Consider the following 1,057,113-nt stretch of genomic DNA (forward strand, 5'->3'; position numbering starts at 1 on the left):
TAAATGATCCACCTGCCTCAGCCTCCCAAAGTGCTGGGTTTATAGGCATGAGCCACTGTGCCTGGCCAGACTGTGGAACATTTCATGCCTGATGGTATCATTCTTCTCAGTGAAGTAAGAGGAAAGGCCATTTGCTGAAAGAGCAGAGAAGGGAGTAGGTTTTGAGTAACATATTTGAAAAGAGCAGTGAAGTTATAGAAAACTTCATACTTTGCTCTATTTTTGTCTTGTTACTGCCATTTTGTAATTGGGGGGATTTGAATTAAACTACATTTATTTAAAATCCCAGTAAGGTTGTATCAATTTATTCTATTTTAAAAATATTTTTCTATTTAATGTAAGAAATTTTTCATCATAACCTATGTATTTCGGAGCAATTTCTTTTTCCAAATATTTTGTTATAAAAATTAGCAAGCACAGCTGAAGCAGTGGTTCATGCCTGTAATCTCAGAACTTTGGGAGGCCGAAGTGGGCGGATCACCTGTGTCCGGCAGTTCCAGACCAGCCTGACCAACATGGAGAAAACCCATCTCTACTAAAAATACAAAATTAGCTGGGCGTGGGGGCACATGCTTGTAATCCCAGCTACTTGGGAGGCTGAGGCAGGAGAATCACTTGAACCCAGGAGGTGGAGGTTGCAGTGAGCCGAGGTCAAGCCATTGCACTCCAAGACAAAACTCTGTCTCAAAAAAAAAAAATTGTCAAACACACAGAAAAGTAGAATTATACAGGGAGAATTAATTTACCCACCACCTGGATTCTTTATTTTTATTTCAATTTGAAGCTTTTAAGAAGTGATTATAATTTTTTTTTTTTTTTTGAGATGGAGTTTTTGCTGTTGTTGCCCAGGCTGGAGTGCAGTGGCATGATCTTGGCTCACTGCAACCTCCAGTTCCCAGGTTCACATGATTCTCCTGATCCAGCCTCCTGAGTAGCTAGGACTAGGGCAGGCGCATGCCCCCCATGCCCAGCTAATTTTTTGTATTTTTAGTAAAGACTAGGTTTCACCATGTTGGCCAGGATGGTCTTGATCTCTTGACCTCGTGATCTGCTCGCCTTGGCCTCCCAAAGTGCTGGGATTACAGGCGTGAGCCACCACTCCTGGCCTATAACTTTGTTTACCAAGGTTAGCGGATACTTGTGAAGACAATAGGAAGCAAGTTATTTCTAAATCAACAGGCTAGATCCCAAAGTTCTCAGTCTGGGTTTTATTCAGCATTCTGCAGAGAAACAGAACCAACAGGAGACATTATATATATTATATGTATTATATATATAATATATATATATATAAGAAGAAACTGTCCCACATAATTATAGAGGCTGGTAAGTTCCAAGATCTGCAGGGTGAGTCCATCCACAAGGTGCAGACCCAACAGAGCTGATGGTTTACTTCTGGTTTAAGTCAGAATAGCTGAGAACCAGGGGAGGTAATGCTGTAGTTCCTGGTTGAAGGCTGGTTGGCTCTTGACTCAGGAAGAGCTGATGTCTTAGCTCAAACAAATGCTATCAGGCAAAAAGAACTACCTCTTACTCAAAGGAGGGTCAGCTTTTTTGTTCTATGGCCATACCACCCTGGATGTGCTCGATCTCGTCTGATATTCTCAATTTACTGGATGAGGACACCCACATAACGGAGGATAATGCATTTCGCTCAGTCTTCTGATTTAAATGTTAATCTCACCTCGGAACATCCTCCCAGACACACCCAAAATAATGTTTAATCAAATAAATACCTGGCTCCCTTTGGTACAGTAAAGTTGACACATAAATGTAAACATTGGCCGGGGCGGTGGCTCACACCTGTAATCCCAGCACTTTGGGAGGCCAAGGCCAGTGGATCATGAGGTCAGGAGTTCCAGACCAGCCTGGTAAATATAGTGAAACCTTGTCTCTACTACAAATACAAGAATTAGCTGGGTATGGTGGTATGTGCTTGTAGTCCCAGCTACTTAGGAGACTGAGGCAGAAGAATTGCTTGAACCCAAGAGGCAGAGATTGCAGTGAGCCAAGATTGCACCACTGCACTCCAGCCTGGGCAGTAGACAGAGTGAGACTCTGTCTCAAAAAATAAAAAATAAAAATAAATAAGCAAACATCACAGCCCCTCTATGCTATGACTTTTTAGGAGAATGGTAATTATCTCCAGTCTACATCTCAGGCAGCTCCTTCCACACCTTCACCCATGAAAATCACTGAAACACTGTTGTTTCTGGAAGATGTGCCATATTTATCTTGTAGTTTTGTGGATCCACTGAATATCCTTAGGGGTTTAATAACTCACTGTAAATATAGTCATGGGTTGCTTAATGACAGGGAAATGTTCTGAGAAATGTGTTGTTGGGCAATTTCTTTATACAGTGGCCGGGCCCAGTGGCTCCTGCTGCTGTAATCCTAGCACTTTGGGAAGCTGAGTCAGATGGATAATGAGGTCAGGAGTTTGAGACCAGCCTGACCAACATGGTGAAACCCTGTCTCTACTAAAAATACAAAAATTAGCTGGGTATGGTGGCACTTGCCTGTAATCCCAGCTACTCGGGAGGCTGAGGCAGGAAAAGTGCTTGAACCCAGGAGGCGGAGGTTGCAGTGAGCCGAGATCGGGCCATTGCACTCCAGTCTGGGTAACAAGAGCGAAACTCCGTCTAAAAAAAAAAAAAAACAAAAAAACACTGCCCACTTAGGCTACACTAAATTTCCTTCTGGAATATCTCCTGAAGGACTTACCTGAAGCTGTTTTACAGTTAACTTTTTTTTAATAAATAGGAGTACACTCTAAAATAATAAAAGTACAGTACAGTAAATACATAAACCAGTAACATAGTTTTTTTTATCATTATCAAGTATTATGTAGTATACATAATTGTATGTGCTATACTTTTATACAACTGGCAGCTCAGTTCAGTAGGTTTGTTTTTCTCCAGCATCACCAAAAATAGGTGAGTAATTGCAGTGTGCGGTGCACTACAACTTACCGTGGCTACTTACCCCCGACAAAACCACAAGCCATCACATGCTTTGCCACCGAATTATAAACCAAGCTTCTACCTCCCTTTTCCTCACAGATGTCAATGTCATCTACTGTGGAACGATAGTGGGGCAGGTTCAGTCTTACTTCCCCTTGACCTGCCCACCCAGGATCCCTTTAGGTGCCTGCATTTTCTGTAGTTCACCTGTGTGTTACTGCTCTCTGTACTAGTGGCCCGAGAGGAAATCTGGGTCATAGTATCCTTCTGGGAAGTCATGGGACTAGGGAAGACATAGGACTAGGGAAGACTATCTCTTTCTTCAGCTTACCCAGGACCACCAGTCAGACTATGTGGGTATATGTGAATCTCATTACTGATGGGTTGGCCCACTTTTTTTTTTTTTTTGGAGACAGAGTCTCATTCTGCCTCTAGGCTGGAATGCAGTGGTACGATCTCCGCTCACTGCAACCTCTGCCTCCCAGGTTCAAGCAATTCTCCTGACTCAGCCTTACTACAACTTACCGTTACAACTTACCATGGCTACACCATCATTGGGTGATAGGAATTTTTCAGCTTCTTTATAATCTTAAGGACTACTGACTGGTAATGGTGGCTCATTCCTGTAACCCCAGCAGTTAGGGAGGCCAAGGCGCACAGATCACTTGAGCCTAGGAGTTTGAGACCAGCATGGGTAACATGGTGAAACTCCATCTCTACAAAAAATACAAAATATTAGCTGGGCCTGGTGGCACAGGCCTGTAGTCCCAGCTACTCAGAAGGCTGAGAGGTGGAAGGATCACTTGAGCCCTGGAGATCTAAGCTGCAGTGAGCTGTGATCACACCACTCCACTCCAGCCAAGGCTACAGAGGGAAACTCAGTTTCAAAAAACAAAAACAAAAACAATTTAGGGACTACCATTGTATGCTAACATGTTTATGCTGTCCATCCTTGACCAAAACATTGTTATGCAGCACATGACTCTTTTTTAAACAAGGCTCTTATGTAATTGTATTTTTTTCTACAAACACACATAAAGCAATTTTAAATCCCCATGGAACAGAATGGAATACGAATACACATACAATTGTTTATACCAACCAAATGTTCAAAAATTTAAACTATTTTCCTTATAAATTGAAAGCTTTGTTTTAAGTTGGGTTTTAAGGTCAACTCATTCTTAATTTTATTCTTTCCTATTTATTATTATTTTTTTTTTGAGACGGACTTTCACTCTTGTTACTCAGGCTGGAATGCAATGGCACGATCTCGGCTCACCGTAACCTTTGCCTCCTGGGTTCAAGCAATTCTCCTGCCTCAGCCTCCCAAGTAGCTGGGACTACAGGTGCACGCCACCATGCCCAGCTAATTTTTGTATTTTTAGTAGAGACACTGTTTCACCTTGTTGACCAGGATGGTCTTGATCTCTTGACCTCGTGATCCACCCGTCTTGGCTTCCCAAAGTGCTGGGATTATAGGCGTGAGCCACCGTGCCCGGCCTCTTTCCTACTTATTAATAAAACACACATTTTCTAGTTCTTAAATATTTTTTCCTACTTTTTCATAATTTCCTAGTTTGAAGGAGCAAAAAAGTCACAAACTAAGTCTGAAGAATCTATAGGCTTTAAAATTAATTCCAGCATTTATCCCACGACCATGTATCTAAACTTAACTGAAATATTTGGGACCCAAAAGTGAATGAGGCATAGTCCATTGCTTTGAGGGGCTCATAGCTTTGTAAAAGAGACTTGCCAGAAACACATCCTGGAATGTCAGAATTCTCTTTGTTCAATCACACCAGCTTTCAGGTTTCCTCTAACTAAACAAAAATTCAACAAAGCTGGAAGAAGTATTCCCCCTTTGTAATTAATACAATTAATTCCCATTTTATATATATTCAAGGATTTTGTGCTCCAACAAAAGGACACAAAGAAATACATTTTGTTTTTCTTGTGAGAGAGAGTCTTGCTCTGTCACCCAGACTGTGACAGAATGCAGTGGCACGATCTCGGCTCACTGTAACCTCCACCCCTCAGATTGAAGTGATTCTTCTGCCTCAGCCTCCCAAGTAACTGAGACTACAGGCACCCATGACCATGCCCGGCTAATTTTGGTATTTTTAGTAGAGGCGGGGGGTTTCACCATGTTGCCAGGTTGGTCTCAAACTCAGGTGATCTGCCCGCCTCTGCCTCCCAAACTGCTGGGATTATAGGCATGAGCCACCATGCCCGGCCTTCAGTACATTTTAAATTTAAAGATTAAACATTAAGTACAACTGAAAATTATAACAATTTAAATATTAAATGTAAATCGTCAGTCTAATACCAGTTGTTGGCAGATAAACAAACAAACTAAGCTAAATGCTATCTAAAATGAAGAAAATGTAATACATGTATTATAAAAAAAAAAAAAAAAGAGCCAGGCAGGGTGGCTCATGCCTGTAATCCTAGCACTTTGGGATGCCAAAGCTGGCAGATTACCCGAGGTCAGGAGTTTGAGACCAGCTTGGCCAACATGGTGAAACCCCATGTCTACTAAAAATACAAAAATTAGCTGGGCATGATGGCGGTTGCCTGTAATCCCAGCTACTCGGGAGACTGAGGCAGGAGAATCACTTGAACCCGGGAGGCAGAGGTTGCAGTGAGCTGAGGTGGTGCCGCTGCACTCCAGCCTGGGTGATAGCGACTCAGTCTCAAAAAAAAAAATTTTTTTTTTCCAAAAGTTGTTTCTCTAAGTGTGTCGATTGGTTATTATTAGTGAACTTATTTTTGTGCAAAATTTTCCTGCTGCTGAAAAAGCTGTTCATGGTTCTATAATAGCTGGAAAAGAGTGGAACAGTCAAATCCCAGATGGAGAGGGAGAGGCAAGCGCCATGTGCTGGAGCTGAGGTATTGCCAGGTTACACCAAGGGGAAGCTGGAAGAATGCACAGAAAACTGGTCATCACAGAAGCGGTTGGAATAAAAGGCCACGTGAGGCCAAGACACTTTGAAGTGTGGCTGGGAGTGTGATTATGCTTGTAATCGAAGCATTCTGAGAGGCCAAAGTGGATGGATTATTTGAGGTCAGGGGTTCGAGACCAACCTGACCAACATGGTGAAACCCTGTCTCTACTAAAAATATAAAAATTAGTTGGGCGTGGTGGAGGCACCTGCAATCCCATCTACTCAGGAGGCTGAGACAGGAGAATAGCTTGAACCTCAGAGGTGGAGGTTGCAGTGAGCTGAGATGATGCCACTGCACTCCAGCCTGGGTGACAGCGTGAGGCTCTGTCCTAAAAAACAAAAAGACGCTCTGAAGTAGTTTACAAGAGTATGTGGTACAGGAATAAACCTGAGAGCTCGAGCTTGGTAGTCAGCTTAGAGATTGGGACAGTTTCAGTGGCATGAGTCCTCCCTTTTGGAACCTAATTTATGTTATTTATTTATTTTTTTAGACAGAGTCTCTGTCACCCAGGCTGCAGTGCAGTGGCCCGCTCTCAGCTCATCACAACCTCTGCTTCCCAGGTTCAAGCAATTCTCTTGCCTCAGCCTCCTAAGTAGCTGGGATTACAGGCACACACCACCAAGCCCAGCCAATTTTTGTATTTTTAGTAAAGACGGGGTTTCACCATGTTGGTCAGGCTGGTCTCGAACTCCTGACCTCATGGTCCACCCGCCTCGGCCTCCCAAAGTGCTGGGATTACAGGTATGTGCTACTGCACCTGGCCTTTAATTAAAAAGAAAACAAACCCTGAGACAGGATGTGGGTATAGGAAGTTTATTTATGAGGCGAACCTAAGAAGCAGGGATGAGGAAATGGAGAAAGTGAGATAGGGAAAGGAGAAAAGAAAAAAAGTGTTTTACTGAGTAGATTTCTGCTATGGGTGACTACAGCTCAGTCCTGCTTCAGATCCTCTGAGAAACTGGGTGGATTGTACCTCGGAATTGTCCACCGGAGGGTGAGGAGGCCAGAGCACTTACCCACCTACTCCACATCCTGTTGGTTGAAGACTGCTCTGTGGCACCTCATTGTAACAAAGCAAGCTCTCAAGAGGCTGAAGAAAGCCTTCAGGCAAAGAAGAGAAACATGGGGGCTTGAGATGAGATCCTGAGTGTGTGAAAACCATTGTTTCCTGCAACTTCAAGTAAACTCAGGAGGGCCAAAGGGATATGAGGCTGAGCATGAACAGTGTTTACTACAGAGACTTTTCCTGTGGTTCAGAGGCCATTCAGTGCAGAGGTTTAGCCTTTTCTCTCCCACATTGTAATTCCACTTTTAAAATTGAACCAAGGCCAGGTGCAGTGATGCACATCTGTAATCCCAACACTTTGAGACGCCAAGACAGGAGAACTGCTTGAGGCCAGAAGTTTGAGACCAGCCTGGGCAACACAGCAAGACCCCTGTTTCTACAAAATAAAATAAAAATTAGCTGGGTGTGGTGGAGTGCACCTGTAGTCCTAGCTACTCAAGAGACTGAAGTGGGAGAGAATCACTTGAGCACAGGACATCAAGGCTCCAGTGACCTATAGTGTACCACTGTAGTCTCCAACCTTGGTGACACATCTCTTTAATTAAAAAAAAAAAAAAAAAAACAATCAAAAAACAGATGGCCGGTCATCTACTGTGGAAGGATAGTGGCAGGTTCAGTCTTACTTCTCCCTTAAGCTGCCCACCCAGGATCTCTTTGGGCACCTGCATTTTCCCTGGTTCAACTGTGTGTTACTGCTCTTTGTACTACTGGGCCCTGAAAGGAAATCTGGGTCATAGTATCCTTCCAGGAAGACATGGGACTAGGGAAGACTATCTCTTCAGTTTACCCAGGACCACCAGTCAGACTGTGCAGATACATGTGAATCTCATTACTGATGGGTGGGCCCAACTTTTTTTTTCTGAGAGGGAGTCTCCCTCTGTTACCCAGACTGGGTGCAGTGGCATGATCTTAGCTCACTGCAACATCTGCCTCCTGGGTTCAAGTGATTCTCCTGCTCAGCCCTCCCCGTCTCTGCCCCACTGAGTAGCTGGGATTACAGATGGGTACCACCATGCCCAACTAATTTTTGTATTTTTAGTAGAGACAGGGTTTCACCATGTTGGCCAGGCTGGCCTTGAACTCCTGGGCTCAGGTGGTCCATCTGCCTGGGCCTCCCAAAGTGCTGGGATTATAGGTGTGAGCTACCATGCCTGCCCATATCGGCCTCCCAGAGTGCTGGGACTACAGGCATGAGCCTCCATGCCTAGCCTTGGAGAGCAATTTCCTTGCTGAATATCAAGTGTTTGTGAGGCCCTGATAACATGTTTTAAAATAATATTTTATTAAAAACTTTAGGATCCTTGAAAAGAGAAATTACTTTTGAAATAGCAATCATTCTCTCTTTTCTAGTTTGCATTATCTCCAAGTGCTTTGGTAAGAGGCTGATATGGAAGGGCTTTGAAACAAGAAGAAAAATCTTTCCTACCTCGAACTTATGGTAATTTTCAGTATGAAATCTGCAGGCATCAAGGGGGTTGTTCAAGAACAAAGCTTCATCCGTTACCTGTTCTTATGCATTTTAATGTACCGTATCCTAAGACTAAAGAAAGAAAACAGTTTAATAAGCTTCTGACTTTTGATTAAAACTCTTTAGGAAGGTTTTTCACATAAACATTTTGTAACCCAGAGAGTTAAGTAAGGATATTGTTTTTAAAGGAGCTAAGCTTCAAAAAGCATTCTTCTGGAAAGCTAAAGCTTAGCTGACTGCATCCCGGTTTTAATATATTACTGTGGTTAACAGGATACCACAGTAGGGGGCATTAAAGAGATGGTAAGTTGGTACCGATAAAATGATTATATTTTTGTATTGAATATTGAGTTTACCTTTACAGCTAGAATACATCTACATTTCAAATAGCAAAGAAAATTCTGCCAAGGACCTCTACCACCACCAGACCCATGATCTGAGGTCTTCAACAACCATTCTCACTGACTCCTTTGCCATTTATCCTGGATCTGCAGAGAAATTCTTTCTATATGGGCATTTTAAACACCATGAAGAATGTGTGATTAACTTTTAGAGATTAAGTAGACTAGACTATCAGAAAATAGGTTATATTCCTAAGATATCTTTTTTTCTGAAGAGGAAAGACTGTGGCCATTGGGATGAAATGAACAGAAACTTAGTAAACAGAAAGACTGGAAAAGGGGAGATGTCAAGCAAATGTTTGTATGAAGCTGCATGGTCAGGGTCCTGCCTGCCTCTCCATCCTTATCTTGTGCCACCCTCCTCTTCATTCACTGGGTTCCAGCCACTCAGGTCTTGTTTCTGTTCCTCCAACATCCCAAATACCTTCCTTAAAGGCTTCCTGTTACTGTATCTAAAATGGCACCCCCACTTCCTTCCATCATATGATTTTGTAGAGTTCAATCATAGCCTGCAACACACTTTGCATAAGTGCTTTGTACATTAAAAAAAATGATTTCCAGTGGACACAATGACTCATGCCTGTAATCTCAGCAATGTGGGAGGCTGAAGTGGGAGGACTGCTTGAGGCCAGGAGTTCAAGACCAGTCTGGGCAACATAGTGAGACCCCATCTCTACAAAAATAAAAAAAAAATAGCCAAGTGGTGTTGGCATGTACCTGTAGTCCCAGCTACCCTGGAGGCTGAGGTGGGAAGATGGCTTGAGTCCAGGAGTTTGAGGTTTTGAGGTAGCAGTGAGCTATGACTGCATCACTGCACGGCAGCCTGACAGAGTGAGACTGTCTTCAAAAAATAAAATAAATTAAAATAAAAGGTTTATTTCTTAGCTTTATTCACTAGAATGTGAGCTCTTTTAAGGCAGTGGCCTTGCAGATCCAAATTTCCAGTCCCTAAAAGTGGACTTGACCCTTAGAAGTGGTCAGTATTTGTTGAATAAATGAATAAAGTTTATTTTACATGAAGGCAAGCCCAAATATTCAGAACTTTAGCATACTTCATCTACATTTTTGGATGCCAAAATCTGCTAAGTGTTAAAATGTGTGCTCTGAATGAAGAGACCCCTGCAAAACAGGCTTTGTGTGAGTAACATGGCTGTTTATTCACCCGGGTGCAGGCAGGCTGCGTCCAAAAAGAGAGTCAGCAGAGGGATAGGAGTCGGTTTTATAGGTTTGGGGTAGTGGAAAGTTACAGAAGTTACAGTTTAGGGTGTTTTTTGCAACCTGGGAGGGGTCATAGGGTCTGGAGTCACGAGGTTGACCAAGATCAGTTACAAAGTCCAAAGGCCTGGGATTGAGGCTGGAATAAGAAACAGTAGAAGAATGTCTCAGGTTAGTTAGGTGCTGTGGGGGTGATCATGCTTCCATTTTTCTTGATCTTCCACTTCAGGTTTTCTAATTCTGGAAGGCCCTCCAGAGGTGTACGTGTGGGCTATGGTGCCGTCAGTCAGCCTAAAAGAGCTTACGCTAAGTTTTGAAATGAACTGCCTCAATTTACTTGCTACTCTGTGTGATGGCCTACCTACATAATCAACCAAAAAATAAATTTACAAAGTGTGTTAAATATGATACCAAGGGAGATTATAAGAGACAATCATCTTCCTCCCCTTTGCATATTCTTCATACACAGAATAGCACATATTTACTTAATTGCGATTACTGCCCATGGTTCCTTGAGCAAGAGAGCTTTCCTGTATTATTGGTAAGAAGATTAGGTACAAGTTTACCCAGAGTCTAATTAAGAATAAGAGAGTCTCTAATAATTTCATGGAAAATAGTACTTAGAGTAGCCTTTTAAACGTTATATTGTTAGACCGTAGAGAAAATCTAAAATGTTAAACTGCCAACTATTACTCTTCCTGAGTTCCTTTCATTATTAATTTATTTTTTGAGGGAAATAAATACCTGCTTAAAAATAGTTCACATCCAGGTTCACAGTCTGTATTATGAGTAAGATTTTGATGATAGACGTAAGTAAGAACTGATGTGTTTTTCTCAATCCACTGTGAAGTTGGAAGGGAGGATGCTGGAATTCTCTTTTAGCCCACCCTACGCTCAGTGTGCAATCTTGACAAGTTTATTAACTTTTTGAATCTTAATTTTGAATCTTAATCTATGATTATGGATTTATAGAATATATGTTTGAACCTTATAATCATTCTACAGAAGTAGAATCTTATTAACAGAAATGAAAATCAATATCCCCAGCATTTATAGCTTATCCCAATTACAAAAATAATGTACATACCAGAGTAGAAAATGTTCAAAAGACAGAAAGCATACAGAAAAGTATAACTTGAATGCTGTAACTTTAGAAACTACCCTGCCCCCATTTTCATGTTGCCTTTAACTTGTTTGTAAACTGTCTCAAAGTAGTGATTTATTATAATTGCTACTCTCTCCCTTTCTTTCTCCCTCTCTTCTTTCCCTCCCTCTTTCCTTTGTTTTCTTTTCCTTTCTTTTCTCTCTCTCTCCCTCCATTCCTCTCTTCCTTCTTGCCTTTTTCCCTTACAGTCCATACTTGTTTAGTGTTATCAAAACATTTACCAATATATTACTCCCACTACTTCTTTCTGGGTTCATTTACATTTTCCCTAAGAAAATCCTTTAGTTGTTTTTCACCAAGAGCTTATTAGTACTAAACTTTCATAGTTCTTTTATGGCCAGGCATGGTGGCTTATGCCTGTAATCCCAGCACTCTGGGAGGCTGAAGCAAGAGGACTGCTTGAGCCAAGGAGTTCCACACTCATCTGGGCAACACAGTGAGACCTTGTCTCTACAAAAAATAAAACACTTGGCTGGGGGTGGTGGCTCATGCTTGTAATCCCAGCAGTTTGGGAGGCTGAGGCAGGCAGATCATGAGGTCAGGAGTTCAAGAACAGCCTGTCTAATATGGTGACACCCGTTTCTACTAAAAAATACAAAAATTAGCTGGGCATAGTGGTGCACACCTGTAGTTCCAGCTACTTGGGAGGCTGAGGCAGGATAATCACTTGAACCCGGGAGGCAGATGTTGTGGTGAGCCAAGATCGTGCCACTGCACTCCAGCCTGGGTGATAGAGTGAGACTCCATCAAGAAAATAAAAAAAGTCTTAGCTGGATATGGTGACACGTGCCTGTAGTTTCAGCTACTTGGGAGGCTGAGGTGAGAGGACCCCTTGAGCCTAGGAGGCCAATATTGCAGAGAGCTATGATCATGTCAGTGCATTCCAGCTTGGGCAAAAGAGTGATAACTCCATCTCTTACCCTCTAAAAAAAAAAAAAAAGATACTTTATAACTAAAAGTACTTTATTTTATGCTTATTCTGGAAAAACAGTGTAATAAACTTTTTTTCCCTTCACACCTATTTATTTATTTTTTGCCATAAAGTATAGCAGGAGATATCATGTATTTAAATTCTCCGTTTTGTTTTTTTAAACCTACCCAAGGTATCATCGTTTTAACAGTCAAATATTCATCTAGTTTTAACTATATAGCTACCATTTCTTTATATACCTGTGTTACTGAGCTTCAATTAGGAATCATTTTCCTTTTGTCTGGAAAAATCTCTTGGTATTTCCTTGGGTGTAGATCTGCTGGCATTAAATGTTTCCAAGTTTTTGTGCACATGCAAATGTCTTTATTTCACCTTCACTTTTGAAGTATATGTGTATAAAATTGGATATATATTTATTTTTCTTTTTCTTTTTTGAGACATGGTTTTGTTCTGTTGCCCAGGCTGAAGTGCAGCGGCATAATCTCAGCTCATTGCAACCTCTGCCTCCCAGGTTCAAGCAACTCTCCTGCCTCAGCCTCCTGAGTAGCTGGAATTATAGGCACCCACCACAACGTCCAGATAATTTTTGTATTTTTTTTTGAGGTGGAGTTTTACTCTTGTTGTAAAACTGAATGTTTGGAGTGCAATGGCATGGAATCAGCTCACCGCAACCTCTGCCTCCCGAGTTCAAGTGATTCTCCTGCCTCAGCCTTCTGAGTAGCTGGGATTACAGTCATGAACTACCATGCCTGGATAATTTAGTATTTTTAGTAGAGATGAGGTTTCTCCGAGTTGGTCAGGCTGGTCTAGAACTCCCGACCTCAGGTGATTCGTCTGCCTCAGCCTCCCAAAGTGTTGGGATTATAGGCATGAGCCACCACGCCCAGCCTAATTTTTGTATTTTAGTAGAGACAGGGTTTCACTATGTTGGCCAGGCTGGTCTCGAACTCCTGACCTCAAGTGATCCACCTGTCTCGGCCTCCCAAAGTTCTGGGATTATAGGCATGAGCCACCATGCCCAACCTGGATATAGATTTCTTTTTCTTTCTTCCCCCCTTTTTTTTTTTTTGAGATGAAGTCTCACTCTGTCACCCAGGCTGAAGTGCAGTGCGATCTTGGCTCATTGCAACCTCCACCCTCACATTCAAGAATTCTCTGCCTCAGCCTCCTGAGCAGCTGGGACTACAAGCATTCTACCACCATGCCCAGCTAATTTTAGTATTTTTAGTAGAGATGGGGTTTCACCATCTTGGCCAGGCTGGTCTTGAACTCCTGACCTCATGATCCAAAGTGCTGCCTCAGCCTCCCAAAGTGCTGGGATTATAGGCATGAGCCACTATGCCTGGACAGATATAGATTTCTTGTTTGGTTGTCCCTCTCTTTCAGCCTTTTGAAGATTTTATTCCATTGTTTAGAGGCTTTCATATTTTCTATTAAAGGGTCAGCTATCAGTTTTTTTGTTACTCTTTTAAAACCATGCATCTCTCCTATTTCAGCCACTTAAAATTTTTTTTTTCTTTCACCTTAATTCCAAGCCATTTTACTATGATATGTCCACTTATGAATTTCTTTGTATTTATTTTGGTTGAATTTTTTAGAAATCCTTGAATCTGTAGTTCAATATCCTTCATCAATTCTGGAAAATTCTCAGAAACTGTCTCTTCAAATATTACTTTGACCATTCTGTTTCTCCTTATTTACACATATGTTGCCTCCCCACCCCTTTTTTAAACCACATCTTCTAAGTTTATTTTACAATTTGTTTTTTTGATTCTTGTAGTTTTTGGAGACTGCACTGTTACCTAGACACTCTGTTACCTAGACTGGAGTACAATAATATGAAATGGTTTACTACAGCCTTGCCTTCCTGGTCTCAAGCAATCCTGGCTCAACATCTTGTGTAGCTGGGACCACAGATGTGCATAATCACACCTGGCTAATTTTAAAATATTTTGTAGAGAAGGAGACTCACTTTGTTGCTCAGGCAGGTCTCAAACTCTGGACTCAAGCAATCCTCCTCTTTTGGCCTCTCAAAGTGTTGGGTGGCATGAGCCACTGCACTGGCCCTTCCAGCAGTTAACTAGAGACAGAGGTCATTAATTTTGATCAGGCTTTGAGATGGCAAGAAGTTGAGTTTAAGGCTCTGAGAGGCATGCTATATTATGGTTACACCCTTGAACCTAGAAAACAGTCATTCAGGGATATCTATTTAAAACCTGGCATGTTGTCCGGGATTCTTTCTCCATTTCAGGCTCTGAACTCCAGTTTTTGTCTGTTTAGCTCCTTGAGATTTCCCAAATCACTGCTTATCCCTTAAACATCTTAACAATTGTGTTTTGTTTGTTTTTACTGTAACTGCTGCTACTCCTTTCCCCATTCTCCAGTGACTTAGGATTCAGAAGTTTCCTTGAGGTAAAGCCCTTGCAAAGTTTCACACTCATTTTTCTGTGATTCTCTTCTCTCTGGGACCCTGACTGTTCATGTCTTGAACTTGCTCCACTTGTCTTGAACCCCAATTTTTGTCTTCCCATCCACATAAACTGATTGAAAGCTCTTGGCGTTGCTTTCTGCTATACCTCTGTCTCCTAGCCAGGAAATGGCAAATGCCCCAAGAGAAAAACATTGGTGGAGAATGTCTTATTCTGATTTGTTTCCTTTTCCTCTAGGATCTTGACTTCCCTGCCCTGGCTACCTTGGCAGCTTCTCAATATCTTCACATAACTGTTTTTTTTCATATTTTATCTAGCTTTATACCTGTTCTTGATGAGAGTGCTCATTTGATAAGAGTTTCTCTTAAAAAGCTTGACTTTAGACTTAAAAAGTCTAAAGCTTATACAGCCTTTTAATATTAAAAGAGCCATTCCATTTCCAATTGCTACTTAGTAAGCTCTCTTAAACTGTGCACATATTCTAGTTACACCAAATAGTTGATGGCTTTTATAGTTCTTAAAGCGTTTCTTCTGCCCTCTTTACTTGTGGGATAATCATACAACTGTTCATTGTGTATCTATCTGTTCCACTGCATTTATTCCAACAGAAGCATCTATGATTAGCAACAAAATAAAAACTGCCAAATGGATTAGTTGAAAAGGAGGAATACAGTTCTTTCTTTCTTTCTTTCTTTTTTTTTTTTTTTTGAGATGGAGTCTCACTGTGTCACCTAGACTAGCGCCCAGTGGCATGATCTTGGCTCACTGCAACCTCTGACTCCTGGGTTCAAGTGATTCTCCTGTGTCAGCCTCCTGAGTAGTTGAGATTACAGGTGCCCACCACTATGCCTGGCTAATTTTTGTATTTTTAGTAGAGACGGTGTTTCCCCATGTTGGTCAGGCTGGTCTCAAACTCCTGACTTCGGGTGATCTGCCCGCCTTGGCCTCCCAAAGTGCTGGGATTACAGGTGTGAGCCACCGTGCCTGGCCTCTTTTTTTTTTTCCTAAGAGACGGGGTCTGGCTCTGTTGCCCAGGCTGGAGTACGGTGGCACGATCTTGGCTCACTGCAACCTTGTTCTCCCGGCTTCAAGCAGTTCTCCTGCATCAGCCTCCTGAGTAGCTGGGACTACAGGTGCATGCCACCACAGCCAGCTAATTTCTTTTGAATTTTAGTAGAGACGGGGTTTTACTGTGTTGCTGAGGCTGGTCTCAAACTCCTGAGCTCAGGCAGTCTGCCCACCTTGGCCTCCCAAAGTGCTAGGATTACAGGTGTGAGCCACTGCACCTGACCCAGTTCTTTCTTTCCTTTTTTTTTGAGATGGAGTCTTGCTCTGTTGCCAGGCTGGAGGGCAGTGGCGCAATCCTTGCTGACTGTAACCTCTGCCTCCAGGGTTCAAGCGATTCTTCTGCCTCAGCCTCCCGAGTAGCTGGGACCACAGGCGTGTGCCACTACGCCCAGCTAATTTTTGTATTTTTAGTAGAGACAGGGTTTCACCATGTTGGCCAGGATGGTCTCGATCTCTTGCCCTCCTGATCCGCCCGCCTCGGCCTCCCAAAGTACTGAATTACAGGCGTGGCCCAGTTCTTTCTTAAGTACATAATGTTGATCTTCTCATCTGTGGTCAGATGCATTATCCATTGTGCCACTGGCCCTCCATGCTAAGTAAATAATGTTGAACCAAACCTTTGCTTTTTGCCCAGTGAGAATCAGGGTAGTGGCCTACATCAGGGCATTTTCCTTCTTAAGGAAATATTAGGCCGGTGCAAAAGTAACTGCAGCTTTTGTCGTTACTTCTAAATTACTTTTAATGGCAAAAACCACAATTATTTTTGCACCAACCTAATAAGTCTCTCTGGTTCTGCCTTCTATAGCATATACCTCACATTGTACTTATCATAACAGTGACTTTTCAAAATGCAATTGATACATGCCTGCATTTGCCACTAGAATATATTGGTCATAATTTGTAACACTTTTTGAGCCATCACTGTGTTTATCCATGACTCACTGATTGAATGTTTTTTTTCCTCAGGCACTGAGGATATGGTAGTAAACAGACACGTGTTGTTTTAGTCTGTGAGGCAGGTAGAACTGCACCCCTCGTCTTCCTGAGTACTGCCAGGCTGCTGTGCTGTCTTCTCCCTCACTGATGCCTCTGAAATGTGTGGTTTGTAGGGCTGGGAGGTTGCACACTGCATATTGTTATTTTGATTTCAGTGATAATAATGTCTTCTTTCTTGTTGACATCTCTCTTCTCCACGGTAACTTCTTGCAGCTGCCAGAATGATGTAATTTTTTTTCTCTTCCTCTCTGTTGAGCCACTCCTGCATGGTTGCCAAGGGAAACCAGATAAGTATTAAGTATAATATTAATTTGAATATTATATGTTTAGATAAAGTGCATGACTTGTATGACATCTATTTTAAACTAGCTTCAGACTCTTCCTGTATTTACCTTACTTTGGCTTTTTTGCTTTTGTTTTTTTGAGTTTTGGTTTTGGTTCTCCAAGATAACTGAGTGGACCCAGTCAATGAGGCTTGGGAACTCAGCTGACTGGCCCTGTACCTGGTTCTCATAGGAACTTGTATTTAACACTTGTCATATGGTTATCAAATAATTATTTCAGTAATTTTTTTTTTTGAGACGGAGTTTCGCTCTTGTTACCCAGGCTGGAGTGCAATGGCGCGATCTCAGCTCACCACAACCTCCGCCTCCTGGGTTCAAGCAATTCTCCTGCCTCAGCCTCCCGACTACCTGGGACTATAGGTGTGCGCCACCATGCCCAGCTAATTTTTGTATTTTTAGTAGAGACAGGGTTTCATCTTGTTGACCAGGGTGGTCTCGATCTCTTGACCTTGTGATCCACCCGCCTCGGCCTCCCACAGTGCTGGGATTATAGGCGTGAGCCACCGTGCCCGGCCTATTTCAGTAATTTTTAAATGTTTGTTTGCCAGACTGGGCTCCTTTTTTAGGTCGGGGACTATGTCTATTTTGTTCTTTCCTATATTTCCAACATGTAGCACCGTGCCTGGTACAAAGGTGTTAATTTTTTTGTGTGTCAAATGAGAAACAAGAGGAAAAAAGATAAGATACAAAGACCACAAAGAACATGATCCAACCCCTGTTTAGAAGTTTCCTACTGATCTAGATGCCCATGATCCATACCCCTGTTTAGAAGTTTCCTACTGATCTAGATGCCCAGGACCTCATTTGCCTCTAAAGCTCCTATTCTATTGTTTTAGGCCACCCGCTAACCAGGAGTAGAAGTTAGGAAGTAAATTGGTACACAGTTGTTGTCATTCCAAGTAATCTCACAATAAAAGAGGACTTCAAGATTTCTGATACCAGAAAAATAGTACATATAAAAATCTTTCAGCTAAAAACACCTAGGAATACTAGATAAAAGTTAACAAGCATTATTTTAAATACGTTTCTGAGATGAGTCTTGCTTTTTAAAATTTATTCTGAACCAGGCAGGGTGACTAAAGCTGGGCATGGTGGCACATGCCTGTAATCCCAGTATTCTGGGAGGCTGAGGTGGGCGGATCATCTGAGGTTAGGAGTTCAAGACCAGCCTGGCCAACATGGCGAAACCCCATCTCTACTAAAAATACAAAAATTAGCCAAATATGGTGGCATGTGCCTGTAATCTCAGCTACTTGGGAGGCTGGGGCAGGAGAATTGCTTGAACCCAGGAGACAGAGGTTGCTGCAAGCCAACATTGCACCACTGAACTTCAGCCTGGGTAACAGAATGAGACTCTATCTAAAAAAAAAAATATCTATTCTTATAATTCCTTCCCTGACCCTTTTTTAGTGCATAATCCATTAACATTTAATATAATAATTAATATGATTTGATTTAGGTCTGTGTTTTATTGTTTTCTGTTAGTATAGGACCTACTTCATTTGTATAGGTCCATTTAACACTCTACCCACCATTTTGTGCTATATTTATCATATGTAATGCATCTACATTCATTATAAACTTTAAAAAATGCTATAAATGCTATAACTTAAACATCTGTATGTATTCCAAATATATTAAAAGGAAAAATTTTAATGTGTTTAGATATTTACCATTCCTGATGATTTAAAATCATTCCTAGGCCAGGCACAGAGGCTTATGCCTGTAATCTCAGCACTCTGGGAGGCTGAGGTGGGCGGATCACTTCAGCCCAGGAGTTTGAGACCACCCATGACAACCTAGTTTCACCCATGGTGAAACCTAGTCTCTACTAAAGATACAAAAAAATTTGCCCAGGTGTGATGGCATGCACCTGTGGTCCCAGCTACTTGGGAAGTTGAGGTGGGAGGATCATTTGAGCCTGGGAGGCAGAGGTTACAGTGAGCCAAGACCATGCTAATACACTCCAGCCTGGGTGACAGAGCGAGACCCTAAATAAATAAATTAATTAAAATTAAAATGTCGCTAAATAAATTAATAAATAAATTAATTCCTAAAGATCCGAGTTTTCTTAGAAGATCTATTTGAGATACCAGGAAAAAAAAAAGATCCAAGTTTTCCTTTGGTGTCATTCTGTCAATCTGCTGAACTCCCTCTAGCGTTTCTTGTAATGCACATCTGGTGGTAATGAAGTCTCTTACTTTTCATTTATTTAAGCACCTATTTAGGTTTAGGGTTTCTTTTTTTTTTAATTCTCAAATAGGATATTTTGGCTGGTTATAGAATGCTGAATTGACAGTTTAATTCTTTAAGGACTTGAAATATTTAATTCTTAAGCATTCACTGTCCCCTGGCCCCACAGCTTCTGATAAAAAGTAAAATGCCATTGAATAATTTTCCCCCTGGTATGTAATACATTACTTTTTCTCCTGGCTACTTTCACAGTTTTCTGTTAATTTTTGGTTTTCAGCAATGTATTGGTTATTTATGTGTAACAAATTGTTCCAAAACTTAGTAGCTAAAACAGGACACACTTATTATTTTATAATTTCTATGGATCAGGAATCTGGGTGTGCTTTCTTGGTCCTCTGCTTTGGCTTTGAGTCCCCTCACAAGGTTATAGTCTTCTCAGGCTTGACTGTGAAGAATTTTCCCATAGTTCATTCAGGTAGCGGTTGCTAGCATTCTGTTACTTGTGGCTATTGGCCAGAGGCCTCCCAGTTTTTCATGAGCTATTGGCCAGAGGCCTCCCTTAGTTCCTTGACACATGGTTCTCTCCATACGGCATTTCACAACATGGCAGTTTACTTCATGTAGACACACACACACACACACACACACATACACGGAGTGCACTACCAAAAGGGAAGTCACAATTTTTGTAACCTAATCATGGAAGTGACATCCCATTAGTTTAGTTGTATTCTATTCATTAAAGCAACTCAGCTCACACTTGAGGGAAGGGGATTATACAAGGGCATGAGCACCAGGAGGTTGAGGTCAGTGGGGGCCATGTCCAAACTGTCTATCACAAGCAGTCTGACTAGGATATGTCTTGATGTAGTTTTCCTTGCATTTATTTTGGTTGGGGTTTCTTGAATCTATCACTTGTCTTCCACCAAGTTTGGAGAGTTTTGTTGCTATCATTTCTGCACACATTTTTTTTTCCTACTGCATTTTCTCTCTTCTTTCTTTCTGGGGCTCCAGTTGCCCCTGTATCAACCCCTTTGATATTGTCTCTCTGCTTCCTAAGGTTAGTTTTTTCAAAAATGTTTTATTTGTTTTTCAGATTGGATAATTTTTATTGTTCTATTAACTGACTTTCCTCTCTTATGTTTGTTCTGCTATAAAGTTCATCCAGTGACTTTTAAATTTCAGATATTATATTTCTTCAGTTCTACACTCTCCATTTAAAATATACAACGTTGTAACCATTATTACTCATTTCTTCAGATATTTTATTATAAAACAGTAGCCTCAAAAAATGGAAGTGATTAGGCCTTTCACAACCTCTGAAAAGACTTCTGCTTAGCAGGTATTCACAACTGTTTGTTGCCTTTAATTGTAACAAAGTGAAAGAAACATCAAGCTGTAGAAACCCAAGGAAGGAAGCAAGGAACATCAAGTATCTTTACTGACTTGTTGTGAGAAATCAGGCACATTGATAAATTTGATTAGTAGAATATCAAAAATACACACACACATATATTTTTTTTCATTCACAGGCAAGGACTTTTTTTCTTCTTTTTTTTTTGAGACAGAGTTTCGCACTTGTTACCCAGGCTGGAGTGCAATGGCGCGATCTCGGCTCACGGCAACCTCCGCCTCCTGGGTTCAGGCAATTCTCCTGCCTCAGCCTCCCTGGGATTACAGGCACGCGCCACCATGCCCAGCTAATTTTTGGTATATTTTTTAGTAGAGATGGGGTTTCACCATGTTGACCAGGATGGTCTCGATCTCGTGACCTTGTGATCCACCCGCCTCGGCCTCCCAAAGTGCTGGGATTACAGGCTTGAGCCACCGTGCCCAGCCTTCTTCTTCTTTTTTTTTTTTTTTGAGACAGAGTCTCTGTTGCCCAGTCTGGAGTGCAGTGGCATGATCTCAGCTCACTGCAACCTCTGCCTCCTAGGTTCAAGTGATTCTCCTGCCTCAGCCTCCCAAGTAGCTGGGATTACAGGCGCTCACCACCATACCTGGCTAATTTTTTTTTTTTTTTCCAATCAGTTTGAGCTTATGAGGTTAGCCTTGAACTGATGACCTCGCCTTCGCGAGCGCCATGACCTCCAGCGGGAGCCACTTTGGACCCAATTTTTATATTTTTAGTAGAGATGAGGTTTCACCATGTTGGCCAGGCTGGTCTCATACTCCTGGCCTCAAGTGATCCACCTGCCTTGGGCTCCCAAAGTGCTGGGATTACAGGCGTGAGCCACCACACCCAGTTGGAATATGTTATTTAATTAATTTATTTATTTAGAGACAGAGTCTCACTTTGTCGCCCAGGCTGGAGTGGCATAATTTTGGCTCACTGCAACCTCCACCTCCTCCCTGGTTCAAATGATTCTCCTGCCTCAGCCTCCCAAGTAGCTGGGATTACAGATATGTACTGCAATGCCAGCCTAATTTTTGTACTTTTAGTAGAGATGAGGTTTCACTATGTTGGCCAGGCTGGTCTTGAACTCCTGACCTCAGGTGATCCACCTGCCTTGGCCTCCCCAAGTGCTGGGATTATGGGCATGAACTACCACACCTAGCCACAGACAAGGAAGATTTTAAATCTGTGTGGCAGACTGTCTGTAAGGTGGCCCTCATGATCTCTGCCTTCTAGTATTCATGTCTTTGTGTAATCCCCTTCCTGTGAACATAGACAGGACTTGTGACTTACTTTTAACCAATAGAATATGACAAGGTGATGGGATGTCACTTCTGTGATTATGTCATGTAAGTCTCTGTGTTGCTAACAGACTCACTTTACAGACTCTCCTTGCTAGCTTGATGAAGTAAATGGCAGATTGGGGAAACCTATATGATAAGGTCACGCAGATTACCTCCAGCCTCCATCCAGCAAGAAGCTAGACCCTCAGCCTTACAACTGCAAAGAAATGAATTCTGCCAACCACTTGAATGATTCCCCTAGTTGAGCCTCCAGATGAGAACACAGCCCAGAGAACACCTTGATTGCAGCCTTGAGGAGGACTTAGCGCAGCCCTTCCTAGACTCCAGACTTACTCCAGACTTATTATTACTGAAATAATGAAAGTGTGTTGTTTTTAAGCCCATAAGTTTGTGTAATTTTTATGCAGTGATAGAAAACTAATATAATCTGCATAGTTACAGAATTTTGCTACCTCTTATTTTGTTGAGAGCGATTTTTTCTAATTGATTTTTATACTTAATATACAGCTTGAGCTTTAGGAAATGAAGTATTCTGAGATCAGCAGTTTTATAGCATAATCATAGGAACAACAGGACTCTGGGGAAACCCACAAGAAAAGCACTTTTTTAAAATGAGATCTCATGCCAGCAATTTCACTCTTGGGAATCTGTTCATAGAAATAAAAGCCCATTCAGCAACTGAGGATAAATATATAAGTGTTTTTTAAATTGCTTCGTAGTGACAAAAGAACTGGAAACAAAATTTTCATAGCTATTGCCAAATTGCTATCAAAAAAGGCTGTTAAAATGCCCATTTCCACCAGCAATGTGCACCTACCCTTCTCCTTATCTCCCTGTAATGGAAAACTCCTGTCTATCTATATTAGTTTCCTAGGGCTGCCGTAATAAAGTGCCATTGACTAGATGGCTTGAACAACAGAAATCCATTTTCTCACAATTCTGGAGGCTGGAAGTCTGAGACCAAGGTGTCAGCAGGGGTGGTTTCTTCTGAGGCCTCTCTCTTTGGCTTATAGGTGGCTGTCTTCTCCCTGGGTCTTCACATGGTCTTCTCTCTGTGTGTTTGTCCAAATTTCCTCTTCCTATAAGGACACCAGTCTTATTAGATTAGGGCCCACACAAATGAACTCATGTTAACTTGATTACCTCTTTAAAGACACTGTCTCCAAAAACAGTCACATTCTGATCGCATGGAGGTCAGAATCTCAATTTATGAATTTTTGGAGGACACAATTTAGCCCATAACACCATCCTTATGGCTCAGCTTAAGTATCAGTCCCTCAGGAAAGCCTTTTTTCACCCCGATAGAGGTCTGCACCCCTCCATCATATGTATGGATGTATATGTGTATATGTGTATACATATGTATGTGTATCATACATATATAGGTACATATGTGCATGTATAGGTATCTGATCATACTTGTCTTTCATGACACCATAATTATTATGTTATTCTATTTTCATAAAACAAACAATGATGAACTTCCTTTATGTAGATATTTCTATGTTTGTGTGTGGCCATATGACTATCGTTAAAAGTATGGGAAGATATAATCTAGATTGGTAACGTTGGCTACATGGGGATTGAAGGGGAGGTTATAAGGAGAATGGGAAAGATGTAGCAAGCAAACAAAAACCAACCACAAAAACTTACAAAAATACGATATTCATGCAACACAACCATGTATGCATGAATAATATAATGCAATTTATGATTTTTAAGAAGTTTTTTTGGCTGGGTATGGTGGCTCATGCCTGTAATTCCAGCACTTTGGGAGGCTGAGGTGAGTGAATCACCTGAGGTCAGGAGTTTGAGACCAGCCTGGCCAATATGGTGAAATCCCATTTCTACTAAAAATACAAAAAATTAGCCAGGCGTGGTGGTGCATGCCTGTAATTCCAGCTACTTGGGAGCCTGAAGCCAAAGAATCGCTTCAACCCAGGAGGCAAAGGCTGCAGTGAGCCAAAGTTGGACCACTGTACTCCAGCCTGGGTGACAGAGTGAGACTCTGTCTCAAAAAAAAAAATAATAAAAAGTTTTTTATTGCCTAGGTATTATGTCACAAAGATTTGCAGACTCTCAGTGCCATCGAACAATATGTATTTCGTTAGCTTCCATATGAGTGAAAGTTTGGCTGGGCCTGCAGAAAAGGCTTTGCTGGATGTGGCTCTCATCCTCTTCCTGGTATCAGCAGGCTGTCTTGGTGGGCTCTTCACATGGAACGGCAGAAACTCAAAATGTCAAGTGGAAACATGAGGGACATCTATGAAACTAGGACATTGTCAACTTTCTCCTTCATTGGCCAAAGCAAGTGACAAAGTCAAGGGATAGGGAAGTACACTGTACTCGTGGATGTGGGGGTAGGGGATGGGGTTGATATTTCTGATTAATAATCTAATCTACAACAGTTACATAAATATATATTTAGGCTGAGCATGGTGCCTTGTGCCTGTAATTCTAATAGTTTGAGAGGCTGAGGCAATCGCTTGAGTCCAGGAGTTCAAGACCAGCCTGGCCAACATGGTGAAACCCGATCTCCACTAAAAGTATAAAAATTAGCCAGGCATAGTGGTGGGCGCCTGCAATCCCAGCTTCTTGGGAGGCTGAGACAGGAGAATTGCTTGAACCTGAGAGGCAGAGGTTGCAGTGAGCTGAGATCGTGCCACTGTACTCCAGCTTGGGTGACAGAGAGAGACTCCATTTATATATATATAAAAAACTATACATTTATACATATGCACAAAGATTTTTATGAAAGAATGGGTCCCAAATGAATGGGGGTTATCTAAACATGATAGAGTTTGAAATAATTTATACCTTTTGTTTCCTTTACTTTGAGTTGTTTATTTTATTTTATTTTTTGCCATGCACACACCATTTGTATAATCTAACAAATAACAATACAAATTTTATTGGGGAATAAGGGTAATTTTTTCAGATGAAGGGGATAGTGGTGAGGGTAAGGGTAACTAAGCAGAGAAAGCCCTCCAGAATCAGGCTGGCTTTGGGCACAGCCACGAATCCATGAATAATTCCAGGAAAACTTTTCTGACTTTGTCAACATTATTTTGGTCATTATGCAAAACCACTAAGTTATGGAGATATTCATCTATAATGTGATATATTATCATTGTAATTTAATAATTATTTTTTTTCTGTAAAAGAAGAAATGAGAAAATTGTAGATCCCCAAAACCTAGCTGCCCACTGATCACCCAGGGAGTTTTGTTGTTGTTATTTTATTCTGAGACAGAGTTTCACTCTTTTGCTCAGGCTGGAGTGCAGTGGGGTGATTGCTGCTCACTGCAACCTCTTGGTTGGGCTCAAGCCGTCCTCTTGCCTCAGCCTCCTGAGTAGCTGGGACTACAGGTGTGTGCCGCAACACCTGGCTAATTTTTGTAGTTTTTGTAGAGACGGGTTTCACCATGTTATTCAGGCTTGTCTTGAACTCCTGGGCTCAAACAATCCACCTGCCTCAGCCTCCTAAAGTGCTGGGATTACAGACATGAGCTACCTCACCCAGCCCAGGAGCTTTTAAAATGACAAATATCAGAGCTCTACTTGCTGACTCAAGTAGAGGAGGTGAGACTTAGAAATCAGCATTTTCACAAACTCCCAGATAATTTTTATAATTACTCAGGTTTGGAAACCACTGGATCAAGCCAGTTTTGAAGACTTTTTCCAGCCGTTCCTCTCTCATTGAGATAAACAGTTTTCTCACAAAATGAAAACTGAATTGTGTGATCGTCTATGGGTGTCTCAGCTGTCCTGAAGGATTCACACTAGCTGTTTATATAGCTGCCATGCACTGCATGCTGCTTGACTGTGAGGCTCAGATCCTGTAAGTAGCTATGAAACATGGGCCCGATCCTTGGGGTGACCTATTTATATACTTCTTGGGGAGACGGATTTACTTTGTAAGTGAAATTTAACAGTTTGTAGAAATTCTGACCTCCATGCAGAAGGTTTTCTTTTCTTTTCTTGGAAACTGAGTCTTGCTTTGTCACTAGGCTAGAGTGCAGTGGCATGATCTTAGCTCACTGCAATCTCTGCCTTCCAGGTTCAAGCGATTCCCCGGCCTCAGCCTCCCTAGTAGATGGGACTACAGGCATGCTCTACCACACTCGGCTATTTTTTTGCATTTTTAGTAGAGATGGGGTTTTACCATGTTGGCCAGAATGGTCACGATCTCCTGACCTTGTGATCTGCCTGCCTTGGCCTCCCAAAGTGCTGGGATTACAGGGATGAGGAACCGTGTCCAGCCAGAAGCTTTTCTAATGAGTTGAAAAACCTTCATGTAACAAAAGCCACTCCTCTCTAACCTAAAGATGCAACTTTTCTCTCATTTACCCAGGTATTGACTCAATGAACCTAGAGGCACATGCTCTGGATTCAAGTACTAAATAATTTCCTGAGTTTAATTTTAAAATGCTATTTGTTTCCTTTTATACAGCATAGTTAACAGGCAGGCTTTGAAACTGCTTTATCCTCTAGGTGAGCATGTGGTCAGGCCTCTTCGAACAAGATGTAGGAGATAAGCCTTTTCTCCACACTCTGGGTAGGGAGACGGGAAAAAAACTCATGTCTAGAATTTGGGGTGTTAGGTTAGATGGAAAAGGTTTCAAACACTTGGACAGGTGAGAAGGGAACTCTGAGGACAGAAAGTGGAGACAAGCTGAGGAGGCTACTGGTCTCCTGACAAGCTTGTCAAGTTTCTTTCAACATGGAGAGCAAAATCAGATTGACAGACAGTTAACCATCTGGACTAGTTGTCGAATTTTCTCTGTATTACAGCTAAAGAAGTTTGAAATTTACAGAGATCCAAAGTAAAGTAATTTTCTCCTCATATTTCAAATGGGTAAAATGTATTAAGAAAAATAAATGAGCCTAAACAAAAAGTACAAGGATACATGCTGTTTTGTTCTCTTGTGCATTTCAAGGGTTGGAAAATTCAATCTCCACCCTTTGCATCTTAAACATCTCACTTGTCCAATTTTAAATAGAGTCTTCTACCTCTAGGCAGTAAAAGATAAACACAAAGTCCTTTCAGGTACAAAGCACCCCAATTTTAGCCAGAAGTTTGACCAATTTGTCTCGTGTCAATAATCAGGAGGTGCCAAGAAGAAAGTGTCAAACAAATAAAAATGTGATTAGAATTACAAATGAAAACAAAAGCCACCAAACTCAGACCAGAGAGCGGCTCTGTTGAAATGTGCTGACTATGCTCTAGGGGAATGCCATCCTACTGTGGCTAGCCTGAAGGAGTTCCGACATGGCTCTTTCCCTTGATTTTTTCCACCGTTATTCTTCCTTCAGAGCAGGGCATTTGTCATTATGTTAAAGGGGGTAATTTCTTTAAAAAGCAAAAACAGAACGTCCATTCCTCCTAGAGATATTCCATCTCTCCAAGGTGAAAACACTGCCTTCACTTCTCAAGGAACAGAAACTCCACCATATGAGTATTACTTTACTTTAGGATGTCTTGGAGAATATTTTCATGTCCAAATTTACTCAGTAGTTTTTATAAAAAATAGCTACACATTCACTTCCAATTTGAAGTGGTAAAGTACTTTGAAAATCCTTTAAATTTATCTGAAGTGCAGCTAAAATGTAGTATTCAAGTTCAGTAAATCGGTGCAGTTTATTTCCCGGTTTGAATTGCTTCAATTTTGTTCATGTGTCAGCCTAGGCTACCACAGTTTTTTTCTTTTCTTTTTTTTTTTTAGACAGAGTCTTGCCCTGTTGCCTAGGCTGGAGTGCAATGGTGTGATCTCAGCACACTGCAACCTCTGCCTCCCGGGTTTAAGTGATTCTCCTGCCTCAGCCTCCCAAGTAGCTGGGATTACAGGCACCCCCAACCATGCTTGGGTAATTTTGGTATTTTTTAGTAGAGACGGGGTTTTACCATGTTGGTGAGGCTGGTCTTGAACTCCTGACCTCAGGTGATCCACCCGGCTTGACTTCCTGAGGTACTGGCATTACAGGCATGAGTTACTGCGCCTGGCGTGGCTACCACAGTTGAATCAGTCTTGGAAATAAAAGGACAAGTTCAATTAAATAAGTTTGTTTTGTGCTAGCATTTGGCCCTTGCTGAGAGAAGAGTCTTTTCTGCTAAGTCAAGGAGAAATAGATTGGGAAGTGCCATGTCAATGAGGCCTATGGGTTAAAAACATGTTAACACAGTCTAACACCCTCGGGTTCAAAAAGGGCAGAAGGGCATAGAATATTCTATATCTCTCTCCTCCTGTGGCTATTTGAACAATATGTTAAACTGTATTCTTATTCCAACCCCAAAGCAGTGACTCAGAAGGAGATAACAGAAGGAAAGGAAAGGTTCAGATGAAGAACCATTATGGAATGTTTAACAACTGCTTAAAAGCAGTGGGTTAGACAGCATCATTTCTTCCATCACTCTTCCTAAACTGAAATCCTTGAATGTATCTTGTTGCTCAAACATTTGCTTTACCTTACAAATCCAAGGATTTGTTCATTCTTTTAATGCTAAGGGCTTAACCAAAACTCTATCAAAAGTTACTGAACAATTCAGATTGCTTTCATTGCTTTAAAAGGACCAGTGAGATTGCTGTGGATTAAGTGTTTGTGATCCACCCTGCCCAAATTCTTGTGTGGTAGCCTTAATCCCCCCATGTGATGGTATTTGGAGGTGGGGCTTTTGGCAGATATTTAGGTTTGGATTAGATCATGAGGGTAGTGCCTTCATTATGAGATTAGTGTCCTTATAAGAAGAGGAAGAGAAAGCAGAGCTCTTTTCTCTCTCCGTCATGTGAGGACACAGCAAGAAGGTAGGTAGCTACAAGTCAAAAGGAGGAACCTCACTAGGAAGTGAATTTCCCAGCATGGTGATCTTGGACTTCCCAGCCTCCAGAACTGTGAGAATAAACAGCTGTTGTTTAAGCCACCCAATCTATAGTATTTTGTTGTAGCAACTTGAGCTGACTAATATAGATAGGTTCCAAGGAGTAGTTGTCATGGGATGCACAGAGCAATCTTAAAAGTAGGTGATGGTGCACATCAAACAGAACAGAAATAGAGATAGAATGAGTGCAAGGTAATCAGTAGGTCTTTTGAGAGCCAGATTTAAAAGGAATGTATGGGATTTTTATTTCCAACCATTACCAAAGTGATTGATCTTGGATTTTCTTTTCTACCACATACAATGAGAAAACCAGACAAAAGATATGTTTTTAGGGTTTTTCTTTGTCTTTGATTTTTAGCAGTTTGACGCCAATGTGCTAACTAGCTGTGGTTTTCTTTGTATTTATCCTGCTTGGGTTTTGTTGAGCTCATTAGATTTGTAAGTTAATATTTTTCACCAAATTTGGGAAATTTTCATTCATTATTCGTCAGATATTTTTCCTGTTCCTTCCTCTCACCTCTTGTATTCTGAGACCACATTTACCTTGTGTCACAGGTTTCTGAAATGGTTCAGTTTTTTTTACTCTTTGTTCTTCATGTTGGATGGTTTATTTTGATCTCTTTTTAGTTCACTGCCCCTTTTACTGACATCTCAAATGAGACGTTGAGTCCATGTAGTGAACTTTTTATTTCTATCACTTTACTTTTCACCCTAGAATTTCCATTTGTTCTTTTTAGAAAATAATTTCCACTATGTGTTGAGATTCTCTATCTGTTCATACATTGACACATTTTAATTCTTTATAATACCTGCTTTGAAATCTTTGACACCTATATTCAGCAGAAGTCCGCAGACTTTTTGGCACCAGGGGGTGGTTCTGTTGAAAACAATTTTTGCATGGGGGCGGGGGATAGTTTCGTGATGAAACAATTCCACTTCAGATCATCAGGCATTAGTTAGATTCTAATAAGGAACACAACCTAGATTCCTTGCATGCACAGTTCACAATAGGTTTCATCCTCCAAAGAGTATCTAATACCACTGCTGATCTGACAGGAGGCTGAGCTCAGGTGGTTGGTAATGCTCACTGACTCATAGCTTACCTCCTGCTGTGTGGTCGGCTTCCTACCAGGCCACAGACTGGTATTGGTCCACGGCCCAGGAGTTGGGGACTCCTGACATACAGCACTTGGAGTCACTGTCTATTGATTTCCTTTGATTCTGAGTGTGGGTCATGCTTTCCTGTTTCTTTGCATGGTTAGTAATTTTTGGTTGAAAACTAAATATTGTTGGTGATACATTGTAGTAACACTGCACATTCTTATGTTCTTCTGATGATTGTTGTCTTTTTATTTTAATAGGCAGTTAACTTGCTTGGGCTAAAACATGGGACGATAATAGTCCCACCAGTTTCTCCCATGCACTCTTAATGATTGATCAGGGATATGGAAAGATTCATAGAGCATACAAAGATTTTGACATGCTTGCACTTGTATAGTTATAAATTTCCAGCTGCTCTTTCCTCCCTGAAAGGACTCTGTCCTCTGTCACATTGAGTGGGTATGGCTTCAGTTTTCTGCTTCTGGAGATAAGGGGTTTGGGGAAACATCCTAAGGCAAAACCATCACAAATTCACAATTCTGACCCATTTCTAAAGTGGATTTTCAAGTGTAACCTCATTTCTGGTTTCTGACTGCTTCTGGTCACTTTTAAATGCCTTTAAGTAGTTTTTTTTTTTTTTTTTCTTTGTTTTCAGATGGAGTTTTGCTGTTGTTACCCAGACTGGAGTGCAATGGCATGATCTCGGCTCACCGCAACCTCCGCCCCCCGGGTTCAAGCAATTCTCCTGCCTCAGCCTCCCGAGTAGCTGGGATTACAGGCACGCACCACTATGCCCAGCTAATTTTTGTATTTTTAGTAGAGACGGGGTTTCACATTGTTGACCAGGATGGTCTCGATCTCTTGACCTCGTGATCCACCCACCTCGGGCTCCCAAAGTGCTGGGATTATAGGCGTGAGCCACTGGTAGTTGTTTTTTAAGCAATATTGTGTTCAGATTTCATAATTGTTCTCTGTGGAAGGATTTCCTTGAACACTTCACTCCATAAGTATGGGAAACAAGACTCACTCTTAATTTTGAAAGAATTTTTGCTGCATTTAGAATGCTGCGTTAAAAGCCTTTTCTTGTTTATTTTTATCATTTAAAGAGGTGTTCATTTCTTCTCATCTCCATTTTTTCTGAGAATTTAACTATCTTTCTTATTATTCTCCTGTATGTAATATATCTCTTTTTCTCAGGCTGCCTTAAGAATTTTGCTTATTTTTGTTTTTTAGTAGTTTGACTTTGATGTACTTGGGTTGTTTGTGTGTGTTGAGTGAACCCCAGCTTGGACTCAAAAGTGCTTTGGGTGTGTGTGTGTGTGTGTGTGTGTGTGTGTGTTTGATTTTGAAATATTTGCATTGTACGTATCAGGTGAGCATCCTAAGTCCAAAAAGCTGAAATCCAAAATGCTCCAATGACCGTTTCCTTCTAACATCATGTCGCCACTCAAAAAGACCTGGATTTTTGGAGTAATATATGGGTTTCAGATTTTCAGATTTGGATGCTCAATCTGTATATATTTTTCAAAAAATTTAGGAAATTTTTGGCAACTGTTTCTTCAAATGTATTTTCTGTTCCCTTCATTTTCTTCTGTTTCTGGAATTCCAATCATACACATTAGACTGCTTAGTTTCTTAAAAACTATTTAAAGCAAAAATAGTAACATTACATAATGAATTTATTACATATGTAGCAATGAAGTATATCACAAAAATGGCACAAAATATGAAGGGATAGGAATACAATTTTACTCTCTTACATTTTATGTGTACAATATTAGCCCCAATTAGACTAGAGTAGGTTTCAAGTACATGTAACCCCCTGAGCGACTATTTAAAACAATTCAAAGCTACGTAGCTAGAAGTCCAATAGAAGAATTGAAATGTAGTCTTAAAAATATTTGATTATACCAAAAGAAAAAGAAAAAGTATAATAAGAAATAACAGATGGGATATACATAAAACTAAAAGGAAGATAGTAAATTCAATCCCAATAATATCAGTAATTACAATCACTATAAATAGAGCACACACCCAATTAAAAGGCAAAGATTAGGCTGGGCACAGTGGATTATGACTGTAATCTCAACATATTGGAAAGTTGAGGCAGGAGGATCGCTTGAGGCTAGGGGTTCAGGATTGCTTGAAGCCAGGTGTTCAAGACCAGCCTGGGCAACACAGTGAGACCCCATCTCAAAAGAAAAAAAAAGAAAGACAATGGGAAAGGTCTTAAATCAATGGCCTCAGTTTCTACTTTAAAAAGCTAAAAAAAAAAAAAAGGAAAATTAAAGGCAAAAAAGTATAAGAAAGAAAATAATAAAGAGCAGAAATCAAGAAAGAAGAAAATGTACAAACAATGAAGAGTAACAGTTAAGAGCTGTTTTTTTTTGAAAGGAGTAATAAAGTTAACTGACCAAGACAAAAAGAAAGAAAACATAAAACTACTAAAACCAGGAACGAAAGAGGGATATCAGCATATAGATCCTACAGATGTTAACAAACTTTCTAGGGTGGTGGAAATATTCCATATCATAAATGATATATTGTTAAAAATGAAAGGTGTTCATTCTGAAGAGAAACCAGAGCATCATATATTGTTACATATATATGCATTTGTTAAAACTCATTGACTTGTATACCTAAGATCTATGCATTTGACTATAAGTAAATTTTACTTCAATAAAAAAATTAAATTGAATATGTAATGCTTTCAGTTGGCTTATTTACTTCCTTTTTTATATGCTTTCTTGCAAACAAGTGTTTAGGTAGGACCCAAATTTATTGAATCCATTCTCTAATTTATAAATGCAGTCTCTGACCTATTCATTTTGTAGTTACTGTAATTATGTGTTTCTGTTTCTTTCTTCTTAGATTATGAACTGCTTAAGAAGACTGGCTCTCCTGTACACTGTGTTCTGAGAGCCTCATATGGTACCATGAACTTTGTGGGTGCTTGACAAATATCTAATTTATTTCTTGACTCTCAGCACTTGCTCATAATTAAAGTTGGCTGAACTAAACCAAGATAGGATAAAATATCAGTCAATTAAGGGGTGAATTAGAGCATGCCTGGGAGTGTTTGTGCATATACAGTACATCTCTCCATTCCAAAACAGATGAATAATGATTTGGGTTCATTTCATATTAGCTATTTATTTTTTCTTAATTACTGAACATGATTAATATTTTCTATTTTTAATGGGCCCAGGAAATCACTTCAAAAATGTCACTTTGTTGTAAAAGCATCTTTAACAAAGTTAAAGATTACTGTGACCTGATTCCTTGTCAGAAACTTCACAAATGGAAATGATATTACGTAGGATGCATAGGATGCATGTAAGAACAACCCCTAATGTCAGCTAAATGAGTACACAAGTATGTACAACATCCCCATGGAAAGCACTAATTAAAAGAAATTTAAATGGGAGGAAAATATCGAATACGAATTGGTATCTTGAACCTAAGAGAGTGGATAAGGTTAACTACTAAGGGTGTGTCCTTGGGAGACAAGAAAGGATAAAAGGGAGAAACTCTGGGCAGATGGGGGAGAAAGAGAAAGAAGTGGAGGACAAATGGGAGAACATTTATTTTAAGGCATCAGAAGTTTGAATTCACCAATTCAGGGGCTGTGCGCTCCTTTCTTTCATCCTCAGCATTTATTGTGCATTGACTTTGCACCAGGTGCTTTGCAAGGCAGTCTAGGATATCATAGGCAGGTACAAAGGATCCATAATCTCTGATGTTTGGGCAACTGTCTTTCTTATTGCATTTGTTCCCTTCATGGGTCCTAGTACTCTACCTGCTCCCTATTTAGGTTAAACTCTCATGAAGATCCTGCTGTATCTTATAACGTCCCTTTTTATTTCCCAGAGTGCTTTATGCAGTGGAAGCAGCATAGTATCATGGTCCTTTAAGCCCCAGAGAAGGGGTTTTTGCCTTGGGCCCCATGTCTTAGAGGGCTTCATTTATCACGAGCACAAAAATATAAGTTTATTAAAAAATCCATGGGCAGGAGTTACCTGCGATATGGTCTCAGCTCTGGCACAGCATGACCTGTAATCCTAAACAGCCTCTTTCAAGATTGATAGTAGCATTCATCTTGTCATCTTTTGTCCTGTGTCCTTCAAATAAAAGGAGACTGTGTTGGAATTCTGTGAAGGTTGTAGGTTGGGCCACTGCCAACTTCAGAAACATTTTACTTCTGAGGGAGGTATTTGAGCAGTAGAAGTGCTTAGGTAAGACAAAAAAGCAAATTGTCAATTCTTTCCTCTCAGATCATATCTATATATATATATTTAGAGATGGAGTTTCGCTATTGTTACCCAGACTGGAGTGCAATGGCACGATCTCGGCTCACCGCAACCTCCACCTCCTGGGTTCAAGCAATTCTCTGCCTCAGCCTCCTGAGTAGCTGGGATTACAGGCGCTCACCACCGTGCCCAGCTAACTTTTTGTATTTTTAGTCGAGACGGGGTTTCACCATGTTGACTGGGATGGTCTCAATATCTTGACCTCATGATCCACCTGCCTCAGCCTCCCAAAGTGCTGGGATTACAGGCTTGAGCCACCGCGCCCGACCTCATATAAATATGTTTTTGCATAATGAATTATATCCCAATACTGCCCAGCATCCATTTACTTACTTGCTCTTAACATGGCACCTGGGAAAGATTTTGCAATATTAAGTTATTTGTATTACTCATAAATCTACCTTTGTAGATACAGAAATGTAGGTTTAGATATAACATGCATGAAGCATGATACTTCACATAAAAGCTTGGATATTGATATTGATTCAAAATAATGCAAAAATAAGTATATGCTAATGATTTATATGATGGAATTAAGTAGTCTATAACATTTTAGCAATTATAATAATTTATCCTATGTGGCTTCATTACAATGTTTACACACAAAACATAAAGTTCATGATTTGTTTCTGAATCTAATTATTGCTTTAGAAATTTTATTTTACTTGCTGTTGTCTCAGTGCTGTTGTTCTCCAAATTGAAATTGGTAAAAATAGAAAAAACAAACTTACATAGGGACTTCTGTGGCTCAAGAAAGGCTATCTAATTTGGAGTTACTTATAGTAGAAGCACATAATGTAAAAATCTTGATTATGACCTCATAATTAGTGATTTTGCTACAATGAAAGCAAAAGTAGTAAATTTTATAGAATCAGTGTAATGAATGAATTATATATGCCTTTATTACTCACCCAGTTTTCACTGGCTCATCAACAGAACACTCTGACATGTGCAATTGTAATTAAATTTGATGGTCTTTGATATTTACCTGACTTGTGATCATATAAAAACATTGTTTTACACACTTAAAAATTTTGTTGCTTATAAAGGTAATTTGCCAAGGTAAGTGGTTAGAATATATTTTATCTGAAAGTTTATTAATGTTGCCGATAGCTTTTAAGTATTTTCTCTATTGGTATGTGGGTCTCTGTTTGTATTCTTGCCCTGGGCCATGGGAATGTTAGGGGAAGTTCCACAAAGTAGCATGTGATTAATACATTTTTGTTTATTGGTTGATATAGGATCTTCATGAGAAATAAACATTTTCTTCATGGTTAAAATTGTTACCGTTTTTAAAAACAGTGCTTTGACTTGCTGAGAACCTTTTTCTAGCAGTTTGAGAGGAAAGTTTCTCTTCTGAAGAATGCTGATGTTTTAAAATGTAACCGTTGGCTTCCTTTGCCTTTCTCTTTCCCTTTCCTTTTCTGAAAAGTTCAGTTACAGGCTGGGTGCGGTGGCTTACTCCTGTAATCCTAGCACTTTGGGAGGCCAACATGGGCGAATTAGCTGAGGTCAGGAGTTTGAGACTGGCCTGGCCATCATAGTGAAACCTCGTCTCTACTAAAAATACAAAAATTAGCTGGACATGGTGGCATGTGCTTGCAGTCCCAGCTACTCAGGAGGCTGAGCAGGAGAAGTGCTTGAACCTGGGAAGTGGAGGTTGCAGTGAGCCAAGGTCGCACCATTGCACTCCAGCCTGGGTGACAGCGTAAGACTCTGTCTCAAAAAAAAAAAAAAGAAAAAAAGAAAAGGAAAAAAAAATGTTCAGTTATAAAGTCAGGATTGTGACAGAGCAAGGTGGTTATCACATTGTGAGGTGGGTGGCTTCAAGGGGGAACCAGGTCTCAAGCAGGGTGTGAGGAGTATCCTTCTAGGGGTCAACCTGATCACCTGACCAGGTAAGTCAGACTCCACGTGGGAGGAAGAGGCTGCCATACAGGGGTGAACCCTTGAGTGGGGTAGGGAGGACATTCATGAGGAGGGGGCCTCCGGTGGGGAGTGCCACAGCCCAAGCAGGGTGGGAAGGTCACCAGGCATGGGGGCAGCCTGGCAGGATAAAGAGGCCCTCTAGGCAGGAGAGACCTGGCAGCAGTCATGGGAGACCCATTACAAACAAGAGGCTTGATTAAAAGTAAAGATCTCAAGATAAACGGAAGTCAAGATTTTTGCTGTCTAATGGAAAGGGAGAAAACTATAATGAATGCTACGATGTTAGATTAGAATTGGTTGTATGTATGTGAACTCATGGCTTTCAGTAAATACAATAAATTAAATAAGATAAATATAGCACTAAAAATAGATAGGGGTGTGTGTGTGGGTGGGTGGGGACTTGCAGTAGCAACCAACCACCCAAAAGCAGTAAGCACAACTTTTGCCCAGATTTTTGAATGTCATTTTCTACTAAAAAGGATCAGGGGTTTCCAGAGATAAGACTAATTCCAATTTTACATGAAACTTTTGGAACATCTTGTTGAGCCAGAGACCAAAAGATTGCTCTTGAAGGAGATTTCACTGCTCAAGTTGAGCATCAAATAAGTGATATTTATCATCTAAGGGATTATAACCCATTGACTATAACAGGATGTCATAAGTCCATGCTAATAAAAATTAATAAATGGAACATCTGATAAAGAATGAATGGGTTATTTACATTGTTTCAAAGTGATTCCAAACAGAATATGCATTAATTATAAAGAGAAGAGTAAGTTTATAGTGGAGATGCCTGGCAGACAGCAGCTTAATCAAATGATTAAAGCTGATATTATCAGTGAAGGAACAAATAATGCAATGAGAGGAACACATCATAATTTCTGTAATACTCTTGCTGAAGGCATGTAACCTGAATTTAATCATGAGAAAATGAGAGACAACTCCAAATTAAGAGACATTCTATAAAATAACTGCTCTGTAATCTTCAAAAATGTCAAGGCTGTGAAAGTCAAGGAAAGACTGAGGAATGGTTCTAGGCTAAAAGAGACTAGAGAAAGAACAACCCAATGCAATATGTGTATGTGATCTTTTTTTTCCCCCAAGAAAGAGTCTCGCTCTGTTGCCCAGGCTGGAATTGTAGTGCCTGATCTCTGCTTACTGCAAACTGCGCCTCCCAGGTTCAAGTGATTCTCCTGTCTCAGCCTCCTGAATAGCACACTTGGCTAATTTTTGTATTTTTATTAGAGATGGGTTTTCACTGTGTTAGCCAGGCTGGTCTCGAACTCCTGACCTAAAGTGATCCACCTGCCTTGGCCTCTCAAAATGCTGGGATTACAGGCATGAGCCACCGCCTGGCTGCAATATGTGATCCTTAACTGGAATTAAAAAGGACATAAATGGCACAATTGGGGTCTGAGGATGAAATTGTATTGTAGTATTAGTGTTAGTGTCAGCTTTCTAATTCTAATGGTTGCGTTGTGGGTTTGCGGGAAAATGCTCTTGTTTGTAGGAAATACATGCGAAAGTACTTGTGGGTATTGGGGTATCAGATTAGAAACTTATTTTTAAATGATTTCTTCCAGAAGAAAAGTTTTTTGAACTCTACTTGCACCTTGTCTGTAAGTTTGAGATTGTTTCAAAATAAAAAGCTTATACTATATATAAGCATTTAAAAATTATCCTTTAAATTGGCTAAATATAATTCTGAAAATGAATTAAAAAATCAGGCTGGGCACAGTGGCTTGTACCTGCAACCCCAGCACTCTGGGAGGACAAGGTGGGAGGATATCTTGAGGCCGGGTGTTTAAGACCAGTTTGGGCAACATAGCAAGGCCCCTTCTATACGAATATATACATATTTAATTAGCTGGGTGTGGTGGTGTGTGCCTGCAGGACCAGCTACTGAGGTGAGAGAATTGCTTGAGTCCAGGAGGTGGAGGCTGCAGTGACTGCACCACTGCACTCCAGCCTGGGTGACACAGTGAGGCCCTGTCTTATAAATAAATAAGTAAGTAAATCAACCAATCAATCAATTTTAGCCAACTATCTAAATACACTCCCAAGAACACAGCTTATGTAGGACAACCCAGGTGTCTGTGTGTGTGTGTGTGCATGCACACATGTGCATTTGTGTGTGTGTGTGTGTGGTGTTCTAATGAAATAGCAGGTAATCAAAGCGTACAAAGTTTTAGTTACACAGGAGGAATAAGTTCTGTAGATGTGTGTTGTATAGCATGGCAACCACAGTTAATACTAATGTATTTGTACACTTGAAAATTGCTAAGAGTATTTTTAAATGATCTCACTGCAAATAATGATAGTTGGTCAGGTAATGCATGTGTTAATTAGCTTAAATTAATAATTTCACAAGGTGTGTGTGTGTGCGTGTATATATATATATATATATATAAACATCACGTTGTACCCCATAAATATATACAATAAGAAAGAAATGGCAGATACAATGTGACAAATTGTGTGCCTTGTAAGTGATAAATAAGCACAAAATGGCTCATAGCAAGGGGGAGAAGACTATATTCTGTGTGAATACTGATGAGCACTCAAGACTGAGGTCTGAAGTGGACTACTGAGAGGAAAGTCTATTTCTACACTGTTAGAGCAAGAAATAGCATATGTTTCTGTCTGCTAAGGCAGAGCATCACAAATGGCTGCATTAATTGATTGATTCATCTTGGCTCTGCCATTCCTGTGAGACCCAGACAAGTCACTTAATCTCCCTATGCTTCAATTTCCTCATATATAGAATAAGGATAACAGTACCTACCTCATAGGTACTCATAGGGTGAACTTAAATAAGTTAATATATGTAAAGTACTTAGAACATTGCCTGGTACACAACAAGGGCTACATGAAAATGTTAGCTATTATTTTTGTTTTGTAATTTACTTTTTTTTTTGAGACAGGGTGTTACTCTGTCACACCCAGGCTGGAGTGTAGTGGTGTAGCCATGGCTCACTGCAGCCTCGACTTTTCAGGCTTAAGTAATCCTCGCACCTCAACCTCCTGAGTAGCTGGGACTACAGGCATAAACCATGCCCAGATAATTTTTGTGTTTTTTGTAGAGATAGGGTTTCACCATGTTGCTCATGCTGGTTTTGAACTCTTGGGCAATCTGCCCTCCTTGGCCTCCCAAAGTGCTGGGATTACAGGTGTGAACCACCTGTTATTGTGATTAACTCATTCATCAATGGTACAATTTGCATTCTCAAATATTTGTAACGGTAGGGTGATGGTTCTTCTCCTTACCAGGAGTTGAAAGAAACTTTCCCAGTCTGTGTCCCTTTGGACTTTCCTTAATGGTGAAACATCAATACCCACCACACTCTGATCCCAACTTTGCATCCTGACCCGGGAACCCCTCTCGCTGAGCTGGGAGCCCTTGCCAGCACAGAATGTGTCTTATATTTTCTGGCAGATGGTTTGTTGTTTTCCTTCATTTGACTCTGCTTTTATAGTTACCTCTCCACCTCCTTTCAGAATGAATCAAACTGGGACTATCGATCAAACTTCGCCTTTCTCTGTGTCTCGCAGTCTGTCTGCTTTGCTTTATTTCAGTCAACCAAGTATCTTCAGTGCATTTGAAACAGAAATACTTTGGCATTTTTATTTGATGTTTTGTATTTTCAATAACCATTCAATGCTCAGGCCTCAGAAATCTATGATTATAGAGCACATTGAACACTGACCCAAGAGGGCTTAGGAGATTTTTCTTAGGCTCATATGGAAAATTCTAAGCTTCACTTGCTATCAATCAATACGTAGGCTTCAGTTCTTTTTTGTTTGCATCTGTTTGTGTACTCATTTGGGCAACCCTTTTAGAGTCTGTGACTCATTTATTTGTGCATTTTATTGCTGTGTCACTGTGAAGAACAGACGGCAGTAAATATATGTTGACTTGATTTAAGGACTTGAATTTCCCTAGCATTTATAGATTGCCATTTTTAATGCTGCCATCTCTTTTAAAGTTGTTTGCTTGTGAACTTCTAAGAATATACAGTAAAAGCTTGTGTTTTCTTCAGCTAATCTAACACTTATGCCTAAATGTATACATCTGTGGATAGAATAGGAACTTCAGAATTACTTACAGCTGGGTTTAACTGTTGGCTTCTCAAGAAAGTAGTTGATAATGACTGTATGTTTGGGCATATTTCTTCATCTGTAAAATATTGATAATTGTCTTTCCAAAAGACCACCAGAAAAGAAAAACAAAACAAGCTATTGCTCAAGCAAATCTAAATGTATTAGACTTACTGTAATAAGGGCAAAACATCACCTTGACAGAGACGTAGTAATATCAAAGAAGGAAAAAGTCTGGAAGATACTTATAAGAGTTAGGGTGAGGGCTGGGTCGTTTTCACGTGGAGAATTGGTTGAGGATTGGGCAGAAATTATTGCCCAGTAACTAGGATCTGGTGAGCCCAAGTGAGGCAAGCATACAATTAATCTTGGAATTAAATTATTTTAGTTGGCTCATGGTCTTGTCTTTCGGGAGCAAGTAGCTAGGTTATTTTTGCTTTATTCTCAGAATGGTTCACACAGAGGTGTGTCCAATCTTAGGACTGTTTAACATAGTGTCTGGATGACACACCTGACAGCCTAACTACGCATACCCTGATAATGGCAGATGCACCTGAACCTGTGTTTGGAGTTCTGAGCTAAGGAATCTGGGAGTGGCCAACTCAAAAAGTCATTTCTTACCTCTGGAGGAATGTCTGAGCTTCCAACCTGTCCCATGGAACGTGGGCTGTACAGGGGATCGAGCCTGCTTGTTCGGGATTAAATGAAGGCTGCCAGGTGGAGGTTAAGGGGAGGGTGCTAAGGGAAAATGCTATATAAATTGCGTGATTTGTTTTTGTTCTTTACAAGCAGTGGATGTTCTTCTGCCAGCCTGCCACCACGGGACTGCTCTGTATGTAAGTTTCCCGCTAATAAAGCCCTGTCTCCTTTGCTGGCCTCCCTTTTCTTCAGCGTCTTGAACCTGGTGCCATCTCTATTGAGGTTAGCAGGGGTTCCGCATGATACATAGGTATGGGAAATTTTCCTAGTTTCAGTTCTCAATGGTTATTTATGTCATGAGATTATTGTGAGTATGAAATAGAATACTGTAGCCAGGCGCAGTGGCTCACGCCTGTAATCCCAGCACTTTGGGAAGCTGAGGCAGGCAGATCATGAGGTCAGGGGTTTGAGACCAGACTGACCAACATGGTGAAACCCCATCTCTAATTAAAAATACAAAAATTAGCTGGGTGTGGTGGTGTGCACCTGTAATCCCAGCTACTTGGGAGGCTGAGGCAGGAGAATAGCTTGAACCTGGGAAGCGGAGGTTGCGGTGGGCCGAGAGCACGCCATTATACTCCAGCCTGGGTGACAGCGAGACTCCATCTCAAAAAGAAAAAGAAAAGAAATAGAATGCTGTGTATAAACGAGACTGGCAGTAAGTGTTCATTAAAATGTTAGTTTATTTTCTCTCCTAACACAGCTGCTTCCCAACCCCTTCACCTGTATTTTTTTAATATTGGGATTTCATCTAACTATTTTTTATTTTCTGGGACAGAGACTCACTCTTGTCACCCATGCTGGAGTGCAGTGGCACTATCTTGGCTTATTCCTCCCCCTAGGCTCAAGCGATCCTCCCACCTCAGCCTCCTAAGTAGCTGGGATCACAGGTGCGAGCCACCACAACTGGCGAAGTTTTTGTATTTTTGGTAGAAATGCGGTTTCATCATGTAACTCAGGCTGGACCTGCCTTGGCCTTCCAAACTGCTGAGATGAAGCCACCACCCCAGGCTTCATCTGCCCATTCACAGCATCTAACTCAATGTTATACCACAGTAATAGTACTCAAAAAATGTTGAATGAGTGAATGAAAATCAAAAGGTATAATTTAAAAAAGCCAAACCAAGTACTTTGCAGGATTTTAATACCAGTTTGAGCCTGTAAAACTTGTTTCTTCCAAACATAATTAATCAACTTATTGTCTTAATACAGCTTTCTCATTAACTACTTCTAGAAGACAGCTGCGTTCTAGAAACTTAAATCACTAAGGAGAGGCACTTCGATTTTGATCCCAGATATTTAAGTAAATTATTTAACTTAGCTTTCATGGGAAAACGGTTATTTAAGCTGGTTAAGGGTCATTATTTAAAGAAGGTAAGATATTCTAAAGATGCTACAGCATCAGAAAAAGTGGGAAGTTTGCAGATCAGGTTTCTGTAGGGATGTTTTTTCCTCTTTGAACTCGTATTCTTCACTTTTAATCACTTTCATTGGAAAATAATTTCAGAAACTGTTGATCCAGTTTGCTTCTGCTTTTATTGATAATATGAAATCTATAATCTATTTTTTCACAACTCTCTCTAGAATGTTTTTTTTTGAGATGGAGCCCCGCTCTGTTGACCAGACTAGAGTGCAGTGGTGCTCTGAATGAAGAGACCACCCAAACAGGCTTTGTGTAAGCAACAAGGCTGTTTTTTCACTTGGGTATGAGTGGGCAGAGTCTGAAAAGAGAGTCAGCAGAAGGTTGCGGGATAGGAGCTGGTTTTATAGGTTTGACATAGGCAGTGGAAAGTAACAGTTTAGGGCAGCTTCTGCAAGCTGGGGGTTTGTACAGGGTCCAATGTCACAAGGTTGACTTATCAGTTGAGACAGGAACAATGGCAGAATGTTGCAAGTTTGGTTAATCAGGCACTGCAGAAGCTAGCTATTCTTCTTTTGTGGTTTTCATGTTACCTCAGACTTTCTGGCTCCAGGAGGCCATCTGGAGGTGTACGTGAGGGTGACAGGGGTTACTATGGCTTGGCTATGGTGTAGTCCATAATGTAGTCAGTTTAAAGGACTTTGCAGGTGCAGTCTTGGCTCACTGCAAACTCTGCCTCCTGAGTTCAAGCAATTCTCCTGCCTCATCCTGCCAAGTAGCTGGGATTATAGGTTCATGCCGCCCCTCCTGGCTAATTTTTTTGGGTGTAATTTTAGTGAGAGGGGGTTTTGGCTGGGCGTGGTGGCTCACACCTGTAATCCCAGCACTTTGGGAGGCCGAGGCAGGTGGATCACTTGAGGTCAGGAGTTTGAAACCAGCCTGTCCAACATAGTGAAACCCATCTCAACACAAAATACAAAATTAGCTGGGCATGGTGGTGCACGCCTGTAATCCCAGCTACTTGGGAGGCTGAGGCATGAGAATCACTTGAACCTGGGAGGCAGAGGTTGTAGTGAGCCAGGATTGTGCCACTGCACTCCAGCCTGGGCAACAAGAGCAAAACTGTCTCAAAAAAAAAAAAAAGAGAGAGGGGGGGCGGTTTCATTACATTGGATAGGCTGGTCTGGAACTTCTGACCTCTGGTGGTCCTCCCACCTTGGTCTCGCAAAGTGTTAGACTTACAGGTGTGAGCCACCATGCCCAGCCTAAAATATGGTCTTAAGGACACTCTTAACCCTGATCTCCTGTGGTTTCGGAGGAGCCCTGGATCCTCTTGGAGCCATTCGTTCACATCAGGTGTAACTGCTTGAATTGCACTATTCCAGTTTTCAGTGGAGGCACACAGAGCACATCTGGTTCCAGGCATGCTTCATTGGTTGAAAGATTAATAAAATTGTGACTTTTTTTTTTGCAGGGATAGCAGGAGGGATAGCAGGAGGGTATGATGAACAGGAAAGGGAAATTGAGTACAGAAAAAAAAATTCTTTCAAGAACTAGAACTCCCTTTACTCATCATATGTACTAGGTATAAGGAGTTGAAGTGTCAGCTGACAGTTGATTATGAAAACCTCATCAAGAATGTTCTGAGTTTCCATAGAATTTAAAGCTCTAGACTGATGTATTTTACTTTCCAGGCAGGAGATACTTCTTATGGCGACTGTAGGGCTTTCTCACTCATTCATGAGGCATTTCACTAATGATAGCTACCATTTACTGGCAGCTGCTGTATTCTGAGAACAAATTCAGTACCTTCTCTGTCTATCTTAATACTCACGACAATGGTGAGAACTGGTGTCCTTATATTATGAAAGAAGAAACTGAGGCTTAGAGAGGTTAAATAATCAAAGGTTACACACCAAGTAAACTGAAGAGCCAGCATTGAGACCCAGGGTTTTTGCTCTAAAATGTGTATCACAAAGGCAATGGTGATTAGGAGTGTGGACTCATTCTGGGGATCAACCCCAGCTGCATAAATGTGGGCAAGTTGTTGAACTCCTATGCCTCAGTTATCTCATCCAAAAATGGAGTTGCCCAATTAAAAAAGGGCAAAATATAAAAGATGGCACATAAGCCTATAAAAAGATCCTCCACATTCTATGTCAATAGGAAATTGTAAACTAAAACAATAATGAGGTGCTGCTACATACCTATTAATATTAGAATAGCAAAAATCCAAAAACCGACATCAAACACTGGAGAGAATATAGAGTGACAGGAACTCCCATTTATTGCTGGTAGGAATGCAAAATGGTACAGCCACTTTGGAAGACAGTTTGGCAGTTTCTTACAAAGCTAAACATGCTCTTACCATAGGATCTAGCAATCATGCCCCTTAGTATTTACCCAAATGAGTTGAAAACTTATGTCTACAGAAAACCTATGTTTATAACAGCTTTATTCATAATTGCCAAAACTTGGAAGCAGCCAAGATATACTTTAGCAGGTGAATGGGTAAGCAAACTAGTACGTTTATACAATGGGGTATCATTCAACAATCAAAACAAATAAGCTATTCAAGCCACAAAAAGACATGGAAGAATCGTAAATGTATATTGTTAAGAGAAAGAAGCCATTGTGAAAAGGCTACATAGTGTATGATTTCAAACACATGATATTCTGGAACAGACAAACTGAAACGTGAAAAGATCAGCAGGTACTAAGGTTTGGAGGTGGGGAGGCAGGGATGAATAGGTGGAGCACAGGGGACTTTGGTGGGCAGTGAAACTATGCTGTGTGATGTAATGGTGGTTACATGTTACTGCTACACTTGTCAAAACCTGTAGAACTCCACAACACAGTCAACCCTAATATAAACTGTGAACTTTTAACAATGTATCAACATTGGCTCAACAATTATAAAAAGTACAACATAAATGCAAGATGTTAATAAGGAAAACTGTATGTATGCTGAGGGTGGGGCTGGGGGAAAAGATGGTATATGAGAACTGTCTGTATTTTCCACAGGATTTTTTAAAATAAACTTAAAACTTCTCTTAAAATTTAATTATTTAGAAAAGTCTACCTCAAAACAAAAAAGAAAGAAGGTTGTGAAGATTTGATGAGTTAATATATAAGACACTTAGAGAAAAGCCTGGCATATTCCATGCATTGAGTGGTGGTGGTGGTGATGATTCCTGTTGCTTTCTTGGAGGTAACTGGACATTTATTTACTTTTTGTGTGTGGGGCTGCCTGAATGTTTGATGGTAAATGTAATGTGACCTTGGACAAATAACATAACCTTTATACCTTAATTTCTATCTCTATAAAATGGGGTAATAATTTGCCAATCTCTTATGTTATAGTGCTTTTTTCTTTTTTGGTGACAGATTCTTGCTCAGTTGCCCGCCAGGCTGGAGTGCAGTGGTGCAATCTTGGCTCACTGCAACCTCTGCCTCCCTGGTTCAAGCTATTCTGTTGCCTCAGCCTCCTGAGTAGCTGGGACTACAGGCGTGCACCACCATGCTCAGCTATTTTTTTGTATTTTAGTAGAGATGGGGTTTCACCATGTTGGCCAGGATGGTCTTGATCTCCTGATTTCGTGATCCACCTGCCTCGGCCTCCCAAAGTGCTGGGATTACAGGTCTGAGCCACTGCACCTGGCTTATAGTGCAAATTCAATGCATTAATACATAAAAAGGGTTCACAACAGTGCCAACATGTGCATGTATTATTGTTTCTAAACTATCTTCCAGTTCTTAGCACTCCACAGATCCCTGCTCAAATACACTATCTATTTTTTTTTTCCTTTCCTTGTTCCCATTTCAGCCCCAAAGCCCTTGAGTATCTTTCATCTCAGTAACTCTGGCCCTTGGATGGTATGCAGCATTTGAAGATTCCAATGTCTGCTGAACAAATGAATAGACATAACTGTAGGACTGAAACCTAGACACGGCGCTTCTCCTGCAAGGAGTTGTTTAGCACTCAGTGTCATAAGATCATTCAAGTTGTAGGTCTTACATGTGGTATGACTGATAAGTAGTGGTCTTGTTTTCCTGGAGGTACTTTTTCTTTACTGTCTAAAGTATCTGAGGCTCTTCTTTTAGCTTCTCGAGTTATTCCCACATTTGGGCACTTTCCCTATAACATCTACCTCTCACCTCTTCCCAGGTTTTCCACCTGAATTATAGTGCAATGATTTTCAGCCATTCGATCACCCCAGTGGCCATAAGTTCATAGCCCCACGTTTGACCTTGAGATTTGAAAGCTATTCTTTCTGGTATATTAAATTCCCTTTATCAAAAAAGTTTGCCCGGAGTTTAACTTCACAGTCTAATATGAATTCCAGGTTTCAAATAACCTTTAATTTTTTGGGGGGATGAATCACAAATAGTCCACCAAAGTTAATTTCTTTTTCTGGAATGGTCTATCTGTTTATTTATCTGTATCTGTGCGTATATAAATGAAAGATATGTATTGCTTCGTGTTTCCTTATGAATTCTACAGATATTAGTCTATGCAGAGACAGAATGTTCTCAAAAGAGACAATCACATTTTTGTGAGTGCATAAAGCTGGAAGTGTTTAGGTACAGCTCTGTAGAGAAGGTAGAAAAAACAGTTTTAACAACAAATGAATGTTGCTTTGTGTTTGCAGATGTGATGCAGTCATGAACTGTATGATGATGTTTCAGTCAACTACAGACCACATATATGAACTGTAGTCCTATCGGATTATGATACTGCATTTTTACCGTACCTTTTCTGTGTTTAGAGGTATTTAGATAAATACTTGCCATTGTATTACAGTTGCCTACAGTATTCAGTACAGTAACATGCTGTGCAAGTTTATTGCCTACGCTATGCCATATGGCCTAGTGTGTAAGGCAATACCTATAGGTTTGTGTAAGTACACTCTATAATGTTTGTACAAGAATGATATCTCCTAAGGCTGCATTTTTCAGAACATATTCCTGTCTTGAAGTGACACATGACTATAATTATGAACTAATATTAATGCATGAAAATTGGGATCAAATTATTCCAAACTAAAATATCTAGGGAAAATATATATCCAAGGTATGCTTATAGCGTTAGTGATTATTCTCAGGTTGAGAAAACATATACATTGTTTACAAACAAACTAAAGCATAGTTTGTTTACTAGTCCTCTTATTAATGCGTCCTTAGAGTTCTCAAACATAAATCTTAACCTTTCAAGGTAGCCTGGGGGATATGTTTGATTTGTCAATGATGATGGCATAGAACATCCCCAAAGGAGAGACCATTCCCTCTCTGGATAGTTTATTGATTTTTCTGTGAATACTCAGTCCCGTTAATGAGTCAAAAGACTGTGGTTGCTGATTATTCCAGCTTCACAAGGAACCAGTAAGCTATAAAACAATGTTATAAAGTGCCTGTTGTTCTTCAGAAGACACTTTGCAACAATAAAATGAATATATCTTTAATAGTTCAAGTTCCTTTGGAACACTAGAAGTTTATTCTATCCAGAATACCTTGCATATAATAGATCCTGTATAATTATAATAAGGAAGGGAGGACTCTACACACCCAGGTACAAGGTGTGAACCCCAATATCTGAGACAGATCTCAGTCAATTTCACAATTTTGCCAAAGTAAAGGATGTACACCTGTGACACAGCCTCAGGTGGTCCTAATGACATATGCCTAAGGTGATCAGAGCACAGCTTGGTTTCATACATTTTAGGGAGACATGAGTCATCAATCAATATCCGGACAACTCAGAAGTGGGGAGAGGGTTTCCAGGTCATAGGAAATAAGAGACAAATTGTTGCATTCTTTTGTGTTTCTGATCACCTTTTCCAAAAGAGGTAAATCAGATACGCACTTTTCTCAGTGAGCAGAGGGAGGGAGGCAGGTTTACCCTAAGCAGTTCCAGCTTGACTTTTCCTCTTAGCTTAGTGACTTTGGGGCCACAAGATTTATTTTCATTTCACAAAGGCAAATCTCAAAGGTGAGAAGATTAAGCTCTCAGATATTCAAATGACTTTTCAATAGCCTATATTAAACTTGTCTTTCTGTCTGATTTACTTACACCCACTGCAAACGTATAGATGCCCTATAATTTCTCTAATTGTTATTTCCGTTAGGTCACTGCCAACTGGTCTCCCTGTTTCCAGGCTTAGCCCATTTCGACATATCCTTTACTTTGCAGCTGAAATGTAATTTTATTTATTTATTTTTTTGAGATGGAGTTTCACTCTTGTTGCCCAGGTTGCAGTGCAATGGCGTGATCTCAGCTCACTGCAACCTACCCCTCCTGGGGTCAAGTGATTCTCCTGCCTCAGCCTCCCAAGTAGCTGGGATTACAGGTGTGCATCATCACACCTGGCTAATTTTCATTTGTATTTTTAGTAGAGCCGGGGTTTCTCCTTGTTGGTCAGGCTGGTCTCAAACTCTCAATCTCAGGTGATCCACCCACCTCGGCCTCCCAAAGTGCTGGGATTAGAGGCGTGAGCTACTGCACCTGGCCTGAAATGTTATTTCTAGAATGTAAATGTAATCCTATATCTTCTCTCTTTCAAATCCTTCGGTGGCCTTCTGTTGCTGTTGGATAGAGTGACTCTTTACCAGGCTAACAAGGTCTAACATAATCACCCACTTAACTTCTTCAAACACATCTCTACCCATGCCTCCTCTAACTCTTAGATTAAGCTACACAACTTTTTGGCTTTCTATTTACTTAGCCTGCAATTCTCCCCTCTCCCGACATTGACCCTCAGGAAAGGTAATTCCTTCAGATCTTAATTTAGATCTAATTTCCTCCTCTCCCATACTCTGTTCTTACTCATTCTCCCAATTCTGCAACATAAAAGACCTAGAAACCGTGATAGCAAAGCACAGACACTCTTTGATCTTTCTGGGCATGCTGGGAAGTAAAGAGGCAGTGAGGGCACATGTAAGGAATAGTCCTGCATCAATAAGTGTTGTCTCTAGCACGTAAATATCTGTTCCAGTTAAGATCAAAGCTGGTTGCTTCTTTTCCTCAAGACCTTGTGTAGCCTCATGGTTCCTGCTGTGGATAAGAAGCTGGATTATAATGGTATGCCAGATTCTCCAGGTCTAAGGATCTAGCCTTTTTTCCTGGGTAAGCTATCTGTCTCTAAGTTTCATTATCATGTTTCTCCTATGTTTCATAATGTCTGATCCCAGTTAGCTCTAAGAATTGGTGAGAAATATTATTGTGTAAGACGCTACTTAATTTATTATACTTTGAATTTACTGTGGTTCCCAAGGCACTACCATTAGAGTTGTGCTGGTAAATGTGTAACAACTAGCCCTCTGGGGAAGAAGGGGAAGCCCTTATTTGCAGTTTTCTCTTGTTTCTGTGGTGTAAATATTCCCATCATGGTCAATTTCAAGCTGCTGATACAGGACTTTTTGCTCCTTTGTTCAGCTAGCTATGGGTTCTTGTCTCATGACCAGGAAAAAGTAGGCACGTGGACACTCAAAGAGTGGGCAAGGCAGGGAGTTCCCTTGAGTGATGAAACAGATTTTAGTGAGGAGGCAATACAGGGATGGTCCCCCTACTTGAAGGCAGGAAAGTTCTCAATATGGCTGTGCCCAGGGCCTTTTATGGCTCAGAATATGGAGTGTGTGCTGAATGGTTTGTGAGTATGCAAAAAAGATCAGAGCAAAGACACCAGTCAAAGGTGGGAACAACAGTGTAGAAAACCAACTAGGGAAGGGTAGGTATATGTAAAATAGGTGAAGGATGGGGATCAGAGGAAAGTGTACCAGACGGTACACTTTGGGAAGGTGGGTTCCCAATCTGGTTGAAGGATTTAACTTGTAGCTTTGGTTTCAGGCTTTAAACTGTCTTTGGCCAGTAGGTGGAGTTTTGCCGGGGCCTAGGCATTTGGCTGCCTCCTCTCTCTATCACTATCGACATATAGTACTCACCAAAATGATGTCTTTTAACTGGGCAGATAAAATAGATGCTAATAACCTCAAGAGGTAAATAGTAAATAGTAAAATAATATATTAAAAATAGCAAAATAATTAGGCGGTGATGAGTTTGAGTTGTTATCATTATTTTAAAGTAATTTAGTTATATTTAAATTTATCTTTGCATAATGGCTTGCAAAATTTCAAAAAATGTAACAATCAATTCTCATAAAATGGCATGAGCCACCTGTAGTATATCAGCAAATACTATTTTCTCCTCTTAGCATAAAGTTCTGTTCACCTGCCTGGGTGACAAAGCAAGACTGTCAAAAAAAAAAAAAAAAGGCCAAATATTTGATGAAAGCTCAATAACCCAAAGCTCAGGAAACATGAAGACCATGACATTAATGACATTAAAGCACATAGTAATCAAATCTCTCTCTTTCTCTCTTTTTTTTTTAGAGACAGTTTTCACCATGTTGTCCAGGATGGTCTCAAACTTCTGACCTCAGCTGATCCACCCGCCTCAGCCTCCCAAAATGCAAATTTCTCAAAACTAATCATAGGGAGAAAATCTTAAAAGTAGCCAGATAAAAAAGATAAAAGATGACATTAGATTTTTCATTGGAAGCAATGAAAATAAAAAGACAGTGGGATAATCTTTATAGCACTTAACAGAGAATAAAAAGTGCCACCTTGAATTTTATATCCAGCAAAAAATCTTTCAAAAATGAAGGCAAAGGGGCCGGGTGCAGTGGCTCACGCCTGTAATCCCAGCATTTTGGGAGGCCGAGGCAGGTGGATCATGAGCTCAAGAGATCGAGACCATCCTAGTCAACATGGTGAAACCCCATCTCTACTAAAAATACAAAAAATTAGCTGGGCATGGTGGCGCGTGCCTGTAGTCCAAGCTACTCAGGAGGCTGAGGCAGGAGAATTGCTTTAACCCAGAAGGCGGAGGTTATGGTGAGCCGAGATTGTGCCATGGCATTCCAGCCTGGGTAAGAAGAGCGAAACTCCGTCTCAAAAAAAAAAATGGGGACAGGTGCGGTGGCTCAAGCCTGTAATCCTAGCACTTTGGGAGGCCGAGGCAGGTGGATCACGAGGTCAAGAGATCGAGACCATCCTGGTCAACATGGTGAAACCCCGTCTCTACTAAAAATACAAAAAATTAGCTGGGCATGGTGGCGCGTGCCTGTAATCCCAGCTACTGTGGAGGCTGAGGGAGGAGAATTGCCTGAACCCAGGGGGCGGAGGTTGTGGTGAGTCGAGATCATGCCATTGCACTCCAGCCTGGGTAACAAGAGCGAAACTCTGTCTCAAAAAAAAAAAAAAAAAAAAATGAAGGCAAAATAAAGATCATTTTAGATAGACAAAAACTTAAATAATTTATTACTGGGGACCCCGGAGAAGATGTCGCGGTCAGACCAACTCAGGATTGCAGCTCCCAGTGAAAGCGCAGAGGGTGAGTGGACGCCGCATTTCCAGACGGATCTTTATTGCCCACAGACCAGGAGATTCCCAGGTGTAGGAGCCCCATGGGCTGCCAGCGCAGCCGTTTGGGCTGGCACCACAGTGCAGCGGCACTCCATACAAAATACACTGGTTTGGTTGCCCTGTTAAACTGGCAATTGGAGATTTTGGAAGGCAGATTAGCACATTCATCTGATTAAATGGGACTTAAACAGAAAGCCAGGCCAGGAGATTCCCGGGCAGCGATGTTGTTTCAGCCAGTGCAGTGGGTCGCTGCATGGGAAATCACACAGATCCCAGCGTCCTTTCAGCAGGCGACTGGAATACCTGGGAGAGAGTCAACCATTCAACTTAAAAAAAGAAGGGCTCTGAGGCAGGGAGCCAGGTGATGAGGCTTGGCAGGTCCCACCCCCACAAAAACAAACAAAACAGCAATTGGAAACACTCGGCTTGAGAGTTTCACAGCAAGCACAGCTGAACCCAGGACGGTGCAGCTCAGTGGGGGAGGGGCGTCTGCCATTACCGAGGCACTCCACCCATATGGAGGTATTCTGCCATTGCTGTTGCAGCCTGCCATTGCTGAGGCAACCTGCCATAACAGAGAGAGTCTGCCATTACAGAGGCGGGCCACCATCACCTTGGCAGTTCTAACCACACCCATATACACAGGGAATTACACATGGCAGCAGGGCGGAGCCCAGAGCAGCTCAGCATAGCCACTGCAGGCAGGCAGTGACTAGACTGCCTCCTTGCTGGGAAGGACAGTGCAACAGATACTCATAAATAAAGCTCTAACTCCCTGGACAGAGCACCTGAGGAAAAAAAAGGGCTTTATGAGTTCTGCTGCAGCAGACTTAAACGTATCTGCCTAGCAGCCCTGAATGAACAATGGAGCTCACAGCTCAGCACTTGAGTTCCTATAAAGTACAGACTGTCTCCTCAAGCAGCTCCCTGACCCCCGTATATCCAAAGAGTCACCTCACAAAAAACTGATCAGACTGACATTTGGTGGGCATCATTCAGGGACAAAGATAGCAGAAGAAGAAACTGGTAGCAACCCTCACGGTTCCACAGCTGCTACAGGTGTTCCCCAGGCAAGCAGGGCCTGGAGTGGACCTCAGCAGTCCTACAGCAGAGGGGCCAGACTGTTAGAAGAAAAACTAAGAAACAAATACTTCATCATCAACAATCTGGATGTCCACGTAGAGACCCAATCGGAAAATCAGACAACAGGTGAATAAATCCACAAAGATGGAAAGAAACCAGTGCAAAAAGGTGGAAAACACCCGAAACCAGAACACCTCGCCTCCTACAAGGGACCACAACTCCTCACCAGCAAGGGAACAAACATGGATGGAGAATGAGTGTGATGAAATGACAGAATCAGACTTCAGAGGGTGGATTATGAGAAACTTCCATGAGCTAAAAGAACACGTTCTAACTCAATGCAAAGAAACTAAGAACCTTGAAAAAAGATTTGAGGAAATGATAACAAGAATGGACAACTTAGAGAGGAATATGAGTGAATTGAAGGAGCTGAAAAACACAACATGAGAACTTAGCTAAGCATGCACAAGTTTCAACAGTCGAATTGACCAAGCAGAAGAAAGGATATAAGAAGTTGAAGATCAACTCAATGAAATAAAACGAGAAGGCAAGATTAGAGAAAAAAGCGCAAAAAGGAATGAACAAAGTCTCCAAGAAATGTGGGACTATGTGAAGAGACCTAATGTACGTTTGATAGGTGTACCTGAATGTGACAGAGAGAATGAATCCAAGCTGGAAAACACTCTTCAGGACACTATCCAGGAGAACTTCCCCAACCTAGCAAGGCAGGACAATATTCAAGTCCAGGAAATACGGAGAACACCACATAGATATTCCTAAGATGAGCAACCCCAAGGCACATAATCGTCAGATTCACCAGGGTTGAAATGAAAAAATAAATACTAAGAGCAGCCAGAGAGAAAGATCAGGTTACCCACACAGGGAAGCCCATCAGACTCACAGTGGATCTCTCAGCAGAAACCCTACAAGCCAGAAGAGAGTGGGGGCCAATGTTCAACATCCTTAAAGAAAAGAACTTTCGACCTAGAATTTCATATCCAGCCAAACTAAGCTTCATAAGTGAAGGAGAAATAAAATCCTTTATGAGCAAGCAATCGCTCAGAGATTTCATCACCGCCAGCCCTGCCTTACAAGAGCTCCTGAAAGAAGCACTAAATACAAAAAGGAACAACCAGTACCAGCCACTTCAAAAAATACCAAATGGTAAAGACCATCAACACAATGAAGAAATTGTGTCAACTAATGGGCAAAACAACCAGCTAGCATCAAAATGGCAGGATCAAATTCACACATAACAATATTAACCCTAAATGTAAATAGGCTAAATGCCTCAATCAAAAGATGCAGACTGGCAAACGATAAAAAGTCAAAACCCATCTCACATGTAAGAATACACATAGTCTCAAAATAAAGGGATGGAGGAAGATGTACCAAGCAAATGGAGAGCAAAAAAAGCAGGAGTTGCAATTCTCATCTCTGATAAAATAGACTTTAAAGCAACAAAGATCAAAAGAGACAAAGAAGGACATTACATTATGGTAAAAGGATCAATACAACAAAAAGAGCTAACGATCATTAATATATATATATGGACCCAATACAGGAGCACCCAGATATATAAGGCAAGTTCTTAATGACTTACAAAGAGACTTAGACTCCCACACAATAATAGTGGGAGACTTTAACATTCCACTGTCAATATTAGGCAGATCAACCAGACAGAAAATTAACAAAGATATCCAGGACTTGAACTCAGGACCTAGAAATAGAAATTCCATTTGACCCAGCAATCCCATTACTGGGTATATATCCAAAGGACTATAAATAGTTCTACTGTAAGGACACATGCACACGAATGTTCATTGCAGTACTGTTTACAATAGCAAAGACCTGTAACCAACCCAAATGCCCATCGATGATAGACTGGACTAGGAAAATGTGGCACATATACACCATGGAATATTATGCAGCAATCAAAAACGTTGAGTTCATGTCCTTTGTAGGGACATGGATGAATCTGGAGAACATCATTCTCAGCCAACTGACACAAGAACAGAAAATGAAATACCACATGTTCTCACTCATAGGTGGGTGATGAACAATGAGAACACATGGACACAGGGAGGGGAGCACTACACACTGGGGTCTGTTGGGGGGAATAGGGGAGGGATAGCATGGGGAGAAATGCCAGATGTGGGTGAAGGGGAGGAAGGCAGCAAATCACACTGCCATGTGTGTACCTATGCAACTATCTTGCATGTTCTGCACATGTACCCAAAACCTAAAATGCAATAAAAAAATAATAATTTATTACCAGCATATCTTCACTATAAGAAATGTTAATATTTTTATACTGGAAGGAAGAGACACTAGGTAGTAATACAGATTTACACAAAGTAATAAAAAGCACTATAAGTGGTAACTTTGTTAATGAATATATGAGAGTTTAAATTATTTAAAAAATCTCACAAAGATAATTGACCCTTCAAACCAAAGTAACAACAGTATATTGAGGGGTTTATAACATGAGTATAGGTAAAATATGTGACATTCAGAACAAGTAATACCAATTCCACATAAACTCTTCCAGAAAAATATTCCTTACAGAGGAGGAAATATTTCCCAACTCATTTTATGAGGTCAGCATTATTATGATACCAAAACTACACAAAAACATTACAAGGGAAGATAACTACAGACCACTATTCCTGATACGGATAAACAAAACTTCTAAACTCTCTCATCAGGACTCCTATTCCTATTCTGTTGTCAAATTTCTTGCCAGGAGTAATATTAATTTGCTAGTTGATATCTCTGCCTCTCCTTTCCTCACTCCTATTAATTTATATACCCTTGATAAACTGATCTTCCTTAACATGATTTGATCATGCCATTGCTCTACAGAAAAGTCTCCAATCGCTCCTATTAAATACTAAATAGATACAAAGTGTTAGGGTTATTATAGAAGAGGCTGAGAAATGTTTCCACTAGCAGGCTACTAGGTAGCGTATCCAAGGTGATAGGTTATTTCTATGCACTTGTCCAATGTGGAAAACGTCATGAGGTGATCTTTGGTCCTTCTTATCCAAATTGTACTTTCTGACATCAGACTCATCTATAATAACATGGAATATTTATTGATTACATACTATGTGATATTCATTATGTAAACACGTTACATGCATTATCTCCTCTGTAAAATCAGGATGAAAATAGTATCTGCATTGCAGAATTCTTATGGGGATTAAAAAGTACATATAAAATGCTATACAGTGTGGAAAATATTAAGTGCCATAATAAGCTATCGTTGGTTAAGTACTTAGTCTTGATTGTTAATGTTGTTATTTAATCCTTATTACTCATTTAAGAAAATTATTGTATTAAGTCTTTTTTTTTTTTTGAGATGGAGTCTTGCTCTGTTGCTCAGGCTGGAGTGCAGTGGCATAATCTAGGCTCACTGAAATTTCTGCCTCCTGGGTTCAAGTGATTCTCCTGCCTCAGCCTCCTGAGTAACTGGGATTACAGGCATGTACCACTATGCCCAGCTAATTTTTGTATTTTAGTAGAGACAGGGTTTCACTGTGATCAGACTGGTCTCAAACTCCTGACCTCAAGTGATCCACCCTCCTCAGCCTCCCAAAGTGTTGGGATTACAGGCATGAGCCACCATGCCTTGCTTTATTTATAGGTAAAAACAGGCACAGAAAGGTTTAGTAACTTGCCCAAATCACATAACCAGTAAGTTGTAGAGCTTAATCTTAAGTTGGATTCTGTTCGACTCTGAAGCTCATATTCTTGACCACATTTTGACCTGAGTCCAATAAAACATTATTGATATGGTTTGGATTTATGTCCCCGCCCAAATCTCATGTTGAATTGTAATCTCTAATATTGGAGGTGTGGCCTGGTGGGAGGTGATTGAATCATGGGGGTGATCCTTCATGAATGGTTTAGCACCATGCTTTTGGTGCTGTTCTCATGATAGTGACTGAGTGAATTATCATGAGATCTGGTTGTTTAAAAGTCTGTAGCCCCACCCCCACATGTCTCTTGCTCCTGTTCCTGCTCCTGCCACGTGAGAAGTCTCACTCTTCTTTTCCCCTCTACTTTAAGTTTCTGGAGGTCTCCTCAGAAGCTAAGCAGATGCCAGTATTATGCTTTTTATACAGCCTGTGAAGCTGTGAGCCAATTAAACCTCTTTTCTTTATAAATTATTTGTCTCAGGTATTTTTTTTATACAAATGCAAGAACTGACTAATGAAAAAAATTGGTACCGAGGAGTGGGGCTTTGCTATAAAGATACCTGAAAATGTGGAAGTGACTTTGGAACTGGCAGAAGGTGGAAGAGTGTGGAGGGCTTAGAAGGAGACAGAAAGATAAAGGAAAGTGTGGAACTTCTTAGAGACTGGTTGAATGATTATGACCAAAATACTGGTAGTGATATGGACAGTGCAGTTCAGTCTGATAAACTCTCAGATGGATATGAGGAACTTACTGAGAACTAAAGTAAACGTCACTTTTGTTATGCCTTAGCAAATAATTTGGCTGTATTGTGCCCCTGCCCTAGGGATCTGTGAAACTTTGAACTTAAGAGTGTTGATTTAGGGTGTGTGGTGGAAGAAATTTCTAAGTAGCAAAGTGTTCAAGATGTGGCCTTGTTGCTTCTAACAGCCTATGCTTATATGTGTGAGCAAAAAATCAACCTAAAGTTGGAACTTATATTTAAAGGGAGGTAGAGCAAAAGTTTGGAAAATTTGCAGCCTAGTTATGTGGTAAGAAAAGAAAAGCCCATTTTCAGGGGAAGAATTCAAGCAGGCTGAAGAAATTTGTCTAAGTAATAAGGAGTCAAGTGCTTTCCCCAAGACAATGGGGAAAAGGCCTAGAAGCCATTTCAGAGACCTTTGCGGCAGCATCTCCTATCATAGGCCTAGAAGTCTAGGAGGGAAGAATGGTTTTGTGGGCCAGACCCATGACCCTGGTTACCCTGTACAGCCTTGGGACGCTGGTCCCTGTGTTGTAGCCACTCCAGTATCAGCCATAGCTTAAAGGGCCCAGGTAGAGTTTGGGCTGCTGCTTCAGAGGGTACAAACTATAAGACTTGGGAGCTTCCACATCATGTAAAATCTGTGGGGGCAAAAAGTGCAGGAGTTGAGGCTTGGGCACCTCTGCCTAGCTTTCAGAGGATGTATGGAAAAGCCTGAATGTCCAGGCAGAAGACTTTTGCAAGAGTGGAGCCATCATGGAGAACTTCTAGTAGGATATGGTGGAGGGCAAATGTGGGGTTGGAGAACCCCCAATAGAGTCCCCCACTGGGGCACTGCCTACTGGAACTGTGAGAAGAGTGCTATCCTTCAGACCCAGAATGGCAGATCCACTGATAGCTTGCACCATGCACCTGGAAAAGCTGCAGGCATTCAATGCCATCCCATGAAAGCAGCTGCAGGGGCTACACCCTGCAGAGACACAGGAGTGGAGCTGCTTTTGCATCATTGTGCCCTAGATATGGGACATGGAGTCAAATGAAATTATTTTGGAGCTTTAAGATTTAATGACTGCCCTGCTGGGTTTTGGACTTGCATGGGACTTGTAGCCCCTTTCTTTTGGTTGATTTCTCCCTTTTGCAATGGGAGTACTTACCCAATGCCTATACCCTCATTGAATGTTGAAAGTAACTAACTTGCTTTTGATTTTACAGGCACATATGTAGAAGAGAATAGCCTCATCTCAGATGAGACTTTAGGCTTTTGAGTTAATGCAGAAAACAGTTAAGACTTTGGGGACTGTTGAGAAGGAATGATTTTATTTTGCAATGTGAGAAGAACATGAGATTTGGGGGCCAGGGGTGGAATAATATGATTTGGGTCTGTGTCCCCATCAAATTTCATGTCAAATTCTAATTCCCACTGTTGGAAGTGGGGCCTTGGTGGTGGAGTTCTCATGAGTGGTTTAGCACCATCCACTTGGTGTTGTTCTTGTGATAGTGAGAGAGTTCTCAGGAGAGCTGGTTGTTTAAAATTGTACAGCACCTTCCCTACTCATTTTCTCTTCTTCCTGCTCTGGCCATGTCATATGTGTGTTCCCTCTTTGCCTTCTGACATGACTGAAAGCTTCCTGAGGTCTCCCCAGAAGCAGCAACTGCTATGCTTCCTGTACAGCCTGCAGAACCATGAGCCAATTAAACCTCCTTTCTTTATAAATTACCCAGTCTCAGGTATTTTTTTTTTATAGCAATGTGAGAACAAACTAATAGAATTATTTTTTTCTCTTTTGCTCTGCGGTGCTGAGTGAGCTCTCAAAACAACTGTACCCGTCAAAGTGTTTCAATACAAGTTGATCCTCAAAAAGTGTTTGTGGTTGGTAAGAAAGATGGTCCTTCCCTGAACCATCTCTTTAAAAATATCAATAATCCCTAGGAAGCTGTTCACACATCATTTCCCATTTTCCCCTGCACTTGTGCTAATAATATTTCCTAAATGCTGACAATATTTGAGAAGCTAATTTTAGACTTTCCCTCTGCTAGAAACTAGAAGTGTGAAACAATGAGTTGGTGATCCAAACCACTGTCTGGCCTTCTCCCCATTACTTTGCCAATTACAGCATTGTTCTGTGTTCTGAGTTTTATGAGTTTATTTTAAACTTGTTATTTTTTATAAAATCCCCATGTAAAGTGATTTTTTGGCCATTACAAAATAAGATGTTCTGTAATTTGCAACTCTTCTCTTGTTGCTCTCCCAACTCCCAGTCAGCACTTCGTTGCCCTTGTTCTCATGTCATTGCTCAACCTCCAGGTACCCGCCAGCCACCTCCATGGCTCTGTGTTATTTTCAAGACTAAGCTGAAGTTAATTATGCTTGTTTTATGTAACCCACATATCATCTATTACCCATTGAGAGCGGAATAAGTTCATTCCAAACACAAGGAAATCTTGGTTCCTATCTAAGATTTCTGTGTCTCTGTAGGGAGCATTTTTGGTGTTAGCACTTTCACTCCTGGGCTCAGGTTTAAGTGGGTTGTGACTCTGCAGCAACTGAGATATGTACTTCTGTTCCTTTTTAAGTTCTACAAACACTCACAGAATCCCCTAGAATATGCCCCAAAATCCAATGACACAAAGCTAAGTTTTAAAGGGTTCATGTTGTGACAATGCAAAGAATGTCATCTTGAGCATTAGGCAACCCTTTTTTGAAATGCTTTTTGGCTACTTCAATGCCAAACATTTTTACTGCTCTTCATCGTACGTGGTCTAAATTGTCCATTACATTTTTTATTCTCTTCTTTCCCTCTCTTTTCAGGAGCTAAAACAAATATCTTTCTTTGTTTTAGGAAGATCACTTTAGCCACCTCCTAAAATGTTTACTTTGATTCCTGCTGACTTTCACACCTTGTGTTCTATCACCACACAGCATTCTAAGTATTGCCTCAAAAATTATAGTAACGTTCCTCAGAGGAATTCTCTTATTGGCTGTTAAAATAATACATTTTTTTAAACTTCCATTATATCACAAGGTCCTTTTTTAAAAAAAATATATATTTTATTGCACTTTAGGTTCTGGGGTACATGTGAAGAACATGGATGATTGTTGCATAGGTACATACATAGCAATGTGGTTTGCTGCCTCCATCCCCATCACCCATATCTGGCATTTTTCCCCATGTTATTCCCTCCCCAACTTGCTACCCCCCACTGTCGCTCCCCTAGTCCCCCTCAACATATCTCAGTGTGTGATGCTCCCCTCCCTGGGTCCATGTGTTTTCATTGTTCAACACCTGCCTGTAAGTGAGAATATGTGGTGTTTGATTTTCTGTGCTTGTGTCAGTTTGCTGAGAATGATGTTCTCCAGATTCATCCATGTCCCTACAAAGGACACAAACTCATTGTTTTTTATGGCTGCATGGTATTCCATGGTGTATATGTGCCACATTTTCCCTGTCCAGTCTATCATCGATGGGCATTTGGGTTGGTTCCAAGTCTTTGCTATTGTAAAAAGTGGTGCAATGAACATTCATGTGCATGTGTCTTTACAACAGAATGATTTATAATCTTTTGGATATATGCCCAGTAATGGGATTGCTGGGTCAAATGGAATTTCTATTTCTAGGTCCTTGAGGAATTGCCACACTGTCTTCCACAATGGTTGAACTAATTTACACTCCCACCAACAGTGTTAAAGTGTTCCTATTTCTCCACATCCTCTCCAGCATCTGTTGTCTCCAGATTTTTTAATGATCGCCATTTTAACTGGTGTGAGATGGTATCTCAATGTAGTTTTGATTTGCATTTCTCTAATGTCCAGTGATGATAAACATTTTTTCATATGATTGTTGGCCTCATGTATGTCTTCTTTTGTAAAGTGTCTGTTCATATCCTTTGCCTACTTTTGAATGGGTTTGTTTGTTTTTTTCTTGTAAATCTGTTTGAGTTCTTTGTAAATTCTGGATATAAGTCCTTTGTCAGATGGGTAGATTGCAAAAAATTTTTACCATTCTGTTGGTTGCCAATTCACTCTAATGACTGTTTCTTTCACTGTGCAGAAGCTGTGGAGTTTGATGAGGTCCCATTTGTCTATTTTGGCTTTGTTGCCAATGCTTTTGGTGTCTTAGTCATGAAGTCCTTGCCTATGTCTATATCCTGAATGGTTTTGCCTAGGTTTTCTTCTAGGGTTTTTCTGGTGTTAGGTCTTATGTTTAAGTCTTTAATCCATCTGGAGTTAATTTTAGTGTAAGGTGTCAGGAAGGGGTCCAGTTTCTGCTTTCTGTACATGGCTAGCCAGTTTTCCCAACACCATTTATTAAACAGAGACCCCTTTCCATATTGCTGGTTTTTGTCAGGTTTGTCAAAGATCAGATGGTTGTAGATGTGTGGCATTGCCTCCGAGGCCTTTGTTTTTTCCATTGGTCTATATCTCTGTTTTGGTACCAGTACCATGCTGTTTTGATTACTGTAGCCTTGTAGTATAGTTTGAAGTCAGGTAATGTGATGCCTCCCACTTTGTTCTTTTTGCTTAGAATTGACTTGGCTATGTGGGCTCTCTTTGGTTCCATATGAAGTTTTTGATGGTTTTCCAGTTTTGTGAAAAGGGTCATAGGTAGCTTGATGGGGATAGCATTGAATCTGTAAATTACTCTGGGCAGTATGGCCATTTTCACGATATTGATTCTTCCTAACCATGAACATGGAATGTTTCTCCATCTGTTTGTGTCCTCTCTGATTTCGTTGAGCAGTGGTTTGTGGTTCTCCTTGAAGAGGTTCTTTACATTCTTTGTTAGTTGTATTCCTAGGTATTTTATTCTCTTTGTAGCAATTGTGAATAGCAGTTTTTTCTTCATATGGCTCTCTTTAAGTCTGTTTTTGGTGTATAGGAATGCTTGTGATTTTTATACATTGATTTTGTATCCTGAGACTTTGCTGAAATTTATAAGTTTCAGGAGATTTTGGGCTGAGACAATGGAGTCTTCTAAATATACAATCATGTCATCTACAAATAGAGACAATTTTATTTCCTCCTTTCCTAATTGAATACCCTTTATTTCTTTTTCTTGCCTGATTGCTTTGGCTGGAATGTCCAATACTATATTGAATAGGAGTGGTGAGAGAGGGTATCCTTGTCCAGTGCCAGATTTCAAAGAGAATGCTTCCAGTTTTTGCCCATTCAGTATGATATTGGCTGTGGGTTTGTCGTAAATAGCTTTTATTATTTTGAGATACATTCTATCAATACCTAGTTTATTGAGGGCTTTTAGCATAAAGCACTGTTGAAAATGTCAAAGACCCTGTCTACATCAATTGAGATAATCATGTGGTTTTTGTCTTTGGTTCCGTTCATGTGGTGAATTATGTTTATAGACTTGCGTATGTTGAACCAGTTTTACATCCCCAGGATGAAGCCTACTTGATCGTGATGGATAAGCTTTTTGATGTGCTGTTGTAATCCGTTTGCCAGTGTTTTATTGAAGATTTTAGCATCTATGTTCATCATGGATATTGGCTTGAAGTTTTCTTTTCTTGTTGATTCTCCTCCAGGTTTTGGTATCAGGATGATGTTGGTCTCATAAAATGATTTGGGAAGGATTCCCTCTTTTTGGATTGTTTGAAATAGTTTCAGAAGGAGTGCTACCATCTCCTCTTTGTATGTCTGGTAGAATTCAGCTGTGAACCCATCCTTACCTTGGCTTTTTTTTGGTTAGTAGGCTATTAATTGCTGCCTTCACTTCAGCCCTTGTTATTGGTCTATTCAGGGTTTCAACTTCTTCCTGGTTTGGGCTTGGGAGGGTGCAAGTGTCCAGGAATTTATCCATTTCTTCCAGGTTTACTAGTTTATGTGATAGAGTTGGTTGTAGTAATCTCTGATGGTGGTTTTTATTTCTGTGAAATCTGTGGTGATATCCCTTTTGTCATTTTTTTATTGCATCTATTTGATTCTTCTCTCTTTTCTTTTTTATTACTCTGGCTAGTGGTCTATTTTGTTGATCTTTTCAAAAAACCAGCTCCTGGATTTATTGATTTTTTGAAGAGTTATTTTGTCTCTATCTCCTTCGGTTTTGCTCTGATCTTAGTTATTTCTTGTCTTCTGCTAGGTTTTGAGTGTTTTTGATCTTGCTCCTCTAGCTCTTTCAATTTTGATATGGGGTGTCAATTTTAGATCTTTTCTTCTCATGTGGCCATTTATTGCTATAAATTTTCCTCTAGACACTGCTTTAAAACTGTCCCAGAGATTCTGGTATGTTGTGTATTCATTCTCATTGGTTTTGAAGAACATCTTTATTTCTGCCTTCATTTCATTGTTTATCCAGTCAACATTCAAGAGCCAGTTGTTCAGTTTCCATGAAGTTGTGTGGTTCTGAGTTAATTTCTTAATGCTGAGATCTAACTTGATTGCACTGTGGTCTCAGAGACTGTTTGTTATGATTTCTGTTCTTTTGCATTTGCTGAGGAGTGATTTACTTCCAATTATGTGGTCAATTTTAGAGTAGGTGTAATGTGGCACTGAGAAGAATATTCTGTATATTCTGTGTATTTGGGATGGAGAGTCCTGTAAATGTCTATTAGGTTTGCTTGGTCCAGATCTGAGTTCGAATCCTGGATATCCTTGTTAATTTTCTGTCTTGGTGATCTGTCTAAAATTGACAGTGGAGTGTTAAAGTCTCCTACTATTATTGTGTGGGAGTCTAAGTCTCTTTGTAGGTCATTAAGTGCTTGCTTTATGTATCTGGGTGCTCCTGTACTGAGTGTGTATATATTTCGAATCATTAGCTCTTCTTGTTGCACTGATCTTTTTAACATTATGTAATGTCCTTCTTTGTCTCTTTTGATCTATGTTGGTTTAAAGTCTATTTTATCAGAGACCATGATTCCAACTCCTGCTTTATTTTTCTCTCCATTTGCTTGGTAAATCTCTTCCTCCATCCCTTTATTTTGAGCCTATGTGTATTCTTACACGTGAGATGGGTTTCCTTAATACAGCATAGATGGGTTTTGACTTTTTATCATTTGCCAGTCTGCATCTTTTGATTGAGGCATTTAGCCTATTTACATTTAGGGTTAATATTGTTATGTGTGAATTTGATCCTGCCATTTTGATGCTAGCTGGTTGTTTTGCCCATTAGTTGACACAATTTCTTCATTGTGTTGATGGTCTTTACCATTTGGTATTTTTTGAAGTGGCTGGTACTGGTTGTTCCTTTTTGTATTTAGTGCTTCTTTCAGGAGCTCTTGTAAGGCAGGCCTGGCGGTGATGAAATCTCTGAGCGATTGCTTGCTCATAAAGGATTTTATTTCTCCTTCACTTATGAAGCTTAGTTTGGCTGGATATGAAATTCTAGGTCGAAAGTTCTTTTCTTTAAGGATGTTTAGCCGGGCGTGGTGGCTCAAGCCTGTAATCCCAGCACTTTGGGAGGCTGAGGCGGGTGGATCACGAGGTCGAGAGATCGAGACCAACCTGGTCAACATGGTGAAACCCCTTCTCTACTAAAAAATACAAAAAATTGGCTGGGCATGGTGGCGCATGCCTGTAATCCCGGCTACTCGGGATGCTGAGGCAGGAGAATTGCCTGAACTCAGGAGGCGGAGGTTGCGGTGAGCCGAGATCGCGCCATTGCACTCCAGCCTGGGTAACAAGAGTGAAACTCCGTCTCAAAAAAAAAAAAAAGGATGTTTAATATTGGCCCCCACTCTCTTCTGGCTTGTAGGGTTTCTGCTGAGAGATCCACTGTGAGTCTGATGGGCTTCCCTGTGTGGGTAACCTGATCTTTCTCTCTGGCTGCTCTTAGTATTTATTTTTTCATTTCAACCCTGGTGAATCTGACGATTATGAGCCTTGGGGTTGCTCATCTTAGGAATATCTATGTGGTGTTCTCTGTATTTCCTGGACTTGAATATTGGCCTGCCTTGCTAGGTTGGGGAAGTTCTCCTGCATAGTGTCCTGACGAGTGTTTTCCAGCTTGGTTTCATTCTCTCTGTCACATTCAGGTACACCTATCAAACGTACATTAGGTTTTTTCAAATAATTCCTTATTTCTTGGAGGCTTTGTTCATTTGTTTTTATTCTTTTTTCTCTAATCTTGCCTTCTCGTTTTATTTCATTGAGTTGATCTTCAATCTCTGATATCTTTTCTTCTGCTTGGTCAATTCAGCTATTGAAACTTGTGTATGCTTTGCGAAGTTCGTGTTGTGTTTTTCAGCTCCATTAACTTATTTATATTCCTCCCTAGCTGTTTATTCTCATTAGTATTTTGTCGAACCTTTTTTCAAGGTTCTTAGTTTCTTTGCATTGGGTTAGCACATGTTCTTTTAGCTCAGAGAAGTTTATCACCCACCTGTTTCTGTCAATTCATTGGACTCATTCTTCATCCAGCCTGTTCCCTTGCTGGTGAGGAGTTGTGATCCCTTGGGGGAGGAGAGTTGTTCTGGTTTTGGGTGTTTTCATCCTTTTTGCACTGGTTTCTTTCCATCTTTGTGGATTTATCTACCTGTGGTCTTTGTAGTTGGTGACTTTCAGATGGGGTCTCTGAGTGGACATCCTTTTTGCTGGTGTTGAAGCTATTTCTTTCTGTTTTTTAGTTTTCTTTCTAACAGTCAGGCCCCTCTGCTGTAGGACTGCTGGAGGTCCACTGCAGACCCACAGGGTCCTTTTAACCTAAATTTTGCTTATTATTCTAGCCTTACCTCTCCACTACTCCTGTGCCTCTTCTACTACCAGCATACCATGTTCTTTCTCATGATCATATCTTAAAAACATATCATTATTCCCTATGCCTGGAAGTCTCTCCTATCCTCCAATGGAAAGATATATATGTTTTTAAAGGAAAAATGTGGTATCTTGTAGAAATATAAACACAGGTCAAAGACTTTAACTCATTTGTTAATCAGAGCATTAGTCACATGCTACAAAAAACAAAACAGATTCAAAGGAGAATCAAGTACAGACATGTATTTGGCCATAGAAGCCATCAGGAATACTTTTTTTTATCTTGAGACTGAGTCTCGCTCTGTTCCCCAGGCTGGAGTGAAATTGCACAATCTTGGCTCACTGCAGTCTCTGCCTCCTGGATTCAAGTGATTCTCCTGCCTCAGCCTCCTGTTTAGCTGGGATTACAGGCACATGCCACCATGCCCAGTTAATTTTTGTATTTTTAATAGAGATGGGGTTTCACCATGTCGGTCAGGCTGGTCTTGAACTCCTGACCTTGTGATCCACCTGCCTCAACCTCCCAAAGTGCTGGGATTACAGGTGTGAGCCACCACACTGAGCTGCCATCAGGAATACTTAAATAAATTTGCTTTAAAAATGTAAAACTGGCTTCTTCAACACTGGGGGAGGAAAATCAACTGAAACACCATAAAAAATAATTCATTTGCATTTCTTTGGACAAGAATAATTTGCATTGCTCCCAGTCATCTATGAGTTACAGAGTTGTAAATAGTTCAAAGACTATGAAAGGTACACAGACCACATAGAATCAGATATCTTGGAAATATGTGATTTCCTAGCTGCTGCCTATTTTTCTTTATTTCTTTTTTTAAAAAAATTATTGTGGGCATATAAAGATATATATGTTTATAGGGTACATGAGATATTTTGAGAAAGGCATACAGTGTGTAATAATTATATCAAGGTAAATGGGGTATCCATCACCTAAAACATTTATTCTTTCTTTGTGTTCCAAACAATCCAATTATATACTCTTAGGTATTTAAAAATGTACAATAAATTATTATTGACTGTAGTCACTCTCTTGTGCTATCAATAGAACTTATTCATTCTAATTATATATTTATACATCTAATTATATTGACCACCCCCACCTCAACTACCATTTTCATTCTGATAACGATCATTCTGCTATCCATCTCCTTGAGTTCAATTGCTTCAATGTTCAGCTCCCACAAATAACTGAGAACATGTGAAGTTTGTTTTTCTGTGCCTTACATAGTTCACTTAACATAATAACCTTTAATTTCATCCCCATTGTTGCAAATTATAGGATCTCATTATTTTTTATGACTGAATAATACTCCATTGTGTATATATACCATGTTTTGTTTATCCATTTGTCTGTTGATGGACACAATAGTGCTGCAATAAACATGAAAGTGCAGATATCTCTTTGAAATACTGATTTCCTTTTTTTGGGATATATAAATAGTAGTGGCATTGCTGGATCCCATGGTAGCTGTATTTCTAGTTTTTTGAGGAATCTCTAAACTGTTCTCCATGGTGGATGTACTAATTTACATTCCCACCAACAGTGTACAAGGGTTCCCTTTTCTTCACATCCTGGCCAGCATTTGTTATTGCCTGTCTTTTAGATAAAAGCTATTTTAACTGGGGTAAAATTATATCTAATTGTAATTTTGATTTGCTCTTCTCTGATATCAGTGATGTTGAGGACCTTTTTCAAATATCTGTTTGCCATTTGTGTGTCTCCTGTTTAGAAACATCTATTCAGATTTTTTTGCCCATTTTAAAATCAGATTATGAGATTTTTCCCTGTAGAGCTGTTTGAGTTTCTTATGTATTATGGTTATTAATCTCTTGTCAGATTGATAGTTTGCAAACATTTTCTCCCATTCTGTGGGTTGTCTTTTCACTTTATTGATTATTTACTATGCAGAAGGTTTTCAACTTGATGTGATACCATTTGGTCACTTTTGCTTTGGTTACCTGTGCATCAGTTCTCTAGTGGTGAGTGATGTTGAGCTTTTTTTCATGATTGTTGGCCACATGTATGTTTTATTTTGAAAAGTGTCTGTTTATGTCCTTTGTCTACATTTTATTGGGGTTGTTTTTTTCATGTAAATTTCTTTATGTTCCTTACAGAGGCTGGATATTAGACTTTTGTCAGATGCATAGTTTGCAAATATTTTCTCTCATTCTGTAGGTTTTTTGTTCATTCTGTTGCTAGTTTCCTTTGCTGTGCAGAAGGTTTTTAGTTTAATTGGATCACATCTGTCAATTTTTGCTTTTGTTGTGATTGTTTTTGGTGTATCAGATGACATGATTCTATATATAGAAAACTTCATAGTCTCAGTCCAAAAGCTCCTTAAGCTGATAAACAACTTTAAGTATTATGATGTAAAATCAGTGTGCAAAGATCACTAACATTCCTATGCCCTGACCACAGTCACACTGAGAACCAAATCAGGAATGCAATCACTTTCACAATTCTCACAATAAGAATAAAATACCTAGGCATACACTAACTAGGGAGTTGAAAGATCTCTACAAGAAGAACTACAAAACACCACTCAAAGAAATCAGGGATGAAACAAGCAAATGGAAAAACATGCTATGCTCATGGATATGAAGAATCAATATTGTTAAAATCGCCATTCTACCCAAAGCAATTTGTAAATTCAGTGCGATTCCTACTAAATGACCAGTGACATTCTTCAAATAACTAAAAAAAAAAACTATTTTAAAATTAATTTGGAGTCAAAAAAAAAGGAGAGAGAGAAAGCCTGAACAGCCAAGGCAATCTATGCAAAATAGCAAAGCTGGAGGCATCACACTACCTGACTTCAAACTATACTATGGGACCACAAAACAGCATGGTATAGGTACAGAAACAGACATATAGACCAATGGAACAGAATAGAGAAACCACAAATAAGGCTGCACATATACAACTATCTGGTCTTTGAAAAACTTTACAAAAACTAGCAATTGGGAAAGGATTCCCTATTCAGTATACAGTGCTGGGATAACTGGCTAGCCAAAAGCAGAAGATTGAAACTGGACCCCTTCCTTATACCATATACAAAAATTAACTTAACTTGGATTAAAGATTTAAATATAAAACAAAAAACTATAAAAACCCTGAAAGGCAACCAAGACAATATCATTCTGGATATAGGTATTAGTTCTTCTTTAAGGGCTTGGTAAAATACAGCAGTGAAGCTGCTATGGTTGGAGCCTAGGTTGGAGGCTTTTCTTTGGTGGGAGACTTTTTTTTTTTGAGTTGGAGTTTTGTTCTTGTTACCCAGGCTGGAGTGCAATGGCACGATCTCGGCTCACTGCAACCTCCATCTTCTGGGTTCAGGCAATTCTCCTTCCTCAGCCTCCTGAGTAGCTGAGATTACAGGCACGTGCCACCATGCCCAGCTAATTTTTTGTATTTTTAGCAGAGACAGGGTTTCACCATGTTGACTGGGATGGTCTCCATCTCTTTACCTCGTGATCCACCCACCTCGGCCTCCCAAAGTGCTGGGATTACAGGCGTGAGCCACTGCACCTGGCCCGGTGGGAGACTTTTTATTATAGCTCCAGTCTTCTTATTAGTCTGATCAGGTTTTAGATTTCTCAAAGATATTCAGGACTTGAACACAACATTGGATGAAATGAATATTATTGACCCTTACAGAACTCTCCACCCCCCAAAAAAAACAGAATATACATTTTTTCTCATTACAACATGACACATACTCTAAAATCAATCACAAAATTTGACATAAAATAATCCTCAGCAAATGCAAAAGGACCAAAGTCATACGAACACACTCTTGGACCACAACACAATAAAAATAGAAATGAAGACCAAGAAAATCACTCAAAACCATACAATTACATGGAAATTAAATAACATGCTCTTGAATGACTTTTGGGTTAATAATAAAATTAAGGCAGAAATCAAGAAGTTCTTTGAAAATAATGACAACAAAGATACAACATACCAGAAACTCTGGGACATAGCTAAGGCAGTGTTGAGAGGGAAATTCATAGCACTAAATGCCTATATCAAAAAGTTAGAAAGATTTCAATTTATCAACTCAACATCACAACTGAGATAATTAGAGAAACAAGAACAAATCAACCCCAAAGCTAGCAGAAGACAAGAAATTATACAAATCAGAGCTAGGCCAGGCGTGGTGGCTCACACCTGTAATCCCAACACTTTGGGAGGCCGAGGTGGGTAGATCATGAGGTCAAGAGATTGAGACCATCCTGGCCAACATGGTGAAACCCTGTCTGTACTAAAAATACAAAAGTTAGCTGGGCATGGTGGTGTACGCCTTTAGTCCCAGCTACATGGCATACTCAGGCAAAAGAATTGCTTGAACCCAGGAGGCAGAGGTCACAATGAGTTGAGATCATGCCACTGCACTCTGGCCTGGCAAAAGAGTGAGACTCTGTCTACTCTGCCTTAAAAAAAAAAGTTGGAGCTAAATTGAAGGAAATTAAGGCAAAAAACCATTCATAAGATCAATGAATCCAGGAGGTAGTTTTTTTTTAAAGAAAATATTGAGATAGATAGACTGTTAGCTAGACTAATCAAGAAGAAAAGAGAGAAGATCCAAATATACACAATTAAAAATGTCAAAGGGAGTGTTACAACTGATGCCACAGAAATAAAAATAACCATCAGAAACTACTAGAAGCACTTCTGTGCACACAAACTAAGTAACCTAGAAGACGTACAAAAATTCCTGGACAAATACATTCACCCAAGTTTGAATCAGGCAGAAATTGATTCCCTGAACAGACCAGTAATGAGCTCTGAAATTGATTCAATAATGAATAGCCTACCAATCATAACAAGTCCAGGACCTAACAGATTCATAGCTGAATTCTACCAGAAGTACAAAGAAGACCTGGTACACTTTTACAGAAACTAGTTCAAAAATTGAGAAGGAAGGAATCCTTCCTAACTCTTTTTTTTTTTTTTCAGACAGTCTCGCTCTATTACCCAGGCTGGAGTGCAGTGATGCCATCTCACCTCACTGCAACCTCTGCCTCCCTAGTTCAAGCAATTATGCCTCAGCCTTTCAAGTATCTGGGGTTACAGGTGCATGCCACCATTGCCAGCTAATTTTTGTATTTTCAGTAGAGATGGGGTTTCACCATGTTGGCCAGGCTGGTCTTGAACTCCTAACCTCAAGCAATCCACCTACCTCAGCCCCCTAAAGTGTTGTGATTACAGATGTGAGTCACTGCACCCATCCCCTAACTCATTTTATGAGGTCAGCATTACCTTGAAATAAAAACCTGGCAAACACACAATAAAAAAACTTCAGGCCAATATCCTTGACGAACATCAATACGAAAACCTTCAACAAAATACGGGAAAACTAAATTCAGCAGCACATGAAAAACTAATCCACCATGATCAAGTAGGCTTCATCCTAAGGATGCAAGGTTGGTTCATTATATGGAAATCAATAAATGTGATTGATTCATCACATAAACAGAACTGAAGACAAAAACAACATGACTATCTCAATAGATGCAGAAAAAACTTTTGATAAAATTAAACACTCTTTATGTTATAAATGCCTAATAAGCTAGGTATTGAAGAAACATACTTCAAAAATGGTAAGAGCCATCTATGACAAACCCATAGCCAGCATCATACTGAATGGGCAAAAGCTGGAAGCATTCCCCTTGAAAATCAACACAAGACAAGGATGCCCTCTTTCACCACTCCTATTCATCATAATATTGGAAATCCTAGAAAGAGAAATCATGCAAGAGAAAGAAATAAAGGGCATCCAAATAAGAAGAGAGAAGTCAAACTATCTCTGTTTGCAGATGACATAATTCCATATCTAGAAAACCCTATAGTCTCAACCTAAAAGCTTCTTCAGCTGATAAACAACTTCATCAAAGTTTCAGGATACAAAATCAATGTACAAAAATAACTAGCATTCCCATACACAACCAACAGCCAAACTGAGAGACATATCAGAATGGCAATTTCTTTCACAATTTCCACAAAAAGAAGAAAATAGCTAGGAATACACTTAAACAGGGAGGTGAAAGGTCTCTACAATGAGAATTACAAAACAGTGCTCAAAGAAATCAGAGAAAACACAAATAAATGGAAAAATATTCTATTGTCATGGAATGTGTTTAATTTTATCAAAAGTTTTTTCTGCATCTATTGATAGGAAGAATCAATGTCGTTAAAATGGTCACACTGCCCAGAGCAATTTGAAGATTCAATGTGACTCCTGTCAAACTATCAAAAACATTCACAGAAGTAGAAATTTGTTTTGTTTGTTTGAGACAGAGTCTTGCTCTATTGCCCAGGCTGGAGTGCAGTGGCATGTTTTTGGCTTACTGCAACCTTGAATCTCTGGGTTCAAGTGATCCTACTGTGTCAGCCTCCTGAGTAGCTGGGAATACAGGCGCCCACCACCATGCCTGGCTAATTTTTATATTTTTAGTAGAGATGGGGTTTCACCATTTTGGCCAGGCTGGTCTCAAACTCCTGACCTCATGATCTGCCTGCCTCGGCCTCCCAAAGTGCTGCGTTTATAGGCATGAGCCACTGTGCCCAGTCAAAAATTTCATATGGAACTAAAAAAGAGCCTGAATAGCCAAGGTAATGCTAAGTAAAAAGAACAAAGTTGGAGGCATCACATTAGCAAGCTTCAAACTATGTTACATGCTACAGTAATCAAAACAGCATGGTACTAGTACAAAAAGAGGGCTAGACCAATGGAACAGAATAGAGAACTCAGAAACAAGGCTGCACACCTACAACCGTCTGATCTTTGTCAAAGGTGACAAAAACAAGCAATGGGGAAAAACTCCTTATTATTCAATAAGCAGTGCTGGCATAGCTGGCTAGCCATATGCAGAAGATTGAAGCTGGACCCCTTCTTTATACCATATACAAAATCAACTCAAGATGGATTAAAGACTTAAATGTAAAATCCAAAACTATGAAAACCCTGGAAGACAACCTAGGCAATACCATCCTAGACATAGGAACAGGCAAAGATTTCATGATAAAGACACTGAAAACAATAGCAACAAAAGAAAAAACTGACAAGTGGGATCTAATTAAGCGTAAGAACTTCTGCACAGCAAAATAAACTATCAACATATTGAACAGACAACTTACAGAATGGGAGAAAATATTTGCAAACTATGCATGTGCCAAAGGTCTAATATCCAGCATCTATTAGAAACATAAATACAGAAGATAAAACAAACAGTCCTATTTAAAAGTGAACAAAGGATAGGAACAAACACTTTTTAAACGGAAGGAGGCATGCACACAGTCAACAGGCTTTTGAAAAAAAGCTTAATATCACTGATCATTAGACAAGTGCAAATCAAAACCATAATGAGTACCATCTCACAGCAGTCAGCATGGCTATCATTAAAAGTCCAAAAATAACATGCTTGTAAGGTTGCAGAAAAAAGTGAACACTTACACATTGTTTGAGGGAGTGTAAATTTGTTTGTGGAAAACAGTATGATAATTATTCAAAGAGCTAAAAGCAGAACTACTATTTGACCCAGTAGTCCTATTCCTGAGCATATACGTAGAGGAATATAATTTATTTGACCATAAAGGCATGTGCATGTGAATGTCCACTGCAGCACTATTCACAAGAGTAAAGACATGGAATCAACTTACATGCTCATTAATGACAGATTGGATAAAGAACCTGTGGTACATATACACTATGCAATACTATTCAGCAATAAAAAGAATGAGATTATGTCTTTTGCATATGTATGAATGGAGCTGGAATGTAGCAAATGGATGCAGGAACAGAAAACCAACTGCCACCTGTTTTCACTTATAAGTGAGAGCTAAATGATGAGAACTTATGAATGCAAAGAAAGAAACAACAGACACCGGGATCTAACTGAGGGTAGAGAGTGGGAAGAGGGAGAGAAGCAGAAAAGATAACTATTGGGTACTGGGCTTAGTACCTGCATGATGAAATAATCTGTACCGCAAACCCCCATGACACAAGTTTACCTACGTAACAAACCTTCACAAGTACCCCTGAACCTGAAACAAAAGTTAAAAAGATTTAAAAAAATTAAAGTAGGCTGGGTGAGGTGGCTCATGCCTGTAATCCTAGCACTTTTGGAGGCCTTCAAACTATGGACCTCAGGACATATCACCTGAGGTCAGGAGTCAATACCAGCCTGCCCAATATGGTGAAATCCTATCTCTACTAAAAATACAGAAATTAGTTGAGCATGGTGATGCATGCCTGTAATCCCAGCTACTTGGGAGGATGAGGCACAAGAATCACTTGAACCTGGGAGGTGGAGGTTGCAGTGAGCTGAGATTGCACCACTGCAACCCAGCCTGGGTGATCGAGTGAGCTCTGTCTCAAAAAAAAAAAAAAGTAAAGTAAATTTTTTGATTTACACGTGTTTTTATAGTATCCAAAACTCCTGTTGTTACTGATTTCTAGTTTTATTCTACTGGAGTCAGAGAAGATACTTGATATTATTTCAATTTTTTGAAAAATTTTAAATTATACTTTAGGTTTTAGGGTACAAGTGCAGAATGTGCAGGTTTGTTGCATAGGTATACACGTGCCATGGTGGTTTGCTGCACCCATCAACAATGATCTATATTAGGTATTTCTCCTAATGCTATCCCTCCCCTTGACCCTAACCCTTCGACAGGCCCTGGTATGTGATGTTCCCCTCCCTATATCCATGTGTACTCATTGTTCAACTCCCACTGAGTGAGAACATGTGGTGTTTGGTTTTCTGTTCTTGTGTTACTTTGCTGAGAATGATGGTTTCCAGCTTTATCCATGTTCCTGCAAAGGACCTGAACATCCTTTTTTACAGCAGCATAGTATTCCATGGTGTATATGTGCCACATTTTCTTTATCCAGTCTATCATTGTTGGGCCTTTGGGTTGGTTCCAAGCCTTTGTTATTGTGAACTGTGCTGCAATAAACATACATGTGCATGTGTCATTATTGTAGAATGATTTATAATCTTTTGGGTACATACCCAGTAATGGAATTGCTGGGTCATATGGTATTTCTAGTTCTAGATCCTTGAGGAATCGCCACACTGTCTTCCACAATGGTTGAACTAATTTACACTCCCACCAGCAGTGTATAAGTGTTCCTATTTCTCCACATCCTCTCCAGCATCTGTTGTTTCCTGACTTTTTAATGATCACCATTCTAACTGGCGTGAGATGGTATCTCAATGTGGTTTTGATTTGCATTTCTCTTATGACCAGTGATGATGAGCTTTTTTTCATATATTTCTTGGCTGCATAAATGTCTTCTTTTGAGAAGTATCTGTTCATATCCTTTGCTCACTTTTTGATGGGGTTGGTTTTTTTTTTTATTTCTTGTAAAGTTGTTTAAGTTCTTTGTAGATTCTGGATATTAGCTTTTTGTCAGATAGATACATTGCAAAAATTTTCTCCCATTCTGTAGGTTACCTGTTCACTCTGATGATAATTTCTTTTGCTGTGCAGAAGCTCTTTAGTTTAATTAGATTCCATTTGTCAATTTTGGCTTTTGTTGCCATTGCTTTTAGTGTTTTAGTCATGAAGTCTTTGCCCATGCCTATATCCTGAATGGTGTTGCTTAGGTTTTCTTCTAGGGTTTTTATGGTTTTAGGTCTTACATTTAAGTTTTTAATCCATCTTGAGTTAATTTTTGTATAAGGTGTAAGGAAGGGATTGAGTTTCAGCTTTCTGCATATGGCTAGCCAGTTTTCCCAACACCATTTATTACATAGGGAATCCTTTCTCCATTGCTTGCTTTTGTCAGGTTTGTGAAAGATCAGATGGTTGTAGAAGTATTGTGCTATTTCTGAGGCCTCTGTTCTGTTCAATTGGTCTACATATTGGTTTTAGTACCAGTACCATGCTGTTTTTGTTACTGTAGCCTTGTAGTATAGTTTGAAGTCAAGTAGCGTGATGCCTTCATCTTTGTTCCTTTTACTTAGGATCCTCTTGGCTATGTGGGCTCTTTTTTGGTTTCATATAAAATTTAAGGTAGTTTTTTCCAATTCTGTAAAGAAAGTAAATGGTAGCTTGATGAGGACAGCATTGAATTTATAAATTACTTTCAGCAGTATGGCCATTTTCACAATATTGATTCTTCCTATCCATGAGCATAAAATGTTTTCCATCTGTTTGTGTCCTCTCTTATTTCCTTGAGGAGTGGTTTGTAGTTCTCCTTGAAGAGGTCCTTCACATTCCTTGTTACTTGTATTCCTAGGTATTTTATTCTCTTTGTAGCAATTGTGAATGGGAGTTCACTCATGATTTGGCTATTTGTCTGTTATTGGTGTACAGGAATGCTTGTGAGTTTTGCATATTGATTTTGTATCCTGAGACTTTGCTGAAGTTGCTTATCAGCTTAAGGAGATTTTGGGCTGAGACAATGGAGTTTTCTAAATATACAATCATGTCATCTGCAAACAGAGACAATTTGACTTCCTCTCTTTCTAGTCGAATGCCCTTTATTTCTTTCTCTTGCCTGATTGCCCTGGACTCTCAATACTATGTTGTATAGGAGTGGTGAGAGAGGGCATCCTTATCTTGTGCCTGTTTTCAAAGGGAACGCTTCCAGTTTTGGCCCATTCAGTATGATATTGGCTGTGGGTTTGTCATAAATAGCTCTTATTATTTTGAGATACATTCCATCAATACCTAAGTTTATTGAGAGTTTTTTTGCATGAAGCGCTGTTGAATTTTGTCAAAGGCCTATTCTGCATCTATCGAGATAATCGTGGTTTTTGTCACTGGTTCTGTTTATATGATGGATTATGTTTATTGATTTGTGTATGTTGAACCAGCCTTGTATCCCAGGGATAAAGCTGACTTGATCATGGTGAATAAGCTTTGTGATGTGCTTCTGGGTTCAGTTTGCTGGCATTTTATTGAGGATTTTTACATAAATGTTGATCAGGGATATTGGCCTGAAATTTTCCTTTTTTTGTTGTGTTTCTGCCTGGTTTTGGTATCAGGATGATGCTGGCCTCATAAAATGAGTTAGTGAGGATTCCCTCTTTTTCTACTGTTTGGAATAGTTTCAGAAGGAATAGTTTCAGGTCTCTTTGTACCTCTGATAGAATTTGGCTGTGAATCCATCTGGTCCTGGACTTTTTTTAGTTGGTAGGTTATTAATTACTGCCTCAATTTCAGAACTTGTTGTTGGTCTATTCAGGTATTCGACTTCTTCCTGGTTTAGTCTTGAGAGGGTATACATGTCCAGGAATTTATCCATTTCTTCTAGATTTTCTAGTTTATTTGAGTAGAGGTGTTTATAGTATTTTCGGATGCTGGTTTGTATTTCTGTGAGATTGGTGATACCCTTTTATCATTTTTTATCGTGTCTATTTGATTCTTCTCTCTTTTTCTTCTTTGTTAGTCTGGCTAGTGGTCTATCTATTTTGTTGATCTTTTTAAAAAAACAGCTGCTGAATTCATTGATTTTTTTTTTGGAGGGTTTTTCGTGTTTCTACCTCCTTCAGTTCTGCTCTGATCTTGATTATTTCTTGTCTTCTGCTAGCATTTGAATTTTCTTTTCATTGTGATGTTAGGACGTCGATTTTAGATCTTTCCTGCTTTCTCTTGTGGGCATTTTGTTCTGTAAATTCCTCTCTATACACTGCTTTAAATGTGTCTCAGAGATTCTGTTAACGTTGTGTCTTTGTTCTCACTGGTTTCACATAACTTCTTTATTTCTGCGTCAATTTCGTTATTTACCCAGTAGTCATTCAGGAGTAGGTTGTTCAGTTTCCATGTAGTTGTGTGGTTTTGAGTGAGGTTCTTAATGCTGAGTTGTCATTTGATTGTACTGTAGTCTGAGAGACTGTTTATTTTGATTTCCGTTTTTTTTTTCCTTCATTTTCTGAGGAGTGTTACTTTCAATTATGCGGTCAGTTTTAGAATAAGTGCAATCTGGTGCTGAGAAGAATGTATATTCTGTTGATTTGGGGTGGACAGTTCTGTAGATGTCTATTAAGTCCACTTCGTTCAGAGCTGAGTTCAAGTCCTGGATATCCTTGTTAATTATCTGTCTCATTGATCTGTCTAATATTGACAATGGGGTGTTAAAGTCTCTCACTATTATTGTGTGGGACTCTAAGTCTCCGTGTGACTCTAAGAACTTGCTTTATGAATCTGGGTGCTTCTGTACTGGGCACATATATATTTAGGATAGTTAACTCTTCTTGTTGCATTGATCCCTTTACCATTATGTAATACCCTTCTTTGTCTGTTTTGATCTTTATCAGAGACTAGAATTGCAACCCCTGCTTTTTTTTTTTTGCTTTCTATTTGCTTGGTAAATATTCCTCCATCCCTGTATTATGAGCCTATATGAGTCTTTGCATGTGAGATGGCTCTTCTGAATACAGCACACTTCTGCTTGATCAATTCTGCTGTTATGAGACTTTAATACTTTCTGCAGTATATCAATTTTTTTTCTTTTTCTTTTCTTTTTTTTAGACTGGGTCTCTGTCACCCAGGCTGGAGTACAGTCATGCAATCTCGGCTTACTGCAGCCTCCATCTCCCAGGTTCGAGCAATTCTCCTGCCTCAGTTTCCTGAGTAGCTGGGACTACAGGTGTGTGCCATCATGCCCAGCTAATTTTTATATTTTTTGGTAGAGATGGGGTTTCACCATGTTGGCCTGGCTGGTCTTGAACTCCTGACGTCAAGTGATTTACCTGCCTCAGCCTCCCAAAGTGTTGGGATTACAGGCGTGAACCACTGCATCTGGCTTCAATTGCATTTTTAAACTCCAGAATTTCTTCTGGATTCTTTTAAATTATTTTAATCTCTTTGTTAAATCCCATCTGTTAGGATTCTGAATTTCTTCTCTGTATTATTTTGAATTTCATTGTGTTTCCTCAAAACAGCTATTTGGAATTCTCTGTCTGTAAGGTTACATATCTGTCTGTCTCTGTGATTGGTCACTAGTACCTTATTTAGTTTGTTTGGTAAGGTCATGTTTTCCTGAATGGTCTTGATGCTTCTCAATATTTGTCAGTGTATGGGCATTGAATAGTTAAGTTTTTATCAAAATCTTCATAGTTTGGGCTTCTTTGTACCCATCCTTCTAAGGAGGGATCTCCAGGTATTCAAAGGGACTTGGATATTGTGATCTAAGTTTTTGGTCACCATAGTTGTATCTGCATTAGGGGCACCCCAAGCTCAGTATTTCTGTGTCTCTTGCAGACATGTAGGGGTATCTCCTTGGTGGTCTTAGATAAGATCCAGCATAATTCTCTGGATTACTAGGAAGACTCTTGTTCTCTCTCTTATTTTCTTCCAAATAAATAGAGTCTCTTTCTCTCTCTGTGCTCTCTCTCCAGTTGCCTGGAGCTGAAGTGGGGTGACACAAAAACTTTTTGTACCCCCCCTTCTTCTACCACCCTATGCTCTGCTCTCTTTTCCCATTTGATTTACCCATTCTGCTTCTCAGCAATTAACCCTTCTTTCCTAGTATGTACTCTGACATAGTTTGGATGTCCCCTCCAAATCTTATATAATTTCCAATGTTGGAGGTGGTCACGGTGGGAGGGATTTAAATCATGGGGGTGGATTTCTTATGAATAGTTTAGCACTATCTGCTTGGTGCTGTCTATGCGATAGTGAGTGAGTTCTTGTGAAATCTGGTCTTTAAAAGTGTGTGGCACCTCACCCCTACTCTCTCTCATTTGCTCCAATTCTTGCCACGTGAGACCCTGTCTTCCCTTCACCTTCTGCCATGATTGAAAGTTCCTTGGGGCTTCACTAGAAGCCCAGCAGATGCCAGCACCATGCTTCCTGTAAAGCCTGCAGAACCATTAGCCAATTAAACCCCCTTTCTTTACAAATTACCCAGTCTTAGATATTTCTTTATAGCAATGAATGAAAGGACTAATACATATTCCCAACTTATCTGTTTAATAACCTACCAGCAATTTGTCCAGAATAAGCATTTAGTTAAAGTGTGGTTTTCAAAATAATTCACTTCTTATCCCTTTTGAACAAAATCAAGAAAACATTTTTTTGAATTTAGGCTTTTAGTTCCTCGAATTTTTAATTCAGCGGGGCTTGGAAACTTGAATTAACTTTAGCTACAGTTTCCTAAGGTATTTTTTCCCCATATTTTAGACTTTAATTTCTTCTTTATGATGATAGAAAGTTGAATACAGTCCAAATATTATTCTCTTTAACAAGGTAGGTAAGAGCAAAAAGGATCTTGAGGAATTCCATATTTCCTATAGTCTGTTACATTTATATGCACGCATGTACTCCAAATGGTGGTCCTCTGCTTTACATATGCATTTCCTTGTTCTGAGAATAAGGTTTTAGTTACCAATAGCATTTCATGGTTCTCAGAATATTAAAGGAATTAGTCTCTGGCACTTGTTCCATGGGTTGATACAGCTATTTGGCATTTATTTTTTGTTATTTCTGTACTCATGTTCTTTGAAAGAGGAGCTATTTGAATAGCTATAGATGCTCTGGTTTCTTTATGTTCCTCTTCAGTTTCATCCTGATCAGGATGATTTATCAGAGTACTTTTAGAACTGTGTTGTAATAGTGAATAGTTTCTTTGCTCAGGTAAATAGAATTAAGGCTCCTGAGTATTCATTCTATGTAGTTCTGGCTAAAAGATAATTTACCAAGTGACCGGCTAGGTAGCCACAGAGGAGGCTGTTAATGCTGAGATAGTATTTACAGAAAGGGATGACCAGAGCGAGTAGACAAAGTGGCATTTGAAGAGCAGAGGCAAGTAGACCCCATGCTGGTGAAGAGAAAATCTGTGATAACAAGAACATGTGCAGTGTAAATAAACCAAAGCTATCCAAACACACCAGCGATTCCCCAGTGACTTAAAAGCACAAAGAGGAGTAGTTATTCAATTCTGAATCTTGCCCAGTGTTATGCAGAGAGGGAAATCCTTTTATGTTGCTCTCCTAGATTCTCTGGCTATAGCTGACAATCATTTTTGTGATTCAGGCTATAAACACTGCCTTACAAGGCTCTGGGGGAGTCAGCATCACTGGCCTGGGAAGGGAGAGGAAGGCACTGTCTGAGGTAGCCACTGTAGTGGGTGGAAAGCCAGTCTGGGGCAGACAGGTAGAGCCTTAAGGACATTGTCATGCAATGGAAACACTTAAGGCCTCTGCCCACCTCTTCTCTTAGGTGAGACCTCTGTTGCAACTTCCTGGAAAGATTAAGGTGGGATGGGAGGACTTTAGCTTCCAAGATGAACTCTTACAATTAATGGGTTCTCTTCCTTCTCCTTTCATGTAGTGAGCGAACTTCCCCTCAAAGAGCCCCTGAATTGCAGGTGGTTTAGCTGCATTTACTATTTTTGGAAGAGTCAAAGGGAATGGCACAGCTTGAAGTGTATGAACAAAATAAACAATCAAGCAAACAATGGTGTGCCAGACATGGCTCTTATTGCTTTATTAATTTATTTAATCACTCCTTGTCACAACCAAGTGAAGTAGATAATATATTATCCTCATTATTCAGATGTGTTGATTATATAAAATTACACATGATCCCATATTATTCAGCTATTCAGTCTTACAAATGGATTTTAATGGATTCAGTAATCCATTTAAAAAAAAGACTTTTCTTGTTTTATACAATTTACAATCACAGCTAATCCCAAACATGATGGGAATTAAAGGAAGGTAGTCCCTATTTCAGATTAATTGAATCAACTTTTGCCTTCTAGTCCAAGGCATTTTTTTCCCTTTGATTCTCTTTTAATTTCTGAAAAAAATAAATTCCCTTTATGAAGGTTGACCAGGTCCTTCTGCAGCTGGCCACACCTAGAAACGTGGATTAAGCATTTGACACCACTATTGAAATCTCACCGACTATTCCAACCTCCTATGAATTATGTTTAACACACCTTGATCTATTTCCTTATTTGTTGATCTATTCATGATCTTACCTGGCATACAGCCACAGTAGCAGGTCCTTAGATGGCTTTGAGTGTCTTGTGTTTGATGACAATCTTTGGCTTATATACGGGGGTGATAGGGCTCCTTTAAATACTGTTTTGAATATTTGAAACTTATACCTCAGGGTATGAAACTTAACCCTGGAATTTGTGATTACTGAGGGTGTTTCTTGCTATCACCAAAAGCCGTCGGTACTATCACTGTTCCTATATGAACAATAACAGCGAATACAGATACAATGCTTGCATTGTCCCAGGCACTGTTCTAATTACTGTATATATATTATAAAACTTAACCCTCACAATAACCTATGCAAGCCAAATGGATTTGACCTGTTTCCTTCTTCATGTCACTTTTTTCTAAGTTCAAGTCTCATGTGAAGGCAACTGAGTGGAGGACCCTAGGTCACGTGGCTAAACTTGATTGTGAGAGGGGCTGGCAATGCAGCTCCTGGTCTTTGACTTGGGGTGGGATTCATAATGAAGGAAATGAACACAATATAGAAATGCACTAAGAAGATGTAGGAAAACCATAAATATCAATAATGCCACCACAAATACACGGAAGAAAAAAATAAAAAATATGGGATCACAGAAGCCAAGGGAAAAGTATGCTGTGAATGTCATCAAAAGGTCTGGCAATATGAAGGCTGAAAAATGTCCCCTGGCTTTAGTGATATGGAGGTAATTAATGACCTTAGTGAAAACCATTTCACTGGAGTGATAGAAGGGAAAGCAGAGGTATTGAGCTGAAGAAAGAATAGGATGTAAGGGAATGGAAATAGTGAGTCCAGGCAATTCTTTAAAGATTGACAGAGAAGAGAGGGAGAAATATAGGAGAGCAGCTGGTAGTCAGAAGTAGTGTCAGGGGATTTTACTTTTTAATGCTAATATGAAGGATTCAGTAGAGAGAAAGTGACAGGATGGCATTCAGGGCACACTATTATTTCGAAAGGTGGAAAAGATGAGAGGATCGTAGCTGGCAATTATAAACAGGTGTTTGGGTGGAAGCACAAGGGAACTCACACCATTGGCTTTAAGTTTTGGGAAGTGAGGGCAAAATTGAAATTGGGAGAGTATAAAGGAGGGAGGAAGGTTTGAAAGTGCGAAGAGCAGAAAGCAAGTTTATCTAGAGCAGTATAACATGACTGCCAGACAGCGCTGAAGGCTCTGGTGGAATAGAAACTCATTAAGGGACAGCGATGCCAACCGGGCCTGTTTGGCAACTTCATCCAGCGTGGCTGAGCTGCCCGGATGCATGCCAAGAGGGAGCAGAGAGTATGTTTATCACGAGTTAGGTATTATTGAAAGATAGAAAGACCAGGCAAGATACAGGTGAGAAAGTTACTAAAATGACAGATCATGCCATCTAAGCTGAATAACTTGGGAAGTAAGATTGTGATGGTGTGGTAGTGGTGTTAATGAAGTAAGTAACCCCCATATCCCAAAGATAGAAGAATGTGGTAGACAATGGTTGGTAGATGTGTAAGGTCAAAAGTAGACATGATAAGCAGCCTCTAAGAAAGTGGTCCCTGCCTCTGGTATTCATGCCTGTTTCATCCCTTCCCCTTGCGTGTAAGCTTGATTTTTAATGAACAGAATATAATAGAAGTGATGGAGACGGAAGGTTACTTCTGAGATTAGGTCACAAAAAGACTGTATTAGGCTGGGTGTGGTGGCTCATGTCTGTAATGTCAGGACTTTGGGAGGCTGAGGTGGGCGGACTGCTTGAGGTCAGGAGTTCAAGACCAGCCTGGCCAACATGGTGAAACCCTGTCTCTACTAAAAATACAAAAATTAGCCAGGTGTGGTTGTGCATGCCTTGTAAGCCCAGCTACTCAGGAGGCTGAGGTAGGAGAATCACTTGAACCTGGGAGGCAGAGATTGCAGTGAGCTGAGATTGTGCCACTGTACTCCAGCCTGGGCGACAGAGTGAGACTCCTTCTCAGAAAAAAAAAAAGGTTGTGTGGCTGTGGCTTTTGTATGGGTCAGTCACTCTGTGCTCTGTCACTTGCTCACTCTGTGGGAAGCCAGATGCTATGTTGTGAGCTGCCCTAGGGAGAGGTCTAGATGGCAAGGAACTGAAGGAGGCTTTTGTCTAACAGCCTTTGAGGAATTAAAATTTGTCAAAATCCATATGAGGAAGGTTAGAAGATCCTCTGCCCAGTTGAGCCTTCAGATGAGAGTGCAATCTCAGTTAGCAGCCTGACTGCAGCCTTATGAGACACCTTGTACCAAAGGTACCCACCTAAGTTACACTTGGATTCCTAACCCAAGTAAATGGTGAGATCATAAATATTTGTTGTTTTAAGCTGTTAAATTATGCAGTAAATTTTTTTTCAGCAATAGGTAACTAATATTGCGGGGTTATCAAAGTACTAGTTAGATACTCCAATGTTTTGTTAAAGGATAAAATAAGGTTTTTTTTTTTTTTTTTTAAACAACAGTCATGTTAAAATTGGGCTGCAGTAACATTTTAAAGGTTCCAATCTCATGAATGAGCCGAGGAAATCAACCAGAAAAGAAAATGTTGAAGGATCTTCTGAAAGGCTGAAAACAATCAAGGTACCCCTTACCTTAACATAACGGCACTTATCTCCAAAGCCCCATGCTGTAAAATAATTCTTATGGTTTATATTTTACGTAATAATTATACCTTCTCTAAAGGATTTTCTTTAGCTCCAGAATGAAATGATTAAAGGTGAGTGAAACATACCTAAGTTTTAAGATATGAAAAACAGATGTATTTTTGCCAGTCAACTACCAAAGTCTCACTCAACCAGAATTTGGTATTTAAGGACAGAGCTGTTTTGTTGTTGTTTTTCAGCCTCCTCAAAAGCTCTTTTGAAATTTTTTGTGCTCCCCTTTGAAGGAATAGCTCCATTGTATATTTACTTGTCCAGGCAGAATACTGGCTACCACTTTTGACTTTCTATCTCAAATTCTTATAGCCACAGATTCCCCAAGTTTTGATGATCCTGCTTCACACACAGCTCATACATCCATGCATTCTTCTCTATTTCCTTTACCGTTGTCATAGTAGAGCCCTTATTCGACTTTCCCTCTCTGTCTCTCTATGTGCCCATTTATTCCAATGCCATCAGAGATATTTTTATACAATACAAATCACTTGCCTAAACTTTTTTTTTTTTTTTTTTTGAGACGGAGTTTCGCTCTTGTTACCCAGGCTGGAGTGGAATGGCGAGATCTCGGCTCACTGCAACCTCCGCCTCCTGGGTTCAGGCAATTCTTCTGCCTCAGCCTCCTGAGTAGCTGGGATTACAGGCATGCGCCACCGTGCCCAGCTAATTTTTTGCATTTTTAGTAGAGACGGGGTTTCACCATGTTGACCAGGATGGTCTGGATCTCTTGACCTCGTGATCCACCTGCCTCGGCCTCCCAAAGTGTTGGGATTACAGGCGTGAGCCACCGCACCCGGCCTTGCCTAAACTTTTATTACACTAGATTGTTCATAGATTAAAGCCTGAATTCAGCATGATGATAAAACTTTTCTTGACCTGGCCTTATTTGCGGTTTTCACTGTCCCCTCCGCAAATTGCTTGATCAGTCACAGTGTCAGATCACTGTGCTTGTGGTCATTGCTCTGGGTTTCAGTTCCGTCTTTGTTTTTGTTCCTAAGGAATTTACTTGATTTCGCTGGAGTTCAGCAATTTATTTGAAAGGTTGTGTACACACACGCAGGCACACACACATATATCTCCAGAATTTTTTGACATTTATAGTAGGAGAGTTTTAAAGTTTTCTAATTTGAAATGTTGCCTGCATCTAAAGTCCTGCTATATATTTTTCTTTTTCTTTCTTTCTTTTTTTCTGGAGATGGAGTCTTGCTCTTGTCACCCAGGCTGGAGTGCAATGGCGCCATCTTGGCTCACGGCAACCTCTGCCTTCTGGGTTCAAGTGATTTTCCAGCCTCAGCCTCTAGGATAGGCTCTAGGAGCCTAGATAGAATTACAGGCGCCTGCCACCAAGGCTGGCTAATTTTTATATTCTTAATAGAGATAGGATTTCACCATGTTGGTTAGGCTGGTCTCGAACTCCTGACCTCAGGTGATTTGCCTGCATTGGTCTCCCAAAGTGCTGGGATTATAGGCGTGAGCCACTGTGCCTGGCCTCTTCTTTTTTTCTATTTTTAAAAATTATTTAATTAATTTTTAGAAACAGGGTCTCTCTCTGTCACCCAGGTTGGAATGCAGTAGCTCAATCATAGCTCACTGAAGCCTCAACCTCTTGGGCGCAAGTGATCCTCTTGCCTCAGCCTCCTGAGTACCTGGAACTACGGGGGCATGCCACCATGCCAGCTAATTTTAAAATTTTTATTTATTTATTTGTTTTGTGGATCCGAGGTATTGTTTTGGGAGCCTAGGCTGGTTTCAAACTCCTGGACCCAAGCATTCCTTCCACCTCAGCCTCCCAAAATGCTGCCTTTACAGGTATTTGCCACCACATTCAGCCTATTTTTATTGTTTTTTTACAGCTAGGGTCTCCTTCTATTGCCCAGGCTAGAGTGCAGTGGCATGCATGATCATAGCACTGGAGTCTCAAATTCCTGGGCTCAAGTGATCCTCCTGTTTCCCAAGTAGCTAAGCTGAAAAGCAGGAGCCACCACACCTGGCTAATTAAGAAATTTTTTTTTGTAGAGATGGGTCTCACTAGGTTGCCTAGGCTGGTCTCAAAGTCCTGGGTTCAAGTGTTCCTCCTGCTCTGGCCTCCCAACACTCACTCTGGATTACAGGTATGGGCCACTACATCTGGCCTATTTCTTTATATTTTAAACATTTTTATGTCACTGTGTTGCACATGAGCTGCTTTTAAATCACCAAAAGGTGGTGTTTTTTTTCCCTTATCCAAAAATTTCTTTGAAAAAGCAAATTTAATCCCTTCACATTAACTGTGATTACAGATATATTTGAATGCATTTTGGTTGCTTTAAATGTATTTACTATTATCATATTCATTTTTTTACATCTATTTTTTTCTTTACATGGCATATTTTGGTTTGATTATATTTTCTTTATGACCATTCTCACGAAAATAATCCAGGAAAATTTCCTTAATCTTGCTAGAAAGGTAGACACCTGGATGTAAGACATTTAGACAACCCCTATGAGACATTATACAAAACGAATGTTACCAACACATATAGTCACAAACTGTGCAAGGTCAATGTTAAGGAAAACAAATCTTAAGGGCAGCTAGAGAAAAAGGTCATATTAGGTACAAATGGAACCTCATTAGGTTAACAGCAGACTTCTCAGCAGGAACTGTAAAAGCCAGGAGAGACTGGGGGCTATTTTCAGCATTCTAAAAGAAAAGAAACTTCAACTGAGAATTTAATATGCAGCCAAACTAAGCTTTATTAGTGAATGAGAAATAAAATCTTTTCCAGGTAAGCAAGCACAAAGGGAATTCGTTACCACTCGACCAGCCTTGCAAGAGATCCTTAAGGCAGTTCTAAAAATGGAAATGAAAGAATGATACCTCCTACCATAAAACCATATTTAAGTATATGGCTCACAGACCATATAAAGCAATCACACAATAGAGACTACAAAGCAACCAGCTAACAACTTCACATTAGGATCAAAACCTCACATATCAATATTAACCTTGAATGAAAATGATCTAAATGCCCCACTTAAAAGGCACAGAGTGGGCTGGGCGTGGTGGCTCATGCTTGTAATCCCAGCACTTTGGGAGGCCGAGGCAGGTGGATCACGAGGTCAAGAGATCGAGACCATCCTGGTCAACATGGTGAAACCCCGTCTCTACTAAAAATACAAAAATTAGCTGGGCACGGTGGCGCGTGCCTGTAATCCCAGCTACTCAGGAGGCTGAGGCCGGAGAATTGCCTGAACCCAGGAGGCAGAGGTTGTGGTGAGCCAAGATCGTGCCATTGCACTCCAGCCTGGGTAACAAGAGCGAAACTCCGTCTCAAAAAAAAAAAAAAAAAGGTACAGAGTGGCAAATTGGATGAAAAAATAAGACCCATTCATCTACTGTCTGCAAGAGACTCATCTCACACTTAATGACACCCATCAGCTCAAAGTAAAGGGCAGAGAAAGATCTATCACACAAATGAAAAACAAAAAGGAGTAGGATTACTATTCTTATATCAGATAGAACAGACCTTAAACTAACCAAAAGGTTTAAAATGGACAAATAAAGGCAATATATAATAAAGTGTTCAATTAAATAAGACTTAACTATTCTAAGTTGGAGCACTCAAATTCATAAAGCAAGTACTTCTAGACCTACAAAAAGACTTAGCCACACAGTATTAGGGAAATTCACCACCCCACTGACAGTATTAGACAGATCATTGAGGCAGAAAATTAACAAAGAAATTCTGGACTTAAATTTAATACTGGATCAATTGGACCTAATAGACATCTGCAGAATACTCCATCCATCAGCCACAGGCTATATACATTCTTATCTGCACATGGAACATACTCCAAGATCAACCGCAGCCTTAGCCATAAAGCAAGTCTCAATTAAAAAAATCAAAATCATACCAACCAAACTCTTCAACCACAGTGGAATAAAAATAGAAATCAATACTGAAAAGCTCTCTCAAAATCACACTATTGACTGGGCTTTGTGGCTCATGCCTGTAATCCCAGCACTTTGGGAGACCGAGGCAGGTGGATCACTTGAGGTCGGGAGTTTGAGACTGGCCTGGTCAACATGGTGAAACCCTGTCTCTACTAAAAAATACAAAAACTAGCCAGGCATGGTAGTGTGTGCCTGTAATCCCAGCTACTCAGGAGGCGGAGACAGGAGAATCACTTGAATCCAGGAGGTGGAGGTTGCAGTGAGCTGAGGTTGCACCACTGCACTCCAGCCTGGGCGACACAGCAAGACTCAGTCTCAAGCAAAACAAAACAAAACAAAAACCACACTATCACATGGAAATTAAACAACTTGCTCCTGAATGACTTTTGGGTACACAATGAAATTAAGGCAGAAATTTAAAAAATTATTTAAAAGCAGTGAAAATAGAGACACAACATAGCCATATCTTTCAGATGAAGCAAAAGTAGTGTTAGGAGGAAAGTTTAGTGCTAAACCCCCAGTTGGAAAAGTCAGGAAGATCTCAAATTAATAATCTATTAATAGCATCATGCCGAGGAACTAGAAAAACAAGAACAAACTTACCTGAAAGTTAGCGGAATAAAAGAAATAACTAAGATCAGAGTAGAACTGAATGAAACTGAGACCCAAAAATCCTTACAAAAAAGAGATGGCCAAATAAGCACAATCATAAATGACAAAGGTGACATTACAACCAACTGCACAGAAATGGAAAAGATGCTTTGAAATTATTATGAACACCCCTACATGCACAAACTAGAAAATCTAGAGAAATAAATAAATTCCTGGAAGCACATAATCTCCCATGATTGAAACAGGAAGAAACTGAAACACTGGACAGACCAATATTGAGTTCTGAAATTGAATCCATAAAAAACCAACCAATAAAAGTCCTGGACCACATTCATTCACGGCCAAACTCGACTAGATATAGAAAGAAGAGCTGGTTCTCATTCTACTGAAACTATTCCAAAAAAATCAAGGAGAAGGGACTCCTCTCTGACTCATTCTATGAAGTCAGCATAACCCTGATACCAAAACCTGGCAAAGACACAACAGAAAAAGAAACTACAGGCTAACATCCCTGATGAACATAGATGCAAAAATCCTCAATTAAGTACTAGCAAACCCAATTCAATAGCATATCAAAGTGTTAATTTGCCATGATCAAGTAAGCTTTATTTCTGGGATGCAAGGTTGATTCAACATACACAAATCAATAAATGTGATTTACCACCTAAATTAAATTAAAAACAAAAACCATGCGATCATCCCAACAGACGTGGATAAAGCTTTCAATAAAATCCTCAGCCTCCCGAGTAGCTGGTATTACAGGCATGTGCCACCACACCAGGGTAATTTTTGTATTTTTAGTAGAGACAGGGTTTCACTATGTTGGCCAGGCTGGTCTCGCACTCATGACCTCAGGTGATCTGCTCACCTCAGCCTCCCAAAGTGCTGGGATTACAGGCGTGAGCCACCGTGCCCACCCTTACCTGGCATTTCTGTATGCTTAGGAGAGGAAGGTGGTACCCACAGCACCATAGCCCCACCTGCCTGCCATCTTGCTTGTATGTTTCTCTTTCTTTCTTTTCTTTTCTTTCTTTCTTTCTTTCTTTCTTTCTTTCTTTCTTTCTTTCTTTCTTTCTTTCTTTCTTTCTCTCTTTTCTTTCTTTTTCTTTCCTTTTCTTTTCTTTCCTTCCTTCCTTCTTTCTTTTCTTTCCCTCTCTCTCTCTTTCTTTCTTTCTTTTTCCTTTTTTTTGACACCGAGTTTCACTCTTGTTGCCCAGGCTGGACTGCAATGGCATGATCTTGGCTCACTGCAGCCTCTGCCTCCTGGGTTCAAGTGATTATCTCACCTTAACCTCCCTAGTAGCTAAGATTACAGGTGCCTGCCACCATACCCAGCTAATTTTTGTAGTTTTAGTAGAGATGGGGTTTTGCCAGGTTGGCGAGGCTGGTCTCAAACTCCTGACCTCAGGTGATCTGCCCACCTCGGCCTCCCAAAGTGATGGGGTTACAGGCGTGAGCCACCATGCCCAGCTTAATTGTATGTTTGTATTTAATCTTTAAATCCCTTGTACTTTGACTCCCTACCAACTATTTCATTGAAAATGTTTCCACTAAAGTATCAAATGGCCAACTAATCATTAGATCTAATGGACATTTTCCAGTGTTTATCTGTACAGTGTACAACATACGACACTGTTCATTTTTCTTTTCATTTAAAGACTTTTCCCATCTGAGCTTCTATAAAACCACTTCTGTCAGTTCCCTCCACTTCTAAACTGCTCCTTCTCAGTCTCCTTTGAAAGCTATAAACTGGTGATTTCCAATTTCAGCACCACCCAGATGTTTCTCTTAGGTTCTACATGTGAATATCCAACTACCTACTTGATATTTCTCTGAAATGTCCTGCAGGCAACTCAGTCTTTTCATAACTGAATACAATTTTCACCAAGTGTGTTGTAAGAATTGAAGAGAAGTATAGTGATGTTGTTATTGGTATTGAACTTTAAAGAAGAAGAAATTTTACATGAATGGAGGAGGAGTGGTTTAGATATGGCAATGAGGAACTAGACAAATTCTCACCTCAACTTCTGGCTTCTAGGTACATGAACTGTGACAGAATAAACATATTCCAAAAAAGTGGGATCTACAGGACTCTGAGACTTTAGGGGAAAACCAAATCTTAGTTAAGAGGAGGAAAGGAAAGGAAGCCCCAGAACATTGGGAGGCTGAGGTGGGAGGATTACTTGGGCCCAGGCCCGGGAGTTCAAGATGAGCCTGAGAAACATATAGGGTGACCCTGTCTCTACCAAAAAAAAGAAAAATTAACCAGGTGTGGTGGCCTGTCCCTGTAGCTATGCAGAAGGCTGAGGTGGGAGGATCACTCGAGACTGGGAAGTTGAGGCTGCAGTGAGCCATGATTGTGCCACTGCACTCCAGCCTGGGCAACAGCAAGACCATGTCTCAAAAAAAAAAAAAGAAAAATAAAAATAAAGTCTTAAGCGAATAAGTCAAGTTAAATTATAGTTTATTTACAAAGAAAGAATGATTTTAGAGGGCACATTGGAGACAGGAAAGCAGCTGAAAGAAATCATGAAGAACATACACATTCATTAAGTGTTTCTTGAGTTTCTCGAGGGCAGGTGCCAATCATCTTTTAATCCTTAGAACCTATCCCAGTGTCTGCTATATGCTCGACACCATGCAAATGTTTGTTATAATAAAATGAGACTCTTGTAAATCACTTTTAATTATTTCCCACTGAGGGAAGAGTGTGATAAAAGATCCTTTTCTTTTTTGTTTAGAGGAAATGAGAAAGAATAGCTTAGGGCACTTAGAAGGCTATAACTCAATTCTACAAATGCTTCACACTGTCTATTGGGTTAGCCATGGGTGAGTGTAGACCTGCATAAGTGCATTTTTTTCCCCCAGTTAATTAGATTCAGCTAGGATTTCCATTAAGGCAGATTCTGTCTCTTCTCCCAACCCAGGGGAAAGACATCTATAGTAGGGAATCATTTTCGTCAATGGATATAGTCTTCCCCATATTCATCCTGTAAGTTTATTAGAATAGAAGTTTTGTTAACAGAAATTACATATAATAAGTCAGTCATTGGACTGTAGAAGCTGAAATGTGTCATGCTGCAAATTCCTTCACTTTTAGATATTTTGTTCATGGTGGCTGAGTAGTAAAGTTGCCTCTATGTTCAGTTTCTCCTCCTCTTAAGTTGCTAATGATGATGCCTCCCTGGCCTGTCCCTTCCAGCTCCCAGGCCTTCTAGGACTCATAGGCAATTTCCTATGTCAGAGACATTCCTGGCTTTCTAAAATCTGTCACCCACACCTTGTGGTCTTAATGGAAGGAAAAATGAAGTTCCTGTCTTTACATGATGCCATTTGCCCCTTCTGATGTGTGGCATAGTCACCCTCTTCATTTGATAGACTTGTTGTCGTTGCTGGGGGGAGAGACTTTCCTGTCATCTCCTGGACTGTTTTCCCAGCCCGTCTGCAGACCTCCGTCTCCATATTCTCTCTACAGCATTATGACTCCATCACAATCTATTACTTTTGTGAACTCGCTAATTACAGTGTAGCTTAATAGCATTTATGAGAACAAAGATTGTTGTAGTTTGTCTTTGTTTTGAGGAGCTCACCATCTACTATGTGATACAGACATAAACACATCTTACAGCTGAGGGGTAAACAAAATGCTGAGTGATACAGGAGGAAAGCCACTGAGGAGGACGGATGCCTAGAAACGGTAGAGTCAAATTTTAGAAGTTATTTCAGACTCTGTATCTGAACTCTGTACCCCTGCAGAAAATGGGCTACATTTTCTTTAGGAAGGATAGAGGCAGTTGAATTGAAACTCTTGTCACAGTTATTAAAGTTTCCCTTTAAATGAAGGAGTGGCTTTGTCTGTTATGATGCAAAAACATAGGCGTTCTCAACTAGTTTGCCAAGGTACATTGGCCTATTGTGAATTCTTCACAAATCTGTTACCAAGACTTAACAAATTTGTAAGATTAAAGCGTATTCTAACTGAGATTCTTATATTACAGAGGCAGATTTCAGACAGAACTTTAAGTTGAGCAGGTGCTGGAAGTGAATGTCAAGGAGGGAACAGAAGGTGGCAAGTAATAGGTGAAAAGCACAGTATCCTGTTAACTAGCACCAAGAAAGAGGGAGTGTTTACTGGAGCATGTGCCACCATTATTTGTTAACTAGCACCAAGAAAGAGGGAGTGTTTACTGGAGCATGTGCCACCATTATTTGTTAACTAGCACCAAGAAAGAGGGAGTGTTTACTGGAGCATGTGCCACCATTATTTGTTAACTAGCACCAAGAAAGAGGGAGTGTTTACTGGAGCATGTGCCACCATTATTTGTTAACTAGCACCAAGAAAGAGGGAGTGTTTACTGGAGCATGTGCCACCATTATTTGTTAACTAGCACCAAGAAAGAGGGAGTGTTTACTGGAGCATGTGCCACCTTTACCTGTAAATATTGAGAATGTGGCTGTGGACAGGGCAGAATGTGATTCTATTCCTACAGTCAGATATGTTGTGAGTGAACCAAGGGAATGAGGGAAGAACTGGGTGTACCTCCACAGACTATAGGACACACTGTCACATTGTGATGAAAGATTGCTGACTTTTTAACAATTTAACTCTTCAATATTTACTTTATTTAAAAATCCATGAACATCTTCAGCATTTTTTTTTATGGCAAAACAGCTGTTCACATAGTAATTATCTTCCTCTTGCATCCCCAGGTAATGACTGTGATCTTAACCTAAAACCCACGTTAGTTTGAATAAGGAAGACCTCGAAAGGAAAGGTGACTGACCAGAAACATTCTTAAGAAGCACACAATAAAGAAATGATCATTTCTAAGCAAGTACTTAAAGTGCCATAACACAATATAACAGTGCTTTTATAAGCATCCAGTCTTACTTAAGCAAAAAGATATAAAATAATGTCATCGTGTTAAGGCACACAATCTAGAGGTTGAAAACTTTAAAAAAAGAACACTTTGTAGTAGCACTACTTCGTTTTAGATCTTAATTTCTTCAAGTGGGCTACCCAAAATTTTAATATTCAAAAAGGTACCAACACACACGCACAGACACACACACACGCACAGACACACGCACACACACACACGCACACACACACGCACAGACACACAAGCACAGTACATGTTGAGATCTTCTTCGGTAGTACACTTCAAATGGAAGACATCGCCTTGTTTCTTTTTCTTATCTGGTAGTCCACCAGGACTTTAACATCTCTCATCTCAAACTAAAATCATCTGTTTCCTTTTTTATCTAAGCTGTAGCACATGCAAGCTCATTAAAACCTGAGAAACTATATTAATTCTCTCTGATAGTTTTCCCCTCTGCATTATTTTATCTTCCTTTCACAAGCAGGATTATGAGGTTTCTTGATGGGTTTTTAATATTTTCATGAAAAATCTTCCTTTGGCATGTTTGTGCAATAACACAACCTTAAAAACCTTATTTAAATGAACTTATTAAAATGAAGTGGGTAGGCAACAAACCGACTCAGCTCAGTAGCAAACACATTTCAGAGTCAAGTTCTCTTCAACCACTGTTGTCTCATTTGTAATAGAACAAAGAACCACTAGACGGAGCTAGGGTTTAAGAAATCACGGTTCCAGGCTGGGTGACAAGCGACGGGCAGAAGGCTATCTTAAGGAAGAAGTGTACCATTACTTTCATTTCAAATCCTATGACAGCCTTATCTAACTCTCTGCTAACAGAATCTGTTGACTTTGTGTCTACACAAGACAAGACAAAGAGTGATATTCGTAATAGCCCAATTAGTCACTCCAATAATGACGTCTGACCTTGGCACAGCACTTGACAATGTAAGGTGCTGTCCCCATACATAATCTTGCTTGATCTTCACAGCAACTCTTGAGTGATTTCTGGGCAAGAATTCGTTCTTCTGTTTTTGAGATTAATTAACTGAGACAGGATGTCTTTGCAATAAGATGTCTTTGATTAGGATATGTCAGGACGGCTAACCCAGACAATTTCCAGGGTTACTTTTTTTTCGCCTCTTACATTTTTGTGTTGACTGTTGACAGGCTGAAACTAGTAAGCTCTCCATTCATTTCTTCTTCTGCAGGGCATAGACTTAGTCTCCCACCACACCTACTGGGGATATATAGTAAAAAAAAAAACAGGTACTGAGTATGTGTGGGTCAAAATCCCCCCAAATAAGTGAAGAAACAACTATTGTCTTAGCCCCTGTCCAGAAACCTTGGGTGTATGTGGCTCTTCCTTATACCAGGGGTCGGGTGTAAAAACTAACTGTATCCTCTGCACTACAGACTACCCTTCAAGCCGAAGCCACAGTTGCTTAAGTAACGCTGCCCCTCCTCTGAGAGTTCGCCCTTAGAGACAAGGCCACCGTTTGGATCAGGCAGTTTGATGCTGATCATACCAAGCATCAGTAGCCTGCATTTGTGTCTATGGTACAAACAACCCAAGACAATGCTTCTGAAGCTGAATCTGCCAGTCACTCTGTAAATGTGCACTATTGCAATACGGCTTCATTAATTACTGCTGAAACACTGGCTTAGAATCAAGGTGGGGCAACTTTCACTAGTCAGGCTAACAAACCTTACAGGGAGGCCAGAAGGTGTTTCCAGAGCCTCAGAGGTCCCGGGGTCCCCGGCCTGAAACAGAGCAAAGTTACATCACCACGATCCCCCAAGACTTGCGGTGACCTTGTTGGGGGTGAAACCGCCCTGAAAGCTGCTCACAATGCCCTCCTCTCCACTCAGCCCAAGGCGCATCCTGAACACAGTTCCCGCTGTACCCAGAGGGTGTCGCTGCCGTCCCAGCCTTGGCCCGCGGCCGCCCGCCGCTTCCCGGCAGCTGCGGGAGCCCCCAGCTCGGTCTCCCGCAGGCCGGCGGGGGGCACGAGCCCGGTAGGGGGCGCCGCAGGTCCAGGCGCCGCAGCTCCCTCCGCCCACCCGGAGGCGGCTGCAGCGAGCCGAGGCCGGCGCGAGTGCAAGGCGAGGCTGGCCGCAGGGAGGGAGGCGCGAAGAGGGCGCGAGGGTAGCAGCGGGAGGGAGCCGCCAGCCCTGCCTGCGGGTCCCCCGGGACGCATGGGGCGCTTCGAGCTGGGACTGCGTGCGGGCCCCGCGTCCAGTTTCCTGCTGCCGTGAGAAGCCGCGCCAGGACGCCCCCCGGACTCCAAGCTGCTGGGAGGATGACCATGGCCGGGGGCAGGAGGGGACTGGTGGCCCCACAAAACACGTTTCTGGAGAATATTGTCAGGCGGTCCAATGGTAAGCGGTGCATTCGATTTCGGTGACCCGGGCGTTTTATCCGTGCCTTTATTGCAGAAGCTCTCGCCGCTCGGAGCCAGCAGATGCAGCAGAACCCGCCAGCTCTGCTAAGGAGCTGCGGCGCGGGCACCCAGGGCTGCCTCCTCGAGGCAGGGAAAGATGGGCAGGGCGGGGCGGGGTCTGATGGGCCCCCATCCTAACAGGAGGGCTCTTCTGGGGACGCCTTTTGGGCCTTTCTCGCGCCCTCTCGGTCTCATCTCCAAGGGTGCGTGACAGCTGCTGAGCAAAGTACTGGGAAAAGTGACGGAAAGCTGGCCGGAGCCGGAGCGCAGCGCGCGCCCCATCGGCACTGCCCACCCCTCCGCGAAGGCTCTGGGGCTCTCGGGCTTGCTCCCTTGCACCTCTCCCAAGGGAGAGCCAGCAGTAGAGACAAGCAACTTCAGGTCCCCACCGCCTCAGAATGGGAGGATTCAGCTGCCTCCACCTTCCATACCTGCAACTGAAAAGTCTGAGGTGGGGGGACGTGCTGTCCGGGCCTGATTCTACCCCTTCACCCACCCACCCCTTTAGAGGTGAAGTTAAGGCTCACCTTCGAAGTGAGGGGCAGAGGATTTTCCTGGCGTCAGGTGGGAAGTGGAGGGCACAGGTGCGGAGCATACTAAATGGTCACAGGTACAAACCTGTTTCCTCTCTTCCAAACTCACAGCTGTGTTTAACGCCACCCTCAAGTGTTGCTCACCTATAAATTCCCAATCTCACCAAACCTATAAATAGATGCATTACCCAATAAACTGATCCTTGGCACTCATCTCTTTCCTTGTGGCATTAAGAGCAACGGTAGCATGAAGCCTTGAGAGAGTATAGGAGCAGGGATGGAAAGAAAGAATTCCAAACGCCTTTTGGACTCACAGCGGAGAGACCCCATCTAAAGCACTTGCAGAGCAAATAGGAGTTCTGGCAGTTGGAAGGCGCAGCGCGCCAGCTCATCAAATGGCTATAGTGAAAGGCAGACAAGCATAAGATGCTCTTTGCAGACTCCTAGGCCCCCCCATCCCGTCCCTTCCAGAAACAGATGACATTCTTTTACCAGGGGGACATTAGGAGCTAACTTAGGAAGTGGGTTTTAATAATGTGTAAATATCACGATTTCAGAGCCTAAGGAGCTTCTGTGTAAAATGATGAGCTTCTGTTTGGATTTAGTTAGGGATTCGGGGGAGCGTGGTGATGAAAAGTGACTTATGCCACTAATAAATACTCTTTAATTAAAAAGTGATTTAATGTCATAATAAAACACATCAGTTAGCATAGCAAATCATCATGTATTATTTAAGTACTTCCTTAGAAATGATCGTTTCTTTATTGTGTGCCTCTTAAGAGGGAAAGTCAGTCACCTTTCCCTTCAAGGTCTTCTTTATTCCAATTAACTAATGTGGCTTTTAGGTCAAGGTCATAGTCATTACCTGGGGATGTAAGGGGATGATAATCACTATGTGAACAGCCACAATGAACAGTTTTGCCATAAAAAAGCTGGAGATGTTCATGGATTTTTAAATAAGATAACTAAGAATTACTGTGCTATTATTGCTATTGTTATTGGACTGCTAAGTGGTAGGGAGACAATCTTGCAAATTTGGGGATCCCATTGTCAGTGACATCAACTTTCTCATAAATATCAATGACAATTCTATTTTTCAGTGAAGAGGCTGCGTCCTGTAAGTTAGAGGGGAAACCCTGTATCTAATGTATACTGTGTGTGTTTTTGAGTGGAGGGAGCAGGAAGAGAAACTTACATGTAAAAGTCACAAAATGCCTTGGGTTTGTAAGAGAAAGAACCTTTAGAATCTTGGAGCTATGAAGGTAGAATACCGTCTAGTTTAGTTGATCTTATTAGAGCCACTTTCCCTCTGTAAGCATAGAATGTCAATAGAATAAGTCACCGGGAATATTTTTAGGATGGGCATTGTTAATTCAACGTTGGTTTCAGCAGATTGATTTCAATTAACCAGTCAAATGAATAGCATCAATAAAAATGAAACATCTTGGGGGATTTGGATGAATTTTTAAAATTATTATTTCAGAAGAAATGGTTCTCATCTTGAAATGTGGGACCTAATATTTTCATGATCCCTTTCCTAATTTTTCCCAAACACAAATGGTAGAAAAAATGTGGACTCCTAGAAATACCACAATATCTGTTTGTATTATATTATTTTACTGTGATGGAAAAAGTCTATTTAAAGATATTGATTGTCTCGTTCTAAAATCCATAAGCCATTTTTTGGACATTGCAGTATTAAAATAGCATTTTACCTTTGAATAACAATATTTTATGATCATTTTATTAGGTATTTTCTCCCAGTGGTCCTGTGCAGTATTGATGTTCCTCTTTTACAGATGAGAAAACTGAGTCGTAGGAATATTAAGTGGCTTATTCTAAGTGGCAAACAATGCCTGAGGCTGGTGCTCCTTAGAGGATATCTATCATATCTATCATATGTCCTTCTCTCAGCATCATTATTTCTCCACCTTTTATGACTTAGTCTGTGGAACTATTTTTATCACCCTTTGAAAACTTCTCATACGGTAATGAATAATAGTACTGACTTTGTACTGGGTCACTTGAATATCTGGTGTCTGGAATATCAGAACCGTAGGAAGAGACAGACCTTAAACATTATCTAGTCTGCCTCTCCTCCCCTATTATTGTATAAATAAGCAAATGAATGCAAGAGACTTTCCTCAAATACTTAAGGGCAGAACTGATGAGGCCCCAAACGACTTGACTCCAATGTCATATTCTTTATGGTACACCATGCAAAAACACTTTTCTCATGTTACCATTATATTCCTTCAAGAAGCATTATTTTCCAGTGGAGATTAAATAAAATGTTATAACAACAAGAACAATATCCATCTTGGCTAACAGCCACACTACCACATCCAAACAGAATAATAGGGCAAAGGAAAGGCTAATTATATTTCAAGGAAGTGCAGTGTTTTCACCTTTGTCAGTGGTTTAGCTGAAGGCATAGGCGGGGATAATGGGCACTTAACATCTGTGTGCCCCATTGTAAAATACCAAGTCACTTTTCATAGAATATCACCCTTGATCCTCATAAGCTAATAGAAGAGGTGCAGTGTCTCCATTTTAGAGTTTAAGGAACTAAAATCCTTAAACTAAAAGTCACCTAAGAATCTTCAGTTGAAGTGATTCACCTTCAGTTAGTAAGAGGCAGAGTTAGGAAAAGGCAATGAGAGACAGGTCAGGGACTAGCCGGGAGTTGTTATTGGTTTATTCATTCAACAAACATGTATTGAATGTATTTATGGAACACTGAGGAGATAGTGGTAAACAAGAAACCCTCCTTGTGATTAGTAAATCACATTCTAGTGACTCTTAGTCCCAGGTTCTTGCCCCTGTTTTACAGTGTTGACTGGCTGCAACTGTTACTTAGGCCTGTCACTGTATTTAAAAGCATTTCTAAGGTATTTACTGGTCTTGCTGGTACTAAAATCTACTTTAACTTTCTTTGGTACATTTTGAATCCCATTTGAAGGAAAGATTTGATAACTAGCTGTTTTTTAAATTGCTGTAAGTAGGCAACAGGAATAATTAACATTTCGTATTTTATTTGATTTTGCTTATAGTTATGTCAGTGATCATTTCAAAACCTACTGGCGTTGTTGCCACATAGGCAAAATCAGCCTGTTTCTCTTTACATTCATGGCTGGAAAGTGTGGTTTCAGAATATTTTTTGATAGTTGCTTAAGTCTGCAGGCACTTGTTGTCAGAATGTTCGCTGAAGCAAATAGGAGATCTGTCTTTGAAAGGCTGGCAGACCTTGGTGCCAGGAAACTACAAAAATATTACTCTACATGGTCCCATTCTAGGCAGAACATATGTTTGAGTGTTCAGGAACCTATATCAAACAATTGTAGGTGCCAATAAGAATTCATGCACATTAACAGGAGTGAAACACAGCACATTTTAGTACAGATTTATGTACATGTATAATTTACAGATTGCTAAATCAGCTGTGTTTTCGTATAGTGTTAAGTTGGTTCAGGTTGTTGATGTAATTAGTTGGCAAACAGGATGAGAGCCATGGATAATGTTGTGCCTCCTCATGGATGTTTTGAGCCATGATAATATTTATAAAACAGAAAACTGGTTAAAGTCCATTGTGCCTCTAAAGGAGGGAATGGATGATCCCTTTAGATAATCTGGATTATTAACAGCTCAACAGAGCTTGTTTTTTCTTGCAAAATGTTCTACGACAACCTTCAGCCAAGGCTCAGCTATCTTTCTCTGAAACTGTCAAGAAGTTAAATCTATTGGCTGATGTTAGATGGGAATTGAGAGGAAGAAGCCTTGTGATTTCATGTTAAGGAAATAAAGCTTCCAAATTCCATGGTTTGTATGTAACTCATTTGTTTTAATACTCTACCTTAAGAGAATAGGTGCATTTGAGGAACACTGGGGGTCAATTGACTCCTTGACTTCATTGTTTCTGATGCCAGCTCTTCATTTACGGTTGGACCTCACTTGGCAGTGGTTTCTTGAGCATGAACTTGAAGCTCTTCAATCTTCCCTTCCCTTTATTTTTGATTAGTTAACAGCTTGTAAACAAACCTTTAAAATCTACTAGAGTATCTGCTTTATACATTTAGGATATTTGGACCATAATTTTTTTTTCTGTTTTTCTGTTTCTCTAAGTGGCCACACCTATAACAGTTGAGAAAGAAATAGAATCACAGAATCTTAGTTCTGGAGGGCCATGATATACAATTCATTTTCCACTGTTTGAATCCTCTCCTGAACATTCCTCCTCATGGTTTTTCAGCCTGTGTTTGACTAGCGTCAGTGATGGGACACTCACTTTCTCATGAAGAATATTCTGTTTGTAGGCAACTGTAGTTCTGAACCCATTTCTTTCTTTTTGCCTCCTCTCCTTGTTTTTCTCTTCTTCTCTTCTCTCCTCTTCCTCTTTCCTTTGTTGCTGTCATTTGGTCTTACCAAAATCTGTCTTTTTATAGCTACCACTTATTTGCAGTCTGCTCAGTGGAACAAAACCGACTTAGCCCACTGCTTTTTCCAGCTGCAAACCTTTAAAAAACTTTTGATAAGTTACATTGTATTGATTCTTCTCCCGTTTTAACCTTTTTAGTTGTTCAGTACCACAAATAGAAAAGCACACAAAACAATTTTATACAGTTTAACAGATTTGTATAAAGTGATACTGTATGTAGTCGTTGCTACCTGTGTCAAGAAATAGGGTCTTGCCAGCACTCTGGAAGCCCCCGCAAAGCCGCAACGCTGTTCTTGATCCTAAGTCCCCCACTCTCCTCCCAAAGGGCGCCATCTCCTGATTTTATGGCGCTCACTTTCTTTCTTTTCCTTATAATTTTACCAGTTTGTTTTGAATTCCTAAAAAAAAAACCAAAAAAAACCCACTACAGTTAATAAACACTACTGTTTAATTTTATCTGTTTTGGGGGTTTATATACAGATAAAATGGGATCTATATGGGATCATACGGCATGTATTCTTTCGTCAGGTGGCAATTCCTCCATGTTGTTGCATGTACTATTGATTCATTTTCTTTCTTTCTTTGTTTTTTTGAGATGGAGTCTCACTCTGTTGCCTGGGCTAGAGTGCACGATCTTGGCTCACTGAAACCTCCGCCTCCTGGGTTCAAGCAATTCTCTTGCCTCAGCCTCCTGAGTAGCTGGGATTACAGGTGTGCACCACCACATCTGGCTAATTTTTGTATTTTTAGTAGAGACAGGATTTCACCATGTTGGTCAGGCTGGTCTCGAACTCCACACCTTGTGATCTGCCTGCCTCATCCTCCCAAAGTGCTGGGATTACAGGTGTGAGCCACCGCACCCGGCCTGTTGATTCATTTTCACTGGTATATGCTTTATATGACACTGTACCACACATTTTATCCATTCTGCCTTTGAAGGATTGTTTCCAGTTTTGTGCTATTAATGCTGCTACAACCATTGTTGGTATGTCTTTCAGGGCATGCGGGCACACATTTCTCTTGGGTATATACCTAGGATGCACATGTTTAACTGTGGTAGATACTGTCAAACAGTTTTCCAAAGAGTTTATGTCAATGTACACTCTCACCAGCAGTGTATGAGCGTTTCCATCACCACATATCCTTGCCAGCATTTGGTATTTTCTTCTTTTGTCTTTAATAGTGATATTGCCCAAACAATCTAGTAACTAAAAAAACAGGGTCATTGAGAGTTATGTTAATAGGAGCACATGACCAAAATGAAATGAAAACAAAACTTGCTCTTGCCTTTTGGGAGGCATTGTTCACTGCGGGCTGAAATGTTCTCTCCGAGGAGCTCCCTCACACATGATTGTAAATGATGAGAAAGACTTGCACAGTTAAAGTTATGTGCAAAGGGTACATGCAAGGGTGGTGGGATTGTGTGTGTATGTGTGTGTGTGTGTGTGTGTTTGTGTGTATTTAGGAGATTCATTTTCTTAATTTGAGAAGCATGAAACCCTGGGGATAGAGATTATGCAAGAATTAGAGCTGGAAGGGAGAAGGAACTAGGAAGTGAATGATTTATGTTTGTTTCAGTGAAATGAAAACAAAATGACTGAAGGAGAGTCACAGATTTAGTGGAGGAATCAAAACTCAATGGAAAATTAAAACAAAAAGCAAAGGCTAGCTTATGGTTCAGTTTTATAAGCACGGTTGACCTCCTATGTGTCCAATGCTGTGCTAACAAGTAGGAGTACCAACATGAGTGCAGCTTTTGTGATGCTGGGTCTCACAGAGAAATCCATGATGGAGGCCAACATGCTTTGTAAACCTCTCCAGAGATTTAAGGGATGTTATACTGATTCAACACTTACTACATATTTTTCCCTTATAAATACCTCACCCAAAATTATTCTTAGATTTTACAGCGATTTATTTTTTTGTGAGTTTGGGTGTGGGATGACCAGATCCCATAAGTGAATTAAAAGAAGATTACAGAATATGTGACATTTTGTTCTGATGTGGTTGAGGTTTCTTTAAACAAACCTCATTCCTCTGGGGTATCCCACTGCTCTGTCTTCTTTGGCAGGCTGCCTTGGGTTGCTCATCCATTGGTGTGAGTTTTTAGCACATCCTAGATGCTGGAATTTGTTTGGTGCTCTGGCTGTTCTCTATGCAAATGCAGCCTTTTTTTTTGAGATATTATAGGATCTCACTCTGTCACTTAGGCTAGAGTGCAGTGGTATGATGTCGGCTCACTGCAGCCTCTGCCACTCAGGCTCAAGCATCCTCCCATCCTCCCACCTTAGCTTCCTGAGTAGCTGGAACTACAGGCATGTACCACCACACACAGCTAATTTTTGTATTTTTTGTAGAGATGGGTTTTTGCCGTGTTGCCCAGGGGGGTCTAGAACTCCTGGGCTCAAGTGATCCACCTGCCTCAGCCTCCCAAAGTGCTGGGATTACAGGCGTGAGCCACTGTGCCCTGCTGCCACTGTGGTCTTGCTGAACAGATTACAGTCTGGTTCAGTATCTCTCTTGGTTCTCATAGCTTCTGCTCTAATGGTGAAACATTCCTGTTAATGACAAAGCTACTTAAAATTCCCCTGATTAGGTATTATACAGTTATGTCAATACTCAGTTTGCTTACTCATACTGATTGTTCATTATGTAAATTAAAATGACAACTCTTTTGATTAGACCTATGTTGCATAAAACTGATGTTCTGAAATGAACTGAGTCAATTCTATACTTATTAATGTAATTATTAGAGAGTGACTAAAAGCCATCAATTTCCATAGCCTTTTAAAGGTTCTGCAATCACATCAGGTACTTCCGTAAGGAAGAGAAATTGCTTCCATCTCCTTTTTCTTCCCTTACAGCACTGATGTACACACCCTCCACTGGCACTCTCAGAGTGCCGGAGTCAGCATGTGAAAGATGATACTATATTGGCAAGTTTTACTAACGTTTATCTATGGCTTAGCTTTGATTTATATTAAGAGTGAAGTTGGCAGATATGTCTTAGACTAGAACTTCAGGGCCATGCGGAGAAGATGGAGTTAATCTGAGTGATAAGACTATATATATTCCATTAAATTGATGTTTAAGTTTTTATTTTATTTGCTTTCTTTTCCTGTCTGCATTATTGGGACTGAATATATTGGACGTCTACACCCTCATCATTAAGGCTGTGCTTTAAGGCTCTGTGTGGCCCAAGGTACTGAATAGTTTCTGTTTGCCTCCCTAGAACCACACTCTACCAGCCTGTGTCTTGTTGGAGGATGGGAGGCTGATCTGTATTGATTATATCTGCAGGTTCCCTTGCTTTCTGGCTTCTGGTTGGCTTCAGCTTCTGAGGTATACCATTCAAAATGGGAAGGAAGAGAGAGGTTATAGTACTTATTCTAGTTCTCTCCTGCGAGGTCATCTTAGCCTAGCTGTTTTCCCTTGATTAAAGGTTACATCTCTAGCTTGCTCTCTTTGGGTTTGGATAGGGTTAGAGACTTCAGGCTTCCAACTTTCACTAACCCTGGGGTACTGCACGATGTCTTGGGGTTTTTCTCAGCCTGGAGCAGGCTGCAACTGGCTGGTACTACCTCTTAAGATCTGATGATGTGCATCTCTTCCTTATTCTTGGTTCAGGGCTTCACTTTGGAAGCTTGAAAACTGCTTATAGTAAGGTGTAAGGTATTTACACCTTAGAAATTGGCCAGTGTTGTAAATTGGGGCTCCTTTCTTCCCAGAGTCAGCTTGCTAACACACTACTGCCTATACCTCTCCCACACCTTTGTAAATAGTTCCTTTTTAAACATTCCTCAAATTACCCATTGAATATGTCATATTTTTCTGCTCAGATCCTAGCTGAGAGAGCCAGTTACTTGCTCTCTGGATAATGCGCTTTCTTAACCTTTCGTGCAGCCCATTTAGTCATGGGGGTGAATTGGTGAGGGGATGTGCATTCACATGCTCCTTTGCACAAAACACCTGTGTTCTGCCTGAAGAAGGCAGTATGTACCTGCCCTTGCTTTTCAGTTCAGTGAGTTGGTCACCTACGTCATGTTCCATTTCCATATTTTTTCATCATTCAAGAATGAGGAAATAAATGCGTATACTGCATTTGCCATTTTGAAATGTTGGCTGATACTTTTTAAAGGAAAAAGAGCTCCTAAATTCTAGTCACTTTCCTGTCGGATGAAACTCTCCTTTATGCTTTCCCACCTGGCTGGAACACTCAGGGACTGTGCTCCAGCCTCACTTCACTGAGTGGTCACTTTCCTCTGTCTTCTCTTCTTTTAAAATGCCTCCTCACCTCCAGCTTCCCAATCCCTACCTCTCATGTGTCTCTGGTAACACCGTATCTCTGGGTTTCCTGGTTTCTTCTCTTTCTGTGTCTCCCTCTGGCTTTTGGTCTCATTCTTTCCCCTCAGTCTCTCATGTCCTCTCGTCTCCTGGTCTTTTACTCCCTTGGCTCACTCTCTGGGTCTTGCTATTGGTCTCTTGCTCTTGGCTCATGCTCTTATTCTCTATGGGCGTGGCCCCTGCCCCATGCCCTATGTCCCTCATTCCCTCACTCTCTCCTCTCCTTCCTCCATCTGTCTGTCTTCCTGCCTGTCTCTGTCACTGTCTACCTTTAGTCTGTGTCACTGTCTGTCACTATCTGCCATCTGTCTTCATCACTGTCTCTGACTACTTTTGCTTTCTGTCTCTGCCACTGTCTCTGCTTGCTGTCTCTGCCTCCATCTGTCCATCTCTGCCCATCTGCCTGTCTTTCTGTCTGTCCAGTTCTCCCTTCAAATGGCCTCATAGCTGCTCTCTTGTGTATCTGAGCTCCTTGTTTCTTTCTCAAGACCGCTTTTCTCCATTTACTCACCAGCATGCATCTGGTCAAAGATATCTGCCCAACTCTACAGATGTTTCAGCTTTAGTGTCTGAGTTTTGTTCTGGAGAGAGAATCTCACTGGCCCAGCCCTGACTATTGGTTATTTGGCCAGCAGTCCACTCCAGGTCTAGTCTTCTGTTGTTCCCCTCACTGTGTCCATGTGTTCTCAGTGTTCAACTCCCACTTATGAGTGAGAGCATGCAGCATTTGATTTTCTGTCCCCATGTTAGTTTGCTGAGGATGATGGCTTCCAGCTTCATCCATGTCCCTGCAAAGGACATGATCTCATTCCTTTTGATGGCTGCATAGTATTCCATGGTATACATGTACCACATTTTCTTTATCTAGTCTATCACTGATGGGAATTAGGGTTGGTTACATGTCTTTGCTATTGTAAATAGTGCTGCAATAAACATACCTATGCACGTGTCTTTATAGTTGAATGATTTATATTCCTTTGGTATATACCCAGTAATGGGATTGTTGGGTCAAATGGTATTTCTGGTTCTAGATCCTTGAGGAATTGCCACACTGTCTTCCACAATGGTTGAACTAGTTTACACTCCCACCAACGGTGTAAAAGCCTTCCTATTTCTCCACAGCCGGCCAGCATCTATTGTTTCCTGACTTTTTAGTAATCACCATTCTGACTGGCATGAGATGGTATCATTGTGGTTTTGATTTGCATTTCTCTGATGATCAGTGATGCTGAACTTTTTTCATATGTTGACCTCATAAAAGTCTTTTGAGAAGTATCTGTTCATATCCTTTGCCCACTTTTTGATGGAGTTGTTTTTCTCTTGTAAATAATGTTTAAGTTCCTTGTAAATTCTGGATAATAGACCTTTGTCAGATGGTTAGATTGCAAAAATTTTCTCCTCTCTGTAGGTTGCCTATTCACGGTGATGATAGTTTCTTTTGCTGTGCAGAAGCTCTTTAGTTTAATTAGATCCCATTTGTCAATTCTGGCTTTCGTTGCAATTGCTATTGGCATTTTTGTCATGAAGTCTTTGCCCATGCCTATGTCCTGAATGGTATTACTTATGTTTTCTTCTAGAGTTTTTATGGTTTTGGGTTTTACATTTAAGTCTTTAATCCATATGGAGTTAATTTTTGTATAAGGTGTAAGGAAGGGGTCCAGTGTCAGTTTTCTGCATATGACTAGCCAGTTTTCCCAGCACCATTTACTGAATAGGAGATCCTTTCCCCATTGCTTGTTTTTGTCAGGTTTGTCAAAGAGCAGCTGGTGTGCTCTTGTTTTTGTCAGGTTTGTGAAAGAGTAGATGTGTGGTGTTATTTCTGAGGTCTCTGTTCTGTTCCATTGGTCTATTTGTCTGTTTTGGTACCAGTACCATGCTGTTTTGGTTACTATGGCCTTATAGTATAGTTTGAAGTCAGGTAGTGTGATGCCCCCAGTTTTCTTTTTGCTTAGGATTGTCTTGGCTATATGGGGTCTTCTTTGATTCTATATTAAATTTAAAATAGTGTTTTCTAATTCTGTCAAGAATGTTAATGGTAGTTTGATGGGAATAGCATTGAATTTATAAATTACTTTGGGCAGTATGGCCATTTTTGTGATATTGATTCTTCCTATACATGAGGATGGAATTTTTTTCCCATTTGTTTGTGTCCTCTCTTATTTCCCCACGCAGTGGTTCATAGTTACCTTTGAAGAGTTCCTTCACATCCCTGGTTAGCTGTATTCCTAGGTATTTTATTCTCTTTATAGTTACTGTAAATGAGAGTTCATTCATGATTTGGCTTTTGCTTGCCGATTGTTGGGGTAAAGGAATGCTTATGATTTTTGCACATTGATTTTATATCCTGAGACTTTGCAGTTGCTTATCAGTTCAAGAAGTTTTTGGGCTGAGATGAGGAGGTTTTCTAAATGTAAAATCATGTCATCTGCGAACAGAGACAACTTGACTTCCTTAAAATAACACAGGAGACAAATGTAAAAGCAACTTTCCAAAAAAACTCTTTTTCTAATACTGATTAATATATATATATATTTTTAAGACAGGGTTTCACCATGTTGGTCAGGCTGGTCTTGAACTCCTGACCTCAGGTGATCCACCCACCTTGACCTCAAAGTGCTTGGATTACAGGTGTGAGCCACCATGCCTGGCCAATACTGATTCATATTTTTATATTGCTTACTTTGAGTACTTTTTTGAGTTCTGAGAGTAAATTTTTTTGTGTGTTATTAAATTGTGGTCTAAGACTTTTTGTTAAAAATGCCTGAGATATATATAGATGTGCATTAAGGAATTATCGAGACTGTACAAACGAGAATAAAATATATTAAATCAGGCCAGGTGGCTCACACCTGTAATCCCAGAATTTTGGGTGGCTGAGGTGGGTGGATCACCTGAGGTCAGGAGTTTGAGACCAGCCTGGCCAACATGGTAAAACCCGTCTCTACTAAAAATAGAAAAATTAGCTGGTTGTGGTGGCACACACCTGTAATTCCATCTAGTAATGAGGCTGAGGCACAATAATTGCCTGAACCAGTAGATGGCAGTTGCAATGAGCCAAGATTGTGCCATTGCATTGCAGCCTGGGTGACAAGAGCAAAACTCTATCTGAAAAAAAAAAAAAAAAATATATATATATATATATATATATATATATATATATATATATATGGAACCAATCAATTCAATAGGCTGATTATTTTGAACAATTTATTAAGCAAATATTTCTTATCAGTAATTCAAGTTATCACTGATCTCTTATTACTTAAGTAAAATATCATTCAGTAATAAAAGTCCTATATTTCAACACATTTTTGTTTTCTTTCATACTTCTTGTGACACTGGTTCATCTGTTTTTATTGTTTTAAAATTAATTTGATGCTGAATGAAGATGGAGGTCATGCTTTTGAAATCATGTATTTAGAGGTAACTACCCAGTAAATGAAGTATTTGAATTTGCTTTTGAAATTGAAATCTCTCTCTCCATTGTAATTTACTGACTTAATAAAAAATGTGTTTCTGTAGGATATTAAAATCAGAGAAAGCAAATAACTATTGAATCTCTTGGAAGTTCAGTTTGTTTTGTGCAAAGATTAGGCTCTTGACAATTTAGAAGAGTCATCTTCGTGGGACTTTATTGCTGAAAATCACAGTATGGCCTCAAGATGACGTTTGCTGATATTAAGATTTTAGATGTTTTATTTGGGTATATCAGACTGATTTAACTTCTTGTTTCTCAATCTATCCTCTCCATTCTCCTAAATATTACCAAACCTTGATCTGTCTTTTTAAGTAATTTCTAGTATGGATTTTAGTTAGGTTCAAGTAAATCAAACTATTGTTTTCTGGTCTTTGTCTAGGGAAAATCCATAGCACTTATTCTCATCATTTATCTCAATCATTATCATTCAATTCTTTAATTATTCTAAAAGAAGAAAAGTATATTTTTACTCGAACTTACTTTTTGTAAGAGTACTGATATCCTTAGAAATCTATAATTGTAATTCCAAAATGTCAGGAAGACATGTTGTCTTCTAAGTGAAATATCTCAAGTTATTAGAAGTGTATCATGAAATATTTACTGTAGCCCTCCAGATAACCAGTATTGGCAGGGAACGAGATACTTGCGTGAACCGCTTGCTGAATGTAGCTTTTTTCTGCATAATTGCCAAACTGAGTCACTTTACTAAGTCATTGCTTTAGTTAGTTTTTCCTTTGCTATTTGTGGTAATTATGATGAAAAGCAATTTTTAATAATGTCTGAGAATATCTCTGTGTTATGCTTTATGGGCAAATGGCAGGTTTGGAATAATTTTGACACTTCTGACTACTGCAGAGTAGTTTGGCTCATGCCTCATCAGCTGGAGAAACTTTACACAGTAGAGGGAGGTGGAGAGTCTTTTAAATTTTTAGAGGATGCTTGTTTTATGCTGTGAACCAGAGGAAAAGTGTGTGGGCTGAGGAAGGTTGAATTTAGGAACCTTACACTTGATTGCACACACTCTTGCAGCTACAGACCCTCAGGGGGTAAAAAGGCTTCTGAAGGCGGCAATAGAATCTGGCTAATTTGCATCAAAGACCTGGGACGCAGGAGAACTTTCAGATGAAAGCCAATGAATAAATCATGGCAAGCACAGCCAGGTTGAACCTCTACATTTTACAGAACAATATAGGAAGGACTTGGTAAGTTCAGAAAATACAAATTTGGGCCGGGCGCAGTGGCTCACGCCTGTAATCCGAGCACTTTGGGAGGCCGAGGCGGGTGGATCCCGAGGTCAAGAGATCGAGACCATCCTGGTCAACAAGGTGAAACCCCATCTCTACTAAAAATACAAAAAATTAGCTGGGCATGGTGGCATGTGCCTGTAATCCCAGCTACTCGGGAGGCTGAGGCAGGAGAATTGCCTGAACCCAGGAGGTGGAGGTTGTGGTGAGCCGAGATTGCTCCATTGCACTCCAGACTGGGTAACAAGAGTGAAACTCTGTCTCAAAAAAAAAAAAAAAAAAAAAAAAAAATGAAAATACAAATTTGGAAGCAGGCTTGGTGCTTCAGAATGGGCTATTGGCTGATTGGAAGTTACACATTCTACTTGTAAAAGATGTGTGTGTGTGTGTGTGTGTGTATGTATTAAGAGCGTATTTGTTTTCAAAGACACATTTAGGCATTTTCCCCATATATGAATGGACCCACCAATATGTGATTCATTTCTACTGTCAAATCCTTTGGCAACACGGTACATTTGAATATTATTAATACTGCACATAGCATCATATCCCAAATCCAAACAATCCCAGTGAGCAAAAGCCTGATACAACATGGTTCACCTGGAATGTGGGCATTAAGTTTAGACAGTGTTTCTGCTGTCTTGGAGTGACCCAGGTTGCACAGAGTTCAGCATTTAGAGAAGTGATGTTTCAGGGTGATGACTGGTTTGATTACTCCACATGGGTACATGGCTTGCAGGTTGTGGGGCGTCATCTAATTTGTTCTTTGTTATGCATCTGATTACTCAGAGAGTCAGATTTTGCTGCCAGAAGCATGGAGATTTAGTTGAGCAGCCCCCTGTCCCCCACCAGATCCATAGAGCTGAAGTGACTCACCTGCAGCTCATTAGGGACAGCACTGTGGCTAGAATTCAACTTGTCATCTTCTTTCTTCTCACAAATGGTGCTCTGGGAAGCCTAGGGATTGCTGGGGAGGGGGAAGAGTAGATGAATACAGTGTCTTTTACCTGTCATTCTTCGATTGGTTTTCATTGCTGACTAGATTCCTCGGTTCTTCTTCATGTAATCTCAGGACCTCTTTCTCTTTAGGTTGCTTCTGGTTGCACAGTGTCCTTATGGCTTCTTCTGTAGCATAGCCAGACTTCTCATACAGAAGAAGAGTGCAATAGCAGGAGTCACCAAATCTTAAGGCTTAGGCCTGCAATTGGCCCAGCACCAACTTTACTGCATTCTGTTGGTTGAAGCAAACCATAGGCCCAGCAGAGGGATTCCTCTTGCTCTTGATGTAGCTACTGACAGTTTGGTCAGTCTGATTATGAAGGTATAAGTGGCGGGGATAAAAAGGGGGACAAAAGTATTCACCCCAAGACTTCTATTTAGAAGTGGGTGGACACTCCTTTCTCTCAGTGGAAACCCCAGTGGTGGGAAGGTAAGCGTTGCCCTCCTAAAAACTCTTTATCAAAATAGAGCTTTAAAATGATACTCAGCCCTCCCAAACTCAGAGTACTACTAGGACTGTGAGGGCATTGAACATTTGCGAGCTGTGGCTCTGCTGACTCCATTAAAGACTATTGAAGAAGTTATATTAAGGGCCTTGGCTGTGGTGTTTGTGGTAGTTAATTTTATCTGTGGGCCATGGGGTGCCCAGATATTTAGTCAAACATTATTCTCAGTGTTTCTGGGAAGGTGTTTTTGAATGAATTTAGCATTCCATACGGATTTTAGGGTGATTTTTCTACTTCTGTGAAAATGTCATTGATTTGTTTGTTTGTTTGTTTTTATAGAGGCAGGGTCTTGCTCTGTTGCCTAGGCTGGAGTGCAGTGGCATGCTCATAGCTCGCTGCAGCCCTGACCTCTTTTGCTCAAGTGATCCTCCCACCTCAGCCTCCCAAGGAGCTGGGACTGTGGGCACATGCCATCATGCCCGGCTAATTAAAATACAGTTTTTATTAGAGACAAGAGCTGACTGTGGTACCCAGGCTGGTCTCAAACTCCTGAGCTCAAGCAATCCTCTCACCTCGGCCTCTTAAAGTGTTGGGATTGTAAGTGTGAGCCACTATGCCTGGCTTACAATGTCACTGCAATTCTGATAAGGATTGCATTTAATCTGTAGATCACTTTGGGTAGTGTATTAGGGTTCTCTAGAGGGACAGAACTAATAGGATATATGTATATCCTATTATATATATATCCTATTATATATACAGGATCTTGTGATCATGTGAGTTAATACTTTATAATAAACTCCCATATATATGAGATATATACTCACATGATCACAAGGTCCCACAATAGCTGTCTGCAAGTTGAGGAGCAAGGAGAGCCAGTCCGAATCCCAAAACTGGAGAACTTGGAATCTGATGTTTTTGAGGGCATGAAGCATCCAGCATGGGAGAAAGATGTAGGCAGAGAGGCTAAGCCAGTCTCGCCTTTTCATGTTTTTCTGCCTGCTTTTTATTTGCTGGCCGCTGATTAGACGGTGCCCACCAGATTAAGGGTGGGCCTTCCCAGGACTCAAATGTTCCTCTCTTTAGGCAACACCCTCACAGACACACCGAGGATGAATACTTTGCATCCTTAAGTCCAGTCAATTTGACAGTCAGTATTAACCATCACAGATAGTCTAAATATGTTAATGATATTATTAATTCTGGCGAGGTGTGGTGGCTCACACCTGTAATCCCAGCACTTTGGGAGGCCGAGGCAGATGGGTCATTTGAGGTCAGGAGTTTGAGACCAGCCTTACCAACATGGTGAATCCTTGTCTCTACTAAACATACAAAACTAGTTGGTCATGGTGGTGTGTGCCTATAGTCCTAGAAGCTGAGGCAGGAGAATCGCTTGAACCTGAGACGTGGAGGTTGCGGTGAGCTGAGAATGTGACACTGTACTCCAGCTTGGGTGACAGAGCAAGACTCTGTCTCAAAAAAATTAAAAAAAAAAAAAAAGACCCACCCCACTCACCCCACCCCAAAGAATTATTAATTCTTCCAATAAATGAACATGGGATATTTTTCTATTTATTTATGTAGGAGATTATATATTTTTTGATATTTTGTCCAAGCAGTGGGTTACTTTGCTAACTAAGTTTTGCTTAGCTTAAAATTAGGTTTCTGTTTACTGAGTATGAAAAATAGTAAATAATCCCAGAGTCATTTATATTTGGATATAGATTGCCCGTCTGTGCATTTGGCTAGAAACTCTGTGTCACTTCACTTTAGCTCTCTTATTTGGCATTCTCGACCGTGGGGAATATGGCCAACCACCTGGAGGAGTTCAGAAGCCTTGGCTAAGCAAAATTGCTGTCATAGAGTCCTCATACTAGAATTGATGTACTTTATTCAGGAAATTCTCATTTTCTGAGCCTGTTTATTCTTATGGCAGACATACTTCTAGAGGCATCCTGCAAATTTACTCAGACATACACAGGTTTCTTTCTTTCTTTTTTTTATTTAGCAGACCTAATCTTCCCCTTTGCTGTTCCCTCCCATCCTACTGAACAGCAAAGGGAATGTGGTTAAGGGACTCTGAAGTAGTATCTCAAGCTCTTCCAGTATAAATTGTCTTTTGCGTAACAACCTCTTCTGGGTTCAGATTCCACTTCTACCCACCTCATGACTTCTCTCTGAGATGGTGTGTGGGGTGGAAACAAGTGGCACTTGCATAGCCTCTGGAGCCTCAGAGTCCTGCATGCAGAGCCCTATTTTTCCCCTCTTGTTCCTTGGGTCTCTGGCAATGGTCCCTGCTCTGCTGGTCACTGGGTGCTCAACTGATATGTGGGGCTCAAGTCCGCAGCTGGAGAACTTATATTCCATTCTCTTGGATTGAATAAAACTTGGTACCTCTGCCCCAATCCAACACACATTCTCTCTCTCTGTGTGTGTGTGTGTGTGTGTGTGTGTGTGTGTGTGTGAGAGAGAGAGAGAGAGAGAGAGAGAGAGAGAGAGAGAGAAAGAGAGAGGGAGAGAGAGAGACTTGATCTAATGTAGGCTATCACTGGCCTCCAGCTCATGTCTGATATTTGCGTGACTCACTGTCTCCTCCCAAACCCTCCCACCACCCCAGTTGATCCTAGGACTGGGTAGGTTGATATACAGCTCTTGGCTGTAAGGTCAGCTCACTCCACTGTGATAACCATCTGCTTATTCAACTTCAGCAGCCACGGGCAGTTGGGGACTTCTGGATTCTTTCCAGACTCCATGGGAATGGAGGGAGGCTCAAGAGTGTAATGTGGCCAAGTTTTCTGCGCAGCTGCTTTGGGTCACCCAGTATGATGTTCTTCCCCACCCTGGAGTGTCAAATGGGGAGCCAGGCACAAAGTCTACCCTCTTCTCTCCTGTTCCTTCTCCTCTTCTATTGTATGGAAGCAGGACTGTTACAGGAATTGAACAGCACACTAAGTTTTAAGAAGTTAAAGATGTTAGTCTTCAAGTGAGGGAAGAGACAAAACATTGAAAAGATAGATAGGAGAACCCAAGCATTGAGAAGTGGGACGATTACCTCTACTCACATCAATATTTCCAGAGGGCATCATTGTATACCAGAAGGCAGAATAATAATAACCTATGACAATAATAACAGTATTCATAGAAACGGTCTGATTTTAGCACCTAACGGCATAAGGAGACTATGTAATAGAATGATTAAAAGCATGGATTTTGAAGTCATGTAGACCTAGGTTCAAATCCCAACTTTGCCCTGGTATAAATGGTTATTGTGCATCCTCGGAGACTCAGTTTCCTCATGAGTAAAATGATAAAATCCCTGGGACTTTCTTCAATAAAGTAATATCACTTCACAAAGATTGATGTAAAGGTTGAAAAACACCATGATATTTGGTAAAGTACTTAGAACAGTACCTGGTACAGAGTAATTATCAGTAAATGATACCCATTTGTATTAATATCTAAAATCTCACTTACGTGGAATCCCTTAATTCCTGATGATATGAGTGGTGTTATGGCATTTGTATGGGTAGCCCGTAACTATAAACAGATTGTGTTCTGGAAGGTAATTTACAGATAGATTATTTGTGGCTTAGAATAGAGGAGAATATGCGTGCTAGGAATAGGGGAAGGGAAGGGGGAAGAATTTCTACCGGTGGAGGCAAAAAGCTTTCTGGCTGGGACTAGAAATTTTTCTTCCATTCTCTCTAACTCCTTGGGTAACGAGGGAATTCCTAGACCTTCTATCATGGAGTGGCAAGGGAATCTTACTCCCTAGAGCTGTAATTGCTTGCTTGGGTTAGCAGTGAGAGGACACTATTTTGGAATTTTAAATTCTATGGTGAGAATCTTCTGAGTGGGTGATAGGCTGATGATTCTATTTCTACGGCACTTTCTGTTTTTCTGTTTCCTTGCTAAAGTCAAGGAAAATGCTAGTAGGCTTGGTTTTTCTCAGATGGGGCTGTACGGTGCACACCAGGGATGAGAGTATGCTCACAGAAGGATGAATGACTTTAAAAGGTGATCAGAACGCTTTTGTGAGAACTATCAGTGATATCTGGAGCTTGAAATCTATCTTGCTCTCATTTTTCAGTAAATTAAAATTTTAATCAATAAGTTAATCTTTAATGACTAAATTAATTAAAAATTAAGGACAGTTATTTTCATCAAAGTCACTAAGTTCGTGTTTGCCAAAATCAAGCAGAACAGCTTGTAATGTGATGTAAATAATCATTCTATGCCTTGTCTCCTCCCATCCTACTCATCAGAGGCCACATCTTCTAATTTTAGCTTTCTTCTTATAGTTTCTGCCATATCTCTAAATAACACGCATTATAGCTATTTCTAGATTTATCAATTTTAGATATTACCTGTTGAGTTCTGTTAATTAATTGAGGTTTTAGCTCACTTAATCTTACTCCCGACCCCTCCTCCTGATATAATTATATTACTCTCTTATTGTTTATCTTTGCAAGTTTAAGTAAAATATTTATGCCATTCTATTTTATTATCAGCTGGAGATACCACCTCTCATTCTCTTCATCATTGTTCTCTTTTTTCTCACTACACTTTTATCACCTGTATTTTTAGTGCCAGAATCAATGAGATTACATTCAGATACTTATGATAATTAAATATTCCATCATTTATTATGTATTGGTTTTAAAAATTTGAAATTAATAAGGAATAACCTTATTCCTATGATGATGTGACAGTGAGATTTGATTTTCCTTCTTGCATGATTTTTGTTTTCCTTGACATTTTTAAATTCCTTTTCTGCCCCCACAAATTGTATACCTTTATTGACTATGTTGTTCCAAATGATCAAGAATATCATCGAGCCTTGACCTCCTTTACCCCTAGGTAATTCACTTTTGGAATGTCTAGTCTCTGAACCATTTAGTATTGAATACTGTCTACTAGCCGTCTTCCCTGCTTTCTACATTTGGAGCTATTTCTTTTCCTGGTTTCCATGTTGTCCTCCTTTTTGCTTTATTCCCTCATTTTGCTGGTACACATCCTCAAGTAACTGCCAAAGAAAGAATATGTGGTAAAGGATTTCCCCTAATCTTTGTACATATAAGAATGTCTTCATTATACACTCACATTTGATTGTTTAAATTTTAAAAAGAATGGCTTCTGGCCTTTTCTCATGTTGTTCTTTCTGCTATTCCTCTTAGGGCGCATGTTTTTCCTTTTGGACTGATCCTCTGTGTGTTTTGTTTCTTCTCTGTGTTTCTTGTCTCTTTCTCTTTCTGTACTACTTTTGGTTAGACTTTCTCTTCTAACGTTCATGTTGAATATTTAATTGTTATTTATTTTTAATTTACAAGAGTTTTTGTTCCTTTATTTTTTTTTCCTCATAGTGTTCTGTTTTTGTTTTGTGGATGTAATAATTTCTGAATCTCTCTAAGGATACCAATTAGAGATTTTTTTTTAAAAAGTTCTCTGTTTCCTATAATATTGCTGCTTCTTCCCCAGTTTTTTTTTTTTGTTCATTCTTTTTTATCTAATTTTCATTTTTGTGGATTTTTACCTTTTTAACTTGTTTACTTTTATTTTGTCAGGGTCTGGTATACAAAAGAAAATAAACACATGTGCTCAATCTATTATCTATTACTGGCTATTCTTCTCTCTTTCCTCATAGATAATCTCAGTGGAGCATTAGCCATGGAAAGGCATACTCAGATTTTCCTTCTGCTCTAGGTATTTTGAGGGAAATTAACCACTATTTCAGGAGTTAACAAAAGAGATGGTTAAACCGACTAGGCTTCATATACACTTGGGAGTAATTTAGTAAATATTGTACTACTTTCAAGTCTAAGCTATTTGGTTCAGGAAATGTGAATTTATTCAGGGAAAGAAGACCAACATGAAGGATTATTCTGCCCCTTAGGATAAAATCAAAGCCCTTTGGCTTTATTCATTCGAGACCTGGGTCTTCAGTTCCTCCTCCTGCTGCTCTTCCTGGCAGCCCTTCGCGTACCCTAGCCTGCGCTGTGTCCCGTGCTGCCATGCCTTTGCCCACGCTGGATGCTCTGCCTGAAATGTTCCCTTCCTCTTACCCCCTCTTGAGTTCACCAAGACAGTGATCATATTTTAATTTCCATATCTATTGTTTTTGTGTTATCTGTGCCAGTTACATAATAGGCATTTAGAAAGTTTGAGTAAATCTTACTCCTCCTTTGGACTAGAGCAAGTTCAAATGTTATCCCCTCTGAGACACGGCCCTTTTCCTCCCTCACGTAGAGTCCACTGTTTTCTTACTTGTTTCTTGTTAGTTGTCCACATGTCTATTTGTCTTGCTAAGTTTCTTGAGTGCAGGGACTGTTTCTTATCAATCTGGAGACCCTCAGGGTCTTGCATTGTGCTTGGCACCTAGTTGGCACTCAAGAAGAAGATAGGTATATATGGGAGAGATGGAGAAAAGGACTGGTTGTAGATTTTCATTAAAAGCATATTTCTAAAAATAGTAGCTCTATCGATTCACATCATAAATGTTGTATTTTCTGTTCCTTTTAAATAGATCAAACATTCTCAAGAATAGATTACCATAATTAGAAATTCCTCCTCCCTCACCCTCCTCTATAGGGTCTTGGTTCACCACAATCCTTAGCTCCTCTCAGGCCCTGTCTTCTTCCAAGCCATTTGTCTTCAGTGGTATCTGCATGAAGTGGAATCATTTTCTAGGCCTGCCAAATCAAGAATAAACTCATCTAAGAAGGGTGGAGAAGCCTATCTGAAGGGATGGTTAACTGTATTGTGAATAAACTGTCAATGTTTTCAATTAAGTGATGATATATCACCATTATTTCACTCTAGGTAGTATGTGTACACACACACACACACACACACACACACACACACACACACACACAGTACCTTCTCCAGTTTACAGCTAAACAAGGGTGTTCATGTTCTTTCATTTTTTGGAGGGTAGGGGAAGTAGGTAGGTTGTCTGTGGAAAAGAGGGGCCAAACTAAAATAATGATTACATTTAAGTTCTGGATGTTATTTGCATAATTGAAATACTCGAAAAGAAAGGAAGTACAGTTGATTTCCTGAGCATGAAAAGTATTGAGACTGATTTTCAAAAATGTGGAAAGTAGTGCGAACATAACATACTAAGCAGGCCAAACGCAACTGGCCTACCTAAACCCTGCATCGTGAGTGTGTGGTAGGCTACTGCTCTGTGACAGGGCCCCAAAATGCAGCTCTGTGGCTGCATTTCCAAATCAGCAAGAATTTCAGGATCAGCAAGAAGGTCCTGTTGTGTGAGCATCTTGATCAGCCTCTACAAAGCTCTAGTATTAAGAGAGTCTAGTTACTATTCCTTACCAAGGGGAGCATTCCATGGTGGTGTGTGTGTCCATGAGGCAGTGCTCTCCTTCTGTCCTCTACCTTCCTGAGATGCCCTCCTAGGTTGGGTGAATCCTCGTTAGGGTGAAGAAGGCACATTTTTAGCTTTTGGCCAAAAGACTGAAAAGGCTAAGATGCTGGACAGGGCTCCGAAGAAATTACTTTTGGGTCTCTCTTACTCTATATTATTGGCATACCTTCACTTGGATGAAAAATTAGGACTTAAGCACGTCTCATGGGAATCCACTGGATTTCTGCAGGAGTCATAGGCTGGTTGGCTAAATATGCTTTCTTTTCTAACTTCTATTTGGAGTACAGTGACCTTAGCACTTAGGATTCAAAACATTCAGTTCCAAAACCCTGTTCTTTTGTATGCCTCACAGGGCCACCTTCCTGTTCAAGAGTCCAAATTTTGGAGGGAAACAGAAATATCTGGATTGCTTGACATTATGTCCTCATTGAATCTCAGCTAATGTGTTGCCCATGTACCCTTTTTTCCTTTTTAACAGATACTAATTTTGTGTTGGGGAATGCTCAGATAGTGGACTGGCCTATCGTGTACAGCAATGATGGATTTTGCAAGCTGTCTGGCTATCACAGGGCAGAAGTGATGCAAAAAAGCAGCACCTGCAGGTATTTATATTTGGGGTTGTTCTGGTGAACAATGTCCTATGGTATCTTTGGGAAAAAGAAAATGGCTTACTGCGTTTGGGAATTGCCTTTACCTCCTTCAGTGTGTATTCACAGGAATTTTTATTGCCATATCATCTCTAGTTCATGTACCGTACTGGAAAAATCAAAGCAGATGTAAAACATGGTTCCCACAACTGACCAACTTGCAGTCACTAAGTTGGGAGAGAACCCAGAAGAACTCAGGAAAACCATTCTGTCTATAAAATGTGAACTCAAAAGTTATGTCATTTTAGATGAAATTAAATGTGAAAGAGGCTCAAATACAGTGAAATGGAATTTTAGATGATTAAAATAATTTTGAAAAATTTATGAGCATTTTAGAAGAGTAACTACAATGTTGGAGACAAGAGCCTTCTTTATAGAGATTTTCCTCAGAATTCTTTGTTGTTTTGAGATGGAGTCTTGCTCTGTCATCCAGACTGGAGTGCAATGCGTGATCTTGGCTCACTGCAGCCTCTGCCTCCCAGGTTCAAGTGATTCTCCTGATGTAGCCTCCTGAGTAGCTGGGATTACAGGCATGTGCCACCACACCCGGCTATTTTTTTTTTTTTTTTTTAATTTTTAGTAGCAGTGGGGTTTTACCATGTTGTTCAGGCTGGTCATGAACTCCTGACCTCAGGTGATCCACCTGCCTCAGCCTCCCAAAATGCTGAATTACAGCTGTGATGTACCATGGCTGGCTTCAGCCAAAATTTTTTACTTTGGAAAAAGATAAGAGAACCAATATTTTGTTGCCTTCTAATTCATGCTGTTACATCTCTTTCTCTGCACTCTTAGCAAATTGTACTAACAGTGCAGCTGGTATATTTTTACAGGGTTTCTAACCAAGCAGTGCCCTTGGGCCATCGTGTTAGAAAAGCTCTTTTAAACAGTTGTCCAGGTGTTGAGCCAGACATGTAGCCTGGATCCTGCCAACATTCCCCTGCTGTGCCCTGGCAGGGTCGTGGCCCACCATAGCCTTTTGGTTCCTCTCAGTCTCTGCCTTCTTCAGTCTTCTGTCTTCAGTAGGGTTTGCATGAAGCGGAATCATTCATGACAAATCAAGAAACAAACTCATCTGTGAAGAGTGGAGAAGCCTGTCTGACCAAACATAGTCTTCTGTTTTCAGAAGTTGCATTTTTACTTACTAAATCAGCCATGTCACTTTACATTGGTGACAAGCATTTTAAAATAAAATACTTTTCTAAATAAAATAAAGTAAGTGTCTGAGCTCATAAGAAGAAAGTATCAAATATTTTGAAAATATTTCCACATTTTTTTTGAGACAGAGTCTTGCTCTGTTGCTAGGCTGGAGTGCAGTGGTGTGATCTTGGTTCACTGCAACCTACGCCTTCCCAGATTCAAGCAATTCTCCTGCTTCAGCCTCCTGAGTAGCAAGCACCCACCACCGTGCCTGGCTATTTTTTATTTTTTTTATATTTTCAGTAGAGATGGGGTTTCACCATCTTGGCCAGGCTGATCTCAAACTCCTGACCTCATGATCTGCCAACCTTGGCCTCCCAAAGTGCTGGGATTACAGGCATGAGCAACCGTGCCTGACCTCCACTTTCTTAAATCTTAGATTTTGGGGACTGAGAAATGGAAAATTGAAGATTCTTCCCAACCATTCAGAGGTTTAGAAATTATAATTCTTAATGCAAGAGAATTATATTTTTCGTGTGCTGTTATCCTCTTAAGTATTTATAGATCTATTTATCTGCATCTACATCTCTATCTGTATTGCACATATACAATCAGAACAATTTGAGAGACTAGCTTCACTTTTTAGTGTGACTTGAACAGCCTTTCCTTACCTTTCTACTTATTGGCTATAATTAGACATTGGAAACTAAATAAAATAACTTGCTAATTTAGCCAACTTTTATGCACAGTTCTCATCAACTTATTGAATTACCTGAAGGTATCCCTTCTCCATAAGTAAACATACCTTTGTGCTATCTATGTTCCTGAGAGCTCAGGAGTCTCTTTTATTTATTTTGGGCATTGCAAGCATTTGCAATCTAAGATCCAGGTAAAGGAAACTTAGAACTACTGGTAACCTACAGCTTGACAAAGTACACAAGACAAATGAAAACTGGTGTAATTATGGCACTTCATTTATTTGAAGATTCAACTTTACAGGGATTTGTTTTACCTTGTTAAGGAAATTGCTAGCATATATACCATCACTTCATTTAAATGGAGGTCACTTATCTAGAAAATTAGAAAGAGAAAGAAGAAAAATCCTCTTATTCTCAGGGCTAAATTAGTCTTGATCTATTCTTCTTTCTAGGGATAATTCAGCAAGCTCAGTTTTCCATTTTCTGGCTTCTAGGCAAAGAATACAGCCCGAAAGCAGAGTACTACATGAGTGCACAGGGACAGCCACAGATAATCACATTCCTCAGGGTGTTGGGAAGGGACATCAAATAATTGTGATACAGAATTCACAAAGTCAACAGCTAGGATGCTTTTCTTATTGGGTACCAGAATTTGGACGCCTGTAGTAAGCCCCAGGCTGTTCCAGTATCAAGCTAAACATGGTGCTTGACTTGGTGGTTCGGTTTTAGATAAGAAATTGTACTTGATAACCTCTGAGGTTCTTTGTAGCCTTGAAATTCTATGTTTCTATGATTCAAGTCATCAAAAAAAGTTAGATTATATTGACTTTGCAGTCGTAGGAGATGAGAAGTGTGTTGTTTAGGAACCCAAGCCAGTTTGTGCATTACCCAAGACTTGAGGCGTGAACATCACTGCCCTTTCCTGTTACTGCAGTCTGAAGGCCTGGGGTTGCCAGGGGAAATGCCTGCTGGGCCCATGGGCAGCCTTTGCCAGAGACTTGGACTTTCCAGACCCATTGAAAGATGTTTTTTTCTCCCTTCTCCTCTGGTATTTTGTTAGTCTCCTATGCCATTATTCATTCAGCTTAATTGGGAGTATATCCTGTTCCCAGAAGGACAAACCATGATCTTCACATCAGATTCAGTGTGGGGCCCAGGAAAACAGTCCTGGTGCTTTCCTTGCTTCTGCTGAGAACTAGTGGTAGTAGATAGACCTTCTACTCTCCTGAAGTTTTCTCTAATAAGTTACATGAACATTTAAATAAATGAATTTATTTTGCTGAGGACTAGAAAAGGAAAAATCTGTGGTGTAAACTCACTCATCCATCTTTACCAGGAAATCTCCTAGAGTTGTATTTCTCAACTGAAATCTAATTCTGTTTCTCCTTTGCTTAAAACCCTGCCATGTGCTTCCATTGCTTTCAAGATAAAGATTAAATTACTTCCCATGGCTTATAATGCTGTGGTCTCCTTCAAGATCTTGCCTCTGTTTACTTCTCTATATTACCTGTTGCAAATTTCCCTCTCATTGTCTATATTCCAGTCATACTGAAATGAACTATAATCTGACTGTCACCTCTGTGTCTTTGCAATTGGTTTGTCTTTTGTTTGGAATGTTTTTCTCCTTCTTTCTCTCAGCCATTTCACCTCCTTCCTGCCACTTCGACCTAATTTGTCCTTACTTCTGGGAAGCATCCTCTGACCGACTGTAGGGTGCACGTTGCCCCTTCTGTGTGTTCTGTAATTCGTTATGTGTGCTGACATTGTGGCAGTGATCACACTGTTCTCTAATCCACTGTTTTCTGATCTGCTGTTTTATGGTGTATATCTCTCATCAGACTGTTTTTGGAGGCAATGAAAAAGTCTTATTCACAGTTGAATCAGCAATTTTTTTTGAGTCAATTAATGTTTTCATTGTGTGTGTGTATTCCACAGTACGTAGCACATTGCTGAATATAGTATAGATATTTAACACATGTTTGTAGAATAACGAATACTTGTTAATCTAACTTGAGTTCTTTGGTTGTTTGCAGTTTTATGTATGGGGAGCTGACTGATAAAGACACTATTGAAAAAGTACGGCAAACATTTGAGAATTATGAGATGAATTCCTTTGAAATTTTGATGTACAAGAAGAACAGTGAGTACTGAGATCATTCTAAACCATACCTTTATGTGTTTGAAATAGTAAAATATCTCCTCATCCTCTATTGCTGTCTTAGTTTTTCTTTCTCTCCCATCAGCTAAATGCTGTTACTTGAAGTCATTGTGTATGTTGGGATGAACGATATCGATTAATCAGTTACACTGTTTCTCATAAAGGAAACGGTAGGAATATTTGATGAGGTTCTTGTCACGAACACATTAAGACCTCTTGATCTATGTTGTTGTTGCTGAGGGTTAGTGTTTTTTCCTATTGGTTTACACATGGTGAGTTGCTAGCTTAAGGTACTTTTAGACTTTTTGTTTGTTTTGTTTTGTTTTGAGACAGAGTCTCAGAAAGGGAGGGAGGAGGTGGGACAGAAATTCTGTCCAGTTCATCTTTGTATCTATCTTCCACAGCACTTAGCACAAGTAACACAGTGGGTGCCTAATTAAGAGTTTCTAAATAAAAGTTTATCCCCAGTATTAACAACAATGCATTGTTAACTTGGGTTTGTTTTTGGCTACAATTACTTCCACAAAGCATGTTAATGAGGTTTTAGGTCAAGAGCCATACATAAATATAAAACTTGGTCTTCTCCTAGTAGCTTTCTTGCTAAAGATTAGCTGTATTAGAAGTATGGAAGTAGGGCATATGGCACTAGCAAGGCTGTATGGGTATTGATGGTGGTTTGTTTCTGTTTTTAAAAACACTATTCTGTTTTGTAAGAAGTCCTGTGTTTATACATAGGATTGATTAGTAGGAAATTGATTCAATTGAACAATTCCAGGATGGTCCTTATGGCATGTGAGGATAATTGTCTAATCTGGTTGTATTCAGGTTTGAGTGATATGCTTTGCCCTGGAAGATAAAGGGCATGTGTTGTTTTTATCTGGGAGGAGCTGGGACTTTTTTCAGGTCTTGGGTATTGGAGTAGGTGACTGAGATTATTGTTTTCTTGGTGGTCTTTGCAGATACTGATCTGGAGATTAGCACTGGCCATTCACAGGTCCAAGAGGGTTGTTACCGCAGCTTTCACATGGAGTTGTTGCCTTGCTCCAGTTTATTCTCTCTGCCAGCAGATCTAGTTCCCACCCCACTGTTAGCTAGGAGAGGAATGAGGGGAAAGACTGTGAAGGGCTCTATGCCAGTCCTTCCAGTATGGGGGAACACAACTCAACTCAAAGCAACAGTTCTTACCAGAAGCATACCAATAGTGGCTTTCTCAATGGAAAGACATGGTTCCTACATGTGTCATAAGCTAACAGAATACATTAAAAGTTTTCCACACTGGCAGCATTAATACTTCACTTGCCATTTGTTTCAGTGAGCATGTGCCCCAGAGTTTGAGATGGGAGATAGCAGTCTGCCTTTTGCTAGCTGTCTCTGGGACTGAAGATCCTATATTATGAGTATCTTACTATGCTGAAAGCGATTCTGATATTTGAAGTTCTGTACTTTAGGTAGACATGAACTACCCAGGTAAACCAACTAGTTCAAATGATGGGCTACCAAAGAATCAGCATTTCTTCCCTACCTGAAGGTTGTAGTAGGCTTATCGACAGTCTCCAAAGTGGCATGTCAACCTGGGCATCAGGCTCTACTTTGTGGGTGATATTAAAGCATTTTCAAGAGGAATTATGGTCATATCCAATTTTACCTTAGCCTTTACCTTCAGAAAGTAAGCTTTGTGTAAGGCATGACTGTTTTTAAAAATGTGGATTCTCTAAACTCTATAAAATAGGCACAGCTGAAAGTTAATTCCTCATCCAAGGTCATGTGGCACCAGGACTAGTTCCCAGTGTGTGCTCCCCGGCCATTCTCAGTTTTATTGTGGGTTCAAGGCAGGGCCACCACATATGGTTGTGTAGGCTGTACCCTGCTTAGGGGGAAGTGGAAACCAGCTTGTGATTTGCTTGCTGAGTCCTCCATGGACCCTGGTCTGGAACTGCATCTGTGCTGAGGAAGGAGTTTCTCTTTCTAATTTTTTGTTTTTTTGAGATGGAGTCTTGCTCTGTCACCAGACTAGAGTGAAGTGGAGCAATCTTGGCTCACTGCAACCTCCGCTTCCTGGTTTCAAGCAATTTTTCTGCCTCAGCCTCACGAGTAGCTGGGACCACAGGCGTGTGCTACCACGCCCAGCTACTTTTTTTGTCTTTTTAGTAGAGATGGGGTTTCACCGTGTTGGCTAGGATGGTCTCAAACTCTTGACCTCGTGATCCGCCCACCTCGGCCTCCCAAAGTGCTGGAATTACAGGCATGAGCCACCACACCTGACCTCTCTTTCTAGTTTATACAAAGATGGCTAGTGGGCCGCAGGGGCTCTGGACAAGGCTGAACTTGTACATACAACATGAGCCATGAAACTAAGGAAATGATGCAGATAATGTTGATTTCTTCCTAGGACCTGCTCGCTACTCCAAATCCCTCCGTCTCTTGAGGAATTAAGAAACTTGAACTTATTTGTTAAGCCTGAGAATTGTACAATTGCACTGGATTCTCTCTGTGTGTGTGTTTTCTTTTTTTCAATAGATTTTATTGACTCACTACCTTACGGCAGATACTAAGCTTCCTGCTAGGGATGCAAGTATGAAGAGACAGACAAAGTGTCTGCTTTCACAGCATCTGCAGGGGAAGGGGCAGCATCCACGGAACAGAGCCATAAGTGCTTTGATGGTGACACCACATAGGTGGCTCATAACCCCAACTTAGGAGGTTAGGGAATGAAGTCTTCCTAACAGGCATAAATGCCATGCAGAAACTGGAAGGATAGAGGGGAGTTAGACAAAGACGAGGGCCAAGAATATCCCGGGCTGAATGCATGTGAAGAGGGCAGCAGGGAGAGAGAGCATTGAGGGTTCAAGAGACACAAACCAATGCTTCTTAAACTTTGACATGCATAAGAACTCAGCAGTGAATGGAAATGTGTATTTCTATGCAGAGGGTCTAGCAAAGGATCTGAGGTTCTACTCCCATGTGATGCCGATGCTGCTAGTCCACAGATCACACTCGGAGTAGCAAGGACAGAAAGCTGCTGTAGTGAAGACTGACTTCCATGCCAACAGGGTGCGTCTCTTTCAGGGCTGTACCCCTTGCACCCAGCCCAGTACCTGACACATAGAAAGTGCTGCACCCAAACTCATGGAGTAAATAAATATATAAATACATGAGGGGCTGGGTGCGATAGCTCATGCCTATAATCCCAGCACTTTGAGAGGCTGAGGCAGGTGGATCACTTGAGGTCAGGAGTTCGAGACCAGCCTGGTCAACATGGTGAAACCCCATCTCTACTAAAAACACAAAAATTAGCTGAGTGTGGTGGTGGATTATCAATCCCAGCTACTCGGAAGGGTGAGACGGGAGAATTGCTTGAACCCCAGAGGCGGAGATTGCAATGAGCTGAGATTGTGCCACTGCTCTTCAACCTGGGTGACAGAGAGAGACTCTGTCTCTAATACATATGTGTGTGTGTGTGTGTGTGTGTGTGTGTGTGTGTGTAGAAATATAAATACATGAGATGTAATATGAGGTTGGAGAGGCTAGGAAGGGCCAGTCACACAGCCAAGTTAAATAGTTTAGAATCTGTCTCAAAAGCAGCAGTGGTGGAGAAGGCGGTGGGGGTGACGGGTGTTGAGGGATTTTAAGCAGGGTAAGTATGTCATCGGATTTCATTTTAGAAAGATGTTTCTAAGCCAAGGGGTGGTGGCTCACACCTGTAATTCCAGCTACTTGGAGGCCGAGTCGGGAGGATTGTTTGAGCCCAGGAGTTTGAATCTGACCTGGGACACGTAGCAAAACCCTTCTAAAAAAGAAATGAAAAATAAATATGGCTTCAGCTAAAGCGTGGAGATGGAATGGAGCTTAGTGAGAGAGGAGGTAGAGTGTCTGCGAGGAATCCCTCTGACAACAGAATGGTAATGGCCTGGTCAGGAGAAGAGGCATTTGAGCTGACAGATGTCCAGGGGACCATGGAGGAGATGGAGCATAGGGCCTTTGTCAGTGGTGTCCAGGGATGGGCTCCTCCCTTAGTTTGCGAGCCCCAGGCAGAGCCCAGGAAGTAGGAAGCCCCGCATTTCCAGACAGGAACTCATCTAACCTGAAGTAAAACTCGCTAGTGTCTGGCTCAGAGCTGGCATTGAGGAGTGAGGAGGTGAATGTTTGCTGAGTGACTTTGAAAGGAACCTGATATTTACTAAGAAACAAAAGAGAAACAACATGGGGTGATTCAAAGTGAGGGTGTCAGAGCCAGGGAGTGAGCAGGGGCAAAGAGTCCACTGGGAGCAGAAATGGGTGGGAGGGAGGAAGGAGGGTTTCATGTTTCTTTTCACGTCTGTGGAATAGAGTTTGCTTCTACTTTCAAACTTCTCTGTTCAGTAGAGTAAAACATTTCAGCATTTTAAAGCAATATAGAGTTTCATGAGGGAAAAGTTCTTCTTGTTCAAATTTTAAAAAGTTAAATGTCACTGTCTTAAAGCATATTTTTTCTCTGATTTTTAAATTAATGCATGTTTACCATGATGAATGCATGAAAAATATATAAAGAAAAAAACACACAGCAGACAGAAGTACTGTTACACTATTAACTTTTCGGTGTGTTTCCTTTTTGTTTTTGTCTGTGCACATTTTATGTACTAGAGATTTCGACATGTATGCAATTTAAAAATCATGTTTATTTAGTCTTTATCACAAAATATCCCCATTATTAAAATTCCTTATGAATACAATTTAGAAAGAATTTTATTAATTCTTTCTCTATTATTAAATATTTATGAGACTCAATTTTCTTTATTAAAAACAATTCTGAGGTAAAAATTGTTACACAAAGATATTTTGTTGACAGTATGAAATATTTCCTAGAAGTTGAGAATTGCTGTGTCAAGGAGTGTAAGCTAAGGTTTCTGAGACATATTGCCAAATAGCTTTCCAGAAGAACTGAACCTGTTTCCAAGAACTAATGCAGAATGTGAGTGTCGGACTCATTATACCTCACCAGCATTGAATAGTATAACTTTGAAATTGTTAAATTGCCAACAATTTTTTTTTTTTGAGTGAGCTTTTTAATGCTGGTGAGATTGAAGTATTTTTTTTCCTATTTACTATCCATTTAAAATTATCCTTTTAAATGTTAATTGTTCAGATTCTTTGCCCATACATCCTATTTAATTCTAGGGATTTTCCCACTCATTTTTACAAGCTTTTAATAAATTGTTTTTGTTCTTTTTCTCCCAGTCCCATTCTTCAGGGTTTGCAAGGACAACTTTGTAGAAAGAATATTCTTTTTTTTGTTTTTGAAATGGAGTCTCACTCTATTGTCTAGGCTGGAGTGCAATGGCACAATCTCGGTTCACTGCAACCTCTGCCTCCCAGGTTAAAGTGATTCTTCTGCCTCACCCTCCTGAGTATCTGGGATTACAGTTGTGCACCACCATGCCCAGCTAATTTTTTACATTTTTTTTTTTTTAGTAGAGATGGGGTTTTACCATATTGGCCAAGCTGGTCTCGAACTTCTGACCTTGTGATCCACCTGTCTTGGCCTCCCAAAGTGCTGGGATTACAGGCATGAGCCACCGTGCCTGACTATAAGGATCTTCTATTGATAAGCATTAATATTTGTCCCATCTTTTGGGGAGTTGAGAGTAATTAGCAGAAGACTTCATGGTATGGTTTGGAATGAGTGTTTGGAATGCCATTACATTTGTTGAAGGATGGATTATTTGAAAGATTTCTATACTGGCCACTTGAAAAACCTGGCATTTCTGGCATGCTATATATTTCGTATTGTCACTTACCTCATGTTTAGTATGCTGTATGATTTCCTTTTCTTTCTTTCTTTCTTTTTTTTGGAGCCAGGCTCTGGCTGTGTTGCCCAGGCCGGAGTGCAGTGGCATGATCTTGGCTCACTGCAACCTCTGCTTCCCAGGCTTCAGCTATCCTTCCACCTTAGCCACCCAAGTAGCTGGGACTATAGGCACATACCATCATGCCCAGCTAATTTTATTATTTTTTTGTATTTTTGTAGAGTTGGTGTTTTACGATGTTGTCCAGGCTGGTCTTCACCTCCTGAGCTCAAGCCATCCGCTCACCTCGACCTCCCGAAGTGTTGAGATTACAGGCCTGAGCCACCATGTCTGGCCTGATTTTCTTACATCATTGACAGTTGCCATGAATGAACTCACTCAGTAAATACTCATGTGTTCACTCCTGTGCTAGTCAATTAGTTTTTCAATTTTTCAAACAAGAATATCAAGAAGTATTAACCCTAAATAAAAGCAGTCAGTACACCCTCTGGACAACACTCCTCAGAGTGTGGCTTCACAATTTGTGGTGTGGCTGGTGGCCTGGAATCTGGGAACTCTGGATCAGCTCTCCAGTCGGAGAAGCTGGGGGAAAGCATTTCTGCTGAGCCAGCAAGGAGAAGCTGCTGGCCAACTTCATATTGATTACCTACCGTAGGCTCAGCACTGTGCCAGACCGGTAGGTCACAGAGATAGAGATGTAAGAAACTGACTCAGCCTTTGAGGAGGTTACAGTCTAGGCATGGAGACAAATCTGATAAGCAAAGCAGTCACATTTTGTCTATTTGCTGAATGGGTTCTTTTATTTATTCAGTGATAGGAGCTGCTTTTATGTAATGAATATTGATCCTAAATCATAGACATATTGAAAAACATTTTTCTCTATTTGAACATTTTTTCTTTTTCCATCTAGAAGTGAAAAAGTTTTATGTCAGTGTTTTCCTTCCGGGTTCTGAGTTTTAGATAATGCTTAGGAAGTTCTTCTCCGTACCTAAGTAATAAAAATATGCTTCAGTTTTTCCTTTTGGTACCTTTATAGCGTGTTAAAATATTTGGAATATTAAATCATTTTGAATTTATTTTTGTGTATTATGTGAAGCACCAATCTAACGTTTTCCACATTGCTTATTCAGTTGTCCCATTACTGTTTTTTAAAATAATCCAGCTCTTCCTTTCTGATTTGAAATGCCCTTTTCTTTATATGCCAATGCCTCACCCACACATATGTGGGTTTGTTTCTGTCTTCTCCTTCTCTAGGGATCCTTTAGTAATTTATTAGCTATGTGGGTTTGATTAGGATACTTGCCCACTTGGGTTGCCCACATTTGAAATGGAAATAATATCATAGTAGCTATTCTACCTTTTAGAGTCACTGTGAGAAGTAAACCGCAATGTTTCGGGGGCCTGACCCCATTGTAAGTACTCAATGAATGATACATACATATTTTTTCTTTTGAGGCCTGTGCCAGTTACTCTTAATTACTGTAGTAGGCAGACCCGGTTATTATTTTTCTTTCTAATAATTTCAAGGATTTATTGGGCATGCTTACACCTTAATTTTTCTGTTTGAATTGAATTTTAATTCATCAGAGTCAGAGAAAAACAAATACAAGAACAGCTGAGACTGATTGAAATTGCATTAGATTTATATATTAGAGGGAGAGATTTGACATCTTATAAAATGGAATCTTTTTATCTACAAACAATGTAACTCTCTCCATTTATTTAGGTCTTGCTTTGGGCTCATCAATGCAATTTTAATTATGTTGAGGCTTAAGTTTTGATTTTTCTGGTTTTGCCCTTGTTATGTTTGAGACTGGCCCTCTTCCCTCAAAACAGGCAGAGGCAGCTTCAGAGTTTTATTAAACACTTTGAGATACTTCCTGTTTTATAGTCATTCACAGCCCTGAAAAATGAGATTGGGCATCTCCATCTTACAGGTGAGGAATTTAAAAGGAAAGAAGAAAGGAAAGTGATAGTTTTGGGGCCAGGTGTGGCGGCTCATACCTGTAATCACGGCACTTTGGGAGACTGAGGCAGGTGGATCAACTGAGGTCAGGAGTTCAAGACCAGCTTGGCCAACATGGCAAAACCCTGTCTCTACTAAAAATACAAAAATTAGCCAGGTGCAGTGGTGGACGCCTGTAATCCCAGCTACTCAGGAGGCTGAGGCAGGAGAATCGCTTCAGCCCAGGAGGCGGAGGTTGCAGTGAGCTGAGATTGCGCCACTGCACTCCAGCCTGCGTGACAGAGCAAGACTCCAACTAAAAATAAATAAATAAATAAATAAATAATAAAGAAAAATAAAAAAGAAAGTGATAGTTTTAAACACCTGTGGATCAGACATGTGGGTATTTTTATTTTAAGTAACTCTGTTATCCCCATTTTACAAATGAAGAGGCTAATGGTGAGAGAAGTTAAACGGATGTGGCCAAGGCTCCCAATAACTGAAGATAAAGGGCTCAGACTCAGGGCTTGGGACTCAGTGTTAGATGTTCTAGTGGCCAGTGGTCATTATCTCCCTCTGGTGCTGTCTCATCCTCTCTGTATTTGTCATTCGTCTCAATAAAGTTGACTCCAGACCAATTGTTCTATTTCCTGTGGCAGGCTACCATCCCCAAGTCTAGTTTCTGGCCCTATCAGAGTACAGCCCTTCCCCAAAGCCAATCACAGTGGCTTGGTCTGTTCCATTTCTGTTGAATATGGTCTGGATACCCAGATGCCTGATTACAGGGAGTACTTGGCAGGAAGCCCAGGGTGGAAAGAAGATTGATGGAGGCCAAAAATTCTCTCGTGCATCTGAGCCTTGCTGTTTCGTTATCTGGCTGCCAAAGCGGAGGAACCTCACAGCCAGGTTAAGTTGTCAGGTTCATTACTGCATTACCTAAGGGGGCTATGCAAGGGATGAGAATCTGAGTGAGGAAAAGGCTGACCTGGAGCTGCCTTCCCATTGGGCATCCTCTTCCTGGAAAGAGCCTCCCTCACAGCAGCAGCAGCCTCTGCCATCAGTAGGGTTGTCAGGTGCTATGTTGTTCCTGAGTTTGTAAATAGATCTTCCTTTAATAAAGGATTTAACATTGACCCTTTGTCCTTTTTGCAGTAGGATATCATATGCTTACTTTTCTCAGTTTTTCCATAGTAGGCACTTGGGTGAAAAGGCAGAAATTTAACTTCTTCCTGATTTTGTGTGTATGTGTATCAATATTTGTGTTTATTGCCTCTCTAACATCTTGTTGGAATGGATCCTGTTGCAGAATTTGGGTTGTAGGAGAGACCCCTGTAGCCTACTTGCCCCAAATTCCGTCTGTATGAAAGTCAATGTCTGAATGGAGCCAAAGGATTCCCAGATATCCTTGGAGGGCAGAAGGGAAAGTGGGTTGGGTGGGGCTCCAAGTTCCAGATGGTTCATGTTCACTTGAAGCAACTGTTTCTTTCATATATTGAATGTTTAAATTATATTTCCTTAAATAAAATTCCTTTGCTCTTAAGTGGAAAAGGTTGAAACACTGGCCTGTACCACCTGGAAGGGACTTATGTTCTCTTCTGAAATAATTCCAGAAATGAAAATTTAAGCCCATTCTACTCTCTTTCCTAGACTGTTTGGGTAGTGATAGTTTGGGATGGAGGCTGATTTGAGTGACTGAAAACAATGGATGGAGAATTTATTTTTTTTAAATTTAGCATTCCTAGAGCATCTACCCACCAAGGTTGTTGTGCAACTCCATGACGGCACCCCCTGGAGTGGAGCGATGCAATGGCGTCACATGATCCTGTGCATAATTCTACATTGAATGCCAGGAAGTAGGGGTGCCCGGCGGTAAGACAGAGAAAGTAGTAGGTCTCTTGCCCTTTGGGTGTACTAGGATCTGGCTAAAAAAACAGTCCTTAGCTGTTAAGCTTTGAGGGGGTCAGTACATAACACTTAACTTCCCTGTCCATGATCAGAATCAAATGAGAGAGATAAAGGAATCATGCCCGTATAGCAGGGGTCCCCAGCTCCCAGGCCACAGACTGCTACCAATCCAAGGCCTGTTAGGAACTGGGCTACACAGTAGGAGGTGAGTGGCAGCTGATCGAGCATCACCACCTGACAGATCAGTGGTGGAATTAGCTTCTCATAGAAGCGCAAACCCTATTGTGAACTGTGCACGCAAGGGATCTAGGTTGCCTGCTCCATATGAGAACCTAATGCCTGATGATCTGAGGTGGAACAGTTTCATCCTGAAATCATCCCCCGACCCTGGTCCATGGAAAAATTGTCTTCCATGCGACCAGTCCATGGTGCCAAAAAGGTTGGGAACTGCTGCAATAAAGGATAAAATACCACTTTTATGACTAATAAAGCTGATCCTGGGGAATGTAGTTTATACCTGTGGGAAAGTGAGTTTCTAAAAGTGAACCGTAGAATCAGACACAGTTACCTGCAAGTCACAGGTAGTACTGGAGAACTGCAGGCTTCTCCTCCTACCTGCCATCCTTCCTGCCTTTTGCCTTTCCCCCTGACATTTATAGGATGTGGAGCAAAGCAGCAAAGGTGCCAAGCTACACCTATCCAGTTCTTGCCTCCCAGATTGCCAACCAACCCAGGAGAAAGACCCAGTGTTACACTGAAAGATGTTCTTCCACAGAGAAACACCAGATCAGAAAAAGGGAGGTCCTTTCCCTCAAAAAGCCCCTATATTCAGCTCAAGATGAACTCCAAGGCAGTGTGTCCTGATTGTATGAATTTTAGTTATGAGATATATATTTAGATACTGAAAAGGAATGGTATCTAAAAAGAATGACATGTGAATAGATGGTATAGCCAAATCTGTAAACTAGCAATTGTCAAGCTAGATTGGCTAACTAAGCCTAATGTTAGAGATGTCTGTCTGGTGTATAGTATGGAGTTTGATGTGATTGTGGACACAGAAACCCAGGTGACCTCTTGAGGAATGATTTTCATCTCCAAGATTCAGTGAGTTGTCTGCTCTCTAGCTCACAAAGCAATATATGTAAAATGCTGAGCACAGGGCCTGGTATATAGGAAACTAATACTTAACATGGGGAAATAGTTACTTTATTTTCATTTGAAAATGGTTATAAAATAGTATGCTAAGTATTATTCCAGTTACGCAAAATTCAACAAATAGTTACTCAGTTCTTCCAGAGGCCGTTGTAGGAACTGGAATATAAGAACTAGGAAGAAAAGAACATAGGATTCCTTTGGGTCTCATTTAATTTTGCATCATAGAATAAATTGGTGCTTCTTGCTGTGATGTCCTCTATGACTAGAAAATGTTTTTTATTTTTCCTAATTATTTTTGGGAAGCCAGCAAGTGACTGTACAGATATCTGCCTGCTGATACCTGAGTGGGTGCCCTCTAAGAAGCCAGTCTGAATAGCCCTGCCTACCTCCTTCTGTGGATGAAGACAGTACTTAGGAAGAACTCATTTATCTTCCATTCTAGCTCATGAACAAGGATTCATATGGAAACACATTTATTGAGCTTCCTATGGCACTGACGTGATCCAAGCCCGAACCTGCTTGGAATCCTGCTTTTCTGGAGAGCTCTGTATGGGGCAATCATTGGATTGTTCCTGTTCTTCTTCAATGCCTTGCCATTTGCCATTGTATTGGATCTTTTGGAATTTTATTTTGAGGAGAGAGATGTAGAAATATAATTTCTGGGCTGGGTGTGGTGGCTCATGCCTGTAATCTCAGCACTTTTGGAGGCTGAGGCAGGTGGATCATTGGAGGTTGGGAGTTAGTGACCAGACTGGCCAGCATGGTGAAACCCTGCCTCTACTAAAAATACAAAACTTAGCAGGACATGGTGGTGGGTGCCTGTAATCCCAGCTGCTTGAGAGGCTGAAGTGGGAGAATTGCTTGAACCCGGCAGGTGGTAGTTGCAGTGAGCTGGGATTGCACTATTGTACTCCAGCCTGGGTGACAGAGTGAGACTCTTGTCTCAAAAAAAAAAAAAAAAAAAAATTGAAATCAGCTGGGGTTTTCAACCTATTTCCTAATTTTTAAAATCAGTTAAGAGATCTGCACTTAGAAAATTATTTAAACAAGAGAAACCCCTCACTGAATAGTCACTGTGAAAGTTTTTATTCTAGCAAGAAGAGAAATTTTCATGTGATAACCCAGCACCTGAGGGAATAAGACCATTTACAAACTGAATTAATATTTGTACCTATTCATTCCCAAGTCTTTGCTTCCATAGGCCCTCAAATGAGAATGCAAATTACTGACCAACCTTTTGATATTCCTTTCAGGGACACCTGTGTGGTTCTTTGTGAAAATTGCTCCAATTCGAAACGAACAGGATAAAGTGGTTTTATTTCTTTGCACTTTCAGTGACATAACAGCTTTCAAACAGCCAATTGAGGATGATTCGTGTAAAGGTTTGTAATTCTGACTTGTACAAATACGTTTATGCCTTTTTTTGTCTTTAGTGTGGCTCTTGTTACAGAGAATTTGAGGTTGTCAAGGCAATGACTTCACAAACCTCAAGATTCAAACTTCAAATTGTATAGAGCAAAGCACTGTGTCATTCTGGAATGTATGGGGGGAGGAGAAGGGGAGAAAAACCACTTTGTTTAGGAAAGCATTTGACTCAATTTCATACCTTTAATAATTAACCCTTTCCATTATTAGTTAGGCAGAGGAAGATAGTTTGGCAACTAGTATCAGAATCCTTTTAAGTTTTCATATAACAGATGTCAGCCATACAAATGGAACAGTCCATGGCTACATTCGTCTGCTTTATATATAAACATTCTTAAATTTGACTGAAATCTAGTGCTTCAAGATTGTTAAAGCAGACTTTAGCACATCTCTGCATCTGTGGTTGATTAAGTCAGTGACTGGTTAATTCATTTATGAAGCCAGGGTCCTGAGTAACATTTCTATATGGGTTATTTAATCAACGGTGTGATCACAGATTTTACACTCGCTTCAGCCATATCATATGCAGGTATTGTTAGCATAACATGGGGGACACAGGAAAGGAGATGGCTCAGGATTTCTGGAACAACTACACCCCTGAAGAGGTCCAGCTCATCAGGATCTATAAAAGATGGCATGTTAGTCCCAGAGGTTTGGGATTAGGGAGTGACATAGCACCTCTTTCACATCTCTTGTTCATAGCTTACATTTAAGATAACTTAGAGGCTAGGAGCTTTTTCATGTTGTAGTGCTACCTGGCTCTGTGGTTGATTTTTCAGCTCTGCTGGAGAACTGTGCTCCTTGTGATTTTCTGAGATGTAGCAAAGAGATGAGAGTGGAGTCCAGGGGAGAGTCAAACTGAGACACATTATTTTTCATGTGACAAAATTTTTGTTGTTAAATGAACATTGCAGGAGGAAATAAAAAGCATTATATGGATGCTCTCTCAAGGGCTGTGTCCTATGAGGGTATTTAAAATCCTGGCACATTTAGACACATTTATGGAGTTCAGAGCACAGTACTGTTTATACCAGTGCATCCTATTTTTTAAAACTGTGTGATAGCTCAGTAAATCAATTTCAGCTTGCTTTTAGTTTTAAGACTGCAGCAGATGCAAAGTCTCTCAACCAGTGTGTCAGCCACCTAAAGTCTCTCTTTTCTTACAAATTCATGATTGCCCAATTTCTAGCTTCTAATTTGGAGATTTCTCAGTGCAGTTGATATTTTGTGGCAGTGGGTTCACTCATGCTTAGGAATCATCTTGTTACCATATAGAAAGGCCAGTTGCTTTTTTAACTTAATAAACTCATAAGCAATATTTTGAAGGCAATTGAATATTTTGACAATTATTTTTGCAAGTTTTCCCTTAAAAACTTAATATATGTGATTTGGTTGAATCAAAATGTTTTGTTTTTATTACCGCTGGAACTTTTGTAGGTGATGTGCTGGTATTATTTAGAAGGAAAAGCATACCTAACAGAATGCACCTTACCTGCCACGTAGGTATCTGCATTTGATGCTCACAAAACCTGAAGGAAAATAAATCAGAGTGATGTAGTGAGACTTACTTAGGTTTATTCTCCAGGAATAAAATGCTCCACTTCATTTAACCTGGCTCAATGATGCATTTCCTTGCTGAGAAGAGTTTTGGTACATACACATACATACTTAGACACTCATAAGGACATACACACACAGTTAACTCTGTTTCTTCTTAGCTGAGGAGACCAGATATTAATTCTTTTCGTCAGTGAAATAAATAGGAGTAACTTGTGACTTGATTCACAAAAATTTGACACACACACATATGTTAGCCCTCGATGTAGGAATCCTGCTAGCGGACCACGCTTAATGTCTCCTCAAATACTTGGCTTTATAAGCCTGTACATTTCAAATGCCATGGCAGATTACGTTCAGATCTTCCCACTTGCCAGATCATCGTGCCCCTGGCCCACTGGGGTTTGGTGGTCTGCTTAGGACAAGTCAAACTTTATATTAGTGTGTTTGTGATGGAAACACACGATAGTTTCTCTAGGCCTTATATTTTAAGCTTCTAAACTGTAGTTTTGGCTACAGGGATCAAATCTGGATCCTAGAAAATGTGCTGCCATGTGGCTGGCTTGATGTTTCTTCTTGGATGTGCTCTCAGCAGCTTGTTTCCAGCAGGCCAGCTGGGTTTTCAGTACAGCACCTCCAAGGCGGGTGGATCACGAGGTCAAGAGATTGAGACCATCCTGGTCAACATGGTGAAACCCCATCTCTACTAAAGATACAAAAAATTAGCTGGGCATGGTGGCGCATGCCTGTAATCCCAGCTACTCAGAAGGCTGAGGAAGGAGAATTGCCTGAACCCAGGAGGCGGAGGTTGCGGTGAGCCGAGATCGCGCCATTGCACTCCAGCCAGGGTAACAAGAGCAAAACTCCGTCTCAAAAAAAAAAGAGTCTTAAGAGTCTTGCTTACTTAGGGCTTGTTTAGAGTTCACTTTGGAGATGGAAAGGAAATGTGAATAATCTAAATCCAGGGAAAATTTTTGGATAATTGCTCTTTGGCATAGCCCCATGGGATGTTTTCCCACCACCATATTAGCCTTTTAAATCAGTTGTGTTCCAATTGTCTTTAAAATTACTTTGTTTTCTCAGATCATGTAGTACCTAATTTTGGGACTTGGAGGTGAGGTGGGTGCATCCTACTAATGATGCAGGAAGCCAGTTTGTGCCCCAAATTTTCCGACTAACCACCCACAAAGGGTCCAACATATAAGTTAATTGACAGTAGCCTATTTCAGGATCTGACACAAAGTAACTTCTCTTCTACCCAGAACCTCAGGCACAGGGGATGGGTCCTGGAAGTGTTTCCAGAGCCCCCTCTGTCATTTGGTATACCAGTTCTCACCATCCTTTTTATGAGCTAGGTGGGCCTCTGACTTCCTCATCTTCACTTTGCTCTCTGTCTTTTGACAGTAATTCTGTTACTCTCTGATAAATAGTGCCCACGGATGCTACGGAGCAGGGAATGAAAGTTAAGCTAGGTTTGCTGTTTGCTAACAGCTCTGGTGTGTGTGTGTGTGTGTGTGTGTGTGTGTGTGTGTGTGTGTGTGTGTGTTTAAAGGCTGAATGAGAGAGTAGGTAGGAATTCCGGCCTAAAATGAGAATCTGTGATGCTCCAGTGATTTCATTTGTTTCTTATCTCTTGCTTTTTCTGTTGTTATAGATAATTGGGAGTAGGCTGTGGGGTATGTTTCTGTCGCATTCTCTCTTCTGAGCCAGGAGGGTTGGACAAATGAGTAGAGAATTAGAGTGTAAAGCTCAGAATTTTCTCTCTTTACGTTGCTCACCAAAGGATGAGTCAATCTTCTTGTTTTCTCTATTATCCCACCAACAAATCTCATATTAAAGGAGCAAATTCATTTTCAAAGATTCACATGTTTACTTCTAAATTCAGAGTTAAACTTGAGCCAAATACAGACAACAAAAGGAATGAAAAACTTACAACAGGTTTCTAAGAACCACAGATTTAGAATATTGAAGGATGAAGCCTCTGGCAAGTTGTTGTAACTGTTGACCCTTCTCCATGTGTCTTCATGTTGGACATGGGAGAAATAGTAATAGACATAAGTCACGGGCCCCAACCCCCTCTTCAATGTTAACATTTTATGTCTCTGCCCTTGGGTTGATGGGAAAGTGATGATCTAGTGACTGCTACTTGAAGAAGCCATTTTAGATTTTTGGTTATGTGTACATTGGTAAGGAAAAGACTGTGGGAGGAGACTTGAGGATGCTTAGGCAGTGGTCCATGCTAACTCTCCATGCTGTACCCTACCTATGTCCACTATTCTCTGCTGGATGTTTGGATTATGCTATTAGCTCCTCTGAATTTCTTTCTTTTTTCTTTTTTTTGAGATAGAGTTTCACTCTGTTGCTCAGGCTGGAGTACAGTGGTGTGATCTCGGCTTACTGCAACCTCCGCCTCCTGGGTTCGAGCAATTCTCCGGCCTCAGCCTCCTGAGTAGCTAGGATTACAGTAGCACACCACCATGCCTGGATAATTTTTGTATTTTTATAGATGGGGTTTCACCACATTGGTCAGGCTAGTCTCGAAGTCCTGACTTTGTGATCCACACACCTCGGCCTCCCAAAGTGCTGGGATTACAGGTGTGAGCCACTGCACTTCACCTTCTCTGAATTTCTGACTCTGTATCTCAGGACAAGGCTGGCCTCTGTCTTTTTTGGTATCCCTGGACTTATTCTCAGAGGAGTTAGAATTCTAACTCATCCCAGCACCATCTCTTCTGGTCTAAAAAAGAAAGATTCAGGCTCATTGGTGGCTCAGCCAATTTGACACCTACCAGCCATTGTGGAGTCAAGACAGGAGAAAAGCCATCTTTTCTCACAATGGAGAAAAGATCCAGTAAATACCTTTTAGCTGATTGCTAGATTGTGTAGTGTGTTCCCCCTTCTCTCTGTACCTTCGTCTTCTCCTCCTGCCCACCTCCCCTCTCATTTTCCTGATCATGTTGTGCTTTCAATTTTCTCATGGCATCCACAGTCCTGCTATGCCCAACTTGCTGGTGACATTTGTGACAGAGCTGCAAGAATCCTGAGCCAGGGGTTTCTTCATCTGAGCTCAATTCAGTGTTGAACTTCCAAGTGGGATATAACTGGGGGAGTGGATACAAGAATGCCTGGGAAAAGAGAGGAACAGAAATATCCCTTGAAACGGAAGAGAGTTTGTGAAATGGGCTGCTTATCCTTTGGGACTTTATATCTATTGGAAACCCAGACAGAAGTAGGGCGATGAGACAAAAAAAAAATTTGTTATTTATGTGTCCAATACACCTATTGTATACGCCTTTTGTATACACCTGTTGGGTGCCTGGCCTCATGCTAGGTGCTGGAATGGACACTAGGAAATGCCTGTGATAGAGCCTCTGAGTCTACTTGGAAGAAGGGATAGACAGGTAAGCAAATAAAACAGTAAAGCTCAATCAATGATCTAACATATGCCCACCTAAATTAAGTGGGGGTTAACCACAGGAAGCAGGTAAGTCTGCTAGGGGTAGGCCAGTATCTGGAAAAGGCTTCCTTAAAGGACGATGGTACATTCATTGACATTGGGAGGGGATGTCAAAACCCCTGCAGAGTCCATGCTGTCCCCTCCTGTGAACATTAGTGGGACCCCCACAGTCAAACCACTATGTGTATCTTTTCAAGCCAACCCTAGCAGTTCCACATTTCTGCTTCATGGCATCAGGGTGGATGAAAGCACTACCGGTTTTTATTAAAGCCTGGCATTTCTGGAATGAGACAAAAAAGAGCTGATTGGCTATTACGATATTGACAAAAATTTATCCAGTTTATGATTCTCAAAAGTTGTATAGAAAAATAAAACATGGACATGCTTCTGCTTAACCCCATTGTCCTCTGGATTCTAAGTCTACCTTGAAAAGTTGCTTCAGGGTAAAATTTGGCAGATGAGATTTCTACTGGAAGGTGCCGAATGCTTTAAACTCTAAGGGATATAAAAAAATAAATTCACCTAGTCCTGCTTTTAGCTATCATGTAAAAATAGTTGCATGCTCTGTTTATTTGCTGTATATCCCACATCCGGGTGTTTGGAGCTCCTAAAACCCAAGCCTGGTCTTGAGAATCCTGACAGGACTTCAAAGGTCTCATGGGGCAACTGCCATGGTTATAATCTTGATGCAGATGGATTGTTGGGTGTTGGAATGGACAGTTGTCTTTGGGGGCATTTAAAAGGTGTCAAGATCATTCAGACATCTTCGATTCTCAGTAAACACCTGTCACCAACTGTCTGTCTCCCATCTCAAAGCAGACTAAAATCTGCCACTGCTTTCTCCCACCTACCCAGGGGTTGAAATCATTTCTTATTCCCCTGGCCTTGGAGAAGGTAATGTATAGAATGGCCGTTTGACTAGCTTGTCCATTTAAAGTCCAGAACCAGCTGTTTCTGCAAGATCAGATAGTGGGGGATTGGGAACAGCCTGAGCCAAGTTACCAAGTCAGAGAAACATTTCAATTATCTGGTATTATCTTGTGAAGAAGGCTTGGGTGAGAGTGGAGATATCAGTGTTCTAGACTCTTTCTGATTGTCCAGGCACTCTGTGTCTTAGCCTTCCTATTTGTAAAGTGGTGCCAAAACCTGCCCTACCAACTTCACAAAGTATGATTAGGATGAAGTGAAAGTGCAGGGGAAAAGCAAATTGCCACACACAAGGTGCTTTTCTGAGCAGTGGGTTTTGCTCGCAGGGATGCAGAGTGACTCGTGGGAGCTCAGGAGGGTATCGCAGGTGTCTGTTTCTGGCAGCATAACTTGTAATGTGAATATCTGTGCACCTTTGCGATGTGGTTGACCCTGTCTTTTCACTCTTCCATTTGCTTCAGGCTGGGGAAAGTTTGCTCGGCTGACAAGAGCACTGACAAGCAGCAGGGGTGTCCTGCAGCAGCTGGCTCCGAGCGTGCAGAAAGGCGAGAATGTCCACAAGCACTCTCGCCTGGCAGAGGTAAGGGCAAGGGGTTAGCTCATCTCAAGCCTCACTTTTAGCGGGTGCATGCGCTGAGGAAATGGCAGAAAACTAGTGTGCTATCATGGAGAGGACCTTGAGAACCCACAGATGCCTGTCTTGGCTGGGCTTACACACCACCGTGTCTGACATTGGGTAAGTGACCTAACTCCTTTGAGCTTTATACTTTCCCATGTGCAAAAGCAGGCTGGAAGAGCTCTGTTCCAGCTTGCTTGAGATTAAAAGTGTCAAATCACATTTTTGAGGAACTAGAAGTGCTTCATGTACATGGAGGAGTTTTTAAACAATTTTGTTGTTTGTGTAATACGTACTGTTATAGGCAAAGAAGACACGGGAAGTGAAAAGAAAGTAAAAATTATCTGCAATCCCAACAACCACAGGGCATTTTACACTTTTTTGGTGTGTACATTTAACTTGTTCCTTTGTAGTATCCTATTTCCTAAAAACTAAGAAATTCATTTTTTTACATGTTAATTTTTATGAAATTGAGATACATCTAAGAATAGTGTTACATTGAATGTGATTGTGTTGCCTTTCCTTCACTTTATAATCATGAACATTTTAACATGTTAATAAATCTATGTAAAATTATTATTATTTTGATAACCTTTGTAGTAAGGAAAGTTTGGCAGTCTTCTTTTTGCTGGGACAAGTGAGAGGTTGGGAAGCCTTGACAAGGTATCTTATTAGGCTTAATGCACCCAACTTATCATTATCTGCCTTTGATGGTGCCTGGTCTTTATTTTTTCAACTACACCTGCGTGGGACTAGTTAGAAGCATTATACCTTCTAGACTCCAAACCTTCTTACCAAAGATGACAAGTAAACTGTCCCATTGCCTGTAGATGGCTTGCCAGTCTTTGATCCATGTTTGGACAGTGGGACCCTTTCTAACCTGGCTCCAGGGTTCCACACCCCTAGTGGAGACACAACCAGCGTGATACAGCTCACAAAGAATGTTCTGAGTATGTGCACTGTCACATGAGTTAACTACAGAAGGTCTCCTTGTAGTAACCAGAAGCTTTTGTCAACAGTGGAGATGGGGAGCATTCATTTGTACCATTTTAGAGACAGAGAGAGATTTGGATGACGGCAGCATCATTTTTTGTCAGGATGGGGGCTTGGCTTATGATGGAAAGAATACTAAAGGAGACCTTTCAACTCACAGCCTGTGCTTTCTCTGCTGCTTCTTATGGTTAATAGAAAAACCTCCTCTCCCACCTCTCTCCCCCTTGCTCACTCTTATTCGGCACACTGGCCTTTTTGCTGTTCCTTGTACACACCATGCTTAATGGCAAGTCTTTTCCCAAATGTCATTTTCTCTATGTAGCTAACTGTATCAGTCAGGGTTCTACCAGACAAACAGAGCCAGTAGGATACTTAATATTAAGAGATTTATTGCAAGGAATTGGCGTGTGATTGTGGTGGTTGGTTACTTGTGTCCAAAATTCACAGGGCAGGTTGGCAGACTGGAAACCCTTGGGAGGAGCTGATTCTGAAGTTCACAAGCAAATTCCTTCGTCCTTAGGGAAACTCAGTTCTGCTTCTAAGGCCTTTCAGCTGACTGGATGAGGCCCATTGGTATTACAGAGGATTATATCTTTTCCTGAAAGTTACTGATTGTAAATGTTAATCACATCTACAAAATACTTTTATGGCAACACTTAGTGTTGGCTTAAATACCTGGGTACTAGCCAAGTTGATACGTAGAACTATTACAGTTCACTTTGGCAGGCCGAGGCGGGTGGATCACAACGTCAAGAGATTGAGACCATCCTGGTCAACATGGTGAAACCCCATCTCTACTAAAAATACAAAAAATTAGCTGGGCACGGTGGTGCGTGCCTGTAATCCCAGCTACTCAGGAGGCTGAGGCAGGAGAATTGCCTGAACCCAGGAGGAGGAGGTTGCGGTGAGCCAAGATCGCGCCATTGCACTCCAGCCTGGGTAACAAGAGCGAAACTCCGTCTCAAAAAAACAAAAACAAAAACAAAACAAAAAAACAAAAACAGAACTATTACAGTCCAGCCTTGTCAACTTGATACCCATATACATTTTCATAATCCATACTTAATCTCCAGATAAGTCAGTAAGAAAATTATACTTCCATCTAACATGAAACAATGATTCTATGTACAATGGAAAATATGCCAGCCTTTTCCCCAATAAAGGATGCAAAGTCCTTGGTGATATTCATTTTCCTTCTTCCAATACTGTGAGGTAAAATTACTATTCCAATACTATTCCAAAATCACTATTCCAATAAAATATACTATTCCAATACTGTGAGGTAAAATTAACTATTATTAATACATTTATGTTGTGTGATAAGAGGATAAGGGATGAAAATAATGGTATTTTTTATATATACATATATATATTCATACCAAATTAAGGAAAAATTACAATTCCTAGTCCTCTTTTGAATCTGATCTGTGCTTTCTTCTGCTTGATGCCTTCTAATGTACTAGACGGTGTACTTATTGTGTTTATTCAGTGATAAATCTCAATCACTTAGAACAGTGTCTGGTACGTAGTAAGTACTCAGTATTAATTTTTTTTTAATTGGTGAATTGAATGAAGGAAAGAAAGGAAACAATGTTGATGAGTTTGAATCTCCCTGTCTGGCGTAAGTGGTTGCTCATTGCCAATAGAAGGCAAACATTTGGGTCTCATCTCAGGGGCTAGAAAGTTGTAGTTAGCCTGGCTAGAGGCGTATCGATTTTTATTAATCTTTCCAAAGAATGAGCTTTTGGTTTTGTTGATTTTTTTCTATTGATTTTTTTTTTGCTTTCAATTTCATTGCTTTCTGCTCCAATTTTTGTTCTTTTCTTCTGCTCACTTTGGATCAATTTGCTTTTCTTTTTTAGTTTCCTAAAGCAGAGGCTTATTGATTTTTGATTTTTTTCTTTTCTAGTATATATATTTAATGTTAGAAATTTCCCTCTAAACACTGCTTTTGCTGCATGCCACAAATTGTAATTTTGTCTCTTTTTCTTTCTTTCTTTCTTTTTTTTTCAGGTGGAGTTTCGCTCTTGTTACCCAGGCTGGAGTGCAATGGCGCGATCTCGGCTCACGGCAACCTCCGCCTCCTGGGTTCAAGCAATTCTCCTGCCTCAGCCTCCCGAGTAGCTGGGATTACAGGCACATGCCACCACGCCCAGCTAATTTTTTGTATTTTTAGTGGAGACGGGGTTTCACCATGTTGACCAGGATGGTCTGGATCTCTTGGCCTCGTGATTCACCCGCCTCGGCCTCCCAAAGTGCTGGGATTACAGACTTGAGCCACCGCGCCCAGCCTAATTTTGTCTCTTTTTCATTTAGTTAAAATATATTTTATTTTCTTTTGAGAGATTCCTTGGCCTATGTATTATTTAGAAGTGTGTTGTATAGTCTCCAAGTAGTTTCGGATTTTCTACCTGTTTTCTGTAACTGATTTCTAGTTTAATTCCATTGTAGCCCGAGAGCAGACATTGTATGATTTCTATTCTTTTGTTAAGGTATGTTTAATGGCCCAGAATGTGGTCCGTCTTGGTGAATGTTCCATGTGACCTCGAGAGAATGTCTATTCTGCTGTTGCTGTTATAGACGAAGTAGTCTATACATGTTCATCATGTCCAGTTGATTGATGGTGTTATTGAGTTCAACTATGTCCTTACTGTCTTTCTGCCTGCTAGATCTGTCCCTATCTGATAGAAAGGTATTGAAGTCTTTAACCATAATAATGAATTCACCTATTTTTCCTTGCAGTTGTATCCGTTTTTGCCTCACATTTTTTGATGCTCTATTGTTAGGTGTGTACATGTTAAAGATTATGTCTTTTTTAGGCAATGATGTTTTATCATTATAATGCCCCCTCTTTATCTCTGATAACTTTTCTTGCTTTGCAGTCTGTTGTGTCTGAAATTAATACAGCTACTCCTGCTCCTGCTTTCTTTTGATTCCTGTTAGTATGATATGTCTTTCTTCATCTCTTTACTTTTTAATCAATATGTGTCTTCATATTTAAAGTGACTGTCATAGATGACATATAGTTGGGTCTTGTTTTTTTATCCATTTGTCTATTTTTAATTTGTATATTTAGGCCACTGAAGTTTAAAGTGATTATTGATATAGTTGGATTAATAGCTCTGGTATTTGTTGCTATTTTCTATTCATTGTCCTTTTTCTTCGTATTTTGTCTTCCTTTTTCCACTTGTTTTGGTTTTAATTGAGCAATTTATGTGACTCAGTTTTTTCTCCTTTCTTAGCAGTGTATCAATTATACTTCTTAAAAAAACTTTTTTTTTTTAGTGGTTGCTCTAGAGTTTGCAAAATACACTTACAACGAATCCAAGCCCCTTTTAAATAATGCTATGCTAAATACCTTACAATAGGAAGATATTCCTAATTGCTCTCTTTCCTTGTGTCATTGCTTTAACTCATTTCATGTGTACATAAAACACACACACACACACACACACACACACACATAGGCATGCATAATCGTTGCTATTTTTTGATTAAACTATCATTGGTTAGCTTAAAAACAAGTACAATAAAAGCTTCATTTTACCTTCACTTATTCCTTCTCTGATGCTCTTTCTTTCTTTATGTACCTCTGAGTGTCTGACCTATTCCATTTTCATTTCCTCTGAAGGATTTCTTTTGACATTTCTTACAAGGCAGGTCCACTGGCAACAAATTCGCTCAATTTTTGTTTGAGAAAGTCTATTTTTTCCTTCTTTTTTCTTTTTCAGAGATGGAGTCTCCCTACCCAGGCCGGAGTGTAGTAGCATGATCTTGGCTCTCTGCAATCTCCGCCTCCTGGGTTCAAGCGATTCTATTGCTTCAGCTTCTTGAGTAGCTGAGATTACAGGTGCACGCCACCACGCCTGGCTAATTTTTGTATTTTTAGTAGAGATGAGATTTCACCACGTTGGTGAGGCTGGTCTCGAACTCTGACCTTAGGTGATCCTCTTGCCTTGGCCTCCCAAAGTGCTGGGATTATAGGTATGAGCCATTGTGCCCAGCCTTTTCCTTTACTTTTGAAAGATAATTTCACAGGGTACAGAATTCTAGATCGGTGTTTTTTTTTTTCCTCTCAAATCTTTAATATCTCACTCTGCTTTCTTCTTGCTTGCATGGTTTCTGAGAAGTTGGATGTACAGTTGACCCTTGAACAATGCAGGTTTGACCTGTGTGAGTCCACTAATATGTGGATTGTTTTTCAGTAAGTATGTTGAAAACTTTTTGGAGATTTACAATAACTTGAAAAACATGAAGACCAACTATGTAGCCTAGAAATATTGAAGAAGTTAGGTATCTCATGAATGCATAAAATATGTGTAGATACTAGTCTATTTTATTATTACCATAAAATATATACAAATCTATTACAAAAAGTTAAAATTTATAAAAACGTATGCACATAAACACAGAACACCTACAGATGTAAAGATGAAGTATTAAACTATAACTGCATAACATCAACTAAAATTATTACTGCTGTAATAATTTTATAGCCACTGCCTGTTGTTCTTGCTGTGAGCTCAGGTGTTATGAGTATCCACTTAAATGTTGTGATGTTAATCATCTCCTCCTTGAATGGTTCTTCTCTCTAGTAAATTTTGTATAGCAGTAAAAAGTGGTCTCTCAAGGTTCTCATCATGGATCTCTAGCATATTTTTTAAATCATGTTTAGTAGGATACCATAAACCTTGATAACACTAGGGGACCCATACGAGGTGGCACTAGTTACAAGAAAAAGTTGGATTGCTCCATGTGTCATAGATTGAGGTCTGCAGCTGCGGGTTGCCTGCCATTTCACACAGACTACATTGTAAACAGATGATATCAATTTATGGTATTGATAAATACAGTATATTACTGTGACTGTATTTTCTCTTCCTTATGGTTTTGTTAATAACATTTTGTTTTCTGTAACTTTATTCTAAGAATACAGTATGTAATACAAAATAACATACAAAAGATATGTTAAATGATTTTATATTATTGGTAAGGCTTCTGGTCAATAGTTGGCTGTTAGTAAATTTTGGGAGTCAAAAGTTGTATGTAGATTTGACTGTGTGGGGGCATCGGTGCCCCTAAATCCTGCTTTGTTCAAGGGTCAACTATAATTCTTATCTTTCCTTTTTTATAGGCTAGGTGATTTTTTCCCCCTCTGATTTCTTTTTCTTTTCTTTTTTTCCCTTGAGTTGGAGTCTTGATATATCTTCCAGGCTGGAGTACAATGGCACAATCTTGGCTCACCGCTGCCTCCACCTCTTGGGTTCAAGCAATTCTCCTGCCTCAGCCTCCCATAGTTGGGATTACAGGCACCTGTCACCATGTCTGGCTCATTTTTGTATTTTTAGTAGAGATGGGGTTTTGCCATGTTGGCCAAGCTGGTCTACAATTCCTGACCTCAAGTAATCTGCCTGCCTTGGGCTCCCAAAGTGCTAGGATTACAGGTGTGAGCCACCACACCTGGCCTCTCCTCTGATTTTTTTAATGAAATTTTTTGGTTATCTTAGATATTCTACAGTTTGAATATGATATGACTGGATTTGTTTGTTTTTGTGGTATTTATCTGAGTTGGTGTTCTCTGTACTTCTGTGATCTGAGGTTTGGTGGGTGATATTTGGGAAGATTCTCAGTGATTATTCCTTTGAATATTTCTTCTGTTTCTTTGTTTTCCTTCTGGTATTCTCATTATGTGTATGTTATACCTTTTGTAGTTGTCCCACAATTCTTGAATATTCTGTTCTGTTCTCTAAAATGTTTTAGAGAACATTTTATCATGTTCTCTAAAATGTTTTAGAGAACATTTTATCATGTTCTCTAAAATGATAAAATAGCCTATTTTATCACTTACTACCATAAAATATCAACAAATTCATTATAAAAAGTTAAAACTTATCAAAATGTATACACATAAGCATAGAACACTTATAAAGATGCAATATTAAATCACTTATAAAGATGCAATATTAATTGTAGTATATAAGTGTACTACTGTAATACTTTTGTAGCCACAATTCTTTTTTGCAGTCGTTTTGTTCTTTTCTTTTCAGTTTTGGAGGTCTCTATTAACTTGTTCTCAAGCACAGAGATTCTTTCCTCAGCTGTGTTCAGTGTACAATGAATCCATCAAAGACATTCTTTATTTCGATTACAGTGTTTCTTATCTCCAGCATTTTGTTTTGGTTCTTTCTTAGAGTTTTAATCTCTCTGCTTACAGTGCCTATCTGTTTTGCATATTGTCCACTTTTACCTATTAGAACCCTTAACAAATAAATCATACTTGTGCATAAATTCCCAGTCTGATAATTCCAACATCCCTGCCATACCTGGGTCTGGTTCTGATACTTACTCTGTCTCTTCAAACTGTGTTTTTGCCTTTCAATATGCCTTGTGACTTTTTGTTGAAAGCCAGCTGTCATGTGCTAGGTAAATAAGCCATTTAGTAATGTGACGTTAAGGTGGGGGTGTGGGGGAGGAGTGTTCTATAGTTCTGTAATTAGTTAATCAGTTTCTAGTGAGCCGGTGCCCCTGGGCTATGAATTTCACAAGTGCTTTTCATTCCTCTTCTCACCCCGTGGCAGGGACAGAGTGGCTAGAGCTGGCTGGAGATGCGTATTTCCTTTCCTCCAATTAGTTAGGCTTTGGTTAAATAGTTTCTCCTGAGGTCAGGCCTTGTTAAGAACAGAATGTTTTGGTGTATTTAAGAATGGTTCCCTTTCTCCTCCCGCTGCCAGAAGCACAAGGGGATTTTTCTTCCGACTTCTCTGCGAGAACCTGGATAGCTCTCGGAGGTAAAATTCACAAGGTGTAAGGGACGTCCTAGGGACGGGTGAATGGGTCCTCCCTGGAGTTTTTAACTCTCAGATTTGTCCACAAAGCCTACAGCAATTTTTCAGTTACAGTTTAGGTTTTCCTATCCAGTACTGACTCCTGTGGAAGTTTCTGTTCATGCATATCTGCTCTGGCCAGTTGTGATTCTCTATTCACCTGACTTTCCAGCTTTGGAGGTATCATTTTGCCCTGTACACTCACTTTTCTAATAGATCTAAGAAGAGTTATTGCCGGGTGCGGTGGCTCATGCCTGTAATCCCAGCACTTTGGGAGGCTGAGGTGGGCGGAATATGAGGTCAGGAATTTCAGACCAGCCTGGCCGATATGGTGAAATCCCGTCTGTACTAAAAATACAAAAATTATCTGGTCGTGGTGGTGCACCCCTATAGTCCCAGCTGGTCAGGAGGCTGAGGCAGAAAAATTGCTTGAACCTGGGAGGCAGAGGTTGCAGTGAGCTGAGATCATGCCACTGCACTCCAGCCTGAGTGACAGAGCAAGACCCCGTCTCAAAAAAAAAAAGTTGATTTTTCATGTTGTTGAGCTTTTTACTTTGTTATTAGGAGAGAGTGATGGCTTCTAAGGTGCTTACATGATGTATTGGAAACTGGAAGTTGGTGGAAGCTCTAAACAGAGAAAAATGTGTTCCCATCCATAGCCCATAGCTAATATTTTGTCCTGTTTTCTCAGTGATCAAATGGAGACCTCAGTGAAACCTCTCCCACCGCTAGGAAACAATTGACACAAATAACAGGTGGACTGAGGTTATTTTGCATTTGAATAGATTGCACATGTTGTTTTCAAAGCCAGTTTATCTCCTTGTTAGGCTGTTCCTCTCTCCTGAGCTCAGTCTGGCCTTAGTTCTTACTGTAGAACTCGTACGTCCTTTCTGGGCTGATGCAGGAGAAGAAGGAAACAACTATTGTGTACTAGATTCTGTGTTGCTTGTCTCCTCCTATAATCCTCTAAACCTGGAGAGGTTTTACAGCGGAGGAAGCAGAGGCATAGGGAAGTTCACTGACTTGTTTGAAGTTACCTGGTGGTAAGTGGTGGACTCTGGAATAAGAATCAGATTCACCTGACTCTGAGCCCAGCCTGTTTCTCATTTGGGGCAATTCCTTCTGGGCATTGTCTGTTCTTCCTAGCTCTCTGCTACTGCTTATACCAGGGTGACCAGGCTTTCCGGCTGTAGAGTGGGTAGGGGATGCTGAAATCTCCCCCTTCTCAGCAAAGGAAACCCAGTTAATCTCTGATCTTAAAAATACCTAACTTATGTCAGTGCATATGTAAGTTAGGCTGGAGGAGCTTTGTCACAGGCTGGATTCTCTGGGATGCAGACATGGAGCTAACGCCTGTGAGAGAATGGGGAGGAAGCAGCACGGGGCAAGGGGTTGAGTATCAGCCACAGTGCAGATCCACAGAGGCTCTACCAGCCTGACAGGAAGGTCACCAGCAAAGATTGCCAGCTAGGGATCCCTCATTTACGGCAAAAATGGCCAGGCCCTTAGCTACCTTCTTGCTTTGTCATGCGTGGATGCTCACTGGCAGCTCAGCTTTCTGTCCCTTAGGAACTAGCAGCTGGAGGCTGTCAGCTAACTGCAGTCCCTGCAGCGGGGCAGAGAATCCTTCTTAAAAGGGGATCTGAGGGACACATTTCTGAGATTTTTGCTGCTGTAACTCCTGGTGCCCTTATAAGGAGGAAAGTGTCAGTCTGTAGGAGAGAGCAGCAGTCCTTCTCAGCAAGATTTGCTGTGTGGCTTCCATGCAGAAGTGACTTTGCTGGGTTTGGTCTGCCTGGGATCACTCTATGCTGCCAGCCTGGCCTCTCTCTCCATGGGATTACTGCAGGGGAGATGTGGATGGGACATCATCTTTCCCCATCACATCTCTGGAACCTTCCCCATGAGGAAGCCAGACCAAGATGTAATCTGAGATATGCAATGGTGATGGCTGGAGCACTGGCATGACCATGTGAGCATGTCATGGAGGGTGGTGGGTGTTGCAGCCCAGAGCTCATGATACTCACCATCTCATTATAAGTAGATTAGATGATACATCTGGTAAATGCTGTCTGTCTATTCTGCAGTTTTCCCCTCAGTTACAGGAACAGTGTGCTGTAACAGCATTAAAGCTATTTGGCAGCTTATTTTACCTGTGTGATTTCAGGCAAGTCGTTTCCTAAAAGCTTCTATTTCCTCCTCTTCCTTGTCTTGAAATGGTGATAGTAATTTAAAATGAGAATATGTACTCTTAGATTTGTGAAGAGTGAGAGAGATTCTGAATATGAACCCTATGGTGTATACAGGCTGAGCATCTGTAATGTGAAAATCCAAAACTTTTTGAACACTGGTATGAGGTAGGGACACTTTTACTTTCTCATGGTTCACTGTACATTAACTGTTCCATGCACAAAATTATTAAAAATATTGTATGGTATTACCTTTAGGCTATGTATATAAGTATACATGAAACAAAAATGAATGTTCTGTTTAGACTTAGCTTTCATTCCCAAGCTATTACATGCAAATATTCCAAAATCCAAGACATCCAAAATTTGAAATACTTTTGGTCCCAAGCATTTTGGATAAAGGCTACTCCACTTACAATAAAACTTCATCAGATACTAGTTTAATATTTGGTTCTTTATATCACTTTCTAGAAGCTTTCTCAATTTTCAGAAATCAGGTTTTAAAATCAGATTTTAAAATTAAAGTATATAAAGTAAAACATGAAATACCCATTTTTTTCTTGGAAGTAAATGTTTTTTCAAAGTTTGTGTTTTATTATAAGCATTTATATACTTTTCCCAGATTAAAAAAATTTTTTTATTTTTATTTTTAATTTTTAATTTTTTATTGGATTTTAGGTTTTGGGGTACATGAGCAGAGCATGCAAGACAGTTGCGTAGGAACACACATGGCAGTGTGCTTTTCTTTCCTTCTCCCCTTCACCCACATTTGGCATTTCTCCCCAGGCTATCCCTCCCCACCTCCCCCTCCCACTGGCCCTCCCCTTTTCCCCCCAATAGACCCCAGTGTTTAGTACTCCCCTTTCTGTGTCCATGTGTTCTCATTTTTCATCACCCTCCTATGAGTGAGAATATGCGGTGTTTCATTTTCTGTTCTTGTGTCAGTTTGCTGAGGATGATGTTCTCCAGATTCATCCATGTCCCTACAAAGGACACAAACTCATCATTTCTGATTGCTGCATAATATTCCATGGTGTATATGTGCCACATTTTTCCAATCCAGTCTATTATCAATGGGCATTTTGGTTGATTCCAGGTCTTTGCTATTGTAAACAGTGCTGCAATGAACATTCGTGTACATGTGTCCTTATAGTAGAACGATTCAAAACCACATTGAGATACCATCTCACGCCAGTTAGAATGGCGATCATTAAAAAATATGGAGACAACAGATGCTGGAGAGGATGTGGAGAAAAAGGAACACTTTTACACTGTTGGTGGGAGTGTAAATTAGTTCAACCATTGTGGAAGACAGTGTGGCGATTCCTCAAGGCCTTAGAAATAGAAATTCCATTTGACCCAGCAATCCCATTACTGGGTATATATCCAAAAAAATTTTTTTGAGACAAGATCTCACTCCGCTGCTCAGGCTGGAGCTCAGTAGTGTGATCATGGTTCACCTCAGCCTCGACCTCCCAGGTTCAAGACATCCTCTCACCTCTGCCTCCCAAGTAGGTGGGGACGACAGATGCGTGTCACCATGCCTAATTGTTCCATTTTTTGGTACAGATGGGGTCTCACGGAAACTTTTCCTTCAGAGTAGTGTAGCATAATTTAACAAATATTGACTTAAAAATGTTTTGTTTTTAATTATTATGGCTGCATAATAGATTTATATATTTATAAGATACATGTGATATTTTGATACAAACATACAATATGTTGTTCAGGCTGGGCTCAAACTCCTGGGCTCAGTCTTCCCACCTCAGCCTCCTAAAGTTCTAGGACTACAGGTGTGAGCCAGCGCACCTGGCCTTAAAAACTTTTTTGATTAATAATTGTATATATTTATTATGTATATCATGTTGTTTTGAAATATATACATATGTTGTAGAATGGCTAAATAAAACTAGCATATGTATCACCTCACATACTTATATTTTTGTCTGTGGTGAGAACATTTAAAGTCTACTCTCAGCAATTTTTAAGGATGCAATACTTCGTTATTAACTATAGTCAGGATATACGATAGATCTCTTGCACTTATTCTTCCTATCTAAATGAAATTTTGTATCCTTTGAGCAACACTTTTCCGACCTTCCCTCTTTCTCCCAGGCCCTGGTAACTACCATTCTGCTTTCTACTTCTTTTTTTTTTTATTGCATTTTAGGTTTGGGGTACATGTGCAGAACATGCAAGATAGTTGCATAGGTACACATATGGCAGTGTGTTTTGCTGCCTTCCTCCCCTTCACCCACAGTTGGCATTTCTCCTCAGGCTATCCCTCCCCAGCTCCCCCCCCCGCCGCTGTCCCTCCCCTATTCCCCCTAGTAGACCCCAGTGTGTAGTACTTCCTTCCCTGTGTCCATGTGTTCTCATTTTTCATCACCCGCCTATGAGTGAGAATATGAGGTATTTCATTTTCTGTTCTTGTGTCAGTTTGCTGAGAATGAAGTTCTCCAGATTCTACTTTCTACTTCTATTCAACCTTTTTAGGTTCCACATACAGGCGAGATTATGCAATGATTGTCTTTCTGGGCTTAACTTGTTTCACTTAACACAGTATCCTCCAGTTCCATTTATGTTGTGGCAAATGACAATTACATTGTTTTTTTAATGGCTGGATAACAATCCATTGTATCATATGTACCACATTTAATCTGTTCATCTGTTACTGAACACGTAGGTTGATTCCATATCTTGGTTATTGTGAATAATGTTGCAATAGACATAGGAGTGCAGATATTTCTTTGACATGCTGATTTCATTTCCTTTGATGATATGCCCTGTGGTGAGATTGGTGAGTCATATAGGCATTCTATTCTAAATATTTTGAGGAACCTCTGTACTATTTTTTCATAATAGCTCTACTAATCTATATTCCCACCAACAATGTGCAAGGGTTCCATTCTCCACGTCTTCTTCAATGCTTAACTTTCATCATTTTAACAGATGTGAGGTGGTATCTCATTGTGATTTAAATTTGCATTTCTCTGATGATTGGTAATTTTGAGCATTTTTTCATGTACCTGTTGCCCATTTGTATGTCTTCTTTTGACAAATGTTTATTTAGATGCTTTGCCTTTTTAAAAAATTAGGTTATTTGTTGTTTTACTATTTAGTTTTTTGGGTGCCTTATTTATTTTGGATATTAACTCCTTATCAGATAATGACTTACAAATATGTTCTTCCATTCTGTAGGTTTTCTCTTCACTTTGCTGGTTGTTTCCTTGGCTATGCTGAGGTTTTTAGCTTGATTTAATTGTACATACTTATACATTTTTTAAACAAAAATGTGGTCATACTACATTATTTTAAAATTTGCTGGATTTTTTTTAACCCACTCATCAATATAATAGGTATATTTTCCTAAGAGCATTTGTCTCCTTCATTCTTTTTAGTGGTTGCATTATATTCTATTGCATTACTATGTCTAAACCTATTCAACTAGCCCCTGTTGATAGATATTTGGATTGTTACCAGTCTTTGGTAATTACAGAAAATGCTTCAGTGAACTTCCTTGTATGCATATTTTTAGTTTTTTTTTTTTTTTTTTTTTTTTTTTGAGACGGAGTTTCGCTCTTGTTACCCAGGCTGGAGTGCAATGGCGCAATCTCGGCTCACCGCAACCTCCGCCTCCTGGGTTCAGGCAATTCTCCTGCCTCAGCCTCCCGAGTAGCTGGGATTACAGGCACGCGCCACCATGCCCAGCTAATTTTTTGTATTTTTGGTAGAGACGGGGTTTCACCATGTTGACCAGGACGGTCTCGATCTCTTGACCTCGTGATCCACCCGCCTCGGCCTCCCAAAGTGCTGAGATTACAGGCTTGAGCCACCGCGCCCGGCCCATATTTTTAGTTTTAATTCAGAAACTTTTCCTTCAGAGTAGTATAGCATAATTTAAGAAATATCGACTTAAAAATGTTTTGTTTTTAATTATTATGGCTGCATAATAGATTTACATATTTATAACGTGATATTTTGATACAAGCATACAATGTGTAATGCATTTATCATTTCCTTGTGTTAAAAAATTCTATTTTTCAGTTATTTTGAAATATATACTAGATCTTATTCTTCCTATCTAACTGTAATTTTTTACCCATTAATCCTTTTTTTTTTGAGATGGAATCTCATTCTGTCACCAAGGCTGGAGTGCAGTGGTGCAATCTTGGCTCACTGCAACCTCTGTCTCCTGGGTTCAAGTGATTCTCCTGCCTCAGCCTCCTGAGTAGCCAGGACTACAGGCGTGTGCTGCTACACCAGCCTAATTTTTGTATTTTTAGTAGAGAAGGGGTTTCACTATGTTGGCCAGGCTGGTATCAAACTCCTGACCTCAAGTGATCTGCTCACCTTGGCCTCTCAAAGTGCTAGGATTACAGGCATGAGCCACTGCGCCAGGCTGAACCATCTCTTCTTTATCCTCACTCTTTGTTTTATCCTCCACTTCCTCTTTACCTCCCCCTCCACTACCATCTCCTCTTAATCCATTATCCACCCCCACCTCCACTACCAAATCCTCTTTATCCATTAACCGTCTCCTCTTTATCCCACCACCCCTGCCACCACCATTACATTTCTATACTCTGGTAACCATAATTTTACTCAATCTTCCTGAATTTAATTATATTTTTGGACCCCCCACATGACTAATAATGTGAGATATTTGTCTTTCTGCACTTGACTTATTTTATTTAACACAATAGCCTCCAGTTCCATCCATGTTGTTACAAATGACAGGATTTCATTTTTTTATGGTTGAACAATACTCCATTGTGTATGTGTACCACATTCTGTTTGTTCATTCATCTACTGATGAACATGTAGGTTGATTCCGTTGCTGGCTACTGTGAATAGCGCTGCAGCAAATATGGAGGTGCAGCTATCTCTTTGATATACCGATTTCTTTCTTTTGGGAGTATACCTGGCAGGTGGGATTGCTGGATCATATGGTAGCTCGATTTTTAGGTTTTTGAGGGATCTCCAAATCGTTTTCCACAGTGGTTGTACTCATTAGAAACCTAACAAGAGTTTATGAGGATTCCCTTTCCTCCACATCCTTCCCAGCATTTGTTGTTGCCTGTCCTTTGGATCAAAGCCATTTTAGCTGGGGTTACATGATATCTCATTGTAATTTTGATTTGCATTTCTCTGATCAGTGATGTTAGCACCTCTCACATATCCCTTTGCCATTTGTATGTTGTCTTTTGAGAAATGTCTACTCATATCTTTTGCCCATTTTGAATGAGATTATTAGCCTTTTCCTTATGGAGTTGTTTGAGTTCCTTTATATACTATGGTTATTAATCCCTGTCAGATGGATAGTTTGCAAATTTGTCTCCTATTCTGTAGGCTGACTCTTTGTTGATTGTTTCCTTTGCCATGAAGAGAATCTTTAACTTGATATGCCATTTGTCCATTTTTGCTTTGGTTGCCTGTACTTGTGGGGTATTACTCAAGAAATCTTTGCCCAGTCCAATGTCTTAGAGAGTTTCCCCAATGTTTTCTTTTAGTGGTTTCACAGTTAGAGGTATTAGATTTAAGTTTTTAATTCATTTGGATTGATTTTTGTGTTTGGTGGGAGATAGGGCTGTAGCGTCATACTTCTGCATATGGATAATCCAGTTTTCCCAGCACCGTTTGTTGAAGAGACTGTCCTTAGCCCAGCGTATGTTTTTCAGGCCTTTGTCAAAAATGAGTTCACTGTAGATGTATGGATTTATTTCTGGGCTCTCCTATTCTATTCTATTGTCTATGTATCTGTTTTTATGTGAGTACCATGCTATTTTGGTTATTACTGCTCTGTAGTGTAATTTGAAGTCAGATAATGTGATTCTTGCAGTTTTGTTCTTTTTGCTCAGGATAGCTTTAGCTATTCTGGATCTTCTGTTCCATGTAAATTTTAGGATTAATTTTTTTTGTGTGTGTGAAGCATGTCATTAGTATTTTAATAGGGATTGGATTGAATTTGTAGATTGCTTTGGGTAGTTGCATGTTGTAATACTATTGATTCTTCTAATTCATGAGCATGGAATACTTTTCCCTTTTTTTGTGTGTCCTCTTCAATTTATTGCCTCAATGTTTTGTAGCTGTCACTGTAAAAATCTTCCACTTGTTTGGATAAATTAACTCCCAGGTATTTTATTTGTAGCTATTGCAAATGGAATCAATTTCTTGATTTCTTTTTCAGATTGTTTGGTGTATAAAATGCTTCTTTTTCTTGTATTTTTATACTGCAACTTTACTGAATTTGTCTGTACTAATAGTTTTTTTAAATGGTGTCTTTAGTTTTTTTTTTCCAAATTTAAGATTATGTCATCTGCAAACAATGACTTCTTCCTTCTCAGTTTGGATGTCCTTTATTTCTTTTGCTCTGGCTAGGACTGTATCTGATTGCTCTAGCTGGGACTTCCAGTACTATGTTGAACAACAGTGGTGAAAACGGGCATCCTTGTCTTATTCCAGATTTTAGAGGAGAGGCTTTCGGTTTTTCCCCATTTGATATTATGCTAGCTGTGGGTCCGTTTTATATGGCTTTTATTGTGTTGAAGTATGTTCCTTCTCTACCATGTTTTTGGAGGTGTTTATTTGTAATCACAAAGGCATATTAAATTTTATCAAATGTTTTTAAGGTGTCAATTGAAATGTTTGTTTTTTGTCCTCCATTCTGTTGATATGATATAGCACACTGATTAATCTGCATGCATTGAACTGCTTGCATCCCTGGCATAAATCTCTCTTGGTCATGACGCATGATGTTTTTAATGTGTTACTGATTCAGTTTGCTAGCATGTTGTTGAGGGTTTTTGCATCAGTGTTCATGAGGGATATTGGAGTGTAGTTGTCTTTTTTGATGCATCTTTGTCTGATTTTGGCATCAGGATAATACTGTCATTGTAGAATGAGTTTGGAAATATTTTCTTCTGCTCTAATTTTTGGAGTAGTTTGAGGAGCATTGGTATTAGTTCTTTATGTTTGGTAAAATTCGGCAGTGAAGTCATTGGATCCCAGGCTTTTCTTTGCTGAGAGACTTTTTATCATGTCTTTGATCTCATTACTTGTTATTGATATGTTCACATTTTGGATTACTTCATGGTTCAATCTTGGTGGGTTGTATATGTCTAGGAACTTACTCATTTCTTCTAGGTTTTCCAATTTATTGGCATATAATTGCTTATAACAGCTTCTAATGATCCTTTCAATTTCTGCAATATCAGTTGTAATGTCTCCTTTTTCATCTGATTTTATTTGAGTCATCCTTTTTTCTTGAAGTTTTGATTTTTGTATTTTCAAAAAACCAGCTTTTATTTCATTTCTCCTTTATGTTGTTTCTCATGTTTCAATTTCATCTATTTCCATTCTGATCTTATTTCTACTAATTTTAGGCTTGGTTTGCTCTTACTATTCTAGTTCTTTAAGATGCATCATTAGGTTATTTATTTGAAGTTTTTCTAGTCTTTTGATGTAGGCACTTATTGCTATAAACTTTTCTTAGTAGTGCTTTTGCTGTAACCTGTAGGTTTTGGTATGTTTCCATTTTCATTTGTTTCAAGGCATTTTTCAATTTTCTTCTTAATTTCCTCATTGACCCACAGGCCATTCAGGAGCATGTTTTTAAATTTCCATGTGTTTGCATAGTTTCCAAAATTCCTCTTCCTCGTTTTATTCTGTTATGGTCAGAGAAGATATTTGATATAATTTTAATTTTTTGAACATTTTTAACAGTTGTTTTGTGGCCTAATGTATGGTCTATCCTTAAGAATTATTCATGTGCTGAGGAGAAGAATGTATATTTTGCAGGTGTTGAACGGAATATTCTGTAAACATTTGTTAGGTCTGTTTGGTCTATAGTGTAGATTAAATTCCAAGTTGCTTTATTTTCTGTCCAGATGATCTGTCCAGTGATGAAAGTGGGGTGTAGAAGTCTGTAGCTATTACTGTATTGGGCATGTATCTCTCTTTAGCACTAATATTTGCTTTATATATATGGGTGCACTACTGTTGGTTACATAAATATATTTACAATTGTTATATCCTCTGGCTGAATTTACTCTTTTATCATTTGGCTCATTTATCATCATTAATGACTTTGTCTCTTTTTATTGTTTTTGTCTTGAAATCTATTTAGTCTGATGTAAGTATAGTTGCTATTCCTGTTGTTTTTTAGTTTTCATTTGCATGAAATATCTTTTTCTATCCCTTTATTTTCAATCTATGTGTGTCCTTATAGGTGAAATATGTTTCTGGTAGGCAACAGATCTTTGAGTCTTGTTTATTTTTAATCCGTTTAGTTACTCTGTGACTTTTGATTGGAGAATTTAGTCCAATTACATTCAATGCTATTGATAAGTAAGGACTTCTGCCATTTTGTTGTTTTTATGGTTGTTTTGTGGTCTTCTTTCCTTTCTATCTTTTAATGAAGGTGATTTTCTCAGGTGGTTGGTTTTATTTTCTAGCTTTTTTGGTGGATGTGTTGCATGTTTTTTTTAATCAGAAGTTACCATGAAGCTTGGGAATAGTATCTTATAAGCCATTATTTTAAACTGATGGCAACTTAATGTTGATTGCATAAACACATAGAAAAGAGAAAACTAAAAAAAAAAATGCTCATCATCACTGGTCATTAGAGAGATGCAAATCAAAACCACATTGAGATACCATCTCATGCCAGTTAGAATGGCGATCATTAAAAAATCTGGAGACAACAGATGCTGGAGAGGATGTGGAGAAAAAGGAACACTTTTACACTGTTGGTGGGAGTGTAAATTAGTCCAACCATTGTGGAAGACAGTGTGGCGATTCCTCAAGGCCTTAGAAATAGAAATTCCATTTGACCCAGCAATCCCATTACTGGGTATATATCCAAAGGATTATAAATCGTTCTACTATAAGGACACATGCACAGGAATGTTCATTGCAGCACTGTTTACAATAGCAAAGACCTGGAACCAACCCAAATGCCCATTGATGATAGACTGGACTGGGAAAATGTGGCACATACACACCATGGAATATTATGCAGCAATCAGAAATGATGAGTTCGTGTCCTTTGTAGGGACATGGATGAATCTGGAGAACATCATTCTCAGCAAACTGACCCAAGAACAGAAAATGAAATACCGCATATTCTCACTCATAGGAGGGCGATGAAAAATGAGAACACATGGACACAGGGAGGGGAGTACTAAACACTGGGGTCTATTGGGGGGAAAAGGGGAGGGCCAGCGGCGGGGGGGAAGCTGGGGAGGGATAGCCTGGGGAAAAATGCCAAATGTGGGTGAAGGGGAGAAAGGAAGCAAAACACACTGCCATGTGTGTACCTACGCAACTGTCTTGCACGTTCTGCACATGTACCCCAAAACCTAAAATGGAATAAATTAAAAAAAAAAAAGAAGGAAGAAAGAAAGAAAAAAAGTCTACGCTTTAGCCTCAACCGCCTGCTTGTAAACTTTTTGTTGTTTCTACTTACTTTATTTTACTGTCTTAAAAAATATAGTTACCATTTTTAATTGATTAATTTTTTAGTCATTTTACCTAAGATATGAGTTTACACACCACAATTAATATAATATACTGTGTTTTTCTGCGTACTTAATATTACCAGTGAGTTTTGTACCTTCAAATAATTTCTTTTTGCTCTTTAACATCCTTTTCTTTCCGACTGAAGGAATCTCTTTAGTGTTTCTTGTGAGATAGTTCTGGTGTTGATGACATTCTTCAGCTTTTGTCTGGGAAAATCTTTATTTTTTCTTCATGCTTGAAGAATACTTTTGTTTGATATACTATCTTAGGATAAGAATTTTTTTCCTTCTGCATTTTAAGGATGTTGTGGCAGCTTCTTCTGGCCTGTAAGGGTTCCTGCTACCAGATGTATTGGAGCTCCTTTGCCTGTTGTTTCTTTTCTGTTGCTGCTTTTGGGATCCTTTATTCTTGACTTTTGGGAGTATGATTATTAAATGTCTTGAGGTAGTTTTATTTGGGTTGCTTAGTGTTCTATAACCTTCCTGTACTTGAATATTAATATCTTTCTCTTGATTTGGAAAGTTCTCTGTTATTATCCCTTTAATAAACATTTTTCCCCTGATCTGTCTTCCCTTCTCCTCTTTAAGGCCAATAACTTTTGAAACTATTTTCTAGTTCTTGTGTGTTTCATTCTTCTTTCCTTCATTTTTTTTGGGACAGGTCTCCTGCTGCTGCTCAAGCTGGAGTGCAGTGGCACAATCACAGCTCACCGCAGCCTTAACATCCTGGGCTCGAATGATCCTCCCACCTCAGCCTTCCAAGTAACTAGGACTACAGGCAAATGTCATACCTGGCTAAATTTTTTTTTTTTTTTTTTTTTTTTTTTGTAGAGATGGGGTTTTACCATGTTTCCCAGGCTGGTCTTGAACTCCTGGGCTCAAGTGATCTGCCTGCCTTGGCCTCCCAACGTACTAGGACCACAGACATGAGCCACTGTGCCTGGCTTTTAATTTTTTTTCTTTTGTCTCCTCTGTGTATTTTTAATAGCTTATTTTCAAGCTCACTGTCTCTTTCTTTTTATCACTTCTACTATTAAGAGACTGGGATGCATTCTTCAGTATGTCAGTTGCATTTTTTAGCTCCAGAAATTCTACTTGATTTTTTAAAATTACTTAATCTTTTCATTACATTTATCTGATAGGATTCTAAATTCCTTCTCTATGTTATCTTGAATTTCGTTGAGTTTTCTCAATGGGTATTTTGAATTCTTTATTTGAAAGGCCACACATCTCTGTCTCTCTGGGATTGGTCACTGGTGCCTTGTTTAGCTCATTAGGGTGAGGTCATATCTTACTGGATGGTCTTGATGCTGGTGGAGGTTCATCAATGCCTGGGGATTGAAGAGTTTGGAATTGCAGTGTGTATCCATCTTTCTGTATATTAAAAGGGAATTGGGTGTTTTGACTAAGTTTTTGGTTACTGCAACTGTATCTGCATTAGAGCACACCCCAAGCTGTGGCTGTTGCAGACCCATAGAGGTACCATCTCGGTGGTCTTGAGTGAGCTTCAGAAGAATTCTCTGGATTACTAGGTAAAGATGTTTATTATCTTCCCTTATTTTCTCCTAAACCAATGGAATGTCTCTTTCTGTGCTGAGCTGCCTGCAGCTTTCAGACGGCTGACACAAGCACCCCTGTGGCCACTACCACTGATACTGTGCTGGGTTAGACCCCAAGCCCGCACAAAACTGGGTTCTACCCAAGGCCTACAGTGGCCCCCCTGCCTGGTTATTGCTTATGTTCACTCAAGGCCCAAGGGCTCTACAGTCAACAAGTGGCAAATCCAGGCAGGCTTGTTTCCTCTCTTCAGGGCAGTAAGTTTTCTCCATCCTTGGCTGGGTCCAGAGATATTGTCCAGGAGCCATGGCCTGGAGTCATGAACCTAAGGTATCTACCTGGTGCTCTGTTCTATTGTAGCTGACCTGGCACCTAAGCCATGAGACAAAGCCATTCCCATTCTTCCCTTTTCTCAAGGCTTGTAGCCACCGCCACCCTAGGTCCCTTGGCAAGTACTGCCCGGCTACTGCTGATGTTCACTCAAGTCCCAAGGGCTCCTTAGTCAACTGGTGAATACTGTCCATCTGAGTTTCTTCCTTTAGGGCACTGGACTTCCCTCTGGCTCAGGGCAGGTCCAGGGGCCAAAGCCATGAATCAGGGATCCCAGGAGCCTTCTTGGTGATCTACCCTACTGTGGCTGAGCTGGTACCCAAACTGCAAGATGAAGTCTCCTTTCATCTTCCCTCTCCTTTCCTCAAGCAAAGGAGACTCTCCCCATAGCCACCACGGTTGGGTATATGCTGGGTCACACCCGAAGCCAGCATGGCTCTGAGTCTCACCCAAGGCCTGTGGTGAGCACTGCCTGGCTACCATTCCTGATTATTCAGGGCCCAATGCCTCTGTAGTCAGCAGATAGTGAAGCCTGCCCAGATTGGGTCTTTTTGTTCAAGGCATCAGGTTCCCTTCTGGCCCATGGTGTGTCTAGAAGTGTTGTCCAGGACCCAGAGCCAAGAATGGGGGGCCTCACAACTCTGCCTGGTGCCCTATCCCACTGTGGCTGAGCTGGAGTCCTTTTTACTCTTCCCCTCTCCTCAAGCCGAGGGAAGGAGTCTCTCCTGGAGCTGTGAGCTGCACTGTCTGGGGTTGAGGGAGGGGTGATGCAAACACTCCCTTGGCCTTTTCAGCTGGTATCTTACTGGGTCACATGCACCCCACACTCACTATCTTTGAGTCCAGCACAGCACCAGGACTTGCCCAGGACTTGTAATCTAGACTGCCTTTTATTTAACATCACAGAGCACTTTGGCCTGCAGTGGCACGGCTTGTCGGAAGGTAGGTTCTGACCACTGGGATGGATGATTTGGTTCTGACCACTGGTTAGGGCTGGTCTGAGTGCTCCCTCCATGGGTACCAGCTGAGCTATGCCCCATGTTACTTTCCACTGTGACAGGGCAGCACTGTGTTCCAATGCAAAGTCCCATGATTGCTGTGCTCTCCATTCCCTAAGTGCACAGATTCTCTCTATGCCATGTGGCCACTGCTGGGGGATAGGGGATATAAGTAATTTATAGCTGTCTTTTCTACCCATGTCAGTGCCTCTTTATATAAAACCACTTACTATGATTGCCAACTTGATTTTTTTTGGCTCTTCTGAAGGTGCTTTTCTTCGTGTGGATAGTCGTTCAATTTGGTGTTCTTGTGGAGGCTTCCATTCCACTGTCTTGACATGCTTTCCAATCTAATCTTTTTATGTTTCTTATTCTTATTGATATGTTTGGAATATGTCTGGTATTATTCTGGGATTTAATTTAGTGTTTTCTGTTTACTGTCTGCTTTCTCCCCTCCATTTCCTCCATCCCTCTCTTTCTCTCTCCTCCCTTTTTCCCTCTTTGTCTCCCTCCCTCTTTCCTTGATTTCCACTCAATGTTATTTTTTTCTCTTGGTTTCAAAGGTATACACTCTAGTTTTTTTTTATAGATTACATCTATATATTTTTTTAACAGCATATACTCATTTGAAGCTAATTAACTGCTCCTGGAACAAAACAAGGACCTCAGAATATTTTAACTCTAAAGGACTCTCATGCGTACTGTTATCTAGCATTTTAGTTTTTCCTTATTTTTAACTTCCTCATTGACCATTATTTTTCTGTTCTGTCATTAACACCTAATTGGATTTATCAGTATATATTCTGCCATTTTCTTTGGCCATCACAGATTTTGTGGTTCACAACTTTTTAGTTTCCTTCTTGCTAAAGTAGCTCTTTCACAGAGTCTGGGAATAATAAATTATTTTAGTCTTTTCATGTCTACATATGTCATTATTGTTCCCGCTCTCTGAAATCATTGCTTAACTGAATAATTTTAGATTCATATATTCATTGAGATGTTTGTTTTATTTTAAATGTCTGTCCTTTTTTTTTTTTTTTTTTTTTGAGATGAAGTCTCATTCTGTCATCCCATCTACAGTGCAGTGACACCATCTTGGTTCACTGCAACCTCTGGCTCCCAGGTTCAAGAAATTCTTTTGCCTCAGCCTCCTGAGTAGCTTAAAGATGTGCTTAGAGGGATTACAGGTGTAATTACAGGTGTGCGCCACCATGCCCAGCTAATTTTTTTTTTTTTTTTTAGTGGAGATAGGGTTTCACCATGTTGATCAGGCTGGTTTCAAACTCCTGACCTCAGGTGATCTGCCTGCCTTGGCCTCCCAAAGTGCTTGGATTACGGGTGTGAGCCACTGCATATGGGCAAATTTCTATCTTTTTGTTTCTAGAAATTCTATGTAGTTCTTTTTGAAATCTTCCTGTTCTTCAAAAATATTGTCTTATTCATGTCTACTAACATTGCTGCTTTTTTTTTGCTTTAGGATTTAGGCACACCTTAAATCCCCTCTCGGTGTTTAATTTCCTCTTGTGGTGGCAAACTTATCTGCAACTGGAGTTTTTTGGTGGGAGTTCATTGGGTCCCCATTTGATGAGGCATTTGATTGTGGTGGTGAAGTTGAGTTTGCCAATGTTATATACTATGGTTTCGCCTGGTTCAGACCAACTTTTCCATAAGAATTTTAGCCTTGGAGCTCCTATGTGAACAGTGTAAATTCTGACTCCATACCCATGCATGGCACAGATTTGGGGTCTGATTTTTTACAGATAACCATTTTTTTCTATCTAAAATTCTAGATAGATGACCATTTTTTTAATCTAAAATTTTTTTACAGATAACCATTTTTTTCTATCTAAAATTCACTTTCCTTTTTATATCTTTGAGATATGGAATAGAGATTTTCTGTTTTGTGTTTCTCCATCACGGCAGCCCTTTGTCACTCCAGGGGAGCTTGTGGCCTCCCCTCCGGTCTCCTATAGCGCTTCTGAAAGCATTCCTGTCTCCCCTGCTTCTAGAAAACTCTTGGTCTGGTTTCAGCTCTTACTGGCTGCATTGGTGTTCCTGTTACGTTTCAACGTGCTTGGTGGAAATGGACAGTTTACTTGCGTTTACTTAGATTACTCTGTTGACTGATAACTCTGCAAACACTCATGCTCTTATGAATAGGACAGATGGCTACAAGTGAAAGTCAGGAGGCAGCATGTGAGCATTTAAAACTGGGTGGAAAGTGCTGAGGTTGAAGAAACAAGGTTGTACCAGTTTGCACTGCCAATCTCATCACAGGAGTCGTTTTCTTTCTTCCCTCACCATGAGCAATATGCAATACTAGAAATGTTTTATTCAATCTTATATTTTAACATATAAGTAAAAATTCAAAGGAAGGTTTTTATTTATTTATTTTTTTAATACGAACTACCCAAGGATTTGGCCTGGTAAGTCTGGAGGATGCATGAGAGTACAGTTTTCAGCTATCCGTCAATAGGATTTACATGAGGAGCAAGAGATGGCCCTGAGCCAGCGACCTCTGCAGGCAGCTGGACAGATACACAGAGAATGAAAGTTGGGATGAACTTTACTTATTGAACACATGCACAGTCAGGCTTGCTATACACATTTTTCTGGTGATGAGTGACCTGTCTGCTGCTGAAGTAGAGCTGAGGTCATGCCCAAATCCTTAGTGTTCTGGTTCCAAATCCAGGAGCACTGGTGGAAGCGGCCAGGATTTCTATGAGCAAAAAATGTTACCCCTTTATCTAGGAACAAGCTCCCTTGTTTCTCAATGTCTAAAATTGAGATTTCCTATTCTGCTCTTTAACTTTTTGGATGTTAGCTTCATTTGGCTCCTCAGACTAGGGGGAAAGTGAGAATGAATGTGGAAATGCAGATCTGTTGTTTTGGAGAAGAAAGTCGCTTTTGGTAACAGTAGCTTCTATTGTAAGCACCTGAATTTCGAGCTATGTTGCTTCTCATAAAGAGTCTTTTAAAATACTCACAATGGTCTCAATGTGGGCAATATGGCTGTGACTGTAGGCAGTAAGTGTGCTGTTACTGGAGGCGTTTTGGATGACCACTTCATGGTACATTGAAAATGAGCTTGGGTGGTGGCCAAAACAGTGAATGGCCTTCCTGTTGTCTTCCAGCCCTAAAAGCTGGCCTGTGCCTCGTTGCTCCCTGTGCACATGGGGGCCATGGAATTCCATCCGATCAGCCCTCTCTTCTCTGAGGCTGGGATTTTGTGGAAGGGTATTCTCTGCTTTTTCTCTCGGTGGGCTGCTTTGTGTATGTATTTATTATGTTTTAATAAACTTTATTTACTTAGGCAAGGGAGAACTCAACTGTTCACTGATGCCAGGGATCAACTCTGCACTTGATTTTTGGGGAAAAGTAATAAATGATTAGCCGAAATCGGGTTTAAGGATTGTCTTCAGTTTTTTTCTTTTTCTTTGTTTAGAGACAGGATGACGTAGTGCAAAGAGGAGATTTGGAGTCAGTCTGACCCGAATCCTCCTCCAAAACTCCACTACATTCCAGCTGTGTGACTTTGTAAAAGTTACTTAACCTCACTAATCTTTCCTCATTTCCATGAAATAAAGATAATATTACTTACCCTAAAAGATCATTGTGAAGATTTGTGATGCTTTTAAAGACAACTCTGATTTTATTAGTCCCCACTTAAAAATCCTTTAATGTCTTTTTGTTGTTTCTTTGGATAAATTTAAATTTTACATGGTGACTTCCAAGACCAAACTCGCCTCTCCAGCCTCATCTAGCTGTGCCCCTCTTTGAGCTCAGCATCAGCCCAGGGGCACTTATGCCTGTCAGACTCTCTCTCTTGCCCCTGGGCCTTGGAACATGCCCTCCATTTGTTTGGAAGCTTTTGCTCCATCTGTTGGCTGGGCTACCTCCTACTCACTCTTCGAGTCTCAGTGTAGATCTCACACCGCCTCTTTGAGGCCTCCAACTGCCCCTGCCCCACTCTCCAGGTAGGCTTCCAAGAAGCTGTCCTTGCCATTTGCAGTTTCTACTTTGAGCGTTCATGACATTGGGAATGCTTTGGTTTCTGGTTTGCCGCCTCCAGTAGATGAAAGGCCCACACAGGCAGAATTAGTGTCTCTCAGCCAGGCGTGGTAGCTCGTGCCTGTAATCCCAGCACTTTGGGAGGCCAAGGTGGGCAGATCACCTGAGACTGATTTTGAGAACAGCCTGGCCAACATGGTGAAATCCTATCCCAACTAAAAATAGAAATATAGTCAGCTGTAGTCCCAGCTACTTGGGAGACTGAGGCATGAGAATCGCTTGAACCCGGGTGGCAGAGGATGCAGGGAGCCAAGATTGTGCCACTGCATTCTAGCTGGGATGACGGAGCAAGATTCTGTGTCAAAAAAGAATTAGTGTCTCACTTCTTTACTGTTGTATCTCCCATTGAACACGATGCTGACACATAGTAAGTGCTTAATAAATGTTCATTGAATGAAGGAATGAGATAACGAAGCAAGCATTTGGTTTAGGGCCAACACCGGTAGGCACCTCAGTAAATGTCACTTACCTTTCACATTAACCTCTTCCTCTGCTCATGTCACCTTTCTATCTTAATCATGGATAATGGAAAACTGTTTGTAACTGACTTAATTATGATGGCAACGTTTCTGTGACTCAGCCTCACCACTAGTTCTTAATCATATTGAAATAAAATACAGCTGAAGATTTCAAGATTAAAAGTTAAAAAAATACAGCTGATACTTACCTGGCAGGGGAGATACCATGATCACGAAGGTGGTTTTCCCAGGGCGAGGCTTATCCATTGCACTCCAGATGTGCTGACCCCTGCGATTTCCACCCCCTCCCCCACCCAAAAATACAGCTGAAGTATTTCTCAACAAAGTAGGAAGAAACCAAGATTTCAACATGGGATTGTATTTGTGATGGTGTCATGTGGGTTGGTTCCGGACTGTAGCATAAGGTATATGGTTAATACTTTTAATTGCGTCCCGCTGCCCTTACCTCTTCCATTAAAGAACAAGTACATCATGGAAAAAGTCCTAAATATAGCACCTGCCTAGTTTATGAAGAAGGGTATTTATGACGGGAATTAAGCTGTTGTTTAGCTGGGGATGTCTGAAACCCCAAATCAGGCTTTATTTTGTGACTAGAGCGCCATCCCAACCTTGTCAGCATCAAGCCCTCCCTTTTTCTTAGAATGTGTGGGCTGAGTTTGTACTCACTTTGTAGTCATAAAAACCCAAATCATTGCTAAACAGAGAAGCTTTTTGGAACTCTATGGAATGGAAAGAAACACATATATAGGTGCTGGGGTGGGTGTGCCAAGAGTAAGGATTTAGAGGACCAAGGTTTCTTATCACCCTCAGAGGGAGATGTTCGGGCACTTGCAGATGACGGTGAGGGTGGTATTTATGGAAGGTGCTCTACTTGTGTCCTTAAATGACCAGTGAAGCCAATTTGGTGGTAAGTGGTGAGTACCCTGGGATCAGTCTCAAAGAGAAAGTTCTCTGTTTGACTCTGCTTTCTTCCACTGCCATCATCCAGGGAGATGACAGCTGGTACTCCTGAGAGATGGGGATCTTGAGGCTGCTGGTACTGCCGACCCTTGTTAGGGCCCATTCTGGGCATAGTGCGTTGGCCAGGTCTTCAGGCTCTCAAGAAGACCAGGAGTTTGTTCACAACTTTGTCTAGTGTTATTCCCCAGTTCAAGCGTGCGTCTTTTCTCTCTAGAATCCTGCAGTGGCCTTGTAGCAGGCCTCTGCCTCCACACTGGCCCCTTCCAGGCGGCCCTCCACACTGCTGCCCAGTTACCTTCATCAAGAGCACTTTGATTATAAACCCGTCTTACTTAAAAGTTCTTAGCTATGCATCAAGGACACATCAAATTCAGCCCTCCTTTAATTCTCAACAAAATACAGCTTTATCACCCAGTATTGCCCTCTGTAGTCCCCCAAAAACAATGACAACAACAAACCAAAAAAGTCCCTATGTTTCAGCCACACCAGCTTTCTCCCAAGTCAGCTCTTGTACTGCCTTCCTTTATACATCTGCGCTTTCGCACACAGATGAGCGTTGTCTGCCTTCTGGCTCATCCTTGAATGGAGATCTTGACAATCACTTTAAAATCTAAGCCTTTTCTGAGCACTGAAGTCAGTTTGTTGTCCCTTTTCCTTTGCTGTTAGAATACTTTTACATATACATTTCCTACCGCTTGTTGCATTATGTGCATTATATTTTATTAATTTGTTTACACGTCTCTTCTGTTCTAAACTGTGAGTTTCTTGTGGGTACATTTTTATGTTCAGCTCTCCATCAGATATTCAGTCTGTGGTTGTTTTTATTAGACTTTAGGTTTTATAGAATTGATGGAGTCTATGAGGCTGCTTTGTCTTTTTTTCTTCAAATATATGTACTTTATCAGTCTCCCTTTCTTCTTAGTCTATTTCAGTTCTGCTGTTCTTAGTCTCTGATCCTTGAGGAAGCCAAGAACTTTCTGGACCACCCCAGTTTTTGACTTGAAACTTCCTTATTCTCATCCAGAATCTCCTGAAGTAATATTTTTCTTTATTTGCACAAAACTATTATTTTTTTATATCAGTAGTTTTTGGGGAAGAGGTGACGTTTGGTTGCACGGATAAGGGCTTCAGTGGTGATTTCTGAGGTTTCGGTGCACCCACCACCTGAGCAGTGTACACTGTGCCCAGTGTGCCATCTTTTATTCCTCACTCCTCCATTATTCCCGCTTTGTCCCCAAAGTCCAGTGTGTCATTCTTAGGCCTTTGCATCCTCATAGCTTAGCTCGCACTTATGAGTGAGAACATATGTTTGGTTTTCCATTCCCGAGTCACTCCACTTAGAATAATGGTCCCCAACTGCGTCCAGGTTGCTGCGAATGCTATTATTTGGTTCCTTTTTATGGCTGAGTAGTAGTCCATGGGGTGTGTGTGTGTGTGTGTGTGTGTGTGTGTTTGTATCACCCATTTGTTGATTGATGGGCATTTGGGCTGGTTCCATAGTTTTGCAGTTGTGAGTTACGCTGCTGTGAACATGTATGTGCAAGTGTCTTTTTTGTACAGTAACTTCTTTTCCTCTCGGTAGATACCTAGGAGTGGGATTGCTGGATCAAATGGTAGATCTCCTTTTATTTCTTTCAGGAATCTCCATACTGTTTTCCATAGTCAACATTCATGCCAACAGTGTAAAAGTGTCCCCCTTTCACCATATCCATGCCAACATCTGTTATTTTTAAAGTTTTAATTTACGGCCATTCTTGCAGGAGTAAGGTGGCATCACATGGCGGTTTTGATTTGCATTCCCTGATAATTTGTGATGTTGAGCATTTTTTCATATGTCTGTTGGCCATTTGTATATCCTGTTTTGAGAGTTGTCTGTTCATGTTCTTAGCCCGCTCTTGGATAGGATTATTTTTTCATATGTTTTCATTTTTTATGTGTTTATTGGCCATTTGTGTATTTTTTCATATATCTGTCAGCCATTTGTATATTTTCTTTTGAGAGTTGTCTCTATTCATGTCCTTAGCCAAGTTTTTGATAGGATTATTTTCTTTTCTTGCTGATTTGAGTTCCTTGTAGATTCTGGATATTAGTCATTTGACAGATGCATATTTTGGGAATATTTTCTCACACTCTGTGAGTTGTCTGTTTACCCTGCTGATTATTTCTTTTGCTGACAAAAGTATTAGTTTTTGAACACTGCCCACCCATTCACAAGAATGCATGTGCGCACGCACGCGCACACACACACACTCACACTCACACACACAGACCCCCACACACACTCACACACACACTCACACAGACACACACACACACACACACACAGACACATGTGTCTATATTCTGATTTGATCTTCATAGTATCTCTCTGGTATGGGTGGTCAAGCTTATTTTTTCAGGTGAGGAAACTGAGGCTTGGAGTTCTTGACTTGCCCAAGGTTGATCAGCTGTGAAGCCAAGAGTAGGGTTCCCAGACTGAGACTGCCAGGTTCAGCCTTCTAAAGCTGCACCTTGATGAGCTTAGTGTGTTTTCAGCCCCCTCTGTAATAGTGTCCCCAGCATCTCTTCATTTTCGGATAGGGCCTGCCTATTCCCCACCTCCCTGTCTCACACTTTTGCATGTACACACGTGCCTGTGTTCACATTTTTTACTTCATTATTTTGTTGTCAAATATATATATATATATATATATATATATATATATATATATATATATATAGTTGATCCGTTACAAATCTATGTCTGAGATCAATGCCTGTATTTGTTTAAGCTAGTACAGGATATTCATGTGCTGTAGTATAATTTCATGGTTTACCTGTGCTGTTCAGTATGGTAACCTGTGCTGTTCAGTATGGTAACCACTGGCCATATGTAACTACTAAGCAACTGAGATATGGCTTGTCTGAATTGAGAGGCATAGTAGGTGTGAAATTCATATCAGATTTCAAACCTAGCATGAAATAAAGGATGTAAAACATCTCACTAGTGACTTTGTGTGTTGATTACATGATGAAATAATGTTTTAGATGTATTACATTCAATTATTACGTTAAAATACTAATTTTTTTTGTTTCCATTTACTTTTTGTGGCTAAATCACATGAGATGCACACTTGTGACTTGCATTATATTTCCATTGGTTAGTGTTAATTTAGACTGTGGGCTTTTGAATTACACTTGTGTTTGAATTTCAGCTTCACCACTTAGTTTTGTGCAACTTAAGTTTTGGGCAACTTGGCCTGTCTTGGATGACTTTTCTTTGTCTATAGAGACCAATATTTACCTCACATGTTGTTTTAAGGACGAAATTGTATTTTGTATGTGAGGTACTCAGCCTGGAACCTGGCATGGGAGCAGAGGGGTTTAAAGCATAGACTCTGGAGTTAAACTTGACAAGGGCTTCAACACTGGCTGCACCCTTAAAAACCTTTGTGGCCTTGAACAAGTTACTTTTCTAAGCCTTAGTTTCTTATAAAAGAGCAATGATAATAGCAGGTACCTCATAGTTATGAGAACTAACTAAATATAAAGGGCTTATGAGCTCAGGGTAGGGCATGTAGTAAGGGCTCAATGAATGATAACTAATGCCATATACCCTCACTCCTGGGGAAGGGCATCTGCTGGAAACTTTCATGCTGTTAAATGGTCTACATGGACTCTTGTTTTTATTTTTATTTCTTCAAGGAAGGTACATATAATTAGAATATGACCCTAAGACATAACATATATGTTCTTGTCTATATCATGATTATTGTAGCATTTTAAGAATATTCTTGATATTATATTTTTGTAAAGAATTATACAGAGGAATTGAAATCAGGCTCTTGAAGAGATAGCTGCACTCCCATGCTCATTGCAGTATTATCCACAATAGCCAAGACATGGAAGAAACCTAAATATCTATCGAAGGATAAATAAAGAACATGTGTTATATGCACACTATGGAATATTATTCAGTCTTACAAAAGAATCAAATCCTGCCATTTGTGACAATATGGATGAACCTGGAGGACATTATGCTAAGTGAAATAAGCCAGACACAGAAGGACAAATGCTGCATGATAGCACTTGTATTAATCCAAAATAGTCAAACTTACAGAAGCAGAGAATACAATATCAATTTCCAGGGACTGGGGGAAGGACAAAACCAGGATATATTAGTCAAAGGGCACAAAGTTTCAGTTGTACAAGATACTTAAGTCCCAGAGATACATAATATAGCATAATGCCTATAGTTAATAATATTGTATACTTAAAAATTGCTAAGAATGTAGAACTTACGTTAAGTGTGTTTATCACAGAAAATAAGAGGACAGGAGGAAAGGGAATCTTCCCTAAATCATTCTATGAAGCCAGTATCACCCTAATACCAAAACCAGGAAAGGATATAACCAAAAAAGAAAACTACAGACCAATATCCCTGATTAACATATATGCGAAAATCCTTAACAAAATACTAGCTAAACAAATCCAACAATATATCGAAAAGATAATCTATCATGATCAGGTGGGTTTCATACCAGGGATGCAGGGATGGTTTAACATCCACAAGTCAATAAATGTGATATATCACATAAACAGAATTAAAAACAAAAATCACATGGTCATCTCAATAGACGCAGAAAAGGCATTTGACAAAATCCAGCATTCCTTTATGATTAAAACTCAGCAAAATCGGCATACAAGGGACATACCTCAATGTAATTAAAGCCCATCTATGACAAACCCACAGCCAACATAACAGTGAATGATGAAAAGTTGAAAGCATTCCCTCTGAGAACTGGAACAAGACAAGGGCGCCCACTCTTACTACTTGTCTTGAACATAGTACTGAAAGTCCTAGCCAGAGCCATCAGATTCAAGTGATTCTTAGGCCTCAGCCTCCTGAGTAGCTGGGATTACAGGCATGCGCCACCACTCCTGGCTAATTTTTTATTTTTAGTAGAGACAGGGTTTCTCCATGTTCATCGGGCTGCTCTTGCACTCCCGACCTCAGGTGATCTGCTGGCCTTGGCCTCCCAAAGTGCTGGGATTACAGGCATGAGCCACTTCATTAACATCTATAAACAAGTAAAAAAACTAGATACATATATTATAATTCCTGATGAGTACAATAAAAATCCTGTTGATAAATAGTAACAGAAGAAGGAAGTGGGTGAAGAAAATATTTTAGAGAGGGCATCAGGGAAGGCTTCTATAAGGAGCAACACTTAATTTGAGACCTAAAGGTTGAGAAGCGTCCATCCACGTGGAAAGTAGGAGAGGAGCATTCTGAGCTCCCACATGGCAAGAGCTGGCGTCTGCAGAAAGCCAGTGGATGGGATGGGTGTGGTGCCTTACAAAGTGTAATCCTAGAGCTTTGGGAGGCCAAAGTGGGCAGACCACTTGAGGTAAGGAGTTCCAGACCAGCCTGGCCAACATAATGAAACCCCATCTCTACTAAAACTACAAAAATTAGCTGGTCGTGGTGGTGTGCACCTGCAATCCCAAATACTCGGGAGGCTCAGGCATGAAAATCCCTTGAGTCCCAGAGGTGGAGGTTGCAGTGAGCCAAGATCAAGCCACTGCACTCCAGCCTGGGTCACAGAGCAAGACTCTGTCTCAAAAAAAAAAAAAAAAAAAAAAAAAAAAGTCAGTAGGTGGAGGATGCTTGGTGAAGTCAGAAGGGTTCAGCTTAGGTTGGAAAGATAGGTAGGGGATTGTAGGTCACAGCAAGAATGTAGATTTTATTTGAAATCTGATGGAGTCTGATCCCAAAAGCTCTATCTTGTGCAATAGTGTCAATAGGACTTTGAATGTCTGGTAGAATTCAGCTGTGAATTCATCTGGTCCTGAACTTTTTTTTTTCTGATTGGTAATTTTTTTTTTAAGTTGTGTTTTAGGTTTTGGGGTAACATGTGCAGATCATGCAGAATTGTTGCATAGGTACACACATGGCAATGTGGTTTGCTGCCTCTATCCCCCCATCACCCACAGCTGGCATTTCTCCCATTGTTATCCCTCCCTGACCTCCTCACTCCCCTGTAGTCCTCACTCTGCTGTCCTTCCCTTGCCCCCTCAACGGACCCCAGTGTGTGATGCACCCCTCCCTGTGTCCATGTGTTCTCATTCTTCAACACCCGCCTATGAATGAGAACATGTGGTGTTTCATTTTCTGTTCTTGTGTCAGTTTTCTGAGAATGATGGTTTCCAGATTCATCCATGTCCCTTCAAAGGACACAAACTCATCATTTTTTATGGCTGCATAGTATTCCATGATGTATATGTGCGACATTTTGCTTGTCCAGTATATCATCGATGGGCATTTGGGTTGGTTCCAGGTCTTTGCTATTGTAAATAGTGCCGCTATGAACATATGTGTGCATGTGTCTTTATAATAGAATGATTTATAATCCTTTGGGTGTATACCGAGTAATGGGATTGCTGGGTCAAATGGAATTTCTATTTCTAGGTCCTTGAGGAAGTGCCACACTGTCTTCCACAATGGCTGAACTAGTTTACATTCACACAAACAGTGTAAAAGTGTTGCTTTTCTTCACATCCTTTCCAGCATCTGTTGTCTCCAGATTTTTTTTTTTTTTGAGACAGAGTTTCACTCTTGTTACCCAGGCTGGAGTGCAATGGCGTGATCTCAGCTCACCGCAACCTCTGCCCCCTGGGTTCAGGCAATTCTCCTGCCTCAGCCTCCCGAGTAGCTGGGATTACAGGCACACGCCACCAGGCCCAACTAATTTTTCTTTTATATTTAGTAGAGACAGGGTTTCACCATGTTGACCTGGATAGTCTCGATCTCTTGACCTTGTGATCCACCCACCTCAGCCTCCCAAAGTGCTGGGATTACAGGCTTGAGCCACCGTGCCCGGCCGAGTCTAAGTCTCTTTGTAGGTCATTAAGAACTTGCTTTATTATTGTAAACAGTGCCAATCAACCCAAATGCCCATCGATGATAGACTGGACAGGGAAAATGTGGCACATATACACCATGGAATATTATGCAGCAATAAAAAATGATGAGTTCGTGTCCTTTGTAGGGACATGGATGAACCTGGAGACCATCATTCTCAGCAAACTGACACAAGAACAGAAAATGAAATACCACATGTTCTCACTCATAGGTGGGTGTTGAACAATGAGAACACATGGACACAGGGAGGGGAGTACTACACACTGGGATCTGTTGGGGGGAATAGGGGAGGGACAGTGGGGGGTGGGGAGTTGGGGAGAGATAGCATGGGGAGAAATGCCACATATAGGTGATGGGGAGGAAGGCAGCAAATCACACTGCCACGTGTGTTCCTATGCAACTATCTTGCATGTTCTTCACATGTACCCCAAAACCTAAAATGCAATAAAAAAAGAACTTGCTTTATGTATCTGGGTGCTCCTATATTGGGTGTATTTAGGATTGTTAGCTCTCCTTGTTGCATTGATTGTTTTACCATTATGTAATGCCCTTCTTTGTCTCTTTTGACCTTTGTTGGTTTAAAGTCTATTTTACCAGAGACTAGGATTGCAACTCCTGCCTTTTTTTTCTCTCCATTTGCTTGGTAAATCTTCCTCCATCCCTTTATTTTGAGCCCAGGTGTGTCATCGCACTTGAGATTGGTTTTCCGGATACAGCACACTGAGGGTCTTGACTTTTTATCCAATTTGCCAGTTCGTGTCTTTTGATTGGGGCATTTAGCCATTTTACATTTAAGGTTAATATTGTTATGTGTGAATTTGATCCTGCCATTTTGATGCCAGCTGGTTGTTTTGCCCATTTGTTGATGCAGTTTCTTCATTGCTTCGATACTCTTTACCATTTTGTATGTTTTTGGAGTGGCTGGTACTGGTTTTTCCTTTCTATGTTTAGTACTTCTTTCTGGAGCTCTTGTAAGGCAGGCCTGGTGGTGATGAAGTCTCTCAGAAATTGCTTGTTCATAAAGGATTTTATTTTTCCTTGGCTTATGAAGCTTAGTTTCACTGGATATGAAATTCTAGGTTGAAAGTTCTTTTCTTTAAGGATGTTGAATATTGGTCCCCACTCTCTTCTGGCTTGCAGGGTTTCTGCCAAGAGATCCACTGTGAGTCTGATGGGCTTTCGTCTGTGGGTAACCTGACCTTTCTCTCTGGCTGCCCTTTTTCCTTCATTTTAACCCTGGTGAACATGACAATTATGTGCCTTGGGGTTGGTCTTCTTAGGAATATCCTTGTGGTGTTCTGTGTATTTCCTGGACTTGAATGTTGGCCTACCTTGCTAGGTAGGGGAAGTTCTCCTGGATAACATCCTGAAGAGTGTTTTCCAGCTTGGATTCATTCTCTCCATCACATTCAGGGATACCTATCAAACATAGATTAGGTCTTTTCCCATAATCCCATATTTCTTGGAGGCTTTGTTCATTTCTTTTCACTCTTTTCTCTATTCTTGCCTTCTCATTTTATTTCATTGGGTTAATCTTCAATTTCTGATATCCTTTCTTCTGCTTGGTCGATTCAGCTATTGAAACTTGTGTGTGCTTTGTGAAGTTCTTGTGCTGTGTTTTTCAGCTCCATCGAGTCATTTATATTCTTCTCTAAGCTGTTTCTTCTAGTTAGCATCTTGTGTAACCTTTTTCTAGGTTCTTAGTTTCTTTGCATTGGGTTAGCACATTCTTTTAGCTCTGAGAAGTTTGTTATTACCCACCTTCTGAAGCCTGTTTCTGTCAATTCATCAGATTCATTCTCTTTCCATCTTTGATCCTTAGCTGGTGAGATGTTGTGATCCCTTGGAGGAGGAGAGGCATTGTGGTTTTTGGTGTTTTCATCCTTTTTGTGCTGGTTTCTTCCCATCTTAGTTTCTTTATCTATCTGTGGTCTTTGTAGTTGGTGGCTTTTGGATGGGGTCTCTGGGTGGATGTCCTTTTTGTTGATATTGAAGCTATTTCTTTCTGGTTTTTAGTTTTCCTTCTAACAGTCAGGCCCGTCTGCTGCAGGATTGCTGGAGTTCCACTCCACACCCTGCTTGCCTGGGGATCACCTGCAGGTGCTGCAGAACAGTAAGGGTTTCTGCTGGTTTCTTCTTCTGTTATCTTTGTTACAGAAGGGTACCTGCCAGATGTTGGCATAAACTCTCCTTTATGAGGTGTCTCTTTGGGTACATGGGGGTCAGGGAGTTGCTTGGTGAGACAGTCTGTCCTTTATAGGAGCTCAAGTGCTGTGCTGGGGGCTCTGTTGTGCAGAGCTGCTGGGCAGGTACCTTTAAGTCTGCTGCTGTGGAAATCGTAACTGCCTCTTTTTCCAGATGGTCTGACCTAGGAAGGTTGGCTTTATTTATAAGTTCCTGAGGTGCTGCTGCCTTTTATCATAGATGCCCTGCCTCGCATGGCGTAGTCTAGTCACAGCGCCAGGAGATGTGTTGCTGAGCTGCTGCAGGCTCTGCCCAGCTGCTGTGTGAGCTGCCATGGTAGTGGTGGTCGCCTTTCCTTCCACTGAGCTGAACCATCCTGGTTCCAGCTGCACTTGCTGTGAAACTCTCAATCCAGAGCGTTTCAGATTGCTTGTTTGGTGGGGGTGGTACCTGACAAGCCAGATCACCTGGCTTACTGTCTCTGCCCCTTCCCTTTCAGTTGAATGGGAGGCTCTGTCTCCCGGGTGTTCCAGGTGCCAGTTGAAATGGCCACCCAGATTTGTGTGAGTTTCTGTGCACCAACCCAGCACCGGCTGAAACTGCTCTGGTGAAAACTTGCGGCAATTTTTGGCACTGGAATCTCCTGGTCTGTGGGTAGTGAAAACTTGTTTGGAAATGCGGTGGGCTCACCCTCCGTGTTGTTCTTGCTGGGAACAGCACTCCAGAGCTGTTCCTATTCAGCCATCTTGGATCCTCCTCCTATTAGAAAATAGTTGGTAATTTTTAAATTACCATTTAAATCTCACTGCTTGTTATTGGTCTGTTTAGGGTATCTAATTCTTCCTGATTTAAGCTAGGAGGGTTGTATCTTTCCCAGAATTTATTTATCCTGTTAGCAGTTATGACCTGATCCACCCAACTACCACGAAACCTGATTAAACACTAATCTACTTACCATTCTTACAGCTTTTCCTATTCTGGCTATTTTATGTAAATGGAATAATATGTAATCCTTTGTGAGTGGCTTTTTCACTTACAGGATTTTCAAGGTTTGCATATACGGCATATATCAGTACTTCATTTTTTTTGACAAGTAATATTCTATTGTATGTATATACCGTATTTATTCATTCATTTATCAGTTGATGGAATTTGAATTTCTAGTTTTTAGCTGTTAGGAATAATGCTGCTGTGAACGTTTGTGTATAAGTTTTTGGTTGACATATGTTTTCAGTTCTCTTTTTTTGCAATGGAGTGTCACTCTCTTGCCAGGCTGGAGTGCAGTGGCGTGATCTTGGCTCACTACAACTTCTACCTCCTGGGTTCAAGTGATTTTCCTGTCTCAGCATCCTGAGTAGTTGAAACTACAGGTGTGCGCTAATTTTTGTATTCTTAGTAGAGATAGGGTTTCTCCATGTTGGCCAGAATGGTCTTGATTTCTTGACCTCGTGATCTGCCCACCTAAGCCTCCCAAAATGCTGTGATTACAGTTGTGAACCACCATGCCTAATCCTCAATTTTCTTTTTCTCTTCTTTCTTTTTTTTTTTTTTTTGAGACAGAGTTTTGCTCTTGTTGTTCAGGCTGGAGTGCAGTGGTGCGATCCCGGCTCACAGCAACCTTGCCTCCTGGGTTCAGGTGATTCTCCTGCCTCAGCCTTCTGAGTAGCTGGGATTACAGGCATGCACCACCATGCCTGGCTAATTTTTGTATTTTTAGTACTGACGGGGCTTCACCATATTGGTCAGGCTGGTCTCAAACTCCTGACCTCAGGTGATCCACCTGCCCTGGCCTCCCAAAGTGCTGGGATTACAGGGTAAGCCATCATACCTGGCTCAATTTTCTTGAGTATATACCTAGGTGTCAGATTTCTGGGTTACAAAGTGATTGTTTGCTTAACATTTTGAAGAATTGTCAAACTGTTTTCCAAACAGTTATACTATTTCACAATCTCACCAGCAATGTATGATTGGACATATCAATGTTCCAGTCTCTCCACATTCTCACCAACATTTACTATTTTCTGTCTCGTTTATTGTAGCCATCTTAGTGGTTCTGTAGAGGTATCTCATGAAGTTCAATTTATCTTTTTTTTTGTCATTTGTGCATTTGGTATAGTATATAGGAAGAATTCGCCTAACCCAGTCATATTTACTCCTATGCATTCTTCTAAGAGTTTTATAGTTTTGGCTCTGACATTTAACTCTATTATTCATTTGGAGTTAATTTTTATATGTGTGTGTGTGTGCGTATGTGTGTTTGTTTTTTGAGATGGAGTCTCACTCTGTCACCCAGGCTGGAGTGCAGTGGCACAATCTCAGCTCACTGCAACCTCTGCCTCCTGGGTGCAAGCGATTCTCCCACCTCAACCTCCTGAGTAGCTGGGGCTACAGGTGTGTACCACCACACCTGGCTAATTTTTGTATTTTTTAAGTAGAAACAGGTTTTTATCATATTGGACAGGCTAGTCTTGAACTTCTGACCTTGTAATCCACCCACCTTGGCCTCCCAAAGTGCTGGATTACAAGTGTGAGCCACGGCACCTGGCCAATTTTTTCATATGGTTTAAGGGAGAAGTCCAACTTTATTCTTTTGCATGTAGGTATCCAGTTATCTTAACACCATTTGTTGAAAAGGTGTTTTAATTGAATTGTCACCATTTTCAAATCAATTGGACGTAAAGATAATTTGTTTTTGAACTCTCAATTCTGTTTCATTGATTTATATGTCTATCCTTATGCACTATCACACTGTGTTGATTACTATAAGTTTTCAAATTGACAGATCTTCCAAATTCCATGAAAATGTTCTCTTTCAAGATTGTTGTGGCTATTCTTGGCCCTTTGCATTTCCATGTGAATTTTAGAAATAGCTTGTCAATTTACACACACACACACAGACACAGACAGGCTCTCTGAGATTTAAATAGGGATCATGTTGAATCTATAGATCAACTTGGGGATTATTGTCATCTTAACAATATTAAGTCTTTCAACTCATGAAAATGGTATGTCAACATTTATTTAGATTTTCTTTCATTTCTTTTCAGTGTTTTATAGTTTTCATGGCAGAAGTTTTATACTTCTTTTGCTACATTTATTTCTATGTATTTTGTTCTTTTTGGTGATGTTACCAATGGAATTGTTTTCTTAATTTTGTTTTCAGATTTTTTATTGCTAACGAAGTAAGTCCTCACTTAACATCATTGATACATTCTTGGAAACTGCAGCTTTAAGTGAAATGATGTATAATGAAACTAACTTTGCCCTTGATTAATTGATAGAAACAAGAATTAAGTTCCTGCGGCATATTTCTGGTCACAAAAACATCACCAAACTTCTTAATAAAGACCAAAACACTTGTAATAATACTAAACATTGAAATAAATGTGAGCTATTCATACATTTAAGACAGATTAATAAAAACAAGTATGGTAATTATTTACCTGCTGATTCCAGATCAGGGTCACAGGTGGCCAGAGCCTATGTCAGCTGTTCAGGGCTTGAGGCAGGAACCAGTCCTGGACAGGACAACATTCCATGGAGGGTGCACTCGTACACACTGCCCACACTCAGACTGGGGCAATCCAGACATGCCAATTCACCTAATGTGCACATCTTTGGGAAGTTGGAGGAAACGGAATACCTGGAGAAAACCCGTGCAGACAAAGGGAGAATGTGCAGACTCCACACGGGACAGCGACCCCAGTGCAATCAATTTTTTTTCTCATTGTTATAATAAAACAATATAGGAGAAAGTGATGTTATTCAAACACCTGCTGTATATAGAAATACAATTGATTTTTGTCTATTAGCTTGTATCCTGCAACTTTGCTGAACCTGTTTTTTAGTTATAATAGTTTTTGTGTGCATTTCTTAGAATTTTCTCTATATAAGAATATATTCATTATAAAATAGAGATAGTTTTACTTCTTTCTTCCAAGTCTAGATGCTTTTATTTCTTTTGCTTGCCTAATTGTCCTGGCTAGACACTCTGGTACAATGTTGACTGGAAGTATGTGCATGGATATACTTGTTTATTTTTTGTCTATTTTAAGGGGAAAGCATTGAGTGTTTCATCATTAAGACTGATGTTAGCTGTGAATGTTTTGTTACTATCCTTCATCTGGTTGGGAAAGTTCTTTTCTGTCTGACTTTGTTGAGTATTTTATCATGAAAAGGTGTAAGATTTTATTAAATAATTTTTTTTCTGCATCTACTGAGATGATCATGGGGTTTTTGGGTTTGTTCTATTGACACAGTGTATTAATTAATTATTTGGACATTAAACCAACCTTTTATTCCTAGAATAAATCCTACTTGATTATGGCATATAATTATTTTTATATGTTGATGGATTTAGTTTGCTAATATTTTGTTGAGAATTTTTGCACCTGTAATCATAAGAGATATTGGCCTCTAGTTTTCTTTTCTTGTGATGTCATTTGAGTTTTGTATTAGGATAATACTGGCCTCATAAATGAGTTGGGAAGTAGTCCCTCCTCCAAATATTTTGGAATAATTCATGAAGAATTTGTATTACTTTTTCTTTAAATGTTTGGCAGAATTTGCTGGTGAAGCTATTTGGGTCTGGGCTTTTCTTTGTGAAAATTTTCAAAAAATGCTCATTAATTCAATCTGTTTCCTCGTGTAGAGTTTTATTCACATGATCTCCTTGATTGACTTGCAGTAATTTGTGTCTTCTAAGAATTTGTCCATTTACACCTAAGTTATCTAATTTGTGGGGTTCACTTGTTCACAGTAGTCACTTATACACCTTTTATTTATTTTTGTAAGGTCAGTAGTAATGTACCCTCTTTCACTCCTGACTTCAGTAATTTGAGTCTTGTTTTTCTCAGTCTACCTGAAGCTTTGTCCATTTTGTTGATTTTTTTCAAAGAACCATTTTCTGGTTTTATTGATTTTCTCTATTCTGTTTTATTCTCCGTTTCATTAATTTTTTCTGTAATCCTTATTTTCTTCCTTCTACTTGATTTAGGCTAAATTTGATTTTTTCTAATAGAAGTTTAGGTTATTTCTTTTCTGGAAAATTTTAAAATTATATTTTATTTTTAAAATTAACACATAATAATTATACATATTTATGAGGCACATAGTGATGTTTCAATCCATATGTGGTGATCAGATTGGGGAAATTAGCAGATCCCTCATCTCAAACATTTTATCATTTCCTTGTGCTGAGAACATTCAATATCCTTCTTCCAGCTACTTGAAACTATATATTATTACCCACAGTGCTGTAGAACATTAGAACATATTCCTCCTATCCATCTATAATTGTTGTAGCCTTTAGTAAATCTAATACATCTCTCCTATCCCCTTTTCTTTCTTTCTTTCTTTCTTTTTTTTTTTTTAAGAGACAAGGTCTTGCTCTGTCATTCAGGCTGTGTGCAAAGGTGCAGTTATAGCTCACTTCAGCCTTGAATTCCTGACTTGGACTCCTAGGTAGCTGGGACTACAGGTGTGCACTACCAAGCCTGGCTAATGTATTAAGTTTTTTTTAGGGCTAGAGTCTTGCCATGTTCCCCAGGCTGGAGTACAATGATGGGATCACAGCCTACTGCAGCCTCAAACTCCTGGCCTCAAGTGATCTCCCCACCTCATCTGCCAAAGTGTGGGGATTACAGGTGTGAGCCACTGTGCCTGGCTTCTTTGTGCCTTTCATCATGACATTCTTTTCTTCTTTTTGAGATGTAGTTTCACTCTTGTTGCCCAGGCTGGATTGCAATAGTGCAGTCTCTGCTTACCACAACCTCTGCCTCCTGGGTCAAGCTGGGATCCCTCCCAAGTGGCTGGGATTACAGGTGCCTGCCACCACACTCATTTTGTATTTTTAGTAGAGATGGGGTTTATCCATGTAGGTCAGTCTGGCTCGAACTCTTGACCTCAGGTGATCCACCCGACTCTGCCTTGGAAAGTGCTGGGATTACAGGCATGAGCCACCACACCCGGCCGACATTTCTTAAAATTAGTGTTTCTCTTTTGAATCTAGGATGAAATATATTGCAGTCTTTCCTGACCATGACAGATTACTCCAATTCAATCTATTTGCTTTTCTAAGATCCTCTTCATCTTTTATCACATGTTCCTCCATTGTTCACTCTAGTTCTTTTCTAGGAATCCTTCTTAAGTGATGGAATATAGGGCAATAGGATGTTAAACCCTATTGGGCCTACTTTATTTTCCCCCTTCTAGTCCAATGGCTTGACAGCCAGTCTGTAAGTATCAGTCAGGATGGCCTGACTGATGGTGCAGTTACAATGGAACCCAGTATTTCAGTGTCTTCAAAGAATGGTTTATTTCTTTCTCATGCTATATGTCCATTGTGAATTAGTAGGAAATTCTGTTCGTCATAGTTAATCAGGGACCTAGCCTAACAGAGCAGGAGTCATTTTGAACACTAATAGTTCCCATGCTAGACCAAAAAGAGAACAATTAAATCCTTGACTGGGAATAGACACACGATACTTACATTCAGAACTCTTGGGCCAGAACTAGCCTGTCAGATGGCCACACTCAGCCACAAGGGGTGTAGGAAATACAATTCTACCATGTGAACAGTAAGGTAGAAGGCTGAAAATCTTTGACTTTGTGGCATTCATAGTTAGGCCAGATGGCAGATGCTGTCCCCCTTCAAAGGGAAGCAGATCAAAGTCGGAGACCAGAAAGAAGCCAAGTGGAGAATTACAAAGAAGTTCAACTTTGCAACAGTCCATTCTTGTTCACTTACTGAATTCAACTGGGGCCTCTTAAGACTTTTATTATAGACATGGGACTCTTCCCCATGTCTAGGCCTCTTCTCCATGTCTTTTGAACCTGGGAGGCAGATAGTTCTATACGCTATCAGAACATTATGAAGCTTTAAGATATATTATAAAGTAACATGACTGCACATTGCATGAAATGTAGCCCAACATATACATACGAGTAAGAACTATCATTTTAAAAGCAATCATTTTGGAAAGTTAAACATTTATCCAGTGTAGCTGCTATCTAAAAAGACATATAGGACCCCAATTTCAGATCATCTGGCTCATTCTTTTTAATATCTTTCTTGATGGGAAAACTTTATTGGCAAGGTTTTATTGGGTAACTTTAATATGTCAGATGTTATACTAAATGCTAGTTAGGTGTTTAATTGTTTTTTGAAGCGGAGTCTTGCTCTGTTGCCAGGCTGGAGTGCAATGGCACAATCTTGGCTCACTACAACCTCCACTTTGCAGATTCAAGTGATTCTCCTGCCTCAGCCTCCTGAGTAGCTGGGATTACATGTGCCTGCCACCATGCCCAGATAATTTTTTGTATTTTTATAGAGATGGGGTTTCATTAAATTCATACACAATTGCAAGAATTTTTATATATATACCAAGGGCATGTCAATGAATATATGACTCAAATGAGCTTTGCAAATATCCATTATTCCAAGCAAATGGCCAGATATAATTTTGGAGTGGCAGAATTAAAAAAAAAAAAAGGATAATCAAGAAAGCTAAGATATTTCAATTTCTCAGGAGTGAAAAATGGGGATGAGTGTTTGTGAACCAAGAAAAGCAGGAGTTAGAAGGGCATAGTGTGGTGTTAAATATGCATTGTCTAGAAGAGAGCTCAAGGAGTTGTGAGATGTAAATAGAAGCTCCACTGTGGTTTGCTGTGTTGTGGAGAAGTGCTGGTTCACCTGACCTTACCGTTGCCTAGCTAAAATACTCGTCATGTTAATCACATTCTCCTTGAGTTAACTCTCTGCTCGCCTAGCCTTTTTTTAGATGAGTCATTGCCTTTCCCAGATATCATGGCATTGGAAACCAGAACATGCTATAGCATGTATTGTAACTTCATTCTTTTTATGGCTGAATAATATTTCATTGTATGTACATACCACATTTTGTTTATCCAGTCATATGTTTACGGACACTTGGGTTGTTTCTACACTTTGGCTATTGTGAATAACACTGCAGTGAACATTGGTGTACAAATATCCAAGCTAAGATGATGAGAAAACACCAAGAGTGTTGTAATGCATATATATTTCTTAATAGAGTATGAAAAGTAGTTTTATGTTTCATGAACATCACTCTGTGTTATGTTTAGGTTTGATGAAGTATGAGGGTTGTGAGGGCCGTGTCGGAAAGCAAAGATGCCCTAGGAGGTTTTGTCACATTTCAGATCCCATTTCAACTGTAGTAAATTAAACTGAAAACATTTTAATTAAAGTATGTGCACAACCAAATCATTTTAATCCTCTCACCCAAAATCAAAGCCAGTGAATCCATAACACTTTACCGACTGCAGGGAAGTGTTGAAACATACGTAGGGAAGTGAACCTGATGGCCAGGAGATCGAAACATCGGTCAAGCTGGGGTTCAACTCATAGTTTGCTGTTTCCTCTGTGCTACTAAGTGTTTATTTCCTTACCTATAAAATGCAAAATCAACCCATACATTTTTTTTGTGAAAATTTTATGAGAAAGGGTATCTAAATAATATATAATAAGCATGATTTTAATACAAAATTATATTACTGTATTTGTGACACATTTGTGGATCATTTAGGACAGTGGTCCTCAACCTTTTGGACAGCAAGGACTGGTTTGATGGAAGATGATTTTTTCATGGACAAAGGCAGGGGATGGTTTCAGGATGAAACTGTTCTACCTCAGATTGTCAGGAATTAGTTAGATTCTCACAAGGAGTACACAACCTAGATCCCTCATAAACACAGTTTGAAATAGGGTTCACGCTCCTATGAGACTCTAATGCCATTGCTGATTTGATAGGAGGGGGAGCTCAGGTGATGATGCTGAGTCACCTGCTGCTCCCTTCCTGCTGTGCCTCCTAGTTCCTAACAGGCCATAGACCAGTAATGGTCTCTGTCCCAGGGGTTGGCAACCCCTGATTGAGGATAATGATCTTTGTCTTAAATTATTTTTAGCTTATGAATTAGGGTAAACAATCAGAAATAATTACAGTAATTATAGATATAAAGTAGTGCATTAAGGTCTGACTGAAACTTAAAAATTAAGATTAGTCTTGATGGATAATTTATATGAAACTTTTGAATATCTTCCCTACCACATTTCCACCACCTGCCAAGAAGTTGCCACTTGGTAAAACATTACAATCCTCTCTAAAAGTTTAACTATACATTCACCAAAAAAGAAAACAGACAAAACGAATAAAAACAAAAACCCTAAAAAAAAAAAAACCCAGTTACTGGCACATATAAATCAATATAAGTAAGATGGAAAGTGTGTTTCCCTCTTGGTATTCCATTTTATTAAATCTGGAAAACTATATCTCCTTTTGTTACATCTCTAACTAGTTACCCAAAGCTAGATTCACGGAAATTTAAATCATAAAAATATCAGAGTTATAAACTTCACAATCAGAATCAAACTTCGATCCTTCATGTAGCTGAATATATGAAATGGATGGGATAAAGGTTTTCTTCTTTACCTTCCCAATTCATATAGAATGAACTTTTTGCCCTCAGGTTTAAAAGATGACAAGAGCCATTAAATACAATTCAATATTTATTAAGTGCTTACAGTATGCCACAGATTATTAGGTATGAGTGAATAAGGATGAAAATGTCTTCCTTCTAGCCTTTGGAAATTCACAGTATAAAAAAGAGGAAAATACAATAGTTCACTTTTACGAAGAGTCAAGATCCCTGGCCAAGACACTGTTAAAAGCCTATACTTTGAGGCTATCTCTGACTTTAAAACCACAGTAATGATTTATAAACTATATTTTAAAATGAAAATTACATAGAGATAGCTAATATCAAAAAAGAAAAACAAAACAAGATAGACTTTTCTTTGAGCAATAAACAGAACAGAGAATATGACTGAAATAGAATTCTGAGATTCCAGGCTACATAGATGCTACAGAGAGATGGGGTCTAAAAGAACTTACTTAAACCAAGGACTGGGAAAGGCTGCCCCACAGGGAAGCAAGGCTGAGATAAAGCTGTGACATCTACTGCTAGGCCAGTGACTTGTAGAAAGTGATTACCCTAAAGGCTTAGAGACCACAGAAACAGCTGTATTATCAGCTCTGAGTGAGGCCCTTGCATTATTGACTCTGCAAGCTCTTATATGCTCCGTGGAGCAATGAGAAGTATGAAAGAGAATGAATTATGAAGGAGAAGGCTTCAGTTTAAGGTGCAGAGGTTGAATGAAGTCCACAACAAAAACCCCAGCAGACAGAAGTGAGTACTGGAAGAGATGTTCAAAAATAACCCCTTACAATAGGCAAATTCCATTTCCACAACACATGGATTCTTAAAAAAGACAGCTTAAAAAGCCCACCAAGCAGAAGATGAATGAAAATGAAAATGATAGAAGAATCTGAACAATGTTTACCTGGGGTTTGTCAAAGGAGCAAAGGAAAACTATGAAAAGAACCAGAGATAGGGACATCCAACAAGTCAAAATTACATATGTAAGAAAAAAGTTTATTAAAGGTAAAAAAATCAAGTATTTTGGAAATGACAAATATGGCAATTGATAAAATAAAAATTATATTGAACTAGTGAAAGTGACAATGCATAAATAAGATGCCAATTCATTAATAAGAAATTAATAAGTTAAAGACAGTAAGATACAAAAAACATGAGAACACTTGTGAAACTTGGAGGATAAACTAATAGACTTAACAGGATTTTAGCTAGTAAATGTTGACAAATGGCCAAGAAGAGAAAGATGGTAGAAAAGTAACACTCAAAGTGATAATGACACAGAGTTTCCTAGAAATGAAGAAAGAAATGTCTCTAAGTGGGAAATTAGCTCCAAGTGTTGAGAATAATAAAATTAAGTCAGCTACCAAAGTAAAACTGCAGAGCATCATGAAAAAGGGAACATCTTAAGTTGCTACCAGAGGTAGTAGACACTATCTACAGAGGGAAGACAATGGTATTTAAACAGACTTCTCATTAGCAACAAGAGTAAAATCTTAAGGCTACTAAGGAAATATATAACTGAATTATTAAAGATGGAGGGAAATGACGATTGGTTTAGAAATATAAAGGCAGTAAGAAGCAGCTTCTCCACTCCTTCTGGAATCTGTGCCTGTTTCAGCCCACCTGCCTCCACTCCTCCCTCCACCATATCCATCAGGGTGACCCAGAAATCTTACAAGGTGTCCACATCTGGCCCCGGGGCCTTCAGCAGCCACTGCTACACGAGTGGGCCCGGTACCTGCATCAGATTCTCGAGCTTCTCCCAAGTGGCCCAGGCCAACCCGGCAGCTTCCGGGGTAGCCTGGGCTCAGGCTATGATGGGGCCAGCAGCAAGAGCATGGGAGGCATCACCGCTGTCATGGTCAACCAGAGCCTGCTGAGCCCCCTTAACTTGGAGGTGGACCCCAATGTCTAGGCTGTGCACACTAGGAGAAGGAGCAGATCAAGACCCTCAACAACAAGTTTGCCTCCTTTGTCGACAAGATTCTTGGAGCAGCAGAACAAGATTCTTGGAGCAGCAGAACAAGATGCTGGATACCAAGTGGAGCCTCCTGCAGCAGCAGCAGCGGATGGCTTGCGGCAACATGGACATGTGTGAGAGCTACAGCAACAACCTGAGGTGGCAGCTGGAGACTCTGGGCCAGGAGAAGCTGAAGCTGGAGGCGGAACTTGGCAGCATGCAGGGGCTGGTGGAGGACTTCAAGAACAAGTATGAGGATGAGATCAATAAGCCTAAGCGATGGAGAATGAATTTGTTCTCATCAAGAAGGATGTGGATGAAGCTTACATGAACAAGGTACAGCTGCAGTCTCACCTGGAATGGCTGACCGGTGAGATCAGCTTCCTCAGGTAGCTGTATGAAGAGGGGATCCAGGAGCTGCAGTCCCATATCTTGGGACACGTCTGTGGTGCTACCCATGGACAACAGCGGCTCCCTGGACATGGACAGCATTGTTGCTGAGGTCAAGGCACAGTATGAGGAGATTGCCAACCGCAACCGCAGCCGGGCCGAGGCAGAGAGCATGTACCAGATGAAGTATGAAGAGCTGCAGACCCAGGCTGGGAAGCATGGGGATGACCTGTGGCGTACAAAGACTGAGATCTCCGAGATGAACCGAAAGATCAGCCAGCTCCAGGCTGAGATTGAGGGCCTCAAAGGCCAGAGGGCTTCTCTGGAGGCCACCATCACAGATGCCTAGAAGTTCGGGGAGCTGGCTGTTAAAGATGCCAACACCAAGCTGTCCGAGCTGGAAGCTGCCCTGCAGAGTGTCAAGCAGGACGTGGCACTGCAGCTGCATAAATACCAGGAGCTGATTAATGTCAAGCTGGCCCTGGACATTGAGATCACCACCTACAGGAAGCTGCTGGAGGGCGAAGACAGCCAGCTGGAGTCTGGGATGTAGAACATGAGTATCCATACAGAGACCACCAGCGGCCATGCAGGTGGCCTGAGCTCGGCCTATGGGGGCCTCACAAGCCCTGGCCTCAGCTACGGCCTGGGCTCCAGCTCCTTCAGCTGCACCAGCACCACCAAGGCGGTGGTTGTGAAGACTGAGACCTGTGATGTGATGCTGGTGTTCCAGTCCTCTGACGTCCTGTCCAAGTGAACAGCTGCAGCACCTCCTCTCAGCCTGACCCTCCTTAGGCTGCTCTACAGACCCGGAGGGAGATTCCTGTGCATGGGAGCACAGGGAACAGGAGACCCACCTGAGGCATGGGGGCGTTTACTGCCTTGGGACCCCCCTTGCCCATGCCTCTGGCTGTAAAACAATTCAGTTGCTTTTTTTTCGTGGTCCAAAATAAAACCTCAGCTAGCTCTGCCCCCATAAACACACACACACACACACACACACACACACACACACACACACACACACGTATATGCATATAAAAAGGCAGTAACAGTATAGCTATATATGGTCACTAATAAAAAAGGAAAGTAATGGCTAAGAAACTTAACAGCTTCAGACTTAAAATAGTGGCTTCAAATGCCTGTAATCCAAGTTAATGAATTTTATATTTTACATTGTAACTCAGTATATATGTTTCAGTTTCACCAAACAATATGCTTATTGTATAAGATGCATTCTTATGTTTTGTTTTAACCAAACATAGCATAGAGATTTTTTTTAAAAGCAAACATTGCTTAATATAAATTCAAATGGTGTACCTGCATTCAGTGACCAATTAAGAAACGTGATTAGGCTGGGAGCGGTGGTTCACACCTGTAATCCTGGCACTCTGGGGAGCCAAGGTGGACGGATCACTTGAGGCGAGGAGTTCGAGACCAGCCTGGCCAACATGGAAAAACCCTGTCTTTACTAAAAATACAAAACTTAGCCAGGCGTGTTCATGCATGCCTGTACTCTTAGCTACTTAGGAGGCTGAGACATGAGAACTGGTTGAATCTGGGAGACAGAAGTTGCAGTGAGCCAAGCTTGTACCACCACACTCCAGCTTGGGTGACAAAGCAAGATTCTGAACAAAATGGAATTTAAAACAACACTTAAACTAGTAATGAAAACAAAGTATGCACAAAACATTAACATAGAAAATTACAAAATGTTTGTGAAGGACATAAAAGATAAATTTTTTTTTTTTTGAGACAGTCTCGCCTTGTTGCCCAGGCTGGAGTGCTGTGGTGTGATCTCTGCTCACTGCAGCCTCCTCCTCCCGGGTTCAAGCGATTCTCCTGCCTCAGCCTTCTGAGTAGCAGGGACTACAGGCACGCACCACCACACCCAGCTAATTTTTGTATCTTCAGTAGAGACGGGGTTTCACCATGTTGGCCAGGATGGTCTTGATCTCCTGACCTCGTAATCCACCCACCTTAGTCTCCCAAAGTGCTAGGATTACAGCTATGAGTTACTGTACCTGGTCAAAAGATAATCTTAAAGGGGGAAAATGTTACTTTCATGATGCAAAATGTCAATTTCCATAGCTATGGAAATTTGTTTCAAATTATCTTTAAATTTAATGCAATTCAAAATGCCAAAGTGTCTTAGTGTGGTGGCACATACCTGTAGTCCTAGCTACTTGGAAGGCTGAGGTGGGAGGATCTCTTGAGTCCAGGGTTTAGAGGCTGTAGTGAGCTATGATTGCGCCATTGAATTCTCGCCTGGGTGACAGAGTGAGACCCTGTTTGTAAAAACAAACAAAAAACAGCCAAAATGATTTTTAAATGAAACTTCACATGTTGATAGTAGAGTTCACATAGAGAGCAAAATGTCAACAGTGGCCAAGGAAATTTTGAGGAAATATAAATTTGTAGTCTCCTTGACAAATGTTTTTATTATTAAAAAGCTAAAGTCATTAACACAATATGATATTACCAATAAAAAACAGTTAAATGGGTGTCGGGCCTGGACCTGTGCTGCCTGAGGATGTAAAGTGTAATGAAGGGGTCAGGGTGGGCAGCGTGCGCCTGTGTGAGGCCTGTGAGTGCTGCGTTCCCCAGCTCCCCCAGCAGCTGGCTCCACGGTAGTCTGCTCCAGTTGCCACGTGTGGATTCAGTTTCCAGACAGAAGGCTATGCGTTCTCGGAAGCTTATTGTGAACCCAGTAGGCTGAGGTTACTGCAGCAACTGCCAGAGCAGCTTTGACACTATGGAGAAGCCTGGAGCTACCCCTCAGCCATACTTACGGCTGGTCTTGGAGGAGCTACGCAGGACTGTGGCAGCACTGCCTAAAAGTATGCAACCGGATTCTAATCCTTATGATTTTCATGGGAATTAGTAATACGGGCAGCTGTTGTTGGATTTTTTGCTGTTCCCTTTTTTTTTGTGGAGAAGTTTTAAATCAGGAGTTGGCTTTATGTGGGAAGAGAGAAAAAGCTTGCTGTAGCACTTTCTGGACTAATTGAAGGAAAATGTAAACTACTTGAAAAATTTAGCCTTGCTCAAAAAGAGTATGAAGGCTATGAAGTAGAGTCATCTTTAAAAGATGCTGGCTTTGAGAAGGAGGCAGCAGAAGCACAAAGTTTGGAGGCAACCTGTGAAAAGCTGAACAGGTCCAATTGTGAACTTGAGGTTGAAATACTCTGTATAGAAAAAGAGTTAAAAGAGAAATGTAAACATTCTGAACAAGATGAGTTGATGGTGGATATTTCAAAAAGGATACAGTCTTTAGAGGATGAGTCAGAATCCCTCAAATCACAAATAGCTGAAACCAAAATGCCCTTCAAGATATTTCAAATGAATGGAGAACAACTGAAGATGGCGATAAAAGATGCTTTGAATGAAAATTCTCAACTTCAGGAAAGCCAGAAACATCTTTTGCAAGAAGCTGAAGTATGGAAAGAACAAGTGAGTGAACTTAATAAACAGAAAATAACATGTGAAGACTCCACAGTACACACAGAACAAGTTCTAAGTGACCAAGAGGAGCACATCAAGATTCTGACTAAACACTTGCTGAAGACGAAAGACTGGGCTGCTATGCTTGGAGAAGACGTAACGAATGGTGGTAACTTGGAATCAGAAATGAACAGGGAATCAGAAAATGGTGCTTACTTAGATGACCCTCTAAAAGGGGCTTTGACGAAACTGATTCACGCTGCAAAGTTAATGCTTCTTTAAAAACTTTCGAAGGAGAAAGAAACCAAATTTATGTTCAGTTATCTGAAGCTGATTGAACAAAACACACATTTTGAAAGTCAAACAGAACCTTCAACAGAAACTTAATGACTGAATTATATCAATAAAATGCAGTGAAACTTTACAGGAAATTAACAGTAGAAGAAAATTACCAGTTACAAGAGAAACTTTCTAAAGTAGATGAAAAGATCAGCCATACCACTGACGAGTTGGAGACCTGTAGGCAGCAAGCCAAAGGTCTTGAAGAAGAATTGGAAAGAACAGTTCATTCTCATCAAGGGCAGATTATTTCCCATGAGAAAAAAAGCATGTGAATAATTGGTTGGCAGCTCAGACTGCTGAAAGAAACCTCAATGATTTAAGGAAAGAAAATGCTCACAACAGACAAAAACTAACTGAAACAGAATTTAAATTGGAACTTTTACAAAAAAGACCCTTATGCACTTGATGTTCCAAATACAGGATTTGGCAGAGAGCATTCCCCATACGTCCCTCACCATTGGGTTGGCCTTCATTTGAAACGAGAACTTTTCTCTCTCCTCCAACTTTGTAGGAGGTCCACTCAGACTCTCACCTTTGCTTCTAGGGGGAGGAGGAAGAGGCTCAAGAGGCCCAGGGAATCCTCTGGACCATCAGATTACCAATGAAAGAGGAGGATCAACCTGTGACAGGTTAACCGGTCCTCACAGGGCTCCTTCTGACACTGGGTCCCTGTCACCTCCATGGGGATAGGGCCATAGTATGATGTCTCCTCCACCAGGACAATCATATCCTGATTCAGCCTTCCTTCCAAAAAGGCAAGACAGATTTTATTCCAAGTCTGGTAGACTGTCTGGACTGGCAGAACTCAGAAGTTTTAATACGGCTTTCAGTAAAATGGATGGGTCAAAATGCCTTCCGAAATGGAGTCCAGTAGAAATAATACCAAATGCGATCTTGGTAATTTAAATGTGCCTGATTCATTTCTCCCCACTGAAAATGAAGCGACTGGCCCTGGCTTGCTTTCTTCACCTCCTGCTCCAGTCAGGGGTCCGTTGTTTCCAGGGGATATGAGGGGCTTGTTCACAAGAAGAGGACCTCGTTTGCCTCCACCTCCTCCAGGAACCATGTTTGGAGCTTCTCCACATTATTTTCCACCAAGAGGTTTCCCAAGTCCACCACATGCTCCATTTGCAATGAGAAATGTCTATCCAGTGAAGGGTTTTCCTCCTTACCTTCCCCCAACACCTGGATTTCCCTCCCTGCCCCTACATTCTGAAGGTAGAAGTGATTTCCCTTCAGGGTTGATTCTGCCTTCAAATGAGCCTGCTACTGAACATCCAGAACCACAGCAAGAAACCGGACAATATTTTTTCTCTCTTCCAAAGTAATTTTAACTAATCTCATTTTTAGTTTCAGTAACTGCTGTTATTTAAGTGATTATGCTTTTGCTCAAGTTGAAGCTCCCTGGAATTATTCTTCTCAGGATAGTATTTTGTAAAAAAGATGGTTTAAATATGAATACTATGAGTAAATTATTTCCATTTTGTTTTATTCTAGATAGTATAACTGTTTTAATTTGGTTAATCCCCTATTATATAAACGATAGTGTGAGTTTTATATATGTACTCTTGCAGGTGGGGAGTCTTTAACATCTAAAGGCTCTAAAATCTAAAATCTTTATGCCAATAACTGTATTTACTGTGGTTGTGTATAGATGTGAACGTAACTTTGTGCTTAATTAAATAAATTTTACTTGATTTAAAGACTTGTGTGGCATTGATAATAAAATCAGCTATTTTTTTTCATAAAAAAGAACAGTTAAATGAAAAAGATCAGATTGCTCAGAAGCAGATCCATACATATATATAACTGGTTAAATATATTGTCAGTAAAAGCTATTCATAATATTTTGAAATTTTGAAATGGTACATATACTTTCACCCTGCAATTCACACTTTTAGAATAATGGTATATTGTACAATATTTAAAAAAAAGAACTAGTACTACATCAATTTACATAGTTATCTTAAACACAATTTGATTAAAACAAATAATACAACACAATAAAAGTGTTGTCAATATTATGGTTGATGTGATATTGAAAACTATGTAAACAGTACAACATATTTTTGAAATAACAGTCATATTTTTAAGTTTTAGCAATCTTTTGATAATATACAATCATTATGTGAGACATTTTCATTAGAAATAGAAGGCAACTCCCTGTACTAATTTTTGAAACTTTTCTGTAAGCCTAAAATTAGTTCAAAATTTAAAACTTAAGCACATTAAAAATCATACACCATCAACTTCTTGCTTTCTCTGGAGAGAGAAAAGAGGAAAGAGAAATGGTATTGGAAGAACTATATATTTTCAACAATAGCTATAAGTTTGTTCTTAAAAATAGCAAAATGGTAACATTTGTCAAGTCATATTCTCTCTACTATTCTTTACATCTAAAACATTTAATCAGTTAAATATAAGTAACTTTCAGGATAATGACTTTTAAATGTTAAAATAGATATTGTTAGTAAATTAATTGGTCAAATCTCATAGATACGCATATCTGGAATTTAAATTGGATTAGCAGCCTTGTCGAATGACATGCGAGTTGTCTCCTATCTGCCTTTCTTTTCTCTTATTTATAGAAATTGACCTTTGTTTAATCTCCAGCTTGATACTGTCAATGAATTGCAATGAGATATAATTCCCATGTTTGTGATTAGGATTCAAACTTGTAAATAATAGCTTTATCCATCTCCTCTAGATTTTCTAGTTTATGCGCATAAAGGTGTTCATAGTAGCCTTGAATGACCTTTTGTATTTCTGTGGTGTCAGTTGTAACATCTCCCGCTTCGTTTCCAATTGAGCTTATTTGGATTTTCTCTCTTCTTGGTTAATCTTGCTAATGGTATATCCATTTTATTTATCTTTTCAAAGAACCACCTCAACAACATCTATAAACAAGTGACGAAATAGCTACATGTATTACAATTCCTGATGAGTACAATAAAAATCCTGTTGATAGATAGAAAGTAACAGAAGAAGGAAATGGGTGAAGAATCTACTTTAGAGAGGGTGTCAGGGAAGGCTTCTATAAGGAGACGACACTTAATTTGAGACCTAAAGGTTGAGAAGAGTCCATCCACGTGGCAAGTAGGAGAGAAGAATTCTGAGCTCCCACATGGCAAGAGTTGGTGTCTTCGCAGAAAGCCAGTGTGTGGGACGGTTGCAGTGGCTTATAAAGTGTAATCCCAGCACTTTGGGAGGCCGAAGTGGGCAGATCCCACTTGAGGTTAGGATTTCCAGACCAGCCTGGCCAACATGATGAAACCCCATCTCTACTAAAACTACAAAAACTAGCCAGGCGTGGTGGTGTGCACGTGTAATCCCAAATACTCGGAAGGCTGAGACACAAGAATTGCTTGAGCCCGGGTGGCGGAGGTTGCAGTGAGCCAAGATCAAGCCACTGGACTCCAGCCTGGGTGACAGAGGGAGACTCTGTCTCAAAAAAAGGCCACTAGGTGGAGTATGCTTGGTGAAGTCAGAAGGATTCAGATTAGGTTGGAAAGATAGGCAGGGGATTGTAGGCCACAGCAAGAATGTAGATTTTATTTGAAGTCTGATGGAGTCTGATCCAAAGAGCTGGAAGGTTTTGATCAGGGAATTGACCTGATGGAATACAAATTGATGTATGATATTTGAATTTGAGGAGGGCAAGAATGAAAATAGAGAGCTATCAGGATTCTTCTGCATTGTGGTTGTGAAACAGGATGGTACATTGAATGTAGTTGAGGTGTGACCTTAGCTTGTCTGATTGTGCTCTTTCAGACTTTTTTATGTAGGCATTTAGGCAATGAGCTTTCATCTTAGCACCGCCTTTTGCTGTATCCCAGAGAAGGGATGTGGTGAATAGAGTCATAGAAGTGAGTAAGGGGTAGTGACTGGCTCCTGAGTTATATTTATTTGGTGGTAGAAGCAACAGAATTCTCTGATAGATTAGTTCTTGAAGGTTTACTTGATGGGGGAGCTGAGCTGCACACTTTGTGGTACCAGAGCAAAACAGAATGGCATTAAGAAAGCCAAGCAAGGAGAGTGTTTTGAGAAGGAAGAACTGTAACATGCTGCTGAGAGGATGAAGTAGATCAGGATGGAAGAGTATACTGGATTTAGTAACATTAGCCTTAACAACAGCTATTTCCTTAGTGAGTGGAGGCAATAGTCAGATTGGGATGTGTTAGAAGGTGATTTGAAGTGAGAAAGTAGAGACATTGTGTTTAGACTTCTCTTTCAAAAAAAATCTGGCTCTAAAGGAAAATAGAAAACGTTGTAGCAAGAAAGTAGAGTTGATTTATGTCTAAAGATGTTGATGAATTGATTCTCTTTCTTCCCATCAAAGAGAAGTTGATGGGAAGAAAAAGAATCACAGGTTGGGGGCTGGGCTGAAGCATTTGAGGAGGTGGGAGGATGAGGCTCAGAGCACTTGGGAGGAATTGGCGTTTCACAGAAGAGGATACTTCCTCTGTTGAAACAAGATGAAGTAGGTAGATGAGGTTGGAGGCTGATTTGTAGATATGTGAGCATTGGAGGGTGCAGGAGTCTGTCTCTGGTTCTGTTTTTTTCAATGATTCTGAAGGCAAAAACATGAGTTAAGAATGAGGGTGTAGCAGGGAACAAGACTTAAGAGCTTAGAATAAGATATTATGATCTCTGACACATCTCAGCAAAAATCACTTTGCATGATGATATTTACTAGACACAGAAGATTTTAAAGGTATGTTAGTCTGTTTTCATGCTGCTGATAAACTTGAGACTGGGAAGAAATAGAAATTTAATTAGACTTACAGTTCCACATGGCAGGGGAGGCCTCAGAATCATGGCAAGGAGGTGAAAGGCAGCAGCAAGAGAAAATGAGGAAGAAGCAAAAGTGGAAACCCCTAATAAACCCAGTAGATCTCGTGAGACTTATTCACTATCATGAGAATAGCTCAGGTAAGACTGGCCCCCATGATTCAATAAGCTCCCCCTCCCACAACACGTGGGAATTCTGGGAGATACAATTCCAGTTGAGATTTGGATGGAGACACAGACAAACCATATCATTCTGCCTCTGGACACTCCAAATCTCATGTCCTTACATTTTAAAACCAATCATGCCTTCCCAATAGTCCCCCAAAGTCTTAACTAATTTTAGCATCAACCCAAGAGTCCAAAGTCCAAAGTCTTATCTGAGATAAGGCAAGTCCCTTCTGCCTATGAGCCTGTAAAATCCCAAGCAAGCTAGTTACTTCCTAGATACAATGGGGGTACAGGTGTTGGGTGAATGCAGCTGTTCCAAATGGGAGAAATTGGCCAAGTCAAAGGGGGTAAAGAGCTCATGCAAGTTCAAAATCCACTGGGGCAGTCAAATTTTAAAGCTCTAAAATGATCTCCTTTGATTCCAGGTCTCACATCCAGGTCATGTTGATGCAAGAGGTATGTTCCCATGGTCTTGGGCAGCTCTGCTCCTGTGACTTTGCTGGGTACAACCTCCCTCCCATCTGCTTTCATAGGTTGGCATTGAGTGTCTGTGGCTTTTCCAGGTGCACAGTGCAAGCTGTTGGATCTACCATTCTGGGGTATGGAGGATGGTGGTCCTTTGCTCACAGCTCCACTAGGCAATGCCCCAGCAGGGAATCTGTGTGGGGGCTCTGACTCCACATTCCCCTTCTGCACTGCCCTAGCAGAAGTTCTCTGTGAGGGTCCCACCCCTGCAGCAAACCTTTGCCCAGGCATCTAGGCATTTTCATATATCTTCTGAAATCTAGGTGGAGGCTCCCAAACTAAAATTTTTTATTTCTGTGCATCTGCAGGCTCAATAACATGTGGAAGCTGCCAAGGCTTGGGCTTTCCACCCTCTGAAGCCATAGCCTGAGCTGTACTTTGGCCCCTTTCAGCCCCAGCTGTAGTAGCTGGGAAACAGGGCACCAACTCTCTAGGCTGCACACAGCACAGGGACCCTGGGCCCAGACCATGAAACCACTTTTTCCTCCTGGGCCTCCAGGCCTGTGATGGGAGGGGCTGCCATCAAGACTTCTGACATGCCCTGGAGAGATTTTCCCCTTGGTCTTTGGGATTAATATTAGGTTCCTTGCTACTTATGCAGATTTCTGCAGCTGGCTTGAATTTCTCCCCAGAAAATGGTTTTTTCTTTTCTATTACATAGGCTACAAATTTTCTGAACTTTTATGCTCTGTTTCCTTTTAAATCTGGATACCTTTAACAGTACCCAAGTCACATCTTGAACGCTTTGCTGCTTAGAAATTATTTCCACCAGATACCCTAAGTCATCTCTCTCAAGTTCAAAGTTTCACAAATCACTAGGGCAGGGGCAAAATGCTGCCAGTCCATCTGCTAAAACATACCAAGAGTCACCTTTGCTCCAGTTCCCAACAAGTTCCTCATCTCCACCTGAGACCACCTCAGCCTGCATTTTATTGTCCATATCACTATCAGCATGTTTGGCAAAGCCATTTAACAAGTCTCTAGGAAGTTCCAAACTTTCCCACGTTTTGCTGTCTTCTGAGCCTTACAAACTGTTCCAACCTCTGTCTTTTTTACCCAGTTCTAAAGTCCCTTCCACATTTTTGGGTATCTTTTCAGCAATGCCCTACTCTGCTGGTACCAATTTGCTGCATTAGTTCATTTTCAGGCTGCTGATAAGGACGTACTTAGGACTGGGAAGAAAAAAGTTTAATTAGACTTACAGTTCCACATGGCTGGGGAGGCCTCAGAATCATGGTGGGAGGCAAAAGGCACTTCTTATATGGTGGTGGCAAGAGAAAATGAGGAAGAAGCAACAGCAGAACCCCCTGATAAACCAATCAGATCTTGTGAGACTTATTTACTATAATTTGAACAGCATGAGAAAGACTGGTCCCTGTTATTCAATTACCTACCTTCCCCTGGGTTTCCCCACAATATGTGGGAATTCTGGGATATACAATTCAAGTTGAGATTTGGATGGGGACATAGCCAAACCATATCCATATCACAAGGTAAGTGTAGTTTGGTCCTGCTCTCCTAATCTAGTTAGCTGTAGTTTGGGGATTGGGGTAGGCACTCTTAAGAGAGACAGGCTCTGGCCAGTGTGCCTGGTTTCGGAGTTAATTAGGAAGTCTTGGAGAAGGTCCACAGTGGGAGATGGTGCCTTTGACCAGGAGCTTGTTGCATAAGATGAGGGGAAGGCATGTTGCTATCATTCAGGGGTTCTGTAGAAAAACAGTAACTTATCTGTTTTTCTGTATGCAGTCAAAAAGCACTGAATTAGGAAACTGGACTTGAGTCTTCAGTCCTGTTTGGTCATCTGCAATGTGACTGTAAACAAATAGTTTACCTTCTGGGTCTATTTTCCCAGTTTGTAAAATAAGCATAATACCAGCCTTCCCATTGCATGAGGTGTGATGATGTATGTCAGTGTGCTATGAAAAGTATTTCAGGCTGTACAGATGGATTAGTGAAAAGACTTGGAGCTGTGGCCTGGCTTCTACTCCCAGCTTCTTTGCTTACTCACCCCTTGCATGACTCAGGGTGAGTCATGTCATCTCCATTATACAAAGCCTCCATTTTACCATCTGTAGAACTCCCTCACAGTGTGGTTATAAGGATTTAAAAATACAATAGAGGACTTTTGGAAGTTAAAAATGCTGGAGAAATGTGATAGATTAGTCAGTCTCATTTCCCTATTTTTCATCAAGAGAAAAACCTTTCTTCCTACCAGAATCAGTCTTCAAGATGAGCATTATTTGGCCCCATAAATAATGGCCTGTAGTGAGCACTTCCTCTAGGCAGAGCCTGGCATTGGATGCTGTGGCAGGGGAGGGTTAGGGAGAGTGTGGACTAGTGACATTATCCTAGGAGCAGTAGCATCTGCCTTTGGGGAAGTCCCAGTCTGGTTGGGGGAATAGGACAGACAGAAGCCTCTCCTGGGAAGTATATTCTGAAAGGGCTGCTGGCTTGCTGCCTTTGGAAGCTTCTGCTGTACAAGACTAATGAAAGGAAGACACTAGAACCACATGCCCATACTGATAAGGGCAGAAAATAGGTGAGGGAGACTACTGACTGTGCTGTAGTAACTGGGACCACAAGACCAGATTGTTAGACCTAGTTTCTCTGCAAAGCTTCTGAAATCTCACTGAGCATCTAACTTAGGGCATGCTCCTATGACTGGACAAGGTCTGTATCCTGTGCATTTTGATTCAGTGCCCAGAGATTCCCTCCCTTTGGAAGACACTAACCCCTTCCCAGGTAGTTATATTCTCAGAAAGCTTTTTCTCCTGAGGGTGCAGATCACAGGCTCGTGGTGAAACTTGCCCAATTGTCTCATAGAACTTACCTTTTTGATTTCTTTTGAAGAAACATAGAAATTGACTCTCCCAGTCTTAAAACTTAAGAAAGTTACATTTGTCCTATGTGAGTCCCTTTCTCAGGAAATCAACCATCAGACCTCCCAGATAGTATCAAGGAGCTGAAACTCACCAGAACACTGTATCTGGACAATGTGATGCCAGACCTTTCATACATCATGACTGTGTAACCAACCACCTGTTTCTTGTTGGCCAACACCTCTTCCCTACCCCTTCCTGATTCCTGTTTACCCACATGTAGTGACATTCCTTCCCCACTACATCAAACCTCCAATTTTAGTCGCTCAGGGAGATGGATTTGAGACTGCTCTCCCCTTTCTTCAGCTGCAATACCTGATTAACGCCTTCTTTCCTGGCAGTACTTGTCACCTCAGTGATTGGCTTTATGTGCTGCAAGCAGTGGAACCTAGACCAAGCACTTGGTGCATTGGTAACAATCCGTGCAATGCTGTCCCCTGTCTTTCTAGTCTGAATCCATTTCCACACACACGTCTGAGGAGGAAGGTGGTCAGTCTCATGGAGATCTTTCTGAGCAATATGAATAGTCATTCGTACTGTATTCTGAAAGGACTTTTGGAGCCAGATAGTTAAATAGCTGTGAAATACTCTTTGGGTCAGGGAATTTCTCTTAAGGGTGTTGATTTTCTCTAATAAAGAACTCCACTCCGTGGAATTTCCATCTTCTGTTTTCAATAGTGTTCTGATAGCTAGGTGGGGAGAAATGCCAGGTATAGGTGAGGGGGCGATGGAGGCATCAAACCACCTTACATTGCACATGTACCCCAGAACCTAAAGTACAAATAAAAAAAGGTCATATCAGGATGAAACATGTAGGATCCTAAGCTGAATCATAAAAACTTGATCTTACTGGAATCACTTGTAGCCTTTTACATAAAGACTTAAAATGTCTCACATTTATCCTGATAAAATGTCCTAGTAATCAAAATATATTAGAATGCCAGTACCTTGTGGTTTAAATGTAAGAGGCTGCATCCTAGAAATGGGAAGAGAGATGCTGAATACAAGTCCCCATCAACCCTCCCTCTCTAGCCTAGTGCACCCACCAATTCCTCTTTGCATACATGTTGTAGGAATTTCATCAATGGAGAGTCTGTGGTCAGCCTGGCATTTTGGGGAGGTATGAAGACATTACTGTACTAAGGCCTCACCCAGGCAGGGCCTAATAGCATCCTAGAAAAAATCAGAATGGGAAATCCACCTTGAAATAATTATAGATTATATCAAACTGTCACAGAAGAGCTATTTTTCTTTGAAAGGGTGTTTCCTCCTGAGGATTTGTTACCAAGAACTATGGAGCTCTAGATGACTGGTTTGAAAACAGCAGGTGTCTGTTAACTAGTGGATTTGCTGAATAGTCTTGTCACTCAGACCGTATCTTGCAAACACACAATAAACCCCTACATAACTCGCTTCCCTTTTCACCTTACCTTTCCTTTAGCTGACTGCTGACGACCCCTTCAAAATACTTGTAATTCATCTATGTTCAGTTGATTTTTAAAAATTAAACTTTTTATTTTGAGATAACTAGATTCATATGGAGTTGTAAGAAACAATGTAAGTGACCCCATGTGCCCTTTACCCAGCTTCTCCTGATGGTAATTGCCTGCAAAACTATAGCATGATATCACAACCTGGATGTTGCCATTGATACAGTCAAGGTACAGAATATTTCCATCACCATAAGAATATCTCATGTTGCTTTTTTATGGGCAACCCCACTTCTTCCTGCCCTTACTCCTTAAGCCCTGGTAAATTACTAATTCTTTCTATAATTTTGTCATTTCAAGAATGTTATATATATGGAGTCATAAATATGTAATGTTTGAGGATTTTTTTTAGTCTCTGAAGATACATCCAGATTGTTGCATGTGTCAATAGTTTTTATATTTTTATTGCTGAGAAGTGCTCTATAATATAGAAGCACCACGGTTTAACCATTCATCTATTCAAACATATTTGGATTGTTTCCAGTTTTGGCTAATTATGAGTAAAGCTGCTATAAACATTCATGTACAGGTTTTTTTGTGAACATAAGTTTTCATTCTCTTGGGATAAATGCCCAGGAGTGTAATTGCTGGGTCATATGGTAGTTGCATATTTAGTTGTTAATAACCTGCCAAACTCTTCTTCAGTACATGCACCATTTTACATTCCTGCTAGCAATACGTGAATGATCTAGTTTATTTGCATTCTCACCAGCAGTTGGTATTGTCACTTTTTTAATTTTAGCCACTTTGATAGGTGTGTAGTAATACTGCAGTATATCTTTAATTTGCATTTCCCAAATAGCTAATGATGTTCAACATTTTTTCATGTGCTCGTTGGTTATCTGTATCTCCTTTTGGGTAAAATGTCTGTTTATGGCTTTTACTCAACTTTTAATTAGATTTTCTATTGTTGAGTTTGAGGTTATATAGTATGGTTTATATATTCTAGATCCTATTTCTTTATTTGATGTTTTGTTTGCAGATATTCCTTTCCATCATAGATTTTCATTTCATCCTCAACAGAGTCTTTTGTTTTACATTTTGATGAGGTCCAGCTTGTCAGTTTTCCCATTTATGGATTGTGCTTTTGGTGTCAAATCGAAGAACACTTTGCCTAGCCCTAGATTCTGAAGACTTTCTCTTTGTTTTTCTCAAAAATTTTTTTAGCTTTTTTTTTTGAGACGGAGTTGCACTCTTGTTACCCAGGCTGGAGTGCAATGGCGCGATCTCCGCTCACCGCAACCTCTGCCTCTTGGGTTCAGGCAATTCTCCTGCCTCAGCCTCCTGAGTAGCTGGGATTGCAGGCACGCGCCACCATGCCCAGCTAATTTTATTCGTATTTTTAGTAGAGACGGGGTTTCACCATGTTGACCAGGATGGTCTCGATCTCTTGACCTGGTGATCCACCCGCCTCGACCTCCCAAAGTGCTGGGATTACAGGTGTGAGCCACTGCGCCCAGCCCAGCTTTGTTTTATATTGAAGACCACAATCCATCTGGAGTCATGTTTATATAAGATTCTAGACTTAGGTCATGATTCCTTTTCTGGCTTATTGATGTCCACTTGTTCCCATACCGTTTGTTAAAAAGGTCATCTTTCCTGCACAAATTGCTTTTGCACTGTTGTCAAACATCAGTTGGGTATATTTGTATGGGTCTGTTTCTGGGATCTTTATTCTGTTCCATTGATCTATATATCCTTTTTCTAATAACACATAGTCTTCATTACTGTAGCTATGTGTCAAGTCTTGTGATTGGCTAGACTGATTCATCCTACTTTCTTTTTAAAAACAGCTTTATTGAATTATAATTGATATATTAACACTAAAACTAAAAAACCCACACATATTTAATGTACATAATTTGATGAGTTTGAGCCACATTTTTTTTTCAAGATTGTTTTAGCTATTTTAGTTCCTTTGCCTTTCATACAAATTTTAAAGTAATCTTGTGCATATCTACAAAAACTCTGGCTAGCATTTTGACAGAAATTGTGCTAAACTTGTATAGTGATTTGGAGAGAATGGATGTCCGTATTATGTGTAGTCTGCTATTTTAGGAACATGGTATGTGTCTCAATTTCTTTAATCTCATTCATCAACATTTTGTTGTTTTCAGCATTCAAATCCTGCACATGTTTTGTTATATTTACATCTAAGTATTTTTGCAATGATTATAAATGGTATTATGTAATTCTGGTGTTCGTTTCTATATGTAGAAATACAATAATTTTTGTCTGTTTATTTCGTATCACATGATCTTGCTGAACTTATTCTGGAAGTTTTTATGTGGATTCTTTGAGATGTTCTGTATAGCATTATGTCATTTGCAAATAGGGATAGTTTTATTTCTTCCTCTCTGATTTGGATGCCATTTATTTCCTTTTTTTGCACTAATGCAATGGCAGTGCTGCGTTGAATAAGAGTAGTGAGAGCTGATATTTTGCCTTGTTCCTTGTCGTAGGGGGAAAATTTCCAGTCTTTCACCATTAACCCTAATGTTAGCTGTAGGTTTTTTTGGTAGATGCTCTTTATTAAGTTTGGGAAGTTCTCCTCTGTTTCCTTCCTCCCTTCCTCCCTCCCTCCCTCCCTCCCTCCCTCACTCCCTTCCTTCCTTCCTAGTGCTGTATCATGAATGGGTGTTGGGTGTTGAATTTTTTTGAATGCTTTTTCTATATCAATTTATAAGGTTGTGTGATTTTTTTTTCATTAGCCTGTTAATATGATACATTATATGGCTTTTTAAAAAAAATATTGAGCCAGGCTCGCACTTCTGAAATGTACCCCCACATTTTTTTTTTAAGTGGCATGATTTTGCTTGGTTACCCAGGCTGGAGTGTGGTGCTGTGATCCTAGCTTACTGCAGCCTCGAACTTCTGGGCTCAAGTGATCCTCCTGCCTCAGCCTCCTGAGCAGCTAGTACTATAGGCATCCACCATCACTTGGCCTTTTTTTTTTTTTGTAGAGATGGGATCTTACTATGTTACCGAGGCTGGTCTTGAACTTCTGGCCTCAAACATCTTCTTACCTCAGCCTCTTAAAGTGCTGGGATTACAGGCCTGGGCCACCATGCCTGGCCTCATTCTTCTTATGTATTGCTGAATTCTGTTTGCTACTATTTGTTAAGGATATTTGTATCTATATTTATGAGGGCTGTTAGTCTGTAGTTTTCTTTTTTGTACTCTTTGATTTTGCGAATCAGGGTAACGCTAGTTTCACAAAATGAATTGAGAAATGTTCCCTCTGCTTCTATTTTCTTTTAGAGATTGTGTAGAATTGCTGTTAATTCTTCTTTAAATTTTGACACCATTATTTAGTAAAATCTTCTAGGAGTTTTAAAATTCTGAATTTGATTCCCTCACTAATTTTAGGGCTATTGGTGTGGTAGTTTGTTGGTTTTGAGGTCCATTTCATCTAGTCAAATTTATGTGTGTATAGTTGTTTGTAGCATTTCTTTATTATTTTTTTTATGTCTCTAGGGTTTATAGTGATACTCTTTTCCATTCTTAATACTGGTAATTTCTGTCTTTCTCTCTTTATTTTCAGTCTTGCTACAAAAACGGTTTGTTGATGTTATTCTATATTACTGATCTTTTCAAAGACCACCGATTTTCCCGTTTTCCTATTTTTAATTTCATTGATTTCTGCTCATTATGATTTCCTTCCTTCTACTTGCTTTAGTTTTATTTTAGGTTTTTTTTTTTTGGGTGTATTCTGGAGGTGGGAGCTTGGAATATTGATTTTTTTTTTTTTTTTTTGAGACGGAATTTCACTCTTGTCACCCAGGCTGGAGTGCAATGGCACGATCTCGTCTCACGGCAACCTCCGCCTCCTGGGTTCATTCAATTCTCCTGCCTCAGCCTCCCAAGTAGCTGGGATTACAGGCATGTGCCACCATGCCCAGCTAATTTTTGTATTTTTAGTAGAGATGGGGTTTCACCATGTTGATCAGGATGGTCTCGATCTCTTGAGCTCGTGATCCACCTGCCCCGGCCTCCCAAAGTGCTGGGATTACAGGCATTAGCTACCGCGCCTGGCCCGGAATATTGATTTAAGACTTTCTGTCTTAGGTAAACATGTAGTGATAAACATTTCCTTTTTTATACTACTTTTGCAGTTTCCCACTTGCATTTACGTTTTCATTGAGTTCAATAAAAGTTTCCCTTGCCACTTTATCTTTGGCCCATGAATTATTTAGAAGTGTGATATTTAGTTTCCAAGTGTTTGGATATTTTCCCATTATCTTTATTGATTTCTAGTGATTCCATTGTAGTTGAGAATACACTCTGGGGATCTTAATTGTTATATTTATTAAGGTTTATTTTATGGACTAGCATATGATCTGTCCTGAATACCATTCCATGTACACTTGTAAAGATTGCATTTTGCTCTTGTTGGGGAGAATATTCTATAAACACTGATTAAATCCTATTATTTGGTGGTATGTTGAGTTCTTCTATATCCTTGCTAGTTTTCTCCCTAGTTGCTCTATCAGTCGTTGAGAGAGGTGTACTGTGGGTCTGTTTCTTTTTTTGGTTTTATCAGGTTTTGCTTTACATATTTTGCAGTTCTTGTTTGGTACAAATATACCTCCGGATTGTTCTGTCTTCTTGGTGGAGTGATGCTTTTTATCATTATGTAATTTGCTTTTCTCTCTCTATTGTTTAGATACTTTCTGTTACAGAACAGCAATTATAGGATAATTTCTAGTGTTTTATCTTCAAGTTAAAGTTCACTAATTTTTTATAGAGGGGGTCTCAGTATGTTGCTCAGGCTGGCCTTGAACTTCTGAGTTCAAGTGATCCTCTTACATTGGCCTTCAAAGTGTTAGGATGACCACATGAGCCACTGTGCCTGGCCTCATTTTGTTTTGGAGTCTATTCATTGGATTTTAAAATATTTGTTACTATATTTTCTGGTTCTAAAACTTCCACTTGGTTCCTTATATCCTCTTTGCTGAGACTTTCTATTTTTTTCAAGCTTGCCCCTGATTGCTTGTTAAAGCACTTTTTGATGGCTGTTCAAAAACTTTTGTCTGATATTTCTGATACATCATTTTGTGTTGGCATCTATTGATTATGTGTTTTTCATTCTATTTGACATCTTCCTGGTTCTTGGTATAATGAATGCATTTTTTAATTGAAAGTTGGGGATTTGGGTATTGTTTTGAGACTCTGGATCTTTTTTAAAGTTTGCATTTTAGGTTTAACATTTATATGGCAGAGGAAGAGGAAGGCATCCTCTTACTTTTGTCAGGTTGGGGTAAACATACAGGTTGCCCACTCAGCTTCCATTGGCACCTGAATAGGGTGCTTCTCCTTGTTACTGCTGGGTAGAGATAGGAATTCCAGCTCCCCACTAAGTTTACATTGATACCTCTCTGGGTTGTAGGCGATGGAGGTGACCTCATGACTGCTGGGCAGTGGTGAAAATCCCAACTCTCTTCTAGGCCTCCTCTGACCATCCATCCCACTGAAGAGGAAAAGGGGCACCTCATTACTGCTAGGTGGAGGTGGCATTGTGTGGAAGTCCATGCTCCTTACTGGGCCTTTTCTGGTTGGAATATCTCAGTAGGAGAGGAGATGGGAGATTGGGTGCTTCATTACAGCCTAAGAAAGGGGTAGTCTAGGTTTTCTTACTATGCCCTTGCTGGCTTAGCTGAGGGGGGGTGGGGGCACATGATTTTTCTGTGGTATGTGGTTATAGTAGAGAGATTATTATCTAACAACTTTCTGTCTTTTGAGGCTGCCCATTTCCCAGTCCTTTTGATTGGAGAGAATGGGCTTTTGTGGGGATTTGTGTTTTTTTTTTGTCTGTACTCCTTGGAGTTTCCAGGTTGCTGGCTTATTCTGCTCCAAGTCAGGAATATATGAGGCAAAAAGAAAACCCAGGGAACTTACCACTGTGTCATTCCTAGAAAGTTTGCTTTCTTTTCTCCACCTTTCAGAGTTGTCCTATATTTGTTTTAGATACAATGAGCAAGGCTTTTAGTTGCACTTGGAGGGAGGAATAGGGAAAAGTATGTCTACTCTATCTTTCCAGAAATGGAAGTCCTATTCAGTTCATTTTTTTGCTGTATTTTTTTTATGGTGAAAAGATATACATATGTTTAGAATTAGCTAGCTGGACTCAGTTTAGATGATCCCAATTTTGTTGGCAACATCCAAAGCATCGTAATCAGGAGCCAGTGGAACATACGTCTTCTTCTCTCCATCAGGCCGAATTAGGGTGTTGACCTTGGCCACATCCATGTCATCGAGCTTCTTCACAGCCTGTTTGTCTGGTGCTTGTTGGCTTTAACATCCACAGTGAACACAAGTGTGTTGTTGTCTTCTATCTTCTTCATGGCAGACTCAGTGGTCAGCGGAAACTTGATGATAGCATAGTGGTCAAGCTTGTTTCTCCTGGGGGTGCTCTTCTGAGGATATTTGGGCTGCCACCGAGTCGCAGTATCTTGGGCCACCAGAAGGTGGGTGATGTGTGGATCTTCTTTATTTTTTTTATTTTTTTAATTTTTGAGACGGAGTTTCACTGTTGTTACCCAGACTGGAGTGCAATGGCACGATCTCAGCTCACTGCAGCCTCCGCCTTCTGGGTTCAAGCAATCCTCCTGCCTCAGCCTCCCAAGTAGCTGGGACAACAGGCGTGCACCACCATGCCCAGCTAATTTTTGTATTTTTAGTAGAGACGGGGTTTCACCTTGTTGACCAGGATGGTCTCGATCTCTTGACCTCGTGATCCACCCGCCTCGGCCTCCCAAAGTGCTGGGATTATAGGCGTGAGCCACCGCGCCCGGCCGGATCTTCTTTTTTTGTGTGTGTGGCCACGGACACCTTTCAATACTGCCTTCTTGGCCTTTAAAGCCTTCACTTCCTTCGGCTTTAGAAGGGCCAGGAGCTTCCTCTTTGCTTTCAGTGCCATGTTGTGAAAAGGGTCTATTTGCTGTATTCTTAAAGGCCAAACTTCTTTCTTGCCTGAGGTCTCAGAATCTAAGCTTCCTTAATCACACTCATGTTATATCCTTTTCATAGGGAGAGAAATTAAAATCTCAAGTGTAGGGAGGAGTGCACTGATGGGAGCAGTGGAAAGAGTTCCTCTACCCAAAGATGCACACTGAGCACTCTATGGATTTCTAGCTTTCCTTTGCTCCCTTTTAAGGGCTGGCATCAACCATAGGGGAAATGAGTATTCAAGTAATTTTACATTTACTAAAGGGTCTTCAACCTCTAGAGGTAACAAGAAGTTCCCGTGACACAAGAGGGAGTTTTACCTAGAGATTTATAAGAACCTGTAAGTGGCACAGAGAAACAGCTGAGTCCCTTCCAGCCTGGCTTGGTATGAGAAGGCAAAGCTTGTTGCCTTTGACTAATGGGGGCAAAACCCATTGGTGATTCTCTTCTGGAGCCAGCCTTCTCTGGACTTCTTCCTGCACTAAGTCTGCTTTCTTAAAAGCCTAAGTTACTCAGGGAAATATAACCTTGATGTGGAACAGCATGTGTTTTGAGTCTAGTTAGATCTGGTTTGTGATACTGTCTGCATCTCTTGCTATCTGTATGACCTTAGAGTTCACTCATTCACTTAGAAACAGTCCTGTAGTGCCTACTCTGGGCCAGCCATCGTGCTGGGCTCATGCAATGTGGTAGTTGGTATTCTTTGTTGCTCTTTTTTTTCTTTTCTTTCTAGAAAGTCCAGTTAGCTATACTTCTGAAATATTAATATGTCCAAAATTGGACTGCTTTTCTCTATCATCTCATCGTTTTCTCTGTTATAACAAGTACCCTGATTCTGTTCTTCCCTCAGTCCTTTGTCCCAACTCATTACAAAGCAGGCAGGGCCATCTTTTGCAAAAATGCATCAGATTATTATTCTTTTATCTAAAACTCTCTAGTTACACCCAGCCATGCATAAAATAAAATCGAACACCTCCCTATATCCCCCTGGGTCCTGCGTGGTCTGGTTTCTGCTTTCCTTTCAGAGCTCATCTAGCATCTTCTCCCTCGCCTCCTCCCACTCACTGTGCTTCAGCCACACTGGACTTCTTTCTTTTCCTGATAATATCAAGCTTATTTCAACCTAGGGTTAATACATCCCGGTTCTGCTCTTTGCCTAGGATAATTTTTCCATACAATGTTGAATGGCTGATTCTTTGTCGTCATTCAGGTTTCAATTCAAACACTCTCCCTCTCTTACTCAGGTCACATTTTATCAAATCACAGTGCTCTCCCTGCCCTAGTCTTATTTAGTGATTATCACAATTTGAAATGATCTTGATTTGTCTCCTAGACTGAGCCGCATAAGAACAGGCATCATGCTGTTTCCTTCACTGCTGCACATCCAGTGCCTAGAACAGTTCCTTGCACGGAGCAATAGATATATTTAAAAATTTTTAATTGATACCTAATAATTATATGTGTTTATGGGATAGTTATGGTATTTTGATACATATATGCAGAATGTAATGATCAAATTGGAGTAATTGAGGTCTCCATCACCTGAAACATTTTTCATTTCTTTGTGCTAGAAACATTCTAGATCCTCTTTTCTAGTTATTTTGAAATATATAGTGAATTATTATTCTATTCACTACTATGCTATAGAACATTATTTCTCCTATGAAATACTAATTTTAAAACTGATTTTTACTGCTGCACATTAGATGTATATATTTTGGGGGTACATGTAATAGGTTGATAAATTTATATGATCAAATCAGGGGAATTAGGATATCCATTACCTTAAATATTTATCTGATTTTTCACTCTAGGTGAAATTTTGTACCAATTAACCAACCCCTCCCTATCACAGTCTCCCCCTGTATAATTCCCAGCCTCTGGTAACCACTCTTCTATTCTATTCTACTCTCTACTTCAAGGAGGGCAGCTTTTTAAGCTCTCATATATGAGAGGAACATGTGCTATTTGCCTTTCTGTGCCTGGATTATTTCATTTAACATAGTATCCTCCAGGGTTATTCATGTTGCTGCAAGTGACAGGATTTCTTTTTTTTGTGGCCAAATAATATTCTATCATGTGTGTATGTATCCATTAATATTTTGTTTATCCATTCCTCTGTCAGTGGACACTTAGGTTGATTCCATATCTTGGCTACTGTGACTAAGGCTGCAGTAAACATGGGAGTGCCAATAGCTCTTTGACATACTGATTTCCTTTCCTTTGGATATATACCCGCCATTGGGATTGCTGGATCATATGGTAGTTCTATTTTTAGTTGTTCGAGGAACCTCAATATGTTTTGCATAATGGCTGTATTGATTTACATCCCACCAACAGTATGTAATAATTCCCTTTCTTCTGCATCCTCACCAGCATTTTCTTTTAAATGGAGACAGAGTCTCCCTTGACAGATGAACAGTTTGCAGATATTTTCTGTCATTCTGCAGGTTGTCTCTTCACTCTGGATTGTTTCCTTTGTTGTGCAGAAGCTTTTCAGCTTGATGTAATCCTTTTTGGCTATTTTTGTTTTGGTTGCATGTACTTTTGAGGTTTACCTTAAAAATCTTTGTCCACAAATTATGCAGCAATCAAAAATGATGAGTTTGTGTCCTTTATAGGGACATGGATGAATCTGGAGAACATCATTCTCAGCAAACTGACACAAGAACAGAAAATGAAACGCCGCATATTCTCACTCATAGGCGGGTGATGAAAAATGAGAACACATGGACACAGGGAGGGGAGCACTGCACACTGGGGTCTATTGGGGGAATAGGGGAGGGACAGTGGCAGGGGGAGCTGGGGAGGGATAGCCTGGGGAGAAATGCCAAATGTGGGTGAAGGGGAGGAAGGCAGCAGAACACACTGCCACGTGTGTACCTATGCAACTATCTTGCATGTTCTGCACATGTACCCCAAAACCTAAAATGCAATAAAAAAAAATCTTTGTCCAGTCCAATGTCCAGTCCAACTTTGGAGAGTTTCCCCAAAGTTTTATTTTAGTGATTCCATAGTTTGAGGTTTAAGCTTTTAATCCATTTTAATTTGATTTTTGAGTATGAGAAGAAATAGGGGTCTAATTTCATTTTTCTGCATATGGATATCCAGTTTTCCCAGCACCATTTGTTGAAGAGACTGTCCTTTCTCAATGTATGTTCTTGGCACCTTTGTAAAAAAATGAGTTCACTGTAGATACATGGATTTATTTCTGGGTTCTCTATTCTGTTCCATTGGTCTATGTGTCTGTTTTTATGCCACCACTGCTGTTTTGGTTGCTATAACTCTGTAGTATATAATTTGAAGCCAGGTAATGTGATTCCTCTAGTTTTGTTCCTTTTGCTCAGGATAACTTTTGCCATTTTGCATTTTTTGTGATTCCAAATACATTTTAAGATTAATTTTTCTATATCTGTGAAGAGTGTCATGGGTATTTTAATAGGAATTGCATTGAATCTGTAGACTGCTTTGGGTAGTTGGACATAGCAATAGTTTTAATTCTCCTAATCCATGAACATGAAATAATTTTTCCTTTTTTTGTGTCCTCTTCAATTTCTTGTCTCAATGTTTTATAGGTTTATTTGTAGAGAGTTTTCTACTCTTTGGTTAAATTTATTCCTAGACACTTAATTAATTACTTTTTGTAGCTATTGTTAATGGAATTGCTTCCTTGATTTCATTTTCAGATTGTTTGCTATTGTTATATGGAAATGCTGTAACTGGAAATGGTTTTTGTATGTTGATTCATGTATCCTGCAACTTCAGTGAATTTGTTTACCAGTTCTAACAGGGGCGTGTGTGTGTGTCTGTGTGTGTGTGTGTGTGTGTGTGTAATCTTTTTCTCTAAATATATGATATGTCTGCAAACAGAGGCAGTTTGACTTCCTCTTTTTCAATTTGGATGCCCTTTATTTCTCTCTCTTGCTGAAGTGTTCTGTCTGGGACCTGTAGTGCTGTGTTGAATAACGCTGGTTAAAATGGGCATTCTTGCCTTGTTCCAGATCTTGAAGGAAAGGCTTTCAACTTTTTCCTATTCAGTATGATGTTAGTTGTGGTTTTGTCATGTAAGGTCTTTTTTTTTTTATTTTTAGATTTTTTTTTGTTTCCATAGGTTATTGAGAAACAGGTGGTTGTTTAGTTACATGAGTAAGTTCTTTAGTGGTGATCTGTGAGATTTTGGTGCACCCATCATCCAAGCAGTACATACTGAACCCAATTTGTAGTCTTTTATCCCTCGCCCCCTTCCTACCCTTTCCCCAAAGTCTGTTGTCATTCTTATGCCTTTGCATCCTCATAGCTTAGCTCCCACTCATGAGCGAAAATGTACAGTGTTTGGTTTTCCATTTCTGAGTTACTTAGAATAATAGTCTCCAATCTCATGCAGGTTGCTGTGAATGTAAGGCATTTATTTTGAGTATCTTTCTTCTATACCTAACTTGTTGAGAGTTTTAATCATTAAGGGATATTGAATTTTATTAAATGCTTTTTTCTGCATCTATTGAGATGATCGTTTTTTCCCCCATACTGCTGATGTGATGTATCATGTTTGTTCATTTGTGTGTGTTGAGTCATTTCACCTCTGGATAAATTGCAGTTGATTATAGTGTATACACTTTTTTGATGTTCTATTGGATTCAGTTTGCTAGTGTTTTGTTGAGAATTTTGTATGTATGTTCATCAGGAATATTAACCTGTAGTTTTCTTTTTTCATTTTGCCCTGGTCTGGTTTTGGTGTCAGGGTCGTGCTGACCTCATAGATTGAGTTTGGAAGAATGCCCTCCTCTTCAGTTTTTTAAAAATAATTTGAGAATAACTGGTACTAGTTATTCTTTAAAACTTTGGTAAAATTCAGCATTGAAGCCATCTGGTCCTGGGCTTTGCTTTGATGGGGGATTTTTTTTTTAAATTACTGATTCAATTAATCTTATTTCTTGTTATTGGTCTGTTTCAGTTTTCTATTTCTTCTTGATTTCAATCTTGGTAGGTTGTGTGTGTTAGGAATTTATCCATTTCCTGTAAGTTTTCCAATTTGTTGTCATATGATTATTCATAATAACCTTTAATGATCCTTTGTATTTGTGTGGTATCTCTTGTAATATTTCCTTTTTCATTTTGAATTTTATTTGGAGTTTCTTTTTCTTAGTCTAGCTAAAGGTTTGTGTTTTTTTTTATGTTTTCAAAAACCAAACTTGTCATTTTATTAATCTTTTGTATTTTTGTCTCAATTTTGTTTATTTTGGCTCAATTTTGTTTCTTTCCTTCTTCTAATTTTGGATTTGGTTTGTTCTTGCTTTTCTAGTTTCTTGAGGTACATTGTTAGGTTGTAAGGTTGTTTACTTGAAATCTTTTTACTTCTTTGATGTAGGCATTTATTGTTATAAATTTCTCTCTTAGTATTGCTTTTGCTGTATCCCATACATTTTTGATATGTTGTATTTCCATTTTCATTTATTTTAAGACATTTTAAAATTTCCTTCTTAATTTCTGAATTGACCCACTGGTCATTCAGGAGCATGTTTAATTTCCAGGTATTTATAAAGTTTCCCAAGTTCCACGTGTTGTTGATTTCAGTTTACTTCCACTGTGGTCAGGAAAGATTATTGACATGAATTTGATTTAAGAAACTTGTTAACACTTGTTTTGTCATCTCATACATAGTCTGTCCTGGAGAATGTTCCATGTGCTGATGAGAAGAATGTGTATTCTGCAGCTGTTGGATGAAATCAAAGCAATTAATACTTACTGAATAAAAAGCTGCTTAATCTTTTTGACCTCCAATTTCTCACTTGTCTCACAGAATAATTGGCTAATAGAACAAAGTTGTATTTAGAATTGAGATACCAAATGTATGTACAATGTTTCATACAATACTTGGCTCACAGCCAAATAGAAGTTTGTAATTGTTTCATTATGATTATTTCTATTATGATGTTCACTTTCATTCTCCTATACTCCTCTCATACCTGTTATTGTACCTAACGATTTATCCAGAGTATTGTGATCAATTGTTAATCACAGATGCTGACTGGTTAGACAGGTGCAATTAAATCCTAACTTAGTTCTCTCCGTCATGTTTTTCTGTACAGGTCCTACAGCTGGGCTCAGACATCCTTCCCCAGTATAAGCAAGAGGCACCAAAGACTCCACCTCACATCATCTTACATTACTGTGTTTTTAAGACCACGTGGGATTGGATCATCTTGATCTTGACCTTCTATACAGCCATCTTGGTCCCTTATAATGTCTCCTTCAAAACCAGGCAGAACAATGTGGCCTGGCTGGTTGTTGATAGCATCGTGGATGTTATCTTTTTGGTGGACATTGTGCTCAATTTTCATACCACCTTTGTTGGACCAGCAGGGGAGGTGATTTCTGACCCCAAACTTATCCGCATGAACTACCTGAAGACATGGTTTGTGATTGACCTTCTGTCCTGTTTACCATATGATGTCATCAACGCTTTTGAGAACGTGGATGAGGTTAGTGCCTTTATGGGTGATCCAGGGAAGATTGGTTTTGCTGATCAGATTCCACCACCACTGGAGGGGAGAGAGAGTCAGGTACATCCCTCAAATCTCAGACCTTGTTGTCATGTCTTTAAAACGGAATTAAATGTGGGTGGTCAACAGAAGAATAATTCAATGGGTGGGAAATAGCATGACTGATGTCTAGAACGGAGGGAGCATGCTCGATAGACACCCTTGCCTGCTCTTCCCATCCTTTGGCAGTTTGGAGGCCCTGCATGACAGTGAATGGGTGTGGAAGAGACCAAAGGCTATTACTCCACGTGGAGTGTAAGCCACTGGCTCAGGAGTGGTGGGCCTGCAGCAGCAGGCATGCATGGCCACTGCATTGCAAGTCTTCTACTGAGTATGTAGTTGCTGAGTGTCTACCTGTAGATTATTCTAATTATGCAGACTTTTCTTTTATCTGCTGCTGACTTTTGGCTGTTTCATAACCAATTAACTCCTGGTAACAGGAATACCATTTTCCTGAAAGTTTGCTTTTCCTTTTTTCTGTTAAGTTTTGAGATAAGTTATTTCTTTGCTAAAATGAGTTGGGAGACAACCACACACTGAGGTAGTCAGGCACCAGCTTGTGGTTAAGAGGAGCAGTGTTGTTTTTGGATTACACTTCTGTTTTAGTCCATTTTTGTGTTGCTATAGAGAAATACCTGAGGCAGGGTAATTTATAAAGGAAAACCAAAATTCCAATGGCTGGAAAATTCAGGACTGGGTATATTCATGGTGGAAGGTGAAGTGGGGAGCCAGCTTGTTCAGAGATCAGCGGATAAGAGAGCAAGTGAGAGACAGGAGGGGGAGGTGCCAGGCTCTGTGTAACAACCTGCTTTTGTGGGAATTAATGGAGTGAGAATCATCCCACTTCTCCGAGAGAGGATATTAATCTGTCCAAGAGGATCCACCCCCATGACTCAAACACCTCTCATTAGAGGCCCTATTTCCAGCACCAGAGATCGGATTTCAACATGAGGTTTGGAAGAGAAAAACATTCAAACTAGAGCAACTGTTTTCAATTGTTAGTCCAACAGGCAATGGATGAAAGTAAAGGAAGCTAAATTCCCCATAAATGTGTTGGAATTAGGACATGCTCTAAGTCATTTACTGAATGGGCCTGGGACAGGTAGCAGGTAGGGCCACTGAGCTGATTAAGGTGATTGTCTTTGAAAAAGTGATGACGTCAAGTCATTGCAAAGAAAAATGTCCGATTCTTATCTAGTTAGTGTTCTATGGGAATTGCCCTTCCTTTTTCATACTCCTAGTTGACATTCCAGTTGGACTAAGATAAGGCAATTATTTGGCAAGTCTCCAGCCTTGTTCATCTGGGGCTCCCAAGGTCTCAGTCTGGCTGGGTTGTGTGGGTAATCTAGGAAGCCACCTGGAAACTAAGCTGAAGCAAGACACATTTCAGAGCTAAAGCGCTCATAGGACTCAGGTTTGAGAATGTTAGAAGGAACAGCCTGCTCCCTGCCAGGATGTCAAAATCTGGCCACTGACTCCATGTCTTACTGGTGGCGTAATGATGCCTCTCTGCCTTTAGATCAGTACCAGTGGTGGGCGGGACAACAGCCTTTTCTCTGGGAGAACAGAACTATTACCACTTCTCTTTCCAGCATTTCTACCAAATGCTGCCAATGTAGAGATGGAAGGAGAGAATTTGGAAGCTCAGATGCTCTAGATTCAGAACAACCCATGCTTGTATCTGTGTGGTGGGTTTTAAAATACTTTAAAATCCCAAGGACTAACTCTCTGGGGTGGCTTGTGTGAATTTTATAGGGGGAAGAAATGAGTCAAGAGTGATCATTTACAAGAGCAGAATCATACCTAACATGAACATTGGGGTTCTTAAATGAGATTTTTTTTTTTTTTTTGAGACAGAGTCTCGCTCTGTCACCCAGGCTGGAGTGTAGTGGCATGATCTCCTCTTACTGCAATCTCCGCCTCCTGGGTTCAAGCAGTTCTCCCGCCTCAGACTCCTGAGTAGCTGGGATTACAGGCATGTGACACTATGCCCAGCTAATTTTTGTATTTTTAGTTTCACCATGTTGGCCAGGCTGGTCTTGAACTCCTGACCTTAAGTGATCCTCCTGCCTTGGTCTCCCAAAGTGCTGGGATTACAGGTGTGAGCCACCACTCTTAGCCTGCAAATGAGAATTTTAGTACATTTTGGGAATGATATTTTTCTCTGTGAGCACATTTTTAGAAATCTTAGGAAAATAGGATCATTTTGGCTTAGGTAATTCAAATTATCTGAATGTAAAATAGCTTAAACACATGGAAAGTGAAATTTAGCTTTAAAAACACATTGGCTTTTAAAATAAACCATTTTCTATTTAGAGTAATGGCACTAAAATTTTGCAGATAAATACAACAGTTCTCCAGCTTCCACAAATTCTTATTAAAAATTGGCAGAACTATAAACACATATGTAAATGCGTCAATTACCTGGTAGGTGAACAGAGCAGAGTGCTTCTCCCCAGGGACGGAGTGCCAAACCGACAGTGTATGTTGGGTTGGAACTCCTTTGCCGTTATTTGTAAGTACACCTGACGGTGGTTTCTGATTTATAGATTCATGAAATAGATTGGTTAAGAGGAAAAATGTCAGTTATCTGTAGCTTTCTCATTAGTAAAGGCCTTAGTAGCAAAGCTCTTGGTCATAAATGATAGTATAAATAGTAAGGGTTACAGCTATTGTGTACTTCTGTAAGACATGATTTTATATTTGTTACTTTCTTTTAAAGCTTTGGCTAACACCCCAAATAATAGCCTTTCATAACAACTGGAGGTGTGGAGGGAGATCATTGTGAGGAAGGGGAAGATTTGGCTTTTAGTTCTCTTGGTGTCACCTGTTAGAACAGCTGGGATCCTTGTGCATGTGATTTAGTCTTCCTGGATCATGGTTTTCCTATCTACAGTCTTGGGGATAACACTACTCTACCTGCCTGTGGGCACAGCATTTGGACAGTGGATTATTTGAGTTTCCTGGCAGCTCCAAAAACTGAAGTCTGGTGAATGCTAAATCTCATCTGCATTAGTCTCATCTCCAGAAGCTTACTGTAGGAACAAGAGGCCTAGCATCCTGACCTCTTTCTTGTTATTGGGGTGGGAGGAAAACAAGGTAGGGGGTGGGAACACTTAGCAGGTGATAAGTAGACCCACTTGAGGTCACAGCCTGACAGGACCATGGAGGTCTTACAGTTCAACCTTCTTAATTCGCAAGTAAGAAAAAAAGACTCAGAGGGGAAATGATTCACTCAAGATCGAATAACATATCATATAATCACTGTAATAATGAGTTCCCTTCTGGCTCTTCTTATTCCTAATAGCAACAGATTTTTATAAAGTAGGAGCAAAACACTTAATGAAGGACAGTTGAGTCAAAACTGACCAGGAAGCTTCTGATGTGTGTGGCTCACTCCTTGGCTTGGCTGAATGTGGTGGGGTAGTTGGGCATGGGTTCTGGTGGGGGTAAATGGGGGTGTGCAGCTACATTTTCCCCAAGGCATCTGTGTTGGGGATGAGATGGCCAGTTAAAGATGCTTGCCAAGGGACAGACCCAGCACAGTTTCCCAGGCATAGTCCTTTAGTGAAACGACACCATTACATTAGTGGGAACGAAGGGCTGATGCTGGTTAGAGGATGTTGGAGAGCCCGTGAAGGGCACCCCAGCTTTTGAACCTGGATTAGGCTGAGGGAAAATCCCTTGTTGGAGAATTCTGATTAATGGCTTAGTGGCTTCATAAATTCACCACATGCTCTCTTCTTACCTGTGATCTGTTTTGGAGTTACTAATCTAAGATTACAGGTCCCTGTGCTCTAGGTTCTTTCTCTGGGGGAGTGTGCAGAGAAAGGAAATTGACCCATTTCTCATAAAAAATACATATGGAGCTAACTGAATCATCTTTAGTGTTCTCAAAATTATACCGATGAACTTGTGTGCCAGTGGAGACCACCAAAGAAGGACATGAGCTGTGCTGGCTTTGCCATCTGTGTGTATGTGTGGAGAGGGAGTAGGGAGTTCTTGAAGTGAAAAGATTAGAGCCACGCAAAGCCTGGGTCAAAAAAGAACTGGGGTAAATTGTTAAAGTCTGCAGTTGTGAATTCAGCCCTGTGGATATAGCCCATCTCCATGATTTATGCCACGCAAATGATCCCTTTGGCTAAACTTGTTTCACTTATGTAGATGGGCTACATTTGCGTCATTCTCCAGTCTGTTGGTAATAATCTGTTTTGGAGGCTGTTTGAGAATATGTTTGCACATTAGTTAAACTGGTTAGAGGACAAAAGATCTGGAATCTGAGCAAACTAAGTCTTGGAAAGGGTATGTCAAAGCAAAAGCTAAATGAATCTCTTTCAAGTGCTGAGTGGATTGTTGGGCTAGTCTGCTCCATGTGTTAAAAATTGAATTATTATTGACAAAACAGATTTACTCCCCTAAGGAAACTTACTGCTTACTGCGATTGACATGTAAAAATGCATGCAAAGGGGAGAATGGGGCTGCTGTCTCCCAGGTGACAGTGCTGGTGCCCTGGAGCCTGAAGGTGGCCAAGAGCTTCCTTCTATCCCTGGTCCTGTAACCTCAGACAGCAGCACAACCAGCTAGTGCCAGTGATGTAGCTGACACTTGCCAAGAGCTCACTCTCATGGGAGATACTCGTCTTCTGGCAGAACAGGAGCAACATGTGCCAATGAAAAGATGGTAGCATTGGCAAGTTTTCCTTTATCTTGTGATTTTAACTTTCCCAAACACTCACACAGATCACCTTTATCCTAACTGTGTGTGGCAGTGAAGAAACTGCACTGAACTAGGAGGCTGGCAATTTGTTACCCAAGTGGGACTTTGCCACCCAGCCGTGCAACCTTGTGAAACTAACTTCATCTCCCTCAACTTAGTTTGCCTCACCTGTGTGATGAGCTCACTCCAGCTCTAACCTTCTGTGGCCTGAGAGCAGGTATTATCCCAGTTTTGCAGATGAGAAGAAATGGGCAGTTTGTCCTCTTGCCTAATGGTAGCTGTTTTGAGGTAGTGAAACTGGACGCTAGTCTCCTGACTCCTAGGCTTCTGCTTTCTCCTGCAGGTCATGCCCTCTCATCAGAGAATCTGGAAGCCGAGGAACCAAGCTGTGCATTTCAGTCCCTAGGCCCCTTCTCTGACTCATTCCCTGGCATGGCCCCTGATGTTCCCCTCATTTTGGTGGATCTCTGTGACAGCTCGGGGGTGAGAGGTTTGAGTGGTCAGTCTGTGGTCACTGGTGCAGGTGTGTGGCGATGGATGGTGAGGGCAGAGGTCAGCAGTGACTCCAAGGTCTTGTTGCCTGCCCTGCTTATCTCTCCTGGATGAATGGCCTCACCTCTAGGCTCACTATTCCCTGCTCTTCCAGGCTTTCCTTGTCACTGATGCTGAAATCAAGTTGTACCAACGTTCATTGCTTATCTTGTTAATTTGTGGGTATCAGTCCTTACCTGTGGTTCTTTTTAGGTAGATGGCTAATTTTTCAGTTTTCACACAGGTGACTCCTCTTGCTGTCCAGCTGGAAGGAAACAGGTGGGAAGCCGCCAGGTCAAAATCATGAGATGACTAGGGCTTTTCTTCCCCTCTCAGTTCTAACAATACTGTATAGGCAGTCCTTGTGGGTCATAATAGCAACGTTTTTTTTATTAGTAGGCTTAATTTTTTTAGAGCTGTTTCAGTTAATAGAAACATGCAGTGGGATGTACGGAGACCACCCTCCCCTCCATTCCTTGCACACAGTTTCCTCTCTATTAACACTTTGCATTACTGTGGTACATTTGGTATCGTTGATAAGCCAATATTTGTACATTATTGTTAGCTAAAGGTCATATAGCATAGAGCCTATAGTTTACTTGAGGGTTCATTCTTTGGATTATACGTTCTGTAGGTTTGGACGAGTGTGTAATGATGCATATCCACCATTACAGGATCATATAGAGAAGTTTCAGTGCCTTAAACATCCCCTGTGCTCCACGTATTCATCCCCTACCCCAATTCCTGGAAACCACTCATCTCTTTACGCCATAGTTTTGCATTTTCAGATTTGTAACAGGAATCATACAGCATGTGGTCTTTCAGGTTGGTTTCTTTCACTTAGCAACATGCATGTAAGGTTATTCCATTTCTTTTCACTATAACTTTTTAAAAATTGTAGCATAATGTCCTATTGTATGGATGTATCATGATTTATGTAGCAATAGTTGAAAATCATTACCCTATAGTGTTGATTATTTCAATTCTCATCAGCACAGATCTGGGATCTCCTTCTGCTGTGGGTGTGACTTGGAGGGTGGAGAGGAGGTGAGACCCCGGGATGCAGGCTGGGCACTCCTAGCAGCCTGTGGTAGCTCCTGGGTAAAAACAACATTTCTCACAAGTCATTATGTCTGATAGTAAAATGGACAGAAAAACTAAATTGTACCAAAGTATCCTCACATTTCATTCTTTTTTCCTTGGCATTTCTATCTTTCATGTTTGCGCTATTTCTTCTATCCAATTATTTTGACGAAAAGAGGACAAAACCAGACACATGGTAGTTTTCACTCCAGTGCCTTGTTAGTGGCAGGAAGTGCTGTGGATGGGTGTGCTTCTCTTTTGATGAGTGTGATCTGCCAGCAGTGGCCAGGGGCTGAGTCTGTTTTCAGTGATGTTAGGGATGATGCCGCTGCCTTCATGCTGAAAATATTGTCCAGAACGTTTCCTTTGATTTATTTTATCAGTCTTTGTCCTGACTTGTGCTCACAGTGGGTGAAGGATTGTGGAGGAGACATGCCTCTTGTTAAAGCAGAGGCTTCACATGGGAGACTGGGCTATAGGTGCTGTGCCCTGCACAGGCACCCGAGTCATGATCCTACCTGGGGTGTGTATGTGTGGGAGCCAGGGAGTGGCTAGGGGAGCATTTTTTAACAGCAGTAAATTGATCCTGCGTGGCTTCCAGAAAGTATTGATTGGCTATGAAACTGTGATTCTAGAGTTAAAAAAACATAAAACCTGAAAACAAATCTCTCTGAGGCAATGAAAGGGTTCAACCATTGTGGAAGATAGTGTGGCAATTCCTCAAGGAACTAGAACCAGAAATACCATTTGACCCAGCAATCTCGTTATTGAGCATATATCCAAAGGAATATAAATCTTTCTGCTATAAAGACACATGCACATGTTTATTGAAGCACTACTCACAATAGCAAAGACTTGGAACCAACCCAAATGCCCATCAGTGATAGACTGGGCAAAGAAAATGTGGCACATATACACCATGGAATACTATGAAGCCATAAAAAAGGATGAGTTCATGTCCTTTGCAGGAACATGGATGAAGCTGGAAACTGTCATTCTTAGCAAACTAATGTAGGAACAGAAAACCAAACACCACATGTTCTCACTCTTAAGTGGTAGTTGAACGATGAGAACACATGGACATAGGGAGGGGAACATCACACACCAGGGTCTGTCAGGGGGTGGGGGGGTGGCTAGGGGAGAGATAGCATTAGGAGAAATACCTAATGTAGATGATGGATTGATCGGTACAGAAAACCACATGGCATGTGTATACCTACGTATCAAACCTGCATGTTCTGCACACGTATCCCAGAACTTAAAGTATAATAATAGAAGAGTTCTGCACTGTGAGAGGAGCAGAATACACTCAGCTGCTGTGTCTGACTCTCCGCTGTTGATTCACTGTCCTTCTCTCCCAGCATCCTCTCTGGGAGAGGCTTTAACCCAAGTTCTACTTTCTTTTAGTTCCCCACCAATTCTCAGCTCCTCTTTCAGGTTGGTTTTCCTTAAAGAAACGTAATTGACTTAAATGGCAGGGGATAGGGATACAACTCCCCAGGGAGCCCCTGGTCTAGTAGGGACCACAGATAATAGACCTTGGCAGAGAATGCGAGAGACATTTTAGGAGTCAGTTCGAGGTGTTCCAGCTTACAACAGGAAGCCCTTTGCCTAGTGAGAGAATCCAGGGAGGTTTCCTGGGGGAGATAACTAGGTTTAGTCTGGTGAGGAGAAAGTAGGGCATTTCTGGGAGAGGAAAGAACATGTGCAAAGGGCTGTGCTCTACGGGATACCCGAGATGCTCATTGTGTCCAAATCAGAGTCAGCACTGGGGGAGGGAGGAAGGTCGAGTCAAGTGATAAAGACTCTCAGGGTCTTGCAAGGAGTTTACAGTTTATTGTGTAGGCAAAAAGAAACCATCACAGGCTTTCACTAGGGTGGGATCTCATCTGATTTTTGTTTTTGAAAGTGTACCTAGGAAGCAGGGGTGAGAATGAGTTAGGGAAATCACATGTCCCTGCTTCCCCTCCTCCCATTCCTTGGACCTACTATAGTCAGGCTGTCACCCCCACTAGTATACTGAACCCCATTCTCCCAACTCCTGTTCCTCTGCCCCTCAGTCCTAATGCCTGGCCAAACCCTCCCCCTACTTGGACTCTATTTTCTGCCTCCTCTAGGCTGTGCTCTAGTCCCTGAATGTGACTGCAGAATGTGAGTGGAGAACTCCATCATTGCGCAGATTGACTTCGGCTCACTTGGAATTACCCTGAATTTCCCCAGGCTGTGTTCTTCATAAGGCAAACCTTCATAGCCTCTCCTCTCTCCTTATACTGACAACACCCAACTCGCACCCTCCCCTGATCCTCTTGCTTTTTATTCACTGACAAAAGAGGAGTGATCAAAAGAGAACTTGGCCAGGCACAGTGGCTCATGCCTGTAATTTCAGAACTTTGGGATGCCGAGATGGGTGGATCACCTGAGATCAGGAGTTTGAGACCAGCCTGGCTAACATGGTAAAACTCTGTCTCTACTAAAAATACAAAAATTAACTGGGCATGGTGGCAGGCACCTGTAGTCCTAGCTACTTGGGAGGCTGAGGCAGGAGAATCACTTGAACCTGGGAGGTGGAGATAGAAATAAGCTGAGATCATGCCACTGCACTCCAGCCTCGGTGACGGAGTATTAAAAAAACAAAAAAACACTGTAATCCCAGCACTTTGGGAGGCTGAGGTGGGTGGATCACGAGATCAAGAGATTGAGACCCTCCTGGGCAGCATGGTGAAACCCCGTCTCTCCTAAAAATACAAAAAAAAAATTAGCTGGGCATGGTGGCGCATGCCTGTAATCCCAGCTACTCGGGAGGCTGAGGCAGGAGAATTGCCTGAACCCAGGAGGCGGAGGTGTGGTGAGCCGAGATCGCGCCATTGCACTCCAGCCTGGGTAACAAGAGCGAAACTCCATCTCAAAAAAAAAAAAAAAAAAAAAAAGAACTTACACATACTCCCATCACTAAATTCAACCCCATACTCTGCTTCCCTCCCCCAGTGGGCCAGCTTCTGTGCTGAATACATTTCCTCTTGCCCACTCCTCAGTTGTTTCCTTTCCCTTCTATATGATCAAAGAATATATCCCACCTTTATAAAGCTCTCTCCAGATACCCCAGCTGCTGCCCCATTTTCATGCTGCTTTTATGAAAAGAAAGAGTCCTCTGTACTTGTTGTTTCTGCTTTTTCTCTTCTCTTTCTTACACTTATTCTGATCAGGTTTTCATCTTCGTCACTCTGTTGAAACTGTAACTGTTCTTGTCAAAGTTGCCAGTGATGTCCAAATAGCCAGACCCAATGGTGAGATGTCAGTTCTCGTCCTATTCCGTTTGCAGAGCTGGGAGCCTCTCATCTTACACAGAATAAAACCCTTGTTCTGGAGTATTCTTCCCCTAAGTGGCCTTTCCTCTCACTTCATTGAGATGTCCGCTCAGCATTGCACGATTAGAGTAGCTTTCCCTGAGCACCTACCACAAAAAATACTATCCCTTTGCTTTTTCATAGCACTTACCATATTCTGATACAGGCTTTGTTATAGCTAATCTCCCCTCCTTAGAATTTTTTGGAATCTTAAAAAATTGAGGTATAAAATACATAGAGTTAAGAGGGATAAAAAATACATTAAAGTATAGGGCTTATCGGATTTTTACAATTGTATACTTATATGTAACCACTGCTTAGTCAAAACATCAGATTTCTCCAGCACCCTAGAAGGGTCTCCTTCACTTTATCCTAAACTGCCCTCCACCGAAATAACCATTATTCTGACTTCTGTTGCCATAGATTAGTTTTACCTGTTCTTGAAGTACAGCTAAGTGGAGTGATTCAGTGTGTAGTCTTTTGTACCTGACTTCTTTCTCTCGGTACAATGTCTGTGAGTGTCAGCCATGTTGAGTGTGTCAGTAGCTTGCTCACTCTTACTGGGATGTTGTATTGTTTCAGCTGTGTAATGCTGCATAAGAAACCACCCTAAAACTTAGTGGTTTAATAACATCAACATTTTATTGCATAATTATTCTGTTGAAATTTGGACTTGGCTTAGTGGGGCAGTTCTGTTGACTACTCTAGGTACCTCATAATTGTAATTCTACAGTATTTGTCCTTTTGTAACTGGCTTATTTCCCTTAGCATAATGTCATCAGGTTTATTCATGTTGTGTCAGAATTTGCTTCCTTTTTGAGGATGAATAATATTTCATTGTATGTATATACTACATTGTATGTATATTCACCCATCAGTGGATACGGGTTGCTTCCTCCTTTGGCGATTATGAAAAATGTTGCAATGTACACTGGAGTACAAATACCTCTGTTCGAGTCCCTGCTTTCAGTTCTTTTGGGTATATATCTAGAAGTGGAGTTGCTGAGTCATTTATTCTATTTTTAATTTACTGAGGAGCTACTGCAATGTTTGTACAACAGCTGCACCATTTTACGTTCCCACCAACAGTGCACAGGGTTCCAGTTCTTCCACATTCTTGCTAACACTTGTTATTTTCTGTACATAGACATCTTTTTTCTTTAAGTTTTTTAAATTTTACTTTAAGTTGCAGGATACATGTGCAGAACATGCAGGTTTGTTACGTAGGTATACATGTGCCATGGTGGTTTGCTGCACCTATCAGCCTGTCCTCCAGGTTTTAAGCCCTGCATGCATTAGGTATTTGTCCTAATGCTCTCCCCTCCTTACCCCCTATCCCCCAACAGGCCCCAGTGTGTGTTGTTACCCTCCCTGTGTCCATGTGTTCTCATCATTCCCCTCCCTGTGTCCGTGTGTTCTCATCGTTCCCCTCCCTGTGTCCGTGTGTTCTCATCGTTCCCCTCCCTGTGTCCGTGTGTTCTCATCGTTCCCCTCCCTGTGTCCGTGTGTTCTCATCGTTCCCCTCCCTGTGTCTGTGTGTTCTCATCGTTCCCCTCCCTGTGTCTGTGTGTTCTCATCATTCCCCTCCCTGTGTCCGTGTGTTCTCATCGTTCCCCTCCCTGTGTCTGTGTGTTCTCATCGTTCCCCTCCCTGTGTCCGTGTGTTCTCATCGTTCCCCTCCCTGTGTTCATGTGTTCTCATCGTTCCCTTCCCTGTGTTCATGTGTTCTCATCGTTCCCCTCCCTGTGTTCGTGTGTTCTCATCGTTCCCCTCCCTGTGTTCATGTGTTCTCATCGTTCCCCTCCCTGTGTTCATGTGTTCTCATCGTTCCCCTCCCTGTGTTCATGTGTTCTCATCGTTCCCCTCCCTGTGTCCGTGTGTTCTCATCGTTCCCCTCCCTGTGTTCATGTGTTCTCATTGTTCAGCTCCCACTTATGAGTGAGATCATGCGGTGTTTGGTTTTCTGTCCCTGTGTTAGCCATCTTAATGGCTGAGAGTAGCCATCCTAATATATGTAAGGTGGCATTTGGTTTCTTTATAAACAACAGATTTTGATGACTTTGAAATCATTTTATTAGTTTTTTTTCTTCCTTATGTATCTAAATATAGGCAGTAGCACATACTCCAGAGGTAGGAAAATGACACTGGAAATTATGGAAACCAGTGGAAGAAAAGTTGCAGCAAAGGAGGAATGATCTGCTGAAGGGTCCTGCAGGCCTCACACATGCTGAGAAACTTCTGAGCACAACGGGGTTAGGAGAATTGTAGAAACCTGCCAGAAACCAGCAAAAACCACCTGTGTAGGAAGGTGTTGAAAGAGGGGTGGAACTTTGCTGAGTGGGTTAAGGGAGGGCCACATGAGGGCAGGAAGGTTGGGCACAAGGCATTACATGTGGGGCTGGGGAGGAGGGGATTTCCTTTGGTTTGATCTTTATTTGTGAACCAAGACAAATGTTAGTGAAAAATAGCTTGGCCATTTGCTTGTTTTTCGTGCAGCTCTTAACTCACTCAGGTAAATTGTAGTGAAAGGGGAATAGGGGCTCTGTGATCTGGCTCTGATGGAAGAGAACAATGATTGGGAGTCTGTGTCAGAGCCATGCAGACGTCTTGGATTTCTTCCTATGTTATCATGCGATATTTAACTCTGGAGTCTATAAATGTTAATGTATAAGAAAGACTACTTCAGACTTTATGGGAGAAATATCGTGCCTTAGGGATGTGCTTCCAGGTGAAGACAGACTTAGTGACAGCCTCTGGATAATCTTTCCAAAAGAATTTTTTAATTCCAATTTTTCATTTCAGTTTTTCATGTTACCTGTAAAAAAATTTAGAAAATATAGATGTAGGAATAAAGAAATAAGGATTCCTATGATTTTACCTTCTTGTTAACATTTTGGCATACATTGTCCACTTTTTCTTCATACATAAAGCAAATATATGTTTATATATTTTATTAAAAGGAAATTACAGTGTATCTAGAGAGGGGAAGTTTGTTTTATTACCTCCAAAATATATTTTTTCTTATATATATATATTTAATTGTACTTTAGGTTCTGGGGTACATGTGCAGATCACGCAGGATTATTGCATAGGTACATACATGGCAATGTGGTTTGCTGCCTCCATCCCCCAATCACCTACATCTGGCATTTCTCCCCATGTTATACCTCCCCAACCTCCTTACCCCCAGCTGTCCCTTGCTTAGTCACCCCCTGCAACAGTGTGTGATGCTCCCCTCCCTGTGTCCATGTGTTCTCATTGTTCAACACCCACCTATGAGTGAGAACATGCAGTGTTTGATTTTCTGTTCTTGTGCCAGCTTGCTGAGAATGATGGTTTCCAGATTCATCCCTGTCCCTACAAAGGAAATGAACGCATCCTTTTTTATGGCTGCATAGTATTCCATGGTGTATGTGTGCCACATTTTGCTTCTTCAGTCTATCATGGATGGGCATTTGGCTTGGTTCCAGGTCTTTGCTATTGTAAACAGTACCGCAGTGAACACATGTGTGCATGTGTCTTTATAATAGAATGATTTATAATCCTTTCATTATATAACCAGTAATGGGATTGCTGGGCCAAATGGAATTTTTATTTCTAGGTCCTTAAGGAAGTGCCATACTGTCTTCCACGATGGTTGAACTAGTTCACACTCCCACCAACAGTGTAAAAGTGTTGCTATTTCTTCACATCTTCTCTAGCATCTGTTGTCTCCAGATTTTTTATGATCTCCATTCTAAATGGCATGAGGTGGTATCTCAATGTGGTTTTGATTTGCATTTCTCTTATGAGCAGTGATGATGAGCATTGTTTCATATGTTTGTTGGCCTCATATATGTCTTCTTTTGAAAAGTGTCTGTTCATGTGCTTCTCCCACTTTTGAATGGGTTTATTTGTTTTTTTTCTTGTAAATCTGTTTTAGTTCTTTTTTTTTCAAATTTTTTATTGCATTTTAGGTTTTGGGGTACATGTACAGAACATGTAGGATAGTTGCATAGGTACACATGTGGCAGTGTGATTTGCTGCCTTCCTCCCCTTCACCTGCATCTGGCATTTCTCCCCATGCTATCCCTCCCCAGCTCCCCCCAAAGCTGTCCCTCCTCTGTTCCCCCCAATAGACCCCAGTGTGTAGTGCTCCCCTCCTTGTGTCCATGTGTTCTTATTGTTCATCACCCGCCTATGAGTGAGAATGTGTGGTATTTCATTTTCTGTTCTTGTGTCAGTTTGCTGAGAATGACGTTCTCCAGATTCATCCATGTCCCTACAAAGGACATGAACTCATCATTTTTTATTGCTGCATAATATTCCATGGTGTATATGTGCCACATTTTCCCAGTACAGTCTGTCATCGATGAGCATTTAGGTTGGTTCCAGGTCTTTCCTATTATAAACAGTGCTGCAATGAACATTCGTGTACATGTGTCCTTATAGTAGAACGATTTATAGTCCTTTGGGATTGCTGGGTCAAATGGAATTTCTATTTCTAGGTCCGTGAGGAATCGCCACACCGTCTTCCACAATGGTTGAACTAATTTACACTCCCACCAGCAGTGTAAAAGTGTTCCTATTTCTCCGAATCCTCTCCAGCATCTGCTGTCTCCAGATTTTTTAATGATCACCATTCTAACTGGCGTGAGATGGTATCTCAATGTAGTTTTGATTTGCATTTCTCTGATGACCAGTGATGATGAGCATTTTTTCATATGTTTGTTGGCCTCATGTATGTCTTCTTTTGTAAAGTGTCTGTTCATATCCTTTGCCCATTTTTGAATGGGCTTGTTTGTTTTTTTCTTGTAAATCTGTTTGAGTTCTTTGTAAATTCTGGATATCAGCCCTTTGTCAGATGGGTAAACTGCAAAAATTTTTTCCCATTCTGTTGGTTGCCGATTCACTCTAATGACTTTTTTTTTTTTGCCGTGCAGAAGCTGTGGAGTTTGATTAGGTCCCATTTGTCTATTTTGGCTTTTGTTGCCAATCTTTTGGTGTTTTGGTCATGAAGTCCTTGCCTACTCCTATGTCCTGGATAGTTTTGCCTAGATTTTCTTCTAGGGTTTTTATGGTGCCAGGTCTTATGTTTAAGTCTTTAATCCATCTGGAGTTAATATTAGTGTAAGGTGTCAGGAAGGGGTCCAGTTTCTGCTTTCTGCACATGGCTAGCCAGTTTTCCCAACACCATTTATTAAACAGGAATCCTTTCCCCATTGCTTGATTTGTCAGGTTTATCCAAGATTGTATGGTTGTAGATATGTTGTGTTGCCTCCGATGCCTCTGTTCTGTTCCATTGGTCTATATCTCTGTTTTGGTACCAGTACCATGCTGTTTTGATTACTGTAGCCTTGTAGTATAATTTGAAGTCCGGTAGTATGATGCCCCCCACTGTGTTCTTTTTGCTTAGAATTGACTTGGCTATGCGGGCTCTCTTTTGGTTCCATATGAAGTTTATCGTGTTTTTTTCCAGTTCTGTGAAGAAGGTCATTGGTAGCTTGATGGGGATAGCATTGAATCTGTATATTACTTTGGGCAGTATGGCCATTTTCACAATATTGATTCTTCCTAACCATGAACATGGAATGTTTCTCCATCTGTTTGTGTCCTCTCTTATTTTGTTGAGCAGTGGTTTGTAGTTCTCCTTGAAGAGGTCCTTTATGTTCCTTATTAGTTGTATTCCTAGGTATTTTATTCTCTTTGTAGCAATTGTGAATGGCAGTTCGTTCTTGATTTGGCTCTCTTTAAGTCTGTTATTGGGGTATAGGAATGCTTGAGATTTTCGCACATTGATTTTATATCCTGAGACTTTGCTGAAGTTGTTTATCAGTTTCAGGAGTTTTTGGGCTGAGACGATGGGGTCTTCTAGATATACTATCATGTCGTCTGCATATAGAGACAATTTGGCTTCCTCCTTTCCTATTTGAATACCTTTTATTTCTTTTTCTTGCCTGATTGCTCTGGCTAGAACTTCCAGTACTATATTGAATAGGAGTGGTGAGAGAGGGCATCCTCGTCTAGTGCCAGATTTCAAAGGGAATGCTTCCAGATTTTGCCCATTCAGTATGATATTGGCTGTTGGTTTGTTGTAAATAGCTTTTATTATTTTGAGATACATTCCATCAATACTGAGTTTATTGAGGGTTCTTAGCATAAAGGGCTGTTGAATTTTGTCAAAGGCCTTCTCTGCATCAATTGAGATAATCATGTGGTTTTTTTTTTTTTGTTCTGTTTATGTGGTGAATTATGTTTATAGACTTGCGTATGTTGAACCAGCCTTGCATCCCTGGGATGAATCCTACTTGATCATGGTGGATAAGCTTTTCAATGTGCTGTTGCAATTGGCTTGCCAGTATTTTACTGAAGATTTTTGCGTCTATGTTCATCATGGATATTGGCCTGAAGTTTTCTTTTCTTGTTGAGTCTCTGCCGGATTTTGGTCTCAGGATGATGTTGGTCTCATAAAATGATTTGGGAAGGATTCCCTATTTTTGGATTATTTGGAATAGTTTCAGAAGGAATGGTAACAGTTCCTCTTTGTGTGTCTGGTAGAATTCAGCTGTGAACCCATCTGGACCTGGGCTTTTTTTGTGTGGTAGGCTCTTAATTGCTGCCTCAACTTCAGACCTTGTTATTGGTCTATTCATAGTTTTGACTTCCTCCTAGTTTAGGCTTGGGAGGACACAAGTGTCCAGGAATTTATCCATTTCTTCCAGGTTTACTAGTTTATGTGCATAGAGTTGTTTGTAGTATGCTCTGATGATTGTTTGAATTTCTGTGGAATCTGTGGTGATTTCCCCTTTATCATTTTTTATTGTGTCTATTTGGTTATTCTTTCTCTCTTTTCTTTTTTATTATCTGGCTTGTGGTCTGTCTATTTTGTTGATCTTTTCAAAAAACAAGCTCTTGGATTTATTGATTTTTTTGAAGGGTTTTTCGTGTCCCTGTCTCCTTCAGTTGTGCTCTGATCTTAGTTATTTCTTGTCTTCTGCTAGCTTTTGAGTTTTTTTTTTTTTGATCTTGCTCCTCTAGCACTTTCAATTTTGACAATAGGGTGTCAATTTTAGATCTTTCCTTGCTTCTCATGTGGGCACTTATTGCTATACATTTCTTTCTAGACACTGCTTTAAATATGTGCCAGAGATTCTGGTACATTGTGTATTCATTCTCATTGGTTTTAAAGAACATCTTGATTTCTGTCTTCATTTCATTGTTTACCGAGTCAACATTCAGGAGCCACTTGTTCAGTTTCCATGCAGCTGTGCCATTCTGAGTTAGTTTCTTAATCCTGAGTTCTAATTTGATTACACTGTGATCTGAGAGAGTGTTTGTTATGATTTCCATTATTTTGCATTTGCTGAGGAGTGATTTACTTCCAATGTGGTCAATTTTAGAGTAGGTGTGATGTGGTGCTGAGAATAATGTATATTCCATGGATTTGCAGTGGAGAGTCCTGTAAATTTCTATTAGGTTTGCTTGGTCCAGATCTGAGTTCAAGTCCTGGATATCTTTGTTTTAATTTTCTATCTCATTGATCTGTCTAATATTCACAGGAAGTATTAAAGTCTCACACTATTATTGTGTAGGAGTCTAAGTCTCTGTGTAGGTCACTAAGAACTTGCTTTATTTATCTGGGTGCTCCTGTATTGAGTGCATATATATTTAGGATTGTTGGCTCTTTTTTGTTGCATTCATCCTTTTACCATTATGTAATGCCCTTCTTTGTCTCTTTGTTTGTTTGAAGTCTGTTTTATCAGAGACTAGGATTGCAACTCTTGCTTTTTTTTTTTTTGCTCTCCATTTGCTTGATAAATCTTCCTTCATCCCTTTATTTTGAGGCTTTGTGTATCCTTGCATGTGAGATGGGGTTCCTGAATACAGCACACTGATGGGTTTTGACTTTTTATCCAATTTGCCAGTCTGTATCTTTTGATGGGACATTTAGCTTATTTTTGTTTAAGGTTAATATTGTTATACATGAATTTGATTCTGCCATTTTGATGCTAGCTGATTGTTTTGCCCATTAGTTGACACAATTTCTTCATTGTGTCAATGGTCTTTACCATTTGGTACATTTCTGGGGTGGCTGGTACTGATTGTTCCTTTCTATGTTGAGTACTTCTTTTAGGAGCTCTTGTAAGGCAGGCAGGGTGGTGATGAAATCTCTGTGCAATGGCTTGTTCATAAAGGATTTTATTTCACCTTTGCTTATGCAGCTTAGTTTGACTGGATATGAAATTCTAGGTTGAAAGTTCTTTTCTTTAAGCATGTTGAATATTGGCCCCCACTCTCTTCTGGCTTGTAGGGTTTCTGCTCAGAGATCCACTGTGAGTCTGTTGGGCTTCCCTTTGTGGTTAACCCATCCTTTCTCTCTGGCTGCCTTTGACATTTTTTCTCATTTTAATCCTGGTGAATCTGATGATTATGTGCCTTGGGGTTGGTTGTTGTTGAGGAATATCTTTGTGGTGTTCTCTGTATTTCCTGGACTTCAATATTGGCCTGCCTTGCTAGGTTGGGGAAGTTTTCCTGGATGCTATCCTGAAGAGCTTTTTCCAGCTTGAATTCATTCTCTCCATCACATTCAGGTACACCTATCAACTATAGATTAGGTCTTTTCACATAATCCCATATTTCTTGGAGATTTTGTTAATTTCTTTTCACTTTTTTCTCTAATCTTGCCTTCTCATTTTATTTAATTGAATTGATCTTCAATTTCTGATATCCTTTCTTCTGCTTGGTCGATTCGGCTATTTAAACTTGTGTATGCTTTGTGAAGTGCTTGTGCTCTGTTTTTCAGCTCCATCAAGTCGTTTATATTCTTCTCTAAGCTGTTTATCCTCGTTAGTATTTTGGCTATCCTTTTCTTCAAAGTTCTTAATTTCTTTGCATTGGGTTAGAACATGTTCTTTTAGCTCAGAGATATTTTTATTACCCTTCTTTTGAAGCCTGTTTCTGCCAATTCATGAGACTCATTCTTCATCCAGCTTTGTTCCCTAGCTGGTGAGGAGTTGTGATCCCTTGGAGGGGGAGAGGTGTTCAAGTTTTTGGTGTTTTCATCCTTTTTGTGCTGTTTTTTCCCCATCTTCATGGATTTATATACCTGTGGTTTTTGTAGTTAGTGACTTTTGGATGGGGTCTCTGAGTGGATGTCTTTTTTGTTGATGTTTGAAGTTATTTCTTTGTTTCTTAGTTTTCCTTCTAATAGTCTGGCCCCTCTGCTGTAGGACTGCTGGAGGTCCAGTCCAGACCCTGCTTTCCTGGGGATCACCTGCGGTGGTTGCAGAACCATTAGGGTTGCTGCCTGTTTCTTCTTCTGTTATCTTTGTCCCAGAAGGGTACCCACCAGATGTCAGCCTGAGCTTTCCTTTATGAGGTGTCTCTTTGGATATACAGGGGTTGGGGAACTGCTTGAGGAGACAGTCTTTTCCTTACAGGAGCTCAAGTGCTGAGCTGGTAGCTCCATTGTTCAATTCAGAGCTGCTTGGTAGGTACATTTAAATCTGCTGCAGCAGAACTCATAACTGCCTTTTTCCTTAAGTACTCTGTCCTGGGAAGTTGGGGTTTCATTTATAAGTTTCTGATGTGCTGCTGCCTTTTTTCAGAGACACCCTGTCCGCAAGGAGATAGTCTAGTCACAGTCTGCCAGCAGAGGCATTGCTAAGCTGCCATGGGCTCTGCCCAGCTGCTGTGTGAACTTCTTTGTGGTTTTGTTTACAGAGGTACAATTAGAACTGCCTTGGTAATAACAGACTGCCTCAGTAGTGGTGGACTGCCTTGGTGGTGGCTGATGCCCTTCCTTCCACTGAGCTGGACCATCCCAGGTCCAGCTGTGCTTGCTGTGATACTCTCAATCCAGAGCATTTCAGATTACTGGTCTTTGTGGGGATGGGACCCCCCAAAGCCAGATCACCTGGCTCCCTGTTTCAGCCCCTTTTTTTTCAGTTGAATGATGGCTCTTTCTCCCAGGGGTTCCAGTCGCTGGTTGAAACGGCCACCTAGATTTGTGTGTTTTTGTGTGGAGACCTGCAGCACCAGCTGAAGCAGCCATGCTGGAAACTCATGGTGCTTTTCAGCCCAGGAATCTGCTGGTCTGTGGGCAGTAAGAACTCATTTGGAAATACAGTGATCAGTCACCCTCTGCTTTGTTCTTGCTGGGAACTGCACTCCAGAGCTGTTCCTATTTGGCCATCTTGGATTTCTCAGCAATAGATTTTTCTCTTTTATAACATTAAAAATTCTTTCACAGCAGAAATTTAAATAATTATATAGTAGTTAATTGTATGGCTACATTATTATTTGACATTTAGGTTATTTCCTTTTTTTACTTTTTTATCATGATAAACAGTATATGTTTGCAAATTTGTGTCACGTTTCTGATTATTTCTTTTCTTTAAAATGTTTAAAACAGAAATATGCTTCTCAATGAGTTCTAACAAAGCAGTCGTCTATGTAGCCATCATCCAGAACAAGAAATAGAATGTAACCAATTACCCAGACATCCCTCATCTCTCCTAATCAATTCTCCCTTGCTCCTCCCCAAACCTGATTTCTAACACTAGTGTTCTTTTGCGTATTTCTGAACTTTATATAAACTAAATGGAACAGTGATGCGTTTTTATTTTGTTCAGTACTGGTTTTTTAGAGATTCAAGCATGCTTTTGAGTATATCAGTAGTTCATTGTTATCATTGTGTGTAATCTCTTGTATGAATATACTTCAGTTTATTAATGCAATCTACTATCCATGTTCATTTAGGTTAGTTTTAAAATGAATATCATTGCTATTATTCATAGTACCCTGATTTCTGTTGGAAAGAGAAGAGTTGTTGGGCTCTACGTGTGTGCATATTGATTAGTAAATACTGCCAAACAGCTGTCCATTGAGTGCTTTGCACAAAGTGGTTGCAATATGTGAGAATTTCCACTGCTCTACTTTCTTACCAACGCTGGTGTTTCCAGTTTGGTTAATTCTACCTAATCCAGTGAGTTTTTAGTTGTTTCTCATTCTAGTTTGGATTTATGTGTTTTGAATGACTAAAGAGGTTTAAAATTTTTTCATAAATTTTTGCTGCAAGTGGACATCTTTGGCTACCCACTTTTATGAAGTGCTTGTGCAGTCTCCTTTTCTCCCTTTCTGTTAAAAAATTGATAGGTAGAAGTTCTTTATATAATCTGGATATGAACCCTTTATGAGTTATATGTGCTGTAAGTATTTTTTTCCTACTGTGTGTTTTTCCTATTTTCTCCCTTTTGGGTGCATTTTGATTAAAAGTTCTTAATTTAAAGCAATATATCCATTTTTCATTTATGTGCTTTTTTTTCTTGTTTAAATTTCATACTCCCAACTTCAAGATATTTTCCCATATTATATTCCACTAGTTTTATTATTTTCCATTCACATTTAGATACGAAATCCACTTAGACTGATTATCGTGCATGGTATGAAATAGGGACCAAGGTTAGCTTTCTCCTCACACGGCTGTCCTTTGGCCTAGTATCATTTATTTGAGAACGCCATCCTGTTTTCACTTGTCTTCAGTCTTCAGTCCAGTCTTTCCTGTAATTCGTGTCTTTATAGGCCTGGGTCCTTTTCTGGACTCAATTGTTTTTCACTGATTTGTTTGTATATTACTACACCAATATCACATTGTATTAATCAATGTCATTTTGTAATGAGTTCTAACATTTTTATTTCTCCCTTAAGTATTTGGTAGAATTCACCAGTCGAGGCAATCTGGCCTTGGAATTTTCCATTTTGGATTTAATCATTTAAATAGTCAAAGACCCATTTACATTTTCTGTTAGTTCTGGACTCAGTTTTTGTAAGCTGAATTCTTCTAGGAATATTTCCTTTCTTTTCTTTTCTTTCTTTTTTTTTTGAGACAGAGTCTCACTCTGTCACCAGACTGGAGTGCAGTGGCATGATCCTCAGCTCACTGCAACCTCTGCCTCCCTGGTTCAAGTGATTCTCCTGCCTCGGCCTCCCGAGTAGCTGGGACTACAGCCACCCTCCACCATGCCCGGCTAATTTTTTTGTATTTTTAGTAGAGACAGGATTTCGCCATGTTGGCTAGGATAGTGTCGATGTCTTGACCTCGTGATCCACCTGCCTCAGCCTCCCAAAGTACTGGCATTACAGGCATGAGCTACCGCACCTGGCCTAGAATATTTCTATTGTATTTAAAGTTTTCGAGTTATTGGTATACAATTGTTCATAAATAATGTCCTTTTATCTTTTAATGTCTATAAGATATGTAGTGATGCTGTTTCCTTTTTTTCATTTCTGATATTGATTATATTTGCTTATCTTTGTTATCTCTCTTATTCATTCTCTCTTCCCCCTCTACAATTAGTATTGCCAATTTAATAACTTTACAATTAAATATTTCCAAAGAAACAGCTTCTGTTTTAGATTTTTGGAATTTTTTACCTTTCTGCTAATTTGAACCTTAGCATTATGAAGTGTGTCTATTCAGTAATAATTTTTCTTTAAGTCTGCTTCGTGTGATATTAATGGAGCAACAGCAGCTTGGATTTTGTTTTTAGTGTTTGCATGGTAATTTTTCTATCCCTTAACATAAACCTCGCTATATTCTTGTATTTTAGATGTATCTCTTCTAAGAAGGCTATTTTTTAAATCCACTCTGACATACTTGCCTTTAATTTGAAGGATTTAATTCATTGTCTTTATTACATTTGCTATGGTATCTTGGTTTCTGTCTTTTACCTTGCTGTTTGCTCCTAATTGTCTCCCCTCTCCTCTTTTATCTTCTTTTGGGATTGGTTATTTTGTATTATTCACCTCTCTGTTAACTTTTTATATTATTTTACTACACTTTTGGTGAGCACTCTGAAAAATACAATTCTATTGTAAATTAGTACTTGTGCCCCTTCCTAGATATTGCAAGAATTTTAGAATGCTTTAAACTCTTTTAACTACTTATGTTATTTTCAAGTATATATTATATATTCTATATGTATCTTCATTGCTGTCTTATGCATCAATACTCACTCATATCTATTACCCCTTTCATTGTTCCTCATCCCTTCAGTCATCTTCTAGCTTCCATCTGGTAAATTTTTCTTTCTGCCTGAACAACACCCTTTAGCATTTGTTTAGTCTGCTGGTGACCAATTCTCATACTTTATCTGAAAATATCTTTATTTCAGTTTAATTTTTGAAAGACTTTTGCACTGGTGTGATTGGATTCATGATTGCTAATTATTTTCTTTCGGTAATTTGGAGATACCATTCCATAATTCATCAGACTTCTCTTATTTCTTCTGAGAATTCAGCTCTTGGTTTAATTGTTGTCCATCGTAGGAATTCTTTTCCTCTGGTGCTTTTAAGATATATTCTCTCTCTCTCTCTCTCTCCCTTCCTTCCTTTCTCCTTCTTTTCCTCCTTCTTATTCATCTCTTCTAGTAGTTTTATTATGCTGTACCTAGGTACAACCACTGTCTGTCAGAGACCTTGTAGATAACAGTTAATGCATTGGGCAAGATACAGGGAAGCAGCAAAGGATAGTGCAGACCTGGGAGCTAGTAACAGCAGAAGTCCAGATCAGGATTAGAATTAGGGGCTTTATCACCCCTAACATAAAGGGGCAGAACACATTTTTTAGGTTGTGTGTGCCACATGTGGATACTTTTACTTTTTAACTCTTTTGCACGCTGGATATTTTTTTCTGACTCATCGCCCAGTTTCCTAATACACTCTTCGGCTTTGGTTAATTAAGAAGATCCAAGTGAAAGATCTAGAGGCTGTTACAGAAAGGGCTCTGGCAATCCTGCTTTTAGTTATAACTACAATGACTACTCTCTAGAACAAGCGAACCAGAGAAAGTCTTGAAATACAGCTTCAAATCACCTCATTCCTTGAAATTGTATTCAGGTGAGCCTGGTTGCTAGTGTTCTTAGCTACCTGTAAGAAGCAAATTTAAATATTCTCCAAAAAAAAAAAGAAAATACCATCCCAGGCTTATTCAGTGCATTTTTAATTTTGCTACTATCTGGGAGATGAGTCAGAAAAAAAATATCCAGAGTGAAGCATGGGAAGAGAAAAGATTAAAAAATACAAGAGATTGGGCCTGGCGCGGTGGCTCAAACCTGTAATCCCAGCACTTTGGGAGGCCGAGGCGGGTGGATCACGAGGTCAACAGATCGAGACCATCCTTGTCAACATGGTGAAACCCCGTCTCTACTAAAAATTACAAAAAATTAGCTGGGCATGGTGGCGTGTGCCTGTAATCCCAGCTACTCAGGAGGCTGAGGCAGGAGAATTGCCTGAACCCAGGGGGCGGAGGTTGTGGTGAGCCGAGATCGCACCATTGCACTCCGGCCTGGGTAACAAGAGCGAAACTCCGTCTCAAAAACAAAAAACAAAAAACAAGAGATTGTAACATAGACACAGGACATAGAGTGCAAAGAGTTAACCTGTGTGTCCTTAGAATTCTGGACCAAAGAGAAAGTAAAGTCGTAAGGAGGTAAAGTTATAAAGAGATACTAGCAGAGAATTCTCCAAACTGAACCCGGCTTCTAAACTCATGCAGTACATTCTTAATTTTGGTTATTATATTGTTCAGAGTTAGAATTGTCAAACCGCTTATTTTATAGTTTTAAGTTTTCAGCTGAAATTCACGATCTTTCCCTTTATCTTGTAAAATATGTTAGGATAATTATTTTAATGTGTACATTCAATAACTCCATCATCTGAAGTCTCTGTGGGTTTCATACTATTGTATTCTATTGTTTCTCTTAGTTTTCCCACAGATTTTATCTCTTAATGTAATAGTTATTTTGGATTGTGCACTGGATATTCTATATGAAATTTTTAAATCTTTTGGGGCCAAGGATGGTATTGTTGTTATTTTTGGGTTGGAGTCTTGCTCTGTCACCTGGCTGGAGTGCAGTGGTGTGATCTTGGCTCACTGTAACCTCCGCCTCCCAGGTTCAAGTGATTCTCCTGCTTCAGCCTCCTGAATAGCTGAGATTACAGGCACGTGCTACCATGTCCAGCTAATTTTTGTATTTTTAGTAGAGATGGTGTTTCACCATGTTGGTGAGGATGGTCCTGATCTCTTGACCTCATAATCTGCCCTCCTTGGCCTCCCGAAGTGATTGGATTACAGGCATGAGCCATCACGCCCAGCCAGTATTATTTTTTTTTTTTAGAGAAAATTTAAATTTGCTTCTTATAGGTAGCTAAGAACACTAGCAACCAGGCTCCCCAGAATACAGTTTCAAGGAGCGAGGTGATTTGAAGCTGTATTTCAAGACTTTTTCTGGTTCACTTTGCTCTAGAGAATAGGTATTGTAGTTACAACTGAAAGCAGGGTTACCAGAGCCCTTTCTTTAATAGTCTCCAGACCTCTTATATTTGTCTCCCTAAATCCAAGAAGTTATCAAAGCAAAGATCTTTAGCCTCTTCGCTTCCTCTGTGGAATTGGCCAACGCTGTAGTGAAAACCTGCTCCAAACACAGGACTTGGGTTTTCATCATCTCCTGGACTTTGATCCCTTTGGTCCATAGGTTTGTTTTTTTTTTTTTTTTCTTTGAGACAGGGTCTTACTCTGTCACCCAGCTTACAGTGCAGTGGCATGATCATGACTCACTGCAGCCTCAACCTCCCACTCCCAGGTGCAAGTGATTCTCCTACCTCAGCCTCTGGAGTAGCTAGGACCACAAGCATACACCACCACACCCTGCTATTTTCTTTTTTTTTTCCCTAGAGATGGGGCTCTCACTATGTTGCCTCGGCTGGTCTTGAACTCCTGGACTCAAGTGACCCTCGTGCCTTGGCCTCCCAGAGTGCTGGGATTACATGCATGAGCTGCCGTGCTTGGCTGCATAATTCTTCACTGCCTTGTTAGCTCACTGATGCATTCAAGCTAATTTTATAAAGTTGTTTGTCTAGGGTTTGTAGTTGTTCTCAACAGGAGAGTTCCTCTGAATTTATCAGTCCACTATTACCAGAAGACTGATTATTTATTTGAAAAAAATCATTAGAAGTAGAAGTATTGGGAAAGTAGGAATATACATTTTAATGGCTTTTGATACATGCTGTCCGCTTGCCTGTCAAAGATTGTACAGGTTTACAGAGGTCCATGCTAGTGTTCTTATACTTCACCAGCACCAGATAATAATTTAAAAAATGGCCAATTAGATAGGTCAAAATTGGAATCTCATTGAGTTTTTATTAGGGCTATCATTTAGACTGTCTGAATTAGAGTCCTCTTACTAGCTATATGCCCTTAAGCAATTTTGTTTAACTTCTCTGTGTGCAGTTGCTCTTCTGAAATACTGGAATAATAATTATACTCACCTCATGGGACTCAGGTGAGGATGAAATGAGTTAATATGGGTGAAATAAGTACAGCAGTGTCTGGTATATCAGTATCTCTCAGTAAATGTTAGTTTTATTGTTATTTTCATTATTAATATTTATCTCTTCTTGACTAATGGTTAGAGCACAATGCTGTTGAGGGCTTTGCTCATGTAGTTCTTTCTGTATCTGAAGAAACCATATGTATTGCTCAAAAATCTTAATCATCCATTATGGTTTAAGCTCAGGGGTTCCCTTACTCGAGATACATTTTCTGATTTCTCTGAGCCAGGAATAATTTTTCTATTTAGCTCCCACAGAATATTACACTTGGATTATAGGTACATTCTGTCTTTTCCATGTCCATTATATACAATCCCCAAATACCAAAAGCTGAGAAAAATGAGTATAACCTATTTAGTGGCAAAATCTCTACTGGCCTAAATGTACCTGAAGAATCCTGACCTGAGTTGATGTTTACTACTTAGGGTCTTGATGTGTCTCACTTAGCCTGAATATTCATACATTTCTCGGCAAAAATATTCCCAATTCTGTTTAGGGGTGTTTGATTATATATGATAAATGGACCGTATTAGCTATCTGATTTCTGCAGCCTATCTGGGTCTACGGCATTTGGGTAAAATGTTTTGGATCTGCTTAAATATTAAGGGTTGTGTGGTATACTGTAAGTTTAGGAAGCACATCTTAATCCTCATGTTTTCCAGGCTTGGAAATAGGGGTTTATTTTTTCTTACAGCATTAGAATCCATTGGCAGACAAGTGCTGTATTAATTCAGTGGCTTAAGTTTATCTGGGCTGAGATTTCTGTGATGCTCTTGCTCTTTCTTGTGGTCACAGAATGGCTGCTCCAGTTCTAGTCATCAAGCCCATGTTCCAAGTGAAAAAAGGAAGAATGGCAAAAGGCAAAAGAACATAAGCCTCCTGAATCTGTTCCTCTTTTAAGATTTTTTGGAAGCTTGTCCAGTGACTTCCACTTATATCTAAGTGGTCAGAATTGTGTGATACTGTTACCTCTCTGTGTAAAAGAATGAAAGGAACATAGTTTTTAACTTGGTAGATGGTACGTTACCAAAATAGAGTCTCTAGTAAGAAGGAATGAGAAATGGATATTGGATAGACAATTAGAAGTCATGGCTAATATTTTTTGAGAACTTAAGTGTTGAATAAGTGCTAAATATTTTATACATCTTATCTTCTGAGCTCCTCACAAGAATCTTATGAACCTGGCATATCATCATTCCATTTTTATACATGAGGAAAGGGAGGCTCAGAGAGGTTTTCATCTTCCCTAGGCTACACTAATGGTCACCTTGGGGTGAGATTTGAATATAGGTTTGATTCTAGCATATACTTTTAGCTAGTGTGCTGCACATCTACTGGTGTATAACATTAAAAGGTTAGGTAGAAACCAGATTTTAAAGGGTATTGACTGCAAAAAATAAGAGTTTAGACCAACCCCTGGCCTACAAGATCATTTTCTAAATGATTACAATTATGTTTCTGTTCTAACCAGATCCATTGTCTTCATGCTTTGAAGTTCTTCCCCTTTTTGTTCAACCTGGTGCTTTTCTCTAGCAAGAACCTGGAAGAGGCCCTTCTTTAAGATCCTGCAGACTCTGCTGTCTCCTTGAAGACTCTCCTAGGCTGACTCGGTCACTTTCTGTTTTGTATTCCTATAATATTCGGTACTCACACCAAAATATTTTTATGTTGTATAATCTTTAATTATGACTCAACTCAGTTTGACTAGTAAGAAGGGATTGTGTCTTGTTCCTTTGCAATTTGTGGCACTGAGCACAGTTTCTGGCACCCAATAGGCATTCAGATATCGATGGAATGAGGAAAACAATGAATGGGTGAATCAAGATCACATGAGATAGTAAGAAAAAAACAAGTCGCAGAAAGTGTATTTTTAATTATAATGCAATTTGTGGTTTCATCATTTGGGTATGATCAATACTAACTGTTCACAAATGGAAGTCTAGTATATTTATAGGAGAATGTTAGAATGTCAGCAATTTTGTGTTTTGAGTTCGTTAATATTATGCTTTAATTTTTTATTTATGTTTAAAACTTTAGATATTTTCTTTATGAATACTAAGATAATTTATATATATATATATTACTTTAAACTGTTTATGTTTACATTTTTCTCTTCTTTGAACCTAATAAAATCCCTATAAACACAAGGTTTTTTTTAATGTTTTACCTTCTGACAGCTAATGAAGTCAGAGACACAGAGAGGTTGGTGACTTTGTCAGGAAGCACACAGCTAGTGAGTGACAGAACAAATCTTGTTCTCACTTGAGATTCCAGAATTGCTTAATGTTTAGATGATGTCTTGTTTAGCCTTGGGTTCTCTGCAATTAGGTTCAAATTTAGCTGAAAGAATTCTGGTTTCTTTGGAACTGTCCAGCTCATTACAAACAACATGTCCTGGCCACAGTATGTAGAAAAGGGAGCACAAAGAATGGGGAACTATACTAAAGGGTTTTGAGTATTAAAACTTCTCATGGGAATGAGTGTTAAGTGTGTTTCCAGGTACAGGAAATTTCTGTTGATAAGACATAAGGTTTGCAAATTAGCTGAAGTGTATCTCAGTGTGTTGGTTAGCTAAAAAGAGAGTATTGACAATCAATGGCTGTTATAAGAACTAGAGACTATAAGGCTTCCTTTAGGAAGCAGTAGTTTATTTTTGGGTACTGTTACCTTTTTAATATTTTGAAAGTTTTTGAAGGTAAAGATGGTAATCAGTGCTTAGTAATTGACTACACGAATGTCACTATACACATATTGGAAATTAAACTGCATGAGAATCATTCCTTTTCGGTAGAATGAGAAAATGCTTAGTGGGTGATATGAGGTGGTCAAGAAAAGTCCCCTAGAAACATTGTCTCTCCCACCAGGCTACTTAAAATTTAATAATGTGTTATTTGTTATATGTTTACATATTAATCAAAGTAACTGAAATAGTGTACTTATTTCTAATCATTATAATTGTGAGAGTAGCAGTGGGGGGCTGATGTGAGCAGGGAGGGTTGGCAAAGCTTCAGTGAGTGAGGAAGGACTGTGTGCTCCATTGTCAGATCACAGCCTTGTGGGTGGGAGCCTAGAGGGGGACTCCTGAGAGCATGACCTGCCTCAGAGACATGGGTAGAAGTGCTGGAGACAGCTTGTTCTCTCCCAACTGGTTCAAAGACAGACCCATGAAAGTAGTGCAAATGGTAGGTTTAAGTGTGTTGTAAACAAGTTGGCAGAACCATTTGGGGCTATTTAGAGAAGATAGAAGAATTCTCATTAAGGGAAAGCATAAAGAAAAGGATAGGAAATAAAACATGCTAAGCAATAGAGGAGACTTCTTTTTTAAGTTACATTTTATATAACCAGATTTTTTTGAAATGGATGTATAAAAACGAAAAGATTCCATTTGAATAGAAAAAGCAACAAACAGCATGGTGACACGTAGAGGAAAGAATGAGGCTTTGTAAATAATGCCATTTTAAATGTTTTATAGAACCTCTTATTTATGTCTCAATCCAAAAAAATGTTAAAAAAGCAGCCACTAGAACCAATGAAATAGTAAATATGAATGTGTTTTGTGTCTTTGGGGAAAGATATGACAGAAACATGCCACCTTACCTCTGTATTTATTCAGCACCGATTGATTAAACAGCACCAGAAATGAGCGCTCTGTTCAGTGCCTTGGGAATTTTAGAAGAAATATAATTTCTTCAGGTTGAGGGTTTGGAGTCAGGTCTGCAAGAAAGATATAGCCCGAGATTGGCAGATAGAATCATCAGGTCAAGCAACAGGACCTTTCACTGTTGTGTAGACGAGATGACAAAATAACGATAGCCTGTTTGACTCTGTCTCTTATTAGATACGTGCTCTTGGGCACATTAGTTAATCCTCTGAATTGTGGTTTTCTTATTTTTTTTTTTTTTTTTGAGACGGAGTTTCGTTCTTGTTACCCAGGCTGGAGTGCAATGGCACGATCTCGGCTCACCGCAACCTCCGCCTCCTGGGTTCAGGCAATTTTCCTGCCTCAGCCTCCTGAGTAGCTGGGATTACAGGCACACGCCACCATGCCCAGCTAATTTTTTATATTTTAGTAGAGACGGGGTTTCACCATGTTGACAAGGATGGTCTCGATCTCTTGACCTTGTGATCCACCTGCCTCGGCCTCCCAAAGTGCTGGGATTACAGGCTTGAGCCACCACGCCCGGCGATGGTTTTCTTAACTTTAATAAGGGCAGTATCTTATTGCAAGGTGTTACAGGGGTTAAATTAGATACGTGTGTAGACAAGTTCAGTGCCCACATGGTTAGCATTTAGTGACTACTGTTGTTGTTGTCATCCCAGGAAATGATCCAAAAGAACAGTTACTGACCTCACAATGGTACTTGATCCTGGGAAATACTGCCTTTGGGAAGCTCCTCTTTATTCCTGAGGATTTGAACTTGGGCCTCTTGATGATCATCCACTCTCTATGGATGCTAGAGCATTGGCTAAAAGGTGAGGCCCCAATGTCAGGAGAGATTTTACATTGGAGCCAGCTCTAAAGGGCAGACAACACTGGCATTGCTAAGGACTAATTCTGCTTTCTGCTTTCTGGTTTTTATCCTTAAAAACTTTTTTAAATTAAATATTATTTTATTTTAAATTTACAAATAATTATCTATGTTTATGGGGCACAATGTGATATTTTCATCACTGTGGGATGATGAAATAAAGCTAATTAACATATGTAACGCCTCACCTATTTTTTTGTGGTGAGAACAGAAAACCTCCTCTTCTAGCAATTTTGAGATGTATAATACATTAACTGTGGTCACTATGTTGTGCAATAATCACTAAAGCTCATTCCTCCCGTCTAACTGAAACTTTGTACGCTTTGACCAACATCTCCCCAACTCGCCCTGCCTCCTCAGCCTCTGTTAACCACCATTCTATTCAATACCTCTATGGGCTTGACTGTTTTTTTTTTTATTCCAAATGTGAGATCATGCCGTGTTTGTCTTTCTGTGTCTGGCTTATTTCATTTAGCATAATGTCTTCCTGGTTTACCTATGGTGTCGCAAATGGCAAGATTTTCTTCTAAAAAAACGCTGTATAATTTTCCAGTGTGTGTATATCCTACATTTTCTTTTTTCCATTCATCCAACCCTGGACACTTAGCGTGATTGCATGTCTTGGTTACTGTGAATAGTAATGCTGCAGTGAACACGAGAGTGCAGATATCTTTTTGACATACTGATTTCATTTCCTTTAGATCTATACTCAAAAATGGGATTCTGGGTCATATGGAAATTTTATTTTTAGTTTTTTTTGAGGATTCTTTCTGCTTCTGGGTACAACCTGGCTACGTATTAAAATGACCTGGCTGGGCATGGTAGCTCATACCTGTAATCCCAGCACTTTGGGAGATCGAGGCAGGTGGATCACTTGGGTCATGAGTTCGAGTTGAACCTGGCCAACATAGTGAAACCCTGTCTTTACTAAAAACACAGAAATTAGCTGGGCGTGGTGGCATGTGCATGTAATCCCAGCTGCTTGGGAGGCTAAGGCAGGAGAACCACCTGAACCCTAGAGGCAGAGGTTGCAGTGAGCCAAGATCATGCCATGCCTGGGCAACAGAGGGAGACTTCATCTCAAAAAAAAAAAAAAAAATCACCTAGGTTGCCTGTTGAAAATACCTATTCTCAGGTTCCACCCTAATCTACGGAGTCCTCAAAGTTGTGTATTTACAGATGGGTTTTTCTGGAGCCGTTGCAGCTCCTGATGGTGGACTAGTTTCAGGCCATTTGGACATTTTCCTGTTGGGCTGAATAGTGACTTCACTAATATTCCAAGCCTCATATATTTGTTCCCTGTTCTCTTGGATCTTGGAATGTCTCTGAACTTTGGATTACTGGCTATGCTGGCTCTCCTCTTCTCTTGCAATAATGCCTTCCTTCTCTGAGTTTTTGTTGTTGTTGTTTTTTGAGATGGAGTCTCACTCTGCTGCCCAGGCTGGAGTGCAGTGGTACAATCTTGGCTCCCTGCAACCTCCACCTCCCAGGTTCAGGCAGTTCTCCTGGCTCAGCCTTCTGAGTAGCTGGAAATACAGGTACATGTGAACGCAATATTCATTCTAGAATCTGACTCCAGATAGGCGCCTACCACCATGCTCAGCTAATTTTCGTATTTTTAGTAGAGGTGAGGTTTCACCATGTTGACCAGGCTGGTCTTAAACTCCTGTCCCACCTCAGGTGATCCACCTGCCTCGGCCTCCCGAAGTGCTGGGATTACAGGCATAAGCCACCGTGCCTGGCTGCTTCTCTGAATTCTTAAAGCCTATACTATCCACTCAGATTTGAATCAACATTTACTGAACTCCATAGAGGCAAGATGTGCAAACAAGGCAGAATAAACCATTGTTCCCTTGCTCTTTGTTCACTGCTTTGTTCCATCCCTTTATACTGTAGTAGGGATAATAATAATTATAATTATACTGTAAAAATGGCTACTGTTTATTGGACATGTGCCAGGCATTTTATTCCATTTTATCCAGTCAGAGCCTTTAGAGGGGATTCCTTTAGAAGCCAGGCTCTGTTCTTTACCACTTTGTTGACTGAGTTATTGCTATTTGCTTGCACTGATATGGATAGGTCAGGGAGGACTTAGAGTTTTAGTCTTCCCCCCACCTCTTACATATGCTAAATGCATCTCAAATGTTGGTTGAGTGAGTGAGTGGATACAAAGGTACTTGTGAAGTGCCCTGTGAGCACAGAAGGAATTATTAGACCTCAATATGGGCACTGTGGAAGATTTCATGGTGGAGATGACAGATGTGCCATGCCCTGAGGGAGAAGCATTGTTTTGATGAATGACCATGTGACCAAGCAGTTTTCCTCCACTGCTGTGGCTAGGATGATTCTGAATTAGGATGTGAATTATCTATTGAGGACTTGAATGTCTTAATGTATCTTGGTGACTTGGATGGGTCTCAGCCAACTTTTGATGTCTGTGGATTTGATTTAGCTAATAACAATACTAGACTTCATTGAGCCATAGTTTGTGAAGTGTAGTTTAAAATGTGGAAGACATAAAGGTATTTCGATTTTTAAACATTTCAAAGGAAACAGGTATCCTGCTGTAGAATATGGCTATTGTAAAAGACTGCCTGTGTTTCTTGAGGATCAGTCGAAGAAGTGTATCTTGGGGCTGGTCCCTCTCAGAGAACAGGTAGGGATGCCAAAGACTGGGAAGTTTTACCCAGGAGAAAAGTGGTATCAGGAAGGAGGAGTGAAGAGGGACCCTCTAGGTTGAGCTAATAGCTGAGATCTGGAGGAATTAAGAAGTACAGTATGTCCAGGGCATGGTGAGCTGCGCTGTGGGTGGCTAGAGCAGAGTACATGAGGAAGGAAGTTGTAGGTAAGGCCTGAAAGGTAGAATGGGCAGGAATGCGGAGGGCTCTGAGTGCAGGGTACCCATTGCATGGTGCTATACACGATATTCATTCTAGAATCTGCCTCCACATAGGTGATTGATTTTATACCATTTTATCCAGTTAGGGCCTTTAGAGGGGATTCGTTTAGAAGCCAGGCTCTGCTGTCTTTCCATTTTGCTGATGGGGAACCTGAGATCAAGAGAGGGTACCTTGCCCCCAGGATCACACTTGGAATGGTGAAAGAGTAGCTTGTCCAGGTTGTTGTGAATCTTTTCTTGACCTATGTGTACCATACTAGCTACCACATCCCCCTAGCATAACACTTGGTAACATGAGTAAGTAACATGGGTATTGGCCAGCAGGCCCCTCTGGGATGCTGCAATATACATTTTCCTTCATTTGCTCTAAGGATCCATGGACTTATCTCCTTCAATAGTTAGGACTCACAGCCCTTGGTGTTGGCAGCTTAGCCATTATATCCTCTTCTCATATTTAAAATTAAATTCACCATTCTTGCTGTGTAAATCTCTGGAAACAAGCTGCTCTATAAAGGGCACTTTGGCAAGGCTGTAACTCCAGCCTGATTTGAGATGCTGCTGTAATTAGTTATAGGTCGGCATTAGCTGAATTGAATGTAATCCATCATGCTTATTGGATGTGGTGGGGGATATATGTACCCTGAAGGGTCAGCAAGAAAGACACATTAAATATCAGATGAGCTAAGTATTTGCCCAGGAAGGTGAATATACAGGGCAGGGCAGCATGTTCGTTACACAACAGCTTTTCTGCAACCACACAGAAGAAATGGTAGAGACTAGGAAAGAGAAAACACTCAGAAACTTTTAAAATAAATTGGGCTAGTTACAAAGTGCCCCTTATAAAAATCAAAATCAAACAGTAATTTATGAGAGTAGATAATAATAAGTCACTTATCAGGTAATTATGAAATATTTTTCAGGAAGCATGGAACTCCTTCTAGGCACAGGTTTCTCAATACCTAAAGATAATCCTGGAGCCCCAAAGGTTTTCACTGCATTTGGGAACTTCGACTGTTTTAAAACTCCTGAAGTGCTACACACAAGATACTCCAAATTATAATGGCTTGGCGGCTTTTTTCTCACTTCTGTTCCTTGACAACAACAACAGAAACCCTTTTTTAAGAGCGTGATGTTAAGAAGTACTAGGGCATATCAGGGGTATGGTTCTTTAGACTCCCTATTTTAGAGGATACGCTCTTGAAGACAGCACTGCTGTAGATGTCAGAAGCAACTCAATATTTGAGTACAGAAATTGATAGATTCTAACACTGGTTTGTTTGTGTATATCCCAGCTGAGGAGTAAATCTAAGCTCAAGAACATTCACAGACTGGCTTTGATATCTATTTTGATACAAAAGTATTATTTGGTGTCTTTTACCTTTGTTTTTGCTTCATGAACACATTGGAAGTTTGTTAAAAAATTTATCCACAGCACATGTTAACATCTCTAAGAGTGTTGAACTTAGGAGAGGGTGATCCTTGTGTGGAACAGATGCATTGAAAAAACACAAAACATGGTCCACTGTATTTTCTTTTGCCACTGGTGGGCCAGCCCGTAATTACAGAGGTGCTTACAGAGGATATGAAGATGCCACTGTTTGATTCAATTCATATGGGGAAATGCAACCTAAATGGGTGACAGTAGCACCATTTTTTGCAAAAAGAAAAAAATGTTAAGGAGCTACATTGAGCATCTATTATTTTCATCCTACTATAAGCATGTCAGTTTCCAAGCAATGATAGAGACACACAAAGCTAGTTGGTCAGCACCACCATTTCAGTGAATGAAATTTATTGAATGTTGTCAAGTCTAACCTTAAGCAGGCAGCAAATCATAAAGAGAAGCTTCCATTTTATTTTGTTTTTCTTCTAGAGAGAATCTGATTTTCTTTGACTTCACTACAACATGAGCACTGCTTCATTGCTCAGCCTCACATATTAAACAGAAATATTTGCTTAGAGTATTTATAGGCCTTCTGTTCTCACATAATCCAATTCCAATTCTGGTTCCCCAAGTTAGTCATCATGGTCATTTATTATGTCTTGGGGCAATACTTTCAAATGTGTTACTTCTAAGTATTTATTCTGCTGTCGGGAGCTGGATTAATCCTAGGTGATGGCTTATTACCATAGACCTGGCTTGTGTTATTGTGGTTCATTTACTCTAGGTTTATCTGAATTTGTAAACAGTTCCTCAGCATATCTTGCAATAATAAAGCTTTAAATACTTTTCGCATCCTTTTCCTAGCTATTATTTAATTTTATTCCCAGTATTCCTGTGTGGTTATTGAAAATTTGATGAAAAAAGGGGACAACAGTCAGGAGCAATTGACTTGTTCAAAGTAGTATTACTGGTGGACTGAAGATTAGATTTCGTGACCCCTAGACCAATTTTCTAATTCTCGACTGATTGATTCCTTAGCCATTATTTTTGTGGCGGGTACAGATTAAGATTAACTTTGCTTTTGGTATCCTCTTTAAAACCATACCTGCTTCCTTCTAACCTACACACCAGACTTAACACACAGGTGCCCACATACATGTGACCACACATAAACATTCCCTTAGCCCCTTTTCACCCTGCTTTGAAACCTTGTCAATGTTATCTCCCTACTCTGTTTCTTAACAGCCTCCACTTCTAGAACTAAGAGGAAAATGAAGGCAGTTGGAGCAAAGAGAACAATTCTAGTGGAGGAAAAAAGTATCAGCAAGTTTCCCAGGAAGTTTTGCCTGAGTCACTAGAATTCTGGCCCCATTTCCCTTTCATTTGACAGTACAGATGGACTTTGGGCAATTTGAATATAATTATAGAGAAGGAGAACCTGGTTTCAGATTATGTCATTCCTTATTGAGATAGTATTTATAGCCAGCAAATCAAGACATTTTTATATTGAAAACATTTTCTTTATATTAATGGCCTGATTCGTTTAGGACAGCTACATAGTACTCCTACTCAATCAATAAGAAAGCCAAACCCTGGCCCTTCCTTTTTCATGCTGGTGATTTTCTTCATATAGCCATGGTGTGATAAGGGATGATTCATTTTTTTGTTGTTGTTGTTACTTCTAATGACTCATTCATGGACTGAGGAGCCCCTGGGACTAAATGTAGTTGCTGAAGCAATCATATCTCTAATGCTGAGCTTTCTTTCTGACAATTAGCTTGCTGGCTGTTCCGTCCAACATGGTCAGTGCGTAGAATAAGACATGAGTTAGGCTCTGTGTCTTTTCCCATCTGGCGTAGATATGCTATAAGCACTGTCTGCCTGGGCGAAGAGAGATCTTGAGTGGCTTTCTCTGAGTGACTTTGGCACATGTTACCCTCTTTCATGAAATGGTTTTGTTCTGGAAAGCCAAAGGATTGCTTAGAGAGAAGGATATAAGAGTTCCTATTATGGGATGTTTATGAAACCTTCTCTCCACATTCAAGATACCTAATGAAAGGTTTTAAAGTTGTCATAGTGGAAAATGCATAGGCTTTGGAGCTAGAGGACCAAGGTAACAAGCCTCAGTATCATTATATGTAAAATGTAGGTAGCGATATCTGCTTTGTCATATATATGTATATAAATGCTCACGCGCGCGCTCACACACACACACACACACACACTGCCTAATACATTGTGATGTCTCTTCTCATAGCTTCTTGCCTTGTTGCTTCTCAATATATGTTCAGTGCCATTCCTCTCTGGAGAACCAGAGAACTGGACGGACTCTTATTACTGCTCATATCATTCTCATTTCAAGTGCAACAAACAGAATCTCTTTAAGCCTTGGATCATATCATAATGCAGTGCAAATTATTCTTTCCTTTCCTGTGGGCTTTCTGCTGGCCCACCAGTTCATTTTGCATATGCTACTTTATATCATCTTTCACCAACATACTTTTGTTAATTTTGCAGTTTCTTAAAGGCTTTTACCTCCATAACCTCCTAGGTTGATTGTTTCCTGTTAGTGCATTGGAGGGTGGATTCATCAGGCTCTCAACATATTGCTGCCTGTAAATCTCATGTCAGGGCAGGTTAGTTCTGGGAAGGTGACTTGAGGCAGCAAGTCCTCTTATCAGCATGTAGATTCTTGTGAACACCCATTACACAGGGGACCTTTTCTGATTATTGGTCTTACATGCTCCTCTTCATTATCATGTCTTAATATGCAGATCTGGGGATCAGGTTTGTATTTGAGCTCATACACCTTGTCCAGTTTCCAATTTCATGTTGTACTCATTTAGTAATTGTTTCAGACAAAGCTTGGACTACAGCTTGCCAACCATGAAGGAATCCATTTCAAGGGTAAATCAGATGGAAAAAGTAAACATAGAAGGAAAAAGCGTATTTAATCTAAATGCCTGAAATAATTTAGCATTTTGTGACATCTTAATAATGTTGCCAACTTACAGATGTCATAATTTATTAATAAATATTTGTCCAGAACCTCTTCGTGTTACCTTGTCAGAAGCTAAAAATATTATGATAATAAAATAAAACTGCATTGCCTCCTGTTAGCAGAATTTCCCATTAGAAATAATTTAATTTATTAGCACTTGATGGTTATCTTGCCTGCATAAGAAAAGCACTATATAGGGTATGTTGAAGGTGGGAAACTGGGGAATTTATTAATAAGCCACTGTAAATGGTTTGGGTAAAGGGTAACTGGGAACTTTCTCAGGCTTCAAAGACAAGAAAACACTCTAATGCTTGAAATAAAAAGCTTCTGAGAAAAATTATAAAAATGACATGAGTTTATTACATCAAACATATAGTCAAAGGTTTAACATATACAATAAATTCACAGAGATAAGAAAAATATCCAGATTTGAAGAAGTGAAACTGGAGAATGGAAAATTCACTCAATGGGAAATATAAAAAAGAAAATGTTCAATTTTAATAATAATTAAAAATGTGAAATGAAGCAATAATGAGAATTTGAAAATATGGATTAGCTATGGCTCAGTGAGGAGGTTGAGAAATCCTTACTAAAGAGCAACTATAAAGCTGGACAGAATTGACAAAAATAACAATTTAAGAGTTCTAGAAACTGTCCAAAGTTATACAACAATCTGAGAAGCATTTATATTCAAAGAAATGTATGACTTTCTGTAAGGACAGTGGGAGTCTCTGATGTTCTTTCTTGAGATTCCTCTCATTTTCCCTCCTCCCACTACACCTTTGTTAGCACGGAGGTTTGGCCACGGCAAGGCAAGCTATGAGGACTGGCAGCTGTGTTGCCAAATTGACTTGATTTCAAGTGGCGGGTGATGCCCACACCCACCAGCATTGTCAGTGGAAGTGGCAATCTCAGAAATAGAGTGAATGGGAAAGACTAACATCTCTAGAAGCCTGAGATTGCAGGAGTGATTAAAGTGAGCATATTCCTCTCTGAGATGCAGTGAAGATTGTAGAGAGCTCAAACAGTCTATATACTCTTGGCCAACTTTGAGGCTGTTTGAATGTGCAGAGGAGACACTGAAGGGCCCAACAGCAAGGGAAAGTCTAGGCAGACATAAAGCATGTTGGTCTTTGAATGCATGTGCCCACCCACCCACAGATTCACTGGTGGAAGATGAAAGCTTTTTGGCCTTGAGAGGTTGGATCACATCCTTTGTCTAATCATTGACTGACTGCCAACCTACGCAGACACAAAGCTGACTCTTAAGAGTTTAGGCTTAATAATGAAAAATAAGAGTAGTAATAGTTAACCGGAGCTCAACAGGGAAATCATAACCACACACAGTGAGGGAGACAGATTTCACAGATTTAGCTGAGGCAAGTTATTAAACAAACAATGACCTTCAAGTGGGGAAAAATCAGTATCTAGAGTTACTACAATATGTACCTATAATGTTGAGGTTTCAACAAAACGTGATGAGGCTTACGAAGAAACAGTAATGTGCGATTCACACTCAGAGGAAAAAAAGCAATCAATAAAAGCTGTCTGGTAGTATCCTCAGATATTGGGTTTAGCAGGCCAAGTCTTCAAAGAAATTATTATAAACAGGTTCAATAAACTAAATGCAACTATATTTAAAGAATTAAAGGAGAGTATAACACCAATGACTCAATGAGTAAGGAGCTAGAAATTATAAAACAAGTTCTGAAGTTGAAAGGTATAATAACTGAAGTAAATTCATTAAATAGCTGGAAGAGCAGATTTTGAATGTTCTGAACACAGAGAAGTGATAAATGTTTGAAGTGATGGATACACTACTCACCCTGATTTGATCATTACACATTGCATACATGTACTGAAATATCACACTGTACCCTGTAATATGTATGATTGTTATGTGCCAATTAAAAATATTGATGAAAGCAAAAAATACATTTCCTGGTGTTGGTAGAATTCAGTCCAGTCACCTTAACTATCTATAACATTGGGTCAAGGAATATTTTTTTCTCTTTGAATCTACTGACCCAACAAACAACAATCTATATATGGCTATAAAAATAAAAACGTAATTTCATGCCAAAAAATGTCAGGGACAGGGAAACAAATACTGGAGGATCTCATTTATTTTGAAATCCAAAAATAGTAGAAATTTTTGGTTACCAGGAGCTGGGGTGGGGGGCGGGTGATGGGGATACTGTTGGACAAGAGGTGCACGCTTTTAATTATGCAAGATGAGTAAGTTTAGGGGAGCACAACAAAGTGTCTGTAGTTAAGAATACTTTGTTGTATACTAGAGACCGGCTAAGAGGGTAGATCTCAAATGTTGAATTTTTCTTGAGTTTTCTTGAATTTCTTTTCAAGAAAAATTTACTACAGGAGTTAAACAACAAATTTAAGATGGAGAAGAAAAAAGTTAATTTGAAAATAGACTGATAGAAATGATCTAATTTGAAGAACAGAGAAACAAGATTAAAGAAAAATATACAGAGTAAAAGACAAGTGAAAATTGTGAAAGCTAAGAGAAAATGATTTGTTGATATGATTAATAGCTGACTTTTTACCTGAAGCACTGGAGGCCAGAACACAATGAAATGACCCATTCAAAAAACAAAATTCTATTCAACCAAGAATGCTAATCTATCAGAACTACTCTTCATAAATGACTGCAAAATAAAGGCATTTGTAATGAAGACTGGGAAAACCAGTGCTAGCAGACATGTCTTATATACTAAGTGAAGTCCTTCAGAATGAAAGGAAATGACATTAGGTTTAACTCAAATCCCAAGGAAGAAGTAAAGTGCATGAGAAATGGTAAGTACACAGGTTAATAAAAATACTTTAATTATAGCTTTTTTTAATCATGTCTTCTCCTAACTTCTTTAAAGGATGTAAATGTGTATAAAGCAATAGTAATAATATTATATTGGGAACTAAACATATATAGATGTGATAAGTGTGATAATGGCACAAACTCTTAAAATAGAGGAGGAAGAAACACCAAGTCTATCCCTGAGGCTAGTAGTACTCTGATGATAAAGCCAGACGAAGATATCATAAGGAAACAGCATGCCAATATTCCTATGAATACAGACACAAAGCTCCTAAAAAATATTAGCAAACCAAATCTGGCAATATGTAAAAAGAATTATTGACTATGACCAAAAGAGATTTATCTGAGGAATACCTGGCTGTTTTAATATAAAAAATATAATATACTTTATTAATATGATAAAGGATAGAATCCACAAGTTCATAGTAATAAGTACAGGGATACCATTCCATAAAATCCAACACCCATTAATGACAAAAATGTTCAACTCATTAGAAATAGAAAGGAACTTCCTCAACCTGATAAAGAGCATTTAACAAAACACCTGTAGCTAACATCATGGTAGTGAAAGAGTGGATGCTTTATCCTTAAGAAGGGTAAGAGAGGGGAGGGAAGGGAAGAGAGAGACAAAGTAATTATTGAATCATTGAATTGCATAAATTTCTGGGAAGGCTATGGTGAAACTGACAAACTCATAGTCTAAAATTGTTGCAGACCGTTGGGAAAATAACTCAGGGATAGATGGCAAGAAAAATATATTAATAAATGTAAAAATTTGAACCTATCTTAAAATATTTATAATAATAGGAAAAAATGCCATGTGCATGGAATATTTGTTGTAGCATTATGTTTAAATATGTAACATTATAAACAATCTACTGTTCTCATAATAGTGAAACGGTTAAGACATCATTTGGTGATGTTTCCACTTAAAAATAGTTGCAATGACTAATGACATTGGTGGTAAATATGTATATTATTTTCATCAAAGAAAACAGGCTTTAGAATAGTAAGTTTTCTATAATTAAACTGCATTAAATTATATATACTATGCCTACACTGGAAGGAAACGTTACCTGGTAAGGTCAATGAAATTACAGTTAACTTTTTCCTTTTTAAAGAAATTTCATTATTCTTGCCATGAAATTGACAAAAATAAAGCAAATATGACTGAGAGGAAAAAAATAGTGACAAATGCAATCGGAGTCATTTAAGTTTGACTAGAACAGAAAGGATAGATATATGGATGGGAATCATATTTATAAGGTTCAATTGACATTATTTGATGGTTGATTAGGTATGGAATTGAGAGAAAAAGTCTTTGTTGACCATGAATTTCTGTCTTAGAAGATGCTGACTCCATTAACAGGAAGTCAGATTAAGAGAATGGTTCTCAGGGCTATAATGCTTAGAAGGTGATCTCATTTTTTGTTACATTATGGAGCATTAAATATAAGTATTCAAGTAATGTTATTTCACTTTGGGATGTGTTGAATTTGAAGTGCCAGTGAGACTTTCAGGTTGGAATGTCCAAAGGTCAGAATGATATTAATATATAGAACTTTGGCGAGAAGTTGGACTAACAGGGTAGCTATGGGAATCATATGCATGTGGGTGGTAGAGAATGAGGAAAAGTCATTGAAGTTCGTGATTAGGAATCATTATGAATTTTAAGAAAGCAGATGAAATAGAATGATGGATGCCTCATGTCAAAGGGTAGAAGAATAAGTAGATGGGAGGCAGACAGCCAGTTTTACTGTGTGTGTGTGTGTGTGTGTGTGTGTGTGTGTTTTGAGACATTTGGCAGTGAATGGAAGAAGAGAGATGAGAGATGACACAATACTCAAGCAAGATTGTAGAAAGGATTTGTTATAGAGGTTTTTCTTAATACTTCAGGCTGAGATTTTTCTTGTTGAAGAACCATCTAGACTCATTATTGCTGTGAATGTATTCTAGCCTTCCTCTGACTTAAATGCACACTTGCCAGTATATATAGACTTTTTCCAATGAAGCATGCATGATTCCATTGTGTTCTGTCACTGAAATGACTGTTGCCCTAATGACATTTTCTATTGCAGTACGAGATGAATTTTTTAAATCAGTCTCTCATTTTGCTGCCTTTCACAATGATTGTTTTCATCAGAAAACAACTTGGCTTGCCAGTTTTGATAGCTTCTTTGTTAAAAGCAGGGTTTTATCTTTTTTTCTTTCCCAATGTATAAATAAGCTTTTTAAAAAAGGAACTTTAGGGCCACTGAAATCATTAAAGAGAGTGAGAGGTTTCTGGATGATGACCAACAAAAAGATTAAAACTCCTCAGTCTGGAATTATGAAGGTTGAAGTGGGACAGAATTGAAGCCTAAATTGACAAAAGTTATGAGGAAGCACAATCCAGTCTGCAAGTCTCAGAAACCAGAATGGGAGGTAGCCTTTTAGGTGCGAATACCTGCCCCATGGGGTCTTTGTAAGGATTAAGAGATGCTATATTAAAAAATGCTTTGTAATTCACAAAGAGTGATTCAAATATATGACGTTATTAGAACTTGGTGCGTGGTGTTTTGGGAAAAATAATAGGGGAAAAAACCCTCTGTTTGAAAGTTGTGTAGGAAGAATTTACCAAGGTAGCATAACTGGAGTGCTCACATAAGGTCACAGGCATTTGCATCTGAGTGGATTTTTAAGGACTGTTGGGTCTTTTCTATATCTTCCCTTGACCCCTGCAGGTGAACTACCACATGTTACTCATCACATGTATTTGTTAAAGACATGGTAGTGAATTACATGGACACGAAATCCACCATTTCTCTCAGCATTTTAAAAGCTTCTTTAAATATAAAGTATATATATCTTCAAGTATGAAGTATATATATGTAAAGTACATATAGGCTATATACAATTTATACTAGAAAATAAATTCAGATAATATAAAAATGTACAAGTATTGAGCAACTCATTCCCCAGAAGGAAAAATATCCTGATTTGTAGACTTTTCTAATTTCTATGACATAAATACTTTTTCCGTAGCTGATTTCGGGTTACCCACAAGACTGCACTGAATATCAGCTGGGAAGAGATGCATGGTAGCACAACATTGTGTAATATTTTCACCATCCAGATACATAGATAGAATAATCTGGACAGCATGGATAATAGTAAAATTCAGTTAAATAGGAAGTAGTGTGCTTTGAGTATTTATTACCTTGGATTTTGATGTAACTAATTTTAAGTTCATATAATTTTATTTTTAAGAATGACTGTGTTTAACAACCAGCTTTCAAAATTTCTGAAAATTTAATTGCTTTCTTAAGCTGGTGTGAGTTGACTCAACCATACAGTACTCTGAATAACTTAAGGGTCACAGAAGAACTAATAATAGGGATTAGAAAAATTTGGACCTATAAGATGATGAAAATGCTACATATAAAATCTTGCGGGTTGAGTGTGGTGGCTCATGCCTATAATCTGAGCACTTTGGGGGACTGAAGTGGGAGGATTGCTTGAGCTCAGGAGTTTGAGACCAGCCTTGAAAATATAAGACCTCATCTCTGCTAAAAATAAAAAAAAGTCACCTTTCTGACTCTCATGAGAAGGCATCTCATTGTGGTTTTGATTTGCATTTCTCTAATGATTACTGATGTTTAGATTTGTTTCATGTTGGTTGGTTGCATAAATGTTTCCTTTTGAGAAGTGTCTGTTCATGTCCTGCATCCACTTTTGGTGTTTTTTTTTTTTTTCTTGTAAATTTAAGTTCCTTGTAAATTCTGTATATTAGACTTTTCTCAGATCAATAGATTGCAAAAATGTTCTCCCATTCTGTAGGTTTCCTGCTCTCTCTGATGTTTCTTTTGCTGTGCAGAAGCTCTTTAGTTGAATTAGATCCCATTTGTCAATTTTGGCTTTAGTTGCAATTGCTTTTGGTGAATTCATCATAAAACCTTTGCCCATGCCTATGTCCTGGTAATGTCCTAGGTAATGGTATTACCTAGGTTTTCTTCTAGTATTTTTTATGGTTTTGGGTTTTACATTTAAGTCTTTAATTCATTTTCAGTTAATTTTTGTATAAAGTGTAAAGAAGGGGTCCAGTTTCAGTTTTCTGCATATGACTAGCCAGTTTTCCCAACACCATTTATTAAATAGGAAATTCTTTCCCCATTTCTTGTTTTTGTCAGGTATGTTGAAGACCAGATGGTTGTAGATGTGTGGTCTTATCATGTCCTTTGCAGGAACATGGATGAAGCTGGACGCTCTCATCCTCAGCAAACTAACATAGAAACAGGAAACCAAATGCAAATAGGAAACGAACACCACATGTTCTCACTCATAAATGGGAGTTTAACAATGAGAACACATGGACACAGGGAGGGGTACATCACACCCTGGGGCCTGCTGGGGTTGGGGGATAAGGGAAGGGAGAATATCAGGACAACTAGGTAATGCATGCAAGGCTTAAAACCTAGCTGATGGGTTGATAGGTACAGCAAACCACCATGGCACATGTATACCTGTGTGGCAAACCTGCATGTTCTGCACATGTATCCTGGAACTTAAAGGAAAAGAAATAATAAAAGCAGGCAAGAAACCCCCCCAAATTAGCTGGGTATGGTGGCTTGTGCCTGTAGTCCCAGCTACTCAGGAGGCTGAGGTGAGAGGATTGCTTGAGCCCGGGATATTGAGGCTGCAGTGAGCAGAGATCATGCCAGTACACTCCATTGTGGGTGAACAGAGTGTAACCCTGTCTCTAAAGACAAAAACAAAATTAAAAAAAGTTGTGGGATAAGGCTAAGACATTACTTAGATGGCAATTTAAAATATCAAGAAAAATTTAAAAATCACAAGATGAGTATTCCCCAAGATAGTTTAAAAAGCCAAATAAATCATTTAAAAGTAGGAGAAAGATACAGATGAAAGCAGAAATTAAAGATTTTTTAAAATACAGGCAAGATTAGCAATATCAAAAGTTGATTCTTTGAAAAGACTCACAAAAATGATAACACTTTGGTGAGAAGGCTCAGACAAAACAACATTAGTCCTAAACCAAGGCGGTTCTACAAATATAATAGAGATTGAGAAGATATAGAAAATCAGGCATTTATAGCAGTATGTTTGAAAACTTAGATAAAATAATAAAATTCCCGGGGGAGATGAACTTAAACTGACTCTATTAAAATAATAGAAAACCCTGTTGGCTCATACTTTTCAATAACTGAAGTGGCACATAACTTCTGATGACGCAAATGTAAGTCCCAGGTGATTTTTATAGATGAAAGCTACCAAATTTTCAAGATATATTTTATTCTAGTCTTATATAAAGTTTTTCAGATAATAGGAAATGAAGGAATACTCTCAATTCATTCTCTAAGATCAGTAAAATCAAAACACACAAGCATGGCGTAGGAGAGTAAAATTACAGGGTAACCTCACTTCTGAGGATGGATGAAACATTTATAACCAAACAAGAGTAAACAAGAATTCATAATGTACAGAAAAGGTAATATGTCATAATTAAGTTTATTCCAAGAATACACAGGTGGTTTAATATTAGAAAAATTATGAATCTGATTGATTACATTAACAGATGAAAGGAGATAATCCATATAATTAAAGATGCAGAGAAGGAAATTTATTAAAAGTCAAAAACCTTGGCTGATGAAAGCTCTTAGCAAATTAGGAATAAAAAGGGATGTGCTTCATTTGATAAGGAATGTCTACTAAAAACTTTCTGAAAATATTATTGTAATGGGAGGACGTTTTAAGAACATTTTCTTTAAAATTGAGAACAAGACAATGTTCACTATCATAGCTTCAACATTTTGTTCAAAGTCCTAACCGATACAGTAAAAGAGAGCAAAAAAAGAAACAGTCGTAAGGGTTGGGAAGGAGGAAAAGGAATGAAAAAAATTAAGTGGAAGGATATTCTCTAACAGATATTAGGACTTCTTATAACAACGTAATAATTGGGACGATATAGTATTGATGCAGGATAGACAAATTGACTGATGGAACTGAATAGAAATGGGCCCATATGTCAGGCAATCTGAAAGTATAGAGGTAGCATCACAGATCACTAAGGTAAGGAAGGACCACTCAATAGGTGGTTCTGGGATATTTGATTATCTATAGAGATAAAGCAATATTTTTTCTCCCTCATATCACACATAAATAAGAAGCTTCAGATTTAAAAAAAATGTCATTTGAATTAAGTGTGAAAGGCAAAACTTTCAAACTTTTAGGAAAAAGTCTGACAGCCTCAAGTGGCAAGCATGTGATAGGACAGTATAAAATCTAGCCACCTCATTCCTAGGTACACAACCCCAGAGTCTCATGCAAAGGTGCATCAGGGGCATGTTCAAGGATGCTCACAGCAGCGTTGTTTCTATAATTGAAAACCTGGAAACAACCCAGATCTCCATCAATTTGAAATAAAACTTAATTGGGTGGTATAGAATTCCCTACGGAATATTATCCAGTGCTAAAAATGAATAAACTACAGTTATCTGCAGCAAATTGGTGTATTATTAACAACATGACGTTGAATAAAATTAAGTAAAAGCCCAGGAGATTGCATAACACATATTATATTTATAAATCTTAAGAACAATAAAAACTAACTACCATTATTTACGGATCTGTACATTTGTTAAAAATGAGAAAGAGCAGTGGACAGGGAGAAAAGACTCCATTTCTGCCAAGATGAAGTAACAAGGACCCATCCTCCTGAAACAACTAAAAAAATGGAAAACATATATGAAATGACAGTTTTCAAACTATTGGGTATCAGACAACCAATGAGAATAATCTCCGAGGGCTAAAAAACAATGTGAGCATTATAATTGCCCTGGCTTACTTCCTGGAGAGGTCATGCCGTAGGGAAGGGGAGTCCAGGCAGAGCACAGCAGTCTTCTGAGCGAGGAGGTGAAACTAGGAGTATAGGTAGGCCAAAGTGTAGCACCAGAGAGAAGAAAATTGCACAGAGAGAAAGCTGTGGAGAGCTGCAAAGGTTCCCCTTTCAGTCTTCAGCGGAGTACTGATCATTGCAGGCCTGTATGGAAACTACCTGAGGTCAAGGAAAGGACCACCCAAAAGGATTAGAGACATACTTGGAGTTCACACAGGGCTAGAAATAGTTCCCATCAGCTATCATGGAAAAACCTTATGATTTGCTGGAGTACTTGGAAGGGTTTTGCCTCACTGCTGGGGCAAAATTAGCCCTAGACTAAAATTGTTCTTGTCCTGCCTAACAAATTTTAAAAGTAAGACCTGAAGGGATCAAAGTTATGCAATAACTTAATGGTGCCCCAGAACAAAACTTAATAATATTGATAGGAATGCAAAAGTGTCCAATAAAGTAAATTTATAAAGTCTATAGCATTCAGTAAAAAGTTGCCAGCCATACAAAGAAGTAGGAAAAACTGATGCATAATGAGGAGACAATCCAATCAATCAAAACTGACCCAGAAATGATACAGATGATAAAATTGTTAGACAAGGGATTAAAATAATTATAACAACTGTATTCTGTATGTTCAGGAAATAAGAGAAAAGACAGCATAATAAGTGGAATCATGAAAAATCTAGAAAGATTCATCAGACTTCTACAAATGAAACTATTACAAAGGAAAAAACATGTTGATGGGCGTAACACTGGATTAGAAGGTACAGAAGAAAAAATTAGTAATCTTGAGGACATTTAAGCATAAACTATCCCAATGAAAGACAGGGGAAAAAAATGCCTGAAAAAAAGTCTGCTTTTTGAAGGATACTGTTACAAGAATAAAAAGACAAGCCTCATGCTGGGAAAAAAATGTGCAAGTCACATATCTAATAAAAGATTTTAGCCAAAATGTGGAAAGAGCTCTTAAAATTCAGTAAGACAAACACCCAATAAAAAATAGGCAAACGATTTTAATAGACATTTCATCAAAGCAGATACAAAGATGGCAAATAAGCACATGAAAACTGACCCAGACATGGTACAATTAATAAAATTAACAAGGCATTAAAACAATTGTTATAACTGCATTCTGTATGTTCAAGAAACAAGAGAAAAGCTCAGCATTATTAGTTATCAAGAAATGACATTAAAACTACAAGAAACCAGTATACACCTATTAGAATGATTAAAATTAGAAACTGATCATTCCAAGTGTTGATATGGAGGAACCAGAACTCTCATACACTGTTGGTAGGAATATAGAATAGAAAAATAATTTTAGAAAACAGTTTGTTTCTTTACAAATTAAATAAATACCTGTTATGTGACTCTGCTATTTGACTTTTATTTACCAAAGAGAAAGAAAGATAGCATGTGACAATATAAAGACTTGCACACAGATCTTTGTATCACTTTTACATATTTTTTGTTTAAGTGAAAAATCCAAGCATCCTCAATGGATAATGGGTAAGTATATTTTGATGCATTTATACAATTGGCTACTACTCAGCAGTACAAAGAAATGAAGTGTTGGCACATGCAAAAACAGTGATGAATTCTAAAGTAATTTTTCTGAGTAAAAAAAGGCAGAATATACCCTGCATGATTCCATTTAAATAAAAATTCCAGAAAATGCAAACTGATCTATAGTAGCAGAAAGCACATTGTGGTTGCCTGGGGAAAGAGGTGGAGAGAGCATGTGGAGGGATGGGAGATGATAAAGTGGAGAAAGGAACATTTTGAGGTCACGGAATGTTATTATTTTGGTTGTAGCGATGATTTGATGGATGTGCAAAAATTACTCTTCCTCAGTAAATTTTTATGTAAAGCAAGAGAAATGGAAACCTAGCATTTATGATACAGGTGGTAGTTACTTCTTGGGGGAGGCTGGGTGGGAGCACATGGGTAGATGCAATTAAAACTGGTGATGCAAGAACAGAAAACCAAACACCACACGTTCTCACTCATAAGTGGGTGTTGAACAGTGAGGGCACATGGACACAGGGTGGGGAACATCACGCACCAGGGCCTGTTGGGGGATGGGGGGTCTAAGGGAGGGATAGCAGAGGGTGAGGGGATTGGGGAGGGATAACATTAGGAGAAATACCTAATGTAGGTGACGAGGGGATGGATGCAGCAAAACACCATGGCACATGTGTCCCCATGTAACAGTCCTGCACGATCTGCACATGTATACTAGAACTTAAAGTATATAAAAAAAAAACAAAAATCAAAAAACTGGTGATGTTCTAGTCCTTAGACTGCATAGTGGAGTCATTGTTTTTATGTGACATATATGTTTAAAAATTATGTATATAAACATTAATAAACTTAACACAGTGCTGCTGGTGGTTAAGAACATTTCTGGCAGAGAGAGCCTCTTACGCTAAGTTATGAAGGCAAGAGAAAGAATGAAGAAAACTACAAGTAGTTCAGTGTACCTGAAGCTGGCAGTGGAAGAGCTCAGTAGGGACAGATGCAGAGTAGAAGTAAGCTATTGAAGGTACTGGAAAAGAGAGGGCTTTGAATGCCATTCCAGGGGGTGTGAACCTCACTCGTAGGTGCTGGGAAGCCACTGTAGGATTTCCTGCCAGGAAAAGACAGGACTGGATTAAAATTATAGAAAGAATCCCGAATTTCTCTTTATAGAGATCAGATTGGAGGAAGTTACACCTGAGTCAGGGAGATTAACTAAGATGCTTTGAAGCATTCCATGGAAGAGAAGATGAGGGCTGTGGAAATGGAGAGGAAGGGACAGATCCAGATTGCCAGAAAAGTAGGAGGAAAACCAAGGGAGGGTTTTCATGGAAGCCAGGGTAGGAGAGAATTTTGAGAAAGGCAATTGTCAGCAAATAGAGGAGGACTGAAAAGCTTCTTTCAGCGTATCTAATAGAAATCTTATTGTGAGAAGAATCCATGTGGATGCTGAAGGTGGATGCCAGCTTGCCCTGGGTTCAGCCTCAGTGGTGAGGAAGTTGAGGCCAAGTGGGAACTTATATTTCCTGGAAATAGTCTGAGCCTGGAGGGAGCAAAATACTTTATATGCAAGTGATAGAGTTCCTTAAGATAGGGAACCCAGAGCAGAGCTGGAGGGTTTAGCCTTAAATTGGTAAAAGCTCACCCTTTGCTCTAAGAAAATAGAAAGGTGGCTACAGGTGTAGGAATAATAATTGATGTGGGAGAAAGATTGTGAAAGAGTTGATATTTGATAGCTTTGATTATCTGGGTCAAAAGCTGGGGTAACTTTTAAAGTTGAGTATGAAAATTTGAAAAAACTATAATAGCATATTAGAAAAAGAGCTAATCCAAAACCAACCAACCAGGCAACCAATTAGCCAACCAAATAAAAACCTCCATAAAAATAGTGCTGTGGTTGAGGCTACTGCATACGGTTGCCTTCCTTATGTAATGCACAAGACTAGAGACATCAATAATATTCTCATGAAAGTTTACCTGAATGGTTTTCCAAGGGTTGTGAAGTTTACAACCTAAACAACTGTACATGGAAGCCTTAGCTACAGGCTAGACTGAAATTAGAAACCATAAATTTGCAGTAAGAATAATGGGCAGATTTATGTGATTTTTTTTTTCCTCTAAGAGTGAGTCTTTGGATTGATACAATATATCTGAGGTTAGTGGACTTTTGGGAGCCACAAGGAGTAGAAAGACAAGAGGGCTGGATGTTAAAAATGATGGAGGGCAACAGAAATGACACACTTTAATCTTGATTCTAGCTCAGAGCTCCGTGTGTTCTCCTGTTTCTGTACTGCGAGTGTTACTGGTTTGTCTAACTCTTCCACAAGCTGTAAGCTCCATAAAGTGACCAGTCTTAATGTCTGTGCTTAAGTCAGGACCTGCACATAGTAGGGACTCCATGAATCTCTGCTGGATAGACCGATAGAAAGATGAGGCTTTATGGGGAAGGAAATTACATTATCAAGAAGTTATGTACCTGGGAAAAAGGAAAGATATGTATATCTGAGTTTCAAGGGCTGGTGAAGTAGGAATAAAGGTATGAATGAGCCGGAGGGAAAGGGTTTATGGCCAAAGATGAGTACATCAGTGTTTGATGTTTTAGTATTAGTACAACCCTGGGAAGTGACAATTCCTTCCATATCGCCTGCGCAGTAGGTGCTGAGGGAGAGAGGGGGTAAAGAGACAGAGAGTAAGACCAAGTGCTCAAGTGCTGGGTGGCTTGTCTGGGTGACTGAAGAAATGTCACACAGGAAGATGTAGGCACTTGGAGGACTGTGTACCCCACGCAAGTGTTCTTAGGGAGTCACAGAGAGTGGCCCCAAGGTAGATAACAAGGAGGGCCAGAGGGGGCTGAAATGCATTGCTTAAACCTCAAAGAAGAAAGGCTTTTGCATAATGGAGGAAGGTGAATGTTCTAGAAAAGACAACAGTGTGTGTCATAGAGCTGTTTTCGTTTAAGAGCGTGGAGGAGAGGCAGCCTGAGTTCAGTGGGGAGTTACTCTGTTTGTACTGATGTGGTTGTGTTGCTTTAGTCCTCACCCTGAACAGCATATCTCTTTTTATATATAATAGTCAATAGTCATAATAAGGGTTTGATACTTTAATAAAATCACACCATTACAAAAAAAGTACAATCTACTGGATTTTATCCCATTACCAATACATTTTCCTATGCCTGAGGAAAGCTGATCCTGTTAACTCCTTGGAAACATGACAAGAAGAGTATCTAAAAAGAAATGCTTCTGCTAGGCAGCTCTGTAAACTCAAACCAACAAACTACCCGCAGATTGCAGAGCTTCCATTAGCTAAACGCCAGAGGAGCCGTCACAGCAGCTCTGGCTTGTTACGTAAATTACATGCACAGCAGGTTCAAATGCTCCTAAAGCATCAAGAACATTCTCTTTGACATATATTAGCATAAGTATTCCATCTCATTTCCCCCCTGGATCTTATGCTTTACAGACTCTATCTTTAGCTTCCTCTTTCTGTTTTCCCAGTTTTCCTGGATGCACACAGGCTACATGCCCCCAGCCCCCAACTCTTCACACAGCACACTGTAGGCTCTCTGCCCCTAGTGGAGTTTCTGTCATAGCCCTGCAGACAGAGCATTTCCACTGTGGTCCTTGGATGTCTTGAGTTGCGCTGTTTGAGTCTGCAGAAATTCTCACTGCACATTTAGGCTGAGGCTGTCTGAGAAAAACTCTCTTTCTCTCCCACTCTTCATTAAGAATGACTCTTTACCCATTTAACCTTTTAATGTCCTTTTTAGCACTTTACGCATTCAGCTATAATCTTGTTAAACTTTTTTTTCTTTTTGTTTTTGTTTCTCCCACTAGAAGGTAAGTTCCATGAAGGCAGAGATCCTCTGATTTGCTTAACATTGAATCTCCAGGGCTGGGCCTGGCACAGGAGGCCGCTGATATTTGTCAGTTGTTCCTGTATTAACATGAAGATAAAGGTCCATACTTTCATAGAGTTATTGTGATGATAAAATGAGATGATGCATGTAGAGCACTTAGCACAGTACCTGTCACATGAATTAACAGTCCCAATAAGTGGCAGGTGGTAACTGGGCACATTCTGGAGCCCTAGTTCAGCATCTGTCTTTAAGAAATCTAAACTGAGAAGTGAAGGGACAGCAGCTGCCAGCTTCCCACTTGCTCTTCCAAGCCTGGGCAGTAGGTGGCACTCTGGAGGGAGACCAAGAGGAGGCTCTGTTACTTGGTGCTCAGAGAAAAATGAAGGTGGGAAAGAAACTGACCTATTTATACATCGGTTTTTGTTCTTGTTCTCTTTGTGTCTGTGTGGCTTGGCAATCTTTTCCTCACTGGTTTCTGGTTTTAGAAGAATACTGTATTTGATAAAGCAGGTTTCACATGGTTGGTTCATCATTTTTCTATTCTTTTAAAAATCCTCCGTATATCTAGCTGATTGATTCATGTTATCTCATAATGTTGCTAAGGCCTGGAATTGGGGTGAGCAGCTCTGTGTTTAGAATATAATTACTTTGCAGTCACTTGGAATGTGCCAAAATAATGACCAGATGAACAATTATAATTGGTGATATGGCTAATTGTGGCAGATTAGTAGGGAGCACCTGTCATCGCTAAAATCAACGGCAAAGACCTGAGCCATTGGCTGGTGCACCCAGTTCATTGCATTTGTGAAGTGCTGTTTTGTGTGTTCCCCTCTAGGAGGAGCCATGACTTGCGGGAGGTGGAAAAGTAGCAGAGGGCATGAGTGCCACCCTTGATGTTACTGTCATGTTGGGAGAGAAAATAGACTGGGATGTAACAACCGAGTGCTGTGTTAAAGCAAAACAAAACAAAAAAACTATGTTCACGGCCGGGCGCGGTGGCTCACGCCTGTAATCCCAGCACATTGGGAGGCCGAGACAGGTGGATCACGAGGCCAAGAAATCGAGACCACCCTGGCCAACATGGTGAAACCCCATCTCTACTAAAAGATAAATACAAAAATTAGCTGGATGTGGTGGCATGTGCCTGTAGTCCCAGCTACTCGGGAGGCTGAGGCAGGAGAATTGCTTGACCCCAGGAGGCAGAGGTTGCCGTGAGCCGAGATCGCGCTGCTGCACTCCAGCCTGGCGCCTGGTGACAGAGCGAGACTCTGTCTCAAAGAAAGCAAAACAAAACAAAACTGTGTTCACATTGCTCAGTAAAGCAGAGGGATAATGTTTTTGGATAGGGTTAATTAGGGAAGACTCTTGGAGTCTGGTCTTGAGGAAAGTGGTAAGATTTGGGCTGACAGGGTTAAAGATACCAGAAGGGAACTTGAAATGCCAAAACTGAGGAATAAGCAAGATGTGTATTGGGCTCTTCCAGGAGAGAGGGGTTGTGACACCTTGTGGTATGGGACATGTGTTTGCAGAGGACACAAGGGCCAGCTGACTCATGTTTGAATCTGAGGTTGTTCGGTTTTGAATGACTCTGGCAGTCCTTGGGGAATTCATGGTATTGTTTTTCCCTCTAAGCATCAAAGGCATATAACAGCATGAAAGAAAATTATAATAAAAGAAAACTGTTCATTACACATCACTCTCAGGAGTCAGCAAACTGTGGCCTACAGGGCAAATCTAGCCAATCGCTTGTTTTTGGACAGCCCAAGAGCTAAGAATGGTTTTTTCTTTTTTAAATAGTTGAAGAAAGTCAAAAGAGAGGGATAATATTCTGTAATGTGAGAAAATGACATGAAATTCAAGTTTTAGCATCCATAAAGTTTTGTTAGAACCTGGGCATGTTTCTTCATCTAGATATTGTCTGTGGCTGCTTTTGGGCTATAATGGTGACATTGAGTAGTTGTGACAGAGACTGTAAGGCCAGCAAAGCCTGAAATATTTACTGTCTGGCCCTCTACAGAAGATATTTGTTGACCCCTGCCTTAACTCAATAATTTTTAGTTTCTGCTTATTACCTTCCTGTCTTTATCTAAAATGTACACATAAGTTACATAGTCATACCCATTTTTGTGGATAGCATATCTATGTCAAACATTCTTCTGTAGTAATCGTGCTAACTAATTTTAACGAGGATGTATTTGTGTACTGCTTTATAATGTAAAAAGTTCTTTGTATCCATTATCTTTTTTTTTTTTTTTTTTTAAGAGATAGGGTCTTACTCTGTTGCTGGAGTTGAGTGGCACAATCACAGCTCACTGCAACCTCGAACTCCTGGGCTCAAGTGATCCTCTTGCTTCAGCCTCCTGAGTAGCTGGGACCACAGGCATGCATCACCACACTCTGCTAATTTCTTCATTTTTTGTGGGGATGGGGTCTCACTATGTTGCCCAGGCTGGTCTCAAACTCCTGGGTTTAAGCAATCTGCCCACACCCCCCCACCCCAAACTGCTGGGATTACAGGCATCAGCCACCATGCAGGGCAATTATCTCGATTTATTATCACGAAAACCCATGCGAGAGAGTGTTCTCATTCCATGTAACTTTCGTAGTGATTAAGTGATATGCTCAAGATCACACAGCTAGCAAGCAAGTAAAGCCAGGATTTCTGATCCCAAATCTTATATTCATTTTACTTTTCTGATAACTTATATTTTTTCCCCAAGCTAATTTATTTTTAATTAACAATTTTTCTTTTGTTGGTAATGTAGGCTGTTCCAGGTTCTTGTTTACCAGTACTGTATCTCATGAACATCATATATATGACTGATTGATGTATATGTTATTTATTTACTTTCAGGTGAGGAATTTAGCTTTATCATTTGCTTTTCAGCAGAGAGACCCAATGGTATGAATGGGGTAGGGACTGAGCTGTAAGGAAGAAGATAACTCTAGGACAGGTGGTCTCACCCTTGTTCAAAAGCTGTCTCCTTAGAGGTCGATCTAATTTCTAAAGTAGTTCAGCAATTATTTGTGTGGTGCCTGTTGGCATCAGGCACAAGAACAGATAGGTTCTAGGGCATTGGTGTTGAAATTAACAGGGTCTCTGCCTTCAGGGGCTAATAGTTATGTATAGAATGTAAGAGGACAGGTAAGTTTGCGGCGATATTGCACTGTCGTGAGTTTAGAACAGGAATGTGTGCTGGATGCTTGGGGATAGAGCCACTCTGGCTGGAATGTCAAGGAAGAGTTTTGAAATGAAGGATAAGTAGGGACTTGGCAGATGAAAGCAGAAAGGGGAAGACAGAAGAGACGTCGTTTCAGGCATGGAAACCTGCCTACGTGAAGGACGGGTGGTGAGACAGGCCATGGCAGATCTGAGGAATTGACATTGTTCAGCGTGGAGTGTGCGTGCCTGAGAACATGGCAGGAGAGAAGGCAGGAGGAGCAGGCAGGGGCCAGGTCGCAAGAGCCTATGGGTAGCAGTTAGACAGGTGGTGAGAATAGTCCAGGTGGAGAATAAAACACAAATTTGGGCCGTGTTTTCCCTTGTTTATTGTGAGATGTGTCTCTAGGGCTGTTGTTGATGGCTCAGAGAAGGCTGTGAAGCATATTTCTGCATCAAAAGTTGGATGAGTAATACAGGGGTTTCTAGAACCAAGAGTATCTCCATGACTGCCTCACAAATATGAGCCCTAGTTTTTGTTGCAGAGCGAAGCCATTGGGAAAGGAATTTTGATTCTGAAACATGGTTTTTGCCTCCAGGCTTTCACCAAGGAGGGGTGGGGTGTCTTGCCCTCCGAGGGTAGCCTGGGTGCGTGCACTCCCAGGCTTCCAGGACGTTGGCTGGGTATCCTGGGGCTGTTTTCTGACCAGTGCTACCTAAGTCCCCACAGAAAGTACAAGCCGTGCCTCAGGCCCCCAGGAATACTCTCTGAAGCAGCAGGAGCTATAAAGTCTGACCTTCATGGTGTGATTTTTCTGAGACATTTGTGGTTATTTTATGGAGACCAAGTGGGATTGTTGTACTGGCCCGAGCATAGGAAGTCAACACCAAGACAAAAGTATGCCAAATTGCAGGGTCTTTATTGCTGGTGGCCACGGAGGACTCGAGACTCTCCAACCCGTGGCCCGGAAAGGAGGGTGTCGAGACCTTTTATATCCATAAAACCACCTTGGGAGTGAGGGTGAGGGGCAGGGGTAGGGGTGAGGGGCTTCAGATGTTCTGAGGGCTAGTGGATTCTGTAAATCACCTCCTGGGCTGAGATGAGGGTGAGGGGCTCCGGACATTCTAGTGGATTCCTGGGTGAAGATGAGGGTGAGAGGCTCTGGACTCACCGAGGGCCAGGGGACTTGACGTTCTGATTGTTACTTAAGTGGTTCACAAAAGTCAAGATAAGCATTTGTTTACACATTGTCTGGGTAGGGTGGAAATCACAGACCCTAATTACTTATTACAAGTCGCAGGGGCCAAGATGGCGTCGGTTTGGACTGCTTGGCTGTCACATTGGGGTTACAGAGAGCAGTTTCAAGAGAAAGCCGAGGCATGGTTGGGGTATGCAGTTTATGGGGCTTTTACCATGACACAGGATAATATTCGTGGAGAAGCTTTGTAAACTGTGAAGTGCTCCATGGATACTGTGTATGAATTCATCCAGCTAATCATTATTGAGGGCTTGCTATTCTGGCAGTGTTGTGGGGGCTGAGGACACAGCAGGGCCTGCCAGGACAGTGTGTACATTCTAGCGTGTGAGGCATCAACAAACAAATGTAAAGCCTCTAGCATACTAAACGGTGATAGATGCGCTGGAGAAAGATGAAGCAGGAAAGGGGGTCTTGGAGTTGTGATTTTAAGCATGGCAGAGAAGTCCTCTTTGGAGAAGGTAACGTTTGAGCAACAACCTCAATGAGGTGAGTGAGGACGATGAGGTGCCAGTGTTCTGGCAGAGGGTAAACAAGTGCAAAGGCCCTGCGGCGGAAGGGTACCCAGTGTGTCTGAGGAACAACAGAAGTTCTCTGTGACTGTTTGGGAGGGAGGGAGGGAACTGAGGGGACGGTGGTAAGAAGCAAAGTTGGAGACATCCTGAATCAGGAGAGAGAGCATTGCAGAATGTATGGACCGTGGGGACCACTGTGAAGACTTTGGTCGTCATCCTGAGAGGCCTTGGAAGGCCCATTTATTGCAACTGTTCCACTTCTGCTCTGGCCTCCTAGCTGTCCTGAACCAGGTGGCTTGGGTTTGAATTTGGCTTTGCCACTTAATCACTTTATAATCTTGGGAAAGTTACTTATTCTTTTGGGGCCTCAGTTTCCTTCTTTGTAAAATAAAGATACTTGTAGTTTCAAACTTACAGGAGGTATGAGAATTAAATAAGGTCATATTTATAACATACAGTGGCTGGCACATAGGAAACATCGTGTAAGAGTTTGTTTAAAACAGCAAAAAAGTTAAAGTTACGTACTGCATCCTGAGGCCTCAAATAGGTATTTGTGCACCAATGCTTATAGCTGCATTATTCACTGTAGCCAAAAGGTAGACACGACTCAAATGCCCTGCGGTGCATTTCATCAGTAGATGAATGGGTAAGCAAAATGTGTTAAACACACACAATGGGATATCATTCATTCATAAAAAGCAACGAAATTCTGACACATGCTACAACACGACTGAGCCTGAAAACATTGTGCTAAATGAAAGAAGCCAGACACAGAAGGACAAGCACTGTATGATTCCACTTATATGAGGTTTCTAGAATAGGTAAAATTATAGAGACAGAAAGTAGATTGGAGGTTATCAGGAGGCAGCAAAAGGGAGGATGGGGAATTGGTATTTAATGGGTGCAAAGTTTCAGCTTGGAAACCTGAAAAATTTCTGGAGAGGAATAGTGGTGAAGGTTGTACAGCCTTGTGAATGTTCTTAATGCCACTGAACTGTACGCTTAAAGATGGTTAAAATGGTACATTTCATATTATGTATTTTTTACTGCAATAAAAAAATACTGTAGCCTGTTTTTTTTTTTTTTCTTCTAGATTTGGCCACAAGGAGTAATGTAAAGTATATCATGTGAGGAGTCAGGAAACCAGGGTGTATGGCTCAGCTTTGTCATTTGCTGCTCTGTGCCTGGAATGAGTCACCCTTCCCTGCACTTCTGATTCCTTATCTGTAAAAGAAGGGGTGTGGGCTCAGTGACTACTGGGGTCCCCTCCTGATCCTAAGTTCTGTGATCCCAGAACTCCTGCGGTGAGGCTTATGTCCTCAGCTCTCCATTTAGATAGGACGGTTAAGTGGTCCCACTTTTTGGCAGCTTCCTTTGGCCATCTGCTTTCTGGCCCGGGGAGCTGTGGCTCTGTTTGCTTGCCTGGAGGGCCTTTGCAGTGGAGGGAGGGCTGTGTTCTCTCTACGAACATGCGATTGTGTCCTAGTATCACCAGGAGAGGGATTTAAATTACTGTCCATAAATGCCTCATGACTTTAAAAGCCATCTCTAAATAATACCACTACTGCCACGAGTACTCATTTTTAGATGTTTTGATTTTAAGTTTCTAAAAAAACACCTGTGTGAATTAATTTAATGTAGACTCATAATAGTTCTATGATCCAGGTAAGAGCTGGGGGAACTGTCTGTCGAGTGGCCCTAGCGAGGCCAGTGACTTTGGAGTCAGTTTCTTTACCTCTCTGGGCATTAGTGGCCTCCTCTGGGGCTGTACTGAGTCCTGGGAGTCTTTTTTTATTTTTATTTTTATTTATTTATTTATTTTGAGACGGAGTTTCGCTCTTGTTACCCAGGCTGGAGTGCAATGGTGCGATCTCGGCTCACCGCAACCTCCACCTCCTGGGTTCAGGCAATTCTCCTGCCTCAGCCTCCTGAGTAGCTGGGATTACAGGCATGCGCCACTGTGCCCAGCTAATTTTTTGTATTTTTAGTAGAGACAGGGTTTTACCATGTTGTCCAGGATGGCCTCGATCTCTTGACCTCGTGATCCACCTGCCTCGGCCTCCCAAAGTGCTAGGATCACAGGTGTGAGACACCACGCCTGGCCTCCTGGGAGTCTTTTAGTGCCTACTTTGTTTTATTTCTGAGCCAGTGATTGGGATAATATGCAGAACTTAAAAGAACTGAAACCAGCTTCTGGTCCCTGGGCCCAGTATATGTGGGAAATTGGTATCTACTGAGTCCCCATGGAGTGTACACGGGTGCTGGCCTAGGTAGTCCCAGGACACCATCCTGCCTGTCTTCAGGTCACCTTTTAAGAGCCCAGAGTTCTCAGTCTTCGTGAATACAGCAGGGACCGAATATAATCTATCCTATGACACTAGGCTTTTGGGGATGCAAAGAGCATATTTTTATTCTACCGCTGCTTTTGTTTCTTTATTTTTTCATTCTGCCACTTGGTGCTTACAAACAACCTACTCAGTGCTTAAAAAGAAGGGGAGCCTCATCTGTTCTGTTATAGTTGGGTTGAGTTGGGGGGAGAATTTTCTGAGTGGAGGAAAACAGGAGGCCGGTTTGGCTGGTGTCTTTGGAATAGCCATGGAGACTTTGATTTCATTGCTGCTTTTCAAAAGTCTGATTGTAATCAACAGAACTCATCCTCATGGCTGCTTGTCCAAGAGTTAATTTATAAAAAACCTACATTCACATTACAATGGGGAAAACTGCAGTATTCTTTCTCTAAGATAGTTGTGAGAATTGAATGAATGCCTGCAAGACTAAGAGTTAGGACTGCTTGGCACACCGCGAGTTCTTGGAATTATCATTATTTACTACTACTTAGCAGGACCGGGATGACAAGTCGAAGTCTATGTACAACTTTTCCACAAAAATAAACTTCTGAATGGCATATTTGTTATTCTGCTAATTTCTGATAATTATAGTCAAAGAAGTCCTAGATCTTTTAAAGCAAGTTTAGAAAGACAAATGCCTAGGTATAAACTGTATCCTGTGAGTTTTCATTATTTCAGATTTACTTGTTTTTCTCATAACCTTATCAGGTGAAACTGACCTTGGCTCCCCTATGGGTCTCTGAGTGTCCTGACGCCCAAGTCTACGATCCCTGCCCGTTTTCCTGCAGCTTACACGGCTGTTTTTGTCCAGTATATATGACTGCTTGTTTGCAACTTTTCAGAGAGGGGACGTTATTCCCTTTATTTATTAACCCTCGTCTAGGGGTAACTTCTTTTGACAATTCAGATCCTTTCTCTTCACTGGGGAGAAATAGTCTCCCCTTTTAATTTTTTTTTTTTTAAATTAGGTTGATTTTCACAGCTGGAAGACAGCAAGGTAGAACCCTTATAAAACAACTATGATATTTTTATGGCCATTAGCCCTGTACTACATGCATTTCCCCTACTGGAGAGGTGAAGATGTGAAGCTTGGAGAGGTTAGGTAAGCTACTGGGGTCACAGAGGGCCTCGCCTTAGCCTGTGCCCTGAACTTAGATTGAATCCCACATGCGACATGGTCTGTGCATGGGACGCCTCATGGTGGCCTTTTGTTGTTGCTGTTTTCTTTTGTCTGTGGCTTCTCTTATTCTCAAAAGTTTTAGTTATTGATTGTTTTGATCCACATAGAATGATTGAGTGTGTTTACTTACTTCTGCCTGCTTCCAGAAACTTCGGATCTATATACTTGCTGGAAGCCTCTTAAAGGAGCCATAATTTTCTGTACAAATCTCTACAGAGATTTATCCTCAGAGGGCCTAATGGCAGTAGACTGGAGCTCCGTGTCTGTCAGTCGCTTTGTGGGATGGAAGAGTCTAAAAAGATTAGTAGTCTCATCACCATTCTCTGTTGAGCTACAAAGAGAAATGGCTCTCAAGGGCTTTAAATCTATTTGTGGAGATGGGTCAGAGTTAAAACCATAAATGATATAAAGACAAAATACTGATGCTCCTTCCAGCTGGAAGGGGGCCCTTATTACCTTCAACCTAGAAATCCCCGAGTTAGGATCTCACTGTTTTGCTAAGAGTCCTCTGTTTCTCCCTGTGCCCTTTTTAGTCCCACTGAGCGGCATCATGGGGCCAAGTCCACCCCCGTGGCGCCTCTCCTGGTAACCTGCTTAGACTTCCCTGTGGAAGTCATGCCCAGTGACTTGCCAAGCTCTTTTTCTGAGGTGCCCTGCCTTGCAGAGCTTTGGTTTGCCCAACATGTGAGGTCGTCCCTCAGTTTGGGAATCCTTAGCACCCTGCCCAGTTCTCACAGACACAACCCTGGTGTTCGGGCTGCTGACCTGTACTGTACCATACCAGGCTCCCCAAATTCCAAGGAATCTTTTGCACATCTAAACCGGCTTTTTAAAACCTTCCCTCCTTGCCCCCAACCCCTAGGGGAGGCCTAGGACAGTTATACCACACATTCCTCGTGCTTGTCAGGAGGCTACACATTTGGAGGCTTCTACCTTCTTATTTGAAGCTTGGTGTTGGACAAGGGTGCCTGTGGATTATGTTTGTGGAGGGAATGTGTGCTTCTTAAAGGCCAGATTAGATTGCATAGGGAATTACCCATGTTTTTCCTCTGCATTAAGTAGGTAGGGTCAGCACATGTGGTCAGGAGACCCAGCCACTTCCTTGCTTCCTCAAATCTTTCTACTCAAGGTGATGCTTTCCTAATGTTGGTGCTGTTTTGTATCCAGAGCTCTGTCCAGGGCACTGACACGTGGACCAGTACTATACTTGGGCCCAGTGCCAAAAATGCCTATAGATGCAAACCCCATGAAAGTCACTGGGGTTTATACCCCACCAGACCCTGACATACTGTCTTCTTTGAGAATTTGAACCAAATTAGCCAAAAGCAAATGAAGGGCCTGGCTAACTGCATCGGTGTCAGGATGCATCAGGATTGTGTTGCTTCCTTCAATATGAGAGAAATACATTCTAGGCTGCGTGGATTAATTTCATTTCCTTGGGAGGAGAAAACCCGAAATTTGTATTCCGAGAAGACGGAGATACGGGTTGATAAAACCAGATTCTCTTATCTGTATCCTTTGGATTTCATTTGGCCAGTGATGAAGATTTCAATTTTCAGGCCTTTAGAAGGAAAAGAGCTATAAATTATCACACCTGAATACACAGTTTATTTCATGGTTTGAATTGTAAACAAAAAGAAAGTGGATGGTTTTAAGCAACATTTGTAAACTTCCTTCAATGATTGTTTTCTATTGAGATGGCAGATGTGCCTTTTGGACACATTATTGGATTAAACTAATGGAAAGTTGCAACTATCCCATTTTTAGTTAAAAGCTCTCCTTACACTCGGTAACCATATCCTTCCCTGAATATAGTCAGCAGACCTGTTAAATAAACCGGAAGAAAATCTTCTTGATTTACCCACAGGTCTTGTGCTAATTCAGTCTTAATAATGGCAGCTAACTTGTGCTTGCTGCTGCACTGCAGCTTAAAGGTTGTGTTTTCTCTGTGGCTGATTGTAGGCAACATGAGGGCAGGGTATTGTGTCTTCCTAGTTTTTGTATCACCGGTAGCTCTTGGCTACGTCTTCCTGTACTAGGTTTCAAGAAATGATTGCTGAATTGAATTAAACCAGCCTAAATTAAAATGTCGAAGCAATGGAAGGGAAGAAAATTATATTTAAATTTCATCGAATCACTTCCAGTAAAATCTGGTAAGCCAATTTATTCTATTATGCAGTTGCGTCGGCTCTGCAGTTCTCAGAGTAGTGGGATGATCATGGAACATTTATTCTTGAAGTCATCTCTGTTTGAAAGTCAACAAACAGGGCTAGCTCTGTTAATAACATAGTAAAAACTTAAACCACTAGATTTTCCGTCGTCAAAACTTCTTGTAAGTCACAGTTTAAGTTTCCATTCAATAAACATTTATTGGGCATCCACAGTGAGCTAGGATTCTAAAGATGAGAATTTCAAGGGGGAATCTATAGGGCAAAGGGGTAAGAACATATACCTGGGAGTCAGTTAATCTGGGTTCAAATTCCAGCTGTGCTGCTTTCTACCTATGCTATATTGGACAAATGATACTGTGTGTCTGTTTCTTCAACTGTAAGTTGGGTATATAATATCCTTACCTCAAAAGGCCATGATGATTAAGTGAGTTAATGCATCTAAAACGCCTACTGTTCCTGGCAGTCAGAAAGCACTCAATAAATTTTGATGATTATTCTCAGTCCTGACCTTAAAAGCCTGTCAGCCTAATATCAAGACAGTGTGACAAATGCCAGTCCTGCCTCAGGTCATCTCGCACTTGCTGATCCTTCTATCTGGAACATGCTTCGCTTAGATTCTTCTGTGGCTTCTGCTCTCCCCTCTGTTGGACCTTTGCTTAAATGCTAACATCTCAGGGAAGAGTTTTCCTTCATAATCCTATTTAACAATGACCATCATCACCCCTCTTTTTGGCACCCCTTATTTTCATTTCCTGCCTAATTTTTCATCTTATTGTCATATAACAAAGCATTATTTTTCTTATTTATTCTATTTATTGTCTGTCTCTCCCCACAGTCAAATGAAAGTTCCAGAAGAGCAAGGATTTTGGTCTTGTTGGTCACTGGTTTATTAGTGCTTGAAACTGTGTGTGCCTTTTATTAGGTGCACAGGATGTGTTTGTTGAAAGAATGAATGAAGGACCATTCATGGGAGCCTAGAGGAGGGCATGTCGAGCTCTGCCTGTGGGTATCAGGGGGCTTCACAGAGAGGCAACTGTTTGTGTCGAGTCTTAGACCAGCAGTTCTCAACTTTTCTTCCATAAAGACACACATGGAAAGTTATATTCCTATGATTGATATCTGATTCAGAGTTTCTAAGATCCTGCCATATCCGTATTTCTCTCTCTACAGTCAAGAAAGCCAATTAGCATTTAAGTGAGAGAGTGAAACTACTACTGAGATAAGGTCAAATCCACACTAATATTTATATTAAAAGATAAACTACTTGCGTACTTTACACAGTGATAGATTTTAGCAATAAAGATGTTGTGACTCATCTTCCCACTGGAATATTGAGAAATATATTTGAAGATGGGTAGGAGTTTTCCAGCCAGCCAGCCAGTGTGACAGTGTTTGAAACAGAAGAAATGGCATGAGTGAAGGCACAGTGTGATTGTGGAACCACAAATAACCTGGTATGACTAAAGAGAGGTTCCTGGGAGAGAAGGAGTGAGAAATGAGGCTGCCAAGGACCAAATTACAAAGGGCCTTGTCTGCTAAACTAAAGGAATTTTATGTAGAAGACAGAGGGAGATATTGCCAAGTCTGAGTGGGGTGGTGGTATATTTCTAAACTTTTATGTAATCATTTTTGCAACTTAATGAAACTTAAGTAAATTCATTTGGCACAATGTTCAAAAGAGCATATACAGTAAAAAGTCTTCCTTCTTGGGGACAATCGATATTTCTAGTATTTAACATATATTCTACAGATACTATATGTATAGATAAGAAAATAATTTATTTCCTATTTTTATCCAAATGGCAGCAGAATTACTTATTGGAATACCAACATGCTTAACATCACTCTTCTTTTCTTCTTGAGATGAAGCCTTGCTCTGTTGCCCAGGCTGGAGTGTAGTGGCTCAATCTCGGCTCACTGCAACCTCTGACTGCCATGTTCAAGCAATTCTCCTGCCTCAGCCTCCCAAGTAGCTGGGACTACAGGCGCGTGCCACCACGCCTGGCTAATTTTTTGTATTTTTAGTAGAGACGGGGTTTCACCATGCTGGCCAGGCTGGTCTAGAACTCCTGACCTTGTGATCTGTCCACCTTTGTCTTCCCAAATGCAGGCGTGAGCCACTCTGCCTGGCCCAACATCACCCTTCTTAAAAGGACATTCAGCGAAGAAATGCTTGCATGACCAACTAAGATGGTGATACCTGGTTTTGTATTTGAGAGATTACAGACTCAGAGCACATTCTCTTGAGTTAGGGGCTAGGAGATAGACTGAGGGTTAGACAGGCCAAACCCGTGGACATTCCAGTGACATACCCAAGGGTCATTGCAGGGACATTCCCATAGAGGTCTTAAGGTTAGGAGGAATGCCTGGATTGAAAAGGTAAATTTGCAGGTGATTAGTGAATATATGGTGATTAAAGACACATTAATGGATGCAGCTGCCCAGGGAAGGGGGTTATATTGAAAAGAAGAGAAGGCCAAGAAAAAGCCTTGGGGAACAATTAGACATAGAGAGAAGTGCCCTGGGAACCAAGGGAGGACAGTCTTTTCTAAGTGGTTGCAGTAGTCAGCATTCAAATCTAGTTAATGTAAGTAGGAAAAAAGGTTATTAAAAGGATGTTAGAAACGTACAGAGCTTTTAGAAAGACCAGTAAAATATTTGGAGGCTATGTGGCCAGGAACAATGCCCCAAATCATATTGTAGAACGAGTAACATGAATATACCACTGCTGCTGCTACTGGACATGGACCTGTGACATGCACAGCTGATCCAACCATCAGGGGACACTGAATACCACTTCCAGCACCACGACCCACTGCTTCTGGGAACTAGTGATGCTCCCATGCTTAACCAAAAGGGTCTTGCATAGTTCCTCCATTAGGTACTGTTCAGTAACTGGAGTGGGTACTTCTGATGGGCCAGTTCTAGATCATGTGCTCATACTGTAGTTGCATGGAAAAGCAGGTATTCTGGCATGCTCCGCTTGTGTGGCAGGAGGCAGGCTGCACCTTGTAAGGTGGTCATTTCTGAAAACAGGAAGACAGTTGAGACACAGTGTCGCCATGTGGAATGTCAAATGCTAATTACAAGTGTCAAGCACTGAAGGTATAGCAATTAGAAAGTCATTGGTAACCTTCGGGAAGGTAGATTCTGAGAAGCGGTGGGAGTGAACATCTGGTTGCAGTGGATTGGAAAATGAGTGGGATATAAGGAATTGAGCCATGGTGTGTTGATAGTTTTAGGATGGAATATTAGGAAGTTTAGCAGGACGAATGTGGCAGGAGGGCAAGGAGCAAGGTTGTTAGAGTCGGGAAGAGAGTACTCGAAGTGATGCAGTGAACGGAGTCTAGTATCATAAGAAAGGAAGTGGAGTCTGCAGAGTTGACAGCTGGAAAAAAAAGAGATGAGGAATAGAGATATCAAAGAGAAGCCCAAAATTAGGAGCATGGGGACAAGGGGAAAAAAGTGGGAGGAATGGAAAGTTGCACTCATTGTGTAGAATGCTAGTGTGTAAGATTTCAAAGTTGAAGTGGTTTCCAGTGATGATGTGGAGTAAAGATAAAGATCATTGGCAATGAGGAGGTCAGAGAATAGAGTGTTGAGTGATTTTTCCTTATGGACGTTAAAGTTTCCCATGCTGGCAGCAGGAGATTTGCTGGAGAGTAAGGAGAAAAGATTCATGGGATTTAATGGAGGGGCTAAGAAATTGATATGCAAGATAATTAATGAAAATACCGAGTGTAATTTCTGGCATATTTGTAAGCATTAAACAGATGTTACCCATCCATAATTAGATAGCAGTAATGAGGATAATGTATTGCTGGATGGCATGAATGTTAAGGGAGAGGAGAATTTTGGTTTTTGAGTGTAAATAGCACTTGTTTGGAAGATGTAAGTGTGGAGCTTGAAAACTCTCTACTATTAACTCCAGGATGTAAGAGAGAAGAGGGAAAAAGCAGGGTACTAGGGGAAAGCCAGGTTTCAACTAAAGCAAGGTGGTGAGAACAATCTATGAAGATGCTGAGGTTGGGAATTTCTCTACACGTGAAGATAGGTTCCAGAGGTCTCAGAGGAAAGCATGAAAAGGAGGTCTTTAGCTGGAGGAGGACACAGGGAAAGAACAGTGTTGAGTAATGTGGGGTTGAAAGCAATCAAGAAACTTTAAAAAAAAAAGGTTACCTGCAGAATTTGCTATGGATGCGATTGTATCTCCATACAGACCTGCAAGCCTGGCAGAACTGTTGATCAACCTGAAAGACTGAGTGGTTCCTTTCAACAACACATTGTCATCAGTCTATGACTGTTATTTCCCTCTATGTGACAGAAAAAATAAAATTGTGCAGAGAATTGGTGAACCTGGTTAGATGAGAAGATAATGTAAAGCCCACTTTAAGGGAATGCTTTATTTAGGCCAAGTGAAGGGCTAGAATTTGAAAGCTTGCATGCAAATGAGTCTAATAATTGCTAAATGTCCGTTTCAGTTTGAATTGCATCAGTGTAACTACACCAGACGTCACTGAGATTTCCCAGTGCATTCTCTCCAGTCATAGTTGTTGGTCTCCAGGGATAAAGCTTACTAAAATAGGTTCTCGTTGTCTCTTCATCTATGTTGATCCAACTTGAAATGCTTGATTGTTCATAATTGCAAGTTTGTGTTAAATAACTCTATGGAATTATTTGAAATATAAGGTAGGTTTTCTTTTAAAATTATTTTTGGCCAGGCACGGTGGCTCATACCTTTAATCACAGCACTTTGGGAGGTCAAGGTGGGCAGATCTCCTGAAGTTGGGAGTTCGAGACCAACCTGACCAACATGGAGAAACCCCATCTCTATTAAAAATACAAACCTAGCTCGGCATGGTGGCAGATGCCTGTAATCCCAGCTACTCGGAAGGCTGAGGCAGGAGAATCAATCACTTGAACCTGGGAGGCGGAGGTTGCAGTGAGCCGAGATTGCACCATTGCACTCCAGCCTGGGCAACAAGAGTGAAACTCTGTCTCAAAAAAAAATCTTAATTGGCCCATAACAGTTGTTCATTTTTATAGGGTACAGTGTGATTTTCAATACATTTATACAATGTCTAGTGATCAAATCAGGGCATTTAGCATATCCATCACCTCAAACATTTATCACTTCTTTATGCTGGGAACTCTTTTAGCTTTTTAAAAATATATAATAAGTTATTAACTGCAGTTACCCTGCAGTGCTATAGAATACTAGAATTTATTGCTTCTCTCGGGTTGTAACTTTGTATCTGTTAACCGAACTCTCCCTCTTCCCTCTCCCCTTCTAAGTCCCTAGTAACCATGATTTTTGTTCTCTACATCTGTGAGAAAAGTCTTTTAGCTTCCATATGTGAGTGTGAACATGTACTATTTATCTTTTCATGTCTGGTTCATTTCGTTTAACATGTGTTCCAGGCTCATTCATGTTGCTGCACATGACAGGATTTTATTCTTTTTATGGCTGAATAATATTCTTCGTGTGTGTGTGTGTGTGTGTGTGTGTGTGTGTGTGTGTGTGTCTGTGAGAGAGAGAAAGAGAGTGGGTATGACATTTTCTTTGTCCATTTATCTGTTGATGACACTAAGGTAAATCCCATATCTTAGCTGTTGTAAACATCAGAGTGCAGCTGTCTCTTTGATATACTGACTGCCTTTCTCTCTCTCTCTCTCTCTCTCTCTTTTTCTTCCCCCCTCCTCCTCCCCCTCCCCGACCCTTTCCTTTGGTTATAAGCCAGCATTGGAATTGCTGGATCATAGGTGGCTCTATTTTTATTTTTCTAGAGAACTTCCTTACTGTTGTCTCTAATTTGTATTAGCTTCCATATGTGAAGGTGGACATGTAGTTTTTATGTTTTTGTTCCTGGTTCATTTCATTTAACATAATATGTTTCAGGCTCACCCATGTTGCTGCAAATGACAAGATTTTATTTTTATGGCTGAATAGTATTCTCGTGTGTGTAATTGATATTGCCACCAATAGTGTACAAGAGTTCCTTTTTCATCTCATCCTCACTAGCAATTGTTATTTTTTTTTATCTTTTTGATAGTGGCTATTCTAACTGGAATGAGATGGTATCTCACTGTGGTTTTGATTTGCATTTCCTTGATGATTAATGGTGTTGAACATTTTTTCATGTACTTTTCCATTGGTACGTCTTTTGAGAAATGTCTATTCAGATTATCTGCCAATTCTTTTAAAATTTTATTTTATTTATTGTACTTTAGATTCTGGGGTATGTGTGCAGATCATGCAAGATTGTTGCATAGGTACATTCATGGCAAGGTAGTTTGTTGCCACCATCCCCCTATCACCTATACCTGACATTTCTCCCCATGTTATCCCTACCCCACCTTCCCTCCCACTATCCTTCCCGTAGGCACCCCCAACGGACCCCAGTGTGTGATGCTCCCCTCTTTGTGTCCAAGTGTTCTCATTGTTCAGTACCCGCCTGAGTGAGAACATGTGGTATTTGATTTTCTGTTCTTGTGTCAGTTTGCTCAGAATGATGGTTTCCAGGTTCATCCATGTCCCTACAAAGGACACTGACTCATCATTTTTTATGGCTGCATAGTATTCCATGGTGTATATGTGCCACATTTTCCTTGTCCAGTCTATCATCGATGGGCATTTGGGTTGATTCCAGGTCTTTGCTATTGTAAACAGTGCTACTATGAACATACCTGTGCATGTGTCTTTATAATAGAATAATTTATAGTCCTTTAGTTATATACCCAGTAATGGGATTGCTGGGTCAAATGGAATTTCTATTTCTAGATCTTTGAGGAATCACCACACTGTCTTCCACAATGGTTGAACTAATTTACATTCCCACCAACAGTGTAAAAGTGATCCCACTTCTTCACATACTCTCCAGCATCTGTTGTCTCTAGATTTTTTAATGATCGCCATTCTAACTGGTGTGAGATGGTATCGCAATGTGGTTTTGATTTGCATTTCTCTAATGACCAGTGATGATGAGCATTTTTCCATATGTTTGTTGGCTTCAGATATGTCTTCTTTTGAAAAGTGTCTGTTCATATCCTTCACCCATTTTGGGCGGGTCTTTTTGTTTGTTTTCTTGTAAATCTGTTTTAGTTCTTTGTTACATGGGAAGATTACAAAAATTTTTTCCCATTCTGTTGGTTGCCAGTTTGCTCTAATGATTGTTTCTTTTGCTGTACAGAAGATCTGAAGTTTAATTAGATCCAATTTGTCTATTTTGGCTTTTGTTGCCATTGCTTTTTGTGTTTTAGTCATGAAGTTCTTGCCTATGCCCATGTCCTGAATGGTTTTGCCTAGGTTTTCTTCTAGGGTTTTTATGGTGCCAGGTCTTATGTTTAAGTCTTTAATCCATCTGGAGTTAATTTTAGTGTAAGGTGTCAGGAAGGGGTCCAGTTTCTGCTTTCTGCACATGGCTAGCCAGTTTTCCCTACACCATTTATTAAACAGGGAATCCTTTCCCCATTGCTTGTTTTTGTCAGGTTTATCAAAGATCATATGGTAGTAGGTATGTTATGTTGCCTCCGATGCCTCTGTTCTGTTCCATTGGCTATATCTCTGTTTTGGACCAGTACCATGCTGTTTTGATTACTGCAGTCTTGTAGTATAGTTAGAAGTCTGGCAGCATGATGCTGCCAGCTTTGTTCTTTTTGCTTAGGATTGTCTTGGCTCTGTGGGCTCTTTTTGGTTCCATATGAAGTTTAAAGTGATTTTTTCCAGTTCTGTGAAGAAGGTCATTGGTAGTTTGATGGGGATAGCATCAAATCTGTAAATTACTTTTGGTAGTGTGGCCATTTTCACAATGTTGATTCTTCCTAACCATGAGCATGGAATGTTTTTCCATCTGTTTGTGTCTCCTCTTATTTCCTTGAGCAGTGGTTTGTAGTTCCCCTTGAAGAGGTCCTTTACCTTTTTTGTTAGTTATATTCCTAGGTATTTTATTCTTCTTGTGGCAATTGTGAATGGGAGTTCCCTTTTGATTTGGCTCTCTGTTTGTTTGTTATTGGTGTATAGCTGCCAATTCCTTAGTCAGACTATTTTAAATGTTTTGCTGTTGAGTTCCTCGTATATTCTAGATATTATTTAAGGATATTCATCCTTGTTGGATAAAGAGTTTACAAATATTTTCTTCCATTCTTTAGATTGTATTTTCACTCATGCATTGTTTCCTTTGCTTTATAGAAGCTTTTCAGTTTTATAGAATCCCGTTTGTCTATTCTGGCTTTTACTGCCTGTACTTTTGAGGTATTACCATAAAATATTTTCCCAGACTATTGTTTTGAAGCACTTTCCCTATGTTTTCTTACAGTAGTTTCATAATTTCTAGTCTTACATGAAAGTCTTTAATCTATTTCGAGTGGAGTCCAGTTTCATCCTTCTGTGTATAGTTATCCAGTTTTCCCAACATAATCTATTGAAAAGACTGTCCTTTCCCCAATGTATGTCCTTGGCACCTTTTTTGAAAATGAGTTGCTGTAAATAAATGGGTTTATTTTAGGTTTCTTTATTCTTTCCATTGGTCTATGTGTCTGTTTTCATGCCAGTACTATGCTGTTTCGGTTACTATAGCTTTGTAGTAAATTTTGAAGTCAGATAGTATGATGGTTTCTGTTTATAAGTTTCTAATGATCCTTTCTATTTCTATGTTATCCATTGTAATGTCTCCTTTTTCATTTCTGATTTTATTTATTTGAGTCTTATCTCTCTTTTTCTTAGTTGGTCTAGCTAATGGTTTGCTGATTTTATCTTTTAAAAAAACAACTTTTTGTTTCATTACTTTTTTTATATGCTTTTAGTCTCTGTTTATTTTTGTTTTGTTTCTTGTTGCTTCTTTCCTTCTCCTAATTTTGTTTGGTTTGTTCTTGCTTTTGTAATTCCTTCAAATGCATTGTGAGGATGTTTATTTGCTGTATTTCTGCTTTTTTGATGTAGATGTTTATTGCTATAAACTTCCTGCTTAGTATTGCCTTTGCTGTATTTCATTGTTTTTAGTATGTTGTGTTTCTATTTTGATTTGTTTTAAGAAAATTTTTAATTTCCTTCTTAATTTCTTTATTGATACATTGGTCATTTAGGAGCATGTTGTTTAATTTCTATGTATTTGTATAGTTTTCAAAGTTGCTTTTTTATTGATTTCTAGTTTTATTCAGTTGTGGTATGAAAAGATACTTTATATGATTTAATTTTTAAAAACTTTTCATGACTTATTTTGTGGCCTAACATGTGATCTGTCCTGGAGAATGTTCCTTTTGCTGATAAGAGAAATACATATTCCACGGCTGTTGGATGAAATGTGGGTGAATGTCTATGAGGTCTGTATGGTCTGTAGTATAGTTTAAATCTGATGTTTCTTTGCTGATTTTCTGTCTGTGATGATCTATCCAATGCTGAGAGGGGGATGTTGAAGTCACCAACTAGCATTTTATTGGGGTCTATCTTTTCTTTTAGATCTAATAATATTTGCTTTATATATATGAGAGCTCCAATGTTGGGTGCATATATATTTACAATTATTATATTGTCTTGCTAAATTTATCCTTTGATCATTACATAATGACCTTCTTGGGCTTTTTTACAGTTTTTGGCTTAAGGTTTATTTTATCTGACATAAATGTGCTGCCTCTGCTTGGTTTTGGTTTCTGTCTGCATGAAATATTTTTCCCATCCCTTCTTTTTTAGCCTCTTTGTGTTTTCCCAGGTGAAGTGAATTTCTTTTAGTTAGCATGTAGTTGGGTCTTGGTTTTTTTAATTCATTCATCCAGTGTATATCTTTTAATTGGGGAATATAATACATTTATATTCAAGGTTATTATTGATAAGTTAGAATTTACTTCTGTCATTTTGTTAGTTGTTTTCTAGTAATTTAGATATCCCTCGTTTCCTCTTTCAGTGTTTATCTTTGTGGTTTGGTGGTTTTCTGTAGTGACAAGGTTTAATTTCTTTTTATTCTCATTTGTGTATCTGCTCAGCCAGTTGAGTTTTATACTTTCATGTGTTTTTATGGTGGTAGTTATCATCCTTTCATTTCTAGATGTTGGACCTCTTAAGTCTTTCTCATAAGAAACAGTGATTCCTCATATGTGACTCGATGCTTTTTCTCTCACTGCTTTTAGAATTCTATCTTTGATGTCTGACAGTTTGACTATAATATGCCTCGTAGATAACCCTTATTGGGTTGAATCTATTTGGGGACCTTCAAACTTCCTGGATGTGGGTGGATGTCCATATCTCTCCTAAGATGTGGGAAGTTTCCAGCTATCATTTCATTAAGTAGGTTTTCTATTCCTTTACTGTCTTTTAACTTTCTTGAATTTACATAATACAAAAATGTATTAACTTAACGGTGTTCCATAGGCTTTCTTCATTACTTTTTATTCTTTTGTCCTCTGGGTTACTTCAGAAGACTTGTCTCAAGTTCAGAAATTGTTTCTTTTCCTTGAACTCATCTGTTGCTGACAATCTGTGTTATATTTTTTATTTCATTCAGTGACTTCACCTCCAAGATTTCTGTTTTGTTCTCTTTTATAGTATAATTTGTCGAATTCCTCATTTAGGTCATGAGTTGTTTTTCTAATTTTTGCTGAATTGTCTATCTGTATTCTCTTATATCTCACTGAGTTTATTTTTATTTATATTTTTAAAAAAATTTTTAAGAGGTTTTTGGGGAACTGTTGGTGTTTGATTACATGAATAAGTTCTTTAGTGGTGATTTCTGAGATTTGGTGCACCCATCACTGGAGGAGTGTACTTTGTATCCAATATATAGTCTTTTATCCCCTACTACTCCCACCCTTTACCCCGAGTCCCCAAAGTCCAATGTATCATTCTTAGGCCTTCATGTCCTCATACTTTAGCTCCCACATATGAGTGAGAACATACAGTGTTTGGTTTTCCATTCCTGAGTTACTTCACTTAGAATAATAGTCTCCAGTTCCATCCAGGTTGCTGTGAATGCCATTATTTCATTCTTTTTTTTTTTTTTTTTTATTTCATTCTTTTTTTTTATAGCTGAGTAGTATTCCATAATATATATACATCACATTTTCTTTATTCACTTGTTGATTGATGTGCATTTGGGCAGGTTCCATATTTTTGCAATTGCAAATTGTGCTGCAATAAACGTGTGCAAGTATCTATTTCATATAATGACTTCTTTTCCTCTGGTAGATACCCATTAGTGAGACTGCGGGATCAAATGGTAGATCAATTTTTAGTTTAAAGGAATCTCCGCACTGTTTTCCATAGTGATTGCACTAGCTTACATTCTTCCCAGCAGTGTAAAAGTGTTCCCTTTTCACTGTATCCCTGCCAATATGTATTATTTTTGATGTTTTCATTATGGCCATTCTTGTAGGAGTCAGGTACACATTGTGGTTTCCCTGATAATTTGTAATGTTTAGCATTTTCTGTATGCTTCTTGGCCATTTGTATATCTTCTTCAAGAATTGTCTATTCATGGCTTTAGCCCACTTTTTGATGGGATTGTTTGTTTTTTCTTGATGATTTGTTTGAGTTCTTTGTAGAATCGGGATATCAGTCCTTTGTCAAACGTATATATTGTGAAGATTTTCTTCCACTCTCTGGGTTGTTCACTCTGCAGCTTATTTCTTTTGCTGTGCAGAAACTTTTTAGTTCAATTAGGTCCTACCTATTTATCTTTGTTTTTGTTGCATTTGCTTTTGGGTTCTTGGTCATGAAGTCTTTGCCTAAGCCAATGTCTAGAAGAGTTTTTCCAATGTTATCTTCTAGACTCTATGGTTTTGGGTCTTAGATTTAAGTCTTTGATTCATCTTGAGTTGATTTTTGTATGAGGTGAGAGATGAGGATTCAGTTTTATTCTTCTACAAGTGGCTTGCCAATTATCCCAGCACTATTTGTTGAATCAGGTGTCTTTCTGCCAGTTTATTTTGTTTGCTTTGTCAAAGATCAGTTGGCTGTAAGTATTTGGGTTTATTTCTGGGTTCCTTATTCTATTCCACTGGTCTATGTGCTTATTTTTATACCAGTACCATGCTGTTTTGGTGACCATGGCCTTATAATATAGTTTGCAGTTAGGTAATGTGATGTCTCCAGATTTGTTCTTTTTGCTTAGTCTTACTTTGGATATGTGGGCTCTTTTTTGATTCCATAAGAATTTTAGGATTGTTTTTTCTAGTTCTATGAAGAATGATGGTGATATTTTGATGAGAATTGCATTGAATTTGTAGATTGCTTTTGACAATCTGGCCATTTTCATGATACTGATTCTACCCATCCAAACCTGTTAGTGTCGTTCATGATTTCTTTCAGCAGTGTTTTGTAGTTTTCCTTTAGAGGTCCTTCACCTTCTCAGTTAGGTATATTCCTAAGTATTTTATTTTATTTTTATTTTTGGAGCTATTGTAAAAGGGATTCAGTTCTTGATTTGATTCTCAGCTTGGGTGCTGTTGGTGAATAGAAGAGCTACTGATTTGTGTATATTAATTTTGTATCTGGAAACTTTGCTGAATTCTTTTATCAGTTCTAGGAGCTTCTTGGATGAGTTTTTAGGGTTTTCTTTTTTCTTATTTATTTATTTTTATTTTTGGAGATGCAGTCTCTTTGTTGCCAGGCTGGAGTGCAGTGGTGCAATTTCAGCTCACCGCAACCTCCGACTCCTGGGTTCAAGTGATTATCCTGCCTCAGCCTCCCAAGCAGCTGGGATTACAGGTGCATGCCGCCATGCCCAGCTAATTTTTGTGTTTTTAGTAGACACACGGTTTCACCATGTTGGCCAGGATGGTCTCGATCTCCCGACCTTGTGATCTACCCACCTCGGCCTTCCAGTGTGCTGGAATTACAGGTGTGAGCCACTACACTGAGCCTGTCTTTAGAGTTTTCTAGGCATACAACCATATCATCAGCAAATAGTGGCAATTTGAGTCCCTCTTTTTTGATTTGGATGCCCTTGATTTCTCTCTTGTTTGATTGCTCTGGCTAAGACTTCCAGTACTAAATTCAAGAGAAGTGGCAAGAGTGGGCATCCTTGTCTTGTTCCAGTTCTCAGGGGGAATGCTTTTAACTTTTTCCCATTCTGTATAATGTTGGCTGTGGGTTCGCCATAGATAGCTTTTATTACCTTAAGCTATATTCCTTCCATGCAAAGAGTTTTAATCATAAAGATGATGATTTTTTTTCAAAAGCTTTTCCTGCATCTATTGAGATGATCATGTGATTTTCGTTTTAAATTCTGTTTATATGGTATATCATATTTATTGACTTACATATGTTAAACCATTCCTACATCCCTTGTATGAAACCAACTTGATCATGGTGGATTATCTTTTTAATATGCTATTGGATTTGGTTCACTAGTATTTTGTTAAGGATTTTTTAATCTATGTTCATCAGGGATATTGGCTTGTAGTTTTCTTTTTTGGGAAGAAAATCATGTTCTTCCCTGATTTTGGTATACTGGCTTCACAGAATGATTTACAGGGGATTCCTTCTTTCTCTATCATTTGGAATAGTGTCAGTAGGTTGGTACCAATTCTCTGAATGTCTGATAGAATTCTGCTCTGAATTCATCTGGCCCTGGACTTTTCTTGTCAGAAATTTTTGAATTACTTTAATCTCGCTGTTTGTTATTTGTCTGTTCAGAGATTCTGTATCTTCCTGGTTAAATCCAGGAGGGTTGTATATTTCCAGAAATTTATCTCCTCTAGGTTTTCTAGTTTACGTGCATAAAGTTGTTCATAGTGGCCTTGAATACTCTTTTGTATTTCTGCAGTATTAGTTGTAGTATCTCCCGTTTCATTTGTGATTGAGCTTATTTGGGTCTTCTCTCTTCTTTTTTGGTTAATCTTGCTAATGGTCTATCAATTTTCTCTATCTTTTCAAAGAACCATCTTTTCATTTATTATTATTATTTTTTGTTTCAATTTCATTTAGTTCTCTATTCTTCATTATTTCTTCTTCTGGGTTTGGGTTTGAATTGTTCTTGTTTGTGCAGTTCTTTGAGGTGTGACTATAGATTGTCTGTTTGTGCTCTTTCAGACTTTTTGATGTAGATGCTTAAGGCTATGAAGTTTCCTCTTAACACTGCTTTTGCTGTATCCCAGAGGTTTCAATAGGTTGTGTCACTATTATCATTCAGTTCAAATAATTTTTAAAATTTCTTTCTGGATTTCATTGTTTGCCTAGTGACCATTCAGGAGCAGTTTATTTAATTTCCATGTGTTTGCATGGTTTTGAGGGTTCCTTCTGGAATTCATTTCTAATTTTACTGTACTGTGGTCTGAGAGAGTACTTGATATAATTGAGATTGTCTTAAATTTACTGAGACTTGTTTTGTGGCCTATCATATGGTATATCTTAGAGAATGTTCCATGTGCTGATGAATAGAATGTATATTCTGTAGTTGTTTGGTAGAATGTTCTATAAATATCTGTTAAGTTTATTTGTGGTAGGGTATAGTTTAAGTTTGTTTCTTTGTTGGCTTTCTGTTTTGATGACTTGCCTAGTGCTGTCAGTGGAGTATTAAAGTCCCCCACTATTACTGCATTGCCATCTATCTAATTTCTTAGGTCTAGTAGTAATTGTTTTATAAATTTGGGAGCTTCAGTGTTAGCTGCATATAGATTTAGAATTGTCGTATTTTCCTGTTGGACAAGGCCTTTTATCATTATATAATGTCCCCTTTTGTCAAATAGCCACTACGCCTCACTGTTGGTGTCCATTTACATAGAATATCTTTTTCCACCCCTTTACCTTAAATTTGTTTGAGTCCCTATGTGTTAGGTGAGTCTCCTGAAGACAGCAGAAACTTGGTTGGTGACTTCTTATCCATTCTGCCATTCTATATCTTTTAAGTGGAGCCTTTAGGCCATTTACATTCAATGTTAGTAATGAAATTTGAGGTATTATTCTATTCATTATGTATTTGTTGCCTGAATATCTTTTTTCCCATTCTGTTATTGTTATATAAGTCCTGTGAGATTTACGCTTTAAGGAGGTTCTATTTTGGTATATTTCAAGGATTTGTTTCAAGATTTAGAGGTCCTTTTAGCAGTTCTTGTAGTGATGGCTTGGTAGTGGTGAATTCTCTCAGCATTTGTTCGTCTGGAAAAGACTGCATTTTTCCTTCATTTATGAAGCTTAGTTTTGTTGGATACAAAATTATTAGCTGATAATTGTTTTGTTTAAGGAGGCTAAAAATAGGACAGCAGTTCATTCTAGCTTATAGGGTTTCTGCTGAGAAATCTGCTGTTAATCTGATAGGTTTTCCTTTATAGGTTACTTGATGCTTTTGCCTCACAGGTCTAGGTGACGATCTTTTTGCAATGATTCCTCTTGGTGTTCTTTGAGCTTCTTTTATTTGGATGTCTAGATCTCTAGCAAGGCTGGGGAAGTTTTCCTTGATTATTCCCTCAAATATGTTTTTGAAACTTCTAGATTTCTCTTCTTCCTCAGGAACACCAATTATTCTTAGGTTTGGACATTTAACATAGTCCTACATTTCTTGGAGACCTTGTTCATTATTTAAAATTCTTTTTTTCTTTGTCTTTGTTGGATTGGATTAATTTGAAGCCTTGTCTTCAAGCTCTGAAGTTTTTTCTCCTGCTTGTTCAATTCTATCCTGAGACTTTTCAGTGCATTTTGAATTTCTCTAAGTGTGTCTTTGATTTCCAGAAGTTGTGATTGTTTCTTATATATGCTATCTATTTCACTGAAGAATTCTCCTTTCATATCCCGTGTCATGTTTTTGATTTCTTTAAGTTGGACTTCACCTTTCTCTGGTGCGTTTTTTATTAGTTTAATAATTGACCTTCTAAATTCTTTTTCTGGCAATTCAGAGATTTCATCTTGCTTTGGATCCATTGCTGGTGAGCTGGTATGATCTTTTGGGGGGTGTTGAAGAAGGTTGTTTTGTTGTATTACCATAATTGTTTTTCTGGTTCCCTCTAATTTGGTTTCACTATGTCAGAGGGAAGTTCTGGGATTCAAGGGCTGCTGTTCAAATTATTTTATCCCACCGGGTGTTCCCTCGATATAGTTTTCTCTCCCTTCCCCTAGGAATGGGGCTTCCTGAGAGCCAAACTACAGGGATTGTTTTTGCTCTTCTGGGTCTGACCACACATTGGAGCTACTGGGCTCTGGGTTCATACTGGGGAGTGTCTGCAAAGAGTTCTGTGATGTGACCCATCTTCAGGTCTTGCAGCCATGGATAACAGGACTTGCTCCAGTGGAGGTAGCAAGGGAGTGAAGTGGACTCTATGGGGGTCCCTGCGTGTGTGTGTTGAGATGGAGTTTTGCTCTTGCCTAGGCTGGAGTGCAATACTGTGATCTTGGCTCACTGCAACCTCCACCTCCCAGGTTCAAGTGATTCTCCTGCCTCAGCCTCATGAGTAGCTGGCATTACAGGCATCCACCACCATGCCTGGCTAATTTTTTGTATTTTTAGTAGAGATGTGGTTCCACCATGTTGGTGAGGATAGTCTTGAACTCCTGACCTCAGGTGATCCACCTGCCTTGGCTTTCCAAAGGGCTGGGATTACAGCTGTAAGGTTGAGTTTTTATTGAGTGTTCTGTTTTTGTGTTGGTTGGCCTCTAGCCAGGAGATGGCACTTTCAAGAGTGCATCAGCTGTGGTCCTTTAGGGAGGATGGAAACTTGCCCTAGGGACACCTGGTTAAATATTCAGGTTTCTCAGGTGGTGGGCATTGTGATAGGACTTCCAAGAGATTATGACTTTTGTCTTTGGCTACCAGGGTGGGTAGAGAAAAACCAGTAGCTGAGGACAGGGATAGGCATGTCTGAGCTCACTCTCTCCTTGTGTGGGGCTTGCTGCAGCTGATGTGGGGGATGGGAGTGTGGTTCCCAGTCCAACGGAGTTATATTACCAGGGGGATGATGGCTGCCTGTGCTGGGCCATACAGGTCACCAGGGAAATGGGGGAAAGCCAGCAGTCACAGGCCTTATACTGCTCCCATGCAGCCCTCATTCTTTTTTTTTTTTTTTCAGCCCTCATTCTTAAAGGCTGGTTTCACTCCCGCCCCAACCCCCAAACAGCACCAAGTCTATTTTCAGACAGCCAGTGACCAGGGCTAAGAACTTGCCTGAGGCCAAAGCCTTCCCACAGAGAAAGCAAGCAGACTCATAGGTTTTTGGCATTTCAGGGAGGCTGTAGCAATGATTCATTTCCTTCAAAGGATATGTGGATTCTCTTGGCTTTCCTGGTATATTCCTGCAGTAGTTCTTGGAATAAAATTTCAGTGTGAGTCTCCACATGCTACTCTGTTCATCCATGTGTGAGCTGCAAGCTAGTTCTGACTCCTATCTGCCATCTTAATCCCAGTCAATCCTCACTGAGTTTCTTTAAGAGCATTATTTTGAATTCCTTTTTAGGCATTTTATAGATTTTGTTTTCTTTTGGGTCTTTTACTGGAGAATCACTGTGTTCCTTTAGAGGTGTCGTGTATTCTTGCTTTTTCGTGTTTCTTGTGTTTCTACATTGATATCTGTGCATCTGATAGAATTGTTACTTCTTCCAGTTTTGCAGAGTGGCTTTTGTAGGGAAAGACTCTTTTCTGTAAGTATGTCCTTTAGCATCAGTTGAGTAGGGCACTGTGGCTTTAATCTGGGTGGGTGCAGGAATGTAGTCTCCACATTTTTTTTTTTTTTATCATCAACATCAATGATATTTGTCACTGCCTCAGTGGCCTAGACTACAATTGTTAGTGGAGCCAGTGATGTTTTTTTCTGGGGTTAGGGTTGCCTGACAAGCTGGTTCTCAAACTCTGGAAGTGCACATTATGTAGAGTGACTATACTGGTCATGGAGACAGCATTGCTGGTGGTGATATGTGCCAAGTAGGCCAGCCCCTGGTTCCACAGTGTGCAGAAGATCTGACAGCCAAGGGGTGAGGTGTGTTTTCTGGTGTAAGAAGTCTCATGTTTTTAGTGTCATAAAATAAAATAAAAAATGTTTGGAGTATTCTTTTCTATTTATCTCATCTACAGAACTCAGGCAAGTAAGGAAAAAAATATCAAATTAATAGCCTAAAATGCTTCTAAACAACTAGAATTCCAGCTGCTAATGCAGTGAAAGAGAACTTATACAACAGCCATGTAATAGAGTATCAATGTACACATAAATAACACAATGAAAAAAATGCATGTTTTTTATTGTTTCAGAGGCTCTTTATAACAAGAAAGAATTTTAAAATAATTCAAACTTCAATTTAGTTTAGAAAATGTTCAAGACCCTTTCTGTGAAGTCATTGTGCTCTAGACCTTGTGTGGGTGTATTTATTCCCTAGGGCTGCTGTAACATGTTACCTACAAACTAGGTGACTTAATACAACAGAAATTTATTCTCTCACAGTTCTGGAGACTAGAAGTCTAAAATCAAGGTGTTGGCAGGGCCACGGAGAGAATCTATTACATGCCTTTCTCTTAGTATCTAGTGGTGCTGGCAATTTTTGGCATACCTTAACCTGAAGATACATCTCTCCAGTCTGTTAAGTACTATTTTCCCTTTGTATTCATCTCTTCTCCTCTTATAAGGACACCAGTAATACTGGATTAAATATCTACCCTCTTCCAGTATGACCTAATCTTAACTAACTATACCTGAAATTACCCTATTTCCAAATGAGGTGCATTCTGAGGTTCTAGGAAGGACATGGATTTTTATGGGGAGATTATTCAACACAATACATGTTGAATAAATGGGGCTTCTAAAATGAATAACAAGTGGCTTCTGCTTTCAGAAAGGTATAGTTCCTGATGTGATGTAGTTGGGGAAATAGGCACAGGAAATTAATGCAAGGCAATGTGTTCAAGTGATAATGGATACCAAATACTTATGGACACATGGAGGAGTTGGTGCTTGTTTGGAGTTGGTGACAAGCCTAAAGAATCACTAGTATGCAAAACAGGAACGCTGAACATTCTGAACTAAAGGTCCAGTCTGAGCAGGCACAGTGGTGCAATATTGCCTCTACCATGTGGGATGCTTGCAACACTCACTTTGAGTTTATGGCTGGAGGATAGTATAGCCTTTGGATAGTAATTGCATGGATTGTGGTAACCATTGAGAAAGGACGAGGTAAGAGGGAGATAAGACAGATGATAAGACCCCCATTGGCAGTTTATTTCTATGAATGACTGCTTCAGAAGTCTGCTCTTCAAAGGTATTAGGAGTGGGAGTGGTCTAGGAGAGGCTGGATGACCGTTTCTTAAGGGTGCTCTAGAAGACATTGCTGAACTCAGAGGAACTGGTCTAGGTGAATTCTATGCTCCCTACTAGTTTTCCAATTCTGCGATTATTAGGTAGAAATATCTTTTCAGTTAACATGTCTTGTATCTCTCACTATTATTATGCTTTAGGTGCTGGAGACACAATAGTGAAGAAGAAGAAAAAGACACTGTCATTTCAATCTCTTCTCCATAACATTAGCACAAAGAGTACGTAGTAGGTTCTCCATAAATGCTGCTTTGAACTGTATATAAGTAGGAAGAATGACAAGGCAGTTTTGCCCTGGGCAATAAGTTCTGCCTCAGAGTAGAATTGTTTGAAAAATGATTTCAGGGACCTCCTTATGAGGAGGTGGAGAGTAGGTGGCTGCTTATGTGGTGTTTGATTTCTGAGTCATCAAAAACACTCCTTTGCCTCCCAAAATATCTCCTCCATGCAGGCTGTGGGTGCTTTTAATTTCACTGTTGCAAGTTGGTTTCCCAAGGTTTTCCCTTCTGTTAGAATGTAAATGCCTATGGAGAGAGGATATCCATTCACCCTCATTAGTCTTTTGTACCTTAGTATGAGGGATTTTTCTCAGCCCTTTCTCCGTAGAAGGTTTTTGGGAAAAACACAGGGAGGAAAAAAGAGACCCAGGGGAGAAATATTGGGCATGCCAAGAGTAAGGTTTCTTTTTTTTGAGACGGAGTCTCGCTCTTGTTACCCAGGCTGGAGTGCAATGGTGCGATCTCGGCTCACCACAACCTCCACCTCCTGGGTTCAGGCAATTCTCCTGCCTCAGCCTCCTGAGTAACTGGGATTACAGGCACGTGCCACCATGTCCAGCTAATTTTTTGTATTTTTAGTAGAGACGGGGTTTCACCATGTTGACCAGGATGATTTTGATCTCTTGACCTCGTGATCCACCCGCCTCAGCCTCCCAAGGTACTGGGATTACAGGCTTGAGCCACTGTGCCCAGCCGTAAGGTTTCTTAAAAACGATTTGGATGAGACTGACCCTAGAGACGTAGTCCCTTGGCCTACAAAAATCTGTTTTTATTCTTGTATCTAGCCAGCTATTCGCTGGTGTATGTCGGACAAGAAATGATCATTTCTATTGAACATTTTATGGCTACAAACTTGACAGGTTTTTTTTTTTTAAAGGGAAATAAATCTCACCTCTTCCATCCTCACTTCAACAAAAATAATTTATGCGGCAATCTGATGTATGGACTGTATTGACAAGGCTATGCTACATATGGTTTACATGTTCACATGACAGAGGGCTCTGTATTTGTCAGGGAAGGCAAACGTTAGCTACTGTAACAAATGTCCCCCTAAATTCCAGTGGCTTATTTCAGAGGTTTTTTTCTCATTTACATCACAATACAATTCAAATTGATTGTCGGGGAAGAGGTGTTTGACATAGTCCTTCAGGAACCCAGGCTCCCTTCATGCTTTGGGTCCACCTTTAATACATGGCTTCATGATCAATGCTAGACTCACCTGGAAGATGTGCTAGGGGAGGAGACGCACGTAGAGAAAGCACACTTATTAACTGTCATGGCCTGGAAGTGACATATTTCACCTCACGTTCAGTTGGCAAGAACTAGTCACCAGGAACACCCAGATGGTAGAAGCTGCAAAATATAGTTTAGCTGTGTATTCAGAAAGAGGAAAAGCCTTGGTGGATCTCTGACATAGGAGGAAAATGTACAAATGTTTTTTGATGAACCTGTCTGTGACATAACTTGACCCTTGGAGTGTTGTTATTAAAGGAACAGTGGCCAAGAGAGAATAGCAGTGACCTAGAAACTGTTACTGTTTAAAATAATGAAACGTAATTCAGTCTGCTTGGTGGAGGACACCATCCTTTCTTGGATTTTTGACGTGTAAGGGAGGATGAAGTTCTGATTCAAAGAAATGTCTTTTTTTGTTTGCTTGTTTATTTGCTTTTTAATGGAAATAGAAAAAAGCTAATGTAAATTTCCCTTGCATACATCTTGGAATCACCTTAGAACACCTTAAGTTTGGGGTTTTCAGTGATATGGCTTCTGCAATATGTTTCAGCTGTGTTTGGAGATAAGAGTATGTTAGTGTATGGAGAAGACTTAGAGATCCTCCATCCACCTCCCATTGTCTAGAGAAGGGAACTGAGAGGTAACTGAATTATCCAAATTCACAGCAAGTCAGTGGTTTATGTTGGTCTCAGATCCCCATTTTCCAGGTTTCTACTCCAGTGTTTTTTCACTACCACAGTGCTGTTTCCTAGATAACTACTATTTGGAGAATAGGCCTGGCCTGGTGTGATCAGTGGATGCCAGCCAGAAGGGAAGAGGCTTGACCAGGTGAAATCAGGAGGCTCCTTCTAGCTCTTAGGTTCCTTGACTGATTGTATTTAAGTAGGTGGTGTCTGATTGTATAATCCCTGGCCTGACAGAAGTGATATGGCCTTCTAAGAATTTATAAAGTTTCTGAGGAAACAGAATCTCAATTCTTTATTCCTCTCAGCTAATTCTTAATTTATTTTTGGCTTTTAAAAAACTATATTTGTTTTAAAATTTTTAAATGATAAAAGTAATATAGAAATTAAATAAATACAACAAAATGTATACAAAATATAATATAAAATTGCCTATAATTTCATAACTTGCTAATGCAGCAATAACCACTCTTAATATTTTGGTGTATTTCCCAACCGTTTTCAGCACATATATTTGCATATGTATGCACAATATAATTTGGATGAAATGTTATGCAATATGAAATAAATGTTATGCAACCCTTAAAATTTTTCATATTATGCAATATCTCATTTCCATGAAATGAAATATTATGCAACTTTAAAAAATTTTTTTAAAGTAAGTAATGATATGGAAAGATGCTCACATGTATTTGTTTACTTATGTACAATATAATTCTAATTCTATTTGTTTTTGTCTGCTTGCTTATTTGCTTTTTAATGGAAGTAGAAAATGCTAATGGGAATCTCCATTCCATACATCAGGGAATAAAATTCTAATTTTACTTTTTTTGAGGGTTGCATAATATTGCATCTCATGGAAATATGATACGCTTAAAATAACGGCTCAGGTGGGGCGGAGGGGACTAGAGTAGTATCTTTGGTTCTTTGGCCCTGACGCTGTGTTCCTCTTCTCCCAGGGCATCAGCAGCCTGTTCAGCTCTCTAAAAGTTGTCCGGCTGCTCCGTCTTGGGCGAGTGGCCCGTAAGCTGGACCACTACATTGAATATGGAGCTGCTGTGCTGGTCCTGCTGGTGTGTGTGTTTGGGCTGGCTGCACACTGGATGGCCTGCATCTGGTACAGCATTGGGGACTATGAGATCTTTGACGAGGACACCAAGACAATCCGCAACAACAGCTGGCTGTACCAACTAGCGATGGACATTGGTACCCCTTACCAGTTTAATGGGTCTGGCTCAGGGAAGTGGGAAGGTGGTCCCAGCAAGAATTCTGTCTACATCTCCTCGTTGTATTTCACAATGACCAGCCTCACCAGTGTGGGCTTTGGGAACATCGCCCCATCCACAGACATTGAGAAGATCTTTGCAGTGGCCATCATGATGATTGGCTGTAAGTATCACAGTGCTGGGAGCGGGTGGTAAGGTCATGCTGTTTGGCCATCTCTTCTGTTAGCTGGAAATAGGGCAATGGCTACGGTGCCAGCAGGATCAGGGGAATAATAACTTAAAACATGGAGAGATTTTTTTTTTTTAAGACTAGGCTTATAGTTACCCTGATAATTAAAGCAGTTATGCTTATTGCAAAAATGTTTAGAAAATACAAAAGGCCGGGCGCTGTGTCTCACTCCTGTAATCCCAGCACTTTGGGAGGCCAAGGCGGGTGGATCACCAGGTCAAGAGATCGAGACCATCCTGGTCAACATGGTGAAACCCTGTCTCTACTAAAAATACAAAAATTAGCTGGGCATGGTGGCGCGTGCCTGTAGTCCCGGCTACTCTGGAGGCTGAGGCAGGAGAATTGCTTGAACCCAGGAGGCAGAGGTTGCGGTGAGCCGAGATCGCGCCATTGCACTCCAGCCTGGTAACAAGAGCGAAACTCTGTCTCAAAAAAAAAAAAAAAAGAAAAAGAAAATACAAAAAGAGTGCAAAGTAGAAAATGAAGACTATCCATAATTCTGCCTCTCAGAGATAACTACTATTACCGTTGGCGTCTTCCCCTACAAACTATTTTCTTTGCATATCTGAGTACGTATAGATTTTTGTAAACTTAAAGTGAAACCTTGCTGCATACACACTTTGGCAAACTATTCGTAGAACAGTGAATTATGGAAGTCTTTTCGTGTCTTTTCTTTTTAATAAAAATTGTATATACTTAAGGTATGCAATGTGATGTTTTGATATAGTGAAATGATTCTGACAGTGAAGCAGATTAACATAGCCATCCCTTTAAATAGTTAACTTTTTTTTTGGTGAAAGGGCTTTAAGTCTACTCTCTCAGCAAATTTTCTGTATGCGTTACCGTATTATTAACTATAGCCATCATACTACATATCAATTTGAACATAGCTCTGGATCAACATAGCCCAATATAGTATGAGAAAAAGAATGTATGAAAAATGAATGTAAAATATCTCATTAATTATGTTTTATATTAATTATATATTGAAATGGTAATATTTCTGATATATTGGGTTAAGATAAATATTCTCTTAGAATTAATCTGTTTCATTTTCAAAAGAAGCTCCTAGAAAAAATTTAAATTTAATTTTTTGGACAGTGCTGGTCTAGATCAACATTTTTGATGTCTTGCTTGATGGGAAATTTTCTGACTCAAAGGAAAAAAAAAAAAGAAAAAATCCACAGACACAGAGGGAAGAAAGGCTCTTGTTCAGTTAAGAAGTAATAGGTTGTTGGAGTAACTTTATTGGGTTGAAAAACAACCTTAGTTCTTGAGGAAGATACTTGGATCTGATTGATTTATCCACTGACCATTGTATAACTGTTCTATTGCTGAGTGTAGAAGCAACTTTTGGCTGTAGACAACAATGAATGCCCTTCATTAAAGGGAGTCTTATGTAGGAATGGACCTACCTGGGATGGAAAGAGCAAAGCAGTTTAAGTGGATTGCACTCATTGTGAAACTGCTAAGTGCATCCTGTGGTCTCTTTGTTTGTTTTTTTTTTTTGAGACGGAGTTTCGCTCTTGTTACCCAGGCTGGAGTGCAATGGCGCGATCTCGGCTCACTGCAACCTCCGCCTCCTGGGTTCAGGCAATTCTCCTGCCTCAGCCTCCTGAGTAGCTGGGATTACAGGCACGCGCCACCATTCCCAGCTAATTTTTTGTATTTTTAGTAGAGACGGCGTTTCACCATGTTGACCAGGATGGTCTCGATCTCTTGACCTCGTGATCCACCTGCCTTGGCCTCCCAAAGTGCACCGTGCCCGGCCCCTGTGGGTTCTTAAATGAGAAATTGAGATACGAGAAGAGTCCTCTGGTGACACTTCAGTATAGACAGGTCTGAACACACACACAGACTCTTGGGTTCTGGTTTCAGTAGACAGAAACTGTTTTGCTTGATGTATTCCTTTAGGATGGGGTTAACAGATTGCTTTACTGACCAGGGAAACCTGAGGCTTCAGCTTGCCTTGCTTTGTCCAACTGACCAGAGATTCAGCATCCTGCTTTGTGAGTGGGTTTTCTTACCTTAAATTGTCACATTTGCTGCTTGCTACCTCCTTTTTTGCAATTACCTCATCATGTCTGATGGAGTCCTTTCATAAAAGACCTCTCTGCAGGCAGAGTTTTCCTAAGAGTATTTAAGGAATGTGTCTAAGGGGGTCATTGATTTGTGGGAAGTGTATGCCTATGGAGCATTGGGTTTGCTCCTTACTTTAAAATGGGTTTTAACAGAGATGATTGCCTGGCCATGGGAAGAGTGTTAAGGATCTGTGGGTGGCTAATTGCTTCATCTTAATTAGAATTTGAGGTGCTTTCTCTTGTCACAGAAAAGGATTTAAGACCTTTCCTCTTCTAGAACTGTTTCGGCCTTAACTACACGTATTTCCTAGTGCTTATGTACAGCACTTTTGTGAGCCTTGGGGCACCCAATAAACAACCAGATGCACCGTGCTTAGGACATGATTTGATTTCCTTCTCTTACAGGGTGGGATGAGCCACTTTGTCAATTGAAATACCTCATTATATCCATTACAGAGAATTTGCTAAGAGTGGTCATTTAGAAAATGGGTCCCATTTTATGGACTCCCAAAAGGCTTTCAAACATGAGATTTCCCTGCAACTTCTTACCTGGAAGAAAAGAAAATAGTTCTGGTGGCATATAATAAGGATAAGCAGTGGGAATTTTTTGTTGTTTTTTTTTTTTGTTTTCCCAAAAATAATTTGTCTATGGAAAGAAAGCACAATTTCTTAGGTATAGTTTCCAGGGAAAACCTCAGTTATTACCACCTCTTCTCACCCACTGTCTCAGAGTCAGGTGATACTGCTCTTTCGTTCTTTCCTTCCTTTCTTTTCTTTTCTTCTTTCTTTCTTCCTTTCTCTCTTTCCCTGCCTCCTCTCTCTCTTTCTCTTTCTTTCTCCCTCCCTCCCTTCCTTCCTTTTTCTCTCTCTTTGCCTTTCTTTCTCTCTTTCTTCTCTTCCTTTTTCTTTCTTTGACAGTCTCTCACTCTGTTGCCCAGGCTGGAGTACAGTGGCATGATCTTATCTCACTGCAACCTCCGCCTCCCAGGTTCAAGTGATTCTCCTTCCTCAGCCTGTCAAGTAGCTGGGATTACAGGCATGTGCCACGACACCTGGCTAATTTTTGTATTTTTTGTAGAGATGGGGTTTTACCATGTTGGCCAGGCTGGTCTCGATCTCCTGACCTCAGGTGATCCACCTGCCTCGGCCTCCCAAAGTGCTGGGATTACAGGCATGAGCTACCGTGCCTGGCCCCTTTCTTTTTTAAAAAAAGTAAAATATATTGGTAGTCACCTCTGCATTATGCAGCCAAGGATGATGTTTAGTTAAGCAAGTTTATTTAACATCATTTCCTTGAACACTTATTTGCCAGACACCGTGCCGAATACTCTACACACAATTTCTTCCGCTCATGACGTCAGGATACGTTAGAGATTATTATCTCCATTTTATAAGGAAATGGAGGCTCACAGAAGTTAATTCACTTTCCCAAGAACCTGGGACTGGTAAACAGGAGAGACAGGATTCAGATCCAGACCTCTCTCTGGTGGTAGCGTGGTCTAACAACACAGACCCCAACAGCCTCTCCACACTTAGGCATTGAAAATTCACTTCCTAAACTTTATTAAGCCAGCAGTTTCTGCAGTGGAAACTTTTTCTTTGCTGTTTGTTGTTGTCATTTTAAGAACAAGATTATGGTACAGACTCAGGGGACTGGGTGCTTAGGAAACCAGCCACTTCTCAGCAACCTGTCAGTTACAGCTGTTCCACTTTCCATGACACACCTCTGCCAAATTGTGCTAACAAGAAAGTTACTGCACTTGGTCTACCGCGTTGGTAATTATCCTTGTAAGCTTGCATTCCAAAGTGTTCAGGACAACTTCCGATGTCTTATTCGATTTATGGGGTTCTCTTTTTGTCTGTGTATATACATGTGTACGCCTCCCTCCTTCCAGGCTCATGGAGTTGGACTGACTTCAGATTTGGGATCTCTAGTAATGGGGAGCATTGACTGCAGCCTGCACTCACACCAAAGGCTCCGTGCTGTCTCCTTCCCAGGGAGGGAGTCAGGCCCAGCACTCCTTAATGGGTAAAAAGAGACACAAAGCCAGTGGGCTTTTGGAGTGCTGGGTATGTTATTATTTTTTCCCCTTTGCAGTGAATTTTATATGCCTTAGTAGTAGTGTTTCTTGGCTATCCTGTTGCAGTGTGTTAGCCATGATATAGAGCTTTCTATTGCCTCCCCTTTCTGCTCTAAACATCTCATTATTACTTGGCGAATTCCCCAGAGGATGATGTGAAGCAGTAAACAAGCTAGCCCATCTTTTTTCAGTTCTGATAAAAAATTGCATTAAGAAGGAGTGAACACTGTTGACAAAAGTGAGTTTTTGTGATTAGCTGTGGATTTGGGTGTCCAACGATGTCTCCAAGTGCCTGGTTTTATGTCTAATTTCCATTCTGGGGTCTTGGCCTATATTAGGGGCAAGCCAGCTTCTGCCCTGGCCTGCTTGCCTGCCCCATGTAGATCTGTGGTAGTCTTCAGCAGGGGCTCACTACAAGGTGTGGTGAGTGGACTCATTTTCTCCCATATAATCTCTCCTATGCATTGATAATGCCGAGAGAAGCACAAGGCCACACCAGCCCTCTGTGTGACATCTCATTCAACAGGCACATACTGAGTTTCCCCTTATCCCGCCCCGGCCTGCAGGTGCCAGGCTAAGTGCTGTGGATTTGGTGACTACCACCGTACTTGGTGCTCTTAAGGAGTTGACAGTCTGGGGTGTTGGAGGTGGATAGGAAGGACAGAGACAGTCCCTGTCAGCCCGGCAGCCAGCAACAAAGGCCTGGAGATGGAGTCTTCACTGTGGCTAAGCCTTTCCCTGGCCTTTGAGGAATCCCTCAAAGGAATAAGAATTGTCAGAAGAGTCCTTTTATAGTGGAGGTCTCAGGTTAGGGACCTGCCCCTGTTTGGGGGCGCTCTCCGGGGATAATTTGATGGCAAAGAGACAGTTTCTATTATCTAAATACGGGCTTTGCACTTTTCCGATTCTCTTCTCATAAAGTCACTGCTGTCATCCTGTCATTATAAGTCAGCCACATCTATTTCCTTTCTCTCTGCTAATGGTAGGGGGTTTAGACAATGTACGCCTACTTCAGACACTCTCTACTCCCAATTCTAATATTTGGTCTCCTACCTCAACACTGTGTAACACCTGTCTCTTTGAATTTCTTTCTTTTTTCCCAGGCCTCCTCCCACTTTAGGTCCTTAAAACTCTAACTGAGTGTCAGCTAAAGGGACTCTTGTGAGCATCTCCTTGGTCCAGCAGAGCCTCTCCTTCTAGTTCTTCTCCTGGGCCAGATACCATCCTGATCAATCCTTTAGGTAATCTCTCCCTCAGGCCTGGAAACTCCCAGACAGCAACTGGGCCCACTCCTGGTGGTTTCTTTCTATTGCCTTCTTGCCTTGGAGGAAGAGACACTAGTTACGTGCACTGCTGAACACTTGACCCTGTTACCTTACGCACTTGCAGCCCAGCAGTCTGCTCTGTAGCCTCACTTCAGCTTGGATTGTCTCTTGCATTCAAACATGGGCTTTTCCCTTGCCTCCTTCATGACCTTATTTGAAGATTTCTTATTTCTTTCCATTTTCACCTTTGCTGAGTATCCCTTTTTGAATTCTGTCCCAATATGCTGATTTTTCTAAAATGATGTGGGTCACAACTGCCAGGAGGCTGTAATGATATTCTCAGGAGACTGAGAAACATTTACTAAGAGTCCAACACATAGTGGACTCTTAGTAAATGTTTACTGACTTCTCCAATCAGAACAATCGAGAAGACCCAGAGTTTTGGAAGGTGTCTTCTGTGCTTCAGTGCTTGGCAACACTTTTTTAAAAAGTAGGATATGGGTTGTGCTGTTGGACAGAGACCCAAAGTGGCATCAACAAAATTTTCTAGAATTTTATGCTTGGTCTAGCTACTCTGCAGTCATCAGAGACCCAGGTTTCTCTGCTATATTCAACACATAACCTCCATATTGGGATCCCATGTGGCTTTTTTTTCTAGCCATATGTTCTTATTCCAGAAAGTAGAAAGAAAAGGAAGGGGAAAGCTGGTCATACTCCTTTCTTTTGAGAATAAGACTAGGAAGTTGCCTATTACTTTTGTTCACATCACATTGGCTGGAACTTGGTAATGTAGCCACACTGGGTTGCAAAAGAAGCTGGGAAATAGAGTATTTATTCTGTGTGGTCATGTGCCCTGGTAGAAATATGGTAATATGTACAAGGAAAACTGATATGGGGGGATGAGCAGCATATCTGGGGGATGATGAGGCAGCAGTGTCTGCCTCAACTTTCCTTCTTCTCCTCATAGTCCTAGTCCCTCAATTGAAACTAGGAAACATTAGTCCTCCACAGCAGGCAGAGTTCATTGGAGCTTCGGCCTTATATTTCCAGTTGGGAGACTTTGATTCAAATCTAAGATCTGCTCTGTGCTTTGGGCTGTTTCCTTTATTTTTGAGGATTAGAGGTAAGAGACTCTCCTGACAATCTCACTTGGCCAAAAAACTAAATGAGATAATGATGTGTAACTGCTTTTTGGAAAAATTTGAAAATTTGACGTTCAGATGTCATGATTCTATTGTTAATAACAGCGCTTGTTTCTTGCTCTTCCCAGTTAGCTTTTTCTTTTCTGTAATTAGAAAAAATAATAATCATTGCTACTCCCTTCTCAGGAGCATGAGAATGCCTTTCAATTACATTTTTGGTTTACATTTATTTTGGGAAATGGGGCAATGTTCAGAATGCTACAGTAGAAATAGCCTTTCATTTCCAATTTATTGTTAGGGTTCTTTTCTAGCGAGCAATCAGCTTGATTTTTTTCCCTATAACCTGTTTTTTTTTTTTTTTTTTTTTTTTTAAAGTTCCCCCTACTGCTATGCATTTAAGATGGGTGCCCCCATTTTGGACACAACCTTAGACTACCTTCTGTCTTCCACATCGCTTTCTCTGCTCTTCTAGAAAACCCTGGTTACTCCCACCCTGTTCTTAATCCTTAGTCTCTTCATGCCTTAGGCTAATGAATCCTATTTTGGGTCTATTCACTTGGATTCAGTTTATATTGCTTTGTGAACATTCTTGTGACATCATGATTATCTCTCTTTTTTTTTTAACCTGCTCTTTGGTCCAGTTCTGGTGAGACACTGAATTTTCCGCGGGTGGGACCTGTGAGTGGCCTTGCTCTTTGTCTTCCCCTTTGTGCCTAGGCTGCTGTAGTGTGGGAAGGAGCCTGCGTTTTGGAACCAGTCAGTTCTGGCTTCCAGGCCCACCTCTGCCCATGATGAATGCTTTGACCTTTGGCAGGTTCCTTAACTGAAAATGGAGGTATCTTTTGGGGATGCGAAAACAAGGTGATGTGAAGTACCAAAGTACCTAGCCTAGTGCTTCCGTGCAGAGTGTTTAAACAGTGGTAGCTCCCTCCCTGCCCTTCCATTCCCTCTCTGATGGCACATTCTCAGGACTCAACAAACAGTGATGTCTCTCAACCATTTGTTAGTCCTTTGGGTATTCTCTGCTTTAAGAGAATTGAACTTGCATAAAACATCAGGTACATTACAGTGTTTAAAGTACAGGTCATTAAATATATCTGGATGTAAGTTTCCTTAGATACAAACCTTCTTGGAAAAAAATTGGCCTGGTTGCAGAGCAAGTGAAGGGAAGCCCTTAAGTAGGAAGTCATTTTGTGTGGTTGGGAAGTCTTCCCAGCATCCACTGTTCAGGCTGGACTGGCAGAATCTTCATTGGACAGGACATGGTAACAAGAGCAGCAGTCATGATCCTCTGGGAGAAGGGGAGAAAAGACTACAAATATTCATGCACTGAGTGCCCAAGACATGCCAGGTCATGCTGGGAAGTTTTCACTACCTAACAACCCTATAAATAGGCTTTCTTATTCTTGTTTTGAAGATAAGAAAAATGAAGTTCAGAGACAGGAAATAACTTATTCAATAGTTTGACAGAGGGCTGGACTGGGTTTTAACTTCAGTTTCATCTGACAACAGAGTCATTCTCTTTGTCTTCTTGCTTTCCTTGTTGATTATTTTTGGACTTGGCAGGAGAAAATGTGCTTTGTGATGTCTGTGTGGTTGGGGGATGCAGAGTAAAGAATCAGAGAGAGAAGGAGAGTAGGGAGAGAGCAGGAGAGCGGTGGAAGATATCTCTATTATTTTAATTTATAATTATAATGACAAAATATCTTGTGTGTATTGTGGGAGGACATCATCCTTGTTCACAGCTGGATTACCGCACTGGGCAAGGAATTTACAACAAGTTTTAGATATTCAGAAGCTTTGATGATGGAATGCCAACCGGTAAGGGTCATTATCTCTGATCTTGTAGGTACCCACATTGTTCGAAAGATTCTTTCTTTTTAAACATACAATTTTTATCCAAATGGAAATTATAATGTGGAGATGTTGCTGTAACCCAATCTTTTGTTTCTAGTAATATTTTGCTTCTATATCTGTTGTCTCCTTTGAAACCCACAATACTCCCAAGGGGCAGGCAGTGTTCTCCCCATTTTACAGATAAAGAATCTGTGGAGTAATTTGCCAAAGGTCACCAGCTAGTGAGAAACAGAGCCAGACCCAATCCTCCCAGCCAGTGCTAGTCTCCATGACAGCAGTTGGTACTGGTGGACATGGGCCACAGTTATGTCAGTAGATTGCGGCAGCTGGTTCCTTTGCAGGGTGTCCTCGAAGCTTGAGCAGAAGGGGTGAAGGTGGGCAAAGAGTGGTGAACGTCTCCATTCTACTTTCAGCAGAGGAACGTGATTAATCACATTTCACACCTCTTCAGCTGCTTTTTGGAAGGCATTTATTGTGGCTCTCAGCTGCTAGACTGATAACTACTGGCAGCTAGAGAGAAATCACACAGAGGAGAAAAGAATTTTCCTTTCCTTCTTTAAAATTGGTGGGAAGAAGAAAGCCCACCAGGAAATGGTTTCTGAAAATACATGAATAAATATGGTCCCCGAGAAAACAAATGTTAGATTTACCTGCAGCTCTCCAGAGCCTCAATTAATCAACAGTGTAACTGAGGACCTCTGGGCTCAGCTGAATGCCTGCCGTGTGCCAAGCCCTGTGAGCATATGAGGATGAAGCAGTTCATGAGGCAGACAGGCTCCGCTCCCATTGCTTGCAGTCTGGTAGGAAAGCCAGATGAGTCAATGAGATGAGTCTCCACTAAGGAAAGGACAGCTTGTTATGGGCGCATAGGCAGGGCCTCTCCCCAGTGAGGAGGTCAAGGAGGAGTCAGGCAGCATACACCCCATTTATTTGGGAAGAGCCCTGGGCCAGGTACTGAAGGCTTTTCTGAGATTTATCACATTCCATCTGTGTACTGATGTCTTCACAACCAGACTTCAAGCTGCTTAGGTCAGAGGCTGTGTGAGCCGATCCATGGTCTACAGTGGGCTCAATAAACATAGAATGAATGGAGGAAGAGAGGAAAAATATGATATTTCCTCTTCAATTAACTTATAATCTACTTTGGGAAACACAAATGCAAGTTGGAAAATCATGTGAATCTGGAAAGCACTAAGCATTCATGGAATAAGCTTTCAGATTTCAAGGAAGATGGTGATCTTAGCGTAATATGGACATGAATGTGGCATAAAAGAGGAGAGATTTTACTTGGCCAGTGAATAGCGGTTAGGCTTTGCATCACTTCAGTGGTGGGTAAGAACAGTATCAATAGTGATGAATGATTGAACATGTACTGTATGCAGAGCACAGTATACACGTTCTTTATTCACCTCTCCCAACACTTTTATGTCACAGGTGTTATTATCCTAGTTTTATAGATGAGGAAACTAAAGCTCAGGGAGGTCAGTTCTCTTTCCCACAGTCAACCTTTTTGTGAATGGTGGAGCCAGAATGCAAAGCCAGATCTCTGACCCCCAAGCTCATTGTCTTTCCACCAGTCTGTGCAGCCATCCTAGTCACTGACAGCACTGAGCAGGGCACTGGTGCAGGGACCTGGAGCTGAATGCTGCAGACAGCAGCCACAACCCCTTCCTGCCAGATAGTGGGCAGAAAGAAAGACGTGCTGATGAGAAAGGGGCTGAGCACTTCTGGCTTGTCAGCCCCTCAGACTCCTTTTTGCAGCAGGCTAGTGCTTGATGACCGCCTATGGCTGTTTACCATGTGGCAAGAGACAGGGATTGCAACATTTTGCATTAAGGCCAATTTGATGAAATTTTTGTAACCGTCAGATCTCAAACTACAGCCTTCAATTTAGAAAAGTCACTGAGATGCAGACTTCGTTTTTCACTTAGAGGACTCCACCAGGGATTTCTGGCACGTGACTCAGTTTGTTTGGACAGAAGATGCTCCAGCCCATGACAGGGGTCAGCTTGTTGGCATCAAAGACTGCCCCCTTCGCCTAGACAGATCCTCTTTGAATTGATGCTACCCAGAAAGGAGACTTACTAGACAACAAGGATGATGTATGAAAGTCATCTCCACTGCCAGTTAAACATTTCAGGCTGCATGTGCAGCTGCCATTAGGTCACACTTCAATTTTTGAAATTGTGTAGCATAGAAATTCCCTGGGATCGAAAGAGACAGGCATGGGTATGGAGCCGGCTGTACTACTTAATAGTCAGTGAGGTACTTAATTCCTGGACGTGTTTCTTCCTCTGAAAATGGGAGTGATGCAAAGTAAATGGCATAAATGAAGGTAAAGATTCTTCCCTTTCAGAATGTTTGTTTCTGCCTAGTGTTTGGTCCAGGGCCACAGATGGCCTGTTAGTTGATGTTAATGCCATTCTTTAACTACCCTTTGTCTGTGTTACTTGTTCATTAATTTGGTTGAATGGTTCAACAATTCCACCAGGGACTTTGGTAGGTGTTGGATGAGTGTGTAAAGGAGGGAGAAGGTGTTATATGCAAAGCTGGTTACAGAGAATAGGGACGGTGCAAGGCTTTGTATAAGAAGAGTTTGATAAGAGTTTGTTTGTAGAACTAAATATCAAGAAGAAAATGTTCTGATGAGCCTACTGCAGAATGAGAAGCAGTTAGGGCCAACTCCATAAATTTTCACCTGACAGTGATTTTGCAGACTCACAAAATGCTTTCATTTTTGCTTTTCCCCGTTGTGGTCCTCTCTGCATGCATGGGAGAGAATTATTTCAGCTCTCGTCAGCTAGAGATCTGGCTCTGAATCATAGCTACATGGTGATAAAAACCCAACATCACTGCAAAGAAGCTTGGCAAGGAGAGAGGTCTTGGTAGGAAGAACAAAAAGAGCAGGAGGCTTTAAAACAAAATTGAGTGTGTGAAAAATCACCAGAGAGCTCTGCAGAGCTGCAGGTGCCCCGCTTGCAGAGCCGACCCTGGTCAGAGGATGCTCCTTTGTTCCTCCTTGGCAGAAGGAGATGGAAAACAGAACTGGGCTGGGAAGGAATGGAGGTGGCTGAAGCAGAGCAGGAGTGGGTGTCCCTCTTCCTGATCACATAAATGAGGGCTGGGCCCCCTTTTAAAAGATCCCTGGGTTTCATGTGAGGGAGCTAGAATGCACCCACTGGGGAAACTACAGTAAACTCTAAAAAGTCCCTAGGAAGCCTGGTCCAAATGTTCAAATTAACAGAGAACAGACCGATGGCAGCCCTGCAGTGAAAATACAAAGTGATCGGGGCTGTTGGGGACTACCCATCCGGCCCAGTCTTGCAAGCAGAGAGGCGGGGAACAGGCGGAAGCCACAGGTTCTTCCCTGGCTGTCATTTTGATTCCATCCCTCTGGGGAAGCTCAGGTGTTTAATTATACTGAGCTGTGCTCACATGCAGGCGCTGGCAGCCTTGGATGGAATCCAGCACCTTAACAAGTGGAAGGGAAGCAGGATTTCTGAGCAAAGGCCTTTCTGAACACATTGTTGAATGTGTGATTTAAGCCTTCCATCTTTGCTTCTCTTTCTCCTTCCCCTTCCCCTTCCACAAATATTTGTCAGAACCCTACTATGTGTCAGCCACTTAAAAATGGTGTGAGAACAGATGGATAATGAGCCATTCATTTTCTGTGGTAATTAACCAGCATTCCAGTGATGACACTCACAGAGGTTGAGATTAGGAGAGCCTCACACTCATTTCCTAGGTTGTACTAAGAAGCATGTCTCTGCCATCCTCTGCGTTTGCAGCTGGCTTTTGATTGCACCAAATTCTATGACTCGACATTTATCCAAATGTGTCTCTTCCTTTCCTTGGCTACACCAATGTGGAAACATGGATGTGGAAAAGAGTCACGGTAGCAGGAAGAAAACACAGTTTCTGTCACTTTCTAGAAAGATCATTAGAACTCAACTTATAGCTTAAGGGGTAACAGTAATGTCTCATGGCGACTCTGGATGACTACAGCTGCTTTTTCTTCTACCTGGTAGCATCTACTGTCCTTTCCTGGCCACGACTGACACATACCATATCATTTCTCAATTGCTTAGTGAACCCCTGACACCACTGGAGAGGATCTTTTTCTCCAAAGAGATGACGTTACTTCTTCTGTGTCCCCCGTATTCACATGCAGAAGCTCTGTAGTTGGCTCCAGTGTGGGGGAAATGTCCTCCTCCACCTGTGCTCAGCCCTGGCACTAGGACAGAAGAGGATCACATCATACTGCCAATAATAGAATGCTTTTTCTATTCAACTTGCTTTTTCTTTTCTTTTTTTTGAGACGGAGTTTCGCTCTTGTTACCCAGGCTGGAGTGCAATGGTGTGATCTCGGCTCACCGCAACCTCCGCCTCCTGGGTTCAGGCAATTCTCCTGCCTCAACCTCCTGAGTAGCTGGCATTACAGGCACGCGCCACCATGCCCAGCTAATTTTTTGTATTTTTAGTAGAGATGGGGTTTTACCATTTTGACCAGGATGGTCTTGATCTCTTGACCTCGTGATCCACCCGCCTTGGCCTCCCAAAGTGCTGGGATTACAGGCGTGAGCCACCATGCCCAGCCCGCTTTTTCTTTTATTTCTTTCCAGTCCTTTTTCGTAGACTCTGATTTGAGTGTGGGCCAGAAGACACTGGGTAGGGCTGCATTCTCCCTTTTCTTCTCCTCCTGCAGAATCTCACCCTATTCCAATGTTCCTAGACAAACCTTCTTCTTGGCAAGCATCTACATATGGAGAAATCACATTTCTACCATCTTTTGCTTTGGCAGTTGGCTTTTTGGGCCAAACTTCATGATTTTCAGTGGAGTGACTCCTTCCTCAGTGGGTACAATTTCTTGGCATATACTTAAGAAGGGCCGTTGTACCCTGACTGTTGCAGGTATAATCCTGGGAAGTGGCCCTGAGTTCCCATGCACCACTCTTACTTGAGTGGCTCTTGGGATCTTTCGTATAAATAAGTTTCAGCCTTTTTGCATCTACGTGGCTGGATATAGCTTTAGCCAAGTTACAACTTTAATGGTGGATTATCTGTCAGATACATAATTTGCAAGAAAGTGAAAGTGCCTTATTCACTTTCTTCATGGCGTCCTTTCTTACTCAGGAGTTTAAAATTTTGATGAATTCTGATTTTTCTATTTTTTTCTTTTGTTCCTTGTGCTTTTGGTGTCATTTTTAAGGATCTTTGTCTTTAATCTACCACTTGGTTATTACCTCCCTAGCCTCCAGTTATCCATGAATTTGAGGGGATTCTGGCCCATGTAATTATTACTTCACATTGTATCATGTAGAAGCGGTACCTGCTCTAGAGCCACGCTTCTCCTACTCGCTACAGAAACTCGCAGGGGGCACTTCTGAAATCTATCAGTGAGAGAATCTGAGTGAAGGTGAGAGAAAGCACTGAATTATCATTGATACATGTAACTCATAAACCCCTGACTTTATTATGGCTATTTGGACACACTGTTTTTATTTGTTTATTTTTTTAATGCATTTTAGGTTTGGGGGTACATGTGAAGAACATGCAAGATTGTTGCAGAGGTACACACATGGCAGTGTGATTTGCTGCCTTCCTCCCCATCACCTGTATCTGGCATTTCTCCCCATGCTCTCTCTCCCTAACTCCCCACCCCCCACTGTCCCTCCCCTATTTCCCCCGGACAGACCCCAGTGTGTGAGGCTTCCCTCCCCTGTGTCCATGTGTTCTCATTGTTCAACACCCACCTATGAATGAGAACATGCAGTGTTTGATTTTCTGTTCTTGTGTCAGTTTGCTGAGAATGATGGTTTCCAGGTTCATCCATGTCACTACAAAGGACACGAACTCATCATTTTTGATGACTGCATAGTATGCCATGGTGTATATGTGCCTCATTTTCCCTGTCCAGTCTATCATCGATGGGCATTTGGGTTGGTTCCAGGTCTTTGCTATTGTAAATAGTGTTGCAATGAACATTCCTGTGCATGGGACACAGTGTTTGTTTGTTTTTTTTTTTTAGGGATGCACTGTTTTTAAAATTTCACCCACTGGATGTCTTATTCCTGTGTGGTAAAGAAGGTATAAGAAATAGTTATGGAAATCAGTTTTTCTGGGATACTGCTGAAAGCTGGGACCAAGATGGTCATTGTGTGGAATGATAATAAGCACTTCTCTCCAGCGCTTGATCCTGAGAGTTAGGCGATATTAGCTGAGTGTGGGAGAACCCACATGGTGTTGAACCATGGTATCTTCCCCCGGCAGCATCTTGCTGTCTCCTCCCCAGCACTGTGTCTGCCACCATTCCCTAGCAGCCATGTGCTTGCTCCATATAAAATCTACTTTTCACAGTCAGCTGGGCCCTGGAGACCTGGCTGTTTCTTATCCCCAGGCTTATAAGCTGAGCATGAGGCTTGAGGCAGGGAGAAGACCCACATGAGGTCACATGCTGACCTTTCTACAGCCAGCCCTGCTGCAAATAAAACCCACGACTTTCCCCTCTGGGAGTTCAGACCTGACTGCGTGTGTCATGCCCCTTCCCGCCTCCATCAGCTCCTCCCTAGAGATCCTGAAACCAAGCTGAAAGAGGAAGTAGGACTATGTAGGTGAGGTTTGGTTCGAGAGGAGTAAGGGCTTTTGTGCTGGACTGAGTGAATTGATTTAAGGAGAATGAAAATATTCTAGTTCTTTATATTGATAGACTGCTTTGAGCAGACAGTGTTTTACTTACATTATGCCACTTAATCCTCATAGGAACACAGTTGAAGAAGTGAGGCACAGGGAGGCTGACGAGTTTTCCGGACATGACACAGTTACTGACAGGAAGAAACGGAGCTTACATTTGAGTCTTCTGAAGTGGCCCCTCAGCACCCCTTTGGTAAACCCCACTGGGAACACGGATAGGGTAGGCCAGTTTTACAGTGCTGTTTTTTTCCCCCCAAGATGAAAGACATGATGCTCACACAGAACTCTCTTGGTCTAAGCTGTCAGTGTGAACGGTTTATTGTTGGCAATAGTCTCAGTTCACTGGACTCAGGGCTACATGTCAGGAACTGAAGGGTGACTAACTTATTCTATGGAACCAATGCTTGACTGGGGAGGTGTCTATATTGACCATCTGGATTCTGATCAGACTAAAGGAGGAGATTTAACCCCAAGTCCTCGACAGTACCAGGATGCCTTGCTCTTACATTTGGAGCAGTCAAGGTAATGACAATGTTGATGATGTTAAGAGCTAAAATGTATTAGACACTTACTATGGGCTACTCCTAACTCATATTGACTAACTTAATCCTCATAACCCTGTGAGATGGGACTGTTGCTCCCATTTTACAGTAAGAAAACAGGTACAGAAAGGTGATAAGTCATTTGCCTAAAATCAGCTAGGAAGTGGAGAAGCTGGGAGATTTGTAGATTGCAACTGCAGGTACTAACTCAGTGTGTACTGAAGACCTGTCCTGTGTCCAGATCCCTACAGGGATGGCTCTTTTTCCTCTTGTGCTGCTGCTTTGTCCCTGCCTCTGCCTCCTTAAGGAGCTGATGATGTGGGGAGTCATGAGGGAGGTCAAGATGAGTAAACCTTCTGATGAGCATAGGCAGTGGGGGTGGTCTCCTGTTCTCCCCCTCCCTTCCCCTTAGTTACTCTCTGTGTGGCTTTGAAAACTTCGTAAAGCTTGATGTTTTCTGAACTTCAGTTTCCTCATCTGTAAATGGAGGAGGTGATGGCTCAGTTTCATTGGCAGGGTGGTTGACATGCTTGGATGTAAAGTCTGTGAAAGCCCTGGCATGGCACCTGGCAGATAGTAAGCGCTGAATAATAACTGCTGGAGTTATTGCTTTCATTATTACTCTTTTCCTCTTCCATTCCATTCCCACCCTGGACAGAGATGTGGGTGTTGCCTCGTAAATGCTGTCTAGATGTTGTCTAACCTCAGTCCCTCTTCCAAAATTGGTTCAGACACCCATGAAGTGCAAGAAGGTGGCCAGTCTCCGTGCAGCCTGGGCTCCAGAGGCTGCTCCTTTCATTATGAAATGGCAGGCATTATTCATTTATTTGTACCACTGGTCTTTGGAATACATTAAATAACACTACCTCAAAAAGAATTTCTTCACACCTTTCACAGAGTATATCCCAACTCTCCTCTCCAACTGCTAGTCTACCAGAGATGGAGGTCCTGGAGTGGTGGGGGGTGGGGAAGCATGAGGGAAGGCTCTTGGGGTCAGTGGGACAGAGCCCAAGAAGGATGTTCTTCTACATGGTGTGGAGGCTTCTGATACCGGCACCACTTTGCAGGCTCACTCAGCTGCTGCCTTCTTCTTTTAATCAGGCCTTTTGCAAAGCAGTTATCTCATTATTTAAATATCCTCCAGTTGAATGTTCTCACATTCATAACTTAATGGCCTTAATTATGCCTATTAGTGAGAAAAGTACTTGGCATTACACCGAGTTGCCTGCTGACATTCCACAGTTCCTTAGAGGCTTGTGCTTCTTGGTCAGGTACATAGAGAGATTGTAGAACAGGAGAATAACTAAGATACAGTGGCCCCTTCTATGCCCACTGTGCTCACTGTCCTCCAGGGTTAGGTGTGCTTGGTTTGGCTATGGTCTCTCTTAGGGACGAGGATGGGAAGGAGAGAACAAGCATCTGGAATGAGGCCGATTCTGTTTGTGTCCCCAAGGAGCAATTTTGCTTTTCTGTGCTTCTAAGTTTTACCACCTGGAGATGGAAAAAGTAAACGTCATCTCTCCTTTTCTGAGAGTCAGAGAGTTGGCAGTAAATTTGAGATCTGCTCTGCAGTATTGGTCCAGGACTTTCCAGAGGGGACTTTACTGGAGAAAACCTTGAGAGTTGACTTGAGGTGTCAACCCTTATTCCAATGGAAAAGTGAACAGGATCTTAATCTTTTGATTATGATATTTCATTTTTTATGTTTATTATGAATGCCTACCCTGTTCCGGGTACATCATAGGTATTTCTTGGCAGCAAATAGACTATTTTTTACCCTGAGCCTATATATCTATGAAAAAAAATTTGCTATTTGTTGCTGTAATGAAACGCATACTATGTTGACCATCCATGCTTAAAGCGAGTGCTGGGAATGCTTTTAACGACATTAAGAGGCTATGAGCCCTTCCCAAGTCCTCCCAGAAATGTTGCTATTTTACTGCCTGTCTTTGACAAGTGTATTTTATCCATTCATTAAACAAAATTTAGGGCTGCATGATGCTGAGATAAATCAATAAACGAAGCTTCCAGAGCTTCCAGTCTAAGAGAGGACAGACAAGTACATAGATAATTTGACATAGCATGAGAAATCCTGTGGTTGTAGTTACGTATGGACTTCTAAGAGAAGAAGTGGGTAGAAGTGGCCTACACCAGTCTTTGGGGTCAAGGAACAATGGACATTTACTGTGACCTAAGGGTGGAAGAGAAGTTAGCCAGATGAAAAAAAGTGAGTGATGGCAGGGCATGGAGGTAGACCAGAGGACCCACTGCATTTGAAGAGAATGAAATGCATTCACGTAGCTGAAATGTAGGGGAAGAGAGCAACTAGCTACAATCACAGCAAAAGCAGAAGGCAGGGGCTACTTTTGATGGGACCTGTGTGCTAAAGAGCTTATACCTTCTCCTGAGGGCAAGAGGAGGTATCCAGGACTTTAAGCAAAAAAAAAAAAAAAAAAAAAAATTATCAGAGGTTGGATTGAAGGGGAGCAAGATGAAAGGCAGACATGACAGCAAGTTTTTGTATTACTTTAGTGGAGGAACAATGGTGGTCTGAGCTAAGACAGTGGTAGTGAGAGAACTGGAGGGATTTTAGAAATCTTAAGAAAGTAGATGGACAACTCTTGGCAATGTCTCTCCCTGGGGTTGGGGACAGAGTGTACCACTGTACTATGGAGGGCCCACTTCACCACGGGGGCTTCCTTCCCAGCAGGGCAGGTAGATGATGGCATTTTGACAATGCCTGAAACCACCACTTTCAGCCATATGGTGGGTCTGTGGGCGGCTGGGCAGCAACAGTGGGAAACAGACGGGCTGCCCGGCAGCAGTGATGAATGGGCATCTCTCCCGGAGCCGACTTCCCTTTTAGCCTCAAAACAGAGCCACTTTCCTCCCACCATCACCATGAGCACAGAGGTGTGAGGGCCTAAGGGTCACCAGATGGTGTTTTTGGCCACATCTGCTCATGCAGATAGAGACCGTAGTCAACAGCAGAACGGCATCTTAATTTGTTCTCTTTTTCCAGCAGTGTCCTTTGCTTGAGCTCCTCTGGGCTAAAATGGAAAAAAACACTGTGTCTTGATAGAATTATTTTACGAAAGGAATAATTGGTCAGATCCTGCTATCAGCACATGTTAGTTTTGTCTGCTCTGCAGAGCTGGGAACCACCTGCTCCTGGTAAGAGGTGGGGGTGGGTGCCATCTCCTCTACCTTCCCCCCATTGGTTCACTTACTAGCATTTGATGTTTCCTCGGAGCCTGTTTATCTTGTTCTTCCCGGGGCTTCTCCTCCCCTCTGAGCTGCCCACATGTAGCCCAACATCCTTAGTGAGGCCAGCTCTTAGCACTGCCTGTGAGATGTGGTATATGGAAAAAGGAAGGCTCCCCAGTGTCCTCTTCGTGTCTGAGGTTTGGAGGCACAAGTGCTTAGATACTCATTCTCCTGAAATCACTGTGCACTTGGTTTTCTTATTTGGGCTATACGACTTTGCTGCAAGGCCACAGGCTACTTGATCCAGGGCAAACCCACCTGTGTGTTATTCCTCACCCACCTTCTCTCCATCCTCCTCCTACTCATGTGGCCTACTCTTCTTCCTACCTAGGAATCACCACCCTTAACCTGCTCTGATCCCCAAGCACGGCCATCTCCCTTTCCGCCTTTTAACCTTCCTTTTGCCTCCTCTGTCTCTCACTTTCCTCTTACTGAACAAATCTGGGACTTTGATTCTGAGCTGTAGCATTGTTTTCCAGAAGGTTCTGAAGGGGAGATTTTTCATCTTCCCTCAGCCAGATTTTGGGCCCTACTGCTTTGCTCAGAGCATGTTTCAGGGTGGCTGGCTGTGTGCTCAGAGACTGCTGCCGGGTCTTGAAGCCTCTCACTTGGGCAAGGAGAGCAGTGTTCACACTTTTGGCTCCGAAACCAGCCTTTCACTGGATCCTCCCATCCCCTGTTTGCTGTATCAGGGGAAAGGGGCCCCTCCCTTCTGAATCTGCTATATCCAATTCAGGGGCTGCTGTTGACACAGATGAGAAAGTACACAGTGGGTACCACGTTTTTGAAAACTTTTATTTACCTAATTCCTGCCCCATCCTACTTCCAACCTCATTACCCCAAGCTGGGCACTTCCTTGAATTCACTAGAAATATAAATGGCTAAGTCTATTTTGGGACTGTCTCTTAGAGCCTAGGACTAAGGGGAGAAGAGAGAGTCAATGGGGTGGGGTATGTCTGCCTACGTGCCCCTGCTAAACTCAGCAATCATGATGAGATAAATACCCTTCCAACATGTCAAGGCTGAGGAACCCACAGAGGGAGGGATTGATTCGATTTATTCATTCTGGAATCAGCCGCTGTTCTACAGGCTGCTGAGACCCAGCTGCTGTGAGCGTCAGGAGCACGAGTCTCTGGCCTAACTGTGAACTCTAACAGATGGTGGATGCAGCAGCTCCTGAAGGCCTGGTTTGATTCTCTGATTCATCCAACCACAAACATTCTGCTCTTTTATTTTTCTCTTTGTTTCTTTTTTCCAAGTCCTTATGGTGCTTTTTTTCTGGAGTTGGTTCTGCCCCAGTGTAAGTCAAATTAGTGGCATTTCTCTCCATAAGTTAAGAGTGGAGGGAGAGCACCCAGGCCCTTTGAGGACTTTGCCAGCCTCACTGGTACCTTTGGCAAAGGGCAACGTGAAACCTAGCAAGGAGTAACCTTCTGGCATGCTCCTTTGAACTATTTTTTGTTACTATTATAGTACCCTTTTGTCTTTATCTGACAGCTTTCCTTCTGAGCCTCTAAGCATTACTCAGGTTTTAAAATTTCCGCAGGGAGCTGTCTGTGTTGACTGTGCTTTATTTATTCGTTGATCATGTATTTATTTGGTCTTCTGAGTTCTTGGCACTGTGCCAGACTGTGGGGCTCCAGAGATGAATTGTTCTCAGAGCCTGCCCTCAAGGAGTCTGTAATCAGGTGGTCTAGCAAGTAACTCTAAATCAAAGTGGGTGTGATAAATACTGTAAAACAAAGTCTCTGGATAAAGGGCTATAGGATTTTGGAGAATGAGAAATGACTTTCAGGAAGACATGCCTTCTATAGTTTTTTGAGCAGACCTCTAAAAATACTGTGTTAATGGTAACATGCTCCTCAACAGTTTATTATCATTACCGGTAAAGCAGGGATTGATTCATGGGTCATGAGGTATTTGATGTGTATGCATCTTAAATAAGGCTCTATATAATTTGGATATGGGGGTGGACATTTATCTCTCCATCTGGCCAATGGAGATACCCCACTTAAGTAGCCAGAAGGGGAGTCAGGGGTCAACCCTGTGTGGGAGTTGCTGACCATTTAGTGGTCTTAGAGAACATGTTTAAACAAAGCAGCTAGCAAGTGTGGATGGCAAGGAAGGAATGCCAGTGTGCAGGATGAGCGGGGCCAGGAAGGCTGGGCTGGAACGATACAATGAGTGAAGCTGTGCAGAAGTGGCAGGAAAAGGTATTTTGAAAGTGAGGTGTGATTTTCAGAGGTCAGGGATTCCATGCTATAGAAGATATTATCCCTGCCCCAAGCAGCTCAGTATCCAAGTGACCATTAGATCCTGTTACATAAAACAGATAAATGGAATATGACACTGTGTGAAACCGTTCTTCTCTTTCTCAAGGTCAACAGGCTTGTCTTGAACTGCTAAAGCAGCTCTTCCTCCTAACTTTCTTAACTTTCTTAGTAGCAGCACTGACTTCCCAGCTCCCATGCCCCATCTCCAGCCGCTGGACCTTTTCCCTTTTTTCCTGCATCATTTTCTGCCTGAAAAGTCAGCATCCACAAGACCCTTGGTGTCCTTCACTTCTTTTTTTTTTTTTTTTTTTTGAGATGGAGTTTCGCTCTTGTTACCCAGGCTGGAGTGCAATGGCATGATCTCGGCTCACCACAACCTCCACCTCCTGGGTTTAGGCAATTCTCCTGCCTCAGCCTCCTGAGCAGCTGGGATTACAGGCAAATGCCACCATGCCCAGCTAATTTTTTGTATTTTTAGTAGAGATGGGGTTTCACCATGTTGACCAGGATGGTCTCGATCTCTTGACCTCGTGATCCACCTGTCTCAGCCTCCCAAAGTGCTGGGATTACAGGCTTGAGCCACTGCGCCTGGCCCCTTCACTCTTTAGGTTCCCTTTATGGACACCCCCAATCTTGGTCCACATCACTCCTCACGGGAACAGTGCAAGAGCCTCCTGATTTTGACTCTCCACTTCATGTGTTCCTCTCTGCCCACACCATCACACCCATCCCCATCCAACCTGACCACCCACTGCCATGTGGAGAGTCACTTGGAGGCAGAGTCCTGTGAGGAGGATGTTGTAGTTGCCCAGGTGAGAGCTGAGGTGAGCTCTGATGATGGTGGTGGCAAGTGCAGATGGAAAGAGGAAAATCCAAGATGGATTTTGGAGGTGGGACCAACAGGACCAGGTGATGAATTGGCTGTGGTAGGGTCGAGGGCAGAACATTGTGAGACTAGTGTCTTACATAGAGCTGGCTTAATGGCAGTGAACTAGGCATGGAAGTGGGGTGAGGGGTGCTGTTTAGGGGTAGACCATGAGTTTGAGTTTAAATATGTTGATTTTGAGCTTTCCAAGAGATGTAAGTAGAGAGTTCACTTATGGGGCTGGGGCTAAAGAGAGAGGATTGGTCAGAGACATAGATCTGGAAGCCACTGGCATATAGCATCTGTTAGATCCAGATGTTAATTGAGTATGCACTATTAGATGCAGCTTTTATACCAAAGGTCTTGGAGGGAGGGGTGTCTGTGTTTTATTTTTGCTAGGGGAATGTGAGCTGTGTATGGCTGTAACAGGGTACTAAAGTTGGGCTTCTTTCTGTCTGGCTAGGTTGAGGAGAAGGAGGATGGGAAGAATGGAGAACAAGGCACTATCTGGATTTAGATAGAAAAAAGCCTGTCAGTGAGAACCCTATTATTTCAGTAACTATTGTGTACAAAGATTACTGTGGCTCTTCTGCCGCTCTGCGGAGAGACGGGCTGTGTGAGCAATGCACAGGCTCTTCTTGCTCCATCGTGACCTTGGGCAGTGTTTGTGCACAGAATTAGTAAGGTGGCTAATTGCACTGAATCTGCATCAGCACTACCCACTGGTCTAGTTATTATCCCTGCCTCTGCCCAGAGTTCTGTTCCAGAAAGTCTCTAAACAAACTAAACATACCCAAGTGCTTCACGCCTCCCACAGCCTTCCCTAGCCCACCATGCGTCACAAAACATATTTGTCCTTTCAAGTGAAACAGTAATCTTTGCTTATCTAGATTCAAAAGTTCAAAGATGTATGCAACTGAAAAATAAAGAAACCAACAAAAGAACTTGAAAATGCCCTTCTGCCCAGATGAACTGTCTGACAGCCCAGCTCAAGTTCTGATAGGAGCACTGGGGATGATTTGTGCCAGATGCTCTGTTGCCCTTCCCAGCTCTCTTGGTATGTGAATGGGGATGGCTCTGAGCAAGCCTACTTTCCATCCAGGCATCACTGTATTTTTGAACTGCTTTGTATTTGTGTAATTATTTGTTTAAATCTGTCCCTGCCCTTCCACTCTCTCTCTTGTTAAGGTTTTTAAGTGGGAGAACTGAGTTTACCTTGTTTACCACTGTGTTTTTAGGGCATACTAGAGTGCCTACAAGGCAACAGGCATTTAGGACCAAAGAATTATACTCATTTACTACTCCCTTATCCTAAAGTTTCTTCCCTCACTTTGGGTCTTTTCTACTATCTACTATGGATTTAGTTTAAAGAAATCTGATTTTAGTATGTACCTTTGTGGTGTTGACTTTGTGAGAACTAGATAATAGTTAACAGCCTATACCTTCGCATTTGGCAGATTGGGGCTTGAATTCTGTTTTGCTTAGCTACTGGCAGGGAGACCTTGGGCAAAATGCTCAAACTCTCTGAGCCTCATTGTCCTCATCTGCAAAATCGGGTAAGTTTCTTACCATAAAGTGTTATGAAGATCGAATGAAGTCACAAATATAAACCACCTAGTAGAATGCCTGACCCACCGTTCAGCGGAAGTTAAACACAGATACATCTTGAGAGCTTGTCATTGTTCTTTTAGATCAGTGGTGCTTACTTTTTTGGTCTCAAGACTCTTTTATAATCTTAAAACGTCATCAGAAATCCCAAAATCCCGAAGAGCTTTTGTTTGTATGAGATAATGAGATATGTCTTAATACGGACTGTTTTAGAAATCAAAAGATCGATTCATTTAAGAATAAAAGTAATAAACTTATTGCATATTGACCATCAGCATATGTTTAGAAATAATTTTGTGTTAGGAGTGTTGTTCTTTTATAAACTTTGAAAATCTTTTTGATCCTATCTTAATGAATGAAGCTGGAATCTCATATCTACCTCTGCATTCAGTTCATTGCAATATTACATACCATGTGGTTTCTGGAAACTCTGCTCACACTGTACATTTGTGAGAGAATGAGAGTGAAAAAGGAAAGTGATGTCTTAGTTTTATTAGAGAAATAATTTGGAATTTAAGGACCCCTGAAAAGGTCTGAGGGAATCTCTAGAATTCCTGGTCATACTTTGGGAACTGCTTTCTAGATACTGGGTTCTATAAAATAGGGTCATAGTCAGATATTTAGGGTTAATCTGAGCAAGTAATTAATGAGACTGATTAAAAGCCCCTGTGAGCCCCGCCCCGGAAGGCTTGTTAGAATCTGAGTCTGAGCATCCTCAATTCATGCTGTGCTTCTTCCCCAACACCCAGTCAGGTAGACGGCTGTCTTCCACGTAGCTTCTTTATTTGTTCTGTCTTCAGCTGAGTCCAGGCCCTCATTACCTCACACCTGAATGTCAAGCTAGGCTGCTCTTGGTATAGCAATTTGATATAGGAGAAAGAGCATTCTTAGTCAGTTAACCTGGCTGCAAATTCTGAATTCATTTACTGTGAGGTGTATATGTAAAAGGTGGTTGACAGGACCCACCCGCTCCAAGGGATCTTACAGTCTATGTGAGATTATAATGCCACTTGCCTGACACAGGCCTGGCTCACCATGGGTTCTCAGCAGCGAGTTCTGCTTCTTTCCTGGGCGGTCCCAACCAGCTTACTCTCTGGGCTGTCAGTAAATCTCATTCTTCTGAATCCCTGAGGTATATAAAGCCAATATTAAACACATTTACCACTCACTTGCAGGTTGTATGTTTCCTATCTTCTGTGCCTTGTTTCTCAAGACTGTAAGCCACCAGAGGGTAAAACCATGCCTCTTACTGTTTCTGTACCTTCCATGGGGCTGAGGATTATAACTATTTATTGTTTTGAGTAAAATAATTAAAGGGCATATTTTCTGCCCTTGACAGATGCCCAGTTTATTGAGATATGATGTATTACATTTATACAAGGCAATGTAGTCAGACTTAAAAAGTATTATTATAAACAAGTGACAATCAGCAGTCAGGTCAGCTCCACAAACAGCAGAGATACCTGCCACAAACACTGTTTAACAAAGAAGATTTCCAAGTCTTTGTCAATGGTAGACATATTTCAAGTATTTTTCAATTTAAAGTAATCCACAAGGGGAAGAGAAAAGAATGTAGTGCCTTAGAGTTGTTTAGAAAGGCATTAGACTAAGCCAAATGTTCCTGGAGGAGGCAGCTGAAAGGTGGTCCTGGCCAGCCAGTCCACTTACCTCTCCAGGGGTCTTGCTATCTCAGCAGGCTTCCTGGCCCACTCTTCTTAGAGCCCATAGACTTGTGTCTCCTTCTCGTCTTGGAGCATCAACTCACTGTCTCCCTGCCTCTGCCTCTCACCTTCCTCTGTACCATGCCCTTCAAAAGGGCCCCAGATGGCAGGAGTCAATGTAAAAGAAGCTGTCTGAGGCTGGTTTTGTTTTTGCTCTTCGCTCTTCTGGTACCACTGTCCCTCCCCTCATGTTCCTCAAAGGCAGGTGAGCACGCAAGGCCTGGTGCCTCCTTGGAGCAGGGGAGAGAAAACCATAGCAAGAGCAGTACAAATCCAAATTAAGATCTCAGTAAATTATCCTGTCTTATTTAAAAATCACAGTAGGGCTCTTGTCTGATTTCATATCCATGGGAGTCTGTAGGAGCTGCTGGAAGAGAGGGCAGGGGTGTCCTCATGACTGTCTAGGAGAGCACAATTAATTTCTTTCCCTACTTGTGCCGGTGTTTGAGGTGAAGGCAGTCTCTAAAGTAGATCCTATGTAAGCTCCTGATGGGTTTGTAACCAACCCAGTCAGAGTAAGTACTTATTTTTCTTGGTTTTAAAGTTTTAAGCCAGACACAGCCTTATCTTCTTCGCCTACTTTGTTTTATATTCAGTCCATTCAGCTCCATCTTCTGCTCTTAGATAAGATAATTTCTACTTCTCTTTTCTGCTGAAGGAAGCACAAGTGGACAACCTCTTCTTCATTATGGTCTTTCACTGACTTAAAACCCTGGAAGACCAGCTTCTTACCATCCGCTACATCCAGACCACTGTGGTCACGTTGCCCTTTGAGTTATCAAGGTGTTAGTCCACATAGTGTGGGCTTAGTGAGAGCTCGCTACTGATCCCATTGTGAGTGGAAAACCCCCCTGGGCCATGGAAGACCATTCCGTTTAGAGGTATGGAGCCAGTCACAGGCAAGGATTTGTTTGCCAAGACCAAAATATGCTCGTTTAGAAATGCTGTAGGGACATGCTTTCAGGAGGTTCCTATTCTAAAGCTGTTTGCTGGAAGACAGAAAAAGATGGCATTTTGTAACTGTACAGCCATAAACAACCCCCTCCATGGGATAATAGGAAAGAAAAGTCTGTCTTTTTTCCTTCCTTCCTTCCTTCCTTCCTTCCTTCCTTCCTTCCTTCCTTCCTTCCTTCCTTCCTTCCTTCCTCCCTCCCTCCCTCCCTCCCTCCCTCCCTCCCTGCCTCTCCTCCTTCCCTTCCCTCCCTTCCTTACTTTCCTTTCTTAAATGGAGTGTCACTCTGTTGCCCAGGCTGGAGTGCAGTGTTGTGATCTGGGCTCACTGCAACCTCCACCTCTTGGGTTCAAGCTATTCTTCTGCCTCAGTCTCCTGAGTAGCTGGGACTACAGGTGTGCACCACCTTGCTTGGCTTATTTTTGTATTTTTAGTAGAGATAGGGTTTCACCTTATTGGCCAGTCTGGTCTTGAACACCTAACCTCTTGATCTGCCCACGTTGGCCTCCCACAGTGCTGGGATTACAGGTGTGAGCCACTGTGCCCGGCCCATTTTCCTTATTTTCTTCGCTTGTTCCTTGTTCTTTCCTCCTCACTCTTTCTATTTTCTACTCATCCTTTTCCTTCTTATCTTCTTTCTTTGTGTGTCTGGTTGACATGAATTCTAAAGAAAAGCTAAACTTTCCCCTGGGTTGCTAGACACTAGAAACCCAGAATGTTCTGGGAAGAGCCTCCACTTTTAGTCTGATATTCTTGGTTTATATGTAAAATATACTGATTTCTTCAGGGATTTAGCTAAGAGTCGAGGGTCCAGGACTCTGTTTTATTCTGTGTGCTTACTGGTCATATTATTCTCCTCAGCCAGTCTATTTAAAGTAGATACAGAAAAGAGGAAGAAAATCCTGCAGTCTCCTTTTATAAGGCATCTTTGATCTTCTGTCTATCACAACTTGGCCCTGAACTGCTTAGATGGCTTTAGGGCTACTGCCTACAGCCCGGCCACTGCTCAGGTTTTTTCTGGGGTTTATATTTTTGATGGTAGGGGTTTGTCAGTAACATTTTTTAAAGATCCTGTACGTTGATGACACCAGCTTCATCACTTACCTATGGTTTACAGTGGGTCTTAGCATGAAGGACTGGGAAAACCAATTCTGTACTTGATATTTAATTATTGTGAATTTTTGTTCCCTTACATAAAATGGGGGACCATGGTCCTGTATCAGGTAACATCCAAGAATGGGGAGGATTGAGATTGATTAAAAACTGATTGTTGGTATAAAACCTCCTACATGTTTAGCTCTTATTAAGTTTCTTCTCACATCCCCTACTCTGATAAGCAATACCAGTAACAATTGTTGACATCCTAAATTACTCAGAATCTCTGGTGGTTGTCTGCAGTATTACTGTAGGATTGCTTATCTGATGATCTGTCTGTGTTAATCTCAGCTGCAGTATGGTTTAGGATGTGTCTATGTAAATGCATGTGCCTGAGTGTGATATGGCTTTGCTGGAAAAGTAAAAGCAGAGACAGTTCTAGGTACAACTTTTTGGTAGCCACATCCAAGAGTATTTTTATTTAGTTTGAGAATTATCTCTTCTCTGGAACTACATTCTGTCTTCTGCTCTCAACTGTTACCCCTTTCCTGTGTTTCCTGATGTCTCTGTCTCTAGACCCCTGTTGATAATGGGTGTGTGTGGGAAGATAATTATGGGTCGCCTCAGCAATGGCAGGCTGCGTCAGCAATGGGAGAGTACCTCAGTAGGGGCGGAGTGCTTCGGTAATGGCGGACGCCCTTCCCCCACGGAGCTGCACCATCCTGGGTTCAGCTGTGCTTGCTGTGAAACTCTCAACCCCGAGCGTTTTCAATTGCTGTTTTGTTTGTCTTTGTGGGGGTGGGACAGCCGAGCCTGATCTCCTGGCTCCCTGCCTCAGAGCCCTTTTGTTTTTTTAAGTTGAACCATTGACTCTCTCCCAGGTGTTTCAGTCACCTGCTGAAAGGGCACTGGGATCTGTGTGATTTCCCGTGCAGAGACCCACTGTGCCGGGTCAAACGTCGCTGCCCGGGAATCTCCTGGCCTGGCTTACTGTTTAAGTCCTGTTTAATCAGGTGAATGTGCTAATCTGCTTTCCCAAACCTCAAATTGCCGGTTTAACAGGGCTACCAGAGCAGTGTATTTTGTATGGAGTGCTGCTGCCCTGCGGTGCCAGCCGAATTGGCTGCGCTGGCGGCCTGTAGGGCTCCTACACCTGGGAATCTCCTGGTCTGTGGGCAATAAAGATCCGTCTGGAAATGCGGCGTCCACTCACCCTCTGCACTTTCACTGAGAGCTGCAATCCTGAGTTGCTCCTATAGCGCCATCTTCCACTATCCTCTGATTTTTGTTATTTTAAGATCTGTTCCATCAGTTTCTATTTTATGGAGAGTTTTTTTTTAGCATAAAGGGATGTTGAATATTATTGAAGGCTTTTTCTGCGTCTATTGAGATAATCGTGGTTTTTGTCTTTGGTTCTGTTTATGTGAGGGATTATGTTTATTGATTTGTTTATGTTGAACCAGCCTTGCATCCCAGGAATGAAGCTGACTTGATCATGGTGGATAAGCTTTTTGATGTGCTGCTGGATTTGGTTTGCCAATATTTTGTTGAAAATTTTCACGTCAGTGTTTATCAGAAATATTGGCCAGAAATTTTTTGTTGTTGTCTCTGCTAGCTTTGGTGTCAGAATGATGCTGGCCTCATAAAATGAGTTAGGAAGGATTCCCTCTGTTTCTGTTATTTGGAATAGTTTCAGAAGGAATAGTGCCAGCTCCTCTTTGTACCTCTGGTAGAATTCAGCTATGAATCTGTCTGGTCCTGGGCTTTTTTTGTTTGGTAGGCTGTTAATTAGTGCCTCAATTCCAGAACTGGTTATTGGTCTATTCAAGGATTTGACTTCTTCTTGGTTTAGTATTGGGAAGGTGTATGTGTCCAAGAATTTATTCATTTCTTCTAGATTTTCTGGTTTATGTGCATGGAGGTGTTTATAGTATTCTCTGATGGTAGTTTCTATTTCTGTGGGATTGGTGGTGATATGCCCTTTAGCATTTTTTTATTGCGTCTATTTGATTCTTCTTTCTTTTCTTATTTATTAATCTGGCTAGTGGTCTATCTGTCTACTTTGTTAATCTTTTTTAAAAAACCAGTTCCTGGATTCATTGATTTTTTTTGAAGGGGTTTTCATGTCTCCATCTCCTGCCATTCTGCTCTGATCTTAGTTATTTCTTGTCTTCTGCTAGCTTTTGAATTTGTTTGCTCTTGCTTCTCTAGTTTTCAAAATTGTGATGTTATGGTATTGATTTTAGATCTTTTCCACTTTCTCCTGCGGGTATTTAGTGCTATAAATTTCCCTCTAAACACTGCTGTAGCTGTGTCCCAGAGACTCTGGTATGCTATGTCATGGTCTCATTGGTTTCAGAGAACTTATTTATTTCTGCCTTAATTTTGTTATTTACCCGGTACTCATTCAGGAGCAGGTTCAGTTTTCATGTAGTTGTATGGTTTTGAGTGAGTTTCTTAATCCTGTGTTCTAATTTGATTGCACTGTGGTCTGAGAGACTGTTTGTTATGATTTCCATTATTTTTCATTTGCTGAGGAGTGTTTTACTTCCAATTATGTGGTCAATTTTAGAAAAAGTATGATGTGGTACTGAGAAGAAAGTATATTCTGTTGATTTGGGATGGAGAGTTCTGTAGATGTCTATTAGCTCTGCTTGGTCCAGAGCTGAGTTTAAGTCCTGAATATCCTTAATTTTCTGTCTCGTTAATCTGTCTAATATTGACAGTGGGGTGTTAAAGTCTCCCACTATTATTGTGTGGGAGTCTAAGTCTCTTTGTAGGTCTCTAAGAACTTGCTTTATGAATCTGGGTGCTCCTGTATTGGGTGCACATATATTTAGGATGGTTAATTCTTCTTGTTACGTTGATCCCTTTACCATTATGTAATGCTTTTCTTTGTCTCTTTTGATCTTTGTTTGTTTAAAGTCTGTTTTATCAGAGACTAGGATTGTAACCCCCCCTTTTTTTCTTTTCTTTCCATTTGCTTGGTAAATATTCCTCCATCCCTTTATTTTGAGCCTATGGGTGTTTTTGCACATGAGATGGGACTCCTGAATACAGCACACTGATGGGTCTTGACTCTATTTAATTTGCCAGTCTTTCTACTTGATCGATTCGGCTATTGATACTTGTGTATGCTTTACAAAGTTCTCGTGTTGTGTTTTTCAGCTCCATGAGGTCATTTATGTTCTTCTCTAAACGGTTTTAATTGGGGCATTTAGCTGGTTATTTTGCCCATTAGTTGATGCAGTTTCTTCATAGTGTTGATGGTCTTCACAGTTTAGTATATTTTTGCAGTGGCTGGTACCAGTTTTTTCTTTCCATATTTAGTGCTTCCTTCAGGAGCTCTTGTAAGGCAGGCCTGGTGGTGACAAAAATCTCTCAGCATTTGCTTGTCTGTAAAGAATTTTATTTCTCCTTCACTTATAAAGCTTGGTTTGGCTGGATGTAAAATTTTGGGTTGATAATTCTTTAAGAATGTTGAATATTGGCCCCCACTCTTTTCTGGCTCGTAGGGTTTCTGCAGAGAGATCTGCTGTCAGTCTAATGGGCTTTTCTTTGTGGGTAACCCAGCCTTTCTTTCTGGCTATGCTTAACATGTATTCCTTCATTTCAACCTTGGTGAATCTGTTATGTGTCTTGGGGCTGCTCTTCTTGAGGAGTATCTTTGTGGTGGTCTGTTTTTCCTGAATTGGAGTGTTGATCCATCTTGCTAGGTTGGGGAAGTTCTCCTGGATAATGTCCTGAAGGGTGTTTCCAACTTGGTTCCATTCTCCCCGTCACTTTCAGGTACATCAATCAAATGTAGGATTGGTGTTTTCACATAGTCCCATAAATCTTGGAGGCTTTTTTATTTCCTTTTTAATCTTTTTTCTCTAATCTTGTCTTCATGCTTTATTTCATTAAGTTGATCTTTAATCTCTGATATCTTTTCTTTACTTGATCAATTTGGCTATTGATACTTGTGTATGCTTCACGAAGTTCTCGTGCTGTGTTTTTCAGCTCCATCAGGTCATTTATGTTCTTTTCTAAACTGGTTATTCTGCTTAGCAATTCATCTAGGCTTTTTTCAAGGTTCTTAGCTTCCTTGCATTGGGTTAGAACATGCTCCTTTAGCTCGGAGGAATTTGTTATTACCTACCTTCTGAAGCCTCCTTCTTTCAATTCATCAGACTCATTCTCTGTCCAGTTTTGTTCCCTTTCTGGTGAGGAGTTGTGATCCTGTGGAGAAGAGGCATTCTGGCTTTTGTAATTTTCAGCCTTTCTGCATGGGTTTTTCCTCATCTTCATGGATTTATCTACCTTTGCTCTTTGATGTTGGCAGCCTTGGGATGAGGCTTTGATATGGACATCCTTTTTGTCGATGTTCATGCTATTCGTTTCTGTTTGTTAGTTTTCCTTCTAACAGTCAGGCTCCTCTGCTGCAGATCTGCTGGAGTTTGCTGGAGGTCTACTCCAGACTCTGTTTGCCTGGGCATCACCAGTAGAGGCTGTAGAATAGCAAAGCTGGCTACCTGTTCCTTCCTCTGGAAGCTTTATTCCAGAGGGGCATCTGCCAGATGCCATCTGGAGCTCTCCTGTATGAGGTATCTGTTTACCCCTGCTAGGAGGTATCTCCCAGTCAGGGGGCATGGGGTCAGGGACCCACTTAAGAAGGCATTCTATCCCTTAGCAGAGCTCGAGCATTGTGCTGGGAGATCCACTGCTCTCTTCAGAGCCAGCAGGCAGGAATGTTTAAGTCTGCCAAAGCTGCGCCCACAGCTGCCCCTTCCCCCAGGTGCTCTGCCCTGGGAGGTGGGAGTTTGATCTATAATCCCCTGACTGGATTGCTGCCTCTCTTTCAGAGATGCCCTTCCCAGAGAGGAAAAATCTAGAGAGAGAGTCTGACTACAGCAGCTTTGTGGCACTGTGGTGGGTTCCACCCAGCCCAAATTTCCTGGTGGCTTTGTTTACACTATGAGGAGAGAACTGCCTACTCAAGCCTCAGTACTGGTGGACGCCCCTGTGCACACCAAGCTCGAGCATCCCAGGTTGACTTCAGACTGTTGTGCTGGCAGTGAGAATTTCAAGCCAGTGGATTTTAGCTTGCTGGGTTCCGTGGGGGTGGGATCTGCTGAGCTAGACCACTTGGCTCCCTGGCTTCAGCCCCCTTTCCGGGGGGTGAACAGTTCTGTCTTGCTGGTGTTCCAGGTGCCACTGGGGTATGAAAGAAACTCCTGCAGCCAGCTCAGTGGTGTCTGCCCAAAATGGCTGCCAAGTTTTGTTCTTGAAACCCAGGACCCCTATGGTGTAGGCATGAGGGAATCTCCTGGTCTGCCAGTTGCCAAGACCATGGGAAAAGCATAGTATCTGGGCTGGAATGCACTGTTCCTCATGGCATAGTCCCTCATGGCTTTTCTTGGCTAAGAGAGGGAGTTCCCTGACCCCTTTGCACTTCCCAGGTGAAATGATGTCCCACCCTGCTTCTGCTTGCCCTCCATGGGCTGCACCCACTGTCTAACCAGTCCCAATGAGGTGAGCTGGGTACCTCAGTTGGAAATGCAGAAATCACCTGCCTTCTCTGTTGATCTCGCTGGGAGCTACAGACCAAAGCTGTTCCTATTTGGCTGTCTTAAGAAGATCCCAGTATAAGGGGTTTATGGTCAGAGTCCATTCTTGGCCTCAGTCCTGATCTGTGTGCACTGGTAGTGCTTACTGAAGGCAAATAGGAAAAATGTGGCTTCAGATACTTAGTTAAATTGAGAATTCACCCTTCAGAAGTTTGAGTAGCTGCCTAAGGCTCTATAAGTGAACTTTGGCCCTGATTGTTCCTGGAAGAGTAAAGCTGACTCAGAATAGGCCAATGCCTGACCTCTTTTTCTCTGCCTGGTGTCTCCAGAAGGGATGGAAGACAGTCTTCTGAATATGCCATTAAACCGTCAGTTCAGGAATTGTGGTAGAAACTGGCATGAATGCCTGGCAGAGAGCAGGGCAATTTGTGGAGAGAGATCTAGCAGCTCTTCCAGCACAGCTTTGGTAGGGGAGTGACTGCCTCTCTAAAGGAAGTATGGTTCCAGGCCAGGCCTGGGGAGAGTGAACAGGTATGGAGGGATGGCAGACAAATTTCTTGGGTGCTGCTGCTCTTCTCTCACCAAAAGTACATGGGGAGTAATCCTGAGGTTGAGGAAAGATCATTCTTGGATCTGAAGTCAGGTTTGAGTTTGAGGGCCTAGCTCCACTGCTTATAAATTATGTGCCTTTGGGCAAAGACATTTAAGCTGTCTGAACTTTGGGATCTTCCTCTATAAAATAGAGCTGAAAAGAACTTACCCGCCTGCCTCATGGGATTCTCACAGGCTCACTGAGATAATAGATACAGTAGTGCTTTGTAAACCTCCAGATATGCCGCAGGTGCTAGGAAGGAGAGGATCCTTTCAAGTAACAAAGCTCTTTTGAGAAGGAGGTTGCCTTTGATGTAGATACTAAATTGTTGGACTTGATGCTATTGAAGACAAAGATGTCTGGTGAGACTTGGTTCATACTTGGCATTAGAGTGAGGAATGTTGACAACTCTGTCCCTTTGAAAGAGTAGTGATCCTGGCTCTATGCATGCATGTGCCTGTGGACGCAACAATTTCTCTGCCCTGTTTTGTCTGCTCTCTAGTTCTTTTTCTGTGCATGCTTCCACTAGATCTGACATAGGTATCCAAGGACATGGCTTAGAGTGTTAAGTGCCTGTAGAACTGAGAGGCTGATGAATCATTGTCCAAAGCATGGGCTGGGAGAAAGAGATTTGCCTCAGACCAGATATAATCTAGGCCCTTGGTTTCGCCATCCAAGTTTAATCATTTGATGAACCTTGTTCAGTCATTCATCAGTGCAATAAATTTATATTAAACATCTTGTATTTCTGAGTCTATATCCTGTTTCTTTTCCTGAACAGTTAAACCTCCGCCAAGCTTGTCCAAGACAGAATACCACAATCCTGTGAAGTTTGTAGCTCTTTGTACATTACAAGGCCTTTTGCATGGCTCTTCTTAATCCTCTCAATAACACTGTAAAGTATAAAATATAATTTATATGCACTTTAAGTTAGGCTGGCTGGGTTGCAAAGAGATTAAGCAACCTGCCTAAGGTTGTATAGCTAGTAAGTGGTGGATTCAAGATTAAAACATAGTTTCTGATTCTGGCATCCCCGTGCCATCCCGTAACAGGACATGAAGCAAACTGTGCCTTGTCCATGACGAAGGCCAACAATTGTTAGGATGTACGCTTTGTGTTATGGTTCGAGTACTAAGGATGTATTCATAGAGAAACTCGTCCACCCCCAGGTCCATTCTGGTCCCTCTGGTGATCAAGGGCCAACATGCATGAGACAGAGAGACTAGGTAGCTTCCCATGTGTTAGCCAGGAAAGAAGAGGTTTTCTCTATCAGAAGCAGAGCTCTGTTCGCATCCTTTGCCTTCATTAGCACACATTTGCTGCTGTAAGGCACTGAGCTTTCCACCTGTGACTGAATTCATTTACATTCATTTCTCTGAAAAAGCCTAGACCTCTGGATTGGAAGTTTTTCTAAGTGCTCCCTCCCCCACCATCATACCCAGCACTTGTCTCTGCTCTATTGGGATTTATATTTTAGGAAGAGAATTAGGTGACTTCATTTGTCAGGGTAGGATTTATTCGTTGTAACCTCTACCACAGCTACTGGAGCTTATTACTCATTCTTCTGTAATGTGTTCCTGCTAAATGCTGGTAGCTGCATACTTCACAGTCTTTTTTACAGTTTCTATGTTTTAACTGTATATTAATGATTCCATTTTGCAGAGTGATAATGTGATGATGCTTTTTCTTTTCAGGGCTGAAAAGGTTTAGAGATTTTTGCCTGATGTGGCTTCTAATTAGGATGTAGTTTAGATGTAAGCATCGATTTCTTCTTTCCAAACAAAGGGAAAACACCTCAGCAATCATCCAGCAAGCACATTAGGCCTGAAAAGAAAATGATTTTCCCCTCCCACTCCTCATCTTTCTTATGTTTGTGCTTTCTTCCTCTACTTGGCTGCTCACAAGTACACCGAAAGCATCTGACTCATGGCAAAGGAACCGCAAAGTTCCTTTCTTCAAAGTTCTATACTTTACAGTAATAATATAAAGTATTACTATACTTTAAAGTTCTAATCTTAAAAGTTCTATACTTTAAAGTGGGGGAGGTGGGTTCGTCATGTGAGCCTGTTCTGGCATCTGCAAGCCTCCGTCTGTCTGAGCTCTGTTGATTTCCAAGGGCTATTTTTGACCTGAAATCTGGGGAATGAGTTTAGATGTTCTACAGTGGTGGTGGGGTAAAGTGATTCCATCTAGCACTGACTTTCTTTGAAGCTATCCTGAGAGTTTGTCCTCCTTCAATGGGAATTGAACTTTTTTCTCCGACACGCAGATGAAGATGACCCTTGCTTAATCTCCATTCGAAGAATATTGCTTACCTGCTTGGCATCTGTACCTATGACTACATGCATCTATGAAAACCACTTCCTTTGGGCACCTCTTTAAAAATTTTTTAAATTTTATAATATATTTTATTTTTTGGGTGGTTTTAGGTTCACAGCAAAATTGAATGGAAGGTACAGAGATTTCTCATGTATCTCTTACCCTCACTCATGCACAGCCTCCACCATTATCAATATCCCCCCCCAAATGAGTGATACATTTGTTACAATTGATGAAACTACATGGACACAATATTGTCACTCAAAGTCCATAGTTTACATTAGGGTTCAGTCTTGGTGTTATACCTTCTATGGGTTTGGTCAAATGTATAATGACATGTATTCACTGTCATAGGATCATACAGAATAGTTTGCTATCCTAAAAATCTGTGCTTTGCCTATTCATCCCCCTCAACCCTCTAACTCCAGGCAACATTTGATCTTTTTGTCTCCATAGCTTAGGCTTTTCTAGAATGTCATATGGTTAGAATCATACAGTAAGTAGCCTTTTCATATTGGCTTCTTTCACGTAGCAATATACATTTAAGTTTCCTCCATGTCTTTTCATGGCTTAATAACTCATTTCTTTTTAGCACTGAATAATATTCCATTGTCTAGATGTACCACAGTTTATTCATTCATCTACTGAAGGACATCCTGGTTGCTTCCAAGTTTTGGCAATTATGAATAAAGCTACCATAAATATCGATGTGTAGGCTTTTGTGTGGGTATAAATTTTCAATTCATTTGAGTAAGGAGCATGGTACTAATTATACCAAGGAGTATGATTGCTGGATTGTATAGTAAGACTATGTTTAATTTTGTAAGAAATCATGAAACTGTCTTCCACAGTGGCTATACCATTTTGCATTCTCACCAGCAATGAATGAGAATTCCTATAGTTGCAGAATCTTACCACATTTGATGTAGTTAGTATTCTGTATTTTGGCCATTTGAGTAAGTGTGTAAAGATGTCTTATCGTTTCGGCTGTGCACAGTGGCTCATGCCTGTAATCCCAGCACTTTGGGAGGCCAAGATGGGTGGATCACTTGAGCTCAGGAGTTTGAGACTAGCCTGGGCAATATAGTGAAAGCCCATCTTGACAAAATATGCCAAAATTAGCCAGGCATGGTGGCTCATGCCTGTAATCACAGCTACTTGGGAAGTTGAGGCATGAGAATTGCTTGAACTCGGGAGGCAGAGGTTGCAGTGAGCTGAGATCATGCCACTGCACTCCAGCCTGGGTGACAGAGTGAGACTCCGTTTAAAAACAAAACAAAACAAAAAAACTTACTGTTTTCATTTGCATTTTCCTGATGATATAAGATGTGGAGCATCTTTTTATGTGTTTACTTACCATCTGTTTATCTTCCTTCATAAAGTACCTATTAAGCATTCTGGCACATTTTAAAATCGGATTTAATTCTCATTTTTGAGTTTTAGAGTTCTTTATGTATTGTGGAAAACAATATTTTATCTGATTTGTCTTTGAGAAATATTTTTTCCCATTTTGTGGCTTGCCTTCTCATTCTCTTGACAGTGTCTTTCACAGAGCAGAAAATTTTAATTTTAGTGAAATTTGACATGTCTGTTATTTCCTTTCTTGTGCCTTTGGTGCTGCAACTAAACAGCCATCACAAAACCCAAGATGATCTAGATTTTCTCCTAAGCTTTCTTCTAAAGGTTGCGTGGTTGTGTTTTGTGTTTAAGTCTTTAATCTATTTTGAGTTAATTTTTTTCAGAGTTGTATGGTCTGTGTCTAGTTCATGTTTTTGCATATGAATATCCAGTTGTCCAAGCACTATTTGTTGAAAAGACTTTCTTTTCTCTATTATTGCTTTTACTCCTTTATCAAAGATAATTAACTATATTTGTGTCTATTTCTGGGCTCTCTATTCTATCGCATGAATTTATTTGTTGATTGTCTTACCAATATTGTACTGTTGATTACTATAGCTTTTAATAGTAAGCCTTGAAGTCTGATTTTGTTCTTCTCCTTCAATGTTGTACTGGTTATGCTGGGTCCTTTGCCTCTCCATATCAACTTTAGAAGCAGCTTGTTGATGTCCATAAAATAACTTGCTGGAATTTTTATTGAGGTTGTATTAAGTCTACAGACCCATTTGGGAAGAACTGACATCTTGACAACACTGAGTCTTCCTATCCATGAACAGACTGCCTCTCTATTTATTTTGTTCTTTGATTTCTTTCATAAGAATTTTGTGGTTTTCTTCACATAGATCTTATATGTTTTTTGTTAGAGTTATAATTATTTTATTTTTAGTGTTGCTAATGTAAATTATACCATGTTTCTGATTTCAAATTCTACTTGTTTATTGCTGACATATAGAAAAGTAATTTTTATGTGTTAACCTTATATCGTACAACTTTACTATAATAATCTATTAATTCCAAAAGATTTTTTGGCAGTTCTTTTAGATTTTCTGCACATATAATTATGTAATTTGCAAAACAATTTCTTTCCTCTCAATCTTTATACCTTGTGTTTCTTTATCTTATTGCATTAGCTAGGAATTTCAGCATATTGAAAAACAGTAGTGAGAAGAGGCATTCTTGTATTTTTCCTAATGTTAGTGGAAAATAGTTGAGGAAGTTCTCCTGTATTCCTACGTTACTGGGAGTTTTTATTAGAAATAAGTATTGGATTTTGTCATATGCTTTTCCTGCATCTATTAATATATGATTTTTTATTTTTAGCTTGTTGATGCAATGGATTGCATTAATTAATTTATGAATGTTGAACTAGCCTTGGATATCTGGAATTCCACTCGTTTTTGCTGTATAATATTTTTATTCATTATTGGACTGAATCTGCTAAGATTATATTGGGAATTTTGCATCTCTGTTCATGAGAGACATAGGAGTGTAGTTTTCTTTAATGTCTTTGTTTTGTTTTGGCATTAGTGAAATGCTGGCCTCCTACTATGAATTTGGAAGTATTCTATCTTTTGAAAGTGATTATAGATAATTGCTGTATTTTATTTCTTAAATGTTTGATAGAGTTCACCAGTGAACATATCTGGGTCTGGTGCTTTCTGTTTTAGAAAGTTATTAATTATTGATCCAATTTTTAAATAGATATAAACCACTCCAGATTGTTTATTTCTTCGTGGATGAGTTTTGACATATTGTGTCTTTCAAGAAATTGGTCATTTTCATCTAGGCTATCAAATTGATGAGCATAGTGTTGTTCAATGTATTTCTTTATTATCCTTTTAATGTTCATGAGGTCTGTAGTGATATACCTACCTTCATATCTGATATTAATAATTTATGTCCTCTCTCTCTCTTTTTTAAAATTAGCCTGGCTAGAGGCTTATGTATTTTATTGCTGTTTTCAAAGAACCAGCTTTTGGGTTTTTTGATTTTTTATAATTGATTTTTAAATTTTATTGATTTCTGCTCTAATTTTTATAATTTCTTTTCTTTTTGCATTTAATTTGGTCTTCTTTTTCTACTTTCCTAAGGTGGAAGCTTAGCTGATTGATTTTAGATCTCTCTTCTTTTCTAATATAGGTACTCAATGCTATAAATTTTCCTCTATACACTGTATTTGCTGCCTCCCACAAATTTTGATAAGTGTTTTGTTTTTGTTTTTATTTGGTTTGAAGTATTTTGAAATTCATTGGAGATTTCTTCTTTGACTCATGTGTTATTTAGAATTATGTTTATTCTCCAAGTTTTTCAAGATTTTCCAGCTATGTTTCTGTTGATTGCCAGTTTAATTCTTTTGTGTGATCTGAGAGCAAACATTATATCATTTGTATTCTTTTAAACTTGTTAGGATGTTTTTTACAGCCCAGAGTATGTTCTGTCTTTGTGACTGTTCCATGTGAGCTTGAGAAGAATGTGTATTCTGCTGTTCTTGGGCAAAGTAGTCTCGACATGTCCATTTTATCTAGTTGACTAATGACGCTGTGGATTTCAATGGTGTCCTTACTGATTCTCTGCCTTCCGGGTCTATTTTTTAATAGAAGGGTATCGAAGTCTCTAATAATAATAGTAGATTAATCCTCCTTGTAGTCCTATCAGTTTTTGCCTCATGTGCTCAAAACTCTGCCGTTAGGTGCATACTCATTAAGGATTATTATATCTTCCTGGAGAATTGATCCCTTTATTACATAATTTGGCACCTTTTAAAAGCCAGTATCTAAATGATTGTTTTTAAGCTGCAGACTTACAAGTTCAAATATAGCCAGCATACATAAATAATTGTGTATAATATTGAATTCAAATACCAGATTTATAATTCAGGATGAGAATTAGATGACTTTATTATTTATACATTTAATTAATTTCTTGCATTTATGTTTGACTTACATTGTTAATGACAGAAGGAAAGAGATGATTCATTTATTCATTATCACCTGTGTGTCAGGTGGTATTATGCTGGAAATACAATAATAAGCAAGAGAGGCAGGATCCCTGCCATCTGGAGCTAATGGCCTAATGTAGAAAACAATTAATAAATAATATTTATTCCTGGTGTTAGGGAAGCTCTGAGTACACAGGCTATAGATATCTTTATATTTTCTTCAGAGTTGTGCAGTGATATGTACATAGGACAGTTATTTCTATAATAAATGGATTGAATAAATTGTATGGATTACTGCAGTGAAAATGGGAGCAGATTTTGGGAGGTGCTTTTGTATAATGATGGAGGTGCCATCATTGTCAGTAATGTTGCTCATGAAGCTGATGGTCCTGATGCAAGTGTGGAAAATGGAGCATCATATCATCAATGTGAAGGAAGTGCATTCTTTGCCATACCTGCTTTGGCTATCTGCCCAGTTCCTGAGATTGCGGCATCATCCATCTTCCCTCAGGGCAGCTGAGACTCAGAGCTACTTTCCTTGTTGTTTTGCCCACCTATGAGACTTTCTGTGAGACTGCAGTCAGTGTCCTGCTTTGGACTCCAGCAGCCCAGTCTTCCATGTTGCACCTAGGTCCCTGTTCTATTCCTCTCTTCTTGCTCATATGAGTGAACATCAACTACAGCTCTAATTAGTAAATTTTTAGAAAACAGTTTTCCACCTCCAAAAGCAAATGGCATTTTTTTGCAAACAAATCATTTGTCCTGATTGGTGAACTATGGGTTTCAGGCTTTGTGGTGATTACTTTTTTTTTTTTTTTTTTTTAACTCAGAGGATTAAAGTCATCCTAAATTGACTTAGATCTCCCTCAAGAAAGAGAGAAATACCTGTGAGCTCATTATCTTTGAGGCTGAGAGGTAAGGTTAAATGCTTGGGTAGGCACGGTAGAGAAGGCAATCTTGTATACTTGATCCATTTTGAGTTGATTTTTACTGTAATCCTCTAGAGGCAGAACAAATTATGCCTGCATTTGGCCATGCACTTAGAGAGGTATAATGGCATTTAGTGACGCTAAGGGTGCTATGGGTTTCCATGAGAAAACTAGATGTCCTTCACTGCTCCATACAGAGCTGAGCACTTTGTGCTACTCATTGCTTTACAGCTCCTTGAAAGAATAGGGATTGCACTGGTTTCCTCTTCAGCTTGTTTATGTTAAATGCTGTCCCATTTTCAATGCCTCTCAAGAGAAGCTCATAAAAGCAAAGACCCCACAGAGATAGGAGAACCTCAGGGGACCTCTGTAGATGTGAGAAGAAGAGCATTTAAAAGATTTCAATTTTACCCATAGACCTAGTTAGCCCTGGCTGTAGTATAATTTCAGGGAATATGTCATAACCTGCCCCATTACGGCAGAGTGAAGAATTGAATCCTAGGGAAATGGGAAGAAGAACTTTTCCTACTGTTAAACAGCCAGATTCCCAGGAGTGGCTGTCAGCTGAAATGGAGAAGGCAGAGAGACAAGTAGATTTAGGATGGGAGGAAAGAAGATGAAGGATTCAGGTTTGGAATTATAAAGTCTGAGATGCCAAACAGATGTTTCCAGGGTTCTTTAATCTGATCTACTAATCTTTGTATATCACTGTATCCACATCTACTGCTTTAATTAATATAGACATTTACTATATTTTAACTGGTGGGTTAGTTCTCTTCTTTGTTATTCTTTTAAAAGTTGTTTTAATTGGCTAGGCATGGTGGCTCACGCCTGTAATCCCAGCACTTTGATAGGCTGAGGCAGGCAGATCATGAGGTCAAGAAATCAAGATGATCCTGGCCAACATGGTGCAACCCCATCTCTACTAAAATACAAAAATTAGCCAGGCATGGTGGCGTGCGCCTCCAATGCCAGCTACTCAGGAGGCTGAGGCAGGAGAATTGCTTGAACCCAGGAGGCGGAAGTTGCAGTGAGCCCAGATCGTGCCACTGTACTCCAGCCTGGTGCCTGGAGACAGAGCTAGACTGTGCCTCCAAAATAAATAAATAAATAGTCTTAATTTTACTGATTTGCTAATCATGATGACTCTTTGTTCTTACTGTATTTTTTGGACCTTTGGTGGAATATTGAACAGTAGTGGTCATACAGGTTTTCTCGTTTGTTCCTGACTTTAATGGGAAAGTTTTGAAATTTTACCATTGAGGGTAATGTTGACTCTAGGTTTCTGATAAGACATACTCTCTGGATTAAAGCAGTGCCTTTCTAATCTTGATTTCTTAAGAATAATTCATGAAAGTTTCATCAAATGCTTCTTCTGTATTTCTTGTGAAGAATTATATGGTTCATTTTAATTCTTAATACGGTGAATTACATTGATGGCTGTCTATTTCTCTTCTTTTCTTTCTCCGTCCTTTCTTCCATTTCCTCCTCCCTTCCTTCCCTTCAAATATAGGGAATTGAACTAATCATACTCCTGAGTGTATGGAATACTATCAACCTTGGTGTTTTTCTTTGTTTGTTCTTACCTCCTTAAATGACCATTCTGCCTTCAATTTGTATATTTAGAGATATATGTATCCCTGAGAAATATGCAGTGGGATATAGGTATATGTAGGGGTATATGAGCTTAATTTACTTAAAAGGTATTGTGCTATGAATGTATATATTTTTTGTTCAACACTATGATCTTTGGTATTATAGCTATGCAGATATATATATGTATGCTGCTGTATGTATATGGATATGTGTATACTGCTAAAAGAATATAAAAATCTTTTGTATTGTGTCTGACATGGTTCTGCACAATATTCACGCTATCCAAAATGACTACATTTTACTTATCTAATTCCCTAGTTGTGGACTTCGGTTTCCTCTGTTGCCTTGTACCAAGTGCTGCTCATGTTTCCATAGGACCTTTGAGAGAGTTATTCTGGATTATATACAGAAGAAAGTGTGGCATGTTTGCCAGATTTTCTAATATTGGCCACTTCTTATATTTCTAGGATAAATCCTGCTTAGTCATAGTATTAGGATGCTTTCAGCTATAAATAATAGAAATATCTAACTTCAATAGTCTTAAACAGCAGGAAAATTTATTCTCTTATATTGTGAGATGCCCTAATGTACAGCTTCTTAACACTGTTTAATTCAGTGACTCAAAGACAGCATCAGGTTTCTTCTGTCTTTCCTGTCCTTCACCTCTACATGAGCATTGCCCTTTGCCAGACTTACAGCTACGTGCAGCTGCTCCAGTGCCCAGCAGATGTAGAAGACTTTTTTTTCTTTGACTCCTTTTAGAAGTGAGAAGCTTTTCCAAGAAGCTTCTATTCTCCAACCTCAGTAGACTTTCCTTTGTGCTTCATTGACCACAATTATGTAACATTCTCAGGACTAAACTAATCCTTAGCCTGGTACTAAAACTATCGAAACTGAGTTAGACCAGTGACTCAAACTGGGATGCTTATTGGAATCACCTAGAAGCTTTAAGAAATGATTTAGAGCCTCTCAATTCCAATTAACTCGATTATATTTACAACATTTTATCTAAATTTTTTTTTACTATCTCATGGTCTATTGTAATTATTGGTCTATTTGACTTTTTGAAATTCTTTGTCTTATTTTTATTAATCTCCTTATGTTTATTTATTACCAACTGTATCTGGAGTAATTTCTCTTGATTCACATATTATTTTTGTATTTTTGTTTCTTTTTATGTCTTTAAATCAGAGGCATAAGAGGGGAGCCCCAGGGGCGGGCCTGGTGGCTCATGGCTGTAATCCTAGCACTTTGGGAGGCTGAGTCAGGAGGATGGCTGGGGTCAGGAGTTCGAGACCAGCCTGGCCAACATAGTGAGACCCTCCCCATCTCTATAAAAAGTGAAAAAATAAACTGGGCTCAGTGGCATGCACCTGTAATCCCAACTACATGGTAGGCTGAGTAGGGAGAATCACTTGAGCCCAGAAGTTGAAGCCTGCAGGGAGCTATAATTTTCCTATTGAACACTAGTCTGGACAACAGAGTGAGATGTTGTCTCTCCAAAAAATAAATAAATAAAAATTATTTTTTTTAAAAGAGAGAAACTCCCAACTATTTGAACACATTTCAAATCTTTGTTCATGATACATCTTCTAATATCTCATTCTTCATAGTCATATGGTCAAGTTGAAAGTCAAGAAGCAGAGGATTCTTTTACATATAAGTCCACTGCAAGGGAATGGATAATATTGTTTAGGGAAAGCAAGAAGTAACACCAGTAATTTAATCTACCACCAGTAGGAAATGAAAAATTACAGTTCAATGGTCATGGTAGCTAAAAATAAGAAAATGGGCAATTCTGTCAAAAGCTACAGAAAGCCAAGTAGGACTTGAAAGGACTAGTAGGACTTTGAAAATAATATTTAACATGGCTTAGAGGTGATTGGGAACTTTTACAGAAAATTAAAGTGTTGAGAATACAAGCTTGATTAAAGGGAATTAAGAATAAATTGGGTTGAAGTGTTATAGAAATGAAAAACCATGTGATATGATTTGGATCTGTGTCACCACCCAAATCCTATGGGGCCTGGTGGGAGGACTGGATCATGGGGGCAGAGTTCTTATGTATGGTGTAGCATCATCTGCTCAGTGCTGTCCTCATGATAGTGAGGAAGTGGATTTCCATGAAATCTGGTCATTTATAAGTATGTAGCACCTCCTCACTCACGCTCTTGCTCCTACTCTGCCATGTAAGATACTTTGCTTCCCCTTCACCTTCTGTCATGATCGTAAGATTCCTAAGGCCTCCCTAGAAGTTGAGCAGCTGTCGGCATCATGCTTCCTGTACAGTCTGCAGGACCATGAGCTAATTAAACCTCTTTTCTTATAAATTACCCCGTCTCAGGTATTTCTTCATAGCAATTAAAGAATGGACTAATATACTGTGTTTATGACGAGCTGGAAAAGGGAAGAAAAGAACACACCCTTTTGTAAAATAGGAAAAAACTCAGAATGTTTAAAAGCAGAAGTGAAGGGAGATTGAAGCTTCTTTGCTAGTAATTAGGGAATAATTATAACCTCAGGTCAGTCAGAGGGATGGTATGCGGAATGTATGGAAAGACTAGTTTTAATCATCATCATTGTCATCATAGCTAACATTTATTAAGCATTTATCATGATACAGGCACTATATAAAGTACTTAACATGGATTATCTTGCTTAATCTTTAAAAATTACATGAGATATGCAGAATATATTTTCCCTAATCTACAAGTATGGAAACAAACTCAAAGAGAGTAAGTAAATTGTCTGGAGCTGTCCAGTTATTAAGTGTCAGAGTTCGTGTCAGACTCTAATGGCAGCATTGTTCATCTTAAAGAAGGATGGGTTGAAGTGAAGATGATATACCCTTAAGCCGAATGATCTCCTTCCTATGAATTGTACTGGTGCTGAATAGAGAGAGAAAAAGGCAACTACAGTGGGAAGAATATATAAGTATCATTGAGAACTAAGGAGATATTAGAAAGAGTCACTCTGTAATGAACCAGTTCTCATCTCCCTCTGTCAGGAATCTTCAACTTGACTACAGATACCGAGAAACTAAGAGGAACTAAGGTTTCAGACTTAATGTGTCTACTAATGAAGCATGACTAGTAAGATGCTGGGACCAGGATAAGAACATTAATGAAAAGCTACCTGATTAACAGAGGCTAAATCTGTTAGCAGAGATGTGAGTATATTTAAAATAGATGAGTGAGGGCACCTGGGTGACACTGATCGCAGAAGGGGAAAAAAGAGTCAGAGAATCTCACCTAGGAGAGTACCCTGTGCTTTTTTCATTTCAATTCTTGAGCTGGAAAACCCAAAGTGTTCTTTGTTCAGATATATTCATTAGACCTAAATCAAGCGTTGGATACTGCACAACAAAGAGAGAGCATTGGAGTGGAGGCATAGGGGTGAGGATGGAAAGAGGGACATTAGATTTTTTTTCACTGTATTAACATAGATAATATCAATGACTTCTACTTCCAGACATGAGAGAGTGACTGGAGTTAGACTTACCCTCTTACTGTAAACAACTAGAAAACCAGTCAAAAATCTATGAAAAAACTCCTTTTGGTGATTAGAAAGTACAGTTCTATGACTCCTCAGAGAAGGGAAACAAATGAAATAAGCCCTATGATAATACCAGCTTTCTGCCAGGAGATACTTTCTGGACCATAATACAGACTCAAGAAGAGCATGATATCACTGAGTTGAGAAGACAAAAGTTTGAATTTGAAGCAGCTGAGTGGCTGGAATGTGTTCAGTAGAGAAAATGCTGAAGATCTTTATACAGTGCCTCTTGCAACTATGGCTGACTGTGATATGTAGGCCGAAACTGCATAAGCCAGGCAAAGAATTACCAGGTATCTGTAAGCTGAATATTTCTAGAGGCAATACAGGGCTGGTAGAACTTTGAGTTATTACCAGCCAGGGTTTAGGGTCCTTGATTAATATTGAGGGCATTCCAAAATAAGTCACAGCTTAGTTATAGGGCTAAATAAGCCCTAAAGTCTATTTAAAAGTTTTAATAAAGCTTAAAAAAGGATCACCCTAATATGTAAATAAGTTTACTGCCAGTCAGAATACAGTTCAACATCCATTAAAGAGGACATTTAACAATATGAAGGCACAATGTCTAACATCCAATCCAAAATTACCAGGCATACCTAAAAGCAAAAACAAACAAAAAACAAAAAATCATGACCTATAACTAGGAGAAAAATCAGTTAACAGAAGTAGACCTAAAATGACAGAGAAAATAGAATTAACAAACAAGGTCTTTAAAACAGCTGTTGTAAATATGTATGTAATTGGAGTCCTAGAAAGGAAGAAGGGCAGAAAAAATATCAAAGAAATGGCAGCTAAAAACTTTTCATATTTTATGAAAATTATAAACTCACAGATTCGAGCAGCTCAACAACCCCAAGAAGTATAAACACAAAATAAAATCACACCAAAGGAGTTAATGATTAAATTACTGAACAAAATTGATAGAGAAAATTTTAAGAGCTGACAAAAAACATACAGAGGAACAAAGATAACACTACTCACATATGTTTTGTCAGAAAATTTTAAACCAGAAAAAAATGAAATTACATCTTTAAAGATCTGTAACAAAACAGCAAACTGTCAACCTCAAATTCTATATCAAATAAAAATACCATTCAAAAAGTAAATATGAAATAAAAACAAGTCAAACAAAAGCTGACAGAATTATTCACCAGCAGACCTAAAATGCAAGTTCTTCAGATGAAAGGCAAATACTATCAATGAAACTTAGATCTATATAAATGAAGGAGGAGCATCATGCGTGGATACATGCAAAGAATAAACAGCAAATTCCAAAAGGTTATATACTTTATGATTCCATTTATTCAAGATTCATGAAATGATGAAATTGTAGAAATGGAAAACAGATTAATGATTGGTAGGAGTTAATAAGGAGAGGATGAAAGGAAAGTTGGAAGGAAGTAGGTATGACTATAAAAGGGAAATGAGGACTCTGGTAGTGATGAAATGTTGTTAAGAGGATATTTAGTGGGGAAATAGTCTTTCAATAAATGGTTCTACAAAATTAGATACTCATATACAAAAAATGAACTTCAACCTTTGCTTTAAACTAGACTCAAAAATTAACTCAAAATAGATAGTATACTTAAACATAAATATTAAAACTATAAAACTAGAAGTTTTTTTTTAACATTGGAGTAGGCAAAGATTTCTTAGGACAAAATATTTGAAACATAAAAGAAAAAATAATACACTGGCTTTATCAAAGGCATTATTAAGAAAGACACCATTTAGAAAATGAAATTTGTAGCCATAGACTAGTCTGATAAGGGTTTGAATCCAGAATATATTAAAAAAGACTTATGCCACTCAATTAAAAGTAAATTTTTTAAATAGGCAAAAGATTTGGACAGACACATCACTACACACACACACACACGCACACACACACACACACACACGATGGCCAAAGGCACATGAAAAGATGCCCCCTCATCAAGGAAAGGCAGGAAAACTACAGTGAGATACCAACTATGATGAATAAAGTAAAGAGACTTATATATTATTGTTTGTAGGTATGTATAATAGTATTAACTTTTGGAAATCTGTTTGGCAGTTTCTTATAAAGTTAAGCATATGCTTATCATAAGACCTGGTGTTTCCACTTCTATTCATTTACCAAAGAGCAATGAAAACATATGTCCATGTAAAAGAAACTTGTATATCAGTGTTCATAGTAACTAAAATAAGGGAAAAAATCAAATGTCCTTAAGCAGATGAATGCAAAACAAATTTTAGTCTATTTATATAAGGGAATACTCTCAGCAATAAAAAAGCAGTGTATTAGAGATACCCATGACACATGGTTGAATCTCAAATATATTATCCTCAGTTAAAAAAATCCAGATCCCAAATAGTACATGCTGTAGGATTTAATTCATCTGAATTACTGCTATGGGAATTCTGAATACAATTGACACACTTCTTAGTGTAGTTGAAGATCATAAAGACATAACCCAACAGCTTGAGGGAATCTGCTTACAGGTCATTGGTACTGTTTTACAACAGCGTGTCTTAGAATTCTATGAGGAGATCTTCTGTTTAGCACATAGCTTGATATGTCAACAAGTGTCTCCACCGATGTGGCAGCTACTACCCCTTGTATTTGAAGTCTTTCTGCAGGATGGCTTTGATTACTTTACAAATATGAGTCCCCTCCTTCATACTCTCTGATACCAAGTATCTTGAAATGATATACAGTATGTGCTAAAAAAGATTCTTACAGGAGTTGCAGGAGAAGAGGCAGAGTGTCATGCACTGAAATTGTTGGAGGTCATTCTGTGGTGCAAAGGCTGTGGCGCTGACCAGTGCATTCCCTTGTTTGTGGAAGCAGCCTTAGAAAGACTGACAAGAGAGGTTAAGACAAGTGAACTTTGACTATGTGTGTGCAAGTTGCAATTGCAGCTTTGTAGTATAAACCACACCTACTACTCAATGCCTTAGAAAATCTTCGCTTCCCTAATAACGTTGAACCAGTTTTAAATCATTTTATTACCCAGTGGCTTAATGATGTTGACTGTTTCTTGGGGCTTCATGATAGAAGAAAGATGTGTGTTCTTGGATTCTGTGCTCTTGTTGCGATGGACCAGATACCCCAAGGTTTAAAGCAGGTTCCTGGACAGATTTTGCCAGCGTTTATCCTTTTATTTAATGGATTAAAAAGAGCATATGCCTGCCATGCAGAACATGAGAATGACAGTGATGATGATGATGAAGCTGAAGATGTTGAAACCAAGGAAGTGTGGGAGTGATGAAGATGATATTCATGAAGATGGGCAAGAATATTTGGAGATTTTAGCTAAGCAGGCAGGCGAAGATAGAGATGATGAAGATTGGGAAGAAGATGCTGAAGAGACTGCTATGGAAGGCTATTCCACAATCATTGATGATGAAGATAACCCTGTTGATGAGCATCAGATATTTAAAGCTATCTTTCAAACTATTCAAAATTGTAATCCTATGTGGTATCAGCCTCTGACTCATGGTCTTAATGAATTCAGAACAAAGAAAACAGTGACAGGACAAAGCAACTCTGGCTGATCAAGGAGGAGCAGCCCATGGATCCAAAATGATTGAGAAGCATGGGGGATATGAATTCAGTGCTCCAGTTGTGCCAAGTTCTTTCAATTTTGGAGTCCCAGCACCAGGGATGAATTGAGTTACCTCTTTCTTTCCTGCTGTGAGTGATTGTAGTGAAGAGCTTGTGTTCCTTCTAGTAGCGGTTCCAGAACTACGTTATCTATTCTAAGCTAATGATCAATAGATGAACAAAAACCCCAGCAATCCCAGGAGATGGGACCTGATCATGCAACCTGGCAATGGAAAAGGAACCAGCGGGATTTTGGGGATGGGGGTATGGGGATACCGTAGCGGGTGTATTTTCTTTATTTTTCAAAGAAAGTAAGATCCTAACTCTGAAGCTTCAAAGTGACACTGTGGAAATCTGAAACGAGGGAGTGACATGAAGGCAGCTTTTCTTTTTCTGAGGAAAAAAATAGGCATGGGCTACAGGACTATTTAAAATGTCTCATTTACAGTATAAAGCTCAAAGGTAGATGTAAGTTTTACACCTATGAGTATTTGTCCAATTTCTGTCTCTTCCTTACCACTGGGTATCTATTCTTTATATGTACATAAGATAATCTGATATCCTTATTCAATCTTCATCATTTTCATTCATCGTTGTTCCTATGTAGACTATTGGACATTTATTGTAGCACTGCATAATCAATTATAAAAATCTGTAAATGAATTAGCACTTTCATATTGAAACAAGCCTACTAGCCTATGCATCAAATAGCACAATGTTTGCTGTTTATAAAAAGATGTAATGGGATTGGGGGCAAGGGTAATTTCAAGTTATTAGTTTTAAAATGAACTAGAAATTTTGTACCTGGAGACTTTTTGGTTCACTCACCTCTGATAGGGACTTGAATTAGGTTTGTAAGATGGGGTTAGTGGTATGTCATTGCTGCTGAAAATGACAACTCTTTTTGTGTCCTGTTTTTCTTAAAGCTGTCAGTGTATAAGCGGGTTTCTGAATACCAGAACATACTGTAAAAAATGATAAAGGTGGTATCTAGAGCATGAAAATCAGACATAAAGTTCTACTCTTAAAGAGTTGATCTAAGAGTATGGCTAGACATTTAGATATGCAGTCTATTAAAAGAACCTAATTTGGCTATTATGTCTTGATTTGATTGCAGTTTTTTCCTAATTATAACAATTTTTTTTCTCATTGGCCTGTTTTTAATCCTGTACCTAGAAATGCACCTAGAACAAAAATCCGGTACCTAGAACAAAATGCACACTTAAAAAACTGATATTTAACACTTACCCACTCCCCCTGCCCCATCTCTTCTACCCCTCTTGTTGATTGTGGTATCTGATCTTAATTAGATACGTCACATAGTTCCCTCCAGAAATCACTATTGAAACCACTGCAAAAACAAGCCAGCAAAAATACAGTGTAGAGGTTGGCTTGCTTCTCTCTCTTCCTAACTGCATGTTGAAAAATAAGCCTATATTGATCTTAAACATCTGTCAGATGAGTCATACATTGTGTTATTTTTTATATACATGTATACAGAAAATATTTCAAATTGAAAGCAACATCTTATTGGATTTAAAAGTATTACAAGCTGTTGTCTAAAACAGATGAGAAAATTTATAACTAAAAACCAAGGTACACATTGATTTTAAAATGCATAATTAAGAAAAAAATTTCGCACCACTGTACTTTGTCTCAGCCATGTGGACAAGTCATCCATTTGGGTGCATTTTCACCCTAGAATTCTGACTTCTTTCTGTTCAAGCCTTTACAGTGACCACCAGACAGTCCCCCTCATCCACACCCCCATGCTAACACTTCTATTGTTGCCTGGGAAACAGAATGAGACCTGTTTCAAAAAGAAAAGAAAATTCAAAGGTCTAGCCTTACACATAAACAAAATAGGCATCTATCCCCGTGAGTCATGATGTGGTTTTTAGAGTGCCTGTAAAGCCTCAGGCTCCCATATTTTTTCTCTGCTTTTGTAGGATCAAGCTCCCAGATATTTGAAATTTCTTTAGCAAGGGTAAAGTCTTCATTATAAAAGTACAAAATGTGTAGTTGCTGGTGTGAACAGTAACCTATTAACCTGTATGTGCTCTAAGCCAGCGCTTCTCAGATTTTAATGTGCATACAGATCACCTGAGGGTCTTGTTAAGATGCAGATTCTAACACAGCAGGCTGGGGTAGGCTCATGGCTTTGTATTTCTCATAAGCCTCCAGGAAGGTTCTAAGCTAGAACATGTCAACAGAGAGTGCATCCACCTTATCCATGATGCTATTAAAAAGTTAAGATTCGGGACCTCCATTATAGGCTTGCTAAATGAACACCTCCAGAATAAACACCAGGCATGAGTATTTTTTGTACACACACACACACACACCCCCACCCCATACCTCCTCTACCGGTGATTCCAATGTGCTTTTCTGGGTGAGAACCATTACCAAGGTTAGTTTATCTTGATGGGAATTTCTAATGTGGGGGTAGGGATGAGGGGGCACTGTCTGGTGGTCACTGTAAAGGCTTGAACAGAGAGGTTAGAATTCTAGGGTAAACAATGTGCCCAAATGGGTTATTTGTGCACATGGCAGAGATAGAGCTGGAGAATGAGGAAGAAGAGGCTGGGCAAATGTCCTTGCTCCGTTTGTGTTCTTGAGCTCAAATGTTTCATCTTGTTCAACTTTCTGATCACCTTATTCTTTGGGTAAGCTGCCCTAGCAGTCAGTGGGAGAAATAGTTTTGGGGTGAGGGCTAGGGAGGAGCAGCAAAAATCTACCCTTAATGCTCATTCGAAGAGCAAAGAGAACTGATGTTTAAGGTTTTTCCAGGGGGTGTTTCTGGTTCTCTTAACATTATGTGAGTGGGGATTATTCCAGGCAGGCTCTGGTTTGGGAGTGCTATGTGAAACATCCTTCACAGCAAACTTCTCTAAAGGAAACATCCTTCCCAGCAAACTCTTATGTTATTGATACTTATGTTATGAATGAGTTCAGTGAAAACTGTGGACTCTAGCTAAATATGGAAAACAGTTTTTAAATGGCAGCTGCCCAAAGGGTTTGGGAGTCTTCTTCTATAACAAGCTCAGTTGAGAACTTGAGATTTTCTAGGGAGGAACATTTGAAGGGGTCTTGGTGATGGAGGCAAAGTAACATGTACTGCAAGAGGCATAGATGACTCCAGAATGCCTGCATCACCGCCTGGTGCAGGAGATCACCTGCCAGCCAGGTGGCATAATAAGATTAAGAGTAAGCTAATTGCCTACTTTTTTAATGCTTGTGAAATTATTCTTTGCAAATAAATGAGCCACTCAGGCACAGCTCAAGTACTTGCAGTTGGGATGAAATCACTGCAGGGAGAAAGTACTAAGGGGAAAAGTGGGTTATATTAATAGCAGTGTCTAGCCCTCTTGACCATGTGTGACGCCATCACCAGCACTCCCAGCTGAGTCGTGACACTGCTGTAGAAAGACAGCAAGTAAGTGGAAAGGGCAGCAGACCCCAAATAGCATGAGTCTACTGTGACTAGGCATCGCTCTCCATGGTGCTAGTGGAGCAGCTTTCTGCTCTCTGGCTCAGTCTATATTCTTGATATCTACCTGCCCTATGTTTTATGTTTAGTTCCCAGCCTAAAGAAGGAGAATATGGTCAAGGCCACATCCTAAAAATTGACAGACATCTGCAGCCTGGACTTCACCTTCCTCCCCAGGTGGTTTTTGTAGCCATGGCCACAATGCCCACACCTTTGATGGAGCTATTAGCCACCGAAGCAGGTGGAATATTATTTGGGAACAGGGGAAATCAACTTTGCTTAGAAGCTTACAGTCAATAGTGAGGGATTTAAGAAAGGCTGGGTTCATGTATCTTGTCCTTTAAATTCTTTGTTTAAAAAATTGTGTGAGAGAGTGAGTGTCTTAATCCCCCTTCTGCAGTATTCCCTTCTCTGACTGTGGTTTCTTCTTCTGGCTGTCAGTGAGTGTTTTTGCCTGTAGCTGGCGATGTCTCTGGCCTGGGATGTGGACTTGTTCTGAAGTGGAGAAAACTTTAGCTGATGGTCTTGGAAGGAGACTTCCAGAACTTTCTCACACTCATACATTACCGTCCTTCATCACTAAACATTTCTATGTAGGTGATATCGTGTTAAAATGAATAAAAAGAAATTGCAAAGCGTAGAGTAAGAAGTGAGCCCCAGATATTTATCATCAGCTAAACATCTGTTGTCTGAATTATTGCTTCCCAGCCCAGGGTCTGTCATGATGCTCAAGCCAGGGCTAAGGTCAATTGTCTGGTTTTCTCTCTCTACATATATGAGCTCTCCATGGTGCTAGCGGAGCATTTGCATTCTCTGGCTAAATCTATATTTTTGATACTCTTACCTGCTCTGTTTTATGTTTAGTTCTTAGCCTGTAGAAGGAGAATATGGTCAAGGCCACATCCCAAAAATAGATAGATACCTAAAGTCAAGACTTCTCCCTGCTCTCCTGGTGGTCCCTGTAACATGGCCACAATGCCCACACCTTTCATGGGCCAGCCCCAGGTGGATGATGCACCTGGTTATCATTGGTTGTAACTGGTGGATAGCTACCACTTGCCAGCCTGGTGTCTAGACCTTCCAGACGTAATACCTGCCACATTTCTTAATATTCTGCTCTTCAAAAATGCTCCCAAAGCTGCCATGGGTAAAGATTGGCTCTGTAGATTCAGGTTTTGGGAGGCTGTGCCTCTGGTTATAGATTTTCCAGGTATTTTTCCTTTTCTGTATTGTTATTTTTGGCCATACTGGAATTAGGCTTTGATCATTCATCCTTTCTCTTGGACTAGCTGAATTAATCTGAAGCAATTTGTTCTCTGGCTCCCAGTTTCCTCATTTATACATTGAGTGGATACCCTTCTATTTTTGTTGCTCTGTGAAATGAGATATAAACTTTCTCATTATGACTTGATAATATATTGAAATGGGGAGGAGGAATGCATTATTGTGTAAAACAAGGTTTGTGGATTTTAAGTTAATGAGTAGATTCCAAATACAAAGGCTCCTTTCCTCTGAATTGATCATTTGCTGAATTTTTTCTACATAACATAGCATTATATTAGGGGAAGAATGTTTCTGGAATAACATGATTTTTGACCCTTTTTTAATTTCATCTGTGTGATAAAACTCATCAAGGTAATCAAACACATTATACCAAGAGATAAGACTTTGGTCTCATTTTCTAGCTTAGATAAATGCTTTTACTGCTAGAGGTATTAAAATGTCACCTGATTTGGAGTCATCAGTCTCCTAGAAGAAGAAATGAAAAAGCTCAACAAAGGATTCACAAGAGGCAGAAAAGAACTGGGCTGACTTTAACCAGTATGGTTTAGATCTGTAGGCAGAATTTAGACAAAGGTATTGATCAGAAAGACAGGACTAATAATGGATCCATTTGGCAAGAAAGATCCAAACCAAGTCATGGCAAGACCTGATAAATCTTCAAAGATTGTGTTTCTGTGACCCTGAGCTAGGGGCAGTTGCGGCTTTCGAAGCTCTTCAAGGTAAATGCTTCTCTAGTTAGTTGCACCCAGTCAGGCTGAGCCTGGGCTGTGTGGAGTGCCCTTGTCCCTGGGAGGAATACAATTGCTCACCAGGAGCCCTGGGGCCTCCTATAGGACAGAGTTCCCTGGAGCATTTGAGGTCCATTGGAAAGTTTCTGGCATTGTTGAGTCTCAGCAGGGTTGGCCTCTCATGACAAGCCCCAGCTCTCTCTGTTTATCATCTGCCTCAGTGGCCAAGCCTCTGGGGAGCAGTCTTGGCTGCAAGGACTTTGCTGCATCTCAAACTTGGGCCACCTTCCAAATCTGGCTTTCTATTATTTTATGCCTACTGTGCTCCATACCCTGGGATGGGGTGGCTTTAGCTATAATCTCTCTCTCTTTTTTTTTTTTTTTTTTTGTTTTAGACAGAGTCTCGCCCTGTCACCCAGGCAGGGTGCAGTGGTGCAATCTCAGCTCCCTGCAACCTCCACCTCCTGGGTTCAAACAATTCTCCTGCCTCAGCCCGCCCACCACCAAGCCTGGCTAATTTTTTTATCTTTAGTAGAGACACGGTTTTACCATGTTGACCAGGCTGGTCTCAAACTCCTGAACCTCGTAATCCACCCGTCCCAGTCTCCCAAAGTGCTGGGATTACAGGCGTGAGCCACTGTGCCTGGCCTAGATGTGATATCTTTTAAGCTACAGAGGCCCTGCCAGGTAGGTGTTATCTCTGTTTGACAGAAAAGGAAACTGAGACTCATAAAGGAACAAAAGTTTACATGGCTAGTAAGTGGCAGAGCTGGGGTTGAATCCATCTCTATCTCATTCCAAATCCCTTGCACTTTTTTACTATAGCTGTGAAACATTATCTTGGAAAAGTGAACATTTTAGTTTTCAGTATGGCTATTCAGTGGCCTTACATTCATGCTTGATTTCCCCTGGAAAAGCTAGCACATGATGGGAATGTTGGAACTAGGGAAAGAATACAAGACAGGAGCCCCAAAAGAGGGAATCAGATTAGATGTGATATGAAACCTGTCTTCTGAGTATAAACAGATGGCAGAGTTCTGCCTAGAATTTCTACATTGCCTTTGGCTGTGTGGGTCTTTTTAATGGGATATCTAAGAAATTCTAACATCTTTTCTTAATGAGTAAAGCTAGTGTTTGTTCATGAAAGAAAGGGAGCCACGAAATGATTTTAACCTGTAACCTACAGAATGTTTGTACTTTAGAAGCATGTATTGTTTCCCTTGAGCCAAGCATGTTTGCCCAAATACCACTTAAATAGTGCATCTTTGTCTTTGGTTATGCCAAAGACAAAGGGGATACCCCTATGGATACCCAAAGGGTTATGCCACCGTATGGTGAGGTAGGCACTCTAAGGGTGAAATTCTCCTTCCACAGCATTTTATTTTGTGGTTCACAAAGGACAAGGGGCTCTTTAAAATTTATTTCCTCAGCAATTTGTGGTCTAGAATCATTAAAATAGAAGAGTTCCTAGAAGTCATTTAGGTTATAAATTAAAATTTACTCTCCTGGTCAAAGGAAACCTTCATGTGCAGCCCATGTTGATTGAGGGCCTACTGTGTGCTAGGCACAGTGCTGCGGCTTTGCAGGAGTTAGTTACTTGGCTTGGCTGCTCCCTCTCCAGCCTTCTCTCACACCACCTCCCCTTGCTTCCCAAGCTCCCAACTCCAAACACTTGAGCTTTGCTGAGCTATTGAACATGCCAAGCCCTTCCTTCCCTCTGGGCCTTTGCCTATGCTGTTCCTTCAGCCTGGAATCCCCTTCTCCACTGTTTTCTCTGATGGCTTTTCCTCCTGTCTCACACATACTCCCCTTACAGTCTACCCCCAGAGCGGGGAAAAGCCTCCTTCTCCATCTTGCTTTCTTTCTAAGCAGTTTTTAATCCTTACAAACACTTCTAATTTTTAAATATATATTTGTTTCCTGATTTACTCTCTTGCTTTTCCACTAGTCTTTATACTGTGTGGAGGCAAAGGCCAAGTCTGATTTGTTCACCAGAATGTCCTTCGCATTTAGCATGATTCCTGGCATGTAGTAGGCATGGACTCAGGAAATACAGTCATGTGCCACGTAACATTTCACTCAGCAACAAACCATGTAAAGGATGGTGGTCCCCAAATGTTAGAATACCATATTTTTACTGTACCTTTTCTATGTTTAGGTGTTTGTAGATACCCAAATACTTTTCTTTTTTATTGTACTTTAAGCTCTGGGGTACATGTGCTCATCCTGCAGGACTGCTGCATGGGTACACATATGCCATGGTGGTTTGCTGGCTCCATCACCCCTGTCGCCTGCATCAGGCATTTCTCCCAGTGTTATTCCTCCGCAACCCCCCCACCCCCTGCTGTCCCTCCCCTCCCCTGGCCCCCCACCTCCTAATCTACCCCCGTGTGAGATATTATCCTCCCTGTGCCCATGTGTTCTCATTGTCCATCACCCCACTATAAGTGAAAACATATGGTGTTTGGTTTTTTGTTCTTGTGTCAGTTTGCTGAGAATGATGGTTTTCAGATTCATCCATGTCTCTACAAAGGACATGAACTCACCATTTTTTACGGCTGCATAGTATTACTTGGTGTATATGTACCACATTTTCTTTGTCCATTCTATCATTGATGGGCATTTGGGTTGGTTCCTCGTCTTTGCTATTGTAAACAGCACCACAGTGAACATACATGTGCATGTATCTTTATAATAGAACGATTTATAATCCTTTGAGACACCCAAATACTTACCATTGTATTATAACAGCTTACAGCATTTAGTACAGTAACACGGCATACAGGTTTGTAGCCTAGGAGCAATAGGTTATACCATACAGCCTGGCGATATAGTAGGCTGTCCCATCTAGATTTGTGTAAGTATACTTTATGATGCTCACACAAAGATGGAATCCCCTAAAAATGTGTTTCTCAGACTGCATCTTGTTGTTAAGTGATACATGACTATATATTAATTTTTGAATAGACATTATCTCCAGTTGATGAAACTAAAGGTCAGAGAGGTAATGTGACTTCTCAAAGTTACCCCCCTAGTGAATGGCAGAGGTATGATGCTAATTTAGTTCCTGACTCTCAAATCCAATGTTCTTCACTTTACAGTGCTGTGTGACTTTTATTTTAAGAACATAGCTTTGCTGCCACACAGTTGAGATGATAGAAGTAGGTTCTTTTGGCTATAATAGTTATGTCTTAGCCCAAGAAATGAGAAAGTTAAAGAACAAGGTGATCGGACACAACAGGCCGAGAACATTTTGAGGGAGACAACAGCATGTTCTCTATTAACTGGGAGCTCCTTGGACTCAGGAGTCATAGCTGCCCAAAGGCTGGCAGTGCTGTGACCAGAGAAGTCATTTAGCCTGATTTAGTCAACTCTGAGAGAAGACTGGATTGCCTCCTTTTTCTGTGTCCCAGAGCAGACAAAACATGGCTTTGTCTTCTGAGGATACGTGGGCCATGAAGACAGATATTGAACAGCCCCTTTAGGGGAGCGAGAAGGTTGATTTGGCAGCATGAGAATGCAGAGAGCAGCCTGCTGTCTTGCTGGGTCTGAAATGACCTTTGTGTGCATGAAATGAGGGATACTGACCATGGCTGTTGGAGGCCAGTAGGCCCGAAGAGGTAGAAGAGAACAAGTGCTAGAAAGTAGGCTTTTGATCTCCCCCAGGATGCTGATAAGCAAAGCCCATTTTCCCTTTCCTCTGATGAAAAGCTTTATTGTGGCCTTCACTCATTGTGAATCACGATGTTAGAGTGGCATTGTTCTGTCTCTCAGCTTGCTAGAGATTGCTGTGTGAGGTCTGAGCTGATGCCCCAAAGTCCCTCTGGAGTCCCTGATTTGCCAAGACCAAGCTAGCAGAACTGTGGGGGAAGTGATAGGCCTGTCCATCTCCAAAGCCTCCTTTGGATTCAGCAGTTAATTTCTGGGTTCTGCATTTGACACAGATTGAAATGGTTTCTTAAAAATAATTTTTTATTTTTTTTTGAGACAGTCTCACTCTGTCATATTGAGCTTCTATTTAAAATGTTGCTTGATTAAAAGGCTCATGGCTTAAAATTATGGTTTGACAAACTCTATTCTAATTCAAATCCTCCATGGAGGCAATGTTGATCTAAATGAATTCTTATAGAAATTCTTCATCTAAATAGAGATGTTGAGCTTTTAGAGGGCAATCTGTTCTTTTTAATTCTGCCTGAATTTTATCCATGTAGTAGAATGTTTACAGGATTCTCTACAAGTATATGTATATTTTAATATGCGCACATAATACACACACATACATATGTATATTTGTAAGGCTAGGTTCCAGTGCTCACATCTTTAAAGAAGCAGTTGAGGCCGGGCACAGTGGCTCACGCCTGTAATCCCAGCACTTTGGGAGGCTGAGGCAGGTGGATCACAAGGTCAGGAGACTGAGACTATCCTGGCCAACGTGGTGAAATATCTTCTCTACTAAAAACACAAAAAATTAGCTGGGCGTGGTGATGCACGCCTATAGTCCCAGCTATTCAGGAGGCTGAGGCAGTAGAATCACTTGGACCTGGGAAGTGGAGGTAGCAGTGAGCCAACATAGCCCCACTGCACTCCAGCCTGGTGACAGAGCAAGACTCTGTCTCAAAAAAAAAGAAACAATTGATATCCTTCTATCTAGAAGTAATCTTGCATTACATTTTAGTGTACTACTTAATGTTTTATTTTTCTCTTAAAGTTATTTCACTTGCTTTGAAGTGTAACTAGTTGTGTATATTTCTTTCTCTGCTATACTCTAAGCTTTTTAAGGTCTAAGACACTTAACTCTTTATCTTTGTAACCTCTGTAACTCCTAGTGATGTGCTCTGCTACACATGCAGTTAAGGGATCAGTTGTTTATTTGAAAAGAATCATGAAGTAGAAAAACAATTGATGTGGTGGCACAGTTGTTAAGAGTATAGTATGTTATTATGAAGCCAAAATTTCATGCTTGGGCCTCATAAGAATCTAATTTGTGTCTCATAGGCCGGGCACAGTGGTTCATGCCTGTAATCCCAGCACTTTGGGAGGCTTTTCATAAGAAAAATGTCACATGACCAGGACTGTGGCTTGGCCAACTAGCTCACAGATGTATGCTGTTGTTCACAAGATGGGACAGAGAAGACGGTACTGATGGCTCAGTACAAATTAACTTCCATCACTGATAAAAACAACTTTAGCTATATTTAGCTATAGGGCTTATAATACAAGGCCAGCAATGTCAGTGGTATGAAGGACTGCATGTGGGTGAGATGCTAGAGACCACTTTGGCACTAATAATCTAGAACACTGGTTGTTAACATGGACTATTGAGTCTTTTTAATTAATTTATTTATTTTTGAGATGGAATTTTGCTCTCATTGCACAGGCTGGAGTGCAATGACACGCTTTCAGCTCACTGAAACCTCCACCTCCCGAGTTCAAGCGATTCTCCTGCCTCAGCCTCCCAAGTAGCTGGGATTACAAACGTACCACCACGCCTGGCTAATTTTTTGTGTTAGTAGAGACAGGGTTTCTCCATGTTGGTCACGCTGGTCTCAAAATCCTGACCTCAGGTAATCTGCCCACCTCAGCCTCCCAAAGTTCTGGGATTTCAGGCATGAGCCACTGCGCCCGGCCAACTACTGAGTCTTGACAGAACTCAAATGCAAATTAAATTGAATTGAATGTATGAAGACGAGGGTCAGGGAAGGTAGCCATATGGATAACCAGTCAGTAAGAGAAATGTGAGCATTGGCAGATTTGTATGGTTCACGCGCCCACTTCTCGATGTCAAATCATTTTCTAATTGTAAACTGACAGGAAAGAGATATGGTATGTTGAGTGACATAATTCAGCCAACATTTATTGAATGTCTATATGGTATTACTATCTGTAAAACTATCTAGAAGATATTAAGATTCATAAAATGTAGCCTTTTACTTCCAAGAACCTATAATTCTCCTTGAGAGTCCTGTTTCACAAATTCTTCACTACATGGGTGGACATGGTCAACTTTCAGTGCACTTGAGGTTGAGATTTCTCAGCAGTTTTCACTGTTTTGCATCTTAAATGACAGTTCGCTTCCAGAATCTGTCCCACCCTTTATGTCTTCCACTCTTCATCTCTGGTCTGCACACTTAGAGCTAGGGGAATGGTTACGTTCTCTCTAGTTTTGCTCATGGTAATTTTGGTGACCAGGGAGCTGCTAAAAAATTTCTTTAAAAAGACACAGAAAATGGGTGATGAGTTTATGTGTTACAAAAATTATTGCATGGAAACTTGACTTAATTTAGGTCCCTGTGGGAAGTATTAGAAGATGATATTTAAGTATATTATAATTTGTTGATAGGCACTAATGACCTTAGTGAAACTTCACTCTTAACCAGTGATTAGGATTTACAGTGGGCATAACGGGACCCTAATTAATGGAGGTATTTTTGTGCTTCTTTGCTGTTGCCCTTGTTCATTCTTTAACCATGACACAAACAACAGGTTGTTTTAGCTTTTGGATTAAGTGGTCCTCTGCACATAAATGATACTTTTGTCACCTTGCATTTATTTATTTAGAGACAGAGTCTTGCTCTATCGCTCAGGCTGGAGTGCAGTGGTACGATCTTGGCTCACTACAAACTCTGCCTCCTGGGTTCAAGCAATTCTCCTGCCTCAGTATCCCGAGTAGCTGGGATTACAGCCACCCACCACCATGCCTGGCTGATTTTTGTATTTTTAGTAGAGAAGTAGAGACGGGGTTTCACCATGTTGGCCAGGCTGGTCTTGAGCTCCTGGCCTCAAGTGATCTGCCTGCCTCCGCCTCCCAAAGTGCTGGGACTACAGTGAGCAAGCACGACTGGTTGTACTTTGCTTTTAAATAGTACTTATATGAAGATTTTGAGGGGCAGGGATGTCTTTTGACCTCTCTGCAAACAATATGGAAGAAGTTGCTTTTCTTGTTGACACTGCCTTTGTCCTCCTTCAATAATTAAAAAGGCTGTAATTTTTAAATTTGTGGGGAAATTGGGTGTTTGTTGGTTAATTGGCAATATCTACGTGCCACAGTTAGTCCCATTATGCTTCAATTATATTAATTAAACTCTTGTCCTGGAGAGCAGGCATTCATTTATTTTTCTTCCCTGCATCCCTCCAGCTATGCATCTGGAAGCCGCTTCCTTGTGGTTTTGTGAGCACATGGCGCAGAATCCTTGTTTTTTATTTGTATATCCCCAGCACAGTTCTGGCATATAATGTATACTTGATAAATATTTGTCGAATTGAATCAAACAGGTAGAGACAGAGTTTGGAAAATCCATAATGGTAACTCCAGTGATTTCTAAACTTGTTCTCTAGGTACAACAGATGCTAGCCCATACAAATGCTTTGCAGGTCTTGCCATTCCCATCTATCTCATTGTATTATTAAAATAAAGAAAACAACAATATTCATGAAAGAAGAGAGATGGAAGAAAGGAAGAAACCTATTTGAATGCCAGTTTCATGCCAGGCACAACATTAGAAACTTTCACATACAGTATCTTATTTATCACCAAGGTGTTTTTTCCCTTACCCCAGTGGGTTGGTTTTTTTTTAAACAAAAATCCAGCTTAAACCAAAGAAGGAATTGACTTGTTGGCAATCCCTGAGGGTACCAGATGTTGCTGAAGGGCACTGATAAACATGGATCATGACAGAAGTTCTTCTTTGTGGTCTCATCAGTAAATCAGCATCTTTTGGAAAAAAATGATTAGTTGATATATTGACAGTAAGCCATACCAACTCCCAAATCCTTCTTGTTTCTTGTTCAGAGTCAATTGCTATTCACCTGGACGAGGCAGCTGACTGTTTCTGAAGCAGAGTGGTATGTGAGGTAGAGATAAAGACAAGTCATCTTCCTTGTCAGTGCTCTAAGAGGAGATGAACTAGATGACACTGCTAACTGTATTTCTAAAACAAAATGTGATTACAAATAACGAACAGGTACCCTCAACCTCTGATGGTAAATGTGAATATTAATGCTGTGATCCTTTCTACACAAACATGCATTAAATGGACATGATCCTGTGCCCTCTGGTAAATACTGTGTGCCACTTGGTTATTTTTAATTAGCCTTGACGTCCCTATCCCAATGTCCACTTAAGGGCAGTTGATCCCTAGTATTTCAGGTGGTGGGAGATTGGATTTCAAAGAGAAAAGAATTCCTACCCCAAACCCTAGTGATAACCAATACCAGAGTAGAGTTACAGAATAGAAATATCAGCATTCAGCCAGAATGGGAGAGTGTAAACATTTGTCAAACAGCCTGCTTCTTCCACCTTCTGCAAAGCTAAGCATATTAGTGGTTGTTTTCTTAATAAATTATATAATAGGATGTTCCAGGGGACCTATTCTCTGGGTCATTGCCCAGCATATAGAGCACCAATCACTGTTAGTATCATTAATGGTTTATCAGAATGGTCCAGTGGTCTAGAAATGCCACTCCTGTATTTCTTAGAAGCACATTAACTCAACCTAAGCAGCAGAGCTATGCACTAGTTGATCCAATGCAATATCATTCATTTTTCTTGCTTCTACTAAGAGAGCTTTCTCTACCTCTTCTGCAGATCTTGTAATGGATCACGATTTGCAGGCACATTCCTTATTTCTTTCATTGAGGACATTTTAGAGGAAAAACTCCTTTCTCCGTAACTGGCTTATTGGCTTGTTAACATATGTGACGAATGAGGAAATGTGGGTGGTGGGGCATCTATCTCCTAAATGGGAAACAAAGGCTCCGTAGAGTTCTTGCAGTCTCTTAAGGTTACCAGCCTCATCATCATTGAGGGGATGTTCAGCCTGTTTTCCTTAAAACTCAGCTGTTTCATCACCTGAAATCTAAAAATAGTAACACCACACAGGGATGTGAGTAATAAATGCTTTTCCATGATTAAAGGATCTAACCCTGTGCCCCACACTTAGTAGCCGCTCAGTAGATGTTGAGTTTAAATTCCCCTAACATCCTAGGTTTATTAAATCATTGTACCTTTGACTGGCATATAATGGTTATTTTTTTTATCTAGTCCATTTGTTAGCTCAGTCTCTCACCATCTGTGTTCCCTGTTTATCTGCCAACCTAGAAAAACCCTCTTCGTGTGTCTAAATAAAGAGTTTGATTTTTAAAGTAACACTTTTTATATTTTGGGTTTTATTATTCTATTCCACAGAGTGTTCTTATTTCAAAGGAATAATTTTGTGTCTTATTAAAATAGCTGAGACCTTATGTGATTGTAGGTGAGCTTCCACGATCATGGTACAAGAACAACATGCTCTTGTACCCTGGTGCTATTTTTGGCTAACAGAGCAAATGGAAATTCCAGAGCTTGTGGGGACAAAGCCAAATTTGCAGATATGTCAGATTTACTGAGTAGGTGCATGCTGGGTCAGTGTTTATCACCAGAGCCTACAGTAAGTGGAATTAGAGCACTCAATGGGTATTCATTTGGAGAAATTTTGTTGAAGAAGGAGCTCATGTTATATCCCCTTGAAAACCTGCTTATCAGAAGTATTCAGGATTCTCTCACACTGTGTCATCACATATATATTTCTTAATCCCCTCCAGAGTGTGCATGGGATTGAAAGAGGACACCAAGCCTCTGTCCCTGGTCCTCTACCCCTAATTGCTTAGTCCAGTAGTCATAACAATTCATTAGGGTCATAATTTATTAGAGTTTTTTGGTTCTTAGAAGACAGATCCTTGATATATACAGGGGAAAAAACCTACCAGGGGACAGTTTTCCCATTTAAAATAAGAGATTATAGAAGGCTTGGGATATAATAATAGCAGTGATTATTCCCATGCAGATTTGAGATTTTGGATCTACATGGCCCTATTACATTTTCCCATGTCCCAAGTCCTATAAAGTTATCACTTTATAGTGGGTGGCTGAGAGAAACATGTCAATTTCTTAAGTGGTTTTAAGAATATCTACAGTTAATCTAGCTGTATAGGAGTAAAAGTTATTTCACAATTAATTATTTTTTCCCAGCCTGAACCACATTCTGAAATTCAGCATGTGCTGTGCAGGGAGTAAAATAAACTTCCCATTCCCTGATGGTTCTCTTGAGAATATAGAGGATCCCAGAAACTTAGGGCTAGAAGGAACTAGTTGAGAGCTTATAGTCCCCTGGATCGGGCCTTGAAGGCTGGTCTTTTATAGTATTAGTAGGATATTGAACCACCATGGCTTCCTTTTAGAAGACAGGTATAAATGACAAATAACCATGGAACTGAGCGGAGAGTATCCACTTTGGAAGAGGATCAGGCCTAAACTAATAATTCCCTTAAATAATTAAAGAGTATTTAACAGGAAGCAGCTTCATGTGTTGTGCGTTACTGACCATTTTTGGGGTTCAGGTTTTGAGTTGGTTTTTTAAGTAGGAGGAACAGATTTTTGCAGAGGCTGTTGCTCTGTTTTGCCGCATCTCCTGTCCGTCTACTGGCCCACAATTGTGGGACAGCTGGCCTGCTGTCTGTCTGTGAGGAGAAAGGCAACACGCCCATACAAGATTCAATTCCACACGTTTGACCTCGTTAGTGAAGTCTGATCACCAACACTGTAAACCACACCATCATTCCTCCGATAGTTTTGGTGAGCTTGTGATTTATTTGAGCTTTGTTATTCTTAGGTAGCAGGGAGGCAGTCTAGCTTGGGTGACTTGAGGGGTCTTTTTGAGTCTGAGATGATAACCTCCACAGAAAGCTGAAAACTACTATTGCAGGCCATCCCTTGAAAACAAAGTTAGCTTTCCTTCCAAGTGCCTGGAGAAGACTCCAAAATTGCTTTTGCAATCCTGTTTTGCAAAATGCTCGAAGCAAGTTCTCCCAAGTATTTCATTCCAGGTCCACCTGGTGGGATGTTGTTATTTCCATTTTCCTCTCTCCTGATGGGATCCAGAGGAGAGGTTCCACACCGTTGACACAGGCTCCCTTCACACAGATGCCCCCCTCCTGCCTGCCCCAGGCATGTATGCAAATAACTCCTGTGAAGCACTCAGTCAGCTACGTTTCTCATGGTTGTTACCCTTGTTTTTTTTCTTTCTTTTCCCTCATAATATATTTTCTTCTCTTGGCCCTTCATTTAAGCCCCTCGAAGACTGAAAGCATTCAGGAAAACAGCTGCTGGTTTTGGTTTTGGTTTGGATCTAGCATGTTACAAAAAACCCAAAAACCCAAAGGAAGCAACAACAAACAAAATAGCTGCAGAGCTGTTATCTGAGGTGTGTGCGTTGCCTTTACCAAAAGAAAATGCCCTAATGCGGTTAATATTATGGTTGAGAGACATCTTTTCTTAGACCTATGTTGTCATAGAGTGAGAAACATAAATATACAATCAGATATTTTTTGGAGAAACATTTCGGAAAACATCAGAGGTGTCTCTCTTCTCTCTCTCTCTCTCTCTCTCTCTCTCTCAGCCTTGGGTAACTTGCTTATTGGCCCTGGGCCATTCCCTTGTTCCACATAGATCTTCCTTTAGACAGGCAGACAGGTGATTCTTCGTTTGTCCTAGGGAACCTAGAATCCAGCTTAAGAATGCTAAGGCAATTTTTCCTACTATGAATACAAATTGATTTTTCTTCAAAAGTCTATCTCTTGAGTTTTAAAAGATACACAGAATATTTGTAAATGAAATCCAGTAGAGTATCACTTTAAAAACTAGAGTTACATTTGATATAAAGTTCTTCTTTCGTATAGCCCTCAGGGAACTTTACTTACTATAATCTCAAAAAAGGTTATTTTTTTTTTAAGTAAATAGACATTTGGATGGCAATTTGCAAAGCACTTTTAAAAAATAATTTCCAACGTTTATTTTAAGTTCAGGGATACATGTGTAGGATATGTGGGTTTGTTATATAGGTGAACGTTTGCTGTGGGGGTTTGCTGCACAGACCCTCTCATTACCCAGGTATTAAGCCCAGCATCCATTAGCTGTTCTTCCTAACGCTCTTCCTCTTCCCACCCCTCACCTTCTGACAGGCCCCAGTGTGTGTTGTTCCCCACCATGTATCCGTGTGTTCTCATCATTTCACCACTTGTAAGTGAGAATATGCAGTATTTGGTTTTCTGTTCCTGCATTAGTTTGCGAAGGATAATGGCTCCCAGCTCCATCCATGTCCCTGAAAAGGACATCATCTCATTCCTTTTTCTGGCTGCATGGTATTCCATGGTGTATATGTACCACATTTTCTTTATCCAGTCTGTCACTGATGGGCGTTAGATTGATTCCATGTCTTTGCTATTGTGAACGGTGCTGCAGTGAACATATGTGTGAATGTGTCTTTATAACAGAACAATTTATATTCCTTTGACCCAGCAATTCCATTACTAAGTATATAGTAATGGAATTGCTGGTCAAATGGTGTTTCTGCCTCTAGGTCTTTAAGGAGCAGCCACACTATCTTCCACAATGGTTGAAGTAATTTACATTCCCACCAACAGAGTAAAAGTGTTCCTTTTTCTCTGAAACCTTGCCACCATCTGTTGTTGATTGACTTTTTAATGGCCATGCTGACTGGTGTGAGATGGTGTCTCACTGTGGTTTTGATTTGCATTTTTCTAATGATCAGTAATGTTGAGCTTTTTTAATGTTTTTTGGTCACATGAATGTCTTCTTTTGAGAATTGTCTGTCCATGTCCTTTGCCCACTTTTTAATGGGGTTGTTTTTATCTTGTAAATTTGTTTAAGTTCCTTATAGATGCTGAATATTAGACCTTTGTCAAATGGATAGATGGCAAAAATGTTCTCCCGTTCCGTAGGTTGTCTGTTTACTTGTTGACAGTTTCTTTTGCTTTGCAGGAGCTCTTTAGTTTAATTAGATCCCATTTGTCAACTTCCGCTTTTGTTGCAGCTGCTTTTGGTGTCATCGTGAAATCTTTGCGCATGCCTATGTCCTGAATAGTGCTGCCTGGCTTTCCTTCTAGGGTTTTTATAGTTTTGGATTTTATATTTATGTTTTTAATACATCTTTAGTTGATTTTTATATAAGGTGTAAGGAAGGGGTCCAGTTTCAATTTTCCACATATGACTAGCCAGTTCTCCCAGCACCATTTATTAAATAAGAAATTCTTTCCCTGTTGCTTGTTTTTTGTCAGGTTTGTCCAAGATCAGATGGTTGTAGCCATGTGGACCTGTTTCTGGGTTCTCTATTCTACTCTACTAGTCTGTATTGTACCTCTACCATGCTGTTTTAGTTACTGTGGCCTTGTATAGTTTCAAGTTGGATACCATGATGCTTCCAGCTTTGTTCTTTTTGCTTAGGATTGTCTGGGCTATTTGGGCTCATTTTGATTCCATATGAATTTTAAAATAGTTGTTTCTAATTCTGTGAAGAATCTCAATGGTAGTTGAATGGGAATAGCATTGAATCTATTAATTGTACAAAGCATTTTCATAAAATAACAGTAATGTTACCTAGCATTTATTAGCTGCTATGTGGCAGATACTTTTTTAAATGCTTTCAAGGCAATAGTTCATTTAATCCTCTAAGTAACTCTATCAGATAGGTACTATTATTATCCTCATTTTTGTGTGGACAGTGAGGGATCCAGGTGCTAAGTGACTCTCTCTAAGTCATATGGCCTATAAGTGCCTAGATGAAGGATTCAGTTCTAGGGATGGCCGATTCCAAGGTTCTTGTACATCCTACTACTTTGTGTGGTCTGTTAATCATTGTTGTCGTGTAAGAATCCTGAGTATCAGGGAATGAAGTGACTTGACTCTAGTTTCCCAGCCAGAAATGACAGAAAGAGTTTTAACATTTTCCCCCTTTACTTTTATTGATTTTCTGTCATTCTTTGTCATGGATCTTTAGGTCAATATTTTATTGAACTCATTTGTGGAGTCCCTATTATGTGCCAGGTACTGCACTAATCTTTGGTGATAACAAAGATAATGAACTTTCTGCCCTTAAGGAATTAATAATCTGAGTTTGGGGAATTAATACAGATAAAAATATCATGACAAATGCAAGTAGGGTGCTAAATACTACAACAGAGCTAAGCACAGGGAACTCTGGGGACACAGGGGAAGGGTGGCTAGCCCAGCCCAGATGCTGTCCAGAAAAGCTTTTTAAAGGAGCTGAGTCTCCAGGAATGAAGGGAGTTAGCCAGACTGCAGACTAAGAATAGGAGGATATTCTGAGCAGAAGAAAGACCTTGTGCAAAGGCCCGGATATATTTGAGAGCATGGAGCCTTTGAGGAAAATTCTGTGTTCTTTAGAAATGAAACCAGAGTGATGGGCAAGATTCAGATCATGAAGAACACTAAGTCATGGTAAGTGGTGCTGACTTCTGCATTTGGTTGAGAGCCACTGAAGGATTTTAAGCAGATGTTGTAGAGAATGTGTTAGAATAGATGCAATAAGCAGGGGGACACATTTAGAAGATATTAGAATTGCCTAGAAAAGAAATGAGGGTCCTGACCTGAGGCAGTGCGTCCAGCTTTTCCTGCATCTCCAGGACACATGTAATTGATTGATTTATTGGTTCAGCGGCTAGTACCTCTGCCTACCATCCATGCCATCACTGAACATTTGCTCCCTCATCATTATAGTATTTGCTTTTCTTTGTCTTTCTATACAATTCATGTACTTCTCCTATGAGATCCCAGCTCCATAAGGGGAGCCCCCATATCTTTTTTGTCTTTATATTTACTGCCTGAGTGCTGTGCCTTACACATGGCTTTCATGTTCCTGATGGGATAGTCTCTGTTTAGCATGGCTGTAGTCTAGACCTTTTGTATTTTTTGTTTTGTTTGGTTTTTTTTGGAAAGTGCTAAAAAAGTAAACCAGGGAGATGAATGAGGAGAATTATTTTGCTCTATAGTAAATTGAGGGGCGTTCACAGATGAGAAGTTTGTATGACTCCACTTGGACTCTGCCAAAGCGTATCAGCATTCTTCTGAGACTTAAGATAATTTCCTGGCAGTCTTCATGATGACTTTCAATAATGTTACACAACTTCTGTGCCATCTCTTAAATTAGATTTCAGTGCAAATTATTAGAGGTAGGAATAGCATTTTCCAGTTCTATTACCTGTATGCCTAAGTACAAAGCTACCTTCTTCACTGTCAGTGAAACCCTGCTCTCTCCACCATAAATTCTGTGGTGGATGGCCGTTTAACTCAGAGGCTTAAAAAATGTATTTATCTTATTAAACAAAAGGTTACATGGAAGCCCAATATAGAAATCAATTTTTTTTTTTTTGAGATGGAGACCCACTTTGTTGCCCAGGCTAGAGTGCAGTGGCATGGTCTTAGCTCACTGCAATCTCTGCCTCCTGGGTTCAAGGGATTCTCCTGCCTCAGCCTCCCTAGTAGCTGGGATTACAGAGGCGCACCACCATACCCACCTAATTTTTGTATTAGTAGAGACAGGGTTTCACTATGTTGGCCATGCTGGTCTCAAACACCTGACCTCGGGTGATCTGCCTGTCTTGGTCTCCCAAAGTGCTGGGATTACAGGCATGAGCCACCGTGTTGGGCCTGGAAATCAAAATTTTACAAGGAGCTGTTCTCATTGAGGCCAGAAACCAGTTTGGAACTGAAGCCCTGTTCAACTGTCCTCTTCTCCATCCTATCCCTATCTCTAAATAAATTAGGGGTAATGAAAAACACCAATTAAGATCATGAGCATTTTCCCCCTAGCTCTTCACTTTGATCCAGTTTCTCTGAAGTGTCTAACTATATTACAGGGAGGTTTTCACAGGCACTCAGTGGTTTCATTGCTATGGTCTAAATTGCTTCCTCTTCTACTTGTCTTCTGCCTCCTCCCTCTCTCCCACGTTCTGGTATACCATTCTCTAGGACTGCCTGGAAGACATTCTTGCATCTAGTGGTGAGGGCTTGCAAAGACCCTACATCAGAAATAATCATCATTTAGATAAAATATTTCCTTGAAAGCATAAATGTTAAGAAGGTACTGTTTCCCTTGAATCCATGCAAGTTAGTGTTCTGGTTAAAATGTAATTACAGCTCATGGCATTCTGGCACACATGAATATATTTAATGGCCTTTACGCTTTTTGTGTTAAAATTAATGCTTGGTCTTACAAAATAAGAGGCTGAACCCCAAGATTTTTCAAGATAACTAAGAGGCTTAATGAGATCAAAGAGACCTTACCTTGTTTGTGCCTACATGTGAGCATGTAGCCATTTATTTTTATTGAACATACACAGAAAGGATTTGCATATATTAAGTTTGGTAAATAATTAGTTATTAGAAGGAACAAAAGGCATTCTGTGAGATTCTAGGCACTGAATTGAAGATCATCAGTCCAGTTCTCTCCTATCTTCAGAAAGCTTTAAGAAGCTTTCACATATAGAAGCTCAACAAGGTTAAGCATAGGTTGTGTGTCTCTGTTGGCTATACAAGGGGGCTATTTTAGCTATAGTTTACTGTAACAAACAATAGAAATTTATTCCTCACAGCTGTGGAAGCTGGGGAGTCCAAGATCTAGGCACCATCAGATTCAGCATTTGGTGAAGGCCTACTTCCTGGCTCATAGACACCATCTTTTTTTCTGTCTTAACATAGCAGAAGGGGCAAGGGAGCTCTCTGGGGTCTCTGTTATAAGGACACTACTTCCATTGGTGAGGGCTCTGCACTCACGACCTAATCACCTACCAAAGGCCCTACCTCTGTATCATCAAGTGGGGATTAGGATTTTAATGTATGTATGAATTTTCAAGGGACATAGACATTCAGTCTATAGCAGTGGCTTTGTAATGAATTCTTTCTGACCATTAGAATAATTCTCAATTATTAGAATAATTGTGCACCCTACTTTAAGAAACCTAATTTATAAATATATCACATTTAGTAATTCTCAGATCTATTAGTGGTGATTATTTACTTTGCAAAACATCTTTACAAGTAAGTGTATTTACTCAAATTCCTGAAAATAGCCTTCTCTTAGTTCTTCCCAGGCACTGTTTACAGATTATTAATGATCTGGTGTGAGAAGAAAAACTTAAAGCTAAATGTTTAGGGATCTACCAGCTCTTTGAAGAAAAATCAGCATAGTGATAAAGTATCTTTAACATTATTTAACTTTCTCAAATTCACTTTATATATATGTATTTGAGAAATGCAACACCTGTTTAATGACTTGTCTAGAAAAGTACAGCCATTGTGATTCACTGATATTTGATATATTGTATAATGTATAAAACATTTCAATGCATAGACTATCTGCAACCTTCTCTGAGGTGGCTTCTAATACATAGTGAGTGAAAAAAATGAGTCTTGCTCTGTTTACAGATTATTAAAGTTACAAAGAATTTAACTTTCTCTGCATTTGATTGATGTCATTTGTGATCTCTGCAAGGTGTTTACCTAGAAGTTTTACTCTCCTGCAGAGAACGTTGACTTTCTTTTGAAGTTACCTTTTGTTATCTGTTCCCCGATGTACACCAAATAATCCTGGTTATCTTTAAAAAAATTGTGTTCAGTTTAAAAATTTATTTATATACAGTGTTAATGAAGAAATAACTAGTGTTCTGGAGAAGCATAAATCCTCAAAGCCAACAAAACGAATCAGAACAGAGCAATTTTAAAAAGTAGATCTGAAAAGACTCTGGAGAATTGGGAAAACAGGCTTATCAAGTTATGCCAGAATATCTGGAATATTGACTTAAGCTTCAAATATTCCTTGAGTTTCCAGTATATGCCACTTACTGGCTAGGTTAGGTCTAAGGAGAGGACTCTCAAACATCTAAGCAGGCTCAGATAAGAGAGCACAGCCTTTTAGGTCAGACCTTACCAGGAGTTCTCTGTTTTCATACATTGTAGGAATTTGGCAAATTGGGACATATTCAGAAAGAAACTGATTGCATGGAGAAGATTCTGGAAGACTTTTTTTTATCTTAGAGAAACTGTTTAAAAGTAAGGGCTCTTTATTTGAAAAGGGGAAGATTTTTGGCAAACAGGTCATGAGAAATGTCTCTAAATCTGAACTGTTCAATATAATAGCCAGTAACCACACATAATTATTTAAATTGAAATTAATTAAAGTTAAATAAAAATAGAAAAAATTGTTCCTCAGTTGTGCCAGCACATTTCAAGGACTCAATAGCCATGTGTTGCTAGTGGTTACCATACTGGACAGCACACAGATATAGTACATTTCTGTCATCACGGAAAGTTCTATTAGGCAGCATTGCTCTAAGTACTTGCAGAATTTCATGAAAAGAATGAACAGACTCATCTGGTGCATCTCCAGAAGATGCAGTTATGTTCAGTGGAGAAAATCTAGAGGGGAAATGTTTCCGATACTTTGAGCTAGTCGGTAACAGAGGAAGCAGAGTAGAAGGCTAAGAGGGGAAATATTTACTCTTGGTTACCCTTATCAGGAATGCTGTAGGAGGAAGTATGAGATGATTTCTGGAGGTGTTAGAGCTCATGTGCTTGCCCCATGTCAAATGCTATGCCATGGCCCAGACGGCCTACTGAGGCTTCTATTCATAGCTGTCAAATGCTATGCCATGGCCCAGACGGCCTACTGAGGCTTCTATTCATAGCTGTCTGCAGCTTCCTCCATAGTTTGGTGATAGGAAGTAGCAGGTGACCTGGCAAGGTTAATCTCAGCTCCCTTTCTCCCTCTATCCTAATCTGATTTGAACCCTCCTCGGGAAAGATGGTAATTTACAAAACTCATTAAAAGCGTTCAGTGAAACTATGCCTAGTAAAATAATTTATTTTTGGAACCCTAAAAATGGGAATATATTTTCTGAATATAAACTTGGATGGATGATTGATGAGGATGATTAAAAGGCTTTGTATTTTAACCTGTTTAGGCTTGAGTTAGCCAAACAGAATAAAGCATCAGTTAGAAGCTGGCAACAGTATTTTCCTTGGATAAGCCGCAAAGCAAGTAATTGGCCTGTGTATTTGGAGAAGTCTGTTTGCAGGTGTCTTTATGGCAAAGTCATGCTTTCTCAAATGCTTGGTCAGCCTTACAGAGAATTGAGGGACCATAATCAGTAGGTATTTATAAAGCTCTTTAGCAGCTTTTAATGACAGTGTGCCTGAAAACTCAAATAATTATCTCTGGAAATCTAAAACCAGTGCTGGCTACCTAAATACATTCCTTAATTGAAGCTTGATGGTGTTGCCCTGTAAAAGAACCTCAGCTCTGGTCAAGCTGGGGCAGTCGTATTTGTCTTTTAGTGTTGTGAAATGGCACTCTCAAACCTCCCGAGAGTACCAGAGGAGAAAAAATGACATAAATTAAGTGCATTAGGATTGTATCCCTCCAAGAGGTGAGGACAGAGAAAAAACTGTAGTTCTCTGGAGTCACTGGAGATAGATTGTGGCTCGAATGACTCAGTTATCTTGGATTGACCTCGTCATTTTTCATACCCCCCATAGGAATTCATTCATTCTTAAATGACTTAAGTAATACTTAAAGTTTTTCTTTTGCCTTTGCTGTTTATTTTCAAATATCTTTTAATTGCTCCTTTGGATGGAGCAGCAGGTTTCTTTTCTTCCTCCTCTCCTCTCTCCTATTTGACACAGAATCTGGTTTGTTTTGTGTGATGGATGGAGCAAATTATGCTCTAGGGAAGTGTTTTATCATTGAGGTCTCCCAACCAACCCTGTGCTTGCTGGTCAGGTGTCAGCTCTACCCTGACCCTCACGGGAAATGGCTCTGCAAGGCAAACACAGACACTTTTATTTGCCAGAGCTGGGCTGCTTTAGGAAGGCATCCTTGGTTTGATCTGGCTTTTTCAAGGAAGGAGCTCTTGACTACGCCTGCATATGGTGTAGAGACGCTTCTCGTGGAAGGTGATGCTTCAATGAAGTTAATGATGTGTAGGAGTTTATTGGCAGATGAGGGGGAGGGAGAGGGAGTGGCCCATGCAAAGGTATGGAGACACCAAAGCTTGAGATGGTTAAGGGAAACTTAAGGATATTTCTGTGAAAAGAACTAGTAGAGGAATAATTCATTTATTAATAAATATTTATTAAGCACCAGGAGGTGCTAGGCAGTAGTCTAGGTGCCAGATTTACATTAGCATTTATAACAAAGATACGTTCCCTTATGGAACAGATATTCTAGTGGAGGAAATTGGAAAATAAGACACATAATAAAAATGGTATCAGTTATTTCTAAAGCACTTAGAACAATTCTTCCCACATTCTAAGGGCTATGTGACTGATTAATAAACAAATAGTTTTATGGTTTGTTAGAAGTTGATAAATGCTATGGGGAGTTGGGGATCATAGAGTTTGGTAAAGGAAATTGAAAGTGCCATAGGGGGTGTTGAAAGTGAAAAACAACGTTACACTTCCTTGAGAAGGCTTTTAAAAAAATTCAGTTGAGCCAAGACTTAAAAGAGATGTAGTTAGCAGTACAGTTATTTGGGGGAAGAGTCTTCCTGTACAGGTAGCAGCCAGTGCAAAGGCCCTAAAGCAGGATCATGCCTTTGGGCAACAGCAAGGATGCCAGATGGAAGGACGATCTTAGAGAGATAGTCGGGGACAGGTCAGGCTTTGGCTTTCATTCTGAGTGACATGGGGAATGGAGGGGGCATGATTTGACTTAGGTTGTGAAGAGTCACTGGCTGCTATGTTGAGAATAGACTCTACAGTGGGGCACATGGAAAGGCAGCCAGCCTGGCAGCAATACAGGGTACCAATCTGTAAAGGACCCTAAAAATAGCACTGGGAAGGTAATAAACAAGACATCCTTGGTACTAGAACTCACCATAGGGAAAGTTCTGTACACAGGGAGGGAAAGAGCTCAGGGACATGTTTAGTTGGTTAACAAATATGTCTGATGAATGCCTTCTTAGGAGGATAAGCTAGTCAGCAAAAAGGCCCTTTGTTTTGCTGAGTGGGAACTCCAGTTTCCTTCTTAGATCAGAATTCTTGTTGAATCAGATCACTTGGAGTGCCCTGTGTGTCAGTCCCACTGTCCTCAGGAGAGTTGCAGAGCCCAGATCCTGAATGACATTGAATACTCTACATAACACTGAAAAACATAAGCCAGCTTAGCATGGTGGCTCATGCCTGTAATTTTAGTATTTTGGGAGCCAGAGGCAGGCAGATCACGAGGTCAGGAGTTCAAGACCAGCCTGGCCAACATGGTGAACCCTGTCTCTACCAAAAAATAGAAAAATTCGCTGGGTATGGTGGTGCGCACCTGTAGTCCCAGCTACTCAGCAGGCTGAGGCAGGAGAATCGCTTGAACCCAGGAGGCGGATGTTGTAGTGAGCCAAGATCATGCCACTGCACTCCAGCCTGGGCAACAGAGTGAGACCTCATCTCAAAAAAAAAAAAAAACCACAACAAAAAACATAAGTCATGCACACCTCCATGATGGCCTTCCTTTCCTACCTTCTGAACTGTGGGCGAAACTTCTAATCTGTTAGCCTGGAAGTAGTTTTATTCTATACTTCAGTAATAATGACTTTTGTTCACTGTTATTTAGGAAGTCACTGCAAATTCTAAAAGGACCTGCTTTTGAACAGTGATGTTTAGCCAGGGATGGCTCAGAGCATTAGCTGCTGCCTTCCTAAAGGATGTGGACTCTACCTGGGAGTGGAGCCCCAGGGATCTCTTGCATGCAGGAGTAGCCCCCCAAAACACATTTTAGAAAGGGCAACCTAGTCATCATCAACTGACTTTAACTGACTTTAACCTAGTCATCAGCTTCAACTAACTTTAACTTACGTACTGCAGCATGCTTTGTTGAGTGCCTACCACATGGCAGGTCCCAAGGGCGAGAATTATGGCTTTTTGTCCTTGGCTCACTCATTCCTGGGCTGCGTGGCCTTTCAGTGCTTGCTCAGTGAATAAGGATTTAGCAAAAGAGGAAAAATCACCTGCAGCTCATAATCTGCAGGGGTAAGGGCGGGGCAGAATGGGGGGATGGATAAAGACCCTGACAGTGATAGCATATCTAGTAAGTGTTCTGAGATCTAGATGTTTCAATGGGAAGATTGAGGAGTCGGATCTTCTCAATGCCCAATTTGTCATTTTTGTTTTATTATATTCTTTGCTTATTTGTCCTTTTATTATATTGTGAGTTCCTATGTCTGATATTTTTTAAGTATTGCAGTACATGTAAGTGGGAGCTTAGTAAAGGACCCTTGATAAAGTAGTATTGCTACTATCATTTACTGAGTTCCTCCCATCTTCACGAACATTTTCTCAATTATCTTTCACTAACCCATTGAAGCAGGTATTGTTTATCTCCATTTTATACATAAGAAAACTGAGGCCAGGCATGGTGGCTCATGCCTGTAATCCCAGCTACTCAGAAGACTGAGACATGAGAATCAGTTCGCCAGTCTTGCCGGGAGGCAGAGGTTGCAGTCTGTTGAGATTACACCAGTGCACTCTAGCCTGGCTGACAGTGAGACTTTGTTTCCAAATAAAAAGGAGAGAACTGACACACAGAAGGGCAATTTTGCCTAAAATAAGAAGCCAAGGCAATCGCTATTGGAACTGGTTTGTGAACCAGAACCCTCTGACCCCAAAGCTATGCTCTTAACTACCATTATGTTCTGGATTATGATACCATTATGATACCCCTTGTGGTATGAACATAAGGAGATGATGTAACACGTCCTAGTCTTCACTTCCTCTTCAAGCAAATGGGAATGATCCTTCCCCTGCCCATTTCAGTGGTATGAAGGCACTTGTGTTGTTTGAATGTGAAGTGTAATCAATAAAGTATTAAAATTATTATTCAGTATACAGTAAAAGCTCTTTTAGCATGGAAATTGTCTTAGTCATCTTTGCTCTTACCAATTATCAGCCTAGGTCCTTGAAAAGTAGTAGTACGTGTTAATGTTTGCTGTATGACAAAATTAGAAGGAGACAATATGTAGTCATAAAGGGGTTTTACAAGCTGATGTTTCTAAGAGGTTGGGATTATAGTTATGAAATTGTGAAAGGTAAATTTATATTCGGTCCACATTTAAGAAACTAGGGCTTTGATGGTAAATGTGTTTCCCATCAGACTCCAACTCTCTATGTGCCAACTCTGCAGGCCTGGCAGCCTTGGTATAGGCGCTGCCCAGGCTCTGTGCCTGTACAGCCTGGATAGGAGGGGATAGGTAATTGCTCACTGGGTTCTGCACACAAAGGCACATTTTACAAAGCTGCTTTTCACACATAGTCAGTTGGAAATGTAACTTTCAGAGTATAAGTCATTTTAGTTTCTGTGTATTCAGAATAATTGCAGAGCTGCTTTAGCTGATAATTTCATGGAGAGAAGAAGAATACTTAGATGTTCTCAAATAAAATCCTGAAGGCTGAACTCGGGGTTGCTGGCTTCTTTCTGATGGCTGTGCTCTCTTTCAAAAGAAGGGAAAGAAAAGTAAAAATATTTTTAAAGTTCTCCTTTACATGAAGGGTAAGATGCCATGCTTCCTACATTGTTTGATCTTTCTGATTGAGTCTTTTATAGTTGGTTTTACTATCTAAAAGCATTGAGTTGATTTGAGGTTCCTTATTTCTTATTTTTGCCTAATTCTTGGTGAGCAGCATTACAATTCCGTAGGGAATCACCTTGTAAAGTCATGGGTTTAGGGATAGAACCAGGAGTGGGTATAGCTAGCGCCTCATCTAACCATTGCTGCAAGTACAAAGCAACTCAGAGCTCACATACTGATGATGGCTCTGGAGGGTCATCTTAATTAAGAAAGTAAGAATAATAGCATATGGCCTTTTTTTTAGCCCTCTAGTTCAGTACTTCTCAAGCTATCTGTGGTAAAGACTAGTTTTTAATTTTGATAAAATATTCAATTCATCTCACACTAATACTTTCGTGAAAATATAATCAATTAAAATTAGAAAAATTGAATTTAAAAAGAATAAAATAGAAACCCCATTTTTTATTAGATTCAGCTGACAAATGTATATTTCAGTAAACAGATTCAGAACAAACAGAAAAAAGTAAAGAGTACGAAGACCATGCACATTTTTTATTTGAATTGTACACCCAGGTGATTAATATAGAGTATCTCCATTACACTTGTACTTTTATCTTCCATAATTATTATTAAACAATGATACAAGTGAAATACCAGTTCCTCATAATAAATGCCTATATGCACACTTTGCATGAACACCGTGTGACTTTCTGCCCTGAAGTTACCGATAGCTATAAGAAAGAGGACATAATCAATTGTCTTTAATAATAAAATATTGTATGTGCTAATACAAGAAATTTACACAAGGCACATTGGTGGCGCAGAAGAAGAGGAAGTGACATTTGAATGTTCTGTAAAGAGGAATGCAGGGCAGCAGTTTCAAAGTGTGATTTGTGGATCTACGGTGGTGTCAGGCTTTTTCAGAGAGCTCGTGAAGTCAGAACTATTTTTATAATACTAAGATATTTGCCTGTTTCACTGCATTGATATTTACACTGAGTTCAAAAGCAAAGATGTATGAAATGGCTGACACCTGAGCATGAATTAGGCAGTTTCAAACCGTACTAGTAGTCTCGGTATTCTTCACTGCCATGTACTCAGATATTTTTTAAAGCCAGTTTCACTTAATAACATTATTATGAAATCCCAATCCTTGAATATAGCTTAATATTCTGTGAGACAAAACAAGAAATGTAGATCAGCACTTCTGTGTATTGAAATACAAGGTTATTTTAAGGAAAAGCATTTGCGCAATTGTATTCCTGGCTGACATAGCTGTTGTCTTCATGGAATACCATTTTTGCTTGAAAGAATGGCTGTCAGACAAACTGTGGTTATTCAGACTTGGGTATTTGGCAGAATATTTTCTTGCAAATGAATGAGGTGAACCCATCACTTCAAGGAAAACAATTGACAGTATTTATTGCCAATGCTAAAATTAAAGCTTTCAAGCAAAAATTAGTGATGAAAAACTGGTATCTGTCACTGTGAGTTCAACAGTTTCCAATAAAAGACTTTTTATAAGATTGGTGATTTTAACAAATGTGATTTTTAAAATGTTTAATGAAACATAGTGACTTTTAAAAAGATCTGCAAAAGTCAACAAATCCGTATTTTCCAAATGACTAAAGCATGATATTACAAAATAATGCTGAGGAAAAGAGCCATTCAGAATCTGAGCTAGACCAATGAATTACTGTAATAAGAGTATGAGAAGTTCGTTGATAGGGTTTCAGATTTCACACTAAACTGTAAGAGATTATCACTTGTTAAATTCTAGGACAGTATCAAGGAACACTATCCGTTGTTACCTGAGAAGGCTATTAAAACGCCCCTCCCTTTCCCACTGCATGTCTGTGTGAGGCTGGATTTTGTTCTGATACTTCAACCCGAGCAACATGTCACATTAGATCGAGTGTAGAAGCAGGTATAAGAGTCTAGTTGTCATCTATTAAGTCAGACATTAAAAAGATCTGGCGGCCGGGCACGGTGGCTCAAGCCTGTAATCCCAGCACTTTGGGAGGCTGAGGCGGGTGGATCATGAGGTCAAGAGATCGAGACCATCCTGGTCAACATGGTGAAACCCCGTCTCTACTAAAAATACAAAAAAATTAGCTGGGCATGGTGGCGCATGCCTGTAATCCCAGCTACTCAGGAGGCTGAGGCAGGAGAATTGCCCGAGCCCAGGAGGCGGAGGTTGCGGTGAGCCGAGATCGCGCCATTGCACTCCAGCCTGGGTAACGAGTGAAACTCCGTCTCAAAAAAAAAAAAAAAAAAAAAAATCTGGCGATGTAAAGCAACAACATTTCTCTTACAAATTATTGTCTATTTTGGACGGTATCATTATTTCCAAAAACTACATTATCTATGTTAACAGGCATGAGTGTATTATTATTTTTATGTGAATAAACACATATTCTAAAGTTCCTCAGGTTTAATTTCTAATATTATAAATATCAATAGATATAATCTACATAAGATTATGTCTACAGATATATATCTGTATCTACATAGATGTCTGCATCTATATATAATCTATATAAGATTATATCTATTGATATTTGTAGTATTAGAAATTAAACCTGAGAGTCTCAATCTCTTGGCATCCTAAGACCAATAAATTGAGACCCAGATTGAAGGTGGTCACATTTACTAGGGTAATGGATATCCTGGGAACAAAGGTTTAGAAGCTTGAGCAAGAGGTTGGGGTGCAGTGGCTCATACCTATAATTTCAACACTTTGGGAGGCCAAGGTGGGAGGATTGCTTAAGGCCAGAAGTTGAAGACCAGACTGAGCAATATAGTGAGACCTTGTCTACAACAGCAACAAACAACAGAAAGGTAAATAAAAACGCTTGAGCAAGAAAAGTGGGTGCATTTGGAGCATGGTGCGCAGGTCAGATGGGCTTCAGTGAAGGGCAGGAGACAGGAGAGAGATGTGAAAGATGAGGCAGTCTAGGTAGGCAGGGGCCAGTACAGTGATAAAGCGCTGGGGCCTCAGACTGCTTGGATTCAAATCTTGGCTCTACCACTTGGTTGCTGTGTGATTTGGGGAAAGTGAGTTAACCTCTCTGTATTTCAGATTTCAAATATTAAAAATAGGGATGATAATAATAGCACCTTCTATCTAGGATTGCTGTGAGGATTTAATGACATAATCTCTCTAAAATACTTGGCATAGTGTTTGGCATAAAGAAGGCACTCAATAAATGTTTGCTATTTTGTATTAAAACATTTGGACTCTGTTCTCTAGTAAGAGAGAATTTGGAGGGTTTTTTTTTTTTTTTTTTTTTTTGAGACTGAGTTTCACTCCGTAGTCAGGCTGGAGTGCAGTGGCGTGATCTTGGCTCACTGCAACCTCTGACCCCTGGGTTCAAGCGATTCTCCTGCCTCAGTGTCCTGAGTAGCTGGAACGACAGGCACGCACCACCACGCCCATCTAATTTTTGTATTTTTAGTAGAGGCAGGATTAAAGGTGGTTTGAAGGGAGGGCAAGGGCTTGGGAAGCTATTGAAATGTGGATCATTGAGAGAGAATGGTTCTGAATTCAAAAGGAACAGCAGGAATGGAATAGAGAAAATGGAATCCAGAGACATCAGAAATAGTTTCAGGGTAACTGAATTGAGAAGGGTGAGGAAAGGGACAGGCAGAAATGATGTCAAGGTGTGTAGCCTGAGTGACAGGACTGATAAAAAGTGCTGAAGGAGAGTTGGTAAGGGAGGGAGTTGGGCATTCAATCTGTGTCCTTTGACTGACCAATTGGCTGACTATCCACAGTGATTTCATTACTCTGCCAGGATTTAACCCAGGCAATAAGAGTTAAATGGTGGAAATAATTGAGTAGGTATAAATTCTTTAGCAAAATTCAGTCCCTGTACTCTCGTTATATTTAATGAAGCTCTGAAAATGGTTTTGTGGGCAAATCTAAGTGTCTTAGCCTGGTATAAGGCTTCCCACCTGGCCCCTGCCTACCTCCCCATCTTCATCTCTAACTACTCTTCATCCATATCCCATGTCCCAGGGCTCTGAATTAGTTGCTTTTGCTTGGGAGTAGGCCTTCTCCACTTCCCTGCCATACCCCTGATTCCTATTTATCTTTCAAAAGTTTTTTCTGGGCCTGTTGCCTGCCCTGCCCATCCCTATCACCCCAGTCTAGACTGGGTACCCCTTCATAGCACCCTGTCCATACCACACCTGTTTGTCTGCTCATCTGGGACAAGGTCCTATTGGACATTGCATCTGAGAGCTAGTGCCATTCCCAACCCAAGGGAGAGGTTTGCAAATGTTTGTGGAATAAATGAATAAAGGAAGAGTTAGAGCCAGTCACGGTGGCTCATACCTGTAGGCCTGGCAACTTAGGAGGCTGAGGTGGGAGGATTACTTGAGCCTTGGAGTTCAAGGCTGCAGTGAGCTGTGATCATGCCCCCACACTCCAGCCTGGGTGACAGAGTGAGACTCCATCTCATAAATAAATAAATATGTGGAGTTAATCTGATGGACCAAGTGATTGTCCAAAAGCCTACTCCGTTTCAAATTAAACAGTTCTACAGTTTCAAGTTCCAAAGAATGCATATGATCTGCAGTTTTGTAGCTGGAATGTACTACTACTGGTTAGATAGCCAGTTGTGAAATCTGCCCCACTCCTCTACATTCCTTCCAGCTTCCCCCTAAGTTTCACTCCTCCTGCCTCTCCTTTGTGGCCATTGTGTGCTCACCCACTATAGATGGACCACCAAGATGATCGTGGCCAAACTGCAGTTTATAGGTGATACATGGTGAGGTCCAGAAGTGAAGAAACTTAATTTTATTATTCTGATGCCATACCATGACCTGTTGTTGTAAGCAGAGACCAGGGAGGAACAGGAGCATCCCAAGTGAGGGATGGGTGGGAATCATCTACATAAGTAGATTCTCTATAGAGAATTTAAAAATATTAATATGCTGGGCCGGGCACGGTGGCTCAAGCCTGTAATCCCAGCACTTTGGGAGGCCGAGGCGGGTGGATCACGAGGTCAAGAGATCGAGACCATCCTGGTCAACTTGGTGAAACCCCGTCTCTACTAAAAAATACAAAAAATTAGCTGGGCATGGTGGCACGTGCCTGTAATCCCAGTTATTCAGGAGGCTGAGGCAGAAGAATTGCCTGAACCCAGGAGGCAGAGGTTGCGGTGAGCTGAGATCGCCCCATTGCACTCCAGCCTGGGTAACGAGTGAAACTCCGTCTCAAAAATATTTATATATATATATTAATATGCTAACTGGAAGTTGCTTTTATTTTTATTATTACCATTTGCTGTGGACTGAATGGTGATATCAGTCCCATTATGTATCTCCCCTCATATGTTGAAGCCCTAATCCCCAGCATGATGGTATTGTAAGGTGGGGCCTTTGGGAGGCCACCAAGATGATTGTGATCAAATTCAGTTTATAGGTAAAACAAGGTGAGGTTCAAAGCACTCTAGGGACTCACCTGAAATCTCATAGCTCCCAGATCATTTTTCATTACTCTTTAGTCTGATTTGAAAAACAAGATATGATTTAAGCACTCCACATTTGTTTCCTATTGCTGCTGTAAAAGATTAACATGAACTTAGTGGTTTAAAACAATACAGATTAATTCCCTTGTAGTTCTGGGGTCTACAGTCTAAAATCAAAGTGTCAGCAGGACTGTGCTCCTGCTGGAGGCTTTAGGGGAAGAATCTGTGCCCTGGCCAGCATCTAGAGGCCACCTACATTCCTTGGCTTGTGGCACATTCCTCACATCACTCCAGCCTCTGGCTTCAGTCGTCATATCTCCTACTTCTGCCTTTGATCTTCCCTCAGTTCCCACTGTAAAGACCTTTGTGATTACTTTTGATCCATTTGGATAATCCACAGTAATTTTCTCATCCCAAGATCCTTAATCAATCTGCAAAATTCTTTTTTTTTTTTGAGACAGAGTCTCGCTTTGTCACCTAGGCTGGAGTGCAATGGGTGATCTTGGCTCACTGCATCCTCTGCCTCCTGGGTTCAAGCAGTTCTGTTGGCTTAGCATCCCCAGTAGCTGGGACTACAGATGTGCACCACCACACCTGGCTAATTTTTGTATTTTTAGTGGAGACGGGGTTTCACCATGTTGGGCAGGCTGGTCCTGAACTCCTGACCTTGTGATCCACCCGCCTCAGGCTCCCAAAGTGCTGGGATTACAGGCATGAGCCATTGCGCCGGGCTGCAAAGTTCCTTTTACCATGTAAGGTAACATATTCATAGGTTCTAGGAATTAGGATGATTAAAAGGATGTGGACATCTTTGGGTAGCCATTTTTTTTTCTGTCTACTACATGCTCTTTAAGGCAATTATAAAATGTGTTCTCAAACCAAGTTAATAAAATGCTGATGTTTAAGTTGAAACAACACAACATTTCTGTATTAGTTATCCATTGCTCTGTGAAAACTGCCCAAAATTTAGAGGCTTAAAACAACAGCAGTAATTTATCTCTCTGGTTTCTGTGGATAAAGAATTTGGGAGCAGCCCACTTGCAGTCAGATACTGGCTAGTGCTTCTGTCATCTGAAGGCATGATTGGGCTGGAGGAGCCACTTCCAAGGTGGCTCCCTCACACGATGTGCATCTCCTTGGGACTGCTTGAGTGTCTTTATGGCATGACAACTGGCTTCCTCCAGAGCAAGCAATCCAGAACAACTCAGAAGCCAAAATCCCTTTTGATGACCTACACTAGGATGATTACTTTTTCCTAAGCACTATTACAGTGCTGGTAGCTACCCCTAGTCAACTGTTCTGTGGTGGTGCTGTGGTCAATGGAAAATCCAGAGAATTTCGCCAACAGCAACCTATTAACAGAAGAGTAGAATCCAATGATTTCTAATGGTTGTTTTTCTGACAGGTTTATCATGGTGTATAAATACTCTATCAAACAGCTAAATGCAAATTGAGTGCTGGTTGTTTTTTTTTCTAAATGTTTTTCTCATTACTAGTCACTGCTAGCTTAGTGTTTGTTTTTCTCTTTACTCTCAGGATAAACATGACTGCCTTGGAGAAACAGTTACTCAGGGCAGGAAGCTGGTCTCAGCTGTCGTAGCAGACACTCAAAGCTTGGCTGTTCAGAGCCCTTGTGAAGGCTCCCTTCCCTCCTCCTGACAGTTGGCCAGTCTTCCTAAGCCATCTCTCTTTCTCAAGAATAATGACCTTTCCAGTTTCAAGGCTGAAAATTACCTTTTTCTCTACACATTTTTCCTTTATCCTTCCTCTTTCAAGTAAGAAAAAGGGGAAAAAAAACACTCATATTTTCCTAGACGCTGCAAAATCTGAATCTAGCCTGATTATTTCTTCTCAACTAGGAAAAACTTTCTTTATCAACTTAGTTACTAAACTTTTCAATTAAGTCTTCCTCCTATTTAAAAAAAAATCATTAGTACCCAATTAGCATTAAGCACATCTTTGGCTAAACCTGTTATTTTAGAATCTGGTTTATAAAGACATCACATTCTTTTCCCTAAACCTGTGAAAATACTTTAACTTAACCAGACTTTTAAAAAATAAGGCATCTGGTGGTTACGTGCAAACTAAATTAGAGGCTCACAGATGTGGATGAGGTAATGGTGCCTATAAGGCTTAAGAGAAGTTTAAAAACATCTACTCATCACTCACTTCTCACCACGCTGCTGGCTGCAGGTAAACCTGAGAAAAGACAATTTTAAAAAGCTTTTCTGGTGATTCTCATATTCCCCTAATGGAGAACAACGATCATTGTAGTTCCAGGTACGTAGGACTCATCTGAAGTAGTTGATTACCACATATGAGCTACACTTAGGGACAGAGTGGGGAGGTCTTATGTGTTGGTTCTGGGAAGCTTTTGGAAGAATTATGTTTTGAGCTGTATCTTGAATAAAAATAACATAGCAAAAACCTGACATGTGTTGAACATATACTACATGGGGCACTTTATATATATCAGCACGTCTAATCCTCACAAAAATCTTATTATAAGATTACCCTCTTTTTACAGATGAGGAAAACTGAACTCACACTAAGTGTTTTGCTCAAAGTCACACAGCAAGTAAGCAGCAGAGCCGGGATGGTCAGCGTGACTGGAAAGCTCTGATTGCTGTAGTGTGACACATTTGGTAGAAGGGAAGCAGCAGAGACTTATGAGGTGGGTAATGGCAAGAGAATTATTTCCTACCTGATCAAATCTTTGTGAATGAGAAATATCTAGGCTTATAAGAAGTCTTCAAAGTCAGTTATGGACATCACTGTTAGTCTGGAAATTGTCTTTCTAACTCCAAGAAGATGAGGAAAGCCAAGTTTCCATCATCATGAATAGACCCTGTATAATATCATCCACTTCAATTATTCTTTCTAATTACATAATAATAATCACATGTTAGGGCCCAAAGGGAGTTTAGGCCCCCTTTGAGCCCCAAGGAGTCCTGCTTCTTGTCTGACTTCTTCATTTGACAAGTTAGTTTACTCAAGGGAAAGCAGCAGAGCATAGAGCAGTAGTTCTCAAATCAGGGCAAAGTTGCCTTCTAAGACATGCATGGCCATCGGTGTCTGGAGACACCTTCATCTTATGGCTGGGGTGCTGCCAGCCTCAGTAGGTAGAGGTTGGGGATGCCCCTAAACATGATGCAATGCACAAGACCGTGTCCCACAGCAAGTCACTATTTGGCTGCAAATGTCAATGCTGCTGAGGCTGAAAAGCACTGGTGCAAAGGTTCAGGGCATAGATTTTGTAACCAAACTTCCTGGATTTGAATCTAGCTCTATGTATGCTTACTAAATAGGGGACTTTGGCCAAGTTACTTAAATTCTGTGTCCCTTGGGCAAATGAGACTGATGTTAGTCCCCACCTCATAGGCCCGCTAAGAGATTTAAATGAGGCAGTATACATAAAGCATTAGACGTATCTAACGCACAGTTGACATGTGTGTTTATTGTGTAGAGAGGCATTTGATGCAATGGTTGATCAGTTTCAGAGCCAACCTGCCGGGGTGTGTTCTTCCATCTGTTACTGGCTATGTGACTTTGGGGAAATCACTTAGACATTTTTGACTAGTTTCTTTATCAGCAAAGTGGATATCAGGATAGTATCTACCATTAAGATAAATTATGTATGCAAAGTAGTCAAAACAATGACTCATACATGATAAAAGTTATATAAGCATCATTGGTTATTATTGTTCATTTATTCATTCATTAAACAAATATTTGGGCCTTCTATGCCCAAGGACTGAAAGTCACTTGTTCTATATCAGCAACAGAGTCAGGATTAAGACCACTGACTTATACAGGAAGAAGAGTTTCATCAGATGTGATAGGCTCACAACTCTCTACTTCTTGGCATAATGTGTGGTAGAAAGTTGGGGGATTTATGGAGCTATTATTTTGGGTAATTATTATTTCGGAGGCAGTGTGGAAAAGAGGCACTATAATTTACAGTGTCACTTACCAACTAAAGGATTACAGTCAACAAAATTAAAATCAACAAATGCTAGAGGTACTGAGATTAGAGTTGGCAAAAATGAGCAAAGTAACTTTAATTTATTTCTATTATTGAAAGAGGTATTTCTTTAAAAGCCACTTTCTGTCCAGTTATTATGATGTTTCAATGTAGTTTGCCATGGTGATAATAGTGGCTTCTGAAAAGTTTTTTACTTTTGTTTTGAGATTTGGAAGAAAAATAAACATCGAGGTTTGTGAGTTTTTAACTTAAAAGTAGATGTAACTACTATTGGAAAATGCACCTAGTTAAGATTAACATGCTTGTTTAAATGACTTTTAAAATTATGTGTTATTGTAAATGGCTTTGTTCATTAGATTCCCTTTGATGACTCATATTGGAGAAAAAAAATAAACTTAGAGCTCTCATCGGGAAGTAAAGCAAGACCTGGGTTTGCAAACCGGCAAGCCAGTCTACCTTTAGCCATGTGCACTGTAACTAAATGGTTGTCTCTTTGCAATCAAGAACTCAGGGAGCTCAAAATAAGTAAAAGTAGCAAATTATCTGAAGACCTTTTCAACCTGTTTCTGACCTTCTTGATTTATTTGCAGAGGTAATTGCCTGTGGAAATTGCTGTGCTTTTATCTGTGGTGCTATTAAAACACTGGTTGAAATGAGGTGCCACAGACTGCATTGTTAATGGGTTACCGTGGAGCAGGAGCTGTTGTTTTATTCGACAGATGAGAAATAGCTGAAAATAACCTTCTGTCTCCCTTGTAAGAATTGTGCTTGTTAAGTGACATTCACCAACATGGCTGAGTTTGAATGTGGTATAGGAATTCATGCTATTCTTAGCAGGTTATTAAATGAGAGTTTTTAGGCCTTTCTTGTTATAAAATAGGGAATGTATCTGTGTTTTATATTCTCTGTTTTGAGGGGGCTGCTTTCTGTGCCCATGGCAATGGCTGGTAAGTTAAAGAGCAATGACGGGATAATGCTGGTGTAACCGAAATGCGGGTTAATCGCTCGCCACTTGCAGGGTCTAATTAACAAGAGTGAGATCTGGTAAAAAGAAAGTGACTTATTTCCAAAGCTGGCTTAGAGGAAGAAGCACAGATGTCTCGCCTTTAAATATACCACTTTGCTTTTGGAACAGAAAGCAGACACTTTTAAAAGGCAGGGGAGGAAGTGAGCGAGGGGGTGGGATCTGTGTGTTACCTCCGGTGCCTTATCTACTGGGTGGTTTTGTTGGTGACTGCTGGCACCTTCTTGGGCAGGACTAGGACAAAAGCACCCCAGGTAGGATGGAGTGCCATATCTTGAGGCAGTCTCCTAGTACGAGGAGTTTGATAGAAATCAGCTGCTATCTTTCAAGGCAACCTCCTTGTGGCCTGGAGGGTGAAAATTTAGCAGCAGGCATGGTTCGGTCTGTAAATTGACTGTTTACTCTTCAGTAGTTAGACGAACTAGCCTTGTAGAGAGTATCTGGTGGAGTGAGGTGGTGGTGATAAAAGGGTATTTTTTTGCATTTCTAAAGGGCTAAGTAAGAAGTGGGAAAGGAGAAAAAATAATTAAACTATCTCTTAGAAAAGTGGGGGTACTCAGTTACACTGGCAGGAAATTCAGAGCTGAGTGTAGTTATTGCCATCAAGGTGCTGCTAATCTGTGGGATGGTTCTCTCATTCTCTCCTGGCTTCATGGCCATTGTCCTGTCCAGTAGAGGAAGGTTAGCTTCAGAGTCTCCTTATGCATTCTCAATATGGCCTAGTATCTGTTTTTGTTCATCTGGTTATACTTAAAACGTATTAGGGAAGTCCTGAGTATTGGTATAGCATAAACCAGTGTTTCTCAAATTTTAACATGCCTCAGAACCACCTGGAGAATTTGAAAAAACCAAATTCCTGGGTCTCACCCCCAGAGATTCTGATCCAATGTGATGCTGCTGTTCCAGCATCACCCTCTCAGAAGCCCTTGGTTGACTGAACCTGACCAAACTCACCTCTTTGAGCCACTCTCTTCAACAGCTTGGCAACAGCACTGACAAACTGAATGCACCCACTGAATGCAGAGGAAGATGCCTCTGAAGTCACTCCACCAAAATTTCCAGAAAGTCTTCTATTTAAGGAAAAGCACAAGCCAACTTATCACAGTAGGAGTATAATTGTTCAAAGCCAAGAGCTGAAGAAACCAGAATTCAGAGATGATTGATGGAAAAATATGAACATGGGGTGGTTCAGGAAAGAAAACTAAGATTTACTGTGAATCTGTTCCATCCAGCATTGTGTTTGACATTTGTCATGTTAATTAATTGAATATTCCCAGCCACCCTAAGCGGTGAGGATGATCTTTTTCCTTTCATAAATGAGAAAAAACTGAGGCTGTCATGACTTGATTTAGTGGCAGGGCCATGAATTCCATTCTAGTGCTGCTTTCTCATCAGAACCTGAGTTATTTTTACTATACCATGCTGCTTCTCAGAACAGCACATGACATATCTGTGTATTTAGTTAATGTTTGTTAAGACATCTGATAATAAAGTTAGTGAGATAACATTTCCAGGAAATAATTAACTCTAGAGAAAATTCTTTAGTCTTTAATCATCCTGCTGTTAATTATTATTATTACTTATTGAGCATATATTATGTGTCAGATTCTATGATCAGTATTTTATATATTATCCCACATATATATATGTATATGTATATATAGTTTATTGTACTTTAGGTTCTGTGATACATGTGCAGAACATGCAGGATTATTGCACTGGTACATATGTGGCAATGTGGTTTGTTGCCTCCATCCCCCCATCACCTATATCTGGCATTTCTCCCCATGTTATTCCTCCCCAGCCTCCCTACCCCTGGCTGTCCCTTCCCTAGTCCCCCCCGCCAACAAAACTCAGCATGTGATGCTCCCCTCCCTGTGTCCATGTGTTCTTATCATTCAACACCTGCCTATGAGTGAAAACATGTGGTGTTTGATTTTCTGTTCTTGTGTCAGTTTGCTGAGAATGGTGGTTTCCAGATTCATCTATGTCCCTACAAAGGACACGAACTCATTGTTTTTTATGGCCACATAGTATTCCATGGTGCATATGTGCCACATTTTCCTTGTCCAGTCTATCATCGATGGGCATTTGGCTTGGTTCCAGGTCTTTGCTATTGTAAATAGTGCTGCAATGAACATACATGTGCATGTATCTTTATAATTAGAAAAATTTATAATCCTTTGGATATCAAAATAAAATTATAAGGTAATTATTTATTATATACAAAGAAATTTAGAGAGAGAGAATGATTACCTTGAAGTGGGTAGTAGAACCAGTATTCCAAATTGCAGCTTTTGTCTCCAAAGCATAGACTGCGCATTCTCCTGTGCATCCTCCTCCTGTGCTGGATTGATCTGCTAGCATGGCAGTGAGTAGATACTACTTTTTCTTCCCATTGTTACTACTTGGTTTAGTCCATTTTAATGATGCCAATAAAGACGCACCAGACATTGAGTAATTTATGGAAAAAAAGTGGTTTAATGGAATCATAGTTACGTGTGTCTGGGGAGGCCTCACACTCATGGTGGAAGGCAAAAGGCATGTCTTACATAGCAGCAGACAAGAGAAAATACTTGTGCAGGTAAACTCTCATTTATAAATCCATCAGATCTCATGAGACTTATTCACTACCACAAGAACGACATGGGAAAGACCCACCCCCATGATTCAGTTACCTCCCACCAGGTCCTTCCCGCAACACGTGGGAATTACGGTAGCTACAGTTCAAGAGGAGATTTGGGTGAGGACACAGCCAAACCATATCACTACCCATTTCTGCCCAGGCAATGAGTTACAAGTTAAATTATTTCAAGTTACAGGAAATAATTTAAAAGTTAGTTGCCAGTCAGTTACCATGCCAATATAAACATTGTCCTCACACCTACTCCATCAATGTCACATTAGAAGAAGCAAAAGCCCAACAGTAAAGGCCAGAAAAACTACATTAACAAAATTAGATGTGTTGCTCTTACATGGGCCAGATGAAATACCATAAGGACTAAGTCTGGTTCCCAGGCCTTATTCCCTACCCCCTCACACTCTCCCCATGTCTATACTTATTCTTCAGCCCCTCCTCATCCATGAATAGCTTCATTTAAAATCACACAATGTATAGTCAGTATTTTGGCTAATATGTCAAAGTTCTTAGCGTTTATGGATTTTAGAGAGTCCTTTGAAGGCCTCAGTGCATTATGAGCTTAGTTTAAAACATCTCTCTTCTGGAACCCAGTATTGTTCTGTAATGATAAATGTTGAGTGTATGCAATTAAAAGGCAGCAGTCTTTTAATTCAATTCAGGTTAATGTTCTAGGTTTTTGTCTTCATGAAATGCTGTCCCATGTGTGTCAACTGTCATGACAGTTGACTCTAGAATGATTAACTGAAAGAGTAAATAACATTGGGAGTCTCTATGTACCAGCTCAGTATTCTGGATACTTTTACACAATATCTCATTTAATTCTGTCAACCCAGGGGGAAGTGAGCAGACATTTCTCTTTTTATTAGATTGACAGAAACAGAGGGAAAAAGCTGTAAAGTTATTTGCCTCTGGCCACATAATTCGAAGCAGCTGAGCTGGAATTTGAACTCAGAAGAGTATAACTCTAAAGACCCTATATTTCCTTCCTTATCAAGAGAAATGTTGTGGGTGCAGAAGTCACCTATAGGGATTTGCTTGGCTGCCCTTAACATAGAAAGCAGAAATTTTAACTTGTGAGCTCCTTCTCTGCCTTTTTAGACTCTATTTTTTTCTGTCTTATTATTCACTTGGAAGAGAGAGAGTGTCCCTGGACCACTTTGAGTGCTTAGTGCCAATGCTGTGTGTTAATGACACTCCCTCCTACCGCCTGCACAGCCAACAGCACAGCTACCTGATTTAACGAGCAGTTCATCCTCATCAAGTGACTAATGGGGAATTAAGGATGATAAGACTGGAGATTTTGTTTTAAGGGAAATTCATAAAAGAGTTTTTTTTCCTTTTTTGGCAAAAAAGGAACAAATTAAGTCTCCTTAAAATAAGCAGCAGTAAGGTGTAATCTTAATGGCTGTTGAATTTCACGCACTATCTGGCTTAAAAGCAGGGATTAGAAAGGGCTTCTACTTTCTCAGTTTTTCTGGTTGGCATCTATGAAACATCAGGGTGGCAGGATAGTAAGAGTAGTGAAGTTGAAGGGATGGGAGATTAAAAACAAAAAACAGAGAGGGAGGGTGTTAAAGTCTGTATTTAGAAAATATACAGTGGCTCTTAATAGGTAAGTCACTTATTCTTTTCAATTTGGCTATCCTTATTCCAGAAAAAGTGATCAATGAATAATCCAATCAGCCTTGGCTATGAAGACCAAGTCAAAACCAACATTTATGTTCATACAGCTTGACAGCATCTTCTGAAATAAAAGAAGGAGTTGCAATAGAAGTTAGGGAATCACTGTACCACTCTTCTCAAAGTTCTTAGCAGTGGAAGTGTTACCTGGGATCTTGTTAGAAATATATATTTTCTAGGGCCCACTCAAGACCTACCAAATCAGAAACTTTGGAGGTGAAGCCTCAGAATGGGCTTAAAGGCTCTCCACGTGATTCTGATTCACACTGAAGTTTGAGAATGGATGATTTAGTGGTGATAGTATGTGGCTGGAGTCAGACAGATCCTGGGTTCGGGTCTTGCTACATATTGTGTTGTTTCTTTATCTTGGACTTTAGTTTCCTTACCTGCTAAATAGTGACAATAACTACCTTGAGGTGGTGGTGTTAATTATCATTATGATTTTGCTCTGAGCTCTTGACTTTGCAGGTTTAAAAATCATTTTTCACTTTCATATGGGGCATATTGGGCCAAAACCAATAATCCCTGATGCCTTTGCAAGCCATTGATACTGCTTTCGTTATAATGGCTGGCTGAATGCACATGTTTATATCTGATTACCCCTGAAACCCCACTAAAGCAATGGCAAAGGGGAGTGCTTTTTAAGAGCATAAATCCATAAAGACAGAAAGAATGAGAGAAGAGACAACAGTAACACAAACTTGAAAGCTGGAAAGCAATGACTGACTTGGTAAACCCCATAAAGCTGAATGCTAATGTGACACAGGAAATCTGAAAAATAATTTGATTTGCAACAGAGCCCCCAAAAGAGTTTTACCAGAACCCCTACTCAAGTGTCAGTGACAGTAAGTACCTCTACAAGTGGAGGTGAAGGTGGAGGTAAGAAAAAGAAGGCCGGTTAAAAATTTGCTTAGGGGGCTGGGCGCGGTGGCTCAAGCCTGTAATCCCAGCACTTTGGGAGGCCGAGGCGGGTGGATCACAAGGTCAAGAGATCCAGACCATCCTGGTCAACATGGTGAAACCCCGTCTCTACTAAAAATACAAAAAATTAGCTGGGCATGGTGGCGTGTGCCTATAATCCTGGCTACTCGGGAGGCTGAGGCGGGAGAATTGCCTGAACCCAGGAGGCGGAGGTTGCGGTGAGCCGAGATCGCGCCATTGCACTCCAGCCTGGGTAACAAGAGCGAAACTCCATCTCAAAAAAAAAAAAAAAAAAAAAAAAAAAAAAAAAATTTGCTTAGGAAATATTTAGGCCTACAGATGTCTTTCTCATTCTGTGCAGTTGGGTCATTGTGCCTCTCAACGCTCATGAAGCCTGGATTATTCTCTAGAGGTAGTCTCTGGACTGAGGGACAACGGGCACAGTGAAACAGAGGTAATATATAAAAATTAAGGGAATTAACGGAAACTTTATACACTGAATATTGAAACCTTCAACCTTTCTCTTCCCCACTTAATTGCTGAATATTGCCAGCATTCTTGAGAGCAAATTGTCTTCTCTGAGCAGTCCAAAAGGGCAGTCCTAAAGTTGGTAGCATCATGGATTCTTCAATACAAACTCTAGCCATCTCAGTCTACAGTGAATTCTCCCAGTTGACAACTTCTACTCATTTCCTTAAAGCTTTTAATCAGTTTTCTAGGGCCCCACTCTTAAATATGAGTGGACGTCTAAGGATTACCATGTATTTCTAAGACGAAAGGCAGACAAACACACACATAAACAAATGAGGAAACAAAGACCAAGCAAAGAGAAGCAAATTTAAAAATAGGGCTATCATTGATATCCTCTGAGAAAACAGGAGAAGGTATTACATCTAAGAAACAACAGAATGCAATTAAAAAGAACATTCAGGCAATGAAAAAAATCTCATGGAAATTAGAAGTATAATATCAAGTGAAAATTCAATAAAAAGAGCAGAAGCTGAAGAAACTTCTCATAAAGTGATAGAAATAGGAAGAGAGAAAAATAAGAATATTAGATTAATCCAGGAGTTCAATACCTGCATCACAGGAGGCCAGGGAAAAGAAAATTTACAAATGGAGGGGAAGAATTTGTCAAAGAAATAATCTAAGAAAATTTTCTTGAAATGAAGGGCATAAATTTCCGGATTAAAAGGGTTTAGCACAACAGATGAAAATGGAATCATAGAAAAAAAGGTGCATTATTATGAATTTTCAGAACATCGTAGAAAGAGTTTCTAGAGAGAAAAAACAGGTTGTAATATGAAGGACAAGGGATCTGAATGGTTTTGACTTCTCAATAGCAAGATAAGGCTGGAAAAATGTTTCTAAAATTCTTAGCGGAACGATTTCCACTTTAGAATTCTTCACCCAGCTAAGCTATTAACTGAATATAAGAGTAGATGTGTTAGGTCTCAAAAAACTTTGTTCGCATATATCCTTTTTCAGAAAACTATTAGAAAATGTCTTATGAAAAAGAGGGAAACGGGTAAACCAAGAAAGAAGAAGGCATGAGAGGCAGGAATAAGGAGCTCTAACCTAAACAGGTGAAACAACTTCCAGGTTGCTGATGAAGAGTGAGAACTATAAATAAAACTCTAAGCCCCTTCACTGACTGAACAGAGCTCCTCTTGGCCAAGGGGACTCCAGAGAAGCCTTGGAAGCCGAGTTCCTGGCCATAGCAGGATGAGAAGTTAGACATGCCTCATTATAACCCCTTTCTCACTAAATGCCCTCAGTCTTTCTTCCCTAAGACTAAACAGAAAGAAGCCCTTTTGAAAGACTCCACCACTGATATCACTGATGCAGCCGCTCCCTTTTGTGATTTGCACAAAACAGCTGACCTGCATTCCTTCCTGATAAGAGACCACCCACCACAGTGGTTCTGGCCAGTCTACGGAGGATGCCCAGTGAGGGTTTTCACGTACTCTGCTTTAAAAACTCCACCCTTAGTTCATGCTAATGCTGCCATTTTTTGAACATGGGTCCCATGGAGAGGGACGAAGCTCAGTTTTGAATGTACATACTTCTCTTTTTATAAATATTCATGGCCCCTCCTACAGCTTATCGAATACGTATATTTGGCCACCCCATTCACTGTAAATTTTTGTCTTATTCTTCCTCCACTTGAAATGTCTGCTTCTGGCTTCAGGCCACAGGCTCTGCTTCCCAGCCTGTCAGATAGCTCCCTGCAAGCTGCAATCCTTTATGAGAAATAAAGTTCTCCTTTCCAAATTTATGAACCTTGTCATTTTCAGTTCACAAGAAAGAGTCACACAACTGGCAATGGCGTAGTTCAGAAGCTTCCAGGAAAAATGTAAGAAAATGAAATTGATATATGTGTTTTTGCTATACCCTTCCCCACCACATTGCCCCGCCAAATTCCATACAGCTATTTCTAATTAAGGGTTGGAGAATACTGTCTTTTTCCTTTCTTCCTTTCTTGGTAGGAACCAGAGCTCTCACTATGATACAATATAAAGTCTAAACCAATCAAATAAGAAAGAAACCTCCTCTTCTCCAAATCAGCATTTTGTCTTGAGGTTGGGGGAGGTCTCCTTACTTCCCCAAAACAGAAGGACCCAAGGAATCCACATTTGGAGCCATCCATAACATCTTGTGTGCTGGGAGGTTCATTCTGGCTTTTTTAGTCTCCTGACAGTGACATTACAATCTTCCTCCCTTCCTCTCCACATCACACTCATACATCTATTCAGGTGACAACTGGACTTACATGTCTTCTCTCCCAATTAGGTTTTTGGCACTTAAAGGTATAATGCTTTATATGTAAGATACCAATAAACTAAATGTTACGTGCATGAAAAACATGTAATCCCCCTCGTATAAAACTAAGGGCCAGGCATGGTAGCTCACACCTGTAATTCCAGCACTTTGGGAGGCTGAGGTAGGAGGATTACTTGAGGCCAGGTGTTTGAGACCAGCCTGGGTAATATTGTGAGAAAATGTCACAATTAAAAAAATAAATAAGGGAAAAAAAATAAGGAAGGGCTACTAAGAGTAGAATTATCCACTTTTTAGTGTAATAATGTTTCATAATAGTAATCATCATTGAGCAAGGGCCTCCTGAGGACCTTTAACCTTCCAGAATGCCTCAGAAGCAACCTGGAACAGGAGGAACCCCGAGCTGTAAATGATAGTTGTGCATCACTGCTTGACATCTGCCCTGCTGCCTGGTTCTCTAGGATCATGTACAGGAGAGCTATTCTTACTATATTGCTTTGGTATAACTGTTGTTTTAAGCTCAAGATTAAATAATTTTTCTGGCAGCCATCCTAAAAAAGGCACCTGGACTCTTTGCCCATGACCCTGGGTTCATTGTGAATGAAAACACAAAGCTGAAGCAGGACTGCTCACATAGGCTTGTTGAGTTAGAGTCAGCCCATCTCCTGGGAGGATGGTTGGTTCTAACCACACTTCATGTCACTACTGGCATGGAGGTGGCGGGACCTTCAACTTCATTGTTACGAGGCTTCCCATGAGCTTAGAAGAGCTGGTGTCTGCTTTTCTGCTTTTCGTCTGACTCCCTTTGTTCAGATTGACACCCTTCCTTGGTACTTTTCTAGACAACTCTTTGATCCTTGTGTACAACTCTCTTTTGGTGAATTTATATCCTCAGTCCTTCCCTTATCTTTAGATCCATGCATTTCTCTCTTATTTTTTTTTTTGCCTCCCATAGTACATCAGATAACCCTGAATAAGATTGTTTGGAAGAAATGGTTGTGGTGCATCCATACAATGGGATAGTATTCATCAACTAAAAGGAAAAAACTATTGATACATGCAACAACTTGGATGATTTTGATGAGTGAAATAAAGACAATCTCAAAAGGTCACATACTGTGTTATTCCATTTCTGTAACATTCTTTTTTTTTTGAGACAGAGTCTCACTTTGTCACCTGGGCTGGAGTGCAGTGGCACCATCTTGGCTTACACAACTTCTACCTCCTGAGTTCAAGCGATCTCCTGCCTCAGCTTCCCAAGTAGCTGGGACTATAGGCATGTGCACCACCATGCTTGGCTAAATTCTTTTTTTTTTTTTTTAGTAGACATAGGGCTTTGCCATATTGACCAGGCTGGTCTCAAACTCCTGGTGACCTGCCCACCGTGGCCTCCCAAAGTGCTGGGATTACAGGCATGAGTTACTGTGCCTGGCTTTTATAACATTCTTAAAATGACATAATTATAATAAAGGAGAAAACATGTTGTGATTGTGGGGGGAAGCATGACCATAAAGGGGAGGCACAAGGAGACCTCTGTGGTGATGGAAGAATTCTGTATTTTGAATGCAGTGCTGGTTACATGAGTCTACACATGTGATAAAATGACACAGAACTGTATATCTACTTTACAGCAATGTCAGTCTGTTCTTAATATTGTGCTGTAGTCATGTAAGATGTAATTAATGGGGGAAACTGAGTAAAGGATACACAGAATTTTTCTGTACCATTTTGGCAACTTCTTGTGATTTTTTTTTTTTTTTTTGAGACAGAGTCTTGCTCTGTTAACCAGGCTGGAGTGCAGCCTCTGCAGTTGGCTCTCTGCAACCTCTGCCTCCTGGGTTCAAGCGATTCTCCTGCCTCAGCCTCCCAAAGAGCTGGGACTATGGGTGCATGCCACCATGCCCAGCTAATATTTATTTATTTATTTATTTATTTATATTTAGTAGAGATGAGGTTTCATCTTGTTGGCCTGGCTGGTCTTGAACTACTGACTTCCGCCCACCTCAGCCTCCCAAAGCTTCTTGTGAATTTCTAATTAATTCAAAGTAAAATGTTTGCTTTTTGTATGTAAAAAGAGAATTGAACTATTGTTAAACAATCCATGCAATAACATGGATGAATCCCAAAGTAATTATGCTAAATGAAATAAACCAGTCAAAAAAGACTACAAAAGAAAAAAATAAGTAAATTGAGTTACACCGAAGCTAGAAACTTTTGCTCTGTAAATGATGCCACCAAAAAAAAGTGAAAAGACAACCCATGTGATGTGAGAAAGTATTTGAAAATCTTTATCTGACAAGGAAATTGTATACAGATTATATACAACTCAGCAATAAAAAAACCAATTGAAAAATGGGCAAAGACTTGATTTCTCCAAAGAAGATATATAAATGACCAATAAGAACATGAAAAGAAGCTTAACATCATTAGCTGCTACGGAAATATAAATCAAAACCACAATGAGATGGCAAGTCATACTCACTAGAAAGGTGATAATCGAAAAAGACACAATAACAAATGTTAAGGAGGGTACTGAGACACTGGAACTGTCATGTACTGCCGGCAGGCATGTAAAGTGGTGTCGTTACTTTGGAAATTAATTCTGCAATTTCTCCAACACGTTAAACATAGTAACCATATGACCCAGCAATTTCATTCCTAGGTATGTACCCAAAAGAATTGAAAATGTTCACATAAAAACTTGCACATGGATGTTTATAAAAGCCAAAAAGCAGAAACAACCCAAATGCCCATGAACTGATGAATGGATAAATGAACTGTGTGATATATCCATACAACAGTGTAGCATTCAAATTAAAAAGAATGACGTACTGATACATGCTACAACATAGACGAACTGGAAAACATTATGTTAAGTGAAAGAAGCTAGTCATGGAAGGCCGCATATTGTATGATTTTAACTTACATGCAAATCTATAGAGATAGTAGGTTAGCAGTTGCGTAGGGCAAGGGACTTGGGGGGAAATGGAGAAGAACTGGCAATGGGTATGGGATTTCTTTGGGGAGGAATATATTCTAAATTTATATTGTGGTGATGGTTGCGTAACTGTGTAAATATATGAAAAACCACTGAATTTTGCACTTTAAATGGATGCATTTTATGGCGTATGAATTATATCTTAAGATTTTAACAAGAGTACATACTGTATGATTCCATCTATACAAAATTCTAGAAAATGAAGGCTAATCTATGGTGACAGAAGGGAAATCAGTGGTTGTTTGGGGATGGTAGGTGGAAAGCAGGTAGGGATGGAGGGAGGGATTACAAAGAGGCATGACAAAACTTTTGGGGGTGATAGATATGTTCACTATTTTGATTCTGGTGATGGTTTCATTGGTGTATATATGTCAAAACATAGCAAATTGTATGCTTTAAGCATGTGTAGTTTATGATATATCAATAATACCTCATCTTTTTAAAAGCCAGAACAAAAATGTGTGAAATTTGGCAAATATTTCTTAAGTACTGGTGTAGTGTTAGATCCTATGGATACAATGGCAAGGAAAAGGTGGGTTCAGCCTTTAAACAACTCACACTGTCAGGGAACAGGCAAAGAAAGAAGCACATGATTGCAAAATGGTGTAATATGAGTTCTATAGAAATATGCCTGGTAAATCATGGTCACACTCATGGTGGCAGAAGGTGTTTAGGAAGGTTTCTTGGAAGCAGTGGCTCTTGTGCTCAGCATTGAGCAATGAAAGTTAGAGAAGGTGGGGTTTTGTAATAACATAATGGTCCTTCTTCCTAACGCGAATGTAGGGGGAGCAGTAGCAGCACACAGTACATGCTTGTTATGTCTCAAAGGGGACTTGATTTTATTTTTACCATATTAAAGCTATGTTTTTCCCCAGGAGCCACATCACAGTGAAGCAGATTGTGGTACTAACAATAAGTGCAAAACAAAGATATAACATCCTTCACTGCCCTCTGCAGACTTGCTATTATTTAATTATTTGTGATTATTTATTCAAGGTCTGTCCTTCCTGCTCTATGTTTTGCTCTGTGAGGACCAGGTCTGAGTGTTCACCATTCCTGTCCTTGGCAGGTAGCATAGCACTTGGCACATAGCAGAGCTTGATAAAGGTCATTAACTGATGGGTTTGGATTTTGACTGGTATGGAGCACATAGGCATGCATTTGACTAGTGACCTCAGGCATGGCTCAAACTTTTTATGACAGGAAGTATAAAACGAAGCAATGCAACTCCCCCATGACCCACTGCCTAGCCTCTGCTGCCATCTGTGTCTTAGCTCTGACCCTGACCATGCCAGCTCCCATCCATCCTAGCCCTGTCTCCCACCTGTTTCTCCTAGTAGCTTGGTGTTACAAGGCTCTTTCTTTGCATCCATGCCCCAGAGGCTCCAGGTGTGAGGGTCTTCTGAGAATAGCCGGGGCAGTCTGCACTGGGGAAGGGCAGCTCTGGCTATTGACCTACTCTGAGCAAGCTGAGCATTCTGGGACCCTGGATCAGGGACCACTCACATGTTATTTCTTCTGCTCCTCCTCCTCACCTCTAGCACTTCTCTATGCCACCATCTTCGGGAATGTGACGACCATTTTCCAACAGATGTATGCCAACACCAACAGATACCATGAGATGCTCAACAGTGTTCGGGACTTCCTGAAGCTCTACCAGGTGCCAAAAGGACTGAGTGAGCGAGTCATGGATTATATCGTGTCCACCTGGTCCATGTCCAGAGGCATTGACACAGAGAAGGTAAGGAGGGCGAGGAGCTCAGGAAAACCATTTGTTTCTTGGTTTCCCTGGGTTGTGGGGTAGATGCTCGCCTAGGGCAGTGGCTCCCAAACCTGGCTGTTCAGAATTCACTTGAGTACTTTGGGATTCCAGGTCCTACATCCAGAGGTTTTGGTTGCTTCTGGATCAGCCTTACTCCAAGACCAACAATCAAAAACCATTATTTAAGAAATTAGAAAGGCAGGGTGTATTTCCTGGGGAAGAGAGGAGCTGGAAGTCTAACTGTCCAGGGCAGAATTTCCCAAACTTGGATGATGATATGATCAGTGCCATGACTGGAGAAGGGAGATCAGTATTGCCAATTTTCTTTTCACCCCAGACTTGAAGATAGCACAATCCTGTTACTGATCTTGTTTTTATTCAAACTTTTGATATTTTGTTCATCATAGATTTTTTGCATTAACCTTGCTTTTAAAAAAATAAACTATGATTTATCTTGATTACTGGTTTTTCTTGGCATACCCTTAAATTGTGTGCCCAAAGCTATTGCCTCACTCAGCTCACCCTCATCTTGACCCTGATAAGAATCCCATGATGTCAGGCCCAATGCAGCAGCTCACACCTGTAATCCCAGCACTTTGGGAGGCTGAGACAGGTGGATCACTTGAGGTCAGGAATTTGAGACCAGCCTGCCCAACACGGCGAAACCCCGTCTCTACTAAAAATACAAAAAATTAGCCCAGCATGGTGGCATGTGCCTGTAGTTCCAACTAATCAGGAGGCTGAGGCAGGAGAACCACTTGAACCCGGAGACAGAGGCTGCAGTGAACCAAGATAGCGCCCTGCACTCCAGCCTGGGTGAGAGAGTGAGAGAGAATCCCGTTATCGTCATTAAAAACAATCTCAGCCTCCATTCCAAATCTGTGGAATGAGAACTTGAGGGAGGTGAAGGAGCATTTTTAACAAGCACCCTTAAAAACAATCCCAGCCATCACCAGATGTATGGAATGAGAACTTAGGGAAGTGAGGGAGCATTTTTAACAGGTACCCAGGCAGCCCTAGTCATCAGACAAGTCCAGGAAACAGTAATCAAGAGTTTATGCCTTAATCATCATTGACTTGACCAGAGCATCAATTAGGCATCTCTCTAATTATTTGTTTTCCCACCTATAAAATGGAGAGGGTGATAAACTCCTATTGTTCTCTAAGAGTTGTATTATTCTAGATGCATTTCAATAGAGTGATGAAAATTTGGTGGTACTGGAAATAATAGAGAAACCACACAGTGGACTTCCTATTATTCACCTATGAATTTTCTGTGCATATTTTCTATAAGCAAAGATTTAATCTCGGATCCATTGAGATTAAATATTCATTCTCTGCTTCTCAGTCTTCATCAATTCTTTTTCCTCTCCAGTCTGTAAGTACTCAGGGCGTACTCACTTTCCTTCGACTGTTACAGTGAGGAAAACAGAAAGATAACACTATTGCAAAAATACCTAATGACACATTGCAAACCAAATTCAACCGGCTTTGGGATCAGCTATTTATGTTCCTGTCTTCCTTCATTCGAATTTCAGTTGAGAGTTGACCGTTTAAAAGGAAAAATGGAACTGAATTCAGTCCTCAACTTGAAAGGAACATTACTTTGGTTTTGCTATTTGCCGTAATAACCACAACACCACTACCACAACCTCAGCTACCATTTTCTGAACATGCTTTAAGCGCAGATATTTGTTGTGCTGCTTCTACGTGCCTGGTCCTGCACTGGTGTCTCATTTAGGCTCTACAGCAACCCTGTTTTCCCTGTTGAAGAGGGTAAGAACAACAGGCCCGATTCATTTTACTAACTGCCCAGGTCACAGAGTAAAGAATGACAAAACCAGGATTTTAACACCATTTTGTCTGACTTCAAAGCTTATGCTTTTCCTACTATTACTTAAAAACACTTTAAGGCATGTGCTGGAGAGAAGGATGAGTCCAAAGAGTCATTCTGCTTTCTTAGATGGGCAGGGCGTTGGCTGGAGCTGAACTTAGTCACTGGCTTTGCCAGCCACCTGCCCCAACTATGCCTGTTGTTTCTGCTGTGTTCTCTCAACAATGCCTGTAGGTTCTGTGGGTTCCTGGCAGCTGATGGAGCAGAAAGGAACTTTGATCTCTCTGCCCTAGGGCTCCTTTTCCCAGGCACCAGAATGCCTGTAAGTCTGGTTGTCTGGAAAGAAGCCCTTCCCCACCCTCACTGTAGGGCTGGCTGGGCGACTGCCCGTGGGAGACAGCACTGTCAGCATTTGCCCTCTCTTCCTCTCCCTGTAGATCTGCCCTCACTTTCCTGGAGGGCTTTGGGATTTGCCCCAGGTCCTGGTCCAGATGGAAGAAGGAATAGTCATGGACTCAGCTGTGGCAACTCATTCCGGAGCCCAGTCTGGCCTGGGCTGACTGCTCCTCTGGGCAGGAGCTTGTGGCAGGCAGCTGCTGGGGAGAGAACCAATCCTGTTGTCCTATACCTCTCTCCATCTGCCCCTCCCCCCATCTAGGTCAGAATGGTCAGTGATAACCAGGGAGCCAGGGCATGGTGGTGGCAGTGCTGGGATACCCCAGTTTTACCAGCTATTAGCTAGTGACTTGGAGCACATCGCTTGCCTTTCTCCAAGTGTGTTTATACGTCTATAGCACATGGAAACATGATCTTTAAGACTAGGTGACCTCTAAAGCCCTTTGGCTATGATCTTCTGGACTTCAGAGCCTCCCTGAAATTGCTGCTGCTGCTGCTGTGATGACAGTATCAAAAATGAGATCTCACAGGCAATGAACACTTGTATGTGTCAGGTATTATGCCAGGATGTTCCACAGAACAGCTCATGGAATCCTCAGAAGAATTCTATATGCAGTTTCCAAAAAATGAAGACATGGGGAGAGGAGCTAAGTATTGCTTCGCATTCATGCATCCTGTGAGCGCTGAGGCTGGAACTTGAACCCAGTTCTACCCGATCCTAATGCCTCTTCTCTTACCCAGGACTTCTGTCCTGCTAGCTTAAAGGAGATTCCACAGTGACATCTTCCTTTGGCCTTTGAGACCTTCAAGGAAGAGCAAGGATCATCTCTTCTCAGAACCAAGCAGTAGGAAAGGTGGCCCAGGGGTACTGCAGGGTCTCAGAGTTGAGACCTCCTCACTCCACCCAGAGAGGGGAGTTCCAGACGTCCCACCCACCTCAGTGTGGAGCCAGTAGATGGGAAGAATGATGGGAATGACTGATGGCTGTGCCAGTCTGCAATTTCTCCCCTCCAGGTTCCCTCACCTGCTCACACTATACTCTCTTTTGGCTCTGGGAACAGTGCCCATGAATAAAACTTTGTCTCCATGCCAAGGCCTCATTCACTGGCAACCTATTCCAGGAGAAGAGTAAAGTCTAGCCCAGGGGAAACCAGATATTTAAAGGTAACTCACCTAGAGAATAAATCTTTGTTCCAAACTACTGGGCACAGTTTTGACATGACATGTGAATGCTCCCCATTACATAATCTGCTTGGAGAGCAGAGGACCCAAGTGGAATCTGCATTTCTGCAGGAGTCTTTGTTGTTGTTTTGAGATGGAGTCTCACTCTGTTGCCCAGGCTGGAGTGCAGTGGCATGATCTTGGCTCACTGCAACCACTACCTCCCAGGTTCAAGCCATTCTCCTGCCTCAGCCTTCTGAGTAGCCAGGATTATAGGCATGTGCCACCACGCCCAGCTAATTTTTGTATTTTTAGTAGAGATGGGGTTTCATCATGTTGGTCAGGCTGGTCTTGAACTCCTGACTTTGTGATCCGCCTGCCTCGGCCTCCCAAAGTGCTGGGATTACAGGCCTGAGCCCACTGCACCTGACCAGGAGTCTTGTTTTTAATGAGCCTAATAGAGGTAAATCCTTAGTAAGTGCTCTGCCCAAGCATTGGCACTGTGAATTTTCCTCTCTGCCTTGGGCTCTTCTGCATCTGTATTCCCAGAGGGCATGCTCACTGGCTGGGCATCTTGCAAGCCCAGATCAAGAATGCAGAGGCACACAGAGCAGGGGCATCTGTGCTTGCTGAATCCCCTACCTTGGCCAGGCTTGGTCCCAGGCTGTGTACTGGTAGATACAATTTTACTGAATTCTCACAAGTCAGTGGTAATAGTCTGCATTTTACAGGAGAAACAAAAGTGCCACCTGGAGGGGAAGGAGCTGGGACTTCAACTCTTTGACCTCTTTCCACTGCTGTATTTCCAGGGAGAGCACAGGGGCACCAGAGGGGGTGGGGATGTAAGTCAGGCCTTCAGGGGTGAGGTGAGATTTGAGCTGGACTTTGAAGGAGGCTGAAAGTCTTCCAAATTTGGGGATAAGCACCAGATTTAGTGGCAAATGGCTTGTGCTAAGGCGGAGAAGCTGGGATGGGAAAGCGTCCAGAACCTCAAGAAAAATGTCATCATTGAACATGTTTGATTTTCTGCCCCTAGCTTTGCTCATAAGCTGGGATGGGAGAATGGATTATTTTAGAAATACTGCTGATTTCTCTGGAGAAGTCTGATTGAAGGTGTGCACATTTAATGCTTGCTATGCAAGGGGCCATGCAATGGTTTATTGCAAACATTTAGTCCAGAGAAATATTTCTCCCTCTAGAAAAACCTGTGAATTTTTAGTTTTTTCAGAAGATGAGAACTGCATAGCCTCCTGCAGTTTCCAGTTTGCTTGAATTCCGAGATGCTGCCGAGATGTTGATAATAAAATTACAAGCCTATTTTTTTGGGCAGCTGCCTAGTATAGGAATTGGTTGGGATCCAAACTAGGCTCTAATGTCAAGCTCCCTAGTTTGAAACCCCAGCTGTGCCATTTCCTGGCTGGGCAATTTTTGGCAAGTTATTTATCTTCCCTGTGCCTCAGTTTTCTCATCTGTAAAATGATACAATAATAGCACTTATACGGTTTATGGGAGGATTAAATTAGCCAATGCATGTAACAGTTTAGGTAAAATCACAACCCCGTTCAACTTTCCCTATCCTTCTTTCCTTTTTTTGTTTAAGTACTTACCGCTACGTTTTATTTTGCTTATTATTTGTCTCCTCCCCTTAGATGGTAACTGATACCGGGGCAGGGATTTTTGTCTTTTCTCTTTTTTTTTTTAATGGCTTCCTCCTCAGCGCCTAGGATGCTGCCTAGCATACCGTAATGTGTTTGTTAAGTATTAAACGAATGAATGATTCTAAAGTGCTTAGCAATGCCTGCCACTCAGTAAGTGCTTAGTAAATGTTGCTTTATATCTATCTTTAAGTAACATCCTGTGTTCAGTCCATCAGCAGATCATGTCAGTTCTACATTAAAAGTATCTTCCAAATTTAAGTGCTTCTCACTGGCTCTCCTGCCAGCATCCCAGTCAAAGTTCCCCTCTCCTCTCTCACCTGGACAGCTGCAGGAGGGACCTAACTGTCCTTGACTAGACACTTGCCACCCTGTCTAGGATCACTCCAGTTTCAATGATCTTCAGATATAAGTCAGGTCTTACATCTGACACTCCCTGCTCCAGTATTTCACGATCATACTCAGAACAAAACCCAAGGCTTATCACAGCTTAAAAGTCTCTTGCACGTGGTGGTGTCTCTGATCCTCATCTTCTGCCCCTTTGCCCTCACTCCTTTTGGCTGTTGCTCTGGCTCTCTTAGGGCCTTTGTGTTTGCTATCCTGCTGGAATGTTCTTCTTTCACATCGCTCACTCTGGCACTTATACAGGAGTCAGCTGAAATGTCACCTTTCCAGAAAAGCCTTCTCTGACCACTGTTCTACAGGAGTCCCACCTCCTCCCAGTGCTGACTCTCAGGCCCCTGTCTTGAACATGCAGCACAGATTTGTTTTCAGATACCACCTGTCTCATCTATAAGAATATAAGCTCCACAAGGGCAGTGACTTTGGCTAGGGGAGTACAGTCTGGTGCAGTAGATGTTGCTCCTCCCCCTGGAGTGCTGAAGGATGTGGACTGAAGGCCACAGTGAGGACCCTTATACTGTTTTGTTTTGTTTTTTTCTTCTGTGCCTGGCTAGGTCCTGCAGATCTGCCCCAAGGACATGAGAGCCGACATCTGTGTGCACCTGAACCGTAAGGTGTTCAAGGAGCACCCAGCCTTCCGGCTGGCCAGTGATGGCTGCCTCCGGGCACTGGCCATGGAGTTTCAGACGGTGCACTGTGCCCCAGGAGACCTCATCTACCATGCAGGAGAGAGCGTTGACAGCCTCTGCTTCGTGGTCTCTGGCTCCCTGGAGGTGATCCAAGATGATGAAGTGGTGGCCATCCTAGGTAGGTCTTGGCTTTGATGGATGGGCAAAGGTAACCGGGGTTGCTTTAGCTACTGGGCAGCTCAATGCCACTGCCACATTCAACTGGAGATTGCTCCACAGGGCAGGGCCAATTGCTAATATTCACCTATCTATCCAACAAACAAACAGTGAAAGCCTGTTTTGTGCCAATTACTGTTTGATGTCCATGGAGTATTTCGGTAACAAAAATGGGTTTTGTCCTCAAGGGGCTCCCATCTAGTGTAGAAGATGAACAAATAAGCAGACATTTGCAGTACAATGGAAGGCACATCAAAGCCAGTGTTCAAGTGGGAAGGCTTCCTGTGCCTATGCTAAAACTTAACAATTGAGAATGACTTAGCATGGAGAAGAGAAGGGATGAAATATCCTAAAATGAGGGGATAGCATGTGTCAAATCCTTGCAGAGGGAGAAATTCATGACTCACCTGGGGAACTACAAATTATTGTAGTGTGGCTGGAGCCACAGAACAAGAAGGGACATTGGTGAGAGATCAGACTGGGGAGGGAGCGAAGCACTAGGCAGATCCTGGCAGGCTCCGGAAGCCACTTAGGGGACTTGGATTTTATCTGGGGGAGCCAATGAAGAGCTGAAAGCAGGGGAGAGGCATGATGAGATTTGTACTTTAGAAAGATGACAGGAGTTGCAGCTTGGGGAGTGGATTGAAGGGGAAGGCTGGGGTAAGGAGGCCAGGTGGGAGGCATGTTATCTAGAGGCAAGTTGATGGTGGCCTGAACTAATATTGTGGCAAGCAGATGGAGAGAAGCAGATGGAGTTGAGATATTTAAGAAGTAGAATCACTGGAACTCGATGACAGATTTGCTGTGGCGGGGAAGGAGGAGTCAATGAGAACTATAGGTTTCTCACATGGATAACAGGGAAGCTGGCACACCATCCACAGTAATAGGGAGTGTGGGAGGAGGAGCAGGGACGTGGGAGAATGTGCTGGTATTTGGGACATTGAGCATCGATGGCTTTTAAGAAATGTGTCTGGTTTTCTGAGCTAGCTAGAGAACAGCTCTTTACTGGGGTCATGTATCTAAAGGGGCAAGCCACCATCATACTAATAGCTATCATTTATGGTCACCTAGGCATTTGACACACAGACACTCATTTCGACCTTACAGTAACCCTATGAAATGGTTTTATTATCCCCATTTTGTAGATGAGACAGTTAAAGTTCAAAGAGGTTAAGGAAATTTCCTCATGGCTGGTGAGGTCCATGGAGCCAGCATTCTGAAGTCCCTCTGACTCCAAAACCTCTGCTTCAATCCATTTTGTAATACTACAGTTCTGATGGGAATTAATATAGTGTGCTGACCCATTAAGTTGCCAGATACTGGTAGACATTGTAGACATGTGTTTTATCTTTTACAAATGATTTATTAGAAAACCGAGGTTGAAGTTAGAATTGAGATTCAAACTACATAGAGATATAGATAGCATTGAAAGAGAGAAGAAAGAAAGAAAAGAAAGAGAAGGAAAGAAAGAAAGAGAAAGGAAGGAAGGAAGGAAAGAAAAGAAAAAAAAAGAAAGGCCCCAACTTTGTTCCTGCTTGACTTTGGAGTACATGATATGTAGCTTCCTTCTTGTTTTCTGGCCCAAAGCCAACTGGCTCTCGATTACATTTTGCTTAGGTTAACCCAAGGATGATTTATATTCCTTCAGCATACCCTGACAGAGGGTCAAAGGGAGAGTGGGATAGAAACTGGGTGGGGAGGTTGGGTACCGTGGCTCATGCCTGTAATCCCAGCACTTTGGGAGGCTGAGACAGGTGAATCTCTTAAGTCCAGGAGTTTGAGACCAGGCAGGCAACATGACAAAACACTGTGTCCACAAAAGTACAAAAATTAGATGGGCATGGTGGTATATGCTTGCGATCCCAACTACTCAGGAGGCTTAGGTGGGAAGCTCAGTTGAGCCAGAGGCGGAGGTTGCAGTGAGACGTGCTCACATCACTGCATTCTAGCCTGAGGCTCAAGTGACAGAAGGAGACCATGTCTCAAAAAACAAAACAAAAAATACCCCAAACAAAATAAAACAAAAAAACAGGCAGAAAGAAACTGGGTAGGGAATGGAGGCTGAACCTGTTTGCCAAAGTATCCATGGATACCAGTAACTCTGTGGACCAGAGTTACTCTGTTCCTTGCCCCCTTAACACAGAGAAGTGAGATTTGACCGTATATAAATAGGACACATGAAGGTAAAGACCATTGCATTAGTATATCTGATATGAAAGGGCATTTTTCTGTACCTTTAATACTCATCAGTTTCCATGGTAAGGATGACCTCCTTCTGATAATAGCCGTGTTTTTAGGTTTGCCTGGCTGGGATGAGCACCTATTAACTAGTGAGCAATCCTTTCAATTTGAATTTGAATTAACCCTTTAATAAAGGGCATCTTTCACTCATCTTCCCACTGATAACTTACCATGTGCCTTTCCATGTTCAGGGCGTCCTTCATGACCCCCCACAAACAGCTGCATTATTAGGAGTTGGTTTGAACACCTAGACCTAGGCATGGAGGCATGACGGAGCTGAAGAGGGGTGAGGAAGGCAAACAGCTTCCTAGTCCCTTCTCATTTTTTTTTTATCCTGGGCTTCTGGTGAGGAAGAAACCAGTGCTTGATTTATTGTTGAATTATTTGACCTTGTTGACTGCTTCTCTACATCTAGCCCTCTACTTTGGGCCCTCCCGGGCATTCTGCCTGCTCTAGTTAGCAATGTGGACGGGATCTCTGAAATAGCTCAGCAGCTTGGATTCAAGTGGTTGTTGCCTTCAAGCTGTCTACACTAGAAAAAAGCTTCTCCACTTTGTCTCTAGGAGCCAGATTGGGTCTGAAAAGTAGGTCCAAGCTCAATATTCTAAATAACTTTTAGATTTCAAGGGGCTCTTATTCTCTAAAATGTCGAGACAAGTTCTTTGAGTAAACCTGAGCTCTGGACTAAGAGGCATAAGTGATTCCAAGCTGTTTGCTCCCTGGAAACTTTTTTTTTTCTTGTCGTTTTTCTATAATTAGCATATCTTTTGGTCAGTGGACTGAAATCAGTTTGTTCTTGCAAGGGGGTTCAAGCATCAGATGGGTGTTCTAACTATATTGTCTGTTGATGTCTTTCAATGCAAGCCAAGCAAAATGCATTGAACACCTGCTATCTGCCAGGCACTGTCATAGGGCGGGGATAGAGCTGTGGACCAAACATCAGTCCGGCCTCCTAGTGGAGGGGACTGACGGTGGAAAGTCAGCCATCACTCTGCATTATTAGCATTGCCATAGAGAGAATGCAGGTATTCTAGAGGGTCATTGGATTAGCAACTATTGAGCAGCTACTGTATATCCAGTGCTTTAAAGAGGACAGAAAATATCCAGGTAATCCTTAGTTATCACAAGCAAAAGTCTTTAGAAGAAAACACCAGAGGTCATCCATCTCGTTCTCTTGCTCTCTGGTCTCTTATTATCAGTTCTCTCATTTATATTCTGCTAATTCACCTCCTCCTTCCAGTTCTAATATTCCACTCACATTCTCTGTTTAATTTTAGCACAAATGCCAAGAACAAAGAAAAGGGTCAGTACTCATAACAGTGTGTTTAGTGTGTTAAAAATAAAGCCCTTTCTAAGGAAAGTCTTTTAAAGAAGGGTGTTTTTCAAACTTTCGTGACTGCAGCTTGCCACATGAAATGTATATTACATTGCAAATGAATACATATACAAGTGCACACACAGTTATACACAGAATTTGGTACTTCTCATGCTATGTGAGTTGCAACCTGGTATTTTCTATGAGGTTATGTACTCTTTCATTTAAAAGAAATGACCATCATGACCCACTAAATGGCTATCCTGACGGGATCACAGTCTGCAGTTTATAAACGTAGTCCCACAAACCTAGATGATATTCTCTGAGGACAGAGAACATATCAGAAATCTCTATAATCTCCTTTACCTTCACTGTTCTCTCTGCCTTAATTTTGCATGAAATCCTTCTTATATACTCTTAGAATTATCTTAGAAATAACTTAATGGTTTCTCAGATCTAGTTTCTTGTCTCCTTGAAATAAATTCAAGTTTTCCACATGTGCATTTTATTCATTAGATTTTAAAAAGTCATTTTATTTAATTTTTTATAGATATCAGTATTAAAAGGTAGAGGTATGATTTTTCCCCGTGCCCAAGTCGTACTAGTAGCATCTGCATGTAAGTAGTTATCTTGGTCTTCTGTGTTACCGTGTGACTCACCAACATAGATGAGTCATGGACGAGCATCAGGGCTGCGCGTAAGTGTGTTAAGTATCTCCTTGCATTTCTATCTCACAAGTGCAGTATTTATATGATCTCCTTTCACTGTGATTTAGTGTCCCCTTAGAAGTGTTTATGGCTTTTGCATTTTAATACTTAATTTGTATTTTCATTATGGCATTATGGTTATCTTGTGCTTTTCCATTTCGTGGATTTTTTTTTTCATTTTCTTGGGGCTAACAGAAGTATTTTGGTCAGGCTGCATCAAGCAGTAAAAAGAGTGCTGAAGCTAGAGGTTTCACTGTAGTCCTGGTTCTACAATAACTCCTTAGAGGAGTTGCCACTAGTTGGTTAAGAGTCTTCAGAGGACTCCTATGTTTCTACTAAGCCTATCACACTGCATCAATTGCATGTTTACTCTCCACTCTCCTGTGAGCCCCAGACCCTTTGATTTCATATCTCCGGTGTCTAGCACATGGAAAGCACCAGAGGTTATTTACTGAATGTAATGCAATTGAAAGCAAGGCATAGGTTCAGCTGTGAAGAGCCCCATGGTCCACAGTAAGACTTTATCTTGAGGGGATAAGCACCCAGAGAGAGTTTTAGAAAGGCGATTGACAGGAAGATTTGGGTTCCACAAATAGATAGGCATGGAGACTAGCAGAGAGGCTCAGGAAAAATGGTGAGCCCCTGATTAAGGAAGTAGAAGGAGACCCAGAGTCCAGAGATACCAGGGGAGGGAGAACCTCTGGGATGTGGGAGGTGAGGAGAGGGAATCGTTTCTGGCAGCCACTGGAGAAGTCAGCAGAGCCAGAGGAGGAGGAAGTAGAGGAGGAAAGCAGATGGGTCTGTTTTGTTCAGTTTGCAGTATCTTTTTGGAATAGGTTCAGGCATGGGTCTCGGCTACAGGAAACTCTTCTTGATTTGTGGATAGGCCAAAATCTGCCAAGAAATGGGAACAGCCATGGGGAAGATTGATGAGCAGGCCCTGGCTCACATGGCACAAATCTTACTTGCAGTCTTTCACTATTGAGTTAGGATTTACACATACATAAAGGCATAAATGTTTGTTCATGGATGAAATCACCTTTATTTAAATTTTTTTTTAGTAGAATACCTCCTTGTCACAGTTCCTAATTTGGAAGGTACTCTCATTTTTGCTTAGTTAGCTTCTCTGGGTTCATTGACATTTGACTATTACTGCAGGATCTATTTATTTAGCAAGCCAGAGCATAACACGATCTTAATCTCTTTGGGGATACAGAGAAAATTTTTGCCTTAGAGGAATGTTCTGTTACATGTGGTGAGACAAATGCGTGGCTAGTGACAAGTCACGTGGGTACCTTTTTCTGTAGACTTCTTGGAGTGAGCAGGGAAGTGCTCGTGGAAGAAGTAGAAGCTGAACTGCGTTTGGAAGGACAAGTAGGAATTGAGTAGGCTGAGTCTGAAAGTGGGAAGGGCAGCCTGGGCCTCCCGAGGTATTAGAGAATACATGGATATGTATGTGGCATGTTCAGGAACCAGCATGGAAAGCAGACTGAGCAGCCTTTCCATGTGGCCAGTGGTTCTCAACTAGAGTGAGCACAAGACTCAGCTGGGAAACTTGTTCATCATGCCAAGCCCCAGTTGTTCCCCATAGGTTCTGAATCTGTAGCCCTAGCCCCAGAGGTGATTCCATGCATGTGGGTGGAGGACTGCGCTTTGAGAAACATTGCTTTAGGCAGTCACTGCTTGATATTTTTTTGTGTGTGGAATGGAGTGAAGTGTGAACATGGGGAAGGAAGTAAGGTGGATGCACTGGGTAGGAGACCTTTTATTACATTAACCTAAACTGCATGGAATGATCAATTCTCCACTTTTTTGACCTACCACATGGCAGGATCAACTTCCCAGTGATCTGTATAAGAGGCCATGAGGGCCTAGCCTACGGTAGAGGTCCTGTGTGGGTGGAGGCAAGGTTTGGACAGGCAAGGTAGGGCATTCTAAATGGAAAAGATAGTGTGAGCTGAGGCCTAGGGAAGGAAAGTGTGGGGGGTGTTTCATAGCTACAGGACAGCTACTTGGGCTGTAGCTGAGAGCCCTGTGGGGCAGCAGTGGGCTATGTGGCTGGGGAAGCATATCAGGGCTAGCCTATGGATGAGGTTAAAGGTCAGCATGAGGAACTCGGCAGTGGAAACCACTGAAGGTGGTGAGTAGCTGAAATGAGGAGTGTTAAGATGAAGGCAGTAAAAATGGAGACAGGAGTCAGGTTGCTAAATAAAATACCACATGCCCAGTTTAATTTGAATTTCCTGTAAACAATACATAATTTTTAGTATACATTTTACCCAAATGTTTTGTGGGATATGTTCATAAGTGAAATCATTCATTTATCTGAAATTCTGTTTTAACTGGGCATCTCGTATTTTTATTTGCTGAATCTGCCAAACATAGTTAGGAGGGAAAGGTGGAGAAAACACCATGAAGCAGAGTCTGTAAGGTTGTAAATAGGATGTGGGGAGCAAAGAGAGGGAATCAAGAGAGGTGATTCTGATGAGTGGGGAAATGGAGGGTCAGTGGTAGAAGATCAAGTCAGGAGGAAGTGGTGGTGAGAAAGAAAGTGATGAGCTTCATTTTGACTTGTTACATTGTTGCATTTAATGGCCAATAGGATATCCAAGTGGAGAGTCCAGCAGTTTACTTGTGGGTCTGGAATCAGGAAAAGCCAGGGCTCAAGACAGGAATTTAGGATTCAGAGGAAGAAATATGAAATGTATATTTTTTAAATGACAGACACAGATAGAACATATGAATATTTTTCTAAATGACCAAATATTGCAGAGCATTTGAAAATTGGGAAAGCCGTGGCTTGTGCCCATGGCCCCAGCTACTCAGGAGGCTGAGGCCTGAGAAGGCGGAAGGATCACTTGAGCCTAGGACTTTGAGGCTGTAGTGCACTGTGATTGCACCTGTGAATAGCTACTGCACTCCAGTCTAGGCAACGTAGCAAGACTCTATCTCTAAAAAACAAAGAAAGAAGGAATGGGAGTATAGCCATTCACAATGCTTATAAGGAATTTTAAGTGATATCAGAAATTTTAATGATAAGCAAAGTAAGTAAAATACAATTTTTAAATGCAATATGATCTCAGTTATGTGAGGGAAAAACATCCATAGATAAAAGCCCATAAGCATCTTCACGAACATGTTATAGTACGTATCTTGTTTTGAGGCTTTAGGATATTTTAATTTTTAAAAACATTCGTCTTTCAAATTGTCTATAAAAGAGTATATGCTACTTTCTAAATGTGAAAAGAATTTTGTTTTAATTTTCAAGTGGATATTGAAAAAGTCAACATTATTTCAGATTTCACATTTGTTGGTTATTAGGATATGAAGGAATGATATTTTTCATATAGATGTCTTGCCAGCATTTATTTTTGTTGTTTACCAGTTTAATCAGAAAAAAATATCATTTTTTGGCATCTAGTACCCGACCCCTCCAAGAGTTCTTGAAAAGGAGATGGCCAGGAAGTGAAGACAGAATGGCTTCTCTGACAAAGATCTAAATCAACAATAAAGACACAATAATTTTGTATAAACCCTCATTATTTTAGAGGATTGCAGAAGGTAAATCCTTCACAGAGATGCTTCCCAAGATTCTTGTGACCTGAGTATGGAGAGGAAGGGGTCCCCCACTGCACTGCCATCACTGTGGTGCATTGCTCCACATTGCTCCAGGGTTGCTAGGTAAATATTACTGCCACTTGCCATATAATGTTGTTGTTTGCTGATGCTTAGTACAGAGGGAGGAGGCTATGTGTAAGTGTCACCCTAAACACTCCAACCAAGCATTAATACTCATACAGCTGTTCCATCATCTGAAGCAATTACATTAAGTCTGCCCTTTTAGAAAGAAGTTAAAATATGAATAATCTAGAACTTCAGAAATGCAAAACTACTTGTATCAGGTAATGCACACATTATCTGATTGAGGGAGGGTGAAGGTGGAGACCAGGTCTCCTTCCTAATTCTGTGTTTGCTTAAGTAACTTTAAAAATTGAATTACAGTCTCTAAAGACACTGGCAGTTAGGAAAGTTGATTGATCTTTCTAAAGGAAATTTTCATAACTTTAACACGCAGACAGAGGGATTGGTTGAATCATGAATTATGGAAAATAAAGGCAGTTGTTACGATAATGATATGAGGAAGTTTTACAGGCATGTAAAATGTTTCCAATGTAATTTTAAGTGGGATAAAAGCAGAATATGCAGCTCTATATATAGTAACCTTAACTAGATCAAAATGCATATATGAGTAAAAGAAAGATGGAGAGTATACCAAAATGTTAACGGAAGTTTTATGGATGGTAGACTTATGTGTAATTTTTATTGTCTATTTTTCAACATGTTTCAGTTATTTTCTATAACACAATATTCTTTTATAAATGATCAGAAGGGGAAAAAATAAAGCTCTCATTCACTAGCCATCTTGGAAAATTATCACCTGTTTTCAGTGGAAGATTTGTGTTCTGTTTGCTTGGTGGAAAGATTTGGCTAGTTTCATTTTATCTAATTGCAGTAATGAAGAACAGAAGGAGAATCGTCATGAAGTTTCCAAACCATTGCTTTAACTTAACCATTTATGGCTGAGCCTCCATTCAGATAGAGAGGCCAGTCTTGTTTTCTCATGCTCAGCATGAGGGGTCACCAGCCTTCCTTGTGAAGGAAGCCTTCCTGTGGAGGAAGCCAGCCAAGGAAGGCTGATGACCCATATTTGGGCGAAGTTTTAGTACTTTTAGGGACAGCATTTAAATCACAGAGTAATTTATAATATGCATTATCTTTAACTTTTTTTTAAAATTAGTCTGTAGATTTTCAGCTTAGCATTAAGCTGAATTACAGTGAATTACAGGAGTGTTTCTGAGCAGGTCAGCAGATTCCTTCTTCTTGAGTCAGGCTGACAATGTAGCTGCCTAAGGATACCCAGGTTCTTGCACTTGGACTGGGGACCAATTTTCTCTTCAAAGTCATCCAGCCTAAGACATTCTAAGGTCTACCTTACATTGCTGTGCTCAAACCCATGCTTTCATTGATGTCTTGATTTTTTCATTTTATAAGCATGCCAGGTACGGTGCTAGAGGTGGGAGATACAACAGTGGGTCAAATAGACACACCTCTCATAAAGCCAACCGTCTCAGCCAGGAAATAGACAAGTAAATATGCATTTTATAACATACAGCCAAGAGTTGTAATAGGAGTAAGAACAGGATGCTATGGGAGTTTATACGACAGGCATCTAATCTAGCCCAGCTCTGAGATGTCAAGGATGGCTTCCTGAGAGAGCTGATGTCTGAGCTGGATTCCCCTAGAGACAGCAGTGGCAGTGGGGCGGGGGGGTTGCAAAGGGAGATTAGAGAGTGAGTATTCCAGGAATAGGGAGAAGCATCTAGAAAGGTTTTGGAGACACATCTGGAAAAAAAAAAAGTTCAATATGCCTGGAACATAGCAGTCTCAAGAGAGTAGAATAGGTGAGCAAGGCCTTGAGACTTAAGGAATTTGGACTGAAGGTAATGGAGAGCCAGTGAGGATTTTAAACCAGAAGAATGACACAATCTCATTTGTGCTTAGAAAAATAATCCTGGCAGCTGTGTGGAGAATGGAGTAGAAAAGGCCAAGATAAAAGGCAGGGAAGATGCTGAGAGATGACAGTAGCCTCACCTGACTTTCAATAACTGTGGGAATGAGGAAAAATAGATTCAAGAGATATTTTATGTATAAAATTATCAGAGCTTGGGCATCTATTTTGGATATGGAGATGAGCAAGAGGGAAAAGCCTGGAATGGCTTGGATGACTTCATTGGGATGGGCAACATTGGAGGATGGGCAGGTTTCCCAGGAAGGAGGACCAGTTCCATTTTTAGATCTGTGGGTTTGAGCTGAGTGGAAGTAGCCAGTGGGAGGCTCTGGACTCAGAAGAAAGATTAAAGCTTGAGGTGAAAATCTATGGAACATCATGTACTAGGTGGCAATTGAAGCCAGAGGAGAGGCTGAGAACACCCAAGGAAAGAAGGGAGGGAAAGAAGCAACAAAGTCTAGAGCACAGCCCCAAGGAATACGCACTTATGGGAGCCCGAGATGGGTTTCCAGAAAAGGAAGAGAGACCAGGAGAGAGGGATATAACAGAAGTCAAGGTGTGTGTCTGGGGGCATGGGGCGTGTGACAAATGGTCATTTTCAAATATTACAGAACTATCTGTAATGAAATAGTTGTTCATGAAATAGACAATGTCATGGATTGTAAGACACACTAATATTTTGTGGCCCATTAAGAAACAATTCTGCCAGTTAAACTGGCATATTCCAATTTCAGAGCTAAAAAATGCTAAACAACATAAGCATATACTCTAATCAAAGAAGTATGATTCATTGAGAACTACAAAGTGACTTTTACACTTATCAGCAAAGGGGTTATTATTGACTATGGTGAGAGCAGCAATAGTGGAGTATGGGGGTGGGAAACAGGATTAAAGTAGCCTGAGAAATGAAGAGGGATGGGTATTGGGTTCCTGGGTGCTTAATAACTTGCATAGATTCCCCCAAGAGTTCTGAACCAAGAGAGAAAATAAGTATGATGGGTATAGGTCAGGGCATCACCTTTTACTTTCCAGAGACCTAATATTAGAGAATATGCTTGATACTTGCATCCAAGAAGTCTTCCTAATATTGAGACCCAGAATCAGACCCACCTCACAATGACGACCAGCACAAGCCTCTGCCCATGTGGGTCTGCTCCATAAACCTTACAGCACAGAAGGACAGAGAGAACATGCTTCCTACAGGCAGTTGATTCCCGAGAGGAGAGCAAGGGGCTAGCCTATGCGTGAGCATGTTCTCCTCCCAAACTTACCAGTCAGGTGAAGTTCAGAACATGATGCAGCTGGAGCCTCCTTACCACGGACAGACATATCAGGGATGGGGACAAAGTATCTCTCCTTAAGAGTAAGAATGCAGAGATAATATAAATAAGACTACCAAGAAGTTTAGTTGATAAAGGAAAGTGAACCTAGCTCAACCAGCTGTCAACATTCCCAACCATCCAACTTTTTTTCCTGCTTTTTGGAAAAATTGTCTATTTATTTCACATATATCTGAATTCTCTTGCCTCACCATATAAAGGTGAGCTCCATTCTCATCTTTTCTATGAAATCTCAGTCTTAGCCCTGCCTCTCCCACGTCTCGGTATTACATTTTGTTATTGTAACCTCACTGTTACACACATATGTAAGTTTGTCTCCTTACATTGTAAGCATCGTCTCTGTATCATCTCTTTGAAGATAGAGATGATCTCATACCTTCTGTTTTATCCCTCTGAATCACTGGAATTCTGCCTGATTCATAATAGGCAAGGCCAGGTTGTTGAACTGGGTTGAACTGTGTGGAGAGAGACGGTAAGACATAACCCTACCTTTGAAACTTTCAGTCTACTTGCTGCCTGGGAGAGAACGTCAAGCGCAGCTTTCATGGAACCTGGCGTATGATCTTACAGGTTCTTGCATGTGTTTCATTGACCAGATTTGTGGCTGATACCCCCAGGTGTTACATCTCTATATAGAGATGGTTTGCAGAAGAGTATAACCATTGCATTCCTTTCACCAACAAAACAAAACAGAACAAAAACCCACAAATGTTTCTTGTACATCTCTGAAATCACCCACAAAACCTAGAATGAGACAAAACTTTTCAAGGCATAGATGCCCGTTAGAGAAGTAGAGTGAAATACAGGCTTGTCCCTGCAGCCAAGGACCCCCCAGCACCTCCAGTGCTCACTCTCTTTGTTGGCGTAAGAAATAAAAAAAAAAATGTGTTGGTTAAGCACTCGACACCCAAACATAATCAAATAAGACCTTAGAGCTAAGGCTTTATTCCTGCTAATGTATCTTCACTCCTCAGATGCGAAAGCAAGGTGATGAGATTTCCACTGTGTCCGTCTGTCTTTAATGTATGTTCTAACATCTGTAAACTGCAGCAGATAAACAAGGCCATATACCAGCAGCATTTATTTTTGCAGTAAGGATAAAAAGAAGAGCTTTGTACCTTTACTACAGATAAGAGATGGCAACATTTATAAGGTGTCAAAATTTCGTTTACCTACTCTTCCCCGTGATCTCAGGTAATCCAAGGGAAACAGCCTAAATACATGTGGGAGAGTTATTGAGTGTTCAGCATCTGCTTGAAAGGCTGGACTTCGGCACCTTGAGGGTGAGGCACAGAATGAGTGCTGGGTGCAGGGTTCCTGGTGGGTGCCTGAGCCTGGTATATGATGAGTCCTCGGTAATCATTGCTTTCTGGTCCAAAATCTGGGCTGGGCTGGAAAGTGCATGGTATTACCAAGGTTTCAGCTTGAGTTGCTGGAGCTTTTGCTCTGGTGCTGCCAGAGTCTTCATCATCATTTTACCGTTCAGTCCATCAGACATATGGAAGCCCACGCTTTTTCTTAGTCCAGGTGAAAAAAACACCTGTGTATATACCTCTATCACAGAGGTCAACATATTGTACTGCCCCACTGGACCATGGACTCCTGAACTGGCTCAGTTGCAGGTTCAGCTGCTCCAACAAAAACCCAAAATATTCTCACTCATAGGTGGGTGATGAAAAATGAGAACACATGGACACAGAAAGGGGAGTACTAAACACTGGGGTCTATTGGGGGGAAAAGGGGAGGGCCAGTGGGAGGGGGAGGTGGGGAGGGATAGCCTGGGGAGAAATGCCAAATGTGGGTGAAGGGGAGAAGAAAAGCAAAGCACACTGCCATGTGTGTTCCTACGCAACTGTCTTGCATGCTCTGCTCATGTACCCCAAAACCTATAATCCAATAAAAAATTAAAAAAAAAAAAAAAAAAAAAAGGAAGCTTAGACAAGATGGAAGCTTATTCTCCTGTTATGTAGCAGCCCAGGCGTAAGAGGGCTGTTGTGGCAACCTCATGGTATCAGGCACCTAGCCGCCTCCCAGTGTGATGGCTCACCCTAAATAGGTTGTTGCCCTTGGCCTCCTGGTCCAAGTTAGCTTACATAACCGTCCCTGCCAAGAGGAAGGGGAAGGAACAAAGGGAAAGGCAAACATGATCTTTCTCTTAGAGGAAATGATCTGAAATTGCACATATCTCTTTTACACATCTCCCCTTAGCTGGAACTTGAACAAATGGCCACACCTATGTGCAATTTAGTCTTTAGTTGTCATTGTGCCTAGCTTAAAGTCATGGGTTCCATTACCCTAAGAGGAGAGAACTGATTTGGGGGGAACAGCTGGAAACCTACCTAGGCCATCGATGCTTGAGGTCAAAATTTTGTCTCCAGTTTGTCTTTCTTTCCATTGCCTGGCATTATGCCCACCCAAGGCAGGTGTCACTGAATGTTGGTTGAAGATGAGGGCTGCTTGAAGGAGAAGATGCGGAGGATAAAACCCTGGGAAACTTGTGTTCCCGTTGCCAGCATGGAGACCACGAGACAGTCATTTAACCTCTTCAGAGGTTAACTCACTTTTCTCTCTTTAAAATGAGGCTGATAATCCCTGTGGAATTTGCTTCACAGCACTGTTGGAAAGATTCCTCTATTATGGTCGCTACTATTTACTGAACATCTACTGTATTCTAAGCATGGTGCTAAGTTATCTGTTGACATTCTTTTATGGAAACCTCACAACAGCTCAATGAGGTGGTGTCTTAGTCTATTCCAGCTGCTATAAGAAAACACCATAGATTGGGTAGCTTATAAAAAACAGAAATACTCCTCACTGTTCTGGATGCTGGGAAGTCCAAGATCAAGGTGCCAGAAGATTTGGTGTCCTGTGTGGGCACACTTTCTGGTTCATAGATGGTGCCTTCTCACTGTGTCCTCATATGGGAGGGAACTCTCAGCTTTCTTTTGTACAGGCACTGATCTTTTTTTTGTGAGACGGGGTTTCACTCTTATTGCCCAGGCTGGAGTGCAATGGCATGATCTCAGCTCACTGAAACCTCCACCTCCTGGGTTCAAATGATTCTCCTGCCTCAGCCTCCTGAGTAGCTGGGATTACAGGTACTCACCACCACACCTTGATAATTTTTGCATTTTTAGTAGAGATGGGGTTTCACCATGTTGGCCAGGCTGGTCTCAAACTCCTGACCACAAATGACCTGCCCTCCTCAACCTCCCAAAGTGCTGGGATTACAGGTATGAACGATTGTGCCCGGCTAGGGTTCTAATCTTAATCATAAAGATTCCACCTTCATGACCCAATTACCACCTAAAATTTCACCTCCAAATACCACTGTATTGAGAGTTAGGGTTTTAGCATATGAACTTGAGCAGAGAAGACACAAATATTCAGATCATAGCAGGCTGGTATGATTATCCACATTTTGTAGCTGAGTAAACTGAAGCTGAGAGAGATTCAGTAAGATGCCCAGTGCTGTTCATTTATGTATACATTCAACAACAACATTCAACATTGAGTTGTATACATTCAACAACCATTGATTGCTTGCCATGTGTCAGAGACAGTGCTGGGTATGCAGCAGTTCCAGGTATGATGGGGGAAACATAGAGTGAAGAGGACATACATAATGGGGAGCTACTCTGCTCAAAGGATCAGAGAGGATGTTTGAGCATACGTTGAAGGATGAGCGGGAGTCATCCAGGCCAAGGAGCACGATGGAGTGTCTGGGACAGTGCTGGGAAAGCCCTGATATAAGAGAGGAACCAAACTTAGAGGGACTCCAAGACTCCCAGTGTGACTGGAGGGCAGAGAGTGGAGTGGGAGAAAAAGTCCAGCAGGGGCCAGGAGGAGCCCTCGATGGGGTGAACATGGGCTTGCAGGCAGCTTGTCTGGCCCCCAAACGCTTATTGAAAGGGTGAATGATCAAGTTCTTGGAAAATGTGTTGAGGGTGGTACTGGGGAGAAGGAGATTTGGGCATATTCTCTTTGTCTTAGTCATGGCTTTTAAGAACTGAAGAGAGGATTCTGGAAGTTGCTATCAGAGACAGCGTGCGAGTGTGCTCTTTGTGAAATTCCACCGTGGCGTACTGTGGCCAGGGCCAGAAAGTGCAGAAGGTTATGGTGCAGCCCATCAACCTCATCTTCAGATACTTACAAAATAGATCGTGGATTCAGGTGTGGCTCTATGAGCAAGTGAATATGCGAATAGAAGGCTGTATCATTGGTTTTGATGAGTATATGAACCTCGTATTAGATGATGCAGAAGAGATTCATTCTAAAACAAAGTCAAGGAAACAACTGGGTCGGATCATGCTAAAAGGAGATAATATTACTCTGCTGCAAAGTGTCTCCAACTAGAAATGATCAGTGAAGTGAGAAATGGTTGAGAAGGATACATTGTTTTTAGATGTCCTTTGTCCAGTGTGAACATTTATTCATATTGTTTTGATTGCCCTTATGTTATTACAAGATGTCAATAAATGCTATGGGATTGTTTGTATTTAAAAAAAAAAAAAAAAAAAAGAACTGAAGAGAGGCCTTGGTTTCACATATGTGGTATAATCCAGGTGGCCTGAGAATTGAGTTCCTGTCGTCGTCCTCCTGAGCTATGTAGTTCAGCGAATATGTGCACATTCTGCTTGGGGCTTGCCTGGAAAGATTAATCCAGCTCCTTTTACCTGTCTCATAAGCAGTTTTTTCTAGGGCCAGAAGCGAGGATGCCCCTTCCTCAGAACCTCTCTCAGCTGTGCCAGGCCTCTGCAGCTGCATTTCACCATCCCGATGAAGTGAGTGAAAAGCTCCTCTTGTCCTGAAATGGCATGAGGGCAAAGGACTCCTGATACCCTAAGGAAGAGGAATAAAGGCAGTGGGGCAGGGGGAGGAGGGCAGCCCTTACTGTACTCGGTGTTTCTGGCACCTCTCTCAGCCTCCCAGAGAAGCCCCCAACAGAGTAGTGGATCTCAACCTTTCAACAGCTACTCACTCAGTAGGTGGGTACTTCTCACTCTCCATGTACAGAGTGTGGACGGTGCTGAGGTGAGTTTGCTGCCACATGAGGAAACTAGGCACCTTCCTCCAAGAATTACAAAATATAGCACTCATTTCTACAGGTGAATGAAGGAACAGATAATTCAAAATAAGGGGTGATTCAGAGGCTTCCAGGTAGCTTTCAGGTTTGCTGAAGAGCCAGATCCTTGTGCCTCAGGGCCTTTGCTCATGCTGATCCCTCTGCCTGGAATCATCTCCATGCTTCAGCTTTATGCTGCTTAACTTGGACTCATCGTTCAGCTTGCAGGTCACACATCAAATCTCGGAAGACTTCCCTTATCCCTTGTTCTTGGGCTGGATACCCCTCCTGCGCTCTCCCTTGTCTTAACTCTTGACACATTATGATCACCTGCATCTCCTTCTCTCACAGCATCTGCTGTTCCACTGTTACACCTCAACCCCTAGAACAGTGCCTGGCAAAGGTTGCGTGAATGACTGAATTTTTTTTAGTTGGTTTGGGTCTAGAAATATCTCAACAGCAGATAGCGAGTTAACATTAGAATTCTATTTTGGGTAGTACATTATCACACTGTGAGGTGGTCCTTAAAAGAGCATATAGTGGGGAATACTGAAGAGAAGCAACCAGAAATTTCATTTGTGCTTTGATCTCCCAGGCCCATCAAGCTCACTCAGAGCCTGTCCTTGAATAAACAGCGCCTTCCCTGTAGGAGTTCAGACTTGGTTGTAGGGTTCGCTTCAGAATTGCTTCCCTGCAACTCTTTAACCTCAGGAAGGCTGTTGATTGTTCCAGCATCTCTTCAATTCACCCTGGTAATCCCATTTCACCCCACCCACCCAGCTTTAGCCTCCTCAAGTGGTTCAGCTTTTGCCCTTCACTAAACCAAATTGCCTGCAGGGACTTGGTTTTCTTCTGTGCTGTGCCCCTCCCTGTCCCTGTGCCACCTCAGCCCTGTGTCCTACTTCCCACCTGTTTTGTGAATGTTCTTCAGTCCTACGTTTGTACCCCATAGGGCTGTTTATGTCCACTAAGGAAGTGGAGGTTCAGTAAAGACAGCTGCATATAATTGGAAGGAGGAGGAGGAGGAGGGGGAGGGGGAGGGGGAGGGGGGGGGAGAGGATTAATTATTACTGAGATGTTTGCCTGGAGTTTTAATTAGGTTGCCTTTCCTTCCTTTTTTTTCCCCCCAGCTCAGAAAGTCCTCTTAGAATGTTAGTATTTTAGAGACTTGGAACATTAAGTTTTAACATTGTGCACCCAGAGCCTTAGTATAATAAAGAAATCAATAGGCTGATTGCCTCCAGTAGTTTGATTGCTGAGTGCATTGGGGTACCTTTTGTTCTTGAGTGAATGATCATTTCACACACTAGCAAACCAGAAACAAATGTGGGTGTGGGGCTTGTCTGGGCTTCTGATTTGCAACCCTGACCTGGGAAGTCATTATTTCCAGCAATGTGTATAAGCAGCTTGCCAAATGTTCTGTATCCTTCCCCTTGACAGTTCTCCCAAGTTATGTGTGTGATGAAAACATTTCTCATTTGCCAGAATAGTTCTGAGTTTGTTTTGAATCTGACAGGTCCTCTGATATTACATTCTTAAATCTCACTAACAGATAATTTATACCAAAACTACTGCCTTGGCAGGAAGTAAAATCATATGGTTTTCAATTTGGGTTGAAAATCAACTCAAGTTATGATGACACTGAGACACTCAGACCCTACAGATTAATCATGATTATCTTACCGTGAAACACTTTTCGTAGTAGGATTACCCTCCATTTATTGTTTCTGTCAAAACCTCTGATTGGAAGACGTTTCACAAGGGGAATGTTGTCATTTCTACAGATGTACCTATTTATTTCATGATGTGTTCCAACCACAGTATTGTTGCTCCTTGTTTTATGCAATAGGTATGCCCCTGAAGAGTTGCTGATAAACTGAATTTTTACAGATAAATTTATAACTACATGCACATGCAGTGCTGTTATTTTCCCTAATCGTTTCTTTATAATTAGAAAAACTCCCAAATTCATTTGAGAATTAACACTCATATATTGGGTCTTGTTTAGAAGAAGTAATCTTGATGTGAATCAGGCAAGATTATCAACCAGCCTCTACTCTCAATAGTTCTGGCTTAGTTATACCACGTTTCATCCCAATAGGAGACTGCAGGTTTTACACATTCTATATTTTCTCACAGATACTCAAAATGCTTCCAGAGGAATGTCTGCCACTCCTAGAGCCACTCCTTGCTTTCTCGTATCACTCTTTCAGGGAAGGAAAGGGGGATGCCAGCCCAGAGTTGAGATGATTTGTGATGTCCTGCTGGAATATTACATAACCTAGCAGGTGATTTTTTTTTTTTTTTTTTTGAAACGTGGACTCACTCTGTAGCCCGGGCTGGAGTGCAGTGGCCCGATTATAGCTCATTGCAGTCTCAAACTCCTGGACTCCTGGGTTCAGGTGATCCTCCCATCTCAGCCTCCTGAGTAGCTGGAAGTACATATGCATGCCACCATGCACAGCTATTTTTAATTTTTTTTATTTTTTGCAGAGGCAAGGTCTCGTTTTGTTGCCCAGGCTGGTCTCAAGCTCCATGATTCTGTGTATTCCAGCTACCTATTCCTGTGTAGCAAACCGCCCCTAAATTTAGTGGCTTAAGAAACTTATTGTCTCTTCCCTTCTGTGGGTTGTTTGGCTCAGCTGGTTTGTTCTCACTTGTACCTCCCACATGTGGTTTCAGTCAGGCATTGACTAGGGCTGTAGTCATCTGAAGGCTGGAGTGAGCAGGATGACTAAGATGGCTTCTTGACATGACTGGCAGCTGAGATGTCAGCTGGGCTGTGGGCCACAGCACATATGTGACCCCTTGTGTGGCTTGTACTTCTTGTTATTGATTGGGTTCCAAGAGGGAGAGTCCCACGATGAGTCTTCTAAGAGATCCAGGGAGAGCTGCAAGGCTTCTTATGACCTTGCCTCAAAAGCCCAGAACATCGCTTCTTCCACAGTCTGTTGGTCGGGGCCAGTGATGAAGGCCAGCCTAGATTCAAGGGGAGGGAATTAGACTTTACCTCTTGATGTGAGTTGCTGCATGTGTGGACTGTGGGGAAAAGAATGGGGGATTTGGGGCATCATCACGACCATTCTACTGATCATCATCCCAGTATTGATCTTGCAAGTATGTGGATAGATCAAGAGGAATCATCCAGGCCAGGGGCTCTGCCCGTGACCTGTTTCCCACATACTCCACCTTCCATTCCTCATCCTTCCCCCAAGCTGAATCCTGTATCAGCCCTTTATCCCCTTTATCCCCACACGCTTTTCTACAATGGTGTTCAAGAAAAAGTGCATGTGTTCCTGGTTTAAAAAAAAAAAAAAAAAGGGGTGGGGCCTATGTTTTAGCTACCTACCATGATGTTCTGGAGGAAGGCCATTCTCTAGAGGAACAAGATGACACAAATATGAAGGGTGCATGAGCCACTGTGGGCAGTGTAGGGAGGTTATAGAATGCTTAATACATATAATACATACAAATGAATTGGTCAGCCTTGTTGGTTAGAACTCAGTACTAGGGAGTACATAGTAAATGAGCCTATTTCCATGAAAGCCTACAGAAAGAAACGTTCCCCTCTACTGGCCCCAGCCCTAAGGAAGCCATCCATGTTACAGATGACTGAAAAAAAGAGCTTGGTAAGGGAATCTAACTAGCACAGTCTTAAAGACATATTTACCTAGAAGCTACCCCAAGCAGGTACCCTATCACATTGACTCTGTAAAACCGTCTTAGTAAATCAGAACCACACACACAACTGTGAAGTAGTGTGTCTAGTATAAATGTTTTTCAGCTCACATTTTGGAGGTGCTTAGAGAAGGCTGTGCCCACACATATGTTACGTACTTAGAGTGGACACTTTTTGATGCTTGAGGTACAGTCAAGTTCTGTCCATGAACTTGGAAGTATCATTACCTCCTCACCTTTAATCAGGAAAACAGCTGCCCTGTTAAACACACTGAGCTACAGGTCCTTTGATTTCAGCTGTGGAGCTTAGCCAATCTAGATGCACAGGCTGACAACTCCCTTGAATACATTACTTTTCACCCTTTGGAGCATTTTCCCTGCCTCCTGCATACTCCTCGTTGGCTCCCTGGGGATTCAAATTTGTGTTTATGGTGCTGAAAATTTAAAGGCAAGATAAACAACATTTTAAGCTATTTATAAGCAGAGGCTATGCCAGGAATGCATTAGGCTTTCCATGAGACATATGTTAAAATATTGCTTGCTGGCAAAGTTAGGAAGAATATCCCTAGGTATGAAAAGCAGATACAGAATATTGATACAGAATATGGCTATATGGGATTAGTATTTAATTTGGGCTTCTGTAACAAAATACCATATACTGGGTAACTTATAAAGAACAGAAATTTAGTTTTCACAGTTCTGGAAGCTGGAAGTCTGAGACCAGGCCAGCATTGTCAGGTTCTGGTGCGGGTCCCCCTTATGGTTTGCAGAGTACCTACTTTTCATTGTATCCTCACATAGTAGAAAGAGCACAAAAGAGCTCTTTGGGTCCCTTTTATAAAGACATTAATCCCATTTATGAGAGTCTCCACCCCCATTACTTAATTATCTCCCAAAGGCTTCACTTCCTGGTATCATTGCATTGGGGGTTAGGATTTCAATATATGAATTAAGGGGTAGGGACACAAACATTCAGTCCATAGCGTTATTCTGTTGACTTATTAAATGTATTCTTGTGGAATGCTAGGGGTAGAGGGTCCAAGAGATGTCATTTATATAGGGCCTATATTTTTATACCACCAGGAAGACATTCGGCAACGGTAAGAAACATACTCTGGCAGGAGGTATGGGAGAGAGGCTGAGAAAGAGGCACCATACAAACATAAACCTTAGGGCAGTGGACACACTGTGGGAAGGGAAGAACTCTACGCTTGTCTGACTTCTTCCATGTAGATCATTCCAGACAGGGGAGACCTCTCCTGCTCATTAGCTTTCTGATGAAGAGTCACACCCTCCCTTAAATATTCACCTCTCAGTCACACTATTGTGGACCCACAGTCTACCTCCATCCTTTCCTTCTGCCTGTAAATATTGCCTGAGCTCCCACCACGTGCAGGTACTGTGTTATGTAGATGAATAAGACACATGAGCTATCAAGTTGAGAGACATGCAATAAACCAGTAAACAAATAATAGAATGAAAGGTGATTATTGGTGTTATGGGGGCGGGGAAGAAGGTGGGGTAAAGAATAATGGTGTGTGTGTCCTGTTTTGGATAGGATGATCAAGATAACCCTTTGAGGAGGCGACGTTAATGATCTCAAAGTGATTAGTTAAACTTTGGCATGTGTTAACTGATACTTTACCATTTCTTAAACTGCCTGTTGTTAAAGTTCACATTAAAATACCGTTTGCTTTTTCTGAGTCCGATCTGCAGAATGCTGAACAGACAGCAATTCTGGGGAATAGAGGGAAGCCAGCTGGATGGCCAGACCTCTCCTGGCCAACACTTTTCTCATGACAACCTTCTCTCCTTAGGAAAAGGAGACGTGTTTGGAGATGTGTTCTGGAAGGAAGCCACCCTTGCCCAGTCCTGTGCCAACGTTAGGGCCTTGACCTACTGTGATCTGCATGTGATCAAGCGGGATGCCCTGCAGAAAGTGCTGGAATTCTACACCGCCTTCTCCCATTCCTTCTCCCGGAACCTGATTCTGACCTACAACTTGAGAAAGAGGGTGAGCTGACAGTTTCAGTTATTTTCTGCAAAGAACAGCCCCTGTGCACTTTGCATAATCACTGGGGCCAGAAAAGTTTCTTTGCTGTTTATTTAAGTAGAGTAATTGGTTCTAAAGAGGTTCTGTTTGTTGCTTGCTCTGCGAGTTTTTTGCTATAAAATGGAGAGAAGGGATGTTGCTAGATTAGAAGATGACTCTGTTTTGGGGCAGAAGGGATTTATTCATGTGTGTGGAGGCGGCAGGGAGGTGGCTTTTTTCCCATCAATATCTAGACCTTCTAGCATTTTGAAAAGATGAGTACAATGTGAGGTTGCTAGTCAGCAAAATGGCTCTGTGGGGCCACTTAATTAATGTAGACTGAATTCTCTGTGGTGACTGGGATTTGCTGAGTGGTATGAAGCCATTAGCCCGCCAGCTCATAATGGTAATTTTTTAACAGATATGAAAATGATTTAGGTGGGTCCAGAGAATAAGAGAGTCATGGAATTTGTTTGTCTGGAGAATATTTTGCATGCAACTGCCAACTAAACTGGTTGAGAAATGATTGGTGGTTTAAGAACCAGAAGATTTTTCACCTGAAGTTGTTTCTTTCAAATCATCAGAACTGCTCCATCTGTCTCCGTGAGGATGAAAGTATTGGCGTCATACTCTTGGGGTTTTCATGATGAATTTTCTTGTATTTCATCTCTCTCTTTTGGTTAAAACGATAACAAGATAGTTCTGCACCTGAAGAAATCATGTGGAAAGGTTGTCATAGGAATCTTTCCTAAAACGACCTCATTATCTTTCCCCCAACCTGTTGCTCATCTCATGATTCCTATTTACATTGTCTGATTTGTCTTGGGGCTCCAAGTTAGAAACTCTGGCATCAACGTTTACGCTGCTTCTCCCTCTTTGAGGTCTCATGTTACTCATCAGATCCCGCTGGTTCTACCTAAGCTCTCAAACCTAAGTCAGTACTTTGACTTCATCCTCAAGGCCCCCCACAGAATTCTCAGGACACAAAGCTCTTCATTAAAAGACCTTCCTCATGCCCTGGCTGGATCATGCAGTGGGCTCCAAATTCACCTTCCTGCCTCATGTCTGCCCTCAATGGAGTGCTTCCTTCTTATGGCTGCTTGACTGACCTTAAAAATTAATCTGGTCATGTCACTCCCCCACTTGACTAAAGGATAATATCTGTACATTTCAGCGTGGTGTGTGTGGTAGTCCACATCTGGCCCAAACTTAATTCCTGAGTCCCAACCTCACCCACTTCTCCCCATGCCCACCCTTCCCACCCTGAACTGCCACCATGAGAATTCCACACAGTTCTCCATGCACACCATACCCCTTCAGAGTGCTGTGTCTCTGCCTGCTGCTTTCTCAACCTGTAATTCTTTTCTCTTCTGTGTGTGACAAACCCGTTGACCCTAAAAACTGCTGAAATCTTTATTTTTCGTTCATCAAACTCAGTATTATGCCAACCGATCTAGACTAGACATATAAAACCCAATGGTACTCAGTTCCTGATCTCCAGAAACCTAAAGTCTAATGGAAAAGATTAACACAAGAAAGATAATTGCATAGAAGATTCTAAGTACAGTGATTGTGATTGGAACAGTGTATTATGGGAGCATAAAGGAGGGGAACAGCTAAAGGGAGTCAAGGATTGTCAGTGGTGATACCTAAGTTGAGTCTGAAGGATGAGTTTTCCAAACAGAAGGGGCAGATGATCTACCAGGAAGGGCAGTTTGAGCAAAGTCTGGAGAAAGGAAACAATCTTTTGTCTTCCAAGTCCTTTGTACAAGGTTCCAATGCATATGCCAGCAATATACCTCCACCTGTTTTAAATTCCTTGAACTGTCTTGTGAGTCCCTGCACAGAGAACTGCTAAGGCTAGGGCTTGGTGCCTTGGTATCCTCAGTGCATAACCAAGTGTGGGGTCTCTAGAATTAATATTTGAGGATGGCAAGGAGAAAAAGATGGGATCCCTGGGACTCAATTTCCACATCGTAAAATGTAAGATTGTGACAAGATGATTTTTATAGTCTATGGTTTGAAACCTGGCCATTTAAATTCTAGTGGAGGGTGGGCAGTGGTGGAGAAATGTGCATCCAATGTTCTTCCTGGTTGATCTGTTGGTTGGGAGCATAGGATGCTTGCTGGTGATATATTTAGCCAAGTGGATTCTCTTATAGTCTATTTTTTGATGTATTCCTTCTTTCTATGAAAGCAAGTTGATTATAATCAGCTTTCAGTGTTGCTGATAATATAGGTTGAAAAAATATGCAGTTTGGGTTATTTGAGGGAGTAATCTTCTTGGAATGATTGTGGCTCCAGTAAATCTGCCTTTAAATAAAGCCAAGAACAACAACAAAAACAATGACATCTCAGCGGTCAGATTGTTTCTGTAAGTGCAGAGTGATTGACAGCTCTGCAGAAGAGAAGACTCGGGGGCTACATTTTTGAAGAGCTGTTGTTGAGGAGTTTTTACAGCCACAGGGTACAGAGGAAGAACCAAAATTATAGACAGATTTTGGCACAGTATAAAAAGTCTTTTGAAAAAAATCAGAGCTCCCCAAAGAATGAAATAGACTGCTGTGAGCGTATCAGGTTTGTTATTCTGAGAGTATTTAGGTATCTCCTAGGTACCCATACTCAGAAACATTGTAGAAGGGGCTTCGGTAACGGTTGGAGAGTCGAGCTAACTTTCAAATTTCCATCCAACTCAGAGTGACTATGTATGAGTCTGGTATGGATCCAAAGGAATTTGAGTGAAAGCCTTTGTGTGAAGAGGTAGCCATTCTTTTTTTGAAAAATAGAAGAGGCTTGTCCTTTTGGTATTGCCATTGTAGTCTCTCATTGTGTCCTTCTGAGAATTAATTCATAGTTACGAAGGGCATGGAAGACAAGAACATTACATGCATGAATTATTCTTGTAGCTTTTTTTCCCCCTGGTAAAGCAAAGCATATTGTTGTAGCTGTTTCTATCTCAGAAAAATTAAGTGTTTTATTTGCTAAGATTTATGACAACACAGTGTCTTTGACATCTGTCTGGGGAGTCGCTTGATCTTGTAGATCTCCAACATGGAGCGAAGACTGTGAGCTGGAAGGTAACTTGGTAACTGTTCAGTCTTTTCCCTACTTCCCTAACACCCTCATTTCACATTTTATAGAAAGGTCATAGACCTGGGTTTGTAATGGAAGAATTGGAGCCAGAAGTTCCTGTTCTACTCTAGCCTCAGTATTCTAAGCCTCATCCCCTTTCCCCTAAATCCAAGGATATGAGCATCACCTAGCTCTCAGCTGTTGATCTTGGAACCCAACTTAGGAAGAAACTGTTGCCTTCCTCCATTTCCTCCAAAGCCACATGAAGGCACAGACAAGGAGGAAAGAGGCAGAACCTGGAGGTAAATCTAGCATTTTGACCTTTAGTTTTTCTTGCTTGTGAGGTCTGAGCCAGGTGAGAGTTTGGTCTGGGTCCTGCTTCTGCCTTTTATTGCTTCTGTAGTTCTGGACAAGCTATAAAAGCTTCCTCATCTGTAAAATGGGGATGATGAAAATTTCTAACTGGTAGGATAGTTGCAAGGATTAAATAAGATAATATTTGCGGCCGGGCGCGGTGGCTCAAGCCTGTAATCCCAGCACTTTGGGAGGCCGAGGCGGGTGGATCATGAGGTCAAGAGATCGAGACCTTCCTGGTCAACATGGTAAAACCCCGTCTCTACTAAAAATACAAAAAATTAGCTGGGCACGGTGGCGCCTGCCTGTAATCCCAGCTACTCAGGAGGCTGAGGCAAGAGAATTGCGTGAACCCAGGAGGCGGAGGTTGCAGTGAGCCGAGATTGCGCCATGGCACTCCAGCCTGGGTAACAAGAGCAAATCTCCATCTCAAAAAAAAAAAAAAAAAAGATAATATTTGCAAAGCTCGTCCACATGAAGCCTACACATAGTGAGTGCTCAATTCAGTTGTGTGTTGTTATTTTGTTCTCTCCACTTGATTGATACCCTATTCTTTATTGTCCTGTGCCTTTTGAAAAGTAAAAAGAAGGCAGTTCCTCTGCCTTTGTTCATGCAGGGTTATTGCTCTGCACAGTGTTCTGTGTGGTAGGTGTTATCCACAGGTTCTCTGCACCTATTGCAGCAAAGGAGGGATCAGTCACTCTGGGAAGTAGAATCCATGGCTGGCCTCGCTGCCCCTTTGGCCCCTGCCAGTGAAGAGGTCAGCATTTGCCCACTGTTTTGGGCAGTTCAATTCTTGGAGGGAAAAATTAGGCTATTTTGAGATCTTAGGTCAGTTACCAGGCAGTGAAGAGGGAAGCACAAGAGAAAAGCACAGCATTTTCATTTCTTCTGAGGGAGGTGGCTTTGGCTATTCACGAAAAGAAGGGGAAGTAGAGCCTTCCCCATCAAACCCATGGGTCTCTAGGGTGCCAGGTCTATGTGCATTTTCCTCCAGGCCCAGAGTCATCTTGTCTCTGTAATCAGAGCTTTGCACACTATAAATAGTAAATTATTACCAACCCCAGATATTGTGCAAGCTACGTCACAGTATCAGCATGTGTATTATGTCAGCTTATTACATCTTCAGAACAGCCTCATGACATCACTGTATCATTCCCATTTCTTAATGGAACAAACTAAGACCCTGTGAGGAAGAAAACCCCTTTTCCAAGGTTGCCTGGTTAAAAAGTGGCAGGTTCCAAACTGCATGTGTTCCTCTGGCTAAGCAGTGCCACCTACTGTGCTAGCCTCAGTGAAGTGTGGCTCTCAGCTGTTCCCATGTTGGCATTCTTTGGCTTCCGTGTTCTTCTAGTGTGTTAACTTTTCAGGGGTGGCTTGGGTTGTCTCCTGAGTATCTTTCTTCAATGGCCTTTGCCACTGCCAGTACACTCAGAAATGTGTACGGTGGAACCACAGTAATACCCCAGGTTGGGAGTGTGACAGATTTCCCCCTTCTGGTGACAGATGCACAGTAGTTGGCTGGTTGTGCTGGGTGTGGGAGGCATGACACATTTCACTTTGGTTAGGCAACAGGCTAACCTGGCCATGCTGTGAGTGGCAAACTAGAAAGGGCACTGCTTTGAGTCTAAGGACCTATGTTTGAATACTGATTTGACTGTTGACCAGCCATGTGCCTTGGGGCAAGTTACTTAACTATTCACAGCCTCAGTTTCCTTGTTTGTGAAAAGGGGCCAATACAAGTCCTTCCTTTTTATTTTATTTATTTACTTATTTTATTTTATTTATTTCTTTATTTTACTTTAAGTTCTGGAATACACGTGCAGAACGTGCAGGTTTGTTACGTAAATATACATGTGCCATGGTGGTTTGCTGCACCTATCAACCCATCATCTAGGTTTCAAGCCCCACGTGCATTAGGTTTTTGTCCTAAAGCTCTCCCTCCCTTGCCCCCTAGCCCCCTGACAGGCCCTGGTATGCAATGTTCCCCTCCCTGTGTCCATGTGTTCTCACTGTTCAACTCCCACTTATGAGTGAGAACATGCGGTGTTGGGTTTTCTGTTCCTGTGCTAGTTTGCTGAGGATGATGATTTCCAGCTTCATCCATGTTCCTGCAAAGAACGTGAACTCATTCTTTTTTATGGATGCCCTAATTAGATTTATTGAGAAGTTTACATACAGTAAATCAAACAAAAATAAAAAGTGACACAGTACCCGTAGGAACCACTCAATACGTATTTGTCCCTTTTCCCTCCCCACTGCCCATCCCCTCCTTCCACCTCTAGCCTCGGAGTTTCTGAATTCATACTTTATTGCCCTTGGTTTGTAACCAGACTTATTTCTTTCATCAGTGTTTCACTTGGGCTCTACTTTCCTTGCAACCTGAGATAAGGTTTCACTCCCCAGGTCCTAGGGAATTTTGTTCTCCTGCTGATCATTGGGACAGTAGAAGCAATGTACCACAATTAAATGATGCACTGCAGACAGGCAATTCGGTAATTAACAGCAGTCAGTGCATGGGATAATTGGCACGTAGGTAATTGGGAGGGCGGTTCTCATTCTGTGTGTAAGGCTTTATTTTTAAAGCCAATATTGTTGTGTACTGAGTTTGTTTTGTGCAGTGTTTGCTTATATTAATTTGTTCCAGGATGGATTTTTTTTTTTTCAGTTTGATTAAAGCTGAGTTTGGGAGCGAGCTGGGACTATAGTTACTGATGTTTTCAAAGCTGGGCCCTGCTAATGCCTGTTTTCTAAAACTGTGATTGCCATAGTGAACTGTCTTGAATACCATATGTACATTTCTAGCCCACCTTAACCAAAGAGCATTTTATTCTGGAGAAGACTAATGCATTGAATGCTCAAAGAAAGCTCTGCGCATATGTAGCATTAGAAAGCTTTTAAATTTTCTCCCTGAACAAATTCTTGTGTAAGGTTGGTAAGATGGAAAGAAAGACCATAAAGCTAGCTACTTAAAAATGTCATCCACTTCTCCCTTGAATCATCATAGCCTAAGTTTTAAAAATGATCTCTGCATAGCCCATATTTTCCTTGTCATCCCTCCATATGTGGGCTTCTCTGAAATTAAAATCATCTATTAGTCTGTCAAGCCAAAAAGATAATAAAATCAGGGTGTAGGAATTAGGCATTGGGGGAGGGGGAGACATGATATGAGTGACATGACCATAATTATTTCGGAACAACAAACTGTAAAGCAAAATCAATTCCTTTTTTCTTCAAGAGGATCAGTGAGTGACGTTAGGGACCTGTGCAGTCTTTCATGGGTCCTCGGGTATTCCCTAGTACCCCAAGAAACATTTAGCAGAACCCCATCATGGTCCTGGAGGTAGAAGATAATAAAAGTGCTCCATGCTTCATTATTGGATGAATCAGCTTCCACTGTCGTCAGCCAGGCTATGTCTGGCCATTTTTAAGGAAGTAATAACGTTCTGGAATTAATATGGGCTTTAAGGCTAGATCTTCACATCCAGGCTCTGCCATTTGCTAGCTGGGGTGGGGCTCAGGGTGGGTGGGCATTGAACAAGTATAACTTGTTGCCCTCTGTGGACTTATACTGCCTGCCCCAAATGGTAGACTATGGGAAAGGGTGAAAAAGTGCCAGGCATGTTGCCTCACTTGTGGTAGGAATACAGCTGTGTTACTTCCTTTCCATTCTTCATAGCAGTGGGGGCAGCAGTGCAAAGGAGAATAGGAGCCATAATAGTTCAGCTCGTAGAATAATCACATGAAGGTACTGAATTGGTGGTTTAAAATGTGAACCCTGCAGTCAGAGTATTTGAGTTCAAATCCTGGCTCTATTTAGTGACCTCAGGCCAGTTACCTGACCTCTCTAGGCCCTACTTTATTCATGGAATACTATGCAGCCATCAGAAATGATGAGTTCGTGTCCTTTGTAGGGACATGGATGAATCTGGAAACCATCATTCTCAGCAAACTGACACAAGAACAGAAAATCAAACACCGCATGTTCTCACTCACAGGTGGGTGTCGAACAATGAGAACACATGGACACAGGGAGGGGAGCATCACACACTGGGGCCTGTCGGGGGGAAGTAGGGGAGGAACAGCTATGGGTGGGGAGTTGGGGAGAGATAGCATGGGGAGAAATGCCAGATATAGGTGATGGGGAGGAAGGTAGCACATCACACTGCCATGTGTGTACCTATGCAACAATCTTGCATGTTCTTCACATGTACCCCCAAACCTAAAATGCAATAAAAAAATAGAGGCCTTAGAAGCATGCTTTGACATAGCAAATTCTCAATGTATGTATCGCTATCATTATGATAAAGAAGATGGTGAAATGGTAAAAATGATGATAATAAAATCAAGCATATTACTTAGCTTTTCTGGGACTTAGATCCCATCAGGTGCTAAACATTTTTAGAAAGGAGTAATGGGCTGAATTTTAACATCTAGAAATCTCCTGAACAGAAAATTCCAGAATTTGAGCCTGAGCCCCTCAAGTAGCACCAGAGAACCAGGTGGTTCATCAGTGGGGAAGATGTTTGGGGAAGAATGGCTCTTTTGGATTCAAAATGGCTGATTCCTCCTATAACAGAATGAATGGAGGGAATGGTAGAGTCAGATGTGGAAGAAAGGAAGGGGGAGGAAAGTTGTAATTTATCCTAATTCTCATCAAGTTACATGATGTACTGTTACATACGATGTTTGCCACAGATTAGAAAAGATCTGGCCTAGGTTAGAAGAGTGTAAGGCTAATGCAGGCTTTTGGAGGAGAGTAGCATCCTTAATCATATATTCTTAAGTGTATGTAGTTGAGGCATAATAAAGGTAGTGCTGATGAATCCTAGATGAGCGGTTCATCCTCATGTGAGCAAGTTGGCTTCTTGATGTCTTAGATGTTTAACCCAAGATTTCTCATCCATGTGGTCCCTAAAATTTTGAATTGTATCTGTAAGTACCTGTTATCTGTTTTGAAATACGTGTTAACATCCATCAGAGCTAGTGTTTTACAGAGAAGCAGGGTCTAGATGCTCTTTAATAGCTCTTCTGGCTCAAATGATCACTGACCTGTGAAGCAAACAGGGCTTGCCTCTGAAACATCAGGAAGCCAAAATATACTTGAGCAGTGGGAATCTCTATCACCTGATCCTCAGTAAAGTCCCAAACAGAGATTATTGGCAGGGTCTCCCTAATTTCCAGACTTCTTGAACTCAGCTCCATTCCCACCCCCTTACAAATGCCCAGTGACCAACTCATTTTCTAGTGAGCAGCCAGTCATGTTTTCAAAGTTCGTTTCATGTGTGTCAATATTAGAAGGCTGTCAAAGGATGTTTCCTAACTGGCTTCAAAGTCCCTCCAAGTTACTTTCTTATTCTTTCTCTGACCTAGCGAAATTTCACATTTCTAACTCATCTGCCATGCTTTCTGGGCTTCCTACTTAAGTGTTCCTTCTACTGTTAAAAATTTTCTCTGTGGTTTTGAGCATGTCCTTATAAATTTTGACACTTAGTCATGGAGTTTTTGTTCTAGCCTTTGCTTTTGGTAAGCAGAGTCAGGATCTGAACCCAGGCTATCTCTCCTCTGATAATAACTACCTTATAAAAATGTTAGATTAATAAAAGGTAATGTTAGTTCTCCCCTCTTCCAAGGGGATTTTGAATGCCTGCGTTGTAAGTTCACATACAGAATCTATCCCAGACCAAATGTCCATGCAGAGCATATCTGGTATATTGTATGTCAGAAGTCCGCCTTGTTTTGCTTTCTCTCTCTGCAAACTTTGTTGTTGGAAATTTACTTCTTACTAATGTCACTTAATGGTCTTACCCTGCCTGTGCTTAACTTAGATTTCTAGAGTGAAATTTTGAATTCATAATGGGACCCTGACTCTATATAGCTTCTCTTTAATCTCTCTAGTCTAGATGAAGCCCCTTGTCTTTTAATTCAATTAACAACTATCACCTCTTTGTAGCTCTCATTATACTTCCAGTTAACTTTTTACTGTGTGTCTTTCTTGCTGTCTAAAAGCTCCCTAAGGCTGGGCCATGTCTGCCTGATCCACTTCTCTCTCTCTCTCTCTCTCTTTTTTTTAAGAGACGGGCTTTTGCTCTTGTTGCCCAAGCAGAAGTGCAATTGCATGATCTTGCCTCACTGCAACCTTTGCCTCCCGGTTTCAAATGATTCTCCCGCCTCAGCCTCCTGAGTAGCTGGGATTACAGGCATGCATCACCACACCCGGCTAATTTTGTATTTTTAGTAGAGATGGGGTTTCACCATGTTGGCCAGTCTGGTCTCGAACTCCTGACCTCAGGTGATCTGCCTGCCTCGGCCTCCCAAAGTGTTGGGATTACAGGTGTGAGCCACCCCACCCAGCCACACTCTGTCTTGATCACCTCTTTTAGAGCTTGGTACAAAGTCAATGTTCAATCATTGAATGAATGAATCAGTGAACCAACCAACCACCAACCAAATAAATAAATAAATAAATAAATGTTCCAACCAATATTGGGCATGTGCCTTCATTTGTTATTATTGCTATATATTCTTTTTTTTTTTTTTTTTTTTTTGAAGACAGAGTTTCACTCTTGCCCAGACTGGAGTGCAGTGGTGCATTCTTGGCTCACTGTAACCTCTGCCTCCTGGGATCAAGCAATTCTCCTGCCTCAGCCCCTGAGTAGGTGGGATTACAGAACCCCGCCACCACACCTGGCTAATTTTTAAATTTTTAGTAGAGACAGTGTTTCACCATCTTGGCCAGGCTGGTCTCAAACTCCTGACCTCAAGTGATCCCCCTGCCTCGGCCTCCCAAAGTGCTGGGATTACAGGCATGAGCCACTGTGCCCGGCCTATTGCTGTATATTCTTAAAGCCTTGGCTAAAAGATGGTATCTGCAAAGACATCTTTTCTTCTTTGTCCCTCTGAAACTTTTCCTATGTATTTCATAGACCCTTTTCCCTTTTTTTCTCTCCCCCAGGCCCTGAGTGTAGAGGTCTCTCAGCCTCTGCAGATACCACTAGTGCCAGCCTAAAATAATAATGCCCATTTATTGTTTCATCTGCCAAGTATGTGCTAAAGCCTTTATATGTATCTCAGTTAGGTGCTGAGGCCAAGAGAGGTTAAATAATTTGCCCCTATCCATTAAGCTAGTTGAAGTTAAAAATTGCAGCTCATGCCTGGCAATCACCAAGCCCATACTCTTTTTGTTACTGTTTGTGTGTTTTATGAAATTTTAGATTTGGGGGATACATGTGCAAGTTTGTTACATGGGTATGTTACATGATGCTGAGATTTGGGTTCCTAGTGATCCCGTTATCCAACTAGTGAACATAGTACCCAGTAGTAGATAGTTTTTCAGCCCTTCCACCCCCTCACCATTACCCCCTGCCCAGTTTTGGACTCTTCTGCACCCACATCCCTGATTTTGGAATCCCAAGTATTTATTGTTCTCATCTTTGTGTCCATGTGTACTCAGTGTTTAGCTACCACTTGTAAGTGAGAATATGTGGTATATAGTTTTCTGTTTGTACGTTAGTTCACTTAGGATAATGGCCTTCAGCTGCATCCATGTTGCTGCAAAGGACATGATTTTGTTCTTTTTAATGGCTCTGTAGTATTCCATGATGTGTACGTACCCCATAGTTTCTTTATCCAACCTCCTGTTGATACTCACCTGGGTTGATTCCATGTCTTTGCTATTGTGAATACTGCTGTGATAAACCTGTTTAAGTGCACTTGTCTTTTTTGAGAGAACAATTTACTTTTTTTTGGGTTTATAACCAGTATTTCCAGGTCAAATGGTAATGCTGTTTTTAGTTCGTTGAGAATATCCAAGCTGTTTTCCACAGAGACTAAACTAATTGGCATTCCCGCCAACAGTGTGTCAGCATTCTCTTTTCTCCACAACCTCATCATCTATTCTTTTGTGACTTCTAACAATAACAATAATGACTAGTGTAAGATGGGATTTCGTTGTGGTTCTGGTTTGCATTTCTTTGATGATTAGTGATATTGAACATTTTTTCATGTTTGTTGGCCACTTGGATGTCTTCCTTTGAGAAGCATCTGTTCATGTCCTTTGCCTACTTTTTAATGAAGTTATATAGTTTTTGTGTGTTGATTTAAGTTCCTCATAGGTTCTGGGTATTAGTTCTTTATCAGATGCATAGTTTGCAAATATTTTCTCCCATTCAGTGGGTTGTCTATTTACTCTGTTCATAGTTTCTTTTGCTGTACAGAAGCTCTTTAGTTTAATTAGATCCAATTGTCAATTTTCATTTTTGTTGCATTTGCTTTTGAAGACTTAGCATAAATTATTTGCCTAGATCAGTGTCTAGGAGGGTATTTTCTAGGTTTTCTTCTAGGATTTTTAGAAATTTGAGGTCTTACATTTAAATTTTTAATTCGTATTGAGTTAATTTTTGTATATGGTGAGAGGAAGGGGTCCAGTTTCATTCTTCTGAATATGGTTAGCCAATTTTCCCAGTACCATTTGTTGAATTTGGTATTTTCTCTATTGTTTATTATTGTTGACTTTGTCAAAGACCAGTTAGTTTTAGGTGTGTGGCTTCATTTCAGAGTTTCTATTCTGTTCCATTGGTGTATTTATCTGTTTTTGTACTAGTGCCATGCTGTTTTAGTTACTGTAACCTTGTACTTGGAAGATAGGTAATGTGATTGCCTCCAGCTTTATTCTTTTTGTGTAGAATTGCCTTGGCTATTTGGACTATTTTTTGGTTCCATATGAATTTTAGAACAGTTTTTTCTAATTCTGTGAAAAATGACATTGGTAACATGATAGGAATAGTGTTGAATCTGTATATTGTTTTGGGAAGTATGGACATTTTAATGATATTGATTCCTCCAATACATAATCATGGAATGCTTTTCTGTTTGTGTTGTCTGTGATTTATTTCAGTAGTACTTAATAGTTCTTGTAGAGGTCTTTTACCTGTTTGGTTAGATGTATTCCTGTTTTATTTTTGTGTGTGTGGCTACTGATAATAAAATTGCATTCTTGACTTGGCTCTCAGTTTGCATATTATTGGTGTATAGAAATGCTACTGATTTTTGTATGGTGATTTTGTATCCTGAGACTTTCCTGAAGTCATCAAATCTAGGAGACTTTTGGTCTTTCTGGGCTGGGTTTTTAGATATAGAATAATGTCATCAGCATAGAGATAGTGTGACTTCTTTTTCTATTTGGATACCCTTTCTTTCTTTCTCTTGTCTGATTACTGTCGTTAGGAATTCAATTACTCTATTGAATAGGAGTAATGAGAGTGAACATCTCTGTTTTGTTTTAGTTCTTAGGGGGAATATTTTTGCCTTTTGTCCATTCAGTGTGATGTTGACCGTGGGTCTGTCATAGATGGCTTTTATAATTTTGAGGTGTGTTCCTTCAAGTCCCAGTTTGTTGAGTGTTTTTCATTATAGAGAGATGTTGGATTGTATTGACTACTTTTTCTGCATCTATTGAGATGATTTACATGGTTTTTGCTTTTAATTCTGTTTATGTGATGTATTACGTTTTTTGATTTGCATCCTTGAACCATCCTCGCATCCCAAGAGATGAAGCCCACTTGATCATGGTGAATTAACTTTTTGATGTGCTGCTGGATTTACTTTGCTAGTATTTTGCTGAGTATTTTTGTATCTATGTTCAACAAGGATATTGATCTGTAGTTTTCTTTTTTTGTTGTTGTGTCTTTACCAGATCTTGGTATCATGATGATGTTTAGTAGAATGAGTCAAGGAGGATTCCCACCTCCTCGACTTTTAAAAATAGATTCAATAGGATTGTACAAGGGTTTTTTTTTGTACATCTGGTAGAATTTGGCTGTGAATCCATCTGGTCCAGAGCTTTTGTTGGTTGGCAGGTTTTTTTTTATTACTGTTTCAATTCCATTACTCACTATTGGTTTGTTCAGGATTTCTTTTTCTTCCTGATTCAATCCTGGGAGTTTATGTGTTTCCAGGAATTTATCAATTTCTTCTAGATTTTCTAGTTTGTGTACATAGAGATGTTCATAATAGTCTCTGAGGGTCTTTTATATTCCTGTGATACTACCTTTGTCATTTCTTATATGTGCTTATATGGATCTTCTCTCTCCTTTGTTAATCTAGCTAGTGGTCTGTCGATCTTGTTTATTCTTTTCAAAGAAGCAACCTTTTGTTTTGTTGATCCTCCTTAGGGTTTTTAGATTCAATTTCATTTAGTTCTGCCCTGATTTTAGCTATTTCTTGTTTTCTCCTAGCTTTGGGTTTAGGTTTTTTTTTTTTTTCTAGTTCCTTTAGCTCTGATGTTAGGTTGTTAAGTTCAGGTCTTTCTGTTTTTTGATATAGGCATTTAGAACTATAAACTTTCCTCCTAACACTGCTTTTGATGCATCCCAGAGGTTTTAGTATGTTGTGTTTCTATTTTATTTGTTTTGAATAATTTTTTTAAATTTCTGCCTTAATTTTGTTATTTACCTAAAAGTCATTCGGGAGCAGTTCTTTAGTTTCCATATATTTGGGTTGGTTTTGAGAGTTTCTTTGGAATTGATTTCTATTTTTATTCCACTGTATGATTTTGGTTTTTTTAAATTTACGACAACTTGCTATATGACCAAGCACATGGCCAGTCTCAGAGTATGCTCCATGTGCAGATGAGAAGAATGTAAGTAAGTGCTTGTTGGGTGGAGTATTCTGTAGATGTCTACTAAGTCCAGTTTGTCGAGTACCAAATTTAAGTCTAGAATTTCTTTGTTATTTTTCTGCATTGATTATCTGTCTATTGCTGTCAGTGGGATATTGAAGTTCCTCACTATTATTTTGCGGCTATCAAAGTCATTTCTCAGATCTAGAAATAATAGTATCATAAATCTGAATGCTCCAATGTTAATTGTATATATATTTGGGATAATTACCTGTTCTTGGTGAATTGAAAAGCTTTATCATTATATAATGCTATTCTTTGTCCTTTTTTACTTTTGTTGGCTTGAAGCCTATTTTATATGACATAAGAATAGCAACCCCCTGCTCTCTTATATTTTCCATTTGTACAGTAGATCTTTCTCCACCTCTTTACATTGAGTCTATGGGTGTCACTACATGGGGGATGGGTCTTTTGAAGGTAGCAGAAGGGTGAGTCTTGTTTTTTTTAATCCAGTTTGCCACTCTGTATTTTAAGTGGAGTATTTAGACCATTTACACTTGAGGTTAATGTTGATATATGAGATTTTGTTCTTGTAGTGTTGTTGGCTAGTTGCTTTGTCATCTCAAATCTGTCATTGCTTTATAGGGCCCATGGCTTCATGCTCATATCCACTTTTGTGGTAGCAAATATTTGATATGGTTTTGCTGTGTCCCCACCCAAATCTCAACTTGAATTCCCATGTGTTGAGGCAGGGATCTGGTGGGAGATAACTGAATGGGGGCAGGTTTTTCCTGTGCTGTTCTTGTGATAGTGAATAAGTCTCATGAGATCTGATGGTTTTATAAAGAGAAATCTCCTTGCACAAGGTCTCTCTCTTTGTCTGCTGCCATCCATGTAAGATGTGACTTGCTCCTCCTTGCCTTCTTCCATAATTATGAGGCCTCCCCAGCCACGTGGAACTGTAAGTCCATTAAACCTCTTTCTTTTGTAAATTGTCTAGTCTTATTCATGTCTTTATCAGCAGCATGAAAACATGCTAATGCACATTCTTTTGTTTCCATGTTTAGAACTCCCTCAAGCAGTTTTTGTAGGACTAGTCTAGTAGTGATGAATTCCCTTAGCAATTGTTTGTGTGGGACTTTATTTCTGTTTTGTTTATGAAGCTTTGTTTGACAGAAAAGGAAATTCTTGGCTGGCATGCCCTTTTCATCAAAAATGCAAAAAATGGGCTGCAATCTCATCTGGCTGGCAAGGTTTCTGCTAAGAAGTCTGTTCTTAGTCTGATGGTTTTCACATTAATACTATGAAAGGGTAGTATTATAGTATTACCCTTTAGGTAATATGACCCTTTTTGTATAGCTGCCTTTAAGATTTTTTGTTTTGTTTTGTTTTTTTGAGACGGAGTTTCGCTCTTGTTACCCAGGCTGGAGTGCAATGGCGCAATCTCGGCTCACCGCAACCTCCGCCCCCTGGGTTCAGGCAATTCTCCTGCCTCAGCCTCCTGAGTAGCTGGGATTACAGGCACGTGCCACCGTGCCCAGCTAATTTTTTGTAATTTTTAGTAGAGACGGGGTTTCACCATGTTGACCAGTATGGTCTCGATCTGTTGACCTCATGATCCACCCGCCTTGGCCTCCCAAAGTGCTGGGATTACAGGCTTGAGCCACCGCGCCTGGCCAAGATTTTTTTTTTCACATGGACCTTGGATAGTCTGATGGCTGTGTGCCTTAGAGATGGTTGTCTTGTATAGCAGTAGTCCTCAACCTTTTTGATAACAGGGACCAGTTTTCTGGAAGACAATTTTTCCATGAGCTGGAGTTGGGGGGCGGGGTTGGTTTCAGGATGAAACTGTTCCATCTCATAAGGAATGTGCAGCCTAGATACCTCGTATGCACAGATCACAATAGGGTTCACACTCCTATGAAAATCTAATACTACTGCTGATCTGACAGGAGGCAGAACTCAGGTGAAAATGCTTGCACACCTGCTGCTCACCTCTGCTTACCTCCTGCTGTATCACCCAGTTTTTAACAGGCCATGAACTGGCACCAGTCTTGGCTCCAGAGGTTGCGAACCCCTGTTGCATAGTATCTCACAGGAGTTCTCTAGATTTCTTGTATCTGCCTGTTGACCCTTCTAGCAAGATTGGGGAAATTTTCCTGAATTGTATCCTCAAATATGTTTTCCAAGTTGTTTACTGTCTGTTCTCTCTTGAGAATGCTAATAATTCGTGTATTTGGTCACTCTACAAAATCCCATATTTATTGAGGGCTTGGTTTATTTTTAAAAATTCTTTTTTCTTTATTTTTGCTGATTTAAACAAATATACATATTCTTTATTTGGGTTGATTCAAAGGACCTATCTTAGAGTTCTGAAATTCTTTCTTCTGTTTGGTCTAGTCTGTTGTTAAGGCTTCCTACTATATTCTGAAATTCCTGCTGTGACTTTTTCAATTCCAGAGTCCTATTTCATTCTTTCTTAATATAGTCATGTTGTCTTTCAAATCTTGGATTGTTTTTCTGGCTTCTTTGTATTGGAATTCAACTTTCTCACAATCTTGTTGGGTTTTATCTTTGCCATCCATATTCTGAATTCTATGTTTATCATTTCATTCTGGTTTATTTGCATTGCTTGGGAACTATAGGGCCTCTTAGAGGCAACAGAACACTCTGGATCTTTGTATTGCAGTGCGTCTTGCGCAGGTTTCCCCTCTGAGAGAGCTAGCACTCCTCCTTTATATATAAGTGTGTTTGTGTGAGAGAGGTGAGCTATCATTTGGATAGGTTTGGATAGGGCTTTTTGATTTTTTAATTCTTTTTTCTCCTTGGGATAGGACTGTGGTATATATTGTATATGAGCAACTGCTTCGTTTCTGAGAGCTTTCAGGGGACCAAAGCTCTGTATGAGTTCCACAGTTGCACACAGGTTTGTGCTATGGCTTCTCAGACATTGCTTATAGTAGCGATGTAATTTTTGTTTGGTGATGTAATTTGGTCTGCAGTCCAGTAGGTGGCTTAAGAGTAAGAGCGGGCAGGTAGGGGCAGGGACAGAGGCAAGGAGAAGCATGAAAAGCACTACCTCCTAGTGTGCATTTGCCTTCACTGGGGATGGATTCACTGGAGAAGCCTGAGAAGTGGCCTCTTTCAGCCTACACTCCCTGAGCCCCAACAGAAAGAGCCACTGCTGAGTCCACACAACAGTTCACTGAGGAGGTTGGTAGAGGGTGATGTATTATCCCCCTCCAGGTCCATTTCCAGGCTTTGGTGGCACTGCCTTCAGCATCTGGCACCACACTCACATTTTCTTTGACTCAATGGGGATTTTGATGGGCTGTGCTTCTCACTACTTAAGGGTAGACTGTGCTGGAGGTTAGCTCTCCAGGGGAGTTAGTTCCACCTCCCTCTTGCTTCTCAGAGTTGGTAGGGCACTGTTCCCCAACTGACCAAGGGAGCAGGCTGGGGCATCCAGCAGTGGCATACATAGACTGGTTCCAGGTCACAAAGCTGCTTCTGGCTGCAGGTCTTGCTGTCTGGGAGAACCTTGGCTTCAGCTACTCTCCTGTTCCAGTCCTGTGATGGGAGATAGTCTAATTCCAGCACCTACTGCTGGCACACTCTCCACACTTGCCACTCAGTTCTGCCTTTGGGGGTCTTTTCCCTGTCCAGAGCAAGCATTCCAATCTCTGGGCTGAAACTAAAATGCCTGCTGTGACCTCCATTTCCAGGTCACCAAACAATGTCTCTAAACTCTCAAAAAAGTGCTAGCTGTGGACTTGTGACTAGAGCAAGTAGGGCCCCTCTCAGGTGAGAACGAAGCTGTGAGGAGTGTGGCCTGCTTGAGTCTCAAGACCATGCTCTTGCTTTTGTGCTGTACCTCTCCCAAATAGTGACCCCATTTCTCTGTCCTAGTAGAGCTTCCCTAGCTGATGGGTCCTCAGTACCCGCTGGTGGAGGCTGTCAGCCCAGTGTTGGTTTTGGAGGCTGCAGCATGCTCTGTGTAGCTCTTCTGTAATTCCACTAGAGCAGCAGGCCCCTGGCCACTGCCTGAGGGTATCTGGGCTCTATGGAGCCACCACAGGGCTTGATAGCTGATGGCATTTGCATGATTGCTGTTTGTTCAGAGATGGAGGAAGGAGAGGCAAATGAGTTTGCATAATTAAACAATGAAAAAGAATGAGACTGAATGATTGTCCTGACAAGTGGCTATTTGGCATGTGGCTCTGCTCTGCTACCTCTGAGGTAGCATAAAAGCCTGGTGATGGTCTGTAACAGGAATTTTCAGAGCTGCAGTTTGCTTCTGTTCATCATGAGAGGCCAGAGGAATGACTTTCAGCTCTCAGTTGGGTGGCTAGCTTGACTGGAGATTTACAACTGGGCAGAACCCGAAGAGACAGGGAGTGGCTTAGAACATGGCCAGAGCTGGGCTGGGAAGAAGCCTTAAAGTAAAAGTGGGAATATGATAACCATGAATCTAAGGCCTTTTCTGGCCATAGGAATAGTAGGAAACTCTTTGAGGAAGTAACTTTTGAGCTGGATCTTGATAGAGGGGGATAGGAATTTACCTGACTAGAAGAGAAACCCAGGCCCTTCTGTGTACTCTTAGGCCACTTATTATAGACAGGACACAGAGATGGTTGATTCAAATGTCATCATTCATCAAGTCCTATGGTGGCTCCATAGGGCCCAGATGCCCACAGGTGATAGCCAGTGGCCTGCTGCTTTAATGGAATTACACATGAGATAGGCAGGGCATGCTGAAGCCTCCAGATTCACTATTGGGATGACAGCCTCCCCCAGGGATAAGAAGGGCTCATCAGCCAGGACTGCTTTCCTAGGATCAGAGAAATGGAGTCACCATTTGGAAGAGGTGCAGCGCAAAAGCACGATGATTGATTAAGTGGCTGATACTCAATCAGGAAGGTGCCTTTGCCAGGATGGGCTGATGTGAGAACAGTGAATCTGAATTGCTAATCAGTAAGAACCTGGGAAGAGAGCCTCCTGAGAGAAACCACCATCCAGCTTCCCCATCCCCCAAGTTTGTTTCTAGCTCCTTCCTGACCTGGTTTTACCTAAGAGAAGGCTGCTTGAAGACACCAGAACAGAATTGTCTTAGACTTTCAGGGTATGCCAACCTTCAGGATTAGCCTTTTCTGGAAGTGTCTAGGGACCCCAAGGACAAGGGGATCAGCATGGCCTGGGAAGTGATGTTCCCAGGGGGTCACCCATACATTTACTATCCCTTCCGCCCTAACTCCCACTGTACTTGGCAATGTTATAGGGACCCGGTGGCTCCTCACACTTTTCACTTCCCAGACTTTTACATCTATCCGACTGTCCCTGAGCGGCCTATAGTAGCAAAGGCCAGTGTATTTTCCATGATAGATCTGATTTTTGAAAAGCCTCTTGCAACAAACAGGCAGCATGCTGAAGATTGCGCCTTATCACTTAGAGATCTATTTGCAGACAGCTTCTGTGTTCTGCTGTATTTCCTAGCACACTTCTCGCAAATGCTTAAACCAGACATGAAAATAACTTCTGGTTGACAGTGTATGAATTTTTAAAGGAGGGCATTTGTTTGTGTTATAGCATCTAAAACCCTGCATTCCTCAGGCTGGAGCACATTACACCCGGACACCCCCTATTGGTGAAGTGATACTGCATCCTAACTCTATCAGAAGACGTCTGAAACCATCTGGAGGAACCAAGGGTGAAGCTGGGTTCCAAAGACTGTAACCAGGGGGAGGGTTTCTCCAGCCATGGGACAAATCCTATGGCAGATGGCAGTAGGTGGAAGGAGAATATATGAAAAAGAAGAGAACACCTATAGAGTTAGAAGATGGAATTTAAAGTATTGGAAATCTTGATAAGGAAAAGTACACTGTGATGGGTTCCACAGCTAGCAGCATGCCATGCAATACACTGGCAACCTCTCCTTCTGCTGCTTTCATGGAATTACACTTGAGATCGGCAGGGCATGCTGAAGCCCCCAGATTCATCATTGGAATGACTGCTTCCACCAGGGGTACAAAGGGCCCATCAGCCAGGACTGCTCTCCTAGGATCAGAGAAATGGAGTCACCATTTGAAGGAGGTGTAGCGCAAAAGCAAGGCTCCTGGTGACCAGAAGCTAAAGTCACAACTTCAAGCATTTTTGCAACAGAAATGTGATTTAACTTGATTTCATAAATAGCATTTATGAAATTATTATGTAAAGTTCAGAATGTATGAATAGTGCTGCTTTTCTCTGATAATGTTCTCTATTTGGTTTTCACTTTGCTGTGGAGAAGACTCAGAAAATTTGCTGTGAGTGGAAGCCACTTTCTTTTGCCCTAGGAAGTTGGGGATGTGGGGAAAGAATTGGGCTAAGGGAAAGAAAGGGGAACTGAGAAATAAAGGCAAAGTGTACTCCTAATGGGAGACTTTCAGGAAGATGAATGGACTTGGCAGAAATATTTACGGAAGAGAGGAAACTAGTATCTGCTCTGTATAGCCAAACTTCCTGCCCAGGGAGGCAGATGCCTTTGCAAACCCCAAACTGTGAGCTGGGCTATGAGAAAACCCAGGGAAGGGCTTGCATGCCAAATCCAGTTTTCCCAATCCTTCTGCCTCACGGCTGGATGAATCTAGCTGCAGAGTGGCTTTGTTCAGCTATTAAGCTGCGTGTTGAGGCAGTTGGAGAGCTGCCAGGATTTCCATCCTGGGTTTTTTGTTTAAGCACTTCCTAATTCTTCTCTGACATTTCTCTCAGGTTAGAACCTGAACAGGGGTTCTTTCAGCTCTAAGCTTGTTGGACCAGTGCTGGAGGCAGCTCCTAATTATCTGTGGTCACAAGCAACAAAACTCCTTGGATTCTCCCTCTGAGTAATCATTTTAAGCAGCTCTTCCATTACCACCAGCTCCACTACTCTGTTAGCAAGGCTACATTCTGTGCACATGAGCAGGGGCAGCCCACCCCAGTCCGACCTCTCTGTGCTTCCTACTTCCCTCTCTGCCACTGCAGGTGGCTGGTTTGCATGCACAGGTGTCACAGAGGGGACTAAAGCATCAGCAGCTGCCCCTTTGTCTCTGCGTGGGCTTCAACTACTAATGTCTCTTTCTGCAGCAGCAGGCCCTGTTTGCACTTTTACACGTGCGTGCATGCTCCTCTCATACCCATGGTGGAGGTTTGCTTGCTTTCCCCATGGACTCTTCTGTTTGCCAGCAATGTTGCTGCTGTTCTGTGTGTGTGTCTTTGTGTGTGTGTGCCTGTGTGCACATGTGTATCAGGCCATTCTTATGTTGCTATGAAGAAATACCTGAGACTGGATAATTTATAAAGAAAAGAGTTCTAATTGGCTTATGGTTCTGCAGGCTGAGCATCTGCTCAGCTTCTGGGGAGGTCTCAGGAAACTTTTGCTTGGAGCAGAAGGTGAAGCGTGGAGCAGGCGCATCACGTGGTAAAAGCAGGAGCAATAGGGAGAGTGTGGGGAGGTACCACACACTTTTAATCAAGCAGACCTCACGAGAACGCCCTGTCACAAGAACAGTACCAATCCATGAGGGACCCGCCCCTGTGACCTACACACCTCCTACGAGACCCCACCTCCATATTGGGAATTACATTTCAACATGAAATTTGAGCATGGAAAAAAATATCCGAACTGTATCAATGTGTTAGCAGCATTTCCTCCTCTCAGGGATTAGTCCTAAGAGTGGGAGTCAGGGAGAAGAGAGCTGGCTAATCCACATAACCCTTCCTTGGATCCAGTCATCCTTGTTTCTTTGCCAGGTGTTGGTGTTTCGGGGTCAGGTCTACTTGTCATGGGAAGTATTTTTTTTTCTCTTTGGGGCAGAGGTAAAGATTAGCTTGATATTTGTAAGCTTGAAAACACTACAAGGTGTTATGTCATGTGGTGGTCAATTGTTATTTGTGTATGTTTGTACAATGTGGAGGGTAAATGCCCCCATTCAGGCCCCTGGCTTGAGTACACAATCTTTAAGAATTATAATGGGCTGATGGAGGGGTGGAGTAGGGCCTGGGGAGAATGGAAAGTATATGTAATGCATTTTGAGTGCAGAGACTTTTGGATCAGGGACCTCTTATGGTGTTTACAAATAATCCATTCCTACAAACCCCCAGTGAGTTTACTGTGAGTTATTTATGATATTAAGGCTTTGGCCGAGGAGACAATGGGTGAACCTCCATTGAAAGAGTGGGCAGCTATGCATCCAAACACCTGGGCCCGGAGCCCAGGAACAAGTGTCCAGGACGGCACTTCCTCCCTGCACCGAAGCCAAAGATAGCCCCATGGGCAACCTAGACTTCTTGGCTTTCTTAGTCTGTCAATGGCATCTGACTCCACATTTCAATTGCTTAGTTTCCACTTTATTTGAGCAGCTTTTCTATTATATGCGTGTGTCTTGTATTGTCCAGAAATCTCAGATTTTCCTCATCCTGGACCTTCCTGAGGAAAAGAAAACCATCATACTGGTGCTTACTTGAGAGTGGTACATACTGTAATATCTCCCTCCCATGTCCCCCACATGCTTGGGGGACACCCAAATTATCAGTTTCCTATGACTGTCATAACAGATTATCATAAATTTGGTGGCTTAAAACAACATTAATGTACTGTCTCACACTTCCGGAGGCTAGAGGTCAGAAATAAAGGTGTTGGTGGGGCCACTTCCTTTGAAGGCTGTAGGAAAGAACCCTTCCTTGCCCCTTTCAGCTTCTGGTGGCTCCTGGTGATCTTTAGCTTGTGACTACATTATTCCAATCTCTACCTCTGTTCATAAGGCCTTCACCCCTGTGTCTCTAGGGTTCAAGTTTCCCATGACTTTCTCTTATAAGGCCACAGTCACTGGACTCAGGGCCCACTCTAAATGCAAGATGATTTCATCTTGAGCTTCTTAAATTAATTACATTTGCAAAGGTCTTTTTTCCAAATTAGGCCACATTCATAGGTACCAGGGTTGAGGACCCTCGTTCATATCTTTGGAGGGGCTTGGTAGGAAGACACAATTTACCAGCTACACACCCTTTCCTCCTCCCCCTCTTTCCTCTCTGTCTCGTCTTTCTAATTTCCTCCATTCTCCTCCTTCTGTTTTCCCTCCCCCTTATCCTCCTCCTCCTTTTCTGCTTTTCCACCTCCTCTTCCTTGAGTACCTTGAACCCAGCACAGGAATCTTTCTTTTTTTTTGCAAAGAATATTCTTATGTTAAATCTGTTTCTTCTCAGTAGTTCTTGGAAGAAGGTCCAAGTGTTTGGTTAATTGACAGTTCCTTTGGATTCTCAGAGTAAAATATGTTTCCTTTGCCTTCTCATGAAGCATGTCTACCTAGAACCCAGTGGAACTGTCTGCTTGAAGAAGAGATTCACAAAGCACAGAGGACATCAGGATCTCAGGAAAGAGATTTGTGTTAGACATTAGAGTTTCCAGCTGCCAGGACTTAGGCGATGGTGATAAGTAATACCCAAGGAGTTACGAACTCTCCTTCATTATAGCTGGTTAAGAACAATCTTTTGTTGACTTTCAAGCTCTGATCTCTGTCCTTTTCTTGTTCTAAAATCATTGATGATTCCTTACAGCCTCGAAATAAAATCCAGACCCAGGGATCTTATATAAACTTTTATTTCTAGTTGCAGCTCAGATTGTATCTTCATTCTTTAGCCTGATGTCTCAGCCCACTGGGCTACAACAGTTACAGAGCATACAGCGTTCGCACTTCGGCATGTATCTTACCTTGAAATGTCCTTCACACTACGTGACCTCCTATCAAAATCCAATCCAGCCTTCAAAATCCGGCTCAGATTCTATCTTCTGCTTGCAGCCTTCCTCAGTCTACATCCAACTGGAATCTCTCTCTTCTCTAATTTGTGTTTCCATGGTATTCTGTTTGCCCTTTTAGAGCAGGTATCACCCATGGTTTCTTATAGAATTCTGCACACTGCTAGTATTTCCCATGGATTGGGGGCTTTATTCATATTTTTGTTTCTTGCATTTCTTCATACAGCGCATCACTTTTGTAAAAATTTAAGCTACTAGAACCACAACTAAATTTTTCACTCAGTCAGCCTTTGCAGTTCAAGTCGAAAGTTACTAAGTGGGGATTCCAGCCTCACATTTTCAGTCACCCTCTTCTTCTACTTCTCAGCAGCAGACACCCTCAGCCAGGCCGCTACCCCTGTGGCCCATACCCACTACCCCAGGGTGACCAGCTGTTCCACTTTGCCTGGAACTGTCCTAGTTTTAGTACTTAAAGCCTTGCATCCTGGGAAACCCCTTAGTCTGAGGCGAACCAGGATCATTGGTTACCCTACTCCATACTTAACCTCTCCCGACTCTTGCTAAAATTCTTACAAACTGAATTTTATGTCCAGGCTCTACCTCCCTCTAGTCATTTGTCATACAGCCACTAAAACTGCTTTCTCCATGTGAAGTTGGGCATCTGGTCCTGGCTCTGGGCCTGCACCGCCCTCCCAGGTCTTCAGTCAAATGCACCCTCATCAATGAGATTTCCGAGCTTTCGTCCAGCTCATCAGCCTCCTGACCTGCTCTCTCTTCTGCTCCACCTCAGCCTAAACTCTAACTCAGTCTATGTAGCTGACCATCCCAGTTTCCTCTGCCAATCAAAGAGGGCCTGGGAGGGCTGGAACCCCAGACATAACTCTCCTCTGTATAGAACCACAACTCAAAGATGCCTCTTCCAGGAAACTCCTACCAGCTTAGCACCAGTCCAGGATTCTTCCTCTGGAGGCTATTACATGACTGAATTGATTAGTATCTTTTAAGGGAAGTACCTGTTGCCCTGGACTAGGTGCCTAAACTTGGGTTCTATTCCAAATTTGCCACCACGGCAAGTTTTTAACCTCAGCTGTGTTCATTGTAAAATGAGAACATTAGATGAGCTCTCATATTTTTTTAATCAGTCTTCCCAAACTTGGATTCTAAGGGTACCTGCCCATCCAGTTTGCTCTGGAGAGTGTAGGGTGCAAATGTCTTACTTAAGCAAGATGGCATTGGAAAGAGGCTTTTGAAAGCTCATCTTATATTGGCTCATTCCCTGCCACCTGTCCCTGCTTGACTTGTAATTCCTATCTTTATCCATTGATTCCCCTATAATCCCATCCTGGCCCAGCCAAAACAGCTACCACCTACAGCTTAAGAGATTTTAAAGTATAATGAGAAGACCAAGATTCCTTCCTGTGACTTGGCTTATAAAACTGAAGATTTGGAATGAGCAGTTAGATTCTTTAGCCTTGCCCTGGGCCCAGTTTCTACCAGATCCAAAATTATGTCCGGTTTTTCCGTGTGTGCCCCAGATAAACTCATTAGGACATGCATGTTGCTGCCCTTAAATATTTTAAATGTAGCAGAATCTATTAAAGCAACAGGCAGGGTGAGCTTTCTGGCTTAGAACTCTCAAACGTATGCAAGTCTTCGTGTGTGCACACAACACAAACAGCACAGTTAGCCTCTGTACTCTGCCTTATTTTGGACAAGGCGCTTACACATGTTTTATCTCATCGGATCCTTGCCACAACTTTGTGAGGTTGGTACTGTTATTATCCCTGTTTTTTCATTTGGGGAACCTGAGGCTGAAAGGAGCAAACTGTGGTATGTGGGAGTGTGTGCTCAAACCAGAGCTTGAAGTCTTGTCCTCAATTCCAAATCCCATGCTCTTTCTGCTGCCCACATTTCAGCCCACGTGCCTGCAGTAAGATAGCAAGCAGCTGGCTGGGTGCAGTGGCTCACAGCCACTGTAATCCTAGCACTTTGGGAGGCCAGGGCAGGTGGATCACCTGACGTCAGGAGTTTGAGAACAGCCTGGTCAAAATGGTGAAACCCCGTCTCTATTAAAAATACAAAAATTAGCTGGGCATGATGGTGTGTGCCTGTAGTCCCGGCTACTCGGGAGGCTGAGTCAAGAGAATTGCTTGAACCTGGGAGGAGGAGGCCTCCATAAGCCGAGATCATGTCCCTGGACTCCAGCCTGGGTGACAGAGCGAGACTGTCTCAAAAAAAAAAAAAAAAAAAGATGAGCAGCCTTGGCTCCTCTCACACAGGGGTCCTCAGCACATTCCACTGACAGAGGTGGCCAACAGAAGCTGTCTGTGTCCCAGGTTATTTCTATAAACTGGTGTCTCTCGACCTGTAATGTACACACAAATCATCTGGGATCTTGTTAAAAAACTGGTTCCAAGCAGGTTCCAGTTCAGCAGTCAGGAGAGGGGTCAAAATTCTGCATTTCTAATAAGCGCCTAGGTAATGCTGTGTTGCGGATTGAGCACCCTGACCCTGAGGACTTGAGCATAATAGAACTGTTTCTTACCTCTAGAGCCCCGTGGGTATGGCTCATGCTGTCTGTTCTATGCTGTTATGTTTCCCCCATACAAAGTTTTCTCTCTCTAGTCAAAATCTGGCTATCCATTATCTTCTTTTACTTAAAAGCTCGGTGAAAGCTCTTCCAGAAGCCTCTCCTGGGAGTTTTTGTGCTGCTGGCCTCTTTGTGTGCAGGCAGTGAGCCTGCCTGGGCTCTGCCGTGGCCTGGGGTAGCTTTCCCATTTAGCCAAGGGAATTGATCAGCTACCTTATTAGGAATCTTCTTGAGGGGCTGGGAACCCTGCCGGCATTTGAGCAAGACAAGACACTGCAGGTTGTCAAGAACCAAACCTCTAAAACCAGGCTAAACCTGGCTACCGAAAGCAGGAGAGCCTGGGAGAATTCAAGCTGGGGCAGTACAGGAGGGCAAAAGGAGGAAGCCGGAGCAGAGCCAATTAGACAGGGCAAGGAGAGTCTGTGAACATGTATCAACCATAAGGCTGAAGCCCAGGGCAGCAGGAGCAGGCAGGACAGATGGTATGTGAAGGGCCTAGTGGTGGTTTCAGGCCTGTGGCTCTGAATAAGGCTGGGAAGTGGGAGGCCTGGCTCAAGAGGGCTGATATAGGGAGGACTCAAGGGTGACAGAAGGCTGTTGGGTAAGACAGCCCAGCCAGTGAGGTTGGGCGGGTCATCACAAAGCCACATACAGCCTTCCAGTTAGAAGTGCACTTCAGAACTGATGGCTGCCTGGCATGGGCCGGGAGAGTGTTTGGTGTTAGAGGTCAGATCTCCTTGGAGTGGGGCTGTGCTTATTTATCCTGGCCTGGCACCTCCTAGGAGAGCAACATGTTTTGGTAGAGTTATGAGTAGGATTACGTAGCTTCCGTAGTTCCATTATATTTTAATAGTGGTTCTTTTTATTATCATTTCCCAGCAAGAAGCTTTACTCTGACACACAGCCCTGTGTTAGGCACTGTATTATCTCTAAAACAAATCTTACAGATTTCAAGGAGAGGGATTATGGTTTAGGAGTTCCGTTGTAATAGTTGCTCAGTAAATGCTTTGTTAACTAAGGGTTTCTTTCTCCTTCTGATTCTAAAAGTGGCTGTCTGTGAGGCAGATTGAGTGGGGGGTGTGTGTGTTTTGTTTCTGATGGTCAGGGTTGGGCATCAAGGGGTGAGCATGGGATAAGAGAGCCCAGATATCCTCGGTCTCACTCCTGCTTCACCCCCTAGGGAGGTTTGAAGGCCACCTGGACACAGGAGCACGTGGGCCTGCTGGCTCCTGCTGGCGTCCTGCACCTGACACACACTGCATCACCCTGGGACCTGGCCTTCACATCCTTGCAGCTGTGCCCCCTACAGAGTGAAACCAGAGCTCTGCCCCTGAGCAGAGCCAAGGCACATGGCTGGCAGTGCCACTGTGCCTGAGCACACACACGTGCATTGGCATGTACGAGCTCTCTCTCTCACTCACTCCCTCCTGAAGCTGCTCTGCTCATTTGTTCCCTGTCAAAGGATCTCATATCAGGAGTTAAGTTATATTTGTGTGATTTTTTTTTGTATAATGATTGCATGGCACAGTTAGGGGGAAAATGTTGCTTTTTATGATGATGAATATGTCTAATTTCACAAATACAAACTAGTTGGTGGAATAGCCAAATTCGAACGAATGAAATCCTAAGCTGTGAAATCATAGTAAAAGACTTGGTGGAATACTGTTACATTCAAGCCATTCGAGCTTGCCTACTTTAAGAAAAAGTTGAAATAGTATGTTACTTAGTAAAGCAATTTTTTTTTTTTTTTTTGCAGTGAAGGTTGAAGGAATACACAGTGTGCCCCCAGGACCTTATCATCTTCCCAAGTCTTTGTTGTTTATTAATCTGTGCATTGAATCTTCCAGTTAATGTAGTGGTACACATCAGCCCCATCCTTTCCAACATAAATACGAAGTCATGGGACCTGAATTTAAAACGCTTTACTCTAATATTTGTCCTTCCCGTGCTCTTTCTCACTCTACACTCAGAAATGGGAATGAAATGAACGCTCCCAGAGGAGGACTGAAGTGTGTGCTCTTTCTGAATCCCCAACTCCTTAGAACCTGAGTTCTGTCTCGGTTGCAGAGCAGCTGCACAACCCAGATTGGCAGGAGGACATAAGCCAGTGCTGCGGTCACACCTCCCTGTGGCTCTACGAGAGAGCCCTGAGCTCAGTAATGTCAGCGGAGATAGGCACACAGGAATCGGGCAACTGCAGACGTGGACTCATTTTACAGAAATCAGTTTGGTAACGCCTCTCCGCTTAATAAATCCGTTACTTTCTACTTGAAACCTAGTCCCCTCTTCCAACCTACAAGGTGGTTGTTTCTCTAGCTCTCTGTTCCCTTATTGCAGTGTGAAGTCTTACATGTTTCTTGAGTTTCTCTAATAAACGATCTACTCTGACTACAGTACTGGACAGAAGATTCCCAAAACCAGAGAAGGTTGTGCTGAAATCAACCATTTCCCCCTTCCTCTGTGCCATTCTGCAGAAAACCTTGGTGTGCCCTCTACTCAGGGCCTATTAGTTAAGAAAGGGACTGTTAGTTAAGAAAAGGTTGTAATAGCTGGGCAGGGTATCTCACACCTGTAGTCCCAGCACTTTGGGAGGCTGAGGCGGGTGGATTAGTTGAGGTCAGGCATCCAAGATGAGCCTGGCCAACATGGTGAAACCCCATCTCTACTAAAATACAAAAATTAGCCAGACATGGTGGTGGCCACCTGTAATCCAGCGACTCAGGAGGTTGAAGCAGAATGGCTTGAACCTGGGAGGCAGAGGTTGCAGTGAGCTGAGATTACGCCACTGCACTCTAGACTGGCAACAAAGTAAGACTCTGTCTTGAAAAGAAAAGAAAAGGTTGTATGACATCATAGTCTGTATATTGCAGCCCCTGTGCTGTCCTGGTGCTATGAGGAGTAGAAGAGAGGATTAAAAGAGGGCTGGACTTGAAGCCAAGGTTCACATTCTAGAGGTACCATTTAGTAATTGTATGATCTTGAGCAAATTTCATCACCTCCAGAGTTTCTATTTCATCATCTGTAAATTGAAAGGGGAGGCATCTCTGCTTTACCCACACAATTGTTATGAGTTTCACCTAAGAGCATGAAAGGTAGTTTTACACAATAAAACTCTGCACAAGTAGAATGTGCAGCTGGGGCCTTGCCTCAGAGCCTGGCAGGCTGCATGACTCACAGAGTAAGGAGGGAAAGGAGACGGTGCGCCTGGAGCTGGGCACCATGACAGGCCTGAAGATCATCCTCTTTAGAGGGTCACTGCACCATGTTTATCAATAACAGCATCAACTAGATCCCAGGATGCTGACCAAAAAGAATGTGGCATACCACGACCTCTGTGTATGTGTGTGGCTGCCCAGCGCTCTGAGAATGGGCCTCTTCTAGCATTCCCCTCAAAATGTTGACGTACCTAGTATTCTGTAAGTAAAACCACCACCCCAGTCTAGTGCCAGAGTGGCCTTTCTCCTTGTTAGTCTGCTACCACCCACCAGAGGGCTGGGTCCCCCCCTCCCAGAAGAGAGCTTCTTGGCTATACAGCCACTGTGGATGCCCTCCTGACTCCCTGCCTCTTTCCCCCTAGGCCTCCCCTGAAAAGCCTTCTAGCACTGATAGCTGAAGAAGGGAAAATGCCTGGGCCAGCCCCGCACTGCTTGGGGTGGGTGGGAGCAGGTTTCTCTGACCAACTTTGGGCTGGTAGGAAAAGCTAGTTCCCCAGTGTGATTTGAAACATGTAAACTGGTGGTACTTTCCAGAACAGTATGGAGATGCCAGCAGACCCCTGCTATCATGTGGGTTATATCATGCTCTACCAGACAGATGGCGCTTCAGTTTAGTGACCATCGCTTCTTAATTGGTGAATGGGATCAAACAAAAGTCTTTTTGGCTACTTTCAGAAGCAGGTAGCCATCTGAAAAATACAGTTTTGGATGCAAAAATGCCAGAATTTCTAGTTTAAAAAATGAAGCAGAATAGTTGAATCCTGGCTGCCCTGGAAAAATCCAGGGGATGGAAGGCACTCATAAACCATTTCCTCAGCGACCTTCCCTTGCCCTCATGCTCCCAATCCACGTTAGTTCCCACAGTGGCCTTTATTGTTTTTCTTCATAGCACTTAAACAATTTATAATTTTTTTTTTTGAGGCAAAGTCTCACTCTGTTACCCAGACTGGAGTGCAGTGGCATGATCTCAGCTCACTGCAACCTCCGCCTCCCGAGTACAAGTGATTCTTGTGTCTCAGCCTCACAAGTAGCTGAGACTACAGGCACACACCACCATGCCCAGCTAATATTTTGCATTTTTAGTAGAGACAGGGTTTCACCATGTTGGTCAGGCTAGTCTTGAACTTCTGATCTGAGGTGACCCTCCTGCCTTGGCCTCCTAAATTGCTGGGATTACAGGCGTGAGCCACCATGCTTGGCCAGCAATTTATAATTTTACATATGTAATCTTTGTTTAACATTTACATCTCAGAGTAGTTTTGCCCCCTGCTTTATCCCTAGTAACTAACGGTGCTTTTGTCTTGCAGGGTGGGTCCCATGGATCTTTGCCTCCAAGACACTAGGCATATTTCTCAAAATATATGGGGTGAGACCCAACAACCTGTTTTGGTGTTTTTTTGTTTTTTGAGATGAAGTCTCACTCTGTTGCCTAAGTTGGAGTGCAGTGGTGCGATCTCAGCTCACTGCAACCTCCACTGACCAGGTTCAAGCGTCCCAAGTAGCTGGGATTACAGGCACAAGCCACCACGCCGGGTTAAATTTTGTATTTTTAGTAAAGACAGGGTTTCACTGTGTTGACCAGGCTGTTCTTCAACTTCTGACCTCGTGATCCACCCATCTTGGCCTGCCAAAGTGCTGGGATTACAGGTGTGAGCCCCCACACCTGCACTCTCACTTTAAATCTTGAGAACCACTGTATTAGGATTTGGGACAAAGTCTACAGTCCTGCACAGGTTAAGGAATAGACTTACATGGACTGATGGTCAGTAAGAGAAGAGAGACATGAAGGGTGCTGGGGTTTGGGCACACTCTGAGCCTGCATTCAGGTGGAGGGACCATGCCCCGCTTGCCTACCCTCCCCCTTCAGGACAAGTGAGAGAGCGAACAGTAGTGAAGGGACATAAAAAGGCACAGGCAGGCTAGATCTGGGATGCCAGCTGCTTACAGGAGTGGTCTGGGAAAGCCTGCTGCCTGGCACAGGAGAGCCCTAAGGCCCATGAGAAGCTGTAGACCACCTACCTCGATGGAAAGTAGAAGCCCCCGGCCCCTGGGAAGTGGAGCTGGAGTGTAGTCCGTCCCACAGGGAGAAGGGGAAGCTCCCCGTGCCAGCTAGCTCAGCGCCCCGACATTGCAGAGCAGGCTCCCGGGGTTAGTTTGGGACAGCCTTGCCAACAATCCTGACACAGAGTAGGCACGTGATATTTTTGCGGTGAATGAGTAGAGTCCCTTCCAACTCTGAGGCTGATTCTGCTTCAAAGTTTAGATGGATCACTGTGGCTGCTGAAATATTAAACAGTAAAGATTTCTCTTGATAGGCAGGCCAGAGGCTGTGTTTGCCTCAGTCTGTCCCCAAAGTCTAAAAAGAGGCGTTCTTGTGCTAGACTTCCAGATTCCTCACTTCCATGCAGTTACCCTGGCTTCTTGCGAGGGATGGAGGGTTCCTCAGCCCACTCCTCACGCTGTAACCAGGACCCCTAAAGTGGCAGTTCTTCTTAGGCCAATGGAGAGTCCCAATCTCTCTGGCTGCCAAGGCTAAGGTGGTGACAGGGAAAACCTCTTTCTACCTGAATGGAAGAGCCGACTAGAGATCTGATTCCAGAGGCTTTCCGTGAGGCTGCCTGGTCTTGCTGGGAAAGCTGCTCTTGCCTTCATTCCACCATGTCCACCCTAGGGCCTCTTCCAGGGCGCTCTGATTGGCTTTCATTGTTCACTTAGTAACCTCTGAGCAACTGAAGGGAAACAGTTACATAGCACCTCTCCTGACACCTACAGGAAAGGACAGCTCCGTCTAGCTCCAGGATCTCATCTCTTTTTCCTCTTTCTTCTACTCTCCATGACTCTTGTTTTGGCCAGGAACTCAACGTATCTCCTCCGTCTTTTGTCAAGTAGTCTGTTTAATTTATTACATGAAACATTTACGAATGGCCACCTTCCTTCATTCTTGATTTATTCTCAGTGCTTTATTCTGTTTTTTTCCTCTCTTCCTGCTGGAATACATTTTTTGGACCATAATAATGCAACTGATAATGTTTTGAAGTCTTTTTGTAGTAACTCCCATACTTGAAAACACACACACTCTCTCTCTCTCTCTCTCTCTCTGTCTGTCTTTCTCTCCATGAACTGAGCCTCCTCATTCATAACCTGCATGTCTCAGGCACATTGCTTTTCCTCCTGTTCTACGTTAGACAGTTAGTTCCAAGTTCCCAGATATGATTGCCTTCCAGACGTCTTCTCCTTGAGCCCCTGAGCCTTTGTCTGGGGATGAGCACTGGGAGGGTGGGGCACTAAGGACATAACAGGGCCTTTTAAATGTATCATCCTTTTCTGGGAAAGTGTCTGAGGCAGTAGTCTAAGAGCCAAACCATCTGCTCTCACTCACTTCAGCCCCATCCAGTAAGAACCACTGTGTGCCCAGCACTGTGCCGGGAGAATTCCCAGAGATGCAGTGGTCTGGGGCCTGCCTCCTTGAGCCCATAGGAAAGTGGGGGCTGAGAAAATATCAAGCCAGGAACAATGTTGGGTACCCCAGCATTGTTCCACGGGAGACTTAGAGATAAAAGCCATGGGTACCAGTGCATTGGGACTTCCGGTTGAATGAAGGGAATCCTTTGAAGACAAATTACCTTGAATGAGTGGTCCCCTTTCGCTAAGATTTATTCTAGCCAAGTTCCCAGAAATAAAATGAGATTTGTTCAGGCCAAATTTCCAGAAACAAAATAACTCCTTCAGAACTCCTGGTGACTAGATTTGATCTGTTGTTCTTTTATTTATAGTTTTTGTGTTCGCTGCCTTTCTGTGACCCAACTTGCTAATTCTGAGAAGGCCTTTGGTTATGCAGCACTGTCTTCTCTTGGCCTCAGCTCCAGCAGGTGACTTGCAGCCTGGCAGCTCACCCAGTTGTTTTCCTTCCAACAGTTATGAGAGCACTATCTCTAATCAATTAACATCAGGCAAATTAAGCATGATTTTGCCTGCCAGGAATCCCATCCATGCTCTTTAATCTAGCAGGATTCTTCTGCCCATCCCCCAGCACACGTTCTTTCTGTAGCTCTTTAGAATATCCCCATGCCGATGTCCAGTTAAGTAATACAGATCATCACTGCAAGAATCAGCAGGTGCCCAGGCTGCTCCCGTAGGTGGCAGGCTGATTGTTTCTGCTTGGTTCCTGTGACAACGCTGGTCCCTTGTACATAGAATGCTGGCAGGCCTCGCACAGTTTGGGAGGCAATTCTGTAGTGCAGGGCTTTGTGTGAGGGCCTTCCCTTCACCACCTGTGCCTCTGTCCTCCTCATGTCTGCTTTCTTGCAGTGCTGCTTGGGTAGAACAATTGTTAAACGCAGGTTGGTATTAAATTCCCCAGAAGGAAAAGGGCCTGAGTACAGTTCCAGTTTTCACGTCTGCCTGGCCCCATCTTTCACAGCTGTCGCTTTTTTTCCTGTCCTCATTCCTTTCTCCTTTTGCCTTCCCACCCATACAAGCAGAAGGACTGAGGAATAAGACTGCCAAGGAGGAATGGTTTGGCCTGGGTCCTCCCGCATTCCTCTTGCCTTTGGGGATTCTCTTGACCATTTATATGAAGCAAGTTATATTTGCCAGTGTGTTTCAGTTTCATAATGTGAATTCATTCATCTCATTGTAGGTAGATCTGTGTTTACACAAGCCGAGATGGAGAAGTTTGTAATATTCTGTGATTTTTTATGTCTTTACTGTCATGTTATGTGATGACATTCAGAAAGACCTTCTTCTCACACTCGACAATATGTACCCCAGCCATTTTAAGCATCCTAGTGACCACTTTACCACAGCCTGCAAAGGGCCAGTTTAAATGAGCATGTGTCTCCCTAGGTGGACAATATTTAGTCCTTTTAGAGACTTGATTTTTCTTTAAATTGGGAGAAAGCAGGTATGTTGATCAGTGTGATGGGGAATGATTGAAGGGATTGGTTTCAATTCTGTTTTGAGACAGGTTACCTTTGCTGTATTTTAGCCTCTGGAACTGGCTTTGCCTGATGATCTGTGATTCCTCCATCATGGTGATTGTGAAGAAATGTTCTCCATCCCTCCCTCCCTCCTCTTCCGTCTCACTCTCTGTTATTACATTTAAAAGAGACATGGTAAGTGTGTTTTAGCTGTCACAAGCCCGAGTTTGATTCTTCCAAAGTCTCTTTTAGTAAGGACATTTTTTAAATCATAAAATTTAATCAGAGACTTTTTTTTTCAAAGTTGGGGGAAAGAGAAGGCTGTTATAGCATAGGAGATGACTATTTAAATCCCAACAGATAAATAATAAGAGAGTGAGGGAAATAAGATTGTGGCAGCCTATAAGTAAAATTCTAAAAAGCTTGCCAGAAGAGATCAGCTTCTGGCAGAGTGTAAGACTGAGGATCTAGGAATAAAAGAAGGAAAAGCAAACTCAGAAACAATAGTGTCAGGTAATCATGAGAGGAAGAAGCAGAACTGAGTATAGAAGCCTCGTATCGTGGCTAATATTTCTTCGGGACTAAATATAGTCACCATTGTTAGAAGGTAAAAGTCCATTTCTAAACAGATAGGAGGAAATGAAAAGAGTTTATCAGAGAGTTGATTTTGTAACTGTATTTGAAGAAAAATAGGGTGGACATTCTTTTCAGAGATGGTATTTCCTGATATTCTGGGGAACACTTTGAATGTATTGATGGAAATAAACGTGTAGGATTGGATTGTCTTGTTCATCTTTATCTGTCTGTGCCCTCCTGCCTTGTGTACCCTTCTTTCTAGCATATCCATCATCTTCCTTCCTTCAAATCCCTGATAGGTTTTACTTTTTCCAGGAAGTGTTATTATCGTAGCTCCTGTCCCTCCACCCACTCCATGTTTACCTCTAGAGTCCCTGCAAGATTAAGCTTTTGTTGTCTGTGCTCCTGTATTTGTGTCCCTCCTGGTGTCTTGGATTGACCTTTAGGACCGAGATTAAGATGCAACAGTTGAACTTTTCTACCTGCAGAGTGTAGGCCCTGGAGTCCTGAATTCAGCTGGGTTTGTGCTATGCTGTGCTGCGAGATTCATCCTTCCCAAGCTCACAAGACATGCTGTCCTGGGTGCTGATCAGCTGTGTGTCTTGCAAGTAAGATGACTTCTAAACTTGCAGATATCATAGCCTGAAAATTCAGGTTGGTGAAGACCCTATGGCCAATTTCCAAATACAACTACAACCACTTTTACTTGGACTTGAAAAAGGCTATCATTGGGCACTCATGCCAGACTGCTAAGATTTATCAGCTCTTCTTTTTCTCTGGCCTCTGCTGGTCTCTTTTCAGTGATAACAAGCCTGGTAATCTCAGAGAAATAGTGCAGCACCTGCCCAGCAGTGCATGTTCAGGGTGGCCTCGGGTCCAGCCAAGTTAGCATCATCTCCGAGGACTTTCCATGGCCAGATATGGCCTCTAAAAGGCAAGGAAGCAAACCATGCAGTCTAGTGGGGGCCTCTAGCTGTTGTTTAGGGGGCTGCCTAACTCCAGAAGCTGTGATGCAGAATGACAGTTTGGTCCTAAGACATAATATGATGACTGACCCAACTGTTCTAACCCTGGTCAGGATGGGGAGTGAGCATTACTGAAAACAGGGTTGGCAAATCAAGCTCTGACATCTGGGCTCTTTTCAGTCTCCTACTTCAACTTCATGGGCTTCCACTTCCTCTTCAGGAATATGAGGAATTAACACACATTTTAGAGATACAAAGTAATATGGGCACCTGTCAATATTTTTTTTAAATAGGATTATGGAATTTTAGAGTGAGGGTAGTTCATAGAATATCAGTAGAAAGTCTGACTCTCTTGGAGCATGTAATACTTTTACTGAGCACAGCATGGTACAGGAATTGGGAGTGAAACAGTCTATCCATTAGAGTTGTTACATTTTAAATACCAGAAAGTGACACTAGCTAACTTGAGAAAAAGGGGAATTTATTGGAAGGAGGTAAAGCTGCTCACAGAATTAAAAGTACAGCTGATTAATCAGGCTGAGAAACAGTAGAACCCAGGTCAGGCCAAGGCCAGGCACAATGGCTCATGCCTGTAATCCCAGCATTTTGGGAGGCTGATGCAGGAGGATCACTTGAGTGCAGGAGTTCAAGACCTGGGAAACATAGCAAGATCATCTTTACAAAAAAATACAAAAATTGGCTGGGTATGGGGTTTGTGCCTATGGTCCTAACTACTGAGGAGGCTGAGACAGGAGGAGTCCTTGAGCCCAGGAGTCTGAGGCTGCAGTGAGCTCTGATTGTGCCACTGCACTTGAGCCTAGTGACAGAGCAAGATCCTGCCTCAAAAAAAAAAAAGGAGGCAAAAAAGGCAGGCCAGGACTACAGGTTCAATGTTGTCAGGGCATTACTGCTGGGATGGATCCATTCCAGTTGATTTTCCCAACCCCCTGGAGTCACAGACCCAGAAGAGAACATCCAGTTTTCCTAGCTTGAGTCATGTGCACAGCTTTAGCTACGTTTTCTCATTTGTTTGCAAAATATGCAATGAGAGTTTGTGATGTGTCAGTCTGTGCTGCATATCAGTGAACACGGTCGCTGCCTTCATGGATCACTTGATGTAGAGTGGCCAGAGATGCCTTCACAAGTAAGAGCAAAAACTCAGATGCAGTGAAGGGGAAGGCTGTGTAGATATCTGAGGAAGAGGGTCCAGGCAGAGGAAGTAGCAGGTGCAACGGCCCTGAGGTGTCTGAGGGGAAGGAAAGAGTCCAATATCGTTGGTGCAGGGGAGTGAATGAGAGGAGAGTGGTAGCAAATGAAATAAGAGGTGGATGTGGAAACTCATCTTTGTGGGCCTAGAACTGGGACATATCATAGGCCAGTGCATGGACTTTGGCTCTTACTCTAAGAGAGAGAGAATCTTTGGAGGGTTTTGAGCAGAGGAGTGATATGTTCTGTCTTAAATTCTGAAAGGTAAGTTTGATAACTGTGTTGAGAATAGAATGGGACAAGGGTAGAAGCAGGGAGATGAGTCAGGAACACACTAATAATCCAGTTAAGAAATGATGGTGGCTTAGTCTAAGTTGGTAGCAGTGGAGGTGTGGGGAGAAATGGCCAGATGCAACAACAGGACTCTCTGTGGGTGTTTGAGAGTGGACAGTTGCGAGGCCTTTGGCCTGATTAACTGGAAGGGTGAAGTTGCTACTGAGTTGATGAAGACTTTTGGAGGGTAGAGTTTGAGGGGTATGTGCACGGGGATGGGGGCTGTAGGAATTGAGAGTTCAGATGCAGAGATCAAGGGGGAGTCCTGGGCTGGCTACATACATTTCGGAGCCATCAGCCTATTGATAGTATTTAAGGCCATGAGACTGGGTGAGATAATCTGAGAAATAAACACAGACAAGGGAAGAGGTCAGAGTCTGAATCCTGAGCAGAAGGAGTGTAAATATTAATTGACTCAATAATCTTAATTTATTGAAGGACAAAGTTTATAATCTAAATGCCAATGGGTAAGACAGCAGTTTTTATACCAGAAGAGAAAGGGTCAAATATATACCCAGACCACAAAAGTCCACCTTTTCATTATGCACCAGATGACTCTTTTTCCTCCATCAGTCTCTTCCCTTTGGGTGTCTTTCCTCATAGTTACTCTGTGACTGAACCTCTTAGCTTTTGAGACAATTTCTCTGTCCTCTGGCTGCCCAGTGACTACCCTTTCTCTCTCCTTACTTTCCATTGGAAATACTCTAGTGAAAATCCAGAAGTTAGGGCATGATGAGATTGAAAATTAAAAGTCTGATCACCATGTGGCTTTGGATACTTCTAGACTGCCTTTCCTCTACCAGAAAGTAGCTACAACCTCCTTTAGCAAGAGCTGAATCATGTAATTCTGCATAAATGGTGATGTTGCTTGGGAGGAGGGGGAAGGGAGGGTAGTCAAGGCTCTTTGGTAAGCAAGCAGTCCAGGCACCCAGCCTAAGTAATTATGCCTAGCAGTTGCTCGTGCTGTGCAGAAAATCCAAAAAAGAGGTGTAAGTACTGTGAGAATTAGAGCTTTGATGATCTGGGAGGGTAATCAGAACAGCTCCAGAACTGTTCCTCCGGCTCCCCACAGCTGCTCTAACCTCTTCCTTCACTTGTCTTCCTGGAACCTGGGTTTTAGATGCTCGGAATTTTTGGGGGTGCATTTATGTATACATTTTAAGAGTTTGTATCTTTGTTTCTGTATGTTTCCCATCCTTATCATTAACCTAGATGCTTTCAAAGGCAGACATCTTGGAGCCTCTGTGTTCTAGTCATGGGCAATCTTAATAAAGCCTACTCTTTGCTCAGGAACACCCCATTTATAAAAATCCAAAGTGTTTAAAAAGGAGATAAAATAGTGCAAAGCTGGGCATGGTGGCACACTCCTGTATCTCAGCTACTCATGAGACTAAGGCAGAAGGACGGCTTGAGCCCAGGAGTCTGAGGCTGTGGGGTACTATAATTGTGCCTCTCAATAGCTGCTGCATTCCAACCTGGGTGACTTAATGAGACCCTATCTCTAAAAAAAAAAAAATTAAAACTAAAACTAAAATAATGCAAAAGAACAGTAAGCTAAAATACAGCCAGCAGAATGCAGAATGGAAAAGATAATGAAAATCACTATAATGAAAAAATACAAAGTCTTGAACAAAACACCCTGCATGGGCAAATAAACAGCTTTGGCAAAACTGAAGCGGCAGGAAATAGCTGAACTGTGCTCTCTCGTGTACTCTCTCTCATGCATGTTATCTGTCTCTCTCTCTGTATGTGTGCGCAGTGTGTGTGTGTGTGTGTGTGTGTGTGCGCGCACGCGTGCATGCATGTGTATGTGTATGTAGGGACAGGGTATAGTGTCCTGCACCTGTGTACTCAACTGTAGTGAGAGAATGGTATGGATTGATTCACAGGCAAGTAACATTGCCCTGCATCTATTGTGATCATCATATAGAAACTTTTTTGGCAGGCTTCTTATCTTACAGCACTAGGTTAAGGACTGATCAGCAGACTTGTAGATGGAATCTCTGCCCTCTTATGCATGACAGTCCATTTTTACAGGCTATATGCTAGGCAAATATATCTTCCATCTCCCCGGGCACCTACAGCACTTCCCCCCATCCCGGCATCACACACACACACACACACACACACACACACACACACACACACACACATTCTCTCTCTCTCTCTCTCTCATATTAAACATTTGTTGAGTGTCTTTTAAGTGTAGACAGGACATACAGAGGAGCTAGACATCTGAAAAGTGACTCAGGCAGAGCACAAACATTGGAAATAGAACAGGAAGGGTGATGCCTGGGGTGTACACCAGGTCTGTGGAGGCAGGAGGGCTGAGACGTCTTCACAGAAAACGTTCTGTCTCCTTCTGGGTCTCATCAGATGAGGGGTCTTCACCACTGGAGGGGAAGCTGTGTGGGGTGGGGGTGTGCATTCCAGGTAGAGCGGTCAGCAAATACAAAGGCCCTGAGGTGCAAAAGAGCATGGGAAGTGTGGAGCGTTCTAAATCATCCACGACTAAACAGTGGGGTTCAAGGCACAAGTGCCTGCAGGGAGAAGACGAGAATGATGCTAGAGAGTCAGGCAGTGGCCAGTTGCAGAGGTTACCAAAAGGCCTTAACTAGGGAGAAAATTTGGTCACTTTTTAAACTTGATAAAAGGAGAAGAAATCTTAATAGTATTAGCTTACGTTTCTTCATAGATTCATAGATTCTTCACTAGATTCATTACATAATCTAGATTATTCCCTTTAGTCCTTCAAACAACCTTATGGGGTAGGTGCTATTAAGGTTTTTTGTTCAAATGGGTACCCTAGAGGCCCTAGGAAGCCCCATGAGCACAGGTCAACCGTCAGAGTCAGGCGCCTGCACCTCACCCTTCATCTGCTACCACAGGGGGTGGCATCTCCCACACATGGTGCAGAGGGGCAGAAGAGAAGGCTGAGCCACCCCAGGAAGGCCATGCCTCCAACTGCTGTTTCCTGGAGCATCTGTTTTCCACAACGTTTGTGGGAAGAGGGGAATTATATTAGAATTAAAACAGGCACTTTATGGAGTAGAATGCAAACTTTACCTAATTGTAAGATAAAATGTAGGAATTGAAGAAAGAAATGTTCCCTTTTTTATGTGCCCTAAGCTGGGCCCCTATTTTCTCTCTTGATCCCTGTACCTTCTGGGACATTTTGGTGAGAAAAGAAGGCTTTTTTTTTTTGAGACAGTTTTGCTCTTGTTGCCCAGGCTGGAGTACAATGGCATGATCTCTGCTCACTACAACTTCCACCCTCCTGGATTCAAGTGATTCTCCTGCTTCAGCCTCTTGAGTAGCTGGGATTACAGGCATGTGCCACTATGCCCAGTTAATTTTGTATTTTTAGCAGAGATGGGGTTTCTCCATGTTGGTCAGGCTGGTCTCGAACTCCCAACCTCAGGTAATCTGCCCACCTCAGCCTTCCAAAATACTGGGATTACAAGTGTGAGACATCACACCCAGCCGGTGAGAAGGCTTAAGAATTACAGTCAACCAATGTCATGACCCCCAAATAAGAGACAGCTGCTGATGAGCTCCCTCTGCAACTGGGGACTGTATGTTATGAATAGTTGGGGCTGGTTGAGGGAGATGGGGAGTCCTATTCAAAGGAGTTCAGTAGGAAATCCTTTCATGAAATCAATTGCCATATCTCCTCTAATTTATCTCTTTTATGAGCTAATCATCTTTAATCATTGGAATTAAATGTAGCATAAATAATGATAGATATGTCAATTTTGAGTTTTGAAGTCTGATTCTATAATGCAAGATTTCAGAAACTTGCCTGCTAGAACCATGGACAGAGCCATCAGAATTAGGACTGGTTTTAAAAATCGATTATAGGGGAGCTGAGTGTGACTTCTGGGGGGTGTGGGGTGGGGGGAGAAGAGAGAAAAAGAGAGAAAGAGAAAGAAACACTAACTGAAATGCTCCAGATGTTAACTTATTGGAGATTAAAGGTGAAAGAGAACTTGTGACCAAACCTTGAACAAGGAAGAACAATGAAGTGGCCAAGACCTGCCCTTCTCCCTGTCCTCCTGTGTCCTTCCCCTCTTTGTTGTGCACCCCAGATAAACTTGTATCCACTACCTCCATCTCTCTCTAACAGCCCCGCCCAGACTAGCTCTCCTCAGAAGCACCTGTTCTCCCTTCCCCACCAAAGTCAGCCTTCTTGTCAGTCACGTGATGTCTTCTTCTTAGCCAACAAAGTAAAAGTTTCGTGAGTGTCCTGGTAAGTTGCCCACAGCTGTTGCGGCTTACCCTTCTCAGAGGGCAGTACCTTTAATGACCATGTGATATCTGGAATTGTTCAAATGAAAACATAAACGTTAATGTAGAACCTTAACCCAGATCAATTAATTGCTAATGGTATAATTTTAGGCATTGTAACAGGCTGGTTTGGAAGGTAATTGAAGATGAAAGGGGTTCCTGGGGGCTTAGAGTCCCTACTTCATCTGCACATGCTCAACCATTGTGCTACTTTGTAGCTACCAGAGTCTGGATTAACCCTCAGGTAAACGCTAGCCTTTAGCCCAATTTCCATAAGCTTTGATTCTTCTTTCTAAAGGCAGAGCATTTTCCAAACTTAAGCTCCTTTGATTGGGTTTCACTTAGAAAATCCAATTTGCACAGCTTTCTGAGAAGTAAGTTCTCTAAGAACTTGAAGTGAGAAAGAAAAAAAGTCGGCCATATGAAAGGATACTTTGTTTTCCATTTAGCTTGCTTTGCTTAATTGATAATTTGATCATCTGGTTCTTCTGTCATGAAAAGCAAGGAGAAGGGGGGCTGTTTCTTTAACTCTGAGAGACTCGCCTGAGGGTATCTGAGAGACCCACCTCAGAGAGCTGCTGTGCCCTGGGATCTTAGTCCCGGATGTGTTAAGGCCTTGCTGTGATCCGAATGTTTATGTTTCTCCCCAAATTCCTATGTTGAAAACTAACCACCAAGGTGATGATATTAGTAGGTAGGGCCTTTGAGAGGTGATTAGGTCATGAGGGCTCTGCCCCCATCAATGGGATTAATGCCCTTATAAAAGAGGCCCCAGAGAACTGCCCAGGAAGGTGCTGTTTATGAAGCAGACAGAGAGAGCCCTTGCCAGACACTGAATCTACCAGCACCTTGGTTTTGGACTGCCCAGCCTCCAGAAGTGTGAGTACTACATTACTATTGTTTATAAATTACCCAACCTAAGCTATCTTGTTATAGCAGCCCAATGGACTAAGACAGGCCTCCTCTGTGATAAAGACCAAATAAGGTTTGGTCCTAGATGACAGATAGACGTCACCGCCCCTGCCCTTGGGCCATGAACACACAATAGATGAGATGGCTGACTTGTGAAATTGAGCAAAGCAAGGATGTCTGCTAGAGGAGCCTGCAAGGGGAGAGGTCAGTGTGGACCCCAATGGTTAGAAGAACCCTGGAACTTGTGCATGAATTGTGTCCCTTTCTTGTCTGACCCACTATCTCCCAGGTACCTCTACCAGCTTTTTGCTCATGGTCTTACTGTGGGCCACTTAGTTTCTAAATGTTATGATGCTGAACTGATGCCCAGGCTGGTGGTGTACCCCCAGAGGAGCAACACTGGGCTACTGAGTTCTACTGGTATGGGTGGGATTTGGGGAGCACTTCCTGTAAGAGAAATTTATCCTCAGCCAGCTCACTTCTCTCAGAGCTGTGGCCTTGATGGTGGGGGTTGCAGCTAACGCTATTTGAAATGTTCTCATGGCCACAGCTGGCCTGGGCTCCCTCCGATCTGAGGAACTCCTGAATGACTTTCTTCGATGCTCAGGGACCTGCATGCCTCCGTGGCACACTGGGCCTCAGGCTTCCCGAGAATACTCATTTGCTTCATTTGCTCCAACCTGACACATCAGCTTTGCACAGAAAATCAGAAATGGTTGAGGTAAGAGGCATGAGTTCTCCTTCTCAGTGTAGGTGGTAGGGTTCCATGCCAAGCTGCGAGGAGGAATCAGGCAGGGCAAACTTCATACATTGATTCTCTCACTTGCTCCATGTTTGCCCAGGCAATGGTTTGTGGGCTTAATAAATGTACCTAGAGCTCTGCTGCTTTACCTGGGAACTCTATCAGACACTCTCCAAGCCAGTTGTGTATTTGAACAGCAATATATGTGTTTTTAAAGAGGTGATTTAATCTGGATTTATATCATTGATTATTTTTCAAAGGGCTTATGGCATTTCTTGAAATCCTATCTCTTTCATAAAATTTTCCCAATAACTGGAAATAAGCCCTTGAGTTTCTCTCCTTCCTGGCTTTTATTACACTCCCCTTTCCACTTTTCTTAAACTCATTTAAGCCTCTGTAAATAATTTTTCTATGGAGAGATAAGGCCTGTGAAAGAGGAGAAAGAGAAGTGGATCAACCAGGGTGAGGGACTGTATGGTAGTGATTAAGGATGTGGGCTCTGAAGCCATGCAGCTGGGGTGTGGGTCCCAGCTCTGTCACCTCCTGTCTGGTAATGTAGGGCCAATTTCTTAACTTCTCTTTGAGGTTAAGACCTAGCATTTTTTACTCCAAGTGTGTGGGCTTTTATAAGATACAAAGAAAAATAGATACATTATCATTGTAATGAAAAATAACATTTCCTAGGAAGTTAGGAAGGGTGATGGGAGAGCCGGAAATATTTCAGCATCATTTCTGCTTTAAAAGGCTCGCACCAAACTGGATAGATAAGGAATATAAGGAAATAACAGGGCAGGGAGATAACTCTCAATCTTTTCTTCCTATTCTCTGATCACTTGGCCCCTTTCATGTCATAGATTCAGCTGTCTTGTGAACCACAGAAACCTCATCTTTAATAAGGAAAAGAAGGGACAAGTAAGGTAAACATCCAGATACCTGCCTGGATGGTGTCTGGCAGAAAGGGTTATAATGGCCATTGAGTGTGTTACGGATCCCAGTTGAAAGCAGAAAATCCACTTGGTTTGATTATGGTTGGGCATGAGTAGGCAACATGAACATTCCAAATTGTCTTAAGTGTAATTTGAAAAGAACAAAGCAAAAACACTGCGGGGAGGTACTTGGCTATAGCTTGGGAAGAGCTTTTCTGCAGGGCCAGGTAGGGAATCCAAACAGCTGACATTAACTTTTGCTTGCTGCCACATCTGACCTCCTGTACTCTCAGACTCCCACCCCCACCCACCCCTGTCTTTCCCTCAAAGTAGTAAAACTCTAGAAGGGCTACACGGGGAAAAGCTAGAAAAGCAATGGAAAATGGCAAGTTTCCTCAGTAATCACTAGATAACACTCAAAATTGTAGGGGGTCAGAGGTAGGGATGGAGACTGGGTTATTATCCGACTACCTCTCAGCTCAAAGCCAATTTGCTACTCTTAAAAAGTCATTGGGCGAATGGTGTGGGTCATTTCACTCCTTTTCTATTTAACCTCTCTTGTCAAGAGCTCTTTCTGACATAGACAAGCTATGCTTTGACACCCAGGAACTTAGGTCTGACCTTGTCCCTTTGGAAACTGGTAGCACCTGCCTTTTAGAAACAAGGGAATTAGGATATGAAGTGTTAATTTTCCTGCCCAGCCTTAGGCAGTGATAGTTCCTGCCCCGAAGCTTTGAGACGTTACCATCATCATAACAGCAAACACTTACATGCATTTACTGTGCCCCAGGCACTGTCCTTAGTACTTTGCCAGGTAACTCGGTCATCACAGTTGCTCTGGAAAACAAGATGACTGACCTTTATTTTAGAGCAAGACATGGGCTTTACTGAGAGCTGCCTGCAGGAATGAATAGAGAGGGCCCAGCCAGAAGTTGGGAGGACTCTGTAAATTCTGTTCTTGACTGACCTCTTCAGCCCTGGGTGGTTTCTATCCATCGGGTGGGGTGGGCAGAAAAAGACAATGAATATTGATACACTAAGTCTCAGAGCAAGCTGATATGGCAAAAGCTACAGCATTACATGGCACTGGTGTTGACTTCAACCCTGCACTTAAAAGTTTGAGAGCTATTTTTAAAGTACTGATAACATATTTTTGAGAGGGGTCATCATCTTCATCTAGGAGGAAGTTTTTATCAGTTTCCTAGGATTTTTCTCTGACAGCCTAAGGAACGAGGAATCTGTTATTGAATAAGGTAGATTGATTTATTTTTCACAGTAAGTTGTGAGGCGTTTTGTGAGTCATTTATTAATAATGACAGTCAATTGCAAATGTTTTTATATGTTTTACTTTAAAAATTATACTGTATTCAAGGTTCTACCTATAATAATGCCATTCTTATGTGAGTCTCGATATGCTTTCTTGAGTGAAGAGAAATGTGGCATCACAGCTCACAAGCTGAGAGGGTCACCTGGCCTCGTACGCTGTACTTGAACAACCTCTGCCACATATCAGGGTAGACATTACTGCCCTAAGTATTGAAAGTTAGACTTGGATTATTTCTACCAGAAGCTTCCCTTCAATTTTGAAGCACTAAGAAAGAACAGCTGCATTTTTCTCTCTTAACCAAAGTTTGGGTCAGCAGGAGGAGGAATAAGGAAATAAAAGAAAACCTAAAGAAGAAGGCACTTATTACATCTGATTTGGTCTCTTGGCTCATAAACATATCCTGTGCTCTGAAATTTATTTCATCTTCCCCCTGCATGCTGAGGAATTTAAAAATGCAGAATGGTTTGAAGGGAAATAATTGCTTCTTCTAAGCCTTTTCTGGCCAAATGGAAGCCCAGCTTCACAGTGTCATGTATAATGTAACCTCAGCCACATTATAGTCCACTGTGAGCTTGCTTTTTCGTTTGGTAGCCTTTGCTTCTTACCTGACAGTATTTGCTTTGGCTTGTGAGTCTTTTGGCTGTGAGGACATCAGAACGTTCCAGGCAATTCAGGCCCTACTAATGAAGGCCCTTTAGTGGGTTGGGATGCAGATTTGGGTGTCAGAGAAGAGGCAGCTTGTCCAGTATGGCTGGTTTCCAGCAAGACAGTTGCCGGCCCTAACTATGCCAGGTCAAGGCGACGCCATCAAAATATAGAGCTGCACTTTCTACCTAAGGGGCTGTCTGTTCAAGGCTGCTTTTCCTTTGTAAACACATTTAAAGCTGGCTCCTCCTGTTGCTAATCAGTATTTAGTATGGCAGCTGTGTCATACTGGCACAGAGCTGGATGGCTCTGTGTATGTGTGCACGTGTGGGCATGTGCTGGTGCACATGGCACCTCTGTACACATTCCTCAAACTAGCAGTCCCCCACGTCTTTTCCCATTTTAAGCAAATGACATAGAATGATCAGTGATACATTTATTTATGATTTTCATGTCATCAAGGCAAAACATTGCTTCCAAGTCATGTTTGGTAATTGTTATACTGAAATCTATTATTTCACATTGGTCTTCATTTGCTCATGACTTCATCCATTCAATCACCTGTCCTACTGTGTGGTATCTTGTTGCAGTCTATTTATTCATTTCACTATTCACCATTCATTAAGAATTCCTTATGTGCCAGGCACTGGAAATGAAAGTAACTCACAGTCTCTTTCACATGGTCTCGGGCTCCAAGATTGTCACTAAAGAGGGCACAATGACATTCTGAAAACATGCAGCTCATCAGAACTCAGACAAATGGGCCAAGAGTCTTCAGACTCCTAAGCCTACATTCATTATAGCTTAGAGGAGTTGTCTGCAAACCTTCCTTCAGGAAGAGCCTATTTTAAAGTGTAGGTTCTGATAACAGCCCCCAGAGATTAAGATTCAGTAGATATTTGGTGTTCTCTAGGAGTCTGAATTTTAAAAAGTATCAGGTGATTCTGATGCAGGTTGTCTGCTGACCGTAAAGAACACAGGGTTCGAACCTCCTGGTCTCATTGTCCTGATTCAGTGGTTCATTCACAGTTGCTTTGTAGTTTAGATCAGTCTCCTGTTTGGAGGATTATTGTGATCCTTGAGATTAGCCGTGCAGACCATGTAGAGAGTGGAGATATGCCTCAGAATTTTTTCTTTTAAGGCTTTATTGCTTCCTATTCCGTGATAGCCTTATGGACTTCTGAATATTGGAAAGGGGATGAAAATGTGCCTGGTTCTTGCATGTTAGCTGAAACTGGACTCCAGAGAAAGCTTATAAAATTATTCCCAAAGGACCAAACTCCCTGATTTCTTGATTAAAATGAGCTTGTTTGATTTGAGAGAAGGATAATCTTTTGTGTATCTAATGGCAGAATATGTAGAAACTTTTTTTTTTTAGATTATCCATACCTCATCCTGTTCCTCTGCCTATAGTTAAACATACCGTTTCCACTATTTCCTCGTGGACAATGAAAAAACCCAAGGACCAGGCTTGGTGGCTCACACCTGTAATCTCAACTCTTTAGGAGGCCAAGATAGAGGATTTCTTGAGGCCAGGAGTTCAAGACCAGACTGGGCAACATAGGGAGACCCCTCATCTCTACCAAAAAAAAAAAAAATTTTAAGCAGAAGCCTTTCTCCTGTGGGCTTCTTGAGTAAGGTAAGCCTCTATGTGCACAACTGTCAAATACTTACCATGAAGGAGACACAGTGGGAATATGCCTTTGCCTTGCTTATCAAAAATAGAGCTTCAATACTGAAGTATATACTTCTCTTTTTCTCCCATTGAAGTAGGCATCTTTCTCTGGTGGCCAGAGTAGTTTCTCCTACAGTATGAGGAACTCATGATAGAGTGAGAAAAGACACTTGTGTTCTTCCTAATTCCACATAGCATCAAGACATAAGTAATCATTCATCATCATTAGCAACTGTTGACTTTTTAACCCATGCCCAAGTAGTGTCTGGGTCAGACTGAGAGCGGTGACAAAGGGATAGCCCCTACCTCCCTGAGCTCATCCTAGTTTCTCACTACATTCATAATAAAAGACACTAGAAGGGTTTCCATACCCACCTCTCTCTATTGAGGGTTGAGTAGGCGCTTCTGAGCTGGAACCTGTACTTTTAGATGAATAGAGGAGAGTAGTCCAACCCCCTGGGAAGTGTCCATGGTTCTGAACCACTAGGCATGTTTATGACCCACCCTGTTTGGGGTTCACTGCAGTATGTGAGCAGGAGAAATTTTTATTATGTCCCTCTGCTTAATTACTTCATCCTGCATCTGAGGTTGCTGACCTTAAAATAAGATAAATGTGAGTGACTGGCTTAGTAAGGGAGCACAGGCTCTGTCCACAGAAAAGTTTGTCTCTGGGCTGTGAACTAGCCCAAGAGGACTTAAGCGTGACCTTGGTCTGTCGGCACTGAGTCCAAAAAGTTGAGCTTGCCTGCCTGAGATGATTTGTTATATACCTGTTCAAGCTCCTTGACACTTCAGGGTCCAGATGCCAACCTGGCAGGGTTCCTTCTGTCATCTGAATGAATTATTACAGGCATCTGAGAGGGCCCTTTCTTGTGCTGTTAGTTGTAATTGGATTCATGCATAATCAGTTTGCTCCCAAGTCCCCCCATTTCTTTCTGCTTGTGCATCAGTGAATCACCAAATAACTTCCTTTTTAGAAGTTGGGCAAGTGTTGCTCCTTGGCTTGTCAGGAACTGTTAGCAGAATCCTGTTCATTTACCCCAATTTGTAGCCTCTTCTGGGGAGACTCCACCTCCTTTTGCATTGAAATGAATGAAAACGTTCTTATAAATTTTTGATGTGTTACTTTGTTCTTCCATTCCTTTGTCAAAAAGAAGACATATAATATACTTTCTATCTGCCAAATTCTGGGAATGTGAGTATGATTAAGATGCAGTCCTGTCTCCCAGAAGCTTATGGCTCAGATAGGCGCACAGATAATCATAATATAATGTCACAAGTCCTGTGATTGTCAGAGGTAGGGTAGACTTTGCAGAGAAAGTGACATTTGTACTGAGCTTTGAAGGGTGAGGAGAAGCCAAAAGACAGAGGACAATGGGCATTCCTGACAAAGAGCACAGCCCAAACAAGAATGGAAATATATGGATATGTAAGGGCTGGTTGGGAAACAGTGAGTAGTGGTGTGGGGCTCAGCACAAGCAAAGGGGACTGGGAAGGAGAAGGGCTAGAAAGCCACTTTCCAAAGAGCCTTGAGAGGCCATTTGAAACCTTTGAATGAGACAGGTATAGTCTTACCTGCCCTGCAGAAATGAGCTTCTACAGCATTAAGAGCCTGTTCATCCTTCATACCTCTGTGCATATTTCCTCCATTCAGGCTTCCTCTTATCCAAAAGGCCTTCCCTGATCACCCTCAACCCCCAGGCTGAGTTAAGGGAGCCATAGGCAGGTCCATTATTTAGCCACCCATTGGGTTATAATTGCCTTCCGTGTTTCCAGCTTTCACACAAGACTGGAAGCTTTCTTAGATCTGGGTCTAGACATTACTTGGTGTTTTTTTGTCTGGTGCATAGGGCAGTACTTAGAATAGAGAAGGTGCTCAGTAAATGTATCTTGAATTAATGTATTTAAAAACAACTGAATGATTATTCTAAAACTCCCTGTAAGATGGAGCCTAATGTGTCATATCTCGGGGTTCAGAAATACTTTCATAGTTAATGCTGACTGTAAAATGTGTCTGTGTAGGGCAGCCATGGGTTGTGGGCAGTGTGATGCCATTAGGAACACAGGTTCACAAGAGGGAATGCTAGCCAGGAAGGTCTTACTGCAGTTAGCCATACTCTGACATAGAAGAAAGGGCTCGTTAAATGGCTGTGACAAGCTGATGGTTCTGATCAGCCAAGCCTTTATCTCTCAACTAAGATGTCTCAGCTAAAGTGTCTGTGGTGGCTCCCATCCTCAGGAAAACAGGCATTTTAATAGGGAAAATTATTTTCTATAATTTCCTCATGACAGGAAAAGTCAGGGAGATGGGATGTTCTGTTCCACATAGCAGCGAGCGGAAGATGTTTCAATTCTGATGATTTTGCCCTAGAAAATGAGGCCTATTAACGGAAGCATTCATTGGAATTGGCAGCAGGACGCATCTGTCTGAACAGATGAGGTATGAGGGTGACATTGGCCATGAATGCCCTTTGTGAGTAGGTATTCTCACTGTGGATCCCAGAAGCTAGTATGAGACCCTGAAGTCAAACTACAACTAAACCCTTAAGCACATAGCTAGAACTTGATAAAGTACAAAGATTTTGAATGTCTGACCATCCTGTTTGCAAAGCCCATGCATTCTGCTGTAGGGAAAAGGCATTTGACCCTCAGCCTGTTTCTATTTATAAGAAAAGTAAACATTATGCTAAATGGATTTCTTTTTCTGAATCCTGTCTCCTATCTTCAGTAGGAGCACTATTTGATGAATATTTATTTAAATCTCTGGATTGTTCCTTCTTGACTGATAATATTGCAGAGAAAAATGAGCAGAGGCCTGGAATCAGATTCAGATCGTAACTCTACTGCTTACTGGATTAGTGGTTATCCAGCCTTGGCTGTACATTGAAATCATCCAGGAGCTTTAAAAACTATTCCACACTATCAGAAATTCTGATTTAATTGGCTTAAGGTACAGCTTGGGCACTGTGGTTTGGGATTCTAAGTACAGCAAAGGCTCAGAACTACTCTACTAAGAGAATCACCTTGGAAAAGTTACCGGACTTCTCTGGGTCTTATTTTTTTCTTGCCTGAAAATTGGGAATTAATATAATCCTCACATATTGTGAGGATAAAATCAGATAAAGTCTATTCAGCAAGTGACAACTACTATTATTGTCACATTTCTAAACATGGGATCACAGATAGCCTATGTAAGCCTATGTAAGAGGTCATACTCTTTCCCTGGCCACAGTGGGAAATGTGAGAAGCTATAGATAACTCAGTGAAGTGCACATCAGATCCATGGTGAGGAGTGCTCATCTCATTCCTAGAACAGACCTTTGACCTTCTGTCCACATGAGGACACCATGTTGGCCATCAAAGCATTGATGCTGCCAACCATGCTTCAACTCACAAAGGTCCCTTTGTTAACCTTTTGAGTGCTGGACCTCTCTACTCCATGGTTAACTTGCTTGTTTTTTGCTTGAGAATTGTTGGGTTTTTGTGAGTGTGTGTCTGTTTTCCTCTTTCAGCTTAATGAAATCAGGACCCTGAAACCAGCAGAACAAAGAGTGGAAAAAATCTTGACTTTATTTTTTTCCCTTTGTTCAGCACTTTGGCTGATAGTCCTCAGAGGGATTTCTTTGTTTTGATGAAAGCATTGGGGTTTCTAACTAACTTTATTTTAAAGGGAAGAGAAGAAAGATTTGGAAAGAGTTTCTTCTTGGTTTTTCTTTAGGGAGGGTTTTCCTGGGGGCCACGATGGACCTTTCCCCACCCCAGCTTCTCCACCTCTGAGGAGCAGCTGGATCCAGGTAGTAGGGCTCCTCTGCTGGGGGATGTGGCTGCCACGGTTGACCCCATGGATGACCATGATTGACCTTCGTGGTGACCGTGGTCCTCCTAGCAAAAGAACATTTTTCTGATGGCTAGGGGATGAGAGAAGCCAAGTCTTACTCTATATAACATATTTTAAAATCTTAAGAAATGTATGGTATTATTATTTTTTCCTTTCAGGAAAGAAAGTGATTTGAGAGACAGTGAGAGACACTGGCTATGGGTGAGGACAGGCAGGCAGGTTTCCCATTGGGGTTTTCTGTGTTATCTGCCCTGTTGATTTAAGTACTTTGGTCAAACATCTTGACTGATTAATCTTCCCGTTATGGTTGTGTGCCCTTCAGAAGTCTGTTTGCATTTCCATAAATTGATGTTGATTTTTTTATCAGCTCAAGTTGTTTTCCCTGAGGTCAGGAAAGGGAAGAACATTAACCCCAGCAAGACAAGTGTGAGGTTTTCCCCAGATGCCTCAGGTTCCTACACAAATGGAGTTAAAACAATGAAATGTCTGGGAGGCTGTTCTCCACTCATTATATACATTGAATTTCTCTTCTTCCATCTGTTAAACTTTAGATTGCTGTATTTTACAAGACTTGATTCCAAGGTATTTCAGAAGCGCATAAGGACAACCATCCCTTCCATCCACCTTTATTGAGACCAAACATTGTGCCAAGCTAGGAGATAGAGGATAAATCAAATCTCAAGGAGCCTAGATGGCTATGAGAGAATACAGACGTGTAAATTATCTCTAATTGTGCTGAGGGATAACAGCAATGAACGTGGCGCAGAGCCTCACAGAGGCTGGAGCTGTGGAGGGCAGGACTCATTTGTGCCATCAACTTCCATGTAGTCTTTTGTTAAGTCTCAAACTCATAACAGGGATCTCATTATTCTAAAAACAATGCAAAAATACCTCAAGAGAAATACATTTTATAAGATCTAAAAATTTTGTTAGCCCAAACCACCAAGTGCTTTGACAGCTGGCCAAAGCCTTTGAGAGCAGAATTCTTGCACTGAAGCATTTTCATTAGCATTAAAAGCCACTCTGATTATAAGGCTAGCTCCTGGTAGGTGGCCAAGAGCCAGAGCAGTAGGGTCTGGATTGTGCAGGTTAACTTTAGGAGCTTTTAGTCTCCAGGGGCACCAAGTACCTATTGTGTGTGTAAACCCAGCACCAGGTGAAGGGGCCTCTAGTTACAGCAGAGAGAACTCTGAGCTGAAGCAGGAGGTCTGGCCTGGGTTCCTGACCTCAGCTTCCAGGTGCTCAGGGCTCTTATACATGGCATTTCCCTCTACTCTCTGCGTCACTGAGTCATGGCTACAAAATGAGGAGTTGGACGTGGGTATCATAGGGCTCTTCTAGCTCCAAAGCCCCAGAGGAAGTAAAACTGGTTGTTAAAAAGGAAAGAGGTACAGAGGGAGAGACAACATCAATGCAGAGTTACTGTCATATCATGTATGATAAAGTTTTTATTGATTCTTCTACTTCCATTATCCTGTGAAGAGGCCCAACTTTCCTGGACAACATGAAGGCGCAGGGAAGACAATCCCAGCTTCTATAATTGCTCCTATCCCTGGTTAGGAGAGAGAGAGATACCACCTTTTCCTAGGGCAGGCTTTCTTGAGGTAGGAATTTGGCCAAGGAGAACAGGCCAAAGTTTTTAGAAACAAACAAGAGATCTATATTATTCCCAATTCTTGGGGGCAAGCAAGGTCAAGTTAACGCATTATATATAATAAAAATTCTAACTCTTATGATTTTACCATTTGTCGTTAGCACAGATCCCTTCCACATTCTTCCTGAGACTGTCCCCAGGCTAACTTGGTCTTGAGTGACTTTACCTTATTTACTGTTCAATTGCATATGGTTATTCTTACTGTTATATCATTGCCATAAGAAGAAGATAAAAGAAGAAGATTTCGTTGACAAACCAGTGCAATGTAAACCTTTACTAAAATTCTATTCAGGTTATACCTCCTGCCTTGGCTTACCTCATATTTCTGGTCAAAATAATGCAATGAAGTCCTCGATTCCCATTCCCAGCCCCCACTTCCCACACACCTGTTTTCTCTTTGTCTCTCTATAAGTTCTGGATGACCATATGAATTCGATTTCTCCGGAAAAATCTTGAAGCTTTTTGTATCTCCCACAAAGCCATTTTCTCCTATTAATTCTCTCCATTCAGCGGTTTGTATTCCGCGGTCTTACTAGTTCTGTTTGTCCATAGAATGTCCCATCTGCTTTAGAGGCATTCCCAGTGTGCTGCAATGATGTGGCTCTTGTTTTCAGAGGGTGAAAATCTGACTGCCTCTGCATTTAAGAGGAATAGAGGAAAGAGGTGAACGACACACAGACACTTACACACATAGCCATAGAAGAGGGAGGGAAGGGAGCCAAGTGGGCCAGGCCTGGCATCAGGCCCTTGGGTCTGTTTGACCCTGTTTGTGTTACGTGATCCTCATACCACCTTGTACGGTGATATGGATTGTTTTCCAAATTTATAAATGAAGCAATGTGCACCAATAGTTAAAAGGAATGTAACTAAGAGTTGAAAGAAATTATTAATCTTATTCCACATATTGAGCTATGCAAGAAAAGTGACCTTATTTTTCTTTCTTTGTTTATTTATTGTACTTTAAGTTCTGGGATACCTGTGCAGAACGTGCAGGTTTGTTACATAGGTGTACATGTGCCATGGTGGTTTGCTGCACCTATCAACCCGTCATCTAGGTTTTAAGCCCTGCATGCATTAGGTATTAATCTTAATGCTCCCTCTCCTTGCCCCCCATCCCCTAAAAGGCCCCCATGTGTGATGCCCCCCTCCCGGTGTCCATGTGTTCTCATTGTTCAACTCCCACTTATGAGTGAGGACATGCGGTGTTTGGTTTTCTGTTCCTGTGTTGGTTTGCTGAGAGTGATGGTTTCCACTTCATCCGTGTCCGGGTGTATACTAAAATTACCTTATTTTTCTATGATTCGGTTTAGGTTTCCTTATAAGACTCCCTGCCTACAAACAGCAGAATCTTTATCTCAGGAAATTTGGGGCCACTTCCCACATTTCTCAGGGGTTGATTCCGAGTTCTAGCTGGTGCTGTCTGATAGACCTTTCTGTGATAATGGAAATATCTTTGCACTGTTCCATGCAGTAGCCCCCAGTCATATGTGGCTAATGCAACTGAGCTAATACCTTTTAATTTTATTTAATTTTAAATTAATTTTAATTTAAATGGCCATATGTAGCAATGGCCACCACACTAGACAGTGCAGCTGTGGGCAGTTTTACATGCTGTGAAGGCATTTGGTGGGCTTTGGTTGGAGACTAATCCTAGGAATTGTCATCTCCCACACTGGAAATCTGAAAACGTTTTTTGTTTCCATTGGGATACCACTGATCCCTGCAGACTCTTGAGTCTTTTCTGGTTCCTGATCCCATGGCTCTTGACACGTCATTGGCTCTGGGGCTACACTGTCTGATGTGGTAGCCATTGGCCACATTTGCCTGTTGAGAACTTGAGATGTAGCTAGTCAGAACTGAGATGTGCTACCAGTGTAAAATAGACACGGGATTTTGAAGACTTAGTATTTATATATATACACACACACACACATATTTATATTTATATACACACAAATTATATATACACACATACATATATTTACATTTATAGAAGACTTGGCATTTTATATATATATATACACACACATTATATATATACACATACATATATTTACATTGATAGAAGACTTGGCATTTTATATATATATATACACACAAAATTTATATTTATCGAAGACAGTATTTTTATATATAATTTTTATGTTGATTATATATTTAAATATTATATTCTGGACATATTATGTTAAATAAAACATTTAAATTAATTTTAACTACTGTTTTTTGTTTGTTTGAAATGGAGTCTCACTCTGTCAGCCAGGCTGGAGTGCAGTAGTGCAATCTCAGCTCACTGCAACCTCTGCCGCCTAGGTTCAAGCAATTCCCAGGTCTCAGCCTCCCCAGTAGCTGGGATTAAAGGTGTGCACCACCACGCCTGGCTAATTTTTGTATTTTTGGTAGAGACGGGGTTTCGCTATGTTGGCCAGGCTGGTCTCGAACCCCTGATCTCAAGTGATTTTCCCGCCTCGTCCTCCCATAGTGCTGGGATTATAGGTATGAGCCACTGTGCTCGGCCAATTTTACCTATTTCTTTTGACTTTTAAAATGAAGGTACTAGAAAATTCACATATATGGCTTACATTTGTGCTTGTGTTAGATTTCTCTTGGACTGCACTCCTCAAGGGACTCTTCTGTTCCTGAGTAAATCCACTGTCTCAGATACGGTTTGTAGAATCAAGGAAATGTCAAGAGGTAACAGGAAATACCAAAAGGGGATATTTCAAAATGTTATTTCACCACACCAGCAACTGGGTTCTCTGATGAACTGTGGAAGGAGTGTTCGTAGCCCTTTGGGTCTATGAACCTGGGGCCAGGGCTCCTTTCAGTCAGACAGTCTGCTCAAGAGTGAGAAGAGGCCCAGGGAAAAAGGGAGGGAGAGCACTGGTCAGCCTCTGCCTTAGAGCAGGACCTGTCTCAATGGTCAAAAGCTGAATCTCTAAGAGTTGGGGAGCAGCAGGGGCTATGCTGAGGTGCAGTCTGGGGACTAAAGTGCATTCATATCCCGATCCGTTCAGGTTTGGCTGATGAATCCCATCATAGCCCCAACATTTGAACACAGGGATAACTGCAGTCAGTTATATGCATTTGGTCCCCAGGCCAGAAATGGGATCTCCTGTCTGTTGTCCCAGGCTCTAGCTGAGGGCCCAGCTCTTCAAAACCCCTCAGGGAAAGACAAGTTGGGCAAATGAGGGCAGCTTTTTCTTCTCATGGTATCTCGCCTGACCCCAGAGGCTTCCTGGGAGGCAAAGAAGGGCTGCTTGTAAAGCTGTCATTTTAGAAATTAATCAGTACGTAGTCAAATAGAAAATATAACTCAAACAGAAGATACAATCTCATTCTTTTAGTTGCTCTAAGTTGATCGTCAACTTAGTGCTGTAGGCCCTCTTCCAGGCCCCACAGAGGGTCACGCGTGGGTAGGTTTTGATGATTATGGTTGCTAACATTGGCCTAGAACCTCTAGCTCCCAAAACTCATAGTAACTCGTGATTATCTGTAAGTGTATAGCCAGCACCCACTCTTTGCAGAGCCTAATGGTCTCCATCATTGGAACAGAGAGAACAGGCTTCCTCAGGAAGCCCGACTGGAGAGACAGGGCATGTAATCAGAGACAATTTGGTCATCACACTCAATAGAGCATGCAAACAACTGAAGATGACCACAGGAGCCTCAGTGAATGTAGTGGACATGTGGGCTGGAAATTAAAGTTTCATGCAAGTTAAAGGTCATAACTCAATTCCAGTTTAAAAGCCTGTAAGGAAGACTTCACTATTTGAAGAACCCTGTAGTAAATCATTCTTCAAAGTAAACCTTTAATAATAGCATACAGTTGTTGATGTGTTTCAGAAAAGTCTAGATTGTTGTGTAACATGCTTTTTTTTTTTTTTGAGACAGAGTCTCCCTCTGTCACCCACACTGGAGTGCAATGGTGCGACCTTGACACATCACAACCTCTGCCTCCCAGGTTCAAGTGATTCTCCTGCCTTAGCCTCCCGAGTAGCTGGAATTACAGGCACATGCTACCACGCCGGACTAATTTTTTTTTTTTTTTTTTTTTAGTAGAGACAGAGTTTCACCATGTTGGCCAGGATGGTTTCGATTTTCTGACCTTGCCATCCATCCTCCTCAGCCTCCCAAAGTGCTGAGATTATAGGTGTGAGCCACCGTGCCCGGCCTATGTAACATGCTTTCTTAAAGCAAGACCCACCCAAGCATTGCAAATGGAATACAACTGAGCAGGCAAGGCGGCAAGAGCAGGGTAGTGTTTAGAAGGGAATGTGATACATAAATTTCCTAGTTCCCTTCTCTGAGGGACTGCTGTTTCCATTGTCCCAGGATCTGCTTTCCTTTGGAGCCCTGAGGCCAGGGTGTCAGGGCGTCTGGAGCTTCTCCTGAAGCCTTCGTTCTTTTGTCTGAGACTTGTCCTGTTGCCCTGGTCTCAGAGCCCTTGCTGAGGCAGGAAGCCTTCCACCAAGGTCGCCTCCTATCCCGGTCACTCCGAGAGGTTGTGTTGGTTCAGCTACATGACTCAGAGAGCGTTTCCCCTTCAGGCCCCACAGAGGGTCACGTGTGCGTGTGTTTTGATGATTATTGTTGCTAATATTGGGCTAGAACCTCTAGCCCCACTTTCTTAGCCCTGAAAAATCATAGCAACTCATGACTATCTGTAACAATTAGCTCTTGATGGAAAAATTATGACCTAGTGATTATGGTGCAAAATCCTGGGGATGTTTTTAATGAAAGAGATTATTAATGCAACGTTGAACCAAGCCAAACTTATCCCTTTTTTTTTTTTTTTTTTAAGTAGAAACAGGCTCTTGCTATATTGGCGGGCTGGTCTAGTACTCATGGCCTCAAGCAACTCTCCAGCCTTGGCCTCCCAAAGTGCTGGGATTACATGTGTGAGTCACTTTGCTTAGCCCCGTTAAGATTTATATTGTGTGTTATTTAAGTCTGACTATCAAGGCTCAGGGCAAAGAGAACTGGGCTCCTTGTCCCTCCCTACCCTCTTGCAGGAAGTGACAGGAGGCTCACTCAAGTGCCTGGGCATGAGTCATCTGGTATAGGCAACAAGTCGGTTCTTTCAGAGCCAGCCCTGAGGCCTGTCAGAGTGGGTGGAAGTCTATCCTTTCCCCTGATGGAAGACAGCTGGGGTTTCTATTCCCAGAACTTTCACTGAGTTGTCATGGGTCTTTGCTGCTGTCAGGTCCCCTGTTGAGGCAGATTCTTCCTGTGGACTCTATCTGAAGCTTTCTCTGCAGGCCTGGCTGCATGCCCTCTGCACCAGCCAGGACCAACACAGGTCTCTGATGGATAGTCTGTTCTGGACAGACATCGCCATGGATTGGTCCCTTTGGGCGGAGATAGTGCACATCCCTAAACATCCAGAGCACCATCCGAGTGATGGCCAGAGGGAAATGAGGTTATACATCAGCCACACAGAGGCGCTGCATAAATCAAATCAACAAGACACATTTCTTACCTTCTTGGTTGTGTCCTCCAGGGAAGACACCCTTAGAGAGACAAAGTACATGCAGTGTGTGGAGCACACAAAACAGAAAGGCAAAAATGATATAGACTGCAAGGCAAGGATGGTGTCATGATCCTCTTTATGTCTCTAGCAATGGCACAATGCCTGGCACACAAAAGCCACGGGCCACCTGTTTGGAAGAATTAGCGAGTGGATGGATGAATTTAAACTGTAATTTATGATTATGCTGCACATGTATATTCCAACCCCTTGTGTGGATGTCACAGGCTCATTGTATGCATCATTGTGTTCAGTCCTCCACAACCCATTCATTGACAGGGATGCCGAATTTTAGGTTAACAACTTGCCTAAAGTTGCACGATGATAAGCAGCAGAGGACCCAATCTCAGGTAAAGGAAAAAAAAAAAAAACAGGAAGAAAGAAAATATTTCTTTTTTTTTTTTTGAGATGGAGTTTCGCTCTTGTTACCCAGGCTGGAGTGCAATGGCGCGATCTCATCTCACCGCAACCTCCGCCTCCCGGGTTCAGGCAATTCTCCTGCCTCAGCCTCCTGAGTAGCTGGGATTACAGGCACGCGCCACTGTGCCCAGCTAATTTTTTGTATTTTTAGTAGAGACGGGGTTTCACCATGTTGACCAGGATGGTCTCGATCTCTTGACCTCGTGATCCACCTGTCTCGGCCTCCCAAAGTGCTGGTCTTACAGGCATGAGCCACTGCTCCCGGCCAAGAAAATATTTCATGAGCACCTATCCCAAACCAAGTATCATTATAAACCCTTTTAATCTACCTTGGAACATTGATGTTTTGTAAAATTCTGTGAACTATACTTTACTCTCCTTACTGAGAGCTGGAGAGACTGAGGTTTGGAGAGGTGAGGTGATCCTAGGCACACACAGCCATTAAACAGAGAAGCTGATTATAGTCCATGTGCAAGTCTACAGCCCAGAGCTCTTTCTGTGACCCTAGCTGCCTCCCTCCATACACTCTAGACAGGAGAAGACCTCCTCTTCACACACATCTCACAATGGGAGCAATGCAGGCAGCAGATTAACCCCGTGGGTTGGGAAGACATGTTGATATTCATACCCTTTCGTTTAGGACAATCATGAGAAGCCTCCTGCCTGCGTGACAGGAAAACATGTGAGCCCTAGGCTCCCAGGACACAGGTCTGGTTTGTTGGTGCTAAATTCTCATTAGCTCCACTCAGAGACGCCTCAGTCTTCAATGAAATTAACTTTTGTGTATTTGACCTCTGAATTTCCCACTCTATGAAAATACGTTGTCTTTAATACAACATGAGCAGATATAATTCAGCCTGGGAATTTATATGGAACGGCTTCCAGGAGGAGGTGGCATTTGAATTGGGCTGTGAGTGTAAGGACTTTTTGGGGCCGAAAGTGAAAAATCATGAATTGCAGGTTGAGGAAAGAAAAAAATCTAAGACAGATGGGCCATTCTTCCCCCCATCCCTTCTTTAACCCCCGACACCTCTGTACAAAAACTCACCACCCAATGCCAAGAACAAATAGGAAGGCAATCTATTTCTTTATAGAGAGCAAGGAAAGATCACATCTTGATATCTATTTTATCCCCAGAGCCTACCCCAGTCCTGGCAATTAGAAGATACCCATTTAGTATTTATGGAAGAAAGGAGAGAACAGACCACATTCCCCAAGCCAGAGCAGAACTGCATCTTCAGTGCTGAGAGCATGATTTGGATGCTTGATTTCTTTGGGAATTAAGGGCTGGGTACTCCCAATCTGTGTCTGATCATATTGCCATTTTGCTTTGGCCTTTACAAGACTCAGAGCTAAATTGGTGGCATCTGTCAATCTCGTGGTTGGTACTTGGCTGTATCTCATTTCCTACCTTCATATTCCTTCTGTCCTTATTATCTTTTATCTTGTGTTTTATGCATCTTCAGTGAGGATCTTTGAATTTGTTGTTTTTTCAAACCAAAGTGGAGAAAAAACTTTTTCAAGGTGAGTAAAATAAATTGACAAACACAGGAGCAAACCCCAGTTAAAGGAATATTGGCTGCACAATAGCACCCCTCCTGATGGAGAAGGTGGGGTGAGGAGGATGGGCAGGAGTCATCTGCAGAGTATCGGGGAGCCAGGCCAAGGGAATGCAGGTGGCTCCACTGCTGGGATTGGGGGACTGGGGGTGGGGAAAGGCAGCTGTTCATAACTTCTTCAAGGCCATGGCACTGGACTTGGACTGATAGGCTAAAATTCTAAGACTTGTAGGCAGGTACAGATTCCTGTTAATGTGCGTATGCGCTCTCAGAACCCTTTTAATGAACTTACAATGGGAATGCAAGGGCCACAGGCATTAGGAGTGAATGTTTCAAGTAAGCAAAGGTGAAACTCCTGAATAGATAGATATGCGCCAAACCAGCTGTGACACCAGCAGCCAGTTCTGCCGTCACTTTCTGCTTTCTACAGCATTGTTTTTGGAGGAATGGACAGTCAGACCAGCAGAAGGAAAAATTAAAAGTTTTGCTTTTCATGCTGGAAAGAACAGACTCTGGTCCAGAAAGACTTAGGAAACAGCCTGAAGGCATTTTTCTTTCTCCAGCCTCTTCCTTCTGCTGAGACTCCAGGCAGTGTCATGGGCTCTATTCCCACTCTCCTTCCCAGCCCTAAACCAGGCAGAGTTTTTATCTCAAGTGCCAGGAATTGTCAGAAAACAGCCCCCAAGGAGGTGTTGATTCAGTGTAAACATTTCACACATGGCTGAAGGACCCTTGCCTTGTTTTATGTTTAGTTCATAGGAGTATTATTTTTATTTGAGTTGTTTTAGGGAAAGGCAAATATCACTCATGGTTGGTGCAGCATTACCATGTTCCTTTTATGGATTCTGGAGACTTACGGTTACTATTTTGAATGTAGGGTTTTTTTTGGCCACTTCGTCTCATCTGTGTTCTTTGCTGGACTTCACGGTACTAATGGCTGAGTGTTATACTCAGAGAGTACACTCCTGGTTCACTGTCAGGAATGGGCACTGGGGGTTGTGGTTCCACTTGGTTGCCAGTGTGGCCCTGAGCAGCTGTCCTTCTGCCACTGTGGATAACAACATAGGTGGGACAGTGGCTGCCTAGATGAGGGAAACCGTCTAGGCCTGGGGTCCAGGGGCTTCCTCTAGAACTAACCGGCCTCTGAGAGCCACACGTTCCCCACTGTGCCTTCATCATACACTCCTTCACCAGCTGTTCATCCTGCCCCCACTGTGTGCAGACCCCGGGGATAGAGCGTGAGCAAGGCAGGCAAAATCCCTGCCCACAGTGGAATCTCAAGCTGCCAAGGACTTCAGAAAGTTAATGACCATAGCGCTTGAGGGATACTATTTTATCATTGTATGATAAAGAGGTAGAAGAGAGGGACACCTGAACCAGGGTGAGGGGGTGAGTCCCAGGGAGATGACATCTGAGTGAGGACTTGAAGGAAATAAGAGCTGGCTAGGCAAGGAGGAGGAGGAAAGGCAACTCAGGCCAAAGGAACAGCATGTAAGACATCTCAGAGGCTCTAGAGAGGCTGACATCTCTAAGGAGCATGAAAAGGTCCTGGTGAGAAATGAACCAGATTTTATGTCCTGGGCTAAGGCTAACCTTCCCCTGATGGGCCAATGCCTGGTAATGAGAGTATAATTTAGAGAGGCGAAGGAGAACCAGCTCAGGCCCCTGAAGAGAATAATAGCCTCCTGAGCTCCCCAGGACTTTAAGATTTACACACATCTTTGCAGAGCCCCAGGTTGTGGTCCCCAGTGTGATTTCCCACAAAATTTCTGGCAGGCCAGGTATGATGGCATTTATATTAGCAATAGTGTCTGGCTTCCTCTCCGTCCCCCATGGGGCTGGGGCTGTCTAGGGAGACACTGACTTGGCTAGTAATACACGAAGGGTGAATTTCATGGGCCAAGATCTGTAGCAGCCAAAATAAAGGGAGATTTTGGGGCTAGAGTGGTGGACTGAAACAGACCTCTGCAGAAGAGCAGAAGCCAGAAGAGGCCAGGTGAACAGCGTGAGGGCATGCTCTGAGAGCCAGCATTTTGCAGGGAAGCTGGTGGGGATCATGGGGCAAAGGGCATGGGCCTTGTGATGATCCTTAATTGTCCTCTGTATGCTGTAGAGCACAGTGGGCTGGCCTGGATTAGATGGAATGAAGACAAAACATGTCACCTTCGAAATTGATGCGGGTCACAAGGTTGGGACGATGGAATTCACCATTTGAGCATGGAGTCTGTGCAGGCAGGGGTGTACGGAGCAGCAGGTGTGGTAAAAGGAGCCAGTGTTTGAGGGCAAGCAGACCGAAGGATGACTTCTGTGCCCGCCATGCCACCTTCAGCCACGTGGCACTAGGCAAGTGAGTTAATCTCTCCGAGCTTCATCTCTTCATTCTGTAAAATAGGGATAAGAAGACAGTCAGGCACTGCCTAGTGTGATCAATGGTAGTGGTTCCATAAGATTATAAAGGAGCTGAAAAACTTCTGTCACCTAGTGACATCATAGCCATTGTAACATTGTAGCTCACTTAATTTGTATATATATAACTTTAGCGTAGCCTATGAGTACAGTGTTCACAGTCCATAGTAGTGTACAGTAAATCCTAGGCCTTCACAGTCACTTACCACTGACTTCAGTCCTGCAAGCTCCATTCTTGCTAAGTGCCCTATACAGGTGTGCTATCTTTTTATCTTTTCTATTGTGTTTCTACTGTACCTTTTCTATGTTTAGACAGACAAATGCAATTACCTATGGTATTCAGTACAGTAGCACGCTGTATAGGTTTGTAGCCTAGGAGCAATGGGCTATACCCTGTAACTAGTAGTAGGCCATCCCATCGAGGTGTGTGTAAGTATAAGATGTTCACACAATGACAAAATTGCCTTGTGACCCATTTATCAGAATGTACCCCTGTTGTTAAGCGACACATGACTGTATCTACATCACAGGTTGCTCATGAGGACTAATTAGCATAGTGATTGTGCAATGTACATCATGTTGTCTGCTTGTGGGATGTTTTCCCCAAGACTCAACCATACAGAAGAATCGCGCCTCCCCAGCACTGTGTGGGAGGGCTCCTGGGCTGGGGGGACCCACACACGGTGCCTGCACAGCAGTCAGAGCTATCATTTCTTTCTTCCTTTCTCTTTCTTTCTTTCCTTCTATCTATTTGTCCATCCACCCACCCATTTCTGCTTCTCTGCATGTAACTACATATGGTTTTTAGACTAGTAGAATTATGGGTCTGACTCTTAGTTAACTTAGCTTCACGATGTCCCCATTGTCTGTCTTAAGTCTGTGTTAGTTTGCTAGGGCTGCTGTAAAAAAGTACCACCAGTTGAGCAGCTGAAGTAATAGAAATGTATTATCTCACAGTTCTGGAGGCTAGAAGTCCAAGACCAAGGTTCTGTAGGGTTGCTTCCCTCTGAAGGCTGTGAGGAAGAATCTGTTCTGTGCCTCTCTCCCATCTCCTGCTGGTTTGCTGGCCATCCAGCACTCCTCGGCTTCTGCAGCATCACCCCAATCTCTGCCTTCATCATCACATCCCCGTATGCATTTCTGTGTCTCCATGTCAAAACCTCTCCCGCCCATGACCTTTTCTAACTATTGCCCATGCTGGAATGCAGTAGCATGATCTCTGCTCACTGCAACCTCTGCCTCGTGGGTTTAAGCAATTCCCGTACCTCAGCCTCCTGAGTAGCTGAGACCACAGGCATCTGCCACCTTGCCCAGCTAATTTTTTTAGTACAGATGGGGTTTCACCATGTTGGTCAGACTGGTCTGGAACTACTGGCCTCAAGTAATCCACCTGCCTCAGCCTCCCAAACTGCTGGGATTACAGGTGTGAGCCACCACACCTAGCCCCAAATTTTCCCTTTTTATAAGGACATCTGTTATTTTGGATTAAGGATTCCCTGGTCTTGAGCCTCAAATCCAAATGCCTCCTCCACCCTTGTCCTCTCTGTCCTATTCCCTTTCCAGGGAAATGGAATTGTGCTGGTTGGAGGAACTGGGGCTTTTAAAGTAACACAACAGAGACTTTCCATTTTGGAATTGGGAATCTGAATGTTACAACAAGACCCATTGAACACTTACTGTCCTAGCAGGAAATCCTCCCAGAAACTAACCCAATCCAGTTAAAATTATTAGTTACTTCAGACTGCTGGCTCAGTACTTGTGCCTGAATGGGTGAGTGGATACAAGAATGAGTAAGAGTATCTTTACTGTTTGGTGGGTCAGTCCAATAACCCTGCAGTTGTAAAGGAACTGAATATAATTCAAGTGATTGGCAAGTTTAAAGGGTCAGTTTGTGAAGACTGTGACTATGAAATCTGTTTATGGACTCTATGTAAATATAAGATCTAATGATGTTTACTATTTCATTACATAGTATATTTACATCAAAGATGAATTTAAAGCAGAAGCCTGTTCTCAATTATCAGAGGGGAATAGAGATCACACTATGTTCAGAAAAGGGTTGTGCACTTTGGGCTGGGAGGATCAAGGAAGGCTTCATGGAAGAAGTGGATTCCTCAGTCCTTTGCAATAGAGGAAGTATTTGCACCAACGGTGGGAGTAGGGGAAGGAAAGAGCAGTCCAAGGTAAAGGCAGCATGAATGGGCTCCAGAAAGGGTGAATGGTGAGCACCATTTCTTTGTCTGGAGAATAAGGCAGTGGATTCCTTCTTTGTCTGGAGAATGAGACAGTGCAGGGCTGTTGCAAACACACAAGATGCTCCATACGATGAGCTGTGTTTGGTATCCACACAACATGCTATTGTACCTGTGTTTGCATCATTGTGTCCAGCCTTGCCATGTGCCTGAATCACAGACCAGTATCATAGCTAGAGCACACTTAAGAGTGAGTGGTAGACAAAAAAGACCTCATTTGCTGTTCTGTGAAAATTGCATCTGCCTGAATAGATTCAGTCTCAGATGAATTGGGAGGGAGGGAGGGCAGGGAAGGCCTCCTTCTATTTGTTCTGTCCCCAGGACACATTGATGGCCCTTTTATAGGTTCCTAAGGGGAGGGAATGGCCTGGCTATAGGAGTTTTGTCTTTGTTAGTGCTGAGGGATCAGAAAATGCTCCTGCAGACAGGCCACATCTGGAGCCCACAGCCTGCCACTGGGCTGGAGCATTAAACCAGCAACATGGTGAAGATGTTTCATTTTCCATCTGTGCGGCCAGCCGGCTTCCTGGCTGAACACTTACACCTAAGCTGTGCCTGCCAAGGGCACGAATCAGGCAGCCACTTTATTAACCATATAAAAAACAGCATTGGGGGAGTACAGCAGAGCCTGGCTTGGGTTTTTACTACCAGTAATTGCTTGTGCTGTCCCTGTCCTTGAACAGTACTTGATGTAAATAGCTCTCTCTGGGGGGAGACTCTGGGCCAAGCCAGGGTAAATGCCCGCCTGCCTCATTACAGGCAGACTCTCTGTGTGCTTGGCAGGGGAAAAGACTGGGTGCTTCTCCATGCTGGGGGAGATGGAGACAGGTACCTTATTACAGAGCTGGGGTTGGTTAGGTTGCATTCCCAGGGTGGGGGGACCCACCAATCCACTGATTACCTGGCACCTGCTCCCACCCATCCTGGACATGGATACACTTACCCATGCCTACCAGATTCCTCTCAGACATTGGTGAAGGAACAATATTTATGAAAACCTGACCTCGGTGTCTTCTTATGCCAATCCCTACACATATACACACACATGCCTGCATTCACACATGCACACCTCACATACAAATATCCGCTTACTTCCTGGACTGTGGATTCCCAGACAGTAGGGACTATGCTTTCTCTTCTGCACCCAGGCTTTGGTGTGATGCTGGATATAACTTGGGTTCAGTACATGTCAGGCAAATACGAGATGATAGAGAGAAAGCAGGAAATGCCAATCAGGGCCCTTCCCAGCACTGGAGTTCTTTCACTTATGATATATCCTTGAGCCTTTGTTTTCTCATCTGCAAGATGAAAATAACAGCATCCACCTGGGGTGATGTGATGAGAATTAGCACTATTCTTAGCACAAATTGCTAGTAACTGTTTTTATTGCCTTCTCTTTACTTAGTAAGAGGCATGGTCTGAGACTCAGAATTGGCTCCCAGTATGTTCCTGGCCAGGAGGCCTGAAAGATGTCATTGCTGTTCTCTGGGACTCAGTTTCCTCATCGGTAACACAGAGGAGTTAAAGTGATATGTGCAGTCCTTTCCAGCCCTGACAGTTTGTGGCTCTAGTTAAATCATTCGGTATCCATCAAGCAGGTTCTGAGTCACCAGCCATGGCTCACATAATCCCAAACAGTGGCGAAAGCAAAGGTCAGTTTTATTTGACTCTCAAACGCTTTGCTTATTTTGTGTTAGATTTTACTTTCCACACTGCATTTTGCTCTGGCAACTATTAAAGGTTGTTTGCATCCCCTGCACATATGACTGGGGACTGAGAAGGGGCAGAGCAAGCCCTCCGTGGAATGCTCCCCACCCAGGCACGGTCTGCCCCTGCAAGAGCTGGTGTCTGAATTCCATGGAGCTGATGGCAGCAAAGGCTGAGTGAATCTGGAATGGGAACTTCCTCCTCCTTCTGTTTACTATAGACGGCTTTGTGGAAGAGTAGAAATTTCAGAATGAATGAAACTAGTGACAATGAGCATTAGAACTAAGGGGCAAAAGGACAGGATCTGGAACCTGACTGTGGGTTGGAATCTTGTCGCTCCCATTTCACCACTCCAAGTCTCTATTCCTTCATCTGGGCCAGTGATGACACCTACATCATTGTAAGGGTAAAGCAAAATACAATGTGCAAGTATCACCTGGCTCTCAGCATTCAGTGCTGCTGCTAATTATGATTACAGTTGGAGGAACACTCTTTAGGACTGGCCTGGTACAGAAGCAGAATGGGATTGGGATTGAGATGCCCAGATACTGGGGAGACACACAGTGTAACTGGGGATGGGGGGAGGTAAAGAAAAAGAGATGGCTGATCACAGGGGAGACCCTGACTTAGAGCTACAGAGCATGGGGAAGGTGCTGATCCCACAGGAGGAGGGAAGACCAAAGAGGTGAGGAGGCCTCAGAGTTGAAAGCCCTGAGATCCATCAACTGAGCTCTTTCCTTTCACTATATATTCAAAGCAATGATGCTAGGTTTAGAGTGGTTTTAGCCTTTTCTCTCTTTTGGCTATGGAAACTTATACCAAATGGGTTCTACCTCTGGGCCAGGGTCGACCCTCTGGCTTCAATGGGACCAGAACACTGTTCCCCAGCTCCCAGGACATCCAGCCCTAAGACTCTGTCACTGTTGCTTGGTTGGATGCTGCTTGGTTAGCCCAAAATTACACCTCTCTGGAAGTTCGTTTTCTCTGTCTGACCTCCATGTGTTACAGAAGGGAGGAGAGACTTACAAGGCCTGAAGTTCTTCTCTGCCAGCTTTGTCAGCTCCTCAGGGGCTTGAGCAAGTGGACAAACGAGAGTCTGCAGGCCTGCGGACTGCAGGAGAGTTCAGGTCTGAAGACTTAGAAGAAAGGGTTTTCTCATCAGGGGCTTGAGCTGACAATTCCTTTCCTCTGGAGAAGGTGGCTGGTCTTGCCTATTTCAGGTACTTCTCTGTGGGTGCCCTCTGCTCTTTTCTCCACCCTCAGCCTGGCAGAGGTGGTAGAGGGGAGGGAGAATGAAATGTGTCTTTCTTCAAAGTTGTTAATGAAGGTGAGATCAATTTTTGTCTCCTGAGCAGGGGCTGCCCTACCTCCCTACCTTCTTCTCCCCATTTCCTGCCTCGGAAAATTCAGACCAAAGACCCCCCACCTCCATCCTACCCTCCCGACCTTCAACCCCACAAACCCTAGAGAAGGGAAGGAGAGCTTGGGCTTGCAGTTTGGCAATGAGGTTTCTAGATGAATCATTTGCTGTCCCTGGCTCTGCAAAGTATGTGTAGGCAGGAATGGTATTGACCAGTTGTTCTCCATGTCTGAGAAGGGGTGACCCAGTGGAACTGTGTTTAAATAATAAACAAAATTATGTGTAGGTTTATAAAGTTCACTGTTAGATGATTAAATACAGACTTGGCTACTGAGGCATATATGGACTTTTAACTCTAAACCTTCAAAGTGAGAATAGCATTTAGGTTTGGGAGAGCCAGAGACCTTGTCTCTCTCAGCCTCTGTCTCCTCATTTATACAAAATAAGGACACTTGCCCCCACATATGTGATCCCAAATGAGATCACGTGTGTGCTGGCTTTCTGTCAACCATAAAGTAGGAACAAGTGTCAATTTTCATATTGTTAATAATGGCAGAAGTAATGGCTGTCGCATGTAACAGTTTAGAAAATCACCAGCCTCAAGACAGATGACTGGGCCAGGTCCCTTCTGGTTTTAGCATCATCCTGGGGCTCTTCTGCCTTTGTTATCAGAGGAAACAAAGGAGGAGAAATGGGAGTGAATTGAAGGAAAGGCTGTGATAGACCTCTAATCTTCTAGGCGTGGAGATTGTTATTAGAAATGAGGTTGATAACCTAAACACTGAAATGGCCAGGAAGTCAAGGACCCTCCTGCTATTGAGACAGCAGGACACTGTGCTGCTCCTCAGCTCCCTCCCTTCCTTTAAAAGGGAGGGAGGCAGGAAGGGCCACCGCCTTTGACACATGTTCTCAGGTGGGACCAGAAGCTTTCTCCACCCTTGACCCAGAGAGATTGAATTGTGATGTCTGCTCTGGCCCAGGGCACCTCTCCTTGCCCTGGCATTGTTTCCTTACACTAACGGCTGGGCACTGGTGACAGTCCTGGAGAGGTGTCTTGTTGCTCATAGAGTGCTTGGCCTATGGGATGCACCCTCACTTTAACATGGAGCACCATCTTTGAATACTGACATCCCCCTTGCCTGGCGCCTGGATTCCAGCTGTGCCTTCCTGCTTTGGGGCTGGGCCAATTCACAGTATAATTAGAAACTCAGCACAAGCCTGAGATTACAGATTTTACGTAAAAATGGATACTGTCCCTCAGAGATTAGGTGTTTCATGAGCAGATGCTTTGGGTCCTGCCCTCTGCAGGGCTCCGGAAGAAACAGAAATGTGAGACATAGTCTCTGTCCTCAGAGATCTGAGTTAGAAAGGCAGCATTTAATCTTGTCTTTTGTAACATTATCACTGAAGAAAAACATGACACAGCAAATACATGTTAATAATCAACATTTATTAAATGAGTACTAGTTGTGTGTCAGACATTTACACCCATGGCATTTACATGAGTACAATTACTGTATAAAGCAGGTAGGCACTGTTATTAGCTCTATTTTTTTTTTTGAGACGGAGTTTTGCTCGTTACCCAGGCTGGAGTGCAATGGCGCAATCTTGGCTCACCGCAACCTCCGCCTCCCGGGTTCAGGCAATTCTCCTGCCTCAGCCTCCTGAGTAGCTGGGATTACAGGCACGCGCCACCATGCCCAGCTAATTTTTTGTATTTTTAGTAGAGTCAGGGTTTCACCATGTTGACCAGGATGGTCTCGATCTCTTGACCTCGTGATCCACCCACCTTGGCCTCCCAAAGTGCTGTATTAGCTCTATTTTATAGATGAGAAAACTGATATCCAAAAAGGTTAAACAAACTTGCCAGTGATGTATGAAAATGCTTGTTTCCCCACTCTCTATTATCCAAGTGTGGGGTCAGACTTCTGGATTTTAAGCAATCTGATAAATTAAACAAGTGATATCTCAGCGTAGTTTTAATGTGTATCTCTCATATTGAGGTGAGATTTAGTATTTTTTCATATGCTTAGAAGTCATTTAAATTTCCTTTTCTGTGATCTCTCTTCATATCTATTTATTTTAAAAATAGGAATACTGGGGTCTTTTATTATTTTCAGGAGCAGTTTTTGCATAATATAAATTACAAGTATTTTCCCATTTGTCTTTTAACTTGCACATGTTGATTTTCGCCATGAAGAAGGAATTTTTTTGTAACCAAATTTATTTTTATTTTATGAATTCTGGATTCTAAGTTGGTCAGAAAGGGCTTCTGGTATACCTTCTAAAAATTAAAGGAATAAAATTGTGTTAAACTTGGGAGATTAGCCACAAACATCTATTTCTTCACTTTCCAGAAAACCCAATGAAATGATACAAAAAGAATTTTTTTAAATATAGAAACCCAGAAGGCTCAACTTGTTAAAACTTGGGAGAAGAGAAAGTAGCAGATAAGTGATTTTGAAAGATGGAGGAAAGGTAACTGATTAGTAAAGCTGAAGAGGCTGCAGCACGGATGCAGAAGGGGCTAACAATGGAAAAGGAGCCATTTTTTTTTTTCTCTTGCAAAGCCCAAGAAAGCTCTGGCCTTAGAAGCACAAATCACCATGGGGCGAGGAGGAGGTCAACTGCAGCGCTAAATTCAGGGGGTTGGCTGAAAGTCCTTATTTGGAATAGTAAGACTTCCAGCTCCACAACTCTACCTCGCACAACCCAGTGACGGTAGAGATGATGCAAGGATCAAAAGGAAGATGCTTACAGTGAACACATCAAGTCCATATACCCATGAAACAAAACAGGATGCTGTTTACACATTCAAAAGAAGCAAGAGCTTTTGATTTTTAAAAAATAAGATAGCAGAAAGTTTAAAACATAATACCAACTCTGGAAAATACAGTTAAAGAAATCTTATAGAAGATAAAAAGACAAAGGATAAGGAAAAAGGGGAGGGGGAAGGTAATAAAATTAAAACATCAGCTGTACATTTCAACTCACAGGAGTTCAAAGAAAGTCACAAAATGGAGGGGAGAAAAACGATCAAAGGACATAATGTAAGAACACTTTTATCTGAGGAACAAGAATCCTCAGATTACAGTGCCACCAAGGGTCCAAATCTTTGAGTAAAAAAGACCCACATCAAAAAGCACAGTGTTATGAAATCCTGTAACTTTCAGGGGTTAAAAAAAAAATCTTTAAATCTTCCAAAGTGATATACTTAAATTACCCTCAAAGGATTAGCAATCAGAGTGGGTATCTTTTTTTTTTTAATTGCATTTTAGGTTTTGGGGTACATGTGAAGAACATGCAGGATTATTGCATAGGTACGTACATGGCAATGTGGTTTGCTGCCTTCCTCCCCATCACTTACCTGGCATTTCTCCCCATGTTATCCCTCCCCAACTCCCCACCTCCAGCTGTCTCTCCCCTAGGTCCCCCCACACAGACCACAGTGTGTGATGCTCCCCTATCTGTGTCCATGTGTTCTCATTGTTCAACACCTGCCTATGAGTGAGAACATGTGGTGTTTGATTTTCTGTTCTTGTGTCACTTTGCTGAGAATGATGGTTTCCGGGTTCATCCATGTCCCTACAAAGGACATGAACTCATCGTTTTTTATGGCTCCATAGTATTCCATGGTGTATATGTGCCACATTTTCCCTGTCCAGTCTATCATTGATGGGCATTTGGGTTGGTTCCAGGTCTTTGCTATTGTAAACGGTGCTACAATAAACATTCATGTGCATGTGTCCTTATAGTAGAACGATTTATAATCCTTTGGATATATACCCAATAATGGGATTGCTGGGTCAAATGGAATTTCTATTTCTAGGTCCTTGAGGAATTGCCACCCTGTCTTCCACAATGGTTGAACTAATTTACACTCCCACCAACTCTGTCAAAGTGTTCTTATTTCTCCACATCCTCTCAAGCATCTGTTGTCTCTGGATTTTTTAATGATTGCCATTCTAACTGGCGTGAGATGGTATCTCAATGTAGTTTTGATTTGCATTTCTCTAATGACCAGTGATGATGGACATTTTTTCCTATGTTTCTTGGTCTCATATATGTCTTCTTTTGAAAAGTGTCTGTTCATATCCTTCACCCACTTTTGAATGGGTTTGTTTTTTTCTTGTAAATCTGTTTTAGTTCTTTGTAGATTCTGGATATTAGCCCTTTGTCAGATGGGTAGACTGCAAAAATTTTTTCCCATTCTGTTGATTGCCAGTTCACTCTAATGACTGTTTCTTTTGCTGTGCAGAAGCTCTGGAGTTTAGTTAGATCCCATTTGTCTATTTTTGCTTTTGTTGCCATTGTTTTTGGTGTTTTAGTCATGAAGTCCTTGCCTGGGCCTATGTCCTGGATGGTTTTGCCTAGGTTTTCTTCTAGTGTTTTTATGGTGTTAGGTCTTATGTTTGAGTCTTTAATCCATATGGAGTTAATTTTAGTGTAAGGTGTCAGGAAGGGGTCCAGTTTCTGGTTTCTGCACATGACTAGCCAGTTCACAGTGTTGACTTATAGAAGCTAATAAACAAATACTTTGAAAATTCTGATAGAAAATGAATTTCCACCAAGAATTCCATGCCACAAATTATTATACAAGGGCGAGGATAAAAAATAATTTTAAGAGTGCAGGAATTTCAGTGGCTTTGGGGGCATTTTTTCTGAAGAACCACTAGAGGATGTGCTCCAGCAAAATGAGTAGAAAACTAAGAAAAAATAGTTATAGGTCAGCAGTGGAGGGAGATCTCAGCACTGGAAAACAGCCAGATGATATTTGACCAAGGGGACAGAGGGCCTCAGAAATGATGTCTATGGGGGAAACATGGAACTAATGTTTTTAGAAACATGGAAAATACTTTTGGGGGCACATGATAGAGGTATTTGAACATGTGAAATAAATTAGTGATAGGTTTGTGGACAAAAGGCAAATAAAAGAAAGATAGAAGGAAGGTTAACTTCAGGGAGAAGAAAGGATTATATTGAAGGTTAAAAAAAAAAAAAAGCTTGCCCAAGCATTGCTAATAAATAACAGCCAAAATTCAAAGCCAAGGCTGTCTGATCCCAAGTTGGTGCCTTAGAATCTTAGAAGAAAGCTCTGCTACAGAGAAATTTTATGACCTTAGTAAGCCACTCTCCCTCTCTGGGCCTTAGTATCCTCACCTACATAGTGACTGATCTATACAAAAGTACAAACCAAGCCAGGCATGGTGGCTGAGACCTGGGATTACAATCCCAGCACTTTATGAGGCTGAGGTGAGAGGATTGCTCAAGGTTAGGAGTTCAAGATCAACTTGGGCAAAATAGTGAGACCCCTGCCTCTACCAAAAGAATAAAAAGAAAGAAACTAAAAGGTACAAATCATAAATGAAAAGAGAAAAATGTGATTATTAAAGTGAAAAACTTTGAGACAACAAAAGACCATAAAAATGATTAAAAGACAAGCTGTGGGCCAAGACAGTGGTTAGCAAACTACAACCTGAGCCAGTCCTGGCCCACCGCCGACTTATGTAAATGAAGCTCTGCTGGAACACATCCGTGCCCATTTGTTTCCATTTTGTCTGTTTGTGTGCTACAGTGGCAGGATTGAGTAGCCTGCAAAGCCAAAAATATTTACTATCTGGTCATTTACAGAAACGGCTTGCCAACTGCTGGATTAGGACAAGATTTTTTCCACAGATGTAAATAGCAACAAATTAAGACCTAAAATATATACAGAGAGATGACAAATCAGTAAGAGAAAGACAAAGAGAACGCAGGGGGAAGGTGGGAAGAAAGGCAGCAGACTGCAGCACTGTTGAAACCCACACAGAGCACCTTTGAAGGAGTTAGCAAGTTCTTGGACCCTGGTGTGCTGTATACCCCAGCCTCGGGCCTCACGCTCCTGGCCAGAGGAGCCCAGATGAGAGCGTGAGGCTTGCTTGGACACCCCATATCTGCGGCTGGGAATTGGCAGAAACCTGTGAGTTGTGTCAGACAGTCAAGTCTCTGCTCCCTATACCAAAGAAGATAGCAGCGTTTCATTCCTTGCTTCTGTGAGCCTCTCACTGTGTTTGTCATTCCTGGTGGCCTCCTCACCACGTACAGGAAGAGAGTATACTTGTTGCAAGCATTACATATAAAAAGATGTCTTTTGAACACCAGCTTTGGGGGCTCATGACTTCCTGGCTTGCATGGTGGTTTGTCCTTTCCTCACTTGGCTGATTTTCAAGGGGCTGTGGCAGGACAGAGGATCCTTCCCGAGATGGGATGGGGATCTGAGACCATCATCTCTGGCTCTTGCTGTCCCAGCCAATTTAATTTAATCCCTGGGAGTTGCCACTGATGGGTGGCTGAGTCTTTGGTAGCTGGTCAGGAGGAAGGCAAAATAAGCTTGGGTTTGTGGGCTCGTACCTAGGTTCAAACTCTAGCTGGCCCTGCCACTTACTAGCCAAACACCTTGGTGCCTCAGCGTCCACATTCATAAAGTAAGTAATTGTAACCCAGCTGCCAGCTATACTCATCTGGTTAACTAGCTTTTTTATTAATCATTTTTTCTTTACTCCAGGAAAAAGTCATGTGTAGAATGTGGTCCATTGGTGAAACATTTTTGAAATGTCACTGAAAATTGGAGATGGGGTGGGATTGGGAGCTGGGGGTTGAGGGCTCATAGGAACAGGTAGGTCCTGCCACTGGTGGGCAGTGAAGCTCTTCAGCCACCTTCCATCCAGCTTCTCTGGTTCCCTCTGTTCTTAGCTTATGCTGAGTGGCTGTGCTTGCTGACTGGGGATCCACCCACCTAGGCCTGAGAGATTCCACTCCGGCACCAAAGATGGCTTCTCAAAGCTCCTCCTTGGCAGACTTGGGCTCTCTCTTGGCCATTGTTGTCCTCATACTACAAAGGTATTCCTCTGCCAGTCTTTCTCTGAACAGGTCTGTGTCCACACTGTGCCCAGGTTTGACCAAATACAGCTCGTTTGGCCTGGCATAGGACTGCCCCTCCTCTTGAATCAGTGACACGCGAGGGCCACATTCTCAGTACAAGGAAGGCAAAACTTTCAGTCCAGGGTGGGGAGATGCAGACACGCATTTATTGAGGATTGGGGATGCCATGGGCTTTGTGTACATTATGTTTCATTTACCACACATGCCTACTCTTCTCTTTACAGTGGGTACAAGAATGGAGCAAAGAGAGATTTACCTGGGGAGGGGAAGGTCCAAAACACAGGGACAGAGAGTGTGAGGTAGAAATCCAGCTGGAGAAATATGCTTACTTTATATGGGTGCACAGTAGGCTGGGAGATGACAATGGTGAAAAGGAAAGAGAGTCTCATTATCAAATAAAGGTGGGGAGTCCTGGTTCTCTACTCCTAGTGAGTATCAAAGAGGAAGGGGCAGCTGCCCGTGGCCTCCGCAGGGGGATGCAGGCTGGACAGCAGGCAGGCACCGCGCCCTCAGGCTCTGGAGGTGGCAAGCCTGGGTTCAGCCTCTTACCGTGTACAGTCTTGCCCCCTGCTTCCTCCTTTCCGAAATGGGATTACAATAGTGGCTACCATAGGGTGGTTGTTCAAGTTCATGGAAATAATGTACGTAAAGTGTTTACAACAGAATCCAGTGCACAGGACAGCCCCACATCTGGCAGCCACCATCATTATCAGGTGACAAGGGGCTCCCCTCCCTCTGTGATTCTTGTATATAAAGGCTCATTTCTCTGTCATTTTGCTGGCTCTGTGCCTTCTTCTCTGCCCTTTCTCTTTTACCTTCTCTTCATCTGGTTATGCTCTATCTATTCTTCTCTTAAGGCCTTTGTCCTTCTCAGATGCCCTGTTCCCCTGGACCAGGAGCTCACTTCTGCTTTCTCCAGACCCCTTGGGTCTTGGGGATCTCCCACGGGGTGAGCTATGGGAGGCACCAGCCCACCGTGGTCAGAACTGATCTGGTGGGGCCAGTCTGCAGTGTTTATTCTCCTTCTGCTTCCTCCCTAACGGAGGAAGCCAAGATGGGCATACCTGCTTCAGGTCTGTGGGCTGAGTAGCTTCTAGGTGTGGAATGGGAAAGCTAAACTGTCCAGATCCTTAACTGCTTTCAACCTCTAGGTCAACTGAAATACTAAAGGTTACTCCTTGAGTGAACATAGCAGCCTTCCCATTCTATATTGGATTTAGGACTGACTTTTGCCATTTGTATATATTGACAGAAGAGGAGAAAAGCAATCCACAAACTGTCAATCCATATACCTACAGTGATAGCATGTGAAAAAATAAGAGTAAAGGAAGGAGAGATGGTACAATTGCTTGATAGGCACCACAAGTCCCCTAATTTTGCATTATCTGCTCATGAATATTAAACCGCCACTTTCCCAGATGCATTGATGTGGATTACAGTACCAGCAACAAGGATTGCTGGGCACGTGTGGCTGATGGAAGCAGAAGAGGAGCCTCGGACATATTGCCCTTGGCAAACTGCATGGCCAGGCTCCACATGGGGACTGGGCTCCACGAGTGAGGAGCCAGTAGTCCCCGCGCCCTGGCCATGGGCCAGAAGGATACAACCTCCCACACCCGCCATGGCAGTGAGTGGCAACAGCATGAGTGTACAGTCTGCCGGGTCAGACTAAGGATTTTGTGTGAATGTGCAGTTTGAGAGACAAATTACTAGTGTTGTGGCCTTGAAAAGAGGAGCACCTCTGTGTGTAATCTGGGATTGAAATCAATGCATCCCATCTCTCCATTTGGCAAGAGCATCTTGCAGGCCTGCCAGAAAGATAAATGAATACTCCTGATGGAAAAGCTGAACTCTCAACCCCCAGGCCTGGAGCCCAGTCCCCCTGTGGGAGGCAGCATGGAGTCTGGGTTACCAACACTGGTCACCGTTTATCATAATCCTCAGGGAAGTTCAGTTCATGTCCTGGAACAAGCTCAGAGCCTGGCATAAGCAGGTATCCTGCCCATGTTTCTTGGGTCCAGCAGGAAGACTCTCTTTGCCCTCAGGTGCTCAGCTCTCTCCAGTGCTCTGGTGACACTCCCAGGGAAGCTTCCCCAGTCAAGAAGCATGAATTTCTTCTCTTCTCAAGGCCCGTAAAGCTCTGGAGCCTGTGGGTTCCCAGACCTGGTGGCAAAGCTAGGATATCAGCAGACTTGCGTTCTGGTCACACACTGACTCGTAAACCATCCACAAAGGACCTCTCTAAATCTGAAATTCAACTTTGAAAGAGGAGTAATAATAGTTTCAATTTCACAGGCATGTGGTTGATAGCTGAAAGATGAGGTATGTAAAATGCTTAGCATCAGCCTGCTCAGTAGATGGCTGTGCATTACAGTTTCATCCAAGGCCACAGTTGGGCAGGTGATGATTCATCAAAAGACAGTACTTCTAAGATCGACTTGGATAAAATTCTGCCTCCTCCTTCCCTGCACAGATCTCTATACAGGCTGTTCTCTGAAAGCTTTAGGAACAGCAGATCCTCTGAATGAGGAAAATAGACTGAGTAGAAAGGAAGAAAAAGCCCCTCTCCCCAAGTCCTGGTAACCAAGGAACCCAAGAGAAATTCAAAGCCTTGATTGACAGTGGCAAGGGTGACATTAGCCAGTGCCCCCAGTAAAATGAGGACTGGGTTACCAGGTGGGAATTCAAGTGTCCTTCCTTCTCATGCTGCTAGTTTCTTTGGGAGAAAGATATCAGCTCCCACTAGGTTTCACTGGGAACACCTACCCCCTGCTAGGCTTGAACCTGAATTCCCTCCCCCATGCAATCAGTCAGGGTCCAGTCAGGAAAACAAACTGAAACTATACTAATTTTTTAAAAATTTATTTATTTTACTTTAGGTGCATACTATATCTGGCACTCCTCCCCATGTTAGCCCTCCCCACCCTTCCCTCCCTCCCCATCCCCCACACCCCTGCCAACTGCCCCCAGTGTCTGATGCTCCTCTCCCTGAGTCCACATGTTCTTGTTGTTCAACACCCACCTATGAGTAAGAACATCTGGTATTTGGCTTTCTGTTCTTGTGTCATTTGTCAGAACGATGGTTTCCAGATTCATCCTAGTCCCTACAAAGGACATAATCTCATCATTTTTTATGGCTTCATAGTATTCCATGGTGAATATGTACCACATTTTCTTTGTCCAGTCTATCATTGATGGGCATTTGGGTTGGTTCCAGGTCTTTGCTATTGTACACAGGGCTACAGTGAACATAAGTGTGCATGTGTCTTCATAGTAGAACAATTTATAGTTATTTGGGTATATACCCAGTAATGGGATTGCTGGGTCAAATGGAATATCTATTTCTAGATCCCTGAGAAACTACCACACTGTCTTGCACAGTGTTTGAACTAATTTACACTCCCACCAACTGTGTAAGAGTGTTCTTATTTCTCCACATCCTCTCCAGTATCTGTTGTCTCTAGATTTTTTAATAATCACCATTCTAACTGGCATGAAATGATATCTCAGTGTAGTTTTGATTTGCATTTCTCTAATGACCAGTGATGATGAACATTTTTTCCTATGTTTCTTGGTCTCATATATGTCTTCTTTTGAAAAGGGTCTGTTCATATCCTTCACCCACTTTTGAATGGGTTTGTTTTTTTCCTGTATATCTGTTTTAGTTCTTTGTAGGTTCTGGATGTTAGCCTTTTGTCAGATGGGTAGATTGCAAAAAATTTTTCCCATTCTGTTGGTTGCCAATTTGCTCTAATGATGGTTTCTTTTGCTGTACAGAAGCTCTGAAGTTTAATTAGATCCCATTTGTCTATCTTGGCTTTTATTGTCATTCCTTTTGGTGTTTTAATCATGAAGTCATTGCCTATGCCTGTGTCCTGGATGGTTTTGCCTACATTTTCTTTTAGTGTTTTTATGGTGTTAGGTTTTATGTTTAAATCTTTGATCCATCTGGAGTTAATTTTAGTGTAAGATGACAGGTAGGGGTCCAATTTCTGCTTTCTGCACATTGCTAGCTAGCTTTCCCCACACCATTTATTAAACATGGAGTCCTTTCCCCATTGCTTGTTTTTACCGGGTTTGTCAAAGATCAGTTGGTTGTAGATGTGTGGTGTTTCTTCTGGCGTCTCTGTTCTGTTCCATTGGTCTATGTCTCTGTTTTGGTACCAGTACCATGCTGTTTTGATTACTGTAGTCTTGTACTATAGTTTGAAGTCTGGCAGTGTGATGCCTCCAGCTTTGTTCTTTTTGGTTAGGATTGTCTTGGCTCTGCAGGATCTTTTGTGATTCCATACGAAGCTTAAAGTGGTTTTTTCCAGTTCTGTGAAGAAGGTCATTGGTAGCTTGATGGGTATAGTGTTGAATCTATAGATTACTTTGGGCAGTATGGCCATTTTCACAATATTGATTCTTTCTAACCATGAGCATGGAATGTTTCTCCATCTGTGTCCTCTCTTATTTCGTTGAGCAGTGGTTTGTAGTTCTCCTTGAAGAGGTCCTTTACATCCTTTGTTAGTTGTATTCCTAGGTATTTTATTCTCTTTGTAGCAATTTTGAATGGCAGTTCACTTTTGATTTGGCTCTCTGTCTGTTATTGGTGTAGAGGAATGCTTTGATTTCTGCACAGTGATTTTGTATCCTGGGACTTTGCTGAAGTTGCTTATCAGTTTGAGAAGGTTTTGGGCTGAGACGATGGGGTCTTCTAGATATACAATCATGTCATCTGCAAATAGATACAGTTTGAATTCCTCCTTTCCTAATTGAATACCCTTTATTTCTTTTTCTTGCCTGATTGCTCGGCTAGAAATTCCAATACTATATTGAATAGGAGTGGTGAGAGAGGGCATCCTTGTCTAGTGCCAGATTTCAAAGGGAATTCTTCCAGCTTTTGCCCGTTCAGTATATTGGCTGTAGGTTTGTCATATATAGCTTTTATCATTTCACGATACATTCCATCAATACCCAGTTTATTGACAGTTTTTAGCATGAAGGGCTGTTGAATTTTATCAAAGGCCTTCTCTGCATCTATTGAGATCATTATGTGGTTTTTGTCTTTGGTTCCGTTTATGTGATGGATTACATTTATGGATTTGTGTATGTTGAACCAGCCTTGCATCCCTGGGATGAAGCCTACTTGGTCGTGATGGATAAGCTTCTTGATGTGCTGTTGCAATCTGTTTGCCAGTATTTTATTGAAGATTTTTGCATCGATGTTCATCATGGATATTGGCCCGAAGTATTCTTTTTTAGTTGAGTCTCTGCCTGGTTTCAGGATCAGGATGATGTTGGTCTCATGAAATGAGTTAGGGAGGATTCCCTCCTTTTGTATTGTTTGGTACAGTTTCAGAAGGAATGGAACCAGCTTCTCTTTGTACATCTGGTGGAATTCAGCTGTGAACCCATCTCAACCTGGATTTTTTTGGTTGGTATGCTATTAATTGCTGCCTCTACTTCAGCCGTTCTTACTGGTCTGTTGAGGGTTTCAACTTCCTACTGGTTTAGACTTGGTAGAGTACAAGTGTCTAGGAATTTATCCATTTCTTCCTGGTTTATGTGAGTAGAGCTGTTTATAGTAATCTCTGATGGTAGTTTGTATTTCTGTGGGATCAGTGGTCATATCCCCTTTATTGTTTTTTATTGCATCTATTTGATTCTTCTCCCTTTTCTTTTTTATTAATCTGGCTAGCGGTCTATTTTATTGATCTTTTCAAAATACCAGCTCCTGGATTTATTGATTTTTTGAAGGTTTTTTTGTGTCTCTGTCTCCTCCAGTTCTGCTCTGATCCTAGTTATTTCTTGTCTTCTGCTAGCTTTTGAGATTTTTTTTATCTTGCTCCTCTAGCTCTTTCAATTTTGATGATAGGGTGTTGATTTTAGATCTTTCCTCTTCTCTGGTGGGCATTTATCGCTATAAATTTCCCTCTCAACACTGCTTTAAAGGTATCCCAGAGATTCTAGTAAGTTTTGAAGAACACCTTTATTGCTGCCTTCATTTCATTGTTTATCCAGTTGACACTCAGAAGCAAGTTGTTCAGTTTCCAAGTGGTTGTGTGGGTTTGAGTGTGTTTCTTGATCCTGAGTTCCAGTCTGATTGTGCTGTGGTCTGACAGACTGTTTGTTATGATTTCTATTCTTTTGCATTTGCTGAGGAGTGATTTCCTTCCAATGATGTGGTCAATTTTAGAGTAAGTGCAATGTGGAGCTGAGAAAAATATATATTCTGTGGCTTTGGGGTGGAGCATTCTGTATATGTCTATTAGGTCCACTTGGTCCAGCTCTGCATTCAAGTCCTAGATATCCTTGTTAATTTTCTGTCTTGTTGATCTGTCTAATATTGACAGTGGAGTGTTGGAGTCTCCCATTATTATTGAGTGGGAGTCTAAATCTCATTTTAGGTCATTAAGAACTTGCTTTATGTATCTGGGTGCTCCTGTGTTGGGGGCATATATATTTAGGAGAGTTAGCACTATCTGTTGGATTGATCCTTTTACCATTACGTAGTGTCCTTGTCTCTTTTGATCTTTGTTGGTTTGAAGTCCATTTTATCAGAGACTAGGATTGCAACCCCTGCTTTTATTGTTCTCCATTTGCTTGGTAAATCTTCTTCCATCCCTTTATTTTGAGTCTATGTGTGTCTTTATATGTGAGATGAGTTTCCTGAATATAGCCCACCAAGGGGTTCTGACTTTTTGTCCAGTTTGCCAGTCTGTGTCTTTTCATTGGGGCATTTAGGCCATTTACATTCAATGTTACTATTGTTATGTGTGAATTTTATCCTGCCATTTTGTTACTGGCTGGTTTTCTTTCGCATTAGTTGACTCATTTTCTTCATTGCATTTTTGGTCTTTGCCAACTAGTTTGCTTTTGCAGTGGCTGGTACCTGTTCCTTCTGGAGCTCTTGTAAGGCAGGTCTGGTGGTGACTAAATCTCTCAATAATTGCTTGTCCATAAAGGATTTTATTTCTCCTTCACTTACAAAGCTTAGTTTGGCTGGATATGAGATTCTGGGTTGAAAGTTCTTTTCTTTAAGGATGTTGAATATTGGCCCCCACTCTCTTCTGGCTTGTAGGGTTTCTGCCGAGAGATCTGCTGTGAGTCTGATTGGCTTCCTTCTGTGGGTGACCTGACCTTTCTATCTGGCTGCGCTTAGCATTTTTTCCTTCATTTCAACCCTGGTGAATCTGACAATTATGTGCCTTAGGATTGCTCTTCTTGAGGAATATCTTTGTGGAGTTCTCTGTATTTCTTGGATTTGAAATTTACACTGCCTTGCCAGGCATGGGACGTTCTCCTGGATAATATCCTGTAGCATGTTTTCCAGCTTGGATTCATTCTCCCCATCATATTCAGGTACACCAATCAAACATAGATTAGGTCTTTTCACATAATCCCATGTTTCTTGGAGGCTTTGTTCTTTTCACTCTTTTTTCTCTGTCTTGCCTTCTCTTTTTATTTCATTGAGTTGATCTTCAGTCTCTGATATCCTTTCTTCTGCTTAATCGATACAGCTATTAAAACTTGTGTTTGCTTCACATAGTCCTTGTGCTGTGTTTTCAAACTCCATCAACTTATTATTTATGTTCTTCTCTAAGCTGATTATTCTAGTTAGCATTTCGTCTAACCTTTTTTCAAGATTTTTGTTTCTTTGCATTGAGTTAGAATGTGTTCCTTTAGCTCAAAAGAGTTTATTATCCACCTTCTGAAGCCTGTGTCTGTCAATTCATCACACTCCTGGGTCAGGTTGTGATCCCTTGAAGGAGAAGAGGTGTTCTGGTCTCTGATGGTTTCATCTTTTTCAAGCTGGTTTTTTCACATCTTTGTGGATTTACCTGGCTGTGATGTTAGGGAGCTGCTTGATGAGGTCGCTTGTCTGCCTATGGAGGGGTTACTGGGTTTCTAGGGACTCCTTCAGGTTACTAGGGAAGCTTCCTGTGTCTTTTTTGTTTATGCTGGGAGATTAGGCCCGCCTCTTCTGCTGACCTGTAGGTACTGCTGTGTTGTCAAGAATGCCATCCCGTTGCTACGTAGGTTTCCTATGTTTTTTGTTAAAACATGTAGCCCAGTCCCACCCCTCTAGTGCTGGTTTGTGCCCTTTCTCCACTGGGCTGGATCATTCAGGGTTCATCTCAGACTGTGGCACTGGCTGTGCAACCCACTAGAGACAGTGCTTCAGCCCTCTGGGGTTTGTGGTGGAGGGTACGGACCTGCCCAGCCACACCTGGCAGTCTCCCCCCAGTCATGGGGTAGGGGCCCACCCAGCTGCTCCTGCTTACAGCTCCCTCTCTCTCTGGACGGGGGATAGAGGGCCATAGCTCAGTCCACAGGCTCTTATTCAACTCCACGCTTGTAATTCCCGGCACTTGACTGGCAGAGATCCCCCGTTCTGTGTATTGCTGAGGCTTTGGGGGAAGTGCTGTATCTGGACTGGAGTGCCAGAGGGGTAGCCTCCAACTCGCTGGTCAGATGCACCTTCTGGGTGAAGCAGCACCCCTCCCCACCTCGGTCTGCCCTGAGTGAGCTTTGCTCACCATCGGACCAGACCTGTTGAAATGCACCTGGTACCTCGGCTGGATGTCAGCACTACATACCAAGAACTCAAGTGAATGACCAGTGACCATTCTGAGTCACCATCACATCTGTAAACTGGCAGCAATGCTCTCCACTAGTGGAAAAGTTCCTCATGAAAGCACATTCAGCAGAGCACCTCCCAGAGCTGCCGTCATGACTAAGCTGGAGAAAGGACTTGAGCAGTTGGTGGCAGCTGCTCAGGAACTCTCCGCTGCCCCCTCTCATTAGGAGAGTGGCGTCAGGGCCTGGTGACCCCATCCATGGCTAAGAATAGAGCACTGCCAACTCCATCAGTCAGTCTCAGCATTCTAAAGAGAGGCTGGATTGCTCTAGAACACCCTCTGAACCACCATCCAGACTCCAAACACTGTATGGGCGCTGTCCCATCCCCCCTCCCTTTCTCATTCTCAGTTGGTCCTTTTGTAAAATGCAGCTGTTTCCCAGATCAGCTCAGGCCCAGAAAGCTGTTGGATCATCAGCTTCTGAGAGGAAGAATCTTAGCTTTCTTTAAATGTGGACCAACCATCTCACACATTTCATTCATTGCTCTGTATTCAGTAGGCACTGCATAAAGAGTGTTAGAATGGCTGATCAGAGCTGTTTTCTTGTGGAATGAAGTTTTGGAGAGAATGTAGTCTCTCCATAAGAAGGACCTGAGGCTTAAAACCTCAGTGAAAAATTTAGTTTTGGCCAAAGAATGGATGTACAGAGCTATGAAGTCCTGTGAAATCACCACACAGAGGCTTTCCCAGGGGGCCTAGGACTAGGGACTGCCCAGCTCCAGGGGGATTCCCTGGGAATTATGGACTGTAGACCCCTCACTGGCTGAGAGTTTCTTCCCCACCTGGGGAACAGGCATTGGGCATATGCCTTGTAGATGGGGGGGCTCAGGCAACACAGATAGGAATACTGCCCCTTCCTACTGCCACTCAGCTGTTTTTGGCTTCAGATCCAGTGCCTCAGGATAGGATACCTGTCAGTAACTAAGGGAAAAAAACCAGAGAGAGGGCTGGGAGTAGCTGGTAGAAGGGGGCTATGTGTGTAGCTGGTACACTGACACCGAGAAGGGGCATCTTGTTTGCTGAGCACACACACGTGTGTGTATGTCCTTTAAACATGAATATGAAATACATCCTATATGGCAATCTTACCCCATGTCCCCCTGTGTGTCTTTACTGGCATGATCTTCATTCTAGGCTTAGGGCACTGGCTCTCAGATAGAGGTGGAGGTTGAAGGGAAAGGAGGGATACAAGGGGCGTGGTGGCTAGAGGTGTATTTGGAAAAGTCCCCCAGGTGATTCTGTCCTTCTTCCTGGTTGGCAAGTGCTGCTAGATGTGGGGAAGGCAGGGGCTCTAGGCTTGCCCATTGTGCACTGTCAGAGTGAAGAGGCAAAGACAGAGAGGACTCCTGAGGGCTGCCCAGTGGGGCCACATGCTTCAAGGAGCTTTTCATGGAAGTAGGAAGAGGTTCAAAGCTCCAGTCTGTAAGACTTGTCCTCCTTTGAGGGATCAGAGTAGAACCTTCTGGGAGTGGAGACATAGGCAGGCAAGCAGGCTGCTGAAACTGCCTCTGGAAGGGCTAAGGGAAGGCTTGTGGTTTGCACCTGGAGGGGGGACAACATCAGCAGCCAAAGCCCCATAGGAGTTAGTAGCATGTGTTTCCCAAGGATACCCACAGGGCTGCAAACACCCCCCAGGGACCTAGTGCTGGTGAGGCCACAGGTTGAAGTTCAGCGTTTGTGGATCATCTTTGTTTCTCTTGCATCAGGAACTGGTGTGTGTGTCTAGAAGCAGACCTGTTGTGTTTTATCTGCCTCCTCCTCTGCTTCCCTGGGCCATCCCCTCCCTATCTGTCACTAGTGATAGTCACAGTCTTCTACCTGGCCCCTCTCATCAGTTGCTCCTCCCACTCACCCAAGTGGGGTTCTGATTCCTACTGGCCTGACTGGCTACTTCACCCACGCCGAAGAACAACTAGTGGGAATATTTAGGCTTAGAGCTGGGACCAGAAGGAAAAGCAGCGTTGGTTTATAAATATGAAGGGAGGGGGGCTTCTCCCAAATGTTATTTCATTGCAACTCTACAAGAAGTAGTAGTAGGAATTTTGTACAGAAGACAACTAAGGCTTTGAAAGATCAAGTCATTTCCTCCGGTCTGAAACCAGCACCCTGTGGGTGTGGGTACTTGCATCCATCGTCCTGTCAGTGTCTGTGCTGGCCTTAGCTGCATGAGGGTGAATACCGAATCAGAAGGGAGAACAGCTGGTGGAGGCCTGAGAGCACAGGGCAGGGCTGTGGACAGGCCCCCCCTGAGGGGAGGGAGGGAGGAGGAAGTGGTGAAGCAGACCTTGTATTCTAGTTTGAGGGCTGCCATACAAACAACCACAGACTTGGTGGCTTAAAACAGAAATTGCTTCTCACAGTTCTGGAGGCCAGAAGTCTGCAATAAACTTCTCTACTGCATGGTTCCTTCTGGAGATTTGGTGTAGGGTTCATTCCAGGCCTGTCTGAGCTTCTGGGTGCTGTCAGCAATCCTACGGAACTCCAGTATCTACCTCCATCTCCCCACGGCCCTGCTTTTTGTTCTGCCTTCGCCCCGGCTTTCAAAACAACATTCATCACTGGTCTAGAGCCCACTCATGCTGAGATCCTCACCTTACTTACATCTGCACAGAACCTTATTCCAAATAAGGCCACCTTCTGAGGTTCTGGGTGGACATGTCTTTTGAGGGTCATAATTCAATCAGCTATACCTAGAGAGCACAAAACAAGGAGACAGTGACAAATGTGGCCCCTAGTGAAATGCGAGAGGACAGAAACTCCTGCTCAGTAATGCCATCTCTTCCCTGAGTAGTAACCCGGGGCATATTCTTATTTGCTGGGTGGCACTGGGAACAAGGGATACTCACCTGTCTTGAGTTTGAACCTTCCCGAAGACAGAAGAACAGGAGAGTCTGTGGGAGTCTTTCAGGCCTGAAGTTTGTCTGTCAAAAGAAGGTATGTCCAATCCACCTCCTGCCCATGTCCACCAGTCTGGGGGGGGCCCTTAAGAGTGAATAAGATGATGTCAGTCTTTATGGGATGTCACTGACAGGTCAGACAAGTCATTCTTGATTAATGACAGAAGAAAGTGCAGATGCTGCATGGTGGTGGGAGGGGCCTGCCTGTTAGCAGTGGACTGAGAGCCAGTGGACCAGGTCCCCTGAGAATAGAACAGCTCTAGCCTCTAGGGTTTTCCTGGGTAAAGGCCACTGGGACATCTGTGCGTTCCTACTCCTCCTCCCTAGGGCTGTCGCCCAGAGGTCACGAGTGGCCAACAGGGTAACCTCAGCATCCTCCAGGGAGGCGGGACTTTCCAAAAAGCCAAACAGTTGGGCTTGTGTGCTGCTTCACATTCATCAATCAATCAGAGTCTGGGTTTCACCTCATTGGTCCATCCTGACAAGTTAAAGGACCACACAGCCTAATGCATCTAGAGCATTCTGTCTTCAAAGGGTCTGGGAATCTTGGCTTCTTGGCCTCTCGCCTTCCCTTGTCCAGATACGCTACTTCCTAGTTTTGCCCCTGAATTCTTTAGAGATGTTGCCAGCCGACAAAGACTGAGAAGCACTAGTGGAGGTCACCAACATATACTGAGAGAAACTGTCCTTTGTCCTAAAATCAAGGCATTTTCCCTAGAAGAATGACTTCAGCCATGGTGTGGGTGGGGACTTGGGGTGCCTGGGTTTGGCTCACAACTCCACCGCTTTGTCCTCTTGGGTAGTCACTTTTTCCAAACTCAGTTTCATCATTTGGCAAATGAGGATAACTGTGTACCCACCTGCTGGGATTTCTGTAAGGCTGGGACAGGTCCAACCTTTAACACGTGCCTGGCACATCAGAGCTCTCGATCAGCCTCCACTCCTCCCACCAGGACTGCCACCACAAAGACTGTTCTTCCCTGGCTGGCGTTTCTGCTTCTGTGTCGTGGCGTGGGCTGTTCCCTGTTTGGAACACCCTCGCCCAACTCTTTTACCTTTTGTACCTAATTCTAGCTCATCCTTCTAGAATCATCTCCAGGGTCGCCCCCACACAGAGTAATACATAATACATTTACTGAGCAACTATTAAATGTTAGGCACTCTCCTCAAGGCCCTACTTAATCCTCAGAACAGTCTGTGAAATCAGTTGTATTCTGTGATAAAACTGAGGTTGGGGAACACGATCCAACTCTGCCTGACTTCCAAAGCTTGTGCACGTGCTGTCACCCCATGCTGACTCCACGGGCTCCTGCCCTCGCCCTCCCACACTGGGTCCACTTAGCAATTTGTGCTTAAGCTGTGAGTTTACTGCTCTATTTCCTGAGCCTGGCATCCCTGGACACAGCGTTGTTCTTCTAGCCTCAGGCCAGGGCGGCACACAGGCTTAGCTGAACTGGCCTGGGTCCCTCTGGGGTCCCCTCCCCTTTCTGAGATTCAGGGCCTCCCATATTCTGGGCTGTCACATATTCCTCATGATACTGAGGAAAAAATGTAGCATTTGAGGCCATAATAACAAAGTGATCTTTCTGAGGGGTTGAGAAGTGGCCTTTACTCAAAGTAAAACCCAACCAACTGCCTTTTCCTATCTGCCCATCTGTGGTTTGTTTTTCCATGTTTTAAGTTTCTTAAATGGCCTAGTTTGTTAATCTTCATGTTTTATGCGCTGCCATAAAACCAGGCAGGGTTACGGGTGGAGGCGGCTGGTGGGTGAGGAAAGCTACGTCAAAATGGCCTAGTGGGGATGTTAGGGCCCTTCTGATGCCCAGCTACTCAAGGCAGCGTGACTCAGCACCAGCATAGACCCCACCCCTGGGAGAAGAGGCCTGGCTCCTACTAGCAAGGAGCTACCGTGTGTGTGCCCTGCTGAGTGCCTGCAGACTGTGAGTGCTCAATAAATATTTGCTTGACTTTGTGTCCCCCCCAACTCTAGACAGCTTTTTGTCAGATCTAAGAAAGAGCTGAAGGTGATTTCAGGGCTTGCCTGTTTTCTCTTGGGAGGCTGAGTGAGAGGCTCATTAGGGACATCCCCCACTCCAATCCCAGGCAGCACCTAGGAGGGCTCAGTCTGGCATGTGTGGCCACACTCATGTGTAAGCAGAAGTCCATGCACAGGGACAGCAAAGCAGCAGTGACCTCACCAGCCATCTACCCAGGGGTTCTGAGAGCCTGGTCAGCAGGCCTGAGTCAGGCTGCCCATGTCAGAATCACCTGGGAGCTTGCTGCAAATGCCAGTTTCTAACCCTGCCATGGGAAATTCTCTCTCACTAGATAACCTCTTCAAGTGATTCTGAAGTACAGCCAGGTTGCAGAACCATTGATCTGGTATAGCCAAGGAAGAGGATATAACTTTCCCAAGGTCACACAGTGGCTAGTCAGTGGCAGAGCTAGGACCACTCCAAGCCCATGCTCTTCCTACTGCAGAGCATTTCAGATTGGAGACATATGTCTGAATCCAAGAGAAAATCATCTAAATCCCTTTTGATATATCCATAATTTTCAATGACTCATAACTCAGCCCCTGCCCGTTTATGCAAACCACTGAGGATTGACATTACATATGTATTTTTATTCCACAATCTAAGTTCTTTTAAGTAACTGCGCTCTCACTTGGGTTCCCTCCCCCCATCCTTTTGCTGTCAGGATTCCAGAAGTCCATTCCCCTTCCAGGCCTGCCTTTCAGGGTCCATGCATGTTGCCAGGACCCTGAGGGGACGCCTCCTTCCCTTGCCTAGTCCTGGCTAGAGCTTAAGAATAGGTTAGGCTTGAGAGGAGATGGGCCCTCTTTCAATGTAACCCAGAAGAGGTGGTCGACCATCCTGACACCTCAGATTTCAGGGTTATTGGTTTTTCAAACCAAGTTGAAAATAATTACCCAGAAATCCCTGTAGCTTAAGGATCTGCGTGTCAATTCCATTCAGCTCAACAACCATGTACATCTTCCCAGGCTCAAGGGCTGTTACTTGGTGCAACCTCAAAGGGATGCCAAGTTAGATGAGCAAGCCACAGCAGCATCCCTGCCCTCCAGGCGTCCTCTGTCTCCATGTTGCAATGTCATAAGCTGCTCAGCATTCTGAGCAACATGTCAGGCTAGAGAAAATAAATGCCCCTGTGGGCTGGCTGGACTCTGGCTGGATCCAGGAAGGATCTGGACTTATCCCGTTACCAGTACCAGTGAAGATAGTTTTCTATCTTCAGGGCTGGGCCTTTTCCAGTGATACCACCTCTCCAGACAGACCCCAGCACCTCTCTGTTGCTATGATCTCTAAGGATCTCTGATGTGAAGAAAGAAGGCAAGAGCCAATGAGCAGCTCTCCTCATTGCAAAAATGTTCATCTCAGGGGTACTTTTAAATGTCAGCCCTCTGAGCTCATGTAAGAGTTCAAAAAATGAAATCAGCTGGGCAGAGATGATGAAATCAGCATGAGGTCAGTTTGAAAGGAGGATGAGTGGAAATGGAAGTCCTTTAGGTTCTTATTTCCACATCATTCTTCAGGAGCCTGTGTGTGGTGCATATAGGCTCCTGTGATCTTTTTCTTTCTCCCATTAAACCACAAACATGAGAAGCATATTTTTGGGGGGAGGGCAGTATACATCCCTTCTTTTGGCTTCACAAACAGGGCAGTGGCTATAGCCACAGAGTTTGGATTGATCCTGGCCTGTCCACCAGGGGGTAATGCATCTGCAATGAAGACCTCAACTCTCAAACTCTAGGGGTTCAGCAAGAGAGTTAGAGACAGGAGGTCGCCTTGAGCTGGAACAGGAAACACCTGTTCAGCTGTCTGGGCCATACGCAAATACAGAGGACACCCCATACCCTATGCATTGATACCGTGTTTTCCAGAGGGGGTTCTTTCATTCAAAAGAGAGGATCTGAGGGAACAGGCTTAAGAAATGCTGCATATAATATCTTCCTCTTAGACATTCATAAGGCATATTAGCGTGTTAAGGCTCTGAGAAGTCCTGCAGTACAGCAACCCATTTCACATTGCAGTGTGACTCAAAGTTACCTAACTTGGGACCTTCCCCACTCATAGTACCTATTAAAGCCCCAAAGTATTTCATGGGGCTTTAATAACAAGCTGCACAGACTTGTTCCCCAGGCCTCCATCCACCGCCTGTCCACTGCAGGCAGCATCCTGGGTTATGGAGTTGGGAGTCATGCCCTTCATTCTCAGGATACACTCTTGCCATGGGGAGCTGTGGAGCCTCTCAAAGCAGAGGGCTGCTGTGGCTGGTGGCACAGATCTCATTGTCATGACTCATACAACCACTCCTGCTTACTCAGATCTAACATACTTGGCAAAATGCATGGTCATGGCTGCCTCTGAGACAGACTCCATGACTAACTTCTCCAGAAAAGCAGTTGAAGTTAGTAAGCAGAGCCCTTGACCCCAGATGAGCAAAGCTGTCAGACCACATCAGTTCTCTAAGAATTCCTTTTGCCTTGTTCCCTGGGGTTGCTGGTTTTACCCCCCTGACACTCAAAGGAAGAACCAGGCATTTCTGTAGGGTAGGAAGCTCTTCCCTGGCTCACCTGTCCATTAGTTGAGACAGCGATGTTCAGGTGGGTTGCCTCTAGCACACAGGATGATAGAGGGCAGCCTAGGATGACACTTTGGAAAAAAAAGTCTGCATAGGTCCGGAGACCCAGGGTTCCACCAAAAGGCCCTGCCTGTGAGTGCCTGAGCTGCCCACACTGACCACGCAGCCACAACACCTGAACGTGCTGCTTGGGTCAGTCCAGGATTGGGACCCATGGAGCATCTGGGTGACAAGCGCAGTCTAGCCACACCCTCAAAGAGAAACTCACACTGCCCCTCCCAAATATCCACCACGAATTATGTTAAACCTTTGTAAACCTACTGGTATACTCTGCTCTACAGCCTCTTGGGATCAGTTTTGCGTTGATTCCTCAATATCTGAAGAACTTCATTTTCGTTAGTCTTAGAACATCTCATGTCAAGTCTCAAAGGCTGCCCCTGACCTTCGATGTCAAGAGAGATGTGTGTCAAGGCCAAAGCCTGCTTTTTATAACATTGACTATGACCTCTGTGATTTCATCTTTCCAGGAAGAAGGTATTCTCCCATGGATTCATTAGCCAATATTTATGTGTTCTTCATTCCACAAATATTTACTCAGGGCCTGCTAGGTACTAGGTACTTAGAAGAGCTGGAAATTGGGAACAAAACAGAAAATCATTACTCTTTTAGGGCAGATAAAAAAAAATTTAGAAAGTAAAAAATACAGCGTGACCTGCAAAGTACTGTTCTAAGCCCTCAGGGACCTTTTAGAGTGAATAAGTTATGTTCGTCTTCAGGAATTGTTGCTTACAAGGGATAGAAACCCAGTAGTGTTAGGAATCAGATTTCCTACAGAAATAAAGGGCAGGAAAAGAGCAATGAGCTCTAAAAGCCATCATATGTCTTGGATAGATTCATATTCTCACCCATTTTCTCCTTCCTCTTTCCTTCTCCCCTCTCTAAGAAGGCATATGAGTAGGAAGAAGGAAGTTGGCCTCTCTACTACAAATGGATACAAGATAGAGAATAATTAGGATGGAAGAACAGTCCATTGGAGGTGGGAGGATAACTTAGAGCACACTGGAATTAAGGAAGACTTTCTGGAGGAGGTGCATTTGTGCTGGGTCTGGTGGGAAGAGGATTTGGATGCTTAATGGAGTGCAGAGAGTACTCCCAGAACAGATCAGTGTGTACAGGGGCATCCAACTCAGAGCACAGAGTGAAAAGGGACCTGATCACTCTACTGATCACTTCCCCATACCCCCATAACACCTTTAGTTGGGTTTCTCTGGCCCTCTTCAGGGTGGACAGGATTCTCCAAAGTCTCATTTCTTGGATCTGTAAACCAGACTATAGGGGCAGTAGGGTACAGCTAAGGAGGGGACCAGAGGAGGCAGGAATGGGAGAAATGCTGCCCATTGGAGGTCAAAAAGCCACACATCATGAACCCAGGTAACAGCTGGAAGATTTAACCCCCCCATCCACCTGTTAGTGACCTCAGTATATCATCATCCAGTGACAGAAACTGACTAATAAGTTAGAGCACAGACATGGGCCTCTAGTCTGCCAGTGATTTGCTGATGGAGTCCTAGCATCAAGCAGTTAACTGTTTATCTGGCTCCTCTGTACTGGGCACTATGAAACAATCTTCTTGTTGGTCATACCTGAGAATCTACTGGTGAGAACGCAGGGCAGGGCCTCTTGGAGGAGGTAGGGTGAATTTCGTGTCATCTTCGTCTGGAGGCCTTGAAAGGGCAAGGACAACAGGAGTCATTTAAGCATCTCCAGTGGGCCAGTGCCTTCACATAAATCAGCTTGTATCAGCTTTACACCAAGTCTGAAAAGTAGAGATTTTTCTCACTTTCTGAGGAGGAAGCTGAGACTCGGAAGTTAAGACACCTGTGTGAGGTTACATGGTTAAGTAGTGGGGCTGGGACTTAAACTTAATTCTGACCCCCCAAGTCCATGCTCCTGGCATGCCACCCTGTGTGCCTCCCCAAGGCCAGGGGTCATGGGGTAAGTCCCTGGGACAGGTTCTGGGCTGGTCTAAGTTGCCTGTCCAGGGCACAAAGTTTGATTGGGATGATGGAAAAGCTGCTGTTCTCCCTTACCACGGGCCTCTCCTCTACTTCTATGCAACCTCAATACCTCTAGTCCTCACACCAGAAATTTACATTAAGATGACAACCTATTACAGGCTGCCTCTCACAAATTCAAACATGATATGGGTCAAAACATGGCCCAGAGCCTAATTGCCATGTGCAATATAAGCCAGAAATCATGGGGCTCTCCCATAGTCAGATGGTGACCCAGGGGGAGGTACCACAAGCTGTGGCTTATGCTACATGCAGAGCCAAACTCATGAGTCTGTTTTGCTGACGATCCATCCCTCTGCATGACGTATTGTCATCACTTGGTGGCCACCTAATGGATCTGGTGTTTGGTAGCTTGGATACAAGTCCCTTCTAGGCAGCTTAGCTGTTGCATGATATTTAGCCACTCTGAGCTTTGGGTTCCTTGTCTCTGAAGTGGGGATAACAGGTGTTCCAGTGACCTTACAGTGCCATCAAAAGGAATACATGAAGTAACATGAGAGTGCCTTAGGACCTGCAAAGCACTGTCCATGTGTTGAGTATTACTGTTAGGACAAGTTCATGTTCAACTTTATAAGATGTTAGTCTACTGTAAGCTCCCCAAAGACAAGGAAGACTTCCATGTGAGAATAGCTTTCACCTTTCACAGCCAGCCACATTCACTTAGGGTCCAGATCTGTGGGTGGCACTGGAAGCCTTAGCTGTAGCCTTGCCTGGGGACTCAGCTAAACTTTCTTGCCCTGAAGTGTGGTTTAGACCAGACATACTCAAACTTTTGTGCAGAGATACTAATGGAGTTCGTCTGAAGTGGAGCCAGAAAAATGATATTTGAAGGGCTCATCGGAAGATTCTGAATTGCACACAAGGACAGATTTAAGGGAGTCCAAGCTCAGTGGCTGGCGATAGTCTCCTGGGAAGAGAATATTCAGATTCTTCAGCCTCCTGGCATGTGGGGAGGGAAAATGATGGGATTTTTTTTCCTCCTGAAGGGAGTATCACGGGAGTCCATTCCCAGCTGTTGGAAAGCTGGAAGCCACTGTCAAGAAAAGGAGGGTGATGTCAGTCATGAGAAAACTTCGTGAGGCCTTGCAGGCTGTGAGCCCCAGCCCACGAGGTGGGCTGGAAGGAGAGGGCCATGATAGGCAGAGGGGCTGAGCTGGGCTGCTGCGGCCAGCAGGTGGCTAACATGGCGTGTCATTCTCTCTCCTCTCTGCAGATTGTGTTCCGGAAGATCAGCGATGTGAAACGTGAAGAGGAAGAGCGCATGAAACGGAAGAATGAGGCCCCCCTGATCTTGCCCCCAGACCACCCTGTCCGGCGCCTCTTCCAGAGGTTCCGACAGCAGAAAGAGGCCAGGCTGGCAGCTGAGAGAGGGGGCCGGGACCTGGATGACCTGGATGTGGAGAAGGGCAATGTCCTCACAGAGCATGCCTCCGCCAACCACAGCCTCGTGAAGGCCAGCGTGGTCACCGTGCGTGAGAGTCCTGCCACGCCCGTGTCCTTCCAGGCAGCCTCCACCTCTGGGGTGCCAGACCACGCAAAGCTGCATGCGCCGGGGTCCGAGTGCCTGGGACCCAAGGGAGGCGGGGGCGACTGTGCCAAACGCAAAGGCTGGGCCCGCTTCAAAGATGCTTGCGGGAAGGGCGAGGACTGGAACAAAGTGTCCAAGGCTGAGTCAATGGAGACGCTTCCCGAGAGGACAAAAGCATCAGGCGAGGCCACGCTGAAGAAGACAGACTCGTGTGACAGTGGCATCACCAAGAGCGACTTGCGCCTGGACAACGTGGGTGAGGCCAGGAGCCCCCAGGATCGGAGTCCCATCCTGGCAGAGGTCAAGCATTCTTTCTACCCCATCCCTGAGCAGACACTGCAGGCCACGGTCCTGGAGGTGAGGCATGAGCTGAAGGAGGACATCAAGGCCCTGAACGCCAAAATGACCAATATTGAGAAACAGCTCTCTGAGATACTCAGGATATTAACCTCCAGAAGATCCTCTCAGTCGCCTCAGGAGCTATTTGAAATATCGAGGCCACAGTCCCCAGAATCAGAGAGAGACATTTTTGGAGCCAGCTGAGGTCTATTAAGAAAAAAAAAAAAAAAAGTCAAACACCTCCAACCCTGCTGTCACCACCACCCCGACCACACATGTCCACGTGACCAACACTTTTCAAGTCGGCTTTTCCTGACAGGAAACGTGGGGCCAGTGGCACAGATGCGCACGCCCTTTCTCTATCTGGAAAAAGATACAGGAAGGGTAGTGTGCTCTGCCCTGCAAGGTGGCAGCTGCATCTGAACTGTCTTTGCACAATTTTGGAAGAAGGGACATGCTGTCTAAAGGGTATTTTCCTTGATTTTTAATTTTTTACTACCATGATATTTGTAAAAGTTTAAAACTACCAAAACAGAGTAGCAGCCACCTGGGGACTGGTGGGAAAGTGCGGAGAACCTCTCATGTATATACCATGCTGGGCTCCTTTGCCAAGCCCGCCCTACCACGGACAGCAGTGAGTGGGCCAGGGACTTCCCGGCATTCCCGTCCTTGCACAGCCTGTGTCTGACATCGCCGTGTTTTCCTGTAGTTGTCATTTGTCACTAGCTTGAGGGACAGGAAGGTGGAGCCTGGAAACTTTGTCTCATGATTAAGGCCAGAAAAGCAGCTGCAGGGGTGGCACATGCCTTCTATAGACACTTGGAGCTGGGAATCCTCAGGTCTCCTTTCCCCAGGGAGGTGAGGCAAGGGTGAGAGCTGGAGAGGGGCCCTTAGGAGCCAGGGGTTCTCTGTGGTGCAGCCCATAGCTTGCTCCTCTGGGCCAGTGGGCAGGGAGGGCTCCGGAGTCCCCAGCTGAGCCTCTGGCCCTGCTGCATGCTGCTGGCCTCACACCCAGGCTCCCTTGCTTCTGTTCCTTCTTGGCCTCTTCCCAAGTGTTCCTGTGGCATTCCTCAGGGTATGGAGAATCGGCAGGAAGGGTCATGAGCCCAGAGTTGCTTTATTAACAAAGCAGACACATAGACACACACAACCTCAGAACTGTAGCAAGTGTTATGTTTATACTTTGATTCTCGCTGGGATTGCCCTTCAGCCGTTTGTATTTTGTTCACTGCATGGGGTCATTATAGGCACTTGGGAGCCATGCTTGGCCTTATTTTCAAGCCGGCCTCTCTGTCCTACTAATGTCAGTCGGATTTGAAGAGAAAATGGACGACGATTGCAGCATCATGGTTGTGCTCTTTTCAGGAGCTGGAAAGAGAAAAGCTGTGAGTTTCCAGCTACCTCTGTAAGGTGATGGAGAGAAGTGGCCCTGGAGCTGTGAGCCACGGGGAAGGTCTGAGCTCACAGTGATAGTCACGGAGCTGCATATAGGCTATCTGAGTCCCTAGGCCATGATGCTCCAGGACACTCCACGGCCTCGTAGTCACCTGAGTCAGGTTATTGCTGTGCTTAGGCTTCTCTCAGTGGCATGTGAGAAAGGAAAGGGGAACAGTCTCTTCCAGGCACAGTGAAGTTGGCCTGGGCATGTGTCTTAGACAGAGAAGCCAGGACCCCAAATATTGACAAGCAAGGTTAGAAGTTCAGCTCTGAAAGTCAGCTTGGAGGGAGTGGAATTAGGAGTGCAGGTGACAACGTGGACTCACAAAAGGAGCTTGCCTTTGCCTGTGTTAGAAGGTGACCTCATCCCTGGCACCTATGCCCTACCAAAGATACTCAGTGTTTCTGAGAGCCTCTGGTCCGAGCCTGCCCACCACACCTCCTTAGTCCTGCCAGTGCTCATGGCGAGTCCCAGGGCTTGGCCCTCAATTGTGCAAGGCAAGGCTGACCTCTGGCTCACAGGGTTGGCTCTGGGAAGCCAGGGCCTGGGAGCTCAGGGGGGAGTCCTGCTCCATGTGCCCTAACCTCATATGTAGCTTCTCACATGAAGCTTCCAGGGGCTGCCCCTGACTTCTCCAGGCTGTGACATAATTCGATTTGGCCTCAGATGGCAGCATGCAGAGAAGAGGAAGTCTAATTTCCCAAGGCTGAGTTACAACTGTCTGTGACTCCAGATAAAGCCATGAGGCTTTCAGCCTCTTTCACTTGAGAAGCTGCCAACCAGTCCTTGGGTAAGAGGCCGTAAAATATCTAGAATCCCATCTGTTGGCTGCCACATAACATTCTAGTTTGCGATTGCTTAAGGATGTTCCTCAACTTACTTCTGAAGTTTAGAACCCACCACGTTTAAGGCAGGGCAGGCCTCTAATCACCCCAAAACCCAGCCTCAGAAAGTACCTGCTCCTGGAGATTTGTTGCCTCCAAGCTCTCCAGGGACTTGATGAGAGGCTCCTTGTCCAGCACTCCACAGCCTGTTGTCAAGAGGCCCTGCCACTGCCCTCCAGCTCCGCCTGAGGCAGATGGATGTCCATGAACTCTCTCAGACCTCTGGGTATGAGGGACAAAGATGCTGTAAGGCTTTGAGGTCCAGACATGTTTTGGGGGGAAGCATAGCTTCAGAAATGCACTCCTGAATCAATGCAAACTGGGCTTATGACTGGAAGGTGGCTCCTGCGGCAGGAATCTGCTAATCTTTGGGTCACGGGTGCATGTGCGGGTGCATGGGCTTCATTATTCTCCTTTAAGCCTCCCTAGGATTTGAGGGATTTTTTTTCTGTAAATTGTTTTCTCTGAAAAAACATTGTGTAAATGAGCCAAACCTTTCTCCCTTCCTTTCCGGGCTGTGCACTTGCCTGCAGGCTGCTTGTGCTGACTGCCTTCCCACACCGGGATGCCACTCTGGGTTCCTGAGCCAGGACCATGTGCTTCAGACACCACTGACCTGGCCCTTCCAGTATGAACCATTATCTGGTGGCTAAAGAGAGATTAGGGAAACAAAAAGTTAGTAGGTATGGGACAGAACATTTAGACTTCAGGAAAAGTGTGCCAAGAGAGAACAGATTTGCCCAGGATATGTTTTTCCTTTTTGAGGAGAGGGGGCATGGTATGTGGCATCATTGTCCAGTAAGTGCTGGTTGTTAATCTCTATAAAATTATTTTCTTTGAATGTCATTCATATTGAAGCTCCATTTCCCAGAGAATATCCTGACATGCTGCTTTGAAGTAGGGAGGTCCTGTCCCTGTCACTTGGCTGCTGGTTGGACATTCTCTCCCTGGCTGATGGAAGGGTGGGTGAGGGTTGACTCTAAGAACGGAGGTGGTCAACGAGATGGTGTGTTTGTTCTTGGTTGGGGGGCAGTGACTCCAGCAATGGGCGCTGCCATCCCATATACATACAAAGGGCTCCTCCAGTGGACATGACAAGATAGCCAAAGGACAGAGACAAAGGGGACCATTTAGTTAAGAAACCAAATTGTCTAGTGTACAGTTAATGCAACTACTTGCATTAATTAATGCAATGCTACATTATGCTAATAAGGGTACAACATTAATGCTACAGGATGGCCCAAGTGTTTAAAAACCTGAGCCCCTTTAGCAGCCTTCCAGCAAACTTTTGGAAATTCATTTCTTACTTGATTTCTTCTTGTGATCCAGTTCCGGGGGCCTGTTTTACCCTCAGCCTCAATCCAGTGTGCTGCTGTTGGCCAAACATCAGCCCCTTTCCTGGAATCCTCCTCTTTTAGAAGTGTGGAGAGCTCGGCAGTGGTAAAAATGTACTATACCACCCCATCCCATCCAGCAAGCTTCCTCTCCAAATCCTTAGATAAAAGGTAGAGGTATGCCAACTGTCAAACTCTTTGTCCAGGCCCTCAGGACTAAGTGAATTCTTTAGGAATACTAGGTAGAGGAGGATCCTCATTTCCCCTTATTGCACTGACCACTACGTCTCATGCATACATACTCTGGGAAACTTAAGAGCCCTGGTGGAGCTGCACATTGCTGATGTGCATTTGATTAATAGATTGTACTATGTCTTGCAATAAAGACGTTTAGCCTTAAGACCCTTGAATGGAACTCCAGCTGTGATAGAGCTGCCAACGCCCCTTCCCTCTTCTCCCTTATCACCTACTATTGCTTAAAGAGGAGGCCACTGAGGGCACACTTGAAGCCCCAGACAGCCCCCCTCTGTTGCTAAATCATTGTTACTGCTCTATATACTGCCTTCTCTCTCGCTTCAATTAAAATTACCTTCACCAGCTCCCGTGCCCTCCACCTGGAGGAGACTTCATGATCCTCTCAGCACTGACTGCAAACATCAGAGAAAAAAACATTTTCTCACCAAAGGTGTTTATGTTGAGAAGTTTTAATTTCCACCCCTACAGCTCAAAAGAATCAATGTGAATTTATCTGCAGCTTAAATTCAAGTGAAACTTCGTTCTCATGAGAGCATATCAGACTTATTCTCGAACCTCTAGAACTGGACTTGAATACCCTGCAGGTGCCAGACCAGTGGGTGCCACCCTGCCTGCCATTACACTTTTCTTACAGCCATTGTCTCTTTATCTGTGACTTCCGAATCATCTGACAGACCCATTAGTTCAATGAGAAGTTCACAGATCTTGTGTCAGGATACAAACTGGTCTTACGTTAAGAAGGATGCACCCTCCCCTGATGAATGTATCTCTTATATTCCGATGCTGTATTTGTGCATCAGTTGGAGACTGCCCACATCCAACATTTCGCCAACACCTCAAGGACGCTTCTACTCATGAGCAGTTCATCATTCTGGGACTTCTCCTTATATTAAAACTCTTGATTGAGTCCTGCCAAATCCTTTATTGGGTTTTTCTTTTTCCTTTGCATCTGTCACTTTGTCCAAATGAGCATGAATAAACAAAAGTGTAAATGAGCTGATACTATTTTTGTGGTCAGCTGAGAATGCTGCCAAGAACACCACTGTATATGTGGCTTGGGAACGTTAAGAGAAACGTGCAGGCCCCTCCATTGATGATATTCCCTTCTCAATGTTTTTAAACAAGCACAAATGATATTTGTAAAAAAAAGTTTTATTTATTATGGTAATAAACTATTTTATACATGATACTTGCTTTTGCCTTACATTAATTTTAAGTCACTGAATTGGCTGTTCAGACCTAAGAGGCCAGAACAAGGATGGTATATTCTATTCAGGAGTTTGGGAAGCTCTTATTTGGACAGCACTCATAGTTTTTTGAGATTTTAAAGTCCCAGATTCACCAAGATTATGTATCAGAGTACCAAATAGTGAGAGAACACACATGAAGGGATGCGGCTCTGTGGTCTCTCAAAGTACAGCTGCATCTGCTGTACAAGGGCACAGAAACTGACTTCAGGGCCTGGTATCACAGAAAACTATGACACATTGATCTGAGATACCTGAAGCTGACCTCCCACTTGGAAGTATACTTTATAATTCTGAACAATTTAGATTGACATTTGTATAAAATATATTAATGCATCCCTACCTTTTAAAACATAGTATGACAAACAGTCTTTTTTAATGACTCGGTGTCTACAACATGAGCTCTGATCTGTGCTTTACACTTCATTGATAGTCTCAGAAGCTATTAAGGTAGTTTGCCCCTCATCGAAATAATCCCATACACCGGCATGGTTTCAGTTTTGCCATTATTGTAATAGGTATTGCTTCCTGCTCATGGCAAGGCTCCTCAGTACTGCCAACCCAAGTTCTTATTTACCATCCAGTGGGCCACATTTCAAACATGGTGCTTCTCTTATTATAGACAGTATCACTTAATCAGGGGATGAGGAATGTGACCTACAAGCCTCTGCTTGATCTTACAGGATCACAGTATGTGTACATAGTATTTTTAATGTTTCCTTAACCATGATTTAATCACACTGCAGAAAAGCATTATAAAAATAATTTAAGGGTGATATTGTTTAAAATTCTAAGTTATTGATGTTTGTTTCAAAAGCATCACTAATAAAATATTAAAGCTATCTTTATTTCTTTTCTTTTCTTTTTTTTTTTTTTTGGGACAGTGTTTTACTCTGTTGCCTAGGCTGGTCTCAAACTCCTGACCTCAAGTGATCTACCTTCCTCAGCCTCCCAAAACGCTGGGATTACAGGTGTGAGCCACCACACCCGGCCTAAAGCATTCTATCTAGATGTCCTCAATGTTGCAAAACATCTCTGTGAATATGATTTTTGTAATTAGTCAAAAGGACCAGTAATATAGAGCTAAGAAATGAATGCTATGTTTTGGGTACCAAATGGAGTACAATGATTTCAAAAAGAAGTGTTTTTCTGTTTTCAAATAAAACAGTTTCCCTGAGAAAGGCCTCAGAGAGGGTTTCTCAAAATGTGCTGAAAAGGTCAAGAGTATCACAATAATTTGGCTTCTCATGTCCACACAGAACCCTATTTTATGGATATATTGTGATACAGCTGCTAAAAACCAAACTCATTATATTATGGTTAATTTACTATGTTTAGTCATTGGTCATACTATTTTAAATAAGCAAGTTAGCAGTCTCAATTTCTGTAAGGGGAAGCCACCCCCCACCCTAAATTGCTATTCTCCCAATATATAGATTATTACTGATTTATTTTTGCTTGAGGCCTGTTGTCTTTAATAGGACAACATGTTTTCTGCTGACACCTATAACAAATTAATCTGAAAAAGTAATACCTTTCAGTCTTCCTGTGTGGTCCCAAGAATCAGCATGACTGAGGTTTGGCTGTCCTTCAGGTATCGTGCTTCCCTCCTTGGGTAGCGTCTTGGTGATTGTGCTTGGAGCTCTCGGGCTTGCCCGCAGAGCTAGTTGGGATCAGAGGATCCTGGGGCTGGAACTGACCTTGGAACCTCCCAACACTCTGCCTGAAGTTGCCCAGGGCTGATGACATGTCCAGTGTCCTTGGCTGAACTCCTCTGTGTGCCCAGGCACCACAAGGTCTTTCATTCAGAGCAACCACAAGATTTCAGTTAATATGCATGAGGAGAGAAGGATTATCATTGTCATATTACAGCTGGGGAGTAGGAAGAGGTTGAGCACAACAATGGTCCTGTATAATCCACATATTAATTAATCAGCCTGAAATACAGAGCTAAACTCAGTAATCGTTTATTAATTCCTAAGAACCATTATGAATCATGTAATAGTTTAAAAGAAATTCAGCATTACTATTTTCAAATATATCCACCAACTCTTCCAAAATAGTTTAATGAATTTATAAGGCTATTTGTTTTTATATAAATGGTATATCTGGAAGAGCTTAAAACTTTTGTATCATTTATATGTACACATACATTAGACACTTCCTTATCATCATTTTTATACTCCTTTTTTTCTTAGCAAGCCCTTTCTTTCCAAGTAAACTACAGCCAAACTCCTTCTGGCTGGCCACAAATCGTGAATCAGTGTTAGTCCATGAAGGTTTACTGCGTTCACTTAGGTGTTCACTCCTTCCCTATTCCCTCCTTAAAACTTCTGAGCACCCTGCAATCACTGGCCCCATGTCTCTGTCTGTCTGCCCCTCTGTCTCTCTGTCTGTCTCTCATTTACCAAGCCAGCTGCTGAGGCTGCTGCTGTGCTAGTTCTACCTACCCCCCTCTAGCCTCTGTCTTTTGCTTTAGTTAACACCTAATGTGACCACCCCAGTTAGTCAGTATCTGGCCCCCTCTCCTTTCTTTGCCAAGCAGAGAAGCTATGAAGAAAGACAGTCAACAAAATGGTCCTGTACTCCATTAGTTTAAGCCTCAATGAGTTGATAACCACAGCCAAGACATACGGGCCATGCCATGTAACAAACAGGAGGCAGCACTAGGTCCAAGTGAACATTTCACTCAATGACAGCTTCATTCACGTACTTGAGATGTGGTAAGTTCTCCTGTAATTAGATATATTATGGATTCAAATTTTAAGTTTCCTTTACCCCTCCCCACTCCAAGAATAAAATCCAAATTCAAACAGAAGTATTCTGAATTATCTACCACTTGGGGCCTTTGGTAGCCTATCCAGCATCTTTTTAGAGGAGTGAATAATCAAGGTATGTGAGTTTATTTAGATTTTAAACATTTTCTTCAAACATATTCAAAATCATTCTACAAACATGTAGATTATCTACATGACAGAAAAGGCTTCATTTGAATCAAACCCAAACATCATCAACCACTAAACCTGAATCACTGAGGAGGAGGATGACTTTTGTGTGGAGAGAATGGATAAGACCCCAGGACACCATCCTAGTAACTAGCCTGATAGCACCCATCTGTGGACATACTATCCCATGGTTTCTAAATTCTGCTTCTTTATTAAGAAACTATTTGCTGTCACGTAGAGGAACTACCATATTATACTTCTCTGCGACTCTCAGAAACAAGCACCCAAATGTAGATCATCCTACTGAGGCTCAAATCACAGGACTCCTTGGGTATGGATGCCTTAGAATTCTACAGGGCTGTTACCATCTTCTTGGACTAGGTAATTCAAAAGACAGCTGGGGCTTGGTCTCCTTCCTACAGAGGGGCTGAAGCATGAAGCTCAAACCCTGGTGCTGCTTCTGGAGACCCTGAAGGATGTGATGAAGGAGGTCACTCAAACATCAATGTCACTCAACTATTTTATACATATTGACCAGAAGACAGGCTATCACTAATCAGGATGTCTGTGTCTCAGTCAAGAAATGTCCACTATATTCTATTCTTGGTTAAGGAGAAAGAATCCAAAGGGCTCATAAGACTAGGTTCTAGACCAAAATGTCACCATGTATAGCTGGACAAGACACACTACTGCCCTGGACCCCAGCTTACTCAATAGGAAAATGATGGGTTGGAGTAGATCTCAGAGACTCTAAATCAGTAGACTGTCTGGCTGTGAATTTTCTTTGAGAGCTCCAGCTTCCAGTCTTGGAGTGAGGATATTCAACAGAAGATGAGAAGATCAAATCCCTTAGAGACTGTCCTGCAGTGAGAGGTCAGGGTGAAGCACCATCTGCCTTGAAGGCCAGCAGCAAAGACTGGCCTGAGCCCAATAGCATTAGTCCATGGCGTAGGTCTGGGCCCAGGCAATGCCCACATGGGAGTAGCAGTACAGGAATCCCAGGACAGAGAGGGTCACCCACGGCCAGCCTGCAGAGGGAGAACAGAGATAGAAGAGCAGTTAGAAATGCTTGGGGCAGGACCTCCCACATGGGCAAACTGTCTCCTTTAGGAGTAGACAACCTGAGAAACAACACATGTCTCGGTTGACACATAAGACACATGCCTCCCGGAAAGTCTTTTGTAACTAGAATTCCAGCAGTTCAGTCCTACATTCCCATCAGAGTCAGCATAAAATGAGGAGTGGACTACTGCAAATACAAACCATGTTTAGAAATAGGGCAAGCTTTTAAAGAATACATGTTTATGGCCAGGCCCCTGTAATCTCAGCACTTAGAGAGGCTGAGGTAGGAGAATCACTTGAGTCCAAGAGTTGGAGACCAGCCTGGGAAACATAGTGGGACCTCATCTCTACAAAACAACAACAACAAAATTAGCCAGGGATGGTGGCATGTTTCTGTAGTCCTAGCTACTTGAGAGGCCAAGGAGGAAGGATCACTTGAGGCCAGGAGTTAGAGGTTATAGTGAGCTGTGAATGTGCCACTGGGCTCCAGCTTGGGTCACAGAGTTAGACCCTGTATTGGCTAAAAAAGAAAAAGAAGAATCCATGTTTAGAGGACTAAAGCAGTAAATAAGTGAAAAAGGAAAAAAGTCCATGAGTCTGAGAAAAAGTATAATCTCACATGGCACTGTAAACATGTAGGTCATGTTCCAAAATCTGTACTTTTAGATGAGCTTTTTGAAATCAGGTTATGTATCCCCCCAGAATAACATTGTGTGATTCATGGACAAGACACAAAAATCACCATCATCATCATCACTGTTAAAAAAACAAAAAACAAAACCTGTAGTAACTGTGAAATAGCACTAATAGGAGAGCCCTGGGCATCTAGGATCCCGAAGCCCTAATATAGGGTCCTCTGTCCTTCCCGGTCAGCCTCCCTGCAGGTTTCAAGAGTTCTAAGCGGTGGGGAATGAGCTAGAGACACTCAGATGTGCCTTGTCCTTTGCAATGAGAGGAAGGTACCAGCAGCCAAGAGGAAAAGGGTGCCCGGCAAGATCAGGAGGGCCATTTGAATGGGGGCATCACATTTCACATTTCACAGACAGCTTTATAAATGTAAATGTTTGACATTGCTCTTGAATACGGCTAGCTAGGAAGTCATTACCTTTGTCACTGCAATTGCGTGTGTTAAAAGAATGACTGTGAAATGTAGGCATTTAAAATGAACTACATTTTTTTCCTTAAAATCCATGAGTCCCACAGTAAATCTCAAAAAGTAGATTGAGCATTATACTGAATTTAGTGCCATTTGTAAGCATACAGAAGGGGGAAGCCTAAATTAAATATTTGCTTTCAAAACTCAAAGCTTTTAATGATTCCTTCTACAAATACTTGTCTTAGAATATCTGATGTTCTTTTTTCTTCTTTTTTTAAAATTAACAGCCCTTTCTGCTGAGTATTTGTTACTTAATGATCTTCATGTCTTCTGCATGTTTCACTTATTCAAACATTTATTGGGGGTTTTGGAGAGCCAGAGATGCTGGGAAGATACAAGATGCCAAAATGGAAAGACCCAATCTCATGTCAAAGGCACTCCCACTCCAGCTGGGGAAAGACACACACACACCAGGGGGATTTACAATCCACATGGTAAGTGCTGAATGGTAGAATGCACAGAGCACATTTAAACTGGGCCATGTGGGCTGAGCAAGAGTTTGTCAGGTGGAAAGGGACAGGGACCAGCTACCAGAGAAAGATCACCTGATGTGTAACCTGACAGGCCATCCAAGGAACGGGGATCATGTGACATGGCTGGTTCACAGGGAGGAGGCAGGCAAACAGTGGTAGGAAGAGGAAGGAGGCTGCGGGAAGCCCCTGGGGATGATTACAGGCCCTCTTCTTGCTAGATCAACCATTAGCTGCCATTATTATGAATACGTCATGGGAAGTCATGAAGGCATAGTGGTACGTGTGCGGGCTCTCAACTGGGACGAGTTCAAATTCTGGCTTTGCCACTTGCCAGCTGTGGAACCTTGAGCAAGTTAATGAATCTAAAATGAAAAACTAGGGATAAATATGCAACTTACTGAATAGTGTCCTTATAAGGACTGAATGAAATGATGTAAAGACTTGCACGGTGCCTGGCATATCATGGGAACTAAAAAAAGGTAGTAGTAATAATGGTGAGAGGGCACAGAAGTCTCCACCAAGATTGCAGTGACAACAGGGAAGTCAAGCCCTGGGCTTCCTTGCGCCTTAGCCTGGCTTTCCACAGTGTTCTCCCAGGCCCTGCAGGAAAGAGAGGTGAGGGCAGCAGAGGACCTCTGGCAGCCTGGCTCCAGGACTGGCCCCATAGCTCCATCTCCTGCTAGACAGCCAGTATGTGTCCTGTGGCTGCCAAACAACTTACCAAACTTAGTGGATTAAAATAACAGACATGTATTCTCTCTGGGTTCTGGAGGCCAGAAGTCTGAAATCAAGGTATTGGCAGGAATGCTTCCTTACCTCTTCCAGCTTCTGGTGGCTCCTAGGATCCCTTGGCTTATGGCAGCATCACTGCCTCCATTTTCACAGTGCCTTCTTCCCTCTGTCCTCTACTCTCCTTATAAGGGCATCAATCACTGGATTTAAAGGCTACCCCAAATCCAGGAGGATTTTCTCTCAAGATGCCTGAAAAGTTATATCCATAAAGAACCTATTCCCAAATGAAGTCACATTCTGAGGTGCCAGGTATACATGAATTTGTGGAGAAACACTATTTAGCTCAGTACAGTCAGGTACTTTCCCAGAGCTTCCAGATAGACGCATCCTGCTGGAGGCCTTCAGAGCCCTCATCACTGTGGCTCAGGCACAGATGCCAGGGGACTGGTCAATGCCTGCTCCTTGGTGAGTTCAGGGAGCAGGATGAGGGGAGTGGACTTTGGACACAGGAAGCACTCCTGGACTTCAGCTGTGTTTGGGGTGAGGCATCAGCAGTGTTTGGTAAACATGGAATTCAGAGGCCAGCTATGAAGATGGGCCAGTGGGGACATTTCATTTACACAATGCTAGGCCTGGGGCATTGCACAGCTCTGCTTGGCACCCACAGCTATCAAGTGACACCTGTGAAAGCTTCCGCCCAACACACAGGCCGTAAGGCAGACTGTCCCCCAAGGCTGCCCAGAGGTGAGGCACAGACATGTTTAGCATGGGCCATGGCTAGGTTCTGAAAATTCTCCCCATTCTTAATATGTATGCCATCCAGAGAGGCGGCTAGATAACACTTAGGAGACTTGCAATCCTGACCAAACTATGAGACCCTAGTAGAGCCTTAGTTTTCCCATCTACACAATGAGAGCCCAGGATAATTTTTTAAAAGCATGCAAATAAGATCACAGATGTAGTAGTGCTTTTAAAAAGTGTTTTAGAAATATAGAAGATTAATATAGGGCCACCTGATATTTCTGTTACATACACACAGCTTACTGGACTTTTTAACACACACATGTTCCTACAGACAGTAGACCTAGTGTGTCAAGGGCTCCTGATCCTTCCTGACCTCAGAAGTAAGATCTGTGATGACAGAATCATCATGAATGGCAATTTAAATGAAGTGACAGGCTGAGGTACCAGGCACACATGAATTCCGGGAGGAATCCTATTGATCCCAGTCCAGGCAGGTACTTTCCCTGAGCTTCCAGATGGACTCATCCTGCCTGGAGGCCTTTAGAGCTCTCATCACTGTGGCTCAGACACACAGGCCAGGGGCCTGGTCAACACGTCCTCAGGGAGAGACAGATTCTACATGTCACCGTGCAGCTCTGCTCAGCCAATACTTCACCAGCACTTGCTATATGACTGGCCCTGTCCTAGCTATTGGCATCTCTCTCTTGTTGTCGGTCTGTAGGCACAACACACAGGCCTGTAAGGAAGCACTGAAGTGCCCTGCTAAGCAAGCACTGATGTGGCCCAAGGGGGCAGGTGGGGCGGGGGGCCTCTGGGGGCAGAGCCTCATCTTCATCAGCGGCTCAAATAACAACGTAAGACTGGAAAGCAAAGGGGAGACGCTGTCATTCTGGCAACATTCCGAGGGCTGCTATGATGCACAGCCATGCAGGCTCAGTCATTAACAAAAAAAGATGGTGTCAAAAGGGTTCTGCCCTGACAAACTCTGACTTCCTCTTCCTGCAGTCCTCTCCCGCCATCCCCAAGCACCACTCCCCACGGGGTATTCTCCTCCTAGGCTCTCCCTTCTCAACCAGGAGTGAGACTCCCAACCCCCATTTCTTTCATGCCACATCCCCTCAACACACACACACACACACACACACACACACACACACACACACACAGTCACTCACTCTCTCGCTCCCCCCCCACCCTCTTCCTCCCTCCCCCCATCAATGTGGCTCATATTGCCTCATGGGCAGAATGCTATTTGTCAAAGGAGAAGATACTTCTTAAGAGTGTACTTTAGGGCTGATTCCCCCTGCATACTCTGCACACTCAGGGCTGGTCCACAGAATCAATGATACGTGTAATTTCCTGCTGGGCTTTTGATATCTGGATCTAATAAGATCTAAACGGGTGATCAGTTTTAACAGATCACAGCTAGGCAGCATCAAAGATATTACAAACAGGTTTCTAGAAAGTCAGACAACAGTTGCAAGAGACTGGATGGTACAGTAAATAAGGTAGATTATTTGATAGATACAGCTAAATGGAGATAAGTAGGATGTGTAGCACAATAGATTCAATTAAGAGGACCAATGTAGGTGGCATAATAGGTGGAGTTAATAGGATGTGGGTGGTTGTATATGACATTGTTAATAGGATATCAGTGAGCTGTATAATAACTACAGCTAATGAGAAACAGGTAGGACACAGAGGGAAATGGCTGAAGCAAAGAGAAGGCCAGCAGTGTAACTTTACTTGGAGTTATTATGGCTGAGCAATCCTCTGAGCAATTACATCAGTCTGAAGGGAATGGAAGGCCTGAGGCTTGATACTGATGGAAAAGAACATCATCACACAGGGCCATATGAAGTCAAAGGGCATGTTTTCTGGAAAGGGAAGAGATAATCAGAACAAAAAGCAGGTCCAATGAAAAAGCTTAGCTACTCAGGCAACTGAGGCAGGAGAACAGTTTGAACCCAGGAGGCAGAGGTTGCCGTGAGCCAAGATCATGCCACTACACTTAGCCGAGGTGACAGTGTGAGATTCTGTCTCAAAAATAAATACATGCATACATACATACTTTAAAAATAAAAAAAAAGGTTATGTGAAATGGTGCAGCCACTGTGGAAAACAGTATGGAGACACCTCCAAAAATTACACCTGGAATTACCACATACATATCTGTATTAGTCCATTCTCATGCTGCTAATAAAGACATACCCAAGACTGGGTAATTACAAAGAAAGAGAAGTTTAATGGACTCACAGTTCCAAATGGCTGGGGAGGCCTCACAATCATGGTGGAAGGCGAAGGAGGGGCAAGGGCATGTCTTACATGGTGGCAGACAAGAAAGCGTGTGCAGGAGAACTGCTCTTTATACAACCATCAGATCTCATGAAACTTATTCACTATCAAGAGAACAGCACAAGGAAGCCCACCCTCATGATTCAATTACCTCCCACCAGGTCCCTCCCATGACCATGGGGATTATGGGAGCTGTAATTCAAAATGAGATTTGAGTGGGACACAGTCAAACCATATCAATATCCAAAGGAAATGATGCAGAAACTAGAAGAGGTATTTGTATACCACATTCATAGTAAAACTATTCACAGTGGCCAAAAGGTGGAAGCAACCCAAGTATCCATCAACAAATAAATGGATAAGCAGAATGTGGTATAAAAATATAAGAGATTAGTCTTTAAAAGGAAGGAATTCTGACACGTGCTACTGTCAAATTAAATAAAATAGGCTGGACACCAAAGAATACTATATGGGTCAATTTCTATTAAATATGTAGAATAGCCAAATTCAGAGACACAAAGTAGAATGATGGCTGCGGGGGGCTCAAAGGAGAGAGGAAATTAGAAGGTAGTGTTGAATGGATATAAAGTTTCAGTTTTGGAAGATGAAAAAAACTCCAGAGATAGATGGTGGCGATGACTGCATAACAGTATGGTACTTAATGGCACCTAAAAATGGTTAAAATGGTAAATTTTATGTTACGTGTAATTTACCACCACCACAATAAAAGAATGCTGAGTGAAGAAGCTCTTGGCAAAATAATTCAGTATGTATTATTTCTATAGAATGAACACTTATTTATAGTTACAAAAAGCATATTGGGGGTTGCCTGAGGCTGGGCAGGGATGGATTGCACAGGGGGCCTGGGGATCTTTTGGGATGATGATGATGTTTTGTATCTTGATTGTGAGAATGATTTCGAGGGTGTATACACTGGCAAAATTCAGCCAATTGTATACCTTGAATGAGCACATTTACTATTTCTCAATGAAGTTGGCATTTTTAAAGGCAACACTGGGATGTTAGCAAGGCATCAACTTGCAGCATTAACCATAGACTAAGCATTGCAATGTCCACATCACCTCACAGAGGCTTTTTATGTCCCAGGGTGTTCAGATAAAAGGTGCAAGAAAACAGAATTTATTTTTTAAATGATGATGGTAGCCCGGGTGCGGTGGCTCAGGTCTGTAATCCCAGCATTTTGGGAAAGTAAGGTGGTCACATTACTTGAGGCCAGGAGTTCAAGACCAGCTTGGCGAATATGGCTAAACCCCATCTCTACTAAAAATACAAAAATTAGCAGGGTATGGTGGCATGCACCTGTGATCACAGCTACTCAGGAGGCTGAGGCACAAGAATCACTTAAACCCTGGAGGCGAAGGTTGCAGTGAGCCGAGATTGCACCACTGCACCTGTAGCCTGGGCAACAGAGTGAGCCTCTGTCTCAAAAAAAATATAACATTAAAAAAAACTGATGACAGACTTTCAGTCCTTCATCTTTCCACTGCGAGGGGGACTTGTAGTGTGTAGGACCAAATACTGGGCTCCCCCGGTCATGCCTTCATCCCCTGGGGCCTCTGAGGAGCAGGAGGACTAGAAGAGCTTTCTGAACAATGCAGATGCATTCAGCAGTGGAAAGGCAGGCTGCTGCTGCTGCTGAATCAGCAGAAATTCCTATCCCGAGGAAGAAATCAATCTGTCCTAATGGGAGATGAGTTAATTGAGTTGCTGAATTGTGTCTGAGTTATCAATTACCCCATCAGAGGCTCACTTGCCTGTCAGGCTGGGCAGCACTCCTGAGCCTGTGACCACTATCTTGTCTCTAACAGGGCTTTTTCAAAGACCACATCCTACTGGTCCCCATTTTGAGAAGAAAATGGCTGATGGCCAGCACATGAACACACCTCAGGGAAGACTTCTTCCTAGCCACCCCGCACTACAGTCCCTGTAACATGCAAATGGTCTACAAAGAATATGCAATCTGTTACACCGTTTACAAAGAATACACAATCTTAGTTAATTCTTACTATACTCTGAGGTAGAAATTAGTATTCTCATTTTAAGAGGGAGAAACTGTGGCTCAGAAAGGTAAATAACTTGTCATAGAACACACAGCAAGCAGTTTCTCAAACTTTGGTTTTGGTGTCAATCCGACAGTGATATTCTTGCTTGAAGCCACATTGTCTCACAAAGGCCCAGAGTTCACATCCCAAGCCCAGGGTATCAGGTTGAGTCCTATGTGGAAAACAGTCTGAACGACGTCTGTCCCTGAGTTTTTTTAAATCCCCCATTATCCACTATTTATCTAGTACTAATACTGCCTTAAGTTCCTCCTTCCTTCCACCAGGGCAAGCTAGAGGCTCCAGTACCCCACTGCCTGCTGTCCCTCTGGCTCATCCATGGCTCAGTCATCACCTTGCTGGTTCCCAGTTCTGAGGGCTGAAGAGCAATGTGACTTTCCCAGCTTGGCTCTTGGGTCCTTACAGCTGAAATGATAGATTCTTACTTTCTGGTACCATGGAGCAATGTCTCCTAGTGACTCAAAACCATTCTAAGAAGGAGATTCCCAATACTCCTAAGAACTACCAGGTTGTAAAGAAAACAAGATTCACCTCCTAAGACAAACTTCTTGGTCAAAGCCTGAGTCTGCAAATGGGAAAGATATGTTAGGTTGGAGCAAAAGTAATTGTGGTTTCTGCCACTTCTTTCAATGACAAAACCTCAATTACGTTTGCACCAACCTAATATGATTATTAAATGTCACCAATATCTCCATCCGTGTCCCTGGGATGCACTGTGCACATGTCACAGCCCACATGGCCATCCTGGTTAAGACCAACATGAGGTTCATGAATTTCAACCTCCAGAGGGTTTGCTAATGGACTGGCTCGGAGAAGGAGCCATCCAACAGGGAAGTGGAATGAAGGGAAAGAGGTGACTCCAGGAGATGCTGCCAAAGACGGATTCATAAGACTTGATGAATGATGAATTTGGGGGCCTCTCTCACTGACCCTGACCATAGCCTCAGTGTGTGCCCTCAAGGCTGACATTCAGCTGGTGTGCATCAGAAAGAACAGGCTGGGTGCAGTGGCTTATGTCTATAATCCCAGCACTTTGGGAGGCCGAGGCAGGTGGATCACGAGGTCAGGAGATCGAGACCATCCTGGCCAACATGGTCAAACACTGTCTCTACTAAAATACAAAAAATTAGCTGGTCATGCTGGCACAAGCCTGTAGTCCCAGCTACTCAGGAAGCTGAGGCAGGAGGATCACTTGAACCCAGGCAGCTGGGGTTGCAATGAGCCAAGATTGAGCCACTGTACTCCAGCCTGGGCAACAGAACAAGACTCCATCTCAAAAAAAAAAAAAAAAAAAAAAAAAATTTGCTATCCTAGAGTGAGTAAAAGCCGTGGTCCTGGACTCTCCCTCATGATTTGTCCTCTGCTACAAAGAGAGAGATCACATGTGGTTCTGCAGGGGCCTCAAGGGCCTGCTCCTGCACTTGGGCACCCTCTTTGGATCCTCTGGTCCATGCCTGTGCCCTACCATTAGTTAAATATTCTGAATATCGGCCCCCAACCTGATGTACATATTGCTCTGCTTTGGTGGTATTTTCTATTTTGAGGCCACTGGAGGATGAGTGCTTCTTTCCTTAAAGAACTGGCGCATGCACCAGACCCTAGTCCTAGGTGCTGACGCCAGATCTAGAAACACACTGGCCCTGCCCTGCCACTCTCTGCACCATCCCACCAGCTTCATAACCATCATTTCATTAATTATTCAGAATGACTTTATGCACTGCTGCCTTCATTCAATGGGCTGGCTCTGACGGCACTTATGTTTAACCATGTTCAGATCTGATAGGAGGAAATGAGAAGGTGCCTTGGCAGCTGTATTTAAATCTTATTTATTCCAGTAGTTGCAGCCTGCAGATATCATGGAGTCATTCATCAAATGGTCCTGAGCCTGCGACCTTCTTCCAGAGCTAAATTTAGAAGTTTAATCTTAATAAGCCTATGGGGAAGGAGCCTCCTCCCTTCAGAGGGCTGGTTACCTTATCAAAAGATACACGAGAGCAAAGCTGCCCCAGGCTTCTGAGCCTATAAGTCACTGGGTCTAACTCCAAACACAGTGGGAAATGGACAGAAGCTTTGAAGAACGGGCTTTTGCTACTTTAAGGTTCTCATAATAATTCCTTATCCTCACAGAATTTACACACCTGGGATCCAACCCAGATGTTCAAACCTCAGTTTTTTTGTTTTTTCAAAAAATGCTCAGCTGTCACTTTCACATCCTCTCATGAGAAAGGACTAGATGGTTGTCATCTGTTCAAAATTGAAGCAGGAAATCCCGGAACAACGAGTCTTCATCAGAACCACCAGGAGGACAGGCTTAAATGCAGACTACAGCCCCCTGCCCCATGGTTTCTGATCCAGTGGGTCTAGGGGAGGCCTGAGAATCTGCATGTCTAGCAAGTTCTCAGGTGATAATGGATACTGCTTGTCTGAGAACCACACTTTGGGAACTACTGCTGCAGGGGAATGTGCAGAGGGAAGGGCTTTCTACTAAACTGGGCACTCACACATAGAGCAGAGGAGAAATTTACTGAGCATTACATGTTCCTTGGCTGGGTACATCCCACATTCTCACAACCACCTTATCAGACCGGCGTCACCAGCTCTATTTAGTAGATACGGAAACTAAAGCTCAGAGAAGTAGCTTTCCCAAGGTCTAAACACTGCGACTCTGCAGTGCACTTGGCCACTGAAGCTCAGAAAGCAGCAGCTTGCTTCAGACCACATGGTGAACACTCCTGGCTGGGATTCTTTTAATTCCTTGGTCTCCAAATCTCACTCATGCCCCTACTCCAGGCACCTAAAGTAATAGGGAGGGAGGAGCTTCAGGATGGTGTTTTCAGACCTCAGCTATCACTCAGTCACTTGGTCCCCCCATCTCCTGGGGCCGCCCTTTCTCATCTTTGTAGTGGGAGACAGAGAAAGCAAGGATGAGCATGCTTATGTCCTTTGTCTTGGTTAGTGTCTAATTTAGGCTGTGAGCATTGAAGAGCATGTTCCCACTGCCTGCATGATCCTTTATTAAAACTGTTATAGCCACAATTATATGGCCCTTGCCATGGGCTGAGCCTGCATGGGGATTTGGCAAGGAGAGAGAGGAAGGGGCAGCTGGGACCACCCTCAGGAGCTTCCTCCATTCTGACCAAGAGACCATTGCTGGGAGCTTCGGGCACATTTTAACCCGTACAAACAGTGGTCTTTAATAAATCACATTGTTCACAGTCAATTTCACATCCTGATGAGGCCAACTTCTACTGCATTTTTCATCCTTCCCTGACTCCTGATCCAAGCCCTGCAGGCAAGCACGTACTAAAGCACTCACTTCCATGAAGTAAAATCATTCCATGTGAAATGTAGGGAGGGGGAGAACCAGCCAGAGCCATTTTTCCTGATCCTGACAGCACAAGCAGTAGGGGTGCAGAAAAAAACACACATTTCCTCTCTCCAGGGGCAACTGGGTGGGGGGACCTACTTTCCAGAGAACCACCCACTGCAGTGGTTGCTACACCCCTAAATAAGGGCACTGGGGCAAGAGGCTGCATAGTCAGAACACACTTCCCCAGCTGTTTCTCTGCTTTAACCTGTGTTTTCATTCTAGCCCAATTAGGGCTGTTGTTCATTATTAATTCATGACCACACTATAAAACACAGTGGATGCTGCCTAGCAAATGAGCTCCTGGAAGCCACTTTCCTGAAACAGGGATGGCATGCCACGAATCAGGCTTTTTGTCAATGGCCCTGACAACCACTCACCCACATCTGTATTTATGAAGCACCTACTGTGTGCTTAGCATTCAGACAGGAAGCCTGGATTCTCACCATTGGCACAGTCTGCATCTTCATTTGAGGTCTTTTGCGAAGGTGCCACCTTTGCGTAGTGTGCTGAGGGCACACTCTGGGGCCACCATACTCCACCCCTACACCTTATTTTCAGATCTACAGCTCTGGGATACAATTGTGCAGATGACAAAAGGCTCAGAGATGACACAGATGACAGAGATAGGATTTCAAAAAACTAGGTAGGCTGGGAGGATGAGCTGATACTAAGTTAAAATTGACCAAGACAGAAACAGCTGAACTTCACAGGTTTTGTTTTTTAATCCAACTATACAAATATGGAGTGGCTGAGGTGTGAGAACACGGTAGGGGAGGAGTGGTTGATGAATGAAGTAATAGCTCCCTGGAAATGCTAAGACTCTGCAGAAGAGAAGATGGTTGCTGCAAATATATAAAAGTCTACCTCAAAAGAGTGATGCTGGGAGGTCTGAGCACCCTCAGGAGCAGGGCTAGGCGGAAAGAGCACACACCAGGAGGAAAAGGACACTTGAGCCAGCCCTTGGACATCAAAACAGGCTTGAGAGACTGAGCTTCCTCGGGCAGGGGCAGGATGGTGTGTGGGCTGGAACACGAGGGAAGAGATTCCTCATTTGATGGGAGGTAGAATCAGGTCTGAGGGCCTGTGAACCTGCCTTCTTTCTTCTCACCTCCCTGGAACGAGGGCATGCATGGTAAAATGGTCAATGAATAAACAAAGACGAGACTGAAGAAACAGTATTGTTGACTTCAGAATACCTATTCTCACGACTGTCAGATCCCTGCTTCAGGACATCAAAAATAATAGTTGTGGCAAAACCCCTGATCAAGACACATCCTGTATGTACATTTGGCCCTCGTTTTCCAAGCCTGTGCAATACAAAGTCAGCTGATGGAGGTGCCCATAGTTTAGGCATCCTCTACACTTGCAGAAGTGCCTGGGAGGAGAGGCACCTGGTGAGCACTGGCCCCGAACACCTGGACTCACCAACAGAGGGAAGGACAGGAATGCACTCCACACAGCCCCTCTCCTACCACCACCAAATGAAAATGCCAGAGGGGAGAGAGAGATCCAAGATGGCTGATTACTAGCAGCTCAGGATTGTAGCTCCCAGTGAAAGCACAGAGGATGAGAGGACGCCACACTTTCAGATGAATTTTTGTTGCTCACAGACCAGGAGATTCCCAGCGAGGAGCCCCACGGGTCGCCAGCGTGACTCTTGTGGCAGATGCAGCAGTTCTTGGTGCAGAGTAAACGGGATTGGGTCCCCTTCTGGTTGATATTTGGAGCTCTGGGAAGGCAGAGTCACCCATTCAGCTGATTGAAAAAGGGACTCAAGAGGGAAGCCAGACCGGAGATTCCCAGGTAGAAAAGCACCATGAATCTTAACACCGCTGTTTTAGCTGGCTCAGTGGGTTGCTCAGATTCCGGCGCTGGGAACCAACAAGTTTGACCTCCACTCAGAGACCTAATTTGAAGGTCAGTAATTACAAAGATGACAAGTGGATAAATTTACAATGATGGGAAGAAACCAGCGTAAAAGGCTGAGAATACCCAAAATCAGAATGTCTCTCCCTCTACAGGGGATCACAGTTCCTCATCAACAGGGGAACAAGGTCTGATGGAGAATGAGTGTGTTCCATTAACAGAATTAGGCTTCGGAAGGTGGATAAGAAACTTCGGTGAGTTAAAAGAACATATTCTGGCCCAACGTAAAGAAACTAAGAACCTTGAAAAAAGGTTTGATGAAATCCTAATCAGAATAGACAATTTAGAGAAGAATATAAGTGAATTAATGGAACTGAAGAATACAATATGAGAACTCCCTGAAGTATGCACAGGTTTTAACAGTTGAATTGATCAAGCAGAAGAAAGGATATCAGAGGTCGAAGACCAACTTAACGAAACAAGAAGACAAGATTAGAGAAGAAAGAGTAAAAAGGAATGAGCAAAGTCTCCAAGAAATATGGAACTATGTGAAAAGACCTAATTTATGTTTGATAGGTGTACCTGAATGTCATGAAGAGAATGAATCCAAGCTGGAAAATATTCTTCAGGATATTATTCAGGAAAACTTTCCTAACCTAGTAGGGCAGGAGAATACTCAACTCCAGCTAACACAGAGAACACCACAAAGATATTCCTCAAGTAAAACAACCCCAAGACACATAATCATTAGATTCACCAGGGTTGAAATAAAGGAGAAAATTATAAGGGCAGCTAGAGAGAAAGGTCAGGTAACCCATAAAGGGAAGCCTATCAGACTCACAGCAGATCTCTCAGCAGAAACCCTACAAACTAGAAGAGAGTGGGGATTAATATTCAATACCCTCAAAGAAAAGAATTTTCAGCCCAGAATCTCACATCCAGCCAAACTAAGCTTCATAAATGAAGGAAAAATAAAATTTTTCGTGAACAAGCAAGCACTCAGAGATTTCATCACCACCAGGCCTGCTTTCCAAGAGCTTCTGAAAGAAGCATTACACACAGAAAGGAACAACCAGTACCAGTCATCCCAAAAACTTACCAAAAGGTAAAGAGTATCTCCACAATGAAGAATCTATAACAACTAATGGGCAAAATAGCCAAATGACAATATTAAACTCACAAATATCAATATTAATCCTAAATTTAAATGGATTAAATGCCCCAATCAATGACACAGACCAGCAAATTGAATAAAAAGTCAAAACCCATTGGTACGCTGTATCCAGATCTATCTCATAAGCAAGGACACACAAAGACTCAGTAAAGGATTGGAGGAAGACTCACCAATCAAATGGAGAGAAAAAAAAAACAAAACAGGAGTTGTAACTTTCGTCTCTGACAAAATAGACTTTAATAGTAACAAAGACTAAAAGAAACAAAGAAGGACATTACATTATGGTAAAAGGATCAATGCAACAACAAGAGTCAATGATCATAAATATATATGCACCCAATATAGGAACACCCAGATACATAAGACAAGTTCTTAATGACTTATAAAGAGACTTGGACTTCCCCGCACAATAATAGCGGGAGACTTTGATACCACATTGTTAATATTTGATGGATCAACGAGATAGAAAATTAACAGGGACATCTATGATTTGAACTCAGACCTGGAACAAGTAAACTCAGTGAATATTTATAGAATTCTTCACCCCAGGCCCACAGAACATACATTTTTCTCAGTATCACATTACACCTATTTTGAAAGTGACCACATAATTGGAAGTAAATCACTCTTCAGCATTTGCATAGCATTTCACAGACTTAAAAGAAATATTAGTTGGCGGTTTGTTATTTTCTTCCCTTATTCCTTCCTGTCTCCACTGTTAAGCACAATTATCGGCATAAAAGAGGTTTTTAATACCTATTTTTAGATTGCATTCCAGCCTGGGCAATAGAGCAAGACTCCTGTTCTCTCTCCCCCTTTTTCTTTCTCTTTCAAAAAGAAAGAAAGAAAGAAAAAAATGCCAGAAAGAGCTGAAAGGGAAAGGAAAGAGAGCGATGCCTAACCTACGTGAACATCTTAAAGGTGATGTCAGCAGATGCTTCTGACATGTTCTTTTCCTAAAGCAGTTGTTGAATAAAGGATTCCAATTTACTTGACTTGAATTTCTGAGCAAAGAACAGATGATAAAACCAAGTTCCCAGGGGCAGCAGCCACTGCTATAACAGCTCTTCCCAGAGCTCTCAGAAACCACGATGAGCTAGGAGTGCCGGCCACTACTCTGAAAAGGGAAGGAAATGTTCCTGCCTGTCAAAGGTGGCTTTGTTCTTACCTTGATGCCCCCACTGTGTCTGCAGAAGTCTATTTTGCTCATCAACACACTGAAGATTGGGACTGGCTGAAAGCTGGAGGTACTGTGGAGCAAGAGCTTTTCTGTAAATCATCTTCCAGCAGCTTCTGCTCTTCATCCAGGAGTGGGGCTGGGCTGTCCAGAGACATCCTCATTGTCTCCCCTGCTCCTCCTGCCTGGCCTAGGGCAGGCTGGGCTGTGCCTGCAATGCTGTGGAGACATTTCTCTTGAAGGATCCTGAGGCTATAGGTTTCGTCTCACTAGTGCTGATTTTAACCACCTGAGCTGACTTTTCCAAAAGGAACTTGACAGAAGCACAGACCAGTTCTGAGATTAGTTCGGAAAAAAACATGGCTCTAACATTCACAAATGGAAAAGGCATCTCATCTACTAGGCCCTGTACAAGGAGGGACGTGGGGAACACAGGTAGAGGCGTCCAAGTTCAGGGATGCTATGATGGTGGCGCTGTCCACATCTCCCCCTGCAGCCAGCCAGCTGGAGGGGAGGCAGCTTGCCATGCCTTGGGAGCACAGTACATTTAGGGGGTCCTGGACACCCAGAGGAGGCAGCACAGAGAGCCCCATTAGGGTGGCAGGGAATCTGGGGCCCCTTTTTGCTAAAGAAGTGTGAGAGAGCTGTGCAGGGATGGGGCAAGGGCTCTTATTATCACTGCTCAGGAGAGAGAAAAAGAATACAGAAGACCCCATATCTCCGCCCTTCCACCATCAAACCACATGGAAACCCTGGCAACCAGGGGTTCTGCTGGGGGCGAGTGGAGAGGCACTGGGCTGTCTCACACTGTAGCTGCTCCTCCTGCTGTGACCCACTTCCCCTGCGGGAGCGTAAGGCTATGGAGCCATGGGGGAGCAGGGGACGAACACGGCTGCTGCCCTGGAGAGGAGCCAAGGTCACTGCTGCTGTCATCTCAGGCCACATGGGAAACAAGGGGCTCACAGGACAGGGTGGGGGGTGGGATGTGTGCTCAGCCTGAGAGTAAGCACATGCGTAACTCTGGACTCCAGCAAGATTGACCGGTTTCAAGTGCCATGATGTACAAGTGACACTGTCACACAGAAGCCACTTCCTAGAGGTCTAGAAGGGCTCCACATAGGAACATGAAGATAAATAAAAGTGCTATGAGGTCACCTGGAAAGGGAAATGGACTTAGTCTATGTCACTCCAGAAGACAGAACCTGGACCAACAGATGGAAGGGAGAGGAGATGCATTTTGGCTACTATCAAAAGGAACATGGAACATATAGAGCCTCCTAACTGAAAGTGGGCATCTTCCTTGGCATCACTCAGCATCTGGGAAGTTTAGGCAGCTCTCTGTTAGGAAGGCATCCATTGAGGACATCTGCCTCTGAGGGAAAGTGGGACCAGATGACCCCCAGGAAGGTCCCTTCTAATTCTAAGATGTTATAAAATGTAAGTCTTCTAATCATCCTTCCCTCCCCGCAGAAAGTCAGTCCAAGGAATAAGCTAAAAGACCACTGCAGAAGCAGGGAGAGGAGGGGCATTTGTCTGTAACTGGAGCAGAAGGCAGTGTTCTAGCAAGCTGTGGAAACGTCAGGGAAAATGGCAAATTTTTAATGACATGCTCATGAGGATATTTACCTGACATATAAAGTGACTCAGATACTTTTTTTCCACTTTGGTTACAGAGAAAGATGTTTTTGCGCCTTACAGACCCTGCTCTGAAGGAACGCTGTGTTCCCAGCATTGAGGGCAGGTCTGTCTGGGACAGCAGGCAAGTCCTGGTGGGTGCTCTGAGCCCAGGTTGGGATGGGTGCCCCTGCATCCCCACCAAGAGTCCCTCTCGCAGCAGCCCTGCTCACCGGGTTGCCTAGATTTCCTGACACTTTGCAGGAGCGAACAGGGAAGCGTTTCCTCCTCACTGACTGATCTGCTCACAATTAAACACAAGTAACCAATTGTCTACAGGGTCCGAGGAGACAAGACAGGGTACCACTGACGTGGATTAGGGAAGCAGCCAATCAAGGCAGCAGGATCTCAGTGATTGCGATAGTCACTAACGAGGCATTAGCACCTTCCCTGCCTCCTCCATGCTTTCTGTTCAGGCAGCTGGAGGAGCAGAGAGGCCAGGATCCTTTGGGAAACTTTTCCCAGCTATTTATTCTCTTCCTGGTAATCTTTACATGGGGTTAATTGTTGGCCTCCAGGGAAGGGGCCTCAGCAGCCGCAGCTTCTGGCTGGTTATGTTTGTGACCTCAGAGCACAATATTTACATGATGGAGTCCTTGTAGAGTTTCCAGATGCTTCTTTGGTTGTGGGTCAATTCGGGACGTGGAACCAGCCTCCTTCAGTGGGCTTCCTCTGACTCCTCTAAAGTGATGGGGTAGTGTCTACAAGGGTCAGCCCTATGGCTCGGATCTGGACTTCTCCCCATCTGTGTCCCAAAAACTGGAGCTTGAGGTGATGTCTCAAGTACGAACTGCGAGAGTTCCAGTGCCCCTGGTACATCTCTGACGTCATCCTTGGGAGTACTGACCTATGCTCTTGGAACCCTTCCCATTGCAGAGCCTCCCACCTCCATCCTAGGGGCTGGCGCAAACTCATTCCATGGGGAAGATACGGCTCTGAGCGTGCCGTTTGGCTGGGAGCAAACTGATCTGAAGATAAACTCACCATCATGTGACTCTCAGCATTCAACACTTATTGAGATCCTACTATATATACAGAACAGTAGGCCAAGTGCGAGGATACCAGAGATTAAAAGGCTGCCTTTCAGTTAGGGAGGCAAGAATCAGATGTAAAATCAGTGTTTCCTGATGTTAAATAATAAAATAATAAAGAAGAAGCCCAGAAGTCCTGATGGGTTAATGAATAATGTGTTCAACAGTTATTATGCCTTTTCTGTGTGCTGGGCACTATGCCAAGAGCCGGGCACCTGGGATGGGAGAACTGCTCTTGCCCTTAGAGGAGGGAGGCACCCAGGCGTTCCTGGTGTGGGTTCCAGAACACTGAGAGCCGGCGGAGAAGACACAGGAGCAGACAGGGCTAAGGACACGTGGAAACAGGGACTGCTTGATTCTACTGGTCGCTAGTGCAGGAACAGGAAAGGCCAACCACACCTCACTATTCCATTGTCCCAGGCACACACCTTCCTGTGGTTTCCATCCTCCATGAAGATTCTCCTTCAACAAGCAGAAGGCCTGCCCTCCTGCTCCTGCCCCAGCACCTCGGCTGCTGTGATCTCCAGCAAGACTGAGATAAGATGTTTTTTCAGAAAACGTAATCTTTCTTTTTGACCAGATAATGCACAATATAAAATATAAAATGTACCAAAGGGTAGGCAGGGAAAAGGAAATCTCCCCCCACTCCTCTATCTAATCCCTCAATTCCTCTCCCTCTAGGCATCTTCTGTTCCCATTTCCTTATTTATCCTCCCACAGATACTGTATGCACAGAGAAACATACATATTTTTAAATGGTATTTAACTTTTTTTGAGACAGGGTCTCGCTCCATCATCCAGGCTAGAGTGCAGCGGCGCAATCTCAGCTCACTACAGCCTCAATCTCTTAGGCTCCAGATATCCTCCCATCTCAGTCCCCCAAGTAGCTGAGACCACAGGAATATGCCACCTTACCCAGATAATTTTTGTATATTTTTTAGAGATGGGGTTTCACCATGTTGCCAAGGCTGGTCTTGAACTCCTGGTCTCAAGTAATCTGCCAGCCTCAGCCTCCCAAAGTGCTGGATTACAGGTGTGAGCCACTGTACCCAGCTGGTGTTTGCCTTTTCATTCTAAAGTATGTATTGTTTTGAACCTTAAGTACCACACACTATTCATTCCTATTTTTTAAGCTTCTACTTTTGGGAATCGTCCCAAGCACATATGCATAAGGCTGTTTTGATCTTTCTGACAGCTTGGAAGAATTCCGCAGAATGGCTGTGCCATAACTGATTCACCTGGTGGCCTCCAATGGGCATTTATCTCCATTCCAATCTTTTGTTATTACAATGGATACCCTTGTATATTTCATTTCACATGTGCGAAATTATGTCTGGATGTCAAAGTCCTAGAAATGGAACTCTTGGGTCACTTTTGAGAGATACTGCCAACCTGCTCTCTTCAGAGGAGTTAGCACTTTGTACTCCTACAGGAATCTAAGAGGTGACAGTTTTTTATCTATGCCAACCTGTTGCAGTACCTTGTCCTACTTTCAATTTGCATTTCTCTGTTGCAGAGTGAGGTTGAACCTCTTCTCATTTGCTTCAGAGACATTTGTATTTCGTTTTTCTGGGAACTCGCTGAACCCTTTCTCCATTCTTCTAACAGGCTGGTGCCTTTTTCTTACAGATCTGCAGGAGTGAGACTGTTATTACTGCATCAGCTTGAAGAATGTTCTGCAGCCCCCTTGGAGGGCATGGGCAAGGGCACTGAGTTTGAGGGGAGGCTCCACAGGCAGGGCCAGGCCTGGGACTGCCTGCTTGGTCAGGAGCAGTTGGCAAAGACCGGGCACCCTGAGATCTCCACGTGCTCACACGCTGGGCTCTGTGCTCAAATCATACAATGGGGCTTGGGTTCTCAGATTTCACTGTTTTTGAATCTTTATTACGTGAGGAAATCAAAACCAACTTCCTGACTACTGGCATCATAATCTCTTCAAGGGGGTCACAGTGAGCCACCATCTACAGGAAAGGCTGCATGTTACTTCTGTTTTCACTCTATACAACCCTCCAGCGGGAGAGCTAGAGGTAAGAATTTGTTTTGATTCCTCTTTCTTTCCTTCCTTTATTCCTCCCTCCCCTCCCTGCTGTCTCTCTTCCATTCCCCTTTATTCCATCTAACCAGCCCATCCACTCACCCATTTCACACTACTTGGTGGGGTGGGCAAGGCTTTTCTCATTAAGACTTCTCTCATGGAAATGTCATGATTGAGTTGCTGATACACATCTATCCCAATTACTTCCTCCAGGTCTTGACAGCTAGGCTTGCCTTCAGGTCAGAGCCAGTTAGGATGGATGATGTATTAGCCTCAGCCACGCTATTTCTGGGCCTCTCAGGGTCAAAGCTCAGGGCTCCTGTGGGTTTCCCACCTCCAGCTCCATTAACTCCTTTTCTGAGTTGCCCTTACTGACAACCAAGCCCTGGCCTAGAGGCCACCAGGGCAAGCCCAGGTGCCTGCTTTATTTACTGGGATGCCCAGGTTTTCCATGATCCTCCCTGGGTTGGTTCAGGCCCTCTGACTAAGCTTGTTTTGCATCTCCATCTGAGCAATTCGTATTGCAATGTAGTGGGAGGAGAGGACAAGAACTTCCTGCCTGTTTCCAGCTCTTGTCAATGTCCCTCCAGCCCTAGAAGGCAGCAGTGGGTCCAGCCTTCAGCTTTTATTGACACTCTCAGCCTCAGCAGCACTCACCTCCCTTGGGGCCTGAGAGCTGGCTGCACAGTCTCCCTGGTCTGAGGTTCAATCATAAGCCACAGAGTACCCTTCAGAGGTCTAAGCACAGCTATAGGGCCCCCTGTTCTGAGATCCTAGATTCTAGTGATTCACTTCTTCCTTTGTGTTTCTCAGCCCTAGGGACAGTAACTGCTTCTACAGTTACTTATATCCGGGATGCCTCAGTGTCCCTTTTTGCTCTTTCAGCCTTCTAATACTTGTGTAATTCCCCATATTAAATCCCTGCTGCCTAAATATCTAATGTGGTCTCCATTTTCCAAACTGGATCTTGATGGATACATCATCTAACTCACAATTGGAGACCAGAGGCTGATCAGTGCTCCCTTGTAGTATCAGGAGCACCAGGAAAGGAGAGGCAATAATTCTGCTGAGGCTGGAGAGATGAGTGAAGGCATTTGCCATGCACAGAAGACGAAGAACACAAACCCAGAACTTAGGGGCTTCACAGCCTTTATGGAGAATCAACTAGAGGAGCTCCCATCAAGTGTTCTTCTCCTGTGATCAAAGTCACAATTACTCCCGGCTCCATTCTGAGCTGGTTCCTCTCTCCCCCTTCAGTAACGCAATTGTATGGCTCTTGGCAATTATCTACAGCTTTCCAATATATTTAATCAGTGGAATTTCGTATAGCTGCTGAGTTTCTCTTTCCCTTTCTAAATTTATAATATGAGAATATGATAAAAATTGTATTTGCCCCTCATGGACAAACTAGGAAGGAGTGTGCCATGAAAATAAATTCATAAATTATAGGCTTGCTTCAGACCCATGTGCCTCTAGCTCATTCCAAAACCTCACCATGCCCCACAACACATTATAACAAAGAAGGGCTCCAAGGCTTATCTTGTCTAAACTAACAACTATGCAGGGATATCCAGCTGATCTAGAAAGAGATTAAATACATCTTCTATCCAAGAGCTTCCAAATGCTCTGATTAAGAACTTGATTTGGATCCGAATCCCTTTAAATGTATTTATAATTAGCTAAATTCCAAAGCTACAAACAAAAGGCCCTTGTATAATGTTTGCTCTTTTAATGAAAAGAAAAAATAATCAGACTATGCTCCCAAAAATGCACCTATAGTTCAACTCTTTTTATGAATGACCTTTAAAAATGTCAGCATACTTTCTAGGGTGCAGAACCACAAGAAGAAAGGAGTAAGATGTCCTACCTCCATAGTTGGGGCCGGTTTTAGGAGCCAGAACTCCCAGCCACAGACAGTGAAAAGAGCCCTGCTCTTGGACCGAGGAGTCCTGAGCTCCATGAATTGTTAGCTCTGTACACCAGGCTTCTCTGAGCCTCTTGTTTTCTTGTCTTTAAAACCAGGATTATCAATCCCTACTCACAAAACCACGATGAGAATAAGAGCCATTTGATTCTCCATTTATTCAACATGATTCAAGAATGGGAAATAGTAAGAAACCCAAATCTCAAGCAGCAAACTCGAGCTGTGTCAGAGCAGTGTTCAGTATCCCAGTCCTCAGCATCATACCATATAGGCAAGATGAACAGGTTTTTTCCCTTTCTACTGGGGAAACAGGGAAAACTACGGCAAGAATGTTCTTGGACATCTCTCAACTATAAATTCAAAAAGCTTTCCTTATGCCTAACACTTGTCATTGGACAAGCACGGGTCCGTTGCTAAATGATATGCGTAGCCTATGCAGGATGGAGGCACAAACCCTGAAGATACTCTCCTTGCAAAAACACCTTGCTGTTTTATTGTTTTTAACTTCCAAATAAGCTGCTGCCATATAAACCTATGACCCCTTCAACATTATAGGGTTTGTCGGTAGCGTGATGTCTGTCATACTGACCTGGATCCCCAAGTCGAACACTCCAACATCCTGCTTTCCCATTACCCGTAAGTGGGACATGCTAGTTAACAACACATAGGACAGGTCAAGGTTGTTTTTCACTCTGATCGCCATGTGGCTACTGCCAGAGATGACATAAAACCTTTAGGCAGACACAGCGTGGACAGTGTCATGGCTCCAGGCAGCCAGCCCATCCTCACACCAGGAACTATACTGCATTACTCCACGGCCTGAGGGTCATATAGGTCTATCTCAGTCATGGTGACGTTAGGTCCCAACACTACCAATCATTGCAGCATTCTGTGTGACCGACACTGTGCCAGGGTTACCTTGGTCAGACCCACTCAGACCTCTCCAGCTTATGTTTTAGGAGCTGATGTGAAGCCACGGCTTATTTTGTGAAGCCATGCTAATTTCCTGTGGCAATTATGCTATGCTTAGACTCGTAAGATGAGTCTCTATTCCTAGCTCACTTAGGAAGTAAAAGGGATCCTGGGTGCGCTGAGTGGTCAGAGGGGAGCCAGAATGAGACTCCAAATCCCATCTGAAGACAGCCATGTATCTGAGAATAATTGCCATTTATTACATACAGAGTTGAATATATAGCCAAATTTATGCTAAATATCCCTTCTCCCCTCTTGAAGTATTTGCAGAGGCCAAGAATCTACAGCTGGGCTGATTCTGAGGATTTGACTTACTAGAAACTGTTTTCATATATACCAGTTGGGTTATTTAAGATAAAATTCAACAGTGCTAGATGCCTGAGTCTGAATAAATTATAGAATCATTATGCTGGGGAGGGTCTGTTTTTAAGAGGCTCAGTCCTGGTGTCACTTGAACTGAACCACGAATTCCCTGAACATTTCTGTATGCAGTCATGCTAACTCAAATGCTCATAAAACAACCAACTTTTGCATTTTGCATAATGCACATTCAGACCTCCATGAAATTTTCAAATTAATCCTGCATTATGTAGTAACACACATGCATACATACAGCCACTCATTTCTCTATAGGACAAATAAATCCTCACTTGGGGGAAAACAGTAACTGCTGGAGAATGCATGTTCTGGAGAATACGTCTTGTGCATAATCAATCAGCTTGTGGGGCTTTAACAGTAAGTGTATATAAATTTAGGGTCTTGGGTTAATAACCAAATAGCACTGAATAAGCAGACTGGATAAGAAGGAAAACGATTTAAGACCTCCACCAACGAGTAAGGAACTCAGAGCTGTGCAACAGCTTAAAACAGAAGACAAGAAACAAAATGCTGCAAAGATGGAAAGAACTTGCTCCATCAGTGCCCTCACCAAGGCTACTGCTGGGGAGAACGGACCCAAACAATAAATGCACGGCTTCAAGTCTCCTTCAGCTGAACATACACTGACTATATATGTTCATACCAGGCCTCTGAGGATCAGCAAGGCAGCACTCAATTTACTTGAATATTTTTATCTGTGGTTGTTCCGCAGATTCTCTATGCAAAAGTGGCTCAGACATTGAGACTGATGACATCATACTACACCAGGAGGGTTTGAAAAGATTATTACTCAAATAATGAGGTTTTCTGGAGATAGTGGGGATCCAAGCCATTCCAAACCAGCTTCAACAAAGAGAAGGGCAAGTGGCTTTGGTTTTTATTGGTGAGGGTCAGGCCAGTGGTTGGGTTTGCTTGGTTTGAACTTCCTGCCAGCTCTGAGGGAAGGAGCAAGTCTGTTTTCTTATGACTCACCCAGAGGTGGGACACATGAAAACAGAGGGGTGGGGCTTGAAAGCTGTCAGCAGTCAAGCATCAGAAATGGAGCCAGACTCTTTACTACAATTTTTCTACCTTCAGGCTGCCATTGCAGATTTAAAATCCCATTCTGAAATGTACCTACTATGTGACTTGGCCTACCTGAAACTGCCTCCTCAGCAATAAAAGGTACATAGCATTTAAAATAAATGATGTTACACAGGTCGAAGGGAATTGGCCCAGTGCCTAGACGTAGCATGTTCAAGGATTGTTTCTGAATCTGGAAATCTAAGAAGAAAAATCTGTTTCCTCCACATAATTTCACATTTACCCTTGACTTTTCATTCTTGTGAAAACCAGAAAGAGGTCCTCAGCTCTGCTAAGGTTCTAACTCCTTGCCAGAGATATTGCCAGATATAAGAGATGAGGGTAGAAAAGGAGAAGAAGGGGTTACAGGGCTGGAGGTGGTGGGAAGCAGGGAGGGTGGTGGCTGGGGTATCGCATGAACCAAGTCCCCGAAACATGCCACATGACATTTCTGTCTGAGGCAGCTCTGCTGGTCACAGTGGAGAGATAGGCATCCTGGCTGGAAGAAAAATGGCCCCAGTGGAATGGGGAAAAGGATGAAATGGTAGGTTTTATAGGTTAAATTGTGTTCCCCAAAAAAGATGTGCAAGTCATCACCCTTAGTACCTCAGAATGTAATGCTATTTCGAAGTAGGGTCTCTGCAGATATAGTGAAGTTAAAATGAGGTCACCTTCAGTGACGGTAGGCCCTAAACTTAATTAAGACTGGTGTCCTCATCAGAAGAGAAAAGACAGAGACAGACAGGATTGATGTAGCTAGCAGCCAAAGAACACGAAGAGAGCAAGGGAGAGTCAAGGCAGGTTTCTACCAAGTCTCCAAGAGAGAATGCACTTCTGATGCTTGGATTATGGACTCCAAGCCTCCGGAACTGGGAGAGAATACATTTCTGTTACCTAAGCCCTCCAGTTTGTGGTCTTTGCCACGGCAGTTTGAGGAAGCTAATACAGTGGGAAGAAATCATCTATCATTGCATCTCTTTTTTCTTTGAAGATTTTAGTGTATAGTTTTACTCAAAATTACAATAGCTGGGGATGTTTTTTATTTTAAAATAATAAACAAATTACATATTTTCATTTATTGCCAACTAGCCATTAATTTCTCATATTTTAAACACACAATGAGAAGATATTTTATATAAAAATATCTAGAGTTTCGGTTCATAATCATTTTTATACCCCATGGTTAATACTGTAGCAAATTCATAAACAGAAGATAAAGAAGTATTTCTGCTAGATCTGTAAGCGAAAAGAAAATCTTAGCAGTGATTATCTCTGCATTATGGGATTATAGGTCATTTTCTTCCTTTTCTGTTATTTTCAAATTTTCCTTAGTGTGATAAAATATTGGCATAAGAAATACAGTTTTTCTTTCCAAGAGATACTGTAATTTTCATAAGAGCAAGGAATAGGATTCAGTGTGTTCTTGCCTTATGGGCTTTTGTCTTGACTTTTAATCCTAGAGCTCAGGGAGATGTTCACAGCCTCTTCATTAGGCCTAAAAGGATTAGAATAGAGCACACAGTGGTGAGAACACCCATTTGTTCCTTTAGAGAATAAAAAACAGGAACTTATCCTGCCAGCACAAGAGGCTCAGGCTGGGGAGTTTGTAAATATTTTTTTCTGCTTTAGTATAATAATATGCATAGTCCTTTTTATTCTCGGGAGTTTTCAAAAATAGGCCTTAAAGTCCAGCTGCTTAGAAGTCTCTTGTAACAAAAATCAAATACATTTAAAAGTAAATAGAGACTTCTGGTTCCGCTATGATCTCCTGCTACTTACACGAAAAACTCCACGCAAAATACAAAAAGCAACTACCAGAGAATTCAAAAAAGCAAACAAAGTCAGCAGATTTTGGAGGACTCAAAACTTGCTGAAGCACAGGGGTGAGTTTCCCATTATCTTTCTTCTCAGTTGAGCTGGGAGGGCAGGTCTCAGTTGCAGAACTGCAAAGCAGAGATTATACTAACTACCCTTCTAGAGAATTTTGTGAGAACTAAATATATTAACATAAACAAAGGCCCAGGCAAGTGCAATTAGTAAATGTGAGAGGAGCTGGCCACTCCAGGGGACATGGTCATGGGCAGTAAGTGGAAGTTACAAGGAGAGCTCTTACCAGTGGCAAAGGCTGTCAGAAAGATCCACATCACCTACTGTGAGTTTCCTGGAGTGCCCCAGGCCTTGCAACAAGTTCTTCTGTGCAAAAAGAGGCCCATGGTTGAATGTTTAGAAGAGAGTGAATTAAACAACTCTCCTTACCATATGACAAAAGTGCCAATGTATATCATAAATTTCCAAAAGAGGACATGCTATGAAAAATTTCCCAAACTAATTTTGCCAAGAATCCATTTTTAGATGGAACACTTCACTCTCCCAAGACTACTACTACTTTTTGTTTTTTGAGATGGTGTCTCATTCCGTCACTCAAGCTAGAGAACGGTGGTGTGATCATGGCTCACCACAACCTCCACCTCCCAGGTTCAAGCAATTCTCCTGCCTCAGCCTCCTGAGTAGCTAGGATTACAGGTGCCCACCACCACGCCTAGCTAACTTTTGTATTTTTAGTAGAGACAGCGTTTCACCATGTTGACTAGGCTGGGCTCGAACTCCTGATCTCAGGTGATCTGTCGCTCTCGGCTTCCCAAAGTGCTGGGATTACAGGCGTGAGCCACAGCGTCCGGCCCAAGACTACTACTTCTTAGATGAAGCACTTCACACTCGCAAGATGATTACTATTTGTTTGGATCATACTTTGAGAATACTTTGGGAAATGCTGAACTCTTGAAATGAGCATTGGACTGAGAGTCAGGAGATTTGGCCTCTAGTTCTGGTTGTGTACAAGTAAGTTTACCTCTCTAGACTTCAGTGTCTTCAAAATGGGAGGGTTAGGCCAGGATCTCTCCTCCAAGATCTTTTTGGATCTAACTATCTACAATTCTACAGCTTCTGCAAAGTATACTGGAGGAAGTGTGCTGCTTTGGGAGAGAAGTGGGCCAGAGGACCTCAACATTTCCAAATAATTCTTCGAAATGTCCATCTTTTCAGCTACAAATCTCAAAACAGAAAAAAAGAAGGAATTTCCCCATAAAAATTTCCAAAAACATCACATCTTAATTCTTGGCATATGAATATATCATTTTCTACCAGCTCTAAACACCACTGGCTCATCTGTATAATGTTTCCAGATGCTTCTGCAATTAGCTCTGTTGTTTTTAAATCTGTCCATTAAATTGAATAAGATGTTCCTTCTTCTCTTCCAACAAAGTCGTCTGGTGGTTATTAAAAAAAAAAAAATGAAGCTACTGAAAGACAACATGAACGCCATTCTTTACAGGCAGGTCGTTCACACAAAATCTGCAAAACATTCACAGACCAGTACTAAATCATAATCTTCTCCATCTCTGCATCTCCAACTTCAACTAGCATGGTTACAACGATGCCTTACAAGAGATGAAGGAGTGATTCACCCTCCGGTATGTGGTACGTTCCAGAACATTTTGGAATACAGAAGCTATTTCCCCACCTATACGTAATTATTTCATTTGTGAAATCAAAAACTACCACTGAGTACGAGTTTTATATTTCTTTGTTTCCCAAATAAATCAAAGGATGTACCAATACTGTAGAGATGTCAATTCTCAACAAATGTACATACACATTCAGTGTAATTCCAATCTAAAAACAACCAAGTTAATTTTTCTTTGTAGAAACTGACATGTTTTCAAAGTCAAAAATTTAAGTGTAACCAAGACAATTTTGAAGAATGAAGGTTAAGGAATTACATTCACAGCAACAAGATTTAAGATAGTGCAGTATTGGCCCAACAGGAGACAGACCATAAACGTTTGATTTATGACAAAGACTGGACTACACATCTGTAGGGGATACAATAGTCTTTTCAATGAATGTTGCTTGGTCAATTAAATATCCAAATAGACCAAAAAAATATTGATCCCTATCTCACATTATACACAAAAATAATACTAAATGGATTGTTGCTGTAAGTAGGGAAAGTAAAAAGGTAAAGTTTCTATTAATAGAAGATAATACAGAGCAATATGTTCATGAGCTTGGGGTAAACAAATACTTCCTAACCAGACCACAGAAAGTACTAACAATGAAGGAACTAATAGGACTTGATGAAAAGTAAAAACCTTGTCTCTCAGACAACACCATTAAAAGAGTAAAAAATGGAAGCCACAGAGCAGGGGAACATATTTACAATATATAAAACCACCACCAACAAAAATTCTTTCACAGAATATATGCCTATAAATCTAGAGGAAAAAGTCAATCAACTCAATTATTTTTAAATGGCCAAAAGACTTCTAAAGACATTTCACAGAAAAGAGTATAAAGTGGCTAATAAACATTGCAAAGATATTTAAACGTCAGTCATCAAGAAAATGCAAATTAAAATCATGATGAGATACCAAACACACCTACAAGAATAGCTAAAATTAGAAAAACAGCTACAACTTTTAGAAAAGATTGGAGGCCACTAGGATCCGCACGCACTGTAGTAAGATGATAAATTGGTGCAACCCCATTGGAAAACTGGTCAACTTCTACTGAACATACACATATAAGATCCAGCCATTTTCTGAGTATGTACTCAACAGAAACATATACAAGATTTTTAACAGTCTCAATCTAAAAACAATCCATAAGTCCATCATCATTTGATTTGATCTATGAATTGCAGTATGTTCATACAACGAAATACTGTACAGCAATGAAAATGAATAAACTATCGCTACACATAACAATAATTATGAATCTCTCAAACATAATCTTGAAAGGAGCCAGACACAAAAGAGAAATACAGTCACTTGTGCTTTAATATGATGTATGTGCTCCCAAAAGTAACACAATATGCAAATACATGCAACTAAAATCATTGGATTTACAAGAAAGACAGGGTTAGGGACAAAACATTCAAAACTTTTGCAACGACAAATTCTAAAAAGCAGGGAAATATCCATGATGAACATAGATGCAAAAATCTTCAATAAAATACTGGCAAGCCGATTGCAACAGCAAATCAAAAAACTTATCCATCATGATCAAGTAGGATTCATCTCGGGGAGGCAAGGCTGGTTCAACATGCGCAAGTCTATCAACGTAATTCACATAAACAGAACCAAAAACAAAAACCACATGATTATCTCAATTGATGCAGACAAGGCATTTGACCAAATACAACAGTCCTTTATGCTAAAAACCCTCAATAATCTCGGTATCGGTGGAACTTATCTCAAAGTAATAAAAGCTATTTATGACAAACCAACAGCCAATATCATACTGAATGGGTAAAAACTGGAAGCATTCCCTTTGAAATCTGGCACTAGACAAGAATGCCCTCTTTCACCACTCCTATTCAATATAGTACTGGAAGTTCTAGCCAGAGCAATCAGGCAAGAAAAAGAAATAAAGGGTATTCAAATAGGAAAGGTGGAAGCCAAATTGTCTCTATTTGCAGACGACATGATAGTATACCTAGAAGACCCCATCGCCTCAGCCCAAAAACTCCTGAAACTGATAAGCAACTTCAGCAAAGTCTCAGGATATAAAATCAATGTGTGAAAATCACAAGCATTCCTATACACCAATAACAGGCTTAAAGAGAGCCAAATCAAGAACGAACTGCCATTCACAATTGCTACAAAAAGAATAAAATACCTAGGAATACAACTCACAAGGAATGTAAGGACCTCTTCAAGGAAAACTGCAAACCACTGCTCAATGAAATCAGAGAGGACACAAACAGATGGAGAAACATTCCATGTTCATGGTTAGGAAGAATTAATATCGTGAAAATAGATATACTGCCCAAAGTAATTTACAGAGTCAACGCTATCCCCATCAAGCTACCATTGACTTTCTTCACAGAACTGGAAAAAACCACCATGAACTTCATATGGAACCAAAAGAGAGCCCGCATAGCCAAGTCAATTCTAAGCAAAAAGTGGGGGGCATCACACTACCGGATTTCAAACTATACTATAAGGCTACAGTAATCAAAACAGCATGGTACTGGTACCAAAACAGAGATATAGACCAATGGAACAAAACAGAGGCATCGGAGGCAACACAACATATCTACAACCATACAATCTTTGATAAACCTGACAAAAACAAGCAATGGGGAAAGGATTCCCTGTTTAATAAATAGTGTTGGGAAAACTGGCTAGCCATGTGCAGAAAGCAGAAACTGGACCCCTTCCTGACACCTTACACTAAAATTAACTCCAGATGGATTAAAGACTTAAATATAAGACCTGGCACCATAAAAACCCTAGAAGAAAATCTAGGCAAAACCATTCAGGACATTGGCATAGGCAAGGACTTCATGACCAAAACACCAAAAGCACTGGCAACAAAAGCCAAAATAGACAAATGTGACCTAATGAAACACAGCTTCTGCACAGCAAAAGAAACAGTCACTAGAGTGAATCGGCAACCAACAGAATGGGAAAAAATTTTTGCAGTCTACCCATCTGACAAAGGGCTGATATTAAGAATTTACAAAGAACTCAAACAGATTTACAAGAAAAAAACAAGCCCATTCAAAAATGGGCAAAGGATATGAACAGACACTTTACAAAAGAAGACACACATGAGGCCAACAAACATATGAAAAAATGCTCATCATCACTGGTCATTAGAGAGATGCAAATCAAAACTACATTGAGATACCATCTCATGCCAGTTAGAATGGTGATCATTAAAAAATGAGACCGCCATTCTAACTGGCTGGAGACAACAGATGCTGGAGAGGATGTGGAGAAATAGGAACACTTTTACGCTGTTGGTGGGAGTGTAAACTAGTTCAGCCATTGTGGAAGACAGTGTGGCGATTCCTCAAGGCCTTAGAAATAGAAATTCCAATTGACCCAGCAATTCCATTACTGAGTATATATCCAAAGGACTACAAATCGTTCTACTATAAGGGCACATGCACACGAATGTTCATTGCAGCACTGTTTAGAATAGCAAAGACCTGGAACCAACCCAAATGCCCATCGATGATAGACTGGATTGGGAAAATGTGGCACATATACACCATGGAATATTATGCAGCAATCAAAAATGATGAGTTCATGTCGTTTGTAGGGACATGGATGAATCTGGAGAACATCACTCTCAGCAAACTGACACAAGAACAGTAAATGAAATACCGCATATTCTCACTCATAGGTGGGTGATGAAAAATGAGAACACATGGACACAGGGAAGGGAGTACCAAACACTGGGATCTATTGGGGGAAAGAGGGGAGGGACAGCGGTGGGGGGAGCTGGGGAGGGATAGCCTGGGGAGAAATGCCAAATGTGGGTGAAGGGGATGATGGCAGCAGAACACACTGCCATGTGTGTACCTATGCAAATGTCTTGCATGTTCTGCACATGTACCCCAAAACCTAAAATGCAATACAAAAAAATAGGGAGATCTAATATAAATGAAGGCACAGCTTTACACATGTGAAATTGTTAAGAAATACATACATACTAAAATAAATAGTATTTTATGTTGAGAAAGACCTGACATTTGCTTGTGGAAGAGGGTGTAAGAAGGATTGCAGCTTGCAAGTTATTGTGACATAGTGGAAGAAGCTTTGCCTAAGATTGGATGGCGTGTGTAACACTAGATGTGGATGGGTGTGTCTCATAACACAATCAATCCAGGCAGCTGGTAGATATATAAGGTGCATGTACGTGCGTGCTGTGTGTTCCTACTAGGCTCAGTTTTGCTGAGTGAAGTTTTCTGCATTCACTTAAGAGTTTCTGGAGGACAAAATTGCATATAAGCAAACAGTAAATTGCATTATGCTCAAATTGTTCTTTAATGCGTCAATCATAATGGAAATTTGCATTTTTGAAAGCAGCATTATAGCAGAACTGCTAGTACCTTATTATTCTATTTAAATAAATTTCAAACATAGGCAAAATTTAATCTATGTTGTTATTAGGTTGGTGCAAAGGTAATTGCTGTTTTGCTATTAAAAGTAATGGCAAAAACTGAAATTACTTTTGCATCAACCTAATAGATACCAGGATGTTGGTTACTCTAAAGGGAGTTATAACTAAAAGGGATCACAAGGAGTAACCTCTAGAATGCTGGGTACTGAGTAAACAAACGTGTTCAATGTTAAAAGCTGATCATTTGGCACATTTAACACTTGTGCATTTTAGTATATGTGTTACATATCTTTTTCAGCTCAAAAAATGGAATGCTACTATTAAAATTGAAAAATAAAATCTATCTCTTTTAGGAATACTTCCTGGGTTTATACCTTCATCAGGAAAAAAAATATCCACACAGCATCTTGAGGTATGTGCATTATCTAGAGGCATTTTAAAGCCTACTGCCCATCTTATTGGAGTCAGAACTCAGTATTCTGTGATCAGAGAAGAGTTTTCATTGCAAATAACATCTCATTTCACTCCTTAGCCCGAAAAAATTCTCCTCCTAAGGCCACTCCCTCTTGTCTCCAAAAAGTCAAGCTTTTCTTCCTATCAAACCAAAAACATGAAGAAAGGTAAAAATCTAATATCAAACAGCGTGTTTCTAACCCCAGATGCTGATTGCTTGAATAAGTTAGTTTGGAGTATCTGCATCACTGGATATATGAGAGTTGCCTAGGGCTGCTGGGTTCTTGTCACCTTCAAAACTCTCAAAGCACTATAATCCATCCACTCAGTGGGAGATACATAGAATAGCAATGGCTTCTTCTTAGCCATAGATTAACACTTCTGGGCTTGAAGAAATGAGCACTAGCCAGGCATTAGAAGAGAAATTAGAAGTCTCTCATATTGTTAACTAAGCTGGCATTAACAGATCAACTATGGGAGAGTATCTCAGGGTAGTGCAAGGAGCATTCCAATCAAAAGTCACTAAGCATGCTCCTTAAAAGACGGGTTCCTGGGTGCTATCCTAGACCTACTGAATCAGAATCTCTTGGAGGTAGGAGCTCAGGACTCTGTATTTTAAATAATCTTTCCAGGTGACTTTAATGGGTAATACAGTTAAGAAACAACTGTATTGGAGGTTGGGCAAGGGAAGAACTGACGTCATACTAATGATGACACGAAGGGGAACAGTCTCATTAAGAAAGCTGTTTCAAACCAGGTCAACCTTGAAATCACTCGACACTGTGTTATTAATGAGGAATGCAGCTACCAGGCATCAAACCTGCACTGAGCCACTGAAAGGAGGCAAGAGCGAGTGTTACATGCATTTAACACTGAGTTCTCACAGCAAACAACAAACCCGAAATTTTCTACACACCATTCTGAGGACTTCTCTGAGGCGAGATGTGACCTGGCTGTTCCTCCCATTTCAGCAAGCCCCTGGCTATGTATCAAACTCCCCAGAGCCTCCACATCTCTGCATCCATCTGTTTACTGGATGGATTAAGAGCATTTCCTTTGGAGAGCTTGGGAAAGTCATCTTATGCTAAGTGGCAAGTCATAAGCACATCAGAAATGCCAAACTAGCATGATGAAAAGCAGAGACTTACATGATGACTAGCACAGACTAAACTTCAGCAGATGAGCAATAAATATAGTTTTTGGTTTGGGTTTTTTGGGGAGAGCAGGGGATTGACAGTGAGTGAGGAAGGCAAAATGGGATGAGATGGGAGGACAGAAGGAAAGGTAAATGAACAAATGAATGGGCCGATGGAAGGAAGAGTGGACAGGCACTTGGGTGTGTGGGTAAATGGATAAAATGGCTGGTAAGCCAAATAGATGGATGGAAGAACAAACAGAGCCATATCGGATCAACTGTCTTTTAGCCCTAAACTGTTTTTAACAGCTTACTGAGATATGATTCAAATATCACACGATTCACCACTTTAAAGAATACAATTCACTGGCTCTTAAAACATTGTCAGAGTGGTGGAACCATCACTACAATCAATTATTTTTTAATTTTTAAGTATTTTATATTGAGGCAGAGTCTCACTCTGTCACCTAGGCTGGAGTGCAGTAGTGTGACCATAGCTCCCTGCAGCCTTGGCCTCCTGGGCTCAAGCAATCCTCCCACCTAGGCCTCCAGAGTAGCTGGGATTACAGGCACATGCTACCACACCTGGCTATTTAAAAAGAATTTTTTTTGTAGAAACAGGGTCTCCCTCTCTTGCCCAAGGTGACCTAGAACTCCTGGGCTCAAGGCAAGTGATCCTTCTGCCTCAACCTCCCAAAGTGCTGAGATTACAGGCATAAGCCACCATGCCAAGACCCACATTCAATTTTAGAATATTTCATCATCCCCTAAAAAGAAACCCATGCCCATTAGTTATCACCCTACAAATCCCTGTTCCTCCCAGTTTCAGACAACTACTACTCTATTTCTGTATAGATTTTCCTGTTGTGAACATTTCATAAATAGAATAAAAAACATGTGGTCCTTTGTGAGTGGCTTCTTTCATTTAGCATGTTTCCAAGGTTCATTCATGTTGTAGCATAAATCAGTACTTCAGTTCTCTTTATTGCTGAATAATATTCCATTGTACAGATAAGCCACATATCATTTGACAGACATCTGGGTTGTTCCTACTTTTTGGCCATTACATAGAATGCTGGTCGGAAATTCATGTACAAGTTTTTCTGTGAACGTAAGCTTTCATTTTTCTTGGGCACATATACAGAAGAATTGCTATGCCATATAGTAACTGTGTTTAACTTTTTAACAAAGTGCCAGATGTAGCCCAAACTGTTTTTCATTTTACACTCCCATCAGCAATATATGTGTATTTCCCTGTGTCTAACAATGTTCAATGTCTCTCTTCATGTGCTTATAAATCATTTGTATATCTTCTTAGCAGAAATATCTATTCAGCTCATTTGCTCTTTTTTGGGTTTCAGACTGAGTCTCACTCTGTCACCAGGCTGGAGTGCAGTGGCACGATCTCGGCTCACTGCAACTTCCACCTCCCAGGTTCAGGTGATTTTCCTGCCTCAGCCTCCCAAGTAGCTGGGACTACAGGCGTATACCACCATGCTCAGCTAATTTTTGTATTTTTAGTAGAGACAGGGTCTCACCTTGTTGGCCAGGATGGTCTCAATCTCTTGACCTCATTATCTGCCAGCCTCGGTCTCCCAAAGTGCTTGGATTACAGGCATGAGCCACTGCAGTTGGCCCACTTTGTCCATTTTTAATTGAGTGATTTGTCTTTTTTATCATTGAGTTATATATTCTAGATACAAGTTTCTCATCATTTTATGATTTCCCAAACTTTCTCATATTCTGGCTGTATTTTCATTTTCTTGATGTTCTTTGAAGCACCAAGTTTTCCGTTTTGATGACACCCAATTGATCTATTTTTTCTTTTGTTACTTGTACCTTTGGTGTCCTAGCTGAGAACCACACCTGGTTTAATCCAAGGTCATGAAGATTTATCTTCTTTCAAGAGTTTTGTAGTTTTGGCTCTTACATTTTGGTCTTTGATCCATTTTGAGTTAGGTTTTGTATATTATGTGAGGTATGGGTCCAACTTCATTCTTTTGCATGTACATATCCACCAAACTATTTTGACAGAAGAAAAATGGGGCCATGTTGGCAGAATCGTGTTAATATAATACCAGTACCAATACCAACTGCCATTAGTAAGGGATCATCCCGTGCCAGGTATTGTGTAAGGTTATATTTACCATCTTATTTAATCTCTACAATCCCCTATGAGGTAGGTAGTTTTCTCAATTTACAGGTGCGAATCTGAGTGCTAGAGAGGTTAGATCCCTAGTCCAAGTTCCCATACTAGCAAGTGGCTCAATTGTGCCTGGCTCCAGAGTCCTCCACTACCACCCTACACTGCCTCTGTAACAGCCCTCAGAAATCAGGGGTATCTGAGACACACCTAACTTCTCTTAGCAATTCAGTATGAATTCACTAATAAAGCATGTACCTAACACTTCCTATTTATATTTGAAGCATACTGTCATTTCTTAGACATTTCAATTAGCACATTTGACTAGGAGGAAAAGCAGGATTTCTGCAGAGTCTAAGACTTCTGTTTCCGGCAATGGTAGATATGTTATTGGTACCAGTACTTCCACTGGGAGAAAACAGAATCCAAAATTGCTAGATAGTATTTTAAATTTTTTCCAAACAGCTAGCAACATTCTAGGAAGACAGTAAGGAATAACCAGGCCAAAATCTAAGAGAAAATGAGAATCTAAGAGAAAATGAGAGCCAAAGGAGGCAAAGAAAGTTCTTAAGGTTGTTTCTGTCCTGAAGACATCTGTCTGTTCAGACTGTGCTGCAGCCTTTTGGGTAAGAGAGCAGAAGAAAACTCCCAGAGCCTGACAAAAGCAATGAGTCTAGCAGGTGGCCCACAGAGACACATTAAGCTAGGGCCCAGAAAATAATCATAATCATCCTCAGGTTAAGGGCAAACCAGAGTAAACCTAGTTCCCACCTCCAAAGGAGAAGGGGAGGGAAGTGAATCTCTCCCTGAGGAAATGTAACTATTGGGTCAGCCCATTGGTTTGGCAGATACAAGCACAAGGAGGAAGATACCTTCTCACTAGGCCTCAGGAATACCTCACATGTAATTATCCAAGATAATGAGCAGCACGCGGTCAAAGATAACCAAGTATCCAAGGAAAGAGAAGTTGTGGGTAAAACCCAGCAGTAAAAGAATACAGCAGACACAGATTCATACAGATGTAAAATATTTAAAGTATCAAACATAGATTACAAAGCACCTATGCTTATTACTGTTTAATGAAACAAAAGATGAACCTGAAGCATTTGTAAAATATCTGCAGAGAACGAAATACTTTCTATAAAAGGTACTCCCCCTTCCAGAGTGAACTTGGCCTTGGAAAAAGTATTACTTGAGGCAGTATATGGAGCAAGTGGCTTATCTCTGCAAAGCACCTCTCTGTTTTGGCATTTTCCTTGGCACCTGCATATCCCTTCAAATTCTAGGGGCAAAGGCAAAGAAACAGAGGAAAAATCTGGACTGACCATTCTTTCTCCAAACTTCAGAAATGAATCTATAATGAGCTACAAAATAAAAAGGATACACCTCAAGTATTTTTGCCCATCTCAGGTACCAAAACCATTGCTGTACAAATTACAAAGACTTAACTGATTCCCTAAAATTCTCCTTGGGAGAACTCTGAAGATTTCTTCTTCCATCTTTTCTGTTCTTTGATGCCCCACAGCCATAGCTGAAAGTCTCATCGTCTTTCCCACAGCTTCCTCCTGATCACCCTGCACCTAGTACTACTCCCCTTCACATGACTTCTATATGGATCTTTCAAAAATGAAAATCATGTCACACTCTTGCAAAAATCCTGTAGCCCCTGCCTCTCTCAGCCTACTAAGGATGAAGTGCACACTCCTTAGCATGGCCTGTATGGACTTCATTATCTGATCCTCAAGTTACCTTTCTGGCATCTGTTGGTGCAAACAGCTTACTCATCAATATCACACATTGCATCCTCTCCTGCTAGGATCCCAGAATGCCTGCAGTTCCTGAATGTATGATTTATGCTTCTATACCTTTGTACAGGCTATGCCCCATCCCCCAAGTCCGGTACTTACTCATCCATTAAGCTCACCTCTGATGTTACCTCTTCTATGGTGACTTTCTCACCCAGAAGACAAAATTAAGAAGACAGAGATATTAAGGCAAGTGATTGCTAGAAGTTTGGCTTTGTTTTAAAATCAGCTTTTTGTTGTATCTTTGGGTCACTCACCTTTTTGTCTCCAAAGCACATATCAAAGCCCCATATCCAAAAAGCCCTCACTTTCTAGCAGTATTCTTGGTAAAAATATCTTAGCCTTGCACCCAGACTCAGCTGACCACTGTCCCTCTTTTTTTCTGCATCAGATAAGCTGAGATGCTTCCCACATTGCCTATTTCCTTGCCATGTACTTTTGCTTTCCTTAGTAAAGCCCTGGCTGATGATAGAAATTTTGTATCGCAGTGCAAAAGGCATGAGCCAATCCTCCATCAATCTTGAAGGGAGGTCATTAAGTTAGAAAAGTAATCAAGACACTAACTTAAAATATGAATAAAGTAAGTTATGTATAACTGAACACAAAACAGGAAAGATCAGGAACAATTTTAGTTAAAAGTTACCTGGTTTCTTCTAGCTTATTAAAAAACCCCAATGGCTTTCTGAGAAACAGCTCAGCTCCACAGACAGACCTGTGTGACCAGAAGATGTCCAGGCATGGTTTGGCTGCTGTGCCATTATGCTGTCTGGTATTTTTCAGCTTTTCTGTGATTGACAATCCTCAGAACACAAACGGCCTCCTGCTGCGCATGACTCAACAGATGTGTTCAAAGGCCTTCTTGTTGAGTCAATCCAGCTTGGAACCAAGACAAATTAGAGTGTTCCCATCTACCCAACACATAAACCATGGGGAAAAGGGGAAATCAGGGTTATCAAGCAAAAATCCACATTTGCTTGTCATAAACAGGGTGGCCTGGCCTCTGCCAAGCAGGCCAGAAACGTCTTCCTAGTGCTCTCTGGGCAGAATGTTCTATCCCCTGGTTTAACACTCAGTTTTCTGTCTTCTTACCCCACTAAAAGCCACAGGTTACAGGTTAACTCCCTTAGACAAATGCCCCTGGCCCCAGGAGACTTCTAATGGGAAAGAAACACAATTACTTTTTAAAATGAAATATTAAGTTTCCCTTTTCATTTTACCGATAGCAGGTGAAGTCTTCCCAATTTTGTGTTTCCCAAGGTCACATAAAAATGCAACCAAAAAATATTTTTTAAAAAGTCCTGAGATGTGCTGCCTGGAGACCTAAGAAGAGCTAAAATTAGCAGCTGCCTCCTTCTCTGGGCAAGAGTGGTCAGCAGCTGGCACACTATAACAGCCAGAGGAGAACAAAAGGGCGCAGACGGGCTCTGCAGGCACATGCACCAGCAGGCACCCAGGGGACAAAGACTTCGGCCCTGGGTTGGTGGGATACAGGGAAGCTCTCAAGAGGAGTATTGGCTCTGCCTACCCTGCCAGGAAGCCTCAATCTGCCAGCCTGATGCAGGGTGACATACACTGCCAGGCTAGGTATTCCTATCTGCTGCTTCCTGTGTAATCAATGTCAGGGGTTAGAGAAGGGCAGAAGGGGAGAAGATAAATACGAAGCAGGTGGGGGCTGGAAGTTTGACTTTGTTTTAAAAGTGGCTTATTGGTGCATCCCAGGACAGTCATTGTGGGTCTGTGTTTGTGCTCACCCGCCTTCACCTACCACATCCCTGCTCTTGCCTGATCTGAATCACCTGGGAAAGACAATGACTTTCCAGGAACTAGAAGGCTGGCTTTTCTTGTTCCTCACCTCCAAGGGCCCTCACTGTGCCTCTGGATAACCATGTGACATTGCCATGACCAGGCACACTTCACACTGTGGGAACGTCTGTCCTACGGCCAGATGCCTAGACTGCAACACCTATCATGTGAACCTGAACACTTGAAGTGCGTGTTTCTGGCCTTCCAGCTGCTGGACTCATGAACTGTTTCTTAGAGTGGGGAAGAGTCACTGCCATCTCAGTACCTCTCCCCACCCCAACTCCATACTCCACACAACGGAATCCTCCCTATATTCATTCCCTAGGGCCGCCAGAACCAAATACCACCAGCCGGGTGGCTCAGAACCACAGAAATTTACTGTCTGTTAGTTACGGAACCTAGAAATCTGAAATCAAGGAGCCAGCAGGGACAGGATGCCCTCTACGCCTGGAGGGGAGAGACTGCCTTTTCCTCCCAGCTTCTGATGGCCCCAAGTGTTCTTGGGTTGTGGCAGCATCACTCCAATCCCCACCTCCATCTCCACACGGCCACCTGCTCCCTGTGGCTTCACGTCATCTTCCTCTGTGCGTGTCTCTTTTTCTACCCAAATTTCCCCTTTTCATAAGGACACCAGAGTCCACCCTAATAAACTCATTTTAACTTATAGGAGTTAAGAAGCAATTATTTAGGCAGATAGTGAGAGTAAGAAAGTCCTCAGTAAGGTTTTCCTTTTAATGAAATGCAGCCCCCAAATCATTTTCTTTTAACAAAGAGCAGCCTGTAAAATCGAGCTGCAGACATAGACAAGCAACCTGGAAGCTCGCATGGCAGTTTGAATGCTGGCAGTTGTGCCAATAGGAAAGAGGCTATCGTCCAAAATGGCGCCTCCATCTTCCCTTTTCTTTGCCAATCACGTGTATAATAAGGAGCAGGCAACATGACACTGGCCAGGTAGAGAAGCCGTTTGCATAACAGAAGATTAGGGTGGGAAGGCTAGCTTTCTCATGCCAGGTAAAGGTCACACCTGGTCCAACCAATCTTTAGGCCCTATCTAAATCAGACACCGCCTCCTCAAGACTGAGAGCTGTTCTCCTTTCCCTTTCTTTTGCCTATTAAACCTCCACTCCTAAACCTACTTCATGTGCCCACATACTGGATTTCCTTGGTGTGAGATGATGAACCTCAGGTATTTAACCCAGATAGTGATGCCGCTTCATTAATACCTCTATATAAAAGGCCAACAGGGTGAAAGCCCATCTATACTAAAAAAAGAAAAATTAGCTGGGCATGGTGGCACACCCCTGTAATCCCAGCTACTTGGGAGGCTGAGGCAGGAGAATTGCTTGAACCTGGGAGGCAGAGGATGCAGTGATCTGAGATGGCACCACTGCACACCAGCATGGGCAACAGACTCTGTCTCGAGAAAAAAATAAAAAAAGAGACAGAAGAGGAGACAGCAAAACAGGAGGCAGGTAGGTGTGACAAAAGCAGAGAGATGAAGGAACACGGTTTGAAGATGCTATGCTGCTGGCTTTGAAGACAGAGAAAGGAAGACATGAGTGAAGAGAAACCTATCTCTGTAAATTGGAAAAGGTAAGGAAACAGCTGCTCCCCTATAACTTCCAAAGGGAACTCGCCTTGCCAATACCTTGACTTTAGCTCAGTGAAAGACTGATCTCAAACTTCTGGCCCTCCCAACTGTAAGAAAAATAAACTTGTGTTGTTTTAAGTCAACAAGTTTGTAATAACTTGTCACAGTAGCTGTAGGAAACCAACATAGCAACACAGCAAGTGTCAGGTCGGTGCCCTGGAAACTCTATTTAGCAGGAAAAAGTTTCAATAACCTAGTATGAAAGATTTAAATGTGTTCTGGTTGAAAGAGCTTCCTGGATATTTTAGAAGTGGTTTCAGCTTTACCATAACCCCAGGTGCACTGCTGAATAAGAATAAGGTGCACTCACTATTCTTCACATTCTATGCCTGGTGACTTGGCTGGAATTACTTGTAGGAAAACTAATGCCCGAGGCCTCTGGCTGGCTGAGTGGCATACAGTAAAGTAACCAAGGCTTCTGCAATTCTTGACATTCAGATCCAAGAATGGTCATACAAAGACCAATGATGTAAACACGGACAGACTGTCCAACCTACATCTATGTCTCAACCTCAACACCCTTAAGTATGATGCACAGGAAGCACCTGCTCTTCAAACTCTTCCAGAACTTTCAGAGGATCTAGTAAAGCAGAGACAGAATCAATGACAACAGTGCGAACTCCATTCAGAGGGAAAGGCTAGGGAACACAGTGAAACAAAGTCATCACAAAGGATGGCCGCTGAGACACCAACACCTGCCCTCTGTCCTCTTTCATGAGAAATGAAATTTTAGTCCCAAGAATTTAAGAAGATATGATGGGAATGAATTTCTGTTTAACCACAACCCTCCAAAATCTCTAGTGCAATACTCCAGTTCAGCTTTAAATAAAATGCCTGTCCAGAACCATTTGAGTCAAGAGACAAATAAACTGCTCAGACAAGCTAGTAATCAGGGAGAAAATATACTTTCTCTTCTCTCTGCTAGAAATAGCAAGCAAATATGTGGACCTGCGTAAGAAAATTACCAGCTCCTCTCTCATTGCATTCTAGAGGGAAAAAGAACCAAATTCTCCTTGCCTTGGCATGGGGCCACTCCAGGAGCTAAGCATTAAAATAGACCAGATAACAGACGGAAAAACAAACATCCATGTGTACATGTGTGTACAGGGATGTGTGTATGTGTGTACAGGGTGTGTGTGTGTACAGGGGTGTGTATGTGTGTACAGGGGTGTGTGTGTACAGGGGTGTGTATGTGTGTACAGGGGCGTGTATGTGTGTACAGGGGTGTGTGTGTACAGGGTGTGTATGTGTGTACAGGGGTGTGTGTGTACAGAGGTGTGTATGTGAGTGTGTACAGGGGTGTGTGTGTACAAAAGTGTGTATGTGTGTACAGTGGTGTGTATGTGTGTACAGGGGTGTGTGTGTATGTGTGTACAGGGGTGTGTGTACAGGAATGTGTATGTGTGTACAGGGGGTGTGTGCATGTGTACAGGGGTGGGTGTGTATGTGTGTACAGGGGTGTGTGTGTGTGTGTGTGTGTGTGTGTATGTGTGTACAGGGGTATGTGTGTGTGCTGAGCTGTCAGGCAGGGGAATGTTTGGTGGATCCCACATCTCTACCAAGCTCTTGTCCCTGCAACATTATCACTAGGTCACCCTGGTGATCCAGGGCCCCACCTCTTGGGAAATGTTTTGGTTTCTTTTTCTTTTCTTTCTTTTTACAAAGTCCCTGCCTTCTCTGGACAAAAGCAGACAGACTTTTCAGAAGTGCCATCCTGCACCCATACAAACATTATAAGGGTCTCTGCCCTCTCAAGGCCAGATATATTCCCAGTGTATAAACATGCCGTTGAATATTTTCTCTCCTCATTACCCCAGGACAGTGGAGAGAGCACTGCCAAGATGCTCTGGCCACAGCTGGTTTACGGGGACTGACCTTGCTGATCTGGAGTTACAACTCACCGATACCTTTGAATTACAGAGCTCTATTCCACTGCTTGTTGAAGAAATTCTGCTTCAATGTCAAAGATTTATGGTAGACATGAGAAAGCTCTTCCTATTAACAAATGCTTTTGAAAGCCAAAGGGCTTGTAGAAAGCAACCTGCATTGGTCTCTGCAGAGCATGACACAGCACAGTCCATCCTAGAACAGCATGTGGACCAAATCCCCAGCCATATTCTTCTCAGACCCATGGACTGGCTAAGTCTTTTAAATAAAATTTGTGGGGCCTAAGCATGCATATTCCTCAAAGAACTTGAAGCAAATTTCAGTAGTAAAAATTCGGAGTCTTTTTTTTAAAGCAGAAACATAAGATTCCTTATTCTCTGCTGAATAAATTGAAAACTGCCTTCTCCAACTCCAGCAGCAGAGGTAACACTTCTTGAGCAAAACTGTTTTGTGCATGACCATTCCCAGAGCCCTAGATTAGCCACTCAGCATTTATATGTCTGGCCTTCAGACTCTGCTTTCCACTCTCTGGACAGCAGGGCAGATGCACAGCAGAAAGGGAAGGGTCTGGTTTTATAGCCGCATATCACCCATGTGACCCACAGAGACCAGGATAGGCATTTTAATGGAAATCACTAAAATAAACTTTGTAGTTTAGAGCCAACTAGAGACAGAAAGGCACCAACTTTAAGATAACTTTTCCAGGTGAATCATCAGATACTTCTAGGAATGTCAGTGATGCCGGGAAAGGGCTCCCTGGGAAACAGTGAGGTGCATCTTTTAAGACACATGTGTATCCCACACCATATTAACTGTGAGGCATTTGCAAATCTCCTCCACAGCCCCCATCTCCTAGTTGCCCATCTGCCCCTTCCTGCTCCTCTAGGACTGAGGTGAGACATGTTAGAGGGATGCAGTGTCAGTGGTTCCTCCTTTCACTACAGCAAGTCCCAACCCATCAAGGTGCAGAGGGCAGGGCCAACCTTCCCTTAAATCTGGAAATCTGCATGCTGAGCTTAAATGCTCTCCATCCCTACAGGCAGCATTCTCACTCACTTCACTGTATTTCCTCAATGTGTAAAGATGGGCTCTGGAGCAACAGGAACTGATCATGTGTCCCAGGGAAGATGCCAGAGACTATGAGGCTGCAAGAGGCTGCTCATTTGTCAGCAACTCCATATACAGTTTGACAATCCCTTAACTCAAATTTTTGGAACCAGATGAGTTTCAGAATTCAGATTTTTTTTTTTTAATTTTAGAAAGCTCATATATTAACGCACCCAGCAGAGACTGAGGGAGCATCCGATAGACTCCATTCTTTTCACCAAAACACAAATATTCATATTAATCTTCTATCAAGTCAATTAGTTATGAAATGAAATCCAGAGTTCACCAGGATGAGAGAATGGGCACCATCTGGTTCACTTTCCTCCAAGAGATCCAAACCCAATCCTTCAGGGACTAAAACCCATGACAAGGACTAGATGAAGGGGTAACTGACAAAACTCCAGCAGACATTCCCTTACTCAGGAGGCCCATGGGACAGACCAGCTGAGACATAAACAGGGTCATTTGGATAATCACTGACACAGAAATTGCCTTCTAAGCTGAGCTTCTCCAGCCTCAGAATCCAAAAGAGAGATGATTCCACAGAGCCCTCCACATTTAGAGAACCAGAGTCCCCAGGGCTGTGGCAGCTGAGTCCAAGGAGGACACAAATGGTGTGTTCAGTCATAGACCATAGCAGGACCCATGTGGCAGCAGCGGATCAGGTTTTCAGAACCCTGATCCCATGTGACTGAGGTTAACTTCAGAGGATGTTGGGCAACTCACGCTTTGATCTTCCTGCCTTTCTTTCTGCCTGCTTCAATGCCAGCATTCCCTGGGTTTTCCACCACCCTGTTCTCTTCTCACTCCATACAGCTTTGGGGCTAATTGTAGCTCCTCCCCTGGCCTTACATACAACCTTTATGCCCTTGACTCCCACATCTCAATCACTGGTCCCACTGTCTTCTGCAACTCCAACTCAGATTTCCAACTGCCTCTTGGGCATTTCTGGCCAGGCCCATGTGCCTCTCATGCTGTGCCACAGACAGCTGGTACATACTGATATCTGCATGCTTCCCTGCACACCCCTGCCTTGTAGTTGGGTTGGTCATGTGACTGGAGGCTCTGGCCAATGACATGTAAGCAGAAAATGCCATGTGTTTTAGCACCTGGCGCACCAGCCCCATGTTCTCTTCCCCTCCATGATGCCAGGACAAGACAGTGGAGAATCCAAACAAACATTGTAGGTCCTGAAGTCACTGCTTGGAAAAAGCCACTGAGTTTGTATTGAACTGTCAGAGAAACAAACTTCTATGGTGAGAAATTACTGAGATTTTCGAGTTTCAGACAAAGAAGCCAGTGTTAATTTCCCTAATATGCCTGCCTCTTCTACCTAGCAAATTCCTAAATTATTGCTTCAATTCAAATGCCACCTCTTTTGAAAAATCTGTCTTCTGTGGAAAGTCAGCTACTCCATGCTGTGACCTCCGGGAATTCACCCACACATCCAGCAGAGCAATTCCCTCAATCTACTGCAAATTTTTGTTTGTGTATTTGGCACTCACATCTTTTTTCATTTCTGTGTCTTCAGTGCCTTGCAAGTAGCAAACACCCAACAGGTTTGATTTAGGGAAGCGAAAACCAGAGCCTTCTTACTATGTGAGAAGCAAACCCCAAGTCAGCACCTTCCCCGCAAGTCACAATGTTCATATAATGGTGCTAGGTTCTGTGAGAGGACCCAAGAAAAGTAAAGGATGCTGTAACCCACCTGTATCCTTAGATTATTCACACACATTATCTCTCATCTCTATGAAAGGAAAGCTTCCACCTAGGAAGTACATGGTCTTTTCAGAAACTATCAGCTAAAACATCTCACAGAAAACAAGATCAAAGGGGTTTTTGCGACAAGATGAAAGTAGAACAGGACCCTCTCTTAGCCTCCGAGGCTGGCTCACCCAAGCCTGCCACAGTTTAGGAACACAGTCTGCCATTCTGGAATACTGCAGCTGTGTTGCTGTTATTTCTGGTGTGAAAAGAGCTGCAGCATAAGCATTGCTGGTTCCTCAGGGACCCAGATGTGAAGAGACAGGCCAGCTGTGCAGAGTTATGTCATCACCACTTGGCAAAGCTTCCCAAAGCAAAAGCAGAAAACCGTATCACAGGCAGGGAACAGAACAGGGATCTTCTCTTTTAAGACATAATGAGTTGGCTATAGTAGTATGTACTGTGAGTAGTTCCAAATCTCCCAATTCTCTTATAGCCATGATGTAACTCAGTCCTAACCCAAGGGAAATGGTAGCCATAAATACATGATGATCAATTATTAATAGAATATTTTGACAACTTCCACATAGTAGCAGTTTACCTGCTGCAGGTGTGACTTTGCTATGGATATTCAGATTACCTACTTAAGGTACGTTAAACATAAGGTTGGCCCCTAGTATTCACACAAAAATACCCACAAGCTGTGGCAAACATAGATGCCATGCCCACAGCCCACTCCTTCAGGGGAGCACAAGGAAGCTTCTAGGGCAGATTTCTAGTAGGACATTCAGAGCAATGAACAAAACAAGCTTAGAGTTTTGCAATATCTTTGCAGGCTAGGATCCATAGACAGCAGGTGTCTTTGTTGTCTGTTGATTATAACAATATCTATAACTGGATAATTTAAAAGAAGTAGAATTTACTTCTTACAATATGGAAGCTGAGAAGTCCAAGGTCAAGGGGGCTGCATCTGGTGAACACCTTGCTGGTAGAAACTCTCTGCAGAGTCCCAAGGTAGCACAGGGCATCACAGGTGAGGAGGCTGAGCGTCCTAGCTCAGGTCTTTCTTCTTCTTGTCACCAGTCCCACTTCCTTAACAACCCATTAATCCATGAATGGGTTAATCCATTCATGAGGGCAGACCCCCCCCCCCCACGATCCAATCACCTCGCAAAGGCCTCATCTCTCAATACTACCAACTGGGGACTAAGTGTCAATTTGAGTTTTGAAGCGGGCATTCAACCACAGCAGTAGGAAAGATTAAGAAATATCAAATAATCAGAAACATAGTGTAACGGAAGGGAATATATACTTTAGGAGAGTTTGGATAGTACCTTTTGGTGTTAAACAAGTATCACATACAGGAGATATGGGGTACATAAAAAACAGGGGACACTGAAAGTCACGGATAAACACAGGAAATTATTCCTGGCTGGTACTTAGAGGTCACATACCATGAACATGACAATGAATGACTTCCCCCAAATCTTATGTGTGATCCCATCCACATACATGGAAAACAAGAAACCGAATGAAAATAGCACTGTCAAGCAACTTACCTTGTATGAAGATCCTATTCCAATAGGTTTTCCCAACCTCATTGCCCCCGAGAAACACCAGGTTGGACAGGATCAGCATCGAGGTGGAACAAGACGCAAAGGCAGCGTGAAATCGATGGCGAGCTTGTGCGGAGAGGTATCGGGCCTACGGGGAAAACGGCAAGAAGGCATCTCATGACAAGGGTGGAAAAAATGGGGCTAAGACGTCATCCAGCTTTCTCTGTAACCAGCCCAGGATGCCTCCCCACAGAGTCTGAACCAGGTCATTGTTTAAACAGCTCTCAAAACTTCAATTCCTGTCTGGGCATGATGGCTCATGCCTATAATATCACACTTTGGGAGGCCAAAGTGGGAGGATCACTTGAGTCCAGGAGTTCAAGACCAGCCTAGGCCATACAGTGATATCCTGTCTCTACAAAAAAAAAAAAAAAAAAAAAAAAGTTAAAAATTAGCCAGGTGCGGTGGTGCGCACCTGTAGTCCCAGCGACTCAGAGGCTAAGGTGGGAGGATTGCTTGAGCCCGGGAGTTCGAGGCTGCCGTGAGCCATGATCACACCACAGGACTCCAGTCTGGGTAACAGAGCAAGATCTTGTCTCAAAACAAAGCAAAGCAAAACAAAACAAAACTCTATTCCTGAAACATGTTCATTCTAGTCTAAGGAAAGAAGTGACATACCTCAAGTTGTCTCTTTGAGGTGTGACAAAATGCAAGGGCTTCCCTCTGACATGTGGAATACAAGCATTGAAGCCAGTTAGGATTTAGGAGCCCTCCCACCTCCTCTTGTTTTCTGCATGGAAACCTATAGGTGCAAGAATGTTAAACTGCTGTCCATGACAACTAGTATATACAGCTCCATGGAATTAGGTCAAGATCAACGTGATCCTCTGGGCCAGTTACACTGATCCTGGGGAGCTAGCCAACCACCCCCTAAACCTGACATACTAACAAGAGCAATTTCATACAAGGGTTTAGGACAATCAGTGTGAGCTGAGCCCACTGCTGGAATTAGAGGTCAGGCTCACACTTCACCCATGGCACACAGCAGCAATGAAGATGAAGTGCATCAGCGTGCCTGAAATACTCAACGCTGGAGGGACATTTCACGGCATCACAATAAAGAAGTCCACTCGTCCTTCCTAGGTCTTCATTGTACTACTTCTTCTCCTTTTAAGATTTCCTCCGGGATTTCATAAAGCAAACAAAGGCTTTACTCTTCAACACTGTCTGTTCTGGAAGCCCCTCCCAAGTGAGGTTGCTGTGCTGTGTCTGGAGTGTGCAAGCCCCATCAGCACATGTGCGGGGACCACCCTGAGGGACTGTGTGTTCAGAATGAGAACCAGGTACAGCACAGCAGCTGGACATGCAGGTCCCCAGGGTTTCTGATAAGCACCTCTGCCTAATCCACAGACACAGAGAAAGAGGGAGCAAAGGGTCTGGAGATATTTTCTGAATATCCTCCAGAAACCCACACATGTCTAGGGTCACATGCACCCTAATTTCAGCTGTGTTCCAATTACAAACAGAACTCTGAATGACTCAGTGGCAGCAGCCAACGCAATCCATGACAGGCAAAAAGGACTAAATTGGAGGGCAAGTCTTCAGCAAGAGGGCTTACTTATTATGGCGACCCTGCTGTGAATCTCCTGTGATGGCTTTGGAAGTCATGATCGTTGTCCTCTTGATCTGGAGAAATGAATTCCTGACTCCTCCTGTTCTCTCCTGCCAGCCCCAGGGTCTGTTCTTAATGCTCAGATCTGGCTGCTACCTTTGGTCTCCCCATCCATCACTTTGGAATGTGCTTTTACTGCTGCCAGACACAAGCGTGGCCTGCTCACAGAGTTGCTGCACGGTGGACAGTGAGATGTCTGCCTGATCATGATTGTTCTGAAATGCTCTCCAGTGATATGGATGTGTCCCCACTTAGAGGCCACCAGGCGAGATGACCTCTAGTCTCACCCCTGCTCTAGGAGGCCACAGACACGTACACGAGGACACTGTCAGATAAGACCTGGTACAAGATAACTACATGGTGTGAAAATTGTTAATGAGAGAGAAATGGGGAAGGAGCAGGCTTATTATTCAGCACTCTTCACCTCTGAGAATAAGGGGACATTAATCTACCACTTTCTGCATTCTAAAGCAGAGGAAGATATTTTTCTGGGTATTACTAACTCAATTAGCAGTAACTAGGGAGGCAGGGTGAGAGGAAGCTGGGAGATGGAGGAAAATCTCGAATAGATTAAGAAAATATGAGCTGTCTTAATTGACATAAATGCGTCCATGTAATTATCTCCAGACACTGTGGCTACTAATAAGACATTTGATTCCTAAGGGATCCACTGAGTCTGACACTCCACCACTTCTGTTCTAACCCCATCAGTCTCCCCCAGCCTTACATCCTGAGGAGGGAACACAAAGGCCCCATGTGATCTTTCCCTTGTTAACATCAACTACCAAGAGTGAACCACACTTGTTAAGCTAAGCGGTTCTTCTTTTGTGGGAAGTGATTAGAATTATTAAATAATTAACAGAGGGGTACAGAGAGCCCTGTTTGCACGCAGCTGCTAAACAGGGCTCTGGAGCTGTTACTTGGAGCAGGGAAAGGATTGGACACAGCAGGAGGAATTGCTGAGGGGCAAGGGAGGTGAGAAAGGACAGCATGTCCTGGAGGCATAGGGCTCCTCTGTCCAGCCCTGAGGTCTCAACTCCTACATATCTTCCTTTGATTCTGTGATTACCCCCATATCTAAGACGCACAGTTCCATAAATTCCTATATCTACCTAGGAAAAAAAAAAAGACAAAATCATACCAACTGTGAAGGAGCTGCTGATCTCAGAGATAGGAAGGGGGGCAGCTAAAATCTGAAACAAATGATTATAATTCAATTTTTAGAAATGTTTTTTAAAAATTTAGAAGTCTAAAAAAACATAAGCAAGAATGTTCAAGGCACAGGCTGCTGGAATCAAACTTAAAGGATTTAAAGAAGAAATCAAGATGCCCGTAGGCAATTCCTGATTATACCCCGGGGTGAGTGGGTGGGAGACAAAATAGATGATGATCAAGAATCCAAAAGCCTAATTTTAACCAACAGTCTTATCCTCCGACAAAACTAGCCATACCAATAAGCAGCAAAATGAACAGAGCATTGCTCCTTTTCGTGGGGAAAAAGAATGATGAGCCACAGGGAAGGAAAAGGAGGGTCTGTCTGGTTCATCTGAAGGAGGGTAGCAACACACAGCAAAGGGGACAGGAGGCTCAGCTGCAATCCATCTCTTCTTTGCATTCTCTGGACACTTTGGGAGGTGAAACTTTTGACATCAGGGATCTCTCTTTCCACCTTGGGAACCCGCTGACTCAGCCATTGGTTTATAGGAGCTCTAGTGGTAAGTTCCCAGGAGGAAACAAGTCATATGGACAAAACCAGACGGTCTATTCCCTTGGACCAGCCAGTTACAGCAGTAAGTCTAACTTCCGGAATCTCCAGGGCCACAGGGCCAAAGCCTCCACTTAGAGGCTGTTCCTCTTACACTGTCTTTTCTATAGTCCTATAGCAATTACCCTGTGGTCCTTCATCACCAGGATGCAGGCCTCTCATGGATGGGGAGGCATGCCTCATGTGTTAGTCACCCATCCTCATGGCCTAGGTACTTGAAAACTCCCTTGACAAGAGAACTCAGGTTGCTGAACTGTAAACAAAATGGGGGAATATCAGAAGACAGTGAAAAGCCATCAGGTATGACAAAGAAAATCGCCAAGTTGTTAAGCTAAGGCAATAGATGAATAGAATTTTATTTGCATTAATATGAATTAATCAGGACAAAAGAGAGCTCTGTCTGGTCCTGGTCTCTTCTCAGAGTGTAGATTAGTCTGTCGCAATCTGATTTCCTGGCAACAAAAAAACTGGGCGTGGCAGTGTTCCCTAGGAGATGTTTGAAACGTCACTGGGCATTTTTGGTTGTCTCAATGACTGCAAGGCTTTTGGTGGAGAGGGGCCAGGGATAATAAGCCCAATGCAATGGGCAAGACCTGCCCAAAAGGTCAGCAGAGCCCTGTCAAGAAAGGGTGAATTGTTCTCCTCCACATTCATTACAAGGCAGAGTTCTCACTTGGCCTATGGGGGCATTAGAAGTAATGCCAAAAATATGCCCCCTTTCCTCTGGGACCCAGAGAAATGCATCCCAGGGCAGGGAATATTCCTTCACAGTATTCCACCCCCATGACCCTCCTACCCTTGCCCACCATCTGGCATCATCTGGAGAGTGAAGAGGAGCCTCCTGTGCCCCTGGCCACAGACAGGCAAGATGTAGCAGTCAATTTCAAGCTTCCTCCCCTGACACTCAAGAAATCCAGAAGAAAGAATGAATGGGAGGTGGGGTACATTAGAATCACTCTGTTCTCAGGCGGGGGTGACTAGCTCTCCACATGGTCTCTACAGTACCTGACAAAGGGGTGGGTCAGGGCAGTTTCTCTCCCTGTGAATGTGAATGTGAATGTACCCACCCTTCAGGTGCAAGGGCAGGTGTTAGACTTTTGGTCTGGATATAGCAAGCCCCTTAGGACACTCAGAGCACAGGCCTGGGGCAGACCTCCAGTTCCTCCGAGTAGGTTGCCTGTGATCCAAGAGATCAAGATGGGATGGGGAATGTCATGACAACACTCATCTATGGCAACACCTGGCTTTAAACTTCCCTCTAAGACACGGACTTCCGAAGGAAAGGACTGCAACCCAAACCAAGTAAACCTTAGGGCTTAACTAAACTTATGTCAAACTCGTTTGTACTTCTGGCTGTGAGGTGGATCCGTGGCTTCCTGTGTATATTCAAATCTCCATGGCAACTCGTCCATCTTTTCCAGGCAGCATCCTTTCCCTGGAAATTACCGATTGGTGGGGGCCAACAAGCTGGGGATGGGGGCTGCGGAATCTGGGTTAACAGCAAAGCTGGAAACATACATGGGGATGGGAGGCAGATGGCGTAGTCAGGCTGGAGGCTGCTGGCTTGCTGGCCCCTCACTCATCCATGGAGGGGCTACATGTGGGACTGAGATGGGAGGTGAGGACAGCCTGAGCATCTGGAGAAGCAGATGGCCGGAGGAATGGTTGCTGGAGACTGTGACAAAGGCTTGGCAAGTGGGACCTGATGCTGCTAATTTTTAAGTGGGGGGAAGCTAAAAACAGAAACTTGGTGGGTTTGAGCAGCTGGACAGAGTTCTTCCATATAACCACTGAAGTTTGCCATTTTCTAATAAAAATGCTAACCAGAGGGTAAGAGAGGATGAAAAAGGCAATGACGGGATGGGTTGGTGGACACGAGAGAGAGCAAATGGGGGGTGAACACCCCACAGGCTGTAAAGAGGAGGCCAGAGACAACAAAAGACACAATTATAACTGTTGAGAAAGAGAAAAATGGCCAGAGTGACACACTCAAGGTCACGAGGACTCAAATTCTGAAGTCACTCCAGGGCTCAGGTTCCATCCCTGTGCCAACCTGTAGGACATGTTTCCCCTTCTTAAAACGTTCAGTCACTTTCAGTTAGAAATCAATGTTTCACCAATTTTCCCTTTCTCATGTTCCTACTAGCATGGTAGGTTCCTGAAGGATAAGGCAGGGCCTTTCTCTACTATGCATCATCCAAGAGCCACACATGTTCTATGTGTGCTGAATAATTAGCTATCACCCATCTCGCTCTTTGCCCTATATAAGTTATAGAATCTCCTGAGTTCCTTAATGTTCTATCCCATCCTATATCCAAGCTGAATGAATACATGAAGACCCTTTGAAAGCAATACCTCCTCCTTCCTTCAAGCGTACAGAGCTTCAAACAATATCCACTCAAGGCAGTTACATTTTCCATCTTTGTGTGCATGCTCCTGAGAATCAAATACCGGCAGCAATGAAGTCAAAGCCAGTTTTGTTTAACTGGACAAGCGACCTTCCTCATAGTTTAGATGTCCAGCTTAGTTAAAAACTGCAGAGGCCAGGGTTTCGCATCTAAATCCATGCAGTACACGAAAGAATTTCAGAATACTTTCAAATAACTAAGGAAACAACCGGCTCTCAGTCTAGCCAGAGAACTTAAGCCATGTTTGGGGCACCTGGGGTCCTGCTAAAAGTTCTGGATTGAGCAATAGCACTGCTTCACCCTGAGTTCTTACTTTTCCTCTGCCATGGTTCCACCTCCAGTCCACACATCTCTGCTTTGGCTTTTGCAGAAGCCTCAAATTTAACTGCCATACTCTGGCCTTTCTCCCCCTAGTTCATCAAGCACACCAGGTGTCTCTACTCTGCAAAATATTTTGATGTTTCCTCACTGCTTAGAGACTAAAATCCAAAATGGGAAGGCGCTTTAAACTGGATTGCATTTTACTTCCCAATCTTAACTCTCACCACTTTTTGTCATTGACATGGCTATATTCAGTGTTCCCCAGACATGGCATGTGCTTCCGTATATCTGTGCCTTAGCAACGGCTGTTCTCTCTGCTTAGAACACACCTCCCGTATTCTTCAAGCCCCAGCTTAATGTCAGCTCAGGAGAGCAACCGCTTTAGACCAGCACAACTTGGGTTTAGGTGCTGTATTTCCACTTTTTATCTGTGTTGCCCAGACTCTTCATTTACCCAATTCGCAGCTGGTATTGGATAAACGTAGATCATCCCAATCCTAGCACGGTCACCCATTTTCTGTGTTTCTATAACCCATGGGCTAGACACTATCAATCTATGTTTTAGATAAATACAGTTTGTGATATAAAAAATTCACTGCGTGAGCAGCTTTACTTATACTGTAAAGTGGGTAAAAACTATTCATATTTTACAAATGAAGAACTAGAAGAGCTAAAGATTAACTCACCCGGATTACACACTGCAAGAATTCACATACATTTCTCTAACTGAACATCTTCATGCTCCTACATTACACAACCTCATATCGGTGTGGCAATGTGTATTCCACTGCAACCTTCAAGATCGTTGTCTCCTCAGTGTCATATACAAAGTGGATTTTCAAGAAATGTTTGTTCAACAAATATTTCACTCATGTATCTCACTAACAATGGTTGGCATATACCAACTGTCGATTCAAATGCCATATGTTTTCAAGAACATATGGCTTACAATGACATTGGAATCTTTAAAAGTAACTGGGATCCACAAGTGCAGTGGGAGATTCAGCAAATCTCCCCAGCAAGTGACATCTAATAGACCAAAGTAAAAATATAAAGTATCCGCATAGAATTTAATAGGCCCTGGGGGAGAAGGGGGTTGGAGAGATGTTGGCTGATCAAAGGATTAAAATTTCAGTTAGATAGGAGGAATAAGTTAGTGATCTGTTGTACAACACAGTGACTATATAGTTAATAACAATATATCATATTCTTGAAAATCACTAAGAGAGTAGATTTTAAGTGCTGTCACCACAGAAAGTAAGTGAGGTAATGCGTATGTTAATTTGCTTAATTAAGCCATTCCATAGGTGTACACATTTCAAAATATGTTTTACACAATACATTTTTATGTGTCACTTAAAAAATTTTCTGAGGAAAACAATAGGCTGAGCATCCAAATGAGAGAGAAAGTAGTACAGTTATTTCTGTTCACAGATTACATGTACAAAACCCTAAAAATTATACCCCAAAATGTTAAAACTAATAAACAAATTCAGCAAAGTTGCAGAATATAAAATCAATGTGCACAAAAACAGCTGTGTATCTCTATATATTAATGATGAGCAATCTGAAAAGGAAATTAAGAAAGCAATTTTGTTTATAATAGCATCAAAACAAAAAAAATACTTAGGAGTAAACTTAACCAGGGAGGCAAAAACTTGTATAAAGAAACCACAAAACAATGCTTAAAGAAGACATAAATATGAAGACATCCCATGTTCATAGATGGTAAGATTTTTTTTTTTTTTTTAAGGCAGGGTCTCACTCTGTCTCCCAGGCTAAAGTGCAATGGCACAATCATGACTCACTGCAGCTTTGACTTCCTGGGTTCAAGCAATCCTCCTACCTCAGCCTCCTAAGTAGCTGGAACCACTGGTGTGTGTCACCACACCTGGCTAATTGTTTGCTTTTTTTGTAGAGGTAAAGTCTCACTATGCTGCCCAGGCTGGTATCAAATTCCTGGGCTCGACTGATCCTCCCACCTCAGCCTCACAAAGTGCTGGAATTACAGGTTTGAGCCATTGCATCCAGTTGGGAAGAATATTGTTAAAATAACAATACTACCCAAAGTTATTAACAGATTAAATGTAATTCTTATCAAAATCTCAAGGACATTCTTTGGAAAAATAGAAAAATCCATCCTAAAATTCATCTGAGATCTCAAATGACCCCAACTAGTCAAACGACCTTGAAAAATGAGAACAAAGTTGCAGGACACAAACACTGTTTTAACACTTAAAACAAAGCTACACTAATGAAAACAGTGTGGTACTGACATAAAGATAACCATATAAGCCAATGGAATAAAATAGGGAAACCAGAAATAAGCCCTTATATACAGTTAAAAAGTTTTCAACAAGGCCAAATGATTCTTAACAAAGTGGAAAGAGCATTTAAAGAGGAAAGAAGAGTCTTCTCAACAACCAGTTCTTGGAAAAAATGGATATACACATGCAAAAGAATGAAACTGGACCCTTATACCATATGCAAAAATTAACTCAAAAGCATTCAAATATCTAAAGAAAAGAAATAAAACTATAAAAATCTTAAAAGAAAACAGGGGGAAAGCTTCATAACATTGGATTTAGCAATGATTTATTGGCTATGACACAAAAAGCACAAGCAACAAAAGTAAAAATAGATAACCTGGAACTTACCAAATTAAAAATTTTATGCATCAAAGGATACTATTAACAGAGTAAAAAGACAATGCAGGAATGGGAGAAAATATCTGCAATCACCTATTGATAAGGGCTTAATATCCAGAATATATAAGAAACTCCTACAACTCCACAACAACAACAAAAAATTTTTTTAAATGGACAAAGAACTTGAATAGACATTTTTATCCAAAGAAGATATACAAATGGCCTAAACACATAAAAAACATAAAGGAAATACAAATTAAAACCATGAGATATCACCTCACACCTTCTAAGATGGTTATATCAAAAAACAAGATAACAAGTGTGGATGAGGATGTGAGAAAATTTGAAGCCCTGTGCATCACTGGTGAGAATGTAAAATGGAACTGCCACTGTGGAAAATAGCATATAGGTTCCTCAAAAAATTAAACACAAAATTGCCAAACGATCCAGCAATTTCACTTCTTGGTATATACAAAAAAGAATTGAAAGGGACTTGAACAGATATTTGTGCACCAATGTACACAGCAGTGTTATTCACAATAGACAAAAGGTGGAAGCAACCCAAGTGTCTATCAATGGATGAGTGAGTAAACAAAGCATAACATATACATAAAATGGCATTTTAGCCTTAAAAAGGAAGTAAGTTTTGACATATGCCACGACATGAATAAACCTTGAAGACATTATGCTAAGTGAAATAAGCCAGGTACAAAGGGACAAACATTGTATGGTTCCACTTATATGAGATACCTAAAATAGTCAAATTCAGAGAGACAAAATGTAGAATAGTGGTTACCAGGGACTGAGGGAGGAAAGGATGAGAGGTTTCAGGTTAGGATGATGAAAAAGTTCTGGAAATTGAAGGTGGTGATGGTTGTAAAACAATGTGAATGTATTTAATGCCTCTGAATTGTATACCTAAATGTCGTTAGAATGTTAAGTTATGAGTATATTTTATCACAATGAAAACATCAACAGGCCTTTTCTAACAGATATACAGAACAGTGAATACATGTAATTTTCAAACACAGGTGAATCATAATCAAACTCAACATGTATCAAACCAGGAAAAGAGCCTAAATACCTTCTAAAAAGTTATCATGAAGGCCAGCATTATCCTGATAACAAAACCTGGCAGAAATACACACAAAAAAAGAACACTTCAGGTCAATATCCTTGATGAACACTGATACAAAAATCCTCAATAAAATACTGACAAACCAAATCCAACAACACATCAAAAAGCTTATCTACCATGATTAAGTTGGCTTCATCCCTGGGATGCAAGGCTGATCCAACATATGCAAATCCATAAAGGTGATTCATCATATAAACAGAACTAAAGCCAAAAACATGATTACCACAATAGATGCAGAAAAGGCCTTAGAGAAAATTCAACATCCCTCCCTGTTAAAAACTCTCAATAAACTATGTATTGAAGGACCACACCTCAGATTTTAAGAGCAATATATGACAAACCCACAGCCAACATCATACTGAATGGTCAAAAGCTGGAAGCATTCCCCTTGAAAACCAGCACTAGACAAGGATGCTCTCTCTCTCAACATTCCTATTCAAAATAGTACTGGAAGTTCTGGACAGGGAAATCAGGCAAGAGAAAGAAAGGATATTCAAACAGGAAGAGAGCAAGTCAAACCATCTTTGTCTGAAGATGATAGAATCCTATGTCTAGAAAACCCCATCTTCTCAGCCCAAAAGCTTCTTAAGCTGATAAGAAACTTCAACAAAGACACAAAAACAATGGGAAAAAATTCCTAGCATTCCTATACAGCAAGAACAGGCAAGCAGAGGGCCAAATCATGAAAGAACTCTCATTCACAAATACTACAAAAAGAAAAAAATACCTAGGAATACAGTCAACAAGGGAAGTGAAGGACCTCTTCAAGGAGAACTACTAACTACTGCTCAAAGAAATCAGAGAGAACACAAACAAATAACATTCCATGCTCATGGATAGGAAGTATCAATATTGTGAAAATGGCCATACTGTCCAAAGTAATTCATAGATTCAATGCTATCACCATTAAACTATTATTGACATTCTTTACAGAATTAGAAAAAAACATTTAAAAATTCATAGGGAAGCCCAAATAGCCAAGGCAAGTCCTAAGCAAAAAGAACAAGGCTGGAGGCATCACACTACCTGACTTCAAACTATAGTAAAAGGCTACAATAACCAAAACTATGTGTCTGGTACAAGAACAGATACACAGACCGATGGAACAGAACAGAGAACTCAGAAATGAAACCACATGCCTATAACTATCTGATCTTCAGCAAACCTGAGAAAAACAAGCAATGGGGAAACAATTCCCTATTTAATAAATGACTCTTGGAGAACTGGCTGGCCATATGCAGAAAATTTAAACTGGACTCCTTCCTTACACCATACATAAAAATTAACTCAAGATAGATTAAAGACTTAAATATAAAATCCCAAACTATAAAAACCCTAGAAGAAAATCTAGGCTATAGTATTCGGGACATAGGCATGGGCAAAGACTTCATGATGAAATCACCAAAAGTGATTGCAACAAAAGCAAAAATTGACAAATTGTATCTAATTAAACTAAAGAGCTTTTGCACAGCAAAAGAAACTATCATCAAAGTGAACAGACAACTTACAGAATGGGAGAAAATATGTCCAATCTATCCATATGACAAAGGTCTACTATCTAGGATCTATAAAGAACTTACATTTACAAGAGAAAAACAAGCAACCCCATTAAAAGGTAGGGAAAGGACATGAAAGACAGTTTTCGAAAGACAACCTGCATGTGGCCAACATATTTTTTAAAAAGCTCAACATTGCCCATCATTAGAGAAATGCAAATCAAAACCATAATGAGATACCATCTCATGCCAGTCAGAACAGTAATTATCAAAAGGTCAAAACAACAGATGCAAGGTTGTGGAGAAAAAAAAAAAAACTTTCATATTGTTGGTGGGAGTGTAAACTAGCTCAACCACCGTGGAAGACACTGTGGTGATTCCTCAAAGACTTTGTGGCAGAAATACCATTTGGCCCAGCAATCCCATTATAGGGTATACACCCAAAGGGATATAAATCAATTATAAAGATACATGCATGCATATGTTCACTATGGCACTATTTACAACAGCAAAGATCTAAATGCCTGTCAATGATACATTGGATAAAGAAAAATGTGGTATATATACACCATGGAATACTATGTAGCCAAAAAAAGAAACAAGATCACATCTTTTGCAGGAACATAGATGGAGTTGAAAGCCATTATCCTCAGCAAACTAATGCAGGAACAGAAAACCAAGCACCACATGTTCTCACTTATAAGTGGGAGCTGCATGATGAAAATACATGGACCCATGGTGGGGAACAACACACAATGGGCCTGTTGGGGGGCTAGAAGGAAGGAGAGCATCAGGAAGAATAGCAAATGGATGCTGGGTGTAATACCTAGGTAAAGGGATGATCTGTACAGCAAACCACCATGCTACACGTCTACCTATATAACAAACCTGCACATCCTGCACATATACCCCTTCACTTAAAGTTAAAAGTTGAAAAAATAAAGAAAAAATAGTTACTAGGAAAGCTATGCCCACTGACAACACGGCAGTAAAATAAGAAATGAATGACAATGACTATATGCAATAATTAAAATACCACCATTACATTTTTAAAAGTTTCACTCATTCAAACCAAAATTTTTTAAAGAAAAATAACATGAATATACTTTAGCAATTTTTATAAATTAAAAAAACAAGGCAAGATATATAGAAAATTTAAAAATCTTTGGAGATTATTTAACAATATATTTGGAGACATAGCTTAAAAAGGTAAATTATCTAGAAAATATAAGTTACCTAAATTTTGAAAAGGAGTAGAAAGTTTGAAAAAAAGCATAACCATAGTGTTATGGTTAGGCTTTGTGTCCCCATTCAAATCTCATCTTGAATTGTAATCCCCATAATCACTACATGTCAAGGGAGAGACGGGGAGAGGTAAATGAATCTTGGGGTGGTTTTTCCCATGCTGTTCTCATGATAGTGAGTTTTCATAAGATCTGAGGTTTTATATGGGCTCTTCCCCCTTTGCTTGGCACTACTTCCTGAAGCCTTGTGAAGAAAGTGTTTTGCATCCCCTTCGCCTTCCATCATGATTGTCAGTTTCCTGAGGCCTCCCCAGCTATGTTGAACTGTGAGTCAATTAAACCTCTTCCCTTTGTAAGTAATCCAGACTCAGGAAGATCTTTACAGTAGTATGAAAATGAACTAACACACATAGGAAAACTAAATTAGTGGTCAAAGTCCTATGTTCAAACAAAATTGACCCACATGATTTTTGTTTAATTATTTTTAGAGATGGTGCCTTACTCTGTTACCCAGGCTAGAGTACAGTGGCATGATCATAGCTCACTGCAGTCTTGAACTCCTCGGTTTATGTGAACCTCCTGCCTCAGATGTTCCTACTCCTTAGCAGCTGGGAGTACAAGTATGTGCCACCGTGCCTGGCTAATTAAAAAAAAAAATTTTTTTGTAGTGATGGGATCTGACTATGTTGCCTAGGCTTGTCTCAAACTCATAGCCTCAATCCTTTTGCATTGGCCTCCCAAAGTGCTAGCATTACAGGTGTGAACCATCATGCCTGGCCTACCCAGATGGTTTTAATGAGCAAGGTCTACCAGATGGTCAAGAAAGAGCTAAATCCCATTTCACAAAAACTGTTTTGGAGAATAGAAAACTATGGGAAACTTTCACTCATTTCATGACATTAGCACGGCTCTGATATCAAAGTCATAAGAAGCTTCCACTTTAATGGTAGAAGAAATGTTAGCTTCTGGTTTTCTTATGTTATGTTGGCTTTTTATGACTAACTAAATTTCCTTCCAAATTTAATGGTGTGTTAATTATTTCAAATTTCTCCCAAATTTCTTTCCAAATTTAATGGTGTGTTAACTATTGCTAATTGTTGTTGTTGTTCATTTTTATTGCCTTAAAAATTACAAATTAAATAGCAGCAAGTCAAATACAAGAGTGGTTTAAAAACACTCTCCAATGAGTCAGATTTATCCCCGGAATGGAAGGGTGATTCAATATTAGGAACATAGAGATAATGCACACAATTTATGGAGAATAATCTTATGGTCACTCAGTAAATGATGGCAAAGCACTGGATAAAGCTGCACATGTTCACGATATAAAACCCTAGAGGACTAGAAAGAGACAAAGCATCTTTGAGTTGAAAAAGAGAGTACGCCAAAATCCCAGAGCAAGCATTCCCATAAGCTTCAAGATAAAGATGTTTTCTCCTCTGTTATCCAAAACTATACAAAATATCCTCGTCAGTACAATGAGATAATTAAATGCAGTAAGATTTATAATTGTTGGCAAAGACAAACTGTCATTATTTGTGGGTGATATGACCACTGACATAGAAAATTCAAAAGAAACAACTGGCAAATTAGTAGAGCTAACAAAAGATTCAGACAACATAAATGCAAAGGGTACAATCAATACAAAAATAAGTACCTTTCCTGTACCACAGCAATGATACAAAAAGAAGTATGCAAGACTTCTAAGAAGAAATAATAAAACTTTATGTAAGACCATAAGGGGAGATTTGAATAAAGGACTTTTGCTATGGTTTGAATGATGGTGTCCCCTTCAAAATTCACGTTGAAACAGTCCTCATTGCGGGGGTATTAAGAGATGGGTTCTTCAGGGGAGTGATTAATGCATGAGAGCTCTGCCCTCGTGAATGGATTTGGGCTCTTTTAAAAGGCCTTGTGGGAGTGGATTTACTGTCTCTAGCCCTTCATCCTTCCCCCTTCTGCCCTGTGAGGACTCAGCATTTGTCCCCTTTGGAGGATGCAGCAACAAGAGGCCATCTTGAAGGGAGAGACTGGGCCCTCACCGAACACTGAAATGGCTGGTGTCTCGATCTTTGACTCCCAGTCACCAAGACTCTAGGAAATAAATTTCTGTTCTTCATAGATTGCCCTGTCTCAGCTATTTCATTATAGCAGCACAAGTGGACTAAGACAATGTTAACTTCACTCAAATCAAACTACAATTCAGTGCACATCTAACAAATTCCAATAAAAATACCAAGGGAGTTTTGGGGAATTTCACCAGTTCTAAGATTCACACAGCAGAGTCAACAGGAAAAACTAGCCAATGCAATTCTGAAAAAATGCCAAAAGAGGTAGGGGCTTTCCCTATCAGGAATCAGGACACAATATAAAAGTCCAGTATTTAAAGCTGCAATAACTGACTAGATCAATGCAACAGAATAGATAACCAAAAAATGAACCCATGTATATCTTGATATTTACTATATATTAAAGGTGATCTTTTAAATCACTGGGGAAAGGCTAGAGTATTCAATAATACAATTTTAAAATGTAAAAACCATTCATAACTGCAGGCCATACAAAAGCAATCAGTGGACCACATCTGGCTCATGGGCCTTAGTTTGCCAACTCCTCTTTCCTATTTTATTCTTGGTAACTGCCCTAAAGAAACATGTATATATATGTTCAAGGAAGCTTGAAATGGAATCTTCACTGCAGATGCATTTGCAAAAGAACAAATAGAAGCAACCTGAATTTTTGAAAGGAGAATGGTTAAATTATGATATATCTATACCATTACTGATTACTCAGATCTACATACACTGTCATAGAAACATCTTCACAATGTATCAGTGAGGAAGAAAAGAAGTACAAATTTTAGAATATTTCTTAAACCACACACACACAGAGTAGTAAAGGTATGGGAGAGTATATTTGAAACTGATAACAACAGTTACCTCTTGGGGAAGAAAATGAGCAGGGTGTGTTTGTTGTTGGGGGGTGGGGGGAGTAGGTACCCTAAAGGACTTTCAGCCTCTCTCCATGTATTTTTAAAGAGTATGTGGTCATGGATGACTTCCTAAGTTAAAAAGAAGAAACAGGCCGGGCGCGGTGGCTCAAGCCTGTAATCCCAGCACTTTGGGAGGCCGAGGCGGGTGGATCATGAGGTCAAGAAATTGAGACCATCCTGGTCAACATGGTGAAACCCCGTCTCTACTAAAAATACAAAAAATTAGCTGGGCATGGTGGTGCGTGCCTGTAATCCCAGCTACTCAGGAGGCTGAGGCGGGAGAATTGCCTGAACCCAGGAGACGGAGGTTGCGGTGAGCCGAGATTGTGCCATTGCACTCCAGCCTGGGTAACAAGAGCAAAACTCCGGCTCAAAAAAAAAAAAAAAGAAGAAACAGAAAAAAGGAAATCTAGGAATTTTTCCGCTAAATGACTTTAGACCCTGCCCATCTCCCTTGAGCATAGAGTCAAGGCACATGGATGGGAAGATGAAAGTCTGACACTGAAGTGAGAGCTGCTCATGGTACTGGGGGCCTCCCTCTCCAGGCTACACTGACGTCCCTTGGGACTACTGAGTAAGTCTAGGATGTGACAGTTGTGGCCTCAGCTATATCCTGTTAAACCACAAAAACAAAAGCTTAAAGCAAGGCCTCCTTCTAAGCAATCTTAATATTTTTAAATCTAAGAATGATTCACCAAGTGATAGTACACAAAATTCCTCTAGTGACATACAATTAAACATAATAAACATCTCTGTTCCCTTCACAAGCCTCATTAAAATGTGAGTCAACATCTGAAAACGTATATATCTACAGATAAAAAATGAAGGACGAGAGCAGGTAAATAAAGTCAATCCATTTTAATAAGTTAGATGGATTAAAGAATTAGCAGATTTGAACTGAATAGAGGATGCCACAGAGATGAAAGTCATTTATACACCAAACATCCATAAGGCCCAGGCATAGAGGCACCAGGTACTACAGATGGCAAGAGTAAGCCATGAAAAATAAAAAATACAGGGAGATTAGTTAAAAATCTAGGTAATAAACATATAGAGCCTGAAGTTTCCCTCTTACTCCTTCACCCCCAGGATAAAAGTTATTTCATAGATAAATTGCATCAAAGATAATTTAAAGGCAGAGACAACAGGCACAGCAAAATTTTAGATACATACAACTGCAGTAACGCTTCTAGAGCAAAAAACAGAATACATACAATAATGAAAATAGCATTTCTCAATAGAAAAGCTAAAAGCCAGAACACAGTATCTTTAAAATTCTGAGGACAAATTACTTTTTAAACTGAAAATCATTGCCTTATCAATTGAGTGTGAGAATAAAACAAAACAGTTTTGAAAATACAAGGTCTCAAAAAACTATATTCTATGGTCTTTTTCTTAAAAAGCTACTAAAGGATGTGCTCCACCAAATCAAGGGAGAAAATGAAAAAACAAACAAGAAGACCCAGCACAAAGAAACAGGGATTTGAAACAGGAAAGAGGAGAAGGGAAGCATCAGCACAACAGCTAAACAGAGGATCTAAAGAGCAGGAAAGGAGAATGGAAGGGCTTCAAGAGAGATTCTCCAGGAAAGGAAGAGAATAGACAGATGATCAGATACCACTGACCATGTGGAAAATTCTATCTGAGGGATTTTTTAATACTATTGGAAAGTCTGGGAAGAAGCAGTGATAGTAAACTAATCAAAGAAAAAAAATGGCAAGGCAATTCTTCACTTAGTGGAAGAAAAAGTTCTATAAGAAAGGAAATGTACTTATATCAAATGGTTTGGCAATGAGCCACATTCATGGTGTGCTGAGTGCAGAATCAACAAAAAAATAGTTATTATGTTAGGAGGAAAAATAGGGAATAGGTGTAAGATGCTAAAATTTCAAGAAGAAAGCAGTTAATAGTTATAATTCATAAATGAAGAAATAGGCTTGGCATGGTGGCTCCACCTGTAATCCCAACATTTTGGGAGGCCAAGGCAGGTGGATCTGACCTGAGGTCAGGAGTTCAAAACCAACCTGACCAACATGGTGAAATTCCATTTCTACTAAAAATTAAAAATTTAGCCAGACGTTGTGACATGCACCTGTAGTCCCAGCTACTTGGGAGCCTGAGGCCGGAGAATCACCTGAACCTCGGAGGTAAAGGTTGCAGTGACTGAGATCATGCCAATGCACTCCAGCCTGGGCAACAAAAGCAAAACTCTGTCTCAAAAAGGAAAGAAAAACATAAATGAAGCAATAATAGAATAAGTGCATACTTTGGAAAGAAGCAAAAATCAGAAACACCTAAGAGAATTGAAAGTTGTTGTTGCTAAAGAAAGAGACCCAAGAATGGGATGAATAAAGGCTGCTTGTTTGCTTGCTTATGTATTTATTGCATTCATACTTGATGCGTGAACCATGGACTTATCTTAAACTTTCAGGTTTCAGTTTTTCTCATGATAAAATGGGAACAATGATAATACACATTTATCAGGCTACTGTTAACATCACATTAGATAATGTGGCAAAACTGCCTCTGTGAACATTCCCTCTTTAGTTGGAGCAATTTTTCAGAGTAGTTATTTGATAAACAGGTTGAGTGGAGACATAACTGAGGGCTGGAATATTAATCAATCCAATGCCCAGTGTGCATAAGCAGCAAAGAGACATGAAGGGAATGGGTGATCTAAGTAGGAGGGGTTTATTTTAAAAAATTTCTTCTAGTCTGAAATCCAGGAAGCTTAGAATAGATCATGTGTAACTGGGTTTGACTCCCTCCCTCATTTAACTGTGTTCCTAGAAAAATTACTGACCTTCCCCAGTGTCCAGTTTCTCTATCTGTAACACTGGAGGTACTAACACCTCCCCTGGAGTTTGCTTCAATGGATAAATTAAATAACAAATGTGAAAGATTCCTGTATAGTATCCGGCACCATTTCTTCTTTGGCAAAGGATGGCAACGACAACAGCCCTAGTTTGTTCTGGAGAATAACTCTAACCTTCAATTTGTCCTCCCTCCTCTCTCCTCTCTCCTCCCTCCTCCTCCTCCTTCTCCTTCTCCTCCTCCTCCTCCTCCTTCTCTTCTCCTTCTCCTTCGAGTCTTACTCTGTTGCCCAGGCTGGAGAGCAGTAGCTATTCATCAAGTATAATCATAGCATGCTTATAGCACCAAACTCCTGGTCTCAAATGATCTTCTACCCCAGTCTCCTGAGTAGCTGGGACAACAGGTACATGCTATCCCAACAGGCTGATTTTTATTTGTTTTTGTAGCAAGTGGGTCTCATTATGTTTCCCAGATTGATCTCGAACGCCTGGCCTCAAAGGATTCTCCCACCTTGGCCTCTCAAAGTGTTGGGATTACAGGCATGAGCCACCACATCTGACTAAAATTTCTAACATAAATCAGCTAATCAAAGCCTCTCTAAGGTAAATCTGTCCTGCTCACCTTCTCTCGATAATTTTTAGTTAGACAACAGTAGGCATTTACCATAGCAAAAGTTGAAAATATAAAGCAAAAAAAGAAACTATGTATCACAAATAATTCCACCAGTAAGAGTTAACCACCAAGAATATTTTAGTGTATAATCCTTCATATACTGTTCTGTTTGTTTTTAAATAAAAATAAGGTTTTATTATATTTATTATTCTTTGGTGATCATTTTAACCTAATAGGTCAAGAACACATTCCCTCTCAATACAGCTGTTTTAACAACACTTTCAACAGCTGCAGTCAGTTTGTTGGATAAACTGCACCTTTTATATTATACGCTTGCTTCCTACCCTTCAGGGAACAGTATCTGTTCCAGCAATTACTCCAGCCTGTTAGGTAAACTACAGGTTTGACACCAGAAGAAAAAGCAAGAGCCAACTTAAATTGCGTGTTTCAATATATGTCAGTAATCACAAATATATCGATACCAACCCAGCTTTATCTCTAACCAGGCCAGCAGCTGCTTGTTAGGCTTTTTAAAGCAGAGTTTGTTTCTAGGTCTTGGGAGGAATGTAAGATACTTTAGAAGAATTTTATTTTGGAAATCCTGCACATTTCTGCCTTCTTAGATCTTTAAAAATGAGTACGTGTGCGTGCACACACACACGCTGTGCACATATAGTCACAGCATATGTACATATATAAATATACATTGTAAAAATATATTGCAGTGAGTATGTGCGTATTATTTTAGGAAGAAACAAGGGGGCTATTTTTCTTTCCATCAATAAAAGAAACACTGGAAATTCAAACTCTATCACCTTTAGTGAGGAATTTGGATTTAGGGGACAAAGAGAGACCCAGAGTTGGAAAGACGCATCCAAACCTTCAACATACACATACTAAGATTATTTATTTTTCCCAAGTTCATCTATGGAAAGCTGATAGGCACCAGACTGTGATGAGAGCAACCACCATTCCTCTGTGCTGCAGAAACAGAGACCAGAGACACAGATAAAGAATCTAACTCCACAAACCACCTAAAAAGGTCAGTTTCAAACATTTACATTCACCCTGTGGATCTCATCTTTAGCTCCGTACTTGGTCCTGAGATTATGGTTTCCCAGGTGAGACTTTGTTGTGCATTAAGCAGGGAGAAGGGATAAGAGTGCCGTGATAGCAGCCGATGATGAGAGCAGAAACTGTCTTGCTTCAGCAGAAACTGAGCGTCCAGGGAAAGGCTGAAGCACAAGCACTGGCCAGTCCCAGCGCTCATCAGTCCAGGAATAACTGTAAATAGGTTCTACTTCAAAACCTTCTGTCTGTCAGATAGCAGACTGAGTCATGGAAAGTTCAAAAGAACCTTTGAAAATGCTTTTGCCATACTAAACATATCTGAACTAACATGGAATTATTTTCAGAATTCTACCTCTTAGACCAGAGAGGTTAAGATTCAGGCTTCCAATTCCCACAGAGAAGAAAATATATAACCAGTGAATTGTGTAGTGTGTTTCCTGCATCGCTAATGATCCTTAGGAGTGGGAGACAGTGGCGCGGGGCTGACAATGGGTCATAATCCACCAAGGAACACACTGTTCATAACGACATGCATTGCTTTTTCCAGACCCAGAGGCCCGGGTGAGCACTAATAAGCTGGCACAACAGGCTTATTTGATGTGTGGGATTAATATGTTAATTTAATGCTCTCCTGTTTGGTTAAGTGGTTTGTGTTCCTAAATTTCTAAGCATTGCATTCAAATCCCTTTATATGGGAACCAAGTGGCCTCTCTAACCTCCCTTCCCCTCTTTGTCTTGGCAGCCTCGTGACCTGGATACAGCATGCCCACGGCTGACTTCCGGCCGCATGCACGCTGCTCTCCAGCCTGCAAAGCCAGTCTTCTCCTCCCCGCTCACCCTAGCCAAATTGTACCCTTGAATTTCCAGGTGCTACTCAAGTCTTGGCTCTTTAATGAACCTCTCCCCAAAACTTAGCTCACACTGACCACCATGAACATCAGCTACCTCTGTGCCTCATTCTGGCCACTCTGCATGTAATGCCTTACATTGGTCCACAACTGGTCTGCGACATCTTGCCTATCCATCTGGATCATAAGCCCCTGAGGGACAAGGATGAACTCTCACAGCTCGCTTTTCTCGCTGCAAGCAGTCTCATTTTACTCGACCCCTGACTAGCATCACCACTATGGACCACTTCCCCTCCATGAAATGTCCCCTTTTCTTGGTTTCTATGTAATCACCCTCAAGATTTTCCTCTTCCTCAGCTCCTCTTCCATCCAACTTCTCAATATTGGTGTTCCCTAGATTCAATTCTGGCTGCCTTTTCTTCTCTTTACGTGCACGCGCGCGCGCGCGCACACACACACACACACACACACACACATTCTTTCTCTCTTCCCCCCACCTAGGTCCCAAATATTCTCATGGCACCAAAATATCATCTATATGCTCCCAAATTTCTATATGTGGCCTGGACCTTTTTTCTAAGTAATGCCTGGGAAGGCTACGTCAATCAGTATTATTTTATGTTGATAAAGGCAAGTTCATCTGTCATATAGATCTCTTAGCTCTTCATAGAGAAGAGCTCCCATTTCATAGTTTTATTATGTCTTTAATCCAAAGCAGCCATCACAATATGATTGCTCTGATAGGAGGCAAGATACCCTCATTCATGGAAGGGATCATGTCTTACTCAGTTTAGACTCTTCCAGTACTGTGCAAAGTGTCTTCCACATAAGTTGCTGAGATTTTTTTTTCCTTAATGAATAAATTAAGAAATGAATAGCCATGTTGACTATGCTTAAGTGGGCTCAGTCGAGAAAGGGTCCCATTTTCTGGAGAAAATGGCTTATGTCCAGTAAGTGCTTGATTTCAATTTGTTGAAAGAAAACAAAGTGGTGGAGGAATAGAAGGCCGTGAGCCACTGTCAAACACCACAGCTCTTCTCAGACACGTTTGCTTTATCCTCCCTCAGAGGATTAGTTGGGGCTTGTACTACCAAACCCTAATGAAAGTTTTTCTAATCAGGCCAATTAGACATGTACATCTTGCCAAATGGTGAGTTAGGATTCCACAGAATCAAATAACCATAGTTTGGATCATGTTTATCAATTAAACCCGATCTGGAACTCTCTTATCTTCAAAATCAAACTGATCAACATGGCCAACAAATTGAATTACCACCACCGTAGAGTCCTTGGGTTCTCTCTGATGCCCCAGAACATCAAATCCCTACCATGACCATCAGACTGATCCTTGGTGGTTTTCACTGGAGACATGTTTCCTCAATTAAGTCTATAAATAGAAATTTTACTGCTTCAGAGAGGATATAAATCAGCTCAGCAGGACACTCTTGGGGCAAAGAAGACGAGGCAAGGCTGGGAGAGGAGAATGTATTTAAATTATTCAATGAAATAGAAATCAGGGGTGGGGGTAGGTGAACTATTTGAGACATAGATTCTCCTCTGGGTAGGAATAATTGACAAGCAGCCTGAAGGAGTCTTCCTTCAAAGGAGAGATCGAATAGAGAATTGGCAAGAAGTGGTGTCACTTCAAAATGTTTCCTCTGACTAAGGTATTTCAATGCTGAACACAAATCCTTGCTCCCTGGAGAGTACGTGCATAGAGAAAGAGCATGTTGTTCCTGCAGTAACTCCTCTGTCCACCCACCCAGCTTGGGTGCTTTGTGCAAATGCCTTTTGTCAGCTTCCTATAGCTCCTTGCCTCCGTGAGTCACAACCAACAATCCCCCCTCTCATAAAGCAGCAGGCTACCAGGAAGACTAATTTCTCCTTACCCCATTCTTTCCTGTATATATATTTTGTACACTGGGCATTATAACAGTATTTTGCCATCACTAGACCTGTTTGTATGTATGCTGCTGCTTAGTAAAATAATCCCCCAGTACTCAATAACTCTGCTTTTCCGATGTTCAATCTATATTCTTCATGTTGCTGCATAAGCCTATTTCATCTTAAACTACCCTAAGTGAATGAAGTCAGAAAATATCATTTTTTCTTTCTTTTATTCAACAGGCATTTTGCCAGGAATTGGGATAAGGGTCAAGAATACAGTATCTCTGACTTTATGAGGCTTACAGTTCAGTAAGGAATAAATTATGTTAAAAATTTCATTTCAACTGTGATAAATATAGCAGAAGAGAACATATATAAGGTATCCAAAATAGATTATCAAATGGGGTCTAATTAAGCTAGAAGAGCCAGTGAATCATTCCCAAACTAGGTATCATTTGAGCTGAAATCTGAAGGATGAGTAGGGGTGGAGGGGAAGGAAAGAGAACCTCCTCAGAGATGGAAGTACCTGTGTTAGGGGGCTAAGGCTAGAGGGACCAGGTATGTCATCAACAGAAGGAAGAACAGAGAGGTGAGTGGGGAAGAGTGGGAAAAGGCAGTAAGTTAAAGATCGGATCAGATAGGGTATCACAGGTCATCCTAAATGTTGTGGACCTGGTGCTAACAAAATGGTAGCCACTATAGAATTTAAAAAACAGCAACATGGTTAGGTTTTTACGGAGAAACATTACTCAGCACTACGAGGATAATAAATGGAAGGGGGAGGAAGTGGAAGCAGGGGTTTAGTTAGAAGCTATTTAGTAGACCAGGAAAAAAATGAGAGCAGATTGGATTAGGATTTCAGTAGAAATAGAAACAAACAAAAAAATTCAAGATCTATTTAGGAGACAGAATGTTCAGTATCTGCAGATGAATCTGAGAGAGTGGTACAAAGGATAACATCATGGCCTTGGCCTTGAGTAGCTAGGGAGATGATGGTGCCATTTGTGGAAAGGGAGTGTGCTGGAATTACTGGGAGATGGGGGCGCATGAGCTCAGCATTGCATGTGCAAAGTCTGAGAAACCTGGAAGATGTCCAAGTCAAGAGGTTCAGCAGCCAGGTGCATATATGAGGCGCCAACAGCATTAATGAAGATCATTCAAAATAACAGCAGAGTCAAACACACTATATGCCTTTAACCTTTTCTAGAAGCAGGATATGTTCTAGAGCTGCACTGTTTAAAATGGTGGCCATTAGCCATATGGGAGATAATGAGATGTAAATTAGTTAAAAGTAAATATATTTAAAATTCAGAGTCTAAATGGGCACTAGCCACATTTCAAGTGCTCAATGAGGCTAGTAGCTTCTGTACTGGACAGTGCAATGAACAGGAAGAGAAGAAGAGTATTTGCCTGGCAATCCAGATAATCTTCTGGATCTTCTTAAGACAACCAGGGTGGTACTACCATGAGAGTCTGCAGCCTCACAGCATTACTGGACTTGGGGTGCCCTCTAATGGAAATACAGTTACAGCAACCAAAATCTTAGATGACAACACCCAAGTTCCTTCAAATATCTGGAAAGCCTTCCCAAGAAGAATAGGTACAAACAAGCCAAACTGTGAAGACTACAATAAATACCTAACTCTTCATGCGCAAAACCAATGCTCATCCACAAGCAGGAAGACCATCCAGGAAAATGTGACCTCACTGAACAAACTAAATAAAGCACCAGGAAAAAATCACTGAGACACAAAAATACGTGACCATTCAGGCAAATAATTCAAAATAGCTTCGTTAAGAAAAATAAATGAAGTTCAAGACAACACAGAGAAGGAATTCAGAACCCTATCAGATAAATTGAACAGACACTGAAGTAATTAAAAAGAATCAAGCAGAATTTCTGGAGATGAAAAATGCAACTGACATGATGAAGAATGCCTCAGAGTCTCTAAGCAGAACTGATCAAGCAGAAAAAAGAATTAGCAAACCTGAAGATGAGCTATACAAAAATACAGTCAGAGGAGATTAACAAAGAATTAAACGAGAAGGACGCATACCTATAAGATCTAGAAAATGCCTCAAAAAGGCAGATCTAAGAGTTATTAGCCTTAAAAGAGGGGTAATGACAGAAAGAGACAGGGGTAGAAAGTTTGTCCAAAGAGGTAATATCAGAGAACTTCCTCAAACTAGAGAAAGATACCAGTAATTCAAATATAGGAGGGTTACTGAACACCAAATACATTAAACCCAAGTAAGACTAACTCAAGACATTTAATAATCAAACCCCCAAAGTCAAGGATAAAGAAAGGATCTGAAAAACAACAAGAGTAAAGAAACAAATAAGATACAATGGAGCTCCAATACATCTGGCAGAAGATTTTTCAGTGGAAATCTAACAGTTCAGGGAATGGTAGCAAGACATAAAGTGCCGGAAAAAACAAAAAACAAAAAAACCCTTTTATCCTAAAATAGTATATCCAGCAAACATATCCTTCAAACATGAAGGAGAAATAAAGACTTGCCCAGACAAACAAGCTGAGAAATTTCATCAACACCAGACCTGTTCTACAAGAAATGCCAAGGGGAGTTCTTCAATCTGAAAAAAAAGGGGGGATGTTAATAAGCAGTAAGAAATCATCTGAAGGTGCAGAACTCACTGGCAATAGCAAGTACACAGGAAAACACAGAATGCTGTAACACTAATTGTGGCCTACAAACACTCATATATTGAGTAGGAAAACTAAAACACAAACCATTAACAAATAACTTTAAAGAAATAGACAGTACAATGAGATATAAATAGAAACAACAAAAAGTTAAAAGCAGTACAAAGTTGAAGTGCAAACTTTTATCAGTTTTCTCTTTATTAATTTGTTTATGCAATCAGTGTTAAGATGTCATTGGTTTAAAATAATGGGTGATAAGATTATTTGCAAGCCTCGTGGTAACTTGAAGTCAAAAAACAAACAACAGATATGCAAAAAAAGCAAGAAATTAAAACATACCACCCGAGAAAATCACTTTCACTAAAAGGAAGACAGGAGGGAGGAAAAGGAAAAGACCATAAAAGAAAAAGAAAACAAATAGTAAAATGGCAAGAAGTCCTTATTTATAAATAATAACATTGAATGTAAATGAATTAAACTCTCCAATCAAAATCCAGAGCCGCTGAATAGATTAAAAAGCAGGATCCCACGATCTGTTGGCTACAAGAAACATATTTAACCTATAAAGACACATACAGACTGAAAGTAAAGGAATGGAACAAGATATTCCATACCAACGGAAACCAAAAAAGAACAGCAGCAGCTATACTTACATCAGACAAAACTGGTTTCAAGACAAAAACTATAAAAAAAGACAAAAATATAGATAACAATTATATATCTCATCATTATATAATGATGATAAAGGGACCAATTCAGCAGGAAGATACAGCAGTTGTAAATAATATATGCAACCAATATCGGAGCACCCAGATGTATAAAGCAAATATTATTAGAGTTAAAGAGAGATGCCCCAATAACAGCTAAAAAAGTATACACCCCACTTTCAGCATTAGACAGAAAACCAACAAAGAAACATCAGCAGTACAGGTCAAATGGACCTAATTGACATTTACAGAACATTTCATCCAATGGCTGTAGAATACACATTCTCCACAAATGTATCATTATCAAGGATAGACCATATGTCAGGCCACAAAACAAGTCTTAAAACATTTTAAAAAATGAAATTATATCCACTATCTTCTCTGACCACAATGGAATAAAAGCATAAATCAATAACAAGGAATTTTGGAAACTACATACACACAGGGAAATTAAACGATATGCTCCTGAATGATAGAGGGTCAATGAAGAACTTAAAGAAATTGAAGAACTCCTTGAAACAAATGATAATGGAAACACGACATGCCAAAACCAATGGGATACAGTGAAGGAGGTAGGTACTAAGAGGAAAGTTTATAGCTATAGGAACCTACATCAAAAAAAGTAGAAAAACTGAAAATTATCTAATGATGCACCTTAAAGAATTAGGAAATAAGAGCAAACCAAACCAAAAACTAGAACAAAGGAAATAAATATCAGATAATAAATATATAAAATTCAAACAACAAAAATACAAAATCAATGAAATTAAAAGTTGGTTTTTTTGAAAAGATGTATATAATTGATAAATCTTTAGCCAGACTAAGAGAAGAGAAAGAAATCAAGAAAGTAATCCCAATTACAATAGTTACAAATAAAATTAAATACCTAGGAATTAACCAAAGAAATGAAGGATCTCTACAATGAAAACTATAAAACACTAATGAAAGAAATTGAAGAGGACACAAAAAATGGAAAGATACTCCATGTTCTTGCTTTGGAATAATCAGTACTGTTAAAATGTCCATACTACCTAAAGTAATCCACAGATTCAATGCAATTGCTATCAAAATATTAATGACATTCTTCACAGAAATAGAAGAAACAATTCTAAAACTTTTATGGAACCACGAAAGATCCAGAATAGCCAAAGCTATTCTGAGCAAAAAGAATAAAACTGGAGGAATCACATAACTTAATTATACTACAAAGCTATGATAACCAAAATAGTATGGTACTTGCTGAAAAGCAGACACATAGATCAATGGAACAAAATAGAGAACCCAGAAACAAATCCACACATCTGCAGTGAACTCGTTTTCAACAAAGGTGCCAAGAACACACACTGGGGGAAGGACATTCTCTTCACTAAATGGTACTGAGAAAACTATCTATATAAAAAAGAATGACACTATACCCCTATCTCTCACCATATTAAAAAATCACATCGAAAATGAATCACAGACTTAAATTTAAGGTCTCACAATATGAAACTACTAGAAGAAAACATTGGAGAAACTCTCCAGGACACTAGAGTGAACAAATAATTCTTTAGTAACACCCCATAGGCACAGGCAACAAAAGTAAAATTAAACAAATGGGATAACATCAAGTTAAAAGGTTTCTGCACAGCAAAGGAAACAATCAACGAAGCAAAGAGACAATCCACAGAATGGGAGAAACTATTTGTCAACTATCTACCTGACAAGGGATTAAAAACTAGAATATATAAGGAGTTCTAACAACTCTACAGGAAAAAAATCTGATAATCTGAGTAAGAAATGGGCAAAGAATCTGAATAGACATTTCTAAAAAGTGACATACAAATGGCAAACAGGTATATGAAAAAGTACTCAACATCAAAGTCAGAAAAATTCAAATCAAAACTACAGTAAGATATTATCTGTTCCCAGTTAAAATGGCTTTTATCTAAAAGATAGGCAATAACAAATGCTAGTGAGGATGTGGAGAAGGAACCATTGTGCACTCTTGGTGGGAATGTAAATTAGTACAGCCACTTTGGAAAACAGTTCAGAGGTTCCTCAAAATCTCAAAATAGAATTATCATATGATCCACCAGTCCGATGACTTGGGATATACTCAAAAGAAAGGAAATCAGTATATTAAAGAGATATTTGCACTCCCATGTTTACTGCAGCACTATTCACAATAGCCAAGATTTGGAAGCAACCTAAGTGTTCATCAACAGACAAATGGATAAAGAAAGTGTGGTACATATACACAATGGAGTATTATTTAGCCATGAAAAAGAATAAGAGCCTATCTTTTTCAACAATATGGATAAAACTGGAGGTCATTAAGTGAAATAAGCCAGGTACAGAAAGACAAACCTCACATGTTCTCATTTGTTCGTGGGAGTTAAAAATTAAAACAACTGAACTTGTGGAGATAGAGAGTAAAAAGATGATGATGAGGGGCTTAGAAAGGTAGTTGGGTGGGGTAGGGGGCAAGAGGATGGTTAATGAGCACAAAAATATAGTTATATAGAAGTAATAAGATGCAGTATTTGGTAGAACAAGGTGACTACAGTCAACAATTATATATTTTGAAATGACTGGAAGAGTATAACTGGATTGGTTGTAACACAAAGAAAGGATAAATGCTTGAGGTGATGAATAACCCATTTACCCCCAAGTGATTATCACATATTGCATGTCTGTATCAAAATCTCATGTACCCCATAAACATCTACTATGTACCGACAAACATTTTTTAAGAAGTTGTTCTGACAAAGAAAAAATAATTGTTATTTAAATATCTGCTAATCTATCTTAACAAAACAATGAAGAATATACATCATGAAGAAAGGGTATGATAGTTAAACCTGACTGGGACCAAATATTCCCTTAAATATTATTCATGGGTGTTTTGGTGAAGGTGTTTCTGGATGAGATTAACATTTGAATCAGTAGACTGCATAAAGCACATTTCCTGCCCCAATGTGAGTGGGCCTCATCCTATCTGTTGAAGTTCTGAATAGAATAGAAACCTAAGAGACAGGCCGGGCTCAATGGCTCAAGCCTGTAATCTCAGCACTTTGGGAGGCCGAGGCAGGTAGATCACGAGGTCAAGAGATCGACACCATCCCGGTCAATATGGTGAAACCCCATCTCCACTAAAAATACAAAAATTTAGCTGGGCATGGTGGCGCGTGCCTGTAATCCCAGCTACTCAGGAGGCTGAGGCAGGAAAATTGCCTGAACCCAGGAGGCGGAGGTTGCGGTGAGCCGAGATCGCGCCATTGCACTCCAGCCTGGGTAACAAGAGCGAAACTCCGTCTCAAAAAAAAAAAAAAAAAAAAAAAAAGAAAGCTAAGAGACAATATTTTTTCTGTCTTCAAGCCCAACTGTCTTTGAGCTAGGTCACTGGTCTTTTTTTTTTTTTTGGACTGGAACTTACACCATCAGCTCTCCAGGGTCTGAATTTCTCAGCCCACAGTCACATGGTCTAATTCTGCACACTAAATTTCCTTACTATCATCTGTACCTCCCTTCCCCCTTCACACACCCTATTGATCTGTTTCTCTGGAGAACTCTGAATAATACTGAGGATGTGAGGGGCATGCAGAATGAGCTCACATTGTGAAAATACTATCAAACCGGGGACACTAAAGTCAGATGAAAATGGGTCCAACAGAGGCAGTAAGTCTTTACTTGGATTTTGACAGAAGAACAAGAAATTCATGGAAAGAGGGAAGAAGGGTAACCTAAGTGGGAAAATAGTTTACTCCAAAAGTTGTGTGCATTTGGAATGCCAGCCATTTCTTCCAAAGGAAAATCAATTCTGGTTGGAAATACGTAAGAAACAGGGTAATGGAGGAAGACTCTATGTCTGGACAAGTGGAGGAAGAACTAAAGAATCGACCTGATGTGAAAGTGCAAATTGTGCACTGACTTGACGCTGAGGCTCGCTCAGACAATGGGATATACGGAGTAATGGGATCCTGGCTGCGTACTCCAGGAAGGCATCGTCTAAATGGCAGTAACTGCCTACCAGGCTTCCAGGTGATAAAAACAGGTTTCATAAAATATGTTCTTGCTCAATAAATACACAAGCCAAACATCATATTTTCAACATACAAGACAAATATTTAGGTGAAAAAAATGCGTATCAAAAATTACTATGCACCAAGGTACCTCAATTGTAGACAGAAGGTCAAGTGAGGTGAATGAGTGAGTCTGGGAGCAAGCTGTGATGGAGCAAGGTAGACATGCGAGAGCTTCATCCTGTGAGTAAATGTGCTTGATGCCTTGATTTATTTTGAACCCAAATGAACAGGCCACAGGCTACATAGCACAGTTGGGTTACTCTAACATTTTAGGTTTTTAAAATTATTAGGGCACGGTGGCTCATGCCTATAATCCCAGCACTTTGGGAGGCCGAGGTGGGTGGATCACAAGGTCAAGAGATCAAGACCATCCTAGTCAACATGGTGAAACCTCGTCTCTACTAAAAATACAAAAATTAGCTGGGCATGGTGGTGTGCGCCTGTAGTCCCAGCTACTCGGTAGGCTGAGGCAGGAGAATTGCTTGAACCCAGAAGGCAGAGGTTGCGGTGAGCCGAGATCATGCCATGGCACTCCAGTCTGGGTAACAACAGCGAAACTCCAACTCAAAAAAAAAAAAAAAAAATTATTAGCAGCCTAAGCCACAGAGCACTGCTTAACCCTAAGTTCAAAGTTAATTTTAGTCGCTTCATGAAAGAACACAGAAATGGATTACAGGGCTCCAAATTGGGCTGAAAAGAACCTTCTGACTTTCAAAGGTGATAACTGTGTTTCCAGGCTTTGGGGCAGAATGCTTTGATTTGAAGATGAAGACTGAAATCTCCATGATACCATTCTCTTTGGTTTTCTTGTGCTTTCACTGAAATCCCATTTTCTATTAGAATCCACTGGCATTTCTTTCCTGATGGCTGGGTACTACTACTGAAAAAATATTTGTCTTTATACATACATGAGCATATGTAAATCCCCTCCAATGTGTTGTTTGACTACTCATTTCAGTTTTTATTGAAATAACTGTCCACTTGTACTATGGATATCTTTATAAAAACACAGGTAAATGTATTCTGTTTTGGCAGGGTTTTTAAAGTGCATTTTCTTTAGTTATTCACACTGGGTGAAATGTAGCCACATTAATTACTTTTCTAATTTTCTGTGTGTGATTGCCTGCCATGATCACTGATGCTAGCACATTTCTTTTCAGCTACTTTTTTCAGGATTAGAGGGATATTGCTACAACTTAAGAACTGACAATTTCCTACAAGATTCTAATGTCTTATACCATATTTGCCAAGATAAAAGCTATGCCCATAGTTTAAAAATCACTCAAATGATATGTGTAAAGAGAAATGCTTAATTGATTTTCCAAATCATTTTCCTGTAAAGTTGAACTGTTTCTTAAAACCTTAGCTGTTTTTATATTACTATATACAGTACCTATCAAGGATTTAAGATACCTGTTATACTTAATATTAGCAAGGGCATTCTTAGGCACCACTGCTAGAAATATAAACTAGTGTACTTTTGTTTACAGGGCAGTTAAGAGTTAATAAGCAATAGGTATAATAAACCTTAAAGATGAGAAAAACCTTGAACCTGAAAATTTTGCTTACAAGAATTCATCTTGGTTATGATACTCATCTTAATACAACTATCAACTAAGTTGTTAGTTGCAAAAAACCTTTAGAATAATATGATTCCTAATAATAGGAGACTAAAATAAATTATGGCATATCCACATAATGGAATTCTATGTAGCCATTAAAAAGGGTGGCTAGATATGGACTCAGTGACTTAAAAAGGTGATCCTTATACAATCTTATCTCTATAATAGCAATTGTTTTAATGTTCATATGTCTGTGTGTACATACACTTAAAATAAACTTAGAAAAATGAATCTTAACATGGTTTCTGTTAAAGAGAAGTTTTTTTTTCTTTTTTAAATCTTCTGATTTTTATATAATACATTTCTTACAGTTATAACATATATATCTAATATACACATACATACATATATATGCACCACAGAAGCTTATTTTCCAGCTGTCCTGCCTCTAGGCATATGGACTTTGAAGCAATTGAGCAGGAAGGGCTCATGCTGGGGGTGGGGGTAGGGGCAGGGAATCTGAAGGCCCCATCCCTCCCAAACCTGATCTGCCTAGCTCAGCTGTCCCGTTAAGACAGGAGCAAGGATCCTGCTCACCAGACTGTCCTGGATGCAGGGAGTCTCCACTAGCCTCCGGACTCCATTCTCCACAGTGACTCCCAGCCAGTTGAGCGCTGCCCAGCACCAGAGGTAGTCGTAGCCGCCATGCCAGTAGCTCACAAATGCAAATGTCATCGCCGTGGAAAACAGCGTCCCCAGCAGGCCATGCTGGGACCCACCTACTGGAATGTACACATACCTAGAGAAAGAAGAGGCTGTTAGGAGCCATGAATAGGGCTGCCCTGCAACTCTGCCTGCTCCCTGGCTTGACTCCCCTGTTGAATGCTGCTGTTCACATATGCAGATCCTTCCTCACTTCCAGGAGGCCAGATTCCTTGAATTCTCCATCTCTCAAGGAGTTGGCAAAAACCCAAGCCTCACCTCTGCAGGGCGTTAGGTTAAATGAACACACAGGCTAAAGGGTTCTCATTACTAGAACAAAATAGCACTTACAAGAGGCAGGGCCAGAAGTCATAAATTTAGAGTTTCTGAAAGGAATGTGCCCAACCCTGGAAACCCAAACACAGAATGGCAGTTAAGCTTCTGACCACATGGGGCCAGCAACCTTCAAGGCAGGTGATACGGTTCGGTTGTGTCCCCATCCAAACCACTTCTTGAATTTTAGCTTCCATAATCCCCACATGTCAAGGTAGGGACCCAGTGGGAGGTAACTGAGTCATGGGGGCAGGTTTTTCCTATGCTGTTCTCATGATACTGGGTAAGTCTCATGAGATCTGATGGTTGTATAACAGGCAGTTCTCCTGCACAAGCTCTCTTGCCTGCCACCATGTAAGACATGCATTTGCTCTTCCTTCGCCTTCTGCCGGGATTGTGAGGCTTCCCCAGCCATGTGGAACTGTGAGTCCATTAAACTGTTTTTTCTTCATAAATTACCCAGTCTTGGGTATTTCTTCATAATGGTATGAAATGGAGTAATACAGCAGGTGTGGATTTGAAAGATCAAATTACTAAATTTATGGTAAACTCATTCTTTAAACACAATTGCCAAGACCATGTTCCTAAACAGGCAGGAGCTGGGTGCTGCAGATGGGTGCCAGAGCTGGTTCCCAACTTTCTAGGCAGGGTTCCCAGAAGCAATCATGAATTCACAGTAAAGAAAAGGGCTCTGTGCTCACAGGGCAGCCAAACTACCAGACAAAATGCATAGCTGTCCCCCTGGGTATGTTCTCCATTGCTGAGACAGCTGCCTGAGTCCTTGGAGACAGGACTATGTTCTTCAATCAGGATTTTCCTGCTTGACTTGGACAAAACTCACACCTTGAGCTGTTAGGACCTGGCGAGCTAGGAGCACACGCTTCTTGCAACAGCCTTTTTAAAAAGCCCATAGGCCTTTGTTTATTGCTGGTTGGTGCTTCTTTGTCCAACCTTCCTCCAGGAGGGAAAAGTAAAAAATCCTTTTTTGAATACACAATATGTTCCAAGTACATGACACTTAACATGTACCGCACACAATATGTTCCAAGTACTACATGACACTTTACCTGTACTGCTTTGATTCTTTTAAGCACCATACATATGGTTTATACCCACTGCCCCGGCATCTTAAACAATTTAACATCTGTTTATACATTATTTTAACTTGGGGGAGGAGATCAAACCTATTTTTGAGGAGGAAATAAAATTGTTTTTGAGAGAAAATTGTTCTAGTCAAAATGTTTGTCAATAGAACTATTTTATTTTTAGAGACAGCATCTCCAAATGTTCTGAGGCAGGAGTGCAGTAGTGCAATGACAGCTTACCACAACCTCAAACTCCTAAAACTCAGACAATCCTCCCACTTCAGCCTCCCAAGTAGCTGGGACTACAGGAATGCACAATGACACCTAGCTAATTTAAAACTTTTTTTGTAGAGATGAAAAAAGTTGCCCAGGCTGGTTTTGAACTCCTAGTCTCAGTGATCCTCTTGCCTCAGCCTCCCAAAACGCAAGGATTACAGTCATGAGTCACCGCACCTGGCTTAATAGAACAATTTTATAGGTAGGCAAGGTAAAAATAAAAACAACTTATCAGGTGATAAAGAAATCTTTTGAAAGACTATATGATTGTAAATTATTTAAAAATGTGGCACTTGATGAAGACTCTCTCCTTGACTAAACTTTAGTCAAGCTCCTCTAAGCATTCTAGGCCTCAATCTTGGTGTCCATCTTTATTGCAGCAAGAATCATGCTAAGTCGGTTTAAAATGAACACTTGCAATGTCTGATCATGCTACATTATCTGGTCAAATTTTTCATCACCTGCTCTTGGTGTCTGATCGCCTTGGCAGCCTTCAAGAGGAATCCTGTTAGGTCAGTTTAGACAGAATCCCCTAATTCCCAATGTTTCCTCTAAATAATATTCCACTCAATGACCCCACCTTGCTCCTTGGCTATATCCCCCTTGTCCATGCTGTATTCAGAATTAAGCCCAATTCTAGTCAGGCGTGGTGGCTCACACCTGTAATCCCAGCACTTTGAGAGGCGGAGACACAGGTGGGTCATCTGAGGTCAGGAGTTTGAGACCAGCCTGGCTAACAGTGAAACCCTGTCTCAACCCAAAATACAAAAATCAGCCGGGCTTGGTGGTGCATGCCTGTAGTCCCAGCTACCCTGGAGGCTGAGGCAGGAGAATCGCTTGAACCCAGGAGGAGGAGATGGAGGTTGCAGTGAGCCAAGAGCACGTCACTGCACTCCAGCTTGGGCTACAGAGCAAGACCCTGTCTCAAAAAAAAAAAAAAAAAAAATTAAGTACAGTTCTATACTGAGGTCTCTTTCCCCCATTACAATAGTTCCTGAATACACTTTTTTACTGCTTCAACTACTACCTAGCTCTGGTTTTTCTTTAACATCCTCCACTCTCAAATATGTTCCAGTTTCCAGTTTAGATAATAAATTTATCTGATCACCTTAGATAATCCCATTTTATGGGTGAGGAAACCAAGGTTGAGAAGTTTATTTGCCCAAGGTACACAGCTAGGAAGGAGAAGGACCAAGATCCAAATATGCATCTGTACCTCTGACTTACTGCTTCCATTACATCCCTGGGCTAATTTTTAAAGTCCTCTATATTTCACCCCAATCAGGAACAATTAAACTGGAAGGCATGTGAGAATGTAGCAGTTTGAGAAATAAGTAAAGCAATGCCAGTACTTTCATTTGTGCCAAAACAGGACCATCTTCACAATCCTATCAGCAAATAGGCATCAATCACTTATACAGATTAAGGGATCTGCCTGTTGAGCAGGTCGTTAGGACTTCAGAGAATTCTGGCATTATGGGAAACAGAGACATGACTTTGCTCCTGCTGTAAGGATGGGCATACCTGCCCGTGAACAACAGCAACCAAGTCCCACCATTAAGTTATGTGCCATGGTACCAAGTACACCAGGAAGGTTTGAGAGTGCAGGGGAGAAGGGTGTGGGGTAGAAGAGGCATAAGGGAGAAGGCTCTTACACCGGCAAGGCTGAGAGGATGAGTTCTGCTAGGTAAAGAGGAGAAGTCTGGGCAGTGCAGCAAGGACACAAACGAGGGGCTGGATGACAAGTGAGAAAAGCCAGACAGCCCAGGGCATAGTGGTCTTATCCAGTGTTCTGCTGCCCCCCAGAGGCTTCTTGGTCATTGGTGTAGAATACTCAGCAGAGGCAAAACAAAACAAAAAAAATGGGCCACCATTAGCTGTCTCCTACCTACATGGAGGTAACCGCTGGCTTATCATGAGGTTGCCCTTAACTTTACATCATCAGCGCTGTATGTAAAAATAAAATAGGGTGATCAAACCTATTGCAAAAGGACGAATAACAACTTCTCTTTAAGGAAACTGTGCAGATGGCTGTTTTATAAAACAGATTATCAAATGCTGTCTTCATCCAACCTGCTTCATGTTGAGTTTTTGTTGTTTTTTTAATCGTATCTCACTATATAAAAGTGAGCTTCAGCTGGGGACGGTGGCTCATGCCTGTAATCCCAACACTTCAGGAGGCTGAGGCTGGGGGTGGGGGTGGTCACCTGAGATCAGGAGTTCAAGACCAGACTGGCCAACATGGTGAAATCTTGTCTCTACTAAAAATACATAAGTTAGCCAGGCATGGTGGTGCACACCAACAGTGTCAGCTACTTGGGAGGATGAGCCAGGAGAATTGCTTGAAACTGGGAGGCGGAGGTTACAGGGAGCCTAGATTGCACCATGGCCCTCCAGCCTGGGTGACAGAGCAAGACTCTGTCTCAAAAAAGTGAACTGCACCATATAGGTCAGAAAACCACAGCATAAAAACCTCTCATTCTCCACACCAGTGGTACTTGATCTTGGATTCAACTCCAAGAAGGACATGTTTTCAAGCTTGTGATGAGGAAGCATCTAGCCCCAAAATTACGTGCCCAGCTATTTTGGGCATCTCCTGGAACCATGGCTCTGTTACTTTGCCTTCAAAATGACAGCCGACAAAAATATCTGAAAATTCTTTCTATTCTAGAAATTCATAGATGGCAGGTCTCCAAGGACATAAGACTGCTTGTTTCAGGCCAGAGAAGGTAGAGCTTCCAGACTGAAAGATAAAAATCCCTTCTTTATTCTTAATTTCTAGAAGGCAGTAAAAAGGAGAGCAAACAGGTTATTTTCTTTTACAAACTCTACTGTCTTCTGTCAGTTCCATGATTAATAAAAACAGAAACATGTCTCTTTTTTTAGAAAAGCAATAGTGTAAAACCGCTTCCTAAGACTCGCTGCACAGTAAATTGATTTCCCAATGGAAGAAAGCAATGAACACCACCTTCTCAGCAAAACAAAACTAAAAAGATTGCTTCTCGTCAGTGACTATGTCAGGTTCAGCCTTCAAGAAGCCTGCCTCTGTTTGGCCGGCTTCGTGTGGTCACTGCTTATGGAAAATGCTGCACTCACCTTCTTAATTTAAAAGCATCTCACCAAATCAATGCACTGTAGCAAACCCCCAACTCAGGAGGAAGAATCTATAAAATGCAGACAGTATTGATGACGTCTACCCTTTACTGAGTGCCCATGTGCCAAGTGCTTTATGCATACTATTTCTAATCATTAAAACAGCCCTGCAAGGATATAACCATTAGGCCTATTTTACACAGGGGAGATGAAATCTGCACCTAGAATGTTGTGGTTCCAACACCCTCAGGCCTAGGTGCTTTTGGTGATGTTTCTTGTTAACCAAATCTTCAAAGCAGTCTCTCCGCAGAAATATCCACTGGTGTTTTATTAAGTGAAAAAAGTCCTTTCTAGAAAATAATTCTTGCTCAAGAGAATAATGCTTACAATTTACAAAGGGGTTTGAGCCAATGAACTCTCTTAGCCACTGTTCAGTGTCAGAGAAAACAAGAGGTATAACTTCTGCTTTTGAACAGACTAAGTAGTTACCCTCAGTCCCATAAGCAGAGATAATACACCTGCTATCTCAACTCCCTGACATCCTGCAGAGGTCTGCTTATGTCAGAAGTGGAACATCAAATGTTGCTGGCATGGCCAGGCTTGGTCACTCACTCCTGTAACCCCAGCACTTTGGGAGGCCAAGGCAGGCTGATCACCTGAGGTCAGGAATTCGAGACCAGCTTGATCAACATGGAGAAACCCATCTCTACTAAAAATACAAAATTAGCTGGGTGTGGTGGCACATGCCTGTAATCCCTTCTACTTGGGAGGCTGAGGCAGCAGAACTGCTTGAACCTGGAAGGGGGAAACTGCGGTGAGTCAAGATCATGCCACTACACTCCAGCCTGGGCAACAAGAGCAAAACTCCAACTCAAAAAAAAAAAAAAAAAAAAAAAAGTGGTGGTGAGGGTGATGCTGAGTAGGCGTACATAAAGGGAGAAGAAAATATCTAGCTCCTTCACACTGACTATGAAAAACAACACAAATATACACCTTACAGTGGGAGACAGTGGTGGTGAGAATCCACGTGGGAAACGCATTAATCTTTAAATCACAACACTTCCTTTTTCCAAGGACCTATACAATAGCTCCCTAGCCTGCTACATTATCACTTAACTCTGTGACAGACTAACCCTAGACTCCAACAAGGTATAAAGGTGAAGCACCAGACACTGACAGACATGGCTTTCACTGTCCCCTGCACTGAACCCAGGTGGGCTTGCTGGTTCCGTGTCATCACTTACCTACTGCTCGGCTGGGCTGGGGACGGCAGTTGCTGACATCCTATTCCAGCTCCACCTTAACTTTCTACCCTTTTTCCCCACTTAGCTCTCCTGACAAATCCTAAAATCCTGAATAAAGGAAGACTGATACCTCTGCGCCTTTGGTCATACCATTTTCACATCCAGAAGACACTCCTCCATCCTCCCTGATTTTCCAACTCCCACTCAGTCTACAAAATCCAATTGATTTTCCACCTCGTCCAGGAAATCTCTTTTGAATTTTTCAACTTGCAATTTAACCCAGGAACCTACTGTGTGTACTGTCTGTACCACTGATTGAACAGTGGTTTACCAAAATGTATCTATGATGGGTGTCATTTTCACTAAATTGCAAGATTCATTCAGACAGCACTAGATATGTGATGTGCATGCATGTGTGTATGCGTATGCGTGTGTCACACAGCTATTAGTCAACAGTACTTACATACACATAACATTACAATTTCCATTTACTGCTCATAGCCTCTAATAGCTTTTAAACTTGTTACAAATTGTCACCATTGTCATGAACCCATTATAAGCGAGAAGAATCAAGGGATGATGGATTATAAGGTCCTATACCAGGTACGTGGAGACTTCAGAAGACACCCATTCCCAAAGAATATAGACTATTGAAGGAGCTTGAAGTTTCTCCATATTTTATAATCCTAATAACCCTATTAAAGTCAAAAGTATGTGTCATGACACCTCTGGAACTACTCCAACCCTAAGAGATTTACCACCCAAAGCAAAAGAATTAGTCCTTTAAAGAACAGAGCCTTTAGTGGTAGGAAAAGCAAGACTTTTGTCCATGTTACATTGGTGGTGAGGTGACCTCACCTTGGCTTCACCTGGGCTCTGAGACCAGCCCCTGCTCAGGTTTCTCTACAGAGCTGGCTGTGCTGTCCTGAGCCCAGCTCTCATGGACTGCAGCTCCCCTGACTCAACCCTGGCTCTGGCTTTGGGCTTGCCCCACATTTTAGTGATCTTTCTCATGGCCAGTGATTTACTGGAGGGTCCTCCAGTAAAATCTCCATTGTCTAGGTAGTTCTCACAAAGGAAGCTACATATCTGCTTATAAAAAGTTCCCACAATCTACCCGTCTGACAAAGGTCTAATATCCAGAATTTACAAGGAACTTAAACAATTTACAAGAAAAAAACAAATAACCACATCAAAAAGCGGGCAAAGGATATGCACAGACACTTTTCAAAAGAAGACAACAAACGTGAAGAAAAGCTCAATATCATTTAGCATCAGAGAAATGCAAATCAAAACCACAATGAGATACCATCTCACACCAGTCAGAATGGCGATTATCAAAAAGTCGGGAAACAATAGATGCTGGGGAGGCTGTGAGAAATTGCAAGGCTTCACACTGTTGGTGGGAATGTAAATTAGTTCAACCATTGCGGAAGACCATATGGCAATTCCTCAGGGATCTAGAACCAGAAATGCCGCCTGACCAGGCAATCCCATTACTAGGCATATACCCAAAGGAATATAAATTATTCTACTATAAAGGCACATGCACACACGTTTTCTGCATCACTATTCACAATAGTAAAGATATGGAACCAACCCAAGTGCCCATCAATGACAGATTGAATAAAGAAAACCTGTGGAGTACTATGCAGCCATATGAAGGAACGAGATCGTGTCCTTTGCAGGGACACAGATGAAGTTGGAAATCATCATCCTCAGCAAACTAACACAGGAACAGAAAACCAAATACCACGTTCTCACTCATAAATGAGAAGTGAACAATGAGAACACATGGACACAAAGAGGGGAACAACACACACCAGGACCTGCTGGGGGGTAGGAGGTAGAGCAAACCACCATGGCACACAGATGCTTATGTAACAAACCCACACATTCTGCACATGTATCTTGTTTTTTTTTTTTAATAAAAATAAAAAGTTTTCAAAGGAAGGTGCACACAAAAAGGAGTGTACTTTGCTTTTAATATCTTTCTGTCCAGTAGAGATCATAGCAGCATTTTAATAAGTAATAGCCAGCAACTGGTTAATGGGCAACCACAGACTTTGTCATCTCCAGAAGGCTAAGAGGAGTCTATTTTCAAAGCAGAGAAAATATTTTGAGCTGGGCTAATTCTCAGCTCCTTTACTAAAACATGCTGTATCTGAGCTTCATATGTAATTCTGAAAATTACCTATTAAAAATTCTATGTCCTCTTTGGCAACAGAACATTGGGGAATTTATAAAATAGAAATTAAAGTCAAGCTATATTTAGCCTACAATTTAACTTCTAGGTTAATGTAATTAGATGCCAATATTTTTAAAAATAATCATCTTTCTTTTTGCTCCATAAAGCTGGTAGTTCAGTGGGTTGAAGTATTGTGATGAACCCAAGTTTGGAGCTTCCATGTTAGAGAAAGATTCAACCTCACCTTCATATTTCAAAACCCAAACTCTGGCTTCACAAAAGCTCTATCTTTCTCACAGAAAGAGGCTAAAAGAGTATGAATGGCTCAGCCCAATCACATTTGCCACTAGAAAACAGCCTAAGCAGCAACGGTGGCAAAACGCACGACAAGAGGGCAGGGCTTGAGAGCTAGAAGATGTGACCTTGACCCTGCTCTGCCACTCACCAACTTCTGTAACCCTGAGCTTGTCAAGTAAACCTGCTCAGCTTAAGTGTACACATAGAGTGAGCACTAGCAGGACTAAAACCTTCTTTGCATATGAGTTGCTGCGAAGATCAGATCAGATAATATATGTGTAAGAACTCTGGCGATTTTATGTTTTTAATCATGGCAAGAACACTTAGCATGAGATCTACACTGCTAACAATTGTTTAAGTGCATAATATGGTATCAGTAACTATAGGCACAATGCTATACAGTGTATCTTTAGAAATTCTTCATTTTGCATAATATTTTATACCCATTGATTGGCAAGATGCCTTTCCTCTCACCTCCAGCCCCTGGCAATCACCATTCTTTTCTTTGCTTCTATGAGTCTATTTTTTAACCTTTAAGTTTAGGGGTACATATGCAGGTCATCATATAGGTAAACTAGTGTCAGGGGGGGTTGTCATATAGATTATTTCATCACCCAGGTATTGAAGTCTAGTATCCATTAGTTATTTTTCCTGATTCTCTCCCTCTTCCCACCCTCCATCCCTGGTGTCTGTCATTCCCCTCTGTGTGTCCATGTGTCTTCATCATTTAGTCCCCACTTATAAGTGAGAACATGTGGTATATGGTTTTCTGTTCCTGCTAAGGATAACAGTATCCAGCTCCATCACGTTCTTGCAAAGGATGATCTCATTCTTTTTTAAAGGCCACAAAGTATTCCATGGTGGATATGTCCCACATTTTCCTTGTCCAATCTGCCACTGATGGGCTTTTAGGTTGATTCCATGTCTTTGTTATTGTGAACAGTGCTGCAATGAACATTCACATGCATGTGGAGTTTATTTTTTATCCCTCATATAAGTGGAATCATATGGTATTTCTCCTTCTCTTATGGGCTTATTTTACCTTCATAGCCTCATATATAACTGGAATCATGCAGTATTGTCCTTTTGTTATGGGCTTATCTCACTGAATAGAATATTCTCCAGGTTCATCCATGATGTGCAACTGGCAGGAATTTCTTCTTTTTTGAGGCCGAAAAATATTACATTGCATGTATATACCACATTTTCTTTATCAATTCATATGTCAATAGATATTTAGGTTATTTCTCTATCTTGGCTATTGTGAATAATGCTGAAATCAATATGGAAGTATAGACATTTCTTCCACATACTGATTTCAATTATTTTGTATATATAGCCAGAAGTGTGATTGCTGAATCACATGGTAGCTCTTTTTCAATTTTTTGAGGAATCTTCATACTGTTTTCCATAGCAGCTGTACCAACAATGTACAAGAGTTCTATTTTGCCACATCCCCACAAACACCTGTTATCATTTTTTTTTTCTGGAAAATAACAGCCAGCCATCCTAACACATATGAAGGGATATCTCATCGTGATTTTGATTTTCATTTCTATGATGACTGGTGATATTGAGCAACTTTTCATATATATCTTGAAACATGCAACCTACCAAGAATGAATGAGGAAAATCAAAACAGACGAACAACAAAAAGGTTGAATCACTAATCAGAAACCTCCCAACAAAGAAAAGCACAGGAGCTGATGGCTTCACTAGCGGATTCTACCAAATACTGAGAGGAAAAGTAATACCAATCCTTCTCCAATTCATCAAAAGAACTGAAGAAAAGGAATACTTCCAAACTCATTTTATGAGGTCATCATTACCCTGATACCAAAGCCAGACAAAGACATCATTTAAAAAAACTACAGGCTGGCTGAGCACAGTGGCTCACATCTGTGATCCCATGATTTTGGGAGGCTGAGGCAGGCAGATAACTTGAGGTCAAGAGTTCAAGACCAGCCTGACCAACATGGTTAACCCCTTTCTCTACTAAAAATACAAAAATTAGCCAGGTGTGGTGGTGCATGCCTGTAATCCCAGCTACTCAGGACAATGCTTTAACTCAGGAGGCAGAGGTTACAGTGAGCCAAAATCACACTACTGCACTGCAGCTTGGGTGACAGTGAAACAATAAAAAAAAAAAAAAAAACTTTACAGGCCAATATCTCTGATAAACAGAGATGTAAGAATCCTCAACAAAATACTAGCAAACCAGACTCAACGCTATGCTGAACGGATTGTTCATCATGATTGACTGGGATCTACCCCTAAAGTGCAAGGATGTTTCAACTTATACAAATCAATTAGCATGACACATCACATTAACAGAATGAAGGACAAAAACCTTTGTTATCTTCTTAACACATGGAGAAAAAGCATTTGACAAAATTAAACTTTTATGATGAAAACTCTCAACACACTAGGTATGGAAGAAATTTATTTCAACACAATAAAGACCATATATGGCAAGCCACAGCTAACATATTTGACACTGAAAAACTGAAAGTCTTTTCACTAAGATCAGAAACAAGCAAGAACGCCCACTCTTACATCTTTTCAACATGGTATTGAAAATACTAGTCAGAGCAATCAGACAAGAAAAACAAAAGTCAAATTGGAAAGAAATAAAATTATGTCTGTTTACAGATGACATGATCTTATATGTAAAAAACCCTTATGACTACAAAAAAGCCCTGTTAGAACTAATAAATTCAGTACGATTGGAGGATACAAAAGTGACATAAAAATCAGTTGCTTGCCTGTAAACAACAAATAATCCAAAAAGAAAGTTAAGAAAAAATATCATTTTTAAAACAACAAAAAAATGATAAAATAGAATGACAAAGTAATAACAAACTTAGCCAGGAAGACAAAGGATCTGTACACTGAAAAATAGAAAACACTGATGAAAGTAAAGAAACCACAAAAAAAAAAAAAAAAATGGAAAGATATGCTGTGCCCATGGATAGGACTTTGGAGATTTTAACACTGCATACACTTGAAAGGTTTATACTTACTAATAATGGGCCAGCAGCAGCATACATGCTTCATCCAAGGAAAATCATGTTATAGCACTAAATGCTCACAAGAGAAAGCAGGAAAAATAAAAAATCGACACCATAACGTCACAATTAAAAGAACTAGAGAAGCAAGAGCAAACAAATTCAAAAGCTGGCAGAAGACAAGAAATAACTAAGATCAGAGCAGAACTGAAGGAGATAGACACACAAAAAACCCTTCAAAAAAACCACAAAACAATGAATTCAGGAGCTCTTTTTTTTTTAAAGATCAACAAAATAGATAGACTAATAATGAAGAAAAGAGAGAAAAATCAAAGAGAAGCAATAAAAAATGGTAACAGGGATATCACCACTTATCCTACAGATATACAAACTACCATCAGAGAATACTATAAACACCTCTCTGCAAATAAACCAGAAAATCTAGAAGAAATGGATAAATTCCTGGACACTCACAAACTCCCAAGACTAAACCAGAAAGAAGTTCAAATCCCTGAATACATCAATAACAAGTTCTGAAATTAAGGAAGCAATTAATAGCCTACCAACCAAAAAAAGCAGAGGACCAGAGGATTTCACAGCCAAATTCTATGAGAGGTACAAAGAGGAGCTTGTACCATTCCTTCTGAAACTATTCCAAACAACAGAAAAAGAGGGAATCCTCCCTGACTCACTTTATGAGGCCAACATCACCCTGACACCAACACGTAGCAGAGACATAACTAAGTAAGAAAATTTCAGGCCAATATCCTGAATATAGATGCAAAAATCTTCAATAAAATAGTGGTACACCAAATTCAGTAGCACATCAAAAAGCTTATCCAGCATGATCAAGTTGGCTTCATCCCTGGGATGTAAGGCTGGTTCAACATATGCAAATTAATAACCATAATCCACCACATAAACAGAACCAATGACAAAAACCACATGATTATCTCAAAAGATGCATGTTAAGTATTCATAACACACAAACACACACAAAACCCAAAGGGGTACAAGGAAACTTTTCGAGATGATGGATACACTTATTACTTTGATTATGGTGATGGTTTCATGGGTACATGCATATGTCCCAACTAATCAAATAGTACATATTAATATGTGCAGTTTTTGTGTATCAGTTACATTCTAAAAAAGCTGGGGATTTTAAAAGCTGTTATGATAATGAGTAGCATTCCTTTATCTTTCATCAGCATTTGAAGACACCAAGAACACTGGCCTGCTTGCTCAGGCATGTTCTTTCCTTAAAAACCCTTAGTCCTAAAAATATCACATCAGATCCAGGTCACTAGTGCTAAGGGGTCAAAGGTAAGATTCAAGACCCATATATACCTGTTGATTGTGTTTAATCCAGATGACAGCCAGCTGTTTTCCACACACGTAACACTGGCTGAGGAGATGCCTGCAGAGGGTATGTGGGTGTGTCAGGGTAAGGCAGTACCTACCACAATTTTGTCTATCACCAACATTTTGCCATCAAATAACTGTCATCCTTCCCCTCAGCTTCCCCCTTTATCTGCCAAATAGAAAGTTCACCTGACCAAGTCATTTTCTTATAATGAGTTACTACAGTAACTGTCTAAAGTAATTCCTTACACAGGTTTACTCGTTCTACCAGTTTAAGAGACCTAATGTCCTGGAAGGTCAAAGTCATGATGACACGTCTTTGTGGTATTACAATCTTCACACCAGAGACTGTGAAACAAACAAGCAAAGCAAAGCACCGAAGGCACTTTTTAAAATCTCATGCATTAAAACTAGCTCCCAGTCACAAACAGGCACTTGCCACAGCCTGGGGAGGTGGACACCAGAAAGGGGTATGCACTGGTTCCCTCCCTGGGGTTTCTAACCCTCTTCTTTTGCTTTCCAGCACACTGAAGCCTAGCATCCCCAGGGCTCCCAGGCCTAGGTCTATTCTGGGTTATAAATAAACAGCATATAAAACACATTCTTTGGAGGTTTGAGCAAAGGAGACAGAGTGGGGATTTACACTCTTTAGTGCTGCAGAGCAGAGTCTAATTGCTAATAAAAAGGTCCTTGAAGCCTCAGTTTAATAACCACCAAGATTTTCTGGCTGCCTGCCTGTCTTCCCACCTTTCTCCCAAGAGGATGCTACAAGCATGTATAAGCTTCCCTAGGCCAGAGGAAAAGGTGGGGGTGGGTACGAAAAGGCAGAAGTCAAGGGGCAAATGAGGATGTCCAAATGATGAAGGGCTGCATGATTTCTCCCACTGCAGAGTTGGGAGGAAAAGGGGTAGGGGAAAGATCCCACCCTCCCTTGCCCCTAAGGCATTTCCCAACCTTTGCTCTATCAGCAGGTCCCAAATCCAGGCATCAAAATTACCACCATCCTGGGTGTACACTTCCTCTAATCAGCATGTGAACTGCTGGTTTCTCCTGGATGTCTCCTTTCCATCGCTGCCTCTCACTCACATCCTATTCAATGCCTCTTCTGCTGATCCTAATCTTCAAAGTCATTTATCATGGCTGTTAGCAAAATGTTCACTATAAAATAAACGTGTACAACTTAAAGGTTACTGCGCTGGTACAATGCCTTGGAGTCTCTAGAAGAACGTGCTCTGAGAACACATGCAATAAAGAAATGCCTAACTGATTCTCAAAGCATTTCATTCCTCTTCTAGGTTTATGGTGTAATGATTTTGTGGCAGCCATGCTGGAGACGCCCCAGAGGCAGGGCCCGCGGCCTTGGTAGATGTGTACTCCAGGTTTTCAAGGCAATGCAGTATTGCACATACAAAGTCTGGTCGGTTGGTCGGCCAGAGCAAAAGTCAGCAGCTGAGAGGTGTAACATAAAGGAATGGAAGAGGCAAGTTCTTTGTTGTCAGGAAGCATCTAGTTTAATAAGGGTGGGCAAGTTCCTACCTTCAGGAGGGGTCCCACTTACAGTGGATTCCCATTGTATTATGGCCTCAATTAAACCCATCCGCTTGGCTTCTTCAAAGTCATTCTCCAACGGCCTCTTATGCCACGAATTTTCATCTTATCAGTCTCCAAAATATTCCCCGTCCCAGTCATTAACTTCATTCCTGCCCAAGCGTGGGCCTTGTAATCATGCCATCCCATCCCCCAACCACAGGAGGCCCCTGGCTAGTCTTTTCCATCATTTGATCTTTCAAAATGGGTTTCACATTCACTTCCAGGAAAATTTCCCCAGCCAATCTCACCCTTTGATCCTTTACCTCTTTAAGATTCATACATTCATCTCAACCTAGATGATTTCTTTCAACTTGCCGACGTGCTGCTCTTTAGTACTACTGTGCTATGCCACCAGGTTTGAGAGCATGCAGGACTCCTCACCTTACATCAGTATCTGCAACACAGAATTGTAACATTTTCTTTCCTACTCCGCCAGAGTCTAATTTAGATGCCGAATTCAGGGGAGCACTCAATAAATCTGGCAAACTTCCTTTGTCTCCTGTTCTTTCCTTCAAACTTCTTATTTCCCTGATTCATTTCTCTTGCCTTTTTTCTTTGACTGTAACTCTCTGTAAACAAAAGATGATTACAGTTTCTAGCTGGAGCTAGAAACTGTAGCTTCATAAGTAAATATCATTGTTTATGTCTGCCGCTGCTGTGTTTTCCTCTACAGTGCTGTGAGGTTTGGAGGGAATATTTACAAAGTCAGACTAAATCACAGATAACCAACAGGAGATACCCTGAGCAAAAGGAACGGCTGGTGGGGACTGATGGGGCAGGGGTACGCACACATGCCAACACCAACTTCCCCAAGTAGGCTGCCAGAACTACTGAAAGAAAAGGGAGATTTAACCAGAAAGCAAAACTCCAGTGTGAAATGTTTTTAAAATTAAAGCACGCAAGTTGTGATATTTAACATATGTGACCTTAACTTTAAAAGCCTCAAATAAAACCATGGCTGTGCTCATCGGTATTTGTTATCTGCGAGGGGATGGGGTCCAGGAGGCCAACAAGAGTTGTCCTTTGCTGGATTAATTGGGTTAACTTTCCTGACGGTACCTCTTCCATGGCGAGGCATGTCACTTCACTTCCAACATGATCACGGGTCACAAAAGGAGTGGTGTGGGATCGGGATCCTTAGAAAGCACCTTAGAGCATAGAGTAGGATGGATGTAGGGATAAGTAAGTCAGCGTCACAGATTTCAGGGGACAGTCACTTTCCCAGTTTTTGATTTACAACTGGGAACAGCTGAAGGGCTATGAGAGAACCAGGTAATGAGGCCTCTCCAAAGGTTTATGAAGGTCTCAGAACATTTGGGACATAAGCATAAATGCTCTTGAAGAGTTACATGACGACAGTGTGCCATTTGCTACTGATTTCTATCAAAGCAGAGGGGATCTGTCTTCCCTAATTGGCTTTCAGGACACAGAGCTCCTAAAATATTAGCTTATGCTTTTGAGTTCCCCATTTTCCCCACCCTTCTGCTGCTATGAAGTTAACTCTGGTCTTTTAGCCAAAATTAAAATGCATAGGGAAACACAAAATGCACAGGAGGGTTTGTTTGAGTGTGGGGTGGGGGGTGGTCTCACTCTGTTGCCCAGGCTAGAATGTAGTAGTGCAATCAAGGCTCACTGCAGTCTCAAACTCCTGGGCTCAATGGATCCTCCCGCCCCAGCTTTCTGAGTAGCTGGAACTGACAGTATACCACGATGCCTGTCTATGTTTTTTTTATATTTTAGAGACTGTATTTCACTATGCTGCCCAAGCTGGTCTCAAATTCCTCACCTCAAGCAATCCTCCCACCTTGGCCTCCACAGTTGCGGGGATTATAGGCACAAGCCACAAAGTACAGCCAACGGGGTTACTTATAGGAAGCCTGAGATGAATCTTGACAAAGGTAAATTATTTCCTAATAGCACATTTCTATTGTATCCTGGGCTTTCTTAAAGACACACTGGAATTGAAAATGCTCATCTAGGGTGGCACAGATGGGTTTCAATGCCCAGAAAGGGATAAAAGTGGAAGAAAATGCCAGCAGGTATTATATGGGCACCACTCCCAAAACACAGACACTCAACATTGTCTTCAGGAAGAAGGAAAATAAAAGTCTTTGAAACTGATATGATTTTCAGAAAATAATCAAAGTGCAATGACTTCTGGTGGTAATGAGGAGGCTGCTCCCTCTCTGGACTGAAATCTGCACTCTGACAAATCAGCTTTGACAGAACTGTTTCAACTGCCTCTCATTTACTGTAATTATGATTCACGATCCCTATCAGAGATGGCACCTTTTAAAGTTTGGCACTGGAAGAGAAAACTGATAATACTTGAGCTTGGGCATGAATGACAATAAATCTGCAGCAGCCAACACAGCCGTGCCAGTATAACATTTACGGAAACAAAGCAAGAACATCACCCCATGCTCAGGAAACAACGGCCCGGTAAGCAGTTTTCTCTTAATGCAGTCAGGGCTGCGGGGATGCTGCTGCTTATCTGAAAAATCCCATGGCAATTGAGTACACTCTTGAGTGCACATTAGAGATGAATATTTTAAGAGCTGGCATTTCACACACAGAATCAGTCTAAGGATGACATTAAACGCGTCACAAAAGGCAGAGTCTTCTGTAGATTAAAAATGCTTCTGTTCATGCAGTAAAGTCAGAAGAAATCCAAAGATGTCAGCTGTAGATCTGGATATTAACGTGGTGACCCAGGCTAGCAAACAGCCACTTCCCAAGGGCTGGAGAAAGAAGTGCCCATATTGATGGCATTTCACTTGCTTGCAAGGCTCCCTCTCAAGTAAGGTCAAGATGAGAAAAGAAGTTTTATGGGTTGGAGAGTACTGAGCTTGACTTAACCTTACCCCTGAGAAAGGCAGGCAGAGAAGATGAGAGTAATTAGTCATTCCCCAGTGCAGGCGGCTAATGTTGCTGCAGAGAGAAGCCAGGTCCTGAGTGTGGGGATACAGAGAAGCAGCTGGGTCCAAATGAAAGATGTGCTGTTCCAAGCTCTTCCCACCCACACCATGGGTCTGCCTTCCAAGACTACAACAGGAGAAACTGCAGGCAAGGGGCAGCTGCCAAGCAAAGCCATTTCATGGAGGCCAAAGAACAAAGAGATGCCCTCCAAGCATCCGCACGCCTGTGGAGCCTCATTTACCCAGGCTGCTTGTGTTGACTTGAATCTAATGGCCAGTTACCAAATCAGCAGTCTCCAACATCATTAGCTTTTCTGACAAAAAAGAGAAAGACATGGAGGAGCTTCTGTGTATTTGGTTCATGCCCAAAGACAAGGTGGAGGACAGAAAATACCTGATCCAGAACTCACTATCTTTGCCTTAGGTGGCATAGATCAGACAGCTAGTTTTCAGAGGTCAAGAAGCAGACCATTTTTCAATTCCATGGCTGAGGCCAGGAGCTTGGGAAGCCTCCTTCAAGAGAATTCCCCATTTACCTAAATGAGAAGGCCAGGAGAGAAGGCTGATTGCTCAGGCTGCAAAGCACGGGGGTTAAGGTGAAGCTGTGGGCTTTAACCCTTACCCCTCTTATAGCACCAAGAGCCAAGCACCATCCAGAGGGATGCTAGAATGGGCTGGACTGATGGCAGCAACCAAGCTACTCTTCAGAGTTCACCTGCAGGGCCAATATTCCAGCCTATCCGGTTAGCATCGTCTTAAGGCTCGACAGCACTGCCTTAAGTGACCCCTCCTGCAGCTCAGTCACTTCAAATCACACCGTTCTAGCTCCTCAGTGAGGAGCCTGCTGGGAGAATGGAAGTCTGTATTCAGAATGTATGCCAAGGGTGACCCCAAACTCTCATCAGTGGGAAGGTCTTTTTAGCCTGATGCCTATCCTTCTGTTCCCCTCCACATGCACTCCTGGGTGGTGGGTCTGTGGCTCGCTGTCTTCCTTAGCAGCACCAGCCCTGGGCACACAGTTGCCTCTGGCACCGTTGCAGAGTCCTTCATGTTCTCTCCAGCATCTCCCGCACCCTCTGTGAGCCCCTAGTTCCCAGGAGCTACACTCCACAGTGTCATGCCCAAAACCACTCTTGAAGGAAGCTTGCATCAGGGTCTCTGCTGAGCCTTTCAGGGCTGCACAGCTCTCTGGAGGACCCTCATCCAAAGCCCCTTGGGAGTAAGACACCTCCCAGGATCATGGTCTGAGCAGGGCATAGGTCTTGGCAAAGGACCGAACCCACTCCCATGGCTCTGGATGAGCTCAAATACTTGCTAGGGGTGTACTTCCAGGGCAGAATGTGGGCTAGAGATCATTACTCCCTTCTCATGGTGCTAAGGTACAATGTCTCCCTTTCAGGGTACAAATTTCTAGGAACAAAGCACATAAACTCTAACAGTGGCTCTGGTTGCACCTATATAATCTGGTATCACATAAACTGTATAGTCACTGTCCACTAGAATCAAACCAAGCCACTCTTGGCTCCCCAATCATTTTTGTGTGTATTTGTGTTTGTGAAAGGAACGTGCCTACAAAAAATATGCCAAGTACCAACTATAAGCTAGGCATAGGGATAATAAAAAGAGGGACTGAAGCATCTGTGCTTGCCTGGGGCAGACTGTCAAGAGGTATGTAAACATCTAAAGGTACAGTTAAAAAAGCAAATCAAAGCAGAATGAAATCAATGCAGCCTGGAGCCACAGATAACTAGCATGTGCTGGGGGAAGAAGGCGTTGATTCTGAGGGGTGGCTCCCAGAGACAGGTTCACAGGGAAGGCCACATCTGAGCTAAAGAAGAGAACACATAAAGCAGGAGAGGGCTCTGACAACAGGGCTCCTGAGCCCCTATCCTTGGGTTTGCTCCCACCCAGTGGAGGATCTTTTCATTTTCAACAAATTCTACTTTCGTTGCTGCATTCTTTCCTCGCTTTGTTTGTGCAAAGAATTTTGTCCAATTCTTTAAGATGCCAAGAACCTGGACACCCTCCACTGGTAACATAATCAGCCATAAATTGGGGCTCCCATGACTCTCCCTCCTCGGGTTTGATTAATTTGCTACAGCAGCTCACAGGACTCAGGGAAACTCTTACTAACATCTACCTTCAATTGTTATTATAAAGATTATTACAAAAGATACAGATGAAGAGACACATAAAGCGAAATGTGGTGGAAAGGGCTCAGAACTTCCATGCCCACGCCAGGTGTATCACCCTCCAGGAGCCTTCACATTTCCAGCTATCTGGAAGTTCATCATTGCTCTGTCCTTTCGGACTTCTATGGAGGCTTCATTATGTAGGAATGATTGATTAAATCATTGGTGATCAACTTAACCTTCAGCCACTCTCCCATTCCCATAGGTTGAGAGGTGGGACTGAAAGTCCCAATCCTCTCATCAGGCCTTGGTCTTTCTAGTGATAAGCCCCATCCAGAAGCTATGAAGGGGCTGACAGCCATCAGACAACTCATGAACCTACTAAAATACACATTACTTTAAAGATTCCAAGGCTTTATGAGTTGTATGTCAGGAAACTGGGAGGAAGATCTAACATATATGTCATAATTTCACACTTATCTGAGAACCAAGGGCACCCAGTTATAACATCTGGATGTTAGCTGCACCCCAAGAATGAGCCTGGCTCAGCAAGGAGGTCCCTGGATATAAGTAAGGCTCTGTCTCCATCTCTATAATCCTGAACAGCTGTGCTTACGCTGGGCCACAGCATCTCCATCTATGACATAAATTTGTGATTCACACCCAGCTCACCTCATAGGATTGTACATGATGATCAAGTAAGGCAAAAGGGACAGAAAAGATGGAGAAATAATGTAAAACAAATGATCACTATACTGACAGGATGTAAGCAGTGTATTAGGAACACTACTATTGATAATCAGAAAATCCACTGAGTTAAACATTTTGCTAAATAAAGGAGAGAGAGAGAAAACACTGATCACTGTGAACCAGACACTGCTGAACATTTTACAGGTGTTACTCAATTTACGAAACTACTCTGGGCAATTTCTCCCTCGATTTCCAGATGAGGAAAATAAAGCTCGGAGAGATTAGTTGCTTCCCTACTTGAGGAACTGGTCAGTTTGATTCATGTTGCATCAAAGAGCAGAAATTTTCATCCACTGGTGAAAATTAGAGTGACGCATGTTCTCTTTGATCTGAGACATTGAAGAGTAAGAAAGCTACACAGCTAATGAGGGAGGAGAAACTGAGACCTGGGTTTGTCTGATTTCAAAATGTGCATTCTTCTTCATGAAATGGTCAAGTTTCCTGACACTCCTCACAGAACGTGCGACAGGGGTGTGCCTCCTCTGTTTGGTAACCGCCACTGCTCAAATCCCTTATTGGAGGGGGAGCATAGAGACAGACAGGTGCAGGAGCTGGAGCAAACGTCCCTGGGCTCCAGCCCCATGGCAGCCTGCAACTCCCAAAGCCCAAATGGGCATGTGTTACAGTGCATTCTTTTAGCCTTGCCATCTGTGAATAGCTTACGTATTAACCAGCTCAGTGGACCCTCTGCCTTTTTGCAAGGGCAGGAGGCCAGCGTGACAGCTTTCTGTATCCTGATCTCTTGTCCAGCATCCCTGAGGAAATGAGTCACACACAGACTTGAAGGATGAATGCAGGGCTTCTACTGAGTGGTGGAGGGGGCTTCTCAATGGGATAGATGGGGAGCTGGAAGGGGAATAAAGTGGGAAAATGGTCTTCGCCTGGAGTTTGGCCATCAGCAGCCAATCTCCTCTCCGATCATCCACAGCTAAACTCTTCTCAGCATTCAGACACTCCTTCTCTTCTCTCCTTCTCTGCCATGCTGTTCTGCCATTCATCAGCTCATCTCTGTCTCCTCATATCCTTTTCTCCTCATTTGCTTATAGAGCCTGGGGTCTGGTGTTTATATGAGTACAGGATACAGGATGTGATGGGCCAAAAGGCAACTTTTGGGTGCAAAAACAGGAATGCCTGGTCTCATTTAGGGATATAATGTCCAGGCTTGAGGATGGGGCCTGTGCTGGGGAACCACCCTTTTCTATCCAGTATTTCTCTGTCTCCTGTCTATATCAACACTAGACCATGTGGTTTTTCCATGATTACTACAAATATTGAATATAGGTAACCTATATGCTTAACATTAAAAAGACAATGTTTAATATTTTCTACCTTTTTAGTATCTACTGAGCCCCTATGTTAGTCATCATGTTCTAGGATTTCCACAGTATTTTGTTTGATGCTTTTTTGGCATCTTTAAGTGTTCAGTGTCATGTTTGTGAACCTAAATCATTATTGTAGCCACAAAGCATGGCAGATTTAGATAATCAAGTGTCCAACCCACTATGAGGTCATTAAAAAAAAATCAATGCATTTCTACTCAAATCTGGTAGAAACTCCTGATGACAGCACAAACTCCAGAGGCCAAGAATGACCCCCTATATGTGGCACAGAGGACACGAGAACTGGAAGGGATACAAAAGGCCATTTTGCCCAGGGACCCCTGAGCAATACCCACCAAGAGCCATGCAGCCTACACCACCATACTCTTAGCAGCCAGGAGATCTAGGCGTGTGAGATAGTCTTTCTACTTTTAGACAACTTAGGTTGAAAAAAACGTGCTTCCTGGTGCTTTTCACTGGTTGGTCCCAGCTCCTCTTCAAAGAAACACAGAGCAAGTACCAGACTACCAACTGGCGGCCAGCAAAACAGCTGATGAGGACTCCTGTCTCTCTCCAAAGGCTTGCTTTTGTCTGCTACATATCTCCAGCTTCTTTGTCTGTTCTTTTACACCTGATTCCAACCTGTCTCACTGTCATGGTTGCTGTTTTTGAGGTATTTCTTTGTTTGTGTTCCTCTGGGATGATGGAGCCAGAAAAAGAAGGAGCATTCATGGAACCACAGGAATAATGAAGAGCCTAGGAATGCAAAACTCTTTTCCTAACCATAGTGTCAACAAATATTTTCTAAGCATCCACTACATGCTGATACTGTGCTATGCATCAGAGACATACAGGAACATGCCTGATTAGGCTTCCTCCTAAGAGCTTACATCCAACCTGTCACGGAGGATGCCTGTGGTGACATTTGTCTTCCACAGGAAGACTTAACTCATAGCAGAGCTTGCATCTGCTACTTTTTTCTGAGAAAGTCAAGGCTACCGTATGAGCACCCTCTCCTTCTTCCTTAACCACATACATCTTTATCACCATCAGCACATGTCCATTCACTGTTTGTCCCTTCTCCCACAGTAAAAGAGATGTCCTTTCCATGACTAAGGCTAACTCTGTGTGTTAGCTCCATCTCCTTCTGCCTCCTGAGGAACCATGTTTCTCCTTCCCACCTCCTATCCCCAGTATCTCTGTCCAACTTATCTGACTGGTTCTTTCCTTAGCCTAAAGATGCACTCCAGTCTTTTCCATTTCATAAATTTCTTTCTTTCATCCACAACTTCTTCCATCCTCAATCCTAATGGCTTTTTTTCATAACAAGTATTTAAAGTCCTTGAAAGGGTAGTTTATACACAGTCTCTAAGTCCTTCTCCAATTCCCTCCTTAACCTGTTGCAGTCTGACTTCTGCCCCTCCCGTCCCCCTTCAATTCCAACAGCTTTTGTCAAGGTCATCAAAGACCTCCATATAATCACAGCCAAAGGCTATGTCTGTCTCTCTCTTATTCATCTTATCTGTTACATTTTGCATTGACGGTGCCTTCCATTTTCCTCTTTAGATAATGTCTGCTTTATGTCTTACCACTACTGTACTCCTTACCTTTAGAAGTTTTTCTTTAAATCCAAAACTACCAATGACCTTTATATGTATGTCCTCTGACACTTTTCTATAAATACACATAGACACATACTGCTTATAAGAATAGAATGGCATACATTCCACTCTAGGAAACTGTTCTCTTCACCTAATCACGAGCATCCTTCCACGTGACTTTCCTTGTTTGCATCCTTTGCTTCTGTGGCTCCACTGGAGCTCTCTGTTTCCCCTTCATCTTTACAGCCACTGTTTCTCATGCTCCCTCTCTCAGAAGCCTCATTCTCTGCCTAGTTCTAAAAGTGTCAGCCACCACTTACGCTTCTGCCCCTTAACTTCTATGTGCTCAAACTGGGAGGCCACATCAGCACATTAACAATACAGTGAGGCGGGGTGGGGTGGCCCATGCCTGAAATCCTGGCACTTTGGGAGGCTGAGATCAGGGGATCACTGGAGGTCAGGGGTTCCAGACCAGCCTGACCAATGTGGCGAAATCCCATCTCTACTAAAAATACAATTAAAAAAATCGCTGCTTGTGGTTGCGCACGTGTAACCCCATCTACTTGGGAGGCTGAGGAAGGAGAATCGCTTGAACCTGGGAGGCAGAGGTTGCAGTGAGCTGAGATTGCACTACCGCACTCCAGCCTGGGTGACAGAGGGAGACGCCATCTCAAAACACACAAAAACAATACAGAGTGGGTTCATCTGTCACATTAACCAGCTAGCCACTCACTCAATGATGCTAATACATTGATGCTAATATACAGTAGATGCTCAAGAAGTATCTACCAATGAATTGGAAGGTAAGAAAGAGGAGAGGAGAGCTGGAGTGAGCGGCCTCACTGGGGGGGGCCAGTCCAAGTCACTTGGCACCGTGAAGACTAATATGAGGTTACAGAAAAGAATAACAACGGGCTGCAGGGAAAATGCTGGGGAAGCATCAAAACCAAACTCTTCTTCACACCTTTGCTGAGACTTGGATCTATCATGCAGTTGCTGAGAGCACCACTGAACAGACAAGAAGTGGCTTCCAACTCCCTGCTCTCCCCTGACCAGCCTCCAGGCATCACTGTGCAAGAGCACCCTCGTGAAGTCTCTGAAGAGACTCTCCCTGGACTTCACTCCACTGCAACGTTGAAGAACCATCCCTACCACGCTCCCCACCTCCCCACCCACTATCCCATCAACTGCTTTCCACCCCCACCCCACTCTGATTTCACCTCGGCTCTTTCTGGAAACCTTCTCAGATTAACTCCATCCATCTGCCAAACCCAAATTATGATCCCAGCCCTAACACTGTCTTTCCTGCTATTTCAAAATTCTTTCAGTTTGATAATTATACAGTTGATCAGTTGCTTCATTTCCTTGGCTATATTGGAACCCCAAAGAGCTGAGACCTCAGATGTTACAGAATCTATACCCCATGGGCCCAGTGCCCTTCTGTAGTCCCTTAGGTACTTGCCACAGGCAGAATCACTTGACCCAGAAGCATCAAACCAAGGAGAGGCCAGTAGTAGTTAAGGCACAGATTCACCCTTAGATTCTAATCCCGTCTTCACTTCTAGTTGTGAGCCTCCGAGCCAAGTTCATCTGTTCTGAGCCTCGGGATTCTGATCCTTAGAGGAGAGGCAATGAAACCCACCACAGAAATGTCATAAAGCTTAACAAAGACATTGAACACAAAGAGCTCACAACATGCCTGGCATACAGCAAACACTCAATAGATGTCAGATGTTAGCTGTGACAAAGATATACCTCAGCAGAAAGAAACACCACAAAGAAGCAAAAGTGGCGAGCAGGCAAGGAGCCCTGCTCCTCTCTCCAAATCATGAATGTGCTCAGGACACCTGCGAGAAATTCAAAATTCCTTACCCAACCCCACCCCTTGGCCCTTGCTGATCAGATTAAAAAGAATTTCTGCTACTCTTTTCTTTACAAGTGGGAAATTCTTTAATAAGCTGTATAAATGAAAGCCCCCATGTCAATGACGCAGATTAGAAAAATATATATCATTTCCAATTACCTTCTCTAATTAATGCTTGTATGATTCATGCCACTAATATTGTTTACACTGAAGGGTGCACTCCAAACAGCAGTCAACTCTCTATCTCCTAAGTGTTCAACAGCTACTTAAAACTGAGCTGGTTTACTGAATGATATCTATGAGTTGTAATCTTGTAATTAAGGCTTCATCAGTGCCCACGACCAGTGCTCTGTAGTGGTTGATATAACAGGGCGCACGTTTACACTGTATTCAGTTAGTCTCTGTCATATTCATTCATTCTTTAACTTAACATCTACTATGAGTAGCCACTATGGGCTGGAAGAAGTTAGTAAGTGGCTCTCAGGGGTCAGGCACTGTGCTGGACCTGATGAGGAATATGAAGGTACCAGAGACACAGTCCCCACCTTCAGAGAGTGTATACTCGGGCTGACAGATAAAACAAACATTGAGAATGACAGCCAAAACAACTGATTTTAAATGTTCCCACCAAAAAAAGAAAAAAAAAATGGTAAGTATGTGAGGCATATAATATGTTAATTAGCTTGACAATCACTCTGTGGAGAAATAGGAACACTTTTATACTGCTGGTGGGAGTGTAAATTAGTTCAACCATTGTGGAAGACAGTGTGGCGATTCCTCAAGGACCTAGAAATAAAAATTCCATTTGACCCAGCAATCCCATTACTGGGTATATATCCAAAGGACTATAAATCGTTCTACTATAAGGACACATGCACACGAATGTTCACTGCAGCGCTGTTTACAATAGCAAAAACCTGGAATCAACCCAAATGCCCATTGATGATAGACTAGACTGGGAAAATGTGGCACATATACACCATGGAATATTATGCAGCAATCAAAATGATGAGTTCGTGTCCTTTGTAGGGACATGGATGAACCTGGGGTCCATCATTCTCAGCAAACTGACACAAGAACAGAAAATGAAATACCGCATGTTCTCACTCATAGGTGGGTGTTGAACAATGAGAACACATGGACACAGGGAGGGGAGTACTACACACTGGGGTCTGTTGGGGGGAATAGGGGAGGGACAGCAGGGGATGGGGAGTTGGGGAGAAATAGCATGGGGAGAAATGCCAGATGTGGGTGAAGGGGAGGAAGGCAGCAAATCACACTGCCATGTATGTACCTATGCAACTATCTTGCACGTTCTTCACATGTACCCCAAAACCTAAAATGCAATAAAAAAAGGCAAATCACTCCACAATGTGTACATATATCAAAACATCACATTGTACCCCATAAATATACACAATTACTTTTTGTCAATTAGAAATAAAGTAAATGCAGAAAAAAAGAGAAAATCACAGCAGTTTAAGGTAATGTGAGTAGCATACAGAGTAGCAGTAAACAGGGGTTAGAATGAACACTTACTGAGCACCTTTTAGGCTCCAGGCAGATAGCTGGGCACTTGCCACACTGAAACCTGTGATGTGGGATAGAAAACCCCCATTTTCCAGATAAGGAAACAGACCTGGACTCATCTCTATCTCTGAAATTGGCATTCTGTCACCATGCCATGCTGTCTTAGCCCAACCTCTTCATTTAGATGTATTTATACATTTAGACTTATTTATACAACATTTACGGAGAATGACGTGCAGAATGATTAAGCACCCTGCTCATATTTAAACACTATGAATAACTTTTCAAAACTTCTCAGTCTTGTAATCCTACAGGCTCTTTATGATGAAACCGAAGGGCCTTCCATCTGTCCAAACAAGTGGCCCAGGATCACCTTGAGGCCATGACGAGGGTCAAGGGTACAGGCCAGTGAAGAAATTACCTAGTTCCATGGAACTCACCCCACACCTCAGCTAGTAACTGGAATGTGGCAAAGGATTGTGTTTTAAACCTGGAAAGGAGATGACCATTTTCACATCTCCCACTTCTTTCTTTGAGAAAAGATGCATCAAAGAACCTCACAGATACCAGTCTCAGGGATCATTAGCTTTCTTCACTCTCCAGTGGTCAGTGCAGCTCAGGAATTGACACTTCTTAATCCGAAAGGTCTTTAAAGTCAAAAAGAAAGAGGAAAAAACCGGATCCACCACACTCTACTCGGTCTTTTTGTTTCTTTTTTTTAAAGACACAAGGTCTTGTGCTCTGTCACCCAGGCTGCAGTGCAGCGGCACAATCATAGCTCACTATAGCCTCAAAGTCCTGAGCTTGGGCAATCCATCCTCTTGCCTTAGCATCTGGAATAGCTGGGACTACAGGTGCTCCCATTGTACCTGGCTTTTTTTCTTTTTTGGTAGAGATGGGGTCTCACTATGCTGCCCAGGCTGATCTTGAGCTTCGGGATGGAAGCAATCCTCCTGCCTCAGCCTCCCAAAGTGCTGGGATCACAGGCATGAGCCACCACAGCCAGCCTCCTCTGTTCACCTTAAATGATGTCATCGCTGTGATTACTTTATATGGCAATCTTTTTAACTTACACGTAAGTGCCCTGGATGGGGTTAGCCCGCAAGAAGCCAGGGCTTCTTGTAGAAAGACCTCTGATCCCAGAAGGAGCATCCTGGAGTGTCAGCCCAATGCCTCTGCTACTCCTGCGGTTGGCACAGCTGACAGCCCAGCTTCCACCACAGACTCTAGAGATGACCAGAAGCGACTGAACCTCTCTCCTCAGTCTCCTGAAAGACGGAGCTACCCAGGCCCTGGTCTCAGGAGTGACCGGCATGCATCCTCTCCTTTGCTCATTACAAGTGACACAGAGCATCTTACTCTCCTCAGTGAAGCCAAACATCATGACAGGGGTAACTTGAAAAGCAACATCTCATCAGTGGAAGAGGGTGAGGGGCTAAGGAAAGCAGATGCTGAGAAGTCTTCTCTGTCTCACCCTGGGTTTCCCCCATCTCCTTCCTGTGGGCCTGGCTGATTCCGGAGGAAGACACAGGATCCCAGGGCTTAAAGTGCCTGCTGCAATCACAGTGGACCAAAGCTTCCTCTCCCCTGACACTACCAGAGAGAGTTGCTCCCAAATTACCTGACTGAGCCGGCTTTCAGCCTCATTGGAAATGTTTTACTATTCTACACAGGACCTCATCATTAGCACTAAGCTGACCCCAAAACAGCCCTACACCTTGCATTGCAATTTCTCTGTGCACCTTTCCCAAGGATGCCCCATCATCCCAGCCATATGACCCCAACCCATGCATGCCTGGCCTCAAGAATAACTAGCAAAATTCTCAATGGCTCAACAGCCTTTTTCCTATAGAGCTGTTTTGGAAATTCGAAGAAAAGGGCAGAGACTGTTTACTCATTTGGAAATAAAATGTTTTGCTTCCTCACTTCGTTTGAGGAGCCCCTCAAAATGGACCAGAAAACAGCAAGGAAAAGTTACCAAATCCATTTCCTGCCCCTGGAAAGCATATTTACTCTTCCCCATCCCTTCCCCCTTATTCTTCCTCTACAATCGTTAACACTACAAACTGCTCAAGCTAACACAAACAGATATAAGACCCAAAGGCAAGTCCTGGAAGGTGGCCAGCATCTGCTTTTTGGGACAACTGCATCCTTTCTTTCTAAATAAAGTAGCAAAAGACTCCCTTCTTGCTAGGCAAGGCACCTCTGAAAAAAGGGAGCAGCCCATCAGGGACATAAGTCCCACCTTCCCAGGACAGAGCACCTGGGAAAAGGGGCAGCTGTGAGTTCCACCTCAGCAGACTTGAACATCCCTGCCCAGCAGCTCTGAAAGGAGCAATGAAGCTCCCAGCACAGCATTTGAGCTCTAATAAGAGACAGGCTGCCTCCTCAAGTGGCTCCCTGAACCCCATAAATCCTAAGAGGCACCTCATACAGGAGAGCTCTGGCTGAACCTTCTAAGACAAAGCTACCAGAGGAAGGAACAGGCAGCAATCTTCACAGTTCTGCAGCCCCCACAGTGATTCCCAGGCAAGCAGGGTCTGGAGTAGACCTCCAGCAGTCCTGCAGCAGAGTCCTGACTGTTAGAAGGAAAGCTAACAAAGAAATAGCTTCAACATCAACAGAAAGGACATCCACTCAGAGACCCCATCTGTAAGTCACCAACTTCAAAGAACAAAGGTAGATAAATCCTCAAAGATGGGGAAAACTAGCACAAAAATGCTGAAATCAACAAAAACCAGAATGCCTCTTCTCCTCCAAGGTATCACAACTCCTCACCAGCAAGGGAACAAAACTGGATGAAGAATAAATTTGACGAATTCACAGAAGCAGACTTCAGAAGGTGGGTAATAACAAACTTCTCCAAGCAAAAGTAGCATGTTCTAACCCAATACAAAGAAACTAAGAACCTCGATAAAACATTAGACAAAATGCTAACTAGGGTAACCAGCTAAGAGAAAAACATAAATGACTTGATGGAGCTGAAAGACAAAGCACAAGAACTTTGAGAAGCATACACAAGTTTCAATAGCCAAATTGATCAAGCGGAAGAAAGGATATCAGAGCTTGAAAATCAACTCAGTGAAATAAAATGAGAAAGCAAGATTAGAGAAAAGAATGAAAAGAAATGAACAAAGCCTCCAAGAAATATGGGATTATGTGAAAAGACCAAATCTACATTTGATCGGTGTACCTGAATGTGACTGGGAGAATGAGTGCAAGCTGGAAAATCCTCTTCAGGATATTATCCAGGAGAACTTTCCCAACCTAGCAAGGCAGGCCAACATTCAAATTCAGGAAATACAGAGAACACTACAAAGATATTCCTCAAGAAGAGCAACCACAAGGCACATAATTGTCATATTTACCAGGGATGAAATGGAAAAATTGCTAAGGGCAGCCAGAGTGAAAGGTCAGGTTGCCCATAAAGGGAAGCCCACTGGACTTGCAGCAGATCTCTTGGCAGAAACCCTACAAGCCAGAACAGAGTGGGGGCCAATATTCAATATCCTTAAAGAAAATAATTTTCAACCCAGAATTTCATATCTAGCCAAACTAAGCTTCATAAATGGAGGAGAAATAAAATCCCTTATGGACAAGGAATTGTTGAGAGATTTCAGCACCAGCAGACCTGACTTACAAGAGCTCCTGAAGGAAGCACTAAACAAGGAAAGGAACAACCAGTACCAGCCACTGCAAAAATATACCAAATTGTAAAGACCATCAACACTATGAAGAAACAACATCAACTAACAGGTAAAACAACCAGTTAATGGCAGGATCAAATTCACACATAACAATATTAGCCTTAAATATAAATGGGATGAATTCCCCAATCAAAAGACACAGACTGGTAAAATGGATAAAGAGTCAAGAACTATCAGTATGCTGTATCCAGGAGACTCCCATCTCATGTGCGAAGACACACATAGGCTCAAAACAAAGGAATGGAGGAAGATTTACCAAGCAAATGGAGAGAGAGAAAAAAAAGCAGCGGGTGCAATCCTAGTCTCTGATAAAACAGACTTTAAACCAACAAAGATCAAAAGTGAAGGACAAGGGCATTACATAATGGTAAAGGGATCAATGCAACAAGAAGAGCTAACTCTCCTAAATATATATGCACCCAATACAGGAGCACCCAGATACATAAAGCAAGTTCTTAATGACTTACAAAGAGACTTAGACTCACACACAATAATGGGAGACTTAAACACTTCACTGTCAATATCAGACAGATAAATGAGACAAAAAATTAACAAGCATATCTATGACTTGAACTCAAATCTGGACCAAACAGACCTAATAGATATTTACAGAACTCTCCACCCCAAATCCACAGAATATATATTCTTCTCAGCACCACATCACACTTACTCTAAAATTGACCACATAATTGGAAGTAAATCACTCCTCAGCAAATGCAAAAGAATGGAAATCACAACAAATAGTCTCTCAGACCACAGTGCAATCAAATTGGAACTCAGAATTAAGAAACTCACTCAAAACTGCACAACTACATGGAAACTAAATAACCTGCTCCTGAATGACTACTGGATAAACAATTAATTGAAGGCAGAAATAAAGATGTTCTTTGAAACCAATGAGAACAAAGACACAATGTACCAGAATCTCTGGGACATATTTAAAGCAGCATCTAGAGGGAAATTTATAGCACTAAATGTCCACATGAGAAGTGAGGAAAGATCTAAAATTTACACCCTAATGTCACAATTAAAAGGGCTAGAGGAGCAAGATCAAAAAAATTAAAAAGCTAGCAGAAGACAAGAAATAACTAAGACCAGAGCAGAACTGAAGGAGATAGAGAGACAAAAAAAAAAAAAAAACCTTTGAAAAAAAATCAATAAATTCAAGAGCTGGTTGAAAACATCAACAAAATAGATAGACCAATAGCCAGACTAATACAGAAGAGAGAGAAGAATCAAATAGATCCAATAGAAAATGATAAAGGGGATTTCACCACCAATCCCACAGAAATAAAAGCTACCATCAGAGATTACTACAAACACCTCTACGCACATAATCCAATAAATCTAGAAGAAATGGATAAATCCCTGGATACTTATACCATCCCAAGACTAAACCAGGAAGAAGCTGAATCCCTGAATAGACCAATAATAAGGTCTGAAGTTTAGGCAGCAGTTAATAGCCTACCAACCAAAAAAAGTCCAGGACAAGATGGGTTCACAGCTGAATTCTACCAGATGTACAAAGAGGAGCTGGTACCCCTCCTTCTGAAATTATTCCAAACAATACAAAAAGAGAGAATCCCTCCCTACTCATTTTGTAAGACTGACATCATCCTGATACTAAAACCTCGCAGAGACATATCTATAAAAATAATATTTCAGATCAATGTTCATGATAAACATTGATACAAAAATTCTCAATACAATACTAGCAAACTGAATCCAACAGCCCATCAAAAAGCTTATCTATCACAATCAAGTCGGCTTCATCTCTAGGATGCAAGGCTAGTTTAACATACATAAATCTATAAATGCAATCCATCACATAAACACAACCAAAGACAAAAACCACATGATCATCTCAACAGAGGTGGAGAAGGCCTTTGACAAAATTCAACAGCCCTTTATGCTAAAAACTCTCAACAAACTTCGCATAGATGGAACATACCTCAAAATAATAAAAGCTATTTATTACAAATCCACAGCCACTATCATACTGAATGAGTGAAAACTGTAAGAATTCCCTTTGAAAACTGGCACAAGACAAGGATGCCCTCTCTTACCACTCCTATTCAACATAGTATTGGAAGTTCTGGACAGAGCAATCAGGCGAGAAAAAGAAATAAAGGGTATTCAATAAGGCAAAGAGGAAGTCAATTTTTTTCTACTTGCAGGCAACATAATTGTATATTTAGAAGACCCCATGGTCTCAGCCCAAAATCTCCTTAAGCTGATAAGCAACTTCAACAAAGTTTCAGGAGGATACAAATTCAATGTGCAAAAATCACAAGCATTCCTATACACAGTAACAGAGTCAAATCATGAGTCAACTCCCATTCACAATTGCTACAAAGAGAATAAAATACCTAGGAATACAACTAACAGGGGATGTGAAGGGCCTCTTCAAGGAGAACTATGAACCACTGCTCAACAAAATAAGAGAGGACACAAACAGATGGAAAAACATTCCATGCTCATGGTTAGGAAGAATCAATATCTTAAAAATGGCCATACTGCCCAAAGTAATTTATAGATGCAATGCTATCCCCATTAAGCTACCAATGACTTTCTTCACACAACTAGAAAAAAGCCACTGTAAACTTAATATGGAACTAAAAAAGAGCCCACATAGCCAAGACAATCCTAAGCAAAAAAAAAAAAAAGAAAGCTGGAGGCATCACACTACCTGACTTCAAACTACAAGCCTATAGTAATCAAAAAAGCATGGCACTGGTACCAAAACAGAGATATAAACCAATGGAACAGAACAGAGGTCTTAGAAATAATGCCACACATCTACAACCATCTGATCTTTGACAAACCTAACAAAAACAAGCAATGGGGAAAGGATTCCTTATTTATTAGATGGTGTTGGGAAAACTGGCTAGCCATATGCAGAAAGCTGAAACTGGACCCCTTCCTTACACCTTGTATAAAAATTAACTTCAGATAGATTAAAGATTTAAACCTAAGATCTAACACCATAAAAACCCTAGAAGAAAATCTAGGCAATACCATTCAGTACATAGGCATGGGCAAGAACTTCATGACTAAAACACCAAAATGTTTTCTGTTGCAAAGGCAACAAAAGCAAAAATAAACAAATGGGATTGAATTAAACTTAAGAGCATCTTCACAGCATAAGAAACTATCATTAGAGTGAACCAGCAACCAATAGAAGGAGAAAAAATTTTTGCAATCTACCCATCTGACAAAGGGCTAATATCCAGAATCTACAAAGAACTTAAATTTACAAGAAAAAAGAAACCCATCAAAAAGTGGGCAAAGGATACGAACAGACACTTTTCAAAAGAAGACATTTAAGTAGTCAACAAACATGAAAAAATGCTCATCACTGGTCATTAGAGAAATGCAAATCAAAACCATATTTAGATACCATCTCACTCCAATTAGAATGGTGATCATTATAAAATCAGGAGACAGATGCTAGAGAGGATGTGGAGAAATGGGAATGCTTTTACACTGTTGGTGGGAGTATAAATTAGTTCAACCATTGTGGAAGACAGTGTGGCAATTCCTCAAGGATCTAGAAATAGAAATACCATTTGACCCAGCAATTCCATTACTGGGTATATACCCAAAGGATTATAAATCATTCTATTACAAGGACAAATGCACATGTACGTTCACTGTGGCACTGTTTACAATAGCAAAGACTTGGAACAAACCCAAATGGAACCAAGCCCATCAATGATGGACTAGATAAAGAAAATGTGGCACATATACACCATGGAATACTATGCAGCCATAAAAAAGGCTGACTTCATGTCCTTTGCAGGGACATGGATGAATCTGGAAAGCATCATTCTCAGCAAACTGACACAAGAACAGGAAACCAAACATAGCATGTTCTCACTCATAAGTAGGTGTTGAACAATGAGAACACATGGACACTGGGAGGGAAACATGACACACCAGGGCCCGTTGGGGGCGGGGTGGGGAGGCTAGGGGAGGAATAGCAGTGAGTGGAGGGATTGGGAAGGGATTACATTAGAATAAATACCTAATGTAGATGGGGTGGGGGGAATGGATGCAGAAAACCACCATGCCATGTGTATAACCATGTAACAATCCTCAATCTGTACATGTATCCCAGAACTAAGTATAATAATAATTTTAGAAAGCAGCACAGGGTGTCCCTCCTACCTCAGGCAGCTAGGAGAACTCTGCTGCAGCACTCCTTTGCAAAACAGTTACCTGCCTTCCTTTTAAAGCTCTCATGATCCTGATTCCCTCGGGAACTAGAAGGGACACCCTGAGACCACCAGTCTTTGTGAAGTACGTTTTCTATTCATTCAGCTTTTATCCACCCACAATTTGCTGGGTATCTTCTGACAGAAGGTTCTGTGCTAGGTGCTGTCGGAAATTCAAATCTGAGTAACAAAAAACTCTCTGCCACCAAGGAACTCATAATACAGCATTACCCTCAAATACAAGTTGAATCATTCTTACTGCTCAAGTGGAAGGAAAAGTCTAGGGATCCAGGTCTTCTTAAAGTGTAGCCACTTTCCCAGGAAACCACTCAAGGTCAAGACAGAAGAAGGCTTTTCTGACCCTCTAGGAAATGAGACCAAATGTCCATGCGGAAAGTGTCTTCTGGTGTGCTCCACCCACATACTCCTGGCTACCAAAATAACCATTCAAGTGCCTTGCCCACTTCTTCCTTGACAGTACCTGCTACGAGCTGCCTGTGTCCCAACCCAAATCTCAACTGCATCTCCCAGAATTTTCACATGTTGTGGAAGGGACCCGATGGGAAGTAACTGAATCATGTGGGCCGGACTCTTCCGTGCCGTTCTCAAGATAGTGAATAAGTCTCCTGAGATCTGGTGGTTTATCTGAGGTTTCTACTTTTGCTTCTTCCTCATTTTCTTTTTCTTTCTTTTTTTTTTTTTTTTTTTACTATTTCTCTTTTTTTTAATTGCATTTTAGGTTTTGGGGTACATGTGCAGAACATGCAAGATAGTTGCATAGGTACACACGTGGCAGTGTGTTTTGCTGCCTTCCTCCCCTTCACCCACGTTTGGCATTTCTCCTCATGCTGTCCCTCCCCTATTCCCCCCAACAGGCCCCAGTGTGTAGTGCTCCCTTCCCTGTGTCCATGTGTTCTCATTGTTCATCACCCACCTACGAGTGAGAATATGCAATATTTCATTTTTTGTTCTTGTGTCAGTTTGCTGAGAATGATGTTCTCCAGATTCAACCATGTCCCTACAAACGACACGAACTCATCATTTTTTATTGCTGCATAATATTCTATGGTGTATATGTGCCACATTTTCCCAGTCCAGTCTATCATCGATGGGCATTTGGGTTGGTTCCAGGTCTTTGCTATTATAAACAGTGCTGCAGTGAACATTCGTGTACATGTGTCCTTATAGTAGAACAATTTATAGTCCTTTGGATATATACCCAGTAATGGGATTGCTGGGTCAAATGGAATTTCTATTTCTAGGTCCTTGAGGAATCGCCACACTGTCTTCCACAATGGTTGAACTAATTTACACTCCCATCAGCAGTGTAAAAGTGTTCCTATTTCTCCAAATCCTCTCCAGCATGTTGTCTCCAGATTTTTTAATGATCGCCATTCTAACTGGCATGAGATGGTATCTCAATGTGGTTTTGATTTGCATCACTCTAATGACCAGTGATGATGAGCATTTTTTCATATGTTTGTTGGCCTCATGTATGTCTTCTTTTGTAAAGTGTCTATTCATATCCTTTGCCCATTTTTGAATGGGCTTGTTTTTTTCTTGTAAATCTGTTTGAGTTCTTTGTAATTATGGATATCAGCCCTTTGTCAGATGGGTAAACTGCAAAAATTTTTTCCCATTCTGTTGGTTACCGATTCACTCTAGTGACTGTTTCTTTTGCCGTGCAGAAGCTGTGGAGTTTGATTAGGTCCCATTTGTCTATTTTGGCTTCTGTTGCCAATGCTTTTGGTGTTTTGGTCATGAAGTCCTTGCTACTCCTATGTCCTGAATGGTTTTGCCTAGATTTTCTTCTAGGGTTTTTATGGTGTTAGGTCTTATGGTTAAGTTTTTAATCCATCTGGAATTAATTTTAGTGTAAGGTGTCAGGAAGGGGTCCAGTTTCTGCTTTCTGCACTTGGCTAGCCAGTTTTCCCAACACCATTTATTATGCAGGGAATCCTTTCCCCATTGCTTGTTTTTGTCAGTTTATCTAAGATTGTATGGTTGTAGATATGTTGTGTTGCCTCCGATGCCTCTGTTCTGTTCCATTGGTCTGTATCTCTGTTTTGGTACCAGTACCATGCTGTTTTGATTACTGTAGCCTTGTAGTATAGTTTGAAGTCTGGTAGTGTGATGCCTCCCACTGTGTTTTTACCTCGAATTGACGTGGCTATGCGGGCTCTCCTTTGGTTCCATATGAAGTTTAAGGCGGTTTTTTCTAGTTCTGTGAAGAAGGTCATTGGTAGCTTGATGGGGATAGCATTGAATCTGTAAATTATTTCAGGCAGTATGGCCATTTTCACGATATTTTTCACGATATTGATTCTTCCTAACCATGAACATGGAATGTTTCTCCATCTGTTTGTGTCCTCTCTTATTTCATTGAGCAGTGGTTTGTAGTTCTCCTTGAAGAGGTCCTTTACATTCCTTGTTAGTTGTATTCCTAGGTATTTTATTCTCTTTGTAGCAATTGTGAATGGCAGTTCATTCTTGATTTGGCTCTCTTTCAGTATGTATAGGAACGCTTGTGGTTTTTGCACATTGATTTTGTATCCTGCTACTTTGCTGAAGTTGCTTATCAGTTTCAGGAGATTTTGGGCTGAGACGATGGGATCTTCTAGATATACTATCATGTCGTCTGCAAATAGAGACAATTTGGCTTCCTCCTTTCCTATTTGAATACTCTTTATTTCTTTTTCTTGCCTGATTGCTCTGGCTAGAACTCCCAGTACTATATTGAATAGGAGGGGTAAGAGAGGGCATCGTTGTCTAGTGCCAGATTTCAAAGGGAATGCTTCCAGTTTTTACCCATTCACTATGATATTGGCTGTTAGTTTGTTGTAAATAGCTTTTATAATTTTGAGATACATTCCATCAATACCAAGTTTATTGAGGGTTTTTAGCATAAAGGGCTGTTGAATTTTGTCAAAGGCCTTCTCTGCATCAATTGAGATAATCATGTGGTTTTTGTTTTTGGTTCTGTTTATGCGGTGAATTATGTTTATAGACTTGCGTATGTTGAACCAGCCTTGCATCCCCAAGATGAATCCTACTTGATCATGGTGGATAAGCTTTTTGTTGTGCTGTTGCAATTTGCTTTCCAGTATTTTATTGAAGATTTTTGCATCTATGTTCATCATGGATATTGGTCTGAAGTTTTCTTTTCTTGTTGAGTCTCTGCAGGGTTTTGATATCAGGATGATGTTGGACTCATGAAATGATTTGGGAAGGATTCCCTCTTGTTGGATTATTTGGAATAGTTTTAGGAGGAATGAGAACAGTTCCTCTTTGTGTGTCTGGTAAAATTTGGCTGTGAATCCATCTGGACCTGGGCTTTTTTTGTGTGGTAGGCTCTTAATTGCTGCCTCAACTTCAGATCTTGTTATTGGTCTATTCATGGTTTCGACTTCTTCCTGGTTTAGGCTTGGGAGGATGCAAGTGTCCAGGAATTTATCCATTTCTTCCAGGTTTACTAGTTTATGTGCATAGTTGTTTGTAATATTCTCTGATGATGGTTTGAATTTCTGTGGAATCTGTGATGATTTCTCCTTTATTGTTTTTTATTGCATCTATTTGGTTATTCTCTCTTTTCTTTTTTATTAATATGGCTAGTGGTCTGTCTATTTTGTTGATCTTTCCTAAAAACCAGCTCCTGGATTTATTGATTTTTGAAGGGTTTTTCGTGTCTCTATCTCCTTCAGTTCTGCTCTGATCTTAGTTATTTCTTGTCTTCTGCTAGGTTTCGAGTTTTTTTGATCTTGCTCCTCTAGCTGTTTCAATTTTGACGATAGGGTGTCAATTTTGGATCTCTCCACTCTTCTCATGTGGGCACTTATTGCTATATATTTTCCTCTAGAGACTGCTTTAAATGTGTCCCAGAGATTCTGGTATGTTGTGTCTTCGTTCTCATTGGTTTTGAAGAACTTCTTTATTTCTGCCTTCATTTCACTGTTTATCCAATCAACATTCAAGAGCCAGTTGTTCAGTTTCCATGAAGCTGTGCGATTCTGAGTTAGTTTCTGAATTCTGAGTTCTAACTTGATTTCATTATGGTTTGGGAGACTGTTATGATTTCAGTTGTTTTGCATTTGCTGAGGAGTGCTTTACTTCCAATTATGTGGTCAATTTTAGAGTAGGTGTGATGTGGTGCTGAGAAGAATGTATATTCTGTGGATTTGGGGTGGAGAGTTCTGTAAATGTCTATCAGGTTTGCTTGTTCCAGGTCTGAGTTCAAGCCCTGGATATCCTTGTAAATTTTCTGTCTGGTTGATCTATCTAATATTGACAGTGGAGTGTTAAAGTCTCCCACTATTATTGTGTGGGAGTCTAAGTCTCTTTGTAAGTCATTAAGAACTTGCCTTATGTATCTGGGTGCTCCTTTATTTGGTCCATATATATTTAGGATCATTAGCTCTTCTTGTTTTATCGATCCTTTGACCATTATGTAATGTCTTTCTTTGTCTCTTTTGATCTTTGTTGCTTTAAAGTCTATTTTATCAGAGATGAGAATTGCAACTCATGCTTTGTTTTTGCTCTCCATTTGCTTGGTAAATCTTCCTCCATCCCTTTATTTTGAGCCTTTGTGTATCCTTGCATGTGAGATGGGTTTCCTGGATACAGCACACTGATGGGTTTTGGCTTTTTATCCAATTTGCAAGTATGTGTCTTTTAATTGGTGCATTTAGCCCATTTACAGTTAGGGTTAATATTGTTATGTGTGAATTTGATATTGCCATTTTGATGCTAGCTGACTGTTTTGCCCGTTAGTTGATGCAGATTCTTAATTTTGTTGATGCTCTTTAGCATTTGGTATGTTTTTGGAATGGCTGGTACTGGTTGTTCCTTTCTATGTGTAGTGCCTCTTTCAGGAGCTCTTGTAAAGCAGGCCTGGTGGTGACAAAATCTCTGAATACTTGCTTGTTTGCAAAGGATTTTATTTTTCCTTCACTTATGAAGCTCAGTTTGGCTGGATATGAAATTCTGGGTTGAAAGTTCTTTTCTTTAAGGATGTTGAATATTGGCCGCCACTGTCTTCTGGCTTGTGGGGTTTCTGCCGAGAGATCTGCTGTGAGTCTGATGGGCTTCCCTTTGTGTGTAACCTGACCTTTCTCTCTGGCTGCCCTTAGCATTTTCTCCTTCATTTCAACCCTGGTGAATCTGATGATTATGTGCCTTGGGGTTTCTCTTCTTGAGGAATATCTTTGTGGTGTTCTCTGTATTTCCTGGACTTGAACATTGGCCTGCCTTGCTAGGTTGGGGAAATTTTCCTGGATAATATCCTGAAGAGTATTTTCCAGCTTGGATTTATTCTCTTCATCACATTCAGGTACACCTATCAAATGTAGGTTAGGTCTTTTCACATAGTCCCACATTTCTTGGAGACTTTGTTCATTCCTTTTTGCACTTTTTTCTCTAATCATGGCTTCTCGTTTTATTTCATTGAGTTGATCTTCGACTTCTGATATCCTTTCTTCTGCTTGGTCAATTTGGCTGTTGAAACTTGTGCATGCTTTGTGAAGTTCTCATGTTGTGTTTTTCAGCTCCTTCAATTCACTCATATTCCTCTCTAAGTTGTCCATTCTTGTTATCATTTCCTCAAATCTTTTTTCAGGGTTCTTAGTTTCTTTGCATTAATTTAGAACATGTTCTTTTAGCTCACAGAAGTTTCTCATTACCCACCTTCTGAAGTCTGATTCTGTCATTTCATCACACTCATTCTCCATCCAGCTTTGTTCCCTTGCTGGTGAGGAGTTTTGGTCCCTTGTAGGAGGCAAGGTGTTCTGGTTTTGGGTGTTTTCCTTTTTTTTTGCACTGGTTTCTTCCCATCTTTGTGGTTTTATTCACCTGTCTCTTGAGTGGTTGCTGATTTTCCGATTGGGTCTCTGAGTGGACGTCCAGATTGTTGATGATGAAGTATTTCTGTGTCTTAGTTTTCCTTCTAACAGTCTTGCCCCACGGCTGTAGGACTGCTGAGGTCCACTCTAGGCCCTGCTTGCCTGGGGAACTCCTGTAGCAGCTGCGGAACTGTGAGGGTTGCTACCAGATTCTTCTTCTGCTATCTTTGTCCCTGAATGATGCCCGCCAAATGTCAGTCTGATCAGTCCTTTGTGAGGTGACTCTTTGGATATACAGGGGTCAGGGAGCTGCTTGAGGGGACAGTCTGTACTTTATAGGAGCTCTAGTCCTGAGCTGTGAGCTCCGTTGTTCATTCAGGGCTGATAGGCTGGTACGTTTAAGTCTGCTGCAGCAGAACTCATAAACCCCCTTTTTTTCACCAGGTGCTTTGTCCTGGGGAGTTAGGGCTTTATTTATGAGTATCTGTTGCACTTTCCTGTCCAGCAAGGAGGCAATCTAGTCACTGCCCACCTGTAGTGGCTATCATGAACTGCCGTGGGCTCCGCTCTGCTGCCGTGTGTAATTCCCTGTAGCCCTGTTTATTTGGGTGTGGTTAGAACTGCAGTGGCCTGCTTCTGTAGTGGCGGACTCTGTTATGGCGGGTTGCCTCGGCAATGGCAGGCTGCATCAGCAATGGCAGTGTACCTCTGTAGGGGTCGCATGCCTCGGTAGTGGCGGACATCCCTCCCCCACCGAGCTGCACTGTCCTGGGTTCAGCTGTGCTTTCTGTGAAACTCTCAACCCCGAGCATTTCCAATTGCTGTTTTGTTTGTTTTTGTTGGGGTGGGACCTGCTGAGCCTGATCACCCGGCTGCCTGCCTCAGAGCACTTTTTTTTTAAAGTTGAATGGTTGACTCTCTCCCAGGTGTTCCAGTTGCCTGCTGCAAGGGTGCCGGGATATGTGTGATTTCCCGTGCAGTGATCCACTGCACCAGCTCAAAGCAGGTTGCTGCCCGGGAATCTCCTGGCCTTGCTTTCTGTTTAAGTCTCATTTAATCAGATGAATGTGCTAATCTGTCTTCCAAAATCTCCAACTGCCGGTTTAACAGGGCAACCAAACCAGCGTATTTTGTATGGAGTGTCACTGCACTGCAGCCTCGGCCCAAACAGCCACGCCGGCTCAAACTGCCGTGCTGGTGGCTCATGGGGCTCTTACACCTGGGAATCTTCTAGTCTGTGGACAATAAAGATCCATAGGGAAATGCGGCATTCACTCACCCTCTGCAGATTAACTGGGAGCTGCAATCCTGAGTTGGTCCTACAGCGCCATCTTCCGCTTCTTCCTCATTTTCTCTTGCTGCTGCAGTGTAAGAAGTGTTTTTCACCTCCTGCTGTGATTCTGAGGCCTCCCCAGCCATGTGGAACTATAAGTCCAATTAAATCTTTTTATTTCCAGTCTTGGGCATGTTTTTATCAATGGTGTGAAACAGACTAATACAGTTGCCAACATGTAACTGGGCTGATCCACTACCCAGGAAGAAAACTTTTGTGTAGAGGTGCAGCTTAGGTTCTGATCGTCACACTGGAGAAGATACCAAAATTTCACCTCTCTAAACCAGGGATTTCAGGAGTTGTAAAGCAGTGGATGGGGGTGGCTTATCTTGAACTCATCTGTCTTCCAAGGATACTTCGAGGTTCGTAGGGGCATTTATTATGGATCTTCCAGTCACAATGAAGATATTCTTTCTCTAGCATATATCCAGCAGTTTAGAAAGTGTCAGTAAATAACATATACATTTCTTTCCTTAATGCACTTCATTCTTTGCTCAAAGTTGGTCCCAGCCACATTCTCTCTCCTTCCTAGGGTCTCTTTCTCACCTTTGAGCCTTTGGCACCACTGGGTCCTCCCCATGCTGCTCCAGCTCACTCATGGGGAAGGGCTGATCCTGAGCCCTGCTGTGAGTGTGGGTGGCAATCAGCACAGCACTGTCTGCGGGAAGCTTCACAAGTGTCTGGGTCCCATGCCCTATTTCTACAGCTACAATCCTACCCTGTCCTTCATTTAATAGAGGGAAATGCGTATTTAGCCCTTGAGGGAGTGAATGGCTTTGAGCTGTTTTTCCAGCGGTACTGGATTATGCTTCCTCTTATATTCTTACTTTACAAGAACAAATCACACCCATTCATGAGCGGCTGGCTAGGTCAGGGGTGAAATCTGTGGTCCATGCATTGTTATTCTTGAGCAAATTATATGAAGTTAAATTCCATCATCTTGGTCTCATCAGTACCAGCCTCCAACTCAAAGGGCTAATCAACAACATCTGCCAAACTGCAATCAATGAAACATATCAAGAGAATTGAGCTATCGAATCAGCTCCCCTCTTGGTGGCCACTCTGGGCCTGAAGGAAGGCACATGTGTGTGTCAGCAGGAGGAAGATGTTCGGAGGCCCAAAGGCAATGAGAGGAAGGGAGGTGGTACACGGGGTCAGCAGGTCAGCAGGGAGGACAGCCCCAGGGTTCAAGCGAGCAGCAGGGAGCAATAGGAATGAGGCTGGACATGTGTGTGTTTCAGTCATACATTCACGCACCTAACAAGTATCTGGGGCTGACCACAGCTAGGGGACATAGCAATAAACAGAAGAGACATAGCTCTTGCCCTGGGAGAACTGACCTTTTCACAAGAATGGACTCAAATGATGGAAGGTTCTATATGTTTGCATCTTTTTTTTAATTTTATTTTACTTCAGATGTATACTATATCCAGCATTTCTCCCCATGCTTTCCCTCCCCACCCCCGCTGTCCCTCCCCTACCCCCTCAACTGCCCCCAGCGTGTGATGCTCCTCTGAGTCCACGTGTTCTCATTGTTCAACACCCACCTATGAGTGAGAACATGTGGTGTTTGGTTTTCTGTTCTCATGTCAGTTTTGTTTGCATCTTTAAGAAAATTAGGGGAAAGACACCACTTAAGGGAAAACTCTCTCCAGAGGTCAGACAACACAAGACAATACGGGAGGAGGCTGGTAGGGCTGCGATTTACATGCTCCCCATGCCCTCTGCTGCTGGAGACTAGATAAGAAAAGGACCACAAGAAGGGGACAAAAAAGAAACAAGAGTATAGACTAAACTCCCTGCACACTACAGTTCTGGCTCCTCACAAAACACTTTTTCAAATGAAAATTGTCTTTTCAAAAAAAAAAAATCAGGGAAGAACATGAGAAAGAGAAAAAAAAAAAAAAGATGGTTACTCTTTCCAAAACAGGGCCTCCAAACATTGACATTAATAAGAAAACTTGTTGGTAGGAAGAAATTCCAATCAATACTAATCAGGCTCAGCTGGCCCGCTTCTCCTCGCAGGGCTTAATAATACTTCCCAGCCCTGATCTGACGGGAGTCCAACACATGCATACTAATGAGGCCCCCAGCGCAGAATTTACCACTAGGCTTCCAAGAGGGTTTGATGGGCACCCATGTCTGTCCCCGGATGTCTGTCAACCAACACATATGAGGCTTCGGCCGTTAACTCAATGGTTTGCTGGTGATACCCAGCAGGTTCCAGCTTGTTATCTCACAGTTACGAGGGACAGTGTGTGAAGGACTGGCTGTTTGGAAATAGCACAGACTCCTCTCTGAAAATTGAAAACCAGAGAATCTCTTCTCACGATTTCCTATTTGCTCCCAACTATTCTATGTCATGCCCACTCTCCACAGACTCCCCCGATGGGTGATCACTCCCTTAAAAGGGCTGGGGCCCAATTCCAGGACTTTTCAGTCTTGTTCATCTCACAATTCCAGTCTCGTGCATGAATTAAACTTCTTCCTGTCCCTGTCACTGGCAAGATCTGTTGCTTGTTCTCTCAGCCTGGAGAGGGGGTTCTAGAGGCATACGCTTCCTCTTCCTGATGATCTTGGCTTCACTCTGGTGTCACAGTGAGGGGTTGAGGTGCCCAGAACTAGGGGAAGCAGAGAAGTCTTCTCGAGTGAGTGCTTACAGCAAGGAGGTAGCCTCTTTCTGTAGGTTGTTCCCGCTTCTTCAAAATTGGTTGGTTGGTAGTTTTTCTTTGTGGCAAATGTTTTTACATGCCAGGCTTTTGTGGAACACTTGGATTGGTTTCTTGAAAGTCCCTGAGTATGAAATATCCCACTCAAGTTCACCATATTCTTCCCTTCCTCTGGATTCTATCACAGGAGGACCAATACACAGCATCTTGCTTCTAGGACCCCCTTTATCTGGTAGGCGGCGGGGGGGAGGTAGACAGAAGAGAACACACCAGCAGGATGGCTCAAGCCCAGTCATCTTCCAGGGGACCCACTCACTCAACAAACATGAACCTTGTGCATTCTAGCCTTGCCCAACGGCCTGAGAGCAGACTGCTAGATGGCACCCTCACTTTCAGCACTGCCGTCTCTCCTGACCCTGTCTCCAAGCCACAGTGGCTTTGGGCATTTTATATACCTGGTGGCTCAAAGACTTTCAGAAGCAAAGCAACTATTAGTCCTGACTTAACAGAAGGGGAAGAGTTTAGGCACCCCCAAATTTTATAAGTTATCTTAGGGTTTCCCTCTCTCAGCCTCAGAGGGAAGACACCCCTTCCCTTTCCCCCAAGATAAGGGGAATAGAAGAAATGAGTAGTCTCTATTCATAAACCCTAACCCCCCTCCTCTCCTCCAGTCTCTTAACACGGGCAGGTAGGGGGTGAGAAGGGACTGGGTGGGAGGCTGATTCTGATGCAGGACTCTCAATAAGCCCTAGAAGCACCTTTCTGAACACAATGTGGGGTTAACTGCCCCTTTTCCCAGCTTTGGGTCTTCAGCAGCTTCCCAGAATAAAAAGAAAAATCTCTCTTTGCATCATGTTCCAATAGTTACCCACACTTAGCTCAGACCTCCAGGTACCTACATGGCACACCTTGAGAAAGACTGGTGCCACGCGAATCCATCAAGAAAGAAAGGAAGTCAAGGAAAAGCTGCTTTCCTGTTTTAGAGATGGCCCCTTCTCACTCAAAGGATCTTAGACTTTTATGGGCTTAAGCCGATACCTCCCTGCTTTCTCACTAGTATCTCCCCACACACTGCACAATCAGGCACATTCAGCACCTCCACGGACTCACACCCACAACTCACACACAGGGAAGGTGGCCTGGTCTCTGAGTAGAGAAAGGTGCCTTTGTCCCCAAACCCAAATCTCAGCCTTCAAGGCACAAACCCTGCACTGAGCTCTGACTAAAACCAAAGGGCAAAACTCCCTCAGTCCTCAGAGATACAGCGTGCAACCAAAGCTCATCTTCAGAAGCCAGGACGAGGCAGCCAGTGGAGGCTGCAACCCTAGCTGAACTGGGAGAGTGTCAGGGTTTTCCTCAAAGTAATTCAACAAATACTTTTGAACCCCACACGATGACAGACATTATAAGGGGCACTGAGGATGCAGCAGTGAACGAAACTTTCATTATAGGGTTATAATAGTGTGTACCCTCATGCTAGAATCATCAACCTAGCTGGTTTATCATCTTCATAGATATTATTACTCTCTCTCTCTGAAAACGCATTCCCTCCCTGCCCCTCCACACGCAGTGTTCAAAACCCAGCAGCCCTAGTTCCACTGGCTCACTGCGAGCTTTGCGTGCCCACTATGTATGACAACAGAAACAGAGCCTATCCACTTTAGATTTCCATAAAAATACAGACCCCAGGGATGAATGTTTTATCAGGGAAGAGAACAATTTCAGGGATATTTCTAGTAACACATCAGCTCCAGATAGGAGTGGAAGGGAGCTGGAGAGTAATGAAGTGGATCCATTGAGGTGGAGCCACCCACTAGCAAACCACAGAGCAGGGGCAGGGGAGAGGGATAAGTGGGAAGCATGGGGGAGAGGGGAGGGAGAAGGGGGAAGAGGGAGGGGGAGGGGGAGAGGGAGAGGGGAGGGGGAAAGGGGGAAGGGAGAGGGAGAAGAGGGAGAGGGGGAAGAGAGGAAAGGGAGAGGGGGGAGAGGGGGAAGAGAGGGAGGGGGAGAGGGGGAAGAGAGGGAGGGGGAGAGGGAGAGAAAAAGGCAGAGCTCCAAGTGGCCTGAGCAGCTCTGAGCCTGTATCCCTGTTTCCAGAGGAAGAGGCTGAGGTCCACAGAAAAATGATTTGGGAAGCTCACACTGTATGGGTGTAAGCCAGCCCTGAACACCAAGATGTTCCACTCCAGCCTCAGAGCATAGTACTGTCTAATGCCCTGTGGGCATTGAGCAGGGCTAGGGAGGAAACCTTAGGGAGACTATGAAACCCCACTGCTAGATTAACTGTGAATCTAATACCCAGACAGTTGGATTTAGGTCTTACTCGGCACTTCACTCATGTTTTGAAGCCTCTCTTCTGTCTTCCAATGTGTGCGTCTATCATCCCCATGAACCTAGAAGGGCCTCCGCAGAAGAATGTCCTCCCCTCCATCTGGAAGGCTCCTGAAGCTAGGGAAGCTCTGTAGCCTCTCTGACCCCAAACCTTTCAAAACCTTTAAGGGAAGGGTACAAAGTCGGGGGCCAGGCTGACAGCTGAAGAAGAGCAAGTGGCCACGCTCTGAAAATCAGCTTGGGGTCCAATATCACAGGGCTTCACTGTTCTTGCTGTGGGCCAGGAAGCCAGCCTTGGTCCTCTCTTTCTGGGCAGTGGTAGAGCCACTGTATGTGAGACATAGGTTCCATATCCCAACTTCCTCTCCCCTCAAAGGCCCTCAGGCTGACATGACATCAACAAGATGCCGATGTCTTAGGACAGAGAGATGCAGTGGAAAAGGCAAAGATGGGGTAGTGTCACCTGAATGGGGGAATAAGGACATTTAACTCTTCAATACAGGCATTGTACAGGCTGGGGATGTGAGAGGAAGAAGATACAAAGCAGCAGAGAGAGAGACAGACAAGAACACAGAGGTCAGTCACAAAGCAAGAGTCATTCCATGAGGGTACAAAGCCAACGAAGGCTTCTCAAAGGGAATGAGGAGGTCCATTAATGTATAATCACCAGGCAAACCAAGGGTAGCCCCATTCACTCTCCTGGCAGCTGAGCCCTCTCCAGGATTGCTTTTAGTCTGAGAGCTGCCTCACTGAATGACACGGCCACTCCCTGGAGGAAGCTTACATCAGTAACTGGGTAAGAGGGAGAGGGTTATAAATATCCAGTTCCCTTGACTCAAAGGCAGGACAACTGTGAAGGGTGTCCCAATTTGGGAGCACCATGGGGCCATCTAGGTGATGCCTTTGCTACAACTGCCCAGCAGCCCACTTTTCCCTTTGCTTAATCTTGCTTGCCTCATCCCCTCAAAGTCGTCCATCCCACGAGCACTTGCCAGTAAGCTACCTGTTCACAAATGTCCATCTGTGAGTCCATTTCCCATATTTCCGCCACCTCAGCCAGGCACAAGGCACAGGCCAGAGGTTTTCAAGAAAGGTATCTCAGAAGGACACAGATCTGACGTGTAAATTACCTACATTTTAAACAAGCAAAGCACTGATTCTTTGCCAAAGATGCAAGCTTTCTCCCAGAGGCCTCTGAAAGTTAAGTGAGGCTCTGAAGAATCTACCTGGAAAATTCCAATGCCCCGAGGAGCTTTCTCAAAACGCACTCTGCCACCTGCTTCCCTGCCTATCATCCTCACTCTCCAGAAGTCTGCTTATCCACAGAAACAAAATGTTAGAGCTGTCACTAGGAATACAAATGGGGAGAAAGCCACCCTCAAGCCAATCGATAACGCTGGGGAAGAAGCAACTGCAGTGCTCTGCGGGTCATAGATTAAGAAGCACAAAGAAAGGAACTCGACTGCTAGCATTGTAGCTGATGGTAAGGAAAGCTCTTGTTCCTATCTGATTCTATTTTAGCCACTTTGCAGAAAAATCATCACTGAAGCACAACTGAGATGGCCTTGAGGGTGAATAAAAATCTTGGGTTCACTTTCCAAAAACTTCAGCACCAAAACTTTTCAGGAGCTCGGCCTCTCTACAAAGCTTGCACGTCCACTTAAAACGGCAAAAGCTTCTCCAAAGTACCTTGCTTACCAACGCAGGGGGGAGCTGATAAACCAATTTGTTTTCCCTTCAGTAAATCATTCATCAATGTTGCTATGACATTTAAAGCTTAAAATGGTTTTATGACTTGAGATTAATAAGGAACTGTTGCAATAAATTTCATATAACTGAGAAGATTCCTGGCATTTTAATTAAGTAGTTCCTTGTGATGATAAAGTTTTATCTTGAACAATGAAGGGGGAAAGCATTAATCACTTTAAAGTCACTGTTGCCTGGTCTCTGGAGCCAACAGCCCAGTGGCCTCTCCTAGGGGGTTACTCAGAAACACGCTTTAAAGAACAAAAATAAACCTACCAATCTTCTAGCAGGGCTAGCGTTTTCAGAATAATTGCTGAATCTGCGCTGTCTCTAAATGGTGCAGGATCTTCAGAACTGTCATGAGTCATGCTGGGTCCCGTCTTCCATTTCCTCATGGATGGGGGTGCTAAGGATTCTGCTTTAGCTCACCGCTGGGACATCCCCTCTTGCCCTGGGCTTTTCAGGGGGCTGCAGTAAGAACCTCTCAAGGCACTTTGGTTCAGTCCCTGGAGTACACATCACATCAAGGAACCCAAGGCTTCAGAGAAGAGCCAAGATGTTAGATTATTCCAGCCACATGGGGTTCTTTTCTTAAAAAACCCACAGATCTGTGCTAACTTACTACTGAAACCCAGACTCTAGCTGATGCCAGGATTCTTACATCCCCTGTGTCCATTAGCTCTGTATCAGTCTTTAGAAGTTCTTGCTCCTGCTTAAAAAGTCAACACTTCTGGGCCAGGCATGGTCACTCACACCTGTAATCCTAGCACTTTGGGAGGCTGGTAGGTGGATCACTTGAGGTCATGAGGTCAAGACCAGCCTGGCCAACGTGGTGAAACCCCGTCTCTACTCAAAATACAAAAATTATGTAGAGGTGGTGACACACACACCTATAGTCCCAGCTACTTGGGAGGCTGAGACAGGAGAATCATTTGAACCCAGGAGGCAGAAGTTGCAGTGAGCTGAGATCATGCCACTGCACTCCAGCCTGAGCAATAGAGTGAGACTCTGTCTCAAAAACAAACAAACAAAAGGCATCGCTTCTGTAGGCAAGCCACTGAGAATTCAATGTTGAGTTTTGGTGGGGTTAACAGTGTCTCCTTCCCACCTCTCTCCTCCCTAGACTTCCCTGCAGGAGAGAAGGGGGTCAAAACAATATTAACTGAGTGCCTACTATGTGCTTTTTATTTTGCTCACAGATTTATATCATTTAAGCTGCACAGCAATCCTGAGTAGGTATTATCAACATTTTACAGTTGACAAAACTGAAGTTCAGAACAGTTTAAATAACTTACCCAAGGACACACACAGAGTAAAAGGCAGAGAGAAGGTGCCATTCTCCATGGTGCTTTTTCTACTGTTCAGACAGATGTCTTCTCTCTCATGTACTTTTGGATGTACACATGTTAACTAACCATGGCTCTTATAATGAAGGTATTTACAAAGGAGTTAGAAATCCAGGCCAGCTGAAGAGTAAGTCAGTGCTGATCTGTGGATTTCAGAAAAGAGAGAACTCTGTGTGGCTAGAATAATCAAACAGCTTTAGGGAACAGGTGAAACATGAAAGGATGAGGAGTTTAGATCATCAGAAGCAGGAAGAACAAATACTTCTGGAAACAGCACAGAGGGCTGCAGTTGAAAATCAGCATGGTGCTCAGGAGGATAGTGGACAAGAGGTGAGGAGGGACAGGAAACATTCTTTTCCCTGGCCTTGATGAGCCCTTGGTACATGTGTCCCAGGATAGATGACAATTCTGTTTTTTTCAGAAAGGCAGAATGCAAGTGAGTAGTTTGATCCAACTGAACCACATGATTGATTGCATTTATGGATATCTTCATCTTCTCAAACTCCTTTTTTTGAGATGGGGACTTGCTGTGTTGCCCAGGCTGGCCTCAAACTCCCAGGCTCAAGCCATTCTCCCATCTCAGCCTCCGAAGTAGCTGGGACGACAGGTGTGCACACGGTACCCAGCTTCCTTATTTTTATTCTATCATGATGCCATATGGTAAACAGAGATGTGTTATTCTGCTCACTTTACAAAGAGGAAAAAATTAAGTCTCAATTTCCCACAACTCTTCCAAGTAAATAGTGAACCTAAAACTCAGGTCTCCTTACTGCTAGACCCTGCAGGCAGATGGATGTCTTCCAATCAGGTGACCTTTGAGCACTGGCTAGAACTATGGATTCTCACCCCTTTGCACACCCTTCTTACAATTTTGGGAATTCAGGGAGTCCTGCCAGCTTTCCCTTCATAGAGAATTGTGGACTCCAAATATAAACCTCCCCACAGCCAGGCACAGTGGTTCACACCTCTAATCCCAACAACCTGGGAGGCCAAGGTGGGTGGATCACCTCAGGTCAGGTGTTGAAGACCAGCCTGGTCAACATGGAGAAACTCCATCTCTGCTAAAAATACAAAAATTAGCCAGGCATGTTGGCACATACCTGTAATCCCAGCTACTTGGGAGGCTGAAGCAGGAGAATCGCTTGAACCCAGGAGGCGGAGGTTGCAGTGAGTCGAGATTGTGCATAGCACCACTGCCCTCCAGCCTGAATGACAGGCTGAGGCAGGAGAATCACTTGAACCAGGGAGGAAGAGGTTGCAGTGAGCCAAGATCATGCCATTGCATTGCAGCCTGCTTCTGTATTTTCTCCTCACTTTACTCAGACTCCTAATATGGCACTCAAATACATCACATTCAGGTAAACTATGGGCCACTTTGTATCAGGGACAATGTCTTTCCCGTTTTTATGTCTCCAAGGCCCAGGGTGCTGCCTGGCATGTAGTAGACAGACACTGAGAATGTTAGCTGAACTGACCAGCGGAAGCAGACAGTAATTCTGGCTGGTGAGAAACAGCATGGTGTCATCTAAGGGGACACATCTAGACTAAATGTTAAGTAGGAGGAGGAATAAAGAAAACAGCATGAGGCCAGGTGCAGTGGCTCAAACCTGTAATCCCAGCACTTTGGGAGGCCAAGGTGGGTGGATCACTAGGTCAAGAGATCGAGACCATCCTGGTCAACATGGTGAAACCCCGTCTCTACTAAAAATACAAAAAATTAGCTGGGCATAGTGGTGCATGCCTGTAATCCCAACTACTCAGGAGGCTGAGGCAAGAGAATTGCCTGAACCCAGGAGGCGGAGGTTGCGGTGAGCCGAGATTGCACCATTGCACTCCAGCCTGGGTAATAAGAGCGAAACTCTGTCTCAAAAAAAAAAAAAAAAAGAAAACAGCATGAACAAAGTAAATGCCCTTCCTCATGACCTACAACAAAGAGTTAACGGAACCTAGTAAGTACCAGGTATTGCGCTAAGTGTTGGTGATATAAGCAAAATTATACATGGTCCCTGCTTTAATAAAGAAGCTTTTAGTCCAACAGGGAAGAAAAGCAACCAAATCATTTCACAAATAAATGAAAAGCTATCATGAGGCTCTAAAGAGATAAAAGATACTTTTCGGGGAGGAACAATACAATTTTACTTAGAGATTAGAGAAGCGTCTCCTGAAGAAGTGGTGATAAGGCCTGGTGCAGTGGCTCATGCCTATAATCCCAGCACTTTGGGAGGCTGATGTGGGAGGATCTCTTGTGCCCAGGAGTTTGAGGCCAGCCTGGACAATGTGGTGTAACCTCACCTTTACAAAAAATACAAAAATTAGCTGGGCATGGGGGCACATGCCTGTGGTCCCAGCTACGGAGGCTGAGGCAGAAGGATTGCTTAAGCCCAGGAGGTAGAGGTCGCAGTGAGCCAAGACCGTGCCATTGCACTCCAGTCTGGGCAACAGAGTGAGACCTTGGTCTCAAAGAAAGAAAAGAAGAAAAGTGATGACTAAACTGAGTTGTGAGGGGAAAGCTTATTAAGCAAGTGACAGAAGGGTAATATTCTAAGCAGATGGAATAGCTTGTGCAAATGCCCTGTGGCAGGAAGAGAAAATGTGCATTCAAGGGACCAAAAGAAAACGCATGAGGCTGAATGCATAGAGTGAGGGGTGCCTAATTCATGATGAAGCTGCAGAGGTAGGAGAGGCAAGAGAAGAGGCCTGAGCAAGGACAGTTTTATAGTTCAGTTTAAGAATTTTGTCTTCAAATCCTCAAAGCAATGGGAATCACTAGAGTATTTTAAGCAAAAGTTACCTTGATCGGAATTGTTTTGTTTTTAAAGCCATTCTCATTAAGACATGGGGGATGGGCAGGAGGAGAAGACATGGAGATTGACTAGATGGGAAATTACTTGGGTTGTCCAGAACACAGATAACAGTGGCCACAGGTGTTTACAGATAGTGGGAACTTTTGGGAGATATAGGTGTGTAGAATCAATAGACCTGGGAATTCAGGGGTGAGAACAAAGTGGGTATCAGAGACGACTCCTGCCATATGTACATGTAATGGAAAAGGTGAAGGCACCCTTCACTGAGACAACTATTGAAAAAATAAGATACTGAAGAGAGAGCATGAATTGAGGCTAACAAGTGTTTTGAATGAACTGGGAGCAGAAGCATACCTATAAGAGAATGAAACCCATGTATGAACTAAATTAGGAAAAGCTGGTAGAATCTTCTTTGAAAAACACCCTGGGCCGAGCACGGTGGATCATGCCTATAATCCCAGCACTTTCGGAGGCTGAGGCTGGCAGATCACCTGAGGTCAGCAGTTCGAGACTAGCATGGCCAACATGGTAAAACCTCATCTCTACTAAAAATACAAAACTTAGCTGGGCATGGTGGTACACGCCTATAATCCCCTGAATCACTTGAACCCAGGGCGGGTGGGGCGGAGGTTGCAATGACCCGAGATTGCCCCATTGCACTCCAGCCTAGGCAACAAGAATGAAACTCTGTCTCAAAAAAAGAAAAGAAAAGACATCCTAGAGCCTTATTAAACCCCTCTGACTTTCTCCAGGTAAAGATATTTGATGAGGTCTTTTGACAGGAATCCATGTAGTCAAAGTCACTAAGGCTGTACGTATCACCAGCTACATCCCCTCCCAGTGGTGATTCCTAGAGCTTGAGAGATTCCCACCTCAGGACGAGCAGTGGATGAATAGAGGGTATGGGCCATTTCCTTCTCCATCAATGCAGAAAATAAAGAGTCTTTTCTCAGGGTCTAGTGTTTGAGAGGGCCACCAACCCCGAAACAGACAGATCTTGGATCTTCCAGATAGCTCACAGGCCCCCTGCAGAGAAGAGAAAAGTCAATAATGTGTCTGGGACTAAGAACTGCTTCAGCTGCCTAGATTACGTGGAAGGTGGTGACAGAGAGCGTAGAAAAACAGGGCTGGAAAGGTGAGCTGGGATTGGATATGAGGCCTTGATGAACTTATCCGATGGGCAGATAGGAGCTACCAAGGATTCTGAGGATATTGCTGGACTCTCATCCATGTTCTGTTAAGGGGGCCATGGAAAGGATGGACTCAGAGGCAAAAGAACGCAGGCAAAAATACAGAGCATGGTAAGAAGGCCATTGGAAGGGTCCCATGCAGAAACGAGGAGAGACCCAATAATGAATTCAAGGATAAAGTTATAAAAATTAAAATTCATAAAACATGAGGTCTTTTGAAGAGGTGGGGAGGGTTGAGGCAGGATCTGACTCTATGACTGGGACTAGAATGCAGTGGCACAAACATAGCTCACTGCAGCATTGAACTCCTGGCTTCAAGCAATCCTCCTGCCTCAGCCTCCCAGAGTGCTGGGATTGCAGGTGCAAGTCACCATGCTCAGCCAGACGCGAGTTTTTTTAAAAAAGTCAAGAGAGATTATCTGAACAATTCCCTTCATTTTTCAGGAAAAAAAATCGAGAAAAAAATTTCAGAAAAAGCATTCAAAACCATTCTACTGATTAAATTTATCCTTCCTGTACCCTCCCTTAACTTCCTTGCCCCTGTTAACCCACATTTATGAAATTAGCTGGTTTTTTAAATACCTACTTTTTAAAGGCTATTCCATCAGCTTCTGATTACGAACTCACAAAATATATTTTCCCTTTCTCGGCAGGTCTGAAGTTCCATAAAGGCTTTAAACAAGGAAATCAAAAGCTTTGCTTAGCTATGTGCATCACAATGAAGTAAACACATTTTCCCCATGACGCCTGTCTGTGAACAACAGTGCCATATTAATCTACCTCTGTCAGCAAACAGCTGAGATCAGCCCCTAAACCTTTGTAAAACAAAACAACCAACCAAAAAATATGTATACACCTAAATATATTCATGTATGTATTATATGCAACATGTATATTTAATGTGATTTAAGACAATACTGATTATTTTAATTTTGTTTTTTCAGAGACACGGTCTCACTCTGTCAACCAGACTGGAGCGTAGTGGTGTGATCCTGGGCTCCAGCAATCCTCCCACCTCAGCCTCCTGAGTGGCTGGGACTACAGGTACCTACCACCATGATGGGCTAATATTTTATTTTATCAAGACAGAGTCTCACTATGTTGCCCAGACCAGTCTTAAACTCCTGGCCTCAAGCAATCTTCTCAACTCAGCCTCCTGAAGTGGTGGGGTTATAGGGGCCAGCCACTGCATCCAACCAATATTGATTTTTTTTATTAACACATTGATGTGGCAAAAACTGTTAGAATTTTATTTATTTCTGAAACCTAACATTGATAAGACAGAAACTGGACAAGAAACTAATGCATTTGCTGAGTTGGAAAGAAATTAAAATGTGTTTTGAAATACACCAGAGGGATGCCCATGTTCCTGGTAAGCCAAGTGTAATGGTTTAGGTGACAGCAAGAAGTTTGGGCAGGTGGGGGCCAACCTCCCACCCCAACCTGTTTATTCCCTGCCCAGAGGTGGGCGAGGCAGGCAGATAGAGAATGAGTAATCAAGATTTATAAGGATACGTAGGTTGTTGCCTGTCAATCGTGACAGTTTCCTGTCTGTCTCATCTTGAAACAGTTTGAATTGCACTTTCCTTTGCCATTCAAAAAGCAGGGCTAGAGGTGGAGAAAACAGCCAAAGGGACATCAAGGGAGAGGAAAAGAAAAAGCAGGAGGAAGGAAGAGATCGATCTACCAACTGGCCGTTTATCCCCCATTCAGACACTTGGCACAAGGGGCATCCCCTGGAGTAAACCCCTTGATGATCTGAGAATGCTCTCGTAGGAAGAACTTTTCTTGAGTGGAAGGAACAGATACTCTCTCACATCCAGGAGGATTTACTGGAAGAACACAGGACAAAATTCAAAGGATGACAGGGCTTCGTGAGCCCAAGAAAAGCATTGAGACACCTGCCCTGTCTGTGTGTTTGGCTTCTCTGGTCCTCTCTGACCCCACTCCGCATCCCTGCCTCCTCATAGCTCTGGCCCTATGCAATGTCAGCTTACATGTTGCCTGTCTGGGGAGCGGCTACAACACTCCATTTCTGTGACGCTCTACCTCCAGTCCTCAAAACCAACTGCAACATTTTCTCTATCCCAAAATCCTCGAAGAAGAATCACTTGGCCCACCTCATCCCTGTTTACTAGATCTTAAATCACAGGTTACTTCGGAGAGCTGTCCATTCCTACTCTGGCCACTTTAGCGGGGGATGGTGAGACTACCCAGCTCAAAGGCCTTCCTACTCCATAGGTCCTTCCAGGTGGAGCCCATTCTGTGAGAAGAGGGCTTGGTCAGGGCAGGCACCCTAAAGCATTTTTAGAGCAGTCGTTCAAGCTGGCTTCAAACAATTTAACTGGATATAAATTCTTGAATCACAGCCTTTCCCTCTCAGTACTCGGTAGGCCTTGTTTCACTGTTTTTTGGCATGAGGTGCTGCCAGGCAGATGTCTGACACTTTTTTCTCCTCCTAAGTAACCCTTGTCTCTTGTGTGGATCCTTGTGTAGCTCTTTCTTTCGTTTCATAATTTAAAAATTGTAGCAGAAAGTGCCTCCACATGGCTCTAGCAATTCTCCTGCCTCAGCCTCCTGAATAGCTGGGATTACAGGAGTCCACCACCCAGCCCAGCTAATTTTTGTATTTTTGGTAGAGACAGGGTTTCACCATGTTGGCCAGGCTGTCTCAAACTCCTGACCTCAGGTGATCCACCTGCCTCGGACTCCCAAAATGCCGGGATTACAGGCGTGAGCCATCATGCCCGGCCCCTTCTGTGCATTTTGCTTGTAATATGGTTAGTCCTTTTAAATCCAGGAAAGTTTTCTTCTTTGTGTTGCCCTTTTTAATGCCCCTGCTCTCACTGTTCAGGTTTTACAGTTATCTCTAGTACTTATTATTTTCTTTCAACATTTTTATCTCTTTTACTACAATGTGGAAGACGATCTCAAGACTGTCTTCCTCACAGGAGTCAGTATTTTCAAGTGACAATTCCGATCATGTTCTCCAAAGAGAAATTTAATCATGTGATCACATCCTTGTTTTTCCAGAGATGCTTTCTTATTTTTCTTAACTCCATTCTTCCCCTTATCATTTATTTGTGGATTACTCCTATTTCGTATATACCACATAACACTAAATAATTTTAACATATTTTTCCTGTTTTTTTAAATATTTATAATAAATCACCTCACAGGCCTGCTCTTCCTCTGAGACTTGGAGTGATGAATCCCTTACTTCAGAGTGGAAACTTTCTTCAATGGCTAAATATTATTTATTTTCTCTACATAAATCCTTTGATGAAGTAAAATGTGTTCACATGTAGCATCTATCAAAAACGGCTAATTATCAATGAGGAATATATTGCCTTTTGCTGTGATTTTCAATGACAAATACCTTATTTTCATTACATACTACAAAAGCAATTATGGGATACAATAAAGCCATTCTCATAAAAGTCTGTATAAAGAAAAGCAAAACATAAAAAATAAAGAAAGTGTCTAACTGTTTAAAGAAAAAAAGTCTTGTAATACAAAAGACACTTTCATCACTACTTCTAATTATAAAGAAGACAAAATCACTTAAAAAATTTTAGAGCATCTAATTACCAAAAACAATAAAACTCAGAATCACAAATAATTCTCTGTAAAATTAACAAAGGAGAAATTCAAATGACTCAAGTTTCCTAAAATTGTTCTTCTTTCAATTGAAAAGGGTAAAGGCAACAGTTTATTACTATTCACTTTGTTCTGTGCCTCCTTAAACAGTACTCAGATCTCCTGAGGCAACACCCTCTAAGAACAAAATGAGGTGCCAGTCCCTAGTCCAGTTTCAAGTTTCTGACAGGTTTCCTCTGACCTGCTTCTTCCTTCAGGGCACATTTTCCTCCTCCCTTGCTTGTATGATTAACATGACATATTAAAATGGCCAAGGTGTCGGCAGAGCCCTTCCTGCCTCCACTTTCATCTACTGCAGCTGACCTGTGGAAGATGGAACACAGCAATGAACCCTGATGGCCCAACCCCACATTCCCCACTTCCTGTCTACACATTTTCATTTTATTGAAGTCTCCACATTGGTGCAGAAAGGGGGCGTTTATGAAGTGAGGAGAGGGATACCACAACTGTGCTGGGACAAAAGGCAACAATGACACTGTATTTGTACACGGAAGTGCAGCCCACCTTTCTGGTTGGAACAGACTGTTTCTGAACTGGCGGGACAGCAGACAGCAGGAGAAGGGGGAGAGGCTTTATAGCACACCCTGCACAGGCCACTGACAGCATTTTCAGATGAGTGAGCTTTCTGTGCCAAATGAAGGGAAATTTCTCAGGGATTCTGACAACAGGCTGAAGTCTAGCCCTTTCTACTTTTCAGTATTTTTGTTCATCTTTTTCCGTGTGTTTTCTAGACATTACATTACATTACAGTGGGCAGTTGGGTGATGTGGTAGAGGCAATAGACATCATTTTAAACTTGAAGCCCTATGGCCACCTTTTTTTAACCTTCCTTTAGGTACAGTTTAAAACCTCATGTGGCATTTTATCTTCAACAGTGGTTTTCAACCAAGAGCAATTCCCCTCCCTCTCCAAACCCCAGGGGTATTTGGCACTATCTGGTGATACTTTTTATCGTCACTTCTGGGGGTGCTACTGGCATTCAGCAGGTGAGGTTAAACATCTAAGTACACAGGACAGCTCCCGCAGCCGAGAACTAACCAGTCCAAAATGTCAGCAGTGCCGACATTGCCAAATCCTGCCGTATGGCAAAGGTCCAAACCCAACAGAAGCCCCAAGGGGGAATTATCTGAGGGGTGTCTTTGCTACTTTCTTGATCACCTGTATTAGCAACCTATTCATTATCTGAATGCCCCAGTTACATTAACTGTCTGCTGATTAGGAGATACAAATCCTCCAGCTCAAATAAGAAAGGGCAGTTTCTCCCATATTTTTCTTCCACCTCCACAGCAGAGGAGAGATGCAATCACTATCAGGCAGAGGCCAAAAAGTTCGCAGTCCACAGACAATAATGTGGTGCTGAGCCCAGCATGCCTGGGCTGGACACACGTGAAAACAGCAGACAGCTGGGTTCCCCGGCAGGAAACTGGCTGCATTGTTTGACCAGACAAACAAAGTTGAATGAGTACTGAAAAGATGCTGTGAACCTCATTCTCAAAATACCAGCAGTAGCTATGAGCCCTCAGGGAACAACAGGAGCCAGAGACTGTGGGTTGGCTGGATGAAGGAGGGTAAAAGTCTGTGTGCTGGAATGGGCTAAATTCATACAAATGTCCCAGCACTTTCACACAGGCTATTTATATATTTTACAGCAGTGGCTGCAGTGATGAGGTGCTTACTAAAACTGGAAACATTCTCCCCAATTAAAAAGAAAATATTTTCAGAAAGAATTCCACAACATTAAGGCAGCCAAATCAGTTGGCCATTAGCACTCTGATGGCCAGTGACAACTAGTAGCTAGACTTGATATGCATATGCCCTCATCTCCCCAGGAGCAGCTGAGAGTTAGGGAGCTGGCTGCTAGTTGAGTAATTACTGGAATCTTGAGCATCCACAAGCTGCTCTTCCAGGCTATGTAATTCAGGGCTAAGGGGGCCAGGCTATTGGTTATAAGGCTTTTAGTCTATTTGCATGTTTGTGTCATAGTTTGGTTTGGTTTGGTACATTATCTTGTTGATGTGTTTATTTGTTGATGTGCTATTCATAGGGATTCTCCCCCACCCCAAAATTTTCAATCAAAATCTTGACTATGTTTTCTATGCAGATACAGAACAAGGAGGGATACACACACACACCACCAAGAGTGTTGCTCAAAGTAGCTTCTTCTGTTATCAAAGGCCAAGCCACATGACATCTGATGTGTCAACAGAGCTATTCGCATACCTAGCAGACTGGCCTACCCTCTCCCACTGATCTCTCTCCCTGCTAACCAAAGGGATTCTAGCCAATGTCCAGAGAATCATCAGCTATGAAAGACAGATTATGTTCTCTCTCACACACACACACACACACACACACACACACACACACACACAGTTTCTCAGTCCCCTCCCCCCACAGTATTACAGCTCAGTAGGTTAGAGCAAGCTGGTAGTCAACCTTACAATACTGTACAGTGCCACCAAGTTCTTCCACATAAATCATCTAACCCAGTCTTCACAAAACCCTGTGATGTAGTCACTTTTCTACTTGACAGAGGAACTGGAGCCTGATATGGGCATGTTCACATGGCCAGGTAGAAGTAGTGCTGGCAATGGAGGTCCTATAACCCAGAGCTTCATGCACCACAGTGGCCTCCTCAGGGCTAGGATTTATTGTCTTTGCCCCAGAGAGGCCTCTGTGCTCCTCCCTCGTGCTCAACACAGCTAAACAATCCTACAAAAAGCCAGAGGCTGGTCAGGAAACCTTGTTAAGAAAATGTGGCTGCAAAGCCAACCCTCTATCAAGGAGTGACTTCAGCAGTGCATCCTACTGGTAGTAGTCCCATGGAAGGCAAAGAGAGACCAAGCCAATCCAGAAGGTCTTGATTGATGGCCAGAAAGTTAGACACAGGAGGTTCAATTCTGTAGGTGTCTTAGCACTGATGTAATGGGTAAATCTAGACCCTATGTATCTGGTCTTTCTCTGGAAATTCTATTAGAGAAGATCCACATTTCAAAACTCTAAAATTCAAAACATGTTGAGCTCCGAGCTGATGCCACAAGTAGAAAATTCCACACGTGATCTCATGTGACAGGCCACAGTCAAAGGCATCAAAACTTTGTTTCATGCATGAAATTTAAAATATTGTACAAAATTACCTTCAGGCTATGTATGTAAAGTTTACATTAAACAAATAAATTTCACATTTAGACTTCAGTACCATCCCCTAGATATCTCATTATGTAATGCAAATATTCCAAATTCTGAAAAAAATTAAAATTCAACACTTCTGCTCCCAAGCATTTCAGATAAGGGGTACTCCACCTGTATTTATTACATGTACAGAATGTAAGGAGGTGGGGATTGTTATATAAAAAAGAGCATTAATGAAATAAGAGCAACAAAACTCTGAAAAAAAATGTATAAATCTTTACCCCATGTTGCATGATGAATCATCTCCTCATGTCCTCAGGTAGCCAAAGTTAAGTATAAAAGGAGTGTACAACTCCACCAAGGCGGCAGTGCAGTGACACAGTATGAAGTTTGAAAAGAAAACTCCACAGGCTCCACGTGAGCCATCAGATGTAGGAAAAGAATGGATGCCCCTCTCCAACCATATGTGCCTGCTCAGCAGTGCCAGGAATAGCACATAGAAAAACATTTAACCAAAAAAAAAGGTACAATTACCCCGGGCCGGGGCAGCTAGCCAGTATAGAAAGACGTTCTTCCACTCTATACAGTAGCCTGAGATGCCTCATTCCCCCACCAACTCCCAACTCACCTTCTCTCCACCAGGTGCCAGCACAAACTCATTTAACCTGGGCCATTTTTGCTCCTGGAGGCAGGACTGACTTCTCAGAACTTTTAGAAAGTTTAGTAAGATCAAATTATCAAACCCTTTATTTCCTTATTAGGTAGAAAGTGAGGAAGATCAAAATCATTGGAAATCCCTAAATCTCAGTTTAACCCGTAGCTTCTTTGGCAGGACTACAGAACCTGTTTAAAGATTCCCAATTTAAAGCAACGATGCTTGATTTTTTTTCCCTGTTGCTAATATACCTATGGGCACACTATATACAAATCGTGGGAAGTGCTGCCGCTCTCCTGCCTGCCCCAGCAAGATGCGCCAAGGACAGGATGGAGACGCTCTTACAGACAGGAAGCTGCAGGCTGTGAGTCTCAGAGGTGATTACAAACATACTGAAGTCATGAAAAGACCATCCCCAGACATAAGCCCAAGAACAGGGACTGGGGACGTGTTTTTTTCAGGCACACCCATTTCCCTTGGAGCTGACAGTCCCCAAAGATGCTGTCTTCTGAAGCAGCCAGCTGCATCTGTATTTCTAAAACAGCAGAGCTACCAACAAAAGAGTCAGCTTCTCTGTGCCATTCACCTCCATCTCACCCAGTTACCACTCCTGGCCATACCCAAATTCAGGTACCAGTGAGCAATGACAGGGCTGGAAGGTGAGGATCAGTGGTGTCCCATCATTCATGACATTTATACTAAACAAGGTGCCATCTAGATGCCTCAGGGATTTCACATGGAAAAACAATCAGAGGCTTCCAAGAGGCTCACAAATCTAATGAGAGAAAGACTCAACTAGGGCATATTCCAGAAAAACCATGGAAAGATAATAGTGCAGATTTGGCTCAGCAAATAGAATATGAGCCCAAGTCCCATTTTTCAATCATAAATATTGTCCTTAAGAGGCTGCCGCTTTCTCCACGTTGCCCACTAGGACTCTTTCTTCCTTCCATTTTCTACAATTATCAAGGACTTGTAGCATTTTTCACTGGTGAATTCATTTTAATTATGTCATAAGCATTTGTTTTCCTCTCCAACAAGACCACAGAAAACTCAGGTAGTCTCTAGCCTTTCTGTCCCATCAATGGCCTGAAGGGTATCTGCATAGGGTAGGAGCTCTGCACACGTGCTGAAGGAAACATAAAATCCAGTATCTTAAACTCCAATACGGGGTCTGGAGAACATCATGGTTCTCCATGCTTGCTCAACTGCTTATAGGAATTTTCCTGCTTTAGTCAAGTCACAGAATCCTACAGTTATATAAGGTTAGAGCTAGATGAGACCTTTTAAATCCTAAGGTGTTTTTAAACAATGAGTAATGGATGGATGTCCAGAAATGGGAAGTGATTTTCCCAAGGACATGAAATAAGTGGAAAAGTCAGGACTAGAATCTTGGGCCTCTCAAGCATCAGATGAAAGTGAAAAATGTTAGAGTCCAGAGATAAAGTAAGAAACCTCCTCTCAGTAGCGCATAGAAAGAATACATATCTGCATTTTATTACAATGAAAATTGGCCTGTGTAATCAGATGCACTTTCTCAGCTAAATGCTTTCCAGTTCATTATTTTGCTTAAAAATGGATCCAAATGTTCAAAAATCTATTTCCATTTCAAAAACGGACTTCACTGCAATAGACTCAGTATATTAATAAACACATACAACTGTCACTCTTTGAAAAACACACTGTCTGCAAATAACCTTTCAATTAGAAACAGATGCTATGGGCTTTCAGATCCTAAAGTGTTTTTATTTTCAATGGCCTTTGCACAACTGAAACCAGGCTGCTCTTTCTTTCTAGCCTACATACATTTTGAAGGTCAGATCTCCCCCTGGGATCACATGTTGCTTGCAAGTACCCAGGAATCATCGCCCGCTGGTGTAGAATATGCTCTTGTACCTGTCTAGTCAATAAAGACTATCCCACCCTTGCCACTAAGCAAGTCTTTTTACATAGACTTGGTGAGAGGAAAACAGTGTTAGTTGCAGTGATGTTGGTATGTCTCATCAGATTCAAATTCCACAAATAGGTACTGAGTGCCTATTAATTGTTAGACCCTGTGAGAGGCACTTTCACGTGGGTTTTCTATCCTTGAAACAGATGGTACTTTGGACAGATGTACAGATATGAGACAACAATATCCACCACTCAGGAAACGGAACGATCCTAAGTATTTTACATATATTAGCAAATTTATAATTTCCAATTTACAAATGAATAAAAAAACGGGGCTCGGTTTAGTTTGCATTAAGTAAGGATTCAAACCCAGTGGTTTAATTCCACAACTTATGCTTCTAACGGTTAAGCTATTCCACCTCTCTGCAGCCTGTATTGACAGGAGTCCTCTGCCTAGGTTCCTCATCTTCTTCTTCCTCTTAAACAATGTTAGAAACTCTCTGAAGCCCACAGTCCCTTTATTTACAGGCCAGGGGTCCTCCAGCTTTTCAAGTTTATATATCACTTTCAAATACAGACTGTTCAACACAAGCACACTTCAATTAGCATAGACAGACAGCATATACAATGGTAATGCCATAAGATTCTAACACCGTATTTTTACTGTATCCCTTCTATGTTTAGATACATGAATACTTACCATCATATCACAGCTGCCTATAGTATTCAGAATAGTAACATGCTGCACAGTTTTGTAGACTAGGAGCAACAGGCTCCACCATATAGCCTACGTGTACAGTAGGCTATACCACATAGCTTTTTAAGTACCCTCTATGATGTTTGCACAATGACAAAATTGCCTAATGATGCATTTCTCAGAATGTACTGTTGTCATTAACTGATGTGTGACTAATTGGTAAACAGGAAAATAATATCCTTATAAAATAGAAATTGTGACTGTTTATACGCATTTTTTCTTAGCCTGTCAATACGTTTAGCACCTGAACATGGAATTCACTAACAGAATTGACTAGATTCTTGTACCAGATACCGATTAATCCTGCCTCTTTTTCCTATTGGCTTAGTTGAGGCAACATATTCTGTCTTAGAAGCACATAGGGCCACCCAGTTCTCCTAGGTTATTGTGTAAAGGTACAACCCAGAACCAGGATCCAGAGCCATCTATCTCAGACATCACTCAAGTCTGTGCAAAGTCTGCCAATGCTTCTCCATCTCTCTCTGCTTTTGTCCACAACAAGTTGCTCCATCAGTAACTCCTTATTCATTCAGTACTCCTCATTCCTACAGGCTGCAGGGTATGCCTGATTTCCAAGTCTCTGCTGGGACTGTCACACATTTTTCTCATTCAGGAAAGGGTATTTGAATGCAAATGAATCTGCTCTAATTAATACAAAAACACACATCATTGCAAACACTGGTATTAATATTATGATTCATAACAAATTAGTCCTGACAGCCCCAACCCTTGTTTATGCCCCTTCAGTCATGTTACCTTCACCTTCTAAGGTAAAGGCTGATAAGTGCTGACTAGAATATGTATTTTCTAGGAATTCAACGCAGCATTTCAAATGTGCTAAGATCCTCAATAGGAATGTTACCGGTTTTCTTGGTGCTCTGGACAAAGTTGCCGAGGTTTTGAGTGACCTACTCAACTCTATTTTTTCCATACTCTATGATTTTTGTGTGCAATTTTACTTAACCTGAACTTTTCCAAGTTTGTCTACCCTGCTTCATAGCAGAAACATTTGAATTGGCAACACAACCAAAGGATTAAACTTTATTCAGTTACCTTAAGACTCACATGGTCCCTCTTCAACATTGAGTCGTTGTGAGAACAGAATGATTTACTGCCTTTACTGTGCTTATTTATATAGTCTGATATATGACTCAGTTTTCAGTTGCAAACAACATGCTCTAACTATGCGGAAAAGGAATTTTATTAAAGGACATGTGCTCACAGAATACCTGGGTGGGCCAGCACTTCAGGCTGGAAGACAATCACTCCCTGAGGCTGCGCCAGCTCACTCTGCTTCTGGTGACACCACCAGCAGCACTGTGGCTCGTACTGCAGACACCTGTGCTGCAGAACCTGTTTGTGATGCAAGGAAAGCTGCATGTCTCTGTGCCATCCCTGCTGGAAATGGTTCTGCGGGAGGCCCTCTCCTTCCCATGATGCTCTTCTGAATCACAGTTACCCCTTTGATGTCCCTGAGAGGCTGGGCCTGGGACACACCAGTGTACTAGATGCAAGGGGGGCCCAGAGAGTGACTTTTGGACTTGTACTTTGAGGAGGCAGAGTACATAAGGCCAGAAATTCCCGAAAAGCTGGAAGAATGTTCAAAAGGTACCAGACAGCTAGGGTAGGGATTAAATTTTATCCAAGTCTCAGCAAATGCTGATCTCTCAGAACCACATTGAAGTCCCTGATCCTCACAGCTTAATTCAGCATTCTTTTTGACATACATCAGCTTAACAACATATATCCCCACTTTTTCTTTTTTTGGAGCAGGGGAACAAATTCTCACTCTGTGGCCCAGGCTAGAGGGCAGTGGTGCCATCTTGGCTCACTGCAACCTCTACCTCCTAGATTCAAGCAATTCTCATGCCCCAACCTCCCAAGTAGCTGGAATTACAGGCATGCACCACCACACTCCGCTAATTTTTATTTTAATAGAGACAGGATTTCGCCATGTTGGCCAGGTTGGTCTCAAACTCCTGAACTCAGAGGATACACATTCCTCAGCCTCCCATGGTGCTAGGATAATAGGCATGAGCCACCATGCCTGGCCTGAGCCACTGCACCAAGCCCCCATTTTCTAACACAATTTGATCTTATATGTTGATCAACATTTCAAACTAACCCCAAGGTTCCAAGGTGGCATTTACAATGGGTGATATCCCAGGGGTAACAACGTATGAGCACGTGGGGATTTTGAGTTGCTGATGGACTGGGACATAGGTGCATCATGGATTTCTACAGATGGCAGGTTATGCCTGATTTCCAGGTCCCTGAGAGTACTATCACATTTTTCTCATTCAGGAAAGGGTATTTGAATGCAAATGAATCTACCCTAATTAATACAAAACTACATCATTGCAAACATTGGTACGATTGGTAACAGATTAGTGATAATATTCCTCACAACAGATCCTTCCACTTAAGCATATTAATAGGCTACACTATGCATTTTTCTATCGAAAGTTTCTCCCTTCACTATGTTAATTACATCATCTAAATGAGAACTTTAGACATGCTAGGATACATTTGCATACATAATTTTTAACTACAGTTACATTTCCCCAGGAAACTCCTTAGTCATTCGTTTCTAGTCTATTGCTTAGCACCTAAAAGTGACTTGATCTTTACAATAGCATTCAAAGGCTTACATGACCAAGCCCTGGACAATCTACCAGCCTCACTGTGCCCTTCACTCCTGGTGCCCAGAACACCAGGACCTTCTTTCTATTCTTCCCATGATGCACCCTGCTCCTTCTACCACAGGGGTTTGATATGCTTTTCCCTCCACCTTCCACCCCGAGAATCCTGGGAGAACCTTCCTAGTGATCAGTCCCTGCCCCACCCCTGGGTCAGGTGCATTGTAGGACCACGTGTCTCTCCCTCTTGGCATTACTGGTTGTTATACTTTTGCAGATATGCTTATAATCACCTGATAAACACCTTTCTACTCCTAAAGCATAAGCTCCAGGAGAGTAGGAACTGTGTGTCTTTTTGCTCACTGCTGTTCCAAGTAGCAAGCAGGGTTTCTAGCCCATGGTAGATGCTAAAAACCAACTGATGTGCAAATGAATGGGTTTATGCATTGGAGCAATTGATTTCACCCATTTGTTTGTTTGCTTGATTTAACTCAGAGTTTCAAAGTAACTGACTTTTCTCTCAAAGGTGACAATGTCTCCATTTCATAGATGGGGAAACTGAAGCAGTGCTATTAAATACTTGCTAATAAAGTCACATGGCTAGTGCATACCAGAGATAGCTTGGCCTACAGCAACTCTACTCATTAGTGCCACCCTGTGGGCACATCATCCTCTGCCAGATGCTCAAATGAAATTGCAGAAAAAAGCAAGCCCACAGTTCCGGCCCCAGGGAACTTCCTTGTGAATTGCCAAACTTTAAGCAAAAGCAGAATCACTCATTTCCTTTATTATTTTTTTAAAAAAGATGTTGCCACTCAGTGGGCTAAGACCCCAAAGAATGACAAGATAGCCAGGGGAATTATGATGTTGAGAATGGTGATGGCTAACAGCCATTGTGTTAATGCCAGGCACCATTCTAAGCGCTGTAAGTGTACTGTGTTATTTAGTCCTCAACCCCCTATGAAATAGGTATTATTATTAATCTTCATTTTACAGATAAGGAAAGTAAAGCATGGAGCTGGTAAGCTAGTCACACAGTCAAGAGTAATGCAATGAGCACCCAAACCCAGGCAGTCTGCCACGGGAGTCTGAGATGCAAAACTGCAAGAAACCACACAGGACGCTGCAGGGGAGTGCCTGACGCTTCCAGGGGAGTCTGTGCTGGGTGCTGAGCCAGCCTGTGCAGGAGGAGGCTGTGATGCATACAATAAAGGAAAGAAGAGGATGAAGGAGCCTCTTCATTCTTGAGAGGGGGTGATGAGGGCGGGACTAAACGTTTCAATTCTCTTATCACGTGGTTGGTTATCGTGGCATCCAGCCCTTATCCTGATGCCACCCAAAAGCCCACTGAGAGTTGCCTCATTAGAACATAAGATACTCTGATCACTCAGAGAACAGAAAGTTTAACGAGTCTGCTTAAGGGGGTAAAAGCTGTTAGTTAAGTCCGGAAAAGGCAGCTGAATTTGTGACCAAGGAGGCAGGAGAATAACTAATGAAAACTGCCCCTTCATTGTTTTTAAATTGTGTTTTGATTCAGTACTCCTGGAGGACACTCTGAAACGAGGAGGAACGAAAGGTGAGATTCACAGTGGAAGGAAGGTGAAAGATGAGGGGCCTTAGTTATGGCATCCACCATAGGAATGAGAAAAGCAGGGCACGTTTAATCCATGTTCAATATGAGCAACTGACAGAGGTAGGGAGCGAAACGGGTGTGGGACTGAGGAAGGAAGAAATCTCCAGCATAACCAATGTTTCTGCCTTGGTGAGTGTGATCCCTCTCCCTGACACAGGCAGAAGAGTAGGGCTGAGGAAGAAGAGGGTAGATAATGAGTTCTGCTGGGGCAAGCTGATAAGGTACCACCTCATAAGCTAATAAGATGGTTGTTGATGATTCAACCAGGTAGCTACAAACAGAACACCCAGCATCTCTCTAAGGGAGGTGGATAGCTGGCACTGTCACCTAGACCAGCACCATCCAAGAGAACTTTCTGTGATGATGGAAAAGTTCAATATCTGCACCATCCAATATCAAGTAGCCACATGTGGCCATTGGGCACTTAAGATGTGACTATTGCAACTGAGGAATTTAATTTGTAATGATTAAGACAGGAAAAAAACAGTGTTTTCTTCACTTCCACAGTCAATACAGGGTTTTTATGGCGGCTTCATTTATAGGCATAATTGACTACATCACTGGCCACTGGTGATCAACTCAACCTTCAGTTTCCCTCCCTTTGCTAAAGGTGGGAGGTGGTGATGAGGGTGAGGCTAAAGTTCTAACCCTCTTATCACATGGTTGGTTGTCCTGGCACACAACCCTCATACTGATGCTAACCAGAAGCCCACCAAGAGTTGCCTCATTAGAACAAAACATGCTCTGATCACTCGGGAAATTCTAAGGGATTTAAGAACTCTGTATCAGGAACTAGGGTAAAGACCAACTATCAGGGCAAAATATTCTCTTAGTGCCCCTATCTCAGGGTTTCAAGCTCTGTGCTTGAAACTGGGAGGCAGAGACCAAATATATATTTCATATTATATCACAAGATCACTGCAAATTTGTGGAATTTAAATAGTTTAAACAGCCACAAGTGATTAATAGCTACTGTACTGGCTAGCACAGATCTAGACAACAGAAGCTGCTCTCTAATATTAGAAACACCAAGGTTGCTTAGCAGAGGCTGTTGAGATTGGAAGGGACCTTAGAGTTTATCTGGTATAATTCTCTCATCTCACAAATAAGAAAACTAAGGCCCAAACAGAAGCGACACACAAAACCACTGCAGCCAGAGACATACGGCAGTCTAGAGTGCTGGTCTTCTGCATCTGATCCAATGCCCTTTCCATTCCTCAGGCTGCTTCTGTCACTGATGCAAAAATAGCTCTAATTTTATTTAACTGGTATGTGGAATTGATACAGCTCACAGGCAAAGCTAACTAAAGATCATTCACTCCCCCTGTTGAGCTAGGCATCTCCAATGTCCATCAGGTAAGTAACCCACTCTGGTTAGTTTATTAAGGAAGGTTAGGCAGTTTGCACAATCTCTGAGTGGGCCTGAGAGCCAGCCTCAGAGATGATGCAGTCAGGAACTGTTGAGAAATTATTACCACCACTCCTCCAGTGGACACCCAACCATGTCTGCCACTGGGCTTAGGGAAAGGGGCTCCGCATCCCCAGTGCTGGGTATAGGACTCCACCCCAGGACCTCTGACCCTACAAACTGGGTGTTGCCACTACCATCCTCACCAGAATGCATTCCAGGTCCCACCTTTGCCCACCTACCATTCTCTTCAGAATCTAATCTCAGGCACAGGGGATCTGAGACTCTTCCTGCAAGGAAGGAAAAAATGTTGCTGGCTTCTACCAGACGCAGCAACCTCATCAGGCAGAAAGATTCCCATGCATTAGGAAGAGAATTCAAAACAAAGCAGTGACAGCACTTAACAAATGGCCTGTCAAGTAAATAACCCCTCTGCACTGGCCTAAGACCATGGATATCACACCCTGTCTTGCCAAGCAGCATCCCTGACTCAGAGCTTTTTATATTTAAAACTATGTCTCTACATTGCAGATATCCCAAATAAGTCACCAGAGGCTCTTAATTTTTTTTTAAAGATACACTTATTCACAGGAACATCTGTATTTATAAAGCTACATATGGTGGGAACTAAATTACGCATCTCAATTCTCAAGTGTGGAGAGTTTTTCTCAGTTTTTTTTCTTTTTAAATCTGGATTTTCTAATTAATAAACTCAAATATAGCATAGTCAGGAAGAGGAATAATTCTAAGAAGTTTTTCCTCTAAACGCAGTAACAGCAAGATCAGGGTGAGAAGTGAATCTGAAAAATCTCCTAAAACTAAATATTAGTGAAAAGTGGAGCATAATCACCAAGGCCTTCCACTGGAAAAATCTGTGATAAGAAAAGGACTATTGGGAGAATATCCAAGATGGCCCTTTAGGAGCAGCTCAGGATTGCAGCTCCCAGTGAAAACGCAGAGGGTGAGTGGATGCTGCATTTCCAGACGGGTCTTTATTGCCCACAGACTGGGAGATTCCCAGGCAGAGGAGCCCCACAGGTCACCAGCATGGCTGTTTTGGCCAGCGCGGCTGTTTCAGCCGGTGCAGCTGTTTTGCCAGCACCCCGGCGCGGCGGCTCTCTGTACAAAATACACTGGTCTGGTTGCCCTTATAAGCTGGCAACTGGAGCTCCTAGAAGGCAGATTTGCCTATTCATCTGATTAAATGGGTCTGAAACATAAAGCCAGGCCAGGAGATTCCCAGGCAGTGCCATTGTTTCAGCTGGCACAGTGGGTAGCCGCACGGGAAATCACGCAGATCCGGGTGCCCTTTCAACAGGTGACTGGAACACAGGGGAGAGAGTCAACCATTCAACTTAAAAAAAAAAAAAAAAAAAGGCTCTGAGGCAGGGAGCCAGATGATCAGGCTTGGTGGGTCCCACCCCCACAAAAACAAACAAAAAACAGCAATTGGAAATGCTCGGGGTTGAGAGTTTCACAGCAAGCACAGCTGAACCTGCGACAGTCCAGTTCTGTGGGGGAGGGGCGTCTGCCATTACCGAGGCACTCCACCCATACGGAGGTAGTCTGCCATTGCTGAGGCAGCCTGCCATTGCCAAGGCAACCCACCATAAAAGAGAGAGTCTACCATTACAGAGGCAGGCCACCATTCCTGAGGCAGTTCTAACCACACCCATATAAACAGGAGTGCAGGGAAGTTCACATGGCAGCAGGGCAGAGCCCACAGAAGCTCAACAAAGCCTCTGCAGGCAGACAGCAACTAGGCTGCCTCCTTACTGGGCAGGGCAGCCCTGAAGAAAAAAAAAAAAGCAGCAGCATAACAGATACTCATAAATAAAGCCCTAACTCCCCAGGACAGAGCACCTGGGGAAAAAAAGGGGGTTTATGAGTTCTGCTGCAGCAGACTTAAATGTACCTGCCTAGCAGCTCTGAATGAACAACGGAGCTCACGGCTCAGCACTTGAGCTCCTAAAAAGAACAGACTGTCTCCTCAAGCAGCTCCCTGACCCCTGTATATCCAAAGAGTCACCTCACAAAGCACTGATCAGACTGACATTTGGCGGGCATCATTCCGGGACAAAGATAGCAGAAGAAACTGGTAGCAACCCTTACCACTCTGCAGCTGCTGCAGGTGATCCCCAGGCAAGCAGGGCCTGGAGTAAACCTCAGCAGTCCTACGGCAGAGGGGCCAAACTGTTAGAAGAAAAACTAAGAAATGGAAATAACTTCATCAGCAATAATCTGGACATCCACTCAGAGACTCAATCTGAAAATCAGCAACTACACAGATGACAGGTGGTTAAATCCACAAAGATGGGAAGAAACCAGTGCAAAAAGGAGGAAAACACCTGAAACCAGAACACCTCTCCTGCAAGGGATCACAGCTCCTCACCAGCAAGGGAACAAAGTTGGATAGAGAATGAGTGTGATGAAATGACAGAATCAGACTTCAGAAGGTGGGTAATGAGAAACTTCCATGAGCTAAAAGAACATATTCTAACTCAATGCAAAGAAACTAAGAACCTTGACAAAAGATCTGATGAAATGATAACAAGAATGGACAACTTAGAGAGGAATATGAGTGAATTGATGGAGCTGAAAAACACAACACGAAAACTTCGTGAAGCATTCACAAGTTTCAATAGCTGAATTGACCAAGCAGAAGAAAAAATATCAGAGGTCAAAGATCAACTCAATGAAATAAATCAAGAAGGGAATATTAGAGAAAAAAGCACAAAAAGGAATGAACAAAGTCTCCAAGAAATGTGGGACTATGTGAAGAGACCTAATCTACGTTTGATATCTGTACCTGAATGTGACAAAAAGAATGAATCCAAGCTGAAAAATACTCAAGATATTATCCAGGAAAACTTCCCCAACCTAGCAAGGCAGGCCAATATTCAAATCCAGGAAATACAGAGAACACCAAAAAGATATTCCTCAAGGAGGGCAACCCCAAGGCACATAATTGTCAGATTCAACAGGGTTGAAATGAAGGAGAAAATGCTAAGGGAAGCCAGAGAGAAAGGTCGGGTTACACACAAAGGGAAGCCCATCAGACTCACAGCAGATCTCTCAGCAGAAACCCACAAGCCAGAAGAGAGTGGGGGCCAATATTCAACATCCTTAAAGAAAAGAACTTTCAACCCAGAATTTCATATTCAGCCAAACTAAGCTTCATAAGTGAAGAAAAAATAAAATCCTGTGCAAACAACAAGTACTCAGAGATTTTTGTCACCACCAGGCTTGCTTTACAAGAGCTCCTGAAAGAGGCACTCCACATAGAAAGGAACACCCAGTACCAGCCATTCCAAAAACATACCAAATGCTAAAGAGCATCAACAAAATTAAGAATCTTCATCAACTAATGGGCAAAACAGCCAGCTAGCATCAAAATGGCAGTATCAAATTCACACATAACAATATTAACCCTAAATGTAAATGGGCTAAATGCACCAATCAAAAGACACAGACTGGCAAATTGGATAAAAGGCCAAAACCCATTGGTGTGCTGTATCCAGGAAATCCATCTCACATGCAAGGATACACAAAGGCTCAAAATAAAGGGATGGAGGAAGATTTACCAAGCAAATGAAAAGCAAAAAAAAAGCAGGAGTTGTAATTCTCATCTCTGATAAAATAGACTTTAAAGCAACAAAGATCAAAAGAGACAAAGAAGGACATTATATAATGGTAAAAGGATCAATACAACAAGAAGAGCTAATGATCCTAAATATATACGGACCCAATACAGGAGCACCCAGATACACAAGGCAAGTTCTTAATGACTTACAAAGAAACTTAGACTCCCACACAATAATAGTGTGAGACTTTAACACTCCACTGTCAATATTAGACAGATCAACCTGACAGAAGATTAACAAGGATATCCAGGACTTGAACTCAGACTGGAACAAGCAAGCCTGATAGACATTTACAGAATGCTCCACCCCAAATCCACAGAATATACATTCTTCTCAGCACCACATCACACCTACTCTAAAATTGACCACATAATTGGAAGTAAAGCACTCCTCAGCAAATGCAAAAGAACGGAAATCATAACAGTCTCCCAGACCACAGTGCAATCAAGTTAGAACTCAGAATTCAGAAACTAACTCAGAACTGCACAGCTTCATGGAAACTGAACAACTGGCTCTTGAATGTTGATTGGATAAACAATGAAATGAAGGCAGAAATAAAGAAGTTCTTCAAAACCAATGAGAACGAAGACACAACATACCAGAATCTCTGGGACACATTTAAAGCAGTCTCTAGAGGAAAATATATAGCAATAAGTGCCCACATGAGACGAGTGAAGACATTCAAAATTGACACCCTATTGTCAAAATTGAAAGAGCTAGAGGAGCAAGATAAAAAAAACTCAAAACCTAGCAGAAGACAAGAAATAACTAAGATCAGAGCAGAACTGAAGGAGATAGAGACACGAGAAACCCTTCAAAAATCAATAAATCCAGGAGCTGGTTTTTAGAAAAGATCAACAAAATAGACCACTAACCATATTAATAAAAAAGAAAAGAGAGAATAACCAAATAGATGCAATAAAAAAATGATAAAGGGGAAATCACCACAGATCCCACAGAAATTGAAACCATCATCAGAGAATATTACTAACAACTCTATGCACATAAACTAGTAAACCTGGAAGAAATAGATAAATTTCTGGACACTTGCGTCCTCCCAAGCCTAAACCAGAAAGAAGTCGAAATCATGAATAGACCAATAATAATATCTGAAGTTGAGGCAGCAATTAAGAGCCTACCACACAAAAAAAACCCTAGGTCCAGATGGATTCACAGCCGAATTCTACCAGACACACGAAGAGGAACTGTTACCATTCCTCCTGAAACTATTCCAAATGATCCAAAAAGAGGGAATACTTACCAAATCATTTTATGAGACCAACATCATCCTGATATCAAAACCCAGCAGAGACTCAACAAGAAAAGAAAACTTCAGACCAATATCTATGATGAACATAGATGCAAAAATCTTCAATAAAATACTGGAAAGCCAATTGCAACAGCACAACAAAAAGCTTATCCACCATGATCAAGTAGGATTCATCCTGGGGATGCAAGGCTGGTTCGACATATGCAAGTCTATAAACGTAATTCACCACATAAACAGAACCAAAAACAAAAACCACATGATTATCTCAATTGATGCAGAGAAGGCCTTTGACAAAATTCAACAGCCCTTTATGCTAAGAATCCTCAATAAACTCGGTATTGATGGAACGTATCTCAAAATAATAAAAGCTATTTATGACAAACCAACAGCCAATATCATACTGAATGGGCAAAAACTGGAAGCATTCCCTTTGAAATCTGGCACTAGACAACGATGCCCTCTCTCACCACTCCTATTCAATATAGTACTGGAAGTTCTAGCCAGAGCAATCAGGCAAGAAAAAGAAATAAAGAGTATTCAAATAGGAAAGGAGGAAGCCAAATTGTCTCTATTTGCAGATGACATGATAGTATATCTAGAAGACCCCATCGTCTCAGCCCAAAATCTCCTGAAATGATAAGCAACTTCAGCAAAGTCTCAGGATACAAAATCAATGTGCAAAAACCACAAGCATTCCTATACACCAATAACAGACTGAAAGAGAGCCAAATTAAGAATGAACTGCCATTCACAATTGCTACAAAGAGAATAAAATACCTAGGAATACAACTAACAAGGAAAGTAAAGGACCTCTTCAAGGAGAACTACAAACCACTGCTCAATGAAATAAGAGAGGGCACAAACAGATGGAGAAATATTCCATGTTCACGGTTAGGAAGAATCAATATCATGAAAATGGCCATACTGCCCAAAGTAATTTACAGATTCAATGCTATCCCCATGAAGCTCCCTCACAGAACTGGAAAAAATCACCTTAAACTTCATATGGAACCAAAAGAGGGCCTGCATAGCAAAGTCAATTTGAAGTAAAAACACAGTGGGAGGCATCACACTACTGGACTTCAAACTATACTACAAGGCTACAGTAATTAAAACAGCATGGTACTGGTACCAAAACAGAGATACAGACCAATGGAACAGAACAGAGGCATCGGAGGCAACACAACATATCTACAACCATACAATCTTTGATAAACCTGATAAAAACAAGCAATGGGGAGAGAATTCCCTGTTTAATAAATGGTGTTGGGAAAACTGGCTAGCTATGTGCAGAAAGCAGAAACTGGACCCCTTCCTGACACCTTACACTAAAATTAACTCCAGATGGATTAAAGACTTAAACATAAGACCTAACACCATAAAAATCCTAGAAGAAAATCTAGGCAAAACCATCTAAGACATAGGAGTAGGCAAGGACTTCATGACCAAAACACCGAAAGCATTGGCAACAAAAGCCAAAATATACAAATGGGACCTAATGAAACTCCACAGCTTCTGCACGGCAAAAGTAACAGTCATTAGAGTGAATCGGCAACCAACAGAATGGGAAAAAATTTTTGCAGTTTACCTATCTGACAAAGGGCTGATATCAAGAATTTACAAAGAACTCAAACAGATTTACAAGAAAAAAACAAACAAGCCCATTCAAAAGTGGGCAAAGGATATGAACAGACACTTTACAAAAGAAGACATACATGAGGCCAAGAAACATGAAAAAATGCTCATCATCACTGGTCATAAGAGAAATGCAAATCAAAACTACATTGAGACACCATCTCACACCAATTAGAATGGCAATCATTAAAAAATCTGGAGACAACAGATGCTGGAGAAGATGTGGAGAAATAGGAACACTTTTACACTGCTGGCGGGAGTGTAAATTAGTTCAACCATTGTGGAAGACAATGTGGCGATTCCTCAAGGACCTAGAAATAGAAATTCCATTTGACCCAGCAATCCCATTACTGGGTATATATCCAAAGGATTATAAATGGTTCTACTATAAGGACACATGCACACGAATGTTCATTGCAGCACTGCTTACAATAGCAAAGACCTGGAATCAACCCAAATGCCCAACAATGATAGACTGGACAGGGAAAATGTGGCACGTATACACCATGGAATATTACGCAGCGATAAAAAACGATGAGTTTGTGTCCTTTGTAGGGACATGGATGAACCTGGAGAACATCATTCTCAGCAAACCAACACAAGAACAGAAAATGAAATACCACTTGTTCTCACTCATAGGCGGGTGTTGAACAATGAGAACACATGGATACAGAGAGGGGAACACTACACACTGGGGTCTGTTGGGGGGAATAGGGGAGGGACAGCAGGGGGTGGGGGGTTGGGGAGAAATAGCATGGGGAGAAAGCCAGATATAGGTGAAGGGGAGGAAGGCAGCAAATCACACTGCCACGTGTGTACCTATGCAACTCTCTTGCATGTTCTTCACATGTACCCCAAAATCTAAAATGCAATAAAAAACATTTAAAAATAATAATAATAATAAAGGCAAGATAGGTATTGACACCATAAAAGTCAACATGCAGGCAGTAAGAAAGGGAGAAAAAGAAAGCTATTATTTGTTACCAGCCTACTATATACCTAACACTTAACTGTGGCTTAGGGTTCATTGTGCCCTTACCGGTAAGTAAGTATTATTATTCCCACTTGACAGAGGGAAAGAATGAAGACCACAGTGGTTAATTAATCAGTTTAGAGTATCCATAGTAAACAATGCTACTCAAACTTTGTTTCACTTTTATTTACTCAATATATTTTCTTAAATTGACTTGCTAGTATTAATTGAATTTACTTCAAAAGATGAAGGAATTTGTAAAAGTAAATGCATGACTATTAAAAATTTGTCATTCTGCCTAAGAAAAAAAAAAAAAAAAGGACTACAAAGCACTCCAAGTGTTCTCATCCGAAGGGCGAGGAACGTCATCTTGGACATTGACATCTTGGACATTGACAGAACTGCGATGGGGAAAGCCTGGAAGAGGAATTAATTTTTGACAAGAAACAGAAAAACACACCAACACATTATGCGACAGATGTCCCTGGCAGCCCCAGAGAAGAAGCCAGCCTTGTGGATTTAGGGGGTCTCTGTGTCCTAAGCGGGGCTGACATCCAAGGGGAGTGGGCATCAACACAGGAGTGCTGAGGGCTAAGAATGGGGCCTTCAGAGACTTCACTAACCAACCGCCAAGCAAGAGAGAAGAACCAGTGAAGGGGCTAAGCCTGGGTTTGCTGAGCAGCCAGAACACAAGATAGGTACTGGTCACCTGGGAAAACTGCAAACCTCTACCCCAAGTGCACTTCCCAGCCCTGACCCGAACTCCCCTCCAGCTGCCCATGCTTCCGGAGAAAGCCTACTGCCACGATTCACCCTCACTGAACTGCCTCCAAGTGAATGTTCACATGCATAATTACATATTTTAGAGCACATCAGGCAAGCAAAAATTAACGGGTATTTTAGGTCTATTGTTGCTCAACCACAAAGAAGCTTTCACAGCAGCTGTCTGAGAAACCCCGAGTAGCAGGACAGACCTGGGCCAGCAGGCCCCAGCTCACAGTGCAGAGCACACTCACAGTTGAGGCTCAAAAACCCCAATTCTCTAGATTCCCAGCTAAGTCTGTCAGAGTGACTTCTGGGAATGTAAATCAGATCATGTCACTCCCTTACTTAAAACCCTTCAAGGGCTCCTATCACATTCAAAATGGAGCCCAATCTTCATCACAGCCTGGCTGTTCCCTCCTCCTCCAGCCTCATGGAGGACTCCTTGCTCCTCTACCGGCCAGCCCCAGGCTCCCTTTCTGTTTCTCAAGCATGCTTCTTTGCTACTCAGGGCATGGGAACTTGCACTTCCCTCTGCTTTGAACAGTCCAGCCCTAGCCCTTTCCCCGGCTACCCCTTCCTCCTCACTCATCTCCGTGTTGCCCACTGCCTCAAAGAGGGCCTTCCTGCCCAGCCCTTCAAACACGGCACTCACACCTGTATCCTCCAGCACATCAAGGCAATGATAGTGCTTGCTTACTCAGGTTCTTTTTATTCTTCTACTTTAAAAACAACTGTATGGTAGAAACACTTAACATGATATCTAACCTGTTGACAGGTTAAGTGCACCATACAGTACTGATAACCACAGGCACACGCTGTACAGTGGATCTCCAGAACTTACGCCTCTCGCCTACCTGAGACTTTACAGTGGATCTCCAGAACTTACGCCTCTCGCCTACCTGAGACTTTACACCTAATGATTAGCGACTCCTTCTTCCCCCACCCCCTGACAACCATCACTGTATTTTTGTTTTTGCTTCTCTGAGTTTTAGATACCTCATAAAAGTGGATTCATGCAGTTCTCATTCTTCTGTGAATGGTGTATTTCACTTAGCTCACGTCCTCCACGCCCACCCATGTCATCACACACTGCTTGTTTTCTCATTTACCCACTGGGATGTGAGCTAAGAGAGGGCAGGGACGTTGTCCATCTTGTTACTGCTTTGATCCTGGCACATAGAATAGTGCTTAGGGCACTTAATTTGGTATAAAAATAAACGGGTTAAATGAAAAGAAAATTAGATGGTTACTAAGTCCTTTTACATTTTTTAAAAATAAACTTTATTTATCTAAACATTTTAGGTGGCCTCTAAACATTAGATGCTGTGGGGTACTATGGGGACAATCCAGAAGAGTCAGACCCTGCTTGCTGTCTAGGAGGGGACTGCAACACACACACACACACACACACACACACACTCTCTCTCTCTCTCTCTCTCTCTCTTTCTCTCTCTCGCTCTTGCGCTCTCTCTCTCTCTTACTTTATTTAAAGCTGAGGTCCCAAAGTCCCCTGAGCATCAAAGTCACTGGGAGGATTCACAATTATACTGATTTCTGGGCTCTACCTACATCTACTTAGCCCAATCCCCAGAATTAGAGCTTGGGGATCTGGAAAATTCCCAGGACCCAGGAGGCTTTAGAGGCAGTGTTATGGAGGTAGAGAGAGGAAGGCGGCACAGAGGAGGCGGCATCTGAGATGGCCTGAAAGAGCAGAATTTGGATGTGCACTATGCACTAATGGGGGAAGCATGGGCACTTCTGAAATAGGGAACAAAGACATCAGGAGATGGTCAGGCAGGGCCAAAAAGCAGCATTTCATCCCATGTGGCAGTGGCACAAGGGGAATCACAGTGAGGTGAGATGGAAAGGTAATCTGAAGACCCATGTGGTGGGCCCAAGACAGGGGGTTGGATAAAATCTGATTGTGAGGAGGGAGGAGCAGCATCAGGACTGGGTTTCTGTGAAACTCATGGGTGGCCATAAGCAAAGTGGAAGAAGAGCCATGAAAGGTGAGGGGACTGGAGGAGGCTCCGACAACCGGGTCGGAAAGAAAAGGAAGACCTGAGTAATAACTAACATCTGCATGGACTGTTACGGCGCCAAAATCACTTTTGACACACTTCATCCCATTCAAGCCTGGCAAGCAACTTTCTTGAGCCAGAAATTGTGATTTCCAATTTACAGATAAGTAGTTAAGGTCTTAGAAAGATTATGTGAGTTATCTAAAGTCACGGGTAGAATAAGTGCGTGCCAGGACCTGAATCCTGTTACTCTGATTCCAGAGTTACGTGGGATTGGAGGTGGGGGCAGGGAGATAAAACTAGCCTTGAGTTTCCATCGTTTCCAGGCACAGAGCTGAGTGGTCAGCATACATTAAAAGTCATCACAGCACTGTGAGATAAGAAGCCCCGTTTACAGACAAAGGTGCCTATTATTCTTTTCCTCTAGAAACAGAGAGGAAGGGGTGGATGTGAGAGATGTTAAGAAGACAAAGCCAAAATGACTGGGTGTGGAGCAATGATGGAAGGGGGCACCCAGCCTCAGGAGAGCCAGCGGACTTGTCTCCAGCACCCTACCTGCATTTTCATTAACTGCCTCTCTGGGGCCTCTTTTGGTTACCTGGGTCTCTTCACTCACATGTTCTTCACTTTTTATTTAAAACACTTTACTACAGGAATAACACACAGATCCTTAGCTTCTTTCTGGTGAAATCAAAGAAACGTTTAAGAGAAACGGATACTGCAGTTGCTTCAAAGGAGATGAGTTTGCATCAGTCAGGGATAAAAGTCTTGGGGACTCCTCCCAGGTGTCATTTCTCCATGCTGGTTGCCACTAGAAGATGATCTGGAATGCCTAATTAGGGCCACAAAGACACACACTTCAGACTCACCTCAGGTGAAAGCAGTGTTTTAATAAGCTCACTTTTTATCACTATTAAAAACTGTTTAAACAGAAATCAACCTTTATGTTACATTCGCAAAATAGAACAATTAAAATCCTACGTAACAAAGCAAATATTTTTGCCTCTGAGTTATCACCTCTGTGTGTTTTAAAAGATACGCATAATGGCTTCATCTTTTTTTCCTGATGTACACAGATCATGCATGTGTTTTAGCTGGTTTTATACTGCTAGACTGAACACAGATGTAATTATCTTCCCAATACCACCTAGGTCTTACTTCCAGGATCAAATGTGCACCTCTCTCTTTAAGTTCTGTTTCCAGTGTAGCTCAGAGCCCAAACAGGTCTAAAGGGTCCTAAGGGGACACCAAAAAGAGAGTGGCTCATCCCCAGCTCTCTTCCTTCTCAGGGGGAGGGCATCGGCCTGAATTAATCCTTCATTTGACCACCTCACTTCTTAAAGGTGCAAGGCAGATTTTTTGAACATTTCAGACATCACACAATCCAAGAAATACTTCAAATGATGGTGAGCAGAATTCTTCATTAACACCAGGAATGCTACAGTTAACCACAGCAAATGTGGTGGTAGACTTGTGGTATCCAAGATAAAGAAAGCTAAAAATTACCCTGTGATTCATGAAACTCAAAATGCCAAATTTTTAGCCCAAATAATACTTCTGTTCTGCTGTAGGGCTAGTTTTATCAAAGGGTCAGGTATAGGGTATCAACAAGGAAAAGCCAAAAGCAGGTAATATCTGTTATGACCATTTCAGAATTCAGTAAGCCACCAACTCATATATTGCTGAAATGTGCTGCCCTTCTGGCCAAAGGCAGTCTAGACTCCATGGAATGCCTGAACCAACAGCCTCCGAAGAACAGAAGACACTATGGAAGTGACCAGCTGTCCGGTTCTACTTTCTCTCTCAACAGAACTAAATCATGCTTCAAAAGGGTACAACACAATAAGAGAAGGGGACTTCAACACTCCATTTTCAACAATGGACAGATCATCTAGACAGAAAATGAACAAAGAAACACTGGACCTTTAGACCAAATGGACCTAACAGACATCCACAGAACATTTCATCCAACAGCTGCAGAATACACATTCTCCTCAACTGCACATGGAACATTCTCCAGGACAGAGAGAGTGTCAGGCCACAAAACAAGTTGTAACAAACTTAAGAATATAGAGAATTATACCAAGTATTTTTTAGAACCACAATGGCATAAAACTAGAAATAAACAGGAAAAACTTTGGAAATGTTACAAATACATGGAAATTAAACAACATGCTCCTAAATCATCAAGGAGTCAATGAAGAAATTTAAAGAGCAATTTCTAGATATTCTTAAGGTGAATGAGAATGGACACACATCACACCAAAATCTATGGGAGATGGCTCTCAGAAGGAAGTTCATAGCAATAAATGCCTAAATAAAAAAAGAAAGATTTCTGACAAACAACCTAACCATGTACATGAAGAAACTAAAAAAAAAAAAAAAAAAAAAAATCCAAAATTGGTAGAAGAAAGGAATAAAGCCCAAAACAGAAATAAATGAAATAGAGACTGAACAATTCAAAAGATCAACAAAAAGGATAACTTAGTTTAAAAAAGTAAACAAAATCAACAAACCTTTAGCTAGACTAAGGAATAAGACCCCAGTAAGATATGAAAAAAAGATACACGACTGATATCACAGAAATACAAAAGATCATAAAAGACTATTAGTAACAACTACCTACCAAGCAGTTTGAGAACACAGAAGAAATGGAAAAATTCCTGGACATGCACAACCTACAGATTCTGGGCAGACCAACAGTGAGAAAACTGAATCAGTAATAAAACCCTTCCCTTTGGGAAAAAAAAAAAAAAAAAAAAGGAGGCTAGATACAGTAGTGCACACATGTAATCCCAGCACTTTAGGGAAGCCAATGTGGGCGGATCACTTGAGCTCAGCCTGGGCAACATGGCAAAACCCCATTGCCACAAAAAATAAAAAATTAGCCAGGCATGCGCCTGTAGTTCCAGCTAGTGGGAGACTGAGGTGGCAGGATTGCTTGAGCCCAGGAGGCGGAAGTTGCAGAAAGGCAAGATCACACCACTGCACTCCAGCCTGGGTGACAGAACAAGACTTCACTTAAAAAAAAAAAAAAAATTGAAAAAAAGCCCAGGCCTTAATGGCTTCACTGCTGAATTCCATCAAACATTTAAAAGAACCAATGCCAATTCTTCAGAAAGTCGAAGAGGAGAGAATACTTCCAAACTCATTTTGTGAGGCCAGAATTACTGATTCTAAAACCAGACAAGAACACAACAACAACAAAACTCCATGCCAATATCCCTGAGAAGCATATACACAAACATTCTCAACAAGATAATAGCAAACCAGATTCAACAGCACATTAAAAAGCTCATTTAGGCCTGGCACAGTGGCTCACGCCTGTAGTCCCAGCACTTTGGGAGGCCGATGTGGTGGATCACTTGAGCTCAGCCTGGGTGTCATGGCAAAACCAAATTGCTACCAAAAAAAAAAAAGAAAAAAAAAAAAAAAGCCAGGCATGCGCCTGTAGTTGCAGCTACTGAGGGACTGAGGTGGCAGGATTGCTTGAGTCCAGGAGGAGGAGGTTGCAGTGAGCCGAGACTGTACCGCTGCACTCCAGTCTGGGTGAGAGAATGAGAACCTGAGAAAGAAGAAAGAAAAGGAAAGAAGGAAGGAAGGAAGGAAGGAAGGAAGGAAGGAAGGAAGGAAGGAAGGAAGGAGGGAGGGAGGGAGGGAGGGAGGGAGGGAGGGAGGGAGGGAGGGAGGGAGGGAGGGAGGGAGGGAGGGAAAGGGAAGGAAAGAAAGAAAGAAAGGGAAGGAAAGGAAGGAAGAAAATAAATCACATACTATGATCAAGTGGAATTCATCCCAGGTACATAAGGATGGTTCAACATATGTAAATCAGTAAATGTGATACACCACCTTAACAAAAAGAAAGACAAAAATATATAATCATTTCAATATATGCAGAAAAAGCATTTGACAAAAGTCAACATCCTTTCATTATAAAAACTCTCAACAAATTAGCTATGGAATCTATGTACCTCAACACATTAAAGGCCATATATGACAAAACCACAGCTAACATTATACTGAACAGGGGAAATCTGGAAGGTTTTCCTCTATGATCCGGAACAAGACAAGGATGCTCACCTTCACCATGCCTATTCAACATAGTACTGGAAGTCCTAGCCAGAGCAATTAGATAAGAAAAAGAAATAAAAGGCACCCAAATTAGAAAGGAAGAAGTCAAATTGCCCCTGTTTGCAATGACATGATCTCACATATAGAAAACCTTAAAGACCACCAAAAAACTGTTAGATCTAGTAAATGAATTCATTAGGGTTGCATGACACAAAATCAACATACAGAAATCAACAGCATTTCTACACGCAAAGAGCAAACTATATAAAAAAGAAATCAAGAAAACATTTACAATAGCTACAAGATAAATAGATATAAACTTAACCAAAAACATAAAAGATCTTTATACCAAAAACTACAAAACAATGGTGAAAGAAATTGAAGATGACACAAATAAATAAAAACATACCCTGTGTTCATAGATTGAAAAAATTAGTATTGTTAAAATGGCCATACTACCCAAAGCAATCTACAGATTTAGTGCTATCCCTATCAAAATACCTATGACATCCTTCACATGGAAATGGAAAACAAGAATCCTAAAATCCATATAGAATCACAAAAGACCCCCAAATAGCCAAAGCAATCCTGAGCAAAAAGAACAAAGCTGAAGGCATCACACTACCTGACTTCAAAATATACTACAAAGTTATATAACCAGATCAGTGTGGTACTGTCATAAAAACAGACACAGATCAGTGGAACAGAACAGAGTGCCCAGAAATAAAACCACACATCTACAGCCAACTGATTTTTGACAAAGAACCACAAGAACACACATTCAGGAGAAGACAATAAACAGTGCTGGGAAAATTGGATATACACATGCAGAAGAATGAGACTAGAGTCATTTCTCATCAAATACAAAAATAAACTCAAAATTGATCAAAGACTTAAATGTGAAATCTAAAGCCATGAAACTACTATAAGGAAATGGGAAACATTTCACCACATTGAACCGGGCAAGGGTTTTTTGTCAAGGATATGACCTCAAAGGCATAACCAATAAAAGCCAAAACAGAAAAATGAGATTACATCAAACTAAAAAGCTTTTTTACAGCAAAGAAAACAATTAGAGTGAAGAGACAATCTACAAAATGGGAGAAAATATTTGCAAACTATACATTTAACAAAGGGTTAATATTGAGAATATATAAAGAATTTAAATAACTCAGCAGCCAGAAAGATAAAAACAATTTCAAAATGAGCTGAAGATCTCAATGGACATTTCTCAAGAGAAGATAAACAAATGGACAGGCAAATGAAAAGATGTTCAACATTACCTATCGTCAGGGAAATGCAAATCAAAACCACAATGAGATACCACCTCATCGCTAGAATAGCTATTACCAAAAAGATTTTTAAAAAAAAGCCAAGTGTGGTGGCTCACACCTGTAATCCCATCACTTTTGGAGGCCAACGAGGAGAACTACTTGAGCTCAGGAGTTCAAAAGCAGCCTGGACAACACAGTAAGACCCTGTTTCTCAAAAAAAAAAAAATTTTTGCTGCACATGGTGGCGCATGCCTGTAGTCCCAGCTACCTGAAGGCTAAAGGTAGGCAGATTGCTTGAGCCCAGGAGGTAGAGGCTGCAGCGAGCCATGATCATGCCATTGCACTCCAGCCTGGGTGACAGAGGGAAACCCTGCCTCAAAAAAAAAAAAAAAAGGAAAAATGCAAACAAAAGTGTTGGCAAGGATGTGCAGATAAAGGAAGCCTTTACGTTGCACGCCGTTGGTGGTAATGTAATCTAGTACAGCCACTTTGGAAAACAGTATGGAGATTCCTCAAAAAATTAAAAACCAAACTACCATATGATCCTGCAACCCCACTACCGGGTTTATATCCAAAGGAGAGAAAATCAGTACATTGAGGAAATATGTGCATCCCCATGTTTACTGCAGCACGTTGACAATAGCCAAGAGATGAAATCAACCCAAGTGTCCAACAACACATCACAGATAATGAAAATGTGGCATATACACACTGTGAAAGTTAATTCTAGAAATTGGGTTACTCTTGTCATACCCAATTAAATCAGAGTTGAGGGGCTGGGAAGAAAAGCACCTGGGACACATAGCACCTCCTCCAAGAGTTAAGTGCTCCACAAGCTCAGGTGCTGAAACAGCCTGCTGTAACCCTAAGACCAGTTTTACCTAATAGCTGCTGAAGCGACCTGCCTAGACTCCAAGACTGGTTTTATTTACCATCATCACTCACCAATCAGAGCTTACAGTCTCCCAAAAGCTTCTCTAGTGCCAATGAGCTTTCTTCCAAAACAATACATAACATTTCTCCTTCTAATAAAATTCCCAACTTTCTATTTGTTCTCTGGACATCTGGACCTACTGAAGACCACCTGGTCTATGTGTATGCCCTGAATTGAAACTTCCCACTTCCCAAACAAAATGTTTTTGAGACAGAGTCTCTGTCACCCAGGCTTGAGTGCAGTGCTATGATCTCGGCTCACTGTAACCCCCCACCTCTCAAGTTCAAGCTATTTTCATGCCTCAGCCTACCAAGTAGCTGGGATTATAGGTGTGTGCCACCACATCCACCTAATTTTTGTGTTTTCAGTGTAGATGGGGTTTCAGCATTTTGGCCAGGCCAGTCTTGAACTCCTGGCCTCAAGTGATCTACTCCCTTAGGTCTCCCAAAGTGCTGGGATTACAGGCATGAGTCGCTGTGCCCAGGGCCAAATACAACTTTTTAGAGATTCATCTGTGTATTTTATTTGATTTTGGCAACACAATGGAATAGTATTCAGCCATAAAAAAGAATGAAATCCTGTCATTTGTGATGACATGGATGGATCTGAAGGACATCAAGTTAACTGAAAAGATTGAACATGAAAGACAAATACCACATGATCTCTCTGACATGTGGAATCTTAAAAAGAAAATTCCTAACACAGTTGCAGAGCGTAACACAGGAGTTACCAGAGACTCCTGTGAGGAAGATGAGAGGAGGCTGGTCAAGGGGTACAAAGTGACAATTAGGAGGAGTATGTTCTGGGGTTCAATTGCACAGTAGGGTAACAGTGGTTAGCAGTAAGGTATTGCATACTACAAAATAGTTAGAAGACAGGTTTTTGGACGTTCTCGTGGCAAATGATAAATGCATGAGATGACGTATATGCTACCTACCCTGATTTGATCATTACAAAACATAGACATCAGAACATCAAATTGTACCCCATAAATACAAATACAAGGTGTCAAGTCATGATGTTATCCTGCTCCACTGAAAACTACTGCCCTACCTGAGGAGCCCAGACAGGCTCAGCCAGAGGTGGAGGAGGCAACAAAACGAGTATTGTTCATCTTTTTAAAAATATTTTTTAACTGGCAAAAATATGTGTTTGTGTACAACATGTTTTGAAATATGTTTACATTGTGAAATGGATAAATCAAGCTAATTAACACATTCATTTCTTCATATACTTATCTTTGTGGTGACTAAACCTAAACTCTCCTCTCAGCAATTTTCAAGAATGTATCATTATTAGATATTGTCAATATTGTACAATAGAGCTCTTGAGCTTACTTCTCTGGTCTCACTGAAATTTTGTATTCCTTGACATTTTCTGAGTTCCCACTCCCAGACCTTGGTAGCTATAATTCTACTCTGTTTCTAAGAGTTCAGATTTTTTGGATTCCACATGTAAGTGAGACCACATGTACACCTTTGTCTTAAAGGAGACAGTGCTGGCTACCATTCTGGGTAAGAAGAAAAATGCTGGCCAGGTGCAGTAACTCATGCCTGTAATCCCAGCACTGTAGGAGGCCAAGGTGGGAGGATCGCTTGAGCTCACAAGATCAAGACCCGGTCTGGGAAACATGGCAAAACCCCACATCTATTCGAAAATAAAAGAAGAAAGATAAAGAAAAGAAAAATGCCTCAGTCAGCAAGAATCAAACCAAAAGTCACTTTTTTGCTTTCTTACCATAGCTAAATGAGGCTAAATTTAAACAAGCCACGCTGTTATCTATAATGAAACAGATTTTTATTCCATAATCTCTTTCACCAGGTTGGTCACCTTTTTCCTTTTTCTTGTACAGTGTCGCATTAAGAATTTCAGCCAGTAGGCTTCTTCTGAGGCTATTCCGAGGTAAGCCATGATTGCTGTTTCCATGATTTCTATAAGAAGGACTGAGCTCACTGAATTTTCCCACAGTCATCACGAAACACTAATACCAAAAATGCCCATATTTCATTAAATGTGACAGCTCCTTCCTGCCCCCATGGCTCAGTGGAACACTCCAAGGCTTAAAAGGAAGCATGTCCCTCCTTGCAATTGCCTAGTCTGAGATCTAAGATAGGGCTTTTGGCTTTGTGGAAATTTACGTCATTCCAGAGAAGTCAACGTGACTTCCATCAATTTAAAAGATGCAGCTGATTAATTTCAGGCATGCTGCAGCTTTCTTAAATGCCGAACACTAAGCATTCAATACAGCCTGACAAATCAAACTGCATGTTAAGAGCTTGCTGGAGCTAATAAATGTAGTTAATCTTAGGGGGGACAAAAACCTATGGCAATTTCTCCTATGTTTCCTCTTTCACAAAGGGAAGTATATTTTCTTCTCTTGGCCATTACAGAGTGAGAGGGATTCCTTAAGTATCATCCCTCTCACTCTCCCAACCCTCTAAGGTTTTCTCTAATGATTTATTTACAAGAAAATGCCATTGCTGTCTGAAGTTACTATGGAACCACTCACTCCCCCTAGCAATCAGACTCTACTTCTCTCCACCTAAATGAAACTGCTTTTTCTAAGTCTAGAGGACACTTAAGACCTACTGGTGGCTAAATACAAGAGTTCATCCCATTAAAAAGAAAAAATACCCACTCTACCCACCCTCTCCACCAGCTGCCCTATCTTTCTTTCTTCCCCTTCACAGGTCATCTTCTTAAAGGAGCTGTTGCTGCCATTCCCTCACTGCTCACCCCATTGAGCCCCCACCCTCTTCAACCTAGCTTCAGGGTCACTGTCCCAATGAAACAGTTCTCACTAAGGTATCCAGTCATAAATGGTGCTGGGTCTGATCAGGTTTGACTTCTCTTCTAAGCTGGGAGCAGAAAATACCTTTTTTTTTTTCCTTTTGAGACAGAGTCTTACTCTATTGCCTAGGCTGGAGTGCAGTGGCCCCATCTCAGCTCACTGCAGCTTTGGCCTCCTGGGTTCAAGTGATCCTTGTGCCTCAGCCTCCTAAGTAGACAGGACTATGGGCATGTGTCACCACACCCGACTCATTTTTGTATTTTTAGTAGAGGTGAGATTTTTTCATATTGCCCCGGGTGGTCTTGAACTCATGGCTTCAAGTGATCTGCCCACCTTGGCCTCGCTAAGTGCTGAGATTACAGGCATGAGCCCCCGTGCCTGGTTGAAAGTACCCACTTTTTAAAGAGAGCTGCAAATAAGGAGGTGAGATCCACCCCATTCTGGGATTACTGAGAAATGGAGAACTGACTCTGCTCCCAGCCATTGTCTTCACCAACCCTACACCCCTTACTCGCAAGCTGGGAAGGGGAAAGAGGAAGAGACTCCTTGGAGTTATTAAGTTGCTTGCTTACTGGGGCGTGCTACCACGTGATGGGAGAGGAAGAGACTTACTCCCACAGGCAAGGGATGCCTGCAAAATCAACCTCTCATTCCCAGTTGGACAAGAGATAAACCCACTGATTTGCTCTGCCCCCTACCCGAGTGAGGAAAAGGAAATGGCAGGGTAGAGAGACGCCTTACTGGCCCAGTAAGCTCACTTCACAGAACACTGGTTAAGGTGACCAGGTGATGCATCTTCCAGCACCTCCCTGAAAAAGGGTCTCCTGCCAGGGCAAGGGGATCCCAGCTCCAGTCACGTTAGAGCCACTTGACCACTCCCTCTCCGTCCTCCAGACTTAACGTAGGAGGAATGATTGGAGTCCAGAAGAAGGAAAGAGAGGAGGGATCCCTGAGGCAGATCACCATTTACTTTGACTACAAGCCTGGCAAGGGAAGCTTCAAATCAAATGTCTGTTTTTGCAAGTGCCAGCATTCGCAGACATATTCAAGTAAGTGGCACACGGTAGGCTTAATAGTTATTTGCTCAATAAGTGACTGTACAGCTTCTTCTCAACCCGCCTCACCCTCCTTGTCCTTTCTGTCTCATCTCATTCACTCCCTCCAGGCACTAATGTATTTTGAAGGTTGAGCCTACACAGGTTTCTGAATCTAATCATTGATAGGTGACTAAGGCATGATCCCTGACCTCAAGAAACTTACTAGAGAAGAAGAGTGCAAACTTGCATCCACTGCAAGGCATTAAGGACACAGTACGATGGAGTTGTACAAAGCACCAAAGGCATTAAATAAAAAACTCAAACTACTCCCTGAAGTATTAATATATCCAGATAGATTCTTTGATCAGTTCAGCTATGGAATGCTCATGCCTTCTTTTCCCATGACTGCCAGTCCTTTGTCCTTCCTGCTAAAACGTATTTACCCTGGCTGCATCAAGAATAGCAGTTCACACACTAGTATCTGTGCCTGGATCCTGAAGAAAGCCAGGATCATCCGTACTCCTTGAGTCTGGGGGAGGCCAAGGAGGTTTCACTGTGTAGCCTTGGATGAGGCCTTGGAAAAGAGGACAAGGTATGCATGGCTTCACTCAGAACACTACCACATCCAGTGCAGAAGACGTGTTTTTTGCGGGGAGGTAAAGGTGATGTCAACGATGTACACTTGCTCTCAAAGAGCATCTTAGCAATAGGGAGATGGTCAAGCATTGCAGAAAATGGAACCACCATTAACACTTGCCCAAAAATCACACTGAGTCTGCAGACTGTTAATTATCAGGCGACTAGAATTAACTAGCATTTAGAGATACATGCTTTCAGAAAGCAAATCACTCTACATAATTTCTGGTTTCCTTGTCTTCTTTAGCTTGCAGTCTTTTAGCAACCATTTCTGCTTCCCTAAGTATTTTTGACAAGCATTTTTAACGATCATTTTTCACCATTATTAGAGCAATACATGCTCAATATTAATACATTTAGAAAACACAGCAAAGTTGGTAGCAAAAAAATCATGCAGATTCTTAAAACTATGATTAATATGCTGATATATTTCCATTTAACCTTTGTTTAATAGCTACTTGAAATTAATATGTCCCATAAGCCAACTCCGGCAAAAATCACCAATAAACTAGGATATGAACTGCCATCTGTAATGGCAGATTATGAACAAGGTTGTATCTTCACAACTATAAAGCAAATGGAAGATTTCACTTAAAAAAATTAAATTCAGTGGAGGGAAAATTGGTTAAAGGGGCGGTTTAATGTCTGAATAGAAGCTGGCACTCCTAATTTTTCAATTAGTGTTTCCAGCAGCCTAGGAGTTGGAATTATGCTTGTCCAAGATCTTGGGTAACTATCACTTTAGAAATAGGCCACTTTATACATCGATTTCTCTAATTGTTTAATCATGTGTGATTCTGGGAGACACAAAAAACCATAGTGTTAGCAATGTTTTCTTGACAAGTATTTATATACGAGTGCCATTATTTATCAAGATATTTAACAAGAATTTAGTTTCCATTTTCATCTCTCATAAAAGCTATTCTATTCAATGTTATGTAAAGCAAAAATTATTGGCTTACCTGATCAAGAAATTATGCAGGCCAACATCAAAATACCTGTTCAAAGGAGACATAGACAGGCATATCAATAAAAGGTATATATATTAATGGTGGACTAGACATGGACTATAGATGTACAATTTAGATTCACAGCATGGCTAAGAAATGGATTTCTCTACCACAGTAGTTCTCAAGGCATGGCCGCTGGAGCAGCAGCATTCCTGGGAACTTGGAATTGCAGCTTCTCCAGCACCACCTCAGACATACCAATTGAGAAATTCTGCGGATAGAGCCCAGCAATTAAACTTAACAAGCCCTCCAGGAGAGAACAGCACAGAAACACTGCTCTCTGGTAGCATAACTGTCTCAGCAAGTAGAAGCTCTCTCTAAATATAAAGGCAATGACAGTGATCTCCCAGGTACCTTCCACTTTTCCAATAGGTGAGCCCTTTTGTAATATTCATGTCTCAGATGTTCACTTACTTAAAATATATAAATATATTTTATGTCTATTTAAAATATATTTATATGTCTGTGTAGTCACACACACACTTTTTTTTGAGACAAAGTCTTGCTTTGTCACCCAGGCTGAAGTGTAACAGTGCAATTACACTCACTGCAGCCACAACCTCCTGGGTTAAACCAATCCTCCCACCTCAGTCCCCAGAGTAGCTGTGATTACAGGTGTGTACCACCATGCCTGGCTAACTTTCAGTTTTTTAGTAGAGATATGATCTATGTTGTCCAGGGTGGTCTCAAACTCCTGGGCTCGAGCAGCCCTCCTACCTCAGCCTCCCAAAGTGCTGGGATTATAGGTGTGAGCAACCGCACTCAGCCCGAAATGTATTTATTTTAAAAGCACAACACCACACTAGCCAAAGGGAAGAAGGCAGGGGAGGGTGGTGGGGAAAGGCTGGTGTGGCAGTGAGTGGAGTGTCAACCTTGGCCTTCCAAGCCCCACCTAGCTATAGTCCCCAGAGCTTTCCACCTGAGAGAACAACCCTGTCCCATCTCTGGGTCTCCCCTGAGCAGGGGACTGGAAGAGCTGCAGTTCCATGCACTAGCTGGGGAGCTTGCCATTGTGCTTGAGCCTCATACCAGTTATCCCATAAGCGCTGGGGTATAGCAGACCCTTTACGTCACGGTCTTTTCTTTACACCACCAAGCTGATGCAGTCCATATAAATGAGGCTGCCTTGGTTTCTCTAACTAGCATGCTTATTCCTCCTGAACCTCTGATTATGTAGCCAGTACCCTTCTCTCCCTTTGGATTGGACTGTGAGTAAGAAGATCAGGTGGCCAGAATCATGATGATATATAATCATGATGATATAATCCGTTTCTTAGTCACTGATCCCAACACCTAAAGGGTGGTGGTTGCATCCCACCCACCAGTCTCACCTCTTGGGTTGGCAAATGGACTGAGTAGAGCCTGAGTTAATTCTGTCCCTTTCAGACAAGGGGTAATGAACACAGGAATTCACTCTTGAGGGGGGTCTGCCTAACCAGACCCTGCCTGTCCCTAGCTTGCAGCTCTATCCAACTCATTCCTGGAGCATCCTATCACACCTCATGCCACCTGACATTTGACAGGTGATTACTAACATTTTAATAGGATTCCCTGTGGGATACTTTTAAATGACAAAATTCTTTTATGTACTTAAGTATCTGTTTACAGACCATGGACACAGCATAGGTGAGAATAAAGAAACTCAAAGCCAAAACATGACAGACCTGACATCACTAACCTAAAGTAATTACGTAATTCAGGAACAACAGGATTCGAGATACAAAACTTTCATTTATTCCTAAGTCTGCTGCACAGAGCTCTTCTCTACAGAGAGATCTACTTGCAGGGAGAGCTGATGTGTTTCGTTTTATTTTACACTGACCTGGATAAGATGTTTAGTTCTGCCTAAAATTATATTTAACACAGATTTTTAAAAAATAGGTACTATCCCTCCTCTCAACCAAAACCAAGGCTACTTGGCTTAGCACCATAAATATCCACACCACAATAGCAATTTTAAGGTTGTCAGATCTATAATATGACAGGTAGAAGTATATGTAGATTAAAACAAAGATTTCAGCTTCCTTCATTCATCCAAAGCTTGTTGAACCTTTTCAACTATACTAGCAACAGAAAGCAATAGACTGTATTCCAGGAATCACAGGACAAAGCAGACATGGAAGAAATCACAGAGATCCGCAGTATAGTGGTGGGGCAGGAGGAAGGCACTGAAAGAATAATGGAAAAACCTAATAATAATGAGAAATTAGATTTATTGTTTAGAATGTGGCAAGTACCACGTTTGGTGCTCACACATACATGCCGGCGAGGCAGGTACTGCTATCTCCAGAGTTCACAGGCAGTAGAAGACAAAGCTACAAAGCTGGAAATCAAATTGCACCCTAAAATGCATGAATTACTTGCTATCCCCAAGCACCCCACTAAAACCAGGTTTCTCACTGTCTTGCATTACTAACTGAAAATGACTGTTCATGTTAAAAGCTGATGTCTTCCCGCTTCCACCCCATTTCTGCTTCTCCCAACAAGGCTGTCCTGCTCCAGGGAAGCCCACTTGCTTCTTCTCCTTAGGTGGTGCCCACCTGCTAGGTCTCAGCCAGCCAGGTTGTGGAGAGTGATGTAAGTTCACAAGAGCAGAGTCATACAGTTTTTGTCCTTTTGTGTCTGGATGGCTATTGGTTTCAAAAAATAAGGTTAACCCAACTCATGCCAACACCATCATTCTCATTCAACCTGGCCCTGGCCTCCAGGGAGTGATGTGGTAGTGAATTCATTTCTTTCCATTTCCAGGTGCCCTTCCTCATAGAAAGGGTGGCCAACCAACCAATTATCCTTCCCATCTCCTCCCCTACTTGTAACATGAGGCCTGGCTAAGAATACTAAGCTTTATTACATTACCTACTGAATATTTTAAAACTAAATATATTCAAAACCATCTTTGCATTATAAAATATAACAATCTCTGAAAGGCAAAACTTACCTTTCTTATTCAACTAATAGCCAGGAAATTATCCATTCTTATGGCCCTTAAAGATTTCCACTGCAAAAGCACATCTTAGGGCTTTGAAAATACTTCCCAATGGCCATCCTATGTAGACAACCAATGCATGAAAGCACGATTGCATCTAAGAACTAATTCTAGCTCCAGAGGTGGGTCAGAGAGCAGGCTTTTTAAAAATCACCTTTAATTATAAGAGCCTTTGCAATGGCTACAAGATATGGGTAGAATATACACAAGCTTTAACTTAATGCTGCCTCTCACCTTCCTTGGATCACGTGAGAAAAAAAGGCGAGACTAAGGGAGACTAAAGGGTTATAGTTTTTCACCATGTGGGCACAGTACAGTGCACACAGAGTGAAGAAGGGAGGGTGTTAATAGTAAAAGCCAACATATACATGGTGCCTAGCATGTGCCAGGCACTCTTCTATTCTACACACATATACACAACTATTTCTGCATAATGCTATGAGGTAAATAGATACTATTATCATCCGCACTGCAGAGGAAGAAACGAAATCACAGAGTGGTTAAGTGACTGTTAGTTAGGGGTAAAGCTAACACCTGAGCCCAGATAGTCTCTATTAGCCAGAAGACCCACCCCCACCCCCAACCAGGGAACAGTACCTTGGTTTTGAGGAACAAATGTCAGGAATACATCAAGGTTAACTTCCTGAGTTTGATTATTCAGGCTGAGTATCCCAAATCCAAAAATCTGAAATCTGAAATGCTCCAAAATCTAAAACTTTTTGAGCATCAATGAGACACTCATAAAAATGCTCATGGGAGCACATTCAGACTTTGGGTGTTTTAATTTGAGCTGCTCAACTAGTATAAATGCAGATATTCCAAAATCTACAAAGCCCAAAATCTATAACACTTATTTCTGGTCCCAAGCATTTCAAGTAAGGGATATTCAAATCTGCATATTGCAGTTATTCAGTTGGCGCAAAAGTAATTGCGTGCGGTCTTTGCCGTTAAAATAATGACAAAAACCAGTTACTTTTCCACTAACCTAATACATAGTAAGATGTCCTTAGACGCATACACTGAAGTATTCAGGGTGATGATGCATCATACCCACTACCTCATCTCAAATAATTCAGGAGGAAAAAGTTACATGTACTGTAACGTTTCTCCTAACATTTCTGTGAGTTTAAGATTTCAACATTTAAAACGTGAAAGATAAAACGGTAAGCACACTCTTTGCTACAGAAAAACATGCAAGTTCATATTTTTGTATGTAGAGAGAAATTAACAATGTATCCTAAAATCAGAATCTAATTTCTGTAACTCTGATTAGTTTTTCTTTATATATTTTGGTTTTGAGCTGTGAATGAGTGAGCATATATGAAATGAAAATTGAGACTACATGATAAAACCAATGATAGCAGGCCAGGTGCGGTGGCTCATGCCTCCGAGCACTTTGGGAAACCGAGGTGGGCAGATCATCTGAGGTCAAGAGTTTGAGACCAGACTGGCCAACATGGTGAAACCTTGTCTCTACTAAAAATACAAAAAACAATTCGCTGGGCATGGTGGCGCATGCCTGTAGTTCCAGCTACTCAGAGAGGCTGAGGCAGGAGAATCAGCTCAACTCAGGAGGCAGAGGTCGCAACGAGCCAAGATTGCGCCACTGCACTCCAACCTGGGCAACAGATGGAGGAGACTCCATCTCAAAAAAAAAAAAAAAAAAAAAAACACCAATGATAGCCACCTTACTGTCTGGAGAATGAAGTGGTCCATAATGCTGCTCTTCATAAGAGCCATTATCTTCATCTTACCAATTTCACTACCATAAGTCAGGCAACATATTTAATATGATGCTAAAGGTTTGGCTTAAAGAATGTATACACCTTTCATCCCATTCCCATTAGAAGGAAACAAACCAAACATATTTAAAACTACAAGCTTACTTAAACTTGTGATATTTTAAAAATAATACAGTTATTTCATCATTACCTTAGTGATAATTTTAAGTATCATGTGAAAAAATGGTTCTATCTGAAAGAAAACTGTGGTCTACCCAACCAGAGGTTTAGCCTCATGTTACCAGAATTTGTGGGGTTTTGCAGCTTTCCCAGGATCATGAGTTCCTTCTTTCATTATCATTATTATTATATATTGACAAACTATAGTTGTACAGATTTACGTGGTACAAAAATGATGCTATGATTTCTGAATATAATGTAAAATTATTAAATCAATCTAATTAACATATCCATCACCGCAAATATTTTACATTTCTTTGTGATGAGAATGTTTGAAATCTACTCCATCAGTGATTTTGAAATGTAGGTACAGATTTTTCTCTTTATCATGGTAAACTTAATTCAGGCTTCTTCCAAAAAGGTTCAGGGGTGGGGCCGGCCTCACCTGTGGGGCCATCTTTAATTTCAAAACACTAGCCATCCAATAAACTCTAGAAATACAGTCTCATTTAGTTTTCTTATACAGATGCAAAAGGCACCTTAAGGAGCTACAGTAGGAAAGGAATACACATTGTTTTCATACAAGTATATGCCAACCACTGGGCCAAGCACTCTGTATATTATCAATTTTTAATCCTCACAACCACCCTGTGAAATAGGTTCTATTTTATGAAGATTTGTGTCTTTATTCGCAGTCTCATGGCTGGTAGGTAAATGCTGAGTCAGGGTCTAGCTCAGAGCAGACACCAAAGTCTGTGCTTTTTCCTTCATATACTCAACCACAGGCTCATTTGATTATTTACTACGTGCCTATTCTGTGCTAAATACTGGAAATTCAGTAATGCACAACACATAACCTCTGCTTCAAGGAAGTTAGAGTCTAAAGGGATGGGAATAATTTCAATGCAGTGTGACTGTTAACTAATCAATCATTTTCTCCCTCAACAGACCAAAAACTTCATAAGGGCAAGAACCAAAGCCTACCAGCAACAATAAATGTCGTTGAGTGACACGCTTGTGATAAGGCACCAACACTTCTGTCTGCTCTGGCACTTAGCATCGTATACTGCAGATAGAAAAGGCTCAAAAGTAGTTAATACACTGAATGTTGGACATAAATGCATAAAATAAATACCCACAGATAAAAATGGGGGTTCTCTTCTGACATAAGATACTGATCAAACTGTAGCACAATCAATTCTTATCACCTTTTAAGGAAATAATCTCAGAGCTAACCAGCCTACAGAAAACCAGGATTTTCTCATGAGGAGATGTAAGGAACATGGATCCTGTATATACTATTCTTAGCTCCTTCCAGAGATTAAAAATAGAAAATCTTGTATGACATGTAAGTGTTGTTTTCTGCACATCAATTGATAGCAGCCACGGGGAGGCAGATTTCAGCTTGAGATAAAAAGAAACTGGAATGGATGACCTTTAAGATTCCTTTAAGCCCCAGGCTTCCAAGTTCGCATTTCAGGCACTTTCAGGAAGCATCTCTAAGTGTGAATGCTCCCTCCCACAGCAGCAGCTCTTGTCTGATTACCATCAGCAAATTAGGAGAATGTGTCTGGGCATTTCACATCCATGGCAGCCCTGGCGGTTTATTTATGATGATTATGACTGCTGTACTCATTAGAGTCTCACAGTGCATCAAAATTACGCTTGTTGGGCCTGACAAAGTGGTGCTGCCCATATGCTTACTCACACAGCACAGAGGTTTATATATCACCTAGCTCAGAACTGCTCCTCTCACAGAGGAGGGCTGAGACCCACACACCGTGTCCATGGCAGAACTCACACCAGAACCCATGGCCAGTTCTAGGACTTGTTCTGCTCTAACAGGCTGCCTGTCTGGTCTCCCAGGCCTATCTTGGTTGACTCAGAGCTAGGGATGAAAACAGCAACTGACGACGGCCAGGATTGGCATATACCATACAAGGTATGTTTTAGAACCACTACTGTCATGGCCACTTAGCACAACACAGGCAGTGCAGCATGTAGACAGTGAAACAAAATTCAGCTCTCAATCCTTGCCTCCACCTCTTCCATTTTCAACCTTCAGTCTTTTATCACTAGACTTGTTTATGCCATAATTGGCTGTCAACATTCAGCCTTTACATTCCTGCCTGGAATGTTTGAAAACTGATTTGCGCACCTAGGGGTAAAAACAAAGCAAATCAATAGCATGATAAACTTTATACCTAGAGTCAAGAAGCCCTGATTAGTTCTGGCTGGCCTCCCTGACCCAATTTCAGAGAGCAGAGAAGACCTGAATATGTATCTGCCCTAACCTCCTCCTTACTTGACTAATTTGGATGCAGAAAATAAGGAACATGAAATAACTGAGACACAACAGCACAGCTGAGGCTGATAGACCAGTTCCCCTAGACCCCAGCTTTTTGTTCAAAGTGTCCCAATGCTGCCCTCCTGTCAGTCTCAAGCAGTATCTTTATTTTCTGAGGATGTCCAAGGCACAATGCTTGGAATAGGCTTCCTGATGACATCACATAATAACTGGCACCATATCATACCATCTTCAGCTCCATCTGTTAACCTGTGTATCAGCCTGCTCACAGTAAAGAATAAAAAGCTGGGCTAGGCATGATGGCTCAGCCTGTAATCCCAGTACTTTGGGAGCCTAAGGTGGGTGGATCACCTGAGGTCAGGAGTTCAAGACCAGCCTGGCCAACATGGTGAAACCCCATCTCTACTAAAAATTCAAAAATTAGCCAGGCATGGTGGTAGACACCTGTAATCCAAGATACTCAGGAGACCGAGGCAAGAGAATTGCTGAACCCAGGAGGCAAAAGTTGCAGTGAGTCGTGATCACACCACTGCACTCCAGCCTGGGCAACAGAGTGAGACTCTGTCTCAAAAAAAAAAAAAAAGAAAGAAAGAATAAAAAGCTATGCTTGGAACACAGTGGGGAAAAAAGTGAAAATGAACTTAGACTAGTAGCATGATCCCAGTTGGCAGTCAACCACATTTGGTGAAAAATACCAAAGTCTGATGGAAAAGTAGAAAACAAGCCCTGGAAGGACAAACTCCTCAGAATAAAGATGGCGAAAACAGTCCTGAGTTATCACCTAACATGTTCTTCATGGATCAGACAAGCAGGTCTGCCATCAGATCTCAGGAAGGAGGTTCTGGAGAAAAATAACCCATAAGCCTGAGATCTGGCAATTTCACACTGTCGAAGGTGAGAAGGTGACAGTTCACACCGCCAAAGGTGGGAGGGCGCCCGTTCACACTGCTGAAGGTGGGAGGGCGCCCGTTCACACCACCGAAGGTGGGAGGGCGACAGTTCACACCGCCAAAGGTGGGAGGGCGCCCGTTCACACTGCCGAAGGTGGGAGGGCGCCCGTTCACACCGCCGAAGGTGGGAGGGCGACAGTTCACACCGCCGAAGGTGGGAGGGCGCCCGTTCACACTGCTGAAGGTGGGAGGGCGACAGTTCACACTGCCAAAGGTGAGAAGGCAACAGTCCCAGGCATCATCAGCGCAGGAGTGAAGAGATTTCCCCAACAACAGTAGAAATCACAACCTACTGGATGGAGAATTAGAAATTCAAGATCTGGGTTCTGGCTCTACCACTTAACAGCCATTTGACCACAGACAAAAAGTTAATTCCTCCACGGCTCTGTTTTCTTAACTGTGGCTTGGATATAATGATACCAACAGTGAAAAAGGAGTCAATGTAGGGGTACAAGTGCTTCAAAAACGTCTACAAATGCTCAAGATTGTTTCTCTCCTCCTTAGACATCATTAAGAATCCTTACAGATTCTTCTCCAAACTGTATTAATGCTATGTTCATTCATTTACCAGGAAATATTTATCAAGTACCTTCCGCATGCTCAATAGAGTTACAATAGATGCTTAGGATACAGAAGTGAACAACAAAGTTTCCACCCTCATGAGTATTCGGGAAACAAGTCCTTTATTCCATATGTAATTTGCAAATATTTTCTCTCAACCTATGGCTTATCTTTTCATTTTCTGAAAATGTCACTGAAGCACAAAAGTTTTGAAATTAAAAAAATCCAACTGACTGATGTTTTTCCTATTATGGATCATGCTTTTTGTGTTCTATCTAAGACATCTTTGCCTAACCCAAGATCTTGAATATTTTGTTTTCTTCTAAAAGTTTCATAGTTTAGCACTTACATTAAGTCCCTGATCTATTTTGAGTTAATTTTTGTGCATGGGGTGAGGTAAGGGTCTAAGTTTGTCTTGCTTTTTATCTCTTCATGTAAAAACATCTACTGGACACATTTGCCAAACTAAAGGTCACTGGCAACTTTTTCTGAGTGGTGGAAGCCAGACTAGAGCCAAGTGAAGAGTGGATGAGAAGGAGAAGGGAGACACTACCTGGTGTGGGTAGCTCTTATGAGGAGTTATATCCTGAAGGAGAAGAGAAAGCATAGTCATTGAAGAAAGATGAAGCAAACAAGCTTGGTTTTCATTTATCTGGGGGAAAGTCTTCCATTGCACCAGGTGATAGTTACAGAAGTTTTAAAAGAAGATGAATGCAAATGGCAGTGATTTGGTGGAGGGAAAATTTTCAAGTGTATAAACCAAAGTTACCAGATGAGAGAAAGTAGATAGAAGCTACATGTGGACATTTGTTAGTTTTGCTTGTTTGCTTGTTTGTTCTGAGGGAAGGCCTTTGGGGATTTACCTCACCTACTGTGTCCAGTTCTAGGAGGACAATTAAACTTCATCCCTGCCTTGCTAGGAGCACGGGCAAGGCAGTCAGGCTAAGTAAAATTAAATCTTGAAGATATAGTGGCTCGTGCCAGTAATCCCAGCACTTTGGGAGGCCAAAGTGGGCAAATCACTTAGGCCAGGAGTTTGAGACCAGCCTGGCTGACATGGTGAAACCCCATCTCTACTAAAATATAAAACATAGCTGGGCGTCGTGGCACATGCCTGTAGTCCCAGCTACTCCAGAGGCTGATGCAGGAGAATCACTTGAACCCACGTGGCAGAGGTTGCAGTGAGCTGAGATCATACCACAGCACTCCAGCCTGAGTGACAGAGGGAGACTCCATCTCCAAAAAAAAAAAAAAAAAAAAAAAAAAAACTTGAGTATATAGATGGTATGTATATTGAGTATACAGTATAAGCTAGATTAAATATTGAATATCAAGACAGCAAGAAAGAAAAAAATCATTGAGGCTGATTCACCCTGGTGTTGTGCCTTAATATGATCATGATACCTGTTTGCTGACATTATAACTACAATAAATTCTATTAAAGAAGTAATTCTAAACATGAATTTATAAGTTGTCCATTAAGATAATAATAATTAGTACTTCAATAGAACTTTAATTTACAAAGCTCCATCACAAACATTTCTTAACAAACTGTAAGGAAAATGAGGCTTGTATATTACAACCATTTAACAGCTCATGGCACCTAACAGAGCCTGGCTCTTAGCACAAGCGTGGTAAATGTTTAAATGGATGAATGCATGATTACATGATTTTCCTGCAATTGTGTAGTTAATAAGGGACCTGATTTAAAATTCAGAGATTTCCAAATGACTTATATATTATAAATTAAATGAGACATACTTTTCAAAAGATTATGTTTGTAATTTCTGGACTAGGAAAATTTTTTAATTCTTAAGAATACAGAAGACCTAAAATATAGGCAGAGGGGATGTCAACTGCTGGGCTAGGACTAAGGATGAGGGTTCCCATATAGTAACAAAATTAAAGTATCCAATAATAAGATGGGCAGAGCCTTGTTTTTGTTTTTTTAAAGTTTTGGGGGGTAGGGGTGGGCAGCATCCAGCAGCCCAGGGAGAAGATCTCAGATGAAGCAAGGCAGTGCTCTTCATATGCCAGTTTTTGTGTGTAGATATTCTTTCTAAGCACTGGCCTGTACCTCAGAGGTAAAATACCTATAATCTAGCACTTCCCAGATTCCCTTTTCAGCTGACTTTTGATTCAAGTTCTCCCAATGAGAGGCGCTCACATAAAAACTCCTTGCTATGAATGTACCTATGCAACAATCTTTCACGATCTGCACATGTACCCCAGAATCTAAAGTACAATTAAAAAGAAAAAACTGAAGGGAAAAAGCAAGAAAAGCCATTTTTACCAGACACAGCTGGTGACAGGACTGTGGACGTCAGCAGATGGCAGACATGGGTTTCCCTAGCTGCTTCTGCAGTGGAGGCCTCTTGAGACCCCACTTGGGTGCTGCAGTCAGCCAAGATCAGCAGCAGCAGCTTCCAACAGCCTTCAACCTTCCACTCCTCCACCCCTCCATCCCTCTATGAATGATGTGTGCCACCGGTTACCTGTAGTTAACCCTTGACACTCAAAATATCTTGGATGGTTTCCACTTTCCTGCCCAAACTCCAATGCAATCGATGGAAGAGGGCAAAGCTGCTGGGCAAAGGAAGAAAGGGGAGGAGACAGGACAGAGAAAGGTGTGTCAGAAGATTTCAAGCATCTGCAAAGGGCAGAGGTTGGGGAAACTGAGTCTATGAGCCAAATAAAAATGGGGAAGAACATCCATTTAATGAATACTTAGAGTGCCTACTATGTGCCAGGCATGGCGTAAGAAGCTAGAAAAATAAAACTGAACAAAGCCGAATGTGGTCCTCCAGAGTTCAGTCTGGTGGAGGAAATGTAAGCGATGCAATGAATCCAGAACAAAGGGACAAATGCAAAGCAGAGATAAGCAGAGGGTGTTGTGAGAGTCCCTGAGGGCGTGTTCACATTATACCAGCATGGGGAGGGCAGCGGAGGCACACAGGAAGAGCTTCCCAGAGGAGCTGATGCTGTAGCTGGGCTTTGAAGAACCAGAAGCTGGACATCCTGGTGTGGGAGGTACTTCCCAGGTAACATGCCAACTCCATAGTATTTAGGATCCTCACTGTGTTAGCTAACTGGCAACAGTCCCCACAGAACATCATTTGAGTTGTTGACTGACAAGGGGAGCTAGCTCCAGAGACACAGGAGATGGCGACAAATGTTCTTCTTTCCAAGCAGCACTTCAGTAATGATGCCGAGAGGGCAACCAAAAGCTGCAAGATTCAGAGAAATCTACATCCCTAATGGAACCACAGAGCCCTGCTGATCTTTCTGCCCAGGTTGCCCTTAACAACCACACCACTGGGTATCTCCAGAGAACAAGGATATATGACTTACACCTTCCTCTCCATGAGGCCCCCAGAATTACATAGAGACACAGGCTTCAGCATCTGCTTATAGAGTTAACTGGACCCAAGATACCCCAGAGCTTCAGGAAACAGAAGAAATTAGGTTAGGCCTCTGACGATTGAGTTCTGGGAGCTGGGTAATTAAACGAGTCAATACTTAACAAAAAAGTGCCAGCAGGTCACAAGAATTCAACACAAAGCTAATATAAGGCTATTATTAATACAATCTTAAAAGCTGAACATCTTCCCTGCACGTATTTTTTTTCATCAGTCATCTTATTAAAACCTCCTTCAACCATCAGCAGTTGGTTTGTGAATACATCATCACAAGTGATTATTCATGACATGCATTAGATGAATCTGTTCACTACAGTTTGAAAAACTGCCATCACGTGATCCCTTCGAGGCTCTAGTTTCACCTCTCGGAAGAGCTGAACATTTGGCCTTGCCCCTGTTAGTAACCCAAGGCTGACTGGTTTGAAAAGTTGCTTAACTGCAATGCAGTACGTAGGTTTTCCCACCTTTTGTATTGAAACAAGACTTCTTCCCATAACCAGGACTTGAAAGAGAATAGTCATTGTATCTGAAAATGATAGCAACAAATTTTAAAAATATATTTGACATTAGTGTCATTCTCACTAATTTGTGTCCTTTCCTTTCTCAGTCTTATTCTCATACTCATGATATATAGGAACCTTAAGAATTCCATTTGGTATTTATTCTCCACTTGACTAAGATATAAGCAGAGTTTCAGGAACTTAAAACAAGTTCTCCTAGTTTTGCAGAAACTTAAAACAAGTTCTAGTCTTTGCAGCCTCTCCTAGGCTTAGTAATTACTAGCAAAATGTCTAAGTCTCTCCCTGGGCATCTGTCTTTCACTTAGATGGCTGAGCTAATCTAAGTGAATATGGCTATTTTCCCTTCCTTAAATTTGTGTTTTTTGAGATAGAGTCTCGCTTTTTCACCCAGGCTGGAGTGCAATGGCACAGTCCCCGTCTACTGCAACCTCTGCCTCCTGCGTTCCAAGGATTTTCATGCTTCAGCTGAGTAGCTGGGACTACAGGCATGCAACAGCATGCCCAGCTAATTTTTCTGTATTTTTAGTAAAGGTAGGGTTTCACCAGGCTGGTCAGGCCGGACTCGAATTCCTGACCTCAAGTGATCTGCCTCCCAAAGTGTGGGGATGACAGGCATGAGCCACCATACCCAACCAATTCCGTAACTTTCTATCAAATTCTTTTTATTGAAATTCAAAAGAAAAACATTAGGTAGCAACAATTTGTCAACTGTCAATTTCACAATCCAACATAGGCTGATGTCAGGAATGGGAAGCAGAGACCAGAGGGACCCGGAAGAGTGTGGAGTTCTACTGAGCTGTGTCATGGTTTGAGTCTTGAGGTTCAAGGCAGTATGACACAGATGGTTTTCTCAGGACTAAGCAAGGCATCGGCTGATGTGCGCAGCAGAGGCGGCAAGGAAAAATAAAAACAGACTGCAAGGCAGGAAAGCAATACATACAAAAGAGCGCCTGGCCTTTCATAACCCACCATGCCAACAGTTGCTTTTGTTTTTCCTAGTTATAATTAATGCTAAAGCCAGGTGACTGGGCCAGGCCTACAGCACTTTCATTAGCCACCATTGCTCAGACAGCATTCTGGATAGAGAAGTCACTTCATAAAGCTGACTGATGATGTTGCCGAGTCTTCAGGGATATGCACAGGCTAGAATATAAAGGGGCCTTCACTGTTCTCTACTTGAGTGGTTCTCAGCCTGCCCACTCAAGCTGCCAGTGGTCCCTATCTGGGTTATAAAAACTAAATTCCGGCCGGGTGCAGTGGCTCACACCTGTAATCCCAGCACTTTGGGAGGCTGAGCCGGGTAAATCACAAGGTCAGGAGTTTGAGACCAGCCTAGTCAATAAGGTGAAACCCTGTCTCTACTAAAAATACCAAAATTAGCTGGGTGTGGTGCTGTGTGCCTGTAGTTCCAGCTGCTTGGGAGGCTGAGGCAGGACAATCGCTTGAACCCAGGAGGTGGAGGTTGCAGTGAGTTGAGATCGCACCACTGCACTCCAGCCTTGGTGATAGAGCAAGACCCTATCTCAAAAAAAAAAAAAAATTAAATAAAAAAATAAAAATTAAATTTCTCTCCCACTGAATATTATGAGTAATTATATAGGGATTTTGGATAGATTTTTTAAAAAAATCAATCTTAATTCAACAAATAAGTCTCAAATTTACATTTTTAAATTTCACATATTTCAAGGAAAATTAAAATTTACATTTAATAGAAACACTAGGAAAAGTATTATCATCTGCATATTGTACCCCAAAATCTTGTTCTTCCAGACACAAATCCACTCAGGAGAATAAAGAATACAATTATTTTGATTTACTGAGCTTCTCCCGTGAGCCAAATGCTGTCAGGTACAAGGAGAGACATAGGAGTTGACAGCTTAGCGGGTCAACTGATACATCAAGAAAAAATTACAGTCAGTGCAGCATTCTAGCTGCAGCAACTCTTAAGAACAAATGGGCCTCTGCAGATCCGCGAGCCCACTGAAAATAGCACATCCTCCTCTAGTCCTCCACTGCGTCTGGAAGAGGGAGAGAAGCCCTCGGTTAGGGGCAAGATCTGAAACCAGAGAAGACCTGAGGCTGCAGGGCTGAGAAGTAGTAGGAGTGTGTTGAAGAGCAAACAGTAAACACCAAACCAGGAAACTTTCTTATAGAACAGTCCTTTTCCCATTAATTAGTAGTGCTCACTTTATATCAAGAAACTACTCCAGTGTGAAACTCCCACAGTTGCAAGCTAAGAACCCAAGGCCACGTGTTTTTACTTTGTGTTGTGTTTTCTACCGGTCTTTTAAACTGTTTAACTAGAGACTTCTAGCCTGCTTAGGGTGTATTAGCACTTCAAAAATGATTTGTTCTTTTTTAGTCACTTACACCAGTCAACACGAAAAATATTGGCTAGGGCAGCTACAAGAGATTCGCTTTTCAAATTCTATTATTATACAAATCCTGTCTGTAATTATTCTACAAGATTCCTTTAAGTAGGCCATACCTTTATGTTTCTAATAATCCCTATTCTCAAAATACAAAAGCTTAATTATACCCCATTTATCTCCAGGTAGAATTTTTCGTAAGATTACTGAGACCACACTCATAAGCAGATAAGAATAAACAGGCAGAAAGATCAGCAGAAAGTGTAACCGCTATTACTAACTTCTGTATTGTGTTCTATAAGAAACCTGAGGGCCGGGCACGGTGGCTCACACCTGTAATCCCAGCATTTGGGAGGCCAAGGTGGGTGGATCATGAGGTAAAGAGATCGAGACCATCCTGGTCAACATGGTGAAACCCCGTCTCTACTAAAAATGCAAAAAAAATTAGCTGGACATGGTGATGCGTGCCTGTAATCCCAGCTACTCAGGAGGCTGAGGCAGGAGAATTGCCTGAACCCAGGAGGTGGAGGTTGCGGTGAGCCGAGATCGCGCCATTGCACTCCAGCCTGGGTAACAAGAGCGAAACTCCGTTTCAAAAAAAAAACAAAAAAAACCCTGAAACAAGCCACACAGTTGTTCATAACATATGGTCACAGATTTGAAGTGAGAACCCACCACCAGCAGATATACTTGGCCGATGCCCAGATAGGTTAAAGGTGTGGAACTACAGAAATCAGAAAGAAGGACTCTGAAAGTACAGGCTCAATTTACTTAAGGACAAGCAGTTCCACATAGCCCAGTAAGACTTCCATTTTCTTGCTTCATTGTAAAAATCACTGGTGTTTATATCCATGATCTTAAAGTCACAGGTAACTAATGATGGGTATACAGAGTATCAACAGCAGAGCTTCTTAAATGGGCTTCTGCCAGCTAATGTACACCTCTGCCTAATGATACACAGTATTAGACATTGTAGAGCGGTGTTTCCCACACAACTGACATTTAAAGATGTATCTTATATCTCAACCCAGTTATAGAAGTTGTGACAGCCAGTCTCCAAGACGGCCCGGGACAGTCCCCACCTCCTGACATTTACACTCTCGTTGCATCTCGCTTGTACTGTACCAGGATCAGTTGATGTGACTGACAGAAGAGAAGAGAATCATAGCAGAGTTGATGACCTCTTACTTTTGGTCTGACACTGCATCTTCTGTCTTAGGGGCGCTCTCTTTTTCTCTTAGATCCTGTGTTCTGGTGGAAACCAGCAAAGATATCATGAGCAGCCGTAAGGAAAGGTCTATGTGGTGAGATGCTGAGGCCTTCTGCCAGCAGCCACAAGGATAGGCCTGGAAGAGAATCCGTCTGCCCAGCGAAGCCTTCAGATAACTGTGGCCCTGGGCTGACAGCTTGTCTTCCACCTGAATCAAACCACCAGCTGTGAGCTAAGCAGCTCAGATACCTGACCCTTCTAAACAACAAATCCTTGTTTTAAGCTGCTAAGTGTGGGAGTAATTTGATAACTAAGGTAATATATAACTAAAAAGAGTCCCCGCCCCCCCCCAAAAAAACTGTCATTACCTTTACTCTACCCCACAAATACTGGTATTTTCTATGCCATTATCATTATTATTATTTTTTTTTTTTTTTGAGGTGGAGTTTTGCTCTTGTTACCCAGGCTGGAGTGCAATGGTGCGATCTCGGCTCACTGCAAACTCCGCCTCCTGGGTTCAGGCAATTCTCCTGCCTCAGCCTCCTGAGTAGCTGGGATTACAGGCACACGCCACTGTGCCCAGCTAATTTTTTGTATTTTTAGTAGAGACAGGGTTTCACCATGTTGACCAGGATGGTCTCGATCTCTTGACCTCGTGATCCACCCGCCTTGGCCTCCCAAAGTGCTGGGATTACAGGCGTGAGCCACCGCGCCCGGCCTATTTTTATTATTATTTTGAGACAGAGTCTTGCTCTGTTGCCCAGGCTGGAGTGCAGTGGTGTGATCTTGGCTCACTGCAACTTCTGTCTCCTAGGTTCAAGTGATTTTCCTGCCTCAGCCTCCCGAGTAGCTATGATTACAGGCATGCACCACGATGCCCATCTGGTTTTGTATTTTTAGCAGAGATGGGATTTCACGTTGGCCAGCACGGTCTGAAACTTCTGACCTCAAGTGACCTACCCACTCAAAGTTCTGGGATTACAGGGATGAGCCACTGCCCCCAGCCTTATTCCATTTTCAAATGTTGCCTGAAACCCACTAAAATGATCATGACCTACAACAGGTCATAATCTGAATGGTCCAATAGGCATTAATAATATACAAAATAGTACAACTACATGGAAACTAACAACCTGCTCCTGAATGACTACTGGGTAAATAACGAAGGCAGAAATAAAGATGTTCTTCGAAAACAAAGAAAAGGAAGACACAACATATCAGAATCTCCGGGACACATTTGAAGCAGTGTCTAGAGGAAATTTATAACACTAAATGCCCACATGAGAACTGAGGAAAGATCTAAAACCTAGGCCCTAATGTCACAATTAAAAGAACTAGAGAAACAAGATCAAAAAATTCAAAAGCTAGCAGAAGACAAGAAATAAGATCAGAGCAGAACTCAAGAAGATAGAGACACAAAAAAATCCCTTCAAAAATATCAATAAATCCAGGAGCTGGTTTTTGAAAAGATCAACAAAATAGAGAGCTAGCCAGACTAATAAAAAAGAGAGGAGAAGATTCAAATAGATGCAATAAAAAAATGATAAAGGGGATATCACCACCGATCCCACAGAAATACAAACTACCATCAGAGATTACTACAAACACCTCTATGCAGATAAACCAGTAAATCTAGAAGAAAAGGATAAGTTCCTAGACACTTACACCCTCCCAAGACTAAACCAGGAAGAAGTTGAATCTGTGAATAGACCAATAACAAGATCTGAAGTTGAGGCAGCAATTAATAGCCTACCAACCAAAAAGTCCAGGGCCAGAAGGGTTCACAACCTAATTCGACCAGAGGTACAAGGAGGAGCCGGTATCATTTCTTCCAAAATTATTCTAAACAATACAAAAAGAAGGAATCCTCCCTAACTCATTTTCTGAGACCAACATCATCCTGATATCAAAACCTGGCAGAAACACAACTAAAAGAGAAAATTTCAGGCCAATATCTATGATGAATATTAATGCAAAAATCTTCAATAAAATACTGGCAAACTGAATCCAACAGCACATCTAAAAGTTTATCCATCGTGATCAAGTTGGCTTTATCCCAGGGATGCAAGGCTGGTTCAACATATGTAAATCTATAAATATAATCCATCACATCAATAGACAAAAACCATATGATCATCTCAACAGATGCAAAGAAGGCCTTCAACAAAATTCAACAGCCCTTTAAGATAAAAACTCTCAGTAAACTAGGCATCGATGGAATATATCAAAATAGTAAGAGCTATTTATGACAAACCCACAGCCAATATCATACTGAATGAGCAAAAACTGGCACAAGACAAGGATGCCTATTGGAAGTTCTGGCTAGGGCCATCAGACAAGAGAAAGAAAGAGTATTTGAATAGGAAGAGGACGTCAAATTGTCCCTGTTACAGATAACATGATTGTATATTTAGAAAACCCCACCGTCTGAGCCCAAAATCTCCTTAAGATGATAAGCAACTTCAGCAAAGTCTCAGGATACAAAATCAACATGCAAAAATCGCAAGCATTCCAATACGCCAATAATAGGCAAACAGAGAGCCAAATCATGAGTCAACTCCCATATACAACTGCTACGAAGAGAATAAAATACCTAGGATTACAACTAACAGGATGTGAAGGACCTCTTCAAGGAGAACTACAAACCACTGCTCAAGGAAATAAGAGAGAACACAAACAGATGGAAAAACATCCCACGCTCATGGTTAGGAAGAATCAATATTGTGAAAATGGCCATTTTGCCCAAAGTAATTTATATATTAAATGCTATCCCCATCAGGCCACCAGTGAGTTTATTCACAGAAGTGGGAAAAACCACCTTAAACTTCATATGGAACCAAAAAAAAAAGCCTGCATAGCCAAGACAATCCTGAGCAAAAAAAAAAAAAAAAAAAAAAGAGCTGGAGGCATCATGTTACCCGACTTTAAACTATATTACAAGGCTACTGTAATTAAAACAGCATGGCACTGGTACCAAAACAGAGATATCGACCAATGGAACAGAACAGAGACCTCAGAAATAATGCCACACAACTACAACCATCTGATCTTTGACAAACCTGACAAAAACAAGCAATGGGAAAAGGATTCCCTATTTAATAAATGGTATTAGCAAAACTGGCTAGCCATATGCAGAAAGCTGAAACTGGATCCCTTCCTTATACAAAAATTAACTCTAGATGGATTAAAGATTTAAACATGAGGCCTAACACCGTGATAACTCTAGAAGAAAACCTAGGCAATACCATTCAGGATGTAGGCATGGGCAAGGACTTCATGACTAAAACACCAAAAGCAATGACAACAAAAGCCAAAGTAGACAAATGAAATTTAATTGAACTTAAGAGCTTCTGCACAGCAAAATACACTATGAACAGAGTGAACTGGCAACTGACAGAATGGGAAAAACTTTTTGCAATCTACCCATCTGACAAAGGGCTAATATTCAGAATCTAGGGAGAACTTAAACAAATTTACAAGAAACAAACAACCCCATCAGAAAGTGGGAAAGCATATGAACAGTCACTTTTCAAAAGAAGACATTTAAGCAGCCAACAAGCATATGAAAAAAGAATCATCATCCCTGATCATTACAGAAATGCAAATCAAAACCACATTGGATATCACCTCACACCAGTTAGAATGCTGATCATTAAAAAATCAGGAGACAACAGATGCTGGAGAGGATGTGGAGAAATAGGAACACTTTTATGCTGTTGGTGGGAGTGTAAATTAATTCAACCATTGTGGAAGACAGCATCGGGATTCCTCAAAGATCTACAAATAGAAATACCATTTGACCCAGCAATCCCATTACTGGGTATATACCCAAAGGATTATAAATCATTATATCATAAAGACACATGCACGTATGTTTATTGCAGCACTGTTCACAATAGCAAAGACTTGGAACCAACCCAAATGCCCATCAATGATAGACTGGATAAAGAAAATTGGCACATATACACCATGGAATACTATGCAGCCACAAAAAAGGGTAAGATCATATCCTATGCAGGGACATGGATGAAACTGGAAATCATCATTCTCAGCAAACTGATGCAAGAACAGAAAACCAAATACAACATATTGTCACTCATAAGTGGGTGTGGAACAATGAGAACACACAGACACAGGGAGGGGAACATCACACACTGGGGCCTGTGGGGTGGGGGCTAAGGGAGTAATAGCAGAGGGTAGGGGGATTGGGGAGGGATAGCATTAGGTAAAATACCTAATGTAGATGACAGGGTGGTGGATGCAGCAAACCACCACCAAGACACATGTATATCAATGTGATCTGTACATGTACCCTAGAACTTAAAGTATAATTTAAAAAAATACCAAATATCTGGAATTCCTTATATACATACATAAACATTTATACATACATAGAGAAAGATTAGGAGAAGGAGAGGGAGGGAGGATGGAATCTTTATTGCTAACAAACCATATCCATCTCTATTACTTTAATTGATTCTTGCAATCACTAGAGTTAGGAAAAGATTAAAATCTCCACTTTCCCCATGAGTCAAAATTGGTGCTTGAACAAGGCTATTTAGGCCGGGCACGGTGGCTCATGCCTGTAATCCCAGCACTTTGGGAGGCCAAGGCCGGTGGATCACGAGGTCAAGAGGTCGAGACCATCCCAGTCAACATGGTGAAATCCCATCTCTACTAAAAATACGAAAAATTAGCTGGGCATGGTGGCACGTGCCTGTAATCCCAGCTACTCGGGAGGCTGAGGCAGGAGAATTGCCTGAACCCAGGAGGCGGAGGTTGCAGTGAGCCGAGATCGCGCCATCGCACTCTAGCCTGGGTAACAAGAGTGAAACTCCGTCTCAAAAAAAAGAAAGAAAGAAAGAAAGAAAAAGGCTATTTAACATGCCTAAAGTGAAAGAACTAAGACCAACAGAGCTGAACTCAGTCCTCAGGCCTTCTGATTCCAGCTGCCCTTTCCACTGTCACCTTTGCTATATTTCCCCAGAAGTCATCTATTATATACATTTTATATTATAATTTATATGTTTATGGAAAATACATATTAAGCATGCACTATATATTATAGATGTATAAAATGCTCTATATGATATAAAAGTTTGTAATCTGTTATACAGATATCCTGCTGGATTTTTGAGTCCCCCAGGACCCCACATTCTGATTTTCCTCATAACTCACTTGCGGCTCCCTCCCAGGTGTCTTTGCTGATTCCAGCCTCACCCTGCTGCAGAGCCAGGGCTCATTGGTCCTTGGTCTTCTCTACTCTGTGTACTCATTCCCTTGGTAGTCGCACCACGCAATCTCTGGGTGTTAAGTGCTACCTATGCTAGAGACTCCCAAATTGGGATTTCCAGCTCAGACCTCTTTCCTGCAGTACAGAGCCATACATCTCCTTCCTTTAAAATATCTCTACTCAGATGTCTAAAAGCAATTTCAGGCAGGGCACAGTGGCTCAAGCCTGTAATTCCAGCACTTGGGAAGGCCAAGGCAAGTCGATTATCTGAGTTCAGGAGTTTGAGACCAGCCTGGACAACATGGTGAAAGGCTGTCTCTACCAAAAATACAAAATTAGCCAGGTGTGGTGGCACATGCCTCTAATACCAGCTACTTGGAAGGCAGAGGCAGGAGAATCACTTGACCCCAGGAGGCAGAAGCTGCAGTGAGCCAAGATCGCAACATTGCACTCCAGCCTGGGCAAAAAGAGCAAAACTCTGTCTGGAAAACAAAACGAAAAGCAATTTCAAACTTCACACATCCCAAACTGAACTCCTGATCTACCCGCTGGCATCTTCTTCTCTGGCAGCCTTCCCTCAGTTGACGGTAACTCCATCCTACCAGCAGCTCAGGCTAAAAACCCTGCCTTCACACTTGACTCTGTAACCCTGATTTCCAATCCATCAGCAAAGCCTGTTAGCTCTACTTTGAGAAGTATCTTCAGAATCTGATCACTTGCCACCACTTCCACTTCAAAGGCCTCCTAAAGGGCTCCTCTTGCTCCCCAAAAGCCATTCTCAACAGAGCAGCCAGAATGATCCTTAAAAAACCCAAGACATATGTCCCCTACTTAACACTGCAATTGTTCCCCACTTCACTCAGAGGAGCAACCGGAGTCTTTATTATGGACTACAAAGCATTGCACCTGTAGGATACAGGCAAGGTGAGGTTGCAGAAGCAGACTGAGATTTAGCCTTTAGCCAAAAGTGAGCTCGATGAATCAACAGTATTCTAACCCTCCTTCTCCCCCTGACCAAATTCTAATATTTACCTGCTTTGATAGAAGAACAGAAGAATTGAGCATGCCTTGTGTTCCTCAGACCACACCTGGAGGGTCACTCTCAGTTTCAAGTGCCGACTTTAAAGACAGATTGACAAAGAGAAACATGTCTGGTGACAGAAACCAGGCTGAAGTGGGGATGTAAGAGAATACCATCTGAGGGGGTGATGCAAGGAACCGGTATGTTTAATATGGATAAGTAACCAGAAAACAGGCTTTTCAGGTGGATTTCAGTGCAATTAGGACTATAACCAAATGGGCTGCCTTGGGAAGTTTCCTGTCACTAGATCATCTTGGCAACCTCAACACCCAGTCTCAAGGTTTTAAGTGCTACCTATATTCTCAAGACTCCCATATTTGTATTTCTAGCTTTGACTTCTCTCCCATACTCCAGACCTGGGATGATGAATTTATGTGTCAACAAGGCTAGGCTATGGTACCAGCTATCTGGTCAAACAGCTGTCTCAATGTTGCAGGTAAGGTATTTTCAAAATGTGATGAACGTTTAAATCAGTAGACTTTGAGTAAAGAAGATTACCCTCCATAATGTGGGTGGGCCGTATTCAATCAGTTAAAGGCTTTAAGAGAAAAGACTGAGGGCCCCAGGGGAGAAGAAATTCTGTCTCCAGACCATCTCTGACTCAGAAGTACAACATCAACTCTTCCCTGGTCTTTAGTCTGCCAGCCTGCCCTGCAGAGTTCAGATTTGCTATTTAAAAGGAAAACATAGAGAGACAGACACATACACACCATACATGGGAGTACAACCTGTTTATTCTGTTTCTCTGGCAAATCTTGATTACTGTAAGACCCAGAGATCTCCCTGCCTTTTTTTTTTTAACTGTCTCTGCTTGGACGACTAAAAGTTGCAAACTTAGCACATTCTTGTTCCGATGGTTGACTGAACTAGATCAAGGTACTTGATCTTTCAACTGCTGATATTCTGTGAGCTTTGAAGGCGTTTGTAGAGAAATGGAGGTGCACAGGCTGAAAAGGGAAAAAGAACTATTTAAGAATTGGAGCCCAGTAGCCCTCTAAGAAATGAGATCCAAAAAGGCTGATAAGACATTTGGTATCTGAACCCATCCACTGACAGGTAGAAGACAGAAACTATCATAGAGTAGAATTCAGAGATCATTTAGTCTAGCTTTCTTTTGGTACAGAGTTTGGCTATAACCAAGCCAGTTGTTACTAAAATGAAATCCCTGTATTAAAACTGTATCCCTTATTTTGAGCTAAGACTGGCCTGTATCCTTCATCGAAGTCTTGGTCATGGTTCTACCATGTTAAACAATACAGAACAAGTAAATGTACACTCCAGCCATTTATGTATCCAAAGACAGCTCTTTAAACCCTCTCCCACCCATGCCTTATTTTACAGAGCATGGGCATTTCTCAAATATTTTACGTATTTCTCAATCAAATAGGTTTCCAAACCCCTAACCATTACAACCACATTAGACACATTCTAGTTTGGTAATCTCTCTCAAAGAGCCTTCCCTCACCCATGCCTCCTTCCATCTATCCATCCATTCATGCTTGTAGCATTGTGAGCCCACAATATACAGGTAGGAGAGATATAGAAATGATCAAGATATAATCTCTCCTTCATGGGGCTGGGGAAGTAAGGGAATGTTTATTGGGAGAAGACCTATAAATAAACAGACCATTACTGTGCTGTGTCATAAATGGTAGGATAGAAAGGTGAACTATAGCTACAGGAGCCTATAAGAGATATCTGGTAGGCTGTTCAGAGTAAAGAGTCTTGACCTGAGCTGAATTTTGAAGGTTAAGGAAGAGTTAGTGGGACGATATAGAAGATGAACGTAGAGGACACAGGTGGGAGGGTGTGTGCGTAATGATATTCTAGGCAGAGGAAGTAGCTTATAGAAGCTAAATACAGGGCCAGATGTGATGATTGCTCATGCCTGTAATCCCAGCACTTTGGAAGGCGGAGGCTGGCAGATCACCTGAGGTCAGGAGCACAAGACCATCCCAGCCAACATGGTGAAACCCCATCTTGACTAAAAACACAAAAATTAGCTGGGTGTGATGGCGGGCATCTGTAGTCCCAGCTACTCAGGAGGCTGAGGCAGGACAATTGTTTGAACCCGGGAGTTGGAGTTTGCAGTGAGCCAAGACTGGGCCATGGCACTCCTGCTTGGACAACAGAGGAAGACTTCATCTCAAAAAAAAAAAAAAAAACCTAAATATGATCCATTAGGTGAATGAAGGCAGGGAAGAGCTCTGCAAGAAGCTGGGTATGATTGAGGGAATGGGGAAGAGGTAAACTGGGAGCAGAATATAAGTAATCACAATAATAGTGATTACTTATTTATTAGGAATATTTATTAGGTGTTTAGTATGTGTTAGAACTCAATCCTCTCAATACCACTGTCAGGGTTGTACTATTATTATCCCAGTTTTACAGAGGAAGAAACTGAACACCCAGGAAATAAATAACTTGCCCAAAGGTTCTCAGCTGGTAAGTGGATGAACAAGGTCCTAACCCAGGAAGTATAGTTTCACAGCTCACAGCCGTAACCACTGACTTCCCACCTGCTCTCTGAACTTGGGGAGTTTGCAGTTTATCCTAAGGCATAGGGAGCTGCCAGTGTTAAGCTGAGGAATGACTGGATAGAGACATATTTGCTGTCTAGAAAAATTTCACTCTGGCATTAGCGAGAGCACAGAGGGAGACGGCTCAAGAGTGGGGTGGGAGGCTAGTTCTGAGAGATGGTGAAGACCCTGCAAAGGTCAGCTTGAGAGGTCTGAATCAGGCTTCAACCACACCCACTAAGGTCTCAGAGGACTTAGCAGCACATAAATCACTGCCCTTCCACCATTTCTTGCCACTTTCAATCCAGGACACACACACACACACACACACACACTCTCTCTCTCTCTCTCTCTCTCTCTCTGTGTGTGTGTGTGTGTGTGTTTCACAAAAATGGTGTCTTCAGACAGGTTATGTGAGATGGCTGCCTAATGCATATGGGCTGTTTCAAGTTTTTCCATATGGATTTTTTTTCCTATGCTCCTTACAATGTGTTATTTTTGTCTTCTGGTGTAAAAGAATGTTTTTGCAATTTCATAGTTGAAACCTTTTTCTACATCAAAAGCGAAAATCTCTACTTTGGAATGTTTTTCTTAGCAGAAAACTTTCACTTGGGTCAAAGTCTCTTTTCCTATTAGTGAGTTTACATTTGACAAAAATTAAACATGACACCCAGGTTAAATGCCACAGACTTCAATTTAAAGTTCTGGTGTAATGCCGCCATCAGGTCAGCAGGTATGTCTTTCATTCCCTTTACGAAAACATTAGTTTTGACGAATAATCTCGAAATCTCATTTGCCTGAGGACACACGGGGATTTCAAACTTGGCAAGTTTGCTAAGCTGTTTGATTTGGCCAAAATATAACTTCTTGGGTGAACATAAAAATGTTTAGGTTTGATTTTTGAGCTTCAGCTTTGCTGCCCCCCTCTCCTAGAGAATTCTCCTAAGAACCAAGTCTAAGGGCATTTCAACTCCAAACGGAGAGAACCAAAGAAATCGATAGAGACATTGCTCCGTTCACATCAACATGTGGTCATTATTCTGGTGGAGAAGACCTGCTGGCGGCAGAAATGTCTGAGATGCTCAGAGGTATCTCTTCTCTCTTTAGAATGTGTTAAAGGTCAGAGCTATTCCCCAATTTAACAAGTCCCTTTCTCTCCTCTCCTCTAAACCATTACTTGGTCCCACTCCATGACTTGAAGGCCTTGGCAGCCTGTGAGCCTGGAGTCCAGACCACTCCATCAGACATCAGGGAGCGAAGCTCAGATGCCAAACTTGGGCTGATCCAGAGGCCATGGTACTGGTTACCAGATCTAAAAATAATTATGGATTTTTATACTTTTTTTTTTTTTTTAACTAAAATGGGATCATAAAATTCTTTGTTTCCTTCTATATCTCGGCAGTTAATAGAGGCTCAATTGTAAGATGTAAAAGAGCAATTGAGGACTATGCCCCTACAGACAAGCCCACTCAACTGATCTGAAATAATCATCAGTGATGTTATGGCCTTCACAAAGGACTGGGACTGTGAGCGATGGCGGGTGCAAACCTGGAAGTGATGTAGGGTGAGCAGCTGCAGATTCTCCTGAGCTCCTCTTTCACTAAAGGCATGCATCCAAAGGTGTGCGCTCTGGTTAAGAAGGTCATGGGCAGTGTTCTCAGCTTCACAGACGGTCAGCAGGTAGGAAGGCTAAGCTACCACCTCAGCTTTTCAAGCTCCAAATAAGAAATGCAAACACAGAAGTGGATGGTTACCAAGACAACATCGAATGCCAGTTGCTACAGAATAGAAAGAGAACATGACCAAAAGAAGAACTGGGCAAGGGGAATGGACAAGCTACTTGGAGGAGGCTGCAGAAGGAATAACATGGGGACGATTATGACCACAAGTCAAAGAGCAGAAAGTTAGATCCTCAGATTAGCCTGCTTCTCCCTCGTGAAGGCTTTATTGGTATTTATTCGGCATTTATGTGTTAAATTATGTAAAGTAATTATGGCATTAAGCTGACAGCCTCAGAATGACTTTTCCGTCATTCCTGCAAAAGAATCCCAGCTTAGCCCTGCCTCCAGTTACTTTCCTCAACTCTCTTCCCTCCAGTTTAATCTCCCCACTTCATGATCCCCACTCCTAGCTCTTTAAGGGACAGCCAAGAACTATTTACTAACAACACAGTATTTTACAAATGAGCATATTTTAAAGAAATAACTTGCACTGCATTTAAATAAAGTTATACCCTGAATGAATAGCATCAACATAATGACTTTTTTTTTTTTTTTTTTTTTTTCCAGACGGAGTTTCCTTCGTTACCCAGGCTGGAGTGCAATGGCGCGATCTCGGCTCACCGCAACCTCCGCCGCCTGGGTTCAGGCAGTTCTCCTGCCTCAGCCTCCCGAGTAGCTGGGATTACAGGCATGTGCCACCATGCCCAGCTAATTTTTTGTATTTTTAGTAGAGACGGAGTTTCACCATGTTGACCAGGATGGTCTCGATCTCCTGACTTCGTGATCCACCCACCTTGGCCTCCCAAAGTGCAGGGATTACAGGCATGAGCCACTGCACCCGGCCCCAAAATGATGGCTTTGTATCAAAGAGCTGGAATCTTGAATGAACACATGCAGGTGGAAAGCACATTACTTAAGACTTTCCAATCAATAGAATTTGTCATGAACCATTCAGCAAAGCATTGCTTCTGTCGTCCACTTTTTAGTATGGAAAAAAAATTCCCTCTTTCCTTTTTCATGCAAGCCAAACCTGAGAATGAGTTCCCTTCAGGTCCCCATTTTGGCTTCTTTGCTATGTCTGTGAATGTTTACCTTCGTTTTATTTTTGTGAGACAAGGTCTCACTCTGCTGTCCAGGCTGGAGTGCAGTGGCACAGTTGGCTCCTTGTGACTTCTGCCTCAGGGGCTCAACTGATCCTCCTACCTCAGCCTCCTGAGTAGGTAGGACCACAGGTGTGTACCACCAAGCTCTACTAATTTTAAAATTTTCTGTAGAGGTAAGGTCTCACTATATTGCCCAGGCTGGTCTCAAACTTCTGGGCTCAAGCAATTCTCCCACCTTGGTCTCCTGAAGTGCTAGGATTATAGTTATGAACCACTATGCCTGGCCATGTTTTACCTCTTATTTCATTCATTCATTCATCTAATGAAAAGTCATTGAACACCTCCTAGGTGCTAGACATTGTTGGGGCTATTGGTGTACATCAGTGAATAAAACAGGAAAACACCTTCTTTCTCATGGAACTTCCATTCCAACAGGGAAAGGCAGACAATAAACAATTCGTCCCCATTATATGTATAATAAATAACTAGAGCGTATCATGTATGAGGGGGTGGTAAAGGGCTAGAGCAAAAACTAAAAAGTATAAAGAACAAGTGCAGAGTGAGGGGGTGAGCAGGGATGTCAGTTGCAATTTCAAACAAAATGGTTCAGGTAAGCCTTGTTTTGAAGGTGACATCTGAGTCAAGACAAAGGAGATGAGGGAATCTGTGACGCAGACATGCAGGGGAAGGAAGAGCCAGGTGACCTTTACAGGTTTTCTTTCTGCGTTATAAATTGCTGTGCTGTGCATCAAATTCTCCAGTGTAGTGGGGTAGATACTGCTTCCTTCCACCCTTCTGGATCTTTGACTGGTCTACAAATTGACAGAAGACAGATTAACAGAAGAAAAATCATTTTAATTATGTATAGATGCATTGGAATCCCACAAAGCAGCAGCCAGATGATTGAAATGAATGTATCATCTGAGCTACAGAGAGGAATAGGGGTTTGGGGCTTCTGAGGGGTGGTGAAGGCAGATTATGGGAAGGTGAGAAAAGGAAATGGATGGTGAATAAAGGTTGCCTTGGTATGCAGATTAAAGTCCCTTAGGTGATAAAAAGCTGTCTCTTCGTAGCTCTCTTCCTGCTACAGACACCTTTACTGATGGACGTTAATGAGCATTTCCTTTATAAATGTAAATTTCCTTCACAAAAGGAGAAATTTATACTTTATTTTAGGCAGTTGAGGGGAAGGTAAAAGAGCATTTCCTGTGTTGGCTGGTTCTCAGTTTCCTTTAGCTCAAAACAATACGCCTAAGCCATACTTTCGAGCAACATCTTCTGAAGCCCTTCACCAACATCTGTGAGTCACTCTTCCAAGCCTTCCACTGTCCATCCCTCTCAGTGTCATACCAGAAACACATATTAAAACACACATGAGCTTCCTGGCTGTCAAAACAAACTTGGAAGAGGATGGGACTCTGTAGCAATTATTCTGTACTTCCCATCATAATACTTCTAAACCCCTATCTTTCAGCTGGATACCTCTGAAGACCATTCTCTGTGAAGTCCAGGAGGGAGCTCTAATAGACATTGTGAGGCTATGCAGGAAACCATTTTTATCCTCTTCCATAGCTAAAAAAACTCTTAGTTACTTTTCATTATTTTTGAATATTAACTCATTCTGAGAACAGCCTCCCTTAAACCACATCCTCATGGTTCTGCAATCCCTTTGTCCTCACCTTTGGTCCCGAGTTCCTCATTCTTCCCACATAACTGCTGCTCTGCTATGTCAGCTGACCCTAAGCTCATTGCACAGCCACACAGATGTGTGGCCTGGCAGCTTCCATTCCTGCCCGTCCTCTCCCACTGCCCACCCCTCTGCAACGAGATCTGGAGTTCTTAGAAGTGAAATCTGAAAAACCACATCACAGGTATGAAGAACAGACAATGAAAACAATTTAAAATAATTATATGGCTCTCTAAGTTGGGAGTTACTGGGGACTTCATTATCCCTCCTTTTCACATTCTTCAGAGAGCAGAAGCAGCTTTCAAAGCCACAGTATAATCAGCAAGTCAAACTTTCCTTTAGGCTAGTAGTCTGTGCAGGATTTAATGACAGAGAGGAGAGGACACTTGCCTGCCTGTTGCCCAAGCCAATAAGAAGAGAATAAAGAGGCTTGATCTTAGATGACAGTGATTCCTGAGATGAATGCTCTTGATTCTTGAGGTTTTTAGAAGCCCCTGACTTCATAAGTACACAAACTACAGAAAAGGTACTATTAGATATGAACTGTTGATACTAGGGGCAAGTCCCTTATTAATAAACCACCTTAGAAGTTAGCCAGATATATAGGAAACACTGTGATTCCCCCACACTGAAGGTCTGGGTGTGTACTCTAACTCTCCACTCAAACGAACACATGCTTAGTCAGTCCTATATGTGGCTAGCAGGTAAGTACACAGAGCTGCAGATGGTCAGAATACTTGAGAAAAGGATCCAGCATCTAGATAAAAGCTCTAATTATTAATAACTTGAACAGCACTTTCAGCAGCTCAAGAACAATCCTTCAAAATGAATGAAGAAGAAATGAGAAGTTGATTGGAGTGGCTTCATTATGGGTAAGCATTCGCTTAATGTAATCTTAGTAGGAATTCAAAATGCCCTTTACTAGGCTGTTAGAGAAATTCATTTCCTTTTTTATAAGAACACTCTGTTTTGATGTCCTTGTATTATAGCTAGCAAATGTATTAATTAACATCCTGATTACACTTCTATCAAAAGCAACAATTTAGGGGAGTGGTAAGAAGTTGTTAAAGAAGACCCATGAGAAGTGCCTATTTTACTAGACACAATAGCAGAATCTTTAGGGTAACAAGTAAACGCAAATAGCGTGAGAATACTAATTTGAGCATGTACAATTCCTGCCTCAATTTTCAGAATCAGAGTGCTTTAAAGTTGAAGACAATCTTAAAGATCCTAATCCTAGTCCCTCTCTTAAAGGAAACTGAGGCCCAGTTTTACAGCCTATCAAATGCCCTTTGGAAACACAAGATGAAACAGGGCATACAGTCTCAGATTGACATAGTTTAGCTATGTCCCCACCCAAATCACAGTACTCCCATAATTCCGTGTTGTTGGAAGAGTCCCGGTGGGAGAAAATTGAATCATGAGGGTGGTTCCCCTCATACTGTTCTCATGATAGTGAATGAATCTCACAAATTCTGATGGTTTGATAAGGGGAAGCTGTTTTGCTTGGTTCTCGTTCACTCTTTGCCTGCTGCCATCCATGTAAGACATGACTTGCTCCTCCTTGCCTTCCATCATGATTGTGAGGTCTCCCCAGCCATGTGGAACTGTATATCCTTAAACCTCTTTTTCTTTATAATTTGCCCAGTTTCAGATATGTCTTTATAAGCAGTGTGAAAACTGACTAATATAGAGACATCATGATCCAAGCAGCCCCAGGACCTGAGGAGTTGCTGGTGGGAGAGGTCCCTGTGTCAGTTCTGCAGAGAGCACCCAAGGAAGAGATGAAATGGGTCCTGTTCTTAAGCAACTGTGGAGAGCAAGAATGAAGGTATAGCTCTGACCAGGGCTGACTAAGAAGAAGTCTAGGGCGGCTAACCCTGAGCCTACAGAGAGGAGGACTTGCCTCAGAGTGATTGAACCATAGCACTCTGTGCTGCATGCCCTAGGAGGAGGAGGTAGCATCTTAAAAAGTCAGGTATACAGGGATGTTCTTATTTTCACTCCCATCTAGGTCTTGAGCCCACTCCTGCATGGGAGAAGGGGAGGCCTGACCTCTTTGTTCTTTCTCTTTCCTCATGAACTCTCTTCTCTCTCTTGTTTTTCTGGTAGCCACTCAATACCAGGCAAGACACCGAGGTTCAAGTTTGGGCTCAATGAGGAGCAAAGAACCCCATGAACCTCTAGCCCATACCTCATCTTACTCTGCATATAGCCAGCAATGACCCCAAATTTATGTATGGATACTTTAGGGACCACAGAGGAAAAAAAGGCTGATTGGCAGGGCAGAATTTAGTAATATAAGGTATCCTTCTGAAATCCCATTTGGGCTTGTCCAAGGAAACAGAAGCAGGTTGATGGGACTCCCATTGGCTAAGACTGGGACAATGTGAGCACCAAAAAATAAATGCATAAGTAATGAATTGTAATCTACTGAAAAACAGGAAGTGGGCATCCATATACATAATAAATACATAAACAAATTAAGGAAGAAACTCTTGTTTTCAATAGAATGCCCAGTGCCACCGAGAATTGCCAAAGTCAGAAAATCATTTTGCAATCATCATGGTAAAAGCAGCACAGGCAAAAATAACCCCTAACACTGTGTAGGCAGACGTTTTGACAAAAAGGAGAGTATTTACATGGTCTTCAAGTGTCTTCCATTTATTGCTTAGCTGCAAGGCCAATAAAAAAAAAAGCAACTATGGTAACAGTAGATAAATCAGCCAAAATTCTTCCAGGATGAACAAAATTAACATCTCTAACGGGAAAGATCTGGACATGGGGTCCCTCCAGATGAGATACCCTGACAGGGATATAACACTTTTTATGTAATATTCCTGCCCAGAATCCATATCAATCTCATCATAAGGATACATCAAAATTATGAGTGTTCTATTAAATAAGGGAGAACTATACTCTTTAATGTTATAAAAGACCAAAGAAAGGGCTACAGACATTTTCCACATTAAAGAAGATGCTAGAACTTCAACTACATGTCAGGCTAGCATTTTCCCCTCTCTTCTCTGTGAGAAATCAGGCTTGGGGTTAATAATCGGGTTTATCACTCCTTACATAAATAATCTGCAGGTGGAAAATCAGTTTTTAAAATTTCACAGCCCTCTTACATAACCTAGTCCATGTTGAGGCTTGCAAAAATAAATAAAACCGGCCTCGCCCTTGAAGTTGGGCTTGCCAATCAGTCACAATCCCATTTTGCCTCTGGGCTCTGCTTCTTAACTAGTATTTTTTTTTCCCTGAATTGTGAATTCACAGCATTCTGACCATAGCTTTTGCTCTGTGGCAAAAACAGATTTATCCTTATGGAAAAATTTATAGTATAGAAATAGATTTATACTTGTATTATTCTACCTTGGTTGCTTGGTCTTTAATCTCCTTTTCAACTGAACTTTCAAAAATGTAACCCAAGAGGAGATAAACAGTCCTTATAATAAAAGCAACCTTCACTGAGCTGGACACAACTGACTTTAATCTGAGGGTCTAGTTCATTTACAAATTAGAAATACGTCAAATAAATTGTATCGCTTCTTCCACTTTGCATTACAGTCTTTATTTAGATGATGGTTATTAAACATAATTAGACACCAATCTATTTTCACATCGCCCTCCCTTACCCCACAAATATACAGAACCTAAAGCTAGAAGGAACTGCTAGAAGTGGAGCAGACCTCTTTCCTGCCTTCCCATGACAAGATACCAGGGGCCCCACTTCAAAGATGAGGCAATCATGGCCAGGGGCTGACTTAAGGGCATGCACACAGGCAATGACAGAGAGGAGGTCAGGATGCTCCCAGGGCTTGGATGAGTGTTCTCTCTACTCTTCTAAACAAATGCAGAACATCATGAAATTGCACACTTTATGGTCTAGCTTTCTAGCTCATCTTGCAAATCACTAATATGATTTGATGCATTTCATTTAATTTCCCACTATTTGAATAGTCTCAACACTCTCCCCTGGCAACAGAAATAAAGGTTTGTGAATTTTGTGCCAAAGTAATATTAGAAAGAGTCAACGTGACAAAGAGCCACTGAAACAAAATAGTGTTATAATTATGCATTAGTTACACTTACTAGTGATAAATCTACAAGAAGTGCATTCACATCAGACAGTGTGTTAACAAATAACTCTCCCCAAAGCCCCAGTGTCCCCAAGAACAAAAGAGGCTACATTTATACAGCATAGTATCTTTGGAAAATAATCTCTGGCTTTGAATCCAAGACGGAAGCTGAGATTTGCTTGAGTGCATGAGAAAATGAGAAAAGAGCGATGAAAAGCTACTGTCACGAACATATTACACCTTCTAAGCAGTGAGAAATTCATTTAATAAATTGATTGAAGCCCAGGATCTAATTAAATCTAAAAGAGGTATCAACCTGACATGCTAATAAGCTCATGCTCAAACTGTATACACGGAAGCTCTGCTGTGCATGCCTTTAATAATGCATCACCTAAAGTATGCTCTGTATTCATTACAGCAGTACAGCAACGTGACATGAATTATCTCCACATTCTACTTTGGATACAAATATCTTCATGCAGGCAATCTATTAAGCCACATTCCCCTTTCCCAAAGTGAATGAGATGTGGCTTCTAAGGGCTGGGATCCTGGTTGTAAAAAGTAAAGTTGAAACTTAGCAAGGAAGCATAGGCACCTTTTATCCAGACAAACAACCAAGGGCACATTCTCCTATCTAATTACCGGCACCCTGTGTTTAAAGTAATTTGAATGTGTGAGGCCAATAACACAAAGTGCCAAACTGCCGTATAGAAACTCAAGCTTCAATTAGTTCAGTTTAAAGTAGCAGCACATTTTCAGATAGGCACCAGCAGCAGCAGGTACCGCAGTCCCACAGTTTAGCTCTCCTTGAGGTGCTCCAAAAAGGCAGCTGAGTTCTAGGAGCTGTGCTCTGTTTGTGATCTGGGAGTGATTTGGGGACCGGGACGTGCAGAAGAGTTCTTTTAAGCAGTGAGCAGATGACCTCTAGGCTTGGCTATGGATTACTGCTGGCACCCTCTTAACTGGTTCACTGCTTCTGCCTCAACACAGTGCAGTGCTGTAAAAACTCTCAGCTCAAAACCCTTCCACATCTCCCCATCTAACTCAAATAAAACCTGAAGGATGCACGCTCGATTACAAAGTCCTCTTCCCTACCCTCATCTCCTGCCACTCTCCTGGTCGCTCCACACTCCGTGACAGCCACACTGGCCTTCTTGCTGTTCCCTGAGCACTTTGGGCACACCTCTGGCACAGGCGGCACCTTCTTCCTGGAACACTGCTCCAAGTGCTCACATGACTCCCATAATGTCCTCCAAGTCTTCATCAGATCTCACCTCAGTGAGGCCTACACTGATCGCTCATTGACGGTCAATCCTCATTATTCACAAACTGTGTATTTGCAAATTCATCTACTCACTAGAATTTATTTGTAACCTCAAGATCAATACTTGAGGCACTTTTGTGGTCATTCACAGACAAGCTCCATGCTGCGAAATATGTACGTCACCCGATGCGGTCCGAGGTGCTGCTGAGGACCTCGGCTGGATGAGGTTCGAGAAGGCCCACGCCATCTCCATGCTTTTAGCTCTCATACTTACGAGTGCTCTTTCTGCCACCTATTTAGTGCCATTTTTGTGTTTTTGGTGATTTCACTGCTAAAAATGGCCCCCAAGTACAGTACTGAAGTGCCTTCTAGCGTTCCTAAGTACAGGAAGGCTGTGATGAGCCTTATAGACAAAACACGAGTGTTAGAAAAGCTTGGTTCAAGCACAAGTTACGGTGCTGTTGGCCACGAGTTCAATGTGAACGAATCAACCGCTTATGGTAAAGAAGGTGTCTTCAGGCAGAAACACTCAAGAAAACAAAGTCATGTATTGATCAGATGATGATCGACCAGATCCCAGCAGGAACTTAACCCTGTATTACCCCTAGGAGCAATGGCTCAGTTGTCACTAATTCAGTGTTTGTAAAATGAGGCCGACTGTATTATATACTGCAGCCCTTCTTCCAGAACTCCAGGTCCCTCTCACTCTGCTCTATTCTTTTTTTCATAGAATTTATCACACGCTAACATACCATATCATTCACTTATGTATTAGGTTTGTTAATTATCTAACCAGTTAGAGAGTAAACTAAGAGAGCATGTGCTTTTGCTTGTACCATTCACTACTATATCCCCAGCACATAGTACAGTTGCTGACACGTAATAGGCACTCAGCAAATAGTTGTTTGATCAGTAAATGGATAGATGAACCGAGTCACAGCCTCCCCTGAACAGGGGTCTGACAAGTGCCTTCCTAGAGGATAAGTCCCACATGAGTGTATCCAGGAAAACAAAGGAATATGGTGGGGATTCTGTCCTGGAGAGGAGCTATCAGGCAGAGGTCAGAGAAACATTTTACAGTCAGCTGAGCCTAAAGGGAGGCAGAGGCTGGATGGGGAACGAAGAGTTGACCTGCAGGCTCTGAAGCTGAGCCCAGGTACACAGTTGCCAGGTTTCTAGAGGCAGACTGTAGATGTAAAGTGCAAGCCAGCAAAGGGCACAGGATACAGTGGTCTCCAAACAGAAATGGGGGGTGCCAAGTGCCATCATATTTGCATTAATCCTTAATAACTAAAATCCCTGGTATCGTACCTCCTGGAATAAGCTCCACAGAGTTGCCCACATAAGGAGCAGCTTTATTACACATCAGTGGCTGCAGGTCCATGTCTGCCCTGGCAACTCTATGCCTAGTGTTCCATTATTGGAACGCTATGCATGTGGGAGTTATTTATATCCTACTGTTCAAGGTCATTGCCGAGGTCTGAGGGCAAAAATTCAAGAAATTGCAACCTCAGGCATAAATGGGTTAATTGGTGGCTCAACTCTGACTCCTCAGCTTACAGTCTGTCCATGGGATTTCGGTACAGAGGTGAGGTCTCTCTCAATTCTGATTCACTCCAGCACTTGTTGGACCTGGTGTCAGTGTCAGTATCCCTGAAGGGTGACTATGCCTTATTCTGCCCCAAATGAACTTCTAATAGCTATGTAATTTATATTGTGTCCACTTACTCAAAACACACACACACACACACACACACACACACACACGCACACACACTTTAATGCCTAAATGTCCCAATAACAGAACATAAACCTTATTTATACAGAAGGATTAAATTCTCACTTTGACCTCAGCAGGTAGGTATTAGCTCATTAACAGGTAGAGAAACTAAGGCTCAGATAAGTTGCATAACTTGACCAAGGTCACAGAACTGGAAAGGACAGGATGTGATCCCCAAATCTGCCAGACTCCAAAGTTCATGCTCTATTCTCTACACCACATTGTTATATAACTCCCTTAAATCCTTTTTAAATGAATTGATATAAAGTATTGCTCTGCTTTTCCAACTTTATGTCAATAGTAACATAACATTCTTCAAACAAAACAACTTATTTCACTTATTTTCATGAAATTCATGAAATTCCATTTAGTTTTCAAGGTGTCCACTGACTACAATATTTACATTTTAAAGACCTGACAGTTTAAAGCTAATCACTGGTAAACTGTCACAGAAAGTAACATCAAGTAAACTAGGCATGCTCTTGGGAGATGACATGGTGCTGTCTCAGGTCTGCTACTCTCCTCTCTGGGTAAATCATTTAAACTCTCTAAGCTTTTATTTTTCTCATCAACAAAATGGAGACAACAAAAATCAGGCCTTCTCTGACTAATCCACTGAACCAACATGTCTCTGTTTTGGTACCAGTACCATGCTGTTTTGATTACTGTTGCCTTGTAGTATAGCTTGAAGTCCAGCAGCATGATGCTGACAGCTTTGTTCTTTTTGCTTAGGATTGTCTTGGCTATGTGGACTCTCTTTTGGTTCCATATGAAGTTTAAACTGGTTTTTCCAGTTCTGTGAAGAAGGTCATTGGTAGTTTGATGGGGATAGCATCAAATCTACAAATTACTTTGGGCAGTATGGCCATTTTCACGATATTGATTCTTCCTAACCATGAGCATGGAATGTTTTTCTATCTGTTTGTGTCTTATTTCCTTGAGCTGTGGTTTGTAGCTCCCCTTGAAGAGGTCCTTTACCTCCTTTGTTAGTTGTATTCCTAGGTATTTTATTCTCCTTGTAGCAGTTGTGAGTGGGACTTCGCTCATGATTTGGCTCTGTGTTAGTCTGTTTATGGTGTATAGGAATGCTTGTGATTTCTGCACATTGATTTTGTATCATGAGACTTTGCTGAAGTTGCTTATCAGCTTAAGGAGAGTTTGGGCTGAGACGATGGGGTCTTCTAAATACACAATCACGTTGTCTGCAAATAGAGACAATTTGGCTTCCTCCTTTCCTAATTGAATACGCTTTATTTCTTTTTCTTGCCTGACTGCTCTGGCTAAGACTTCCAATACTATATTGAATAGGAGTGGTGAGAGAGGGCATCCTTGTCTAGTGCCAGATTTCAAAGGGAATGCTTCCAGTTTTTGCCCGTTCAGTATGTTCCTGGCAGCGGGTTTGTCATAAATAGCTTTTATTGTTTTGTGATACAATCCATTCAGAGAGACTCTACCACAAGTCTAAATAGTCGGTAAGTGGAAGTAATGATGAAAATAATCTAGAGCATTCAAGAATCAAATGTGAAGTTACAGAATCATTTGGGGAAAGGTCATGATAGGAGACACTCTGGTGATATGCTGATAAAACTTGCCCAGGATCAGCTGACACACTGCTACTCCTGCTGCTGGCACCTTCACCAGCCACTCAATGGTCAGAGTGCACAGTCGACAGATCACACTTTAAGCCCACATGGGTCAGATGGTATGACACAGATGCCATCACTCCAAACCCTCTCCCAGATGCCTGTCTCTCGTTATAGAGGGAAAGGGTCCAGAAAAATGTTTCTCAGCAACAGGAAAACATTTCATGCCACATTCTTTGTGGCCAATGATTCCAGAGTATCCATCTATGATTGGACAAACAGAACTTTTGAGGTGCATATATGACAAACTCACACAAAAACAGCCTGCATTGATCTCTTGAGGTCAGGTCCTGTCCCTACTTGTCATAAGGAAAATTCCTTTCTACCTACATTATGCTGGAAAGGGGCCAAGGAGTTCCTTGTGGTCAAGGCTCCACTAGGAAGGTGCTTCCATAGAATGGGAGAGAATCACTCTCCACCTCACCTAACAACCTTCCCTCTCCTCTGAACCACAGGCAACAGACCTGGAACCCTTAGGTTACTAAAGATTTTCTCAGATTCAGAGATTCAGCCCCTCACCCTCCTATTTTGCCATCCCAAGAGCCAAGGACCACAGCCAAATTCCACACAGAACTCGAATTGAAGTCTTTATTCAGACCAGCAAAGGTTTCTTGGTTCTACTGATAGGACTCTCATGACCAACCTTGAGGAATAGAGGCACCCAGGCCACATTGTAGTTTATCACGATTTAGTCAAAGGCAAATAGTGGTAGATGATCTTGCTAAAAACTTTTGGAAAATTAAATCTACTATCTAACAAGAAATGAAACACAAAACACATAACATATAAAACCTGTCTCTTGAGTTTCCCTCTGGATCAATCCCATTGGAGTGAGTGACCACACAACTCAAGAGGAAATATATCCATCTCAAATATACCACATCCAACTCTGTTGCAGGAACTCACTTGAGAAATCCTAGGGAACCTAAGCTCTAAACACTCAGTTTTTGGATTAAAACCACAGACTGCAAGAAGGGTACCTGATCTCAACTGCAACACAAATACAAGTAATTTTGGAAATAGATTGCTGTGACAATTACTGCTTTCAATTAAGTGAGCAAATAACATTACTAGACAAGTAATATTATTCGTAGATTTACATTACGATGATAATGTGTCATATTGAGATCTGAGCTGCTGCCTCCATCACTAAGCCTCTGCAAGTCCATTTCCCTTAGTCTCCTAATAAGAACCCTCTTCCCCACTCCCAGCTGAAGAACCTAGATTTGAGTAATGAAGGATCAAGCTCACCTGACTACCTCCCAATCACTCACTAATCACAACTCAGGCAGCACCTGTAGGGTACCCATGATGTATATTTTAATTAACTTCTTAGCAGAGCCTCTGTAGCCTGCAGCTAGCAACATTTCCCAGAAATGGAATGCCTACTTGAACTTGTCATCTCTTTTTCAACAGTAAGGCCATGCCCCTGTTGATGCTTTCCAGAAGTCTGGTAAATAGTCTTACAGGGAACTAGATCCTTCCCTACAATGGAAATAAGGTGGGCAATCCTCCAAAATCCACAGAAGGATACCTATAGGACTTAGCCAGCAACCAGGAGAGGCTGGGCATTCCTTCTTGAATGGCAGAGTCCCTCCCCTATAGGCTTCTTACACACAAGAAGCAACTCTAAGGAAAGAGTGGGAAGAAGAGGGCAGAGAAGAAGAGAAGTCACATATAGGAAAAGGAATTGGTGGACAAATGCATCCTGTGAGAACAAAAGGGGCAACTCATTTTTCCCAAGTTTTTGTGTCTGTAAATCAATTGCCTCTATATGGTTACCTCAATCCTTACCTCCTCCAAAGACCTGCCCTCCAGCACCCTCCCTCTTTTAGAGCTGCTCAACAAGTTTGTTGTCACCTGTATTTTCAGTCCTTTTGTGGTCCCATACCCTGGGAAAGTTAGCAAAAAACTCCCATTCAGGTTCTTCGGGGTCCTGGCCCTTGTGACCATGTAAATGTAAGATACTGAATATTCAAACATGTTTACATTTACGCATGACCATCATTCAGGCAGTCTATGGAGCCATGGCATGTCAGGGAAGAGGAGTCCTGAGGAGTCATCTAGCCTAGTGACTCTCAAATATTAATATGTATATACTATTCCTAGGAGACCCTGAGCCAAGATCCTGCATTTCTAACAAGCTCCCATGAGAGACTGATGTGGATATTCCTCAGACCCTACTTAGGAGAGCTAGGATCTAATGCAAGGCTCTTGCTAAATGCAGAAACACTGGCTGTGTTAAAGCCAAGTATCAAATACAAAACAGTAAGGTATAGCAGTCCCTGGCCTCCAAAAATTCAGTGGCATTTTGCCTGATAAGAAAGCATCCGGAAAATGTGCGCTATGGTACTAGAAAGCCAGCACCAAAATCATGGAGGCTTGTGAGAGACCTGCACAGGCTGGACTGAAGAATGACGAGCTGTTCTGCACCACTGCCAGTAAGGTGAGTGAGAGGAATTTGAAATAGAAGGTTGGAGCCAGACTTATATACCATGCTAAAGAATAAAGCATTGTTTGCAAGCATAGCAACCAGAGAATTTGCCTTAACTTTTACTTTGCAAGTAATCACAGTTTATGTTTCTTAGAAGACAAAGTATTCATCTTGTTCATGAGGTAAGCAGTTGGGCAGTATCGGAAAATTTGTTAGTATACCAAGATAAAGTTTTGAATGTGCAGACAGGTGGATTAAAATAAAGATAGCAGTAGATCTGTATAGCAACACAAAGTAAATGTTGTCTATAGCTGTAATCATCTGCCATCTTAGGACTCACAAAATAGGTAAGAAAACTTCTGCCTTTCTTCTTGGTATAACAGGAAGAGGAAATCTATTCACCCATGGTGCTACAGAACATGCAAATATTCATGTGCTCTGTGAGAAAATGCACTTATGGTTCAAAACCTTTCTTACTAAGAGGATTAGGATTTAAATGCAGTGAGCACATACTAGCTCTGTGATCTGGGACATATCCCTGTCTCTGATTCTCATTGATGATAAAATCTAAATCCTTACTTAACAATACAATTACACGAAAATAAGTTAATTCTAACAGGGATTTTAAAAAAAATTAAAACAGTGAATTTTGTCTCAGCAATTCCTCATTCCTAGTGGTTGTCTGGCTGTTCAGAAGTTCAGAATCAAATCTAATGAGTCAAATCTTATTTTCCTCCATATTACAAAAAGAATACGCCATTCTTCCTACAAGGCTTTCTTCGCCAAAGAAGAATATGTCATCAAGAAAGGATGGGAAGAGGAAACAAAAAACCAGTCCCTTGTGACACAGTGAACCATAGGAAGGAAAGAGAAGGAAGAGGATGAAATTATTCAGCCCCATGATCTCACTTCCCCTGCCCTCAGCTCACCCCATGGCTCCTGAAAGGGACGTCTGTCATGTAGGTAGAGGTAAAACCCCAATTAGAGAGGCTCTGGCTTTACTTCCTGGTTAGTACTCTGATAGACCACTCTTGCAAGATGTACCCCACGAAAACACAGGGTGATCATATCACAATATATGTACTTAGGCAGAGTGAAGGAGGTGGGGGCTTGGCTGGCATTGCTAAGCCTTCCTCAGCAAACCCTGTGCAAGAAGAGATCCAGAAGTTTCTGCATTAAAGGTAGTGAGATGAAGGCCAGAAAACCAGGCTAAGGTGCACCATGACAGATGGCAAGGTGAGCCTGCCACAAAGTACACAGCCTTGCCAGGGCCTGGCCAGGACTCAAAAAGGTCTGCCTAGTTAATAATGGGGTGAGCTTGGCATAGTGGCTCACACCTGTAATCCCAGCACTCTGGGAGGCTAAGGCAGGTGGATCACTTGCACTCAGGAGTTCGAGACCAGCATGGGCAACATAGCGAGACCTTGTCTCTACTAAAAAGTTTTAAAAACTAAACAAAACAATAATTAGTTGGATGTGGTGCCTGTAGTCCCAACTACTTGGGGGACTGAGGCAGGAAGATCACTTGAGCCTGGGAAGTTGAGGCTGCAGTAATCCAACCAGAGAGACCCCGTTTCCAAAAAAAAAAAAAAAAAACTCGGGTGAGGCCAAGTTCACCACCCTTTCCTCATCAGACTCACTCTAGACTCAACTAAGAAACACAAATACGTTCTTGGATTCTAATGCTGAGTGATCAATACATACAGAAATGGAAACATTTACATTTTAAAGAAACAACACCTAGAATGCATGCTGCTGGAGGATGGGCCCAGAAAGTCACAGGTCAACATAGGAAACAGACTATGGCAAAAGACGGCATTTTACAATCACCATAAATGCACTTAGGCTGGCAGGTTAACCACTGGAAATAAAAAATTAAGTTAAACCTATAATTCAAAAATCAACCAATTTGCGAAGCATGGTGGTGTATGTCTATAGTTCCAGCTACTCAGGAGGCTGAGGCAGGAAGACCACCTGAGCCTGGAACGTGGAGGCTGTAGTGAGCCATGATGGCACCACTGCACTCTAGCCTGGGCAACAGAGCCAGATCCTGTCTCAGAAAATAAACCGATTCTTCTTTCTCTCTTCCTCAAAGGAGTGGGAATAGTGAAGGATCATGAATTCTTTCACTTAGAAAATATCTGTGAAGCGCCTACTATGTGCCAGGCCCCATGCTAGGAGGCAGGGGGGTAGTCTTTCAAAAAGCTACAGAAAAACTGACTCGGTGGCTTGTGGATCTCCAAATTAGGAATACCTGAATACCTGCCCTATATAAAAATTAATTTTAGATGGAGTGTAGGAGGACATTCTCAGGTGATGACCAAAGGCAGAAATTATACAGGAAAAGAATGAGAGACTTGATTGCATGTAAATGTGTAACTGACATACCAAACTATTCTGTAAACGTTTAAGAGAAATAGAAGGTTGCACTCAGTCCTCAGAACTGAGGTAGGGCAAAAAGCAACACTACTTTGCTGAAAGGATGTCTGAATTAGAAGTAAGATAGAGCTAGGAAACCCAGAAGCTCAAAGAACAGGACAATTCTTCTTCCTCATTAGCAAGGAAGACCTGACCCAGCATGAAGTGAGATAAAGGCAGAGAGGAAGAAGACGACAGTCATCAACATGGCCATGGGAAAGGAGATGCCGGAGGAGACACTGGCACTCGAGGGAGAAATTAGAGGTAAAGCCTCCACTTCCTTCCTCCATCAGGGCAGCTGTGTCTGGACTACCATTTGTAACACAAGGATGTAAGGTAAGAACAACCCCAGACGGGGTGGCCATTCATCCAGTCAGTGACTCAGGTTAAACTGGTGACTCCTCTTCTCCCCATCCCTCAGCACTTTAAACCAAAAATAAAATTCCAAGCCCCCAAACCGACTGAATGGACCCCTCCTCTTGGCTAAAGGGATTCAACAGTAGACCTGAAAAACTAGTTCAGGCCATGATGGGAAGAAGGGGTTGAATATGCCTCATTATACTCTCTTCCCTTCGAAACTCAGGCACTACTGACCAGCATTGACATTAAAACACATCTTAAGACAAAATAGACTCTGTGGCAGTAAGATACCAAATTCCAAACTGACTGTAGTATAGCATTACATGACAGACAGCAGGCCCTGAAAGAAATTATTTTACCCTAAAATATATCTCTTTGACATATTTTGAAATGGCCCTGCAAAGCTGTCTCTTGTGGGGTAAATTTATACTCTGTAGAGAATCCCCTTCCCTTTCCAGGTCTTTTTCTGATCCTGAACAGACTGGCTCAGAGTTGAACACCTTTTAAAGATCCGAAGAGGAAATATTTGCCATCTAATGCCTGTAAGAGCAGCCACTTCATCTACTTAATAAGAACCTTGGTCTCCACAACCTCTTATCTTTACCCAGACATTCCTATTTATCGACCCTATGTCTTTAGACATTAACTTTTTTCCCAATTGTTAATCAGAAAATCTTTAACTCCACCTGTGACCTGTAAGCCCCCACTTCAAGTTGTCCCGCCTTTCCAGACCAAACCAATGTGTAACTCATGTGCATTCATTGATGTGTTAGGTCTCCCTGAGGTATAATAACAAGCTATAACCTAAAGAACACAGGTTCTCAGGACCTCTTGAGACTGTCTTGGGCCTTGGTCATTCATATTTGGCTCAGAATAAACCTCTTTAAATATTTTACCAAGTTTGACTCTTTATCAACAGTGACACAGACTGCACCCCTCCCCATCACTCCCTGAACCATTGCCCTTTCTAGGGAGTCAGTAGATAAGCCATAGTCATTCTCAGGTACCTCTCAATTCCAGATCCTGTCCCACAAGCCCCACACTCAACCATAGAGGAGAAATCTGCATCAGTCCCATTTCACTAGACAGCAAAAGGGAGTGAAAAAGAGCACAGACTCAAGAGCACTATGCTTGGATTCAAAGCCCAGCTCCACCACTCACTCGCTGCATAATCTAAGGTGAGTAACTCAACCTCTCTCTGCCTCAGTTTCCTCATCTGTACAGTGGTGAAAATAATAGTACCTACTTCACAGGGGTTCTACAAAGATTAAATAAATTGAATATGTAAAAGAACTTAGCACTCTCCTTGCAGGAGTGGGAACAAGCCGTGTGGAGGGTTTTTCTCTGAATAAATTATACTTGAGTGTGTGTGCGTGCACAAACACAGGGACACACATCTTCAACGCCGTAATAACTCAAGTACCTTCTAATTGATTTTGAGATGTTATCGGATCTTATAAGAGGAGCAGGTGATTTTACTTTCCAAAGGTGGTGAATATTTTAGATGAATTAGACTTGTTCTTAATATTTGTCCACTTCCCTAGATTGTTTATAATTATAGTAACTACTTCGTAGGATACAAAATTTCAATTGGAGTAAATTCAAGAGATCGGTTGTACAATATGGTGACTATAGTAAATAACAATGCATTGAAAATTGCTAGGAGAATTTTGTTTAAATCTCCAAAAATACCATTCTCACTAAATTATTTGATGCTGGAAAATAGTTACTTTTTCAGAAAAAAAAAAAAAGTTCTATTAACATGTAATAAGCTTAATGTTATTTTAAATGAATTTAAAACTTTTTTTTTAAAGGACTGTCCTGGCAGAATTATGTGTTCTTTGCTGCTGCTGCTATTATGATGATGATTATTCGAGTTTGGACTATTCTGAAGATGTGTTTTAGAAGAGCTTCATTCCCAGCCCTGCATCCAGTTTCTCATCTTCCTCTGTAAGACATTAGGGCCTCTCCTTTCAGCAGCTCCCTCAGAAAAATCCTATCCCCAAAGTAAACAGCTGCCCCACTCCTCTCTCCTATCCAAGAATGAACTGAATCCCTTTTCTTTCTTTACAACTTTTTCCCTCATCCCATATCTAGGATGTGGCACAACATCTGCTCAAATAATGACAGTAATAAAGTAAGAAAAGCAAACGTTCCTCTTTCTAGGTGCCTTATAAGGCAAAGTCATTCTCAAAGAAACTGCGGCAGATGCAATATTTTGGTATGTCGTGTGTTAATAATGAGAAAAACAGAGAGATGATTGTGGAGTATCGACAGCAGTCATGGCACGGTGTCCCTACAGCCACACGTCCCTGCATGCTGCCAGGGGAAACTGCTCAGCTGCCAGACCTAAATACTTGAAAATCTTGCTCTTAAGACCTGGTGATCAAAATTTCAGAAGAGTCACCACTTGTCCATTCAGCATATATTTCCAGTGAATGCTGGGCACTGGGGGGTTACAGCATTAAACAAGAATAAGATGTGATCCCTGCTTTCAAAGGATTTATAGGCTGGTGGGTTGCAGCCAAGTAGAGTGTGACTATTACCATGAAAGCTACGGCGTTCCAGCTCCATTAGGAACTGGATACTCTTTACAGTATCTCCGTCTTACAGAGAAGGAAATGAAGGCACAGAGGGGTCATCAGCTAATAAGTAATGGAGTAAGTAGTGGAGCCAGGATTCAAACCCAGGCAGTTCAGGCTCCAGATCTGTGGCCTCAAGCACTATGCTCTGGTCACTGGCGATCAACACCTTCCATCTGAAGATGTCCTGGTGCTTCTTACTCTAAAGTCATCCAAGAGCTTGTCAGTAGTAAAGGCACCCCAAAAAAATCTTCCACACAGGGAGAGCATAGAGAAGAGGACACACCCACTATCTGTGAAGCAAAAATAAATCCAGGAAGCAAAACATAATGATGATTTGTAAAATCTGCTTTAACTTGATGGCCCCTTTCCATCAAGCAGTGATGCATGAGTTTGCCTCTGATGACCTGAAAGCATCATAATTCAAGAAATACAGAGGGCCAGCTGTGTAGGATTCCTGAAATAATTGAAACTGACCCATAACTCACCAGATATCATGGGAAATTCTATCACTTTGCTTCCGCAACTAGAAATCAAATCACAAAAATAGGGTCACATCTCTAATTTGGAGCCTTAGACATGCAATGTCATCTTTAGTGACTCCTGGCAAGAAGTACATATTACAGATCTCAGCCCATCTAAATTAAAACGTGAAATCCAAAAATTAAGCAGAAAATTATCAATTTCTCAAGTCCATTAAGAACACAGAAAAATCATGCAAGCGGGAACAGACATATTCCTTGGGGTCTTGTTATATCTGTAAATAATCTAAGCAGAAATTATATGAAAGAGAAGATTTACGAGGAAAGAAAAACAAACCCATTAGGTCCTAAGTTTCGGGTTTGGGCCTTCTTGGTGAATTGCAATTTTTCACAGTCAATTTGAACTAGCATGGCACAGAAGATGATCTTTTTGGTAATGGCCACTTTTATCTTTTCTATGATGTAGATCTCATATTCCTCTGATATGGCAGGCTGCTGACTTCAAGTCTCTCAATGCTAAGTAGGCTGAAAGATGGTGCAATTAGTCAGCACAGTGTTCAGGACGGTATGGCTCCATTAAAACGGGGGGGCTAATAAACGATGAGTTCGCGTCCTTCGTAGGGACATGGATCAACCTGGAAACCATCATTCTCAGCAAACTGACACGAGAACGGAAAATCAAACACCACATGTTCTCACTCATAGGCGGGTGTTGAACAATGAGAACACATGGACACAGGGAGGGAAGCATCACACACTGGGGTCTGTGAGGATGAACTAGGGGAGGGACAGTGCAGGGTGGGGAGTTGGGGAGGGATAACATGGGGAGAAATGCCAGATACAGGTGATGGGAAGGAAGGCAGCAAACCACACTGCCATGTATGTACCTATGCAACAATCTTACATGTTCTTCACATGTAACCCAAAACCTAAAATGCAATTTTATATATTATTTATATATATATATATACACACACAAAACAAAACAAAAAACGGGTGACTAAAAATTCCTCTATCAGCAGTTCTAAACCTCATTCAGGGTAGATCTTTGAGAAGTTCACGTAACATTAAATCATCTCTGGAGATTGTTTTAACATTTCTTCCCTCCGCTTCCCATCCACCAAGCCCTTTATGTCACCATGTGAATAGCTGACATGACCCAGCAAAATAATTTGCATCACCGGCGTTCACATCTGCTCATGACTAAATTCTTCTCAAACCTACATCCAGGAAGAGAGTGCCATTCCCTGTCTGCAGCAATACCTCAACAGATGGCCCAGAAAAAGTAAGTTAGCTGTTAATAGAAAGTAAACTCAAAACTCAGTTTCCCTTAATGAGAATTCTTAAAGAGAACAGTTAGAGAATGAGACCAGGACCAGTGAAAGGGTTATGCCACCAGATGCTGAACATGAAACATGTTCAACTCTTGCTATTAGTAAACGAGCATCTGCAAATTGCACAAAAGAAACACTCTAATTGTTATTTTATTTTTCTTCAATTAAAAAACTACTTCTGAGTCTTACATTGTACACTGGATCTCAGTAAAAGTTCATCTCCACACCTAAATCCAACTACTTAATATGTAATGGCCATTCTGCACAAAGATCTTTGTGTTTCTAAGTATAATTGGCAGCCTGGAAAATCCTTCAAGAAACTTAAAACTGTGGAGAGGAAAACCTACACCTAAGCATGCTGAAGAAGCTAGGTAAGAGTCTAGGTCACTCCCAGGAAAGGCTGTCTTTGTTATTTTATCACACGCTCTCAGAAACACCTCTTCTTAGAACCACATCACTCTAAGGGGTCACCCCAGAACTTCCTCCTCAGATTAACTTTTCATTTTGTCCACGTTTGATTGAAAACTTTAAGTGAGAGGAGAGACTATATCAGTGGCCTGGGTTCACAAATATTTGAGTCTAGTTCTAATCAATACAGTGACAAAGGTATTGACAGACATGTTCTCTCCATCTCTTTGGTTGATATAGAACTGAGGGTCTTTCTTGGACAAAAAAGAGTTAACATAAAGAAAAAGAAGGCAACTGTTTTGGGTACGAAATATAGTCAGCGGCCTAAACTGCCTCTTGTGACAATCAACGGGTTGGTATTTATGGACAGCGACCTAGAAACCAGCATGCCTGCCAGGGGATTATGGTTTTATCATGCCAGCCAATACCAGAGAAGCCTTATAGGAGAATGTGCTTCCCAAGAAATGCATGAGTACAAGTATTCACATGGAGTAGGCAGAGGGACTGTGCTAAGTTCACACCAGACACTTGTGACATGTTCCCAAACCATGCTGGGTCCCAACCTATTGACTCAGTAAGTTACTTTGATGAGTTGATCAAAAGAAAAGATGAGCCTAGTTGAGAGGCTCTGTTAACAACAAAAACCACTCCCTGGCCTTCTAGTTAGAGACCACCTGTTTGCCAACATTCCCCCATCTTGCCATTAAAACAGGGCAACCTGTGGTATTTGATGAAGTAAGGACAAATCAAAGTAACTACTTGACATCCTTGCAATCACCATATGAAAGTTCTCACTCCAACAAGCCAACTCAACCAAAAATAAAATGTATTTAGAGAGCTTCGATAAATTCAACATCTGTAATACGTCACTATGAAAAACCAGAATGTTGACTGCTACCCAACTCCTTTTGAACAGCCACATTAGATATGGCAATATTTGCTGAGCTCTTCCCCTATCTGTGTCTTGGGTTTTTTGCCTACAGAGATGAAATTTAAGAATGAATAAACCCGTGATCCCATCTACTAGGGGACTGAGGTAGAAGGATCTAGTCCAGAGTTCGAGACTATCCTGGGAAACATAGCGCGAACTTGTCTCAAAAATTAAAAAGGAATGAGCTACATGGATGGGGCACCAACTCCCATGGTTGTACCAGTGCTGACCCTGAGGTCCTTCCACTAGGTTTGCAATTGCAAACGCAATTCTGTCACTTGTTACACTCTGAAAGTGATAAGACAAACACAGCATCAAGTCCATCACATTGAAAACAACAATCTGAAATGGCAGGGGACTAAGGAAAAAAAGGCTCCAGACCAACCATAAGACTATGGGTCAAAATCTAGAAAAGTAAGAAAATTTCAGAAAAAGTGTCTATCATGTCCACTGAGCATAGGAATAACACAGGGGTAAAGCTAGTCCTTATTGAAGATTAGGTAAACTTCAAAACAACTCCTGGAGACAGGGATTATCTTTCCTACTGTTTAAGAGATAAGAAAAATGAAACAGATTTAGTAAATAGTATATTGCAACACTGGCCTAGGCTATTATCCTGAGTCTATTTTTCCTAATTAATCAACAGTCTCACATATACTAATGTTGCTTTCAAGAAAAAAAGGAAGCAATTACAAAATCAAGATACAGTAGCCTTTCCCAAGTTAGTAAGAAACCACTTCATGGTGGCTCACACCTGCAATCCAAGCACTTTGGAGGCCAAGGCTGGTGGATCACCTGAGGTTGGGAGTTCAAGACCAGCCTGACCAACATGGTGAAAAAAAAAAAAAAAAAGAAAAGAAAAAAAAAAAGAAACCACTTCAAACATAACCCTTTGCACATCGATGGGTCCACAGACTCACAGAGAAACTTTCTTGTCTCACCTGTCTTCATAGACTGATCATACTTGTGAGAGACCCAGAAAGCATGAACTGTCATCTTGTTAGTAGGATGAAGAAATGGATGCCAAATTCGGCTTGAGCTAGGGGCAGGGAAAGGATGGTAACCCAAACCCTTTGAGGCTGGTCCAGCCATGCTCCTCCCACTGGACACTCCTGATCAACTGTAGCAAACTCAGCGACTGACCTCCACATCCCGGTGAAACTGAACATGGTGCTCACGCAGCGAGGGAGGGCGGGCGGAGTGAGTCCATCCAGGCGCATGAGCAGAGCTGGTACACCGAAGAGCACCAAGTACTTCACGTAGAAAAAGAGCACCTGAGCCAATGCCAGTCCTCCTGAAAGGCAAACAGACCAGTCAGAAACACAGATGAGGGTCACAGAAGTTTCCTGGAGGAGACCAACACCCCAGGAGCTATGCCAGCTGCCCTGTTTCTCCACCCACCCCTTCCTCCCCTCAACTCACACATTTTACAAAAATACTCTGATGGCCAAATAGGAGCAGCTCCAGTCCACAGTTCCCAGCAAGAGCAAGACAGAAGGCGAGTGATCTCCACATTTCCAACCGAGGAACCAGGTTCATCTCATTGGGACTTGCTAGACGGTGGGTGCAGCCCAAGGAGGGTGAGCCGCAGCAGGGTGGGGCATCTTAAGGGAAAGTGCAAGGGGCCAGAGAACTCCCTCTCCTAGCCAAGGGAAGCCATTAGGGACTTTTCCCAACACTCTGGCCAAGATACTGTGCTTTTCCCATGGTCTTCAGAAGATTCCCTCCAGTGCCTACACCACCAGTGCCCCAGGTTTCAAGCACAAAACTGGGCAGCTGTTTTAGCTCCAGCAGTTTTTTTTTAATACCCCAGTGGCACCTGGAATGCCAGTGAGACAGAACCACTCATTCCCTTGGAAAAACAAAGGAAGGATGGTGCTGAAGCCAGGGAGCCAAGTGATTTGCTTCAGCGGGTTCCACCCTGCAAAGACCAGAATGCTAAGATCCACTGGCTTGAAATTGTTGCAGCCAGCACAGCAGTCTGAGATCAACCTGGGACATTCAAGCTTGGTGTGGGGAGGGGGCATCGGTCCTTGCTGAGGCTCAGGTAGGCAGTTTTAACCTTGCCTGTGTAAATAAAGTCACCAGGAAGTTTATATAGCAAATGGGTGGAACCCATGGCAGCTCAGCAAGGCCTCTGCAGGCAGACTGTCACTAGATTCCCTTGTTGCTGGGCAAGGCATCACTGAAAAAAGGCAGCAGCCCATCAGTAATTTATAAATAAAACCCCCCATCTTCCTGGGACAGAACACCTGGGAAAAGGGGTGGTTGTGGGATCCACTTCAGCAGATTTAAACTTCCCTGCCCAGCAGCCCTGAAGGGAGTAATGGATCTGTGAGCACAGCACTTGAGCTCTGATAAGGGACAGACTGCCTCCTCAAGTGGCTCCCTGACCCCCATTTATCCTGACTGGGAGACACCTCATACAGGAGAGCTCTGGCTGACATCTGGTAGGTACCCTTCTGGGACAAAGCTACCAGAGGAAGGAACAGGCAGCAATCTTGGCTGTTCTGTAACCCCCACAGTGATTCCCTGGCAAGCAGGGTCTGGAGTGGACCTCCAACATACTCCAGCAGATGGGCCTGTTAGAAGGAAAGCTAAGAGAAAGAAATAGCTTCAACATCAACAGAAAGGATGTCCACTCAGAGACCCCATCAAAAGTGGTCAACTGCAAAGATCAAAGATACATAAATCCACGAAATGGGAAGAAACCAATGCAAAAAGGCTGAAATAGCCAAAAACCAGACTCTTCTCTTCCAAGGGATCACAACTCCTCACCAGCAAGGGAACAAAACTGGATGGAGAATGAGTTTGACAAATTCACAGAAGCAGGCTTCAGAAGGTGGGTGATAATAAACTTCTGCAAGCTAAAGGAGCATGTTCTAACCCAATGCAAGGAAACTAAGAACCTCGTAAAAAGGTTAGATGAAATCCTAACTAGAATAACCAGCTTAGAGAAGAACATAAATGACTTGATGAAGCTGAAAAACACAGCACAACAATTTTGTGAAACATACACAATTTCAATAGCCTAATCAATCAAGCAGAAGAAAGGATATCAGAGATTGAAGATTAACTAAATGAAATAAAAGTGAGAAAGCAGGATTATAGAAAAAAAGAGTAAAAAGAAATGAACAAAGCCTCCAAGAAATATGGGATTATGTGAAAAGACCAAATCTACATTTGATTGGTGTACCTAAATGTGATGGGGAGAATGAAACCAAGTTGGAAAACACTCTTCAGGATATTATCAAGGAGAACTTCCCCAACCTAGCAAGGCAGGCCAACATTCAAATTTAGGAAATACAGGACACCAAAAAGATATTCTTCAAGAAGAGCAACCCCAAGGTACATAATCGTAAGATTCACCAGGTTTGAAATGAAGGAAAAAATGCTAAGAGCAGCCAGAGAGGAAGGTCAGGTTATCCACAAAGGGAAGCCCATCAGACTCACAGTGGATCTCTCAGCAGAAACCCTACAAGCCAGAAGAGAGTGGGGACCCATATTCAACATCCCTAAAGAAAAGAATTTTCAACCTAGAATTTCACATCCAGCCAAACTAAACTTCATAAGCAAAGGAGAAATAAAATCCTTTACAGAAAAGCAACTGCTAAGAGATTTCATCACCACCAACCCTGTCTTACAAGAGCTCCTGAAGGAAGCACTAAACATGGAAAGGAACAACAATTACCAGCCACTGCAAAAACATACCAAATTGTAAAGACCATCAACACTATGAAGGAACTGCATCAACTAATGGGCTAAACAACCAGCTAGCATCAAAATGGCAGGATCAAATTCACATATGACAATATTAACCTTAAATGTAAATGGGCTAAATGCCACAATCAAAAGACACAGACTGGCAAATGGGATAAAGAGTCAAGACCCATTTGTGTGCTGTATTCAGGAGACCCATCTCACTTGCAAAGACACACATAGGCTTAAAATAAAGGGATGGAGGAAGATTGACCAAGCAAATGGAGAGCAAAAAATAGGCAGGGGTTGCAATCCTAGTCTCTGATAAAACAGGCTTTAAACCAACAAAGATCAAAAGAAATCAATGCAACAAGAAGAGCTAACTAACCTAAATATATATGCACCTAATACAGGAGCACCCAGATACGTAAAGCAAGTTCTTAATGACCTACAAAGAGACTTAGACTCCCACACAATAATAGTGGGAGACTAACTCCCACTGACAATATTAGACAGATCAAGAAAATTAATAAGGATATCCAAGACTTGAACTCAGCTCTGGACCGAGTGGACCTAGCAGACATCTACAGAACTCTCCACCCCAAATCCACAGAATATACATTCTTCTTAGCACCACATTGCACTTACTCTAAAATTGACCAATAATTGGAAGTAAATCACTCCTTAGCAAATGCAAAAGAACAGGCCAGGTGCGGTGGCTCAAGCCTGCAATCCCAGCACTTTAGGAGGCCGAGGCAGGTGGATCACAAGGTCCAGAGATTGAGACCATCCTGGTCAACATGGTGAAACCCCGTCTCCACTAAAAATACAAAAAATTAGCTGGGCACGGTGGCGCATGCCTGTAATCCCAGCTACTCAGGAGGCTGAGGCAGGAGAATTGCCTGAACCCAGGAGGCAGAGGTTGCAGTGAGCCGAGATCATGCCATTGCACTCCAGCCTGGGTAACAAGAGCGAAACTCCATCTCAAAAAAAAAAAAGAACAGAAATCATAACAGTCTCTCAGACACAGTGCAATCAAATTAGAACTCAGGATAAAGAAACTCACTCAAAACCCCACAACTGGAAACTAAACAACCTACTTCTGAATGACTACTGGATTAAATAATGAAATTAAGGCAGAAATAAAGATGTTCTTCGAAACCAAGAAAGATGTTCTTCGAAACCAAGGAGAATGAAGACACAACATACCAGAATCTCTGGGACACATTTAAATCCGTGTCTAGAGGGAAATTTATAGCACTAAATTCCCACAAGAGAAGCAAGGAAAGATCTAAAATTAACACCCTAATGTCACAATTGAAAGAACTAGAGGAGCAAGATCAAACAAATTCAAAAGCTAGCAGAAGAAAAGAAATAACTAAGATCAGAGTGGAATTGAAGGAGATAGAGACACAAAAAACCCTTCAAAAATATCAAATCCAGGAGATGATTTTTTGAAAAGACCAACAAAATAGACAGACTGCTAGCCAGACTAATAAAAAAGAAAACAGAAGAATCGAATCAACGCAATAAAAAATAATAAAGATGATATCACCACTGATCCCACAGAAATACAAACTATCAGAGATTACTACAAACACCTCTATGCAAACAAGCCAGTAAATCTAGAAGAAATTGATAAATTCCTGGAGACTTGCACCCTCCCAAGACTAAACCAGGAAGAAGTTCAATCTCTGAATAGACCAATAACAAGGTCTGAAATTGAGGCAGCAATTAATAGCCTACCAAATGAAAAAAGTCCAGGACCAGACAGGTTCACAGCTGAATTCTACCAGAGGTACAAAGATGAGCTGGTACCATTCCCTCTGAAACTATTCCAAACAATACAAATAGAGGTAATATTCCCTCACTCATTCTATGACCAACATTATCCTGATACCAAAACCTGGCAGAGACACAACTAAAAAGAAAACTTCAGGCCAATATTCATGATCAACACTGATGCAAAAATCCTCAATAAAATACTGGCAAACTGAATTCAACAGCTCATCTAAAAGCTTATCCATTACAATCAAGTCAGCTTCATCCCTGGGATGAAAGGCTGGTTCAACATATGTAAATCTATAAAAGTAATCCTTCACATAAACACAACCAAAGACAAAAACCACATGATTATCTCAATAGATGCTGAGAAGACCTTTGACAAAATTCAACAGCGCTTCATGCTAAAAATTCTCAATAAACTAGGTATTGATGGAACATATCTTAAAATAATAAAAGCTATTTATTACAAACCCTCAGCCAGTATCATACTGAATGGGCAAAAACTATAAGCACTCCCTTTGAAAACTTGCAGAAGACAAGGATGCCCTCTCTGACCACTTCTATTCAATGTAGTATTGGAAGTTCTGGCCCGGGCAATCAGGCAAGAAAAAGAAATAAAGGGTATTCAACAAAGAAAAGAGGAAGTCAAATTTTCTCTATTTGCAGACAACATAATTTTACACTTAGAAGACCCCACATCTCAGCCCAAAATCTCCTTAAGATGATAAGCAACTTCAGCAAAGTCTCAGGATACAAATTCAATGTGCAAAAATTACAAGCATTCCAATAACAGACACCAGATACACCAATAACAGACAGAGCCAAATCATGAGCGAACTCCCATTCACAATTGCTACAAAGAGAATAAAACACCTAGGAATACAACTAACAAGGGATGTGAAGGACCTCTTCAAGGAGAACTACAAACCACTGCTCAAGGAAAAAAGAGAGGACATAAACAGATAGAAAAAACATTCCATGATCATGGTTAGGAAGAATCAATATTGTGAAAATGGCCATACTGCCCAAAGTAATTTATAGATTCAATGCTATCCCCATCAAGCTACCACTGACTGTCTTCACAGAATTGGGAAAAAAACACCTTAAACTTCATATGTAACCAAAAGACAACCCGCATAGCCAAGACAATCCTAAGCAAAAAGAACAAAGTTGGTGGCATCACCACTACTTGACCTCAAACAATATTACAAGGCTGCAGTAATCAAAACAGCATGGTACTGGTATGAAAGCAGAGACAGAGATCAATGGAACAGAACAGAGGCCTCAGAAATAATGCCACACAACTACAACCATCTGATCTTTGACAAACCTGACAAAAAACAAACAATGGAGACAGGATTTCCTATTTAATAAATGGTGTTGGGAAAACTGGCCAGCCATATGCAGAATGCTGAAACAGGATCTCTTCCTTACACCTTATACAAAAATTAACTCCAGATGGATTGACGATTTAAATATAAGACCTAACACCATAAAAACCCTAGAAGAAAACCTAGGCAAAACCTTCTGAGTCTCATCGTGTGTGTCAGGCACTGGCGTCCACTCCCCTCAGCTTCAGGAAGTATGCTACATCCACCTTTACCAGCTTGTGCCCCGACTCTCCCCATGCTCACCTCCAGACTGTCCTGGGCTCCTGCTTACATCCCTGGCCTGACCTCTCATCTGGACCTTTTTTGCTCCAAGTCCCTCTAATAACTTTCACTTTGTTCACATAAAACCTACTCTAGATTTTGCTTAACGTTTTTGTGATTAAAGCTTTGTATCTTCAGGAAGCTTAGACTTTTTTTTTTTTTTTTTGGGTAAGTCTTTTCTCATATAAGGTTATTTATAAGAATCCGTCATGTGTAAGATCTGGGGTAAGTACTGGAAATATAAAGACAAATCAAGAAGAATACAGACTAGGAACCTCAACATAAGGCACAAGTGCCACAGCAGAGACTTGGAGATTTTCCCTTCCAGCTAGGGGTGAAGGAGGAAGAGAAGCTAATGTCCTGGGGTGGTCAACACTGGTGCTCAGAGTCACCATGATGGCTCTGTAGAGACACTGAACAAAAGGTAGCTATTGCCCCCAGGAGTTCCATAATGTGCTTGGTCATGAGGAGATGGATCAGTGCCCAGAAAACCAAAGTCAGTAAATATGACTGGTGGGGGAAGGGAGTGAGATCATGGGCAGAACTGAGGAACAGCTGCCACATACTCCAGAATGACAAGTACCACACCCAGGAGGAAGAGGGGCGTGGGGGGCAGAGGCACAGGGGATACCTTGTATAAAGCTTGCCCAGCCAGAGTGGCCAAAGAAGCAAAAGAATTCAGTCATCTCCAGCATTGGATTCTGGATGAATGAATTACATCAACTGGTGTTATTTTAATTCAACCTAAACCTCTAGAGCTAGAAGCAGCTTTACCAGGGTGAAGTAAGTGTCCCCACTTCTGAGCTCAGCAGTCACTGGCCTGCTGAAGGAGAAATGGTCAGAATCTAGTAGTTCAGACTCATCCACTACGAGATCCTGAGCTGAATCTCTGACGAAGGTGGACACCTGTAATCTTCCTGCCTGTGCACAGTCTATCACAAAATCCCCTACTCATAGTACAGTAATAATACACTTTAAACAGTTGTGCATGTTGACAGCAAGGCCATGCATGCCTAGCGGTTGACCGTCTGGTTCTCACAAAGGGGGTGGTCCCAGGAACCCGGCTGCATCTGGCTGGTGAGCAGTTCACAGCAGAGGCTCTAGGGCTCCTTCTAGGAAATGCAAAGACTGAGTGTTCAGAGTAAGGAAGACCAAACCAGGGAGGGAGGGAGAGGAAGGGGGCAAAAGGCACCAAGTCAGAGAGGCTGGAGGAACATTAATCACATCCCCAAAACTGGAAACAAGCAAAGCAGATGTTGGTAAAATGAAGCAGAACAGACTCAAGTTGGCTAGAGGGTGATTGAGGGCTATAAACTTCTGGCTGCGTAATTCCTTTCTGCGCGAAGGCACAAAACAATGCAAAGAAACCAGGTTGTGCACAGAGGCCAGGCTGTGCTCCTTGGGTGCGTCAACAGGCCTGGAGGGACAGCAGCCAAACAGAAGGGGACAAAGTCAAAACCTGGTGCTCTCCTGATGAGAGCTAGGCCGGGGCTTTGCACTCTCCTCTCCTCACAATTTTTAGTGTGGGATCCACTCATCCATCACACGTGACTTCTCAGACAGTTCCATCTCATCTCACGGGTTGTCTTACTTACCAACACCCATGTAAAACAACCGTCACACAAGCAGCAAAAGCATCAACAGAATAAAAGCACCAAATTCATGATAGTGGCTGCTATTGAGGGGCAGGGTGGGAAACACAATCAGGAGGGAACCCAACTGGGCTTCAACCATGTTGTAATATTTTATTTCTTGAACTAAGGATGGAGAAACAAGTGTTTGCTCCATTCTCTCTCTGATAAGAACTATTATTACTTCCCATTTTACAGACCTGGACTCAGAAAGGTTGTAAAATTTGCCAAAGATCACACACTAATAAGTTGCAGGGTTGGAACTTAGGTCAGGTCAGCTATGTTCAAGTCACCATTTTGTTTTTGTTTTTGTTTTTTGGTTTTTTTTGAGACGGAGTTTCGCTCTCGTTACCCAGGCTGGAGTGCAATGGAGTGATCTCAGCTCACCACAACCTCTGCCCCCTGGGTTCAGGCAATTCTCCTGCCTCAGCCTCCTGAGTAGCTGGGATTACAGGCACGCACCACCATGCCCAGCTAATTTGTTGTATTTTTAGTAGAGACAGGGTTTCACCATGTTGACCAGGATGGTCTCGATCTCTTGACCTTGTGATCCACCCGCCTCGGCCTCCCAAAGTGCTGGGATTACAGGCGTGAGCCACCGCACCTGGCCTAAGTCACCATGTGTACTGGATTCATATGCAACTTTGAGGCCAGATGGGGAAGAGGGTCTGTGTGAAACAGACCAGGGTATTATTAAAGGGAGCCGACAGAGGGTATTTCAAGCAGGAAAAAAACAAACCAAAAAAGTTAAAAACGGGGAAACAGCTCTAAAGGTTCTCAGAAAATCCAGCCTCAAGGAGCACATGGTATGCAAAGATATTTGAGAGCAAATGAGGGGGTGGTGCATTGTGGTGAGCAACTCCAGGTGAACAGATTTGCTCTTTCTGAGTCGTTTCAAGCTAACTAATACCATGTCAAAGAAACACAGGCACAATGAGAGTTGCCTTTTTCTGCTATGAAGGACAGGTGACATGAAAGATGGGGACAAGAAGACAGGCACTTAGTGTACCAAGGACCATGAAGCTTGGAAAACCTTTCAGATGCTCCCAGAGGTAATCTCAGTCAAGGACAAAAGTCAGCCCCAAAAGGGGCTCCAACTGCTGCATCCAAATCACCTCCTGGCCTCCCATCATCCTCCTTTGCTTTGTCCTTAAATGAGAGGAGCCACTAATCTGTAGAAAGGGCTCTATACTGGGCAACCATGAACTAACACTCTCCCAGGTAACTGTTTCTTCTTTTCTATAACACCAGACTGACCCTCTCAAGGTCACCATGAGTGATTATTAACTTGGAAACCGAAAGGAGAGTTTACTTCCCAGAGTGCCTACTCTTTGAACATGTTAGACATGGAAAAATCTAGTTTTGGAAAATTTCTTCTTACAAAGGTTCAACCACCAAAATGCCCCTCTTTAAAGAAAAGATGTGTTGCTGGGGGAGACAATTTATCTAGGTAGAATATTAAATCCTATTTTCCCACCTTCTTCCTCAGGATACCACCTACTGACATCATCTTGTACTTGATTCAAGAAATACAGGGAAGACGACTCCACATAGCAGAAGCAAAGTAATACTCCATCCACACAGCCATGCAAGACTTAATGAAATAATGTGGGACAAGAAGGGAGCTTTACACAGGGCAAAATGTCCTGAAAATTCTAAAAAGCACATTTTCAGACAGAGTCCATGATATGGTTTGCCTGTGTCCCCACCCAAAACTATTTGAATTGTATCTCCCAGAATTCCCATGTGTTGTGGGAGGGACTGAGGGGGAGGCAGTTGAGTCATGGGAGTGGTCTTTTCTATGCTATTCTCATGAGAGTAAGTCTCATGGGATCTGATGGGTTTATCAGGGGTTTCTGCTTTTGCTTCTTCCTCTTTTTTCTCTTGTCACCACCATGTAAGTGACTTTCGCCTCCCTCCAAGATTCTGAGGCCTCCCCAGCCATGTGGAACTGTATGTACGTCCAATTAAACCTCTTTTTGTTCCCAGTTTCAGATATGTCTTTAACAGCAGCATGAAAACAAATACAGTCCATCACTCACTCTGCCTAAAAGTGCTCTATGAAAGCTATGTGCAGAATGAATTGGAAATTAACTACTAATTAAAGGATTCTATGGCAAATCCCTCAAAAAGCAAATAATTGCCTCCCCAAAGTATCCAACAAATTCAGATTTCCTATGTCAACTCAGACTTAAAAGAAAGATACAACTATTTTCTGTATCTAAGAAGATACCTGTTCACCAAGTTACCTGAGCACAATAACACATTAGGTAAGAATGAACAAAGATCATGGTATTCTGAGGGGACTGGATTAAGGGGAGAAAGGGGGAAAGGGAAGGCAGGGAATAGTCGGTATTTTAAATAACTGTGCTGCAACTTGCTATGTTTCGTATATATTTATAACAGCACATCAAGCAGGCGTCTCTCCCATTCTGCAAGCATGGACCATGAAATTATCTTCACACTACATAGAATATCTGTAATTGAACAGTCAAGTTCCACAGTAGTAAATCCCAGAGTAGCTTTAGGTTCACACTGCATTAATTTTAAATAACCTCAGGATTCTAATCCAAGGAGAAAATTCATAAAAATTTTTTTCTACTGTAACTTAAAAACCTTAGAATGTTTAATGCCTCGAAAGAGTGAAGAAAGAAAAGAATCTTATGCTGACTGCCATATGTTTGTCTCCCGAACTTTCAAAACAATTATCAGATGTCAAATGTCTTATCCCTTTCCTCTGACTGTTATGTTGTAGAATAAGAAAAAGCAAACAGATAACTTTGCTGGCCTTTCATTACCATTTAGATAGGTGCACAGGCGTTATTTCAACAACAGTTGGTACTTAAACACTGAGCTAAAAAAACTGATTACTTACACTTCGGAGACAAGCTTTTAATCTCCAACCAGTGAACAGTTAAGTCTTTCAAAAAGGACTCTAATGTACATTCCACAAAGCTTCATTATAATCTTTGCCAAGTAAGAACAACCAACTTTCAAGTCTTCTCACTTTTCTACCTCCTTGCTCAGTCTCAAATCCCTTGCTAAACCTCTTTTCTCCCATAAACTTATATGCCTGTATTTACCATGGATTTACCATAGAGAAGCACCTTTCAAATATGAATTGAAGAAATGTTAACTTTTCGAGCTCTTTTAAAGAAAAACCGTTAAGTCACTGTCTTTGCTCCCCTTAATCCTACGCTCTGCCTAGTTAGGGAAGAGTTCCAGTCTGCCATTTGCTGTTTTCTTAGAAGATTCTGAAGTTCAAAAGAATTTAAGAGTTCTTACCTTTTAGAGATACTACTGAAATGTTAGTAGATAGTAAGATGCCTGGGATTTGCTTCAGAACAATATGGGAGAGAGTACAGACCAAAGAAAATTGGCCAGGAGCTGATCACTGTTGAACCTGGGTGATAAATACATTGGGGCTAATTCTACATTTATGCTTTTAATTTTCCAGATTATGACGTTCTAAAAGGGGAGGCACTGAGAGCCCTCACCAGAACCCTGAATACTTAACTTCCTCCTCACCACCAACCAAACGCATGTGCAGGGGGCAGTGAGCAAAATGGGTTTATCTCAGCACAATCCCACCTTCTTGCTCAGCCTTTGTGCACAGAAAACATGAAACATGGAAAAATGGAGAGGCCAATAACAGGAGGGAGAAGGGGGAGAATGCTAAGGATCAGAATAATGAATTAGCTTATCAGTCCTTAGATTGCTGGAAACTGGCAGCCAACAAAGAATAATGTCTTCCTATAACAAGATGTCCATGGTGATGTTCAGCAACAACAACAGCATTTCTGAAATTTATCTTGGTCCTAAACACTTCTGGGATAATCGTTAATCAGAGAGAATACTAGTCTCTCCTTGAAAGATTCTGGTTTAGTATCTGAACCAGAGACCTGAAATCTACATATAAAACAAGTACTAGAAAATTATGCCCAGTCAAGTTTTAGAGATCTAACTTGGAAGATCCACATCTTACTTTGTTTTCCCATTTTAAAAGATATATTATGTTTTGGGAGGCTGAGGCAGAAGGATCACTGAAGACCACGAGTTGAAGACCAGCCTGGGCAACATAGCAAAACCATGTCTCTATAAATGATTTAAATATTAGCCAGGCATGGTAAGGCATGTCCATAGTCCTAGCTATGTGGGACACTGAGGTAGGAGGATCACTTGAGCCCAAGAGTTCAAGGCTATAGTGAGTTATGGTCACACCATTGCACCCCAGCCTATGTAACAGGGTGAGACCCTGTTTCTAAATAAATAAATATGAAGATATTTCAAAGTGTGAATAGCAGTTTTCTTGGAAAAATAGAGATTACCTTTCTGTTGCTTTAATCTTCCAAAAACTAATTTCATTAATATTTTCTGATTTTCATGTATAGAAAAGAAAAAAGTCACTCTCTTGCTCAATCTGTTTTATGGCAGAATTTCAAAGGTAATGTTCCAAATCCATCCTGACATTAATCACTTAGTCAAAAAAAAAAGAACATTCAGGGAGTTTCCAAGAGAAATCTTGTGCCACAGAAGTGACCTTTAATTTTATCAGCTAAAGTCTGCCATCATTTTGAAAAGCACAACTTAACTGAAGAAACAATGCTCTGCTCACTTGAAAGTGAAGATCGGCGGTCACTCAGACCCAATCTCATACTCCCTACTAGAGAAAGCAAGCTCCAAGCTTCTCTGCAGAGTTCTGCTAAAATAAATATCTCTACAAAGCATGCTACAACTTTTAACAAAACTTACCACTACCCTATTCCATAGCATAAGGAGTAGCATAAGAAACAAAAGTTACTGCCAGTAATCTAAGCTCCCTCAAAGGATAAATCCTCAGCTAATTTTCAAATCTGCTAACACCCCAGGGAACAGATGTTTATATTTTTTATGTATATATTTATTTCATATGTAGATTCATTATAAAATGTGCCCTCTGCTATTGTCACAGTCCTTAGAGTATGTAAAAAAAAAAAATATATATATATATATATATATATATATATATATATATATATATATATAATATACCAATTATAAAAGACATGGCTAGGTGGGGTGGCTCACGCCTGTAATCCCAGCACTTTGGGAGGCCAAGGCAGGTGGATCACCTGAGGTCAGGAGTTCGAGACCAGCCAGGCCAACACGGTGAAAACCCATCTCTACCAAAAACACAAAAATTAGCCGGGTGTGGTGGTAGGCGCCTGTAATCTGAGCTACTTAGGAGGCTGAGGAAAGAAAACTGCTTAAACCTGGGAGGTGGAGGTTGCAGCGAGCCGAGATCGCAGCACTGCACTACAGCCTCAGCAACAGAGCAAGACTCCATCTCAAAAAAAATTTAAGACTTAAAATAATTTTTTAATCCTTCAGAATAGGAAAGTTACACTCAGAACATCTTCCCTTTCACAGAAGAAATGTTTGAAAAGCAGGAGGTATCTGAGGCTCCAGTGATCTATGCACACCCTTCATCTATTTTCCACAGTTGGCACCCTTCCCAAGAGCTTCAATGGCCATATTCTCACTGTTGAATCCCAGATACACATCACTAACTTTGATATTTCCCTGAATCCCAGAACTGTGGATGCATCCTCCCCACTGGAAATCACCACTTCCTCTCTGCACCTGCGGCCCCACAAAGTAGCTGGCACCCGACATTTAGAGAGCAAATTAGCAAGTAGAAATTTCTTTATGAAGATTTAATAAAACTTTGATGAACTGATGTGAATTAAATGACCATCACTTTTTCAATGACCACAGTCACATTTGAGGAAGGTTAGTACTTAACTCCTCACAATCATCAAGCCCCTCTAGCCTCCCTTAATATGTCCTGTGTCACAAAACTGGTGACAGTTTAGGACTGAAACACTCAGCTTCTCTCTCCCAGTGAAAAGTAGTTCATTACAGTCAGGAAGGAGCAGAGAGGGAGGCTCCATCTAAACCTGAGGGCTCAGGGGAAACAACTCGGAAGTGAGATGTTTTAGAGGCGTTAACTAGATAAAGAAAACCTGAACCACTGGCATAGACAAAGCATGAAGAAATGAACCATCCCAGTGCAGCGGGGGAGGAAAAAGCATAGGCAGGAATGGTGATGCAACTTCAAGGACAGGAAAGGGTCACACTTGTCAGCTACAAAGCACAACTTTATAGTGGAAGACCTGGGAAATCAAGTAAGAAAAGAACAAGACTTGTTTTGTGTTTTAGAAAGATCAATACATTTAGAAAAAAAAAGTTGAGGATGATTTTTGTTCCTAAGGGGAAAAAAGGCAGAACAAGAAGCTGTACGGAAAAGACAGAACAGCATGGCCAGAGTCTGAGTTTCAGACTTGGCAGAGGGATCCAGGAGATCTGACCACCAATTTTAAGCTGTTTGTGGAACTGTCTCCCAAACCTTTATTAAAGTCCCCAACACATGCTGCATCCAAATAGGTTTTTGTTGGTGGTTGTGTGTCATTCATGGTGTGTGCATCGCCATGCATGATACACACAACCACCAAGAAAAATCGCCAAGTGCCACGTGATAGGCAGGGTGATGTCCAGTGGGGATGGTGATATGATCCCCAAACAGAACCAATTCCATGGAAGCACGAGGTGAGGGGCAAAAGCGGCCTAGGAGTAAATTTAGGAATAGTGCTGGGCCCCGCTCAATCTAGGGGCCCAGAATAGAGTCAGGCTCACCTTATCTAGAAATTAAGGGGCTTGGGAGACCCTCCCTGCTGAAATCAGTGACAATCGTCCTACAGCCTATATATAAAAACATGTTCTACATAAAATCTGAAAACTAGAAGTTGAGAATTTTTTTTTTAATTTCACAGGAGAATCTAGTGACAAACAGTTTAAAGTAAAAAGATTCAGGGACATTATTAAAGCTGGGATGAGAATGGCTACTTTGGTAGACAATCTCTGATCTAGAAGCAACAGCCATCCTGCCTCCTCCAGCCTCAATACTTCATAAATTGCCCAGGAGAGGCTGAATATTAGGCTAATTTGGTCTAATTTGAATTGCTTAAATGACTAGCTATCTTTTACTGCCACCTCCTGGTCCCTTCTAGTATGTCCACCCTAAACTACTACACTAAAACCCATAAACCCCCCATATGCACACTCAAAATATCAATAATTACATTCAAGAATCTCTAATTGCTAGGTGTAGTAGCTCACGCCTATAATCCCAACAGTTTGGGAGGCTGAGGTGGGCAGATCACTTGAGGTCAGAAGTTAAGACCAGCCTGGCCAACATGGTGAAACCCTGTCTCTACTAAAAATACCAAAATTAGCCGGGCATGGTGACGGGCACCTGTAGTTCCAGCTACTTGGGCAACTGAGTCAGGAGAGTCACTTGAACCAGGGAGGCAGAGGCTGCAGTGAGCCAAGATCGAACTGGGCAACAGAACAAGATTCTGTCTCAAAAAAAAGAATCTCTAACCAAATAGACTGTCAAATGAAAATATGACCATATTGCAGATGAAAAGCTATGCTGACAAGTAAAAGCCTCCGATCAAGGCAGCTGGTCACCCAGCTACATCCCCTTCAAGGTGGCTGTACACCGACAGTCACTCCAGCCAGAGTCTGGGTCCTCCACGTTGTGGGTCAGAAGCCTGATCTGTCAGCACCCTGAGACAGATCTGTGTCTAGGAAGAGACACACATTAGCCCAGCTCATGGAGACAGATCTGTATTACCAGAATGTGGGGTCTCCTATCTTCTCTAGGCCAGCCACATAAGAAGTCAAATGATGCACTCAGAGAGTGCTTAGTGAGGAAGACATCAGGGCAAGGGCACTGGTCGGGGTTCAAGAACCTTCAGTGACTTCAAGCTTTGAAAGATGGAGACACCTATCTCCTCCTTAGGAATATTCTGCCACCAGACAACACAAAGCAAATTGCTAACCAGGGCATCCTTCCCTAGACAATGCCTGACTGGGAATTGTCAGGATTTGCCTTCTGAATGTTTCCTTGTCTAATTCCGTCTAAACCAACTCCCTTTCTGATTGGCAAAATCTTTCCGAGGGTATGATTAAAGCCTGCAATTAAATTATCCTCAATCAAATGCCCACCAAAAGACATGTTTCTAATCAATTGTGCACTGACATAAAGTCTTCTCTCTGTAGTGGGCGGTATTTTTCCGCTTTCCAAGCTTTGGAAGCACTCTATGGTAGTCTCCTGTAATGGCTTCTAATAAAAAGGTAGTGACAATGTCCATTTGCTGAAAAGCTTACAGACAGATTGCACACCTACTGTCACAGCTATTCCTCTCAAGCATCACATGGGGTTCTCTGTGAAGCTAGTATGATTCTCATTTTACAGATAACACTGAGATTCAGAGATGACAAGTGGTTTCTCCAGTATCAAAGAATTAGTGGATATGGGGTTAAGACTAAAGCACAGATCTTCAGACCCCCAGTGAGTCTATTGAAGATACTTTTTTTTTGAGGGGGGAGACAGAGTTTCGTTCTTGTTGCTCAGGCTGGAGTGCAATGGCACAATCATGGCTCACCACAATCTCTGCCTCCTGGGTTCAAGTGATTCTCCTGCCTCACCCTCCCCACTGGCTGAGATTACAGGCACGTGCCACCATGCCCAGCTAATTTTGTATATTAGCAGAGATGAGGTTTCTCTATGTTAGTCAGGCTAATCTCGAACTCCCAACCTCAGGTGATCTGCCCACCTTGGCTTCCCAAAGTGCTGCAATTACAGGTATAAGCCACCATGCCCAGCCTGAGGATACTTGCTTTTAACAACATATAAAGACATTTAGCCTGACCAACTGCACTACTCATATATTCGACAAATATTTATTGAGTGTCAATTATTAGCTATCTACTGTTGGTTTTGTTTTTTGAGATGGTATCTCACTCTGTTGCCCAGGTTGAAGAGCAGTGGCTTGATCTCAGCACACTACAACCTCTGCTTACTGGGTTCAAGTAATCCTCCTCCCTCAGCCTCCCAAGTAGCTAGGACTACAAGGACCCACCACCATGCCCAGCTAATTTTTACATTTTTAGTAGAGACAGGATTTCACCATGTTGATCAGGCTGGTCTCAAACTCCTGACCTCAGGTAATCCAACCGCCTCAGCCTCCCAAAGTGCTGGGATTACAGGCATGAGCCACTGCACTCTGCCACCTATCTACTGTTTTAGGCAGTGGGGACACCATGATGAGCAAGTTCAATACATCCATGAACACAGAGCCAGAGACGCAAGGCAGACAAATGAGTAAAATTTCAGATGGAAACAAGCTCTACCCAGAGAATAAAATCTGCTGATGTAGAACGCTGATTGTCTGTTTCTGTTTGGGTCACCAAGAATAGCTTCTTTGGGGCAATGACATTTAAGCAGAGATAGAAATGACAAGAAGTCACACGATGCAGGGCAAGAGCATTCTAACCTGAAGGAACAGCTCACAAAAGCGCCCCATGGTGGGACCATGTTTACTCTGTCTGAAGATGAGCAGGAAGCCCAGAGTGCTGGAGCACAGAGGCTGGGGCAAGGGTGGGAGGAGACGCGTCACAGAGGCAGGTGCCAGACCACATGGTGTTTTGTTAAGAAGGAACAGTCTGGCTTTATTCTAAGCTCAATGAAAAGCCATCATACAACTGCAGAACTATTCTGATTTTTAAGAAGGTCACACCATTTTAGAACAAGTTTTACACCCCACAATCCCAAAGTCCCAATTGGCCCATTATTCCTAGAACCCAGTGATTGGTGTCTTTATCAATACAGTTTTTTTCCATAAACAAGAAAGATGTATTTGGAAGATTTCAAAACAATAATCTTGCAAGAAGAAAAGTTTGTCCTACCTAAAAACTTGTATATGTAAGTGGTAGGTTCATAACCTCAATATTCAGGAAACTGAACTCCAAGAAACCCTATAAGGCTCTGGTGAGGCCCCAGTTGTCTTTTTTTTTTTTTTTAGCATTGTAATATATTTTTATTATTTTTTATTGTACTTTAGGTTCTGGGGTACATGTGCAGATCATGTAGGATTGTTACATAGGTACATATATGGCAAGGTAGTTTGCTGCCTTTCCAATAAAAAATGATAAAGGGGATATCACCACCGAAGCCACAGAAATACAAACCATCCTAAGAGATTACTACAAACAACTCTATGCACCTAAATTAGCAAATCTGGAAGAAATGGATAAATTCCTGGACACTGACACCTGCCCAAGACTAAACCAGGAAGTTGAATCCCTGAATAGTCCAATAACAAGGTCTGAAGTTGAAGCAGCAATTAATAGACTAACAACCAAAAAAAGTCCAGGGCCAGATGGGTTCACAGCTGAGTTCTATCAGAGGTACAAAGAGGAGCTGGTACCATTCCTTCTGAACCTACCACAAACAATACAAAAAGAGGGAATCCTCCCTAACTCATTTTATGAGACCAACATCATCCTGATACCAAAACCTGGCAGAGACTCAACTAAAAAAAAACCTTCAGGCCAATATCCTTGATGAACATCAATGCAAAAATCTTCAATAAAATACTGGCAAACCAAATGCAACAGCACATCAAAAAGCTCATCCACCATGATAAAGTAGGCTTCACCCCAGAGATGCAAGGCTGGTTCAACATACCCAGTCATCTTTTGGGAAAGCTCAGTTCCAAAAGGCTGGGGGAGACGGCCAGAGCTCCATACCATGCCACTCAACAGGAGTGTCTCCCACAAGGTCCGCTCTTCACACTCTTCCCCCACTTGGCTGTTTAGATGGCATCTGACTGCAGCTTGCTCCAGACTCAAAGACAGAGCCTGTATCTGTCCAAAGGAAGATTCACAAGCACCCTAAGAGGACAGCAGGGCAGGAGAGGCCAGAAAATAGAAAAGGGTGGGGCAGGTGGCAAGAGATGTATAGCCTTCTAAATAAAAATCAATTGCATGAACAAAAAAAAATCAGTCCACCACCAACCACCTCTCTCAAACACTACTCATATCCAGAAAGAAAAATGGCACTACCCTCCTAAAGCTGGTTTGGCAGTGAGTTACAAAAGCCTCTGACCTAGGAAATCACCTGCAGAAATCATCCCAGATGAATTTGAAAAGGTTTATATAAATATGTTCACTGAAGCATTATTTATAAAGAGGCAAAATTTTAAACAATAACCAACAACAGAGGATTCGTTAACTGAATTTCAGTAAACCCATAGAAAGGAATACCTTAAAACTAGTAAAAAAAAAAAAAATACATATATTTACTCTAAAAGAATGAAATCTAAAAGATTATTTCACCACATGAGGAAAAGTTCATACTATAGTAAGCTTTCTAAGCAGTTTGTAAGCTCTGAAGCCAAGGTGACCTCTTCAAAGAAAAAAAAAGTAGCCTGTAAGGAACACAGGGCTTGCAAATCCTTGTAGATTATCTGGACAAATGCAGAAGGTAAATAGTAAAGGCAGAGGGAGCTAGGGAGAGATACTAGCACAATTCTAGCTTACATTCTGCACCGTTATGCTCACTAGTGAACATGTGACCATCGTTTAAAACTCGTTTGTGTGTTACATATTGGCTGGGCATGCGTGAGGCCTCACATCTGTAATCCCAGCACTTTGGGAGGCTCAGGTGGGAGGATTGCTCAAGTCCAGGAATTTAAGGCCAGCCTCAGAAACATAGTAAAACCCAGTCTCTATTTTAAAATGTGTGTGTATATGTGTGTGTGTGTGTGTACGTGCGTATATACATATCTTTACATGTGTATATCCATTTATTTATATTTATTGCATGTTGGAATGCTTAGCAGGTTGGTTGCTCTTAATTACAAATTTGAGAGCATGTTAATGAACAAATATTTTTTCCAACTGCCAATTATTTTTACTTTCATGGTGAGAAAACGATACTATTACTATACTATTAAAAAGAACAATTTGAACCAATATGTCTTTGGTGAGCCATGGGGCTCTCTTTATCAAAATCTAAAGACAAGCTTGACTTTCACTGCCATTAAAATTCAAATAATTTGAAAAAGTGTCATATCCGTAGAATAACCACCAGAAAACTCACTTAGGTAACAACTTGACAGCCAGAGGTGCAGAGAAAGATTGATCAGAAAAGTAATCAAGGTCCCCTTTGGCAAAGACACTTGACATTCAGGCCAGTGCCTCTATCAAAACAATTACTGGGCTTTCTGTCCTTCCTGGGCCCAGCAGGCTTCAGATTTCCTATGTAACCCCTCATTTGCAACTCAGATTCCCAAGCCATTCAACAAGCTGCTGCTGTCTGAAATCCACATGGGCATTTGTGAAACTTAACTACAGTACCTCTCCTGTTCCCCATTCCTTACCCTCCATCCACATCACACAGTCCCCACAGGTTCTTCTGCACTTTGTATAGATTCTGCCCACTAGACAAGCACACTCTAGTGGCAGTGACATTAGTGACAGCACCCAGCGGCTAGTGCAAGTTACACTAGGAGGGGGTGGCATCCTCACAGACTGTGATACATTGTGGGGTTTGAGTTCTGGCTGCACAGCCCTGGATTCAGTCCTCTGAGTTCAGAGCCCTGTGATCATATAAGCTACTTGTTTTCCTTTTAATGTGTTTTATTTTCTGCAAAAATTATCCAAAGTTGGTTTCTCCTGCTTCCAAGGAAGAAACTGACACTCAGTACTTGTCAGCATCGGACACTCAGGAAAACCTAGGGAACCTAGATTTGGTTGTGTGTGTTGATGCTTTGGAGCTGAAGGCAGGGAAAATCCAGCTAACTAATCAACGGTGAGACTCTGGAAACTCCAGGTACACAGTGTTGAAACTGTTCATCAAATTATTGCCAGGAGTCTCCTGGAAAGAAGAAACCATTGAAGGCAAGACTGGGTGACAGAGTAGACAATTCTACAAAATTCTATTATGGTGAATACTGGGATGCATTGCCCAGATTTCCCTTAAGCAATCAAAGACTCACTGTCCCAGCTGATGGGAGGTGATCAGCAGAAACCCCCAGCTGGGAATTACCTCCACTGGGGATTGCATCCACTCAGGAAAGCGATCTTGCCCAGGCCTTTCTGGGGCAGGCTACATCCAAGGACTGACAGCCATGGGGGTAGAAAGGCTTATCCTCCTCACTCTACTTGGGACCACTCTGAAGAATCACCCCACCTGCAGAACTGCCTACAGAATCGACTGGAGCTTCCATGAAAACTGCATCACAGTTGGTTCCTCCCTCTGCCAGGTCCTTCTTCTACCCCTCTATCCTCCCACAGGAATTAATCTCAAGAGAACACACTAATAAACACCTGCAAACTACCCTCCCTGGGGAACCCAACTTACAACTATTAAGGGCATGATGACTTTCATTCCAAGAACTATGGTGTAGGCTGGTTGCTTTCAACTGCCAAGCAGAACTTAAAAGTGAGAGTAAAAGGAGAAATTCTTACTCAAATTCCTACATTATCAGCTCAAGGCATGGACTGAAACCCAGAGACCTTCCAGGACTCTGCTAAAAACAATCTCTTATCTCTTGTAGTCAGCAGGTTCAATAAACAAACCCCAAAAGTTTTATCCTCAGCTTTGTTAAATTACGATGCCAGCTGAATTCTCACCCTTGCAAGGTATCTGTAGACTGGGCTACCAATCTACAAAGAATGAAACTCCTAAACACTAGAACTGAGATTTAAGATGATTCAGAAAAGCCCAAATCCCCAAACCCTGGGGAGCCTCTCTCGCCAGCAGTGCCAGCCCCTTTTCCCCTGTGTAAGGCTTTCAGGTGAGGCTGATCTGGCCTTACCCGACCACCCTTGTAATGAAGTCTCATGAAGGAATTACTTTGTAAGAGAAGCAGATTTTCTTCATCTGTTCTGTTCACCACTCCTCACTGTCTAGAAATGGACCCCAGCAGGCCCCAAGGGACTTTCGCTCCAAAAGAACTGCAAGGTTTTACTACTTTACATTGGCAAAACTCTGACCTATGTATGTGGGAATGGATTCTGAGGAATCTAGATGGAGGAGAGAAGACTAAATAGACGGGGTGGAATGATCTATCTGAGTATACTTACCAGCAAGTCAGGATTCCACATGCCGGCTGTAGCAGCTGGGAGTGGAGCTGAGAGTGAGTTTGGAAACCCAGATACCACAGTTGCCCATATATATGGGGCTGAGATGCCAGAAATTCTTTGGGAAGTCATAGAGGAAGTAATGGAAAAATTTGAGGAGATAAGAATGTCAGAGTGGATTTATCATGTGTGATCTGCTAGCCCACTCCCTAATTATACCTGCAAGAGAGCTCAGAAGACATTACCTTCACTGAGAATTTGAAAAATGAATACATTTGTGAGGGAAGCACAAGCATCTCAGAAATGCGTTGCCAAGACCATTCTCTGTGGGCTGAGGATGCTGATAGGAGACAATGAGATTTTGCATTTCAATACAGACACCAAGCCCCTTAAGTAATAGACTACATAGTGCCACTTAACCTTAAGATGACATGTGCATCATGACCACAGTAAGCCACGTGGCCTGCCTGGTGGTCAGATGCTGATTCCCTGAAATTTTTGGAGAAGGGCAACTAATCACAAGGTCCATGGACCTTAAACAGATACTCAAGCTGAACGTGTGTTTCCATTTCCTCACTGTAAAATAGCGATAAGATTCTACCTACTCATAGGGCTGCTGTGAGAATTACATAGGCTAACATAATGTAAAGCTCTTAAGGCAGTATTTGGCACAAATTAAACACTCAATTTATGTTAGCTATCATTTCCATTACTGTTATATTTATTGTATATAACTGGCAAATAATCTAGTCTTAGTGAATAAGGCTTAACTTAAACCACCATTATCCTTTTCCCAATTTCCAGACCTGAGTCAGTTCAAAGATCTAAAGACTTTAAAATAGAGAGCAAAGTAACCATTAAAAAAATCATTAATAGAGCATGCCAACAGGGCCTACAAAATTAGGAATGGCAGGTATACCAGACGTCTTAATAAGTATACCAGAAACATACACATGCACACACACACACATGTGTATCACTTCAGAGCAGTTTCTAAGATTTCAAGATACAAGTAAAGGACAAGTTAGTCTACCTTATGCCACTCATCCCTAAGAAAGAGGCACAGCTTTGATAGACCTCTTTGGAATTTGGAGGTGATACATACATAACTGGGCATGCCACTCTCACTCATTCACCAGGTGAGCTATCCCGGACCACAGGACACCCTCTGAGAACCAAGTTACCTGAGTGGTCCATTATCAACTGGAGTTATCTGATCCACCTAGCCATGATATCAGGGAGCATTCTGTTAACAGTGGATACATACACACATGTAGATTCTCTCTCATACACATGGAGAATCCTGAAGTCACACATAAGATGCAGGAAGAGAACTCTTCTTTCCAACATGCTGATTCCTGCTGTATTACTACTATCCTTCTCTCATCCCACACCTAAGGCCCCAAGAGAACTTGGTAGAAGAGGGGAAACTGAGCTCTGTTCACTGATGGCTTCCCATTATATGCTGGAATTTGCTGGAAATGAACAGCTGCAACCTTATATGTGAGGTGGCCCCAAAGGACAGCAATCAAGAAAAACCCTCACACTGGGTACAATTTCAAATGATACATGCCATTAACCAGTTTGTCTGTAAGAATCTAAAACTGATTCATGGGAGTGTCCAATAGTTTCCTGGGATAGTTAGGATGTGGAAGGAATTAGATTGGAGAAATGTTAACAAGTAGATTCATGGATAAATGTTAATAAGGCATATAAATGAACATCCCAAAATGAGCCCAGTGGAAATATTTGTGACCCACGTAAATACTCAAGAAAGGGGCCCTGCAGCTCTCAATAGCAAGATGGCATGGCCCGTGCACATCAGCCAGACTCTTCCGACAGCCATACCAATGTGCTCATGACCAAAGCAGCCACAGTAGCAGCAATGAAAGCCTTGCATAGGATCCACAATGTGGATAGACTCTCACCAAGATTAACCTGGCTGTTAGCACAGCTGGGTCCCTAATCTGCCAGTTTTCCATGACTTTCCATATTCTTGTATCAGGCTGATTACACTAAACCTCTTCTGTTTTAAAGGGGCCAGAGAGTCATTTCTTATTCTGGATCTGAATCTGCTTTCCATATTCCTCAATGCCTCTGCCAGTTCCACCATCCATGGGTGTACTGACTATTTTAGTCACTGTCACGTTATCAGACATCACATCACTTTTGTCTAATTACCTCGCTTTGTAGCAAATGAAGTCAGATGATGGGCTATGGGATTCACTGGTCTTATCCCATCACTCAGAAGTGGTTAGCCTTACAGAATAGTCTATCAAAGGTTCTTCTATAGCACCACATCAACATGTCATGTTGAGATTCTATCCCACAGGATACAGCATGTGCTCTGAGCCTGCAAACTCAATATGATGCTTTACCCGTAACCTAAATATGTAGAGTCAGTATTCAAAGAGTGGAAGAGGAAGTGGCACCTCTATTATACCTCTTAACCCAACCTAAAATACCTTCTTCCCACCCCTGCAACTCTGTGATGTGCTTGGTTAATGGTCTTACCACACAGCAAAGAAGTGTTCCACCAGGGGACAAAACAATGATTCTATCAAGTCAGAACCTGCTACTATCCAGCCATTTGGGGTTCCTCAGGGAACTAGGAAAACAAGTGAAAGAGGGGTTATAGTACAAGCTTGGAGGATTAACCCTTACGGTCAAAGGGAAATTGAGTTACTCCTACACAATGAAGTCGAGATGAGTGTAAGTGAAACTTAGGGAATTTTGTGGGGTGTCACCTAGCTTTGCCACATCTACTGGTTAGTTAATGGAAGACAACAGCAGGACTTACAAGGGTTTAGACCTGTGAGGAATCGAAATTTGGATCACACCAGAGTCAAGAACCCCAACAGCAGAAGTACTAACTGAAGGCAAAAAGAACACAGAATGAAGGGGAAAGTCACAAATCCCCTGATCAGGAACAGAAATTGCTCTATTCCCATCAAAATATCAATGACATTCTTCACAGAAATAGAAAAAAAAAACAATCCTAAAATCTGTATGGAACTACAAAAGACCCCGAATAGCCAAAGCAATACTGAGCAAAAAGAATGAAGCTGAAGGCATCACACTACCTGACTTCAAAATATACTACAAAGCTATAGAAACCAAATCAAGCAGAGTACTGGCATAAAAAAGACTCACAGATCAATGCAATAGATTAGAGAACCCAGATATAAATCCATGCATCCACAGTGAAGCTCATTTTCAACAAAGGTGCCAAGAACATGCAATAGGAAAAGGGTACTCTTCAATGAACGGCGCTGGGAAAACCGAATAACCACATGCAGGAGAACCAAATCAGACCTCTATTTCTCGCCATATACAAAAAGTAACTCAAACCACACTAAAGACTTACAGACCTGAAACTATGAAACTGCTAGAAAAAAATATTGGGAAAATACTCCAGGACAATAGTTTGGGCAAAGATTTTAGGGAATGCCTCAAAAGCACAGGCAACAAAAGCAAAAATAGACGAATGGATCACATCAAGCTAAAGAGTTTCTGCACAGCAGAAGAAACAACAAAGTGAAGAGACATCCCACAGAATGGGAGAAAATATTTACAGACTATCCATCTGACAAAAGATTAACAACCAGGATATGTAAGGAACTCAAACAATTTAATAGCAAAAACAAAGAATCCGATTTAAAAATGGGCCAAAGACCTAATAGACATTTCTCAAAAGGATGACATATAAATGACCAACAAATATATGAAAAAATGCTCAACATAACTAATCAGAAAAATGCAAATCAAAACCACAATGAGATATCATCTCACCCCAGTTAGGATGGCTTTTATCAAAGAGTAACAGATGCTGGTGAAGATGTGGAGAGAGGGGAAACCTCATACACTGTTGGTGGGAATGCAAATTACTTCAGCCACTATGAAAAACAGTATAAAAACTCCCCCCAAAAAACAAAAATAGAACGACCATATGATCCAACAATTCCATTACTGGGTACACATGCCACAGAAAGGAAATCAACATATCAAAGCAGTATCTGTATTCCCCATATTTATTGCAGCACTATTCAAAATAACCAAAATATGAAATCAACCTAAACGTCCATTAATGAATGAATTTTTCAAAACTGGTATATATACACAGTGCACTATTATTCAGCCACAAAAAAGCATGAAATCCTGTCATTTATAGAAACATGAATGGAACTGGAGGTCATTATGTTAAGTGCAATAAGCCTAGCACAAAAAGATAAATACTACACGTTCTTACTCACATGTCAGAGCTGTCAAAGTGAATCTCATGAAGATAGAGTAGATTGATTGTTTACCAGAGGCTGGGAAGGGTCAGCAGGAGGGGAGAATGAAGAGAGGTTGATTACTGGGTATACATATACACTCAGAAGAGAGAAGACCTGTGTTCAATAGGTCAGTGGGGTAACTATAGTTAACATTGATTGACTGACCATTTCAAAACAGTGAGAAAATAATTCAAATGTTCCTAGAATTTAAAAATGTAAATATTTAAGGTAAGGTAGATCCCAATTACTCTGATTATATCAATGTATCAAATTATCACATGTACCCCAAAAATATGTACATTATATATTAATTTTAAAAGTTAAAAGGTTTTTTAAATGAAAAACATAAAAATTAGCTCTAAAGCTATACCTGTATTTTATTTACTGTGTAATGCATTTCCATGTAAATTTTAACTAATATTTCTCTTCATTCCCATGCCTCCCCCTTCTATTTAATATAAAGTGTGTTGATTGTAGCTAACTCTACAACTGAGCCCACAGTTACAGAATATTAACATTATAACCAAATTCCAGGAGATGCGGACACTCCCCCAACTTTGAACCCCTGGCCCCAAGAACCTGGGCTTAAATAGTTACTTGGGGAAAGAGATGTGTGTGTTTTCAGCTGTATAAAAGATGGTGTGGGTCTCCTGAAGGTGTTCAGTCTGCGGTATACCACTTGAGGACAATATCTAATATTTCCTTGCTTAAACTTAAACCTCATTTGAACTCAGCAGACATGGAAAGGAGTTGCTCGGTATCCTCCTCCTTAATATTCCTGCATATTAAAAGAATTCAGCCTCCCACTGGCCTTCAGAAAGCTATAATCGCTACCACATGTTCCACTTGCTTCTGATCGCTTTTAGTTGCTGAAAGCAGAAACACTTCAAGTTCCTCCAAACCACACCTATTTTTTCACTTCCGATTCTTCTTCAACCCTGGTATAAACTCCCCAAAAATGAACAGTGGCAACCATGACCAAGGTCAACTGTGACTCTCGTTTGCTAATACTGAAACACACCCTCTTCAGTCCCCTCTTACTTGGCCTCTCTTCGACTTCTGATAAATTGTGCACCTCCTTTTTTAAACCTTCACAAGACATTTGTTTCCTTCCTCATTAATTAATATTCCTTCTGATTTGCTGATGGCCCTCTTTTTCTGTCTACCTGCCAAATATTAGTGTTCTCTAAAGTTCTATCCTTCCAGTAAGATACGTCTAATGCAGGCGCTGGGCCCACCACAGCAGGGACAGAGGTAGCCCCATGTAGACTGGTCTAACACTGATGTGGACAACATCCACAGCCCGCAGGGCTCAGGGAGCAGATCTTCCTGAAGCTGGCCTCCACCTGAGAGGCTGATTACAGCTCTAAGCCTCACTAGAAATTGAAGGAGAAGGTTAAAATTAGTAATCATCATCAACATCACCCTGAAAAGAGAGAAAAATAAATGGCAAGAAATTTTTAACTTTGATATCTCCAGGAGAGGATTAAGGAAAATGAAAGAAAAATAAATGTCGCCCTGTTGCCATGGAGCTCCCAATGTCCTCTCAGTCACAGTGAGTAGCACTGGAGCCCTGACAGACAGGCAGCAACCACCGTTTTTCTTCATCCCCACCAGGAGAGGATGGAACACCTTCCATGGAGCTTGTGAATATCTCTATCCTTTGATTAACCACATCAAATCAATCCTACACTAAACAACCTCTATTTATGTTCTCTATTTTTGTTAACTTTGAGGCAATCCCTTTTTGGAATAATAATGTAAGATGCACGATTTCCCTTTGCTGCCTTATGCAAAATCTTGCATTAATCACTCATCTGGATATCTGGCTACTCACACTAACTCCAAACTGATGTCACTTGCCAGGCAGAGTCCCTGTGAAATTTTACTTCACCTGAGCCTGCACATCAAGTACTCAGTAAGCACCTGTGCTGTGAGTGCTGCAAGAGAAAGACCCCAGAGGTGGTGGCATAGGCGCTTCTCTAAAGCAGCTCTCACTCAGTTTGGGGTGTTCAGAGGGGGTCATTCCTGGACAGGGTAGAATGTTACCCAGTCCTGAGATCCTTAGAGATGAAGAATCTGTTGTGTATCTTTTTGCATGTAAGACACAGAGGCATCTTTTACTCAGCAGCCTGAGCTGCTGCCTCACACTTAACTGCAACTTTTGGATGGACAAAAGATCCATCATGGAAGGAGAGCCCTACCATTGAGAGAATAAAAGTGACAGAATTTTTAATAGTATCTCTTTATTAGTTCAGTGGGAAATCAGAGGCTACAACCAGGGCCCAAAGCCCATGTGGTTTCTGTAAACTTTGTAACTCCCTTGTGCTTATTTTATCCTTCTGAACATCCCAGTAAGGATTAGCCCCCAAACCCTGAAGCTGAAGAAGGCCATCTGCTGAAAAGAAAGGGGTGTTTGCCATGCTGTACTCCATGCCATGGTAGCCTGTAGAGATAGAGACCCTGAGAGGTAGCCTAGGGAATGGCAGGTCCACCAAAAAAAGGAGTTGCAGTCAGGACCTACTGGGCTATGTGACAACAAAGCCATCTGAGACGAAGTGGCAGGAAAACACAACATGCTAGGCATCATCATTTAACACAACCAAAGCAGCATGTTACCTTCCGCCTCTATTTCTTCACCTTTGATTTATTCTGTAACCCTGGTCTTTAGCCCCCCAAAATGAACAACATCAACCATGACCTCCCATTTGCCAAAATGAAAGACTCTTTTAAATCCCCTCTTTCTTAATCTCTGATAAATTGAGCTTTCCTCTTGCAACCGTCACAAAACCACTGGCTTCCTCCTGTGTTTATTAACATTGCTTCTCATTCGTTACTGACTCCTCTTTTTCGGCCCACCTCTTAAATTTTGGCCTTCCCTAAAGTTCTATACTTGGCCCTCCTTTATTCTCATTCTACACATTTTTCGAGGAAATCTTTTCACTCTTGTGGCCTCCATGATTACCTGTGTGCAATAGCTCCCATGTGCACCTGTCTCCATCACCAATCCCCCTCCTGAGCTCCAGTCCCATCTAACTATAGAGTTGTCTTCTGTATCCCTGGGGAATTGGTTCCCAGAACCCCTCAGACCCCAAAATCCATGGATGCTCACTTTTGAGTGAAACTTTTGAGAATGAAAGGAACTATTAATAATTATGTCAGGACAACGAATATAAAATATGACTGCAAAATGGGATATTTGGTCACTCTACATCTCATAAGCCTCAAATTAATTAAGAGTGGAGTAAAACAATTATAAAATTTAAATCTTCTATTTTCTTGGCTGCCTATACACTACTTTCCAAATTTTCCAATTTGAAACACTATGCTACTTTGTATCCAGAAGTAGTTGTTTTCATACAAAGTACTGGCTGCCTCCCAAACAACTCTCTCCCCCAATCCTTGCAATTGGAAAGGTAATTTCATTTCAGTGTGTAACCTTCCCCATAGTAACCCGGAAGAAATTCCTGGTTATAACTAGTCATGGGATGATTATAATATGGGCCTATAACCCAGATGATGTAGTTATGGCCACAAGGTACCAGGGGAAGCTGCTGGAGGTGCTTCTTGGGAGATTTCTTGCTTCTTAAAAAGAGTCATAGTGGAATGTCCATTTCTGGCAAGATAACAGACTGTCCCATCTAGAAAATCATGTCAATGGGGAACACCTAAGAAATGCTAAATGAAATATGTAAAAGCATCTTTTACAAATATATACCTGAGCTGTTTGGAAAGTTCTTCGAGAGAAAATATATATATATATATATGAATCAAGAGCAGAAAAATGGGTGAACAGTGGTTCTTGTCTTGAAACTGGTAGCACCTGCCAGGCTGCAAGGACCTAGACTTTGCTGTCCATGAGCCACATGTGGGGACAAGTGGCAGTCCTTGGAGGCCATACATGAAGGAGGTCAGAGTGAGAGCCCACATAAATCCAGATTTCCAAAGCCCCAAATTTCCATTGGCTGTGTGTCCCCTCAAAACCCAAGCCAGAAATTTAAGTGGCACCACACTGGTAATAACTCCAAGCACCTGGAAGAAATAAACATAAATATTCTCTGGATGAATGTATTCCAAACACAGACACCAAAGAATTCCCAAGGACAAAACAGCAATTGACATGTGCTCACAAACATCCCAAAATATGGGTGAGAATTAACAGAAGTAAAATGGATAATCAGACTAACAAAGATTGCAGATGTAGAATTACCAGCTATAGAATATAAGATAAATATGTTTATCATGTTTGAAAACATAAGAAGTAAACTTTAAAGTATATGCAAGGAAAAGAAACTGTAAGACTCACAGATACGAAAAAGCATCAGTGAACTTATAATAATTAAAAAATACGACCAATAAATCAAAAAGACAAAAAGCAAATTCAAAATTAAAAGATCAACTTAACCAAATAGCAAATCTGTAATATGAACACACATTACAAGGAATTACTTCTAATGGCTTTTGAATATAGCACACTCAGTATACATCCATTCTAAGAGCAAAAAAACAAATGATTTCTTAAACGTCATTCAGTGATTTTTAGTCAAAATGTTGAGTGTTGTAATTTTTAAACTACTCATGTTGTGTCACCACAAATAAGATATTCAAGTAATTAGTAATTATGATCTTCATTAATAAAGAGAAAAGGCACAAGTATAAAATCAAAGTTGCTAAGAAAAAATAGCAATGTTAAATCTGAATTTAAAATCGTAATATGAACTCACATTTTATAAAACTCATGTTTTTATAAAAACATATTGCCCAGGTCTGTTCACTGGAAATTTTCAGGCCTTCATATAATAACACCCCTGTAGTAACACACTCAGATCTCGGCTCCTAAATATAATTCCTCCACTAAAAGGAACCAAGGCTCCTTTGAAGATTTGGCTGATTCCAATAAAGGGCCAAGGAAAACATAAGGTGAGCATTGGGGTATCTTGCATTTCCAGAAACTAAGGAAATACTCAGAGGCAAATAAAGGCTTGTCCAGAGAACATACAAGCCAGCTTGACCACATTTGGGACAATTTTAGCATCCCAAAGGAAAAATTACTACATTGAATTGTAAAACATAAAATTATTTGACACTACTATTGAAGGAGAATATTTCACTGAACTCCTTATTCTATGAAATGATATTTAAAGAGGAACAATTACACATTTGCCCTGTCTTTTCAGGAGAAACTGTATTCAGCTCCAGTTTATGATAGGAAAATCTTTACAGAAGAATGCCAGTTATCAAATGCAGGCATAATGATAGACTTGGAAAATCAGCATTTCAAACTCCCACTCAAAAAACTGATTCAGGCAAAGTTCATCAAAAAAATGTTAAAACTATTCATTAACATGATTCCAGGTTATTGGGGGGGAAGAAGGTATTCAGATAGCACTGGATTAACACCTCACATGTTGCTTACAATTGCAAAGGGATAAATGTACCTTTTCAAGGGAGAGACTAGGCGCCATCACCATATACAAGTGATTAACTTAGCAATGCAAACGGGGGGACCACCTGACATTATACGCCTCCTACAGATACAATATAAAGCATATGGTATTCTACATGAAGTTATTTTTGCAAAAAAAAAAAATGTTTTTATTAAATTCAAGACTCTAAAGGATCTAGATCTAACTTTCAGTTTACAAAAACAGAAGGGATAGAAGGACAAATTTAAGAATAATGCAAATTTTAAAAATCAAATAAATCCAGTGTGTGGAACATTCTATAAGACAATAGGTCTGGACTCCTCAAAAAGTCATTATCATTTTAAAACACAGTTGAACTCTTCTAGCTCAAAGTAGACTAATAGACATGAAACCAAATGATGCAAGTGACTGATTCTCAGTTGACAAAATAGCTTTAAAATATATTTGAAGACAACTAGAAAAACATGAAGATAGACTAGATATTAGATAATATTAGAAAAGTATTATTTTCAAGTGTAATATGTAATTGCAGTTAGGTAGGAGAATGTTACTTTGGAGCAAAAAGTTAACAATTGTTGGATCTACATGCTGAACCCATCGTGTTTTTATATAATTCCTTAATATTCTAGGTATTTAAAATTTAAGAATTGGGGGAAAGTTTAAGTATGCCATATCACCCATGACTTCATAGGTATTGTAGCTAAAAATAATTAATCTCTTTATGAAGATTTTCCTTTTTGGGGGGGTAGGGGACAGAGTCTCACTCTGTTGCCCAGGCTGCTGGAGTGCAGTGGCGTGATCATGGCGCACCACAGCCTTGACCTCCTGGGCTTAAGTGATTCTCCCACCTTGGCCTCCTGAGTAGCTGGAAGCACTGGCGCATACTACCATCCCAGCTAATTTTTGTATTTCCTGTAGAAATGGGGTTTTGCCATGCTGCCCAGGCTGGTCTTGAACTCCTGAACTTAAGCCATTTGCCCGCCTTAGTCTCCCAAAGTGCTGGGATTATAGGCATGAGCCACCATGCCTGGCCCATGATGCTTTTTGATTTAACTTTTAGTTTATAAGAATCAGAAGGGATAAAGGAATATGCTAAATGACATTATGAGAAGCCAGGTGATAGAACAGTCTGTAAGACAACTGGCCTGGTCCCTTCAACAAGCTGATATAATAAAAAGGGATATCTTTTTAATATATGTTTTGTCCTAAGAGACAAAACAACTAGATCCTATGTAGTTCTAGATTGGACACCAGCTTGGCCAAAGCAGGTACAAAGGACCTTAGTCAAATTTGATTATTGTCTGGGCATCAAATAAGAATGAAAATTTAGCAATGTGAAAGGATAGGGATTATTAACTAAAATAAATCTTAGAAAACAAAATGTTATATATAAACGTATAGTATAAGCTCATTGGGGAAAAATATAAATGTGTGTATTAAAAAACTATAGGGAAAAAAACAATGTGGAAGAACAAGTATTGAGAGTTTATCAGTAATGATCTCTGGATGGATGGTAATACAATGCTTCCATTTTAAAATTGTGAATGGAAGGAAATGGAATACAGAAAAAAGCAAGGACTGTAATCCTAGCTTCTAACAAAACAGACTTTAAACCAACAAGAAGATTCAAATGAACACAGTCAGAAACAAGGGGGATAGTACCACTGACCCCACAGAAGTACGAACAACCATCAGAGAATAATATGAATATGTCATAAACTAGAAAATCTAGAAGAAATTTATCAATTCCTGGACACATACATCCTACCAAGACTTAATCAGGAAAAAACTGAATCCCTGAACAGACCAAAAGAAACCTGGAAATTGAGACAGTAATAAATAGCTTACCAAAAATGAACAAGCCCAGGACCAGATGGATTCACAGCTGAATTCTACCAGATGTACCAAAAAGAGCTCGTACCATTCCTACTGAAACTACTCCAAAAAATTGAGGAGAGATTCCTACCTAACTCATTTTACGAGGCCAGCATCATCTTATACCAAACCTGGCAGAGATACAACAACAACAACAACAACAACAAAAACTTCAGGCCAACGTCCTTGTGAAATCCTTGTGAGTATCAAGGCAAAACTCAACAAAATACAGGCAAACTGAATGCACCACCACACCAAAAAGTTTATCCACCACAATCAAATAGGCTTTATCCCTGGGATGCAAGGCTGACTCAACATATGCAAATCGATAAATGTAATTCATCACAAAAACAGAACTAAAGACAAAAACCACATGATTCTCTCAATAGATGCAGAAAAAGCTTTCAATAAAATTCAACATTCATTCATGGTTAAACTAGGTATTAAAGGAACACACCTCAAAATAATAAGAACCATCTATGACAAACCCACACCCAACATCATACTGAATGGACGAAAGCTGGAAGCACTCCCCTTGAAAACTGGTACAAGATAAGGATGCCTTCCTCTCAACACTCCTATACAACATAGTATTTGAAGTTCTGGCCAGGGCAATCAGGCAAGAGAAACAAAGGGCATCCAAATATGAAGAGAGAAGTCAAACTATCCTTTTTTGTAGATGACATGATACATATTGAGAAAATGCCACAGTCTCATCCCAAAAGCTTCATAAGCTGATAAACAACTTCAGCAAAGTCTCAGGATAAAAAAAACAATGCGCAAAAATCAGTAGCCTACCTATACACCAGCAGTCAAGCCGGGAGCCAAATCAGCAACAAATTCCCATTCACGACTGCCACAAAAAAAATAATAAAATATCTAGCAATACCGCTAACTAGGGAAGTGAAAGACAGCTACAAGGATAACTACAACCCACTGCTCAAAGAAACTAGAGATGATACAAAACAAATGGAAAATCATTCCATGTTCATGGATGGGAAGAATCAATGTTGTGAAAATGGCCATACTGCTTAAAGCAATTTATCAATTCAATGCTATTCCTATTAAACTACCATTGACATTCTTCACAGAACTAGAATAAGAACTACTTTAAAATTCATATGGAACCAAAAAAGAGCACATATAGCCAAGGCAGTCTTAAACAAAAAGAATGAAGCTGGAGGCATCACACTATCTGACTTCAAACTATACTACAGGGCTACAGTAACCAAAACAGCATGATACTGATACAGAAACTGACACATAGACTGGTGAAACAGAAAAAAGAATGCAGAAATAGGGCCACACACTTACATCTATCTGAACTTCAACAAACCTGACAAAGACAAGCAATGGAGAAACAATTCCCTATTCAATAAATGGTGCTGGGATAAGGGGCTAGCCATATGCAGAAGATTAAAACTGGACCTCTTCCTTATACCACATACATAAAAAAGTTAACTGAAGATAAATTAAAGACATAAATGTAAAATCCAAAACTATAAAAACCATGGAAGAATCTAAGCAATGTCATTTGGGACACAGGCATGGACAAAGACTTCATGACAAAGACACCAAAACCAATTGCAACAAAAGCAAATTGACAAATGGGATCTAATTAAAGAACTTCTGCACAGCAAAACAAACTATCAACAGAATAAACAGACAACCTACAAAATGGGAGAAAATTTTTGCAAACTCCACATCTGACAAAGGTCTAATATCTAGCATCTAAAAGGAACTTAAACAAATTTACAAGAAAATGATAAACAACCTCATTATATAATAGGCAAAGGACATAAACAGATTTTTCAAAAGACGACATACATGTGGCCAATAGTCATATGAAAAATAAAAAAGCCCAACATCACTGATCATTAGAGAAATGCAAATCAAAACCACAATGAGATCCCATCTCATACCAGTCAGAATAGATATTAAAAAGTCCAAAAATAACAGATGCTGGCCAGGTTGTGGAGAAAAAGGAACACTTACACAGTGTTGGTAAGAGTGTAAATTAGTTCAACCATTATAGAAAACAGTGTGGAAATTCCCGAAAGACCTAAAGACAGAAATACCATTTGACCCAGCAATCCCATTTCTGGGTACACACACAGAGGAATATAAATAGGGCTAGTATAAAGACACATGCATATGTATGTTCATTGCAACACTATTCACAATAGCAAAGACATGGAATTAACCTAAATGATAGCCTGGATAAAGAAAATGGGGTATATATACACCATGGAATACTATGCAGCCATAAAAAATGTCACGTGTTTTGCAGGGACATAGTTGGAGCTGGAGGCACAGAGGAGCTAGGTATCAACACACACTGAAGCCTATCAGGAGGTGGAACGTAGGAGGAGGGAGAAGATAAGGAAAAATAACTAGTGGGTACTTAGCTAATTAGCTGGGTGATGAAATAATCTGTACAAAAAAAGACCCATGGCACAAGTTTACCTATGTAATAAACCTGTACATGTACCCCCGAACTTAAAGAGTTAAAAAAAAAAAAAAAAGAAAAGAAAAACCTAAAGACTCTACCAAAAAATATATATATATTTTTGAATTGATAAAATCAGTAAAGTTGCAGGGTACAAAATTATTCAAAAATCATTATCATTTATATATACAAACAGTAAACAAACTTAAGAAATCAAGAAGACAATCTCATTTCCAGTAGCTATAAAAAAGTAAATTATCTAGGGGTAAAGTTAACCAACGAGGTGAAGATCTTCACAAGGAAAACTGTAAAACATTGATGAAAGGAATACAAATATTGAAGAGGATACAAACAAACAGAAAAACATCCCATGCTCATGGATTGAAAGAATTGTTATAACAACAATACTACTCAAAGCAACTTACAGGTTTAATACAATCCCTATCAAAATACCAGTGACATTCTTTACAGACATAGGGGGAAAAACCCTACAATTTGTGTGGAACCACAAAAAATCCTGAATAGCCAAAGCAATCCTGCGCAAAAAGAACAAAGCTGGAATCAGACCACCACCAGACCTCAAAATATACTATAAAACTATAATAACCAAACAGTATGGTACTGGCATAAAAACAGGCAAGTAGATCAACAAAGGAACAGAGAACCCAGAAATTAATCCACATATCTACAGCCAAATGATTTTTGACATAGTTGCCAAGAACCCTCATTAAGGAAAGGACAGTCTGTTCAACAAATGGTACTGAGAAAACTGGATTTCCATATGCAGAACCAGACCCCCACCCCTCACCCTCAAAAGGGATCAAACACCTATGTGTAATACTTGAAGCAATAAAAATACTAACAGAAAGCACTGGGAGAATCCATCAGGATATCGGTCAGGGAAAGATTTTACAAATAAGACATCTAAAGCACAGCCAACGAAAGCAAAAATAAACAAATGGGATATATCAAACTAAAAAGCTTCTGCAAAGCAAAGGAAACAATAGAGTGAAGAGATAATCTATAGAATCAGAGAACATATCTGCAAACTACTTATCCAGCAGGTGATTAATATCCAAAATATACAAGGAACTCAGACATCTCAATAGCAAACAAAACAATCTGATTAAAAAATGAGAAAATGTCTGTTCAGATCATTAGCCCAAGAGAAATAGTCAATAAATATATGAAAAAAAAGCTTAACATCACTAATCAGAGAAATGCAAATCAAAACCACAATGAGATGTCATCTCACCCCAGTTAGGATGACTATTATCAAAGTAGAAAAGAAAAAGAGGATGCAGAAAAAAGTAAAAACTCTTACACATGGTTGGTGGGAATGCAAACTAGTATAGCCACTATGGGGAACAGTATGGAAGTCCCTCCATATAAAACTATAAATGGAACTACCTACAATCCAGCAATCCTACCTACTGTAAAATTATACAACAAAAAGGAGATCATTATATTGAAGAGACATCTGTTTCTGTCTCTTCAGTTTCATGTTTACTGTAGCACTATTCACAATAGCCAAGATATGTAATCAACCTAGGTGTCCAACAACAGATAAATGGATAAAGAAAATGTGGTATTTAAGGCCGGGCACAGTGGCTCACGCCTGTAATCACAGCACTTTGGGAGGCTGAGGTGGGTGAGTCACTTGAGGTCAGGAGTTTGAGACCAGCCTAGCCAGTATGGTAAAACTCCATCTTTACAAAAAACACAAAAATTAGCTGGGTTTGGTGATGGGCACCTGTAATCCCACCTACTCAGGAGGCTGAGGCAGGAGAATTGCTTGAAACCAGGAGACGGAGGCTGCAGTGAGCTGAGATTGTGCCACTGCACTCCAGCTTAGGTAAAAAAGCAAGACTCCCTCTCAAAAAAAAAAAATAATAATAATGTGGTATTTACACACCATGGAATACCATGCTGCCATAAAAAAGAATGAAGCTTTGTTATTTGAGGCAACGAAGATGGAACTAAAGAACATTCTGTTAAGTAATAAGCTAAGAACAGAAAGTTAATACCACATGTGCTCACTCATAGGTGAAAGCTAACAAGTGTTCATATAGAAATGAAAAACAGAAGAGAAAATACTAGAAGCTGGAAAGGGAGGGATGGGGGATATTTGTTAAAAGATACAAAATTACAGTAGGTAGAAGGAGTCAGTTCTAGTGTTCTACAGCACTGTAGGATGACAAGAGTTAAGAATTTATTACATAGTTTCAAATATCTAGAAGAAAAATACTGACTGTTCCCAACACAAAGAAATGATCAACGTTAGTGATAGATATGCTAATTACCCTGATCTGCTCGCCATACATTGGATGTATCAAAACATCACTATGTACCCCATAAGTATGTACAATTATTAGTCAATTTTAAAAAATTTTTGGATGGTTTATATTTTATCATTGTCTATGATGCAAATGTACATAATAACCAAAGATTTTGTTAACTCTAAAAGCTTTAGGAGAAAACAGAGGAGAATATTTTTATGATCTTGGAGGAGATAATTATATTTTAAAGACCTGAAAAAGTAAAAATGATAAAAATGTATAAATGCAACTACTTTAAAGTCTGTTCATCAAAAGACAACATAAAAACATTAGAAGTCAAACCACAAAAGACGTCAGTATTTGCAACTAACTGCACGTATAATTTTTTAAATGATAATATAGAATAAATTTTATGACTCCCTAAGAAAAAGACAAATCCCATTAGGAAAATGGTTAAAAGTTATCAACAGTTATTTCATTAGAAATGATATACCAGGTCAGGCATGGTGGCTCATAGCTGTAATCCCAGCACTTCGGGAGGCTGAGGCAGGTGAATCACTTGAGGTCAGAAGTTCAAGACCAGCCTGGCCAACATGATGAAATGCCATATCTACTAAACTACAAAACTTAGCTGGGCAAGGTGGTGCATGCCTGTAATCCCAGCTACTTGGGAGGCTGAGGCACAAGAATTGCTTCAACTTAGGAGGCAGAGGTTGCAGTGAGCCAAGATTGCCTCACTGCACTCCAGCCTGGGCAACAGAGTGGGACTGTCTCAAAGATAAATGAAAAACAATACCCCAAAGTCCTTTAAATGTATGAAAAGATACTCAAATTTATTAGTAATCAAGGAAAGGCAAATTAAAACCATTAGATAAAATTCACATCTACCAGATTTTCAAAATTAAAAGATATATGAATTAACTTCTGAGTTCTCTATTATTTTATATTGATCTACATGCCTGTTTTTATGCCAGTACCATGCTGTTTTGGTTACTACAGTTTTGTAGTGTATTTTGAATTCTGGCAGTGTTCTGACTACAACTTTGTTCTTTTTGCTCAGGATTGCTTTGGCTATTCAGGATCTTTTGTGGTTCCACACAAATTTTATAATTTTTTTAATTTCTGTGCAGAATGACACTGGTATTTTGATAGGAATTATATTAAAGCTATAAATTGCTTTTAGTAGTATCAAGTGTTGGTAAGAATTTTAAGCAAAGGAAACTCATGCACTGCCGAGTAGAGCATAAATTGGCTTAGCCAATTTAAAAAATAATTTGTCTTGTAAATCTGAACATATATGCTACCCATAATACTTATTTTAGATATGTATTTTAGCAATGCTTGACAAACTCTAGACAGTGACTCGCCCAATTCACTGATTTCTGATCAGCATTTTAAAATAGAATAATATGGAATGGAAAATACCAGTCTACATTGTAGGTGGTTCAAGGTAAAGTATGGCTTTGTGAGAGTTTACACACACACTCATCCACACACTTATACTGCAAAATGCATTTCTTACTGTGGGTAACGTGCCAAAGAGTTTCAAAGTTACTGCCCTATGGGGGAACTCTTACACATAAGCTCTAACAGACACAGAAATGGCATTATGCGGACTAGCAAAACCCTGTAAAAAACTCAAATGTCCTCCTAGGTGCAGAATGGACACATAACTTCTTGTGTATGGATACACTGGAATGCTATATAGCAGTGGAAAAAAAGTGGTACCTAGTTACATGCATTAACATGAATGCTTCCCAAAAACATAATATTAAACAAGAAAATCGAGTCACAGAAGAACATACCAAGTATGAATCTATTCATATGAAGAGGTGTCAAAATAAGCAACTTTAAGGATTGAACTGTGGTAAAAGTACAATGAAAAAGAAGAATAAATACAATATTCAGGTTATCTTTTGAGAAAGGGTGACACAGGCTGATGGGACGAGGAATACAAACTCAGGGCTTCTACGATTCTGGTTAGTTCTTAAGCTGAATGGTAGACACACAAAAGGTACATTGGTGACATGAGTCACATAATTTACCAGCCCTAGTGATCTTAGGTATCACTGTTATATGGAATAACTTTTCCTATTGTTTAAGCCCCATTTTGACTTGTGTCTTCCATTACTTTTAGTTTAAAAACCCTCAAGCTGAAACAGTCTGTAAGTTTCTATCCTGTGCAACTGGCATCTGACTTGGTATAAGCTATCATGTAATCCTATTTGTCTGTCTAATTGTATCATTAAAACCTTACAATATTAGCAACCCAAACTATAAAAAAAAAAATGTTTGGAAGAAAGAGACTTAAATGCTAAGCTATTTTAAAGAGACTCATTAAAACAGCTTAGCATTTTTTCAGTCCTAAAATGTTTCTTCCCTGGAAGTGTTCTAATTAAGCATGTGTGATACCAAGAACAATCAAGATTCAAGATCTATAAAACGTCAAACAGATGAGGAGGGAGTCTGGCTTGTACTCTTGCCCTCAGCAGGGAACAGCTTGATCTCCTGGAGGATCACACAGTTACTGGAGCTACAGGCTGGAGGTCAAAACACCGGCAGAATTCAGCCACCGCAGGAGTCCTCGAAAGGAGAAAGAACAAGGAAGTGAAGAGATTTTATTCAGAAAGCTGCGTGGGCTCTGCTGTTTTGGCCAGAGGAATAAATAATAGTGGTTTCTCCATGGACAAATCCTATACTGGAGACTAGCCCAGCTGAGGAAGTAAGACTTCCATGCCACCACCTTGGCAGATACACTGGAAATGGTAGATGAGAGCATGGGATCTACAGAGGGAAACACACACACAAGCCATTTATGCTATCTGCCAGAGACTTAAGGAGGTGCACCCTCAATGTGCAGTGCTTCATATCATCATCAAGATAAATCCACAAAGCTAAGTCTCCCTATTTTACAGATGAAGGAAGGTGCTGGAACTCAGAGGTTAAGTAAACTGCCAAAGTTACCCACCCAGTCATTCGTGAGGCTGAAACTCAAACTTACAGCTGTGTGATCCTAAAACTCATTTCTGTTTTTGAGACAGTGTCATGCTTTGTCACCCAGGCTGGAGTGTGGTGCCATGATCTTGGCTCACTGCAACCTCTTCCTCCCAGATTCAAATGATTCTCCTGCCTCAGCCTCTCCAGCAGCTGGGATTACAGGCACCCATCACCACACCCACTATTTTTTTGTATTTTTAGTAGAGACATGATTTCACCATCTTGGCAAGCTAGTCTCAAACTCCTGATCTCATATGATCCACTCGCTTCAGCCTCCAAAAGTGCTGGGATTACAGGTGTGAGCCGCCGTGCCCAGCCTCAGATTCTTTTATACCTTATGCACAAAGAACAAGGAAGACTGGAACAACTCAATCTTGGAGCATTCCCTCTTAGAATGAACTCAAAGCTGCCCCCAGCAACTCCTGCCCTCTCCTGCTAAACACAATACTGCCCACACTGTGAAGCTGTGACCCAGCTAAGCTCAGCAGGATCCCATTACAGACGAGAATGCTACTGCCCTTGGTTCCCAGAGCACCAGCACAGCCCTGACTTCCCATCAGCCACTTCTCACATGCATAATCTTGGCCACAAGAGGAGTAGGTTAAAAAACAATAAAGAGGATTTGCTCAAGGCAGCTGAACCCCTGCTTTCCCCCACGTCAGCTCCACTCATGCTAACTGTTTGGGCTTGTTCCACTGTTGGTGATTCCCACAATTACCTAAGGTCCAGCAGGAGACAGTCCCCAGGAGAGGGATGCTGCTGTAGATGGCATGCATGTACATCAGGTGAGCCATCAGCTCGGCCAGCCACCACCAGAACAGAAGGCGGCCCAGCCCCAGGGCTAGGACACACAGGCTGGCCTTCAGGGAGTCACGCTCCTGCTGCTGCATCTAAAGTGGACACAAAAGAGGTTATTAGATGGTGCCTTGATTTCTGAAAAAGTCCCCTAGACAAGATTTTTCATAAACTTCCCGCAAATGTTATTGCAGTGTCAGCTGACAGAGGGTTGGTTTTGTCTGTCTTGGGAACACTCAATGTTCTTGGGTGGAAGAATCATAACTGAGCATGAACACTGTCTTAAAATAAGAATGGGGAGCAGGGGGTCAACAAGCTAGTCTAGTGCCAAGAACCAAAGACAGGTTCAGTGTAGTCATCGTTCCACTCAAGCATCAGCCCTGGAAAAATCCAAGTGGGAGGGCAGGACTGGGTGTATTCTCCCCACTGGGAATCTGGAGTTTCTTTGGGCTACAGGTGCCACCCTGCCTGCCTTCCTCCATCAACTACTCATGTCTGAGGCTGGTAAAAATAGGGCCAAGTCAAAAAGAGGCACAGAACTGGTAGAAAAGAGAGAGAAAGGCAGAGGCTGATAGCAAGGGAAAATGGTATGTGGACGTGTCATTCCACCCTAAATTGTTTTTGAAGCATGGCAGACAGTATGTGGAATGAGTCTCTTGCTTAGTAGGCCATAAGCATAGTATTTAAGAATACAGAGTTTAGAAAATGTAAACTAAGGTGGGGCATGGTAACACTTTGGGAGGCCAAGGTGGGCGGATCACCAAGGTCAGGAGTTGGAGACCAGCTTGGCCAACATGGTGAAACCCTGTCTCTACTAAAAATGCAAAAATTGGCTGGGCGTGGTGGCACATGCCCATAGTCCCAGCTACTTGGGAGGCTGAGGCAGGAGAATTGCTTGAACCTGGGAGGCGGAGGTTGCAGTGAGCCAAAATCAGGCCACTGCACTCCAGCCTGGGCAACAGAGCAAGACTCCCTCTAAAAACAAAACCAATAGAAGGTAAAAATAAATCACTTTTGGGTAGTTTTGTCATGAAAACAATATTGAGTCTGTCACTCCATAAACTCAGGCTGTTTTTCTATTTATCAGGTCTTCTTTAAATTTCTTTCAGCAATGTGTGTCGTGTTCCGTGTACAAATCTTGCACCTCTTTGATTACAGTTATTCCTGATTATTTTGTTCTTTTTGATGTTGTTGTAAATGCAATTTTCTTCTTTAAAAAATGGACTTCAGTGTCAGAGAGGATCAAGATCAAAGTCTACCACACACCACAAAGCCACGTGATCCTGAGCAAGCTACTGAACCTTTCGGAGTCTGGGTGTCCTCATACGTAAAGTGAAAATCATTGTTGCAATGATTAAATATGATGAAGCATGTGAAGTACTAAGTACTGTGACTGGAATACAAGGAGCACTAGATACTTGGTAGTTAATATCTATCATTATCCGCCTCCCATGTATGTCTTCCCATCCTTCCCATGTGGTGTGTCTCAGACAACTAGCCACAGGGCAGCATGAGGAGACAGCTCAGGGCCAAACACCACAGGTAAGAGAAGGATGTGTTGATCATTCTTAGATACAGATAGAAGCTACTGAGAGCATACTCAATACATGTGGACAACACAGACACAGATTTTAAAGCCTGGTTCTGTGGTCTCACCTCACTGCCTTTTTTTTTTTTTTTTTTGAGATGCACAGTAATTTTAAACACACAGATTCTAGAATTCGTAAACATGCTGTAAAATTTGAAGTGAATTCAATTTCATTCAGCCTTATACCACTAAACAAATATAAATACAGAAAAAGGAGAGAGAGCAGTAAGTTTTCAGGATCTTATAATGACAAGATTTTATTAGACTGAAAGCCCGCTTGAAATGCAGAGGACAGACTAATGCTAAACGATGAAGCTGCATCTGCCAGATCAGCCGGTAGAGGAAAAGAGCTTGATCTAGCATTTGACTATCAGGGCTCATGTCACAGTGTAAACAGGAAAGGCCCATTCCATGAGGTACCTCCTTAGCTTCTCTCTCCTCTAACATCAGGGTGTAGTGGGTCCCACTGCAGACAGCAGAGTGGCAGGCATTGCCCTCAGAGGGCAAGAGGAAGCTACACACCAGGGAATTTATGTTTATTCCATTTTCTTTTCCTTTTTTTTTTTTGAGATGGAGTTTCTCTTGTTACCCAGGCTGGAGTGCAATGGTGCGATCTTGGCTCACTGCAACCTCCGCCTCCCAGGTTCAGGCAATTCTCCTGCCTCAGCCTCCCAAGTAGCTGGGATTACAGGCACGTGGCACCATGCCCAGCTATTTTTTTGTATTTTTAGTAGAGGTGGGGTTTCACCATGTTGACTAGGATGGTCTCAATCTCTTGACCTCGTGATCCACCCACCTCGGCCTCCCAAAGTTCTGGGATTACAGGCGTGAGCCACCGTGCCCGGCTAACATACATTCTTCCAGTCCCTCAAACTGTCCTCCTGCAACAAGAAGCCAGGCTAAGAAATGTTGGCTAGCTCACTGGCATGACAATTGTCTGCATAAATAAGTTTTTCCTTTTGCCACCTGCTTGGTTAACTATGCCCAGAGAAGCTTGTTGGTTTAACTTTTAAAGTATAAATTAGGCCAGGTCAGGTGGCTCACATCTGTAATCCCAGCACTTTGGGAGGCAGAGGCAGGTAGATCACCTGAGGTCAAGAGCTCAAGACCAGCCTGGCCAACATGGTAAAACCCCATCTATACTAAAAATACAAAACTTAGCTGGGTGTGGTGGCACACACCTATAATCCCAGTTACCCAGGAGGCTGAGGTAGGAGAATCATTTTAACCCAGGAGGTGGAAGTTGCAGTGAGCTGAGATTGCACCACTGCACTCCACCCTGGGTGACAGGGAAACTGTCTCAACAAAAAGGAAACAGTTGGTAAAACTGACAGGAATTTCCCTTTCGCCTCGTTTCCCTCAGTTCACACTTCAGGAAGATATTTTATGCAGCCATACCAATCTACGTTGTTAAGAAACATAATAACTGCTTTGGAGAATTCATCTGGTTAGTGTTGGCAGGAAGTAGAACTTGGATTATCCAAGAAGGAAAACTGGCTATCCTGGCGTATTTGAAGACTTGTATCGATCACACCTACCTGCAATTACAGATGCACTAGACACCCCAGGCAGACCCCTTTCTGGGCATCAACTAAGGACGGTTTTCATTTGAATCCTTACCTGAAGCATGCACACTCTGAGAGACCCTACAAAGCCTACAGTAGAGGATCTGTTACAAGCCAGTCAATGAATAAATCCTCAGTACAGGAACACCTACCTGCCAGATTATTCACGTTTGTGTTATTTAATAGACAAGAAAGTAAAAGCAAATAACGAAAATGTCCAACATCAGGGTGTTGATTAAATGCATGAATGTACCTCAATATAGTCATGAAAACTATTTTTGTTCAATGTGCGTTAAATGATGAAAGGCTAGAAAGATATACACCAAAAGTCAACAGTGGTAATCTTTGGATGGTGAGAGTTTAATTATTTTTGACAATTAAAATTGGTTTTCTTTCGTTGTTTTTTGAGACAGTTTTACTCTGTCGCCCAGGCTGAAGTACAGTGGCGCGATCTCAGCTCACCCCAACCTCTGCCTCCCATTTTCAAGTGATTCCCGTGCCTCAGCCTCCCAAGTAGCTGGGATTACAGGCATGTACCACCACACCTGGCTAATTTTTGTGTTTTTAGTAGAGACAGGGTTTCTCCACATTGGCCCAGCTGGTCTCAAACCCACCTCGGCCTCCCAAAGTGCTGGGATTACAAGTGTGAGCCACCGCACCCAGCCAAATTGGTTCTTTTTTAAATCAGAGAAAAAGTAATGTGACCTCACAATATTTTGAATATTTGGGCCCTCTCTGCTAGTGAGGCACATGTACTCAAGGCCCCTCTATTTCTTCATCCTGCTTTTCCAGATGCCTGGCATCAGAACTTCTGCCACAAAGCCAAGAATCCTGTATGAGTGAGTGTTCTTCTCCATGTTTTATGCTAGACTAATTTTTATTTCTCCTTACCTTCTCCCTTCACACTTAGATTTTTTTTTTTAGCTACGTAGAGTTCTTCTTTGTTCATTTTTAACCCTTTTTCAGCTCTCCAAAGCAAATTCATTTCGATCTAATAACCATTAGCGAATGAAGAAATGATTAAAAACACACTGCTGTGGTCTGCATGTTTACGCTCCCCTAAAATTCTTATGTTGAAATCCTAATCCACAAGGAGATGGTACTAGAAGGTGGGGCCTTTGAGAAGTGATTAGGTCATGAGAGCAGAGCCTTCATGATTAGGATTAGTGCTTTTATCAAGGAAACCGCAGAGTTAGCTAGTTCCTCCCACCATGTGAAGACAGTGAGAAGGTGCCATTCTATGAACCAGGAAGCGGGCCCTCACCGTACACTAAATCTGCCAGCGCAGTGATTGTGGAATTCCCAGTCTCCAGAACTGTGAGCAATACATTTATGTTGCTTATAAGCCAACCAGTTTATAGTATTTTGTTACAGCTGCCCAAATGGACTATGGCAGAAAATCAGTACCAAGAGTGGGAGTGCTGCTGTAACCAATACCTAAAAATATGGAAATAGTTTGGAAGGAAGAATGGAGAGAGGCTGCAAGAGTTTTGAGGTGCACACTTTAAGAAGTCTACGTTGCTGTAAATGGATCCTTTAGGGTAATTTTGGTGAGGGCTCAGAAGGAAAGGAGAAGAGCTTTAGAGAAAGCCTCGATGTTCTTAGAGAATACTTAAGCAGTAGTGAACAGAGTGTTGGTGGAAATATGCACGGTAAAGGCCAATCTGATGATTTCTTAGATAAGAGGAACAGGGTATTGAAAACTGAAGGAAAGGCAATCCTGTTATGAACCAGCAAAGAACTTGGCTGAATTGTGTTCATGTCCTAGTGTTTTGTGGAAGGCAGAACTTGTGAATAATGAAATTGGATATTTAGCTAAAGCCATTTCTAAGCAAAGTGTTGAAGGTACAGCTTGGCTCCTCTTGACTGTTTATAGTAAAACAGCAAAGGAGAAAAGTTATTTAAAGATAAAAATTGTTAATCAAAAGGGAAGCAGAACTTAAAGATTTGGAAAACTCTCAGCCTTTCCAAATTGTAAAGAATGAGAAAGTCTGTTCAGGAGAGAACATCGAGAATGTGGCCAAACCACCACCTGATAAGGTTAGTCAGCTGTTTAAACAGAAGCCAGGACCTCCTGTCCAAGACCATGGAAGAGGAATCCCAAAAGGAATTCAGTCATGAGAACTATTTTGGTTCAATGTACATTAAAATAATGAAAGACTGGAAATATACACAGCAAATGTCAACAGTGGTCATCTTTGGATGGTAAGATTTTAGTTAGGTTTTCTAATTAAAATTGGTTTTCAGTCAGAGTAAAAGTAACATAACATTAAAATATTGTGAATATTTTGGTTCTCTCTGCCACCCCCATCACAGGCCAGAGAGCAAAGGCCTAGGGAACAGAGCAATTGCAAATGCAAAGGAGGGGCTGTCACTGCCCTGTTCCACCTCACATTGTGGGCTCTGCTCCCCGCTCCCCGCTCCCCATCACCACACTCCTTGGCTGCCTGAAGGTGGCTCCTGTGGGCCCCAGTGCAATTTAGTTGGCACTACAACCAGCAAAGCTGTCGGGGGTATGGCTGCCTCCACCTGGGTGTCTATCAATGCCTAGAGAGCCAGGGGGCCCAGACAAAAAAAGGCACAGAGGCAGGGCCCAGCAGAGCCATGGGGATGGCACTGCTCTCATGATCCCAGACCAGTAGAGCCACCAGCTCAAGAGTCTGGCCTGGGTGATCTGCAGGAGGTGCAATGCCACCATGAGGGCAGAGCCACCACCCCCACCCCCACCCCCGACCACACTGTATGTCCAGAAGGCACCTTAGTGTGTCTGGAAGGTGAGACCTCCACCCTAGTGGGCCTGGAATAATGAGCCAATAGTGATGATTCCTGAGCCTTAAGGTTTTCCACTTCCTCAGGACCTTTTACTCCTTTCTTCTTTCCTATGTCTACCTTTTGGAATTGCAGTGTCCATCCTATGCCTGTCTCACCATTGTATTTGGGTGTACAAAGCTTGATTTCACAGGCTCACAGCTGAAGGGGAATTTGCCTAAGGAAAGGAAGGACATACTTTGAGTATCACACGCATCTGATTTAGCTGATATTTAAATGAGAGTTTGGATTTCAGACACTAGGACTGGTGTTAGAACAAGTTAATACTATTGGGGCTATTAGGATAGAATTAGTGTATTTTGCATGTAAGGAGGACATTAATTTTCAGGTGCAGGGGCAGGGGCAGAATGCTATAAACTGAATGTTTACATCACCCCAATAATTCATATATTGAAATCCTAACCCCCAAGGAAATGGTACTAGGAGATGGGGTCTTTAGGAAGTGATTAGGTCATGAGGGCATTCTTCATGGTTGGAAACAGTGCCCTTATAAAAGATGCCCAAGAGCTAGACCCCTTCCACCACAAAGGCACACAATGACAGGCACCATCCTGTGGACCAGGAAGCAGGCCCTTACTGGACATCAAATCTCCCAGGGCCTTGATCTTGGACTTCCCAGCCTCTAAAACTGTGAGAAATAAATTTCTGATGCTTAGAGGCCATCTAGTTTATGGTATTTTGTTATAGCAGTCTGAATAGACTAAGACACATAGTATCTATTAGTCAGTAGAGGCTAAAGGAGTTCACACCAAGGTTAAGACATGTAGAGGCAGCAAAATCACTCTAGACCAACGAACAGGTCTTTCCTGGCACCCAAATTCTTTTCTTCATGACACAGGGTGTCACTCTATTGCCCAGGCTGGAACGCAATGATGTGATCCTACCTCACAGTAGCCTTGATATCCTGAGTTCAAGTGATCCTCCTGCCTCAGTCACCCCAGTAGCTGGGACTACAGGCATGCACCACCATACCTGGCTGATTTTTCTTTTTTTTTTATAGACATGAATTTTACCATGTTGCCCAGACTGCTCTTGAACTCCTGGCCTAAAGTGATCCTCCTACCTCAGCCTCCCAAAGCACTGGGATTATAGGTGTAAGCCACTGTGCCCAACCTGCTTAAACTCTTAGAGAGAAGGAAGTCTTCTATCTGAACCTGATAACGACCTCAAAAGCAGTGTTGACAGCAGATCATCTTCACACAGCCAAATGTCTCCAGTTTCTAAATAAGCAACCATGCATATGGTCTATAGGCCCTTGAGCATAACCTTCCCCAAGCTCAGATCCCCTGAAGGCCAGGACTGCACCTTGGGCCTCCAAGCAGCATTGGGTATGGAGCCCCATCCCAGGGAGTGGAGAGATAGCAGCTGGACTGGAAGGGAACCAAGAGGAGGCCAGAACCAACAACTCCCAAGGCAATCAAAAAAATTACTGCTAACACCCAATCACCTCTCAGCTCCAGGCAATCACATTTCAACGTCAATTCAAAGACCTCCTTTTCCTCCTTAAACCACGTGCATTCTAAAATGACACAAATATCTGTAAGAAAAATCATGAGGTACGTTTCGTGGTGCATTGACTTACTACTTCCCACAAGCTAAAACTTCCCGACCAGGTTTAATAAGGCATAATTACGTGTCACTACAGGACCAAAAGAGCTGGACTTTTCTCTGCAACACCCCTTTTCTGTTGCTAACTGCCTCCTTCCTCTGAGCAACAGAAATGTTTATTGCACAAATAAGCTGGATGCAGTGGCTTATGCCTATATACCAGCACTTTGGGAGGCCAAGGTGGGCGGATTACTTGAGGTCAGGAGTTCAAGACCAGCCTGGCCAACATGGTGAAATCCCATCTCTACTAAAAATACAAAAATTAGGCCAGGCGTGGTTGCTCACACCTATAATCCCAGCACTTTAGGAGCCTGAGGCAGGTGGATCTTGAGGTCAGGAGATCAAGACCATCCTGGCCAACATGGCAAAACCCTGTCTCTACTAAAACCACAAAAATTAGCTGGGCGTGGTGGCACGTGCCTGTGATCCCAGCTACTTGGGAAGGCAGGAGAATCACTTGAACCAAGGAGTCGGAAGTTGTAGTGAGCCGAGATGGCGCCACTGCACTTTAGCCTGGGCAACAGAGTGAGACTCCATCTCAAAAATAAAATAATTGTACAAATAAACACAGCAAAAGAAAAACAGTCCAACTTTCATGCTATTTGCTTTTACAAAACAAAAAAATTATTCATCTTTCTTGAGTCATATCATTATTACAGTCCATTTACATCTACAATCTAGTTGACTTTTTGTTTAAAAAATCCAACATTTGTCCCTTGTCGAGCCAGCTGGAAGAACAGACAGACCATGTACAGCCCATCTAATGTGCCGGGCGGCTCTCTTGCCTGCAACGTATTTCATTAGTGACATTTCAGACCTAGGGAACTGCCAACCTTAAGACCACTGGAAACTGCCACCATGGAAATTGTTGAGTTCAGGCACCACTAAAAATACATATTAACTCACCTGCAAAGTACATTTCAAAATGCATTATATTTTAAAACCTCATTTCATGCAAATTGCATAAAAAAGAATAGCAAAGCCTTTCTCTCTCTTCCAAATATATTCTGATGATTAAAAATGACAGTTCTCAAAGATGAAAGGTCCTTTTTCTTCACACAGGAATAATACATATGTTTGTGAGCACCAAACAAAAGCCCTCCCCAGAGCCAGATATTCGACTGGGCCACCTGGGCCACTAACTTCTTGACTTCTCCTTGTCTGGGTCTAGGAGGCCTTGCAGCAGATGTTGTATTCCTTTATACTGCTCACAGCCCATACCCCTACTCCTAGCAAAGCACTCCCTAATCAGACCCACATTATTCCCACCCCCAGCCATCCAAACCAAGGCCAGTGACATTCACTGAGCTCTCCCAGAACAGCAAATGGGGCCTGCAGGTGTTGCTGCCCCAAGACGGGGACTTACGTCCACCCAGCTTGAGCCCCCAGACCTGCACATCCACCAGGCCACAGTCCATTCCCCTCTAACTCCTCCTGCCAACCAAGCCAGCACAACAAGCTCTTGTCTTGATTCCCTTCGCCCTAGCTGCGTTGCAATAGCTCCCTTTGCCTCTGTTTTCCTGTCTGTCGTGACAGTCTCTTTCTCATAGGTTGTAAGGATTAAACAAGTTAGAATGGCCAGGCACAATGGTGTGTGCCTGTGATGCCAGCACTTTGGGAGGCTGAAGCAAGGGGATCCCTTGAGGCCAGGAGTTTGAGACTAGACTGAGGAACATAGTGAGACCTCATCTCTACAGAAGTTTTTTAAAAAAATTAGCCAGGTGTGGTGGTGCACACCTATAGCCCCAGCTACTTAGGAGGCTGAGGTGGGAGGATCACTTGAGCTTGGGAGGCCAGGGCTACAGTGAGCCAAGATTGTGCCATTGTACTCTAGCCTGGGTGTCAGAGTGAGACCATCTCAAAAATTTTAAGTTAGAATGTATAAAGCCTGACTCGGACTAAATGATCAGTTAGTATTTTTTATTACAATTAGCATGATTTCAGGTGCTCTCTAGAACCAAATGCTAAACTAAGCTTCTGGGACACCAACTGCCTTGCACAGCTCTTGCTCGTCCTGGCAACTCTGGTATGGTTCCATTCCTGTTCCTGCAGCAGCTGCCTGGGTCTCTCTCCAAATAGATGGAACAAGCACACTGGCCACTTCTGAGCCCTAGCATGGCCATGGCCCAGAGTCCCCTGGATACCTGGGGTCTCACTGCTGACCTAAACTACCCTAGAATTACGCATGCTTTCTGTCCAATAATCACAATAATAAAAGTAAAAGTCCAGCCCTGGTGGTTCACACCTGTAATCCCAGCACTTTGGAAGGCTGAGGCAGGTAGAACACCTAAGGTCAGGAGTTCAAGACCAGCCTGGCCAACATGGTGAAACCCTGTCTCTACTAAAAATATAAAAATTAGCTGGGCGTGGTGGTGCATGCCTGTAATTCCAGCTACTTGGGAGGCTGAGGCATGAGAATCACTTGATGCCAGGAGGTGGAGGTTGCAGTGAGCTAAGGTTGTGCCACTGCACTTCAGCCTGGGCAACAGAGCAAGAGTCCATCTCAAATAATAATAAGAAGAAGAGTAAGAATTAACACTTTAAAGTATTTATTCCTGGCCTCAAGTAATCCTCTTGCTTCAGCGTCCCAAAGTGCTGACATTACAGGCACACAGCATTGTGTCTGGTCATTCTAACTTGTTTAATATAACCTATGAGAGAGATACTGTCATGACCATTTTATAGACAGGAAAACAGAGGCAAAGAGGCTATTACAATGCAGATAAGGTGAAGGGAATGTCAAACCATATTACCTATACACAATTTAATCCTCATAGCAATCCTGAGGGAGGTACTATGATTGTTCCCATTGCACTGATATGAAAACTGAGGCATAAATAAGGTAAGTAACTCAGCAAGTACCCTTAAGCCAAAGCAGAGCAGGAGTGTGAACCCAGGAGGGTAGGCTCCAAGACCTTTGCTCTTAGCCTTCATGCCAAATTCCGTTTGACCACTGGCTTCTCTAAGGCAGGAGGGCACAGCCCCCAGCAAGGAAGAGCAGGAGTCTGAACCCAGGAGGGTCGGCTCTAAGACCTTTGCTCTTAACCTTCATGCCAAATTCCCTGTTTGACCACTGGCTTCTCTAAGGTAGGAGGGCACAGCCCCCAGCAAGGAAGAGTCCCTGGCCCACCACACTAAAGCTGCTCCTCTCCCCTGGCACCCCACCCACACTTCACCAGTCAACCTCTTCAAGACATAGTGGCCCCAGGCTCCAGGCTAAGCAAGCAAATGCCACATCCTGCCCTTCCCTAGGTCCCCCAGGATCTGCCTCACCCCTGACTTGGTATCTGAGTTCCATAGAAACATGAGAGAAAAACTAATCAGACCCATGCTCCTAAAACTCTAAATGCCACCAGAAATAGTCTTCAAGTTAAGTCACTAAGGAAATTTTTACCTGGTCGTGACTAATTATGCAAATTGCATATGCTTTATATTGCAGAAGACACCTCTTCTATACCTCCCTCATTCTGTGTATGTAAATTTGATGGAAGATACATTCTCCAGGGGTATGCCTAAAACTAACATTGTCATTTGATCTTTTGGAGTTTGCAGTTACTGGGTGAAGATTTCCCTCTGGGGTTGGTTTCCATGATGAGACACTGATGCCCCCTGGTGGTGCAGCCTCATTCTCCTGCTCCACTTTGTTTTGTAAGCATTGACCTGCCAATCTAAGACCCATGCAGTTCAGTATTTCCAATCCTTATAGCTGAAGGCATTTCATGCATGCATTCATTCAAACATTCATTCAGAGCAAATCTTGCTTACAAGTTCTTCAAACTAGCTTTCTTTCTCTTCGTCCCAGCCTTTTCCTTCTTGGCTTCTCTAAAAGAACCCTTTTGCTACAAGACAAGCTTTTTGGTTTAATGCCTCTCTCCCAATCACTTTAAAGTCCCCTTCCCCATGAAAGGGAAGAACCCCATGCGGAACGGGAGCACCCCATGCGGAACAGGAGCACCCCATAGCCACCTTCAGCAAGTGCAGAAACCCCCTGGCTTTTTTAATTTGCCCTATATCTTCCTGAACTTTTCTCCTTTTCTAGAATGACTATTCTATGAATACTTCCCAAACATAAAGAAAGGTTTTAATTTGCCCTTTCGAGTTCCCTGCTGTCAGCGATTGCTATTGTTTTGGAAAGGGTAAAAAAGAGAGAAAGAAAAGATGTGGATAAAATCCAGAGTGTCTACCCCTGAGCCCCCATAGAAAGCAACCTGCCCCTTTACTTCCCCAGACTGAGACTCAAGAGAATCCCTTGGCTAAGGATTTAGTGCCTCTGTGTGACACAGAACCCTACTAGAGGCCTCTAATATTCTTACTGGACCCTAAAAACACAATTTGAAAAGGAAGTCCAGGCACGGTGGCTCAAGCCTGTAATCCAAGAGCTTTGGGAGGCTCAGGGCAGATTGCCTGAGCTCAGGAACTAGAGACCAGCCTGGGAAACACAGTGAAACCCCATTTCTCCTAAAAATACAAAAAATTAGCTGGACGTGCTGGTACATGCCTGTAATCCAGCTATTCAGGAGGTTGAGGCACAAGAATCACTTGAACTCAGGAGGCGGAGGTTGCAGTGAGCCAAGATTGCACCACTGCACTCCAGCCTGGGTGACAGAGTGAGACTCTCTCAAGAAAAGGAAAAGAAAGATGAGAAATAAGAGGAACAATTATTTTGCATACTAAAGTACAGAGCGTAGAGGGCAAAGCGTCCCTATGTATTAGAGGAAGTTAGGAAAATAATCTATGTCTACCTAATGGATTTAGTTTATGTTTCTCTGAAAATTACCTGCCATCCTCAGGAGAGGGGTGTCTGTGCGTGGGTGCTTGGTCCAAAAGTTATTGGCTGGCAAATTGAGGATAATCCACAAGTTCACAAAAGTAAGGAGATTATAAGAGAGGAAACCCACCCTATACTGTGCCCAGCGTAACTTCACCTCTGCCCTCCTCCTGGAGGACCTGTTAAAGTGCCTTCCTGGGCTCTGCCCCTAAAGATTCCGATTCAGGAGGTTGGAGAGGGCCTGAGAATTGGTTTTTCTAACAAGTTCTCTGGTGATACTGATGCTGCTGTTCCAGGAACCACTCTTTGCAAATCATTGAGTTACAAGATCAGCTGCCATCACTAACCCACCTCTTTTATGCATAATTTTCAACACAATTTTAAATGTAGATTTTAAATTCCTTCATGACAAAAGAACCACCCCAAACCAAGGTATGAGAAGCCATAGACTAAACATATCTGCCTAGAATATCAGTTTCCCTTAAAGATTTCGAGAGATACAAAAAGTTACATACTTTCACTGGTGATTTTAAAACACTGTTATTGTTACAATGCAAAAATATATTTTTGAACACAATGCATAATTTAGTGGAACTCTGAGAACAAAATAAGACTTCTAAGAACCCTCCTTTTTCAGGGAGCATCTTTCATGTTGCTCCCCAGAAATGTGCAACACTGCTGCTTGCCCTGCACTTCCAGGAGTGTGTATGTGTGAGTACGTGTCGTACGTGTCTATGCATGTACATGTTATTCTATCCTCTATGAGGATTGTTTTGTTTTGGTGGTGGGGTAGAATAACCCTTGATAAACAGTTTTAAGCATTGCCAATTACTAATCCCTTAGGTGAATTAACTTAGCAATTATGTTCCACGAAACTAGATGTGAGTTGAGGAGGCAGAAAAAAAAAGTTCTAAGCAGTGGAAGGTGGGGTGGGGGGTGGGGTGGGGTGTGGGGAGGGGGAGTGAAGTAGGAAGAATAACAAAGGTAGCTTAACATGGCATTTCAGACAAGGACGATGTCCAGGGAAGGCAGGCAGGGGCCTGGGCACAGAGAGGCATCCGGACCCAAACACACACAATTGCCTTCTAACTTACTTCTACTCCTCTCTGTGTTCATGTCTAGGTATCCTAACCACCACCCAGCTACAGGAGGACTATTTCTTAAGCCGTTTGTGAATATAAAAGGAAACATATTTGCCAAGCAACTGCTTAGATGGTTTCCTTTTCTGCTCCTTCAAGTAATAGCATCATAATCCATTTTTTTTCCTTTCCTTGGACTTCACCACAGTGGATACCACCTCCCAAACTCTGCTGCACCCCAGTCATTAATCCTGGTTGCCAGAGTTCACTGAAAATCAAGGTGGGAGCCCCTAGAGCTAACATACCTGATGGGTCGAACTTTACCTTAAAGGCTCATTTCTCATATGTATTTCATCTAATATATAAAACCTCATAAAAACTAAGAGCGTGTGTTGTAAATTTATGGGCACCTCTGAAGAAAAGACTGAAGAATCAGAGAAGACCAGAGCAACAATGATAAAGTCTTAACCTACAGAATCCCAATCCCATCCCGCAGCGGGCTCTACCTGTTCGATGAACTCCGGGAAGCTGAGGATAGGCCCGTTGTGGAAGACTGGATAATAAAAGACATAGGCCAGCATCCAGGGAAAGGAGTAGGAGGTACATGCCGCAGGCAGCTGCTGCCAGCAGAGCTCCAGGCTGAAGCTGGTGTAGTAGAGGCAGCGGACCGTCAGCGTGAACTGCAGCAGGTAGTACTCGTTTTCTGTCTTGTACCACCTTCTCTGCAAAATCAAAAGGAGAGAACAACCCTTGAGTGGCCAGAAGGGACATCATCCAGTCCCACCACATGCACTGGCCAGCAGGACCTCCTTCATCTGAGAATCCTGAGGGGCTCTGGGAAAGAGACGTCTTCCTCAGGTAGAGCGGCTGTGCCATAAGAGAGAGTCGAGACCAATGAACATCAGGTAAATCTCATTGGCAATCCAAACAAGTTAATGAGCAGCATTTGTGCCATAAGAGGGAGTCATGAACCAATGAACATCAGGTAAATCTCACTGGCAATCTAAACAAGTTAATGAGCAGCAGCTGTGCCATAAGAGGGAGTCGAGACCAATGAACACCAGGTCAATCTCATTGGTAATCAAAGCAAGCAGTTAATGAGCAGTAGGAAAAAGAATGTCTCGACTACAAACTTAGCATTAGGACTGACACAAGGTAAGGAAGGTTTTCCCAGATATGCATCGATCAGATGCATCCAGGGCATAAAATGCAGATTAGCTATGTCAGTGGATACTTTAACTTCTTCTTCAACAATTCAGACAAAGAGGGGCTTAAAATATCCCCTGGGATTTCTGTCTTCAACATATTTTTCTTTTTGCTCTTTCGTTATCAGCCTGGCTGTATATTCAGTTGAGTAGCATTTGTCAAATAAGCTATACAGACAAATATTTTAAAAAACCAGTCCCTGCCCTCAATATGTTTAAATTTTCTTACAGGACATAGGTGTGTAAAAATGCAATTACGATCGAGACCATCCTGGTCAACATGGTGAAACCCCAACTCTACTAAAAAAAAAAAAAAAAAAAAATACAAAAAATTAGCTGGGCATGGTGGTGCATGCCTGTAATCCCAGCTACTCAGGAGGCTGAGGCAGGATAATTGCCTGAACCCAGGAGGCGGAGGTTGCGGTGAGCCGAGATGGCGCCATTGCATGCCAGCCTGGCCTGGGTAATAAGAGCAAAACTCCGTCTCAAAAAAAAAAAAAAATGCAATTACTATACAGCATGAAACAAGAAATAACAAACCTGTGCAAAAATATGCATGGAACGAAAGACAAGAAGGAAATATAACAAAATGTTAATATCGGGGAGTAAAATCATGAAGCATTTTCTAATGTCTATATTTTTCTATATTTTCCATGTTTTCTAAAAACACATTTAGTGAGGAAAACTATTTATGGAAATATATACAAGAAATAGAACTTGGGTCAAAGGAGAAAGTAATTAATTTGATTCATTAGGGTCTTTTAAGGCTGTACACAGAAAAACCAACCACTGAACGAAGTTTCTACTTCTTATACAAGACTTGAGCAGCTACCAAGGGGAAAGAGGATAATCATATCAAGAGAACCACATGTGCAAAAGCATGGAAACCCAGCTAGTTTCTAACCATACAATCTCCTTCCTCAATGTGGTTCAAATCACTGTAAAATTTGCAGAACAAATGAATATTTGCTCACCTCCAACATCCATAACTGATACTAATTGTCCCCAAAGAAATGATTAGTGCAATTAGATTGTTTGTACACTTGCCAGGTCCTAAAAATGTTGGGTATGTATTTGTTTTTATTTTTACTGTAAATCCATTTTTAAGCACACTTGTTAAGCGGTTGCCTAATCATGCTGGAACATGTCCTTTGTTAAAATTGAGTGATTATCTGATATACTCTCCTAAGTCCAGACTTGGACATATGTGCTTAGAGTATTAGCCCCACATCATTAGTGAGAATGAGAAAAATTAAGGTAGATTAAAAACAGCAAAAAATACTGGAGCTTTCAAAATGCTGCCATTTTCACAAAATTACTTAACGGGGATGATCTTGTTTGACTCTCAGAACAATCCCCTGAGGAAGAAAGAGCATTTGTTATTCCATTTTCCAAATGATGAGAGACGCAAAGGTTAAATGTCTACTCCAGTCTGGAGAGCAGGAAGAGATGGGAAATAGAAGACACTAAAAACCAGGTTATCCAGCTCACCTTTCCCATCATGTTCCTTCCCATCACTGCTCATCCAGGGCACATGAACGCTAAGGCAGTCACCTGGATCAGTGAGTGAGTGAGTGAGTGAGTGAGTGAATGAACGAACAAAAATAAAGATACCACAGGAGTTCCATTTCCACAGTGATGGAAGAAAGAATATCCAACACTTCCCAAGATTTTGAATGTGGACCTCCGGAGATTCTGGGGGTTAGAGGAAGGGATAGGTGTATGCATTGTCCCCAAATCTCCATGTGACTCCTGGTCACTTACATGCTACTGTTTTATTGTGTCCCCATTTGTAAGAGCCAGCAGCTCTCAGAACAGTATGTGACACTAACTGATCTGTTTTTCTGTGGCTCTCTTTTATTCCTTACCTTTAGAGACTGAGGTTCTAAGCTATACTTTGAAAGAGAATCAGGTGGACAGGGATGATAGGAAGGTTGGTTCCAAGAGACAGGGTAAACATATGTAAATGTGTAAAGGGGAAAGGTAAGCAGATTGGTCTGACTCAGAAAAACAGTTCCTGCCACTAGGGTAGTGTTTGGGAACGAGGCTAGGGAGGAAAAGGTCAATGAAGGTGGGAAACATCAATGGTTCTGCCCTGGGCCATGATCCCCAATGTTTTCCAAGTTGCCCATCTCTCAGGCTGGCTGTTCTCAAAGTTGACTGACCCCGAAGCTGAAGGGCTGTGAAGCCGAGTGCCCAGGACCAGACCCTGGAGCTGGGGCTCTGGACTTGTATTCTTCTTACCATGCATTTCAGCCTTAAAGGAAAGCGCCCCCTTCTGGATGGTGAGTTCCACACAGACTCTCCCTTTTCTCCCCTGCAGTCACAGATCTGATGGCTTCCTTGGCAACTGTCTTTGATGACAAGCCCTATTCTCCAACTTGAACTTGTAAAGGGTGTATTCAACAGACAAGTGAGAGAAGGAAGCTCACACAGTCTGGGTGGGCCTGAGATGGCCTAAGGGGCCTAAGCTTCATTTGCACAAGCAGGCCTAGGTCACTCCAGTTACCAAAGACAGAACCAGATCATCTGGAGCTGTCCAGGGGATGCTGCCCACTGCCCAGTAGATGATCAGAGAACGCACAACAGAAATCAGAAAATGCAGTGCAGGAAGAATTTGCTGATAGGTGCTATCAGCTCAGCAAAGCACAGCAAATTCCTTAACTCAGAAGGCAGTCTCTCTGCCAACCAACATCCTCCGGGCCAAGTCCGATGCATACTTACAAAATTAAAATGCACTATTATTGTGACTGAGAAAAAAAAACACGAAGCTAAAAGGTAAATGCCTATAAAAGAAGATTTTACTAATGCAAACAAAAGCCATAAAGAAGGGTGGTTTGAGCCCAACGTTCTCCTCTATTAGCACCAACAACTAACAGGTGATTGAGTCTGTCAAAATGCCTCTGGTTTACAAAAATGAAACCGTGGTCTGTGCCCTTTGGGGCTAAACACTTTGTTTTCACTCATCTTGTAAGAGCTTCTACTGGGGTACATATGTAGATAATAAATCAGTTCCTGGCCAGGCACCTGGCTCACAGCTGCAGTCCTAGCACTTTGGGAGGTTGAGGTGGGTGGATCACATGAAGCCTGCCAACATGGTGAAACCCTGTCTCTACTAAAAATGCAAAAATTAGCCACGTGTGGTGGCAGGTACCTGTAATCCCAGGTACTCGGGAGGCTGAGGCAGGAGAATCGCTTGAACCAGGAGGTAGAGGTTGCAGTAAGTCAAGATCGCACCACTGCACTCCAGCCTGGACGACAGAGACTCCATCTCAATCAATCAATCAACCTGTTCCCTCAACTAGGAAGAAGAAACACACCTGACTTACCACCACAGGGCCAGGTAGGCATCAGATGAGTTGAGGGATGTGCATGATCCCTATATATTGCAGAGCACTCTCCAGATGATTGTTTAGTAAATCATCTGTTTATGTCTTCTTTCTTTGTTCCTAACCCTCTGGTCCTGTGACATCTGGCACTCCACATGCCCACCCAAACTTGGAGAGATGGTACAGGGTCAGCCCTGGGCAATCTCACAGGGCTAAGATACAGCCAGAAATGAAAGGATGACAGAATGCACTAGGGTTCACATGTAGCAACCCTATACGGCCACTATGGGGAGCACCATCACGGTTCTACAATCATCTCTGGTCTGAAAACTAAGGTGTCTACTGGGATTAAGGCAAAGCCAAAGGGGCCTTCTCTGGATTCCCAAAGATAATGGGAAGACACTTACCTTAACTTCCTCCACACCCTGCAGCCTCAGTGTGGAGAGCAGGAGGAGAGAACAGAGCCATGACAGGAGCTGAGACCGGAACTGGGCCACGCAGAAAGAGATGGTGGTGTGGAGCAAAACCATGGCCACGCCAGGGGTCCCCAGCACACACCAGCAGGCCCACATCCCATAGAGCATGAGAATCCAGGGTCTGTGCTGCAGACAGGGTGGGCCCATCCAGAGAGACAGAGAGGGAGAGGGGAAGGAAGAAAACAAAGAGACGTGAGTTCATGCAATTGCTATTGAAGGTTCTACACAGAAGAGGATCATGTTTAATTGCCCAATAAAGAAACTATTCTCACTGCTCTGGGACTCTGGTACAACACAGAGAAACAATATTCAGAGGGACTTTCCACAGTAACCCTCAGAGTTCCATCAGCTCCACCCAGAAGCAAGTCACCACTTTCCTGCCTTCAACCAAAGCCATCCAGACCCCTGGGTCGCACAACAATAAGATATTAGATTGACTTTTCAACAGGCACAATGGAAGCCAGAAGACAGCTGGAAAACTGCCAGCTGGAACACCACATCCTGCATACACCGTCCTTCAGAAGTGAAGGTGAGAGGAAGTATTAGTGCACATTTCTAGGGAGACTTCTTAAGAAAACTGGGTCATCCAAGCCACAAAAGGCTTTCCAACATCTAACCCAGAGACTTTAAATATGTATTTTTTGTTACATCTTTGATTTTTTACATACTGATTAGTCAAATTTATGTCACAGAAAAATTGCATCTTTTTGAGCTATTGAGGACTTTGCATAGTCTACCTAACTGATAACGTTTATTCCCATTTTAGGAGAATCACAGATTTTTATCTAATCAAGTAATTTATAGTTATCACATTGAATAAGTAGATGAGTTAACATGTCTTTGCTTTATGATATAATCTTGGTCAGATCTGATTGGGAAATCCTTATTTAAAAACCACAGTGTTTTAACTTTGAGACACAGGATACCATTGTGGTTTAATGATTTAAGCTTTGAAGTCCAACTGCCTAAATTCAAACGCTTGTGTCTCATAACTACCTGTGTGATCTTAGGCAAATGACTTCATCTCTCTGTGGATTTGTTTCTTCATATATAAAACTGGGATAATAACAGTATCTCCTTCACATGTGTATACCCAGGAAGGACTCTACAAATACGGTTATTATTCCCATAAGGAAATACGATGTCTCACAAGCATGCATTTTAAAACATGGATCTCAGGAACACACCAAATTGAAAAGCAGAAAGTGCCTGAATTTAGGTCTTCCTGTGGAAACAAAGACTTTTTTCAGGGCAAGACAGATGTGGAATATAAATTGTAAATCCCATGCTTAGATGCTAACTCTTTCAAAATACTGCCTACCTACTGTCCTTTTCCAAACCTATACTCTCATGTTCAAGAAAGAACATTTTAAATAAGAGACTAGGTCAGCCATTTGTAAGTTCCAAGAAAACCAGAGAAATGTGAAGCTCATTTCTACTATTTTTCCATCCTACCCACAGAAAACAGCCACACAAATTTGCTTCAAACGCTCACATCTGGGCAGAGTCCAATTACAAGGAATACGTCGCCAAATAATATTTTAAGAGGTAGTTTTAACAAATGAAGAAAAGGAGGTTCTTTTCCAACATGACCTACAGCATTTACCAATGGAATTCTCTTTTGTGCATGTGTGGCTACATACGCAGACACAGTTATGTTTTTATTAAGTGCTATTTGATCCCTTTGGAAAAAGCCTGTTTGCTGGGATTCATTTGGGAACTTACCACAGACTGAAGCTGCTTCAGCTTGGAAAATGCTGAAAGAACCATCAGGAAATACTTAATAGTGCTGTGCAACCCCCATTTACTTGAGAGACTCTATGATTAATTTAACAGTGGTCTCCAAAGCCACCTTGAGGCAGACAAATTTGTCCCATATTCATCCCCCTACAGCCAGACAGTCCAGGCGGACAACACTTAATACTGTTGTTCTAAGACATCACAGAACTCGCTCTCACCCACCTTAATATTACCACTGATTCTCCCCCAGTACAAGGAACTCTACTGTATACATTCATGGTACACAGGCGATGAAAAGGAAAAGATGTAAATAATACAAAAAGATTCACCTACACAAAACTGTTGTATAGATTGAAACTCCACTAAAATGTTGATTTTCATACTTTGTCTATTAAAATGCCATTGGAATGAATCCTATCCACAAAACATCATTAAAATCCCGCAAGAGGAGAATCACCTGAACCCAGGAGGCGGAGGTTACAGTGAGCCAAAATAGCGCCATTGCACTCAGCCTGGGAGACAAGAGTGAAACTCCATCTCAAAATAAATAAACAAAAAACAAGCAAATAAGTAAATAAAATTCTGCCAGAGCAGAATCAGCCTCCTAAGTCTTGCAATCCAGGATGCAATCTGGCATCATGGCAGGGCAGTCCCCATGACAGATGTAGCCCGTAGGGCACAGCTGCCCAAACACTATCCCTCCCATGCGTATACCTAGATCAGAAGCACTATGAAGAGGGATCTAGGATAAAAGGGTGGCATGGCCCAGCAGGGTGAGCTGCAGCATGGATGGCCTGCTTCTCTGGGCAGCAGAAGAGCTTTTTCTAAGCATTTCAAAGACCAGTTTCATAGGCAAAGGCCTAAGGAGAGCCCTGTCCTATCCGTCTCTACTCCAAATGTGCTTGTTTATCAACTTTTTTTCTCTTAAAAATGCTTACCTATCAGTAGTAAGCCTCTGACATCAACGAGGCCAGAACTTTAACTTTTCAAAAATAAAAAAAAATGTGTTGCATTTTATTCCAAAACAACACTTCTGACTCATCACTAGAAAGGCTTGTAGATTTTTTTTCCAAGTTCTCGGGTGGTAAGAGCAGATCCACAAGATTTGGTCACACACATACTCTACGTCAAACTCAAGCTTTAAACTCACCTCAACACCAAAATAGCCCAGTTCATTTAAACTACAAGGTTTGAATCATGAATATGATTGGGAACTACTTGTTACTTGAAAAAAGACACAAAGAATCACATTGACCACATAAAGTATATAAGTAAACTATGGCCTTAATTTAGTATTGAACTGTGATGTTTCTGATCTATAAATTTAGACTTCAGTTGCATACAACTTTTATATAATGTTCTTTCTCTAAGATTTTTATTGATATAGTTGTATTCACAAATACATACAAGAGAGATCCCTTGTACACTTTACCCAGTGTCTTCCTATGACACGTTTTAAAACCCTAAATATCACATCCAGGATATTGATGTTGTTGCTATGCACTAAATGTATTCAGATTTCCCTAGAATCACTTGCATTCATTTATGTGTGTGTGTTTAGTTCTATGCAATTTTAACACATGCATAGGTTTGGTATCTACCATGGTAAAAACGCAGAACAGCTCCATCACCACGAGGATCCCTCATGTCGCCATTTTATACCACATTTTCCTCTTTCCCATTGCTCTGATCCCTCCATCCCTAATCCTGACAACCAATAACCTCTTCTCCATTTCCAAGATTGGCTTTTTTCACTCAGCATAATTTCCTGCAGATTCATCCAAGTTGCTGTGGGTATCGATGGTTTGCTCCTTTTTACTGCTGAGTAATTTTCCATGATGTGGATATACCACAGCTTGTGAGCCAGATACCTACTGGAAGCTGTCTAGGCTGTTTCCAGTTTGGAGCTATTACAAATAAAACTTATGCCAACATACATGTGTTGATTTTTTGTAAAAATAAGTTTTAACTTCTCTGGGATACATGCCCAAGATCATGCTTGCTGGGTTGCAAGGTAGTTGCCTGTTCAGTTCTATAAGAAACGATGAAACAGTTTTTCCGCATGGCTGTACCATTGACCTTTCCCACCAGCAACGCATGTGGGAGTCAGCTTTTCACATCCCTGCCAGCATTTGGTGCTGTTACTATGTTCTATCTGAGCCATGCTGAAAGTGCATCATGACATCTCATTGTGGTTTTAATTTGAATGTATCATGATCTTTTAAAAGGTTTCAAAGCATGAGTGACCTGAAGCTTGAGATGAGTTTCCTGGAGCACGGGATGACAGCCCCACCAGAACTACTCTGACCTCCCTTAATGCTCTTTATTCCAGGTTCTTCCGTTTCTAACAGAAGATGAAACAGAAATCAGGGGAAATGAGGACATGCTTAAAAGTCTGATGAAAAATAAAGTATACTCTATTTTTGCAGCAGTGGAGATAAAGCCAGACTAAGAATGCTATGGCCTCTCTGATGAAACAGAGATCTTACTACCTGCCCCCAGTTGACTTAAGCAGGCATCCTTCCCCTCAGCTCCCTGGGTCTACACTGAACCACTCTCAAAATGGGGGCTGACTACCTGATATTCCCTTAACAGGCTAAACTCCTGCCTTGTTTAGATTACAGTAATGTGAGCCCAGAATCCAGCACAGTGCCTAGCACATATTAAGTGTTTCATAACTACTGGAAGGATGGGTGGAGAGAATAGTGGCATGGAAGGATAGCTTGGGAGATGGATATACTTTCCTAAGTCTTGGGATTTAACCTTGTGATCATCTAAGAAGTAACAAGAAAATAGCACTAAAATCTGGGCTTTGGAACCCACTAATGTGAAAACTGACTTTCTTCCAAAGTCTCTACTTGTCCTACTTAACCCCTTATAAACAAAGGCTGTTTTGCCAATGTCAGTAGACTGGAAGAGAGACATTTCACATCTCACGGCCTATTACCTGTTTGCCACTCACAGCATCTCTTAACTCTACTTCGGTTGGGGGAAATCTCCAATAGTCAACAACTGACAGGGCATAGATACCAATTCCAGAAAGTGAATACCTGTTATAGAGCCTTCTATCACCCGCAGTCTCCTGGGGGAATAACCAACTGAGCTGGCAGAGCTCCAAGGATAGAATCAGTGCCCCTCAGAAAAAACTAGATTTGCCCTCCTTTCTTTTGAAATCTATACTCTTAAAACCTTCCTCATGGGGAATCAGGAAAGACTGCCAGACAGTGCCCCTTCTCACACCATCTCTATGTTTCTACCTTGGCTCATCTTGTGCCAAGGGCACCAAGTGTTGCTAGGATATGCCTGAGTGACTTCCCCCTCTAGTTTGCCTCTGCAGCGAGGAGTGAAAGTGTAAAGCCTTGGTCAGAACTCCTGTTGGCAACAGTATCAGACGTCCCTGCCTATCGATCCTTTTTGCACATCTGCCAAGAAAGCACTCAGTGGGAGCACTGTTTGGGTAATAAGAAAGGGAATCAATCAATATTCTTATGTACGACATAATTTATTACATACTACATAATTAATAGCAGCTGCTACTGAAATACGTATGTATATATAATTTCCCCAAACAGAAAAATACAACCCACCCATCTCAGAGTCTAAACAACTGCATTGTAGCCTGCTTTTTCCTGGGAGCAAAGGCCAGCAGGCCCACACAAAAGGAATTTCATCCTTTCTTAGATATGCACTGATGGAGGTAAAAGGGGCTGGTTCCAGGAAGACCATCAGCACATCAGATTACTCTTCAGTGCGTGGATTTGGAAATGTCCTGGAAGACAGCCCTGCTCCCCGCAGCCTTCCAGAAGTTGGTTAACTCATCATCTCAGTCAGCACCATGGGCCAGACTTCTCAGCCCTTTGCATATTCTGCGCCTGATGAGCTCAGCCTGTCGGCCGATTGCTAATGATGTGGGTTCTCCCAGTCAGTGGCACAGCGAGAACCTAGCTCTGTGGTTAGCAACAGCACCCACCCTTCAGCTGTACACCAGGCCATCCTCCTCAAAAAGTTCACATGAGGGTATTTTTGGTTCTGTGGGCAGAGAACACAATGTCTCAGGTGGTGGTGAGGCCAGTTGGCATTGATGAAAGGAGGCAACTGTCTGACCCACAACATCCAATCCAATCATAACAAACTCACAGCCAAAGCTCAGAGCCATGATTCAGCCTCCCCTCCAGGGGCACTGGCTCCTGATGAAGTCTCACCAAAACCCAAAGAGAGCGTCTTATCCAGGGAAAGGGTGTTTAACCGAGCCAAGGAGCTCAGTGGAAAGTTTTCTTACCATGGCAGAAAAAAAAAGAGAGAGAGAGAGAGATCTTTTGAAAATAACCTGCCACCTGTCTGTGGGAGGAGGTGGAGTGAGCAAAGGAAGAAACAAGATGAGATATTAGATAAAGGAGAAGGCCAACATCCTTCAGGGCTTAAAGCAAAACAGCAAGAATTGCTCAAGCCCGTAGCTGCATAGCATCGCCTGTAGTTTAGGATGCCTCAGAGAATGCGGAGGAAAACAAGGACAGCTGCAGCCTAAATCTTCCACCCTGAATAAGTACCAAAAACAACTACCGAATTAAGGCCAACTGGATCACTTAGTCCAGGTGGTGAAAGCACAGAGCTCATGAGGCTAACGTGGTTCGTACTTATGTAAGGGCCGAGCAAACTCAGACAAAGAAAGCACTGTGCCCCAGCCACCGGCAGAACCCAGCCCACCAGCTGTCTCACAAATCAAACCTGTGGTCACCCAGAGGATGAGAGAGGCACGCACAGAGGGAGATGACTCAGTGCTCACGCTGCCTCATTCCAAGAGAAATGCAAAGAACACCTCCTACTGACACTGGATTTGATGAGCTCTGCAGAGGAAAAGAGCCCACCTGTCCACCCCTGCTGGGTAACAAGATGCAGGAAGCTGAAACAAAGGAACTCCATTTCCTTCAAGCCACAGCTCACAAGCCACCTTCTCAGAGGCCTGCCCTGACACCAGAATGGCAGGTGAGGCCCACACCTTCTCCCACCACAGCACGCCCAGCCGACCACATCAGGCACAAAAGAGTGAGCAGCGTTCGCCTTCCTAACTTCTCATTCAACTGTGACTCTCCAAGGGAAGGGGCTGTTTCTCAATCCTTTCCCCCAGGATCCAAGACAAGCTTGAAAAGGCCATCAGTATGGGAATATTGATATGGGTGCTAGACCATGGCCTTTGCCCTTGAGGATTTTGAAATCTCAAGATGGTTGCCTCCATTCTTGAACACCATAAACTGCTCCCAGAAACAAATGCCAGCAGATGACAGCATCAGATGCCATCCAATGGGCTGTCCTCATGTGCAAGCATAACCTTGAAAAATATTTCCCCATCAGACCCTCTCCACCACTCCACAAAGCCAGCAGTGCCATCCCTCCTGCACAACTATGGAAACAGAGATATTCAGCAACTTGCTTGAGGTCACACAGCTTGAGAGTGGCAATGCAGGAATTCACCCCCATGCTCTTAACCACACAAAATACTGCCTCCCACAAAAGGAGGAGCAAGAACTCAAAGGTACAAGCAAATTAAAGAAAGGGACATCTATATCCTAACAGAGCCAAATTTCTGATAGTGTCGGGGCAAAACAGGAAGTTCTGACTGTGGAGGAGGATTGGAAAAAGGGAAGGGCATCCAATCAGGAATAGATTATTAATCTCAATCATTCATTCTCAACGAGGGTTGTATCTCCTCCAAAGGAGGTGGGGTGAGGCAGATTTTGTAGGCTAGGCCTAAGGATAGAATGAAAGGAAATTAAAATTAGTGATGACTGGGCATGGTGGCTCACACTTGTAAGTAATCCCAGCACTTTGTAAAGCAGAGGTGGGAGGATCACTTTAAGCCAGGAGCTTGAGACCAGCCTGGGCCACACAGCAAGACCCCATCTCTACAGTTTCTTTAAATAATTTAACATTTGTAGAAGATTAGTACTATATTTTGTATATGTTTTAGGTTACTTGCTGGTTTTGGGGGAACAAGAAAACCTTACTCCTTATGCATAAAGCACAGACATACATACAGTACATAATTTTTTCCCTAAAAAATTATCTAGAAAGGTGCCTCAGGGACAATACTGAAAAAAATTTAAGAAACACTGATCTACAGGAAACAAACGAGGAACAAGAACAAGGGTGGAGGCAAAGGAGACCCATCAGAGGAGACCACATGGGTCTCCTTTAAAGATGTAAAGATGTGAGGAGGACAGATGAAAAACGCAGTGTCCCCAGGGCAACTCCACCTTCCCTTCTGCCCATCACTTCATTCTTCCACATGTTTGGTTAAAAATATATTAAATATCTGCCAGGTGCAGGAGCCCATGCCTGTAATCCCAACACTTTGGGAGGCTGAAATGGGAGGATTACTTGAGGCCAGGAGTTCAAGACCAATCTGCGCAATATAGTGAGATCTCACAGAGATCTCATCTCTACAAAAAGTTTTTTAAATTAGCCAGATGTGGTGTCATAGCCTGTAGTCCAAGCTACTCAGGAGCTGAGGCAGGAGGATTGCTTGAGCCCAGGAGTGTGAGGTTACAGTGAGCCATGATTACACCACTGCACTCCTGCCTGGGCAACACAGTGAGACCCTGTCTATAAAGGAAAAGGAAAAAATCACATAGCACTGGTGGCTGTAGGGTAGGCGCCTCTTTGGCGTTACTATGTAATGTGTTACTAAGTAGTTATACCAACGTATATTCAACACCCTCTGTATGAGTTCAGGCAGCTAACACTGATATCACCAGGGGATTTTTGTTTTGTTTTTGCCAAACTAGAAAGCACAAAATGGTATCTTGTTGTCGTTTTAAGATGCATTTGTTTGATTACTAATGAAGTTAAACCTTTTTAATGTTTATTGGCCATTTGTTTCCTCTTCTACAAATTCCTCTTCACATCTTGTACCATCTTTCTACCGAGTGATTGTTTTTATGAAATGTCTTCCTTTATTCCACATGCCAATCCTTTGTCAGTTTGCAAATTACTTTTCCACTAGTGACTTGCCTTTCCACTTTTCTATTGTCATTGGATAAAAAGGTTTTAATTTTAAAGTTATCAGTGTTTTCCTCTATAATTTGCACTTTGTGTCTTGTATAAAAAGTCTTTCTCTGTGCCAACATCAATATTCTCCTATATCAATTTTCTAAAAGTTTAGTACTTTTGATGTTCATTTTAACTCCTTCGTTCATCTTGAAAATTATTATGAGGTAAGTGTACTTTCTAGTTTGGCAAAAGTAGATCTTGTTTTTATTGCTTTTCAACTTAATTTCACTGGGATTAAAAAAGTTACCCTATATGAAACACATCCTTTGATATTTGTGGAAAATTATTTTATGGTCCACTATGTAGTCAATTTGTATAAATAGTCTGTGTTCTTCAAAAGAATGTGGATTCTGCGGTTGTTGAATTTAACAACTTTTATTTAAATATAGATTCTTTATGTCCTGTGCTCTTTATATCAGGCTTATTACTTGTAATGTTTCTTATTGGGGTTTTTTTCCTACATGATATATCAACTGTTGATGAAGTCGTGCTAAAATCTCTCCCTACCACTCATTTTCTCTTGCCGCTGCCATGTAAAAAGTGCCTTTCACCTCCTGCCATGATTCTGAGGCCTCCCCAGCCATGTGGAACTAGTTAACACCAGGCCACTGGGTGAACCTCCACAGCAGAGAGACCTACTTTATGTTTCATTTTCAAGTTCCCATGGAGCCCAGCAGAGAGAGCTGATAAGGAGAAAAACTGTGAGGGGCTCACGGACTAAGACAATCTACTGGGATATGAGGCTAAAGCACCCTTGGAAATGTAATAGTCTCTAATAAGTGTATTTATGTTTGCTCCTTGTGGTTTCCTCCATTTGATTTGGTGATTTTAACAGTGGTCTATCTATTTTGATGATCTTTTCAAAAAACCAGCTCCTAGATTTATTAATTTTTTGAAGGGTATTTTGTGTCTCTATCTCCTTCAGTTCTGCTCTGATCGTAGTTATTTCTTGTCTTCTGCTTGCTTTTGAGTTTTTTTTAATCTTGCTCCTCTAGCTCTTTCAATTTTGATGATAGGGTGTCGATTTTAGATCTTTCCTTTCTTCTTATGTGGGCATTTATGGCTATAAATTTTCCTCTAGATACTGCTTTAAATGTGTCCCAGAGATTTTGGTACATTGTGTCTTTGTTCTCATTGGTTTCGAAGAACATCTTTTTTTCTGCCTTCATTTCATTGTTTATCCAGTCAACATTCAAGAGCCAGTTGTTCGGTTTCCATGAAGTTGTGCAATTCTGAGTGAGTTTCTTAATCCTGAATTCTAATTTGATTGTACTGTTGTCTGAGAAACTGTTTATGATTTCTTTTCTTTTGCATTTGCTGAGGAATGATTTACTTCCAATTATGTCATTTTAGAGTAGGTGTGATGTGGTGCTGAGAAGAATGTATATTCTGTGGATTTGGGGTGGAGAGCTCTGTAAATGTCTATTAGGTTTGCTTGGTCCAGATCTGAGTTCAAGTCCTGGATATCCTCGTTAATTTTCTGTCTCATTGATCTGAGAGTGGAGTGTTAAAGTCTCCCACTATTATTGTGTGGGAGTTTAAGTCTCTTTTGTAGGTCTTTAAGAACTTGTTTTACTGGCCAGGTGTAGTGGCTCACGCCTGTAATCCAAGCACTTTGGAGGCCAAGGCGGGTGGATCACCTGAGGTCATGAGTTCAAGACCAGCCTGACCAACATGGTGAAACCCGTCTTTAAAAAAAAATAATTGCTTTATGTATCTGGATGCTCCTGTATTGGGTGCATATATATTTAGAATCATTATCTCTTCTTGTTGCATTGATCCTTTTACCATTATCTAATGTCCTTCTTTGTCTCTTTTGATTTTTGTTCATTTAAAGTCTATTTTATCAGAGACTAGGATTGCAACTCCTGCGCTTTTTTTGCTCTCCTTTTGCTTGGTAAGTCTTCCTCCATCCCTTTGAGTCTATGTGCATCCTTGCATGTGAGATGGGTTTCCTGAATACAGCACACTGATGGGTTTTGACTTTTTATCCAATTTGCCAGTCTGTGTCTTTTGACTGGGGCATTTAGCTCATTTACATTTAAGGTTAATGTTGTTATGTGTGAATTTGATCTTGCCATTTTGATGCTAGCTAGTGGTTTTGCCCATTTGTTGACACAGTTTCTTTATTGTGTTGATGCTTTTTACCATTTGGTATGTTTTGGAGTGGCTGGTACTGGTTGTTCCTTTCTATGTTTAGTGCTTCTTTCAGGAGCTCTTGTAAGACAGGCCTGGTGGTGACAAAATCACTTAGCAATTGCTTGTTTGCAAAGAATTTTTATTTCTTCTTCAGTTATGAAGCTTAGTTTGGGAAGATATGAAATTCTGAGTTGAAAGTTCTTTTCTTTAAGGATGTTGAATATTGGCCCCCACTCTCTTCTGGCTTGTAGGGTTTCTGCTGAGAGATCTGCTATGAGTCTCATGGGCTTCCCTTTGTGGGTAACCCAACCTTTCTCTCTGGCTGCCCTCAGCATTTTTTCCTTCATTTCAACCCTGGTGAATCTGACAATTATGTGCCTTGGGGTTGCTCTTCTTGAGGAATATCTTTGTGGTGTTCCCTGTATTTCCTGGGAATGTTGGCCTGCCTTGCTAGGTTGGGGAAGTTCTCCTGGATAATATCCTGAAGAGTGTTTTCTAGCTTGGATTCATTCTCTCTATCACATTCAGGTACACCTATCAAACATAGATTAGGTCGTTTCAGATAATCCCATATTTCTTGGAAGCTTTGTTCATTTTTTACTCTTTTTTTCTATAATCTTGCCTTCTCAATTTCATTGAGTTGATTAATCTCTGATACCCTTTCTTCTGCTTGATTTGGCTACTGAAACTTGTGTATGCTTTGCAAAGTTCTCATGTTGTGTTTTTCAGCTCTATCAATTCATTTATATTCTTCTCTAAGCTGTTTATTCTTGTTAATATTTCATCAAAACTTTTTTCAAGATTCTTAGTTTCTTTGCATTGGGTTAGAACATGTTCTTTTAGCTCAAGAACTTTGTTATTACCCACTTTCTGAAGCCTGTTTCTGTCAATTCATCAGACTCATTCTTCATCCAGCCTTGTTCCCTTGATGGTGAGGAGTTGTGATTCCTTGGAGGAAGAGAAGGGTTCTGGTTTTGGGTTTTTCTTCCTTTTTGTGCTGGTTTCTTCCCATCTTTTTGGATTTATCTACCTGTGGTCTTTGTAGTTGGTGACTTTCAGATGGGGTCTCTGAGTGGACATTCTTTCTGTTGATGATTATTTCCTTCTGTTTCTTAGTTTTCCTTCTAACAGTCAGGCCCCTCTGCTGTAGGACTGCTGGAAGTCCACTCCAGACCCTGCTTGCCTGTGAGTCACCTGCAGTGGCCTCTGCATTCTCTCTGGGACCTGCACTCCAGAGCTGTTCCTATTCAGCCATCTTGGGGATCATCTCCCCAATTATTCCAAATTTTAAATCCACGGAGGCTATTTTATTTCGCAACATTTAGCATTCACATTCAAAAATGGAAGGTTATTTTCATTAAATGTCTTGCACTTCCATGTCCTTATTCTTCCATGAGAAAGCTCATGAATAATGCCAACCTTGAATTATAACTCCCCAAGAGGTTATTTCTGCTTGCTTCATAAAAACCACTGGATTGTGTCAGGCCTCCATGTGCAAGCCTGGACCCAGAAAACTTAACTCTTCATTATGAAACAACAGCCCTCTTTGTCATTAGTAATGCTCTTTGCCACTATTAATAAAACTGCACCATTAGTTTGTCAGAAGGAGAGGGGGTTTCATATTTGTCTGAAACATCTTTTCAAACCTTTTGCTTTCAAATTATGTGTCCTTCTATTGTAAGGATATCTAGGTAACAAGAGCCTTTCTGATCTATGTTTTGGTTTTGGTTTTCCTTTATTTCTCTTTTTTTCATCTAGTCTGAGAATCCATCCTTTTTGAGAATCCACTTGTGTTGATTGTAATGACTGACATATTTAAACTTACTTCAACTATTTCTTTTGTGCTTTCTCTTTGTCCCACTTTTTCATATTTCATCTTTACTTTTAAGGATGAACTGTCTAACAAATGAAGCTCATCATATTTTAAAGGGAGAAAAAAACTAATACTATCTTATCAATCCTATTTTACTAAGGACAACTGTTATGGTTTGAGTGTTTGTCCCCTCCAAAATTCGTGCTGAAATTTAATCCCCAATGTGGTAATATTATGAGATACAGCCTTTAAGAGGTGATTGGATTATGAGGGCTGTGCCCTCATTAATAGATTAATTCATTCATAGGTTGTATTAGTCTGTTTACACATTGCTATAAAGAACTACCTGAGACTGGGTAATTTATGAAGAAAAGAGGTTTAATTAACTCACACTTTCACAGACTTAATAGGAAGCATAACTGGAAGGCCTCAGGAAACTTACAATCATGGTGGAAGGCAAAGGGGAAGAAAGCACATCTTACCATGGCAGAGCAGAAGAGAGAATGAGCAAACAGGGGAGCACTACAGCTTCAAACAACTATATCTCATAAAAACTGCATCATGAGAACAGTAAGGAGGAAGTCTGCCCCCATGATTCAGTCACCTCTCACCAAGCCCCTCCTCCAAGACGTGGGGATTACAGTTTGACATGAGATTTGGGTGGGGACACAAAGCCAAACCATATCATGAATTAATACATTATCATGGCAGTGGGACTGGTGGCATTATAAGAAGAGAAAAAGAGACCTGAGCTATCATACTTACCATATGATGTCCTGCACTGCCTCGGGACTGCAGAGACACCCACAGGAAGGCCCTCACCAGATGTGGCCCCTCAACCTTGGACTTCCCAGCCTCCAAAACTGTATAAATTCCTGTTCTTCATAAATTACTAAGTAAATTCATTCCCTTTATACAATTACTCCATTTTATATATTCTGCTATAAGAAACAAAAATGCACTAAGACCATGATAAATTAAGATTCAGTAGTAAAAAGCTTTGCTCAGGTTAGAAAGCTGATCAGTGATAAAACCAAGGACCAAACATGAGTAACACCATGTCTAGCACTCTTTCACTACACAATCGACTTAGGACAATCCTCACAGTATTTCATCTTCCCCTCACACAGGTGAAGAAAAAACATGTATTAAGCTATTCACTTTACATATAGGAAAACAGATTTATGGCAATAAGTCATTACACATGGGTGGGAAACTGTTAGAAATAAAAATGTTAAATTTCCAGAAACTTTGAATTCTTGGGAAAAAATAATAGAAATTTATGGAAGAAAAGAACCATTAGTGAGGGCTGAGGTAGATATATTCATTACTAGCTTATAAACATAAAAAAGTATTATTTTTATTCGATCTGCTCATAAAGTTATATGAAATTTTAAAATATATTTAGATATGACATGATCTAGTATTTTAGATTTTGCCAGTTCAAAAAAAATAATCAGTATCATATTTAAGAGGAAGATATTATGCTGTTGGAATTTCCTATCTTCCAGGATGAGAAACAAGCCCAGAAAGCACCAATTTTCAGGGAAGAATCAGAAAATGGCCCAGGTTAGGTGCACATCTCTAACCACAGACCATCCTGTTTCTGCATCTCACTTTCCGGTCTCTTTCTCCGGAGGTTTCTGTTTCTCTTCTACTTCAGTTTTATCACCTCTGGAAACCTCTGAGAATCAAAACATTTTTTCTAGGTTGACTTCCAAGTCAGGTTTTGGTTGTGTCTTATTTTTACTCAGTAAATTTCCAAGTACAGACTTTTTCCCTCCATTGTGAATCTACAGCAGGCAAGAAGCAGGCTTCTAGGCAGCACCCTGGCCCCCAGGTGACAAAAAGATCCTCCTGGCAGTATATTCAATCCCTTGGTAGCTAGACCTGTGAAGAGGGTCTCAATCCTATCTCATATACAAGTACTTTTCAAATAACCACTTTGAAGAATCTCTCATTCTCCAAGCCAGGCCAAGGCAAGAGCAAAATGCTACTGGACTTCCCATCTAAAACAGCTACAGCAGCATAAACTACTTGACAGTAAGATTATTCCCACTTCTTAAGTAAATTGGTACTTTCTTCTGAATTTGAAAGTGAAGTGACGTCATCTGGATTCTCAACAACAAGCAACTTTTTGATCATTTGATTAGGAATGATCTTAAAGTCTACCATGCCCTGTAATTAGTTTTATTCTAAAATTTATATTCAATGTCTGAAAAATAAGAGAAAGTAAGTGCAGTATATGAACTTGTACGAACTTGTATCTTATATGTTATATTGATCATTAACAACTTACCATGTTTTCCAGGCTCCCAATGCTAATATCCCCGTCTTCTGATTTCTAGCTCAGAACTCCTTCCCAAGAGGCAAAGGAAAAAGACACTTAAAAGGTAACAACACACATAATCGTACCTTTCTTGCCAGCAGTGTGGCTATTTGAGACACAACCATGTGGCCAAGGAGAAGCCACACCAGCCACTGCTTCCCCCATTCCATCCAGAAGCTCCACTCAAAGTCAGTCGCATCCTAAATAAATAAAAATAGGAGTTTATCAGAAAGATTTCAGTGTATGTCTGAGTCAGAACACAAACTTCAGTTACTAACACAACCAGAAAGAAGACCAGTGTGAATCCAAGCTCTGTAAAATAGGACTTACACACTTCTTGCCTTCCCCCACCCACCTGTACACTCCCCTCCAGCTCCCCATTAGTAATGGCAAAAATTGCAATTACTTTTGCACCAACCCAACAATCAATGACATTCCCCAAATGCACTTTGGACTTTCTACAACTCAGTGTCTTTGTCATAGCTGATCTCCCAGGACCCTCTATAGCATAGATAATATTATTATTTCCATTTTGCAAAAGAAGAAACAGAGACTTAAGGAACTCAATTCATTTACACAAGGTCACATGGATAGCACAAGTAATATAAATTGAGGCTATCCCAATTTAGACAACTAGATGTTTTCACTAAGAAGAGAAATGTAAATTGGACACTAATAAAATGGCTTAAAGTCAGTCATGTTAAGTCTTGTTGCCATTTACAGACAATAATTTGTCAGAGAAATTAATTTCATATGAATTTATAATAAAGGAATGAAAGGTACACTTCCCTTTCCCCTAAGAAGCTCTGTGTCCATGTAGCATTCTGTGTCTGCATCGGTACCAGGTTCCGCATCTATGAAGCCCCCAGCAGGAGTAGGTAGAAACCTCTGACAAGAGTGGACATGTGGATGCTTAGGAACCAGCCCCAGAGAAGACCACAGAGGCCAAGAGGAGCATGGACAGATGCACTGTCATGGGAAATGCAGGCTTGGCCAATGAACATCTCAGCACCACCAGGATGGAGGAGGATTTGAGGTCTCAGAATTTTCTAACCAAATGTGTGCCTGGAAATGGAATCCTGCAATGACCACTGATATCGAACCCCTCACCAATCTCTGCAAGTGGAACTTGGAGCCTATCTTAACTGGATTTGAAGAAAAGTGTGGTTTTTTTTTTTTTTTTTTGGTGTACCTAAGATTATGGGGTAATGTCATACCATTAGAAACAGTAAGATACACATAAAATTGATCTTGATTCATAACAGACTATGAGTGCAAGGCAGCTAAGACTGGAGGCTTGGTTTGGATCCGGACCCCAGACCTACTCACACACGGGCTGTGATGACCTTGAACGTGATGCTTAACCTTTCTGTTTCTTCATACAACAATAGAACCTACCTTATAGGGATTTTCAAGGCTTAAATAGAGCATATGTATATTAAAAGTTGATAACAGCACACACTACTCATTCAACAGTAGTACCCGCTAGCCCCATGTGCTTCCCATCCCTTGTAAACTACCAGCCAAGATTGTATTATGCTTTACTTGGTGCCACTCACTTAAAAATGTACATACAGGTTTCTTGTTTCTCCAAATAAGGAAATACAATACTGTGCATTCTCAAATTACACATGCTCCCACACCCCAGATCCTGATACGTGACATGCTCATAGAGCCTCTGTCCCCTGCTGGAAATCATGTATCTAGTTGAATTGCTTCCATTTAGCGATGACAACACCAGAGCCGGGGATGTGCCCAACACACAGCCAGGCAGCAGAGCAGAGAACGCAAACCTTCAACCTGCCTCCTGATCCCTGATCCCTGATCCAGGGCTTGTTTCCCCATCTCAAAATTTCCAATTAGCTGACAGTCAATTAATTGAATAAAGGTAAACAAGTTCAAAGGTCAAGTGATGAGGCCATGCTAGCAAAATATCACTTTTATAATAGGAATACAGCTAAAAAGACACTGAAAGCCAAGACATTTGTTTAATACAAATGCAAAAAAAAATTGAGCTTTTTAAATATAACATTTTTGAACACTTAGAGTTACATTTAGAATTCATGACCCCAAGCTTATCTATACCGCAAAACTTCTCCAAGTTTCATTTTTTAGAAGGAAAAAAGGATCTAATACAACATAAATATAAGACTTTCTGTTCCAACAGAAAATCCAGGACTCATGAAAACTCTGTGCTGATAAAATCCCATCAACAAAAATTACACATGCCCTTTCACCACTAATTCTTGCAGAAAACATTCATTTAAAGGAAATAAAAACGTCTCTCTCATGTCTACCCTTCACCATTTAAAACAGTTACCTAAGGGAAATGATCAAACAGAAAAGTTGGGCCAATGAATAGATTAAGACGATGTTTAATGATTTGAATAAGAAAAACATTGACTCTGCTTCTCGAAGCAAAAGCTTTATAGACTCTGAGCTCAATCAATCACACATTTGAAGGCAAACGTTAAAGCCTGAAATCAGGAACATCATGTTCTGTTCCTTCCCCCGTTTTCCTTCTTGACTCCATGGTTATTAGTCAGTTAGGAACCTCTTCTTGGGTACTCTAATGGGGTCAGATACAAACTGGGGATAAATCCCAGCCAGGCAGAACTAGGAAGGCTTCTTCATGGCAGCTGGGATGCTGTACTGCGAGGAGAAGTTGCCCACATCCAACCTCCTGCACCAGTGCTTCTCAGACTTCGAGGTGGACGCTAGCCTCCTATGTCTCTTGCTAAAATGCAGATTCTGATGCAGTCAATCTAGGGTACGGCCTGGGATTCTGCATTTCTAACAAGCTTCCAAGTGATGCAATGCTACCAGCCTGGGGACCACATTCTGAGTAGCAAGGATCTATATGACTGATTATGCCTTCCTATAGCTGAATGTTAACAAACTCACAGAATCCTTAACAGCTCAACCCATTCCACACCATTCCCAGGCAGGAAGGGCACACACTCGAAGCTGCCTCCTAACACTCACCAACAGAGCAATCATCCTCCTGTTCACCACTCAAAGCTCTGAGCACCAGACTTCAGAAGTCACTGAACAAGTTAACAAACGCCGTTGTTTATTCCCAGGCTTGCATTCTGCTACCAGGCAATACTAAGGACTCCGAGAAACACAATCGTTCTGGGTTTCTTAAATAGTAACTAACCTCCTGGCAAAACACTGTTTTTCCTTTCTTCACAAAGCAAAGAGTCCGGGCCTACTGTTTGTAACTGCCTCTTTTCCTACCCACAGTGGAGTTCTACTCCAGGCACCATGAGGAGCTCAAAGTCTAAACGGGAAGACCCCCAGCACCAAGGCCACCACACTCCACAGTGAAGACACATTAAAAACCCACTGCAAAGTCAGAGGAGTAACAGTGCTGCCACTCAACTTCATATGTCAGTGAAACTGACTGACCTATCCTTTCTTCCCACACAATCATGGAAGAACATTCGAGTATGTGTTTTCTAATTATAACCTCATAACAATCTTTAAAGTAGTTCATTTGTTTAACAGACCTTATCTTTTAGAACAGTTTTCAGATCAGAATTAAGCACAATGTACACAGAGTTCCCATAGACCCCTCAACCCCTCTCCATCAGCATCCCCAACCACAGCAGTGTATTTGTTCCAATTGGTGAACCTACATTGATTCATCATTGTCACCCAAAGTCCACAGTTTACATTAGGGTTCACTCTTGATGTTGTATATTCTATGGGTTTGGACAAATGTACAATGGCACATATCCACTGTTATCATATCATACGGAATACTTTCATCACCCTAAAAATCCTCTGCACCCTACTTCTTCATCCCTCCCGCCCTGCCCCTGCCCCCCCTCAATCCCTGGCAAATGATGATCTTTCTACTGTCTCCATATTTTATTTTTTCCAGAATGTCATGCAGTTGAAATAAAGAAGGTCTGGGTCTTTTTGTTTTTTTGTCAATGACTTGAAGCTTGGTTTTTGTTGTTGTTGCTGCTGTTGTTTTTGAGACAGAGTCTTGCTCTTGCCCAGGCTGGAGTGCAGCAGCCTTGGCTCACTGTAACCTCTGCCTCCAAGGCTCAAGTGATTCTTATGCCTCATCCTTTCAAGTAGCTGGGAGCACAGGTATATACCATCACACCCAGCTAATATTTTTTATTTTAGTAGAGACAGGGTTTTACCATGTTGGCCAGGCTGGTCTTGAACTCATGACCTCAAGTGATCCACCCACCTCGGCCTCCCAAAGTGCTGGGATTACAGGCGTGAGAGCCACCACACCTGGCCTGAAGCTCTTTTTTTTTCTTTCCTGAGTAGTTTTGTTTTTTAACTCCATGTTACAAATGGGTTAACTGAAGGTCATAGAAAGCAGATTATGTGTCCAAACCTAGTAAGGAGCAGAGCTGGGTTTCAAATCTAGGCCTGTCTGATGCCAAAGAGCAAATCCTTTTCTGAGATTGTTTCTACTAGTGCTTGTCCTTGCACCTGGACTCTCCGCCCTTTCCACCCTTTTGCCCCACAACGCTATCTGACTAGATAATCTCCAACCTAGAGTGCACCTCACTGATGCCCCGTAACCACTCAGTAACATGCACAAAATACTCAAGAAATAGTACAATTCAAATGTCAGCTCAGAAGTGAAGCTTTCCCATCCCTGCTTCCCAGGTGGACCTCATTGCACTCCTTTCTCTGCCATCCACATCTCAATTCTAGAACGTTTGTTATGGCAGATTTATTATCTCACTTTTATTCATGTATTTTCTCTCTGGAGGAAAAAATGGTGAGTGCTCTTAGAGCAAGAACCTTGACTTAAATCAAATCTGTCTCCTAGACACCCAACATTCAGTAAGCCTTTAAAATGGCAGGGAGCAGGAAGGCAGCAAAAACATTAGACCACCTAGTTCTTTTCACATTTCTGCCCCTGTTTAAACTTGGAAAAGTCACTTCACTATCTGGACTTGAATTTTCGTATATGTAAAATGAAGGGCTCAACTAGCACAATGTCTAAGATTCCTTTCAGAAAATGGGAAAAACAGTTATTTTCCAAGCTAAAGGAAAGAAATACTAAGAAAGTGCTTGTCACCCGGTCCCCCCTTCTCACACCCCTATGTCACTAGGGAAGAAAGTTACAAGAAAAAATTCCTGGCAAATGAGGACTTGCCCTAGCAACTCACCACTGAGTAAATCTTGCCTCCTTCTAGCCTTGAATTCTCATCACCTTAAACCTCGCCAGATCACAACTCTCGCCCTCAGCCTCCTAGCTGAAGTACTGTGTTGTTAACTCAAGGGATAGCCAAGATTCTGGTTCTGTGCTTTCCCTTACATTCTCCAGAAAATTGAAGCCTATTCTCCAGCTGAAAACAGCACAAACATGTAGCTAGGAAGGCCTGGTCAATAGACTAAAATGTAAATAAAGTACTAAAACATGTGTCGAGGCGCTCACAGAGATGCCCTAAGTGAATGAGAGAAATTCACACTGTAGCCACATCAGTTAGTTTAGTCCACTAGTTCTTCAAGCCAGGTCCCTAGTCCCACTGTTTTTGGAGTCCTTTTTTTTTGGTAATTAGTCCATGAGCTGCTGAATAGTTCCACTGTTGATCTCCTAGTAAGATGGGTCAAGAGCACCGTTTTATTTATTTCTATGGATGACATGTATAGATGGCTTGCTATCAGCTCAAGAAGTTTACATCTACAAATGAAGCAGGGTCTAAGAAAGGCCACGGATGAGCCTTAAAAATGATTTGTGGCCAGGTGCAGTGGCTTACGCCTGTAATCCCAACACTTTGGAAAGCTGAGGTGGGTGGACAGTTTGAGGCCAGGAGCTTGAAACCAGCCTGGCCAAATGGTGAAACCCTGTCTCTACTAAAAATACAAAAATTAGCTGGGAGTGCTGGTGCACACTTACAATCCCAGCTACTAGTGAGGCTGAAACATAAGAACCACTTGAACCTGGGAGGCAGAGGTTGCAGTGAACCAAGATTATGCCACTGCATTCCAACCTGGGTGACAGAACAAGACTGTCTCAAAAAAAAAAGACAAAAAAAATTTTCTTAAGTATTCGACCCATTATATAATCACTGAAATCTTTCAAATAAATTATATTGAGCATCTAGTACACGATGGTTCCTATACTCAGTCACAGCACATAAATTAGGCTTTCTTATTCAGAAAAATCTTGGAGTTACTTCAAAATCTTTTTCCTCCCCGTACTATGTACTAGACCTGTTTATCCTGCAGACTGTTCTCTACTCACTTCTACCCATTTAGACTTATTCCTGCCATTCCATGCCCCCTATACAGCACCAAAGTAATATTTTTAAGACCATACTTGATAATGTTACTTCCCCCACTTAATATTCATGTGCTCCCCTTAGCAATCCAGAGAAACTTCTCAGTGAGACTCACACAGTTCTTCATAAAATGGCTCTGTCTCCCTGTCCATCCTTTCATCATCCTACCTTACCTTCACTGCCCCCACATTACAACCGCATTGACCCCTCTGACCCCACAGCACCACATTCATGCAGCTGGGCCTCCCACACTTTGCTCCCTCTATTTGGAAAATCCATCAGTGAAGCATCATGTCAATGAGAACCTACCTTTTAGGTCTCAGCTCAGTCAAGCCTTCTCCCAGGAAGCCTTTCCTAATCCATCCACTCAGCCCGGACTCAGTGTCCTTTGCCTATGCTCCCACAATACACCACTATGGTTACCTGTATCAGAGCAACTTATCCCATTGTGCTTTTTACTTTTTATTTTTTTAAATAGTCTTGCTCTGCTGCCTAGGCTGGAGTGCACTGGTATGATTTCAGCTTACTGCAACCTCTGTCTTCAGGGTTCAAGTGATTCTCCTGCCTCAGCCTTCTGAGTATCTGGGATCACAGGTGCCTGCCACCATGCCCAGATAATCTTTCTATTTTTAGTAGAGACGAGGTTTCACCATGTTGGCCATGCTGGTCTCAAACTGACCTCAAGTGATCCACTCACCTTGCCTCCCAAAGTGCTGGGATTACAAGTGTGAGCCACCATGACAAGCCCCACTGTGATGTTGTGTTTTGTTTTGAGACAGAGTCCCACTCTGTTGCCCAGGCTGGAGTGCAATGGTGCAATCTTGGCTCACTGCAACCTCCACCTCCTGGGTTCAAGTGATTCTCCTGCCTCAGCCTCCCAAGAAGCTGGAATTACAGGTACATACCCCCCTCCTGGCTAATTTAGTAGAGACAGGGTTTTATCATATTGGCCAGGCTGGTCTCAAACTCCTGACCACAAGTGATCCACCTGCCTTGGCCTCCCAAACTGCTGGGATTACAGTCATGAGTCACCGCACCCAGCCCCCACTATGCTTTAGTTACAGGTTACTGAGTCATCTCTCCACTAGACTGTGATGAAAGGGTCTATATATATATTCAGTATTGTATCCCCCAATAAGCAGAATATACTAGAAGCTCAATAAAAGTTTAAAAAATATGAATGATTATACAATGAGTCAAGCTATTTTTAAGAATCCAGTATAAGCACTGTCTACTGGGAAAGGGGAGGAAGAGATACCAAGAGTAGGGAACCCAGTATCTGCCCTAGAAGGTCTTCATAACTCCAGGCAGGAAGAAAATATAAGCTCACAGAACAGTTCTAGTGGATGATCTGCTCTGCAGATTATCTTGACCAACTCAAGCCTACTCTCTGATAAATCAGTTACTGACTCTTAAGACATGGCCAAAGTAGAGTACTATGAAAACAGAGGACCTAATTCATATTCACAGAAATACATAAAGTATGGAAAACACTTGGAATACAGCCAGGAATCTATTAAGTATGTCTTCATTAAATAAGTATATAAATAAATGAACAAACAACAAACTCTATTTTACTTTGCTAGGCCTAGAAACACAACTCCAGGAGTTTTCAAGCTGCATATCCTGAAACAGTTAGAAGCACCCGTAGTTAAAACATGAGAGAGTTCAGCTGTTCAAGATCCTAAAACCAGTCAAGAAAAAAGGAAAAAAGAAAGTTCTAGAGACTGTGGACTGAAAAGAAGTGAGTCCATGGTTAACAAAAAGGGACTTCAGCATTCAGGAAAGCTGCCACAGCTAAAATGCCATGGGAAAGCAACCATCTTAACCTTCTCCTAAGAAGAAAACAACTGCTTGTATAGCAGGTACTGCCGATTAACTCAACCACAACTATTTAATCCCCTCCAGCATGACTTCCTACACAGTATAGGCTAGAAGGCTGAAAACTACATATCCCAGAATTCCCTGTAGCTAGCAAATCTAAAAATGGCTGAACTTCTGATGAACAAATACAAACACTATGACTCTGAGAGTAAAGGAACAATGGGCTGTGAGACTTCTGAAGAAAACCGTGGCAGAGGCCCTTTAGGTGTTCTGCAGCTGCCATGGTGGAGTTTCTAGGGTCCAGTCAGTTCAGAGATGCTGAAGCTGTCAGATGTGGCACCAGAACTCTAGGTTCTCAAGCCGGGAGCTATGGAACAGCAAATGTTTCGTACAGGGGCTCTCAGAAATGTTCCTGGTAGCTCACTTAGTGCCTGCTCCTACAGGCCTTTCCATTATTCTGAAATGTCTTTAAATCCCTGCAATAGTTCTCTTTTTTAAATTGCCGCAATAGATTCTGTTGTCTGCAATGGAACCTTGACTAAAAGATTATGGAAGAAATGTTTCCTCTGATTGGAATCCAGCTCTAGCTTTATAACAAAAGCATTAGGAACATAATTCACTTTGAAGAACACTACTCTGAATAAGTCTATTCAACGGAGGAAAATGAAATGGAAGAAAACACCAGCTAGGTCAACCCAATAAATGCTCAAGAACCAGGTAACAAAGGTCGTGATTGTTTGTGTTAGAATGCATTCACAAATGCATTATGTATTTCAAAACCAAAAGATATGTAATGTTCTCTATACCAAAAAAAGATAAATGTTTCAGGTGATGGATATCCCAATTACCTTTATTTGATCATTGCATGTTGTATACAGGTATCAAAGTATGACATGTACTCCAAAAATGTATACATCTATTGTATATCAATTTTTAAAGAAAAAGCAGAAAATGACCTACCTTACCAACCAGTTCATATTTTTCCTTATTATGTCTTTTTCCTTCAGCGAAAACAGCTGAATACATTTACTATTTTCCTTATCCTCCTATCTAGTAAGTTGTAAAACTAAAATACTACAGAAATATGACACATTTTTGTGTACTTATTTCCTAAATAGCATTATTTGCTTGTTGTTTACTTTGCAACAATATGTAATATCTAATTACACTGGGTAAAAGTTATCCGTGATCAGAGAAAACCTTTATAATGTTCTTGAAATCACAAATGTTTCCCTGCACATTCAAAGGCAGCAAACTGACCTTAATGGCCCATAAATCTCCAGACAAGAAACACAAAAGGAGACAAATTTTGTAAGAAATCTGCACAAAAGAGGCACTGCTTTCCAACTGAGCTCAGGCTAATGATTCATTGAGCAATTATTGGAAGAGTTTTCTTTTTCCTTCAATAGCTGCTTTTCTATTTCTAAAAGAATTTCAATTAAACCATTTTACTGCTTACAGTTTCCAGAGACAACACTCTCTTTCAATCAATACTTTCTTAAAGATAAAATGCTTCCACTAAGAAAACCTTTTTTTTGTAAATAACAAAGCCCCTGCTCAAACCTCTCCACCCTTCTGCGTAGGTGAAGATGCTTACAAGCGCAGGGACACTGCCAACAGGACAGGCACAGGCTGCCCTGTTCTACTGTGTACCATTACCAGCCCCTTCATTGCCCCCCGACACACAGCCAGGCAAATTGGTCCAGGGTAAAATGGCAAAGGGGAGGTGTTTTATGGAAGAAGAAAAGAGAAAGCCTCTTCAGAGGGTTTAATTAAATCAAGAAGACCTAATTAACATGAGTAAGTTATTTTGCATATCTTCAGCCCAACTGCCAACCTAAACTCAGTAACATCTTCTGGTCACAACTCTCTACCTACCTACCTATTACTTAGAAGTCACTTTGGATTATGCAAGAGAGCAAGAAGAATCGATTTGGTTTAACATGAATAGATTCTGTCTTCCTGCTCTATCTATGCCATATTCTCACCTTTCCTCCTAAAGTTAGCAAAGAATGAATCAAATGTTTAATAAGAAACATTAAATTTCAGGGTGAAGTTGAAGGCACAAAACTATGTTATTTTCCCCCACCTCTCACATTGGAAAAACACTATATTTTCTACAAGTTATAAGGAAAAAAGAGCTATAAATTATGAAAAAAGGTGATAAGTTGGAGATCATGACAAAGAAAAGTAATAGAGTGAGATGACTAGAGAACAAATTACACAAAAATCATGATTCCTTGGCTTCGAACTACGCTAATAAATCATACATACCATTAGTGTCACTTCCTCAGAGAATCAAAAAGACAAAGTGAGTCACAATAACATAGAAGGAAAAAAGATCCCCAGCCTGTTGGGGGCCCTGGCTCCTAAAATGATCCTCCCACTCAGAGAATTACTTTCTGCTTAGGAAGTCTTCACACATGCAAGAAAACTGGTTTCTACCAAGCATCTCTGCAGTGGGCAAACACTAGCAAACTGGAACTCAACATGGAGTCCCAAAATGTTGGTGTCCCCCAGGTTAGATGGCCAATTAAGAAAGAAAGTGTGATTTCAAGAGAGAAAAAAAGGAGAACATTTTTGCCATCTGTCCAGGGGAAGAGGAAGGGAACCCTCCATAATCCTAGATACCACCTTTCTACTTTACACTCTGCCTAAAAGACCAGGGAAACTGGCGAGCAGAGCTATGTCAAAGGGTTCTCCCACACATCTCTACATCTGTTTCTTTTGCCCATTAGCTGCCCAAGCTGTCCAGGAGACACTTCCCCACCCAGAGCACCCCTAAGCCCACCAGCCCACCAGGCAGCCGAGGGGCCTGGGAGACTGGGAACTGAGAGAGACAAGAACAAGACCAAGGTTCACCACATCCTCAGGGCACACGGCCCCATCCTTCCCCCACTGCCCACTGCTTCCACCATCTCTTTTCAGAAACCTATTTGTGTATTAATAAAATAGTTCATCTTATTTATTATGCCTAAAACTTACTTTAAAGACTACAACACAGAGACTTCTGCTTTCAGGCAAGATATAGTACACACATTTATCCCTATCCCTCCACCAATGACAGCTAAAAACTTTGGCTGTAAAATATAAAACAAATGCAAGGAGATTCTGAATGGTGAAAAGAGCACAGACTGGCTAGAGACCTCGGGACCTAAGGATGACAACAAACAAAATTAAGTAAATACTGACATAAATATTAATATTTACTTTAATACAATATTAATTATACTTACTATAACTCACTAGGTGGGCTTATTAGCAGAATTAGATTACCTAAGAGAGAATTATTGATCCAGGCATGGTGGCTCACACCTGTAATCCCAGAACTTTGGGAGGTCAAGGTGGGCGGATCTCTTGAGGCCAGGTGTTCCAGACAAACCTGGCTGACATGGCAAAACCCCATATCTAGTAAAAATACAAACAATTAGCTGGGCAGAGTGGCACATGCCTGTAATCCCAGCTTTTGTGAGGCTGAGGCAGGAGAATCCTTTGAACCCAGGAGGCAAAGATTGCAGTGAGCCAAGATTGTGCCCCTGCACTCCAACCTGGATGACAGACTGAGATTCTTCTTTAAAAAAAAAAAAAACAGAATTATTGAACCTAAAGATATGTCAAAAATCACCCAATCTGAACAACAGAGGAAAAACTTGACTGAAAAAATATACCCTCAGAGACCTATGATACAAGAACAAAAGATCTGACATTGGTGTCATTAAATTTTCCAGAAGGAAAGAAAAAATACGAGGCTAAAAATATGTTTGAAGAAATAACGGCAAAAAAAAAAAAATCCCCAAATTTGGCAAAAGCATAAACCTACAGATTCAAGAAGCTGAATAAACCCCAAATTAAATACAGCAATTAAAAGACAGAGCTGGGCAGAATAGATTGCTAGAAAAATGACCCAACTTTAGACTGTCTACAAGAAATTCACTTTTAATATAACAAAGTGGGGAAGTGGAGAGTTAAAGGATGAAAGGATATACCATACAGATATGAATCAAAAGAAGGTGGGAGTGACTCTGTCAATGGCAGTTAAAGGAGACCTCAGAGAAAGAAAATCACCAGGGTCAAAAAGGGTCATTGCAGAATGATAAAAATATCTTCTCACCAACAAGATAGAAGAATCCTAAATGTGTGTATATACATATACACATACACACATATATATATATATATTAAAAGCATTGCGGTTTTCAGGGATTAGGGATGAGAAGGAGGAGGATGAGTGGCCATAAAGGAGATGGCACAGAGTAGCTCTTGGAGGTTCTGTATCTTTATCATATTGGTGTTTACATGAATCTACGCGTGATAAAACTGCATATTAACTATATATACATACACAAATAAGCATCTGCAAAACAGGTGAAATCTGATTACAGTCTGTGGGTTGTACTAATGTCAAGTTCCTGGGTTTGAGAGTTCACTATAGAAGATTCCCTACTGGGGAGCTAATTATCAGGTCCTCCTGTTGGTAACAACAGACACTAGGGACTGCTGTGGGGTGGGATCGAGGGCTGGCATGGGCTGAGAAACAACTGTTGGGTACTGTGCTCAGTACCTGGGTGACAAGATCATTCTACCCTTAACCTCAGCATCACACAATTTACCCAGGTAATAAACTTGCACATGTACCCCTGGAATCTAAAATAAAAGTTGGGGGAGGGGGGACCAAAACGATTCCGCACTGGGGAAGCTGGGTGGAGGTACACGAGGCCTCTCTGTGCTATTGTTGCAACTTCCTATAAATGTGTAATTGTTTCAAAATAAGAGGATGTTAAAGGTAACAAATCGACTCGAAGTCGGTTTTATAGAAAAATGGCTAAAATGAGCATTTCTAGGGTTTAACCAAAGATGGGATTTAGAACCCAACTAGCATGACCTTTACTTCGCCCCCTAGTGGTTGCGCCAAAGGCACCGGGTGAATAACAAGGTGTGGAATCTCAAGGTGATGACTCGATACCTCATTTGCATACCCGTGGTATCCTGCACATAGTAAATTCTTTACAGCTTAAAAGATTATTTCTTTTGACTCAACATTTCTAACTATTAGAATATTACTTAAATAATTTTTGTGCAAACCACAGGCAGTAGTAACTCTTTTTGTGAGAACTGTAGGCACCATCGGTGTATTAGGAGTTGCAGTTATTGCCTTACGAGTTAATCTAACATATTTACTGATTTCTCTAACCAGTAGATTTCTTTGTCTTTTACTGAAGACTTCTGGGGGGAGGAACACTCAGCTTTGCAAGCAACTATTTGAATCCTTGCTTTAGGCAAAACAGCTCATGTTTCACCAAAAAAAAAAGCTTAGAAAAAGGAATTGTGATGTAGGCTCAAGTGTTTCATTGTTGCCACTAACTTAGACATTGTATAACAGGACTTCTAAGGCCACAGTTAACTCCTGTTTTCCATCTCAAAGCTCTGAATACTGATAAAAGTCAATGTAACTTTCCTTGGTGATATCTGACTTGGCTAATTAGCAACATTAACGTTAGAGACACAGACTGGCTTAGACAATTTAGAGACTCCCCATTAGTGATGGACTTTAAGATACTAAATTCAGCCACATGGTTGGAGAATTTCTGGCTGCCTGTCTACAAAAGAGCTCCAAAGCCATCCCCCTCTAGATAATGTTCTTTTTATCTATCTACCTAGCAAAAAATACAATGCAAGGTGGTGATGCAAGCTCCTTAAAGGATTTTATCAATTCCACTGATCAGTTTGGTATAAACTGGTTTCCACTGCTTGCCTAATAAACTTTTAATAAATGTATACATGTCACATAGAATTTGACCTGAGATTTGCTTTCATGAAACCTGGGAGCAAAATTATGGTGGAATAACCAACGTTCATCCATCTTGAACTTTTTGGCAGCTATTCTCATCCCGGAAAGTGGCATCAGTCAGTCCCCCACACGAAGACACCTCCCTTTACATCTTCTCCCATGTGCCCCTGTGATCTTGCTCTTACCTTGCTGCTGCCGCTTCTTAATTTCTTTTTAACAAAGGCTTATCAACTGTCATGTCATGATTTTAAAAGGTAATAACCTTTTTAAGAATGCTGACAGGCACCACTTTTAGGAAATGTACTGAGAGAAGGAAATGTTTCCCCTCCTTCCCACTTCCCCATACCTCCCCCACAGATTTCAGATCCAGCCACTATTCAACCTGCCCTGCGCTGGAATAACCCCATTCCCCCTTTCTCTCTGAATCTTATTGTAGCACTTAGACAGTTCTGAATCCTGTTACAGCACTTATATGTTTATGAGTAAATTAACTTTAATCCACCTCTAAGGACAGTTCTTAACATTGAAAGCATCCAAATGAGGAATCCAGAAAAGGTGAGTTAGCATTTGAAGGATTCTAATCAGAAATCTACTTCCAGACATGACTACAATTCAAATAATTCCAATATGGAACCTAAAGCTACACCTGAAAGTTTACTAGCATACAGAACGTTAGAAATAAATAGTTTACTAATGAAAAGCGTGGTGCTCAACGTGTAATGGGCTAAAATTTTTCTCAGGCTTGGAAACCCTCGTAATAATGAAGTTCGGAAGAATCCCTTGAGGCCAGCTGCAGTGGCTCCTGCCTGTAATCCCAACACTTTGAGAGGCCGAGGCAGAAGGATCGCTTAAGCCCAGGAGTTAGAGGTTACAGGGAGCTATGATCACACTACTGCATTCCAGCCTGGATGACAAAGCAAGACCCTGTCTTTAAAAAATAAACAAGTTAATAAATTAGTCAGGGTGTGGTGGCTCACACCTATAATCCCAACAATTTGGGAGGTCATGACAGGAGGACTGCTTAAGGTCAAGATCTTGAGACAAGCCTGGACAATAAAGCGAGACCCCATCTCTCTAAAAATTTTAAAACTTAGCTGGCGGTGGAGGCACATGCTCACAGTCCCAACTATTCTGAGGGCTATGGTGCTGGCACCACTACACTCAAGCCTGGGCAAGAGAGAGACCCTGTCTCAAAAAATTAAAAAAACCTCTCTTGAGCCCAGCACCCAAAGCACTGAAGGTTGAACACTCTCTTTGTCTGTGTCCTTTAATAAGGCTCTATCCTCTAATCAGACTAGAAGGGTAGCTGCTTCAGCCAGCAGAATAGAATTGCACCAATTTCAGAAGGAACTTTCTGCAAGATGCTTGTTGGAGTACCTAAAGACAGACAAAGAGGCTTCGTGAGCTTTCAGGAACAGGTTCAATCATGGGTTTTGTACCTGCCTACTTAATGAATGTTTGTACTTGTAGGAGAATTCAGAGATAGACGTTTTCACTGTTTAACATACCGCTTGGTGGCAAGGTTGTGGGAGAGAGAAGAGATTTAACTCCTATCCACCTCCAAATGACAGAAGTTACCAAGAGTAAAACCAAAGAACTTTATTTTTGTTAAACAACAAAATAGGCTGGTATTCGAGACTCAGCTCCAATCCACTGATTCCAGGGAGTCCTCTATGATCACTCCAAGGCTAGAAACTCTTCCAGCAAATTTGGCTACACAGACTAGGGTCAATCGTACAGACAGAAACACGTTAAATGGCATGCCAGGGCCAGCTTTCAGGCAGGACCCACATGCAAGGCCAATTGTCCTGGCTGTGTACAGCCCTCGCCCTTATTAAATACTTCACACATCAGCTGTATTAAAGCTAGGGGTGTCTGCCTGGAATTCTCAAACAGAGTGTAAACCTGAAGAGAGAAACAATGCCTCTTACTTCCTTAACCCACAGCGATCATCACAACCCAGACCAGAAAGCAGGTAGTAAGCACTGACTTGTAAACTGATTGGTCTGTGGCTCAGAAATTTCTCACCAACCCCAACAGTGGGAATGTCTTCATCTGCATCCGATTCCCTCACACATTAGTAGGCTCTTGAAAATATTTGTTGAATTGAGGTGAACATGCCCATCGGGGTTGAGGATTTCTTGTAAAGGAACATGGATCTCTTGGCAACATTTCCTTTGTTTCATGTGTGTAAACTCTGGTGAGTTTACAGAGGTTAGGCCCTAACTCTTTTTCATTAAGCCGCAGCCCCTCAAAGATTATTCCAGCATGTCTGCCGTATCTCTGCCTCCCTCCATCTGATAGGAGCAGATTAATAAGTGATTTGGCTGTGTGTGTGTGAATCTTCAGCCTGCCTTTACTAACAGAAAATTAGATTTTACACAGCTTTTCCCTTCCCAAAGAGGCTTGCTTGGCAGAGACAGATTCCTGTGTTCCATGCCAGTCCCTCCGGACAAGGAGAATGTGGGCTGAAGAGTCTCCAAATGGCGGGGGCAAGAAACCCACAGATAAGGCTAGGCATGGTAGCTCACACTGTGATCCCAGAACTTTGGGAGGCCAAGGCGGGTGGATCACTTGAGGCCAGGAGTTTGAGGCCAATCTAGCCAGCATGTTGAAAACTGATCTCTACTAAAAATACAAAAAGTTAGCCGGGTGTGGTCGCACATGCCTGTAGGCCCACGTACTCGGGAGGCTGAGGCAGGAGAATCACTTGAACTTGAGAGGTTGCAGTGAGCCCGTGGTCGTGCCACTGTACTCCAACATGGGCAACAGAGTGAGACCATCTCAAAATAGAAAAGAAGAAAAAGAAACCCATGGATTAGCAATGGAAGGAAGGTCTGCTTCTTGCTTGTGAACACAAAGAATGCCGGCTCTTTACACATCAGTACATGACCTTTTGTCTAGTCTCATCCCTGCTAGATTTTCCTCCTGACATGTAAATTTGCAGATAGATAGGAAAAACATAAGATGATTTTCCAGTGATTTTCTGGTGAGAACAGAAACAGGAATTGTAGCTCTCTGCCTCATGTAAAAATACGATCTACCATGTGAATGGATAAATATCAAATTTGCTGATTAATTCTTAGCCACCAGGTACCCTGCTCTGTTCTCTCTGTTTTCTATCTACTAGTTTATGGGAAATACTATTGTTTTCTTAAAAAGGTCCTTGAGGGGCAGGCTTGGTGGCTCATGCTTGTAATTCTAGCACTTTGGGAGGCTGAGGTGGGCGAATCACAAGGTCAGGAGTTCAAGACCAGCCTGGCCAACATAGTGTAAACCAGTCTCTACTAAAAATACAAAAATTAACCAGGCATGGTGGCGGGTACCTGTAGTCCCAGGTACTTGGGAGGCTGAGGCAGGAGAATCATTTGAATTCAGGAGGCAGAGGTTGCAGTGAGCTGAGATCGCACCACTGCACTCCAGCCTGGGTGACATAGTGAGACTCTGTCCAAAAAAAAAAAAAAGAAGTCCTTGAAAAAGCTAGGAGAAAATGAAAACAAGGTGAAGACAGAACCAAGGGTTTAGCTCTGCAAAACTAACAGATGGGGGGTGGGGGGAGAGAGAGGGCGAGCGAGTACACACACATGCGTGCATTCAAACGGAAAGAGAGAGGAGACAGAGAAGCAGGACAAGGCAGGAAAATCAGTCAGAGGGCTCCAGAAAGAGTCCACAGAGGAAATGGCACCCGAAATCCTTCAAGCGCTGACCACTGCCTTCTGGATCAAGTCCAGACTCCACATATGGCACCCAATGGCCTTTATGATCAATCGCCTGCCTATCTTGAGTGATTCGTTCCTCACAACTCAACCTTCTAGCCAAGCTGAGTTTATTTCACTCAAATCCAGGTTGCCAGGCATGCTATTCCATTTACCCACCCTTCTTGTCTCTCAGCCACCCCCTCCCTTGAGTCCCTGCTGGTGGGGTTCTCTGCAACCTGTCTCCATAAGCCCCAGCGGCTGTTGCACCAGCAGCTCACCGTCTCATCATCACCTTTCCCGGAAGTTCAGAGCTCACTGAGGACAGAGACTGAGCCTGAAATGTCACAGTATCCCCAGCATGTGACCTGGAAGCAGTTTACAGAGTAGACATGCATTTAACTCACTGGTTAAATGAGTCAAAACGGAATGTTGTTCTTCTGAAGTATTAAAATGAAGAGGCATTTGTAAATAAGCTAAATCTTAATATCTTCATGGGCAAAGCCTGAGTAGCTAAAAACTGTCTTTAGGGGAAGCACCTCTTTCTCTATGTTCACGGTCATTCAGATTCAAGCTCTCCTGTCTGCCTCTGTCTATTCTTCCTAAGCCTCCTCACAGGCACTGTAAAGTCCTCTCTGATTTTACTTCTGAAAGAACAGCTTATTTAGAGGTCTAAAACCCGCCATAGAAAAATGTGTCCTCAGGAAAGAACAGAATTGATTACTTGTAACACTCTTTATAATGCATTAAGATCTTGAGAGCTCTTTTCAATAGCAACCCCACCCTCTACATGTAAATGTCTCTCTATAGAACATTACCTCCTTGCTGAAGAGGGAGAATCAGCAATTTTTTTTTTTTTTGTGATGGAGTTTCAGTCTTGTTGCCCACGCTGCAGTTTAATGGCGTGGGCTCAGCTCACTGCAACCTCCATCTCCCGGGTTCCAGCTACTTTCCTGCCTCAGTCTCCCAAGTATCTGGGATTATAGGCACCCACCACCACACCTGGCTAATTTTTGTATTTTTAGTAGAGACCAGGTTTCACTGTATTGGCCAGGCTGGTCATAAACTCCTGACCTCAGGTGATCCACCCACCTCAGCCTCTTGAAGTGCTGGGATTACAGGCATGAGCCACCACCCCCAGCTGAGAATCAGCAATCCTTAATGCTAAAGCAAGGAATTATTCATCCATGGAAGGAAAAATAACAATAACATGTATTGCGCATCTATTCTGCACTAAGCACAAGCATGCTGGATGTTTTCTGTCCATCACCTCTTTCTCTATGACCTTGTCTTTTCCAGGTAACAAAACTGAGGCTAAAAGGAGATAAATGAGGCTAGGCACAGTGGCTTACACCTGCAATCACAGCACTTTGGAAGGCCAAGATGGGTGAATCACTTGAGGTCAGAAGTTCAAGACCAGCCTGGCCGACATGGCGAAACACTGTCTCTACTAGAAGTACAAAAACCAGCTGGTATGGTGGTGCACACCTGTAACCCCAGCTACTCAGGAGGCTGAGACATGAGAATCACTTGAACCTGGGAGGCAGAGGTTACAGTGAGCCGAGATCACACCACTGTACTTCAGACTGTCTCAAAAAAAAAAAAATTTCTTTTTAAAGGAGGTAAAGGATTTTCCCAGATGCAGCAAAAAGATTTGAACTCAAGCGCATCCAACTCCAAACCTGTGCTCTTTCCACTATGCCAAGTATTTATGATCTTGAATCCTAAATAAAAGGAAAAAAATTAATGACAATATACCTGACAGACATAGAACCTCATTTGTATCAGTTTGGTTCAGACACTGCTGTGCAGAAACATGTTTACTCCATCAAGCAAGCAACATGGGCACTGAAACATTTTCCCTATCTCCCTGGCATTGCTACAGAGAAGACCAGCAAGAAGAAAGAGAAAGGGACTGGCAAATATGACAATGGGTCATGTCAGAAGCCAGTGAGGCTGGGCTTGCCCCATCCCTGTCACACACAGGCTCTAGCATAGCACACTAGAGCCTGCGAAGTGGGTACAGGGGGTGGCTCTTATCCTGAGCCTGGAAGAGCAAACATTGCAAAACAGGATGCAAAAATCCGAGCATATGGAGTCTGAACAGCCCTTGACAGCCACACCTACACAAGCTCCCACACCACATCTGTTGTCTGGGCAAGTACAATCAGTCTTACTCCCAAAGAAATGACAAAGCTCAAAGGCATTCTTGATTTGGGCTGTAATCCTCCAAACCTGGACATCGCCAAAAATTGGAGGACTATAGTCAGGTCCAGCTCCCTTTCACTGTCCTAAATGTAGCTTCACTTTGAGTCACTATTTCCCTAATAGGTCCTTCCCTTTTCTAACTATGGCAACACCACTGGAACAGCGTCTCCTCTACTGACGATCTCGCCAAACCCTACCCATTCTTTGGGGCTCAGGTAATGGTCAGCCCCCTTCTCCCAGAAGCAGTTTTTGATTTTTGTGCCCAGAATGGTCTTTTCCCTACTCTGACTCTACACACTGTCCCACTTAGCCCACTTGCCTACACCGTTATCTAGAGGCACGTAGGACCCACGAATCTTCTTCCATGCTGCAACCTGGCACTTCACTCTTGTCTGCAGTTAAATTCAGTAAAATACTCACTGACTCTGCTCCAGGCATTTAAGATACAAAAATGATTAAATCCCAGCCCTGCTTTTGTGGGACCCACAAGCTAAGTGAGAAAAGATAACACCAAATAAAATTCTACAAATAAATTTGTCACAATAGAGTACACGATTTGATCCAAAACAGTGCTACCCTATCACCCTATTTACTGCCTTCAAATCATTTAGCTCAATCTGTGGCCATTGTTTGTTCATTTATTTGCAGTCAGCCCATCCCTAGTAGGAGACACTAGCATAGGGATGTTGTCTGTCTGGTTCACCACTGGTCCCCAGCACTCCAGATGGACTTGAGCACAGAGACACTCTCACTGAAAGCTGTAGTTGTGGAAGGAAGTAAAGAGAGAGGCAGGCAAGTGTTGTGAACTATGAGAACCAAGCCCAGCTTGAAGTTCACGCAATGCTTCCGTGACAGGAAGTCAGCTACGATCTGAAGTGTGAGTGAGGGCCAAACAGAGAAGGTGTGAGGCCCAATCCAGAAGAGGAACAGCATGAGCTAAGGTAAGAGTGGCAAATCAGCATGACCAAAGGACTGGGGGCAGAGCCCTTAAATATTGCTATAGACCAGCAGCTCTTAAAACGGGATGATTTTGCCCCCTGGGGGTACTTGGCAATGCATGGAGACTTTTTAAATTGTTTTTTGTTTGTTTGTTTTTGTTTTTAGAGAGAGGGTATCACTCTGACACCCAGGCTGGAATGTGGAGTGCAGTGGCACTGATCTCAGCGCACTGTAACCTCCACCTCCTGGGTTCAAACAATTCTCATGCATCAGCCCCTGGTGTAGCTGAGATTACAGGCACACACCACCATGCTGAGCTAATTTTTGTATTTTTAGTAGACACAGGGTTTCCTCATCTTGGCCAGGCTAATCTCAAACTCCTGACCTCAAGTGATCTGCTGGCCTCAGCCTCCCAAAGTGCTGGGATTACAGGAGTAAACCACCACACCCAGCCCACTTTTTAAATTGTTAAGACTTAGGGCAGGAAATGCTGTTAGCATCTACTAGGTAGAGTCCAAGGATGCTGCTAGAGGCATTGTACAATGTCCAGAGCAGCTCCCCACAACAGCCATCTGATCTAAAAATGTCAGTAGTGGCCAGGTACTGTAGCTCACATGTATAAACCCAGTGCTTTGAGAGGCTGAGATTAGGAGTTCAAGACCAGCCTGGGTAATATAGTGAAGTCCCATCTCTACAAAAAATGTAAAAATTAGCCAGGTATGGTGGTGCATGTCTGTAGTCCCAGCTACTCAAGAGGCTGAGACAGGAAGATTGTTTGAGCTCAGGAGTTCAAGGCTGCAGTGAGCTATGATTGTACCACTGTACTCCAGCCTGGGTAACAGAGCAAAACCCCATACCTAAAAAATAATAATATTTAAAAAATGAAATGTGGCCAGGCATGGTGGCTCATGCCTGTAATTCCAGCTCTTTGAGAGACCGAGGCAGGTGGATCACTTGAGGCCAGGAGTTGGAGACCAGCCTAGCCAACATGGTGAAACCCCATCTCTACTAAAAATATAAAAATTGGCCAGGTGTGGTGTTGTATGCCTGTAATCCCAGCTACTTGGGAGTTTGAGACCAGAGAATTGTTTGAACCCGGGAGATGAAGAATTGCAGTGAGCCGGGATTGTGCCACTGCACTCCAGCCTGGGCTATAGAGTGAGACCCTGTCTCAGTAAAATAAAATAAAATGTCAGCTGGGCATGGTGGGCCATGCCAATAATCCCAGCACTTTGGGAGGCCAAGGGAGGTGGATCACCTGTGGTCAGGAGTTCAAGACCAGCCTGGTAACATGGTAAAACCCAATTTCTACTAAAAATACAAAACTTAGCTAGGCATGGTGGCAGTCACCTGTAATCCCAGCTACTCAGGAAGCTGAGGCGGGAGAATCACTTGAACCCAGGAGGTGGAGATTGCAGTGAGCAATCATGCTACTGCACTCCAGCCTGGGCAACAGTGGGAGACTTCGTCTCAAAAAAAAAAAGAAAAAAAAAAAAAGTCAGCAGTACTGAGGTTTACCAGCCCAGCTGCAGACTAACATTCAAAGGATGGGCAGGCCAGAAAACATAAGATTTCTTCTGAGGTCATGCTTTCTAGTCACACTTAGTATCTTCTTTTGATTAGAATTTGGAGCAAAGTAGCATGTGCTTGCCACCTCCTGCAGCCTCCGAGAAAAGAAATATTTGGCAAGGAGTGTGTAGAACCTGAGGACCCGTATCAGCAAGGTGCTGAGCAGCAGAGAGATGAGAAGATGAGAGGTGCTCAGTGCACTGGTAGATGAACGGAGAGTCAGATGGACAGAGGGATGGACAGATTTGTCAGGATGGCAAAAGACTGAATCCTTGGTGCTCCCAGAGTGCGCGTCTGTGCTACATGTACTTTTCTGGGAGGGCAGAGTTGGCTTGAGCAACAATGCTCCTGCCCCCAGTGCTGTCATGAGCTGTTGTGGAGAGCGCTGAGAAGAGGTCATCTCCGCAGGGCTCTGGAGCCTCTGCAGGGAGTCAAGCAGCTGGGCTTGACCTAGTGAAGCACAGGAGCCAGGAAGTCAGTGAAGACAAAGCCCGTTTGTCTAGAAGTAACAACACATGGCTGGGCTGAGCCTGCCCTTGACAATGAAATCTGTGGCAGCTCCATCACTTGTTGGGGCCTGACCCTGTGTTCACTTTCTTGTGCTGCCTCACCACGGCCCCTCTTCAGCTAAAAGTCTCTCAAATGTGTTTGCTTACTTTTGCCCCTGGCAAATAAATTTATATTTCCAGTATTATCTGAAATGCTTGAATTTTTAAAAGAAAAAAATAAATCACTTTTTCTGTAGTATGACATCCAGTAGTATTATATTTCTAAAGAATAGATCCGAGCTACTCACAAAGCCTACCTCCTATCACATCTCAAATTCCACTTGGCGACAAAGCTTCCCGAATTTCCTCGTCTCTGAAGTGGGCACGATACTACCCATATTACATTCTTACTAAGAATCCTAAAAGGGGCTTATTTCAATAAGAAACATCTAGAAATGAATGCCATAGATGAAAATTCAACTTGCATCTAAATTTTCACGGAAGTATCTGGTGGGTAGAGCAACAAAAGCCAAGAATGGCACACCATGCAGGGCGGGATGCTCTTCCTAGTTCCAGACAAACATGGGCCTTGTATCCTTGTATCTTCTTTTTTTTTTTTTTTTTTTTTGAGACGGAGTTTCGCTCTTGTTACCCAGGCTGGAGTGCAATGGTGCAATCTCGGCTCACCGCAACCTCCGCCCCCTGGGTTCAGGCAATTCTCCTGCCTCAGCCTCCTGAGTAGCTGGGATTACAGGCACGCGCCACCGTGCCCAGCTAATTTTTTGTAATTTTTAGTAGAGACGGGGTTTCACCATGTTGACCAGGATGGTCTCGATCTGTTGACCTCGTGATCCACCCGCCTCGGCCTCCCAAAGTGTCTGTGGCCTTGTATCTTCTAAATGCCTCTGCACAGAGCTGGAGAAAGGAACAGGCGACCCTAGCAAATCAAAATGGAAACAGCTACATTGTTACAACTTCACGCAAGATCTGCAACTTTCAATAGTAGAAAAATATTAGTACAGGCAGTACCCAACTTGGAAACCAACTGTCTTGAAAAAGTTCAGTTATAAACAGACTGTTCAGAACCTGGAATGCAAAGTGTCTTTTATGTCCCAAAGGCTGATTGAATTTATAATCTATTTGGCATATTACATAAAGTAAAAATAGAAAACAAAACAAACGATGCTCTGATAGCATTTTAAAAACACATAAAAATACTTGGGAAAAATATGCAGCCCATAATTCACCTTGACCCAAAGCCCACGCATGAGCTGGGCCCTGGACCCCCTACAGTTCAAGGTATAACTGAAATGGGGTCCTGAGATACTGAACAGAGAAGAATGAGAAGAACCCCAGCCTCAGAAGGCCAGGGGTTCTGGGAGGAGAATAAAGTAGTCAAGCATCTCTCAACAGGAAGAGAAGGGCCTGGTACCTACCCAGAATATGTACTCTAGCACAGAAGTGCTTCTGGTCACATCTAGAAAGACATGGGTATGTGAAAGAACAGCACCCACTCTGCCTGCTACCAAAGCAGACAAAATGAGCTGCTACTGAAAACAAGTGAGCTAGCCCCCTGGCACTGCCCTACCAAGAGGAGAAGGGATGGGAATTCCCAGCACGCTCTCCAGCAGCATGGACAGCCAGGGGTGCTAAGAGGCCAAAAGGAAGATGTTTCCACAGCTGCCAACAGTCGGTGCGGGAGTGTCCAGGGGTCACCTGTGTTTTTTATGGACCTGGCTAGATCAAGAAGGAACTTCCTGAGCTTTGTGAAAACTGTCCTACCTGATAAGGTTAATCAGATTTCTGGTATCTTCAGAGGAGAACAGGGGACAAGAAGATAGAGACCCTGGGAATGCCTTCCCCAACACAGCACACTCACACCTTTACAGCAGAAAGGGCACTGACTTCCAGGTTGCTGCTGAATACGATACCTGGATCTCCTCCAAATACAAACATGATGTGAAATATTGAAATCAGGTTTGAAAACTGAGAAGATGTATTATTCATCCACTTTATACCTTCTTTAGTCCTCCAAATAAAGTGTCAGTCTCCAGCTCAAATTCCTGGTCCAGTTCCTCTTCATGTTCTGACAAAAAAGAAAAAAAACAGCCTCCATTAGTCACAAAGCTAAACAAAACTGAGTTTGCTGAATAGCTGGAGCACTAAAAGAATTGGAATATGTCCTGGAAAAGCAGACGGTGGACTAAACTACAGGCATGGAACATACCACATTTCTTGACCTTTCTTTCCAGTGTTCTGTGACCTAAGTTCCTGGAAATACGCAGAGGCACTGATGGAAATTTGGCTTGTAATAAGGGTCACAAAAGGAAAGATCAACAAAGAAGAGTTTCCAACAGGAAAACATGGGAAGGGTTACTGCAAATGCCCCACGCGCACACGCTGTTAGAAATGCTGACACCCACTATGCACAAAACTATGCTGATCAGAGCTGCTATGGTATAATGCTAGCAAAATATCCTAAGATACTCATATAATGGTAATAAGCATATTTATAAGTAAACCAGTTGATTTGAAATGAAAGATAAAATCTGCAAACACTGCTTGTACCAGGCGCAGTACAAAATACTAGGAATGAAATGGAACCACACTAGCGTGGCTTTTGTCCTCCTGGGGCTTACTGTGTACCAGGGAAGATAGACAAACACATAATAAGAAACTACGGGCCGGGCGCGGTGGCTCAAGCCTGTAATCCGAACACTTTGGGAGGCCGAGGCGGGTGGATCACGAGGTCAAGAGATCGAGACCATCCTGGTCAACATGGTGAAACGCCCTCTCTACTAAAAATACAAAAAATTAGCTGGGCATGGTGGCGTGCACCTGTAATCCAGCTACTCAGGAGGCTGAGGCAGGCGAATTGCCTGAACCCAGGAGGCGGAGGTTGCGGTGAGCCGAGATCGCGCCATTGCACTCCAGCCTGGGTAACAAGAGCGAAACTCCGTCTCAAAAAAAGAAAAAAAAAAGAAAGAAACTACGATAGTGCTGATGAGTGCCATGAAGCAGAAAGGAATGCTGTGCGGGCCCATGCTGAGGTCTGTGCAATGTCCTGCAGGCAGCGGCATGGGTGTAAGCGGAGCTCAAAGGAATGCTCTAAGCTGGAGATAAAGACTTAGGAGTTCTCAGTGAACAGTAGGACAGAGCCACCAGAATGGCTGAGATTCACCTCTCCCCCACAAAAGGACAAAGAGTACATAGACAAGAATGGGGAAATACGAATGCTTATCAGATCAATCAAAGTATAAAAACCACAAAAACAAAAAAGTAGCTACCCAGAAGGAAACCCGAGAGAGAGCTGTCACTAAAATACAATCACGAACTAATGCTGATTTCAGAGTAGGATCAAGGGGCAGATTTACACACATTAGATGCAAACAGCAACCCCAGCCTCAGACCACAGGAAACAGGAAAAACGGATAAGGGAGGCAGGCACACTGGCCAAGGGTACACGGGGCACACCTCCAGGAGCTCCAGCCGCGGTGCACTCCAAGTGGCCTGGGAGTGCCATGGAAGTGTGTGATTGCAGTAGGGCTCTGGTCCTCTCTGCGACAGCTGCACGCAAGACCACACTGTGTGTGTGCCCGCGCACCTATATGTGTGTTGCACTACACACAGACTCAAGTCCAAGGGAACAGTTGGTGAACAAATGACAAGTTATTGTGATCCAGCAAAGAAATCCAACAAAGAATCTGAATTCATGAAGGCAAAGAGGGTAGAAAAACTTTCTGCCTCTTCCCTCTTGTTTTGGCTTTACTTTCCCACAAAGTGTAAACCTTAGAAATGTCAGAATTATACAGGATTAAAAGAAAGCAAAAACTTAAGCTCCTTTTTTGCTGCTTCTTTTTTAAGAGTTCATTCAAAAGCAGGGACATTCACACACTAACCTCAGATTTCCTGAGGCTGAAACATACCTCCCTCTAGTGGGAGAAAGGAACCCTATGCAGACAGGAGAATTACAATGAAATCCTGTCTAGTGCTGTCCAGCAGAAATAGAGCATGAGCCACATTTAAAATGTTCAAGTTTCTTACAGCCACAAAGATTTTTTTTTTTTAAAGTGAAGTTAATTTTACTTTATTCCAACATATCCAAAATTGTGTATCAATATGAAATCAATATTAAACAATTATATGAGTTATTTTACATTCTTTTTCTAATTCTTTGTAATCCAATTTACGGGTCTTTATAGTGCACCTCAATTTGGACTGGCACATTTCAAATGCCCCCTATCCACTACAGTACTGGACGGCTTAGCTCTAGACTGAAAGTCCTTCCTCTTGTTTTAGAGAATTCACATAAATCACCCTTGTCTCATTTCTTGACACAAATGCTCCCTGACATAAATTTTAAATTATAACTTAAATCCATTCGTTACCCATTTGGAATTCACCGTCTTCAGAATGTCTTAAGTTAGCTGAAAATCCCCAGCTGCAGAATGTAGTTGATACAGGAGAACCTGCAGCAGGACATCTTTCCGCAAGCTGCAGTCACCCTCAGAATTTCTGATTATGCTTTCTGGTAACCGCCCTTTGGGTCATTCTGCCCACCGCCCAGATAGAGTGGATTTATCGAGACAGAGGAATTGCAATAGAGAAAGTTTAAATCACACAGAGCTGGCTGGATGGCAGATGAGAGTTTTATTATTACTCAGATCAGTCTCCTGAAAATTCAGAGACTTGGGTTTTTAAGGGATAATTCGGCAGGTAGAGGGCCAGGGCTGACTGGTCAGGTCAGAGATGAAATCACAGGGAGTCAAAGCTGTCCTGCTGTGCTCAGTCGGTTCCTGAATGGGAGCCACAAGACCAAGTGAGCCAGTTTATCAAGCTGGGTGGCACCAGCTGACCCCTCCAATACAGGGTCTGCAAAATAGCTCGAGCACTAATCTTAGGTTTTACAATAGTGATGTTATCCTTAGGAGCAATTGGGATGGTTTAGAATCTTGTGGACTGTAGCTGCATAATCCCTAAGCCATAATTTCTAATCTTATGACTAATGTGTTAGTCCTACAAAGGCAGTTATATTTGTAATTTTTACACAAGCAGTTTTATTCTTAGGGAAGGACCTCAGACCTTCATTCTTTGAACAGAACTGGAGTTTCTATCCTAACTCAAATACAATCAGGTGAGAGGATGCTGCAAACAGCAGCCCCTTCTGTGCGTGGGAATTCTCTCCCCATCACCCAGGACCATCGGGCAGAACTCGCTCTTTCTTCCAGTGCCGTGGTTCTACTTCCCAAAATTCAGTGCTCTACAAACTGCCTGAGAGCATAGAAATGAAGCAATTTCTGCTGATGAGCCCTGATTACCACGTCAGCTATTGATTCTTCCCTCCTACAAAAGGATACATCAAAGCTCCATCCTACTACTGAGTGAGAGGATTTGCATTTTAATTGCTGCCAATGAGCTGTGGTGGTAAACCATTTACTTAAAACCTCTAACTAACCTACCAGTATGTTACCAGTTATTATATAACTTTTCACTCCAGTATTTTGATGGGAAATTAATTCTGGGGTGGGAGTAATAAAAGGGCATAATCAGAAATAGAAGATCACACACACACACCCTAGTCTGACACAAGTCACTGCGAGGGAGCAGCACACTCAGTCATGACACATGCGCCCTGCTGTTTCTATGCATTGGAAAAATTCCAATCAGCTCCTACTGATTATTTCTCCAGGAAGCCATGAATACAGCAGACTATGATAGTAATTGAGAATTGGGTGTACATGTGCCACATTTTCCTCATCCAGTCTATCATCAATGGGCATTTGGGTTGGTTCCAGGTCTTTGCTATTGTAAACAGTACTACAGCAAACATATGTGTGCATGTGTCTTTATAATAGAATGATTTATAATACTTTGGGTATATACCCAGTAATGGGATTGCTGGGTCAAATAGAATTTCTATTTCTAGGTCCTTGAGGAATTGCCACACTGTCTTCCACAATGGTTGAACTAATTTATACTCTCATCAATAGTGTAAAAGTGTTCCTATTTCTCCACATCCTCTCCAGCATCTGTTGTCTCCAGATTTTTTAATGATCGCCGTTCTAACTGGTGTGAAGGGGTATCTCAATGTGGTTTTGATTTGCATTTCTCTAATAATCAGTGATGATGAGCATTTTTTCATGTTTGTTGGCCTCATATATGTCTTCTTTTGAAAAGTGTCTTTATATCCTTTGCCCACTTTCGGAGGGGTTTTTTTTTCTTGTAAATCTGTTTTAGTTCTTTGTAAATTTTAGATATTAGCCCTTTGTCAGATGGGTAGATTGCAAAAATTTTTTCTCATTCCGATTCACTCTAATGACTGTTTCTTTTGCTGTACAGAAGCTGTGGAGTTTGATTAGGTCCCATTTGTCTATTTTGGCTTTTGTTGCCAATGCTTTTGGTGTTTTAGTCATGAAGTCCTTGCCTATGCCTATGTTCTGAATGGTTTTGCCTAGGTTTTCTTCTAGGGATTTTATGGTGTTAGGTCTTATGTTTAAGTCTTTAATCCATCTAAAGGGGGGCACAGAAAAGATGGGCTTCTAATCATAGGAGAATTCAGTGGTAAGCAACTCTTAAATATTCATCTGCAGATTATCCTACAGAAAGCGGGTGGATTTTCATGACACTATTGAGGCCTAGAGGCTCCTTCTTTCCTCTTCCAATCTCTACTTGAGAAATAAAGAAGTGATTTAGAAATAAGCCAAGGAACAGCAAATCAGATATATCAATGGTTGTAAAAGAAGACACTAAGTATATGTCCTTGGAACCTCCCAAATAGGGCTGCTCACCTGAGAAATTCTGAGTCTATGGGGCAGACCACCAGGTGTGCAATTTGCATGGGAAACTTCAGAGCTCCTGGAAGAAGAAGAAGCAGTCTGGACTGAAATGGAAACTCTCAAGCCAAGAGTGAGTCATAAGCTCTCCACATGTTCAGTGTGTGGGGTCTGACATGGAGCACTGGCTAGGGAGAAGAAGGAATGAGGAGCTGTGAGTCTAACACTAGGGCTTGCCTGCAAATGCCCTCCAGCCCAGGCTCTGCCCCACTGCATTGTGCAAGGCTTAGAAGTCTTAAGAAAGCAGATTATCTGGAAGTTGACACTCCCCTATGTAAGGATTAAAAAAAAAAAAAAACAACTTTCCTCTAACTTTCTTAGGTTCATGACTAAGGCCCCTATAACAAAAGGCACCAAAAACATACAAATTTAGTTAATGTAAGTTTTACATGATTCGGGAGCCTTCAGAAGGAAATGAAGACCCAAAGGAACAGCTGAACTTGCATATTTTTATGTTAGGTTTGATGAAGATTGGACAGTCACAGAGAAATAGATTTGGACAAAGTGAGTATATTCTAATGGTAATAAACTCAGAGGAACTTAGCAAGACCCATTTCTTCTGTGTGATCCTTCATCTTCTGAGATGAGGATGTTCCCTTCCTTTGTGTATAGAGAAGGCAACCACATGAGGATTTTATGACCTACTTCAGGAGAGAACGGTTGGGAGTAAACTTCCTGCTTCTGCCATTTTCTCAAATGTCAAGTTGCCATGTTTTGAGGTAGTGCTCCTGAACCCCAACGCCCACCTGAAAGAACAGTGTTAACACAGGAGAAAAATGCCAGTGCAGGGAGGAAGTGATAGGCTACAAGACTTGGCATCCATTCCAATGACAGGAAGACTGTGATCAACTGTTTCCTAAGACCCTGGCTATATAGATAACAAGGGAAACCACAGTCCAATATAATGTGAAGCATCACCAAAGAGAATGTTTGGAGGCTTAAATGTTCCTCAACACTCACTATGAATGCTTCAAGACAGGCTCCTGCAGAACTGCATTTGGATTCTTTCACAAAGACTTGGTAACTGAATGGCCCCTGGTGACCCCACTCATACTCAGTCAGCTCACCTGGTTCCAAGAGCAAGGACACCTATTCAAGGATAGGACAAGTGGCCTTGGTTTTCCCACCCCAGACTGGGTTCTCCAGAGTTATTGATCATCTTGTAATCAAGTTCCTCTAATTACAAAAGTCAGTGGGAAAAATTACTTCCTAACAAAGCCCATATCCCATGAGAGGTTAGCTCATCAGATAAACAATGTAAAAGAAAGAATTAATCTATAAATGGGCTGCTGTATCCTTTCTTCATAAATCAAGCTTAGTACTAATGAAGGCCACAGGTTTATACAGAAATAAGAGGTAGAAGGTAAATGTGTTCAACTGGAATATCTGTATCCCACTTTAAGAACAACTATACGAAAACAAAGAAATAGGGAGCAGTGATTCAAATAAATACTTTACATCATAAAAAGCAAAGGCTCTTTAAATATGAGGGCTCCCTGGTGCTATAGTTTATTTTTTAAAAAATTACATATCTAACACTGAATATTAAAAAAATGAAAGTAAAAAGCCTGTGACATGAAAATGCAAATCAATGGGAAGCACAATTTCATTTATAAAAATGTCATTAATATGCAACTTTTCAGTAACATAGCTACTTCATAAAACCAGAAGGTTCTAGGGTAGCTGCTCCTCATAGAAAATAGTTTTCACAGGCATAGTGGCTCATGCCTATAATCCCAGCACTTTGAGAATTGGCTTGAGGTCAGGGGTTCAAGACCAAATTGGGCAACATAGCAAGACTCTGTCTCCAAAAACAAAACAATAAAGACAAGCAAGTGTGGTGGTGTGTGTCTGTAGTCCTAGCTACTTAGGAGGGTGAGGTTGGAGGCTCACGTGAGCCCAGGCGCTTCAGTTTGCAGTGCACTTGGATCTAGCCACTACACTCCAGCCTGGGCAACAGAAAGAGACACTGTCTCAATCATCATCATCGTAACGAAACAGAAAAATATGAATTGCTCAAATAGACTTAAGAATGAAAACTACCAATAACACTGAAAGGTACTGAAGTTTTCAGCGAATCTACTCCCAAAGAGACTTCATGCCTAAACAAACTTAAAAGTGAATAATATCAAACACTGATGCAGACATTTCATGTACTACTTTAACAGCTCCATAATATTTTTTAAAGTGGAATCATCTCCAGTTGTTTTATAAAGCTAACAGAATATCAAGATTGAAATTTGGAGTTGAAACAAAATTACAGGTCAACTACTCTTACTTAGAAATCCTTATTTTTTTTAACCCTTGGGGAAAAAGCAGTATTTTAAAAAATACACTGATCGTGGTACGTTTGTAGCAGGAATGAATCTGTATGGTTTGCCTTTGGAAAACTGATGACTTTAAAATATATCGAGAGGTCAAAAAAGAAATAGGTACTTTAAAAACAAATAAAATTCAACACTTACTGCCAACTTAAAGGGACTAGGGTTCCTTAACATGACTTTTTGAAAACAAGTAAGTAAAGTTTGCTCAATCTTTCACTATAAAGAGATTTCCATTAAAGTCAGAATTAAAACAGGATAACATTCAACTATTATATGGTTCTAGACGTCCTAGCAAAGCAAAAACAAATGAAGCAAAACTACGATCATTATCTGTGGATATTATCTAAATAGAAGAACGAGGAAAATCAAATAAGCCAATGGAACATAAGAGAATTCAATAAACTGCTGAACTATAACATAGATAAATCAAAATAAATACCTTTGGTATAGACCAGAAATAATCGCCTAGAAAATTTGGAAAATATCCCAATCACAAAAGGAGAAAGGAAAACACTCAGAAATAATCTTAATAAGTTTTAGCAGGATCTATTATGAAGAAGACCACAAACCTTCATTAAGGGAAGTAATGAAACATTTTGAATAGGCCAAGAAAAAACACCACATTCTTGGATAGACAATAAGAATCTCAATTATTTACAAATTAACTTATAAGTTTATTACAATTCTAATTAAAACACTAATGATTTTTTAAAAGTAGCCAATTTCAAATATATATCTGGAAGAATAAACCACTAAGAATAGCCTAAGAAAGATCTGAAAACAAAGAACAATAACTTACTCCAGATACTTAGGCGTTTTATAAATCACAAATAATTCAAACAGTACAGTACGGATGTAAGAATTGGTTGAGAAATCAAACAGAATATAAGAATCCAGTACGTGAAGTCAGACACCCTGGTTCATGCCTGTATTCTCAGCACTCTGAGAAGCCTAGGCAGGAAGATTGCTTGAGTCCAGGAGCTTGAGACCAGTCTGAGCAACATAGAGAGATCTTGTCTCTATTTTTGAAAAAATAAAAATTTTTAATGTTAACAAAAGAATTCAGTACATGATCAAGATTGCATCATAATTATCATAATGGCCTGTAAGCTCAGCAGTCTGGGAGGCTGAGGCAGGTGAATCACTTGAGACCAGGAGTTTCAGACCGGCCTGACAAACATGGTGAAACCCCATCTCTACCAAAAATACAAAAATTAGCTGGGTGTGGTGGTGCACACCTGTAATCCCAGCTACTCAGGAGGCAGAGGCTTGGGAATTGCTTGAACCCAGGAAGCGGAAGTTACAGTGAGCAGAGACTGTAAAACTGCACTCCAGCCTGGATGACAGAGCAAGACTCTGTCCCAAATAAAATAAAATAAAAAGATATAAGTTTTAGTTACCTATTTGTGAAAAAATAACTCTTCATATCACATCATATACTAGATACACTTGAGATGGATCAAGGACCATTCAACTTGCTGAGAGTAGTGCAGAAAGATGGAGCTCCTCCTGTGGAAGTGTTAACTGGCACAGCCTCCCCGAGAGCAGCCTGGGTCCTTCTATTAAGCACCTAAAAAATGGTTGTGTGGTTTTACTCTAATTCCTCTTCTAGAAATCTTTCTGAGAAAAACTACCAACAATCCAAATGCATTCTCTACAAAGTAAAGGAGCTAAGCATTCAACTCATGACGTTGAAATAAAAAGAAACAGACCAAACCCAAGGAAACGATAAGGAAAGAAATAATAAGATACGGGCAGAACTTGAAGCGTTAGAAAACAGAAAGAAACAACTGAGAAAATAAAGCCAAATGCTGAAAAGATTAGTAAGATCTCTGGCACCGTTGATTAAAGAAAGAAAAAAAAAATAGGAGGGAGGGAGAAGTGGAAAGAGAAAATGAAGGGAGTGAAGAAGATGCAGATAAAATATAAAATAAGAATAAAACAACCAAAAAAATTATAAAATAAGAACTAAGAAGCACAATATATAATCAAACTGAAAATGTACATAAAGTATATAGATTTCCTAGAAAGCTATAAAATGTCAAAATGGGTACAAGAAGAAATAAAACAATAGGTGGTAAATTGAAACAGAGACTTCCCCTCCTAGGTTAAAAAAAAAAAAAAAAAAAAAAAAAACACAGGTGATCTCCTTCTATCACCAGGATTTTCAATGATGTGAATTCAATAGTTTTTATTCTGAGTATTGTATTAAATTGATATGGCTAGAAATGTATATGGCACTCTTTCAGGCAAATGCATCAATTCTTTCAAGGCCTATTACACAAGCCATCTGATGCATGGCACATTGCATTTCCACATTAAATGTAAACAGAGAGGGGCGAAGCATGGTGGCCCATGCCTGTAATTCCAGCACTTTGGGAGGCTGAGGCAGGTGGATCACCTGCGGTCAGGAGTTGGAGACCAGCCTCCTATGGTGAAACCCCATCTCTACTAAAAATACAAAAAGTAGCTGGGCGTGGTGGCATGCACCCGTAGTCCCAGCTACTCAGCAGGCTGAGACAGAACTGCTTGAATCTGAGAAGCGGAGGTTGCGGGGCGGTGAGCTAAGATCATGCCACTGCACTCCAGCCTGGGTGACAGAGCAAGACTCCAACTCAAAAGAAAAAAAAAAAAAGTAAACAAAGAGACATAAAAATCTCTATGTCTACTAAACCATAAGGCACCAACCTAATGCAATAGCTGTGGATTAGCCACAGTACTGCCCAGTACCAGGGGCAAGGTCACTCAGCATAGCAGATTCACCATCACCACCCCAAATACTTCCATATGACTTCAAGATGCTCTAATTCAGTAGAGTTGGGGGAAAGAAGGGTTATTCTGTTGAGTCCCTGCTGTGGATTTTCTGTGAGATTCCACTTGACTAAGGCTGGAAAAATCAGTCAGTAGTCTCCAACCACATGACAACCCCGCTACTGCTGACAGAGACAGCAGTGAATGAGATGCTTGCTCTGTGCCCAAGGAGAGTAGCCATGCAGATGCTCACCAGAGACATTTCACTTAACAAATACACTTGGAGCCTCTAGTCTATTCTAGGCAGCATGTTTGCTCCAGACACGAATGCCCTAAAAAAGTTCACAGTAGAGACAATTTTTCCAGTGACCTACTTCTACAATGTGGGTAATGCACATTTTCCTGAATTAGAAAGTGAGATTGGAACCAAGAAAGCTCAACATTGCACCAGTTAAACATACTTAGGCATGGCAGGGGGATCTGGCTTCCGTGAGCTAAACTGGCAAAAGCATTTTGAGGAAGATATTTCTTGGGAATGGCCTGAGAAACTCTTTAGCACTGACAATAAAAGGAAAGTCATTAAGGATAAAAGAAGCTTCAGGCTAGGGAGTGGCCAGGAATAAGCCACAAGGCATGACAGCATCTGGACAGGTTGAAGTGCAGAAAAGTTCTGTCCTATCCAAAAAGGGGCCCCTCACCCCATTCCCAGAAGCTACCACAACACAAGAAGTAGAGTTGTAGAGTCCTAGGTTTAAGCTTCAGCTCTATTAGTTATAAGATACATGACCCTGGACAAGTGATACTTTTGAGCTTCAGTGTCCTCTTGTGGATAAAGAAGTATAGCACTCTTTGAAGTAGAGAAACTCCAGAGGTGCTGTCATCAAACTCTGCTCTTCTTCTATATGCTGCTCCATCTGTAAAAAGGCGCAGTCTTTTCTCCCCTTCAGTCTGGACTGGCCCTGTGATTTGCATCAACCAATAAATGAGGCAGAAGTGACCTGTGTTATTTCCCAGGCTGCACACACATCTGGAACCCAGCTGTCCTGTTATAAATGTAAGCAATGTAAGCCACATGAAGCCATTTAGAGAGAACCACAGTACTCCAGTTGACAGCTCCCAGCTGAGCTCTCAGCTGACAGCCAGCACCAACTGCCAGCCACGTGAATAAGCCACCCTAGATGAGTGAGCCCAATCTAGCCACCAGATGACTGCAGCCCCAGCTGTTAATACATGAAACAAGAGAAATGCCAGCTGAGTCCAGGCCAGATATATTAAAATCAAAATCTCACAGCACACAAAAATCAATGTAATCCATCACATCAACAGGCTAACGAAGAAAAATAAAATGATCAAGAGATGCAGAAAGAACACTTGACAAAATGCAACATACATTGTGTTGGTTAGTGCTATGTGCCAACTCGGACCAGGCCACGGGGTGCCCAGATTAAACACAATTTCTAGTTGTCTGTAAGGGTGTTTCTTGATGAGATAAGCATTTGAATCAGATAGGATAGATTGCCTTCTTTAAGGCGGGTGGGCACCATCCAATCCATTGAGGGTCTAAATAGAACAAAAGGAGGAGGAAGGAAGAACTCACTCTTATTTCTGGCTACTGCTTGAGCTAGACCATCCCAGTTCATCTCCTGCCTTCAGACTGGGATTTGGGTCATAGGCTACACCAGCTCTCAGGTCTTTCGACTTGAACTGAATTGCACCACTGGCTTTCACAGGTCTACAGCTTCAGACAGCAGATCATGGAACTTCTCAGCATCTATAATTGTGTGGGCCAATTCCTTGGAATAAATCTCCTTTTAAATTTGTATGTAGCCTATTGATTCTATTTCCCTGGAGAACCCTAATATAGCCATTCATAACAAAAGCTCTCAGAAAATTAGGAACAGAGGGGAACTTCCTTACCTAGATTAAAAAAAAAAGCATCTATAAAAAACCCACAGCTAATGGAATACTTAATGGTGAGAAACTAGAAGTTTTCCCAGTTAAATTAGGAGTAAACCAAGGATATTCTCTCTCATCTCTTTTTCAACATTGTACTGGAAATCCTAATTAATGCAATACAACAACAACAACAACAACAAAGACAATGTATATATGACTGAGAAGGAAGAAATAAAATCATCTTTGCATATGCCATTATTACCTATGTAGAAAATCTGAAAGACCTGACAGAAAAACTCCTGGAATTAATAAGCAATAATAATAAGATTGCAGAATTCAAGGTTACTATGCAAAAGTCAATTGCTTTCCTATATATCAGCAATGAAATAAGTAGAATTTGAAATTTAAAACAGTATCATTTACACTGTCACCCAAAAAATGAAATACTGAGATATAAATCTAATAAAACATGTATAAGATCTCTAACAGGAGAACAATAAAACTCTGATGAAAGAAATTAAAGAACTAAATAAATGGAGAGATAGTCCATGTTCATGGAAAGAAAGACTCAGTACTGTCCAGATGTCAGTTCTTCCCAACTTGAACTTGATCTATAGATTCAATACAACTCCAGTGAAAATCCTGGCAAATTCCATTGTCTGAATGTACTAGTTTATTAATCCATTTGCCTGATTAATGACACCGTGGCAGTTTCCAATTTTAAGCAATTATGAATAAAACTGCTATAAACATCCTTTTTTTGAGAGAGAGTCTTGCTCTGTCACCTAGGCTGGAGTGCAGTGGCACAGTCTTAGCTCGCTGCAACCTCTGCCTCCCAGATTCAAGCAATTCTCCTGCCTCAACCTCCCAAGTAGCTGGGACTACAGGCATGCACCACCATGCCCAGTTAATTTTTGTATTTTTAGTAGAGACGGAGTTTTACCACGTTGGTCAGGCTGGTCTCAAACTCCTGACCTCATGATCGGCCCACCTCAGCCTCCCAAAGTGCTGGGATTACAGGTGTGTGCCACTGCACCCAGCCTAAACATCTTTATTTTATGGCTAGTTATTTTGTGGATATCAACAAACTGACTCTAAAGTTTATACAGACAGGCAAAAGACCCAGCATAGACAACATAAGTAACAAAGTCAGAAGACTGACACCACCCAACTTCAAGACTTACTGTACAGCTACAGTAATCAAGATATTATGGTATTGGTGGAAGAATAGACAAAAAGAGCAACAGAACATAATAGGGAGCCCAGAAATAAACCCACGTAAATATAGCCAACTGAATTTTGACAAAGGAGCAAAGGCAAAACAGAGAGGAAAAGAGAATCTTTTCAACAAATGGTGCTGGAACAACTGGACATCTACCTGCAAAAAATGAATCTAAACACAGACCTTACACCTTTTACAAAAATTAACTTAAAATGAATCATAGGCCTAAATATAAAATGTAAAACTACAATCTTCCAGAAGATAACATAGGAGAAGCTCGAGATGATGTTGGGTATGGTGATGACTATTCAGATAACAAGACTGAAGGTACAATCCTTAGAAGAAATAATTGATAAGCTAAACTTGATTAAAATTTTAAAACTTCTGTTTTTCTAAAAACACTGTCAAGAGAATGAGAAGACAAGCCATACAGTAGTAGAAAATATTTGCAAAAGACACATCAACCCAATTTATAAACGGGCAAAAGAACCGAACAGACACCTAACCAAAGATACACAGATGGCAAATAGCCATATAAAAAGATGCTCCATACCATATGTCCCTCAGAAAATACAGGCGTGTTTCATTATAGAAAAACAATGAGGTACTACTACATACCTATTCGAATGGACAACATCAAGAACTGTGACGGTACCAGTTGCTGGCAAGATGTAGAGAACAGGAACTCTCACCCACTGCTGATAGCAATGCAAAACTGCACAGCCACTTTGGAAGACAGTTTGGCAGCTTCTTACAAAAATAAACAGATTCTTACTACGTGATCCAGCAACTGCACTCCTTGGTATTTATCCAAAGGAGGTAAAAACTTATGTATGTTCAAAAACATATGCATGATTTTTATAGCAGTCTTATTTGTAACTGTCAAAACTTGGAAGCAACCAACACGTCCTTCAGCAGGTGAGTGGATTAATAAACTGTGGTTTTTCTGGAGCACAAAATATTACTTAGTAGGAAAAAGATAGGAGCTATCAAGCCAGAAAGAGACATTGAGGAGCCTCAAATGCTCATTTCTAAGTGAAAAAAGCCAATCTGAAAAGGCTATATCTTATATGACTCCAAGAAAAGGCAAACATATGACATTCTAGAAAAGGTAAAAAGCTGTGGCCACAGTAAAAAGATTAGGAGTTACCAGGGGTTGGTGGGGAGGGAAGGGTAAGTAGGTAAAACACAGAAGTGTTTTAGGGCAGTGAATCAGCTCTGTATACTATAACAGTGAATATGTAGCGTTACACTAAAGAATGTACACCACAGCAAGAGTGAACCCTATTGTAAAGTATGGACTTTGGGCAATAACAATGTGTCAGTGTAGGTTCATCAGTTGTAACAAATGCACCCCTCCAGTGCTGGACGATGATAGTTGGTGAGGCTATGTATAGGAGCATGGGGTATATGGGAGCTCTCTGTACTTTCTGCTCAATTTTTCTGTGAATCAAAAACTGTTTTTGTTTTTGTTGCTATTTTTTGAAACATGGTCTTGCTGTATTGCCCAGGCTGGTCTTAAGCTCTTAAGCTCAAGTGATCCTTCTGCCTTAGTCTCCCAAATAGCTGGGATTACAGGAGTACACCACCATGGCTGGCTTTAAAACTACTTTTAAAAGAAGTATATTCAAAACAGAGTGTGTGTGTGGTGGGGCAGGATCTCCCAAAACAGTGAGAGATAATACAAGGCGGTTAAAAACACACACACACACACACACACACACACACACACACACACACACACACACAAAGCTTCAGGGTAGCTTGCTATACAGAAATGAGTAATGAAGACACCCTTCCGTGGAGGAGACTGTCAATTAACTGTTCGTGTCCCTTCTTGCTTTCTTCCTCTACAATAGAACCCTTGTGCTCTGGCTGGATAAATGGCTTCCCAACCAAAGATTACATTTCCTAGCTCCCCCTCAGTGAATGAGGCCACAGGACTAGGTTCCGGTGAGTAGCACTTGGATAGATGATATAAGCAACTTTCAAGTCAAGTTCTGAAAGGGGGAGGGCCTGTCTTCCCCTTCCCTTCCATCCTTTCTGCTGGTCAAAAAGCATACACAACAACAAGAGCTGGAGCGGTTACCTTACAAAAGGTGGGACAACATATTGAGGACGGCAGGGGAACGTGGGAGAAGGAACCAGGGTCTCTGATGCTAGCTAGACACCACACTAGCCATGGACTACAGTTACATTGACGGCTAAGTTTCTGCAGCCAAGCTTGTTTTCTAAATAATATCCTATCTCATAGGGCTGTGCTAAAGATCAAGTGAGACAAGGTACATGAAGTATCTAGCACACAGTGCCTGACACAGAGCAGGTTACTTCCTTCTACATAGGCTCTGAGAGCTCAGAGGCTCCAGCAAGGGAATGCAGCTACTTAGACGGCCTTGACCAAAGAACACTGCTCGTCTACTTTAGATGGTCAGTTCCTGCAACCAAGCCCATGGCTATGAGTGGGACACATTCAGAATGGAGAGAAAGGTCAACCCTGGTGATCCATAGGGCAGCAGATGCTGAAGGCAGAGCCTTCTCAACTGTACTTCCCAAAAACTACCTTCGTCATTTTAAATGACTGCATTACTTTCAATGTGCTGTCTTGCTTTTAAGATAAGACCAAATATACAACACGGGTCTTTCACAGCCTATCCCTGCTCTTTGATCTAAGCTCAACTCTTTTACTCCCTCATCACACTCTGCACTGTAGTCCTGCTGAGAGGTTTGTAGTTCCCTGATCATGGTAAGCTATCCCCAACAGCATTTGCCTGCAAACTTCTCTCTGTTCAGAGTTCCTCTGCTCACTTCTCTACCTGGCTGACACTTGCTCTTCTTAAGACAAGCCTCAGTAATCACTATCACCTCTAGGATGCTCTCCCTACCATGGCAGAGACTGCTTTATGGTCCTTTCAAAATTCTTTCTCTTTCTTCCATAAAATAAGAAGTTTTAGGCCAGATGTAGTGGCTCATACCTGTAATCCCAGCATTTTGGGAAGCTGAGGTGGGAAGATCAGCTGAGGTTAGGACTTTGAGACCAGCCTGGCCAACATGGTAAAACCCTGTCTCTACTAAAAATACAAAACTTATCCAGGTTTCATGGCAGGTGCCTGTAATCTCAGCTACTCAGGAAGCCGAGGCAGGAGAATTGCTTGAACCCCGGAGGCAGAGGTTGCAGTGAACCAAGATCACACCATTGCACTCCAGCATGGGCAACAAGAGTGAAACTAGGTGAGAGAGAGAGAGAGAGAGAGAGAGAGAGAGAGAGAGAGAGAGAGAGAGAGAGAGAGAGAGAGAAGTTGTAGATAGCACCTAGCCACTAAGCTAAACACTATTTCCCAGCCTCCCAGCTGTGTCCGTGGGACTCAATGCTGGCTAATTGGGTGTAAACAGGAGTGACAAGTGCTCCTTGCCAAATAAACGAGGGCTCCCATTCCCCTTCCTATGGGCTGGAATGTGACCTGATAATGACTCATCCCCAATACTCAGACAAGGCAACACACCAAAGACAGCAGAACAGGAAGATAAATCGAGTCCAGGTCTCATATGTCTCAGAAGAGTCATGATGAAAGACAAATTTAAGAGTTTACTTTGAATTCTGAATAAAAATCCCCTCCATGGCCTTCAGTAGCCATTGAATCAAACCCACCAATTATAGAAGACAGGTCACAGCATCACTTAAAAGCCCCAGGATTAGGGTAGAGAACTTCATGGACTCAGGTTACTGATTCAAACTATCCAAGACAGGGGGAAGCAAATCGAGGTCCACTTCATCTTGACACTACTGGGTCATCTTCCTGAATCTTCCACTTCTGCTCCTTTTTTGACAGGTGTTTCCTCGTTTGATAGGAGGTCAGAACAGCTTGAGCCTTACCTCTGGACACTTTGTAAACTTCATAGAAGGAATAGAAGTGGAAGCCTAGTGAGGCGAGTAGGTAAAGTGCCAGTTCCCATCGGGGCAGCATGGCTCCTTGTCACAAAAGTTTCCGATGCCCACGCTGAGTTTCTGAGAAACAGAGACAAAACATTAAGCCATGAACATGACAGTAGAGAACAGCCTCTTAACATCGATTCAGTTAGTTCATACTCCCAGCGATTCATCACTATTCATGGTGGTATAGGCATAACCCCAATCAAACCTCCTTCTTACCCCACCCTGCATCACACACACACACACACACACACACACACACACACACACAGCCTGTCAAATTTGTCAGGTCTTTTCCTAGGAGTTCCCACTGCCTCCAATCAGAGGATACATCGGACAGTTCTCTACTTATTGCATAATATACCTGTCTCTTCTATGGAGTGGATTCTCAGATAGCAGGGACCATGATCTCTGACTCCCCAGCCCCTAGCAGAGTGCCTAGAATGTAGCAAAAAGGGACTACCAGGTGCTCTGTGAATAATAAATGGCTTCAAAAAGTCTGAAAAACACAAACAATATCCAAACCTCTAAGCCAACAGACTCACCATCCTCGTCATCCCTTTCAAGTATCATCCTATGGGCCAGGCATGGTGGCTCATGCCTATAATCCCAACACTTTGGGGGGCCAAGATGAGAGGAACACTTGAGGCTAGCAGTTCAAGACCAGCCTGGGCAACATAGCCAGATCCCATCTCTACAAAAAATAAAATAAAAACTTAAAATAAAATTGGCTGGGTGTGGTGGTGCACACCCGTTACCTCATCACTGTGGGAGGCCAAGGTGGGTGGATCACTTGAGGCCAGGAGTTTGAGACAAGCCTGACCAACATGGCAAAACCCATTGCAACTAAAAATACAAGAATTAGCCAGGCGGGGTGGTGCTTGCCTATAATCCCAGCTACTCAGGAGGCTGAGGCAGGAGAATCACTTAAATCCAGGAGGCCGAGGTTGCAGACAACCAAGATTGTGCCACTGCACACCAGCCTCGGTGACAGAATGAGACCTTGTCTCAAAAAATAAAAATAAAAGAAATCCAGTACTATCCTATAGTTGATTATCAGAATGGAATAATATAAACCTCTCTGTCTGCCATACATCTATGCACTCTCTTATTTATGTATTTTTAGAGACAGGGTCTCTATGTTGCCCAGGCTGGTCTTGATCTCTGGCCTCAAGTGATCCTCCCATCTCAGCCTCCCGAGTAGCTGGAATTACAGGCACAAGCCTCTGTGCCAGGCCTCATCCATACATTTCTTAAAGAGAAGTTAATGACATAACCACAGGCATCTGTGATGGACGCTGCTCATTACCCACCACCCCTCACTACCCCTTTTCAGTATTCAGTCTTTCTTCTTACACAGCAATTAAAATTTCGTCTGGACACAAGATGCTGAGCTCAACACTACATTGTAGCTAAGTGTGGACACCTGAATAGCTCCATTCAAAAGGGTGTGAGTGAAGGGACGTGACTGTGGCCATCTCTTTCCTGTTGAAAAGAGTTGGAACAGCCACCGTGAAGAGGCGACAGCCACATGAACAAGACAGAGGCCCCTCAGTTCTCAACTCCATGTACCATCCTCAGCCAGCCAAGTGCCCCAGACCTCTTATATCTGGACTGTTACAGGAAACAGAAATGCATTTCTAGGTTGTTTAAGCCTCTCCTCTTCTAGATCTCTCTGTCATGGCAGCCATGACCATATTTTAAGTAATAGAGAAAGTACGAGAAAGTTCGGTCCTAAAATTCAGCAAATTAAATGATTCCAAATGTTCCCAAGTAACAGAGTTCACTGAATCCAAACCCTTTTATGGCCTTTACTGCTTTAAACCTCTCAAGTATGTCTCATTATGGATGCCAAGTTAAGAGCAAAATTTTAAGCCCCCCCCCACCAAGAACTTCTAACATGTGACAGTAATGCCAAAACCCAGAATTCACATGTTATCCCATTTTGTTTTCTCAACAGCCTGGTGAAGTAGGTGGAAGTGGAACAGAGGAGGTAGGCATTTTATAGATGACAAATGTGATGAGGTCACAGAGCCAGAAATAACTGAGCCAGAGCAAAAAAAACAAATACTGCATGATCTCACTTATATGTGAAATCTAAAAAAAGTCAAACTCACAGAAGTAGTGGTTGTGGGGGGCTGGGGGGAAGGGTGGAAGATGTTGGTTAAGAAATACAAAGTTTCAGTTGGACAGGATGAACACATTCTGGGGATCTATTGTACAGCATGGTGGTTACAGTTAACAATAATGTATCTATTCTTGAAAAGTACCTCACCATAAAATAAGCAGGTTACCTGATGGATATGTTAATTGCCTTGATTTAATCATCTCATAACGTATAGCTAAACACTACCTTGTCCAACATTTATATGTACAATTTTTGTCTAAATAATGAGTAAACAAATAAGTAAATAACTGAGCCAAGGCTCAAAGCCAGGTCTTTGGACCCAGAGTCCTCCCCCTGCATTCTGCCACAGCCAACCCCATTAATGCCAATGTACAGTTACTCAGACTCTGCCACACACAAAGTCCTTTCTTCAAGCCACTGGGAGACAGAGCAGGGAGGGAAATGAACTTCAGCTTTGATAAATCATGATTTCAGAAATAAGTGGTCTTGCACCGAGAGTGCCCCACTTCATTACCTAAAAACCATCAAGAAACTTTGGTGTAGCCTTTTTCTGCAACCTAGGAGATCCAGAAGCAATCACTCACTCATGCTTTCCACAAGCCTCTCTATGCCCTGGTATTTCAATAACACTTGCTCAAATTCTTACTATTTCTCAGAACTGCTTCTAGCTTTATCCATTTCTGCTCACAATTTATTTTTAAATACTTTCATCTTTAGAATAACAAGACTCCTTTCTGGAACTTTTTAGGAATTTGGTAGTCTTCCCTTTAGTCGGATGGTAATTTTAACTTCTTGGTTTATAATTTAACGTCTTGCCTGTTGAAATATGTTGCTGTTACACTGGATGACCTCTGTCTCAGGAAGAATCAGTGATTAACTAAGAGCTGATCTCTTAAAAAGGCTGCTGAAATTTGAATATAAATGATCTTGGAGATTAAATGAAAGTTTTAAAAGGCCTACTTGTTAGATGCTTTTCAGAAACATTCTATCTGAGACAATTTTCCTAGAAAATTCAGTTTAATAATTTCCCCTTTCAGTGCTACCCCTCCCAGGTTTTTTGTTTGTTTGAGACAAGGTCTAGCTCTGTTGCCTAAGTGGGAGTACAGTGGCAGGATCTCAACCTGCTGCAGGTTCAACTTCCCAGGCTCAAGCAATCCTCCCACCTCAGCCTTCTGAGTAGCTGGAATTACAGGTATGAACCACCACACCAGGATAATTTTTCTATTTTTGTTGCCCAGGTTGGTCTCAAACTCCTGAGCTCAGGAGGTCTGCCTGCCTTGGCCTCCCAAAGTGGTGGGATTACAGGCATGACTATATTCTAAGCACCACACCCAGATTAGTGCTGCTCTTAGCTGGATTGTACAGTGAGTCCCTATTTAATGTCACCAGTAGGGTCTTTGAAATTGTATCTTGAAGCAAAACAATGTATAATGCAACTAATTTTACAATAGGCTAATTGCTATAAACAAAAGATAAGATCCTACTGCATATTTCTGGTCACAAAAGCATCAAACATCTAAATAAAGACCAAAACACCTTTTTTTTTTTTGAGATGGAGTCTTACTCTGTCACCCAGGCTGGAGCACCGTGATATGATCTCGGCTCACTGCAACTTCCACCTCCTGGGTTTGAGTGAGTTCTGCCTCAGCCTCCTGAGTAGCTGGGATTACAGGTGTGCAACACCATGTCCAGTTAATTTTTTTTTTTTGTATTTTCAGTAGAGATGGGGTTTCACCATGTTGGTCAGGCTGGTCTCGAACTCCCAACCTCATGATCTGTCCACCTCAGCCTCCCAAAGTTCTGAGATTACAGGAGTGAGCCAACACGCCCAGCCCAAAACACTTCTAATAGTAAACACTGAAATAAACATGGGCTATACATACATTTAAAGATCAATAAGCACAAGTAAGATCATTATTTACCCAAGTTTGATGAATTAGCAAGTGATGGCAGTTGTAGTGATGGTGGGTTAAACCAAGGACTAAAATGTTTACAAAGCAAAAATGATAAGGAGTACCTCCTGCCACCAAGCAGTTCAAAGCATTTACAGTTAAGGTGGGCTCCCCGAGTGCTTTCATACTACATTATTTATTGTCATGCATGTGTATGATTATCACAGACTTTACACATTTGTGAGATAATTTTTATTCATTCATTCATTTTCCACCCCACCTGTTCCAATTCAGTGTCTCTGGTGGCTGGAGCCCATTCCCGCAGCTCAGGATGCAAGGCAGGAACCCACCCTGGACAGGATGCCATCCCAGCACAGAACCCACTCATACTCACACCCTCACACTCATTACCAAACACAGGTTCAGCTGCTTGCCACTTGCAAAACAAATCAGCAAGATAGAGGTACGGTAGAAGGAAAGTGACTTTAATATACACCAAAGCTAGCAATGGGGAAGATGGCCTAGATTCTTGCCTTAATGAAACCACTTGAGATTTCCAAGCGAAGTGCAAAGGTTTGAGAAGGGAAAGGGAGTTGTGGCGTGGGGTGAGGCAGTGCAGACCCACATGCTTGTTCCAATGACTTGTCTTGAATTGCTGCTCCCTCTTGTGAATGGGCTGGCATCATCTCAGGCTCAGCTGGGTTGTAAATTAACTGCAGCCTTGAAGCAATCTCCTGGTAGGGGAGATTTCCACAGGTACCTGTCCTGTTTCAAGATCTAGTCTCTGGAACCTCAGCTTCAAGCTGAAGGGGGCTAAAAATCGACTGAAAGCAGGTAACAGTGACCCTGAGGGGTCCCCAAAACAGGAAGCAATTGCAGGGATTCCTAGGAATGTCTGGCTTTTGTTGAATTTGGATTCCAAATTTGGAGTTGATGGCTAAGCCACTTTATGAGGCCTTTAAAAGGGACTAGATTCAGAGCCCTCTGAATCAACAGGCATTCGATGCCATCACAGAAAAACTTAATAGGGTACTCGGTCACACTCACACACTGGGACATTTAGACACCCAAATTCACCTAATTTGACAGCTTTGGGATGTCAGAGGAAACCCAAGTACCCATAGAAAACCCCTGCAGACATAGGGACAATGTGCAAACTCCAGGTAGACAGGCAGAAAATCCATTTTCTTTTCTTCAATGGTATAAGGATACAATGAAATTGTTTGAATGAAATAGTAACATTATTGAAACAATGTTATTATTTCCTGCTATGTTTTATAGATATATACACAAAGATACATAGTAACTAGCAGCAAACCAGCAGGGAACTCAGCAGCAAAACTAGCTATCCCCTCACCCCCAAAATTTAGGGATTGAACCAAATAGTCTCCACCTGACAGCACAGTAATAACTTCTGACACCAAACCCACCTGTGGGGTTGGGGGAAGAGGGATGGGAGAGGGGAGGGGTAGAATCCCAGGCTCTGCCATTTATTGATTGAGGAACTTAAGAAGATGATGGCCTCCCAGATGTTTTCTCATAGGGTTGTTGAAGGGGTTAAATGTAAAATGCTTAGCCCAGGGCCTGGCACTGAATAAGCACTCAACAAACATTAGCAGTTACTAGTTAGTGAATTTCATTCAATAGGAGCCTACCTATCCCTGACCCTTACTTTCTCCGTGAATCAAAGAAATCTGACCTTCCTGAGGTGTGCCCATCCTACGGGCATCCTGACCTCTTTCAGGAGGTTGGAATCCCCAGGGCTTTAATATCTCAATCCTCTTCTGATGACCAATCCCAGGCCACCCTGGACAGCAAGCAAACCGTCCTTGGGGGACACCTGCGAGCTTTCTGCCCGGTGCCTCTTCCTCTCCACCCACCTCTCTGCTACCCCCAAGGAAATGACAGTCAGTACTTTCCATTTTCATGTTCATCACTCTTGCTACATAAATGCCAACTCATAACACCATCACCACGCACTCACCAATCCTCCTTAACAGGTCTTTCTTCCTCACACCTCTTTTCAACTCTTGCCCATTTATCTCAGGAAAATTATTCCCCTACTTTGTTTTCCCTGTTTATTTCAGCTGTGCAGCCAGAAAGTAAATCAGAGTAGATATGTCTTGAGGGATTTATGACCCAACAATATAAAAGAACAGGAAAGCTGTACATTTGCAAATATAACTGGAATCTTTTTTAAATGTCCAGGCCCTCAGAGGTTCCCCAAAACCCTCTCAGAAAATGCTCAAGTTTCCATTTCTCATGCTCTAAACAAGCATTTCCCTCTTTAGGCAGAGCCATCAGGCTTAAATCAAGGAGATTCTTAAACATGGAAGTGATGCTTCTTTTCTGTTTTCATGCACACAGTCCTGCAGCAACATATCAGCCAAGTGAGTAGCTGTGAGATAACCTAGAAAAGTAATCACCACTTACAACATCGTTTCTATACAAAACAGCCAATCTATAGGGACACAGCCTGTTTTTAAGAAGTCGTCTACCTGATTAACCTACGTAAACGAGATTGCACTATTGAGATGTAAGAGTGAAGGAGGGTTGTTGGAATGTGTGATGGTGAGATGTGTCTAAGAACACTTCCACCACGTGGGAACACTGATCAGGACTGTAAAGAGAAAGTGTGGCTGGTTCAGGGAAGGGAGAACAGGAGCCAAGTGGTAAGGAGTCTTAAAATATACGATTTCACGTTTCAATTGATTTCCTGCAGATACCTCAGGCTTGCAAGCCAGCACATATAATTATTTGAATGAAGCTCCACAAAGAAGCCCCTTGATGCTGTGATAGACCCAAGAGGCAGGGAGGTTGATGATTTAGGCCTCTAGTGAAAGTAGAGAGAGTGCTGGAACCAAGCCATGGAAATTGGAAAATACTAAGTTGTCCCTGGCATCAAACTAGTCCAGAAGTTGGTAAGGGGAAAAAAGAGGAAGAGAACAATAGCAACTCCAAAACTGTAAGACAACAGGATCTTGAAGCTAGATGTTGCTGAAAAGAGAATTTTAAGGCAAGTGAGTACAAAGCGTTAGAACATGCATTTAATATTAGACATTAAAGGAAATCAAAGCAAAGGTTTTCCTCGAATCAGAGGGAAGGAATTTAGACTAGAGTAACAGAAAGCTTTCTCCACCTCAAATTGGGTACAAACACCCCAAAGTTGAACATGTCAAAAAAAATGTATTTATTTGGGAATTATAGAACACAAGTGGGCCACAGAATAAAATGTTAGCTGTAAAATGGCAAGAATCTCTCAGCTAACAGAGCTTTTCTATACTGGAGCTACTTACATTTGCATTTACTTTAAAATTTAACGCTCTACCTGCTTTCAAAGATATCATCTAATCTGATCCTCACAGGAGGTAGTAAGTTTCTAGGTCCCTTTCAGGAATCAGAATCCTGCTCAGGAAGAAGCATCGATCTGCCCATGGACAGAGAAGCCAGCAATGGAGCAGAAATTAGAACCAAAATTCCCAACCCCCACGGTCATACAGGCAGAAATCCTGTTCCTTGATCTTGGAAGAAAAGTACGGCTCACCTTGCCAAAGCCTGAAACATGCATAAACATAATGGCTGCAAGATGCTTTTCCCCCAGCAACTTCCAGTATCATTTCAAAAGGACTTTAGCTTTACTTCCAGTGCAGGCAACTAACGGATTCCAACATTTCCGTTTTAAATTTTTTCTGCTCTTAAATCTTGATACCAAGCACTAAATGTGCTATTAACCAATACTCACATGCACCAGAAGACTTTAACAAGAGAGCTCTCATCATCAAGCTAACAATCCTTCCATGTCAGCATCACCATCATCACTTCTACCAACTCACTGCTTAACGTCCTAAATGAAGATTTCCCTCTACTGTGTTTTCTTATGCTTCAGTAATAGCTGAACTAGAACAAGTACTATTTACAGATTTCCTATGGCTGAAAAAGCACTTTACAAGTATTATCTCATTTAATCTTCATAACAACCCTTGAGGTTGGTGCTTCTGATAACCTCACTTAACACAAGAGGAAACGAAGGCCCAGAGAGGATAAGAAACCTGCCCCAAACAACACAACCGGTAAGCAGCAGAGCTTAGCTTCATACCCACAGAGTCTAACTCTAGCGCCTTCCCTCAGCCACCTCACTACTCTTACAGAGTGTACTGGATTCATTTTTTCCAAAATCTATAATGAAATCTATTAGAAAAGCTAGAAGGTAATATAAGTGGTCTAAATGTAATAGAATTGTTCAATGTTATGTATAACATCACTCTGAGATGAAAAAAATTTTAATCAATGAAATATAATCAAAATACACATGAAACATCTAACTCACATACATTCCTTAAAAGATTTACTGAAAAAGGCAAATTGAACTAAATAGATTTACCTTGGAAATAAGATGGGAGAGTCAACAGTTATGCAGAGGTAAGAGTAAAATTGAAATAGCTCTAAATTCAGGAACAAATGAGTTCTCTGGAAACCACAAGTAATAGAAGTGAAAGCAGCACATACCCACTGAAATCACATCAGCTTTAAAGAAAATCAAATAGAGCAATATTCCATCATATTTGGAAAAAGTGGTATGAGACTTTTGCCTTTTCCAGGGTCCAATTTTCATGAAACTGACCCTATTTTGTAGACTCTGAATTACATGACTTTCTCCAGGAAAATCACCAAGTCCAGATTCCCAAATCACAATTCTCTCCAAACCCCACTTAAGTCTTTTCTTTTCTTTTTCTGAGACAGATTCTTCCTCTGTGCATTGGAAGGAGTATATTGGCATGATCTCAGCTCACTGCAACCTCCTCCTCCCAGGCTCAAGTGACTCTCCTGCTTCAGCCTCCTGGGTAGCTGGGATTACAGGTGCACACCACCACAGCCTGCTAATTTTTGTATTTTTAGTAGAGATGGGGTTTTGCCATGTTGCCCAGGCTGGTCTCGAACTCCTGGCCTCGAGTGATCCCCCTGCCTCAGCCTCCCAAAGTGCTGGAATTACAAGCATGAGCCACTGCACCTGGTGGTCCCCACTTAAGAGTCTTATACTCTTATTCTTCATCCCACATAATTCTAAGGGGAAACACTTCTCCAAACCCAGAAAGGCTTTGTCAACAGAGAATAATGACTAGATAGACTGGAAGAGGTCCACTGGACTGGGGTGAGGGGGGGCTCTAATTACAGAACAGTTTAAAACATATACCTACTACTTCCAAATCTGCACCAACATGTTATGTATCAGTTATGTATTCTTGCATAAGAAATCATCACAACATGTAGTACCTTACAACAACGAACTTTCATTCTTTTTAAGGATTTTGTGGGATGGCAGTCTGGACAGTTCTGTTCATGTCCCTCCTGGGGTCACTTATGTGACTTCTGTTATCACACAGGTCCACTGGGGCTGGAGGGGCCACGATGACCTCATGCACATGTCTGGCGTTTGGGGCCAGCTCATACAAGACACCTCCCTTCTCCTCCAGGCCAGCCCTCCTCCTCTGGTAGGCTGGACTCAGCTTTTTCACAGCAGTGAGGCTTCAGGGTTCCAAAAGAAAAAAGGCAAGAGATGCAACGTCCTTTAAGGACTGGGCTCCGGAGTTCACAGAACACTTTATTGGTAAAAGAAGTCCAAAGGCCAGCCCAGATTCAGGGAGGAGGAGAAAACAGACCATACTTCCTTATGAAAGAAACAGCAAGGGTACCTTAGAAAGGGGTGGGGACACAATCTACCACACCAGGTTTATTACAGTTACTAATCAATAAAATCTGGAAAATTAGTTGAAAAACCTTTCACAATGGATCTTTATTACATAAAATGTCACAAAGGTTGTTTTCTTCTCCTTTCTCTTATATGTATGTCTTGAAATCCAAATCAGAATTTCAAAATCAGTGATGTCTCTGTTTCCATTTTGTCTCATCTCCAGCCAGTTTGGGAATTCCTTTTATAACCTACTTGACCATAACCTACTTGACCATTTCCAGTAATATTACAAGGCAGAGAAACTCTGTTCCTAAGCAGTCCTTGCTTTTGTTGTTTTAGTTTTGAGACAGGGTCTTACTCTGTCACCCAGGCTGGAGTGCAGTGGCGTGATCACAGCTCACTGCAGCTCTGAACTCCTGGGCTCAAGTGAGCCTCCTGCCTCTGCCTCCCAGGTGCACACCACTGTGCCTGGCTAGCAGTTCTGATTGTTATCATGTTTTCCCTTGAAATCTACCCCTCTGTTTCTAAAAAATACAGAGGTGGATTTCTTCTGCCACTAGTCATCTTCTACCTTCTGGAACAAAAGGCATGGAGACAGCATAGTGTCATGTGATTTCAGGGGCGGCTCTGCAGTCAGAGTGCCAAAGACTGAATATCAGCTTTCCCACTTTATGGTTGTGTGACCCAGGACAAGTTGCATAACCCCCTGTGCCTCAATTTTCTTATCTGTAAAAAAAAAAAAAAACAAGGTAATAGCAAACTTCAGAAAATTGATGTGAGGATCAAATGAGTTTATAAAATGATAAAAACAGTGCCTTAGGCTTAGTAAACTCTGAAATGCTTATTCTTCTTGTTTTAATGCGATTACTATTATTGAGTATACTAAAAAGACTTTTTTATTCTTTCCAATAATACTCCAAACCTTCTTCCAAACCAACATCGATGATTCCTTCAACCATTACTTCAATGACTTGGTTCTAGGTTCCTTTTTTTTTTTTTTTGAGACCAGATCTCACTGTCATTCTGTTGCTCAGGCTGGAATGCAGTGGCACTACCGTGGCTCACTGCAGCCTCAGCCTCCCAGGCTCAAGCAATCCTTCCATCTCAGCCTCCTGAGTAGCTGGGACTACAGACAAGAGACATCACATCCAGTTTTTTAAGACATAGGGGTCTCACTATGTTTTCCCAGGCTGGTCTTGAACTCCTGCCTACACCTCCCAAAGTGCTGGGATTACAAGCATGAGCCACCATGCCTGTCCCAGATCCTTTGCCTTTCTCTCAGTCATCTCTTTATAGTACACGTCCATAGAACTGAACCCAAAGCTCCAGTTGTGTCAAACAGTGTGAAGACAAGACTATCACTTCTCTTCTTTCAGAAACTGCACTCAAATAATGAAACCTTAGACACAGGTCTTCATTCAGCAAATACTAATGAACTCCTACTGACAACCAAGAACTGTGCTTTTTGTGAAGAAAAAAATATAAAGATGCCCTCTGTGGGATCCACCAAAGATGGCTCCCCTTGGAATCTCCATGTCGTGAGATGGAGAGTCCCCCGCAAAAGGGACTCTGCTGATGTGATGAAGAATCTTTTGATTGATAAATCAGCCTGGATTATCTGGGTAGGCCCAAGGTAATCACAAGGTTCCTTATAGGAGGGAGGCAGAAGGGTCAGAGACAGAGGAAATCTGAGGTGACGCTGAAGGCAGAGGTTAGTGTGGTGTGCTTTGAAGGTGGAGGAAGGGCTCCCAAACAGAGGAATCTAAGAGGCATCTAAAGGCTGGAAAAGTCAACAAAAACAAAAAAATTCTTCCCTAGAACCTCCAGAAGAAATGAACCCTGCTGACCCATTTTGGACCTCCGAAATCCAGAGAACCACAGGTAGTAAATATGCGTTGTTTTAAACCACTGAATTTCTGTTAATTTATTACAGGTGCCATAGGAAACTCATATACCATCCCTGCCCTCAGTTCATGGCCTTATGGGAGGAAAGCACCTAACTAAAAGGATTTATAGAAAACAGATTATTTTTTAATCCAACGGCCATAAACTTTCAAAACTTAAATTGGAAGAAAAGTTTTTTAATCTGGTGGTCATAAACTCTTAAAACTTACATTGGAAGAAAATTAAATCTGAAAACAAAATTTTATACTTAATACTCCCTTAACGTTTTGTGATTTCCACCTCACACTGATACCAATCCTATAATCAAACATAACTCTAAGTCTTTTTATATGAAATGCCCTTAAGCCAGATCTCTGCCATTAAAGATTGGCAAAAGGTAGTCAATTTCATAAGTCCCTGATTCAAAAAAAAAAAAAAGCAAGCTACTGATGTGATATTGCATTCTTTCCCCCTGAAAATTCTCAATCTATTTTAAGCCTTTTTAATCAGCAAGGCTTGTGCCCACATCTTCTACTCCCCAGCCTGAAAGCATCAGAATGAACCTACTTTTTATAAGATTTTAAGTAAATTTTATTAAAATATACTTAAATAAAGAGAGAATCTCAAGGCTTCCTTTTTATTATTTTTTTTCTTAAACAGGGTCTCACTTTGCCACCTAGACTAGAATACAGTGGCATGATCATAGCTCACTGAAGCCTCCAGTTCCCGGGCTCAAGCGATCCTCCTGACTTGGCCTCAGGAATAACTGGGATTGCAGGCTTGCATCACCACACCCTAATTCTTTGGTCTTGTTTTGTTTAGAGACAGGGTCTTGCTATGTGGCCCAGGCTAATCTCTAATTCCTGGCCTGAAGTGATCCTCCCTCCTCCCTCCTCCCTCCTCCCTCCTCCCAAAGTGGTGGGATTACAGGAAGCGGCCACCATGCCCAGCCCTTAGGGCTTTCAAGAAGTGGAAAGCCTTATGTAATTACCACTGAGATAAAAACTGCTTGCCAGGCCAGAGGCAGTGGCTCACATCTGTAATTCTAGCACTTTGGGAGGCGGAGATGGGCAGATTGCTTGAGCCTAGGAGATTGAGACCAGCCTGAGCAGCATGGCAAGACCTGTCTCTAAAAACAATACAAAAATTAGCCAGGCCTGGTGGTGCACACCTCTAGACCCAGCTACTCAAGAGGCTGAGGTGATATGATCACTTGAGCCTAGGAGAGGGAGACTGCAGGGAGCTGAGATCACACCACTGCACTGCAGCCTGGGTGACAGAGCGAGATCCTGTTTCCAAAAAAACAAAAGAATGCCTGAGACGCCCCTTCTGCCCTTTCCTAGTCACTAACTCCATCAAAGGTGACCACTAGCCTGACTTCTACCACCATAGTTCATTTAGTTCTGCCTGGTTCTGAAATTCACATCAATGGAATCACATTGCACTTTGTCTTTTATGTCTGTCTTGGTTTTGCTCAGCTTTGTGTCATGAGATTCATCCATGTTATGTGAGGCAATAATTTGTTCATTCTTACTACTGTACCAATTAGTGCCTTTTGTGTCCTATTGAAGAAACCTGTCCCTAGGTCATAAAGATATTTTACTTTGTTTCTTCCAGGAGCCTTGCTTTAGCATTCACATTTAGGTGTATGTCACCTTGATTGATTTTTGCATATAAGATGAGGCACATGATCTAGATTCATTTTGTCCATGTGGATAGCCAATTGACCCAGCATCATTTACTGAGATGCCCTGCAGTGTCACCTCTGTCATAAAAGACCACAGATGTATAAGCCTGTGTATGGATTCTCTACTCAGTTCCATAATCTGTGTAGCCTTATGCCAAATCCCACACTGACATGACTACCCACTGATCTAGCAGCTTACGTCCTCTGATTGTGCTCTTCTTGGATGGTCTAGAATTTCCAAATACATTTTACAATCAGCTTATCACCTTCTGTTTTTGAAGAAAAAAGTCTGCTGGGATTTTGATTGGGATCTCCCCACATCTATAGATTTGCAGAGCAATACCATACCCTTCATTATTTTAAATCTAATTTCTTTCAATGCTCCAGCTTGCAAAGAGTTCTTTTTGTCGTGAGTGCTGAATGTTATAAAATAATTTTTCTCCTTTACTTTTATGTCTGTCTTGGTTTTGCTCAGCTTTGTGTCATGAGATTCATCCATGTTATGTGAGGCAATAATTTGTTCATTCTTACTACTGTACCAATTCGTGCCTTTTGTGTCCTATTGAAGAAACCTGTCCCTAGGTCATAAAGATATTTTACTTTGTTTAACTCTATACTCATGTATAGAGTTAAATTGCATTTGTTGACTTTTCTAGTGCTAAAGTTTACATTCCTGAAATAAATTCAACTTGGTCATGATTTATTATCCTTTTCATGGATTGCTAGATATGACTTACCAATACACTAGTTAAGACTTATGTGTCTGTCTTTATGAGCATTTGGCCTATAATTTTCTTGTAAGATCCTTATCAATTTTTAGTAACAAGATTGTGCTGGCCTCATAAATGCAACTTGAAAGTGGTTTCTCTTTTTAATTTTCTTAAATGTTTGGAAGTCTCACTAGTAAGCCATCTGGGCCTAAAAATTTTGCTACAAAAAGGTTTTTAACTACAAATTTAACGTCTTTAATAGATATAGGACTACTCATTTTTTTCTAGTTTTTGTGTATTCGGTAATACATTTTATTGGAAAAATGTGTCAATTTAATCTGAATTTTCAAATGTATTACCATGAAATTGTTCATAACATCTTAAGAGCTTTTAAATGTCTGTGGGATATGTGATAGCTCATTTTTCTTCCCTGACACTAATAACATCCACCATTAAGTTTCATTTCTACTCACAGAAAAAAAAAAAGTAGGGTGTATACACTACATGACAGACATCCACTAACTCAGGAATACTCTCCAACCGTATTACCTACAGAAGGAGCAGAGCAGGTAGATTACATAAACAGCCCAGCCATTCCCTCTCCAAAGTGTTCATGACCAGAAACAACTGTGAATCTGAGCAAAAGGGGACCCTCACTGGAGGAGGAGGAAACTGCTATTAGTAACGCGCTAACAGGCTGGATGTGGTGGCTTATGCCTGTAATCCCAGCATTTTGGGAGGCCAAGGTGGACAGATCAGTGGAGCCCAGGAGTTTGAGACCAACCTGGGCAACATGGCAAAACCCTGCCTCTACTAAAAATACAAAAATTAGCCAGGAATGGTGTTGCATGCCTCTATGTAGTCCCAGTTGCTCAGCAGGCTGAGGTGGGAGGATCACCTGAGCCTGGGAAGTTGAGGCTGCAGCGAGCTGTGATCCAGCTTGGGCAACAGAGAGAGACCCTAGGAAGAAAGAAAGAAAGAGGAAGGAAGGAAGGAAGGAAGGAAGGAAGGAAGGAAGGAAGGAAGGAAGGAAGGGAGGGAGGGAGGGAGGGAGGGAGGGAGGGAGGAGGGGAGGGGACGAGGGGAGGAGGGAAGGAGGGAAGGAGGGAAGGAGGGAAGGAGGGAAGGAGGGAAACAGGCGATAAGCTAAGGAGGTCAGCAAGTACTTAGATGAAAAATAACCACTAAGTAGTTTTGTAACCCAGGATCCCCCGCCCTCCACTCCCAAGATGTCCATAGATAGAATTCAGAGGGACATGAGCTCAAATATCTTTATTTTCATGAACTTCTGGCTGAAAAATCAGCATTTGATTAGATTATAGATGTGGACAACAAATCACACTAATAAGAACAGTTCTGGCTGGGCACAGTGGCTCATATCTGTAATTCTAGCACTTTCGGAGGCCGAGGTGGGCAGATCACTTGAGGCCACGAGTTCAATACTGGCCTGGCCAACATAGCAAAACCTTGTCTCTACTAAAAATACAAAAATTAGCCAGGTGGGTGCTTCACATCTGTAATCCCAGCCACTAGGGTGGGTTAGGCATGAGAAATTGCTAATTTCTCAGGAGGCGGAAGTTGCAGTGAGCCCAGATCACACCACTGCACTCCAGCCTGGGTGACAGAGTGAGCCCTGTTTCAAAAAAAAAAAAAAGACAAGGAAAAGTCATAGTAGTAACAGCAGCTCTGATGACTTGTCATCAATGAAAGTCACAGATACTTTCACACCACAGTGTAGTGCAGCTTTTGGAAATACCACAAAATACCATTTACATGGGCATCAACTACTTTGAAATTACAGGAGTTATTTGCTACTGCACTGAATTTTGTTACTTACTCCATTAGTAAAGAAGTACACATACTCATAAATCTGGAGCTTTATTTTTTAGTTTTTTCATTTTATTATTTTTTTAAGAAACAGGGTCTTACTCTGTCCTACAGGCTAGAGTGGCCTGATCATAGCTCACTGCAGCCTTGACCTCCTGTGCTCAAGTGATCCTTCCTCCTCAGCCTCCCAAGTAGTTGGGACTACAGGTGGTGCTAGCACTGGGGAGTGGCTGAAAATACAGATTCACATTAGCAGAGAGGTTTGACTAGAGACCATAGTAAATCAATTGCTTAGACTCATATGAAAATCCTATCAGCGAGTGGCATGTAACAAGCTGCAGCTGGTGTCAGGCTTTATAGTGGCAATGAGTTGATGTTCTTCCATTGTACAGCTGCATCAGGTGGCAGGCTTTAAGTCAGAATCAGACACTTATTTTAGTCCACTCATGGCCTGCCCATTATTTTATTTACCACTTCCAGCTGTGCCTCTTTCCTGCACTGCACACTTGTCTCTGTCAGTTTTGGTAAGCCCACAAGCTAACCCTAGCCAAAATGAGTAAAAAACAAATGTCACTGGTAAGCTTCTTCAAAAAAGGGGAAACGCCCAATGATGAGGCAGCAGAAGACTCTAAGACTGCCCACAAAAAGAAAGCTGCATTTAAAATAAAATACCAGGAGTCCTACTCAAATTACAGGTTCCTTGCAACAGGTGGTTCACTTTCCTCAAGCCCACTTTGTAGCATATCCAAATGGCTGTTCAATGAAGCCATGAAACCTTCAAAACTGCTTCACCACATGGAGACCAAGCACCCTGCATTACAAGACAAGCCTTTGGAGTTTTTCAAAAGAAAAAATATGAACACAAAGAACAGAAGCAATTATTGAAGGCGACCATTTCATCAAATCATGTCTGCAATGAGAGGATCATTCTTAGTGGCTAACTGTACTGCTAAAGCTAAGAAGCCCTTTACTATTGGTGAAGAGTTGGTCCTGCCTACTTCTAAGGACATTTGTTCTGAACTTTTAGGAGAGGCTGCAATTCAAAAGGTGGCATGTGTTCCTCTCTAGCAGCATAACTAGGTGAATTGATGAAACAGCAAGGTATATTGAGGTACATTTGTTAGAGAGGATTAATGAGTCACCGTGGCATGCAATCCAGGTTGACTAGTCTATCAGTGTTGACACCAAGGCAACAATGCTTGTTTCTGTATGGTATGGTTTTCAGGAGGATGTGCCCGAGGATACGTTAGGTGCACAAGGATATGTCACTTGCACTTTTGTTGCTAACCAATGCCTCAGCTGCAGAACTATTCAGGTCTATGTCATTTGCACATTTGTTGCTAACCAACACCACAGCTTCAGAACTATTCACGACTTTGATGATTACATACCAGGATAACTGAATTGGTCATTTTGTGTAGTATATGCATGGGCAGAGCAACTGTTATGACTGGATAGCTTTATGTTTTCACTACTTGGGTCAAAGAGGTCACTTCTGAATGTGAGTCTTTGTGCTGTGTCATCCATAGAGAAGTGTTGGCTAGCCAAAAAATGTCACCTGAACTGAATGCTTTGCAGGATGTGATTAAAATTATCAACCATATTAAAGTACACGCTCTTAACTCATGTCTATTCATGCATCTCTGTGAGATGGATGTAGAGCACACATATCTTTCTTATACACAGAAGTGAGATGGCTTTCTAAAGGTAGATCACTGGCCAGAGTCTGAGTTATGAGGTTTCTTTTAGAAAAACTGCTCCAGAGATTTCTTTTAAAAAAATCATCACCACTGACAGCTCATTTCACAGAAGGGTTTGCAAAACTTGCTTACCTTCTCAACAAACTCCATCTGTCATGTCAGGGGAAAACTGTGTTCAAGTCAGCAGATAAGCGGCTGCACTCAAAACCAAACTGGAATTATTGGGGTAACAAGTGAACACTGGGATTTCTGACATGTTTCAAACATTAGCAGAGATCTTGAAAGATTCTAAGCCAAGACCTTCTTTCTCCCAGCTGGTACATGATCTCAGCGTTCCAAAGAGTTTGAGTGGCTGGGTGCGGTGGCTTATGTTTGTAATCCCAGCACTTTGGAAGGCCGAGGCAGGTGGATCACGAGGTCAGGAGCTCAAGATCAGCCTGGCCAACACAGTGAAACCCCATCTCTATTAAAGATACAAAACTCAGCTAGGCATGGTGCCAGGTGCGTGTAATCCCAGCTACTCAGAAGGCTGAGGCAGGAGAATTGCTTGAATTCGGGAGGCAGAGGTTGCAGTGAACTGAGACTGTACCACTGCACTCCAGCCTAGGCAACAGAGCTAGATGCCTTCTCAAAAAAAAAAAAAAAAGTTTAACATTACTTCCCAACCACAAAAGACCCCCAAACTGGGAAGGATCCTAGACCTGTTTGTGAATAAGCCAGGTGAACTGACTTTGTCCGTGCTAGAAGGGGATCAGCTGCTTGAGATGGCCAATGATGGGGCCTTAGAAGTATGTTTGAGACAACTTCAAATCTCCATACATTCTGAATTAAACTCAAGGTGAAATATCCTGAGATTGCCAAAAAAGCACCCAAAAGCCTGCTTCCATTTCCAACATCCTATCTTTGTGAAGCAGGGTCTTCTGCAGGGACAGCAGCCAAAATGAGACTATGGAGTAGACTGGACATAAGCAAACACTGTGGGTGTCAATGTCTCCCATTCACCCCCAGATGGGACCATCTAGTGGCAGGAAAACAAGCTCAGGGGTCCCATGATTCTACCCTATGGGGAGCTGTATAATTACTTCATTATACATTACAATGTATAGAAATAAAATCCACAGTAAGTATAATGCAGGTGGAGCATGGTGACTCACAACTGTAATCCCAGCACTCTGGGAGGCCAGGGAGGGGATGACTTGAGCTCAGGAGTTCGAGCTCAAGAGTTTGAGACCAGCCTGGTCACCGACATGGTGAAACCCCATCTCTATTAAAAACACAAAAATTAGCCAGGTGTGGTGTTGCATGCCTGTAATCCCAGCTACTGGGGCGGCTGAGGTACAAAAATTACTTGATCCCGGGAGGTGGAGGTTGTAGTGAACCAGTACCATGCCACTGCACTCCAGCTTGGGCAACAGAGCGAGACTCTGTTTCAAAATAAATAAATGTAATGCACTTGAATTATACCAAAAACCATCCAACCTCCCCTGGTCCATGAAAAAAACTGTCTTCCATGAAACCAGTCCTTGGTACCAAAAAGGTTGGGGACCACTGCTTTAGGGAACACTTCCCCCTTGGCCAGGCCCTGAGGTGGAAGCAGGACATGTGGGTAAGGCCCATGCTCGAAAGTTCCTGATGCTACCTGCAGAGCTCCCAGCAACATCTGGCCACCCGCAGAAATGTTTGCTTTCTCCAAAGACTTCACCTTCACCCTAAGTTGATCCATCTAACCTACTTCCAAGAAGAGGGGAAAGTAAACAGTAAAGCACAGGCATTGATCCAAAAGAGGAGTTCAAAACCCGGCCCTGACATGTACTAGTTTGTGGCTTTGGCCTCCCTCCAAGGCTTTCTCTATCCCACTGTGAAAAGCATAACACCACCTATCTTTGCCTGTTACTGTAAGGTTTAGAAATAATGTATCTAAAGCACCCGACAAGCACATAGTCTCCTTAACATTAATTGAATCTCAGGTCAGAGCTGTCCCTAACAAACACTTAATTACAATTAGGGACTGACTAGCAACCAGAAAGGAGGGAGAAAAATCACAGGGGAAACGGAACATGAGGAATGGGGGGGTGGGAATCATTCCTCAAAGTCTCCTTCAATGAACTATCACCTTTTCAATGAAGCCTTCCCTCTCCTCTCCTGAGTTACCGTAGCACTTAATCACATTGAAATAGTTCCTTAGCTCCGAGAATGAATGAATAATACAAAGCAGATGCCCGGCGTGGTGGCTCATGCCTGTAATTCCAGCACTTTCCGAGGCCATGGCAGGCACATCACCTGAGGTAAGGAGTTCGAGATCAGCCTTGCCAACATGGTCTCTACTAAAAATACAAAATTAGCTGGGCATGGTGGCACATGCCTGTACTCCCAGCTACTCAGAGGCGAGGCTGGAGAATCGCTTGAACGCGGGAGGCGGAGGTTGCAGTGAGCCGAGGTTGTGCCATTGCATTCCAGCCTGGGCGACAAGAGTGAAACTCCAAACAAACAACGAACCAGAAAGAGACAAACAATTTCTCACTCCCACATAATGCAAATCACCAAGGATGCCAAATGGTCTAGCCCTACAACCCTGATCCAAGAGCAATGAACACTGGTAGCAGCACACTTCTTAACACCAGTGTACCAGTACCTCTGGTGAGGATTAAGGGTAAAGACCTGCCGCCTGAGGGTTAGACTCAGAACAGATGAAGGAAACTGAGTCCTGAAGATAGAACGCGAAGGAAGTCTTTAACTTCAGAGTCCCAGGAGTCACAGCAGGTAGTCAGGCGCACCCCCGACACTGCCAAAGGGACCAGAGTTCGCAATTCCGCGCAGCAGTGGCGGAAGCTGGGGACCAGGCCAAGGAGCCAGGACGCCGGCAGGGCCGTGCGCGGACTTGTCCTGCCGCCCAGATCCCCGCCTCTGCCCCGGCGCACTGCGCGCGCGGCCCCTGCCGCTTTTGTCTCCTTCGCCGGACCGGGAACTTCCTCTGTCCCGCCCTCGGGCGCGCACACGGGAACGGGGGTAGGAAACGGAAAGCGTTTTGTGCATTTTTAACAGAGTCAACTGACGCAAAAAAAAAAAAAAAAAAAAAAAAAAAAATCAGTACCTAACCTCCCCAGGACCCCCCTACGGTCACCAGCTACCAACCTCCGGGCTGTCCCGGGCGGCGGCGACGGCAGCGTTCACGCGCGCCGCGAGTTCCCAACACCCCTCTTTCGGCACTTCCGAGTCCCAGCGACATCGGCGGCGGCTACGGGCTTCCCCGGGACACCACCCTCCTTCCCCCGGAGCTGCCCTTTGGAAGAGCAGCCCCGCGCGCGCCCTCCGAGCACGCCCCTGTCGCCGTGCCCGCGCGCCCTCCTCGCCCGGCGGCCGGACTCGGGAACCCGCGGCGCTCCCGGGGCGGTGGCGAGCAGGCCGTGCAGCTGCAGGGGGACGGGCCAGAGCGCGGCCTGCCTCTCCTAACCGCGTTTGCCCTGCGGTTGGCATGGGGCCTCTAGCCCTGCTCACCCCTCGGCTGCCGGTTCTCATGGACCCTGGCGTATGTATCTCCCCCCACCGTTGTGTTCATTGCAGGTGTGGGGCTGCCTGCAAGTTAATTGCAAAGTGGAAGTCACCTGAAACTCGAGGTGGGCCGTCATTCCAACACCAGTGGTCGCCACCTACGTTTTGTAAGCGAAAGGAGGTAGCTCGGTGCGGTGCAAAGAGGGCGGGCTTTGCAGCCCTGGCAGCTTCCAGGGCTTGCTGTGTGAACTCAGCCCCTGGGAGCCTGCCTGTCCACCTCTGTAAAACAGAAATAAACTTCCCTGCTTTTCCTGGTCAATTAAAGATCAAATAGAAATAAACTTTATGAATTGTAAAGCAACTTACAGAGATCACTACTGCAAAATGGGTACGGAGATTTTGAATGCGTTGGGAAAAGCGTGGAAGATCTGAAGATGCCCCAGCGGGATGTAATTAGGGCGATGTTGCTGCTCGGAGGCCTCCAAGCCTGAGCCAAGAGAGGCTTGCCAGAGTTCCACAGACTTATTTAGCAGGATCACCTGGGTTCTTATTAAAACCTCGGCCTTCTGGATCCTTCCCTAAAACCAAAGGAATCAGACTCTCCACGGGAGGGGCGTCTCAGGTGGTTCTGTGATGAGGTAAATGTGGATAACTCTGCCCTAGGCAGCAGGAAAACGCAGAAGCTGTGCTCTCAGAAATTTCATCTAGAAGTCATTGTAATGGTGGAGAAGATTGTTTTAATGACTGTAGAATTCTCCAGGAAACCAGAATGTGAACTCTTCAAGAGCTGGAGCTATCTTTTCTTTCGGCTTCCTCCCAACCCACCCACCCCAACACCTAGTACAGGATGGTGTTCAGTAAGCAGGTGTTAGTAAACTAGCCCCAAATAGGAGTGCCACAGTTAGCAAATAAAAATGCAACATGCTCCACTGAAATTGAATTTCAGGCTGGGCGTGTTGGCTCACACCTGTAATCCCCAGCACTTTGGGAGCCAAGACAGAAGGATCACTTGAGGCAGGGAGTTTGAGACCGGGCTGACCAACATGGTGAAACCCCATCTCTACTAAAAATACAAATATTAGCCGGGTGTGGTGGCGTGGCGTGCCTCTGTAATCCCAGTTACTTGGGAGGCTGAAACACGATAATCGCTTGAACCCCGGAGGCAGAGGTTGCAGTGAGCCAAGATCCCACCACAGCACTCCAACCTGGGTGACTGAGACTCTGTCTCAAAAAATAAGTAAATAGTTTCAGACGAACAATATGTAATTTTTTAGTATCAGTATGACCCATGTGATATTTGGGATATAAGTATGGTTTTTTTGTTTTTGTTTTTGTTTGAAGTACTTACAGGAAGCTTGTAATCCCAGCACTTTGGGAGGCAAGGTGAGCAGATAACTTGAGTCCAGGAGTTCGAGACCTGCCTGGCCAACATGATGAAACCCCATCTCCAAAAAAAAAAAAAAAATGACAAGAGGATGGATGCAGCAAACCACCATGGCATGTGTGTATACCTATGTAACAATCCTGCACGATCTGCACATGTGCCCCAGAACTTAAAACATATATTAAAAAATCATTTATCTGAAATTCAAATTTAAATCCTGGGTATCTGAAAACCAAATTTAACTGGATATTTTATCTGGCAACTCTAGATCCAACAGTTTTATAAAACCAGGGGCTACACTTCTCAGTCTGTCTGATGCCTGCCCTGCAGGCTGTAACACTTTGTAAGAAATAAAGTCTCATTTCTAAATGTATTAAAAATGTGTGACTTTTTTTAAAAGCAGACACATGTCAGAATTTCCTTCCCTTTTAAAACTGATAATATTCCATTGTACCTATGTCACACATTTTTTCCATATATCTATCTATGGACTCTTAAGTTGCTTTCTTCTTTTGTGAATAATGCTGCCATGAACATGGATATACAAACATCTCTTTGAGACCCTGCATTCAATTCTTTTGAGTACATATCCAGAAGTGAAATTGCTGAATAATATGGTAATGTTATCTTTAATTTCACAAGGAATTGCCAGACTTTCTTCCATAGAGGCTGTACCATTTTACATTCCCACCAACAGGGCAATTTCTACATATCGTCACCAACACTTGTTATTTTTTATTTGTTTTTATACTAGCCATTCTAATCAGTGTGAGGTAGTAGCCCCTTGTAGTTTTAATTTACATTTCCCTAATGATGAGTGATGTTGATCATCTTTTGATGTGCTTATTGGTCATTTACGTATCTTCTTTGGAGAACTGTCTAATCAAGTCCTTTGCCCATTTTTAAAATTGTATTGTTTGTTTTCTTGTTAAGTTTCAGGAGTTCTTTATACATTCTGGATATTAATCCTTCATCAAATATATGACTTGCAAATATGTTCTCCAATCCTGTGGGTTGCCTTTTCACTCTGCTGATGACGCACAGACATTTTAATTTTGGTGAAGTCTCATTTAACTATTTTTGTTGTTGTTGCTGGTTTTTTGTTTTTGTTTTTATTTTGTTTTTTAAAACAGGGTCTCACTTTGTCACCAAGGCTGTAGTGCATTGGCACATTCATAGCTCACTGCAGCCTCCATCTCCAGGGCTCAAGCAGTCCTCCTGCCTTAGCCTCCCAAGTAGCTGGGACTACCAGGATATCCCACCATGCCTGGCTAATTGTTTTTATCTTTAATAGAGAGGAGGTTTCACTATGTTGCCCAGGCTGGTCTTGAACTGCTGAGCTCAAGTGACCCACCTCAACCTCCCAAAGTGCTGAGATTACAGGCATGAGCCATCATGCCTGGCCAGTTACTGGTATTTTTAATGTCATATCCAAGCAACCAATGTCATGACGCTTTCCTCCATATTTTCCTCTGAACATTTTATAGTTTTAGTTCTTATGATTAGGTGTTTGATCCATTTCAAGTTAATTTTCATATTTGGTATTAAGTAAGGATCCAGCTTCAATCTTTTGCATATGGTGATCCAACTTTCCCAATACCACCTGTTAAAAAGCACAAACATCTTGTAAAATGCCAGGGATTTAGGTAGAAGGAATGGATGGTAGGAAACTAAGTTCCTTTTGGAAGTGAGAAATAAGATCAATGGAGAAAACCAACATTAAAGTCTAAACACCAGGAGGAAGGTTGGGTTGGGGAGAGTGTAGATGGGAGAGGAAGAAGAGGGAGATTCTGCCAACCCCCCCCACCCACCCACCCACCCAAGTCACCTTTAATGCTTCACACACAGGCAAAAGTGTCTGGACTTTGAGGATCTCTGCTTGTCTTAGAGCAGCCAGGCCTCCTAATCCTCCTGACTTGGAACCAGAGCAGCCAGTCCTCAAGAGAGACATGACCAGAAATGCCTGGCTTTAAAAGCTTCAGTTCTGACTACAAGCAAAGCCAAAGAGAGTCCTCCCTGGAGTTGAGACACAAAACAGAAATAGAGTAAATAGAGCAAAATTGATGATAATTGAGGGTTAAAAGAGGGAACCAATTTGTGCCTTGGTATTGTATTTCCTTAAAAGCAAAAATACCAAAATTAGTATGTAAATGTGAGTAATTAATGGTCAATCCTCTCTATACTATTATTTTAATCATAAGACATTAATCAGGCACCTGCACTCTCTCTGACTCTTTCAGTTTGTGGGAACTAAGTATTCCACGGGGGCCTCCCATCCAGACAGGCAGACCTCAGTACCTGGTAGCAACTCTCCAGGCAGCAGAACTGGTGCTTAGGAGGGATTAGCCAGGCCAATCCTCCTTTTAAGTTCAGCCATGACTCAGTCATGTAATTATACACATTCAACAGAGGCATAAATGGTTGCTAAGACTCCATTGATAAAGGCTTTAAGACAAAGGATTGAATTTCTAATTATGAAGATTCACACTCAAGCAACAACGAAGAGCTGTTTTGAAGTATCCAAGAAGCTACCCAACCCTGACCACCTGGCATAGGCTCTTGTCTGCTCCACCTATAAGAATGTCTGCTCTGGGTTAGTGTGATTTTCAATAACCAATATTGAACTAGCGTTTGTCTAGCACCAGCTTTACACACAGCACAAAACTAAGTATTGGGGGAGATTTTATAAAAAGTGAAAAAAGACTTGTCCTACAGGAAGCTGCGGTCTAGCTGGGGATTCACCAGATATACCCAAAACAACTGGCAAATCAGAAGTACAAATAAAAATGATATACTTCAAACTACTCATAAATGCTGAGGAATAGACTCAGATCAGTACCCTAAACTATACAGAGTGCAATTCATTATCATCTCCTCCAAGAACGCTTCCTATGCAGGGTAAATTCAATCCCTGGAAAAATTAGTCTCTGCCCAGTCACTTCCTCTTCTGTCACATGATTCTTTTACATTTTCTGTAGCACTTACTACTCTCTGAACTTCTCTCATTTGTTTATATATTTATTATTTATGTCAGCATTATTCAGACTACTTGGAATATATAATACACTAGTAGATTGTAAAATAAGCTTAATGGGTCACAACTACGCTTAATTTTTTGACTTATTTTTTAACAAAACGAAATAAAGTAGAATAAACCATCAGATAGAATAGAAAATATGAGAACACATCACTGGAATTTTATTAGGAATTGTGAACACTGTAAGAAATACTGCATCCAATTGGTTTGAGCAGGATTAAGAAAGCTAATAAAAGACTATGATGGGTCATGCACAGTGTCTCACACCTGTGATCCCAGCATTTAGGGAGGCAGAGGCAGGTGGATCACTTGAAGCTAAAAGTTCGAGACCAGTCTGACCAAAATAGTAAAACCCCATCTCTACAAATAAATAAATAAATAACCCAGACATGGTGGCACATGCCTGTAATCCCAGCTACTTGGAAGACTGAGGCAGGAGAATTTCTTGAACCTGGGAGGCAGAAATTGCAGTAAGCCAAGATTGTGCCACTGAACTGTGGCCTGAGTCATGGACTGAGACCCTGTCTCAAAAATAACTTAAAAAAAAAAAAAAGACTGGCCAGGCACGGTGGCTCACGCCTGTAATCCCAACACTTTGGGAGGCCGAGGCGGGTGGATCACGAGGTCAAGAGATCGAGACCATCCTGGTCAACATGGTGAAACCCCGTCTCTACTAAAAATACAAAAAATTAGCTGGGCATGGTGGCGCGTGCCTGTAATCCCAGCTACTCAGGAGGCTGAGGCAGGAGAATCGCCTGAACCCAGGAGGCGGATGTTGTGGTGAGCCGAGATCGCACCATTGCACTCCAGCCTGGGTAACAAGAGCGAAACTCCATCTCAAAAAAAAAAAAAAAGACTATGAAGAATGTGAATTTGCTAGTACAAGTCATTCTGCCTTCTAAAAACAAACATCTCATTTGATCTTCTAGTATATGATATGAATATGGCCCTCATCTTTATAAGATAATTAGCTGTTTATATTTTATGTTAACATTAGAGTTCATTTTAAAGCATTTTTCTGAAAGAACATTGTCAAGTGAGATATGTCTCAGGTTTGCATCAAATGCATATTTTGTTAAATTAGCAAGAATTTCCCTTTAACAGGATTTCTCCTTATTAGAAAAGAATGATGAAGGAAAACTTAGAGAAATGCCCAAGTTCAACCTAGAACTGTAAATAGTGACAATGTTGAGAACATTATTGATTCTAATTAGTTAGCTTCAACTTCATTTGAGATGCCTTTTTTAAAAGAAAATGTGAATGCACAGCTTTATAAGAAAGATTCGCTTTTATTTTTATTCTTATTTTTTTTTTTTTTTTGAGACAGAGTCTCACTTTGTCACCAGGCACCAGGCTGGAGTGCAGTGGCACAATCTTGGCTCACTGCAACCTCCACCTCCCGGGTTCAAGCAATTCTCCTGCCTCAGCCTCCCAAGTAGCTGGGACTACAGGCCCACGCCACCACGCACAGCTAATTTTTGTATTTTTAGTAGAGATGGGGTTTCACCATGTTGGCCAGGATGGTCTCGATCTCTTGACCTCGTGATCCACCTGCCTCGGCCTCCCAAAGTGCTGGGATTACAGGCTTGAGCCTTTTTAAAAAAAGTTTTCAGTGCCTAAAATTCAAGAAAAGTGACAAACACCAATGTGTTATTTCTAATAACACCTCAAAACTAGGACACTTGGAAACACAGCATGCTGGACTTATAAACAAATCCTTCAAACATTTTTAAAATAAAGGACAAAAAAATTATTATTTTGTTTTGTTTTGTTTTTTTGAGACAGAAACTGCTCTGTGGCCTGGGCTGGAGTGCAGTGGCGTGATCTCAGCTCACTGGAACCTTTGCCTCCCAGATTCAAGTGATTCTCTTGCCTCAGCCTCCCAAGTAGCCGGGATTACAGGTGCCTGCCACCACTCCTGGCTTTTTTTTTTTTTTCTTTTAGTACAGACGAAGTTTCACCATATTGGCCAGACTGGTTTTGAACTCCTGACTTCAAGTGATCTGCCCGTCTGAGCCTCTCAAAGTGTGAGGATTACAGGTATAAGCCACCGTGCCTGGCCTGTTCTGTAAACTGTTCATGAGACTTAGTTACATATGGCTGGACAAAAGAGAAAATGGCTCTCACACAGTTGTTGAAAAATTATTCTTCTAACTCTCCAAAGCATTGGTCTAGGCAAAGATTTGAGTAAGACCTCAAAAGTACAAGCAACGGAAGCAAAAACGGACAACTAGGATCACATCAAGCTAAAAAGCTTCTGCACAGTGGAGAACAAATCAACAAAGTGAAGTGACGAACCACAAAAATGGGAGGAAATATTTGCAAAATACCCATCTGACAAGGGATTAATAACCATAATATATAATGGGTTCAAACAATTTAATAGAAAAAAAACAAAATAATACAATTTAAAAATAGGCAAAAGATCTGAATAGACATTTCTCAAAAGAAGGCATACAAATGGCAAAGAGGTATACGAAAAATGCTTAATACCAAATCACTGGAGAAATGCAAATGAAAACTACAATGAGACATTATCTCACCCCAATTAAAATGATATTTATCCAAAAGACAGGCAATAATGAAAGTGTGAGGATGTGGAGAAAGGGAAACCCTTGTACACTGTTGGTAGAAACGTAAATTGGTACAACCACTATAGAGAACACTATGGCAGTTCCTTAAAAAATGAAAAATAGAACTACCATATGATCCAGCAATCCTACTGCTGGGTATATATCCAAAAGAAAGGAAATCAGTATATCAATGAGATATCTGCACTCCCCTGTCTACTGAAGCGCTGTTCACAATAGCCAACATATGGAATCAACTTAAGAGCTCATCAATAAATGAATGGACAAAAAAAAATGTGGCACATATAAACAATGGAATATTATTCAACCGTTAAAAAGAATGAAATCCTGCCATTTATACCAACATGGATAGAACTGAGGGACATTATATTAAATGCAGTATGCCAGGTGCAGAAAGACAAATGTCTCATGTTCTCACTCATATGTGTGAGCAAAAAAAAAAAAAAAGAATTGAACTCAGGGAGATTATTGGGTACAATAATGGTTATGGAGACTGGAAAGGGTAGCAAGGATAGGGTGATAAAGTGGGAATGGTTAATGGGTACAAAAATAGATAGAATGAATGAGATCTAGTATATGGTAGCACAATAAAGTGACTATAGTTAACAATAATTTATTGTCTATTTTAAAATAACTGAAAGAGTAGAATTGGATTGTCCCTAACATAAAGAAATTATAAGTGCTTGGCCAGGCGTGGTTACTCATGCCTGTAATCCCAGCACTTTGGGAGGCAGAGGTGGACAGATCACCTGAGGTCGGGAGTTCGAAACCAGCCTGACCAACATAGAGAAACCCTGTGTCTACTAAAAATACAAAATTAGCAGGGTGTGTTGGTGCATGCCTGTAGTCCCAGCTACTCGGGAGGCTAAGGCAGGAGAATCACTTGAACCCAGGAGGCAGAGGTTTCAGTGAGCTGAGATGGCACCTTTGCACTCCAGCCTGGGCAACAAGAGCAAAACTCTATCTCAAATAGAAAAGAAAGAAATGATAAGCGCTGGAGATGATGGACACTCCGATTGCCCCAATGTGATCCTTACACATTGCATACCTGCATCAAAGTATCACATGTACCCCATAAATATATACAGCTATTACGTACCTATACTAATTCAAAATGAAACAACTTTTAAAAAATCAATCTTTCAAAAGAAAAAAGAAAAATTATTCTCTAATATAAATAGTTCTGATAAATGTGATTTTTAAATACCAAATCAGCTAATAAATTGAAATGTATAATTCTTTGGGATAGTAGTTTTTCTAGTCAAATCTGTACTACAGCAGAACCTTCTAGAGCCATGCTTATCATGTGCCTAAAATCCAGTATAGAGCCTGAGATCCAACCTCAGAAGAGCACAGATACTGCAAGTTGTTAAATTCCTCTCATGTAAGCAAAACGACAAGATGCATGTGAGTGTGTGGAGGTGTTTGTGTTGTTTAACTTTAACCTCACACACAATGGATTGCATATATTTACAAAAGTGGAAAAATGCTCTGTTGGTCAATACCTACTAAAATGGAAAAATAGAGCCAGGCATGATGGCACACCATTAGTCCCAGCTATGTGAGGAGGGAGTATCACTTCAGGAGTTTGAGGATACAGCATGCTATGATCATGTCTGTGAATAGCACTGCACTCCCATTTGGACAACATAGGGAGTCCTCATCTCTAAAATAATAATAATAAATTTAATTTCGTTTAAATTTAAAAATAAAATAAAACTGAAAAGTAGTAATGGAATTATGAATGACAAGGCCAGCTGCTATGGCTAGAAAACACCAAAGCTATTAAAATATTTGTAAAAACCCTTAATGACAGTTGTGTTTAGAAATCAGAATCAATAGAAATGTGCCATTTCTTGAAATAATTCTGCTAAATCTCATAGAAGTATTGGAAAACATCATGAAGGTTGTTAAGTTTATTAAAGAGAGCTCATAAATAGCCAAAGTAGTGATGTGTTTTGGTGAGACTGAAACAAACCATACTCTGACACTGAAGCTCACTGAAATTCATTGGTTATCTTATGGAAATGTAAGGGAAAATACTAAGCAGGGTGAATTAACTCAGAAATGACAGTCACATTTTTCTAGTTAGAAAGCAATCTCATTTCAAAGACAATGTTTGAGATTTTAAATTAGTACATTTAATGGAGGTTGTTGATTTTTTAAAAATGAACTTAAGTGTATGAATTCAAGGAGAAAACAACAATATAATTCACCAAGTCAAACACGTCAAGATTCTAAAGACATTTTGTTATGGCAAGTAAGACTTCAAAGCAATCACCCCTACTTACCTGGCAGGGGAGATACCATGATCATGAAGGTGATTTTCCCAGGGCAAGGCTTATCCATTGCACCCCAGATGTGCTGACCCCTGCGATTTCCCCAAATGTGGGAAACTCGACTGCATAATTTGTGGTAGTGGGGGACTGCATTCGCGCTTTCCCCTGGTCTTTAAATAAATCAATCAATAGATAGATAGATAAATAAATAAATAAAAATAAATAAAAGCAATCACCCTAGCACCTAATTGTTCCTGAAACTGTTACAATACATTGAAAATGGCATTATTAGTAAAGCCAGTATGACGGAAATAAAATTAGAGATATTGTTACATTTCACTTCTCAGTTTCAAACTTGCACTCATGATTTTCCAGATGATAAATTATAAATGTAAGATAAAAATTTTCGAATGAAAGACCAATTTTTTTTTTCAAAACCCAGAATCAATTACTGACCTAAACTTGGTGCTCAAAAGAGGTGACTGAATTATTGCAGCTTAGTTCTACATTTGTACAAGGGTAATCACAAGACATTAAATGAATCATAATTGTAAGGTAAGATTAAAGAAGAATCTCCATTCCTAGACACAAAGAATGCATCCTTATTATCACCATTCACAATAATCTATTTGTATGAACCAGGAGTTTCAACCTTTAAAACCAATTAAAGGCCGGGCGCGGTGGCTCACGCCTGTAATCCCAGCACTTTGGGAGGCCGAGGCAGGTGGATCACTAGGTCAAGAGATCGAGACCATCCTGGTCAACATGATGAAACCCCGTCTCTACTAAAAATACAAAAAATTAGCTGGGCATGATGGTGCGTGCCTGTAATCCCAGCTACTCAGGAGGCTGAGGCAGGAGAATTGCCTGAACCCAGGAGGCAGAGGTTGCGGTGAGCCGAGATTGCACCATTGCACCCCAGCCTGGGAAACAAGAGCGAAACTCCGTCTCAAAAAAAAAAAAAAAATTAAAAGGAAGGAGAGAAAGAAACAGGCTCATGAGTGTATGCACAATGAGTATTATCCTTGTATATTCTGGACTGGAATAAACTTAGAAGCAGACAAGTACTCCTAATGCATTAAATAAAATGTTGCCTGACTCTTGTTTTTGTGTTGCTTATTTGGGAAATTTCTGTCATGCTACATTCAAGCTTTCTTGTTTTTTTGTTTATTTGTTTGTTTTTTGTTTTGAGATGAGGTCTCACTCTGTTGCCCAGGCTGGAGTGCAGTAGTACCATACCTCACTGGATCCTTTGTCTCCCAGGTTCAAGCACTCCTCCTACCTCAGCCACCTGAGTAGCTGGGGCCACAGGCACGTGCCACCATGCTTGGCTAACTTTGTTTTATTTTTTGTAGAGACAGGGTCTCATTATGTTGTCCAGGCTGGCATCAAACTCCTTGGCTCAAGCATTCTGCCCAGCTCAGCCTCCCAAAGTACTGGGATTACAGGTGTGGGTCACCACACCCCGCTGCATTCAAGTATTAATAAAGCAATATTAACTTTATGTTTTTAGTTTTTGTATTTAATAAGAGCAAGTGTTGTTCTACAGCATGTTGATTCTATTGTGTGGAGATGGAGGGGAGAAGGAATATACTACATGGCTGTGCAAAACACATTTCTCACTAGGAAGTGTGATTTAAAAGAAAGCTGAAAACCTCCAGTCAGTGTCTGCCCTCCCCTGAAACCAGCCCCTATAGAGTGTAAATTTCAGAAGGACAAGAATTTAGTCTGTCTTGTCCACTACCAAATCTCCAGTAGCACCTAGAACTGTGCCTAGCATAACTTCAATAAATATTAATATTTGCTAGATAAAGCAGGAACTCATCAAATCAAATGAGAAAATTCAAGCTTGTAATGATGTTTTGTTTGCATTCTTAAGACGTTTTTCTCCCTTTTGTAGATGTGGGTTTTAGAAAAGATAAAGGGAAGTTACTGTGGCCATTTCCTATAAGGATCTGCAGGTTGCTAAGAACAAGGAAGGACTCCCAGTCCCTTCTAGGTTGGAAGAAGATTCTGGATGACCTTGAGTTTTACGCCATAGAAAGCCCTAGATGGAGAATGGCTAAGAGCAGCAGGAGGGATGGGTGCAGGTGAAGCTGCAAGCTATGCAGCAAAACCATCACTTTTCAGACTTAGTTGAAAGCAGCCTTGCCTTTGAAAGGTTGCTGGACTCTTTCTGAGCTGAGAGAGATGGTCTAGTTTTCATCCCTAACTTTACAGAAGTAGGGCCAGAAACTAACAGACGCAAGAAATGGTCTCTGGATATAAAGAGTAGGGAAAGAGTCAAATTTAGGTTAGCCTTAATTTCCTTTTTATAAAATGGGGATAATATTTGTACCATCCCATAGGGATTACTATTACCAATAAAATATGTAATGTTTGGATTTTTAAAAATTGATTCATTCAAATATTTATTGAGAAGCTAAGGAGATACAAAGGATTTAAAACATGGTCAGAGATGAGGCAAATGCACACAAGTAATAGAAAGCAAAGGGCAAGGTTCACTGTATCACAGCAGTCAGAACAGAGTGCTTTAGGGAACCAAGAGTGTGGGGTTGTTTCCAGCCTGAAGAGGTGTGGGTGGCAAATCAGAAAAGGGGATTGAGATTATAACAGAAGACTTCAGTGTGGATTGTTGATGACACTCAGTATGGACTATATTTGTCTCTCCTTGTCCTTTCTCCTCATCTTTGGGCTTAATTTACCAGTAGCGCCCAGGACTGTTCAATGCACTTTTTCTATACTTGCTTGCATTTTTGTTTTAATGTCTTCTAAAGAACTAGGTCCTTTTGGTGTTTTAGGAATTTTTTCCTGTTTTTGAAGAATTCTTGTCCTTTTGATCTTGGTGTTGATGATGGTTTTTAGTCTTTTATATTCTAATATGACCTTTGTGCATTTTTGGCTGGAGTATCACGTATAGATTTCTTCACTGGTGCTTTTTCAGTTTCCTCATCATCAAAATCATCATCATCATCATCATCATCATCATCTTCTTCATCAGCAGCAAGTTTTGATTTTTTCTTTGGAGACTTGCTACCACCTCCAGGGGCAGACCACTTTCCAGACATCCTTAAGAGTTTCCCATCCTCCTTCTCTTCATCTTCTGACTCTGCATCTTCCTTCACAGCTACTAAATGCTGTCCACTGATGTGCAATGGCCCTGAATCACACTTCAATCGTTAGACCACGGGTGGTGTTATTTCAAAGCCCCCAAGGGAAACCGTTGGCTGTACAGACATTTTCAAAGCTGCCAGTGTTACTTTGATTGGACTGCCTTCGTAATTCATTGCCTCTGCTTCAACAATGTGCAATTCATCCTTTGCACCAGCTCCTAAACTGACCGTTCTTAAAGATAACTGGTGCTCATTTTCATCATTATCTACCTAAAAGTAATCATCTTTGTTGGCCTTTAGTTCGCAACCGAAAAGATAGTTCTGGGGCCTCAGGGGACTCATGTCCATGTCCATCAAATCTTCCATCGGATGGTGGCACACACTTAGGTGAAAGAGAAGGTGGACGGAGATAGACAACCACTGCTCAAAAGAACAGCCACATAGGACGGAATCACACCCTGGAGATATATATATACATATATATATATTATTATTATTTTTTTTAACTAAGTCTTGCTCTGCACCCAGGCTGGAGTGAGTGGTACAACCTCAGCATACTGCAACCTCCACCTCCCAGGTTCAAGCGATTCTCATGCTTCAGCCTTCTGAGTAGCTGGGATTAGAGGTACCTGCTAGAAATAGGGTTTCACCATGCTGGCCAGGCCGGTCTCCAGCTCCTGACCTCAAGTGATCCACCTACCTCTCCCTCTCAAAGTGCTGGGATTAGTTATATTTTGGAATATTAACAGGTTTTTCTCCCCCCTTGTGCTTCTTTATAGCCATTACTCTTTTCTCTATCATTCTGTCACATTCCACACACATTGTTCTCAGACAGAAAGTAGATAAAGCTGAGAAGAAAAAATCTGTTGAATGTCTGAATGGATTTATTTTAAACCCATAGTAGAGACAACAGCTTGAGAGGCAGGACTTTCTTTGATTCCGAAAGCTGTGCGTTTTGAGAAAGAACAAAACAAGCGTGTAGCTGCTTCCTGAGTTTTGGTGTGGAGCCTAGAGCCCACCCTCTGAACCAAGTAAACCCACTATTGAGGCATGATTTTTTAAACTGTGCACTGAGACCTCTTATGTCATAAAATTGGTTTACTGGAATAAAACCAGCATTAAAAGAAACAGAATACAATGGAATAGGAAATGCCAGAGTTCATTGCAAGGTCCTGGTAATGTTTCATGAAGTTGTTGCTTCATGTGTGTTGTGTATGTGTGCTCAGCTGAGATATAAAATACATTCTCTTTCTGGTCACACTCAAAGAAATTCATACATCACCAGGGATTCTATAGCAGGGGGCACGTGTGTCTCTCCTCTGAGAATGTACCAGGGAGAATCATAGTTTCTGGGAGAATTTCCACATCCAGAATGGCATTGGAAGAACGGAGCAGCCAAGATCTAGGGTGGCCATACAGAGCCCCATGCATCTTGGCGAGGCCGGGGAAAATCTGAAAAGTTTCTACAGCCACCAAAAGGGATGCAGAGAGGCTTTGAACAAGCCAAAAGGATCCAAAGGAGCTGCAGTCTGGACCATAACGATGCAGGCAAAGGGAGGCGACAGTGGAAACTTGGACATCAGAAACTAGTGCTGGCTCAGGACCCTGAGACTAAGTGGCAAGAGCCACCAATCAGTGGATACAGGTGTAAACAGAATGTCATGATGGGCCAGATGCTGCTTTTCTCTCTGCACCAACATGACACACGAACCCTGCCTCACAGACACATGCCCTCTGCAGCTACAGAGACTAAAAAACGTGGCGGAATAAGGGGAGGGAACTTCTGATTTGCGACTCAAAGACTATGTTTTAATTCTGTTTTAAAACAGAATGGGGCCAGGTGTGGTGGCTCACACCTGTAACTCCAGCCCTTTGGGAGGCTGAGGTGGGCAGGACTTTGAGACCAGCCTGGGCAACATGGCGAAACCCTATCTCTATTAAAAATGCAAAAAAATTAGCCAGGTGTGGTGGTGTGTGCCTTTAGTCTCAGCTACTCGGGAGGCTGAGGAGGGTTAATTGTTTGAGCCCAGGAGGCAGAGGTTGCCGTGAGCTGAGACCACACCACTGCACTCTAGCTTGGGCAACAGAGCAAGAGCCTGTCTCAAAAAAGAAAAAAAAAAAATCAGAATGAGTCTGATGGTACATTGCAAACACAAGTTACATAAAAATAAAAACAGAGTGGGCACTGGGTACAATGGCTCACACCTGTAATCCCAGCACTTTGGGAGGCTGAGGTGGGAGGACTGCTTGAGCCCATGAGTTTGAGAGCACTCTGGGCAACAAATCGAGACTCTCATGTCTACAAAAAAATTTTTTAAATTATCCAAGTGTGATGGCATGCATCTGTAATCCCAACTACTTGGGAGGTTGAGGCAGGAGGATCCCTTGGGCCCAGGAGGTTGAGGCTACAGTGAACTATGATTGTGCCACTGCACTCCCGCTAGGTGACAGAGCAAGATTCCACCTCTATAAAATAAAAGAGAAAAAACAGAAAGGGCTGGATTTATCTTGAATTAGGAAGACCACATTTTCTGCTGCCAAGCAGACATTGAGTTAATGATTTGAGGTAAGTTCTAGGAAAATTGAGTTACATCCTTGAACACTAGGGGCTGTGACTGTATAAAATATCAAAACTGACATGTTATTATTAATGAAGCCTTTGGATTTGGCAAGTAGAAGGTCATGAGCAACCTCCAAAAGGGCAATTTCAGTCATGGTTAGGACAGAAGCCAGATGGGAATGGGGTCAGAACAGAGTGGTCAGAATAAACTGCTCTTTGGAGACACTGGTGAGCAGTGTGGGTGTGGGTGAGTATGGATCGAAGGTGTGAGGGAAAGTTCCATTTATTTTAAATGGACTTTATAGGCAGAAGACTTTATAGGCAGAAGTTGTAGGCAGATGAGAAGGGCTTACACAGAGCTGTCCTTGGGTAAAGATAGGAGCCAGTGGGCATCGGATACATTACTACTCAGGTGAAAAAAGGTCAAATCCTCAAAGGCAAGGTGCTCATGTGATGGTAGCACTCACAGTGGTCTCGTAGGGTCATGTACGGAATGGGAAGAAAGGTATTTCTAATGATGTGTGTCTGATCAGTGCTGATCTTTGAGTTCCATCTCCTTCTTGGGTCCAGCACCCCAGGACCTGTGAAGGTGGAAGATCCCAACCTTCTGGAAAGGTTCCAGAGTCCTTAGGAGCTCCTGGGAGCCTCGTTCAACATTATGGCTCTTCATTTAAACCCCATTGCCCAGTGGCTGTTGAGTTCTGCCTTCCCTTGTTCTCTGATCACTGCTCAGTTGACCCTTTTCTGTGTCCTCTACAATCACAACAATTTCTTGGTCACAAGGGACAATTCTGTAAAGGAACTCAAATGGAGGGTTCAAAATTGAGGCAAGGCATATTTATGAAACAAGTCTCTGAAAACCTGACGTTTCCCAAGGAACAAGGACTGTCTGTCCCACCCTGGCACTCATTCCTATCCCCCTGCCTCCGCTCTTCGTATCAAAGGCTTCTCTGAAAAGGAGACCATGACATCACTTCCTTCGGGTGATGCAGGGTCTTCTGACCTCCCGGCCACCACCTTTGGCCGCTGACCCCCAAGGAAGTGAGGCAGCAGCCAGCTGGAGCCAAGCTCACTCTGAGGTTGCTCTCCTTTTTTCCCTCTGGCTCACCTCTGGGTGTGATCCTGGATGCCTTGAGGAAGTGCATGGTCTTCAAAATATCTCAGTGCCTCCCTCAGTTATTTCCTTTAGAAGACATGGAGAACTGCAGGGGTGAAAAGACACCACTAGGTGGCTGCACAAGACTTTGTTTCCATAGGTGCCATGCTGGTGGTAGAGATCAGACGCTCCTCTACTACTCGTGTGTGTGTGTGTGTGTGTGTGTGTGTGTGTGTGTGTGTGTGTGTGTGTGTGTGTAGGGCAGGGGGAGGTGCCCAGTGGGGAGAATGGGGAGGCAGAGACAGAAGTTTAAGAAAATCTAAAGTTAAAAATGCCTAGATTTACAAAGCAGGTATGTTAAAGGGTTATTCTTAATGCCTACAGTGGAAGGAGAGCAGAGCTCCTTCTTATAGGATAATTCTCTTGATATTTTTAGTCCATTTTAATTCATCAGTTATTTAGCAGAGAAACTGAAGTGTGAGCCTACTAACATTTCTGGCTACTGAAAAGGAATCAGAAATGAGGACATTGCATGAGATCTGAACTCTAAGAATCTGATTTGCATTCGTTTTCATTCATAATCAGAAATTTGACATGTGCCTACTACCGGCCACACCCTGGGCTAGGTGCTGAGGAGAGAAGGCTGTGAACAGCACTCTGTACTCTCATGGAACTTAGGTTTTTTTAAAAATGCAAGAAAAAATGCACTGTACGTAGAAAAAAGAGTGTACAGTTTCTCCAGCTCTGCCATTCTGTGATTCCATGACTGTACCCTTCCCTTGCACAGCTCTCACATGAAGTATGGGATAATAAGACTCAGTTAATCCACCAAAATTAGATGCTACACAGATTTTCTGGAGAAGAGTTACAGTGTAATTTCCGGCATGTGGTCATTTTACCATCAAGAGTTCCAGAAGAAGTGATGCCATGGAATTTCCAAGTCTCTCTTCTTTATCTGTTTATTACCCTCTTAGGTCATCTGCCAGTGCCAGGACAGTCATCTGAGACCTGGGCTGCTCCTAGGGCAGAAAAAGCAGCGGCGGCTGAAGACAGCAGGCTGAAATACACAAACTGGAAAATAAGAAAGGAAAGTGATCCAAAGTCCAGGACACCAAGAAGACTGTAGAAAACTCAGAATATAAAGGTGTGGCATTTCTAAGCACTGCCAAATTTATTTCCACAGCCAAGTCAAACATGACACAATGGAAGCCAGCTTCCAGATGCCCCACATGAGAAAGCACATGTGTATGCGCACAGAAGCACATGTGAGAACTCATTAGGAGAAAGGGTGTTCATATGGAATCATGGAACACCAGAGCTGGAACATGCTTTCAAGCTAATTTAATCCATCCTCTCATTTTAAAAATGCAGATACCAGGCCTGCAAAGGAGAAGGTCTTGTCCAATATCTAAGAGTCACCATTGACAGAACTTAGACTATAACTCAATATCTTGATCCCCAGTTTATAACTCAAGTCTAATTTATCTGTTCTTAAAGGATTATAGATATATTTGTTGCCTTTCTTACTTGGATTTATATTCCTTTACATGTTATGGTGGTGAATGGTGCCACCATCCCCCCCACCCACAAAAAAATATACAGAATCTGTGAATATGCCCCTATTTTTATCTTTATTTTTAAATTTTATTTATTTATTTATTTGACACAGGGTCTCATCTATCACCCACATGGAGATAGAGATCAGACGCTCCTCTACCATTGGAGTGCAGTGGCACAATCGTGGCTCACTGCAGCCTCAACCTCCTAGACTCAGGTGATTCTCCCACCACAGCCTCCTGGGTAGCTGGGACTGCAGGTGCACACCACTACACCTGGCTAATTGTTTGTATTTTTTTGTAGAGACGGGGTTTCACCATGTTGCCCAGGCTAGTTTCAAATGCCCTTATTTTTAAAAAGGACCTTTGCAGATGTAATTAATTAAGGATCTTGAGATGAGATTATGTTTGATTAGGATCAGCTTACATCCAATGACAAGTATCTTGAAAAGAGCAGTGAAGAGGAGAGGAAAGCAGAGGAGAGGAGGGGAGGGCAGAAGAGGGGAGGGGAGAAGACACATGGAGAAGAAGACAATGTGAAGACAGAGACAGAGACTACAAACCAAAGAACCCTGAAGATTGCCTGCAGACACCAGAAAACAGGCAAGAGGCATAGAACAGCTTTTCCCTCAGTGCCTGCAGAAAGAACAAACTCTCCTAGCACCTTGATTTTAGACGTCTGACTCCAGAACTCTGAGAGAATAAATTTCTGTTGGTTTAAGCTACCAAGTTTGGGGTACTTTGTTACTGCAGCTATAGGAAGCCAATACATTTATATGCCCCAATTCCTTTAACTGCCTTTGTTCCATTCTTTCCTTACCTTGAAGAGGGTGGCATTCTTTGCCCACAGTAGCACATCGTGGTTATGAGATGCTGTTGCTATTGGCAGGTGAAAGATTGCTTAGGGATGGTCCTCTTGGAAAAATCTAAACACGTTGTACTCTAAGTGCCAGTAACTGAAACCAGCCTTGAGAAGTTCTCAAGAAGGGCCTTCCAAATGCCCTAAAGCTGTCTTCATATGACCAAAAGGAGAGCCAATGGGAAAAGAACACAACAGTATTTCTCCATCCTAGATGCTGAGTGTGGTCACGACTGGCTTTTACCGGAATTGTGTTCTCTCTGGTAATATGAGAGAGGCTGTTATCAGTGTGATAATTTCTTTATCATCTAGTTTTGTTGTTTTTGTTTTTGAGACAGGGTCTCACTCTGTTGCCCAGGCTGGAGTGCAGTGGCACAATCTTGGCTTACAGCAGCCTCGACCTCTTGGGCTCAAGTGATTCACCCACCTCAGCCTCCTGAGTAGCTGAAACTACAGGTACATGCCACCATGCCTGGCTAATTTTTGCAGATACAGGGTTTCCCCCAGGTTGCCCAGGCTAGTCTTAAACTCCTGGGTTCAAGCAATCCACCCACCTTGGCCTCCCAAAGTGCTGGGATTACAGGTATGAGCCACCATGCCCAGCCCACTTAGGTCTTTAAGTGGCTTTGGATGGTGCAGGGGAGTGGGAAGTCACACCTCAAATGAATTTAAAATGGAACTGGAATTATAAGTATTATGATAAGGCAAAACTATTGCATAATGCAATGTCTTCAAGCATATTTTCCCTTTTCATGTGGTTGTTGGCAAATATCTGGAATGGGAAAGAGGACCATCCTTTTGGGAGACTTTCTCTTTGTGTTTCTCAATGTTGCAGAAATAAATACACAACTTGAATTTATTCCCCAAAGGAAGAAATAATAAAAACAACCTACTCAAAGCTAGTCAAAGTTGCTGGAAAAATCAGGAAATAGCTTTTGTGGTTTGTTAGTTTGTTTTTCTTCATAATTTTCCAGGACATCTAGTAAAGACAGTAGCTGCCCTTTAGATAACACATTCATTCCAAGGGCCAAAGAGATGGGTGCATATGCTGAAGCTGCCTCCTGTCCTGAGCACATCTCTCCTTCTGAGCTCATGGCACCTGAGGGTTGAGCTCAGCCATGGCATGAAGAAATCAATGGTGTCAATCTAAGGAAAACAAGACAGCTGATATCAAACTTGTTTAGAATAATGTCATCTGATGACTTATTTCCACTTTGAGCCCAGACTGAGATTTAAACATGTCAAAGAATGGAGCTAAACTGCTGGGTGGACAAGAATAGTCAATTTGTAGGTTTGCTATATGGGGTAGGAACAGAAGGGAGGAGGTTTGGTGTCTATCTGGTGGGAGGGAAATATGAAAGGCCAAAGTGGAATTTGTTCCATACCTGGCACCTTAGTTTGGTGTCTGAGCCTTGTAGAAAAGGGGCTGTGAGCTGAAGCTATACTATTGGTCTCTGTGAGAGACTCAGTGAGGCCTGAGGCAAGAGTATCATTCTTACTTTCCCAAGGGACCAACATGACACAGGTTGCTGGACAGATGGGCCAGAACATAGTGCTGTTCTGGCCCTCATGGATTGGAAAGTTTGGCCTCTGGATTCAGTTGGCTTGGATGTTGAAATTCTGATTGTGGTGGCCAGAAGCTGGGGCAATGGAGAGTCACTCTCGAGAGGTTTTGTGGACAGAGAACACTGGTGGGGCTGCGATCAGAGAAGAGAGATGAGCCTAGAGGAATCTGTGTTGACTATAATAATAACAGGGTCACCATTCATGAGGACATGTGAGACATATTCTATGATGTTTGGTTGGAACTTTGTTGAAACAAATAGAAGGTCCTGGTTGAGCATGTGGTAAGAAGAGTCAAAACTTGGGTTATTAGTATTTTTTTTTAATTTTGTATTTTTTGTAGAGACGAGGTTTTTCCATATTACCCAGGCTGGTCTCAAACTCCTGAACTCAAGAGATTCACCCACCTCAGCCTTCCAAAGTGCTGGGATTACAGGTGTGAACCATGGTGACTGGCATGGGTTACTCCTATTAAGGTGCCCCCCTGGGTACCCAAGAAACACTAAGGTTGAAATTGCACCTCATCTAACAGGCATGTTTTCAAACTGTGCTCCATAATAGTCTAGGTTTTCTGAGGAGACCTGTGAGACTGGATAAGTGGCTTAGAGCAGGGTCTGGGCCTTCTACCACCAACTCAACGTCAGCCACTATTTCACTTATTTTACCTACAGTAAGAGGAGCTTTGTAACTAACAAAAAGGCCTTCATAGCTTAATGGAAAAGTCTCAAACACCTCTGCTTTAGGGCACCCTTTACTAAGCCTGGCAATGTGTACCCAGTAGATTTTCAATGAATAACACATTTACTTGTATATGCAATCTAGCCAAAAGACGATCTGAAGCAGTAATAACCTTTAATTAATGGAAGAGACCAGAGTAAGTGATTTGTTTCTAAAACCCACTGAAAATAGCAAAGCAATTAAAATATTAAATGTTTGGGAATACTGTTTTATTCCTTTTGCACAAACCAGAGATGAACAAACACAAATCTCAATGTCAGACATTTATAGTGATTCTATCTATTGGAAATAAGCAAAATAGTAGTAAACAATCTTATATACCTTTGTTTTAACTATATTTCCAAGTTATAGTTTATGAGCCTGTTCAGCAGTTGTTATCTAATTTTCCATAGCAAGAAAAAAAATGGACAACTTACAAGTTGTGTTTCTGTGTGCATTTCGGTTAACAGATTATTTTGTTTTTTGTTGTTTTAAGATGTGGTTTCACCATGTTGATCAGGCTGGTCTTGAACTCCTGACCTCAGGTGATCTGCCCGCCTTGGCCTCCAAAGTGCTTGGATTACAGGCATGAGCCTGTTTTTGTTAAAGGCAGGTTTTGGCCAAGAGCCATAGCTTACACCTGTAATCCGAGCACTTTGGGAGGCCAAGGCAGGTTGATCACATGAGGCCAAGAGTTTGAGACCAGCCTGGTCAACATGGTGAAAAGCCGCTACTAAAAGTACAAAACTTAGCTGGGCATGGTGGCGCATGTCTATAATGCCAGCTACTCAGCAGGCTGAGGCACAAGAATCCCTTGAACCCAGGAGGCAGAGGTTGCAGTGAGCTGAAATTATGCCATTGCCCTCCAGCCTGGGCAACAGAGCAAGACCCTGTCTCAAAGAAAAAAAAATTATAATAGAAAGGATGGATTTTAAAGATTAAAGTTTCATTAATAAATAAGAATTGTCTGAATGTTGTCAACAGTTGTAAATGTCACTAGCCTTCATAACACACAGATCAATAAGGATTTTCTTCTAGGCAGAAGTCTCAATGAAAATAGCATGTGTGTGTCTGTCTGTCTTCCTACATGCTTTTATTTTATGATAAAAAGGTTTAAAACTAAATTGATCATCATGTCAAACTTTTTTTTAAGTATGCACAGTTTTCAACAAAAGAGCCAAAGAAATTTTGGAAAGATTTATTTACGCATCTTGGTCTTTACAAGTTGTAACTGTTCCTAGAAAGTGGCCTAGCAGCCAGGGTCGCCTGTGTGCAGGCTTTGCCCACTACGTCAGTGCCCATCAAGTAGGTATGTGAGGCTGAGACCAGCTCACATCCTCCCTGATGAGCAGCCCGCCTAGACCCCTGGTTGCATCTCTCTTTAATGTGCCCACAGGTGCAAGTCACCTGTAAAAGCAGGAGACTCATCTGTGAACTGGAAGGTAAATGGATGCTTCAGAATATTTCTAGACTTCTAACACACATCTTTGAACCACGGTTAGTTTTTATTTATTTATTTATTTTTAATTAATTTATTTTTCTTATCAAAATCAAAGCTGTGGGCCAGGCCCGGTGGTTCACACCTGTAATCCCAGCACTTTGGGAGGCTGAGGTGAGTGGATTACTTGAGGTCAAGAATTTGGGACCAGCGTGGTCAACATGGTGAAACCCCATCTCTACTGAAAATATAAAAATTAGCCGAGTGTGGTGGGGTGTGCCGGTAGTCCCAGCTACTCCAGAGGCTGAGACAGGAGACTCACTTGAATCCACAAAGTGGATGTTGCAGTGAGCTGAGATCACACCACTGCACCACTGCCCTCCAACCTGGGTGATAGAGCAGGACTCCGTCTCAACAACAACAACAAACAAATCAAAGCTGCGGCATTTTAAACCAGATTCAATAAAATAATAAAGAACAGTATTAGGCCGGGCGCGGTGGCTCACGCCTGTAATCCTAGCATTTTGGGAGGCTGAGGCGGGCGCATTACGAGGTCAGGAGATCGAGATAGTCCTGGCCATGGTGAAACCCCGTCTCTGAAAAAAAAAGAAAGAACAGTACCAAACCTAATAAGCAAAATGCTGAAATCTCACAGAATTATTAAATCTCAAAGATGTTCAATATATATTTAACCACTTTTTATCAAAACGTATCACAGAATGCCACATGCCACCATGATTCAGTGTGAAAGCCACATCTGCCCATCGACTGCAATGGTTCAGCCTGCAGTCTCTGTTCCATACCAGTAAGCAAAAGTAGTGAAACAGCCACTGGCCCGAGTTTTCCCAAGTAATAAAGTCACTTTGCTTAGTCTTCAGAATGTTTAGCTCCTCTTGTTAATCTGTCAGCTTCTTCATTGCCTATAAACCCTGGATGACCAGGAACAAGGATCCACTGAATGTCCATGCCTTGAGTGAGCTTCTCCAGTGTCCCAATGTCACAAAGTCCTCGTTGTTCATCACCTCTTTCTCTGTACTTGTCTTCTACCTGTGTGTCTTCCAACCCTGAACCCAGTTAGTTACACCATTTACAGTGAACACACTCTCTGTGTACAAAGCTGATGTATTGATGTTTTCAGGCTTTGCTTGCTCTATGGCATTGCAGGCTGCACAAATTTCTGCTCTTTGGTTTGTCTGTCACCCAGGAAGTCTAATGCCTACATTTAAAGAATGGCCTGGCCCCCAGTAAACGTCAGTTCCCACTAGTGCCCTCTTCCACTCATTACTGGAACAGCAGCCATCAGTGTAGAGACTACAACGAAGCCTCCCATGTAAGAAAATGTCTCTGCTCTGTAATCCCAGCACTTTGGGAGGCCGAGACAGGTGGATCACGAGGTCAAGAGATCAAGACCATCCTGATCAACATGGTGAAACCCTGTCTGTACTAAAAATACAAAAAATTAGCTGGGTATGGTGGCGCGTGCCTGTAATCCCAGCTACTCAGGAGGCTGGGGCAGGAGAATTGCCTGAACCCAGGAGGCGGAGGTTGCGGTGAGCCGAGATCGCGCCATTGCACTCCAGCCTGGGTAACAAAAGCGAAACTCCGTCTCAAAAAAAAAAAGAAAAGAAAATGTCTCTGCTCAGTGTAGGCGCTGGCTCTGTGATTTGCTTTGCAGGCTTTAAACATGGCTCTGTGCTTTCATCGCCATCTTTGTTCAGTGGCTCACGGAGTCCCTTGCTGGCTTTTGTTTGTGATTCTTGTATTTTTCTGCCCTTCTGAAACTTTCAGGCTTGCAGATTTCCTGACAAAGGCCCAGGTCTCATCTTCTGTGGCAAACTTCTTAAATCTGGCAGCAGGAAATGGGTCCAGCCATGCTCTACACTCACTCCAGGTCGGAAAGACCTGGTCCTGCAGGCCCTCCTCACAGTGCAGACCATCCCAAGGCTGCAACAGTCCCTGCGGCAGCACACAGTGGTCAAGATGACTCTGTGGGGCAGGGACAGAGGCCGGCTCATGGCTCACTCCCACCTCACACCAGTGTAACCCCAACAGTGCCCCCTGAAAACAGCTTCAGTTAAAGTATACTCTGAGGCCAGTCATGGTGACTCATGCCTGTAATTCCAGTACTTTGGGAGGTGAAGGCGGTCATTTGAGTCCAGAAGTTCAAGAGCAGCCTGGTAAAACCCCATCTCTACTAAAAAAAATAACAAAAAATTAGCCGGGTATGGTGGCCTGCACCTGTGGAGGCTGAGGTGGGACAATCACCTGAACCTAGGAGGTCAAGGCTGCAATGAGCCCAGATAGTGCCACTGCACTCCAGCCTGGGTGATCGGAGTGAGACCCTATCTAAAAAAACAAACAAACAAAAAAATCACTCAGGCATAATTAAAGACTTAGCTAATTATTTTCCTCTATGATCAGTTGATAGACCATTTGCAAGAACTTACCCATTTGTGTAGCTGTGTCTGATAAGAGGGGCCTGCTCGAGGACAGAGCATTCTTTTGAGGACCAAAGCTAGCCAGATTAACGTATTTGAAAAAGGCCTTGTCATAAATCTATCAAATCCCCAATGCCTTGAGCTAAGCTGCTAAGAATAAAACAAAACATGTGATCTTCTAGAATGTTCTTGAGAACTTTACTTTGAAAGGTAGATAACATTCTCTGAAAGCCACTGCACTTGATAAGATTATTTTGTTCAGCACAGATCATAACTATAAGAAGCTATTCCAAAAGAGGGGTTAGTATTACCTAGAATTCCAGATGGAAGCCAGTTGCACTATAGTCTAGAGGAAAGGGGATATCATGAATCAGAGCATACAGACCAGACACAGCTCTTCCCTGAGCAGCCATAGACAAGTCCAAGGGATGTGGCATAATTGCCGTCTGTTTCCAAGCAGGCAAAGTGATCCAGAAGGGTCTGATCAGAGGGGGACAAACAGGAATCCAGTTTCATGAGTACTTGGCAGCAACGATGCTTGCCATTAGGGGTAAACTGAAATGCTAACAGGAACCAGCCAGCTCCATGTGAGGCGTGAGACCGGGATTAGGCCCAAGTCCTGGGAAGCTGAGCTGGCAGCAACCAGCTAGGCGGCTGCAACACAGGCGAGGGCTACCTCGGATGCCAAAGACCGGGACAAAAGGGACCTAGCAGACAGCCTGGCTATTTGTGCACCTGGCAGCCTGCTTCGAGGCCATGTTCTCAGTGCTCCAGCCACAGACAAAAAGCAGCAGCAAAGGGTCTTCACTTCCCATTCTTGATGGGAGAGATATGCAGCCTCTAGCCTGAGCTTCCAAAGCTCATTCTAATCTCTAGCCAGGACACAGTGGAACAGGACTGTGGATCATTGCATGGCAAAAGGTGATGGTAGGCCTAGGAAATCCTGAGTTTTAGAGTGGCCACCTTGGGTAGGGGTATTCACAGATTAGGTATACTTCTTGGTAGACCGCCACCGAGCCCCTGATTCCACATCTATATCTTGAAAATGTGCTTTTACTGAGAAACCGAGATAAACTTTTCTCTGGCTGAATGGACATAAGTTAATTCTACATTCAACATAGATTTTTAAAACCACACATATCCTCAGAAGAATTTTTTAATCCTTTGGAGAAGTGTGGGGAGGTAGCTCTCCTATTTTCCCCCGTAAGTGGATCACATCTTTGCTTTCGTGCATTTTCCTCAGATGCTGGGAATCAGTCCCAAAAGCTGTTGAATAGGGGTTTTCTAATGTAAAACAAATTCAGGTTCACATTAGGCAATACTAAATGCAAGTGTACAAGATCACGTTACCACTTCGCTCTTAATTTTTATCAGTCCAAAAAGCAAGTTTCCAGAAGCTGCTTCCAGGTCCTGATGCTACACACAAGTTGCTGTCTGGAACAGTTTCCACCATGCCACATAACCCCCTGGATGATTAGCAAAAATCGCTTTCCACTTACTACTTGCAGCTGTTTGGAATTCCACATTGCTGCTCTGCTGAGTAGCAGAGCCTAACTGGGCGAGCTGTACAGTAAACACATGAATCTCTGCCAGCGTTGGCATCTAACAGCTCCATGATTTGCAAACATGTTGAATTGCTATTTTATTCAATAAACGAACTTACAATAGAAAATAGATTTGGAAGTTCCATCAAACTTGTTTATCCTGTTACAGTGGGCTGGGTAAAGCTATTGTGCTTTGGTTATAAAGAAATCCCTGTCGGGAAGCAGCAGGCGGAGTCTCTGCTATTCTTTCCCAGCCTAATATTAAGCACTCAGAGTATACCTAAGTCACACTGACTCTCTCATGTGGAGCCAAACACCCCCTCCCTTTAAGACCTCTGTTCCCCAGCACTAACTCCATAGTTTGGGTTAACTAATACTAATTATGCTGTCTCTTAGTCTCAGTATTATTCATCAAATGCTACTTTTCTCTCTGTATTCCAAGAAAAATGTAAATTAATATATAATATTTGGTGGAAATGTATGTGTATATATGTGCACATATGTATATGTATATATGTATGTGTCTATGTGTGCATGTGTGTGTGTAAATTTTCTCATGTCAGGACTGTGTCTTTTTCATCAGCTGAGAGCTCTCCAAGGGCAGCAGGCTGAGTCTCCTCTCTTAGTATCAGATGGTCCTGAAACCATTCTCACCCCTACCCCATCCCCATCAGTCAAGAGACACCCTCCATCCTGGGACTGGGAGTTCCTTGACCCTTGTGCAGAGCAGGAGGGGCAGTATCTTCTGTATGCGACTGAATGAAGGGAGGGCAGTGAGCTCAGAGCAGCACAACACAGGATGAGGAAGAAAACTCAAAGATTTGCCCAGATAATAACAGCACTTACTTTGCCAGCTTTTTCCATCTGAGCAAATGGGTGTGGTCATTATAAGAAGGCGACTATTTCCCCCAAGTAAATAGGGTATGCTATTTGGTGGAAAGGGAAATTGTAAGAGAAAGTGTCTCATTTCTGCAGTTTGAAAGCAAGTAATCTCTGTAGTCTGGGTGTCTATTTACACTGCTTTTCAGCAATAAAGGGTAACATTACCTTAATAACCTGCTCATCTGAGGCAGAGAGAATACTTAAGGCATCAGAGAAACACGCATTTACTGTGATGAGCCACTTTCCCCAAACAGCACAAAATCGACACCATTCGCCCAGGAGATAATTTTTTTTTCTGGATTTCTAAAAATATTTCCTGGTTATGGCATGTGCATATAGGCACCCTCGGCACACTCTTCTGCAGCATCTCAACTTCCCCACGGCTGTCCCTACCAGAGAGGGAGGAAAGGGGAAAATCAATGGAGTACTGGACTTTGAAAGAAGAAAGTTTTGCCAGTTAAAACCCCAACTAAGGCGGAGCGTGTGGCTCACACCCATAATCCTGGCACTTTGGGAGGCTGAGGCAGGTGGATCGCTTGAGCCCCAGAGTTCGAGACCAGCCTGGCCAACAAGATAAAACCCCATCTCTACCAAAAACACAAAAAGTAGCTGGGCATGGTGGCATGTGCCTGTGGTCCCAACTACTCAGGAGGCTATGGTGGGAGGATCACTTGGGCCCTGGAGGTAGAGGCTGCAGTAAGCCAAGATTGCGCCACTGCACTCTAGCCTGGGTGACAGAGTGAGACCCTATTTCAAAAAAGGAAGAAAGAAAGAAAGAAAGAAAGAAAGAAAAACCCAACTAAGTAATTGTGAAGCAGAAAATACTTTTGTAATTTGATCTCGGTGCTCCCAGAAACACCTCTGGGAAAGGGGTTCACAAAACGGGAGAATATCAGTTCTGCTTCCAGCTAGGAAAGTTGTTTTCTCCCCTTCTCTTTTTTCAAGGAGACCGCTGGACATTTCTGACCTAGGCACTGCCCTCTTTTAGGTAACAGGAGCACTTATTTCAAAATGGCCGTTTTTTGACACCTCTTCAAAAGCTGTCAGATGACAAGCCGCACCGACTCCCACACCCACAGCTACAGGGCATTGTTCTTGGTCCCAGCCAGCTAGGAAACCTCTGGTCTCAACTTGCATTAAAAAGGATCTGAGGACAGATTCAGGGAAGATTTTTTTTTTCATAGATACAGCCTGAGGCATACAATGTTTTTTTTTTTGTCATCAACAACTAGTACTTACAATGCAAGCAGATGGCTTTCCTTTGAAAAAGCTTAGTTGGGCATGATGGCAGTGATGTGGACTGGGAGTCTGCACACACAGTAAACTACCGATTCATCCTCAGCTTAATCAAAACTTGATCAGTTTGACCTTCAAAGAAAGGGTTGGGTCTTTTAACTTTTTCTTAACCTGTTAAAAAAAAAGGTGAATTGAAAGGGTAGTCAAAATCAGAGAAGACATGTTCAATCTATGTGGCATGCTTCTAAGTACCCAAGGATATTACCAGCATGGGAATGGATGCTTCTCTGTAAAAAACAATCTTAACTGTTCATTAACCACATTCCACAAAACCATAAAACTACCTCTGAAAAATCTTATGAACAGTTAACTAAAAATACTTGAAATGGACTCAGTCTTTACAATGATTTTGTAATAGGCTATGATGAGACAGAAAGTTTAGGTTGAATTCTTGGGTTCAAATCTTGGCTTACTCACTAAGAAATATTAGATAAATTGCTTAACCTCTCAGAGCCTGACCTTCCTCCTTATTTGTAACAAGATTCTTCATTCAAAAGAGTAAATGGAATATTGTTCATAAAAGTCTTACTGATATGGACAGGAGGTAGGGAAATACTGGGTAGAAGAGAGTGGTTCCCCAGCAAAGGCCCCACCCTAAAGCCTGGACACCATGGCTCTAAATGAGAACAGTTATCCCTGTTTTCCTGTCTGAGTGTTTTCCAAACCAACCCTGGCCTACCATACCCTCCATTCTGTACCCATAAAAACCTCAAACCCCAGGCTCCACAAGCAGAAGAGAAGCAGAGTAGCGCAGCAGAGTAACAGAGAAGAGAGGAAGTGTCTGAATGTTGAGAGGAGATCAGCTGGGCGTGATTGGAGAGGAGACTAGCTGCAGGATCACCAAACTCCAAAGGAAGATCATCTTCCCACTCCATCCCCTCCCCAGCTCCCCATCCCAATGAGCACCACCTCCATTACTCAACAAAATCCCTGCTTTCACCATCCTTCAAGTCTGTGTGACCAGATTCTTCCTGGACACTGGACAAGAATTCAGGATGCACTGGATGCAGGAACCCAAAAAGGGTGTCACACTGACTCTTCACTCAGCTGTTTAACAGTTAAGCTGTCCCTGTATGGCAGGGATAAAAAAGCATTGTAACACCCCTAGACACTCTGGTGGGGCTGGAGCCCAAAAGTGCTCACCCCAGCTCCTGCACCTGCTCACCTGCATGCTCCCCCTACATTAAGGGATTTGAGCGTTTGGGGGACTGAATAAATAAGCCACATCCCTGTTGCACATGCTGCAAAGGAGCCAGGGAATGCTCTCATTTTATTACCAGAAAGGAGTCCTGATCCAGACTCCAAGAGAGGGTTCTTGAACATGCAAGAAAGAATTGAAGGTAAGTTCAGAGAGCAAAGTGAAAACAAGTTTATTAGGACAGTAAAGGAATAGAAGAATGACTACTCCACAGGCAGAGCAGCACTGAGGGCTGCTGGTTGCCAGTTTTTTTTTTTTTTTAATTTTTTATTGGATTATAGGTTTTGGGGTACATGAGCAGAGCATGCAAGACAGTTGTGTAGGTACATACATGGCAGTGTGCTTTGCTTTTCTTCTCCCCTTCACCCACATTTGGCATTTCTCCCCAGGCTATCCCTCCCCACCTCCCCCTCCCACTGGCCCTCCCCTTTTCCCCCCAATAGACCCCAGTGTTTAGTACTCCCCTTTCTGTGTCCATGTGTTCTCATTTTTCATCACCCACCTATGAGTGAGAATATGCGGTGTTTCATTTTCTGTTCTTGTGTCAGTTTGCTGAGGATGATGTTCTCCAGATTCATCCATGTCCCTACAAACGACACAAACTCATCATTTCTGATTGCTGCATAATATTCCATGGTGTATATGTGCCACATTTTTCCAATCCAGTCTATTATCAATGGGCATTTGGGTTGATTCCAGGTCTTTGCTATTGTAAACAGTGCTGCAATGAACATTCGTGTACATGTGTCCTTATAGTAGAACGATTTATAGTCTTTTGGATATATACCCAGTAATGGGATTGCTGGGTCAAATGGAATTTCTATTTCTAAGGCCTTGAGGAATCGCCACACTGTCTTCCACAATGGTTGAACTAATTTACACTCCCACCAACAGTGTAAAAGTGTTCCTTTTTCTCCACATCCTCTCCAGCATCTGTTGTCTCCAGATTTTTTAATGATCGCCATTCTAACTGGCGTGAGATGGTATCTCAATGTGGTTTTGATTTGCATCTCTCTGGTGACCAGTGACGATGAGCATTTTTTCATATGATTGTTGGCCTCATATATGTCTTCTTTCGTAAAGTATCTGTTCATATCCTTTGCCCACTTTTGAATGGGCTTGTTTGTTTTTTTCCTGTAAATCTGTTTGAGTTCTTTGTAAATTCTGGATATCAGCCCTTTGTCAGATGGGTAGACGGCGAAAACTTTTTCCCATTCTGTTGGTTGCTGATCCACTCTAGTGACTGTTTCTTTTGCCGTGCAGAAGCTGTGGAGTTTGATTAGGTCCCATTTGTCTATTTTGGCTTTTGTTGCCAATGCTTTTGGTGTTTTGTTCATGAAGTCCTTGCCTACTCCTATGTCCTGGATAGTTTTGCCTAGATTTCCTTCTAGGGTTTTTATGGTGCCAGGTCTTATGTTTAAGTCTTTAATCCATCTGGAGTTAATTTTAGTGTAAGGTGTCAGGAAGGGGTCCAGTTTCTGCTTTCTGCACATGGCTAGCCAGTTTTCCCAACACCATTTGTTAAACATGGAATCCTTGCCCCATTGCTTGTTTTTGTCGGGTTTATCAAAGATTGTATAGTTGTATGTATGTTGTGTTGCCTCCGGTGCCTCTGTTTTGTTCCATTGGTCTATATCTCTGTTTTGGTACCAGTACCATGCTGTTTTGATTACTGTAGCCTTGTAGTATAGTTTGAAATCCGGTAGTGTGATGCCCCCCGCTGTGTTCTTTTTGCTTAGAATTGACTTGGCTATGCGGGCTCTCTTTTGGTTCCATATGAAGTTCATGGTGGTTTTTTCCAGTTCTGTGAAGAAAGTCAATGGTAGCTTGATGGGGATAGCGTTGATTCTGTAAATTACTTTGGGCAGTATAGCCATTTTCACGATATTAATTCTTCCTAACCATGAACATGGAATGTTTCTCCATCTGTTTGTGTCCTCTCTGATTTCGTTGAGCAGTGGTTTGTAGTTCTCCTTGAAGAGGTCCCTTACGTTCCTTGTGAGTTGTATTCCAAGGTATTTTATTCTTTTTGTAGCAATTGCGAATGGCAGTTCGCTCTTGATTTGACTTTCTTTAAGTCTGTTATTGGTGTAGATGAATGCTTGTGATTTTTGCACATTGATTTTATATCCTGAGACTTTGCTGAAGTTGTTTATCAGTTTCAGGAGTTTTTGGGCTGAGGCAATGGGGTCTTCTAGGTATACTATCATGTTGTCTGCAAATAGAGACAATTTGGCTTCCACCTTTCCTATTTGAATACCCTTTATTTCTTTTTCTTGCCTGATTGCTCTGGCTAGAACTTCCAGTACTATATTGAATAGGAGTGGTGAGAGAGGGCATCCTTGTCTAGTGCCAGATTTCAAAGGGAATGCTTCCAGTTTTTGCCCATTCAGTATGATATTGGCTGTTGGTTTGTCATAAATAGCTTTTATTACTTTGAGATACGTTCCATCGATACCGAGTTTATTGAGGGTTTTTAGCATAAAGGGATGTTGAATTTTGTCAAATGCCTTCTCTGCATCAATTGAGATAATCATGTGGTTTTTGTTTTTGGTTCTGTTTATGTGGTGAATTACGTTGATAGACTTGCGTATGTTGAACCAGCCTTGTATCCCCGGGATGAATCCTACTTGATCATGATGAATAAGTTTTTTGATTTGCTGTTGCAATCGGCTTGCCAATATTTTATTGAAGATTTTTGCATCTATGTTCATCATGGATATTGGCCTGAAGATTTCTTTTCTCGTTGGGTCTCTGCCGGGTTTTGGTATCAGGATGATGTTGGTCTCATAAAATGATAAAAATATGGAACGCTTCACGAATTTGCGTGTCATCCTTGCGCAGGGGCCATGCTAATCTTCTCTGTATCATTCCAATTTTAGTATATGTGCTGCCGAAGCGAGCACTGGTTGCCAGTTTTATGGTTATTTCTTGATTATATGATACACAAGGGGTGGATCATTCATGCCTCCCCTTTTTAGATGATATAGGGTAACTTCCTGATGTTGCCATGGGATGTGTAAACTGTCATGGCACTGGTGGGAGTGTAGCAGTGAGGACAACTGGAGGTCACTCTTGTCACCATCTTGATTTTGGTGGGTTTTAGCTGGCTTCTTTACTGCAGGCTGTTTTATCACCACAGTTTTTATGACCTGTATCTTGTGCTTACATCCTATCTCATCCCGTGACTTAGAATGCCTTACCTTTCTTGGAATGCAGCGCAGTGGGTCTCAGCCTCATTTTAGCCAGCTCCTATTCGAGATGGAGTTGCTTGGGTTCAAAAGCCTCTGACAAAAGCATTTTGTAAACTGTAAAGTGCTATACAATGTACTCTGTTCTAACAACACTGTTATTAGATTATAAGACCTTTGAACCTCAATTTCTTAAGTGGAGCCCAGGAATCTGTATTTTTAAACACAAGTCCTTAAGGGTAATGCAATGAGGCTTGGGAACCATGTTAGTGTTGTCCCTGGATCAGCACCACCTGCACCACATGGGAACTTATTAAAAATGTACATTCTCAGCCATGCCAGACCTTTGGAATCAGAAAGTCTGGGGCAGGGTCCTGCAGTCAACATTTTAACAAGCCTTGCTGGTGATTCTAAGCCAAGCCAATTACTGAGAACGACTGATCTAGAACACAACCTCTCATTCTACAGCGTTCATACAAATCACCTGGAGGTCTTGTTAAAACGCCTGGGATGTGGAGCAGGAAAGGGTGAGGAGACTGTGTACTTTTTAAGGAGCTTTCAAGTGATGCTAATTTTGTCAATCACAGTTTAAGAAAGGAACACCTGAAAGATACCAGGCACCCTTCAGAAGATGGGGTTCTGACCCTTCTGGGTCACCTCAGGCCAACAGCTGACAATAGTACAGAGGGAGAGGATTTCTCTTCCTACACCCATCCCCTTGAATTGAATAGTGTCTATTTGAAGGGTAAAAAGGTGTGGATTGGGAAGAGAAGCAATCAGATGCTGTGGCCCTGTCTAAGCTGCTTATTTACGTGATTGGGAAAGGAAGTGACAATTCCAAACCCTGGTATCACAGCAATATGATACCAGGGTTCACAGGCTTTGTGGACAGTCATTGTATGGTAAACGCACCTGTCAGCAATAATTTTAGCATACCCTTAGAATGACCCTGAATGGCAGATGCACCTGAATGTGTGTTCTGAGCTAGGGGATCTGGAGTAGCCAACTGGGAGATTCATCCCTTGTCTATGTGGAACATCTGAGTCCCCAGCACATCCCGTGGAACACGGGCCATACAGGAGATTGAGGCCCTGAGTTTTAGGGCTAAATGAAGCCTGCTGGGGTTGAGTGGGGGTGCTAAGTGAAAATGCTATATAAACTGCATGAGATTTGGAGGCCATTGCAGCCTTCCTGCCCAGCCCACTGTCACTAGACCAGTCGGTTACATTGTCCAGCCTGATGCCAGTGGACTCTCTCCCCTGTATGGAAGTCTCTAATAAAACTCCATGTCTCATTTGCTAGCTCTGGTTCTCATCTTAGGCCTCTTGAACTAGGTGCCTCACTCACTGAAGTTAATAGGGGTTTCATACAATTGCTACCTAGCCCTGGAAGAATCTGCTTCAGTGTCTTCTCTGGTCTTTCTACCAGGATGTTTTGTTTGCTTGTTTTTGAGACAGGATCTCACTCTGTCACCCAGTCTGGAGTGCAATGCCACAATCTCGGCTCACTGCAGCCTCAACCTCCCAGGCTCAAGAGATCCTCCCACTTTAGCCTCCCCAGTAGCTCAAACTATACAGGATGTGCCACCATGCCTGGCCAATTTTGTATTTTTTTGGAGAGACAGGGTTTTACCACATTGCCCAGGCTAGTCTTGAACTCCTGAGCTCAAGCAATCCTCTTGCCTCGGCCTCTGAAAGTGCTGGGATTACAGGTGTGAGCCAACACAGCCAGTCTCAGGATGAGTTTTTGATAGGAAGAAGAGAGAAGAGCTGGTTAATTCCCCCAAAATGATTTTTTTAACCCCACAACCAAGCATGCCCTCTCATTTCTCTCTCTCCAAGGGAAGCCTACATCTGGGGAAAATGTGGCTAGAGAAGACTTTGATTTCAGACTCACAAGGATATTTCCAGCAATAAAAAACACAGAAACTATATTCAAATGAGGAAAAGCATCTGGAAGCACCTCTACCCCACCCGTCCCTGATTCCCAGGCCCCAGTACCAACCTCAGTGACATGGCCCTTGTCAGAGGACAGGGTGTTGAGAAGAGGTTCTCCTTGAAGGGGAGAAGCATCTTTCTGGGATTTAATGAGATCACTTATTGTCTCTCTGCTCTGATGAAGATGGTAAATGTGACGGGTGAAATATAAAGAATAATTAGTCCCAGAGGTGAATCTGTCCCCTACAAGACATCTTTTCCTCCCCCTCGGCCTGCTGAAAAGTTTACTGCTTCCAGATGCGCCTGATTTCAACAGTAAGAGGAGCCAGTTCCTTTTGAGCTGCAAACTTGTCAGAGAAAAGCTGGTTTCTGAGAAAAGGCTTAAACGTGAGAGGATTCCTAAAGAAAGCGTTGACATGGGGGAGGAAATACGGCCATAGTAAAACATTGCTGGTCTCTCCCGGGGTCTCGACCCGAGGAGGAGGTGGAAGAAGGCCTAGGTCAGCCCCCACCATGGCAGTGACTTCTCACTAATTAGCTGTTAAGGAATCTAGCAGCCTCTGAAAGAGACATTTGTGAGGAATGCTTTCCTCAGATCCTGCCAGTGCTCCTGCAAAGCCAGCAAGCCCCAGCCCAGCCGGGGACTTCCTGCTTTCCCAGAGCTCAGGACAAGCCTCAGCCACCGTCTGGAGAGGCCGGAGCCCACACATCAGTCTTTGATAAACACCAGCCACTCCCTCTTTAGAAACATAAGCTGTTTAGTCTCTGCCAGTTGCCTGGTAGCTGGGAGCAAATCCTAAGAGCTATGTGCCCCCAGGGACGGACTGCACAATCCAGCCTTGTGACTTCAGATGGAAGAAAAGCGAATATCATGCAGGAGAGTGGCTTTTTCTCTCATGCCCACTCTTTCTGAGGTTTGCTGCAGCTGAAAAGTACCCCGGAGTGGGGACTTCCCTAAGGAGAAAAGTAGGTGGGAGGGCATGGCCGGTATTCCACATGTGGGCCTCAGGAGGCTGGGGCAGTGTTGCCCCAAAGCCTGGGATCTCCCCCTGGCAAGAGGGACTGGAATCCTGGCAGGATAGATGCCTGTCTATGAAGAGGAACTACAGAGAGGGGCCTATTGGGGAAGGTGGGTTTCATACTACCTACCTGCCTGGGTGTGAGCAGAGGGCATAGTGATAGAGGCCTGATGGGGCAGAGGGCAGACCTAATATACAGGAAGCATGGTCCTGACAGATCCAGCAGGGAAGGCTACGACAGCCACCCCATGTGATGGAGAGAGGACTGGGGCGAGGCTGAGTTCGTGAAAGCAATTTGTCTCCTCCTTCCCCCCACCCTCACTCATTACACTTTTCTCTCAGTTGTCTCTTTGCTGTGGCTCCTCACACATCATAGACATGCCTGTACGTATGTTTGGGCTACCCTAAAAGCAGATCTTGAGCTGGGAGACAAGCAGGGCTAACGTCCATTAGGCACAGTGCTGAGGTCCAGTGCTTTTAGGGGCCCATGGAAATGTTTAAATTTCTTTGTAGAAACAAAACAAACAATATATAACATTTTTAGATTAAAAAAGAAATGCTTTAGTACTGGCCGGGCGCAGTGGCTCACACCTGTAATCCCAGCACTTTGAGAGGCTGAGGCGGGCAGATCAGTTGAGGTCGGGAGTTCAAGAGCAGCCTAGCCAACATGGTAAAACCCCGTCTCTACTAAAAAATACAAAAATTAACTAGCCATAGAGGCGGGTGCCTGTAATCTCAGCTACTCAGGAGGCTGAGGCAGAAGAATCACTTGAACCTAGGAGGCAGAGGTTGCAGCGAGCCGAGATCACACCACTGCACTCCAGCCTGGGCCACAGAGCAAGACTCCATCTCAAAAAAAAAAAAAAAAAAAAAAAAAAAGCTTTACTACACGATATTAGTGTGTTCACTTTTATACAAATGCAGCCATCAAATATTTTTTAATTTTTTAATGTTTTTGTTTTTGCTGAAGGGCTCATGGCAGAAAAGGCTAACATGCCTAAAACCCACAAAAGTTATAATGTAGCCCTAGGTACAAGAACTGTGCTAAGTGCTTCATATAATACACATTATATAGGTCCTCATAACGGTCCTATCGTTCCTCTCACGTAAGAGGCAAAGAGACTGAGGCTCAGAGAGGTTGAGTCACTTGCTCAAGGTCCCATCTAATGGGTTGGGGAGCTGGAATTCCAGCCACCTCTTGTCTGATGCCATAGTTCTTGTCCTTCCCCATTGTCTGCAGAAACTTGAAGGACTTGGCGCAGAGAAAAAATTGGTAGGGAACATGTGTCTTCTCTGTTGCCTGCTCTGATTTCTCAGGGGCAGGACCCAGGAGTGCATTCGAGCCTCTGGCAGCTGAACCTCTGCAAACAGCAGTCACGGTGCATCTCTGCAGACTCTTGGAGCTGCTCCCTCTGCCTCGGCCAGATGCATATTTGTGGCTTTCCTTCTTGGCTCCTTTCCCCAGGTTTTCATTCCTTTTATTCTGAGATGGAGCTGAAATTTTTCCAACAGGGTCCATAGTGGACACCCAGAAGTCAGTAGGGACTCCAAAAGGAAGTTAAGGCCGGGGAAAGGGGCCAGGAAGAGGGAGAGCAGCCTAAAGTACACAACACTCAATTCTTTATTACTCACATGTGGCCTGACCGCTGGTGGACTGGCTCCAGGAAAATCTGAACCCTGGGCTGAGCCTCCCCGCAAGCTGGCCAGGCCAGGCCAGGCCTGGATGCCCCCCACCCTCCAGCCAACCTTATTTTTTTCATATCATAGCTGCAGAAAGCACTGACCTGGGGGGTTCCGTATATTCAGACCCTCTAGTTCCAGCTGCACAGTGAACTTGAGCTGTGTGACCTTGAGCAAAAGGCAAAATCTTTCAGATTTTCAGTTCCCTCATCTGGAAAAGGAGGAGGCTGTGGGATCAGATGATCTCTGAAGGTCTAATCGTGAAACAAACAAAACCTGTGTTTCTAAGTTGGAGAGTCTAGAAAGGTACGTCTGTTGCTTGGGGAGAAAAAATCCCAAATCCCAAAGAGCCCCTTTCGTGTGTTCTACTTAAGACAATCCGGGTGCTGCCCCTCCTGAGGGGTCCGGAGGACCGCTTTTAGCCGTCGTTCCTCCCTCAGAGCATCTCCGACGACCACGCCTCGGCGGAACCCAGGCACGTTAGAGGAGGCGATGGCAGAGCAGGGAGGGTGGGAGCGCAGGCGCGGGAGGGTCAGGTGGCCCGTCCGCGTCGAGTCAGGGCGCCCCCCGCGGGACACCTGTGCCCGGCCCAGTCCCAAGGCCCAGTCCCCGGGCAGACGCAGGCCGAGCCCCGAGCCTCTCCGCGTCCCCTCCCACCCAGGCTAGGCCGGCATTTCCCCCGAGCCCTCGCACCGCTCCGGCCCGCGGAAGTCGCGCGTTCTTTCTTTCCCCCTCTTTAGTCCAGATGAAACCTGATCGTGGAAAGTCTGGGGCGGGTGTCAGACCCGGCCTGCTCTGGCTCCCAGCGCCTGGGGCGATTCCTGCTGGAGAAACGCGGGCGGGGCCCTTCGAAGGGGCAGGAGGTCGGACACTTCGGGAACAGGCCTCTTTGTCTCCGCGGGGGAGGGGCTGGCAAAGCAGGAGATGGAGTTAATTGCAGGGGCGGGGAGGGGGGGGCTGGGTAAGCCGAATGACACCTGACAGCTCTGCGAGAGCCCCCCCCCAACCCCCGCTGCTGGGGGGTGGTCCTCCTAATCCCCTTCGCAAGAGGAAGCTAATTGCTGCAGCCAGAGAAGGCAGGATAAAAGCGAGTGGGCACCCACACCCACCAGGCCTGGAGTCTTGCTATTTGCTGCTAAATTAATATAATTATATTACCTAATGCAGAAACCACGTTGAGAACTCCAGCTTTCGGCTCCAACAGGAGCTTCTGATGGGTTAAAGGCAACATCTTGGTTTAATTCCCCTTTTTTCCCATCCTCCCCCCACTCCCCACCACCACCAACTACAAATGTCAGAAATAAATTATTGAAACCAGATGTAAGGTTTTTGGGTGCACATTTTCAGGCAGTTCTGCGCTAACAGATGCCTTGTATTAATAATGTACAGTTGTGACAGGAAATATGGTTTAGAGTCCTGGAAAAACATGAAAGCTAATTCCATTACCCCTTTTCATGGTACCCACTTCTTCTCAAATGCTCAACTGGTTTGGATTACAGTGAAATTCTAGAGGAAAAATGATTTGGTCTGAAATGGTAACTTGGTTCTGCTTTCCAGCCTCTCCCCTGGAGCAGCACCCACCTTCCTAGGCACCTGCAGTCCTATGTTCTATGTACGTGCAAATAGCCAGAGATGAGGACATCTGGACCTGGTGCCTACCCAGAGAAGGCGCTTCCAAATATTCCCCCTTTCCTGGTCATGAGGACCTGGTAGGCAGTAAAGCAGGACCAACGATCCCAGCTTCACATTTTTGCCTGGGACAGTCCCTTTAAACCTGGCCTAACCACTCACACTTCACTTGGAGCAAAAGTAAAAACAATAAAACACTTTTATGCTCGAGGAACCAGATAAATCCTAGTAATTGATCTCAGGAGAGGGATTATTAAGGGGCTAAGTGCAATGCTTTCCAGAACCGGGGGTGTAATAAGCATGAAGCCAAACAAATGCACAATTTGTTATCTGTATTTCATCACTTGATGCATTGCAAGCAACGGGCTTGAAAATGGCTTTTCTCCAGGAGGGGAGAAGGCACTAAAATAGCTGTAACACATCCATTGACAGTTATGCTCTGTTGCTGAAAAATGTCTGCATTCTCCATGGCTCACACTGTCAGGCATGCTCAGAAGGGTCAGAATGTTCTCACTCTGCCGTGTTCGGGGACAGACTCCCCTCCACTTCAGCCAATGTACAATGCCAAAAGAGACAATGCTTTCAAGGTCTTCCCCTCTCTTACTCTAGGCTTCGAAGACACAACAAAGTAATCAACAAGGTGAACTGCCCTGGACCTGCAGATAAGAAAGGTTTTCCCTGTCCTAGACAAGGAAGAGTGAAAAAGGAAAGATATCAAAGATATCTACCAGTTCAGTGGGGTGAGACCTAAGAATTACAGCATTCAAAATAATAGCTAATTGTTATCAAGAGCTTACTATGTGCCAGGCACTATCCTATCGGCTCTTACACCTGTGGCACCTAATCCTAACAATACCTGAGAAGGTGGTAGGTGCAGTGCAATTATATCCTTGGTTATAGATGAGGAAACTGGGTTTTAGGGATTCTAAGTAACCTGCTGAAGGTTGCAGAGTTAGTAGCAGAGCCAGCACCCACAATTAAATCTGTCTGATTTCAAAGACGGTTTTTAACAACCTCAACTATCATGTTTTCTAATAGGAGAGGAAAGTATGCTATGAATTATGGGCAAATCCGCACTGTGTCATTCTTTTAACAAAACTTTTTTTTTTCCTGGCAGGGTGTACAGTTAATGTCTAGAATATATTAACGGAATGCTGCCCTGTAGAAGTCTTGAGTTAATGGTTTCTATCAACATAGGCGTGGAAGAAGCTACTGGGGATCAGGAATCAGAAGTCCTGGCTTTAAGCCCTAGCTTTAGCCCTCACTGGCAATAAAATCAAAGCAATTGGTCTCTTTGACTTCAGTTTCTCCATGTTTAAGGTTGACATGATAATACTTGCCCTGCTTGTGAAGAGCATGTGAAATAATAGCTATTCAAATTTTTAGAAAGCACCAAGCAAATAGCTGTGTGATTTTGGGCATGTTCTTCTACTTTTCTGATTCTTACTTACCTTAACTGTAAAACTGTGGGATGGAATGAAAGAGCATCCAACTTCATCTCCTGCTCTGAAACTGTGCATTTCAAAGATGGGTGTTCTGGCATAGTTCAAAGGAGCAAAAGCCAGGAAACAGAGGTTTGCCTTCCAAGAGGGAATAGCTGAACACACTATTACACATCCACACCACGGCATAGGATGTAACCAATGAACATGGAAAATCGGAACATGCCAGATAGCTTGGAGGAGTTTCTATGAGGTGGTGTTGAGATGAGGAGAGAAAAGGTGTGTAAGTGATCCCACGTTGTAAAACAATACACAGCACTCCCTCTGGGTATGTGTATAGGTACATATTCTATAGAGAATTACATAAACAAAGAGAAAAGTACACTCCATATTCAAGCTGTTACGGTGGGAAGAAAATGGGGCTGGGGGCTGACCATAGAAAAGGAAATAGGGAAAAGGACTGCATTCAAAAATAATAAGACAGCATGTATTTGCTCAATGCGTTTGTCTGTGTAAAGATCTGTATTGTGGATACGTGCTACTTTTTTTTTTAACAGAAATTACAACCCCCGCTCCCCCAGAAGTTCTAGTTTTTAAATGACGAGCCAGGCATATTTATTAAAAATAACTAATTTTTTTCATTTAGACCTGTATTTTGGTGCAAGAGAGTACTCACATACATAAGCATCAACCTGCTGATTCACTCCTCACCAGCTGACTGTATGTCAATGGGAAGTTCCCCTATGTAGGTTGGGGCCAGTGGGTCATGCCTGTAATCCCAGCACTTTGGGAGGCCAAATGGGAGAATCGCTTGAGGCCAGGAGTTTGAGACCAGCCTGGGCAACATAGTGAGACATTGTCTCTATTTTAAAAAGGAACAAAATTAGCTGGGCATGGTGGTGCATGCCTGTAATTCCAGTACTCAAGAGGCTGAGGCAGGAGGATCACTTGAGCCCTGGAGGTGGAGGCTGCAGTGAGCCATGATTGTGCCACTGCACTCTAGCCTGGGTGACAGAATGAGACCCTGTCTCAAAAAAAAAAAAAAAAAGAATTCCCCTGTGTAGAAAGTTCCCTAACATAGCATGTTCCTTAGCCAGGTTTGAATACTCCCTGTCCTTGAGTCATGTTTATACTGAATATTTGCATAAGAAACCCTTTGTCATATAAAGAAAATTTTCCCAGCACCTACCTAAGTGCTTTATTGATATTCAACAAATAACTGTTTGCAGACACTGACCTAGAGGCTGGTGAGGCAGCAGTGGGTACCACAAAGCCTCTGCCCTGATGGAACCGGCCTCCTAGTGGGGGAAGTTGATGATAAAAATACATCAACAAAATATAAAAACAGTGGCTGATACAGATTATGAGTAAAATAAAACAAAGAAAGGGGAGCCAGAGAGGAGGCACTTGGCACCACGTTAAAGGGTCTTCCTCAGGGAAGGCCTCCGAGGAGGTGGTAACTGGGGAGAGACCTGCATGAGGTGGAATGGTGAGTGAAGCTCAGCCTAGTTAGTAGGAGCAACCAGAGAAGGGTCCAGAAGGAGGGAATGAGCTTGGCATGTTACGGAAGGAGACATGATTTCATTGGTCTCATCCCCGCCGCAGTCACCATCCTGGTTCAAGCCACCACTGTCCCTTACCTGCTCCCTTGCTATAGCTCTAACCAGTCTCTCCATTCCTAGTTCTTCATTTCTGTGGTTGATTTTCTATACAAGTAGCCCGAGTCATCCTTTAAAAATGCAAACGTGATCCTGTGTTAGAACACTCTACAAAACCTCCAAGAGCTTCCCATCTCTCAGAACAACATCGAGAGTCTTCACTTCCCTCGATAAATCCTCATGGTCTGTGCCAAACACCTCTCCGACCTCAGCTCCTGCCTTTCCTGGCTCACTGCTTGCTGGCCTCATTGCTCTTCCTTGAACAGGCCAGTACACACCTGCCTTAGGCTGCTGCCTGAGCTGTCTCTATGCCGAGAGTTTCCATAAATGGACCACGATTCCTCCAATTGCTCTAGCAAATGATTTAGAAGTAACTCTTGATTCCCCTTTTTTCCTCACACTCCATAGCCTATCCATTGGCAGGTCTTGACAGGTTTTTATTCTAAGGAGATCCCAAATCAGGCCACTTATCACTTCCACCAGTGACCCTAATCCAAGCCACCACCATCTCTCCCCTGCCTACTTGGATTACTGTAGCCACTTGGCTTGCCATCTTGCACCCCATAGCCTATCCTTCACACAGTAGCCCAAAGGTTCTTTTTTTTTCTTTTCAGAGCCAGAATCTTGCTGTGTTACTCAGGCTGGATGGAATGCAGTGGTACAATCACAATTCATTATAAGCTTGAACCACCGGGCTCAAGCTATCTTTCTGCCTCAGCCTCCTGAGTAGCTAGGACTACAGGTGCTTGCCAACATGCCGGGTTAATTTTTTTTTTTAAGTTTTGTAGCGATAAGGGTCTTACTATGTTGTTCAGGCTGGTCTCAAACTCCTAGCCTCAAGCAATCCTCCTGCCCCAGCCTCCCAAAATACTGGGATTACAGATATGAGCCACTGTGCTTGGCCCAGAAAAATCTTTTAAAAAGATGTATTCAACATTCAAATAATATTCATTGAGCCCAGCTATGTGCTAAAGTCTATTTTAGTTGCTGGAGATATAGCAGTGAACAAAATAGGAAAGGTTCCTGCCCTCATGGAAACAAATGTCTGGGAAATAAAATGAAGAAGAGTTCCGTTTTTGTTTTATACATGTCAAAATAAATGGTCAATATATTGGGTTGGTGCAAAAGTGCATTTTTTGCACCATTGGTGCAGTTTTCCCATTACTTTTTTTTTTTTTTTTTTTTTTGAGATAGAGTCTTACTGTCACCCAGGCTGGAGTGCAGTGGGGCAATCTTGGCTCACTGCAACTTCTGCCACTCAAGTTCAAGCAATTCTCCCTGCCTTAGCCTCCCAAGTAGCTTGGGATTATGGGCGTCTGCCGCTACACCATCTGGCTAATTTTTGTATTTTTTAGTTGAGACAGAATTTCACCATGTTGGCCAGGCTGGTCTTGAACTCCTGAACTCAGGTAATCTGCCCTTCTCGGCCTCCCACAGTGCTGGGATTACAGGCATGAGCCACTCTCTCTGTCCTTCCATTACTTTAAATGACAAAAACTGCAGTTACTTTTGGTCCAACCTAATAATTGGTCAATATTGTCAAAAACTTTTGTGTGTAGATAAAGCAATAGCCAGCGACACCTTATTGTTGTTGCATTAAAAGTTTAATTTTGCAAATTTATCATTTAGGATACTGTATTTTTCCCAGAGTTGGAATGCTCTGCACCGAGCTGGTGATAGGTCTCTTGATATCACATTCCAAATCACAGTATGTGTGTTGTACCTCGGTTCTAGTTCTGAATAACATTTCTAGATTTTTTTAAAATGAGAAATAGAATTCTTTGCTAATGCATATGAAACAAACACTCCACTTGGGGAAGATGCTTAGGAAACAAGCTTTTCAATGAAACACATAGGTGAGGCTATTTATCTACTGACTCATGTCAGCTCCAAAAAGAATTTAAGGGAAACAGCTCTACGAATCGGGTAATTTTAACTGTCACCAATCACAGTTTAATCTAAACTTGGTCTTATTCCCAAACTTTGATTAAGATGCTTCTTCCAAGCTGCCTTTAATTTTACTTTGGATGCTTGCTCCAAGCACCTGGAGAGCAAGGATTATGGTTTATTCTTTATTTAGCCACAGTGCCTACTGTAGTTCCTGGCAGAAAATAAAGGTTTGTTGAATGACTAAAGGAATGAAACTTTCCTAGGGCAAGTTTCAAATCTAAGCCCTCTGACCAAATTGCAATACAGATGGGCATAAAAATTACCTTTCTAGCTTTTCATGGGCATTTCAGCAAGAACAGTACCATGACTGTCCTCTTTCCACAGCCAAATGCTAGAATTTTCCTCCATGGCTCTCAGCTCTTTGTACTTCCAAAGACCCCCATTTTAAAAGAGTTCAGGTATGGGGAACAAAAACCATTATGCCAATTGTAAACAAAAAGACTATGTAGTATCAGGAATTCGGTGCCTGAAAGATTATTGCAGGGCTGAAGCAGCAGTCCCTCTACTGTGCCTCCTAGAATGACTTTCAGAACAGCACACCAGAACTGGCCCAACAGGGAAGCTGCCACCTAGGTGGGTGAATCTGAATCTGATAAATGGCCACAGCTGGATTCAGGCATCTGCTACCACCACCATCACCACTACCACATCATTGCCACCTGTTGCCTACAAGGCTGATGACAGAGCACTGGAAGGCTGCTGTTGAGAAACATAATGTCTGCACAGCCATGCTTGCTGCTGGTTCCAGGGGTGGCTCTGGGCAAGACCCTGAAGTAGGACAAGCTTGGCTACTTGGTTCTCCGGTAGATGTTTAATAGGCAAAGCTGGTGGAGGAAAGCCTTTGTCTCACTTGCGTCAGGCACATCTAACTGGGATAAACCTAATCCTCTTCCAGAAATGCAGCTGCAAGGGAGTCTGAGAAATGTAGAGTTGAGTTTATCAGCCTTTGTAAATCAAAGAGGAAATGCTACCCAGGAAGGCGGGCTAGATGCTGAATGCCAATCAACCATAACCACTTCAATCCTTTCATCCATTTGGCAGAATGATGACAATACAGCTAACATGTAACATGGAGTACATACTGGTGTGAAGAAGGAAGAACTACCTGTGACATCCCAGTACAACAGCATTAAACTCTCCCATGAACAAATAACTACCCACTTTAATAGAAGGAGGAATTACAACTCAATTAACATGTGATCACACAGCACCCTTGCTGAAGCTGCAGAAGGGAGCAAGGGACAGAGAGAGACAATTTCAGTGGAAAAAAGGAAGGATGAGAGAGGAAGAGTTTTCCTTTTTAAATAAGCATCTTTTACTCTAAATTGCCTTCTCTGTGACCATACTGAATATCTTTCAGATGGTCCATGTGCGTTATGGGGAAGAGAGACACAGTTGTCCCCAGGCTGAGAGGACCCAGTTCACTTGTAGGGCTCTCTGGAGTCTGGTTTGGTAGGTTGCTTTATGCTACTTTGTGGTTCTAATTAAGCAGAAAGCTTGAAAAAGGAAAATAATAATAATTTTAAAAAAAAAACATAAAATGGAAAGAGCCCAAGGGTAGGAATTAGAGAATTCTGTGGGAATCATTGGGAAGAACACCATTCAAAATAACCATGGAATTATGTGTGTTTGGGAGCAAGGGAAGAAAGCAGAACCCAGTTGTGCATTTTCTTGAGAACCAGGGATGCAGGAGTCCCCCAAAGCTGCTCAGCTGTCTAGACCACCAAGCAGCTGCCACTGGTCATAGACAGCCTGGCCTCGTACTCTTCAGTGACCTCAGGACTTTTCTTTCTTTCTCTCTTCCTTTCCTTCCTTCCCTCCCTTCCCTCCTTTCCCTCCTTCCCTCCCTCCCTTCCTTCCTTCCTTCTCTCTCCTTCCTTCCTTCCTTCCTTCCTTCCTTCCTTCCTTCCTTCCTTCCTTCCTTCCTTCCTTCCCCTTCCTTTCTTCCTTCCTTCCTTCCTTCCTTCCCCTTCCTTCCTTCCTTCCTTCCTTCCTTCCTTCCTTCCTTCCTTCCTTCCTTCTCCTTCCTTTCTTCCTTCCTTCCTTCCTTCCTTCCTTCCTTCCTTCCTTCCTTCCTTCCTTCCTTCTTTCCCTCTTTCTCTCTTTCTTCTTTTGTTGTTTTTGAAACAGGATTACTCAGGCTGGAGTGCAATGGGGCAATTACAGCTTAAGGTAACTCCAAACTGCTGGGCTCAGGGGATCCTCCCATCTCAGCCTCTTGAGTAGCTGGGACTACAGGTGTGGCCACCATGCCAGAGGCTAGTTTGTAAATTTATTGTAGAAACATGGTGTTATCTCAAACTCCCGGCCTCAAGAAATTTGCCTGCCTAGCTCACGGACTTTTCTGTTCTTGCTTGGGAAAATCAGAAAATCCTGTTTAGGATTTCCAGAGTCAGGATCCCTGTCAGGATGAGTGGGAAGAGCATCCCCTCACCTGCCTATGCCTCAGATTCCTCATCTTCAAAATGGAGGGAATAAAACGACTTACCTCGAAGGGCTGGTGGAAGGTTAAAACGAGATGTAATTAGTTTAGACGTTACATTAATACGTCCTTAGTTTAGAATAGAACCCGGCATGTGTTAAGCATTAAAACAAATATTTGCAGCTTTTGTTGCTTTATCTCTATGAATCCTTTGCAGAGTTAGAGAACATAAATTGTCTAGAGGTAGGCTGTGGTGGAGAACTGAGATGAGGTGTGCAGGGTGAGTGGACGAGGAAGCCACAGAAGCTGCAGGAAGGGCAAGTGACTCAGGAAGCTCTTGTGGAGTCCTAATTAGAGAAACAGAGTTAGGCTGGCAGGACCGAGGAAGAGCAAAGAGAAAAAGCAGGTAAACTATTAAGTCTTCCTTTCTTCATGGTCCAGGACACATAGCCCTCCTGAGCAAATAACTTCCCATCTTCCTGCTTCCAACTATCACTAGGCACGTGCAAGTTATTATAGCTCACTGCAACCTTGGCGTTATCCGCACTGCACAAAGCCCTCCTCAACAGACAGCATAAACACTCTTCTATAAAATCTCCAGCAAGTCTGTTTCCTGGCAGTTAGCTTCTCTTCTGCTGGCTGCCCGTTGACTCCTTGAAATGTATTTTCCTACTTTCTCTAATAAATCTGCCTCTTGCTATCTACAACTGTCCTGGAAACTTCTTTTACTCCTGCACCACCAGCCCAGAAAGTCCCTGCTCACTTGCAACAGCTTTGGCAATGGATTATGATAGCAAATGTCAGAGGTTGGCCAGCAAGATGAAATGGAACCCAGAAGAGATTAAGAGTAACTAGAAGTAAGAAGAAGCATGGCTGAGACCAACACGGGTTAGGGTACAGATTTAGCTACTATACCAAGGACCAAACTAATGGTGTCTCTAACAAAGCTTATTTCTCTTACAGAAAAGTACGAATAGATGGTTCGGGGATGGTATGGTGATTCTGCAGTGTTGGAGATTCAGGCTTCTTCTATCCTGTAGGAGACCCAGGTCTCTTCTACCTTGTTTCCGTGCCATTCTCAGTATGTGGCTTCACCTCTAGTCTAACACGGCTACTCCAGCTCTACCTTCCAGCTCGTGGGAAGGGAAGAAAGGTGATAGTGCACACATTCTTTTGCTAAAGGAATGACCTGGAAGGTACACACACCACTTCTGCTCATCTCTCGCTGGCCAAGACTTGGTTACATGTTTATACGGAGCTGCAAAAGATGCTGGAAATGTGGTCTTTAGCTGGGTAGTCATGTCCCGAACTAAATCTTGGTGATTCTATACTAAAGAAAGGAAGGGAAAATGGATTTTGGGAGTGGTGGGCAATGAATTGCATCTGCTATGGGACTAATATATATTTTGGGCTCCAAATGGAATTTTTATTCCTAACGATTTCTGAAAATGTCTGACAAAGTTGCACCATCTTGTTTCTAACAATATTCAAAAAAACCAAACTACATAAAGAATTGGAAGCTGGAAGTTCCCTACAATGACCCCACTACTACCTGAGTATCAAAACCTTATCAATGTTGATGACCAAAAAATAAGGCTTGAATTGTCCAATTCTTCTCTAGGAAAATATTTTGAAGACTAATTAAGTTAAATGAATATTAACCAAAAAAAGCTTTCTTCCTCTTGATTGATTCCATCCATTACCATTGAGACTTATTAAGCAGCTTACCTTTTCTGAGGAAGGATATTAAAGGACAGAACATGCCAAGCTTTTAAAGTTTGACAAAAATACTCACTTAAATTATTATTAGATTCTGAGATATGCTCTGAAGGTGATGAAGGAGCTCTTTGGAATAGAGCCAAATGCTAATGCTGATTTCCACAGCTGAGCAAGGTCTGTGCAAGCACCCCAGGATCACTGCCTGCTCTCTGTCCTGCTGCTTAATGCCTAAAAACATAGGTTTACATATGTTGAAATGTTTATATTTGTCCCAAGGCTTTTCTGGAGGGAATTGGGCATAAATAAACCACACAATGAATCCCTTCCTCACTGGAAACTAAAGATGAGGTCATCTCATTTGTCTCTCCCGATTCCTCTCTTGATAGGAATGCACATTTTTCAACAAACATCAAAAGTACGCTGTGAAGAAGGATCAGTGTTAGTGTCAGCGGGCTTTTTGTCTTAAAATTGCCCTGATATAAAAACTGAGAAAGGAGATGGAGAAAAGAAAAGGGAAAAAAGAGGAGAAAAGAGAGAGAGGTACTAGGTTCTTATCCTTTAAATCTTTTTGGTGCCGTAGATGACTTTGACAGACCAGTGAAGGTTATGGACCCCTTCTCTGAATAGTGTCTTTAAATACCTAAAATAAAATACATAGGATTACCTAGGAAACCAACTCCATTGAGATAGAGCTCTACTTTTGGATTCTTTAGGAGATCTGTGGACTGCAGACAAACTCTCTGGGTTGTCGCTCCTACCTACATCATCAGCTCCCTTAAATCAAGCCAAAGTTCCAACTGTTCAGGCTGCCTTAATTTGACAAATACCATCCGTCACATGAAGCTGCTACACTGCATGCCCAAATTCTTTCTCAGACCAATGGTCATTTGTGTTCAATGGACATGGATCTAGCCTTTAAAGGTGTTACTATAAAGCGCAAATGCACGAGCCTCTTTACTGCAGGTTAAATTGGCCCCTCAGTGATAGATCTCCACAGGCTCTGCCTGGATGCCACTTGCTTTTCTGTAGCACTGAGCAGAGATATGATACTGGGATTCATTTCTTTTTTTTTTTTTTTTTTTTTTTTTTTTTTTAGGGATGAAGGAAGGAAGGAAGGGAGGACGCGGGGAGGGAGGGAAGAAGGACGGTAGGGAGGAAGGAAGGGATGAAGGAAGGAAGGAAGGAAGGAAGGAAGGAAGGAAGGAAGGAAGGGAGGAAGCGGGGAGGGAGGGAGGGAGGGAGGGAGGGAGGGAGGGAAGGGAAGGAAGGAAATCAAGCAATGAGAGAGACATTGCCGACCTGGATCTAGAGGTTTACAAGTTGATTTCTTTTTTTTTGAGAGAAGGAAAGAAAAAAAAAATAAGTAAAGGAGAGGAAGAAAGAGGAAGAGAAAGAAGGAGAGTAAATGGAAATATTGCTTTATTTTGAAAAAAATTGAGTATTAATAATGGCCAATCAATGTTTCATTTAAACTTATGGGTAGGTGTGATGTGGTATTGACAAGAATGTATATTTTGTGTATTTGAAGTGGAGAGCTCTATGAATATTTATTAAGTTTACTTGTTCCGGATCTGAGTTCGAGTCCTTGATATCCTTATTAATTTTCTGTCTCATTGAATCTAAGTCTCCTATCTGGGTGTTAGGATCATTAGCTCTTGTTGTTGCATTGATCCTTTTACCACTATATCTTTGTTGCTTTAAAATCTATTTTATCTGATATGAGAATTGCAACTTCTGCTTTTTATTTATTTATTATTTATTTTTGCTCTCCATTTGGTTGGTAAATCTTTCTCCATCCCTTTGTTTTGAGTCTTTGTGTATCCTTGCATGTGAAACAGGTCTGGATGTAAAATGCCATTGGGTTTTGGCTGTGTCTTTTGATTGGGGGATTTAGTCCATTTAAATTTAGGGTTGCTGCCATTTGATGTTGACTGGCTGTTTTATCCATTCGTTGGTGTAAATTCTTCTTTATGTTGGTGCTCTTTACTTTTTGGTGTATTTTTAGAAAGGCTAATACTGGTTGTTTCTTTCTGTGTGTAATGCTTCTTTCAGAAGCTCTTGTAAGGCAGGCCTGGTGGTAATAAAATCTCTGAGTTCTTGCTTGTTCATAAAAGATTTTATTTTTCCTTCAGTTGTGAAGCTTAGTTTGGCTGGATATGAAATTCTGGGCTGAAGGTTCTGTTCTTTGAGAATGTTGAATATTGGCCCCCACTCTCTTCTGGCTTGTAGAGTTTCTGCTGAGAGATCTGCTGTAAGTCTGATAAGCTTGCCTTTGTGGGTAACATGACCTTTCTCTCTGGCTGCCCTTAGTATTTTCTCCTTCGTGTCAACCCTGGTGAATCTAACAATTATGTGCCTTGGGGTTGCTCTTCTTGAGGAATATCTTTGTGGTGTTCTCTGTATTACCTGGGGTTAATATTGACCTGCTTTGCTAGTTTAGGAAAATTTTCCTGAATAATATCCTGAAGGGTATTTTCCAGCTTGGATTCATTCTCTCCGTCGCATTCAGGTACACCTATCAAACGTAAATTTGGTCTTTTCACATAGTCCCATATTTCTTGGAGACTTTGCTCATTCCTTTTTATCCTTTTTTCTCTAATCTTTTCTTCACGTTTTATTTCATTAAGTTGGACTTTGACCTCTGATATCCCTTCTTCTGCTTGAACAATTCGAGTGTTTAAACCTGTGCAAACTTCTCGGAGTTCCTGTATTGTATTCTTTAGTTCCATTAATTCACTCATACTCCGCTCTAAGTTGTCTATTCTCAATAGGATTTCATCAAACCTTTTTTCAAAGTTCCTAGTTTCTTTACGTTGGGCTACAACATGGTCTTTTAACTCACCGAAGTTTCTTATTATCCATTCCTTGAAGAGTGATTCTGTCATCAGGAGGCGCTCGTTCTCCATCAAGCCTTGTTCCATTGTTGATGTGGAACTGTGATCATCTTTAGAGGGAGAGGCGTTCTGACTTTGAGTATTCTCAGCTTTTTTACGCTGGTTTCTTCCCGTCATTGTAAATTTATCCTCCTGTCGTCTTTGAAATTACCAACTTTCAGATTAGGTCTCTTGAGTGGACGTCCAGGTTGTTAGTTCCCAGGGCCAGAGCAGCGGCGTTAAAACTGATGGTGCTTTTCTGCCCAGGATTCTCCTGTCGGGCTTCCTTCTTGTGTCCGTAGTAGGCGACTCTGCCTTCCTGGGGCTCCAAACCTCGGTCAGAAGGGGGACCGGTCCTGTTTACTCTGCGCCGAGCGCGCCGAGGTGCCGTCACAGCCGCTGCCGGGCTCTAGTGTCCTGCTGGGGACCCGGGCCGGTCCTCCGAACCTGTTTACTTTGCTCCGAGAGCTGCTGCGCCAAGGTGCCGGCGGAACCGCTGCACCGGCCACGAGAGTCGCGCTGGCCACCCGTGTGTTTCCTCCACTGGGGGATCTCCTGCTCCGTGAGCGACCAGAATTTGAAAGTGTGGCGTCCTCTAGTTCTCCGCGCCTTCCCTGAGAGCTGCAATCCCGGGATGTTAGCGATCGGCCATCTTGGATCGTTTCCCGGGATTCATTTCTTAAAAGTAAAAATCTTATAATAAATATATAAGTTCTTCTTGATGAAATATGTAGTAAGAAGAGGCTGTTTTTGTTACAGTCTCACCATTGCACCACAATGTAGCAGTCTCTCATTGTAAGGCATCACCCCAAGTTCTTTGTCTCATAACCAAGAGAATTAAGGAGCATGGACACGAAGGGTGAGGTTGGAGTGAAAGTTTAGTAATCGAAAAAAGAAAGGTCTCCACAGCAGAGAAGGGGCCCAAATGGGTTGCCATTTTTATAGTTGAATGCAAAGCCTTTTATAACAAATGGATGGGGGCTAGGCATCTCATTTACATAAGGTGCAAATTTCTGGTAGCTCCACCCCATCCTTGTTATGCACATGGGGGCCCTTAGCTTGAGATACTCCATATTGTTTTGTTCCCCTTACTGTGCATGTGTTAAAGGATGGAATTTTTCTTTGTAAGTATGTCTAGGCAAGTCACTTGTGTAGTCATTCTTATCTGTGCAGCTGTGGGAATGTCTTAGGCAAGCCCCCCTGTGCAAGTTTCATTATGTATGCCTGCAGCTTGATTTTTTTCAGGCTGTTTTTTTGTTTGAAAGAATTCAACTAAGGATCCACCCTAACTGCCTGCCTGACTGGTTTCTTCCTTTCTCCTCTAGTATTCTCATAGTAGCAGAAGCTCCTGGCCTTTAAAAGAGGGCTTTGTTTTTGGGAAGCAGGGCAAAGGAAAAACAGGATGATGGGGAAATGTGGGGAGGGAAGACACCAACTCACACCTTCGTCAATTCTGTCTCTGCATGGATCTGGACTGAGGGACCCGCAAAGGCATCTCAGCGTTGATCCTTGGGTGCTCTCTCACACGGACAAGTTCAGAGTAGGAAAGATGGTACCAGGCAGGTCCCCAAGACTCCTCCTATACCCTCTTCTCACCAAGCCTCACTTATATCTTCAGGAATCCCTGGGCAGGGGAGGATGGTGGGAATGACTTTTCCCCAGGTTGCCTTTACTGAGACCTGAGAAATAAAAATAAAATTCCAAGCCCCTAACTGACTGAACTGATCCCCTCTTGGCCAAGGAGACTCCAGAGAAGCCTTGGAAGTTGAGTCTGGCCATGACACTATAGGAGGTTGAACACACCTCATTACACCCCTCCCTTGGTAACTGCAATTAGGCTTTCTTTCCTAAGGGGTACACAGAAACCAGCCCATTCAAAGGACTCTTGGCTGATAATGTCAATGAGTAGCTAATCTTCCCAGGTATAAAACAAAGACAAGATGAGATCAGTTACTTCTTCACCTTTCCCTGAGTCACCTGCTTCCTCTATTCCTCTTCTCTTCAAATATTCACCTTATATTATGTCAAATATAGATTTTCTAGGCACCAACTAGAGTCTCACAAATGTGTGGTCATTCATCTCATGGCCCCCATTCCTTTTTTAAGGAAAATGTATAAATACTAAACCTCCTGAGAATGTCTTTGAAAAAAGAGCCGCAGATGTGTCTGTGACTGTCATTTTTCCTGGGTGAGCCCTCAAGCTGGCTCAACAAAACTTGATGATTTGAAACTTATACTTCAGTCACTAATTTTGATTGTCAGGCTCCCACATCTAAAGGGAGCCATTTTACTGGTTCCAAGACTCAACCAACGCAAATCTTATGCACCTTGCCCCTACCCTACCCATTATGATGAACTCTGGTCAGTAAAGAGTCATCTATAAATTCCACCCAAAGACACAAGACCCCCTTGGGACTGCCAATCACAACAGGATTACTTTGATTGTTTCCACTGTAGGTGGAATCAAAATAATTCCTTAGCTAGTAAATCACCGTATCAGGCTCTGCAAATACCACCAGACTGTACTCAGCAACATTTGGTTATGGCCCAGGAGGTGTTTGGGCCACTTCAGGAAGGTCCTGTTGTTTCCTTACTCACCTCTAGGAACAGTACTCAGCTGGGCCCTTGTTCCACAGAGAAAGGGGAGAGCACTCATCCTGTTACAAGAAAGGGGTTCTGATTCAGATCCCACGAGAGCGTTCTTGGATCTTGCACAAGAAACAATTTGAGGCGAATCCATAGAGTAAAGTGAAAGCAAATTTATTAGGAAAGTAAAGGAATAAAGAATGGCTACTCCATAGGCAGAGCAGCCCTGAGAGCTGCTGGTTGGCTATTTATTTATTTATTTTTTTGAGATGAAGTCTCACTTTGTCACCCAGGCTGGAGTGCAGTGGCATGATCTCAGCTCGCACGATCTCAGCTCACCGCAACCTCCACCTCCCAGGTTCAAGCGATTTTCTTGCCTCAGCCTCCTGAGTAACTGAGATTATAGGCGCCTGCCACCACACCTAGCTAAAATTTGTGTATTTTTCATAGAGATGGGATTTCACCATGTTGGTCAGGATGGTCTCAAACTCCTGACATCATGATCCGCCTAGCTCAACCTCCCAAAGTGCTGGGATTACAGGTGTGAGCCACCGCGCCTGGTTGCCCTTTTTAGACCATATAGGGTAACTTCCTGATGTTGCCATGGCATTTGTAAACTGTCATGGTGCTGGGAGGCGTGTCTTAGAGCATGCTAAGGCATTATAATTAGTGTATAACGAGCAGTGAGGACAACCAGAGGTCACATTTGTTGCCATCTTGGTTTTGGTGGGTTTTGCCTGGCTTCTTTACCACAATCTGTTTTATCAGCAAAGTCTTTGTGACCTATATATATATTTTTTTATTGCCCACCTCAGCCTCCAAAGTGCTGGGATTACAGGTTTGAGCCACTGCACCCAGCCAGGATTCTTTCTCAAGATTTTGTAGCTATTCTGGGTCCTCTGCTAATCCATATGAATTTAAGAATCAGCTTGTCAATTTCTACAAAGAAATAGTCATTCAAATACCATATATTGTCATTTTTCTTACCAAATATTTGTAGATTTTCTTTAATAGACATTTCTTTATTTGCTGTATGCCCTTAGGCACATTTCAAGAGCCTTTAAGTGTTTGGGGTTTTAAACAAATGATTTTCATCAATTTCACTGGAGCTCCCCAAAGCATCATATCTGAAATCAGTCTCTTCAACAAAGGAACACACACACACACACACACACACACACACACCTATAACTCAATAGCAAAGGGAAAAACAACCTCGTGTTGATGATGATTGGAACAATTCAGATCGCTCATACACTGCTGATAAAAGTGAAAGTAGAATCAGCACTTTGGAAACCAGTTTGGCAATTTCTTACCAAGTTAAATATTCCACCTATTCTATTACCAGCAATTACTCCTATGTATTTAGGCAAGCGAACTTAGACTTATATTCACAAAAAGATTGGCACAATAATGCTCACAGTGACTTTATTCCTAATATTCTAGAAATAACACAAATGTCCATCATTTAAAAATGTGTGGCCAGGCACTGTGGCACACACGTGTAATCCCAGCACTTTGGGAGGCTGAGGTGGGTGGATCACCCAAGGTCAGGAATTTGAGACCAGCCTGGCCAACATGGTGAAACTCCTTCTCTACTAATGATACAAAAATTATCCAGACATGGTGGCACACTCCTGTAACCCCAGCTACTCAGCAGACTGAGGCAGGAGAATTGCTTGAGCCCAGGAGGTGGAGGTTGCAGTGAGCTGGGCTCACACCATTGCACTTCAGCCTGGGAGACAAGAGCGAAACTCCAACTCCAAAAAGTAAAAATAAAAAAAAATTTAAAAACAAATACCTAAGAAGAAAGCATAATGTATGCATCCAATAGAATACAACTCAACAGTAAAAAGGAGTGAACTACATGCAGCAACATGGGCTTTGAGGTCAGGCAATCAAATTGCTGTGTGACCACGGGCCAATTACTTGGCCTCTCAGTGTCTCTGTTATCTTTTCTGAAGTGTGATTGTCGTGGGTTGACTTGTATCCCCCAGAAATTTGTGTGTTGTGGTCCTGTCCCCAGTACCTTAGAATGGCATTATTTGGAGATAGGGTCTTTTAATGGGTAATTTAAAATGAGATCATATGGGTAGGCCCTAATCCTATATGGCAGGTGTCCTTATAAGAAAAGGAGATTAGGACACAGACACTGAGATGAGCCCACTGTTCATCTGGGCTGCTATAACCAAATTCCACAAACTGGGTGGTTTGTAGAGACAAAATATTTATTTCTCACAGTTCTCGAGGGTAGGAAGCCCATGATCAAGTCTCCAGAAAACGTAGTGTCTAATGAGGTCTCTTTCATCATAGATGGGACCTTTTCGCTGTGTCCTCATATGGTGGAAGGGATGGGATTTCCAGTATAAGGGCACTAATTCCATTCATGAGGACTCTGCCCTCATGACCTAATCAACTCCTAAAGCCCTACCTCCTAATGCTACCACACTGGGGATTAGGATAAGAACATATGAATTTTGGAGGAACACAAACATTCAGACCATAGCAGACACAGAGAGAGAAAATTGTATGAAGATACAAAGAGGGGAAGGCCATCCACAAACCAAGAAGTGAGACCTCAGAAGAACTCAACCCTGCTGACACCTTTAATTTATTTATTTATTTATTTATTTATTTATGGAGACAAGGTCTCACTCTGTCACCCAGACTTGAGTGCAGGGCGGGATCTCAGCTCACTGCAACCTCCACCTCCCAGGATCAAGTGATCCTCCCGCCTCAGCCTCCTGAGTAACTGGAACTACATGTGCATGGAAACACATTGGCCTAATTTTTGTATTTTTAGGAGAAATAGGTTTTCACCATATTTGACAGGCTGGTCTTGAACTCCTGGGCTCAAGTGATTCACTCACCTCAGCCTTTCAAAGTGCTGGAATTACAGGAATGAGACATTGACCCCAGCTTTATTTAGTTAGTTATCTTAAGATGGAGTTTCACTCTGTTGCCCACGTTGGAAGATAGTGGTGTGATCAGAGCTCATTGTGGCCTCAGACTCCTAGGCTCAAGTGATCCTCCCACCTCAGCCTCCCAAGCTGGGACTACAGGTACAGACCACCACACCCAGACAATTTTAAAAATGCTTTTTAGAGGCAGGGTCTCATTTTGCTGCCCAGGCTGGTCTCAAACTCCTGGGCTCAAATGATCTCCACACCTTGGCTTCCCAAGGTGTGTACACCAACCTACCTGGCCCCTGGTGACACCTTGTTCTCAAACTTACAGCTTCCAGAATTGCAAGAAAATCAATTTCTATTGTTTAATTCACCCAATTTGTGGTACTCTGTTATCGTAGCCCTAACAAACTAATGCAGGGATCATAATTCCTATGGATGAAACTGTAGGAAGGATGACCTGAGAAAACCTGAGAGTCACCGATCATAGTGCTTAGAACATAGTGAATGCCCAGCAATACTGTGCCTTTTGGAGATGTAAATTGCCTGGCAATGTATAACAGAGGCCTGTGGTGTATGTACATACACGTAAAGCTAGGGAACACTACGAGCATGTGTGTGTGAGCATGTGTGTGTATCCACATGTATATGTAGTTTTGCATGTTAACAAATGGAATATGTCAGTCACATTCATATATCTCACAATGAAGCCTGTAGCAGAAGGTGAGCTTTCTGAGGGCAGGATCCTTGCTTGGGTCAGCTTATAAAGCAATGGGCCAGAGGGCCAAATCCAGCCCTCTGCCTGTGCAGTCAAGTGAAGTGTTACTGAAGCACAGCTACACAGGCTGGTCCACATACTGTGTCTGGCTGCTTTGGGGCTGCAATGGCAGAGCTGAATAGTTGTGACAGAAATTGTACAGACCACAAAGCCTAAAATACTTACTATCTGGCTCTTGAAAACACAGTTAGTTGCCCTCGTTAGTAAAGATTAAATAAATTATTCTTTCTCTTTCCTTTTCCTCCTTCTTGTTATGGAAAGAGACCAAGAAAAAGGAAAAAAAAATGAAGATGAAAGTCACTTTTTTTTTTTTTGAGGCAGGGTCTGGCTCTGTTGTCCAGTCTGGAGTGCAGTAGTGCCGTCTCACCTCCCTGTGATACCCACCTCCCAGCTCAAGCAATCCTCCCACCTGAGCCTCCCAAGTAGTTGGGACTACAGCACGTGCCATCATGCCTCACTAATCTTTGTGTTTTTGGTAGAGATGGGGTTTCACCATATTGCCCGGGCTGGTTTCGAACTCCTAGGTTCAAGTGAGCCACTTGTGTCAGCCTCCCAAAGTACTAGGATTACAATCACGAGCCACTGCACCCAGCCAAAAGTTACTTTAGATTCATTTTGTCTAATTTCTTCATGGTTATGAAGAAACTGTAGTCCAAAATGGGAAGTGTTGATGTCCTAAAGGTCAAACAGTTCTGCCTCAATTTCCTCATCTGTAAAATAGGGATATTTTGAGACTTCGATGTGCTAATACAGTCACGTACCACGTAAAGAATGATGTTTTGGTCAAGGACGGGCCACATAATGATGGTGATCCCGTAAGATTATAATGGAGATGAAAAATTCCTATTATTTAGGGACATGGAAGCCAGTGTAACATTGTAGTGCAATGCATTATTCATGTGCTGGTGTAAACAAACTACTGGTTTAAAAGCCTAGCACATAGTTATGTTTGATATATACTACCTATAATGATATTACACAACTATGTTACTGGCTTATGTATTTACTATACTTTTTTAATCATTATTTTAGAGTGTGCCCCTTGTACTTATTTTAAAATGGCTAACTGTAAAACAGCCTCAGGGAGGTCCTTCAGGAGGTCTTACAGAAGAAGGCATTGTTATCATAGGAGATGACAACTATTGCCCCCAAAGACCTTCCAATGGGTCTGGGCACGGTGGCTCACACCTGTAATCCCAGCACTTTGGAAGGCCAAGATGGGTGGATCGCTTGAGCCCAGGAGTTTGAGACCAGCCTGAGCAACATGATGAGACCCCTGACTCTACAAAATATACAAAAATTAGACCGGTGTGGTGGCACGCACCTGTAGTTGCAACTACTTGGGAGGTTGAGGCGGGAGGACTGCTTGAGCCTGGGAGGCAGAGGCTGCAGTGAGCCAAGATCATACCACTGCACACCAGCTTGGGCAACAGAGCAAGACCCTGTCTCAAAAAAAAAAACCAAAAAACAAAAAACTTCCAGTTGGACAAGATGTGGAGGTGGAAGACGTGCTGCTCTTGATCCTGTGTAGGCGTAGCCTAATGTGTATGTTTGTGTCTTAGTTTTTAACAAGAAAGTTACATAAAAATAGAAAAAAGCATGTAGAATAATGACATAGGGAAAGAAATATTTTTGTACAGTTGTACAACATATTTGTGTTTTAAACTAAGTGTGACTGCAAAGGAGTCAAAAAGTTTTTAACATTTTTCAAAGTTTATTAGGTAAAGGTGTTACAATAAGCTAACGTTAATTTATTATTGAAGAAAGAAAAATATTGTTTACAAATGTATTGTTGGCCGTGCTTGGTGGCTCATGCCTATAATCCCAGCACTTTGGGAGGCCAAGGCTGGTGGATCACAAGGTCAAGAGATCGAGACCATCCTGGTCAACATGGTGAAACCCCATCTCTACTAAAAATACAAAAAAATTAGCTGGGCATGGTGGCGCGCACCTGTAATCCCAGCTACTCAGGAGAATTGCCTGAACCCAGGAGGCGGAGGTTGCGGTGAGCCGAGATCGCTCCATTGCACTCCAGCCTGGGTAACAAGAGTGACACTACGTCTCAAAAAAAAACAAACAAAACAAAACCAAAAACCCATGTATTGTAGCCTAGGTGTACAGTGCTTATAAAGTCTACAGTAGTGCATGATGTGTCTTGGGCCTTCACATTCACTCACCACTCACTCACTGACTCACCCAGAGCAACGTTCAGTCATGCAAACTCTTTTCACAGCAAGTGCCCCGTACAGGCTTACCATCTTTTATCTTTTATACCACATTTTTAGTGCACCTTTTCTATGTTTACATACAAAAAAACTTACCAGTTGTCTATGGTATTCCAGAACTTACCATTGCCTCTGTTACAATTGCCCATGGTATTCAGTACAGTAACATGCTGTCCAGGTCTGTAGCCTAGGAGAAAGAGGCTCTACCACGCAGTCTAGGCGTGTAGCAGGCTATACCATCTACGTTTGTGCAAGCACACTCTATGATGTTCACACAATGGTGAAATCACCTAACAATGAAATCGCCTAATGACATTCCTCAGAACTTATCCCCTTTGTTAAACAATGCAGCACTGTGTACATATAAGCAATTAGAACAGTATCTGGCACATAGTTTTGCCATTATTACTATCATCCTTAACTTCTTCTCCCTATGAACATCTGAAAAACCCCTATCTTTTTTTGTTTACATTAACATGTACACAATTCATGTCCTTCCCTGCAGAGAACGTCAGAGAAGAAGGGCAAAGGGGCAATCAAAGCTGGAAAGGCAGAAACAAGAAACCCAAGGCGTCTGCTTGGCAACAAACGACTCCCCAGGTAAGCCCTAGTCAGCCCCCAACCGCACCCCCAGCTGGCCTGTGCTAATAGAATTCAGAAGGTAACATAATCCTCAGGCTCTGAATTCTTGGAGGATCCTGGCCAGGGGCTACGGGAGCTGGCAGGAGGCCGGGAGGCTGAGGGCTGTGATAAAGATCAAGTGCCCACAGCCCTCCCGTCCTTTCCATTCCACCCGGGGCTGCCTCCTGAAGCCTGGCCTCAGTGCAGATTTGCAGATTTTCTCTAACTGGCTGTCTGGCTTCCTGGAGAGAAAGCGTTCAAGCCCAGAGAGCCTCAGGAATGAGAGTCTAATCAGACCCATGTGTGGAGAAAACCTCTAGTCCTTTTCCTTAGTTCTTGCTGCTTTTGTCCCCACCTGGGAAAAGACAGTAGTCAAATAGGGGAGGGCCTTTCCTATGGGGGAAGCTGCTGGTCAGGGTCCCCCTTGCCCTCTCCACATTTTCCCCCATGGCTGGGGCTTAGAGACCTCCTCTCTGTCACCCTGCAGGAGAATGTGGATCAGAACAGGGCTTTGCTCCTCTACCCACCCCAGGACCAGCCACAGTGAAAGTAACCACTGAAACACAAGATGGTTGGGACCTCTGGGTATCAAACAAGGAGGGCAGAAAACACAGAAGGCAAGAGACATGCTCCTTTTGGAGCTTCAGCCCCTGCCTAAGCCAGAGAAATAAAACAGAAACTTTTTTTTTTTAACTCTGTACCTCAATGGATGCGAAGGGACAGAAACTTAGGAGCAACAATTTTTTGACTCTTATACGAGCCAAATTCCTGGCAAAGCACAACCAACCATGGCAAGAAACTTCCTGGAGTGCTTTCTGCCACCTTCTCACCAAGATCAGGAGTCAGCACTTCTGAAGGCATCTCGTCTATACCATGCACCATATAGGCGCTTCTACATACCGTCCATTCTCATTACTTAGGGTATTTATGCCCTACAAAGTCCCTGCAAACCTCAAACCTCTGGGCAGAACATTTTCATTAGCCAATCAACACATAGCCTTGTTTTGGGTGTGTTTCTATGAAGTATGTATCATTGATTCATTAACATTGAACTCACAGCCAACAGCATTATCAGTTCTGTCTGAACAAAACTTATCTAACACACTTCTTTTCTCCATAAAGCTCATCACAGTCTTTTTGTGCTTAGGAGCAGTAGACACCACTTCAGCACTATGCTTGGAGAGCATTTTAAACAGTGAAATCACCAAGAAAAGGCACAAAAAATGCCCAAATCATGACACTCCATAGACTGCTAAAAGGACATTTGTTTATAGCATGAGGGCTGAAGAAGAAGGGAGAGCATGCCTTGCCCAGCCTCCACTGGGAACATGATTTGAATTTCTGCTGCTCTGTGCATGCCTGCAAGTGACCCCAAGAGCACTGTAAATATTGATTTTGGGGTTACAAATACTTTTTAATGAGTAGGCAAATTTGCAAATATGGAGGTCACAACTAACCGGATCAACTCTACATTATCCCATTTACTTCTCATAACAATTCTATGTGGTGGGTATTACTATTTTTTCTGTTTATAAATTATACTTCAAGTTCTGGGGTGCATGTGCAGAATGTGAAGGTTTGTTACCTAGGTATACATGTGCCATGGTTGTTGACTGTACCATTCAACTCGTCAACTGCATTAGGTATTTCTGCTAATGCTATCCATCCCCCTGACAGGCCCTAATGTGTGATGTTCCCCTCCCTGTGTCCATGCGTTCTCACTGATCAACTCCTACTTATGAGTGAAAACATGCAGTGTTTGATTTTCTGTTCTTATGTTAGTTTGCTGAGAATGATGGTTTCCAGCTTCATCCATGTTCCTGCAAAAGACATGAACTCATCTTTTTTCATGGCTGCATAGTTTTCCATGGTGCATATGTGCCACATTTTCATTATCCAGTTTATCACTGATGGGCATTTGGGTTGGTTTCAAGTCTTTGCTATTGTGGACAGTGCCACAATAAACATACATGTGCATGTGTCTTTATAGTAGAATGATTTATAATCCTTTGGGTATATACCCAGTAATGGGATTGTGGGTCAAATGGTGTTTCTGGTTCTAGATCCTTGAGGAATCTTCCACAATGGTTGAACTAATTTACACTCCCACTAACAGTGTAAAAGTGTTCCTATTTCTCCACATCCTCTCCAGCATCTGTTGTTTCCTGACTTTTAATGATCACCATTCTAACTGGCATAAGATGGTATCTCATTGTGGTTTTGATTCTCATTTCTCTAATCACCAGTGATGATGAGATTTTTTTTCATGTGCTTCTTCTCTGCTATTATTACTATTATTATTATTATTATTATTATTATTATTTGTACAGACAGGGTCTTGCTTTGTTGCCCAGGCTGGTCTCAAACTCCTAGGTTCAAGCAATCCTCCCGCCTCAGCCTCCCAAAGTGCTGGGATTACAGGTGTGAGTTGCCACATCCAGCCTGTGGTATGTATTATTATTACCATTTTAAAAATTAGAAAACTTGGAAGCTGGACATGGTGGCTCCTGTCTGTAATCCTAGCTACTCAGAAGGCTGAGGCAGGAGGATCCCTTTAGTTTAGGGGTTCCAGGCTGCAGTGAATCCACCACTGTGGTCCGGCCAAAGTAACACATGGAGACTCAGTTTCTGAAAAAAAGTTGTGAAATGGAGGCTCAGAGGGATTTCTGTGATTTGTGCAAGATGGTACAGCTAACAAGTGGTGTTTCTATGTTTTCCACATCAAGTTTTCTCACTTGGAGAAATCTCTACCAGAGAGGATCAGCCTGCCTCAGTCAATCTTTTATTTACCATACCTAAACGGACTTGTTCAGCTACTGCTGTGGGCTGGTGTGTTCTCTTTAACTTGTGTGGGGCACTTACAGGGAACTATATCCCTCTTCCTCTATCCCCAGATTGAACTCTAAGATTCTTTTTTTTTTTTTTTTTTTTTAACACGGAGTCTTGCTCTGTCACCAGGCTGGAGTGCAGTGGCGCAATCTCGGCTCACTGAAACCTCCGCCTCCTGGGTTCAAACGATTCTTCCACCTCAGCCTCCTGAGTAGCTGGGACCACAGGTGCGTGCCACCACGCCCGGCTAATTATTTTGTATTTTTAGTAGAGACGGGGTTTCACTGTGTTGACCAGGATGGTGTCTATCTCTTGACCTCGTGATTCACCCGCCTCAGCCTCCCAAAGTGCTGAGATTACAGGCATGAGCCACCACGCCCAGCTCTGAACTCTAAGATTCTTGAATACAGAGAAGGCCTCTCCTGCTGTTTATTCCCTAGGAGTTCTGCAAGCAGATTCTTGAGAAAAGCAGCCCCCATTCCTATCCTGGATTCAGCTACTGCTACAGGCTCACGAGACAGGTTGTCTGGAGCAAGTGTGGGAGGCCACAGGTGGACTCTGCATCAAGTATTCAAAGAAGCAACAGATATTGGGCCCCTGCTGTTTACTTAGTTCAATATCGAGCTGCCTCAGGGAACTGTGAAGACATAAGAAACATCTCCATCCTGGTCCGCTTTCAAATAAGTTACCTGTGGTATGGGAGACTAAGACACAAACATCACAGGCCAGCCAGAACCATGCATGGCACAGAGCTGAGCTTAGTGCAGCCTTCAATGAGTAAGGGCATCCATGAGGGCTGGCGTGGGTCCTTCTTCATGGCGAAAGAGTTTTGAAGCGTACCTCAAATAGTGAAACTGATAGATAGAAGCAAGGAGGGGAGTTCAGGTATAGCTTGTGAGGAGATCAATGTGGCCAGAATCTGGGCTGCAAGCTCAGGATGGAGTTTGGCAGCAATGAAGAAACAATCCAGGAAAGAATCCATGAGGGTGCAGAAGATGACAGAGCTATTGACTAAGGGTTGGAGGCTGCAACTACGTGACGCAGCACATTCTCGGTTACTCCCGAACAACGTGAGAGAAGCCCAGCAGAAATTCATGTGGGTCCCTTGCCAGTCACAGTGGGGTCTCAGCCCCTTCCAGTGCAGCCTGATTATAGGACATGCTGCAGGGAAGAGGGAACTATCCTATCAGGAGTTTCATCTTTATCCTCCCCAATCCATCTTTTATACTCCCCATCTCCAATTGATTCTTCATTCCACCCAATCTGGCTTCTGTTCCATTTCTTTCTTTTTTTTTTTTTTTTTTTGAGAGAGGGTCTTACTTTGTTATCAAGGCCTCCCAGGTAGCTGGGACCACAGGCACGAGTCACCAGGCCTGGCTAATTTTTTGGTACTTTTTGTAGAGATATGGTCTTGCTATGTTTCCCAGGCTGATCGTGCACTCCTGGGCCCAAGCAATCCTCCCACCTCAGCCTTCCAAAGTGCTGGGATTATAAGCATGAGCCACCGTGCTTGGTCACATTTCTTATAAAAGCCATTTTCATGAACGTCACCACTGGTCTTCAGGTGACTATGTCCAAGGCACACTTTTTTTTTTCAGTCTTCAACTACTTGGATATTTCTCTTCTATAAGGTAATCATCATGAAGTCAGGGAATTTTGCATTCATTACTGCATTCCCAGAACCTAGAACAGTCTGGCATAAGTGCCTGACAAATATGGTAGGTGCCTGATAAAAATACTCAGTGAATAAATGAGTGATCTTTCTTTCCACGGCTTCTGTGACGCCATGCTCTCTGGTTTTCCCTCTACTCCCTGTCTGCTTCTTCTCTGTCTTTTTTTGCAGACTCTTTATCCCGTCATGTAAGATGACTCCAAACCTCCATCCTGGGCACTCTCCTCTCATCCACATCATTTTTCTTTGGGAGACCTTATTCGTTACCTTTAATTAGCATCTGTGGCACATGGTATTGTCCAAGAATGGCCACACCAATATATTTATCCCATCCCACATATTCTTAAATATAACTGATACTCTTCCACCAAGAAGTAAGGTCTAAGTTTCCTCCCCTTGGATCTGCCTGGCAGCTTATGACTTATTTGGTCAAATGGAAGTGACACTCTATCATTTCTGAGGTTAGGTCATATGAAGAATACAGTTTCTACCTGGATCTCTCTCTTGGGTTTCTTGATTTTAGAAGCAATCCATCCTGTGGTGAGGAAGCCCAGGCCATATAGAGAGGCCACATGTGGGTGTTGGCAGCCAATGGCTCCTCCATCTAAGCTCTCAGCCAGCAGCCACCATTAATATCATACAGTTCCAGCTCCCAACCATTGACTCTTCCAGCTGAGACCTCAGACACTGTAGAACAGAGTGAATTCATCCCCTCATGCACTGTCCAAGGTCTCAGTACAACAAAGCCATAGGAGACAGTAAGTGATGGCTGTTGTTTGAAGGCACTATGTATTGAGGTAATTTGTGATAGACAACCACCACACCATCTGTATGCCGATGTTGCCTCAATTTCCATTTCCAGCTCAGTCTTCTCCTTTGATCGCTGGATCCATTTATCCAATTGTCTGCTCAACCTCTCCACTTGGATGTCTCAAAGGAGCTGTGATCACACCATGACCAAAACTAAATTCTAATTTTCCCTGAGATCTGATCCTTTTCCACTGTTTTCCTTCTTAATAAATAAAGTTTCTGAATCCAGAAATTTGGAAAATTTTTCCCCACTGGTCCACAAGAAATCCATCAATAAATTTGGTCAGTTATACATTTTAAATGTCTCTCTCTCCCTCTTTATTTAAATTGAGACACTGTTTCTCTCTGTTGTCCTGGCTGAAGTGCAATGGCATGATCTCAACTCCCTACAACCTCCACCTCCCAGGTTCAAGCAATTCTCCTGCCTCGGCCTCCTGAGTAGCTGGGATTACAGACATGCACCACCATGCCTGGCTAATTATTGTATTTTTAGTAGAGACCAGGTTTTGCCATGTTGGCCAAGCTGGTCTCGAACTCCTGGCCTCAAGCAGTTCACGTGCCTTGGCCTCCCAAAGTGCTGGTACTACAGGCCTGAGCCACCACATCTGGCCAAATGTGTGTGAGATTTATCTCACAACCTCTCCATATCCTCACTATCACCCTGATCCAATCCAGCATCATTCCTCACCTGTCCACACCCCGAAGTAGTTTCCTGTCTTCCCAAAGCTAGCCTGCTTCTCTCCACTTTGTTCTTCACACTGCAATAAAAATGATAGCATTTTCACAACCTGAGTGGCCCTCACATTTAATTAGGTATCCAGGATAATGGAAAAAGTGGTCCGGATCTATTCATGGAGCAAGTCTGGCAGAACTGTATCTGCCAATGTGGTCAGTCCAGTTCCAGTAACTGGGTGCACTTGGGAGAAGTAAGACAGCCTGAAAAGGACTGTGTTCTGTTAAGTCAGACTTTTCTTCCCCTGTGGACTTTTCTCCAACTGGTCTGAATTAGTGAGGTCTAACTGTTTCTATTTAAGAAAAAGGCAACAAAATCTTGAGGGCGTGCCTCCAAAAATCTTGCCAAAAGACACACATGCACGCACGCGCTCACGTACACACACACACACACACACCCGGGCACACATCACCACCACCACCTCCATCATCCACACACTCTGCCCTCAGGACAGTGACACACACTGTCAGGCAGTTAAGGAAAAAGCAGAAATTGGGCATCCGTTCAAACAGCTTGAGTTAAGATGGAAGACGGCTGCTGGGAGGGCAGAGCAGAGAGGGGCTTTGGTAAAGGAACCACTCCAAGCACAACAGAAAAGGTCTCGCCTGAAGATTCTGGACTTCCTCTTCGGTTCTTTCAAAGAATGAGTCTCTGGTTCTATTTGGCTAGGGGACCAGCACTTGTGGGGTGTGGCCTTGGGCTCCCTCTTCCCCTGCACAGTAACGCTATTGTTCAGTAACTGCGGCCAATTTATGGAAAGAGGTGGAATGTTTATGTAACTGACTCTGCTTTAGACAAGACGTTTGAAAGGGGAAAAAAATGATGGATGGATGGAGGCCAGTCCAAACAGGGTTTTTCTTCCTTTCTGGACACAGATGTTGGAAAAATGAGGAGAAGGAAGGAGGGAGGGAGGGAAGAAAGTCAGGGTCTGAGAAGAAGTGCCAAAGTCCGAGCTGGCCAGAGACAGCCAGAGTCTGTCTCTGTGGCCAGGGACAGAGCCTTGGAGCAGAACCTCCGTTTTTGGAAGCTGCTGTTTTAATTAAATAGGTCAACCCAATCAGGATAGCTCTGGTGTGGGGTCTGGATCTCATTAGCCTAACATGGGTGGGGTGGGGCTGGCCTGAGGTAGTAGATCCCCTGGTGTGTCTGTAGTGGGGGCAGCCTGAGGATGAGGGAACTTCTTACTGCTTTCCCCAAAGCCAGGACTCAGGCAGCTGGAGCTGCCAGGAGGGGCAGACCACAGATGGAGAATGCGCTTCATTAAGCACGAGTCTGAGTCTGCTCTGCAGCCTGGAGGCCCAGGCCGACTGGAAAAATCAGAACTGCTTTGAGAGGGAGTCTCAGGAACAAATCTCATCCCTCCACCCAGCCCAAGTGAGGGGTAGTGAGGAGAACAAGATCCATACCTACACTTTCTCATGAACCTAGGTGGGACACTGAAGGCAAAGGCAGAAGTAAGGAGAACGTAAAATGGTTGTCTTCCAGGTCCCAGGACTCCTGTCCATCTGATAGGAGTGACAGGTTCCTGCCATTAGAGACCCCTGGTTTGATGGGGAAAGACCTCAATCCTATACTTGGGGATACCTAGTAGATAGTCCCTAACCCTGCAATCCCTGGTCTTGTGGGAAAGGCAGGACTTAGTAAATGAAACAGTAATCAAACTCATACAGAATTGTCATGTAAGCAGGTTCAGTGAGTTTTATGCAATGTGGGGACAGCATATACTAAAGGACTTACATTTACAGTGGATCAGGGTTAGGGATGATCCCTAAAGGAGGGAAGTTTTGAGCGGCAAGACAGCCAGGGCTTGGCTAGGACAGTAGCCTGTGTGTGAGCATCTGTGATCATGCATTCTTGATTCTTCGAGGACAGGTCTTAGGAATCCATGTCCCCAGAGGTCTCAGTTTGACTGGCTGGGGGTGGTGAGATAGGGCCTGGAATTCCAACCGCTTAAAACAGGAGAATAAAGACAAGTCAGCTGACCACCTAGTTTTCCCCAAGTGCTGGCTGGGTCAGGTTGCAATGACATTTCTGTCAGCACATCCCGGAAGCCAGGGACTGTCAGGTGTCCCCCAAGAATTAGATGACTGTATAATTTATTATTTAAACGGGGACTTTGGAGAGGGAAGATGTGTTATTAATCATTATGCTGGGCCCACAAGTATAAACCATGCCTGTTTCAGATAAACCAGGACATTCAGCCTCCCTCCCTTCTAAGATCTTTAAGGGCCTAAGTGTGTGTAGCTGAGGGTTATGAGAAATGGAAGGAATAGCTTCAAGTATTCTCCTCAACACCTCAATTCTACCTGATTTTTAGAGAAACGTGATTATTACGGTAGATAAAATATATGTGTGTATACAGTGTGTGCTTATAAATAGTATATGTGTATATGAATAGATGTATATATGTTTCTAGATAGATGATAAGAGAAATATACACATATAATACAGAAGTCATATGAATTTGAAAAAAATTTGTTGAAATTAGGCAAGGTGTGGGGGCTCATGCCTGTAATCCCAGCACGTTAGGAGGCTGAGGCAGGAGAATCTTTTGAGACTGGGAGTTTGACGCTAGCCCGAGTAACATGGTGAAACCCCATCTCTATAAAAAATTTTCAAAAATCAGTTGGGTATAGTGGCACATGCCTATAGCCCCAGCTACTCGGGAGGCTGAGGTGGGAGGATCGCTTGAGCCTAGGAGGTCCAGGCTGTAGTGAGCCATGATTACACCACTGCACTTCCGCCTGGGCGACAGAGTGAGAGTCTGTCTCAAAAAAAAAATTATTAAAGTTAAAATGAGAGACCTCGAAATACAGTTGTTACAGCAAGTCTCTTGGGACGATGTCCCCAGCATCTCAAGGGGCACTATCATAGACATATTCATGGCCACCCATGTTTTCAACACCCTCTTGATATTTTGATGGTTTTTCAAGGTTGCAGCCTACCTTTCCAATGAAAACTAAAACAAAAGAAAACTGCCCTTATTTTTTAGTGTCCATTGCTGCGAGGGGAGGTGAGTGATTTCTGTTGCACCAGTCTGAGTCAGTCTTTGTCTCTGAAGAGAGTTACCTAGGGACAGGGACATGGCAGGAAGGGATCCTCCCTTTTTGCTGGCACCAGATCACAGCAGGCCCAGAGTGGGTTAGAAGTGGCAGCTTCCTGCTCCTGACGGAAGCAGCGACTCCCCTGGCAGCCATATCTGTAGTGTGGCTCTGGGAGTCATCCTGGAAGCTCAGCCCCAAGTCTGTTTTTCAGTCCTCCCAATATCCCTACTGAATCCCTTCATGCTTAAATCAGATGGGGAGGATTTCAGGATTTTACGTTTGCTTTGTTTTACAAAGAAGGGCCCTCATCAATTCAGATGATTAGAGGACAAAGTTTGAGGAGACCCATTACCTACAGTGTGAGAGATGGGGAAATTTAGCCCCAGAGGGTGAAACAACTGCATAAAACAAAACCATCCCATCGATTCAGTGGCCAGCCCCAGCCTCTCTAACTATCCACTTGCTCTCTTCTGTCCTTCCCTCTTCCTCCCCTCCCTGGCCCATCTCCAGAGCTCCATCACATTTCATGTCCTTGCTTCCTCACACTGTTCCTCAGAAGTAGGGAGGTCAGGGGATGCTTCTTTCTGGAAGGTAAAATGATGTGTAGAGAGCAGAGGACAGTTGCGGAGTTGGGATGATACATCAATTCTTAATCTGGATCTCATTGTGTAGGGGCTTGGTGTTTCCCAAACTAGGGCTCCCTGGAGCCAGGAACAGCTCAGGCATCTGAAAACCTCATTATATTGGTGTATAGTGAAAGGGCAGACTGACTCAGATTTCAAGTCCCACCTCTTCTCTGAGACTAGCGCAGTCCTGGGCAAATCACTGGCTGATGTTGGGCTTCATTGACCTCATCTGCCAAATGAAAATGTTGGTCTAAATCACAAATTCTTAATCTCTTGAGTGTCATAGACTCCCTTAAAAATTGAATCTTTGACTGGGTGCAGTGGCACACACCTGTAATCCCAGCACTTTGGAAGGCCAGGGTGGATGGACTGCTTGAGGTCAGGACTTTGAGACCAGCCTGGCCAACATGGCAAAACTCAGTCTCTACTAAAAATATAAAAACTAGCCAGGTGTGGCAGCATGCACCTGTGATCCCAGCTACTCAGGAGGCTGAGGCAGAAGCATCACTTGAACCTGGGAAGCAGAGGCTGCAGTGAGTTGAGATAGCGCCATGGCACTCCAGCCTGGGCGACAGAGACCTGTCTTAAAAAAAAAAATTTGATCTTTTTCCTCCGTCCCCAGTCCTTCCCCCTAAAAACTGTACAGACAATATTTTCTGTAAAATTTCAAGGGCATTGTGGACTGTTTAAATTTCATTATTCAGTAAGAAGATTCAGGCTTTTTTTTAAATCAGACTCCCAAAGGTATCTATGACCCCAAATTATAAGAGCCCTGCTCTAAGGTCAGCTTGAGCAATGATTCTGGAGAGCTCTGTGAAAAAGCCTGCCTGCTGGTCTTGGCTCTGCCCCTTGAAAGAGTGTTTCTCTTCATTGAGCCACAGTTTTCTCACCTATAAAATAAGGATAATGGTAACCCAACACTTTGGGAGGCTGAGGAAGGTGGATCACGAGGTCAGGAGATCAAGACCATCCTGACCAATATGGTGAAACCCTGTCTCTACTAAAATACAAAAAGTTAGCCAGGCATAGTGGTGCGCACCTGTAATCCCAGCTACTCGGGAGGCTGAGGCAGGGGAATCACTTGAACCTGGGAGGCAGAGGTTGCAGTGAGCCGAGATCATGCCACTGCACTCCAGCCTGGGTGACAGAGCAAGACTCCGTCTCAAATAATAATAATAATAACAATAAGGATAAGAATACCTATCCTGTCAACACTATAGAATAGTTGGGAGAATTACACTGTAATAGAGGTGAAAGTTTTTTGTAAATTGTAAAGCATTTTATAACAGTGATCAATCAGCCAGCTCCCTTTCCCCTTTCTGAAGCCTGAGGGATGGTGACAACATCAGGCTAGAGCTGGCAGAGTTCCTGGTACCACACATTACTGGACCCCAGTAATGCTGTCTCTTACAAATGGGTGACTCTCTCCCCTCCCAGGGGACCTCACTGAGGCTTCATCTTGTTCCACTGTTCCAGGCCCATAGCACTTCCACCAGAACTCTCTGCTCCCTGCAGCACCCTCTTCTACTCAGGATGCTGACTGGGCCTGCCTGCTATTTGAACAGTCACATGCTCATGCATCCACTGCTATTCCACAAGGTAGCCCAGAGTCGTCAGGAAGGAAGGACGGGCATGGTGAGTACCGTCCCAGCCTGTGGTCCGCTCCGTGACACTCCTAATTTCTCAGGCCACATGTCCAAAGTTGAGGTTCAGAAAACATGAACCTAGGACTCGTTCCCCTTGGGATGCTGTCAGATTGAGGGCATGCAGAGACAGGCATCTGCAGCTTGAGAAGGAGCCAGGACACACACTCACACACACACACACTCACACACACACACACACACAGTCACAGTCGCCCAGGAAGGGCCTGTCTGGCAGAGGTTTGGCCTGGCCTGCATGGCACCAAGGCGCTGCATCAAAGGAGAGCAGCAGAGTCGGTGATTACTTGGGCATGTGGCTCACCTTCCTGCCAGTATTTTCCCTGACAAGATTTTACTTGCCACCCACATTTTCCTCTCTGGTAACAGAGAGAATTAAAGGTTCCTCGCTCTGCTCCTAACTAAAGATCTCACCACTCCAGGAACATTACTGTCTGCAACTCCTCCTCTCCCTCAACCTGCCTGCCCAGTCCTTGGCTCTGTCACTCTAGGATGGCCCCACACAACCCTCCCTGGGCAGTGGGGATGATGCTGGAGGGTGTGGACCAGAGCCAGCAAACCCCAAAATGATAACCCTCTGGTGCCTGGGAGTTTTCACTGGGCAGTTCCTGGGAGTGATGGCAGCTTCCATTGCCTTTCCCAGGCCTTTCAAAGCCTTGAACTAGAGGGAGAGGCTGAGGGTCCCCAAGAAGCAAAAATATGGTGCCCAGAGGGCCCAGAGAGAGGGGATGCGATTGTGAGCCAGATGGGAGCTGCATGATTCCCCATACAAGGGAACTCGGAGATCCAGGCCTTGACTTTTCCAATATGGTAGCCACTAGCCATATGTGGCTATTGAGCATTGAACTGTGTCTTGTCCTAAGTGATATGTGTTGTCAGTGTAAACTAGACACCAGATTTCAGACTTAGTACAAACAAAAAAGAATGTAAAATATCTCATTCAAAATGTTTGTATTGATTACATGTTGAAATCATGTTTAATAATATATTTTACTTAACACAAATATATACAATATATTTGTGTTAAGTAAAATATATTAAAATGTTTTATAATTTAAAACTTTTTTTATTTTTTAAAAATTAAGGGATTAGGTGTGGTGGCTTGTACCTATAATCCCAGCACTTTGGGAGGCTGAGGTGAAATGACTGCTTGAGTCTAGGAGTTCAAGACCAACCTGGGCAACATAGTGTGACCTTGCCTCTATAAGAAAATAAAAATTTAAAAAATTTTTAAATTGAGACAGGGCCTCATTCTGTTGCCCAGACTGAAGTGCAGTGGCACAATCATAGCTCACTGTAGCTTCAACCTCCTGGGATCAAGTGATCCTCCCTGCTTAGCCTCCCTGAGTAGATGGAACTATAGACGTGCAACACCGCACCTGGATAATTTTTAATTTTTAGTACAGACAAGGTCTCCCTATGTTGCCCAGTCTGGTCTTGAACTCCTGGGCTCAAGTGACTCTCCAGCCTTGGCCTCCCAAAGTGCTGGGATTACAGGGGTGAGCCACCACACCCAGCCTTTATTATTAAAATTAATGTCACCTTTTTTTTTGTTTTTTTTGTTGTTTTATTTTTGAGACAAAGTTTCACTCTTGTTGCCCAGGCTGGTGTGTAATGGTGCCATCTCAGCTCACTGCAACCTCCACCTCCCAGGTTCAAGTGATTCTCCTACCTCAGCCTCCCGAGTAGCTGGGATTATAGGCATGCACCACCACGCCCAGCTAATTTTATATTTTTAGTAGAGACGGGGCTTCTCCATGTTGGCAAGTCTTGTCTTGAACTCCTGACTTCATGTGATCCACCCACCTTGGCCTCCCAAAGTACTGGGATTACAGGCGTGAGCTACTGCAGCCGGCCACCTGTTTGTTTGTTTTTTTTTAATGAACTTTTTTTTTTAATGCAACTACTAGAAAATTGCAAATGACATTCATGATTCTCATTATATTTCTATTGAGCAGTGCTGGTCTAACAAAAGCAAAGAGTTACCCCCTGAGAGATCGACCATGGAGAGGGGACCAAGGAAAGAGGGCTTGCTGTGCCCACCTTGAAGTCTTCACCACCATTAGTCTTGTTCAGCTGGGAACAGGAGCCTCTGAACAGCTTGCCTGAGAATGAGACAGTCCTGGAGCTAGAACTAAAGCTCCTGACCCCATTTTAATGCTCTGTTATTTCAAGACAGGCCCCCTCATTCCCTCACACTTGGGGCTGGGTTGATTAATTTGTGGCTCATGGGGCAGGGGAGGGGGAAGGTACCCCCAGGACTCTGGGCATCTGTCTAGGGGAACTTCACTGCTGGACTCGCTGCAGTTTCAGGGACCAGGACATGGTGGTAGTACACGTTTCTTTCTGCCAGTACATGCTTCTTTCTTGTCACAGCCTGCAAGCTTAGAGAAGAGAGATGCCCCTTCCAATGTAGGGCATATTCTATTATTTATTAACCCCGAGGAGGCCTGCCCACACTGGCCTTCCAGCTGGTTAATTGGATTTCATGACAACTTTTTTAAAAGGAATGTTCTGAGGAGCAGTGTTGTGTCCTGCCCCAGGGGTCCTGTGAGGTTTCCTCTATCTCCTTGAAAAGGCAGCCACTGCGGTACAACATGGAGCTTTAATCATACATGTCAGTGTAGCTCTAGTCCCATCGGAAGCTGTGGTGGGGCTGACACAGCCACTGACACTCCAGGATGGGAAATAATTTCCTTTCTTACCTATGATGGAGAAAATATACTCTGTGCTTGATGTGCGGGGGACTGCTAGTTAATTTGTGTGGCACTTCTGCTTCGATTATAGCCCCTCATAGGTGAAAGTGTGCTGCTTATCACAATCAGAATGTCAGAGGTTTGCACTTCCTTCTACTGAGGAGACGATATTCGACAAGGTCCTGTGATAATAGCTATTAGCCTGGCTCAGTCCCCTATTTAAACAATTGCTTTGAGACAGGCAGCTGACACTAGTATTTCATGCATGGGCTCATTGTTCTTCTTCCCAGGTCAGTTTTGCTATGGTTGTTTCATCCAGAGGATATTCAGGGGTGCACAGAAGGGGATCCCCCTGCAGATTCATGGCCACTCACTGTCCCATGGCTTAAGCAACAGATAAGGAGAGGGACAAGGCCTGTTGTACAAAAAAATCTACATATACACCAAGCTGCATGTTTTTTTTTGAGACCAAGTTCTGCTCTTGTTGCCCAGGCTGGAGTGCAATGGCACAATCTCAGCTCACTGCAACCTCCATCTCCCAGGTTCAAGCGATTCTCCTGCCTCAGCCTCCTGAGTAGCCACCATGCCCAGCTAATTTTGTATTTTTAATAGAGTTGGGTTTTCTCCATGTTGGTCAGGCTGTTCTCAAACTCCCAACCTCAGGTGATCCACCTGCTCTGACCTCCTAAAGTGCTGGGATTACAGGCGTGAGCCACTGTGCCCGGCCTACCAAGCTGCATTTTTAAGGACAGGCCAGAATTCTTGGTGTTATGGTAGAATTTACTGGAAAGCCCTTATAAACTGTTAGATTCCTGCCAGAATGGGTTATTTATAGGGAGGCCTACTGAGGATGGAGATTGGGAAACTTAAAAGAAGAAGGCAAGGAGCTAACTCCTGTGCACTGCCTTTCTTGGGTAGAATTCTGACTCTAGACACTTATAGTAAGTATGTGCCCATAAAACACTATCCCATGGACCCAAGGGAAGAGTCCCTTCCTAGGATTTGGAAGGGGCCCTGGAGAGAAGGAATAGGGGTGGGTACTGAGGCACTAGAACACCTACGGATAAGTGTGGTGGAAGTTCAGAGAGCCAGGGAATCCCTTTGACTGTGTGCTCTCTTTCTCTGGAGGACTTGCTCATACATCAACAAATTGTCCCCCTAAACTATTCTCCAGATCAACAAGGACAAGGATCCCAGAGGTATTCGTATTGTGTGCTTGGCATTATGTAAAGTGACTTACGTACACCATCCCAATAACTTAGATATGGGTATTGTAAGCCTCATTTTACTCATTAAGAAACCAGAGCTTAGAGAAGTCAAGACATTTACTCAAGGTCACAGAGTTATAGGAAGCCAGGATTATAACCATGCTCTCTGATTCCAAAGCCCATGTTTAATTTCTACTTTATAGTGCCTTCAAAAAAAAAAAAAAAAAAACTCCCCCAAAACTACGATTCTAGTTGAAAAGTAATTCTAGAGACGGAGGATATAAATTACATTTTATGTGTCACGGAACAGAGCTATAGTAGCCCTAGGAGGCTTCACACAAAATGTAAACCTTGGATTGGCCTTAAGGGCAAGTTAGTCTTTGTATAAGTGGGGGCGTGGAGAGGTTATCCCAGGCTAAGGGAAAAGCAGGAGTGAAGGCTGGGAGGTGGAAAGTTGCAGGTCAGCAGGAGAGGACATTGAGAGGAGAGACTTGGCTGGAGCAGAAGGTTTCCCCCAGGGAGCAGAAGGTGGGGCTGGGCATGTAGCCTGGGCTGAGGTCTGGAGGGCATTGAAAGTCAAACATGGGAGGTTAAGTTTCTGTTTCCCTGGTGATTTCGGATGATCAGCTACAGAACGGACAGAGAGGAAATGCTTGGGGACTTAGGGAGAGCTCTGGGCAGGGCTGAGGTTGTGGACTTCATCTCCGTGGACCTTTATCTCCCCAGCTGTGAGAAGGGTAGGTGAGCCTGGGTGCTCAGAAGCCTGGGCCCCTCTGGAGCTTGGTGATACTAAGGCACCTGGTTGATCTAGGTTATGGCTGCCAAGTGCAATGGTAGCACCTTCTTTTTCAATGTAAAGGTAACTAGAGGGAGGGAATTGACCAATTGTGTGAGAGCAGCAGGAGGAGTGCAGGTGACTCTGAAGCTCCAGTTGGAGGATGTGGACAGAGTATTCCTCCCTACAGTTGGTTCCCTGAACTGCCTGAGGCCACACCAAGGTCTAGGAGCTCCAGTCCACCCCCTGGGCACTGGCATTCGGCATACCTGGCTTGTGTGTCTCCCCAGCTCCTCCCTGCCCCCACTGTAGAAAAGCTGAGAGGTTCCCCCATTTCTCCTGCCCCTTGTTTCTCTAATTTTATGATTGTATGAAAATAAGGTTCCAAAATTGCTTTTAATTAGCTTTAATAAGACAGCCTTTTTGCTAATTAAAACGATTATTAAGAAACCATTTGTTGAGAATGAACACAGTTGTTAGAACCTAAGAGAATTCTGAACTCTTGGTAATAACAGCAGCAGCCACCACCAGCCCCATCAGGCCGCAGAAACTCAGACTGGTAGTGCTTAGGCTAGGGGCCCAGGGTTTGCAACTTCTCCCTCTCTCCAGGGCACCTTGTGGGCAGATGCTGCCTGAAAGCCCATAATTGCTCCTTTCCCCAGCACTGAGGTTCTCACTGTAGAAAGTGTCCCCGGTAAGTAAGCACTGACAGGTTTGCCTGTTAAAGGGTCTCGTGCAGCCAGAGTAAAGCTGGGCAGGCAGTCAGGAGGCTGTGAAACCTCCAGTCACTTCACCTCCCTGGACCTTTATCTACCGGGCTGTGAGAAGAGTGGGTGGGCCTGGGTGGCCTCAGAAGCCCAGGACCCGCTGGAGCTTGGTGATGCTAAGGCTCCGCATGGAGCCTGCACTCGTGGAAATGCACACCTCTGGGTAATGGGGGAGTCTGGGGCTAGCAGAGCCCGGAGCTCATTTCATCCTCCTCTCCTCCCTCTCCGGGAGGGCTGCTCAGGCAGCTGAGGCAAGAGACTCCTGTCACGAAGCTGTTGAGGAGACTTAGAGACTCTGGGCTCTCACTAGGAGCAAGCAGGAGCGGTGTAGCTAGGCGAAGCCCAGGCGCAGGGCCCGGAGCGCGGAGGTGTAGGTCCCTGGGTCCCCCGGTCTCCGACCGCAGCCTTCTCTCCCGCCCCGCTCCAACCTGCCCCGGGCTGCGCAGCTGCTGACAGCTCCTGGGTGACGGCGAACGGCTTGTGCTGTCACATTTCCTTCCTGTAGGGAGGGGGTGGGGAGCTGGAGTCTAGAGGGGCCCGGGCGGGGAAGAAGACGACTCAGGTGGAAGGCAGTGCAGAAGGTTGCTGCAGTGAAGATGCCCAAGATGCCCCGGGCGTTTTCTAGGGACGTCGTCTAGGCTGTATCTGCCTTCTGGAGTCGGGGATCCTGCGGAACCCTACCCCCGCCTCCCCCGCAGTCCTCCCAGAGTTTTTCCAGGGACCCGGTCAGCTCGAGTTCTTGGCAGCACTTGAAAAGCAGCGGTGGTTTTTGATTTAGTTGTTTAGCTGTTTAATTTTTACTTTTCAATGTTACAGTTGAAAGAACGTGGACTTTGCAGTCCCGAAGCCCTGGACTCTAGTTCGGGGGCCGAATATTTAGCTTTGTGATCTTTTGTGACGCTCAACTGAGCTTCGTTTCCCGACAGTTTTTTTTCCCACGGGGCTGCTGTGAGGCTTAGATGCAATAATGGAGGTGAAGTTGCCCAGTCGGAGGCCTAAGACCTAGTGTTAGTGTCGAGGGAATGTGCACTTGACCTCAACCAGGGAAGGCAAAGGATAAGCTTCGAGGCCCTAAACCCAGCACAGCCGGCCCCTGTCTCCTTGGCGCTTGCTGGGGTCCAGGGTCGGCGGCGAGGGCTGGGGACGGTGGGAGGGGGGTGGCTGGCGGTTCCCAGCCCTGCAGCAGGTCGGAATCCACGCGGACGTTTGAAGAAACATCCGCTGGGGGCCTCAGCAGAGTCCGATTCTTCGCGAGCCTCTGGGGTAGGGCTTAGGCCTGAGGGTTTTGTAAAAGCTCCCTAAGGGAGCTCCGAGGTGCAGTCAGGATTGAAAACTGGTGATTGAAGAAGGACCGCGGTTTCGGGAAAGAAACAAAGAGGCCTTCCTGGGGCGGGAGGGAAGAGGGCTGGCGGGTCCCCACACGTGTGCAGGTGACCCCTTCACACCCGCATTCTCACGCCCAGGCACAAGGCTGCACCCACGCCCGGACACAATCACGGGCACCCACACTCAGCCGAACACACCCACCCACGCCCATTCGCGCGGTCCCGGACACACCCACACCCACTGCATTCTCCCGGCGACTCCTGCGGCCGGAACCAAGGCAGAGCGCGCCCGCTGGGGGCCGGGCCCCGCCGCTCCGAGGATCTCAGGCCAGGCGGCCTGAGCGCGCTGCAGCCGCTGACAGCGCAGCTCCTCCGAGCCCCGGGCTCTCGGCAGAGCCCCCGCCGGGCCGCGCCGCGCTCGCTCCGGCTCTTTGTTATGCTAATTCCCCTTCCCAGCTGGTGCCAGCTGCCTGCACAATGAGCGCCCGGAGCCCTTGCCAGCCATTGCCAGCTAGGGAGTGGGGGCTGGGCGGGGGGGGGGGCACCTCACCCTGCTGTCGCCCCCCTCCCCACCCCCTCGCGGTCCCAGCTTGGCCCAGCCTGGCCGGGTGCTGAGCTGCCCAATAAGCAGCCTTTCCCCCGACCTCCCCTCCCCCACGCTTGCAGGGCCGCGCCCCCCGGGGCCTGCAGGGCATCCTCTGATTCATTCCAGTCACCCCGGCTGCCCGCCCTCCAGGTGCCAGGGCTTGATGAAAAGTAAAAGGCTCCTCCGCGGCTCGAGAGCCGTGAGGATGAAAGGGGAGCAGCCGCCTCCCAGACCACACAACTAATCCTCCCATAAACCTCGAGCAAATAAGGGGAGAGGAAGAACAGGCCGGCTACAGATGTGGAGTGCAGCCTCCGGGGATCCCCAAATGAAAACTCGTGCAGGGGAAACCCTTGGACCACAACCAAATGACACTAATTAGGTTATGGGTCCATAATCTTGGCTGGTATTTAAAAAACAAAACAAAAAAAACTGTTGTCACAGCTTCAAGAACTGTCTTCATAAAAAGAAGGGGGAAAGTCCGCTATTTTTTTACGCATAAGCATGAAAGAAGAGGATTCGCGGGTCTCCTGCCTGCATGGTGCAGGCAGGCTGGTTTCTTGAAGAAGAGGACAGTCTTGTGCCAGGGGAAGCCGCGTTGTGCCTGGCTGGCTCCGGGTATGTGGAGCTAATCGGCTAACGGAGGCGGGGCGGGAGCACTCCAGGAGGAGGGGCAGAGGAACTGCAGTGAGGATGGGGGAGCATGGCCTATCTGGAGGAATGTATATTTCAGAAGACAATAGATTAGCCGCCATATGCAGAAAACAGTCATTCGGGACAGGAAAACTCGGAGACGTATTCTTTTAAGATTCAAAAGCAGTTTCTCAGTTTCACTAGGAGAGAAAAAAGGTATTCTGGAGAAGGAAAGGAAACGGTGACATGCAGAAAACTCAAGTGAAAATATTCAGAAAGATCCCTATTGTTAGAATCAGGAATTGTTAGACTCAGAAGAGAGGGCCAGGCGGTAACAATCTTTTAGAGGCCCTTTGAGTCCAGCTTCATCGTTTGACAGATGGAAAATCAAGATCCAGAGAAGCGAAGGGGCTTGTTCATGGTTAGACAGCTAGTGGGTGGCAGACTTGGGCAAGAATCTGTCTCCTAACTCCTAATCTAGTTCTCACGACTAAATTGCTTATAATCTTGCAGTTAAGAAACAGCAGTCATTTGTAGAAATCAATACAATAGACGGACTCTAAGCAAATAAATAAAGAATTAGGATTACTTTTCTTCTTCTTTGTTTTTTTTTTTTGAGACAGTCTTGCTCTGTCACCTAGGCTATAGTGCAGTGGCACAATCCCAGTTTACTGCAATCTCCACCTCCGGAGTTTAAGCGATTCTCATGCCTCAGCCTCCAGAGCAGCGGGGACTGCAAGCTCACTGCAACCTCCACCTTCCAGGTTCAGGTGATCCTCCCTCTTCAGCCTCCTAAAGTGCTGGGATTAAGGTGTGAGCCATCACGCTTGGCCTAACAGGAAATTTTAGAAAGATTGAGTTAAGCTTTGTTGGATCTATAGTAAGAGTAAAAGTTAGAAATCAATTAATTCTTACAAATCCATCCCAGGACTCTTCCTAGTATGTATTTCTTTATTCATCCCTTAAAACACCCAAATGGATAAATGGTCCCAGGATTTCTTTAAGAGTTCTTTCTTTGCAGGGACCAATATCATCTCCAGATAGAGATGTCTCTTGTGCATTAAGTCATCTTACCTAAAACCAGCTAGGTCAAGCATGTGCTGGTTGACAATTCTAATTGATCATCCTCGCTGGTTAAAATCCTACTGATTGGAAAATAAAAATATCTACTCCAGCTGCTGGCTTTCCAAAGTCTGAGAAGATAAAGGTTTAGAGATGGCCAGCCTACACCTCCCTGGGCAGGCTGAGGTGTCCTGGCTTCCCACTGCCTCTCTCAGCTGGCTCAAATGGCAACTATTGTTGCCAATCATGAGATCCTAGCCCGGTCAGATAGGTGGGGAGCCTTTTGCAGAGAAGTCCTGGGATCCTCCCCCACCCCCAACTGCCCAGCCATGATACAACACTGCATGTGCTCTCATTACACTCTGGTGCCCATTTCCCACTCTCAAGCCGTATGATTCAGTTTTGTTCTCATTTCAGAACCTACCCATTAGCAAGTGTCACTACAGGTGAGCCTCACGTTATGGAAAGATATAAACTCTTCAAAAATTGAGAAATGGAATGTAATTTTGTAAATGGAATTCTATTTTGAAATTGTCGGTTGCTTTCTGAGTTTAATGGCAAAATAGAAGGGATAAGAGTTTGAAATAGGGATAACCAGCCTCTACTTGACCTTTTAAGTGGAAACTGTATCCCAGTTCCTTTATAAGAGGCCCTGTCCTTGGTTATGATTATCCAGAAAATTCTGCTTCGGTCTCCAAAAGTATCAGGAGCACAAGGAATAGCATTTAGTTTAAATTATCTCTCGTGCCCCACCCCACCCCACCCCACCCCCCTTTTTTTGGAGATAGAGTCTCACTTCCTCATCCAGGCTGGAGTGTAGTGGCTCAATCTTGGCTCACTGCAACCTCTGCCTCCCAGGTTCAAGCAATTCTCCTGCCTTGGCCTCCCAAGTAGCTGGGATCAAAGGCACCTCCCCCTCCACCACGCCCGGCTACCTTTTGTATTTTTAGTAGACAAGGAGTTTTACCATGTTAACCAGGCCAGTCTTGAACTCTTGACCTCAAGTGATATATCCACCTCAGCCTCCCAACGGACTGGGATTACCCGCAGGCATGAGCCACCTAGCCTGCCCCCACTTTTTTTCCTAAATCAATACTGTACTTTCTCTGAGTAAAAATTAGGTTTAAGAAAAGCATTCGATACAGTAACTAAATAAACTTAAACTCTGGCAAATCCTGAAGATGAGTCAGAGGTTAGTGGTTTTTAATCTTTCCATTTGTAAGGGACACCTCTTATTCCCTTCACATAGCCAATGTTCTGAAAGATTCTGTCTGAGAAACAAATTGTAGTTATTAAGAATAATGGCTTCGTTTTCCCAGTCAGAGTTTCTTCTTCGTTTGTGATAGCCTGGAGCTGATTTAATTCCAGCCAAAGGTAAGGAAATTTGATGTGGGGTTAGCCTGTGCAACCACTTTCAGAAAATTTTATGGTTTTGCAATAAGGTATTTTAAATACTAAACATACCTCAAGGACACCAATGACTACTTTCATAGCTAAGGGCCCTGGGACTCCAGGTTTCATACCATCCCCCTGTTTAACTTCAAGCTTGCTGTACAGAACCAAAGAGGCTGAATACTTTCCACGGAAAGGAGGATCTGGCACTGTTGGGTTCCACCTGCAGGGTGTTTAGGACAGTGATGGAGAAGTCTTGGAGGCTCAATCATTGCAAACCCATAATGTACACCCAGGCAATGTTGAGTCATTTCCCTGATATTAAAACCTTTCATCCTGACAAACTTATGAGGTGGATAATGTGTGCTACTCCATTTTACAGATGAGTAAACCAAGGATCTAGGAGGTAAAGTGGCCTGTTGGCCAAGGCCCAGGTCGCACAGCCACCCTAGCAGAGCTGAGATTTTCATCCAGGCAGTCTAACTCCAAACCCCTACTCTTAACCCTTGGCTGTACTCCAGTCTTGTGAGAAACCCACAACCTCTGTGCCTAAACTGAACAGGAGAGAGATTCCTTGGGCTGATGACTATCCCCATTCACAAATACAGTTTGGTGGGTTTATTGAAAAGCATAGCATCTAAGGACATGGAGAACAAGGAGAACCCCTCCCAGCTCCAGAAAAGGCAGATGAGCCATTTCTCTCTTCCTGTAAAAAAAGTTTAAAAAAATCCTTTAGTCCCTGAAATGTTTTTTCCTAAAGAGGTTTGACAAAAAAACAAAAAATTCTGTCTTCTTTCCTCTGCAGTCTTCAGACTTTTCCTTAAAGAGAGTGGATTCACTCTGCAGCGTACAGGAGCACCATATTTCTCAGACTTCCTTCACTGTACTGGATCAGAGGTCAACCCTCCAACCTTTTGCCAAAATCCCTTGCATAGCCTGTCATTCTCTATCTTTTCCTTATTGTGCACACAGGTGTGTTTTGAGTTTTGAAAATGGTATAGATGTCTGAGTGCTATGCCAAGTGTATTTCAGAGAGATCAACTCATCTCTTGATTGAGAAGACACCAGGTTCTTACCACGTCTGAGCTTAGTTCATTGGTCGTCTTAGAAGGTATCTGAAGAAAACCACTGTGTCTAGAAGCATCAAAGATGGGTTCATGTGTATGCTGACCAGAGGAAGCAGTGGAGAATCACATGCCTGATGCCTGGACTCAGCTGCTTCCACGGACAGATCTGGATAGAGGCAATGCCTGCCGAAGACCAGGCTGCTTTGGGCAGCACAAGACTGTAGGATTAGGACTGTAGGGTACCTAAGGTACTTTCCCCCAAAGTTCAGATATTTGTCTGTTGTTCTGGAGACGTTGGCAGAAACCAAGATCATAACTTATATCTCTGCAAGTTCTTTCATATGCAGGTTCTCCCCACAGGGGTTGAGAAATATGAGAAATTTCTATCTGTGGCCAGGTGCAGCTCCCAGCACTTTGAGAGGCAGAGGTGGGGGATCACGAGGTCAGGAGTTTAAGATCAGCCTGGCCAACATAGTGAAACCTCATCTCTACTAAAAATACAAATAATTACCAGGTGTGGTGGCAGGCACCTGTGCTCCTGGCTACTTGGGAGGCTGAGGAGGAGAATTGCTTGAACCTCGAAGGCAGAGGTTGCAGTAAGCCAAGACTTCACCACTGCACTCCAGCCTGGGTAGCACAGCAAGACTCCATCTCAAAAAAAAAAAAAGAAATTTCATGAGAAACAACTAATACATCTCCATACCTTCTATCAGTTTTATCATGGACAAAAGCAGGTGTTTCCACACTATGAATAAGTAGTTTGCATTTTCAAAATTAACAAATTGGATCAACAACAAGGAAAAAAACCAACCACAGACAGCCCACCAGAGGACTGTTTACCAAAGAAGATGAAGCTCACGGTGATGGTTTGCAAACACCACCAGACTAGCTTGTGTAAATTCCCTTCGTTTAGTCATCGTTCTTCAGCCTGTCACAGATACTGAAGGGAAATGCAGAAACAGGAAATTACAGACTATTTTAAACAGCATGTTTTATTAAACTCACTTGCTGATGCACTTTATGGCAGGATACGAGATTCAAGTGTTCATAACTTACATATTTGCAAGTGCTTTTCCTAAGTGAGTTCTCACAGCTAAAATATGGCATGTACCCAGGGCTGGGAAATAATCTCCAAGCTAGTAACTGTTTCACCCCAGGTCATGTAGCTATATCACATACAATAGAAACATTTTACCCATGTCAAGAGAACATACCTTGCTTAGACACTATAGCTAAGGAAGCAACACAGGCATCTTGTAGTAACTTAAAAGATCCTTAGTGCATTTATTTTCAACCACAGAACCAAAACACAGCAATCTTGAAGATGAATCACTACAAACCATACATTGTGTCTTCTTTTATTATTTAAATACTGATATCATTCTTCTCTTCGTGGGACAGTTCTGCATCTAGTTTAAACCATCATTACTAATGCCATGCTGAATCCTTGTCTCTGAAAAGATCTAGTAAAATTGGCAGGGATGTGGTAACCTTAACTACAAATGAAATGACTTCAAATTTAAGGGGCTGTCAGAAAGATGAAATTTAACAACTAATTATTTCCAAAAACATTTCCTGCTCACAATTTGTTAGAAGGATATAAAAGTCTAGCTGCACCACAGAGGAATCCTTATATCCTTGTCTTATAAGTTGTTTCGAAGTTGATGTCTCTTAGTGGCCATGTCTTCTACAAGTTGTCCTCTGCTCTCCTCCTGATACACAGAAAGGAAGTCACTAAGTGGAGCTGTAATACAAGTTCATAATTGGAGAAATGGGTAGCCATGTCTTGATGGAGTTAACTATGAGCTCTAAAAAGAAGTACTTCCATTTACCTGCTTCACCGTTTAACAAAGTAGCACGTAAAATGTTCTAAATTTCTGTTGTCTTAATAAAAGATCATGCCGAAGATGTTACCCTAATTTTCAATTCATTGCCAGATAGTGGCATCTGCTGGTTTTGAATTTTTCTCTCTTCCTCCATGTGCCCTGTCCCTGCAATCTTGTCCCTAGGACCCCCACAAAGTGAGGTTTAGAATAATAGGATTTTGAGTGAAAAGATGATGTTGAGACTTTTGCCCCTTGAAAATCTCTGCCAGACCACATTCTATAATCTGCCATTTTTAGAAAGGCAGGATCAGAGACAAAGGTTAATGATTTCATTAATGATATGCACCCAGATGCCTAGGGGAATAGCAATTAAAGGCACTCTTGGGGAGCAAGGCCACTTTCTTAAATGAAAACTTCCCCTCATTTATCTTTTAATAGTCTTGATTCTGTCATATCAGGTTTTCCTTAAAGCAGAGCACAGCAATGAGAGAAGGTGCTGCTTCCAGGCGGGTAGACAGTAGTGTGGGTGGAGGATGTCTTAGCTTTTCCAAGTTGCTCAATATAAAACTATAGAATCCAGTTAAGAGATTTAACTTACTATGAAGGGTGTCCTGGCCGCTCTAGGAAAATCTAATGGAATATCTCATGCATAGAAGACAATGTTGGGTATATAAGATGTGAACACAGGGGCCGGGCACGGTGGCTGAAGCCTGTAATCCCAGAACTTTGGGAGGCCGAGGCGGGTGAATCACGAGGTCAAGAGATCGAGACCATCCTGGTCAACATGGTGAAACCCCGTCTCTACTAAAAATACAAAAAATTAGCTGGGCATGGTGGTGCGTGCCTGTAATCCCAGCTACTCAGAAAGCTGAGGCAGGAGAATTGCCTGAACCCAGGAGGCGGAGGTTGCGGTGAGCCGAGATCGCGCCATTGCACTCCAGCCGGGTAACAAGAGCGAAACTCTGTCTCAAAAAAAAAAAAAAAAAAAGAGAGAGGTGAACACAGGAAGTCCTAGCACTCTCACCTACTAACAAGAGAATTTTTGTAGTTTGGATGGGTGTTTACAAATTATTTTTTGGTGAAGACATTTTTTTTTTTTGTTGCCATGCTAGAAATATCCTGGTAACAAAAACTTGATGACTAAAAAGAACATTTTTATGCTGCTGAATTCAAAGCCATCACTTATCCTGCAGAGAAGTGATTCTAGTGGGTTCTACTGAACAGGTGCAGGCGCTCACAGCTCAGGTGAGTGCCGCTGAAAATCACCAATTTTGTCATTTTACAGCTTTGGCCCTCAAGAAAAACACTATCTAGTAATGCTGGGGGCTTTTAAAAAGCAGAAGGATAAGTCCTTTCATTCATATTTAAATCTCCATGCAATAAGAATGCTATATTTGACAAATTAATTATCTTTCAACTAGCTTTCCCCCTTAATCAAATATTAGCTTCTAAGAACATTAATACAGAATTGTATAGAATGCTACCAGGAATAATCTGTAGCTGTTATAACCATTTACATATGGGTCATCTTTACAATTTGACATTTCATAATGGAATCAGCTAAGATTCAGTATTTACGGCTTCATGTTTTACATTTTTTTTCAGAGACACTTCAGAAGGGAAAATCTTCACATTTTTTTCAGACATAACCTTATTTATCACCACAGCATCTATTAACATTGTGCTTCTTAATCAACAGAAACATAAACTTACAAACTGGGATCATTCTAAAACACCTGTCAGATTGGCATTTTAAAATACTCTTTAATTTAGAAAACTCCTGTGTGGCCACTATCCACTTGAGTTTCTAGATGTTTTTTAAAGGAGAGAGAATAATGGAAAAGAGAAACATAGCCAATAGCCATTAAACTTTAAAAAAACTTAATGAATTTTTATCATTTTAATAAATATATATCAAGAGAACCTCACTTTATTACAACACGTCCATATACAAGCATCTATTATCTAAGTTTTGAACATCAAATGTTTATCAAATATTGAAAATAAAGGACAAAACATTACTAGACTATTTAGCTATAACGCAAGAAAATGTTTTAAAAATTGGTCCTTGTGGACAATTGTCCAAGTGATCCTACTCATACACTGTATGAATGAGACCTATATTTAATATTAATAGCAATAATAAAAAAAGCTTTATCTTGGAGAAGCTGGGAGGGCTCACTTATTTCCTCCATTTGGCATTTGGTTTCTGTGAAGTATTGTTTAAAGAGGCCCAAGTCAATTAGCAAACTTGGAAAGTGGAATACAGTTTAGCAGGAAGAGCTGACTGGAGTGGAAGGAAGGATGGCAGGAGAGCCACTCTGAACACTTTTCAAATGTACAAATTAAAGATATTATTTGGAAAATGTAGACCGAATACATAGTAACAATTATAGATTAAGTCCCATTTCTCCAAAATAACTTTCCAAAAACTAAAGTCTTTACATTCTTTAAGAAAAACCTTATTGATCACCACATCATTTATTAACATTGTGCTTCTTAATCAACAGCAAAGTTCATACATAAAAACCCACATGCTTTTATAATCTAAACGAGTGAAATGATGCAAAACAGAGAAAAGTATAATGCATGCCACTGGTTCGTGAACTTCATTGGACAAGAAAACAAAACAGAACAACCCAAAACCCAGAAAACCCAAACCCCAGCAACAGACAGTTGCCAGAGAAAAGCTGGAGCAGCCAGTGCTGCTTGCTAACAGCTCTCCCTCATTTCCTCCATCCCTACTGAAAAAATGCCAAATCCAAAAGCAATTGGGCATCAAAAATAAAGGAAGAATAGAGATGTCGAATCAAAAGTTGAACACAATAGTTCAAAGTTGAGTTTCCAAACCATATTGATCCACCCTGTGTTTTTTTTTCCTCCTGTTTGTTAAATCCCTGCTGTAACTCTGATTTATCCTTAATTTTCACATGGGCAAAAATTAAGATAAAGTAAGGCACCAAAATTCGCCCTGTATAACACCTCTCTAAAAGCCTCATCGCCCATCACAGGCAAGCTAGGAACTTGCAGGGACTTCCCTCTCTGTGTAAGACTGCTGATTGCCGCCCCTAGACAGGTGTGTTTCATTATGTTACATGCTATTTTCATCTGTCACACAAGACTGTTAGGTACGAATACTTAACAGCACCATGAAGCCATTTCATCTAGCTCCCTGTTTTCAGTCTTTTATTAAAAAAAATATTGTATCACATAGAAGCAGATAACTTTGCTGGTTATATTGATTTGCTTACCAAGTAACCCCCTAATTAATTGGCAAACATGTTGAAATTTCTTAGCTAGTGACAGGCTCCTTGGGGGGCAATGGAAATATATTGCAAGGGCACGTTGTCCCCTAATCTAATCTACTGATCTTTTCTGTAAGAAAACTATGATATACTTTTAAGCATTCAGTTCAACTGTTTTCTTGGTAAAAATCACCACATTTGTAAGAAGCTCGTTGATGCCTACTATACAGATATTTTATGCAATCTGCTCTCCAGGCATTAAAACGACATGGCATGTTCATGGCATAATTTTATCAGTTGTACAAAACTACAAAATCCATTCAAAATAAAATTCATGAGCGCTAACTGATCATGCTGTGCATGCTTCAAAGTTCGGTGAGAAGATGGCTCATATTTTACTCCCTTTGCTGCAGCACAGTTTGTTACTTGGTGGTGAAGCCTCCTTTTTCCGTAAGGACTTTTTCCAAGATTCATTTACATTGTTTCTTTCATTATATCCAGTCTCAAAATAATCGTAAAATTGGCCCTTGCACTCAAAAGCAAGGTCATTTCCCATAGGTTCATGGCTGAGGGGGCCACCATCTCTGTTGGTGTCATTATTTGCTTTCTCATCATTTAATTTGGCCTTTTCCTGAACGCCAAGTGATCTGACATTAGTGACAAAGATTTCGTTGGCAGGTATCTGGCCATCACTCTTGTAAACAGATGGACTGCCTACATCGAAATCCACCTGGTGGGAACAACTGGGTAAAGGCAAAGAGGGAGAGGAAGAGGAGGGTGAGGAGGAGGAATAGGTGGAGGGAGAAGAGGCAGCAGTGGAGGCACTTCCGACATTAGCATTGACAGAAAGGGGCAAATTTAGGTAGTGGCCACCACATTCTTGGTAAAAGCAGCAGGCATGAAACTTGTCACATTCCTCTTTGGCCATCCGTGGTCGTTTTCGGTAAGGGCAGTCCTGAGCCATAAACCACTCTTGGGCGGAGGTGCCATTGAAAGAGCAGGCAGGGAAGCACCAGTTATTCTGCATGATAATTTCTCCATGGATCCTTTTCATCAAATTGTTTATAAGGACAGATCTTCGGAGATACACTTCAGGATCATCGATAAACTTTAGCTTTTCTAAGGACATATAAAGGATGTGGGCTCGTTCCTCAAAAATTGAGATGGTCTACAAACCAAAGTGGGGGAAAAAAAGGAAGAGAGAAAGCTTAGAAAATGGACTATATAAAAATATCATCACAGCATGCTTCTATCTTGGCACTGTCTGGGCTAGGGCATGTTGTGGTCTTGTTCCCCAGGGTTCATTTAGAGAGCCTGTCCCCAGTTCTGCCGATGTTGGCTTCCTCCCACTTCCTGACTCGCTGGTGTGGTCAAGCACTAGGTAATCAAGCCACAGTGCAGACCTCAGGAGGGACAGGTCAGGTGGTTGATCTATTATGTCCCAGTAAGGGAGATGCTAAAACACAAAACTAATCTAAGCTATTAGAAATCAGAACAGCAGGTACTTTCGGAGTTGGGGTGAGTGGAGGGAGGGGTAGTGCTAGAAGCAGGCACAAGGAAGATTCTGGTTGCTGGTTATGTTTTGGTTCTTGACCTGGATGTTAGTTACATGAGTATGTTCACCTCATGAAATTCATCAAGCTGTACTGTGATACTTGTACTTTTTTATGTGTGTGTATACAAATACACACACACACAGGACATGTAACTCATTGTACATCAATACATGTTTCTAATACACTGTACATCAATACATGTTTCATTGCCAAGATGCAAGTCGTAATGAATATACTTCAAACCCTGGTCTAGCTATCAAGGAGCATGATATTTGGCTTTTAATGCTGTCCCCCTTTTAATTCTTTGGGTTTCATACTTGCAATTATCCTTGCCTGATACAAGGACAACAATAATTAATGAGGCTTGGACCTTGACAGAATCTGTCAGTTGAAGAACCAAAGTGGCTTCCTTGTGGAGCTGAGTGGGAGACAAGATGGTGAGAGGAAATGAGAGGACTCATTCCTGAGCTGTGTGACACTATCACTCTGTGATGGTTGGTGCAAATCCAGTAGCAATTGGGAAACTGCTATAACCACAACACAGAAACTAAAAAGGAAATAAACTGCTTGTGTCCTGGGGACCATTATTCCAGGTCATCAAAACTACAAACTGGCAGCATAACCTGAGGAGCAGTGAACTAAACCAGCTCAGACTGACCAAAGGCAGGGACTCCACATGCAGGGAAAAGCCCAGTGCCTACCAACGCATTCTGCCATCTTTCTATGAGCAAGGTAAAAGCAACATCTAAAGGATGAGGTGGCAAAGGGGGAAGGCAAGAGGAGACAGAGAGAAAGATGAATTGAAAATCCTCTCTGCATTTCAGACAACTATGGTCTGAGGTTATACCCGCCTCAATTAAATCAGCAGGTAGTTATTAAATGAAGGTAGTTACCTAAAGAGAAAGGAACTGATATTTCAAAAGTTTAGATGCCCAGTTTCATAATTCTATAGAATATTCCCATCTTGTTATTATTATTTTTTTACTATACCTACAAAAAAAGTTAGCTTTGGTCTTTTCTTGGAAATCAAGTCTATGTTTCAACAAACTTATATGTAACCAATGTCCAATGAAGTGCATATTTCTACTTGTATGCACACATTCAAGGATGGTGAGTCTACCCATAAGAAGTCAGGAAAAGCCCTGCGTAACCACCCCACGTGGACACACATGGATGTAGCATTGGCTGCAGGAGCCAGAACTCAGACTGGAGAGAACACGACAGGAAAGAACAAGTGCATTCTCAGACACAAAAGTGAGGAAGAACCATAACCCGAAATGCATCCTGAGGAATATTAAAACATACGTTTAAAAAAAAATCCTTGGATTACATAATTTTGATATTTCTGGGTAGGAGAGCTCTTGCCAACTTTTTCTTCAAGTACTTGTGAAAAATAACACAGGACCCAAAAAAGTGACAACAATTAATGAGGCTCCACTGAAAAGTGGCTCATTTTCATTGCTTGGGTGAAACAATTTAATTTCTGGAAGTGGATCAAGCAACTGTTACTAAGTATCTTAAATTCTTAATAAAAATAATGACTATTAAACAAACATACTTTATGGCTACAGCTGCTGAGTGGTGGGTGAAAATCCTCTTCTTCCACATACTTCCTCTTAAAGTATGTGATCTTGGATGTTGTTATAGGATTTGAAATTCCCCTGTAATGTGATCCTGTGGTAATAAATCAGATATGACAAATGACATGTGGTTTGCCAGAGGTTCTCCAAACAAAATACTTTAGTTTCCTTTCCTTCTAGAGGATAACTTGGCTACATATTTGTCTGTACATGTGGTGATTAAAAATAAACATTTGTCTTAATAGTTGCTATCATACGGAATCCTATGACCCAGGCTAGGAAAAGATTTCTAGGCAGTTACAGAGGAAAATGACATATTTTAGCATTTACTAAATACACAGAATCTTAATTTTATGCAAAAGGAAACTGCAACATTCATAAAGGGGAGGAGTGTAATTACTCTGAATATATTAGTATTTATTTAAATTGTTTAGTTAAATCCATGATAACATAGCACCACTGTTCAAATGCATACATCTTTAACCACTGATAACCAAACAACTTTAAAATATTATTTGCTTTAGGTTAGTAAACAATTGGTTACCTGCACACTGGAATTACAACATTCCTTTTTTTCAAAATACAAAATTCAAAATTTTTAAATTTTGAATTAAATTTTGAGTAACTAATGTTCTTTTCATTCTCCAAGATGTAGTATGTCAACCATGAAGACCACAGCTTTCAATCTTTTTTAGCAAAACAAACTTCATTGAGTACTTGTTTTATGTTTTCGTTTCTTTTAAAAAATAGGTAGTACTGCACAGAAATCCAAAGGAACTTAAAACAATTGTGTCCTTAACTCATTTATGCCAGAGGTTGCAAAATTTTTTGTGTAAAACATCAGGCTTTAGTGATGACCTTGAGCAGTAGGGTATAAATATCTCCCTCAAGCTTAGCGTTCCAATAATGGAACACTGGGCATAAATGGGTTAATAAAGAAAAGAGGCACATAGCTGTTGGCCCAAAGTGCAGATTCCTTGGTGTCATTGTTGAGCCCACCATAGTTTTCATAGTTGTGACAGAACCATCCACTTCCACAGGGTGGAAAACCAAAACCCAAATTCAGAGTTTCAATATCTAGTTTGGCCCTCTTAGTAATATAGACACATGACTTATATGCAAGCAGCAGCACGGGTAGACACAGGTTTAAATGCAATTTAAATATCACCTCTGGTCCTCTCTCTGGAGCTCTGGACTCACTTATGAGAGGCACACAGGCAACCTGGTAAGTCCTTGGAGCTTTAGCTCTCCTGGCTCAGAAGGGCACCCAGACACCATTTCCTGTCCACCAGGCTGGCTGCAGAGGGCAGCGAGGGGCGGGGGTGGGAGGGAATCAAGGGCAATACCTGCCAGCGGGGGACCAGCTCCCCGGTCTCCCTGCAAAGGAGCCTGTGCTGGCCCTGGAGGGCTTGGGCCTCCGTAGCTGTCAGCCTCCCATAGTGTTTGGTACCCAGCAATTTCAGCAGCTCCTTCCGAGACAATGGGCTCGCAGAATCTATTCATGGACAGAACCAGAGTCATCTCTGACAGCCTCAGATCTGAAAAGAAAATAAAAAAAAACAAGAATGAAGAAAATAGCCCTAATCAAGAGCCAGCCAAGGGAGGGCCTTGGCATCTTCATTTCTTTGCTTTGGGAAACTTTTACTTCTTGCCACTCCCCTTCACCCTGAGACATTTTATTATTTTTCAAAGAAAACCTCGGCAAACTCTCTTGCTGCTATTAGCTCAGCCTCTGTGTTCGGCAATCTGCATTTCATGGGCGGATCTTTAAAATCCCATTTTTTATTGTTCTCAGATTCCCCTCAGCCCTCTTCTAGACAGCTGCTTTGCCTCCCAAACACATTTTCCTTCTGACCTTCCAAAGAAAATGTACCACTTAGAAGCCAAAACCCTTGCGCTTCCTTTCTATTAATAAAGCAAAATCAATTTTCTAGTCAATCCCCCGGGAGCCTCCTTTGATGAAATCCACTAATCAATCAAAAGAAAAGGGCAGGGGAAGCAGACATCTCCACCGTAATTCCGACTGATGCTCTGAGGTTTGGTCTGTTCCGCTGCCCCCTGCACCCTCCTCCTCTCGTTTCCGCAGGCCAGTTCCTCTACAACATGCTGGGGCTCCCTCCACTTTCTTCTCCCAAAGCAAAGCAGACAGAGAGACACTTGGTAGTTGTTTCCACCAGCCCTGATCGGCCTGAACTGGATCTGCCTCCAGTCAAAACACTGCGAGATGAAGACAGAAAATTGGCTCCAGTTTCAAGCCGTGAGTTGCAGTCCCACAGGAGCCAAGCACAACATCAACGGAGCAGGCAGAATATTAAACAGGAGCCAGGCTCTGGGGCCAGAGGCAGCCAACAACTCTTTACACTGCAAAGCCCAGACACAGAGCAGAAACTTTCCAAGAGGCAACACATTACTGCCCTTCTCTCCAGTTCACGCCCTTCTCTCCCTTGGGCCTGCAGGGAGATGGGAGCCTCTCTGCTCTGTTAGGCTTCCTGGGTCCCTCCATAGCTCAGGCAGTGAGGCCACTTTCATGGGGGCTCTGTGTCTTCACTTGGTCCTATGCAGGTCTCAAGGTAGGGTCAAGAGTAAGTTCAAGGGAGAAGAGAGTCTGATACGAAAGTAAAAAGACCTTGGGCCATAGACCAGTCGTGACAGTAGCGCAGCCTCAGTGCCTTGTTAACTGCCAATCCCTTTAGGAGACCCAAGCCCCCACTATCCCACTTTGTGGTTTCAAGAACTGTCATACAAGTGATGTCAGGCTCACTTTCTAAAGATTGATTGTCTTTCAAATATAAACTAAGGGCCCAATTCTTGCTTTCTTTTCCAAATGATACAGCTGGTAATGCTTTTGGGAAAGAGTGAATCTATCATTGTCTCATGAGAGACTATTATTACCTACATGATATAAAAAGGGTCCACTTCCAAGGAAAAGGAGGAAACAGCAGGGTAAGGCGAAATAGCATCATTAAAGTGACAATGTCCTTCTGACTAAAAGAGGAGTTCTTGGCAGCAATGACTCTACCTTTCACCCAGTCTTCTCTCTGAGGTCTCGAATTCTGTCCCAACCACACTGAATAATTAAGTAAGACCTTCTGACAGACAGGGAAGGTGTACAGGTCAGTGGAGAGAATTAGGACTCAACTGATTTGGGCTGCTAAACCACCTCCCCCTTCTCTTTTAAGATGCCCTCCAAAGAGACATCAGTAAGGACTTATTAGTAAACCTTTTTACAAGTGGGGAAAAGAAAGGTTCAATTAAATCTTTATAAAGAAATGATGGGACATGTCATTTATTTTTATCTTTGAGTCATCAACAAAGCAATTTAGCCTACATCAATTTAACAAATTAAGCCCTTCTGTCTATCAGCACTTCTCAAACTCCACATCCAAGTAGGGTATCAAACTTCATGATGATTTATTCCCTGGAAGACTCTCATGAAATGGTCCAGTTTCTTAACCTATTCTAAGAGACAATCGTATCAGGAAATGCTGTTGCCAAGAGCACATGAATTGTGGCTTTTCAAGAGTCAGTAGCCCTTTCTTACTGAGAGAATCAACATTTTCCAGCTTGAAGTTTTACACTCACTTTCGTGTTAGATCATGGAAATAAGACCCAAGCCTTTTGCCTATGCAGAATTTTATTTCATGTAAACAAAAGCAGGTTAACAAACTCATGCCCCTTAAGAAAGAAAAGCATTTGCAGCAATTACTTTTGTTTAATAGGACATTATATGGGCCCTGTGCTGTTTTATGTTCTTCAGAGTTTGTTTATATTTTAATGGCTTTTTGGTAGTAGCTTTTTTGGTTGCTGGGGATTTCAGTGTTTCTATTTGTTAGTATTATTTCCACCATATGAGATCCTATTATGCATTTGAACTTGAAACATGGCATAACAGTTTTTATCTTGGCTATTTTTTTGTTCTACAATATCTCTATTTTAATATCTAATTTTAGAAAGTTTTTCTTTTTTAAATTGAGAACTGTCACACACAAAATCCTAAACTAGAGAGACTGAGTTCTGCAAGTGATTTATGTAAATCTGAATAAGTCATGAATGAGCTGGGATTATTTGGAAGCAGGGAGGAGATTTTGCAATTGAGTCTTCCTAGTCTATTTAGAACTTACACTAGCTGTTAACAAATTAAGAAGGCAAATTCAATGTTCACGAAAAATTGGACCGTGCAGCGGTAAGCACAAATGCTTAACACGAATCTTTCTTCATATTACATGTAGAGATCTAAACTGTCATAATTCTCTATACGATGAAATTTACATTATAATTCAGCTACGGACCTCAGCAGTTCAAGTCCACAAACTCATGTTCTATTAATATTGAATAAAGACAAAGATATACATTATGGCAAAATTTATTTTCTACGATCGGAGGTGATGGATTCAAAGGCAGGTGTCAGAGTGTGTTTTGGTCTCTGCATGGGTTTAAAAGATTAAAAAATAATAATAATAAAGCCCTAACCCCTCATTCTCAGGCTCCTGCATGTCTGTTCTGTGACCCAGGTGGATGCAGTGGAATGACACATCCAGCCTCCCCAGAAGACTGAGGGCTAGAATGTCAAGCTTTTCCAGCAAATGTTCATATTAAAGTTACCAGACATTTCTATACAATTTGGTTTTTCCAGATGAGTTGGGCTTGTTCTTTCCTCGAAGCAATTATGATGCTAACAGGAGGTGCTGACACACAAAACAGGGTAGCTACGAAATCAGCGGCACCTTGACTCTAACAAGGGGCTCCAGGTCATTCTTTGTCCACCTCTTCTTCCATCTGTCATTGAAAAGTGGAGAGCATTTGATTAAGATCATTACAGCAGTTAGCAGTCTGATTCCAACATTGGAAAGCAGGGAAGTAAAGGGGTATTTCCACCCCCGATCCATGCTGCCAGCCTTAAATGGCATCAAGCCCCTGACCTCCACATTGTCCTAAAGTGATCTCAACAGCTTCTGCGGCTCCTGGTGGTAGTAGTGGAAGGGCCTAGATGGGCGAGCAAAATCCTTCAACCCTTCTAAACAGACAGATGTCGCTTTTCTGCCGGTCCCTGCAGTACACCTGTCTGCCCTGGAAAGTACATTTCTCAGCTGCAGCCCCGCGAGGCCAAGAGCTTGAAGCTGGGTCTTGTGTTTGGGGCTGCAGGTGCTGGGCCTAGTGAGCACGAAGGGGTGCCCAAGGTTGGAGAAGGGAGGTCCGAGGTTTGGAGGACAGACCTCTTGAAGGCGGGCGGCAGCCACCAACCATATCCTGGCTCCCGCATAGACACACCCCCGGGGGGTCGGTGCCGCAGCCCTCAGTCCCTCTTGGGGTAGCCAGCAGCGCCCGCCGGCCGCTGGCCACAGGAGAAAGTAAACAACACCCCAAGTGTCCGGGAACAAAGGCAAGTTGTCTTCCTGCGGTGCCGGAGCCGTGTGCCTCTTCTGGAGAATAAGAGCTATTATTATTCTTTATGTCTTATCCTTTTTTTTTTTTTTTTTTTCAGCCAAGTTTCCTTCTAAGGGAAATAAACACCAAAGGTAGGATTCCAAGGAAATGACTCACGGCGGCTGGCAGGGCTCTGGCGGGGCTGGCCCGGGCCCCCGCGCTCCAGCCCGCAGCAGATGCCTGCCCGGCCCTCCCTCCCTAGCCAGCCAAACAGGCTGGAGGCCCGCGGCTGCGGGAGCGCCCCGCGCCCGTGGGACCTGGCGGCGGGGACGCCTCTTCTCTGCTTCTCCGGCCGCAGCCGGGCACTCGGAAAGTTGCTAGGGCCGAAGAGGCGGGAGGGGAGGAAGGGAGGAGAGAGGCGGAGGCGTGGACCAGGCGGGCAGCAGCCTCAGCCCGCCGGGGAGGTGAGCTGAGGACAGAGGAGCCGCCGCCGCCCGCAGCGCGGCTTGGTGCCTGGGAGGAGGGTGCGGGGGCGGAGGTGGCGGGGGACAGAAGGTGTCAGCTACTGCATCAATTCCTTTTTCTTGCAAACGCGCGCTCCTGACATCCACAATCCTTCCCTCCCTATCTGCCAAACGCCGCGGCGTCCGGACCTGGGGGCACCTCTCCTACTGACCCCGGTCCCCGAGGATGAGGGACTAAGCGGCCACCGAGGACCCTGAGGTCTCACCCGAGCTGCTGACCCCACCCGTCCCTGGAGTTGTCTCGGTGCGCGCGGGTGGCAACCCGAGCAGCCCTAGAGGAGGCGGCGATTCCCGCCCTGGTGAAGGCGCCGCTGCGCACGCCAGCCCCGGGAAAAGCCCGCGCCGCCTCCGTGCCCAGCTGTGCTTTGGCCCCCACGCCGCCCCGGCCCCGCTGCGAGTCCACTCGGTGACCTCGGCGCAGCCCTGGTGCGGGGAGGGCGCGCGGGAGGCCGCGTGGGTTTCCGTCTGCGGGGGCAGGAGCCCCTGGGGACCCCGGCCCTCCACCCGGCGGGGCCCGGCCCTCCCGCCCCCGCGGCCCGCGCCCAGCCCGGCTCTTACCGCGGGGTCAGCGGGGAGGCGGCGGCCGCAGCGCTCGAGCTGCTGCTGGTCCGCTCTGGGCTCGGCGCCAGCCCGGCCGCCGGTGCACACTCGCGCAGGTCCAGGTCCCGGCCCGGCGGCCCGCTCGGCGGTGACCGCGGTTGTGCGGCGGGCGAGGGTCCCGGCAGGTCCCGCCGCCGCGACTGGGGCGCTGCGCGGCCGTCGCTGCAGACGGTTATGGTAATGAGCGGCTCTGTCTAGCGAGGAGCGTGTGAAACCCGTCAATCCTGTTTGCCATTTCCCCGTGGATTTCCGAGGAGAGGTTCTGCAGGATGCCCCCAGGGTGAGAGAGGGAACATGACAAGCGCGCCCGCTCTCCCTCCCTCCCTCTGCTCCCGCCGCCGCCGCCGCTCCTCAGGCTGCACACGGGGCGCCTTTCCCGCACCCCCACCCCAGCCCGCCCCCTGCCTCCTTCCCGCCCTCCCTCCTCCTTCTCCTCCCCTCCCCTCCCGGTGCCCGGGGACACTCGGGCCCAGCTCCAGCCCGCAGCCCAGACCCCACGCGCTCTCGGGCTCCCGCCCTAACCCTGGGGGCTCGGCTCCAGCCGAATGATATATTCATTCTGCAACCTTCCGAGATGTCTTGTCTTTTTAAATTTGGTTTAGTTTTGTTGTTGTTGTGTGTGCGTGTTGATTTAAAAAAAAAAAAAATCTGTGCCTTTCCCACCCTTTGCAAAAGACTTTCTTCTCCTTTGCCACAGCAAACGGAGATGAGAAACAGATGTCTTTGCAGGACCAAACAGTTATTCTCCCCTCGCCGCCCGCCCCCGCCTGAGCTGCGTACCTACAAAAAAAAAGCAGCCATGGTCCTGCTACAACTTGAATTGGCAACTCTTTCTGGGTGGGGAGCCTCCAGGGAAAACCTCCAGGAAATAAAAAGTAATACAAGAGGTTGTCCTTGCTCAAGAGAATGTAACTTAAGCCTTGGAATCAGAATATTTTGCAAATAGCAATTTTCTCCTATAATGGGCTCAATCGGAGTTTGTTTTTAAAAAGCATTAATTCATAACTTGTCTAGGGACCCCTCCATAGTCGAGATGGATCATTTCATGTGTAATGAAGGCAGAGGCTTGGAAGGCATAGCCCTAATAAAATCTGGAGAAGGCACCTGCACAAAAGTGTTACAAAGACTATAATGTTTGTTTACTGCCACTATGCCAGATGTGCTAAATATAACACTTCTTTAAAACAGTGATCCTCCGACTGTGAAAAACCAAACCTCTGGCTGCCTGGCTCCCTAGGAATCAAGAAGCCGCACAGACTGAAAATCAAGGGAGGAAGGAACAAGAACAAGGATGGGGATTAGCATCTGCAAATTGAACTCTGTCTAATTTGCATGTTTATTTCTTAGAATTGTAATTAAATTTGTGTAATAAATGTTTCCATTTCATTTGTACACTTAAAACTTGGGTGACTGACATTCAGTTAAGTGAATTTCCTTTTTTTTTTAAAGCAAATGTAGTTTATTCAATAAAGCAGCAAACCAATATTAAACATAATTAGAACTAATCTGTTTTAAAGGTGTTTTTGTTGAACTTTGTACATTAAAGACTCTCAGAGGTTTTAAAGGTATTAGGAAGCTGAGATATGGCAATTATGCTGAAAACAGACAAACCCAACAGCCTACCAGGAGCATTATTTCATTTTTTCCAGAAGACGTTCCAGGGTTGGATGCCTAAAATTGGGAATTGGGCATCCATCTTGGCTTTATTCTGAACCATATTAAATTTCATTGGCTCACATGCACGATGTTGGCCACTATGATGATAATTTAAAAATTGTAAAGATGCCATTTTGTGCAGTCAATGGAAGTTGCATGTCCAGGTTAAGGGTAGAATATAATTTTCATTTGGATGGGAGAGAAGGATCAGGAAAGGCACAAGGGCATTTAAAGCAGTGCAAGTACTTAGAAATCCAAATCAATATCTAAAAGTGGTTATTGTGAAACTCAGATAAAGAACTAAATGTGAGGGCTTGAAGGCATGGCTTATTATGGCTTTTATCTCCCTATATTAAAGTTTTATAGCATTTAAAGGACTACGGGGAAATCCCCACATAAACTTGGCTGTGTCAAAATACATAAAACCAAAAGGAGCAAATTAAGCATAAAATTGAGAAATAACATGAGACTAAGTATCAGCATGGGTGCACTGGCATCTTTGGAGCTGTGGCTCTGAGAAATGAGCCTTCTGGGAAACTGGCATTGCCCTTGGGTCGAGAAGACTCTTGGCTTTAATGTTACAGCAAAATGATATCACAAGTATCACGTCATTGTACTTCACAGCATCCTTGCAGTTCTGGATATGAACTAGTCCCTGTCCTCGTCAGATACATTAGGTTAGCATGTGTTACTGACAGCTTTCTCTGCCCTGCTTTTAATCCCAAGCTTAATGTTTTCTGAGATCCAATGCCCAACTGTTGACAACATGAGCCTGTGTCTACAAGTACAAAAGGCAGTCAAATGTCTATGGAAAGAGAAACCTCATTACAAATTTAAGGTGAGTATGTGATAGCCATGACATGAAAAAAAAACTATAAATCAATAGTGAAATATTAGGAATGAGTAAATGTTATTTATAATGAGGTACAATATTCACCTGAGAACTATAATGTCATTTTGGTGTGTGTGTGTGTGTGTGTGTGTGTGTGTGTGTATGAGATGTTCCAAATAGAAGTTTGATGATAAAACTTAAAATACTTTGAGCTGCAAATTTACTGAAGGAAGTGGTTGTTTTCCTTCAGTTAACAAAGAGACTTCCAGACTTAAAATTGCTGAAACCCATTTCACAAAACCGTTTTGTGCTTTGTCTGATAGGGAGATTTCACAAGTAAAATTTGGCTTATTCAAATTGTTGTGGACACAGTGCCTATTTGGATTAATTGAAAGTTTGAATTACTGGCTCAAAAAAAATAGACAATTTTTGGCCTGGCACGGTGGCTCATGCCTGTAATCCCAGCACTTTGGGAGGCCAAGGTGGGCAGATCACCTAAGGTCAGGAGTTCAAGACCAGCCTGACTAACGTGGTGAAACACCGTCTCTACTAAAAATACAAAAAATTAGCCTGGTGTGGTGGCGGGCACCTCTATTCCCAGCTACTTAGGAGGCTGAGGCAGGACAATCGTTTGAACCCAGGAGCTAGAGGTTGCAGTGAGCCAAAATTGTGCCACTGCACTCCAGCCTGGGTGCAACAGAGCAAGACTCCATCTCAAAAACAAAGAAAAGACCACATTTTTATGACAAGATGAAGCATCTGTACCCAATCTCTTCAATTCCTCTTCTATTCTCAAACCTTTTCCTCTGAGGCTTTCTTATCCCATTGCTCCGTTGAACTGTGCTTGTCAATGTCACCAATGACCTCCAGATTGTTAAATCCAAAGGCCATTTTGCATCTATTTAACTTGACGCGTAAGCAGCATTTGACCCCGCTGCCCACCCCCTCCTCCTTCAAACATCTGTATCCTGGCTCCTGGGACAACACACCCACCTGGTTTGCCTCCTGCCTCACTGGTGGTTCCTTCTCAGCCTCCTTTGCTGGTTCCCCCTCTTCTCTAAGACCTCTGGATGTTGGGGTGCCTCAAGCTCAGTCCTTGCACCTTGGCTCTTCTTTATGGCCCTCTCTTGTGATCTCATCTAGTCTCTTGCCTTCAAATACTGTCTATATTCTGATGACGCCCAAATTCATGTCTCTAGCCCAGACTCTCCTGACTTCCAGACTACATGTAGATGCCTCATAGGTATCACACACTTTATAGATCCAAAACTCAACCCCTAATTATTTCTGCTTTCCCAACTCATGCCACTGTTAATAGTCTCCATTAATAAACAGTAGTATTTTTCTAGTTGCACTGACAAAAATCCTTAGAGTCATCCTTGACTTTTTTTCCTTCATCTCCTCTATCTAATACATCAGACAGTCCTCGAGATGCTACCTTTAATATTTTTCTTGGCGTTGGATCCCCTCTCATCATCTCTACCACCACCATTCTGGTCCACGCTTTCTTCACCATCTTCTGCCCAGGATCGTAAAATGGCCTCCTGACTGATCTCCCTGCTTACATCTTTGGTCCTCTTTCTGGTTCAATCCCAGGTCAACAGCAATGGTGTCAATTTTTGCCAAAGCTATTCCTGGAGCTCCCCATTCCAAAATAAAAGCCACGTTTTTGCCATAGCCTACAAAGACTAGAAGTCTGTATTTCTCTGATCTCACTCTGCCTCCAACCACTCTAGCCACTCCGGCCTCCTCTCTGTTTCTCTAACTGCCAGCCTTGCTTTCCTCGGAACATTTGCACTGGCTCTGTCTTCTTCCTGTGGAGCTCTTTCCTCAGGTGGCTGCACAGACACATGTTCACGTCTTCCACATCCCTGCTCAACTATCACCTTCTTAATAAGCCCTGACCATTATGATTGAAATTCTAACATTTCACCTTTATAGCCTGCTTGATTTTCATCCAGAGGATAAAACAAAGATCACCTTCTAATATTTTATGCATGTCTTCAATTTATGACATCTCTTCTTCCACTAGAAAGTAAGGTCCATACGGGCAGGGACTTTTGTCTTTTTTGTTAGCCCCCATCACTTCAGCACCTAGCACAGTGCAAGTGCTTGGCATATTGAAAGCACTCGATAAATATATAAAGATTGATTGAACAACTGACTGACAGTTTCATGTATATATAGAACCCAAACAAGACTAAAATAGTGATAGTCTAATCTAGTATATGTAGAATGATGAAACAGGCAGTTAGTTTTATTACCTCATTTGCCTCCCAGAATCCTCTGGCCTAGAGCTGCCATCTTCCCTGCAACCTTTCAGGACCTGAAGATACTACCAAGATTCCTGGGACCCAGTGGTTTCATGTTGCCCTCCCTTCCTGAGAGTCCCCAGTACTAGATTTCATCCAAATGGATGCTAGTGCTCTGGACCAGCCTGCCTTGCCCCCAAAGCAGATTTTCATCATTGCCAAGACGCTTGTGCTAAGCCACAGTCTTATGCAAGATTACAAACTGTGTAAAGTTGCTCTCCAGGAGCCTATGATATAATTTCTTGGCATAGCCACCCTTTCAGAACTCCTCCACTTTCTTTCTTATCCTCCTTCAAAAGTCATTCAGAAGCACTTCAATAATTATGTGCATTTTATATGCGAGAATTGATCTAGGTACTGCAGTTGAAGGAGAGATTAATAAGACACTGCTCCTAGACTTATGGTTTGTCAATATAGTGAGTAGCATAAGACACTCATAGACATGATGCTACTATTTAGTAAGTCAGGGCACAGCGGACGCCATGGGAGTCCCATGCTGAGACGATCACATCCCACTGGGAGAGTCAGAGACTTAGTGAAGAAAGTAAAACTGAAGTTGATCTTGAAGAGAGGTAGCTCTCAATGGGTGGAAATGGGGATTGAGTGAAATGTGGAGGAAACAATTTGAGGAAAGGCACATAGCTTGGAAAGCAACAGAAATCTTTGAGGGGAGTGAGTGTTCTGGTTTTACTAGTGGGTACGTGGAAGCAGAAGTGTATAATAATACAGTGTATCTTAATATTATATATGATAATACATAATACAGTGTATCACAATATATACTGAACAGCAAGATGAGTTTGGTCTGAATTTAATAAGCAATGGGGAACATTCAAGTTTTCAAACTGGACGATGATACGGTCGAAGCTGAGCTTTAGGAAGAGCGATGTGCAGGGGGGAGTGGTGCTGGGGATTGTGAGTAAGAAGCTCTTTTGGGAGTCTAGGGAGGAAAACCGCAGGTCTGCATGAGACAGGGGCCTCCAAATGAGAGCCCTTCAAGTGCGAGGTATCACTGAGTTGGAATCTTCAGGATATAAACACTGACTGTAGGGAAGAGAAGAAAGATGCCTCTAATGTTACTACTTGAGTGATGTTACTGCTACTGTGTGGCTGAGCAAACCCGCAGCAAATGAAAAGCAGGTATGAAGGGAATAGCATGTGTTGGTTCTGGGCATTTTGAGTGTGAAGTGTAGATGGGGATGTCCACTACTTAGTTGAATATTCCAGTCTAGGTGTGGACACCATATGAGAGCAAATCACAGAAATTTATGATTATTTCAATAACCATTAAGGTTGAAGTCTTAGGACTTAATAATTATTGAAGACATTTCAGAGAATTAAACAGTAAAGGGTTTAGGTCAGCATCTTGAAGAATCTGATAAATGCATTTGTTCAGAGATACAAAAAAATAACATTATGGGCTTCATGTGTGCCCTCTTTCAGGAATATTTGTATTTAATAGTATACAAAAACACTTTTGGCTAAAACTTAAAATAAAATATTTGGGATGGGATGGTGGAGTTTGAGTAGCAGGCAGTCTCCTCTAATTGTCCTGATATCATGACGCAGAAGTAGTCATGTAGTGGGCTTCCTCATGTGGCTGAATTTACTTATTTCCCATCACAGGTGGAGAGTGATTTGATATTTCATAGATAATCCTGCAATAATTCCTGAAAAGATGCAAATCATTGATAATGAGCTTGGAGTGTTATCTCTCTCTGGGATATTTGTATTTTAATAGGCGTCTCATAATACTACAAAAACTTTAATCAAAGCAATTAATAACTAATGACATGATTTCAGATGTAATACAAGCTAATGAGTATTCTTTCTGAATGGAAATTACCATATATATATATATATGGAGAGAGAGAGAGACTTGCTCAAGGTACTATTTTGGAAAACCTATATTAGTAAATAGATAGGAATGGTTTACAGTAAACATATCAATCCTTTTTTAATTAAAAAAATTAGAGTTAGGGTGTCACTGTTGCCCAGGCTGGAGTCCAATAGAGTGATCACAACCCATTGCTGCCTTCAGCTCCTGGGCTTAAGCGATTTTCCCACCTCAGCTTCCCAAGTAGCTGGGACTACACACACACACACACACACACACACACACACACACACCATCACACACACACACACACACACACACCATCATCACACACACACACACACACACACACACCATCATCACTCCTGGCTATTTTTTTTATTTTTTGTAGAGCTGGAGATCTTGCTTTGTTTCTCAGGCTGGTCTCAAACTCCTGGATTCCAGTGATCCTCCAGCTCCCAAAGTGCTGGTCCAACATGCTGGGATTACAGGTATGAGCCACCACGCCAGACTCAAACCAATTATTTGTAAAGAGATGTTATTCTAACATCCTTGATAACTTTTTCAATTATAGATTTTCAGTTCAAATGCATTTAATGCTATTAATATTATATCAGCTAAAAGAGTATGGTAACCTGCCGGGCACTGTGGCTCACACCTGTAATCCCAATACTTTGGGAGGCCAAGGCAGGTGGATTGCTTCAGCCCAGGACTTCAAGACCAAACTGGGCAACATAGCAAGACCCCATCTCTATATTAAGAACAATAATCATAATAATAAAAAGAGTGTGGTAATCATGTGCACATCCACCTCAATATTCATCCCAAGTCTTCAGGGAGAAGATGGGTCTTAAGTTAGGGATGAAATTTGGATGGGACCTAGATAACCAGAAGGGACGAGGAAGAGAACCTTCTTGGAGGTTAAGAGATAACATCCATGAGTTCCACAAGTGAAAGAACACAATGCGCCAGGCATGAGGGCACTGCATGAGTTAAAGCCAACTTTAAAAATAGTCGTATTAGAGAAGATGGCAGTGTTACTGGAGGGAAAGCACAGAAGATGGAAGGAGGTGTTTAAGTAAAAGATAGTGAAAGACTGTGTGGGGTATGTGTGTGTATTAGAGGTGGGGCAGTTCAAACTTTTACACAATGAAATGAGATAGTAAGTAAATAAGAAATAAGAAAAATGGTGACACAGATATCTTCTGGGAATATTACCTTTCTTTGTTCCCCTTTCCTTCTCTTCTTCCAAGGAGAATGTTCCTCATTTATCCTCTTTCTGTCTTTGGCAGTAAGGGTCTGTACAGTTTTTTATTGACCAGAAATCTAAACACATGGGTCCGCATGGTGCCAGAGCACGAATTCAGAAGTATGAATGACTGAAGAAGGAGTGGAGTATTTCAGCCAAAATCTGAAGGTAGATTTTGGTGAGGGCTGGGAGAGGCTATGTGGGGCTGTGTGAGGGCCTCCACAGCTGGAAAATAGCATGTACCCCAGCTTACACCTAAATACTCTGGCCATGCAACAGAAGGAGGTTCCAAAAATCCTATCAGTGTCATCCTATTTAAAAAAAGATATAAGTGGCTGGGCGTGGTGGCTCACACCTGTAATCCCAGTATTTTGGGAGGCCAAGAAAGGCAGATCATGAGGTCAAGAGATCGAGACTATCCTGACCAACATGGTGAAACCCCATCTCTACTGAAAATATAAAAATTAGCCTAGTGTAGTGGCACACACCTGTAGTCCCAGCTACTCAGGAGGCTGAGGCAGGAGAATCGCTTGAACCTGGGAGGTGGAGGTTGCAGTGAGCCGAGATCATGCCACTGCACTCCAGCCTGGCAACAGAGCGAGACTCTGACTCAAAAAAAGAAAAAAATAAAACTATATCAGCTGTGTTAGTCTGTTTGTGTTGCTATGAAAGGATACCTGTGGCTGGTAATTTATGAAGAAGAGAGGTTTATTTGGCTCATGGGTTCTGCAAGCTGCATAAGAAGAATGGTGCCAGCATCTGCTTCTGGTGAGAGCCTCAGAGAGCTTACAATCATGGTGGAAGGCAAAGGAGGAGCCTGTATCACATAGAGAGAAAGGAAACAAGAGAGAGGAGAGGGGTATCAGGCTCTTTTTAAAAAGTAGCTCTCATATGAACTCACGGAGTGAGAATTCACTCATTACCACGAGGATGGCACCAAGCCATTCATGGGGAATTTGCCCCACTCCCAACACTGGGAATCACATTTCAACTTAAGATTCAGAAAGGACATATCAAACCATATCATAAGCCAAAGAAAATGACATCCAAAAAGCTGGCAGTCTGTAGAGAAACTGAAGCTACTAATAATCTGATTTCAAGGCTCCTTTCCTTCTCAATTTGCCCCTTCTGTACGTTGTTATAAAACAGACAGGCTAAACAGTTTATGAGGCTTAATATTCATTCATGGGATATATTTGTGATACTGCCATGTCATCACAATCAAGAAGCATTTATTAAGTGAGTAATAGTCACACCAGTGCATAGAAAATTAATCCAACATCATTTTCTTAGGAGCTGGAGGATTTGCAGATATTGGCAGTATTTTTTTAAGCTTATCTTTCACCTTATTCTTTTAATTTTTAATTCATTTTTAGAGACAGGGTCTCATTCTGTCACCTGGGCTGGAATGTAGTGGTGGGATCATAGCTCATTGTAACCTTAAACTCCTGGCCTCAAGTGATCCTACCCCCTTAGACTCCCAAAGAATTGGGATTACAGACATGAGCCACCGCACCTGGCCCCTTCACTTTTACATATGGAATTTCTGAAAGTCTTTTCATCTTAATGTATAGCTAGTCTATTTTGTTTTTAGCATTTTTAAAATACTAAAACCTCAAAGAAAAGTTTTGGTAAGTGACAAGGGCAAGAATATATTCCAATTAAGTAAAAATATGAGTTATGTAAGAAAGTATAGAGATTTAAGTGTGGCCCTAATTATATATATTAAATAGCATTAAATTTATTTTAGGTAGTATGCTTTTTTTGACTAAAATAATTATTACTAGGTTTAAGTGAAATGTGTGTACTTGTCACAAGCATTGATTTTCCTAGGTTGAACATTTTACAGTAGGGAACTAGGATAGGTTAACCAGAATTATGAAAGCATAAATTCCTAATTAGGATGAAAACAAGGGAAACACAGCATTTGCTCATCATTCTTCCCATTTGTAAGCATTAGCATTGACTTGATTTGGAGTTCTTTGATGTAACATCCATGTATAGAATGCAAGGAGAGTAAACTGACTATCAATAACTAGTGTCAGGAGAGGGCAACTAAGGAATCATGTTCCAGCTGAGAAATACCTGGAGACAAATTAATTTTTGAGCATTTCATTTTATATTACTACTTTCTGTCTGGTATCAAATGTGTAGGCATATCAAAGTTCCTAACAAAAACTGCTTATACCATCGATGTATTTATTTTCAACAATGTAAAGGGAAAATCATACAACTGCGGGGAAGAGGGAGAGAGAGAGAGAGAGAAACAGAAAGAGAGAGAAAGAGAGAAAGACAACCTGCAGCAGACATCACCTGAGTGGGAAATTACACATCCTGCACACACAGGCAAGCTCTGCACACACACGCACAGAATTCATCTCTGACAATTTAATTGTTTAATGGTAGGACTAACAAGGAATCCTTTCTAAAGTAATGGCATATAAAGGCTTCCCAGTGAAGTTAATATTCCTGCTGCATTTGATGGGTGTTTCCCATTTGTGCAGTTCTGCCCTACCAGACTCCTGGCGTTTGATGGTGGGGAGACAGGAGGGGCGGTGGTGTCTGTATTCAATAGCAGAATCTGGAGAATGCCTTAGCCTGTGACTTTAGCCATTAAAGCGATAAATCCGAGGCCACGATTGGCACCAGAGCAGTTGCTCACATGGGTTGTAATGTGTTGGCTGGCGCTCCTAGGATCTGGGCTTCCTGAACTGAAGAATATTCTGAGTCCAAAGTCCTTGCTTGCATCACTGTCTGTTTTCTCTTAGTTCACTAGAATCGGGGTTTGGCAGTCATTTGTGCTGAGGCTGCAGGACTTCAGTTTGACCAACCTTCTAGATAATGACATGCATGATGCCTCTGATGCTGTGGTTTACATTTTCATCCTGAGCTGAAGTCTCCTATCACAGTTCCTTATGCTTCACCTTGTTCATATCTGTGTTTTAATTGAATCAAATAACTAAGAATCACTATCTCAAGAAACATAAAGTTCTCAGAGTCTAATGTGATCTCATTTTGTAGTTTCCATGCTAAAATCAATACATTTTATATTTTTTACTCAGGTTACCAGGCTTTGGGGGGAAAAAGTTTCATTGCCTACATCAGAGAAACCCAGTGGACGTGGTTTGACCACAATAGAAAGTTGCTTTGCTCAGGAGTACGGTTTTCCTTGGATTGTGGAATGACTCCCGCCATGCTATGTTGGCTCAGCTCGCAGAAGCACTATCTGTGTCTTTCAGTCTAGGAAAAGGCTTAGTAGGCAGAGTGGAAAATGACAGACTATTTTTAACACAAGCTTTCTATCCCACAGTTCTGGGTCTTACTTCTATTATCATTACTTATTCATAGACTTTCATTCCCAAATATCATTACCCTTTACAGTAATAGGATCAGCGAAGCAACCACTTAAAACAAAACAAACAAACGCAGGAATCCAAATCCTGTGCACAGAAACATTTTCTCCACTCTTGTCAGCTCTCTGCCCCGCCCTGACTACCTGGGGGAGAAGTGGTTCTTACCAGTCGCTAAGAAACTCAGCTGCTTCAGAAATGCCAGTGTAACAAAAGGGCTTGGCAGTGGGGAATGGTGTGAAGGCACCAACCGCTAAGAGAACAGGGAGGAGGTAATGAAATCTGAGAACAAACAAGGGAGAAATAGAGAGTGGAGGAAGCTGGGAAGCAGAAAGGAAACTAAGGAGAAAGATCCACAATGTGTATTCCTTCAGCAGAAAGCCCATTTACAGTGCCATGTTAACTATTATGACACTGTGCAACATAATGATTGCAGTGTCGTGTAATTATTTCCTGTTTAATTACAATAGCTACATTGTATTGAAGACCTACTATGTGCCAGATGCTTTCGATATGTTATTTGATTTGCACAACTTTTAATAACGGGTATGATTATCCCCATATTATAGCTAAGAAGACCGAGGCTTAGAAAGGCCTTAGTGACTTGTCTAAAGTGGCATGTCTTCATTCAGTGGACCTGGAAAGTAAATTTAGGCCTTATGAGTCCAAAAACTGTGTTTATAACCCACTGTGTTATACTGCTTTTGAAATAATCATTTGAATCTTCACTCAAACACCATCTTGTTCCAGAAAGGATTTAAGATGGTATGAGCGCCTTAGAGTTACACATACATCTGAGCAGCTTGCACATAGTTCCAACACTCTACATTGCATATTTGTTGATTGATTGAACCAGAGAACCTCATTTGTCAAGAGTTCAGAATTCTTTTGCAGAGGCACAACCACAGCTCACTGCAGCCTTGACCTCCTGGGCTCAGGTGATTCTCCCACCACAGCCTCCTGGGTAGCTGAGACTAGAGTTGCACGCCACCATACCTGGCCAAATTTTGTATTTTTTGTAGAGATGGGGTTTCACTATGTTGTCCATTCTGGTCTGAAATTCCTGGGCTCAAGTGATCCACCCACCTCAGCCTCCCAAAGTGTTAGAATTACAGGCATGAACCACCGCACCCAGCCCCTTTCTGTCTTTAAAAATAGGCCTACCACTAACTCATCTGTGCAGGATGGCTTGAATACAGAGACAAGAGGCTGGACCAACTAATCTGTCACACTCTCTTCTAGACTTATGATTCTGTAAAGGACGAGGTTATCATGTGAACTGAGAATTCTTTTCTCTTTAGCATTTAATTACAGAAATGTAAAAGTTGAATTGGCAGGGGTTCCAGACAAACACTACCTCAGTCACTTGAGCATCAACAGTGATAACTTAAGGTCATCATCCATAGTGACAACTCAAGTTGAGAGCTTGTACCCTTGATAGGAGATCTTGAAAGTGAATCTTTACTTCTGCAATAATCCTTTCCAAACCCATAACTTCAGTCTCATCATGACAAAAATATCACACAAATAACAATTGAGAGACATTCTATAAAATACTTGACCAGTCCTCCTTCAGACAGTCAAGATCAACAAAAACAAGGAAAATCTGAGAAACTGTCACAGTCAAGAGAAGTCTAAGAGTCTACAGAGATAGGGCAACTATAATGTGGCACCTCTGGGACAGAAAGAAGACGTTCAGCGAAAACTAAAAAATCTGAGTGAAGTATGGACTTTAATCATAATGTATAAATATTAGTTCCTTAATTGTAACAAATGTACCATACTAATGTAAGATATTAATAATAAAGGAAATTAAGCGTAGGGGGTACAAGGACCCTCTGTATTATCTTCTCAATTTTTCTGTAAATTTAAAACTATTCTAAAAACATAAAGTCTATACAAATATTTTGACTCACACGCACAAAAGGGAATGGGCCAAGATTACTGAGAGAATCAGGGGAGTGGCAAGATGTAAGATACATGTTCTTGTCTTGAAGCCCAATCCAATCAAGATGAATAGCTTTTTCTCGAATTAATGCAATTTTGTTTCCCATTGATCTCTGGATTTTTATGACTGGCATGTGGATATCAGAAGACAGAACCACGTTGCTGAGGAAGTGTCCACTTAATTCCTGGTTCCCAGAAGGTACTTGTTGAATGAATGAATGTCATTGCAATATAACTTATAGAGCTTTCCTGACCTGGGATGCATATCACTCAGATCAGGTTTTAGACCTTTCGCGGTACCCCTCTGCCCTTACACCTAGTTCAATGTTGAGCTACCCCAAGGTCTTAGTCTCATTCATAAGAACCCAACAACTGGTTAAATAATTATCTCAGCCAGGGGCAGGGGCTTACACCTGTAATCCCAGCATTTTGGGAGACTGAGGCAGGAGGATCACCTAAGGCCAGAGCTCAAGACCAGCCTGGCCAACATGGTGAAACCCTGTCTCTACTAAAAAATACAAAAATTAATTGGGCCTGGTGGCATACACCTGCAACCCCAGCTACTCTGGAGGCTGAGGCAGGAGAATCGCTTGAACCTTGGAGGCTGAGGCTACAATGAACCAAGATCATACCACTGCACTCCAGCCTGGGCAACAGAGTAAGACTCTATCTCAAAAAAATTAATCAGTTAATTAATTAAATAATTATCTCAGTTTAAAACTCTAATGCCACATCCTGTTTGGATTAATGTGTATCAGTAACTCCCAATGTCTTATATGTAGCAATATCAGTGACTTAGTTGCCAACAGAAATCATAGACATGTGCACATCACAATTGTTGCAAATATCTTCACTTACTGTTTACACCCAACACTATGTTGAAATTATGACACTCCTTAGATTTACTACTGTATCTTAATATTTATTTATTTATTTATTTACTTGAGACAGAGTTTCGCTCTTGTTACCCAGGCTGGAGTGCAGTGGCACGATCTCAGCTCACTGCAACCTCCGCCTCCTGAGTTCAGGCAATTCTCCTGCCTCAGCCTCCTGAGTAGCTGGGATTACAGGCACACACCACTCTGCCCAGCTAATTTTTTGTATTTTTAGTAGAGACAGGGTTTCACCATGTTGACCAGGATGGTCTCCATCTCTTTATATCTTGATATGTTATTAAAGATGCACATGTACTACAGTGTCACAAATTTTAAAATATTTTGATGATTATATTTTAATATAATTGGTTTTCTTTGTAATCCTATGGTGTTTTAGAAATACATTTGACAACATTTTTCTAAGAAGGTGTCCAGATGATTCCGCCAATTCCTAAGGAGGTTCATGGCACATAAAAGGCTAAGAACCCCTGAAGTACAGCCTGGGCAACAAAATCAGACCCCATGTCTACAAAAAATTAATTAAAAAAAAATTAGCCAGGAGTGATGGTGTGTATCTGTAGTCCCAGCTACTTAGAAGGCTGAGGTGGGAGGATCACTTAAGCCCAGAAGGCAGAGGCTGCAATTAATTTTGATGCCACCACTGCACTCCCTGTCTCAAAAAAAAGAAAGAAAAGAAAAGAACCTTGAAGTACACTGAACTAGGATGTGTGAGTTCTAAATTTTGTAATCTCCATCTAATTCCTTGATGGTGACGTCTCGCCAGTGTCAACCCTGTAAGTGTAAGAAATCACTGTTATTATGTTTGTTACGTTTGCCCGGTAGATAAAGATGACTTTTTACTAGAGTTTCAAATGTAGTTCATTGCAAGAATATTTCTCACTCAATGATATAGACCATGCTTACATGAGCAAAGTGAAGTGGAAAATCAAGCCAATTCTCTGGATAATAATTCATGCTAATAGGTTCCTACATTTGCCTGCAACATCCAGATAATCAAAGAAAATGTGTTTTTAACTTGAATTATCTGCATAGCTATATCACGATTCTCAACTCTACTGTGAATGCATAAAGTGCCAGAATTGAAGTCCTCAGTAAGATGAAGAACAATAGGACTTTTTCAGGACCTTATTCTAGAGATACTCCCAATGTGCACATCGAAATAGGATGTATCTTCTGGAGACATTTGTGGTTAATTGTGCAAGACACATATGCATCATTGATTAAAACATCTGTGTTAGTTAAAATTTTTCAGTTCTATTTGTTTTCACAGATCCCTAAACCAATTGAACTTTTGTGTAATACAAAAGTATTTAGGACAGTGTTGTCTAGTTCAAACCCTCAGTAGGTTGCCAGCCGAGAACAATTTTGTTTATTTCTTTCCTTATTTTTTTTTTTTGAGACAGTCTCACTCTGTTGCCCAGGTTGGCGCGAGTGGCATGATCTGAACTCACTGCAATCTCTGCCTCCCGGGTTCAAGCCATTCTCTTGGCTCAGCCTCCTGAGGAGCTGGGATCACAGGTGAGCACCACCATGCCTGGCTGATTTCTGCATTTTTAGTAGAGGTGAGGTTTCGCCATGTTAGCCAGGCTGTTCTCAAACTCCTGGCCTCAAGTAAGCTGCCCACCTCAGCCTCCCAAACTGCTGTGATGACAGGTGTAAGCCACCATGCCCTGCTGCAAGGAACATTTTAAATGGAAAGACAGGTTCACTCTTCCCTTACAGTATATAGATTCTGAGCAATGTATACACAAACTATGAGTATTCACTGAACTTTTAAGAAAACGTACAAACCAAATATAAACTGAAAGGACTTGAATTAGTTAGAAAATCGAATAAGGAATGCAACTGGAAAGTCAGTCTGATCCTTTCCACCCTCTGACAGAAAAGTACATTTATTTATTCAGTCTAAAGAAATCAATAATCACATTTTCTTTCTCTACTGTCTCCCCCAACAACATTTATTCACAACAATACAAATGTAGCTCAAAAAAATTTAATTCAATTGATGATATAAATATGTGGAGAAGATATACTGTAAGTATATTGACTCTTTGGATAATATTTACAACGAAAAGAAAATCTGGGGACCAGACTACCACGTAAGAGAAAAAGCACATTAGGCTGGGCACGGTGGCTTGCACTGTAATCCCAGTACTTTGGGAAGCTGAGTCAGGTTGATTAAGAGGTTAGGAATTCAAGACCAGCCTGGCCAACATGGTGAAACCCTGTCTCTACTAAAAGTACAAAACTTAGCCAGGTGTAGTGGCAGGCGCCTGTAATTCCAGCTACTCAGGAGGCTGAGACAGAATTGCTTGAACCCGGGAGGCAAAAGTTTCAGTAAGCCGAGATTGTGCCACTGCACTCCAGCCTGGATGACAGAGCAAGACTCTGTCTCAACAAAAAAAGAAAAAGAAAAAGCACATTAAACACCATATTAGTTTTCTGAGGTTGCTATAATGAAGTACCACAAACTGGGTGGCTTGAATAACAGAAATGTATTGTTTCCTAGTTCTGGAGGGTAGAAACCTGAGATGAGGTGTTGTCAGGGTTGATTTCTTCTGAAGGCTGTGAGGAAGAATGTGTTCCTTACCATTCTCTTAGTTTCTGGGGATTGGCAGGCAATCCTTGGTGTTACTTGGCTTATAGAAGCATCATCCCCATCTCTACCTTCATCTTTGCCTTCATCTTCCTATGGCATTGTCTGTGTGTGTGTGTACAAATTTCCCCTTTTTGTAAAGAACACCAGTATTACTGAATTAGGGTCCATCTTAATGACTTCATCTTAACTAATTATACTGACCGTGAACTTATTTCAAGGTTGCATTCTGAGATGCTTGGGGTCGTGACTTTAACATTATAAATATTGGGAGAACACAATTCAACCCATAACACATACATTAATTGTTCCATATATATTTGAAGAACAAAATTATAAGGTAATATGCCTGTGAAAAGCTAGAGGGAATTGCACTTCTTGAGAGGAAACAGTATCTGAAAACCTCTGATGTCAGTGTAACTATTAACTTAGCAGCAAAATTGATCCAAATTTTTTTCCTTCACTTTAAAGTTCCACTGTCCTCCACAACATAGATATGCTTTATTTTATTTTATTTTTTGAGACAGGGGCTCACTCTGTTGCCCAGGCTGGAGTGCTGTGGCTTCATCATGGCTCACTGAAGTCTGGAACTCCCCAGGCTCAGGCAATCCTCCCACCTTAGTCTCCGGAGTAACTGAGGCTACAGTCATGCACCACCACTCCCAGGGAATTTTGAGGATTTTTGTTTGCTTGTTTTTTGTAGAGGCAGGGTTTCACCATGTTGACCAGGCTGGTCTTGAGCTCCTGGGCTCAAGCTATCCAGCCACCTCAACTTCCCAAAATGCTGGATTACAGGTGTGCACCACAGCACCTGGCCTGATATGTTTTATAAGATATGAAAAGAAGCTTTCCATGATTCCCCTTGGCTAAAGTTAACTCTCTCCTCTAGAGATGGGCCGTGGTCACACTGTCGTTTCTCACTCCCTCTGGCACACTGCGGTTTTGCTCCTCACATAAATTTGGGGAGAGCATCCCTCTTGCCAAAGACTTTATGCTCCTGAGAATATGTCCAAAGCAGAGAAGTATGTTTTAGGACCAATCTTTAATTGAAATAAATTGAAGAAATGCATTTAATCCAGACCTAAATTCCAATGCAAACCTAAGAAATAAATTATCTTCTTATTTTTCCTCAATTTTTGTTGAAGATATCCATAGGCATAGTTAAAAAATGTTTAAATGCTATAATTCTTTAACTTAAACCAACAATTTCCATCGTACTTCCTTTGCCCTCAATTCCTGCTATCCAGAAACAACCACTTCGGGCACATTTTAGTCTTTCTCTTGGTACTCACCTTCATATTTTTAAATAACATTTTTGCAATGTTACTTTCTTATATTTTAACACGTTGGTTATCATCTGTTATCATTTTCCTGCTAGATAAGATGAGGCTTCGGTTCTCCTATTCCTCCCGATTCTTGTCCTATTCTCACTTCATCTTCCTAATATAGTTGTATCATAATTTTTGATCAGTTGAATATTCATTGAATTTTTAACACTATGTAAATATGTTTCACAACTAGACATGTAGTGAACTACACTTTTTTTAATAAAACGTTTTTTCCTCTTGGATTAATAATTGTCTGTTACTTGTTCACTTAATTTTCTATGTGTCTATCATTAATTCACTGATAGAGTATAAAACTCCTTTCAATGTGTTCAAACATACAGTCTCTTTTCTTTTCTTCCTCTTTTATTTCTCCTCCTCTTTTTTCCCCCTCCTCCTCTCCCTACTCCATTTCTTCCTCCTGCACACACACACACACACACACACACACACACACACACACAGTCTCTTCTGAGTCATCCCTTCTGGAGTTATCTATTTTCTTGCTCTAGTCAGAGATACTGGTTGCTCACTAGTCCTGCTGCATCCCCTGTCATCCTGGATGTTCCATTGTCATCATCCTGGATGTTCCATTGTCATCATCCTGGGATCCACTTTACCTCGTTCTTGGGCTCAATCCTCTATCTCTTGTTTCTTGGATCTCATATATTATTCTTCCCTAGTTTACTTCCTTTTGGTGGATCATATTTTTGAGTCACTTTCCAGAGAAAGGCACAGAGGAAGTAGATTTTCTGATACTTTGTGTGCCAGTTATTAATTCATTGCATCTCAGCTCTGTTGTGCTTCTTTATGATATTGGAGCCGGCCCCTATAACTTCTTTGCCAGCTGGAGCAATGTTAGGCTTTGTCAATAGAGGGCCCTAAAAACAGTTCCAAGGCATGGCAGATAAAAGGGTTTCTCTTCCAAGTTCTCATGAGCAGCTGCCAACAGATGTGCAGAGGGCTCCCTGGCACTTGCCTTCAAACAAGTTTCTCCATTCAACTTCCAGTAAGTTCCTCCAGCTCTCCAGCAGGCAGCTTCTCATGAGCCAGCTGTAGCTTACTCTAGTGGGTAGCCTCCTGCACACCGGCTCCAGCTGCCACACCCCAGTGAACAGCTTCCTATGGATAGCTCTGGTCCACGGTACCCCAGTGAACTTCTCCACTATTACATGGGCCTCAGCCACACCCTCTACAATGAGGTCTGAATCTCAGCCCTTGCAGGATGAGGCCCTTCTGAGCTTATTCTTCCCTGATTATGGGTACTCTGTCTCAGCCTTAGAGGAAGTAGTTGTTCCCTACACTTGGTATTGCTGTATTCTTTAGGGCTTTCTTTTACCTCTTTTGGTAATTAATCCTCTTTTACTAACTGGACATGGTGATTCTGCCTCTGATCCCAGCACTTTCGGAGGCTGAGGTGGGAGGATCACTTGAGCTCAGGAGTTTGAGGCCAGCCTGCGCAACATAGGGAGGCCCATCTCAACAAAAAATAAAAAAATTAGCCAGGTGCAGTGGCTCATGACTGTAGTCTCAGCCAGTTGGGAGGTTGAGGTGGGAGGATTGATTGAGCCTAGGAGGTCGAGGCTGAAGTAACCCATGATCCCACCACTCCAATTTAGCTTAGGCAACAGAGCGAGACCCCGTCTAAAACAATGAAATTTTTACTAACTAATAATTCTTCATATTAAAATTTCCTTGTATCAAAATACTAACTGGAATCTCACTGATATACTTTGCACATCTGAAAATGTCTTTATTTTATCCTTTTATTTAATTGAATGCTTGGCCAGGTAGACAATTCTGTGTTGAAAATAATTTCGCTCCGAATCTTGAATACTGTCAAATTTTTTCTAGTTTCTATTGTTAGGTATTGAGTAATTTGATGCTAATAAGAGTTCTGATCCATTGTACATGGTATTTGAAAAAAAATTTCAGGCTTTTAGGGTCTTCTCTTCATTGTAATGATTCTAAAATTTCATGATGTGTCTTGACATAGCTTTCATATGTGTCTTGGTGTCGTGCTGGGCATAATCTGAAAACTTATGTCATTGGGTTTAGGACATTCCCTTGAATTATTTCTTTGAAAATACCCTTTCTTCATTTTCTCTATTCATTCTTTCTGGAATTCCTATGACATGGATAGTCTACAATGGTCCTCTATTTGTAAATGTTATCTCCCATTTTCCATCTCTGTCTTTTTTTCCCCCTTTGGAGATTAACTTAATTTTATTTCACAATCTTTCTCCATTATTGTGTATTTAATTTCAGAGAGAGGCACTAAAAAGCTGGATGGAACATTTGTGTGAGTGGTGGGGGCTTTTGGAGTGATGGCCATCATCACAGGGTGGCCAGGCTGGACAGTGTCATAGTGCCCTCCGATGGGAGTATCTGTGAGTCTTTCCTCTTGGGTTGGTCAACTGACCCAGACAGAAGTCTTCAAGTCTGCTTGGAGGTATAAGCGCAGCTTTGTTGTCTGGGGAAATAGCCAAGGTTCATCGACTTGTGTCGAGAAGATTGACATGAACATACACACAAAGGAGTGGGTTAAGGAGTGGAAAGTTTAATAGGCAGGAAAGAAGAGAACAGCTCCCCTGGGCAGGAGGGAGGGCTCTAAATGGAAAACCCCACCCTTGATGAGAAGCAGTGGGTTATATAGGGAAGCTCAAGAAGGTGGTATCTCATTTACATAAGGCCCAGGGGATTGGTTAGATCAGGTGTGTCATTTATATAGCCCAGGAAGAAACTGGCCATCCCACCTTAATCTTTTACTATGTAAATGGAATTCTTTACCTGGACAGCTCCATGACACCCACTTGCAAGGTGACCAAGAGAAGGGAAGGGGAACTGTCATATTGGGTGCACCTGGCTTGTAATATAGCTGCTGGCGTTCATCTGTGCAAGCTTCCAGCTTGCTTATTTATGCTTGCAGCTTGGCTTTTCAGGCTGCTTTCTGTTAGAAAAGAAATGGTTTTGGGGCTGCTTTTTATTAAGAGAAAAGCCTTACCTAGGGCTCCTTTAGCCTCACTATCTGCCTAAGTAATTTATTTTTAACTCCTATAGTAGTATCAGCTTGGACGCCAGCATCCTTGGGAGCTATGTCAAAAAGGGCAATGAGAGTCTCATCTTTCATATGTACATTTTCATTTTTAGTACTGTATCCCTGTCTTCCACTTCTTGATGTTCTATGACCTGAGCCACTATGGTGCAGCTTCTTCACAGAGCAATCCAGTCTTACACTGGTGTGGGAAAAGGGTAGTCATTATTTAGGGTGAAAGAGGGAAACTGGGATTCTATTTATTTTATAGACTTACCCTATCCTGTATGTATGGATGGATTATTTATTTATTTATTTTGAGACGGAGTCTTGCTCTGTCACCCAGGCTGGAGTACAGTGACACCATCTTGGCTCCCTGAAACCTCTGTCTCTTAGGTTCAAACAATTCTCCTGCCTCAGCCTCCTGAGTAGCTGGAATTACAGGTGCACACCACCACGCCTGGCTAATTTTTTTTGTATTTTTAGTAGAGGCAGGTTTTTGCCATGTTGCCCAGGCTGGTCTTGAACTCCTGAGCTCAGGCAATCCACCTGCCTCGGCCTCCCAAAGTGCTAGGATTACAGGCATGAGCCACCGCACCCGGCCCTGCCCTTCTGGTTTTAGCCCCACCTGATCAGCAATTTGAGGTATGTGAGACCTGTGATTTCTGAGCTTTTCTGGGGTTCTATAAAATCAGTTGTCTTGTTTCTAGACCACCTCCCTTTGCCTCATGGTCAGCTTAAAGTTTCAGCTTTCTCTTATCTAGTAAGCAAGTTACCACTCATGTATGTATCTATGAATTCTATCATGTTGTCATCTTTCTTTGTCATTGCCCTTATGGGTTTATGTCTTTTAGGCAATCTCTTTACTTTCATGTTAATGAGGTTGTGGAATGAAATGGAAGCAAACATGTATATTCAATCTGTCATATTTAATCAGAAGCCCCTCTCCCTTTTTTAATTTAATTTTATTTTTGCTCTTAAAATTTCATTGTAAGAGATATGAGAGGAAAAGATTTCTTTCACTAGGCCTGTAGGGTAGACCTAGATGGAAACGCAACATTTTCCAAATGCAAAGCTTACTGCTAGAAGAACAGAAAATTGGAATCAAGATATCCTGTATGAATATACAGCTTTAAGACCTTAGGCATCAACATTTACAGTAAGTTAGAAATTCACTGAATTAATAGGTTAAAAAATACAGTCAAGATTGCCAACTTTAAAATAAATCTCTAAATTTTGTAACAACATGTTGATTGATATGAATGGAATAGATAAACTATCTCAAATCTCAAACATAATAGTTGGAAAGAGAAAGTTATGTCCTTGATACATCTAAATCCGTTTATAATCTAACTTATTTAGAGAAGAGAAAATCACTCATTGATTTCTTCTTTCTCAAAAATTCTCCAGGTTGAGGAAATTGCTTTCTATTGCCAATTCTTTTAATTTTCAGGAAAAGAGAGGAGGGATTAGGTAGAAGTGAGCAGAGAGAAGCAGGTCACGTTATAGCAGACATCTACTTGGACCTTTGAGTATACTCAGCCAGTAAGTATACTCAACCAGCAGCATGTGGACACAATGTATGAAAATGTCTTTTTCTTCACTCTTACCAGCAGTCTAAAATAATTTAAAGTTCCTTAATTCTTATTTAAAATTAGTTTTTTGTACATTTGTAACAAATATAATAATTTTGAAAGAGTTAAGCCAAGGAAGATTTCTCTTAAAGCTCCATTGCCTTCACTCACTGAATCAACATTTCATTGCTTTATAGAGATGGTAGATACCAGCTAGAACAACAGTCATCGCTCAGCTCTGAGTGTTAATTTCTATTTTATTTTGGCATCCTGAATGAGAGAGTCTGGAAAGCCAGGCTTTGTTGAGAGAGAAAATGTTAGACCTTCTCTTCACTTACCGAAACCGATGCTTGGCTATGTAGGCGCCAAGGCCTTGGTCCCCCGAGGTGCACAGAAAATTACTGACATGAGGCAGATTGATTAATAGGAGAAAAGGTATATATATTTATTTAACATGAATACATGGGAACCTGCAGGTTGAAGACCTAAAGATACAAAGAAATTGTCCATCGCTATGCTTAGCTTCAACAAAGTATGAACAGCCATGTAGAAATACAATTGGACAAAAAGGGTCTGATCTAAAGCTAACAGACTGAGTAGGGAAACCCAGCAAGGCTTGTCTGTGTAGATCCTCCTTGACTTCCCTGAGCACACACTCCTCCTCCTGGGTGTGGGACAGATCCCTCTCTAGAATGGGGTCAAACCAGGTAGGTCAGATAATTTTGTTGTGGCCAGTTTTTACATAGAAAGATGGAGGGAAAATTGAGTAATGTATTTAGGTTTTATGGCTAGCTTTGGGGAAGAGGAAGAGTTCTGGTTTCTGTGACCTGCCTTGGGGAAGAGAATCTCTAGTTTTGTGGTTAGGCTCAGGGGAGAAAGGAACTGAGAGACAACAGGACAAGAGAAGATCAAAGGAAAACTTGCTTCTGAGGCTTTTATTTTGGGGTACTTGGAGTATGATAGATTAATGTCCCTGTCCCTGGAGAGGAGTGGATGGCACTTGGAGCTATAGTATGGAGGAGAAGGAGGAAGATTCTGGAAGTGCAAGGGTAGGGTGAAGACAGCCCTGGATCCTTGAGAAAGGACCCCAGCAGGCTGACTTCTCCACTCCGTTAACAGTGGGCCTCATTATCTTATTAGGGAAAACTGGGTCTACCCACCTTCATTGTCTTTTTATAATGTTAGATTTTTATTGATGTTATTTTCATTACAAAAGTCACCAGTTACACAGAGTTTCTAAGGAGGCAATTTTTTAAAAGTACTTTTCATTCAATCAGTAGTCAGAGTTGCGAGCACACAGGCTGCAAGTCAGTGAGTATTGTAAACCCTACATAATAGTACACGGAATCAATATAGAGCGGTTATAGATTTGGCCAGGCACTGTGGCCCATGTCTTACGATCCCAGCACTTTGGGAGGCTGAGGCAGGTGGATTGCTCGACTTCAGGAATTCAAGACCAACCTGGGCAACATGGTGAAACCCTGTCTCTACCAAAAAAAGAAATGCTGTAGATTTAACTTTTTACAAACAAAGTAACTTTTAACATTAAGAGAAAAGACAGGAAAAAGGGTTAACAAACCAGACTAGGGAGAGTAATGAAGGCTGATAAAAGAAACACGTCAGCTGAATTAAATTTAAAGGAGTTTAAATTGAGCAATGAACGATTAAGGAATCGGGCAGCCCCCACATCACAGCAGATTCACAGATTTGTACTTCTACTGGAGTGGAAGATTCACAGAGACTCCAGACTTCCACCACGTGGTGGAAGAAGATTTATAGACAAAAGAGGGGAAATGACATACAGAACTTGGAAGTGAGGTACAGAATAGCTAGATTGGTTACAGCTCGGGGGCTTGCCTTATTTAAACACAGTTTGAAGACTCAGCAGTGAAAGAATGGTTGAAGTACGGCCGCTGGGATTGGCCAAGACTTGGCTATTGTTACAGGCACATATTCTTGAGTTAGGTTTTTCAATTTTATCTATTAAGTTAGGTTACAGTTCATTCATAAGGACTCAAATATAGAAGTATGGAGTTCTTCTCAGGCCATATTTAGCTTGCTTTAACAAGACAAAAAGAATCTCAGACTGCTGCGGTGGCTCACACCTGTAATCCCAGCACTTTGGGAGGACGAGGAGGGTGGATAACAAGGTCAGGAGATCGAGACCATCCTGGCCAAAATGGTGAAACCCTGTCTCTACTAAAAATACAAAAATTAGCTGGGCGTGGTGGTGTGCCTGTAAGCCCAGCTATTCGGGAAGCTGAGGCAGGAGTATCACTTGAACCCGGGAGGCAGAAGTGTTGCAGTGAGCTGAGATTGTGCCACTGCACTATCTCAGCCTGGGGGACAGAGCGAGACTCCATCTCAAAAAAAAAAAAAAAAAAAGAATCTTCTGGGCTGGGCCATGGAAGTCCGTGGTCTTGTAAGGAAGGGTCTTTGATGTAACACAAGCTTCAGCCTTTGGTGCAGGGATGCAAGCTGGTTTTTTTGTTTTTGTTTTTTTATCATGAGTGATAGTAAGTTTTCGGACCATAGAGTCCCCTGGTGAGGACTGATAGTGGAAGAGTATGTTTGTTTACTTCCTTATCTCATCGGATAAGGTCTTTGTTATTTGTTTATTAAGCAAAACAACTTATTTTTGTTGGCAAAGTGTCCTATGAGATGTAAAGCAGAGTCTTTTTCTAAGGGAGTTACTTATTTCAAGGATGCTATACAGTAGGGGTGTACATGTGAGATCATAGACAGGCCCAGAGAAACTCCAGATGGGTTGAAGGAGACACTGGTAATATGTAAGCTTGCACTTTGGATTGTGAAGGATAAAGATCAATCTCTTCCCAGTTGAAAGTAAATAAGGAATACCCATGCAAATTAGTGGCACCTTGCAGTTTTGTCTTCTATTTTAAAAACTGCTATTTTAAATAATAATAGATCATTTAAAGAACTCTTTTTGGGCTGGGCATGGTAGCTCACGTCTGTAATCCCAGCAGTTTGGGAGGCCGAGACAGGTGGATCTCCTCAGGTCAGGAGTTCAAGACCAGCCTGGCCAACATAGTGAAACCCCGTCCTTACTAAAAATAAAAAAAAATTAGCTGGGCGTGGTGGTGGGCACCCGTAATCCTAGCTACTCAGGAAGCTGGGGAGGAGAATCGCTTGAACCTGAGATGGAGGTTGCAGTGAGCCGAAATCATGCCATTGCACTCCAGCCTGGGCAACAAGAGCAGAAACAAACAAACAAACAAAAACCCCTCTTTTTATGAGGCTGCCACTATGCTAAGTACTTTACATTAATTATCTCTTTGTTTTTTCACAGTGTTCTATGAGAAACACTGTTTCACAGAGAGTTAACAGACATTACAAGAAGATTAATATCTGCTCACTTGACCTGTTAGTGGTAGAGCCAGCATAGGAATCAAGACCTGGCTGTCATTCTCACTCATAGGCGGGTGATGAAAAATGAGAACACATGGACACAGGGAGGGGAGTACTAAACACTGGGGTCTATTGGGGGCAAATGGGGAGGGCCAGTGGGAGGGGGAGGTGGGGAGGGATAACCTGGGGAGAAATGCCAAATGTGGGTGAAGGGGAGAAAGGAAGCAAAACACACTGCCATGTGTGTACCTACGCAACTGTCTTGCTAATTTTTTGTCTCTATAGATTTTTTCTTTCTTCTTTCTTTCTTTTCCTTCTTCCTTCCTTTTCTCTCCCTCCTTCCTTCCTTCCTTCCTTCCATCTTTCCTTCCTTCCATCCTTCCTTTCTCTCTCTCCCCTGCCCTCCCTCCCTGTCTCCCTCTCTTTCTCTCTCTCTTTCTTTCTTCAGGGTCTCACTCTGTCACCCAGCCTGGAGTACAGGTACAGGATCACAGCTCACTGTAGACTTGATCTGCCTGGGTTCCGTGATCCTCTCACCTCAGCCTCCTGAGTAGTTGGGACTACAGGTGCATACCATCATGCCTAGCAAAAAATTTTTTTTTTGTGGAGACAAGTTTTATCATGTTGCCCAGGCTGCTCTCAAACTCCTGGGCTCAAGCGATCCACCTGCCTGGGCCTCCAAAAGTGCTGGGATTACAGATACGAGCCACCACATCCAGCCTAGATTTGTCTTTTTAAGATAAGTGAAATCATACAGTATGTCACATTTTGTGTCTGGCTTCTTTCACTTAGCACAATTATTACTGAGCTGTTGTAGCAGTTTTAGCTCATTCCTTTTAATTGCTGACTAGTATTCTATTGTGGATATACAGCATTTCATCTACCCAAATGATTAACAAAAGATAGATGGACATTTGGGTTGCTTCCACTTTTTGACTATTACAAATAATGCTGCTATGAACATTGGTATGTGAGTCTCTGTGTGGACACATATTTTCATTTTTCTTGAATAAATATCCATATACTGGGTCATATGGTAAGTTTATGTTTAACTTTTTAAGAAACAGCCTCATTGCATTTAAACCTAACATATTAATGTGAATTTTAGAGTCTTTTTCCTTAACTAAGCAAACATCAGTAAGCAATGGAGAGGTTCAAAAAGTTGAAGGGATAGTGGGCTGTCACTAAAGGGAATTTTAGTGAACTATGATTTCTTTCTTAGAGGGTTTTTGTAAAGTGCCTCTGTGTGTTAGTCCATTTTCACACTGCTAAAAAGAATCACCTGACACTGGGTAATTTATAAAGAAAAGAGGTTTAATTGACTCGCAGCTCCAAATGACTGGGGAGGCCTCAGGAAACTTACAATCATGACGGAAGGAGAAGGGGAGGCAATCGTGTATTACATGACGGCAGGAGAGAGAGACAGAGGAGGGTAGTGCCACACTTTTAAACCATCAGATATTGTGAAAATTCACTCACTAACACAAGAACAGGAAGGGGAAAGCCTGTCCCCGTGATCCAATGACCTCCCCCCAGGCCCCTCCTCTGACACAGACAAGATCTGCTCACTTGACCTGTTAGTAAGTGGTAGAGCCAGCATAGGAACCAAGATCTGGCTGTCCAAGAAGTGCAGGGGCGCAATCTCATCTCTCTACAGCCTTTGTGTCCTGGGTTCAAGCAATTCTCCTGGCTCAGCCTCCTGAGTAGCTGGGACTGCAGGTGCACAACACCATACTCAGCTTTTTTGTATTTTTCTTTCTAGTAGACACAGAGTTTCACCATGTTGGGCAGGCTAGCCTTGAACTCCTGACCTCAGGTGATCCATCCACCTCAGCCTCCCAAAGTGCTGGGATTACAGGTGTGAGCAACCCCACCCAGCCCACAAAGTTTTAAAGATTAAATCGGAATGTTTATAGGTTGGTCATGCATTCTCCATTTTACCCACTTGCTATTGACTAACATAACAAAGAGGATTCACACTATCTGATTTCAAAACTGACTGTCAAGTCACAGCAATTAAAACAGTGTGGTATTTGGTGAATGTGTAGATCAATGGAAATGAATAGAGAGACCAGAAATAGACCCACTCTTACATGGTCATTTGTATTTTGATGACAGTGCAAAGGCAATTTAATGGAGGAAAAAACAGTCTTTTCAAGAAATGGTATGAGAACTACTGGACACTCATATGCAAAAAACTTTACAAAAACTAAAAACACTGCTCTTCAAAAACACTGTTAAGGAAAGGAAAAGAAAGCCATAGGCTGGAATTAGATATTTGCAAAACACATATCTCCTGGAGAACTGGTAACCACAGTACATATAGAAAGATTTCTTTTTTAAAACCCTCAATAATAAAGAAACAAATAGGTTGGGCATGGCAGCTCAAGCCTGTAATCCCAGCACTTTGGGAGGCTGAGACAGGTGGATTACCTGAGGTCAGGAGTTCGAGACCAGGCTGGCCAACATGGCTAAACCCCATCTCTACTAAAAATACAAAACAAAACAAATCAAAAAATTAGCTGGCCATGGTTGCAGGTGCCTATAATCCCAGCTGCTTGGGAGGCTGAGGCAAGAGAATCACTTGAACTCAAGAGGCGGAGGTTGCAGCAAGCTGAGATCATGCCATTGCACTCCATCCAGACTGGGTGATGGAGGAAGACCCTGTCTTAAAAAAAAAAAAAGGAAAAGAAAGAAAGACAATAAGAAAATGGGCAAAAAATTTGAACATACGCTACACCAAAGATCATATACAGATGGCAAATAAGCACATTAAAAGATGCTAAGCATCATTGGACATGAGGGAAATGCAAATTGAAATCATAATGTGTTACCACTGCATCTATTAGAATGGCTTAGTCAAAACAAAAAGGAACAAAAACAACTTTCCACAGCAAGCACCGATGAAAATGCAAAGCAACTTAACGTTTTGTGTATTTGGTGGGGATGCAAAATGTTATAGCCCTTTGGAAAACTCTTTGGAATTTTCTAAAAAGTTAAACAAAGTTACCATATAACCCAGAAATCCCACTCTTAGATATTTATCCAAGAGAAATAAAAACTTACATGAACACAGAAAATTGTACATCAATGTTTCTAGCTGTTTTATTTATAATCACCAAAAACTGGAAACAAAACTAATGTCTGTCAGTTGCCGAGTGGGTGTAGAAACTGGGGATGCTACTCAGCAATAAAAATGAACGGCTTTACTAATAAGCATAAATAGATGAACCACAAGTGCATTATGCAAAGCAAAAGAACCCAGACCTAAAAAGTTATATATTGTTTTATTCCAGTTATACGACATTCTCAAAAAGGCAAAATCAAAGAAAAAAGATTGGTGGTTACTGGGGATTAAAAGCGGGGCAAGACGTTGAAAACCAAGGAGCAGTTGACTTTTTTTTTTTTTGACAGCATCTCACTCTGTTGCCAGACTGGAGTGCAGTGGCATGATCTCGGCTTACTGCAAACTTTGCCTCCGGGATTCAAGTGATTCTCCTGCCTCAGCCTCCCAAGTACTCAGCCTCTTGAGTGGCTGGGACCACAGGTGCGCGCCACCACGCCCAGGTAATTTTTGTATTTTTAGTAGAGATGGTGTTTCACCCTGTTGACCAGGATGGTCTCAATCTCTTGACATGCCTGCTTTGGTCTCCCAAAGTGCTGGGATTACAGGCGTTAGCCACCATGCCCGGCTGAGACTTTGGGTAGAGGATGCTGTTCTATCCTGAATGAAGTGATAGTTATGACTGTATGTGTTGAAACTCATGGGATTTTACACCGGAAATGATGAATTCTACTATGTGTAAATTACATCTCAATGAGCCTGAAAGAAAAGCCAATAGGGCCACCTTTTACATTAGCACTTACAACATAATAACCTAAGCTAACCTAAAAATATGAAGAAAGTTTCCCTTTCTTTGACTAATTATTAAGGATTCAATATGAGAAAAGGCAGCTTACCAAATTTAGCTTGTATAGAATACGCTCAAAATTCTGGAGTACTCCTTTAGCACAAATCTAAATAAAGCGTTTCTGGTCATATTTATAGGCATGCTCACATTTTTATCTCTCTAATATAGCTGTTAAGAATATGTTATCTTTTCAGTTTTCACTTCAACTATGAGCATTTTTCATTTAAATTTTCAGGTGTGCATACAATATAAATTCTGTCGCATCACATTACACCTTTTGTTGTTTCTGACTGCAGCACTTGCAAATCGTGTTTAATTTTGTTTGCCCAGAATAATGACGAAATGCTAAAAAATATATATTCTATTCACACTTCACACCCTTATAGTAACAGAAGGGTCTTAATGCACTTCTGTCCTCTGAGGTAGCTTGTGGTAAAACAGGAGAAATATTATGAATAATTAAAAATATGATATTTACTCCTGGAGAAAGATAAATCTTTGAAAAATCTCTGCCGGCAGAAAGCTTCACAATCAGGTACCATATCTTTACAAATAAATTGCCAGTCTTTTCAGGTGTCAAGGGATTTCACAGTCAGATGTTAATGAGATAAAGATGCTCAACTTGATCATGAAGGGTGGGAAGAATGAAGTCTGAGTTGCTTCTTGTTAATTCTCATCATTCTTCATTGGTAGCTAACAAGTAGGTAGCAGATGTCAGCACTGTGCCAAATGTACAGCTATAAAAGGGCAGATCCTGGACTGAAGAGCTTATTCTGAAAAATTCGATTTCAAAATATTCAGACTTTAGGCAATTAACTGAGTTTCTCCTCATCATAGAGACGATCTCCATGTCTTTTTTGTAATTGACCATTTGACCTATTTTTTGTTTTACATATTATTACAGAAAAACTTCTCTATTCTCTAAGTGAGGAATTAAGGTCAATTTTAAAAAAAAGGAAGAAGAAGTGGTCTGTTAGTCAATCTGTCCAATCAATGGATGTGGCGTTTGGCTGGGATTCAGTAAACCTGGCTTCCAGCTCTACTGTGACATTAACTAGTGTGACTCTGGATAAGTCCACCTGCCTAGGGCCTTGGTTTTCTTATGTGTACAAAGATGCATTTGAATTCAATAATCTCTAAGATCAACTATAGCTCTAAAACCATTGCTGATTCTTAATGCACCATCAATTTTTAAATTACTTGAAAACAATGTCTAAACCTGTATTACATATAATTAAATCCTTGGTAATTCAGAATGCATTTCAAAACACTGCATACTTTAGAGAGTTACTACTGTGAACAGCCTAGCAAAGTTCTAGTTGAATAGAAGTTTCAGGCTAATGGAATCCTCATTAGATTCACTTTTTTTTAAATCAATTTCTTATTTTATTTTACTTTTAGAGACTATTTTTGTAATAGTCTGACATCTTATATCACAATATGTAGAGATCCATTTAGCTTTCAAATCTATGATAGTGTGATTCTTTTAAGTAATTGTATGCTTCGGGATGTAGAATTGTAGTTTTTCTTCTTCCTCTCTGTGTCCATGTGTTCTCATTTTTCATCACCCACCTATGAGTGAGAATATGCGGTGTTTCATTTTCTGTTCTTGTGTCAGTTTGCTGAGAATGATGTTCTCCAGATTCATCCATGTCCCTACAAACGACACGAACTCATCATTTCTGATTGCTGCATAATATTCCATGGTGTATATGTGCCACATTTTCCCAATCCAGTCTATCATCAATGGGCATTTGGGTTGATTCCAGGTCTTTGCTATTGTAAACAGTGCTGCAATGAACATTCGTGTGCATGTGTCCTTATAGTAAAACGATTTATAGTCCTTTGGATATATACCCAGTAATGGGATTGCTGGGTCAAATGGAATTTCTATTTCTAGGTCCTTGAGGAATCTCCACACTGTCTTCCACAATGGTTGGACTAATTTACACTCCCACCAACAGTGTAAAAGTGTTCCTTTTTCTCCACATCCTCTCCAGCATCTGTTGTCTCCAGATTTTTTAATGATCGCCATTCTAACTGGCGTGAGATGGTATCTCAATGTGGTTTTGATTTGCATCTCTCTGATGACCAGTGACGATGAGCATTTTTTCATATGATTGTTGGCCTCATATAAGTCTTCTTTCGTAAAGTGTCTGTTCATATCCTTTGCCCAATTTTGAATGGGCTCGTTTGTTTTTTTCCTGTAAATCTGTTTGAGTTCTTTGTAAATTCTGGATATCAGCCCTTTGTCAGATGGGTAAACTGTAAAAATTTTTTCCCATTCTGTTGGACGCCGATTCACACTAGAGACTGTTTCTTTTGCTGTGCAGAAGCTGTGGAGTTTCATTAGGTCCCATTTGTCTATTTTGGCTTTTGTTGCCAATGCTTTTGGTGTTTTGTTCATGAAGTCCTTGCCTACTCCTATGTCCTGGATGGTTTTGCCTAGATTTCCTTCTAGGGTTTTTATGGTGCCAGGTCTTATGTTTAAGTCTTTAATCCATCTGGAGTTAATTTTGGTGTAAGGTGTCAGTAAGGGGTCCAGTTTCTGCTTTCTGCACATGGCTAGCCAGTTTTCCCAGCACCATTTGTTGAACAGGGAATCCTTTGCCCATTGTAAGTGTTTTTCACAAATATAAAATTCTAATTGTAATGAAAAATTTGCCTTCATTTTACAAAATAAAGCCCAATTCCGCAATTAACCAGGAAAGAAAGGATGTAACTCACTTAAACATGGGTTGAGGTAGTTCACACAGAGCATTCTAACATTGTCAACCAGCCCAGACTCTTGCTAATATGACATGCAGACTATCAACTGGAATTTATTTTTTAAAAAATTGGAAAAGAGAGGGTATTTGAGTACAAGGGTGCAATTTCAGCTCACTGCAACCTCCGACTCCCAGGTTCGAGCAATTCTCCTGCCTTAGCCTCCCGAGTAGCTGCAACTACAGGTGTGCACCACCATACCCTGCTAATTTTTGTATTTTTGTGTAGAGACAGGGTTTTGCCATGTTGCCCAGGCTGGACTCGAACTCCTGGACTCAAGCAATTCGTGTACTTTGGCCTCCCAAAGTACTTTGGCTGGGATTACAGGTGTGAGCCACCATGTACAGCCCTCAGACTTTTAATATGGTCAATTGATTTAGAAGCCAACAAATTAAAAAAAAACAGTGAATACAGTTAACCTCCTTTTGTTAATTGAAATGTGTGCAATTTGGATAAGTACCAAGTTTATATTTCCTTTCCTCATGTCTTCCTTTATCTTAGCCTTTTTTCCCTCAAACATTTATTGAGTGATTATTACACCAGACTCTGTAATCTCCTGATATTAAAAAACATATCAAACAAAAATTCCTGCCATTAAGGAGGGTCACAATCTATGAGGCAAAACTTAATTAAAAATGGGCCAGGCACAGTGGCTCACACTTGTAATCTCAGCACTTTGAGAAGCCAAAGGATCTCTTGAGGCCAGGAGTTTGAGACCAGCCTGGGCAACATAGGGAGACCCCATCTCTACAAAAAATAAAAAAATAATTAGCCAGACATGGTGGCTCATGCCTGTAGTCTTAGCTACTTGAGAGGTTGAGGCTAAAAGATCCCTTGAGCCTGGGAGGTCCAGGCTGCAGTGAGCGGTGAGTGCACCACTGCCCTCCAGCCTAAGCAGTGGAGCAAAATTTCTATAAAAAATAGGAATAACGTGACAATTTAGTGATAAAGATGTATACAAATGTTACTAGAGGAGAATTTGCTTACCTTGGCACTGTCTCTGTCACACACACATACACACGTTTGTGCAAAATTATTCCATATCAAATTTCAAATAAAACCTTTGAACCATTCTTAAGCATTTCTGAAGCACTAGGTTTACATATAAATAGCATCATAATTTATTTGTTATTGAAAGCAGGTACAATAATTTATACTTTAAAAAATCCCTATGCTTTTATATTTGTCATTTATTAGTAGGAGAACTGGGAAAGAAGCAAACCCATATCTAAAAACTATTTTAGATAGAATGGTTATCTGGTTTTGGTGAAAATGAAGAGAGGAGGCATTTTTCACATATCCTGGCTAGGAGTAGAAATTAGTCCAACCTTTCTGGAGGGCACTATAGCATGATTTGTCAGAACGCTTAAAGATGTACATACTTAGATCTAGCAAATTTATCAAAAAAAAAAAAAAAGAATGCGGAAGAAAGACTCAGCTTTGAGTACATACACATTTAGGACTGTTATGTCTTTTGGGTGAATTGACCCTTTGATGGTAATGTCCTGATTTATTCCCAAGCACTGTGGACAGAGTAATATTCTGAAAGTCAGTTAATGGAAGGATACAAATAAATGAATCACCTGTGATGAGAAGTGAAAATCTAGAAAATATATTCATTAACTTACTGTTGGAAGCAGTTTATTGGATTCTGCTTGAGCCTGAGCAGGTACATGTCAGTGATAACCTGTATTTGTAGAAATTGCTTTCTATTGTTAATAGTCTGAGATGTATAACATCTAATTAGGCATGAAACAAACAACACTAAACTTTACACATTTTTCATAATCATATTAGGGGTTTATTGCCATAAAAATTGTTTATGTAAAATCTATATGATTTATTACATAATCCCGTTAGATACATTTTATTGTTTTCCTGTGGTTTTGTGCTTTGCCTTAATATTATGTTTGAGCACCCCTTGGAGTTTATATTAGAGCATTTAAAACTCATCAGTACTAAATAACCAAGCAGCATGCTTAATACAAGAGAAAAACAAAGCTACATTGGTGTCTTTAGACCAAGTCTTTCTTACCTGATTATCTGGATATTCTGATGAGAATTAATTGAGCTCAAGGTTGTGCTGACACCTTGTGTCTAAATATATTTGAAAGAAAATTTTCAAAGTTGAAAGAATTCAAACATGAAACCAAATGTGTAGCTCTATGTACTTCACCATTCCTATGGTTTAAATGTTTTTCTTGATTATACTCAATCACCCATTTCCCTTCCATTTGCTCCCATACTATGTGCTATTATCTGATGTTGCAGTATAAAAAAAATTTATGTTCCATTGGGTGCTGTGGCTCACACCTATAATCCCAACACTTTGGGAGGACAAGGTGGGTAGATCACCTGAGGTCAGGAGTCTGAGACCAGTCTGGCCAACATGGTGAAACACCATCTCTACTAAAAATACAAAAATTAGCTGGGCATGGTGGTGGGCACCTGTAATCCCAGCTACTTGGGCAGCCGAGGCAGGAGAATCACTTGAACCCAAGAGGCAGAAGTTGCAGTGAGCCAAGATCATGCCACTGCACTCCAACCTAGGAGACAGAGTGAGATTTCATCTCAATAGCAACAACAAATTATGTTCCAATTAATGTAATTATATTATAAAATCAATATCCCACCATCTTAGTAAGAAGATCTCTTTAAAACAAAAAGTATTACAATTTTTTTTTTTGAGATGGAGTTTCAAAAAACACTTGTTGTCCAGGCTGGAGTACAATGGTATGATCTTGGCTCACCGCAACCTCTGCCTCTCAGGTTCAAGTGGTTCTCCTGCCTCAGTCTCCTGAGTAGCCGGGATTACAGGCATGTGCCACCATGCCCAGCTAATTTTATAGTTTTAGTAGAGATGGGTTTCTCCATGTTGGTCAGGCTGGTCTCGAACTCCCAACTTCAGGTGATCTGCCCACCTCATCCTCTCAAAGTGCTGGGATTACAGGCGTGAGCCGCCATGCCTGGCCAGGAAATAACCATTTTAAATGTTTATCTGTTGGTTTAGAAACTCATTGAAAATAGAAACCACATCTTTTATTGTAATTATGTATAAAATTTAGCAAAGTTTTATATGTTCATAGTTACTTTCATAAATAGGATTTTTAAAAAACCTAATATTTACTGAACACTTACTATATGCCAGACGCTTGTCAATGTATTTTACAAGCTTTATCCTATACTAAACAAGATTCATAACAGAACCGTCACGTGCAGGTTCCACTCATCAGTCCTCTGTCAGGCACCAGAACCTGCACGTACCTTTCTGCCACATTTTGAGCCGGCCCAGAAGGATCAAAGAGAACTGAAAGAGAACTGACCCATCTCTGTTTGAAGTCATTGACACTGCCTAAATCTTCGATGAGGACTCTGTTCTCTAAATATTCTTGAAAATACACACACACACACACACACACACACACACGTACATCTATAGATACATAGATACTTATATAGATACATACATACATATAGATAGATAAATATACGTGTGTGTGTGTGTGTGTGTGTGTGTATCTGCAACTTGTACTTTTCTGTATGTAGAGAGAGAATGCCTGGGTCCTTCTGGAAGTTCAGCTTTACACCTATTACCCACCTGATGTTCTCTTTCAAGATCATTGGTTGTTGTCTGACTTCAGCAGAGCTCTGTCAATGTCATTGTGTCATTGAATTCATTGATCACATGGTCATCAACAGCTCATGTGATGAAAGCTAGAACACTCTCTAAATATTCTTGAAAATACACACACACATATATACATATATAGATACTTATATAGATACATACATACATATAGATAGATAAATACATATGTGTGTGTGTGTGTGTGTGTGTGTGTGTGTGTGTGTATCTGCAACTTGTACTTTTCTGTATGTAGAGGGAGAATGCCTGGGTCCTTCTGGAAGTTCAGCTTTACACCTATTACCCACCTGATGTTCTCTTTCAAGATCATTGGTTGTTGTCTGACTTCAGCAGAGCTCTGTCAATGTCATTGTGTCATTGAATTCATTGATCACATGGTCATCAACAGCTCATGTGATGAAAGCTAGAACACTCTCTGTTTTGTTATACTGAGACAGTTTTCTACAGCAAAGTGTCTTGTGCTTTGAAGAATAAGACTTCAATGATACGGATCTTTTAGTTCATAATTACATAGACACATTTGCCCCAAGATGGGATCAAGCATCAAAGAAAATTGGTTTGGGATGAATTCCTTTACCGGCTGTAGGATACAGTGCCCTTCCATTAAACTTTAGGTCTTGGTGCTGAGTCTGGCTTGTGGGTTCAAACAAAACTCTATTAGTCAAATGCAGAAAACAGAGCCTACTGTTGCTAGTGAATGCTTGAAAAAAACTGAAGGAAGAAACTCTAAGCTAGTTTAGGAATGACTACCAAATCTACTACAAACTTGTGGCCATCAGACCTCTAGCCTCTGCATGGTCAAGAGATTGTAGAGTCAGGAATCTTTTGTGCTACATCTTTTGACTCTAGAATCACTCTGCATTGTGACAATCAAGAAACTACCAACCAAATGGCAATGATGCCTGTATTAGTTTTCTGTTGCTATTTACTGTGGTCTGAATGTTTTCAATGTCTTTAACATTTACACATTGAAACATTATCCTCAATGTGATAGTATGAGAAGGCTTCTGGGAGGTGATTTGCTCGTGAACGTTCTCCCTACATGATGGGACCACTGCCCTTATAAAAGAGACCCCAGAGAGCTAGTTGGCCCCTTCTACCATGTAAGGATGCAGTGAGAAGGTACCAACCTTGAGGAAGCAGGCCCTCACCAGACATCTCCAGTACCTTGATCTTGGATTTCCCAGTCTCCAGAACCATGAGAAATAAATGTCTGTTATCTAGGCTAAGATATTTTGTTATAGCAGCTTGAACAGACTAAGACACTATGTACCGAAGTATCACAAACTTAGTGGCTTAAAACAACACCCATTTATTTTCTTACAGTTCTGTAAATCGTAAGTCAAGGCACAGCTCAACTGGGTTCTTTGCTCAGGGTCTCACCAGGCTGAAATCAAGGTGTCATCTGGGACAATAATCTCATCTGAGGCTCAAGGTCTCTTCCAAACTCACTGGCTGATGGCAAGAGTTCAGCTCCTTGAAGTTGCAGAACTGAGGTTCCTGCTCGATTGCTGACTCTTAAGCTGAGTTGTTCTCTGCTCTAGAGGCTGCCTGCCATTCCCTGCCACAAGGCGGTTTGTTCCTTCAAGGTCAGCAGGAGAGTGTCTTTCTCACTTCTTTTAGGGACTCACCTGATTATCATGTCAGGCCCATGCGGGATAATATCCATAACTTAAAGGCAACTGAAGGACTTCAATTACTTCTGCGAAACGCTCCATAGCAGCACCTAGATTGGTGTCTTATTCAATAACTGGGATACAGTGTGTACACCAGGGAGAGGGGATCTTAGAGGTCATCTTAGAATTAGGCCTACCACTGCATAGCACTAAAATAGCATACTACTATTTTAGATGCCAACTGTAGAACCTCTGTCTCTGCAATATTGTAGACCAGAAAAGGAGAGGCCCCATGCCTTGTCTCTCCACTTACTAAACTTGATTCACACCTCTAAACCCAACTGCAAGAGAGTGGAGGAAAAGCTTTTAGCTTTCTAACCTCTGCAGTGATCAAATGAAGCTGAAATGGACGTGGAGGAAACCAATTCTTGCTATCTACAATATCCCTTATGATCAATTTAAGATGGTTGCAAACTCTTTGCTACTTCTCTTATGAAGAGATGAAGTAGAATTTTACTGTCTTTGAATCTGGGCTGGCTATGGTAACTTGCCCGACAAACAGCATGTGGCAGAAGTGACAGTCTAGGTCTTCTGAAGCTAGATCATAAGAAGCCTTGCAGCGTCTGCACAGGCCCCTGGTTATACTCATTCTTGGAGCCCTGAGCTACCGATTTAATGTAGCTCAGGGCTCCAAGAAATGTTATTCTGTGAACAGGAAGTGAGCTTTATCGAAGGGTTCAGGACCATATTATAAGAACCCTCAATATAACTCATTTCCTGTCCAAGCACCCAGTCATTCGAGTCATGACAGCTGAGGCCCCAGGCATTGTGGGGCAAAGGCGAACCATCTCCATTGTTCAGTGCCTGAATTCCAGAACCATGGATTTATGAGCAAAAAAAAAAAAAAAAAAATGTTGTTTTGAGTCGTTATTTATACAGCATAGATAACTGAAACAGAATTTGGTGCCAACAGTGAGTGCTACCTTAAGAAAATTTAAAACATATATTAATTTGGTGATGAGGTAGCAGGTGGAAACTGGGCCTGAAAAAGACCATTTGTGGCCTGGTGAGGTGGCTCATGCCTGTAATCCCAGCACTTTGGGAGGCTGAGGTGGGTGGATCACCTGAGGTCAGGAGTTCAAGACTAGCCTGACCAACATGGAGAAACCCTGCCTCTACTAAAAATACAAAATAAGCTGGGTGTGGCAACTCATGCCTGTAATCCCAGCTACTCAGGAGGCTGAGGCAGGAGAATTGCTTGAACCTGGGAGGTGAAGGTTGTGGGGAGCCAAAATTGCACCATTGCACTCTAGCCTGGCCAAAAAGAGCAAACTCTGTCTCAAAAAAAAAAAAAGCAAAGACTATTTGTGAAATTTGTAATGGCCTTATGAGTGACACCTTGGGGGATAGCGAGGAAATGAAAGGCTGGAAGAAAGGGCATGTGAGATATGTCCTAGTGGAACAGTTAGTCAAACTGTTGCTTGGAGTCATGTGGGAAAGAAGGTCTGAGGTTCTTGCTAAATAGATTTTCAAGCAGAATGCTGAAATTGCTACTTGTTTTTTTTCTAATAATTTTATTGTTTCTACAATAATATGAGAAGTGAGGAAAAAATTAACATGGAACTCATTTTTTTTGGAACTTATAGGACATATTAAGAAGGCACAATTTGTTGCATTTGAAAATAAAAGTCAACCCCCCCCGCCCCCGTCTCTTTCAGCAAAATATTATCAAAGTAAGAAATGGCTTCAGAGCAAAGGAACTATTGATATGGGTCTGGTTGGGTTTCATAAATATTATAGACAAGTGGCTGCCATAAACTGATTCTGTCCTCCCTTTTTTGAATGGCTGTGTTGAATGCAATACTCTATCCCTGTGTCACTGTTGGATATTGGGTTTATAGGCAAGGCAGATAACTTGCATCTTCATTTCATGGTCTTCAGATCAAGAGGAACCATCCTTAAGGAACTATATCAAGGAGCCTCATTCCAATTTACATAAGGAGATGCTGGCCTTTGGGCTAACACTGAAATGGGATGAGACTTTTGGGAACCTTGGGAGGGCGTATGCGTATTTCGCATGTTGGATGAATGTAAATGATTGGTGGGCAGAGGGCAAACTGGAAGGAAGGACAAACAAAGGAAGACTGAAGATGGCTACAAATTTGTTGCTATTCTTCCCCCCAGTAGGTGGAATCTAATTTTCTTTCCCTTGAATCTGGCTGGTCTTAACGACGCATTTGACCAATAGGATGTGGCAGAAATGATGTTCTGAATTTCTGAGGCTAGGTCATAACAGGCTTGGAGCTTTCACCCAGGCCTCATAGAGCACTCACTCTTAGAGCTCTGACTGCCATGCAAGATGTCTGACAATGGTAAGGCTGCCATGTTTTGAGATGCTCAGGCTAGCCATGTAGAGAGGCTGTGTGTCAGAGAGAGGGGTTTGGGTGGCTGGATAGCTTCAAGTGTTCCAGCACTGAAGTACTGGGACTATCCCATCTGAGACCCAAGATATCACGGAGCATAGAAGAGCTATTCTCTTCTCACCTATCTCAATTCCTGACTCACAGATTAATAAGCAAAATAAATTATTGTTTTTGTTTCAAGCCACTAAATTTGGGAGTGTTAATTATTTATCAATAAATAATTCAATCATCCCTCTTCCCTCTTAGGGACCTTGTTGCCATATCCTGGGATTCAGGATCAGACTTGGTTTGATCCTACTCCAGCTCATCAGAAATGTGATTTTGCTAAACCTCACTGGATGGTAGAGTTATAGTCTCACCCCTCCTTCCATTAAAGGGGGTCTCTTTAGTCCATTTGAAAATAGTAGATGTAAAGTGATACAACGGAAGTTAAGCTGACTGAACCCACACTTTAGTATCTCTGAACTTCATCTCAGCCCAAAGAAGATTCTAGCAATGCCAAGGGTAAAGAGAAGTTCCTGCCCAAATAAAATGTCTTGTTATACAAATATATTTAATGAACACATGAATTACTGAAGCAATTTTTAAACAATAGTCAATGTATAATAAATATTTGGGGCTGTAATAAACATTAAAGCCACACAACAGGTTTTAGACTTCCCAGCGCCACACATTCGTTCAAAGCCTGAAGATGTTTGAGAGTAGATCTGGAACCCTAAATTTCTAGGTGACGTCAGTATTTCTAGGTGACGTCAGTATTTCTAGGTGACCTTAGCATTTTCTTCTGAAATAGCCCCAAGCATAGGCTATTTCAGAAGAAACACGCAGAGTGACATTTTAAAAGGAAGGAACCAGTAAGGGTGTTTCTACAATGTTGAGAAAAACTGATACATAGATCCAGTAATGAGTTACTCAGTGGGCCGTAAGGGTAAAGCTAATTGATAGTTGGGGTGCCTTAGAATGCATCTGTGAGGATAAGGCCTGAAAAATATATATTTGTACTAAGCCTCCCTCCCCAGATAATTCCTAAGCATATGAAAGTTTGAGAACCACTGATATGAGAACAGAGAAGTATGAATCTTTTTCCTTCTCTCCATTCACCCCCTAACCTTCCAAATGCTATTTGAGACATTTCACTCTGTTTATGTCAACAACAAAATCAAATTCAAAGAGAGAATCAGAAACAGCTCTATGGGGAACACAGCCTGGGTATAGTGACAATGAGAGGCAATGACTATCCACTAATGGGTTTCAAGACCAAAAACCCTGTATTATCCAAATGATAGTTTTGTCTTCTCTGTACCTCAAGACCTAGGCACATTTCTCTCATTTCTATTGCACCCGGCATTACTTTAGTTAGGATTTTATTTTCATATCATGAACTCCCATTTGACATCTTGAAATATAGCTCTGTGACTCATGTATTATTTCACCCAAAGGTTTTTTATAAAATATGCATTTTCACTTAATATTAATATTGCTGCATTCAGAGCTCCAATCAATCCAATTTGGCCGGCATTTTATTTCAATACTACCATATGGAGCAATTTCCCCTTCAAGACATTTCACTCTGTGGCTGTCAAAAAAAGACCCATTTAGAACAAAATCAAAATCAAGAGGGAATCAGCAATAACTTTATTGGGAAAAGAAGTGATTGTGTTTGTAGTGGGAACAAGAAGGCCAGATGGCCATCCATTGATGGATTCCAAGAAAAAAAGACTAAAAAGCTTTGAATAATATGAATAATCAAGTCCATTTTCACCTTTTAAGATCCCTATGGACTACTGATAATTTATACACTGTGAAATAATGTTTCCTAACTAGAAAATGTTCCCAATAACAAAATAGAGACAACCAAAGTTCAATGACAAGAGAAGACCATTTGACTTTAAAGAATAGGTTAATGTTTAAAACTAGAAGGGAAGGCCAGGCATGGTGGCTTATGCCTATAATCCCAGCACTTTGGGAGGCAGAGGTGGGTGGATAACCTGTGGTCAGGAGTTCGAGACCAGCCTGGCCAACATGGCAAAACCCTGCCTCCACTAAAAATACAAAAATTAGCCAGGTGCAGTGGCCTATGCCTGTAATCCCAGCTATTCGAGATGCTGAGGCAAAAGAATCACTTGAACCCAGGAGGCAGAGGTTGCAGTGAACTGAGATTGTGCCACTGCACACCAGCCTTGAGACTCTGTCTCAACAACAGAGTGAGACTCTGTCTCAAAAACGAAAAACAACAAAACAAAAAAACAAGATAAAACTAGGAGAGGAGGCTGAGGATGCCTCATGTGATAGAATTAGGAAGAAATTCTTCTGCCATTTTTTTAAATCACACTTAAGCTATTTTCTAAAAAAAAAAAAAAGTATAAAATTTTCTATGATTATATTTGCAAATCCAGTATTCAGAATGTTGTGTTTCCTTCCTTCTGTAATTGGGGTAGAGTAATACTGGATGGTGGTGAGGCCTTGAGAATAGCCACATGGTCCCCGCTGAAGGCTGTCATTCTAGGCATGTTTATTTGACATGCGACTGTGCTATTTTTTCTTAAAATATCTATTTTAAAAGTTGAACCTGTGTTACTGACATGATTTAAAATGTTATACCTATGTACTAAGCATGTAAAAAGTCATCCAAGTAAAACCTGCTAATTTATCACTAATACATAACTCATAACTTACAAATCAACTTTGAGTGGGAAGTTTTTTAGTGACTCACTCTCCTTCTTTTATGTTGAAATCAAAACCCTGATTCAGGCTGAGTACAGTGCTCCAGAATGTCGGCAAGCTGCCTGGGCATTTACCTCCCTGTGCTCAGTTTTCTTCTATAGCCAATGTGCCACGAACTCTTAGCAAATCAGATTATTCGTCTCCAGCTGGTCCCAACCAATGAGATTAAATGGTTATCACTGATATTTCCATGTGTCATTTATTTATTTATTTTGCCTTTCCCCCTATAAATGGCAGGGGGCAGGGGAGTGACAAGAATATATATACATATATATTCAGTAATTGATGGTTTATTTATAGTTAAAAGGTTTCAAAAGAAGCATCTTTCTATATCTGTGGACTATTCCTGATACAATTGGGTGTATCAAATATAGCAGGGAGGATTATATATTAAATATTTCTCAGGGATTTTCTTTCTTTATTTCTTTCTTTGTTTTTGTTTTTGAGACAGGTCTCACTGTGTCACCAGGCTGGAATGCAGTGGTGTGATCCTGGATCCCTGCAGTCTCAACTTCTGGGTTCCAGTGATCCTCTCATCTCAGCCTCCTGAGTAGCTGGGACCACAGGCACATGCCATCACACCAGCTAATTTTTGTATTTTTGGTAGATATGGGATTTTCCCATGTTTTCCAGGTTGGTCTTGAACTCCTGAGTTCAAGCAATCTGCCTACCTCGGCCTCCCAAAGTGCTGGAATTGCAGGTGTGAGCGACTGCACATGGCCTAGGGTTTTCTTAAAAGTCCGTGTCAATTCTGGTCTCCTTTGGATACAGGATTTAGCAAAAGAGCTCCTTAGGACCAATTTTTAAAAGACAACTTGAAATAATTATGCATATAATTAGATTGTTATATGCTCTTGAGTTATATTCACAAAAATATATATAGGAGTTAATTTTCTTCATAGAAATGTGCTGGTGGGAAAACAAGAATCAGGCATGCTAATAATGAACGATACGAAGGGCCTCATAATATTTTTATAAGATTGTTTTCAGGTGTTGAAGAGCTTGAGAAATTAGTTATCTCTTGCCAGCCAAATTTAATTCTCCTCAATAGTGATAATCTAATCACTGCAGTTTACAGTCTGAGTAGACAATGCAGTTCAAGTACATGTATAAACTGTGTTAAAGGACTGATAACTGGAATTGTATTTAGATTAAAACAGTACTTACAATGATGATGGTTTTGATGCCCCCATGCATTCTCAGTATCTCGATCATGGCACCTTAAAAATAGGTTTGATCATCAGAAATATAAAAATATCATTTGGAATCTAGACTTATGAATAAGATACAGAAAACTAAGTAATATCAAAAGGACTATGGCAGATTTCATTTCTTAAAGATGGCCACCATCTCATATCACATCTCCTACATTCGCTCTACTTGTGGCTAGGCAGATCTTTGTGACTGTGTCAATCAACCAAGAATGGAGGAAGTGACACTTTGAGACTTACGTGGCTGGGTCATAGATGCCACACACTTCTGTCTTATTTTCTTGAGATGCTTGTTCCTGGAATCTAGCCACTGTACTGCAAGGAAACTAACCAGGACAGTTCATGCCTTGGTGTCCCAGCTGACAGCCTTTGTCAAGCCCGAGACAGGTAAGTGAGCCTTCAGATGATTTCAGAGTCTACCTGTGGAGTAATTTCCAGTCTGTGAGTTATTTCAGTTGATGCTGCATTGAGCAGAGATGAGGTGTCTCTGTCAAGCTCTGCCCAATTGCAGATTCATGAGTAAAATAAATGACTGTTGGTTTTTTAAGCCACTAAGTGTAAGGTGATTTGTTACTCAGCAGTAGAGAACTAGAACAGATATTGGTACCTGGAGATGGGGTGCTGTCAAAACAAAAAAACTAAGACATGTGGCTCTGGCTTTGGGACTGGATAGTAGGCAAAGTTGGAAGGGCCTCAAGGAGATAAAGTGTTAGCAGAGGCTTAAAGGACCTTGAGGGCTGTCAGTGAGGACTGAAGAGAAAGTCAGGAAGTCAGAAAGACTTAAAGTGATATTAAAAAAATTTGTTTGTTTGTTTGAGAGAGGGTCTTGCTCTGTTGCCCAGGCTGGAGTGTGGTGGTACAACCACGGTTCACTGTAGCCTTGGCCTCCCAGGCTTAAGCAAGTAGCTGAGACTATAGGCACATGTCACCAGGACCAGCTAATTATAAAAATACTTTTTTTTTTTGTAGAGATGGGGTCTCACTGTTGTCAAGGCTGATCTTGAACTCTTGGGCTCAAGCCATCCTCCTGTAGATATTTAAATGCCTCATTGTTTAGCAGGGAAAATCTGGCCATAAGGTGGTATTTTATATACCTTTTCAGATAGACAGAAGTCCTTCTAAGGATCTTAAGGAAATGCCTTACAGATCTTCCCTGCTAAACAATGGCACATTTAAAGATCTTGAAAGAGTTGTCCCATAGCAGTCTCATAGATATTTCAAGGTAAAGTAGGGCTTCGCTTGAAGAGATTTGTGGGAATGGCTTTTCTCTAATAGAGTGGATTGGAGATTAATACACACAAAGCTCACAAGGTTTAAAGAAAAAGTAGATTGCCTGGACTGAAAGGAACAAAGACGTACAAGAAGAAAAGAGTTCATTGGGCCCCAAAACTTCTACAGGCAGAAAGTAGTCTAACACAATGTATTAGTTGCAAACATGAGCTACGTTTTATCAAAAGGAAGAAATCCCAGAGCATGAACATCTTTTTAAGCAGTAGGGTTTACAGTGGTTATTTTTGTCCTGTTCCTCTGCTGTCTGTTGGGTGTGTGTCAAGCATGTAACTTCTCTCTTTGGTTCACAACTCTTCAGAATGCTAGTGAAGGAACTGAATGCAGGAGCTGCTCCCAAGGAGTCTCCTCCATACTCAGACCTAATTGACATGAAGAGATCCTGGACTGTGTGTTAATGCCATAATGGTAAGAGACCTAGGGCTCTTGGAAGAGAGCATTGAGCATATTTTGTATGTGGGAGAGATGTAAACTCTTGTGGCCAGAAGGGAAACTATGGCAGACAGCATTATCCAAAGATGGCCACCACAACATGTGTTATCCCACATGTTCTTAGAATGTGACATTGTAACCCCCTCACCAACTCATGGTGTCTCTGCTCTATTCCTCTGAACCTGGATAGAACTCTGTGACTGTGTTGGCCAACAGAGTATGAAGAAAGTAATGCTTTTTGACTTCTAAAGATAGGTAATAAAAAATGCCACCTACAATTGCCTTGCTCTCTTGAGGTGCTTATTCTAGGAGCCCAGCTTCCAGGCCTTGAGGAATCCAAGCAGCCATGTGCATAGGCTCCAGGTAGGGCTCTAGCTTACAGCCAGCATCAATCACCAGGTATATGAGTGAGTCTTAGATAATTCTGGCCTCTGACCATCAACTCACCTTCAGCCTTTGTGCCACCCTGGGGGTGCCATGCAGAACAGAGAAAAGCTGCCCATGCTGTGCCATGCACTAAGTGCTGATTCATGAGCAAAATAGATGATTGTCAGTTTTTCAAAGCCACTTAGTTTTGGTGGTTTGTAGTGCAGCAATAGAAGTCTGGGACAAGGGGAATGGAAACAAATTGTGGTATACACATACAATAGAACTCAGCCATATAAAGGAATGAAGTATTGGTAAATGCAACACATGATGAATCTGAAGATCCTGTGCTTAGCAAAAGAAGCTGGGAACTTTATTTGAAGTTCTAGAACAAGCAAATTTAATCTAAATGAATACATTGACCCATGATTGCCTTTGGGTACAAATGACAATAATACAAGGAAACATTCTTGGTAGATGAAAATGGTCTATATAGAGGTGTGGGTTACAAAGGTGCATCCATTTATTAAAATTGTGCAGGCAACATCTGTGCATTTCAATGTAAGGTATATAAAAGGACACAAAATTTACCTTAAAACTTTTAAAAAGTAATAAAAATTAAGTGGGCATGGGGAGTGCATGAAGCTATAGATCATATAAGAATGACAAAATGGTAGTTGACTACTCAAGCTGGATGAGTAGTACATGAAAGTTTATGATTCTATTCTGTTTATTTTGCAGATGTTTCTACATTTCCCATAATAAAAAGTTTAAGAAGAAAAAGTACTCATTTTTGTCAAAAATGAGTTTTGACTATAAATCATTGGCGTGTTTTTCTTACATGACTGCTAGATGGGCTCTGAAAATAATACCAAAAGAATATGTTTCCAAAATGTTTTTAATTAGGCAGTATCGTTTAATTAGATGAATAGCATACCATGGTTTTTCAGACCACCAAAGTACAACATGGTTATGTATGAATATTTGCTTCTAAAATCAGTTTTATTATTTGATGTGTTTCAAGCTTTTACTTTAAGCAGCACATACATTTTTCATTATGTATTTAGTAGTTACTGTTCATCCAACATTTGTGAAACATCATTGGTAGAAACCAGTTACAAAAACAAAAACAAAAAACAAAGAAAAAGAACTAGTTCCCAATAATGATTTAATTGGCAGAGGAATAACAGCAACTAGAGTAAGCATAACATTCATTATGGTGGCTGTTTACCTTCTATTTATTTATTTATTTGAAATCTCTTCTAATCATTTTATAATAGTCCTTGTTAATGAGCGGTAGGCATGTTGGAGTCTTCTATGCCATCATCCTATTGGGTTTAGTATTACCTAAATGATTTTTTAAATGTTCATCTACATAACATATATTGGTTAAACTATATGCCTTCAGCATAGAACAAATCCCATTTAGCTAGACTCCAACCGATTTGAAATTTGATGAACTCTAAATCCATACCTTTCATTCAGGTTTTTCTTCTGAGCTTTGGACCTGCATATGCAACAACCTATTGGAAATCTTTGGGCTATCACCACAGGCAAACTGATTCAGTATCTCTGCTTTCAGAGAGGCTCACCCTATTCTTCCTCTCTTAGTAGACAGCAACATCCTCTATCCAATGGCCCAACCCAGAAACAGTATCTTCCTAGACATCTCCCTTTCTTTAATCCCCCACATCTAGTCAGTCACCAAGAGAGTCTTCTTATTTGTTGTTGTTGTTGTTGTTGAGATTGAGTCTTGTTCTGTGGCACTGGCTGGAGTTCAATGGCTCATCCCGGCTCACTGCAGCCTCCGCCTCCTGGGTTCAAGCAATTCTCTTGCCTCCGCCTCCTAAGAAGCTGGGACTATATGCGTGAGCCATCATGCCTGGCTAATTTTTGTATTTTTAGTAGAGACAGGGTTTCACCATGTTGGTCAAGCTGGTCTTGAACTCCTGATCTCAAGTGATCTGCCTGCTTTGGCCTTCTCAAAGTGCTGAGATTACAGGTGCAAGCCACCCTGCCCAGGCTTCTTGACCATTTTTTCTTTCTCCTTTTCTACATTCCCTCTGCTACTACCTTAGTTTGAGCCCTCAAAATATTTCTCACCTAGATGACTGCAATGGCCTATTTATAGGCCATATGCTTCCAGTTTTTCTTCTTGCTCCAATCTATCTTCCAAATTGCTGCAAGAATGGTCTAAATAAAATGAAAATCTCATCATGTTACTATCTGGCTTAAAACTCTTCCGGGGTTCTCTATTGTCTCCTGATAAATGGGAGATGCTTTGCAAGGCAAACAAAGCGCCCTTCTGCTCTGTTCTCTGCCTGTGTCTACAGCGTTATCTTTCACCCTACTGTCCTCACTATGCTCCATCCATGACCATGACTAACGGTACTCACCAAGAAGCACTCCGCCTTGTATCTCCATTCCTGTGTTCAGGTGCTATTTCCCTCATCCCAGTTCCCTAGAAAATATGTACAGCACTCGTTTTTCTACCCTGTATTCAAGTATTAAATTCTTGTTGAATCCTTTCTGATGCAACCCCCTACCCCAAAGAAGAACCAACCCCATTACATTGTGAGCCATTGGACCATGTGCAAACTTCTATCATTGCACATTTATAATTTTTTTTGCCTTGTTTTGTTTTCAGGTCTGTCTTCCGCTACCCGATCGCGTGCTTCATTTGGGAAAGAACTACATCTCATTTGTATTTATATCTCCTGCCTCAGCCTCCCAAGTCGCTGGGACTACCGGCGCACACCATCACCACGCCGGGTTTTTTGTATGTTAGTAGAGACGGGGTTTCACCGAGTTAGCCAGGATGGTTCCAGATCTCATGATCCGCCCGCCCCGGCCTCCCAAAGTGCGTGCTGTTGCCTGCTTTTTTACTGCATACGTAGCAACAAGGAAGAGAAGAGGGAAGCTCCATGTTGAATATACCTGGCTTCCAGGTATCCCTTTTCTATTGTCACAGCTGCCGGTATTTACCTATGCAAGTTTTAAGCTTGCTTATCTATGCTTGCAGCTTGATTTTTCAGGCTGCTTTTTGTTAGAAAAGAAATGATTTGGGGGCTGCTTTTTATGAAAAGGAAACCTTACCAAGGACTCTCTTACCCTATCTGCCTAAATAATTTTTCCAGCTCCTGTATCTCTATCAGTAAGTATATTCCCAAAGGAAAATAAATTGTTCTACCAAAAAGACGTGCAGTCAGGCGCAGTCGCTCACGCCTGTAATCCCATCACTTTGGGAGGCCAAAGCAGGTGGATCATTTCATGTTAGGTGTTTGAGACTAGTCTGGCCAACATGGTGAAAGCACGTCTCTACTCAAATTACAAAAAATCTAGCTGGGCATGGTGGCGTTCGCCTCTAGTCACAGCTACTTGTGAGGCTGAGGCAGGAGAACCGTTTGAACTCAGAAAGCAAAGGTTGCCGTGAGCTGAGATCGTGCCACTGCAGTCCAGCCTGAGTCACATAGTTAGTCTATCTAGAAAAAAAAATCTCTTTTTCTCTTGTTTCCTAAGGTGGAAACTTAGATGATTGACTTTAGGTCTTTCTTCATTTCTTTTTTAAAAATTATTTTCTTTTTTACTTTTTTCTTTCTTATGGTTTCATCAGTGACCATTCATTTCTAATAGGTACATTTAAGGCTGTAAATTTCCCTCTGAACATGGCTTTCACTGCATCCCACAAATTTTCATAAGTTGCATTTTTCGTTATCATTTAGTTCAAATATTTTTCCATTTCTCCTGAGACTTCCTTTTTGACCTATGTGTTATTTAGAAGCATGTTATTTAATTTCCAATTCAAGAAAGTAGTTTTTTCAGTCTGCTTAGCTTTTCCTTAAAGATGCAAGTGACAATATCCAATATCATAACATGTTGAAGTTGAAACCAGAGGTCCTTAAAAGGTTCTTAACCAAACTTGAGCCTTGTAAACCAAAAATAAAATTTGAAGGTCCCCATACAACCATCTGAATGAGCTCCCTCCTTGGCCAGGGCATCCTAAAATTTAACCTGAAAGATGGGTTCAGGCCATGACAAGAAGTGGGGGTCGGACATGCCTTATTATACCAGTCCTGTATTAACATAAACACAGACCTTAGGTCTGATAAGAAGCATTTACAGTCTGTCTATTCTCTCTAAAGCCTGCTACTTGGAGGCTTCATCTCCATGATAAAACCTGGGTCTCCGCTACCCCTATCATAACTCAGACATTCCTTTCCATAGATAATAACTCAACCAATTGCCAATCAGAATATATTTAAATGTACCTATAACCTGAAGCCCTCCACCCACCCCTGCCTCTGCCCTCCTAGTTGTCCCGCCCTTCCAGATTGAACCAATGTGAATCTTACATGTATTGATTGATGTATTAGGTCTCCCTAAAATGTATAAAAGCAAGCTGTACCCCGACCACCTTGGGCACGTGTTGTCAGGACTTCCGCGGCTGTGTTACGGGCGCATCCTTAACCGTGGCAAAATAAACTTTCTAAAGTGATTGAGATTTGTCTCAGATACTTTTTGGTTTACAAACCTATTTCATCTGGAAATATTACTTTGCTCAGCATGGAGTTACGAGTTTTAAATGGGTTGACTGAGGCAAGTTATCTAACACTTAGTAAGTGTTCCTGTAGTTTTATTTTCATCTTTTCAGGATTAGTGAAAGGACCCTCGTTATCTTTGGCATAGTCACTTCATGTGCTTGGGGGCCTTATTAAATCAACCATCATTTTTCTAAATAATATTAATACCTTTAATACATTTTATTTTCCAAATTTTCTATTTTCTAAATCCTTTTTTTTTTTTTTTTGAAACAGAGTCTCACTCTGTCGCCAGGCTGGAGTGCAGTGGCATGATCTAGGCTCACTGCAGCTTCCACCTCCCGAGTTCAAGCGATTCTCACGCCTCAGCCTCCCGAATAGCTAGGATTACAGGTGCCTGCCACCATGCCCAGTTAACTTTTGAATTTTTAGTAGAGATGGGGTTTCACCATGTTGGCCAGACTGGTCTCAAACTCCTGATCTCAGGTGATCCACCTGCCTTGGCCTCCCAAAGTGCTGGGATTACAGGGTGAGCCACCACACCCAAAAGAATATAAGTATTTTTTTTATATTGCAACACCAAACAGAGCAAGACTATTTCAAAAACAAAAATAAACAAAAATCAAAAGCAGGCAACATGGCACTGGCCAGGAAGAGACCCTATCTGCATAATGAAAGAATAGGGTGGGGTGGCCAGCTTCTTCATGCATTCTGTAAATGGCACACCTGGTCCAACCAGTCTTTGGGCCCTATGTAAATCAGACACAGCCTTCTCAAGCTCACCTATAAAACCCCGTGCATTTCACCATAGAACTGGAAGACCCACTCAGGAACCCTTCCCAGTCTGCGGAGACAGAGCTCTTCTCTTTTCTCTCACCTATTAAACATCCGCTCTTAAACTCACTTCTTGTGTGTCCACGTTCTTGATTTCCTTGAGGTGAGACGACAGACCTCGGGTATTTATCCCAGAAGAACGGCGCAGCTTTAACAGGATTGCTGCGTCCAATGATAGTTCTATTTTTTGGTGTTTGAGAAATCTCCAAACTGCTTTTATAGGGGCTGAACTAATTTACATTCCCACTCTTTGATATAGTGGACCTCAAGTTTCTCTTCAAAGAATTAGTATGTCAGTATGTTCAGCTCTCTTATTTTTTAATTCTCTATTTTCAAGTTTAACTTCCTTGTAGTTTCAGTAAATAACTGTTCCCCCGGCCCCCCGGCTCCATCCTGACTCATGCCAGTCACCTGCTCCAGTCACCTGCTCTGGTCACCTTCTTTGACGTAGTCACCCCTGGCTACCTGCTCTGACCTGACCGTAACCGTTCTTCCCACCAAACCACCCACCCTGCCACTCCAGTTCGGACCCCTGCTCTCTTTAAAATAGCCAATTGGGATTGGTCTAGCTTGTGGGTCTAACCCTAGCCAATAGGGAAACGACACAGCAGTAGGGACGACCCCCGTCAGGCATAAGTACCCTCCCCCTCCTTGTCCAGGTGTGCACTCGCCATTGTTCCATCTGTGAGCTGCACACTTCTATAGAAGTAAATTGCCTTGCTAAGGAAATTTGTATTTGAGTGTTAATTCTCTGATGGCATTGAAAATTCTGCTTATAACACCAACAGTGTGTTAACATTCTCTTTTCTCCATGGTCTCACCAGCATCTGTTACTTTTTGACTTTTTAATAACACTATATATTTTCTATCAGTTGTAATGGCCTGGAGCTGACAATATCCCAGTAGCAATAAGTATACCTAGTGCCCAGATATTGATTTTTGAAGCTATTTCCCAAGAACAGGAACCAGACCTTCTTGGATGGCTAACTCTAAGACTGGGGCTGGAAATATGAAAATAAGCCAAGCTTGGAGCATCTTAAATATAGTGCCAGAAAGAAAATTGTAGGGAAAAGACGAAAATAATATACCATGGAGGTATATGAAAAGGACACAGGAGCCAAATAAAAGAGCTCCCAATGACCAAAGTTGAAATAAATTGAACAAAATAAATACAGTAGCCTTGGATTATAACCCAAAGTATAAAATATCCATGAGTTCATACTGATAGAAATAAGTGATTGAATGAATAAATGGGGAGAAGAGATAAATCTTCTGTGCAGAATTCCAAATAATTTACGTACACACCCCACCCTCAAGAAGAGGGAGCATAACTTCTTAAGTGTAGATACCTAGTTACTTCCAAAGAGTACATCATAAAAAGGAGAAGAAAGAGTAACTTTATAGTGGAGAAACTTGTCAAACACTCCCTTAACCAGGTGATTAAGCTCAACATTAATGGTGATAAATCATACTGACAGTATGGTATGATTTCCTATGATTTGTGAAAAATGGCACTTTACCTCTGCAATCTTCCTGCCAAAAATCCAAGAAAAACATCAGACAAATCCCAATTAAGGTACAGTCTACACAATACCTGTCCAGTCCTCCTGAAAACTGTCAAGGTCATCAAAAACGAGGAGTGTCTGAGAAACTGTCACTCACGGGAAGCCTAAGGAGACATAAATAAATGCAGTGTGAGATCCTAAACAGGATCCTGGAACAGCAAAAGGGCATTAGATAAGCAGGGGGAGGAGACTAAGAAAATCTGATTAAACCAGGGATTTCAGTTAATTACAATGAAGCAATATTGGATTATTAGTTGTAAAAAGTGTGCCAATGTAAGATGTTACTAATGGGGGAACTGGGTGCAGGGTGTATGGTAACTCTCTATAGTATCATCTGAATTTTTCTGTAAATCTAAAAGTGTTCTAAAATAAAGTTTATTGAAAAAAATAATATTAGCTTAGTATTGTTTTCCTATTAGTTATAGCTATGTCAGAAAGAGGATTTTAAAAAAATCAATTAATGAAGCAGAAATCATAGAGGACATGGGGTTTCATAAATCAATTTCTTTTTGTTGAACAAGTATTCTTTTCATCTCAGGTATTATTGAATATATTTCTAAAATATATTTGTATATTTTTTTCTTGTCTTAGCAAATAATGCACATTAAATATAATCTAACCTTTCTTGGTGGATTCTACTCAATTAAAACAAATAGCTGCCTAAAAAGACACCCCCAAAAACAACCCTGAAGTCCCCTCAAACTTCCCAATGTCCCAAACTTCATCAGAAATAAAGATTCATTAATATTAATTCATTTTATGCCCTCCATATTGCTCAGGCACTGGGAATACAGTTGAGAAAAGTTTCTGCCATTGGGGAACATATATTCTAATGAGAGGATGTCAGCTCTTGGCTCCTGTGACTTGGGCATTCCAGTCCTTTGGATGACTCCTCATTGAATTGTTCATCAATTCTCAGAACACTTCCTTTACAATGTCTCTCCCACTCATCTCATTAAAGAAAAAAATTTGCTATTCACATGATCTAGGTTACTAGTATTACCTTACGATTTTAAACCTCCGAATTTAAAAAAATAGCTTCCAGCTGGGTGCAGTGGCTCACACCTGTAATCCTAGCACTTTGGGAGGCTGAGGTGGGCAGATCACCTGAGGTGAGGAGTCCAAGGCCAGCCTGGCCAACATGGCCAAACCCTGTCTCTACTAAAAATTCAAAAATTAGCCAGGCATGGTGGTGGGTGCCTGTAATCCTAGCTACGTGGGAGACTGAGGCAGGAGAATTGCTTGAACCTAGGAGGTAGAGGTTGCAGTGAGTCAACATCACGTCACTGCACTCCAGCCTGGGTGACAGAGTGAGACTCTGTCTCAATTAAAAAAAAAGCTTCCAATGTCTCTCTTTCTGATTCTCATCCCCTATTAAACTACCCTTCTACTCTAAACCTTATGGGGTTAAGTATACAAATCTCTACCTGGATTCAAGGATTTTGAAAATCTGGTTTTCATTTGCCCCTCATGACATTTCTGGTGTCCTTGCCTTAACTCTGATTCACTGCTTGATTTCTTCCTCTCTTTACCCCACAAATATATTCCTCCAACATTCTTATTGCTTCAGTTATGTCTCTAGGTTTGATTCTCAGGTTTTAGGTGTTCCTCTGGCTTTTCAGCTATCACTTCATTCCATCCTTTGGGTCACAGTTAAACTCATTTCTTGTAGTTTGATGAAGCCTTACTATCCATTCCTAAAATAACTCCTCCCAGTACTGCTGGCAGGCAGTGTTCTGGAGACTTACCTTATTCTTTGTTTTTTGCGCCCACAATTAGTTGTTAGACCTTGCCTTTCCGGATATTGCTTGAGACCTTTGTTTTTTTGCTACAGTGCTACCTAGATTTACCTCAGTTGCTATGAGTTTACCTATTGTTGTATGCTAGTGCTGCAGGAATACAACAGACCTCAAATGAATAACAGCTCAAATACACAGTAGAAGTTTTTCTTTATCATGTAACACTCTGAAGAAGGTATTACCAGTTGATGGGTAGATGACCTTCAAGTGATGAAACAAGGACCCAGGCTCCTTTCATCTGTGACTTTCACTATCGCTTAGCATACTTGCCATCTTCTAATGCAATTAGCTAAGGCATGGGGAGAGAAACCATGGAGGCAATGGGCCTAGAAATGGTACATATCACTCCCACTCACATTCCAGTTGGCTAGGACTCAGTCACATAGCCACAGATATTTGCAAGAGAGGCTGGGAAATGTAATCTAGCGTGTGTCCAGGAAGAGGACAAAGCTTTAGTTAATTAGCTTACTTTCTCCCTAAGGAAGACCACAGGTACCATCCAATTATTGCAGTCTTCTCCATGTCCTCTGTCTCTAGCGATACACTCTCCTTTCCATCAAGTCCAGTGACCTGGGAAGTTAAAGATATCTCCCCCACCCCCACCACCAACTTCCACCAAGTACACAATGCAGAGCAGGAAGAAGATAACTGCCATTAAAATTTCCATTTGAAAAAGGGAAGAATGAGAATCTATAGCAGTCATTGATTCACAGCAGTGAAACCCTCCCTCCCAATTCTCTCAGTAGAGGCAGTTTTTAAACGTTTATTTGTTTTTGTTTCCTGTTTTGTAGAGGCAGGATCTTGCTCTGTCACCCACGCTGGAGTGCAAGAGTGCAGTGATACGATCATAGCTCACTGCAGCTTTGAATTCCTGGGTTCAAGTGATCTCCTTACTTTAACCTGAGTAGCTGGGACTACCAACATAAGCCATCACGCCCAGCTTATTTATTTATTGGTAGAGATTGGGTCTCCTTATGTTGCCCAAGTTGGTCTGTAACTCCTGGCATCCCTCTGCTCCAGCCTCCCAAAGTACTGGGATTTTAGGTGTGAGCTACCACACCTGGCCTAGAGGCAGTTTTTTATTTGACTCCATCTATTTTCTAAGAGGAACTCTCTTATTCATTATTCTCAGTGGTCCCCTGCTCTGACTTCTGAGAAGTGAGAAGACTGAAACATGTAACATGCTATGGTTTCATTTGAAGTAAGTATTGAGAACTGTTTCCTTCTTGGAAGCCACACAACTTTCATATCTTGCTTCATGAGAATGAAAGTTTGCTTGGAGTCCCTCTGAAACAGGAGGCAACACAAACAATTCTGATCTTTGCCACGAGGTTGAGTTCTCATGTTTAGTTGAGCAGTCTCAGCGGGCTTTTCTTATTCAACACTTTCTTCAATTTCCTAATACTTGGAATCCAGAAGCAGTAGACTTTTCCAACCCAAGGCACTTCATCTCAGGACTCTTTTCCATTCCCTTCAATCTCTGTGAAAGTCATGTAACTCCTGCCTGAGTTTACTGCTTTCTCATGAAACATTTTAGCAAGAAACTCTCCAACACAGGGCTACTCTGGCTCTTTCCATCCATTTCCCCTGAACTACAGTTTCAGTAATCACACCGACCACCTTTAGTATACAGGTTTATCCATGCTTTGCCACTTCAAAATACAGCTACAGGTTTCCAGGCTGCTATATCTATTTCCTCACCATTGGTTGCTTGACTGCTAAGCTGATGTAGAATATTTTAGGTTTTCATTCTCACAGAACCCCACTGAAAGGTATCAATCGTTTTTTTAGTTTTGGTTGTTTGCAGTAACAGATGTACTCCAAAATATGCAATGGCTCAAATATAATAGAAGTTTTTCCCTTATTTATGCCGTCATTTTGAGGCATACATACCTGATTGTCAGTTTTCTGTGAAGTGACTCAGTGACCCAGAATCTCTCCAAGTTGGGGCATTCCCAAAAGCTTTCAGTTTTCTCAGTATCCCAGCCAGTGGAAAGTGAAAGAAGGCAGGGAGAAGGCACATTTGATTTTTTTTTTTTTTTTTTTTTGAGACAGGAACACCTTCTGTTGTCTAGGCTGGATGACACCAATGGCACGATCTCAGCTCATTGGTACCTCCATATCATGAATTCAAGTGATCCTCCTACCTCAGTCTCCTGTAACTGAGGTTACAGGCATGTGCCACCATGCCTGGCCACATTTGATTCTTAAAAAGCCGCCTAGGTTGGGCGTGGTGGCTCACACCTGTAATCCCAGCATTTTGGAGGGCCAAGGCAGGCACATAGCGTGAGCCCAAGAGTTCAGGACCAACCTGGACACCATAGTGAGACCCCGTCTCTACAAAAAATAAAAATGTTAGCCGAGCATGGTGGTATGCACCAGTAGCCCCAGCTACTGGAGAGGTTGAGGTAGGAGGATTGCTTGAATTTGGGATGTTGAAGCTGCAGTGAGCTGTGATCGTGCCACTGCACCCCAGCCTGGGCAAAAGAGCAAGACCTCGTCTCAAAAAAAGAAAGTACCATCTAGAAATTGGTACACATCATCTTTGGTCATACTCAATTGGCAAGAACTCAGTCACATGGCCATGCCTAATTTCAGGGGAAGGTGAGAAATGTAAGCTAGCCATATGACCAAGAAAAAGGGAAAAACATGGGTTTTGGTGAAGAATTGGCCGTTCCTACCACATATTAAAAGTATTATTTGGACAGTTTCCTTTAGATATATTTTCTTTATGCTGAGTAGATGCTTTCATTTTTTTCTCTTAATAATCAATATAAGTTTATGAGATCCTTACATAATTTGTCCCCATTTATTTGGCATTTAATTTCATAGAAGCATGTAGTGTATTATATTTTTGATTCATTATAAATTACTAATAAAATATTCCATATATACCTCTACTGAGACTATTTATTTTAAAATTGGGAATGACTTTATTTTTAAATGGGAAACATCATGGAATATTTTGATAATCTATGGAAAGAAAAGTTGACTTAAATATTATTTTGCATATTGGAGACCAAAGGAGTTATAATCAATTTGCAATTAAAATATAATCTTTGGTGAGGTTGTGGCTTAAAAAAAAAGTGAAAAACAACAAAAAACATATCTTAAGTATAGTAACCTGTAATAATGAATTAACTACTAAATCCATTTATAACAATAGAAAATGATAACTTATTGATTTGTTAGCAAGAATGCAGATATGCCAATTTTCTGCTAGGATTTCTCTTTATATTAATTGTGATTCTCTGAAAGACAATAAGCCATTACCCAAATGAAAATAATTTTTTCAAAGTATTAAATAATAAATGATCCCTAAGATATTGCTTATAATTCAGAAAATGTTGTCAACACTTAAGCAAATCTGTTACTTTTGCTCTTTAACCTTAAAAGTCTTAATAATAGAAGCCCAAAATGTTTGAGAGTGGGTGAATAATTCAGCAGTTAGTACTGGGAAAGTATACAAACTCCTTACATTGGAGATTACCTTATGAACCCATTTATTCTGAACAGAAGTGTTTCATGTTTTCATTCTATTTCAGTAGAGACAACTTTACAAAAGAAAAAAAAAAGCTCAACCAGGCCAATTGGGCAGTAGTGTTCTCCTCTTTAAAAAATGTTAACTAGAAAAGGTTCTGGATAATTTATGGAACTAAGGATTCAAAGACAATCAGTGATTAGATGATGTAGCGATTTTAATTTCTGTCAGTTTTAGAGCACCAAATGTTTAAATTCTTTTTCATATGCAAAATAGTGCTTGTGAAGTCTGTTGTTATAAATCTTTGTTGCTGGAAGTAAAATGGACAAGGTAATGAAATATGAAAAATATCTAAACTCAAGGTCTCTGGGAAATAATACAACTATCTAACAAAAAGGAATTAAAAATCAACAAACTACTGTGGCCAAAGAGAAAATTATTTTGTTAAACAAGATA

The 1,057,113-nt window shown here is 41.8% G+C and overlaps 4 protein-coding genes, 3 long non-coding RNA genes, 2 other non-coding genes and 4 pseudogenes across 24 annotated transcripts; 7 read left to right on the forward strand and 6 right to left on the reverse strand.

The window, feature by feature from the left end:
- Positions 1-93,668: 93,668 nt before the first annotated feature.
- On the reverse strand, positions 93,669-97,047 carry LOC128930214 (uncharacterized). Its single transcript, XR_008477918.2, has 3 exons — positions 96,920-97,047; positions 95,657-95,712; positions 93,669-95,188 (listed from the first exon to the last, which is right to left on the reverse strand). It is a non-coding gene; the product is annotated as an uncharacterized LOC128930214 (long non-coding RNA).
- KCNH1 (potassium voltage-gated channel subfamily H member 1) lies at positions 96,030-536,338 on the forward strand. 2 transcript variants are annotated; one of them, XM_035280423.3, is made up of 11 exons: positions 96,030-96,330; positions 119,740-119,863; positions 123,777-123,883; positions 135,943-136,071; positions 142,517-142,635; positions 218,182-218,655; positions 304,587-305,016; positions 406,937-407,136; positions 413,160-413,412; positions 435,183-435,379; positions 530,587-536,338. In XM_035280423.3, exons 1-11 carry the CDS (start codon positions 96,252-96,254, stop codon positions 531,442-531,444), a joined length of 2,970 nt encoding a protein of 989 aa, XP_035136314.1. In that variant the 5' UTR covers positions 96,030-96,251; the 3' UTR covers positions 531,445-536,338. The 2 variants fall into 2 exon arrangements, with proteins under 2 accessions (XP_035136314.1, XP_035136315.1); XM_035280424.3 differs by having other exon boundaries at positions 218,182-218,574.
- Positions 169,814-169,955, forward strand: LOC118149640 (U1 spliceosomal RNA; annotated as a pseudogene).
- Positions 194,126-196,736, forward strand: LOC144580362 (melanoma inhibitory activity protein 2 pseudogene; annotated as a pseudogene).
- LOC144580363 (importin-7 pseudogene) lies at positions 354,301-355,188 on the forward strand (annotated as a pseudogene).
- LOC100389619 (small nuclear ribonucleoprotein E) lies at positions 428,643-429,010 on the forward strand. The gene has a single exon (XM_002760558.7). The coding sequence runs from the start codon at positions 428,739-428,741 to the stop codon at positions 428,976-428,978; it is 240 nt and encodes a 79-aa protein (XP_002760604.2). The 5' UTR covers positions 428,643-428,738; the 3' UTR covers positions 428,979-429,010.
- Positions 496,038-900,517, reverse strand: HHAT (hedgehog acyltransferase). Of its 12 annotated transcripts, XR_013529748.1 has the most exons (21): positions 899,957-900,063; positions 879,251-879,382; positions 862,372-862,439; positions 837,663-837,776; positions 822,440-822,634; positions 818,005-818,220; positions 803,985-804,156; positions 762,363-762,513; positions 711,888-711,923; positions 620,226-620,427; positions 587,714-587,858; positions 540,054-540,371; positions 537,933-538,196; positions 535,486-535,543; positions 534,090-534,211; positions 533,635-533,784; positions 530,011-531,447; positions 528,942-529,022; positions 522,646-522,781; positions 522,392-522,489; positions 496,038-498,907 (listed from the first exon to the last, which is right to left on the reverse strand). XR_013529748.1 is itself a non-coding variant. In XM_054248077.2 (12 exons), exons 2-12 carry the CDS (start codon positions 879,339-879,341, stop codon positions 540,280-540,282), a joined length of 1,482 nt encoding a protein of 493 aa, XP_054104052.2. In that variant the 5' UTR covers positions 879,342-879,382; positions 899,957-900,063; the 3' UTR covers positions 538,351-540,279. The 12 variants fall into 12 exon arrangements, 2 of the variants coding, with proteins under 2 accessions (XP_054104052.2, XP_035136320.3); XR_013529749.1 differs by lacking the exon at positions 496,038-498,907 and having other exon boundaries at positions 518,616-522,489; positions 531,351-531,447; XR_013529745.1 differs by lacking the exon at positions 496,038-498,907 and having other exon boundaries at positions 518,616-522,489.
- Positions 900,518-909,608: 9,091 nt separating this feature from the next.
- On the forward strand, positions 909,609-909,772 carry LOC118149633 (U1 spliceosomal RNA). The gene has a single exon (XR_004737195.1). It is a non-coding gene; the product is annotated as a U1 spliceosomal RNA (small nuclear RNA).
- Positions 909,773-912,032: 2,260 nt separating this feature from the next.
- On the reverse strand, positions 912,033-913,168 carry LOC100393015 (nucleophosmin pseudogene; annotated as a pseudogene).
- A 3,985-nt stretch (positions 913,169-917,153) lies between these two features.
- On the reverse strand, positions 917,154-938,193 carry LOC144580323 (uncharacterized). Of its 3 annotated transcripts, XR_013529620.1 has the most exons (4): positions 937,796-938,193; positions 928,610-928,777; positions 919,682-919,934; positions 918,756-919,048 (listed from the first exon to the last, which is right to left on the reverse strand). It is a non-coding gene; the product is annotated as an uncharacterized LOC144580323 (long non-coding RNA). The 3 variants fall into 3 exon arrangements; XR_013529621.1 differs by lacking the exons at positions 918,756-919,048; positions 919,682-919,934 and adding an exon at positions 917,154-917,444; XR_013529619.1 differs by lacking the exons at positions 918,756-919,048; positions 919,682-919,934 and adding an exon at positions 926,965-927,759.
- On the reverse strand, positions 932,664-932,770 carry LOC118149658 (U6 spliceosomal RNA). Its single transcript, XR_004737212.3, has one exon. It is a non-coding gene; the product is annotated as a U6 spliceosomal RNA (small nuclear RNA).
- A 46,453-nt stretch (positions 938,194-984,646) lies between the features above and the next one.
- Positions 984,647-998,434, reverse strand: SERTAD4 (SERTA domain containing 4). 2 transcript variants are annotated; one of them, XM_035280612.3, is made up of 5 exons: positions 998,040-998,434; positions 993,606-996,369; positions 992,940-993,131; positions 991,572-991,687; positions 984,647-989,625 (listed from the first exon to the last, which is right to left on the reverse strand). In XM_035280612.3, the coding sequence occupies exons 3-5, from the start codon at positions 993,112-993,114 to the stop codon at positions 988,846-988,848; spliced, it is 1,071 nt and encodes a 356-aa protein (XP_035136503.1). In that variant the 5' UTR covers positions 993,115-993,131; positions 993,606-996,369; positions 998,040-998,434; the 3' UTR covers positions 984,647-988,845. The 2 variants fall into 2 exon arrangements, with proteins under 2 accessions (XP_035136503.1, XP_017822074.1); XM_017966585.4 differs by lacking the exon at positions 993,606-996,369.
- On the forward strand, positions 996,889-999,586 carry LOC144580324 (uncharacterized). Its single transcript, XR_013529622.1, has 3 exons — positions 996,889-996,973; positions 997,076-998,361; positions 999,270-999,586. It is a non-coding gene; the product is annotated as an uncharacterized LOC144580324 (long non-coding RNA).
- The last annotated feature ends 57,527 nt before the right edge of the window (positions 999,587-1,057,113 follow it).

The sequence above is a fragment of the Callithrix jacchus genome, chromosome 19 (genome assembly GCF_049354715.1).
Source record: "Callithrix jacchus isolate 240 chromosome 19, calJac240_pri, whole genome shotgun sequence".
NCBI classification, from domain to species: domain Eukaryota; kingdom Metazoa; phylum Chordata; class Mammalia; order Primates; family Cebidae; genus Callithrix; species Callithrix jacchus.

Coding starts and splice junctions, on each gene's coding strand:
- KCNH1 (XM_035280423.3), top strand. CDS start 96,252: ATGACCATGGCCGGGGGCAGGAGGGGACTGGTGGCCCCACAAAACACG. Junction 119,864..123,776: donor CAAAAAAGCAGCACCTGCAG/GTATTTATATTT, acceptor GGTTGTTTGCAG/TTTTATGTATGGGGAGCTGA. Junction 435,380..530,586: donor CCTACAACTTGAGAAAGAGG/GTGAGCTGACAG, acceptor TCCTCTCTGCAG/ATTGTGTTCCGGAAGATCAG.
- HHAT (XM_054248077.2), bottom strand. CDS start 879,341: ATGCTGCCCCGATGGGAACTGGCACTTTACCTACTCGCCTCACTAGGC. Junction 822,635..837,662: donor CCACACTGCTGGCAAGAAAG/GTACGATTATGT, acceptor CCCTGTCTGCAG/CACAGACCCTGGATTCTCAT. Junction 804,157..818,004: donor TCCCGGAGTTCATCGAACAG/GTAGAGCCCGCT, acceptor TGTCCACTTTAG/ATGCAGCAGCAGGAGCGTGA.
- SERTAD4 (XM_017966585.4), bottom strand. CDS start 993,114: ATGACTCTGGTTCTGTCCATGAATAGATTCTGCGAGCCCATTGTCTCG. Junction 991,688..992,939: donor AGCTGGTCCCCCGCTGGCAG/GTATTGCCCTTG, acceptor TTATTACCACAG/GATCACATTACAGGGGAATT. Junction 989,626..991,571: donor TCAGCAGCTGTAGCCATAAA/GTATGTTTGTTT, acceptor TTTGGTTTGTAG/ACCATCTCAATTTTTGAGGA.
- LOC100389619 (XM_002760558.7), top strand. CDS start 428,739: ATGGTGCAGCCCATCAACCTCATCTTCAGATACTTACAAAATAGATCG.